General features: G+C 38.2%; 31 protein-coding genes and 2 long non-coding RNA genes across 60 annotated transcripts in view; 15 read left to right on the top strand and 18 right to left on the bottom strand.

Moving 5' to 3' along the window:
- Positions 1-19,713, bottom strand: part of LOC132853607 (inactive N-acetylated-alpha-linked acidic dipeptidase-like protein 2) — a 222,321-nt gene extending 202,608 nt beyond the window's left edge. The window contains exon 1 of the mRNA XM_060881485.1: positions 19,566-19,713. The gene's annotated coding sequence lies outside the window, so the exon portion shown is untranslated. The remainder of the gene's footprint in view (positions 1-19,565) is intronic.
- A 34,118-nt stretch (positions 19,714-53,831) lies between these two features.
- On the bottom strand, positions 53,832-298,822 carry nlgn1 (neuroligin 1). Of its 2 annotated transcripts, XM_060881449.1 has the most exons (7): positions 298,568-298,822; positions 233,228-234,014; positions 175,418-175,477; positions 169,305-169,457; positions 63,410-63,622; positions 58,922-59,711; positions 53,832-58,545 (listed from the first exon to the last, which is right to left on the bottom strand). In XM_060881449.1, exons 2-7 carry the CDS (start codon positions 233,700-233,702, stop codon positions 57,711-57,713), a joined length of 2,526 nt encoding a protein of 841 aa, XP_060737432.1. In that variant the 5' UTR covers positions 233,703-234,014; positions 298,568-298,822; the 3' UTR covers positions 53,832-57,710. The 2 variants fall into 2 exon arrangements, with proteins under 2 accessions (XP_060737432.1, XP_060737440.1); XM_060881457.1 differs by lacking the exon at positions 175,418-175,477.
- An 18,024-nt stretch (positions 298,823-316,846) lies between these two features.
- LOC132853574 (spermatogenesis-associated protein 16-like) lies at positions 316,847-359,590 on the top strand. Its single transcript, XM_060881469.1, is given in 9 exon segments — positions 316,847-317,350; positions 318,764-318,909; positions 327,046-327,135; positions 335,571-335,655; positions 349,267-349,333; positions 350,897-351,066; positions 353,102-353,185; positions 358,636-358,773; positions 359,507-359,590. Coding segments are annotated over 9 exon segments (1,368 nt in total).
- Positions 359,591-370,301: 10,711 nt separating this feature from the next.
- On the bottom strand, positions 370,302-401,541 carry ect2 (epithelial cell transforming 2). Of its 5 annotated transcripts, XM_060881403.1 has the most exons (27): positions 401,196-401,541; positions 400,339-400,479; positions 400,038-400,117; positions 397,628-397,723; positions 396,669-396,851; positions 395,799-395,888; positions 395,606-395,713; positions 393,103-393,176; positions 388,231-388,361; positions 387,581-387,696; positions 387,344-387,406; positions 386,631-386,853; positions 385,704-385,901; positions 385,015-385,139; positions 384,445-384,564; positions 384,282-384,350; positions 384,081-384,191; positions 382,972-383,068; positions 382,611-382,692; positions 382,413-382,491; positions 381,874-381,993; positions 380,779-380,917; positions 379,594-379,748; positions 378,912-379,019; positions 378,003-378,143; positions 374,756-375,059; positions 370,302-371,940 (listed from the first exon to the last, which is right to left on the bottom strand). In XM_060881403.1, exons 2-26 carry the CDS (start codon positions 400,460-400,462, stop codon positions 374,769-374,771), a joined length of 3,123 nt encoding a protein of 1,040 aa, XP_060737386.1. In that variant the 5' UTR covers positions 400,463-400,479; positions 401,196-401,541; the 3' UTR covers positions 370,302-371,940; positions 374,756-374,768. The 5 variants fall into 5 exon arrangements, with proteins under 5 accessions (XP_060737386.1, XP_060737396.1, XP_060737414.1 ...); XM_060881413.1 differs by lacking the exon at positions 397,628-397,723; XM_060881431.1 differs by lacking the exon at positions 374,756-375,059 and having other exon boundaries at positions 401,196-401,540.
- Positions 401,542-404,031: 2,490 nt separating this feature from the next.
- On the bottom strand, positions 404,032-472,870 carry mcf2l2 (MCF.2 cell line derived transforming sequence-like 2). 5 transcript variants are annotated; one of them, XM_060881305.1, is made up of 34 exons: positions 472,515-472,870; positions 455,143-455,226; positions 449,055-449,169; positions 448,858-448,948; positions 446,551-446,670; positions 445,604-445,720; positions 445,363-445,512; positions 445,142-445,266; positions 443,705-443,819; positions 443,470-443,589; positions 442,735-442,926; positions 442,153-442,344; positions 440,039-440,216; positions 439,702-439,802; positions 439,475-439,563; positions 433,064-433,130; positions 432,624-432,739; positions 427,828-427,897; positions 427,615-427,707; positions 427,397-427,489; positions 427,192-427,317; positions 426,782-427,003; positions 425,168-425,260; positions 424,762-424,840; positions 422,795-422,849; positions 422,561-422,658; positions 418,002-418,100; positions 415,460-415,543; positions 413,808-413,879; positions 412,395-412,484; positions 412,129-412,244; positions 408,873-408,988; positions 406,267-406,361; positions 404,032-405,491 (listed from the first exon to the last, which is right to left on the bottom strand). In XM_060881305.1, exons 1-34 carry the CDS (start codon positions 472,591-472,593, stop codon positions 405,412-405,414), a joined length of 3,732 nt encoding a protein of 1,243 aa, XP_060737288.1. In that variant the 5' UTR covers positions 472,594-472,870; the 3' UTR covers positions 404,032-405,411. The 5 variants fall into 5 exon arrangements, with proteins under 5 accessions (XP_060737288.1, XP_060737295.1, XP_060737304.1 ...); XM_060881312.1 differs by having other exon boundaries at positions 446,557-446,670; XM_060881321.1 differs by lacking the exon at positions 413,808-413,879 and having other exon boundaries at positions 472,515-472,869.
- On the top strand, positions 415,383-415,806 carry LOC132853549 (uncharacterized). Its single transcript, XR_009649181.1, has 2 exons — positions 415,383-415,559; positions 415,648-415,806. It is a non-coding gene; the product is annotated as an uncharacterized LOC132853549 (long non-coding RNA).
- b3gnt5a (UDP-GlcNAc:betaGal beta-1,3-N-acetylglucosaminyltransferase 5a) lies at positions 434,917-438,695 on the top strand. 4 transcript variants are annotated; one of them, XM_060881368.1, is made up of 3 exons: positions 434,917-435,034; positions 437,164-437,407; positions 437,501-438,695. In XM_060881368.1, exons 2-3 carry the CDS (start codon positions 437,386-437,388, stop codon positions 438,553-438,555), a joined length of 1,077 nt encoding a protein of 358 aa, XP_060737351.1. In that variant the 5' UTR covers positions 434,917-435,034; positions 437,164-437,385; the 3' UTR covers positions 438,556-438,695. The 4 variants fall into 4 exon arrangements, with proteins under 4 accessions (XP_060737351.1, XP_060737341.1, XP_060737359.1 ...); XM_060881376.1 differs by having other exon boundaries at positions 434,918-435,034; positions 437,164-437,306; XM_060881358.1 differs by having other exon boundaries at positions 437,164-438,695.
- On the top strand, positions 442,825-443,709 carry LOC132853556 (uncharacterized). The gene is made up of 3 exons (XR_009649182.1): positions 442,825-442,951; positions 443,243-443,316; positions 443,488-443,709. It is a non-coding gene; the product is annotated as an uncharacterized LOC132853556 (long non-coding RNA).
- Positions 472,871-475,175: 2,305 nt separating the features above from the next.
- Positions 475,176-495,106, bottom strand: phka2 (phosphorylase kinase, alpha 2 (liver)). The gene is made up of 31 exons (XM_060881294.1): positions 494,721-495,106; positions 493,671-493,829; positions 492,713-492,760; positions 492,465-492,633; positions 491,214-491,296; positions 491,046-491,126; positions 488,899-488,997; positions 488,581-488,727; positions 487,371-487,424; positions 487,006-487,128; positions 486,594-486,689; positions 486,283-486,390; positions 486,089-486,167; positions 485,852-485,986; positions 485,538-485,647; positions 484,401-484,545; positions 484,169-484,247; positions 483,902-484,059; positions 482,681-482,851; positions 482,255-482,361; positions 481,847-481,980; positions 481,587-481,743; positions 481,409-481,488; positions 481,212-481,290; positions 480,492-480,621; positions 479,820-479,921; positions 479,593-479,711; positions 478,489-478,542; positions 477,907-478,134; positions 477,578-477,778; positions 475,176-476,253 (listed from the first exon to the last, which is right to left on the bottom strand). The coding sequence occupies exons 1-31, from the start codon at positions 494,796-494,798 to the stop codon at positions 476,080-476,082; spliced, it is 3,687 nt and encodes a 1,228-aa protein (XP_060737277.1). The 5' UTR covers positions 494,799-495,106; the 3' UTR covers positions 475,176-476,079.
- Positions 495,107-495,345: 239 nt separating this feature from the next.
- ncbp2 (nuclear cap binding protein subunit 2) lies at positions 495,346-498,842 on the top strand. Its single transcript, XM_060881282.1, has 4 exons — positions 495,346-495,525; positions 496,938-497,119; positions 497,693-497,831; positions 498,550-498,842. The coding sequence occupies exons 1-4, from the start codon at positions 495,451-495,453 to the stop codon at positions 498,646-498,648; spliced, it is 495 nt and encodes a 164-aa protein (XP_060737265.1). The 5' UTR covers positions 495,346-495,450; the 3' UTR covers positions 498,649-498,842.
- Positions 498,843-499,102: 260 nt separating this feature from the next.
- On the bottom strand, positions 499,103-505,405 carry senp5 (SUMO specific peptidase 5). The gene is made up of 10 exons (XM_060881270.1): positions 505,154-505,405; positions 503,576-504,462; positions 503,384-503,489; positions 502,941-503,088; positions 502,795-502,842; positions 502,611-502,688; positions 501,836-501,973; positions 501,520-501,603; positions 500,901-500,951; positions 499,103-500,360 (listed from the first exon to the last, which is right to left on the bottom strand). Exons 2-10 carry the CDS (start codon positions 504,357-504,359, stop codon positions 500,235-500,237), a joined length of 1,563 nt encoding a protein of 520 aa, XP_060737253.1. The 5' UTR covers positions 504,360-504,462; positions 505,154-505,405; the 3' UTR covers positions 499,103-500,234.
- A 1,671-nt stretch (positions 505,406-507,076) lies between these two features.
- Positions 507,077-542,896, bottom strand: anos1b (anosmin 1b). 3 transcript variants are annotated; one of them, XM_060881249.1, is made up of 14 exons: positions 542,588-542,896; positions 536,113-536,160; positions 525,242-525,304; positions 524,047-524,254; positions 523,396-523,580; positions 521,318-521,447; positions 518,819-519,000; positions 516,001-516,139; positions 514,574-514,717; positions 513,576-513,670; positions 512,357-512,525; positions 510,878-511,104; positions 510,041-510,182; positions 507,077-507,939 (listed from the first exon to the last, which is right to left on the bottom strand). In XM_060881249.1, the coding sequence occupies exons 1-13, from the start codon at positions 542,762-542,764 to the stop codon at positions 510,042-510,044; spliced, it is 1,908 nt and encodes a 635-aa protein (XP_060737232.1). In that variant the 5' UTR covers positions 542,765-542,896; the 3' UTR covers positions 507,077-507,939; position 510,041. The 3 variants fall into 3 exon arrangements, with proteins under 3 accessions (XP_060737232.1, XP_060737241.1, XP_060737224.1); XM_060881258.1 differs by having other exon boundaries at positions 514,574-514,705; XM_060881241.1 differs by having other exon boundaries at positions 514,574-514,721; positions 516,002-516,139.
- A 3,325-nt stretch (positions 542,897-546,221) lies between these two features.
- si:ch211-262h13.5 (uncharacterized protein LOC571127 homolog) lies at positions 546,222-553,923 on the top strand. Its single transcript, XM_060881228.1, has 7 exons — positions 546,222-546,492; positions 547,808-547,918; positions 549,385-549,472; positions 549,567-549,733; positions 550,921-551,022; positions 551,247-551,333; positions 553,300-553,923. The coding sequence occupies exons 1-7, from the start codon at positions 546,298-546,300 to the stop codon at positions 553,699-553,701; spliced, it is 1,152 nt and encodes a 383-aa protein (XP_060737211.1). The 5' UTR covers positions 546,222-546,297; the 3' UTR covers positions 553,702-553,923.
- A 3,061-nt stretch (positions 553,924-556,984) lies between these two features.
- Positions 556,985-559,044, top strand: ahsg1 (alpha-2-HS-glycoprotein 1). The gene is made up of 7 exons (XM_060881470.1): positions 556,985-557,210; positions 557,293-557,412; positions 557,490-557,574; positions 557,664-557,830; positions 557,972-558,091; positions 558,199-558,273; positions 558,374-559,044. Exons 1-7 carry the CDS (start codon positions 557,040-557,042, stop codon positions 558,884-558,886), a joined length of 1,251 nt encoding a protein of 416 aa, XP_060737453.1. The 5' UTR covers positions 556,985-557,039; the 3' UTR covers positions 558,887-559,044.
- A 1,257-nt stretch (positions 559,045-560,301) lies between these two features.
- On the top strand, positions 560,302-562,713 carry fetub (fetuin B). Its single transcript, XM_060881202.1, has 7 exons — positions 560,302-560,677; positions 560,779-560,892; positions 560,984-561,071; positions 561,166-561,332; positions 561,459-561,572; positions 561,725-561,808; positions 561,903-562,713. The coding sequence occupies exons 1-7, from the start codon at positions 560,480-560,482 to the stop codon at positions 562,626-562,628; spliced, it is 1,491 nt and encodes a 496-aa protein (XP_060737185.1). The 5' UTR covers positions 560,302-560,479; the 3' UTR covers positions 562,629-562,713.
- A 2,458-nt stretch (positions 562,714-565,171) lies between these two features.
- Positions 565,172-569,141, top strand: si:ch211-284e20.8 (uncharacterized protein LOC563738 homolog). Its single transcript, XM_060881215.1, has 7 exons — positions 565,172-565,491; positions 565,986-566,099; positions 567,502-567,580; positions 567,659-567,825; positions 567,903-568,013; positions 568,107-568,265; positions 568,540-569,141. Exons 1-7 carry the CDS (start codon positions 565,291-565,293, stop codon positions 568,723-568,725), a joined length of 1,017 nt encoding a protein of 338 aa, XP_060737198.1. The 5' UTR covers positions 565,172-565,290; the 3' UTR covers positions 568,726-569,141.
- Positions 569,142-569,845: 704 nt separating this feature from the next.
- hps3 (HPS3 biogenesis of lysosomal organelles complex 2 subunit 1) lies at positions 569,846-587,386 on the top strand. Its single transcript, XM_060881176.1, has 17 exons — positions 569,846-570,173; positions 571,110-571,616; positions 571,826-571,994; positions 572,088-572,170; positions 572,270-572,456; positions 573,580-573,661; positions 574,533-574,687; positions 576,225-576,333; positions 576,959-577,134; positions 577,666-577,840; positions 578,676-578,909; positions 580,115-580,300; positions 580,398-580,592; positions 581,251-581,358; positions 584,158-584,364; positions 584,515-584,605; positions 585,495-587,386. The coding sequence occupies exons 1-17, from the start codon at positions 569,957-569,959 to the stop codon at positions 585,620-585,622; spliced, it is 3,009 nt and encodes a 1,002-aa protein (XP_060737159.1). The 5' UTR covers positions 569,846-569,956; the 3' UTR covers positions 585,623-587,386.
- A 117-nt stretch (positions 587,387-587,503) lies between these two features.
- On the bottom strand, positions 587,504-596,741 carry cp (ceruloplasmin). Its single transcript, XM_060881162.1, has 20 exons — positions 596,547-596,741; positions 596,153-596,397; positions 595,796-596,008; positions 594,955-595,128; positions 594,586-594,840; positions 594,191-594,356; positions 593,957-594,096; positions 593,181-593,321; positions 593,047-593,091; positions 592,490-592,704; positions 592,247-592,397; positions 591,934-592,146; positions 591,361-591,568; positions 590,281-590,420; positions 590,048-590,176; positions 589,772-589,878; positions 589,403-589,622; positions 588,290-588,429; positions 587,782-587,935; positions 587,504-587,617 (listed from the first exon to the last, which is right to left on the bottom strand). Exons 1-20 carry the CDS (start codon positions 596,702-596,704, stop codon positions 587,604-587,606), a joined length of 3,228 nt encoding a protein of 1,075 aa, XP_060737145.1. The 5' UTR covers positions 596,705-596,741; the 3' UTR covers positions 587,504-587,603.
- Positions 596,742-597,128: 387 nt separating this feature from the next.
- tm4sf18 (transmembrane 4 L six family member 18) lies at positions 597,129-600,869 on the bottom strand. Its single transcript, XM_060881190.1, has 4 exons — positions 600,607-600,869; positions 599,986-600,057; positions 598,970-599,112; positions 597,129-598,869 (listed from the first exon to the last, which is right to left on the bottom strand). The coding sequence occupies exons 1-4, from the start codon at positions 600,781-600,783 to the stop codon at positions 598,671-598,673; spliced, it is 591 nt and encodes a 196-aa protein (XP_060737173.1). The 5' UTR covers positions 600,784-600,869; the 3' UTR covers positions 597,129-598,670.
- A 3,882-nt stretch (positions 600,870-604,751) lies between these two features.
- On the bottom strand, positions 604,752-622,243 carry LOC132853398 (glutathione hydrolase-like YwrD proenzyme). Of its 4 annotated transcripts, none has more exons than XM_060881116.1 (12): positions 622,134-622,243; positions 613,049-613,176; positions 612,762-612,915; positions 612,499-612,652; positions 610,598-610,804; positions 609,756-609,908; positions 609,519-609,606; positions 608,781-608,952; positions 607,991-608,147; positions 607,595-607,765; positions 607,270-607,354; positions 604,756-606,993 (listed from the first exon to the last, which is right to left on the bottom strand). In XM_060881116.1, exons 2-12 carry the CDS (start codon positions 613,146-613,148, stop codon positions 606,749-606,751), a joined length of 1,686 nt encoding a protein of 561 aa, XP_060737099.1. In that variant the 5' UTR covers positions 613,149-613,176; positions 622,134-622,243; the 3' UTR covers positions 604,756-606,748. The 4 variants fall into 4 exon arrangements, with proteins under 4 accessions (XP_060737118.1, XP_060737099.1, XP_060737109.1 ...); XM_060881126.1 differs by lacking the exon at positions 622,134-622,243 and adding an exon at positions 615,108-615,127; XM_060881107.1 differs by lacking the exon at positions 622,134-622,243 and adding an exon at positions 614,891-614,979.
- Positions 615,109-617,736, top strand: tm4sf4 (transmembrane 4 L six family member 4). The gene is made up of 5 exons (XM_060881149.1): positions 615,109-615,414; positions 615,805-615,894; positions 616,222-616,355; positions 616,846-617,029; positions 617,331-617,736. Exons 1-5 carry the CDS (start codon positions 615,241-615,243, stop codon positions 617,337-617,339), a joined length of 591 nt encoding a protein of 196 aa, XP_060737132.1. The 5' UTR covers positions 615,109-615,240; the 3' UTR covers positions 617,340-617,736.
- Positions 622,244-623,416: 1,173 nt separating the features above from the next.
- Positions 623,417-660,685, bottom strand: wwtr1 (WW domain containing transcription regulator 1). 2 transcript variants are annotated; one of them, XM_060881085.1, is made up of 7 exons: positions 659,927-660,685; positions 639,137-639,279; positions 636,898-637,011; positions 629,928-630,172; positions 627,065-627,192; positions 626,271-626,383; positions 623,417-625,816 (listed from the first exon to the last, which is right to left on the bottom strand). In XM_060881085.1, the coding sequence occupies exons 1-7, from the start codon at positions 660,352-660,354 to the stop codon at positions 625,635-625,637; spliced, it is 1,353 nt and encodes a 450-aa protein (XP_060737068.1). In that variant the 5' UTR covers positions 660,355-660,685; the 3' UTR covers positions 623,417-625,634. The 2 variants fall into 2 exon arrangements, with proteins under 2 accessions (XP_060737068.1, XP_060737077.1); XM_060881094.1 differs by lacking the exon at positions 636,898-637,011 and having other exon boundaries at positions 659,927-660,684.
- A 2,242-nt stretch (positions 660,686-662,927) lies between these two features.
- Positions 662,928-666,332, bottom strand: commd2 (COMM domain containing 2). The gene is made up of 5 exons (XM_060881072.1): positions 666,160-666,332; positions 665,562-665,639; positions 665,377-665,459; positions 665,120-665,293; positions 662,928-663,683 (listed from the first exon to the last, which is right to left on the bottom strand). Exons 1-5 carry the CDS (start codon positions 666,224-666,226, stop codon positions 663,486-663,488), a joined length of 600 nt encoding a protein of 199 aa, XP_060737055.1. The 5' UTR covers positions 666,227-666,332; the 3' UTR covers positions 662,928-663,485.
- An 868-nt stretch (positions 666,333-667,200) lies between these two features.
- LOC132853506 (protein ANKUB1-like) lies at positions 667,201-670,153 on the bottom strand. Its single transcript, XM_060881345.1, is given in 7 exon segments — positions 667,201-667,407; positions 667,609-667,847; positions 667,850-667,881; positions 668,002-668,116; positions 668,211-668,427; positions 669,944-670,087; positions 670,142-670,153. Coding segments are annotated over 7 exon segments (966 nt in total).
- Positions 670,154-671,836: 1,683 nt separating this feature from the next.
- pex6 (peroxisomal biogenesis factor 6) lies at positions 671,837-685,083 on the top strand. The gene is made up of 17 exons (XM_060881061.1): positions 671,837-673,058; positions 673,137-673,306; positions 673,406-673,489; positions 673,608-673,713; positions 674,552-674,688; positions 674,825-674,927; positions 675,852-676,054; positions 676,199-676,385; positions 676,517-676,593; positions 677,702-677,834; positions 678,866-679,071; positions 679,211-679,272; positions 679,698-679,806; positions 680,092-680,208; positions 680,330-680,407; positions 682,193-682,332; positions 683,070-685,083. The coding sequence occupies exons 1-17, from the start codon at positions 671,856-671,858 to the stop codon at positions 683,204-683,206; spliced, it is 3,252 nt and encodes a 1,083-aa protein (XP_060737044.1). The 5' UTR covers positions 671,837-671,855; the 3' UTR covers positions 683,207-685,083.
- Positions 685,084-698,112: 13,029 nt separating this feature from the next.
- Positions 698,113-745,462, bottom strand: kcnh1b (potassium voltage-gated channel, subfamily H (eag-related), member 1b). 2 transcript variants are annotated; one of them, XM_060881040.1, is made up of 11 exons: positions 745,209-745,462; positions 741,523-741,646; positions 740,947-741,053; positions 740,739-740,867; positions 740,145-740,263; positions 737,979-738,371; positions 732,949-733,378; positions 722,563-722,762; positions 721,919-722,171; positions 711,115-711,311; positions 698,113-703,288 (listed from the first exon to the last, which is right to left on the bottom strand). In XM_060881040.1, exons 1-11 carry the CDS (start codon positions 745,279-745,281, stop codon positions 702,419-702,421), a joined length of 2,895 nt encoding a protein of 964 aa, XP_060737023.1. In that variant the 5' UTR covers positions 745,282-745,462; the 3' UTR covers positions 698,113-702,418. The 2 variants fall into 2 exon arrangements, with proteins under 2 accessions (XP_060737023.1, XP_060737032.1); XM_060881049.1 differs by having other exon boundaries at positions 737,979-738,362.
- A 2,312-nt stretch (positions 745,463-747,774) lies between these two features.
- On the top strand, positions 747,775-755,392 carry rcor3 (REST corepressor 3). Its single transcript, XM_060881029.1, has 12 exons — positions 747,775-748,013; positions 748,163-748,219; positions 748,856-748,933; positions 749,019-749,071; positions 749,646-749,807; positions 749,961-750,085; positions 750,185-750,263; positions 750,434-750,652; positions 751,365-751,442; positions 752,275-752,332; positions 752,415-752,659; positions 752,781-755,392. Exons 1-12 carry the CDS (start codon positions 747,890-747,892, stop codon positions 753,123-753,125), a joined length of 1,623 nt encoding a protein of 540 aa, XP_060737012.1. The 5' UTR covers positions 747,775-747,889; the 3' UTR covers positions 753,126-755,392.
- A 1,863-nt stretch (positions 755,393-757,255) lies between these two features.
- traf5 (Tnf receptor-associated factor 5) lies at positions 757,256-766,700 on the top strand. The gene is made up of 11 exons (XM_060881017.1): positions 757,256-757,454; positions 759,328-759,585; positions 759,732-759,789; positions 760,994-761,095; positions 761,248-761,412; positions 761,499-761,576; positions 761,667-761,741; positions 761,829-761,921; positions 763,432-763,551; positions 764,312-764,483; positions 765,196-766,700. The coding sequence occupies exons 2-11, from the start codon at positions 759,362-759,364 to the stop codon at positions 765,759-765,761; spliced, it is 1,653 nt and encodes a 550-aa protein (XP_060737000.1). The 5' UTR covers positions 757,256-757,454; positions 759,328-759,361; the 3' UTR covers positions 765,762-766,700.
- A 497-nt stretch (positions 766,701-767,197) lies between these two features.
- Positions 767,198-775,082, top strand: zgc:172076. The gene is made up of 9 exons (XM_060864770.1): positions 767,198-767,523; positions 768,552-768,598; positions 768,973-769,171; positions 770,663-770,823; positions 772,098-772,230; positions 772,330-772,486; positions 773,310-773,433; positions 773,534-773,723; positions 774,135-775,082. The coding sequence occupies exons 1-9, from the start codon at positions 767,490-767,492 to the stop codon at positions 774,293-774,295; spliced, it is 1,206 nt and encodes a 401-aa protein (XP_060720753.1). The 5' UTR covers positions 767,198-767,489; the 3' UTR covers positions 774,296-775,082.
- Positions 775,083-775,228: 146 nt separating this feature from the next.
- mark1 (MAP/microtubule affinity-regulating kinase 1) lies at positions 775,229-815,976 on the bottom strand. Of its 4 annotated transcripts, none has more exons than XM_060880978.1 (18): positions 815,686-815,976; positions 802,576-802,779; positions 794,394-794,447; positions 788,540-788,588; positions 786,146-786,211; positions 785,987-786,057; positions 784,792-784,848; positions 784,462-784,698; positions 783,957-784,076; positions 783,683-783,782; positions 783,022-783,134; positions 782,769-782,925; positions 782,037-782,218; positions 781,746-781,843; positions 781,189-781,350; positions 780,747-781,013; positions 777,580-777,624; positions 775,229-777,158 (listed from the first exon to the last, which is right to left on the bottom strand). In XM_060880978.1, the coding sequence occupies exons 1-18, from the start codon at positions 815,734-815,736 to the stop codon at positions 776,816-776,818; spliced, it is 2,376 nt and encodes a 791-aa protein (XP_060736961.1). In that variant the 5' UTR covers positions 815,737-815,976; the 3' UTR covers positions 775,229-776,815. The 4 variants fall into 4 exon arrangements, with proteins under 4 accessions (XP_060736961.1, XP_060736969.1, XP_060736978.1 ...); XM_060880986.1 differs by having other exon boundaries at positions 782,769-782,922; positions 815,686-815,973; XM_060880995.1 differs by lacking the exon at positions 777,580-777,624.
- A 2,018-nt stretch (positions 815,977-817,994) lies between these two features.
- Positions 817,995-850,241, bottom strand: ptk7a (protein tyrosine kinase 7a). The gene is made up of 20 exons (XM_060880965.1): positions 849,786-850,241; positions 832,196-832,492; positions 831,622-831,724; positions 830,546-830,730; positions 830,259-830,406; positions 830,036-830,166; positions 827,860-828,126; positions 827,620-827,759; positions 827,221-827,356; positions 826,717-826,836; positions 825,226-825,375; positions 824,322-824,466; positions 824,098-824,225; positions 822,949-823,149; positions 822,281-822,433; positions 821,961-822,190; positions 820,984-821,064; positions 820,708-820,859; positions 819,277-819,455; positions 817,995-818,944 (listed from the first exon to the last, which is right to left on the bottom strand). Exons 1-20 carry the CDS (start codon positions 849,847-849,849, stop codon positions 818,784-818,786), a joined length of 3,171 nt encoding a protein of 1,056 aa, XP_060736948.1. The 5' UTR covers positions 849,850-850,241; the 3' UTR covers positions 817,995-818,783.
- Positions 850,242-851,124: 883 nt separating this feature from the next.
- soul4 (heme-binding protein soul4) lies at positions 851,125-859,828 on the bottom strand. The gene is made up of 6 exons (XM_060880951.1): positions 859,466-859,828; positions 857,296-857,478; positions 856,378-856,463; positions 853,515-853,656; positions 853,237-853,420; positions 851,125-852,886 (listed from the first exon to the last, which is right to left on the bottom strand). The coding sequence occupies exons 2-6, from the start codon at positions 857,453-857,455 to the stop codon at positions 852,712-852,714; spliced, it is 747 nt and encodes a 248-aa protein (XP_060736934.1). The 5' UTR covers positions 857,456-857,478; positions 859,466-859,828; the 3' UTR covers positions 851,125-852,711.
- A 315-nt stretch (positions 859,829-860,143) lies between these two features.
- Positions 860,144-881,066, bottom strand: klc4 (kinesin light chain 4). 6 transcript variants are annotated; one of them, XM_060880893.1, is made up of 16 exons: positions 880,877-881,066; positions 875,251-875,506; positions 874,791-875,021; positions 873,310-873,391; positions 872,968-873,193; positions 871,495-871,582; positions 871,228-871,329; positions 870,404-870,577; positions 869,629-869,728; positions 868,205-868,245; positions 868,004-868,059; positions 867,606-867,714; positions 866,908-867,012; positions 862,532-862,650; positions 862,009-862,072; positions 860,144-861,003 (listed from the first exon to the last, which is right to left on the bottom strand). In XM_060880893.1, exons 2-16 carry the CDS (start codon positions 875,497-875,499, stop codon positions 860,920-860,922), a joined length of 1,830 nt encoding a protein of 609 aa, XP_060736876.1. In that variant the 5' UTR covers positions 875,500-875,506; positions 880,877-881,066; the 3' UTR covers positions 860,144-860,919. The 6 variants fall into 6 exon arrangements, with proteins under 6 accessions (XP_060736876.1, XP_060736894.1, XP_060736912.1 ...); XM_060880911.1 differs by having other exon boundaries at positions 873,310-873,388; XM_060880929.1 differs by lacking the exon at positions 880,877-881,066 and adding an exon at positions 876,756-876,774 and having other exon boundaries at positions 873,310-873,388.
- Positions 881,067-885,009: the final 3,943 nt, after the last annotated feature.

Genomic DNA, 885,009 nt, shown 5'->3' with positions numbered 1-885,009 from the left:
TGGTAACTCAAATAATGACTTTTTCTAACCCTGATGAGCAGTAACACATCTCAGGATGAACAGCAAGTCCAACCTTGAGGCAGGTATGCTGAACAAAGCCACCCAATTCACCAGCATGCACTTCATACACAAGTGCATATAATATAAAGTGCTAACATTCATTGTCAATCGTTTGCTCTTGAGTAACTGTAAAATAAGAGTCAAATGTTTGTAAAAGGTGGATTAAAAAAACCCTATTATGCAGAATTATTGTAGCACACAGTTTTTTTAAACAGTCAGGACTAAGAAGTGACCGTGTGACCGGAAAAATCAGAGAAGCCGCCTACAATGGCCTGATGAAACCGAGGAAGGAGATTATGGGTAATGAGGGGCAACAATCATTTTTGATTCTTGTAAGTATTACTGTAGAGGTTTAGCGAGAGGGTCAAGTTTCCTCTGCTCATCAGGTAAGTAGTTCTTTGTGCTAAAGCATGGCCTAATCCTCTACCATGGAAAGAGACTGTGTCTCCATGAAGTTGTGCGTGTCTACAGAATCCACAATCTCTCTCTCTCTCTTTCTCTCTGCTTTTGATAATCTGTCTCGCAGTCTTATTCCCACACACACACACACTCACACACACACACACATGCACACACTCACACACACACCTCAATCAAAAATTGTACCTCCACTCTAGCAGAGCAAAATGGATTGCCATCAAATATTGATATCTCTTATCTGTTGCTTACACCAGTAACAACTTGGCTGCCCTCCCTACACACATGCACACACACACACACACAAACACACACACACGCACACACACACAATGCCATATTATTCACAAAATGGAACAATCAAGTTCAACTTGTCCTATGCTAAAAAAAGAAAAAAAAAAAGAACAGCACTTAAAGCAGCTAAAACTAAGAGTAGTTACTCACGCAACAAAGACAAAACCTCTTCAAAGAGACAAAAAGCATAAACTCTTGGGTGAGTGCTGATACTCACAATACTTCCTCTTAAAAGAGTGAAACAAAAAAAATGACTTTATAGCAAGGTTTAACAGATTAGGAATTAATATCTGGTAGATTTCAGAATTGCCTTTCAAGTGCAGGAGAAAAACGAAATGTACTCTAGCTGTCAAGCATATGTGAGACATATGTGATCATATGCCCTAAAATTACACATGAACACATGCATGCGTTTGACATCATGTGAAAAATAACTAAAAAAAATTTTAAAAAATTGAATTCACATAACCTGTGTGAAAAAAATCAATCAATCGACAATGTGTAAAAAATCATGTTCAAATACTTTCAGACTGCTGGAAAACAGAGCAGGGTTTACATGAAAAATTGGTCAAGCAGCCAATTGGACCTAGAAGTGCTCTGTGGTACTAAACCCGAGACTACCAGTAGGGGGTGTTCTGAATTCAGTTGCACTGGAACTGTGCCGTGATTCCTGTAAATGTGTTTGTACACTCGGGTCCAGGAAGTAAAGTAACATGCGCAAGAGTTTTAGCCGACCGAGACATCATAAGTTTCCACAACACACGTGTACGATAAGTGTCAGAGGAACGATGTGTGACACATACAGTAAGACCTGAGATGCATAACAGCACCAAAATAACACAAAAATAAAAAATCTGCTGAGTCGTGTTGTGCATACACGTGTGTTTGTGATGAGGTAAAATGAAGGCAAATGAACCAGGATTCAATAGAATCAAGTGAATCTGAAACTAACATGCACATCAAATCTTTTCCTTTTTTTTAAGCCAACATTTTTTCAATTTGGCAAATTTGCAGTAATTAACACTTCTGAATCACATGCTCATTCACATGCGAAGCTCTTGTGAGTCTTCTGTAAGGGATCTCTTAAAAGCACAAGAAAATAAAGGATATTTTTCAAATCCTTCTCACACCATGAATGCTGAGTGCAGAATTAGAATAATTATAATTATTTAATGTGAGAATTACACACAGGAGACATGTGAGTATAAAACAGTCCACTTAGCAGGATAGGTACTACACCGGCTCATCGAGGAGAGGTGTGTTATGACTTTTCTAAGCGATCCGAGTACCGGTACTTCCGGTACCGGGTCTCAAAGTGTCCTTTTTTCCCATAGACTCCCATTATAAACTTTGGAGGTTTATAACTCAGCAAGCTTTTGAACTATCTACACCAAACTCGGCCAGCTCCTTTAGGGTGATACTCTGAACTTTTAAATTGGTGTACCGACTGGCCTTCTGGTTGTGCCCGCAGCCCCGCCCCAAAATATTCAAAATCCAAAAACTTTTTACAACATGGACATGTGACAAATCAAAACACTCACAAAAATGAGGGGAACTTCCTCACGTGTATTTTGATGACGTCACGTGAAAATAAAAAATTAGCACAACATGGACATGTGACATATCAAAACACTCAGCACAATGAGGAAAACTTCCTCAAGAGTATTCAGATGACGTCACATGCTCGTCTCGACTAGCCTCCGGGATTTGCCACGTGCAAGCACCATTCACATTTTCTTCAGGAAATGTATGTTCTAGTTTTCTTTGCTGTTCTAATATTTAAATGGATATAAGTTTGAAGCATTTTGCACAGCACAAAGCTCCACTGTCCCATCCTGTGATTCGTTTATTGTCTGTATGGAATTTTATATGTTCTTGCAAGGTTTGCTTCTTCGGCTCCTCCCACCATCCAGAAGCATACAGGTGGATGAACTGGCTATGTTAAATTGTCACTAGATGTGAACGTGTGTGTGCTGCCCCTCGATGGACTGGCATGCCATCTGGGAACAGTGTTGCTGTTCTTTGCAGCAGTTACTGAATATTGTTTAAACATTTTGTATTAACCTATAAAGAACCTACCATTTTAAGTTTTTTCCTCAAGAATATCCTGTCCAGTGGTTTGTCCAGTAAACCCACAATCCAAATCAATTTAATTTGTTTGTGTGTTTGTTTGCTTATAGCAAAGGCTTTTGTCTAAATCCGTTTTTGGGTGAAACAAAGTGCTTGTTTTTTTGCTCTCTAACAGAAAATAAGAAAATCTTTCTATGGATTTGCAACATTTTATATTTGACAAAATATGCACAGCAAAACTTTACCTTTTTTAAAGCCACATGGCCTCAGTTTTGCAAGTAAATAACAATAATTTCATGTAAAACATTACAAAGTTTAACCCTTTTTACCAGAGACCAAAAAATAAAATTTGCACTTGTTTTGAGGTGCCGTGTTCAGTATTGAATATCTTTGTCATTTCATTGTGCGTTATACAAAAGTAGATACTCAGAGTTTTAAGGATTTGTGGTTTGTCTGAAGTATGGCTGTTTTTACCTAGCTTTCTAGGGCCAATATATTTATAGAAAAGTTCTGATTCTGTTTTTATTTATTTATTTATTTTTTTTACAAATTTTTTATATATTTAAAGGCAACGGTGATATCAAACCCTTTTCTGCTCTCTGAGATGAAACAAGTGCTTGTTCATAAGCCTCTAAAATGTGAAGGTGTCATCTTCATCCACCAAAGGTCTGTGTAAGGTTATGCCAACAGAGCTCAAAACGTCTCACACTGAAATACAACAGTGTCCTTACTTGTTTTATATCTGACCTCTGGCAATAAAAGTTCATATGTTCATACAGTTATAAAATGTATAATAAGCCTATTTTTCATTCCACTTGCAGAATGCAACACAAGTGTACTAGGAAGTAGAGTTAATGTTAGTGCGATAGTGTGAAACATAAACAAGTCCATTCACACCCTTTTGTTGTTCAATATTTTCCATCAGATCAGTTTGTTTTAACACAAAGTTCACGTGTTCCTCTGACTGCCTGATATTTTCAGCTAATGTTGAGTTATAGCATGGCAGAGTGGATCATCATTGACTCCATGTAGGATGTGTTTGAGTGTTTAATGATGCGGTTACTTCATGAAGGTCACTTAGCACATGTACAAAAAGCAAACCTGTGACACAAAAAAAAATCTAAAAACACTGCAGGTAATTACTGAATATAATACGTGCGGGCAAATGTGAAGACACGCATGAGTACACAAGTTTAACGGTGTTTTTACAAAAATAATAAAAGCCCATATTGTAGATGTATAAAAAGAAAGCATATCAATGCATGAGGTAACTATAAATAGCTTGACGGATGACCAATTGAAGGAAAAACTAGGGTTGATAAACGTGGGTTATGTGGGGTTCAATAAACTGTGAACAATCACAATAAACTTCATAAGGAGGAGTGAAAATATTTCACATTTACAAGCAGCCAGAAGCTCCCATGCAATTTAAATCAAAGCCAGAGTAGCAGCATGTAATCCTACAGCCATAAATCACTTGTGATGATCTCCTTCTTAATCAATCTAAGCACAAACTGCTAATAAAAGATGATAGCGTTACAGTTTTGCAAAGTCAAAGTAAAATATTATTTCAGTGAGGCAAGCCCAGAGAACACTTTGCACGTCAAATAAAATTTTCACACCACTGTGAAATAAAACAGAGCTAAAAAAATAAAGTTATTCGTTCAGTCACAAAGGTAAACCGTGTTCTCAATAACGTCTGCAGATTGAGTGAATGGTAAATTGCCAGCCACTGTACGAGCACCATGAAGATTGGCGCATATTCTTCCATGAGACTAACAGCAAGTTTGAACACAAATGCATAACCCTCATATGAAAAAACAACTTAACAGTAATACCTCACGCACCACCACATTAAAGAAGCAAATAAAACAAAAACCCCACATTCAAAAACATGCACAATCTGTCAGGTGCCACATAATGAAGCTAGTTTTCTTGATTTGTACTCTGTACACAACTGTCACACTGAGATTTGGCTTGTTGTAACTTTCCTGGCTCTCTGCTCCCCAAAAATGAAGTCACGCGAGCCAAGCTCCAGTAATTACCTCCACAGTTCACTAGAGAGGTCTAATTTCCGTCACCTCCTGACTATTTCAGGAGTGGTGGTCACACATGATTGATGGGTTATGAAACCTTTTTTACAGTTCTGACATTTTGCTGAAACAAGCCGGGGTCTGAACTTTCCATCTGCTCCTAGCTGCCTCCTTTCAGCCCTCCGTCCCCCACAACACCCCACCCTCCAAGTCCTCCGCTGTCCTTGAGCCCCGGCACTGCACTTTGATCATACCTCTTTAGGGAGAGGCCAGGAACCTGCAAGATTAATGCTTTCCTAGGGCATATCGCAGGCCACTGCCAGCCACTTTAATCACTCACAGTCACTTATTGTGGATGCAGAATGTGTGTTGAGCTTCTTACAAGTGCGAGTGTGGCTGGTGTCATATCTGCGACGTAGCTCTGCAGGGTACTTCTACTTCTAAATCTGATGAAAGAGGGATGAAAGAAGAATGGAGTACCTGTTCTATCATGCCACTTCATCTAGCTGGCCCGATGTAATCTAAGTAACTATAAGGGCATGAAAAGTTTGAGGTCTTAGATCTCTATAGATCCCAATAAATGGATCACCATCACACATACAGCTAAATGGCTGTAGGCAGCTAGTAAGCCAATCAATGGCAAATTAATTTTAACCCTGAAAATTCCACTGTTGCAGAATTACAACATCACTTTTAACAATTTAAATAAGGCCTGGAAATGTTTATTTTTTCTATTTCTATTTCTTTTTTTTTTTCTTTTTTTTTTTACATAGTTGATGGGTTCTATTGTTTGTCCACACAATACTATTGGATATAGAAGTGTTTTAGGTCTGTTTACAGGTGCACTATTTCCTATAGGACAAAAACAAAGTTTTATTTCACACTTGGCCAAATATGATGACAGGCTAAACTGATCATAACCACACAAATTGGTTACCTGATCCAACCAGTCAGCTCAAAAAAATGTTTGGAGGCCACACAAGTTAATTGAAGCAGCCATAAAAATCAGTTCCTTTCAATGTCCTTTTCTCCAGCAAAAGATTCATCACTTGTACAAATGAATATTTATTTTCAAGACGATATGTAGCATCTGAGAGACAGACGCATCAAGAAGCAGCGCATAGCTCATCTTCCGAAAATCACTAAAACAGCAGCATTATAATAAAGCAGTCATAACGTGCACTGTCATAAAACAGGGTTATTGGAACCTGATATGCCTATTTTCTGATCTCAAGAAAATGTCTCAAAGCAAGACGCAGTGTTTTGCCTGCCAAGACACTCCAAACACAAACAGGATGATTCACTGTTTCTATGGAACACTTTAAATAACTTTTTAAATAAGTGCCAGGAAAAATATTATTTATCGATCACAGTTTCTCCCTCCACATTCCTGTACCCATAGCATCAAATATCATGTGCTCATGTTTGTTTTGATTGGTTTGTTGCCCTATTTCATTAACCTGTTTTGTGTTGGCTCCCAATCAGTTTCTCTATTTACAGTATAGTTATTTTTTGAGTCATTGTTTGTTGAGATGTCTAATCATGCTTTTCTATTATTAAGTTCCTATATTACATTATACTTCCTGGTTCTGACCATAGTTCTTCTTCCTTCTTTATGACCTAGATTAACCATGTCTGTCTTCTGAAATTAGCAACAGACTCACATTTTTTCTTCACCCATATAAAAGTGCTAAAAAGGTATACACACTTTTGTCTTGAAACAAGTGTTTCTGTTCTTGGCTGACTGGAGTGGAACATGATGTGGTCTGTGATTGTTGTAGCACATCTGCCTCAGGGTTTCGACATGTTCTGTACTTTGAGATGCTTTTTGGTCTATCACAATAATAACAAGAGAATATTGGTGTTACCTTTCTGGCACTTGCAACCAAAGTCCAGAGTCCAGATTGTTTCTCCATTCTGATGTTTAATGTGAACATTATATCTGTATTATTGTGATACAGTGTGCAATTGCAACATAACCCCTTGTTTCTTTAAAAGCATGAATGTTCAGGGGTTCCTTTTAAAGTGGCTTTTATTAGTCCATGACCACAATTATGCCACTCTTGCTAATTCAGCTATATTTTAAACATTGAGCTATTTATTGGATTGGGCATAAATGAAACATGAAACAGGAGCTGCCAAACTAGGTTCAGATTTGTAACCTCACTAGTTTGCCCAATAAAAACCACTGGGAGCAGAAAAGGTAAACTATGAAAAATAAAATAATAAAACAAAGTCTCACAGACTCACAGAGGCCAGAATGTTTGCCTGTCACTCTTAGCAGAGCTGTGGGTGGACAGAACACTGACAGAGTGAAAAGACAGTGATCCAGCGGGGGGTGCAAGAGGATGGAGTCGTGGGGGGTGGGGTGGGGGTGGGGAACTTAAATTCCCCCAACAATCATTCATTCATTCATTCATTCATTCATTTTCTACCGCTTTATCCGAACTACCTCGGGTCACGGGGAGCCTGTGCCAATCTCAGGCGTCATCGGGCATCAAGGCAGGAGACACCCTGGACGGAGTGCCAACCCATCGCAGGGCACACACACACTCTCATTCACTCACGCAATCACACACTCCGGACAATTTTCCAGAGATGCCAATCAACCTATCATGCATGTCTTTGGACCGGGGGAGGAAACCGGAGTACCCAGAGGAAACCCCCGAGGCACGGGGAGAACATGCAAACTCCACACACACAAGGTGGCGGCGGGAATCGAACCCCCAGCCCTGGAGGTGTGAGGCGAACGTGCCAACCACTAAGCCACCGTGCCCCCTCCCCCCCAACAATCAAAGAAATAAAATTCAAATTAAACTTTATGTCTCTTCTAGTCACTTAATACATCATAAATTATAGATTCAGGTGACTTGAAAAAGGATAGAAAAGAAGGAGATGAGAAAGGACAGAAAAATTAGACAGTCAGTGGTGAAACTGCATACCAGGAACATGACTGAAAAAGCATGATTAGTCACAGCTATATCCAGAGGAAAAGAGCAAGACAGATACTTACTGTAGAATGCAGAAAACCAAACAATTTGAAAGAAAATAATAACTCTGGAGGAAAAAAAAAATTAAATGCTGCAAAATTTTCCACATCTCTAAATGTCACTCAAAACTCGTGGGTAATATACATGCATTTAAAAGGTTGCAGGAAATTTAATATATCCTGATGTTTTGCTATGCTTTTCCTCCAGATTAATTATTCAGCATTGGTGTAGTAAAAGCAGCATCACACCACATACACCACTGGACTGTCTTACCATTTCTGTATAAATAATCAAACACAATAACCATCTTGATCCAAGGGGAAGGAACATCTTTAGAGATATGATTGCAACAAACTGAAACCAGGGCCAGATCAAAATATCCTAATTTTAATTAGGCCAAATTGTGTGCATGCTCTAATTGAACTTCCACTGAAACACTCATCACGAAAAGCAGAGGTAAATACTTACTTAGTAAGGTTTATATATAAAGTACATTGAATAAAATATACTAAAAACAAACTAACATAAGAAGCATAAAACATAGTGGTTTTCAAGTTGGCTTTGCATCTTCAGGGTTTGCCTGCATTTTCTTGTATGTTCTCTCAATGTTTCAGGGATCTCCTCCAGGTACTCTGGTTTCTTCTCCCAGTCCAAAGACATGCATGGTAGACTGACTGGTATCTTAAATTGTCTGTAGTGTGTGAATGGGTGTGTGAGAATATGGGCAATGGGTTGGCACACCGTACAGGGTGTCCCCTGCCTTATGCCTTTGGATAGTCTCCAGATTCTCTTTGACCCTGTTTAACTGGTGCAGAAAACAGATGGATAGGTAACAAATCTGTCAAAATATGAACGCTGATCAAATTCTAATGTGAACAGGCAGGTTTTCTAACATTTATCGGTAATCTGTACTAGAGTCTAAGGACATTCAAGTCCACAGCCAGGACAGTTTCTGGAGATTGGTGGAAGGGCTCCTAATCAAAGGATTGCTTCCAGATTGAAGAATTCCTTCCAAACTGATTAAACGGATTAATTTGTCTATGCAAGCAGGTTTGCAAAATTATCCTGGCACTCAAGCAGAGAGCAGTGCTTTTCAGGTGCATGACATAACATGCAGAAATACCTGCAAATAAGAAGCCGTTCTCACATAAGAGTACTTTTAGGCATGTAGACTGGCAAAAACTTCAGTTTTTCAGTTTTTCAGTGCTTCAGTTTGTATATGGAAGTTTGGTCTTACGTATACGGTATACAGTATCAATAAAGCATTCCCTCTCATGCACTGACCATAAGAATGAGACACAAAATGTAAAACAGTTAGGGTCTGGACAATTTCATTACCTGGTATGAGGACCACACCACGGTTCAGTAGAAGCCAACCCAGATCACCAATTTCAAGAGTACCAGGGTTTCAGTGACTGCTCTTGGGCTCAAAACCTTTTTCACTCTTTACTTAACACTCAACATGGTATGAAACCATTAAAACATTCTGAAATGTGACCTTGGTATAGTCAACACATTTTATGAGGAAAAACCAAACGATCATCACTTCAGGAAATTCAGGAAATGATTAACTGGTAAATAAATAGTCCAATTTGATATATAAATTCCAATTTGTTTCCTGAAAAACAATTTGTCATGACTTTTCATCAGAGACCCCCAATGAACCATTTACAGTCTGGCTATTTTTTCTGTATATGATGAACCATTTAATCTGGTGTGCTAGCTCCAAACTATTTACATGCCAGAAGAGGGTCAAGCGCCGCATAAAATATAAGCAAAAGTGCAGCAGATAAGAAGTCATCTTTGAGTAGAAAAGAGGAGAATGGTAAAAAGTGAAGTACAATGTCACAAGTGGTTTGTATCTAAAGTCTGCAACGGCCTGAAGAGCGCAACAAAAAAAAGCGTTTTCACATATTTATGTGTGAACTCTTGAATACCAAAGTAGGCCATGCACAGGTGTAGAGCTGAGATAAGACCTATGCTTTCCTAGGTTCCCTTTTCCAAAACAGGATGTGGGTGGAGGGGGTGTGATACATATTTTACTATCCGTGGTTGTCAGTCATTTTGAATGGATGGGACCATTGTGTTGCTTGGATTTTTTCCCCTTCTTTTTCTTTTTCTTTTTTTTGGGGGGTAAAATACATACAGAATGGTCCGAGTAGAAGATTTCTTGACAGACACCTAAATATTTGGGTCAGGGGTTATGAGACTCACCTGAGACCTGTCAAACCTGTCATCTCTTCCATAGATGTGGGAAGAGGATATGAAGCTCTGAAGGCTGTATTAAACAAAATTCGCTTAGTAGAAACAAGGTATGCTTTTCAATGGATGAGATCACATATATCACAAAGATGTACTTGGTATATGTCTTGCAGACCAGAAAATTAGTTATGACTGCCAATGAGATATGACACAACAGTATATTGTGGGGTTAAACAGAATCTCTGCAAGCGATTACACCACACTGATGTGAGAACACTCGTAAATCTTGGAGGCTGTCAAAAAGAATTCATGTAGTTTAATTCATGGCAAATGAATTGGCCTTTGCGGTGTGTCATTTAAATGCAGCCATTCAACAGCATCATTTTCAGTGACTCCAGAGCACGATACCAAAGTCTCTAATTTATGCCTCTCAAATCAAATACTGTTCTGCACCCTTCACCCTTCTGCCTTAGTAAAACAACCAAATGCTTGCCTTAACTTGTGGTGCAAGTTAAGGCAAGCATTTGGTTGTTTTACTGGCAACAACACCCAGAATTATAATGAAACCGTCTATACCTAAGATCCGTGTCATTTTATTTAGTTCTTTTTTGAAATATACATTTAAACGTTATCCTGATACCACACCGCTGTTAAATATTTATATCTGATTGTCAGAATGTGTTGATTAATTTTCTATAACAGCAGTTCTGACAGCAGTTATGACTCTAATTTACGTAAATTAAAGCAGACAATAAATATATTTACTTTTTTAAATTGAAGTTATTTGCAATGAAAGTCATCAATATGCTGAAACATTATGTTAGAAGAAGGCTATATATCATTTATCGAAGGAGTCTTAACTTTTAAGTGTTTGTTCCCAGCACTCTTGCAGCACCGGATTGGTTTTAGGCTCTTTTATATATCTATAAAAGATATATTTTTTATATTACTGGATTAACTTCAATACAAGGAATGTAAGGTCACAAGTAATTTACATTATTTAGCAGATGTCCTTATACATAGCAACTTATATTTTTTATCTCATTTTATACAACTGAGCAATTAAGGTTCAAGAGCCTTGCTAAGGGGCCCAGCAATGGCAGCTAGGTGGACTTGGGAATCAAACTCACAACCTTCCCGATTAGTAGTTCACCACCTTAACCGCTAGGCTACCACATCCTCTGAAGTAATCAACTTAAGGTTGGTAACAGTAACAGCAACTGTGGAATATTTTCATCTAACAGAGCAACTTAAACTGTTTAATTCTTTAGCTAACACTCTGGAATTTTGACCCTGACTAGAATGAATAATTAATTGAATAAATAAATAAACACAAACAACTCATGTAGTAATGTGTGATTCTGCTAGCTGAAGAGTTAGTTTGTGCAGAACATCATATAATCAAGAGGATTAAGGTCAAACAAATATAATTAAATTCCAGTGCTTCTAATTGTATTGCCTAAAGAAAGGAATTAGTTTGTGTAAATATTATCTTCATAAAAGCTCATTTTGATTACACATTTGTACAAACAAAATCTAACAAAATGACATAAAAAGCATTTGTAGGAACTTTTCTACTTTTGTTACTATTTACGTTTTTTAGAATCTCACCCACCTTCCTGCTTATTTTTATTTTTTTTCTTGTCAGTGATACTGTAGCAGGTAGGCAGGTATTTGCAGGGGTCTGTCGGAAAGGTGTGATTTGGGTCATGAGCCAAAATGGTTAAGGGGTGATTGGCACACCTGTAAATTACTCCTGAAGCCATATTTATGTTTTCCCTCTTTCGCCTTTCAGTGAGACAAGTGCATTTGACATGATGTTTGACACTGTGTACAAGGAGGTTGAAATAGGAGAGTTTTGTTTTGTTTGTCCTGTTTTAAGTTTTAAAATGCCACTGGGTGCAAGCTAAGAAAAAAATATATACTTCCATTGCTGACACTGCCTCTGCTTTGTTCAGAGTGGTGTTCTCTTTTAAAATTGTTATATTGGTGCCAAATCCCAGAAGCTGCTCAGTGAATGAAGTAAAGTAGACGGTCCTCTGGCTAACATCATCTAGTGGTAAAACTGCAGGACCAACAATATCAGGCTTTAATAAGATCTACAGAAACAAAACATGAACTTTTTGAAAAAATAAATAAATGAATAAATAAAAAGTCCTCACTGAGACTCTAGACCTCCTTAATAGCCCCTTAACCCCATTGTCATCTCCTGAGATAGCTGCAATAAGCTCTCTCATCCTGAAGAGTCACTCCAGGGTGCTGCCAACGTATATCTACAAATGTTTTCAGCAATATCCTCGATATTGGGTGGTCCAATAGTTAGTGGACCCCCAAGAGCTGATAACTGGAGAAACCAAACAGACAACTCACAGTCCACCACATAAGAACTATCTGGGTTTTTAGACATGAAGAAAAGCATTTGTGCATGGATATCTGGACAGGTGATGTTGAAGGATAAGGACTGGATCTCACTCAGAGGCTCCTTGACCTAACCGCAAACAACAACTGATGCTGATCATGCAGGTAATGTTGGAATAGTTCATTTTTTTAACTTCAGGGTGGCACATCAAAATGGTTGCAGTGCTACCAAATGATTCTGATTTTACCTTTAAGATCAAAAATGACAAATATCCCTGGGCACAACATTCAATTTCAAACCTGGGTCTGCTGTGATCTCAGAGCAGGATGCTCTTGAATTTATTATAGATACCAAAACGTCACCACCTTGTTCAGTTGATTTGAATGGACATTTAACTAGTTACATCCTCTTTAGAATTTATGCTCACCATCCCTTTTTACAGTTATGGTGATGCTCTTCACCAAGTTGCCAGTCCAAATTAAATCAGCACACAAAGTGAGCAGACATACACTGCTACATAATGAAAGGCAGAGAAACCCCTAAACTACCAACACTTTCAGCAAATGACTGAAAAACTTTTATACATACAGAAGATAAAATATATGAAATACACAAAAAAAAAAAATGAAAGAAATGGTTTAGATTTGGCAGACATCAAATTGCCAGCAAAAAAAATTAATAAAACGCAGGTTAAGGCACATTTTAGGCAATGCAGTTGCAAAGGTCATAGCTACTGTATGCACTTCGTTATTGCTATAATTTAAACATTTGTGCATGGACAGTACATGCTGCAGGCCATCATCCTCTTGTTTTAAACAGCATTGAAAAGAAGACTCACTCATATGCACCGATACTCTCCTGAGAATAACACAGACTTGTTCAATTTAGGAATGACATAACATTAATGTCCTTCAAAAAATATGGGTACAAATACATTACAGAGCAGACAGTATGATGGGAAAATTGAGAAGAGCCAACCCACTTTTATACGGTGGCCAAGAAGTGCAAAACAAATTAACAAATCCGAAAACACATTAACAAATCCGAAAACAAATGAACAAATCCGAAAACAGAACGGATTTGTTAATGTGTTTTCTGATTTGTTAATGTGTTTTGGGATTTGTTAATGTGTTTTGCACTTCTTGGCCACCGTACTTTTATATTAAGAATGAACAATCTAGAGGAAACAGAGAAATAACTAAAATGGTCACCTTCATATATTGGTGCCAAGGCCAGTGGCTTCTCCTCACTGATTTCATTGCTCTGTTTCATTTCTGAAGAACACAAGTTAAAAGAAACCAAAGAGCACTGCCTCATTCACTTTTTCCATATCCACCTCATTTTGGTAAAAAAAAAAAAAAGATCATCCAGCATGATATTTCATGAGACAAATGAGCAAGTTCTAGGAATTCACATTTGAATTATTAACATCAATTTTTAGACTCAATCAGTTCTTGGTGCTGTAAAGCTTGACCTGGTACCCTTGCACACAATGCTCAATTTTAAAAAATAATGGGTAGATCTGTTATACAATAGGCAGGTCTTTTATATTGCATATCACATATTTTATGTAAAAAGCTGCTCAGTTGGAGGCTATGAACAAAACTCTTATAAAAAAAATAAATAAATAAAAAAATAAATTACGTGCCATCTATCTATTAATTTTTTGTACTGCTTTTCCTACACAGGGAGCATGGAGTCTATCCAAGGGAACTCAGGGCAGAACATGCAAACTCTTTGAGCAAAATACACAGGGTAGAGGCAGGAATCATACCCCAAACCCAGACGTACGAGGCAAAAGTGCAAAGCCAACATTCCCCCATGTACCCCATGTAAAAAATAAAGATGATTGTAGTATCATTCTTGACTTAAATATAAGCACTGTAAGTGGACTGTTTTTCTCAATATTACATGCGTCATCCTTTTGGTTAGAACACATGCCATGTCTTTATGGCAACAAGGTCTGGCTTTGGCCTCACTGTTTGACAGTAGACAGTTTGTGTGTGTGTGTGTGTGTGTGTGTGTGTGTGTGTGTTTCTGTGTGTGTTTATGCTACATTTAACACCAGAAGGTGAAACTCTATCTTCGATCTCATCAGAGCTTTATTTCTGTTTATTCTGCTTTGTAAACTAAAACCATTACTGGCTCCACTTCACTTAGTTCCACCGTAGTTCCTGCTAATTCATAGTATTAAATAATGCATCTTCATTTACTGTACAGCGTTTAGCAGAGGCCCTTTTTGGAAGCAACTTAAAGAGGTGCTTTGTATAAAAACATATCAGTATGCTAATTCATGAGGTCTGGAACCAGGAGAACATTAGCCTAAAAACTCTTTAGTTAGAGGTTAACACATAATGAAAAGAAAACAAGTCTTGTAAGAGTTCATAGTAAGTGGTTAAAGAAGACAAAATAATGCCTGTCTTTTGATATGTGATATGAGTAAAACATTTATCCTTTACCCGTAGGTGTTCTTATGTGATTATGTGTTTAGAATCACACTTGAGACTTTGAGTCCCTAGGTCTTAGATTCAGTTTCATTATATTATACTTTAACAAGCTCTGGGGAATCTTGTAAATGTTGGACTGTTTTATTCCTTCTGGCTATTGGGGTAAATTAAGTAAAATCCTCTTGTATTATGCATACAATATCTGGTATCCTCTGCTCTTCTCTGAGACATATGATGGACCATGAAAAATGCATAGGGCTGACCAAATTGGCCCTGATAAATGCATCCTTGGAGAAATAAAAAAGTGCAGGCAACTTAGGATCCTCAAATACAGCGCTTTCTCTTTAATAAGCTGACACAATACACATTCAAAACTAGGAAGCTCAAATACGTTATTTATATTTAAGCATCTTGTTATAGGGAATCTATACTTTCTGAGCCAGCAGAAAAAAAGTCAATTTACTCTGACAATTCTACATGTCTTCCTAAAATAGCTAATAATTATTGCAAACCTGGATCTTGGGACATTATTATAAAAGGAAACATCATGATGATAATTACTTTCTATTATAATTTCCTCTTTCTATTTCACTGAAAGAACAAGTTCTCCAATAATGAGTTAGAAGTTCAGGCTTTTCATTTATATTCCTCTCCACAGGAGACTGCTTCTTCAGCCAAAATCCTTGGACCTCACTCTGACAACCAGCACCTTTCCACCGCATCCCAACACTATTAGCAATCAAGCATGTCATAGCAGGTACTGCAATCCCGACCTCACACACTCATAAATCTACTGGAGAGCTACAACAGATGGAGGCCACTACTGATTAACATCCAGACAAAAATTACTGGTCCACAAACATTGTCTGTTTTTCTTGCTTTATATGTATATAGGAGAGATGTACAGTACTGAATGATTTAGGTTTACATAATGTGAGTGATTTCCATGTGCATTATCAAATAAAGTGCTGTTGACATACTTAGGTAATGACTATGAGTCAAGTGGCCCTGAAAAACTTGAGATGAGATGCTGTGAGATGATAAGCCTGAGATATGTGGGCATAGTTAGCACCTACAGTAGTTAACTAGTCACTAGTACTTTAAATAAAGTGTTGCTGAAGAATGCTTCTCTTCTTGAAGGTAGAAAATTACTACATTCAATTTGATAGACAGAGAAAAAAATGGAGAGAGGGTATAATCACCTAAATATAGGCCAAAGTATTTAGACATATCTTTTTGTCACATTTAATTAGACATTAAAAACAATCAAACCGTCCTTCAAGTAGGGAAAAAAAAAACATGCAGGAAAAAGGCACACATTCAGAATGTGACCTCTTAGCTGTTGTCATAAAGGCTTTGGACCTTTTCCTGAATTGCTGTGTTTTTAATGTTTCGATCTCTCTATATAAATGTTAAAAAAACAGCAAATTATTTACTCTTCACTTATGACACTTATTTAAATTGACATTTATACAAGCAGAAATAAAAAAAAAAATAGAGAGAACAGGATGTTTGCAATAAAAGTAATCTTCCCTGATCATAACCCTGCTGCTCAGATATCCATTTATTCTGGTTTCGTGTCTTCTCAAAACTTTCTAATACCTGTGGACAAACTCCATTACAAGCTGCACAAATCAATTACGCATCAAGGGAGAGCTTTTCCTTTTCTAAAACCAGAAGGAAAGAAAAAACAAAAACGTTTTACCTTTCCACCTGTCAGAGGAATATCATACATAAACCAGGCACTTAGTTGATGGTTGTGATATGCTGCTACATGACTCAAAGTGATGAGTTTTATTTTAAAAACATTTAATTCTTAACAATTACTGAAGATCTGAAGATCTGTTCCAGTCATTCTTCCCATTATTTTTTTGATTACGGCAATGACAGACGAGAGACAATGGTTCGGTATTTGACATGAAAATAAATTTGTTCTTTTTTTTATCTGTGTCTTTAAACGTTCTGTGAAGCCATGTTGTCAGCTTTATAGTCAGTTCAGCCAAGATCAATTAAATGAAAACTCTAGGAGTCTATGTAAAAAAAATCTGCATTAAAACTGCTCTTATTATAAGCAAATATATTTATCAATGAGGCCTTCATAATTTAAATAAATACATGAATGTTTTAGACTGCAACAGAGGATCTGCTGCACCGATTAGTGAAACAAAAGGTGCTGAGCTATGTTAATTTGTTCCACAAAATTATTTGTTCAAATATTTGGTTAAGTCCACTGAAATAATATGTAGGGAACAGCCTGCAGTCTCCCATAGCCTAATGTGCAGATTTTTAGATTAAAAGCAATACAGAGAAGAGAGAGTTTTGCAGCAACAGGTACGGAAACAGTAACTTTTTGTTCCGTGGTCCTTTATGAAGCCCAAGCACAGCTGATTCATGGTGAGAGAATGTGAACTGATTTATTTAAGGGTCAAGATGGTGGTATGATGAACATGAAATGAAAATCTTATAATGATCAGCATGCTGGAGGAAACAAGGCAGAAACATGATTGAAAACAAGGTGAATTAAAGAACAACAGATCTAAAATAAGAATCTTCTTGTAAACTTCTGTTTAGGTTAAATGCAACCTATTGAGCTCAAAAATAGAATAGTTTTTAAACCAAAAACAGTACCTGTATATGGTAATAAGCATAATAGAATGAGGCCCCAATTGTTTTCTTTGATTGACAGGGTGAAACGGATTCACAGAAAATGTTTTACGCCAAGGTATCCATTTGCCTTTATGGTCCGGAGGCGCAAAAGAGCTCAGCTTATCAATAGCCAATGATAATGAACAATGCTCCGAGGGCAGATAAGAAAGGGTGGCCCACCAGGGCTGTGATACCAGACAACAGCAATGGGCCTCACTTTCCTTTGTAATTCAAACGCTCGTGTTTCAAAAAGAAAAGGTGAACAAAAGAGAGTGAGTGAGAGTGAGAGAGATGATATTGGGTAGAATGTCATGAGAGTCTGGAAATAAAAAAGGGCAAGGATGAGTTATTAGTTCTCCACCACTGGTTCAACTGTAGAAGAGTGGTCAGACCGTGGTAGGAATGTAGCACCTTATACTGTTGGTCTTGCAAAAAGGACAATGTCTATGGTTTCTGATCGCTGTCTTCTAAGCAAGTAACTAATAAAGGCACCATATTTTTATCAGGAAGGTACCTGATACAGCTGAAGCTATGCAATACACCTTCTGGCAAAGTGGGTGTCAGGTGAAGGAAGATGTTAATATGCTTTCTGAAAGTGATCAGGGTTGCACTTTTGACCTGTAATGTTCAATGAACTTAAATTATTTCATGTGTCACTAATCTGAGAATCAAACAATGGTCAGGGTCTTAGATGGCAAAGCCAGGAAACACATACCCACACAAGCATATAGTTCTCTTTCTATTGTCCAGAGGTGAGCTCTAACATTAAAGTACATTGCATATTAATCTTTGCAATTAATCTTCAGTGTCCAATGTATTCAGTTCCTTTGTACAATCTATTTTTAATTGACATGTTTACCTACTTTTAGGTTGGTTAACAGTTTCCTACATTACCCACAATGCCTATCAACTACCCAATGATAATGTTGTCAGTGGGATTTAGCCCTTGTTTTGTCTCTACTTAAACATTTTTACCAATAAAACAGTGTTTCATTTTGCCAATAGAATGGAAATTGGCTTATTTTCAGTGCAATTAAATGAATTATCTATCAATCTATCAATTGTGATATAAAATTAATCAGATTTCATCAGATTGAATTAGATTTCAGTGTGAGACATCTTTCAACCTTATATACAATTTTAGTGGTTGAAAATAAAACCTTGGAGCATTTCAGGAAGCAGAACTGTGTTTGATATCATCATTCACTTTGAATTTTTTGTTATAATATTGTTGATATTGTTTTTATTGAAACTTTTCTATGGACAAATTGACCCTAGTATGATAGGTAAATAGAAAAAAGAAGAACTCTACTTTCATTTAAGCTATTAACCACCACTTTGTAGTGTGACATGACAAAGAAATTCAATGCTGAAGACAGACACTCTCAAAACAGGTGCAATACTATATTTTGGCCTGTACTCTGTGTAACGTATTTTATTATTCACCCTGGGGCTAACAACAGGCAACAACAGGTTGCTATATTCCTAGGTATACTTCTCAGAGTTTTGATGGTCAAACTTGCTCAAAACGTACATACAAACTCACATAAACACATGCAAACTCAATTAATTTACATTTAAAGTGTGACTATATATGTTGGCTCATACATTCCTTATTGTTACCAGTGTTATCCAAGTGCTACCTGCCATCACATGCTGCTTGCAGAAATCTGCTCTGCAAGCACACTTTGTGCACTGGCAAAACACTGGGGCATCTGTGAGGCACTTGCAAACATCAGTAAATGTCAAGATTTTGCTGAAATATAAGCTCCAAACAGCCAATAGTTTTAAACTGGTGTCTTCCAAGGCAACACGCTTTACAACAACAGTGAAAGTGAAATAACAGCTGTTCCTCAGCTCATGTCATCCTGTGACTAACCTAATGAACGTTATTTAAGACCGCACAGGAGGCTTCACTGCTAAAGCCGTTTAAAACAGCCGGTACTCTGCATGAGTCGAAAACATATATCTTCCTGGAAATAAAAGCCTGTTGCACCTTGCACAACTTCCCATTCAAACGTGCCACTTCAGAAAAGAAAACATTTACCTTCAAAAGTTGAGTTGGGCTGAAATCCTTGTGTGTTCTGTCCTCTGTCTTTCTTACTGTCTTGAACAGAAGAATAAGCTATCTAATAGTTTTCCATGTAGTAAACGTGGAACACATTTCTCCTCTGTTTCACCAAAGTCAAATAATTACCCTAAACTGCTTCCTGCCTCACCTGGACTCATCTAACCTGTTCTGCATTTGATCGACATGACTTCCTCCTCCCCGCTACTCGTCTGCATGCACCTGTTGAAACCAGACACACCAGTTGCAAAATAATGCAGCATGAGCTAAAAGCTGTTGGGGAAAAAGCCCTATCTAATGTCACCTTGGATAGGACATTTTTTCTGTGTCCTATATTTTCTTTCTTGTTCTGTGTTTCAGACAAATGATACTTGCTAAAATATATATACAGTATATATGTTTGTGCATAAAATGACATTGTATATGAGAGCATTTCTGACCCTCCAGGGAAGGTAGATCTTATCTTGGGAGAAAATAGGATGGTATTCATGGTTTGGAGGCAGCCAGGACACTGGAGATAATATTATGGTCATCCAAAAAAAAAAAAAAAAAAATCACATCTCACACGACACAAGAAATTCAGAAAATTAATTATATTAAAAACAACAACAACAACAACAACAACAACAACAATAATAATAATGGCAAATGAGACATGTGAAAGTGATTTTTGGTGAAAAGTAATAGGTGAATATTAGTTATCACTATAAAAATAGTTATTTTTACAAAATAGTGACAAAGATGATGTATGATAAAAATCCAGTGTTAAATAAATAATTTAATTTTCCATTAATAATATTTACCGTAAACAATTCTATTACTAATCACCAATGTCGGTTCACAGTAAGCTCTGGTTGATTAACAACATTATGAACAAAGATTAAGGTATTTTATGGACAGAGCAGTTTTAATGATTTAAAGGTCGTCAAATTACTACAAATTATCATAAGGCAGTCACAGGCGTACTGTACCTGTACAGGTAATTCACATCAGATTTTAAAACCAGAACTATCTGTTTTCTGTGTAAAATTCTTTTTTTTTGCTGTGCTTTAAACAGAATTCATCAAGCAATGATGGCGATCAGTAACAAGCTTTCCATTTTGAGTTAAGACTGATATCTTCCTGCATTTGCTGTTATTTAAGATTTGATGTTGCATTTTTTTGCTGTTGTGCTCCTTATTTGTTGTGTTTTGGTTTTCTTTGTGTACCTGCTTTGTTTTTGTATCCCTGATATTTTTGCTGTATGTTTGGTTCACTGTTATGTTTCTCATTTATTCTTATGTTCCCAATTTGTGGTTTTCCTGATTTGCTTTTGTGTTCCTGATTTGTTTTTGTGTTCCATATTTGTAGACGTGTTCCTGATTTGTTGGGTTCCTGATTTATTTTTGGGTTCCTATTTTGCTTTTATGTTCCTGATTTGATGGTATGTTTTTGCTCATGTATTCTTGTGATTTTTGAATTTCATTTTTATTTTTCTAGTTTTGCTGTAGTGATTTAATTTTACTGTTTGCAGGTTCTCATTTAGAGGCATCATAGCTGATGCCCCTTGGATTATTGCTGTCCAAATGAAAATATGAATAATGATGTACAATTTTAATTTTTATTTTTACTTGGTGTCATAAAATCATATTAAAATTGAAGTGTGCTATAAAATTGAAGAATGCTACATTATGAGAAATGGATGACTCATTTTTCTTAAAACACAAAAGTCCAAGGATAATAAGCCATAGCATTCATCACTGTTTATGCACACTTCAAACTATCTGCCTTTCTGTGACTATTGATCAGTTTGGTATTGTAGTTCACTGAAAGTCACAGAGCTCAGTCCTTAAATACATTTTTAATGTCTGTGAGTGCAAATAAACCATTAATAAAAAATGTTCTGGGGCAAAGGCCATCACTGTGGTGTGTGTGTGTGTGTGTGTGTGTGTGTGTGGGTGTGTGTGTGTGAGAAGGAAGGTACTGTATGTTTACGTTTTTTCTATATCTTAAGTTTTCCATCAACACATAATTTTATTCATATTTGTAAAATCAAGCATGAACACATTGCTTTTCATAAGGAATCCCCCCAAATAGTTTCCACATTTCATGGTGTAATATCCTCAAACTGAAAGTAATTATGTCTAATGTTTTTAGGGTACAGTATATTTTAGGATAAGTACGGTAGCATGTATCTTCTCATACAGGTCAGCGATTGGTATGACCATGTTTGGCTGTTTGGCAATTATGGCTGCAAGTCTTATGATAAATTACTTCATCAGCTTTGCACATCTAGATTCTCATAAATTTGTCAGAATCAGAGGAAGTCATTAGAATCTGTGTAACCATGAATATATGGATACTGGTATTAAAAAAGTTTATTAAACTCAGTTTAAAAACTGTTAGAATGAAAAAAGATGACCAACTACAGGCTCTTGCACAGTGATGGCTCAAAATCAGTTACTGCTAGTGTATTCTGTGGGATGGGGTTTTAGACCAGACTCAAAGAAGGTTGTGATGCACCTGACAACATAATCTGCTCACTTCCACCTCCTGTTCTAGTGACACATAGTGAAGGAAAAGCAATCAGAAGAGCATGAGAGACCAGCCACTTCCAGCACTGTCATTAAACTTGAAGTACAATAACAGGATCCACTATACCCTGATAATTACAGGTAAGAGCCAGCTGAGAAAAGAAAAAAAGGCACAGAAGAAATGAAATCAATGTTTTCCTCTTCAACTTATTTCACAACAAGGCTCATAGCAGGTGGCAAAAAACCTCCCCTAAGTATAATTGTATAATTGAAGAGAACTTTTTTTATTCGTTTCTCCACATGTTCCATCTTGTGTTATAAAAGCATTCTTCATAATGACTGAAGTGTCTAGAAGTGGTTTTGAAAAAGCTTCAAAGGAAATAGCATCAACTCAAGCAAACAATACAAGTATACCCTCTGTTTAGCCAGAGCTAGGGTAATTAGACACATGTTTAACTCAGATAGCAAGAAATAAAATAATATGCGAAATTACTCATAGGGCCAGATGCTACCAATCAAGAAAGCTTCTCTATCATTCGTCTCAAAACCTTTTCATTTTTTACATTTTATTTGTCAACTTGCACCTGATATACAGTCCACAGATTGCCATATTTGTTTTTAGAAAAGCAATCTAAGCATATATGAATAAAAGTACATGAGGAAGTTTAAAGTTAAAAAATAGTTAACTAACACATGCAATTAAATTAACATTGAGAGGAATAGAATGTTTACACATGTAGAATAGGCAGAAGTGCAAAAATGTATACTTTAGCTTTAAACAGAAATATTTTACACATAAATAAATTATTTTATATGTCCCAAAGCAAAGCAAACCCTTAAAGCTGCTGGGCATCACTGGGTCTAGAAGGTAATCATTTACATGGTTTATTTCATATATTACTAAAGCAATTTGGGGTAGTTAACACACGGCTGTTACAGTTCCTTCTTAGCAAAACATTTTCTTCCCTTGTTCTTTACTTAGCAGCAAATATTGTTTTTTCTCATTTTCTGCAATTTAGGTGATAATTACTGTATGTACTGTATGTTTGTTTATTTGTTTTTTAAGTGTTGCAAAATATTTGTAAGCAAATATTAATTATTTACATGAGCTTTGATTATGCATACTATGGCATTTAATTACACCCTACCCATCCTACTTAATTACATCTACGGTCTTTCACTATACACACACATTCACACACTCCTTTACATCTACAGCCAAGTTCATGTAGCTGAATTTTCATGTATTCCAAAATCCAGCTAATGGCAAGATTTTGGAAGTTGTGAGGAAACCAGAGAACCCAGAGGAAAGCCAGTAGATGGTAACCCAAACCACATCCTAGTGCTGTTAGGTGCCAAAGCTCTCTGCTGTACTGAAGATACCATGGAGATATGAATTTGGATATCTTAATAAAAGCCAGTGCTTTGTCAACAAGGTAGAACAGCACAAGAGGTTTCTCAGAACTCTATTGCCAACTTGAGAGCATGCCATGTCAGCAATGAGGCTGTCAAATGAGCAATATTATGACTGCTTGGAAAGCATGAGAAGTGGGATTTCAAAGAGGTAGGTAAAATTTATAAAGGGCATGAATAGCAAGCCATAGCATTTACTTTAGAGTTTTAATGATCAATGAGCTCAAGGGCTCAACCATGGAAGATTGGTGGTGCCGGGATTTAAATTCATAACAATTTGATCTTTATCTTAAAGGCTTAACCTCAGAACCACCACTTCCCTTAAGCAATGGCATAGGAGGCACGTGAAAGACTAGGCAGAGATGCAGACCTAGAGCCTAGCCTGATGAACTGGAAAGGTGGTTGATTGAAACTCATAGAGGGTTGTAGACAGTGATTATTTTGTAAAATGTGAGGTATTAAAATGACATGGGAGAGATAATTCAGTGGACAGAGAAGGAGAAGGTCCCAGAACATACAGACACAACAGTACTCTAAACATTTCACACAATATCTTATTATTGAATACCATCCTAGTCCTAATAGAGTAGATACTGTACAGTATGTCTGAACATACAAAGAGGGACTGCAACCAAGACATTTCAGTGATGCCATGGGAAGACTTAATAAATCAACAGCACCTTTCCTGGGTGTTAAGCATCACAATTTCTAATCGACCTCCATCCTGTCAATTTTACAAAGACAAATCTTTTTCACCATTTCCACAACCCATGAGCACATGGAATCAATAACATGAGTACACTATTAGTATTAGTCATCAAATCAGTCGCAAGTGAAAAGGAGGTGACATTTAAATAATGCTTATGATTACTGTTAATATTAATGATTAATGCGTAATAGTTTCGTGTAATGGACACACTTTTGGAGCCTGTTCTGGCATGAGCTAGAATTTGGTTGATATCTGCAATTTTATTTCATATACACATTCTAAAATTGGCAAAACATTTTGAGATAGTATTGCCTAAAGTGTGTAAGCTACAGACCTGAGAATCATAATTAGCAAAAAAAAAAAAAAAAAAAAAAAAAAAAAGGTTTTTAGCCTGAACAATGTACGTGATGGGCTGAAGACAAATATATAAAATTTTAACAATTTATTTTGCCTGAATCTAGACCTGAAACTGATTTTTTGACAAGGCTGTTCTTAACAATTTCATTTTTATTTTTATTTCCACCAAAGTTTTATCAGCACTTTAGTTTACTTAGTCACTTTTGCAACTTTAAGAATAATAAAATAAAAATTAAATCCACCTAGGTTCCCTGTAGACTTGTCACAATTACGTCTATAACAAATCCGGTGATCCCACCTCTATATAATAGGTTTTTCTTACCTCTATTTTAGAAAATGACTAGATTTGGCATCCTTGATATTCCATCAAGGGGCACGGTGGCTTAGTGGTTAGCACGTTTGCCTCACACCTCCAGGGTCGGGGTTTGATTCCCGCCTCCACCTTGTGTGTGTGGAGTTTGCATGTTCTCCCCGTGCCTTGGGGGTTTCCTCCCCCGGTCCAAAGACATGCATGGTAGGTTGATTGGCATCTCTGGAAAATTGTTCGTAGTATTTGATTGATGCTCATATCTAATATGATGGTGACACTTTCAAAACATTATAACAAATAACTTGGTCTGGACAAAATTAATGTATTTATTTTTGCATTGCATTTAGACACTAAAATTATAAGAAAGGAATAGTGCATTAGAACATTGCTTAGTGTAAAAAGATTACTGACTCACTTGATGTGTCAGGCAGTTGACGTTGTACTGGCCAGTGGTGACGTGATGACACCAATCATAAAGCAAGTACTAGATGACAACATTGCCTCTCAGGGTGTGAATGATATATTATTACACTGACTGTATATTTCCAGAGTCTGGGAATCAAAAGATGTGGACACTGTCAGGAGTAAATCTGTATAGTAATTGGAGTCTAGTATACTGTCAATAAGTTGCTCTTTGAATAGTCCTAGTTGTTACAACATGGCTTCTAATGTGGCACTGGATTTAATAATTCTCTTTGGTTGAGCCAATGTCTCGCAAGAAAAATGGACTTCACTACCTGTGTTCTATGCAATTGCTATATTAAATCCTCCCTATATGTATGTAACTCAGCTCTGAATATGGTACTCTTACTATGTGCATATGGCAAGAAGAAACAAGAATTTCAGCTTTTTTTAAAACTACATGGAACACAACTGAATTGATCTTGACTTTGGATAAATTTGAATTATGGACAACAGCAAGGTGTTTAAGATAATTCTGTAATGTTTTTCGTAATCACTTAATATCATTCATCACTATAATAAAACAAAATTCATTCCAGGCTGAAATTTCCTGCTTTTGCCTTCAAACACATATTTAGCCTGCTATAAATATAACCTGCTATATTTTGTGATTATCAGTTTCAAACTTTCAAATATTTAATATACACCGTGTTTGCTCATAAACTTCAGACAAAATTAGAGACGCATAAACCAGCAGCCACATTTTGCTTTAGAGGAGCAGATGCACAATAGCTCATTAATATTGGCTGCTATTCGTGGCCACTGAGTTGTAAATGGTAAGCAACATAATCAATCATGAAGAAGGAGCTTGTGATTCATGGTAATGCATTTCTATTAAAAAGCCCTAAGAGATCATCAGAGCAGAAGCTCTCCAGCCTTGGATTTCCTCTAATCAATACCTGCAACTTACAAGCCTTGATGTAGCACTATGGAAATGCATTAAGCTATCGTGTATAAATGAGTAAAATAAGCCCTTGCATTATAACAGGATAAGAGTGTAATGTAATTGGGTTATTTTCCATGGAGAGCTATACCTGGTTCCTGTGCTGCATCACACAATGTGACTTTCTGTATCTGTTTAGGCCTCCATATATTTGTGCATGTATTCTTATTTGAATCTAGAAAAAGAAATCTACTTGTATTTCTGCAATAATAATAACAACAATTGGCAAGTTTATTCAACTAATACACTTCTACACCCCTTCAACCAAAGCTAATTCATTTGAGTTCTGGCAAACTTTCTATCAAACATGACTAAGCAAGCTAGAGTCAAGTCAAGTTAAGACGCTTTTATTGTCATTCCAACCATATATAGCTGACACAGTACATAGTGAAATGAGACAATGTTTCTCCAGGACCATGGTGTAACATAGAACAAAAACAGAGCTACATAGAACAACACAGCACTAAGGACTAAGGTTCTAGCCACATAAAGTGCATCTGTGCAACCTAATGCAAACAGTGCAATACAAATGACAGTGCAAACAAACAATACAAAAACACTACAAGACAATACACAAAAGGAGTGCCGACCAGTGTACGAGGTATGAGGTATTGTGTTGAGAATAAATGTGCAAGACAGCATGTGAAAATATAGCAAAAACAGTGTGCAAACAGCATGTAACACACAGAAAGGTTTGCTGTTATCAAGTACAAGTATAATAACAGAAACATCAACATCAACGCTAGTAAAAACAGTGGTAATAGACAGAAGTTTATCTTCTTGTCTGTTCAATAAAATGTTAGGACTATTTAATACTTAACTCATTGAGTATTAAATGTCTGTCATCCATGGACAGTTCTGGAACATCTTACATTGGGCTATGTTGTGTATCCTGTGCCAAGATTATTACGTTTTTGAAGAATTTTTAGACAAACTTTGTTCTGTATTAGCATTAGACATGACATGGTGGCACATCAGATATTGTTACTGTCTCACAGCTCCAAAGATCCATAGAGTTCTGTATCAAGCTCTATACCAAGTTACAAATGTAACCTGGTTCCCAGAGAAGGGAACAAGACGCTGAGTCATGGCTGATGTATTGGGAATGCTATAGGAGTTGTGTCTGAATCTGTGTGTGAAACCATGCCGATTTATCAGCTCAGTTAGGTCATGTCACAAAGCAGAGCATGCCAGCAAGAAAATAAAAGGTCATCTAAATCACATTACTCCAGCTTCTTCTTAAATGGATGCCTGGAGTGTAGCAAGCGATGCAGCTTCTCCTTACCTTCTCAGCACAAATATCCTGTCACTGAGAGAGGAGGTTCCTCCTGATTGGAATCTCCCAAGGAGGGGAATTTGGGCATCTAAATAGGTGATTTTGGGCATCTAAAATAAACTTTTTTTTATTTTCTTTTATCTCCGTCGGATTGCTTCTCCATAGCAACCAATGCAGCCATAGAATGGCTCATAGAATGGGCTGTCTGCTTTGTGGCATGGCTGGCTAAATCTGTGGCTTGGTGGAGTTTGGACCTCATTAGTGTTCCCTTGGGAGGTCCTTTAGCACTGGCCAAGGAGAACAAAGGTAGAATAAGGATTATTTTATGACCTTAACACCTCATTGCAGAGGTCTGGGAAAACAGGAGTAGTCTGCATGTAGGTGGAAGGTTAGGTAGAGGTTGCAAAAAGGGAATGAGCCATGTCTTGTTCTGCCTTCACTAACTCTACCTGCAAGACCCATGATCTAAGTTGGCGCGCTGCCTCAGCAGACGTGGGATCCGAGCCACAGGGCACAGTCGCTTGGCTGGAGAAAACCCTTTTATGGGCTTGCTGGTGCGTTCCGTTTTGTCACATGACCTGCCCAAGCCAATAAATCGGCGTAAATTCACACAGAGCTTCGGACACAACTTCCGCCATGATCCTGTGTCGCTGTCTCCAAAAAAAAAATGCTAGCTTTAGAAATGGATACGTTAAACTGTTCCAAGGCATGAATATGTGTACATGGTGCCCAGCAATGCACAGCAATGCAGTCATGCGGAGTGTATTCCTAATTCATGCCCAGTGTTCCTGATTCATCACAGCTTTGGCCGGGAAAAAGCAGTTACTGTGCATGATGAATTAATGTATAGTACTATTATTTCTGTTATTTGTGAGAACCTATATGAGATGTGCTTCAAGGAATTCTAGATTCTTCAAGATTAAAGGAAGCTGAATGTCTCACCAAAAATGCAAAATGTTAAGAATATAAATATTCTTTATATTTTGTTACTTTGTCATTATTGCACATTCAAACAAGTGAGGACAATATGGTTTAATTTTATTCCAATTTGATTTTATTGAAGTTTTTTAAATTTAATTTGAAGTTATGAGACATCCACACATATTGTTAAACTAAGTAATATTGCACGAAATTTTCAGCATGAGACTCTTCTTGTTTGTATTAAGATTGTGAATGAAAGAAATTAATCTTCTATGATCTAGATCTAATATTATCACTACTTATCCTGATGAGTTTTTGCATGAATGATAGTAATTTATTTTGTTTTTTATGCTTTATTATAAGCCTTCATTACTGAATGCTTATTGGAAAACTAAACTATAATTTACAAACACCTATTAATTAGTTAGGTTTTCAATGATGCTTTTATACGCTACATAATATGAAGCCTTTTTTTTATATTCAAATGTCTGTTCAGTTTGAAAACACAGACATGCTTGTGTGGGAAAACATAAAGAGTTGTCCATTACTTCCATGTCTCAGTTTCAACAACACTTCTCCTAGGGTTAAAAAAGTTTGTCTTGTAGCAGCATTGTCCATGAAATGCTCCACATTAGCACTGATTTTCCCTCCACAGTCCCACTCCAGTCTTATGAATCTAAAGACCAATATGGCCAGCCATAGACAGCTCATTTTACATGGGCTTAATGGAGCGGCTGGCGTCGCATTTTAATATAAGCACGACATCAAGGTATCATACTACAAGAAAAAATTCTCGCCTGTCATCAATGACAGGCTCGGTTGAATTATTTGTCATGCTGTGACTTGATAAAGACCTGCCGGAGTGGTAGCTGGTGGTTCCACCTGTATGACTTGGCACTCCCCGCACTTCACTCCAAATGTCACATGAATTATAATGCAAAGCTAACCTTTGTCACAAAGATTGTTGTGCTGATACCTTAGTCTGACATAAGGAGAAAAAAAGATACGCTCCATGACAATCTTTCGTCCTGTATCATCCTGAACATAAAATTGCCCACGCTCCGTTTATTTGGGGTTATGGAGGAATTCCTTTTGGAAATTATTTACCTCCAAAGTCAGACTGAATTCTCATAATGTCCGGATGTCTGACAAATGGATTTAATGTGGCAATTACTAGCAGATGAGATAATACCCCAGAGACAATCTAACACACTACAGTGAACACCACACACTTTTGGGAAGATTATAAACAAGTTCTAATAAAATATTTATGTGCACAGTTCTAATTAGTGGTAGGTGAAATAACAATATAAGTTCAATATCATTATTAATTAACTCACAATATTATTTTTTGAAATATTGTGATCATGACAATTTTATTACATTTATCAGTATTTAGATGTGTAGAAGCAGAGTTAATATTAAAAAATGGTTCTTAAGCTTAATATATATATATATATATATATATATATATATATATATATATATATATATATATATATATATATATACAGTATGTGTGTGTTTGTGTGTCTGTGTGCATACACTATATTTTTGTAGGCAGATATACATATATATATATATATATATATATATATATATATATATATACATACATACATATATACATATATATATATATATATATATACGTATATATATATATATACGTATATATATATATATATGTATATAAATATATATACATACATACATATATATATACGTATATATATATATATATATATATATATATATATATATATATATATACGTATATATATATATATATATATATGTACAGTATGTATGTATGTATATATCTAAAATTATATATATGAAAAAGTAATCAATTTAGCAGTATTTAGATGAGTAGAAGCAGAGTTAATGTTAGACAATTTGTTTATACCCTGTTTCTATTGAACCAGCTCCAGTTGTGTTCACTTCATGAGGATTTCAGACCTTCATTGAGAAGAGGCCGATGATCATGAGGCATCTAGAGATGTACCAACTCCAGTTGGATTCCGCTTCATGAAGATTCAGCACATTCAAAGAGAAGATTACTAAATGTGGTCTTTGAGGACAACAACCTGATAATCAGTACATGATAGTTGAACATTATATGGTTATAGAAACGATATTATTTAAAATAAGATTCTTGGTTTTTATAACAATAGCAGGGCATCCATGTACTTAATTATCCAGACACCTGGATTCATCTTGGCCCAATCAAGGGATGTGTGTGCTTTCTCCTCCTCGGAGAACCACTTTCTTTGGGATTTCGCCACGAGGCAGGCACATCTGTCTCGCGCATGTGGATTCTATCCTTCCTGTCATAAAGGACATCCATTGCCTCTCTGTAATTCAGAGGGTGCTAAGTTCATGGTGGTAGTGCCCAAAGCTTTTCCTTTGGGCCTGCTACACTTTTCCTTTGGGCCTGGTCACAAGCGTTACGCGTCTCAGGCTTTGGACCCTTCTTATGTAAATAGACCCCGGTTATTACCTTGGGTCTCACTTTTAGGGTGTCATTGCTGCAAGGCTCTTCCAACAGACACCTTCCTCTCAGGTTGGGAAACAGTTCTAGACTGCCACCCTGCCCATGGCATTTGGGAGAGCTTTTATGTCTTTTATGGCACACAGGTTGCTTGAAGATGGGGGCTGTGTTTCTACTGCAAAATCACTTCCTCTTTAAACTTAGGGGCTACATTTTGTGATCCCCTACATCAATCATTAAGGCAGTCTGTGCTCACGCCCTCTGTTCAGGTTGGCACACCAGATCTTGCCCTAGGTAGAGACCAGATTTCTCTCGCTGAGAGTCATTTGCATTCCCAGAGTGCATGATTAGGGAGCAGGCTTCTGCTGAGGCAGTGAATAGCGTCTAATGCATATGGCAATTTTTGTCCAGGTGTCTGTGGCTTTGTTCACCTCTACAACGTCATAACACTGTCTCCTCTCACTTTGCTTTTTCACCAGCCCAGTCTCTCTGATGCTGGCTATTGGACCCAATTTCCCTTCTGAATGGTGCTCTTTCGGAAATTCCTGTCAGGAGGGACATCCTCTCTCAGGTACAGGGGGTGATTCTCCAACCTCACACTGAGATTTGGAATCTCTCGGTCTGTCCCCTTAGAAGGATAAGCTCCTAGACTCCTGTATCCCAACCAAGAGTGTAGAGACTACATTGAACTTTTGTCTCTGGTGTAATCAGCATCATCAGGATCTGGTTCACTGCTCTGTTGGTACAGCGTTAGAGTTCCTGCAGACACAATTTTCGAGGGCCTATAACCCTCTACATTGAGGTATATGTCGCAGATATTGCTGCAAGTCACACGCCTGTTCTCTAGCCTCTCACTTTCTGCACGGTGCCAGGTGGCTGAGTCTTTCCTGCAGACACCACATCTTCCCTCCTAGGACCTCTCAGTAGTCCTTGAGGGGATAATTTAAGCCCCCTTTGAGCCAATGGAGGATTTTCTGACCCTGGAAATGGCTCTGCTATTAGCTGGTCATTCGGCTTTTCTGCAGGCCTTCTGCCTTCCACCTCAAAAGTTGGCAGCGCAGGAGAGTCTGCACCTGGGGTGCAGAGTTCTGGTTCTCAGATCTTATGCCCATCACTCGAATGCATGGGGTAAACAAAGACGCAGCAGTTTCTATACTCTCGCTGTGTAGTGTGTTCGAGTCAGATGTAGTACAGTTTATTGTCCAGGGACCTATCTCAGGCGTCATCGCTCATCAAGGCAGGATACACCCTGGACGGAGTGCCAACCCATCGCAGGGCACACACACACTCTCATTCACTCACGCAATCACACACTACGGACAATTTTCCAGAGATGCCAATCAACCTACCATGCATGTCTTTGGACCGGGGGAGGAAACCGGAGTACCCGGAGGAAACCCCCGAGGCACAGGGAGAACATGCAAACTCCACACACATAAGGTGGAGGCGGGAATCGAACCCCCAACCCTGGAGGTGTGAGGCGAACGTGCTAACCACTAAGCCACCTTGCCCCCCTGCTGTGAATCAGTTTGGATATAAAACCAACAAAATTCAACTTATTTTACTTGTAGAATGACAGACATTAAAGATATATTTTATCTATATGATATTCTATTCCATTTCCATGCAGCATCTGTTGGTAAATTATCGAGGTCAACCCTCTCTCACTCACATTCAGTAAGATCTTATCATGGTCAGGATTATGGTGGCTCCAGAGCTCTAGGAACACCAGGATTGATGAGGTGCAAGTCAATTACAGTGCTCCACACACACAAACACACCTAGGAGATATCTAGCATTGCCAATTCACCTACCAGCATGTTTTAGGAGGTGGGAGGAATCCAGAGGAGACACAGGGAGAACATGCACAGAAACTCCACAGAGACAGGAGCTCAGGATCAAATCAGGGACCTTATAACTGTGAGGCGCAAATGCTGCCCACTGAGCCAACATGCCACCCATAGAGATGAATTGTAGGCATATTTTTTTGGCTCTGGATGTGATGGAAGGAACTTACTGAAAGTCCAGCTGGTGCAGTAATAATATAATCTGTGACTAAAACAGAGTCAAGAAGTTAAAATTGAAATTTCCAAGAAAAGACCATTTTACTGAAAGTGCACTCAGCAGAGGGTCTGAACTAATGGTTGCATCATCCTATGAGAAATACTTTTCAGCCTACACTGATTTGCCAGTATACAGTATTGTATAAAAGTTAAATAAGATTTTTAAAAAAGTCACTTCATTTTGGATTATGTTTTAATATCAAAATGATTTATATTTCACTTCATATCCGATAAAACATTTAAAATTATTGAATGAGGAGTTCATTGTGACTCAAAACTAGCCCTAACCCAGTAAGAACTTTCCCAAAGACACGCCGAAAGTTAAGACGGCTGTCGTGCCATTTTGCATTTTTGTTGAAAGGTCTCCAGATCTTAAAATAAAATTTCTAGGTGATCATTCAGTGTTAAAATATGATGAAATTAAGAGTATAAGGCTATGTCTGAGAAATGCACATCAAAATTCTGCACAGGAAAATACACTTAGCTACACCTAACTAACAACCTCCGCATTAGCACCCTTTTAAATCATATTAGCAATTATATCCTCTTATGGTGATTTATTCAGCAAATCAAAAGTAAATGATGACAGTTTTTTTAATAAACTTGTCCTTGAACTGCTAAAGCAATATTGGAAACTCAAGGAGAGGAGCTGATGTAACATTACAGAATGCATTGCATGAATGTCAATGCATGCTTAAAAGGGTCCCCTGACTGACCTTTATGCTATCTAAAAGCAAATGAAAACATTTGAAGTTTAAAGGAACTCACATTACCCCTAGGACTGTTGTCAAATATCAATCAAGGCATCCAATGTCCATGCATTCTAATGTGGTTATTCCCTACTGATACACCTACACCCACAAAGTGGTTCATGCATGATATACAGTATATGAACACTTTATTCGGAACACCTGTAAACCTGTTTGTTCATGCAAATATCCAATCATATGACAGCAGCGCAATGTATAAACTTAAGTAAATAGGGCCAAGTGGTCTAACTAGAGTGACTGTCACTCTCAAAGCGTGACACTTGACAGACCTGTTGATTTCATAAATGCAACACACTACAGTTTTTTCTATACTTTCCATAAAGGTAAAAAACGATATATGCAGTGTTATCCTCATTTTAGATGTCAAAAGGGTTTTGTGGCTCCTTGTGTTTTTTTTTCTGTGAGAAACGGGTCCAAATGGCTCTTTAAGTGTTTAAGGTTGCCGACCCCTGTTCTAGGCTGACCGGAGTGGAACCAGCTTCTGAAATCCTCAGACCAGCCTATTACTAAACCAGAATTCAATCATAAGCCATTGAGTAAGCTGTCAAGAGTTTGTACACCTCAGTTGATCCAGGAATGGCTAAGAACATAGAATCTAAGCTGTATAGAAAACTTATTCACCCTTCATGTTCAGAAAGGAGGGAATTAGCGTTTCATTCACAGTGCTCTACTCAACTTTCATTTAAAGACCATCAGACGGGAAAGGTCACAACAGGTGTCCCACGCCATCTCTTTTCAAAAGCACTTCGCTATCCTCCGTGGTTCCCATGGTGAATGTCATGCACCATTTCCACTATCCAAATGTACAAACACCCGTGCAGATCCTTTTGGAACTAAAAAAAATAATGCCCATTTTCGCAGTATCCTGTCACCTCCCAGCAACCTCTCCGGTCCGAGGAAGATTTAGAAAGCCTACGTGTTTTGCATCTGTTTCTTATCTGGGTCGCCATCCTTCTTAAATCTTTTGTAAAACTAAAATTTATATTTGCAAGAAAATGGAAGTGAAACTTTATTTTTGATTCCTTTATATTTTGGTCTTACTTGGCTGCAATGTAATTGAGGATCACTGCACATACAAGGTTAGTACAGAATTTTCTGAAAACTGAAGATTATCAAAAACTGTCAAAATCTGTTTTATATGTGTAGAAACCTTTGCTCAGCGGGACACTGAAGTTAAATGATAAAGCAAATAAAACATGCACTATGTATAGTCTTTCTGAACAGGCTAAAACTTAAGTCTGTGGATGTATTTAGGCTATATACTAGATCCATCACACATTAAAAACTGTCAGGGAGCACCCTGCTACGTCTCCCATGTGCGCCCCGCCCACTAGGAGCTCCTCGCCAGCATACTAACCACACACACCTGACACTCATCTACACACTCATTTCACCGCCTATAAATACACTCACGTCACACACTTTCCCCATGTATGTTGAGATGCACCCGCGGTGGTTTCCTACCGAACGTGCGAAGGTGGCGTTTATCATCTCCCTCCTCTCCGGGAGAGTGCTGGCATGGGCGCAGTCGCTGTGGGAGGCTGCCAGCCCCATAACGACCACCTACGCCGCATTCACCGCGCACTTCAGGGAGGTGTTCTGCGCCGCTTCTGGGACCCTCTCTGTGGCCGACCAGCTACTCAGGATACGTCAGGGGCGGGACTGTATCACCGAGTACAGCCTCCGTTTCCGCACCCTGGCTGCCTCCATTGGCTGGAACGAGACGGCACTACTCAGCATGTATCGGCGGGGTCTAGCACCGGAGATCCAACAGGCGATGGCGGTATACGATGACTCTGTGGGGCTGGAGGAGTTCATACGGAGGTCCATTGGGCTCTCACAACGACTGGCGGCGTGTCCTCACACCCCTCCTCAGGTCACCGGCGCTTCAAGTCTCGCCTCCTCCCCTGATCCGGAACCGATGCAGCTGGGTTCGCAGAGGTTGTCCCGTAGGGAGAGGAATGGCCGCCTGACAGCTGGAAGATGCCGGTATTGCGGGAGGCAAGGCCACTCCCTCTCGAGATGCCCCGCTCGTCCTTCACATCCTGTGGTGAGTACAGTCAAGCTCCCAGCCGACATCTCGCCTCTATCCAAACTCACCATAACCCTCATAACCCCCGCTCTCTCTATCACCGTGTGCGCTCTAGTCGACTCCGGCTCAGCAGGGAACTTCATCTCTCAGGCCTGCCTCGACCGTGTGAGAGGAGCGCCCAGGACCTAGCGTCCAAACCATCCAGGGGCGTCCACTGGGCCGGGGTTGGGTGAAGCACTGCGCACTGATCATCACGCTGCAGGTGGGATTGTTTCATCAGGAGGAGATCCGATTCTTGGTGCTGGAGAGCTCCACTGTCAGCGTGATCCTAGGGAGGCCGTGGCTACAACAACATGCCCCGAGGTGTTCCTGGGACCTCTGCGACATCCTTGAGTGGAGCCCTCACTGTAAGGGGCACTGCCTCACACAGCTGCCATCCAGAAACCACAGGGCCACTGTGGGTGCCACTTGGGTGGAGGAAGCCACAGCCCCCTCACAGGTACAGGTCCCAGAGTGCTACCAGGAGTTCCAGGACGTGTTTTGCTCACGGGCAGCCACTCGCCTCCCCCCTCACCAGCCCTGGGACTGCAGCATCGACCTGGTTCCTAAAGCTAAGCTGCCCAAGGGTCGGGTGTATCCCCTGTCAGCTCCCAAACAACGTGCGATGGAGGAATATATCCAGCAGGCACTCCACCAGGGGTTTATCACACACTCCTCCTCCCCAGCTGCCTCCAGCTTCTTTTTCGTAGGAAAGAAGGACGGCGGGCTTCATCCCTGTATTGACTACAGGCAGCTGAACACTCAGGTCGTTCCTCTCCCTTACCCCCTCCCGCTGGTGCCATCTGCACTGGAGGACCTAAGGGAGGTGAGGGTGTTCACAAAGCTCGATCTCCGCAGTGCATACAACCTGGTGCGTATCAGAAAGGGAGACGAGTGGAAGACTGCCTTCATCACGCCGTCGGGCCACTACCAGTACTGGGTCATGCCATATGGCCTCTCCATCTCTCCAGCAGTCTTCCAGGGATTTCAGACTCCAGCAGTCTTTCATGAATGAGGTGTTTCGGCCATACCTCCAGAGGTACGTCATGGTATACATTGATGACATCCTTATCTACTCAAGGAACCTGGAGGAGCACCAGAGGCACGTTCATGTCCTCCTGGAGGTACTGCGCTCCCACCGGCTATACCTCAACAGCTCCAAATGCAAATTCCACCACTCTAAGATCCACTTCCTGGGGTACGTCATCAGTGCGGAGGGCATACAGATGGATGAGGGGCCAAGTCACCGCTCCCCTCACGTCTCTTCTCCGGGGAAGGTGAAGACCCTGAGATGGACCCCAGAGGCCCAGGAGGCCTTTTCCGAGCTCCGCCAGTGCTTCTGTCAGGCTCCCGTGCTGCGCCATCCGGATCCTCGGAAGCCGTTTGTGGTGGAGGTGGATGCATCCTCGACCAGCGTCGGCGCCGCTCTCTCGCAGTGGTCAGGAACCCCTCGACGGGTACACCCCTGCGCCTTCTACTCTCACAAGCTCTCCGCTGCTGAACGGAACTACGACATCGGCAACCGGGAGCTCCTGGCCATCAAACTGGCCCTAGAGGAGTGGAGACACTGGCTGGAGGGGGCCGAGCACCCGTTTACGGTGGTCACCGACCACAAGAACCTGCAGTACCTGCTGGAGGCCCGGAGGCTCAATCCCAGACAGGCTCGCTAGGCCCTCTTTTTCACCCGGTTCCTCTTCCACATCACATACCAGGCCGGAGCACAAAATGGCAAGGCCGACGCCCTCTCCCGGATGTTTGGACCCGAGGAGCCCAGTGACCCAAAACCCATCCTTCCCCCTGCACTCATTCTGGGTCCTATCCTCTGGGACCTTGACCAGGAGATCCGGGCGGTCACTCGCAAGGAACCCGCTCCAGAGGGCTGCCCCACCTGCGCCGTGTCGAAGGTCCCCCGCCACTTGCCAGTGGGCAAGCTGAGGCCGCTTCCGGTGCCCCAACGTCCCTGGTCTCACTTGGGGGTGGACTTTCATTACCGACCTGCCCCGGTTGGAGGGGAACACCTGTATCCTGGTGGCAGTGGATTGGTTCTCCAAGGCCTGCCTCCTCATGCCCTTGAAGGGCCTGCCAACCGCCCTCGAGACCGCGGAGACTCTCTTCCATCATGTCTTCCGCAACTTCGGCCTCCCGGATGAGATTGTGTCGGATCGTGGGCCCCAGTTCACCTCACGGGTCCGGTGGGCCATCTTCCAGCTCCTGGGGGTTTCAGCGAACCTCTCATCTTGCTATCACCCTCAGTCCAATGGCCAGGTGGAGCGTAAGATCCAAGAGCTAAGCCGGTACCCCCGGACCTACTGCGGCCGGAGCCAGGAGGACTGGTGCCGTTTCCTGCCGTGGGCCCAAAACTCGCTCCGCCAAGACTCTACGGGCCTCACCCCCTTCCAGTATGTGTTGGGTATTGCTTCCGGAGTTACGCCAAGTGGATTACTTACCCCCGATTCCAGCCCAGTGCCGCGCTGCTCCTAAACATGCACCTTCACTTTCTTTCACGGACTGCCTCTCGTCAGTTCCGGACATTGTGGGCCGGACATTGTGGGCTGCGCCCTCAGAGCGCACCACCGGATTATTCCTGCGTTTGCTGCAGGTATTTGTGTTTGCTCTGCCTAGTTTGTTTCTTATTAAACTTTGTTTGCTGCTACTTCGGCTTCCGCCTCCGTTTCCGCATAACAAAAACCTTTGAAAGTCTTACAAAAGACTTTTGTTTGAAGGTCTATTTTATTCGAGTAGAAAGAAACAAAATAAAATTTCTGTATTTTTGTAGAAGCTGTATGTCAATATTGACTTTTCTTAACTCACTTATAAGCTAAATGCTTATGTGTTATTATTTCAGCGTACTACTGTATCTCTGAATTTATGTGTAAAACCTGGTCCATTATCATTATCTAAAAAAACTGTCTTATCTCAAAATTCTAACATATTCTCTTAAAATAGGGAATAATCATTTGGCAATTAAGAAAATCTAAAAAAATTCAACCTTAATCATATATTAGTTGAGATCACAATTTTGTTGTAAGTCAAAAGTTTGAAAGAAGTCATCAAAATGATCACATCCTTGTGCCAATTTAAAGGTTAATTGAAAGAAATTTACAGTATTTCTCTTTTGTAACTGGCAAAAATGGTCTTCTATGTCCTAGTAATTAGTGCTGTTGTAAAAATCTATGCTTAAGTCTGTTGAGCACCTCTTAAATCAAGTGTGTCAGCAATATGGATCTGTTAAAAGATTTTTAAAAGCACATTAATATGAAAAGCTTTTGTGCTAAAACTAACACTGGTTGGTGAAAAGAAGAGGAGTCTATTTACCTTCATGTTTTCTAACATTCAAATGGCAGAAAATATGCTGATACCTTTGAAATAAACCCCATGCATCTTACCAAAAGGACACAAACCAGTGGGTGTGAAATTGATAAGTGAGATAACAATGAGTTCCTTTTAATTACGCAGCTTAAATGGTAGCATTGACTCATGCAATGTGTTCTCCTTCATTCAGCAGGTATCAGGTCAGATGTTTAGAAATCTCTCCAAACTTAAATCTGCACCTCTCATTACCATTTTGGAATGAAATAAAGTACTGACAAAAATGTAATGAAAATACAGATAGTGGAAAAAAAGCAATTAGTTTCCATTGTCTATCAGCAATACACATTAAATACAGTGTGAGGGACAAATTGTGTACCATGCCTGCTTTACTGTCACCATTGCACACCAATTTGCACTTGCAATCATTTTTCAACTTACCACTCATACCAGTGGCATTTCCAGCTGGTGGACTCAACCCTCCATAAAAAGGTATAATAGCAATGTAAACAGCAGGTTGTTGTCTGTTGGCTTTTCTTGGGTGATACAGAAAGGGCCTGAGGTGGGCAAAACCACAACCGAGCATGTGTTGGAAGCAGGGCCTGCAGAGGCGAGAACAACAAAGACAGTTTCTGACAAAGCTGACACACTATAGTCTCGGACAAGCAGAATCCATTGTGACATTTTTCATTTATTTGTAAATGCATCTTTGGCAGAACACTCACTCAAAACGACAGGTTAGCTGTTACGAAATAAGCACAGCTATGGTAAAATAGAGGGATCCTGACAGTTACTTTAATGAGTTTCTGCATTAGGGTCACTCATCTTACATCTTCCTCTTTGCTTAGGAGCACACCCTTCACTCTCCATCATGCACCTGGCTAATACAGGGAAAGGTTAAATAAAAATATGAAGAAAAAAGAAGAATATGAAGAAAAAAAGCTCAGTTTTTGTTGTTATCCAAATAGAAGGTTCAAACAAACACAGAAAAGATTTGAATTCTGAAAACCAAAAAGATTCATAATACATAAAATAAACAGTGTAAGAAATGATTCTACAGGGACTCAATGAAAATGAAACTCTGATCAAGAGAGAGAGAGAGAGAGAGCGAGAGAGAGAGAGAGAGAATTAAACTTACTGGTTAGATTACAGTATTGCTAATGTAAAATATAGTGCATCTACTTTGTCCTTGAGAATTTTATAGATATGTAATATAATGCAAAGAAATGATCACAACTAAGCAAAAAGTCCACTTTAATGTTCATGACTTTAAAAAAGAAACAATCAACAATACTACTCACCCTGAAACTTTTGTAGACTTCCTCATAATCTGTACAGTAAATGTAGTGAGCGACATTATATCACAGTGCTGGAAATGATGAGCTCTGTTCCTCATAGTGACCTTGGATGACACTGTGTTGAATGGGCCAACTTTTTTCTGCAGGTTATCGTCATTAATTGCTCCCCAATTTTTCATTTTATTCTGTCACTGATGCCTGGCAGGTTATAATTTTAATTTTCTCAGCTCGGTTGAGCTCACTCAAGTAAAGATTATTGAGATATTGGATTTTTTAAGTGCCTGGCTCGCCTTTTCTTGAATAAACCTCTGTAAAGTACAGGTTTATATAAAAAGAAGAGAAATCTGGAAAATGTACTGACCATGTGATGAAGCAGAAGAACAAGCTGTTTGAAGACTATATAAGAACTCCTCTGTAAAGTGCTGATAAGATGTTCGGTGTTGCTTTTAATGATTTTATGTCTCTGTTTTCAACAATAAGACATAAGATTGGCACTTTATATATTATTTTTAAAGTGGCACAAATGTAAATAAAATTCATTATAATTCATTAAAAAAATGCATTGTGTTAGAATGAACATATGAATGAGGTGTGCTGTCCTAAGATGTAAGACTCAAAGATGTGAACAATAGAAATGACCCTAAATGTGTGCTAATCCGTTCAATCTAAAATGCACACCTGATGATTTAAGGTGGAAAAGGAGAGATAAGTTATAATAGGATGGATACTGAGTGGCAGTTAATGTCTGTCTCTCTCATGTGTGTAAAAGTGTGAGTTGGCTCTTCAATGATGAAGTATGATATGGTTTCTATTGTAAATCATATAACTATGACTAACTCTTCAGTATATCTCTGTTCTGTCAGCCAGCTGATTATTTTCTACCACTAAAATCCAGGTTAAAAACTGTGCGAGAAATGTAATGGTATGTCATAAAGAAGATGCAGCACTGCAGCGCTGTGCCCAATTGGTTCTCGGAAAAAAACAGAAAGGAGCTGATTTAATAGCATACATCACCATTACATCTAACCACATTTAATATATTCATTCAAACTAAACCCATTACTCGTTATACAATGATTCAGTCTTATACCTTGTTTTTCAACCTGCACCAAATAAGGAAAATAAAGCAGGTGACTAATTTAACATTGTCAAGGCCACCAATAGCCATTTTTTTCCACCATCTGTTTATGACAGATTTATGGTGTTATTTTTAGTTATAAGACCGTAACTATAACTCAAAATTGAACTGAAGTTTGGATTAAATAGTTATGTAGTTGTTCCACTTTTGTATCACTAATTATCTACTGTATTAGTTTTTTTCCACTTTTGTATTACTTTCTTTCAGGTTAGCTCAGGGGTCGGCAACCCGTGGCTCCGGAGCCGCAAGTGGCTCTTTCATACCTCTGCTGCGGCTCCCTGTAGATTTGGAAAATAAATATTTAATTTAAATTTATTTTATTTTAGTTAGTTAGTTAGTTTTTTTAAAAATTTAATTCTGAATTCTAAGCTTATGATGCTCTTGTAACATTAAAATAAATTAAATTAAAATGTTTAATTTTTTTGTCGCTCAAAATATGCGTCATAACTGCCGACTTGTGAAATACGACACACAGAGGCAGACGAATTTTTGGTTTGCTGCAGCCGGCAAGTTAACATTTTGATGTCATGAATACGAAGAGGACTCAATTAGACATTGAACATTTTATTTGAATGTAACCTTCAACCCAGCGTCTTTTTTGCTAAGGTTAGTTCATACTGTTCAAAATATTTTTGTTTGCACGGCAGAAATAAAATTTCGTTTACTCGGTAGCAGTTCATTGATTTCATAAATGCAACACACTACAGTTTTTTCTATACTTTCCATAAAGGTAAAAAACTATATATGCAGTGTTATCTTCATTTCATATGTCAAAAGGGTTTTGTGGCTCCCTGTGGTGTTTTTTCTGTGGGAAACGGGTCCAAATGGCTCTTTGAGTGTTTAAGGTTGCCGACCCCTGAGTTAGCTAATACCCCAAACTTTGCTATATATTCTTTTATGAGTAGTAAATACCACTGCTGTTCAGTTTCAGTAGGATTGTATGAACCTAAAAATGATGATACTACAAATACATTATGTTTATAATTTAATCCAATATACACAACGTACACACAATCATTTGAGAAATATACATTACATTCTCTGTCTTGGTACCAATTGATTCCAAGCCTTTTGAATCACTGATAATTTCTTTGGTTCAACGTGTTTGAATTCTCTGGGTTACTATTGCCTGCCCTAGTTCATAGTGTTTGTTCATTGCCTGGACCCTAGCCAGTTATTTGACCAATTCTTTAGATTGCATCTTTGTCTCCTTTGCTTCAACAATAACAATTATTGTCTACCTGCACTTGCATGCTCAACTGTATCCTGACAGAATAATAGTTAGTGTGAGCATTCTCTTCTTTCACTCGAAGGTCACCATGAAAATCAGAAGGTATGGATTATCAACTTTTCACGTTTAATGTTAGAAGCAGTGCTAAAGATCAGCTCTTCAATCTCTTCTGTGGCAAGCTGACCTCAGCATTACAGAAATCAATATGAATTTGCAAAACTGTTTCAAAATTTTATAAAATAAAAATGATGGATAAGTATTAATAGCTATAATGTTGAAGGAGACATTATCAGCGGATTTCTACTAAATGTAATCAGTCAATCAGTCAATCAGTCAATCAATCAATCAATCAATCAATCAATCTTCTGTGTTAAACTTGCAATATGTGACATTGACACTGCCCTGTCAATTATTTATGTCTAGGGTTCAGTTTCCACACATACTCTATTATCTTGGTCTGTCACATCCACCACCTATTACATTAAGTTGTTTTCACTAATGCCACAATTCTTCTCCATACCTCAAATATGCAGGGTATTTGAAAGGAAAGGTAGCTGTGTTTACTTTACTGTCCTCTAAACTATTTGAGATGTTGTCCAAGCATTACCTAAATGCTACACTTATAAATATTTTAGACAAAATTGAATTACTACTAAACATGGTGACATTGTAGATACATGGAATGTAGACATTCAGCAGGATTTATTTGGCTCACAGTTTTCTTTTCAATATGTGTATTTACTATACACATACTCTATATAATAGATGTATTGTTTAAACTATTTTATAAGCATAATAAATGTTTCATTTTACAAATATTTAAAAAATTATTTGTATAATAGTGTAAATGACAAAGCTAATTCTATCATTTAAAAAACTCCTTTATCCTGGAGAGACAAAGTCTTCCTGTCAGGCAACCCACTTTCTCCAAATGTATTCTTTGTTTAATAAAGCATAAAGGATACTACTCTGGAAAATCTACATCTAATGCTAGCCCCAGCTTTGTTTTTAGAAACTGCAGGTTTCATTGATGTGGAATGGAATGTGTGGAGTAACATAATCACATAATCTCTTTAACTCTTTATTTGCAGCTCGCAACCTTGGGGTAACCATGGACAACTATTTGTCCTTTTCCTCGTATGTTGCTAATGTGACATGCTTATGTCTGTTCATTCTCTACAACATTAGAAGTATTTGGCCATTTTTGTCCTCACAGGCTGATCAGGTACTTGTCTCTTGTCATCTCAAGACTGGACTACTGCAATTCACTGCTGGCAGGTCTACCTATGAATGCAATTCGTCCTCTGTAAATGATCCAAAATGCAGCTGCACGACATGTTTTCAACATACCTAAGTTATTGCATACCACCCTGATGATGCGCTCCCTACACTGGCTTCCATTAGCTGCATGCATCAGATCAAAAAACACTGATGCTTGCCTACAAAGAAAAAATGGACCAGCTTCCTCTTACCTCTAAGCCCTCATCCCTCCTCGCATCCTCAGAGCTACCAGCACTGCTCGACTGGTCCCAGAATCTCTCAGGGTAAGAGTTAAGTATACTACAAGACTCTTTTCTGTTCTGGCACCAAGGTGGTGGAATAAACCTTTCCCTAGGTGTCCGGACAGCTGAGTCACTGAGTCATCTTCAAACGACAATTGAAGACCTTCTTCTTTATGGAATACTTGAACTAGCGTTCATCCACCTTCTTTACAAAAACAAAAAAAGAATTTACAAAACATTAAATGTACCAAAAAATACTGTAAATGCCATCAACAAATAAAGAGAAATTCTGAACCTCAGTGGCATCAGCATTGCAGTAGGTCCCTCCAAAATGTATAAAAGAACAAGAGCAAAATTTACCACAGAGGCTGCCAAGAGGCCTTCAGCAGCATTAAAGCAGTTGCAGGAATATCTGACAAGTACTGATTACTTTATGCAAGTGACAACAATCTCTCACATTCTTCACATGTCTGGGCCACTAAGTAACTAGCGCTTTCTCACCAAAAATATTCAAGCTCAACTTAATCAACCCAAACCAACACCAATTCAAAAAGGTATAATAATTTATCATGCGTTAAGGCTGCTTTTCTACACTCAGAAGAGGGGATTTTTCAAGGTGGGGAGAAATCAAGAAAAGCTACAAATAGCAGTCGATTTTAATGCAGAACCTTCAGGTTTCTGCCAGTAAGTTATAGATAAAAAGGAATTTTACCTTTTTTCATGACAATGACCAAATCAATAAAAGAAAGGCTTAACCAAAAGTTGATGAAAAAGTTGATCAATGTTAATGATCTACCAAGAGCCTAGACCTGAATCCAAAAAATATGTGGTGTGACCTGAAACCAGCTGTTCTCTTGAGATTCTCTTGTTTTTTTTTTTTTGCAAGAAAGAGAGGGAAAATATTTGCAAGTCAAGATGTGCCACATTGTTAGGCACTAACAAAAAAAATGAATCAAAAGGTACAAAGTTTTAGTTAAGGGGTTTGCAGCTATTGTTTGTAAGTTATTGTTTTTTACTTCACCTTTTTTGCCCTAAAAAGCATTTCTGATCATTTCTCACTTATGTGAAAATACATATAAAATTGAGGGTGGAAAAAGCTCTGACATGAATTATCTTTCATTTTTTTTCATCACAAAAACCTGCCATATCTACCACCACAGTCTGCCACCACAGTCCTGTAACTTGTTTTATAATAGTCTTGACAAACACGATAGAAAACCCAAAAGGTCATCTCAAGTCCTTGCACTTGTGAGTGGTGACAGTAGAGAGCCAGACTACCCTGCTGCAGCACAGCCATAACAAGGTAAAGAGAGTGTCTTCAGATCAACGCTTTACAGCCTATGTGTCATTTCATCACTCTGAGCCCAAGAGATCCCAACACAATAAACTTGTCAGCTTTCCAGAAATTACTGCAACCAAACTTATTTCCTCTCACACAGGGAGATTGGCTGACATTGGATCTTTTATAAGACTGGGGGAGGTCACAGCAACTGCTCCTGCTCAGTGTGGAATTAAGGTTATGTGTTGCAGTTGATTTATGGGCCACTGAGGGGGGAGCAAGGTCTCATTTGAGCTGTTGATTAAGGTACACTGAGAAAGATTGAGCATTGTAAATTATGATTGCATTTGCTATGCAACAAGTCATAATTCCTACACCGAAGAAGTATTTAATGATATTAAAAGACAATTATTGTCTATCAATGTAAGCAGCTCAGTGGAATTTTTTTCACTGAAAGACTGTAATTGATTAATTTAATCATGAACTCTGTCTTTAGATGTGATCTAAGGATCTGACTAATGTATGTTACAAGATTTCTGATGCAGGGGTGGAAATAAGCACTTAGAAATTGCTTAGAAAGTGAAATTGTAACATTTCGTGGAGGTTTACAGTTAAATATGAACTCAAGCGAAAGTCAAAAAGCTAATTTGAATTTCCTCCACTAATAATAATGGAAATTAAGCAATTTTCATATAAAATAACATTTACAACTGTATGTAATATATATATGTATATATATATATATATATATATATATATATATATATATATATATATGCCCCCAAAAAATACCTAATCAGTATGTATTAAAAGTGCTATGGAGTTAAGTAAAACAACCATACATGAGACAGGAGCTGCTTTTTTAATCAGTCCAGTATTTGTTAACTCACTTGAGAGCACAAACTTTAAACCTAGGCTTTTATAGGATTTCTGGGTTTTGTTCTGTGCCAGCTGTGATGACAAAATGTCTGAAAATTACCAGCCTGTAGAGATTACAGATCACAGTACAAATATCAGAGAGCTGAGGAGTCAGAGTTAGCATTAGTTCTTGCAGTTCTTTCAAGTCTGGCTGATGTGGGACTTCTGAAACAGAAGAGAAAAAAGACAACACCCAATGGATGTAAAGTGTAGTGGAGCAATTATCTTAGCGGAAACTACCTGCTTACTAAAATCATTAACCAGCCAATAAAGAAAAGTTCAATGAAACAGAAAAAGCCCTACTGTTAAGTCAATAGCAGTTGTTGACTTAACAACTCATATTCATAGAAATAATGATCAAAATACAGTCAACAACTCACAGTTGGTTACACACTTCCAGACATCCATTTGATATATGGACATCACATCATATTATGGATGTTTTCTTTATTCATCCTCCAGACATTTTTTGGAGGCTGAATAAAGAAAACATCCATAATATGATGTGATGTCCATATATCAACGAGCCACATCCATAAGTAATAAACACCAAGACAAACAGAATTAATAGAGGATTAGAGGATTTTGGTCATGTATATGTTTATGTAACCCAAACCAAAAATTTAACTGATGCTGATTTTATTAATTCTCACAAGTTTATATTGATAAATTCCAATTACCCATAAATTTATCAGCTTTTGCACAGCTTAGCTGATTTACATTTAGTGATGCTAAACACAAAACTAAGAGGTGACTTAAAGAAACAACAAAACAATAACTAAATGATGAAAAAGAGCCTCCTGGGTCAGTGTGTTTTCAATCCTCGAGTTTAGTCCTGCAGTGCATCAGCTACATCAGGCATACAATAAGTCTTACTGCTTTAATAGTGTGCCTTTTTGTTTTGTACTGATTGAATAGCTTATCATATTTGTCTTGATTTATGGATTTTTTTTTTATATTCAATTAATATGAGAAAATCAAGTCCGACAAAATTTTCTTTACATTTGTACATTTAAATAAATAACAAATTTATGTAAAATAACAAGGGGGCACGGTGGCTTAGTGGTTAGCACGTTCGCCTCACACCTCCAGATTTGGGGGTTCGATTCCTGCCTCCACCTTTTGTGTGTGGAGTTTGCATGTTCTCCCCGTGCCTCGGGGGTTTCCTCCGGGTACTCCGGTTTCCTCCCCCGGTCCAAAGACATGCATGGTAGGTTGATTGGCATCTCTGGAAAATTGTCTGTAGTGTGTGATTGTGTGAGTGAATGAGAGTGTGTGTGTGCCCTGTGATGGGTTGGCACTCCGTCCAGGGTGTATCCTGCCTTGATGCCCAATGACGCCTGAGATAGGCACATGCTATGACCCGTGGTAGTTCGGATAAGCGGTAGAAAATGAGTGAGTGAGTGAGTGAGTGAGTGAGTGAGTGAGTGAGTGAGTGAGTGTAAAATAACAAATAAAATAAAATAAAAAATATTCAATTATGAATAAATTTGTTCATGTTCAGTTTATTCAATGAAGTCCAATGTTGTAACAACGTAATGCAGAGACCTTACTAAAAGTATTGTCTTCATGTGCATGATCAGATGGAAAGGATGAAAACAGGCATAGAGATGAATATTAAAACAGAATCTCATTGACTGTGATTTGGTGTAATCATGTGTATATATGTTAGTTTGAGTAGGCCTGCATTCAGGATTCAGGACTGGATGCATTAGACAATTTTGTTTTCAGCTTATCCTCAAATACCTTTTTCACAGCATCAACCCAGGTGAATTGTTGGTAATCCCTGATCAGCTCGATGGTATTATAGTATTAACAGTGACAAACAGGTTTCAGAGCCCAGTAGTAGATTATCGAGTCTTCCAGATCTTCTGTGTGGGGAAATAATGTTTTTTGTGGATTAATCGAATGTATTACAATCAGTTAGTACAGTGTTGTTTTGTTTTTTGTTTTTTTTTTTGTTGGTAAAAAATGTTTTGTATTTTAAGTATATCAGTCTTGTCTTTGTTTTTATGTACTGTTAGCTAATCCTTTTTCCAGTGTCTGGTTTTAATTCCATTACATTTATTTTCAATTGGAAGAATAAAAGAACCAAAGCAATACATGCACAGTGTGACAGCTTATATTCAGAAAAGCAGATTTAATTGGATTCTAATGATTTTTCTCCTGGCATCAAAATATCGACACCTCGGTTAACATAGTGCTCTGGTCTGGTATTAACTCTCCTTTATCCTCCAGCTGGTCCAAGATTTTCCCATTTTCAGCTAGTAAAAAATAAATACGGTAGGTATGCTGCTTCCATGGTCAAGTCTCAGGCCTGTGTTGTAATGTATGGTGTTTCGTATTGAATTTATAGTGGAGGATGGGGTTTGCCTTGTTACCTTGTTTAATAGAAAACAATGAGTCTTCCACTGTAGAGTCTCCAGGCTGATGCATTGGCTTGGACAGTTCCACTCTCTCCTTTATTATCTAGAGTGCAGTCTCTTTCACTAACCAGCCATCAATAAAAGCTAGTTTCAGAGAAAGAGGGATAAAAAAAAGCCCCGTAGGCCTTTCTATGTTAACAGACTGTCTACAACAGTTACTCTTGCCAAGCTTTCATATCAATGCATGACACAGAACTTAGCTACATTGCTATTTACTAATATACCTATTGAATTGAAAAGGGCAAGACACTGTAAGGAAAGTGATACAGGGGGTGGATAGGGACATGTGGAGTTGGGACTGAAAGAGAAAACAAGATTGAAAAGAGTAGGAAGGAGACCCACACATTAGGACACATCCCTTGACGGTGGACATCCATCACATGTTGAAGCGTGGAACAAACACAATAGTCATCACAGTCAGGGAAGAGTACTGTCAAGGGTGAGTGTGCATTGCACCTGACAACCAGAGACACAAACAGTCCCGGTTTTGCTCTTTCTCAACATGACAAGCAGACATTCATTAGCTAAATAACTGATGGGGCATCCAGGCATCTATTCATCTCAAAGGAGAGCCAGAGAGACAGGAAAGAAGGTTAGAGAGACATGATGAGATTGACAAAATCCCAACTGATTGGTAATGGCTCATCTTTTTAATTTCACTCTCCTCTGGGGAGGATATGAGAAACTCATTGGATACACAAACCTGAAATGAGCAGGCAGTTTGACAGATTGGGATACGGTATTAAGACATGACAGCTAGGCTCCATCCTGACCAGACTGTGCCTCTGGCAGAACCTGCATTAATCCACATTAGATGGCATTTGAGGACTAGGTTTATAATGGAGAATGCCATCTGGCCAACAGCAACACAATAATATGGAAGCTTTGCATATGGAAACGTGGAGGCGCTATGAATAAATTACTGTGCAAACATCAGGTACTGTAGTATACACTGATGGTGATCTATGTATCAATATGACTGTTGTGTATAGAAAGAGCTCCCCTTTGACACTGGTTTTACTTTTTTTTTCAAACACAGCAGATGAAACTACATGGACTTCAATCTGCTCTTTATATACATTACATTTTAATTTAAATAACATTTTAAGAAATTGAACAGACCAATATTCAGCTCTCTAATGTAACTACAGTGTTATTCAAGAATTGTGCAAAGAGAGGATTGTTTAAAGCCGACGTATTTTGTTTATCTTTGATTCTGAGCATTTTTTCTTGAACAATATTAGCTAGAGAGTGGAGCAGTGTTTATTTCAGTACCAATTTCTGAACTATGTTTTGGACTGAACATACTAATCATAAAACAATGGAATGCCATTCGAGACTCATATTTAAATAAATAAACAACACACAATTAAGTTAGTAATAGTATTGTCCATTTAAGGTCCGTTTAAATGAATTAGAAATAGCTTACATCCCGTGCAAACATTGTAATTCGCTGAGTATATCATTGCTTTATTAAGTTATGCACACAAATATAGTTATAGCTTGATAGAAAAATCATTTTTCTACCGCTTATCCGAACTACCTCGGGTCACGGGGAGCCTGTGTCTATCTCAGGCGTCATCGGGCATCAAGGCAGGATACACCTTGGACGGAGTGCCAACCCATCGCAGGGCACACACACGCAATCACACACTACGGACAATTTCCAGAGATGCCAATCAGCCTACCATGCATGTCTTTGGACCGGGGGAGGAAACCGGAGTACCCGGAGGAAACCCCCGAGGCACGGAGAGAACATGCAAACTCCACACACAAGGTGGAGGCGGGAATCGAACCCCCAACCCTGGAGGTGTATGGCGAATGTGCTAACCACTAAGCCACCGTGCCCCCTTGATAGAAAAATAAATGTGTAAAATGCACAAAATCATAGGATGTGCTGAAACGTGTGCTATTTCATAAGGTCCTGAATAATGAGAATGAAAACAGATTTGAAGTGATTAATCTAGGACTATTTATTCACCAACACCTTAGCAATACATTGGACTCCTATTAGATGCTTTCTTCAATGCATGCCATCTACATCTATATTAATATATTACATCAGTCTTGTTTTAGTTTATATTGTATTACGTTTGACAGTAAAAAAAATTTGTTCCTTCTCCAGTCTGCATTTTCTATCCCTCATTTGGAACGATTAAACCCAGAATTGTAGGCGTTACTGAAGAAAAATCTTGTTAGGTGTGAATATGCATAGCTTCACCCATGTAAATATACTAGATGTAACTTTTAGACTTGTTCTGCAACTTGAAACATCACCTACTAAGTGGAGACATGAGACAAAATGAGCATGAATTTCCAAGCAATGCTTACAACAAAACCCTGATGAACTGTTATGTGGACTGCTGCCTAGTCACCTCAAATTCAATGAAAAAAAAAATCAAAGAAAATACTGTATAATTTTTTAAGGAAAAGCACCTTAATGAAGTCACATAGTCTGAAAATTCTTGTCATCTTGTTACCATGGATATCAGAGAATTACTTATAACCATCTCCTGAAAAAGATTCAAAACATTATACTTTATCTAAATTAGATGTAGATTTATGCTTGAACTTTGCATATAATCAAGATCTTAATTTATTTCACTTTTGCCATGACCCAAATATGCCCCAATATGAAATAACTCTGCAAAACCGATATGTATATATGTTGTTTAACAAGCATATATTCCACTGTTCATTAGCATCTTATTAATAAAATTTAAAACACAAACCTTACGCTTAATGCTTTGTAGCCCTCATCAAACAGCAAAACATTTCAAACCGCAATGAGTCGGCTTTCTATTATCTGGAGCATTTTGGGCTTGCTTACTTTTAGAAATAGGTGTTGCATGATAAGTTAGTAAAACATTATAGAAAAGAATTCAAACCACATAAAATAAGTTAGTTATTATTTATATAATAACCATGTGAAGCCATTGAAGTGAATTCAAAGTGAATTCACCGAAGATGTAACACATACTTAACATTGTAAGTTTTGTGGTGTGTGTTTATTATACTGTAAGCCAAATGTTCCAGAGCCAAACCGGACAAGTGGAATAAGGAGAATTTCAGCTTTCTGGAATTTCTTTTGCTACAACGAAGATTAAAATTATTGATCTGCTGGTTGATGGTTGCACAAATGACCTGGCAGATTTGCGGTTAGAACAAGGCATTGCTTTTGTCATTATATTGTAAAGTAAAAATATTTTTGAAGTGGTCTGTGCTAAATGCTTACATTAGCACATTCATCAAAGGCAGATAAAACAATAGCTACTGATCAGTCAAGCAGTAATTGAATAGCTACCCTTCAAAAGTGCAGTCTGATGCAGTCAAATGATTTCCGGTCCATCCGTCCATTGGAGATTCTTCAAATTCATGTGATATGTACAGTAAGTAATAAGTGGGTAAATGTTTGAATCAAGATCACATCAAGGTCAAATGTCTGAAAGGTTTAAACATGTTGGCAGTGAAGGGAATGGTGTTCTGCTTGCTTTAAGTTTGCATTGTCTATTACAAGTTTGTGTCACAACAGTACATTTCTACATGATCTCAACACTTAGGTGTCTGGAGTGTTCTCACACTCACACACTTTAGATATTCATCTGAACTTGTACAGTAATTTAAGCATAACTATTGGAAATTTCCTTAAATAGTAGTGTGCCATGTGGTTATATACTGTAAATAGAAAGGTGACAGACTCTAAGCATTTGAATTCTGTTTCTTTATGAAATAAAGATTTTTTTTTTATAAGGGAAAGAGAGAGAGAGAATGGAAATGGAGTGACTGTTTATCGTGGTTGTAGCATACAGTAAGTGAGAACAAAAACATACTTGTCTCTTGGACATGCCACAGTATTAACTATAACTATAAACTGTTAAAATGCTGTATGTTAATAAAAGACACATTAATAAATAAAACCTTGTCTCTGAGGTATATTAATAGGAATAACACACTCAAAGCCCGAGCTGTTTATATACAAATAATGGACTTCAGAGATGTGGAGACACTCGAGCTGTATCACTCCCTCCCAGCATGCATTATTTGTGTATAATAGCATGGTCTGTTATGTTATTCCTTACATAATTAATAATATACACCTACTGTTCACATTATTAGGTGTAATTTTGCACATTCCTGTAATCCAAAGCTGATCATGTGACAATGATGCAGATACAGTACTGGTCAAGAGATTCAGTTAACGTTTTCATCAATCATCAGTTTGGGGAAAGAACAGGAACGCTATTAAAGTCTACTTAACCCCTCTATACATCTGTGGTGAGCAGAAAAGCATTCTCAAGTATATTAAGACACGTGTTTTACATTGCATACCGGCTGCCACTGTTTTTGTAGTAATGCATCCATTTATCGTCTGTCACTAGTGAAATTGTTTTTTTTTATACACACTCGCATTAACTCCAGAAGTAATGGCACCCTTTCTGAAAATGAGCAGAAATTAATATGCAAATTTATAACATGTGCCATGAGGAGAATTAATTTGCGTTTAAATTTGAGGACTTTTTTCTGTTTTTTGTTTGTTTGCTTGTTTGTTTGTTTGTAAAGCAATATTGGTACCCCCTCAATAAGTATTTGGTTTGGTGAAGCCTGCCTTGGCATGTATGTGTGTGTGTGTGTGTGTGTGTGTGTGTGTGTGTGTGTGTGTGTGTGTGTGTGTGTGACAGAGAGAGACAGAGAAAGATAGAGAAAGACAGAGAGAAACTGAGAGACCAAGAAGACAATAGACAGAAACTTCTTTGCACCAAAAGTAAAAAAATAAAAAGAGTGGTATAAAATTCAGCTTAATAAAATCATTTATTGTGCTCCAGAAGAGTAAGTCCTATTTAACCAGAAATAAAGACAGAATGACAAATAATCTACATTACAACTGCCCTCTGATATGGTTCCCATGAACAGGCATTCTGATCATCCCTTTGAAGCTTAGATAGAACAAAAGGGAAAAAGAAAGACAAAAAAAAAATAGTAAATGACACTCGATGTTGTAATACATTCAGTCATGAGGCTCATCCTGTTGATGGTGTGTGAGATCGAGCCCTGCAGCTCTCATCGGTAACTGATGTTTCCCAGCTCTCACCTTGGTCCTACATGCAAATATATGGGACAAATCCTCAAAGGAGCCCTCGTATGAACGGCTCATTAAATTTGAACCTCGCACAAAAGGAGTCTCGTTTGGAAGGGAACTTGGGGCAGGGCTGCTTTGCATATACATACCTGTATTGATTGAGTGAGTGTAGCTGTGTGATGGGCTTTAGTTAATGCTCCAGATTATCCTGCACTGTATTTACTGTGCTGCTCAGCAGGAACGGAGTGGACAGGAATGCAGCAGCCCAGCTGAGTCCATGTTGTAGAAAGGAACATCTTGTTTGGGACCTTTGCTGTGTCACAGGTCAGCAGGGCCCTGGGACAACTATATAATTTTCTGTTTAATTTTTTTTAAGTCCTCTGTCCTTATCACAACCCCCACCCCCTTCTATCCTCTCACTGGCAGTGTGCCTGTGTGTCACTGTGACTTTTCTGAATAACCCATATCTCTCTGAACTCACAAGCACTTTAATTAATCACTCCTCACTGGCACCATATTAGTCATAGGGCTCTCAAATTTCGAATACGTTGAGGTTAATTGTGAAAGTGTGTGGTGAGGAGGACGAGTGGGCGGTATGTATGAGCAAACAATGATATGATGGTCTGGTGTAAAATGATTGAGATCAACGTATTTCATAGAATAAACCAATGGTTCATGTTATTAACTGATATGTTTGGTATTCTTTGGCTTCCTATTCCTTGAAAAAAGTATAAAGCAAAATGACCTTTAAATCCAATTTCAAGTTGAATATGCAAAGACAAACTAAAGGAATTTAGGAAGCCACCCTAACATTGTTTGAACATTGTAGCTGTTATTTTTCCAATTTTGAGCCGCTTAGAATCGGCACAAAAGCCAGTCGTTACGCAACAGGTAGGTTCAATGCAGTGCATTTTCTATGCTTTTTCTATTTCTATGCTTGCCATTCTTTTTTAATTATATAATATTTATAAAAATAAAGATGTTTACCTGCTTTTAATACACATTCTAGTTACCCATTTAAAATCAATAAAATTGATTATTTATTCTAAGAATCTTACCAGTAATAACCTCCGTTGCAGCCAGCATATATTAGCTTCTGTCAACAATATGAAAATAATTTGACAGTATTTTTGTCTCTTTAACATCTGATAAAGAATTTGATCACTGACTGATCAATGACTGGCTTCGCCCAGCTTTTTACAATAACTGCATGATCTTTGCTACTAGGAACATCTGTTCATTACTTTGTTTTTCTCTACACATTTAATGAGCGGCTGTATATGACAGGATAACACGAAACTATGGCTATGGGGTTTTCTTCCATTTTTGCATGTGACAGTAACTGCTGGTAGGAACTAAAGTTGTGAGTAGGGAACCTAAGATATTTCAGACCATATGTGCCGTAGGAAATCATTCGAATCGATAAGCTTGGATAAAACGCTTTACCACATTGTACATAATTTGCATAGTTCAAAAAATCTCAATGCAAATGTCACTTGCACAAATTGTGGCTCCATGTCACACATGTAAATAGCAAACTGTCGCTTGTTGAATTGTCGCAGTGTGAATGTAGGGTAATATGTCGTGTCGCTGCGTAGAGTTCTGAACTTTAATAAGAACTACAGCTGATTTGTGGGATCAGCTGTCATACCGCCCACCGCCAGTGATCAACCGGATTAGGAAGGACGCAGAGAGTCAGACGTTTCTTCAACCTCCTTCTCTATTCATACACACACATAGAGGGAAATTTGGAATGACAAAAGAGACTGAAGCAAAGCTGAATTTTAGACAGGTTACCCGGTTCTCCACAGTGCTATAACATGTTTATGTGGAGAAGCTGAATAGGGGCAAACTAAATACTGATTGCCCGTGGAGAACTGCTGACTAGAAAAACCTAGAAGGTCGTCTTGTTTTGGAAAAAAATTAAATTAAATTAAAAACACATCTATCTAAGAATGGCAGCAATGACTGAAGTACAGCCAAAAATATGACAGACATGCTAATCAACATGGGCAATGAATTTAAAGGCGTTTCCAATGATACTGATATAGTGTGGAAACTGATCCTCTACTAGTAAAGTTCAGTTAATTTTTTTTTCCTTTTTATTTTTTTTTTCCCCACCGCCACCTCAGCACCTGCTGTGATCAGATGTGGGCAAAAGAAGATGAGAGGGCCTTCAAATCTACACTGTCAGCAGAGCCTCCCTGCATCAGGGAAAAATTTATAAGCATTCATCTTTAAGTAGGGCTACAGCAGGGGACTCAATAAAAGAGTACGAGCAAAAGAAAATCAATGTAACCAATCACAATCCGGAGAACTAAAGTTATGCAGAATGATTCCCAGCAACTTCATTTCTTGGGGCTTCTGTTATGCAGGGTACTTCCTGATTTAAGTATGGCAAATAAATGAATTACATGATGAAGCTTATAAGTGGTCAAATAAAAATAAATAAACTTAATGTAATACAGCAACCCCAAACTAGCAAATTAAAGAAGAGAAAAAAAAAAAATACCATGATTATCCCACAAACGGGATCTCAAACAGCAAGTGACTCACCACTATTAAAAAGTTTTACCAAGACACATTGTACAAAACTAGTCCTTATAACCACGTTCACTCAAGCTATTTGTGAATGCACTCTAAGTAGCATGTCCCTGCCCCAACCCCACACTTTTCAGCTTCCCATCTCCGATCAGGATGTGTTGCCTTTGTCCACGTCAACATATTCCGATTTTGGTAGAATTCTGAGCCAATCAGAGTATTTCCTCAAACAGATCCAATGGGGAATATATTTTTTTTTAATAAAGACTTAATCAGCAGAACAGCCACCAAGCAGATAAATTGTCATGCGCTTCGTGCTAAAAAATATCCAGCTTCCCATATTTTGTCCTCCAGTTCTCCATACAGACAGCACTTGTGTGATGAAGCCGTATCTGCCAGAAAACCAGTGACGTTCCCACCCCACTCTTTGTACTGCTGGCAGATTCTCCAGTACTGATGCCCCAGAGTCAGAGCTTAAACAGCTTTGCGTACATATCTAGATATGTAAATAGATTCTATACAATAAAATTGTTCCCAAAAATAAATCCAGAAAAAAAAGATTCCAAGACATTGTGCATATTCTTGAGAAGTTCTTGTCCACCCCTCTTTTTCCAGCAATGTGTAATTCTGTATCTTACAATGCCTCCGTCTATAGGAGAACACATGCCTAACTTAAGTAAGCAGCATCTCCTGTCCGCTCCAGAGAGAGCACTCGACAATCGAGTGCCTCTGGAAAACAATATATTTCTTTCATTTACACAGGGCCTTCAACGTGCCCTCTCTTCCACAGCTTCTGAACTGTAACTGAATCAAACCATTCTTTCAAACCAACTTGTGATACTTCTATGTCAGGAAATAGACCAGGCATTGTCTATGATACCAGGATAAAAAAAAAATCATCCATCTCTGTTTATTTTTTATTAAATCTGAAATAGTTTAGCAATTTTCTCCTCATTTTACATTTCTAATATAAAATGGTCATTTTCCTCCGAATGGAGACAAAAGAAACGTCACGGTGTATTCCATGTTATGCAAAACGGTCAAAGCATAGATATGCTTCACTGAAACCGAAATCCTTTGAGTATATGTGTGCACATGTGTGGCTATACTCTAGTTGTGGAGTGCGAATGGGGATGTGGGTGGGGCAGTGTGTTGTTGTGCTGCACTCCCGCATAGCTGTTGAATGGATGCAATGGTCCGAGAGCACTGGGCATGGTGCTGGGCAAGACGGTGATGGTGTTGGCGCTCATGAGTGGTACATCGTCTGGTGAGCGACGCATGGCTAAGGTGTAGTCAGGCGGACAGCTGCTCCTCAGGACAAGTGGGCACTCACGCTCTAGCTCTCCACGCTTCATCTGCAGCGACATGAGTTCCTCGTCCGGTACGGGTGCCAGTTGACTGGTGGCATTGGCACGCTGAGGGCTTCCTCGCCGATGTCCATCCTGCCGTCTCTTGTCCTTCTTGTAGTAGAGTGCAGCAAAGGCCAGTATGTTGAGAAAGAGCAAGGAAGCTCCAACGGCAATGGTGACGCTTAGCTCAGTCGAGTAGTCACGCTGCTCCACGAAAAACGGTTGGTTGTGGTTCGGGATTTGGCTTGTATCCTTTATCTCAGTTGGAAAAGGTGTGGGGAAGGGCCTCTTGGTGTTGGCTGGCATCTTCTTGGGAGTCCGTGGTGTCTCGTCTGGCGCAGGCACCTTGGTGGTGGTGCTTGTGGACGAGACGACTTGTGTGATCTCGTTGAGGGTGTGTAAGTGTGGGACTAGCTCGAGCCACAGGTTGACTTTGTTGGCACGGTAGTGCTCTTTAACACGAGGTTTCAAGCCAATGTGCAGATAAAGCTGCTCCTTCTGGTTATACCTTGTCCATGCCACCTCCTCAAAGCGGTTGGGTTTGGTGTGTATGAACTTGGTGTCCTGTGGCACTGGTTGGTTGGGGTCACTGCAAGGTGAGAAGCCATGAACAATGAGTACGACATCACAATCATACTGCAAAATACATGAAATATCTTTTCTGGTTTATTTAATTTATTTATTTAATTTAATTTATATGGTTTATTTAACAGGAAGCAGGGAACAGAAACTGGAGATTTGAGTTGATTTGATTTGAGGATGTCTTGTACCGAAAAGTAAAGCTAACACAAAATACCTATTTTTCTAACCACAATACTCTGTTACTAACATCGTTGGACAATAAGACTATAAAAATCATATCACTGATACATCTGGAAAAATAAAATTGCTACATATAGATACTGTGAGTACATGAAAGCCTGCTTAAAATACCACTTAAACAATATAAACTTCTTTATACTCACCCCGTCTTAGCAAAGTTGGTCCAGTAGGTCATGACCACAGCACTGAGCATCACATCATTCTTGGAAAAGTTGCAAGGAAAGAGCTCAGTGGGGCCGATCATCGGCAGGCCAAATACATAAGGGATCTCATCTCCATGAGCTGCATCTGCCCACGCAGGCACCTGCTCCGTCTGGCAGTGGTGGTAGAAAGCATAAAAGTAAGTTGGCGATCCGAAGCTGGAGTGCAGGTCAGCCGTGGCCACAGCGGGTGCTACCCACTGGTGGTCAGTGAAGAGAGCCAACAACGTTTTCCTTCGGGTTTCTGGATTGTGGCGGTCGGCCCAGTCTGTGTACATGAACTTGATGGTCTCACGCAGCACGTCCTTGCCCTCAGGATAGCCATATAAATCATCCACAAAGCTGGACACTGCATAGTCAAAGTCGTTGGCCTGGACACCACTGTCTCCGTCCACCACCAGCTCGACAAATTTGAGACCTTCACCCTGGTTTACACCCAACATGATATCGTAGTTGAGGAACTCGCCCTGCTCCATGAGAATCTGCGGGTCATCCGGGATCACGTCGCCGTCAATGACTGGGCCAAAGGCAATATGGTAACGGGCTGGCTGGATGTCCTGCTCCACCAACTCCTTGTAGTCCTTCTTCTGCAGGCACTCGACTAGTTCCATTGTGTCCTGATAGTCGCAGCCCACCTTTCTGGCCAGCATACGTGCGTATTTAGCTGGTTGGAAGCTCACTGCCCAGCTGGACAGAGCCGTGCCACTCTGAGCTATGGCTCTCTGGAACAAGCCTGGTTGAAGGGGACTATAGATTAATAACACTGATAACAAACAGAGAATGTTAACAGAGAAAATTCACATAAAGATGTAGCTTAACTAAAACTCATAAGCAGGCACATCCCATGCAATACAATTTCACATAGTCGTAAACACAACATCTTTGTTTTGACAGTGTAAATTATAGCTTTTAGTGCAAATGTTGAGGCAAAAACAATTAGTGGTTGTCATGGAAACTTCATGCAAATCAATTCATTCCAAGAGCGGATGTGTGCATCAGTGTGTGGTGTGTGTGTGTTACTTATTGTGTTAATAAGTTAACATCTGCCAAAAACTTTTGGCAAATATTTATGAGACAAAAATGTAAAACACCACAAATTCAACATGACATGGGGCATATAATGAGGATGTGAATAATTAAATATGCATTTCTGAGTTTATTCCTGATTTAACCCAACATGACTTTGTCTGCACAAATACTGAAAGTACCTGGCGACTGTGTTACATGTTTTATAGAAAGGGACATAAAGTATAATGTTCTGGGTACTATTTCAGATTCTACTGATAATCTAAAATACTATTATACAACAAAAGTGAAGAGAATAATTTATAATAATGATATTCACCGGCTTGCTGATCATACTGTACATACGCTAACAGAACATCAGAAACACTCCTCTGTATAAAAAATTGGTTTCAAGACAACTATCTTTTCCAGTTTTGTTATCTGTTGTACAGCGGTCGATGAAATCATTGTAATTGTCAGGTTTGTAAATACGATGTTGTGGTTGAGCCAAAATATATTAAAATAGGCTCCATTGTTATCTAATTCAATTAAAATCACTTTGTCTCAACTCCTTTGGATTTCTGTTGTTGCTGATGGTTTAGAACCCTTACAAATAAAAACAACCAACAACAAAAACATAATAATACTTTAACTCTTTGAAAAAAGAAAGAAAGGGAATAGTGAAGAAAAGTTATGTTTTAAGTTCAAATAAAACCAAAATCAAACAAAATAAAATAAAATAATCCGTTCAATTCATATCGTATCTTAAACATATCAAAGGTTGATGCTGTGTTCACGCACAAAAGGAAAAGTTATAGCAAACAATGCATGTTTTATTGTACTTTTTTTTTTTTTTTTAACCACAACAATCATTTGAGTTATGTTAATCATGTAAAGATGTGTAAGAGTCTGGAGAGAAGAGAGAGATTTAATTTAATAATAATTATAGAAAAAATTATCTAATATTATATTATTTATTATTTAAACACATAAGCTATATATGAACCTTCCTCTCTCTCTCTCTCTTTCTCTCTCTCTCCCTCTCTCTCTGAGAATGAGAGAGTGAGATAGAGAAAGAGCGAGAGAGAGGGAGGGAGAGAGTGAGATAGAGAAAGTGCGAGAGAGAGGCAATAGTGGGTCTGATCATGGACATATTTACATTTACAGCATTTAGCAGACACTCTTATACAGAGTGACTTACATTGTAATATTTTAGTTTATACACCTGAGCAATTGAGGGTTAAGGGCCTTGCTCAGGGGCCCTGCAGTGGCAACTTGGTGGACCTGGGATTCGAACCAATGACCTTCCGATCAGTAGTCAAACACCTTAATCACTGAGCTACCACATCCCACATGTAAAAGGGCAGGAAGCAGTTTCTTCCGAATGTTATGCTGAGTAGTAGTTCTCAAAAGATGTGGCTGTTCTGTTCTTATGTGTCTCTGAAGATGTGTTCCCTGGTTATTAGCTGAAGGATGATGGTATGATGGTGAAGGTGAAGGTGATGAAGGTGAGAGCTGGCTTGTAGTTGGGAACTGGCCAAAACTAAATTAGGGGAAATGGGAGAAAAATAGAAATGCATAACAAAGGTGTTGTGATGGGTTGGAACTCTGTTCAGGTTGTCCCCTGCCTTATGCCCCTAAATCTCCTGGGATAGATTCCAGGCTCCACATTACCCTGTAAACGACAAGCGGTACAGAAAATGGAACGAATGGTTGGATGGTCGGATGGATAATAAAGGGGGGAGTAGAAGAGGGGGAAGAACTGAATGGTCAGGAAGCCAGTGTAATGCTGAGTTCTGCCACGTGTGAGGAAGAGACAAATAGAAGTACATGACTTTTCCAGTCCACTTGGATATTTCTCCAGATAAATGCTACAGCTGAACTTGTGGAAATTATGATAACTGCTTTATAGTTCTCTGAATAAAGATAAGACAATGTAAACACATTTTTCATAAATAACTGCTTTAAGGTTTAGACAGGTTTGCCAGCAGAAAGAGAAATGAAGAATAATCTGATATAATGCACAAGGATGAAAAAGGCTATGACATTGAAACTACAGCTTGACAGTTTTGGATCTCGAAGGCAGTCTGTTGTTGCATTTAACACCCTGTTTCTTTGGGTAATTACAAATTAATGCTGCCATACACAAGGAAGGAAATGGATAAAAAAAAATGTTTTAAATACAGACATATTTAGGATAATCAAAAATGAAAAGAAAGAAAATGTCTGGAAATATATAGAATTATAGCAAAAATCTTATGTTGTAACCAAAACAATACTTCATGACCACATGGATAATGTGCCTCATTAGGTCTTACTTAATTTGGGGGTATATATAGTATTTCGCAAGTAAGAATATACACCTATACATCATAATCAAAAAAAAAAAATTAAGCCATAATTAGTAACCAGCAAATTTAATTAGCAATCAATTAAATCAGTACTCCAGTATGTTTTTTTTTTTTTTTGCCAAAAAAAATGCTTGATTTTGCTGAAGCTTTTTCACAATTTGCAGTGCGACTTGAGGAGTATTTTGTGCTTTTGGAAAGAAAAATACTTGAATTGGTGAAACTGCAGGCACTGTATTTTTCTTTTAAACTACTACTAGTAAAAGAACATGAGTAATTACTTTCTATGTAGCTGTAATCATGTGAACCGAAGAGTGTCTTGGCAAAAACGAATGTTGTGTCTTGGCCCAAACCTGCTAAAAGTCTCGCTTTTTAGCTTCATTATTTTTAATTTCTGAAAAATTGCAAAATCCTGTTCCTTGCTAAATGTGTTAAAAGTCTTTATGTGTAAAATACTGCACATGGCAGATGTAGGTCTTAAAGAGAGTGCAAATAATTCCCATTATAAAAAGTCAGGATAGTTGAGGCCTGTGATGGATTGACACCCTGTCCAGGGTGTATACTGTAGATGTAGGTATGTACGTATGTATGGATATATGGGTGAATAAATGGATGGATGGATGGATGGATGGATGGATGGATGGATGGATAGATGGATGGATGAGAGGTTACTAGAGGCAGGTGATCAATGGCTGTTTTACTGTAGACACAGTATATATCGTGGTGTACGAAGGGTTAACACACACAGTGCTGCTGCTGGAAACAAAACAAAAGAAAGTGTGGAGGGTGTAGGTGCCAGACATAGTCATTGAGTACTGTGGCAGATTCTGAAACCAAACAAAAACCCATCTCTACCCAGCAGGTTATTTGGATGAAAAGGAAAAGATGAATGAAATGCCTTGTGTGCATTTTCTGAGAGTCTTCGAAGTATATGATGCATACATCAAGTGTGTTGTGTTAGTGAAGCTTATAGAACCAACAACAAAAGAGTCCATGCATAACGAACTATATGAATACGCACAAACACACAACATGCAAACACTGAAAAGGGTCAAAAGTTGCAACCTCTGCATTGTACCTTTTGTTGAATTGCTCCAGCGGTTACCTTCAGAGTAATGGGACAGTGTGAGGAGGTTTACACATGATGCTCCAGCACCAGATCCAAAAACTGTAATGCGTAAAGGGTCACCACCAAAGAAGGCAATGTTTTCACTAGTCCAGCGCAGAGCTTGGATTTGATCTAAGAGCCCGTAGTTGCCTTTGGCCGCCTGGTCTCCTGTGCTTAAAAAACCTGCCAAAAAAAGCAAATGAGAAAAGACAACACATCACGATTAAATGTTCATTCAACACAAACTGAACACTGTAATGCAAATGACCCAGGTGCTAATGACATCAGAGGGTGTTAAAAGATGCTTGTATTTATCATCCTCTTGACTGTTTGGGCTTGTGTATGAAAGCAAGATGATGAGGAGTGGACTCGCCCCCTCTTAACATCCATTAATTGTTGTTATGACAGTTGGCCACCTCTGGAGTGCTTAAGTAACTATCTCTTAATGGTTGTTTATTTCATAGAGCTCATGATTGCCTGACCTCCCCTGACAGAAAAAATAGATCATTAACCATTATTAACCAGGAGATGGGTTTGTTTACTCTGACTTTTGGTTGTATATTGGAAGAGGATTTTGTGTGTGTGTGTGTGTGTGTGTGTGTGTGTGTGTGTGTGTGTGTGTGTGTGTGTGTGTGCATGTGTGCGCACGTGGTATCCAATTAAATCCATGCACGATGTAACTTCAAACAAGATTTTTTTGTAAAAAAAATAAGAATTAAAATGTTATATGCACTAATGAGACTTTAAAACACAAACACAAATCACTTAAAATCAATTCAAAATACTGTGCTTCTGTAGAAGAGAAAGTGCATTTAAATAAAAACTCGTGTAAATCTTGATGTGCAACTACAAATTCTTTTGAGTTGAAATTTAAATACATGAACTTTATTTACTTAAAATACAAAAGACAAAAGAAAGGTTCAGAAATGTATAAGCCTCCTACTGCACACTGATTTTAGTTTCCGGTGTTTAAATTGCCTCAGGAAACAAGAAACAATGAAAATATTATCTAAAGCTAACCAACAAGTTTAATCCTGATCTTTCAAATGATACCTAGCATGATAACAACTCTCTCGTAATCAATACAAACCGTCTAGATACGTGCAATGTGTATAGAGCGACAGATAAGGTACAGTGATGAGGATTAGGTTTCATTCTCACTCTCACATCTGTTAAAGGATGTATTCTAGGTTTGGAATCAATCCATTCAACCATTTTCTAAACTGTGTGTCCACCTCAGTGTCACCAGGGGGCCAGGAGGCTATTTCAGGACACAAGGTAATGGGACATCCTGGATGGATAGTCAGAAACTCATCCATACACTAATTCTATGGACAAATTAGCGATGCCAATCAGCCTCCAACGCATGTTGTTAGACTGGGAAAGGACCGAAGTTCCTGGAGAAAACCTCAGAAGCACAGGGAGATATGCATGAGAAAGAGGTATGAAGCGAAGATGCTAAACGCTAAGCCATCATACCCACCTTCCATGATATATTTGACACCACTAAACAGTCACTGTTTGACATTACGTCTATATAAGTACTGTATAGAGGACTGCAGTATTTGAAAATGCATTGAGTTGAAAGTTTGAAATGTAGTTAAAGTCAAATGTATTAGGTGAAAGGAAAGCTACAATAAAGTACAAATGCCTAAACCCACATTTTAAGTACAGTGCCGAAGTAATAATCTCTGGCGTATGAATACTTTTTTCTGTGTGTAAACAAAGTGTCCGACTGCAGAAATATTCCTTAAATATAAAAATCAGGACTGAAAAAGCACAGATATGTTCAACTGAGAGTAATAAATAACATCTAGATTGCTAGTATACGTTTTGGGACCACAGACCATGTGGACAGTGTTACATTTATATTCCTAAAATTATAAAAGTTGATCCTAAGAATTAGAGTTAAGTTAAACAACAAAAATTCATTGTATTTCCCAATTAATTTGGGAAATCATTGAATGTAAAGAAGTTCTAAAACGTTCAGGCCAACATTCAGTTTTATTTTTATAGCACCTTTAACTATTATACTGTATATATACAGTATGAAAGAGCCAGAGGTGACAGTGGCAAAGAAAAAATTCCCCAAAACATACCCTTTATGGAGAAGGTATACGGGATAATCAATAAAATAAAACAGACTATCGATCGGTTTAGGCAGTGAACCAGGAATTGACCACTAGGGCATTCCAGATGTTTCAACAAAAGGCCAAAATATTACCAATGGAAAAATAAACTAATTCAATAGGTACAATATTTGGCTAACAATTACAGCAAAAAAAAAAAAAAAGATTTCATACTGTGTAAAAGGTGACTTGAGGTCATTTTATTTTACAAAACTAAAATAAAAAATGATACAGTTTTTAAGTTTATGGTTTATTAATCTAATCAAATTAATTAGATGCATCAACGGAAGCTTTCTGAACTGCTCCACACTCTGAAATTAGAGATACACACTGTATATCTTTATATAACAACTTAATTAAAAAAAAAGTGCAGTTAGTAATCAAACACAATACAGGATGCTGTTGTAGAAAAATCCATGACATGTTAAAGTTATTTTCCAGCAAAAGCACATACTAAAGTGTTTATTTCTCTTCTACCACAGTACGAACTGTATTTGTCAACGATGTACAAATGTACGTCAGTTTAATGCACTGAGGAACATGTTGTGTATTTAAGGTTAATGGAAGACTTTCATCTTTGAGATCAATTTCTGTTATTACTTACGTTTAGTAGTTATAAACAGTCATTCCATAAAGTCTCTTAATGTTAATAATAATAATAATTAAAAAAAACAGATTCAATTACTGACTGCGCAGAATTTCTCTGTCCTGTAACCTATCCTTAATGTCTGTTACAAAGTGCTGACACCAGAGACCTTTTAATAAATGTCCACTTACACAAAATAAAACTTTTAGTGGTTTGTTATAGTTTTAGAGGTTGTTATACTGTATAACAGAGTGTTAAATGTATTTTTTATTAGATCATCACACCATTCTCTATCAATGAGCTGTTGCTATTATATAAACATATATATATGGTCTTTAGCACTAAATGAGTATCTACTGGGAAATGTTTTACATTTTGCATAAACTCCTTTAAAGAATATCAGAGTTGGGGCTAGGTGAGAATATATACACCCCAGGACCAAGAAATGAAATATTCACTCTCGTATTATTGATAGTGTCAATAAATGTTCACAGTCAATAGTGCAAATAGGAGTAAGATAAGGAGCTCAGTTTACAAGGGAATCAATAGTAGAAAATAGAAAATCATGGATTCTGTTTAATAGCAGTTAGTAAATCATTAGTGTAAAATGATGCTGCATTCTCAGCCCTAATATTGCACCAAACCTGTTTCCGCTTCCACTTAACCTGTCTACGTTCAAATACCCTCATTCAAGGGAGAGGAAGAATAAGTGCTTTAGATCTAATCTTAACAGGTGCACTAATTTAAAAGCAATAAAGTAATGCTGTTAAGAGAATAAAGCGATTATGGAAAACAATAAAAGCAGAAAAGTAAGAGAAAAAAATGGTACAGTATATGTGTGCACTCACACAGATACACATTACACACACACACACACACACAGCATGTATTGGAAATTGAGTGTGTTCCCTATTCAGTTCATTTAGTTTTGTTTCTACATCAAAGGGCAGATCTCCTGGAAGCGGCCGTCATCTACAAGCATGCGTTTAATTGATTCCATTTAGCCAAAGCTGCCTGTAGCACGAATCAAGAGGGCCAGCCGTGGGCTTGAAAATGATTAGCTGGCAAGCAGGCGTGTTGTTAGCTACTGATGCCATCTGAAAAAACATCTGAAATGGCCAGCAACGTTATGCTAGAACACAGTGACAGAAGAGTGCTTCTGAATTCACAAATGCCACGTCCAGAGTGTATCACTGAATGCACATGATAGTAAGCGCTCCAAAATACTGTTGCCATGGTAATATTTGGATGGCTTACAGTCGAGCTTGTGTTGTTTTTTTTTTCCTTTTTACTGGCTCATTTCCTCCGGAACAAGTAGCCACTGGAGACTATTCTCACTCCCAACACCGACTGAGGACTGCGCAGGTGAGATCTGATACGACACACTGTCCTAATAACTCAGGCACTCAAATCATTCTTTATATATATTGTTATTTACAGGATCAGAACATTCAGCGAGGGCTTTCGTACTGACCGTGGCCTGACGCACCAAATATAGATTCATTTAGTTCTTATTGTTCTGCTTTTAGCACCACAGAAATTGACAAGAGTTCATAGAACATAATAGTCAAATGGCAAAATTCTAAATGATTTCCTGGTAATTATTTAAGACTACCAGCCACCAGGGAGAAAATCGTAACAAAAATGTAAGAGCCACTTTTTTTTTAATGTTGTCAGTATATGCATGTGTAGAAACTAATGCAAAGGTGAAATGAAGCTGTATCTGTATAAAGAAATGTTCATTTTGTTATTTGTATTAATATTTGTACTTTTAGATACTAGATACTAACTAAACTAACTGAACTAAAATTCCAAATTAAGCATTTAAAAAGCTATTACAGCACATTTCAGAATGTTTTTGTTCTTGTTCACACACTAAATCCAGATGTTCGTATGGTTCTGGACGGTCGTTTAATATTTTTCCCCACAATTCTGTGAGTGATTTCCATTGCTGCAAAATGTCGAGCAGAAAACACGTTTTGTTGTTTTTCTTTTTTTAATTTTTGTCCCATTTTCAGATTCGATTTCAGTAGACATAGCTGTTGTATGTCTATGTCACCACATTGTCAGCGTTGTTGCATATGCTGCCTTTGAAGGGTGTATCAAACTGTTTCCTGACACCTACATTCATAGCTGTCAAAAATGCTGGCTTCCATGACACTGACTTACGAGGCGACGTACACGGAGGAGTGTAAAGACAGATCACTTCTGTTGTGGACACACCTAGAAATGACTTTTAGAATCAGGGGCTGAAATAATTTTTTTATTAAACAACTTCAAAGCTAAGGGGGGCATGGTGGCTTAGTGGTTAGCACATTCGCCTCACACCTCCAGGGTTGGGGGTTCAATTCCCGCCTCCGCCTTGTGTGTGTGGAGTTTGCATGTTCTCCCCGTGCCTCGGGGGTTTCCTCCGGGTACTCCGGTTTCCTCCCCCGGTCCAAAGACATGCATGGTAGGTTGATTGGCATCTCTGGAAAATTGTCCGTAGTGTGTGATTGTGTGAGTGAATGAGAGTGTGTGTGAGTGCCCTGCGATGGGTTGGCACTCCGTGCAGGGTGTATCCTGTCTTGATGCCTGATGACGCCTGAGATCGGCACAGGCTCCCCGTGACCCGAGGTAGTTCGGATAAGCGGTAGAAGATGAATGAATGAATGAATGAACTTCACAGCTACTTCTGAGAAACAGAATCAAAACGTTGCATAGCTTCTCAAAATAAATTTGTGTTTAAAGATAAATACTTTAATATTTTTAATGATCCTATTAAAAAAACTGCATTATCTGGTGTGAATAATATGTATACGTAAACCCAGTAAGAAATAAGGTTTAATACGTGATGGTGTGATATTCCCCAAAGTAAACCAAGTGTGTTATTTTAACGGTGTTGTGAAATAAGTTATTCCACTTATACCACAGCTACAGTATGTGCCATGAATTACAACTTCTGAGTTATTAACGAGTGACACATTTTTTTTAACGGTATATCATTACATTTAATGTTGCAGAACGTCCACCAGCCAAGTTAAGATCCTGTTATTACTTTCATTAGAGCAGCAATAAACAGTTGTTCACAAACTACCATTTCCTTTTTCTCGCGCTTGCAGTTAATGACATAAAGCAGCATGCAGCTTGTCATTTTAACGAGAAACCAAAACTACTCTGTCCTGAAGAATTTTCAATGCTGGGAAACTTTACAAAAACAAAAAAAACATGACTATTTTGATTAAACAGCATTGACAATAGGGACCCCTTCCATAAACATAACCGTTAATGTCTCCTAAAATATATATATATATATATATATATATATATATATATATATATATATATATATATATATATATATATATATATATATATTATAAAGTGTTAATTAAATATCTATCTGAACAAATCTTTCCTAGACCTTTGTTCAAAAACCAAATGCTTACTGATTTTATTTATTATTAGTTTTACATTAGGAAGAATTACATTAGAACATAATTGGGCTATGTTATTGATTGAAAGGTCAGTGGTTCAAGCCCCAGCACAGCCAAGCTGCCACTGTTGGGCCCTTGAGCAAAGTCCTTAACTTTCTCTACTCGAGGAGTGCTGTATCATCGCTGACCCTGTGTTCTGACCCCAACTTTCTAACAAGCTGGTCTAGGATATGCGAAGAATTTCTCTGTGTTGTAATACAGTATATGTAACAAATAAAGCCTTCTTCTTCTTCTTCTTCTTCTTCTTCTTCTTCATCTTCTTCTTCTTCACTGGGTTAAAGATTTGCCATAGCATCTTGGTTGGTCACCATAATTGGTGAGAACCTGAATGATATTTAAAATTTAATATGCAATTCTAGCATTACGTTACCCAGCAGGAGACGACTAAAGTAGTTCAATAGGTATCTGTGAGTCAATGCCTGCAACGTACAAAGAAACTAAAAAAATTCGGATGGGATTTGGCTCCATGAGTCATGTTCTTTAATCATTTTCCCGCAGAATGCCAATACATCTGACATGTTGAATTACCATCCGTTTGAGCTGAAGGAAGAGAGGGATAGCGAAAGAAAAATGGAGCAACGTAGCAGAAAATCTAATTGGGATCCCGCTTAACGAAATGTGAGAAGTATTATTCTCTCCTCTTTTCAAGGTTAGCAGACAGCACAGAGCAGCAGAAGCCTGATGAGTCGTTCTATTATAGCACTTGCCACTTCTCACTTTCCGAAGCCCGGCACAGCAGCATCCGTCGCTGTGGTAGTGCTTTATTTGTTCAGTCTTCCAGTTTTCATACACTGGGGGGAGCAAATTAGACCTTTCACTGTGTTTGCGCTCCTAAAAATATTTAGCGTTGCAACACCTTTGTGTGTTTTTCCCCCTGCCATCACACGGGCATCATCAATCCCCAAAGACCTCGTGAGTGAGGCAGGAAGCATCTGTTCCCAACAGTTAGGCTGGTAACATAAGATACCATTCCATAAGCTTCTGAAGGAGGAAAAAAAGTAAAAGATCTCAGAAATTTTTAGTGCATTGTGATTTTTTACAAATTTACTCAATACATTATAAAATGTGCAGAATTGCACAAGGCTGCACTGAGCTGCTACTGAGTTGTTAGAACAAACCCGCAGTGGTCACTGGAAGTAAAAATGAGTGCACAAGATTCAAGCTGACAGGCCTATTCGTGCTTTTTTCCTGCTTTGATATGCAGAATCCAAAATCTGAAACATGCTGCCTTGGGCAAAAAACAACAACAACAACAACAACAACAACAAAAAATAAAAAAACATTTTCTATTTCCACAACCTACTTTCTTCCACCTTACTCTCCCAAGTACAATTCATTAAAACAACGTCACACATCACCGTAAACGAAATTTCCCTAAAGACACCCTGAGACAGGTCAAAAACCCATGGAGCCATGGGAAAATAAACAAAAGCAATATACCCAGAATTCCTACAGACCTCATAAAATTAGTGTGATCAAATGCATATGCACACAGTGTTATCTTCCCTTAGGTAAATATGGCTGATGAAAGCTCAACGTACATGTCAATGATGAAACAGATCATCGAGTTAAACCTCCAGAATGCTGCATCATTTTGCATATATTATCCTTGTCAGATGTGTATCTCGCCGACATGTACTGTACTCATCGTCTATTTCCACAGAGACGACAAGATTTCCCGTTATGCCTACGATTTGCAAACGCAGATGAAACTTCCAGCTGCTTATCTTATTATAAGTACTGTTCGGAACGAGATAAGCTTTTCGGACGTATGTCTGTTAAGTAACGTTGTACGTCTACAGAATACATCTGTAGAATTTATGACTGATTCATCAAAGGTCTGGAATATACTGCACACCATGTTTTTGACTTTCTATAGGGTATGTGACCAATACTAATGATCTGGGCTTGATCATTAGTAGGTCACATGCCCATAACTTGCGTGAAGTGTTGGGGGGGTCCAATCATATCCACAAAGGGCTGGTGTGGGTGCAGGTTTTCATCCCAGTCAAGCAGAAGACACACCTGATTCCACTTGTTTAATCAATAGGCTTTCAGTAGACAGTTGTGGCCAATAACTACAGTAGTGTAGTCAATAACTTAACGTTTCCTTTTAAACATTGTCTGTATTTTAGTTCTTTTGTTGTTGTTTTTTTTTATATGAGACAATATAAGAGAAGAATGGCTTCCTGGAGTATCTTTATACTGACACAGAAGCACAAACCCTCTTTAGCATCATGTCAGTTCTGTTAATGTTATTTATATTATCCAGGGCTAATTAGGTTAACACAAATTCCAGAGATACTATGGTAATAATCACATGACCTGCATTCAGTGGGGAAAAAAACCCTGAAATTCACAGAGCATGAATGTGACATAAACAATGTGAAAGAAATATTATAAATATATAATTACCAGAGTGATTAGGTCTGTTTGTTTCTAGGCAATGAGTGCAAAGTCGATTTTTTTTTTTGTCAAAGCCTGCTGGCTTAAACAATAAAAGCTTGCATATTCATGTCCTTGTTGTGAAGGAGTATGTGTGGTTCCTTGTGTTGAGTTCTGCGAAATGGCGAGGCGTTAATTACCCTTTGCCCCCAGCTGAGCATCACCGAGGGGATAAATGAAGGCTAATGCAAACACTTGCACAGCGTTTCTTCCACTTGGGTGCCTTTGCTTTGTTGACGCACTGTATCTAATGACATGGCTAGAAAAACTGAGGTCCTCTATTCACCCCACAGAGACGCCACAGGCTCAAACTGGTTCTAACAACATTACATGTCATGAGGTGTTCTTACACATCAGGATTGATTCATTTAGGTAATTAGATCATGAAAAGTGTTAGTGTATTTAGGTCAGGAATTGATATCATGTAATCGCTTTGGGGTGAGAAAGCAATTATGTATATGGTTGGCAAATAATTGTACAGCTTTAGGCACTAAATAAAACAAAAAAAATTCAAAAATTATAATAATGATATTATTGTATAATTTGTTTAATTTCTCTACAGGAATTACACATATTACTACCATTTCTGCTGGAACATTTATTCCCATTTCTTAAGATAAGTAAATAGCTGATATTAAATAAAAAAGTGAGAGTTGAGTTTTCTTTAAAAGTTTTTTCTTCAGCAGCCATATTGACAAATCAGACAGCCTTGAATCTAGGATGAAAATGTACACATATCAGCCAGACAGGATTCTAGAGATACTCTGACATGTAAGCAAACAAGCTGTTGGTTTTTTGTGTTTCTTTCTTTTCTTTTTTTTCTTTTTTTTTTTTTGATCGAAATATTAACACGTCAAAACAACCGCATGAAACATATATTTAACTGAAAACATACAGGTGCTTTATTCAAGGTAAAGTCCTGTGTAGCTGTGCACCACTTTGAAACCTGCCCTGAATAGCTAACTAGCTCCCTTTCCTTAGAAAAGATCTGTATTGACATAGTTACCTTGTTTTGCTTCACACAGAAATACATGTGCCACTTACGACTTCCTAACAAAACTAATAAGAGAAGCACAAGTAATCAGAAGAAAAAAGGAATATACACAGAAAGAAATTTGAAAAGGGAGAAAAACCGTCTCATAAAAAGTGAAGTATAAAAATAGATCCCCACACCTTCATGCTGAAATTTCTCCTCCGCATGCGAGTGAGAAACTGCAGAGTGCCGTAGCCGATGGCCCGAAAGCTGCAGAAACACTGACCCAAAAAACTAACCTCAGCTAATGGAGGACACCCACATATTACAGACATGGTGCTGATAATGATCCAAGGCCTATCTAGGGAACAAGAAGTGCTCAGGCCTTCCCTTAGCACCAGGCTGAAATGACTCCAGAAACCTGCAAGGAACCTGCAGGCAAGGTGTCACTAATGAGCCCATACGAAGCAGGAAACGGTGAGACAAGACCCCATCGTCTGCACTCCCTCAAGTAACAAAACACTCTTTTTTATTTTTTTTAAATAGGCATTTTGGTGTAGTGGCTGAACCAGCTTCCATATCTCAAACATCTCTTGGGTGGAAATGTCTCCCTATTCACACATACTCACTTATTTGAATTTTTCTTCCATTTTCTCCTCAATTCGGCTATCTTCCAATTTCCACTCATTTTATACAACAGCGCCAAAGTTACAGTTACACGGTTGTTCTCTTAGAGCAGTCAAGAGAACTGATCTGCATTAGTAGTCTTAATCAGAAACATAGAAAACCCCACTGAAACGTTTGAACAAGAAATAAAACTCTAAAAGAGGACAATATTAATCTACCTTGACAAAGTCTACAACCTTAAAGGCTTTCTGTGACTTCTTTTACATGTTTACAACCCAGATATGGTCATTGAACTAAACATAGGAAACACAATCCCATCTTTCATTTAAAGGTATTATGTTTTAAGAATTACATTATTATGTATTAAGAAAGTCAATAGTAAATGTCCCCTGAGGGAAAATGTCTGAGGCTGGTCGTCTGCCATGTCAGTCAAATGGATGCAGTCAAACTTGGCCACAATTATTAAGGAAATGTGAAGATATTGTGCAGACTGCACACTCAGGAAATGTCCCAGACTCTCCAGCAGATGTTAACAGTCTGTCTTGTGAGACTATTGTACTGACAACCAAAAGTCCTTTCCATTATTTTCTGTATATTACAGGTGTTACACAATGTCACTATCAATATCTGTTTATTTCTACAAAATGTTAATATCTGTATTTGGATTTAAACCCAAAGTGAAAGTGATCTAGACTGGCAGGTTTCTAAGGAACTCTACCGCTATGCCTACAGAGCCAACAGAAAAAACCCTAATCTAGACATGCCAACCTTGTCGGCATGGCGTGTGAATTCTGGCTCTGACAGTTTCTTAACCTTGCTCAATGTTGCATCTCTTGAGTTAGATCTGAATCAAAATTTTGTTGGTTTTGTTTTCCTCCCATCATAATAGTAACTAGGAAGTTAATAAGGATACATAAATCCATTGTGCAGAGCAACATCAACATGATATAACATGAATAGGGCTTTAGACAGTTTGAAACTCAAGTCTCCATCAAGTCTTCAACAGTTGCAAGATGATACGTTCAGACTAGAATGAATTCTATACAAAAAAAAATGGAATGGAAAAGTCTTTTGTTTCATCTTTAACCCTGTGAACCTAAATAGTGAGCCTACTGTTCTTATCTGTTTAATATAAATTATGAGTTCAGTCAGAATTGTGCATATGTACTTAAACTATAAACTATAAGTAATATATGAATTTGCAGACATCACCCATGTGTCTTTGCCAAACTCACACAAGGATCTTTCATCGCCAGCTGCTGCCAGACTGGTGACAACAGGACATTCGAGACAAGAAAGGAGAGAACTGTCTGTCCTTTCCTTTACAAGTTCCAGCCTGAGTCACAACTCCTGCTGATCTGCAGCCTGGCCAGCTAAAATCAAGACATTTTCCTCAAATGAACTCAGTTTCTGTAAACTGAGGAAATCTATGGAGCCAATCAGGCCCTGTAGTAAGGTTATGCAGGAGGGATTGCATAGTTGATTCATGATTTAATCAAAGTTGCTTGATTTAATATATCTGACAACAGAAAGAGCTGAAAATGTATATTACGTGTAGTAATATGTAATACTAACTGTGATAGAAAAAACCATGACAGTGTTTTGTTCATCTGGTTTAAAAAAAAGAACAAAGAGTCTTTTATCACCTGTCTGCTGAAGTAAGAGAGACGCGTGACGTATTTGGTGGAAAAACAAGAGATGAGATGTCATTGAAGTCATGGGCGATGCTGATGGAACAGTATTGAATGGTATCTCAGGGGTCGAGGCGGTTAACCGTGTTTGACAGCCATGCTTGCTGGAGCCATGACTGGAGCTGCTCATGCCCAATGGAGCACCAGGTTTCAAACCAGCAGCCGACGAAGCGCCAAAAATCCCCCGTTAGTGCACTCTGACAGCCACCCAAATGAAATGTCACGGGCTGCTCACACCATTCTCCTACCCTGGTGCAGGCGTTAGACACAGCTATTGATCCATCCTCTCACTCCTAAGGCCAGCTAATAATTATCGTCATTATTCAGTGCTCTTCTGCCTAAGACTCTCAGCATTCTGGAAAAGAATATCTTTTGTATTCTTACATATCTTTATATTTCAATAAAGTATCATTTATTTGATGTTTTATGAGTCCATTTGTGCTGCAGCTGATCTAGAGATATGAGCAGAAGATATATTAATTTAGCTTTTTTTATTTCATATTTGAGACAATTGATTTGGAAATAAAGAGTTAAGAGTTAGAGTTTCTATATATTACTGGGTTTATGAACTAGCTCTAAGGAAGACAACAATGTCCTGTGATTTCTCCTGTTGAAAGGTCAATGGCATTTATTTAAAATATAGTTTAAGAGGGTCCGTAGTGTTTTTGAGGGGAAAAAATACCATTATTTACACAAGAAAAAAATTAACGTATTTACTACTCAATTATTACCTATTCAAAAATGAAATTCAATCAATCTTGCCATATTATTTACACAGGGATTAAAAACGTTGACCGTTGCGCCAAAGACACTGATTAAATAACATTTCATGAAGAATTGCTAAGGCTACATCTTACATAATAAAAACAGATCCAGGAAAAATCTGTGAATCCAACAGCTCAATGCTGATTCTCACTATAGTGGCTGTTAGACAATAAATTGTGAGAAAGTAAACTGAGACATGTTCATTTGAAATGTAGTTCATATAAAAAAAAATCACAAGAATCACTGTGAAATACAGTGAAAAACACGGTATTTAATTGTAGCTCCATTAACCGCATATAAATATGCATCTGGACCCCTTGACTGTACAAACAGCTGGACTGAAAACTAAAGACCTGTCTCTTTCTAGTCATTTCCCTGAGCACAAAAACAGCAAAACTCCTTACTTATAACTACACTTAACACTGCTTTAACACACTTTTAGATGCGTTAGTATTCTTCAGAGATGGGGGAGTCGAGTCATATGACATGACTCGAGTCAGACTTAAGTCGCAAATTTGAGACTTGAGACTTGCTTGACAAATATTAAAATAAGACTCGACTTGACTTTAACTTGACATTCATGACTTGAGACTCAACTCGGACTTGAGTTAAATGATTCAGAGATGAGGGACTCGACTCGAGTCAGACTTAAGTCGCAAATTTGAGACTTGAGACTTGCTTGACAAATACACCTACTGATGATGAAGTACTAATATTTACAAAAAATGGCCTTCCTTATATTATGAATCATTTAGTTTTACTCTGAAATATGTGAGAGAGGATCACCGGCACTAGAGAGGATCGTGTTAAAAGTACATCAAATACTTTTCGGATCTTACCTACAAAATAAAACATCCAGCAGCCTCACATCTGAAAGAATAAGCCAGCATTGTAAACTGATATTAATTAGGCATGTTTCTCCTTGCTTGCCTTTTAGGAGCGTATCATTTATTTATATTTGTGGTGCTCTTGCATTATGAATGACTCATAAGTCAGCCGGTCCTGTTTGACAGTATTAGTATTGCAAAAATCCTGATAGATTCCGCTCCATCAAAGAGCCTATCTAAAAGACTTGAGGTAAGCTTGGAAACGCTCACATCTAACAGGCTGTTGAAAATTTAAACAGAGAGGGAGACCTTCTTTTGGGACTGGCTGTCAAACCTGTCTTAATATATGATATGCACAAACAGCCAGGGCTCTGGCACGTGGTTGAGACTTGGCTCTTGAAGCCAGTGAACAGCAGGTCCCTGCTTTATTACGCTTCTTGAAGTAACTATGCACACACAGATTTTACTGTCTACACTGAAAAACACATCTTTACTCTAGTCAAAGGCAGAGATTTTCACTTCATGTACTTCTCTGTGATGTTGTCAAAATCAAAATAGTTTGCTTTCTAGGGTGCAATACAGTGTATGAATTACATGTCTTGAGGTATATTCTCCACCTTTCAGTGTTTAGATGTCTGATATATAGAAACTGACATTTGATATCATGTGCTTATTAGGTCCTGTTAAACTCTTTAACCCTTATTTTGTACCAGTACAAGGGCGTTCTATTCTACAGGTGGAATGGAAATCAACTTCACTCGGTATAAAGAAATGAATTATTGTATCGCCGCAAGTCTGATATAAAATTAGTCAGGACACTGTTGACTTTCAGTTTGAGATATTTTACCTCTGTTAGGATAACCTTACACTATATTTTAGTAGTAGGATTCTTAGAGAAGCGGCAATGGGTTTAAGATCACCATTTAGTTTAAAGATAGAAAAATACAGAGAATACAGACATATACTGTAACGAAGGGTGTGCGGGGTCATTCACAACACCACACGCTGCATTCGCAAAGCCAACAGCATTGTGGATGACCCCACACACCTCTCACACACACTCTTCACCCTCCTGCTGTCTGGAAAAAGGTACGGAAGCATTCGGGCCCTCAGAGCATTTTTGGTCTATCAACATTGTGCTGTATCTGGATTTTATCTGCTAGAACAAGAGACTGGAACACACACTTTTCATAGGATTTATATCTATGGGTGCATTTTTGGTAGGAAACAAGAAAACCCATAGGAAACCCATATAGAGCTGGGGAGAACATGTAATAGTCTATACAGAAATTACTCTCAGAGCATAAACTCTGGCGCTATGAGGTGGAACAAAACCTGCTGCACCATCATGCCATGCAGTAGTACTATTGGTCGCATTAATAGTGTTAATAAGGGTAGTGTTAATAGCGTCACAGAATACCTGACAACTCAGAAGGCATAATCTGTTATCAACAGTTTGTTCATTCATTTTCTGAATGAAGATTCGAAGCATGCTTTATCGGCCAAGTACAGCAGAGTGAAAGAGTAACTTAATTCAACATTAAATTATATGACACTAAACAATACTATTGAACTAGACATAAAATAGAAGAAGAAGAAGAAGTAGAAGGAGGAGATTGTTGCACATCATCTTAAACACAAAACCACCATGTTTGTAAGTCAATTAAGTGTTTATTCAAGTCTGATTGTGCTTTTTTTTTTTTTTACATAAGTGCACCACTTTCTGGGCTGACGTATGTTAGAGTACAATGAGAACTAGTGAGTATGGATGTAAAAATATCTAATTGCACCAAAAAGGTAGGTAAGGGAGGTTCTCACTCAGCTTTGTATATAGGAATACAAGTGTTAACTCTGGTTTAAATCAGGGTTTGGCTGCAGTCAATCCTACCTACACTTAGGGGCTTTTTACACCTGGTCACTTCATGCGTTTTCTGTGATCAGATAGCTATCCGATCGTAAAAAGACGAGGTCTAAATGCCCTCCGAAACGTTTTCGAGACGGATATAAATCCGATCGTTCAGACCACTTCAGGAGGTGAACATTTCAGATGAAACCGGACAGGTGTACAGTAAATGAATGTGGTTGTTCAAGCGCACATCAGCGCTATACTCCTCCCAAACGGAAATACGTCACTCGCAAGTGATCTTTCACCCAGGCGTCTCGTTGGGTCTTAAAATGCACTGCTGCCACCAGCGAAAATGCAGCAAACAGTAAATGCTGTTTTTTTGTAGCATAACCGTCGTAACGAGTTTTTTCATATTCTTTTTGATTGCATTCTGAAAACCGCATACACCAAAGCATGTTCCATTTCAATTACCTTGGAAATGAGGGGAAATATATTTGCATTTTGGGCGGGAGTAGAAAGACCGGATTGATATCCGATTCGCTAAGACGCATTTATGTGACCTAATGTAAATGGAACAGTTTTAACAAATCAGATAGCTATCGGATCAGAGAAAACACATGAAGTGACCAGGTGTAAAAAGGCCCTTAGATTTGGCTGAACCCTGTTCTTCAGTGGAGGATCAATGTGTAGCATCTGGGCTAATGGAGTTGGAGTTGGACATCAAGAAATCTGGAATTTGAGCCCCACAAGGAAAAGTGTTTTTTTTTCCTCAAAAAAATGGTTTTATACTTTTATTTAATTATTTATTTTATAAAGGTTTTATTTGGCTATTGAAGATAAGATTTAGGTTAGATTTCCATGTAGGCATAGTGCTAATTAGATTTATTAATAATTCAAGGGCCCAGTCAAATAGATTAATAAGCATAATAACTGAATACAAATATAATAACTTTGAGAATGGTAGGTTGTGATTTCTAGTACTATAGCTAAATTAAATAAAAACATATATGCTGGTTATGCTTCATGAACCCCAGGGGTTCTCATTTTGAGAACCACTGAACTATAGTAACAATTATGTCAAAGGAAGGTACTGACAAAGATAGAAACTCATGAGAGGGTAACTCATGAGGGACCTCTTGGCTTTCCAATGCATTGCATGGCTGTCACTGAGCATGAGCTTAGAGAGACAGCATGATAATCCAGTGTGTGTGTGGCTCAGGGCTTGGCATTTTTCACCAATGCACTTGATTCAAGTGCTCATGGGAGGCTCTTCACCATCCTATCACTGGAGAATCCTCATTGGCCATGCGCCTGTAACATAATGACTGCACATTCCAGCCTGCAGAAATCTCAAAATTTATGTCAGAGCAGAGAACACAAAGCATACAGTAGAGTGAGGAGTGTGTGACACCCTGACACATCCACACCCTCCAACCAAACCACCCAGCCCCCACCAAAAAAAAATCCCCAAATCAATAAACCATAGAAAGGAGGAGACTGCAACTGTTTTACCCAGACAATGTTGACCATGACACTGCACAGGAGGTGCATTATCCCCATGGCTGTTTCCTCCAAAATGGCTCAGAGACAGCGACTACTTAATGTTCCCACACACAGAGTAAACAGCATGCCAATGATGGCAGACAGGCAGCTACAGAGCCAATAGATCTGAGACCCTATCTTGGCCTTCTCTGGCTGAACAGTGATGTATGAGGCACCGACTGAGCAATAATTCCCCCAGCCATAAAGACAGTAAGCCAGTCTTTTTCTCAATCTGGGGATGCTGAGAACAAACTGACACTTTCTGGGCTGTCCATACAAGCTTATTGAGTTTGATATGCCCGGTAAGAACAGACGCTGGGTTCAAGCCAGGCAGGGAACAGGCCAAGTGTACCCCATGCTGTGGTTAACCATGCTCGCCTGGGAAGAAGCCCGAACCACCTCCAATTAGCACCCCACCCAAGACATAGTGAACAGCTTCCATTAATTCCACAGTGGACCAGTACTCAGTAGAAAACAGAGCCAAGATCAACATCCTCCTTGGCAGACACTCAATGGCAGCATTATGGCATCACATTTACTATGATAACATGTTTGTCTCACACCTTTAGGGCTGGAAGTGCTGCCTTTGGCTTGTGTGTGGAGTTTGAATGTTCTCCCTGTGAGGATTCCTCCCTTATTCAAAGACATGTGCTGTAGGCTGAATGGTGGATATAAACTGTATAGTTTATGAATAACTGTGATTGTGGGGGCACGGTGGCTTAGTGGTTAGCACGTTCACCTCACACCTCCAGGGTCGGGGTTCGATTCCCGCCTCCACCTTGTGTGTGTGGAGTTTGCATGTTCTCCCCGTGCCTCGGGGGTTTCCTCCGGGTACTCCGGTTTCCTCCCCCGGTCCAAAGACATGCATGGTAGGTTGATTGCCATCTCTGGAAAATTGTCCGTAGTGTGTGAGTGAATGAGTGTGTGTGCCCTGCGATGGGTTGGCACTCCGTCCAGGGTGTATCCTGCCTTGATGCCCGATGACGCCTGAGATAGGCACAGGCTCCCCGTGACCCGAGGTAGTTCGGATAAGCGGTAGAAGATGAATGAATGAATGAATAACTGTGATTGTGCCCTGTGATGGGTTAACATACTATCCAGGGTTTCCCCCTTCATGTGCCCAGATTACAAGCTTCCTCATGACCCTACAGTATGTAGAATAAGCCATTCAGGAAATGAAAGGATGTGACCAAATGTGCTTTGCAATTTATACAATTTACAGAAAGCATTCCTAGCTTCCTGAAGGGGATCCATTAGGAACCACTCTTCTGTAGATCTCTACATATGACTTTACCCTTTGTGGAGTACCCTTAGTGGAGACTTTGCTCTACATTTCAAAATCGTCTGAGCCTGAGGTGCAGCAACAGTTGGTACAGCATAGAAACAATTAGCATGTCTCAATTTTAAATAGGGATGCATTAATACCCCATTTTTGTATTCGTAGTTGAGCTGGAAAAAATAATAGCAAAATGTGTATGACACTTATTAACCAATCAGCTGCATCATGGACCATTTTATTTAGCTAAGTTAATGCTGAGTTTAATATTTAAAACAGTATGGTGTACTGTATAAACAGTATCTTTAGAGCATGAGGCTGGTGACACAAGTGTGTGGAGGAGTACTTGTTAATATGGTCTTTAAATATGAATATAAGGTACAGTGAAAAGCACCTGTAGACCCTGGTGAGAGAGAGTTGAAAGGAAGTGTGCATGTTTCAGTGCTCACAGAAGTGAAGTGCTCTCACATGTAAGAGTTTCTCTGCTTCACTGATTCAGACTCATGAATACCAATGTGTGTGTTTGCAAATTGTGGCACCTTGCACACATTTGCAGTGATCAAGCATTCTACTAAAGACGTTTGCTTCTATTGTAGGAAAACACTGTATTACCACCTCTGGATATTTTTGTAAAACAGAACAGGTGTGCTTTGATCATTACTCATGAAATACCTCCAGATCACTGGGATTTTGTGTTGTTTGTTCATTCGTGTTGTGAAGTACACTGGGCTTACATCACATTGCAAGGTTTGTGACAGGGCAAGAAAACAAGCACAGTATCATCCTGATGCACAATACAAGTACTGAAATCAATCCATACCTAATTTTAACTATCTTTTGGTTCACAGGTTTCTGTAATTACTTCACAATAAAAGCTAAAAGAATGGTAATATCTTGCACTTTCAGTACAGCTCAGTACAAGCCCACATCTACCCTTTCTTTTCCGTGGCACTTTTTTACCTATCCTTTTGTTTTGTTTACAGCCTTCTGACATGACCACATTTAACAATGCAGAAAGCAGCTCTTGTCAGTGTCCTGCTGAGCATTTGGATAATGATGAATAGGGCGACTTGGACTATTGTGAGGATCAGCAGTCAATCAGAACATGACTCAATGTGGACAAAGTGCTACACGTTTGTACGAGTTGTACAATTAGGTTGAGAAATCACACTGCATTGTACGTAGCACAATTATTTCCGATCCTTGGGAGTATTCATTTTTGATTGATGAAAATTAATTAATGCTCTGCCTGTGAATCAGAAATGACAATTCAAGGCAACCTTGAACAGGATAACAGTTATTGACTATGACAAAAAGAGAAAAAAAAAATCTCGAAAGAAGGATAAAAAGAATGATGGCCATGAAGGAAACAGTTCATTTGGCGTGCCATCATTTATAGACATAAAATATGTGCCTTCACAGAAAGCATTGTATGCGAATTAACCAATTTCACCATCTGAGACAGCATTAGCATATTAGCATCATTCTTTGGAAAGCCAAGTCTCTGCAGGGGATGTAATCTATTCTCGGCCATCATATGGAACACAGCCTGCAAGAGCAACTGCTATCGTACAGTATAGGGCAAGTCTATCTGGTCCCTTTAATCAAAATAAACAATACAGAGATATAAAGCATGCCAAGAGACATGCTGAGTCAGGACCACCAGAGCCATTACACCTGATTGACTCTCGGTGCTCTTGATGATATAAGTGAGATGATAGTCAGGTTTAAACAAGGCATGGCTGATGGAAAAGGCATCCATTTATAAGCTTGCGTGACTTGACTTAACACTAACCTCACTGCACTTACATGTGATAGATCTGACGAATATTTTATTATAAGTTATTCCAAACACAACAAATAATCGCAATTGAAAAGAATTTGCAAAATCAATGCAGGGAGAGTGATAACGCTATCAACAAAGCCCTAAGTTTAACAAGTGTACAACAAGCTCAATGGCAAGAGAAAAGAATGCTCTCCCTATTCGGCTCCTCCCTCAGCCTCAGTCTTTATTATGGCACATCCAAAAGTGCTGGAGCAATGTTCTCCATAAATTTGCATTCATTGGCAAGTCAGAACCTGCTACTGCTGTAAGTTTGAACAGGAAGTTTTGGGGATACTCTCAGCTGAGGGGCCCCAACTGTTTAAACAGGGTTCTTTGCCATGTAAACGTGAGAGCTCTGTCTTCAGAGACAAACAACAAAGCAATAATAGAAAAGAAGACAGCAATACAGCAACTCAAACCCTCTGACAACCAATCAAAAGTATGCATCATCCACGTTACATTTTCTTCCCAGAAAAAGAAAAAGCAAGGTTTCATTCCATACATAAGTGAAATATTTGAACATTAATATTGTTAATATTAATTACTGCCTTGTAGCTCGAAGTTCCCTGGTTTGATCTTGAGCTGAATTTCTGGGTTTTCTTGCGGTTATCTGGTTTCATCTGTCCTTCCAGTTAGCATCTAGATCGACCCTGGAAGTGAATGTGTATATAGTGTGATGACGCTGACTAGGATAAAGTGCTTAATGAAGATGAATGAATAGATGAATGAATGAATAGATGGATGAATGGATAGATGGATAAATAAATAAATAAATGATATATGAATGAAGGCAGCTCTAAAAACACATGACCCAGATAGTGGTCACCATTGTGTGCACTAGGATGTAACAACCAGCAGTGTGTGTGTGTTTGTGTGTGTGTGTGTGTGTGTGTGTGTGTGTGTTGAAGAGGCTTGAAAATTGATACCAGGATACCTTTGTTTTTGCTTGAGAGCCAATTATGTTGTTTGGTAAGTTCTGGTAAAATGTTGGTTGCATACACAGCATACTAATGTTAAGGATGATGCCTGAAGTCTGGACAGGCACTCTTGTATATCTAGAGGTTAGCAAGCAATATATCTGGAGGAAGAAGAGGAGGGAGGGGTTTTGGTGACTAAGTCAGCTTGCATTGCTTACAGCAGCTTTAAGCTCTTAAGTAAATTTCTGTTTAACTCTATATCCAGCATTTCTTAGAATACTCTTTAGTCTCCCTTGACCACCAATGTTGCATCTTTTATAACTTGTTTATAACTGTGTTTATAACGTGTGTATCTATAACATGAAAATGCGACTATAGCTGTGACTTAATTGTGTGTTAAATGAAGGCAAGTGTAAAAAAACCCAACATATAAATCACCAGTCGCTAATCCATGACAATCACCATGACAAGCGACCGTCAAACAAGGCACTAGGAAAACAAGGTTGGACTGAAAATGAAAGACTTTGAAACAAGGAGCAGGATCACCGGGGTATACATAGAGCAACTAATTAAAGGTCTTACACATTACAGATGAACACTTTGAGGTTATGAATCAGTGTCAAAACAAGGGCTGAGATTAGGACAGAAACAAACACACATGGCAAATAAAAGCCCATGGAACAAACTCAAACCAAAGAAGAGCAGTGCTCATTCCGCTGGGAAATAAACACCGTGTACAGAGAGCGAGAAAATTATACCTTTAGAAATCATTTAAGTTACATAATTAAGGACCACTGGGCTTTCCTCAAAGCTTTAATCTAAAAGCTAATTGAAGTTACAGCACATGCAAGTACAGTTTTGTACCTTTATATCTGAGAGAACACTAACAGCCCTAAAAATCATCCTAATTCATGGACTGTAATGAAATCTGACAATCCAGCAGAAACCCACACAGACAGATTATAAAAATGTAGTGGTCAGCTAGTCTTTATGAATCATTTTAAAAGAGAATGCTAACAAATTAGTAGCTAATCTTTGCCAGCTTCACTGCAATCTTGATACTTCCTTCTCTGAAAGGTTAATTGGGAGGGGGAGAGTCGCTGCGAGTCATGCATTACGAATGATTTCGAATAGAAGTGACATTTGCGTCTTTTTCCGACAAAGTCAGGCACGGGCGTAAGAAATCAGAACGGTGTGGGGAAGAGAAAGAATGAGCAGGAGAGAAAAAAACAGACCATTAATTCTACAGAACACATTGCATCTGAGCAAGAGATGGAGGAAAATACACGATGCGGCTGAGGGAAGGGGGGGTGTTAGATAGAGTGGAGAGGAGAGAATGATAAGACAGAGGAGAAATGCTGGCAGTTGCTTGGGGGCCAGTAATGTCTGATCTCCATCCCTGAGTGCTGTGATTAGTCCTAGCATACTGCGAAGGACTGCATCTCCACTGCAGGAGGAAGAGAAGACACTGGATTTGAAACAAACAGGACAACACGGTGTCATGGTTGCAAATTAATATGAATTCACACGTCAGAAGTTCAAAGAGAAGTCTGAAGAGTTAGCCATTATTCTTATAGCTTCATTAGCGAGACAGAGAAATTGCATTCACTCAAATTCCTATAAAGTGTGACATTAATTTGGACGTCAGGGGGAGGACTATGATATGAGAATGTCGCAATTGAACATGGCTTATTAGATAATTGAGTGGATCTCACCACATAACACAGGCCAAGAATGACAAATTAGTCCACTCTGAACATAACTCCGCAATGAAACACATGAAATATGGTTATATTCAAATAGTTTTTATGCGCTTTTCAATTCTTGTGTTCATTTGTCCGGTGCGTTAAAGAAAAAAAAAACAAGTGATAATGGTCAGATGTAACTCTTAGCTCCTACAAACAAACAAGTTCTTTCAGCAACATTCAATGGCATATTAATGAGAAATCCAACACAGACCTAGCAGAGGCAGATAATCAAATTGAACAGATATCACTCTGTGAAACAACAAGCACGATGACACTGATGGTTATGTTCGTTGTACAGATGAGAAAGTGAGACAGACTGAAACTGTGCTGCATTGTGCTGTTTAGGGAAATATGAATTTCCACTAGTACTTCGGAGTGGAACTGCAGATTGGCTAGTTGTGCAGTTGTATGAACTACTTTAAATTTAAGTGCAATTTAACTTGTGCCTTTTACCATTTCAAATGTGATTCTGCCTCAGAATTAAACCTGCTGAACACTTAACAACTCTATCGTCCGAAACCTCTCGTCCTATCGACCCTCCCATCACCCCGGAAAATAAGCCCCGCCCACTTCAGTTTCTACCTACACCCATCCAAACATCAGCCCCTTTTTATTCTGGAAGGTCAAGTGCAGCTTCTCTGTCCCACTTGCATGCAGGGCAAGTAATAAATTATGGGCAAAGGGAGATCTCCACAATCAGCCAATTAACTTAGAATCCAGAAAGGCCAATGCAATTTCGTCTCCGCAGTGCTGCACTGGCACCAGCCACAGATTCATTACAGCTGCCTGCCTAGCTTTCCCAGGCAACCGCTCAAGCACACACACACACACACACACACACAGGGTCTAGCAGACTCCATTTTAACAGCTTCACATCATGACCGTACAGACCTCCCTTCCTTTCCGCTCGCGTTCTCTTTTTAATGACTTTTCTTCTCCTCTAATCACTGTGATTGTAGACCAGAGGACACTGTGGGAGCAAATCTTAATTAAAAATTAAGAGAAAAAAGTGCAAACTGCATTTTGAACAGCTTGGCTGAAAGTGGAAGTCTTTTTCAGGATAACACCAAGTTGTTTTTTTGTAGCTCATGATGGCTGAACAATGGATGTTTCTGTTCATCTGCACCCCAAGATGTATCTCCATGCTGGGGAATTTTAGAAGAAGACTTATTTGTTACTTCAGATATCTGAGCTTGTTAGGAGTTAGAGTCAGAGGGCAGGGTCAGACATGATCTCCCTACAGTGGAGAGGGTTAAGGGTCTTTCTCATGAGACCAACACTGGGTTTTTTTTTTTCTCGAGAATGGGAATGTGCAAGGCGGTTAGCTCATGTCCTTTCTGAATAGTGCAGTTGTCTAAAACTGAAACTAGCCCCGGCTTTTAGGTATAAGAGCAAATCTTTCAGAATTGTACACAATGCAGCTGGAAAAGATTCAGCTAAACATGATTGACTGCACGAGTCCTTGTCTACTGCAGTTATCAACTCAAGTGGCATTAACATAATACAGGAACACAGCAGCACCGTATCAAATCTGATTTTCCGAGCACGATGGCAAGCACATACAGTACAGAAGCAGTGACACACAGTTGAATGTATTGATCTGAAATAAGCAGATTAGAACTCAGGCCCAAAGAAATAAATATATAAAGAAATAGCATCACCAGAAGAAGCCACTCAAGTCTGTGTCCTTGTACAGTGCATCAGATTGGGGATGTTTAAACAGCAAATCCTCCGTTTTTATCTCTACTTGCTCAGCATGTATGTTGTCTTCTCAAGACACCAAGCATCAGCAGTCAAGCAACAAAGATTTGAAAGAGAGTAACAAACAAGCAGTCTGTATGCTGCTTTTCTTTTGCTTTTTTCAGAAAATGGTGCAGACACCACATAAGCCAGTTATTTTCCCTTCGCATTTTTTCTCCTTATCTCTGCATTCTTTAAATCAAGTGTCGCCAGTAACTCAGTGCTCAGAGGCTTTATTTTCTCACAGCTATGGTTCTCTGAACAAGACGTGTGGTGAATTAATTATCCAAAATGTCATTTACTTTAGTAAGGCTCAGGCGATCTTGTGAGATTTTGTACAGTTTTTTTTTTATGAATCAAAACACAAATGCAGCTTACTTTTGATAGGAACATTTCTATTGGTTTTGATTATTTAGCCTCTGTGATGTGACTAAAGCCTGGGTGGAGCTTGAAGCTGACTTGCCCAGAAGGCTTGCTGATTTTAGTCTGATCTTGAACCATTATCTTTGTGGAAAATCCGATCCCGACTCCTCTTATCAGCTGTTGAATACGGTCATAGGCTATGTTTGTTCGTTCCCAAGAATTTCAGGTTCCAAGTGTCTGGATTATTATTCAGGAATTATAAGCATATTCATGAGAGTGTGTGTTCTGTAATTCTAGTTCCATATGCAGTAGTTTAATTCCATGTGTGTTTTGCACATATCAATATTTAGAGCTCAAGTGCTCTCCAGACAGATCTGCTGGAGTGCTGGTGTCATGTCCTGAAAATGGACTGGTGTCACATTTACCTTATCATTTTACCTCATCTTAAATTGAATGTTTTGGATGAGATCAGAATTGCTTTTGGACAGATCGATGCTTTGGGCTGAATGTATATATATATACTCAACAAATACTCTATAAGAACACATTAGCAATATTAAACGCATAAATATTTTTGCTACATGACAGTTTTGCTACATGACGGTTTTATTCACACTGCTATTTTGCTTATATTATGCAGGGGTGGTTCTAGGATTTCATCTTTAGGGGGGCTTAGCCCCCAGTGAAATATGACCTCATAGTAAGCCAAAAGTTATTGTATTATTTAAAATGGCAAAAGTGGACATCAAAATTTTATGCATGACGTAATGATGCCAGTCTTGGATCAAATCAGTTCATGTATGTGTGCATTCTCTACAAACAGTGTGTCCAATGAATGCAGTCATTAACAAAAAATATTCACAAAACAAAGACCAAATCAATAAATGTTATTTTTATTTAGTATTGAATGGTTGTTTTCATTAATATTTTTGTTTGTGCTACAACTCTGGTAATAAGAATAGTGAAATTTCACTGCTTTTGGTTGCCGTCTTTGCGGTTTTCCGCCGATTAACGTTATAGATAAATGCCTCCAGCTCTGACTGCGCGTGCACGCTGCGCGTTCCTGTGCTTCTCCGTTCAAATAAAGCAGACAGCTGATGACGTACTTTTGAAAGACTACAACGCACGTGCGTAAGGGAGAGTGCGCTCTTGGATCAAACTGATAAATAATTTTTTTTCCCATAGACGACATGTCCTGCATTTTTACGTAATTGTTTATTTTTTAAAGTAAAAATTATACTTATAGTTTTAGGGTGGCTGAGATCACACACAGGGGGGCTGGAGCCACCCTATAAAAGGGCTAGAACCGCCCCTGATATTATGCGATCGAAATAGAAATTAATTTGTTGGAAATATTAACGACAGGTACAAACAAAAATGAATAACTGTGCAAACTGAATTTCAAAACGGATGGCATGTCAATTCAAGATTTTGTTGTGTAGTGAAAGGTTTTGTCAGTTAATATTTCATTTAAGAATCTTCAGCTTTAAATCTACATGAGAGGAAATCATAAAAATCTCATCTAAAGTGTCAAGGACTAAAAGTCTTAAGGATAAAACAAGATTCAGGAAAAAAATGGGTGAAATCCGCCATGATGTCTGAGAGCTTTTATCAGCTAGTGTTGTACTGTATAAAGACATGCAACATGAACATACAGTGCTACATGATGCATGTACAGGGCTCATTCATTCCTCCTTAGTAACTGCCTGGTCAGGGACATGATGTTTACTTTAGACTACTAGTTTTATAGTGCTTAGATTTTCTGAAATTGTTTGTGAATCTTAAGGACTCACATTTTCAAGAATAAAACAAGATTCGGGGCAGCAAAACATTGGGAGTTGCTTATTCCTGCCTGAAGGATTTGAGTGAGTTCTGAAATCCATGTGAACAATGTGTTCTTCTATAGGACAAGAGATCCATGTAAAAAAAATATACTATATTATACAATAGTTATCTAATATAATATATTATATAACTCACTGTTACATTATAGAGCAAACTGTTACTCAGAATGTCGCATATTACACGCTAGCACCAACATGACCGTTCAAATGTTAAGCACAGGCTTTAGGCTAAAGTGAGTTTGTTCTTTGTGAGATGGGCTTCATACTGCTGAGTGATGGTCCATGCTGTGTTCACTAGCCTGAGGAAGAAAAAACACCCAGCACTTATAGTATGTTTGAAGCCAATAAGGCTGATCTAACAGACTGCAAAACTCACCATAAACAGAGCAGCCTCCCCCAATTGAAATCTTTTTCCGTGCTCACATTTATAACGTTACAGAATTCTCCAGCTGCATAAGCGATGCTGCGTAATGGAGGGAAACACGGTTGATCTTAAGTCATAGATAAAAGGATCAAATGAAATTGTTAGCTGCAACTGGGGCTATTAGGTGAATGAACAGTATCTACTTGACCTAAAAGTCAATTGCCTGCACAGCAATGTGTAATTGGGTAAAAATGAAGAAGAAATGTGCTTCTACTTTATAGCAATACTGACGCTCAATGAGGCACAATGCTTTTTTTTTTTTTTTTTTTTTTTACTGTTTTAATTCCAGCTGAACTTTTCTACTTGAATGCCCTTAAATAAGATTTTTTTTTTAATTAAAAGGGATGCAAGAAAATAGGAAACGCATAATTCGTAATTTACTGAAATTATGCTCCAAATATAAGAATACAAGTAGAATGTCCTGTTTTGTTTGTTTATTAATTATTTGTTGCTGAGACTGCAAGGCCATGAGACACAACAAAAAATGCACAAGGTTTTTTATTATTCTTATTAAAAAAAAGCACATTCTACATGTACATGCGGTGCTCCTTGATGCTTGATTTTGAGTGTTTATTCATTCATCCTTAGGCAATAACTGGCCGGTCAGGGACATGATGTTTAACATTAGACTGCTAGTTTGTGTAGTGGCAAATTTTTGTGTAGTGGCTTTGTAGATTTTGCTCTAAGTTTAAATGAACACAATTCAATTTCACTATTTCACTACATTCTGCCACTTATTTGATCGATTGCGCTTCTATTTGTAAACAGCCCGCTGTGTATCACTGTCTCAAATATTTGCACATCCTTGCCTCAGAAAGGATCCAGAGATACTTGCTGGAGCCAGGGGGCAGCTTTAAATATTTCAACATGAGCCTTAGTATGCCGGCCTGACAGGTAGAGGAGCAGGTGTTGGCGGCATTGCCAGAAGAGTTGTATTCACAAAAAAAAAAAAAAAAAAAAATGGAGCTCAGCCAGACACGCACTGAAAATATGTAGGCACAAAGAAAGACAGAGACAGAGAGAGAGAGAGAGAGAGAGAGAGAGAAAGAGAGAGAGAAAGAGAGAGAGATTGAGGGAGAAAGAAAAAGAGAGAGAGAGAGAGAGAGAGAGAGAGAGAGAGAGGAGAGAGAGAGAGAGAGAGAGAGAAAGAATGATAGGAGACTTCTAGGATAGGAGAAAAATAAATGAAATCATAAAGAATATTCTGACTATGTCCTCATTCAATAATGATGGCGGTTGGAGAATAGGCGGAGTGCTATAAGCTTTTACTGCAGCTATTAAACATGTATTAAGAGAGGGACACTGCCTAGGGAAAAGTGACATGCATTTCATAGCATAAATGTCACCTTTTGCAGCTCCTGGTATTTGTTAAAAAAATGAGGCCTCTCTCCTGGGAACAGAAAGCATTCATACTGCAAATATCAACCTGTCTATAGATTGGCTGCAGCCCCCAGAGGATCATGATAGAGAAGCATTTAAAAATGCACGGTTGGTTTATACCCTATTTATCACCAAGGTCAGGGACAGGTCCTGGAGGTTTGAAGGAAAGGACAGACATACATACGCATACACACTGTACGTGGCATTTAAATACGCAAAGTGCAAGAGAAATTAGATCTGAAACAATCGAGTTCTTATAGTGAGGCCCAGTTATGCTCTGTTTTCTTTAGTGCAATGTGCCAAATCCCAGCACTCTATACTGATCTTATATAATCACACCACAACACAGAGAGTACAGTAGCATGCACCTTACATCTTCTTTTGTAGTCTCATTGTGAGTATGTTGGTATGTCAGGAAGGAAAGATTATTTTTCTCAAATGTCATTTTTACCTTCTTCAGAAATATTTATTTAAGAGATGTGTATATAGAGCATAAAAGCATATAAACAATAAAAAACATATAAAAAAGCATATAAATAATAAAAAACCATCACTGAGACTCTCTGTACTTGAGGCTTGCTGGTGAAGGACATAAGACACTAGAAAACCACAGAAAACCAGGCCATGAAAACCTCTATGATGCCGATTAATTTGCTTCTTTCTTTCTTTCTTTCTTTCTTTCCTTATTTAATTAATTACTTATTTAAATGATGCATTTATTACTTAAAAGTTCTGTTCAATATTTTACATTACATAATTTGTGAACACTATTGCACTGTAGAATTTTAAAATATATAACACTCAGAAATCTAATTTCAGCATAAGTAATTAATTGTAGACAAATGGCATGTATATGTTGAGATTATTTAATAAGCATTGTGTGGGATGTATTTTGAAAACCATTGTTGTACAACACAGACACTTGTGAGTCATTAACACTCCATGACTCAAATTACTAGATCAGATCCACAGTTAACCTTTTTTTTTTTTTTAAAGAACCAACTTCTGATCACAGTTCTGCTGCAAAGAGATTTTTGTCCTGAGATTCTTGATTTTTTTACACTCTCAAGAGCGTTGGAGTAGTGGGATCATTCTGCCTAAGGTAGCTGTGCAATGCCAGACACAAGGTCAAAGCTTGTTTGCTGTGTTCTATAGAAGTGGATGTGTTTAGGAAGCTCTTAAGTCTATTGACTAGCACACATGGTCCATTTAAGGCCGGTTTATACCAGACACATAAGTTTAAGAGTGCGTGCAGGAGCAGAGGCATCTTGATTGACAATGTTCCCATACTCTCTTGGGTATTTGACATGCGTCTGAGAATTAAAAGCACCGTCAATGCCATGTTCGAGGTGAAACATCCATGTTTGTCTGTTTTCCTTAATGAACTGTAAAATGTTTTTGAGACTGTCATTAGATGTGTCTAAAAAAAAAAAGAATTTTACAATTCCTAAGTAAATAGTTCATACTTCTGACATCATGCTTTTGATTTTTTGAGAATAATTGATGCCACAAACAAGCGCAGGATATGTGTAGCAGCCTTCTTTCATAACCGTAGATAAGCCATTCACATAGTCTTTCACCAGGATCCGAGATTTTGGGAGGTGCCATTATTTTTGCATGCAGACACTGAGAAGATTTTTTTACCAAAGAGTCTTGTCATAGATTGTATGGGGCATTTGTACAGTAAAAAAAATGTGTATAGACTCATAGTTCTGAATTGGTCAAGCCTTTAGAGTAGAGGATCAAGACGTTGACAGAGCGGTATAAAGAATGGCCAATTTGCAGTTTAAAAAAAAAGTGATATTTTTAGCGAGGGAAGATAAAGATGCTCTTTTAGTGTGTGTTTGAGTAATAAATGCTAGCAGCACACTCCAATGCTAATCCGTGTCATACAAGCTTGATTTTCCAACGCCGCTTCCTTTATTTGTATTCCTAAGGGCAAGGTCCTTATGTCACCCAGATGGTCCCGTATAATATGGACTGCATAACTTATCTGATTCCTACGCGTCTCCCACTGAGTGACAACACTTCAGCCCGAACACATGGCAGATGTTCTATCATTAGAAGCTCGTAGTCAGAGCTAATACCTTCCTGGCTCCCAAATGTGAGGAAGCTAAAAGATTCTAAATGCATACCAGCTAATAAATTCTCACAACTTTGCCCCAAAGCAGCCATCGCTGTAGACCACGGTCACTACACACATCTTTATACATAAATACAGAGATCATATTGAGTCCCCAGCTCCAACCAAGTGGCCCTGAATATTTTGGTTGAAAAAAGGAAAAAGATTTTTTAGTCTTTCCGATTTATTTCTTTCAGTTTTCCTCCTTCTTGCTCTTGCCATGATGAAGGCTTATAATTGTATGTCAGCATGCCCGGTGGTGTGGCTGCATCATGCATGGCTGGCCTTTACTCTCGCTCTCGCTTTTTCTCATTATAACTGTCCAGTTCTGCAGACTGCAGCACTCGCTAGGCACCTACTTCATGAGTGTAAAGAGAATCGAGTGAAAAAGGGAAAAAAAAACAGACAGACAGAGTAAAGGTAAAAGAGTGAGAGAGTTTGGCTAGGTCTGCCCCGTGCAGCATTCCTCCTCTTCCTCTTTCTCTGCGTTTTGTGCCCTGTCGACTCTAATAGACTATTGATTTTCTATCTGTTGTTGGATCAGACTCCACTTTTACCATTCACTCCTGATATTCACTGTCTATTAACTGTAGGCTCCTTGGCCTAACAGCTTTCAGCATGCTGGCACTGCTGTCCACAGCCATGTCCCAATCAACTGATTAGGCTTGAAACCGTTTCAGTGCTAAGCAACACATCGGCACTTTTGCCAAGTTGTCTCTATCCTCGATAATGTAAAGCTGAGCTGCACAGACCAGAGGTAAGCTTTGTAGTTTTGAGAGATATCATCAAATAGGGTGGAGATCTTGCTTAATAAAACAGTGGGTTTGCAGCAACATGTTCCTTTGAGCTTTCATCAAGAGTTTATTTGTTAATTAAGGATTTTTAGCCTTAAAATAAGTTCTGCTTGGAAGCTTTCCTGTCAGGAAACCACTGCTGTAGAACCCTTAAGGCAGGTTATCTGAAAGTATTCGCAGGCAGAGTTTTTATTATTTGTGTTTTACTATTCATATATGAGGGCTATTAGTTAAATGTGTATTGAATGATTTAGCCAATTTGTCAAATCACAGAGTTTAGTGTTCCTTTACAATAACTAATCACTGGTGTAATTGGTAATTATTGGTTAGTGAAGATAAGATCATTCAAAAACAGACAGTCAAAAAAATCTAATAACTTTTAAGATCTTAATAATAAATATGTTCATCTGGACAATGTCGGCTGTGCTGCATTGCAACAATAAAAACTGGCAAATACTGTAGGACTGAATTGAATTGGGCTAGGTATAACTGAGATGAGAATAAGATCTAGACTGCTCATACCTGGAAATTATGGCCGAAATTTAATCTAATGTGGAGTGATTGTACCAAAAAAAAAAAAAAAAAATCATCTATGCTTGAAGTGCAGACAAACTGATAATGTATGCATGTCATTTTAACTACACACTTTAACATTTGAAAAATTCCCATCTCCGGTTTCATGCCTGTGACTCCACTTGGTGCTGTGTGTCTCTGTCTTTGTGTTGAGTTTTTAGAGGCATCAAGTCAGGCCCATGAAGTGCCAATGGACCTCACTGATTGCTAATAGACCTGTAATGAAGCAGGGCAATCTCTCCATGGCAATAGCCATCAGCAGCACTTGTGGAAAATCATTCTTGTCTTTCACTAGCCATGCATGCTGACCTGCAAAGAACATTTATTTGGAATAGAACAGAAGTAACAGAACTTTTAAAGTTTTGTTTGGATTATCCAGATGGGTAAAGATAAGGAAAGTGAAGGTGCTTGCTGGAGCAACCTTGGTGGTAAAATCGAAGCCGTCATGGTCACCGTGGGTGTCTAATGTGATTCATATAACTGCTTGGCACAGCACCTTCTACCACAAAGCCTGTTTGTGGGATCTGTTTCAGTATGACCAAGAGAGACTAGTGCAAATAAAATTTAAAAAAAATAAAACTGATAAATTAAGGCTGGATCTACCAAATCATTTGGAAACCTGAGCTTTCGTTTTATTAATTCGGTATGTATATAAACAAGCAGTAGTAAATATAGCCATAACATTTTTAAATATAGAAAGAATTTGATAATATCATAAAATATATCAATATTAATTTACATTTATGGTGCATTTGAAAGCTACAATCTGTATGCTACATACGTTTTTGTACAGGACTTGAGACAGTTTGTCAAATCCACTGCACTGTCACTCCCTGCTAAGATAACATCTCTGACCTTGTTCCCAACACCATCTCCACAGACCTGAGCAAACCTAGTGTCTATTGATTTTTCTAGGATTGCCTCCGACTGTGCTAGGGGCTCGATCTCTACGGAGGCGGCGCTGGTGTTAAGCATAGCCTCTATGCGACTACTCCTCTGAGCATTGGCTTAAGCTTAAGCTAGTGGTGGGCTGGGGAATACAAAACAGACCTGCTGTCAGCATGGGACTAACACTCACACTGCTTCCAGCACATTCTGTGCGACACAGTTTAGCAGCAGGAAAATATGCTGAAGGATTAAGCAATTAACAGCTCAACTTCAGGAAGACTAGCCAAATTTGCATCAAAAGTCTTATAGGGATGAGCTAGAAAAGCAGGCAAATAAATGAAAATACATAGCAAATATGGGAGATTCCAGTCTAGAAAACCAAAACCGTTTCTCTTTTCTGATGTCTGGAGAATGCTATGACAAATACGAGGCAACAGTTAATTTAGAAGAATTACTTCCAATTAGCAAGTGGGAGTTTTTCACACTTTATGATGTATATTAAATGAATGTGTGGACATTACTATTCTCTCATTTGGTCTTTTTATTTTTTTTTTCTATTCTCAAAAACACACCCGATTTTGACAGTTTCAAAGTCCGGCATTTTAATGACAGCAGTGACAGTACTGTATGTTGACTGTTTTTTGGCCTAGTTCAGAAATCATTTCTAATCTAAACTCATAAGGGAAAACAAATGTACTCTGGATTCTTTTTCATTATTAAAGACTTTTTTTCATTGACCCCATTAGTGTAGGTTTATAGTACTTTATGTGTTCATGTTTTCCATCTGTTAATCTATCTCCATTTAAAAGCGTGAATCCGTACACCTCAATGACCGATCAATGGTTACAAATTCAGATTTTGTGGCTTTACATTTATTTGCTAGTTCGATTAACACACTGTATAGTAAGATCTGTGTATGACTAAACAATGGTCAATTTAATCATTTAGTTTAAAACTTAACTCATCAAGAGCCTCCTAGTGGATAGGGTACATGGCTCATGGTCAGGTCAAAAAATTTCAAAGTATGTCTAAGTAGCAAAAATCGATCCCGACAGTTCAGGCCCTCAGCTGGAAAATGATGCAGCTAATAGTGCCAAGACATTTCAGAGACACTTCATTGACATAAGTCTGTGAAAGCCAATCTGAACACTTTACTTCTTTCCCTTCTTCCTGTACAGATTCTGGCACTGTGATGAAGAAAAAAGGGATCATCATGCAGTACACATCCAAAGTTAAATTGGATTTCCATATAGAGCTAACCTGCCAATCCAGCTATAGAAAAAAAAATGCTGTACAATCTTCCCTGTTCAGAAGCATCAGCATATCTTAGAGATGCTCTACTTCTCAGTTGCTGAAACCTTTGGAAGTAAAGGTTTACAGAAATACTAGAATAGCTCACAGGGAGTGCCATCCCAAGCCAGGCCTAATTAGCAGCCAGAAAGTGACCAGCATGAAAAGGGAACAAGCAGAAATGCAGAGCATGATCTCAGCATGGCTTTCTGGAATACAGATGAGAAGCGGGACCCTGGAGACGGTCTTGCAAAACAAAAATGCAATCTGTCCCAAACCCATACCTGTGCTGAGAGGCAGAGGTAAGAGTGCAGCCAAGGGACAGCTCTAACTGGGCAGAGGATACAGGCCTCCTGCTCCAGCTAAGGCTATTATACTCCATTTCAACCAGCCCAAAACAGCAGAAGGTGACAGAGAAAGCAAGCAAACTGTCTTCTTGTGCCTAAACACTAACAAACGGATGGAAATACTCACCTGCCTTCTACCAATGAGTTAAATCATATGGTCACCCTTTCCCAGACCATACATTTTTAGTTAAATATAACAATAAATATTTAGTTGTCTTTTGGCTTATTTTAAAGTGTCTTGTCCATGGGTTTACATGACTACAGCCCTGTCTTTAGAGTTCCATAAAGGTAGCAATTCTTTATCATCCGTTAGACCATAATGCGCTGAAGGAATGAAACTTTTTTTCTCAAATATGGCTTGGAAATACTAATTCGTTTTCAGTGTATCATTGTACTTCCTGAACTGGTTTGAGAATACAACCTGTTTAAATCTATGTTGCATTTAAACCTGCATTTTTCTGTAAATAATACACGTCTAAACGTTTATTTATTCATCATCTATACCATATACATAACAATGCTATAATGGCAGGAAAACGAATCACATCACAACATGCCAAGCAACAGTTCAGAAATGATCAGTGATTAATTACTGATCTCACCAACGTTCCGAGTGACCAATCACTGATCTCACCTTTGCTCCCAATGACTAATCACCGATTTCACCTTTTTTCCGAGTGATTAATCACTGATCTTATCATTGTTCCCAATGATCAATCACTGATCTCGCCACTGTTCTGAGTGACTAATCTCACCATTGCACCCAATGACCCATTGATTTAGACTTTGTTCATAAAGGCCACTCATTTATCTCCACTGACACACTTCTATGTTCATGGTAGTAAAATTAATTTCGTCTCTTTATTTCACACAGATATGCAAGCAATCATCGCAATTCAATGAATCTGCAAATTAGTCTATGATCTGGTGACTTCTTGCAACGTTAATAGCATGGATGAACTACGTTCCCCCTGAAAATCAGCTGCCAAAACGCTTTCACAACCTTTTCTTAAATTTTCAATTATGAGAAATATAAACAAACAATCAAAAAAAAAAATACATAAAAGACAAGTTAGACATGGTGAAATTAAAACGTTGGCTTGGTAAAAAAAACTCATCATTACACGGAACAAAGATGATTCTTGACGTCTGAGGCAGAGAGGGTGGCAAAAGAGCTAGAAACGCTCTGTCTTTCCCCCAAGTCCCCTCCTGAGCTCTCACACACATAGGGTACAAATGCAATTTATAGCAGGAATCAGAACATTTGCAGCTCAGCTCTTGGGCTGGAGAGATGGGGTTATCACCTCCATCTCCACGCTGGTGAGGGACACAATAAAATCATAGCACAGCAATGGGGCCAAGGCAATGAGATTTGCAGGACAGCTGTAAGTGTTCAATAGCTCTCTCTCTCTCTCTCTCTCTCTCTCTCTCGCTCTTTCTATCTCTCGCTCACTCTGATACAAGGGCACTCTGGCATTTAACGCCACTTCCCTGCAGAGCCGGGAACTTTTTACATGCGTGTGTTTGGGAGAGCTGTTTGCTGAGGCATACACTTTAATACAGGGGGCAAGAGCAAGTGCACCACACGCCGATCGACTGACATAAATCTGTCCCTGAGGGCTGGTTCGCTGGACACTGATTAAGCTCAGGACAAGGCTATAGAACATTTTTATTTTGTGAATTGGCAGTTACAATGTAATTTTGTCAAAGATTATTTTGTTCCATTTCCATCTTGAAACCTGCTCCTGCTGAGACAGATTTGAAACCTACTGATGCATGCATAAGTAAATAAACTAATTTGTGGTAGTTAAAAAACAACATTTATATTATATGATAAAAACCCTCCAGGCAGTAGAGGATTATCTAACATGCTAGATGCTCTTAAACTATTCATTAAATTACCCAAACTTTTAAATTGCGAATGATACTCTGTGTACTGCGTGCGTGAACAAGCTAATATATTCCAAAGGATATCGTGTTTCTCTAAATAAAGAAAAGAGAAAGAAATGAAACATTATGGAGACATACTGTTACTGGAAAATAATCCAAGACAGTCTGTTGTGATGTGCTTGAGCATGATTCTCTCTGAACTATTCTCATCTGAAGTTATTTTTCACATTCATGGTGTACTGTATAAACACTGTGACATCATTTTTATCCATTTTATAGTTATACTGAATGTTGTGAACACTGTGAGACAATACATTACAACAGCTAGAAACAGTTCGCTGACCAACTCATTAAAAAAAAAAAAACTCCAGCTTTGTGGAAATCATAAAATCGTCTAACTTAAGGACTTTTTATTGCAGAAGATTCACTGACTGACACTAGAGACTCCTTCCATAAATGTTAAAGGCAAAATCTTCTTCTCCTATTCATTTATTTTTAAATCCATTATCAAATATGCTACATTTAATTAAAAAGGATTTTCCATTTATCTTCATGGATATGAAAGCGCTATGGATAGAGCTTCCATACAGTAAATTTCAGAATAAAATAATGGCCACAGCTGGCTTCTTTAAATCTCCCTCTTTTTCCCAAAATACAGAAAAAACTTTATTACTGGTGCAGGTGAATAGTAAATCTTATTTTTCTTATTTCTTACCCTTAACGCTAAGGCAAAGTGTTTAAAGATCACAATATAATTCACCAGCGCACCGTGACCATGCAGCCATCCATCACAGTAGAAGACCTGGCTGAGCAGATCATATTCACTGAAACAGATGCTTCATCTCAATAACAGAAGCCCTTTGCTATTGAATTTGGAGAGGGATGAATATGGAAATCCATTTGGAAGGGGATATGATATTTTTTATTACCTCGCTAGCATGACACAAACTGTGTCAATATTCCTCCTATCTCGGGATAATGAATCACGGACAAAGTGCTGCATCTTAGAAATGCCAATGCATAAATAATGCAGGAGATCGGCTTAGACTGCACGGCCCACGTGGTGCAAAATGGATGGTGTTGTGTTATAACAAGGCCTTACCGTCATGAAATGCTTTCAGACAAATGGCATTTCTTCCTCTCCAATAAATTACAAGATTCAGGAAGCGGAAAAGGACATAAAACTGCGGCCTGAGTGCATTTTGAATAAGCCAGGAGAAGCCCGAATAAACTTTGTAAAGTTTACTTAACATGCCTTTCTGTTTTAATAGAATACGATTTTAGGATCATAGTGATGTTTTACGATAAACTTCAAATCCATGGGTGCCTTTACCCTGAGGGTCTCTCTCTCTCTCTCTCTCTCTCTCTCTCTCTCTCTCTCTCTCTCTCTCTCACTGGAAGAAGGCAGAGGGTGCTTTTGTTGTGTCCTCAGTAGCCAAGTGCATACCCCATCCTTCAGCCTTCAGGACAGTACATCACTTCCACTTCGCTACCACACAATTTTCAAACAGCAGGAAGCTCTGCAATTACCTGTCTCTGGCTCTGCATTTGTACTCTCGCCTGCCATCAAGCAAGACAACAGCGAGAGAAAAAAAAACCTCAAACCATCTGTCTGAGGGAGGAAGCTGGATTCGTATAATCACACCACTCTAACGTTAATGGATTACGATTCTATATTAAGAGTAAGGTTTATCTCACAACACTTAATCTGCATGCATAAATGAAATGGAATTATTTTCCATCAAAGTTGGCTGTTTTCCAGTGAGTGATTTTTTTATTCGCTTTTATTCGGATTCTTTATCGCTATTTGTTTGTGCTTCCTTTATGTTAGAGCAGCCTTTTTAATGTGAACTATTATATTAAGAAGTGTCAGTAGTCCTGCAGATAACAGTGGGGTAAAAGATGGACAAATGAATGAATAAATAAATATGTGTGGCAGATTTGCAATTTCTGACAGTTTCTCCTCTATAAAATTTTACACGCTTTTATGAACCGAAATATGTTTCTCTCAACTGTAGCACACAAACGTCACAGACAGTTTGACAGCCGGCGTCAGACTACAAACCGAATTGATTACGCTGATTTGTGCTTCGCTGTCCAACAACTTGATCACAGACTGACATTTGCTGTGTGAAGCCGTAACAAAAAAGCTAGCAGTGGTTTAGCTGTTTTAGCAGCGTGTGTGATTTGAGCATCAGAATGATCTTCAAAAGGGAATAAAACATGTTTAAGTTGTTTTGGTGAAAAAACTATCCAGTGTTATAGCTGAGACATGTAGTGTTCTGTCTAGTCATTGTGTTCAAAATCAAATATTTGTGTCAGCTTCTTTAGTTTTTATCTTTTTCTCGATCGGTTTAACTATGCAGCATGACGTCTGTGTTTTGTAACACGTGTTATATGAACGCTGAAATTTATATTGCACAATTCCGTTTAGGTTTCCAGATATCAGAAAAGTTGCACATTCATCTGTATACAGTACACTAATTACGCCACCTGGTAAAAAATCGTTCTACCTTCGGCTACGTCACACATCGAGCCCTGTGTGAAGTGCAGAAATGACTAGAGAGACAAAATCAGACGTGACTCGCAGTGAAGTTTAAATACATATTAAAAGAAAACTTGCATCAGTAACGAAGCAGTTTTTTCTCCTTCTCTGGTTGTTGAACCTGGTTATCGACTGGGAAATTACAACAAAAATTCTGTCAAATAAAGAAACATTTTTACTTTCCTAAGCATGAACTCTGCTTGTTCTAGGAAACTGACCTACTGATTTGTCCATCCATAGGATCTATATGATAGATATCTCTCATGTTTTGACTATCGTTTTAAACTACAAACACAACTACAAAAACAAAGCTGTAAATAAAACAGCCGTATAGTCCAGTGCTCAGTCCTAGTTGAATGACAGCAGGATGTGTTCCATGGTGATTCACCTCTACAGGTAGGGGTTCTGCTCAGTGGCCATCCACAGGGCTGGAGAAAAGATAAGTCTGGTTAAAAAAAAAAAAAGCCCTTAATCTCTTCTTTGCTATAATCTCCAACATTCCTTCTTGCACAAACTCTGGTCTCAGCATCCTGAACATCACCACATGCTCTCTGAACCACATGAGCTTCCATCACATTAGCCTCTCCTGGAGCCAAAGCAGTGCATGCTGGGATGTGGATCTAGCGAAGAAACCTGGCCTGGCCTCTGAACTGAATCTGCACTTGGACAATTCCATGCAAGAGTGCTGGCATTTGGAGTTTTGAGATTCCTGCTGATTCCCAGATCAGAACAAAAAGGTCATAGACCAGTACAAGGAAGATAGAAATTAATATGAATGTGGTGACTAATGCACATTTTTAGCAAATAGACTTAATCAACCAACGAGCCAGTGAACTTTTTGAGGCCAGTGACGATAAATGTCTGGTTGTTGGTATGGCTGTAGAGACAAAACCTCAGCATAAAACCCAGACTATTAAAAAAGGTCTGTGTGTGTGAGATGAAGCTCTACAGGCAAAGACGACAGATTTTTGGCTTCACTATATCTTGTCTGGTTAAAGTGAGCTTTCACGCTGCAGTTTATTCTGGAAAAAAGCACAGTTCTCATGATAAATCGGTGAAAGTTGTGATGCAGACTGGGATTGAAGAAGCGCAGTGCGGTTCTGGACCTGAGACTACCAGTAGGAGGTGTTCTGACTTCGGTTACACTGGAACTGTGAATGTGAATGCAGCGCATACCTCATCGGGTCCACATTTGTTCAGGAAGTAAAAGAACATGCGTGTGAGTTTTAGCCAATAACGACAACACTTGTTTCCACAACACACGTGTATCATAAGCAGCACAGGAATGATGTGGGACACAGAAGAGTTGAGCTGCCTTACTTACCAAAATAACACAAAAATAAAGAATCTGGTGAGTCAATATGCTTGTGTTCTCCATGCACATTGTGATGATGTAAGATTAACGCAAATGCACCAGAAGTCTAAAGGCTTGAGCACTGCCCACCTGCCACAAGCTGCGAAAAGCTTGTTTCCTGGTATACATATCAAACTTGAGTCAATTTTCTTTATAAACCACATAAACCGTGTCGAGTGGAAAAACAATACACCACGTTCTATTTTTAAAACAATTTTCCTCAAACCAGACAATTTTCCAGATCATCTGCATTCATGAAGTAGCACATAATTACTCCTACCCCTAATCATAAAGATATCGCTGAGTGGTTTTTTTTTTTTTTTAAATATTTATTGTTGGACTTATGGATTATGCTGAAAAATGGCATAATAAGAGCGCATGGTATTATCTAAATCATTTTGGTTCTAATAAGTGTGCACATTTATACATATTTCATTTAAGAAAGCCTGATTTGCATAAGTGTACATTTTGGGGGAATAAAAAAAGTTCCAATACAAAAAAATACTAGTAAGAATGTCAGCAATCAATTAATGAAGATGGATTGTGATGTCTATTTAAAAAAATTAAAAATGACCCATTCTCAGAAGAAAGTTTAAAAAGTCTGATGGTAATGAGGCACAGCACACAAAAGCCCATAACCAGCTGCGCTACTTACTTTAAAGTCAGCCAAAAGATCATATTATTATCCTATCATGAATAACAAATTACATGACATAGTGGACCAAAGAAAAAAGTCATTAAATTAGATAACATTTCTTAACAGTAAAATAAAAATCACAGAAGTTTTTTTTCTCACCAAGAAAGCAAGATTCTATGAATTTGCAAATTAGAAGCTCCCCCAAAATCCACAGACCATACAGACAGGTACTGTACTTCTCCTGGTAGTTCCTGGAACAACCTAATGCTTTAGATTTAGAAGTAATATTCCATGTAAAGCAGCTAGTTATGGTAATAGGGGTTATTTATAAAGGGTTAATTTAAGGGCGTAATCTTTATTCAATCCTGTTTTAACTATATAGCTCTTTTACCTTTCAAGCTTTAGTCATATCAACAAGGCAGCTTTATTAAAATAAGAATGGATCCCTTAGGAACAAGCCAGAGACTATAATAACAAAGAAAAACTCACAAGGTTTGACATAACATGATAAGGAGCATTCGGTATTCTGTCCAGTCCAAAGCAAAACAGGTCCCTGGCAGGATTAAGATGCGGTAAGGGGTCGTAGCCAATTAAACAAAAGAAAAGTAGGACATGGAAGTGTAGTGCATCACTTCACTCCACTCCAAGCACATAGACACAAAGCAATCTGATTTCCCCGTGGCCTTTTCACTGTTGAAACAAAGCGTAGGGTGCCACCAGACCGTGGCTCTTGTTATGTAAACACAGACCTCGTAGGTCTGCCTCCAAACCAGAGCTCACAACATGGCAGCGGCACTGCAAGAGAGCTCAAACAGTCCGGCAGAAACCCTATTGTTAAAGAGCCTAGCTAAATCCTCACCACTGTGCCCAAGCACAATAAAACTGATCCTCGCCAAGAGCCCAGGAGCTTACGATATGTTTAGTTTGGTCTATGGAAATCATCATCCACTTGTTGACACAAAGTGACACTAATAAGCTGGAACAAGTTTAAATAATGCTGTTTGTCACTGTATAAATATGCAACGTGGATTTCTTTAATGCAGAGTTTAGTGAATCATGTGGCAAAGAGACCTCCTCACTTAACGGCAATAACGTCAAAGAAGACATCGGTCGTAAAGTCAAGCCTGTAGATTCAACCATCACGGAAAATTAGACGCGGAAAGAGAAAAATAAAGCATTGCAGACTATCTTCTGATTGCACTTAGATACAAAAAAAAATACAAAAAAATTCTGACAAATGAGGCAAGACTGCAGCTATAATGACTCTCTAAGCCTTCTTCACCTGACCTTCTGTGCTTTGCAATCTGTAGTTTGACCTTTAAAGTCACACTCTCAGCTTCATTACCTCTCCTTAATGACACACTGGACACAACCAGTTCCACGGACCAAAATACACACACAGCATGAAGCCATTTGCCTGTGGAAACACGGGACATTTCAATGTGTTCACTGACCACATGCGATATTTTAACACCGACATTCAAACACATATTGAAATGGCAAAAGCAGGGAGAGCACGGTTTTGCTCTAATTATTATCCTCTTTTATTAGCCGAGCGTGCAACAAAAAAGGGCTAGAAATGCAGACGAACTGTATGAACAACACTCATTCGTCATTCGGTGATTTAAATTCTAGTTTAAGTAAATAATTAGATCATTGTTCATTTTTGCATGCTACGTTACCATGGCAAAATAAGACACTGTTGCTTGAGATGGGCTAAGACATTTTCGAAATGCATGTTTTCTAAAATTTTGTGTTAAAAATGAGGAAAAAATTCCATTTTTAAGTTTCAAGATCTTAATGACAATGATGTATTTTGAAAAAACTTTAGTAGAGCATGAGTCCGAACTCCACTGATGCCACAGCCATTAGCATCCGGGAGTCTAAGCATGAAATCAGCCATGCTCTCTGCTTACAGTAGGTGGGATGGCATACTCACGCTTACGTATCAATCACAGCAACACTAGCCAATCGTGGGTGTCTGTGACCTCATGTATGTGGAAGAGGGCTGATAGCTCCTTTCACCAAATGGCACCGTATGAGCAGCAATTTGAAAACATGCTGTGAGCTACGGTACATCACATGATGTTTCCCGTTCATTAATAGAGTTTATTGGATCTGCATATCTATTATATATTTGTCTAAGATGGCTGGCTGGATTTATCTATAACTACAGAGATCACTTTAACTAATTACTTTAACATTGTCTTATGGTCTTCTGTCAGTAAATGTGTGGGGGTCCGGGAAAATGCTTTGGATGTCACCAAATTCTGAAAAACAGACAAAATTGAGGGAAAAACAATGAGCTTTTAGTAATAATATACTTCACTAGCTCTGCCGTAAGAACTTAAATACATTTTACAAAATAACATAGAAATATTTTCATCTAGGCTACTTTCTAACCTTGCCTCCGCTAGCTATGTGTGATGTCTTTACTGTCGAAACTAACTGAATAAATTAGAATGAAACAAAAACTGGCATCAAACTGCCAGTGTAAAGCACATAAGCAGTCTGTACATGCAACAACAACGTTTTAAAATGCTTAGTGATTTTATAAAAGACGTCAATAACAAGACGTTTGGTCTGCATAGATGTTGGTGAGGCACAGAAATCTGAGCAGTGACGAGATGATGTGAAGGCTCATGATAAATATAGTGAGTGACTTTTACTTCGGGTGATGAGACGGAAACTGATGCTGATAAACTATAAACTGATATTTTTCATTGTAAACTTATAATTCCTTCAAATTTAGCAGTAATGTTATGTTGCAAATACAGAGCTAGGCACTGGAATTGGATTAAAATTTTACTCCTAACCCTAACCCTTCCCATTTATCAACAGAACATCTATCTATCTATCTATCTATCTATCTATCTATCTATCTATCTATCTATCTATCTATCTATCTGTCTGTCTGTCTGTCTGTCTGTCTGTCTGTCTGTCTGTCTGTATATTGCTCTATCTATCTATCTATCTATCTATCTATCTATCTATCTATCTATCTATCTATCTATCTATCTATCTATCTGTCTGTCTGTCTGTCTGTCTGTCTGTCTGTCTGTCTATCTATCGCTATATCTCTCTCTCTCTATCTCTCTATCTATCTGCACTGATACTGTAGATATATAATATTTAGCCTCTCAGTACAACAGGACACGGCTTGAACCTGCAGTTGCTGCACAACAGCTGCATCTGAGCTCTTTTGCTGGCATGGAATAAGCATCTCCCTAGCTAACAACTTAATTACACCTCCATTTTGATAGTTGAAAGGGTGACTTGGGCATCTGTACCAGCGCAGAAAAAAGAAATCACATTATTAAGCTAATTAATAACTTAATCACTGCCTCTTGCACGTCATGCGTGGTTGATGACATAATTATTCAAAGTAATTGGCGAGTTAGTTATTTGCACCTTGAGAGATGAGAGAGGTGAGAATGCAATTCAGCCAGCGCTGATCCACTCTGCTTCTTTCATTTCATTTTCCCACCATCGCTCAAGACTTTATTTCATCCACTCTCTTCTATAGAGCTAGAGACAGGACATAATCCAGACACAGCCGGGCAGCAATCAGTACAGGCTTAAAAACCGAAGAGCACAAAAAACAAGCTTGTGAGCAATAACGGGAGCTGGAGGACGCGTGTCGGTTCCTGGGTGACTCTTCGAGACGCTGTCCGTACGCTCCAGGTCATTTTGAAATCTTTGTAATCTTGTCCGATTGTCCTCATCACCTGCTTATTATTTCAGACCCTGATTAGCAGAATATGACTCTCTGTCTCTGCACTCTATCCAGCCACGTAATCATCATGTACTGACAACGTTAATGAAATTAGTCTTCTACAGATCCGATCGGAGAATTCGCAGATCCTAAGTCCGCTGCGTGTCTTTCAATAGACTTTTTTTCTTCTTCTTCTTCTTCTGAATGCCTAATAGAATTTCTGGCAACACCAGTTAATTTAAACGAACAGAGAGAAAAAAAAAAAAGAAGAGGAATTTTCACATCAGCCAAAGCCATTATATATGGTGTGTATGCGCTTTTTGTTTTTCGTTTGAAATTCTTCTAGCTTGAGCTTGAGGCGAGGGTGGGAAAAAAAAAAGACAAAACAAAAACGGACATGAAGAAGAAATGGCAGTGAGTGACTATGATTAGAGGAAAAAAACCATTGTACCCGGGCACACTGACAGATGTGGAAAAGTGGTAGCACTATAAGTTACTATTTTGTATGTGCTCAAATTAGCTCTGGCTGCCAAATTCAAAATCCTTTACAAATCTGGACAAGATGGAAATGCACAAATGTTGATGTTGGGAATGGATAAATAAAAAGGGCTTTGGCAGTGTAGTATTTTAGAGCGGCATGGCCAGTCAAAGAATCTGTCTAAACATGACACATGCGAGGGAAAATATGATTAGGACAGCAATGCGAGCCATTTTTGTTCTACAATAAAACAGCCACAACAAGATAAGCATAATACAACAGTCTGTGTTGACTGTGAAGTCAAAAAAAAAAAAGAACATTGGTTCGACGAATCCTAAAAAACAAAATATCATCCTCCAAAGCAACCGGATACACAATGCATGACCTTGTATTATAATATATTGTATACGATAAATGAACAAATCCTTGTGTGTTTCTCAGTGGCTTTAAACAAATAACTCTAGTAATTGAAGATACTGTAGCAACTTCAAATTTTAGTCTCTTAGGTACAAGTGCTTCGGGATCTTAAAATGTAGAAATGGGTTTGATATCAGCATTTACTTTAGAGATAGAAACATCTGTGTGAAAAAAAAAATACAAATATATTGCTCCTAGTTTTGGGAAAAACACAAAAACTTATTAAAACAAATCATTACAAATCCTTTTTTTTTTATTAACCACCGCTTTTATTAACCACCACTGTTTAGATGGAAAAGACAAAGAAATTCAATGCTGAACATAGAGACAACAAAAGAGGTGCAAATTCCATTATTTGGCCTCTGGGAAAAAAAAAAAAAAAAGTCTAGCAATCCTGATTAACACATCGTGTCTGATATGTTCATTCTAGATGAAATGGACTCCTTGAAGCTCCAGTGATACTCAGTAGAACAGATGAAGTGTGCAGTAATCCTAGAATGAGCTCTAAAGTTATCTAGTAAAGTTTCTCAAAGGTCAGTAAGAGCCCCAAACCATGTGCACTGTAATCCTGCAAAAACTGAATTACTGCCTGCTGTAGTGCTGCTATTCATAAAGAGAGAGAGAGAGAGAGAGAGAGAGAGAGAGAGAGAGAGAGAGAGAGAGAGAGAGAGATGGTATAAGTTATGTGAAATACCGGTGCAAACTCATCAAAGTTCAATGGGCACATTTATTTAAAAATGTAGAAATGTAGAAAGAAGAACCTAACCAGGGTTAACAAAAGCACCATTTCCTGAATTTCTACAGATGGGCACCGTATCCTTTGATAAAAACCTTTTATTTTTCCAGCCTCGCGTGTCAAATGAATGCGTTTTACCTTTGCAGCTTCTTTTGTCTCTGATCTTAAATAGAAGTGTACGTGTAGAAAGAGAAAGGTGCAGCAGTTTTGTACAGCAATGGCTAGAATAGGAATTCCTTTTGACTATGAAAAGCTCAACTATTACAAATGAAAATCTTTAATTTTCCAAAGCGAGGACAGCTACGCAAACAACCACTTGAGCATGAAAAGACCTTTCAATTACATTCTTGATGTGTAATAAAAACTGGCCATGGTTATAAAAGGGGGAGAAAATCTGCAAGAGCTGAACATAAAGAACTTATATTTTTTGAAGCCGGGACCATTTTTCTAACGTAATAGAAAGCAGCACTGGCGAGAACAGCGTTGGCGAGAACAGCCTGACAGAACGATTTCCAGCTGAGCTCATGCACGAAGGGTCAGAAAGCAAAAGCTAAATATATGATTATCATTGCAAAGTTTGGACACTTGTGGTCTGGTCTACTGTGTATTAGCAGACGGGAAAAATCCATGCGAAAAGAATAGCGTTACAGAAATTTACAGATATTTAAACCCCAAACTGCACAGATGTTCAGATTTATAAGCAACCAGCAACCAGAGATATAAGAGAATATAAGCTTTATTTATTATTCTGCAAAATAAACTTAAGCGACTTTGCTGGTGTGTAAAATATTTACTTTGGATAAATAGCATTTTTTGGAGATATTTGTAGATCTGAACATCAGAGGTGTAAAAAAGGGTCTATAATTTTTTATTGAAATACAAAATTACTTAGAGGAATGTACTAAAACAAAGCTTTCCGTTGATTTGGTAATACATTTGGTAATATTATTTGATTTGGTTAAGCCGTCCCCCCCCCCCCCCCAACCCACAAACCAACCCATTTTAGGGACTGTAGTTCCACGTTCTAGTTCTCTATTTACTCACAAGACAGATGTTTCCAAATCCACAGGTCACTGAGATAAAGCTGGCATGAAGAGAAAGTAACCTATACTGGAAAAATAATATATAAATAAATAAATAAATAAATAAATAAATAAATAAATAAATAAATAAATAAACAAATAAATAAATAAACAAATAAATAAATAAATACTGCAGCTTTCCTGTCCCAAGTCATTTCCCCTTCAGTGAGTTTAGTTGGGTTTGGTGTAAAGCTTAGATTTTAGACTCGCTCCATGGATTTGTTTACTAAACGGTCAAATTTGCAAATGCTGAAGTTCTTCAAGTATTACAACAATACAGTGGGGTTAAAGAACAATACAGAGGGGTCTTTAAGCTGAAACAAATGAAACAAACAAAAAAAAGATTTGACTCGAGAAGACATTTTGTTTTCTTCTCAGGTCTTCTGTATATGTGGGATAAATATGGAAAGGGTGCACACTGCCATAGTTTGAGCACGCACAGCCGACCATTCATCTGAGCCGACAGGAGATTTCCATTAACTCCATGTGCAATTAATCAGCCTCCAGGACAAATGTTGTTTCCCCTCTGGCTTTGTTTAGAGTTCACCACACTCTTTAAAAAAGCAAGGCAAAATCTGATCAATGACAAACCTGCTTGTGTAAGGTGCATAGGTCAAGGCCCTGGCCACTTAATGAGGAATTTATCAAAAAAATCTAATAAAATAAGTGAATAAAAGGAATCTCCTTTGATGCTCTTGGTAGTACAACATCCTTGGAAAGACACTTTTTACGGCGTATTGGTGTAAACAGCTTGTGCTGCTCTGTAGGTCAATCCAGGAATAGAGACAGGACACTAGAGGATCAGCCTCTCTTACAGTATGAACGAATTAATTAATGAACCTGACATGTGCAGGGATGATATTCGAACCACATTTTCAAGAAGAAACATAAAATGGCTAAAAGTGTCATTAAACAAGGATGAGCGAGAACGCTGCATGATCCGTCACACAGTGTTAGTATTAAAATATGATGCTCAAGTGTCCTCTAAGGTCCTTCAACCAAAATCAAGGCACAAACATCACCTCACCCCCTTTGTCTTTATATACTGGACATGCTGGTGTAGACCTATATGCTATCATGTCGTCTTTTTTTTTTTGCTGGAAGGGGGATCACCTTCAACTGCTGAGAGGAGGAAGAAAATATGTAAACTTGTAACCTTAGAAACAGTTCCCTTGGAAACAAGGAGGGGAAGTGGAGCTGCAGGTCCTTGAGGGAGACAGAGCGGGTGTGGGAAAACATAAGGACGGGCGAAGGTTTTAATTTATGTTGCGATCGTGCTGACTGACATTAAAAAAGTGGAAAAAACCTCTGTGAACATTGTTGGAAGAGCTGAAGATGAGAAAAAAATGTTTTTTTTGCTCATATTGCTAAAAGTGTATTTAGTATTATGTATATTATTATATATTATTATTATTATTATTATTATTATTATTATTATTATATATATAAAAAAATGAACTACATTTTTGTCTCACACACACAATCATACACAGTACGACGTGTAGTGAAATGCTTTGTACGACTGCCCTAAAATAGCCAATAGTAGGGAAAAGAACAAAAATAAGGAATAAAGATAAGGCACAGGTGAATACAATATAAGAAGATATATATCAAAGAAAGTATTAAAGTATATCAAAAACATATAATCGGGGAAAGAAAAATATAAACAGAAACACAGGTAGTGTAATCAAATATGTAGAGGTAATGTGATGTGTGTGTGTGTGTGTGTGTATATGTATATATATATATATATATATATATATATATATATATATATATATATATATATATATATATATATATACATTTGTAGTTGCCATATGTTCCTGTTGAAGCACAATGAAATTCGAAGCACAGTCAAATCAAGACTCTCTCTCACACTATATGAATATGGGATTAAAACAAAGGTAGAATTATTCACAGGAGTTCGCTTTCCTACTTGAGATTCCGATGAGATACACAGGAGAATGTCTTACCCATATAAAATGCCATTTTGATGATGAAATTTTAGCGCAGCACGTGTTAACGACAGTATGCACACACACTGCAGCGGTGCCAGGCATCTGCCACCGGGCCACATCATTCACAGGAAGTGACACGGTGTTGAGTCAGCTTGCCTGGCCCTCGGCACACTCCTGCAGCCGAACCCACGCACCACAAATCACTCTGTGCCAGAGAGTATGCGTATGTTTGACCATGTCCCATGTGTGCTACTGCAGCACAGCCCCAAGGTAAAAGAATAAAAATTATACGCCACGTAATTTTTTGCGCAATTCTCCAGCAAGGGAAGGAAAAAGAAGTATTTGACTTGGATGCACTTTGCTGCTAGGGAAAAAAAAAAGAAGGGTTGAAATATTTTTGCACTTGCTTTAATTGCCCTTATTTGCTGCAATAAATTAATTTGGAGGAGAGGAAATGCAAATGTGCATGAATAAGTTACTAGATAAACCCATTTCACAGTTTAACAGCTGGAAGTTGTTTCTGTAATTTCCATTTTAAATCGCGGCGACACCAACACACATATTTGGGTTCGCTGTCTTTGAGGAGGATTAATCAAATTGCTTGCTACGTAAACATGGCACCCTCTATCCAACCGAACCCCACCCCCCGAACCCCCCACCCACACATACCCTCCTTCCAGACGTGCAAAAGCCAAATCACATTTCTCATCAATGGAGATGGGATGCTGTCTGCTAGAATTCCTCGTATTAATGCAGGTTTTATGAGTCATTCTGCGTGTCGGTGGCACGACTGTGAACTATGACGACAGCTTCTACGTGGGGCTTCTACGTTATATTTGCCCTGGAAACCTTGGCTATCGTTGGCGAAGAAGCATATGTGCATGCAGCATTTTTGAAAAGACCAGGAAAGAAAAATCTACCCTGAATTTACTACATTTAATATGAATATAGGAAAAATAAATATTTGGTTTAAACGCTGTTCGTATGCATTTTAAAAGTTAGCGGTCTCCTACATTACCCACAATGCCTTTCAGCTACCTACTGAAGATGCTGCCAAAATCAGCCCACTTTTTATCTCCACGTAAACAACTCTGACTAATCACGCTCACTCCTGAAGCAAATCTGACCAATCCTGACAACTTACACTAAAAATCTGACCAGTCCTGCCCTCTTTTGTGGTTTATGCTTATACATGTCCACAACAATTTCTAATGAGCTTATGTGCTTCTATTTTACAATTTATATAAACTGATCATTTATTTACCATCCTGACCAAGATAAAGCAATCACTCAAGTGGAACAAACCAAAAAAACGAACAAACAAACAAACAAATGCACGTTAAAGCTGCCTGATCCCCTGATGAATATACTAAAGGCCAGTAAGGATTTATTGTATTATATAAAAAATAGACACTACACCTAACTCAGGTTAGAGAAACATTTCATACTAGTAATTTAGAAGCAGTCTTAGCACCGCTTTTTACCCAGGGTTAGAAATCCTGCAGTAAATCACTTTTGAGTATCAACCTCACATTGCGGTGACAAATAAGTACAGAGTGAAATGATGTACTGTTAGAATGTTATTGTAATAATTGACCAGGATCCATATGCCATATAAAAAAAACAGTAAAGCAAACAAATCCAACAGGGCAAGGGAAAAGACAAAAAAACACAATAGCAGGCAGCAGCAAGTTGTAGGTAATACAATGGCTCGGCACAGAGCGAAACTGACGATAACGCAGGATACTTCAGGACACTGTCGAGGTACTTAAGTCCACCAAGCCGGAAGTAAGCCGAAAGTATGCCAGAAGTAAGCTCGAGTTAAGCCGGAAGTAAGCCGGAAGTGGACCTGCACAAACCGCAAGTATTAACGTTTGGGCGAGGGTTCCCTCTGGCAGGCGGGAGGAGAATCTGCTGACGTGGTTGTAACATGTTCAGATGCTTAGCAACAGACACACAATCAGAACATGAACAGCGTGTGCCTCATATTCCAGGCTTTTTACAGTCACCGAAATCCTCTGTTGTGTAAATAATAGTTGCAGCGTAGAATAAATAAAGAAATAATAATGTCAATCTCTGACAGGAAACAATAGAGCGGCTTTACTTTTATAGATTTATAGTAGTAAACATTTCTGATGTGAAAGACTTAGAGAAGTCGTTATTTGAAACAGTTGCAGGCTGTATTTATCCAATCATGGTTGACGATATCGCAAATATGCAAAGAAGAAGGTTAAGCCAGAATTTATTGGAGTAGCTACAGTGTGAAATGTCAGATTATAAAGAGCCAGAATTAACTGTTAACCCCAGGTAAAGTATGAGCAGCATGAAACGTGTATCAAGATGACCCAGGATTTCCTTAACTGTGGATTTACGATGCCTCAGGGTTAACTGTTTAAAGTGCGAACAGCTCTATTGTCTTTTAGATACATACACAAAAACAATTAAGAGTTGCTCTGTATTCCTTTATTTGTTTGTTTGTTTTAGACTCTGGTTGAGTCTAGAGGTGTGGAACTCACTTCAGAGCACATCAAACATAAGCAGGAGGCATTTATTTTCAATGCGGGCATAAGCGAGCAGACTGAAATAAAACTCACAAGGAAATTGAAGGCCATATTATGTAATGTAGTTCATTCATCATCCATCCAGCCTGTTCAGTTCCAACAAACAAGCAAACAAAGTTACCTGCCTTTCTGGTTGAGGCCAGAAAAATTCCACAGATCCCAAATACAGATACAGATTTGAATATTTGGACACTAAATTTGCATGTTATGTGACATATGTTATTAAAACATTGCCGGAATGTTATTCTTGTAACATTTAGCACAGCCTACCCTTCGCAGGTTACTAGAACATTACAGGAATGTTATCTGTACGTTAAAAACACGTTGGTGAAAGCTCTAACGTTCTATTAGCCAGAGGGTAAGAGTGAAAAGGGAAGGACTCTAGCTAACAGAAAACGATTCGAATGTTCTCTAATGTATTTGACGTATGAATAACATTCCTGGAACATCCTAATAACGCGTGGCATTTGGCTTAGAGTTTAATGTTGCTGAACAGACTACCTGAATGCAGTATGTGTCTAAAAAAACAACCTATTGGTACTTATTGTGTAAACAAACCATTAAAAGAATCGTCAGTGACAAGAACTGTAGAATTTCAGCACAGCTGGTGGTGGTGGTGGTGAAACACTTCGACACCGGCAAATCTTCCCTCGCAGTGATAACATACTGACGACACGCCACACCGTGATCATTACCTCGCACAATAACCACAAACCCATAATTCAATTAAACATCCTGAAACTTGCAGCATCACATATAAAACACTCAGGCATAAATACAAACCTAGAAGCACCAAACATAGACACACACACTTCTAATGGGCTGCCACGGCAGTAATGTGTTCAGTCGAGACTCCCTGCAGACTGTCAATTTGACTGTTTCTATTGTTCGAGCTTTCGGAGTGTGCCCTATTCCAAATGTCAACCGGGGTAATTTTAGAAGCACGAGCTAGACAGTTGTGCCTCAAAAACATCTAATCAAGTCACTCTTTCTGTTTCTCGTACACCATGCTATACGCAAACAACCTGTACAGCAGATCTGTTGTTAAAACTAATGAATCTATTCTTTCTATGAACACACACACACACAATATGACCTGAATAACTGCAAAAGGAACAGTGTGAATTCTAGAGACAAATCATGAGGCGATTTCAACCTGACCTGCTTTGGTCTCGGGCAAGATTGAGACTGATAGAGGATACAGAAGATAGAGACTGACACAGTGGGGGAAGAGAGAGAGAGAGAATGGCAGCTGACAGCTTCCCGTTTCATTGGCACGCACTCCTTCTGGGCTGACGGCCTCATTCGGTGCCGCAAACTCCGACTATAACTGTGCCACGATGCTGCTCTAAGGAAGCTTGCTGTGTCCTGCTTGTTTATTTTATTCTTCTCATTCTGTCTGCAAGCAGAGAAGGACTGTCACTCACTGTACATTCTTTAACTCTCTCTCTCTCTCTCTCTCTCTCTCTCTCTCTCTCTCTGTCTGTCTGCACCTTTGCGCCTTGCCTGCATTCTTCCTTTCATCTCAGAAGTTGCATCATGAAGATCTGTTAGCCCCATAGCCCTCAAACCAGACAAATACACACGCGCACACACACACACACACACACACACACACAAACACACACACACAAACACACACACTCCACATTGATTATCCTTTTAGTTATATACATTTACGTTGTGTAAATGTTTGCGTAAGCCAGCGGTCTCCAGTCTTATCCGGAAAGGGCCGGTGTGGGTGCAGGTTTTCATTCCAACCAAGCAGAAGCCACACCAGAGTCTACAAAAAGCCAAGAACAACTGATTAACATTCCAACTAAATTACTGAAAGAAGTGTTACATAAAGCTGGTGAGCCTCTTCTTTATATTATTAACTCCTCGCTATCTTTAGGTTACGTCCCTAAATCCTTCAAGTTGGCAGTCATTAGGCCACTCATCAAAAAACCTAATTTAGATCCAAATGATCTATCAAATTACAGACCTATTTCACATCTTCGGTTTATGTTTAAAATACTAGAAAAGGTTGTGTCTGTTCAACTGAGCTCCTTCCTACAGGAGAACAATATCCTTGAAGAGTTTCAGTCAGGTTTCAGGCCCCATCATAGCAGAGACACTGCACTTTTGAAAGTTACAAATGACTTCTTAGCTTCGGACCAAGACTGCATGTCCTTACCAGTTCTACTTGACCTTAGTGCTGCATTCGACACTATAGATCACAACATTCTCCTAGACGGCTTACAAAATTGCACAGGTATTCATGGACAGGCTTTAAGTTGGTTTAGCTCCTACCTGTCTGATCGATACCATTTTGTAGAATTAAATGGTGAATCCTCCAGTTTATTACCAGTTAATCATGGGGTCCCTCAAGGATCAGTTCTAGGACCTCTGCTTTTCTCGATATACATGCTTCCATTAGGGAACATCATTAGAAGACATGTGATTAGTTTCCACTGTTATGCTGATGATACACAGTTATACAGTATATCTCATCAAAACCAGATGTAATAGCTAAAGTGTCCAAATTAACTCAATGCCTTAGAGAGATAAAGATTGGATGAGCTGTAATTTTCTGTTGTTAAACACCAATAAGACAGAAATACTACTTATCGGTCCAAAAGCCAGTAGACAGAAGCTCTCACAATTCAACTTCCATTTTATAGGGATGTACTGTTACTAGTAACTCAACAGTGAAAGACCTGGGCATTATATTAGACAACAACCTGTCTTTTGAAAATCATATCGCCCATACCACAAAAACAGCCTTCTTTCACCTTAGAAATATTGCCAAGCTGAGAAACCCCAATTTTATCATCTCTACACTGGCTACCTGTTAAGTTTAGAATTGATTACAGACTGCTGCTACTTACGTACAAGGCTCTTAATGGTTTAGCTCCCATGTATCTAACTAGTCTTTTAACACATTACAATCCTTCATGCTCTCTGAGATCAAAAAACTCAGGACTTCTGGTAGATCCCAGAATATCTAAGTCCACTAAAGGCGGTAGAGCGTTTTCTTATTTAGCTCCCAAACTCTGGAATAGTCTTCCTGATAGTGTTCGGGGCTCAGACACACTTTCCCAGTTCAAAAGCAGAATAAAAACTCATCTCTTTAGTCAGGCGTACACATAATACATCCCATAATCTTGTGCACTATTACATTAGACTTGCACATTTTTATGAACAGCAGATATGTTAACCCCTCTCCACTGCTTCTCTCTTTCTACCCATTTCGAGGCATCCAGAAATTGTACCAGCTCCGATCGTCTTCCGTGCGATGAAGATCTCGGACCTCCGCTGAGATGAGGCCGACTCTGTGAGAATCCTGAGACATCTACTGTACAGATCTACCAGCTCCAGTTGGACTCTGTGATACAAAGAGGAGATCTGAACTCCATGTGATCCTTACACCAATACAGCATCTGTTTGACTGTATATTTATAATCCCACCCTCTAGTGTCACCCATATGAGGATGGGTTCCCCTTTGAGTCCGGTTCCTCTCAAGGTTTCTTCCTTACCAATTTAAGGGAGTTTTTCCTTGCCACTGCTGCCTGAGTCACCTCAGACTTGCTCATTGGGGATAAACACATATACATACATACATACATACATACATACATACATACATACATGCATACAGTACATACATACTGTGAACTATATATATCTTGAATTTTTATTATACTAATTCTTTATACTTCTCCTTATGTTTACCTGCTGCTCTATGTTTATGTTCTGTAAAGCTGCTTTGAGACAATGTCCATTGTAAAAAGCACTATACAAATAAACTTGAATTGAATTGAATTAAACAGGTGGAATCAGGTGTGGCTTCTGCTTGGTTGAAATGAAAACCTGCACCCACACTGGCCCTTTGTGGATAAGACTGGACACCCGTAAGCCAAGACATATTTGTGTATGATTTGTTCAATACAAATAGACAAACACCACTACGGATTGATTGTAAACCGCGCAACCACTCACACACACACACACTCACACAGACACACACACCTTTAACTAGAACTATTATACTGCAGTAAAGCAGAAAAGAATAGAAACCGAACGAAAAGCAAAACAAAAACACATTCTGAAACTCATTCTGAGTGTTTCTTAGCAACTGCCTCTCAAGTTTGAACTCATCTTGAGTTTGAATTACTATTAAAGTTAGGCATATTGATTTAGCCTGGTATTATATCTCATACTGTGGAGCATGAAAAGGCAGCATTCACATCCCACAATAGTTCAGCTGTGAGAAACGACAATAATTTCATTCCTTAGAAAACGGCACGCATCATTGCTATTGACAAAGACACAGACCTGAATGCACAAGAAGAAAACTAGGCTTATAGTGTGACACAACGCATGACACAAACTCGCCTCTCAGTGTGTGGCACTTTCCCAACATGACGAGTGCTTTATTCACTCTGTGCGCCTTTGTTTTAGCTTTCGGTTCTGTCTCTGTTCCGTCATGTGATTGGTCTGCTCTTTGTGACTGCTTCAGTCACTGACTGTTGTCTCTAGTCTTTATCACGAAGACGCACATCATCCATTTCAAAGTTGCCTTTCTGTTTACTCACCTGTGCTACGGACTACGATGACTATTTTTAGTTGTGCATTTTAAAAGAACAGATTAGAAATATATTCATTTACACTTCTGCACAGCGTAAATGGATTAGTATGGCTAAGCCTTCTCTTTCGATGCACAAGGTGTCAATGAAGGTTTAATTTGCATACAGGTTGTCTTATTCACTTTTAATAAATACAATGAAGTTGATTTTTTTTGTACAACCAAGAATGAAGATGCTACTTAACAGGCACCGGAAAAATACACACAATCATATGTAGTAAATAAGTAGTAAAATGATGACACAGAGCGAAGCATCACCTAGATTTGGTTTCCATTCGCGACACATCCATAACAACAGTGTTCTGGTGCTCATGTGATTCATAAAGAACGACATAAACATAGTGGATTATTTACACAAACATTCATTTTTGCAATAGATTGACCAATGTAGATTGACCAATAAGAGTACAAAGTACAGAAGTAAATTACATAAATGAACTGTAATTTCTTCTTTTCAGTCTGATTGAAAGGGCAGCTAACAAACATATCCAAGAAAGAATCTGTTTATATTTTATGTTTAGAATATTTGATTACTTAGAGAAGACCTTTGTCTTAAAATAAAATAGGAAACATTAAAGCAAGCAGTTTGTGTGTGTGGTGCATGTGAGTGTGTGTGTGTTTTCTGAGAGTGTGTGTGCGTGTGAGTGTGTGTGTATTCTGAGAGTGTGTGTGTGTGTGTGTGTGTGTGTGTGAGTGTGTGAGTGTGTGTGTTTGAGTGTGTGTGACTGTGTGTGAGTGTGTGTATGTGTGTTTGAGTGTGTGTATGTTTGTGTGTGTTTGAGTGTGTGTGTGTGTGTGTGACTGTGTTTGAGTGTGTGTTTGAGTGTGTGTGAGTGTGTGTGTGTTTGTGTGTGTGACTGTGTTTGAGTGTGTGTGAGTGTGTGTGTGTGTGTGTTTGAGTGTGTGTGAGTGTGTGTGAGTGTGTTTGAGTGTGTGTGTGTGAGTGTGTGTGTTTGAGTGTGTGTGAGTGTGTGTGTGTGTGTTTGAGTTTGTGTGAGTGTGTGTGTGTGTTTGTGTGTGTGTGTATGTTTGTGTGTGTTTGAGTGTGTGTGTGAGTGTGTGTATGTGTGTTTGAGTGTGTGTGAGTGTGTGTGTTTGAGTCTGTGTGAGTGTGCGTATGTTTGTGTGTGTTTGAGTGTGTGTGTGACTGTGTTTGAGTGTGTGTGAGTGTGTGTGTGTTTGTGTGTGTCTGTGTGTTTGTGTGTGTGTGTGAGTTTTCCCCAGTTCATCTGTATGCATGCAGTGAGAACACATAAGGCTCGAACCTTGTAGCATTAGTGTCATAACTGCAAGCTAGTGATAGTAATCTTGAGCATTATTGATTTTTCCCCTCATAGTGATTTACCATTAAAACGATTTAATCATCCGGAACAGATTAAAAAAATGACATGGCAAAAATCAAACCTAAAGCCATGGAGTACTGCTGTAGCACGTCATTAGGTTACATGTATACGACTCCGACGTTACTGCGGCGGCGGTAACTCACACTTTTACGAACAGTAAGCCAAGCAATACTGTGGAAGAACTTCTGTGTTGGTCGACTGCCAGTATCAACCCAGCAGCCACCTCTCACCATCATACAACAAAGCATGTAAAGCTGAAGGTTAACATGCTTTCACAGAGAACTGAAGTCAGTGACAGACACACACACACACACGCACACACAAACACTCGACCAGCTCCTATCTGTCCTCTTCCGTATACGACCTAAAGGACTGGCACGCACTAGCTGATGTCACAATTACTGACAGGTGAAAGAGCCCCTCCCACTCACACAGCATGGTCAGGTTTGCCACAGGAGTGTGTGTGAGTGTGTGTGTATGTGTGTGTGAGTGTGTGTGAGTGTGTGTGTGTCTGTGTGTGAATGTGTGTGTGAGTGTGTGTGCATGTGTGTGTGTGTGTGTGTATGTGTGTGTGAGTGTGTGTGTATGTGTGTGTGAGTGTGTGTGTGAGTGTGTGTGTATGTGTGTCAGTTGTCGGTTGCTTCTGATCAGTTGTCCAACATATTAACCACTGAGCTACCACTTTATTCAAAGGTTCTATGCCTGAACCACCTTTTGTTTGCCATGCGTGCTGTCGATGTCGCTAACAGGACAAGCAAGTGGAATCTTACTTACATTTACATTTACGGTCTTTGGTAGATGCCCTTATCCAGAGCGATGTACCAAAGTGCTTTTAAGTCTTTATCGATTAATACATTAACACTGGTTCACTAGGTTACAGACTTAAAAAACTCAAGCTTAAGTGTTTCAGGGAAAGGTAGGTCATTTATCCGTCATCTGAAGATAACCCATCTGTATGGACCTCTATGGTCCAGTAAGTTCATTCCACCACCTCGGTGCCAGAACGGCAGCTCGGCTGGTCCCACCGTCTCTCAGTGTAAGAAGTAGGCATACATCAAGACTCATTTCTGTGTTAAACATAGACACATAAGTCTGTGGAGACTCAAGGAAGTGGAGTGATACACGCTGGGAAACATTTCAGAGCGGTTATAGGAAATATAAGCAGTCAGAATGCTGCTTGACCAATCAAATTAATGAACCAGAACTAACTGCTGTATAACAGAATATAATCAGAATAAATGTCACTGGACATAGCGGTGTATGATCTTGTCAATATCATGAGCAGCCATCACTAAATTTCCCTCCCTCCGTCACGAGTCTGCATCTCGCTCAAAAAGCTTTGTGTTCACACAAAACGCAAACAACCCCACATGTGGTTGCTATAATTCAGCTCAGTGACAAGAAAAAGCTAAATTCATTCAAACTATCAAATGAATAAAAGCTACATCTGTAAAAAGCCACATCGCTAAACCCATCGCTTTACACTCGTTTGTGAAACCACTCTAATCCTGCTGTAGAAAATCAACACAAGAGGCACTTATACAAAGAGAAGCTTATGTAAAGCTAGCAATCAGACCCTATAGAGACATGACTCTTTTTGCCATCCTTTTTTATGACAGGATAAAAAAAAACAAAGAAATGCCACAAATGAAAGCACACTTATCCGCTAAAATTCTTCCAACAATGGAAGACTTCCAAAGAAATTTCCACCTCTTAAAGCGTAGAAGATAAGGAACGGTGCATATTAAAACGCATGTTCCTTTAAACTCAATGCTAACGAATGATATAGCATTGCTGTGAAAATAATTAACCCTGTCTGCTGATTAAAACTATATATACAGACCACTTACTGTCTGCACAAAACCTTACGTATTTAAGTATAGAAATAGCCCGAAAGTGATATCCGAGCTGAAAAAGCCAGGCTTGCTCCACTAGTCAAAGGATCCAATCCTTTTTTTTTTACCTTGACTGGATGACTGGAGACAGCTGGAAAAGAGTGAGGCTTCAGATATGTAAACTGTGTTACTTGAGTGGACTGCGCAGCCACATATTTGATCAAATTCAGATTAGTTCAGCCTCATTGCTTCCTCAGAAATTGGGCACGGGATTCTATTAGCCAGCCGAAACTACAAATAATTAAGCTGACATGATGCTGTAGGACTGGAGAGGAGGAGAAAAGGGGAGGAGGAAATAGAGAGAGAGAGAGAGAGAGAGAGAGAGAGAGAGAAAGCATATGCAGAATTCTAAAAGGAACTCCATCTGCAGCAGTGTCCTTCTGGGAGTTTCCTTCAAACTGATTCCTAGTGAATCAAATAATGAACGCAGAATTAGACGCTCTGCTCTTTTGGATTAATCGCCAGAATGAGAAGCCATCTTGGATCCCAAGCTCTTGTTAATCACTCGATTCACTTTCACAGCACAAAAATGCTGATCGTAGTACTTTTGAATTCTTGAATCCGATTGGTCAGAAGATGGCAATTCTTTAATGCTATTGTGCAGAACTGGCTTTATATGAATTCACTCATTCCAGAGTAACATAGGGCTTTATTTGTAAGGCTGATGTAAAGAATAAGCTATTGAATTAAACATGATGTTCGACATTTAACATTAATGATTGGTGAATCTTTTGATAGAGAAATGTTTCAGATTTGTCAGGTGTATTGATTGAATGTTACATGTTACTCTTAAAGATATGAAATAATGTGCCAAAACGTTTTTTTTTACATTTATTTTATTCTTGTTAGCAACAAGCTAGCCAGCTTTAGTATAGCTTTAGTACATTTTCTTCCTCAGTGATACAAAATGTAGCCAACTCATGGATCTGTGTTGATGGATCTAAAGTGCTATAAACTCACGAAGTGACAACATAAATCAGATTCCCATTTGATGTTGATTTTATCTTCCTTTAAAGCTGCGTTGTATAAAACAGGATAGTGTGACACAGATATAATTAGTGCTTCCACTATCTTGGCTTTCTGAAAAGGTCACACCAATCTTCTGTTGGTCGCACATCCTCGCAGAAGACGAATTTATAGATCAGAGTTCACCAACCTTGAGCTTTGGACCGCAAATGAAATTTGAAACTTGCAAACTTAATGTTTGCATTTGTGATTTCCAGCATTCACATGCACATATGTGGGATTCAATGGAGTCAAAGTATCCCATCACCGTGTCATAATTTTCCTACAATTATTCCAGGTCATGTTTTATCCCTTAAAAAAAAAAATAAAGGAAACAAATGCTATACATGAATGTTTAGCACTAGAAAAACTAAAGCCTTTTATTTATACTGCACATTTCATTTACATAAATCTTTATTTGTGGCATTTGGCAGACGCCCTATCCAGAGCGATGTACAAAAATGCTTTGACGTTTCTATCAGTGTATACATCAACACTGGTTGATTAGGTTACAGACTTACAGACTTTACTTACAGTTAAACCGTGTTGTTCTGGGCAGGTCAGGCTAAATAAAGGAACATTATGGCCGAGGAAAAGCATAATACCTGAACGCTCTAATGTGTTGCACTGAGGAACAGCACGGTTCTGATATAAGTGCAGACATGAATTAGGCATGGCCTTGTCTCATAGTTATCTGCTCTCTCCTTACTCGCTGAGGTATCACAAAAAAATGCATAGAATTTACTGCAATAATAATTACACTATAAGAATGCAAAGAAAAAGATATGCAAAGAAAAAAATAAGAATAATTAAAAAATAAGAATTGCATTTAAATGTCATTGAGCTTGGTAATTAAAGCTTTTAAACACAATCGGGCATGATGTTTTAGGAAAATAATCACACATTATAAATAAAACATAGTGCTTTATTCCTCTTATACCACAGCCTATGAATGAATGGCACATCATGCAACAGTTCATTCATTCATTCATCTTCTACCACTTATCCGAACTACCTCGGGTCACGGGGTACAGAGCCTGTGCCTATCTCAGGCGTCATCGGGCATCAAGGCAGGATACACCCTGAACGGACTGCCAACCCATCGCAGGGCACACACACACACACACACACACACAAACACTCTCATTCACTCACGCAATGACACACTACGGACAATTTTCCAGAGATGCCAATCAACCTACCATGCATGTCTTTGGACCGGGGGAGGAAATCAGAGTACCCGGAGGAAACCCCCGAGGCACGGGGAGAACATGCAAACTCCACACACACAAGGCGGAGGCAGGAATTGAACCCCCAACCCTGGAGGTGTGAGACGAACGTGCTAACCACTAAGCCACCGTGCCCCCCCTTCATGCAACAGTTTCTTTTTTAAATTTATATACAGACACATTTATCCCCACTCCAGTCTCTTTTTTTTCTCTTTTGACATGAGAACACAGTTTGTCATGTTACTAAGAAAGCTGAAAGTGCCCTAAATACTTTCCCATAAAACAATTTTTTTTAATCTGTTTATTATTAGTCTTAATTCAGGTCTATCAACAACCTTATAAATCCTTGTTGAATGACTTGTTACTAAAGAAATGGTAATTTATTAGGAGTGAATTCATATCAATATCATTTTCTGCTGTTGAATGAATATGAATAAACAGAGGCAGTGCTGTGGGATAATAATATATTAGTTAATTCAGAGCTGACATGCTAGTGTAGTTCCAGTTTTTGAGCTGAGCCTGGCATTTGTTGAAGCCTGCCCACTGGACTGTCTGCATTTTACTCCCTCTGCTGGCCATGCACTCAAACTGACAGCCACACACACACACACACACACACACACACACACTGATCTTTTACAGAACCTCACACAAGAATGCACACAAAATTTCATCTCTAACATGAACAAATGAAAGGGTGGCTTTCTATAATAATTATATAATATATATATGATTATATATTTATTATATATAAATCAGCCGCTACATTAAAACCACTGTGAATAATCTCACACAGTTGAAGGGAATAGTCAGTTCTCAAAGTTACTGTATTGGAAGAGGGAAAATGGGCCACTGTAAGCTCTGACTTTGACAAGAGCCACAATATGTTTCTAGAAAATCTCCAAAACAGCAGGTCTTATGTGGTGTTTCTGGTATGGAGTGGTTAGTACTTTCCAAAAGTGATCAAAACAGTGAACTGCTGACTGGGTAATGTGTGCCCAAGGTTTCCAATGGAGCAAAGGCTAACCCATCTGGTCTGATCCCACACAACGGTAGCACAAATTGCTTACAACGTTAATTCTGGCTATGATAGAAAGGTGTCAGAACACAGCACATCACAGCTTCCCATGAATGGGCTCTTTAAACAAACAGAATACCCAAGCTGACCCCTGTATACCGGCCTAGAGTGAGTACATGACTATACAGAAGAAGGAGCCATGGAGCAGTGGAAGAAGGTGGCATTTGTGTGTTAGTGTATAAGTAAACCTTTTCCTCCACACTGGGTGAAAAAGCATGTAGATTTGGCTCTTGCCATTTACACTCAAACAACATCAGAATTCTTTGACTGGCAGGCTAAACAGACAAAGCTTACTGCCAGTCTCTTAAACGCACTGACATTTAAGGCCGTGTTGGTGGGCGGCGAGGGCAATTGGTGGTGTGTGGAGCCGGCGGATAATTTGCTTTGAAAATAGGTGGATCGGGACCAAGTAAGGGGCTGCAGTAATGGAGGCCCTGCAGATGCCTGCCATTATACTGCTGGCCCTCCCCAGTAGCCAAACACACAAACAGAGGTCCATTCTCCTGGCGCAGCTCAATCGCTCCAGCTGCCATCATCCACTCAAACACACTCTCACACACAAACCCTCCTTAGTCTTCTCCATCAATCCCCAGCACTTGGAAGCCATAAAATGTGAACTGAACTTCACACATAACACACTTTGTCCCCATCACACACTTGAGTCTGCCTATATGTATAGTCATAACAACAGTTCCTGATGTTTTCACTATCTCCATGGCCATAAATCCTTTTTGAGAAAAAGTGTATGATGTTTTAGATTTAGGTCAGCGTATATAGCAGGTGAGGCTGATTGAAAGGAAATTGGAAAGGGTGAGAGGAAAAAAAAAAGAAGAGAGAAAACAACATCTGTCATGTCTGGGCTGAGGTATTATCCAGGCAACTAAATGTGCTTTTTCAAATCTAGACCAAAACAAATTACTTTAATCAAGCCTTTATTATCAGGCAGAATGGATGAAGAAACAAGACAGTCCTTTAAATGAACCACCCTGCAGACAAGGTTAGACGATTCCGACATCCGTGAGCTGTACGATGGAAGCTCATGTAGAACATGGCAATGCTGGATGGAGGATCAGCACAGAAACACCATTAGGACAACGACTCCATTGATTCCATTGTTAAAACGTTCTGAGACGTGTTTTAATGAGATAACAAGTGTGGTTATGCGGTTTTATAAGCTTTTGAAAACGTGAGGGTGAATGCTGAAGACAAGCTGTGAAAGACAAGGCTGGGAGAAGTGCATGAGTGAGGGCACGGTAGAGTTGAGGAGGTGTGGCAGTCTAATACAAGGGGTTAAACGGTAGTGTCAAACATGCAGCGCATGGGTCAGAACCAGCATGATAAAGGTTCTAATGTGGCCCAGCAAACTGAATAACCTAAATGATTATTCCAGTAGAGAGCAAAATAGAGAAGTAAATTCAATATAAATTTAGTAACAAAATGAGCTAATGACATCATTCTGGGAACGAGAAATCCTACAGTACATATATGCCTGAATAAAATTCACTTAATTTACAAGTTTTATCACTACAAAATGTGGAATAATTTAAGGAGGGTTAATACTTATGCAAAACACTGCACAGTAAAACCATCATTTGGAGAATTCATTTTCTTGGTAATGAATTGCTGTATTTTAGAAGTATCCAGAATGTTCAGAACATCATTTAGAGGAGCTGTTGATGTGTTATTGGTGTCTAAACAGATTTTTTTAGGTCCAGCCCACTTGACATTGGACTAAATGTAGTGTAACCTGTTCCTTAAAATGAGACGGATGGCCCTGGGTTAAACCAAGGTTGCAGCTTTAAAACCACCTTTCAACAAAGAGAGAACAGTAAAGATGAGCTTGTATAGAAGGACAAGGAGCATGGTGTGTAAGAGAGTGATCGTGGCTGTCTACTTCAAGAGAAAGGAGAACTAAATAAGAAAAGAACCACTGGTAAACACACACTGCTTTAAGTATTCTCAAAAAGTTTTCTGTGTTCGTTGTGGTCGCTTTGACACAAATAGGACTTCTGAAGAAGTATCTTCGGATTTGGATGAACAAATAAGATGAATTAGCTTATTAGACTCAATTTAAATATTATTTATTTACTCGTACACCCAAAACAGAGAAACACTCAACAAATAACTTAATTAAAAGCCCTTCCTAAATTTAAACTGGATGTGGTAAAGGAGTGAAAACAAAAACTAAAATGAAACTAAATTGCCCATACGGACTATGACTGTTAGTGTATGAACATATGATATGGTGAATGAGTGAAATGGTTTACTTATTCTCAAAGTTGTTCTCTGTTTATAACAATAAGCACCTTACAGTAAGTAGGATACGCCTATGCAGGTTTGGTGCTTGGCCCCCTAATAACAAGCATCTATAGTAACAATAGGAAAATGTAAGGAAAACTCTGGGTTTTAAATACTACTTATTTAAAAATTTATTGTGCGACATTAAATATTAACTACTGCTATTTCCCAATGACAGTAATGATGTTAAGACTTTGAAAGCTTTAAAGTAAAAGATGTAAAAAAAAAATAATAATAACTTTTGCTATTTAGACCAATGCAAGATTGAAATGAGTTGAAAAAAAAAGTAAATAAAAATCCTAGCAACTAATTGTTTAGTAGTAATTATTCATTCTCATTCATCCTCATGGTGGATTCAATGTCTGTCCTTGAAGGCTTACGAATAATTCACCTGAAGGGATGTTTAAACATAAGAATAAGGAATAAATGCGATCTCAGAGACTTTGACTGCAGCACAGTTGTCATTTCTAAATAGCCTCAAATAAAATAAAATCTTTAAAAGCAAGGTGAGCAGAAAAAACATCTCAGAATGCACAATAGAGCAAATATTGAGCCAGACTGCAACAATGGGCCACAATACAAGTGAAGATTACAGAAGACCATACAAATGTGCTCAAATTTTCTTATGCTCAGGCACTGGACATAATGTAAACGTGATATATGGACCAATTGTAGAATGGGGGACATCTCAGAATAAAAGATGCAATGTTTAACAATACTGCTTGAGACCACTATTTTGAAGTGTTCTCAGGAGGCGTGGGAGTCTTAGGGAAAGGGTTTAATTCAGGATACAGCATTAGCTAAGGCTTTGAACCAAGAGACAGTGTATACTGGGGACAGGCTGAGAAATAAATAGGGAAAGAGGGAATTATGCTAGATCTCCAGATTGTTCTTTTGGGGTCAGAAGGTAGAGCAGTCTTATGTTGTGAGGTTAAACCCAGGTTGCGGCATTAGCAAAGGTGCCAAACAGCAGCTTGACAATTTCAGTAAGAATGGAATTCCTCCAGGAAATGTCTCACTGCATTCATCATTACCACCACCTCAACAGGACATGGAGAACGAACAATATCTCTCAGGCTCTGCCCTCCATTTTGTAGGTCGCAGATTGGAGGATGAACTGGGGCTGGCTATTGCTGATCATCAGCACTCAGGTGCTGTTTGTTGCCCCACACATGGAAATGGAAGGTCAGTTCAAATAAATGGGGAAATTTATTTGTGGTGTTATTTTGTGGTTCGTCAGCATAAACTGGAAGCACTGGGATGATTTCTTTATAAAAATATACACAACACTTAGGTTATGGGCCACTAAAATTGACCCGTCTGCTGTTGTAGCCCATCCACCTGAAAGTTCAAAATGCATACAAACTGCACACCACAATAAAGATGTTCTATAGATTTTGTCATCTGTAGTCTTCATCATCATTTGAGACTTCTCAATTGTGTACGATATGTCTATAAAGCTTCAACAAACTTGTTGTCCTGGCCATCCATACACCAAGTATGGAGCTGTCCTTGCTGCCATAATTTGGCACTATGTGGAGAGGTTAATAAAAGTAAGGCCTCTGACTGTGAATATGACTACAATGTCAAATCATGGGAGAGTATTTTAAATATAAAATCAAGGAATTCTTTCTCCCAGATGAGTTAAAGTGTACAATAACTTTAACTCTGGATTCCCTCATTTGAATTTGACCTTTTACAATACGATTGGAGAGAAAAAAAAAGTTGAAATTGTGTGAAGGGAAAAAAGCTATGACAACTGGAACACCTTATTATTAGTGCCCTTAAAGAAAGTAATATGACTTCCCCTGAAGCAAAAACACAGTGGTCTTGATGGAAGACAAAGTCAGCATTTTTCCAATACACTCCACTACACTCAGTACTTGCTGCCTCCCCCATACCCTCTTTCTTTCTTTCTTTCTTTCTTTCGTTCTTTCTTCCTTCCTACCTTCCTTCATGCCAAACCTGGGCCAATGTACTAGCCATTTTCTATTTCATTTTGGAAACAGAAATTAGACTGTTTAGTACCTCCATCATAAAAATGCAGATTCTGATAATTCAGGTGCTTTTGCAGTCGGACTCGGCAAAGGCCTTGCAGAAGAATAATTATGACGGTCGATCTTGTTCTCCCCTGCAGCAAAGCATTCTGTCAATACTTATCCACCTTGCAGAGTTACAGACAGTGAAGACTCATCATTAACATATATGCACACCATTGCCTGATTCACTGTGGCTGATATTGCTGAATAGGACCCCTGTCAGTGTGCGGTTGATCATGACCATGACGATCGTTTGTTATGGCCACCAGATCCTTCATGTTGATGGATGCACCACTCCTTGTGTTTTAATTCATCATTCTGCTATGTGTCTGCTGCCATATATTAACAACAGCAAATAAGGACAAGAGGGAAAGCGAGAATATCTCCAGAATGTATCATTGTTCCATATAAACTCAGTCTGGCCTCTAGAATGGGTTTTATCACATTATTTATCAAATGTTGATATTATTTTATTCTTCTGACACTTTAAGCATACCTTATTTATAACTGGCATTCTTTTTTTTTTGATGAAATTCTGAATTTATTTATTTATTTATTTTTACACTTAAACTTCTTTCATTGACACATTTGTCTGTTTTTCCATCAATTAACTGTTTCCCACATTACAAACAATGGTACTTGGCTTTCAGTTCAATCAGAAAGCCAAGTACCAGATCAAGTTCCAAAACTTTAACCTTTAAGGTAATACCATCATTAAACACATCGGCATCTGATACATTGCAAAATAGATAAACTGCGTCTAAGAGCTTCACTGCATTCTGGAATGAAGTACAGTAATTACTATATAGTATAGTATAGTATAGTATAGTATAGTATAGTATAGTATAGTATAGTATAGTATAGAATAGTATAGAATAGAATAGTATAGTATAGAAGAGTATAGAATAGTATAGAATAGTATAGTATAGAATAGTATAGAATAGTATAGTATAGTATAGTATAGTATAGTATTATTATAGCAAGACTGATCTGTTCCATCTGTGCAACTCAAAGATTTCTTCCCTATCCCTAAAAGACTAATATATGAGCACTAAAGTTGAACAATCTAATGCTATTCTGTAGAACAGATGGAAATGCCTCCTTTAGAGTTTCTGCTCCACTTGCATGTCTAGTCCAGCAGTTCTTGTCATTGCACTGATGTGAATCCTTTCAAAGTGTCTTTCCAGTATTCTTTGACAGCAGTGATTCCCAATTTTAGTCGCACCACCCAAGGTCTTTGTAATTGAGGTGCCAGTTGTGAGGTGCTTTTAATGTCACCATAGCCCCTTTCACTACAAGATGCATGATGTGAAATAGTTAGACTGAAGTGAGAGAAAAGCAAATGGCATATAGACAGACAAATGGATCCAGGTTCCAAGATAACATTAATTACACTTTATAAAATGTAGTTGGTGGATAGGCAGCTTGACTTACCTCTGGTACTCATTATTTACTTGATGTGGTATGTAGAATTGCAGGACTTTTAGTAATTGTACTTTGGTTTGGTAGAACTTTGAAGGGGTGTTGGCATGGTGGCTCAATATGGTCCTCAGCTCCTGGGCTCTCAGTTTAATCCTGAGGTCAGGTTACTGTCTGGGCTAGGTTTATCATGTCCCACCTCACAAAACATCCCTTTATGTGATGCCGTGTGATGGGCCGGGGTCCCATCTGTTTCACACATAGTGGTTCTAGAAAAGGCTCAAGATCTACCACAAATTTGATCAGAATGAGTTGCCAGTGATCATTTGCTTGGGATCATGGAGAGTTACGGGTTCCTCTGTTGGCATAAATGTAATGCTAGCTAGGTAATGAACTTATGATTATAAATGAAAAGTGAAGATAGAGTATGTGTGTCCAAACAGAAAACAGTCAAATACTGTAAGTTTCTTGGCAACTACTAAAAAACCTAGAAGTACTAGATGCTTGAAATGGTGTGCCAACATCTTTAAGGTCCTAAAATGACTTTTTTTTTTATTAATTTGGCTTTTAATGTGCAATAGTACATGTAATAGTACTTGTCATTACTGGTGAGCTGAATACATATGATGACCAACTAACAAGCACACATTTCTAGATGATCTGCATTTATTTATAAAAAGGAACTCAGACTAAGTGGACTGAACACAAATCTCCCGTTAGCCTGAATGAGTTAGAGGGGGGCATGCAAGGTAGCTTCATTTACTTTTGCCACTATTCCAGAAATGCGCTGTCTATTCCCATGGCAGTTGGCACAGCGCCTCCAAAAGTGCTGCTTAATGAAAATGAAAATTGCACTCCTTCGTCCGTATTGATCCTACGTGGCTTTATATCTGGGGAGGTCACTATCAGATCTGTGTAACTTATTTTGCGATACACAACCTATTACTCCAATTAATTTTGCTTTCGGCTCACACCTGAGGTCCAACCAAGGATAAACACCTGTGGGACGCCCCTGCACCCTGACCAGATTTTACTTCACGTTTTTGAGGAGGGAAAGCATTTTTCATCCTTTCTGCATAATAGCATCATATTAGTACTCCATCTTGAATCTTAATGGACACAACCGAAGATGATTATGGATCCCCAAAGCTATTTGTGTTCAACAAAATTGAAGAGGCTGTATGTCAGCCCTCATCTCATTCTTCATCTAATTCCAGACAACCTTCTTTACCCTAAAGTATAAACTTCCATTCGCAGTGTTGTTTTCCTTTTTAATTAGCTCGAGGTCAGAAGAATCAACCTTGAGTTTATGTGAATCCATTCAGCCAACCCAGGTTCAGTGAGACTAATACAGCTTAGATGTACAGATAGATTAGCAGACAGCTTTCATTCTAGCATGATCTGACTGGCAGGAAAGGGGAAACTATTTCCTGTGATCTTTCCTGGACTATTTCCATTAAATAGAATTATTTCCTGTGTCAATCCCATACACAAAGATACCGAGAAACCAATTTACTGTACCTGATATTTGGTGCAGCTTTGATAAGAGTCCGTGTGGTAAACAAATTAATTTTTAATTTCGGTCTTATTTTGATTCCAACTTCCTTTCAGCAGGCATGAGTAAAATGTCACAAGCATGTGGTGCAGTCTATAAACAAACCAATCTGTGGCTTCTAATTAGGTTTTTTGAAAAATAGGTGGATCTTAAACTTTGTATTAAAAAAATGTCTCCTTCAATCTTAACATGCTTGTTGATAAACTGTACAAGATGTGCTAAGGTCTACCATATTAGAGCTGCAACAGAACTGGCCATACCAAGGAGGCAAATGTTTTGCTATTATTTTTCAGAGAAATTTCATAATTCAACTACACAACTGCTGAAGCTCTGTCACTCAAGTGGCAAAGTGGCAAAGCTTTTAGCTTGCAATGTCGCCAATGAGCACCTCAATGATGCCTCAAAAACATCTACAGCTGTCAGTGTGTGTTTTTTGCAGGCTAAAAGGTCTTGAAAGGTGATGAATGAGCAGGAAACAGGAAATGTGCTGCCTTGTCAAAAACACTCCACTGGCCCCATTTACAGTGCAGCAGAAAGCTGCTTCATGAAGGTTTTGCTAATTAGAGATTCGGTGAAGCACAGCCCCCCCAAACATATCCCCTCTTTTGCATTTTTATTTTTTTGCTACTGACAGCTAAAGGTTCCATGCTGTATTTTCTTTGTCACTAGGGACATCTTTTGTAGCTTTAGTTTTATCTATTACCTGGAAATTTGAATGAGGTGCTCCATTAATTACCTTTTAGAGTAAATCATTAAAGGCTTTAAGGTCCAATAATGTACAAAAGATGTACCCTTGATGGTACCACAGCAGCAACAAGGAAAAGTGCAGAGACCTTCTTTCTAAAAGTGCATGTTTTTCATCAAATTCAGATCAATGCTCGTTCAGCTTTGACGGCTAACCAGGGTGACATCGTGTAGAGAGGAGCAGACAAGCAGTGTCTTCAAGGATATCCATGCAAAACTGATTTATGTTAGCACAAAGTAACCCCAGATTACACTTTCATCCTCGAATGCCTGTCACACAGCATAACCCAATTAAAGGATCCTATTACACCCTACTCTGAAAAAGAGAGCAACAGTGGCAGACCACCTGCAGGTATATCCTGTCCAAGAGAAAAAGAGAAAATAACTGAACTGACCTTGATTAAATAAAGGATTTCATCATCTTATCTATAATAATATAAATGTTATAGAACAGAAGTGACAAACATATGAACCACAGGCCGGGAGAAGTCTGATAAAACTCTTGATCTGGTCCAAATCTGTGTTATAAATTAAAATGGATTTGTGGACTGTAATTAATTCATGCAAATCCAAACCAGCCTATCGTGTGGCAGCCATTTTTTCTCTTTGGCGTGTCATGATTGTTGGAACCAGATGGGTTGGTTTGAGTTTTTTAGAATCTGCTCAGCTCCTACTCAATATTTTCATACACGGTGTCTAGAGTTTACAACAACAAACATCTGATGGGACGGCTATGGTAAGTTAAATAAGCACTCTTACAACCCATAGAGAGCAGAAAAACATCATAGAACACAGAACACTGAGGCAAATGAGCTCTACAACAGCAGAAGACCACATCAGGTTCCATTCCTGTCTGCCAAGAACATGAACGAGGTCACGCTGGACACAGATTCCCCAAAACTGGACAAGTGAACATTTGTTTTCAGATTTTATTTAAAAGCTAAAGCCGACTAACCAAAGGCATCTAACCGCATGCTAATCTATTCTCTCCAGTCTCTCCATTGATTCAAACAAGCTGAATGATAATAGCTAGCTTTCACAATTGACAGCTAGCAAACTTGACATGATAAATACAAAGTATACATAGCAGCAGACAGATTACAGTTATGAGCATTAGCTCTCATTCTTGCTCTAACACTTTGATGCTATGTCTTGTATGCATTAATTAAACGCTTCTGTAAAAATATGACCTACATGAAATTACGTTACATGTCAACTTGCAAGGCTGCCTAAGAAATTACATCCTCATCCTTCAAATGAGTATACAGAGAGTACTGGATTTTGAAATATCTGGAAATATATATCGCCTCAAATGGCTAATCTGATGAACTGACACGGGGGTGAAGCTTTCCTGGGATTGGGCACCACGATGGAAAGAACAAAAAAAGACTCCCAAAAAAATCATTTTGTCAAAATGCCAAGCAGGTTAAACTGAATTCTGAAATCTGAAAAATCGCAAGATTACGAAAGGAAGAAGACTTCCTTAAGACTTCCTCAAGACTTCCTTCCCAAAGCGTTCGTTAAAAAATGTGCACCATGCCTGTTTTGGCCTGAGCCGGGATTCAAATAACAAATTCTCTTTAAAGCCTCCTTGATGCCCCTGTGCATTTCATTTACAAGTTTGCTGTGAATTTGGTTGCGTAATTCCACGTGGGGAGAGGTGCGTTTTTGTTTGTGCAGATACACTCACGAGGAGATGTTTTTTTTCCACAAATTAAAGGAGATACAGTACTTTGAGACAGACCAGCTTTGTGTGTTCCACACACCATGCCTTTTCTCCTACAACCCGATTCCAAAAACGAACGCAGTGAATCACCGATGAGAGTCATGAGAGATATTTCACCATCCACACCAATTATGTTCACAACCAACAAAGTGATCAGGATGATAAGAAGAGGGAGACATGTAGACATACAGATGGACAGGTATAACTCCTTCCATAAGTCTGAGTCTCATATCACCACTATGTCAATCTGGAATCATTCCGTTATGTAAACCCTGCAGTTCCTATCCAGCGAACTCGAAGATGACAGTTCTGTGGCACAGTGTGCGTGTGCGTGTGTGTGTGTGTGTGTGTGTGTGCTTTTGCTAACCCTTCCATCCACCCCCGAGCATTTGCGTGGCAGCCAGCCAGCCTGTCACAAAGAGAAAGTGTTACTCGGCGGCACAGCTTGCTTCAGCGGCATTTAAATTCGTCCGCAGCCGACGGGCAAACGCACACGTGCTCACGCAAACACACGCAAGACACAAGACACTTTTGATAAGTAGAATTAAGAAGAAGCATGAGTGGTTTGTGCCGATATTGCACTGATTTAAAGGGGAGAGTATTCATTTGTGATTTTTTTTTGGCTCTGTGGCTGGCGGTCATCGGCCTGTGATAAGGAGACGCTCCTCTCCGTTTTGCTTTAATCACCACCCAGGAAGCCTCTCTTTTAAATCCTGTTTTTTTTATAAGTCACAACTACTCAGCATAAAATAGCCAACAATCACTTGACACTGAAAGAACCAGGGTTGCCCTGGCAACAGGACTATGATAAATTATCCTGTAGGAACCAAATATTTTGCTCCTCCAAGCATTTTGTCTAAATTTGTTGTTTTGGGCTCTTTTATTTCGTAATGCACAACATAAACTGCCTTATTTAATGAAGATTTGTATACTTGTCCAGAGGCAGATATAGTTTTTTTTTCCTATTAGGCCTTTTATTATGCAACACAATTAACTGCAGTGAAAAAAAGACAAGCACAGAGGAGACACCTGTTCTCTGGCTTTATATTTAATGGCTTGTTAAACATGACTGAGGTGCTGCAATGCTGTTACTGATAAACTAATGTTCCCTCAGCTTGGCCAGTTTCCTCATCCTCATTTCTGTCAAATGATGTGGAGTAAAAATGGCAGTGGTGCAAAGGGTTAGAACCATATGGCCATCTGGATTCATTTCATGAAACACAGAATTTTATTCATTACCTGTGTAACCAACTTAATATCATTCAGAATGATGGCTTTATACTGTATATCTGCTTATAAACAGGTGACATACAGCTAAAAATGTATACAGTATGTCGAAAGTGTATCTGTTCTTACAAATGTGAACTAGAACGTGCAGCTGTACGGTGAGAGATTATTTAGATTCGCTCCTGGAAATCATTAAAATTCAACTCATTACACTTGCAAACAAGCTAAGAAAATGCAGCTGTAGGAGTGTTACAGCAATTAGGATCCATACTGTAATCAACTCTTAGTATGAAGAGTCTTCTATCATCGTGGGCATGGGAATATATTCTTGACATACGTTTAACAATGATTCACCTTGAAAACTCCTGTTTAGTTCTGACAAAACATTAAAAGTCGTATATGATCGACGCTGATGCTTAAGGAATAAAACAGCTTTTGGTGTGCTGTCAAAAGTAAATCATCAAAATGATGGCGATGTTGTGTTTACTGCCCCGCAACTGATTATTTCCTAACTACACATACTGAAGAGTTTTATTCCTCTAACCCTAAGTCTAACATTTGTATTATTTACAGAATGACATTGTATACTTACTGTATATCCATTTAAAGTATATGACATTAAGTGATGGAGCTGAGGCTGAGGAACTGTTTGAGACTGATACAGACACTGCTAGCATTTCTATCTCTCTTTTATTATTTTTTTTCCCCATGTGTTCTCCAGTGTTTCCGATTAAGGCCACATTCACCTCAGGCTTGAATCTGAACACAGTTACAGATATGAATATCTGGAGCACTGGACAAATTAATAATGCACTTTTCTTTTGAAATAAATGTGTACTTGATATAAATGTGATTTGAGTGCAACTTTAGAAGCTTGGTGCTTATATTAGTATTGAATAATAAAGATATTTTTTTGACATTTTGAGGCACAGTCTTGCACACCTCCATCATACACCTCAGAGACGTGTGTATATTATGCTGTACTGGAATTAAAACTCTGCGTGTTAATTCACCAGCAGTGCATCACACCAGTCTGCCTGCAGCGCTCTAGAAGGTCAAGTCTGCTTCTCTATAGGTGAAAGACCCGTCAGTTGTCCTGTCCTCCACTTTTGCTCACTCCACCACATTAATCAGAGTCCGCAGGGCCTGAACTGTGCCGACTGAATTACAGGCCTCGTTGCTCTCCTGCTTGCGCTCTCCTAGTGAACCACCACTGATCATAAGCCTGCGTGTTTTTATGCCTGCGCTCTTCTATTTAGCCTCGGGGAGGAAAATGTTTACACGCACCTACACGCGTCACACTCCCGTCTTTCTCTCTCTCAGTAGATACGCCCGATGAGATGAGGTCTGACGAGATGAGCTCCTCCTGCTCCTTTACGTTTTTAATTTTTAGTCGATCACGGCAGCTCATCTTCAGTCTGTTTAATGATGCCAATTACCCAAAGCTTTATATTCACACTCAAACCTTCCCACTGCCCAAATTCCAATCTCAGGGAAAGATTTCTTTATAGAGAAATAAGTATCCAAGTGTTAGTCATCATATAAATATTCACTTATGAGCAAGGAGATGAGAGAGAGAGAGAGAGAGAGAGAGAGAGAGGGAGAGAGAGAGAGACAATAAAAGAGGCAGAGAGCAAGAACGAAAACGAATAAGGAACAAAGAATGAGAGAGACGGCGAGGGAGGTCCTGCTGTGGATCAGTGAGTGCACACACTGTAGAAGGATATTTTTAAAAATTCAATTCCTTTTTTTTATCTTATTTTATTATTTTTCCCTCTTTAAATCTGGCTATAGAGCTCATGATTTTGAGGCCAAAATAGCAGACTGTATAATAATGCTTTGCTTATGAGAAGAGAGAGTAGAGAACAGGTAATGAGACATCTGCACCAGCTCATGTAGTGACATCATGGTAAAAAGTTAACCGACAACAAAGTTGGCAGTTTTGATTTTGAGTTTTAAAGTTTGTTTCTGTTTTAGGATTGAGGATCATTTCAGATCCTTAGTAACTGTCTGGGTTGGTGGCTGACTGCAATGACGGTTCAAATAAAGCTGTTTTTCTATGTTTTGAGGAACACAAACTACATTTATGAAATAATAACATGGGCAAGTACAAAAATCTTTCAAATCTTTTAAAAATAAATGATCTTGAGTGATGGCTGAGGTTGAGGAACTGTCTGAAACTGACACGGTGACTGCTAGTGTTTCTATCTAGTTGTTTTGAGTGTGCTTTAGTGTTTCCAAATCCCCTACATTCCTAGTGCCTTGTACACGGTGTTGCAACACTACCACACAAAAATCCTCATTACCTCATCATCCAAAGAATAGACATTACACGGTTTCATCCATCTTTTCCCAGACTCACTACTACACCAAACTTGTCGTTTATAAAGTGCTTCCTTTAGAATAAGGGAGACATTGGGTGATTTTCCACACAAGCCCAGATCGAGCTGACTGATGATGTACGCAGAACGTCATCGCGTTCGTTAATCGCAGTTGTATTGCTAAAGGATCTTTACTGTAGTACTGTATTACTCTTGTATTGTTAAAGGATCTTTACTGTAGTACTGTATTACGCTTGTATTGTTAAAGGATCTTTACTGTAGTACTGTATTACGCTTGTATTGTTAAAGGATCTTTACTGTATTACTCTTGTATTGTTAAAGGATCTTTACTGTAGTACTGTATTACGCTTGTATTGTTAAAGGATCTTTACTGTAGTACTGTATTACGCTTGTATTGTTAAAGGATCTTTACTGTAGTACTGTATTACGCTTGTATTGTTAAAGGATCTTTACTGTAGTACTGTATTACGCTTGTATTGTTAAAGGATCTTTACTGTAGTACTGTATTACGCTTGTATTGTTAAAGGATCTTTACTGTAGTACTGTATTACGCTTGTATTGTTAAAGGATCTTTACTGTAGTACTGGATTACGCTTGTATTGTTAAAGGATCTTTACTGTAGTACTGTATTACGCTTGTATTGTTAAAGGATCTTTACTGTAGTACTGTATTACGCTTGTATTGTTAAAGGATCTTTACTGTAGTACTGTATTACGCTTGTATTGTTAAAGGATCTTTACTGTAGTACTGTATTACGCTTGTATTGTTAAAGGATCTTTACTGTAGTATCTAACAATAGGGACACGTTAACTACTTCAGTGTGTTACAGAATTTTCAGTTGAATTAGAATCATGTCATACAGTGTGATGGGTAATAACCTTAAAAGACTCCTGTAATGGCTTTAATTACTGTACACAACGTCAAACTGAAAACGAGTGGAATTTTCTTTAATTTTTAATGATTGCCTGGGTGTCTTCCACTTGAGTAAACTTTTGAGAAGGTGCAAAATTGCAGGGTAATTTTTTATATCTTTTTTCTTTCTTTTTTCAGTAAAACACTACTGTACATTATGCCTAAGTAGTGTTCTTCAATCAGGAATGCATAATAAATGCTTTAAATAGAATATTTATGGTGATAAATTAGCAACATTTGTAATCGAGGTTGAATGAGTTCGGTTAACATGCTATAATGTTAATTATGCTGAAACATTTGAAGTCATGAATATAATAAAGATGTCTTTATACAGCTGAAGGGGAAATCAGTTCATAAATACTGTTTACTTTTATTTGAGTTGTACATGTTATTCACTGAAGTATATAAATAATACTACTTAACAGTAGAGTCTACTTTCATACAAAACTGAAATCAGTATTAAATTTGCAAGTGTAGCACATTATCAGATCTAAATCATCAACAACGTTAATATTTCACTATGGTTACACTACAGATTTTCCCAAGGCTGTTACTCACAATTAATCTTACTTAATGTTGCGTTCAGTGTGAGTTTGCAAAACAGATGATAACAATAATTGCCGCTAAAGAACTAACGTACATGACGAAGCCAGCAGCAGGTTGTAAACTGTGAATCTGTTGCTTTCTGCCTCAGTGGCTCCTCCTAGTTCTGCTTCTCTGCCACAAAATAATATGGATGAAGCTCCAAGCAAAATGATCACACTGTAGGGCATTTGGCCGTTATAATATTATTATATTTATGTGTGTGTTGTGTGTGTGTTTGTGTGTGAGTGTGAGAAACAGAAAAGTTTCTCTGGAGCTACAGTAATAGCTATGGGAAGGGTCTCATTTTCATTCTTGTTCTGCCTCTCAAGCAGAAAGTTCAAGCCTGAAAACCATAAATTCCTCAAGTTTGTTTTTCTGCTTAGCAAACAAATGAAATAAAATCTGTGTGATTTACTAACTTCGACCACAACGAGCTGCTGATATTATTTTTAGTATTTTTTTTTCTTCTTTTATTGCCTTCATAAGAACAGTAAAAAAACGACGGGTCGATCATTTAACGTAAAGGCTTAAAGCTAGAAAGTCAGAGCTGCCACGGCTGTAACATTGTCGTGTTCGTGTGCAATCTTTACTTTTAGCATAGCTTTCAGAGTTTGTGTGTACAACTTAAGCTGTAATGCTGTACAGTGTAGTAGAGATGTAACCAAATATAACAACCATAAATTGTTCTGCTTGAACAGATGTGTTCTAAACAGACGCAAATATGGATATGAATAAAAGAAAGAACTATGTCGATTCTGATTCAGACACAAACCAACAGCCAGACATGAAGAAAGAAAGTGCAAATATAGTGTTCCTTTCTTCATCCTTAGTAACTGTCCGGTCTTGGTAATGCTGGTTAAAATGAAGCTGCTAGTTTGTTTATATTTGGGGAAACAAACAAACCACTAAATTTGTGAAAAAAAAATGATCGTATGCAGTTAGAAAGCACAAATCGTTTTTTAAAAATGCTTGACCCTGAGTGATGGAGCTGAGGCTAGGTAACTGTCTGAGACTGACACAGACACATTCATATCTCTTTTTTCCCCCATAACGTTCCTAGAATTCATTGTTTCCAGTGTTAGCTTTCCGGGTTTGTGTGTACTAGTGTACTAATTCTCTTCTGGTTCTGAAGAACAGCGATGGGTCTCACCACTGACAAAAGAACCTGAAAAAACATACATGTAGGCAAAGATTCCAACAGAAACAAGGCTCATTTAGATGTAAGCAATTGTTCCAGCAGCTTAATAAAGGTACACGGTTCAGGTGCAGACTATAATTGTGTGTGTTTGCTTGATTTTCTGTGGCTTCTAGCCAAATGTCTCCAAACCAGAATGAAACTGTTGACACAGACCGAGAGCCAGTATTGACCTCCATTTATATGAAATGAAGTGCTCTAATATGCTGTTGAATGACTAATCCATGATCGATAATATCCCCTAGTTCATAATATGTACAATCAAGATTTGAATTTATCCTGATCGACTGTAGTGTACAGCTAGTAATCTATCCCTGTGCCAGATGGTGGCTCTATGCTACCTTTCATCTCTGGGGTTAAATTTCCCACCAGGACATCACCCACAGAAGGGCAATTTGCATACCTGGTGGGTAAGCCTTGGAACATTTGGACTGATTAAGTCGAGGCATACTTGGCATTAAAAGAAAGAAAAAAAAAACTCTACCTTTTAATTAAATACCCAAACTACGGCCGGGAAGCAATGAAGGGCAAATGCAGGCTTACAGGAGATAATTACAATTGCTCAGCGATGTCTGGTTGATTAGAAGCAAGGGCATGAAAACACAATGTTTTTGCACAAGCGCTTGCGGTCCTCTGTGATTGCTGAGGGAGTCTTATAGAAATAGACTTCACTGCTTGTCTAAGACCAAGCCACTTTCTTAACTTAAATACATGGAACTTTCCTTAACACTCTTTGGTTTTGCGTTAGATTGAGGCAGTGCGCTTCAAGGAGGATGGAGGATAAGGAAATATGTTTGTATACAATATTCACCCTTGTTCATGAAGTCGTAATCGACGAATTAAGGCAAAGATAAAGTGACAAGCAGAACATAACAACGTTACATGGCAAGGGAAACAATGAAATCAATATGAACAGCAGTGAGCACAAGGGGAAGGAGGAAGTGCTTTCATGAAAACATCAACAACAGGAGTGCTATTGATTTCCAATTATGCTTTAAAAAAAAAAAAAAACACCAGATAGTCCTTGCATGTTTGCATGTTCTGTAATTATGGCATATACACAGTTTTGAGTAACTGTGCTACTAATTCATGTTGGAGTGTTACTGAAATTCAATTACATTCATTAATATAGAACATAAACTATCAAGAATGATGGAAGTTCATCATCTGCAGTAATTTTCTCCTGCTAAACAATATAGTTAATACTATAGCTAGCTCTGTGCATCTGAGTGTGGCTAAGTGAAGCTCTGAAAATGATCACTTTTGACTCTCTAGAAGCTACAGTATGAACTATATCTAATTTGGAAAGGTATGTTGTTGTAATCTGCCAAGATTAACTGGTGAAATCATTTGCTAGTTTATCCTTTGCTAATGCTAGGTTAAACTTGCATAAGTTTACATTGCATAATGTGCTTTCATAACAAATCAAATCTAGCTAGTGGTAAATACCTGTACTTGTTATTTGCATAAACATTTTAACACCTAGATTTTACATAAAAGAAACATTAGCTTAATCTTAACAAATCAAAGCTTAATTTTTTTTTTGCTGGATACCTTCACTTTTAACTGAACAATATTTTGACACATTGTCAATATTTTCACTTTCCGTATAATTTCTGAGGAATTTTTCCATCCCTGCATATAAAGTAGGAACAAGCATTGTGTGTGTATGTACTGGTGTTAACTAGCATGCTCATATTTCTATTTTTGTTCTCACTTTTTCTTCATATACACTCAATGTAGATGAATCTAGGAATAATATTGACATCTTGAAACTATCATCTTGTCCTTGTGCGCGAATTGATGAGGCGCAGTGAGAATGAGGGCTGACGAAATATATAATCTCCAGCGCTGTCGCTTAGTGTTAACATCCACACCCATCTTACACCTCACTCAATGCAAACTGAAGGCTTCTGAGGACTCTGAGTGGATCAGTCTGGATCAGAGTGGAGGGAATCGAATACATGCTAACTGTGCTTTACATAGTGCTCAGGAGATGATAGATAAGTGGCACTCAGTTTCTACACTCAAGAAAAAAACTGAAATCACCCTCTCAGTAGTATGGAGTGATACCTTTCTTAATGCACAGGGATTTTTTTTCCTCTGTAAAACGTTCCAGCCAAGAAATATCAGAGTTGTTTCTTTTTTTTTTTAACCACAAATCATTTTTGTTTGTATTTTCTATATATAAATAAGGATATATATAAATAGGATGCTCAATACAATCATTACTATGTTTAAGGTTCAACATAATTCAGCTCCTCACTTTAATAATGAGCAGATCAGATAACTTATCTAAATTCCTTTTGCTGCAAAGACAGTTCATCTTTATTGAAACTATTCATGGAGGAATGGTTTTGAAAAATGAAAGGAAATAACTATCATCCTGGAATGATTATTGATTTGCGATGCTGTGCTGTATGAATGTGAATGCTTATAATGATAAATAACGTTTTTTAGAAAAGCACTTTCCTCAGTATAATTGTATGCAAGAAAAAAAAGAAAGGCAAGATGCATACTGTATATTTTGTGACTTTGCCTCTAGGATTAATAAAGTCATCCATCCATCCATCCATCCATCCATCCATCTATCCATCCATGTTAATGTTCAAATCAAACATCACAATGCTAACTTTCACTGTGGCTTGGTTGTTGTTGCCAGGAGTGTTGGTTTGAATATTTTGGAACCTAATCATTTTTTGGGACACTTAGATCTCCTTAGATTTTACATGGATTGAATGATGTCAAAAACAACAAAGAAAACTTCTTGTGGGCAGAAAGTCTGCTAGTGGATATGCCTGTCAAAGGTCAATAGATAATGTCCAGACTGGTTCAAGCCTACAGAGCATCTACAGTAATTCCAACAGCCACGTTTTATAACCATGGTGAACAGAAAAGCATCTCAGTGCACACAACTTGTGGAACCCTGGGCCAAAAGCTGCAACACCCAAAGATCACATCAGGTTTCACTGCAGTTAACCCAGAACAGCCAAATAAATCGGACATTGCATTGAGCACAAGCTAGTGACATGGTAAAGAGATTAAATCTTTTGCACTGTTTTTTTTTTTTTTTTTTTTAGCCTAAAGAAACACTGATTTTTTAACTGTAATGCAATATTCTTTGATTTTATCAACATTTATCTACCCTACACTATACTTTAATATAGCACTATAATGTACAGTATAAGTTCTGCTTATCTGCTTAGATCTTATTGAGGGGGAAACTTAATGGAACAGAATTCTCAGATAAACCCTCTGAAACCAGAAAACAATGGAAAACATAGAAATGTGGATTGATACATATTGCCATTATGACTTAGTACTATTATAAGCACTCTTGCTTATAGAGCATCTTGGCATCGACAGGCAGAGGGGCACATTTCAGAGCATGACCTAATATCATAATCCAGACATGAAATGAACTCTGTCGTTACAGCCTTTCTCTGCCTACCATAACCGATTCAACTCTCTATATTACACAGGGGTGCTGGTAAGAGGAATGAAGTCTCCAGCAGCATTTGCCATGGATTTCACTCCACACCCTATGTAGGAATTTAATCGTATGTCTCGTCTGGAAAAAGTCTGCCCTATCCACTTTGTGAAAAAAGAAGAAATGTCATGCCATCTATATTTTCCACACATGATAATAACTTTCCCTCACAATGCCTGGCTAAGCTGCATCGGGAAAAATAATTCCTCCTTTTACACTGCCAGAAGATGGGGGATTTGTTGCCAAAGCTGTAGACAGATACTACAGGAGCCTCTGTAGCTATTTCTCATGCTGCCTTACTGAGCTTTTATACAAATCGTCCCCCGGTGACTACTAGTAGAAGACACCTTTGCTGGAGTGTCTTTGGCAAGAGAAATTCACCACTCAAGAAGAGAGACTATTAGTGCCTATTATCCTGAAAGGTCCCTTCCCAGGGCTTTGGTGAGAGATGGATGGTGCATAGCAGAATTTTGTCATCTGTCACAGGGAATTGATGTCAATGTGTCAGGCACAAGAGGTTACAAAACAGGAAAGTAAAATGGTGTAGGTATTGATCTTAGTGGAACATAGACAATGCATGTTGGCTTAGACCTTACAATCAACTGCAAATACCTTTGTCAAGACTGAACTGCAGCAACAATCACGACAGAGGTTTAAAAAAGGTCGATCATTAGAAAAAAAACAATTATTCCATGGCCAGTTTCCATTCCAGGAGGCTAGACCATCTGAGACAGCATACTTGATCCGATACCTGTTGCCTGACTCTGCCTTGCACCTGGCCACCCTTTGTGTTGCAGATCATGACACTAACCACAGGCCTGGCTCCAGGGATGGATTCCAGTAACTCTATAACTGTCCAGATACACAGTTTGTTCCTTTCACATGGGTCATTAGGTTTACTCTTTTTTTCTGACGATTTCCTCTGAAATCCTTCACAAATATTTTTAAGTTTGCAAGCTTCTTCATGACAAGGACTCATGAAGGTGCAGTCATAATTATATCATCTATATAGCTTCAGTAGGCCTTGCTCTATGACAGAATGGTGCTTGATAAAGAATGACCAGCTCAGAGTCAGATGATTTTGCAAAGATTTCTCTGTAGCCCTAGAGGGGGAACTGTATTTTTAGCAAGTGTCCGCTGCAGCTGGGTAAGAATACGCAGTTAGGGATCAGACCTACAAAGCTTCGAGTGGCATACATCTGGACTATCACTCTTGAAAACACACAGCCATATGGTCTTATTACCGATTTCTCCTAGACGGACTACCTACAGGGACTGTGGTCAGTACATAGCCATGACTTTGCCAAAAGCTAAAAAGGAAGAGATGAACATAAATAGGGAGGGTGAGTTGCTGAGCCATGGAGATAAATGAGACCAAATACTCATTCTCTCACCTGCTCAGTCTCCCTCATTATGCAGACACGAGCACATTATTTGAGAAGTATGAACTCATTCACAGTTAATGACTGCATGTCTTATCAGGTTGGAGGTGATTTGGTGGCATCAGGTGTGGAGCTCTTGGTTGCTGCACATGTCCCATGAGCCAAGAGCAGGTTTATTAAACAAGATCAGCCTCTGGCCCTTCAGTCCAACCTTCCACGTTAACAAGTAAGCACTATCACCTCACTGAGAATGCTAGAGTTTTCGAGCCAAATGAGTGAGGATTACATTGGATTCAGGTCTAAGTCTCTGTAATCTTCAAAAATCAAACTCATTCAAAAATCAAAGAGAAAGCCAGTATTGTGAATCATCACATGTAATCACATTGACTTCCTGACTGTGACGGCTTTTGTTCTTTTTATTTTCAGGCCCACTGAACACACTGAAGAAACCAGAGAAGTAAAGATATCATTCCTTTTAAAAATGCACTTATCAATGTCTTCCTAAAGTTCATCATTTGAATAAGGATGTCAGGTACAGGCAAAATGCCTTAAAGTAAAAATGACACCAAAAGGACAGGTGACAGATCTGTTGGTTCTGAGCAAGTTCAGAGAAATCACTGCATGGAGCAGCTGCCTATTTATCTTTATATGTATGAGTACTGCTTTTGCTTCATATTATGTGCTATTGATATACATGCACTAGACAAGTTTAAGGCATAACCAAGATACTAAACTGCAGTCAAACTTAAGTTACAACCCCAGTAATAATAGCCATTACATCTTTCGTCACACGTGCAGCATGTATATTAAGGATGTGTACTAGTACTGTATGGATGGGAGATAACAAAGTGAATAAGAAAAAACTGTAATGCTATAAACATTTAATGAACTAAATGAAAGTTTGGTAATCTTGATTTATGAATCCTCTACATCCAACACTTAAAAGACACCAAGAGGAGTCAATAAGCCTGATCTCTCTTCAAATCTGAGCAGGGTTAAGCTGGTTTCTGAACTCTGTTTGATTTCATTCTTAGGTAAAGTGCACAGGTTCAAGGGTTACTGTCTAAAAAAAGGAACTAAGAGGGCGTAAATAATCAGAAATAAAACCAATGGAAGCAGTGAGAGAATGAAAAAAAAAAAAACTACCTGCAAACAGAGCCAATCAATCTGACACCAAATTCCAGGAGCTCACCAGCGCCACTGTACTTTTAAGGCTTGTGTTTTTATAGATTGTCATAAATATCGTCTCGGCTCGTGAATTTCGATTGACCTCCAGGCGCATTGCAGTCAATGTCTTCCATTGCGGGACCACTGGAGCTGTTAAAGAAGCCCAATATGCTTCTCTCTCCCAACTGTGCTCAACTAGGAAGGAGGATCCCCTATGGCAAAAATCGTAAACGAAATGAATATCGTTTCTCTTTCATTTTTACTGCTTCACCTGTTGACGTATATGGCAGAAGATGTACAGTAACATATCCTAAAGTTGCGAAGGGCAAGTAGGTGGAAAACAATGAATGGGCATTCTTTTTTTTTAAATAGAGATTCATCCTGAGGCAAAAAGATGCACTGGCCAAAGCAGATGAAAGGGAGACAAGGAAGTGTAGTGAAGGACACAATAACAGTCTCAGTATTTACTGCTCCTTCCAACCACCCAATATAGAACTTTAAACCCTGGGCTGGTTATTGCAATGTTCTTGTTATTGAGCATATGTCCTCTGGAGATTCCTGTTTTAAAGTCACTCACAGCAGAAATGACAACTGGTCATGTTTTTATTATTTTTCAAAATTTTATATAAATTGTATTTGTAACTTTTCTTGTCTTTCACTGAGTTTCTATAAAATGTTAACCTTCATTTCAGTGTCAAATTTTATTTCCTCCTATCTAAAAGCTTATTATTATATTTTTTGTCATATGCATTCTTGTTTTGGATATTACATATGTATATGTGATCTATTTAACAGCAAAATTAAATAAAAACATTTATAATATTTATTATATATTTTATAATTTTATAAATATATATTTATTAGAAAGTCTCTTCTTGATTAAAGAATAATATGTAGTGTATAATTATAATAATAAAGTGTACTTAAATATATTTTGTTCTGTATATAGCCATTTTTGGGGGATCATTTCTCAATAAAATAAATCCTTCAATGTTAAAATTAGCATTAAAAAATAAGAATTAATTTGTTTGTTTATCTAAATAAAGTACTATTTGAATGAATAACATGCAACACTTACTTTAAAGGCCCTATGTATGAAACACTGGTAAGTTAAAATGAATTTTCATTGATGAATTAATATCCTGAGACTAAAACAAGTATCTAGATTTATATAATTGTCATTTTGAGTGTAGATGGTTGAGGAACTATTGCTATATTGGCTATTATGAAAATACAAGCTAAAGAACTGTATTTGTGAGCACAAAGTAAGATATTCTAAATGCCTCTGTTTTAAACTACCAGCCTTTCCATTGTTTTATTTCTCATAGTTTTATCAATCCCAAAATAACACTGCAGTTATCTTCAATCGTAATGCTACCCCTTATAGTAAAAAAAAATGGAGATGAATTGCATCCTTGTCTAAATTCTAATTCTATGTAGTTGTTCATTTAATAAGATCCTACATACAGTAAATACAGGAAGCTATCTCTATATCCAGTCATTACCAGAAGATCGTTACCCAACTTAGCAATGATACCTCAAATTTTGTTTATAAACTGCCACATATACTGTACCATACCAGCCGTTTAGTCGCCAAGTCATGAAATGTTCAGTGTGGGTGGTTAAACTTTTGGATGATTTGGCAAACCATGTTCGCTCGCCACCCACACCACCACACACATCAGTCTGGGAACCCTGCCTTCACTCATGCCACTGACCTCTACAGCTGACTCTGCACTCTCTTGCCAAGAAAAACATCATACACATTGTAAACAAATGCAAAAGCATTTGGGGAAAAGTGCTGCATTTGAGAGCAACAGACTCCCACGTAGATCTTTTAAATGCTGCAACCAGCTGCTTTAGGGAGAAATATCTAAATCTGAGTCTGTCTAACTGATTTTTCCTACACTTTACAGCACCTGAACTTGTAAAAGGCAATGTGTGGGAATAACCTTAGTGCTGAAAGTTAGATGAGAGGCAGTGTAATGGGGTTATAGCGCTATGTCATTTATATACAGAGTAAGGTTTGCGTTGTGCATGTTAAACTAACAGACAATTAAGTCTTATGTGCTTATTTGCTGTTGAGGAGGCCTGTAGCTAGAAAGGTTAACTGAAAGATCCTCCCTGAACCCTCTAATGAATGAGCTGAGGTGGTTACTCTTCCCTCCCTTTACTCCCACATGTAATGTGGTTCATTTGTGGATGGTGGGAATGCAGGCAAGGGATATGAATGTTAAGGTCAGTGTTTGCCGCAACCATCAAGCTCCTTTTGTATTCTATGAGCTTGTGCTTTCTGAAATTCGAATAAATCACTCCTTTGTCCGAATACTCGTATATTTTCCGTAGAGAATATGGAAATGGGGTCTCCAAAGGGTGGTGACTCCTAACAATGTACCATAAAATAGACTTCTAATACAACTAGCAAAATGTTTTATTGAGAACCACTACTGGAGATAATTTCCACCATTTCCTCATATACTGAACAGCTCAACATTAGAACTACATTAGAACTGCTGCCGTAATAATAGAATTTCCTGTATTTATTCCAGGACTCTATTTTCCCTCATCATTTTAACACACGTAATACTGTTTGTCTTTATAGCACATCTGCCTCATTTCTTTGTATAAACATTCAGAATTTGAAGATCTGCTATCACTGAGGCATCCACCAAAAGAACAGTCCAAACATGACAGGCATTTTCTTATTAATTGGTACATTTTTTTAGTTTTGTTATAAAGTTTTTAGAATCTAAATCTGTATATCTCCAAAGCTACTTCATCTACAATGTCATTAAAAAAGAAAAAAAATTAAAAGGTTTTGAGATTGGATTCAATGCTAACATGTTTGTCTAAATACTGTATATACCACCACCTTCAGTGAACCTGTTAAAATACAAATTCATGAGTGATAATGTATAAAGGGAAGGAGATTTTTTTTGCCTGAACTCTGCATCACCTGAGAAGCGAGCAGAGACTGCTGTAACACGCGAAGGTATTTTTCAGACCGTAGCAGGGTTGTAATAACTCAGGACCCGTGTGCATGTTTTTATACCTCATGAGAGCTGCAGTACAGAAAGCAAAATGGGATTCATGCAGGTGTTCATCCCAAAAGACTCAATTCCCCACATCTTACATCGGAGGCCAAACCCACACTAACTAGACTCGCCTGTTGACAACAGCTCACTTACTGCAGGTTGCTCCAGTGCTGCTGAGATAGAGACAGACTCAATAATTCCACAACAAACATCAACAGTCCTGAAGTCTTCACAAATAAATACAATTTAAAAAAACATGTCCTTGCTTTATACATACTTGCTTTATACATCTATAAGAATTTATATAGATTCATTTCGAAGGGGGTACACAATGGGGTTAAATGTTTTTTTTTGTTTTTTAAGAATTGTTTAGAGGTTCATTATTATTATTATTATTATTATTATTATTATTATTATTATTATTATTATTATTATTATTATTGTGGTAGTAGTAGTAGTATAAAAAATTAAGCAAGAAAATACAGCAAATTCAAATACATATAATGAAAAGAAAATTGCAAAACTGCTAACTCCATTTGAGTTTTACATTTTCACAAATTTTGAATCACATATTTAATGTTTTTTTTTTTTATCATAAAATGTCATTCATAAATATAAATGCCATTTCAAAAGAACTCGTAGCATTATCTCCATTTGGTCAAAATTCCAAAAAGCAATGGCTCTGATTTAACCTTACACATTCTCTAAAAGCTTCATTTCTCTAAAAGGATTCAGGAAAAGATTCTATTAGCCCAGGAAAAAACTCCAGAGAAAACGGCCAAAAGGTGAATAGGGAGAAGAACATATGTTATATATATATATATATATATATATATATATATATATACCACATTTGTAACAGATATTTTAGCGCATTTCTAATATAATCAGTCACGAGTGTAATCTCTTAGGAATGGCTGGGACAAAGGGTCGTTCTGGCAGTTTTTGTGTCTTGTACTGTACCATGTGTCTTTGTTTTTGTTTTGAATTCACGAGTCTTAGCCCCGCCCTATCATTAATCCGTTCCCGCCTCTGCACATCTGTTCCTCGTGTTTCTATGATTTTCTTCCCTATTTAACAATGTTGTCTTGTGCCTGTTGTCTGCTGAGTAATTGTCTCTTGTTTGTTGTCTTTGGTTGGTTGTTGGTTCTGTTTCCATGGTTTGTGTTTCCATGTTCCTAGTCTATGTAGCCTTTGTTGTTTTCCCTCATTAAACCCCTTTTAAGTTATCCTTGTACTTGGGTCTGTATTTTATCTTTATCTGTATTTAAGGCACCCGCTTTCTCTGACAATAATCTCTACATGATATAGCCTCAAATATCTTAACATAAAAATAAAGTGAAGGCTTATAATAGACCATATTTTAAAAAGAGTTCCTATTTTTTTTATTGGACAACCAATCAGTCTTCAAAAGAATGTGCCATACCTAGTAACAGGTTAAGCCCCGCCCCCTCTCTAAGATAAAATGTTTGTATTTTTTTGCTGAGATCAATTTTTAAGCTGAATTTGGAGCCCTCTTGGATAATTCTTACAATCTTTATGAATATGGGCCAAGGGTTCTGTATAAAACTTTCATTTTTAGGAGTGAAAGCTTTACCGTATGAAAGACTCTACAATTTTAAGTCATTTATTAATTACATTATGTGGAATGTCTATCATACAAATCCCTAGGATTAAGGATTAGCATAGAAATGATATGTAAGAATGTGCGGATAAATAATGTATAAACCAATGCTGGTGCAGATAACCTTCTGACCACTTATCAGAAGTCAACAATGCTGAGGTATAATGAGAGAAATAAGCTTAATTACCATGCTAATACAGATAATACAGGAAAAATATGTGGTTTGAGTGGGTGATAGGTGTTCTGGTGTTATTAACTAACTTGGTACTTAATGGCAGATATGAAATAAGGTTAGCTGAATTACAGTGTATAGATACAATGACAGGAAAACAGGACACCCACATCAACTAGACATTAATTATGACATATGCTTAATATATAAGAGGCAATAACTGCTCTTGTATTCATAAACATACCTATCAATCAATATCGATAAAATTGTGGCAAAAAGTAAGCTTGTTTACCAATCTACCAACCAATCTCATTATGAAATTTCAAAGCTTTTTCTAAAGTGATAACTCATCTTGTAAACCCACAGAAAGCTGCCGAAGCCAAGAGTTTTTATTTGCCTGTGACAACCATCTGTTTCCTCATAAAACATTCCGTGACAAATTGGAAATGCCCATTCGTGGAGATGACAAGGACGTTGTGCTCTTTCTGACAAGCATGATCTATGAGATCTCAAGATTTTGAGAAGTGCTGCATTGGTTTTGTGCTAACAATCTGGGACTGTTACATTTGTGTTAGTTCATCAAGTAGAGGAAAGGCACAGTAGGATCTGCATCTGTTTAGTACTCAAATGTTTGTATCTGTATCTGTATTCAGATTTGATCTAGAAGTAAGTATCGCCTCACAAAATGTTTTCCGTTTCATCCTGCAGGATCACATTCCAAATCTATGCCTTTACTCTCAACCAGATGCCTTGTGAACCGTTATGGCAAGCTTCCTAGAGGGAAAAAAAAAGAATACTCTTATTGGAATCTTATTTATATCTGCTCAATCAGAATATCCCAAGGTCTTGCTTAAAGTGAAGAGCTAATATTAAACAAGCCTCGTCACTCTTAATGTTCACTACATCAGCCAGTGTAAAATAAGACTAAAGTGCCCGCTGGCATCTTTGCTAAAACGACAGGCCAGTAATGATAAGAGAAGTAATCAGAAACAAAAGCATTTGAGGACATCATTCAGAGGCAAAGCATAGAGATTGGAATTATATTTTTGAATAATCAAGACCTTGACTTGCTTCCATTGCATTACTACCGTATCTGGATAATGAGATGATGCCAATGTGATCTGATTGTCCAGGGATATATGATGGCTCTTACAGAAGCAATGACCCAAATGTTGTTGTCTCTCCTATCCCAAATGCAATTGGCACTGCATCTTCAGAATGAGCAAGGCGTGTGGTATGTTGCATGACTATTGCCTTTGTAGCACAAATGTTGAAGTGGAGGCTTTGGTGAAGTGGACAGGCTGAAAATATAGGTCAGAGACAGTTAACACATGTTAATATATATATATATATGTGTGCGTGTGTGTTTGTGTGTAAAACAGTTTGGGTGGTGGATCTACTCCTCTCTCCCTCTCACCCTCTGCTGAGCAATACAGAGAGGTCAAATAGACCGCAACACCTGGGAAAAAGGCCACTGCATACCGCCTGTAAATATAAGGGTCCACTTGGTGCAGGCAGACAGCTTAGCCACTAGGGCAAAAACTAAATTAAAGTGTGCCACGGGCTGTACTTGCAGGAGATTATCGGTAGCACTGTCTCGGTGGCTCCCACACACTGAGGGATCTAATACAGCACACTGTTTACCTAGGCTTTAGAGATATTCCTACAGAATTGAGCCAAGCTTCTCACCTGTCAGTCATTCAGCCCCTGCTCTTGGCTGAATGAAACCCCTATGGTGAGAATGCCATAACTTGTACTCTCATCAGGACAGTAAGATTAGGCAGATGACTTTCTATCACTGTCACTAAATGCAAAAATCCACCCAATGACTCGCTGACTAGCATATTGATCTTTAGATTTTAACATCTCCACTCTTGTTTATGATGTTTAATGGTTTCCTACAATACCCACAATGCAATTTATGCGGCAGTGACGTTTTAGCCCTTCATTTGTACACACTGCTCAAACAAATCAGGTTCAAAAACTTCAAATAATATTTCATGCTAATACCACTATCATCACCATACGCATTGTTTCACAGCTCGTTACAAGCCGTGCTGAGCCACAACAGTGTCAAACAGCTGAATTGAATTCCTGAACTTGTTTGTGTGATTCTCATTCATATGATGCTCGAACTTTATGAAAAATAGCGAGCTAACAGCAAAACCTGACAATTTCAGTCGATTTTTTTTTTCTATTAAATGCCATTGTAATTGTGCAAGAAACGTCCCGCTGTGACATCAGCGTTGGAGACAACTGCTAATGCCTAATTGGAATTACAAAAATACGGTAGCAGGGACAAATTAGCACCAGAGATGCTAAGAACATCACAAATATTTCACATATTTAATGAGTTTCAGGGTAGAATTTTCTTTTAACAAGAATAAGAAATGTGTTAGTATATTATGCACATTGTACGTGTATGTGTGTGTCTGTGTGTGTGACTCACCAGCTCATGATAAATGACCACTTGGTGTTGGCATTCTGTTAATATAGTGGGAGGTATGAAAATTGGATGTACCTGTTAATATTGGTTTTGACTAATGATCCCTCCTGTTAGTCATGCACAAAAGGGGACTAATGAGGGTGACGTCTGGTTATTAATGAGGAAATACAATGTTTATCATGCACCATGTTGCCCACAAATGAATGGGTGTGAAATGTGATCTATTTGGATATAATTGAGGCACAGCTATCCTCAGATTGCTTTCGTACAGTTCGAATGAAGAGGGCAGAGAGAGAATAGTACTGATTAGCTTCTCTCCAGTACGACAGTGAGGCCATGCCTCTATTTCACTGTTCATTCATCATTTCCTCATCCTCCATGCTTAATGTGATCAACAATCACATTAGATTCAGGGAGCTGATTAAGATCTCGTCTGTACGTGTCAGTCTGTTTCTCTTCTTTTCTTGGGATTTCATTATCAGCACAAATATATACATTGAAATCACAGTAAATTAGACACAATATAATATGGATCCCAATATAGTTAAATAGATTTGCCGTGTAGGGCTCAGTAGAGGAAGATTACAGTATTTGTTTGTTTAGTGCTGTTATATATATATATATATATATATATATATATATATATATATATATATATATATATATATTATTTTTTATTTTTTTATTTATTTATTTCATATCAGAGGAAAATAGATATCAGAGGAAAATAGCTTTAGTTTTAGTGTGGAGAGATACCAGATAGTCAAGCTTACATTATTGCCTTGACTCAGTCCAATCATTTCAATGCTTTTAAAATTAAAGCAAAGTAATACTAATGTATCCAGAATATGCGCCATAATATTCTGCGATATTATAATGCAACTCTTTAATTGCAAAATATTTTTCTTACTTATAATGCACGTTAAAATCACATTTTGCAAACATTTTAAAAATACATAGATATGTATATATGCATTATTATGCGTTATTTTACATAATAAAGCAAGATTTTTACACTATACACAGAATAATCTTTATTCGCCTTATAAGCATAAGGTATGTTCTGGGTTTCATATAAATCTCAGAAGGGAAAGCAATACACTTTTCATCATGCTGCTTCTCTCTAAGGAGCAGGCCTAAAATGCTCATTCTCTGACAAGGGGATGAAATTGAAACCCAGTCATCTGTTTAAATATCCCAGTTATTGTCAGATCCTAATGAAAACAATTTTTCAGTGTTAAATCTGAATAGGGAAAATTACATAAAAAAACACATAAACCAAGAGAGGCTGACTGATGAAATGGGAGGAGGATGATGATTGCATGGCTACACCACGTTCCCGCGGCTGCTACCACACTGCCTCTTCATCTGGGAATGTGATTTCTGCTCATTGAAAAAATGAACAATAGAAAGTCAGCTCGCTGTGTTCTGCTTGCTTTCGCTCTGATGAATTTACCTAATGACAATGAAATACTGTAATGCTTCAGTTCCACAGAGACCAGCTGCTGCACAGCTTATATCTATAAAGTTTGTTAATTACATAATCTGTCCTTGAGATATATTTTGGTTAACTGAGAAGGGATTCCTCCTGTACATCACTGAGTCATCGAAAAAGAAAAAAAATACTCTACGGTCTCTGTATTCTATGATTTGTTTTCCATAATCCACTTTTATCTGCACCCTCAGAAGAAAAAAATGCTAATAACTATATCATTTGTTGTCCTTAGTGAAGCAGTTAAGTCCTTTGTATCTTTTAGCTGTAGTAATGTACAATGTATATATTCATACACTATATGGCCGAATGTGTATAGACATCTGACCATCACAACCAAATGTGGTTCTTCCCCAAACCTTTGGTAATCAAGCAACTAATCTTTGTATGCTGTAGCATTACAATTTCCCTTTATCAGAACTAAGAGGTCCAGAGTTGTTCCATCATTTTGATGCCCTTGTGCACATCCATGAACTCCATGAAGGCATGTTTTGCCAAAGTTTGGGTGGGACTTGAGCGTCTTCCACAGATTCCTAAACTCACTGTACACCTTTGGGATAGACTGCAATACTGACTGTGTTTTAGACCGTCTCACCCAACATCAATGCCAGACCTCACTAATTCTTGTGAATAAATGCACAAAATTCCCCACAGCCACGTTCTACAAATCTAGTGGAAAGCCTTTTCAAAAGAGTGGAAGTTATTATGAAGGAAAATAGAACTAAATCTGGAATCTGTTCAAATAGCACATGTAGGTGAGATGGTCAAGTGTCCATGAACCATACAGTATATATGCATATATGCATATATAAATATATATATATATATATAAATATATATATATATATATATATATATATATATATATATATATATATATATATATATACACACACACACGCACAGTGTTGGGCAGTTACTGTAACAGCCTGTAACGCAGTTACTTTTGACAGAAACTAATACTCTAACACATTACTTTTTAAATAAAGTATATGGTGCGGTTGTCTGTTACTTTTTTAAATTAATTCATTTTGTCTTAAGTGTAGCCTACAGCCTGTTTACAGCAGCGACGCATAGTGGGATTGGTGGATGCCAACTACTTTAAACACGAAGACGCCGCACTGTGGGCGTGTTTCTGTTTATTCAAGTATGTGCGGCAGTAATGACGAGTCAAGGCAAGAGCAAGACGAGTTTCTCAAAGTGGAAATATGCTCATTAATTCTTTAAGAAAGTAAATAAAAAGATACTTTTAACAGTAACACGTTACTTTTTGGTGTAAGTAATCAACAAAGTAATTGAGTTACTTTTTGAATGAAGTAACTAGTAACTGTAACTAGTTACTATTTCTTAGTTATATATATATATATATATATATATATATATATAAGATATAGTATCTATATATATATATATATATATATACAGTATATCTTTGAGGTGCCCCTGTGTGCTTGAACCGCCAAGCAGGTGCGAGTTTGCTAGCTCTGTGTTCGGACAGCTGTCCCTGTCGCCACTTTCACACCATGAAAAGTGTTGTCTCTGAAAATAGTACCACACCGGTGGTAGCCATTAGAGAGCTCCCATCTAGGCTGTCAGTTCCATTTCCCACAGAAAGAGAGAACTTAACCTGACAGACATCATGGTGCACTGACGCACACAGACAAGTGCAGTCAATCTTTTGGCTAAATTGTGCGATTCACAAGCCGTGTTCAGATAAAAGGCAATTTACTTGCCAGCAATTTGGGATCTGCCCCATGACATTAAGTGCACACATATGGTAAAGTTGCATGTAATAAGATTACTGTGATTAAAACAGCCCACAGATTTAAATGGAATAAAACGTAGCAATCGTAGATGTTACCTACTCACATGGATATGGACAGCTGCCAGTCTTGGAGAAATTTCTACACATTGAATGCCAGTGCTTTATAAAATGAGTCTTGTTATTACAATGTGTTTCTCAATACAGCTCATTTCTCAATAACTAGATGATCAATGTGGGTGACAATCATTATTGCTTCCTGTGCTGTTTGGGCATGTGGAGAAACGGAATGAAATGTAGCCATTTGAAGCAAATGCATAATAAAAACTAACATCAAATATGTCGCAAACAGCGTCAGATAAATTTCAGTCGAGCTGCATATTGACGTATCAGGTGATGGAACTGTAAAACGGCGATGAAGGTGTTCTACATGTCTGCGGTGTCTTTAATTGGGTCGACCGCAGGTTAAATGAGTGCAATCATTTCGAAATTTCTCCTGTACTTAAAGAGTAGGACTGTATCATCAATAGAAATGCAGTGCAAATTCAGCATATGAGAAGGGCAGCAACATGTAACATCTCTCTAGGGACTGCAGGAGGAAATTAGCATTTTTTTGCTATAACCTGGCACATGACATCTCTTCTTTCTTAGACTAATGTTCTCTGTGCATTGCCCCTGATAAATAAACTCATTCATTTGCAGGCAGCATTGTTGACTCACAGGTCCAGGGTCCCCTGTTTGAACTTTAACTTAAATGTGTATCTATATTAGTGATGTAATGAGTGTGTTGTCAAAAGATACGCACACAGGAACAAAGACTGCCCCTTTATTGCCAGAAAAGTTCACAGCTTGAGACTAGAGAAGAAAAGAAAGAAAGAAAGAAAGAAAGAAAGAAAGAAAGAAAGAAAGAAAGAAAGAAAGAAAGAAAGAGAGTAGGTACTGTAGGTAGGACCAATGGAAATGAAAAGATTAAGTGTGCAAACTGGTGTCCAATCCATGGTGTATTCTCACCTCACTGTCCACATAGACTCTGGATCCACCGTGACCCTAACCAGGATGAAGCAGTTATTGTAGATGAATGAATTAATAAATAACCATCACTCTACTGTGGCTGTGAAATGAATTAAGAGGATGCAGACGTAGAACAATGTGCACTCTGGAAGGACAGAAAAAAGTCAAAACAAGCTGAGACAATTTGCTTGCACAGAATTCTAATGACCGGACGTAGCCTGAGCTTTTGTCCGAGCAAATCGTGTTACGACGGGACGTGACACCTTAAAAACACCCTGTACAAATCAGAATCTATTATATCCTTCTGAGCCTTTTTGCAAAGCATTCAGCTGATGATTAATGAGAAAGTAAGTGAGGGACAATAAATTAAAATTGCCTAACACAATTTTAAACAATATCCTACAATAAAGTGCCCAGCTGCAGCACTTCCAAGAACACAGAAATAAAGCAAGCTTGTGGTGTTCCCGATAACAACCCATTTCAGCAATTTTATGACACTATAAACCCAGACCTTCAACCAGTGCCTCACATCTCGAGGACTGATTTCCAATTCTTAACGCTCATTCCGTTCCATTAATCTCTTTATGCAGTTCAACCTTGCAAAACACAAACAACATTCTCTGAGTTAATGTTTTTCATCTGGTGCAATTAAGCATTTATAAAGGACTGCCAACGCAAACCAGGAAACCGTAAAATGGCAGCCTTCCTTCTGTGTAGAGGGTTGATTTCCAGGGTTATGGGTGATATTGCATGGCATTGCGGGGTGCAAACAGATCAGCCACCTTGTCCAACAAGTGCTGGAAGCATGCCTATGAGGATTTTTTGGAAATCTGTGAAGGATCTTAACATCTGTCCACTGGCAGGGGACGATGTCCTTCCAGCCAAGAGCTTCTATCCCCCTTCACTCGTTTTTTTTTGCAACAGACCATTGCACCAGGACTTCATGGTCTCCAAGCTCTCAGATAATCTCCATAACAGACTGCCCTCCTCTGTAAACCTTCAACTCCTTTACCTTCTGCTAAGAGGTCTGTTCTCAGGCTGCTGGAGAGGCATCTCATTATGGCCCTGATACTAGAATGACTAACACTTCCACCAAATTGGTACTGTACACAATCTGGCCTTCATCCTGAAATTAGACCAGCACTCAAATATTTTTTTTGATCTGATTTGTCAGAAAGTGTTGATTTATTGATTTTTTGGTAACAGAAGCTTTGACTACTTCCAGATGCATGAGGTTTATATTATCTCCTTCATTCTAATACATAGTAGTTCGTAACAATTAACAATTAATAACAATTCATTTTTAGCGCAGACTCTCTACAGAATCAATGTTTTGTATAAAATCTATGTAAAATGTGTTGTGATTTAAAGACAAAAAAAAAAAACATAACTGTCGACATGGTGCAGTCTTCTGTAAGGAGACATCTATTTAACATTTTTAGAAAGAGTCTCTAGTGTCGATTTGTTTTTCTCCATGGCAGTTAAGGGCTTTCTGGTTTTTATTGTTAACATGACAAGCTGCAGTTTTTTGATTTATTAACTTCCAAAAAGACAAAAAAATACTAAAATAAAATAGAAATAAATAAAAAGAGAGGGGCCAGTCAGAGAGTTGGTTTATAGATGTAAAGTGATAATAGTGACTAACTCGACTCGTAGACATTACACCATGTTAAATAACGATAGACATCTCGTAACAATAGATGGTACAGTAACTCGTGTACAGTAGCCTCATGTGTAACTGCATCACACCGAGTGTTGTCCTATATATATATATATATATATATATATATATATATATATACATATATATATATATATATATAATTTCTTTTTTTCCATTGCATGTGAAATCCTCATCTCATGACTGTAACCCTCACACTTATTGTTCTTTATATTTCCGGCTTCACTGTTCATACCCCACAAGCTACCACACTGGTGGCTGTAGTCACTAACCTTTCTAGAAGCAGATAGCATGCAAATTGGCAGCCGTTATGTTGTATAGACAGGCGCAACGCACAATCATCTTTCCGAGGAAATGTAATCCTTCCCCATAGTCCAGGAATCTCTTTGACTGACAGGAGTTTGGACGGGGAAAGAAAGAAAGTAGGAGGAGAAGAAAGGAAATAGGAAATAAAGAATGATGACAGATGATGATATCCCTGCTTCATAGTGCCACTTCACTATGCCATCTGAGAGCGAGAAAATTAGTTATAATTGAAGTGATTAATACCAATGATTAAATGTTCCTATTAATGATGATTCATGTAATTGAATTCACTGGGATGCAATATGATGGGGTTGTAATTTTAAGATGCAAATCAACCTGTGTCCTCACTGCTACAGCACAGCATGAGACCCAAACATATGTCTACATTGGACAAATGGCAGCTACTCTATTACTCTATTTATTCCAAGACTGGTCAGTTTAATGGGAACACCTGCGCACCTGTTCATTCATGCAATCGTGTGCTTTAAAAATAAAATAAAAGCAACAAAAGTTGTTTGGGTTAAAATGCCTTGTTGATGACAGAAGTCAGACGAGAATAACCAGACAGACAGGAGGGCTATGGTAACTCAAACAACCATTCTTTAAAATCATGGTGAGCAGAAAAGCATCCTCAGGAAGCACAACACGCTGAGCACTGAGATGGATTTGCTATAAAAGCAGAAGACCACACTGGATTTTATTCTGACAGCCAAGAAAAAGTATCTGAAGTCACAGAGGGCACAAGTTCACTAAAACCTGATAGCTGAAAATTGTAAAAAGATAAAACAATGTTTTTCCAATCTTCAACTTCCCAGATTCAGTGAACCTCTACCCATTGCACACTTGAATTCATCTTAAACCAGCCAGTCTGGAACCAAGAAGATCACATTTTTTTAAATTCTGATGTTTGATAGGAATATTAACTGAAGTTCTTGACCAGTACTTGCATGATTAAACAGTACAGAGCATGCATGAGCAGAGATGTAGGTATTCCTATTAAAGTGGCTAGCAGGTGCATATCTTAATTTATATAACTGTCTCGTGTACATAATAATTTCTCTACCCCTCTAATAATAATCTGACTGGATAATTACCATGATAATACTCTAACTGGCCCATTTCCATTAAAATAAGAAATTGCCTTATTTTCCACTATAAGCCAAATTTGGTGCAGCTTGTTTTAAAGTATGTGCACCTTAGCAAATCCAAAGCTATACTATACGTGGTCACACAAGTAACTATATCCTTTGCCTGTTTGTTGGCATATTCAATAAAGTTTGAATTTGGTTCACTGCTTGACCGAGTGGTTTTTATGCGAGTAATCTGATATGTCTGTCTCATTATTTTTAATAATGCATAATAATGATTAAATCATACATGTTAATATTAATAACTGTATAATAAGCCTGGACTTTAAGGGATTCTGATCATCATATAAATGGATTCTAATCAAATTTCAGTAGGGAAACAGTAGGGAAGACCCGGAGTGAACTCAAGTTTCTATGTCCAAGCAACATAAATCACAAGAGATATTAATCTTTATCTGCAAAGCCAAAGATTTAGTCATAATTAACTGCATTTTAGATAGTGTGCGACTGTTGATATTTTCAGCAATAGATTAATTTAAAAAAAAAAGACAAATTGAGGTAGATTACAAGGACCACAATCAATTTCTTTAACCTTTTCATGCAAAAAAAAAAATATATATATATATATTACAGTATATCAGAATTTTAAAAAGGCATTTAGTGGAATCCTGTACAAAGATGTTTCTGTAGAAGGATTCAGTATAGAGGTTAGCATTTCAGATATATGCAGCACAAAGAATGGCAAATCTATACTAAAACAAATAGGGGCACTGATAGATGGATAGATGGATAGATAGATGGATGGATGGATGGATGGATGGATGGATTGATGCTTTGATAGAATTTATTGATCTCCAAGGACAATTTGGGATAATGATTTATGCTAAATTACTTATTACATGGTCTCAATTGAGTTGGGGGTAATTTATATCTTTTGCAAAATAACCTTAAGTTGACAGTGAGCAGGATTACAATTTTGAGAATTCTATCTTTTAAATAGATTTTTAATAAATCTGCCAATCCAGTGTTAGGAGGCTTGGCAGGATACAAAATCACACAAAACTGCTAAACAGCTTCAAACCTCAGGACTTCAAACCTCAGCACACAGCTACAGCTATCGCCTTGACTTAGTTCATCATAATGAGAGAGGATATGCTCTAGCTATAGGCACTATTCCAGGAACTCTGGACAATGTATAATCCCATTCCTGTATTACATGTTTATTTTAGTTAGATTTTACTTGCAGAGGATACAGAATGACATAACCCTGAGGAACCCTGTTTTAGACTTAGGCTTCAGACCACAACAATAGTGCTGTCCATGTCTATTTCATATGATGAATATATAAGTGTGTGATTACAGCAAAATACATGTCATAGATCCTTCATCCACATTGCCATCTGCCAAAAAAGGCATGGGGCTAAAAGTGCTGACCGACCATGGCAGTGAGCATCTTGTTCCCAGTGGGAGGTGTGTTTGACCTCTAAAATGATGCAGGAGTTAAAGGAACAACAAACTGACATGTAGTGATACGTTAGTTGGAGCAACCACTGTGTGTGAAGCTGTGTGTTATGTTGGACTTGAAACATCTGTTAGAGGCATAAAATATATTTTTATCTTAAAACACAAAAGGACCACGGCCTAAACCAGAAAGGGATTTTTCCTTTATGCGTTTAAGTGTTATTTTGGAAAACACAGAATAAATAGAAGTAATGCCAGCATTCAGCATGGTATGTGTATTCTGGCTTTGACAGTTCTTCAAACTCAGCTACATCACCCAAGTCTGTCATTGGGCTCAACTAAACATATGTCCAGGAATTTTCTTTATTCTGTATTTTTTGTCCTACAAGATTCATATATAAAGCATAATGAATTTGTTAGCACATAACCTCCCCTGATGCACACATCTCGTCTCAGCCTGAAGACTTGGGGTTTGAAAATAGTTATTCTATTACTATAGCCTATATATCTTTGTGTCTGTTTATTACAAATAATGTATCATATTTGGGGTCATTTTAAATGATTCCAGTGAAGAAATTCAGCAGGTCCAAACTGCATACCAATGTCAATAAAAATCAAGACGCTCCTCACAACTTTTCCAACAGGTCCCTCTTGCACCACACTCACTTGGAACTCTGGTGCACCTCATTTCGTAGGTGTTAAACATATCCATCTGTTTTCTCTAGGCAGAAGCAACGTCACTGTGTGAATCCTGGTAAGTATCTAGACCATCCACAAAGGCAGTTGGTCTCTAACGAGTTGCCCTGGAGAGGGGCAGTACTAATGCCGAAATCCATGGCAGAGACAAATGCCTCAATGTGGCTTCATCCATCTGTTGATACCCCCTACCTGTCCCCTCACAGCAGCTGCTGTCAGCAAGCAAAATGAATGCAGCATTGGGGCCAGGAATAAGGGTGGCCAGCGTGACAGGAAGCCCCAAGCTCGGAGATAACTCCTGCAGGCTCTGGGCTGTAAATTACAGAAGCTACATGTGAAACACAGCTTTGGCTGCAATTTCCCAGCTAGAGTCCTGGTATAGTAAATAAAACCACATCTTCTAAATAATGTCATGGAGAGACAGCTATGATCATCTGACTCCTCAGTGATGAGCAGGTCCTTGAGATGTCAACGTTCATGCTTTACATTGACGAGAAGGTGCTTACTCGGATTCCAGTTAGCTATAGCCATTTGTGACACTTTTGAAATTAAGCATAGTGAATCATTTTGTGCAAAATTTTGCATTTTTCGACAAGCAGAAGGACAGACAGTAAGATTGGTAGAGTATTTAATAGTAAATGAGAGGCTGGAGAGGATTCAAGGAGGCCTAGATGGACACACAAGACAGTGGCTCTCTGGAGGCAGTCGGCCTCGTCTCCTGCACTCGTCTCTTTTGCCCTCTACCGAAAAGGCCACCAGACATAACATCAAACTGCCATTTCAGATAAAGTCAGCCACGCCTTATCTAGAATGCTTCATACAGGCAATTAAAGCATTCTGGGTAGTGGTGATAGTTAGGACACAGCTTACAGTACATCTGCAAATCTTATCAGCAAAGCACAGCTCATCGTCCATGCAACGTTATTTGACTACGGACATTATATTATCAAAGTATGTAACCTTGAAACAGCTAAGGAGACATTTTTGAGATGGAGTTAGAAGATTAATAAACACACAAATATAGTGCCTCAAATAACGATTTAGGAATAGTGTCAAATTTTGGTTTCTTTGCACGGAACATGTTTCCCAGTACAACCAGTCTGTGTTATATTGCTTGGTGTTCATGTCATGTGTTTTTGTTTGTTATGACTACAGTATTTGCCTTTGTGTTGGTTTCAGTTCAGTCTCCATCCCTGGCGTATCCATGGATTTGTTCTCTATGACTTCTTTTGCCTGCCTAGTTATGGCAAATTGTTTCTATGCCTTGCTGCCAAGTATTACCATGCATTTTTATACCCTGTTTCTGTTTAAGTCACTCATGTCCGATTTATAACTTTAATGGATTATCCCAAGCAACTGTTGCTTACCATGTGCTACAGACATTTAGCATGATTTTTTTTGTCTAATAAACACCACTAGTTGCAGTTACACTTTTAAAATGATTCCTTAAAGACCCGAAAGCAAGTCCAACCATAATAAGCAAGAAAGTGTATCGGGTACAAAAGAGTAAAAGCGAACAGGAAAAAGACTAATGAAACTAAGTATCTGGTGTATTTGTTTTGAGGTAGAAGAAATTAATTAGCATACAAATAAATTACAACGGAGGGCATTTCAAAAAATGAAAACACCGAAACCAATTACTTCAGAGAGAACAAAAGCCACTGGTGAAGATTTGAAAAGTTGGTAAACAAAAGGAATAAGGCGCCTGCAAGCAAGCATACTGTAGACACAATTAAACCCACGCTGGCTACATTTGCATTGTACGACTCACACTGACACACTGACAGGACACATGCTCTTTTGCTAAATGTAAGCAGTCTAACGGACACTGTTTACACAGAGTTAGCACCACGGCTATAACCACATTTGTCATCTTGGCACAATAAACCATTGTTCTCTATCCACCACCATCAGGTGTTATAAAAGCTCTACTTTTAGCATGGAGATAGATGATTACCACCAGAGCAGATGTTCCAGAATGTGTGTCTTTCACCATACTATAAAGCAGCTTCACAAATACTGTCTTGAGTTTTGCTAAAAACAAGTGAAAAGATATCAGGGAAAAATGATCTGCATGAGGGGTTCAGTGGCGAGTGGTGAGGAACATCATATGTTCGTTTTGTTCGTTTTCGTGTGGCAGCTTAATTGTTCTCCAGGGCTGAACATTGCTTTGTCTATCCTCTCAAACAAAGCACTTTGATTTATTGTGTCCGGAAGATATGTGACTAAAAGCTTACAGATAATCAATTTCATTGATAAAAGGAATCAATCCAAGCAGAACTAATGCCAAAAAAGAGAACAGTCGTATAGAGTGGCATGGCAGGTATGATTTGCACTGTGCAGACAGTATTGTGTTCTGACTTCTCACTATGACAGAACATAAGGTTAGTGCTATTAATAAAACTTAGTACTTCACATTCACATATGCAGAGCAGTCTGGGAAAAAAAAACTGTCAGGATTTGTTCTGTGAAAACATCCAAAACATTATTTTCTTGCCAAGAATATAGCTGGCGTCATTTTGGTAAAAATATTCTGTAAATATTTCGTTTGAATTTTAATTTCCTAAAAAAAACAAACAAAAAAAACATAGCATAATATAAAGAAATGTAGCCAACAGAACTGCTTGAATTAACCAGACATAATTTATCTACTGGCATGAATAAGGCTCATGTTTAAATGTTGTTAGCTACTAATCCTGAGTGCGTTCGACGCATAGTGCATTCCCATTCTAAAGGTAGAATTCTTAAAAATATGGTAATAAGGCCATCCTTAAAAATATTTTGGTTTGCAGTAACAGTAAAAAAAAAAAAAGGGGGTCGGTAGATAGGTCTATATTTTTTTTTTCAAGTTTCAATGTAAAAAAAAAAGTACAATTTTGGTGATGGTGATTACGTAGGTATGACTTTAAACAAAATAGCATATCATGACATCACTGACTGGGTCTTCAGCCCGTGCCTTCGGGCGCATCATTGCAAACCTTATTTTGATGCTGGACACAGTTTTTCCAGGACTTTGTGCCAAGTTAAAGTGGTGTCGAGCTGTTTTAATGAATTTTTTAGATGTATTATGGTACGAACCCATTAATATTATTTTATTGCTTTTGTATTAGTTGTTTGAAGAGTAAAAAAAAAGGGTCGGTCTTAACGCAAATTTACAACCGGAAAGTCGGTCGGACTTGAAGCAAAAAAAAAAATAAATAAATTGAGTCGGTCCTAAATTGACAGGGTCGGTCGGGTTACGGCAAACAAGAATATTTTTAAGGATGGCGATATTTTTCTAGAAGTGTATTCAATCGGAAATGTAAATGTTTTAAATCTTCGATCTGAATTTTCCACTGTGAGATTTTCACTGTTGGGTTAAATAGACTTTGAATTTAATACATTCAGTTGAAAAACATATGAATCATTTAGGTTACTATAAAAAAGTGGCCCCAGACTGCCACACATATACATGGACACAGTTTGAGTTGAGTCCTATCTAGCACCATACATAAGTGGACTTAATCAGCAGAATTTTGAGTTATATCATTTCAACCTTGCACTTACCTGTGCACACAAAGTGGTATGGAATCTACACAACAACTTTTCTAGAACAACATCGCCATTACATTTTTTGGGAGCAAGCCCAAGTTTGTAAATAACAATCATGCGAATAAGGCAACATACAGTACGGCCTTGCCTGAAGTGCTTTAGTGCTTTGATATATAAATGAACTATATGAACTGCTGCCTGACTTGGATTTACAGATGCTTACTGCTGTTTACTTTTGTGTACTGTGTGCTTTTGAATAGAAGCTAAGGTTAGGGTTAGAGCTGGCAGTATAATTCTATACAAGTAGTGCACTACTTCCTACAGGTGGCTGAATTCACTCTAACAGGGAGTATATGTTAAACAAGGCCAAATCATTTGCTGAAGGATCACACCAAGACATTTTAGTCTGAAGCAACCTTCGCGCTGTTTATCTGATGCTTAGCAAAGGTGGTGCGTTTATTTAAAAAAAATTTAAAAAAACACTTACCTAACACACCAAGCCGGTAGTTCACGGTTATGACAATGACATTGCCATAACTGGCCAATATGCTGCCATCAAACATATTTCCTGTTCCTTCCATATAAGATCCACCATGAATGAAAACCATCACTGGCTTGGGACTTCCACTCTCACGGATGTCTGGAAGGAGAGTGAAGAAGGAAATAATTGAATGTCAAATTCCAACTGTCGGTTAAAGATGCATTCAGAATTGAGGCTGCCTTTTCCTTTAGGTCCAATTTGCCACATTTGGCTTTACTATTTAATAAGCTACGGTATATTCATCTTTAAACATTAGATCTTTCATTTCCTAAGCAACATGTGTCATGTTTTGTGTTATTGAACAAAAAAAACAAATTGAGGATGGGTTTATTTTTTTGGTCTTTTGCCCGTTTCCTGCTAAGTTTCCCTGATCATTACTGTACATTTATATAAATATTTTCATATATCAAATAACTGAAAAAAAAATGTTATTTTGAATGACTACATACTGAATTTGTACCATATCAACTTATTTTACTCCATTTTGCTGCTTTTTTAAAATTATTAATGCATCGCTTGGTGCTTGGGCCCTGTGATCTGTTTCAAGCGAACGCTTTCAGTCCACGAGGGAAGCAATTTCAAAAATGAGAACAATGTTTGCAATAGCTTTCATCTTGTAAGGAGAAGACAGCTATTACACCACGGGTGCAATGTATCCACATAAATCTCTGATAATTGATAGAAGCTGGGCGTTCAGGGATACTTCTCTGGGAGGTCCCATAACAAAGTAGAGAACAAATGAAAAAAGCAATTATTTTCCCCCAAAAAATGTTCTCTAGGCCTCGAGACAAGGGGCTCTCAGTTATTCCCAATTCACAATTACTGTTTCTTCATTCGGATATGTCTTATTTTTCTTTTGTATCAGGGCTTGTATTTAAGGTGCTTTATGTTACAATGTTGGGTGTATTTTTCAGAATCTGTTGATTTTTTCAATTCCAGTGACACAGACCTTAAACAAGTAGACACATAACATAAAACATGTAACATAATGCATATGACTTATGCACACATTAGAACTAAGCTCGTTTAAATCGAGCAGTTTTTTTTTTTTTGCCCAATATTTGTGTCCTCGCATCTCCCACTTACTTTGATAAATTCATTGAATCACTTAAAGGCAGCTGAATACAGAAACATATATAAACTTAACGCAGCTGCCGGATTGATAATAGCATATAGTGGTGTTTTAAAAAAGATACTGATGTACTGATCATCTAAAAGTGCTTAATATCTAAAAATCAGTGTTGTAATGTAACGGAGTACAAATACTTCGTTACTGTACTTAAGTAGAAATTTCAGGTATCTGTACTTTACTTCACTATTTAAATTTATGTCAACTTTCACTTTTACTCCACTACATTTCCTAGATAAAATGTAGTGGGGATAAGGGAGGTTTGGCGAATCACTGCTCCTAGATTGCATTACGCTCCTCACGCTCTACGGAGAAGCACAGGAACGCGCAGCGTGCACGCGCAGTCAGAGCTGGAGGCATTTATCTATAACGTTAATTGGCTGAAAGCCGCAAATACGGCAACCAAAAGCAGTGAAATTTCATTATTCTTATTACCAGAGTTGATAGCACAAACAAAATATTAATGCAAACAATCCATTCAATACCAAATAAAAATAACATTTATTGATTTGGTCTTTGTCTTGTGAGTATTTTTATTAATGACTGCATTCATTGGACACACTGTTTGTAGAGAATGCACAAATACATGAACTGATCTGATTCTAAACTGGCATCATGCATAAAATTTTGGTGTCCACTTTTGCCATTTAATAATACCATAACTTTTGGCTTACTATGTAGTCATATAATATATAATATAAAACTATTCTTGTTTTAAATTCTCACTGAGGGCTAAAACCCCCTAAAGATGAAATCCTAGAACCGCCCCTGCTCTTATGCCTACCGAAAATCACTGCAATTTTACTTTTTACTTTTACATCAAATACTTAAGTACATTAAATATCAGAAAATGACTTTTGATACTTAAGTACAGTATATATCAGATACTTTAAGACTTTTACTTGAGTAATATTCTAAAAGGTAACTTTCACTTCTACCAAAGTCTTTTTCTAGTACGATACTTGTACTTTTACTCAAGTATTGCTTTCTAGTACTTTGTACAACACTGCTAAAAATGCACTTTGTGAAAAAGTTACCTGATATTGACTTTTGATTTAAAAATAAAAAAGAGAGAGAAACAAACAAAATTTCTGCAAATTTGAATTGAAAAACAAACCTTTATACAAACAAGATGTTCAAAATATTTTTTGTGTTTAAAACTCTAAATATTACGAGTTAATTAACTCCTGCATTTCTTTTTTGCTTGCTTTTCCTCATGATGAATGATCTTGAATGACCCTGATTAATAAGCAAGGATTACGGAGGGTATTAGCAAGAAGAGGATAGATCATACATGTCAGTTACTGATGTTCTGCTAATACAGATCACTATGCCCTTAAAAAAATAACTGTAGGCTGAGGTTAAGTGAGGATGACACTTCGAAATCAACTACTGAATATCGTTTTTATGAAAAAAATTGAATTAATTTCCAGTTTTAACTTAACAAAAATAAAACAAAAGAGTGTTTCTTTTCTCCCAGTTTACAAGCCGAAACTAAAAAGCAGAATTCATAAAGGTCTGTGTACTTTTTGGTCATTATATATTCATCTAAATATAAAAATGAAAACATAAAACCCAAATGGTTCTTTGATTTTTGTTTCAAAGTCCAGGCAGAGGTCTCTAATGGAATGATTAGCACCCTGTGTTTCTTTTCAGTCTTTATAAACCAAAAAAATAAACTCGTAAAATAAATAAAATGGGAAAAGGTCTTTGTTGTCCTGAAAACTGCAGCTGTCTCAGAGGGGGTCATACAGCATTAGGCCTTTAATTATTAGACATGGCGAGAAGAAGAACGTCAATACATTTTCTGTCATGCTCATGCTACACAGGGTTGCGGGGAATCTGGAGTCTATCCAAAGGGACTCGGGGCACAAAAAAGGGCCTAATCCTGTTCATGGTGGCAACCCAGCACAGGGCACTTTGACACATTATGGACAATTTAGACATCCAGTCGGTCTACAACACATGTCTTTGAGCTGTTGGTGGAAACATCATAAACATTGGAAGAACATGTAAGCTCATCCAGGATGTGCACATGGGGTAGAGACAGTAACTGAAACACTCAACCCGCAAGGCTTAAAGCAAACGGATTAAGCCACCGTGCCCACTGAGAAGATATCTCCACAAATGTTCAGTTCTCCTAACAGACTTTAAGGACAGGCCTATTGTTCTGGTACAATCACACAACACATTTGTTGATATTCTACCATTCTGAGTTCTTGCTGCAGAAACAAATTAGATAACAGTTAAAGACACTGAAGATTAACACCCAGGTGGAAAGAGCTGTCTTTCCTACTCTAATCATTGGACTTTGGTTCTGTAGCATAGGGGTACTTGAATTTTATGTGAAGGGCAATCCTCTTTTTGGCATTTCTATAATCATTGTGAAATACAATTCCAAAGGGTAATATCTAAAGCTAATGGTGTTTTGTTTTTTTTTGGACACAAAAATAGAATATAATAAAATATATTTCTCAAGTACTGGGGCATGGAAACGACTCTTCAAAATGTATCATTATACTTCTGGCCATGAGAACTGAGGCTTCTTTTATTCAGTACATCTTTCACCTTATAATGCTTTAATATCAAAATAAGCACTTGACGTTTTTGCACTGCCTCATTTTTACTTCGGATGATCAGAAGCTTGTTTTTGCTTGCAGCATAATTCCGTTAAGTGAGCGACCCAGACCGTCGCCGTTGTCTCAGAGTGTTAGCGTCTTCAGGATGCTGGGTTAGAAAAATCCAGCAGGAGGAAATGATCCACAGAGGAACGTATGATGAAATAAATCCATATTTTCCACACACACAAGTCCAGTCAAGTCCAGCAGATTATGCTTGATATCAGAGCCACCGCAGAGCCTCGATAGAACATGGAAAGTCAATCCACTGTAAAGAGGAACCAGGGAGCAGGTAATGTTTTTTAGAAACTGGATGTGTCAGTCATCCTGAGTGTAGCCTTTGCTGTTTTCAACCCCAGGCACCAGGAAACATACTGTAGACATATTCCTCTAGGACTGCATTTGGCCCAGCATATTGTCTCGCAGACTTAAGAGGATTATTTTGTGAGCTCTGAATTTTTGATGGAGTTAATAGTAGATGCTTGGCGGGATTCTCACTGTATATTTGTGCCACTCTAATCTTATGATGTCTGGATCAAAGACAGCGTTTTCCTGGTTTTAGCTGGTGATAATTGGTGCTTATTTCACTTGATTATACAAAATATTGCCTTGGTTAACTTGTGGTTCAACATCCAACAAAATGTGTGTGTATATATACTCCTGTAATAAATCTTAAGACTAAGGGGAAAATGTCATGTCATTGTCCCTCTGCGAGAGAAGGGCTTAAAGAACAAAAAACGTCTACAAAGTCCATGTCTCTTCCCACAACACAAACCTGCCTGTTTGTAATTTGCAAAACCAAACATGGGACAATGACAAGAAAACTTTTAACCTGGACGATCCTGATCGCTTCCAACGTTACTGGCATGACAAGGAGATGCCACTGGAGATGTTTCTACACGGAGGCTCCATCATGATCTGGGGTGCTTTTTCTTTAATGGGAAAATGGAGCTTCAGGTTGTGCAGGGGCATCAAACTGTGGCTGGCTATGCGGACATGTTGCAGCAGACATCCCTCAGCAGACATCCCTCTTTTGGACCATCCAGCGTGTTCTAATGATCTAAATCCCCTTAAGAACATTTAGGGATGGATGGCAAGGGAAGTTTACAAAAACGGACGTCAGTTCCAGGCTGAGGATGCCCTTCGTAAAGCCGTCTTCATCACATGGAGCAACATTCCCACCAGCCTCCTGGAAACAGTGTTTGAAGTGATCAACAAGAATAGTTGGGCCACGGTCGTTCACTTCTGAGTCCTTTTTTGACACTTTGAGTTCCGTTGTGAGGTTTTTTGGGCTATGGTCTTTTTCTTCTTTTGGCATTTTGAAGCAGTTCTTACAACTTAGTTATGATCCACCAGCGCAACATGCAAATACTTGTAACGTTTCCCTCGATCTTAAGATTTTGTTCAGACAGAGCTTTTTATCAGTCAGTACATTTCCTGTCATGGGACAGTTTCAGGACAGAGGAATTTATGCTTTTTGGTTTCTCGTGATCATGAGAGGCCGTGTTTTTGTCTCAGAGAAAGTAATATTGTGAGGTAATGACCGGTTATAGCTGTTACATGTAAGAGAAAACAAATTCTGCCTTCACTACTGATGTCACTGTAAACAATGAAAAAGTGCAATACTCAGTAATGAATAAAAATTTTAATTGTTTACAAATTGCTGTGGAATGAAAGGAATAAAACACTTTTTTTTTTAAAGAACTTGGACCGAAACTGAATTTTAAAAAAGCTGTTTATACATAAACCCCAAGAACAGTGATTTAAAGTGGGCAAAAGATCTTTAAGTTTAGCTGTTAAAGTTGTAAAAGTCTATCCATTTAGTGTTATTATAAATTCCAGGAACATGTTGCATAGGAAATATTAAGAGTTATCAGCAACCCCATTGATGCTGAGTTGTCTAACATTTGATTGGATTTCAAAACACAAAAAGGTTAAAAAAATCATGCAAAAAAAGGTGTCAAGATTTTGTATTATGGTAATTAGTTTTCTTTTTTTTTTCTTTTTTTTTCAGTGGGATGCAACATGAAAAAACTAAAAAGATAATTAAAAAAAAAGAAAGAAAATTCAAGCCAAAACCTATGGAAGGTTAACAATTACATGTCTGGAATGACGAAAGACATGTGACATACTTGTAGAACATCAAGCAAAAAAGACAAAACACATCCAGCAAAAACACTAGGAAGTAAAAAAAAAAAAAAAAAAAAAAACATCTCCACTCGCAAAAAAGGACAAGAAATTTAAGAAAAAAAGAAGAAAAAAATCGGAGGGTTTCCTTTTCATGCATATCAGTTTGGCGTCAAAAAAAATACCTTCATCCTCTGCACCGTCATTATCACCTAAATCATCATTCTGTTTCTTTGTAAGAGGACCTAGGATCAAAAAACGGAGAAGATGGAGGAAACAGAGAATACAAGAACAACACAAGCCTTAAAAAGGCGTCTCAGAGATACAACGAGCTTGCATTGATATCCTTGATTTACATTACAGAGCAAGAAAAAAGTTTTATTGACGATCTAAGCAAACAAACGTTCAAACATTTCCTTAGAAAAGAGTCAAACAGTCAATAAAACAAATGATAGAGAAAAGCAAACTACTGCTTCACAGAATCCAGTGCAAAAAAATTTCAAAAACATTTTTCTTTATGGATTCATTAGTCATTTAGTTTCATAGTTTAAAACTTTGGATTTTTAGCTACAAAAATATTGTGATAGAAAAATAATCAAAGGTTATGTTTAATCTGAAGCATTAAATTTCCCTGTCAATATGAGGTAGAAATGGGGGATTAAATAAAACCCCTGTGATTTATTAGTTCAGAAAAGTAAAAGCTGAGTGAAAAAATGTTTCAGCACTGAATAGACCTCACAGATGCTGTTGTTTAATATCAGCTTACATTACTTTTACTATTGGAAAACAACTGAAGTATAAAACATTTAAACAATGGCTTCAATTTCATTGATAAGCCATAAAACAGGAAGGAAAAAAAAAATTAGAAGAAGAAGAAGAAGAAGAAGAAGAAGAAGAAGAAGAAGAAATGAAAGCAGCAAATTCAGGAACTAGCTCCAAACACATGGAGAAGGCAATAACTGAGCATGGACTCAGCGTTCACTTTTCTGCTACACGGTCACACAGAGCCCGTCCAGAGGCTCTGCACACTAACATTCATCACTCACACACTCATTTCATGATTTACACCACAGACATCATGACAGCACTCACTCACACACGGACATGTTTAAACACACACACACACACACGCATACCCACACACTCAGGCACATATAGAAAAGCAAGTTATATTAAAAAATATCATGCACATGCTGAGCACATGCAAGCAAGTGGGTCACGTTTAAAAAATGACACTCAAGGAAACGATCATGTGTTCGCTTCATCACACTGTGACACTGCTGTGTATCCATACGCTCAGTAAAATGAGGACGAGAGCGAGACAACCGTGCCGTGTCTGTGCACTGTCTACGTCCATTTCATTTGATGAAACTTAGTCTTTCTGGTTCCTTTTTTTTCCCCCAGTACATGAAGCCAGACTGTGGAGAAACAGCAGATGTTACAGAAGGAGAAAATCAATGTTAATGACATAAGTTTGGACTCGCACAGCCCAGGGAAAGTCACAGCCCTGAAACAGAAACTTATGAATGATAAAAATGTGTCTTTAGGTTATTTTAGAGGACATACTGTGACAAAATATCAGTGCGCCATATAGTCGTCCAACAATCCACCACGTCGTGAACCTAAAGGATTAGAATGAACTATACATCAATATTACATATCTACATGGCAAAATAAGCTTGTAAAAAAAGCTAGTAATTCTGCATGTCTTCAACCTGCAAGTCATTTTTAGAAACCCTTTCAAATAAGGAAAGACTTGTTTGTGAGGTTATAACTTAATACTAAGGAGGTACGTTCATGTAATTTAGTTCGCTGTACATTGAAAACAACCTGTAATGTGAGCTCTTGTAACCGAGAGGAATTACAGTGCAGCATTATTTCTACTTCATGTAGTTATCATGTTATTACCATTTTGGCCATTAGAGGGGGCTGCTCATTATAGCAGCTTTATCATCATCTCACTGATTTTCCTCTACTAATTGATGGAATATGAAAAAAAAATAGATAAATAAATAAAAATGGCCAGCCGAACTGCCTTCTTACTTGTTTACTTTATCTGCTGAGTAAGGTTATGAACTAGACGAATTTAGGTAAACTTGTTGAAGCTAGCTAGCTACATTAGCAAAAGGCTATGCAACAAGCTACATTAACTATTACAACCAAGAAATGATCAGGTAGCGGTAATCATCTACTAATGAGAAATGGTCAATAAATTAGACAAACCATTTTCATCTGATTTAATATATCACTTTATTTATTGTAGACATTCTCATGTTTTTCAATCATCTAGTACCTTCTTCAGAGACATATGCAGACAATGTTGTTGTAAGTATTATGTATTTTTCTCATGATCATCTTAATATTCTATTATGTTGTGATGTAGTCCCCAGGACCCTTGAACTGAGCTACACTTCTGTAATATAGAAATGTTTTGACTGGAAAGATGATTAAATGCACTTTACTGGACCTCTGCAGTTTGTGCATATTAATTCAAGGCTTCTAGATTATACTTAAAATTTGGCCCCTGTCGTACGGCACAATTTGATATATGATATTTTATAATTGCCTGTCAAAACAAACAAACAAAAAAGAAATATGGTTGCCTTATTACAGTGACTCCTACTGTTGTTACATGTACGCAGGGGATTTATACACATCGATTTTCTACATAGACTCACTAGAGGCGATCTGCTTCTTCCCTCCACAATCTGTTTTTTCCTTTAAAGCTTGAGTTTTCTTTAGTATATTTGTATACACATTTAATAAGAGGTTGAGGTTGTATTTGACAGGATAAAAATGACCCTTGAAACCAAGGTTACACTATTTCCCCCTTCCTTTTAGCATGTCAAACAATAAAATGGAGCTACCTGCAGAAAGGAAATAAGTTTGAGGAAATATCAATTCCAGTGTTGCTTTGTTGCACTGCTGGTTTTGATGTCAGATTTTTATGGTGAAGTGTTGATTTAAGAAGAGAAATGGGACTTGCCTCCACACCTTCTAAGGGTTTCTCAAGCTTTCATTGGATATTAAACTCTTCTAAACCTCTAATGAGGTTTTATATGGAACACTTTTCTAAACATTAATTAATTTATTCATTTTACTGGTCAGGTTCAGGGTGAATCTCATTCCAATTTCAGGAACATTGGGATTGAGATGGATTTAATGCCTCACACATTCATATCCGAGGGTAATTCAGCGTATCCGGTTTACCTACTAGCATGGTTTTGGGCGCTTGGAGGAAAGCAAAGCACAGTGATAGCAACCTTAGGATAAAACTGAGAGCCTGTAGGTACAGCAGGAGAGATCCGCTACCAAGTGTGCTACCCATGTTCCTAAAGACAATATGAAATTACAATCGACATCTAGGTTTCCCACATGACAGGTCTTCAGTTCCATTACAGAGGTGGCTATGCTAACTGGGATCATTGCAATGAAATTAAACAGAACAGAATATATATATATAAACTGTTATCAAGATATATATCTTAATAACAGTCTGTCTTAATGAACTATGAAGACAGCAGCCGAAATGTAGCCAATTTAAATAAACAGCTAATTCTTTCCAAGATCACTCTGATACCACAGGCATCAGTAGAAAGAAACCAAGACAATACCATCAATTGTAATGAAAACGACCTCAATATTTCTGTTTGCTAACCTCTGTGACTCTGTAGCATATAACAAAAAGAGATTTTTATCTATGCCTAATTGGTTTGAGAGCTGGCTTCATTATCTTGGGTTCGGAAATCACGCCAAGGCCAGTATCCATGCCAGTTGATTTAAAGGGGAGAATAAAGCAAAGCTGACAGAAGGCTGAAACCAGCAATGGATAGCTTACCCTTTAGGTGTGTTTGTGAAGAACATAATGCAGAATGAGCGAATCATTTATGAGTATCTGAAGTCCTCTAAGTTATTACGAACAAATATCTATAAAATATTCAGGCCAAAGTTTCTTTGTGGCCAATAAGGCAGGCATTTATTCAGCAGAAACTCATAGGTGTAATGTGGACATGCTGATATGACAGATTAGAATTAAGATGGCCAAATGTGCCCCACACCATTACACAGCCACCACCATCTAGCTGAATGGCCCGGGCAGGATGAATACATGGTTTTATCTGATTGTCTGAAAGTGCAACCGTGCCACTGTTGGGATTCATCAAACAAAGCAATGTTTTTTCCATCATTGATTATGGTTTTCTAATGCACATATACATTGTAGTCATTGTAGTTGTGGCTAAATTGGCTAAGGCTCCAGATCGCAACAGTGGCGCAAGTGTTTAAGGCTCTGGCTTGTTAATTAGTGGTTCAGGGTTCAAGCCCCAGCACTGCCAAGCTGCCACCGTTGGGCCCTTGAACAAGGCCTTTAACCCTCCCTGCTCCAGGGGCGCTGAATCATGGATGTCCCTGTGCTTTGACCCCAACCACTAAAGTTGAGATATACAAAGAAATAATTTTGTTGTAATGTATATATGACAAGCAAAAGCTTCTAATTCTAGTCCTTACTCTTAGGTGAAGAGAGTGAAATCTACTTCAAAGTTCAAAATTTTGTAAATCTGTACAATTATTCATTCATTCATTCACTACCGCTTATCCGAACTACCTCAGGTCACGGGGAGCCTGTGCCTATCTCAGTTGTCATCGGGCATCAAGGCAGGATACACCCTGGACGGAGTGCCAACCCATCGCAGGGCACACACACACACTCTCATTCACTCACGCAATCACACACTACGGACAATTTGCCAGAGATGCCAATCAACCTACCATGCATGTCTTTGGACCGGGGGAGGAAACCCCCGAGGCATGGGGAGAACATGCAAACTCCACACACACAAGGCAGAGGCGGGAATCGAACCCCGAACCCTGGAGGTTTGAGGCAAACGTGCTAACCACTAAGCCACCGTGCCTCCCTTCTGTACAATTATGCACAACTGATATAAAGTGTTGTTATACACAATTAGCTGTAGTCTCTGTGTCAAACTACTCTGACCTTCCGATAGTGTGTGAAAAATCTTCAGACTGCATTGTGTGAAAATCCGACTGTTCGAAGGTAATGAGCCGATATAACTAATATGCTGCCTGGCAAGATTTATACATTGAATATACAGTTAAGTGAAAGATTCTGCATGAAATGAGAAAAAACGTAGCTCTGTTTGACAATAAAAAAAAATCATTATTGTAAAAATGTATTCAATATGAGATTTTCAGTAGCCACATTCAGTGCTCAGTGTCAAGGTGGATCAGAGACAGTCCTGAAATAACTGGGCACAAGGCTTGAATACATCCTACAGGGGAGATTAATCCTTCTTTACGGCAGTGGACTAGCGTCCGCAATCCAGCTACTGGCATGATTTTGGGGGCAGCCCAACAAACAAACAGCGTTAAATCCATCAGCTGAATAAACAGTAGATCATCTGTTTTTTTATCCTGGTCAGGGTCATTGTGAATCCAGAACCAATCCCAAAAATATTCAAAGATAAGCAGCAGACTTCACCATGGACTTGACACCAGTCTAATGCAGGGGATCATAAAGATGCTAGTCATACTATGAAATCCTTAAGCAATGCAAGAACACAATATTGATGCAAACACCACAGACTACATTAGAAACGTTCTTGAAGAAGGATAATGAGCATGTACTCTTTTACTTCCATATTCTGTATTAATCTGGTTGTACACTGAAGCATTTTCTGACCAACAGAAGTATTCATGTTTGTTAAAGGTGTATAAACGTTTGCAAGCACCTTTATATGGGAGCATTATTAAATTGTATTGTCTCTGTCCCAATTAATGTAGTATAATACCAGCAATGAACCAACGCCTAGTGCTCACAGTTACTACTTACACTGTTCTGCTGTCCCACAGTATAAACAGCTTACTGCATCATGCCCAGTGTATTAAAGAGTCAGAGACAAGTGCCTCATTTCAAATAGATCAGATGGATGAGTCTAGGTGGTGGTCACTAGAGAAGAGCCCTCCATCACCCTGTCCAAGTGGTCCAGGGGTGGAGGAAAGTGAAGGGCATTAATCCCAGAGGAGAGGGACACTACTGTACCTAGCCACCTGTCCACTTTCTTTTAACGCCACATCATTAACCCCCTCTAGGCTCAGTCCCCCTTGACCTCAGAGATTGGGTTCACTGACTTTCGCTTTCTCCAGAAGAACTACACACTTTATTTTAAAGCCACAGAAAGACAGAACTACATACCTCATCTCTTTGTCATGTCACAGAGCAGCAGATTGATTTATCATTTGTGCTCCTCAATGGCACTGGAATATTCCTCCTTGTGCCACCATTGATCGGAATTCACCTCTGGCTGATAAATGGCTACTTCATGCCTGACGCATCTCTAATGCAGCATGCAGGTGAAGTCCACTGCGCTGCACTCACGCGAAACCACGGCCGAAGCCAGATGGGGCAATTAATGTTTCAAGGCAGATCGATTTCAGATAGAGCCTATTGACATCCCTGGCCATTCATCAGAGAGCTCAAGTTCCAGCACGCTGAACATCAGTAGAGCAAATCACAGAGTGAAATGCTGAGCAGGAGTAGCCACAAAATTGAGGTAATGACTAGCATCTTCAGACCATAACGGAGTAATTGGATTTAATGTGAATTAGTATTTCGGTGAAACATTTTGCAAACAATGATGTTTTGGAGAGTGGGTAGTGTTGCCTTCTCATACTGTAGCTCAGGGGTTTGGAGATTGATGCTGAGCTCTGGTTACTGTCTCAGTGTCTTAGGATTCTTGCCTTTCCTCCCAAAACCTTTTATTAGTTGGATTGGTTTAGGATTGGATTGGATTAGGTGCATCCACTGCAACCATGATGATCAAAAAATGCTAAAATATGAAGAGCAATATACAATGTATGAGAAGGAATTTTTTGTGGGCTCTTTGTGAGCTTAATCAGCCTAAACACAGAGTTCAATATACACCAATCAGGTACTCGGCCTTAGCTGTGGCACAATATATGTGTTTCCCTCCCAGCAAGTTAAAATCCATGAGCTAATCTATTCCACAAAGGAGCAGTCCATCTTCTAAACAGCAGGGAACACCTGGATGAGAGTCAATATTTCTTCAAGCGCACAACATTGAACACAGACGATGCCATTATGTTCCTGCTGCAGCTTAGATGGAGTCTAATGAGTGCACAGAACAAGAGGAAGCTTTCTTGAGAAGACCATGACTCATCAGTGCCATCCAATGAAGAGTTGCCTATGAAAACACCACGGCTCCTTAATGAGCAGTGTAAACACAAGCTCAGGTACAGTATGGCATTAGGAAAGTGGACCCTTCTTCGCGCTTCCAAATTTAAGGACGCTTTTACAACTATTAGTCTGTTTGCACAGATTGTATCAGAGTAAAAATTGGTAAATTTGGCTTGTCTGCCTCACGCCTCCGGGGTTGAAGGTCTGATTCCCACATTCACCCTGTGTATATGAAGCTTGCTTCTTCTCCATGTGATTTGAGCATTTCCTCAAGGCACACCAACTGATTCTGACCAATGAATGAAAGAGATATACCAGAATGTTTTTAGCCCTACATGCACATCAACCAGTTTTTTTAACCTTTACTTTTTTGCTGTTTGTATCAGTAAACCAACCAAATGGCTAAAAAACCGCTTGATGTACAACTGGTTGGAGGTCTGATTCCCCCAATTGGAATGTGGGAATCAGACCTCCAACCCCGGAGGTGCAAGGCAAACATGCTAATCACTTAGCCAAACTGACCCCCTCAGCAAGAAAATGCAAATTCAAATTACTATGATGCCTCAGCCATGCACATTTTCTCTTGTTGTTTCTTAGTCCAAATAAGAGAAACACTTCACATTTCTGCAGTTCTACACCTCTGTACTTTGCCTCAGTTCTGGCCTTTGGAGACTGATAAAAAAATAAATAAATAAATAAATAAAAACATCTTCAACCCAAAATACAATGCAGTGTCACGTGGACAGCCGTGAATTTAACAGAGAAGAAGCAAAAAGAGGACAGAGCCTCCCTCGAGCAACACGTCTAAAAGAGTGCATGAACATACGGATGCCATGTTCTCCATTTCCTGCCTGGGCCGAGTGTTCACACATATTCTCAAACCTCAAACACACTGCAAAAATGAGCCCTAGGCAAGCATTCAAGTAAGGTGGAGCTGTGATGCTGTGTATATGATGCCGAGAGGGAGATGAACACATCAGCCCAGATAGAGAGAGATAGAGATAGAGGGAGAGAGAGAGAGAGAGAGAGAGAGAGAGAGAGAGAGATAAGTCTCAGAGAGAGCAAGAATATTGCCAATACGAACGCAGCGTTTACTACGCAGTGTTTCTTCTTCTTCACTTTTTCTACCATTTATTTTGACAGCCTCTATTGCATCAGGTGTTTCTAAAGAAAACGGATCCTCCTTGAGGAGTTAATTGTTATTTCTTGCAGGCATTGTCAAAAAAAAAAGAAAGAAAAAACATCAGTTTTGAGGCAGCCTTGTCAAGCAGGCATCAAGTATGTTCTCCATACACAACTGTATTACATGACAGAATTATGTTGACAATCATTTCACCTCCTTCAATTCTCCATCTGATAAAAATCTGCCATCAAAAGATTGCTCTTTCTCTTCTGCTAATTCCGCCCCTCACCAGCATGAAGGATTCTCTGAGCCCCAGCGCTCCTCTGCTAACAATCCGCAAAGCATCATGCTCTAGAGATGTAAAAGGAAAGTGAGGCCTCTGGATCAACCTCTCATAAATATTTGATCCAGCCCCAAATGGCTGACATTCAGTAGCGATAGGGAGAAAAGGGTACCCGGACCCGACAAAGTAAGATCTAAAACCGCTTTTTGAAATATCAATAGCTGGAGCCACCAGCATCAGGTTATTTTCCTGGAGAGCCCCTGTGGAGAAGGGAATGGAAAAACGCAGTGACCAAAATGTCACAGCAGCTTCAGATTGTGCTCTGCTCATTAGAGGGAGAGTGTGACAGGGCTTAAAGTCAGGTAAGATTTGTGAGGAGGAGGGGGGACATTTCATTAAGAACTGTCAGCCATAACCACATAACCACCGACATGGAGAGATTACAAAGCTCATAATGAGCATGCTTTCTGGAAAAAGGCTGGAGAAAGAAAGTCCAGTGGTAACGTGTAAGTATAACTCAAGGCCTCATATATTATACAGTTTTCTCTTTCTTGTGTTTTAGACATTAATTTGTCTGGACAGGTACTCTTCTGCAAACCTTTTACTTCAAACCATTTGTCAAACTGTCTCTCAAGCTACACTAATTGCGATGCGCCTAAGCCCCGCCCACATGTATACTACATATCTGAAAACAAAACGATTCAAAAAGTTGCCGTTGTTTTAATGAAAACGAGAAAAAACTTACACTTAAGATCAAACTGTCTTAACCTGCGCATACCCATTGTGATATTGTTTGTGTTAGGAACATTCAAGAACTCCCATTAACAACAGCTGCTCACCAGGGCCTGTATTTATAAAGACTGTAAGAATGATCACAGAGAGCTCCTAATTTAGCTTCAAAATTTCTAACTAGGAATCTTATCTTAAGAGTGATTCAGAACCAGCAACTATAAGCAAGGAAAATACAACAACTTTTACCTTAGATAGGAGGCAGGGCTGAGCCCATTACTAGGTATGACGCATTCTTTTGAAAGACTTTTAAATTCTGGTCTATTATAAGCCTTCACTTTGTCTCTAGGTCAAGATATTTGAGATATTCTACGTTTGTGACCGATCATATTAGAGTTGTGCTAACATCTGTATGTTATAAATGTAATAAATGTAAATGTAAACACAGAATCTCCACAGAAATGTCATGGCGAAAAATGATATCATTTCTGCAGCTATGGCATTTCGGCTCTGTGTCGGAGATGTTATCTCTAATATGATTAGTCAAATATAATCCCTACATGATCTAATCTGTTAGCATCATATTAACTCACTATCATTATTAAATAATGTATACAATACAATTCTTCTCCCTCTTCACCTTTCAGCTATTTTCTCCTCTGCTAAAGAATCTTTTAAGTCCTCCTCACTATTCCTATCACTTTTTTTTAACCTTATGAACTCTTTTAGGGTTAAGATGCTTTATGAATAACTTTTATCTTTACTTGGATCTTGTCTATAATTTTAGAGTTTTCTAAGAATTTTCTTAGAATTATGCCACTCAGAACAACGTTTTGCATCTTTATCAATACAAGCCCAGGTTGTTAGTTGTTATTCAGTGGTCTGAACTACATTTCATAACATGTTTGCACTTCCATCTCTCTTTGTTTTATTTTTACAAGCCTTATGTGGAGGCACCGAAATATGATGCGCACTCTACAGCTCCGGTATCCACTGCTCTTATTATTGCTCTTGACATAACAGTTTATGACTTACTCTCACTGGGTTGGCGTGATCATGTGAGCGTTTTTCTAATTGTGTTTCTGTGTGGGAGGAGATATTTTCAAGAACGCTATGGACAGGAGCGGTTTGAAACTGGAAAAATATTGTTATACTGTACAAGTGGACGAGGCAGAATTTCGTCTGTTCCTGAGTGGAACCGATGTCCTTTTGGTTGCGTGATGTGATGCAGCTATTAAATTATGTCATTGCCATTAAGTCAAATTAAGTGACCTATAAAAACAATATAAAGAGAAAGAGAGTGAGAAGCTAACACTCAAAGAGTGAAGGCTACTGTTTATGCTGTACCGAAAAGCTCAATTTCGTGAGCACTATTCAGAAGGGTGCATTTTCACATGCGACATGCTTTTTATTTCAAAGCCATGTATCAAATTCTGTTCTGAAGAAAAGCTTTGACTTTACACTGACGATCATAGTCTTTGTAGGCAAATTATTGGTTGTTATATGAAACGTCATTGTGAAAGGCCACACTGTCCCGCTGATAGCTATCAGCATGATCCATAACGGATGGCTTTTGTGGCTATGCTGACATTAACTGTGACAAAAAACATGGCAGGCAAATAAGACTTAATAATCTTACAGAGAGTAAGTATAGCATGCACAGTAATCTCATAAAAAAAGATTGCCTTCAAGTGTCTGCAATGCAGAACATCTTTCCGGGCATGTGATAGCTATACAGATTAAACACGGCACATTCTTTAAGTGTTAACCCAACAATGTAAGCTAATATTAGTATGTGACAGCAATATCAGAGACGGTCATCTAGTGATTTCCTTTCTTCCTGGATTTTCACGCCCACTCTTGTCTTCCTGACGGAGCAGCTTCACAGTTACTGTCTGTAGCGCAGCTCTGCAGGTGCTGATACTGACCTCAAAGCAAGGAGCATACAGGTGAAAGAGAAATAGCAGAAAACAGATCAAGACAGAATGAGCAAGGTATTGAGTTCAGGGAGAGAAAAGAGTATTTCTGTGCCACTGGAAGCCTAATTTCGTGGTAGAGAACCAGTGTGATGCCATAGTGGATGGCTGTATTCCAGTTCACACCGAATTTGTGATCGGAAATGGACGCATCTTTGACGCTGTGCAACAGGGAACGTGACATTCAAAATGCTATTTTTTATGTTTTTGTTCAAATTTGGCCTGCTGGTGGTAAGCAAAATGTTTTTTTTTTCCCCTCAGCAAAAAACATTACAGCTCTGCTTGTTCTAAACTTAATTTTGGTCCTAACAATCTTCTGTTTTCAGCGTTTGCCTAGTTTATAAATCTCAACCCACTTGTGTCTCATTTCATTTGTGTATTCTTTAATCTTCCCAATGCTCAAGGATGACTACAGGAATCTGACTTCTTTGTCACATCGTATTTATTGCTTAGTAGTTTTATTAAAATGACTTAACAGTGAAATAAAAATGCAAATGTGCTTCAGTTATATTACAAATGTTTATAAGAATTTCTAGGATTCCAATCATATATATATTTTATTTTATATTGTATTTATGTATATACATACTGTATATACTGTAGGGTGGCAATAATTGTGAAACAGAAAGTTATTTCTATACATTGTGAGGTATATGAGGCATGTAAGTGATGTTATATTCTGTAACTTAGCCAATTCTGAGTCATACTTTAATATTCTTTGCCTAAATCCAGTTTACACTCATGACCCACCCTGCAAAACCGGTCTGGACACAATGCTGACCCAAACGAAAGACCTCAACGATGTTCTGAGGTAAAAGCCAGGTGCTGCTGATTAAAACCATCCTGTATTCATGAAGATGCTTAGATCCAGTCGGTGCTGAGCTTCTAACATGTCCGCCTGGGTGGAGGAGGAAGAGAGGAGCTTTCAAAATGACTCTAGCATCAGCAGGACAGCAAACAGCCTAATTTGCCCCCATATTACATTTCCTCATCATTTCAATTTCAAAGTGATCCGCATTACCAAGCGGCAGGGATGAAAGGGGTGGAGGAAAAAAAGAGGAGAGGAGGGGGGCACTGAAGTTCATTCCTAGTGCCACGTCCCATCGTTGACGTCCTCCAAGCTTGTGTTACTCGTAGGCCGCATTATCCAGTGTCTCTTATTATAAAACATTCTCAAACACTGCCTGCTTTCCCCTCATGTGTATACCGTGGGATACTTTTGATATCGGGCAACAAACTACAAAAAAACTGTTGCTTTTAATCAATATTTCTATTATTATTATTATTATTATTATTATTAGGAGCTTTAACTGGAACCACATTTCCAGACAGGAAGAAAAAATAAAAACTTCTAAGTCAAGTCTTGGCTTTTAAAATATATGTCCTCAGAAAAAAACAGCTGAATTGCAAGTAGGGAATAATGTAATAATGTTGACGTACTTGTGTCATTACTTTGACTCGATGTCTTGATATTTTTGACTCAATCACTTATTATTTAAAAATGTCATGTAAATCATATTCATTTGTCTTATTGAAAATGTGTGGTGTTGAATATCAAGTCAATAATAATAATAATAATAAATAATAAACCTGAATCTGAGATAATAAAAGTCGAAACCTTTTTTCCGAAACTTATGCTTCGGAGCTTTCATAAGTGTTCATTATGGAAATAGTTAAAAATAGTTCTGACCTTCTACGTTTGATTAAATGCCAAATGCTTCATTTTTAATCACATCACTCTGCTTTTGCATCTACTCATGCTTCTATATATCACTTTTCCTGCATGCTACTGCGTCGTTCTAAGGCTTCTCTTTAAACGAGACGGACAGTAAATCAGCTTACATGGCGATTTCTGTGTTAGAAACAGAAAACACCAACACCACATGTTTCGTTCATTACAGACTTTACATGGTTCAGCGAAAACAAATTGACTAAGTCCCGGCAATCAAAAAAAAAGATCAATGAGTACATCTTCAGATCATTCAATTAAATCAGCACAGAAGCCTTTGCTAATTGATCTCTCCTCCTGCAGTGTTAATGAGTAACTCTGTACGCTGCACACACAGGACATTGCTGTTCATTTGCTGACTCTGTTAAGATGCAAAGTGACAGAGAATTTACAAGTGAGCTGAATCCTGCCAAATAACAGCTCCAGGAAATCTGATGGCCAAGCTATAAATAAAACAACACTGTCCAGCTATGAACACCAGCTATGAACACCAGCTATGAACACCAGCTATGAACACCAGCTATGAACACCAGTTATGAACACCAGCTATGAACACCAGTTATGAACACCAGCTATGAACACCAGCTACAGTATGAACACCAGTTATGAACAGCAGCTATGAACACCAGTTATGACCACCAGCTATTAACACCAGTTATGAACACCAGCTATAAACACCAGTTATGAACACCAGCTATGAACACTTACTATGAACACTAGTTATAAACACTAGCTATGAACACCAGTTATGAACACCAGCTATGAACACCAGATATGAACACCAGTTATGAACACCAGCTATGAACACCAGATATGAACACCAGTTATGAACACCAGTAATGAACACTACTGTATATATGAACACCAGTTATAAACACCAGTTATGAACGCCAGTTATGAACAGCAGCTATGAACACCAGCTATAAACACCAGCTATGTGCACCAATTATGAACACCAGCTATGAACACCAGCTATAAACACCAGTTATGAACACCAGCTATGAACACCAGCTATGAACACTTGCTACGAACACTAGTTATAAACACTAGCTATGAACACCAGCTATGAACACCAGTTATGAACACCAGATATGAACACCAGCTATGAACACCAGTTATGAACACTAGATATGAACACTAGATATGAACACCAGTTCTGAACACCAGCTATGAACACTTGCTATAAACACTAGTTATGAAAACCAGCTACAGTATGAACACCAGCTATGAACACCAGATATGAACACCAGCTATGAACACCGGTTATGAACACCAGCTATGACCACCAGCCATTAACACCAGTTATGAACACCAGCTATGAACACCAGTTATAAACACCAGCTATATACACAAGTTGCAACAAATTGTACCACTTGCACAGGTTTACCAGTATATGTGCTGAGCATGAGGATGAGGATGAAGCTGGGTTAAAATAACATCAACTATGACAGGTAATAGTAACCAGAGTGGATTCAGATGACGTACATCTACAATCTATCACAGATCTTGCCGGACATTTGTGAAGAGATTGAAACAGTTATAAAATAAATCTAATATCACCCATCATTCTAAGCCAGACATGGCTGGTTCAGTCCCACAGATGGTCTGTTATGGCAGTGGCAAGTAGATTGCACATTAGAGCGGTTCACACTAGAAATAGTTAATCCTGAGTTATTTGAAACTCCAGGTGAACAGAATCCTGGGTCATCTTGATTCACATTTCACGCTGCTCATACTTTACCTGATGTTAACAGTTAATCCTGGCTATTAAGAATCTGACATTTCACACCGCACGTTCCTAAACCCTGGCTTAACCTTCTTATTTGCATTTTTGCGATGTCAAAAGCTATGATTGGATAAAACAGCATGCGGCTGCTTTAAATAAAGGCTTGTCTCGCGCTTTTGTATCAGGGACAAAAAAATGTTGATCCGGCGTTCGTTGATGTCAAACTTCCACAAATTTTTCAGTCAGGTATTTCCCCTTTGCTACAGCATGCACATCCAAGATGTTACTAGAGGAGACATTTTGTTAAGTGTTGCTATGTCCTGGTTTTCATGCAATATGAGGCATGTGCTTTTCCAATTCTGATTGTGATTGTTGCTTTACACTGTACATTTGGCAGAAGAATGCTGGGGTAATACTGCAAAAGCAGTGCTATCTCTGCTTGAGAGAAGGGCTTCATGACCTCAGGTAAAAAGTGCTGCTCACACTGCTTCTGAATTTCCGGCATGAAACGTTCCTCTACCTGGGGTCAAAAGCAGGGATTAGAGTGACAATAACAGGGGAGTTAATCACAGTGGGAAAAGCCCTATTGTGATTTTAGTATTATAAAATAAATAGCTGATTTAGGGTCATAATTTGTTTCAAAAGCATGAATCCATGAACCTGCCTTTAGCAGTTTATTCTTTTGGTGGTGTAATGGTGTTGGGAATGTTTTTTGGCACATATTGTTCTTTCTGTATGTCGTATCTGTTTTGGGATTAATGTCCAGTGAAGTGCAGGACTTTTGTATGGACATAAATATGTAATATATAGACATACTACACTTTTAATCAGGCCTCTATTGTGGACACAGTGCTTCAGTCTTCATTCAGTCATCAAACACACACACACACACACACTCACAGCACTGGTTTCAAAAATGACACTGGCCAACAGGTCCAAATTCATTTGGAAGCCAGTTGGTGTCTTTGTGACACAGATTATTGTGTGCCAGAACTCAAGATACTCACAAAGCCAGAACGAGAGAATGACCAAAAATAAATAAATTAACTAAATGAAAATAAAATAAAATATTTCAGGATACTTGAGAGACACCCTAAGTTGGAGTAAGCTACTTAAAAGTACTAAAAAAAATGTAACCAGAAACAAATGTCTACATGAATAAATGAATAAAATGTAGATTGTAAAAGAACATGACACCGTGTGGGGAAAAAAAAAGTAAAAATCCAGAGTACCAATGAAAACAGAGAGCTGCATCTACCATCCATTTGGAAGCACTGTAGTCTCTTTTGGCTTGTATAACCCAGCACGTACTGCTAGCCAAGGGAAGAGTAATGAAGGAGTAAATTAGTCTCAAAATGCTTTAATTAGTATCAAAGTATGCTAAACCAAAGTCTACGCATTTATCTGTTCAACTCCTCCATTTCTTTCTGATGACTTGAAAAGTGCAGACCAATAAAAGACAAAAGGAAAATGGATATAGATTTTCTCGCACAAGTGGCCGACGAGGATGATTAAGTAGTTCATCACGCAAAAATATAGAATTCTTCCCACAGAGGAATCGACCTGTCCTATAGATACATTAAAAAACTGGCAGGAAATCATTGAGCATACGGTCACTTATAGATTTTGTGGAGGACGTTGACCAATTGATCATCGCTTCTCGCCGCATTTGCGGCTGCTGCACGGCTTCTCCGACTGCAACAGAACACCCGGAGGCTGTAAAAGTGCTATCCGAAATGACCCGGTGTGAATTACGCAATACGGATTACTTTCCTCTGCTCAGTCACCTAACCAGCACGGCAGCGCTCCATATAAAGCAAGCATATCATCTAGACCATTAATATTCACTCAGTGCCATTTTCCTTCTCTTAATTTTTTCATGACTATGACGTTTAAAGAGGATATTTTCACCAAAACTATTAGAAGCATATAAGAATGGCTCATTCTGTTTACACAGTTTCTTTGCCAGCTGATCTGTTGCATCATTAGGCCACGCAAAAGAGAGCTAATAAAAAAATATAGAGTTTATTATAGATGCAGCATTTGCATATTGCTGTTGCACTCAAATCTCAATGCCATCATAATTTACTTAGAGATGCAGCTGGATATTTTGCATTGACGTCGGGTATGTCTGTGAAGGATCAAAAGCATGTAATGATCTGATGTGATATTCTAGTACTGAGGGGTGAGGGTGGGAGTTGGGGGGTTCTGCCTTGAATTGCTATTTCTATATCAGATCAGACATATTTTCTAATCAAATCCATGGATGTTGCATTTTGTATCGCTTGATCTTTCACATAAATGTGTTACCATTTCATTCTGAAAAAGCAATAAACCATAACACTGTGTGCTGCTGACACACTGAACATTTTAGCTGTTGTTTTTACGTTAAATATTGTAGCTAGTAACAGTTTTTTCCTCACTAACCTCTCTATATTCTCTTTAAAATATCTTGACCAAAAAATGCAGTGAGAAACCACAGAGCCCTCCATCTTTAAAACCTTATTGTGTTATACTGTAGCTCTGACAGGTACTGTTAGTAATGACACTGGAGACTCCTTCCAAAATGTTAAACGTTGTGAAGACTCTCCCAAGGTGAATGGTATATAATGTATATGCTGAGCTTTAATGAACAATAACCAATCCACAAACTAATCCACAAATTGTAGTCAGAAAAGCAGGCAGAAATGATCTGAAACCAAACAGTCAGATCCAAAAAACTCCAGGCAAGAATCCAGGCTAATGCTAGCAATACTTCGCAACAATAGTTGATGTGCACATGGTTTAAACAGCGCTTCAATATTCGGGGATTCCCTTGCTCTGGTGGCTTGACCGGGCGTTGAAGTTCGGGACGTTAGAAATGTACAGCTCCTCACAGAAATAGCCTTAGCACTTCAACGTGACAAGTATTTACAAGTAATTGTGGAGTGGAGTTGTTTCAATGATGTAAGAGAATAAGGGCTTTAATAATCAATTTCTCACCAATCAGATACAACCACACTGTGTTATACCTTGGCATAACTTAGCAACAACTTGTAGAATAAAGGAACCAGTAGTCAAAAAGGTTGTCGGGATGGCCAAGGTTAAAATATGGTGTAATGCTTAGATCTCTGATATCACTAATTTATTAATAGGAAAAAAGGTAGATTCAGTGCATCCTTAGAGACAACAACTGATTTTAACTAAGACACGGAAGCTGAGCAAATCCTGGAGGACCAAAATTGGGAACGGTCAGTAATGTAAAAAAAAAGGGGGTGTTAAAAAAACTTTTCACTTCTAGGATTCCAAGTACAAAATATGTGAGGATTTTTGAAAGGCTTTTAAGATTCAATTAAGTTTTTAGGCCATCAAAGACAAGACTGAAGGGACTCTAGTGAATCATCACACCTGATTCCTGTTTATAGGTTTATACCTTCAGAACTGCTGCTGTGCTCATCCAGTGACTAATCACTGAATCTTCAACCTGAACATCATTTCAACACTTTTGTCTAATGTGTGTCATTAGTCTTCTATAACTGTATGCAATAATGAGTTATAATTACCCTCTCTAGGGTCCTGTAGAAGAGTCTGGTTCCTCTTAAGGTTTTTCCTTTCACTGATGGCTTCTTTTTGTCACCAACAGCTTTTTCATTAAGGATCTAAATCTCCAGGGATTTCTGTAAAGCTGCTTTGTAACGATGTCTATTGTTAAAAGCGTGTTTCAAATAAAACTAAAAATGAAATTGAATACTGACTCCAAACGGGCCAGAAATAAGCATGAACTGCAAAACAGAGTCTGGTAAGCCATCACCAGGGACGATACCCAGTCTATGGGTGCAAACAATTTGCAGCCGAATACAGAAAGTAGCGCGTTGTTAAGGATTTTGTTCATCGATTGACTGCTAAAATTAGATTCTTACATAGTTCACATTGCATTACCATGTGTGGGGATGGGGCATTTTAATACACTCTGCATTTAGACATTTAGATATTGCATCTGCTGCTAAAGTCACTGTGTGTGCAAAAAAATGATATTTCATCATTATGTGTACTTAAAATAAATAGTTCAACATAAATTCTTAAAACATATAATTTTTGTTGGTTCAGGCTCGATGCTTGTCTCGTGTTTTTGCAAATAATGTGTTTTGTGATAGACTAGCTTTTATATCGAAACAACATTAAAAAACAACATTAATACAAATTTATTTAAACATTTATTTAATCTTCATGCTGAGTCAAAGTTAAGAAGTAGTTGCTGTTTCCCTCCTCAACCTCAGGCTAGTGTAATGTATATTTAACGCATGACAGAACTGACTTTTTATCTGTCACTATGCTGCTGAAATGTCCACAGTGTTTTCCTAGTGTTGGGATGATCCACAGGGCAATACACTGCCAGAAATTTTCTGCTTGACCAACAAAACATTGAAAACTGTGGTCGGAATGCGCCAAAACAAATTACACACTAATGTACTAAGCGGGAGTAAGAGAGGGTCAGAAATAGGGCTGTTATGGTTTCACAGTTTCATGGTGTCTGATCGGATGATGACTCCACTGCAGACTTTTTATCTAACTGCATTTCGGTTTATTTTTTATAGCCAATCAAGTTCCTGGTTCTCATCCTTTCTGTGTCCAGCTGCAACCTTCCAGAAATGTCTCATGTCTCTATCTCTGAACCTGGCAGAAATTACAGCAACCACAACAAGCTTGGCTGTGTTTATCATACACAATACTAGAGAAGACAACAATTTAGACCAAGTGCATTAATGCACTACATGGTCAAAAGTTTGATGACACCTGACTATAACACTTATACCATACACACGTGGACAAAATTGTTGGTACCCTTCGGTCAATGAAAGAAAAACTCACAATGGACACAGAAAAAACTTTAATCTGACAAAAGTAATAATAAATAAAAATTCTATGAATGTTAACCAATGAAAGTCAGACATTGCTTTTCAACCATGCTTCAACTGAATTATTTAAAAAAATAAACTCATGGAACAGGCCTGGATAAAAATGATGGTACCCCTAGAAAAGATTGTAAATAATGTGACCAAAGGGACATGTTAATTCAAGGTGTGTCCACTAATTAGCATCACAGGTGTCTACAATCTTGTAATCAGTAAGTGGGCCTATATATAGGGCTCCAGGTAGTCACTGTGTTGTCTGGTGACATGGTGTGTACCACACTCAACATGGACCAGAGGAAGCAAAGGAAAGAGTTGTCTCAGGAGATTAGAAAGAAAATTATAGACAAGCCTGATAAAGGTAAAGGCTATAAGACCATCTCCAAGCAGCTAGATGTTCCTGTGACTACAGTTGCACATACTGTATTATTCAGAAATTTAAGATCCATGGGACTGTAGCCAACCTCCCTGGACGTGGCCGCAGGAGGAAATTTGATGACAAATCAAAGAGACGGATAATCCGAACGGTAACAAAAGAGCCCAGAAAAACTTCTAGAGAGATCCAAGGAGAACTTCATGCTCAAGGAACATCAGTGTCAGATCGCACCATCCGTCGTTGTTTGAGCCAAAGTGGACTACATGGGAGACGACCAAGGAGGACACAAATCATAAAAAAGCTAGAGTGGAATATGCCAAACTACATGTTGACAAGCCACAAAGCTTCTGTGAGAATGTCCTATGGACAGATGAGACACAAATGGAACTTTTTGCCAAGGCACATCAGCTCTATGTTTACATACGGAAAAATGAAGCATATCAAGAAAAGAACACTGTCCCTACTGTGAAACATGGAGGAGGCTCTGTTATGTTCTGGGGCTGCTATGCTGCATCTGGCACAGGGTGTCTTGAATCTGTGCAGGGTACAATGAAATCTGAAGACTATCAAGGGATTCTAGTGAGAAATGTGCTGGCAGGTGTCAGAAAGCTTGGTCTCAGTCGCAGGTCATAGGTCTTGCAACAGGACAATGACCCAAAACACACAGCTAAAAACACCCAAGAATGGCTAAGAGGAAAACATTGGACTATTCTAAAGTGGCCTTCTATAAGCCCTGACCTCAATCGTATTGAGCATCTTTGGAAGGAGCTGAAACATGCCGTCTGGAAAAGACACCCTTCAAACCGGAAACAACTGGAGCAGTTTGCTCATGATGAGTGGGCCAAAATACCTGCTGAGAGGTGCAGAAGTCTCATTGACAGTTACAGGAATCGTCTGATTGCAGTGATTTCCTCAAGGTTGTGCAACAAAATATTAAGTTAGGGGTACCATCATTTTTGTCTAGGCCTTTTCCATGAGTTTATTTTTTTTTAAATAATTCAGTTGAAGCATGGTTGAAAAGCAATGTCTGACTTTCATTGGTTAACATTCACAGAATCTTTATTTATTATTACTTTTGTCAGATTAAAGTTTTTTTTCTGTGACCATTGTGAGTTTTTCTTTCATTGACCGAAGGGTACCAACAATTTTGTCCACGTGTGTATGTGCTTGCTGAACAACGTATTCCTGACGTAGTAATCTTTTTTGCTGCAACAGCCTCACCTCTTCTTAGAATATTTTCCACTAGATTTTATGTCCGATTGTATTGCTGTGGGGATCTGTGTTATTCAACCACAAGAGCATTAGTGAGGTCAGTCACTGATTTTAAGTGAGGAAGCCTGGGGTGCAGTTGGTTTTCCAGGTTATTCCATCAGTATTCAGTGGCGTTGTGATCAGGGCTCTTAAGATCTTTGGTGAACCACGTGTTCATGTACCTCACTGTGCACAGGCACATACTCATGCTAAATCAGGTTTGGGCGTCTTAGTTCCAGTGAAGGGAAATAATGTTACAGCATACGAAGACAGTCTGTACAATTGTGTCCTTGCCAACATTTTGGAGAAGAACCATATATATGTGTGTGTCTGTCAGGTGTCCACATACGTTTGACTATATAGTGTACCTATTTTTGTATAAGCAGCGCTGACTTGTTAGACAGATATTTTAGATTTTTTTGTGTGTTTGTTTGTTTGTTTAGCTCAGTATACCACCTTTTATTGCATCTGACATTCAGCTTATAACAACAAGATGATAACAACATAATGAATACTGACGTGTAAGAAACTTTATCAAAAGTATACTCATAAATGTTGTATATACAAGGGTCTTTAGTACAAAGAATTTGGGATCTTGCCATTTTCCTTGTCAAATGCATTACTTTATTTTTAATTTATCATAAGTGGTTTATCATACAGTAAAAATTTCAACTCGTAGCAATTAGAACAAGTCACTCAAAAGTATATGTGCTTCCTGCCTGAGATGGGAGATGACTAAGCTCTTTTTTAAATATCACAATTCGTCTATCAACGTTGAAGGCCAGTACACATGTTTATTTATGGAAAGCACAACTCGGTGGTAAAGTTGAGTCATCGATGTCCCTGCAGTCTAGCATTAGCAAGCTAACCTATGTAAATAAATGTGTAGCACAGCATATGTTCATGGTGACTCACAACACTTCCTGTTCTCTACGCATGATTGGTAGATACTAGCAACTCTTTATGAAGTTTGACTTATCTCAATCTTTCAGACTAATCTTTGACTTAGTGGCAGGGGTGAAAAGTGAGACAAAGAGGCGATGGAAAAAATGAGGTGTCCGCTGCCAGCCTGACAGACGTATTCCGGCCTCAACAGATATTAAACACTCATTACTCTATACGGCACCGGCAGAGGAGCAGGTGAGTGCAGAGTTGCCATGGCAGCGTACTGCATCTGCCCACTCACTCCAACTTTTCTGCCTCATGTAATCAGGGCAGATAAAATGTGTGTGTGTGTGTGTGTGTGTTTGTGTGCGCACATGATGAACACACATTCAGGCTGTGTAACCATCCAACACTGTTAGACAAACTCAAGGCATCTTTATGCAAATGCACTTGATTTTGTCAAAACAGACGGAAAGTGGAAAAAGATTTAAGCGGCAGAATAAGGAGAGGAACAATGAGTGACAAATTGAGAGAGCGAGAGAGAAAGGCAGAAACTTCCATAGTAAAACAGAAGAAGCAGACACTAAGTAGAGTGGTTTTACCTTCTGGGTGGTTCGTTTGAAAAGTGAGAACACAAAGATCACACTCACTCTCTGTGGGCCAAAACAACTGAAGGTGACTGAGTAAGATGGCCTGGGTCCAGAGCCAGGCAAAAGCTAGCACAGTTTGTTTGCAGTGGCGAAGATGGTGAAAATTCATTCATTTTGCTAAAACGAGTCATAAAATACAAAATAAACCAATGGACTGCATAAATCGTCTGGATATTTGGACAAATAAATGGGCAAAGCATGCAGAAGCAAAATGTTTAAAACAGTTTAAAATATTTATATCATCAGGGCTTGTGCCATGTTCTCTGCATTTTGTGAGTTTCACGAGTATGTTTCGAGTCGTACATGAAACTTGGCCAAGATTATTTTTAGGTTTTTGGATCATTTCATTTTGTGAATGAAACAAAACCAAACAGCAAAATAAGCAAAAGTATTCATTTACTCCAATTCACATTACGAGTGTCCCATCATGATCCCATGTTACACTTTCTAACACATATCTAACAAAACACATATTTTATACAAATTATTTTCACACATTTTTTTAATTAGGGTCAATTTTTTTCAGTAATTTATTACGATATTATAAATTAGTTCTACAGGCCGTGTGTGTGTGTGTGTGTGTGTGTGTGTGTGTGTTTGTGTGTGTGTGTTAAAGGAAATGTGTGTTAGATAAAATGTGTGTGGTGGGACTGCAAGCCCTGAGGCTGTCAGAGTCACTATACATGCCAAGATACAGCTCCCTCTTGGCCTAACAGAGCAGTCAAGCAGGACAGCATGACCAAAAGCAAGCTCTGAATAGACTCAGAGCAAGAATATTCCTAAACAGTAACGCGCCACAAGTTACCACACCTGTGAACACCTGACCACCCACATGTGGGTCTTTTCCAAACTGGTCTTTCAAACAGCATGATGATGTCCCTGTGCATCAAGATTCACAAAGGCAAAACTTGCCAAGGTTGGAGTGGAAGAACTCAAGAGGCCTGCAAAGAGTTTTGACCTCAATCCCACTGAACACCTTTGGGACGAAGCCTCTTCACCTATCGTCAGAGTCTGACCTCGCTAAAGCACTTGTGTCTGAATGAGCAAATCCCCACTGCCTCATCCCAGAAACTCATTCCAGGTTCATTAGTTACACCCGACTCATACGTACACTTATTGGCCATTTTATCAGGTACATGTATAATAAATGTGCAGTCTGTTAGTATACAGTTGCTGATGGTAATCTATTTGTTTGATAGATGAAGATTATTGCATAATTCCAGACCACCAGAGGTATTATTTAGGTTGTGGATCAGTAGTGGCATACAAGTAAGTGCTAGTGTATTCAAACAGGACACTGTGACACACCTACCTTGTTGCTCTATCTTGTAAGTGTATGGTTTGAGACTCTTCAGCTGCTTTATTCCCTGTTACTTGTCTTCTACATAGTCAGCAGTGTCAGTATATCACAGGACTGCTAGTGGCTGGATATTTTTAGATGTCGGGCTGATTCTCAAGCCATCAGCCAGCAACCAACACTGCTATGCCTCACACACTTATACAAGTGTTACACCTACTACCTTCCCACTAACTTGTCAGTATCACTACTAAATATGTTCCAGTGAAGGTCCTATGAATGGCCCATTGACCACCAAGTTCCAGATGTGGACATTATGGACAGCTCATGAATCGTGCGGCTGAATGGACTAGTGTGGGTAACTGTAAACCTACAGCATTATCTATATGATTTATTTACCTCGTTAAGTGTAAGTGCAAGAAACATAGTCAACTCTGTGCATATATCTCACACACTCGTAGCAAAATCAGTAAGATTTTCTAGTACTTCCAGAAAGCCTTTAAAAACAAACAAACCCCCAAAGCTAAGAATTCTCATGCTTTGTTCTGTCACCATTTTCCTATTTATATTTCTAATTTCAAGTCAAGGTTTTACCACAGAACCAGCTCGCTTAACCTCGCCTTGGGTTGAACTGCCCAAAAAACGTAAACAGTACAGTTTATACAATGTCCCATCGGACTTGAAGGATGATGTCAAACATGCTCGCTATCTGCATTTCCCCAGGCTTCTTATGAGCAGCCTCCTGCTGGCCCAGAATGCTGAGTCAAGGGCTACTACTGCAAGCTGTAGAGAAGAATACCCATTTATTTCTGCTGCACCAGACACATGCCTTGTTCTTGAAACAATGAATTGCTAAACACTGCCATATCCATACACAAATGGGAAAATTGAAAAGAAAATGATCAATCTGTCACCATCTGTTTCCTTCTTCCTCAACAAGTATTGGCAACACCCTCAAAGAATATCAGAGTAGCTCAACAAAGCATGAAGTCTGCTATCAAAACTCTCTGGAAATGGTAATTATATGACTTCTAATTAAGCACAAATACATGCGGAAGAGAGATTGAAACGGAGAACGAGGGTGAACATTTCCCATTTCTGCATCCAAATCTGAAGATTTCCATCAACTTTTCTGCGGCAGCTCCTGATTAATGCAATCCCCTCACAAGCAGGATGGAAGACAAGAGACATCAGCTTAAAATGAGCCTGAGACTCCCATTAAATGTTAATCTCTTCCAGGCTGTGCATCTCAAAGCTCCGCCATTCTGAAGACAGCAAGACTTGCACCAAGAATAAATTGCAGCACACACAGAGAGCAATTCAGAGTTTAATAAGAAGTACATTACGGTCTCATCTACACTATTAAACATTCTAAGTGAGTGCCTAGTGCCGTTCACCTTGTGTCTCATGCAGCAGAATTAAAAGTGTCCGATAAAACAAATTATGAAATTTGTAATATTGTTAAGGCAATTCCAAAACAATCTCAATTTACAGCTGTTGCTCTAACTGAAGTGAAGGTTCTCTGGAGTTTGGATACCAAATAGATGGGTCATAAACATCCAATTTGGACTAGCTCTACAATTTAGTGAGTTCTACACAGGATGGACAAGTTGACAGAGACACTGATTAAATCCTGTGATCATATATTTTAAGTCAATTTTAAAACAGGATTTGCCCCAGCAGTGTTGAATCTGAAAGAATGTTGGGAAACTATCAGGAAATAGTGATGAAGCGACGAAGGGGGACTTTGAAAGATTTGTCCACGAAGACTCCAGTGCTCTCCCCTATTAGGTGTTCCATTGTTGCTCTGGGGAGCAGCGAGCACACTTCAAACTTCATAATGAGGGCCCAAAGCCTGACCCGGACACTGTAACCATAGCAACAGAGATCAGGCTAAGGCGTCATGCTGCTGAAGCAAGACGTGAGTCGCATGGGAATGCGGGTTCCGTGTCCACTACCCCCACCCTTCCCACATCCTCTCGCCACAGGTCCAGAAAAGAAAAAAAAAACTTTCATCATAATTTAAGATGGAGAGATGCTTTCTGACATCGGGGAACAGTAAGGCCATTTACAGCATCAATATTAAATCTTACTACTCACTGGCATGGCAAGAAAGCAAAAGCATATCATAACCAAAACTGACCACAACTCTTACTTTCAGCATTCGCCTGACAAACTGAAGGTTAAACGCTAATATAACAAACAGCAATTTTAATGCGAAGTACACTACAAAGAGCTGTAATGTGGTATAGGCTATTTATTTATCTACTATTTATTCTCCGGGGCCAGTGAAGTAGTTCCATTCTAGCATAGGATAATGTTGTGGGTTTGGATGACCCAAAGCCATTAAATCAACACCTGCTGTGTATGAAAGAGCAGCTGTGGCTTTCAAATACTGTGAAGACAAGAAGCAAAATTTAAAGAGCAATTTTAAAGGTAAAACCACAGCAAACTCCCCAGCATTTAATAGGTGTCAACAGTCTCCTGCAGACCTCTCACACATGTTTTGGTTCTGTCCATCTTTATACAGCTTTTGCATGGGAGTCTTTGACACCATAGAATGAATTGGGAAAAAAACAGAACTAAACATTCTTATTACATTGTTTGGGGTCTTTCGTTCATCGTCTTCCTTTCCTATGCTTAAAAAGGATGTTCTGGCCTTTGCTACTCTACTTGCTAGAAGACTAATACTGATCAATTGAAAATCACCAAAACCTTCCTCTCTTTCTCAATGGATTAGACATATAATTTTTTTGTGAAACTGGAAAAGATTAGATTTTCATTAAGAGGTTCTCCTAATGCATTTGGGAAATTATGGGGCCCTTTTTTCCAGATGGCTAAGACGATAGATTTCTCACTCTTCTTCATGGATTGGCTGGTCACTAATATCATGCTTGGTGTAGCAGTGGTGATGGTCTGGTTGTTTATCTATCTATTACAGACACACCTGAATGTGAGCTAACAGTGATTTCTTTTTATTTTTTTATTTCTTTTATTTTTTTCTTTACTCTTCTTCTTCGTACTATTTCTTTTTTTATTTTATCTTATATAGATTATTCGTATTATTTTAAAAAACACGGCAAACAGTGACTGAAAAAAATTACCAAGAGTTCAGCTTCTACCCAACAACTCTGTATAATCAAAGGTCAGACCTGGAATCAAACTGTAGGAATCAAGAAATGAACATAACAATGCTACATAAAAAAGGGAACAAAATCTGACACCTTTGTTGTACACTGCCATGGGGTATTGTGTTTTCCAGCCCTTAGCACAAAAGCTGAACAGAGACTTGTTATTGCAAATGCTCCTACAACTTGTTATCACAAATGCTACTACAATTCCTAACAGCCAATCACTGCACGTCAGAACAACGGGCCAGTCATAGTACAGGAGATGGGGTTTGCAGAGTGGAAAGTAAACAAGGCATAGCCTTTTTTCTTTTCTTTTTTTTCAAACCCATTCAATGTGGTAGACGCAAAGAGAAGCTAGAAGAGAAGCTAGAACATGCAGGTGTGAGATGTGGATGGTGTTGCAGGAGGTTTTTACAAACTGGTATTTATAGTTTGTAGTTATAAGAACAACAGTAAGAACTGGCATATTATTATAAGCTATATAATTATATCTAATTATATATTTAAGAGCATTTTACACAATACTGAAGTGACGCCATGTCCAAAATCCTGTCATGTTAATCAAAGTGATCTTTACCCAAGACACTGGCAGAGCACGGTTCTTGAGAATAGGCAAGCTGCAAGATAGTAAACCAACAAACCCAACCATTGGCACCTAGGGTTCATTGCCGATCTAGGCTGGATGTACTGTAACTGCTGAAATGAGATGCACACTACTGACTGCATTTCCTGTCTGTGATAAGCTGCAGTAAAAGAATGGTGGCTGAGAATAATAGCCGGGAACATAATATGGGGTCATTAGTAATAGTTATGTTGAGAACCCTGCAGTTCCTGAAGTCTGAGCAACAAATACTGAATTTTTATATTATCTCACATGAGAATGTGGTTCAGTTTGGGCTGACTGATATTCAGAGCACTTCCACACAGGAAGGCGTGAGTGCATCAGCACAGGGAGGGACTAATGTTTTGTAGATGTATCTGTATTCAGATTTAAACCAGACGTGACCTAAATCTGAAGCTGTTTTAAATGAAATATAAAGAAATAGCAGCAGTTAGTCATAACATCAGATGCATCACTCAAGCCCATAATTGGTAAAAAAAAAATAACTGTGATATTTACTACCAAATTCAAATGGATCTACAGTAATCCTTTTTTTTTCGTATGGTATAAAGAGAAAGCTTTTATAGGCCTTTTTCATAAATCGCACATTGGTAACCTTAAAGAACTGTTTTGAAGGTCCACCTTTTCACCATTTCATGTTTTCCACTCAACTCCCCCGTCAGCTCTTCCAAAACAATTTCTGTCAGTATCATCTGCTCTTAAAAAAATTACATTAAGTTCAGCTTGGTGCCATGGGAATATTGCCTGTTCATCACTCATCATTGCTCAATAGCTGACATTCAGCTTGGTAATTATGACGCTTAATCGAAATGAATCAGCAGTCTTTGGCAGCACATGTATTCCAGGCTCATGTTATGACTTATAGGAGCTTTAGCAAAACCAGCTTAATGATCACACTGAGCTTTAACACAGTGCTCCCACTCAGCATTGCACTTCGGCTGAATCATTTCCCTGAGCTTCGTCATAGCCAGATCATCACGAATCAAATACCAGTGTGGCCAAAAAAAAAAAAATGAAATTCAAACACTGGGGGATCTTTGGATTAACTGAGGTGTAAAGCATGATCAGTACTAACCAGCTATTTCTAGGAAATGCTTTGATAGAACGGCCCAAAGCAATAATTAAAATAACAAATTCCCTGGCAAATATCCTTCTTAACACAATTACTATGCTGATGTTCAATACTGCAATACAAAAAGAATTTCAGTGATGGTATTTGTATATCTTTCCAGGTTTTAGAGTCCATACACTGGTGTTCAAGGCCTTTCAAGTACATAGTTGAAATACTTCCTTCATCTGTATTAATGCATTAAATAAGTCAATCTTAGTGAAGTCCACCCCCAACCATAACTTAAAGTAAATGTAGACAGTATACAGTAGGTGTACCTTCATGTATAGTGGATACTGAAAAACTGATTCAAGAAGCATAATATTGTCTGTAGGAGGTAATTAGTTTCAAGCATTGTGCAGTGGAGATGACTTCATAACTGCGGATATGAACACATTATAATTCAGATACAAACAGGATAGCTACTGTTTAGCATTTTGGTAAGACCTCAGGGTTTGTATTGGAAGTGGAATCTATTGCAAGTTCCCGGTGTCGATCAGGGATGCAGTGATTTAGATAAGATTTATATTATTAAAACCGAGGTTGAAAAACTATCAGTGCCAGAATTCACCAACCACGCTGACAATGCTGGCGTTTTAAAAGCACGGTTGTTTTTTAATTATTTGCAGGTGTTTTCAAAAGCAAAAAAAAGTTCTGTCTAAGCCATGCAATGTTTGGGTTTCAATAATGATACAGATAAATATACGGATATTCAAAGCAATATAGAGATATTTTTTACACCCTCTACTCCGTAATCAAAAGTTTAAGCTAAATCAAAACTCAACTTTAAGAAGCTGATGAACATTTCTGCAGATTCATCTCGATAAGAATATTTTTCCTTCCCATCTGACAAAGTGTATTATTCATCAAGTGATTTGCTTCTACAGTAAACTGCCCCTGAGAGAAACCAGTTTCCCTTGTCACATTTAATTAAATGCCCGCTTATTCAAGTAGGTTACGATCAGTTAATTAGTGCAAAAAAGCCATTAGTTTCACGCAAACTACTCGCCAAGTATAAACAATCATTCTCGCAATTACTTCATTAAACCGAGTGAAACATTTGCTTTAAAACCCTCAAGGCAAAGAAGTCTATCAATAAGTAAATTAATTATGCAATTTGAAAGACTAACAAGTGAAAAATTGTGTTGAAAAATCTTCATGTGGAGGTTGGGGGGTGGTATTATTAATATATAATCAATTCACTTAAGCATAGCTTTAATGCATTCGAACGAGCAAAATGGACATGAAGGAAAGGTTCAGAGAATCTGATGGCCACAGCAGACAGGAAAGAAGTACACATTGCACCTGGTGTTTATTGTACATCAGTTCAAATATGAATGTAGTGTTATTGCGTAGATTTTATAAATAAACCAAACCAATCTAAATCAAAATTGTTCTGGATATCGTTAGCCTGTTCAGCAAGTCTTTACAAATAACCGGAGTTTAATATAAGATCATATTTTAATAAAAATAGCATTTCCTGTGATCTTACTGTATATCTAACTTCCTCAAAAGCAGTTTTTGTATGGTCTGAGTAGCTTTTGACTCCACTGGGTTGTAATAGTAGCCCTTCCTAATCCACCATCTCTCACATTCTTCTGACATATCTATTCTAACACTGCCAGATTGCTTGGCCAATCTTTGTCCAATTTTCTTGACATATCTGTTCTACCTCTGCCAGATGACATACAGGGCTTTCTTCAAATCAGGTCTGTAGCCTGAGAGTCATGACATATTTTATACAAAAATAAAATGTATTTATTTGTGTGGGGATTTTTTATTATTATTACATATATATTTTCCTGTTACAGGGTGCCATCACATTATTTAAGAAAGATTAACATATTAATATTTTTAATATATTAATATTCAAAGGACACAAACCTTTACACTGTACACTATGTGGATTTTTCCTTTTTTTGTAAAAGAGCACCTTATGTAAATGTATTCTAATGTCATTTGAAAAATATAAAAAAGACAAGTGAGAGATGCACAGGCTTTCAATATTAGGGCATCAAAGTTTGATTTTGAAATCAAAAGAAAGGTGTGAGAAGAACTGAAGGTGTTTCCTGATGCTTGCAAAAAAAAAAAAAATCTGTTTGTGACCACAGTAACTGAAAGAACTTCATGGCATAAAAGCTTGATAGTTCAACATCTCTAGTTTAGGTTTAAAATTTATTAACCTTAATAATACAGCAAAATCTGGTCTGTGATATTCAGACAAATCTGTAACAATAACTGAGTTACAGATAGGACAGAAGTACGAATAACAATGAAGGATAAGTGACAGTAGATATATTTAAAGAAAATTCTATTAATGATTACTTTATGGCAACAAATGAGGCAATGTCAGGTGGTCGGGGCTTGTTTTATAGTGGCGATTCACTTTTATATAGTGGTTAGTACACTGAATATATATTATAGTGGTTAGTACACTGAACTAGCACAATAGAGACAATGGTTTTGAATTTGACGAGGGATACTTGTCTCTTTGCTAAGTTTCCCAAATTTGTTTTGAACCAACCATGTTGTTTCTATCTATGTAGCTAGTCTCTACAGCCTTCAGTTAACACGTAATTCACGTAAACAAATAATTTGCATAAGTGTACAAAAGGTGATAATCCACATCACAGGTACCTGAGGTAGTGAACCTCAGTACCTCTTTATCAGCATGTATCAGCTCTGCTTTTTATTTTTATGCTATAGAATAATCCAGACGCCAGTAGACGACCCACTGTCTACACAATAGGGTATAATTGAACATAATTTAAACTGGTTCACGTCACACTTTATTCACTAATGGTCATTGTAATATAATAATAGACTGTATGCAATGTGCTTAAAAGAGGTCCCACTAGAAAAGGCAAATAAAAAGAAAATAAGACAGCCTAGAGTATTATGCAGCCTTTAGCCAATGCTGTATTTTTCTAATTTTGAAAAAATCATGTGCTTAACTGATGCCCTGGTTGAAGTGATAAGCGGTACCTAAGCCCTAATGCGTTTGTCACACTCATGCATGCTGATAAACAGTGCACAGAGGCATGTTTCCGGTCTACTGGTGAAATTCTGTCACTAAACCCAACAACCAAAATACCTAAAACCCCTAAAGTAAAAACACTGAGCTGTTGTGGTGGGGTGTTAATATGTTGGAGAGAGAACAGAGTGAAATAAACAGAGAAAACTGAGCCGCTGGCAGATGAATAATTCAACATCTAAAATTAAGAATAATGTTTTGAGAAGAAAAAAATAAAAGGAAGGCAAATTTCTAACCTAACCTGAACAATGTCTGAGTAAAAATCTGATCAACTTAGTAAAATAGCAATCACTTATCAACGTATTGCTTAAACGTGTCTGAACAAATCTGACTCCTGATTCTTGTCTCTAATATTAATCCATTCATCTGAGATAAGTGCAGAACTACAAAAGGAATATAATTGCATCTAATAGGGAAGAGAAACTCACTTGGTGATTTGAGGAGTAAATTCCGGAGCAGTGCTAATTGCTCGTTTGGAACCACAGCCTAAAAAACTACGAAGCAGCGCCACAAAAAGGGCCGGGTTTGAGTTTGAGCTATAAACCCTAATTATGTCTCACAAAAGCAGCCTGTTCCATTTAGAACAAAGAAACCCAGAGCAATAACAGCTACGCCATTAACAATTAGTCACCACTGCACCTAATTAGACAGAGGAGATAAAAACAGGTTCTAAATTTAAACATTAGGTTTTGTGTGAAGCTCAATATGCTCCACTAATGACATCTACCCAAGTACCCAGGCATGACTTGGGATCGGTCACTAAACAAGAGATGGGGGTTAGGGGCTACATTTGTTTGCTGGCGTACTGGTAATAAACTCCTTTATTTTGAACGGGAAAAAGATTACAAATGGCCACTTCCCCAGAGGGCAAAGCAACCCCACTATGGCTATTCATTCCATTCCAAAGCAAATGGGCTGATGCTAAATTGGGAAATGCATCTTTAATTAAACTTTGCCTAATGGCGACATGCTGTTTACGAAACTGAGCCCTAGTTCAAAGTTTTAAATATTGTATTTGGTTATTTAGGAGTTTGTACTCAAAGGTGCATTTTTTAGTTTATACAAAACAAAAATTATTCAGATTGTGAATCGTTAAAAGAATCATATTCATTATTGTATTGCGCAATTCTCCCAAAACAATATCTACCGTCCTGATCCAAAACTAGCTGATATATTAAAGGAAAAAAGAACAACGTATCCCAAGCCAGAACAGCTATAATCTAGCATCTATTCTACATGTCAATGAAACTGTATTAGAGGAATGAACACTGTTCTTCCATCAGATGTTGTGCAGATGATGGTGATTAAAAGTGTTATCTAAAATATGGCTCCAGAATCTCTCAGTGGGTTGAGATCTGGAGACTGAAGGACGTTGCGTACGATTTAGCGCATTATCTGCAAGAGACCACTCCCGTCAGAATAGCAAGGTTACATCATTGGATATTGTTGATCAGTGGAAATAAGTTTGCATTGATTTGTAGTGATGCTTATCACTGACGAGACACAAACAAGCCAGTAAAATACTCCACCAGCAGAACACCCTTGAATTTGTCACCCATCTGTATATCACTTTTGTTATCCAAAGGTAACAAGGTCTAAAATGCATACCTATTAGGCTTTCTTCCAATGAAGTGATTTATATTAATTACTCTAAGGTTTTTTGAGGATGTCAAGACAAAATCAAAGCCTTGAAAAATACTTTAATTCCATGTTGAAATTTTTTAATACAATTCTACCAAATTACCCAGAATACCTCCTACAAGAAATGTTTATTATTGTATTAATAATGTTAATATAGTTGCAAGATAGAAATTGGCCTCGAATTTAGTAAAGCTTTCTATTTTTCTTTTCTTTCTTTTTTTTAAACAAGTAAATGGAAAGTGCATCAGTCACTTGAGTATTACAATAATCAACACAATCATGAAAAAGCATGCCTTTGGGCCAGGAGGAGCACTCTGCTCTGTCACTTAATCAATACTGCACTGATACCAATAAAGACCTTGCATTTGCCCTGCTGTGACCTGCTTCAAAAACAAAACAAAATACATGTCTTCTGTTCTTTAAATGCCTGCAAATGAACAAGAGGCCTCCATTGTCTAAACCTGTCTAAAGTGCATAGAGGAGGTTGCTGGGTGTAGTGCACATTGTCTTATTAAAGTCTTGACTGGTTGTGGCACCGAGAAACATCCAGTGGCCATAAAGCATAAACCTCCATATGCCGTTTTCTCCCATACAGACACACACCCCTCAATAACACAAGGGGCCATTCTCATTTGGCAGCAAGTGCTATGGTCAGATTGTCTCCCAACTTCTATTTAGCAGCCAGCCCCTTCAGGGTGTTTTCACTCGATTTATTGCATGCAAGGGCGAGGATGTTGCATTAGTGTCTGGCAGAGAGATGCACGCCACCCCACCTGGTCAGATGTGGCCGTCCATATGGAATACTTGGACAGGCTTTGGATTGAATCCCTATCCTTACCATGCTGAGCCTCCCATTTGCTCTAAATTTCCCCCTTGCTGCACACGCCGAGGTGCAAGAAGGGCTTTCTGCAGACGTGTCTCAGGGGAATCAGAGTGGACACGGTATGTGGGAATGGAGAGGCTCAGTCTCTTACACTTCAACATGTCTTATATTCATGACATGAATATTCCACTTTTCTCCTGGCACAACGTATAGAAGTCTAATAGCAGGAAGTGTTATTTTATCAGTTATAGAATCTTGATATTTTTTTTATATCTCTCTCTCTCTCTCTCTCTCTCACACACTCTCTCTCTCTCTTGCTTGTAAATTTTTTTTTGATATTTTGCAAACAGTTTTGCAAACGTTAAGACATGGTTATAAATAAAGACATTTTGTATTCAGTATGTTACCTTCAGTGTCATCCTCCACATTACATTACTGAAGTGTACCAACAGAGAATCCATCAGCATAGCGCAGAGTCAAAACAGCACCTGTCCTAATGAGACTAAACAACCTCTGTTTGTTATCTTAACCTCTGTTTGTTGTCTTGAGCAAGACAAAACTATTGAAGGAATGTTGCCAAAAATAGCTCATGCATTTATCATTTGATTGGTAAGGATGTATTTGTTATATAGACAGCACAGTGCTGTTGAATCCTGAATCTGATTGGTCAGATCAGATGGTGGTGACTCATTTTCTGTGACAACATGCCTCTGACAGTAGGCAAATCATATGTTTTCAATTAATATAATATAAATTAAAAACAGAGGGGGCACGGTGGCTTAGTGGTTAGCACGTTCGCCTCACACCTCCAGGGTCGGGGTTCGATTCCCGCCTCCGCCTTGTGTGTGTGGAGTTAGCATGTTCTTCCCTCGGGGGTTTCCTCCGGGTACTCCGGTTTCCTCCCCCGGTCCGAAGACATGCATGGTAGGTTGACTGGCATCTCTGGAAATTGTGCGCAGTGTGTGATTGTGTGAGTGAATGAGAGTGTGTGTGTGCCCTGTGATGGGTTGGCACTCCGTCCAGGGTGTATCCTGCCTTGATGCCCGATGACGCCTGAAATAGGCACAGGCTCCCCGTGACCCGAGGTAGTTCGGATAAGCGGTAGAAAATGAGTGAGTGAGTGAGTAAATTAAAAACATAATTGCTATAGCTATAGTAACAACTAACTTACAGGCACACTATACATAATGCCATGTCCCAATCCACATACTAGGTGTCCTAAATACTATCTGAGATTAGAATCACTGTGTCCCAAATCGTGGTATGTTGGAATGAGTGTCTGTATACAGTATTTACAATAACTAGATTTTTGAGGTGTGGATCCATGGACATGGTATTGTGATAGTTTGCTACACTGAAGATTAAAGGCCATGTGAAAAAAATAAATCAAGCAAATGGCAACTTAATTCTATAGAATAACTCATATACTGTAAATTATATGAATTCTGAAGGCAACAAGGAGGTTTGGATATGGTGAAAGTGTGTGTAATTAGGTAACAATGTTCTCTTCCATAACAATGATAATTCCATTACAATGTTTTTCTTCACAGAAACAGTACATACGTTTCAGTGCATAGTATAATTACGGAAATTGGGCCACATCATAAGCCTTATAATAAAGAGATAGAAAAAATGCTGTGAAAGATGTGTAATATGGAGATGAGCAGTCAGATTGGTAAACTGAATTCTAAACGGATAAAGCATATAATGTATTTTTATAAAGTAAAAAAATAGAATCATTTCTGAGGTAAATTGCATAGGTATAAGAACAGGGAAAAAAGCTTCAGGTTGTGCTGTAATAGGAAAATAAGCTTTCCTTTGACAGCGCACCCCACTGTGTTTCATTATTTACTTACTGTATTTATAAATTCGTTACTCTCTACCAGAAAGAAAAAATGTCTCTGAATTTTGCAATACAGCTTTAAAAAAGTGTCCACATTCCTTGTAAAGTTGTTAAGCTTTCCGATTTGTGTTTAATAAAAACAACTTATTTGGTTCAAGGTGTTTTTGTATATTGTCTTGACTATAAAAAAGGCATGTCAGCAAATACTTACAATTTCCACTTAAAATGATTCAGTAATAAAGATAAACACAGTAAATGTAGCTAATCCACTGTAAACTCATTTAGATTTGACCACTTGTTATTAGAACCACTGTAAGAATATAAAAAAAATAAAATAAATAAAAAAATGTTCAAAAATAAAATGAATCTTCCAAAATTCAAAAATGATCTATAACTGAACCCATTAGCAAAGTGTAGCTTTAACATTAGCAGGTATCGGCTATCAGTTTGTATTGACATTGGTTCCATCTGAAAAACAATATCTAGGTTTTGTAACTACACTGATTCTGTAACTAGAAAGTTTAGATTTGTAACTATACAAATAACTAAAACTAGACCCCTGATTAAGTGTCTGGGAATGAATTTGACTTTAATGAATGTGAGTGAGGATGTGTCATATGCCACACAGTGTCTGAGACAAAAAGGTTACCACAAGGTTAGGAGACATATTTCTGCTTGGGCATTAGCAAAAGCATGCACGTCTTCTGACTTACCCCATTATGCTTAGTTATTAGAGGGTGCTAATTAATAAGTGTCAACACTTCTGGGCTTTCTCAGAATCCTTTGTTGCATTAACAAAACAATTCTCTAATCAGCTCTTGACTGCGATGATCACTGGAGATCAGCCAATGATCTTTTAATGTATGCATATTGAAAAACCATTAAATGTAGCACAACCTAGCAACAAGGACCAAATGACAGAAGTGTGGTGTTAAAACACCATGGACTTACTAATTACACACTAAAAATCTTGGGCCAAGTTACCCTTCACTCTAAATGTGGACAAAAACAAAATGAAGACGTATTTTGCAAAAACTGTTCTATCACCTTTTTTTGATAGAGATACATTTTGTTGCAGGGTTCTACAAAGAATGTTTTGAGTCTACCAGAAGGACCATAAGACCATCAGATTTTACATTATAAATTTTGTGCACAAGTGTTACGCAAGGGCTCCTGGGATGTTGGTACTGGTTTTATAATTAAAATAATAAAATATAAAATGTGTAGTTATTATTCATTCATTCATTCATTTTCTACCGCTTATCCGAACTACCTCATGTCATGTCATCTCAGGCGTCATCGACATCAAGGCAGGATACACCCTGGACGGAGTGCCAACCCATCGCAGGGCACACACACACTCTCATTCACTCACGCAATCACACACTATGGACAATTCTCCAGAGATGCCAATCAACCTACCATGCATGTCTTTGGACCGGGGGAGGAAACGGGAGTACCCGGAGGAAACCCCCGAGGCACGGGGAGAACATGCAAACTCCACACACACAAGGCGGAGGCGGGAATTGAACCCCCAACCCTGGAGGTGTGAGGCAAACGTGCTAACCACTAAGCCACCGTGCCCCTGTAATTATTATTATTATTATTATTAGTATTATTTTTATTATTATTGTTATTATTATTATTATTATTATTATTATTATTATTATTATTATCGTTTATCTGTTGATGAAGATGACATAATGATGATAGAAATTAATGAGTTCTTCCCGATTGCTTCCTGTACAGGCCCATCTCCCTGGTCCCCAAACTCCCTCTGCACACCTAACCACCCCACACTCTGCCCTGCAAGGGCAACTACAGCCACACACAAGACGAGAATATAATAGATAATTTGGCCAGTAAATGGCAGGTATTATAGGAATCATCTCCACTCAGAGGCATATGATTTAGAAAGACACTCTGGTAATAGCTGTGCAAATTCCCTCTGCCATTTCACAACGGCTCACCACACTGGAACGTGGGGGAAAGGTTAAAAAGTCAATGACTATCCATCAAAACATCAATCTCCCTTTATTCTTCTCTCCCCTCTTAAATACCAGACATGGCCAGAGAGAGCTGTGGTGCTTTGCCTCTCTCTCTCTCTCTCTCTCTCTCTCTCTCTCTCTCTCTCTCTCACTCTCTCTCTCGTCTAGTCAACAGTAGGAGAGACTGCCCTCTGCACTGTCTAGAGATCAGCTGTGATTTTGGCGTATAATGGTTCCAGGTTATTGTCCAGGTCAGTGGCACAGAAGGTAAAAAATTTTCACAATCACTGAGAATAACAGACTGAAAAGAGTTTAGATTCAAAAGTAAAGACTTTTTAGCTTGTCAAAGTCCTTCAGTGCATAATGAAAGAGGGTTTATTTTAGATGTGCAGGCTTTGAGCCCTGTAAATTTATTCTATGATCTATGGTGACTATAACATCCAATGCCAAAATGATACAAACTGCAGAGAAAATGCGCTGAATATATTTTATGACACTAAAGCAAAACTATTACTGAATCTATTCTATTTTGCATGCAGTAAAATAGAGCAATATTTTTGAAACAGTGATTGGCCTCCTTAGGTCTTTGGAGGTACACCAAGTATTTGTGGTCTGTCAAACTGGCACGACTCCCCCGAAATATAAAAACTCCAGCCGCATAAAACCAACCCAATCTCTGTCTCTCCATCTCTTTTTCTCTCCTCTCATCCCTCCCACCCCAAGCAACTTGTCCTTCAGAAGATGTCTGTCACTTATTACTCATCCTCACCCTGTAATTAGCCAAATGCAAATGATTGATTAGACCATCTTTCATTGTGTCAAAAACATATTTCCTCTTAACGACACGGGGCCGCCCTCGTCCGTTATTAAGTCTGTCAAAACATCATTAGGTTTCAGAGTGATATGTTGCTCTGCCAAGCCGAGTTACAGAAAAGGGGCTGGCATACGGAGCCGTAAGGAAGGCCAACGGGCCGATGGGCCAACCTACAAGCCAATAGCTTGTCTACAGCGGATATTATTCAGGTAATTGAACAAGATTAGAAGTTATTAATTTTTTGGGTTTTTTTGAGAATTAATCTCGTTCTAGACATTCAAACATTTTTCAATCACTGCAATTAGGGAATCTACTGTATTTTGGTCAATCTTTTACTTTTTAAATATTTTATCTTGCAGTTTTCCAATTTAAATAAGCTGATGGAAGGTCTGTCACAGGGATCGCTAATTCCAGTCACGGGGATTCCCTTCCCATAGGAAACATGCCTTAGCTAACTGATTAGCTAAGTCCTTAATGTGCAGGGCATAGTGTGTTGAGGGTTACACTCTGTTCTCTCCCTTACTTTTTCTTACTTTTTCTATCCTTCCTTGCTTTTCCCCCCTGTCTTTTTCTTTCATTTATTCACCCCACCTATTTCTTTCAGTACATTGCGTGCACTGTGCATTTCCTTCAGAAAATTTAAATCTAGCTCTTTCCCGAGTTCAAATGGACTCGCGCTAGACAATGAACATTAGCAATTTTCGCATTCCAAAGATGTATTTTAGACAATTTATTGATGTACCTTTCATTCACATGGTACGCCCTGCAAGGGTAATAACAAGTACTCTCGAGTACAAATTGCCTTGATATCCAGCACTGTGGGAAATGTGATGTTTATGAAGTGCTGTGAATTACATTTATGACCAAAAATAAGACAAGCATCATGGGGAACCTAATGACAACATGAAAACACACCTGAGAAACAGAGCATCATGTACAAAGCCTGTCATGTTTGTAGAAGCTATAAGATGATGTTCTAAAAGCAATCATGTCTAAATAATGTCATGAGTCAGACATAATTTGTGGTAGTGACTCCAGGACTGTTCTCATGCCACAGCCTTGTACCACGTTCATCCTGACTGATGGGAGAGACGTGAAGCACTTTTGTGGATGGCAAACCTGACAATTTCCACTTAGGCAAAAATCAATACTGCTACAGAGGTTTGGACAATAACAAAGGGCTAATGTGACAGACCTGTCATTAAGAAGCTTCTCCCCGGACGTGAGCTTCTCCCAGACTGCATGTGCACTTTCACAGTCGCAGTCATCCTTCGGCTGAGCTCTTTCAGGTCTCCACTTTATCAGGACGCCGCCCAATTAACTGACCTTTTCTGCATAAAGCCGCTTCTCACGAATTCAAAACAAAAAGAATGCAAGGCAATTAGTTGCCCGCCTCGGTGACTTTCGCCAGATGAAGTGTGCATATGAACAATGAAAGGCCAGACGGCATCCAGTGACACTGTACACAATTACACGATTGTGTTGCAAAACAGAACCGGGTGTGAAAATGACCCTGTGTTTTAAAAGGAATTAGACAAGAAAGGATCTGAAGAAGCAGCCAAGCTTGGCGTGAGGCATCCTAAATGCCAGCACCCTGGTTAATCAGGGCTTAGCAGCAAATAGAGCTGACAGCTTAAGTGGGGGAATGACACCAACCTAATACACTGCAGAATGCTGCTTTATTTCACCCATGCACAAATCATGTACAAATAAACACAGTCAAGATATTGTATTCCATCCGTCCATCCACTCATCCATTTTCTGTACAGCTTATTTTCTGTACATTTCCTGCACGGGGTCACAAGGAGCCTCGAGTCTGGGAGACACCAATGGACATGGTGCCAACCCATTGCAGGACACACTTACACAAAAAATTAACAATTTAGCGATTTCAATCAGCATACAATACATGTCTTTACACTTGGCAGAAAAATCAGTGTAGCTGGGAAAAATCGCAAAGCACAGGGAGAACATATAAACTCTGCACATGTACAGTACGTAGGAGGTAGGAATCGTATCCCCAACCCCAGAGTGCAAGGCAAATGTGCTAACTACTAAGCCACTATGCCCCCACAATTTTGTATTCTTTTAATAATGAAGTGATTTGTACATAAATAATACATGTATCCATAAATTTGTAAAAGAACTGTCTGTTCCTTATTTCAACAAGTGTATTCAGGAATTTTGTTCTACACACCCCAATAATCTTCTCAGTAACAGGAAATGTTATTTATTTGTTCATTTCATGCCCTAAATTTCCATTTAACATCCAAAACGATCGCATCCGTGTGGACTGGCCATCACTGTTGTGCTGTGTTTTGTCTCTGGAAAGTTACTATGGGACATGCGGAGCTCCAATGGCCGTCCCAGCCGTGCTGTTCTGAAGACAGTAGCCGTGCCCTGCTGATGAGGGATCAGGTGTGTTCCCTCAAATAAATCACACAACACTGCCCTGCGCAATCACATAACACAATCTGCACCTGGACCTGGGAGGAAAAAGAGTGACCCAGCTTGGCCCGGCTTCCTTAACGAGATACCGAGGTTATTGAGATATACTCAGTTTATCTGATAATGAACGATGAATAAAACATAAATGATTGTGCTGTTAAGAGAAAATAATCAATGACGGGGCGGTTTGATATGGCCCGACAAACACAGGATTCAATCATTTTCCACTGTTTTATTTGTCACATCAGTAGAATTTTACTAGCGACACAGCATTATTTTTCTGTTTATGATTAAATTTCTTGTTGTAAAGACAATTTAGTCTTCGTTATCTATTACATTATAGAAGATCGAACAGTTAGAATCTAATGCCTATTCAACGCCTAGTCTATGTTTATGAGAACTCTATCCTGATGAATTTCCTTACTGTGGAAAACTTCCTGATTCTGACAAAGTGCTGAAATTGGAGTCTCCTTGCACAAATATGCTTTTTTTTTTATTATTCCTAACCATAACAGGAATAATATGTATGTGTGGTCTACATACTGTCAAGACTTCAGTACTGTAATGTGGTAGGCACTACTTAACATGCTAAATACAAAAGGTTTTCACGTACAAAGAATTGACAAAATCCAGGAAGAATCCTTCCAGAAATGTTAACATAACGTGTTATAAATTAATCATCAAAAAATCTTCGCCATATCCGCCTCTATATGTTTCTAAGCTAAACACAGTTTTAATCTGTTAGATCGATATACTAGTTACGCTGTTATCATAGAAACTATAGCGTATTAAAAAGAGTACTTAAAAAGTACCCTGTGGTTTGGATTACAGCCGACTACTACTGTCAGAACTGTGCTGTAACAGAAGATTAATCTACACCTCCTGCTTATTCGGATTCAACAACTGCACAGCTCTGTGGTGTGTCTTACTAGCTTAACATGGGCTTCAATGCCATGAACGGTATGCTTTCACGCAAGAAGAAGAAGTACAGGAAGAGGACGTGAAGAAGAATCACACCACAAACATGCTTGAGCACTTTAACCAAAGAACCAATACAACAACACACTTTCCATTGAACTGCCTTTATATAACATTCGCAGGCATCTACGCTTTATTTCAAGCAGCTGACAAGCACAAACATGCAAGAAGTGTATTCAGAAGTATGGTGGGAAATAAAAATAATATGAAAAAGCCGAGCAGCCCAGGAAGCCTTCTAGTAAATTCCAAAAGTCAGAGCTCTGGGGAGTGCAGTGAAAGAACTGATCTCCTACCCTACACTGGTCATTAATTTACTACGCAGACAACTTTTTCTCCAGACAAACTAAGTGGTGTCAATGCCACCTCCAGTCACACATTCACAATGTAATACTGACACTCAAGGAGTCAACACTTACTCCTCTGAACAGATACTGTACAAAGGGACTGGCAACATCATTGCGTCTTTTGAGCTCTTATCACTGCACCCTGTTCTCAGACAGCAGCAGTTAGCTGACAGCAAATGGAACTATAGGACACTTCACATGGGACATGTTGATGCTCCCTGAGAGTAGCTAGGACACAGGGATTTTGTCAAGCGTGACTCTCTTGAGAGAGCAAGCCAAGTGCAGCTCCATATTTTCTTGCTCACTTTTTTCAGCAGTTGTCCTCATCTGTTCTGTGCTTCCTGCAGCAAGGCACAGTGTGCCACTCAAGTCTGACTGATTATCATTTTACAAACGCAATAGGCGCAAACAACATTAATTCCGCTCCTCAGCTCTGGAGTTGATGAAGACGTGAATTTTCAAGCATTCACGTGTCAGCGGCGAAGCTTATAAATTGAGCTCATGTGAAATGGAAAAGAAAAAAAAACGAATAAAAAAATGTAAAAAAAAAACGCTTCCATCTGTATTGAGAAAAGCCTTCACCTCAAATTGCTGCATATTTCTATTTTGTTCAGTTACGCCTTCTCATTCGGTAAATCCAAAGAGCTTTGCACATTCTTCTGGCTTCTTCATAACTTCCGTCTGCTTCTTTTGAATATCACAACCAACTGCGAACCCCCTTGGCTCAGAATATTGTAATTGGTGAAGCTAAAAAAGGGGGGGGGGGATTAAGAAACTGCTTCCTATTTGTCTAATGCCAGACTAAATCAACTGAGGAAAATAAAGTGAACCCTTGCAAGATTCTAGATTTGAGAAACAAACTATTTTAAACTGGCAAAAGATTATCATTGAGCGAGCAAAACATAACATCGCTTAAGATTCTAATACCGAGCTCAATAGATAATTTACACTGCATCATGCTAGTGGGACAGAATAAGAGCCATCTGCACTATTAACTCCTACCAAGTATTCTCAAGGACCTAAAGCCTTCTATTTGAAGAAACATAGCTGCCTGTTCATCACAGTGGAAGAAATGCATGTACAAGAGGCACGTATTCATCACTGGCATTCAGGGTTTTGTTACAAACGTTTTATAAATTCCAAATGATCCCTAATAAAAAATTCATTTCATGTAAATTGAATGTGTCTGGTACAAACTGAACATGCGCAGTAGAAACACAGTCTTCTAGTGATACGCTGGCTGCTTTTACTTATTGGGTTTCTTGTATTCACCCGGAGCAACATAACGGGATCAATAGCATTTCCAATTTCATTAGGCCCTTTGCTTAAGTCACTACTTTGTTAAATTGGCTGGGTTTGAATCGACTGTACGCTTATTATCAGGTAATTTAGAGGAAATTTCACACACTCCGTATATTCTATTTCCTGGCAGGATGTTCGGCTTTCGTATCCAGCTAATTACGCCATACTGTAGCAACAGCATGACAAGATGCTATCGCATTTCTCACAACATGACATAACCATAGTTTTTGATCATAATTTTAAACTTGACCTTTTATTTTTTTTTTTTAAATCTCATTTGACTTCTATGTTCGTAAAATATCTGAATTAATCTTACTTTCAAACTGCTTTTTTTTCCAAAGGCTCTTTAGTACTTCTTGCATTACAGCCATGTACAAATTTCATAGCAATGACAGTTTTGCTGTGATGGCTACTTCACACCTTCTATTTACAATCAAACTAGAAATGTAATTGCATAGGAGTAAATTATTTTGAATAAACCGGATTTTTGGGGGTTTTTTTAGGCACCGGAAAGGTTTGCATCTGGATTAAACCATTTTGAAATGAAACCAAAAGTATAACATGACTGGGATCCCATGCAAAAAAGAAATCATGAGTGGGAGTTTTTTACTTTAATTTGCCTGAGCTGTCAGATATCAGATCACATTCATTACCGTGAACTTGAGTCGATGTGAACACAGAGTACACGGAACACACTCATTTATATCCTTAGTATCTGCCTGGTCAGGGTCCCAGTGCTTTACAATTAGTAATCCTAATAGTTTGTTTAGATTTTAGGAAACAGAACTCAATTCACAAAGAATTCCAGCATTTTGAACAGGTACAAACAAAATTATTAATTGCACAAGAAAAATTGAAAAGGTTCTGTACACATCAAATGATGCATCTAAGCTTGAGGAACTCATAGATCACGCTCATCATGCTAACTCTATTGCTAAATCTCTGTGTTCCAGTATTTCCAGGATCAGAGTGGTAGGGTTTATATGTAAAACATACATTTTGGGTTTAAATCTGACTACAGATTCTAAACCACTTGCATTAGTATCCTCTGCTTTACATTTTTCAAAATATTGCTGGAGTGCCGTGAACACCACAATCTGCCTTTGCAGACTAAGTGTTCTTCATCAGATCAGTGGTCTTTTTATGCTTAATACTTTTTGTATCGATGTTCTCTGATTCTGCAGTAAACAGCCTGCCTCCTTGTCACGTTAAAATAATTGCAAAGCTCTCCGAATCGAGCAACTGCAGCATTCCGAGCTCTCCAAACACTGCCTCCCTCGAGGATTGATAGCATCCTACTGCCATTAATATTCAAGGTGAAGTCCCTCCGAGTCTTATGCCGACCCTGCCCACATGATCACGACTCACACAGTTCTCTATCGCTCCCCCACACACTCGGTTTCACTCATGCATCTCGTTTTACTATTCTAACTCGTTTTGCCTTTTCTCCTGCCATCTTTCTTTGGCTTTCATCCACCAAAAAATGAACATTCATGTCCTGATTTTCTGCAGATGCACTGTACTAGCCTTTAGCGTTTGTCCCACTGGGATGCAAAAGGCTAGATAGCAAAGAGTGTCTATAATTTGCACATGTTCAGGCTTCTTCGGTAGGCAAGAACTCTCGGCATGAAGTCTCTCTGCTGCAAATTTAAAGAATTCAGATGAGCCAAGGAGTTGACTCTAAACTCGTTGGCTCTCGTCAAGAAAATGAGCAAAAACTTTATTCATTGGGTATGTCCAATATGTTCAATTTAGTCACAGATCTGTATGTTCCATTGCAGAATGTTTTCAGCTGCTCTAGCCTGGTTTTCAGACAGAATAGAAAAAAGGAGATAAAACACATAACAGAATCAAATTTAATACACAAAGAAAGAAAAACATGTCTCAATTAGGCTTCTGACTCAGCTCAAAAAGAAAAGTTGTGAAAATCTGTTCACAATTGCAGTAAAGACATTACAAAAACTACTGTACTCATTAATAAGCTTTTTTAAAGCCCAAATTCGGATATAAGTAAAGAATCCAAAAGGTGAACTAGTTCAAATTTGAGTTTCATAGTTTAAACTTCTTTTTGCTTTAATAAGCCTATAAATGAGAGGAGCACTCAAACCCAGCTGCTAATCAGGTTTGTATTTCGGCACAATGCGATGTGTTAAACACATTTATACCGCAGTGCTTCTGAAGCGCTCCTGATTGGTCACAAGGCGATGGTTCGTTCTCCATTACAGCAGCTCTGACAATAGTTCTGCCTGCCAGGTATACATTAACATACAACTCAAAACACATCACTCACAGAGACATGCGTGGTAGATGCTCCACATAAGCAGGTTAAAAAAAATATCGGCACTGATCTGTTGTTCATAAGTGTCAAGGAAGATGTTTATTTAGTGTTTTCTCCAATGCCTTCGTAACAGGGATGTAGTAACTCAGTGGTTAAGGTGTTGGACTACTGATCGGAAGGCAATTGCTCAGTTGTATAAATTGAAATAAAATATAAGTCACTCTGGATAAGGGCATCAGCTAAATGCCAGAAATGTAACAGTCAGAAGCAAAGCTGTAACTTTAGGATTTCCAACAGAGGAAAAAGTCTTCGATACGGATGATCTGAATTGTTTTGTTTGTTTATGCTTTTGTATTCAAGAGAGAGACTAGTAGAGGAACAAAGTTTAACAAATAAAAGTGTTAGCTATTTGTTTAAGCGTTCTAAAACTCAAAGCGTAATGACAGACGAATAAAAAGTACGGTGTGTCCATGTTTAATTAACATAAAACTGTAATTAAATAAAATACTGTAAGCACTGGCAAATTGCTATTGTACAAAAAGAACAAAGCACTTTGTGGCGTTGTTATTGGAAAACAATAATTGTTTTATTACCTTTTGATCTATATTTATAACAGCATGCTGGATTGTGTTTTATCCTGTACTTATTTACAAAGCATCGCATTATGTGAATATATCCTGCATTATATTCTGTTAGATTTTCTATTTAATAGCTACTGTGTTTTACATATGATAATAGTTTCACATTCCGGGCTCTGACACTCCTCTGGTACTCTACACACTTTCCTGTGCCTTGTGTTGTGTGTGTGTGTGGGTTGTGAAGACGTCCAACCTGAAGCAGGCACTGGGTCAATTGCTGTCCTTTCACTGCCAGCTCAAGGTGAACTACGCATTTAGTTAGACTCCACTGCACGCTCACCATCTGCAACAGCTTGTCGCTTCAATTCCTCTCCCTTTTCTCTCTCTCTCTCTCTCTCTCTCTCTCTCTCTCCTCCAGGTTCAATAGTTGTCATTTGCTTTATGAGAAATCGCTCACAGCTCAGCCGGGAACGAGGCCAAGTGCAGCACGCCCATCTGTGTCTTCCGACGCTCTCCATTTTAGCTTAAACTGTAATTAAGGTGACTTGGCACTGTCGTTAGCACCCGTTTCCTATAGTTCAGCTGACTGAATGGAGGTTTGTTGACAGCTGAACTCCAATAGCCACTTTTGCACGTTCAAAATTCAGCGCTCTTCACTGGGCGAGTTGTATCAGAGTGACAGCACAATTACATAAGTCCACTCAGAGGAACAGCGACTCAATGCAGAATTAATTCCACAATGCTTCGATCGTTAGTGCCTTATTCTTACCAGAACCAACAATCGTCTTATTGCTTGCGTTCTGTTGCTGTGCAGAAATGCGTCTTTTCTATTAGTAATGCGATAAAAGTCATCTGTTCTTTTTGTTCAATGCACTAGCAGACCTAGGAAGACAGAACGCCCGTTCCTTCTTGTTAAAGAGTTCTGCAACAGGCTTTCTGAATTTATCACAACTGCTATGAATCTGCTGAGTGCAGTAGCTCATCTATACCATCTCTCTGCAGTGTTCAGCACGTCCACACAATCAAAGCATAATATAATTCAGTATTGAATTAACTGCCGATCATGCCTACTCCATTTTGGTGTATATGACATATACATTAGATTATATTGATTTTTTTGAATTATATTACTCCAATCAGCTCAGATGTTACTGTTCATCCCGATCATTTGCCAAAACCAAGATTTTACTGTTTCCCTGACTGCCACTTGAGTAGACAGGACAACTATTTCATTCTTCCTATTTTTCATTCAGCTACACAAGAGCAGTTGCACAAACTAGTCGATTAATACATGCACATGCTGTAGCCAGGGCAGTGGAGAATATTTTAAGATTAGATAAAGTGAGTCCAACAATCAGAAAGAATAAAAATGTAGATATGACACAAGACTGTCACCCAAACTGTAATTAAAAGCCTTGCACTACAGGAACTTTAACCAGCACTTGAGCCATGGGCTGCACATCACTTTCAATCTCACTCACCTAGGTTAGATTTAGATCAGCGCTTAGTGCTTATCTAATCCAGATTATACTCGAATGCTTTTGAGGCCACGTCTACATTAATCCGGATCCATTTGAAAACTGTGTTTTCATTTAACCCTTGTATGTTGTTCGGGTCTGTGGGACCCATGTTCATAAACATCAAGAGTTTTGAAAAACTTTGCTTCCTTGTAAATTTGTTGATTTTTTCCCACTCATAACTTGATTAAATTTGATTTTCTTTTTTTTGTTACATTTTATTAAAAAACAACAAAAAACGAGTAGCACTTTAATTAAAAAATATGATGTAATAAAGGTAAAGGGCAAAAATTAACCATATATGCTGTTTATATTGCTTGTAATTGGGATGAAGTAAACATCTGTAGAGTATTTTAACATAAAATTTTTGATTGTGTTGAATTAAAAACCCAAAAATACCAGACCCACGAACACTGGCTGAGTAACAAAAATACGAACATCATACAAAGGTTAGAATGCTCCACGTCCACACTTCCATTTTCAATCATTTTCAAAAGTTTGTCATCTTCACTGAATTGTCTGAAAACCTGTATGCCCTGAACTGTGCATGTGTAAAACTTAAGATGCTTCAATGTACAGAATTTCTGCCTGACATTTGTTTACTTATATTTACTTATTGCTTCTTTATTTATAAGAAGAACAATTTGGAGTATTTCTTAAACAGACATTAATCTTTAACAAGGCTTTCAAAACGGACAGTAAACAAAACAAATGCTGTACGGTATCACCCGCCATCTTGTCTGAAATGGTCGCATGACTGCGTCACATGACTATAATTGCATCATCCTTTTTGAAAGCCACTTTTCGCAGTTTTCGCAGGCCACACTGCACCGCGCAAACAGCGTTTACAAATGTATCCACTTGAAGAGCGTTTTCAAAAGGCTTTGGTTTTGTTGGAAAATTCGCGTCTCAGTATGGATGGAAGGCCAAAACAAAGAGAGAAGTATTCGATTTCAAATGAAGACTTCCTGAGACTGAAGTTGAACACGGTGGGATCCTTATCTTCACCTGAAAATCACTCTCTGCTGCCAAGGATGGGCCAACAAAAACAGCCTACAGATCAAACGTGAGATCGCTGTTGATGTTACACATGGCTAAAGACAGGCATTTACTCTATCGTACTTTTTATGTATTTAGTTACAGAAATTATTTATATGAACATTTTGGGTTCCTTTTTGAGATTGATTACTTTAAAGTTTGCCTCCTCATGTTGTTTCAGGGAGTTGCTCCTGTCACCTCTGGCACGCTCATTAGCTTGATCAACTTTTTTCAATCGTACGTTTTTTATATTTAGAACTGCTATATTTCTGTAAAGCCTCTTTGTGACTATATCAATTGTTTAAAAGTGTTATCCGAATAAAACTGAATTAAATTATCAGCATGGAAGAGCTACTAGACCCTGCTGGAGACATAACGTGCTCCACCCAGTAAAGCGGCTCATTGTGTTGATGAATATGAGCTTCCATGCTGCGGGCGCAGTAATCAGCACGCAGGCTTCCAGAATCAGTGCTTTCAGCTGAAGCGTTTCTGTAGCCGGCTCATCCACATGGGTCCATTGTAATCCATATATTCTTAAGTAGTGTGATATGATACACTACTGATAATTTTGCACGTTTATTAATCAGTGATTTTTTTATTTTTATTCCACCATTAAAATTTGTAGCTTAAACCTAAACGCTGATGTTAGAAATTTCATTTGTAGTCTGTTTACAGTATATGTGCTAATTAAAGGAGCAGGTCAGTGAACTCTTTGCTGTTGTTTATCAGCATTTAACTGCGCTAGAACTTACTATTCTTTTAAAATACAATAAGTGGAATATGTTTTTTGTAACTGGATGACTGGAAGGAATTACTTACTCATGCAAGCCTTAATACAAAGTGTTGAGAAGTGAAGATTTCATGCATTGAAATGTCTCACACACCTAACACTTGTGTCCAACACAAACACCCTTACCTGGAAATAATCCTGTTTAGGATGGACTCATTTTTCCCTTTCTGTCTGAAGGAGATTACTGATTTTAAGCATGAGGTGACAAAGCTTCTTATTCAGGTAAAATACAATCTACTTATGACGCACAGTTGCACAATGACATAAAGCAGAATGCCACAGTCTGATCTAGTTCATACATTTACAAGCTAAACAAATCTGTGTGTTATGCTTAGGTTAGCAAATCATACAGAATAAACCTGAGATATGATTATTATTTTTACAATTCGACAAAAAAAAAAAAAAGACTTGAATATGCTTCAATTTCAAGATTGAGTGTGTGTTCAGTCACAAATTTTCTTTCCTCTAGCTAATCTTCAGTCCTCTTCTGCTTTGCTAATGTATTGTTTTAAGCAAGTGCCAAACTAATCCAGAAAGATTATCATTACAAATAAACTTGCAGCTGTGTTACATGCTGGAGTTATTAACATTGAAGCGGAACCACAAAAAAAATCGCATACAACTCTTGTTTCTGTGGCATTACTTAATTACGTGGAAAATAAATGTTAATCCTAAAAAAAATAAATAAATAAATAAATAAAAAACCTGCTGCTGATTCAAATAGCCTTCATTACAGTTGGCGAAATGGTTTTTAGTATTGAGCTGGAAATGTTCCCTAGTCTAAGAATGCAATCTGAGCAGTCAAAAACTGCACACAAGAGAGAGAATGGCATATCGCTTTTTAAAAGTGCAGTTTAAATCAAATCTTACAATTATGTCAAGGAATTTCGCTCAGTGTTGAAGGTGCAGTGACAAAAACCCTTCACAAACCCTTGAAACCCTTTCTGGATTCAGAACCTGAAAGACTACAGACTACTTGCTGATAAACACAAACCACGAAGCGAAAAAGACATCTAAAACGCAAACACACACATACAGTATATGGAAAAACTAGGCATACAAATGTGTGTATACTGTATAATATTCTGTTCTTTTGTAACGCTGAAAGAAAGCAGCCTGAAGCCATGAATTTCCATCTAACGCTTCCCTAATTGTAATTTTCTCATTTCCATTACTAATGTACGAGTGCAAAATAATTACACTTTATATTGTCTGCAGTTTAGTTACCAAACAGCATGTATGTTACATTACCTGCATCCATTTGAACACTGCTACAGTATATTTTCATATCAGTCATAATTAAGCTTTTTTTTTTTTTTTTCCTTTTTCTTCAGCCAAATTAACGCACAAGAATAAACATTGTAATAGTGATTCCTTTGTTCACCGAATCAGAACTCAGACTGATGGTTTTGGTAAGCCATGCTCTCACAATGCTGCATCCTCCACAGGGATTTATAATGTAAGCCAAATCGACTTAGGGAAACGGGTCATTTTGATCGCTCCAGGAATAATTCATGTTTGATTTTCTGGGTGAGTCAGACAGCAGAGAAGGCAGGAAGAGACAAACAACATCATGGCATCATGCTGCACTTTCGATATTTTGCTCTGTCTCCACCCACATTCACCTGCCTGCTGGATTGCTTCTAAACAATAATTCACACACACGCACACACACGGTTTTTTTACAGTTTACAATTTTGCTCTCATATCTTTGTTGGGTCAGCAGGTGTTAGGTTTATTTTCAGTTACAAGCTAAAAGCTGTATTCAGAGTTGAGTTAATTATGCACTGTGAGGATTTATTGTAGACAATTTGGCACTTCAGGATTCAACCCTCACACTTACAGTAAGCACCATTTAGTTGTTATGTAAGTCTTATGCATGCACGACAAAGTGTCAGTTTCAGTGATACAGACCAGTGCTAAATGTCTGACAGTCCGAATGAACCACACATTCAGGTTTGGGGCTGTAAACGCATTAAATATACAAACATGACTCTATTCATCAATTATTTGTACTGTCCCTTTAAAACAGGGGTGTCCACAGTCCAACCCCGGGGCGAAATCAACCCACAGATAAATGCTATCTGCCCCACGGCTATTCTGCTTCGTTGCATGATAGGCAGCCCGTCGGGAAGCATGCTGCAAATTTACCTAACACGCTTAGCTAAACAATGAACTAAAATTCAATTTTTATTCTGATTACACCTGCTAATTCATTTACAGCATGATATTTAGTCATGGCTTGGGACAAACGGCACAAAGTTAACAGTGAGCGGGGTCGATTTCAAACGAGCTGGAAACTACTGTGTGAAAAAAACCATTTGTGAAGTCTTTAGAGAGTCTTTAACTAAAGTGGACTTGCAGTCGGTTATCAAAAGCGACAATTTAATTGATGTTTATATTTGTTTGCCTAATTACGTCTGGTCCCTGTATACGGTGGATGATAATAAAAAGTTGAGTAATTGCTACACTGTTCACCTGATTCGGATGTAGATACTCTTAAATTAAGGTAGAAAGCCTGCAGTTAATGCATATGCATATTCATTATTTATTATTACCACCTTACTGACCCTGATTTGGGATTGTCTAGATCATTGTCAAGTTGTGTGAATGAATAATTGCCAGTGCACTGCATAGAAAGATTCGACAATAAACTGCAAAATATTGTTGTACTGTATGCGTTAGATCAAGTGCTTTTCCATAAGCAGCAGAATAATAATGTGTAGGACTATTTATAGAGCAATATATGTTGAAAATTCACTGCACACCTTTTAGACATTAAATTAAATCATTTGTGTATTAGATTAGACTAGATTAGATTAGACTATCTTCCACTTTAAAATGTTTATGTTACACCATATTTGACAACAAATATGGTTCAGTCCACAGTCTTCAGTCCACATTTTCTATTCCTGTTTTTTTTTTTCCATTCTTGCATTGTGTTAAAAGCTAGTGTACTGATCACTCCTAAAAATCCCCCATGCCAGGTGATTCAGCTCAAGAACAATCTGGCAACCTCAAAGGCATGAAGTCCATGGTAATTTGCAATCTGGATGGATTAACTTTCTCTTCGCTTTTTCTGTGTAAATAATGGCGCAACACTTGTACTTAAGCTGCCTTAAAACCAAAATGAGACAGGGCTCTAGACAAGGTGATGGAGATGGACGAACAACAGAAAGAGGAGAAAACAAATGAAGGAGACTGAGACAGAGGGGAGAAAAAATATATCAGGTGGAGAAAAAGGGAAACATTGCGGCTCTAAGAATCCACTCCTGCCTCAGTTCTCAGTTGGAAGCCTACATCACAGCCCACCTCCCACAGGACTCCTGTCAACCATAGCAAAACTAGGACAGAAAGAGTGTGACATACAGAGAGAGAGAGAGGGAGAGAGAGAGAGAGAGAGAGAGAGAGAGAGAGAGAGAGAGAGAGAGAGAGACAGAGAGAGAGAGAGAGAGAGAGAGAGAGAGAGAGAGAGAGAGAGAGAAAGAGAGACAGAGAGAGGGAGAGAGAGAGAGAGAGAGAGAGAGAGAGAGAGAGAGTGTGTGTGTGTGTGCACATGTGTGTGTGTGTGTGCGTGTGTGTGTGTGGAGAAAGACTACTTACATCACACAGTACATATCACTCAGTACATATTGTTAAATCTGATCACATGTTCCCAAAATTAGTAACTGAGTCAGGCGTATTTTTGCAAGTGTCATAAGATCAGTCGTTTAATGTTCCTATGTGGTCCCCTTCTGGCCTTTTTGTGAAATACTAAACATTTACACCCTCCTACTTAGGAAAAATCTGTGTCGCATTCGGTGCTCCGCATGTTGTGTATACATATTTATGCTCAGACAAAAAAATGTTTGCTGGGACTGCAAAACTAATACTTCTTATATAAAATCTCAAACCTCTTATATTTTACTCTCCACAGTGTTGGTGAATGCTCAAATCTGATTGGTGCATTAATGTGCATTCCTTGCATAGAATAGCTAAATGTTTCTATGAGGTGAATGTAAATATTAATAAACTCCTTCTAAAGGTTTATTGATTTATTAAAGCTTATTCATTCTTTCAAAAACTGTTGATGTGGTGAAGTGTTTTTGTCCAGAAAGTGGAGTGAAGTGGTGAAGTGTTTTTGTCCTTTTGTTTTTTGTTATTAAACTACATGACACTGTGAAACGTACCTAAGTCTAACCACCTCAGTTTATAACCAGACTCACCGCCTGTCAAAACGCCGCCTCGTCATCATCATCATCAAAACAGATAAGAGCGCTTATACACACTGTAGTGATGACAACGTTTTTCAAACATTCACATGCCTTAATAGCAATTAATAAAAAGATATTTAGTCGAGAAAACAGAACAGGGTTTTTTTCCTGTTAGCGTGAAAAGAGGTCTACAGAGATGCCAATAAGGCTCGTGTTTAAACGCCGCCAGTGACTTACACCTCAGGTGGTGACACAGAGACTGATGTAAATGATGCTGATTAACAAAGTGAGAACTGATTTCTCCTTGTACACTGATTATTATGTAATGTATAGCAGTGTGGTACTTTTTTTAGCAGATTAGGTTATAAATGTACTTTAGGTGGAATTGGGTTGTCTCTCAGTGGAATTGGAATAAAATGTTTAAACGCAGTTTTCTCTGTTTTCACTTTTGGGGGAAACTCAAAGTTCAAGTGGCAGCAATGACTTCAGAACTGTGATCATTGTGAAGGCTTTTCCCAGGTTGCCACCCGTTTCCTTGCTATTAACCTTTTCTGAATTATGATTAACATAAAGGTCATTATTTTAGGCTACAGAAAATTCCTGGATACACCCTTGAAATACACCCTGAAATACTGTACACCCTGGATAAGGAAGGAAAAAAAAGAAAGAAATATATATATATATATATATATATATATATATATATATATATATATATATATATATATATATATATATATATTTCTTTTTTTTATATTTCATACGAGTTGCTGTATACAGTATATATATATATATATATATATATATATATATATATATATATATATATATATATATACTGTATACAGCAACTCGTATGTCGTTTGTGTATTGTCTTTTTTTTTTTGTATTTTTTGTATTGTCTTGTAACTTTTCGCCTGCACTGTCTTTTGTCCTGCACTGTCTTGTCTGTCTTGTTTGTCTTGTCCTGCACTGTTTGCACCAGGTTGCACCGAAGCACTTTATGTATCTAGGACTACTTACTAAGTCTTTAGCTCTGTCTATGTTTTATGTAGCACCATGAACCTGGAGAAACGTTGTCTCATTTCACTGTGTACTGCAACAGCTATATATGGTTGAAATGACAACAAAAGCTTCTTGACTTGACTTGACTTGACTTGACTAAACCACTGTTCTGAAAACAGTGAGAGACTACAGTAAAACCACCGAAATAAATTCACTTCTCTCAAAATTGAAAAAAAATAAAAAATAAAAAACATCACCTCGGGTTTAAAATCATTCCATGCAACATACAGTAGTGTGTTTAAAACCATCAGTGTGTGCTTCATGTAATGCCTAGGGGCTAGACTTAACATCAACCACCAATTAGCACTAATCTCATTTGCACTCATTTAAACATTACATTAACTAAGTCTTTGTGAAATATTTTATGATATTTTGGGAAAGAAATGAAAGCAGGAAAAAAAAAAAAAAGACGAGCCAGTCAGCATAACGCTGCTTAATCTTTTCTCTCCATTCAGACTGGATCGGATTTCTGACCTGAGATCAGGTCTGATTTCTGCTAATGAAAGGCTTTCTCTGCAGCTGTAATGAGGCAAATGAACAGTAAACCTGCCGAAGCATTATAAACATTTAGTTATAAACAGTAGAACTTATTCACATTACAGATGACATAACAATTTCACATCATTTTTTATAGACTAAACACACTAAACACAAACAAGACAATACTATGAGTCTCCCCACTGGTCTCCACTATCTGTCTTTCTTTCTTTCTTTCTTTTTTGTTTTCATTCCAAATGATCTGATTATGTGAAATGTTAATCCTTTGTGGGGACGCAGGCTAATTTCGCCAGCTGTCACAACTCTGCAAACAGATAGCTCTGACAAACACACGGTGGGGTTTAATGGGCGGAGGAAGCCGGTGGATGAAACGGCTTGTGTTGTAACGACTGCTGAGCGTTTTGAAGGAGGAAATATTTGATTAGTGCGGATTAGAGAAGTCAGAGGACAGAAAAGGTCAGAAGAGAAGAGGGAAATGTTAACCTCATGGTAGGGGGTGGATGAAGGGTAGAGGTTAAGAGAAAACAGACAGAACAGGAAGTTGGGCCACAGCCATCTCCGCTCCATCTGCCATCACCGTTTACATGTCAGAGTCTCAGCCGTGTTTTTTTTTTTTTTTTTTTAATTCCTCTTTTTTGGCTTGTCATAGCAAGAAAGGTCAAAGTGGAATCGTAAATGACTACATTAATCATAGAGGCTATAGTAAGGGGGAGGTCACTAGACACGGTGCAGGTCATGCTGTGTGGGAGGGAACAGAGGGAATGGAGTGTGTGTCGGACGTTATCTTGATGAAGCCGTTATCGATTTAGCTAGTGTAAGCCAATGGAATTCAGATAATGTCTCTTTTAATTGAGATTACATTTTGCAAGTTCAACGTGCACTCATCCAATTTAAGAGTGGGCATGGTCCGGTTTAACTCCTCATACAGTAGATGGAATCGACGGTGAGCCAATCGGTGAGCCGAGATCTTACGGCTTCCTTTTTGATTAAACAAACTGTGGGATGGAGGGGAGATCTTTTGTCTTGTCTTTTTTTTTTTTTTTTTTTTGGTTTATCATGTCAGTGCATACATACCTCCTTTTCTACATATTTTCTTGCCCGGTTTCCTGGCACATTCCTTGGATATTCTTTTTACTGCAAAAATGAATAAAAGACTAAAGAATAACATGGAGCTCCGTTACAGACAGTGGGAGCATGCAAACAGCACTGAGACGAGGAGGGAAAAGAGGTTAACATGGAGAGCTGCTCTCACTGTCTTCATCATCATCATTATCATCATCATCATCATCACCTTCATCATCTTCATCATGATGATCATTATTACTCTAAATGAGGTTCTCACTCTATGATCCTAGCTCATTGTGCCAGCACACACAATGGACACATTATATACTGCTGGCAGAAAAGTGAGAGTGAGAGAGGCAGGAGTCGAAAAGGAACCAGCTTCACCTAAAAAATGGACGTGCTATGGCACATGGGGGTGTGTTTGCGCAAGGGGATGACGAGGGAGGTTAGGAGACATGTACAGCCACTCTTACGCACACTCGCACGTCATTCACACTTACTTATATATATATATATATATATATATATATATATATATATATATATATATATATATATATATATATATAGGCATTTGCTCACGTCACACACCGAACACGCCCCCAACACACACACCTACACACATATACACAAACAGAAACACACAAAAGCGGTGTAAGGCATGTTGACATGCAGCGGTCATGCTTTTCTAGGTTCACTCACACAAAGAAGATACAGAGACGAGACAAACGGATCCATGGATCCACACCGCCACACACATACACACTCACCATCCTCTGTGGGCACGTAAATATTAAGGAAAAGACAGTCTTCGCTCTGCTCCTGCACGAAGGTCGAAACCACCTCCAGGCCGTTGGTGAACCAAACGGGCAGCATGACATCAGGCAACCTGCCCTCCACAACGCTCTGTGGGCACACTGGGCCAAAGTGTGTGGCATTGCGGACGTCGTTCCAGGGCGTGGGCGGCTCGGGGGGCTGAAATCGCCTCTCCCCTGTAGGAGGTGCCGCGTAGGGCACGCCCAGAAACTGGATCACAGGCCCCAGAATCTCGTTGTTGAGTTCTTTCTTGAAGCCCCTCAGCTTGCCATATGCAGTGGTCACCACAGGGTCCAACTCGTCCAGCTTCTCCGCAGCACCCACCCAAGTCTGGAGCGCCAAGGCCAGCACCCACAGCAGGGAGGGCAGCTCCAAGCCGGCGCCCATATCCAGCCGTGACTGCATGGCACTCCAGGGCCGACCGAGCATAGTTCACTAATTCCCCTTCCCTCCCCACAGTGCTACAAAGCTCCGGTGCCGGTTTTATATCCGCTATATCCTTTGACTGAGCACGCTCAAAGCCGAGAGTTTGCACCTTCGGAATGTAGGATTCTCAAAGCGTCCAGTGGTTCTTCGCATGGCAAGGGCTCCGTCATCAAGCACTATGCATTGCAAAGCGACATCTTCGACGCACACTGTTCACCAGGTCACGTCCTGTCTACACAGCCACTTTCCATGCTAGCTGTTCACGACTGGTTCTGGGCGGATAAATCAAGCCCGCTGAGGCCCCAAGTCTATATCCTGCAGGAAATAAAAAAGAATTCATTAGTGCCTGGATAGAGGCAGATGGGGAGTGCAGCTTTATTGAGCGTTACGGTCCTGCACGGTTGCCATCAAGCGGAATGTTCCAGAATCAGAGCTCAGCTATATGACGCTGCATCTATCATGCTGACCGCTGAGACCCGGTTAGTTTAAAGAGAAGCTCTGAACTCACTGACACTGATGCAGCTTTAAAAGAGGGTCAACTGGAGGAGAGATGCTATAATAGGGCTATAACTGAGACATGGTTTAAGGTATTAAAATAAAAGCATCATAGAGAACCGTAAATAAAGGCAACACGGAAGATTTGTTTTCGTTTGGGCCGATACAAGGCCAGAAGCAACCGTTTTTCTATGCAGACTGACATTAATGAGGATGATCCTGTAGACAAACAACATCTAAAGGAGCTGAAGGTAAACTCTAATACTCGCCAGCACATTTCTACTTCTTACTCAAGCACACGGGAATATTTCCCCCTTGCATACATATAAAAGCTATTTTTATATCCACCACAGGAAACATGCCTTAATGAGCAAGACAAGTACATTCATAACTGCTTCAGCAGACACCGAGACAGCCGCGTTCAGATCCGTCCTTCTTTTAGCGCACTAAACGAATGAACCGCCGCTACTCCCACTGCAACAAAATAGGGTTTATGTTCACAGACAACAGGACGCTTGTCCTGAACATTACTGTAGAGCCACACACAGACTGAAAAACGCTCTGCTTTGAGCTCTCTAACAAGTAAATCATTCAGGCGTGGACATGGACGAGTCAGAATTTCCGGAGCAACCTTACAGTAGAGGCTGTGTCCTGAACAGACAGGATGAATGAGTAGCACTTTAGAGCGACCTGCTCTCTGGCCTCAAAAGCGTAAAGACCTTCTACTATGTTTACACCAAACTATGCTATAATGATACAACCAGATGCTTTTTTTAGCGTTCCATTGCACAAGTAAATGCTCTTTTATTTATCAGTACAGATCCTGATACCAGCTAATGTAACCTACTTAGTATCGGTCAAGCGTGTTTCTCATTTAGTGTTATTTACAGTAGCCCTTCATTTGTTTATAGATTTTACATTTACAGCCCTTATGCAGAGTATCAGAGTTTTTTCTGATCTCGTTTTATAAAACTGAGCAATTGAGAATTAAGGGCCTTACTCAGGGGCCCCGCAGTGGTAGCTTGGTGGACCTGGGATTCAAACTCAAAACCTTCCAATTAGTAGACCAACGCCTCAACCACTAGGCAGACAGGGTAGACGTTATATGTGTAGACGACGCCAAGTCGGTGGAAAGGAAGCTCGCATCTCCTGCTTAACTAACTGAACTTTTTTCCACACTACAGTTTCTCTGCACAATCGCTTCACTCCTTCACGCTTTGTGTGTGCGCAGTTCAACAAACCTTGCACTCATTTTTAATGACCAGGCTCACTGACTCTGCACTGCACACTTATTAAAGATGCATTTTAAACCCCAGAAGACTTGGGGAAATGTATATTTTCACAAAGCACCCACTGCCGTTTGTTCGGCTTTGCTTTGTTTTTTAACCCCAAAAAATGGAATTTCTGTTTGTAGTGTCCACACGCAGCATTAAACGTCTTCGTCGTGTCCCACGTCACAGCGGTGCTTAATGGCTCACGTGAAAGTAGACACTCAGCGTTTTAAAAATATTCCGGTTTTTACCTTTCATACTATTTTTAAATGAGTTTGTAAAAAAACAAAATGATACGTTTTTTTTTTTCATGCAAATGTTTATGTATTAAGTAAATTTGAAAAAAAAAAAAAAAAAAAAATGATTTCAAATTGTAAAAGTAAATTGTATAGAAGACAGAATCATGTTGTTGGTATCAGAACTTTTTTTTTTTACGATATTGTTATTGCACACATCATCCGGTTCGCCGAAAACTACCACTAAAGCTGAAACAACTATTGATCAGCATATTCAACACATGTAACAGCATTTCATGGTGAAATCATTTATGGCCCAGTCCTAAGAACCTCTACACAAGTTCCGTTTGTCTTACTGAGCCGTCAGATAATTACTGTAGCTTGAAATCATCGCCTGATTTATCTGTGCTTGTTTTATTTATCTGGCTCTCGGTCTTATCTTGGCCTGGTCCTCGTTTCTGCCCTTTGCGCTTCTGCCCTATTTCAAAACAAACAGCCGTTTATTGACGGGAGCGGACAAACTGTCCGCGTCCGTATAAATGCGAGTGGCGTTCTAAAATAATTAAGCGAACGAATAAAACAAGAGACCCGAAATGAAAAATCCGCCGCATTGATTGGTTGCTGTATTGTTAATGAGACTATAAAATGCTGGGAGGTTTTCTACAACAGAGCAGGAAGAAAAACTGCAGGCAGGCCACGGCATGAGCCGATCCATGAGGCAATCCAAATATTTAGATTATAGAGGGCGAAATGGAAAGCCAGACACAAGGTTTGGCTGGTAAATGATAAAACACTGTCTGTGTAATGAGAAAGAACGTCGGAAATGATATAGAGGTGGTTGGGATGAAGAAAGTAGTTGAGCTTGCATTATCTGCAGGAAGTAGTTCTCCATCCTCTACGGCTCTGCTCTGCTTCGTCTAAAGAGGGGACATGAGAGGAATTAAAGGGGGAAAAAAAAGCGAGCAAAGAAAAATATAGCAATCAACTTGCTTCTTTCTTTAAAGCTGGAATAGGAATTTCCCACTGAAATATGAACCCTAGATACTAATAAAGCTAGAATTTTCAGCATTAAAAATCCTTTTGTTTGGTTTTACTTTCATGCCGTGGTGATTAAAGGCATGTTCGCGCTTATTAGTCCGTTTGCCAAGTCTGTAAGTGAGTAAATCGAACGCTTTTGATTTATCCTGTTTGCTTGTCTGCTGCGTCGAACTAAACTAAACTAAAAAAAAAGTCGGTGAGTAAAAAGGAAAGACGTAAATTTATTTATTTATTTATTTATTTATTTTTTTAAGAAGTGATTAAAAATACCACCTGGTACGGAGAAAGGTGATCCTGTGCACTGAATAACTATTATATAATGATACAAAAAACTAATTTAAAAGGCTTTATCTGAAATCCACGCAATTCTTTTATCTTCTTTTGTTTTCGTCAGTCCCGAACACGACTTCTCAATTTTGTAAAGTGTTTTGTGGCTCGGTACAAAAAACAACAACAACAACAAAAATGCATCACAATTTAACCGTTTGGATCAGTTGCTTAGATTCAGGGTTAATTCCTAATCTCGCTTCAATCGAAGTTCACCTGGAGTGAGAGAAAACCTCTGAGACAGAGTGACTGTTATGTTCTCAACTGCACCGAAAGTGAAAACACACCAGGCTTTAATTCAAACAGACCAAATGCTGCATATGTGACAGCAGGTTTAATGGATTCTCTGACAACGAGCGTGGGGTCGGTACCATTTAAACAACTTTACTGTAAAGCTCCTCTTAAAACTCGGCAGATTACCTGTCTAACGATAAAGAAGCCTTCTAAAGAAGCCTTGTTCCTAAAAGCGCTTCTTTGTATGTTCAGCAATTTCAAGCTTTTTACCCCTTCGACCAAGTCTGGGAGCAGTTCTGACCCTTTCACCCCTTGAAATTTCGCACATGTCCAAAAAGAACCCATTTTACCAAATTACCTGAACAGCAGCACATTTTGCACAATAACACAAAACGCCTCTTTAAAAAAAAAAAAAACACTTTTTGTGCAGCATACCAAATACGCATGGAGCCTACACACTGAAGTAGGGAGCATTGCTGAGGTGAGAATTCAAATCATAGAACTTTTAATGAAGTTTTGAATATTCTCTCTGCAGGAGCTGGAAGATGGTTTTTGATTAGACGTTAGTGCAGCGTGGAAAACAAATGACCTATTATTTTAGCGTGAGCTGTCAGAAGCGCGGGACGTAGGGTGCGAAAGGCGGCTTATTGCCGCAGTCAGTCAACAGCCCGAACGGTCCATCACCATGTGCTTTAGGTCCACGCAAGCTTTGCTTGCTGACCTTAATGATCTCATTCCACCTCCAATCAGGCTTTGGGGAAATTTATAGGCGGCGGCTTATATGCCTATTTTCACTGATGTGCTTAGCTTGCAGGACTGCCCGGCTGCCGCTGGTGGAGGAATGAGAATTTGTTTTTTCTTCTAAAAACCAGCTAAATTTGCAAAGGATTCAGAAAGCTCCACCCCCACCAAGCCAACCCCCCCAACACACACACACACACACACACACACACACACACACACACACACACACACACACAAACACACACACACACACCGTTCTCATCATTAAAAACATAAATACATCAATAAATAAAAAATACCACATTTTGAGATACAATCGCTGTATCATCATTTCTGTGTCAAAGTTGTCACGTGGCCTTTTGGGGCTGGAGTAATGAGACGTGATGCTTTCGGCTGAGGCTGGTTGTGCGTGTGTTTTTTTTAACAGGTACACAGACAATGTGAGAACAGCGGGGGGAGTTATTCTTATAGCGCGAGTGTGAAATGCACATAGCACAAAATGGAAAGCATGGGAATACGACTCGGCCACGATTGGAGGAAATGCTTCCTTAAGGCGGCGTTGGAGAGAATGTGTTACTGAACTGACTGAGGCTGGAGGACAAAGAGCTTTGTATGTGGGAGGACAATTATTTTAAATAATCCATAGAGTTACTTCTGCTTCTTAGATAAACTTACGTCGTATCTACATAAAAGTACCGTATAGATCACCTGTAAATCCGTCCTCCGGAATATCGGCATATTTCACTTTTCTGGCCACAAGCTTTAGAATCCTGATGAATTGTGTTTGTCTGTCATTTCCATGTACTGCTGATAAACAGCTATCGATGATGAGATCGCACGTGATACAGGAAAAGGTCTGGAGCTGGTTGTCTGCACTGTCACTCAAAGCAGGAAGCAGGAAGTCCCTGGTCATGCTGAGTGACAGAAAGCAGCAGTGAGAACAGTAAGAGTACCTGAGAAACCTAATGTATAACATCTAACCACCAAGTTAGAATGTTCCAGGATGTGATGGACGAAACTCCCTGCTTCCCAATGGAGGTCTGTTCTGAGAAAAAAAAAAGAAAAAATTCTCCAAGCTTTTTTGCACTCGGAAAAGTGAAAAAGATCTGAGTTAATTCACAGTCCCTGATTTAGTGGATGCCTGCAGTAACGTGGTAAAGCAAACAAGATCTTGCAGCTCAGCATCTATCTGCAGCTCTGCTCCATCTCAAATGACAGCTAGCAGGCAGCCCACGCAGACTCTGTGCTACCACTTTGTTAGTGTAAAAGTACTTTCTCTCATTCTCACCATCCTTCTCTCTCTCTCTCTCTCTCTCACACACACACACACAACACACACACACACACACACACACACATCCCTGACCATCCCTAAGGCCCCGTAAGGTGTGCATGTAGCAAGTTGTTTGTATGTTTGGGACACCACTTGTTTTTTGTTCTTTTTTTTTAATTTATTTTTTCATTTCTTTTTTCACCTGGCTGCCATCGTGTGACATCTGTTCTGCGAGGTCATCAGTGAAGCACTATGTTGGCGTGGAAACCGAGCCGCTGAGCTCTTAACCAGTGGAAGGACACCGGGAGAGAACGGAGCTTCCCACTCACTCTCTGCGGGGCTTTAAGTCCGCCGTGCGTGGGAATGTCATTATTATGCATCCAGAAAACAATAAGCTGCGTAATTAGACTTTTAGCACTTTTTAGCATCTCTACGAGGTGCAGGAAGAGATTGGAACCCTGCAAAGTTCTGGATCCTGCGTAAAAAAATGCCTTATCTCAACCCATCCACATCACCTTCCAGTCAAGTAATCGTGAGGGCCGATTTAAACGATTTGACATCAAAGTCTTAATTATTCGGTTCCTGGAGAACTCGGATGCCTCAAACGGCCTCCGGGGACAGAAGTGTAACTTGCAGTAGGGAGGAGGCGCAAGGGGTAGGATAGTGATACGTTGCTTCATTTGGAGCGCAGAGTACAGACAGTAGGACGGTGTAGACAGGCTCATAAAAAACAACATGACAATGTGCGCTTTTAACATTTTTCGCAACGCATCAGAGCCGAAGTAATTAACGTTTTTTGCTGTGTAGCACATCATTTCTAATGATTCCAACTAGTACCAATAGACTCAGATACTGGATTAGCTGCTGGTTAATGATGCACAGCAGTGGAAACGAAAACATTTTTCAAAATGAACACTTACATATGTATATGATTAGGTTTGAGAGTTTTTTGTCTGTTTTTTTTTTTTTTGGCGAGCGTGAGACAACACTGTAACAGGCAATTAACCGAAAGGTTTTTTTTTGGTAAACTTTCATGTGACTTGTTGGGAAAAAACAAAGCACATTATCAACAAGAACGTCGTGTTAACAGCGTTCGTTTTTATTCGTACTCTTCTCTAATCGCCTGGTCCGGTTGTAGTGGATTAAATTACGGTTAATATTGCAGAATTACTGCAGAATTCTAAAAAACTCTAAAACACATCTCTAGTTGAGAGGAAAATATGATACCGATGAAACAAAACACAGAGAAAAACCCTTTCAAGGCTTTTAAGCCACACCGACTTCCAGGTACAGATAGTGGTACTGCGTAACTGCACAGAGACGATGGGATTTGTTTGGGGGCTTAAACCATAAAGAGAAAAACTAATTAACAGAATGTGTAAAGTACACGTGGTAGTTGAGAGTGGTCAGTTGTGCAGGCGAAAAGGAATATTGTTGATATAAAAGCAGAGATAAAGTGACTGAAGGAACCACTCTAGCATCTCTCACTTTAACAAGCTGCAGGATGCCCATCGATCCACCAAACCCTCACACACTCATAGCGACTGAGAGCTGGAGAGTGAGATTCTCACTGCACTCACCACGGGAAGGGGAATAAAAAAAAAAACGCAAGTCTGTTTAGTGAGTTTAGCCATTTGGGGCTCTCAGAACCTGGGACGACTGGTGAACTACGTCATGCCTTTAAAAGGTGAGAGAAGAACATATTTTGTTTGGAACAGTAGAAAGAAGAAAAGGTCAGTGCTGTTGAATGCTAGAATTAGGACAGCACGCATGAGCAGGAAGAGAAATCCACAGGATGTTCACATAACCCATTCTCCGTTTCTGATTAAACCGTGTTGTTTTATAAATGAACGCACCAAGCTGCTTTACTAGCGCTTTGGACTGCTGATGGATTCTTTTATGAGTAGTAAAATTACTGCAGGACATGTGAGGATGACATCTTACTCTTTGCTATAACAAGTGACCTCATATTTTACTAAATGCATTGCTTCAATGGAATGCCCCTAGTTCATTTCCCTTTCCCTTCCGCACCATTACCTCGGCTCATCTGCCAAGGCCAAACCGGATCTAAGATCTGTCCTTTCGAATCATTTCTCCTGCTCAATTTATTAAGCTAATCCCATACACATTACAGTCCATTTGATGAGACCGCTCTACGCTTTAATGTTTATGTTGCAGTAGGACTGTTTAAGAGCCCTAAAGGACAGGTGTGCGATAAACGGGGCAACAGGTATCATACCTACTTAGCCCTCCATCCGAGTGTGCACGGTGACTCTTAAGCACCGCAGTTGTTAGAATAGGAATTTCTGAAAGCGACACCGCTGTTGCTCTTCCGCGGCCTGCTGTGCACAGCCACGTCAGCTACGCGCAAACGATTATGGCAAAAATAATCATTTTCTTTTGGCGAGGAAAAAATGAACTGTGCTGCAGACGTTTAAAGAAAGCCTCTTGTCTGCTCATTGAATGGGAAACTGACGAGCCGGTAGGTAGAACGGCACCACGCTGAGAGAGTCCCGAAAAAAGGCAAAAAATCCTGTTTCTTGTGAATCTGCCTATTGCTCTTCCAATTTGTACTGCAAAGATCTAGTGAGAAAACCCAAATGAATATTTACCTTTGTTTTGCTAATCTATACAACAATTCTTTAATACGGTGTGGACAAATGTTAAAATCGTTAGCTAGCCCAGTGTCAGTGTGCATATCTGACGACATATCTGACTGGAACAACAAGTCAAGTTTGCTTGTTGCTTGACACAAAGTCAGCAACGTGTTGGCCAATAATTTGGTTACGAACTTTTGACTCAACCAAATAGTCACGTAGGTCAATACGTTAACGTGAATGCGTTTACAGCATCCTTAGTAGCTGCCTGGTCAGGGTCATAGTGATGAAATATGAGCTACTGGTTTTATATGTTGGGAAATGGAACCAACTACATCTTTCAGAAATTATTGCGAGCAAGGAGATCCAAAAAAATACAGCGCTTGTTTTTTTTTCTTTTCTTCTTTTTTTAACCCTTGTATGTTGTTCGGGTCTGTGGGACCCATGTTCATAAACATCAATAGTTTTGAAAAACTTTGCTTCCTTGTAAATTTGTTGATTTTTTTCCCACTCATAACTTGATTAAATTTGATTTTCTTTTTTTATTACATTTTATTAAAAAACAACAAAAAAACGAGTAGCACTTTAATTAAAAAATGTGATGCAATAAAAGTAAAGGGCAAAAATTAAACATATATGCTGTTTATATTGCTTGTCATTGGGATAAAGTAAACATCTGTAGAGTATTTTAACATAAAATTTTTGATTGTGTTGAATTAAAAACCCAAAAATGCAGCAGGTCCACCAGGCCCACGAACACTGGCTGAGTAACAAAAATACGAACACCATACAAGGGTTAAATCCATGGTGCGCACATGTCTATTTCGCACGTTCTCATCTAGTGCTAGTGAATATTATGAACAGCAACTACACTAGTTCATTTCCACTTGCTTCTTTTTTCCTTCAACTTGAGGCATCTAAAGATTGTGCCAAATCCAGTTGTGTTATGAAGATTTCAGACCCTCAATTAGAAGAGGCCAACCCTGCGAGGATCCCCAGGGACCAGACATTCGGAGATCCGGACAATCAAACAGGAGATGCCAACTACATGCGTTCTTTGAAGACAACAACCTCCTAATCAGTGACATCTGTCAAACATAATCTGACCTTAGAATGGACATTATTCATAATAATATTCTCTGGTGTTTATAACAATTTATAATCACACCCACCAGTGTCACCCAAATGAGGACGAGTTTCCCTTTTGAGTCTCTCAAGGTTTCTTCCACTTCCATATAAGGGAATTTTTCCTTGTTGGAAATTATTCCTTGTTGTTTCTGAATATAAATATACAGTCCGAAAATTGTGTATTGAAAAGGAGGTTGTTTCCCTCAAAGACCACATGGAGTTGGCATCTCCTCTTCAAATGTCCAAAGACTTCATGAAGCAGAGTCCATCTGGAGCTGGAACATCTCTAGATGCCTCAGGGTTTGCCTCATCTCAATGAAGGTCCAAAATCTTCATGACATGAAACACAACCGGAGCTGGTACGATCTCTGGATGCCTCGGGATTTGTAGAAAAAGAGAAGCAGTGGAGAAGAATTACCGTAGCTGCTGTTCATAATGTTAGCAAGCACTAGCTGATAATGTGCATTTGATCAGATGTACTAGAGCACAAGATTATGGGAAGTATTATGTGTAATAACCCATTAGAGTTCAGCTAACATACTTTAACCAACATTTGTTTTTCTCTGGATGTTGGACCTTCTTGTCTGCCAGGTTTGTACGAATACAATGTGAATAGTCTGGATATGAAATCCTGCTTTCTTTTCCCATCTGTCTGGGCTTGTGAATTTAACAGGTAAAAAAAAAAAAACTCAAAAAAAAAGAAAAAAAACACCAGTCCAACTCTTATCTCAGTTAGATGTGTCAGTCTGCATAGAAAAAAAATTTAACAGTAACACCTAGGGTTAGTTGATTAAAAAAACTACCCAGATACACAAAGACAGTATAAGGACCGTCCTTATCCGAGACACCTTGTCATCATATCGATTCGTTCATCTGGCAGGTTTTTCACGGGTGCAAGATTCACTCTGAGTAAAACTGAGAAGCAGGTAAAAAGCTGTACACATTTAGCATATTAAACACACACGATATTAAACACACATCTATGGACAGCACATACCATGTCTTATGAAGGTCATAGCAGATACAGATTCCCTTGAAGTTATATATACATGTAATTAAACTTAAAGATTCTTCATCCCCGTGTTCGATTAGGCCATTAAAGCGTAAGGCTACTTTCTTGTGTGTGTGTTTTTTATTTTTTTTTTCCTTTTTGGCTTAACAAATGCAATTTCAGCTTTCTGAAGGTCACATCTTTATGCAAGAAGATGAGACGCCTGCTTTAGATTCATCCAGCAGTAGACACTGGCAATCTACAGAGGATCAGTGTGTATGAGTTAACTGTTCGGAAGCTGATTTCGTTCGGCTTAGAAGAGGAAGCTGAGGAGGGAAGAGGCAGAAAGATGAAAGCTACAAGATATCACTACTGATTTGAATACTATGCCATAATGCAGTGATGTATATGTAAACAAATAGGTCATTTATGAGTTCAGAAGCTTCAAAAAACCATTTAGACAGAATTTAGCACATATCCAGTAGGTTATTAAAGCAGCGTATGTCCAGTAGCCTATTTGTGCATTTTACTAAATATATAGCCTCAAATGATGATTATTTTATTTCATTGTTTCACTATGCTTATACGTAAATTTATAAACGTAAGCGCAGTGAGGAATAAGATTTCAGTGATTTCAGATTATGCTACAGCCAACCCTGGACAAATAAGCAGCAACAATGGCTCTCTGAGAGAGAGAGAGGGAGAGAGAGAGAGAGAGAGAGAGAGAGATGTCAGTAATATTTTTCTGTCAATCACTGCAACCTTTGCAGGCGTCAGTGTCGTGGTATAAGAGGAAGGGGCGGATAGCACTTCCCTCCCGGTGTGTTCTGCTGCCCCGTGACGCAGCAGGAGCTGCAATTCAAAAACATGCAGCTGGTTGGCGTCATGTGTCTCGGAGGAAGCACACGTTAGCCGTCACTCCCCCCTGTTGGTAGCTGTCGCATGATGGCGAGAGCTGGCTGGTGGATGGGAATTGGCAGACGACCAAATTATCAGCCTGATTATTGAATGGTGATTATTTTTGCCTACATTGCCAGAGGTTATGTTTGATAACACACATTTATGATAATAACATACTCTGAAATACAAACCTGCTAATTATTATATTGTTTTATCGCTATTATAATATCAAAGCCTGTCTATTTACAGTAAAATCAAAAAAAAAAAATAATAAAAGAAAGCGATGCATCATTTTATGTTTGAGCACTAAGAGCGGCGGCTATAACGGAACCGGTTACAAACTTCACAGCAAAACAAATATAAGCACAAACAACAAGGAAGAAGTAGCGGGATCTTTAAACTAGGTATTGTCAATCATGGGGCGTAATGAAGATGCTTTGTAGGGCGTTTAATGTGGGATGCACATGCAAGAAAGCCCTCCGGCATCATGTACTTAAAGCAGTTTGTATGTGCCAAATGTGTTCGTACCAGATGGAAAATGCTGGCAGAATGTTACAAGCTCATACATGATCCTATTTATGCCACCAGGGCTACACTTACTATTTCTGTCTGAAACCATATGAGGTTTCTTTCAAAACCACAAATCAGCAAACAAAATAAGATACATGGCGAGAGCACAGTTCCATGTACAGTAACAGTACCAAGCTGATATCAGCAGGACACCGCTGAAACGGGCGGCCTGGTCTATTATGTAATCGTAAAATAGGTTGCATCGTACTAACGAATCATTTGGACCTAAACCTATTCCTTTCAGAAAAACTAGATGTTTGTTTATTATACACGTTCACCACCACCATTTTATAAGGAACAGCAGCTCATTCGTACACGTCAAACATACTGTACAGAAGTAGTGCGGTGCATTAAACCATGCAGATACGGGTCAAGAGCTTCAGTTAAACATCAGAATGGAGGAAAAAAAATCTCAGTGACTTTTATCGTGGCATAGTTGTAGGTGCCAGAACGGCTGATTTGAGTATTTAAAAATGAAAAAAAAAAAAAAACTGCTGAGCTTTTCAGATTTTTATAAACAACTGTCTATAGTTTATGGTGCGAAAAATGAAAAACATCCGTTGAGCTGCAGTTCTGGTAAGAAGAGAATTGCCAAACTTGCATGAAGGCTAGGACAACTCAAATAGCCACTCTTTATGACTATGGTGAGCAGAAAAGCATCACAGAACATATAACATGTCACATAATATGGGGTGGTTTTGACTACAACAGCATATAAGGATCCACTTCTGTCAGCCAAGAACAAAAAATCTAAGGCTACAGTGTACAAATGTTCCTATTAAAGTGGCCAATGAGTATGTGTAATGTGGTCAACTCTCTGTCACCTCGGAGTTAAAAAAATATCTCGAGATATGCTTATAAAGACACCAGGCAGACTTGAATAACATCTTTGACGTGTATTGCAAGAACAGGGTATGAAATGCGATGGCTAATATATGGTGTATATATATATATATATAAACAGATACATACGTGCATGGACTGATATGTCGTCTCTTTATGCTTCAGTCAACAGAACATTAAATAACCCAACACACTATAAGCAACCAATATGAAATGGCCACTAGTGCTTTCACCTCGAACACTGCTCCATTTTCTAATCATGTTTGCCTTACATTTTATGACATGGCGCAAAGGACTTGCACTTTATCCTGTTTGAGTACTGAGAGTGGAATTAATCATCACTCAACAGACATGTCCCTCAGGTGAGCTCTGAAGATGAATAATAAAGGAGGATTTTTCTACACGAAAAAGCAGCAGACCAGGGAATTCACGATGAAGACACAAGAATAGAGTGGACACGGACTTAGCCTATGCGCACGAATTTGTTATTTAGAAGTCAAAAAGAAACGTCTGACTCGGTTGTAACTCAGTTGGCACTGGCTCAGAAAACCGCTATTGCACAACGTCATACAAGAGCATTGGAAGAGAAAATGAAGTGGGCGTAAGACCAAGGTAAACCGACGCGTTCAAGCACTTTACTTATGAACTAGCTCCCTCCCCTGTACAAATTCAGAAGCTGGACATAAAACAACATGTAAAACATCGACATACGCCCAAAGTCTTTACACTTTAACTATGTCCCATAGCATACAGCCCTACTAAATAGTACAGTTAAATAGTATGCCAATGTCACACATCATTAGCGTTAGCTGGCATGGGGAAAAGTTCAATATTTACATTTAACATGTGTTATAATTAGTTGTATATGTAAGGAACTGTAAAACAAAAGAATGAACATACCTAAAAATATCAAGCGTACAGCAAAGGACTAACTAACTAGCCAATCAACAGCATCCATGCAGGTGCACGCAATTAACAAAACTGACAAAATAAAGGATTTTGGTAACGATGCTTGGTGATTGGTCCAACTGTTGATCAAACTGCTAATGCATGATATATTTAGAAATGTCTCTGCGTAAGCACGCCTCCTATGTGACTGTTAGCTGATCATTTCCCCCGTGTGTGAACAGCAAAATCACCATTCTAGGCACTTCACAAGGGTAATTACTGTCTGTTGAAATTTGATTGGCTGTTGGCAGGCATGTTTAACGATCGCTCAAGCTGTTATTTTAGAATATATGTTTTGGCTAGTAATGTAAGAAAAGCATATCAAATTCCAACTTTGAGACTTTCGGTTGAGTTTGGAAACAATTCTTGCCACATTCTTTCACATTTATGTATTTACAAGAGTCTTATAAGCATTTATAGGTTACAGCTCCCCATAGTGGTCACATTCCATTTATCTGTTGACCTCAGAATATAATGTGAATTACTCTAGATCAGGGATTATTATGTAAAATAAAGTCCATGGGCCGGCCCCCAATATATATTCGCTTATGAACATAATACAAATAGATGAATTCATATAAGAATTATTACAATTATGACTGGGTAAATAACCATACAGCTTTTTTTATTCCTGAACTTTCCACCAAGAAAACAGGTTTCTGAATTACTGAGGTTTGGATTAAACCTATTCGATTCAAGTGACCAGTCAAATAAACTGATAACTATATAACTCAAAATCAAAGTGCATGTTGATTATAATGTTTTACAGTATGCTGATCACTGACTCCCTATGTGTCTATGTGTCATGAACCCCACTGTGAGAACCAAGATTTTCAAGTCAGTATCTATAATGCAATTTAGACCGTTTAGCACAATGTGTACAATAGTGCATGGCTTTAAACAATATTTAACAGAAAATGTTATATTCAAAATATCGCCACTGGGCCTACAGAATGAGGGGATAGTGAACCTTTCGTGTGAAATCCTGGGGTTTTTAGGCCTTTCTGGGTTTCTGGCATATGCTTTTTGGAAGAAAACATACTACATCAAGTTAAGAACTTTTTTTTTTATACATACATACATACATACATACATACATACATACATATATACATGCATACATACATATATTAGCATAATTCCAAAAAAGCTTCCAGCAGGTTCTGTGCTTGGACCCCTAACACAAGTCAGTCACAGTCTACACTAAAGCTGAAACCCACCATGTATGAAGTCTGTAGACTATTAAAAGCTAACCTTTGTCAACTTTGCGTCCATACTGTAGCTAGCTGTCTGGGCGTTTGAGAAGATTACTTTTTCAACACTATGCCCCAATATTCCGCATTCTGCTGAGCAATTTTCTCTTATTTACTGATTTTTTTTTTTAACGCACGCGATCCCCTATTTGTTAATAATAAAAAAAAAGGCTTGGGGGGGGGGTGGGTGAGGAGGAGGCGCAGCGCGATCTGAGGCGCGCGCGCGCGAGTCTTCATTATCAGTCAGAGAACATTAGCTCGAGTAATTTGTCACATTAATTCCAATTAAGGCTGCTAAAACGGGATTCACTTTAATCAGAAGAGAATGGACTACCCTAATACAATTTGCCTACATTTTAAATACACTTGACTGTTTTGCCGCGTGTATGTGTGTGTGCGCGCGTGTGTGTATATGTGTGTGTGTGTGTGTGTGTGCGCGTGTGTGTGACTGCAGGTGTTTATTAAATGGCTGATTATTGAAGCCCTCGTCTGATTTACCGAGGAAACAAAACAACAGACATCACTAAAATTCCCCAAGCAAAAGTAAATCCCCCCCCCCCCAAAAAAAAATAGACTCTAGGCTAATTTACAGTTTACTTGCATTGCAAAAATCTTCCTAATTTATACACTAAGAAAGCTACGTTTGATAAACTCGAGTGTTAAATGCACGAATGTAAGTTTCAGTGCTTTCAGTCTCCATACTTTCCCTTCACAAAGCCCTATCAGACCACACAGGGTGTAATAAAGACACATGCATGTGTCATTTTATTTAACATCACCTTAGACAGTTTTCCTCTTCGCCTTTTCCAGTTTTCACAGCATTTCTTCTTGTCACAGAAAACAAAAAAAAAAAAAAACAGGAATCCGAGAAGGAAGAAAAATCCAGCCAGAAAAAAAAAAAAGATAAAAACAGACTTCACTCAGGCAGGCGGGATTATTCCGTCTAAATTTATTTCACAGAGTAAAAATCTGTACATTTTCCAGCACGCAGTTTTAAGATGCCTTTTTTAATCCACAACGAGTCTCTTCATTCCTACAACAGCAGGATGCACGAGCGCCTATTTTTTTTGCGTCTCGAGCGCACGAATTCCTCCCTGCAGTGCTGCTAAACTAAGCTAACAAACCAAACCGGGTTTTGTTCTGGCTTTTTCCGCCCGTTTTATCCCCTTCTCACGATTTCAGAGTGTACAGCTTTGATAACACGCCGATTTCTCTCACTTGTCCCCAGCAATGAAAGGATGAAGCCGCTTGTGAGAGCTTCAGAAAATGGAGCAAAGGTTCACCTAGCGGTGCTGAGAGGAACTGCAGCAGTCTCACTGAGATGCTTTTAAAGAGACACTGAACTCCAGTTGCAATTTACAAGACGGATCTTCTCTTGGCTAGCTGCCTTCCTGCAAAATTTAGCTCCAGTCTAGCCTGAGGCCATCTGATACAGCTATATTTAGAGCATTCATTCATTCATTCATTCATCCATCCATTCATTTCTTCATTCGTCTTCAGTAACCGATTAATCCTGGTTTAGGGCGCGAGGTGGATCTGGTGCCCATCCCCAGACCACTAAGCCTTGAAGTGAGGACTCACCCAGAATGGGACTCCAATTCATCACAGGGCATCATAAACCTACATTCACACACTCAATTACATTTAGGGCATTTTAACACAGACAGTCTGCCTACTAGCATATTTGATGTGGGAGAAACCCTGAGGAAACACATCTGGACACATGTGAAACTCCAAACAAACAGTAACCTGAGCTTAGGAACAAACTCTGGACCCTGGAGCAGTGAGGTGGCAATGCCCATGAAGATGCAGAGGTGGCAATGCCCATGAAGATATATATCTTTATGTCATACAAGTCTTGTTTTTATTAAACATTCCTCGATGAAGAAAATTAAATTAACTTTATCTGATACAGACTCCAGTCCATTTTGAATAACTTTGACTATTCCCTACTACCACTTATGTTAATGTAATCAGTAATGACTTGTCTGATTGGGCTATTTGGAATTTACTTCTGTGTAAATTTGTAAATCATAGCCAGTGTTGCTTAGAATTGTTTAATAACAAATGGACAGAAAACATGTAAAAAGTTTTTTTTTTTTTTTTTCTTAATAACTTTAAAAGAGAAAACAAAACGAGTCTTGTGAGATATTGCTGCTGATCTGTACATGATAACAGAAACTGATCCATGGATGATCTACAGTACAACATTCATGATAAATGGATAGATAAATGTAACTATAAACAAAATTTATAGCAAATAAAAAACTGAAAAGGAGGCAAAAGGAGAATAAAATTGTTCAGACAAATACAACGCACATGCTGCGCGTTATTTGAGGTAGTGATACAATCTTGGAGCCTACAGCAGGGACCTCACTTTAAAAGCATTATATAAGAATACTAAATACAGAAATATTTACTTTTTTACTAATACTTTTAACTAGATTTATCATTCAAAAATGTCAAACTTTTTATTTTTTGCATTTCTTATGTATCTGCCCCATTTACTGAGAGTTCCTTCTTCTTCATACACTTCTTACGTTTTTGATGAATTTCTGACACTACTTCACTTTTATCCATGACATTCTATGCATTTTTGAGATTGAGTCTCTGATCCCTCAAGTATTTTCAAGTTATTGCTTGCTGCTTACATGAAATATTTAATGAAGCAAATCAACCAGCACATTTCTGTAGTGGAAGAGGAACCCAGCTAGCCCAGAGGAAACCCACATGGACATGTGGAAAACATCCGACAGACAGTAAACAAAGCTCAGGATCAATCTGAAGTACTGAGCTGCTAGTGCTACTGATTGTTGCACTGTGCCACCCTATTCTAAAAATTGTGCATAGTGAACTATGGTATGAAGTTAAAATATAGAGTCGCTTTGGTATATATTGTATTTTCTGCCATGAACAGTTATCACATTCAGGTCAGTTTTAGTTTAAAATGTTATCCTTAATGAATTATTCACTGCCCTGTATATTAGGAAAGGTTAGACTCATGCATAATATGAGCATCAGCTACAAGCTCTAATGAATTCATGGATGCCAAAAATAATAATTCTGCTTTAACAAGTAAAATATATACATATATAGCTAACAGCACAGAATATCCCCGTGGTCTGTCCTGGTTCTTTTGACAGCATAATCTGTAAAATTAGGTGTTTCTAACTCTTTACGGTTCAGAAACAACAGTATGATGTGTTGTGTGGCTTTGCTCAAGGCTTGAGATATTGAGCAGAAAAGGAAAACAAAATGGCATGACAGTAATAGGACAAAACAGGGCCAGGGTCGGATTTGAAGGTTTAGGCAAGAAGATTCTGTCTCCTAGTGTAAAACACACATAGAAAGCATCCCATTTTTAAACTGTCAAACTGCCAAATCCCTAATTTTTTTCTACATCGTGTACAATGTCGATTATCAATAACCCAATGAGATTATGCCATATTTTTGCTAGAACAGGATTTGTAGACAGTACAGTAGACACTGTGTGATAATCAGGTAGCAAGCTTAAGAGCAAATTTAGCCTCATTAAGTTATTAAGACTGACATGATGGAAAACCTAATGAGTGCTACAAAGCGCTGACACTGGAGACTGCATTAATACATGCTAAATAATCATGTCCTTAGAAAGCTTAATAATTTTAACAATAATCTGTTTTTCATTGGTTATTATTTTTTAATTTTTTTTTGTTTAGCTTAGATTATGTAAAAAAAATTGTGCTTTCGATGTGATAATAAGGTCTTTAAAAGTGAGTTGTTTTGAGCTCTTTATGGTTCAGAACACAGTAAACAGTAATACACAGTGACTCTCATACACTTAGAATCTTTTAGAACTGCTTTCAGTTCTTTCCTCTTAACTTTCATACTTTCATAATGAAAGTTGAGGCTGAGATACACCCTGAACAGGACACTAGTCCATCATGCCAGCATAATACATATTACCTGACTGTCTCTATTACTGAGTTCCATCATTATATCATTTTAGAAAGTGGATCCATTTGAATTCTGTGTTCTCTATCATTCCAATTATGCTACATCTGATTTCATTTGTGTTACATATATTAATGAACACTTAGATGCTCTATTTTGTCTTTATTCTGGGTGCTACAGGATGAGCTGTTGAAAGTTTTAATGCACCTTTCACATTAATGCAGTTTAGTCATTAAGAGTGAAATGCAGTACTGACCTTGGCTTTGATTCATTCCTCCTACTGAATTTTAAAGCTGTATTTTGCCGATTGATCCGTAGATGAAAGCTGAACATTCAGCCAACCACTGAGGCCTGTAATATCTGTTAAGAGCCACAAACAATGTCAATTACATCACTTATTCACTTATCTTTGAGAATGTATGCCTTCAATCCACACCTTTCTACACACTATATCGACCATGATCATTGCTTTGAAACACCAGCTGTGCTTCAAAAAGACAATTGTGTGTAATTACGAGCACTGAAGGGAAGCTTCTGAGAACTTGTTGCCTTGCCAGCCAGTCTCCCATATGTTGCCTCTGCTGTCACTCATAGGCGTTGTGCCATTACGCAAATTGTTCATTTTTCCAGGCGCGATGTAGGGCAAACACACAGCCAGATGTTTGGGGAGCCACACAGAGGCTTTGGATGAAAGGCTACAACACATGCCGCCATGGCCTCGAGCTGAATGCAGTGTGCCAAAGGGGCTGGTGTAATAAGCACAACCCCCTACAGCAGGCTCTTAGGAGCCTTGTGCTGGTTTCCCAGGGGCCACAGCTCCCTCCACAAACCTTCCTCCATTTCTGTCACATTCCCCATTGCTTTACTCTACCTTCTCTACTGCTGCTTGTGTTTTCTTCTTAAAATACTATACTATAGTCTATAAATATTGAACCACACACACGCTTGGTCACTTTGGATCTCAGTCCTTTTTATCTGCTGCAATGCACAGGCCCATGTTTTACTTCTTTTAATCAAACAGCCATAAAACAAACCCAAAGCCGCCGCTATTGTTCCTTTTCTTTCCAAACTGCTAGCTGTCAAAATATAAATCAAGACCTCCTCTGGCATCTTTGCTACTTAGAGAATGACAGCAATCAAAAGCCCAGGGGCCTCATTTATCGACATTGTGTAAAAAAAAAACGTTCTAAATTGTTTCTTATGCATAAAACACAATTTTAATTGGGATTCAGCAAATGTGTATGCAGTAGAGCTTAATAAATATTAATTGCTTGTAGCCACAATGTGAATGCTCATTTAAACAAATATACACCCATAATTACCCATGAGGCATTGCTTCAAAGGGTACCTTAATAAAGAATACATTTATTTATTGCCACCAGGACATGAGCAAAAAAAAAAAATAGATTTTTCTTAATCAAAATGTTTGCTTTTGACCTCTAATGTGGTATGGTAATAAGCCAGAATTCGATACATATCTGCATGTTTATATCTTTGTGTGTTTTTAATGCAAAGATGCAATGTTAAAAGTCAAGCATTTGCCTCAATAGTAAGCTACATGTTAATCTTCAACAAGCATACAGTCTTGTTACAGTCACTGGGAAAGCCAGCAAAAGCCTATAAATTCCCAATTTTCCAATATGCTTGTAACCATAAACATCATTGAAAGCACCTGAATGTGCAACAGCATCTTTTCTTGGTTCACACAAGAAGACAGACAAATAATTCTCCAAATCAAGGCGGCAGTCTGTCTAATAATTCAAATACTGTATCTCATAAGGCATCACTTTGACAGCTTAATAACTATTTTAGCTACCTAGCTAGATAGTTAATGGATGATGGAATGTTTAACATACCAGCAAGATTTGCTGCAACTGTTAGTCAGCTGATATCGTTTTACCAACCCTAATATGATTTCTCCCGTGTGTCTTCTCCTGCTGAAATACTCTGAGGTCCCACCCGGACATGAAGAACCGGTAGGAAAAAAAAGATTTGGTAAGTTTTCCGCCAGGTTAAATGTAATCAGCAGATGCAATGAGGCTCATAGTCTATTTTCTTAATTTTGTTGAGTTGGTTGTTCTCTTCATAACGTGCTTCAACAGTCACTAACCCGATGCTTTATTAGGTCAGATGGTATGCCATGTCACTGGAGTAAATAAAATTTAAATTTTGTAGCAACACTAGTCATTTCTCACTAGAAATCAAATCAAAAGCAACTCTAGCAGACCATTTTCTCTCTCAGCTATGTTTTTCACTGCAACAGAATTATGGGATATGTAAGGATATTGCTAAAATGTGTGTCGCCTCAAGAACTAGTCAGAGGAAGAAACCTCAGAAATCAGCATTCTATTCTACATAGATTGTCGTTTGACTCTAGGACTTCCTGGTTCCTAAGGCAGCATTGTTTCCATTTCTAGAAATACCAATAGTCTTCTTACATCTTAAGGTTCTTACTGCCCAAATGAGCCTACCAAAAGCCAATGCAAACACTGAGTCTCATTAAACAAACTCAGTTGTTTTATATTATCTGCATATATATATATATATATATATATATATATATATATATATATATATATATATATATATATATATATATATACTGTATATATTTTTTTTTTAATTAAGAAATTGAGACAACACAAAACCATAAATGAAGACTAATGAAACTAATTATGCAATCACAACAAAAGACAGAGGATGGGCTGATTTAATTGCACTATCCTTAAACCATAGCAAATAAATACATTATTAAATGTATTGGCATATATGTCAAAGTCAAAATAAATTCCACTTTTCAGCCTTCCCAGTTTTATCCTCATCATTCATTTCATGCTCCCAGCTCTTGTGCACTTGAACGTCTATGGAATTTTGTAGGTGTCACTACTTGCTAATGAGCTGTGTCAGGAAAGCACTTTACTAGTGATTAACATTCTGAACAGAAGAAAAATATCTAAAATAAAAAAATAAAAATACAAAATACACGGAAACTTTGAGCTTGGTTTGGCTTAAGCAAACAATTATGCACAACTTATTCTAAAATATTTATGAATTTATATATAGCTAAAATATCATAACATCAAGTTTGCCAAAAAGAAGCCCATCCTGGAGAAACAGGATGTTGGATAATGGCTGCCGTAGAAAGCCACCCTGGGGCAAAGACACTGCAAATGCACAGCCAGGGTGATTAGTAAATGGGTCAGGTTATAATCCATAAATGCATTAATCAAAATGAAAATGCCTCCATTTGTGATTACACTCGCCTCCAGCACACAGAGCTACTCTTAGCTGGCCTTGTTTGTTAGGAGGGCTCAGGGAAGATCAGGTGAGCCAGAAGGGAAGTGTTATCGTTCTGAAATCAGCGCTTTATCACAACTAATTACACTTCCATAAACATGTGACCTGTTCACGTGGCTAATTCATTTGAAGTCAGATAAAGATAGCTGTTTGACTTGATTTATAAATAGCTTTTGGTTAATGGTGAAATGTCTGATAGAACGAAAGCAATTCTTGCTGGTTTAATTTGTACACCTCACTCTTGCTTTCCTGCTACTTGTAAAAAAGCTCATTTTAATAGTGCCTTCTATGAAAGCCATATCTATAAAGACCTAAAAAATATTTAGAATTTCAGATTTGTAATACATACATACAAACTTTATAATATTAAATATAATGCATATAATACATAAATAACACACTGCTAATGGGAAAGAAACTCATCACGTTAAATAAGTGATTACTGTCTTATTGTCAGGACTTTATCCCGTGTCCGTGACACTTATGCAGCTATTATATATTTGTGTAATATTTATGTAATATTTTATTTTAATTAAATGCATTTCTCATAATCCTGGCATTATTTTCCTAACCTTTTTACATAAGTAGAAATTTAAATACAATTATTTATTATTTTGTGTGTGTGTGTGTGTGTGTGTGTGTGTGTGTGTGTGTGTGTGTGTGTGTGTGTTCAGGCTATAATAACATAATTGTTATAGTTATGAACTATTTAGTTATACACTGAATCCTTTTAATTATCTAATTTATCTATTTAATTATCTGCTAATCAATGTAAAAATACGTCAATATTCATTCATATATGGCCTTCGTAAAAAATGTCACCCAAATTTCCACTAGACTTATTTGTTATGCTATGTTTACCTAAGCAGGTAGGCTGTATGCAGAAAAAAAGGTGAAATGTACTCATAATAATTCAAGAATCACTGAAATGACCCCTAAACCGCTGCACATGAGGTAACATGATAAACACTTCACATACAAACGGCATTACATTCAATAAGAAAATAATAACTCTAACACAAAGAGTAGCTGTCACAGTTCCCACATGCAGACGTTGGCTGGAAGTTTAAAAATGTAAACATACAGTAGGAGAGTTTAAAATAAGATACTCCTTATACCGGGTGAAGATAAGAAGCAAAAGCTGAGACACAGAAACTCTTTTAACAATCGTTTATACAAAACTTTTTTTAATCTACACACATGCAGAAAGCACAGATTAGAGAGCTCAATGAAGGAGTGTTTTTAATAAAACATGAAGGGAAGTTCAATTAAATTCATATATTTAGTTCCATTTGTATTCCAATCAGGCAGCTGCCATTTTAAAAACACAATGATACACCACTGTATAAATCTAAATGTTCTCTTAATGTTTCACATGGCAAAATAATTTATGACCATGCTACTCTTTGTGTTAGAGTTATTATTTTCTTATTGAATGTAATACCATTTGTAGGTAAAGTGTTTAAGGTGATTATCATGTTACCTCATGTGCAGCGGTTTAGGGGTTTAGTCTACCTGCTTAGGTAAACATAGCATAGTCTGCCAAATTTCTGTAAATGTAAATGTAAATGTAAATGTAAAATACCCATGAAAGTATGTCCCATTTCTATGGTAACTCAGAATATATTTAGACCCCTTTAATGCATGTAACCTGGTTGCAAAAAGACCTGGTTATAATTTGACTGAATAATCTCTCAAGATATATTTAGAATCTGATTCTGGTAAAAAAAAAAAAAAAAAAAAAGAAAAAAGAAACACTTGCCTTGCCATCCCGTCAACTACACAACTAACATATGCTATGAACTCATTTGTAAGCTGAGCAAATTTAGCCAACTAAACATGGCCATTATAGGCATCTCCTCAGAAAGTATATGAACTAGCAATCTAGAGTTAGCTAGATTGTTTCTTGATGTAGCTTTTAGACAGGGCTATGAACTTTAGGTTTGGTAATGAAATATAAATTGGAAGATAAAGTCTTCTGTTGGCTTTGAATGTTGACTGATTTTATAGTATCTGGTAAAAAAAACAAAAGTGTTTATAAACACTTTTCTCACTGTGTTACTTAATATGAAAACCTAATAGCGGAATTTTGCCTTGTGCTTACAAATCAATATAGTCTCCGACTTTTTCCTACAAGGACATACTGTATGGCTGACATCAGAGTGACATGTCTCACTCCCAATTTAATAGACAAAATAGGGTTCTAGTAAACTTATATATACTTGTATAATAGCAGTAGTTGGGTGAGGTATTTAAATGTGGTGTGCAAATAAACAATTGAATAAAGGGAATTAAAAGCAATTAATAATGCTCCTTTTCTTCCATGTCAATCCTTGCTACAGAGCTGTAGTTTAATTGCAGTGAACTTTGCACTGAATCCTTTTCATGTTCATTTTTCATTCACGGAGCAAAGCCTCACTGCCTTCCAAGAGAATATGGTTAGAGGCAAACATGTTCTGGCAAAGTGACTCATACTGATGTCTCGAGGAGTGAGACGTCAAATTCGGATAAGATGCCAGGAGAGGCAGCAGCCCATTGTTTCTGCAACGAGGGGCAATCATTTGATATCATCAAACTGTAATGAATCTGCGAGAGAAAAGAGCTGCAGCTGAAATTAAAAGCCTCCTCCAGCACTATATAGCAGATCCCGATCCACACCCCACTGCCCCTGGGCTAAACTCTGATCCTAAATTGGTGACAAATGCATGGGGATATTTTGAAAACTCACTCTGCACCTCAATCTGAAATTTTAAATCACAGCCCAAACCCCGCTGGGTGAAAGGTCTACAGAGAAAAGCAATATCATAATGCTATATGGCTAATATATCAGGATCAACATGCAAGTCATGAAGACTTGTCCTACCTCTAATTTTCAACATAAGAAGAACAGATAATCATCATGGTGATGTAAACATTAATGAGAACAATTCATTGAAACCTTAATTCAGTAGAAGCCAAAACAGAGTCACAAGACCTCTACCTTAATACTGACTTCTGCCGGAATCTTCTACTAACACTGAGCCTTTTCCAATTACATCAAGCCAGCAAAATGGCAGAGGCTGCCCAGCACATATTGACCTCCCACTAAATCTTGTTTATACCCTGCCATGGGGTCAACAGCTGTGACAGCAGCGGCATAAAGTCACCAGTGGCAAAATCGCAGCCCAGGGGAGCGCTTCATGGTTCTGAACTGAGCTAAACTGCAGTTGAGACACTGCTTTGAAGCTTTCCAGCTTTAACAATGGGAAACTAGAGAGGTGTGGATGCAAGTGAAAGTTAATTTTACTGGGGTGTTTCCAAGAGGCATCATCTTTCCCTTGTAGGATATATGAGGAATTGGAAGACAAACAAATTCTTTCTCAAAAAAAAAAGACAGAATTAAAACACAAAAGGAGAAACTCACAGATTCATATATAAAGAAATAAAACATGACATGGTGTGCTGTTCTTTTATTCCTTCTTATACAGATGAATTCCCAACTATTTACATTTTTTAATAATTAAATTATGTCATGACACCTTTTTTCTTATTCATTTATAGTTTGTTAGTATAAAAAGATAACATTAGAGCAAGCACAATTATACACTGGCCAGAAGTATGTGGAAATCAGACCATTTACACCCATATATGCCTGGTGAACTTCCCATTTATTCTTCCCGTTGCTATTATAATGACTGCCACTCTTTTGGGGAAGACATTCCATTATACAGTATATTGAAATGAAGCTGTGGGGATTCTTGTTCATTCAGCCACAACAACTTTAGCGAGGTCAGGCACTGATGCTGGTGAGGAGGCCTGGGATGCAGTCTGTGTTCCAGTTAATCTCAAGAGTGTTCACTAAGCTGGAGATCAAGCATTTGTGAGGAACTCTTAAGGTCTTTCACTCCAACCTTGGCAAAACATGGGTTTGCTTGTACACTGGGGCACTGTCATGATGGAACATGATTAGCCCTCATAGATTAAGTCAAGGGATTTTTTTAAAATATATTATATTTTATATATAGATATTTTCTGCAGTTGTGTGATTCCAGGTTTGTTCAAGCAGTTTAGAGAAGATCTTCATATGGGTGTGGTCATCGTGTATCCACATGCTTTTGCCCATGGGGTTTACCCTATAGCTTCCTTTAACCTATAGCTTTATTCCTTAACCTATGAAAATCAATACTTCAACACTGTTGTGGTTTAAAAATATATACACAGGAGTTTTTAGGGGTAGTGGTGGCTCAAGTGGTTAAGGCTCTAGGTTGTTGATCAGATGATTGGGGTTCAAACCACAGTACTGAAAGCCACTTTTATGCCCTTGAGCAAGGCCTTTAACCCTCGCAATGTATACTGTATGTGACAAAAATAAAGGTTTCTATTACATTTATATTTCCATTTTATTATTTTTACATACCTCCAAAAGTCTAGTTAGAGTAAGAAATGTGATTTTTCTGATTCAATTAGATAATGTTTCAATAAAGTATTAAAAATTAATACAATAATTACATTAATAATAAAATTAAAAAATATAAAGATATAGAGTACATATTTAAATGCAATATATAAAACACACCAGGCAAATTGTACATATACACTCAGTGATTGTTTTATTAGAAACATTTGTACACCAGCACATTCCTATAGTTATTTAATCAGCACAGAAAAAAGTGATCTGGTATTTAATAGTTGGTGCCAGACAGGCTGGTTTGGGAATTTCAGACAATGATGATCTCTTGGGATTTCCATGAACATTAATCTATATACACAATAGTAGGAAAAACAAAAACTAAGGCTACAGATGTCTAAATTGAGTAACTTAATGAATGAGCAGATGCACAGTTATTACTAATAGAATAGCTGTCAATGTGCTGCATATATACTGAAGATTTTGAGCATGAATGTAAAAAAAGTTTTTTTTCAACACCTTTCTGCTAATCTGAAGATTAATAAGCAAATCAAGACCATGGAAGTATCAGGGTCTATTAGATAATTCTATTTTAAAAAAAATCATAAAATACACAGCATGGCCAAAAGTCTCACTAATACTATATGTGCTTGTTGAACATCACATTCCAGAGTTAGTCCACTTGCTGTAATCACCACAGTTATGGGAAGGCTTTACACTAGATTTTGGCATGTGGCTGTGGGGATTTATACTCATTCATCCTCAAAAGCTTTAGGTGAGGATGGACACTGATGTTGGTTGAGAAGGCCTGGCATGTAGTTAGTGTTCCTGTTCATCCCAAAAGTGATTATTGAGGTTGAGGTTAGAGCGCTGTGCAGAACACTCGAGTTCTTCCACTCCAACATGTGCAAACTGTGTGTTTTATAAACCTTGCTTTCTGCACTGTTATGCTGTAACAGTTTTGACCCAGTGAGCTGCAGTAAAAGGAAATATTAATGTTGTAGCATACAAAGACATTTTAGACAATTTTGTGTTTCAACTTTGTGGCAACAGTTTGAGAAAGGTCCTCATATGGATGTAATGGTCAGGGGCCCACAACCCTTTGGTCATGTAGCTTGTAATAACCTGGCCTCAAATTTTGCCCTTGTAAAGATTTTCTCCACTGCAACTTTGCCAAAATAAAAAGTCAGAATCATATTGATTCCAAGGTCTGAAAATACCAGCATACAGTTGCATGACTCAGTTTGGTAATGTAGCTTTAGTGTTGCAGGAGTAAAACAAGTAAAAATAAAATTTACTGGTCATAGTAAAGATAGGTGGCACAACCTTTGTGTTTTGGTTCAATCCTGGACCTCCTGATTTCTGGTATTTCTGGTATTTCTCTCTTTTGTCTCTATCAAGTAAAGGATTTTCTCGCCCAAAAACCTACACACTGTTCCAAAACAATTACCCTGGTGATTTGTGCCCTAAATCATAAAGAAACTTCTCTTAATAAAAAAAAAAAAAAAAAAAAACTTTTAATATGCTTTTCTTTGTTAAATAAAATGTGGAGCATCCATCATACACACTGAGCGATATTAGGTCCACGTGAGTGTCCAACATACATGTTATTATTGGGTTCTTCTACTTTCTCAAGTTTCTCTTTCACCTGGCATTAACATGCTGGTAGATAAAGTAGCTACACAATGGTGCCCCTAAGTGTGAATCTATGCATCCCTGGTGCCTTGTGATGGACTAACATGCCATCCATTATGTGTTTCTGTCTAAAGCCCAGTGTGCCTGAGATTCACCATGACCCTGACCACAATATTGAAGATATTAAAGGTGAATTAATGTTAAAGGTTCACCTTTGTGAATGTGTTAAATGTGTCTTGACTATTTCTTTTCAAGTTTAGATGAAATTCAAACAGAAAAAAATGTTGCTTCCAATCAAAAGGATGTCTCCATTTTAAAGTATTTGTATGAGTTTGGTTCATCGAACTTTGACAAAGTGCTTTCGGCTCAGTGATCCAATTCATTACCGTCTTTCTGTGTTCCAGAGGAGTCTTCAACTTATTCACACAAATTTAATGCAAACCAGCAGATACTGTCAGTGACAGCGGGCACTCTCATGTGTTGTCATCATTGTTGTGAAGCCTCCATGACCTTTGTCATATAAACCAGTTCCCTGCTGTGTTATTTATAAACAATATAAATAAGTGTGGGTTTTAGTGAGACAGCAATATTTGCGTCGGGGACAGAGTAGAAGCATATTAACTCCCTGACCTTGTGTTATGACTGAATGATGTGAGTGTGGTGTGTTTGCGATAGTTAGAAAGGTCCCTGATCAGGCAGGTTCAATATGAGGCCATGGTGAAGGTAAATAGCTAGCAGGTTGAGCAAGCAAGTGGATAAATAAAGTGCGGGACAAAATGTGGGACAGGAAGCATGCTGCTGTTTTTCTCATTTGACGCAAGGTCAAGCATATGCAGGCACTTCAGAATTCTAAACAGGCCCTCTTTTGGCAAAAAAAAGGAGGCAACGACATTGAAATCACATGAAGCGTCCTTGCAGGCCAGAGCTGTAACGTCTTTGCTCAGTGCAGCCACTAATCTGTATTCCTAAACACTCAAGCTTTGATCTACCACTTTTATGAAGCAGGGAGCTTTATATCTTTTCTGATGTGTGAAAAGAAAGAATCTCTTACTTCGTTTTGACAAGAGAGCAGCGAAAAGTGCCCAGTCAGGAACTTTGTGAAACTTGGAGAAAAGCTTGGTTGGATTTGTTAAGCCCCTGCTGCTCTGAGCAGCCCTTGGGTGGCATAATAAGATTAAACCCGGTGAAAAATCAAAATGGCACAGATATAATGACCTGAGTACAAGAGATCTAAATGGATTTTGCCTTGAGAAAGATGCCTTTTAGCGAAAGATCCTTTGCTCTGTTTGGAAATCTGATAAACATCTAACATCCTCCATTTGTTATAATGAGGTAAGAAGCCAGGAAGAACAAGTGCAGCATGTTTCTCAATTAGATTTCCAAACTTTATATTGATGTAACTGGTTGGTAAAAAGGAAAAATGTGCAGCTGCTAAAATGCATAAGAGCCCTGATCCTTTCCTGTTGTGTAATTTAGAGGTAAACTTAGGTCTGTAATGGAAGGGTATCTTATAAAATTTGCCCATAATCGGGAAGAGATACACGTGGATTGTCAAAGGCTTGATCTTGGCTCATCCTGTCCATCTCTCTAGAGGACAGCAAGATCTTATTACTGCATTTTATGGACTCTCTACCTTCACTTACAGACCAATTAGGCTTGAGCCACCAGCCTACCTTACATCATGTCCAGGCAATGCAGAGACGAGTGGAGCTGTCTTTCTCTTCAAAGAATCTTTTTTACCTTCGTAAATGCTGGGCATTGATCTTAATGATAGTGGTAGATCTCAGTCTTCCAGTGCAACAAGCAGTCTGCCATGTAATGAGCCCATTAAGTAGCACAAAGCCGTGAATCATTTGGCAGTGAGAGATGGCAACAACAGTGCAGCCTGACAAAGCAGAGACATTATTATACGGGACGCAAGAAGAGAAGGAGACATCCGCGGGTGGAAGTACAACTATGAAAATTGTCCCCCTGTTATGAGGAGCTTTCGTTCAGTTGCCATAGATACTCCAAGACCCTTTTCCCATTTGGAGAATTCTGATGATGCGACACATTATTCCAACCCACAAAGACAGGTAAACCCTGCAGAAAATCAATGGAGCAAAGGGAATCAAGTAACTTCAGGAGAGGGCAAATAATAAAAGAAAGGGAAACCGCAAAGGAGGAGGGTGGTAAAGTTCATGCGACTTCTTCTGAAATGATACAAAAGCAAGAGTTGTATGTATTTGTAAAAAAAATTATAAAACATTGCCACACTTTTCTTATCCGATTCAGAACAAAACGATGGCAAAAAGAGAGGGAAAATGAATAAATAAACATGTATATGTGTTTATGTATGTGTGGGTAGATAGATAGATTTTTTTTTCATCTTTCCTCTTTTTTCTTTCTCAGTCTCTACATAAATATAAGCCCTAGTTGCTGATTAAATCAGGGCCTCAAAAATGAAGAAGACGTACCTTCAATTCGAAAAGTTTTATTCGGCTTTTTATTGGCAGCAATAAAATGGCAGCCAAAGGAGGTGAAATGCCGGGCAACGGCTTAAAAGCTAAATGACAAGCGGTTCTATATGTAATAGTGTATATTTTGGTATATTTCTATATGTCATTTTAGAAGATGAATACTAGCACAACCATATAATAAACAATGAGACTTGACAACATAAAGTCACCCCACTGTCTAACAGCAGGTCATAAAGTATTGATATAGTATTAATTGATTGGCGTGATCAATTTTCATGATGCATCTTTGATCCAATGATGGTTTAAAATTACATTTTAAGAGTAATTTGTTTTTGCTAGCTGTTTCACATTGTCTACTGGATTCCTGTTTAGTATTGCCTTACGTAATGGCTTTAGGGGACCACAGGAGAGAGATATAACAGACCCTGTCAATATAATTGATCTCCGTCACTCTTCTACAAGTAATACGACTTCATCTGCTGGGCCTCTCAATGGGTCTCTTGTTAACACTTGTTGCTGTTCCCATTTTTGATTACTTAGGTGTAATAATATCGCTATTGACCTAAATAGAGGAGCGAGCATGCTGTACAACATATTGAAAGGTGAGCAAATCAAATGAATATCAGCTTACATTGATCAAATATCAACATTTCTTTACATACAGTAAATGAGTTGTGAGGATTAACATCGGTTGAATTTCAGATCTACAGGTATATATTGACGATCTGCTTCACCTGCCCATATGGATAAGCCGAGATTGATTGTAGAATATCCAGGAACGTTTGGAGTAACAAGTCCACTGACTGTTTATGGATAGGGAAAGATCCACCCACATGGACATGGGGAGAACATGCAAAATCCTACACACACAGTAACTGGAGCTACTGTATAAGGCACTAACACAACATCATGGCACTCAGTCTCAGTTTAGTCAGCTTTCATTATGCCACAGTAAATCATTAGTAGTCTGGTTTGCATGCTGTTCCATTTTGACAGTTTTATGACTTATTAGACAGGTGTCTGTTTAAGACATATAATTCACTTTAAAAATGAAAAATGTAAAAAGAAATAAAATAACTGTTAGCATTCTTCATCTCTGTTAAGTTCTCACTTCACTTCCTTTTCATTTTATTAGGTTTCATTGGAACCTTCTTAAAACTTGTCGCATTATTCATACAAGACCATTTTGCTGCCTGTGGAGAACCAATCCCTTTTTTTTTTTACAGTGAGAGCTTTAAAGAAATATATTTAACCATAGAATAAAACAATGAATATAATGAGACAAACTGCCACAGAGTTATTCTGTTACTGAATGCAGATAAAGTCAATGAAGCAAATCTATTGTAGCTATACAATATATGCTTTTAAATCCATGCAGCCTGAAAAGTAACACATCCAGTGAAAACATGAATCATTTTACAGTCTCATGGAAAAGTCACAGTTCTAATACTGACGTCGGAAGACAACATTTGTTGTGCATGTGGTGTGAAAGGATTTGTTCAATGTCCTGGTAGCTGCCATGTGTGAGGGGGAGTGAAAATTTTGATAGGACACTGCAGCTATTTTTTTCTGCAAAGCCAAAGGAAATTCACAGGAAGTGGAAAGGAACTGTAAGTAAAAGGTTCTGATAAACTAGTTCAGGGGTTCCCAAATTATTGATTTACAAGTTGGGTCTATTTTCTTTTCTTTTATTCCGTTATTTTTGCAACAAATATATTTAAATCATTTTTAAAAAATACTGTGAATACAGATTCTCTGTGCTGCAGTTTTGAAATGTTACTGTGAGTCACTGTCAAACAAGCCGTTTTTGTATTTTTTTGTAGTTTTCAAAAACAGTGAGAGATTCTAACTCAGTGGAACACAAAAAGTCAAGACTCAAAAACATTTTTTGTACACATAATATTTCAAAAACATTTATGGAAAATCGATTTTATCATTGTAAATAACAAGTACTTGTACAAGGACTTTTGATATACAGAAAAAACAGAGTAGCCAAAACTACACCGAATGAGATGATTGCCCCTTTGCATGTTTATATCTGCATGAAGGATTTAGCACTCTTGCTTTAAAAGTATTAGACAAAAGATTGAAAGCTGTGTAAAAAAAAAATGCAACCTCTCCCTTTAAAGTTTTCAGATATTATGTTGGTTTTTAGTAATTCAACTAAATATACGTTAAGATAACATGTTCAGTTGTTGTCCCAAATTGTAATTCTAGAATAAAACTAAAATATTTAGGGTGGTCAAGGCATGTGTTCACATAACATTCATAATCTCTAGTCATTTGCCCAAGCAATCTCTAGATGAGAGCTACATGAAAAGTCCTTTCATTTTGCCAACATAGTATTGCACTACTTACTTGCCTTACTTAGACTAGACATGCTGATCTAATATGTTGGTCTATAAAATTGTATCTGTAACACTGAGCATGTAATTTCATGAAAGTGTTATTTATTATTACTTTATTTTATCTTTCTCCTGTAATCAGATCTTGCTTCTTCTTTTTTTTTTTTTTTTTTTTTTTTGCTGAAATCTTATCAGGCCCTTTGCCTTACGAGTGAGGCTTTAATAGTTCTTTGCATTTGAACTGGCAGAGCTCCAGCCCCAGAGCTACACACTATAAAATCAAATAATCAAAATTGCCTTAAAATGTGATGAAGTATACAGTTTGTTAATAAAATAATACTTTATAAAAATAAAAAATAATATTATAGACCAAATACAGCTGAGCCTAAACAAAATGATCCATAATCTGCTTTATAATTCCCCTTTCCCTCTCCAATTCCTTGCAAAATATCTCACAATAGAATTTGTTCCATGCATCATGATATACTGTGTGTACTTATACTTTGCAGAAATGTATTAAAATTAATTCAGATTATTTGCTTTAAAACAAGCGTCCAAGTACTCTGGTGTAAAAACACTAGTGGTATAAAAACCTCAACCCTGTTATTAACTGCTATGTCGGCTGCTTCACCTCTAATGAATATGTTTACAAAGTGACCATGGGGCAGCATGATTCCTTGTCCCAATGGGCCTCCATTAACTCATACTAAATGAGGCAGTGAGCACATTGTTACTTAACTGCACAGCCTCTATATACAGTATCTCACATTTTTGTAAATATTTTAGTATATCTTTTTATGTGACAAAACTGAAGAATTGACAGTGTGCTACAATGTAAAGTAGTGAGTGTACAGCTTGTATAACAGTGTAAATTTGCTGTCCCCTCAAAATAACTCAACACACAGCCATTAATGTCTAAACCACTGGCCACAAAAGTGAGTATCCCCCTAAGTGAAAATGTCTAAATTGGGCCCAAAGTGTCAACATTTTGTGTGGCCACCATTATTTTCCAGCACTGCCTTAGCCCTCTTGGACATGGAGTTCACCAGAGCGTAACAGGTTGCCAATTGGGCCCTCTTCCACTCCTCCAAACATTCCACTCCTCCTGACACTCCACTCCTCCTGACATCCCGGAGCTGGTGGATGTTAGAGACCTTGCGCTCCTCCACCTTCCGTTTGAGGATGCCCCACAGATGCTCAATAGGGTTTAGGTCTGGAGACATGCTTGACCAGTCCATAACCTTTACCCTCAGCTTCTTTAGTAAGGCAGTGGTCGTCTTGGAGGTGTGTTTGGGGTCATTATCATGTTGGAATACTGCCCTTTGGCCCAGTCTTCAAAGGGAGGGGATCATGATCTGCTTCAGTATGTCACAGTACATGTTAGCATTCATGGTTCCCTCAGTGTAATGTAGCTCCCCAGTGCAGGAAGCACTCCTGCAGCCCCAGACCATGACAATCCCACCACCATGCTTGACTGTAGGCAAGACACACTTGTCTTTGTACTCCTCATCTGGTTGCCGCCACACACGCTTGACACCATCTGAACCAAATAAGTTTATCTTGGTCTCATCAGACCACAGGACATAATCCAGTAATCCATGTCCTTAGTCTGCTTGTCTTCAGCATACTGTTTGTGGGCTTACTTATGAATCTTTGTGAATGGAAATGCAGACCAATTTGATGCAGTGTGCGGCATATGGTCTGAGCACTGACAGGCTGACCGCCCACCCCTTCAACCTCTGGACATGACTCTAACCATGTGCACTCAACTTCTTTGGTCGACCATGGCGAGGCCTGTTCTGAGTGGAACATGTCCTGTTAAACCACTATATGGTCTTGGCCACTGTGCTTTTGCTCAGTTTTGCTCAGGTCTTGGCAATCTTCTTATAGCCTACGCCAACTTTATGTAGAGCAACAATTCTTTTTTTCAGATCCTCATAGATTTCTTTGCCATGAGGTGCCAGCTTCCAGTGACCAGTATGAGAGAGTGAGAGCAATAACACCAAATTTAACACACCTACTCCCCATTCACACCTGAAACCTTGGAACACTAACAAGTCACATGACACCGGGGAAAGAAAATGGCTAATTGGGCCCAATGTGGACATTTTCACTTAGGGGTGTACTCACTTTTGTGGCCAGCAGTTTAGACATTAATGACTGTGTGTTGAGTTATTTTGAGGGGACAGCAAATTTACACTGTTATACAAGCTTTTCACTACTTTACATTATAGCACACTGTCAATTATTCATTCATTCATTCATCTTCTACCGCTTATCCGAACTACCTCGGGTCACGGGGAGCCTGTGACTATCTCAGGCGTCATTGGGCATCAAGGCAGGATACACCCTGGACGGAGTGCCAACCCATCGCAGGGCACACACACACTCTCATTCACTCACACAATCACACACTAGGGACAATTTTTTCCAGAGATGCCAATCAACCTACCATGCATGTCTTTGGACCGGGGGAGGAAACCGAAGTACCCGGAGGAAACCCCCAAGGCACGGGGAGAACATGCAAACTCCACACACACAAGGCGGAGGCGGGAATCGTCAATTATTCAGTGTTGTCATATTAAAAGACATAGTAAAATATTTACAAAAATGTGAGGGGTGTACTCACTTCTGTGAGATATTGTACATATGAGCAAATTAATAGAACCTCAGTTAATAGATCAGCCTATTACATAAGCATCTTTAAGGTCATATTACCTACCACTACAATGTTGATCTGAAAAGCATTTCAGAGCACATGTCAAATCATTAACAAATTTAAAGGCTCAGAAAAGACCAGGCTATGTTTTCCCAAACCAGTTTTGAGTCTGTGCACACTGTAGTTCAGATTCCTGTTCTTAACTGACAGATGTGAAACCTCTTCTGCTGTTGTAGCCCATCCATCTCAATGTTTTGTGTTCTGAGATGCGTTTCTGTGCAACAGCATTGTAAACAGTAGCTATTTGAGTTACTGATTGTAGACCTCCTGTCAGCTTGAACTAGTTTGGCCATTCTTCTCTGACCTCTAATATCAACAAGGAACCTGCAGAACTGCTTTTCACTGGATGTTGCATCATTCTGTATAAACTCTAGAGGCTGTTGTTTGTCCCAGGAGCTCAGCAGTGTCTGAAATGCTCAAGCCACCCCATATGGCACAAAGGACCATGCCAAGCTCAGAGTCGCTGAGATCACATTTTTCTTTCACATTCTCTTGTTTGATATGAACATTAACTGAAGCTCCTGGCCTGTATCTGCATGTCTTTATGCATTGCACTGCCCCCACATGATTGGCTGACTGAATATGCAGTGCTACACAAGTTCCCATTAAAGTGGCTATAGATGGCATTTTATAATATTCTAAATTACTTGAAAATGATTCATTATTTAGTTGTTTGTTTGGTTTCTTGCATGTTTTTAAAGGTTGCCATTCTATGAGTTAAATCTTTTAATGTAACTTGCAACTTTTGCATTTGGCATTTTCAATACATGAATATTAGCACTGATGAGAGATCGATTACATTGTTCTTTACTGACAGTGTTTCATATATGGCACACATTCAGAATACATTTGCCTGCACTAATTGCACTTCATTTGATTGATGTTCCCATGCTTAATAAAGATAATGCATCTCATTTTAAAATAATCAAGCATGAGTCTTTTCCTGCTGGTGAATTGAAAAGAACATAGTTGTCACTAATGCTGTAAAAATAGAAATATCTAAAAGGTAAAATTCTGACCTTAAAATTGATTTTTTTAAAAATAGCAATAAAAGAGCCAAATTATATACAACATGCTAAGCAATAAAAAAAAAAGATGACAGTAAATTGTAATCACTTGCAAGTCATTTGACTGCAATGAGAATGCCAGAAAGCTACAAAGATCGAAGCTATTCAGAAGCCACAGTTATGAACAATAAATCATACATTGTTTTTGTCCTTTTATTCTCTTTACTGCTCAGCAGCTGAAAAGAGTACCGAATGAAACTATAATTAAAAGCTTAGTTATACTTTGAATAACCAAGACATTTCTCAATAGATATACAGTAATGATGTGAATTTTAAAAATTGCACATTAAATGAACCCTCTATTCATCCTTTTTTCCATATTGGAAAGCTAGAGATTCTGGGATCTGATTCCATGGTACATAGTTAAAGCTATCAGTCGATATAATAGGCTTTTCAATAATTACTTTTAAGCCTCTAAAATTATCTCAATTTTAGATTTGTCATTTAAACAACCAAAGGTTTTTTTGCTTTCTCATTACACCTTGTAACTCATGAAGAAAAACCTTTTTGAAGCTCTTTAAAAATAAATGGCTTTAACCGTCCAATTCCTGCCATATTTTTTACTTCCTGCCTTTTTAAAAGAAGTCTAATAAACAAAATTCTCCCAATGTGGTGCCATTCAAAGAAACCTCTACTCTTTGAATGATTTTATATCCAGCTCTTTCCTTTTGACTCCTGGTGACTTCCTCTGCCTCATGAGCTTCACAGAGCTGTGAGAGATTATCCATGTCAGCCAGTAGGACCTGAAGAAAAACACACCCCTATAAAATAACTCCTCTCTACTAAATAATGCATATCTCTGTTAAAAGGATTAGAATTTATATGTCTGAGAGCAGGATGTATCACAGCTGTTTTTCATACAGCGTTAGCTTTGCTTAGCTTTTGCACAGGAAAGCAGCCACAGCGTTGCGATGTGATAACTCACCACAGTTAGTTTCACTTAATCTTGCTGAAGACCCAGAATATGTACTGTTACTGATATACTAGCATAAATATAAAATTAATATATAGTAGGATTCACCCTCTTGGACTTTTCCACATTTTCCATTATTGCCACCTGATTATATGTCAAAAATCTATACAAAATAACTCATAAAACTGAAATTTACTAATACTAATACTGAAACATTTTTATTGTTTGCAAAATTATTTTCAAACGAAAATTTTGATTGTTTAAGTATTTGACTCCTTGCTATAAAGTAGTTATGGTGCAAACAGAAGCCAATAATTCATTTAGTTAATAAAGTATTGCATCAAAATCTGAAATGGCAAAATTATGACTTTGCGTAAAGACCATCTTCCAAACGTTAGTCAGAGAAATAAAACAAACAACATATAGCGTTCCAAAATGTGGAAAATTCAAAGGGGTAAAGACTTATGGAAGCTACAGAGTTTTCCGGATGCAGAAATATTGATATACAAAATTTATTTTTATATTTGCTGTTTCAAGTACATGGAAATAAAAATAAAATATACATAAAATTGAGACAAAAGAAGGGTCACTAAACTGCTTGAAACAGAAGCAGGAAATTGTAACATGTACTGTATACACTTTACTTCAGAACATTTTATGTGATGCCGAATTTGGATCCAAATGACCGATAACTTAATGTTCAATACTTTATTCATTGTTTCATTGCATTACAACTACAGACTATATTCAGTGTTATGTCAGTATTTATATGAGGAAAGTCTATGCATGTGCTTAAGTTGATTTTCCATGCCTCAGAGGTTTCCAGTTTTTTCTTTGAAATGTCTGAGATTTTAAATGGCATCTACATCACTGCTTGAAAAGTGCTTGCTGTTAAGACTGAAAACATTTGGTTAATTTGATGCATTCTCCTATAAAGAAATCAATCTGACAGTTTAAAGGATAAGCTGACCAAGCATGCATCTCCATTTACAATTTAATTCAAAATGTAATCCTTAATTAAAAAATTTACCCTTGAAATAAGCAATTTCTTGTTTCAAAATCTTTCACGTATGAAAAGGATGATTCTGTTTGGAGTTTTATGTATTAAACACTGGCATTCTCAATGCATTTTTTTTTTTTTTTTAGTATATCTATAATGACAAATCATGAATTTAAGCATGCCATATTTTTGTTAGATCAAACTGCCATACATACTCTAGATAAAATTTTAGCAAATCCAACATAAGTTCTGAATAAACCTTTAGTCGGTAGTTATTAGTTGTTGATAGTCAGTGAAAAAGACACTCTAAAAAAGTAGGTTACGATGATTCACCACATGGTGAGAGTGTGGAAATTAAATACATTATCACCCGGGGGATTGTGCCGTTTTGTAACACTGATGGCTTGAAATTATACATAATACTCCATGTTGTCTAAAAGTAGCAGATTAAGTTAAAAAATGACCAACAAACAAGGTCACTGTAGTTTATAATCTGTGTATGCTGTGCCAACAGTATGTGTGGTATCAGCAGAGACAACAAATTGAAATCTTTTTGTAACTGTTTATTGAACTAAAAAATAGTATTGATATTCTAAATTCGGGTCTTTTCATTTAAAAGGAACAAACAGCAATTGTTCCACTGAGACTTGGTTCATAGCAGCAAAATATATATCTGCCAATACTTTGTTTTCAATCCAGCTGAGCTTAGATCCAATTATGTGCAAGCAACAAAAAAAGCTTAGAGACTGAGAGACTATGCATTGTTTCTTACTTTCATCTTTGTTTTTTTCCCCTCTAAACCTCTGTCTTCTTCCATATCATGAACTGCAAACAAAAGGCATCAGAACTAGGTCAGATTGTTCACCCAATACTAAGCACTCAAGTACTAAGGGAAAAGATTGCTAGTGTGCTCCACACTGTTGCGGTATTTTAAACAAAACTTATGCTGCATTCAAATGGGGTTGTGTTTGCTGAATTAATGAGAAGAATCCTTTATTTTGTCATATACAAATTCTCACAAAGGGAAATTTCTTACTTTACATATATGAAAGAATGTATGTACATGTATGTAAACCTATATGCAACACACTAATGTCTTTCCCACCCACCAGCCACCGCACTCCTTTAATACACCACCTACTCACCAGAGGGGTTAAAAACAGCGTGTTTTTGAACTTCTTCTCAAGCCATGTTACAGGGCAGCTTAACAAACTCAGAGAAAATCCCAATCTACCCTATTCCACATACAAGTGCTCACAGATGCCAAAGATTGCTAATGTATATGTGCTTGACCGGGAAGTGAGAGTATGCGACCCCTCCTAGCCAGAGAGCACAGCCAGTTTTCCTTCTTCAGCCAAACCATGGATGGCTGTGGTATTTCAGGGATTCAACATTTTAGGCTATAGAAATCCAACCACAAACTCTTGACACATCTAAACCTGAAGCAATAAAAAAGCATATGTGTCTATCGAATTGTTTTTAAAAATTCTGTCTTCCTCATGGATAATATTTTTTTAACAAGCCATGTTTTCAGTTCATTAATTAGATGAGAGATGGTAAATGGAATAAAAAACCTTGAACCTTTTCATTTTCTCAGTCAGTTGCCTTCAGCTAAATAATTTACATAATGCATGTGATTGGGCTTAACAGGAGACCTGCTAACGAATCTGTGATGGTTCAGGTTTAAATATACAATAGCCTTTTTTTAAATTGAAATATTCATCTGCTCCAATGCAGTATTATTCATTCCACTGATCTCTTTTGCTGGGTCTGCACCCAAACCATAGTCCACCAGTTAATGAATTTGCTTAGTAAGCCCATAAAAGCAATGAGCATTTGTAATGCAGACTGGTGTTCAATTCAGGGAGGAATTAAAACTTAGTGAATTATTAATTTGCACTTATGAAAAACTAAAAATGTCATATTTGGCAAATTAGAAGAAAAAAGTCTAAAAGCTTTTTGTTTTAATTAACTAAAACCGTGTAGTTTTTAAACTATTAGGTTGTTGTAGTAGCTAGTTACTAAATACAACTATTATATATTTTGGTTAAAACACAATGACTAAAGATAAATCAAAATTAGTTGTTAAAATAAAAACTGAGAAATTGGTTTGTTTCCTAATATAATTCTCACACAGGTACTGGATCTAATAATGTCTCTGAGTGTTAAAATCATGGTAGGAGGGGAGACCAGGTTTTTCTTTATATAACGAGAAACATCTTGCTGGGTTAATGTTTACTTGGGGCTTATTTGCCATACTGCAACATGACATGCACTTTTTGGAGAAATTAATATACTGAGGCGACCTCTATCTGAGAAACCGCCCTTTCTTGTGTCTCTCAAAATTACTGCTTGATCGCTGTCTGACTGTTTTACCATCAGAAAAAACAAAATCGATAGTGACTACTGCCCATAGATCCAACTTCACACCCCCATCTTGTGCCCTGCTGCCATTTGCAATTGTTGTGCAGAGCTCATAATGGTCGGCGAAGCAACTGTAACTGCACTTGTTAAAAAAAGTAAGTGGAAATGACTCAAACTGTTCAGGCGTGAGGCACAATAACACACTACTGATATGGTGAGGCATCAATTACTGTCAGAGTGGGAATGAATGACAACATCAGTGCTATTTATGCTCCCCAGCAGCCTTTTAAACCACTACTTCAGCATGACAAGACATTAATTCATCAACCACAGCAATGACACTGGTTAGAAAGAGAGCAACCCTTCTATTTTCCTTTTACTCAACGCAACCCCTCATTCTCTCTGTGTGTGGCCAAAGAAGTCCGTATTCCGAATCATGCATTTTTAACAGGCGCTTTGTGGTGTGGGATGCATGATTTATTCATGCCATTTGCTCGCCAGTTTCAATTGATGTCTGAGTGCTGTGGTTCCATTAGTGACAAGGAGGCCTGGACTGCTCAGAAGGGAGCAAAGAGGCATGACATCACGTCAAAAACAGCGCCATCGCTGCAACTTGGGTCAGAGCATGTCATAAAACCATCAACACAACAGACCAGAAATTAGCCGCAGTCACTGTTCTGAAGGGGACGAAGAAATATACCAAGCCTAGCCCCAAAAGCCATCCCAGAATGTTTTTTTTTTTCACACTACTACTTAAATAAAGAGGAAAAAACACCTAGTGCACAAAAGATGGGGTCTGCAGGCAACCTCAGACTTGTCCAGCTCAAATCCTTTGGGTACATTCCTCCCTGCATGTTCCTTCATGTAATAGAATCAGCATTAAGTCCTGAGGATTCTTGTGTGCTTCCTCCTGAAGAAACTCAGCATGCACCTCTAACCTCTTGGGATCCATTTCAAATAAATCTCTAGGTGCCAATGAGCAGTGAACCAGATCCTGCCTCTGCCTGCCTTTCTCATTCTGCTCCTTTTTGTGAACACCTCCACATTTTATTAGAATCCCTGTTTCTGGAGCAACACTGAAGCACACTATCCATTCCCATGTCAGGCAGGTTGTGCTTCCTAAGCAAGTGCTATTAAAGTTCTACTTTATAATTTGGACCCACATTTTGAGAATGAATATGTCATCCTGAGTCTAGGATCTTTATTTTTCTACATCATCCAGTTGAGGGTAGACCTTTTGTCAACTTGCACAGCTTAGACAGCTCAGCCCTCGATTAGGGATTATTGATCAATGGCAGTGTCAACACTCGCCTGAATGAGACGGAGAGCTTTTTTTCTGTCAGCAATTTGTTGTCCATAGTACCAGCACAACTGAAAAGTATTAACAGCTGTTAATGCCTTTGGATTGAGTACTGCTCTCATTACTCAAGTATTAATCCTGATCTTAGTGCACACTGAGATCCACCTCAGGCTCACTCAGTCTGTATTACTGGTCTTCTGCCTCCTTCAACACAATACTTGCTAACACAAATGTGTTTGGATATGTAGACTGCATTGGAGATTGCAAAGATCCTGCAATGAAATATAGACATTTTCTAAAACAAGCTTTGTTTCTTTAAAATAATATGAAAAAAAAAATCCCTGCTGGTTCACATTCTGTTTGTCTCTTAAAACTATTAAGATTATTTTCATGGTTGTAGTAAATATAACAATTTGTAATAGTTGCACTTCTATGACTTAGAAATTGACCATATACTTGTGCTACAAGTTTCATAAAGATTTATCTGGTTAAATCATACATTATGCTAAAACTAAGATGTTAGCTAGCCAAATTAGAAAACCTACCAATGTTCCAATGATTCATTCATTCATTCATTCATTCATTCATTCATTCATTCATCTTCTATCGCTTATCCGAACTACCTCGGTTCACGGGGAGCCTGTGCCTATCTCAGGCATCATCGGGCATCAAGGCAGGATACACCCTGGATGGAGTGCCAACCCATCGCAGGGCACACACACTCTCATTCACTCACGCACTCACACACTAGGGACAATTTTCCGGAGATGCCAATCAACCTACCATGCATGTCTTTGGACCGGGGGAGGAAACCGGAGTACCCAGAGGAAAGCCCCGAGGCACGGGGAGAACATGCAAACTCCACACACACAAGGCGGAGGCGGAACCCCGACCCTGGAGGTGTGAGGCGAACGTGCTAACCACTAAGCCACCGTGCCCCCCCATGTTCCAATGATATTATATTATATTATATTATATTATATTATATTATATTATATTATATTATATTATATTATATTATATTATTAGTCTGGACCTCTGAGGAAGCAACACTAAAGACCAAAGCAACAGATTAATCTGAATCTGTCCGTCAGTGCGTGGATTTAAAATGATACGCTCACTTCTTTAGTATAATGTGCAACAAAACAATTGGGAGAAAAGCCTAGAGATCGATCATCATGCAGAAATGTTTATGCATCTTATTTATCTCTTTAGGTATCATGGTCATCACTTCTATACAGTGTGATTGTTATTAAACATCTGTAGCTGTTGAGCTGTTAATTCTCACTTTGCTATTTCACAATATTCTGATGACTCATGTTCATTACCAGCAAGTCTGCAAAAGACTTATGAAAGCTTATGAAATACTTCTAAGATCAATAAGCATTTTTTTTCGGTCTGTATCATTTCTAAACAGCTGCCTTTACCAACTTTTATAAGCAGTGCTTAAGCAATCCTGCAAAACCATACCAATGCCATACAGATTCTGATTCTATAAATGTATTTATTTCTTTTTGTTTTCTGCACCCATGCAGAGCAAATAATCGAACTTGACTATTCCAGAAAAAGAATAAGCTTGGGTTTTGGTCATTATTTTGACTGTTTCCCCTTAGTCATTAGGTACACTTCAGTAATTTATTTAACACCAGGCTATTGTGACATGCTGAGTATTTGTTTGACTCGATTATGACTGTTGTGGCTGCTGCATATAAAAACTTGCTTGACAGCCATGGACACACACACACACACACACACACACACACACACACACACACACACACACACACACACACACAAACACACAAACACACACACACACACACACACACACACACACACACACACACACACACACACACACACAAACACACACACACGGGGTGTGATGCAATGCCATAATGCAGTTCCTCACAAAGATGTTCATTTAGTTATTATAATACTGGTACTGGTGAGAGTTCATAAATCTTTAGTTGGTTTTATTCCCCAAAAAGTATACAAATTAGTAGCTTAATGTATACTACCATGCCCTGACCAGGCAGTTTTTAAGGATGATTGAATAAATTCCTATGCTTGTCAGGTCTCATCCAAGAGACCAGGTAGAAAAAAAACAGGTGACATATTGCAAGTCTTTCTCTGGCCAGGTTGGGTGAGCCTATGCATTATGTTGTCTCTGGTACCAGTTCTTGTCTGACAAGAGTGAAAAAAGATTGTTGAAAGAGATTATTTGAGTTACCATAGCCCCAAATACACACACAAGCAGTTCTGCTCAAATACACTGAAGTGGTATTTTAGTGTTATAAATATAATGTTGAGAAATATTTTAGTGTATTTTAGCCATAAGGCAAGTATGTACTGTATTTCATATTTAGGGCAGCTGTTGAGTCTGGTATTCTGCCATGACATTAAGTGTGGCATATAATTATATAATGTGTTTTAAGTCCAAATGATTCAAATTTAATGTAATCAGAATATCCTTTCATATGGTTCTTCAAATATAGACTATATTTTAGATGTTGAAATCTCTTTTGAACTTAATAAGGGTTTCTAAATGGATGGCATACAACCAAATGCAAATTACACATCTTTTTGTAAGACCAGAATTCTATTGCCCTTTGCCATTCTACTACATAATGTGAGATGCTGGAAAAGAAAGAAATAAACTTAACGCTTATTAAATCAATAAGCATATTTCCTTCAGCTGAACTGTATGCACTCTCAACAAGTAGTCATGGATGCAGGAGATGTAGCTAATAAAATGCTCAGTGTAGAATCAAGCTGCAAATGTAGAGTTTATGTTCAACATCAAGTTAGATTTTCAATCAGGAGGTTTACAGCAGTGGAAGAACTAGAAGAAATATTAGAGCTGTCTATGTGGAAGTATACCTACTCCACACAAAGTCTTACTGATTATAGCAACAAGGCATTTAAAAAGCTCATGTATGATTAGATTTATTACATTTATTAGTCTCAAATTGTCTTGAGTCTAAGGCTACATTCACAGTCCGGGGTTGAAGTGACATAAGCATGATTTTCTGCCGCATGCGATAAAAATCTGGGGGGTTTTGTATAGTAAAATACGATCGCGGAATCAGACCTGAGCCACATTTATATGTCCTATGTCAGATACATATCAAATGAGTTCGATTGGAATTCATGTGGCTTTCCCACAACAAGTTTGTTCATATCACAGTCATCACCTTCATCCAGTGTCAACAGCACAGCAAAACAAGACAGCAAAGCAGTCACTATATTCAGTGGAATATAGTGAGGAAACAGATGATTTACTTGATACTTTTATTAATGGATTCAAGCTAAACTGGAAGAAACTTAGCAAAGCTGTAGTGGAACCTAGAGTACTGCAGTGAAACAACTAACAAGAATTCTATGTTAGCATGAGAGGACGGTGCATTCATATTAAAAATGTAGACTAGTAGCCTATGCTCTTGTTTCAATCTGTGGAGAGCTTTGAATGTTTAGGTTACTTCACACCTCACAAAACTATGCTAATTAGGAGGATTAACCGTCTACAAGTACACCAGTAGTGCCTTGTCCAGAGCATCCTCCGGTCTCTCAGTGCTTCGGAGAAGTGTTGACGTTTACAAGAAACCTATGGGGGAGTGATGTCTGACCCATGTCAGACACATTCAAATCTAATTCCAGATATTTATGGCTTTCTTTTCTAGTACAGTAACAGATTTACATCCTTCTTGGTTTACAGCATTCACTGTTTACACTCTAAAAGTAGTCATGTTAAAATTAAGTGATTGTCTTGAGGCTTTAAAGGCATTGTTTTTGCCTTAAAGAACGAAACTTCTTCGTCTAGAAGCTAAAAGGCTTTTTATTACCATTACCAAGCAACCCTGTTGCAGCTCTACTTACGGCCTCTATCTTGCCATTACCAGACTTCTGTGTAAATACTACAAATGATTGAGAATATGTTAGAGCATGCAGCTATCAGCTATCATCTAAGTCCTGTTGGATGTAGTGAGGTCGATATGAATATCAATAAGCATTTCCTTAGATCAGAGTTTATTACACCCTCTCACTGGGTTATGCAAATACAGCACTGAAGAAATTTGTGATTTATCATCTCAATATCCGGTGTCAGCCAAAAACAGAATAGCTTTCTCTTTGAGTCTCAGAGGTTTCTTCCTAATGTGAAGGTGTTTTTCTTTTTCAGTTATGTGTCTGACTCACTCATTAGTGATCTAAATGTACTTCTGGGTTCATATAAAGCTGCTTTGGGCAATCTTTGTTAGACAAACTATACAAATAAAAGTAGAATTGAATGTGTGTATAATCACCATAGTAAACTTGCGTTTAACATTTCACACAGTAAATTTGAATAAAATTTCTATTAACAACAAAGTACAAAACAAGGGGATGAACACATAGATGTGGATTGTAGTTAATGCAGACTCATTCATTAAACTTGCCTTTTTTTTACTTTGCAAAGTACTTAATAAGTAAAAAAAATAGACTTACTGAATAAGTACTTATTAAAATAGTTTAAATAGTAAGCCAAAACAACAGGTCTTCGTGCTAACATGCAAAATATAGACACTCTGCATGTAAAGCTCTGCTTCATAATGCAAACCTTGATGTTCTTCGTAGTTTGTGTGTTTTATGGTAAGAAAATTTAGCAATCAAGCTATAACATTAGCCGATTACTGCACATACAGTAATCTTCTATTCCCTGCTGATTAACTAATAATTTGAATCAAGTGTGTAAAAACAGTGAAAACACTAAAAAAAATCTATGCATCACTGATGCCCTACAGGACAATAAATTAATTAATTCTAATGAATTAATTCTAATTAATGATAATGACAAACAATTTTGGCAGTAATGCATAATATGAGTTTGCAAAAACCCCAACTGAGATATAGAGTATCTGAACAGTCTAGCATAGCAGAGATGTCAGAGGAAATCATTACCTTCATCTTACTAAAATCTGATTGGTCAGAATAAATGTAAAACCCTACAATTTTTACATACAGATTTCTAGGAAGGATTTTTGCTAATTTTTTTACCTTTAAAAAGAAATTAATTTAAAAATGAGAGTCCGAGCCAAGGGAATGACTGGTTATAGCTCCTATAACATAAGTGACAACAGCAGCTTGATTTCTTTTATGTTGCATTCAAGACAAATGTAATCACTGGCAAGTCACTGTGGTGTAAGAGGAATAATACAGTTCAGGATGTGCTTTTAATGAAAAATAATCAGCTTCAAGGTGGTAATGACCCTCTTGACCTGTATCACACCACACCATCATTGATTATTTACCTATAACAGCATACCCACTGTGTTTTATTCCTTACTTTTTGGAATGCCTGCTTTATTTTTCTTCACCAGACAATCGAATGGAATGATGTACCGCCATAGCCTAAGAGTCGAAACTTTAAAAAAAAGAAAAAGAATAAAACTGGATGTCAGATAGAAGCTTTTGCTGTGCTAATCTGTTTTGACCCAAGGATACAAAACGTATATATATATATATATATATATATATATATATATATATATATATATATATATATATATATATATATATATTATTTATTTATTTATTTTTTTGATTTTTTTGATATTTATCTTATTCAACTGTCCTTGAGGAGGAGAACCAGATGTGCCCATTTCTGTCCCTGTGACACAAAACTCATTTTTCTTTCTTTGAAAACTTACTTTTCTTTTTCATCTGGTTTCCACATGTCTGCTCTTTTAGAATACAAGTGAAATGCCAGTCCAAGGAGCTTGCTGCAAAATGCTTCAAAATGCAAATCCCTCTGCTGCTATCATCTATTAATACACTTATGTACAAATGATGAAACCTTTTACAATAAAGCCTGATATGTAAGTGAAATTTTAAACTTCAGAACTTTAAGCTGCAGAAAATAATTATGTGTTATTGTATACTGTACCTACACTTCCTTTGTAGCAGCCTACCTTGTAAATGAGCAGAGAAAAGTAGAGGAGAAAATAAAATGCCCACACTTCCATGTTCAAAGGGTGACACCAGGAAAGTAATTCATATGCATGTTTAATGAGATGAAACTGGTTTTGTGAGAATGAAGCTTTAATGCTGTGCAGTGGCAGAATGCAGAGAAAGTGAGATATGTTTCTGCTTTTTTCAAGCACACTTTGCTGCAGATCCCAAGTCTATTGTCCAAGTCAGAGAGTTTGTGCCTATCCCCTTAAATTACATTACTAATATTAATTACAATACTAATACTAATACTAATACTACAATACTAATACTAATGTATCCCCTTACCCAGGTGAACACAGAATATCACAAATACCCACACACTTATCCAGCATGAAATTTTGGTTTGACCTGATAGGAGATGCTGGTTTTGCAGCTATGGTTACTTGGAGAAAGCAGAACTATTTCCCTGTTATACATTCCAGTTTTATTTTCCTTTGCTATATTTGTTTATAATAGCCTTTATTTTTTATCATATACATTGCAGCACAAAGAAATTGGGGTCAGAGCACAGGGACAGCCATGATTCAGTGCCCCTGGAACAGTGGGTTAAGGGCCTTGCTCAAGGGCCCAGCAGGGGCAGCTTGGCAGGGCTGGGACTTGAACCCTGATCTTTCAATCAACAACCCAACTATAATCCTTTGTATAGCTTCATCAAACTTTACTTTTTTGTAATAGGTAACAAATATTATTGTTACGGCTGAGCCCGGACTTCTGGCCATGTGCTTCTGTTTATATTCTGTGTCACGTGTCTGCCCCGCCCTTGTTTACTCCTCCCCGTCTCTACACACCTGTTCCCTATTGTTAATTGTCATGTCTATTTAACTGATGGCAGTTAATGTACCCTCGTCCTTTGTCCTGTGTAGGTTTCATCTTTGTTCCTGTTTTATGTATTTACGTTATTAAACCCTATTTATTTGATGCTTGGTCTGTCTTCCTCCTCCTGGTGTGACAAAATGATTCCACGCAAACTCAAACCCAGCAGGATAGCTTCCAGCCTGGACCGGCTTATTAGGAGCGTATTTTTTTTATCCTCCACCTGGACTGTTCTGCCAGTCTTCCTGTTTTCCAGTCTTCCTGGACTTTTTCATTTTTTCAGTGATGTCGCTCCACATTTTATTTCGGTGAGGGACACCACTCCACTTTTGGTTCCCCGAGGAGGACATCGCCTCACTTCTGTTCCGCAGAGGGTGTCACCATCCTGGTTTTGCCCTTTTTTTTGGTGCCCTGTGGCATCTCCCCGCACCTGTTCCGGTGGGGGATGTCGCTTCACTTCCGGTTCCCCGAGGAGGACGTCGCCTCACTTCTGTTGCAGGCCTGTGGCGGAAGATCTTTCCCGCTCTCCCTCCCATTCTGGTCTTCGAGACGTGGTCTGGCCGCGGTGTGTCGGGGGTAGTGCTCGGCCCTTCTGCTCGGCTGTGGACGTCGCTCGGCCCTTCTGCTCGGCTGTGGACGTCGCTCGGCCCTTCTGCTCGGCTGTGGACATCGCTCGGCCCTCTCTGGCTGCCTCGCCGTGTGCCTTGCTCCCCCCACCTGCCTCGCCGTGTGCCTTGCTCCCCCATCTGCCTCGCCGTGTTCCTTGCTCCCCCACCTGCCTCACCGTGTTCCTTGTTTGAATCAAACCCAGGCCGCAGCAATGAGAGTGCGGGATCCTGCCGATGAATCACCTGGAGGCTTAACTGTCAAACAGTTACAGTACTGGTTCTTAATACTTAATAGCTGCACAGATTTGGTCTTTAAATAGACCTCACTTCAGCACTATGACTAAAGAACCATCCTTTTTTTTCCAATTCACTACTGGCTGTGTAAAATATTCTTCTCATATTTAAAATATATCCTGCATTTTAAAGTTTGCAGTGAGACTAATGCGATGCATACCCTTTTAAATTAGCTAACACAAATGTATTACACCGCAAACCCAGTCTTCATAGATACACTAATTATCTTACTTCAGTAAATGTAATGTGGCACTGAGTTTTAATTGCAATGTGGTATGATACCAGAGTCACAATAGCTTGCAACTGTATGAAAGGCACAGTATGAGAGGCAATAGATATTAGTATGAGTCTGGCCATAGCAGAAAAGTGAGAGTGAATCATTGCATGCCCTTGGGGCTTCAGCAGCACCCACTCAGTCTTGCTGGACATGAGGAGAGCAAACAAACATCAGAGGCCCTGAAGAAAATAGGAGGGGACCAACAGAGGCTGCAGTTCTCACCACTGTGAGTGAGTACTTAAGAGGTGCCATATCTGCTCCAAGACTTTTGTAAAGCGAGTCAGACAGGCAGCTTGTACAAAGACACCAATACACTCCAAGATCCCTGCTATAAACATTCTCAGAAGGCACATACTATCTGCTCTACTTTTAAAAATGCTTTCTGCAGTTCCTCATGCATATATTCTATTGAGGAGAGATTTGTGTTTGGGAGTGACCTGAGATAAGATAATCCATTGTAATTTTTTTTTCCTGGAAATATAGCTCACAATTTTCTCTTCTATCAACCGGTAATAGCGTTGCCTTTTTTGGAGCTTTTATGAAAGAACTGTGAACCTTGCCTGGATTCGAGTTGGATATCAATAGTGCAGGCTTCCTTTTCTTTAAGAAACAGTATTGTATGATACATAAAAGTAGCTTTTACAAGATACGCTTTCTCCTTGAATGCACAGTGTATAGAAACCTAAGGCAAGGAATGAGTACTGAAAGTATGTGTTGAATAGCAGGCATACAGAGAAAATTCTATAGTGCCTTTAATTCAGTAGAAAAACAAATGGTGGCTTCACATGTCTAGGTGGAAACACCTGCTAGCATTAGCTTTTTCGTTGTTGGTGGCAGTTGTATGATATGCCGTTTAGAATTAAATTGGAACAATTTATTAAAAAAAGAAAAGAAAAAATAGCTAGAAAGCCATTAGTTGAAAATGTGAGATGGGCATTATGTTTCAAAGAATAAGCTGATTGTTAAATAATTTTATGCAAAAGTTTCATATTTCAGGCATTAGAGACATATTAGGGAAGAAATTATTAATGGAGACAGACTAAAAGTATTGATTTGTTACCATTTTCATGATTTTTGTTAGGAATTGGAAAAATGCAAATTAGCTTACAATTCAAGTTGCCTTGCTATAAATGTTTACAGCTTTTGAATTTTGTATATTCATTCATTCATTCATTTTCTAACGCTTGGTCATGGGTATCCTGTGCCTATCTCAGGTGTCATCGGGCATCAAGGCAGGATACATCCTGAATGGAGTGCCAACCCATCGCAGGGCACACACACACACACACACACACACACTCATTCACTCATGCAATCACACACTACGGACAATTTTCCAGAGATGCCAATCAACCTACCATGCATGTCTTTGGACCGGGGGAGGAAACCGGAGTACCCGGAGGAAACCCCCGAGGCACGGGGAGAACATGCAAACTCCACATACAAAAGGCGGAGGTGGGAATCGAACCCCGATCCTGGAGGTGTGAGGCAAACGTGCTAACCACTAAGCCACCATGCCCCCATTTTGTATATTGTATCATTCATTTTGTTTTTTTAAAGGCTTCAGCTTTATGATAGTTGAATTACACTTATAGACAGAAGCCTTATTCAAGCAGGAGTAGTTTCTCAGTGTGAAATGTCTGTAATGAAATATTTGCATGTCTCCCCTGTGACGAAGCACTTAGCAGATGGCTATGAATTAAGGCAGCACAAGTATGTTTCCAGCAGGTTCCTTTTTTTAACAAAAGCAGAATTTGTGCATCTGACATATGGTGATCATCTACTAGTTTCATGATACTGTGGCATATGTGACTTAAAGCCTTATAAAATATCTATATCTATATCTATAATCTATATTTTACCATATTTTTTGTATATTGGTTTTATTTGTGGAAGTAAATGATAGGTTAAAAGAACAGATTCAGGGGTAAATAAAAACTTTAAAATCAACCTTAAATCCTTTATCAATGATATAGATATATTAAAAAATGTAAAACTGCCAGAAAATGCTTATATTAGGGCAAAAAAACAGCTCATAAACAGTCATAAAAAGTGGGCTGGCAGGAACCATTTAAATCGGTTACATTACTGACTGGTGAGCTGTTTATCAGCCCATTTCCAGACACTGGTTTAATAACGTTCCCAAGTTCTCTAATAAAATCAGAAGGGCTTGGCTAGTTGGGTGCTAGAAATGTTTACAAGTGCTGGCCTGAGGATAATGGGCTTCGCCTGCTGAGAATTGGTTCATTCCTAGATTTGCTCTATCCTAGGGAGACTTTCCCTTTGCTTGCTCACTAGAGGTTAAGTCACACTAAAGATTTAAAGCTCCTTTGCAACTATAATAAAATTAAAAAATGCATTTTCTCCACGGTTCTCTCTGTGGTTAAAAGTCTTTCTCTGATATCTCAGTCATTAATTAAATTACTTTATCATTGTATCCTTGCAAAAACTGTACTAACATTTCCTCTCTGTGACAAAAAAGGCAAAAAAAAAAGGAATTTCCTCAAATAAAAGTAGTTACTCTTAACTAAAAAGTAACTTTAAGATTGTTTAAGAAATAAGCTAATAATCATAATTACTGTTTTTATTTAGCCTACTATGTTTAATATATCCATAAAAAGGTGAACAAAAAAAAAAAAAATACAGAAATCTGATGCTAATATTGGGTCTGTTTCTAAACAGTTATTTAGGTTTTCTGTTCCCAGAGTTAGTGCCTTGATTTGCTTTTCCAGTAAGTCAAATTCTATGTTCAGCATTTACAGTTTCTAGTAATCCTAAAGTGCACTCAGCATAAATTAGAAAGCAAATGTCTATCACACATTCATCTTTAGTAATCACTTTATCCTGGTCAGGATCAGTATGGATCTGGCGCCAAACCCATGAACACTGGGAGCAAGGCAGGAGAGTATAGCATAGAAAATCTACCTGTCTGTGCATTTTGGACAGCAAGAGGAAACTGGAGAAACCCAGAAGAAACCCATGTTCATATGATGAGAACATGCACAGAAACTCTCAGACAGTAAACCAAGCTCAAGATCAAAGTTTGGAGCTGTAAGGCAGCAAAAAGTGCACTTAACCAATCTGTCCATTCTTCTCTGACCTCTCTCATCAACAAGGCATTTCTGCCTGCAGACACTGATGCACGGCACATGCTTTGATTTATGCTGTGAAAAAGCTAGAGAATGTTGTGTGTGAATATCCTAGGATCTCAGCAGCTTCTGAAACATACAAAACAGCCCTATCTTTAACCAACAACCATGCTATGGTCAAAGTCATTGAGATCACATTGATTCTGTACATTGATGTTTGAGGTGAACCTTAAATCAAAGTCCTTACCTGTATCTGCATGATTTTCTACATTGCTCTGTTGCCACATGATTGGCTGATGTACTGTATAATTATATGTAATTGATTGTCTTCAGAAAACATGACTTATCTTTTATTGTTTGCTCAAAGAAAGACAAACAGATTGATCTCATATTCAGCCGATAATCTAACATGCTCTTTAGAATAAAAATAAAATGCATGACAAATGAAAAAGAGCAAAGCTCAAAAGTGCTGATGTCCAACAAAAAAAAAAAACACAGAGAATATAAGATTTCCTTTAGCAGACAATTTATCAGTCAAGCAACAAAAAAAAAAATCCATTGAAGACTTAATGCAGAAAAAAGGAGCAGAAGCAAATCATACAGATTAATGCACCTACTGCAGTTAGCTAGCAAGCTTGGGTGAAAGGCCAGTCCTATTGTAAGATCAAGAATGGACAAGAATGGGCTACCTGTTTGACAAGCCATCATTGTATTCTCTAATCCAATAGTCGACAGGGCCTGCTGCCTTAGAAGTCTTGTCAGCAAATTGAAGCAGTGCTCCTGTAGGCATGGATCAAGGCCTGGCACCGCACGGCCATGTTCTCAGTGCATTTGGCCTGGCTCCAGGGTAATTTTCATAAGGACAAGTAAACTATTGGGCAGCACTAGACAGAGCGTGCAGGATGATATCCCTGCAAACATGAGCTCTCACTGCGTGTTCCGAATACTAATATATCCATAAAGCAAACTCGCAGCCGTCTGGTCGGGCTACTTCCAGCATTCTCAAGGGTTCCTTTAGCCATTTTTAAGAGTGTTTTTGCTCTTGACATTTAAAGCACAGGGAAAAAAGGAAAAAAGCTTCGTAAATACTGTTCTTATCTAAATCTATCGGCTTACTCGTTCTAATATCCCAACAGTCCAGTGATGCATACTAACAGTTATGAAGAGGTCATAAAGTCAACCATTTCTAGGATGTGATACAAAAACAAGAAAAGCTGAAAAATAAACGTTTCCTCTTAAATAACCAGAAAGTGTTTGACGCATTTACCAATCGTGGGGAAACAGGAAATTAATGAATAACACAACAGTAGCAATAACGGACCATAAAAGTCGGACACATATAATCAGACTTTTTTTTTATTATTACACTAAAAAAAGCATCAATTTTATTCATAAAAAAAAAAAAAAAAAAACAGAGAGAATTAAAGCGGGAATGTTTGAGGAGAGAACAGTAAAAAAAATCGCTATGTTCAGCCTGTAATTAACTATCAAGCCCTCTGGCCCCACTCTTTGTGTTTTTATTTAATGGTACGTCGCATTTATTCCAACCCCTTAATTAAGTTTTACAAAAAGGTTTAGGGTTGAGTTTGGGTTCAGAGAAAAGAATTGGATATTAATTGTTAGTTGTATATTATGTTGGTGCACTTTGCAGAATCAGTAGAACAAACCACACACCAAAAAGCTTAATCAGCTGCTCTCAGAATAGTTTTAGTTTTGTTTGAATTTTTAGATAATAGATATAATTTATCTGTAACACTCTTGGTAAATCTTCGCAAAAATAAAATGTATCTGAATATGCAGTACTTGTGGTAATTATGGTAGAGAAACTACATTTAAACTTGGTAAACATCCAAGTGTGGCTAAAATGAGCCAGTTAAATGATTCTTTAGTAAATAGTAAACCCTTTCAAAATATTTAAAATGTTCCTCATTATGAAATGCAATGGGCTATTGAAGGACTGGCAAAATAATTCAATCAAGAATGGTCTTTGTTTTCTGTACAACTGGATATTAAAATTCCTAAAAAGTACTATTAACAACAAAGAAAATCCAAGGAAGTTCAAGGAACCAAAGTAACTAATCATAGTGAATCACCCAGGTGCTGGTGTAATGATTACTAGTATTCATGATTCAGAATTTTTTTAGTATTAATTAATTTCCAAAAGAGACACAGCAGGGAAGTTTATTCTCACAAACCTTTAGAAAGACAAAATTTGATGTCTGTCTGAATTTTTATGTGTGAAAAAGGGTTGTGTCAAGATAGTTTCAGGAGAGTAACTTGATCTTTTTGCATTTCCAGAACACTTTGGATAAAAATCCTATTTCAGCAGGCTTGGTTTTTAGATGGCTCCACTGATTTGTGAATTGTGAATAAGATGTTTCTTTCACTGCAAGACGATGTCTGTAAAAACCATTCCATTAAATGCTAAACTTCCCTTCTCTTCCTTTTCCCATTTCTGAGAGGAATTTATCACCAGTTCTTGTTGTTTCATCACGTGACAAATTAGACTTTGAAATTATTAAAAATAATATATAATATACGATGTCTGTAAAAACCATTCCATTAAATGCTTACCTTCCCTTCTCTTCCTTTCCCTTTTTTATGAAAAGATTTTAGCACATATATACTGTATACTGTCTAGTGCAAACCCTGCTGATCAAGGCTGGCTTCAAGTACATTATTTGTTTGTAGCACAAGGCCATCGTGAATACATCTTTAGCTCACAAATATGAGGCAAAAATCCAGGAAGGCCTGATCATGATCTCAGGACCAGCAGTACTGTAGTTGTCACGATCTTTGCATTAAGAAGTTAAGAATTAAGAATGGCATCAGCATTGGAAAGATTTTTCTTCGCCGTCAAAAAAGTGAATCTCCCATTCAAAAAGCTCTGCTCTCAGAGTGGAAAAAGCATTAGTATCAACAAACTCTGTGTAATGTAAAGTTTCTAAGTTTCTGAAGAGGGTTTTGTTAAGCAGACAAAATAAGGAAGTGCAAAGCCCCAAGAGCAACATCTGTAAACTGGAGTCTGACCCAGCTTACAAAACAAAAGTGCGACTAAAAGAGAGTACGGCATACAGGCAACAGATTAATGTGTACTGCTGTGGGTTTTTTGCTTAGTACAGGATGAAGGCAAGTAAACAATTAGAATAATTACATTTCCTGTTCTGTGCTCATTCCTTAACTAGATTGCTTTGAGCTCTCAGAGTAAGCTTATTAGTGGTCACTTATTAGAAAAGGATAAGTAGCTAAGGTGCATGGTGTAGTATTTATTACCCATTTAATACCTGTAAGAGGTTCCATTTGGTTCCATTAAGTTACAAACAGAGACGACGCAACAGTATTTTATACCCACAAGATTAGAGGTTTAAAGCCAGCCACAGTTCAAATCCTGATGGTGCTGTAGCCATCCAAGAGAGCAAAATTGACTGGTTGGCAGGAAGTCAATATCCTCTCTCCTGTCAATAAGAGTGACACTAGGCAATCATGGGAATCTGTGAGCTCATGTATGCTGAAGAGGTTAGATAGCACTTTCCTTCAAGTGTGATCAGCTGCCCTGTGATGCAGCATGAGTAGTGTGAAGAGATGTGGTGCCGGCTTCATGTGTCTTGGAGAGCGAATGTGTTAGCCTTCATCCTCTCGCTCGGTAGCTCTCACGTGATAGGGGGAAGTGGCTGATAGGTGGGAATTGGCAGGGTTGTACAATTTAAGAAGTAAATGGAGGCAAGAAAAAAGTTTCTTCATAATTACATCTCAAGCACAAATAAAGCCACAGTACAATTTAAATTCAGGTTACTTTACATTTAATTTAGAAAGCCCATATAGCATTACTGAACTGCATATACAGTACTTTAAAGCCAGTACACTAAATAAGGAGAGATGAGAAAGTATCCGATTGTATTAACACAGTATTCTGATAATAAACTAAAATCATGGCAATTCGCTTACCACTAGCTTGACACACACTTAATATATACTCAGTGTAGTGCATTCCACAGGCGTTTGTCAGAAGGGAAGTTCCTCATGACTTGATGGAGTCAGATGACAGAGCATAGTGAACAGGAAGTCTGCAGTGGTGCATCACCAGCGGGGACATGGCATGTCAATATGAGTAACCTTGGCGATGGACCCGTGAAAAGATCTACGACCCACGTACAAGCACATGGTGGCATATTACTCCTCCGGCCATGCCTTTAATCTACTGGAGTGGCCGAGGCTGCCTTTAAAAGTCAGTCAGCCAGAATAGAACGTAAAGATTCAAGGCAGAAAGGTCACGTTTCTCATTGTCCAATATGAAGAATCATGTTGCCATGTCTCTCCACACACACAAATCAATGTGATCTGGCTTAAACAACATTCAGACCTTATCATTTGTTACATTTACAATGGACTCATGTCTTCGCTGACAGGAAAGTAGCTGACATAACTATACATAATGCACAGACATATTCATAGCATGTATATGACTTGTGACATACACAGAAGAAATGTTAGTATCTGTTAGTGCTTAAATGTTCTCGATTGATTCTGTTATGCTGATCATGAAAAGGACTTTTCAGGTCATAGCTTAAATTACACTTCACGTTCTTTAAAGCAATTTGTCACAGTACAAATGATAAGATTGGGCTTAAAAATGATTCTATAAAAGTGCATCTGCAGCTGAAGTTAATCACAACACCAACTTTTTTTTAACAATATCAGTCAATCCAACATTTTCATTTCTGTAAAACTTTAGTAATAGTAAATATTACACTCCTACACTTTCATAATTGCCACATCATATGACAGAAATATTGGCTACAATTATACAACGTAAATAATCTGCAATTCCATGAGTTGACTCCATTTCCCATATTTATTTGCTGATCTGCTTCCAGCCAAAAGCAAAATTAGAGTTGACAGCATTATTTGTGTCCAAGCTGTCTAGAGTCAGCAAATGGTGAAGTGAGAAAATTCTCTTGAATTTTAAAAAAGCTTGTTTAAAACATGTCAGTTTTTCGACAAATGTGTGATGTCAGCATTGGTGGTGCAAATCAATATGACAGACATGTCTTTCTCTTAGTAATGATTCTCAAGCACTTTACTTGAGTGCTTGACTATCTTTTCAGCACAGTCTCTTATGAAGTTGTTGACTACTGAGTCCACCGAGTTGCTTAAATAAAACAAGCTTATGTTATCTAGCCAACGTGTCTGGAATATAGATCTTCTTAATAGTTTAGCAAAACACCACCTCATACTGGCAAATTTATAATAATTCTTGGCTTGAATCATGTGAAAAGATACATGGGCTACCTTTGGTTACAGCAGAAGTGGCCTGTGGTAATAGATTTTGGTGGGGCTGGACTACCACAACAATGACAATAATGACAGAATTACTCTTACTGTGTGTGTCATAAGTGATATAGGTTCAGATGCAATTCTAGGGATGATGGGGGGTGCCAGTAAATGTCAAAATAATTCTGAGCTTGTTTAGCACAGTATGGTTGAATGCTTGAATCTGATTGGTCAGTAGGTGTGCATTGTGTACATATACAGTAATAGCACAGGTGGTTCCAGCTATAATAATTGAACAATAAACATTTTATTCTTTCTACAGTAGCAATTATTATATTTATAATTAATGATATTATTATTAATTATATTATTATTAATTACTTATAATAATTAAAGAATAATAATTATAACAAGTATATTTTATACCGACCATCCATAACATTAAAACCACCTGCTTAATATTGTGTAGGTTCCCCCGTGGTCTAGTGCTGCTGGGGGAAGTCGTGGCCTAATGGTTAGAGAGTCTGACTCCTAACACTAAGGTTGTGGGTTCGAGTCTCGGGCCGGCAATACCACGACTGAGGTGCCCTTGTGCAAGGCACCGCACCCCCCCAACTGCTCCCCGGGCGCCGCAGTATAAATGGCTGCCCACTGCTCCAGGTGTGTGTTCACTGTGTGTGTTCACTGCTGTGTGTGTGCACTTTGGATGGGTTAAACGCAGAGATGGGTCACCATACTTAGCCGTATATCACGTCACTTTCACTTTTACATGCAGTCACTTTTTGATGGAGAACAGGGGTCAACATGGGCACTATGGCCAGTCTGTATCTTATGTAGCCCATAGCCAGCAAGCTGTGATAACCTGTGTGTTCTGACACCATTCTATCATAGCCACCGTTAAATTTTTGAGCAATTTGTGGTACATTAGCTCTTGGTATTGAACCAGACATGCTAGCCTTAACTCTCAACATGCATCGGTGATCTTAGGTTACCCAAGTCAGTGGCTGACTGGTTGTACCACATTTTTCAGGTACTAATCACTGCATTTCGGGATCACCCCACAGTACCTGCTGTTTTGGAGATGGTCTGACCCAGTCGTTTATCCATCCATTGTTCAGATCATAATGATTGCACATTTTTCCTTCCTTTAACACATCAACTCTAGAACTAACTGTTCATTTGCTGTTTAATATATTCCACACGTTGACAGGTGCTACTGTAAGGACATAATCAATGTTATTTACTTGGTGGTTTTAATGTTATGGCTGATCAGAGATTCTTTTAATGGCAGGAAAATGGCAGGCTCTGTGTGTGTGTGTGTGTGTGTGTGTGTGTGTGTGTGTGTGCGAGGGATGGGGGGGGAGGCTGGTACAAAAATGATTGCTTACTGAGAGAAGGAACTAACTTGTCTCTCAGACGTTCCACATCATTAAATCTAACTATAAACCTTTAAAATGCAGACGTGTCATTCATTAATAAATTAAACAATGTAATCATTGGCAAATCCCTGTGGTATAAGTGGAACAACACACTTCAGACTGTGCTGTTATGCAGTTATACACCTCGTGCCATATCACACCCCCTGGCGTGCATTATTTTCGTATAACAGCACAGTCTGTTGTGTGCTACCCCTTACTTATGGCTTAGCCTACAGTTATTATCCTTAATTATGTCAGCATTAGATTACATCCACTTACCACAGTTCTGCTTCATCTTCTATGCTTCTTGTTTTTTCTTTCTTTTCTGGTTTCCAGAAAGTTATGTTCCTTTCATTTGTAAAACTATGACAATTTAAAACAAATTTTGCAAGTCCAGTATGCTAGAGAGATGGGGCATCATATAGTGTTGTTCCCCTTGGTCCATTTACATGGACATTTTGTCACCCATCAGCAGCCTTGCATTTGTGCCACAATAGAAAATGGACAGTTAGCCACACCAGAAGGTTCTTGAGCAAACTTACTATATACACCAATTTTTAATGACATAACACAAAGATGTAATCTGGTTTAAAAGCCAGCTCAACAAGCACAGATGAACTGCCTAACTGACACAGGGTCACAGCGAGACTGGAGCCTATCCCAGGGGACACGGGGCTCAAGGTGGGGGACACTATGAACGTAGTGCCAATGCACAGACACTCACACACCCATTAACACACTATGTACAATTTAGAGATTTTTGATCAGCCTACAACAGGTCTTTGGACTGGGGAGAAAACCCCCAGGAAATACCCAGAGGAACAAGCAAACTCCAGGCACATACAGTATGTTAAAGATATTAAAACCCCAGAAAGAGTTAAAACCCCAGCCTCAGTGATGCAAGGTAACTATGCTAACATCTAAACCACTCTTGTCCTGACATTTAAGCACATAAAACTATGTGAACTAACAGCTCGTTGCTCATCAGATATTTTCCTGTGGTCAAGATATGACATATGTAATGACACATTTTTTATAAAGTATATATCATAACATCATAAATTGCTATATACATAAGTCTTTAATATAACAGTACTATGCTTGCTATTGTGACAGTTACCATTAATCTTAACATTATGAACAAAACAACTCAAATTACACAGTTAAATAAATTGCAGTACATAGTTAGCAAGTCAAATATTGTCATCTACATTCTTAGCATTTACAGAGAACAAAAATTGTATTAGTATGACATCTAGATTTCACACATAGACTTTATCTCTTTCTTTTCAGGACTTCCACATAAAGCCAAAGGTCCAATTAATCTGGCCAACAAATGTAGACTGTAAGACAGGGATTATCATGCATTCCATAAACAATGTTTAAATAATATTTCCCAGAGCTACAATATATAACATTTTATTCCTGAATGTTTCACCAAGACAATAAATTGAGTCCAGGTTTTTAAGATCTATAGACTGGTTTTTTTTTTGATTTGCTGAAATTTGGCTTGTGATTTCCACAGCTGTAGCTAAATTAAAGTATTTCTGTATAGGTCCTCAGACCTCAGTGTGAGAGGCAAGGGATAAATCTTGGGAAAAACTATAGCTATCCATACAAAGAAGGAAGACAACAGTGTTTAAACAAAGTGCCACCTAACATGTGACACTTCAGAATAGTATAACTGGTGAGGTATTAATAATATTCACTGACTCAACATGTAAAAATGTCGACCTTTGGAACAGGATATCTTATTTTGGGTGGGTTTATTGGATGAAAACTCTTTAAAAGGAATATGATGATGCACTTGATAGTGTATACAGGTTTACCGATCTTCATTCTGATAGACTGTCAAACCTTTCGTACACACAGTGGATATATTTTGCCATATGAAGAGAAAATCCGCCCTTAACATTTATTAAAATGTCACAGAACGTGTCCAAATAATAACCTTACTCATGCTACACCAGAGACCGGACCCCATGCTAAGCTCGACTAAAGCTCCACCAGGCATTAAAAGTCAGCAGCAATGTCAGCATATGACACTGCTCAATAGCATTGAGCTCATTGGATCAGGCTAGGAAGTGAATAACTCCCGCTCCTGAGCGACAGCACCAAAACAGACCACATCGTGCTGCATTCTAATGAGGGCTAATGATCGTCATCAGCCCCTGTTGTTTCTTTCCATTTTGGATAGTGTTAACCACAGTGAGCACTGAAATGAGGTCTTAACCATGTGTAAGGTGGGTGAGCGACAACGAGTGGGTTATGAAGCATTATCAATCGCACTGGTGACTGAGCACAGCCATGATAATTGAGCGGCAGGGGTCCTGTGTTAGTCAGCCAGAGAGACAGGACAGTGGAAAGAGGTCTCGCTGTGATCCAATGCAATACAAAACAGCTTCCAGCATGTCTCTTAGTCCTGTCTCCAGACAGCTGAGGAGTTCCGTCAAAATGAAAGACACTTCATTAATCAAGCAAGTGAGCACGTCTATATTAGAGACAGCTTTGTTTTAATTAACTTATTGTGCAGTGGGCTAAAACCATGATTGCTGTTAAGTGCCAATGTGATGCAGTGACCCTATCTGAAGAAAAACAATGTACCATTTAGATTAACACTCTTCACCTAAGGCAAGTTGCTAATGCATCGCCAGTTAGAAGTATGAGGCTTCCTCACTAATGAAATGGATGGCTGGCAGTTTTAGTATTTTCATGGGTCACTGGTGAATTACATAAAGGATATAAATTATATAAGGACTATAATCAGATCACTATTTGCAATTAATTTTCACACATTGTCAGTTAAATTTGTATGCTTATGTACATGCATCATGATATCTGCATCTAGCCTTCAACAGCACAAAAGATTTTCATTTGATATTTAATTTTTACATCAAATAATATAATCAGCATCTCTTTGCTGAACTTCAATTTTCAACTTTTCCACAAGATAAATTTACATCATTTAATCAGCAACAGATTGTTCCTTATCTCATGTGCATTTAGTAGAGAGTTACAATGTATGCGGCATTTTGAGAGAATTGTTTGTGGCCAAGCCGTTTGACCTGGTGTCTGGTGGTAAAATATATTCAGCTACCACAAGAGTTCACTGGGGAAAAATTTATATGACAGACCATATTGATCTGAATAAACTTTAAGAGATACAAGCAAAAGGGTCATGTTAATGGTTACATTAGCAAAGCCTCAGAACAGTACAATTACTCTGATAGTTCACTCTCTCAGGTCTGATCAGAAGAGCATCTGATCATTGCGGGTGGGGGATTGGTGGCTGACATGTTGGGGTGTGTGAGAGCTAAATCAGATGCAACATCTCACCTCCTGGATGATGTCCAGAGGAGACATAAGGTAGAATTAAACAATTAAACATGCAAGAATGATGACCTACTCTTAATCATTCATTTAAAATCTAATTTAGAAAAACATTCATCCCTGCACAAATGCATTGAGGTAAGTTACTTGTGGAAGAATCTTATTTAAAAAAAAGCACCTTCATTAATTTAATCACGCCTGTCCTAAAATGCTCCTTGGCTCTATTTGCTGTTAGAGAGGACAATTACATGATTGCAGACGTCACCATGCCAAAATGAGTAATACCCTATTACTTTGCAATGATGCTGCACTTACAAGGGACCTGGCAGCAACTTATCACGAGAAGTAATGAAACTGGAAGTAAACATTAGAGGTAGACTGCCATCTACAGGAAAAAGTTCAAGAGGTTGATGCCCAAATATTACATTAAAATTGTCACTAAAATGCATTGTCTTGTGCGCCTTTCATATATTCAGGTCTTGGTAGAAACCTACATTGTAGACCTAGCAAAATGCAATCAAATATGATTTGATATAATTGAGTGTGGTGTAAAAGAGAGCTAAAGTATTGACAATATGGGTAATTTAACAATAATGCAGTTTCAAAACTTTTTACACTCTTCAACCATGATTGATAATGACAAGAGGTCACAGACCTTCTAAATAATCAGTTTCCTTCATTTGTCTTCAGGTGATATTATTAGCATTTATGTGGTATGAGGAGGATCTCCTACAGGAAGGCTCGCAGCCATCGCTATAACTAAAATGGCCAAGCGCTACAATCATATCCAGGCCTGCTGATTTCTTGACAAGTTGATAAAGAGCAATTAAATCAGCACCATGGACAGCTGCACAGTTTCTGCTGAAGTAGGGAAACCATTGCATCTTTCTCTCTCTCTCTCTCTCTCTCTCTCTCTCTCTCTCTCTTTCACACACACACACACACACACAGAGAGAGACAGAGAGAGAAACACACACACACACAAAGCACTCACGCACGCATGCTTACAGCCTACACACATTGCGTGGTTCATTCCTATTCTCAAAAAGGGTGAAGAGGATAACAAGGAATCCATAATGAATGAATCTTTCTGACATTTATTATACATAATATCATGCATACATTGAATGATCAGGATATTTCAGCTTGCAGAATAGCCACTTTTTCAGAACTAAGAATGTCCGAGTAAAAAATATACTCAACGCGCGCGCATACACACACACCACGCACGCACATACACACACAAAGAGAGAGAGAGAGAGAGAGAGAGAGAGAGAGAGAGAGAGAGAGAGAGAGAGAGAGAGAGAGAGAGAGAGAGAGAGAGAGAACGGTAAGTATATATGCGAAACAATCCTCATTTTAAGTTACCCTTTCCATAGTGAAAGTTTCCTGCAATTACACTATTGCAAACACTAGAGGAAAAAAGCTCAAACGTTTGAATGAGTTCCCTGTGCATATCCACAATGCTTTGGAAACCCCTTAAATGCTGCTATAAATTATAGGCACGTACCTTTTTTCGTCAAAAAGCAGACTCAGCCAAATTCCTCACTGTGATGGAACTATTTTCAAACAATGGGTTACAAATTCCAAAAAAAAAATCGCCCAGTACATATAAAGCATCTGATCTTGCTTTTCTCGATTATTCATTTAGTGTGATGATGTGACTCAGAAGAGAAATGATGGAGCTTTTAAGCTTACAGATCCCCGAAAAGCAACGGCAGTATCACAGAGTCTACATTCTCTTATGCACGACAAGCTGGTGCACAAAAACCCTCGCAAAATCCAGTTTCATTTAAATCATCGCACTTTGCGGACCGGTGCCAGCCCACGCGCTGCTTCGACGTCCAGTCTGAGTCACTCCAGTCTGATGCTGTGATAAACCCTGTGAAAAGGAACAGCTAGAGGAAGACGTGTGCCTTTTATATGCACACGCGCAGCTGATGAAGTTTACTGTATAAGGAAAGACTGCGGCTCCTTTCTGCCTCCAAACGTTACAGTCACGCTCGAGCTCCAAAGTGGCGCGAGATTGGCCAGAGAGCTCCGCGCGCGCGCGCAACAGTGACGCAGACGACGTTTTGGAAAAGGCAGCCGTGCTGCGGGTCAGTGAACGTACCAAACTTAACAGCGCTGTTGGAGGCTTGTCTGTGGTATTGGCTTCCTGCTCTTACACTTTAATTCCGATTGAATATCCGGAGCCTTCAAGTGTAGATTTTTTTTAAACACAGGGATCAAATAGCGGCATTCTTCTATTCTGTACAGCGCACGAGGGTCCACTTCCTGCGCTTCCCGGAAAAGAAAATAGTAGGCTGAACTCAGATATATATAAGGATGCATTAGTTATTGGATTTTTTTTAGCAAAAAAAGGATCATATTTATAATGATATATTTTTATATAATAAATAGTGTTATGCTGTATTTGATGTAAGCTATATTAAGGTACCTGTTTACATCTGACCAGGGACTACAGATGAGTATCAGCCTTTCTGAGCTAACTCACTCATTTACAGGAAATAAAGCAATTTAAATAAATAAATAAATAAATAAAACAGTTCATTTCCCTTAAAAATATCCAACATTATATTTTAGATATATACATAACAGTTTTTTTATAACTAATTTTACGACATTTTCTCAATTTGGTCATCTGCCAAATTCCCACATATCAGCTTGCTCTTCCCTGTGACACCAAAGTTACCTGCCTGGGAAAGGTGAAGGCAAACATGCTTCCTCTGAGATATGTGAAATCAGCAAACCACATATTTTTAAACCGCTGCTTGTGGTCTGTCACAGGGCAGCACAGCATACACAAACAAAAGAACACTTTTCCTGCCATCTTCTGCATACATGATCTCACAGTGTCACTATGATTAAGTCCTCACCCACAGAGCAGACAGTTTTGCTCTCTAGTACTCCCAGCAATGGATGGCTATATCTGTGGCTTTTTTTAGGGATTCAAACTGAGATCTCCCAGCGATAGGGTGACAGAATGCACAGGATATTTATAAAAAATAAAGAATGGTAAAAAAAAAAATAAACATTTCTACAATTAGATGAACACATTACACTAAGTCAAAAATCACATTAAGTACTAAGCCTAAGTAATGTTCAACCTTTTCCAGTCTACTGTACTCTCATGCTTTATAAGATGCCTGATAAAACATCATTTAATGCATATTAAATCCATCAGTGTATCATTTAGCCATCAATGCATCCTTAGTTGTGGTTTGTGTCCAAACAAAGCATCCATTCTAACATCCATTATATCCCCTCAGTTTCCTCTTTCCAATTATTGTCCCAATTAACTTAAGCCATACCGAATCTTATTTCGTAATCTTTGGAGATCTTAAAACTTGAAAAGCTGTACAGGATTTGTCCTAAATGTGTGCATGCTTAATTTGTTAATAATGGCTATTATCATAGCCATAGTGCTCTTAATGATTCCACTGATCGCCACATTAGGTTCAATTAGACATTTATTTATATGTAAAACCTTATTTTACTTTAAAAAGTATTCTTCATGCAGCTTTCTATGGGTAAAGGTTTATATACTAAATCTTCAAACATATAAGGTGTATTTCTGAAGATACCAGTCCAGTGACAAGCAAATACTGTTTATCTTTTTTTCTGAAAAAGTTCCAGCAAACTGTGACTAACCCTGAATGTGAAGTCACATGGATTTGCTTCTACTGTAAGTGCAACTTAACAGTAACAGCAATGTGTGACAATAGCAGGCATCTCACTGTTGACTAAAAATAAGGCTTCACTGAATATGATCCCTGATGTTGAGCATCATCATTACTAAATAAATTATTACATTCTAAAAAGAAAAAGCCCAAAGCCTTTAAATGTTTTCTGAGAGGGATGAGGCATTTTTTAATGTGCAATTTTTTAAAATTTTCATTGAAAAGAAAAGAAAATATTTTACATTTTGATATATTCAACCAACATTTAAATACAGTAATTCATCCTTTACATCATGGTTAGGGTTACATTAAATCCAGAGTGCAGGGTACTAGTTGGAAATGCACCCATGGATGCCATATCACAAAGCATATTTTTATTGATATACATTTAAATCCAAAGAAAGGGTTCTCCCATACGGTATAAGGATATTGCTGTGTGCAGAAAACCACATTTTTGGTCTGAGAGCTTCAGGGCAGGGAACTCTTCCAATCTTTCTGTCTGGATTTGTACAGGCCAGTGACAGAGAAAGGATGCTGAGGAATCAATCAGCCATGGAGTCCAAATGTTCTAATCTGATATGGCTGTCTGAAAGTAGCAGCAGGGAACCGCTCTCTTCCTGGAGAACTCAGTAAAGGGGGGAAGAATAACATGCTGAGCAAAGAAACAGCTTAATCAGGCAAAAATAACATGCTTTGTATGTTTAGTTTCATTTTAGGTGGTTTATTCGGATCAAGATCCCTATGTATTGAAGAATGGCTAGTATGTAGTGAACTGTCTTCCCGCAGTACTAACAGTTGGGAGTATGAAGCCCCTAACATGCATCTTTTTGAAACTCTTGTCACACATCCTTGACAAACCTGTCATTGTAGTTGGAAAGGAACACTAAGTGCATGACCCTGCCATTCCACCATATAGTCACCAAGTGGCTAAACCACATACTGTAGTGAGTGAGAAAGGCTCTATTTCAGTTCTTGTACACAATAGACACAATGCTGTACAAGTGGGACTTGAACCTGACTTACAGCTGTAGGACTTATGAAAATAGCTCCTTATCTATGTTTACCATTGAAAGAAAATGATAAAGTGTTTCAGCTGACATGAAAAAGTGAGAAGAGAATGTTTTTTTTTTTTAGCAGATAAAGTCAGATTTCCAGGCACTTACACTTTTATATGACTGAATCGGTGGCATTATTTAATCAAAACCACAGGCTTTGTAAAGTCACACTTTAGTTTTCCAAGTGAATTCTTTTTGCCAGATTATGATTGTTTTTCATTTTTACAGCTACAGTTATTGTTATTAGTATTTATAACCACACAGTGTGGCAATTTATGCATACACATACGGCTAGTGTAAAGCAGTGGAAAAAAGTGAAATGTGAGCAAACAAGGTGCTAAGAGTCAGAGTGAAATATGACAGCTATATGCTTATGGCGGCACAGAAACGGCAGCAGGCTTTGAAATATCCATTAAGATGAAAGCCAAGCATGAGACATCATCAGAGTTACATGCTTTTGCAGTGAATCTTTCTTCAGTGTAACTAAGGAGCCCAAACATTCTGCATCATGACAATGCCCCTGTGCATAATCAAGCTCCCGGAATACATGGTTTGCCAAAGTTGGAATAGAACAACTCAAGTGTCCTGCACAGAGCCATGACCACAACCCCACTGAACACCTTTGGGTTGAACTGGAATGCTGTCTGTGCCCCAGATGTTGTGTTACCCAACATCAGTGCCTCACTAAAACCTTTGTGGCTAAATGGATAAAATTCTCTACAGCCATGCTCCAACATCTACTGAAATCATCGCTAGAAAGAGGAGGTTATTATAGCAGGTTTAAGGTTTAAACCTTCCTCTACTTTCGGCTGCTCCCTGTTCAGGGTCGCCACAGTGAATCCGCAATAAAAAATTGCCACAGGTTTTAAGCCAGATGCTCTTACTTATGCAACCCTCCCATAATTATTTAGGCTCATGACATGCACTAATAATTAACTCTTCAGTGGCTGGGTTAGTGCATGGGCCGTGGCAATGAGAGCTAAGGATCTTGCCACTGGACAACCAGGGGGTCTAAACATGGACTAAACCAAGTTGTTCAAACAGCATATGGTCAGGTGTCCTTATACCTTTTACCATATACAGTGCATACTGCATGACAGTGGGAGTGAGATCAAAATTTGGATGCAGTAAACTAGTATGCATTAAAATAACATATAGATAACACTGTTTTGACTAATTGAGGGAACCAACTGAACATACATCATAATTTGATTTAAATAGATATGTTTTAAACAGCTGTGAATACAGATTTAATTTTTTTTAACTTACCAGAAAGGTTTACAGGGCATCAGTGTGACCAGACCAGAGGTGTGCAACAAGATTGGATGGTTGTTACTATTATGCAGGTGTGAACAAAGAAAGATCTTGCAATTCAGTTTCATTCATTCATTCATTCATTCATTCATTCGTTCGTTCGTTCGTTCGTTCGTTCGTTCATTCATTCATAACAAAATGTTGTTAGAAGATATCATAAACAGGTACAAGAGGCATGACCAGTTATGAATTTAAAAAGTCCCACATGCATTCATATTTGAGACCAATTATGAACACGGTGATGTAGCTGAGGGTTTTTTCCTGTTTTTCACTTGACAAAGTATTAGGGTTAATATTTCATTTAAAAAAACATACAATTTAGGCAAACACATGTGATATAGATATCCAGCTATCAAGTGATACTGCCATTGCGTCACATGCCTAGCTTATTCCTTTGTTATTATTCTCTCCTACCGTGATGCCAGAGAGGACCTGAAGTAGGTAATCAAAGCAATCCATGTGCTAGACATCATTGACCTGCTGTGTTAGAGTGAAATTTCCTCAATAATCCATTGATGGAACATATCAGTCAGTTCATGTACACTGCATAATGTACAAAAAATCAATAGCATTAGCTAGCATATGCATAGTTTGGCTGTAATATTGAAAAGATTTTTTTAGAATGCAGGAGATATATTTGATGTCTGTGATAATTATGTATTAATAGTGTCTAAAAGAGCTCATGTGATTCCTTTAATCCAATCAATCTCTGTTAAACGAGGTTTTGTTCAGACATACTGTGTGGATAAAAGAAATGCATCCTTAATGTGTCATGAATTAAATCTATATCCATCCAAAACTCTGCATTTAAAAGTCCTGCTATTGAAGAGAAAACATTGTGAACACATTTCTAATAATGTGCTATAAAATAAATAACATGTAGTCATGTATTAAGACAAGTGTTACTATTCATTATAATGCCAGGTGGTTTACTGCACAACATTTATAAATATTAATGACCTGTGTATTTATAAAGCAACTGAAACATTTATTAATAATGAGCAAAACATTATAGATGTTAACATACAGAAAATATCCTACACCAGTAACTTGCTATAAACATAGAAAGGTCTTCATTTCTTTAAACTCCCTGATTGTCAGAATGGTGACTGGTCTCAGAGCCCACTACCACCACCAGCAGCTCCTTTATCTGATTGGTCCTAAGGTTTAGATGATTTTTCTGGTGTCACAAAACAACACTATCCATTAATATATGGAGTAATCTCTAATTCAGGTCTATAAAGGCTTCTATGCCCTGTTCTTCTTCTTCTATGATGTAGAATTAATCAGACCATTTTTAGTCAGAAATCGTAGCTGTCGGATGTAGCGTATGGGATGTAGAGTTCTATGGATGGTTGAGAAGTGGAATGTTGCTCAATATAATCTTCAACATATGAGTTGGATATGATGTCAGTCTACAGTCCAGGACATACAGTAGTAGGGTCATCAATAGATCAGTTCGTTTTCCAGCTAGAGAGGCAGGGAAAGTATTGAATGAAATGGACAAGTCAAAAAACACTGTTGACTATGGACGACTTTGTCTAGATCTGAGTAGAACTGCAAAGGATTTAAATCAGAAGACCATGTATACTTACCATTGTGGACAAAATACAAAATGATGCTGTAGCTCTTGAAGTTCATCCTGATTTTGACACTGACACTATATGGGAAGTCATGCATAGGCTGGACTTTTCTGTGGTTTGAGCAAAAGAGAACACATTTTGTGTTGACTATATAAAGGTTTACCCACCACTTTTACTTTGTCACTTTTTGACTAGCAACAATGCTTCACTTGCAGCTTTCCTGCATAGCCTCTAAATCCATCATGATGCTGACCAGGATAAAGCGGTTACTGAAAGTGAGTAAATGAACTAGCAGCACCTTTTAAAGAACATAAGATAAAGATCAACCTGTCTTTTGGTGAAATGGTTTGGCCTTGATCATTGTAGTAGGTGGAAGTTGGGTGTAAAATTAAAATAATAAATTTTTGTCTCAAAACAAAAATGGTTTAGTCTGGTTCTTACTATGGGGCTTGATTAAAATTAATTAAAATTAATTAAGGCTAAGTCCTGTAGCCTAATAATAAACATAATATTAAGTTGAATTATATTTACAATGATCTAAAATGATTAAGTCCCCTTGCAGTGGTGAAGTGGGTGATTTTATTAAATGGGAAAGCGGTGGTCATCCCAAACACAAATGTATTAAATAGTTTGCTCTTGCCCATTTCCATTTAATGAAAAACTTTCCCTTATTATTCAACGGCTACTAAACATGGAAAGTAAAGTAAACACATGACTGCTCTAATTTACATGAAGATAACCTTTTGTTATCCTGCTGTTCATGCTGCCTTATAATGCACAGATTGGCTAGTGCCAGTCTGAATGTGAGAAGAGAGAGAACAATCATCTTTCCCACCCAGAAAGTACGATCATTTTTGCTCTTTTGGATTTCCGGCCACGTAGGGCTGTGGCATTGAAACTGGCAAATTCCCGACAATGGGCTGCTGGGTGCAGCAGCCTATAAACAGCAGCCATATTCAAAACATTTCAAGGAACAGATTGCCACAGTTCTCTGTAGAGCCCATGAATCTAGGCTATGAAGTCATTTAACATGGCAGTAATTACCGTGTCTCCTGGGACCTAATAGGAGCTGTGCTCACATTCTAGGATGGTGCTCCCTGGCCCTCTGAGTGATCCATAACCCTGACAGAACTCTCCATTCTGTCACTCTTTCAGAGTCACCCTTCGAAATCCACAGAGAGGATGATGAATGCACTCCCTCTCTGACACAACAATCCCAACACACTTTACACTCTTTACCTCCCTCCCTCCTGACTGCCCATCCCTCTTTCTTTCTACTTTTATACTATAAATTTGTTCATCTCTCACTCTCTCTGCACTCATCTCTCCTTCTCTTTCTCTTACTGATTGCTTTTCTGTCATTCTGTAGCTCCTTCCTACTCCCACTGCCCATGATGGACCACCTACATTTACTCTGCTGTTTATCATTCCACCATAGCAGTGTGGGTCCTTTCACACACACACTGTATGAAATGTCCACAAAATGAATGCAGAGCAGACACAACTAGAAATAATCCATTTAAATGAATGTAAATTTATTAAGATGTGTTATTATATATGAAATATTAGTATATGTGTAATTTTATATCATAGAGAAAACATGTCCTCTAGCCTACGTATATATCGAGTCTACCTATCATGACCTTTAAAAAAATGGATGCAATGTAGTTGGTGTAGTGTAACCAACCTTATGCAATGAAATCCCTGTGCTGTTTAAAGCAGACCATCCACCGTGGAAAAGAACACCACTGAGGGCATGGCCCATGATCTTGGCACATGCTCAATGATCATATTACAGTGTATAATATATAAAGAAGAACCCACACACACACACACTCACTACTTAAAGCCCAATATTGTTTAGCCACTCGTCAGCATAGCACTACATTACATGGAGATAAATGCAATTAGCATTTAATTTGATGGTTGGGTGAGAAACCAGACTTGGAGATTTGCATGCACTAATATTCCCTCATTTTCTCAGTTGGAGCTCACACATTCTCACAGGTGCAACAAAACTTACATTACTGATTTATCCACCTTGTTCTTCTAATCAAACAGGTCATTCTCATTACATGCTGGAATGTAAATACTGTACATCGTAAAATATATTGTATATACATCGTAAATACATAGAACATGAAGGATTTTCCCCATTTTCTCCCCAACTTTGACATTTGATAATTCCATCCAACAACCAACTCGTATAATTTTTTTTTTTGCCACGTGTAAAAGTCTGCATTGGTAGTCTCTGAGATCCAACAAAACAGTTTGCAAGTGAGAGGATTTTACATTATTTTGTAGGTATGAGCAAGAGGTCAGTTACTGTATGAAGCCAGCAGGAATAACAAAAACCATGTGCATGTGATACTGCATGGTACATTTACTGTATAGCATGCTTAGAAACTGCCTGCTCAGGTTCAGGGTGGGTTAATTTAGGTTACTATCATTTGCTTATATTATAAATAAGGAAATAGAGGCAAATAAATGGATTAGAAAGTATCATAGGCATGTATAATCAAAAATAATGACTTATGTCATATTAATGAATAAAAAAACCTTCCAGTTTTGATCACACCCACTTTGGGTTTAAATCCTATACAGATATGGGTACAGGTATTTGGAGCACTAAAAAAATATGAACACAGAAACAGATACAGATAGTGCCATTCTGTTATACCACTAGTCCAAAATAATGACAGTGCTGTCCATTTCTCTGCAGGAACAAAAAAATGTCCTCCATCTGTCATCCATGATATCTGAGTTTGATGTCCATCTGTACCTCAAAGCCTGTTTACTCCCAGTCCTGTGAGGTTGCACAAAAGTTTTCCAAGTATATTTGCATGTTAGTTGGGCTGTGATGTTAATTCAGTCATCTGGAGCACTATAATCCCTGCATACATCCTGCATGAATTGATAGACCAGGACTCATCTGTTCACGAATGAAAAAGGTTCAGTAATATAAAATTACACAGTTAAACACCTTCAACAAATATGAATGACTTAATCATAAATCAGTAAAGATTAATTTATGCAGTCATTATACAGCCTCCGTTTGATAATTCTGAAGTAACATATTTCTAAAATCTGGTGTATTTTTCTTACTTTCCCTTCAAAGTTTAACTGGGTCATTGGTAGAGAAAATAAATAGTAGGGAAAACTGTAGGCTTTCTGATGGGGCCTTAAAGCATTTTCTAATCAACTTTTATTCCCCACCAAGGTCTATTCATCTAAGAAGTAAATACTTATCCTCATGCTGATTTATCCCCATATAAATGAGCTGACATATGGATTGGATTAAGCATTGGCACGATGTAAGGTTTATAGTTAAGGTTTATTATTTGAGGCAGGCCTCAGGAGGTGTAATGACAGGCCAGTGATGTAATGCCCAGTTCAAATCATCTGAATTTATGATTAGAGTCCAAATGTAAAAAGTGTCTCAAAATATTTCTGCTACAACCTCATCTCACCCAGAGATAACAGAATAAAGTGGTTCTGTATGCTTACAGAGACATTTTCCTGACTTGGTTTGAAGCGGCTTGTGCTTTTATAGGAAATGGTCACTAGAAATCAATTCAATGTTCTTCTCACTGATCACCTTTAACCTATGATGAAATGTTTCTGTCCTGATGAGGGAGGTCTATTCCAGGAAGAACATGTCCCCATTAACAGGGCATTAAAAAATACTGAATGGTTTGATGACAATGAAAATTATGCAAATCATATGCTTTGGTCTTCACCAGCTCTCAACCCAAAATAACAACTCATTCTCCACAATCCACAAGCATCAATAAAATGCCATCTGAGGGAATATATTTTGGAAGAACAGTGTTTATCCCTCTGGAACAGCTCCATTTCCAGAGACTTGAATCTACTCCAAGGCACATAGTTGTTCTGGCTGCTTGTGAGGTTCAGCAACCTACTAAGACCATTAATTTTTTCATTTGTTAATTCAAATCAGTAATATATTATAGCATTGAGAGAAAAAAGACACTCATCTTTTTTTTACTTAGAAGACACCGTGCTTCACAGATAATGTATAAAACCTCCAGTTTTCGTCCACCTCAAGTAGGAGACTGGTTAATCTATATTTCTCATAGGCTTGTCTGATTCCTGAAAATGTATAGTGTGTATTCCAGTGTATTTCAACCATGCGTGTGTATTGCAAACCTGACAGGATAAACTGTTTACTGAAGACAAATGAATAAATGGCAACCGCCTGGCCCTGAAAACCCCATTTTCGAGCCTATAAGTACCTCTGGAAAGCCATCACTCACCAGCATCAAATATTACACACTTAAACTGATTTTTAGTAGGCTTCCAAAGAGACTGCCCCTGTAGTTCTAAAACCTCAGGTCCCCTGGTGCCCCAACTCTAGCCCAAATTGGTGCACCAATCTGACCATTGGCCTGACCATGACCTAGTGAACCTGGGAACCTTGTGAACACAAACACCTCTACACATTGGCACAATGCTGGAGTAAGACTTCAAAGAGTAAAAGTGAGGGGCTTGGTCATGGTATAATACTGAGTAGTGTGACGGGAAATGTGTAAGTTCCATTAGATTTGATTGAGGATAGCTGCTTCATGTGGTCATGTGAAGAGTTTGTGGGCTGAAGATCATGGCTTGATAGCACAGCTCAAGATAAAGCATTTCCTGTACGTGAATAAGCTCGTTCATTTCAAAATGAATACCAATTGTATCTTTCTTTTGGCAGTGCATTTTCGTATTAAGTCTGAATGTCATACCCAGAGTGACTTGTTTGTATTGTTAATCAGCTATGGCCTGATGATTTTAATTAATATGATTCTGCCTATGCCTGGATTCATTTAGCCTCTGCTTCCCTAGAGTTGTGCATGCATCAATAGAAAACTTCAGAATAATCTTTGATCTTTGTTAATGCGAATAGCCTCCATCTGTGCAACCTTTGTACAAGGCCACTGTGTATTGTAAAAGCAAAAACATCAATCTGGCTACATGAATTTATATAATTATTAACGTACCTAGTTCTGAGAGTATACAGTAGTTGAACGTTTACAGACTTTCTGCAATTTCCCCGTGTTTTAATGTTCATGTTATTTACTCTGGCAGTGTTTCTTTATTTAACACTAACTACCAGATACAGCAGGCAAAACAACTGCACATGTCTCTCTTTTTGACTCTCACTCTGTCTTTTATTTTTTCTCTCTCTTTAGCTTAAACACATACTGTATGGAAAATAACTATTTATCATAAAATTGCATAACCAAAATGGAGCACTTACCTAGAAATTTAAAAGATATAGGTGATTTGTGTTACTCTCTCAGTAAGGATGTTTTCAAAAAACACTTTAATAGGGGTTTCTACATGGTGAACCAATGCACCTTTCTAAGAGTATCGGACAGTGAATTCTAAATAGTTATGTACGAATGTTGCGCTTAGTAAATTTGGGCTAATCTGAAAGCAAGGTTGACAAATAGAAAAAAGCAATAAAGGCAGAGATAGAAGAGAACTCTTCTATTGAGAACAGTAGAAGCAAAGGCATAAAGGCTGAACCTGTCTACTACACATTAAAATGGACCTATGGGGAACATTTGGGGACCTATGGGGAACATATATACACATATATACACATATGGGGACCTATGGGGAACACTAAGACCCAAAACCAACATTAAATATATGAAACTGGTTTTATAAGCAGACAAGGTTTCAGTAAGTATTAATAAAAAAAAAATAAATAATTAAACCTCACACATCTGAAAGTAGTGTAATTGCTCAGGCATACCTCTGGTATTAGAAAGACCTTTAGTCAATATAGATACTGTATATCAATATAGATAGATTTATATAGATCTAATATAGATAGATATGATAGATCTTCTGCGATGGGTTGGCACTCCATCCAGGGTGTATCCTGCCTTGATGCCCAATGACGCCTGAGATAGGCACAGGCTCCCCGTGACCCGAGGTAGTTCGGATAAGCGGGAGAAAATGAATGAATGAATGATAGATCTTTAACACCTCCACATTAGAACCACTACAGAAAATCTCATTGTAACTACTGATTACAAACCAATAGGTATATTCCAATCTTGCTAAACTAATTATTCACTGAAATTTCAATATTAATACTTATCTTCAATTGAAAGAGTTTGGACACAACAGTGGAAAAATAACACAAAAACACACCATTGCTTCAGTGAATAATCTGACCTGAATGCTGTAGGCTTGTTCATAAACCTGCTAGAATTTCTACAAAAAAAAAAAAAAAGTTTAAAGCACTATACAAATGAAAAATAATTAAAAATGACAACATAAAAAAATGAAATAATATATGGTACATACTGTATATGTGCTGATCGTTTCTCCAGAGACCTTTTTCAATCCAAAATTGAACACCCAGCAAAATCTGGTGAATGTTTATTCATATTTTTGCATCAGGTCCATTGCTTATTCCGTTTTTACTTTGAACTGGCCTAGAGTAAACAGATTCTCAAGGTCCTGCTTAATTGGGACGAATATGGATGAGCTGTCTCATTAATAGCAAAAGATAGACGGATACATTAAGGCAGGCTTATAGAAAAAAACACAGCCAGGCACTTCTCTAAAGTGTGATATCAGTTGTAAGTGTTGGTCGAAGAACTTTGTTCTATCATCTTGCCAGAGTGAGGAAGACGCACAGAGTGCATGGAGACAAACATAAAGATAGAGAGAGATTAGCAAACAGTGAGAGTATTTCACACAAATATATCTGATGGTAGTGATTTCGAAAGTGTTTACAGTGAGAGGCTGTAATAGTGGACTCAGGGTCTTGGTCTTTGTAGATTTCACTTTGTCAATAGAGCAGACTGGCAGCAGTGTCTGGCAGGAAAAGGAGTGATAAGTGAAAGGTGAAATAAACAGCTATTTGTATGCATCAGAAGGAAACAATATGCAACACAGAATAGCTGTGTTTGCTGTTCTGCTGGAATTGTCCGGGTCCACTCACACAGGCGCTGTTCGTCAGCAGCACAAAAGCAAATCAGGGCCAAGTTGCATGAGTAAACAAAAAATTGAAGGATACTGACTACTGTGTGTGTGCGTGTGTGTGTGTGTGTGTGTGTGTGTGTGTGTGTGTGTGTGTGTGTGTGTGTGTGTGTGTGTGTGTGTGTGTGTGTGTGTGTGTGTGTGTGTGTGCGTGTGTGTGTGTGTGTGTTTGTGTGAGTGTGTGTGTGTGTGTGAGTGTGTGTGTGTGCAATCTAAGATTGAAAACAATGCATCACAACTGCAAGCAAGCATAGATTCCTGCACTCTCTGCATGCCAAAACCTTTGGGCCTTTATAACACATTCATAACAGTTTCATAAATCTATTATAAATTACATTAGCAAACCTATTATAATAAAGCAATGCATGTGGTTTTATGCAAAGTTTCATGTGACGCTGTCTTTATATAAAAGAAAAATGACTTAGACATCACATTTTAGTACAAATTTTGATATAGATGTTTATTTTACAGAAAAAGAAAGTAAAATGTCAGTAAAGAATGTAGCATTAGGTAACGGACCACTTTTCTGTGATGAAAAAACATGATGAAGTCTCCTGGGTTTCCATATAGTGTCTCCATATAGTCTGAAGAAACGCTGTGTCAATGCTAAGCAAACTTTATAAACAAATGTTTTTGGAAAACTGCAAAAAATGTACTTAAGATGACTTGCTTTACTTTAATACTATTTACTGTTCTGTTTTCAGCTTTTTAACGTATAAAGGTATTTTTAACATATACATTTTTTTTGTAATTGTTTTAAATTTGCTTGTTTGTACAATAGTCTTGATATGATGGAGAACATACATATACCTACATGGTCCTACCACGAGTGCTTATATTTAATCTAAGTGCAGTAGGATACATCACTTTGTGTATCAATTCAATTGTCCACTTAACACAAGTCTTGTCTATTGTTCATAAAATTTCACTTCCTAGTGCAAAACTAAATGAATAAAAGATGAAAAAGTAAAAGAAAGAAGTGACACCAATTTTACCAGAAGTTTAATTTGACTATACAGTACAAATCAGTGTTTGCCAAGTGGTCAGCTGACATACTCTAAGAGAGTGTGACTCTTTCATGATCTATTTCTGCTAGCAGAGCAAAAAAATAAAAAGAACATTCGACTATGTCCTTAATGTCATTTAATATTAAATTCTTGTTTACAGAACATAGAAATATTGCTTTTGCAATCATGCGGTTATACTGAAAATTAGATTGGTTGTGATTACCTACAGCATCGTGAAATAGGTATTACTTTATTTTTTTTATCACCGGCACATACACGGCACTTTGAGTATGTTGTAGAAGTTACAGTGTTATGGTGATGAATAACAGTGTGATAAACCCAAATTTGATTACAACTTTAGATTGAGGAGATGAGAATCATGAATTTGTCTGGCACATGAGCTTCATAATTAACCAAAGTTGTATTTGAATGGTGCTTTGAATGTAAATGGACTACGAGTACTTAAACTGAACAGTGTCTTTGCTAAGTACAATAAATACAAGTGTCTTTGTAAATACAAACAGTGTCTTTATAAATTTTAGTTGAATAAATACAAACAGTGTCTTTGCTAAGTACAATAAAGTACAATAAATACAATTCACAAAAGGTAACAGGACAAGTGGATATATCACAGAACATTTCTCAGTACTTATATGAGTATTATGAATATGAATGTCCTATAAGAAAATATATAAAAATATATAATACAGTTACAACACTCTCTAAGGTTTGTCTGCAAAAACTTAGGATCTTTGGCACTGGGTCGACTGTATTTGGCATCTTCCAAAGTCTGAATATGTGTTGTGCCCTGTGACTCACTGGCTAATTCTGCAGGGGTGTATTCCTTCCTTGTGCCCAATGTTTTTGGGATAAGCTCTGAATTCACCATGACCTTGACTCAGAAAAACACCCATGTGTCATTAATGAATAAATGACTCCAGTACAAATAGTATATTCAAAGTGTTGTTATATGAATAACTGCATTTATCCATGTACAGTTTTGTCAAATAATCCAACACAACTGCCAATACAACAATGATAGCCAGTTGTGTTCTATTTTATAAAATATTCAGTATGATAATTAGAGCATGTAATTTTACATTTTAACAAACAGGGAAAAAAGTCTCTGGTTGGCAAAGATAAACAATAATGAATTCATTTAGGAATTGCAAGCTTAAGGTTTCAACTTTTCACAAGGTGAATTTTGTAAGCAATAGATTTATTAATAAACTAAATATAGCTATGTATTTCTGTGCATATTGCTTTACCCAAAGGCTGAAACATGAGGTAATAAGTCCATGTTTGACTGTTCGTGAAAATGAATAAACAAATCATTTCAACGTCTGTGTGCACATGTGGCACAGTTTTGGTTTAAGTCATTTAGAGAGAGTAAAAAGGAGTAAAACAAAAAGTTTAAAGCACTTCAGACAATCCTACTGACACATTTTCATTATTTAACTGGGTCTGAGGGATTTTAGTGTCACACAGATGCAGCAGCAGCCTAAGCATAGATACAATGCCATCAATAGCTATAATTCAGTCGCTGCTTGTTCATTTTACTTCCATTATTGTTTGGATACGGATATCTACAAGTCTAAACCAGAAGAATATATTTCAAAAGCCAAGTGTGGGTGAGGCAAAGAGAAAGAAGCAGGCAAATACAGATTGGATTGGAGAGAATATTTGAACTAATTCTGAGAAAAGAATCTGAGAAAAGACACCATATAAAATTTGTATTCTGTTTTTATGTAAATATAACAGTAAATCTAAAATCGTATAGTTACTAGAACCTCCTCCATTGAGCATAAGACTCCAGTTCTCCACCATCTTCACTGGCTTCCTGTTAAATATCGAGATTTTACTTCTCACTTTTAAAGCTCTTCATAATTGTGCACCATAACATCTCTCTGACTTGCTTCATATTTACATCCCGAAGCATACTCTCAGATCTTCTTCATCTGTTTCCCTTGTTGTACCTTCTGTTCGTTTAGCCACAATGGGGTCTAGGGCATTTAGTTGTGCTGCTCCTAATCTCTGGAATTCCCTTCCACGAGAAAGTGACTGTCTGACTACTTTTAAATCATGTCTTAAAACTCACTTGTTTAAATTAGCTTTCTCTGATCAATTTGAAACTATTTAATGTCAGTAATTGTTGTTTGTTGTATTGTTGTATTGAATTTATCATCACCACTCAACTGTACGGTGTCCTTGAGTGCCCTGAAAGGCACCTTTAAATAAAATGTATTATTATTATTTTTATTTAAGAGCATGAATGTACTTAATGCATAACATTAAAACTCCTGTCAGGTGAAGGGAATTACATTGATTATCTTGTAACAGTGGCACCTGTCAAAAGTGGGATATATTATGCAGCAATCTCAAGCTAATGTCATGGAAGAAGGAAAAATGGGCAAATGTTAGGATCTGAGTGACTTTGATTGTGATGTATAGTTGACTGGGTCAGAGGATCTCCAAGCCAGCTGGTCTTGTGAGGTGTTCCTGGTATGCTGGTGGTTAGTAGCTACCAAAAGTGGTGCAAGGAAGGATGACCAGTAAACAAGCAACAGGACCATAGGTGACCAAGGATCACTTATACTGATACTGATGTGGTAAATGAAGGCAGGCCTGACAGATCCCACAGAAGGTCAAATCCCACAGAAGAGCTATTGTAGTGCAAACTGCTGAAAAAGTTAATGCTGGCTTTGATAGAAAGGTGTCAGAACACACAGTGCATTACAGTTTGTTGTTTATGGAGCTGCGTAGCTGTAGACCAGTCAGACTGCTCATGCTGAAGCCTGTCCACAGGTGAAAGTGTGTACAATAAGCATGTAAGCATCAGAACTGAATTTAAAGAAGGTGGCCTGCTCTGTAGAATCAGGTTTTCTTTTACATCATGTTCATGCCTGGTTGTGTGTGTGTCACATACCTGGGGAAGAGACAGCAACAGGATGCACTGTGGGAAGAAGAATAAGCCAGCGGAGGCGGTATGATGCTCTGAACAATGTAGTGCTGGGAAATCTGCTGCTATTGTCTTTCGTGCCAGATACCACAGCACACCTTCAGAGGTCTTGTGGAGTCCATGTCTAAGCTGTTCTGGTGGCACCAAGGGGGAACTACATAATATTAGGCAGGTGGTTTTTAAGTTATGGCTAAATGGTGTACATTAGCAATAGGAAAATATCCTGAATATGCATAGGCAATAAGTGACATTATTCGAAAATTATAGGTATATAATTATTATATAAAGAGATATTATATTATTTTGCTTATTTTTAGTTTTTACTCATTTCAGGCATAAAATTGTGTGTTTGTCTTTGTATCAGGTTGTCTTGTCTTATTCAGATATTTTCTTTTTCTACATTATTTTTCTAATTTCTAATAATCAGTCAATTATTTTAATTATTTTATTATTTTGTTTAACACCTGCTTGATAAAGAGAAATATTTGATGTTTGGTTATTTTTCAGACATTTTCACTTGCTAACTGTATTATTACATTTATAGTGCTATAACACAGCTGTATGGACCTTTAGAAGGTATATTAGAATATAAGAATTGCAGAAAAAAAATAACGATTTAAATGGATGAAAGGTTTAAAAGAAGAAATAAAAGATCTCACAATCTACAATCTAGTTTTGTAGATTTTTTCTATAGTTATCTTCAAGTAAAAATCTACTACTGTTACGATCAACACATAGACCGGGTGTATTTCACAGTGACCTTTCAGCAAACCATCTTCAATTCTGTAATGAGGCTGCACCCTCATCTCCCTCTGCATTATTTAACACTTCTCAGGAAACTCTTGCCTTCTCGCAAATCTCAATGGTGACCACAATTTGTTGTTTGAAAAGTGTTTTCAAGAAAGAGATTATGAAAATTAAGAAGATCTTTTTGATGCAGCAATTTTATTCCTTTATTGTAACCAGGTTATATATTTTTTTTTTTAGCCGTGAATGCTATTATATAAGTTAAACACAAAGTTAAATCCATTTATTGGAAAAAAAAAGGCCAAAGTTGGTTGTGTTTTTGTGACTATGTGTATTTGTTCTGAATCATAAAGGGCTCCAGCACTACCTTTAAAGGTCGTTTTGCAAAAAGCTCAGCATTCACTTCAAATCTGAAATCTCTTTCAGGTTTGCTATGGCAAGTTCTAATGGAAACCCAGAGCTCTTGGGAAGCGCACACACAGACCAACTAAACCTTAGCACAAAGCATGCCGAGGATCTAACGTCAGCCGCCTTCCAGACATCAACGCTGAGAGAAAAGAGACACAGTGACAGGCCAAAGGGGAGAAAGACACCTGCTGCAGGAAGAAGAGACGGATGGGTAAAGGAGGTTGTCGGTTTGCATAATGAACAGTGTCCCCAGTTACCACTGCCGGCCATCACTTTAAAAAGGCTGGTGGATGTTGAGATGAAGTTAGTGTTTGGTGACGAACAGAACATTACCCACAAGTCCCCGGCCTCCACCTACTACCAATTAATGTGTCACAGCAGTGAAACAGCAGGCCCTCCGAGTGGAAATAATCTTGCTTCTCTGCCTCCAATTGACAAACGGCTCGACGCTGCATTACAAGATGCCGACAGGTACTACAGACTAAAGAAATATGCCGCTGTAGCTAGTCGCTTCACCATTGCCCTACAGGTACTCACCTCACACAGTATTTACATCTCAATGAACCCTGGCCCTTATAAACTGCACTATTACTTATTGATTTTAATCACACCACCCTAGGGTAAAACAATATGGATACAGGTCATAGTTAAAGACTGAAAACAAAAGGAAAAGCAACTTTCACAAACAATATGGCTTCCAGGCTAACTGCTTACACACTCAGATTTCACATTAGGCCTTGTACCGATTCTGGATATTGTGTATAACAGAATGTTTGTGTCCTGCAAATGACTGCAAAGCCTGATCATTCACAGGAACCTGTATGTCAGGCACACCACATAATCTAAATCTTATAATGAATCGGTTTAACAAATAAAATTGTTTAGGTAAGGTAAGTGTATAAGAATTTTACTGAGGATGTAAAAGACATTTATTGGACATTTTCGTCTGCACGGCCAGTGCATGATGCTCAGACATAAAACTATATCTTTAAATGTTTTACTGTGGAAACACAAGTCATCAGATGGAGGACATTGTGTAACTGCTCTTTCTGTCTTTCTTTTTTTCTTTCGAATTTTCCCTTATTCCTTCTGAGACATGAAAATCCAGCCAGCTGCAGCTCTTGCTTCATCATAGGGCAATATAACATACTATCTTCCACATATATGAACAAGTGGCTTCACTCTGACTATTGCTCTGTCTGAGTAGGCCATCACACTGCCTACTACTTCAGTCTAACAGCTTCAGTCTAATGTAGGGTGAGAGGAAATAACTCTCTCATGGCATAGCCATTAATTTTTGTTACTGAATAAAACATAAACAAAGGGGTTGTGTTCTGCTTCTCAATGCGTCCATTGTCTACACTGGTTCCTTTTATACCATAGCAATTAGCCAGTGATTCAAATTTCTTTTTATTAAAGAATATCTTGTCATTTTTTTAGCTATTAATAGCTGGATTATTAATAGTTATTTCATGTTATATAAATTCATGTTCTAACTAACTACTGTATATAACAGCTATAAACTTTCACTCACTCATGTTGGTTACAAAACCCTAAAAAATGTTAATGGTGCAGTTTTACATTTGACTGTTATGAAACACTGACAGTAGTGACTCCTCCCAAAATATAACATTAATAATTTGCTAAATAAAAGCATGTTCTTAAATAAGCTTCGATAATTGCTGATCTAATTAACATGAAGTTCCCTGTGAATAAGCTGAATAAATAAGCTGTTACTAAACAATAACAATCCTCTAATGTGAATCCTGTTTACTGTTGTAAACACTTACAGTACATCAGTTTACACTGGACCTAGTCTCTCTCTCTCTCTCTCTCTCTCTCTCTCTCTCTCTCTCTCTCTCTCTCTCTCTCTCTCTCTCTCTCTCTCTCTCTCTCTCTCTCTCTCTCTCTCTCTCTCTCTCTCTCTCTCTCTCTCTCTCAGGACTGCTCCAAAGGTGCTGTGCTTGGGAAACCTTTTAGTGCTGATTATGAAGACATTTCCAAGGTTGTTGGCTTCATCGTGTCCAGGCTCGTTGCCTGCTACCTGAGAATGCAGAAGCCTGACTTGGCACTGCCACATTCCCACAGGTAAGCATGAGATTAGAGCAAATACACAGAGATACAACTCCAGATCTAGCACCTCCAGAAGACAAAGCACCAGATGCCAAGTATAATTTGGGAACTTCTACAGAATAAATCATTCCCAGACAAAAGAACAGCTTAAGTTAATTGACCATTTAGTTTTTTCAAGCAAAAAGGTGTACGCAACATACTTCTTTAGGCTTGTAAAGTTAAATAATACATATGTAATAATACGCTATGCTATTAAGGGCAACATTACAGTTAAGGCTTCAAAAAGAGGTCATGCTTGGAGTGAAACAAAGTAATTCGTGGCCACAGATTTCCACCACCTGACCTCACTTATCTGCACCTGCTCCGCCTGTTAGTCATGGCCCTGAACCCGTCTCCCCTGCACCTCCATTACAGAGAAAGAGAGCTAGAGAGTTCACCTTCTCCTCTAACTATAACTCATCCTGACTGTGTCCTACCTTGAAAAGTTCCCTCTGCTGTAGAACTATAAAAGCAAACCTCTCTGTGGTTCCACTGTTATGAGGGACAATGAGGCAAATGTATGGTCAAGTGCTAAGTTGCCATATTGATATATTGACACATATCCTGTTATCTAGAGACCTGCTGAATTTTAGAAATAACAGTTATTTAATCTGCTTTCAGACTATGCATTTTTAACAAACGGTATGAGACGTTATGTTGCTTATGAATCATTAGCATGCAATCACATGCAAACGAAATGAAATAACACCGCAACATCGATACATTTTTTACTCTGATTGGAAGGTATTGATAAATTTTTCTATAACAGCAGGTCTGAAAATAGTTCCATCTAAAATTTAAATGATTTATATTAATGGGCCTGTTCTAATATGGTACTGTTTCCACAACAGCTCACTCACACACTCAAAAAATACTATCTAAGTAAATGAAAAGATCTTGAATATAAATTTAATTTCTTATGAGATTACTATAAATCAAACATGAGATGATCCGGCCTGTTTTTAGATCCTTACACATTTCAAGGATATCTGTAATCGCATTTCATCTGTCATTCGATTTGCAGGTAATCTTGCTTCTTTTTAGAAATAAATGCTCCAAATGAGATCTACCAATAAAACAGACTATTAATTATTTCCCAAAGACAAAATACAGCCTAAAATGAGTAAAACATGTATAGAAATAGATTTAACAATCTTTATGGTTTATTGTAATTATTTAGTATTATTTAGGCTATTTTCACTTGCTAAGGTGGCGTTTTTGAAGTGTAGGGTGAACACCCCACATAACCTAAGCTTAATAACAAACATCATTATTCTGGTTACTTCAAGAAAAAGAGAGAGAGAGAATTCATATTTAAAATGAATTTGTCACATACAAAATTATACACATTAATACATTCTGAAATTGAGATGAAGATAATACAACTAAACTAAAATACAAAAATAAAATAATAAGGAAATAAATGCAATCTACTTTACAATAAAGTGGGAGGCTACACAAGATAATAATAAACAAATAATAGACAAAAGTGTGGGAAATAGAGAAGACTATATGGCATGTGTTTTGAATTTGAACACAATGACTGATATTTTGATAAGAAAAGATGGCTGTTAAGATGGATAATTGAGAACAGGAACTAACTTGTGTCTCATGGACTAACAGGCATGATATGGGGTTCATTAATCAATTAAACATTGTAATCACTGGCACATCTCTTAGGTATAAGAGGTATAACACACTATAAATCAGATATATGTCATTAGAGAAAACTACTTCGGGGTGGTAGAATATTACTCTATAACAGGATGTCCATCGTATTCCTGTCTCTAAGCATTTTATAGTTAATTAACTGATTAAATTGTGATTTTGATTACATCTTATTGCAAAGTTTTAATTGACACTTTTACACTGGATTGTTGCTCTGTACCTGTGTGTTATACATAAGATGGGAAAGTGCATGCAGTAACTCAGGATGTCACTGCTACTTCTCCATCTGTCACTGCTGCTTACTGTCATCGAAACGCAATACAGAACATAATATATGCAATGTTCGTATCTGTTCCACAAGCATGGTTTGAACAAAGTGACACCTTAACCAGACTCAGAATAGAATCATAAAAAAACGAAGGCAAATGATATAAAGCTTTGCAAACAACATTCAGCTTGGATAGTAATTTTACTCTTTTGTAAGCAGAGAAAATGCTGTAATTATCAGTCTGTGTTTAAATAAAGCAGATGGGATCCGTGGCAAATATTGTCTGTTGTGTATAACTCAATGGGGTGAGCAAAAATGAGTTTTCTGAAAGATAAATCTGTTCTACTGGGAATCTTACACTTAGGAACAAGCTGAAAGCCAGTCAAGGAGAGTGTCATGATGCCCTTAATTTAATCACTGTCACACTGCTACCATTATTGTTTTCAGTATCGACTCATGATGCTCAGGTACAGGTAGAACTATCAGTTGAAAATGACTTTCAAACACCAAGGCTGTATTCATGGCTGTATTCAGAGTTGAGTTACATACAAAAGTTTAATTATAATATTTTGAACCTCAAACTACAGACTTTAGACTGTAGAGTGCATGTAGGATGTAGTTTGCCCCAGTTTCAATATAACCACAATACATCACACTGAAAAGTATGATTTTTGGTGTAAACACACTCAATAATCTATGTAGTCAAAATCCAGGTATCATCACAGGAAGCAGAATCTTAATTAGAGAAGACTCTAAAAGACTCAAAGACTCTAAAATTCATTCATTCATTCATTCATTTTCTACCGCTTATCCAAACTACCTCGGGTCACGGGGAGCCTGTGCTCAGGCGTCATCGGGCATCAAGGCAGGATACACCCTGGACAGAGTGCCAACCTATCGCAGGGCACACACACACTCTCATTCACTCACGCAGTCACACACTACGGACAATTTTCCAGAGATGCCAATCAACCTACCATGCATGTCTTTGGATCGGGGGAGGAAACCGGAGTACCCGGAGGAAACCCCCGAGGCACGGGGAGAACATGCAAACTCCACACACACAAGGTGGAGATGGGAATCGAACCCCCAACCCTGGAGGTGTGAGGCGAACGTGCTAACCACTAATCCACCGTGCCCCTCGGCTCTAAAATTATGAATCTAATTAAGGTGCAATGTTAAGAGTAGCAAAAGTGTGTTCAGTGTTCAGTTATACTTTAACCTGAGGGTATTTTTATTTAATTTCCATGAGAGACCACTGAATGAACAAAAACATTGGTATTATTTTATGAATTCAAGAATTGAAAATAACTAATTAACTTACAAGAGTTATAAATAACTCATTTAATGGTGTGCAAAATTACAATTTGATGCATGTTATTTGAAAAATAAGATAAAAAGATGATAAAATTAAATAGTATGAAGTGCTGGATAAAGTGCTATTTTATATGCTGCAAAATAATGAAGGTGGAAGCTATATTGCTGAAATAAAGCAAATTTTGCATTCCTGTACAGTATTCTGACTCTGCCGATATACTAGACTTGTATTAGATGTTTATTTCAAAGCATGTTATATTTAATTCATATAAAGTATCATCATATTACTTTTCTGTTCTACTAATCTAATCTATACTAATGTATTAATATATTAAAATTCCTGTCTCTGAGACTAAACGACAAACAGAAAAAGCCTAAAAAAGATTACAAAGCTGTAAAAGATAACAATACCTGCTTCGGCACCGAACTGCAGACCTTTTTTTTCCACACTGAGGCGAAAGTGCAGAACAAGCCGTTGTTTATTATAAATTCAAATTCAAGTCTAATTCAATTTATTTGTATAGCGCTTTTAACAATTCACATTGTTTCAAAGCAGCTTTACAGAAGTGAAGAAACAGACGAGAAAATAAAAGAAATAGTTAAAATTTTATTTAAAAACGAATTAAAAATTATATCAATACTATAGTAGTCCTGCACTGTATTTATCCAATCATGGTTGTTGATATCGCAAATATGCGAATAAGAAGGTTAAGCCAGGGTTTAGTGAAGTACAGTGTGAAATGTCAGATTATGAATAGCCAGAATGAACTGTTAACCCCAGGAAAGTATAAGCAACATTTTCCCAGTAAACCCAGAATTCTATTTATCTGGAATTCAATACTATTTCAATTGTGACCAGCCCTAATGTTATTTTTGTACTGTAGTGTGGATAATAGACAATTTAGCTATCTGAACCTGACATTTTTTGGACAATTCCAAAAAGTTTGAACCCTTAAACTGCTTTGCGTTGACACTGTGTTTTTCAAGAACACTTGTTTTTACATTGTCATGACTGCAGTGTGAACACAAAAAAAATGGCAGAAATTCCATCATGGTTGAATCAGCTTTACCCAGAATGCTATTGTCTATAATGTGTTTTTTTTTTTTGGTTTTTTTTTGGGTTGGAAAACTTTTGGGAAATGGAAATATGAGTAGCCAAAATGTAAAAATAAACCGATCAAACAGCACTGTGGTATAAATTCATACATGTGTGAAAATAGCAACTGTGCAAAGATATCAGTTTATATACAGTATGAACATAAATATCACTTTATATATAGCTCTGCTATTGCCACGGCAGGGAATTACATTTTTTGTTCATTAGTACTTCGTGCTTGATTCTCTTCTTAGCCACATGTGATGTGCTGCAAAGTTTTCACTCTTGACATGTCTAGCACTACCACATATTCATAGTTTCGCTGGTTGTCACCATCTCAGATGACTCACGCTTTGCTGAAAAGAATAGTGTGGAGCTGTACATTTTCTCAGGTGTCTCAACTGAAAAAGCGCATGCTCACAGACTCCTAAACCTCCTCATGGCCATTTTCCTCCATCCAGCCTGTCCAGTTCCCTGGCTGTCAGTTGGTCCCCAGCACAGAATAAGTTGCTTGTTGAGCTTGTGTGTCTTCTTCCTCTTTGGCCTTCTCACAGGAACGTGCTTTGAGCATAGTGGCATCTCATCAAAGGCAGCTTTGTCGATTCCTGTCGAAGGGATTCTGTATATATTAGCTTCGTACATGGCGGCCCTGAGCAAAACAATTTGGATAAAAATATCATGGTGACGGGCCTTTTCGAGCTTCTATGAGATGACACATTGTTTTTGAATCACAGGGCTGCATTCGTCTCTGGATTTCTGAATTTTTTTTTTGTTCTGTTTTGTTTTACATCTCACTTTCTGCCTTGTACTGTTTCTGTCGTGTCTCTAGGTTGCTGTGTTCTAACAAGGCTGTTTTGTAGTCTGTCACACTACAAAAATATGAGTTTGTCAAACCACAAAGATTTTTTTAAGGATGTGATGAAACAAAAGATTAGGGAAAGTTTGTCTGGAGAAATAAAGGATTCACCAAATATTACCAGACGAGATTTCATTTTGTTTTGCAGCAATCAGTTTTAAACAGTACAAAATATAGAGAAAAGCTTGTGCTAAAATTTGCACTACACGGTCTTGGGCTTGTTAGATCCCTAACTTATGTGGTTTATTTATTACCCAATAATCCTGATTAATGAATGCAATTATCAACTTAAATAATCGCCCCCCTCAAGGATAATTGTTGCTATTTAAATTAAAATTAGAGTCCACAATTAATTACAGTGCCATCATACGGTGGAGTGAGTAACATATTGGTTTCAGAGCTAATGCAGTGAGGTGTGTGTGTAAATGTGTGTGCGTACATGTATGCCTGAGCAAGTCAGGAGCGTATTCCTTTGTCAGCTATTGCAATATATGCAAGCCTGTCAGTCATGATCAGGCACATCCTAGATGCAATTAAGTTAGAGGTTCAAGACAGTAGAGCTCCGGCTAATACACTATCATGACTCAGGCTCTTTGATTGTCCAGCTCTGGAGTGAATTATTGCTTCATCCATTATTCTCTGCAGGTTAAATTCAGTTGTTCAGGTGCCCAGTTGTAAATTAATGGCATGTCTTTTTTTCCTTGTTGAGGTCTAAGAAGAATAAAGAGGCTCTTAGGCTGAGATATGGATCAGCATATAAATAATATAGCCAGAAAGACTTGGCAACCAATCTGTGCCACTGGAGACCTTTGCTGTTGTTTAAGATGTATTTTATGTCATTTCCCTCAAGGGCACAAGGTCACAAAATAAAAAAATACGAATTTCTTTCCTCCCCTCTGCTCTACATTTGATGTAGCCTTTAACTCACATGGTTCAGCATAAGATTAGAGTGAATTTAACCTGCAGGCTTTTCAGAGCTCTCTTTTCACACACAGAGTGCCAGCTTGAAAAACCTTTTGCCTTTTTGAATGCTCATTCTTGGACTGGCACATGCCACATACACAGTACAGAGAATGTTTTACGAGGATAACTCTCTCTGCTTTACTTTAATATCCGAAATGCTCCATAACTGTGAATAATTCAGGAGATGCAATAAGGAGGAAGAAGGATTGTAAGGTGGTGAAAGAGAAACCTACTGATTTTTCACACTTTGTCTAAAACACCTGGAAGGACTGTGGTGATTCATCCAGCTCATCAAAAGCAATGTGTCAGCCATTCAATTATGCTCGGCCCTAGCCGCAACTAGCATATGTACAGTGGTGAAAAAACAGTGTTTATTTAGCCAGGCGTTACGATGTTTTATGTGTGTGCGCAAGGTTTCTCTTGCCTGAATGGCCCATGTGTTTGAACACAAGTCAGTGGTACAGAAGGAACAGCTAGTAATGAAGCCTCTGAGTCGACTATGATAGCTGGCAAGCTGTTGGGGAGTGTTGATTGAGTGAGGAAAAAGCATTGCACGGTGGTAGCACACAAGACCTGCCTGTCTCACTGTTGGTTTAACTTGCAAGTCTCACTCTCCCTGTCAGTGCTCATCTTGCCGTCCTGTCTCACTGCTTGTTTCATGATCTGTCTCATGGTCTGTTACTTTGGCAGTCCCAGCAGTTCCTGTCAGTGGCAAATCTCAGTAATGAGTAAAAAAAGAGAAATCTCTTTTCTCTTTCATACTTCTGATCAAGGAGAAATCATTTTTTCCCTCTCTTCGTTTCCATCATAGTGCTGATCAGACTGAAATATTTTCAGCACCAATCTGGTCAGTAGCAAAGGAGATGAATAATTGCTCATCATCACATTTTTCTTTGTCATCAGTCACTTTCATGTCTCAAATGTCTCAGAACTTTTAATTGACTAAAAGAAATAACTTCTTTGTGTTCTGGTCATGTTGTGTTTTACATCACAGTGCTGCTGAATTCAGAAATCAGAAGGTGTTGATTGATTTTCTATTACAGTATAGCTCTGACAGGGTTTCAAGCTGTTATTTTAATGACTGGCTTTAATTCACACGTTTTGTTACATAACTGTTTCTAGAGCAATGTATTAAGAGGGACTTGTGTGGTGGACTTTTCACACAATCTTAGTATGTTAGCCTTGCACCTTCATTGGGGGTTTGATTTCAGCCTCTGCGTGTTTCATGTTCTCTCTGTGTGTGTGTGTGTGTGTGTGTGTGCAATTGTCCCCTGCCTTGTGCCCCAAGTCTCTTGGGACAGAATCCATGCTCCTCATCATCCTGTGAAAGATAATGCAGTAGAGAAAATGGAATAAATGGATGGATGGATGGATGGATGGATGGATGGATGGATGGATTTTTTAAGAAAAATCACCACTGACATGCTCAAGCTTTGTTTGGGGGGTGGGGGGGGGGGGATTCCATTTCTTTAAAACAAAGAAAGCAAAGAGAGCCTAGAGAGGGAAGGTCTGTTGACAGCTATAAAGTAATTATTTACTTAATTCATGAATTACATACTTAGTAATTAATTGTTGTTGTATAAGATTACAGAAAAACTTGTTTACAGTTATGTTTAAATTGTCGAATGCAAACAGATATTCCTGTTAGCACTCGACAACATTAAATGTAGATATAAACATATGTTTTGTTTTCTTTTTTAATCTTATAGAACAGCAGTTTCTCTTGTTGCTGTGGTATAAGATGAATAAAACACTTCATGATGTGATGTTATAGGGAAAGAATCCATTTTGCGGCGGTATTATCCCTGAGTGTTTTTTTTCCCTTTGTTTCTAATACTTTCTGTGCTATAATTGATATAATGGAATAATATAGCAGCACAATTTTAGCTTTGATTAATGCCAATTCCAGGAAACATGTTTATACATATCCTTCTTAATTCATAGGAGCATCCACCTAAACCCCATCCATTTCCGGAGCCATCTCCAACAGGCAATGGTGTATCGATTGCTGGGTAACCCCTCCGGGGCAGTGAGGTAAGAATTAGTATTAATGGGAGGCTGGTGAGGAACAGTGGGCGGGGAACTTCTCTCTTCCCAGTGAAGATGAAGATAGATTCACTGCGGTGAAAAGCTTCCAGTCGTTTACCAACAGAACGTGTCCTCTCGGTGGGCTGTCCGACCAGCCTGTATTCTGTCAAGCTGCTCTGGGGAAAATCTGTTTGCAGAAATACATTAATACAAACAGCTCAGTGAATTATTAATGGGATGAAGAGCAATTAGAATAGAATTTCATTCATCTCTAACCAAGTAGACGCTTGCTGCATTTTCCGTATTGTTAAGCTGCCATTTGCATTCTAACAATGTGATTATTGACTGTCTGTGTGCACCTCTTTACTGAATGCTGAAGAAAATGAGTGCATATGGATATCACTTATTTTGAGGATGTAATATTATTTTCCACTGTTGCTGATTCGTGTTTTTAACTCTACTGGAATAAAGCAGGACAGGTATTAAGCTGACTATAAAACCTTTCCATCTCTGTATTTATTACATACCACGCCCTTGTTTCCTGTTTGAACTTCTGCAGAAGTTAAAGGCAGAAATAGATCGTCTCTGCCTCCCTGCCTACAAATTTAGCATTACTATCCCGGTGGGGAAAGAGCTGATTTGCTGGAACATTGCAAAAAATGCATTTGGAAGATGTACTTGGTATATCACACCAGCCAAGTGTGATTCCCTTAATTTCAGTGCCCTGCAGTAGCTGTGCAGACGTGGCCTGTCTAGTCCTCCTAGCAATACACCGTATAATGATGCAGTGTATAACTCCACTGAAATTGTTCAAGGTTGGAAAACTGATCATTTGTATGTTTTACTGAGAAAGAACATTGCATGATAATGCAGCCTCCTCCATCAAAGCCTGGACCGTGTTTTCCTCCTTACCATGTACTTCCAATCCTTTTCAGGCATGAAGTTAACCTCTGTGTTTGTATTAAAGTTATAGCAGTTATAGTAATCAAAGAGGACTAATTCCTCTCACTTGTTCTTGGTCACTTGTATCATTCTTTGACATCTTGCCTAAACACCAGAACAAATAATGGTGTGTGTTCTCTTCCGGTCAATCTGCAAACAATTCCAATAACTTCAGGTAATTCATGATAAATCTTCATACATCCATTTTATACATATATGTGTTTTAAAATAAATTAGTACATTTAAATGGATTTCTTTGGCATTATTCTTATAAAATAAAATAAAATAAAATAAAAAATAAAGCAATAATGTTGCAAAGTAAAACATTTTTGATGCTGATCGTAAATCTCTATGATTTTTTGGTTGATATAAGTGAGAACTAATTTCTTCACAGATACCTATACATAATTAAAATAATAGTTAAAATACAGAATAAAAAACACTATTTGATGTGCTGTAATAGGAAAATAATCAAGTCCAAATACAAACAACCTTAAAGTATAGTTTTCTGTAGCATCGTGTTAGAAAAATAATAACAATTGAAATCATTTAAATAATAATTGTGAAACTAGAACAAATCCCTGTTCAGGTATAACAGATTTACTCAAAGCACAAGAAAAGGATGCAGGAGTGTAAATTTTTTCTGTCATTAATTGTTCAATAGTGAGCCAGTAAATTCTTAATGTGGAACTGAAGAGGCTTCTTTTGCCAAGTACACTGCAAACGAGTCCTGTAGTGAAAAGGCAATTGTTCTGAACCAGTTTTTCACTTCACTGCAGTGATGCGTATGTAATAACTGTGTGTAGTGTAGACTCACATACTCATATCATCCCAGAGTGAGTGACATCTCAGATATTGAGCTCAAAAATGGGAATTATTCAGGAAAGCAATATCACTTGATTTGTGCTGACAGAGCCTGACCCCAGACTACAGAATACGCACTACAGTGAACACTGTATTACCTTTATATATATATATATATATATATATATATATATATATATATATATATATATATATATATATATATATATATATATATATAGGGGAAAACATGGTCACCATACCTGTACAGTTTTTTGTACAGTAAAGCCCATTGTGTTGATTTATATACTTATTTGTTCAACTTCAAATAATTAGCCCAACTAAATATACCATTGTAGCTATTTAAGAAACTTCTAATCTTAGACTTCTTAAACTTCTAAAATCTTAGTGCTGTTAGGTAGCACTAGAGTAGATCAGACAAAAAATAATAAGTAGGGTTTATTCTTTTTTTTATTGTTGTTGTTGATTTGTAAATTATTTAATATAATGGAATTTATCATGCATTATTTTTAATTATTTCAAATATATACTTTGTACTAGATAGATCATTTTAGTGGAATAAAACTGAAGTCTATTCAGATGATGAACTGAGAGATTGAATCATTTGATGGATTTGTTATCATGTGAAATGATCAGATGTCACACAAACTACAGTCACTTTCCTTCAGTCAGTTGCATTGTTAATTTCTTTTCGCTTAAGCATTTGTAAACTTACACGGGGTAGATTTACTCAAAGTGTCTAGCTAGTTGCTGAGCTATACAAAGACAGAAAGATATGAAATAGTGAGTGTTTCTAACCTTTTAAATTCAAGTGAATATGAACTTATATCATGACATGATGGTGGGGCACGACGATCATAATAATGACATAGCCTCAAACAAAACTGAGTGACTATCACACTTGGTTTATTCTATCGGCTAGTATCTAGTGAGTATTTAAAGTCCCCCCATAATAATATGTGCAGTCATGTGGCATACAGACAGCTAAAACTATAGCAGATTGTTTAGGTGGTTTAGACAAGATACACACAAAAGGACTAATATCATCAACCAGGGCCAGTCTAAACACATCTAAAAAATAAAGAAAATATGCCATTGGAAAATAGAGACACATTTTTTTTTCTCAGTCTGCATATAGGGACATTGTCTACTCCATAATCCACATTTCTTTTAACTAAATCTTGCTTTACATCCTAGATCCAGTGTGCACTTACACTTTACTTGTGTTTAAGGTAACTAAATTCAAGTTAGACTATTTGCTACTGTATAAGAATGAGACCTTTTGGTTGAAGAGTATTAATACACTTGAACAATTTGACTTTTGTTATCATGACCTTGTTATCACTGTGATTAACATTTTCTACTGAAAATGTTTCAAGAGCGTGTAAACGCCATTGTGACTCCTTCCCCTTTATTGAAACATATTGCAGTTTTTTGCCCAATAGGCATGTTAATTATTCTGTGGAGCTTAAATGGATGCATTGAGCATGCTGCCCCATGCTTGTGGAAATATATGACCTAATGGGCAAACAATGATTTGTTTTTTTTATTAATCATTGATCAAATAAAATAGAGACTTAATATTTAAAAATAGGATAAGATAATTATAAGATCAAAGTTCAAAGAATAGCTTTTTTGCTAAATTAGTGCATCTTGGCTTTTAAGGCAGAAACCTTCCACAGTGGACTAACATATGACACAATGACATGAATTGCAGCTGATGGTGGAGTACAGAGGTTAATCTTCCAGAATAAGCATAAGAGAATAAGTTGTGTCCTGAATAATATACAACACACTATGGATTCACTCTATGCCGTCTAGAGGATGTGTTGTTTTATTTGAAATTGAACTCTAGTTAGCTTTAGCAGAATACAGTCATGTCTTTTTTAGATTATTTTAGAGGGGTTGTATAAAACACAATTACTGAAACAGTTGAAGGCAAAACAATTGCCTGGAAAAGGCAGAAATAACAGTAGAGATAGTAGTACATTAAGTAAAAAAGCCCAGATGCATAAAACAAAATAAAGAAATAAATATGCAATTAAATTATACCGTGCAAGGCACCCAGTAAAATCCATGTTCAGGCCAAAGTAATGCCCTGTAGTTTGTCCTTTATCATGCAACTCTGAACTCTGAGAGAAAAGAAATCCAAATTTTGCAAAAGTGAAATGGTTTATTATTAAGGAAAAAACTCCCGAGCTTCCTGTGGTATAATATCCATTACACTTTTAATTGATTGTGTGCTTGTAGTCAGAAATCCATGGCAACAATACTTGTAAGGAGAAAAATTTTCTCATCCAGCATCAGCTGCACTTTACTGCTTTACTGAACAGTTTTAAAACCCACTGGGTCAGATGCTTGTACATGAAATAGGCACAATACAAAACCTGATTAGATCCTGGACACAAAAGGGCATTTAGATTTTAATGCTAACTTAAATGTTAATTCACCAATATTGCTTTGAGTAGCTACTAAATGTGTGACACACTTTCTTATAGATAAAAAAAAAACAAATCAGGCACAGAAACACAAAAGGGCTCTCTGGCTGTTAACAAAAGCTTTCTGAAAATGAAGACTCCTTCCATCCTTCCGTGTTAAAAAAGCAGCATGTTTATTATTAGCCTTAGAGTATATATTGTATACAGTCCGCATTACAAGTCCATGTGAATGAGTTATTACTGTAGAAATGATTATTAATTACAACTGCATTAATATAATGTGATCTGAATTATAGCCAGCACAACTGTCAGAGCTGCTGTTCTAGAAAATAAACCCTGAAAAAATAAATATATATATATATATATATAGTTCATATTGTATATTCATGTTATATTTATATATAAAATGTACTTCATGCGGTCAACTAATTTGCATAGCTTGAACCAATGCTAGAGGGTTTTTTCTTTCTTAGAAAAAGGTAGAAGAAATGTGCCAGAGACTGTGAAGCCAAGAATGTACAAAATGCTGATGCCAAAGGAAAACAATGCAAAGCAGCAGATGCCAATCTCACTCTCTTCACCACGCTGAATTAAGGAGATGCTGTGTTATTCATAGGCATTGTTCTTCTGCATAAGTTAGCACCTTATTCCAGCTGAAATGTGGCCTTTCACAAGCTCTGAGTACCTGCGAGGAAGTTTTTAAATGATACAAGGCCACAGGTTTGGGGAAGCAGCATGGACTAGCTGTCACATAGGCCTTGACTTCTTTCCTCTGACACTCACATACACAATTACACACACATACACACATAGTGCAAACACCTCTTGTTTTCTGGGGGCATAGCAGACGCTCACACTCGCTGGTCTCCACATGTCATCCCTAATGGCACAATTTTTGCTGCAGTGGCCACAAAAGGCCTGTGCTGTCAGATTCATTATTATCTCAGTCTGATGTTTCCTGTTCTGATATCTTTCAGCAGCTCACAGTCCTGCTCAATTATGTTTCACTCCTGTACTGCTGCTTTTGCATTCCTCTGAGATATATTTTATTGTAGGTGTGCTCCATGTGGCCAGTGTGAGTGAAAGAACAAGAACTTTGAAATGAAGTCAATTCCCAGCTTGCTCACAGGGCTAGACTGACCTCAGGAGTGAATTGACATGAGAGTGATTTATGCCAGCAAAGCAGGTGCTGGATAAAAAAAAAAAAAGAAATAATGCATCATAGCCAATGGGAGCTCTTTCCTCTTTAGCATTTTTTAAAAGAAATCTGGCACACTTGCATCCAGGCTCTTCACTCATTAGAGAAGAGACTGTGTCGAAACAGAATTATTGACTGTTATCACCCATGTTACCTTGGGCACCGTGGAAAGGGGATTAAGTGCTCAATTTACATTATTGGCAAGCTCTTTTTATAGTTTAGCTCTAGTACAGTGCACGGTGTGGTGTGACTGGATTTTAAATAATATTCAAAGGGCTTCTTTTTGTGTGCAAGATACCTATTCCTTGTAAGAAAAGTGTAAAGACTCTGTAACTGACATTTTTTTTTCTGTGAGGACCTTCCTTACACCAAAAGTCTGTGGTCAAAGCATCTGGACACCTGACCATCACATCATATGTGCTTGTTGAATATCCCATTCCAGATTTATATACTCCTATTATAATAACCTCCAGTCTTCTCTGAAGCATTTTCACTTGATTTTGCAAAACATGGCTATGGAGATTTTGTTCAGCCATAAGAGCAATAGTGAGATCAGGCTCTGATAATGAGGGGTGTGAAGACCTGGGGTGCAGTCGGCATTCCAGTTACTGCCAAAGGTGTTTAGTAGATGTGAAGTTAGGGATCTGTGCACTCAAGGCACTCCAACCCTGGCAAACCATGTCTTCATAGAGCTCACTTTGGGCACAGGGGCAACATTATGCTGGAACAGGTTTGGGCCTCATAGCTCTAGTGCAGGGAAACATCAAATGTTGTGTTTTCAACTTTGTTGCAAGAGTTTGGAGAAGAACCACATACAGTATAGGTTGATGACATGATGGTTAAGTGTCCTCAAACCTTTCAGTCATATACTGTAGTATGCAGCTTCTTAATGCAGCTAATTAACTAAGTCTAAATCTTAAACTAACCTTGACCTTAGTAACCAAAAGAAAACATTTGGCTTTTAGCTTCTTCTTTTTTAATTGTCAGATACTGAGTTTCTTGATTTATAACATTCAGTCCACACAAACATATAAAAACACACACACACACACACACACACACACACACACACACACACACACACACACACACACACACACAAACAATGCTGAAATTGGTGCATCTAGTCCTATTCACTGTCAATTAGCATTTATTCATTTATTCAGGTTAAACCTGCCTTTAATCATCAGACAACCAGACTATAGATAATCTGTACAAGTCTATTAACAGAGACTAGCAAATGTTAACTAGCGAGAGAAAGACCCCAAGCACCTTCATCTCAATGAAAAAGCCAACAGAAACAGCAACCGTACATCATTCCTTGTAGGCATTTATCCAGGTGATCCACCTCCCTCTGGGTAAATGTCATGTTTACTGACAACATTGCAATCCCTGACAGGAAAAGTAGGTAGCGTGCTTAATTATTTGTAAACATTTAATTGGCATTTACACCCGCAAGGATTGCACAGTTAACCTCAGCAGGACACTTGCGCATTCTCATCAAGGATTAATCAGGCAAGCCGTCGAACGAGGCTTCCCAACGTTGCAGCTGAGCAGAACACTCGAACAGATCACGATGCCATTGTTTTTCTTCTGAAACAGATAAGACCTAAGCTGTCCTGTTTGCTCACAATAGACAAGCACAATAGAAGAGATTTGCCATTAAGTGGTTGTGTGACACAAGACACTCCGAGTCATAACCACAAGGTCATTAGATAGTATCCCATTGCAGAAACAATAGCTGCACTCATGTGGACAGCCATTTTAGTTATAGTCCACAATGATGGCCATTGATCTAAAGGTGACGATTTGGCCTAGTTACCCTGCAATCAGCACCTATTGAGCGATTGGCTGTCTCAGTCAGCCATCATTACTGAGTCTGAGAACAAAATCTGGACTAATTATTGAGATTATCTTCAAGTGGTCTCTACACAGCATGCAGCTGGCAGTACACATTGCTAGCCACAGGCTCAGATGCTGGATGTGGGCGAGGTAAAACCATGCTGAGCTTTACTTTAGTCTGCAATAAAAGCAGGCAAAAAGGAGGTGTATCTCACCCAGAGCAATATTCTTATGCTCAAAAATAGTTATTATTGCAGGGGAGTCATAAGTCATATTTATATTTCTGTATTATTGATAAAAAAAAATCTGAAAGTTCTGTAAGCTAGTAACAGGAAAGGACAATTCAGAGTGCATACCAGATATTAATCCTTTATGTCTCTTATGTAAGGAATAAAACACTATATGACATTCTGTAATTGGATAATAATCAACAACATGCTGGTGCGATGCAGTGTTCACCCTGGAGTTGATTATTTTCCTATAGCAGCATGTCTTAAACTGTTTTATTTGACTTATACCACCTTTTACTATTTATTTTTATTATGAACATGGTACTATTAATCCCTTTATAGTTAGATTTCATGCTGTAGAACATCTCTGAAACAACAACGAAAAAGCAAAATAAACTTCTCCTTATTAATTTCGTCCTTATTAATTGTTATGCATGTTTTTTAATCCGTTTATGTCTATGTGTCTGCTGTACACTGCCTGTGAATGAGCTGTTGCTATAGAAACAGTTATGCATCAGAAACAGCGCATTAATATAAACCTGTGATTTGTAGCCAAAGCTACTATCAGCTGATGTAGTATCAATTTTGCAGCTTTTTCATTTGCAGAAATTTTAATAAAAGCTCCAGTGTATGTTCTTCTCTATGATTTTCTTTATCTGTGGTTGAATTGCTATAATATTGTGTAATACTGCATGTAGTGAGAACTTCAGGAATAAATGTGTTCCTTATAAATGTATTATAGCATAATCGCAAAAAATGTTCTTGAGATTGATGGTGTACAAGTACAGTATAATAGCCTTATATATAATATATACCGATATATAAAATATATGTTTGCTGCTTTTCTCTCCCCGCACCACCTATTGAATATGTGCCTGTTCTCTTGTGCATCTTCCTTCACTGAAGTGTAACATCTTGATTGAAAGTTGTCTGATACTGTTTGCGTGTCTTTGTCCTTGTCATTAGGAGTGCCATGATTGCTGACTATGTGCACTGGCTATCTGGAGACGGCAAGCAGACTATAAGCAAGCTCATCAAACTGTATTGGCAGGTGAGGACAGATAGGCCTCCAGACACATCCACAGCTCCTGCACCCAATCACAAACCCAATGAATGATTATTGCTTAAAAGACTGGCCACTGACATTGCTCTGTGCATATCAATCAGTCAGAAAGCCTGCATAGCAATAAAGACTTTATAGAGTATAACAAGAAGGTAGAGGGGTCGCCTGTTTTTGAAGCTGCAGCTGGGTAGTTGATGCACTTATTAATGCAACACTATATTGATGCTATAAAGAAATGTAATCTGTGATGTATAATATGCCTGACAGTAATCAGAGCTCTGGGGAATATTTCATTTTATGTTTTTTTGGAAAGGGACAGAATCAAGGTGGTAAAAGGATGATTTTATATCCCAATGAGATTACATTTACAAATGTGGATGTAAATAATGGTTTAAATGTGATGTAAATGATCAATGATAAAACACTGTTTTTCCCCATTAAAATTAAAATATCAATTATAACAATTGGGCACATAATTCAAAAAAGTATTTTTTTTCTTCCTTAAGCCAACACATTATATCTACACTTTTAAAAAGCTGATGCGGTAGCTCAGTGGTTAAGGCATTGGACTACAGCTTGCAAGGTTGAGAGGTCAAACCCCAGGTCCACCAAGCTGCCACTATTGGGCCTTGTGCCCTTAACCCGTAATTGCTTAGTTGTATAAAATGGGATGTTGCTATGCCAAATGGCATAAGTGTAAAAAGGTTTTGTTATTAGACACTATTAAAAGGTTTATTCACTGTGTATTAGTGTACTACTGCATAACTACACATCTTTTACCTGAAAATGAGTCTAACATTGTACTCTTTAATCATTTGTAGCAGGATTTCATGTTATGAAACATCCATGAAACAAATTACTGTATATTAAGTACATGGATTAATATTTATGGAAACATTTATTTTAGTACATTTGGCCTGTTCTACCACAAATTCTTTTACTCAACCTAAATCCACCATTTTAAGTATAAAATGTCGTACATTGTAAAATTTATTTATGTTTTTCCTCATCTAATGCACCCTGATTCAACTCATCCACTAAGATTTTAAACCTTTTATGAGCTGAATAAGGTGCATTTATACAAGGGAAAACACCCCAAATTATTATATTTTTTTGCAGTAGATTAGGTCCATTGGGATTCAGTGCACTAGCACAAAATATAGCTGCTAGGTAGAGCCTTGTAATGTGAATGCAAATAAGAATTTACTTACTTGAAATTGTCTCTTTCATTTCAACTCTGGGGGAGTTGAAATGGTTTGAAAGGTTTGTTCACATGACTAAGGGTGGGTTTATCTGCAGCCAAAGCCACAATTTGCATGCACTTGAAGGCAGATGAGTGCGGCATAGCTTTCAGTGTACATCAAGCACTTTTCCTTTTTATTTTTTTTTTAAATTAATTTCCATCTCACATGGATTTCATTTCATCTATGTGTGTTTGTCCTGATGGCCCTCAATAAGGAGCAGCATTTTTCATCTTCACAGTCCCTTCAATGTCCCCTTTCTTTTCATTTTTCACTGCTGAAAGACTCGCTGAACAATAGCTCATTTACTACCACTCACACTATTACTATGGGACAGAACCGTGGTAACCTCACCACCATTAATGCTTAAAAGACTTTTTTTTCTTCTGGGCATATTTACACACGGACAGGCCGAAGCCATCATTTTGACCGCTCACCATAAACAGCATCCGCACACACTGTTGGTCATTATGAGAGCATCATTCTTTTATCTATTACATAAATATCAGTGTTGACTGTGCTGTAGCTATACACAGGATGTTGAGGTCTGGGAAAACCCATCACATGCCTCTCCAGCTGAATTCTCAATTGCATTTTGAACAAAATGGGTTTTCTTTCTTCAACTCGAAAGCACATAAAAAAGCATTGTTGAATTCTCAAATCTGATTGGACAGAAATGAGTGATTTATGATGTCTAACTGCGAATCAGACAGTACTCTAAATGCATGTACTCTAAGAGGAATTAATAATAAAAAAAAAATTAAGGTTTTATAAGCATTTCAGTGGGAAGACTTTTATAGCAAGAGTCTTCAGGACAGAGAATTTTTAAAATTTTTAAATGTGATTGCAATTGCTTTGGTGTAAAAGGAATAAAGCTCTTTAGGTAATTAGTAAATTTCCTTTTCTCATTGGCTCTAAAGGCAAATGTATATCAAGGAGTTATTTTAATAAATGTTTTCAGGCGATTTTACTGCTTTCTAATTCCAACACAGTAACTGGTTCATTGGAAGGAACACTGTCAGAAAGAGCGGCCCTTAGTCATACACTTCAACAAGCAGTTTACTAATAAAGCCTAATGCAAGATAAGTGAAACCACTGCAGCTAGAGCAGCTGTATGTTCTTGAAGGACATGCTAGGTGCCCTCTTTTTCTATACACAAGTTCACAGAAGGTCACAATACTCCTACATAAAAAGCCATGACCCTAAAGCCCCTAATTGCCCTCTAGACAGGGTAGTACAAACTATGCAATTCAGAGCCCAATGATTCCATGCTGAACGTCTCTAACAGCAGAATAAGGAATAAACACACAACAGAAGTGCCTCAACAACAACATGGAGAGTGCCACTTATATAAAATGGACTGACTCAGAGAAAATGTTGTTAGTCAAAAACTCAATTCAGTGAGCACAAACTAAACGCTGTGCTCTTGGAGTTGACCCACTTAAGGCTGTACAAAAAGATTCAGACTTTTGGACTTTTGGACACGCTGTCTAAGACCACTTCTGAGTCATCTGTTATTTCTATTTATTCATTTGGCTGATGATTTTATCCAAAATGAGACTGGACACATCCGAGCAGAATGTGTGCATAGACTGTGTACAGAAAAAACACAAATGAAACGAACAAACAAAAAACTAACAAACAAACTCTACACGTTCCTTTTTGAACATGTTAAAGATATTTTCTAATAAACTGTGTGCATACCTATTTTGATAATCTTTTTCCTATCCTCTAAGCTTTCATACATAGTCTTTTGAAAATAAATAAATAAATAAATAAATAAATGAATAAAGTACCAAGCTCACTTTCTAAGCAAGCTGGAGCAAGTTTATAGTATAAAAATAAGAATGAGTAATGCTTTCCATGTAAATCCTCTCAGTTCTATGGCTGCCTACAAGCTCTGGTCTGACTGGAGGTCATCCATGTTCATGTTCAAGCTATAAATGAAAAAGTCTAAAGATGACTATTAGTACATTGCTTTATAACCAAGCAAAAATAGTAAGCTTTAATCCTCCCAGGATGCACTGCTGAGTTTAAACTTGCATTTTTGACTCTTGTATCTCAAAAGCTTTAGCTGGCAGAGTTTCCGAAAAGCAATAAAACACAAAGATTAGTGTTAAATGGTCAAACAAGCATCACATTGAAAACAGTTTCTCCCGGTTAAGTCTTAACTTTGAGGTGCTTTTGGGAACCTGTACTTTTCAACTATAGTTCTACTAATCACTGTAAAACAAGCTGAATGAAAAACAAAATAATAGAATTTATATATTAAGTTAAATGTTCTCTTTATTTCCAAAAATATTTTAAAAATAGTGATAATAAAAAAATCATGATAATATTTTTCATGTAAGAAAGAAAACACAATAAGGCTCTGTGTTATAGGGGGAGCTACTGTTAGAACCCTGAAGTTGTTTATTTCCAAAAACAGCATGTTCAGACATACTTGATTCCTCTTATACCACAGCAATTTGCCAACAATGACTATTTTTACTTTAATTAAGAAATGACACTTCATGCTTTTTTTTCCTGTTTATTGTTCAATTTTGTTTAGCAGAACATTCACGAGACAAGTTAGCTCTGAACATGCATTCCCTCATTCATTCCCTCATCAGCCTCTCATTTCTTTCCATTCTCTCTTACAATTACTTAAACAAAATCACAGCTTGTCAAGATAAAAGATGTCATCATGCCAACATTTTGACTACCAAAGACCCTCGGGTTGTTGAAAATGTGCTTACTGATGCAAATGCTGACCATAGAGACCTTCCATAATATACTATAAACATGTTATGTTATGTTTTTTTTTGTAAATAATAACCCCCTTTTTTATTTGCTTTTATTAGTTTTAGCCTATGTGGCACATCCAGCAAACAAATCCCAGGGAAAGAGTTGTGAATTAGTGATAACCATAATGAATGTAATGCTTAAAACCATTAATGTAAACATTTATTTATTCAGAGCTCACTACCTGAGCTATGCTATAACAGAAATTTTCTTAACACCTTCTTCCCAGATTCAAGAGCAACATAGAATAAGATATGAACGAGTTTTTTCATCATGTGTCATGTTTTGCACATACATGTACCAATCATCAATGCATGTGTTCCGTTGGTATACATTTTCCTGCTATTTAGTCTTTAGGAGACTGCAGGCCCATTTAAAGTAACAATCACAATAAGACTTCAAGCCCCTCAGCTGTACAAACTTTTTATAGCCTTTGCAGCAGAAAGACCCGATGTATCTTCCTGCTGTCAGAGAGCATTTTATATCTTCTGGAAGTGCTGTACAACCGTGTTTTAAGGTTTCTGAGACATTCAATACCTTTTCATAATGCATTTCCTTTTTTGGGCCAGACCATACCGAACAGTTGCAAGTAGCTCCTGTTCCAGACTTTTATATTTACTTTTTTTTTTTTATCAAATTCCAATTGTCTACCTGTGGGCTTTGCGTCATCTATTTATCGTCGAATAGGTCTGCCTGCCAAAACGTCTGAGATCTGCTGTCGTTTTTAATCTTGACAGAGTATTGTCTGAGCAATGGCTCAATCAATGAATATAAAGAAGGTCTTTCTCCTGTGAATAGTGTGAAGCCTTGGCCATTGTATCTTAAACTCAGAAAGAGATATTTTGCATGAGCTTTAAGAAAATGTCCTTTATATTTAAGTTCAGTCATCAAAAATGTTGGGCATAACAAATCGACTATCTCATGAAACGGAAATATCATCATATGAAGTGGTTGAGTCATTTCTATGGTCTGTGAGTTTGGGTGCCTGAAAATATAGAAGAGTCTATGGAGATTTCAGGGCTAAGGCAATCCTCCAACATAATAATGTGTTCCCTCTTCACTTCAAGTGAATTAGAATGGGAGAAGGGAGACAGATTAGACTCTGAACACTTCCTGATGCCACTCACCATGATGTAATCAGTGCTATTTTAGCACCAAGAAGAAAGCTATTCTTTCCTTTAAAAAAGTCTCACACCACTATGATGGTTCTGTGGTTGCTGCCAGAGCAATTTAAGTGAACTCTTGAAGCTTGGCACATTAAATACGCAGTAGAATAGACAAGCCATAAAATCCTATCTTATATAATCGCATTGTGTATTATGCTCGTTTGCAACTATTTTAGGGTTTAATCATTTGGAAATCAAATGAGCTTGTTAAGGCTAGGGATTTACAACTTTCTTTCTTTCATACCACACTGTTTCTATCTCGTTTCGCTTCAGGCGTTGTTGGTAGAGAATTTTCACAGGAAGAAGGATTTTTCCGTCTTGTACACCTCAAGATCTGGGAAACCTACCAGAGAAGCAACCCAAGAGGCAGAAAAAAACTTCAAGAAGCTATACTCCAACTTTAATGGTATGGGAAGCACTTGAAAACATCCTCTTCGTATCCTCTTGTTGTTGCATTGCGTCAATCCAACCAGGAGCAGCTGTCATGTCATGTAATGTTATGTCATGCCATATTTTTGGACCTTAATTCAGGTGTTGCCCCAGCAACAGGTTGTGAGTGAAAGAAATGGTGATGCAGAGGCAGAAATAAGAATGAACTTTCTCTCTACCAAGCACTTCTCATTCAATTAGCCAGCTCCATTTTGAGCCATCCAATTCTCCATAGTTAAAAAAAAAAAATCTATAATTTGCCCTCCAATGCACATCAGCCACCCCAACCCAACCTCAAGCATCACTGCTTTCAAATTAGCTGCAATTTACATGTCATGTGTCTCTTTGTGGGTGGTTGATGGGGGGTTGCATGTTAACTAATTAAATAACTGAGCTTAAATGATGCCTGTTCTACTATATGCATGTGATCTCAAGCTTTTTAAATTATCCTGTTTATGATGCAGGTGATAAGCTCCCAAGAACTGAGATAAGCACTTAAGAATGGAGAGTACTCCAGCTTCACAAGGGGGTCTGAAATTTAACAGCGTAGCACTTTTTTTTTTTACTTTACTATAAAAAAAAATGTAAATATGTACAAGAAAATTGGCTGCCGTTGGCAAATGGTGCCACTTTTTAATCTTACATATCAGTGTATTGGTACTTTGAAGAAAGCAACTTTTTTGCAAATGTTATGCTTTGGTACATTAGGATCAAAGCATCGTACATGCACCTCCAGGATACTCTTCATAATGTCTGGGAATGGATTTTTGAAAGCATTGTAGAATATTGAAAAGACATTAAACTATTGAAAGTCTGGGTGTAGGATTCTCCTGGCATAGCAACAACGTCCCTAGTTAATGCTGTATATAAATTGCAATAAAGTAAATCATCTGAATCCTTGTGACTTGAGAGGAAAAACCTTCATCTGAAAGGATAAGGTGCTTACAAATTTTGAACAAATCACTAACTGAAATGTAGTCATTTTCTACATTTTATCTAGCACTTTATTCCTCCCCAAAAGAGATGGCACATGTCCCCTTTTGCTTCATCCATTTCAGCAAGTGAAGCTCTCCGGAGGATGCATCCATTCCCCCACTGGCTGCGATGTCAGCGCTCCTGTTCCCTGGAGAGACAGTGTCTTCTATCTGTTTTCTCTACTTTAGCACATTAACTAAGCCATTCTGCTCGGCAGTGTGAGAAAAAAATCTTCCCCAGTAACATCCCAAATATGGGGCACATCTCAAACCATGCAGGCAGACTGTTTATTTCAGCACTTGTGATTATGCCTCATGCCAATTAACTTCTATGGCAATTTTTTACTCCACATTTTAAGCTTGTTCTGGGTGAAATGTAATATATGCATTCTGTTCTAGCGTGTCTGCCTGTGAAGTTGTTTTTCATGTTAAAGCTTGTAGAGCCCTTGGTCACCAGTTCTGTTCACTTGAAAGAGAAAATGCCTCCAACAAACACAAACAAAGGGAGAAAAAATGAGCTCCCTAATGAGTTCCAAAAATGCAAAGATGCCCTGTGTGTTTTAGTATCAAATGTGACTTTCCTTAGGATGTTCCATTCACACTTACAGCCTTTAAACAATATTTTACAGGGTACATACAGTATGTTCACTTTTACCATGAAATGCCTATTATACTGTATAAGAAATGGAAGTGGTGCAATTGTGATTGAAATGCTAGTGTTAGTGTTAGTACAAAATAATGCATTTTGTAAACTAGAGGTTTGCATCTGCATTAGAATCCTGTGAGACCCAACAAAAAAGTAGTGGAGTGGATATTTTTTTTTTTAGCTTCATCTAGTAGGAAGCGGGCACTCACATGGGAAGCTCACAGCACAAAAAAGACCATAATGTAGGAGCATATTGTGTGCTTGCAGAGTGCCGAACGAAGCATTTACACCATTCAGGCAGAAGTGCTTCATTCTGGTTAGCGCCATTTTGTCCTGAATCAGTCCTCCAGGTTTGACAAGACAAGATGTTGCATTACTTTATTTGCAGATTAGCAAGTCACACATTTTGGCAGTATCTCCATATTATTATTTTTTTCATTACACTGGTCAAGCCACAGAGTTACTAAAAACTTCAAAGATGATGGGTAATAAATGTTCCCACACAGATTTTGTAATTAATAGAGGCTAAATTTATTCACACAAAGCAGGGAAACTGTATTTCATACATTTTACATTGATTTGTCTTACAGAGGTAGTGAGTAGGTCATGTGCATTACTTTTGAACAACAATACAATAGTTTTTTGTACGCAGTATGTCATCAATTGGCAGTACCTCGTTTGATTGTTACTGTACATACAGTGACTTCGAAGAGCAAATTAATTGCTTTATTTTTTGAGATGCAGGACTATCTAAATACAGAGAAAATGTCACACGCAGGTACAAATAAATGCGGGAGTGTAATGAGTGGTTGGGTATAGGTGGATTGAAATCCATAGGCAGAAATTTAATAATAAACACAATGAAACAATCAGGCAGGTAAATTCAATACACAGACAATTCAGTCAGTGAAGCAATAAATCTGAATTAATCCAAACTATCAGAAGTCAAGAGGAAGAGTAGCAATGGACAAACACAGGCAGGCAGAGGAACAGAACAGTAACACGGTTTGGTATGAAGCAGATCTAACAATACTTACATTTACAGCATTTAGCAGACACTCTTATCCAGAGTGACTTACATTTTCTTATTTCAGTTTATACACCTGAGCAATTGAGGGTTAAGGGCCTTGCTCAGGGGCCCTGCAGTGGCAACTTGGTGGACCTGGGATTCGAACCAATGACCTTCCGATCAGTAGTCGAACACCTTAACCACTAAGCTACCACATCCCACATGGAATACTTCACATGGAAGCTACCGCACATGTGGAATTTAACTGCTAAAACCCCGGAAGTGAACTTGAAACCCGGAACTGATCAGAATTCAAGCATTACAGAGAGTAAGCAGGATTTGTTAGAATAGCTTTAGGTGCAGTTGAGAGTAAAGGAAATCTGCTTTGAGACAATTTCCATTGTTAAAATGACTATATACATAGATCAATTTAATTGAGATACCTCTTGTGTAATATTCTTGTACCTCTGTATGATTAAGAATTTTGTCCTCATCACAAATGACCCACAGCTCCTTCATTATTTAAAACAGCCCTGATTTTTATATTTCTTCTTATTCATTTCATTTGATCCTGTTGTCGCTTCACTGTGTTAACATTTTAAATCAGCATGCACGAATATTACCAGTGAACATAGGTCATCCCCAGAATGTTAGCAAACATCTGATTTAGATCTCTTGGATAATGGTTTGCGGAAATGGTCCAAGATTTTTTTTTTGTAATTATGAACCAGTAATGAGTGCATTCGGATAACACACACAGTATTTAGGTCTTCCATCCATCCATTTACTGTGTCGTTTATTCATGAGACGTTCAGGGTCATGAGAAATCTGGAGTGTATCCCAGGGGACTCTAGGTTCAAGGTGGGGGACACCTAGGATCAACCCTTCACAGGGCACAATTGTGCACACACACGCACACACACACACACACACAGAAATGGCCAAATGTTTATTTTTGGTCTGACAACAAATATAATTTCAAAAGAAACCACAGATCAATAGATTGTTGTGTGTTGCCATGCCGACGCAGACTAAATGACAGCCCACAGGAAGCGTGGTAAAAGTTTTAATGTAACAGTGTATTCCTAGAACTGAAATTTTATGTAGTGAATACAGACAAGCAGAGTGATACAAACAGTGGGTGGCTTTGTGGGGTTTTTTTACTCTTCTTCTATTCATTCTGTGAATTTTGATCTTAGGGAACATGTTGCGCAAGACCACAGCTTGGAACAAATCCACAAGCTTCATCCTGACTCTGGTCTTCAAGAGAAACCATGATGGGATTCTTGCTCAATCTGCTTCACAGGAACTGTCCCACGTTCACAGGTTGGATCAACCGTCCTCTCAGTAGTTTCAACTGAATGTGTGAGTTCTACAAGTGTACTGCACATCTTTGACATCACACTGTGGCAATAATTTATTAAGGAACACTGTCAACAGTTTCAGCCTCAGTTACAGAATATGGCAAAATGTGCTTGCGCTGCAGGTACTGAATATGTAATACAAACTCGGTTTCAGTGAGCATGTTAACGTACACAGTGCCCTACAGAATTATTGGCACCCTTCGTTAAAATTTACAAGGATTACTATATAAAATAGAATATATTTAATTTATTTATTTGGTTATTAATTTTAATTTTATTTATCTATTTAAAGTTATATCAAGAGTGTGTGTGCCCTGCGATGGTTTGGCACCCCGTCCCTGCCTTGATGCCCGATGACGCCTGAGATAGGTACAGGCTCCCCGTGACCCGAGGTAGTTCGGATAAGCGGTAGAAAATTAATGAATGAATGAATGAATGAATGAATTTATGTCAAAAATTTCTACAATTTCTACAATTCACTGGTTCCCAAAGGGTTCCAAAACCCTTACCATTAATATCTTGGGATATTATAATATAGAATAACAGCATCTTGTCCCACTCTCCTAAAATAGAATATTGTAAGCTACTTTATTTTTTGAGGTACGTGTATCTGAGCTTCTCTCTTTAATTCAGACCCTGGGTTTTCAGTATGGTTCAAATCCAGAGACTGAGACGACCATCAGAATACTGATTTTGTGTTTAAACATTTATGTCTTGATTTGGAAATATATTTAGTTCATCGTCTCAATGAAAGTTTACTGGTTGAAAGACTAACTCGGGGGCTGCATTTTGTAAGAAGTTCAGAGAACAGAATGTTGTTGTGAAACTGGCATTTAATAGTTGATTTAGAAACCTGACAGCCACAAACAATCAAAATGTGCAATGCTACAATAGTGCAGTCTCTTGTGAATATACAGTGTAAAGCATAAATAACCACTGTTACAAGTACATATTGTATTGCTTTTACATACTGTATCAGTTTGATAATATACAATAGTCTTAAAGTTAAAACTTTAATCATGATCATATTCAAGTTCCGGTTAAAACCATTAATAAAATTTGACTATAGTATAGAAATAAAAGAAAATTTATTATAATCACACTTTCAAATGTCACCCAAATGAGGAAGGGTTCCTTATTTCCTCTCAAGAATACTTTCTCATTTTCATCTCATCTCATTTTCATCTCATTTCATCTCATGTCTTGCTCATTAGGAATACATTTTAATAAAATATATTATATTACAAATATGTTGTTCTCCTTGTTTGGATGGAAGTGAATTTTTTTGTTTGTAATATAATTTTATGCTGTCATATTTGCTCACATTTTTATGAAGGGTGCCAACAATTCTGGAGGACACTCTTCATGCACATGCCACAAGACCTTTGTCAAATATAATACACAATGAATAATGTATTATCCCACGGAAAACCAAAACCCTTCAGTTTAAAATCCTTCACAAAAGTCAAGACATGACCTCAAAGATCACAGTACTACCTTAAAACATGCCAGAACCTGACCCAGAGATTTTTTCCATACAACCGTCCAGAGATCACAGGGTCCCGTTCGATATATTGACTAAAATGACATAAAAATTTCTTAATGAACCAGAGCGAGTGTGGAGCCAGCGAGCCAGAGTAGACCAGCCTCTGAGATGCACTGCTACTGGCCAGCAAGTAGAGTGGGGTGGAAGAGATCAGCATAGCTCTAGTGGAGCTGAGATCGTGCTCTGAGATCGAGCAGGAAAATCAATGCATTTGTGTAATGTATCAAAGACCGGGACTCCACATGGCTCTGTGAAGTAATCAGTCATCTGCAGGGGATCGTGGCAGCTTTCCTTTATTTATTTATTTTTCCTACGAAAAGTCTCTACTGCAGTCTTGTGAATATGTTAAGAATTAATAATAATTACTTTAACATTACTATCACATACTAGAGGGTTTAGACACTTTACTAATGCCTGTAAAAAGAAATGTAATAGGTTTTAAACAGTGGTGTCACAGCTGTTACTGAAAATTCATCAACATCAGTGTCAAGAATTCAGCAAGTTTATTGAATTTGTAGTTATGTAAAAGAAAATAATGCCATGATTTGTTGGATTTGTAAGGTCTTGTAATGAAAATATGTACATCGAAGTCGCTTTGTGAAGTCATAAATCCAAAAAAAGATGAACGCAGCTCTTGTACGTTTTTAAGGTCTACAAGCTACTTTTATGCCACTGACACCTGAGGACCTTCATGGCATGTGTGAGACTTTGGGAAAGAAGATTCTACCTGTGCTAGATTTTATCAAATGCAGCAAGCTCGCTGTGGGCATACTGTTTCTTTTCATGTTTTTTTTTTAAATCCAAAACTGGCTCTGGAAGAGAAGGGCCATGGAGGTTTGTACAGTAAGTCATCTCACTTCTCACAGCATGAATATATCAAGTGGAGGCAAAAAAAAATCTTTGAAAAAGAGCTTTGATAAAAAAAAAAAAAAACAAAATGGAAGAAAATAGTAGAGACTTCAGTAGAATTTGGGGAAGAGTTTGAAGTATGTTTTAAAAAGAGTGCCATCATGTTCACCTTACACACAAGCTGGAATTTAATGTTTCTCTTCACGGGTGTTCCTGATGAAGCGAGATACATTCCAGTTTATTCTGTAATCAGATTCAATCTGATCCAGACCCACTCGCTCTACAGTACATTACCATTTAGTTCATAAAGTTTAACCCACTGATCAGGAAAAACTGCCACCTTCAGAATCCAAAAGACTGTGAATTGAAGCACTTGCATAGATCACGTTTGCATTTCATTTGGCTGAACTCTCCAGGCGTTTATTCTAGAAAGTTGAGATTGAATTAGAGTTGTGACAGAAGCTGTTTGAGCACCACAGAGACATGATGCTTATTGCATTAGTCACTCATTCTCAGGCAAAGCCAGGCAAAGGAAATTCCATTACCCCACTATTAAAAACAGAATCGATTTTATCTGAATTGTGAGCAACACATTCATTGCGTGAATAATGCGCCCCGTCGAAATCAACCCAGATGCTCAAGCTCTCAAATTTCTCATTCCAGCCAGTCTTGTTCTTTGTTAAGTATTGAATTACACGAAATTACAAATGATCCAAAATATATCAATATTGAAGCAGTCGATGGCAATGAATAAATGATCACCACAGGAAGAAAATGTTCATTCCCATGCAAGCTCACGAGATTTACAAACATAGTATGTATATTGCATTCCATCACAGTCCAGCTACAGAGAACATCTGCTGACAGTAGAAAAAAAAAGATAAGCGATTTATCTTTTTATTGAGACATGCTTACTTAATGATAATGTGGCAATTAACGAAACATTAGCAGTTCTGGTAATGAAGAAGCAACACTGATGTAGTAAAATGGTTGCGTACACTGTAGATACTGTAATTACAAAGGAGTCCCGATCATCTTCTCGCCATCCTCCTCATTGCTACATCATCCCAAAGCTCTGGCACAGAAAAAAAAAAAATCCCATAAAATATTCAGCATAGGAAAAAACATTACTTGGAAAGAAAGGAAAGTAGGATCTTCTTTTTCTCTTTCTCCTCTCTCTCCCTGGGTTACTGAAAGTAAAGCATGCAGCATTTCAACCGTACAGCATGAAATAAATAAATAAATAAATAGAGAAATAAATAAATAAACCTGGCCTGCCCCAAGGTCTGAGACAGCGGTGGGGAAAATGAAGCATGCTGGAGGATATGTATCCGTAATAAAAATGGCCATAAAGAGGATGAATGACAGTAGGGATAATAGCAGGCCAAGCTCACACTAAACAGGAGCAAGAGCAAAGTGCCGTTTAGATGACTAACCTCACCAGGCCAAAAAAAAAGACCCAGACAGAGAAAAAAAGGGGGTTCAGAGGTCAACCATGAGAAAGTGCCACACAAGCAAGAAGAGTGAAAGTGAATTGTAATATTTTAGCATGATTTCTAGGTTTTAGTGGAAAGAATCCCATTTTTCACAGCTTTCCGAGAGACAGGATGTGATGAAAATTCTGGGAAAGTGGAGCTGCATTTCCAGCACGTTAGAGGGTAGGTTGAAATGGCTCCAGCTACTTACTGTGCACCAGGATGGCAATAGATCACATATGTGTCTATTACTACTACTACTACTACTACTACTACTACTACTACTACTATTATTATTATTATTATTATTATTATTATTATTATTATTATTATTATTATTATTACACTCATGCCTCAGTATCATCATGCTTCTTGATGGATAATAAAACGTGTAATAGGCCTAAAATAATATCTATGTATCTGTATACAGTAGGTATGTATGTAAGCTGAGCTTTGCTTGCTCTCAAAACAGCCTTATGTAGTTTTTTTTCCTGGCATGGATTCCACAAGATGTTGGGAAGATTTCTTCAGGTTCATGTTCACTTGTTTGCATCATGCAGATTTTCAGGTACATTTTTCTGCTGTGAATCTTTTCTACCACATCCCAAAGGTGATCTGTTGGATTCAGATCCGGTGACTGGGAAGTCCACTAAAGAACACTGAATTCACTGTCCTGTTCGTAAAACCAGTTTGAGACCACTGTTGCTTTGTGATATGGTGCACTTTCATGCTGGAAGTTAATAAATTAACATGAATATAAATATATATATATATATATATATATATATATATATATATATATATATATATATATATATATATATATATATATATAAAATATATAAATTGTGAGCATGAAGGGAAGCACATGGTCAGCAGTAATACTCAAATAGGCCGTGGCATTCAAGCGATGATGGATTGGTATTAACAGGTCTAAAGCCTGCCAAGAAAACCTTCCCCATACCATTACACCACCTCCACCAGCCTGGACTGTTGACACAAAGTAGGTTGGGTCTATGTATACATGCATTTGGCACCAAATTCTGACTCTGCATTACAATCTTCATCAAAAACTGAGATTCATCAAAAATCTCAGATTCCATTCTCCAACTGTCCAGTCTTGGTGAGTCTGGGCACACTGCAGCCTCAGCTTTCTATTCTTGGCTGACAGAAGTGGAACTTGGATGTGGTCTCCTGCTATTGTAGATTTGATGTGTTGTGCTTTCTGAAATGCATTTTGGCTCATCACAATTGTACAGAGTGGTCTTCTAAGTTGCTGTAGCCTTTCTGTTAGCTCAAACCAGACTGGCCATCTTCTGTTGACCTCTCTCATCAACAAGGCTTTTCCCTTCACAGAACTTCAAGACACTGGATTTTTTAGTTATTGCATCTTTCTGAATAATCTCTAGATACTGTTGAAAATCAGCAGAAATACTGAAACCAGCTGGCACCAGCAAACATGCCATTATAAAAGTTATCCCATTTTCCCCATTCTGATTTTTGATTTGAACATTACCTGAAGCTGTTTCTCAGTATCTGGATGATTTTATACATTATACTGTACTTCTGCCACATGATTGACTGCTATCAGATCCATGTATTTACAGAAAATTAATCACACCGTCTGACCAATAATATTGGAGAATTCCACAGCCCTGTGGTACATCATGTAATATTAGCTAAAGAAACTGACTTAATATAGGTTGATGCATTCAGGTTACATTTTAGTGTAAATATTGCAATTAGGAATAGAGAATACAGTATGTGGCTCAGGGGCGCTTGAAGGGATTCAGTATGCTGACTGACTGTATCAGCTGAGAAGAGAGCAGGAGCAAGCACAGGTGCTGGAGCACACTCTAGCGGAGTTAGCATTAGCACCCTATCTACAGGAAGTCGGTCCATCTGACACCAGGCTTGTGAGTCATACAGTCACACCATGCACAGGTGTCTCACCTCTTACATAACTACTGAACGGAATCACAACTACTGTGTCAGCCCTCGTTCATTTAGCAACACGGTGCTTGAACTGTTGCTGCACTAGACACTCATTCTCCAGCTCAGTCAAGAGAAGGAAATGTTTTTATTCAACTATTAAAAACAAAGGAGATTTCCACTCAGCTGATGCAACATGTTGAAAATGTGAATGAATGTTAGTTCTGTTCACTGTTGACCGACTCTATTATTTGTGATAAACAACAGACAGAAAAATCCACTTCACATGCTTGAGGAACCACATAATGGAATGGTCTGATGTTACAAGTATTGAATAAAAGATGTCAGAAGGTACATGTATTAAAATAATAATTTGTGTTTTTTTAATGTGATTAGGAATTACGGAACAACTTCAACATTGGTTTCTATCATTTAAAAAACGATGCAAATGTAAGTCATTGCATACTATACTGGTGCTATTGTAATACAGTCTACTTTAATAATATCTACTGCCATCTGAGGAAACTGAAAGTTTAAGTTGCAAAAGATTAAAAAAAAATATAGCAATGAATGTTTTAATTTATAAAAAAAAAAAATATATTTTTAAATATTGTTCTACTTTTAGTATATGGGTCATTTTGACCTGAACATGTAAACCTTGTATTTTAGGATATGGTCGTCCCTATGGAACTTGTTCAGAATCAGGCCGCACAGCCTCCAGCCTCATCATTACCATCCTTAACTACGATCTGGAGCTGTTATTGAAGGGTAACTTCTGTTACAGAACAAGATGAGTAAGTCCAGCAGACATTTAGTTTAATGAAATTGTGGCTTATGCAAGCAAATAAGCAGGACAGTGTTTGGAATGAAGAACCTCAACAGCACAAGGCACATCCACAGCATCTCACTGAGCCATGAAGCGATATACAGTACAGGATGAAGGTTATTTTATTCCATGCATTTTTTTTTCACAGACAATATGAGCACCAGGAAAAAGGAGATAGAGAAATGAGGAGGTGGAAGAGGTGGCATAAAGCTGGTTGTGGTATCTGGTGCTGACGTGTTATAATTGCATCTCTACTAGATTAGTGTCACATTGCGGTGAGATTAGCTCAGATCAATGTAATGTGATGTATGTGATATTGCAACTAAATCTGCCATGAATAGGGAGCCATGGGGGCATCCCATTACGGAGCTGCTCATATGGGCTCAAAAGAACAAAGCACATAAAAGGACTGTACTGGTAAATTAGAAAAGACTCCATTTAAACAGAGCAAGGAGAGAATTACAGTAGACAACCACCAACATATTGGTCTACTATCCATAAACATTTTATTGTGAAGGAGAATAACTTTGACAAGGAGTATAATAACACTGGAGCTGATTTTCTTTTTTAGCTTTTATAGTTTTGCCAGAGACGCTCAGTGCTCCCTGTGCTCGCTCTGAATATCTATAGCTGACCAGCTGAAATCCAAAATAAGCAGCTTAATGTTCTCTCTCTTCCTCTCTGGAGTCTTAATAATTCAGACTGCAGGGCACTTTGTTTTGAGTGCCGCTGAAGAAGATGGTTTTCTCCTTCTAGTCTGGCACAGGGCAAGCCAAACTTAAAAAAAAAAAAAAAGAGCCCAAAGGAGCAGCTTCCTCTTCCTGTTAATCACCATTTCTCCCTACTTCTCGCTCGGAAATCTGTCCATCCCGTCACGCAGACAAATGGAGCTCAGCAGGCCTTATGTATATGACTTCCTACTGCGCACCGTGATGGACGAGTGGTGTTTGTCAATTTGTCCGTGTTGTCTAGCCTTAGAACCTTGTGAGAAATTCGCCTCCTCCTCATCTCTCTCCCTCTGTCCTGGCAGCAGTTGAAGGGATTGACACGGCAGTGCTCATTGTATGAGGAATGAGTTATAAAAATCAGCTGCCGACAAATGATTTTTTAATTAGCCTTTAAGGCGCTGTGTTTAGAGAAGTTATGGCAGCCGTGTGAATTGCTCTCTGATAGTCTTTATCTTCGGCCCACAGCTGCAGGCTCTAATGGCAGACACCATGGACACCCTTGAAGGCAAGCGGACTGATCAGGAACGTGTGTGGAATGCAATGCAAAAGGTAAACAGAAGCAGAAAGGGGAAAAGTGACATCACGTGTGTGCTAATGCCATGTGTGTCCTCAAACACACACACACACACACAGTTTGTTTATCAGGCATTTCTTACATGTGAATTGTCTGTGTGTGTGTGTGTGTGTGGGTGGGTGGGTGGGTGGGTTGGGGTCAGTTGGTCGATTCCTTTTGGCATGATTGTCACCCTTGTTATGACTGCCACAAGCTTCTGAACTTTCAAATGGCAGCCCTGTCAGATAAGGCTGTAAGCTATTTAATATTTCAGTTTTGTCCAGATTATTTTCTCTTGCTTATTAGCGTAGCGCTGGCATTTAAACTCGATATTTTGAGTCGGGAAATAAAACATTTTCTCCCAGCAAGAAAACAAACTGCTGCACACTGCTGTTTTTTCAAAATATCAGCCAGGAAGCATGGGAATCAACATGTTTTTTGTAGGTTTTTTTTTTGCGCTATCATGCCTAGTTGCTTTCCATTGACCCTACAGCTCCAGTGAGAGACTACTAAAGAATACTGAGTGCTGAACTCAGATGAAGATGGATCGTGTCAGTTAAAATGCATGAACGAGAGTAAATAAGTTTTGCTTTGATGTAGAACTACTGTATTTAACATGCCTGAAATGCTATCTGTATTTTAAGATACAGTTTTGGACATGAGTTCTTCATCCTTAGTTGAACTTTTATGCCCAAGAGCTATTTCAAGATCTGTGGCACACCAAATTGGCACTGAAGAATTGCACAAAGAAAATAGCTAATTGCTGCCATCCACAAACAACAGCATGAAATTATATAACTCTCCATATATGATGGTGGCAGTATTATGTCTTTAAAAAAATTACAGCACACTGTTGTAGAAAGGACATTATTTATATTTATATTATTTACTGTCCAGCGTCACACAAAAAGGATGGGTTCCCTTCTAAACCTGGTTACTCTCAAGGATTTTTCAGGGAGTTTTTCTCTTAGGGAGTTTTTCCTTGCTTCATCTACAAATGTAAGTAGGTTGATGTTGTTTTACCTCTTAAAAGAATCACTTGTATCAAAGGTTTTTAGCTCTATTTTATGTTCTATATGTGGTTTGTTTCAGTCTAATGACTTTTAATGATTTTTTATAAATTCTCTCACTAGCCTACCATCCAGCTTGAGGTACTATGAAATTCTTTTTCATGAAAAAAAAAAATTCAAAGATATCACTCCTGCCTGTTAAAATAATAAATAAATGGCAGGGGTGATGTTTTAATACACGATTTCATAGTCGTATCAGCAGAAATTGAGTCAGTATTTTATTGTGTAGGCAGGGTTCTTACCAGTGCCCCAACTACTGTACACTATATTCTGATTCATCCCTCGGGGTTTATGGAGCTGATTGAGACTCACCCAAATACACAGTATCAATACAGTAAGTATAAAGTACCTATAGTGACTATTTATATAGTGAGCCAAAGAAATGAACCTTGCTTACAATTTTACACCGCAAGCATCGGTATAATCATTAAATCTCAAGATAATCTGTCCCTGAAAAATATAACTAGCTACAGCATATGAGCAGAAATGTTGAGTAGATTAGCAGATAAAACGGGTTGGCAAATAAAATACTACACATGCTTCATTCTGTTTTGTGGCTAACTAAAGCTAACTGTAAATTAGAAGCATGAGCTAGTTACATAAGCTTTGGCTACACAAGGTTCAGTTAGATCACAAAACTTTAGTCATGCAACAGCTATAAACACAAGTCTATGAACACAAATGATTCATTCATTTGGTAACTGCTTTACCCTGGTTAATGCCACTGTGGATCTGGAGCTTATCCCATTCTTCTGCCAAGAAGAGAAATCTGAGGCTACAATGGGCACAGACTCAGTACACCTGCACAGTTGAAGTTTGGAAAAATAAAAGTGCCTCTTTACATTTATTCCTGCTGTAACCTCTGTAAGATTATTGTTCTTGCCTTTTAACAGATGCTTTTTAAGATGCTTTTCTGCTCAACGTTGTTGTAAAGAGTGGCTAGAGAGTCTTCCTGTCAGATCAATCTTACTACCAGTCTGGCCAAGCTGCTCTGCCTGCTCTTATCAACAAGACATTTCCTCCTGCAGAACTGCAGCTCCCGAGATGATTTTAAGTTGTTGTTGTTGTTTTTCACACCATTCTCTGTAATCTTTGGAGACTGTTGTTTGTGAAAATCAGCAGTTTCAGAAAGACTCAATCTAGCCTTGCTTGCACCAACAACCACACTAGTCTCTGAGATCACTTGTTTCCCCATTGTTATGTTTGATGGGTTTATTAACTGAAGCTCTTGATGTGTATATACATGATTTTATGCATCCTGCTGCAGACACATTGTTTGATTAGATAATTGGATGACTGAGCAGTTTGTTTTACTTCTTGTTGTAGCTTTTGGTCAGATGAACAGAATTATTCGATTAGCTTGTTTGAGGAGGTTACATGTTTTATGTTTTTACAAATGACCATAAATGCTGCTTAACTCTGGAGCTCCATTTCAACTGAAACATTACTGGGGTATCTCCATTCCACCGCTAATTTGCTTTGGATGAACAGAGAGATCCACCCTCCTGCCAGCGCAGGACTCCACAGCCAGCAATTGGCCACTAATGCTCGACAGCATCTGATGTTCGACAGCCAACTTGGTGCGACAGGGATTGCTGATTAGCAGTGAGGAGGTAAAAATGTGCTAATCTTTACTGTTTATCCTTAGTGCAAGTGTTAAGCATTGATGTGGAGGCCGTCTGGAGGTTTTGAGGATGTTGTGACAGGGGTGATTAAGTTTCACATAAACTCCTGATTGCATGCATGGAAGCAGTTAGAAAAACAAACAAGCAAATTAAACTTGAAATTAACTTAGAAATTAAACTTTGTTTATGAACCAATAGATGGTGAAGTTAACTTTTGGTCATCTGAGATACAGTGCAGAGCTGATGGGGTGTGTTGGCTTTGGGCTGAGCCCTCCAGGGGTCCTGTGGTGCCTGGATCACGATGGTGATGAACAATGCTGAACTTGGCAAGTTGACACTCACAATCAAAGCCAGTGCATGAGTGAGCCAGTTCTCCTAGCCACAGTCAGGAGTTACTGAAAGCTCTTATTAATCAACCCATCAGGCTCCAACACACTCACATACAAACAGACACACACTCTTCTACAAACAGACCACGTTTACTGCATGTTTAAATGTCCCATACATCATGTATTACCAGTGCTAATAGGGTCAAATCTGACCTGAGATCAGCCATGGTTTAAAAGAGCAACACACACACGAACAGACTGTGATAACATTTTAAGAATGCAGTCTGTCCTTTTTCACTAATCAGCTCATAGACATAATCCTACATCACAGCATAAACAGACTTTCTTCTGAATATATTTGCTATTTAGCTAAACAGCCAAGTAATTTGTTGTTTGTTTGTTTTTGTTTTTTTTTGCAGATCTTGCTATTAATCTGTTTTTGATACCCAATCAGGATTTCTGGCCATTACTGGCCATCAGTAGACAGTTTACCCTTCACAAAATTCATAGAGCTCTGAACATAAAAATCCATATTTAAATGCTGTTGATGCCCTTTCAATTTTTGTTGTTTACGAAAAATGAAACCAAACTCAACCTAATCATTTGGTTCTGAATGAGCTTGGAATATTTTCCACAGACAGATTATTTAGCAAACGAGAATCTAAAAACTGTCTTCTTTGACAGTTAACACAGTTAAGTCTTGGCTTATTGTTTAGATATCATCCATGAAGCTTGTTATTATAGTAGGTGAGCTATGAAAGGAATCAAACTCTTCAGGACATATTGTTAGAAGAAAATAATCAATGCTGGGGTGGTGTGATATGTTCTGACTCAAAGAGTTAATCAAATCTGATTATTTTCCAGTAACTATAGAGTTGTTGTTTTTTTCACCACTGTCTTAATGAGAAAAAAACTGCATATTACAGTTTAAATAAATTACATAAAACTGTCATATTACATCAAAACCAGAAAGTACAAAGTCCTCTATTTTAAAAAATATTGTTGTGGTAGAAAATTTAAAGTACATTATGCTGACACTGGAGACTCCTTCCATAAATGTTAAAAAGATTTAGTATCTTCATTATTGTAGCTTTAATGAAATATTTCAGCATTGTTCATACTACAGTACTCTTAGCCCACCACATCTAGGTGACAACATCACGCAAATTTAAAACTACAATGATTCCACTCAATAAAGGTCTTGAAAATTGATAAAAAATGCTAGGTCTAAAAAATAAAGGTCTTACAATAAGCATGAGATAATGCTTTACTAATGCAGCTCTTATGTAGATTTATGTAGATTAGACCAAAGTGAATATGAAGAGAACTTCCAATGACTTCCTGATGTTTTTTAAGTTTCCAGATGAAAAATCAGGGTCTTTGGTGTTAACACATAACCTGAATGTCTTCCATTTAAAAAAAAAAAACAACAAAGTTCTCTGAAAGATTATTAACTGTCCCAAGGCGTTCCGTTCTAAGTATGTTTCAAGGAAACGTTTCTCAGAACAGGAAATTATGCTGAAATTGTTGTCCATTGTAATGACATATACGCTGCAGAAGAAGTGGATAAAAGTTGAATAGAAAATTGCTGGAGTATCGCTTTAATATCAGAATTCATGGCTCCAAGCTTATGCACATATTCACTGATTTTCTTCTACTTTCTTATGAGCTTGACCTTTCTATAGCAAAGGACCATTGAAAGCTCAAGCACAATCCACCTCGTAAACTTCATGGATCATGAAAGATCATGAATTAATTTATCTCTACATCATAGAAATTTCTAATCAGCGATCAAACCGCTTCATATACTTTCCTAGTAGTGGTCACCCTTACTTTATGGAATAGTAGACCAAGAGCATGGGAAATTTATGAAGCTTAGAAACACTGCCTTGGCAGAAATAAAACAGGAGTGAGGGTTGATTTCTCTCCGTCCAAGTCTGTATTTGTGGGAACTTAAATCAAAAGGTCTTTAGCTGACAAACCCAACGGCTGCGTTTTGACATACGATGGCCTACACTGACTCGTCTGTTCGCTTTGGTGAGCCACTGGATGCAGATTCTCAGACTACCTGGTCCATCAGCTTGAAATAAGTGCACTCTAGCCCTTAGCGTCCATGAGCAGTAGAAATAACTGTGAGTAACACACCCCTGGGATGAGCCACCTTCATTTTTCTGCCTTGTCTCTTAAAAGAGTGAAAGTGATGCATGGCTGGCTCTTTCATGCAGCAGTGCCTGTAGATGGAGTCCGGAGATAAAAATAATCAAGGCTTCACACACACACTCAAAAAAATGTGAGCTACCAAAAGCAAAGCGGTTGAGTATGCGGAAAATATTGCCAAAAGACTGAGATGGGGTTTGGAGAGAGCAGAGGTGAATAATGCATTATGTTTGTAGCCGGTACAGCCTGTGTTCTTGACCTGTAGAGGCCTTGCATTTTGGCTCATGCTTTGACAGATTCTGGCAGCTTTGATGGGCATTTTGACAACTCTCAAATCAGAGACATGGCCTCCGGACCAGCTCTGAAAAGGCTTTGGCCAGAGCCTTGTGAAGCTCCGCCTTCTGTCAGTTAGTGCTTTTTCTTTTTCATTTCCTCTGTCAAGCTCCTTCACACAAACAAACATAAACATACACACAGCAGAGATGCAAGTTGCACATTAATAGAAGACCTAATGGTTGTCTGCTTAGAGTTTAGAGTTTTGTGTGTGTGTAACCACTCTCTGAAAAGAGCGAAGGAGTGCATTTAGGAGGTGAATTGACTGTTGAGTCCACTCCTGTGTCAAATTTATGTCAGAGTCCAGGGAAAAGAAGCTCTCAAAACAGTGTCTTGGGATGACTCCTGACTGAATTGGTAAACAGGCTGTCTAACATCACTCACACTCTCTTTTTGCTGCATTAGCTTTTCCTCCTAATCTTTCTCTGTCTTCTTCTGTTCATTGTTCTCTTTTTCTCTGCCCTCCTTCAATTTTCAAGCTTTTCTTTTTTTTTCTACAGTAGCTTCTGTTTCTGTATAGGCTTTTTCATTCACTTTCTCATTGTCCATTCACTTTCATATTGCACTCCTCCTTCTGTTCTTTACTCAAAGCACAGACAAAAAAAATCCCATGCTTGACTATATCCTCCAGAATGAAGGAGAATGGGAAGTACACAGCCCCATTCTACCATCTTCAGGAGGTAATTAAACCTCCAGTGGGATGAAAATGGGATGAAAATATGGGTCTCTTGGTTGAGCTTTCGTTGTAGTTTCCCTGTATTGTGCACTTCTGATCCTGCTCTTGTGTTTGTGGTGCTCTGTAGGTGGAAGTGACTGAGGACTTGATCTATCAGTGGGAGAATTCTTACTTGAAGAGTCAGGTTCACCAGACTGTCAGAAAACAATAAAAAAGAAAGGCAGCGAAGCTCTGAAACACAATGCTTTCTCCATGCCTAAGGCGGTTACTTCAATACTTCCGGGCAAATAAGGAGTTCCCTGAAAACAGCCTTCTGTAGACATAAGGCCACACGAGCAGTAACTGGACTTCACATTTCAGCCAAATGCAGTTTGAGACATAAGTGCCCATCTTCACAGTGAGTGTTTACCAGTCCCCATTACTTCATACTGACAGAAATAAATAAACTCTGCAACTTGGTCCTCTCTCTGATTTAAGGTCTCCTTTTCTAACCTCTCATAGTTTATGACTTAGACACAGTCTTAAGCTCAGCTCTCTAGAGGACACACAACAATTGCGATAGCTTATAAAACAGATACCTTGTTCTACGTCAACATAGACATCTTTCGCATACACATTTCATCCCATCCAGAAGCGCATCCATGTATCATCTGATCCAAACTTTATAAAATATTTGATCTATATATCAAAAGGATAAATAGTATTAGGTTAAAGTGTCAATTTTCTATAAAGCATCAACTGAGATAAGAATGTTGATAAAGCACTTGATGCTAGGGCTTCATCTTAGGAAAGCTATAGAGAATAATATTGTTTAATATTGTACATGAGTGCATGATACAGTGTGGAGGATATGCAGGGAATGCTGTTTTTCTACAATTATAAAAAAAAAAAAAAAAAAAAACAGAAGTCTATTATTTTCCAATAACAGCATGTCCTTTTTTTTTTTTTTTTACTTTACAGCCAATGTGTTTGGATTAAATTCATGCTCATAATGTTAGCGTTAATGACGTCACCACTTGCTAATACAGGTTCTGTATTGATTTTCTACTGTATCACTTTAAATAGTGACACTATCAGTGAAACTATTAACATCCAGGTTTTTCCATTTATTAATCACAATACGTGTCTTCGAGTTGAACTCATTGCTGATTCATACATTAAGGGTTCATATTTGTAAAGCAAGCCATATAATACACACATTTCGCCTATATGCATCTTAATCCTTAGTCTGTTTTGAACGGCATGGACTGTGCCTGAAGACAATTAGATGCTGGCAGCTAGGGACAGGGCTCTATGCTACGTCGCAATCAGCAATAAGAGAGCCTATTCATTCCCATGCAGAATAAATTAATGGCGCGTATCGAGTGGCCAGAAGGGGGAAACCATTTGCATTGTACAGTATTGGCATGTTGTAGAGATTAATTATGCCCGTAGCATTTTTGTAATTGATAAACAGTCATTATAATCCGGCTTACATGTATAATGCATGAAGGCAAAAGGGAAATGTGTTGGATGTTGGCTGAGTCTTAGCATTGATATCAACAGAAACGTTGAAGACAATGTTACCGACAGCTTAGGTTTAAAATATTGTAACTTTTTTTAGGACAACTAACTGACTGCTCTCTGTTTATTTGTGTAGGTAGCAATTATTCATCTTTTTTACTTCTAACTATATACCTGTCTCTCTTGTCTTTGCACATTGGGTGTCTGTATACATTTTCACTGTCACTGCTTGTCACTTGGAAGCTAATTATATTTGAAATGAATGTTGTATATTTGAATAACATAGACGTTACACTGGCCGAACTCAGCATTAAGCCAGTCACAGTCAGCTGCCATGCTCATGTTCATGAAGTAAAGTGCAGAGATGTGGAGTAGAGTTAAATGGAGCCATAACAGAAGACATCAAAGGTAATGAGGTAAGTGTATCTAAAGGGCTTTTTTTTGTTCTACTAAAACTGCTATAAGGGGTACGGGGGCTTAGCGGTTAGTACATTTTGCTTTGCACTTTCCGGGTCCGAAGTTTTCTCCCCAGTCCAAATATATGCAATATAGGCTGGTTGGTATCTCTAAACTGTCTATGGTGTGTGATGGCTTGTCATCCCTGGGATAGGCTTTCTGTAACCCTGTGTATGATAAGCGGTACAAAAAATGGGTGGGTGGATGGATGGATGGATGGATGGATGGATGGATGGAAGAAATCTGTCTTAGCTATTAGCCTGCTTAATTAGAAGTAGGCTGGATGGATGGATCATATAAGCAGAACATAAAGAAATATAAGGGGGGCATGGTGGCTTAGTGGTTAGCACGTTCGCCTCACACCTCCAGGGTCGGGATTCGATTCCCGCCTCCACCTTGTGTGTGTGGAGTTTGCATGTTCTCCCCGTGCCTCGGGGGTTTCCTCCGGGTACTCCGGTTTCCTCCCCCGGTCCAAAGACATGCATGGTAGGTTGATTGGCATCTCTGGAAAATTGTCCCTAGCATGTGATTGTGTGAGTGAATGAGTGTCTGTGTGTGCCCTGCGATGGGTTGGCTCTCCGTCCAGGGTGTCTCCTGCCTTGATGCCCGATGACGCCTGAGATAGGCACAGGCTCCCCGTGACCCGAGGTAGTTCGGATAAGCGGTAGAAGATGAATGAATGAATGAATAAAGAAATATAGTGGAAGTATACAATTTACCTATATATACCACAAATTAGAACTCAACTTGTTTAACCACACAAAACACTGAAAAAGTAGATAAATATGCCTCTCTTTTCCCATGCAAACATTTGGGTCCCTAGCAACCAAGGCATCAGTTTAATGCTTAAAGCACTACTTAAAAGTAAAACCCTTTCACTTTACTTTTTTGTGTTTCTTCTTGTGGGAATTCAGTCCTTACAGTATGCACAGATCTAAAGCTTCTTGGCAAGCTTTGAAAATAGTTGCACATCTCATATTCATAACTGTATATTAAGGCACTTTTCGATCCAAATACTCGACGTAAATAATGTATTCGTACGTAGGTACATCCTGAATAGGCAGATATCCGTGCAGTTTGGATATCTAATGACTAAACAAGGAAGGTGTGCAAGAGTTGTTCTTATGAGAGGGCAGGTTTACTCAGACCCCTGGAGAACAAACTGGTAAAGATCTTTCCTGCCATGTTTCTGCAGAAGTGTGAAGTTGGAGCAGTTCTTCTGATCAAGTGTGACACACAGACACAAAATAAAAAGAAAAAATAAAACGCCTGTGGTGAGGGGAAAAATACGAACCTGAAAACAGACTCACACAATAAAACATGCCATTTAAGTATGCATATACAAAACCACAGCAGGATCTGTAAATGTCTGATCTCAGCTTGCCCCACAATCAGACCACTGAACGCAAACATGGTGCATGGTGTGCTTCAAAATAACATCAGAGAGCAGTGGTGCTGGATGTTTTGCGCAGGATGAAAATAGAAAACTCGATGTTTTCCAGGTATATAGTATTCAGAAAAGAGATTAAAAAAAAGAGGTTATCAATGTATCAGCCACAATATAAAGGCATATTTGAAGCTATAGCACCCAAGTTCACCCTGTCTTTTAAGAATAATCGCATCTGACATTTTAACAATAAGAAATAAGCATAGAAAGTGAACTACTTTTACCTACTTACAATAATGCGATAATAACATGACTCCGATAAGCAGGCAGACTAGCTCCCTGCGTAAAGTCAGCAAATCTTTGAAGCACTTCAAAAAATAAGAAGACAAGGTCTCTGTGGGTCTCAGTGTCGAGCAGCACAAGCAGTGCTTTGTGTGTAACAACTGAAATAACACATCGAGCTACAGAATTGGCAGATCTGTAAACCAGGAAGTGATGAAATGTCAGGCCATGTTTCACTAGCCATTTGAACGATTTGACATACAGGTGAAATACAAACATTACTACAGAGATATAAAGTTTGAAATCTGGTATGAATCAAAATATAATGCGCTAGAAAGGTAAACCAAATATTTGGGTGGTATTTAAAAAAAATTCCAAAATATACTGAAATAATCCTACATAAACATCTATAAAGGTGTATTCTAATCATTTATGAATCAAAGACTGCTTTCTCTTTATTGACATTAAACTGACATAACAACTTATTCAAGCGACAGACATGCGTCGACTATTGTGTAGCCGAGTTACTGTTACTACCCTGAAAAGTATTACACAATTAAACAGTTTTAAGTGTTTTACTCCTCTTACATTACAGCAATTTGCCAAGGATTCCAGTTTTTATTTATTAATTTTTTAACAAATGTCAGTTTTTTGGTGATTTTTAACCAATATAGTTGCAATGAATGGTGTGGAACATCCACAAGACAAAATCCTCTTACCATTTACATTGTAGTAGCTAAAAACAATTCTGAAAAGTCTTTCATTTTTTTTTATTTTCCTGAAGTTAAAAAGATAGACAAAACAGAGAGCACAAAACTCTCATGAAGTCTTCAACACTCAATGAAAACCTTACATTTCTATAGTGCTGACACTGGAGACTGCTTCCATAAACGTCTCTTCACCATAATCATAATACTTGTTAAGTAACAGTTTATTTTCTCTATTTATTGTTAGGCATTGATAACACAATTATCAATTGTCAATTATCAATGGGGGAAGTTGTTGCCTAATGGTTAGAGAGTCAGACTCCTAACCCTAAGGTTGTGGGTTCGAGTCTCTCAGTCGGCCACGACCGAGGTGCCCTTGAGCAAGGCACGGCACCCCCCAACTGCTCCCCGGGTGCTGCAGCACCAATAGCTGCCCACTGCTCCGGGTGTGTGTTCACGGTGTGTGTGTGTGTTCACTGCTGTGTGTGCACTTTGGATGGGTTAAATGCAGAGAACAAATTCTGAGTATGGGTCACCATACTTAGCCGTATGTCACGTCACTATTATAAAGGAGCATCCACTATACAAGACCCTGTGAATGAGCTGTTACTATAGCTTAACAATATTATATTAGAACAAGTGCATTATTATAAACTTTCATTTGAATTATGTCAGAATTATTGTCAGAGCTACTGTTATGAAAAAAAATTAATCAACACCCTCTGAGTGGAGAACTTATCAGAGTTGTATTCTCTGGCTCATACGTGAGTGGAATGCGTCACAACACAATCCAGCCATCAAATGTGTATCTGATTTGACTTGAGTGTCATATGCACCCAGGTTATAATGACATAACAGATAATAGCCTTTATAAATGTTTATGGTAATTGTCATGAAAGGTTTATCCAGGTGTCATGTAGCTCTAAAAACACCCCCCTTAAGTAACGTGTTGTCATTCTAGCTAAACACTGCAAGGTGATGACACACTACAAATCACACTGGATATGAATTATACAAGAAGACACTGACAAACACAGGTAAATGATGTCTCTATCCAAGACACAACCATAGGACACTTCAGAGCACTGTTATTTATTTTGACACGCCCAACCAAAAGTGACCAATGGCAATCAAAGCTTTCCTGCTTTCTATGGTCCTAAGAATAATGCATTTGTCATGCATAATGGAAGAACAAATTACAGATCATTTTCTCCCTCCCCAGCTACCAGCCATTGAGCCTGTGTGCACATGACAACCAATTTTAGTCTCAGAAATGCCAACCTAGCGAGGCTCTTGGCAATTATACTTTATAATGATTCTTTCAAACAAAAGAAAGGAGATCTGAGTCCTGAGCTGGAAGAGTTCCTCGGTAAAACAGTGTGTTTGTAGGAGAAGAAGGAAGCGGAAGCAGGAGTACGGGGGTGTGCGAACTAAACAGTATCAAACCTCATGTCAGACTTAAAGGGTTGTCATGGGTCTTAATAGCTGACGATAGAGACCATGACAGTATTTAGAAAGTTGAGGATTTACATTAGTCAGAGATCATCTTTAGACAAATGTACAAGGTACAGTATGGATGTGCTCAATGCTATGTAAGGAATTGTTACCTAAAGTCACTCATGATTAACTGAGAACTTTTCTCTTTTTTTCTTTTGAATTTAACATAACAATCATGTAAATTGGGGGCTTTAATGAGGCTTGTGCAAGAAAGAAAGAAAGAAAAAAAGACAGATGCAAAACCATTCCCACAACCTCCTTGAGAGTTCATTTACCTAGATGCTATTCAGAGCTGAGATTGAACTGATGTTGCTTAAACAGTCCGTTTCTTGGAAGATTTTAGCTGACCTCAAGCTGTTTTTTTGCCTCCATAAACCAATTATTGAGTAGTGTCCATAGAAAAAGCAGTGAATAGCTGATACAAGAAGAAGGGACACCAAGATCAACAGTACGCCCTGTAATTGAGGGCATTTCTCCAAACAGATTTTATCTCACAGCCCATCTTAAGACAAAAGCCTTTGCTGCATCTTTCGGTCAACCCCTATTATAACTGCTTTCAGATAAATGACCACGCAGTGAGCTCATCAATGGCAAGCCTTCGCCTTCTATCGGGTTTTATCATCAATAATGATTTCATTAGTGCTTTTGTAGAGAGAACACTACAGAATTTGAATGAGTACAAAAAAATTCAGCAACCTTAATATAAGCAATTCATCTTCCTGATCTTTTATATATACTGCATGTACTTTGAGCCTATGTATACATCTGAAGTAAATTAATAGGTCTTTTGAGAATCACAAACACACATACTCTCTCTCTCTCTCTCTCTCTCTCTCTCTCTCTCTCTCTCTCTCTCTCTCTCTATATATATATATATATATATATATATATATATATATATATATATATATATAAATGATAAATATATATATGATAAATACATACATCACACTTGCATATAAAAAAATTTCCATTTTTTTAACCCCTTGCATATTTGGCATGACACTAAACAATAAGACCAGATTCCCAAATCCTTTCTTTCTGCTATCTAACCACAATTTTTTCTATCTGCAGTAAACTTGAAATATTCTCTGCTGGCATAAAGACATAAAAATACCTGTGCAGTATATAACCTTTCCCAGTAAGGGTTGATGTACCATTAAGAGCACGGTTTAAATATGTAAATATGCATGCATTCACTGAACATGGAGTAATTTATCATCACACTCCACCTATACTGGCAAAAAGAAAAGCATAACATAGCAGCTACTGCTCTCATCATTATACATGTACAGGTTTACCTCAGCGCAATGACTCATGAATAATCCCTCTTCCTGCCAGGTCAAGCAGAGGTACAGCCTCTGCCCCAAACAATTCTAGAAGGCTCAGACCTATGACTTGTTTCTCCCTGAATACAGTTTGCTATCAACATTGTGAAGAATAAAAGCTTAAGTGTGCAGCAGTCATGCCAGTCCAACTGGGCTTTTCATTCACTTTGAAGTTCAGGAGAAGAAAAATAATGAAAGACTTGACCTTCATCATGGTTTTTTTAGTTTGGTATTCCTTGGTGTTTCTTTGCCTCTGGGCTTTGACGCAAAGACATTATCCAAAAAACTATTCACTGTCTAAGCCTCTTTTAAAAAAAAAAAAAAAAAAAACACCATGCTTTAAAAATGGAAATGAAAAAGCCCGATCAATAACAAAAACGACATCAATATAATAATGAACCTGATAATGGACTTGAATGGAGCTCTACATCAGCTGCTATTCAGATTGCTTACCCTTAAGCCTAAGTCATCCTCTCCATACATCTAAAGCTGCCATTTCATTCCCTGTGAAATACTTAATGAGATACTGGGTGAGTTGAAGGGATCTGGCTACAGGTTTAAGAAAGAGAAAGAAATGTATAAGCCTCTAGAGTTCTTCAGTTGGTCCCTCTGGGGGATTATTTAAAGGTTAATGGTGCTATGTGGAATGCTGTAACAGTGGGTTTACCCATCAGAGAGGGGTTTTATAGACAGAACCTGTAGGGAATACTTATTCTAAGAGAGCTTCTTAATGAATTAAGGAGTAAGTAGTATAAAAGAGGGATCTGTGAAGCATTGACAGGGTGTCCGGGATGGATGGACGGACAGACGGACGGACTTACTTACTTGTTTATTTATTTAGCAAACATTGGGGAAAATTAGAAAACACTTTATGGGTCCAAGCACCAAAGTCAACTCAACCCTAATGAAAGCTCAGAAAAAGAAATCTCCATCGCTCCAAAAAAGTATGATTTAAAATGAAACTGTAAAATCTATTGAAAAGATTGAAATGAAAGTGTTATCATCTCAAGTATTATTGTTTTAAGTAAAATTTAAACAATGTGTTTGGAATAAACCCATACTGAGTGGGTCTGTTCCATTTATTTTACAGGTAGTTCCTTATATTATGTTAATAAATGTTCGAGAACCCTTGGGCTATAATGCCGTAACTAGCCATCTAATTTGTTTTTATTAACGGAACAATAATTTACAAAGCCGCTTTACATATCGTCTAAAGTCCAAGTCAGAATTCATGACTGATATATACTTGAATTGAATACTGCCCATCCTGCTAAAATTCCCTGCCCTCCACATGGAATTCTTACTGTTTTCATTCTCAGGTTGTTCTTCATAAATTATTACGTGTCCTAAATCATGATGGACTTCAGAAACTTGGAGTTGTTTAAGTCAGTCATCCATAGGCTCATGGAGACTACCAAGTCGACCTTCGACAACTATAACACACCATACAGTCACATCAAGAACATCTAGCTCTTCTGTAGTTTCCTGTTGATGTTTTTACATGCAGCCAGTCCATGCATGTTGTGCTCTTTCTTATTGAAATGGGGAAAATAAAATGTTCTAAGCAGTTTTTGGCTTTAAAACAACAAGCATTACAAAAAACACCCTGCATTTGTGTTCCGTTTGTTTTTCATCATTTCAGATTCATTCTGGGGCTAAAATTAACAAACGACATTGAATGGCCCGCACACGCATCAGTAATTACCTATTGGTTTGCTTGTATCACGAGAGTGAGCCTGATGTACCTCTAATGTGGCTCATTACATAAAAATATTAAGAGGCAAAAATACACAAATGATGAATAAGGTTCCAGTTTACACCTAAAGCAGAGAATAGCTATTGCCGACGAGTTAATAAGGCACAAAAATAAAAGGACAAAAACTGAAGCTAGCACTTTTGAGTATGCTTAAGCATAAATCAGGTTATTAAGCGAAGATAATTTCCCCATCCAGCAGCTTTCATATCTCAGTTTTGCATTAAACATACTCTATACTCTTCTTTTAACTCGAATATAAATTCCCTAGAAGCTGGTGATCCTTGCTTATCTTGCATCTTGCTCATCTTGCATCATCTTCCTGCTAAAAGTGACCCATAAATGTAAAATCAAGTCTGAGTTTTTGGAGCTCCTTTAACAGTATTAAGGCTCTCCATATATGACAAGTATGATTAAACACCTGCCTGAGTGATATAGATTACTCCAAAGGTAAGGACACAAAGCTAATCTACTCTAAACACACTGCACCTTACATGTGTGGTTTTTACCTCAGGGCAGCTGAGGACTCCATAACCACAGTCAGTTCAAGCAATGGTAGACTTCCCAACTTGAGCACGTCTCACATGCTGATCTAACTTTCTAGGAAAGCGCCGACCTCTGACTTCGTCTCGCCGAGTTCTTATCGACATTGTGAAGAATAAAAGCACAAGTCACGCCAGTCCAACTGTGCATTCAGCTCACTTTGAAGTTCAGAAGAGAAAAAATATGAAAAGACTTGGCCTTCATTGTAGGTTTTTCTACTCGGTATTCCTTGGTGTTTCTTTGCCTCTGGGTTTTGACACGAGGACATTATCCAGAGAAGTGTTCACTGTCTGAGCCTTTGAGAGATGGGATCACCATGCCTACTAAAGCTGCCTTCAACTGCACTGTACTGTGAAGGAGAATTAAAAAGGCTAAAATATAATATATAACAAGCGCTAACATAATTAACCTGATAATAATCACCTATAATTTAACAGCTAAGATTTGTATGCAACACAATGTTGAGATGTTTTAATCATAAACTAATTTTTAGGGTGTTTTATTTAAAGCTATTCAACATGCATTTCGATTAACAGCCACACAGAGAATAAAATTTCCAGCTCCAATGCTTTTAGTCTAAATATACATCGGTGTGTCCTATTCCACTTATAAGGATGTACCAAATTTGTAAAATGCATCTGTGACGCACAGGGAGGTTTTTCCCCTTCCTGCTTATCCCCAGTCTCAACAGCCTCTGTAAATGAGTCCAGTTCAGTTGCATAGAGCTGAAAAGTACAACTAATTTAACTCTAAATTAGCTGAGAGGGATTGGATAGCGACATGCAACCCGTGGCTTTGAACACACTCAGTCACACATCGCCGATCACAACAGTATTCACTATGCCATTGTGCAAGACTTTTATTAATTTTTTTTTTGTTTAGCAAAGCAAATAAATAACTGAGGGGATAAAAAAAAAAAAAAAAAACACTATCACATAAAATGCCCTAACTTATACCAAGTGATATGAAAAGTGTTAATCGACCAAGAAAAGGACCGTCTTATAAAAAATAAAATAAAAAATAATAAAAAGCTTTTCCCAGCATAATGTGTACAGACAACTGTAGAATTGTTTGTTTTTTTGCAATAACAAGGTACATTTCACCTGTATTCTTTAGCCTCTGCACCACTGCTCTTTTCACCAGCTTGACTAGTTCAGCTACCCCTAGAATACTCCAGTGACTACGAAGATTTAAGTTTTGCTTTGCTCAATGTGGTTGTTCTTCACCATCAGTCAGTTAATTACAACCTTCCCAAGTCAAGCATATTAATTTTACGATTACAAAATGTGTCTCCCAACGCATATATCTTATGATTCATTTTATAATTATGTAAAAAATGTATATGTCAGTCGTAAAAAATTAATGGGGGACAGCAGCAAGCTTGTTAAATAGTCTTAAAAACATCTTTGATGGCTTAAATGTGTTCTCATCTAGAGCTGTTACATTATCACCTGAAATACTGTGTAAAAAAAAAATCAAGACGATGACAGAGTGTGGAAACACCATTTTTTTGTTAGAATTTTTTGAATTATAACTGATGAGTAATTTTTTAATTAAAAAAAGAAAACACCCCTGGCTTATACATTCTTATTAAATCATACAACTAAACCTCTACCCCACGACTGCATGATGAAGATACTCTCTATGGCCAAATACATGGTCTATTGTTGAAAACAAGCAGTGAGCAAATCAACAAAATCAAATGTGTGGAATTCATGGACTCTGACACTCATGAAGACAGTCAGGTTCCGAAACTAGAAAAAAAAAAATGTATACTTGATTAAAAAGTCTTCAAACATTCAGTTGTCATCTGCTAATGTCATGGCAAACACAACAGTTCTATGATAGACTGGGAAACGTCTTGCTCTTCTTTCTTGATAAATTAAAAGTAACTGGTTGCAACAGAAGAGCTGCTACTGAAGCCCCAGTGGTTTATGATCTATGAGCAGTGTTTTTCAAATAGTTATTGATTGGTTGATATATTGGTTCAATCTATAGCTATACATTTGCTGTGTCTGCATCTGGCTCTCAGTCCTCTATGTATGCATGCTGACCCTAGATAAAAATGAATTCCGATATACTGATATTCCAAAAGGTGTGTGACACAAGGACAAGGCAGAACAAGGAAAAATGACTGCATTTAACATTTGGGAAACTGTCTGCAAAACTGTTTGCAATCCCAGAACTGGGGCCCAGTCATTTGCTACATCCGTCTTTTATTGGAAACGAATAAATGAAGTGTCAAACATAAAAGCAATTCCCAAAAATCATTACATTTAAAAAGACAACATGTAACTACAATACAGTAAGAAAGGGAAAAGTTATGAAACAGGGCTAAATGTTTGTACAAGTTTGGAAGGCCACTACAGTGACTTAAAATGTGACATTCAAGAAATAAGAGAAACAATCATAGCAATGACACCACAAATGAAAAAAGGACCATATTTACACATAAATACAAACAAAGGGAAAGTTATAAGATCGACATATACTATATATATATATAAATGATTTATTCTAGAGAATAAATACAAACGCTGTGAGCAGCTCCACTTTTTTTGCCTGTTCAAATTAAAACAAATCAGGAAAACAGGAAAATACTAATACAATATGTGAAACTTGAGCAATGGTTTTACTACAAAGACTTCCCATAGTTTCGCTATTCATAACCTATTTATATAAAATACTCAGTTGTGTAGCTTTATAAAAGCTGGAAAGTGGCTGATAGGCTTTCTCATATTACATTAAGAAATACTTTCATTGGTTAATAAATGTGAAAATCTATTTCTATTTTTTTTTCTAGGGAAAAAAAAAAGTCTGAATGTGTCAGTTATTAACATTTCTCTGTTAGTTGAAAGTGCCCAAAATATAATGACTAACACTGGAAAAACACAAATTAAAAAATGATCCTTCATTTGGAAGTGAAAGTAGTGTAGTGATCTGAGCAGCACTGTACCACTGAAGTTCTTTAACGTTGTTGTCAGAGAGCAGGGAAAACGGGTTCGATCAGACGAATCAGATCAGGTGAGTGGTTGACCGGCTAAAGGTGTGGTACTTCCTCTCAAATGCAGACGACAGATTGATCATCGATGGCGAGTGTACAGCCTGGAATAAATGAGAGAGAAGATGCATACAGAGTTGGGAGAAGAAGAAGAAAAAAAGAAAAAAAAAAACGACAACATGTTTAGCATCAGCAAGTTTCTGGATGTATGAATTCTCCAGGAAGTCTGACATCTGGTATGGCTTGTTATGAAGAACCATATTGTGAAGCTGAGAGGAGCGTGTCTCTGAGATGTTCAGGGAGTATTCTTCACTAGTCATGTCCAATTAACTCCAAGTACTGTTCAGTTTGGGTGGTGGAAAAGCTGTAATCTTCCTGAAGAAGTGACCATTTCACACCATTTCCATTACAGTGATTCCAGGAAAGAGTTTCAGCCATTTAGCATAGCAGGATTTAGCATAATTTAAAATTGTGATGCTTCACAAACTTCACAATATGCCATTATATTGCATGATAAATATAGTTTGAAATGTTTTAGTTCTTGAGTGTAGAGTGGAATATTACAGTTATATAATTATCTGAACCGTGTTAGTAAATGACATGGGGTGTTACAATTGAATATACGGTGGCCTGAGAAAAGCCTAAACATAGTGAAACTGACATCTTCTCAAAGTCCTGAAATATCACAAGTACTTTACTATAACTCCAAGTGTTTAGGCTCAAAAGGAAAAAAAAACTGCATTTAAAGATACTGTTACAATTCTGATTAAGAGGTAATAAATAAGAAATATGAACATGATAACATCATCTATTTTATACCTGCTTTTGATTATAGCCTACAGCTTTAGCTGCATACATTAAACTGGCTACCTACTTAATCTGATTTTTGCAGAAATTCTAAACATGGATAATACCAGGTAATATGTAAAAAAAAAATCCCATAATTAAAAATTAAAATAGTTACGGGTAATTAAAAAACCACACGCATCCTGTTTCTCTTCTTTACAGTACTATTGCTAGTCTTTGCTGAAGCAACTAAGGTAAAACCTAACCTGGTTAGTGTTACAGATTAATCTTACATACAAGATTGAACATTTATATCTCACCCTATGTACTTAAGTTCTGATTATATCCAAATGACCTGCCAAACTATGTAAAAGGAGATAAACCCATTTTTGATCAAATGTTTTCACCATTTACGGCTGTTACAGTGACATGCGACAGGTTCTCCCAGACCACCAGATCATACAGTGAGTAACGAGCATAATCAGAGGTTTCTTGAATGAATAAATAAGTAAATAAATAAGCCGTTTTTAGATTTATGAATGACCAATGAGTAAATTGTGTATTAGTGTCACATGATGATAAACTGCTCCATTAGTATGCTCACGCAGAGACTAACGCTGCATTCTTTCTTACAATCCCACATGAAAATGAGAGAGTGAGAGAGGTTAAGCAGGAACATGACCCCAGTTTATTCCCCTTACTCTGACCATGTCTGTTGCTATAACCAACAGGCAGAACCCATTACCCACATGCCCACACACACACACACTTTTTTTTTTGTCAAGCTTCTAACACCCGAGAGAGTGACTGAAACCTAAGGTGGCAGTGCGTTTTCATGCCAGACCTGTGAGACGATTGATGACCAATCAAAATCCAGTTACTTGAAAAAAGTATCATGACTGGAATGCTGTGCTTTGGCAAGAAGTCAGTCAGTAATCTACCCATTTAAAAAAACAAACAAAATAAATAATTGAGATGTGGGGGAGGCTTCATATCACTGCATGATTATGTCCATTTTAATAGTCCAAACCGAGCATCTTCACACCAGGTTTTGTGGAATGCTAACATTTACATTTGTACGTCCAAGTTCCGTTATACATGATGTGATGTTTGGCACATTAATGGTTTTTGCTGAATTTTACATATGAACTTTTTTTTGTGTGTCTTCTCTATAGGTTAGGCTGCATTCTCAAGGGTCTACTGGTGTTTGGCACCATAAATGGTGCATGATGCATTTATGAGCTAGTCAATGATATTGTTTCATTCACTTCAGGCTTCACTGTCTTAAGGTTTTAGAGAATCTGCCTCAGAAATTGTCAGTGCCTCAGCTTCTGATTATATACAAGCCCTACTGAGAACTTCTCAAATTGTATTAGGTATGATCCTGTTCAACTGCTATTTAAATCTCCTTCCAAGATTTTAATCTACAATTTATTAAAATTTGCATTAGCTCTTTGTAAATTAATTAATGTTACACAAGCTTTTTGCTTATGTAACTAAACATTATGCTTACATTTAACCTAGCCTTAAGTTTATGCAGGTAAATAAATGTCAAACATAAGTGTGCATGTAATATTTGTGTTGTTTAGTAAAAGAACATTTAACATTTCAGACTATTCTAAGCAATGAGTAATAAATACATAATTCTATTCTGTGTTTAAGTACTTCAATACAAAAATGACTCAAAATGGTCAATGCTGTCCAATCGAACAACTGCCACTGTTTGCATAAACAGTCATTACGTGGAGTTGTTGCTGTTGATTGTTTTGTGGTGCATAAATTATCTAGTAATTCCCAAGCCACTCGAGCTACAATTAGATTGAATCCCAACTTAGGCCCAGCTGGTCTTACCGGCTCCTGCACTCTAAAAGTACTTAAATCCGAACAACCAAAATACACCTACGGCAAGATGCACAGCTACAGTCCTAGGCAGTAGAAGCCCAGTGATTTTCCTGTTCTAACACACCAAATAAATAAATCTGTTCACTAGGTGTTTGTGAACAAGGAAATCACCAAAAGCAATCGTCCAGGACTAGAACTGTGCACCTCGGACCTAGTGAGTTAGTAAGTGCAACCGCTTTCCCAAAGGTTAAACATTAGTGAATGAGGGAGCCAGAGGTGTGCTGTGCTCACATCATTTGGACACCTAGAGTAGAGTCTCTCTGCGGGGGGAGCCAGGGGCTCGGCGCTGCTCCAAGGAAACCGCAAGCTCCCGGTATGGCCTCGTGCCCTGCAGAGCGGATGGACATGCTTGCTGCGTGGGCACTTTGAGATGGGTCTCTGCAGGAGCAGGCTGGTTAGTGTTCTCTGGGCAGCATGGGCTGCGTACACACACGGCCACCCTGGGCCGAGGCGCATTGTCCAGAGAATTGGAGCGCTGTACTACAGCATTTTTACTGCAACCACTCAGACTGAAAGTGGAGGCTGAGCGAGCCATCTGCACTCACACACCGGCATGTGTAAACACACACAGGCACACAGACACAAACACACACAGATTAGGCTGGTACATTACAGCAAAGTGACAACTTGTTCTTTAAACAGAGGTGTCCAAATGTTTGCAGTACAGCTGCTGAAATAAATAAGGTCTGGCAAAGTATTTAGCCTGATGTATAAATTCAAACAAAAACAAAAAGGCACTTATAATATTTAGCCTGAAAGGCAACAGTATCCGTTTAATTACTCCAGAAAGAGATATGGAAAAATGAAAACACTGAAAGCCAGAAAGACCCTACAGGACAAATCACAAATCGCAAATAAAAACACTGAAGCTGTGAGATGGAACAAGTAGAACATCAGCTTCATTAGATTCAGACCAGATGCAATGCCCTTAACTATGCAAGACTGAACTTATTTTCATCTCAGCATGCTAGTGGTACACAGTGGTATACAGCATACATGACGCCTGGATCACAAAATATCATTAGTTACAGAGTAATTACAGAGTATCATTTGAAAAGCCTAAGTAAATCCCCGGCAGCATAAGGGTGCACAATGCATTGTTCAACAATGGGCACAATATCAGACAGAAAAATATATAGGCATTTTCTATAAAGATATAGCAAACGTTTTTTTATTGTGATCTGGGAACATTACAGATCATGGCATCAGTGGATTCAAATTCAAGTATGCCTTTCCCAGTGTATTTGCGACTTTCTCTCAGACAAGTATATAATTGAGATCTTTCAAAATATGTAGTTGAAATTGTTGCATTAATTTACTACTGCAGCATTCCTTTGTTCTAGTTGTTGTTGAGCTGCAGCTAATTGGAGAACCGGTGTCTACCATAGGTGCTTGGATTTAGATAATAGCCCTGTGAGTGTACAGTGAGATGACATTTTCCTGATAATATAGAGCAAGACATCTCCATAATACAACAGATGTATTCATCAGATAGAACATCTTAGTAATACAAAAGAGCTAAGACACACTATCCACATCTGAAACTGTGCACTAAAGACACTAAAGAACCTTATTATCCTCTTAAGAGTCATCAGATCTGCAGCTTAAGAAGCAGCTTGGGAATAACCTTGAATTTTGGGTGCAGCTAATTAAGTTTAACTAACATTAAATAGTAATGGCTAACAAAATGTAACCAATTATGACGAGCTAGTTAGCTAGTTAAATGATTATATTGACATTATCCTCTTTTAACCAAGTTTCTAATGTTATATATTGTTTTTCCAACCTTGAAAAACAGTCAGCATGTCACTGGCTACAGTGTGAACTAAGCAGGCTTTCACACTGGCAGCTTAGTCTGAAAAAGAGCACAGGTCTCATGATAATTTGGTAATGTGAAAGCTGTCATGCAGACCGGGATTGGGCAGTGCAGTGTGGTTCTGGACCCAAGACTACCAGTAGGTGCTGTCCTGAGTTTGTATGCAGTGGAACTATGCCATGATTCCTATGAATGTGAAAGCAGCTCGTACTTGGGTCCACAGTAGTTTAAGTAAAGTAACGTGTTGCAATTGGCTTAAACTCATGAGCATAAGTTTCCACAACACGTGTGTGCCAAGAGCAGCACAGGAACTTTTGCAGGTCATCAAAATAATACTAAATATACACACACACACACACACATCAATATATTTAGTTATGATGAGTTGCACGGAGTTCTCCATTTGTGTTTGTGTAAGGCGATGTGTGTAATGATGTAAGACGAATGCAAATGCACTGGGATTTGGTAGAATCAAATTAATCTGAAACCAGACCGATGTCTGGTGCCAAAAACAATCACATCCAGATTAGGACCTCAGCAAACCTGCCCATTGTAAAAACCACCTACGAGATGAGAAGTTCTGTCCTTGCATAAAACGTAAAAGATAGAGTCCGGTTAGTGCCTATTTTCTCACAATCTGTTTTCCTGCACTGTTCACCAGTGGTCACTATATGGTTAGACATTGTTTTGCTCAGCTTCATCAATGTTTCCACAATGCAGCATGCTTTTAAACCTGACATGATCATTTATCACCACAAACATGCTAATTACACCACTTGGTAAAAACAGTCATCCAACTATTTCAGCATTCAAACCATTTGTGTATTTTATTATACAATAAGTAATACATTTGGTCAAAGTGACTGGCTCAAAACTCGTTTCACTGCTGGTAAGTTACCATTACCACCTTCCAGTTTTTGGCCTATGTTTATAAGGTGAACATCCTCACCATTACCCAAGCCTAATTGAATTACTAATTAGTTCATTTTAACTGAAGGTAAACCTCTGACACAGTTGGGATTTATTCATAATTGACCTGGTATTGCAGGCTTCTGGCCAAAATGAATTACATCCTTTAATCACTAAATCACAATAGCCAACAACATTGGAACCTGTGCAACAACACTGAAATCTTTATAGCACAGAATACATTTTGAAATCAGATTAATTCTTCATGCTTATCACCTTCTGCAGGCTTGGTTGCAAGCCAGAGATCAAAAACCCCTGTATATACCTGGAGATCTACTTTCTTACAGAATTCAGTCCCAGACCTAATCCAACAGACCTGCTTCACATAATCAGTTTACTCGATTAGGCGGATCAGCTCTGGTGGATTTGGGCTGAAACCAGATTTTATACAAAAGGTAGATCTGCTTCAACATGGTTGGTGATTACTGGTACAGACAAACATATTAGGTTTAAAATAAATAAATAAATAAATAAATAAATAATCTAGCTGAATACCTGTAATGTTTAATAAAAGTGTGTAAAAAAAGCTTGCCCAACATTTTATTAGATATGGATCTGCATTAAATGCTGCATACATGGTCCAATTCATCATATGGTTACTTTGGATAAAAACACTGAACTTTCGCTATATTAAATATGAATAAAAATGAGATAGAAAAGAAACAAAGGGGAAAAAAAGCAAGAAAGACTCACGGCCAGTGTAGAGCTGCTAGTCATCCGAGTCATATGATCAAGGCCTGGGCCAGGGCTCTTGTCATCTGGGGTACTGCTGGCCATGAAAGCTCTCTGGATTACACGCTTTGGGGTTTTGGTGAAAGAGAATGCCCTGGTTACCTGAAAATGGACGCAATCATTACTGCACCCAACTTGTACACTTCAAATAGTCTGGAAATTCATGAGGAAAATATTAAAAAATTAACACAATACATAGTGGTATTCAACTAAATTTGGGTCATATTACAAAAAAAAAAATGACTTGTTTACAGAATGTACAATTAAGCAACGAACATGATGGAGCATTAACACTAGGCACATTTTATAACAATTAATAATAAGTTCATGTCTTTAAATAAGAATGTGATTTTGTTTCATAGATATGTTTCACATTACCAATCTGGACTTCTGATGAGAAGTCTGAGAAGATGAGGCACATCTCTCTTCTGAACCTTAAACATTGTCACTTACCGTTTTTTTCCCCATTGAAAATGATTAAAAATAAATTCAATTAAACTAAAGTAAATTCAATTGTAAATTAGGAAATTAAAAAAAAGCTGTGTCTTTAGCCTTTAGCCAGTAACTGAGCTGCCATCAGTTAAATATTTTACATACAGGAGTGAAGAATCACATCTGCTATAGAAAATCAGAGTGACTGAAAACTGAAACCTATATATTTTATTAGATTTGTTTGTAAACTCTGTTGGTCCACTGAAACACACTGTTGGTTTCAAATCTGGAACCATTTGATGATCTGGCTACAGACATTTAAACTATGGTGTCAAGGATGAAATGTGTTTCAGATCCCCATCTTTACTCTGCCATTCAGTGAACATGTGTGTGTGGGCGCATTGCATACAACACCCACAGTGCTGTCCCCACCCCTACCTTCTTTGATGTCTTTTTGATGGCCCTGGAGGCTCGACTCAGCGTGCTATCCATGTCCTTCGTGCTCACTTGAAGGGTGTCAGGATCAGTGCGCTGAATTAGGTCTTCCTGTTTTAAAATAGAATAAAATATAAATCCATTCTGCAGGCAAAATACAAAGAATCAGACATCTTGGTCAGGAGAGAAAGAGAGAGAGGGAGAGAGAGAATGCTGAAAGGAGGTGTGCATCGCCACCTTGTGGTGGACCCAGTGCCTGTAGGCTGGCAAGACAGACGTTCACCTGCAGGGCTTAGTGGTACTTGTTCTTTAATTATAAAGGCAAATATATACATCTGTCTGGCTGGAGCCAATTACACGTGCTGTTTGGCAGGCCTGGGCCTGCACTCATGCGTCAGAGCAAGAGACCTGTGGTGCTGTAGAATAGAGATAAAGCCATCTGCCTCCGAGGTGTAAAGTTCAAGCACAATTCCACTTCTAATTACATTAATCTGTCTTCCAGCCTAACCACGCTGGACAATCTAATAGGATTAACTGCCACAAAAAAGGCCCGCACATGCCACCTAATTTGTTGCTGTAATAAAACAAAGTGAGGCTTAATAAAATAAATAATTATGCTAGAGGCCTTGTCGGCCTCCAGAAGTAGGGAGCCAAGGAAAATTCCACGAGGGGGTAGAGCACTCACCGCGTCAGCTCTGCAGATGGTGTTTGCCACTTGACGGCAAAGAGTCTTGAGCCAGGTCGACTTGAGTGCGTCTTCAGCAGCAAGCTGGAAACTAAACAGGAGGTTCTCTTGCTCAGTAGGAGGCCTCACAACCAGGGCAAAGGCGTTCTGACAGTCTGTAACCAGAATGCACACCCACACAGACAGAGTTTAGAAAACACAAGCAGGAATTGATTTGGTGGAAAGTTACATTTTCAGTCAAATTCTGACTGAAGCCACACCTCAAAATTATGCAAAGACTGATGAATTCATTTAGACTGTGTGAATTGATTGGTTTGATGGTGGTTAGCTCACAGCCTGAGGTAGCTATAGAAACCAGAGATTTTCTACTAAGCAAATGCATCCGAGCTCTAACCACATCTCAAGGTGACCATACTATTTTAAAATGAAGGCAGCATCTAGCATTAGAAAGAATACTTATAGTAAATCTTACCGGTTTGATACAATCTCTGATTTGAAATTACTATACAATCGCAGGACATTTAAAATGGTAGACAATTTAGTCAATTATTTAGCATGTTTGATTAGAGTTTAGAGGTCAAAGGATGACATGTGGGATAAATGTTTAGCTGGCTGCAGTGGAGTGAGAGCATGATGAACACTGTTTTGACCACACACTCATGTCTTCTTGTACTTTGTAACAGTTTTTGTTTGGGAACCATGAGTTCACTTATGGTTAATTTATGTCATTGTTTCATTTATATTTGGTTTCTGCAAGACAAATTAATTTCAACCATGTAGATGAAGGAGGCGAGTGTGCGTACCTAATCCACACCAGGCTCTTACACTTTCTCCGGCAAATAGTACAAATGGTCGTCTGCCCTATATTTACGAATTCATATTTTTATGTCAAAAATATTCTGCTTGTTAAGTGTTACAAAAAGCTCAACGATTCCATCTCTGCTTTTGAAATAGTGAGGACTCTTTTTACAGCATCTTTTCAAAGGCTTTGGCAGAAATACAATTTGAGGGGCACGCTCCTACCCTTAGACAGTTTTCTTTTAGTCGCATTTCCACAGTGACGGTAACCAACACCATAACAAAACATTAAAGCAGGCTCACCCCACATTTACTATGAATGTCAAGCATTGGACTATAAAGTCTCTTACAATGGGACATGTGAGTTTTGTAGAGCTGTGAGCTTACCCTCGGTGTCACGCAGGTCCAGTACCCTACGGATCTGAGACAGGGGCATGAGGGTGATGTGCTTGAGCTGAGCAGGTGGCCGTGTTTGCCCCAGAGGACTCTTAAAGGTGCTGATCACCTTATGCCTTTTCCTGGCAATCTGGGGATGCACACATACAAGCAATAAATTACCTCCTGCATGTGCTTATGTCCAGACTCTATACAGTGGGGGTATGTGCATGCACATGGAAACTGTCCTGTGTGTGCGCGTGATTCATTGATCAGTGCTGTTCGGAAGCTAAACGCCCAAGCTCATTAGGTACCCTTTAATCCTACAGCATGGGGCTGGAGTAAAAGATGCGTTGTGATGTACAGCAACAGATATGAATACAGAGGAATTCATCAATGAATAATTGAGCAGATGGAGCCCCAGAGCTCCCTTCTCTCATTAACAGGCTAGACCTAAAGCTGCGCAAACAGGACAGCCACAGCAGACGTAAGCCCCCCTCCCCCACCAATCAAACACAAACCCATGCTAATCAGGAAACAGGGAGTAGCCGCGTCAGCAAGCACAGACTGCATATGCATTAATTAGGCACCTTGTTTTTTTTTTTTCTCCAAAACTCTCACCATGAACTCAGAGTGCTTGTGAAGTATATGTAATTGGGATAAGAAAAAAGCAGAGTGGGTGGAATGGGTGTTTGAAGGGAAGTGAGAGGAGGAGCTGACTCAATAGGGCACTGCAAACGAGGTCAATAAACTTAAAGGATATTGTGTGAATGTAATGGCTGGTTGTGCTGGGGGGAGGAGGGAGGGGGGGGAATCAGTAAGTTGGAAGTTAAAAAGCAATCCGCTGGTTAACAAGTCATTGAGAAGAACATCCATCAGAACACTGCTGTGAAAAGTACGAGCTACGATATGCATATAAAAACGAAAGAACAGATGGTTAACGTGTACATTATAGCCTGTAAACCAGAGCCAAGACTTCCCTTGTCTTGTACTTCTAAAAATACTTCCACACGAGGGAAAATGTGATTTTATCATGTAAATTATATAACAACTTTGCAGAGGCGATATAAAAGATATATTTCTTAATGAGAGCAAGTGTGAACATGCCTCCAGGCAGTCGTTGAAGAGAAACAGAGTGACATGTTCGCCGCGGTCACAGGGATTGTCTCCTAGAGCTATGGTCTCCACTCTGTGCACCAAACTCCGATGAGATGATAAAAGATTGGCCTGCAAAACACACACCCCCACACACATTATTCAAGCTTCGACACCAAGCTCCTGCAACGGCATCATCATATGCATATCGAGAAGAAAGCGAGCAGGGACTTGCTTCTTCACAACTTATTTTTAATGATTCACGCTCTCTCCGATAGATGCCAAACAAATCTACATTAATACATTTTGCGCAGACCTCAAAAGAAGAAAGGAGCAAGATTATCACGTTGCCTGCACAAGATGCAAAGCTTTTACAAATCCTGACTGAAAAAGAAGAACATAAAGGGAGCGTGCTGCTTAATTAAGTGAAATAAACAGTGATGCAAGCTTGACTGAGCTGAGGATAGGCGTGATTCACTGGCACTGTTATTTAGAGATTAGCGGATCATCACTATGAATAGAACTCGGGTGAGTAAACACAAGCAACTTACAGGACAGCCATCCACTTCATAAACCACATCAAAGATCTGCTTCTGGCCTTCCGTCTTTCTCTTGTCTTCGTTTATATGGCTGGGTGGAAAAGAGAGAAAAAAAAAGAAAAAAAAAAGATCTAGGGCATGGTCTTTGACCATTAAAATATGCAAGTGATGAGAATATTATATGAAATGGAGTTAAATAATTTAACTCACGTCATAACTTCTTTGAGGGACTCTATGGCCTTTTCCAGAGTGACTTTATCAGGATTATCATCAGAGGTATGCTTTTTAATATCTGAAATAGTACAGTGTGGCAAATGAAAAAGAAAGGTTATGGGGACAGATTTCCATAATTACATGAAGAGATACAGCCAGAATGTGGCCTCGGGTGTAGAATACTTAAATATTTAAAGCGCTCAAAATATCTGTCTCTAATCAATGTCTTTAAATTCACAAGGAACTGATCAGCAGAAGGCAAGGCAACCAGTTACTGATGGAGAAGCATGAATGATTACTGAAGTGTATATGTGTGTGTGTGTGTGTGCATGCACGCGCGTGTTTGATTATGACTCACCATTGAGTAAGAGAGCCACGCTAGGCAGTCTCTGAACAGGACGTATCATCAGCTCCACCAACGTCTGCCGCCCGCACTCAGGTTTAGCCTGATTGATCTAGACAAAGGTTTGGAGGGAAACCGGGAAAACAAGACATTCAGAGATGCAGGTGGCCTTATTGTTCCATATTTATTTGCAAACGAGCATTATTGCCAGAGATAGAGACTAATGTTATCAGCAAATTGAATTTAAAACTTTGCCTTTTAAACATTACTACAATACACTTTTAAGAGAGATTGTTGTTTTTTTATTATGAGAATTGTCAGAACATTAGCATTACACAAAAAGATAAATGCCTGTGCAAAGTCAGCACGCCTAAATAAATAAATACACAAACAAACAAATTAATTAATTAAAAAATAAATAAATAAACAAGGGCCAAATGATTTCAATTCAAAAGTCAACAAGGGGGCATCTGGAGCACTGTGCTCAATTAATCAATCAGTAAATCACTAAAGAAAGCAAGCACTAAGTAGAAAAGCAGCAGATGCATTCAATATTCTATTGAAGTGAGATCTACTTAAACATTTTATTAACAGCATTCGTTTTCTTTTAAGGTATGTTAGCTCTAGCTAGTATTACATGAGCCTAACAGGACAGATACTACAGTGAGGGGTTTGCAGATTTTAACATTTTATTACAATCAAATGTGAAAGTAAAGAAAAAGCTGATGTTTTATAATAGTATAAGTGCATCTTCAACTGCAACCAAGTCTGTGGCCTGTCTAGCACATCACAGCGGTGACCACCACAGCAGTGTTTCTCATCTTACTTTCGAACACGTGCGTCTGTGAACACTTCTAATTTGCACAAAACAGGGAGGTGCTCACTTTTATCTACCAGGTCTGACCTTTCCATCTCATTTTTATTTGATGAGGAAAATATCTTTAGATTTGAAAGGTGAATTATTTAGTTTCATTTAGTCCATCATGACTAAAGGTCAAGGACACAGGTTTTCAGTCTTAGTTCTCAACATAATTAACACTACAAATACCCTGCACACGTGTACACACACACAGAGACAAACACACAGACACAGACAAACACAGACAGACAGACACACAAAATACCTTTAGGAATGCATGAAATCTTGGCTTCTGCTTCTCACACTTCACAATCGTCTCCTTGCTCATCTCAAAGAAGTTGACGAAAGGCGGGTAAGCTTTCACCAGCTCTCCCGACTGACAAAGGAAAAAGGACGAGGTGTTACAAAGCAACCAGACAGTGGCCATCACAGTAGTGACAAAAGATCAAAACTCCATCACACTCACATATTTTAAAATGATGTCACCGACACTCTTGTCTTCTGACCAGTTCATCACCAGCTCCTCTAGATCGGCCTGCTCAAAAGACATTCATCAGCATTAATAGCTGCTCCTGATGAATCACCCACCATACACTTTCAATCACAGGTTCAAACAAGTCAATACCCACCTTTATTCTGGTGTGCACATCATAAATGTCTGGGATGCTGCCAAAGATGGTCTTAATCTCTTCCTGAGCCAGGATGGGGCCTCCGACCTGCCCTTCTTTCTCCAGTGGATATTTGAAAAGCTGAAATAGCAGACAGACACAGAAGACTTGTATCTAAATACAGACTCAAAACTCTAAAGCTTAATCAAAGTATCAGAGTGTGTTGTTTACGGTTTATTTGTGTGTGATATTTTAACTGATGGTCACAGACAGATAGGGGGTGGATTTGTCATGTTCTGATGTTGTCATGGCAGCTGATCCCTAAACACACTATCTTAATGAGTGTTCCTAGGAGTGTGTTCATATATATGTGTGTGTGTGTGTGTGTGTGACACTCTAAGGGGCACAGGTGTTTGGATGTAGAGTAGAGCTCTGCTGCCCACTGTAACACGAATCTAATTCATTTTCTCCCCCACTGGTTTGGAGCACTGGTACAGCCTGATAAGACCACAGACAGGAGCTGTGGATTGCCTTGCTCTCTCTTCTCTGTGTGTGTGTGTGTGTGTGTGTGTGTGAGAGAGAGAGAGAGACCTGCAGAACTGTAGCCAGGATATCCACATAGTTGCTCTCAGTCTGGTACAGTTCCTTGGACACCTGCCATCTTGCTGACTGCTTGGGCAGGACAGGTGTGGAGCTTTTGGAGGGTTTGGAGTTCTCTGAAATGGATGGGCAGACACAGGTGAGCACTAAGATAATCTCTCCTGACACAATTTCCCACTCACTCTGGATTTTTCTCAAATATATATTTCAGGTTGAACTGGTGCAATAAACTCACAAAAGAAGTAGAAAAGTCAAGAAAAGCCAAAGTGAATGAATGCAATTGATATTTGGATTTCACTACATCAAGTAAACTTTGTTCGGCATCAGATTTTAAAATGCAATGCTTTTCACAGTTCTGCACTGCAGGGTGTCCACAGATACCCTCAAGTTACACTGATGCTTTCAGTACCACTTCAAACTTGTAGTGAAGGTGTACCAAACATATATGTGGCCTAAACTATGCTTGTGTAAATCTGAATAAAATTAATTTGGAAAATGTCAATCGTACAACTCGCTAATTTTCCTACCTAGGTCAATCTGACTTTACCTGATTACCATGACTGCTTTCCACACACATACAGTGTGAACCCTTTAGAAATTTCTATATTTCTGCATAAATCTGATGATCTTTTGGGTCATATTTATGTAGAAAAACTGAAATTTCTAAAGGGTTCACAAACCTCCAGACTCCTTAGAGGAGTCAAGTGAGAGCTCCAAGTGCATGTGCTCAGGGAGTCTGTCCTGCTCTGTGGCTTGCTGTGGGATGCTGATACAGTGAAAGGGCCGTTCTCTGCCTGTCCTACTCCTCCTCTCCTTTTCCCGTTCACTCCTCCTCTTCACAGGCTTCTTCTGTCTACGCCTGCCTGCCACGCTACACTCTGAAACAATAAACCAGCCTCACACGCTCACCCTGAGCCTACACTGCTTCTCTTTCACACACCACAAGAGCTGTCAAAAAGAATTTCACTGTGTGAATACTATTCCAGTTTCTATATTAATAAATTCAAAAATAAAAAACACATTCGAAATTTTTAAAATCACATGTTTGTATAAATGTACATCTATAAAAGTAGTGTGCATAAATTTGCCACTTAGGTGTTAGAGTTACATTAAATTAATGATGCATTTTTTTTTATTAAATATAAATAAGGCACAGTACACAATGTCAGCAGTGAACTGTTTTTTTTCCAAGGAACTGAAGCAGATGCTATTCTGTATTTAGGCTCATTGATAACGGTTAAATAGGGAAAAATCCTATGTAATGTTGAGTCAATAAATTAATCTGAATTAAATAAATGAATAAAAAAATTACAACATTTTACATTTTAAATGATCATAGCTTTATGCCTCCCTCGCTCACACACTCGCACTCAGCCTAGAGCCCCTAAGGTTCCGTCCTAAACCTCTAACAGGGTCACAGAAGTCAAAGAATCACTCAGTGGTCTTAGTGTGAACTGTAATTCTCTCATACTCATGCACACCTTAATCCTAAACCCGTAACTGGAGCACTGTGCTCCTGAGGATGATGAGCTTGTGGGGTTGTGGTTCTTCGATACAAAGGTAAGACTGTAAGCATGCAGCACTCGCTCGTTCTCCCTCCGTCTCACCTGCAAAGGCCTTGCACGTGTCTGGAGTGTTGGAGATGTCCAGCAGTGAGCCCATAGAGAGCGAGTGCTCTGCCGAGGGCCTCTTGCGAGGGGGGAAGGGAGAGATCTCGGTCTCTTTAGCGAGTTGGGCCAGAGTGTCACGCAGACGCCGCCGCTTCCGATTACTAGTGGGTGTTGTGAGAGAAAGAAGGGACACGGCCTTCTTCATCGCCGGGCTCTCCGACTGGGTGACAGGACAAGAGGATGGAGAAAATTTTATATTTCTACAAAAATGGTATAACGAAGATTTCCCTGCCACTGTAGCAATTAATGCTTTTATAATAATTGGGGGGAAAAAATAAACAGAAAATGTTGTACAATCTTATGCAGAATTATTGTAACAACAAGAGATATACTGTTATGTTAATTATATTTAAACATCTTACCTCATGTGTACAAACTTAAAATATCACTTTTCTCATTTTTACTCAAATTATACAATTTAACTTTATATAACCAGCACTTATCAATGATGAAGCACTTTTTAGAAACTTTTTTCCTTTCCACTCACAACTTGTGGTTCATGGCTTTTATAAAAATAAATTTAGAGCACGGTTGTTGGGGGGAAAAAAATAGTAAATAAATAAATAAAATAAAATCACACGAATCACATACAAATGGCTAAACTGTGTAATATTTAATATATAATGGTATAACATTTCATTTTTTGTTACCTTCTCATATGAATACATAGATTCCCCAGCACGAGCATCCATCTGGATACTGCCCCAAAACCACTTAAAGGAGAAAATGGGTAGAAAATAAGTAGACAATACAAACCACACACACAAACACAGAGTAAATTTCACTAAGGAATCTAAAGAGCTCAAATGTGCCAATGGAAATGAATACAAGATGATGAATTCATAGTTACTCTTGATGTGCTGTGAGAACTGATCATAGGTCCTCACCTCCTGTTTTACAACATACAGTCTCTTTGATGGCACAAAGGGCAGCTCTTTAATGGAGTTCTCCTCCACCACCAGGTGAGTGCACTTCTCATCTCCGACCTCCAGAAACCGCCCTCCTGGAGTACACAACATGTTTGCAAATTAAAAATTACAATTATCTGAGTTTGTCATTAAAACAGACCTTAAAAATGATAGCACCAGGCAAATCCTATTCTTTCACCTTCTTTGGACAGAAAAGCCTGAATACTGCTCTATGAAGGAAAAAGGCAGTGATTATAACCTTGTTCCTGATGCCCTAAACTCCTACAGCTGCCAATACAGCCCTAAATCATCAGTGGAGATCATCAGTTTACTCATTTAACCGGTTCATGCAGAATGGTCCATAAAGATGGCTGGTTATTTCTTCAAAGAATTTCTGAAAGAGTAACCAGGAAAATCAAACAACAAATAGGCCCTCACTACTGTAAGTGAAGTGCTGAGGGATATTAGCACTTCTTTTATCTAACACTGAACACAGCACTTGGCATCACAAAGTGTAGAGTTAAAAAAAAAAGGTGGGGGGGGGGGGTTACAGTCCTACAATAGACCAATGCTTTGAAGTTTGTCAGCAGCAGCTGCTGAAGTAGATTTTGAAGATGATTCTTCCATACCATGCTTCAGCGTCCTTTCCTCCATATTGCATTTTTCCTCCTCAGAGAATCCCAAAAAGCTCAGAACACAGTCCTGAAACGGCGGCACTTTGAAGGCCATACGGAACTCCTCGTCTCCTGCATGGAAATTGCTGCAAGCAGAAGGTTGGCATCAGCCCTCTTAGCACAAATAACAACCTGGCATAAACATATGCTCTCACAAAGTACATGATTCAGACTTTTTGCACTGATTTTAATGAATCTCTGGAGAACTGAAAGCATAAGGTATACTGTTCTGGAAAAAATACCACATATCCTTAATCCTAACGTTATGAATGGCAAATAAAGTGTCACTGAATTCCCAAAAGGAGGAGATCAGAGTGATTTCTGAATGTAAATATCAATCACCTTTCACCATTCTTTATATTTAGACTTAAACACAGACAGACAGACAGACAGACAGACCCACACACAGACCCACACACAGACCCACACACAGACCGGCCCACACTCACACAGACAGGCCCACACTCACACACACACAGACAGGCCCACACTCACACACACACAGACAGGCCCACACTCACACACACACAGACAGGCCCACACTCACACACACACAGACAGGCCCACACTCACACACACACAGACAGGCCCACACTCACACACACACAGACAGGCCCACACTCACACACACACAGACAGGCCCACACTCACACACACACAGACAGGCCCACACTCACACACACACACAGACAGGCCCACACTCACACACACACACAGACAGGCCCACACTCACACACACACACACACAGGCCCACACTCACACACACACACAGGCCCACACTCACACACACACACACAGACAGGCCCACACTCACACACACACACAGACAGGCCCACACTCACACACACAGACAGACAGGCCCACACTCACACACACAGACAGACAGGCCCACACTCACACACACAGACAGACAGGCCCACACTCACACACACAGACAGACAGGCCCACACTCACACACACAGACAGACAGGCCCACACTCACACACACAGACAGACAGGCCCACACTCACACACACAGACAGACAGGCCCACACTCACACACACAGACAGACAGGCCCACACTCACACACACAGACAGACAGGCCCACACTCACACACACAGACAGACAGGCCCACACTCACACACACAGACAGGCCCACACTCACACACACAGACAGACAGGCCCACACTCACACACACAGACAGACAGGCCCACACTCACACACACAGACAGGCCCACACTCACACACACAGACAGACAGGCCCACACTCACACACAGACAGACAGGCCCACACTCACACACACAGACAGACAGGCCCACACTCACACACACAGACAGACAGGCCCACACTCACACACACAGACAGACAGGCCCACACTCACACACACAGACAGACAGGCCACACTCACACACACCACCACAGACAGGCCCCACCCCACACGCACCACAAGCCCACACACAACACACACCACACCACACACACACAGACAGAGCCCACACTCCAACACAACAAACAACACCACATCACACAAGCCACACAACAGACAGGCCACCACACCACAACACACACACACAGACAGGCCCACACACACACACACACACAGACAGGCCCGCGCTCACACACACACAGACAGGCCCACACTCACACACACAGACAGGCCCACACTCACACACACAGACAGGCCCACACTCACACACACAGACAGGCCCACACTCACACACACAGACAGGCCCACACTCACACACACAGACAGGCCCACACTCACACACACACAGACAGACAGGCCCACACTCACACACACACAGACAGACAGGCCCACACTCACACACACACACACACACACAGACAGACAGACAGGCCCACACTCACACACACACACAGACAGGCCCACACACACAGACAGGCCCACACACACACACACACACACAGGCCCACACACACACACACACAGACAGGCCCACACACACACACACACACACACACACACACACACACACACACAGACAGGCCCACACACACACACACACACACAGACAGGCCCACACTCACACACAGACAGGCCCACACTCACACACAGACAGGCCCACACGCACTCACACACAGACAGGCCCACACGCACTCACACACAGACAGGCCCACACGCACTCACACACAGACAGGCCCACACGCACTCACACACAGACAGGCCCACACGCACTCACACACAGACAGGCCCACACGCACTCACACACAGACAGGCCCACACTCACACACAGACAGGCCCACACGCACTCACACACACACAGGCCCACACTCACACACAGACAGGCCCACACGCACTCACACACACACAGGCCCACACTCACACACAGACAGGCCCACACTCACACACACACACACAGGCCCACACTCACACACAGACAGGCCCACACTCACACACACACACACACACACAGACAGGCCCACACTCACACACACACACACACAGACAGGCCCACACTCACACACACAGACAGGCCCACACTCACACACACAGACAAGCCAACACACACACACACACAGACAGGCCCACACTCACACACACACACACACACAGACAGGCCCACACTCACACACACACACACACACAGACAGGCCCACGCTCACACACACACACAGACAGGCCCACGCTCACACACACACACACACAGACAGGCCCACGCTCACACACACACACACACACACAGACAGGCCCACGCTCACACACACACACACACACACACACACACACACACACACACACACACACACACACACACACAGGCCCACACTCACACACACACACACACACACACACACACAGACAGGCCCGCGCTCACACACACACACACACAGACAGGCCCGCGCTCACACACACACACAGACAGGCCCGCGCTCACACACACACACAGACAGGCCCGCGCTCACACACACACACAGACAGGCCCGCGCTCACACACACACACAGACAGGCCCGCGCTCACACACACACACAGACAGGCCCGCGCTCACACACACACACAGACAGGCCCGCGCTCACACACACACACAGACAGGCCCGCGCTCACACACACACACAGACAGGCCCGCGCTCACACACACACACAGACAGGCCCGCGCTCACACACACACACAGACAGGCCCGCGCTCACACACACACACAGACAGGCCCGCGCTCACACACACACACAGACAGGCCCGCGCTCACACACACACACAGACAGGCCCGCGCTCACACACACACACAGACAGGCCCGCGCTCACACACACACACAGACAGGCCCGCGCTCACACACACACACAGACAGGCCCGCGCTCACACACACACACAGACAGGCCCGCGCTCACACACACACAGACAGGCCCACACTCACACACGCACACAGGCCCACACTCACACACGCACACAGGCCCACACACACACACGCACACAGGCCCACACACACACACGCACACAGGCCCACACACACACACGCACACAGGCCCACACACACACACGCACACAGGCCCACACTCGCCCACAGGCCCACACTCGCCCACAGGCCCACACTCGCCCACAGGCCCACACTCGCCCACAGGCCCACACTCGCCCACAGGCCCACACTCGCCCACAGGCCCACACTCGCCCACAGGCCCACACTCGCCCACAGGCCCACACTCGCCCACAGGCCCACACTCGCCCACAGGCCCACACTCGCCCACAGGCCCACACTCGCCCACAGGCCCACACTCGCCCACAGGCCCACACGCAGGCCCACACTCACACACAGGCCCACACTCACACACAGGCCCACACTCACACACAGGCCCACACTCACACACAGGCCCACACTCACACACAGGCCCACACTCACACACAGGCCCACACTCACACACAGGCCCACACTCACACACAGGCCCACACTCACACACAGGCCCACACTCACACACAGGCCCACACTCACACACAGGCCCACACTCACACACAGGCCCACACTCACACACAGGCCCACACTCACACACAGGCCCACACTCACACACAGGCCCACACTCACACACAGGCCCACACTCACACACAGGCCCACACTCACACACAGGCCCACACTCACACACAGGCCCACACTCACACACAGGCCCACACTCACACACAGGCCCACACTCACACACAGGCCCACACTCACACACAGGCCCACACTCACACACAGGCCCACACTCACACACAGGCCCACACTCACACACAGGCCCACACTCACACACAGGCCCACACTCACACACAGGCCCACACTCACACACAGGCCCACACTCACACACAGGCCCACACTCACACACAGGCCCACACTCACACACAGGCCCACACTCACACACAGGCCCACACTCACACACAGGCCCACACTCACACACAGGCCCACACTCACACACAGGCCCACACTCACACACAGGCCCACACTCACACACAGGCCCACACTCACACACAGGCCCACACTCACACACAGGCCCACACTCACACACAGGCCCACACTCACACACAGGCCCACACTCACACACAGGCCCACACTCACACACAGGCCCACACTCACACACAGGCCCACACTCACACACAGGCCCACACTCACACACAGGCCCACACTCACACACAGGCCCACACTCACACACAGGCCCACACTCACACACAGGCCCACACTCACACACAGGCCCACACTCACACACAGGCCCACACTCACACACAGGCCCACACTCACACACAGGCCCACACTCACACACAGGCCCACACTCACACACAGGCCCACACTCACACACAGGCCCACACTCACACACAGGCCCACACTCACACACAGGCCCACACTCACACACACTCTCTCTCTCTTACATGTTTTCCTTGTGTTCCCAGGCCTTATGAATCCAGTCTGGAGTGAGAATGGGTGTACCCATACAAACAGCCAACTACACATATACACACACACACAAAAAAAAAAAAGAAGAACAAAGAGTTAGAGAATGACAAATCCAGCCCCAATGCATTATATATATATGCCTAATGCGTGATTCAGCCTGATAAAGAGTGATAAAAAGTGAATAAAGAGATTCAAGAGTGATAAATATGTGCACCCATAATCAGACACTCTCCAAAAAGTTTAAACTTCTAATCTATAGAAGATGAATTTGCTTCAAATTTGGAGCCACAAACACAAACAACTGTCATCATTACAACAAAGCTCACTTGCAGAACAATACAAACGGAGACAATTTTTTATGAGAGCTTCTGTTTGCAAACAAAAACATTAACTGTTAAGCATTTAGAATTTCATATGCAGAGGAGTGGGAAGGTGAGTCAGTGCATATGAAGTTAAATAATTCGCTTTTGCGATAGCCTGCCTGCATGTTCTCTGTCAATCACAAAAACCTTGACGTGCCTTATTCGAACACCCTTTGTGCAGCCAAGCACAGAGCTGACTCTCGGCCAGGTTTTCAGCGGCAAAGGAGATGGGAGATTGAAAAAGTGAAGTGAACCCAAGTGAATCAATAAAACCAAGGGCTCTATATCTCGCCAAGTCTCTCAGGGAGGACAGAGCCATGCTTTATGTGGACTTTAGAACAGGGCTTATGGGCTACGTGCTAGCACTCCAAAGGTATTTGATCAGTCCAGATCTCCCAGCTCAGGAAACAACTTTTTTCTTTTTCTGCAACACTACAGTAGGTAAACGCTGCTGAATGTTCAACACAGTTGTTAGGTTCAGTGGTCAACAGGAATAAGCAAATGTGAATAAAATGGTTGTCATGGGAACAGGGAAAACCAATTTCCACTCATACAACAAAAACACCAAAATAAGGAAAAAATATCATTTTTGAAAGCCCATTTTTTTATTGCAAGTGAAATTTAACTGCTGCTGTTTAAAGCTCTGCATCCAATAGATAAAACACAAAATTAAGTTGTTTGTCCAGTAAATAGAGAATCCTGGCTTTATTTAGCCAAACAAAAGCAAAATTAGTTTAAATTGAAGGGTCGGCAAGGATGATGTTTGTACTAATTGATCAGGTATATAGAAAGGATTTAATCAAAACAAAGTCTATCAAAGAAATAACATAAAAGAATACATTTATAAATGTGAAGCTTTTAAAATAAATTTTAATTATTTAAAACAAGTCTGTCCTGTAAATCATAAGGCTGTCTGATTTTTTTTAAAAGTGGAAGAGCACCAAAAACATTTGAAAACCTCTGCTTTAAAATACCTGTAGTCCATTCCAATACCTGTAGACTTTGCTTTATCTACAGAACAGCATGTGTGACAACACCCTGGCCAAAACCCTGAAAAACTGTTGGATTTATCTTTACATTTAAGAATCTGTGAATTTTGGAATTTGTATTTGCAGCTGTGCATGTTTCCCTAACCTGATCTGTAACCCAAGTCAGTAAGTCTTCTCAGCCATGACCGAGATTAGCTCCTCACTCCCTCTCAGCAAGTCAGTGTGTAAATCAGTAAATCTTTCGAGCATTACTTGGATTAAAGAGGCATAGAAGAAAAGGTATTTTTTGCTGTTAGTCTGTCTGAGGTCCGCTGGTGAAATGCATGTGTGCGGAGATTAGTTAGCTAAATTACAACGATAAGTGAGTGAGCGATACCAGGGACATTCTGTTATATATATGCATTTGCTCTACAAAACTAATTTGATGGCTAAGTTAGCTAAAGTTGTGTTGTTTTATGTAGGTAAGCTATTGCTTTAAATATTACTGAAGCTAATAACTATTTAAAATGATTGGGTGTGCGGTTGTACTGTGGCTTCAACACGTTTGTAGCTACACACAATTAGTTAGCTATTTAATGCTAGTCACATTTCAGTGCAGATCTCATTAGTTAGCGTTGCTGCAAAGAATTTCTCAGAACAGAGAAGAGGAAGGTTAAGTAAAGTTGTGTCGTGTCATACAGGTGTGTGTCCAGGCATGAGATATCACTGAAGATAATGACTTATATTTAATGAAGCGGTGTGATAACGTATTGCGGTATAAAAGTGTTTGTAGCTACATACAGCCGTATGCATTGAACATTATTTTACTAGTTTACATTAATGTCTTCTGCTAGACAGCTATCAAACTGTGCCACAGTATATCTTCTGAAACAAAGAACACATCTCAAGGACAGTAATATGATGGATATATCTATTAGACCCTACATAAAGGACTGACCTCACAGTCATACATTAAAATACATCATAACACAGTTAACTAAAGAGAGTCAAATGATTTGATCGATATGATTTCTCTTTTAGTTACATAAGAAATATAATCCTTTCCAGCAACAAGGAGGTATACACAATCGAGCAGATTTAAAATCTTTGTGGCCCACTGAACTGAACTTGTATAATGATGCACAAACCCTGTATTTCTCCCCGTGAGTGGAATAGGCAATGAGATGGGTGACTTTAGCGCTGAAGTCCTTGCGGATGGTACCGCCCATATGATGCACCAGGTTAACTAGGTTTACCTGAGAAAACAAAATTAATATTTGAGACCACATGAAAGTGAAAATCTCAGAGAAAGTATTTTTCTCGTAGACCACTGAAACTCACCACTTCCTCTTTTTTGCGGAACCCGGTGAAACAGAGTGATAAGTTGAGCATTGTGGTAGAGTAGAGAGGACGGGATGCAAATGGCAGCGGCTATATGAGGAAAAAGAGAGAAAATTAAAAGGAAGAGAGAGAGAAAATTGAGAGTAATTAGCAAAGCCAAAAAAAAAAAAAACACACCACCTCTATAGATATGTACAGTAGTCTAAACCTTGAGCCTCAAAGACCTATAAATATACATGCAAATGCAGATTAAAAAGCCCTTGCTTTCGAACGTAGCTCAGTGATCATGCTATGCTATTACATATAGTGTACTACGATAATAGATAAGGGCAAGAAGCCACATCAAGGGATTGGAAGAGGTTGAATGACTGAGCTTATGTGTCAGCTTTCCACAAGAGTACTAGGAAAGTCTGTTTAAAGCAAAGAAGTGTGAATTCAGACTGTGTAAATTTCACTATATCATGGCCATCAAATTTTTATGAGCATATATGCAAGGGGGAGATAAAAGAAAACTAATGCAGAAGCCTTTTGCTTTCTTGCTATCAGAAGGAACCTGGCAGCCATGTGTGCACAGTACAGGCGCTGTGGCATACAAAAGATAACCAAGATGCATTTTGCAGTCTTTACACTAACACGCTAAAGCTGCTTAGGAGTCTCTTTGAAAAAGAGAATTTCATGTAAAAAAAAAAAAAAATAAAAAAAGTGTCAGATTTGCATTTAGTCTCTATGGGTGCGAGTTAAATCATGCCTTTTAAATGCAGGAACTGAAACAATTTCACTGCTTAAGGTAGAAACAAAATTCAAGGCATAGATACATGTCACATCCATGTGTGAGGCAATGATCGTGCGTGTGTGTACATTCATCCTTACCTCTCCCTTCCCAGCACAATGCAGTACCACAGGGGGGCCCAAAATGCGGTTGTCATTTTTGTATAAATAGCGATAGTCAGGAGACTGGAAGTCCTTCAGTACAAAGACTGTCTCGTACTCAGCGTTTTCTCCATCCCCAAACTCTTTGACATTGTCTGTCTTTATACAGGGGACATTTATATCCTAATGGGACATGCAAAAAGAGTCAAGTCAAAGAGACATTTTTTATAAAATGATGCAAAACAAAGAAACCAGCTACCAGTGATATGCAATATACTGGTGGGAACTACTTGGCATTTTATGATAAAACAAAAAAACCTTCCCTCAAAAGGTATTCTATTGTATGAAAATCCAGAGTGAGTGCAAAAAAGCAGTCCAGATTTCATGAGAGTTGTGCCTCATTGTAACATAAAAAAAGCACTCCAATGCAAAATGAAATACAGATTAAATACATTCCTGTGAAGCAGCAGGGACAATTTTAAAGACAGAAAGACACACAAGGACAGTTTTTCTTCTGTTTACTCAAGGCTGGCCAACTGCAGGTTGAAATAAAGAAAAGATCTGGATCTCAGGAAGCTATTGCTGTAGCATATACCTGGAGAAATCAGGCTTTTAACAAGCTACATTTCTCTCATACTGATAACATGTTAGTGAATTCCAGAACTCCCACTATTCGAGTATGCGAGGGGAAATAAACAAAAGAAGAAAATTCATTAGGTTAAAAAGGAGCACCGGCGTGGATTAATCATTACCCAGATTAGCAAACACTGATTACAGAGACATAAAATACCATGTTAGATATCACAGTTAGGAAAGACTGATTTAGTTCACCACAAAGTGTTAAAAGTAAAATTTATAAACAGGGAGTGATCGCATAGGTTTCCGTTACAATACTCATGCAGCCAAACCCTCCATGGTGACCTCAAGCATGCAAAGAATCCCCAAACTCTGCGACATACCATATTGACTATAGATTTTATTAATTTCTCTCCCGACTCTGAGCCCGGGTCACCTTCTTTAATCTTGACCACTGGCACCTCCATTACTTGGATGGCCTGTAAGGAGGAAAAAAATTAAGCAGTCCACATCAACCTGGCATCCCATGGCTTCCAAATTCAGCCTAGTATCCATGTGAGCCAGAAGGCGAGAACTTCTAACAAATGTCAACCCAAGTCTGGGAAAGAAAAATTCTGTGAATTCAAAGTGGCGAGTGGCCGATTCTCTTAGCTGTTGCTTTTTGCCTCTGATTAGGCTGTGTGGATGTGCCACTACTGCAAAGAGGGAGCAGGAACAGAGCGTTTCAAAAAGCCTGGCCAACTGACAGCCCTCTCATGCCTCTCAAGGGCAAAAAGAGGAGGATTTCTGGACAGAGGCCGGGACTTGACACCAATTTAAAAAAGCACATACCTCCACCTGCTTTTTCCCCCCACATCCTTAACTACTCAGACACTTTACATGCAGCCAAGGAGGAACATCTTAACCTCACCCCTGGGCTCTTTCTGGAAGCCAAAGTGAAATGCTAAAAACAAACAGCTGAGGAGAAATTCAAAACTTGCCATCTGAAATTCTTTGACGGTTCCACTCCCTAAATCTAAAACGCACTGTATGACTCCACGGCCGAGATCAAAAGCGTTCGCCTTGTTTGAAACTTCCCGATTTGTCAGCCGGCGAAGCTGCTCCCTGGGCTAAGCATGGTGTGTCAAGCCATAAAAACTGACAGGGTAAACTACTTTATTAAGACAATAAAATGAGCAGTGTAGTCTGATTTCTTTTCTAATTTTAGACCAAAATGCACATACCCAATGATACGCATGAGATTTAATAAACGCATATTTACAGCTACAAAAATAAATAAATAAAGTCAGTGTGTGTGTATATTATAATACATGATACACACTGCAATAATCACAAGAGCATGGGATCGTGAAGTTCTGGCTAAAAAGGATGTTAACAACTTTATGCTTTAGAGATTTAAAAACAGCATCTTATCAGCCAGTAATTTTGCAAATATTTTTTGAAGAAATGTCATTAAAAAGATATTCTGATTATTATAATTATCATATGATTATGATTAGAAAAGTGTATTGTGACAGATCATACAAGTATTATCATACCAGTATCATCACCATGTTGTCCAGCATTTAACTGCAATCGCATTTCACACCCTGAATATTCAACATTTTATGCCTGATGATTTCAATAGAAATGCTATCGACGGAGACAAGTTTCTTTTTTCCCCTCCCACAGCAAACACTAGGTGTGCGAATCAAAAACATGATTTAGTTAATAAAATAAAGATAAACATAAGACAGTGTTCAAACAATCTGAGATCAAGCGCATACAAAGCCACAAAAGACTTCAAGACAAGGTAGTCATTGTCAGAAGTAAATTTTTTAAAGGATGCGTAGGAGTAAAATGTCAACATTTAAAGTGTAGAACATTTCGCTCCTGACGGCACTCTCATTTAAAATGGAAATTGGGCTGGCACCTGAATGCAAACATGTTGAACAGATTTACTTAACATGAACAATCTCAGCTACTCTATCAAGGTACACTTTCAATTCGGCACAATGTCTCCGATGAGAAAAGAGGGGGGCTTCTACAAATACAAAAACACAATTCTATCACACATATTTGCTTGTAGTGGACTACTCCTGCTTTCATTCCTTCATTAACAGTAAACTCAACTAAGCGATGCAAATCACAATATTAACCGGACGCAGAAAGAAAAACATGTCATCATTAAATTCCTGACTTGAGGTAAGCAGGAAAACGGCTATTAATTACAGCAACGTTTCACCAACAACAAGACAAACCATATGGACAGAAACTGTGAAGCAAGACATAATTCTTGTACAGAAAACAGGAAACGATGTCTGCACTGATCTGTTCCCAGATATAACGTCCAGATCTCAAGAAGGGTAAAAATACCCTTAACAGCAGAAGAGGGGTGGATTTTTGTTGTCCGTTTGTTTTTATATTGCTTTTCTAAGCGGGTGGTAGACTCCTCCCACTTCCTATCTACCAAAAAAAAAAAAGAAAAGAAAAAAATTCTTCAAGCATTTTCCAGATGCTTCATCTTTCCTAAGGTTAGGTTACTGTTATTAACTGCTATGTTTCATATGTCCATTATCTTGTACATACTATGATTACACTATGACCATACTATGTAATAATCTGCAATAATTAGACTATTATTAATTTTGCCACAATCTAGCAAACCTCCAGCTCAATCAGAATGCTTGCAAAGCATCTGTGTGTGTGTTTTTTCATGTGGGCTCATCTGCATATGACTACCTTAGCCCTTGCTTTGTCAACTGTATACAACAACATTTTCCATTAAGACAGCAATACAATTTGATTTTTTACCTCAAGTGCTTTTACAAGTGCTGTGTCGCTGCCCACTTCCCCCACAAGCACAACCCTGGTCTTCACTCTCCGCAGCATATCTGAAAGACATTTTAAAAGCCCAGCAGCAGAGTAAGCCTCATAGGAAATACAAAAGCTGTCATACTGAACGTACAAAAAGAGGAGGGAGAAAAAAAAACAAAACAAAACAAAAAGACATCCAGTCCCTGTTGCAAGATTTGAAAGAAATGACAACACGCCAAAAGATATGACAGTTCATCAAAAGAATTGACAGCAGGGAGCAAAGGGCCTTGTTGTTTACCCTCAGCGTCGTCCGAGGTCAGGCAGAGAAATGTGTGGTCCTTGGAGGTCTCCGCCATCCTAGAGTCAAAGACGGACGAGTCCACCAGCAGGCTGCGGATCGTCCCGAAAGTGCTGTCGGCCATGCTGTCACGACCCGATTCTGTCCAGAAGAAAAACTCATTGAGGTCTGAAAGACCTTGAGAACAACCAGAGTAGCTTGTATTTAGCATTACTGTAGGTTATTTGTAATACTGATCCCTGGTTCGAGCACGGGCTACGGTCTGTCTGAGGTTCTCCAGTGTCTCAAAAACACACCAGCAGGTAGATAGGCTATACTAAAAATAGCACCAGGGTGTGAAGAAGTGTGTGGTGCCCTGCAACAATCTGGTGTCCCATTAAGGTTGAGTTCCCACCGTGAATCTGGTGCTCTCAGGATAAAGCACTTACTGAAGATGAATAAATGAGTAAATAAATAAATGTTTTCATCACTTGAGTGGTTTCCCATGCAGTTGTTAGTCTAGATGTGCAAATCATCATATACAATAACTGAACGTGACTAAAGATGAACAGAGAAACAGATGAAATGACACATGTATAATGTGAAAGCAACGTGCAGGACATTGTTTTACCATCTGCACAATAATTAGACCATGAGCTACTTAATATTAGGAAAGTGCACCTTTCTTATATCAGTTTTCCAGTAAACAAAGTAATGTAGTATTGAACTTGGAGGTAACATTTGCATTTCTGACAACATAACCCCTAACAAACAGTGACAGCTCTTTGGCAGGTGTAGAGGAAGCGGTCCAACAGTGAAAACACGCTCAAAAAAAATAAAAGACTGAAAAACAAGTAAGAAAACATTGAAATACTTACTGAGAAACTCAACTGCAAGCAGGCGTTGTTTAAGTGTTGATTAAAACCTTGGCCAAGCCTCGACGAGCCCTGGGTTCAGCTGGCTGCTTGACCAGCTAAGCTATGCAGGTTAGCTAGCTAGCACACTTGCTAGTTTAGTCTCTGCTACTAACTTACCAACTGGGACAAGTTGAAGCTATCGCTCGGTAATAAAAGCGGTTCTTGTTCGCCTTAGCTTCGAAAAAAAAACGGATTTTCCGAATGGTTTAAACAGAATTACGAAGCAAGTGTAAACATTAAGTCCATTTTAATTACGGTTTTGTACGTCGCTACACTTTCGACTCACTTTCCCGAATTCAAAACGTAGCGCAAGCCGAAAAGCCGCACGCTCATTGGCTGAGAAATATGGCGTCAGCGGAACTAGTGAGATGCGCTTTTTGATTGGCTGTTTAATTCAAACAACGAATGCATGCTTTGTGTGCTGTACAGTTACTGTGTTTGCAGGTTGACCTCAACTTGAAGCATCATACTGCATATTCAGTTTATCTTTGAATAATTAATTGTTTATTAATAATTGTTATAATGATTTTTCTTCCGCTTATTATTATTATCATCATCATTATTATTATTGTTGTTGTTGTTGTTGTTGTTGTTGTTGTTGTTGTTGTTGTTGTTGTTTAATATAAACACTATGAAAAAGTGTTAAGAAGGCGCCCCATTCAAGCTACCAGATGATACTCCCAATACTTCAAATACCAGAGATAGGGGACTCGAGTCATATGAATTGAATCGAGTCTGACTTAACTCACAAATTTGAGACTTGCTTGACAAATATTAAAAAAGACTCGACTTGACTTTGACTTGACATTCAAGACTTGAGACTTACTTGTGACTTGCACATGTGTGACTTACTCACACCTCTGTCAAACACTCCCAGACATCTCAAGATCTACAGGATTATAACATCTGCATAAGAAAAAGAGTCTTGTGCATGAATAGGATAACATGCTATTAAAATGCAACTTATGTCATCATGAGCAGTCAATTTTATGTCACCATAAGCAGTCCCTGGCATAAAGGTCAGTGTATCAACTTTCAATTGTAAAGCCTGCGTTATTTTAGTAACGAAAGCCTCATGTATTTATTGTATGTTTGGAGCTTCTTTAATTTTTAGTCATTTTTTTAAAATGACGGCATGCTATCTATCCAGGCACCCAAAATGTACAAGGACAATCATTCCTTTTGGGCTCCATTCAAGGTGAACATGCATTTAAAAAATTATGAAAAATTGAAAAGTACACATTTATTAAGTAGTGCAACATATCACACGTGCACCTTCACCTTAGGCCAAGACAGATTCACAACATGACTGGTGTCTGAGGAATGAAGTTATTATTGGTGTCCCCAAAGGCGACCCAAAAGCAAGCCTTTTTTGGCAAATCAGGCCGCCCTTTGAAGATCGTAATCTTTGTTTTCCCCGCATGCTCACTCAAATTCCTCCCATGCCAGCTTCACAACTTTTGACAGGATTCTGTGCCAAGCCTAAAGGACATCCTTGTGAAAGTGAGAATTTTTGTTTGGTTTGTTCTAGTTCTCATCTCTTCCTCTGTTCTAGATGCGCACTCTCTCCATTGCTTTCTGGATCCCGCTGGAGCTCCTCCTCTGTAGAACAAAGCCCACTGCAGCTTGCCTTGCCCTCTCCTTTTTTCCGTCAATCTTCTCCACACTGACAGACTACATGTCCTTGTGAAAGAAGCGCTTTTCCCACAGAGCCCACAAACACACAGCAGTCTACCAGAGACTTCACGAGAATCCAGAAATCATTTAGAGAATATCATTACCGTTTTGTCAAAAAAGCATACACAGAGATATCAGTACATCATATGGTGATATATGGGATCTGGTAAAAACAGAAAAAGATATCAAATTAAGTTGACTCTTAAAGGTGAAGAACAATTTGCCTGTTTATTAAGTCAACCTAGATGAACCTTGTGGCTTTACTTTGCTTTCCAGAATTACTTTAGAACATTTGGACTGTATATAAATATATCAGTGACAAATTAAAGGAAAAACCAACACAGTGATTGGAAAGTTGTTGCCAACCCTGAACTCCTGAGCAACAGAACTGTCTCCGTGCAACTCTGGAAGTATACTACAAAGAAGAATTGATAGCAATTTCCCAACAATTTTGTCTTTTTAGATAAATTTTTTCATAGCATTTTGGTTATCTATGTATCTTGTCCACGTGTGCCAATATTTATTAATCTATTTATTAATCTGGATGCATGGGTTAAGATTAATGTAAGATTCTTGTAAGATGTATATATTTTATAATGTTTTATATTTTCTATATATTTTTTTCCTTTCTTAGCCGTAGAGTTAAGTACTATTTTTATTGTAATTCTATTCTTAGTCAATTTTTTTCTACTTGATTTTATTTTTATGACAGATAGTCAAATAAAGCATTTCACAGAATGTTGTTCTGTGTATGATTGCATATGTGGTCAATAAAATTTGATTTTCAAGTTGTAGTGAAGTTCATAGTGTGTGATTGCATGAGTGAATGAGGGATAGGCTAGGCACAGGCCTGGGATAGGCACAGGCTCCCCGTGACCCGAGGTAGTTCGGATAAGCGGTAGAAAATGAACGAATGAATGAATGAATGAAGTTGTAGTTGAATGTGACAGTCACATAACACAACTGCAAACTTTTTGGTACTAATTCACCATTTGTGAGGTAAAAATCATCCTGGAGATACAAACTTTGAGCAGATCATAAGGGTTAAGCAGGTCAAAAAGGTCAGGAACAAATATGCCCTTCATAATCAATAAAAAGAAAATGTCAAAAATGCAATATCTATTTTGTACATATTTAATCGTATGTTTGAAAATGTTGAAGGTAATACATGGACCGTATGAACCAGTTAAAAGCATCAGCTTCTATTAATAAATAACAGTGTATTATAATCATCATCAATAAACTCTGCATTCCAACATTTAATTTTTGTGCTTAGAATCATCATCATCGTCATCATCATCGTCAATAAACGACTAAATCGGATTAGGATATATACAGCCATGTGGCCAGTCTTGGAAAATCTTTAAAGCCTTCACTTTAAAAAAAAAAAAAAATTAATAAGACATTATTTAATAGATTTTTTTTTACATTCAACATGGATGGCATAATGGAACAACCTTTTGTATTCTAAGATTTTTTTTGCTGTGAGACTAGCAGACTTTAGGTAGCAAAGCCATCATTGCGTTCTCCAGAATGTTCTGCTTCTTGAAGCAAGGCCACATTTGCGACACAGCAGAGAGTGATTCGTCCTTGATTTGATGTCTTGACAAGAAACTACATTTGTCTGAATAATAATAATAATAAAAACAAAAAGTATAAAGTTCATATATAGCAATACCATTCGTTCTTACAGTACAGTTGGAACATTTGTGCTACAATAAGATATCAAACGACTGATAAAATTGCTTTGAGGCTAACCACCCCCAAGAGAGACATTCATGGACCCGGAAATGAAGATTTAAAGAGCAATTACAGAACAAATAAAACACCAAAATACAAAAGAGTTCAGAAATCTTCTATAATACATATACACATAATAGATTGTTTTTTCTACTCTAAATTGCTGCATTTTTGACCAACAGAAAAAAAAAGGTAATTTTGCTGAGATGACTTCCATTCCAATTCAATGTCCTTGATAAACAAAAAAAAATCATCCAGACTATAAGAAAATTCAGAGTGGTAATTTCAGCAGGACAGGACAATTTAGCAGGCTTTGTCTCTTTCGTTCACTTTCACTCAGCGTCACGACATGATCAAGCCTTTCTTAAAACTAGCAGCATGTGATCCAATGCTGCTTGAAAACACTGCTTTGAAACCCACTGGATTCCAGTTTTCCTCTTAGAAAATGTCAAAGATTTCATCAGCTGCTAAAGCACAGCTAAATCATAGCTGGCTGTGATAGCTGGCTGACGTCATTCGATGCTTTGTATCAGCAAAGTTCAGAGTCTAAAGACCAAAAAAATAATAATCCAAGCTCCTGTGCTTTGCGCACTCTCTTTCCAACATGGCACAAGTGGGAATAGCAGCAACAGATTGTCTTCACTTTACAGTAACACAAAGATTTAGCAGGGAGGTATCCTGCATGGTTCATCGATGTATGGCACAATAACGAGGCAGAAGAGATAAAAAAAAGACATGTTCAACATGCAAATCTGTCCTCCTAGACCAGTAACAGCCCAGCACTCTCCTCTGTTTCCTCTGTGTCTGTGAGGGCCGCTGTACACAAGTCGCTGAAGATGTCTGAAAAAAAGAGGATGGAAATAAGTGGTTTAACATTGTGTGAGATTGTCAATGAAAAAAAGCAGAAGGGTTACAAGGGTTCAAGACAAGGCCTGGCAGGTGCCCTAAAGCAAAAAAAAAAAAATAGCCAAACAGTGTCATATGATATTTCTGAATGCTATGAGAAAGTAACAAAATTAGTCAAGGATTGCTGGAATGTGAAAAATAGGGGAAAAAGCCCAAACAAATAAAATATCCCACCCCACTCCAAACTGAAAGACCAGCAAGAAGCTTTTATGACATAATCCAGTATCCGTTAAGCAGCTTGTTAGGATAAGGGTGGGGCTTCAAGCAAACGAGGAGAGCAAAATTGTGAACACAGCAAGGCCAGGCATCATGAAAAGGAGCGCATGCCTCAGGGGTTGACATCATGCTCTACTTGGTTTCCTTCCCTTTTTCCAAAAAATAAAAAATAAAAAATGCAAATCTGGCAATGCAAAACAGCTCCAATGCCATACTGCACATTCAACAACCCATTTCAAAAACCTCAGCCACTTTGATCTGATGCCTTGCGGGTGCCCACTTTGTTTACCATGTCTGAGCAAAAGAGGGATGGAAGTAACATCCAAGGTCAAAAACACACTGCATTGCCCTGCATTCTAACATTATAGCTGTTCGTTGTGTTGTGATGAAACTTCATATTGAGCACTTGTGTGAAGTAAGCTTCAACACCAATGGTAATCTGTATGTAACTTCCACCCCTCTCTTCCTTTTGCCCCAGTGGGTTAGATAATACCGGTGGTATTGTAAATGTCCACTCTTCCTGCTGTAGACTGCAGGATACTGGGTGGAACCAGCCCTGTCTTCAGAGTAATTAGGTTCTTGACTAGCCTAGAACATGAGAGAGAACGGTCAATTTGTCAATGGGCAGATTGAAAGTAAGGATTAGGGTTTATTTAAAAAGAAAACCAATAAAGGTGAGAGAAAGGGGTGGGCTTTCTTAAGTTCACCTTGTGGCTATGCGCATGCATCCATCCATCCATTCATTTATGTTATATTCCCACAAAACCATCCAAACATCTGTGTACCTACTTTTTCATTTTATCCACCTCCCCACACATCAATCCATCTATCCATCCACCCATTCCATCATCTATCCATCTACCCATTCAAAAATTATAAGCCCATCTACCTTCCATGTTTTCTTTACCCACCCATCCACCCATACATCCTACACCCATCCTAAGCAACAACCCTTCTGCCATCCATCCATCCATTTATTCATCTACCCATCTGCACCTTTTCACATGTCCACCTATCCATCCATACACCCACTCACCCATCCATCTACCCACCATTTTATTCCATTCATCCAGCCATATATCCATCTACCCACACATCAATCCTCATATCCTACTATCCATCCATACACCCATATAGTTTTTCAACTCATCTTCCAATCAAACAGGTATTAAGAAGCTCTGCCTGTTCACTGTAAGGGGCCTTCATCAGTGTTCACATCATGAGATATATATTCTTTACATTTCTGATGACAGGCGCTCCAAATTACCTGTGAGTTTTATGTAGCTTATCACAGTTGCATATGACTAACTTTGGCTTTCAATTTGCATATAATATAGATTTCAAGTCCTTGTATTAATCATCATATCACATTCAGGCCAATTGGCTAGTCTGTGGATCACTGCCATTTTCTACATTATTGTAGCCATGTGTAAATATGGAACCTGTCAGTTTTTGAAAGGCGCTGGCATCGAAAATGAATATTACAGCGAGTCAAAATGTCAGGAAAGCCATTATTTAATGAGACAAAGTCATAACTTTGAGAATATTTTTTCCTTTTTATTTTGAAATCACTATATGGACATAGTTAAATGATTTATGTTTTCCTTAAAAGGCAGAAACAGGCTTTTCTATCATTTCTATTAGCACTGGCAAAAATAATGTTTCATTTATTTGAAGTATGTATATGAATCAGTTACATCACTCAACTGAAACAGATTATTGAACTGATTATTATTGCACTGATATTGCATTGGTATGGGAAGCCTAATGCTTCTCAATGTTTTCAATATATTTAAGAGCTAGTTAGAAAAAATATATATCATTTATCAAAAAAACAACAACAACAAAAAAAAAAACAAATATTTATTCAAAATATACTATGAAATTATTTCTCATGTAATGTCCTTGTCCACGCAACATCTAACACTTTTCCAGCCTGAATCAATATTCATTCTTAACTCAGTTTTTACAGTCAGTGTAAACTGTCATCCACAATGGGGACTAGATTGTTAACTGCAATCATGTATATTTACTGATATCGGCCTATTTTCTCTTTCCTGTTCATACCCTCTGGCTGTTTAAGTGCTGACTGCTAAAAGGTGCTGTCTGTAATGAGTTAACATCAGCGGCAATGGAAGCAATAAACTCCATCCTAAGTTTGAGTGAGAAAAAAAATTAGCTGTCAAAACCAGACCAGAAATGTGGTGTACGTGTGATTGCGAATATATATCACTCTCACTCACTCACACACACACATAGAGTCACACTCTCGCCATGGGCAGATGCATGTACACGTGAGAGAAATGTGGCATTTCTGAAATACTCTGGAACTCAATGTGTGAAAACACAGGCGTATGAACTTCTCCTAAACTTAAAGAAAATTTCAAAGTGCCAAGTGTTGACTAAGCTCAACGAAAGAAGAGCAAATTCATTCTAACTGTTTGTGCTGGAGAGGGTGCGAGACACATAAGTGCTAAAGAAGAAGATACCAGAATGATTGAAGATAGTTGGAAAGATGAATTATGCATGAGCTGATGAAATATGAACATATGTGGTGCATTTTCTTAGCGCCATTTTAATTTCATAGGGTATTAGTCACCCTACAATGTAGTGAACACGCTCACGCGAGACTTGCAATGGTTTTGCATGTGATATCCAGGATAACAGCTCTTTATTTAGATTTAGACAATGGAAGCTGTTGCTCATTTCAGTCCTGCGTTTTCATTGGCATTGTAATGTGCACATTCATTCGAAAAATATACACTCAGTGTCGTGGATGCGTCTTTTGTTGAGCTCTCTCTGAATTAACTTTTAATTCAGTACTTCACTTTAATAGAAATGCAGCAGTGCTGCAGCTGTAATAGCTTCTCTTTCTTACAACATTACCTCTGCATAATGAATAAAGGTTAATGAGAGATGCATCAGTGATAAATCTCAAATATTAAAATGAGTTGTATAAAAGGTTTATTGGAGCTCTATATGGAATGCAGTTGGTATGAGCGTGTGTATGTACATGCATGTATGTGTGTGTGCATGTGTTGTGTCTCTTTGGGGGGTGGGCAAGCAGCAGAAAAGCATGAGGCTCTATCCATAACTCACCAGTGGCCATTCTCAACCTCTTCTATGAACTGTACTAAATCTCCAGGCTCCAGCGACATCTCCTGCGGTGCACGTGACTCGTACGTCAGCTGCACCTGAAAGCGATTACGCTCCCCCTGGAAGTGAGGAAAAAGAAAAAGATGAGGCAAAGCAGCAACATTTTAACCACCGTGTTTTGTTCACTACCTAAGAATCAATATCTCATTGACCAAGGCCATGTCTTTTGTTGTTCCAGCAATACAATATAAATAATATTTATAGAAGGAAAGACATTCACATGCTCTTACATAAGATCCTCAAGATGGGGTGTAAATGAAAGATGTTGGATATGAGGCAGACAAAATGACCTTTATGTAATGTTTACAATATACATCATTATTTTTCTAATTTGCTTTTATGATTTTTTTTGCTAAGGGCGAAACCAGTTGATCATAATCTCAGGAATATAAACTTTAAAATATTTTAAACAATAAATATTTTAAAATAATTGTATTTAAATAATTATTTTTAAAATAGGGTAAAATTGGTTACAAACAGATGATAATAAAAAAAATATTTTTAATAATTACATTTTTTTTTCCATTTAATTTTCATTATTAGGATGTTTAACATAATCTCAGTAAAGTAAACAACATTTTAAAATAATTATATTTTAATTATCATTTTAAATGTATTTGAAATGTATTTAAATGTATTTCATTTACATACAAATGTTTTTTTAATAATTAAAATGATATTTTTTGTATACATTTTTTATGATTGTTATTTTGTTGATCTACGGGGGAAAAATAAAAGCTCAAAAATCTCAGTATATATGAGTAACATTTTTAAATAATTATATTTAAATCATTTGTAAAAGAAAAATAATCTTTTTGTCATTTTTTATTTGTTATTTTGTTGCTCTAAGAGCAAAACAAATAGGAATAGCATTTTAAACTTTGCAGGGTTTAATCCGTTTGAATCCCACTCACTCACACTTAGGTGTATCCTGCCTCAGAGAGGTCAAGTCCAGATCGGTTCAATCGACAGGATTCAAACCTGACCCAGCTAAAGCAAGAGAACCAAACATGCTTTATAATAATAGTTTGTTGTTTTTTTGTTTGTTTTAAAGATAAGCTGTTACACTGAATCACAAGCTGCAAACTGAGCCAAAGGACAAATCTCACGTACTGCTGAAACAAGCTACAGAGACCGTTCTGGATATCTGAAGTGAACAACACCAAAAGAAAATAAATGCTGCATATGGTATACATTATTTAAAGTTTTTAGAATTTATTTAGCACAAGCCGTGTTCTCCATGTTCTGTGCCAATGGCATGTTTAACTTTTTACACTGCTGTATATTTTTGATCAATGAAATTTTTATGTGTATGCTCCCAGGCTATTTACAAACCCCTCAGGAAGGTGTTTCACTAGGTTTCAGAAGGTAAAAACTGAAATTGCAACAAAAATTTTGACAAAAGCTTGTCAAAGCTCCACGTCCAAATCAGTTACTCGTTTCGTATTTATGTTGTTTTTCTGGATAAAGCAGTGGTGCTGACAGATCTGCTCTAGCTCAATTTCAGGCCAGAAAAAAGTGAACACGTTAGTAACAACAGGAACTTGTGAGGCAGATGTCACACATAATCTAAAGCTAATAATAAACAGATTTGTTGCTATTTAACAAACAATAAACGTATCATTGTTAATAGGCTGAAGATTTCTGTTACTGAGTCTCCAGTGTCAGAAATTTGCAACGATCAGTAAAGCCACATTAGTCCAGATAAATTTAAGAAACTGTTTTTTCACAGTTTGGCCTTCTGTGCATACCAGACGGCGTTTTTGAATTTTTTTCCAAAATCTCTCTGCGAAGTTTTCACCTTGTTGTGTGGACTGAATAAAATAAAAAATAAAATAGATATTCAAAAATAACATATTTTTAGTCATGTGATTCTCAATTCCAAACAAATAAGATGATGGACAAGATATCGTGTACTAAAGACGTATAGCGTTGTTAGCATTTTCAGATGTTTCAGCGTGGACGAGCAATATTTGTAAGACCTCATCTTTTGCCAGCATAGACAGAAATGCTGTTTTCAGATCTCTCCAAATCTAACTATCCAAATTTACGTGGATGGAGCTTTGCACCATGTAAAAATCTTCAGGATAGGCTACTATACAGTTTCTCACAAGGTGAGTTTTTGTGTTGTATCATCTTTAAAAGACAAGAATAATGGGTTTGTCTATGAAAATACAGCTATAAAGTAAGAGAGAGAACAGGAAGTTACTTGTTTTATGGAGGTTCCATAATATACATGGTATAAAGGAATAAAACAGTATGGGATGAGCACTTATAAAAAAATTAATCTGAGTTATTTTCCTATTAATGCTCACCTCACCAGGTTTAATTTCTTGTCACTTTGATTTCTAAAAAACTGTCTGCATGAGAACAAAGCTGTCTTGACGCATGAAAGAAGGAAGCCTTCGTGTTTACAACTGTCTTAAGGAGCATTTCTAAGGATCAGCTAAATGCTGGATTTTCCAAATTATGTGAAGTTCATGTTATGGACTCAGTGATTCGCACGACTTTGCTGAATGTACGATACATGGTTGCGAAAATATGGATTTTTTGTTTTTTTCTTTGACTTTACATTTTCATGTCCCTAAACATGACACTGAACAAATCGTACTTATTTTTTGCATTGCATGTCAGTCAGACGTCCTCTTGGGATTTACCTGGCCTATAAAAGCTGCAACCTAAAGCTATGGCTTCACAAGCCTAAATTCTAAACCTAATTTTAGCTTGTTTAGCTGTTAAACAGTGCAGTCTAGTGGTGAGACCGTGAGTTAAAAAGGAAACCTTTACTCAGTGGGACGTATCAGACGGTGTTCTGACTCTCTGGTATGTTGTCTGGTATGTTGTCTAACCGAGCCTGTCTTCTTAATCATATCTATTGCTCTCATCCTCCAGACAGATTAAAAAGGCACCCAGGGGTATTTAACACTGGAGGAGAGCCCGCAGCAGGCTAAGCTTTATCACGTTTTATTTTGTTAAATGTCAAGTCTCACCAATCTTGATAAGCAGCTTCTGAGATAGCAAAGCATCATTAAATGTTTATTTTTTCTATAAAGAGATTGAGAAGATTTCAGGGGAATGAGCGAGGGTGGAAAGAGAGGCAGATAATACTTTTAATACAGCGGGTGCGTGTTTGTTTGATTGTTAGGGTTACTGTTAACTCGATGCATTAAAGAACCTATAATCTGCAAAGGTTGCGTACGTTTTTGTTACTGTTGTCATCCTCTCCATCTGAAGAATTGGAGAGCTCTTCAGCACTGGATGGAATTGTCTCAAAGTCTTCGGTGTCCATTGAGGGTAAACGGCGCTGGGTCCAACCTTAAGGGATAAAAAGATCAGATGAATCATTAAGAAAAAAAACACACTACATTTTGAGAAAAAGGAGGGTTTGAAAGGTTATACTGCACAAATAAAGGAGCCTTGGGGATCAGACACATTAGTGTCTCACACTGTCTGTCTGACGATTACCTGGTTGAGAGGTGGACCTAGGCACAGTGGGCTTGGTACTTCTTGTACCTTTATTTTTGCTGCCAGCAGGAAGAGTTTCTCGCAAAGTATCTAAGAGAAAAGTACCCTTCTGATTAATATCTACATTTGGTGATTTGGGACAGCACAGTGCCACACACAAGCATGCAAACATCACAAGTAAACCACAGCAAACCCCATTTCTAAAATCTAAACAAAACAATAAACTGCAGCTATTTGCATGCTTGGTAAATTTGCACCCTTGGGTTTGCCATTTCTTTGTTTGGCAACAAAAGTTAAGCCAGAAAGCTACCTACATTTAAACGAACACTAAACAAACACTGTACACATTTACTCTCAAAGTAAAAATGTACAGCTAACAAGCTAGCTAATGTCATTAAAAACATCGTCAAGATCATTAGCAAGTTAGCTAACAATAAATTAAATATGTCAATAAAAAGTTCAGTCAGGTTTTCTAGGCCAGGTCTCCAGCCCAATTCCTATTATCCTGTGTAAATAAAATCAGCAGAAATGACTAATGATTATATCCCATTAAGCACTAGCTAGATTTGTTACCAAGTTTGCTAAAATACTGTCTAAAGCACTAGTCTAACCTTATTAGCAAGTTATCAACGACTACACTGTGTTAATCACAAGCTACATTTATAGTAACTTAGCTAATGATTATACTGTGTAAATCACTAGCTAAGCTGCTAGCGAGACAGCTAGTCATTATGCTGTGTAAATCAGCCAAGGTAGATCGTAAACATTTATATTGTAGAAAATGTAACAAAAAGTTTTATAGCAAAATGGCTATTGATTATATTTTGTAAAGCACAAAGTGTTATAGAAAATTAGCTAATTATATTATATTATATTATATTATATTATATTATATTATATTATATTATATTATGTATTTAATTTTTATATTATGAAAAATACTGGACAAGTTTGAAGTTCGGTAGCCACAATGGCTGCCCATTATTTTGTATAAATCACTAGCTAAGAAAGACAGCAAATTAGCTAATGACTAAACTGTGCAAATCACAAGATTTATAGCAAATAACAAAGTATTAGCACTCAAATTGGTAGCTATTTGGTTATACAAGAATAAAGAATGGGAATTAGCACTGTCTAAACTGGGCACAAATAATGAGGTGCAAATAGATGCAAAAAATGAAATAAAACAATATGCAGGGAGCACATCAGAAGACACAACAAAACAGTGAAAAAACAAACAAACTGGAATTCAATTTACAAGAGCGAGGTCTCAGCCCATGACATCATGCACATTCATATCACAGGAAAACACGTCCGACGTTCACACCATAACCGAGCTCATTCCGTCGTGTCAAGCATGTCTTACACGCACACCATTCCACATGCACACATTCTTGCTTGTCTGCATAATACCTTCATAACCAAAAGGTGTGGGGTCGCTCTTAATTTGGTGTCGCTTGCTTTTAACGGTCGCAGAAAGAGGACCTGAGTAAAGCAATGGGAGTTTGTTAAAGCAAATCGGCTGCCAGTCTGTTCTGACAAAGAAAAGAGCATCTAGATAATGAGTATCGAACCAGCTTTGGCTCCTCTGCAAGCGGAGAGTTTTCTCATAATACAAGGGAAGAGCGGTGGAAGCAAAGTTCAAGACAGAATATGCTTCGTTCTAAATGTCAGCTCATTAAGAGTTACAGTTTATTACTGATGAGATTCTTTTTAAATATCATTTACTCATTATGCCAAGTAGCATACACACATCTCTACGCAACATCAACACAACGAGCCCAAATGACGTCTTAGTGATGTCAAATGCAGTTTGTTTGTTAACGAGTAAAAAGCACCTGCACGTGTCTTTTTAGATCGCTTTTAATGGATTGTCTTGTTGAATGTTTATTTCTTATTTAGTTTACAGCCTAAAGCTGGTATTAGATATTTGAAGGGTTTTTAACTCTTTTTACCAGCAGACAAATAATAGAATTTCCACCGGGTTTGGGTTGCTTGTGTTTGCTTATGCATTGAATTTTTTTGTCATGTCACACTCCACAGTGGTTTTTTTTTTTTGTCATGTCACACTCCACAGTGTTTTTTTTTTTTGTCATGTCACACTCCACAGTGTTTTTTTTTTTTGTCATGTCACACTCCACAGTGTTTTTTTTTTGTCATGTCACACTCCACAGTGGTTTTTTTTTTGTCATGTCACACTCCACAGTGTTTTTTTTTTGTCATGTCACACTCCACAGTGTTTTTTTTTTTTGTCATGTCACACGCCACAGTGTTTTTTTTTTTTGTCATGTCACACTCCACAGTGTTTTTTTTTTTTGTCATGTCACACTCCACAGTGTTTTTTTTTTGTCATGTCACACTCCACAGTGGCTTAACGGCACATTAAAAAGTAGATATTAAAAGTAGAATTAGAGGCAATATATTCATAGAAAATTCCTCATTTTATATCAAACTTGTAGCCTAACTATCTGAAAATGTTTCATGAGCCAATTTCCATTCCAATGGTGTCCCTGTAAAAAGGGTTAAATACGACTTGTCAATATGGCTGTAGTATTAGTATAGTGTAAAGTCAGCATTAACCAAGTCAGAATGTTTATTAAGTTGTTGTTTGTACACACTGGTGTGTGAACAGCTTAAAAAATCTATTATGATGGTAATTTATAGTAGGAATGTTGTGTTACGAGAGAGGAATCTGCTTATCACATGTTGAGTGTGGAGATTAAATAAATCATCACAAAGAGTCAGTGCTGCTGTACAACCCTGCTGGGTTTAAGCGACACATTGTACGCAAGAGTGGATGATCAAAAAGACAACTTTGTTCTGATGTCCCTGTGACGTAAACTGTTTGAGTCATGCTGATGTGCGTGTGCTGGAATTTAAATAAAAGTTCATTTCATGTTTTTTGTTAAAGTGTGAACAGATGTCTGTTGTAGTTTCTTGTATGAGTCATTAGTCTGACCATCGCCTTCGTACGGGAAGGCTGTCTCACAGATAAAAAGGCTTGAGTGTTCAAAGGAAAAGGAAATGGAATCTAGGTACATATGGAAACATGGGCCTCCAGATACCTTTTGTGCGTGTGGTAGAGGAGGCACTGAGGGAGGAAGCTAAAGAGAAGCGGCGAGGGACTTCGGCCTCCTTAGGCGTCGGCTCTGGAGCAAAAAGCAGGTGAGGGTTAGTAATCAGCCGAGAAAAAGATCAGAAAATGATAAAAACCATGCTCTGTGTTCTAAGTATTGATTCCTGTCTTCTACAGAACTCAGCTGTAAGGCCGGGTGTTGTTTTTGTCACTAGCAACACAAAGAATCAACTTTATTCATTCCCCCGCAGTTTTATTTAACGAAACACTCCGGCGGCTAAAGACTTGACTCGGGAACTGACAAATGTGTGATGGATGAAGCAGGGAGAAGGAATGGTGAGATGATAATGACAGACCGTGGACACTCTGGCGGTCCACCGCTTCACAGGCCCTGCGTGAAAAATCGATGGCAGATATGCTAACATGATGAAATTTATTGACAGAGTCAAGTTCTCAACCAGGACCGGTCTCAGGAAGCCGATACGTGTAATATTGACACGTCGTCCTGAAATGTCACCATGACTAATTTGTATACTGATGGCCTTAATCACAGACATGAGCTACACAATCAAACTATAGTACCTTGTGGAAGTCTCACACATAACCTACGCTCAAGCAAAATACATCCGTTGGTGCTGTATGCAGTATGAAAAAAAAAAAATATATATATATATATATATATATATATATATATATATATATATATATATATATATATATATAGCCTGTGTTTTTTATAGTTAAACATACAGTATGGCCATTTTATCTTCAGTTTAACAATATTGAAAAATTAAAGTTATATTCTGTAACTAAACAAATAAAGCCAATGAAAGTATTTTTTAAATGATCTGTAAAATGTAATTAAAATAATGTAATTTCTTGTGAGGGAAAAGTAAGGACACCCCACATTTTTGTACTTAAAATGGATAAAATTACTTACAGGTTTATCACATCAGGTGCACAATTTTAGAACATTGTTTAAAGAGCATTCTGAAGCATTTAAACCTCAGATATTTAGTTTGCTCTTAATTGTTGACCTGAGAGGTATCACCATGATGAGATCCAAAGGATTCCAAAAGAAGATGTTGATGCTTATGAGTCTGGTTAGAGATACTCTATTAAATGATCTTAAAAGAATTTGTAAGCCGCCATTCCATTGTCTGAAAATCATTTACAAGTAGAGAACATTTAAAACGACTTCCAACATGGCCAGGTCAGGCCGTCCAAGCAAATTCACCCCAAGAGCTGACTGCAAGATGCTTAAAGAAGTCTCCAAAAACCCTAAAACTTCATCACGGGACCTACAGAGAGCTCTTGCTACAGTTGGTGTCAAAATGCATGAATCTACAATCAGAAAGAGTCTGAACAACTTTAATTATCATGGGAGGTGTGCAAGGAGGAAACCTTTGCTGTTTAAGAAAAACATGAGGGCAAGAATGAAGTTTGCCAAAGAAGACAGAGACAAAGTCCAAGACTTCTGGAACAGGTTTGGACAGATGAGTCTAAAATTGAATTATTTGGAGACTATAACAGAAGGCATATTTGGCATAAACCAAACACAGCATTTCAGCAAAAGAACCTCATACCTACTGTAAATCATGGAGGTGGAAGTGTTCACTATGAATTCTACATTGTATCAGAAGGTGCTTGAGGAACATGTGAGACCATCTGTCAAAAAAATTAAGCTGAAATGGAACCGGACCTTGCAACATGACAATGACCTAAAACATAACATAAGTAAATCCACAAAGGACTCGCTGAAAAGTAAAAAATAGAGAATTTTGGAATGGCCAAGTCAAATCCCAGACCTAAATCCTATTGAGATCCTGTGTAGTGATTTGAATCAGACTGTGCATGCAAGAAACCCCTCAAACATCACACAGCTGAAAGAATTCTGCATTGAAGAGTGGTGGAAACTTTCTTCCAGTCAATGTCAGAAACTGGTAGATGGCTACAAGAAACGTCTCATTGAGGTTATTTTAGCGAAATCTTCATATCAAAAGACTGCTTTATATCTAATGAAATCATCCTATACAGTGTAGGAGAGCATGTCCAAGCCAGCTTGAGCAATAAAGATTGAAGCTAAACCTTCCATCAAATACATCTACCATAAATGGTAATATTTTTTTTTTAAATGTCAACAGCACAACAGAGGCACATAGAAACAGTACTCTATGACATTTGCTTGAGCGCAGGAAATTTCACCTTTCATGTTTCCTTTTGTCTCAATGCACTGCTTGGCCTATTTTGCTAACATTTGAATTCCTTTGAGAATCTAAAAGTGCGATAATAATTCTTCCGCTCTGACAAAACGCACCCTGGGTTCATGCGGTCTATTTAGTTGACATTCTTTTTTTTATTTTGTAGAGGAAAAAAAATGACCCAGCCCGTATGATAAGATGAATGACAGGGATGGCGATGAGGATGATTTATCATGATGTGGACAAAGGGAGACAGTTTGAGGCTGGGCTGTGCTCTGAAGGCCATGTGAGATGCAAGACAGGAAAATGGCAAAGACTTTGGAGCATTACCTGCTGGAAGGGACCTGCGATTGGAGAGGCCATGTAAGGTGAAGCGCTTTCTAGCCAGAGCTGAGGATGGGTCTGAGCTAAGGTTGGACATAGCACCAGCTAAAGGAGGTAAGCAGAGAAGCAGAAAAGCACAAGAGCAAGTGAGGGGTTAGTGAAGAACTGGCAGAGATAAAGAGGCAGGGAGAGGGCATGAGCATGCACAGTAAGAAATCGTCTTAAATGTCACCATCAAACAGGTCAATTCAAGTCCCATATGTCTGAAGTAGACAAGGTTTTGCTCCATAGCAATAGGCACATAAAAAAATCAACGTTAAGCAAGGCCCTCAACCGGTCAGATGAATGAAATAAATGTAAGTTGCTCTAGATAAGGGCATCTGACAAATGTCGGTAAATGTAAAGATCACTGATATAATACATCCTTGTAACCCTTCACAGTCTCTTCATTTTTACCTGAACTATTATTCTTGTAATTATTCAGGCTAAGCAATATCGCAAACATACTGTATAAATATTCCAGCCTGGCTTACAGGGTAACTCATAAAAATAAGGAAAAACTGATCATCTAAAATTTCACATTATAACACACTATAATTTAAATAAAAAAATATATAAATTTAAACTAAAAATTAAAATAAATGTATAATAAAAGTATAAATCTTTGTTTTAATTTTTTGGTCTCAAAGATTCTTACTTGTATCATTTTAATTTTATCATTTATATTTTACTTCATTCTAAATCATTTGTCATTTGCTCTCAGTCCTCAGGAAATCTTTTGTTGCCTTTAACCAACATCCTGTTTCGCTGAAGTATAAATATGATGCTGCACAAATGCAAAATCCATTTGTCATTCATTACTGTGTGGAATCCCAAAGACAATTCGAGACAAAAGAGCTTTTAAGAAAAGCAACAACGATGCAACAGCCATCAGTAACTGGAAGTCTTTCCCCAGATTAACCAATCAGCGGCATCTGTGAGCTCAAGTATGAGGAAGAGGGCAGACGGCACTTTCCTCAGAGTGTGGAACGCTGCTCTGTGACACGACAGGAGGAGATTAAGACCTGTTGCCAAGCTTGCAGGAAGCTTAATTATTTCTTGTGGTTGTGGTGTTTAACAAAATGAATTGATAAATGCCACTTCCATGCTAAGCTGTTTTGAGGCACTGCAAGAAAGAAGCATCTCAAATGCAATGATCTAAAGTTCTGCAGTGGGATAACAGTTCATAATCTTCTAGGGTTGGACTAACTATGCAATGTACATAATGTATAATGTTTTCTCCCTGTAAAACCACTAGAGTACCAAAACACTACCAAATATGCACTAGCGCAACACAACTTGCCCATCAACGGCAACGTCTTACATCACTTCTAAAGTTCCATGTCAGCTGTCTTATTGAAAGTGTGAAGGACAGATAGTTTTGCAAACTAATTTTGTGTGTGTCCTTGAAGAGGTCTTGCAACACCTTTCCTGCAGAAGCAGTGCGACAATTGTAATAAAATAGCATAATTGCCGACTCGCAGGTTCTCTAAAGGCGTTAACACATCAGCTTTCACTCCAGTCTGGTATGCCAATCTTAAAGTGATGTCAAAGCAGTTTTTCTGTTTTGAAACTAAAGCATTCTTGAAGAACACAGGATCTGACTGCCCTACAATCACAAAGTGAAACTTTAAAATTTTTTTAAAAAGCCAGGCCCCTATCAAACACAAGGACAAAATAAACTCTGCCTACAGCTCACAGCTTTAGTCATCATTCTTTCCACAGCAATTTTCAAATCAAACAGCCAGATTGTGCCACAGTATGTGGCTTATCACTTGCTAAAGAATAAATCTTTGAGTCTCATTAGTGGAGTGATATTTCTGCTAGAAGACAGCTGTTAATATTGCAAATTATTATCAATAAATCATTTTCACAAACAGTAGCTAAGACCAAAAGAGAACACAGCTTTTTTTCGTGAAGCTCTAAATCTGCAAAGAAATCTATAGCTACAAAGTGTGATTCAAACAGTCTGTAAATAAGCATGCCAGTCATTAGTTTTTTTTCTGTTTTGAAGGTTCCAGTGGCATTCGCGCTGGCGCACGGGGGCTGATGTGAGGCACGAGGTGCAGATGCCAATCAACATAAAGGACGAAGCGAATCGTACCGCTCCGCTCCCACAGCTCATTTTCTCCTGCTTTATTAACACAGCTATGAGCCAGTGAGCCGATGAAGAGGCCTTTTGTCCTCAGAGGGGTGACATACCTGTCAGAATCACTTACTCACGTAGGGTTTACTCTTGCAGCTCACAACAACAGCAAATAAAAGATCAATGTACTGGGATAGTTAGTTTAGCCATTTTGAGTTGTATTTTATTCTAATGAAACGCTTTCTCAATTGTCATACATTCAACAGATCCTGTATGTAGAGCTCGAGGTCCCACTGTTTTATGCATTTTTATCCGTCTTTCTTTTGAATGGTGCAAAAGTTTGCCTTGTCATCTGGAGACTGTAAGGTTGAATCCCAACAATCCCAACAATGACATCAATCATAGGCATCTTTGAGCTCATGTTGGCAGAAAAGGGTGGACAGTATGTGTGTGTGTTCCTCTGCGTTCATCTTCTCTGGTTAATATTTGTCTTATGATGGGAGAAAGCTGGCTGGCAGAGTGTAAATTAGTCAGCATTAAATTAGCAAGAAAATCAAGAAACTAATACTTGATGATCTTTAATTGTAAGGCTGACTGAGCAAATACAGTATATGTATTAGCCTTCTGTTTTGGTCAAGTTTACCAAAGCAATGTGAATTTCCCCACATTTTACTGAGAAAACCACAAACTCAAGAAAGCAGCGTAGTTGTAAAACAAGTCTGGGCTGGAATGTATATGTTATATAGAGAGTTGAGTTTAGGTGTGCTTTTGCGATATTCAAACAAAATCAGCTACACATTCCATTTTAAAACCCAGCGCACACCAGAGGCTTAGCGCTGTGCCTTTTTTCTAATTATGTATGATTATACTTCACTTATAGACTCCAAAGGCTGGCATGAATAACAAAACCTCTAATGCCATGTGTGGGTGTTCTCTCATGTGTGAGTCTCTAGTCTCTACCTAGAATCCCTATCAACTCATTGCTGGTCTCTGTGATGGGAGTGCATGTTTAATTACTGATCTTATTCACTGTAATATGTTCTGTGTATTACACTAACAAGTCAAGACACTGACAAGTGATTTACTGATCACGTATTTCAATCCATTGTGTTTAGCTAGTATTTAGGAGACCTTCACTATTGATGTTGAAGTTGGGTGACATGAATTGTGTTCATCTACAAAACCGAGCTATAAAAAAATGGGACAGAATTGTGAACTTCACATGAAGCCAGGAAAATACAGCTTTGGCCTTGCATCTGTGCTGAGATGGGGAACGTGTCTAGAGATGATAATGTTCAAATTCTGGACTCAATTAGGTTATAAAATCCCTTTGAGCTGGAATATTTGGAATGATATAGCCATGTTGATCTTCTCTAGCCTTGTACTCTGTGCATGAGCTGTTCGTTTCCAAATAGGAAACTTTGTGAGAAGAGAAAAGAATTTACACTGTTATAGTGAAATCTAGCCAAACTATTACCAATTAATTGCAATCCATGTTTAAGTGTAGTGCAAGCTATTCAGATCAGGAATAATATTTTTATTATTCATTCTTACTACTTACCATTAAGACCAATTTAAAGTGAACTGCTAGACTTGAAAAATCTCAGAAACTGGGATCCAATCAGTTCAAACAAAGTGGCATCACAACACTCCATGATTGATTATTTTTGTCTTTAACAGCATGTCTTGAAGTGATTTAATCCTCTCAAACAATTCAATTATAGATAAGTTGATCATTACGTTTAATTGTGTGGTCAGATTGTCATGTTACCTATAAACAGTAAAGCCTCCAATCCAGAAGACTTTCTAAAAGTGGAAACACATTCTTTTACCTATGCTTGAATAAAACTCTGTTTTATTCAAGTACTGTTTATTAATAGTGTTAAATTCCATGAAGCTTCCACCATACAAGATCTTGTGAATTAGCTATTCGAAACAATAACATATTATTTCGAGTACATTACTTCTAAAGCTGTGATTTGCCTGCTGGCCTAGTCATGCTGTTACAGAAATTCAACACCTTCTGACCAAACAGATCTGAGAATTCAACAACACTGAGGGAAAATCAGTAATAATTATCCTTATAAATTATTTAAGGACATTTTCAGTAGGCAAGTGGAACCATAAGTGATAGAGACAGTTCTGAGGGAGTGCTGAGCATTGAGCCAAATAGCATTCAATTATCCATGAATGAGAGCTTGGACTGCAGCCCTTTGGAATTACAAATAATTTCACAATTATAGACGGTGGCCTAAATACTTAACAGTAGGTAAGCAGGGAGTAGCTGTAGAATAATTGCTATACTGTGGCTATACAAACTGTATTTCACATTTTGCTTTGTACTGCTTACTAATTAAAGATTTCTTTGTTATCAAAATCTCAAACTGAGTCGCTGATTATTATATTCTGAGGCATGCTGCAAGGCTCCTGTGAGTCTCACCTCGTTTCTGCCTCATGTTGGGACCACTGTCACTGCGCTTGTAGCCTGTCTCTGGGCTGGAGGAGTCTGACTGCCTCAGGGCCATTTTTCGGACGTTCCTGCCAGAGAAGTGCACAGCATGAACAAATAAGAAGTTGGAGCCACACAATTCTACTGACTGAATGACTATTCAGAAGGCTTTACACAAAAAGCTTGGCAGTGTACAAAGATATACAGTATATAAACACAAAATACCTCATGGGAGCATGGTAAATGTTTTCAGTGATTCTTTGATGTAGCTGACTTGCTTCTGTAAGAGTAAGAAAGAAATTGATTTGTTTAAAGTTTGGACATTCTCACAGCACTGAAGAGTAAGGTACAATAAGGAAAGACACAACAGAAAGCAGTTTCAGGCATGTATACAACATATTAGGCCATATTCAATTGTACCAAATTAGAGTTTCTACAATATTCCATTGGTTTGGAGTGATGTAACACACTTACACTGACTATTTCATGTTATTATTATAGTACTAGTAGTATTATCACTTATGTAACACACCTGACACAGACCATGAAACCTTCAAAAAGTTTACAATATACAACACATAGTAATGCAACACATTATGAATCTGTTACTGTACTATAAATTTGTATACTACTTTAAACTACGGTACTAAAATGAAAATACTCAGCATTTTCATTTTAGTACTGTACTATAATGAAAATACTCGGCTGATGTGGCCCTACATGTCATGTCGACTCTCTCAGGCTTACACTCGAGATAGCAACAAACTACAATCCCCAGCTCCATACACCACCGGTACGTTCAGTCTCCGGAGTTCTAATCACACACATACCTGTTGCCTATTACACACCCACACACTCGCTGCTGACAAGAGACTTTCATTCAGACAAAATTTGTGATATTAGACTTAGTGTGCCTAACCTGAACTCGCCAAGCTTTTTGTCCGTGTGTTGATATCTTGGTTGTTTCCTGATTTTTATATTCTCATTTCAGTTACTTCACACTATTTACTGATAACATGATCTATTGCCTATTTTTGAACTCTGAGTCTGTGTGACAACCCTCTTTTTTGTGAATCACAGTATATCTGGAAGAAATTCCAGCTCACCTGAAAAGCTCTGAAAAAGTTCGTAGCAAGCATGTGATAGGGGCTATAGTATCATAACATATATGAGACAGTTATGTCCTAATGTCAAGAAATGTCCAAATGCATGTTTGGAAAGAAGTTGTCAAATTAAAGGTAATTAAACGATTTAATTAAAAAAGCATGACATAAAAAAAACAGTTTTGGATGACTATTAAATATTGCTAATTTATTGATTGTATATTAAATATTGCTAATCTGTATACTATGTTGAACATACCTATTTGAATCAAAGTGGGTGAACAAGTCAGGCAGACTACAATTTGTTTTCAAATGATATGTTTTCACTCCATTTTCCCCAATGTTCTTGTTCAAAAGACATTTTAGGCTGGAGTTGTTTGGCAAAGCGACAGCCCTTCTGTACCAATAACAAAGATCTTGTTTCAGAGTAATCTTGCATGCAGAAGCATGGCACTGCAGTGGCGATTTGATTAATAAAACAAAACCACATTGCAATCACTTTTGCCTGGACAGATTATTTATTTTCCTCTTTGCATGAGGGCTGCTGGACATGTTTCCATTAGTCTGTTTTGTCCTGACGTTGTAAGACATATCATTATAAGAAAGTAAATACTGCATATGAATACAAAAATAATCATGTTTAGCATGAGTTACTGAGTGTCCTGAATGACTTTACAATCAGTAGCCTATTTCCATAGAGGATACAATATTAAAACTACCAAACCAGCTGGAATTCCTAGTTATATGTTCCTCAATCCAACCACCCCATATACACACCTGGGCTTCAATTAAAAACCTTTAGCCTGCAGTGTAAATACTGTATGTAAGCCTCAGCAAGTTTGAATACAATTACATGCTCTGTAATGCAAAAACAGTTCTGAACATAGGTCAATGGTAAATCCTAATGTTCCATCCTAAAAGAGATATTAATAAAAAGCAGGAATGATCAAACCCTTCAGCACATCCCACAGCATCCACCTCTGTAATCACCTCCTCCAGCCTGTGTGCTGTAATATGTATCAGGCTTTGACTGAATTGTGTTACAATGTGAGGGCGAGTGACCCCTGACACCTCATGTGAAAAACACACCTTTGCACGCCTCCAGTTGGCCCGTCAGTACTTTCCTGATCTCGGACACCCACGTGTTCTTCACGTCCATGGAGGAGGCCTGTGAGAGAATGCAAATCGATTCAGTGATTCACTGCAGCAGCCTGAGAGTCAACAGTGCCCCCCAGTGGTCCAGCAGAAAAATAAAACAAGAGTTGCAAGAAGCTTGGAGATGTGCAGGTGGTGGTGTGGTGCTGTGTGGGTGTGCTGTTTGTGCATGCCTGGTCTCAGTCTAGTCTTTTTGAATTTATTTGAAAGTCAAATCTTGCAGTACAGACGAAAAGACATACACACACAATGTCTAGAAAAGCCAGAAATAAACATGGTCGTACATGACTGAAGATTCAAATAACAAAAACGCTTTTTCATGTCTTATTCTGCCCCTCACCTGAATAATGTAGACTTCCTCTCTTCCATTGTACCAGATTTCAAATTTCTTTGCGTCTCCTTTCACATTCTCTGTGATTCCTACGGCACTCATCTGCCACAGAACACATCAAACATATCCTTCTATGAGTATATTTCACTTCTCTATTTTTAAATCAATGCATCCATTTCGAATAACCTGCAGGTGTATAGTCTTTTTGCTGAAAACCGAAAGAAATCTGCTGGTTTCCTGAGACTTTAATGACATTATTTTAACCCAGACATCAGTAAATCATTATTAATTGGCAACATTATGGAAGTGAAGTATCAAAGGTTTTATTTATAGGAAAAAAACTAAAGCATTAGTGTAGGACAACCTTTTGAGAATATGAGCTCAGTGACAGAAACCATAAATTTTTAGATGAAGCCTATGGGATGCTTCATTACTTTCAAGGGCTAAAAACTTAACACATTGGTCCTTGGTTTGAAAAGAGGCATTGCTTTTCTCTTCTCCTAACCTTAAGTTGAAAATTACGTAATTCAAAAAGACAGACTGAAAAATTTAGCATAATTATCATAGGTTTCAATTCCTAGAAAAAATACTTTCAGTGTAACAGGTCCTCCTCATCAGGAAAGAAACAAAGACACACAAAGTTTCCTTTATCATTTGCTAAATAATAAATATTTATTTATTATATTTATTATATTTATTAAATATTATTATTTATTAATAAATAATAATAAATTTGCTTCATTTACGAAGCTAAATAACTTCCATTGGTAAAACAGTCGTTGACGCAAACTGATCAAGGAAGAAATTAAGAAAATGGGCTGGGGAGATATGATCTGACTTTCTTTTTTTTCTGTTGCACTTGTACTTGTCGTACGTTGGTGGAATTTTTTAATGCTGTGAAATGTTTGTAAAACAGATTAGCTCCTGTTATCACTCACATCAGAACATAGCTGTCATAGCAGTCATTTGTTCCCTCAGCAACTCATGAACTCGTTTACATGAGCAATGTAGCCATAACTACGGTCAGAGCTGTACATTAATCAACAAATCAGAATCGAGCATTAAAAAAAGCTTTAACAGCACTGTGGTATAACCTGCCTTATTAATCAGGTAGCTAGCAGGCAACGCACTTTGATATTGTAAAGTAGCTAATCTATTTTACCATTACCTTCATCTACAGAAATGGCGTCATGTCTAAAGTGTATTACTACATTTCTATATTGCAAAATATTTTATAAAATGTTTTTATTATACATCTTTCCTCTTTTCTCTAGCTAGCTAGCAGGAAAAGCTGCTATAACTATCCTTAGCTACGTAAAGACTATGTGCCAATAGACTGAAGGATAGAAACAAAAGATGCATTAGGACTAATTGGCTGTTCAGAATATAATGCATGTTGTTTGGTTTGGCTTCTAAAGTATACCTAGTGTTAGATATTATCCAGCAAAATTCCACTTTTATATGTGTAATTATAATTATAGGTGTATCATATGTACTGTGTTTTAAGTATGTATAAAAGTGTCTCAGAGACTGTAGAAGACATTTTGAATCTATTTTCACAACCAACCTGTTTGTAAATGTCACAAATGAAGATTTAAATAAGGGCAAGCACAAAGTGCCTACCTTCAGAGAATGTTTGAAACTGTAGGATGGGGATTTCTCATGGCCATCCGAGTTCTCCTCACGCTTCTTGCAGAATAGAATCATCTTATTGTACAAGAAGAGATGTCGCTGCATGGGCTTAAAGCGGGCCAAGTCCTTCACTTTATTGTGACCTTTTTTATGGTCTGTCCACACGTTGAAAGAGCCTTGCATGAGCAGTTTACCCAGGTCATTCAAATTACCCTAGACAGGAGAGATAACGTCACCATTATGTACTTCTTTTAGCACGGGTCGGCCATGTGCCTTTAAAGAAATAAGGACATAGACCAAAGAGTCCACTTAGCGAGAATGCACACTGAGTATAGAAGGCTACTTTATGCACATCATGTTAAAAGTGTTTTTATAAACATTGAATTTTTGCATGTAAATACCTCAAATCCAGTGATGGCAATCTGATGCATTGAATCATTGACAGATTTTATGATATCCAACATAGTAGCCAGAGCTTCCTCTAGTTCCGCTGTGCCCTCTGAATTCTTGCTGCATTTCAGCATCTCCTATAAAACAAGAATGTAAACAGTAACCGTCAGAGATCAAAGTCTAAATAATGATGTCATCCAAAACACTGCGCATTACCTTCAGCATTAACTGGTACTTGGTGATTCTCTGAACAGGTTTTAGCAGGTAGGCATCTAATGAGAGTTTGTGGTCCAACCGTTTTTGACATTCCTGTATCAAAAGGAATTATTACAATGGGAAACAAAAAACTGTTATGGATGTGTATAATCGTCTGTGATATACAAAAGCAATAAGAATAGAATTGTGAAGGCAAAATAGAAGCATTCAGGCATTACCTGAAAGAACAGGCTGTCCCCACACTGCCTCCAGAGAGCCTCAGACCGAGGTTTATTTTGGCAGTATTTCTCATAGATCTGCAACTCTTCTTTCTGTGGGACAGCAAAGCCAGACAGCCTTTCATTTTCAATCTGAACAATATCCTAGAGCCTAGAGTAAGTGCATAGCCTGCGGCACAGCTGCTTTCATCAAAGCCTTATGGTATTACTCACCCTTTTCAGGAAGCATGTTCCCACTAACTCAGGCTTCTCCACACAATTTTCCAGCTCTTTGAGAAAAGTCCTGCACGAAAAATCGACAAGTAAATGAACAACATAAGAAGGAAGAGAGAGCAATTCAAATCTTCAAGTGTTATTACATCATTTAATAAATAAAAAATGATAGGGTTTATTGTTAAGGGAAAATAATTAAGTAAGGTGCGGTGCGTTCTAGTAACAGCATGTCTGGAAATGTTTTATTATATAAATAAAATGCCATTTTGCCAAAGGTTAAGGGATTTTATTAATTAGTTAAAGACATGTTGTAATTATCATTACTTTTGTTTAATTGTTTAATGTTGTGTAGCATCTTTGAACCACCTTCTTGCTATCAAATGTATTGTATTAATCTAAACCTTGCATAAAAACCGTGCATTAGAAAATACGTTTTCACTTCAATTCAATTCTGTTGTATAAAGCGTGATAAAATTATTTGAGAATGTAAAACCCAAATCGGGGCACGGTGGCTTAGTGGTTAGCACGTTCGCCTCACACCTCCAGGGTCGGGGTTTGATTCCCGCCTCCACCTTGTGTGTTTGGAGTTTGCATGTTCTCCCCGTGCCTCGGGGGTTTCCTCCGGGTACTCCGGTTTCCTCCCCCGGTCCAAAGACATGCATGGTAGGTTGATTGGCATCTCTGGAAAATTGTCCCTAGTGTGTGATTGCATGAGTGTGTGTGTGTGCCCTGCGATGGTTTGGCACTCCGTCCAGGGTGTATCCTGCCTTGATGCCCGATGACGCCTGAGATAGGCACAGGCTCCCCGTGACCCGAGGTAGTTCGGATAAGCGGTAGAAGATGAATGAATGAAAACCCAAATCCAGCCTTCCCCAGCTATGCTTCTGGCTGTTAGTCTTTAGTGTGCTTTATTGATTGATTCCCAAAATGAATTACAACGTATAGATATGTATAAGTATGTTTAAAAAAAAGAAAAGTAGATGGAGCCCAAAGGCAAACTTATTGGGAGACTACAGTTTAGTATTATATATAATATATTTTTTAATCATTTTTTTATTTTAATAATATGTTAACAAAATGAATTGTGATACTATATGGCCCTTCAAAGACTCACAAAAATGCAGATGGGTATAAATTTCAGACCTTTGATGTAATGCGATTATTATGGTATTAATATCATAATCAGATTACATTATAATGAACTAAATGTCATTATGCAAGTAAAAAGAAGGCTCTCATTTCAGCAGTGATGACTGGCTAACAGTAACATGAAGCTAGTAGTACAGGCTGAATGACTTCCATTACCCTGCACAAGTGAGAGGATCTAAAAGCAATGAAAAGAACCTAAAGACTCAAATAATCTTTTACATATATACTTACATATTGTTTCTTTACTCTTGCACTGAACAGGTTTGTGTGTTCCAGGCTTAATTACACTCATCTCAAGTTGCATCCACAGTAGACAAAACTGAAACCTGAACAGGTGACTGTTTAGCTTAAAAAAGCTTGTGCCTTGGGTTTTTCTCTAATGCCCAAGCACATTGTATGCTGTGAGCATAATTACAAAGATCTTATTTGAAGTCATATGATCTCCTTTGCTTTTAAAACGGGCTTGGTGCGGCTTAAGATATAAAAGAAGTAGTTTTTCAAATGCAAACATTTAGCTATTAGACTGAACTACACCACATAGCCAATGTTTGTGAATACAGGACAATGACACCCATTTGTGCTTGTTGGACATCTCATACCAGATTTAGTTCTCCATAGTTTCTGAAACAGCCTCGACTCATCTGGCTCTCCACTAAATGTTGGGGCGTGGCTATGGGGATTTGTGTTCATTTAGTCACAAGAACGAAAACGAGATCAGACACAGATGTTTGGGTGAGGAGGCTTGTGGTACGGCCAATGTTCCACTTCAACCTAAGATGTTCAGTGAGGTTGAGATCAGGACTCGGTGCAGACCACTCAAGTTCTTCCACTCCAACCTTGTCAAACTAAGGGTGTTCTCTAAAGAATTTGCTTGGTGCCCAGAGGCATGGTCATGCAGGAAGAGGTTTAAGGCCCTAAGTTCAAGTGAAAGGAAATTTTAATACAGTACCATAGCAAACAGGAACATAATAATGTATACAATAATGTAATTCCAGCTTTGTAGAAATAGTTTAGGGAAAGACTGTGATGGTCAGGGATCCACAAAACATTTGGGATATATTGTGTATGATTTATAAAAATTGATGATGGAACTATTATGTTTTGAGAATCTCAAAAGGTTCGTTCTCGTGAACAGTGATTAATAGACTCTGGACAGATCTGAAGTGTCATATAAAAGAAAATAACTGCAGAGCACTAATAGACAAAAGCACGCAAGATGATGTTACAAAATGATCTATGCGTTCATTATACCACAGTGACCTTTCATAAAAACTGCTACTCATCCTAAAAATCACTGAAAGCAATGCAAAGTCCCATGTTTGTGGCTTGAAAACCAAAGCCCTAAGACTATTTGTTGCATTTTCTTTGGTAACCCACAGACACTGAACTGACGCTACAGTGATTTACTGGCAGATTAGAGCACAGGCTAATCTTATTTGTTAAAGGGTTAAAACGATAGAAATAAAATGCATTCCAACATTAAAGCCACACACCATCTGCACAGCAGGGAGGGCAGAGTATAATGGTGTGTTTGCTCTGGGATGGCCTGCAATTACTGTGGGATCAACAAATTCCAGGACGAATCAGTAGAATGTACAGCAAAATGTCACCGCAATTTAGACTAGCTAAATCCAAGTCCTGACCTCAATCCCACTGAAAATCTGTGACGTGATCTGAAGCTGGCTATTCAAACAAAACATACAAGGCAACACGAACAAATTAACCCACTTTTATAAAGAGCAATCAACGGATCATTCAGTAAATATTGGAAGTGGCAATGAGGGCCGATACATTTTAAATGATTAAACATAACATTTCTTGTTATGTTTTTAAACTTTCATACAATTTCATGTGAATATGTTGGAGAACAAATCACACAGAAATTTATTTACAGTTTGAATAGGCTTTAAATTTTGCCTACAACTGCAAGACCTAAAAAAAGCTTTGTTATCTTTTATAACACCTTTTCCACTTGCTTGGACTTGTGACCTTAAGTGATGCAATAACAACCTATAAAAACACATGATCTAAGCCAAATTTGTATCTAAGATTTACAGTTGTGTGCAATATTGTGGAGGTACAGTTCTGTAACTGTATTACTATGAAAAAGATTAAAACATGATAAATAATTAATAATAAAGTTAATTCATTAGTTGAATTAATTAATCAGCTTTACATTCAAGAAACTAAGAGTAGACGGAGCATGTTGTCGAGCATCTTTGTATCATCGGACTGTTATGGACATAACATTGCTGATGCCTCTGTTTGTGTATAGTTGTTATGAGAGCAGTGAAGTTAGGAAATGTATGGAGATGTTTTGCAATATCAACAAACTTTTAACATCTTCAGATTTTACCTCATATAGCCTCAGTAGCACTTTGCTTGCTCAGTTGATGAACGACGTCTTGTTTCTGTAGCTACTCAACATACCCACACAACCCCCTAACTGGATCAGCTGCCAATTTCCACCCACAAGGAGCATGTGTGCCAATCAGGACTATTTCTTTGGCTAATTTGTGTACTATGCTGAATAATCACCCTTATGTCTGCTTGTCTATGCAATGCAGCTACTATTTATTATTAATATTTTCTATTTATTACTATATTATCTTCCTCTGCTTTCTGTACTGATAAAGACACTTCTCTATTAAGTCCTGAAGAGATGACCGAAGATTATTTGTTATAAATATCAAGGGCAAGACTTCAAATTATGGCATTTGAAATAAACCCATTTACCTTTTCATGCTACAGTACAGCCAGATAATTTGGTAAAAAAAATACACACAACTTATTCTAACCCTGGAGTTAACTGTAAAACATGACAGCACCATTAAGTTACGTAAACTTATTTCTTCTCATTAACTCCAATAATCAAGCCAAGATTTCACAAAGTAAACTAAAAACAATTTCATTTGAATTAATCCATTGCCTTGACTACTTTTTTAATTCAGCAGATGAATGTTTAACCATCTTGAAATGTTTTAAAGTATCTGCATTATGTGCATTATATTCATTTCCAATGGATGGATTGTATTTTCACTTCCTGTATAACTGGTCCAATGTGCTCCTATTTCATATTTGCAGAAACTAGTCAAATTTCAAATGATGGTAGTGGTGGAATAGAGTTGCGCTTATCTTAATTCTGTATGTAGGAGAAAAACAGCCGCTCTCTGCTTGCCTTACATATTTTAACCACCACAAAATCATGTTATACACAAAAATGCTCGTGTGCTTGGAATCAAGAACTGGGAGTCACCACACAAAAAAGAATTTGGGTGTGTTAATACAATTATGGAAACCATAAGCACATGCCAGAAGGGACAAACACAAAATACATGAAGTGGAACATAAGAAAGAACAGTTAGATGTGTTTGTGGAAGAAGAATAAATGCCGTCTTCTTGTAAGATCTTTCGAGTTTTCGTATCCTACTGTATACAGATGTCTACGTAAAAATTTGGACAAGTAACAGCAGCTGGTCTATTTTAGAGCATGCAATCATTTAACTTATGACAGGAATGTAGAGAGCATGTGTGCCAAACAGTTGTCACAGATGGAAACCACAGATCAGTTTGTGGTTAATGCCATGGTGGCTTCATATGAACATGCTAGACTGTAATTTTAGGTTTATTTAAGAATCATTTCTTGCCTATTATGAAAGTCATAGATGTCAGCAAGATTGCCAAAGAGCACGTCCTTCTTGTTTTCCAAAGCAGGTGGTATTAGATGCATCATTTCTGAATTCTCCAGTGCGGCAGCATAGCCCTAATTGGAAAAAGAAAAAAAAAAAAAAAAAAAAAACACAGTGTAATTCCTGACAATTTGTATATAGAGAGTTTATGTCGTCAGTTTATTTATTCTTTATAACTGTCAGGACTTTCTGCCTGTCTGCCAACAGGAAATTCCGGTTAGCTCCAGGTGCAGTCTACAAAAACTATGCTACCGTATGTAAAGACTTATATAAGATATGCTAAATAAAACTCACTAAAGTGTGCTGCATTTGCCGGTCTCATACCCATACTGAACAAATAGTCAGAGCACAAGGTCGATTCATGAGCATGACGTTTAGTCTTAAACAGCCCAACATACCTCAATTATACTTTGGAGCTCCTCTACATAGAGTCTCTCCGTCTCAATCAGCTCATTCATAATGTGTCTACGAGGAGAAACAGAAAGAGTGTCTGTGCTTAAAGAGAAAATAAACATACTGAGATAGAAAAATGTGGAGGATACTTATAAAGAACTATTAATGAGGGCAACGCTAAGGTTTAAAACTACTGCTTTTTTTTAAAATATCACAGGTGACATTGTAGAAAGAAAAAAATGTAGTCTATTTGTCTAAGTTTTTGTATGTTGTAGGTTACACAAAGCAAATTCTACTACAGACCCTCAGGCTATAAAGACCTTTGCACTTGACAGGCACTTTGCACTTGTTTTCAAACATGCACTTTAAATGGTCGCAGAGATGCTCTTTATGTGTTATCTGTGTTATGTACTTAGTCTTTCGTTCTGTGTTGTTTTATGTAGCACAGAGTTTCTAGAGGAACGTTTCATTTCATTATTTACTGCACTAGCAATACAGTATATGGCTGTGTATGGTGATCATGTGACGTTTGTGCTTTTCCATTTGCCTCAGGGCAGAAACCAGATAAACCACTTGTCATCTTCAGAAATGTGAAGCAATGTTTCTAGTTAACATACATAAGCACACAGCTTCAAAGACAATACTGATGGAGTGAGAGATTATAACCCAAATACAAAATACAATAGAACTGAAAGTTCCTTTAAAAATGTGTTCCTTAAACAAGATTCACACAAGAAAATCTACTTATGTTTCATGCACCATATCTTGTTTTAACAGATGGTCCAACACCTTTTTTTTTTTTTTTAAACCTCAGACAGTAATAATGCAAGTCATGTTTTTTAGTCAGCAAAACGTTTTTAACTCCAAGTTAGCTGGACAGTGCAAATATTGACAGCAACTAAATTGTGTCATAAATAAATAAATAAATAAATAAATAAATAAATAATCAGCAAGATATTGACAAAGGTTTATGAATTCATTATCAGAATTCCAACATTAATACTGTATATACCTTGTATTGTTTAAAAAGGATTGTATTTAGTATGCCAGATTTCTATATTTAGTAAAATTATAATTATAATGTTTTATGATTCAAACTTTTCTTCGATTTTTAGGTGCTGTTTTGAACTTTTCCAGAGAAGACCAGGAGACTTCTTGTGCAGTAGTCTTTATTGTAGAGACATGATGAACACTTCCAGACAGAACGTACTGGCACGGCTGCTACAGTCATCAAGTCTGACTTAAAGTTGTAATGAAATGTATACACATTTTAGGGGCAGTCTCTTAAGATTGAAATGAAAAACTTGGGTGCCAATCCATGCATGAAAGTATGTAATAGCCCCACCCCAGATCTTCATCATAGGAATGAGTTCACCTCCTATTCTTGGCATTCCTTCTTGACTCAGACCCTGAAACAAATGGCCACCTTAAACAGATGACATCCTGAGTTACCTTGCTTTTTCCTTTCATATTAATGTGAGACAGGAACCACAAGACTATTGTAATCTACATTATTTAGAAAAAAAAGGAAATAAAACAAATGACTTGAAACGATTTACCTACAATGCCAAACATATTACTGGGCAATATGCCAACTTTCCAGATCTATAAACGATTGTACATATCTTCTTTATGCGAGTATACATTTAAAGGTTAAATATTTATTTAAAAAAAAAAAAAAAAAAAAAAAAGGTGCTGCTCTTTGCACTTTTCTTACTGGTTTTCTCTTCCTTCCTCTCAAGACCAGCCAATTTGACTCAGATGACACAAAAACAAACTCCTGTGTGACAGGGGAAAGGCTTGGAACATCCTATTCACAGGCCTAATGGCTAACTCTCCTCCCTCTGTAGTCCCACCCAGAAAGAAAGAAGCTCCGGTTCAGGCCTCAGTCACATGTTAACTCAGACTGAGCACACATCTGTGTCAGGCTCCTCTCAGGGACAAATTTTCCTACAGGAATGATGGCTCGTTCACTGGTAAGTCACACTATTTCATAAAAAGGAAAGTGGATTTTTTAGTATAGTTTACACAGTACCACACACACAATGTGATTCTGTTTAAAGTTACAGCATTAACTCAGTGGGGAGAAATTCATTGGCATAAAAACTACACACTGAAGGTTTAACTGCTAGAAATTGGCTTTTTTATCTGGAAAGTGCAAGCTGTATTGCCTGTGTGTTTTTAGATAAGATTGTAGGAATGATCAAACTAAAAAAACAATATTATTTCTAAGTACCTTTTTTTGGTTCAGCATTAATTCATTATAAGATGTAAAAACTGTAATATGTCTGCACTTTTTTTAAAAAATGATTTCCCCAAGGTTGTATTTTTTGAAATTCATTTTAAAATTCAACTTTCATTTGTCTCAAAACAAAACAAAACGGAAATAAAAACACTCTGAAATGTTCACATGGTCGTTCAAACTGCCGACCTACGGACATCGAACTCAACCACCTATAATTAGTTATAAGGTTCCCTCGAGTTGCTAACAGTTTCCACTCAGATTCTACAAAATGTAATTCAAAGTAGACTGAGGTTGTGCATTGTGTGTAACAAGTACGGACATTGACAAATGATGTGCTTTAAGTAGTCCTGTACATAATTTTAACCCAAAAACACTCTGCAGGGGAGCATTACCACTGTGTGGAGTTCAGTTCCTATTTAATATCCCACAATTACAATTTAGTTAAATAAATAAGACTTGTTCTCAAGTTGTTCTCAAAAATGTATTAGGCATGATATGCTGGAATACTTTAAATCACAAGATTATTCAAAATCAACATTACTTACTTTAAAAAGTCCAGGTCAAATCACAAAAATTATGCTCATTTTACAATTTCAAATTGTTAGAAGCTTATTCATTTAAAAATTTGTTCAAACACAAATACACTATATAAATGTAGATACTTTTTTTTTCCATCTATGTAATAAATCTATGGCTACTTAATACTGTTTTAAACAAATCGAGCAACCTGTTAACATATAACCCGTTTTATTACATATTAACTACATAACAATTATGGTGTTACGTAACAGAAATATCCGAACATGTTTTATGATAGTCATTTTGATGACTTCTTTGTTTATTGTTTCAGGATAATAACGTAATTCGCAATGTGTATCAACAGCTGATGATATATTTTTATGTTAATTTTTAGGTTTTTAAATCAGTGTTCACTGTAAAGTGCTTGAATAGTGCATTAATAACACAGCTTGTTCAGCAGACCTGTACTTTGTCCTACTTTTACTACTCTTTACTGTTTGTCACACAAGACCAGGAGTGAAAAGATGTTTGTATTTTTGTATTATTATACCATTTACCTTCATCTATGCAATTAAAAATATCTGTTCACTGGCAAGTCAAATGAGGTTGAAATTAATCAATGACATTTTAGACTGTGTTTATTCAATTACTCTGAATAGTCTATTTAGTATCTCAAAGTTAATACCAATGTGCCGTTTCAATGGGCTATTTAAACAGTCCAAGTCCTAGCGCTAAAAGAGAACAGGTGCCTGCAACGGCGCAATACAGTATAACAAAGTGAGCTAGAAAGAATCCAAAGCTCTTTAAATAAACAGGCTGTTTGGTGCCTGTTGAAAGATTATTCCTACCTCTATTATTTCGAGGCCATGCTTTTTTGAGGGACCCCATTGTTGCATGGTCTGCGCTTGGATAGATTTGCTGTGCTAATGATCTTTTTTGTCCTCAAATTGTTTACACAGCTCTTAACGTGTTTTCATTCTCTCTAACCTCTAAAGCCTTCTATTGTTTAATGCAGTGCTAGGCTGGCTTTTTCATATTTTATGAGAAGTCCTGTACAAAGCTCCATTTCTAGTTTACAAACAATGGTCAAAGCAACAGTTGGTACACATGAACCTCTTTTGACTGGTATTCCTGCCAGTTTTTTGTTAGCCAGGTAATTTCCATATTAAAATTAACCAAGATAACGCCACACCCATTGAACTCTAATGGAGTCCGGTTACTATGCAGGGTCATCATGTCATCATTCATCATGCAATTTGAGAATTTAAAATGTACAGATACACGTCAGTTTATTAATCAATCATCTTTCATCTTCACTAATGAAACAATCTTCCTTTCCAGACTGCCGGTCCCAGGTTGCAGAGGTAACTGGGTGACAATGCTGAGGCAAAACAGACAGATATGAACTGATCTAATTCTGGTTGAAGAATTACAGAACAAAGCAATGAAGTCCCACTTGTTTTTACTTTGAACATATGCAATGGGTTTGTGTCTTATAATGGAACTCAGACAAGTTTGATTTAAAAGCAGGGATTCAAGATCCCCTTATAGGACTTGAAGTGAATGAATTTGGGATTTCTCAGAGGTCTCAAAATGTTTATGAATTTCAGAAGGGTCCGAAAATGCCATTTCCTACAGCTAATTTTGATGTCCTGTGTCTTCTCAACACTCATCCTAGGCTGGGAGCCGTTAGAACATCACGTTGTGAACCATATAAAGTCCTACTCTTACCGCTACCTCATCAACAGCTACGATTTCATCAACAAATCCTTCAGCGTGAGCCATGAAGAGGCTACAAGCTTCGGGAGATTTCCGTACCTCATAGACAACAAGAACATATGCAGAGAGAAGGATGTGCTGCTTCTTCTCTTTGTTAAAACCTCCCCGGAGAACTTTATTAGAAGGCAGGCGATTCGCTCCACATGGGGTAACGAGACTTACATTAAGAAGGAGCTGGGTGTGAATGTGAAGGTGGTATTTATTATGGGTGTGCACCCAGATGGACACAAACGAGGTACCATTCAGAAACAGCTCCAGGCTGAGGACCTGAACCATAGAGACTTGGTCCAGCAAGATTTTCTGGACACTTTCCACAACCTTACTGTGAAACTCCTACTGCAATTCCGCTGGGCACATGCCAACTGTGAACATGCTCGCTTTTTAATGTCTGCCGACGATGACATCTTCATCCACATGCCTAACCTGGTCCGCTTGCTTGAGCAACTCAACAGTCAGGGGGTTGTGAATCTCTGGGTGGGACACGTTCACCGTGGCTCGCCTCCTGTGCGACGCAAGGACAGCAAATACTACATGCCCGTCCAGATGTACCAATGGTCCTCCTACCCGGACTACACGGCAGGGGCTGGTTATGTAGTGTCCCAGGATGTGGCTGCCAAAATTTACCAGGCCACTTTGTTCCTTAATGCCTCTCTACACATCGATGACGTTTTCATGGGCATCTGTGCAATCACCGTTGGGGTTTCACCCCAGGAACATGTTTACTTCTCAGGTGAGGGGAAAGCCCCCTACCACCCATGCATTTACGAGAAGATGATCACCTCTCATGGACATGCGGACGATGTTAACTATCTTTGGAAGGTGGCCACTGCGCAAGAGGTACATGGCATCTCTTCAGGTTTCTTTGGGAAACTATACTGCACTGCTGTGAAAATCAGGCAGCTTTGTTGGCCTTCCTTTACAAAGAAATATTCTTGCAAAGCAGCCTTTTCATGAAGGACTATGAGATGTACTTGGTCAATCAGTTTTAAATTGTACATTTTAATGTTAGGAATTTTATTTCATTTATTTAAGCATTTGTTACCTCTGTTTTTGGTAGTTACAACAGGCTCAATAAAAACCCGTTCTTCAGCTGAGTTTTTGGGCAACATTTGAAAGGGCTTTTTAACTAACTACAAAACTATGTGCTATTACATGGGTCCACTTAAAGGTTCTGCTGTTATTTTTTTTTTTTTTTTTTTTTTTTATGAGCACTGTTTTCTTGCTTTGATTTGAATTGTTGTTTTAAATTAAACAAATCGAACACATCACACATCTCTATGATCTCTCTCCATTACGTGCTTTTTCTTGCTCACACACACACACTCCCACACATATTTAACCCTTCCTCCTGTTTTTAAAAAGCGCAAGCCAAGATCAGGAATAGTCACTTCCTGCCGCTGGTATTTACCAAGACTGCTCTCATAGACCACATCCTTTTCTCTAAATAACTCCATATGACAATTTTCCGGAACCTGCATTCTTTTACTTCTCATGACCTTATTTGGATCTAGATAAAGAGGAAGATGAACCACGTTGGGCTCTAATATACCAATCCTTACTTCCATTTTTCCACTACCTTAATTCTAAAAATATATCTAATAATATCTTGGGGTTCAACAAACAGCCAGATTCAAATAATTTCTTATAATAATTTATAAGAAATATAAACTAAACACAAATCTTTACTCCTCACTGCCAGATTTTTAAAGCAGACATTAATAAATTTAACTAGATACTAAATATTTCCCCTAATATTTTCCCTCTGCTGGTATAAGTACTGTAAGTTAATAGGGTTTCTCTTATCCATATATGCATGTAATATAGTATGTATATGTGTATCTCTGGGTTCAAGGGGCGTGAGACAGTCTCTTACCGTCGCCTGCTGGACAGGCTCTCCTCTGTCTCGCTGCTCACGAGAACGTGGCTCGAACCTCCTTGACTCTCCTCATGCATAACTTCAATCTAAAAACATAACACAGGAAAGATTTTCTTATGCAGAACAAACAGTGACACATAAGGAAGCGCTTTAGCCAAGGTAATCCATTTATTTGGCTATATTCAAATTAAGATAACCTGCAACGGAAAGGGCGTGTGATGTACCTTGATGCCTCCTTTAGTCTTGCGAATGTTTTTCCTCCTTGCTAGCTCAGTATCAGTGTTCTGCTTGGTGGAACTATTCTCTGGACCTCTACGGTTCGGTGCTAGAAAGAAACGTAGTGTTTATTAGACCATAAATACAATACTGAAGAAATACTGTGGCACAACTGCCTCACTCTTCAAGGAAAGAGTCTGCTGCAAAAACACCTTAAACCGCAAAGCACAACAGCAACGGTTTTAGAAAAAACAAGGTACAAGTCTTATAATACCACAGAACATCGACTGTTAACCTCATTCATGTTCCTTTTAGTAGCCAACAAGGCTTCCTGTAGTTGTTTACCAGAGCCTGGTGGCCGCACACTTTTGGGGGAAGGGCGTTTAGGAGATGATTCAGGTCGTGGTGCTACATGCTGCACAGGTCTGGTTTGCTTGGCAGACAGCCTCTTTAGACTGATGTGTCTCTTCTCGAACATCTCGTGCACTTCCTCTAACCTCTTCTGTGCATTCTGCACGCTAATCTGCATGGAAAGTTATTGCAAATAAGATTATCAAAACAGATTTGACCAAATGTGAAAAAAGTAAAAGGAAGGCAGTAATGTGTAATGCAGTAATGTGATTATAAATAATTTCCTTATGCATCCCTATTCTTTATTTGTGTAATAGTACTCCTTACAGTTGTTTCTATTGAAATTATGATTTACACCTTTTCAATTTCATTCATAATTAAAACATTTAAAAATTTTAAATGATGATGTGATAAAAAATAATAACACGACTAAAAACCTTACATCATTTTCTAATCTTAAACGGATTTGAACTGATTTCCAGGTATCTTTAGGCTGCATTTTAAAAAAATAACCTTGCTTGTTATGTCTAAAAATAGAGCATGAGCCTAAGGATGTCATTTAAGCATTATGCAGAAAAACTTGATGGAGCATCATACAAAAATCTGTATTAAGTAAACATTAATAACCCAGAGAAACAGAAGCTATATTTGCGGATTATTTGTCCCTCTTCCAAAACCAGATAATTCATTTGTTGCACAGATTTTGCATAGAGAAGCTGAAGGAATCATTTGAATAAAATCAATTACTAATAACATGATCCTTGTTTGTGAACTTGCATTTCCACTTCAGACTTTCTGATTTTTTATTCATTTGAGATTTTTCATGTTTTTTCTCTGGTCCTCCTTCATAGTGGATTTTCACTGTGTCTCAACTTATGTCTCATCTAGAGTGCCTTTGCTAGTCAGTTGCAGATGCAGTGCAACTGAGAAACTATAGTTTCAATAAACCGAAACCTTTTTTTTTTTTTTTCAATTTCCGATGCATCGTTTGAACATCTTGCTCACACGCCCTGAAGCATTTTTGTCACTTAGTGTTCATTTTCACATTTAATAGTGTTTTGAGACACCCTCTTAACTTTATAAAATGGTTGAGTACAGGTTCTGTTTAATATTCTTTTATACATAAATCTATTAGGTAGTTTGAATTTTCTTTTGTATCCTATTTACATTTAGGTGTATGGAAAATACAGTCTACTCCTAAAGTATTGCATTGGCAAGGTTATTTGGGTTTGAGTTCAAAAGATAAATATTTATCAATTTCACAGCTCGGCATATGTAATTATATATATTTTTGACATATACTGTTTATACAACTAGCACATATTCCTATGCACATACTATTCTTATGCACATAGCCTGACATAGCTTTATTTGTTGTTGCACATATATTTACATATTTATCCATTTTTCTACTATTTGCACAGATGCTAAACAGCATTTCGTTGCTATGTACTATGTAATGACAAAGTTGTATCTATCTATCTATCTATCTATCTATCTATCTATCTGATTTTCAGCTTTCATTTGCAAGCTTGTACTTCTTCTTATAATATCTTCATTTACTTTAGTTTGGGGGGTCTCCCTTTAGACTCCTTTGTTTGGTTTGTTACTTTTTCAGGACGTTTGGAATTGATGTATTGGCTATGTCCAGTTCTTGTACAATGTTTTTTCCTAAGCTTAAAAAATGCATTTCTCCCATAGATTCTGCTATTCACACGTTGTTCAACATAAAATGCAGTCTTTACAGGTACACCCAAGATTTAGAACATGAATAGTAATTCAAAGCTATTTATAGTTTTAACAATCAAGTTAACAGGGCAAACCTGAGCAAGACGGAAAACATGCTCCAATATTTTTGAACACGAACAAAAAGTTCTCAAGAAATGTCAAATCTAAATGTCTATACAGTAAAACAAAAAAAACATTGGTCTTCCATTTCAATCTTTTCATATGTCACCACAGGCAGTTTCATTTCTACCAACAAAAGTAGCATCTGTACAAAAAGAGAGTCACCGCCCTACATTTGCGCTTAACTATCTAGCATGAGGGGTATGGTGGCTTAGTGGTTAGCATGTTCGCCTCACACCGCCAGGGTTGGGGGTACAGACCTTCATGAGCTCAGAGAGAGACATCTCATGTTGGTTGTAGAGGTCTTTGAGCTGACTGAGCTGCTGCTCCTTAGCCGTCTCCATATACCTCTCAATGTCCTGCAGGGCCGCTTCTGCCCCTTCCTGAGACTGGCACTTATCTACAGCCTGAGAGGCCAGCAGGTACACACCATTCTCGCACCAGTTTCTCACCTGCACACAGACAAAACAAACACTGGAATCATATTCTGATCATACTAGTGGCAAATGAAGCCATAATAACGTCTTTAATTATATAAAAAGTGCAAGACAGCATGAGTAATTTGTGTTCTTTGGGTTCAGCATGGCATGGACAGAGTCGTTTGAGTTGTTTGACACTGACAATTCATTCCACTGAGCAGGGGTGACAGAATAGCATTTCTCTTTCATTCTGACAAACGAGATGCAAGCGATAAGCCATAAGATGTCCTTCATAAATCATTCTTTGATCCACAGGTTATACGGAGATCTACAGTAATAGCCGGCTGATAAAATATACAAATCACCTACAAATCTCAGCTGTCAGAAGGCATTAAACAGATGAAGTAAAATCTTTCCACTAACCTTCTCTATCCACGTATGGATCTCAAGCGATTTGGACAGGACGTCATTTTTTTTTTTGGCTTCGTTGCTGAAGTCATCACAGATGCGCCGCAGCTCCACACACTTGGGCCGGATGGAATCCACCGCATAGTGGTTGCTCTGGATTAACTGGTCACCATGCAGAGCATGCAGCTGTGCCTTCTCCAGAGATTCCTGTCGAATGCATCACATGTTGTAGGTCAGAAGATCTTGAGCTTTCAATATTTGCTCCTTTATAATACATCTACCTAATATGGAACTTTTAGGGGGCTTCTTGGCATTTTTGTCAGCATACATTCAGTTACTTTTTGCTGATCTCCTTAATCATGATGACTTTTATTGTAAAAATGTTTCAAAAAAGGTTTAAAAGTGTTTAATGATACTAGCTAAATATTATTCCATTAAATTAGCTACCACTTTTTTGTGACTGACATTTTCTTGCCCGTTGAGCCATCTAAAACATATTCTCTTGTTTTGCGGACATTCACAGCTGCTGGGATGGATCAAACCCGGATCTTTGGCTCGTCTGCCAGCAATGATGCAAATCTAACCCAAATTAGACAGGTAAGAGCGTAGCTGTGCCCACATAGAAACGCTAACATTGGCAATGAGATTGCATTGGCAATGCCAGCCCAAGCTCCAAGCTCCTAAAACTTGTGCATCATTGCATTATTACACTGTTTATTGCCTGCATTGCAAGTGAGCAATGAGTCCAACCTGAGCTATGTCCTGCAGGCTCTTCAGTTCAGTTAGCAGCTGCTCAATGCGACCAGGCCCGTCTCCGGTGTCTGAAAGTGCCAGCAAAGTCTCCATCAAGCTGTCCAGAGACATTTTCACCTTCACAAACACAGACACACAAAAACATATAGCAGAAGGATGTCAGACACACCATAAAATAAATAAATGTATGTTAAAAATAAACACTCTGAGACATGAGGTATTGATACGTTACCTCTCTAAAGTCTTGCTCAAAATGTCGTAACTGCAAACACTGCTCTAACTTTAAGTGATGTTTGGACCAGAACTGTTCAAATGCATTTTCAGTCTCATCAAGCTGAGCTAACAACCTGAAATTAACAATACAAGTAAACACACATGTACGATTTAGACACATTGTTTTAAACACAGGTTTTATTATTTGCTTTATTTTAAAGCTAGGTTACATTTCTTCTTCTTATTATTATTATTATTATTACAATTATTACTATTAATATTATTATTATATGATGCTCAAATATGTCATTAAACAAGATACTACAGAAGAAATATTCCAAAACTAATATTCTAAAACTAACTGAGTAAGAAGTGAATTGGTTCATTTCAAATGTAAGGTATCCTCTAAGTTGATAACAAAAATGTACTTATGTACTTAATTACAATTCTGAGCAAAGAAAGACACCTTACATTTTCATTTTGATCTTGCAAGATACCTTGCAAATGTCATTGAAAAAAAACGTGATCATTTATACTGTAAATTATAAAAACTTATGTGCATCTCAGATCAATTACAAAATCAATGAAAAAAATTTAGTTATTAATAACTGAGTAGGGTTTTTTTTTTCCACTTTTTGATGCTCATTCAGCAGATTAATAAATAGTATGGAGTATTGATTAAGTATTATTTTTCCAGCCCTTGTGACAAATTGATGATATACAGACCAAAATTAAAGTTTTTCTCTTTTCTGAGTCATGCCATGACTAATGAACAAAGTATATAAATTGATATAAACTGTATAAATTGATAAGTTCTTCATAGCAATGACAGAACAGAAAAAAGTGTTGAATTTGTATAAAGTGTATAGACATATTACGAGTGTGTAACATAACAGCTGTGGGTTTCAAAAAAGCCTCAGTAGCACCTTGTGACCTAGATATATAAATACATATAGACTGTGCAAGTTTATGGTACTTGGTTTTGTAAGTACAGTAGGTAGTTAAATACAGTTAGTTGATGCACTGTAACTAGACAATTTTTTGACCTAATGTGACCTAATTTATATTAATTTAATTTCAACATTCAAATGAAGCTGTTAAGGTGTGTCCAGCATTTCGAAGTAACACTTATCAAAACTGATGATTAACTAACTACTTCTTTCTCTATTAAAAAATAATAAACATAAAATAATTATACAAAAATAATTAGAATAATGATAGGTATATAATAATATAATAATTGTGATAAATAATTATTAGTGATTAATGTAATATATGTTTTCTATAGCTCTTCTATTTTTAATTATAAAGCTCATATTTGTTTTTAAAAGAAAACTTTATTAAGAATATGTAGTTTTCACTGTATAAAGTGCCCTAATAGGGAAAAAGGAGTAATACTTTATAATTTGGGGGAAAATGTTCTTCTGTTAAGAAAACATAACAGTTTTAAGCACACCTTTCAACGGTAGTTTGATTTTCCACTTCGTCTGGGTTTAACTTGTGGTTCTCGCTTTTACTGGCCTTATCTCTGATACATGAAAGCAGTGTGGTCCCTTGGTTCATAGCCAACTTCAGTTCATCCTGAAACACAGAGGAAGCATAAATTTGTGCATCACGACACATATTCATGTGATTTGCCCATATTTTTATGTGCTTTGTCTATACGTTTTTCACTACCTCAAGCTTGTCATGCCTGTCTGTGTGCGCTGTCAGGAGATCTTTGGTGCATTGAACGTCATTGGGAAGTTCAGTTTCTGCCAAGTCCGTTCCAAATCTCTGAAGCATTTGGGCTGTGGTTTTCACTGTCACAGCAAAGTTTTCAATGGCCTAGATTACATAAAACCCAGCACGCTGTGATCATTTGTGTTTGAGTTTTAAAGCAGCAAAACTCTTCTCATGAATGTCATATATGACTCACTGTGCGATGGTGGATCCACTGACTGTGACAATACTGCAGGTTTCCACCTAATTCACATGTAAGCTGGCCTTTATCCACATATCCGTGCAGATCTGATAGGGAATTTAACATGACTATCTACAAAAACAAAAATGCACAGTTAATTCAGGACTCAAACTGATTTGAATAATCAAATCAGATATATTGAAGAACACACATACGGTTGTGTTCATGTGAACGCGTTAGCATGCACACAGGCTCTGGGTGATAGGACGGGAGAATACTGACTCTGTGAGAAATTACTGCAGTTACTGTCGCTGGTACTATTTTCTATAAAGTAAATGCCTTCATGTATCATGATATATTTCACTCATTATACAGCACAATATGCACATCTACCAATCAGCCTATGGTACATGGATACAGTCATGAGGTTGTATTGAGTCCAATTTGGTGCTTGAAATTAAGCCCAATTCACTATTTAGTGCTCACTTTTCCTGGGGTTTTGCAGCAGTGTTGGAAAACACAGTGCAATGCACATGATAAACCAACAATGTGCAATGTTTGTTGTAAGACATGCAAATGTGGGAAATTTTAGCCCAGCTGGTCATAACAGAAACACTGTTTGCCTAAACAGTTCCTACCTGAATAACTTAATGATTCACTACATTTAACATTGCTTCATTTCTGCAGTAATAGTTTTGCTACAGGGCCCAGACCCCCAGTAAGATGCACTGCCACTTGATACCTGAGGCTGAAGGACTAAAACATGCTTAGACTTGTGGAGTTCACGACTCATTTTCACTACTACAACACAATGTATGAGAGGCATGCATTTACTATCCAAACGCAAAGCATCTAAAGCATTTCAGAGATTGATCCCACCCACATTTCTTTTAATATATGCAATTACTCCGAGATGCTTTATACACTGTGGGTTTAGGAGAGCACGGATGAAGCATGCTTACCGGTACCTTCATTTTAAAGTCATCACGGTGTAACCGGATACCAATGTCAGCGATGGTCCTGTGGAACAATCGTGAGGGTCTTAAGACTAGGACTAGCTGTAGGTTGCCTGGAAATGCCCCCTGTTGATCATGAAAGAAATAACCTCAAACCCAAAGCAATCAAATCCAAATAATCATGCTATGATTTCATAGAAGATTCAACGTAATAAACGTATATTTGTACTGTGTAACAGTATTTAACAAAAAAAAAGAGGACGTTTTCTACATATATTTGTACATATAAACTGCATATCTGGTTTCATTTTGACTCATTTTGCACATATAGCATGTCTAGATTCTGTCTATATAATACTCTACAGCTGCTATTTCTTAGAATCTCTTTTAACTCTTGATGGTGTAACATGGGAATTTCCCACCCAGGTTTAATGATGGCTTATCCTATCTTATCTAAATTGCTGTCAAATATCACCAAAGGTGCACAATCTGCTCTGGACACTATTATCGGCAGGATTCACCCTGACCCGCGGCACTGTGATGTACATGTCCATATCATTTGCAAACCTAGAAAACGTCACCTGACTGATTAACTCGCCAATATAATAGCTAACACTAGGCTTAATCTTTCACCTATTACATACTAAATGAGACATTTTAATTTTTTTCATATAACAAGGAAAGGTGGCTATATAGTAAAATATGTAGCCTTTCATACATGCACAACACATTCAGTGATATTTCAAGCCACTAAACAGCAAGTCACAAGCGTTCACAAGAACAACACCAGACAACTGTTTTTTACTCAACAAACGAAATTATCTTTTTTTCTCAGGGTATTTTCCAAGCTATACAATGGGTAACTATACATATTACAGCTAACACACTGCCCAGACAAATGTCAACAAATGCCTAAGAGGTTAGGAGATTATTTTTCATTTTTTTATTAATTTTATTTTATGGACACCTGAACACAGATATGTGTGTCTACAAGCTACAGGCATATTAGTGCAAAACTGATTTGTCTTGTGTTTTTATGTTCTGTCTGGGTATCTATTTAAAATGATCTTAAAAGTTTCTCCAGTATTTATAGATGCTAAACAAATCTGAACAAAAAATATAAAAGAATTAAAAGGTTTATTTTAATTCAGACATGGTTTCTGGATTCTAGTCTATTTTAAAGTTTGTCTACCGTGCTGTTAATTGTTTGCACCGCCCACTCATTGGTTACCATGGACACTAATTGCACTCTATCTCCCCCCAGGTGTATTGTGTTAGTCACTGATTGTCTCTGCTTGGTGATTGGTTCCTGCTTGCTATATCTACCCTGTTTGTTCCCTCCCCTGGTGTTAGTCGTTGTTGTATGTTGGTGTTCCCGGTTCCTGAGTGCTCAGTGTTCTGCCCTGTTTTGCCTGCCCGTTTGTTTGCCTGTTTCTTGTCTTGGTTTATTAAAAGTCTAAACTGCACTTGGATCCTCACTCGCCTTTGTCTCGTTGCGACAATTATGGTGCGTTCAATATGCACTAAATATATGCAGAGATATATGCTATGGTCTATAGATAAACCCCTGAGCAAAAAACTTAAAAGCTACATCTATTTCAAGATTCTAGGATTAAGAGATACTGCTCTGATTTCAAGAGAGCAATGTATTTCTCCACAACTAAAAAGAACCTGTTAATTATTACACACAGACATCTTTCCCACTCTCCGGTTTAGTCAACTTCCTCAGACTGGGTTTTATTAAACTGGCTTTTAAAAATGGAAAACAATAAATGTAATAGACATCACACTTATATTAACAGTATATTTTAACTGTTGAATTAAAGAATGTTTTTCTAAGTCATAATATGTGTACCTCTTCAATGCAAAGAAATATATTAGATAATTTTAAATGTTTAACTGTATTACTGTTAATAACTGTTTTTGATTTTTATTTTATTGCCAGCTTCATTTAAGCCATTCCTGGATATGACTGGATATCACTATGGTAAAAAAAAAAAAAAATTATGTCTCATTTACTATTAAATGCATAGTGATACTAATACTGTCAATACATCAAGAGGTGTACATTTTTATTTTTTTATTTTACTATAGTTTCATATATTTCTACTGCCCTTCATCATCCTCATACTGGAAACCTTACTAAGTGTCATACTAAGAGCACAGAGAAGATCCAGCTTCACTCTGGTCACATATATTGTGAGTGTTGCCTGACTGAGTTGCTCAAAATATGTCAATTATTTTTTTCCCCCAATCCAACAGATTTTCAGATCCCATTAGTCTTACTGGGGAGGGTGGGTTTGTGTTACACACCGCTATTCGAGCCAATGAGGCCTTCACCGAAGCCCATTTGTCCCGCCGGCGGTCTATGATAATGATGAAGCCAATGCTTGCTGCATCCAGACTAAAAACAGAAAGAAAAAAGTTTATTTGCTGGAATATGACAATGTTATTAAAGAACTTTGAAAGGCAACTCATTTTGTGTCTATAAAGAAAAAAAAAGTGTTCACCTCGGTATGCTGGTCAGATATGTGACTACGTTAATGAAGTCTTCATCAGAAAGATCATTAAAGCCAGAAAATTCTGGGAAAGTAATTATTGGAGCACCATCCTTCCCTCGTCCACCTGCAAAGGATGAAACATTTTATGTATTATAAGACTAATATAATTAGTTACTCTGAATAGTAGATCGTTACAGATGTGTGCTCTTGTAACATGCCCATACTACAACAAGAAAATTGTGTCAATAACAGTAACGATGTCAGTGAGTATAAGCAATGTCTTTATGCAATAACTTGTGCCAGAATGTTGATTTTCATGGTACTGAAGCTGCAATAGATCAGGTGCTTGCAAAATGTGTGAATGGGTACTAACATGCACAGAGTCACTTTTATTTGAACTTTTTAGTCTCACTTTTTATTCTTAACCACTAGATGGTGACACCAAGCTTCATAAAATTTCCTGTTCTGAAAAAACAAGACGATGGTTCATGCCTGAAGAGCTCATGTCAAGGTCTCGAAGAGAGCCAAGCACTAAAGATGTGATTATAGGGTCACAATGAAACGCTTTGCACATACTGTATACGGTTTCACATGTGAGTTACTCTGATAGTGATATTCAAAGAAATACATGTAGGTAAACTCTGTATTTATAACAAGATTTAAAAAAAAAAAAAAAAAAAGATAATCACAGCTAAAGAATCATATGCTCACTTCTCAGCATGACCGCTCTCAAAAAAACATGTTTACACTGTCATTATAGATTACTAATGAAGTTAATACAAGCAACGAAGAAAAATATTTAGGCGTCAAATCAAGGAGGACCAGTAACAACCAAAATGTTTAATTATGGGCTACAGAATTTCAGGCAGACCAGGAAGCAAACCAACACTTTGTTCGGTCAGAGTTCACTGGAAAGCTGTCATACACTGAATCAAATCATTAAGCTGTATGTAAGCACACGCGCAAATACAGACATTTTCATTTTAATTCCATTTTATTCTTAGAACAGATGGAGAAGTGGCTAAATAGTTAAAGCTGTAGCATTGCATACATGCACAACCCACTCTACACTTATACTGATACCAAACAACAGTTTTTTTACTCAACAGAATGTCCTCTATTATTAACACTGGGTAACACTATAACAGCAAACAGACTAGCCACAAAAAAGCGAATAAATGCCCAAAGTGGATTTTTTTAATTGTTAATTTATTTTGTTTTATGGACACCTGAACACTCAAATGTGGGTCTACACAGCTACCGTGCAAAACTGTTTGTGTGTGGGTATCTATTTAAATAAATAAGATAAATGATCTTAAAAGTTGCTCCAGTATTTATAGATGGTAAATCTGAACAAAACGAGACCAGGACAGGAGCCAACACTTTGTTCAGTCAGTGTTCACTGAAAAGTCATACACTACTCATACACTGAGTCAAATCATTAAGCTGTATATTCAATGGTTATTGACACAGACACACAGATGCTCCCAAAGACACACACACAGACACAAAGACAGATAGTTACCCCCCCCACCCCCACCCCACACACACACACACACCCACATATACATGTTTATCTTACAATCTTTATGTGAACCTTTCAGTGCTGTAATTACTAACGGAGCTAATTAATGTTGTGCAACACCTAAATCTAACCCCGAACATCAACCCCATTTCCTTTTAGTTTTTAAATAAAAAAAAATCTAATTTCCGCATGGCAATCTAGACATTTCCTCCCCACCAAGACATAAAACAGTTTAATTTCCTGTGCTTTATCACTCATACACCACAGCTGAGATCACACCTATTATAAGTGCCAGCATCACATTCCCTATTATATCTACTGAACCATGTCAGGTTTCTCAAGGTGAAAGGCACAGAGCATTTCACAAACGCAGCTGTGACATATAAAACATTGCATTTACATTCATTGTATTATACGGTATAAATTATATAAATGATGAGGTAGCTTAGTGGTTAAGGTGTTGGCCTACTGATTGGAAGGTTGCGAGTTGTGGGCCCTTAACCCTCAATTGCTCAGTTGTATAAAATGTAAGTTGTAAGCTCTGCATAATGGCATCTACTAAATGCCATAAATGTAAATCTATGTTTTATTTAGTAGATACATATATTACAGTATAAATGTAATCTATGTGAAATAATGGTGATCCATGTATTATCAATAATCTGAAAATTGATCAATATATTATAATATATCCATATATTGATGCATATATTATATTGATCCAATTATGATCCATATGTTATCAATATAATACACAGCCTATTTATATATAAGACCATTTACAATTTTAGAGTTGTTCAAAATATGGAGGGAAAAAAAGGCTAAAATCAGCCTTGACCTGTAGTTCCTGATCTTTGTTGCATTGCCTTCCTTATTAGCAATCATGGCAGTAGATTCAAAAGTGAGTCAAAACCTTCACTCATCATCAGTCTTTCAAATATATTGAAACCAGCTAGTTATTGATGAAAGGAAGTAGTAGGTGTCCTCTGTACCATGCTGGAGCTGCTTCTAGAGCTAACGTGCTTCATGAATTGCACTTAAAATAAAAAACAAAACTTTCAAGAATTAAGATGAGTAAACACACACACATTACGTCAGCGGTTCTCCTAAAGAATCCTTCAACATACATTTAGAATTTTTGTTAAAATCCAAAAAAAAAATGCCAAAAGTTTAGAATGTAAATCTCTTGACAGCTTTATTACAACCTTGCACCAAGGTCAAAGCCAAGGCCGTCTGAAGCTGATTTCACTGAGTCCTTCACTGCATTCTTCACATCAGCAGTCATCGGCTACAGCAGGTCTGCTACTGAGGTCAAATTAGATTTCCCAGAATCAGGTGTTATGGCACCAGAGGAAGAGGATGAAAAAACTCTTTAGTGGTGAGTTTCACACACTTACATGAACTGCACTGCTAATCTCTGTGGAGTCAGCCTAGCTCTGTCACATGCTAGTTGCTCAGCACACAACAGCCAAAGCATAGACAAAGCTATGACAAGTCAATAGAATATTTCTTCACTTTAAAAAGCATATAGTAGCTGATTTCCTTGCTGTCAACCATAAAATCTATTTCACTTACTGTTAATACTAACAGTCTCAACTGATAGTAAGACAAACCGAGCCTTTCAGTATATTCCAGTCTCACAACAAGTGACCCTACCTTTAACAAATCACTCATTAGGGGGTCCGAGAGTGGACAATGAAGTCCTTGAATACAACTACAGTAATAAAACCTAAGAAAAGCTTTCCCGTGGTGGAACAATGTGGTAAAAAGCACCAACACACATGACATCTGCCATAAATGTTACATAAGCATGTCTTCACAAAAAGCTTCACCAAGCTTTTTGCATGCAAATTACAACACAATTTAATCAGTATCTGAAGAATTTTAAGTCGTTATAAGTCCCTATAAATGAGCTAATAGTGTAAATTAATTCAAACCTTCTGACCAGATAGTGTACATGTGTAGAACACTCTTCACATACACAGTATCCTGTTCGACTGTAATTTGTGTGACAGTTGATCTGTTACTGATTTGTCACTAAAGGACATATGGCACAAAGCAGCATTTTCTTCAGCGGCTCAGCTGTGCTGTTCATTAAGAGCTTCAAGGGAATATATACGTGACATACACATGAGATACTTATCTTTGGCATCTTGAACTCAGCCACATTCAGTGCGCTACTTCATTTCAGCATGTCATTTTTATTCCTCTGACAGTACACCTACATCTGCACCAGCTTATAAAACAAAACCATATTCCAGCAGTGAGCTCATATCAGGAGGAGCTGAAAAAAGGGTTATCTAGTTTATGTAGATACTGCAGGGAGTGTAACATCCAAAGCAGTATCAGGAAATGGTAGGCTTGTAATCTAATAGTGCTATGAATGTAATGGAGCAGAGCTTTCAGCCTTCAGGCTGGATGAGGATGTGATTAGAGAGCATTAACATTGATCAGTGCACACCAGACAGCTGCTCAACCTCATGTTCATCTACTCAACCCACGACAGTGTAGTGTCAATGAACAGTCAATAGTCAATAGGTACAAAGTTGACTTTTTTTTTTATTATATACAGTATATAATTTTACTAATTGAGTGCAAGCTGGTAATGAAATTCTTGTAAGCATTTTTATAAATTCAAAGAACACCCCATAAAGCTCTAATAAAGTTCTTAGTCAATTATAATCATGTAAATCATCAGAAAGAAAGTGTAATATTTATTAACGTTAAATTCTTCATTACTGTTGTCAATATTAGTGTAATTCAATATTGTACTGATTTGTATTATATATATTGTAGTATTTATACTGTAATATGGAAATATAATTTCAGATTAATTAGTAAAACCCTCACAGACATTATTTTAAACATTAGTGCCAAAATAAAAAAAAAATACATGAACAATTTATTTGATTTTGTTCAAAAACATCAAAAAAATGACAAGCACACACGTGTAGCTCCAACCTAACCTTTCAATGTCCTGAAATTGTTCATTGTTGGTCATAAAATACTTTCATGTCTAATAAAATAAAGAAGTGCTACTAGAAAAGGAAGAACTGTAATGGAAAAATGATTCACATTGAAAGTGAGAGGCATGGATGATTCTGTCTAACCTTCTTGATGTTTTGCATCAAATAAAGTGTACAACAAGAACATTGTTCTCTAAAGAAATAGTGTAGTTTCAAAACCAGTCAAAACTTATCAAGGTATTTTACCTTTAAGATTCAAGATTCAAGATTTTTATTTGTCACATACACAATTATATAGGGCATATATAACCAGCAGTGAAATGTGAGTCAGGTCCGCTCCATGGACATTGCACTTATTAGAAAAACACAAAAATGAAAGAATGAGATAAAGGTAAACAATGAAAATATAAGAATAAAATATATAAAAAAGAAATACATGTGGAAAATAATGTGCATGAATGTAAACTGTAGTTATAAATATAAGATACACAGGGATGTACAAGAGGCAATGTGCATTTGTGCATTAAACTGTAGTCTTAAATATGAAGATACACAGGAATGTGCAAGAGGCAATTGTGCAAACAGGTTGACACTTTCAGTATGTCATTGTGAGGTAGTGAGAGATGAAAATCTTAATGGTAAAGTGAATATTAAGTCGAGACATGAAGAAGCATTTCATGCAACTCCTAAAACTACGATATGTTTGTCTGTGTGCTATATTTCCTCCCAACAGAGCTTTACACTCATTGTATCCCTAGTCACATGCCCTTAATGTTAATGTAAATGTAAATGCTGTCCTACTACTCCAAGTATTTCCACTTACAAGCCACAACAGCAAAAGACCACAAAATGTTTTTCTTCGTTCCAGCTATTCGGTTTCAGTGAACCTCTTCCCTATAGTATAGCTTCTTCTAAATTCTTCCTGTTCTTGGCTGACAGAAGTGGAACTTGGTGTGGTCTGACTCTAGTTTTGGTGTGTTGTGCATATTCTGAGATGCTTTTCTGTTCACCACAGAAAAAGCGAAAGTGGTTATTTGAGTTACTGTAGCCTATCTGTCAACTCACACCAGTCTGGCCATTCTCTTCTGACCTCTCTCACCAACAAAGCCTTTCTGCATGCAGAACTACCACGCGCTGGATGCTTTTTGGTTTATCTGACCGATCCATGTATAGAGTTATGTGTAAAAAAGCAAAGGAGATCAGCGTTTTCTGAAATACATTTAAAACATTGGGCATATACCCTTATCCAGAGCAACTTACATTCATTCAAATGAGGGTTAAGGGCCATGATCAGGGAATTAGCAATGACAGCGTGGTGGTCCTGGGATTCAATCTCTTAACCTTCCATTCAGAAGACCCATGCATTAGCACTGAGCTACAACTTCAGATCAAAAACCAACCCCTCTTGCGGGAACAACCAGGTCGCTGAGATCTCTCTCCCCCAATCAGCTGCTTGATTTGAACATTAACTGAAGCTCTTGACCTGTATCTGCATGATTCTATGCATTGTACAAAAGCTGAAACCCTTCCTGCAATCTTTGAACTCTCCTTAATGCAGTGCAGAAGGGTAAAACCTGCTGAAAAGAGAAATGTTAATAATTCTTACCTGACAGCATTGCAAACTGCCTGTGGAGCTGTTCGATGATGTCCATGGCTAGCAGAGGCCTTATCTCTTGTTGCATAATCTCATCTGTGGAAAATAGAGAAACAGGGAAACGTGAGAAAAGAAAGGAATGCCAGCGTCGACAAATATTACCGCAACGCGGCCATCATTCTCACTTTAATTATCCGTTCAAAACCGCAACATACAACTGCTGACACAGCACATTTCCTGATGCAGTACAAGAACAACTAGCAGTCTGTGGCAGAGCCGGCACAGAAGATATAGGAAAAAATTAGGCAATCAGACAGAACTAGGCCCCTTCAAAGTGGCCTTCCTTTCTAAATGGGGCTTCCATTCTGAAGTTCCATTGCAGCAGTGACCTTCAGCCATGAATACAGTTTCTGGTTTGTTTCCATGTGTAAGGGATATGGCCCATCAAACAAGTCATCTGTTCATGCAGTTGTTTTTAAGAAATAGACGCTTGAGGGCCTTTTTAGCTTAAATCTTTGCTAGATTAATAGGGGTCACCCCAAAGGGCAATGAAGACTAAAGGAAAACAAACCCTCCTCTATGTACTGGCATAAATGGATGTATTAACACCCAACTACCAGTCTTTACTACATATTGACAACTTACTACTAAAGTCTGACGAGGAATAAAAGAACAGCATCTTAAAAAACTCTTTGTAGATACGAAGAAACTTTGGAGTGTTTCTTTGCTAAACATTTTATACAGTTTACCTCAAAGCATAGCTTCTATAATTCAGAACAACGGAAATATACAGATCCCTTACTGAGCAATTTTTAGTTCGTTATTGCAAAAATGAACGTGTGTCCACGTGCAGGCTCGCAGGCACACAAATGTATACATCCTCCAGAGACATGTTCCAAAGGAAAGACAATGTGCGTCAAGGAGCATGTGAATTATAGATGTTATCTCATCGCCTTGGGGTGGGGTGACCCAGCAGGGGCTACTGAAATGCAAGTGAGTCACAATAGGCGGGTAAGAACTAAGAGGAAGTTGGAATGGTTTGGCTGTTCCCACCAGGACAGAACACAAACACACACTCCCACACCTCCCTCCTCAATAATGTTCAACAACTATGAGTAGATATTGGATGGAACCTTGGATAATGAAGGACATGGCTGTCCTTATTACCCAATTTTTATAAACAAAATATGTATCTCTTTATCAGCATCAGCCTTAGAACAAGTCAAGTTTAAACAAGTCAAATTTAATGGCCAACAAATCTCTTAAAAAAAAGATTTACAAACTATTTTTCTGAATTCAAAGATATTCATGGAATAAACTTTAGGTTTTATGAAAAAAATTTATTTAATGAATTACTGAATCTATATCATATCTCAGATGACCACTGAAAAGAATTTTGACACATGCTCCTGAAGTAAAGGGAAAAAAACAGAAACCTGTTTAATGAAAAAGCAACAGTTGGGGCAGTTGTTGGTGTAGTCAGTAAAGGTTTATGAAAAACATAATAGATCGTCCTCATTCTAAAGCTGATCTAGCGTCATATGATCTCACTAAAACTCACAAAGTTGTTTAGTGCACAGTACATCATGATGTACTGACATGAGTTAATGTGGCATCAATCTAAAAGCAGTTTATGCTCCAAACAACACAGATACAGACAATATTGATGTCAATGACAAACTAGTTGGCTCTAAGATTGTAATGTATGTAATTAGTTGGCAACAGCAGAACTGTGACTAGACCATACCAAATTTGTACAGAGTATGTCAGTCCAGATAAGGATGTTAATTGTTGTAGTGTAATCCCAGCAGACAGAAAATTGCATTAGTTTACTAAATAGAAGTTTAAGAAGAAGATGTATGTCTATTTCCTCTGGAAGTGGATGCAAGTGCAGACATACGTTAACTAATATACAAACCAAAAGAAACACTAAAACTGTGGAATTCATTACCAACTGAGATAAGGCAAGCAATCTCTTGGCACTTTTAAATCTCTGCTTAAAACTTATTTTTTTAGGGTAGCTTTTAATTTGACTAATTGTAATTTTACATATGAAAACTTTGCTTATTTTATTGTCTATTTTTGATGCTTTAATTTTAATCTTTATATTATGTGTGTAATTTTGTTGCTTTTATAAAGCACTTTGAGATGTTCTTTTAAAGGCGCTATAGAAAATAAAGGTTATTATTATTATTATTATTATTATTATTATTATTATTAAACAACGACAAGGCAGGGAAAACTAGCAAAACAAAGTCAAAGAAATGAAATGCTAGTTAACTTTAACAAAGAGATGCTACTCATTTATAAACAACTATAACATAACAAACAAAATCATAACGCTCAGCAATAAGACTTATATATGGAATACTATACAGGTATGCAGAAACACTTGGACCACTAGAGAAGGTGATCAAACCACATGAAAAGATGCCCTTTAGTGGAGTGGAAGGGAATAGTCCATGGTGGATGTGACACCCTGACCGGAGCCTACCAAGGTTCTGGCTGTTAAATGTTAAATAAACGTATCCTCATAGTAAACTTCAACATATCAATAAAAAAAAATCCTTTGTTAAATAGCAATACATTTTTATCCATTTATTATTAACCTTAGATTACTGTCCAACTTACAAGTCTGTCAACTAAGCTGTTGCTACAGGAACAATAACATATTGGTACAATGCATTAAGAAAGGCACTATTGTCAAAGCTGCTGTTCTAAAATATTAATCATCACCTTCACAGCTGAGACTTCCGCAGTGCTGTAGTACAATAGAATTAAACTTAACCATGTCGTTAAATGCAGCTAACATTATAAACATGCTAGTTCGAGAATAATTAGAAAGCAGCTTGAAATGATTTTGTCTCAGTCTGCTATAGGTATGGTGTTAAGTTCAAGGCATCTTATGCAGGTGACTTGTGGGCATTTAGAGGAACTAATGGTCACATACACAAACACACACACACACACACACACATCGGTCTGTGTTGCTGCTGGATACAGTCCAAGTCAAAGCAGGAATCTCAGCTCCTGTTCAATCACTGTTTGATCAACTCCCTGCTACTATATCGCATCAATTTTAATCCACATGCAAGCCAGAAAGTGGAGAAACAACTCTTGCATGTCTGATTAGGTTTGAATGAATGCTGTATTTTATGTGTCCGTGCCAGATTTAGCACCAACAAAACACACAGCAGAGTACAATCAGGTTCCTTTTGTGTAACATGCATTAAAGAGGATATTAACAGGCCAGAGTTCCAAACCTCTGACTGCTCAAGCAGCAAACCTCCCACTCATAACAAAAGAACAATCAAGACACTTTGTCTGAGAAGCATTCATTGCAAACACTTCTGTGAGTTCTCCAAATAAACCCCAGCTCTTGATTTCTGACTCAAATTCAACAAAATCCTAGATGAATATGACTGAAAGACTAGAAGTGAGGAAGACAGCAAATCAACAGTCTTACCTATGACTGGTTTTGTGCATTTAATCATGATGACCAGACACCAAAGCGACTCAGATCCAACAGAAGAATAACAAACACTGTCCAGACAATGGTAATGTTTACCAAAACAGCTAAGTTTCTACCATCTTCTTCCGTCTCTGTGTCTTTCAGGATTTGTAGGAGAGCCGGCAGCTGCGCCGGAGTCCTGGCAGGAGATGCATATTTGTGGTAAGTGTCTGAGCGACTCTGGTCACTTTTTCCAGCTCCGGCGTGTTTTCCTCTTGTAGCAACTCACAAAACAGAATAAGGCAGAATTTCTCCTGGGGCTGCGGCACAAGACTGCCAAAGATGACCTATCAGCAGTTTAGGAGGGAAAAACATGCAGCACACCAGCTTGTCTCCCACTGGTAGAGATGGATAGGGGGAGGTTCAAAACAGCAGCATGATTTTAGTGAGTGCAGCATGTGTGCAAGGCCAGGAGGAGGGGGGATTGGGGGGTTGGTATTTAGGTCTAAAGGAAAGGTATTTTTTTCACAAGTCGGAAAGTTCAAAGTACAAGTTCTCCTGAGCTCGGCTGCGTTCCAAATCAAAGTCACATGCTGCAAACACACACACCCACTCTCTTTGCAGCATGAGCTTTAGCAGCTGCCTTAGAGAACGTGGCTGTTTATCATCCTGAAGGAAGTATTTCCCCCAAACACCAGTCTCCTCGGGTGAGACATTGTGTGCGGACCGAGGCACCTTCCTTCCCTTGTAGAGTGGGTTTACATAACAGTGAGATCCAATGGAATATTGAATCGCTTGTCATGTTGACATAGCCATACAATGGATTAAAAAGCCTGGAAGAATGATATATAAATTTGTTTCATAATGATACACAATAAGGAGTGTTTTAATTGTGTCTTTTATTCATATACCATAAGGTTTAGATAAGGATAATATGCGCCTTTGTCCATATATTTCTCGTTTCTCTCCTAAACACACAAAACTGAAAATTGTCAGCAGCTCAAAAAAACAACATTGTGACTCACTCCATTTGGAACTGAATGGTTTGTTAATATGCTGGCTGTATTAATCCCTTGGCTTGGCCAACCAGTGACCCAAACAATGGGATCAGGCTGCTTCTCTTTCCTCAGTATTCACCCCAATATTAGACAAGACATGCTTGTTTTGGGGTTTTACATAACACCCAACCAGGACAGTGGGCTGGTAAAAAGAACCCAGCCTCATAACCCAGAAACCAGGATAAATCCATCAGTCAGACCCAGTGTGCTTGTTTCTTACTGTAATCTGCAAGGTGCCTATTGTACCACAGGTCACATCACATCATTTATCTCATTCATGACAGGATCCCTACAGAGTATTTTACGAAATTGCCTTCCCTGAAGGACGTATGTTGCCTTAGCATTCGTAGACAGCCTTTCCAACATGGAGGGAACAACTGGAAACTTAGGAAGGCTGTAAAACATCAGTTTAATTTTCACTGCTTAAAAGTGCTCACTAATAATGCATATCTATGATCAAAATTAAACCAAGGATCATAGCCAAGCTAGCATCTGTCTCACAACAACTCCATCCAATAGCAAACACATGAGTTTTAGTTTGTCTATTTTATTCTTAGGCTTCACTTTCCACAAACCTGACGCTGAAAATGGTGGACCACAAGAGCTTTAAAGTATTATAAATTTATTTTAAATTTCTAAGAATTTCTTAGAAAAATCGAAACTTTTTTATATTTAAAAAATATACTTATTAAAAGTTTATTTTTAATATAAAATGAATAGGAAAAATGTATTTAAAAAATAAAATTCTAATAAATTTAAATGTAATTTTTTTTTTTTTTTTTTAAAGTAAAAGAATGCTGCATGCTGCTTCTGACTTTAAGACTAAGAACCACACCAATACCATTAACTAGACCAAAAAACATTAAAGCAGAATTGAATAAATAGCTACTGCACTGGGGTCAGTCGTAAAAATTTCAGTTGCACACCACAAAGCCATATTTAGCAATTGACGTTTGTCTTAATTTGAGCTGATGTGTCAAATGGAAACTATTGATGTACAAAGGACAAATTCTTAAATACTTGAAACTGAAAAACCACCAGCCTTGTGATTTTAATCACATTTGGGCTGGTCATGAGCATAGTATGACATAATAGTTCCTGCTTCAAGGGGTAGAGAGAAGAAAGAAGTATACTAGAGAAGTATAGCAGAAGATATATTGCAATTGCACAATAATTTGTGTTGTCTGACACATAAAGTGATTGCTTGAAACAAGCAAAAAGGTCTTCAATTCAAATCACTTTGATCACCCAAACCCATTTAATCAAAGGATTTCTTTGTGGGACAAACGCAATCTCGGCCTCTAGCATATAAATCATATTAAACAAGGTCTCACTCCCTGGTTATTTAGAACAATCCAAAGAGTAAGACATATCATATAATGTAAGGGATATGCAAATATCTACATACAAAGTCTACTGAGACATAAACATGTAGCATGACTCTACAATCCAAATGGATCATGACAGCGTTCAACTGAGCAGCTAATCAAAGAACAGCCATATGTGTCTTTATGAACAGTGTTGTTTGTAACATGCCTGACCCAGTTTAGCCAGGTGGGTTTTATTATATTGGGCTGTTCCTATACGGTCCCAGAGGTCTAAACTGGCAACATGTGTAGTCCAGACATCACACACAATAAGAATGGAGCAATGATTAGCTGATTACAAAAATATGTTGTGGGTGAAGGTAGAATCAGTTAAATAGGTAGATGTTAGCTAAACCTTTCTTTAAGTTTTCTTTCCAAAAAGTTACACACTGTGCACATATGTGGCCAGGAATAGATTGCCTGAAGTATTAACTAGCAACTAATAATAATAATAATAATAATAATAATAATAATAATAATAATAATAATAATAATAATAATAATAATAATAGGGGGGGCACGGTGGCTTAGTGGTTAGCACGTTCGCCTCACACCTCCAGGGTCGGGGTTCGATTCCCGCCTCCACCTTGTGTGTGTGGAGTTTGCATGTTCTCCCCGTGCCTCGGGGGTTTCCTCCGGGTACTCCGGTTTCCTCCCCCGGTCCAAAGACATGCATGGTAGGTTGATTGGCATCTCTGGAAAATTGTCCCTAGTGTGTGATTGCGTGAGTGAATGAGTATGTGTGTGTGTGTGCCCTGTGATGGGTTGGCACTCCGTCCAGGGTGTATCCTGCCTTGATGCCCGATGACGCCTGAGATAGGCACAGGCTCCCCGTGACCCGAGGTAGTTCGGATAAGCGGTAGAAGATGAATGAATGAATGAATAATAATAATAATAATAATAATAATAATAATAATAATATGTTTAATTTATATTGCGCCTTTCCCAAGCTCAAGGACGCTTTACAAGGTACAGTATTTCAAGACAGATGAAATATACTGTAACATACATATACATATTCTTCGGACATTTGCCCAGGACGAAGGATCATACATATACATACATATACGTCGGACATTTGCCCAGGACGAAGGATCACATGCAGCTGCATGAGATAATAACAGAAGACAAGTACAAGAGATATTACTCTACACAGTACACGATACATACACCATATTTCAGAAAAAATAAGGACTCCTAATACATATCCATTTACTGATAGTGAAGGTTGAAAAGGTGGGTCTTAAGCCTTGATTTAAATTCAGACAAAGTGGTGATGGTTCTGAGTGCAATGGGTAGGGAGTTCCAGTTTTGGAGCAATGACAGAAAAGGATCTGCCACCCGCAGAGGATAAACGGTATCTAGGAATACAAAGAAGTTCAAAATTTGAAGACCGGAGTGATTGTGAAGGTATATAGTATGGGGGGTTTAGTGCCTTATAAGTAAGCAGTATGATTTTATGTTTTATGCGAGATGAGACTGGCAGCCAGTGAAGATCAAATAATATAGGGGTGATTTTTTATTGAACTAGAACTTTTTCTTGCTCCTATGCATTCCATGCTCTATAACATCCTGACAGAGTTTTAGACTAATGGTATTCTGTGACCTTGTAAACAAGAATCAATGTATTCATTGATAGAGACTTCTAAAGCACCTCTGTAAACCGCTCTGAATAAGTGGGTCTACTAAAATGCTGTAAATGTAAAATAAATGTCAATGTATACGTTTTGTCTTATGCCTGAAAACTGTCTCAAGTCTAGGCCATACTTGCGTATTTTGTCATGCTAATGCTGACAAGAAATGACAACACAGAAATGACGTAATTTATGAATAACATTCAAAACAAGCAAAGGAAAGTATACTGCAAATTGTGCTTTGTGAAAAGATCAAGAGTAGATACTATAGTGAGACCAGAAAGAAATACATGAGAGCAATTTGCAAGCACCAAGAAGTGATCCATGCTTGATTAGATTAATCATTGGTACAATTCACTCTACCTTTAGCTCATTTTTAATGACCACTCTCGCTGATACTGCTCTGCACGCTCAGGTCGACAGCCCTCATTATCTCTATTTGAGATACTGTTTGAATGGCATAATGTTTTAAATACAAACCTCAGCATGAGCAGTTCATTGCTGTCAGAACAAGGCAATAACCAAGACAAATATATATAATACATAAATATTCCATAGTGTCCCTAATTGCTTAAATATTGGGATTGATCAGTTTGGGAGTAAACATCATGTACCGATGCATCCAGAGTTTAGCCTTAGATTATTACTTAAGTTATAAAGTTATAAAAGTTACAACTTACATCCGCTCATTGGTGAAATTACTGATGAAATCAAACTTTGAAGTCTGTGCGTTCAAAGTGCATCCTGCACAGAGAAAAAGTCAAAGTTTGCCGTACTAGATACGATGCATCTTAAGGGTCTGTAGTCCAACTAAAACACAAAATCACTGCTATTACTTTGCACTCAAAATGCTGAAATATCTGCTCGGTAACATTCCTCACATACATAGTCTCTGGTGTGTCCAGCATAGCTGTACAATTCAAGAGAAAGCAACAACAAAAAAAGAAAGAAATGCCGAAGCTCAAAAAAGATCTGTAATTTCGTTTTCTGAGGATAGTTATTTCACATCGTAATATAAGGCCTTGATGCGGCATTTCTTCTGGCTGAGTTAGTCTCTGAATGACAAACCAGAAATAGCCTGTGGACTCTCATTTCTGTGTCTGGTAATTCAAGGTTAACGTCAGGCGAGCCACTGATTTTTTTCTGTGATATATAATGAATTGATTCATTTGGAAGTTCCAACATAAAATGTCATTAGACAGCAGAAAAGGCACAAACATTGACACTGCATATTCTATAAATAATCTATCCTATAAATATGCAAACGGTAATGCCCCTAAGTATACACACGTCTCAGCCATTTTCCCTTTGTAAACTGGTGCTACATGCTCTGCATTTAAACACAGGAAAATCCTTCTGTTTTTAATAACGCATGACTGTCACATGGTCTATTCTGACTCCAACAAGTATTGTGGTTCCCCTGGTTCAAAACGTCCGAAGTGAAAATTTCAAATGAACTCCCCCAAAAGGACTTAAAGCTATAGTAAGTCAGATGAACTAGCTATTTGGAAATCCAAAATTCAAGTAAAATCTAGCTGTTTTTTAGCCATGTTTATGATAATACACACAGAGACATTTTAGCTATCAGGAAATTAAAATGTTTCCTTAAATGCTAATTCAACAGATAATTCTGCAAAAATACACCACGTAAACAAACACAAGCTTTAAAAAAAACAACAAAAAAAAAAAAAAAACACTTTAATGCAGATTTCTTGCTGTGAAAATCTACCTTACTAATCTTTCAATTTTCTCTAAAATGAATTCTTCCAGATCTCGAATTCTCCAAAAAGCAGCCATCTCTGTTTCACCTAAACATCTGATCCTCCCCATGTAGTGCAAGCTGTCGACACACCTCAACGACCCAGTGCACACCACCACTGAGAGAAACCTCTGATGAACACACACCCACCCCACAGGCAGAAATACCTGGACTGCAGGTTAAGATGAATGTTTTAAAAGAAATTCTTTGCCTCAAAAGCATGGACGGATAAAAAGCTTGGAGGGAGACGAAGGCATACTTTTTCTGGTGGCAGACTCTGTCTCCTTGCACATGGTCAGAAAGCGATGATAGGACTCCATCTCCTCAGCCGAGATGCGCACTACTGAGTAGGACGGCCAGCGTGTGTGTCTTCCGCATGCTGAACACCTATCTGGGATGGTCTGGTAGTGCAGAATGGTGTCCATGCTGAAAATACTCTCCTTCCTCTTTGTGTTCGTGTGAGGCAGCCGGTGTAAGTGGTGTCCGGGTTTAAGCAAGGTCAGCTCAGAGCACAAGGATCAGAACAGAGAGGTCACTCACACAGGCTTAATCTGTTAATTCCTGCTGTTTCCCTCCTGCACAGGCTTCATTTACAGAACTCTACTCTACCTGAGAGTGCTCTTTCTATCACTACCTAGAATCAAGCATCCAGCATGCATACACGCACACACAGACACACAGACACACACACACACACACTGTCCTTGAGTCTCCTTACTGATGCACTGATTCATGCTCTCTGCAGTAGAATAGTTGCTAAGTGAGGTGTTATGTAAAAGAAAAAATAAAGATGTGATCTTTTAGTTACATTTAATGTTGTTGAACAGAGAAATCCTCAAGTTTTTTTTTAGGGCAGAAAGCATAAAGCACCACATTTAACGTGCTGATGCTGCAATCCTTTCATACAGTACATGTTACTTACATATGTTAAGTAAACATCTGTCTCCTTAACGAAACATATCAACGTATCATTCTTACATAAGATTAAAAAATGATGTCTGTGCTCCATTTGATTTAATTGAGACGTGCCGTTATGAATAATTAATCAACAGCTTCTAACCAATCCGCCTCCACAACTCAACACTGGTGTGGTATAAGTTCATTCTGTACATGTTTTCACTATATGATATCACAATGCAGATGGTTATGAAAATGAGCACCATGATTAGTCTCAGATGCTTCAGATGAGAGATTCCGTTGGTCATCATGGCAATAATATTTTCTAATAAAATAATGCAACCAAATTTTATGAGGCATTTCTTTGTTTTGGCCCTAATATAATACAATACTTGTCATTATAACAGACACCCTTCCCTCCATATCAAAATATCAACATACCCTACTTATCCATCCATTCTGACATGATTTATAAAAAATGCTCCAAAACTATCCTTACTAGTACAATAAACATATTGTATTAATATATCCCTAGAGGCACTTGAGAGAGTTCTCACACACACTAATTCCTGGAATCTATTTTAGGCCATGTTACTCTGTGTTTTGAAGATTAAGCATACAGACCTCTTTATTCCCAGCATCACCAAGTAAAATCCACCCAACATGGGCCCAATGCATCCATAACACAGCTCGGGGTAATCAGAGTGGATCCAGAGACTATGACTGCCACTGTAGACTGTAGAGATTACTATGATCTCTACACAGGCCACACACTAGTGTCATATATATATATATATATATATATATATATATATATATATTATATATATATATATATATATATATATATATATATATATATACACACACACAAATACTGGAGAGAGAGAGAGAGAGAGAGAGAGAGAGAGAGAGAGAGAGAGAATAAATATAAAGCCTGATAAAATTGTAATGACCCAGACTTACACATTATAGAGCCCATCATGAAGAATGATCCGGGCCGTGAGCCACTCAACCGCCCTCTCCTTGTCTCACTATCTATCCTTCAAATAAGACGCTTGTTGTTCTGTGTCTCTTTCTGAAGCTGTGGAACAAACTGGCATGCTTCTCACAAATATCCTCAACAATGCCAGACGCACTGGGGGGGCGTCCCCCTTCCTCTCCCACCCTACGAGACATTCATCATAGTGAGGGGCGTTTGTGCTTATGGACCGTCTGAGGGAGCTTCACACAAACAGGGGCTGCTCCTTTCCGCTCTCCACCTCACACATTATCTCTACAGCATACACACACCACACATGGATTTATACCACTATGAATTCTATCTTCCCCCAAGCACACCATGGCACTATATCTGATATCTGATAATGACTTTTCAATTGGAAATATTTAGATATTTTTTAGGAAAATAATGCATATTAACTGGAAAACAGCACAACAGTATCCTCACAGTGTGAGACATGATTAGAAGTTCACAAGTTCACATTTCCCTGTTAAGCCAAAATGAGCATTCCACAACATGTAAAAACCTTGCAGACTATAAAACCTGGTGCTGTATTCTTTCGCCTTGCTGTCTGTGAAAAAACTTGTAGTTCTAACAGTCTTTGAAAAGTTGAAAAGCCTTAAAAATATGTTTGCAGCTTCGATGAGAGTCCACTACAGTATAGTTTAGTCTAGACTACAATTATAAATATAGATACTTGTTTGGAACTATTGAGATTACGGCCTGTTTTATAAATGTACAGCATTTAGTAGTAGCCGCTTCTGCTTTCTGTATGTAAATAAAAAAAAAAAATTTTGTTAGCTATTTCGAAACTTTCATTTCCTTAAGGACAAATCACATGTGTAGCTTGATAAAGAAAATTACAGTTATATCTGAGACTGTTTAGTAGCCTCCTACTACACATAATGAAAATCCCAAGAATGCCTCGTTACACTGTTTTAACCTTTTAATATTTTAAACCAACAAAAAGGACTGTTCATGATATATTACTAAACTGCAGCCTATCGTGATTAACTTAAAAGCCAAAGCTAAACCTACTCTTTTTAATGTGTATATGCAAGTATATACATATATTTATACTACATACAAACAAAACACACAACTTATTAAAAGCAGAAAGCAATACAACAATGCTTCTTTCAGTGAAAGGCAGAACTGTAGTGGATTGAAATAAAGAATGTTATTTGCTCTAAATACTGTAGGAAGAATGTGATTTATTCATATACATGGTAAGATGTAGTTTTTATGTTAAGTTTGTTTTTATGTCTTTATAACTACTTCCGTCCAATGTTGCATCTTGTGAACGGCTATTGAATTTTTTCAGTGGTAAATTGTACTACAAAAACATTCATCCTAATCCTACAGCTTCAGGAACTGTCCGTTCAATCCTTACCTCAGGATACTCTGTGTGTGGATTTTCAATATTTCTAAGTGGACTGAAGACTCTTGTAATGAGTCTGTCTGTGTTTCTGTCCTGTTTCTGTCTGCTGTCTTTCCCGGTTGTTAATTGTTTGCTCCGCCCACTCTTTGGTTTCCATGGACATTAATTGTACTCCTTCTCTCCTTCAGGTGTGTTGTCTTTGTCTCTAATTAGTTCCGCTTTGTCGTTGGTTCCTGTCAGCTATATATACTCTGTTTGTTCACTTCCCTGGTGTTGGTCGTTGTTGTAAGTTGGTGTTAATGTTCCCATCTCCTGTGTGCTCTGTATTCTGCTCTGTTTGTTTGCCTGTTTCTTGTCTTGGTTCAGTAAAGTCTAAAAACTGCATTTGGATCCTCACTCGCCTGTGTCCAACATCACAACAACTCTGAATTGCCCATAGATGTGAACGATCGAGCAATTTGTGAGTACACGCTGACCGGTAATAGCATCAATTTCACTATATATTCCTACGTCACACCCAAGGATAAACCTCGACTCTGACCAGGATAAAACAACTCCCATAGATAAAAGAATTCATTTAAATTAATGTCCACTTTTAAACTTTGGGCTTAACAATATTTGCTGTCATCTGCACGAGCTCAATTGAAACGCTTTTGCCATTGAGACATGAAGCAACACTGTCATATCTACAGTGTGTACTTCCTCAGCCTCTTCCTCTTTAAAACAATCTTCATGTATTTATATATGATGTCCACTATTGCTTCCAGTTTCTGAAACCTTGAGTAAATTCCCTGTCCAAACAACATGTTTCAAGGTTTCATAGCAGCTATTTGTTAGAGATCATATAACACAGACACAAACCCATGACCAACAAAAGAGCAGACTGTGCAAGCATAGTAACGCAACACACACATTACTTATTTATAAGCACTCAATATCACTGCGGTCACTATACAGGAGTTCAAATGTACTCAGAAGTTCAGACTGATGTGGTTAACAACAGCATTTTTTCTTCCGTTTTTGCCAGTTGTTTTGAATGTAGATTTCTGACTTAAGAAAGAGCTTCACAAATAGGAAACAGCATATAACATCAACGTCATAACACAAGGCGTGAGATGAGACATGCTATCCCATAGGTACAGTATTGCAGTCTGCCTCAACAGGAAAAATGTGACCATAAACTGTGGCCAATACACATTTTACTGCACAATAACAATCTTATACAAAATAACAGGCTTTACTACCAGTATACTACCAATTTGAAAGAAGCACAGATTGAATGTTATGGCACCCGTTGAGTTTTTAGAGTTTTTGTTTTTAGATAAACACAGTACTGATTGGATATCAGTTGACAAGAATTAAGGAAGGAAGTTTTGACGTAATATTGCTGAAGGGCTTCCAACTGACGGAGAGTGAGGGAAGGAAGTCCAGCGACCTTCCTATTGTTCACCTTTTTACATTTGCAGTGTTTTTTTGCAATCTGTGTTTCAGCTAAGCACTCAGCTTGATTGTGACTTTGAATGTAGGATCACATTTTGGATCATTCGACACAGCACCCATAGACAGGTTCCTGAGTTTATAACAGCTATTGTTCCAGCATACAGTAGTCCTGGACAAAGAGACTCACTTTCAATGGTGAAAACATCCTTTCCCAAGAACTTTAAATTAAACAAATTAGATGACTGTAATATAATGATGGGAGACTGTTGAAATGTTGATTATAGATATTCATATTTCATACAATCATCTCAGGAAACATACATTTGAGTGTTAACATTTGTACCTACCATAGTTTCTGTGAATGGAAATATACATCAGTTTACTGAGGAATATCAGAAAATCAACAAAACATAATTTGAAATGAATGTTCAGCAATGAAATGAAGTTTAATAAATACTAATTGTTTGTAACTGTCCAAGACAAGTAGGTCACAGCTCCTTTAAATATAGACATGCCCATCATTTACCGCATATGGGAGGCATCGTTTAAAAGGGTATCTTAAAAACGACTTGGACATGTACAAGTAGCACAAAGAAGGCATTTGTTATATGGACCTCATTTCTGTTATTTTTACAGATTGCAAGCAAGACATTTGTATTCCAAATTTGTTCTTTATTCGGAACATTAATTTCAGACATTAACATCCATGCTCACTTTGGCTACTGCTGTTCTATTCTCTACTTCCCCAGTTACCATTTCTAGCCTCTCTTCATCAGCATCTCTAGGAACAGCACAGTATTTTACACCATAAAACATATCTGTTGACCTAAAATTCTGTCCCATCTGGCTGGCATATATTTACCAGTATTAAATTCGGTAATCTGTTTCACCGATAAAAAAACTGTAAAATAATTCGATATTCTATTAAGTACTCTAATAAGTCTGACACCATGAGATAGGCAAAATGGTATTTAAGCATAACCATATACCTACTTGTATTTAACACTAATTATTTTATAGCCCCTAGATTTGACCAGCCCCTGTAATAAAGGGAATATTTATACATACAGCTTGGTTTCCCACTGCTAGGTGCTTTATGTAAATAAACTCAAATTTGTGGACAAATACTGTATACAAACCAAAGCAAACATTTGTTTTGATAAATCCTACAATTTGCATTTCAATGTTCGTGTGTCCAATATACACAAAGATCCATGTGTAAGCATACAGTGGATAAGTGAAAGGGTTTTGTGAAATCACCTTTTTTCTGACTCATGTCAATGAATGTCACACCTCTCTTAGCTTGTGAGCCTTAGACAGATGAGCCATGTCTGCCATGCCCAGTTATTAGATACTTTCCCCTGAGTAGATTCCAGTGCAATTTTCCATGAGCCTTTCTAAATACCTTGGCTGTGTTACTTTTCCTTAAATAGCCACATTTGATGGGTAATAGCCACATTTTCCAATATTTACAGACTAAAAGCAATGACTGGGCCTGTTACTGTGATCTAATATCTTTTGTATATAGCAACTAAATCCTCTCAAATGACATTAAAGGGACAATACTGTGAGAATTGGCTTTTTCTGTTTTAATGTTTTTAGACGATAAGTAGGTACCGCAAAACTGAGCAAATGTGATATATAGAACTAGTTTTTACACCATGTTTCCAGTGAACACCACAGGAGACATTTATTTTTAAAAAACTTATTGGTCCATGACATACAGGGTCATACAATATCATGGCCAAAGGCTACCGTGCCATATAAAGTAACAGCTAGCGGTGCACGATTCCCTTGTCCTAGTTAGTACACTTGCATGTGATGTGCCAAGATACCCGTTAGCATGAGCGGTATGATAAAGTCAAAATTATTAATGAAAATAGGCTGGAAAAATGTATCATTCCTGCTGAATCTTCTAAACTAGTCTTCCAACTTCTCAAACTTGAAGAATAGCGTTCAAGAAATCATACCAAACAACCGGTTTAGCTCATAACTTACTGAGTTTTGAGACAGAAACAGCTTTACAAAAGACATCTGCCTTTATTCACATGCAATATGCTTCTCCTTTCATTAAGAAGCGCTAGTTATACGGGTACTAAAAGTAAGATCATAGTAAAAATCTCTTCACATGGACACAGATCCTTACCAAAAACAAGTCTATATATGCACATTAATAAATAGCATTTCTGTAGATGAGTCACCACAAGTGAATCACATGGATGATACCAGCGGCTACAATATGATGCGTCATGTTTTCTTTTTAACTAACATACATTATTTATGAGGTTTTACAGTAGATATAAGCCACACATTACTCAATAACACTGATTCACAGTGAGGTGATGTCATCAGGAACCAAGCAGAAAGCTGATTGGTTCAGGATTAAGTCCTCCCAGTGTGTCATTCAATTACAGCATTGAACGGAAACACATCTGACTCTGATGCCTTTTCCCGCTCTGGATCATTATGCTTTTAATATGAAAACAATGGCCTGTGCACCAGGGTGACACAAAAAGCACAGATAACTGCTCCCCATTTCCACTGAGATAAAACTGTATGACTGCTTCATATACAGTAAAATTCAATACTACTGCATTATAACAATGCCTCAGTCTTCCAGTTATGAATTATGTCATATTTACTGGCCAAGGTCAAAGTACATTCACAGTGCACAGTGGCAGCCATTTAAGCTGCTCAGAGATAATCGTTAAACACAGATTAGTGAGTATGGTTTTAGTTTAACAGTCGTTTAGGAACCGGCGTCCATCTTAAACCTCAGCTGGAGCAGTAATTGGGATCCCCTTGTGTGCTGTAAGGAGAGAGGTGGAGTCGTTTTAGAGGTTATATGGTGTCATGAATCAGTGTAGTGAGGATAGCTGTTCAGGCCTGGCTCAGTTTCTATGGCAACGTGTAGCCTGTCCCAAGAGGCTCGCCTCAGCACCAGTGTGTCTAGTATGAGCAGGAGGAGGAGGCTCTGAGAAGAAGCATGGCACAATAACCTACTTCCCTATCTGTGTGTTATAGTATATTTTTCATTCACTACAGAAAAAGAGTCATTTCTTTTTTAAATAGATCGTAACCCATTAATGCCAGATACACCAGCTTACAGAAAGCAACAATCTAATTACTTAAGAAATATGAAAATGTATTTAAATGCTTTTGTCATCAGTGCTACATCATTTTATGGAAAAAAAACAAGTCTATTTACAGATATTTGAAAACCACGATTGTGGACTAATGAAAGATATTCACAGAAAGCAAGCATTCAGGAAGCATACAAGAAGGAAAAGTGTATAATCTGCAAAGGATGTTATGATGTAATGATGCTTATCCTGCCCCACCACCACACCCCTTCTTCATTCCTAACGCAAATCTAAGAGGGACGAGAACTCACCAACATGGGTGATAACGCAGCCCACACGCTCCAGGAATTCCTGCACGGACATCTCTTCCTCCTCCAGCCAGCAGAGCATCTCAGGGCAGCCTCAGTCACCTCTCCTCTCCTCACCTCTCCTCTTCTCCTGCTGCAACACAGGGTTCTCCCTCTTCTCCTCTCACAACACAGCAGCAGGCAGCCACTCCCAGCCTGTCAAACACCTCTCAAGCAAAAGAAAGCTGCAGCTTATCCTAGATGTGTAAATCCTAGCATAGGTTGTAATGCAAAAACAGCAGACAGTGTGACTGGTGATGTTAATTATTCATCGTGTACATGCGATCACACGTACAGTAAACGATGTTCAAGATGTTCAAACGATGTTTGAGCGGCTCTTAGAGCCGGTGCCTTGAGTCAGATGCTGGGAAACAAATCACAGAAGAGCTACCTGCCTACAGGGAGACAGGAGGCTCCATGCAGCCTAGATAGAAAACATGGAAGGGTGGATTTACTGGATTGGATCTGAATTAATAAACCCTGAACGAGCATGTAGTGAAGAAAGATAAATAAAATAGATTTAATATATATAAAATTAAAAATTAAATGTAAAGTTTTTTATTATTATTATTATTGTTGTTGTTGTTGTTGTTTTTCACCTCCTGAGGAGACTGAGGTCATTTTTGTGTTTAGTATATTTTACATTGTCACTTTATTGTTTTCCTTATTTACAGTTTTTGTTAAATCTCCTTTGACCTCTGTTCTGTAATCTCCAGCTGCTGTAGCATGTGAAAATACCTGGTGTGGGATCAATAAAGTCTTATCCTATCTTTTATTATTATTATTATTATTATTATTATTATTATTATTATTATTATTATAAATAAAAGATAGGATAAGACTTTATTGATCCCACACCAGGTATTTTCACATGCTACATATTATGAAGGAACAGTATAAAGGATACAGACCATATACAGTATATAGATTTTTGGACTTTATCTACATAGATAGATAGATAGATAGATAGATAGATAGATATACTGTATTGATTGAAGAAATCAAAAAGATCTGCCTTTCTAATTTTTATTAACTATATGATAACAATGTGATACTTATAGTAATGAAATGTTTTCTCATATTACTGAGACCCTAATAAGTCCTGACATCACTACAATAAAGTCTTTACTTGACAAAGCTGGATCATAAACGTTTTCACACCAAATAATGGCGTGTCTCTACAGTTACGCTTATGTACAGTTATAGCTTCCTTTGTCTAAAATGAGCCTGCGTCCTAGTGCGACTCTGTGCCAGAGTTTACATGGAGCTTTGGTGGATGAGCTATTATCATCTCCATCATCCTGCTGCCCTTGGGAGCTCCACGATTGTCTTGGAAAGGCACAGTATGGGGATGCCATCTGCGTGCTGTCCATTAGCTCAGCAATGTAGCTGACAGCTATGAGGCCACTTCCATCAATAATGTCATGGACAAAAATGTCAAATATATATATATTCAAACAAATATTGGCCTCTCGTTTTTAGTGCATAATACAATTATTAGCCTAATGCTACTCTTGCTAGCGAACATGCATACAGATTACCCTAATGCTATAGACAGCCCTAGCAATTCTGAAAGCTAACTTGGCTACTTGTTTAATTCATCATTTAGCCTAATGTTAGGAAGCCTTAGGGGATTTGCATAAAGATTAGCCTGTTAGAATAGCCAATGTTTGCTTCCTTGCTAGCGAAGTTAGCAATTCACTCAGAGGTGATTTGTTGTGTTCAGATCCGGTGACTAAAGAACACTGAATTCACTGTCATGTTCATGAAACCAGGTTGAGATCACTGTTGCTTTGTGACATGGTGCATTTTCACGCTGGAATTAGTCCTTAAAAGATGGTGGCAATGAAAGGACACAAATGGTCAGCAATAATAGGCTGTGAAGTCACGCAATGATTGCAATTAACAGGGTGATTAACAATTAACAGAAAAAATTTCCCACCAGCCAGGACTGTTGGCACAAAGTGGCGTGTGTCCATGGATCATTGGCACCTAATTCTGACATTAACGTTTGTGTACTTCAGAATATATTGAGATTCATCAGACCAAGATATGTTCTTTTAGTCTGCAGATGTCCATTTTTTATTGAGCTTGTGTTGCGCACTCACCTTTATATTCATGAAAGCTTAAGGGATGAACATTTTGAGATGCATTTCTGCTTACAACAATTGTACAGAGTGGTTACCTGAGACTTTATCCTTTCTTTAAGTTCAAACCAGTCTGGCCATTCTGTTAACCTCTCTATCAACAAAGTGTTTCCTTTTGAGAGCAACCTTCAGTTGATATTTTTTATTTGTTGCGTTATTCTAAAGTCTTTTGTGCATGAAAATCATAGGATAAAATCAATTAATAGAAACACTCCAAACCAACCCATCTGGCACCAACAATCAACAAACAACACTGTTAAATTCACTGATATAACATTTTCCCCCATTTCGATCTGAACATCACCCAAAGCTACCGACCCATATCTGTGTGATTTTATGCATTGCCACACAATTAGCTGATTAGATAATTGCATGATCAATAGGTGTATACTGTAGGTGTTCCAAATAAAGTTCTCTGTAAATGTAGATCTGGATTTAAACTAAGAGCTTGGATGAAAATAAATACAATGACACAGGATCTTCATAAAACTGAACAAATTTACGGTATAACTCAGTGTATAAGTGGAATACATTGCAGTTAAATATAAACACTAAACACTGACTACCCAGACATGAGAAATGAAGCTGTGATCTCTCCCAGTGAGAGTACAGAAGCAATAACAGTACAGTAAAGAAAAACCAACAGTTCCCCCTTTGCCTAAATGACTGAGTTTGCATAAATGTGCCATTTTCAAGGAAGGGAAAAAAAATTTGTTTCAGGTTCCTGTCAACAGAGTTCTCCAATTCAGGAAGCACTACATGTATATAAACGATGTACAGTACTGATTTATGTCTGGATTTACATTCATCTCAGTGTAACACATTCATGTAAACATGTCCAGTACAGTGCATATATGAGAGGTAAATTATGCTGCACTATTCTCATTAGAACTAGAGCGTTATGAGCGTCTGATAGGATTACACTATCAGAGTGTATTCACTAGTTGTATTCACTAGTAAGCACTAATTGCCAAAACAAACATTAGCTACATGCATTAATAACCACAGAGAGACAGCAATACAACAGAAAATACACATAGAAGCATTGTGTTTCCACTATAATATTATGGGATACTGGTCGCTGTTTGAGGAATTCTTGAGTAAAATGATAAATTATTAAATATTTAAATAAAAAGTAATTAATTTACATAAGCTATTAATTTCAAAAATAAATATGATATTAATATGGAGATTATATTAATATGAATTTAAATAAAATGAATAAAATCAGCTTCAAATCAGTGGTCTAAAGTGATCTACTTCTTTTTTAGGAATATCCACCATTCAGGCTGCCGCTCTCCTACTGATCTGAAACCGCAGCTGTGAAAGGCAGTAAACTGACTGATCCCAAGTTGATGATGAGGCTCCTGAAGCAGCTCTTCTCACTGCATCAGACAGCTGCCACTGGGGAGGAAGTCGTGGACGTACGTGACCACGGCTTTGGATAGGTAGGTCATAGAGCCGTAGCTGCCACTGGGGGCGCTGTCATATAAGAAGTTGCAGATTCCTGTGGCAGGATCTGTCTCTAGGAAAAACTCATTGGCCCCACTAGATTTCTGCAAAAGAAATACACTGGTTTAAGCCAATGTTGAACTGATTAACCTGTATGTAACCAGGAATTAACCTGTACAACTCTACATTCCTGGCTTGAGGATTTAATACAAGCTGATCATGATATTATTATATTTACTGTAAGCTGTTCCTTAACTCAGGTTTTTTTAAAGTCATTTTTTAAAAATGTTTTAATTTTAGCTTTCAATTTCAATTTTTTGAACAACACTACGCACAATTATATCTGGTCAACTGAAAACAATTTATTTACATGAAAAAACTACTGTAATAGAAGCTTTTCTACACTACTCTAGTTTAAAATTGGATCTGGCTAGCTCGAAACAATAGTTATATAAATGTTATAAATAGCTTTAATGATATGTTATGTCTTCTCCTATTCATCTGTATTAAAGATATTATTTGATTTATAAAACTTACTGCATTGAAAGGATGGATCATTAATCTCTTAATCAATTAATCTTTATTAGACACAAAGCCACTACACAGAATGTAAAAGCTTTAACAGGCGATACAATACACATAAAGAGATGTTTGGGATGTAGCCAAAAAAAAAAAAATTATAATAATAATCCTAATATATAAGTTATCCTAATTGCACCTGCAGGTATCCTTCTATGTATAATAGGATAACTGCAGTGAAAATTGCTGAAAAGGGTTTTATTTTCTATATATAATCTATTCAAACTGCTCTTTACAATGACGGACTGTTCTACCATTTCATTATTTTTCCTTAATCTGTTCTATTGGATCTAATTTCTATTAAATTAATAGAAATTAGAGTCATAATGCTGAACAATGTCTAGAAATTGCATACATCAGGTACTTGAGTTTAACAATTTCTCTATTTGGTATAATCCCACTATAATCCCAATAACAATTGGTATATCAACCAAATAACTAGATTTTGGAAGGTCAGTGTATTGTAATTTCAGTGTATATGTAGTTTCAGAGGCAGCAGAAATTGAGAGTAAAGCTATAGAGGATTGCTTCTTTATTGACTCCTTTATCAAATAGAAATATGTACATCTATGTTAAAGTACGAAAAAAGAATCATTTTGGTTTATCATTTTCTGATGGAAAGTCTTTAGCAAATACAAATATTTACCAAATATTACCTCATTAACATACTGTATACATGAAAACTGACACCAAACTAAAAAAAATCTAGTCTATAAAGAGTAATTGAATAAAGATTTACATTTATATATCAAATACAGAAATATTATTAGACATCAGGGAAACAGGTATACAAACATTTGCACTGTATAGCTTTAAAATGCCTGATAGTAGAACGTTTCTACAGTGTACCTGGTCCTGCAAGAAGAGTTCGTTTGCCATCTGAACAATCCGGTCGATGTGAATAATTCCACCGATGCTGGGGATCTCCATATCAGCCACCAGAGTGAGCACCATGATGGCCTCCACCAGTAGCTGCCTGTACTCAGGCTGAGGAACGTGGTTCAGCACGGACTCCACATGCACTGCAAACTTGATCTCTCCCTCTGTCATCTACAACACATTTACACATGGACTTGCAAAGTTCATATCAATTATTAACAATATGAACAATATGGATGTTCTGTAACATATAATGAAATCAGAGTGGGTCATGAAGTGTGTTCAAGTGTTTCCTGTACCTCACTGGTAGTAGAGGAGGGCAGAACATATCCTGCGATTGAGAGCCCGTGGCATTTCTGCAGGATCTTCCATACTTTCTGGTAGAAACCCATGGGCACTCGATTAATAGCACCATCTAGACGTCGTCTCCTAAGCCACTGCCCCTGGCGCTCTTCCCACTGCAGGCGTGAGTCTCCTGTACCTGTTGGTGACATGATGCCACTGGGGGTCGAAGGACTACTACACCTCTGCATCACATGAATGTGGAAATACACAGAAACACACTCTCAAATTAGTGTTTATATGAGACAAACAAATCAACAATAAGGTCAAAGTAATGGTGACACCAGATAAAAATGTTGAAATCTATGAAATCTCCTTTCTCACGAGTAAAGTTAATTTTTCACCGGTTAAAGTTAGGTACTTTACAGACATCCTTGGCGCCTGGTGCTTCCATTACTTTGTCAACCCACAGCATAAACAATAATCTCTGTGTACATTTCATGCCACTTATAATTAAAATCAGACAAACTGTGCATATTATAAGCAGTAACAAGTAACAATCTACGATAATAAGCATGAGGCATGACAAAGATGATTACCGTGGAGCGAGGGGATGTGACATTACTGCCTGTGGAATAACTGCCAGTACAGATCTATGAGACAAAAGCAGAATGTTTGCCAATGGAATGATGACTCAATGTTGTAATGTAAAAGCTCCATCAACATTAACCTCTATCTGCAATGGACTTGACATTACACTACTTTGCATATATCAACTTATGATGTCTGAACACTGTAAATCAAATTGTCTTTTTCAAGGAAAAAAGTATATTTGTATTAGATAAGGTGGATCATTCATTCATCTTCTACGAACTACCTCAGGTCACGGGGAGCCTGTGCCTATCTCAGGCGTCATCGGGCATCAAGGCAGGATACAACCTGGACGGAGTGCCAACCCATCGCAGGGCACACACACTCTCATTCACTCACGCAATCACACACTAGGGACAATTTTCCAGAGATGCCAATCAACCTACCATGCATGTCTTTGGACCGGGGGAGGAAACCGGAGTACCCGGAGGAAACCCCCGAGGCACGGGGAGGACATGCAGACTCCACACACACAGTGGAGGCGGGAATCAAACCCCGACCCTGGAGGTGTGAGGCGAACGTGCTAACCACTAAGCCACCGTGCCCCCCAAGGTGGATCATGTTAAGTAAATACTATTCAGCATGCTCTACTGTATACCAGGGGTTCTCAAACTTTTTGAACAAAGGGACATAGCTGTAAACTATAATATTAAAAAAACTTTGATAATGGTTGTTTGTGATTTCCATAACTGTAACGGTAAAAATTCCAGACCCCTCAGCTATGCTTCACCTGCACTGGACCCCACTTTGAGAACCTCTGGTATGCAGAATACAAAGATTTCACACTTCTCCTAAGATGGTCAAGATAAAGCATACGAATGCAATTAATGATGAGGCTCGGAGGCAGCAAACTCTGTTGTCTGAATACGCATGCCCAGAATTAAACACTTTTACAAACTCAACCCACGCTGATTGGTTTGGAGTCATCCAGCTACAAATAAATAATGTCAGTGTCATATAAAATCGAAGAAGCACAACATTATTTACATGAATCATGTCTATATAATTGATCATGTGTATATAATGAGCTTTTTCAACAGACTGTCTCTAACCTGTTTGATTTCAGATTTCAGCTTTCTGATGCCTGTGCGTTCTGTTTTGGTGGCTCCTGTGTGTCCAAGCTCATGGATGGATATGGCTGGACTGGTGGCCATGGAGTCAATGGGACGCACTTAGAATAAAGAGAGAATTATTATGATAAAACACAGAGGACATTCATTTTTTACTTACAATGGAGATAAACAATCATATTTTATACAGATACAGTAATCAGACTCACCACTCCGCTCCACTCCAAACTCTTTACCACTTAAGATGTGATGAAGCAGATTTTTCATGTCTGATGGGCTGAGATTCATCAAACTTTCAGATGCCTCCTCGCCTAGTAGGAAGAGCAATCACTTATTCAGACTGTTTCATACTAAATATAGCAAACAAAAACATTTGAAACAAAACAAATTCAACTAACCAATTCATTCAAACGGCCTAACAAACATTCAATTAAAGAAGCAAACATTCAGACAATCAAACATTCTATTAAAAATCAAACATACAAGTAATCAAATATCCAGTCAAGCAAACAGAATAACATTCAGTCAATTAGCATTTAATCAAACATTCAATCAATCAAAAATGTAAACCTTCACACAAAGATTAAATCAATTAACATTCAAATATTGAATAAAACATTAATTCAATCAAAAGGAAACATTCAAACAAACATTCAGCTAAACAAACATTCAATCAAAAATTAAATCAAATACACTCAGTCAGCCAGCCAAACATTCGGCCCCGGATAAGCGGTAGAAAATGGATGGATGGATGGATGTAATCAAACAAACACACACAGCATTTTATGAAGATAGCCATTAAGAACCCAAGTGTGCCCAACAGCCCTGGATTTGAGCTCAAGTCGTTTAAGTCACTAGCAAAAAGCACTAAGCATCATTACCTGAGCACTGGAGACTACGAGCGAGCTCGGTTGCCATCACCTGCATGATCAAGCCTATCCTCAGGCGCAGCATGTCTCCGAACAGATTCGGCTGGGAGCGGACATACATAGCTAGGTACACCATGATTTCCTGTATGAAGACCAGAAAAGATTATTTACAATCTAATAACTCTTTTTTTTTTTGTTCATTTTCATTGACTTCTTTATTAACTACAAGAACGAAACAGACTCAGAAGCTAATAGTTATATCTATTTTTATGATCTTCGATACAAAGTGTCATGCCCTAAAGATTCATTTTTCTATTTTTATGGTCTCCAATAATGGAGAACAGAAACAAGAGTCAGAATATAAAGGGCTTTTTTAGAATATCCATAACTTCTTTTTTATGTCCATTATCGATTTTCCACTTTATAGAGCAAATGGATTTAAACTAAGAAAAAGAAATTTAAAACAGAGATGTTTCTGGTATCATGCAGAAAAGTAAATTAAACTATATATATTACATATTAAAGTAAAACTTTGCAAAAATTCCACTTTATTTTTTTACAGCCAAAATGTAGCTGATCAGCCAAGACATGTGCAGTGCTGGTTTCTTCATTTGTACACTAGTGCTAAGAGGCTAATTCAGCTAACATCTAATGAAAGTCTCATTTGATCTAAGTCGCAAATTATATACATTTGTGTTTTTGTCATATCTATTCTTTAGGTCTTATCTTTACCTGTGTAAGTACTGCAATGCTTATATCCTGACCGCTGGCCTCATAGATCAAATTATTCAGTTCTTCAGGTGGGAGAGGACTAAGAGAACAGATTACAGTGGCAAAATAAATGGTGAAATAAGAAAAAAGAAACATTAAGGCTAAGTATCTGTAATTATCCTTCAATGGCAAGGCAGTGTGAAGGAGTGCATACTCACACAGTGATGACTTTCTCCCTCGGCTCTGGAGGAAGACCCACGGTCAGCTGCTTCTGATGTGAGATCAGATCAGTGCAGGCCTGAGGTTGAGACAGAGGATAGTTTACCAAGTCTAGTCAGTTCTTGTTTAAAACAAGAGACTCAACTGGTCAAAATTGGTCAAAACAAAATGTCCTACCTCAGCCAAGACCTCCACCTTCTTCTTCAATATGCCCGAGATGTACCGAATAAGTCCCCACTCTTTACATGCTCCAGCCTTGACGTAAAGCTCTTCGAGTAGAGTGCGTACTGTCGCTACCCTCTGCCCCGATATATTCACCATCCACTCTGGACCTCTGAGCACCAATGCAACCAGATCACCAGAAAATCAAAAAGATTGATAATGATTAGGATGCTAGATCAATAGATCTGATTACATAAATATAAGTGAATGCCTACTTCATAGCATAAAGGATATAAAGAATATCAGCCTGGTCCTGTAATGAGGGGCATTCCTTCAGGTGATTCACAAGAGAAGCAAAGTCTGTGTTGCCTTGAGCATCACGGGGCAGGTGAAGGTCAGGAGCAGGAGCCTAGTCAAACATTGTCACACATACAATAATTAAATAGTGGAAAAAACTTTTAAACCTAAAGTACTATTCAGAGGGGAGACATTTTCCATTCGGTTTTGATCATAGAATCTTTACCAATATACTTGAACAGACAAAATATACAGTATATTCTTGGGTTTAAATCTATTGGACATGTTTAAAGAAGATGTAATATAGAGTAATATTTTTTTTGTAGATTTTGTAAGTTTGTAGATTGTTCAACTCCGAATTTTGATTTCAAGTATTTTCCGCTCGCCTTGTTTTGTTGAGGAGTGTGTTGTGGAGGGTGTGGGAGTTCCAGCAGGTTCAGAGACTTCCTGTGCTTGTTCATGATGGGAACCACAGGTAAATACATAGATGCCTCTGAAAAGCCAAAAAAAAAGGTGTCTGAAATGGCAGAGAGCATCATGGAGAGAAAGCTTGATTCCTGTATTTGAAATAAACCCTTCACAGAAGAGCATGCAGCATGCTCTGTCTTGTTATATTCACTCTGCTATTCACTTTAATTAACTGAGCATCCCACTGAGAATACTTCTCAATTACAGGATATGAAAATCCAGCCACGTGACAGAGTGAGAATATAAATCTCATATTTAAAAGTCATAATAATAATGTTAAAGGGAGATCAGTGAATAGACAATGGAGGGATTATGGCAAATTGGTAGGCATTTGGAAGGCTCACTGGGCATGTTGCGTCCCTGAACCTGAGCCATTAGAGTGAGGATGTCCCTGGTGGTGTGCTCAGCGCTGAAAACATGGTCCTGCCCCTTCTGGATGGGAGGGAGATGTGACTTTGTGGCTGTGCTCTCCAGCAGGTGGGCAAAGTACTGGTCGAGCACATCTTTGGAACCTCCTAAAAAGGAAATGCAATAATAAAAAGAGGATAATAATAATTCTTTGGAGAATTGACTGGAAAAGTATCGATGGCTTTAAAAGATACTTTGTCGTGTTTATAAATAAGAGATGTGAAACCTAATAGTCCATAATAGCACTTGCCTGTGATGAGATCTTCATATCTGCCATTTTTAATTGTTTTTTTGCATTACTACAGATTTAAATCCATTCAAGCCAAGTCTGCAGTTGCTGAACAGATACAAATAACTAACTGACATCTCAAGTCAGTATTTGAGTGAGCAACCTGATTGCAGATTTTATGACGCTCAAATAAAGATGTTTATTAACATGAACCTGCCGCGATCCCAACGGCGTGGCACAGGTCATAGTGATAAAAATTAGGGTTTCATTTGTTAAAATTATTTATTTGTTAAATAACATCATTTGGTAAAATTTTTTTTAAAGATTTTGGAGAACCAAAGAACAAATGTATGTGTTATAGGTTATAGTGGTTAAGTGCGTAATATATTAATTAAAAAAAAAAACAACAACTGTGCATTGAGTCTAAAAGTCCTGGGTAATATGAGGAACACTGTCAAGTGATAAATCGAGTCAGAGCCAGAATTAATAGATCATGCTGACATGGCTATGTATTTCTTAATCTTTTTTCTAATGGTTCCTTTGGCAGAGTGGTAGGATTCATATTTGTCTTCTGCTTTAGTTTACACCCACACTAGGCACATAATTGGAGTACTGAACCGATACTGAGACAGATACAGATACAGACAGTGGCAGTGCATTACAGTAAAATGGACGCTGAAGAGAAAGTCATTTCTCATCTTTTCTCATTATTGCTTGCTAACAAAGATGTCTTCTTTTTGGTGGGAAAGTCAGAATGATGCGAAGGAGTGCAGACAGACATTTTTGAACTGGTACATTTTTAACAAAGAAATACACAAAGAGTTATATTAAATGAACAAATACTTATCAAAGCTTCATATCCTCCAACTATTTGCAAGTTTACTAGTTTTTGTACCAGACATTAGAAATAAAATGAGAAGTAAAATACCACTGCTGGAAAAACGATGGACATTTTCTTCATCATCTTCATCTTCATCATAGTCATCCTCTTCTTCTTCAAGGTTCTCCTCTGAGTCAGCATCCATGAAAGTGAGCTTGGTGTGGAAGGAGGTAGTGAGGAATGTGGAGAGGTTTGCCATCTGAACTCTACAGACCAGAGAGACAATGTGAAGTACTGCAATAGTGTGCAAATTAAATTATTAGTGTGCAGGATTAAAAGAAGCATGTATGTCTGACTAGAGCAGTATTTTCTGACCTCACTCCGGCAAAATAGCCATCTTGGAGCTTTCTCAAAGTGGACAAGATGCAAGGATCAATGTTTTCGCCGTCATCCACTATAACAACAAAAAAACAAACAAAAATAAACCCCAGAAATCTTACGTTCTCGTTTCAGTTGGGTTTGAGTTAGAATTGAGGGTTTAACATATGCAAGTATATATGAGACCATAAACGTATTATATTTGACCATAAACGTATTTGTCTATTACCCAGCATGCTTTGTGTAATTGGAAAGGTGAGTGTGGGTCTCCCGGTCATCCTCCAACAGGAAGAGAGGTAGGCTAACTCGGTCCTCAGCATCTCCACTATCATCTGATTATCCAGAGCCAGGTAGAAATGATGTTGGTCAATAAACTGAAGAGAAGAAAAGAAATAAATTCAGTATTATTTTCTTCTTTCCTTCCACTTTCAGCTATAAGCAGGGTTAATAAGTGAAACTGACATGAATTAGGGTTGCAGTGAATGGTACTTTAATAGTTTTGGATCAAATCAGTTATTTAATAAATTATTTAATGTAATGAATCATTTGTGATATTACGAATCAATATTAAATGTCGAAATATAATTTTTTCATTTTATATTTAGAGAAAAAAATATAATTCCAGAAATACAATCAATATTCATGTCATGCCCCCGGATACGGAAGGAAGGAGACAGACCCGTATGCAGGATAGCTTCAAATGAAAGGGGTTTAATACATAAGGAAGACAAACAAACATATCCACACTACACGGGGAACTAACGTAACTAATGAATAATAATGAAGCTCACATATATACACAGACAAGTCAATCACACAATGGGAACCAGGTGTGGAGACAGGGAGGAGCAGACGAAGGTGGGACAGACACGTGACAAAAACAAACAAACAATAGCACGTGTCCAAAAGTCCGCGCTGATCCCTGACAGATCCGTGCTGATCCCTGACAATTCATAATTAAATTGTGCACTAATCTGAGTAACTTAATATCTCATGCGGTCCCAGCTGGGACGTTAAATTCCTTGTGTAAATACAAGGTAGAGAGAGCAGGAAAGTGAGAGGAAGTGTGAGAGCGAGAGAGAGAGGGAGAGACAGCGAGAGGGGGGGGGGGGGGGGAGCGAGAGAGAGAGGGGAAACAGAAAACAGTAATAACATGTTAATATTCATTATTAGTAATTCTGAATATTCATTTTTTACCTTATTGTGCCTAATTTAGAAATTCACCCTTATAATAGTTTCCGGCTGTTTTGTTAATCAATTTTATCCATCATTGAGGTGCCAGAGTGTGGAGGAAAATCAAATGTAACCTGTATAGTCAATATATTTCCTGAAAGATCCTTTGACAGCATTAGAAATGTAACATTACCTGTGGGGTAAAGGTGTAGGTACGGTTCCTGATCTCATAGAACTTGGAAGTCCCTAGAACACCAATGTGTCTATAGGGCCGCCCGGTCAAATTCAGCTTCCTGCAGCTCCCTGTGCACATAAACTTTTCTTGAGTGTAAAGTTAAGTGTGTTGTGCATAACACCTATTTACAGTCCTGAGGCCTCATATATAAATGCTGCGTATGTACAATATGGGTCCCGAAAAGTATTTTATCCCCGCCCACATTATCCATTAACATGGATTAATTGGTAAAATGACCAACAAACAAACAAATAAATGTGTTGAATCTTTACCCAGCTTGACATAGATGTGGCTCAGTATACGGGCTGGCATGATTCGGATGGGCTGGATTTCGGCGACACTCTGCACCTCAATCCCATAATCCCTCAGCAGTGCTTGGATCTCCTCCGTCTCGGCTACTACACTGACTAAAAAGAAAACATATTCTGGAGAACCCAAACATAACTGCAATTGTATACTTTTGGATTTGGGAATTAGGGTTCTAAGATTAATCACAAGTGTTTGTTTACCTTGGACAACAACATCCGGTTTGAACCCAGTGGAGAACCGTCTGTTTAGAGGATCTATCTCACCAGGAGCAAGAAAACCCTGATTGGAGTAATAAAGAAGAATGATAGTGATGCACAAAAAAAGACTGCATAGCATACAGGACAGGATAACTCGGTTTTAAGGGAATACATATTATGTATGTGAGCTGCGGTACCTCTACTAGCAGGCTGCTCAGAATGTAGAGAGACTGTCCCCATAAGTGAGGCAGCTGTCCTGTGGCTACACGGTCCACACTGTGAGGGTTCCTGTACTCATCTTCAACCTGAAACAACACAAACACTCCTTTTTTACAATGATAGAAGAAAAAAAACTATGATAATACTCATAATTCTACTTTGTATCAACGTTGGGTTTCCAATTTATCGAATACACTGACTCAGTTACATGGCATACACACACAATTTAATATGCATGCACTTATATACACAAAATACACAAAAGCCAGATTGAGTCACTCACGCTCACCTTGTCAGGAGGTACAGCGTAAAGCTCAGGCATCAGCCGGATTCCATGTTGGGCTCGGATCAAGACACCCTCCAGAGCCTCCCTGTATTCCTGCACCTAATCAGTTACATTAGTGTTAATAATAATCACATACAGCCCCCTTGTGGACACCAACAAATACTACCACAACATTAACTCGTGCCTAAGCATAATCACTGTTGCGACATAAATCTTTTCATTTTTAATAATAAGCATTAATGCTTTTACGAACTTTCTTTGCTCCAGACTTGTTTTCATAACTGTTCTTAGTGATGCTGTTTGTTAAGGTACGTTCTATAACAGGTTAATTTATACTGAAATCATGTGACCATATACAGTGAGCACATGAAAATAAATTTTTGTCACTCCAGTGGTGAAAGAACGATGTGTATACCTGTACACGATCCTCACTGAAAACACCATCCAGTATGAGATAAGTCCAAAAGACTGGCCATTCACATTCAATGTTCTCAAACAGCTTCAGTTCTGCCGGGTCGTAATGAAGGCGAGAAGGATCCTGTTTAAAAAAGTATGAACATTTTACCAACGTTTTAACCAACATTCGAATTATACACAGATACGACAACTAAAAAGACAATTGTCTGACTAATCCTTGGAAATGTTGATATTTACATGTAACTACGATATGCCACTATATGCTACTGTATGTATTGTATAAATGCTGTTTATATGCTCTGACCCTCAACTTTACCACAATTATATAATGGTTAATAATAGAAGCTTAATACATTTACTTACCTCTTTCGGGGTCTTGTAGCCATCTCGAATAAAACGACAGCATCCGTAACGTCCCTAAAATTTGTTGAATCACAGTTTAAAATGTATTACATTTAAGCTGCCATCCATCCATCCATCCATCTTTTGGGCCACTAATCCTACACTTGGGGAACACCCTTGATGGGGTACCAATTCATCGCAGGGAACAATCACACACACACATGCACACAGGCAGTGAACAATTTAGAGATTCCAATCAGCCTACAGCACATGTCTTTGGACTGGGGGAGAAAACTGGAAAATCTGGAAGAAAGCTCTGAAACAGGGAGAACAGGAAAACACACACACACACACACACACCCACACACAGGGCAGAGGCGGGACTCAAACTACCAACCCTGGATCTACAAGCCGTACATGCTACACATTAAGCCAGCGTGCTGCCCTAGATACTTAGAGCATATATACCTAATTTTTTTTTTTACACTTAGTTTGTCTAATATTAAGGACAGGTTCCACCTTTATCCAAATCTTAAAATTCAATCTAAAATTTAATTTATAAGAAGTAGAAGAAACTACATTAGAGGTGTTTAAATAGATTATATGTTTGTCCTATTTGTGGACCTGGAGGTGTTACAAGTTTCAGGTTTTGTGAGGTCTCATCTACCCAATTTTCAGATCAATACACAATGTACACTTACAAATATTGTGTTGTAATTCAGGGGGCACGGTGGCTTAGTGGTTAGCACATTCGCCTCACACCTCCAGGGTTGGGGGTTCGATTCCCGCCTCCGCCTTGTGTGTGTGGAGTTTGCATGTTCTCCCTGTGCCTCGGGGGTTTCCTCCGGGTACTCCGGTTTCCTCCCCCGGTCCAAAGACATGCATGGTAGGTTGATTGGCATCTCTGGAAAATTGTCCGTAGTGTGTGATTGCGTGAGTGAATGAGAGTGTGTGTGTGTGTGCCCTGCTATGGGTTGGCACTCCGTCCAGGGTGTATCCTGCCTTGATGCCTGATGACGCCTGAGATAGGCACAGGCTCCCCGTTACCCGAGGTAGTTCGGATAAGCGGTAGAAAGTGAGTGAGAGAGTGAGTGTTGTAATTCAGTGAACTGCAATTATTTATTCCCTGTGAGCTGAAATCCTGGCGTTACTTGTTTTGTTTTGTTATAATACATCAGTTGTATTGTATAGTTGTATAGAGATAAAACAGAGAACACAGAAGGCAGTGTACCTGCAGTTTGGAGATGATTTCACCCTTGGTGATGTTGACCAGGTCAGCGTCCTCAACTGCAAACGCAGGGAAGGAGATAACCGAGAGCAGGCCTGCATCAATTTCCTTCGACGTAGAGGCTCGTGGTAGCATGGAGCACAGGATTGACTGGAATCAGATCATTGTTTATGTATGATATAACAGTGCTAATTGGGAAAAAAATATTTTCCAGGTAAATGTTCATTTGTTGAGCACGTTCCTAACCTCAGCTCGGCTAACCTCAAAGCAACACGATTTTGCATGAATTTCAGAATGAATCCAAAAAGTTTCGTTTATTACCTGGCAATGCTCCACTTCATCTGGTAGAACATGAATCACAGATTTGGGGCCTCCATAAGCTCCAAATAGGTCAAGTTCATCAATGGCCTCCAGTGCAGCCTAAAAAACATATTACACATATAAAGAAAGAAACATATAATGAAATTAAACATTTAACATTATACATTTATTATAATATAACATTTATATCTAACATTTATTTTATTATATATGCTTAATTACCACTGTTGATACCAATGAAGGCTTTATACACCTCCACAACTAGGAAGTGGCATTAGAAACATGTTCTACTTCTACCAAATTTATTATAATGCAGATCTACTATATGGCTCTCCTGCAGAAGCTAAATATTGGGATTTTTTTTATAGTGTATCATGCTATTATTTTTTCTATATTTTTGCTGTGTGTTTTTCCTCACATAAGCATACGTCATACATGCTGATGTACTGTATATATGACGACAAGAACACAAAAGAAGGTGTGCAGTTATAGGAAAATAATTAAAGACAGGCTGCTGTGAAGAGACTCAACACAGAGCAGTGTAACTGTACCCAACCTCAATGGGATTATTTTCCAACAACAGCACAAGCCATAGTGTTTTCATCATCATATACTACAGCAATTTACCAGCACTATCTATTGTTTTAATTAAAGAACAACACAGCATACAAGACCCTGAATTTATTTATTGTTATTACTTATGGCTATAAATTGGTCTTCCCTCACCAGCCTTTTAATTCAACAAAAATGCAACATTACTCATTTTATCAAGGATCAGAAAGTTTTGGACAATTGACTGTGTCAGAGAGTTATAAATTACCTCTGTTATAAAGCACCGCCATGGGAGACTCCTACCAAAAAGGCTGAATAAATGTCTCTTTAAAGAAAACCTTACCATATCTACAATTATTCCATTTATATGACCCTACAAGTCCTTGTGTAATTATTACTAGGAATACAGTATTAAAGGAATGCATTAATACAAACTTGTGATTTAAACTACTGACCAATCAGATTTGAGAATTATTCTGTAAAAATACATAGATACATAAAATACAATACAAAAACATGATACAATATTAAAGTATATTTTCTGGGCCCATATTCGTGAAAATTCTTAGTGTTAATAGTTTCTCCTAGTGAAGAAATTCTGACGAAAATTCTTAGAAATGTGGGTGTTTCTCTTTATAATTAAAGAGAAGGTCCTATCAAAGAAGTTAATAAAAGTTAATAAAAGTTATCCACAAAACATTTTAACCCTTAAAAGAGCTCAAAAGCTTAAAGTGTTAGGAATATGAAGAAGAACTTTTAAGAGGCTTAAGAGTTTCTTTAGCAGAGGAGAAAATGGCTGAAAGGTGAAGAGGGACAAGAAATGTATTGTATACAATATTTAATAATGATAGTGAGTAAACAAGATGTTATTGATTAGATTGCATAAGGATTATATTTGTGACCAATCATATTAGAGATATATTAGATCTCCGACACAGAGCCGAAATGGCAGAAATTATGTCATTTTTAGCTATGACATTTCTATGTTGTGTCGGAGATGTTTACATTTACATTTATTACATTTATAACATACAGATGTTTGCGCATAATATAATCGATCATGAATGTAATCTCTACACGATAGAGCCTCAAATATCTTAACATAGAGACAAAGTGAAGGCTTATAATAGACCAAAATTTAAAAGCACTCCTATTTTTGTTATAGGACAACCAATCACAGTCTTCAAAAAAATGTGTCATACCTAGTAACAGGGTTAAGCCCCACCTCCTTTCTAATATAAAAGTTGTTGTATTTTCCTTGCTAAGTGTTGCTCTGAGATTGATCCTGAATCACTCTGAAGATAAGATTCCTAGCTAGAAATTTTTATGCTAAATTATGAGCTCTCTGAGATCGTTCTTAAAATCTAAGTATGACAGGTCCTTAGTATGAATTTTATTTACAGTAGGTACATGTTTATTCATTCCACTAACTTAAAGAAAGAAAGGAATGGTGGAGTACAGTATGATTAAAGCTGACAATTATAACCAATGTGCTGGAATGCACAGTCAAAGCCACAAAAATTTTTTCACACTAACGAACTGCTCATTATTGTAAAACTCCTCAAATGCCCCATCAGCAGACCTTCACTTCCTACCTTAGCCATTCCAATAGAGCTACCGTTTAATTCAGCAATCCCCTGGTTTGTCTTGTCTCCTCGCTCCCACATGCCATAATCCTACACAGAAACAATGTTGTTATCCACCTTCATCAATTGAAAAACATACATTTTTAACGGATGTGTCGAAGAGTAAGATCCACTTACAGCGACTTTATAAGCAGCCTCAATGTAAAACACCAAGTTCTGTATAAAAGCCACCTCATCCAGGTTCGATATGATACGCAGGCCTGTAACAGGGATATAATCACTAAGCATTTACTGATAGAAGAAGAAACCTGACAGAAACAACATGAGCCGCTTGATTAAAGACCAGTAATGAGCCTATAAATGTTTAACATTTCTACAAATATTTAAAAGTCAGGAATTGGGACCTTCCAACCTGTAACCTGTATATGAATCAACAGAAATGTCAAAATTATTGCAAAATAAAACACAATTTAAAAAAATGAAATGAAAAAAATTAAACTTTCTTTTAGTTTAGTGAGCAAATGTAGTCATCTAACAATTTGTATTTATTTTAATATTATAATTAATACTATATGAAAAGAAACAAATTATCTACTGATCTTCTAATTATTACGCATTTACTGGTTTATCCCAAGCCTCTAAAAATACATGGGACAGCTGGAGCAATTGTAACATACTTGTTACTTCTCTTCTCCTTTTCTGTCTGAAAGAAAAAAAAACCCAGAGTTTTCTGAGTTTTAAGAGTTTCCTCAAACTACTTCTGTTTGCAAGACTGAGAGAAAGATAAAAAAAACCTACCTGCAACAAAACTAAATTATACAGAATCTGATCATACAAAAGAACAACAAACAGTGGCTGTGATACAAACGACACGTGCTATTTTTTTCACCCATTTTAAGAGTGAACTGCGGTCGATTCAGAGTGCATAAGTACGCTATGCGTTTTATCATCATAGCATTCATTCATTTACTGTATAGGAAACAGATAACAGCATATTAAAATTGGTTACTATGACCTAAGCAAATTGTCAGTGAAATTAAACTAATACTGAAAATACTGTATATATAACGCAATGATGCAAATCTACAGTACAGGAATCTACAAAATGTTATGGAGAAAGTGTGACCACTGTTATGTCATTTGACTCGAACCAAATGGCTCTCAAACCAAAGGGTTTCCTGGACTCTGCCCAGGGCACAATTTGAGAGCTATAAAAGGAAACCATCTTCATTTTAAAATAACCCACCTTTTCTATACCTTTTGCACTGATTTTATGTGGTATCACTTAAGAGCTCTGTTACTGATAACCAGCAGACACAGCCAGTTAAAGAGCGCAGCCAAATCTGTTAACTGTCTTTTAAAATAAGAAGAAGAAAAAGAAGTACTATACTAATCATTAGACAGGACAATATGTAGGTTTGTGCTCACCAGAAGCCGTCATCTGTGCCAGCATGAGCAGATACAATGACGTGGCGTCTACCTGCAAGTGCCCCCATTTGTCGTCCCCAACCACTGTAGCATAAGTGGACGTGTCGTACTTGGCATGCAGGCAGTCTTTGGTGCTCTGTGTGTGTTTAAACTTCTCCACCTTCTCCATCTGTCATGCCCACACGACCATGTTATTTTCTCAAAGACAAGTTTAATCACATAAATCTAGTGGGTTTTCTCGACCTTACCTGTCTCATCATGCACTGCAGCAGTCCTTGCATCAGCTTGACCACAGTCTGTGGAACAAACAAACATGGTTAAAGAAGTGTTTTTTATCTTTAGAAAACAAAAGTGCAATTGCAGTTAAAGCATTGACGAGGCTTGAACGTTTCACCTAACCAGCGTAAACATCCATTAATCCATTTTCTGTAGCCCTTATCTGGACAGGGTCACCAGGAACATGGAGTTGAACAGACACACACACACACACACACACCACTGGCACACTACAGAAAATTTAACACTAGATTTAAAGATGACAGTCAGGGCATGACAGAGGAAAGAAACCTGAGGCTGGAATCATACCCAAAGCCCAAGGGAAACATAGTAACCAATAAGCAACTGTGTCCCTACCAGCCTAACCCCCTCTATATAAAACATATGGCTCCTGGGTGGCCTTTTGAGGAAAAGGAGCACAGCTGAGGGGTGCGTTAAACTTTCTAGAAAATGAAAGGCTTAAATAAAAAAAACTATACAGATCTATTGCCTGCCAATTATGTGAACTTCTAAAATGTTCTTACATGCCCTGGACCATGCAGTGAAAATTAAAGGGTGGGTGATATGACAAAATCTTACAATACTAAAAGACATTTCATGTGTTACAATGTATAATATCACAATGTACAATATTACAATGTGTGTATTGTTATTATAGTATTATTACAAAATTAGTAATCTTACTTAACACTGAAAATTAAGTAAAATATAAAGTTAAAAGATAGCCGCTAAGTACAAAATAAACTCAGCTGGTTTCAATCAGATTTTTCAATGGTTTTAAAAACATTAACAAGACCCATAATATCTCTTCTTGAAAATATTACTGGGACATTTTATCACAATATCAAAAATTCTATATCATGTTATACGGCCCAACTTTAGTAGAAATTCGTCTCGATAATAAAAGGTAATATTTTAAGATTTGTTCACCTGTTCAAGCTCATAGGCCTTGGCCTTGTCCTCATCACGGTCCGCATTCTTGCGATAAGCCATTCCCAGTCCCCACACTGCCAGAATGCTGTAAACATTGTCCCTGACCCAGGCATCCTTCTGCTGCGCACTGGCCGGGAGCAAACCTGTCACTGGATTCTACACAAGCACATACACGTGTTATTTCTGATTCACAGAAACTGAAATGAGCCAAGCAATCTAGGAATGAATAGACACAATACATAACCGACTTCCATTAGTTTGCTCAAAAATGATATTTGACTGCATACTTAACAAACAGAGAGCGATGCAGCAGCACTTAATTTTTTTGTCATGTCTAGCTCTCTCACCTCCTCAACTGTTCACTCACTCTGCTCGAGCAGATAAGGTTCCTAAGTCTTTGCATCGTATACGTAGCTGTTTTCCTTTGGTGAAATTTGAGTCCAGCGTTTGCAGTCTCCGTAATAGCTACATAGTATTTTCATTCCTATGGAATGATGACTTAGAATAGAAATTATCTTATGTTTTTAGGAGCTTAGACATCAGATATTGTTTGAATGTGTTTATTTCATGTGTAATTTCATTACAATTCCAAACAAAAGATTAAAACCACAGCTTTTAAATGGATTGCCTGGTTTCAGGGTCAGGTTTTCCTTTAAGGATCAATTTATACTGTACAAAAACAAACAAACAAAAAAAAAATAATGAGAAATAGTCTAGATACAATTATTGATAGATTGTGGAACAAAATAAATAAATAAATAATAAAATACAAAAAAAGGAATTTCTGTAGGTTCTGTAGTTTATGTCAATCTGTGAATCTTCATTTGGTTCCTCACTCGGTTCCTCACCCAAAGGTGACCTTTGTCCAGGCGCTGTTTATTTTTGGATCGGCTGATTATAATCATTTAATAATAGTGTTCTGTTGAAGGTTCGCGTTTTTATCGAGTTACAGAAAACATTTCACGCCAACTATCTATCGAACGTGCTTTATCGTAAATGATAAAGTTAATAAGACTCTTAGTATAAACAGGATTAAAGTAAACTTGCCTGATAGCACAGGATGGTCTCATGGACGAGTCTAGAGAACGCATCCAGTCGGACTCCTGAATTGCTCCTGCTTCGCATCTTGATTTATTTCCGATCATTCGAGCAATAAACCAAATCATACAAATCTCCTGTTGTTCGTCTTTTGGAGATCGGAGCAAATATGCTTAAGTTGACCTGTTACTTCATTGTTAGTAATCATATAACAATATAAATAAGGACAGCAAGCCAAACAAGTATCACCTCCCCTAAAGAAGATACTGTCATCTTTCTTAAAGACTCTCAAAGCAAAGCTGACGATCAGTTCAGTCGTCAATACATCGTCTTTTTCTTGACACTCGCCCATGTACATGTGCAATAGGCCAAATAACTGTTTTGACAGGGACTCTTACTGTGAAGTATACAAAAAAAAACAGGAAGCATCTATTTGGTTGTTGATGATGTAAAAATGTAAAACCTCATATATAAATATGAAAACGCGTTATAATTGTATACGTCTGCGTTATCACATTAGACCTCATTTGGGGAAAAAATATATATATTTTTTAAATCATATATGGTTTGAATGTAGGAATGTTCAAAATAAACGTCCTTCTGCGTACGCCTGACAAGTTCACTTCCGGCTCAAAAGGGGGAAAGGCGAGCATTTCCGTCGGCTCCATGTTAGCTAGTTGCTAGCTGTGAGCTAGTTGTTTTGTGTCCGGATTGTGTGTTTTTTCTGCACTTGTTCACTATGTCTTATAAATTAAACGCCCTTTTTAGCGACTCGTACGTTGATATAAGTCAATATAGAGACCAGCATTTCAAGGTAAGAAGCAGAGAAACGTTTTATCTCCACACGGATTGTTGTAGTTTGTTTGGATGCTAAAGCTAACGTTATATACAGCGTTTGTTGTAAATAAAAAATAGTGATTATATGGCGCAGTATCAGGTTTGTGTGACGTGTTTCTGTACAATAAAGTAAAGAAACTCTCGGTGTTGCGCTACAATAAGTTCCACAGGTTTGGGATAAACGTGTAGAAACTGTTTGTTTACGTTTCCTGTGAGTTTGGGCTCAGATTGTTCGTGTGTGAGTGTCTTCAGTGGTTTTGTGCTTTTATATACTTTTAATTATCAGATATAAAGAAATGCAACAATCTGCCGTCTGAGCAAGAAATTCTGTAGGATCCCGCGTTGTATCGTGATATTTCGTGTCTTTCCCACACAGAGATCCTGAATATTAAGGGATATATAAGGGATGTGTGCGTGCGTGTGTGCGTGCGTGCGTGTGTGTGTGTGTGTGTGTGTGTGTGTGTGTCTGTGCCCTGTGATGGGTTGGCACTCCGTCCAGGGTGTATCCTGCCTTGATGCCCGATGACGCCTGAGATAGGCACAGGCTCCTCGTGACCCGAGGTAGTTCGGATATGCGGTAGAAAATGAATGAATGAATATAAGGGATGTGGTAGCCTAGTGGTTAAGGTTTTGTGCTACCAATCGGAAGGTTGTGAGTTCGATTCCTACGTCCACCAGGTTCCCACTGCTGGGCCTCTTAGCAAGGCCCTTAACCCTCAATTGCTCAGTTGTTTAAAAATGTAAGTCGCTCTGGATAAGGCTCAGCATTAGCTTCTGCTTTTTGTTACATTAGCTGTAAATGTAAATATTATCGTGATATTTCTATCCTGGGATTTTAAAGTGCCAACACCGCAATCAGTGTTACAAACTCTTGAGCCAATAAATAATTGAACATCTGAGAAGTTGACCAATTGGGGATACTAATTTGTTTAATTTTCACAATAATTTACATATCAAATTTCTGTTGCATGAAGGAGGAAAATTAAGAGGAAAAAGAAGGGGAAAAAAGAGCCCCACAAACTACATAATGTCCTAAACATCTGCTCAAATAGTCTCGAAATGTTTTGAAACGAAGTTGCTAAATCTAAAGGAAAGATTTGGTAACACAGCCTGAAATAGATGACTAATGTTGTGATAATTGTGAATCTTTATTCATACATTCAGTTTGGATTTAACACCCCGATGGATTTTGGAGCAAATTGTTGTGTAGTTGTAACCAGTAGAACATTGTTTTAGCTCTATGTGGGTCATCAGTTCTTGCACCCCTCAGATATTGCTTTTGAGATTTGTGAACCATCTAACACTAACCCTTTCATTAAATCTATGTACATGAAACCTTAACTGTTTTCTTCTCATATACATTTCATTTTTGACATCCGTTTCTTCCAGGGTAATCGGCATGAGCAAGAAAAGCTGTTGAAGCAAAGCTGTACTCTTTATGTTGGGAACCTTTCTTTCTACACAACAGAGGAGCAGGTGTATGAACTTTTCTCCAAAAGTGGCGATGTGAAAAGAATAATCATCGGCCTTGACAAGGTCAAGAAGACCGCATGTGGGTTTTGTTTTGTGGAGTATCCTTTCGGCATCAAATAGGACTGTTCTAGCAGACGGTGTCTCTAGATATGTCAAACTGTTTTGAAAATAGATCAGCTTTTAGTCCTGATCTGAGCTGGTATAAAAGGACAAGCAGAGCTACTTCATGTTGTACTGTCTGTGACACCTCCATGATATAATGCATTTCTCAGCACTTGTGTTTTTGATAGCCTTAAGCTTTTATCAATAACATTTATCACAACCAAGCTAGGGCTTCATAAAGGGGAAAAGTTTGATCCACTATTTCAAAGTCCAAGTTAATGGCATAGAAATGACCAAATAATTTTACCTGAATCACTGAAGTTTTTTAAAAAGGTACGTGTATTTCAAACAATCATGACTGCAGGAACGCTTGTGAGTTATGGACTATATTTAGATATTTTAGACATTTAAGATTCAATTGCTTATTATTTTGCTAGACAGGTAGACTTGCTAGACTTTATACTCTGTAATAGTTGGTTTCTTGTTCATCATGCGTTATGCATAAGTTCTGTCTGGGTATAAAATATGATAAAGCTGAACTGCGTTAAAATCCTCAACACACCTATAAGGTACTACACGCGAGCCGACGCAGAGCACGCGATGAGATTTATTAATGGAACCAGACTGGATGATCGAATCATTAGAACAGACTGGGACGCCGGTTTTAAAGAGGGCCGGCAGTACGGTCGCGGCAAATCAGGTGGTCAGGTAAGAATACGACGACTGCACCCTTACTGATCATTTTATTAGGAAAGCCTGTAATCCTGCACAAGAAGAACGATTGCAATCATGAGGCAGAAACACGATGTATAATCAAATCATGAAGATGCAGGTTAAGAGCCTCAGTGGCCACAGGTTCACCAAACCTAGACAGATCAGGAGTGGAAATGAAAGACCAGACACTCGTCCTGTGAATTCGTGCTGATTACAGTTTCAGATTCTTATTCTCAGCTGATGGGATTAGAGCTCAGTGTAGTCTTCTGCTGTTGAAGCTCTTCCACCTCAGCATTCACTCTGTTCTGAGATGCTGTAAAATGTGTTTGAGTTAGTGCAGCTTTCTGGTCAGCCTGAAACGTCCAGTCTGGCTTTTCTCCTCAGATCCCGCTTATTAAGTTTTTCCTTCAGTCCTGCTGCTCACTGGGTGCTTGTTTTTCCCCCTCACACCTTTTCTGTATAAACTCTACAGACTGAGTGTAAAATTCCCAACAGCCGTCTACAGTTAAAATTAGTTTACACCCTGAAGCTCTTGGTCTGTATCTGTGATTTTGTGCTGCTGCAACATGGCTGATTAGATAACTGCATAAATAAGCAGGTGTTCCTGATGAAAACAAGTGTATATTTGACCTTTTTTATATTTGTATGCTGCTTTTCCTTTAAGGATTAGAGTTTTCCGCAGTGCTTTCAGCTGTGTTTCTTGTCTCTTCAGGTGCGAGATGAATATAGACAGGATTACGACCCTGCACGAGGAGGATACGGCAAACTAATTCAGATACAAAGGGGCTCAGACGGACATCAAAAATTTTAGTCATTCCTAATTTACAGGGACATTTTGAAAACGAAGCAGAGGATTTGTTTTTTTATGTTGATGTACATACAAACTACAAGCTAATCAGCGGTTGCAGAGGAAATGACCATCTTGACCAGGTTTGGTGCAAACAGCTGTGTTAGGTTGGGTTTGCCTCTCATTTTTCTAATAAACAATAAGGACTTTTACCTTTCCTTTATTGTCTGTGGATGATTCTATCATTTAAGTGCTCGTATCAAGTGCTGCATTATTGCAGAATCTTTTTTTTTTGTGTGTGTGTGTTAAACCATCTGATTAATAACTTATGCATGTTTGGTACATTTCCAAAAAGCAAGTATTCCCAGGATAATCTACTAAAGACTGATTACATTTTGTTCAGGTTGAAATTTCAGAATGTCACTGACTGGAATTCTCATCCTGCACATAATTGAAATAAGAATTAGGACTCGTAGAATGTTAACAATAATCGTTTTATATGGTTGTTTAAATAATGACAAATAGTAGTCAAACAGAAAGAAACAGAGCATTTCACTGAGGTCAAATTTTGTAGTTACACTTTCAAGTAACTAAAAATACAGTATCCCACAATTTGATGTCTAACCATATTTTACTTCTGAAGGTTGGTCATTCTGGCTGTCATAAACGGACAAGAACTGAGGTGGAAATACATCGGAATCATACTGTGCCAGCTCTGTACACAGTAAAGCTTTGATTTATTTTAATCATAAGGCTATCGTTAATGTAGTTTGTCAGTGTACTGTGAGTATACACCAGCCTTCATGAATACAAGCAGTTCTGTCAGGTTGTAGAACACACACGATTTGAACCTGCTCAGTAGTCAAACTACAACTCGACCCAGTCAGGCGATTCATGTTTACAAAACCATGTTTATACAGTGAATGTAAAAACACTTTATGGAAGTCACAAACGGAACTTACAGCTACATGCTACGGGAACTGTCAGATGACGTTGCGTTCGAAAAAAAAAAATATTAAAGCATTAAAGAAAGTGTCTAGAGTGCTTCTAACAAAGAGTATGAAAGACAAAAAGAATATGGCCCATTTAGGAAAGCATGGTCAGGCTGAAATTATTAAAAAGTATTGTTTACATGTGGGGGAAATTTAAAAAAAAAAAGTTTCTTCATATGAACAGTACATTCATTTAAAAGCTTGACTTAGAATCCAGTCAAGAATAGAAAATGCTGATTCTTCAAGTTACATGCTGTGTAGAACGCACTGCATATTCATGAAAAACCAACCTGGTAGAACCACATAGATTGAAATAAGCTACAAAGGCTTAGGGACAAAGAAATGTACAAAAGGGCTTGGTTTTGCTTTCTGAAGTTGCCATGCATGATTCTTAAAAGTAGCCTCGCGATAGCCGACAGTTATCAGTTAACGTCATCTAACGGATGATTTCAACCTGACGTTTTGGCATCTCGAGTCAGTTTCTTGACCAGTACAACATATGATGAATTCTCTCCAGACTTATGACCGTGAGGTGCGTGTCATCGTCCACTGTGACCAACAACAACAGAAAAGTAAAGTAAAATCCACTGATCAGCACATGAGTGAACGACATTAAACCTAGAGCTGTTTTTGTAGGTCAGTGAGCTTGCAGTCACAGAGTTCCTTGTATATTCTTTTGCGAACTTTAGGCATGTCCTCTTGTGTGAACTGCAACGGTTCTTTAAATGCCAGACACTTGCAGTACTGCAGAAGAGAAAAGAAAAGAACACAGGAATTACGTTCGTTGGGAAAACATTGTGTTTTGTCTAAAGTACTAATATGGACAGAAGGATAACTGATATGCCAATTGTTACATCTCTAGAGAGGGGGAAAAAAGTTCACCACAAAAAAGCTAGCGTACATTTTTAGATCATAGGTTTGTTTTTTTTCCCCCAAATGTGTAGGACGGAAGAGAACAGCTCAGTATGACCAGTACTTTGCTTATTATAGGCAAATCCTCTCTTTCGAGTCAACTATATTGATACTGGTCCTGTCTTCATGGTTTCTAGCAGCTCAGAAAGAACAAAGAACGTCATCTAAACTCAAGCTAGCGCAATGTGAAAATAGCCCTACAAGAAACAAAAGGGAAATCTTCACCTTCACCTCCCAGCTGCTATAAATCTGATTTGGCCTGATTACTGCTTAGAAAAAGCAAAAGGACAGTTTTTTAGATATCTGGACTGTCATCTGTGCTACAATAAAAACAGGCATGCTGGCACCTCGGAGTGTAAACATACATCTTACCTCCAGAACAAAAACACCACAGTCGTTATCGTTCTTCTGTTGTGGAATACCCTGAGGGGGAAAAAGGAAAACGATGTAAAAATGTGTCATGACAGAAAAAAGCAGATGACTGGAGCTCACTATACATCTGTGATATATTTGACTAATTCTATTTGACTTCTGGATCCTACCTCCTTTAGCCCAGTTAACAAAAATGGATCAAATCTAGTGATGCGCGGGTCGGGTTTTTTCCAACCCGCGGGTCCCGCTTTTATGAAATTATTGGCCCGCCCCACAGCAAAGTGACAGTTTCTTTACCCGCCCCAACACGACCCGTGGGTTATGAGACGACCCGCGCATCCCTAATCAACTCGTCTTTAAGGATGTGTCGAGAAGACCCAGGTGCTACTTATGCAGGATACCAACCATCTCTCAATCACACACACCTCCATTCACACACCACAGACAATTTAGAGACGCCAATCAACCTAGAATACGTGTCTTCTGACCGAGGAAGGAAATCCCTGAACGGAGGCTGGAATTGCACCCCAACCCCGGAGCAGCAAGGCAAATGTGCTAACCACTAACCTGCTGTGTCCCCCACAACAAGACCAAGTGACCTGCTACCACAGAGACAAACCTTGTTGACCGTCATCTTCCAGCCTTTTTGTAGAGCGGCGTGCTTCTTTTCTTTTGCCTCTGCTATGATGTATTTCAAAATGTTCTGGTGAGGAAGAGATGTTTAAATTCAGTCAATCTGGCAATCAAATGTTAGCGTTTTTAATTCAATAGTAATGCTGAAAATTAATATTACAATATTACATAATGGATTAAAGATGTGCTGTTATTTAACATTTACAGAACAGGGTCTCTAACGTCACTTGCATTCGTGCTTTCTTGGTAAAATAACAAGGTGATTGTACTTAAATTAGCCCAGACCATGTGTTACTCCTTACTTCAACAGCAAACTTGAACAATATTCCTTGGGAATCATAGAAGTTTATGCTTTGCTTGGAAACGTCCACAGTAATCAGGGACCAGTGGATCTCCAAGTGGAGGGGAATCAGCAGCAATCTTTTAGAAAACACATCCACCTAGAAGCGACCAAGCAAGAAGAAACAAAAAATCACAAACACAGACAAGAGAAAAGGAACATTCATGACAAGAATAAAGAGTTGCCAGGTGTTCAGTTTTACAGCGATGGATGATGATGATGATTGACTGCATCAGATGTTCTGTGTGCGTCAAGTCACCTTGTTGATCAGAGGAGAATGAAACTGTGATGCGGTCTTCTGCTGTTCTTAAAGTTTGATGTACTGTGTGGCCTTATATTATGTGCACCACTCTAGTCAAGAATGATTGAGCTACCTTTCAGCTCAAACCCATCTTGAACCGTCTCATCCTACCACAGAATCCTACAGCGGATGTTTTTTTTCCCTCGTTCTTGCAGCATTGTGTGTGAAATTCCAGGAGATCAACAAACTAAGATGCTGAAATTATGTTTCCCTTTTTTTGATGTTTGAAGTAAGAGGTTTGTAAAAACTAGGCATGAATCAGCACGTGTAAAGCTGAGGGTCTGCTGTGTGTATCTTTCAATATCGTACATGATCCCAGGGTTTGCTTTTCATTGGTGTGGTCAGATTCAAAATTTTGGAATGGGACTATTTATCACAGACCTGGCAACCCTGACAAAAACGTCTAAGGAAATTAGATTGTGTACTGGTCATTTACCTTTTTTGTCCACCTCTTTACTCCTTCATAGCCTTTTGCTACAAGCTGTTTATAAAAGAAACTGTTGAAGAAATGGACCTACAAAAAAAGCAGATATTTGCATTAACGCTGAATAAATTCGGTCCCATAAGATTGAATGATGTAATACAAAAAGCTTTCAGCTTTATCGGTGCATTTGTTATACCTTGTGGTTTGTAGAATCCATGATCAATTCACCATACATGTTTATGACCTGTTTAAAAAAAAAAAACAAAAAAACACAAGATGAAGCTGTGTGTATTAACGTCAGTATGTATAAAGGTATAATGGGATTCGTGGGGACTGATCTACCTGGTCGTTGACCCAGTTTTGGTCTTCAAGTGTTGAAAGGTCTTCGAGAGCTAAAATGTGCTTGTTGTAGGTCACTTTGAAGAAAATCATTGATGCGCAGGCCAAGCCAGCCTTGTACTTCAGAACTTCTTTATTTATCATTTTCCTTCTGTATGAGAATGTATGTAATATAGTGAGCAATTCACCGCTTGACACCTTTGTTTTTGTGTACAAAAGGAGTATATGAATAATAATAATAATAATAATAATAATAATATGTTTAATTTATATAGCGCCTTTCCCAAGCTCAAGGACGCTTTACAAGGTACATAGTGTAACATACATATTCGTCGGACATTTGCCCAGGACAAAGGATCATACATATACACACATATACATATTCGTCGGACATTTGCCCAGGACGAAGGATCACGTGCAGCTGCATTTCAGGCAGATGAACTTACCTGTCATTAAAGTCAGCGTTCAAGTGTTTGTTCAGGTACTCAAGAATGTCGTCCTCACTCAGTGGAATGAAGCTCCCATATTTCCCATAGAAAAGCTCGAGGTATTCTGGGGAGTAAAAAAAAATTAAAGGACGTTAACAATAACGGACAGAAGACCACTGTGTGGAGAGCTGCAAATAAGCAAAGCCGTACCATGAAGCAGTTCTACAATGTCTTCCTGCTGGATGTCAGCTGAAGGTGGTTGTGAGATATTAGCTTCCTCTTCTTCTGCGTCGACATGAGGTCGTTTGCAGTAACGGTGGTCCCTTAAAGCCTTTGTGTTTAGATAAACCGCATACACAGCATGATCAATTTCCATGGCATCAGTGTCTGTGGGCTGATCTGACGTAGTGACGCCGCTCTCGGCAGAACCTACGAATGTTTCTGTACAGTCCCTGTGAGAGGTCGGACTGCTGTGCATACAGTCTAGAGGTGTTTTAGGATCACAGTGTGCATCCAAACTGGCATGATTTGTACTGTGTGTGTCAGAACTGCACTCTATTGAGTCACTGAATGGAGTGCAATCAGAATCATTGCTTTCACTGTTAGTTTTTGGACCATTCTCTAGACTGGCCACAGTGCCGTTGTGCAGAACCAGAGAAATATTTTCCCCGCTCAGCATTGGGTCTGCTTCGGGAAGTGTTACTTGATGCATGTCGCACACAGTTGTGGTGTCCGTGGCGTCTGGTGTCGATAGGTCTACAAACGCAGAACTTAAATGGTTGTCAGTCGTCACCTCCACTTCATTCTCCACGTCTTTCTTCCTACGGCCGCGTTTCTTTGTGACCGGCCCGTGACCCAGCGCGTGAGGTTTGGTGTTTGGCCCACAGCAGTCGCATAACTTGGGTACGCGTTTCCTCCGTGCGCGCCCATTCTCCGACATCTCGGCTGGTGCCGGCTTTGCCTGGTCGGAGCTGTTATGAACTTGGACTCTCATGTCCAGCCTTGCCCATTCCTCCAGGGCCTCCCAGCTGGCCTTTGCCTGCCCACTCTAGCAGCTTTCCACCATCAGCCTCCTTCAATGTGGATTTCAAATGGAACTGCAAAAGCACTGACAGATATTATTCACAGGTTCTCAAATGATCAAATGTGCATCACCATCTGTACATAAAGTTTTATTTTGACTTGCTAACAAATCACAAATCATTATTAATCACTTATATGTTGATAAACCATTGAGGAAACACACTTTTTTTTTAATAAACAGATGTAAAGCAATAGAACTTGTTCAGATATTTAAAAATCCATCAATCACTCAGTCAATGTACATCACGGAAAAGTTTAAGAGCTCATTACAAATTCAGTCACTTTGCCAGTGCGTTTTTTCCCTCTCTCGACTGTATACCGTTAAATTGCTCTTTCACTTGTGAGCAAACTTTTTCTGTTTCCATGTGTGTTAAAGCTACAACTGAACAACAACACGTTGGTCTGCGGTCCCGGTTAGTTACAGGGTTAAAAGACAAGGCGTTAAAAACAGGTTAAGTAAAACAAAGCAGGCGACTCTGTACCCTGAGCAACACTTTAACAGAACTGGATGTAGGACTGAACACATCGCAGGCTTCCATGTTACTGCACCAATGTTTACAGTTTAGCTAGTGACTAGCTAGCGACTAGTTCCTATTCACTCCACTTTGCCATGATAACTCACATAACCGGACATGTACGTATTAAATCACACGGCTGACCGCGTGCATGCACAACAGAAGAAACACAAAGATTTCATATACACACCTTGCTTGCACGTTAGCCTAGCTGCTGCTGCTCCAGTGTCTAAATGGAGGACACGGTTGCTAACGTTACCGAGGTTTCAAGTAGAAGTACAACATAAGTATACAAGTATAAACCAAGGTATTTACATTTGTGCGTCAGACTTTTAGCAAACGTGACTATATAAAATGACGGAAAGGCAACTCGCGCCTATAGCGTTCAAATCCTTACATTTGTATGTTTATAATGGGATTTTCTGTCGCGGTAGTAAACCGAATCTGTCGCTGGATGATTGCGTCAGGAAGTATAATCAAAGTGGTGGAAATGTCTCTCTCTAGTGGACAAAGACGTATTTCTGCTGCTTTAGTTTTTAGGCGCTTAATAAACGCCATTCAGACATGGTCCTTAAACCAGGTACTGTTCGCTTTGGCACTGTGTGCCTGTGCCAAGTCATGTTGGAAAATGAAATCTGCATCTCCATAAAGTTGGTCAGCAGCAAGAAGCATGAAGTGCTCTAAAACCTCCTGGTATACGGCTGTGTTGACCTTGGACCTCAGAAAACACAGTAGACCAACACCAGCAGATGACATGGCGCCCCAAACCCTCACTGACTGTGGAAACTTTACACTGGACCTCAAGCATCGTGGATTGTGTGACTCTCCTCTCTTCCTCCAGACTCTGGGACCCTGATTTCCAAAGGAAATGCAAAATTTACTTTCATTAGAGAACATAATTTTGGACCACTCAGCAGCAGTCCTGTCCTTTGTGTCTTTAGCCCAGGCGAGATGCTTCTGACGCTGTCTGTGCACTTCATGCTTCTTGCTCCTGACCAACTTCATGGAGATGCAGATTTCATTTTCCAAACAGACTTGGCACCTGCACACAGTGCCAAAGCTAACAGTACCTGGTTTAAGGACCATGGGATCCCTGTTCTTAATTGGCCAGCAAACTCACCTGACCTTAACCCTATAGAAAATCTTTGGGGTATTGTGAAGAGGAAGATGCGATATGACAGACCCAACAATGCAGAAGAGCTGAAGGCCACTATCAGAGCAACCTGGGTTCTCATAACACCTGAGCAGTGCCACAGACTGATCGACTCCATGCCATGCCGCATTGCTGCAGTAATTCAGGCAAAAGGAGCCCCAACTAAGTATTGAGTGCTGTACATGCTCATACTTTTCATGTTCATACTTTTCAGTTGGCCCAGATTTCTAAAAATCCTTTCTTTGTATTGGTCTTAAGTACTGTTCTAATTTTCTGAGATACTGAATTTGGGATTTTCCTTAGTTGTCAGTTATAATCATCAAAATTAAAAGAAATAAACATTTGAAATATATCAGTCTGTGTGTAATGAATGAATATAATATAGAAGTTTCACTTTTTGAATGGAATTAGTGAAATAAATAAACTTTTTGATGATATTCTAATTATATGACCAGGACCTGTATATATTCTATACACTATTTTATATATACATACTGTATACTATACTGTTTTATATTATATTATATTATATATATATATATATATATATATATATATATATATATATACACACACACACCATGTTGACAATGCAGATATTTCTCCCTAAGGTTTTCCATTGATTTTATGGTTCGGTTCGTATTTACTAATCTATCTAATAATCTAAAGTTTAAATCCAAATTAAATTTAAATGCAAATCCACATAGATATGCTGAATATTTAGTGAAGCATAATAATGACTCAAACACTGAGTCAATCCCTGTATGCTCCATTGTAAAGCACAGTTTTGTTTCATAAGCCAGGAGCAATTTGTAGCAGGTACAAATCACTCATTCGAACAGAAACCTTTGCATTAAAGGGACCATTGGCCCATCAGTTAAGCTGTGCTATTTTACTGCTTACAAATACACAGTTTTTAATCTTCACATTTGTAAATTATGTTAAAAAAATGAACTAGACTAAGGCATGAATTTAATTTTATTTTTAACAACACAAGTGCAATATTTACAGAAAGTATACATTTTTTGTACAATGGAAACAATGTCTGAACAAAATGAATAAAATGCTTTTATTACAAATGGCATTTGCAAAATTTCTGCAAATGTTCACGTCTTTCTGCCATTCCAGATGCTGTACATCACTGTTTCTTAGTGGCACCGGTGATGTTTTTTGGCACTGGTGAAGGCAGTATTAATATTTATAATATCCAAAAACCTGATAGGTGTGTTTACAAGCAAAGCCTTCAACATATGTGCTTTTTTTAAGACAATTTGATACCTGGTATGTAACACACATAATGACAGGGATTTATAGCTATGATATCAGCACAGAGGTCAAGATCATGGACACTTTTCATATTTTTTCTTTAAAACACCACAATAAATACTTTTAGATTACAGTAAACTGTAAGTGGATGTTAAAAATATTGAAAAATAATTTAGAACTATACTCACACAGCACAAAAATGTTTAGGAATCAGAAACAGAAAGGTATTAGTATTAAATATTAGAAAAAAATTACTGTATTATGTGAACTAACAGGATAACCCAAATAAAAAGCAGTACACAGCTCTCACTACTCACTACATACATCAGTGCTACACATTTTTACATAATAAAGTACACTTAAATAATATAGGCTTCAAATCTCTCTCAACATTTAACTTACTAAACATTTTGTACTGTTACTGATTCATAGTTTAAGTGAAATGCCATCATCATGCAATGTACCAGTACAGTTCCAAGCATACTGGTGGAGGAAACACTTTTCTGAAGGGAACGGAGAGATCAGAAGTTTGGGATGATACTCCAGAACTGTATAGCCTGGAAAATTAAAAACCAAAAATGAGCAATTCTAGAAAACTAGTAAAGATATAATACAGTACAATTCATTACGATATGATACTGTGATGTCTTTGGCTTTGCCTGTAAGAGTTCCATAAAAAACAACATTCTAACATTAGAGTAAGTGAAATGTAATAATGAGATGGTGTTTGCTGGATCCATGCAGCAGCATGTATGTAACAAATAGTGTGCTAAAATGAAACAGTTAATTAAACTTTAGCTCTCTGGGTAAGTTTTCACTGGTGTGTCTGAAGTACTGCTGTCAGCTAGTCGTACTGTCATGCTCACGCTGCTCTCTGCCCTAGAAGTCATTTTTGCCCTAGAACTCAAATCCTCCTTCTCTCAAACCGAGTCACATATCTGCTGCTCTGAAGTACTGCATCATGTTTTCATCTAGTTCTAAGGACCGACTCAGAAGGGTGATATTGTTAAAGGTGCATGCTACTTTTATTTGGTATACTTGGTCCTCTCTTATTAGGAAAACACACAAATAGTGTGAATTTAATATTGTTTATCTATTTACTGCATTTGCCATAAGGTAAGTGACATTTTCTCAGGAATAACCTACTGTAATAGGCATGCTGTTGAATGTACTGTTTAATTAAATAAATGTCTTGATTGAATGTATGGAATCAAGAGAATATCAAGAGACAGAGTGCTTGCTTACATTTTAAAGCAAGCTTGAGTTTTATCAAGTACTACATAAATTGTTAAATATCTAACTAAATAATAATAATAATAATAATAATAATAATAATAATAATAAAATAAACAATCAATCTATCCATCCATTTTCTACACTTATCCTACACCGGAATGCAAGCAACCCTTGAGTCTATCACAGGGGACTCTGGACAGAGTGCCCACCCATAACAGGGCACAGATAATCAGCCTACAACACATGTTTGGCTTGCGGAGAAAACCAGAGTTCTTGGAGGAATCCCAAATCATGAAGAGATGCACAAAGGAAAGAGGCAGGAATCAAACCCCCAACCTCAGAGGTCAGTCCTGTGCTGATTATGAAAGGTGAGCTTCAGTAACATACGTTGCTTTCAACTTAGCTTGGGCTTTGAAGTTGGGTTATTTATTCATCATAATCAAGTTAATGACATTCACATGCTTTGCAGTCTGTTCTGAGAAACGTTCAATTCCAGGGTTTGTTTTCCAGCTGGTTCCACTGATTTATCCTTACCTCCATCTACACACACACACACAGTTTCTACAGTTTGTCTAACAGAACTGCTTTGGTGTTGATCAAACCCGCATCATTTGCTATTGTAAAGAAATCTAGTGGAACTCTGGCAGCTACGAATTGCTTTTCCTTCGTCTGGAGTTGATATTGGGTAAGTTTCAGACTTCTGCTCTGCTCAGAAGTGATTATGGTTTCACTATTCATTAAACTAGCATCTTCACTTCAGCGAACACTGAGGCGAGGCTTTTTTACTTCTTCAATGTAAGTGTTAGTGAGAAGGGGAAATAGCTGTGGGATACAACAGCACATGTTAGTGTTTTTTCTAACTCCCATGACACATGACTCCACTTATCAGCTCATTAGCAAGTCCATGTCTTTAATATGGGTTTGTTAGTGTAGACAAAGTGTTTGTACATGTGCGCATGAAGGAGATACTTCTCACACTAAAATCCACACTGCTCTCAATTGGCTAAAATATTTTAATGCTCAAATTCATTTTGGGATTTGGGATAATTCTGCATTACACAAAAAAACAGCACGTTGAACGGATGCTAGATTTGTGTAGCAGTAACAGTGAATAACAATAAAACAACAAAAACAAAATTTGATCATTCTTAATAAAATGATTGATCAAAAAACTAGAAATAGCCACAACATCTTTATCATTTTATTTTTAAGTGTTTGACTACAGCAAGTGATAAGAAATGAACTGGGCATGTCTCAGTCTCAGTGCTTGCAGATGTTAAGTGCTTTCGACAGTTTCTGTGCATTTTTACAAAAAAAAAAAAAAAAAAAAAACATTGCATATGCACAATTCTCATTCTCAGGCTTAACTGATCTTGTGACTCTTTTGCAGTAAGGATTGCTGGTTTTCAGTGTGTGCTGTACCTCATAGCGGTGTGCCGTTAAGCTGTGGAGTGTTTATCGTTTTGGCCACTGAGGACCCGCTGCCTGCTTCAGACAGAGCCTGCACCTGCACCTTGTACACACACTTTGGCTGGAGCTGCTCCACCCTGACTGAGTGCTGATCCTGAAAGTGACATTACATGTTAGAAATGTATTGTGAATGTTCTACATGCTAAATAATCAGTGGCATGATCATCTCAATGTAAAAAAAAAAGGTGCAGTCCTAGACCCACCTGCACCTAGGATTCACACTTGATCTAGATTTGATCTAGATTCCAGATCTACATCTCAAATCCAGAAATGTTTCAGGCAAGGAAAAATTCCATTTAATGACAAGGAAGAAATCTTGAGAGGATAAAGTAAACTGAATGCTTTTGTGGTGAACTGGAACAATGGCTGTAAATCTGGAGCCTGGAGTTCTGTATAGAGCTGCTTTAACATCTATCACTGAAAATCTATCGCTTGCCATAAAAGGGATTGTATTTACAGCTCCACTGATCCAATTTCTTCAGTGTTTTGTGGGACAATATCAGGGAGTATGGCTGATGTTTCTTGTATGTTGTACCCTGTATGTTTTTAATGTAGAATTCAAAATGACTAACCGGCTACCAAACTTATGATATACGCGTATTTACCAGGAAAAGAGAAATCTGATTCATCATGAATATAAACATCATCAATCATGCAATATGGTTACATTCTATTCCATACATGTTTCTTATGAGCTGGAACAGCTGTAAATGGAATGGATGAACATCCTCTATGACAATATTTATAAAAATCTTACACATTGTGTCTTATAAAAGTCTTCAAACTTACAGGCGCAAGATTTAGTGTTTGAGAGATGAGTGTGTCTGGAGAATTGTTCGCACATCTGCTGGAGATTTTGACCCAAGAGAACTGAAATCCTGTGATGGGAGTCTGGCCGGGTGTGGTCTCAGATACCTTCCAGCTGAACAGACCTTCCAGGGAGCCGTTTACTGTCTGAAACTCTGCTAACAACTTCTCGGGCCGCTGCAGTGCTTTCTTTGCCTGTAGATGGCGCTCTAGGACAAAAACCATCATCATCATCATCATCATCATCATCAGTGCCACATGACCACAAATACCTATACAAAACATTTCTCTAAATTCAGCAACTTAAACATGCTACTTTTTGATATACACTGAATGTGTATCATATATCTGTTACCATTAAGAATAATTTTGACAACCTGCTTAGTTAAAACTTTGAATGGAAGTCTAATGTCAGTTCTGTGGTTGGGGATAACATGCGTTTCTAAATTTCATGAATGCTTGAAGTTATTTTGTAGTTATGTTTTACCTTTGTGTGGGTTTGATGGTGAATAGATAACACAAAGCCTTTGGAAAAGCATTAAGCAACCCAAATAACTTTATTTGATTGTATTTATCCAATGTTGGAAAGTTGAATAAAACAATATAACGGCTTTGGCGAGTCGTCTTCTCTCATATCATTCATGTCAAGACCTTTAGTGTGGTTGTGTTTTAAACTTGTTTAACCCTGAAAGGCCTTTGACAATTTGTGATTAAAAGGTTTACTAGCCAGTAAAGAATGCCAATTTATTATATGTGGTTTATAATATGTATTTCCCCAGTATAGATAGGGCTAGGAGAATATTGTAGGTTTCATTTTGTTGGGTGATTTCATATAAAGCTAGTCCATTAAAAGTACAAATGAAAAAGGATGACATTCTGTCTGAAACCTCTGCTGAGTGCTTGTGTATAATTCATCTAAAATAACAAAAAATGTAAAAACATCAAAACTATAAATGGCACAAATGCATTTTTAGCACTCTGAGAAAGACGCAATTTAAAGTAAACATCTACACCAAATTATATGTAAATTACAGAGCAATAAAGCTTGTGCATGCTGTATTTTCATCCATTTTCTCCCCAGTCTTGACAATTCCTACCCACTACCTAACTCTCCATGTTACACAGTGGACATGAAGTGAGTGGCAAACGTTTTTTTAATACATGTTTAAATAAATGTTGCTCATGCTGTGTCACAGATATAATAGCATAACACACTCGAATGAAAGCAGTGAAGCACCATCTTCCACATACAACAGTCCTTCTCTCCCACCTAGACAGCACAGTTCATTTTGCTCTTTTCGCTCCTGCGCATGGATGGTTGATTGTTATGCATTTTACATAGCCCCTATTGTAATTGGGTTATATATTAATTTAATTAATTTAATATTAACATATTAATTTTCATTTGTGATCAAACATCTACAGTGCTAGAAATGCTATAGTGCACAAACTTTGCCTTACCATCTTGGCCACAGGACAGTAGTTTCTTCCCATGACCTTTCAACATTGAGCACTGTGGGGTAGTGACTGAGGTCACGGCCCTGGCCTTCTCTCCTTGCTCTGAGAGGGGTGTCACTGTTACTTTGTACTTACAGGCAAAGAGAAGGCCTGTGATGACAAAATGTGTGCCCTGAAGGAAAAGTGAAACGTGATGTAACAACAAATTTACCCAGAGATAGCAATACTCGATGGAGAAAATTGATCATGAAAATATCCTTGAGGATACCACCAAAAAACAAGAATAAAGTGTGGGAAAGAAACTGATGCAATGTATAATTACTGAGTTGCTGAGAATGAATTATACCCAGCTTTTCTGATGGGAGATTTGATACCCATTCCTTTATCCACACTGTATTTGTGTCATATAAAAAATGGTTGTGGTTTTCACACATTTTCATTACTGTCGCTACCAGCCCATGACTGATTACGTCTGGAAACATAACACTCTTGGCTGCTATAGCATTAAATGCCATACATCTAGGCTTGAACAAGGGCTTTATGAAAACATAGGAACTCTAGTAAGTAAGCCACTGTTTTGTGAGCTGATATTTATAGACAATATGCAGGTATTGATAATGACCTCATATCTCTAGCGCTAGCCACTGATAGGTAACACAATAACATTGAGTAAAGTTTGAATATCGTGACCACTACTGATATTCTGTTACCAAGCATTCCTTTACACCGTCCAAACATGCATGTCTGATGCCCGTTCCAGATTATTTGTAATTGTAAAACCTTTCCTTCCTGCTAAAATCAAACACCTTAAAGTTGTTCAAGCAGATCACAATGAGGTTGGAGGCAGGTGTGGTGCATTGTAGCTAAAAGTGGCTGGGCAAAGACCACCCTATCCTGCTGCTGGAAAAGCAAACAGCCTGTGACTAGCGCATTCCTATGTTTATTAAACAATATACAGTTTCTCCTGCACCCTTGTTGGCTGGCAGGTCCAAATTCGAGCTGGCTGCGGGTCATCCAGGGTGTCTCATATCCACCAGATTATTATATGACCTTGCTGAGTTATATATAAAAAGTATTTCCAGACTAATGAAATGCAGTGACTTTCTCCATTTATATCTGAGCCAGGAGACCACGTGAAACAAGATTTTCTTGCTAAAAACATTTCTAATCACTCCTACATACTTATGTGTTGACAGCCAAGCAGAGAAAATAGTGAACATACCTGTACAGTAGCCGTTCTCTCTCTCTTGGTCACGTTATTAGCACATACCTCTGGAAGCCAGCTTAAAAGGTATGAAGTGGAACCCCTATGGTTTTCTACACAGAGAAACATAAGATTATGTAGCGTATTAGATTTGTGCCCTGGGTAAACTTTCAAAGGTCGTGGCCAAAGAGCTGCATGGACATATTTTAAGGGACATGCCGCCTCCTGTCCTCTTCCTGTTCCATGTCCAAGCAGCATTACATCTTTCATCAAACTCATCTCCCACAGTGCATCAGGTTGTCAGAGGCCCAGAGAGCTGTGTCCCCCATCTGCTTTTCATTTCACAGCCATGTTGATATTATTAAATCTGTCTTCATATGTCTATTCACCTCCTTCCAAGAGATAGTGGTAAATCAGCAGCCCTCTTTATGATTCTCTGTGGTTTCAGCAGGAACCCCCCCCACACACACACACAACTTTGAAGAACATTGCGTCACCTAATGAGTCATTTCTGAACATGCTTACTATGCAAACTTAAAGTAATGTGTTGGAGGAGATACAGAGAGGACACCCTGATGAGTGTCTGTTTATGCAGGATGGATACAATTCACCATAAAGCTTGTGTCTTTGTAATGCTCTTCAATAAAACATTAGTCACTACTTTGCTTTTCTTTGGCTCCGACTGATTCAAGGACACGAACAGATCATCTGTGAAATTGAAACGGCTGTCCAGCACAGTTATGATCTGTATAATTGGTTTGAGGACAACGTAGGCAATTTCAATTTCAATTTAATATGGTCCTTGAATGATGGAAGCTCCTCATGAGCTCCTGATTTATGCATTCTCCATCAATGTGTCTCGCATCAAGTCTCATGTTATTGACCTGATGTAAAGTGGAATTTCATACTGTAACATCCCTGCAGGACCACAGCACAACATACAAGACAATATATTGTATTTACACAGCTACACACAGCAAGTGTAAGACAAAGCTTTTGTTTTTGGATCTACTTGCCTGAGAGTCGACTCTTCCAAAACACCTTGACCTGCAACTGGTTGTTGTGGTAGTGGGGAGCTGCAGCATCAAGTCGGAGGACTCTGGGTGATGAACGGGAGATGGGTAGCTCATTGGAAAAGTCCCCTGTGACTGGTGAGAAGCCTGCCGTGAGAACACGAGATTCACATTAACCAAGTGGAATTCATTTTACACATGACCCTATTGGGGCCTTTTATGATTGGTTGCCTGATCGAATTCTGTGTAGGAGTAGGAACTTTTTAAAAATGATGTAAAGTCTAACGAATAGGAAAAAAAGATGTAAATAATTATTCAATACATGGTGAATATGACACATTCATAAAGAGATGCTAATACACATTATATGCATTCAGTTCCATATCTTTCAGCTGCATAAGCCTCACCTCATTAATTCTTGGTCATTTAATAGCTAGTCGACATTGATTTAAACAAATCTACTTTATAATCCAAGCAAAGTTTTAAAGATATCCTGTGGGACTCTGGAAAGCTGATGGAAATGGAGGAAAAACAAAGATAATAATTAAAATGTGCATAAGGGAGCAATAATAGTCAAGGATATATATATATAATTGCTGTATATATATAGAATTGCTGTGTATATATATATATATATATATATATATATATATATATATATATATATATATATATATATATATATATATACAGCAATTCTGAATATAATTTGACATTATATAACCTGCCAGGATGAACAAAGCCAAAGAACAACGTGGACTCACTAAATTAAATTTTCATGCTTCTTTGCTGCCTGTGTGGAATTAGTGCATGATTTATGAAGCATAATTAAAAACAGAAAACAACAACATGTGAGGAGAAACTCCTCTTTGCGATTCAAAGCCCATTTTTTTTAGTAGTGAGGTATAGAACTATGTTAACTAAAGCCCTGGTGGGGTGTTTCAGTCAGGGCATCTCTTCTAAAACTCCCTTTAGTGACCCACAATTCAACTGAACACAGATAAGAACTGATCCAGAGTGCTGATATATGCCAGGAAACTGCTACTTGTATGACAGGTTAACTCCTTTCATCTGAGGAAAAATGAGCATGTTTTAGGTGCCAAAAAGTAAACTCCTGTAAGGAGATACTGCTCGGACATGAGAGGCATCCTACAATAAAGGTCTCCTGTGTTTTTATGGTCCTGACATTGCATGATCGCCAGTGACAAAGCTGATTAATAGCTATGGAGAGATGAGAACAAAAAGTACAAATGTTCAGATCTGACAGCCATCCTGTTTAATTTATGTTTTTGGCTTCAAGCTGAAGGCATGGGCTAAGTCCTGTAAAATAATTCATTAAACTACATGAGCTCTCCAAAGCTCATGAGCTAAATTATATTAGAGCAAGCAGAAAAGGAAACAAATGAACCTTGCTCAGATCTAGCCCTTACCAGTGGAAGCAGCTGTTTTGAAGGAAAACTGTGCACGGCCGCTCTTCAAGCGCTTCTGTCCCCAGAAAGAAACTGCCTGAATGTTCACTATGTAATGGGTGTCTGGCTGGAGTCCTCCGAGCTCCATCTCTGCCAGAGTCTATGGAACATGGAAAAGTCACAGGTCCAGACAGGTAATAATAATAATAATAATAATAATAATAATTATTATTATTATTACATTTGTTATAGTTTGACATTTAACATTACTGTTAAATACATATTATAGTATTTACTGTATCACATTGAAACATTGTTATTAGAAGTACTAGTAATAGTAATAGTAGTGGTAGTAGTAGTAATGGTAGTGGTGTCAGTGGAAATAGAAGCTTTAATAATACTAATGGTAGTAACAGTAGTGGTCATAGTGATGGTGCTAGTGGTAATAATAATAGTAGCAGCAATACTGCTAGTAACAGTAGTTGTAATAGTAGGAACAGCAATACTTGCAGTAGTAGTAATATAAGGAGTTACAGCCCTACTAGTATGAGCAGAAATAGTAGTTAATAGTAGTGCCAGTAGAAATTGTAGTAGAAGCACTAATACCTTTATTACACTACTACTATCAGTAGTAATGTTGTCGATAGTAGTATTATATGTATTATCTATATATTTATTGAAGGTTAAGTGTGTACCAAGATCATTATATCACAGCTTTGACTCCAGTAGTTTTGACCAGAAACATTTTTGACCACTGCGTTCATTCTGTCATACCATGATTGACACAATATCTAAACTGAAGTTTGAACAGGCATTCTGTACATAAGGCTGTAGACCAAACAGCCTAGCCAGTAGGAGAGCCATTGATTTTCCAGTTGAGACAACTGGGATCCAGGATTTGTGACATTAATGGTGAATAATGAGCTTTAATATGTCCAGGCTTCTCCAGATAGCCAAAACATGTGTTTCACAAGTGTGCTGATAAACGAGCCCAGTGAAACTTGTGTGAATCCCTCCCCTGTCACCACAGGCTCGTATGTTTTGACTTTCCGATTCTGAACTCTATTTTAACTCATGACCCAATGGGAAACCGAGTTCTGCTTAAAACCTAACCTGCGCAAGACGATCTCAATGTTGGTAGAAATAGCCCTTTTATGCTAGTATAGCCATAGTATAGTGCATACTCATTTCTACCTGGTACCATGATTTTTCATTCCTTTTCACTGTAATGTCATAAATCTTCATCGGGAGTCTGGTTTAAACCTGTTCACTCTGTTTTCAATGCTTCCTTTTACATGCAGTACAAAAAAACCAAGCTAGCCCTTCGGTGAATATTCCACGTAAATGCTTCAAGCTCCAACACAAACATTTTTATAGTGAGGCTCATAACAAGTGGTCTAACATTCTGTAAATCCTGCCTGGCCCTTGGTGGAATTTATCTCCTACTGATGAGGTCAGGGAAAGTTATGCAGGACAGATACAAGAAAGGAGAACATATTTAAAAGCAGGCCACTAAGTCCTGCATTCCTGGATACAAAGGAGGATTAATATTGTATAGTAGACTTCCACCACTAGTTTCTGTCCTGCTTTGATTCACAATAATTGGAGTAAAATGTGACTGGAATTGCCTTGGCTGCAGTACTTTAATGTGGGAATGAAGTGGGAGCCCTTGTAAAAATTCCTAGCAATCTTGTGGTGGAAGACCCATCTCTATCATCTCTATCATGGAGCTAGATAAAAAACCATAATGAAATTTTAAGGGTCTGCGAGTGGTCTTTCGGTCAACCGTTAAAAGTCAGTGCGGATTTGGCAGAGCTCATCAGACTCTGGTCTTGTATCACATTCCACCATCAACCTGTCTTCTTCTGTTAGCCTAACCATTCAGACAAACGAGCAAGAAAAGAGCTTGATACTTATGTTGGACTAATATCATCATTGTGTTAAATGGTGCAGACTTCTGAGCTCATTTCATGCTCGGATGACAAATAATGTATATTAAGATATAAAGTGGTTTATTTTATTTTAACTCTGCAGTTTTTGGATGAAAATATTTCTCAAATTCAGGCAGCTCAAAAATAATGATTTTTTTTTACATCATGAATAGGTTTTGCTTAAAAGAAATCACTATTCTTTTAAAACCTGTGTCTCTGAAATAGTTCTTTATAGGCTACTGTTCAGCGCAATGGATGGTTTTCTCAGACCCAGAAGTTATTGCATTGTAAAAACAAATTACCTAATCAAAACCATTTGAGAATTGCGGCTTCAAGGAGAGTGCTTAGGTTACTGTAAAATACGATGATCACAAGAGCAGATGGCGTCTTTGTACTACAGGTTTTGCGGAGAAATAAATACACTTTCTAGCACTTTATTAGGATGCAGGTGGTGCACACGAGTTCAACACCTGCGAGCTAACGCTGGCTAAAACTACGAGTCTGAACAGCTATGGTGAAATTATGAAGATAAATTCTTCAGATCCAATTTAGATTTAGGACTTCCTCAGCCTGAAGGGTTCACCTGATAACCGTCCCTTATACTTGCAGGTGCCAGATAGCTTTCTTAAGTGAAAGATACAAACAGATAATTCATGAACCTCAACAGCTGGGGAAAGATAAAAAAAAACCTCAGAGGACCTCATTGGGCTTTGGCATGACTGCTCGGCCTCATTTTTCTCCAAAAATGCATTTTCCGCTCACAAAAGATATATTCAATAAAAAAAAGCCTCCTGCCGGCTAGCAGTGAAGGTGAGACAGAAAAATATGTCCAGCGGTCAAAGCCAGAGTTAGAGCAGTGCTTAGCTGCTGAGGGAGATGAGATATGAGCTGCACTAGGGAAGTCTTACCCCGTCTGCGACCCTGCTGCTTTCCTTTCCACCCGGGCCGCTCCAGGTCACTTTGTAATGGTTGAGCAGCAGGTCTCCCTCTCTGGGGGGGTCCCAGCGAAGCAGCACGCTCACCCTGCCATCAGCGCTCACAGTCTGATTCGCAGCGCTGATGTTCTGCGGCCTCTCTGGGGGCAGCGGGTCTGTAGTGTGGAGAAAATAGAACATGCATTTTAGAATGCTGATTCTAATTCAAATTTGTTTGTGTTCTATTGACGTGGCCTATAGCCAGTGGAAGTGGAGAAAATCCATGCAAGCCAGAGAGGGATGCAACTCAAGAACTCATGGAAACTGTAAGCAAAATGAAGATTGATGTCAATAAAAAAAATTGCCTGACAGTACTGTGCTGCTGTGTTCACTTTTTCTTCCTTTTGTGGAAGGAGCCAGTGGAAGGAGCTCAGTAGGATGTAACACCCAATTAAATTAGGTTTATTCAATGCACCAGCTAATAATTTAAAGAAAAAGCATTGGAGTTATTAAGAGAACAAGATTAATTGTTTGTATGCCGGGATTACAATTAAATGTTAATGGAAACAGTACTGGATGTCATTGTCTTCATGTCATTTTTGTCTCTGTTATTCTGCTTTCATGGTCTTTCATGGTTCTTGGCCTCATATGGAATGTTTTTGCAAGTCTTCACCAAAGCTCAGCAGGCCATATGTGTGAGTGCATGTGTGTCATTGTGTGTGTGTGTGTGTGTGTGTGTGTGTGTATGTGCTGGACAACTATTCAGTGGAACAGATATATGATGAATGGAAACTCAGTCTCTTGCCACTGGGTGGGGTGGATAAGCCTGCCACGCAACAACGCAAGCAGGGGTGTCGAAGTCAAGTTGCCTGAACACATATAGAGATCTGCTCCTCATTTTACAGCAATTTCACCTCATCACAATATTTGGAAAAGTTGCTAGGTGTACAATGTATACAAAACTACAATCTCATGCCTTTGTTATTGACTACACAAAACATCAAACCAGCAGCAAACATGAAGAAATATTCAGACAGAACTTCATTATCCACAGCAACTAGTGTTTCACCTGGAACACATTTTAGCTTTTAAACCAAACAATCTGATTTCAATTCCACCAGACATGAGAGAGCAGCGTTATCTACTGTAAACGCTTAAATGGTTACTGCAGATGGCCTTTAGGGTGGACTTCCAAACTCTCAGCATCCATACGAAAACAAAGGCTCCATTTCGCGCTGTGAGGCAACCCCCGATCGACACATGTGGCCCTGCTGCCTGCTTTAGGGTCGCAAGTGGAAAACTGTCACTTGGATTTTTTCTCACCGAGTCATATAGCCTCGGAGGAGGAACCTTTCATCTCCAGATATCCTTGAGTAATGGCAGCTACGCACATGACCTATGACCTCCAGCATTCTTCATGCACCCCCGCACCCCTGCCACTCAGATGTCCCATGGCAATTTGATGAAAGTTGCATGTTTTGTGACCCCAAGGAAGGGGCAAAGAGAGCCATATGGTGAAGAAATGGCTCTACAAAGTGTTATTAAGTATGTATGTTAACAGTGATTTGCAATACTGGCTAAAGATAGTACTTTCTTAGAATTTAACAGAATATGACCAAAGCTGTGCTCTCCATAGAAAATGGCAAATCGTGAATTAGCGACAGACGTCATTTTCAGCAATGAAAGAGCATCTGCATAAGCATCAACAAAAGACTTTCAACGCTTTTTTTTTACTCTCTATATCGTTCCAAGTGCTGGTAATCTTTAAAAATAAAACAAGAATTGATTTGAGTCATTACTGTTGATGGCTTCAGTCTGCATGTAATTATAGTTTGGATTTAGCCTTTCAATAGACTCACTTTCAGAACGTGCCAAATCAAGAACCCCTGTGGTCTGAGACAACGTGAAGCACGTCCCTGAGAAAATTGACTTGCACCATAAATTGTATTCAAACAAATAAGACTAAACAAAACAAAAAGCAAAAAGAAAAAATCTCATACTAAGCAAGTTCCCATTTTTTTTTTGCCCTTGTGTGTTTGTTTGCTGCATCCATGGAAAAGTCTATCCTAGAGCATGTCTGCATACACTAAAACATGCTTAAAAATCTGACGCAATGTCGGCATGCCAAACTCTCAGCATGAGAGATGGGGTGTATGTGTTTGGGTGTGTGTGTACGTAGGAGTGTGAGAGAGTTGAGTGGAGCGATCTGTGATGATGTACAGGCTGTGGACTGCTCTGGTTTCAGGCAGGCCAGTTTTACAATGATGGCTGACTCTGCAGTGTTGCTGAACTGCTGTGAAGGATTTGCATGTTCATCTGTAACTCCCCATAACTCCTCTCACTCAGCAGTGTCCCAGCAATCTACACTGAAGCTTTATCCATATTGCTGAGCATCTGACTAAAAATGTAATATGCAGACTATTGATTGAAATGCCAGTAGATGCAGTGAAGCTTCAACAAAATGTATTCTGTTGAAAAAGTGTAGCAGTTTACCTCGGGCTGAGAAGAAGTGCTTGCTGGGAGTGGTGAAGCCACGTGTGCCCTGGCTGTTCACTGCGCTCACCCGAAACTGGTACCACCTGTGGGGCCGGACATCCTTCAGCAAGGCCCGTTCTTCCATGGTCTGGCAGAGAGTGTGTGTGTGTGAGAGAGAGAGACACAGAGAGACAGAGGTCACAGTAAATTTAATTAAGACAAATCAGATGAAAGGACTCCATCAGTGCTGTAATGACTGGTTGATCGTTTGCAAGAAGATCTTCTTAGACCTGCTGAAAACTCTATTTAAATGTTCCTATCCATTACCTTGCAATTCCGATTGGGAGAAAATGGAGATGACAATGGACTATTTGTTTCCAAGGTCTCTTGATCTGATAGTTTGAAATTTAAAGCCCCAATTAGGGGCTGTTGAAATCATGTTCCTGGATGAGCTCAGAGCCTCTCAGAGAGTATCCACTAAAGAATACAATCTGTAAGTAATTGGACAGTGACACAATCCTTTGTCGTTTTGGCTCTGTGTTTCATAAGGAATCAACAACTATTAGGTTAAAGTGCAAAATGTCAGCTTTAATTCAAAGGCATATATACATGTTGAGTAAAACAGTGATTTGTCTATTATAAAGGTGCAATTCAACATCAAACCCTTCACTTATATTGTCGTACCATTACTTCTTACACAAAAGACTAACGCACATACTAGAGTTCATTTTAGACATGACAACTAGGGAAGTTTTAATGCCAGGAAAGCAGGCAATAATGAATCTGAAATACGTAGATTAATTCAAATCAGACACAACAGTAAAAAGCAAGAGCAAAAACAAAATGAAAAACCAAACAACTAAAGGTCAAGAACCCTTTTGAATTTGGACTCCAAAAAGAGTGAATAATCCAGCATGATCTAAGAGGGTTAAGTATGCAAGACAGAAAAAAACACAGTAATTATCAAGTCCATAAACTAATGCGTAAGCTTTTTGTATTTCAAACATCAGGGAAATGTCTAGCAAGAAAACATAAAAAAAGAGTATACACTCTTACAGAACACCTATCTATCTGATATTCAATTATCAATTATCAATTACAATATACATTTATCCAATCAGCCAATCATGTAGCAGCAGTCCAGTCTATAAAATCAAGCACATTTAAAACATCAGTATGAGGAAATACTGTGATCTGAGAGCATTTTAGCAACTGCTGATTTGATATTTGTACACACAACAGTCTCTCTGAGTTAACCCAGAATGCTGCAAAAAAAATGAATAATAAATACATCGCAGTTCCAGTGAGCAGAACTGCCTTTTTAAGAGAAGTTAAGGTAGAACGACCAGACTGGTTTTGGCTGATAAGATGGCTATGGTAACTCTTTACACTCATGTCGAGTAGAAACGCATCTGTCAAGAATAGAACACGTAACATGTCAAACTGTGAGTTGGATGGACTACAACAGTACAATACAGTGGGCACAGGAACGCTTAACCTGGACAGTTGAATGAACATTTGTCCAGTGAAAAGTAAACCGTAAACACTGTGTGATGGTTGATCACAGATTTGCATACCTGTGAGACATGGATTTTTAAATTAGCGCTTGCTTCAATACATGTGGCTAAATACATGTAGTTTTTATATTTGAAATATAATATTATATTTCAAATAAAAAAAAAACTGATTATATTTCTGGTTTTACTTCTGTTTTTGTTTTAAGATTCAAACAAAAGTTGACAATCAAGAAAGATGATCTGTATAAAGGATGGTTTCAAGAGGAGAAAAGCTTTAAGTGATGTACTTTGGACGTTTTACAAGACTAAATGTTTTACATTATAGATCATAGCGTTCATACTAATGGACCACTAAGGTATGTAATTCGTCCAAGTATTTCCATTATCTTAGCTATAAACTTTGAAATGTCTATACAAATTAACTTTGAGTATTTGAATGTTGTCTTAATGGATCCAAAAACCCAAATACTGTCAGTCAGGCAGAGAAAATAAACGTCATTCTAATCCAGGCACAGATGACGGTAGTGTGAAGTACGTTTGTGGAAAACTTGGCCTGGAGTAGTGTTGCTGTTCTCTTACCATCAGAACAGTGCGCCAGGGTGAGGCTTCGTCTTCACTGGGATGAATGCCATGGTTCCATCTCCTCTGCAGAATATACAGCACTGGCTCAATAGACACATTGAACTTAGACATCCATGTCACTTCCAGCTGTCCGTGCTGGTCCTCTAAAAAGGCCATGTCTTTCCTTGGCTTCAGGGGGACGCCTATGACACAAGAATGACACATGCTGGGAAGCGCCTACGTAATGTCCTACTTTTTCTGCATGTTAAAATGGTTGGAAAGAGAATGTGACAGTAAATTAAATCAATGGCGTGATGTTACAGTGCAACATCAAAATGGATCATTGATGTTCAGAGTATTAGAGCATACAGAGCATACGGATCTAACATTCTCCACTGAACACCAAGGAACCAAAACGCTGCTTTGATGTGCTGTAGGTAGTTGTTATTGTTGGGATATGTTAGCAATATTCTGCCAATTTTATCAGCTCTTTGTCGGGAATTCATCCTTTCCATCAGCTGAATGATCTTGGTTGCAGGAGCCTGCTGTGTTATGCTTTATACCATTAACTGTAGGTGATTACAATAATCTTAATTGGTAAACATAGTCAAGATCTTGCTGCATTTAAGCTCCTTTATTCATATATTGTACTTATCATGCCTATCGTACCTTTATAAAGGTTGGTTGGTGCTTGGCAGGTGTGGCCACAGCCGTTGGAACAGCACTTTTTAGCTCCAGAGCACTCGCTGTCAGCGCTGCAACTCTCCACGCAGGCGGCTGCAAAGCCTGATGCCCTTTGAGGAGAAGGACAATCTCCCTGCTTCTGCATCTGCAGCGACTGTAAGAACTCAGCACTGGTCACACACTCGTGATGCTTCTTTTTATGAAAATGAGGGATAAAGAGACAGAAATGGGGAAACAGAGACAGAGCAGGAGATACAGTGGTTAGAAGCAGACACCCACCCATGTTCACTGGCCATAGCGGTTCCGTCTGAGACACAGCCATGGCGTGTGCTCGCAACATCACACTCCTGCCAACACTGGCACCGAACTACTTTAGGCCCGAAACAGACTCGACGCACACAGAGCTCCGCTTCTGAGGACACATCTGGCTGCGGGGTTCCTGACCGAGGCACTCTGGAAACTGTTCATTTGCAAAACATCTCCAAGAATTACTTAACTTGATGCTTCTCTGGGTTGATGCAAGGCACATGTTTCTTCCATTGGGTGAATCACACAGTTGGGGAAACAACAAAGCATGCAGCTTGTTTTTAATACAATTACATCCAATTGGTTTAATATACTGCCAGGGTACTGCACTTTCACACTGAGCATCTTTAGCGGAATACTGAAAATTCAAGATTCAGTCTGAGCAGTTATTATACTTTCCCAGTGCATAATTACATTCTTTTGTATGTTAGATATCCTCTCTTAATACCTCACCACTCTACAGAAAAGGATTAAAGCTGTGTAATCAAATCTGAACCTAGGGGCCAGGTAGATAATATGAATGTGATTCAATTTTCCATTCCCCACACACGTGTACATATGCACATACAAGCTTGTCATGTTTTAAATCGCAAAGCATCACAGTGTAACTTTATACGTTGGCTCACAATCTTCCTCATATAGCTCCTTGATATGGGTGAAAGTAAATCACAGGAAGACATTCTACCAAACATGCACATACATCATGTCCGGAGCTCTTGGCTCTGTCTGCCAGTGCAGTATCTCCCAGCAGGTTAACGACTGTTATGTTCTTTATGTACATCTTGTATCCAATTGTGGTTCAGTCATCCTTCTCACTCAAACACATCTGAAACAATCTGGCAATCTGAAACAGACTTTGTGTGGTAAGGCTTACCTCACAAAACTTGTGAGGAAGAACCATTCTGGTTTCCCATAATTCCTTGCATGGCTGTAGGCACTGCAGACAAAAAAAGAATACAGACATGAGGATGGAATTTTACTAGCCATTGAGTACAGGAGAAAAATAGTAAACTGTGTGGCAAAATATGCCAAGAAAAACCTTAGTCTTACTTCATAAAACCAATCTACCTTAAAAATACCCACTGCAATTTAGTCTTTTTTAAAGTATTACTAAACACACCCTTTAAACCTTAATAACTGTTTTCCTGCTATAGTCTGGCAAACGGACATTCTAATTAGTATATGGCGATTGTTCTTCTCGGAAATCAGGTGATTGTGAAAATATATTTTCCTGAAGTTCAGGTCACACCTCACTGTTCAGCAGATATTGGTTCATTCATGAAATTATACAATCAGCTCATAAATTGGCAGAAACAGGTCAAGAGCTTCAGTTTATGTTTAAATAAAAGATTTGAAAAAAAGGATAAAAATCCCATTGCAGTGACCAGCCAGATGGATTTTAAGTTTAAGATTATCAGAAACTGTTGATCTTCGGGATTTTGACATACTACATTCTCGAGTGTTTACACAGATTGTTGCAAAAAGAACAAGAAACATCCAACACGTTGGAGAAGGAGAACGCAAAGGTCAGACTGGTTATAGATGATAGGCAAACAATGACCATGGTCAGCAGAAGCGCATCTTAGAACGCATAACATGCCAAGCAATGAAATGGATGGGCTACAACTGCAGAAGACCTCACTAGGTTCTACTTCTGGCAGCTAAAAACAGGAATCTGATCTATAGATCTGATCTATAGATCTGATCTGATCTATCTGATCATCTGATGCTATAGCAGACAAAGGCTCAGTGAAACTGGATAGTCAAAGATTAGACAATTACCAGCTGGTGCTTTTTTTAATCTTCAATAATCAAATTTTGTTTAGCGATTAAGTGGTGATTTAGTGGTGTCTATTAAAGTGACCAGTGAGTAAATACGTGTTAATCTAAAGTCAGTGTCTGTTTAGAAAACTTATTCTAGGACCATATTGAGCTCTTTGGTTTTTGCATCTGGAGGTTTACTCTGTAAGTTTTTATATATAGCCCTACAAGAGTTGGGGTTTCTTTAGGAAGAGACCCTCAACACATAAGGAACCCTTGAGGAACATTTTTTCTGTGTAGTGTAATCATGGCCACAGGCTAGTAAACTAACTGTAACTGCTGTGCTGCCTTTAAGTGCAAAACCCATTCTGGCTGTCAGCGAAAGAAAAGCAACAACCACTGAGTAATTAGATTTATGTGTTGAGTGATGAAACGTGTGTATGGACCACAGTTTTTTTTTTACTTTGTTATAGGAGTGTCAATTTCATAGGTTTGTTAACATCTTGGGAAGGAAATAGGTAGATTTTCTATTTCTTAATCTAACTAGCTGAATCTAACTACAGTAGCTTTAATGCAGGTTCTGCGATTGTACTAAACCTAGTAATTTATTGGAATTGATTAAGGTGTCTTAAACCCTTCTATAATGTGTTTTCATTTAGTCAAACACAGAAGCCATGCTCCCACCTTCCTGTGGGAAAGATTGGTGCTTTTAACAAAATAATTTATTTTGATGAAGTACCTTCAAACACTGGAACTATAAATCCATGCATGTTGTTGTCAGCAAAGCCAAGGAACTAAAAAGCCTGTAAGAGTTGTTTTAGATACAGATCTTGAGTCAAGCGTTTTTTCTTGTTATGAAGTAAAGTAAATATTTAATATATGAATAAATATTCTGTTTAACACATCACTAATGCTTAAATAATAGATTATAGTGTCACGCTGGCAGGAAAGGGTGTGTACAGTAGTGTGTTTAGTCTCAGTCCTCCCGTTCTTTCCTTTTTGCTCTCCGCTTACTTCAGTCCCCTCTAATCTATCAAACATGTGCGCTCCCGGCAAGCCTCTGTCTCTGCCTCACCGGGCCAACCCTAGTCATTCATGTCTCCAGTATGAGCTGGACAATATTAAGACATCTGTTGTGTGTTATCTGACGGATTATTTCAACATCTGCCACCATCTATTCTCCGGTGGAGAAAAGACGGCTTTCGCTTGGACGATCCCCGCAGAGTGCACTCTGCCTTACAAAAGAGAAAGGGGGAAACAGACTGGTTTATGGGAAAACAGACAAAGGTGTCACTTTACTGAAAAAATAATCACAGCAAATGTGTAAATTTGATTTAGCAATCAGTCATGCTGAGTCCTATCAACGTGGTCTAGCCACAGGGGTTGGTAGGAATTTCAACGAATAATTTGTTATTCCTGGTGTTGAGAAAATTGATTTGTTGATTTTTGATAACACTGACAAAAATTGTCTATCTAAATTGGGGTTTATTATAATTGCCTATCATAATTACAAGTTTATCTGAATTATGAACTAAGCCTATAGTAAGTTAACTCTGTGTGATTGCACTCTTTTGCTGGGTGTTTGAGAAGCATATGTCAACACAAACCAAATGGTGGTGGTCATGTGGGGTATTTCATACACAGATAATAAACATCAAAGATGCTGTAGAACCTTTTTTTTTTTACAGAGAACCCAACACCAAGGTTAAGGTTGGAGATATGATCAAGCATAGTGGAAGCTAGAGTAATACATGGATTAGTGAAAAGCCCTTTATAAAAAGAAATTAATTGTGTCATATAATAAAAAAGACATATATATGTAGTATACATGAGTATCTGGTTGCAAAGCCAAGGCCAGGTTGACCAGCGCATGCACTTCCTCTATCTAACAACCGCTGACAGCCTTCATGGGTCACCTTCACACCCAGCACTTCAAAAACCAAAAACCCACTACCCCCTCTCAGATAAACATGCTCTGCACTCCCAAACACACAACGCCTGCAAACCATCAATGTGACAACACTCTCCGATGAGGGTGTGGAAAGAAGGCTAGTGGTAAACTCAGTGAACATGGAAGCTAGTCTCCATTAAGGAAGGTTGTTTTCCTTCCTACTGCCTCTTCGGCACAACTCCCATATTCATCACAGCTAAACAGGTATGCGGTGCTTAGTCGGAGGCTGACATAGGTTATCAGTGACTAATTCCTCTAATGTGCAGGGCACCAACTTAACAGACAACGTCCTATTATGTGGTGACGGACAGATGACAGGCTACATCTGGAAGTCGAAATGCAAGTAAAAGGAGCTGAGCTTAACCACAGCATAACTAATGTGCTTTATTCTAAACAAACTCTTGCATTAAATACATTTCTGTCTATTTTTATGTACAATGCTATGGTACGTTGCATGTTTAAACTTAACATAATTGCACTTTGAAACGAAAATGGTCGTTCATTGATGAATGTTATTGGCATTCCGTTTCCATGACAAGGCCCTAAGGATTATTACTGAACAAGGAGTTCAGAGTGTTTATATGATGGCATCCCACAGGGACGGAAACAGCTTCCTCTGCTGGTCTTCATCATGCTCGCTTAGACATATTCTTTTTCTGAGCAAAGCTGACTCTTTGGCCTTTTCATGCTGTATTGACTAGCCACTGACAGACTGGCCTAGTGGGATCTTTGTGCCCGGTGAAAGCCACTTAATCTTCATTGACAAAGAGAAAAGGCAGATATTTCAGCAAAGTAGAGGAAGCTTTTGATAAAACTATGAGAAATACCGTATGTGATCTTATGTGTTTTTTAAAGAGAAAGATTCACATGATAAAACCATTTAAAAGCCACACGGTAATGATTATAAAGATAAAAAATGATCACTTACTTAAAAAAAAAAATTGCCAAAGTTTCTTCTTGTTAATCAAGCTATTTTCCTAGACTTGAAAAATTTACAAGTCTAGACACTTTATTGAATACATTAAAGCTTTCACCAACACATTTATGTTCTTGTTTAATAAGATTTTCCAATAAAGCAACAATTAAAAGAACAACTGAAATCAGGCTTCTTGTCCCAGCTAAAAAAAAAAAAAAGAGTCGTAAAGTGAAGCTGTTCCATAATTCATGGAAATAATAATAGTTCTAATACAGATGGCTGACAAATGAAAGGAAACCAACAAAAAGTGTCTCAGTAATATTTTCAGCTGCCAGGAGAACTTCAGTGTGCTTTGGCATTGATGTCTCTGGAACTCTATTGGAGGGATGAACACCATACTTCCAAAAAATGTTGTTGTTTTGATGATGGTAGCGGAGAGCACTCTCAAACACACTCTCCAAAATCTCACATAGGTGTTCCAGGTAATAGCTGCAGACTGTGAAGGTGAATAACTTGTACCTTATTTACATCATCTACATCCTTATGAAAGGATTCAGTGAGTCGTCATGCCCTGTAGATGGGGATAGGGACTTCTTGAATAAGACAATAAAGAAAAAAACAAATTGCCGATAATCTTCCACGTGGTTACTATTATCACTGTCATAAAAGCCGTGCCAGACCATCGATTAATCAAAGGGTCGCAAAGAATTGTCTTGATTAATGTCTCTGGCTGGAACTCCTTCTCTACTGGCACAAAAATCTTCAGTAGTAGGCTAAAGTAGTGTCTGCCAAAATTTCTCACTCTTTTCAAAACTTCTCGTTTTCTGGCATATTTAAGAGGCCAACAATTGAAATAATTATATCTGTTTTAAAAAGTAATGCTTCTTTTTCAGTTTTGTTTCTATACCCACAGTAACATATTTGTAATTGCTATGTAAGTTGAGCTTACATTTCATCCCAGTGATCCAAATAAAATCTGCCATTTTTTAGTTGAGGCAAAACCCAAACAGAGGAACTCCTCCTTATGTGAGTTATGTGATGAGAAAGTGACATCATTTTGTAAATTTTGTAGCCGATCCAAGGCATGCCTTGCTATTGCGAGGGAGAAGCACAATAAGATGACAAGTAGACCCAAAACCTGCCAGTAAAATGGCATGCAAAGAATAACAGAGTCACGGTTTTTCCATTTTCCTCTGGTCAGGCAAAAAACTTGGGATCCTGATTTGGGATTCTTTGGGAATTTTAAAGCCTATGTGTCTAACCACCAAAATCCTGTTCTTCTTGTCTTTTCTCAGTACGATAGATGTATACAACATTTGTACAATATCTCCCTGTATCCTCATCACCAGTGTGCACTTCTGCCTGCATGCCTGTTGTAGCGCTGTAGTGCTTGTTCAAGATGCTCAACTAATATGCCAGACTATAAATTCGAGGAAATGATACAATGCACTGTATTAACTTCAGCACTTTAAGGTGAACCAGGTGTACAAACCATATGTGAAACACAAGACACTAGGGAAGAAAGCCGGCACTATAGATCATGCAAGTATGCATGATGATGATGTGTCCGCTATGGTGATACAGATACACTAGTGAGGTACACCAGAGACAAACGGCGTCATGATTTGTCAGGGCCAGAAATGTGTTACTGTTTAAAATCGACCTTGCTGGACAGTAGAGACTGTCAATGATGGATGGTAAGCTTCATGGACTTCAATCACATATTTAGACATCTATATGGTGCCACTTGCCGAAGTCGTAAACCTCGCCTTTTTAAGCCTTTTGATTGGTTATTTTCATTACCTGGTGCAGGAATGTGATCCTATCACATAGTGGAAAAAATGTGTGAGGAAAGGGTAGGCTGGAACACATTAAGGACAATATGAAAAAGCCTCCAAAAAGATAAAAGTCAACTGTCCTTCAGTTAAAAAAAAAAAAAGACATTCACCAGATGAACAAACCAGCCATGGATGGCTAAACCTTCCATCTGTCTTCACCTCTAACACACTGGCTTTAATGCACATGGCCTAAAAAAAAAAAAAAAAAAAACACAGACACTGAGTTTGAGCTATGGTACCATCTACATTTATATAATTTTATCACTTAAATATGATCTGATACTGATTTCTTATATGCAATTGCTGAATACATATCGTATAGTTGGTACATATACTCATGGTCATTTCATTTTTTTCTAATTCTTTGTAAAGGTCATGCCTGACACTATACTACTGTTAAATAATAATAATAATAATAATAATAATAATTATCCCTTTAATGATGCCAGTCATACACATTTAAGGTCATTTTAAGCCTCCAAATGGCATCAAGGAAGTGCTTTTTTTATGTGCCCATCATTACTGGATAGACTGTGACCATAAACACTCTTAACATTTGTTAAAGAAGTTGTGACTTGCTTGTTCACAAATAGACTATTACTTTTTCGGTGGCTAATTTCTAAAACAGTAGCAAGTGTAGAAGTAGATCAGTTTCCTGAACTACTGTGGGTGGAAATGACAGTTTGGCCTGCCCATGAACCCCGACAACAGTGCAAAGCCTGGTTTATTTATTTGGCCTTTGATTTTTGTTTACATTGTGGAGAGGAAACATCCTCATTCCTAATGCTCTAATCCAGTCTTTTGATCAGCTAGAGCAGACTCAACGAGCAGTTGGAGAACCACAGGCTCTGTTAACAATCTGTCCTGTACCAACAACAGGGGGATGTCGTACAGATTTTTCCAGCTAAATCCATTTATGGCTGCTTAAATCCCTAAATCAAAGCCAAAGCCTAAAAGTTAATTTTAACAAGCTATGAACAGAAACCTATACATTTCCAAATGTCCACCACAGCACAGAAAAGCTGAGGTTTTTGCTTGATTTTTTTCATAATAGAAATGCTGCTTGACACCCTTTGTATCCTAAAAACAAAAGCTTTCCAGCTGTCACTATAAAGGGTCCTCTTCGACAGGCAGTGGATATTATATGATCTGACGCTCCTGCCTTTTCCCCTTTGTGTGTCCAAACCTAAAGAGAAAATTCACCAATTGCTCAACGTTTTCAATATATTTACTAGGACTGAAGCTGTGCCACAGATGTAGGCGGTGATTTCTGTAGCTTTGTGTCTGTATTTTAATAATGGTATTTATTAAGCCAAGACATGAGCCCATATTTTGGCTCCTATTTTTAAGCTGACTTCCATTATAGCATATAGCATAAATCAGTTAATGTATTGTGGACACATATTTCAATAATTCACTCCAAACATTCTGGGGAAAAAACAATAACAGTTTCCTTCAACCAGTATATGGAGAACTTGCCTCAGAACAACAGCAAGGAAAAATTTGTAGCAACACCTAAAACACTGAGACGGGGTTGTGGAAATGCAAGTCACTTGTTATGGGGACCATTAAAAAAAGATTCCACTGGTGCCTGGACCATTAATCATAATATTAACCAGAGAGGTTATTTCGTTATACAACAAAATGTCTGAAAATACAAAGAATGTGAATTTAGCTTTGGTTAGAATTTATTTTAGTTTGTAAACTTTATAAACTTTGTTAGGACTTAATAAATTCTAGAAGAAAATGTAAGCAGTTGAAAACCATTATAACGTGATTTTAGTGTCATGCAGTTCTGATCAGGGCAAAAAATACTAAAGTGGTGTCAGACAATAAAGAAACATCACATAATACATCACTGCATAGAAGATAATGTATATAAAATTTCTGTCAAGTGTTTTTAAATCTTTTGATCAGACTATGGTTCAGTTGCAGGGCATGGATGGTTTTTCATTCAAACACCAGAAAAGATGTCTCTAATATAGCTTAATATTTTCATTTTTGTGTCTGAATGACAAAATACACATCCAGGTACAGTACAATTCTGAGTAACCCAAATTCTATGTACTGTATGTACAGTAAAATGCATTGTGTTAAGTGTAAATGACCTTGAAAATCACCTTGGATTGAAAGTGAGTGCCAAAAATGAACTAATAATAACTGGTTCAGTAAAAACACTTGAACTCCATTTAAAAGTTCTTGAACCTTTTCTTTCTTTCTGAATGCAAACAGTTTTTTCTTGATACATTAACAACATGGGAAAAATCCATATTGGACATTTAATTCTTGAAATTTATCATTGTTATTAACACCAGGCGGACATAAGAAATAAAATGTAAAGTCATATCAGCAATAATAAGACACATGACTTATAGAAATAGCCAATATAGCCAATATAGAAAGAAAATAATGCACCAATATTAGTTTTTTTTTTCTCAGACATAAATCATCACAGACCTCATTTTTTAATCATACAATCCAATGATAACTTCTTGGTTTAAACATTGAAAAGCATGAAAGGTTAAAGGTTCTAGTTTGGTATACTGACATTTAAACTCTCTCAGGCTCCAAACCTACCATGACAAAAACCATATGTAGAACATCTTTCATTCACAGAGGGAACGTTGTAAAAATCCACAAATGTCCTCTAAATGTGCAGTGCTGTGTAAATACCTTTACGGCTAAAAAGCCAGCTCGCAGATGATTGTGGCACAAGCTGGTCTTTAAGGTGTCATGCAGGGCACCAAGTGAAGTGGAAAACACCCGTTGGTTAATGCTGTTTAAAATCAGCAGTTAGCAGATGAAAACAATTCATACTGATCTACTGTGGGAACAGCCTGGGTGTTCTAAAAATCCTAAAGACATTCACGATTGCATGGTAACTGTGTGTGTGTGTGTGTGTGTGTGTGTGTGTGTGTGTGTGTGTGTGTGTGTGGTGCGTGTGTGAGTGAGTTTGATCAAGCTCAGATCAGGTATCTGCAGGCCACACACAACATGGCTAAAGGTTGAGCCACTGAAATAAAGGTAGTTCAGTCCAGAAACACTGAGACTTGGAATGTTTTTAGTCTGAATTATTACTGCTTGAAATATTTTTGAAATGTTGTTAGTGACCTAGTGATAAACATGTTTGAAGCATTTGAGAAGCAACTAATCAGAGAAAGCTAGAAAAAAGAATTTAAAAAAAAATCAACTACCCAGATGAAATGTTCTGTAATATGAGTACAATTACATAGCAATGACAAATGTTTTGCAGAACACGAGTAACACTGCCGTTTCTAAACGGAATTTTGAAGCTGAAGTATCAATAGGATATAGTGCAAAGTCATACAATTTTTTTTTTTCCAATTTTCCAATATCAATTAAGATTGATATATTTTGGTACCTCTATTGATACCCCAAAGAAGCTTTCAAAGGACACACATCGCAATACAGAAGCACTAAAAAACACAAAGAGTTCCTTTGCTTTTGAAAATAAACTATAACAATTAAAAAGCTAGATCAACTTTGGCCAGAGATGCCCTCTCCACAGGGCTAAAAGAGAGCTGAGGCCGCACTCAGCTGGATAGATTCCCCTAGAGAGGTGGCCACACAGGGAGCGACCTTCCACCAACTGCCCCCGATGATTCAGCTCAGTGACCAGCCCGGGGGGGCAGGTCAGCTACCAGGCCTGCAGCTCACCTGCCACATGGGGTGATGGGAGAGAGGTATCCAGACTCGGGTTAACAGAGGGAAGCAGGGTATGTGCATGGCCTCCAGCTTCCTCTAAGCTGTCCATTAAAACAGCAGGCTCTCTGAAACAAAGGTTAATCGAGGTCTAGAACAGTAGAGAGGTGCGTGTGAAGCACAGCTACATTGAAAAGAATACTGGACGGCACATTTTTTTCCTTAGCTCTGGTCAGATGGTATCAGGTTCCGTACTAAAGCCCTTTTTACTCGATCCTGAATAAATTGATTTTTTTAGTAGCATATTAGTCTTTATGGATGAAGTTTAATGCAGAATGGAATAAAAATTAGGAAAGTATAGAAACATGGCTTCCTTTTGAAGCCTGCATGTAAAAAAAAGTGTTCCTGACACATGCTCTAAGTGAACAAACAAGGGCTAATGTCAAGGGCCCTTTAAGAGAGGCTGCACAGCCCAGGAGGATGTGACATGGCTCTCATTATTTTCATAAGAAGCACAACATTTACTTTACCTATTATTGGAGGGACTGTGGGAGAATCACCCCCATCTGAAAGCAATTAGAACAGCTCAAGTGCTTGGTGTGAGAAATTCAGCCTTCACAGGGGGAAAACACTCTACCTTTTGCAGGCACGTTTAACCTTGCTCCCTCAGGGCACTTGCTGGAGAACTCAGCCCAAGACGTCTGGCTTAGGCAATTACTATTAATGACCTGAGCATGTTTACTGGCCTATTACAGAGCAATTAGTGCTGCATATCATTTTATTCTTGGAACATTCAACTGTTGCCTGTATTATATAATGCATTACATATTTATTCTATCATTTCTACATTCATTGAAAAATGAAGCATGTCAAGCATATCAAGGGAGTCTGTGGAGAAATTACAATGAACAAATGTCTCATTTAATAAAAAATAAGGTCCAATGACCAAGTAAAACATTCCGAAATTTAAGAAGGAAAAGAGCTGTTTCCTCTTTTAGATAGCTGCTCAGTCAGTCTCACTCGCTTGAGTACAATTCAACTATGTGTTTCAACACCTTGGGGTGATTACAGTGAAAAAGAAAAGCCTCACGAATTTCCTACAACCTCCTCGTCCTATTTTTATATATAAAATAAGCTTTTTATATATTTGGGAAATATCATAAAGCAAAGGCAGAGATTTGTACAGGGCTTATACACTTACTCTATAACTGGCCAAAAGGTTATCTGAAATAAAAAAAGGATTTGACATCGAATGTCATCCACACTGTAACATAACCATTTCGGAAATTATAATTTTATGGAAGCACCAAATTACATACATTCATTGGATCAATAACCTTGGTGAAGGAGCAATTTAAATAATCTGCAGTACTGCTGCAGTGGAAACTGTATTTAAACGTAATCCTTGACCTGAAAACAGGGTCCCTGAGCACATTAAATTCATCCTGTTTTGGTTTTCAGTTATGACACATGACTATAATGTGAATATAATGTGTTCACTATAGTTCATATAAAAGCAATGACCTTTTGATATTTCTTCAAGATAGACAGTGTTTCACTTAAATGAGGTAGAGTTCTGGTTTGAAAAATGATTGGAAAAAGATCAGCTTTCTTACCTGAGCGCATCTCCTATGGTTTTCACACCAGCCCAGAACATCATCACTCTGTAAAAATAAAAAAGGAATAAAAACAATTTTTATGCAAATTATAATCACATGTAGCCACCGAACACAGACTGACCTTTCCATATAATGCGGTTTTCTCTTTCACTGTCATATTACTATATTTTATTTGGTTCTTGTACGGTGAAAACCAGAATTGTTTCCAGAGTGAGGAAGTGCACTGGGCATGGATGAATCACAGTAGATATAAACACAGGAGTACCACACGCCAACGCCATGACCTCTAACGTACGTCAACCTCTAACCACACAGACTGCTGGAAAACTGGTAGCCGGGAATTAAATGTGACTAACAAAGCTAATCATAGTAAAAAAGTGTCTGTGTTTTGACTCGAGCTCCCTTTCTGATTTAAGCTGAAACATCCTAGACAATTGCAAACGGCATTTGGCCATCTCCATAAAGGAAAACTGTAACAGTTTCAATGAAGAAACAGAAAACGCAAGCAGTGTCAGGCATAAACAACTCTTTAAAACAAATCACAGAGTACTAGCACAGATTCGGTCCCTCTAAGCAGGGTTAATTACCCCTCCTTAAACACCCCCTCTGGGCAACCAACATTTATCCTTCGCAAACTCTGCTCATGCCACTTATGAGCTCCCACGCTGCCTTTGTGAGGTCTTAATAAGCTCTTAAGGAGAAAAGAAAAACCCATTATGTTTGAGAGACTGTCCTGAGGTCCAAAAAAGTGATCTCGAAAGGAATGTTGGAACGTAAGATCATCCCAAGAGATTACATCACCCTTTTAAATCCTTCTTGATGAGCGTTCCATATGAAAAGCCAAAACCCACACCTAGAAACAACATGCCAGAAACGGTAACAGGTTCATATGCCAAACAGGTGAAAAACAATGAAAAGCACATCAGTGTCAGGCTCGATTTAATATTGGGGCTATTGATAAAAATGTTTTGTAGTGTAGATTATAATAAATTTAAGACACAGGATTTAATTTTTGCCTAAGGGAGAGTACATTAAGTCCTTTGCTTCCTCCTAGTAAGAGCATTAACCTTTGTGAGTCATCAGAGTTGATTCCTATTCACAACAGTGCTCTGATGGATAGAAACATAAATCCTACCTGTGTGTTTTGAATTGAATCTTAATTTTTTTTATATCCGAAAAGCCATTTAATGAACAGCTGAATGAATTGACTTGCATATGCTTACCTCACCTTCTAGGTTCTTGAGAGAATCCATATATATAATATATTTGCATTTCTTATATTCTTTGCAACATTCTTTGCAACTTTTCCCATTTGGAACAATAATAGTTGAATAGTTTCCACACTCCACTGAAATCCACAGCATCTATGCTTTTTGATGAAGTTTGAATTATATGCAAAAGTGTACACACATGGTACATGTACAGTGCATAGTCTATCCATGACCCCTAGCATACCACGTAGCCAGCTGCGAAAGCTAAGACCAGCACTAGGTCTTAACAACCAAACACATAAGCTTTTGTTCTGCTTGTTTTTTAACCCCATTTAGTGGCTTATTTCACACCACATGCAAACTGCCATCATTCATGGGAATTTATTTTTGGCTCTTTTGGCTTACATGGGACTTGGAGAATGGAGAGGGAAGTCATCAGCGAGATAGCATCTGAACAAGAAAGCATAGAATAGAGAGAGAGAGAGAGAGAGAGAGAGAGAGAGAGAGAGAGAGAGAGAGAGAGAGGCTGTCAGATAGGCTATGTTAAACTGCGTCACTCAGCCTGGCGGCCGCCCCTTTGTTCTTAGCCCCTATACCACATGTGCAGCTGTTTCAGCTCCAAGCACAAAAGAGAAAAACTTCATACCACAAAGACACACGCGCCAACATATCTAAACACACTTTATGACATCTGACAGCAAAAATGTCGCGTGAAATTGTTGCAGATTTTAACCCCTAAGGGCCTAAGAGACGGTGGAGGTGCTCTCATGCCTATGCGCTCAACATTTACATTTAACTTCCTAATTCTGCCATTATGATGATCATTGAACAGCATGGTTTGATTGTAATGGTTTCTGTCTGGGGTTTTCTCATCCCAAATACCAAAACAGAGCTGACTCTTGATCTTTGCTTTATGAAGCATGATGTTAAAAAGGAACCACATTCAAGCAGCCCTAGTCGACTGCTCCAAACGAGAGAGTCATGAGTGATTGTGGCAGCTGAATGTTTGCGTCCTTTTATGTGGACAGGAAGAGCTTGTTTGGACAGAAGAAGAGAGAATCAGGCCTAGTTATGAAGCCCTGCTTTATGCATGTAGGGTCAACTGACAGCTGTAATGACCTGGCTACAGCTGAAATTACAGTTGCGTGCCATTCTGAGCTGTGCAGTCACAACACTTCAGCTGGCTTTCAAATAATTTACACATACTGTAGAAGCTGAGGAGAAACCAAATGACATTTACATTTAAAACATGTACATCTCCATTAAGATCGTTAAAAAGACGCAAGTAAGTCGTGATGCATTTGAAAGGCATAATAAGTTTTTTATTTTTGTGTTGTTTTTTGTTGATAGAAAGGCTAGTACTATAAGTACAATGTGTAAATCCTGATTGACTTCACTGACTGATCATCACTTGAGTTCATAATTGGTCTTAACTAATAGAGGTTATTTTGTTTTCACAGTCAACTTTATTTATACCCTCTAAGATATTTTCTAACAAATTTAGTTGATTCTAGCTCAATTTAAACCCCAGTGACTGGCGACTGACCAAGCAAAGGATAAATTTTGAATAGCACGGTACACTAATGGTCATGAGCGTAGACATTATTTGTCCCCCACATGCTTAATTTCTGACCAGGTCAGACCCAGCATATGAAAGTAAAGACAATCAGTGTTCCCCAAATTCATCTGGATTTGTATCCATTTTGAAACACATTCCAGTTTATTATCATTTATTTATTAATAAATATATATGAGAGGCAGCAATGCATACAGCCTGATAGCTGTATAGCTGAACATTTAATGACCCTAGAATCAGAGCTGTAAAATAATTAAGTCACTGTCCATCCTTTGAAGTCCTTCGTCCCGTAACTATTCTGGGAATCACACCATAAAATAAAACCAAAGCTTATTTACTTCAGCCCACAATGCATCTCGACTTCAAGTCATACTCCAAGTGCCATAATTACACACTTTTGTCTCTGGCCCAAGTCACGGCAGCATTTCATGCCTCCTTGCATCGGCCTGCTTATGATGCAGCAAGTAAAGGCACAGACCTGACAACATTTCCCAGAATAAGAATTACGAGCTACTTTTGTTTTATTATTATTATTTTGGCTCTTCTGGTTACAACATTGTTAGTACGCAGCAAGAGGTAAAGAGAGTCAGGGTCTCAGAGGGGCTCTTTCTGGTCCCCTTCATCCTGTAAACAAGTATTCTGAAACACAGCGGTTTCACTGGATTTTTTTATTACCTCTGTGACTAGGCACACATACATTTGTACACAGCCAAATAATTGCTTTAAAAAGTTACTGGAAGTTTCAAATGTGTAAACATTCTGCATATTGTGCAGAAAACAATGCAATTAGGCAATGTGAGTCAAAGCGTTACACCACATGAGTACCACAAAGACAACAGAGAGAGACTAACTTATATTTTGGATAATCCTAATTGCTTTACTGGCCTTTAATGCAAAATACATCTTTGGATTCAAATGAATAAAATCATATTCTTATATTGATCTGTAAAGGGCATACTCTAGATGCCTCTGTGTCATGTTCAATGGGTAATCCACAACTCTTATATTAATTTATTTCTCAGACAGTTTTATTCAAACTGTCAAATGATGCAGGAATGGTAAAGAGAAACAACTGCAAGTGCAAGGACTCAAGATTGCTACACCACTTGCCAAGCTGTTAGAGAACGACAGTCAGGTACTCAGTAAAGCTGAGACTTAAGCAGTTTCTAACAGCTGAGAGAAAATCTTTACCATGAACAAAGCTGGGCAATTTATCCCATATATTATGTATCGACAATAAGTCAGCAAATAGACTTAGCACGATTTCGCAGAACAGGAGGTCTTCATGAGCTCAAAAGAAAAGAAACAACCTTTTTTGAGTCTCAGATAATGAATGTTATTAAATGACTCGCCGTCTGTCTATCTATTAAACTTTCTTTTGGGGCAAGAAATAATATCACATCAAATTCTCCACCGAATTTGCTATTTTGCTATTCAGTTTCATGTCACTGTCTTCCCAAGAGGCTTAATAAAATATGTGTGATATCTTATAGTTTGACCTGAACAAAATCCACAACAGACATCATATATGCTATACTTATTTAAATGGCATACTAAATGCACACCTACATGTATAGTACACATCTACTATAGTTTCAATAAACGACTGAAGAAGATGTATAAATGACAGTGTATTTGCTTTTCAGGTCATTCTTCGATTGCGTGCGTATGCTTAAAGCCACTGAGAGTGATTTCGAGCTGAGTGAGACATATATATATTTCTTATGTATATATGTGAGGCAGTCTATGGTAAGTCTATATTTAGTCTATATTATATTATTAGTATATCTATATTATCAGTCTATATTTAACACATGGTCAAACTAATGAGTGCTATTAAATCATTTCTGCTATTAAATAATTTCTTTCTTAAGCTCTAAATCTGCTGTGCTTTCAGGGACAAGACTACTTTTTGAGTGAATCATATTTGCCCTGTTTGTGCATAGAGACAACAGAACCTCAGAAAGTGTAAATAGATTTAATTGCTTTTACTTTACAGTGCTGGTCCAGTTTTAAGAACTGCTTTCACAAAACTTTCTCTCATTTCTCATCCTCGGTCGTTTAGTGTTAGAGTGTAAGGCAGTTGTGAAATTTGGACAACACAATGACATTTTAAGTATTTACTGACATTTGCCTCTCATACGCTGCCCTAAACTACCATTAAGAATAAAATAGTAAAGTAACTAGAATTTTACTGTAAAAAAGAAATAGTAAACAAACATAAATCTAGACATAAATCTAGATTAGGCTGAAAAACAGGCTAGGTTTCCATTGTTTTTCTTTTCTGCTACACCACTTACCTTTCATTTATCTTACTCTAGTTTGTTCCTCTCCCACATACATTAATCACAGGGCAGATCAGAACAAAAAGGAAGCGAAAGACAAAATCAGATCAAGGAACAGGATCTGCTTTGGGTGCTGCAGTTGTTCAACCTCTGAACTGATTCCCTACCACCCACAGAGGAGACATACATGTGTGACCCTGAGCTTTTCATGAACCATGAGGTGCAAACTAGAAACATTTGAAGGTCACACTGCATTTGCAGAGCTGAGAGAAAAAATGTGGCCAAGAACTCCTTGCTGCGTGCTCAATGTGGAGCTTCTTTCCAACGTGGATCTAATTAGGGTGATTTGAAGCCACAAGGTCAATTAATTAGCATGAATTGCTGCAAAAAAAAAAAGCAGCAATGACTTCAATTCCTGAGAGATGGTACTAAGACAGCGCAAGTATAAACGCTGTTACTCGCCAACAACAAGTAAGAATGCTATTATTTCACTGTCGTGTATTTAAGTCTAGTTCGTCACCTTGTCTCTGATGGAAAAGGCTTTCAATGGGCCTAAAATTTGGCACCACTTGAGAAAGAGCAGAAAGCTAACATAAAAGAGCACTTCAAGAAAATTAGGCTACACACCATTTGCTTAGAGGTTGGGGGGCCCCTTCTATTAACACAAACCCAGGTGGGCAAAAGGAAAAACAGCCAGAAAAGCTAAACACAGCTCCTTCAACCACACTTTAAACAGCACTTAATGACTTCCCCTTTAATGACCAAACTGAACACACACTTAAGTGGGCTGTTATGTTGACTATACATTGTAACAAGGCTTGGAAATATAATATAATATAATATATAAGTACAATATGATGTACACTATTTCCTAAACCTTTCAAACTATAGTGATGTGGTCAAATTGCAGTGTTTATTATAAATTAACTGTTACTCAAAGACTGAACTTAAAAATTTGGGGTTTTTTTTAGGTTTCATTCATTAGTCTGCGTGAACATAGAAAATGAAATTCAAATGAAACATGACATGCACCTCAAATATTGTGTACTAATATTTTTGTAATATCAGGCAACCATACATTGTAGCCATAATTTTTTCAAGTGTGGTGATGAAATACTACTAATATAATAGATATACTCTATTCTTTATTAGAATAAAGTGATACGTTCAAATGCAATCATGACTTTGACTCTTAGCACAAACCTAAATACTACATATGGTCTAGTTATTGCACATATGGTCTAAATAATACTCCATAAAGAGTATTAAGTAAATAGGTTTGTGTCAAATATGGTACTGTAAACTGTAGCCTGTACCGTTTAATGTGTAACGAATCAGTTGCTAATAATTTTGTAATGTTTCCTATAGTTTAACCAGTGGTGTGATGTTAAGGCTCTGACCTGAAGACGTCTGAAGGCGGAGGTGAGCTGAGTGATGTGCAGCGTGAGGCAGCGCGAGGTGCAGCGCGCGCTGTTAATCTTCTCCACAGTCTCTCCGTCTTCAGCACCGGTCCTGCGCGCGACGCTCAACTTCACAACGCAGCACAGCAATATCGGCAAAACCCCGGAGACAAACATGTTCCTGCTGTCACTTTTTCGTTAGGATGTAACATGCACGCCGAATGTCTCGTGTAGGTTTTTTTTTTATCGACGTAAATCCCACCTGAATTTAAGGCGCACGGAGAATGTACTGTGCACGCGCCGTCAGAACTGAAGTGCAGAGTCGCCTCAAGATGGTCACTCCCCCCTCCCCTATACACACACACACACACACACACACACACACACACACACACACACTGCCATTTGTTTGAACGTGTGGCACTTTGACACTTGCTAAAGGCTTTTGAACCAACATTTCTGCTTTCTGAATGACTTCTCTCTGCCCAGAATTAAAGGTTTTAGACATAATTAAAAAAAAAAACACACAATTTAAATACAAGTGGCAAATCTCCACTTCACTTGGCTGTGGATCCTATACTGGGTACACTGGGTGTGAGGCATGGGGTCAGACCCGGGATGGGATTATAACCACTTTACATCAGACAATCACTACACCATTTGGCCAAACATTTGCCTACACCTGAACCTGTGGATCTTTCTTAAACAGTTGCCACAAAGTTGGAAACACAATTTTTTAATTGTACTGCTGTAGCTTTAAGAATTAATTCCTCCCAAACCTGTTCCAGCATGAAGGTACACATGTGCACAAAATAAGGACCATCATGAAATCATGGTCTGTAATGTCTGAACATCTTTGGGATAATGCTGACTGCACCCCAAAACTCCTGACGCAACATTGATGCCTGACCTGACAAATGCTCTTGTGCCTGAATGAGCACAGTCACAAGTTCACCAGTCTTTTTCTAAAATCTAGTGAAAAAAACCCTGCAAGTGGGGGTTATTATTACAGCAAAGGGAGGCTTCATCTGGAATGGGATTTACAAAAACATATCCAAATGTCTACAAGCCTTTGGCTATATAGTACAGCACTGCACGATTTTGAAAGGTGGGAGGAAACCAGAAATCCCAGATAAAACCCACATACCCACAGCGAGAGCCTGCACAGAATTTCCACACAGGTTTGGTCTGTGACAGTAACCCGAGCATAAGATTGAACCCAAGGACCCTGAGGCTGTGGGGCAGGAATGTGCTTAAATACAGCTTAATTAGTTTCTATCATTTGAATCAGTATCAGTTGTAAGGGTCAAAGTATCATTAAAGTTCAAAAAGTGCAGGAAATCAATTGACCATGTACAGCAATCACTAAATAAAAGTAAAACCTAAATCACCTTTGATAGCATATGTTAAAATAGGATCAATATTTGGACTTAAAAATTAAAAGTTGTATGTTATACCATAGCTTGCCCATGAGGGTACTAAACTCTACCTTTCTTTGATTCTGGCATGGGACCCTCAAGCATATACCTTTTTTACTTTTAGCAGGGATTTTTTTTAAGGGCAATTATGGTCCATTATGTAGCATAAATCCCTTACAAAGGTACATGATACCCATGTTTGTAAGTAAAAGACACATTAAAGATACAAAACATATATGCCTGAGGGAACCACCCCAGTAGCAGGTTTAGTACTTTTTTCTGGGAGTGAAGATTACCTTTATTTCCAACTAGCACTGCAATGGGTTCTTTGATTTTTCTCTTTAGGTAACACTTAAGTGTTTCATATAGAGCCCTAATACAGAGTTCAGTTTCAATTGTATCCCTTTACAGCAGCATAAATAACAGAAACAGAATGTGATTCTTCAAAGTTTCTCTAAATGTTAAAGTATTTTTATCTCCTTAAATGACTTTTTACTTTGCACTTCTAACAAGAAGGTTTTACACCGAATCTTTTCCCAGAGGAACGAGCAAAAGAACAAGTAAGATTATAATTATGTGGGCTAAATTAAATTAAAAATAAATCTACAGAATTCATACCCCAGGGGGTGTAACCTTACTAAGAAGCAGTTGTACAGTTTTCTATGCAAAGTATACAGTTTTTTTTCTTTTTTTTGTTTTACAGTCATTCATTTGAGCACAACAATCATGATTCAGTTTGCATTATTGCCTTTTTGAGAGTCATTCTTATATTTACTACATACTACCACAAGCTTCAAAAAATCTAACTTATTCCGATTTTTTTTGTTTCATCACTGGACATAGGAATGACCATCTGGAGTCCAAAATCTAAAACATCTGGCTAATCCATGGTTGAATTACTGCATTGCACAAGAGATATAAAAATGATAATTCCTTCACATTTGCCAGTAATTTTGTAGGTGAAGCATAAAGGATTGAGTAACGTAAAAGTCACGAGGGAGCACACACTTCCCTGCATTTCTCAAAAGGCATGGGTATGGCATTGAACCTGATTTAGCACAAAAAATGTGCAATCATGTCTAAAGCATATAAATGTGCAGTAATTTAGTTACTAGGTCGAGAGTACAATGATAATGACCTTGTGCTATACATCTCCTGGGAACAAGCATAGAAGATATTAAACTGATCACAGACATGCACTATTTTGTTCAAAGCCAGCTGAACAAATGACATGCTTTTCTACAGGCTACAAAGCCACATAAATGGTAAGGTAAAACAGTCAACAGGCTTTATGCAGCAGAGCAAAATACCTGTCATAAATCCTCAAATTGTGCACTGATTATTATTTTAGCATCATTTCCCAGAAGGTACTAAATTAAGTCTTTATTCATTTGCATCAAAAGATTTTTGGTGGTGGTGGTGGTGTGTGTGTGTGTGTGTGTGTGTGTGTGTGTGTTGTGTGTGTGAGTGTGTGTGTGTGTGGCATACCTTTAAATCTTTACTATAAAGGGTAATTATGGTCAAATTATGTAGCTTAAATCCCTTACAAAGGTATCAAAGTTTGCAGCATAAAGACATATTAGAGATACAAAAGACATACGCTTGAGGGTAAAACCAGGTTTAGCGACAACATCAGATTTAGTATTTTTTTCCTGAGAGAGAAGATTACCTTTAGTTCCATATAGCACTGTTTAATCTTCAATAATAGTTCTAAAATGAACTTGGTTCAGCAACAACAACAACAACAACAACAACAACGAAAAGGGTTCATCAAAGGTTCTCTAAACACATAAGACTTCTTCTCTTCTTGAATGAATGTAACTGAACTGAATTGAATTGAAGATATGAAGTTCACTACATATGCATAGACATTTTCTGTTAAATAGAACCCCATTTGGGGATCAGGCAGCTGGAGAGATCTAGCGTCCTCCTGTGGTAAATTAGCAAACTACACAGAACTTATCCTTCCTGTGCAATAGACCAGATGTTAATAAACTGTCTATTTAGGGGAATTCAAATTCTGTGTATTCGACACTATTGTTCTATTAGTATTAAATTGTTTAACGTTTTGTTTCGACAAAATTTAAGTTTAACGTAGATGTGGGAGATTTTTTTGACTGCTTGTTAGCTTATTAGCAAGAACTTGGCATCATGTCAACAATGCTGCTCTTCTACAGCCTGCCAAAGTCCAGGTCATGCATACATCGTCTAAGCGGTCAGAAAATACACCGTGGCATAAGACCTAATTTAATATATCCAAAAAAAAAAAAAAAAAAAAAGAAAGAAAAGAATATGGGACGAATGATTTGTTTTTTTGCCCTGGTGCGTTTTTGTGCTGTCATTGCTACACATCTGTCGCCTGTTCCATGTGATGATAAAAGCGTGATGAAACTCGCCCGACTTGCTGTAAATTACATCAACGAGGACAGACAAGAAGGATACAAATTTGCCCTTAACAGACTTTTCAACGTGCAGGTTCATCCACAGGTTGGTATTCTTGTCATTAAGTAAATGTGGTGTTATATACTAGTCAGTACATGTGCATGCATCACATACTGTTTATGACACATGCTACTTAGTACACTAGTATGTGGTTTTGTTTATTAGCAGATTTAGACTTGTTACGCCATTTATGTATTAATATCATGGATTTATGATATCACTGTATTTGTATCCAAAGGTTTAAAACACTAGAAATGAAGGAAATGGATAAGATGTAGAAAATTATACACTTCTGTGATGCCTATCTTTGCGTCTATAGTCGAGTCGAGTCAAGTCGAGTCGAGTCAAGTCAAGTCAAGTCAAGTAGCTTTTATTGTGATTACAACCATATATAGCTGTTGCAGTACACAGTGAAATGAGACAATGTTTTTCCAGGATCAAGGTGCTACACAGAACAAAGACAGAGCTATAAGGACTTAGTAAGTAGTCCTAGATACATAAAGTGCATCTGTGAAACCTGGTGCAAACAGTGCAGGACAAGACAAACAAGACAGTGCAGGACAAAAAACAGTGCAGGACAAGACAAACAAGACAGTGCGGGACAAGACAAACAAGACAGACAAGACAGTGCAGAACAAAAGACAGTGCAGGACAAGACAAACAAGACAGTGCAGGACAAGACAAGCAAGACAGACAGGACAGTGCAGGACAAACAATACAAGACAATACACAAATGACAATACACAAAAACAGAGCTGACAAGTGTAAATACTGTATGTTCAAACAATATTACGTGCGCAGAAATACCGGAATGAACACATTAGTATTATAACAGCAGCTACATGAGGTATTGTAAAGTATTGTGCAAAACAGCAATCAACTGAAATGTGAGACAGCATGAGCAAAGAGCAAAAACAGTGTGCAAAATAAAGAGAGACGATTAACCAGAAGGAAACAACTGATTTCATGAAACTACTGTCAATATTTATCACAATGTCGTTGTACACTGAAAGTGAGTGATAAATAAAAATAAAGACAAAGATTGTCAAAAAGATAAAGATAAAGACAAAGATAAAGACAAAAATATACATTTGTTTTATTTAGTTCTGGGCAACAATTTAATGATAACTTTTGTGTACAAAAATTACAAACATGCTTATGAAGCATCAAAACAGATTTCAACTGCAGTTTAGTATGAGATATGATTTGGTTTTAAACAAGGCCATTATATTGAATATAAGTACTTTAGAGTATCTGAAATACAATCTTTTTTTTTTTTTTCAAACCAACATATATGGACATTTAGAAAATGTTTGACGATATATAAAGGACTATGTCTTAACTTGCTGATTTGTTTCAGGGTCCAGCTGGAAAGGTTTACTATCTAGACTTGGATGTGCTGGAGACTAAATGTCATGTCCTCAGTCGAAAATCATGGAAGCGCTGTGATATAAGGCCCTTTATGGAAACAGTAAGCCTGCTTTTCAAAACAGATCCCAAATCCAAGCAAAATTTGGCCAGGTCATGGTTGATCAATGATATTTATTTTACCAATGGAGTGTTTATTATTTGTGATAATGCATTGCTCACCGCTCACCACTTCTGTGCAACTGTGAGCTGGGGTTGGTCCCAAAACCTTTTCCTCTATTTCAATATTCAATATTTCAACACAAACTGTACTGTGTGATTATTATATGAAGTATTTAAAAGGTTTTTAAAGCTTTGCCCATTTTTTTTTTTACTGATTAAGCCTAGAACATTAAATACTGCATAGCTGTTTGATGATTAATTATTATGCTTAATTCTTTTCCATCTGTTACTGTTTCCCACCACATCAACAATAAGTATTGAATAGCCATCTGAAAGCAAAAGGGTGCTCTCTGACTTTTGCACAGCACTGACATGTTTGGCATGGTAGTGGTGAATTCTTATGCTTTTTTAAAATGAAGGAAAAAAAATTATGAAATTATATTGATCTCCCACATCATTATTATGGGCTGGTATGTATAATCCTGGTTAATTCTATTTTAATTCTAGGTTTTATCATTACAAATGGTGGAAGAAGACAAGGCACAGTTTCATCTAGCACTTTCATTAATGCACAGTATTTTTTAAATCTGTGCAGCTGTTAGCCAGATAAAGCTGTTTAAACATCCCCAGTGTCTGATTGTACATGAAAATATCTATAATCTCTACCTTTATACCTACACTGAAGACGAACACAGTAGGTGTCTCTAATAATGTGGCAAGTAAGTGTTTACAAATCCCACTGCATCTGATATACTTTTCCATACATACCATGATAGTGTCATATAAGATCTGCTCCGTGGTGGTCCTATGATGGTCTGTATACTTTGAAAGACAGGGAATGGGACTAATTGTGCACAGATGGGCTGCAGAAATTGGGCATATATGCAGTGCATCTAGAAAGAATCTCTCACAATACATGTCTATTTTCAGCATCAGTATACTTTATATATTTTACCCTTGCGACAGACAATTAGAAATGTGGCTAATACTTAAAAAAAAAACACGAAAAATTAGCTAGATATTAACTTGTGCTTATTTATTCATGCATGCCATCCTAACTTCCAGTAGCAAGAGTATTTTTTACAGAAGCTGGCACAAAGGCAACTTATTTCTCATCACTTCTGAGAGCAGTTAATTTTTGTTTAAATGGAAAAAGTGTTGCTTTTTTGATGTTGGCAACAAACTAGTCCAAATCAGACCAATTAATCAGACCAAATGTTTTAAACTAATGGCAACAGCAATGTAATAAAGCCAGAAACTGCTGATGAGCCTATAAAAGCTCATCACAAACGATACACTTTGTAACACTGGGGCCTGGAAAAATGGGACAGACAGGAAAAAAACATTTTTTGTATTTTTGTTTCTGTGTGACCTTAAATTATTATTTTATTTTGAATTGTTTTGTAGCAAATCTCTGGGAACTGCAACACTACCATACTACACACGCCAGAAGGCCTGTCCTATCTCTACAGCTACGACTGCACTCTTGTACCAGGTCTTCAAATCAAGAGTCCAAAGAATTTAGTCATGATAACAATTATGGTATTAAAATAGAGCTAATTACTCTACTATTCATCTTTGTTTTTCAGACCCCCCTGAAAAGTTACAGAAGACATGTCCAGACTGCCCCCTACTGTTGGCCGTGGATAGTGACAGAGCCATGTCTAGTGCTAAGATCACTCTTCGCAGTTACAACGCTCAGAGCACTTTACCTGTACAGCTCACAGTGGCAGCTATAACCCGAGTCTCTGACCAGGTACTGCATTATCTCTACACAGACTGAAATGCAGTACTGAAAATGTCTGGTATGCAGACTATATCAATGAACTTTGTAGATGAAGTGTAAGGGTGGTCATGTTTGATCATAGCTATTTATTACTGCATTCAGAAAACATTAATCAATAAAACAATAGGTGATATATTCATAGAAATGTCAAGATGAAATTCACGTCCAGAAGCAATCATGTTTGCACCATTTCTTAAATGAAAGAGGATGGTCCGATATGGATGCCGTGGAGTTTTGCACTTCCTCAGTTTTTACTGAACAGTTATTATTGCTAAGTGGATAATCTCACCTGTATTCTGTAAATTTGCACCTAAGGACTACTGCTTTAAGCATAAAAACTGTCCATTGCTAAAAGACTTTTTATTCACAATCTACTCATCCTTTCAACACACTAAGCACAATTTCACTTTATAGTATGCAGTTGTAGAAGAGTACTGATTTATGTGATTTATATACACACCATCTGGTGTCATTACCGAGTCTGGTTCTTCTCAAGGATTCTTCATCATTTTGTGTCAGGGAGTTTTTCCTCACCTCTGTTGTCTCTGGCTCACTCTTTTGGGATCTAAATCTACATCCAGATTTCTTGCTGCTTTGTGACAATGTCTACTGTTGATTTACCGTTAAAAACTTTATGTAAATAAAATTGAATATATAAATACCTAACAAGTAACGGAAATCATTTTGAGTTTCACACTGAATCTATTATATAATCTCATCTAAACTAACATTCATCTTTTATATGACATTGTTCTGAGTGCCTACAGAGTGTCACTGGTGTAAATTGTACCAAGTAGCTAGTTTGTTTGCACAGTATTAGGTTACAATATTAGAATTGAAAGATAAATCAAAATATACAAGACAAATAAATTATTCCAGTTTTTTTTTTTTCAATTTAAATTATAACTATTATATTAGTTTGTTATTGACAGTAATTCACAGTTTTATTATGTTTTTTTTTATACTACAGACAGGTCTGTCTGTAAGACCTTTTACTTTGTTTCTGTAGTAATCATTACAGTTAGGTAATGTACTGTAGTACATTAAATGTAGTTTAAAAAGACAAACATTAAAATGAAATAAAATAAAATAAAATAAAATAAATAAACAAGAGCAGGGAGAACAGGCTAAATGAATTCTACTCTCTTATCGATCAGGTCTCTCCAGCCGCAGCCATTTTTGTTGAGTACACTGTGCAGGAATGCTCTGTGCCACCGGTGGATGAAGCTTTGTGCCTCCCTGCTGATGCTGGGAAAGGGGTAATCACATAAAAACTTTCATTATTGCTACTTTGTGGTTTACTACAGACCATATTTATTTGTTACACTTTTTTGTATAGTCCACAATATGGCTATTATTATAAATGTGAATTGATTCACATTTATATGTCCAATTCAATGTTTTTTCCAGAAGCTAACATCACTTTGGGTATCTTACAGCTATTTGCCCATGTGTCCCAAGGTGATATTTGTTTTTGTTTCAGCCCATTGGTTTCTGTGGTGGGGCGGTTTTTGGCGCTGAAGCTACCCCAACCGATGTTAAGGTGTCCTGTGAAATATTCCACCCTCAGGTACCATAAATATCTACTTTGTTTGTCAGCCTTGTTCCCCAGCTCATGCTCTATAAAAGTTTATTTTCTTGGAAGAGAAAATTTTCCAGCTTGGAAGCAATAGCGAATAAGATCCAGATGGAGTCGATGACAGCAAAACAACACCCCAAAGGAGTCTCCTGTGAGTCAGCAGCATCGGAGGGTGAAACTTGCGAGCCAAAACTAACACAGAAACTCCCTTAAACCTCTTTTTGTCCCCACTCACCCCACACCTCATCTATCTTTATTTTTGTTCTTCCCTCTTTAGCATCTTTCTCAGTTTGAGTCTTTAGTATAAATAACTATGGGTAACATTCGAGACAATAGGCAGCATTACACTTTAAGTGCAAATAGCATCAGAAATGTCAGACATGAATAAAGACATGATTAAGTTAAAAAATTATGCAAATCTGAAAATGTAAGTCTTCTTATGCATTCTCAAATGTATTAAGTATAGCCATGAATGATGATTTTGTGATGAAAAGAATTGTTTAACCTGTCTACCGTTTTAGAAGCATATGCATAGCTTCTTTAATGTAAACTTGCATAAAACACTCACATTATTATTAAGAGTTAAGAAAAAAAAATATTTAACAGAATGTCCACCTTCTTCCGTCTTAGAAGATGTTAGGGTTTGCATTCAGATATAACGTTTGTCAATACACAACACATAAGCAGGGCCAAGCTAGCATAAAATTAAAATAAAAAATTATATAATGTCTTTTAATATGATGATTTTAGATGTTAAAATTGAAATAAACTACCAAGATACAAAAAGTAGGGCTACTCCACCCGGCTTTTAGAGTTATCCTGCTGAAATAAATATAGCCATTCCAAGGTATGGAGTCATAGCAAATCACTCACTCTCACTCATTTTCTACCGCTTATCCGAACTACCTCCGGTCACGGGGAGCCTGTGCCTATCTCAGGCATCATTGGGCATCAAGGCAGGATACACCCTGGACGGAGTGCCAACCCATCGCACACACACACTCTCATTCACTCACGCAATCACACACTACGGACAATTCTCCAGAGATGCCAATCAACCTACCATGCATGTCTTTCGAACAGGGGAGGAAACCGGAGTACCCAGAGGAAACCCCCGAAGCACGGGGAGAACATGCAAACTCCACACACAAAAGGCGGAGGCGGGAATCAAACCCCCAACCCTGGAAGTGTGAGGCGAACGTGCTAACCACTAAGCCACCGTGCCCCCCATAGCAAATCAATTTTTTTTATTAATTTATAGGATGTGCAGGCAGACATAATGTACACTAACTGTAAGAAAAATCTCATTGTGATTATTTATGTTGATGTAAATATAGAATATTTGGAAATTTTGTATGTCAAAGGAAGTTATCTTTAATCTAATATACATAGAAGCAGAAGAATGGGCAAGGGAAAATCTGTAGTGCTCTTCTTATAAATCCATGCTTTCATCCATTCTCTGAGCCACTTCTCCTATTGAGGGTCACAGGAAACCTGGACTCTATTCCATGGGAATCTGGGTACAAGGGGGGATCACTCACAAGGCACAATCACACATGCTCATACAATTTAAAGATAACAGTCAGCCTACAACATATGAATGTTGAGGAGGAGACAGGAGTACACAGTGGAAAGACCCAAATCTCGAAGTTTGAATGCAAACTCTGCACACATGGCAGACAGAGGAATCAAATCCTCAACCCCTGGGGTTGGAGGCAAACGGGCTAACCACTAAGCCAATGTACCCACTTGTTTGATGTATGAAAAATGTAGGTTATATAACTTGTTCATTGTTTGAGCACAGAGCAGTATGGACCAGTATAATCCTTGCAACATAATTGTGCTAGGATTTGCAGTCTAACAGCTGGTAAACGAATCCAGTGTAAAATATTCTTATGTGCAATGAAGTGCTGGTGCAAACTAATAGAATGATGCATTTTCTTCCCTCACTGTGTAGCACTCTTGGAATTCTGTTGGCAGTGATGCCGGCACACAGCAGGTGGAAAAGCCGAGTCCTCTCCCAGAGGTGCCAGCCCGTCCTTCAGTTCTTGATCCCCCTGTCCACGCGTTTCATGAAACCAATCCAGGTGGACTGCTAGACCCTGTTCAGCAACCTCTTCCACACAACCCTAATTCTTATCAATCATCCAGTGAATCCAGTGAGTCTTCTTCGGAGGAGGAGATTGTTGGTTCAGTTAGAATCGCAAGGCCTCCGCTAAACTTCCGCTATATTCCACCTTCACGCCAGAAGAGAGAGGGAACTGTGGCAACGATCAGTCCTACTTTCCTGGCTGTGTTCCCCAGCATACCGTCTCCTTTCCGTTCCTGCCCTGGAGCATCTCGTTATACCACTGCATAAAAATAATCAGAGCGTGGTGGTCATGACAATTCAAACAAAACTATGAGAAGTTATAGACAGTTATGACTAGATTTAGCAGACAGATCTTGTCTTAGTACTTTATTCAAAAAACCCGATGAAATTGTGCATAGTCCATAAAATGTATACACATTATTATAAGATCTGGTTGCAACACTCATATTATGTCTCTTTGAGAACAAGTATAATAAAGAATCTTTGTGCTCAAGTGATATTCATGTTGTGCTGATACCAATATATAATAATATATGTGTATCTATTGATCTATATTTATCTGATAGGTGTATATATAATATATACTTATATATCTATATATATTCATGCCAGAACATTACATATTAACTTCTCACTTAATATTGTATATACAGTATCTCACAGAAGTGAGTACATGCCTCACGTTTTTGCAAATATTTTAGTATATTTTTTTATGTGACAACACTGAAGAATTGACAGTGTGCTACAATGTAAAGTAGTGAGTGTACAGCTTGTATAACAGTGTAAATTTGCTGTCCCCTCAAAATAACTCAACACACAGCCATTAATGTCTAAACCGCTGGCCACAATAGCCATTTTCTCCCCCTGGTGTCATGTGACTCGTTAGTGTTACAAGGTCTCACGTGTGAAAAGGGAGCAGGTGTGTTAAATTTGGAGCTATCTCTCATACTGGTCACTGGAAGTTCAACATGGCACCTTATGGCAAAGAATTGTTGCTCAACATAAAGATGGTTGGTAGGCTAAGGATCGTAGGCTATATGAAGATTGCCAAGACCCTGAAAATGAGCTACTGCATGGTGACCAAGACCATACAGTGGTTTACCAGGCCGACCTTTCCATGGTCGACCAAAGAGGTTGAGTTCAGATGGTCAGCATAATATACAAAGGTTGTGTTTGGGAAATAGAAGGGTTAGGTGTTCAGCCTGTCAGTGCTCAGACCATACACCAGACACTGGATCAAATTGGTCTGCATGGCTGTCGTCCCAGAAGGAAGCCTCATCTAAAGATGATGCACAAAAAAGCCCACAAACTGTTAGCTGAAGATAAGCAGATTAAGGACATGGATTACTGGAATCATGTCCTGTGGTCTGATGAGACCAGGATAAACTTATTTGGTTCAGATGGTGTAACGCGTGTGTGGCGGCAACCAGATGAGGAGTACAAAGACAAGTGTGTCTTGCCTACAGTCAAGCATGGTGGTGGGATTGTCATGGTCTGGGGCTGCAGGAGTGCTTCCTGCACTGGGGAGCTACATTACATTGAGGGAACCATGAATGCCAACATGTACTGTGACATACTGAAGCAGATCATGATCCCCTCCCTTTGAAGACTGGGCCACAGGGCAGTATTCCAACATGATAATGACCCCAAACACACCTCCAAGACGACCACTGCCTTACTAAAGAAGCTGAGGGTAAAGGTGATGGACTGGTCAAGCATGTCTCCAGACCTAAACCCTATTGAGCATCTGTGGGGCATCCTCAAACGGAAGGTGGAGCGCAAGGTCTCTAACATCCACCAGCTCCAGATGTCATCATGATGGAGTGGAAGAGGACTCCACTGGCAACCTGTTACGCTCTGGTGAACTCCATGTTCAAGAGGGTTAAGGCAGTGCTGGAAAATATAGAAAGTAGCATGTAGAAAAATTTTCTTTTAGTGTTACATTTTCAACATAGCAGAAAAAGCCATTATAGTCAAGTACAATACAAGCACAGTAATGTGAAATTCTGGTATTAAAGATTCACCACTCCAAGAGCAGACAGGATTAAGGATTTTGGTCAAGAGTAAGAATGGTGAAATGGTCGTTCAGTATTCAGGAAAGTTAGACAGTCATGTTTTTGTTAGCTACTAAAAAAAAGCCAAAAAAACAGCAAAGAGCTTTTTTTTCTGCAAACTTTTTTTTCAACGTCACATTTATGAGAAATCTAATATAGACGAAGTGAAAATTTGGACTCTGAGTTCCAAAATGCAAAGGTTTTTATTTGGATTTGAGGTATGGGTGGCATAAGTAAACCTCCTTTTTTTAATTAATATTATTAATTATTGCTAGTATTTGTACATTGAAAATTTTCAATACAATCTGTGTATTTTCTATTACACTGAACACAGCAATAGTTCATCATATCCACCTCCACAGTTCAAATAGGAAGGTTAGAAAACAGACGGTCGTTTACACTGTGGAACAAATAAGCTTTTGACTCCTCTTTCAACATCAGTTTGTTTTTTGGAGAGTACAAATAAAATCTCACCTTATGTATTATAAATTCAGACATGCATTACTAGAAATTGTGGTAGCCCTTCAAGCTCTATTTTCTACTTGTTACGTTTTTTTCTCACTGAAAGATGCCTCACCTACCGCTACATTTAAAATGTAATTTATATTTATATTTAATTTTATTATTGAAAATTTACAAAAAAAAAAAAATCAAACTCTAATAGAAAATATGTATGTTCTCGCTTTGTGTAACAGCTTCATCCATATCAGTGTCTGTCTCATCACCTGGGGCTAAAACTCACTTGCCACATTTAAACACTAGCCTCATTGTCATCTTTTCATTCATTTTATTTTATACAATGTTCTCTTTACTTGATGATTTATTAGTAAACAAAAACAGTTATAGCAGATCTGTTTAAGATTTTCTCTTACATATATAAAGATGAGAGCTGGTGTTGTGTTTATATGACACACTTTTCTACGAACAAGACAATGTTTTCTCTATCAGCACAAAGATGTGCGTTGCTAGCCAAATCTTTGCAAACAGGCATTTGTTTTGTGTGATACTGACTTATCGACCAACTCTGTAGAGAAATCTGTAAATGAATGTACCTTTGGGTTGTTTAACCTTTCTCCTATCCCCATGTCCAACGACACACAAGTTAATCATTTACTGTATATTTTTTCAGCGAATGCAGCTCAAATCTCAAGAACCGCACATCAACTACTTTGAGAGGTTTTTCCAACTCGGTTCTGATGATTCTAAAGTTTTACGTTAATCTAAGGCGCTAATCTTTTTAGATTAATGGTGCCCTTATCGAGGCTTATCACGAATCTTGATCAGTGTCTTAATCTTGTCAGATCTATTTTGCCTCAGAATTAAAATACAATGAAACAATGTTCATCAGGACTATAGAGTAAGCACACCACTCTGTGGTCCAATGGTCCATCCTGAATGCCCTCTTAATCTCTATTTGTTTTTGCCCTTGACTGATTTGGCAGCACGCATTAAATTGCTGACTCTAGTCTCTTTTTCTATAAAACACAGAGCCAGTGATTTTGCAGGCTCAGTCTCATGGTTGTGGCTTGAGTCTGAACTCGACATTGTGCCATGAGAGGACTCTTAATTCTAGCAGTCCTGTGCCAGGGGCTGTTTGCCACCAACCCCTCAGACTGCAGGAATTATACAGCACAGGCCGCTGCTGATGAAGCTGAATACCTCATTAACAAACTACACCATCATGGATACAAGTTCAAATTGGCCAGTTTCACGGAGGAACAGGTGAGGTTTTTTTAAACAGCCAAGATTTCTACACCTTAAATGTTTATATACTTTTAAATATGTGACATATGACCCTTTGCAGAGCCCATCAGATCAGCCTTCATGTCTAAATAAATTGACCTTGACATTAAGTGAGACCAAATGCCATATTGTGAACCCCAAGCCTTTAGAAGAATGTGAGATCAGGGAGGAGGCTTATACGGTAAGCTTAAGTTATTTGTTACTTCAGTGCATTAGCTTTAAATAAACTTCCACTAAATTTACTTATTTTTCTTGAAGCCAGTAACAGCAATATGCAACATCTCTTTTTGTGATGGTGGAGATAAACCAGGCATTGCACGCTTATCCTGCGATACTGAGCCAGGTATATCAGCTACTGTACTTGCACCACATTTCCTTTATTTTTTTCAACACCCCACAGCTGACTGTAAATATAATGTATTGCGTTTGCAGCTTCAAGTAAAGAGCTAGTAAGGAAGTGCCCAGATTGCCCGACACTTCTGCCCTTGCATGATCCTCATGGCTTGGAGAGTGTAAAAGCTGCTATTGAGAAGTTCAACAAGGATTCTAACCAAACCTCCTACTTTAAATTATTAGAAGTTGGCAGACTGAGAACCCAGGTACAGTAGCAATCTTGATGAAAGCCAAGCATGACACATGTTTTTAATTACATTTTTGTTAAGTTTTTCTTAGAAATTGAGATATACTTAAGCTATTATTCAGTTTGTACAGTGCTTATTGTTTTTTGTGTGTGTTTCCAGTATAACATGATGTTTGGAATGTCCAACTTTGCTGAGTTTGCAATAGTAGAGACTGAATGTTCAGACAATGTGAAAAATGAAGAAAAACTTGCTTGCAAGCAAAAATGCCCAAATGAAGCAGTAAGAATCCTCATTTTCTTAAAGTCATTTTCACATTATACATAGCATTAAATTGAACTGTATCATTGTTATTAAAAATTTGCCATGTTTTATTCTCCCCATTAAAGCATCATGGATTCTGCATATCCACACAACTTGGAAATGGTGATTTGACTGTAGACTGTGAGATTTATGATATCCAAGTATGTCATATATACATTATTTAAACTTATTTTTTTAATTCAATTGTTATTTGTTTTCTATCTATGATCTATGTTATCATTTTGTATTGCTTTGTAACAGAATACAACACGTCACCCACATACTCCATTCCACCATGGAAAGCACTGTGACCACCATAAAAGAGACCCACACCATAAAGGGCACCATGAGAGTGGAGAACATGATACCCATCCAGGACACTCCAAACGTCCTGGTCAGCCTGAGCATCCAGAGCATGCCACCAGCGCTGGTCCATTAAGCCACCGATTCTGTTTTACTCGTGCATCTAGAGGCAAACCTCATCATCGAGGTCCACCTCATCATGGGGGTCACTCTCACCATGGAGGTCGCCCTCATCATGGGGGTCCACCTCACCATGGAGGTCCACCTCATCATAGACACCATGGAGATCATGATGATGACCATAAGAAAAAACACCCTAAGCCAGATGTGTCCAGTACTCATCCTACCCCTCCAGGATCTGAGGAACAGCCAGATTTCTCTTTCCGGCATTGCCATGGTGCTGTAAAAATACCACCATCTATCCATCCTATCTGTCCATTCCCTCCATCCTTCAGGGGGGCTCATCATTAAAGCTGAACATTTTTCTTTCATACAATCAGAATTAGAAATGTTAAACAAAACTTACATTCAAATAACTGAACTTTCTGCTATATACAGTGGTTGCTACAAATGGTTTTCTTAAACAATTGAAATGGCATATGCAATAAATTTCCGGTTTCACCACGCAATCATATTCTGTCTCTGTCATTTATTATTAATAAACAAAACACAAGAACAGATCAAACTCACAGCCTGTTTAAAGCAAGTGGTATATAAACGAGTTTTTTTGTGTGTTGACAGCATGGATAACGCATAATGCATGAAGCGCAATGAATTGCACTTGAATTAAATATATACACTTACTGTTCAATTTATTATTAACATCATTATATATGCACAATCATGCAGTTATCCAATTAGCCAATCCTGTAGAAGCAGAACCTGCATGACTTCATGCAGTATACAGGCCAAAAGCTTCAGTTAATATTCAGATAATTCATTCGAATCAGGGAAAATGTGATCTCAGTGAGTTTAATTGCATGAATGTTAGTGACAGATTCAAAGCAGATTCATGCATTTCAGAAACTGCTGATCTCTTAAGGTTAAAAATGAAAAGCAAAAACAAGCAAACAAACAAAAAAAAAACTTCTCACATGTGGAAAGGTCTTGCTGATAAGAGAAGTTATTGGAAAATGGCCAGACAGGGTTCAAGGTGACAGGAAAAATCGAAAAACTCAAATAAGCACAATTTACCTCAGGTGAATAGAAAAGAATCTCAGAATAATCATTTTCATTAAAAGGTTTAATTTAAAATTCCTTGGCTTCACCTTAGTGTTCCATGTAAAATTAATAAATCAAAAAACTTTTTGGTAGCAGTACCCTGGGGAAAATCTAAAATATGTAATAAAATGTGTAATAAAACATTTGGTCTTCAAAAATTCAAAAAAACAAAAAAACAAAACAACAAAAAAAAAACCAACAACCAAGTTCTGACAATATTTAGTTCTTGGTTTTAACCTGATTACTAAATCAGTTTTCTGTTTTTTTTTGTTTTTTTTTACTGTTTTATTGACACTTTGCTATTCATATAAAAATATCCTATATAAAAATATATACAAAATATAACTAAACACTAAAACTTTTTGCATTCTCTTAAGGTTAAAACTGAACCATAGTCAGATGCAAATCTAATAAAATGTTATTATGTTATTCTGTTGTATCTTAGGTGTGTCCAAACTGCATTGTTCTAAGATCCTCATATAAAGAGAAAATAAAAATAAAATAAAATAAAATAAAATAAAAATGAATGAATTAAAAATGTTATGAGTCAGCAATGTAAAGTTGCAACAGTCACCAGTATCCCTTCACTAATCAATAGTATAAACATACTCTTTGCTCAGCGAGTTAAAACCACTGGGACAATGAGTGGATTGCAGCTGCTTGATTGATTAGAGCTGGATGTAATCACAGGGACCTTTCAGCAACAAAGACAAGGAGCTTTGTTGACCAACTGGGAGGTCACAGCGACCAAGACTACTGCTGCTGGGGTGGTTGTAGGGGACTATAAAAGATTAATGCACTTTCCTCGTTGATCAGCACTGTATAGGAGACAGCCGTTCCACCATGAAACAGTGTGTGCTGTTGTTGCTGGTGTTTGTGAGCGTCCATGGTGCCCCTGCAGGGGTCCTGCCACCGAGTTCTTGCAAGGATGCAACCACTGCCTTTGTTGCTGGAGAAGCTATAGACAAAATCAACCAGGATCGCACCACAGGTTATGTCTTCAGCCTGGAACGTGTCAGCAATGTCCATCAGACAGGCCATGTAAGTTTCTGTATATTATGATAATACAGTTACTTAATTAATATCTAGGATAAACTTATTATGATGTCAGGATTTGTTGTCAAAATATTTTTCATTTACAGGGTGAAACCGGGGTGGTGTTTTATCTTACAATTGATGTCCTTGAGACCAAATGCCATGTCCTCAGTAAGAAGAGTTATAAGGAATGTGAGAGCAGGAACATTGGTGAAAACCCGGTATGACAACTCTCACACATTCAAGTTTTCTATTTAAGTGTTATTTAATTACAGAAGATCAGAATCTATATGTTCATGTTGTTCTACCTAGGTGTATGGTCAGTGTAAGGCTGTGATCTATGTAAACAAGCCTCAAAGAGTCTCTCGTCTCTACAAATACAGCTGTACTCTCAGACCAGGTAATGTTCAAGTCTTTCTCTTAGACCATTTTTTTTTTATTTTATGTACCAAATAGATTATAATGTAATAAAAAATACCTGTATTATTTTGCAGTTTCTGCAACAGAAATCTTTGCAGTGTGCCCTGACTGCCCAATTCTTATCTCACTGGATGATAAAGAAGTGGAGAAGACAATAAAGATGGGTTTAGAGAAATTTAATAGAGAGAGTGCACTCCCAAATTACTTTGCTCCTCTTAATATAACAAGAGCAATCTCACAGGTAAGAAACTTGTCCAAAAACCTGAAAGATCATATAAAAAAAAAAATCAAGTAAATAAAGTGGAAAGAACAAAACATTTCATTTCCTTTGATGTTGTTTGTATGTATTTGCCTTTTTCTTTTTTAGTTTTTCGTGATCACTATGTACAGTGTGGAGTTCACCATTCAGGAGACAGTTTGCTCCAATAAAACTGATATATCTGAGATTTCAAAATGTGACTTCATGACCTGCGAGTTTGCAGTAAGTGTGAAAAAAGACTCTTGTTAAAAAAATATTCAATAATACTCAGTAAATTGTGATCAAAACTCAATTTATTGTAAATTGTAAATTTATAAAGCAACGTAAATTGTATCAGTAAAGTCAAGGTTTTTTCATGCTGTTTTTGTCATCAGCACAAAGGATTCTGCAAAGCCACACACACGCTTTCGAACGGAGTTGAATTCCTTGACGCCAATTGTGAAATCTATGAACCTCAGGTAATCATCAAAACTATTTTAACTGCCAATATTAATAAGAAAAAGGGAAGTGCATTGATTTTGTTGTAACCGTTGCCTTTACTTTGTTTTTAAGGCTGCAGAGGAGGAAAAGAAGTACCATTTGCAAGCTGGAGAGACAGACCATCATCATGAGAACCCTGGTGATGCATCCCATTCCCATGACCACACTCACGATCACACACTCCCCCATTCCCATCCAACTACGCACGACCATGATCACACTGCTGACCACAAACATGATCACAAGCATGAGGGTAAGCACGACCACGATCACAGTAAAGATCATGGGCACCACCACACCCATGAGCATAGTCATGATCATGACCATGTTCACTCACACCACAGCCAAGCCCACAACCATACACAAGACCAGGGTATTCACCCTGCCCATCACAATTATGGACACACCGAAGGTCAGACACATGAGCATGATCACGAGCTAGCCCTGGACCATGACCACAAACACGGACACCTCCACGAGCATGAGCATCATCACCACCACCACCAGCACACGCATGAACCCACCATGAGGAAGCCAAAAGGAACTATCCAAGTCCTCCCATCGCTGGATAAACCTGTGACCCTTCCTTTCTTTCCTGATCAGCATGAAAATCCCGACACAGCCACTGGTCTTCCCTTACGCCCAGACCCACAGATACCAGGACAGACAGAACCAGCTATTGGCAAATTCCCCAAAACTGTTTCCCCCAACTGCCCAGCAGAGCTCAAGACCAGCGACAAGCTTATCCAGAATGCCTTTGCTGAGGATCCAGTCTTCAAGGTCAAGCCAGCTGCATGAATAAAAAGACTTTTTTTGTTTATACTGTGTAGCTCATATGCAAAGTCATGTGCTCAGTACAATAAAGCATGATCGAAACCTTTAACTGATTAGATATGTTTATTTTATATGGCTTTATGAAAACAAACAAAAATATACTTTATTAGAACAAAATAAAATAATTTAATAGTAATAAGAATTATTTATCCCAAGGAGAAATCTGTTTAAAATGGTAAGTGCATTTGGAAATTTCAGATTGAATAAAAATAGAATTAGAAGAAGAGGAATTGTATTGTTATTTCTATATTGTTTATATTGTATATTATTGTAATTGTAACTATTATTTTGGATAAAAATAATAATAATAATAATATTTTACAAATCAATGGCTGTTAAAAGATGTCATAATTTTTATTTTTAAATAAACAAATAAATTATTACGTATATATATATATATATATATATATATATATATATATATATATATATATATATATATATATATTATACAGTTGTGCTTAAAAGTTTGCATACCCTGAAAGAAATTGCCATTTATTTGGAAAATATTACCGATAAAGTAAAAGATGTTTTCTTATTTAAGGATAGTGGTCACGTGAAGTCATTAATTATCACATAGTTGTTTACCTCCTTTTTAAAACCTAATAATAACTCAAATCACAGAAACAAAACACAAAAAAGTACATATCCTTGAATGTTTGGCCACATTTTTACCTTTGATAGTAGAAAGGAAAATGTAGTTTAACTTTATAAAGCATGAAAAGGATCTAAAAAGATATCTCAACACTTGGAAATGCCAGTCAGTGCTGTTCGAACTCATGAAGAGGTGGAAAATAAGAGGTTCTGTTGATAATAAGCCATGATCGGGTAGAACAAAAAAGATTTCACACACTACTGCCAGAAGAATTGTTTTGATGCAAAGGAAACAACCCACAAATAACTCTGAGTGCCCAAGCCACAAAAAGGCCCACCTTGAGTATGCCAGACAGCACTTAGACAAGCCTCACAGCTTCTGGAGCAGAGTCATTTGGAGTGATGAGACCAAAATTAACTTCATAGTCACAACCATAAACGCTATGTTTGGATCGAAGTCAACAAGGCCTAATGTGAAACGTACACCATCCCCACTGTAAAGCATGGTTTGTTGCATGTTTTGGTGATGTGAGCTCCAATGGCAAAGGGAAGTTAGCACAAATTGATGGCAAGAGGAATGCAGCATGTTATCAGAAAATACTGGCAGACAATTTGCATTTTACAGCACGAAAGCTCTGTAGGTGGCTGTAGGTGGCTCTTGGAGTTTACAACATGACAATGATCCAAAGGCAAGCTTGACCCTCCAATGGCTACAACAGAAATAGCTGAAGGCTCTGGAGTGGCCATCACAGTCTCCTGACCTCAATATCAGAGAGTCACTCAAATGTGCAGTTTGTGCAAGATAACCAAAAATTTACAGGAACTGTAGGCATTTTGCCAAGAAGAAAGAGCAGCGATACCACCTGAGAGAATTAAGGACCTCATGCACAATTATTACAAAAAAACACAAGCCATCATTGATGCTAAATGGGGGCAATACACGATATTAAAAACTAAAGAAATGCAAACTTTTGAACAGGGATTATTTCCTTATTCTCTTTTTTGTTATGTTTTGTTTGATGATTGTGCCATTCTGTTATGCCTTACATGTTGACTTAAGTCCTATAAGAAATAAAATAAATTAGTTTTGCCTTCTCACTCATTTTCTTTAACAAATGGTACACATCTTGCAAATTATCCCAAGGTATGCAAACTTTTGAGCACAACTACATGTATGTATGTATGTATATGTGTGTAGAAGATGATAAAGGCCTTAAACAATGTCGAACTCACTCACTCACTCATCTCATTTTCTACCGCTTATCCGAACAATGTCGAACTTTGTTTTTCAAATTAAAAGACAAAAATATTTGACTCTATTATTCATTATTAATTAATTTCCCATAATTTCATATTTTATTGTAGATTAAGTATTTGAATGTTCAATTAATTAAAATAAAAATTAATTTACATACATTTGTTACATTTGTTAAAGTTAACATAACACCCTTAAAAACATATTGATTTTTATAAGTGAGTTACTTTATTGAAGCATTAAAATAATGTCTGGTCACATTATAATATGCTTGTATTCATAAGAACTAATGTTGTGAGATTACAGGTTAGATTAGGTAATCTTGAGAAAGAAAAGAATATTAGATCTTGCAGTACAGATATTTTGCCAAAGCCTGTGCATTAAACCATTAATGTGTACAATGTTTTTTATGTAGGCATGTTCTAATTGTTAATCTGTCATTTTATCTCATGGTGAAAAATCACCTCATTCCAAACATGTGGTGACACAGAGGTCTGGAGTGCTCTGCAAAACAAAACATGAATGGTCTAAGACTAAAAGAAACAGTAGCTACAGTTTCGACTAAATAGGAAACGGATAGTGAGTGAAGAAAAAGGAGGGCATGTTTCAAGCAGGATCTATACTGCATGTGAAAAGGGGTCAACAGCAGATAATGCGGCTGTTTGCTGATGGGTGCAGATGAAAGTTCAGGGATTGTTGTGTGACAGGGGAGTTGAACACACAAACCGCCGTCTTTTCTCTCGGCTCAGTTTCTGCTGAAGCAGTTATACTGGGAAAATGGGAAAAATACAGTTAATCTCCCTGTCACTGATATGTTTATACTTTCACAGTGTCACTACATCTCCAGTACCAACAGGATGCCATGATCCGAGTGTATTGAATGCAGCTGAGGTTGCACTGGACCAAATTAATGCAGCCAGAAAGGAAGGTTACATCTTTTCTCTGAACAGAGTGTATGATGTTCTGCAAGATGCAAAGGTAAGTTAATGCTGATTAATTTCCTTTTATTATTTTTAGTCAAGTGATATGTAAAACATTATTTATTTACACAATTGCTGTTTTCATTTGTTACAGTTAATTAAAGTCAAATAAATTGGCTTGTCTCGATACTGAGAAAACAGAAAGTTCTTTCTCCTGAACACTTTCTTATGAAGGAAAAAGTTACAAAGCACTGACACTGGAAACCTCCTTACAAAAGGCTTCACCATATCAATGATTACACAGTTTTATTGTGAAATATCTATATTCTAATCCATTTAGTCATAATCATAAGTTATGCAGCACGTCCACCAGGAATGTACTTTTATCATTGAAAATACCACCAGCTCTTCTAGCAGAGTTGGGCTATTACAGAAAAAATAGGTCAATCAACACTTTATGAGCAACCAGAATACAGGATTCAACAACACGGTGGAATAAAAAGATCACATTTTTCTAAACAGTAATATTCCATCTAATTATTGTGTACTAAGGAGGAAGGAGGGAAGCTTTTACAACTGACAATAGATGTGCTGGAGACAAAGTGTCATGTGATAAGCAAAAAAAAATGGAAGTCTTGTGAAATCAAGGATATCACAAATGTTCCAGTAAGTCCTCATCCATCTAACCATCCATCTATCTACAGTATCTATCTATCTATCTATCTATCTATCTATCTATCTATCTATCTATCTATCTAAATGTTTTCGTCAGCTGTGTAAAAAATGCTGTAAAGTAAGGATGCTTTCAAAACCAGTTAAAATTAACAAAATTATAAGGAAATGAATAGAAAAGAAATACAGACCAAATCAATATTTGGTGTGAGCACCCTTTTCATGCAAAACAGCATTAATTCTTTTAAGTACACTTGCACACAGTTTATAAAGAAACTCTGCAGGTAGAGATCTTGGTGAACTAACAAGAAAACTTCTGTAGATGTAGGCTGCCTCAAATCCTCCTGTCTCTTCATATAATCCCAGACATCAGTGATGTTGAGATCAGGGCCCTGTGTGGGCCAAACCCTCACTTTCAGGACTACAAGTTCTTCTATATGCTGATGATAGTTCTTAACATCATTGGTTATATGTTTGAGGTCATTGCCCTGATGCAGGATAAATTCAGACCAATCAGACACCTCCCATGATAGATATGTACCTGCCTGTATTTCGTAGCAGTTAGGACACCATTAATCTCCAACTCCATTTGCAGAAATGCAGCCCCAAACTTGTAAGGAACCTCCACGATGCTTTACTGTTGCATGCAGCCGCTCCTTATTGTACTGCTCTCCTGGTACAGCCAAATATGTCAAACATTGACTTATCAGTCCAGAGCACATGGTGCTTCAAAGGTATGGCTTTTTGGTCACAATTCTTCCATGAAGACCAGAGTTCTCCAGACAGTAGAGTGTATACCTGGGTCCCACTAGTTTCCACTAGTTTTTTTTGCTGATGGCCCTGCTGGACATCTTTCAATGTTGATTGGAAGTAAGCATGATGTATCTTTTACAGTATCTGCATAAAGATTCCTTGCCTAACCACTGCTCCTCAGTGTTGCCTGTTTTATTGTGCTTCTTCAAAATAGCTTCATCATGAAAATTACCTTGTCTTGTTGCTGTGCTCAGTCTTGCTATGGTGTATGACCTTTGATATGGAACTGTTCTCCCCAACCTCAGCTTAGAAGCAAAATTTGGCTGTTTCTCAGCTAGATTTAATCATCCTACCTAATGACTTGTTTCAGTCTTTACATGAAATTGATGATCATTAACACCTACTTAGTATAATTGGTTAATCATACACCTGACTCTTATTCTACAAAGTCTCTGAATCTTTGCAAGTGTACAAAGTAAGCAAGATGCCTGTCTAAAGGCAAAGGGTAGTCACACCAAGTATTGATTTGATTTAGAATTTTCATCTGAACACTCACTTGTAAATTCTAAAAATAAAAAATTTACATTTACTATACATATATATTTTAAATTATGCATGTCAACTTACAATACATATGTTTAAGGTCTTTGGAAAGTGTGATATATCTGTCTTCATTCAAACCAACATTACTTTACGGAATTATAGTTGCACCATCCAGCAAGGTAAGGTCTCAGTGACTGTATCTATATTTTACCCCAAATTATATATCCATTAAACAAAAAAATTGCACTCATTTTCAGTTCCTGCTGCTGCCATCGTTGACACATGTCCAGATTGTCCAACAACAGAGAGCCTGAACGATCCAATCGTATCTGAGACAGCAAAACTTTCTCTCGAGAAATTTAACAAAGAGACAACAATGTCTAATTACTTTATTCTTCTGAATATAACAGGGGCTAAAATGCAGGTACATTTTATTCATCTTTCTATTTCACTTCTTGAATTTTGAATCACTTCAATCGGTATAACGATGACTTTTTATAGTGGGTTGTTGGTCCATCCTACTTTGTGGAGTTCATCATACAGGAAACAGACTGTTCCAAAACACTAACTGATGTAGATTGGAATCAGTGCCAGCCAATAAATGGGACACATGTAAGTTACTTGTTCAAAATTGATATACAATATACTGTGAGTGCCTATATAAATAATACATTTTCACTTCATTTTTATTATTATATTTTTAAGATGAAGGGCTTCTGTACTGGATCACACATTACTTTTGATGATGACTCTGAGGAGAAAATGTCCAAAGAGGACAGCTGGATCAGAGGAACACACACTACTATTGAAGAGGCTAAGATAAAACTTTCCAACAAAGTCAGCTGTTCACTCTATCAGCAAATGGTAGGTGTCTCTCTGGTATCAAGCAATTATTGTGTTCTCTTCCCTGCTTCTCTATTTTCTCTCTCTTCAAGTTAATAATACAAAAAAGCAAAGCTTATTTTAAAAAACAAGTCTTCTGTCCTGAAGAGGTTCCAGTGATGGAAAAGGAGTGTGGAAACAGACTGTTACAAACTCCTGTGTAACATTAATTCACCAAGTAGACATTTGGTGTAATAAGATTTAATGCTTTATACAGATAGAAATGGAGTAATTGTGTGTTTTTGGTATAATGCAGCTTGAGATTGAACCGGAGAACAGCCACAGGATAACTAAAATCCATCCAGCCAACCAATCTCTGTCTGGGTCTGTGTTGGTTCTGCCCCCTCCACCGCTCCCAGTGCCTCCCAGAATACCAGCAAGTGCTCCTAACTGCCCTGGAGAAAGGCGCCACAACCTTGGACTAAAGTCACTGAAACTATGAATAAAATATCATGTACCAAAGGTCACTCCGAACTATAAAATAACATAAAAAAAACATACAGAAAAGAAAATAATAGCAGGCACAGCTATTCTGTATATCCACATCCAGGTATCTGAGGTAAATAAATAAAACCAAAGATAATTTAAGCACAAAAAAGTAAAAACGTTTTATGTTATCAGTGGCTTTGGTCACAAGGGTTTATAACAAAAGAATTCCTTTTGTCATTTTTATTCATGCATCTGGAGGTGAAAAATGAATTTAAATCTAGGAATGTTTTATTAATATGTAAAAATAAAAAAGGTAACAGCATCAAGATGAAACAATACAGTTCCTGTAGCCAAAACCGCACACACAGGTGATTCAGCTGTAAAAGAAAAATATAAATGCAGACTGCAATAAAACAAATTGTAAAAGTGTGTGGCCTTGAGTTTCTTCGTGTGTCATTTCCACACTACATTATACTGGATTGTATTATCATTATTGTGTTATTATTATTATTATTATTATTATTATTATTATTATTATTATTATTATTATATTATTTATTTATGTAGTATGTATGTAACCTAGTGAACCAGAGTTAATGTATCCAATGATAGAGACTTAAGCACTTTTGTACGTCGCTCTGGATTTTGTATGTCGCTCTGGACGCTCTGGGGCGTCTTCCAAATGCTGTAAATGTACATTTATTTATTTATGTTTGTTGTTGTTGTTGTTGTTATGGGGCTTGGTGTAGAAGTTTTTTCCAATACAGATAGTACAGATTTACTTTATAGTATACAGTTTGTAGGAGAATAATGACTCATAATCCTATTATCCACCATAGGGTCGGTTCCTTTTTGTGTCTGGCTCCTCTGAAAGCTTCTTCCTCATGTTATCTAAGGGACTTTTCATTGTTACGTTTGTCTGGCTCCTTTAGAATCTACTAAACAAGTGTGCACCAGTAACACAAATCTAGTGAGAAATTTCTTCCTGATTGTGCAAGGAGACGTATTAGCCAATCAGATTGCAGTTTGCTTTGTTGACAGGGAAAGTATCCAATAGGTAGATGGTAGACTGTACGCGTTACAAAGAGGAAGTATAAACTGACGTTTTGTTGTTGTTTTTTTTTTTGCTGGATCATCACAAGACGCACAGCATGTGATATTGAGCAGACTGCTGTACTGGATTTAATTGACGATTAGTTTAAACAAGATGGAAACGTGTTTCAGAGCCTTTTAATGCTGCTAAAATGGTCCGTGTGTATAACTGCCACCCGTTCGCGTGTCAGCGGATCGTCCCGGCGACACAGGAGCCCGGGCTGGTGTGTAGCGGCGGGGGCGCGCTGTTCATCGTGTCCGCTGGAGGATGTAAGATCGAGGTGTATCACATACAGCAGGACGAATGTCCTCTAATCTGTCGCTTTTCCACCATGGGCATAGTGCACAGTATTGTGTACAGTCAGATCGGTGAGTCGAACCTTTCCCTTTAAATTATCCAGAGGCTAATCAACATAAATCTAAATGTAGGCAAATAAGAAACCTCATATTAAAGCCATAAACTTCATACTAACATGATTAGATTAACAGAATTGAACCTGTTTTCTCACCCACTAATGGATAATTAGATTAACTTCATTCATTCATTCATTCATTCACTCACTTACTCACTCATTCACTCACTCATTCATTCACTCACTCATGTGTTCATTTATTTATTTATTCATTCATTCACTCACTCATTCATTCACTCACTCACTCACTCATTAATTCATTCATTTATTTATTCACTCACTCACTAATTCATTCATTCATTCACTCACTCACTTACTCACTCATTCACTCGTTAATTCATTCATTCATTCAATCACTCATGTGTTCATTTATTTATTTATTCATTCATTCAGTAACTTATAAATTCATTCATTTATTTATTCACTCACTCACTCACTCACTCACTCACTCATTCATTCACTTATTCATTCATTCACTCATTCATTCTAAGTTAGTCCTGAATCCTGTGCCTATGCCACTTAATCTGGGCATGGGGTGACAATACACCCTGTGCTACACACACAAACACAATGTGGAGCAGTCAACCCAGCTCATCAGCAACCAGAGAACTGAGAGAAAATCTACACAGACAGAGGGAGAGCAGGAAGGTGTCCGGTTAAACACATGCAACATTTTATCAGTGTGCTAATTTAGTTTCTAAACATTGACATTGTGGTATTATGTAGTAAAACAAAACTGTGAGACGTACTGGCTATGTGTACTGGCATTTATTTTTGTTCTTCTTTACATCTATGTTCCCCTGGCCTCCATTACTGTACCATTGGAAGTATACTGCTGCCTTTTTTTTGCACCTATGATATCAGATTTTCTTTCAATTTGTTCCATTTATAGGGGATTACCTGGTCACCATTGAGGAGAAGAATGGTGCCACCTACTTGAGGGCCTACACTAATTGGCGCTACCAAGCAGTTGAGAAGAAGCGTGTAGGCGTTCGCTTGCTCGGGCACCTCATGCGCGGTCAGGTCCAACATGGCACCCCCAAGGAACAGATGGAGATTGTAGAGATACCTTTGTCAGAGACACCACTCTGCACTGCTTGCTGCTCCATCACAGGTGCCCTGTTGGTGGCCTGTGCAAAGAGCCTGGTGCTGTTTAGTCTGAAGTTGCAGTCGCTTAGTGATCAGCACTATGCTCTTGACTTTGAGAGGCTCCTCATCCTGTATGTTTCTGGTTGGAGCCCATCACAGGTGGCACTCTGTGGTGGGTACATTGCCATGCAAACAGAACTGGAGGTACTGGTTGTGAAGCTGGAGAACCTGGAAAAGATTTGTGCATCAAATGAAGAGCATACGCAGCTGTACGGTGATGATACGGCTGCAGTTGGTGTTACTGAAAATGGTATTATTAGATATGAGTAGTATTTGCTTTTTTATACATTCTTTGTTGAGTGATTATGTTTCTGATTTGTACATTAAAAAAACTACAGACTTTTAAAAAAGGATATTTTTAAAAAAGCTGTGCATTAAATGGATCTGCATCTGCATTCCGTTAACTACTTGGTTGATGCTTCTTTTCAGGATAACATATTTTATTTTATTTTTATTTAGATGTTAAAAAGGAGCCACATTGTCCCCTTGAGTCTGATGACTACTTTGTGATCCCGAAGCATCTGGAGATGCTGGGAGATAAGGCAAAGGATTGTGGAGTGTCCCTATCTTTAGAGTGGACTGTAATGGAGACAGAGGCAAACATGGGCGTTACCTACATCTTGTACAGGTGCAAAAAACACTCATGAGCAAGAGGTTCTTGATCACTTTGTATTTGTAATAAGAACGCAGAAAGCATGTTTGTCGTTTGTCCTGTTTTTAGGAGGTTTGCCCCAGATTTCTTCCAAGGCTGCACTGTGGAGGACACACGTTTGCACTCCCTGCAGCTCCACCCCTTGTACAGTGGTAATCATTTTCCACTCAGTTCTCATGTTCAGTAGACGTCGTATTCATTTTTTGCCCCATTAAGTTCTCTATACACTTCCTCTCTCGTTCTTTGCACAGGTAATCCGGATGTAAGCAGTGATGCTGGAAAAAGTGACCCTTCCTGTATGTTCTGTTTCTTTTCTCTACCAAATGCTGGTTACATGTACAGCCTGAAGAACACCGTAGAGCTCATTTCAACCTACCAGTACCCAGAAAAGGCCCATCAGGCTTTGCTGTGCAACCAGTTTCTACATGTTATCACACAGTAAGGCAATATTGTGTATGGGGAACAAAGCAGAAGATATCATCTTGTCTGCAGAAATAGATTTTGACTGAATTTGCTGTGCAAGGACTAAAACCTGTCTGGGCATTGGTACTGGTATTGTGGTATCATGGGTATTAGAAAAATAATCAATGACAGAGTGAGGTTTTGCAGTTCAACTGGGATCCTCCTAATTTATTTATTTAATGATCTAATCAATAAATAGTTCTAATCTAAAAGTCTTATCACATTATGCATTGAAGCAGACAGTAAAACAATCTCTCTCTCTCTCTATCCCTCTCTCTCTCTGTCTCTCTCCCCCCTCTCTCTTTCTCTCTCTCCCTCTCTCTCTGTCTCTCTCTCTATCTCCCCCTCTCTCTCTATCCCTCTCTCTCTCTGCCCCCCCCTCTCTCCCTCCCTCTTTCTTTCTCTCTCTCTCTCTCTCTCTCTCTCTCTCTCTCTCTCTCAACCCCCCCCCCCCCCCCCTTCTCTCTCGGGAAGTTTCTAAGACAATACTTTTCATGATACAGCAGAGTAACCAGAATGTAATGTTCAAAAAGTCCTGAATACTCTCCCCCCCCCCCTCTCTTTCGCTCTCTCTCTCTCTCTCTCTCCCCTCTCTCTCTCTCGGGAAGTTTCTAAGACAATACTTTTCATGATACAGCAGAGTAACCAGAATGTAATGTTCAAAAAGTCCTGAATACTTTCCTGTACCAGATTACTTCCATAAATGCTCAGTAAACATATCCTCACACAGTTTCACCAGATCACTGATTATAAATATATATTTGTTTAGTTAAATATGAGCACATTTCAAAAATCTGGAATGCGGAAAATTTATGGAAAACGTATTAAAGCTAGTACATTAATATAAAACTGTAATCTGCATAGATTGAAAATGAATCATCACCTTTTGACCAATCAGAATCAATAATTGAAACAGCATTGTGGTAGGAATCATATGTCAGTATGGTTTCAGATTTGATCAGTTTTTAACCAGATTTAATCAGATCACCCCTGTAATTTCATAGACCATGCATTTATCTGCTTGTGCAAGTTAATTGTTTTACTGGAAGCGATCTGAAACAAAGTTTTGAAGTCTTTTTTATTTTTTATTTTTTTGTAGAAATGCTCTGCAGTGTTTCTCTGTGAGATGTAGTGCCGTTGCTGCTCGGGTCGAGGACCCTTACATTGACACCACCATGAAGGTAAACAGTATTAGAATGTGGCTGTGTCCTGCTAACTCTCTGAACAGAATCGACCACTGGCTTTCCATTAGACATCTTTTATGTATGGGCTCAATTAGGAGATTGATACCATGTGACCTGAATCACATATTTACATCAACCAGCTATTTTAACATCTTTTAACAAGACCTCAACGTATATGTGGAAAACAGCTTTTCATGGTTATTAAAAAAAACCAAAGCACATTTTTAATTCCGTTTAAGTAAAAATAGCAAACGAGTCATTTTGTCACAAACAGCACATACGAGTTAACCGGTTAGCAATTATTAAAATCGGGGTGTGTATCTAATAACAAATAAATCAATACCAACACATGGAGCCAAGTGCTTTACCCAAGAATTCATAGCAATCTACAGTATATTGATTATATATAGCATGGAAACAGGAAGATATTTAATAACGGAGAGTGAAAAAGCTGTAACAGAATTGCACTCTAATTGAATTGCACAGAAGAATGAGACTTTGTAGACTTTCTAACAACAAATCTTCAGCAACCATTGGTACACATACCAATGAGAGTATTAGACAGTGGATACTCTTTTTGTTTTGCTTCATCAATTTCCGTCCACTACTTATCCCCTTCCCCTGAGGAGGTTAGGACACAAGGAATAGTCAGCAAATATATTTGCCAAATATACATAAAGACAGCCTCATCTTTTTGTGAATATTGTGAAGACTAGTGCACCAATTCACAAATGGTAAATCTCTGTGTCTTTAATTCTTTTTTTTAACCCATGCCATATACTTATGCTGCTCTCTCAAGCTTTATTGTTTGTAAATATCAGATTTTATTCCATTCCACACCCCATGTGTTTTCTGTCTGTCTGTCTAGGCCTGTCCTCCTTTCACTATGGAAGTTTCTGCTCTCCGTATACAGCTGTTTATCGGTCTCAAGTCTCTGTGTCATGATGGAAATCACATTGTGCTGCTCACAGCTGCTGACGTTGAGACCAAAGAAGAGACAGAGCGGGTGACTAGAAGATCTATGTAGGTCATGTCTTTCTCTAGAACAAAGCTCCTATTTATAAAAAGAAAAATTAGCAAAGCTATGCTGTCTCACGCTTAGTTTGGTTTCTCCGCTTAGATTTTTTGCTGGCTTTTAGCTTTATTTTATTTTGTTTGCCTTGGCTGCAGGTTTTTAAATGATTTTTAAATCAAATAATCATAAATATTAAATACATTTTGTGATGGATGAACAACAAACATATGTAAGCGGTCTGATTAATATTTTTATTTTATGCCAAATATTAGCACAAATGAAAGGATCCTGACTATTATGTTCATTACAAAATAAATCATGAAGCTTGTGACCAATTGTATTACATTTTTGATTGAATCTAGCTTAAATTTGTATGCGAGCAATGCACTGTAGTGTTTTTTGTTATTATAGCTCTCAGCTTTCCGGACATAATAGCATTTTTCTCCATGATTCCTGCTGGTCATACATTGTGTGATTATGTAAATAATCTCCTATTTCATGGCTCCTCATGCATTGACACTCAGTGAATGCTCTGTATTGTAGCAAATCAAAAGAGCAGAAATCAATGGCAGAGATTTTCCTAGCCGTAGGTATAGATCCAACCACCAGCCCAGCTCTGGAGAGCTTCCTGTCCAGGTCCTTCCTGTAAGTCAGACCTGTGTGTTCCCTCTAATCTAATGTAAAATATTCCCCCGAAAGAACGCTAACTTTCCCCTGTTCATGTGCTAATCCTGTGTGAACCCAACTAATCTACCATTCATTTGGATTTCTTTTTTTTTTTGTTTGTTTGTTTTTTTACTGGGATTTTTTTATCCAGAGAAAGGTTAATCTGTTCTGGAACAGAGGATTAAATTATATTAGATATTTTTAAATGATATAGTTCAGTATAAGGTAGTGTAGTTCCGCAGGAGATGAAAGGCAAACAAATTTAATTTCCGGTAACTGTCTGAGTCTAGGTTTTTTAAGTGGGTTGATATTATTAGTCAGAAAGGCAGCAGTGTTTTATTTACCCTGATGCTGGTATGTGGGTCATGTCAAAGTGTTGTTTGCTTTAAAGAAGCATTATAGACCACTGAATTACTCAGTAGTCCTGCCTGTACTCCTCTAAAAACTGAGGCAATTTTATTAAATTATGCGTTGCAGATTATTTCTCTTGATGAATAGACTGCTGTACTGCATTATTACAGTAACTCAATAATATTAAATACTAGAAGCAAGTGATATGTAGTAGACATTTTGGAAAGCTTATTAAAGTCTGTTAGCTAAGTTTATAATTTTGCTTTTTATATTTTAAAGAATGTGATCAGGATGTAACAAGTGTTTGTTTGTTCTAAATAAGCATTTGCGAAATTTTTAATCAAAATATGGAAAAATAAAAAAAATGTACTTAAAAAAAGTACCAAATCCAAATGAGTTCAACAACAGAATTGTGTATTGTGCAATTAAAACATTTTAGAATATGGGTTAGGGACTAGTTAGAAAAGTGGTGTTCATAGAGTTGTCTTGATGTCTCATTGGTATTGGATTTCATTATTTTGGTATCAGATCCAAGAAAACTTCAGTGTCAAAGCTGAAGGAGCCCAGCGAGAGTGGCCATGGCTGGAACCTGTACGTGATAAGCACCGTGTCCACGCTGCAGCTCTACAGAGAGATGGTACAGTTTAATCCTGATCTGATTTCTGCTTAACAGCCACTGCAGGTTTATTTAATGCATTTATAAACATCAAGTAAAGTACACTCTGTCATCTAATGAGAAAGATTATTTAATAGGAGATGGTGTGGGATAGAGCTTTAGGCATTCATGTCAGTGTTGTTTAAGATGAAGGAGAATTTATTTATTCTTTGTTATACTAACACACTGTTTTGGGTGTTGATTAATTTTGGATATCAGAAGCTCATACAGTTGTTCTGGCTACAATAAAGATCAGATTTATTTTATTAAGCTCAGTGCAATACAATATCTGTCAGTGGTATCAACAACTCACAGGGACTTTTATTTATTTATTTTTTTAGAAAATTTACTACAACAGAAAATAATTCAGGACAGATTAGTTTGTGCTTTGAAGTTTCTGATTGGTAGACACAGGATACAGATACAATACTGACATCATCTTAAAAAGTAACAGAATCGATTCTGTCATCTTCTGTCACAGTCAACATTGTAAATATTAATAGGATAAAATGAATTATTATAAAGAATCAGAGAAAAATGTATATGCTACCCGGACATCCCGGTGTCAGCTCTAATAACATATATATTGTTGGTTATCTTTTGGCAGATGGAGTACAGTAAACGTTACGAGCAGGCCAGCCCGCTGTCGCAGAACTATGTTCATCTGCTTAGTGAAGCTCATTTGCTGCTGAGAGCCAGTCTGCTCTGTCCAAACGCAGACAAAGCCAAGATCCAGGAAGCTTTTCAGGAGAGCTGTGCCCAGCTGGGAGACTGCTTCAGCAGGTGCATCATAGAACAAATGCTCGAATGTCCACACTGTTAACAAACTTGTGTAGCTTTCAAATTCTTTTTTTACAAAGCATCTGGATACGTCACTACTGAAAGGCGACAACAGTTATACCTTTTAATGCTTTTCTATTAATGATTAGTATGAGGATGTGGTTCGTACCAGTTTACAGTTTACAGAACTGCCTCAGTCCGATGGATAATGGAAAATATATACTTATATAAAAACTAGACCAGGCCGCATCCAGACTGTGTTTTCCATTTTGATCCCTGATCTAGATGTATTATTGACATGTGGCTTTCTGTACAGTAGGTATATTCTGTTTAACCAGTAATGCAGTTCAATTTATCTATCCATGCTTGTATTAGATCCCTTTCTGAACAGAGTTTGGTCGGTTTTCTCGACATTTTAAACACAAACACTTTTTTCAAATTTAAAATAAGCGATAAGCATTGCACTATTGAAACATATGATAGTAATATTTTTAATAGTATTTCTGGATGACTGCGTTTCTATTTGCTTTCTAGGCAGGAGAAGCGGGATTGTCACTTGGCTCTTCCATACTACAAAATGTCTGGCCTGTCAGTGACAGAAGTAATCCAGAGAAACGTTGCAGTATGCAGGGGTCATGATTATGGGAAAGGCTTTCTCTTCTTCCTGAAGCACTCTCTCTATGAGGAAACCATGGAAGAACTCAGCGAAGTAAGAAAATCACCTAAAAACCCTGTAGTAAATTTTATATGTTGTTATTCCATACAATATACTCAAATGTACGGACTTATTTAAAAAGTAAATATATTTATTACGCACATGCACGTACAAGAATGCAGATCAAATAAATCTTAGTCCACTAGTTTGTATGACCTTTCAAACAATATCTGATATTCTGATCAATTGTTTAGGAAATACTTGTATAACATTTAAAGGATAACACAATTGTAACTAATATTAACGTAACAGACATACACATTATTAAAACATTTTATTGACGTAAAGATTTTTAAATGCAATCTTATAACATTTTTATTAGTTTTTTTTTTTAGAATGGTTGTAAATAAAGATGCATGGAAAATGGTGTTGAGCCATTAGTGTCTCAATGTGTATTGAGCCAGGGTCCTTACCCATGCCTGAACTTGTGTACACAATATACTGATAATCTAACATTGTCATTGGCAAGAAATCCACCAGCTAGCTGCTTGTAGTACCATGACAGAAATGTATGTACTGTAATTACTCTAACACATTTATATGACATATAAAACTTAAATATTTGATATGTTCTGGTTTTTACAGTGACTGATGAATTAGAATATCACTGGAAATGAATCACTGTCCCAATGTGTAGTGAGTTAGGGCCTGAATTCATGTACACTATGTACTGATTCACGACCTAGGGAGCTAATCGAGGCTCATGCATGCACTTCTACTTGTTCTGAAAAAAGCGGAATGCATGAATCCTTAGTTGAATTTCAAGCACATAGCAGGATTAGGGATGTATAAGGCAGATTAGGAAATAAAAGAAAGTTTACACCTACAGGAAACTGCTAACACCGTGTTGGAGATCTTCAGTAAAGCCGAGCCGGGCCAGCTCCCGTACGTAGTGAGCAGCTTATTCATGAAGAACGCTAATCCTGCCTCTGTACGTGCACACCTGGAGCAGCTGGAGCTCAGTGGCGCTCCGTCTGTCACAGTCACGCTGTGTAAGGCTGCTCAGGCACTGCGCTTAGGAGACCTGCAGTACTACAAACAGCAAATGGATCGGCATGCCGAGGTGAGATTCAGCCGTGTCTGCAGTTAAGGAGGTGCCAGCATTTAAGATTCAAGATTTTTGTTCTTATGCACTTAGGAACAATTAAATTCTTATTTTGTTTTTACCTCACGAGAACAAAGGGAAGAAGGGCAACAAACATTAACATTACAATAAAAGTAATAAATAAAATAAGTAAAGAAGTAAATAAAAGTGAAAAATATCAGAAATGTAAAGAAATTGCAAGAATCAGAGGTGAAGTATTTTTTTTAAAAAAAAGTAAGAAGTAAAATAAAAAGTAAAGTAGAAATAATTAAAACATTTTTTTTTTTTACAATGTAAGAGAACTCGTATTCAATAGAAACAACCAAACAATGTGTAACAACCATTTCCATAGTACGGTGTTGTGCAAGTATGCAATTAAAGTGACGGGTATACAATTAAAGTGACAATATATTTAAAGTGACAATGTAGTGTAATGTGATGTGTAAGAATGCCAGCGCTTCCTAGTCCAGGTAGTATGAAGTTGGGTAAGATAGTCCATTGTAAAAATGCAGGGTACATTTAAACAGCAGGGATAGTCATAAGCATGATGTCCCGATGGAAGTGCTAGTGGGTGACCACTGATAATCAGCCTGATGGCCTGCGTATTTAAACTATGTATTGACTGCCTTTTTTTATTAAGTGTGAGAAGTTCTTTTTTTTCTTTTTTTCTTCTTCTTTTTTTTTTTAATCAGCAGAAGTCAGATCATGCAAATAAAATCTTCTTGCTGGAAAAGGCAGTTCACTAAAGGGGAAGGATGTGACATACAGTATGAAAAGCACACATCTGTGCTTACTTTTTAAAATTTTGTACTGTCCACTGCTATTTCTTTGCACGCTATTTTTAACAAAAATAGTAAAGAATTTGCGTTTCTGTATTGATTAACATGTATACTTATTAATTATTATTTATAGGTAAAATGTGTAATGCCCTGCTATTTAAATTTATTTAAAATATCTTACAGTAAACTTTATATTTTTTATGCATTATATTTTTCTGTTTTCTTTTTTTTTTTTATCCAATTGGATGTATTTGATGATTTCTTTTCGGAAATCCTGCATAAAAACTTAATTCATCAAAGTCTGCGCATTATATTATTATCTTATACTGTTGGAGTTAAAGTTAAATGTTTATGGACAAGTTAAATGTTTAGACAGTCTTTCTCTGTCCTTGTTGTCTTGGCCAGATGCTGCAGGTGTACGGCTTCATAGAGGAGCCTAAGCTTCTTGTGCATCGCAAAGGGAAGGCCGTGGTTCCCACTCAGCTAGCGCGGCACCTACGGGACACCCAGGACGGCCTTCTGGTGGCTGCCGTCGTGGCACTTCATGAGAACAGCAAGGTCAAACTGGAAGAGGCTGAACTCTTCTTTCAGGTACAGCAAATTCAACATGAAGCAGCATCTTATTCAATGGATGCCACTTTCTGGGTTTTTTTTATTATTTATTTATTTATATTTTTCCCTGTATCAGGAGTTGTGTAAGGACAGCGCAGAATCTCAGAGGATTCCTCAGCAGCTGGTAGATTTCTGGGAGGCTCTGCTGGTGGCATCATCTCAGGAATCAGTAGTCCAGGAGCTTTTGTTCCACCTCACCTCTGTATACATCGAACGCATCATGTGCAGAGAGCGCTCAGGCATTAAAGCACTCAAAACAGCTGAAGACTTGGTTAGTTTAGACCCCAACATCACACTGACTTGGACAAAGTCGTGCAACACACACAGTACATATAGAACCAAAGCTAAGACCTGCATACCTTTTCTATGAGAGCTCCTTGTTTTAGCATAGACCTAGGCTGTTACGAGTTCTCACTCATTTTCTACCGCTTATCCGAACTACCTCGGGTCACTCCGAACTACCTCGGGTCACGGGGAGCCTGTGCCTATCTCAGGCGTCATTGGGCATCAAGACAGGATACACCCTGGACGGAGTGCCAACCCATCACAGGGCACACACACACTCATTCACTCACGCAATCACACACTACGGACAATTTTCCAGAGATGCCAATCAACCTACCATGCATGTCTTTGGACCGGGGGAGGAAACCGGAGTACCCGGAGGAAACCCCCGAGGCACGGGGAGAACATGCAAACTCCACACACACTAGGCGGAGGCGGGAATCGAACCCCGACCCTGGAAGTGTGAGGCGAACGTGCTAACCACTAAGCCACCGTGCTCACTAACACATCAAAAATAAGAGAGGCAGATGAACCAGTCAATATACAAATCTGTAATAAGGCTTTAAAATGATAACAACCTGGATTTCTAGCACAATCTGAAATGCATTATAGATTGACTCCTGAACTTTTTCTTTCCTTTCCAGATCAATTCCTGTTCTCACTATGGATCACTGTTCCCATGGTTGAGCATTCTGACTCCTGCTCAGTTTAACATCACACATGACCACCAAGAAGACCTTCAGAAACTTCAGGTCTGTAACTTGGCACACTTGTGTATAGGTAACATTTGTTGAATATATGAATTGTAGAATTGATATTTTGTAAGCTCACATATCATCAACAGTTTGGCTGAAGCATTTATAATATTAATCTGCTTGCCATGGAGATGTGTGAAAAATCTAAACTTTTTGTCTCAGCAAAAGCAGTTATAATTTGTCTAGCAAAAAAGACGGTTCAACCAAGAAGATAAGACTTAAAAGAGATATTATGCCTTGGTATAAAGTATTATGCCTTGGTAAAAAGCCTCAGACTTGTGAAACACCACATAATCTGTGGTCGATTATAGCACAGCATTCAAGTGATAGGAACTCTGGCTCTTTTAAGTGAGTGAGATCATTTGGCTTTTTTTTTTGCCAAGTTTATGAATTTTTCCCCTAAAGAACAGTTTTTTTTTTTTTCAATAAATAAAGATTTTGGAAGGTAAATGAATTCAGTCTAAAGATGTTTCCATACAAAGGCTTCGATTAAATTAGACAGTAAGAATAAAGATACTTAAACTCCTCCACCTGAGGCAGGAGCTCCCCACCAACCTGAAGGGGGCAAGCCACCCTTTTCCGGTTGAGAACCATGGCCTCGGACTTGGAGGTGCTGATTCTCATCCCCGCCGCTTCACACTCGGCTGCAAACCGTCCCAGTGCACGCTGAAGGTCCTGATTTGAGGAAGCCAACAGGACAACATCATCTGCAAAAAGCATAGACGAAATCCTGTGGTCCCCAAACCGGACTCCCTCCGGCCCCCGACTGCGCCTAGAAATCCTGTCCATATAGATAATGAACAGGACCGGTGACAAAGGGCAGCCCTGCCGGAGTCCAACATGCACCGGGAACAAGTCTGACTTACTGCCGGCAATGCGAACCAAACTCCTGCTCCGGTCATATAGGGACCGGACAGCCCTTAGCTCCTCCAGGGCCCCGGACCCCATACTCCCAGAGCACCCCCCACAGGTCACCACGAGGGACACAGTCGAATGCCTTCTCCAGATCCACAAAGCACATGTGGACTGGTTGGGCAAACTCCCATGAACCCTCCAGCAACCTGGCGAGGGTATAGAGATGGTCCAGTGTTCCACGACCGGGACGAAACCCGCATTGTTCCTCCTGAATCCGAGGTTCGACTATCGGCCGAATTCTCCTCTCCAGTACCCTGGCATAGACTTTTCCGGGGAGGCTGAGGAGTGTGATCCCCCTGTAGTTGGAACACACCCTCCGGTCCCCCTTCTTAAACAGAGGGACCACCACCCCAGTCTGCCAGTCCAGAGGCACTGTCCCCAGCCTCCATGCGACGTTGCAGAGGCGTGTCAACCAAGACAGCCCCACAACATCCAGAGACTTGAGGTACTCAGGGCGGATCTCATCCACCCCCGGTGCCTTGCCACTGAGGAGCTTCTCAACTACCTCAGTGACCTCAGCTTGGGGGATCGACAAGTCCACAACTGAGCCCTCGGCCTCTGCTTCCTCAATGGAAGACATGTCGGTGGGGTTGAGGAGAACCTCGAAGTACTCCTTCCACCGTCCGAGGATGTCCCCAGTCGAAGTCAGCAGATTCCCACTCCCACTGTAAACAGTGTGAGCAGGGCACTGCTTCCCCCTCCTGAGGCGCCGGACGTTTTGCCAGAATTTCTTCGAGGCCAACCGATAGTCCTTCTCCATGGCCTCACCAAACTCCTCCCAGACCCGAGTTTTTGCCTCCGCAACCACCCAGGCTGAAGCTCGCTTAGCCCTCCGGTACCTATCAGCTGCTTCCGCAGTCCCCCGAGCCAACCAGGCTCGATAGGACTCCTTCTTCAGCTTGACAGCATCCCTTACTTCCGGGGTCCACCACCGGGTTCGGGGATTGCCGCCACGACAGGCACCGGAGACCTTACGGCCACAGCTCCGAGTGGCTGCGTCGACAATGGAGGTGGAGAACATGGTCCACTCGGACTCAATGTCTCCAACCTCCCTCGGGATCTGGTTGAAGCTCTGCCGGAGGTGGGAGTTGAAGTTCTCTCTGACTGGAGACTCTGTCAAACGTTCCCAGCAGACCCTCACAGTACGTTTGGGTCTGCCAAGTCTGTCCAACTTCCTCCCCCGCCATCGGATCCAACTCACCACCAGGTGGTGATCAGTTGACAGCTCCGCCCCTCTCTTCACCCGAGTGTCCAAGACATACGGCCGGAGGTCAGATGAAACAACCACAAAGTCGATCATCGACCTCCGACCTAGGGTGTCCTGGTACCATGTGTACTGATGGACACCCTTATGCTTGAACATGGTGTTCGTTATGGACAAACTGTGACTAGCACAGAAGTCCAATAACAGAACACCACTCGGGTTCAGGTCGGGGGGGCCGTTCCTCCCAATCACGTCCCTCCAGGTGTCACTGTCGCTGCCCACATGAGCGTTGAAGTCCCCCAGTAGAACGATGGAGTCCCCGGTTGGAGCACTTTCCAGCACCCCTTCCAAAGACGCCAAGAGGGTCGGGTACTCTACACTGCCATTTGGCAGAATAATGTGCTGTAAATACAATTGCATACTTCTATGAAAGAAAAGAGATTTTTAGTTAGCTCACCGTTCTTTTTAAAGAGCTCCATTTAGTACTGTACAATGTGTTTCATCCACCATCATCTATACTTCTGTAAAGTTGCATTGAGACAATGGGAAATTGTTAAAAGCGCTATACAAATAAATTGACTATATATACTATATTGGCATCTCGACTCAAATCACATTGAGGAATCAGAAAAAGCGTAGAAACTGAACTGTGGTGTTCTTTATATTATATGATGTAGTCTCTGCTGTGTGGCCCAACGCTGGACGTGTCCTCCGTTGTGCCTCTGCTAGAACAGCTATCTGATGAGGATAACACTGGCCTTAGCGTGCACGTGCTTTGTGCCACCAAACTGGGTCAGCATGAGAGAGCCATCGAGAAGCTACTGGACCGCTGCCCTCATGCCGTCATCCTCTACGCCAATTATGAGTTACATAGCGACAAAATGGTATACAGCTTCATACACTACAGCTACATATTTAGAAATAAATAATGTACCCATTTTAGGTATAAATGCTAGGATTTTGTTTGCTGTGTGATTTTCTAGGGTAACATTTAATCTAAAGCAGTATTTTTTCATCCTTATCTTATACTGCAGGCCTTGTGGTGGCAGAAGCTATTTCCTGAGCTTTGTGAGAGGACACGGCTTTCTTCAGGAGATAATGGGGTTTTTCTCACTGCTCTCAAAGGTAGCCATTTGCTATATATCTTATGAAAAAACTAGAAAGACATTATTCACCTAGCAGCCTTTTGATCAGGCTTGACCTTTAAGTACATTTTTACTGGTTCTTAGATTTTGTTTTTTGCAAGATGATTAAATTTGCATATTCACATGGGAGGTGACAATTGCTTTATTTTCAGTAAAAGGCAGCTAAAATTATTTAAGTGGAACAGCAGGCAGTATAAAAATCTTCCTTATTCTTGTTCACAGTTGAAAAGTAATCACCCTGGCCATCAGCGTTCCTGATTTCCTGATAAAAGAATTTTACAGATGAGCACATGATGTTTATAATATTCAGATAATTAAATCTCATTCGCTGATGAAGGAAAGCTAGCTAACAGCCTCTGGGCCTATACTTCACTGCTGTTGGTAATCAAAAACAAAGAAAATCTCATGAGATAACAAAAACAAATATGAAAAAGAATACCTATTCATTCAAATGCTTTATAAATAGCTTTGTAGCTTTATACAGTATGTGTTGACACAGCACTTATATGTATGAATAGCCTTGTACTAAATGTAGACTTCCTTTTTAAATTTATTTATACTATTCTTTGTGTTTTTTACTTATGACAGTTGGCAGCTGTTGGTCATGCTTCCACAGAAGTTAGAAATAATCCATCATTTGTTAACAGTAAATAAGATCATGGAGATGATCTTAAAAAAATGAATCCTTATTTTTATGGAGAGGAGAAGGAGTGTTTAGACCTACTATCCAGGCCGACTGTTTTACTTTCTCGTATTTTATCTTAATCTGTCCCAAATCGTTTCACCCTACGAATCGAGTTGCAGGAGGCACTTTTCCTATAATCATATCAAGGATGTGTGACGTTCCTTTGTTGATGTGTTTGTAACAGAGACTCTGGCAGTGGTGGCCATGGAGCTGAACCCAGCAGAGTTTTTGGACTTGTTACCAGACGATGGTACTGCACACTTCTTCTTGCCTCACCTTCTGAAATGTAGCCAGAAGCATCTCCTTACATGACATGCAGGACATCATACCATTCCACTCCTAGTTTGTACAATCACATAAGCTAACACATGAATATAAGATTGTTTGGGATAATATTAATGGCAAAATATTAACCTAGTAACAGTTTTATAGTTCTTTATTATAATATACAGACATATAGGTTAATGTTACACCCCAATAGCATTAAGATAATGTTTATTAAAGTATTCTGTGTAGAATATGATTTCAGGACCAACACAACCTGCTTGTTAGTAAATCAAGTTCAGAAAGTAATTTAATCGGATGCTATAAGCTGTTTTTCAAATGGACATGAATAAGAGAACTAGACTATACTACATTGTGGCACAAAACACATGTAATATTTGTTTGTTTATATGATATGTCTCATGTCTGTGTCAATTCAGTTCCCAGCTCAAAGTGAATGCTGGTTTGCTCATTACTGCCTTGTATTGTTTATGTGTGTGTGTGCGTGTATATATATATATATATATATATATATATATATGTATGTATGTATGTATGTATGTATGTATGTATGTATGTATGTATGTATGTATGTATGTATGTATGTATGTATGTATGTATGTATGTATGTATGTATGTATGTATGAGCAGACAATCAACAGTACATAGCCTGAATATGATGCTTTAGTATAATGGCCTAAATAGTGAATTTCAGATTTTATATTTTGTTTTGTTTTTTTCCACAGTTTGTCTTTGGGTTCTCCATATTTCTGAAATGACCTATTAAAACACGTATCTATTAAAAAGCCTCAATTTTAAAGGAGGATGTTATGACAACAGAGAATATACTGTAAGTCGAATCTTCTGGGTGTAGTAAATATTACATGTTTTTACATCTAGTTTGATTTGATTATTATGACATACCTAAGTGTTTAATGTTAGCCCAGTAATGTTGAGGATTTTTAACGCTTTGAAAAAGATACATGTACTTATATTTACATTCATATGTAGAAATAAGATCATGTATAACGTGGGAAACAGAAATTTGTCCCACTTCTGCCATGAATCATAATTTTTGATTCATAACAGATTCACTGTCGAAATTACGATCAAAACTACTATCTATAAACTACTATATAAAATCTTTGGTCCATTATTCTAAAACGTCATATTCAGCATCTGAATTTAACACTTAAAATAGAAAAATTTTGTGTTGCAAATAACTGCCTCAGGTTATGATGTGAACATTACAATCATGTGAGCTCAAGCAGGAACATGGTAACTGATACTGCTTAGTCGCTTACTCTGAGAACTATTTAGGGTTGTTGTTTTTTTTTAATATTCGTTCATCTATGCAGGTTTATGTACTAATTACTGCAATCCTCAGCTATACCACTGGTGTCTTTTAGTTCTGTAAACTAAATCATTAGCAATATATGCTTTGCTTGGTTGCCATCTTATGACGCATGGACGTAAGTATTTGCACTTTTAGCACTTATGTGTATTTTATCTATTGTGTGCTGATATTTAAAATACATTTGTCTTCTTTCTCATTTTATGCTTTTTTTTTAATTAAATTATGCAAAATATCACAATGTGTCAGGTGTATAATTCAATAAATTCTTACTATGTCTATGTTCTGTTCTTCACTCTTGGTTTTTGTTTTGTGTGTGTGTGTGTGTGTGTGTGTGTGTGTGTGTGTGTGTGTGTGTGTGTGTGTGTGTGTGCGCACGTGTTTTCAAATAATACTCTTCTAAATTATAACGCGATAAGTTCCCTCTCGGGCAAATCCTCGGTCACCTGAACGGACTTTTATAATGGATTATAAATAAAACTCTGCCAAATAAAATCCTTGAAACAATCAGATGGAAAGGGCAAGTGCTGATTTTTTTTTTTTTTACCTGTTGATCAATCCACAATATACACATATACAATTATCATAACGATTTATTCTTATTGTGTAAAAGATTCTGTGGTTACAATAGGTATTTAATCATATAATGGTCGTGTGTTCTTCAGTTCTTCAGCTCTAATCTTTGGTTTCTGCAAACAAAACATATTTTAATGTTATTATTATATTATTTAAGGATGTATTAATTCAATAAGATATAAAGTATTAGATACATGTATTCTAGTTGGTGCAATTAAAAAGTAAGTCTTTTATTTAAAACAAAAAATGCTACAGCATAATGATCTCTTGGACATACTTCTCACTGTGTATGTGGTCTCCATCCCAGACAGCACGTGGTCAGCAACATGGCAGTGCAGGAGCCAAGTGCCCGGGTACTGAGGCCACATTTTCACTGTCTGGAATGTGCCAGGGAATAAGTCGAACACATCATCGCGATGGACGCCACTTATCTTGGGTTAGAGCAAGACACACATTAAACAGGCCATGAAATAAACTTAAGTTGGTTAAAGTAATTCTACAGATAGGAGTGTTACAAATGTGTAATGTGGTTAAAAAAAAAAAAAAGTGGTAGCCTGATGGTTAATGTGCTGGACTACCAATTTGGAAGGTTGTGAGTTCGATTCCCATGTCCACCAGGCTGCCACTGCTGGGCCCCTGAGCAAGGCCCTTAACCCTCAATTGCTTAGTTGTATAAAATAAGATAAAAATGTAAGTCCCTCTGGATAAGGGTGTCTGCTAAATGCTGTAAATGTAATGGGTTTGAAAATCTAGCAAATGGCTTTTGTGCATGGAGGTTTTTTTACCTTGTACTCAAAGCTGTGGCCATGGAAGTGTGCTGTGTGTAGGTCTATTTCATTTCCCATTCCCATCAGGTACCAGTACACCTTTTCTCCCACATTAATATTCAGCCCATGAAGGTTGCCAAAGACCAGGCCATTTATACCTGCAATGGATAAGTAGAAACTGCTCGTGTAACCACTATTGTTATTAACGTTTTTATAACTAGCAATTGTAACTTTTTTATTTGGTATTCACTAAAATCAAAATCAGTTAAAAACTTTATCTGAGGTCCAACAACAAATGTAAATGCTGAAATTTTTTGCTTATAATTTAATGTATATAATCATATGTCCAATAAGTAAGGTACATACAGTACTGTTATAGTAAAATAATAAATGCAACTTGAAGATGGTGATCACAGCATTGATTATTTTATTATAATAACAACACATTCCAGTGTGTTTTATGTTTCTTAAATGACAACAATATAACAATGCTTTTTTTGTTGTTGTTTGGGGTATTTTTTCCCATTTTCTCCCAAGTTTCATCAATTCCCTTCAACCAAGCAACATCCCCGTATCATACAGCGCTATCAACTTAGAAGGTGAATACCAACATGTGCTTCCTCCACATATTTTTAAATTGCTGCTCATGCTGCATAACAGGGCTCCAACTGTAAGGAAAGAATAATCTGCCCTCTTGTGTATTCATGATCTCACAGGTACACATGATTGCCTAGTGTTGGCATGATTGAGTTTCACAGTTTCAATGTGACCACAAAGCTGCTTAGCTCCCAGTTACAAATGGCTGTTACAACAGCTATAAAACAGTTGTTCCTTCACCAGTCTCTGTTTTCCCTCTCTTGAAGTTCAGACAAAAAAAATCAGTTTGTTAAGGAGAAAGCACAAGACAAGCCCTCCTTCTAGACAACTTTTCCTGGGCAGAAAATGTAAATAACAGCTTTCTCTCTGAACCACTGTTACAAATAGGATAGAAACTTTGATTTTCATTGCACTGTCTATCAACATCATAAAACCAATCAGATTGAGAATATAACAGCGCTATTGTACAGGCAACATTATAATCTCTTCTCATGTGGAATTTTTCTATCAGAAATAAGATTTTTCTGTACTCACCATGCATTTTGTTGCTTTCAATAAACTCTTCATCCTCCTGTAAATTACTGGGAGGATTTTTCACATATGTTTTTATGTTCTCCTCCAGATACCAGGACTTATTCTCATCAAACACCATGAACAACAATGCAAACTCTTCAATCTCTCTCTTTAGCCCTAATGTCCTCAGTAGACTCTTTCGACAGATTACCAGTGGCCCAATCAGCCCACTGAACAAATCCTGTAAAAAAAATCCTGTAGTTACTTTTCCTAGTGTAACAGCCGGCAAAGAAAACATCTCTTTGTTTCATTGTACTCCCAAGACAAAATTAGTATATGCCATTGGTTTGTTTTAAATTGGTACTGCACATTCAGATATCAAAGACCTACCTTGTTAACATCTATAGTTGAATAGTAAGCACCAACATTGCATTCCTCTTGTTCATCTGTTGGGCCAGCAGTCTTTGGAATATACCAGGTGTATGTCTGAATTTGACCTTCACAAAATGGTACACATTTGTATATTAAACTTTTATCTAAAAGTTCCAAACATTTGTGACATATTACAGTAGCCAAAGCTTACCAAATAAGAAACAAATGCTATAAAATATGTAATTTTGTAATCCCTTATCATAAACCAGATCACACACTAAAACTTCTCCATACCTGGTTGTGTTGGAATGACATGAGGACTGTCTGTCTTTACTCCATGTGCATGTATTGAGTATGGCCTCTTGGCCAAGTTCTTGAAAACCACCTTTACTTTCTCTCCTACATTTCCATGAATCATAGGACCTGTGAGGTTCAATTTGTACACAAAGTATACAGTATGAATATTTTTCACACCTCATTAGAACACCAATATTATAAGTTGTTTCACTGTAGCACTAACTGTTTACCCAAAATTCCTAAGTGTTCCATATCAGCAGTTCTGTCCTTTAGCTTAGTGAATTTGTCATCAGTGTACTCCCTGTACAGGACCTTCTTATATTTGGAGCCAATAAATTTGCCCCCTTTATTAAGGAATGTGTTCCCTGGGCTGTAGAAAAACAAGATGAGATCACTGGTATGTACACATTTACAAACAAACATTGTTAAAAACATTACCATACATTTTTTAAGGACTATTTCTTTGTGCATCAAACAAATTCAATAGAAATTCAAGGCTACAAATTCAATTTCCAACTTCACTGTCACAGCTTACAATTATAAGGATGAATGTAAATAATGGATCAATAGATATAGAAATAATAAATCTATGTATCATATTACAGTTCTTTAGCATGTACTGATACTTAAAATGCACTCAAATGGGTAAGTGTCTGGGGAGAAGGAAGTCTGGGCGTCCCTGCTTAGACTGCTGCCCCCGCGACCCGGCCCTGGATAAGCGGTAGAAAATGGATGGATGGATGGATGGATGGGTAAGAAATGGGTTCACCGAATCCATGCTGAGAGCAAACCTCATGAAAGCTCCTTATTGCTTAGTGGTGGATAGAAGAGGTTTTTAAGCTGGCATGCACCACTGACCTGTCTCTGAAATAACTTTGGATAAAAGTTGACCTGAAAGTGCATTTTCAGACAAAGGAATTTCTCACTAACATAGTACACTTTCAGTGCTTTCTTTACTGTCTGTCTGAGTTTTCTTGCCATCCGTCTGTTTTTTCCCCACAACCCTAACTAGCCAACTATAGCTACAGCTCCCCATAGCGATAACTAGTGAACTAGTGATAACTAGTATTGGTAGTACATGCTATGATATTGGTATGTGTGCTTGGGGTGCTGTTTATGAAAATGTTTAGCTAAACCTTTCTTTTTCAAACCATAAACTGACTTTAGAATGATAAGTTGGGCATCTTACACAAGACAGCCCAAAACACTGTGCAAACTGGTATAGCTTTTACCTTATTACTTACATATTAATCCGATCAATAAAAATTGAGATTTTAATTAAATACTCCAACGTTACTGTCAGATATTACCTATCTTTAAGGTTGTGAAACATTTTCTCCTCCCAGGTGCGACTGGGAGAATAATCCCAGTCCACCTCTACAGCAGCGATGTAATATTTCTTCTGATGTAGCATGATTTCTGACTGCCTGCTGAAGATACTGCACTTCTCCACTGTGTAGTTTGTTCTCATACCTGCATGGTTATCATCAGCCGTTATACATGTCACCTCAAATTGTCCTGTAGTGACCAGGGACACCAAGACAGAAAATGCTTACTATTAGATTTCATCAATGGTGAACTAAGTTTAAACAATAGAATTAAAATATAATCCATATATTTATAGCATTATTTATTTCAAATAATATCCTCCATACTCCACAGGGTTTTACTGCTCATATACTACAATTCAAAATTTTCATGCTTTTTATCAATTTATATTTACATTTCATGTTGCGTAAAAAGTCAACAAGGCAGGTTTTTACATTATAGAAGCTATAACCAATTGTTCTTTCACCAGGCCCTGTGGTTTAAAAACAGTTTATGGCTCTATCCAAAAAATTGATGCTTTATTTAAAGAATGCAAAATGAAATAGAGCAAGCACCCATGCTGTCTGGTACCATGATGACGGTATGTGAAACGTGAGGGAAAACGTTGATGGTGTCTCTCCTTGTTCCTCTGAAGAGGAACCTGTTGCCATGGAAGTAAAGTCCATGAATGTCCCCCTCTGATCCCAAACCCAAAAGATGCCAAGAAACCGTGTCTCCTTTGCACATAGACAAGCCTTGGAGATTTCCGTACATGTATCCATTGATTGCTGCAGATACAAAAAATAAACTGTCGAAGTTATGATCTTTTTGGAAACTCAAAAGGTAAGTCAATGTAAGGTAAGTTGTTCAACATTTTTAAGGACTTACACTGCATCTTATTAGACAACTGAAAATCTTCATCATCTTTTTTGACAGACTTAGGCTGTTTTGTGTAAGTGTTAATGTTCTCATCTAAATACCAGCTCAGGTTCTCATCAAAAATCGTAGTAAGCAGGTGGATTTCTTTGTTCACATTTTTCTGCAATGTGACCAGTGAGAAACAGTTAAAAGTCCAATTGTAGACAAGCGCATTATGTAACCCTTTTGATCAGACAAGTACTTTGTACTTACTTGTTTGCCTGCTTTGAGGGTTTTTGGTTTACAGATTAGGAGAGGTCCAACCAGGCCAGAGTTGGTGTCTTGGATCGGGTCCACAGCCGAGTAGTACAAGTATGTGATGCAGTCAGGATCGTTTTCAGTCGGACCTCCATTCTTAGGTACCACCCACTCATAATTAAACGTAGTGCCAGGTTTTACCTGGGCAGCAGGAAGAGGTTCAACAATTCCTAAAAATGAAATGAATGAACGGATTGATCAATCAATAAAAGCTTGTGTTCAATGCAGCTATATACTCTTTATTCACTATGCAAACATTTGCAGATAAAAGAACAGAGTTACTCTTCAGTAACTGTTCACATCAAACATCAGAATGGAAAAGAAATATTGATCACAGCCAATTATAATTGAAATATTATATTGATAAAGTCACTGATAAAATATTAGCTCCTCGAGTAATTACAGACAGTTTTGTGAAATATATCCTAGCCTTAATAACAAATCACAAAATCACATCTGGTGCGTTCGAGTGTTGTTTTGTTTTCAGTCACTTCTATAGAACATATACTTACTTTGTTGTTTCTTGAGTTCCCTAAGCTTCTTTGCAGTATATGATTCTGAAAAACAGCAATGCAAAGTTACAGCAAAGTGCTTTGATTTAACTTCAGACAGTAAGGATGATTTAGAAGAGTCATTTTTCCAGAACCTTCTAAAACATTGTGGTAAAGTGTGCCATCCATTTCAATGCTGTACTGTACTCCATGAGGCTGAATGCTGTAAGGTCGACTTGCTTTATTCTTAAAAGTGACCTTAATGGTGTCCTCCTCCTCTGCCCTGATGACTGGACCTATGAGAAAAATCAGCTTTAGATGATTCCCAAATACACTGTTATACTGGTCACAAATTAACCCTTAATTCATTACACAGATTTTTTTTTTTTATTCACAGAAAATAATTTTTCTGATGTGATGTGCTCTGGTGTAATGGTTAATGGATTTTTTTCATTACTAACAAGTAATGAAAGGCTATGCTAACATTGCATGAAAATCTATGTTAACAAGTAAAGGAATCTGCCACACAATAAGGAAGAGTTAGATACATTAGTTCCAACTGACACCAGACTCATCTCTTACCTGAACAGTTGCTTTTAAGGTAAGACAAAACCTGTGAAATTTTGCTTTTTTTTTTTTTTTTTTTGGCTAAACTCTTTATAGTTCCTGAACAATTAATGCAGCTGTACGCTGTGTTTCGTCTATGCTAACAGGTAATAAAAGGGTGTGTTAAAATGTACTTAAAAATCTTCGCTAAGAAGTAATGCTGGTCCACGCTAATCAACAAGTTATAAATCAACACTGCTAAAAGTAGTTGAAAGTGTATGCTTGCATGTAATGAATTAGATATGCAGACTTGTACGCACCAGACTGTTCAAATTTCAATTCCTTCTATTTCTGATGCATAGTATATATAGAAATTAGGGAATACCAAGTATGCCCAGGTGTTTCTCTTCAGGAGCTCTCTCTTTGCTCTTGGTAAACGTGTCATCTGTGTATTCCACATAACGGACCTTCTTGTATTTCCCTCCAATTCGATCGTTACGGTTATTAAAGAATATGCCAGCCATACTGTGAAAAGTGTGGAAAATTTAGTCTCAGCCAGAAGAACTGCAATAATCTTTAGTTTGAGAGGTGAAAGGATTTAGTATTAGGTTTTTTTTACCTGTCATCCTGTAGCTTATTGCCAGTGTATTGGTTGATCTGTGTAGGTCCATAGTCCCAGATAACCTCCTCGGCAGCAATGTAGTACTGTCTTACTTCACCAAATGGTCTGGGCTTATGCACAGCCGGAAAACATTTCTTGATCTCAAACATCGCCTGCATGCCAGCTAAAGCAAGCAAAAAATACATGCATCAAATATGTGCTAATGAACAGTATATCGTTAACTAAAAAGTGTTTTTCTAGTAGTAGAACAATACAAATCACAATGTCAACCAGCATATCAAATAATGCTTAGTCTTTATCAGCCATAATGTATTAGGTGCTTGTATATGTAACAGGACTTCCACGATATCTGGATAAGACACACTCAGAGGAGACGTGCATTCATATCATACCCTCCAGGTGATCATTAACTTGGCAGCTCAATAGCCACTGTCCAGGGTTATCCGCCTCCATTTCTACAGTGACAAATGTAGCTGGGAAGAGGCTAATAGTGTCTGTGTGGTGCTGCTTGTCCTTTAAGATCTGACCATGAAAGAACACAGAGTGGATGTCCACCTCGTTGCCAATACCAAAGAGGTGCCACTGAATCTTATTGCCCATGCACATGCTCAGGCCGGGCAAGTTGCCAAAGACGTAGCCGTTAATAGCTGCAAAACAATAGGGAATTGTAACTGGTGAAAACCCTAAGCCTCGTATTTTCTCATGAAAATCATTTTTTAAGGACATTGGAAAATTTGATCTCTTTATAAAGTTCTGCTCACTGTGCATTTTATTGCTCTCCTGAAAATCCTCATCTTCCTTATCGACTTTGGTTGGTGTTTTGCAATACTTCTTGATGTTGTCATCCAGGTACCAGCTGAGGTTTTCATCAGAAACAGTAAACATGAGGGTGTATAGGTAGTCACCTGATTTGTCACCATGTATGTCCAGAGTACCTGAAGGATTACACATCCGATAATGCACACAATATAAAAATGGCAGTTGAGAAAATCAGCACACAAATATGAACTTTTCTGGACTCAATATCCCTGCTAGAAAGATGCACTGACATGACACCCTCAAATATTTAATAAAAATATCTCTCTAATTTAGTCATAGCCTACCACCTACTAGCTGGCTCTCCCCTATCATATGACAGTTACCAACCAGCGAGGGTGATTCTTTATAGACACATGAAGACAGCCAATCATATATTTTCAAATTGCTGATAATGCAGTGCAACACACTTGGACAAAAGAGCTGTTTTCCCTCTTTCACATATATGAGTTTAAGCACACTTAATTGGCTAGTGTTACTGTGACTGACAAAGGAAGCAGAGCATGCCATCCTTCCCATTCAGATTTTGCTGCCCTGGACCCCCAGGCACAGATGGTTGTGCCATTGTTCAAATTCAAACTCGCAATCTTCTGACAATAGGGCAAACATTAGTGATTTATGTTCACTATGTAGCCTTTAAAAGATAGAAAATTATAGTACAATGTGATATTACCGTAAACAACCATACAGTAAGAGGGCTATATAAATATGAACACCTATGCTGTCATGAACCTAGTGTACATGTACAAGGTAATATTTTTATAGTGCACACACAGAACTACAAACCTTTTTTACAGATAACAAGTGGCCCAATGAGTCCTGAGGCAGTGTCTTTTGGGGCATTGACGTGAGAGTGGTATATTCGGGTCAGGCAGTTCATATCGTCTTTGGCAGGTGCATGAAAGGAAGACAGTGTCCACATATAGTTATACATCTGTCCAGGAGCCACAGCATCATCGAGGGTCTCCTCTTTACCTGTCATGTCAGGATACCATGCCCCTGAAAGGAAAAAGCACATACGTGGTGCTGTATAATTAATTGGGACAACAAGTAAGTACTGTAATACATATATACTGTAGCATGGTGATAATTGGTCTTAATATGCAATATGCATTGAATATATGCCATATCTAGTGTCCATACCTTCATGGGATTTATTGTAATGTATTCCATGGGGATGAATGGAGTATGTTCGAGAGGCCATGTTCTTTAAATGCACAACTACTATGTCATCCTCTTCAGCAGTGATAATAGGCCCAACAAAGCCCAACCATTTGGGCTTCTCTATCTCCTGCCTGAAGGAAAGGTCCGTGTATTGGAGGTACACTGCCTTCTTATATACACGGCCAATCCGAAGGTCACCATTTTTCAAAAATGTACTTGCATGTCTGGAATGTAATAGTTTTGAAAAAACAAAATACATTTGATAGTTTTTTTTATGTATGCCTTTAGTCTCCAAAAAAGTCTCCAAACAGGTTGTAGTTAGGATCTATTTTTTTGTTATAGTGTATTTAAAGTAAAATGACAATATACTCACTCGTCTTCTTCTATTGTCTTGTTTTGAATCTGGTTCTTCCCAGTAGGTGCGTAATCCCACTCAATCTCTTTAATACCTATGAAATATTCTCTTATTATACAGGACACAGTTCCAACACAGCACAAAATCCCAATCAGGCTCCAGTGCAACCTCCCCATGTTGCTCCTCTGTGTTTTGGATGTTAGTCTCTCAGAGATTGCTTCATTCCTTTTAACAGCAATAGAGAGATACCTGCCAACCAATAGCAGTGGGATGTTCAAGGGTATCAGAATGATTGACTAATAGATTTGCCCTGTCTTAAATGACCTGCAGCACTAGATTTGATAAAGTCCTGATGAGAGATTTGTTCCTATTTTAAAGTATGTATTCAGCTTCAGTGGGGTTTAATGTAACCACTGCATTATAATACTCAACTACATGACAACAAGACTCTTACTGCTAGGTATATGGAGGAACGTTGTACTGTTGTGAACGTTGGAAAATCTTTAATACTGACAAAACTGATCACAGCCATTACTGTGGTATGATTAGATAGTTAAAAAATCTCAGACCTTGTTAAAAAATGTCAAAGAATCCGTTGCATCACGTCACACTATTCAGTTTTGTTCATGGTCTGATCTTTGTACATGTTTATATGTGTGTTTTCTTCCAGTGTTGCATAAATGCGTAATTTCCAGCCAGTGTGAATTACGCAAGATGGAGAAATCAGCTTACTGCCCTCTACCCAAATCAATATAGCTACTGATAACATTGTTCACAATGTTTCATTGAGTTGAGAGACTTAGATTGTGATGAAAACACAACAAATTGGTCTTTAAACATAGAACAGAATATTCAATATATTATCAAGAGAATTATGTATATTGAAGCATTGTGAGCTAATGATAAATCTTAATATAATTCAGGATCAATTTAAAACTGGAAATAAACAAAACATTTTAGAAAAGTCTTCAACAAACAAATGTTCAAAATCTTGGATATTTTTGAATAATTATCTGGTTACTTTTTAAATTTAAGCAGGTTTGTGATACTGACCATATTATTTCCTTTGTACAACTGCTCAGATTTTCAATGAGTTTTATCTTTTTTATCCATGTGTTGATCATGAATCATCAGGTTTTGCACAAACTTGGTCTCAGACTTTTGGAATCTATTTTACAGAACTAAAGGCCGCATCAGGGGAAACCTCTCATGGAAATCTCTCATTGCAGCTCAATGTCCAGAGTTTATGTTATATTTGGATCTTAAACAAATTTTGTTGACCACACATTTGCTCATTTAGCCATATGGCTCTCTAAATGTACGCCTTCCAAATCTAATTTTAAATATCATTTGTGAACTGGGTTTGTGAAAAACATTTACCACTGGTTTTACAAGAACATGGTTCAAGAATAAAAGCTCTTATGGAAGAAACTACCTCCAACAGCACTAATGCATTTTCTGCAGCAAAGACATACAATCTCAGTACTATGCTTTGAATATATATAATTATACATTATATTAAAACTGGTGCATATGTCTAAAATGTAACATTTATTCATTTTAAGGCAACATAAACATTATAAAAATAATATACATTTACATATATGATACATACCATCAAGTTTTTTTTTTTTTTACATCAACACAACTAATTGAAAAATAAGTCAAGAATGGAAAATAAGTTATCTTTTTTAAAATGAAACACAGAAAACACAATTTAGAAATACATTTGACAAGATGGACAATGGAGCCATACAACATATAATCAGAATTTATAAAGCACATTTGAAATTCTTTATAAAGGCAAGACTGTCTTGATTATATTGTCTTAGTAATTAATTCTAACAGGTGGAAAAAAACTGTAACTTACAAATGTCTGTTTTTTCTGGTTCTAGTTATATGTCATATGTCTCACTATAAAGTAGTGATACAGTGATTCTGTATTGGCATTGATTCTGTTAGAATAGTATAAGACAGCTGCTCTTATGTCATGCTAGAACAGGTTCGTCATGCTACACTGACCCAATTCCCATATACTGTAATGTGTCAGGTATTTTCAGAAGGTTTTTTTGTTAATAGCATCCTATCTTTAGAAGATCAGTATTTGTTGGTGATATAATGTAATGGTCGTCCATTGTGTCCTCATGCACTCAGGCTATACTGCTGCTTATAGCAGCAAGGCCTGCAGACAGCACTGACCAACCCACTGATAAACTGCACAAAGCAAATGAGGAACTCAATCAGGCTGAGGCCTAACAGGATAGACAGCAACGTCACATTCCACTCAACAATGTGAGCAGGCTGCTCACACATAGACCAGGAATCACGGTCAAACAGATACCTGAGAATAAGAGGTACAGGAAAGTGTTTAGCAACTGTAAGTTCAGAAATACATTTAAGCAAGAAGGATAAGGTGTATATAGACAATAGTGCTTTCATACTCTGGCCCTTTTTCCTGGAAAGGCGTTATCCAATTTGATTTGCTCAAGCAACGTGGACCCTCTATCATGGCCAACGCTGAGATGATGAAGCAATAACCAGAGCCGGCCAATCCAATGAGAGACGCTATCACAGAGCCACACATCTAGAAAAAATCAAAATGGATGCATAAAGCCACTATTATCACTGTCTCTCTCTGTTCAAAGCTTCATGGAGAATCATTTATACTCTATAAGGAATAGCTGCAATTTCTAGAATAAAATACTTTCTTTAAACCAGTATAATTCTAGGAAAACTGTGATGGCCACTATCAAAACACAACATGCTACACATACATATAGCTTTATCCTACTAAGTTACTGTTTGCTAGCTTGGATTTTGCAATTGCAGCTTACTTTCCTCATGCTTTTTAGGAGTGTAACTCACTGATTCTGTCACTGCAGCTATCACGGGTCATTTAAGCCATTTAATTGTGTCATTTGATGATCTTATATATTTGTGAACAGAAACTGAACTGACAACGTGTTGCTTTAATACGTCTTTTAAGCAGATTTGGTTGCATGTAGAGCAGCTGAGGAAAAATGGTTAAGGTTCAGTGTTAGTGACTGTAAGGCTGCCAAGCTGATACTTGAGCAAGGCCATGACCCTCTCAGCTCCAAGGGTAATGGCTGACCCTGCACTCTAACCCAACTTCCTAATCTGGGATATGTGAACAAAAGAATTTCACTGTGTGGTAAGGTCGCTTCTTCTTCTTCTTTGGTAAATACTTTCTAGCTAAACTTGCTTTTCTCACACACTGAATGTCACAATTTGATCAAGCTTTGTGTAACTGTCTGCCGTAGTGAAACATACATGAGCCTAATGAATTTAGCTCAGTCATATACATTTTGCTTAGGTAAAAAACTATGTGAAAGAAAAACACATTTATTTGAACTATTACCTGGTTATTTTTTTTTTTTTATAATATACGAGTATATCTTTAAAGCCTGAACAAGTCAATGTACAATATAATACTCACAGCACAACTCTCTGTTCCACAGGAGTCAGCGCACTTCGCCATACTCAGAAAAGTAAGCGCACTTATGATTATCTGCAATCAGAGCAAATCAGTAAACAACATCTCTATGGCATTTGTTACAAAGTTGTGTAAGACAGGATGCTGAATACAAGGATGTTTTCAATTGCTCAAGCTTCAGTCCCAAAGGGAATGTAATTACAAGACCTCCATTGTCACCCATTTATTTTTAGCTTAGTGATATCATTCATCATCTGTGTTTAAAGCAGAGCTGTGAAGCTTGTTTTAATGACACTCAATATTTTGACAAAAACAAGAAAATCTTGGGCTCTTATTTTGTATATATGAACTCACAAACTTTATAATTTCCAAAAAATCCTAAAGGAAGTACATATACAATCTTTAAAAAACTGTCGGTTGTATGGTTGCTAATAGAAAACTTTGGTTTTTCCCAGAGGTACAAAGCAAAAAACAAATAAAAAAGGAAATTTAACCTTTTGTCTAAAATTGTTGGAAACCACCAATCACTATCCTATTTCCTATCTCAGTTCTTCATTGATCATCATCACTTCAATCACCTCCTACACGTCAACAAACTAAAAAAGACACAGGAATAATACTCACTGCAATACCGCCTCCTCCTATTCCCATGAAGTACCACACGTAGGTGCTCAAATGGTCATCCCTGGCAAAACTCACCTCTCCATCAGGAAAGAAAAGCAGCACATTGGCCACAAAGCAGCAGATGGCCAGTGGGATTAGGGCAAAACCTAGAGATTTGGCAAAACCCAAAGAGCACATCGTTTCAAACCTGTAAATCCCAAGAACAAGCAAGAAGTGGCAACTCAACTATAATCCAGGAAGGAGACTGTGGGAGGCAAAAGTGGAGTGTAAGCTTATAAAGTGACTCCACCCACCCCCCTTTTTCCTTTTCTACACCCACACACTCATCAGATGGCTGACGACTAAGGATGTGACGCCATGTCTTCCACTTCATGCAGCAAGTACAACAAAAGGGGTTACAGCGACCAGGACATATTTACATTCTCAACATGGATGGAAACTCTCAGACAGATAATGTAACCATGTTCCCAAGCTTTGGGGGTGGAGTTGGGCCCTGAACTCTCTTCCCTCCCAGCAGCTGCATCCTCTCTCAGATAAGAATGGAAGAATCTTCTCAAAGGTTATTTCACACTGTTTCAAATAAACAACATCATTCCACAATACACAGTATCATTAATGAGATATAATGTTAAGGTGTTGGGCTGCTAATAGGAAGGTCATGAGTTCGACTACCAGGACCACTAAGCTGCAACTACTGAGCCCTTGAGTAAGGCCCTTATTTCTCCAAATGTTCCTCCAATGCTGACATCTATAATAAGATGAATATAAGTCACTCTGAAAAAGAGCATCTGCCAAATGGCAACAATATAAATGTCAATAATGAGGAAAGAAAAGTTTTAGTACTCAACATAGTTCTTTGACATGACTTTTGGGTGGAATTGGCTCTATGTAGTAACCTAGAACAGAGGGTTCCCCTTTAAGAAAGAACATTTAGAACCATTGTAGAACCAATTAACAGCGGATTTCGACTTTCCGAACTACTTGACTTTTATTGTTCCTTCAAGAGGAACCCTTAACAGTAACATGTACACTCCTACTACTTACTATTTGCAAAGCTAATACCATTAACCATCCAAGAATGGGGCATTTTGTACAAATTCAAACAAAATATAGTTGGATTTTAATAAATCATGAATAGCTTTAATGCCACCCTTAATAGTATGCACAACCAAAGTATCATTTCATGTAAAATGAGTCGTGCAAAATCACAAATTTGCCAGTATGAGAGCATGAGATTAAACATATGCTTGATGCGCCCTGATTTCTTGTGACAGTTTGTAATGATGACTATACAGTAGATGGCACCAGATTCTTGTTGATTTGTTGATCTGGGAAGAACAAAACTGGTGAATTGAAAGAAGTATCACAATTATTGACGGGGTTATGTGCAAAACGTTGAAAAAACATATAGGAACTCAAGAACTAGTGAATCAAAATACACTTATCGGCTTCAACTATTAGGTCCAATTGAATAGACATACATTTAGATAGTTTTACTATAGTTACTGAAATAATATGGTTTAATTTTGGGGTCTTAATAATAATCAGGAAGCTTTTGCCTTGGAAATGTTTCTAATATAAAAATAAAAATAATGGTGTACATAGGTTACTGTTAAATGTTGCTGAAGTCAAATGATCTAAAATAAAATGTAACAATTATTTGAATGCATAAAAACTCAAATAAATCTAATATTTGAACAGCGTGTAAGGCAGCACGTTGAACAAAACATCTATAATTTGCATTGGCTTGGTGGTTTGTGCTGTGAACAGGGTGTGACCGTAGAGCTAAAAATAAAACTATATATATATATATGTAGCACAGAGATTCAATGTTCCGCTTCCTCAGTCTATTGCTCCTGCTGGGGAAATGTCTCCATGCATCAATCAGGGTAATGAAGAGGCAGTCATGTGCAGTAGGACGGGTTCCTCACGAAAGCCTGGCCATTGTATGACTTTCCAGGGTTACAGTATAATACACTCAAGGAATGGCAATTCCCAGAGAAACAATATGAACAGAGGATAACTGAGTCATACAGGAGGCCAAATCCCTCCACTCCCCTTTACACACACCAACACGTCCACACAGAAAGCCCTCCACCCTGATTTCCATGCTTCAAAAGGGGAAGCAAATTCCAAAGCGCTGATACAGTACATGCATTAGCATGCAATGACAATGAGATAGATTCATTACATACTAGAATAAAATGTCATGCAGCCAGTAAAAGTGAGAAGACACAAAGACAGTTATAGAGTATAGCATTAAATGCTGGTGGTTTCAATGGATGTACTTGTTCTTTTATTAATAAACTTTTAAAACTTGCTTTTACAGATTTTATTTATTACACTTTCAATACATACACACAGTGTAATCTGTACATAAATCTAATATTTCAGACTTTAATGATACAATCAGAGCATCAACCTACTACTAGTTGTTAATAACAGAGAAGTTAATACTATTAAGAATATTTTCCCCTTCCAATCTTTAAATGAAAAAGTCATCCCTTTAAACATTAAAGATTAAACAAGTTAATCATAATCCATGAATAATAATGTACACTACGATGCATTTTTATAAAAAAGAAAAAATTAAACCGAACATAAATCTAAAAAATTGTCAAAATTTTTGTGAAATTTCTCAGTAATGTACTTCTGCACATTGAAGGTGTAACCAACGCACAAATTACTGTGCTTTAGATCTTTATCTTGAATTTATTCTCATCTGGTAAGGTAGGATTTTGAATGCTTAACCTAACTTAAGGAGGCAGGGCTTACTAATTTATATTGAAGGACTTAATAATTTATAATGATCGACTGGTCCCATCATCTCTCAGGTTAAAAGGTCAGTACACATCAAGACGCGTTTCCGTTCAGGCGCCGAGGTGGTGGAATGAACTTTTGCTAGATGTCTAAACAGCTGAGTCACTGTTGGGTTAAGACCTACCTCTTCCTCAAACACTTAACTCTTATGCCTGCTCCATGACATTTTTGTACTCTGGGATGCATAGTTTCCCCATATATTTCTGTGTTTCAGCAAATAAAATTACTTTTTGTGACAAAACTTTATTTGACATGTACTTTGGAGAGATTTCAGAATGTACACCAGGTCTTTTAATTGCTGCAGGTCTCTAAATTTATCACCCTTACGTGTTTTTGAAAGGGTAGTGCTTGAAAGGGTAGTGTTTGAAAAGGGAAGTGTTTGAAAGGGTAGTGTTTGCGATTGTTGCAGAAGGGTTAAACTAGCATTTATTTTTCCAGTTTGTTCTATTTATTAAAGAAATGCTATTTTTATTTCCTACCAACAGAGCTTTTAGGTTGATGGTATCCTGTGTATTCTGTGACCTACAGTAGTGAACCAGTATTGATGTGTTCATTAGTAGAGACTTCAAAACATTTTGTATGTTGCTCTGTATAAAGATGTCTGTATCTGTAAAGATGTCTGTAAAGATGTCTGCTCTGTATCTGCCAAATGTCGTAAATGTAAATGTAGGTAGGTATTGAAATGATGGTAGGGAGAGGGATTAGCAATATAAAAATTCATATTGTGATTCTCAAACAAATGCATTTCTTCAATTAAGCAATATCACACAAGCAAGAATGTGTTTATACTGAACAACAGCACAGTTGTGAATCAATGCAACACTTCTCTAAACAAGAAATGAATATAGTGCATTTTTGTGTTTACTTTTGCTCTGGTACCAGATAAAAGTTCCTTAAAAGCCACAGTCACTTAATAGAATGTCAACTTGCTAAACAACAAGTGTATGTTAACTAGTGAAATGTCCAGTGTCATTATAGGACATACTGTATGAGCTCTTGAAACGCTGCCTAACCAATCAAATTAGTGGATTTTATAGGTTTATAACCAAATATATAGGCCTATGAACACTTTTAAAGCAATTCACTACTGTTGTATGTGTTTTTAACACATACAACAATTAACCTGGTCAGTGATACTGTATTTAATGTCTTCAAGTATCAATTCTACTTTTTTAGATTTGTTTGTATGATTGTATTATATTATTTGTAAATCTTATTTGTTCATTTTACACTTAAAATTTAAGATAAAGTTTTCTCAAACAGCTAAAAACAGATTTTATTGAGATCTTGGTACGTGAGAAAAGAAAATGAATTTATTTTAGATTTAAGCCTTTAGATTCAACTGTGTACATGTTAGATTAAAAAGTAGCAGACAACGGGCTCCCATACAATTTCATTCATTTGAAAAGATGCAAATGTTAGGGTGTGGCTTAGGAGAGAGCTCAGTGTTTATGCCTTCTGTAATTTTGCATGTATGATATTGAACGAAGTCCAGCTCCACAGAATCTGGAAGCATAAAGAGGAAGCAATCGCTAATCAAAACAAATCTTCTGTGTTTATCACCGTGCTACTGGAAGTGAAGGGGAACTTGAAGTGATAAACATATGTCTGCCGAACACTTTTATACCTGCCAGGAATTGATGGTAATGTAACTGACATGAGCCTTCCAACAAGCGCACCATTTTCCCAAAATCTCTGTGTGCAGTGCAAAGGAATTTTGATTAGCATAAACATAGAAATATCACAGTGGTTAGCATGTTTGTCTCTCACCTACAGGGTTGGAGGTTCAAGTCCTGCCTCCACCCTGTGTGTGTGTTTTGTTTGCATGTTCTTCCTGTGTTTCAGGGTTTCCTCCACTGTCCAATGACATACACTGTAGGCAGTTTGTCATCTCTAAATTGTCCATGGTGTGTCAGGGTGTGTGATTATGCAGTGCAGTGGGTTGGCTGTCTGTCCAACGACTCGTACCCTGAGTCCTATGTGTCTCTGCAACCATGTGTAGGATAAGCAGTACAAAGAATGCATGGATGGATGAATGTATAGATGGATAAATGAAAGGGTAGAAATGAAAAATAATGATGCAGTTAATGTATAGTTGGTATGGAGGTACTGTCAATGTACTGCTTGGTATTAGTTCATCATTTTGGGATATTATGCTACAAGACAATTTACAGAAATGACACATCTTCAGTAGCTGCCTGGGTGTAAAATACTAAACAGAAGTCCGATTTTTATAATCCCCCTATTCATCACTAGTTAAATCATCTAAATCATCCATCTGGCTTAAAATGTGTCTTCTGTTTTTCATGAACCACTGAATGTATTGTTTACAACTAAAAGGAGGAAGTCTAAATGATCTTTAAATAGCACTGAAAATAAAACAAAGGAAACATTCTCCTAAGGAACAATGTTTAATGTGTTCCAGAAAATGCTTAAAATAAAATAATGGAAATTACAATCAGTGATATGAATTGACTGAAATAGGCTGTAATTTCTTAACTCTAAGGTTACTGTAATTTTCATCTATATCACTGGCACCTTCACCTTCATTCTGTCTCCTCACATATCTCATATGACTATTTATCAGTACTGTATTTATAAATGATTATGCCTGAGTTTAGCATACATGATTTCTTTTATATTTTTGGAAATCATGAGGCTAAGCTTGTGTGTCTAGACTTATTGTGTTTTAAGGTAAACTCACTGCTGAACTGCGAATTATCTCAAAACGGATCTTTAGAACAACAAAGTAGCATGGTTGCACAAAATGTACGTAAAGCTGTACTTTAAAGCTGTATTTATCTCAGAATGAGCTGAAAATTTAACATAAGACACAATTTCGCAGCCTCTCCCTGATAAAAAAAAACTGTATTAATTAGGCTTATGTCCATTTTGCTATGGGCACATACACTATAGTGGTTATAGAACAACATGACCAAAAGCTAACATTTATTGTGTAAGGAAATGACTGTTTTTACAGCTGTGTTTGTTAAAGTGGCTCTATAATCTTTGCAGGAAGCCTGGGCAAGGTTGAAAAGTACTACAAAAAACCTTTTCCACATTCAATTTTACATATATATATATATAAAGCACACACATAAAAACATTAAAAATACTTATCTGTAAAGCTTTTCAGCATTATCTAATAAAAAAAAGAAGTGAAGGCAAATGGACCGTTGCATTGTCTTAAATTTTTTTTCTTAAGTCTTAAGTCTTAAAAGTCTTAAAATGGCACTTCACTGTTCATCCGATTATAGGTGCTATCAGGGTTCTCATATTTTTTGAATTGTTATCCACTAATCCCATGATTCTCACTTTCTAGCTAATAGCCCACAGCACATCCATCTGCCCTAGGGTCAGATCCAGCCCACAGAATCCTCTCTTCTTCTTCTGGTTTTTCATCTGTTAATTTCCACCACCACTTTCCAACGCTGATAATTTGCCCACGTCCAAACCGGTCCCGCTCATGCCCTTCTACTGGCCAATTCACCACATGGCCCCGTTCTCTGAGCTCATCAGCCACACCTCGGTCTATGCCTGCCTCCAGATGGAGCATCCACAGCTGAGCTACACAAAGAGATTAAATTTCTAACAGGTGAATTGTCATATTGGAAAGATTGTATTTACATGCTGTCAGATGCTTCTGTTCACCAACCCAACTAATATTAAAACGTAAGCATACTAATGAGCTACAAATCAAGCAAGTCTAAAAACAAAGTGAGTAAGTATTCAAAATGTTCTGATTTATTTAACTCTTCACTCCTCAATGATATATGTGGATAAGAAGTATCTGTTAAAACAATGTGCTTAGCTAGAGAATTCCACCTTAAGTAAAAAACTTACCAGCCTGATCAAACTGCACAAACACACGTGGGGCATCAAGTGCACGTTGAGGATTCATGCCAAACTCTAACATATTGAGCAATACCTGCAGAGTTAAAATTCTTATTATCTTATCTTTAAATCATTGAGAGTCATTTCAGTCTGCAATCAAGATTTCCAGCCGGTCAATTATAATGAACTGACTCATGATGATTTTTCCAATTGTACCATCAAGAGGCTTTCACTTACATCCTGAAACTGCTGTCATAGCATGTACCTTGATGTGTAAACGTTCATGACCTACTGTGACCTACTGGGTTAGGTGTTAAATGGTCGTGAAGCTCACCTGCACATGACCCTGAGGCTGCATGAAGCCCCCCATTACCCCAAAGGAGCAGAGGAGGTACCCTGACAAGGGATCTGTGAGCATGGCAGGGATTATTGTGTGGTATGGCCTCTTCTCTGGACCTATACAGTTCACATGACTGGGGTCCAGAGAGAAATTAGCACCTCTGTTCTACCAGGGAAAGCAAAAAAAAAAAAAAAAAAAAAAAAAACAGATATGAAATTAAATTTATTTAATAATGGACTGTAAAACTTATAGCCACTCAAGAAGGTCTCTGCCCCTACACAGTACCTTTACATAATTATGTAATAATTTTTCAGCAATAAAAATCATTAAAACACTTATCATTATAATAATCAGAGAATGAATATCTAAGATATCATGTAAGAGACCCACTTGCAAGGAAAAGCCACAGTTTCGTGGGATAAGGCCAGTGCCAAAGCCCATGTAATTGCTGTTCACAAAGGAACAGGCGTTTCCCTCTCTGTCCACCACTGTGAAATACACCGTGTCACTTCCTGTGGGAATCCCGGGCTCACACACACTCCTGGCTCTGAGGCAAGAGAGCAAATCTTAAGGCATGTATCATTCATGTGTACAAGAGCCAAGTTCTTAAGCATGAGATCAAGCAAGTCTCCCACAGAGATTATTAGCGCTTGTGTTTAATGCCTGGCTAATTCCTCAAATTAAACCTTGTTGAAATGTCACCAAAATCGGTTATTCAACTGAGAAAAAAAGAGAAAAATGTTTGAAATGGAAAGTTCACATTCAATTATATTACATGCTATTTCTCTTATTGCTATATGGTTTTTAAATACATATCTTAGTCACGGGGTTATCTGCACACACACAAACACCCCCCACCGCCACACACACACACACACACACACAGAGTGTTGCTTGTTTGGATTTCCTTCAACCAACTGAAAGTCTAAAGTCTGCAGATTATGACCCCCTCTCTATCTCTCTCTCTCACCCTCTCTCTCTATCTCCTTCTTTTATCCTATCAGAGCAGCATGACAGGGGGCAGAAAGGAGTGGGAAACCCGTTTACACAATGTGTAAACAATCCTATCTAAAGTAAGCACAGTGCCTGGCACTAGCTGGCACCACAGAATGAGAGAGGGAGGGGCAGAGAGAGAGGGAGATGATCTCAATAAAACAGATACAATTTGATCTTGTCATACTTGTCCATTTGGATGAGCTGGGCACGCTGGAGAGCATAATCTTTGGAAAGAAGCCCCGCCACAGGCACAATCGACTTGTCTGGGTCTGTACTGAAGTGCATTGTGTCAGTCATGCTCAATTTCAGCGACTCGACCAGGATGTGCAGGTAGTTGGCACTGTTGTGACCCAGGCCTGTGTGTGAAATAAAAAGCATTGAAACTACACAGGTTTCACTCACTCACTCTCACTCATTTTCTACCGCTTATCCGAACTACCTCCGGTCACGGGGAGCCTGTGCCTATCTCAGGCGTCATTGGGCATCAAGGCAGGATACACCCTGGACGGAGTGCCAACCCATCGCAGGGCACACACACACTCTCATTCACTCACACAATCACACACTACGGACAATTTTCCAGAGATGCCAATCAACCTACCCTGCATGTCTTTGGACCGGGGGAGGAAACTGGAGTACCCGGAGGAAACCCCTGAGGCACGGGGAGAACATGCAAACTCCACACACACAAGGTGGAAGCAGAAATTGAACCCCCAACCCTGGAGGTGTGAGGCGAACGTGCTAACCACTAAGCCACCGTGCCCCCACACAGGTTTCTAATGTTGAATATATATATATAGTCAACATTTGAAGCCCGTGATATACATATATATATATATATATATATATATATATATATATATATATATATATATATATATATATATTTATATATTTATTTATTTATTTTAAGGTTTTGCACCTTTGATAGGAATATTCTCAAGCATATTAAGTGCAATAAGAGTTGCCATCCCTTGACTGTTGGGTGGGACCTCCCACACTCGTACCGTCTGCGGAAATGAAATATAATAGTCATCATTCAAATTTTATATGGTTTCTGATGACACATATGCAGGTAATAAAAATGCTAATAAAAGGACTCAGTTGCAGAAGGGAAAATATGGATACAACACACGTGTCTTTTTTCTCTCTAACCTACTTTGTAATCAGTGTAAATCGGCATGATGTCTGTGGTGACGTGGCTCTTGAGGTCATCCAAGCTCATCACACCACCATTTTCTTGCACGACATCAACCACAGCCTGGGCAATCCTGCCCTCATAGAACCCCTTTCTCCCATGAAGCGCAAGCTCCTGAAAGACATTGTACCTGATAGATGTACATAAACAGCACAGACGTCAGCATGACTATCAATACGGTCAATGGGAGTCATATCTGGGTGAATACATACATATTCAAAAGTCAAACATAATAGTAATACTGATAATGCCCTTGTGGTTAATAATTTAGGTTCTTCAAGAAAAATCTAGAAAAATCTACAATGTGTTTGCGCGGTGAAGTTCTGTACAGAAGGCTTTTTTAAAAGTTAACTAAGGAATTTATTGATTCTGGACTAGAATATGTTAATAAAGCAAGAATCACAGCTGTATGGTACCAATCATTAATCTTAGGTATTGATTGTAGGTGTATTCCACATGACACCATCGTGAACATTGTACATGAACAATAGCCACTCCCTGTGATGCATTCCTATCCAATTTCAGTTGTAAATGAGTAATAATCTATAGTTATCAGTGATGCCTGACCCAATTCCAACAATTTAGATAGCATCCATCTAAGCTAGAGATTAACTGTGGCCTGTTTTAAGTAGAGTCAGTAATTTAAAACACTTTTATCTAGCCGTTATCCAACATGCAGATTAATAACCCTTTGCATAACAGTATGAGTTTCACTGTTACAAACTAGGAGTGCCCTGTTAAGACTTTGATGACATATACTGTATCACATACTGTATAAACGGAAACGATGAAATTCTGTGTACCTGGAACGTGCGTGCAAGGTTGGGATTGGTCATGACCTGGCCATGTTTTGGTGGCTGTTTGTTAATGAGTAAATCTTCTCCCAGTTCTCTCCCAGCAGCTCTCAGGGATTTGGTATTCATAGCCCACATGTACGCTGTAATCTCAGCCACTGGGAAACCGTTCTGAGCCAGATCTATAGCTGGTTGCAGAAGGTCAGCTAAAGACAGCTACCATATTCATAAAGCACAATAATTAACAATCATATGAAATGTCATACACACATTCTTGCACATGCATTCAGTCAGTTGTTGGATTGATTTCTGAGGCACTTTTATCATAGCCAGATTTTCAAAAGCAAGTTTATTGGGTAACACTTTAATCCAGAGAAGTATTCACAGAGCTCCTTACAGTTGCATAAGCCTTTCATTACTGACATAATCCTACAAGAACTATAAAGACTTATTCCAATATATGTCAACTATAGTAATAACTGCTTTTTTACTCTATGGAGTTGTCCTTCCTTGGACCATTTTTGGTAGGTACTAACTACTGCATATCAGGAACACCACACAGACTGACACTTCAGAGATGCTTTGGGAAACATCTCAGTCATTTAGCCATCACGTGGCCCTTGTGAAAGTCACTCAGATTCTTACAGTTGCCCATTATTCCTGGTTTCAACTTTGAGAACTGACCGTTTACTTGCTGCCAAATATATCCTACACATTGACAGGTGCCATTGTACTGAGTTAATCAACGTTATTCACTTCATTTTAATATTATGGCTTATAAGGGTATAACAGTGTTATTGGTCAGGGTTTTATATAACCGCAGAATTTAGGAGAAAATACAGAGCATCTTCCGTTCATTTTGTCCAGTTCAACCATCATTTACCTATCATTAACATTTTTTAACTTATACTACATAAGAATAAAGTCACTTAGTATGAGAATTACTGAATATTACATTATATATATATATATATATATATATATATATATATATATATATATATATATATATATATATATATATATATACGTGTATATATTTATATATATATATACACGTATATATACATATATATCGCATCACTTGGCCAGTGAGAAAAATGTGTCTAACAAATAAATAAATGTTAATGTAAGCACTTCAGATGGTTAGTAAGCTCAGGTTCAAGAGGCCAGTGACAAATGCCAATCAAAATGTCAAACAGAGAGCAAAGTGATGAACAATAGGAAGTCCATGAATAGGTAAATGGAACTAGTCAAGTGAAAAACACATGGAAATGTTGAAAGTAGCACCACACAGATCCTTGGACTACTACAGTCAAGCATATGCTATGATATGGTATATGGCTAAAATTAAAAAGAAGGGTGTGGGGCTGTTAACAACAGTCACAAAGGCCTGTATCTACAACACTATCGGCACATTTTAAACCCAATACACAAATATCCAAATTTTATCCCCTAACATTTGATCTGAGTAAAATTGCCTATTACTAAAAGTACAATAACCATCAAGTTCTATGTTTCACATTAATACATATTGCTCCAACAGTAAACATAGACAAACACAAGGTTATTTGGTTATTTAGTTCAGAAATATAATCAAATCACTGCACTGTGCAAAGAAATAAAATATAATGACCTCTGCTTATAAGAAAATAATTAATGACTTGTGGTCAGATGCAGCCTGACACAATGTGGAGTAACAGTTATCATGTGTTAACCTAACTATTAGTATAATATGATATATTGAGTAAAAAAATATTTACAAAGATTACTTGAATCTCTAAATACTATCTGTGTAATAAAACACTACTGGAGAGGATATATGGTGCAAGATACTGTATGTATAATACTTTCCGGTCACTTCCAGGTCAATGCTCACTTCTGGGTCTTGAATAGGGTGGATAATGTACCTTACTGCTTCCAAACAAGGTCACGGTGTCACACCAGCATGCTGCAGCTCCAGGCACAGTAACATTGAAGGCATGGCAATTAGGTGGTGGGTTACTCTGACTAAAACCACACCCTTCCATCAGTTCCAGAGTCTGAGCTTTGGGACTCCTTCCACTACCACACACATAACCAGAGAGTAATGTTAGTAATCACAGGCTGGCTGCTGTCCACTACAACTATATTGTATAATAATATGTACTTTTTGTTTTTGCTGTCTCCTCACCTCCCATTAAGTCCTCGCACTTGTTTGGTGGCAGCGTCATAAAAGAGACAAAAAGCATCTCCTCCAAGGCCTGTGCTTGTAGGCTCTGTTACATTTAGGGCTGCAGCCACAGCTACAGCAGCGTCGGCAGCATTTCCACCCCTTTTCAGAACATCTGTGATGGACAACCATTTAAGCAAACAACATTGTTTCATAAATTCGTAAATGCTAAATTTGTGTTTTCTGTCAATTTATCCATTAACAGAGAAGCTAGGAGAAACTCTTGATTTCAACATTTAATTTCTCACCAAGTCCAATGTTGGATGCTAGAGGCTGACTGGAGGCTACACAGCCATTCAAACAGATGACAGGTGAGCGTCGAGATGAAAACACCAAATCAGCTTGCATTTTCTTTCTTCAAGGTGGAAACAATCTCCTGATACAAGGTGAAAAAGTACAGGCAAAAAAAAAAGGTGATAATTTTTATTATTTTTAATTATTTATTTATACTGTAGCTACAAAATCTGCTATAACACAAGACATTTGTTTACTTTTAAATTTGTTAAAAGCTTTAAAAATTTATTTCCTGTTTTCTGTCATGATAACAGTTAATTTTGCTTAAACACTTCATTTGGCAGTGTGAAAACACACACACATATATACACACACACACACACACACACATTTCATGAGGCCAATCTCAAAATCTTAATAACTGTACTATTTATGATCGATTTTATAAGAAAATGACAAATACAATTATAAGACACTGGGTCATCAGATGCCACCAGAACAGCTTTAATTTTTCTTGGAACAGATTCTACAAGTCTCCTGAACTGCAATGGATTGAAGGACATATTCCTACAAAAGATATTCTTGCAGATTTTCCAAAACCCCACGTGTTCATTTAGGTTGAGAACTTGTGACTGAGAAGGTGACTGAGAATATTTTTCATACCATTGAGTGAGTCTTCACCACTCCCATCAGGATAGAAATGATTCTTCATAGAATAAAAGTCAGAACTTTGTACTGATTTCTAGTGACACTAATTCACTAGTTCCTCTAAGGGGACAAGTAGACTCAAACCATGTCAGAAACATTTCCTACTAATACTAACCAGGAAACAGTAGGCCTGGTAACCAATTACAGTAGCTCTGATGGACTTTGAACAAACACTAATAATACACAGAACATGACAGACAGACAGACAGATAAACAGATAGACAGATAGACAGATAGATAGATAGATGGATGGATGGATGGATGGATGGATGGATGGATGGATAGATGGATGGATAGATAGATAGATAGATAGATAGATAGATAGATAGATAGATAGATAGATAGATAGATAGATAGATAGATAGATAGATAGATCGTTAAAGTACTATAGTACGTAATATATCCTTTTTTTGCACTATGAAAGAAATAAAACACATTGGGGCTTTGAGATGCCACAATAACTCCACTTCATACTGGACTGGGTCACATGACTTCATTGTTGATTATATTTCTATAATACCATCCTGAACAATTTCTATTATGAATATTTTATTCTATTCTATTCTATTCTGTCTCCATGAAATCTTCTTCTGTAAATGATCATAAAGACTCAATGAATAAGCAAATTATCTTGGTGACATCTAGCATTTTGAGACATATTATGAGACTACTGTCCTCAGTAATGAATCAGCAACACTTCGGATACCTGGTACGCTTGGTTTTTCCTTTACAATAAGCTTTTAATTTGACATGAAGTGCGATATGACACTAGTTTGAAGTATGTCTAAGATTTAGCAAACACCTTTGATTCTGCTCTGTTTCTTACTTGGCTCTGACTTTGTTTTCTGTAAAGTACAAATTCTATAATATGTAATAAATAAATGTCACATTTCAGTGCCACGATTCACTTCATAAAAATGTTATCTTGAATATAAGATGCTCATATAATAAGGGAAATATCAGAGTCAAAACAAGATATAATAATAATGTTAATGCTAACAAAGTAAGATATCTATCAAAAATTGGCGCCATATTGGATTTAACATTTCTGTCCAGTAAAAACTATCAGTTAAATGACACGTTGATTTTAACAAGCTCTGCTGAAGGAGGATAAGAATTATGTTATACTTTGCATCTAAATCTCTCACCCTTAATGTTATTTTGTGAGGCTCCAGAGGAGTGTAAAACAATCTCGGCGCTGGGATGGTCACTGTTAAACTCAAACAAAGCACAGTGAGCGTGTCTAAGGGCAGGGACATGCTGTGGTAGAACATTAACAGATAGGTTGCTGTCAGTGCAACAAATGTTGTAAATCTGACATGAAGGTGGTGCCATCATATTGCAAAGGTATATATATGCACAAACCTATGCCTTTGTTCAGATCAACGGGGACCAGAAGTTGGAAAGCGAGCCTGGAATAGAGGAGAGTTTAAGATAAAGATTTTGGACTTCTTGGACTTTTTTCAATTTTGAAACACACAAACAAAAAGACTGAACCATGTGTTCTGGGAATTTTGCAAGGTGTTTAGGTATCACCCTCATTCCTTTAGCTATCCTTTGCTTTCTCTGCAACATCCTGCTGCTTTTCCCTGGAGGTAAACCTGCTAAGAGCAATGATGATGTTACAGATGAAGCCTGGTACTTCGGAGGAATAATCGGCTCTGGAGTCTTGGTGAGTGACACCATTTTAGTGAGATGGTTGATAATGTGAATTTACACTCTGTTTTGTTTCAGCAGAATATTAAGTATTTTATATATATATATATATATATATATATATATATATATATATATATATATATATATATAAAACGTATTCATTGAGGTTCCTCGAAAACAATTTCATACAATAGTTTACACACACACACACACACACACACACACACACACACACATATATATATATATATATATGTGTGTGTGTGTGTAATACAGAATAGTTTCATCAAAAACAATCTTACTTTATACTAGAATGTAAATATTCTGTATATGTACATGAAAATTTGTGTCAAAAGAAAAGGCAAGTATGAATTTACATGTGTCCATTTTCATGTTTTTAAAGATGATTTTCCCAGCACTGGTTTTCTTGGGACTGAAAACTAACGATTGCTGCGGCTGTTGCGGCAATGAGAGCTGTGGAAAAAGATGTGCGGTAAGGAGTCGCTCAATTTTTTGACTTCAACTATTACTGTCCTCGATACACGGATTTCAGAAAAATACACATGCCCACACACACACACCCCAACTACTATCAAAACGTACCAACAAAACACTTTTACCTGACGCTATTATAAAAGGTTTTTTTAGTTGTTTAAGCTGTTTTTAAGTTGTTTATTGTTCTCTAAAACCAAAAAAATATAGTTTCTCCTTTCTTTTTGAATGCCATATAAGAATGTTTTCTTTATTAAACACTCCATATTTGTATACCATTGAGAACTGGATTTTAATTGATGTCACTTTTTTTTATATCTATTTCTAGATGTTTTTCTCCATTATATTTGCTGCAGTTGGTCTTTTGGGAGCTGGTTATTCTTTCATTGTGTCGGCGGTTGCGATCAATCGAGGGCCTAAGTGTTTAACAAATGGCACATATCAATACCCATTCAGTCAGGGGTAAGTTAGTAGTGAGAAGAAGTTATTTTTGCTTTATTGATGTTGTGATCAGTAATGCATTACTACTTAAATTACAATGACAAAACTGTAAACCTTTTACAATTAATTAAATTTTTTTTTTAATTTATGGCATTTGGTAGACACCCTTATCCAGAGTAACTTGCATTTTATATCATTCTATACAAATGAGGGTAAAGGGCCATGCTCAGGGGCCCAGCAGTGGCAGCTTGGTGGACCTAGGATTTGAACTCACAACCTTCTAATCAATAGTCCAGCACCTTAATCTCTAGGCTACCACATTGTGGTTTTTAAAAATAAATAAATAAATAAATAAATAAATAAATAAATTACTTTGTAGTTCTAAATGTATTTTTCAAGTACAGTAATTACATACAATTTACTTACACTGGTAAATTACATATATCTATTTATACTACTTAAACTGTGATTTCTTTTTTTTTGTTAACGTTGTCTTTTTTTCTATCCGAAGTGACTACCTATCCAACAAAACGATGTGGGATGAATGCAAGGAGCCTGCAGGCATTGTGACGTGGCACCTAACACTCTTCTCCATGCTGTTGATTATGGGTTTGGTTCAAATGGCACTGTGTGCATTTCAGGTCATCAACGGCCTGATCGGCACCATCTGCGGAGACTGCTGCGGATGTTGCGGGGTACAGTGAAACATTTTATCTTTGTATATCTTCAACTCCACTCCACCCTTAAACTTATGAAGTGAACTAGCTAAAAGGTTCAATATGGATGCCAGAGCAAACGTGACGATATTGAATTATTAGATTAGTGTAAGTTTATTATTAACCTTTCATCAAATCAGTAAGCGGTATATTAACTCCACTAGCGTTAAATTGACTCTGAAGACCAAACAAGGTCAGATCATGGTGTGATGACTTTATACAACTTTCTGCACTTTTAACTACATGTAAATTCTTTCCATTGTTTTCTTTTCTCAAACAGGGCTCCTGAACTGAATAAGTCTCCGGAAAAGTGATGAAAATTTTGAAGATAACAGGAATATTGAAGAGTTTTTTTTATCTACATTTTCCAGATCTTGTTTTGTTTTTAGATTTAGTTTTTTTTTTTTTATTCGTGTCATACAGACATTGTTGTACAGGTTTACAGATGACAGCATGCCTCTTTTGCCTGATGGCATGCCTCATGAAGGCAAAAGATTAATGTGTTATTTATATGCAACGTTTAATGTTCATTATCAATCACATTTTAATGAAAAAAAACTTTGCTTTGCTAAATATGTACTATAAATTGTTGTAGGAATCACTTTTTTCACACAATTGTGTCATCAATTATTGACACAAGGTTTGATATTAAATCTATTCTTCAATAATAAATTGATCAACGCTAAGCACAGTTGTCCAAGTCTTCTTTTTAATGTAATGCAAAACAGGATACTGTCAGGGCAGAGCAGAAGAATGATGCTACAGGATGTAACCCTGAATTCCTTGGAGGATCTGCTAAAGATTACACTGAAAACAACATCTGGCCAATTTTTCTGAGACCTTCACAAGAGAGACTTTTCAGTTGATATTCATTCATTCATTCATTCATCTCCTACCGCTTATCCGAACTACCTCGGGTCACGGGGAGCCTGTGCCTATCTCAGGCGTCATCGGGCATCAAGGCAGGATACACCCTGGACGGAGTGCCAACCCATCGCAGGGCACACACACTCTCATTCACTCACACACTACGGGCAATTTTTCCAGAGATGCCAGTCAACCTACCATGCATATCTTTGGACCGGAGCACCCGGAGGAAACCCCCGAGGCACGGGGAGAACATGCAAACTCCACACACACAAGGCGGAGGCGGGAATCGAACCCCCAACCCTGGAGGTGTGAGGCGAACGTGCTAACCACTAAGCCACCGTGCCCCCAGGAGTGATGGATCAATAAATTTCATATCTGTCATTCTGATGGTGAATCTGGATTTGTTGGCTGTCAGGGGACTCATGCACAATCATGCACAATATCTCTATAACATGCTTTTGTTCTTTTCGCTATGTTATACAATCTATTTACAAGTTTATCATACACACTATTAGTACACAATACGATTTTTTTCAAAATTTAAATAAACTGAATAACTTTTTTATTTCATTATAAAGTTTTTTCCTTATAGGTTTTTAATAAAATTTTAAACAATTAACAATTGTTGAGACAATTAAATGGTCTTATATTCAGCAACACATTTATGTTTGTTTATGTCAGTAGAATGAAATCTATCCATTCAATTAAAATAGGAAACCCACCATAATAGAGACCATTTTATCTTTTTCTTTATGTCAGATGTTTATTAGAGTGGCAGGTAGAGATTTTCTTAGGCCACACTTACAGTAGGATACACTCTCAAACTCAATAGCCTTAAAATGATTATGTTATAGTGATTGAGTTCAGATGTGTTCAATAGAGAGTCCAAAATGAGGTCTGAAATTCCAGCTGTTAGCTTTTAATAAATGGAGCCGTGTTAACAGTGGTTTGTGTTTTGGTTTTAAAAAGAAGAATAAGACGATGAAAAAGAAGTGACAAAATGGGTCAAATTTCAAGAATGAAATAATAAGGAAAATTGCTGTGTTGGCAGAGAAAGGATATTTCCGATGTGAAATGTGTCGTTGAAATGATTTGCTGTCAGAAGAATGTGAAAATGTTTCTTGGTGAAAGAGAAAAACCAGTGCAAGTGAGAACAGGATTTTGGTCATGAAGATTGAGTCAGTATCTACCATGCAACAAAATTGCCAGAGAACACAATCAGTGGTTACTGGCTAAATGGAAGAAAGTGATATTTAATGATGAATACAGGTTTGTTCTCTAAAGTGCTTGATAAGTTAATCTGAGGAGAAGAATTCTGAAGAGACAGGCACTAAGGTGGGATGGTATGATGATCTGGGGCTGCATCAGCAGAAAAGGTGGTGGTAATATGTTTGGACTTTTTGATCCAAAATTTATTCGCTAACTAGTTAAGAAGTGTGTTTACGTCAATAAAAGCAGAACTTTCGGTAGTTTGGTGTTCTGAAGCAGTCTGCATAATGCCTTGAAGAAAAGACATTTTCTGGAAAGGGTTATAAGGCCAGCTCCAACCATTTTAATCACCATTTGACTATGACATGGATTGTTCACAAATGGAGAGCTTTCAAAATAATTACAAACACTCCAAGGAGTTGGCATCCAGGCAAATTCAGTCCAAAGTCAGAGCGTTTAATGCTCAGAGTTATAAAGAAACCCCAACCCTCCACCATGTGGCCTACAGGCCTCTGTAAGCATGTTAAATGCTTATATTCATGCCAGTACATTTAGAAAAAGATTGAACAAATATGGCTTTCATAGAAGTATGGTTAGAAACAAATGAATGTCAGCATGACTTTGGTTTGCAAAAATGCACCGGGACAAACCTCAGGTTTTTAGAAGAATCTTTTGGACTGATGAGACAAATGAAGAACGAGATGTTTTGTCATTTGACAGTATGTCAAGAAGGTGTGAGGTCATCAAGGCTAAAGGAGAACAAACAAAATACTTATAACTACTGATAACCGATGCGGTCTTGTACTTTTTATGTTAAGTGTATTACATACATAACAAATATTGTCTATGTTCTTTTTTATATTAGTCATAGTGATATAACAATAACTCAAGGTTTCTTAAAAGTTTATGTACAGGATCTTTAATGCTTAGTGATAATTTAGTGATAATTTAGGCTTGTTTTGCAGCCACAGAACCACTGAACCAGTCACTGAGACGACAATTACGTTTATATCAGAATATTCATGACAGAAATGTGAGGAAATCTGTACAAAATAATCCCAAGAATGAACTGAAGTAATGCTGTAAAAAAGAGTGGGCTAAAAAGTCTCCTAAATGTTGTGAGTACAGAAAAGGTTTCTTTAAATTATTGTTTCTAGAGATTTTATGTTACTGAATCACAGCGTGTACTTATTTTTCCCACCGGGTTTCTGAATGTTTTTGTGAAAACTGACTACAAATGAAATCTTTTGTTTTTGTTTTGTTCTTCAACCTAAAGCTAATTGTTTATCAAAGTTGGTGAGGACCAAACAATTGCCGTTCATAGTTGGATGGTTAATCGTTATAGCTTCCTACCAGGATCTAGTTGGACATTTTTTTGATAGATAAAAACTGTTGTAGGCTTTTATTCAGACAACGATAGAATCATAAAAAATACAGTATAAAACTTTAACATCACTTTCACAAGATATTCATCCTTTGGAAATATTTTTAAAAGTCTTTAATAGATAAGGCTGAAATTTTCTTTTAAAAGCCTTTTAGCATATTCTAAAAAATTTACTAAACCTATACTTTTTTCCTCAGAAGCCCAAATACATTTCACCATTTATTTTTCAGAGGCCAAAAAACTTTTTGTATAATGTTAATACTTAGTTATATAATCATAAACATATTCCTTGTATGTAGTATGAAAATGCATCAAATTTCTACTAAAATACTAAAGTAGCAGCACTGTACAGAAATAATTTAGTAGATTTTTTTATGCTATAGCGTTAAGGACCTTATTATCTTGGTTTAGTAAGGCACTAAGCAAACATCTACAGGTTATTACACCTCACTGTACAGCTTTTGTACTGCTGTTGTATCAGTCGATTTATTGGTGCAATGATGGTCCTTTTTAGGACAGAAGGAGCTCAGATATTACTCCAACGTAGAGGCAAACTGTGAGAAAAGTATGCGCTTTTCACAGTTCAGCAAAACACCTGATGAAGATCTGATGAATGTTGTAATTATACGATGCAGAATCCTGATAATAGATTCAAATTGAAATTTATTTGTATAGCGCTTTGAACAGTTGACGTTGTCTCAACGCAGCTTTACAGAACATGAACATAAAACAAAAGGTTAATATAAAGATTGATTTAATACAAAAGTTCAAGATAATTATTAGATATATTTAAATGTGTTTGTATTTATCCCCAATGAGTAAGTCTGAGGTGACTCAGGCGACTGCGGCGAGGAAAAACTCCCTTAAATGGTAAAGGAAGAAACCTTGAGAGGAACCAGATTCAAGGTGACACTGGAGGGTGTGATTATAAACATACAGTCTGACTATTGTGTATTAATGAGGGAGTTGTTGTCCTCACAGACCACATGGAGTTGGCATCTCCTCTTAGTATGTCCGAATACTTCAATCTCTAGATGCCTCAGGATCCTCATAATCTTAAATTTGTCTCATTTTATATCCATTCAAAACTTCCTGGTGCTCTTAATTTAATACACGTTATTATATTAAACACACAGAATAAGTATGACATCTGGTGGACAGCAGAAGAACAAATTGAGAGTCCAAACCACACCCAGAAAGGGATAATATTGGTGGCGTGTAAAGGGGGGTTAGTTTTTTTCACTTAGGTAAATATACAAACCAGGGCTTGTTTTTATTTTTTTTAACCCTGTGCTTAACACCGAGTTATATTCGTTTTAAACCTCGCATTTAACCCAGAGTTAAGTAACGTTTCAAACTAATAAATAAAAAGCGGAATAGCGCCGCTTTTACACGAAGTTATGAAACATCTCTCTGAAGCAGAGTTAGCACTGGTTTTGTGGTGTTAGAATGCTACGGCTACAGACTTAGCAACAGCGCGTGCTTCATATCACAACATAAAAAGCTAGCTAGTGTTAGCGTCAGTCGGCTAAAGACCCCCAAGTGACCCCAAAATACCTGACAGTGAAAAATTAACAGAAGTTGGATAACATAGAACTTAAAGAGATTACTAAGCAGTACCTGCTCAGGCACAGAACGGCAGACACGTCTTTTTCCCTCAGTAATAGGAGATCCAGTATAATCCAGTCAAAGTTGTTGACAGTGTAAATATGCAAATAAGAACGTTAACACAGGAGTTTAGGGGTCTATTTAATGTGAAATTATGACTACTCAGGGTTTAATGGTAAAGTTTGAGCAATGTGAAAACATCACTTGAGGTTTAGAATGATCATTTCAGGTGTGAAAAACACATAAGAAGTGATAAAGGACTTGATAAAAAGCCTGGCACACAGATGCAAGGCTCAGAATTTGGTGCCAACAGCATGGACTTGTGCCAGCAGTCCTGGAGAGTGGAGGTTGTGTAATGGTGTGGGGAAAATTGTTGGCACATATTGAGACTTTGAGTATTTTTACTGACCATGTGCATTGCATCTTGGTCACAACTTACCATTTCTAATGACTTCCAGCATGACAATGCACCATGTCACAAAGTAAAAGTTGTCTCAAACAGGTTTTAAGAACATGAATGAGCAACGTGTTCACTGTTTTTCAACGGCCTTCCTAATCGTCTAATCTGAATCCAGAAGAAAACCCTCTGGGAGGCTGGTGAATAAGAGTTATTCAAAATGAAAGTGACCTAAAAAACTGCAGTTGTGATGAGTAAACGCTGACCAGAATCTTTAAGCAGTGCTTTGTTCAATTATAATGATGGGGTCACAGGTGAATGCATACCAAGGAATTTTTAGAACTGAAAATATCCCTTTTATTCTGTATATCTTATAGTAAGAAATGATCCTTTACAAAATGGTGGTGAGTATATTGTATCTGCTCCATCAGCTCATAAAACCAGCATCTGTGATGTGACCTTGAGAGTCACAGCCACTAAGGTCAGCTTAAGAAGTTATTAGATTTGTTCCCAGGAACCAAGTCAGCAAGTGACCATAGCTAGCGACAAGATCACAAACTCAACACTGTGTTAATTCTGCATTAAGAGCGGGTGCCACCACAACTGTGAAATTCATAACTGAATAACTGGAGCAGGTTATGCAGATATATTTTAAGTGAAATCATTTCTTTGCACAAGTCAAACAACAGATTTTTCTTCTGACTGTTGACTGAGAAGTAAAAAAAAAAAGCCTACTTAGCAACTGTGAATAAATGGTCCATAGTAAATCACAAGAAATACAAAGTGCAGTTTTATAATGATAATTATTCTCCTTCCACTATTAACAATTAATGTAACCCTGAACCCATCAAGAATAACCTTATGTTTCGGTAGAACACAAATTTTAACTCATACAATCTGTGGTACACGATTTTATTAATTTTTTTTGTTTGGTTGCTCAACAAGTTACACATCAGTTTCAGAATTCTTTGTGAGATTATAGTTCTTACAATCGCCTCCATACATCCCACAAATACAGTAAGCGGTCATTTTATTTCAGTGTGTATATGCGTGTTTTCCAAGCCTTCCTCCAACATCCCTGGAATCTAACAAACACAACCTCCCCGTGTTACTGTGGATAGGTAGTGCGTGTGCTACATACCCATAATTTTAGATAATGCTACAAAGGCTCACTTTTTTACACCACTCAATAAACTAGTAAAAACACCTGCTTCATTCTGTTCAACATATTGCTTTGTGTAAATGTATTGCTCAAACATGCATAGATGATCAGATGTCAGCACTGTGCTTATTAACAATAACCTGCACCATGCTCTAGCCCTGGAATAATCACTTTATGTATAGAACAAAATAGCAGGAAGCCACTCAGGAACCACTCTTTGTTTACTGACTGGCCTTTCCTCTCAGTGGATCGACAGGAAAAACCCCACATACATTTTTGTCTCGCTTACACGTTAAGAAAGTGGTCAGCTGTGTTCAGCATGTACTTGATTCAGTACGTAACCATTCAATCCTGACTAAAGGATTTCATGAGTTCAGTTTAACCCAGAATTAATGATAGTGCATCACCTCTACCACTAACCCCCACCCACCCAGTCACTGACAAAGCCCATCAATCTATCCATGCATCCATCCATCGCCCCTGAACTATTGCCAGTATACAAAATAACGATATGCTGCGTAGTCAATATAAGATGGCTTTATACACCACCAATGCTAGGAATAGCTAACAAGTCATTTAACATCCAATACAAAAACATTAGACATAGAAAAAAGTTTTATTTCAGCTTAAGTAAAGAAATAAAGCATGATCATGTGATCACCCACGCTCATCCAGTTCCAAGTGTTTGTCGTTATTTGATCCCCTAAAATACAGAGACGATCATTTCTGGCTGCTAGAAAATACTTGTGTTCTTTTTGTTTAATGTTTTGCATATTCCCTGCAGATTATTACGGAAACCTGTTTACCACTGAGTTAAAGGCAGTCCTACTGTGAGGAAGAGTCCAACACGTAGTCTGCTTCGGCTTAAACGGATCAAAGAACCTCACAGTACAGTGAAGAAACACAGAGCAGGAACCGTCACATAAAACTTCAACATTTACTTATAGGATCCAACTCAACCCCGTGCTGATTTGTAGTGCTTTGAAATTTCAATCTCATAAAAAAAAAAAAAAAAACAACTAAAACTCTATTAAAAAAAAAAAATCATAGCTCTTGATAAATACTAAAAAGGCAAACTCTATCAAAAATTCATAAAATGCACCAGATGTCAAGGGACACGTCTAGAATAGTTAGTGTTAAAAAAAAATACTGAAGCAGTACACAAAAAGTACATGATATAAAATGTAGGTCTACAGATGCAAACTGCCGTATTTTAGAGGCAGGAGCTTACTTGACACAATAGCTAAACTGGGATCAGCATGAGTATAAACCTCTAAATGTGAATGAAATATTGTTTCTTTTGAAACTACACTTCAAATCAAGTTATGACAAAAGCTTTTGTGCTGAAATTGAGTACAGTAGGAAACGTATATGATATCTTCGAAGAAAAGGAAAGTTTGTTCATAAGGCCGCTTGAATGCTAAATTGATCAGTATGGCTCCCCTCTAGTGCAGATAATGGTGAACTGCCTAACGTGCTTAATACGCGTACATCATTGAAGCCAACATAGTCTCCGGTTAATAGTGGAGGCAGTAGCTCCCTCTGCTGGTGCCTACCAAGTGTTCCTACATCAAGATATATTTATGAAGACCGACAGCAACAAAGTGCTGCTTAGTCCTGCCCAAAGCCAGAGGAATGACATTTTTTGATCAAGCTACACTCAGTGACAGTTAAAACCTACTCTATCCTACAGTATATACAAAAGACATGAATTTTTCCACCACACCTGAACAAATTTGATTGACGTATGCTTGTTCTTTGTTCTTAGGCTGAACACTTTGGTTTTTGTTGTGCTCTTCACTCAAAATATTTACAGTAATCAGAATTTTTTTTTTAAAGAGCAATATAGGCACATTACAAATGAGAGAGTGGAGAAACTGGTTGAGTTAAAATTCAGAAAGGTAGCAGTGCTGCTAAAAGTCTTTAGCCTTTCTCTTTGAAACTCAGCGCTGCTTTATAGCCAGGTGAGAAAAGGCTCATTCTTGTTCAGGACAGACTCCACGTCGTTAAGGATGGGCATGAGGTCTGTGCCATCCAGGGTGCCCAGGTCCACGTTGGTGCCAGGCATGGAGTCTAGGAAGTCGGGGAAACGGCTCTGCTGTGGCACGTTCATGTTCACTGGCACCATGTTGTCACCTGCATACAGAGAAAGCCAAGCGGTGAATCTTAACCTCCTAAAAACTTCAGGTGTAACACTGTTCACTTAATGATTCATACATCACACACCATGTTCACACTTAATAGCCTTTGAACCAGGAAATTAAATTTGTAGGGGTCTAATTTATATCCCATAAAGGACAGAAATTTGTTATTTATCAGAGTCTAATTTAAAAATAATACGTGCATTTCCATGTGAAAAAAAACAACAAAACCAAAACATTAATTTATATATCCGGAGGTACTCATTACAAATATCAGAAATCATGACTCTGGTTCTTTTCTATCTACTTATACAATTACATTTTTGTGCACTTCTTTTGAGTTAATGTTATTTTTTATTTGAGTATGTTTTATGTACTATTAAATAATAAACAATGGCGATATTGCCCTGTTATTCCATTTGCGTGTAAGTTAGAAGACTACACCTTACCTGTGTCCATCTCCTCCATGTTGTTGAGAAAGTCCTCAGGAGTGGTGGGGATGCTGTAGCAGCCCAGGCCCAGGCCACTGTCCGTGCTCTGCTCACGTGAATGGTATGGCCCACTGTGGGAAAACACACACAGGCGCTGATAACCCACTCCAAAATTCTGAAGGCCAAACAGCAATAAATAAGTGCTTCCCTGTACCAAGAGGACACTGCAAAAATCTTACAGCCGGGAAATGATTTCTCCTTTTCAAGAAATTTTAACACTTAATAAACTTTTCTTTAGTCTTTATTGAAAAAACTTTTCACACACTTCTGCTAAGTAAGTAAAGAATCTGCTCACTGTAAATTTGTATAAAATGGAAAGTTTTAGAGAACATCTTACTAAAGATTTTCTTATGATTTGTAACACAAAAATGGCCCTAAACAGATGCTCTTTGATTCCTATTACATGTGAGTTTCAGTTGAACACGTTTTCATTCTTGTCTCAGTACAGGGAAATGTGTGTAATGTTAGTAATCTCATATACATTACAGGTGAAGATTATCCAGAACACTAGAGTGTTCCTTAAAGAAAGACGTGGTTCAAGGAAATGTGAAGCAAAATATCAAGTATCACAGGATCAAATGCTTAAACCAAACTTTCAGCTGCATCATTAATACACAGAGTAAGCAATTCTATTCTCTTATAGGAATGTTCAAGACGGAATGTGAATGCAAAGGGAAATAAGTGAACTAATACAACAAAACGGTATAAAATATCAGAGAATCAGAGATCTAAGTTTGGATGGAAGGGCTTACCTGTTCAGAAAGGGGTCTGAGCTGCTGGTTGGCACAGTGCCTTGGTTCATGGCGGCTGGGTTGATGGTAGGAGCAACGTTTGCCATGTTGTCTGAATCCATGGGGATCTGTCTGCAGAGCGCCACCTCCTGGTGAAAAATAAATATTGTAACCTGATGCTGTTTATCAAAAAGCCACAAAACATACTGTAGAAAAACATTAGTTAAAGCAGGCTTGAGTCTTTTATCATGACATAGCAACAAAAGAAATAGTCAGGTTTGTTACTGAAATATCCACAATTATGAAATTTCACCATAGATATTTTTACACATGATGATAGTTCTCTCAAATATCAATAGCCAGATTGTTCAGTTGACCCTACAGCTTGCAGGGGCTTTCAGACTGTTGGTTCAAAGACAGATCAGTTACAGATCAGTTGTGTGTGTGTGGAGCTATGAAGCTATTGTATTGGAAAATTCACAGAATTAATTAAGTAGTTTTCTAAGCTACAAGCTAACAAGTAATAGAAGTTCTGTAAATACATGACCATCTTATTCTGGCCAGCATATACATCTGTACACATGGACTGTTCCAGCTACAGTAAGTACTCTCATTTGCCTAGCTTTTCTGGAAAACTGTCCCTTTATGGAAATAAGGGATTTTGGCCTGCAAGGTCTCCGAGTAGGAAGTTGACGTTTATGAGCCTGCGTGAGGAGCAGTGATTGTGAACATGTGCAGGAGCTGTATTGCGCTGCTCGTGGACGTGTTATAATGGTAATGTGGAGGAGTGCTCTTCCCTCAGCGCTGCCTTTAGGGCGTAGTCTGCTAACCGAACAGCTGCACTACCGCAGTCCTGAGGAGAAAAACAGTGGAAACCATCCAGTGCCAAAAGCCAACTTAACTTGTCTGAGTCATCAATTTTAACATGGACAGACTAGGAAAAGAAACACAGTTGTTTATACTACTGATCTCCCCTTTTCCCTCCCTTTCTTTTCCTCACATACAGAAAGCCACATTACGCAAAGTCGTCTGTCTTCAGCATAGAGATCTTGTACGGCATAGTACGCAAAACAACCCAAAGACTTCTGGGTAAGCTAAACATCTGTGCTGAGAGGTTAACACTCATGGACCTCATGGACGGCCATTTTGGCAGGCACGTCGTAAACAGTTCTGCTGATGAATTAATGAGTCGGACTGTTGAACACTCTTCTTGTCGATATGTCCTCTTTCTCTGACAAACACCACGTTTTATGCAACAGAAAGAGGAAAAACAAAACCACCACTAGTGGACACTATGATGGATTGTATATACCCCCTCTTTCCGGTCAGTTCATTTCCCAGCACAGCTGATGGGAGGGACCTGAGGCAGAAAAGTCGACACAAACAAGGCCTCTTTTCAGAGCAACACAAATCACAACCTTCACATTGTCTGTGCCGCCATGATGAACGAGTGATGGGGAAAGAGGGGGAAAGGGCTAAGCAATTACGATTAGTCCTCTGCTATCCTGAACTGCTCAAACTTTAACAGGATGCCTCCTGACTTTCCAAACAAAAGCCATGTGGCTCACATGTTTTTATTGGACCCGTCTCTGTGTTTTTCCCTTTCAGACTCCAATCCATCCCTTTTCCAGACACACTGTGCTGTCTGATAACAGTCAAAGTGTGTAAAACACGCACGTGCACGCACACACAGTCAACATCAGCTCTATTCATCAGCAGGAAAGCAAATTATGATAAATGTCACCTCCAACTAGATGGCACCGGAACATGCTGGATATGTTTGAATGTATTTGTAAATTGATCACTGGAGAATTTACACAAGTAATGTGGTATTCCTAAACAACTAGTTTGTTCAGAAAGTACTTCTTAGAGCTCCTGGGTTTGTGTACAGGTCTGTACAAGGAGTCTCACTGTGTCATTTTACCATGTCATTTTTAAAGCCCTTCTTTCTTTCAATTGTGCACTCAAAGTGAGAATAATATTTCTATCCCTAGTAAGGTACATTCTGGTGTGGTATACATTTCAGATCTTTTAAATGCAGAGTAAATAAATTATATGTATTATTTTAGATTTTACTAAAGTACATTAACTCTTATAAATGAATAAAGTAAGTCAGTAAATGAAATAAGATAAATGAGATTCATTAGATTTACATTCATCATCCTGCCTAACGTACCTGCAGTACATATACACATACATATAGGGCCACAGGGACTCAGGAGGTCTCAGGTGGTCAGCCACGGCAGGGGTTTGTTTGGGGGGGGCACCCTGGACATCATAGGGCACAATCACTGACTCACAATCACACTCACTCACTAACAAACACACTCACCAGGGATACCAGGGAGGAAACTGGAGTACCTTAAGGAAACCCCCAAAGCAGGGGGTAGAAAATGCAAACTCTACACACACAGGGCAGCACCTCCAGCCTGAAGGTGTAGGGCAAATATGCTATTTACTAAGTGACTGTTTTCCCCCTACACCTAAAATTATCATAAATTTCAATAATTTATAAAATGAGTTAAAAAAGTTTAACCATTTTTTTCCACAGTCTGTTCACTAGTTTTTATTTAGCAATATTTCCATTGACATTTGTGACCTTTGGCACATGTCCTTATACAGAGTGATGTACAAAAGTGCTTTGAAGTCTCAAATCAATGAATACATCACCAGTGGTTCACTAGGTCACAAACTTGGGATACCATCAACCTTAAAAATTCTGTCCTAAAAAATATTGGTCGATCCACTGTTTCTGGCAGTTCAACCTTGCAGAGGAAGAATTTCAACGTTGCAGTTGAACTCACAATTGTTTCAATCACACAGCTAGATGTTTTCATGCCCGCTTTCTGTGGAAAGAATAATGTGATTATTTTGTAAAAAATACCTGTCTCCTCAGCTCCTCATGTCTCCTCTGAATGCGTTCCCTCTCAAGTTGGATGCGCTGCAGTCGTATCTTCTGCTGGTGTTGCTGCTGAGCACTCAACGGGTTCCCCATTCCCATCATAGCAGATTGGGAGCTCTGCTGATGGGGCATGGAGCCACCTGAACCCAGGGCCTGAGACTGAGCCTGTACCTGCTGCTGCTGCTGGTGCTGAGCATGCTGGAGATGGTGCTGATGCTGGGACATCACTATAAGGAGACACAAAAAAGAAGAGATTTTTAATGGAATTTTGCCTCCAGAGAGACTTATATGTCCTTATTCTGTACTGTTTAAGACTTCATGGGGGCTTCACGTGAACAGCAGATGAATGATGTTACGACACAGCTGGCTAGACCAGTGCACTCTCGGGTGTGGGGGGGTGTAATGTACGACTGAGGATAAACCAAAGACAACTCGAGGCGCCATGGTGGAGACACAAACACTTTAAGACAACTCGCAGACACTGACAGCACGGCGCTCATCCGCAAAGTGTTTACCGTTAAGTATGACGCAAAACTCTACTACTGACAGTTCTGTCTCTCTTACACATGCACACCCAAACACACACATGGTAACTCCAGAAAGGAGAGAACACGACCGGACCAGATCACAGCAGCTTCAAGCTAGCATACTAACAGTAAGCCCAATCTAATCAGCACAGGAGATGTAGAGACGCAGTGTGGTAAGGTACTGTAGGAGAGCTAAAGGACACAGTTTTTTCTACTGGGTTACTTAATACACCAATATGGAATTTCTACACAAATAATGATGATTCTGATACTTATTTTTTCTTTAAGTTCTCCCACATGGAGAAGCACAGATGTGTGTGCTTATGCATATAATCCATTATATATATCCTATATGTATCTCAACAAATTGCCTAGAATCATCTCTAAACCCATCTCTTTTAAAAAAAAAAAAAAAAAAAAAAAAAAAAAAAAAAAAAAAGAATTACAAATATACATAAATATGAAACGAAAAGATTCCTATGTCTTGGTAGCTAAAATAATACCATCACTATGCAATTTAGCAAGAACCCTAGGTGATATTTGTCACAAGCAGATCATCTAGGTTTACACTGAAAGATGAGTTGTCTTGCTAGCTAAATGTCCATGGCGGTGCTAAACTGCTTATCAAGTTAGCAGGACAGTTAATTATTGAACATTAGCTTAGCTTGCATTTTTCACTTGTAAAAATGTACATGAACAAATATTTTGTTCCTTAATAAAAAAGCCATAATAGTAGGACAAATAATGAACTGCTAGCAAACTAACTAGTGTTTGTCACAGTGTATAATGTTATTTACATGAAAACAAACAAACAAACAAACAAATAAATAAATAATGTCTGTTGAAAAGAGATTTATTTAACAGCAATTAAACCTGACAAAAGAAAAACAAAATGTTCTGTGCTAAAGTGAACTAGCCAGTACACTTTCCTGCTTAAGAAATGATCGGGTTAAAGGTAATCAGATAGCATACCAGATATGGTTCCTCCATATAACTTCACTGAGATCCAACATCAATCTGAAGTTCATTGGAAACATGTGAATTCAACACTATGTAAACAAAATTGACCATTTGAGTTGACTATTAAAATCCTGTTCTAGTTTGTTCTATTTTAAAAAAATGAAATGTCCTCTGATCTATACAGGCAGTGATAAAGAAGTCATGCTCCAAGGACAAGGTAGAGACAAAGATGTAGCACAGGACAGACCTGGCCAACAGCACACAGACCCCACACAAGAGAATTCCACTCAGCTGCCAAGACAATAGATTTCCATCACATCCAGACCTCCCATATCTACTTCACCTCACATCAGGTTTATTTTATTGTCAACTAATAAGGTGAGGTTATTATTCCGAAGTAAGGGATCTTTCCACTGTGAGGAACGTTCAGTACATGACAGTTCATAGTAAAAACAAGCTGCTCCAGTTTGGCTCATGTGTATGTCTCAGCGTGTGTGGTGTGTTTATCTGTTGTGTAAACTGCTCTCACATGGGGAAGACATTCCTGGAAACACCAGATGTGGATAAAGGGTGCCTGTGAGTACAAAAAGGAGCCTGTCTGTGAGTAGAATAGCTGTTGGACTGTTGCTCTGCTCCATCTTGGTAGCACCTTGTGCTTGGTCACAGAGCATAAATTGTCAATCTTTTGGATTAGCCAGAGTTTAGGATTCAAGCCCTGGAACTTCAATGAGATTTAGGAATAAAGTAGGGTTTTTTTTCCTTCTCAATTTCACCTGCAAGTTTACCTGAAAAGGTCAACATGTCCATGTCCACCATCTGTTGTGCACCATAGTTATACTATAAATGGCTTCCTTCAGGGAGGCTTACATAATGCACTAAAGAGCTGCTTGAAAATAACACATGAACTGGCACTTGACCAATTTTCTTGTTAGACTAAATGATGTCGTCCCTTACACAGACAAAAGAAAAGTTTAAATCTCTTTTATTACTGTCCTGCTCCTTAGGCCAGCAGACAGACAATCAATTACCTATTTAACTGGAACTAGTTGGACAATCATCAATGAAAGGTCAAAATGCCAACAAAACACAGATGTGTTTTGGACTTGTCTGCTGAACTTAGAAAACCACCTGAGGCTGTCAGAATCAGTTCTGCTTTTTGTAAAAATCTGTTTTAAATATCTAAGTCTTTGTATGTCCTGAAGACATTCTCATGTTGGAAAATTTACAGCTTCATCTCAGAGTGTTTGAGTACACCGACGATGAAGATTTCTTTCAATAATACTAAATGAACTGAATGAAATCTCAGTGAAGCCCTGAGCTACAATTCTCATTATTCAGATCCATGCACTTTTCTTAGTCATTTTAAAGATTTTGCAACCTGAAAATAAGATTTGGTCTGAAAAAAGTTTAACTAAACCTTAAGACAACTTTTTATACACAACAGGGCTTATACAATTTATCAACATCTCGGATAGTAAGTGGTGCTCAACTGCACATATGGGGAAGCCATTGCACAGTGGTTAAAGTTTCTCCTACGGTTATCTCCCAGAAGACCAGATAATAAAGCACAGTTTTATTGCAAGGTTTGGAAAAAGAAATAGAAAATACAATGGACATGAATTTTTTACTCTTTCTTCAAGTGTAAGACCAAAAAAAGGCCAACTTTTCTGAAGAATTACTCATGTTTGAAAAAAAACTGATTTTTTTTTTTTTTTTTTTTAACAAATAAATATAATATAAACTTGGCTGACACACTTCTGTAGGAGCTGCTGTTATAAAAATGTTATATATTTTTATATTAAATATTAATATATAGTAGTTAGTTCTGGTCCAGTAATCTGATTGAGCCACACTAAGAGTGCTGATATTTCCTATAACACTGTGTGTATAACTCGGCTTGTCTGTGTCCGCCACATAATTCCACTTTATAGTGCAAACCAGTTATTACATTAGTGTTAGTAACATAATCAGCAAACATAATTTGTAAAAATAAGTCCTCAGGGCCACATGCTCTCTGGACAGACTTGTCTCAAGCTCAGTGGCTCCATCTGCAGCACAGATTGTCTGATATCTTTTGTACACAAAATCTTGAGAGCTACAATCTGATTTGATTGTAGTATCTGTTCCTCCTTTTATCGGTTTCTTGTGGGGGAAAACATTTATAACAGCAGGCCACAAAATATAGTAACTGGATTGAATATACATTCAGTTTGAAAGTTTTTAATGTCTGTTTCTTCCAGTAAAAATAGAAGGATCTTGGCTGCATGTAGTGGAAATAAATATCAGACTTGTTGGTGAAATCTGGAGCAAGTCTAGCTCATCGGACTAGCACATTTCCCTACCAGCCACTGCTAGCTCACACAGGCCACAGACCCCAGGCAACAGGTGAGAAGATTCCACTCCAGGCTAACACTACCACACACAACTTCCTCCTCTACCAACAAGTCATTCCTTTACAAGATGTCCTGCAAAGCTTGCTAGTACTAACCATCCCACTAACCACTGTGATGGAAAGCATATGTTGGGGAGAGACCCATGAGAGCCTGCCGGCTCTTGTCTTGCTTAGTCACGAAAGCAGGGTGGGGTGTGGAAAGAAGAGCAGATAGTCAGTAGAGAAATAGGAGAAATAGAAATAGATTGGGAGGAGGAGGAGGACAGCAGAATGCTGGGGTCAGGCAAAAGAGCAACAGCAAAAGCGTGGAGAAAAGAGCGAGTGACAGAATGAGCATATGTGTATGAGACACAGAGGAGGAGGAGGAGGAGGGAAATTGGGGTGAGACAGTGAGGCCTGAGTAGTCATTTAGCACTGCCAACAAAGGCCTTCTTGTTTCATTTATTTCCCAGAAACGGCGTCAGCTGTCCAATAGGGTCACCAAAAAAAACAAGTGAATGGAAAAATGCTTCCAGTCCCAAAAATCTGCAACACATTAGAACCTCACATTGAAGCCCTGAGTGTGTACAATCACTGTAAATGACTGGTTATAAACCAGATGACTTTGTATTCAGCCATTTCATTAACTTGAAGTCACAGAGTTTAGGTTCTACACTGAAAATCTCTAACAAAATCTTATGTCTAATAAAACACAGAGTGCTGGAAATATACAGAGTGCGTGCACGCACTCCATCGTAAGGTCACATGCTTTCAAGATTAAGTCGCCTGAAGCGAGCAGCCGAGAGTTGAGAGGGAGTATGGGCGAGTTTGAGTATATGTGCTTAGATTCACTAGAGGGTGGAGGGGGGGATCAGGACTTTAGCAATAATGCTGTTCGCACGCACAGCACCCCTGCCTTCCCTTACTCTCCTCCTTCCTTTTTTCCTTCACTCCCTTAGTCTTCCCCTCCTAGAGGAATCTTTGACAAAGGTCTCGCTTTTAGTTGGACCATTTTCACTCCACACCAACTCTCCTGAGGATAATGCTTTGGTAAGATCAACGCATATTTCCACATAAACTCCTGTATGACACCGGGTTAACAAACAACAGTGTAAATTGAGGCACTTTATGCTGTCCATTTCCAAATCTGTACACTGTGGTTCATGTAAACAAGGAAAGTTTCTGGCACGCTCCCACAGGTCTTGATTTAATAGATCTAATGTGTAATGATTTTGCTCAGTCTTCCAGATTGGAAAAAGGCTATATGACCAGCATTAAGCAGTCGTACAACACACATTTGTACTGATTGTAAACACTTACAATGGTATACAGAAATGCTACACTAACCATACAAGTTAAAATGTGTGGATAAAAAAAATACTTCTTATACAAAGGCTAATAAATCATCCTACATGATGTTTGTAATTAACAGAAGCTCAACACATTAAAAGTACATGGATATGGCATCCATTTTACTTTGCACACAAAGATGGGGTGGTAGGTGGGGGATGGGCATTACTTTATAACCTTTTATAAACAACATTTTTAAAGCGGCAGTGCCGAATTTAGCCATTCCAAATGTTGCAATGACATAATGGTGTTAAAGTTCACCCTGACAAAAAGAAAAAATCTAAAACACTTACATAAACAAACAAAACATTGTGTAATGACTCAAGTGAAAATTACTTCTGGCAGTCTAAAATGGCAGTCCATTTCATGCTAACAGGATTAAAGAAAGCCAAAAAGAGATATCTATGTATTATACTGGTGTGAAAAGAACCATTAACTAAGCTCGCTAGCATAAAAAACAGTTACCTTTATAGTTATTATACAGTAGCCATGGGCATTATAACCATTAGCCAAATTTACATTCTCATTAGTTGAAATTTCAGCAGCTTAGATTTGATATATATCTTATAAAGAGAAATATATTTGGTAGGTAGAAATGGGTAGTAACTAAATTGGGTGCAAATATGAACGATGAAACATTTTCACTAGGATTCTTAAAAGAGGCTAGAAACATAAATTACTGCATTTTATTAAAGATGCATTTAAATGGAAACATGAAAAAGTTGATATGTTTTGCAGCAACTTCACTTTATGGAAGTGTATTTAAACCAAATATACACAAAGTGTGTATTTTCTTCTGAAATAGTAGAATAAAGGAAGGTCTAATTGCTAAGTAATGACACTGGACCTTTGATATGCTACTTTCTTTAAGTCATTCACTATTAAGGAAAAAGACTAGTTGGCTAACATTACTACTGCCTCCAAAATCAATTCAGAACCTCCCTTAATCCTCTGTTTTTTCCCATAAACACAGTGGAGATATTAGAGAGTCAACTAGTAATGTTGTTTAAAGCACTAGTACCCTGATATTTAAAACTACAAAAAATTATACTGGGTTGTAGATGTTTGGTCGTCAGGAACTTTTCACCATTTCCTCCTGAAGAGAAGACAGTAGTGGGGAAGACAAAAGTATAAGTTGGTCTAACGGGACTCCTGCCCTAGGCTCTCCCCAGCCGTTCACTGCAGGAGAGCCACAATCTTTCATCAAAAGAGACCACCACTCCCACTCTCCCACACCCACACACATCCAAATGAACAGACAGATTAAAGACAAGGTATTCAATTGATAAATTACACATAAATGCTCACCCACATTCACAAAAACAGCATGCAAATTAGCAGGCAAAGGTAAGCAGTGTCATAATCAGGGTTGGCTGTAATTATACTTGATCGTTAAAATGATTCACTCTAAACACACCCATTAAAAGCTGTGATTTTGACACTAAGTAGATCAAAATGAACAGTGATCTTGCAATACTATGGGCTACTGCACATCTCCATCTCTACTCAAGCCCGAATATAAGCATGCTTGAGCAAGTTCATTAGCAGAAGCCTCCGTGTATGATCCATTCTTTCTGGATAGTGTAAAAGGTGAGGAGGAAAGGATTCTGGAGAGGTAAAGAAGTGAGGTGGGGTTGGAGAGGCATAAAGGCTTGGAGGAATGGAATCAATGAGCAGGTTGGTCTGTTTCTAAAAAAACAAAAACTCTAGAAGGGAGGGAACGTGGGGAGGGAACAGTACTTACTGAGGCGAGAGTCCACACGGGGGTCGAGCCACGATGTGCTCTGAGTTTTGTGGTCAATGAAGTAAATTTCTCCCTGAGGGTTGACTGCCTGCTCCCAGCCTTCCGGCAGCTGTCCTGTTTAAGCAGCAACAGCACAACAACAGCTCCAGATCAACCAGGTGTCCTTTTATTACCTTTTGCTTGAGATTTGGTTTCTATGCGTTTCAGGGCTTACGTTTTCCAAATGAAGATCAGGAGTGAAAATCATCAAAAATCATATGCTGTCTCAGAAATGAGACTTGCAACTTAGCGTGATCTTGTAAACACAGCTAAATAAAGCAAGGTCAAGCTATTCATTTTGCCTTTGTGTAAATTCATAACCTAGCAGTGTTTGGAGTCTGGGGGGGGAAAGGTAACATGTCAGGCCCTGCACTGAGGAGAGGAGAACAAAGCAATGGAAAAAAATCCATCAAAACAACAAAGGCAGCAAGAAATCCCTTCTTGACAAGTGTGGGATGTCTGCCAGCAAGCTAGCATTGTTCTACTGGAAAAATGGAGGCGGGAGTTGGGGGATGAACTGTACTGAGAGAAAAAGAGCGAAAGAAAGAGAGCAAGAAGATAGAGAGACTGATGGGAATGAGTAATAGGTCTCTGGGCCTTGGGCTTTGCATGAATAACCCACTGTCCATCATACTCTCAAACTAAGATGTCCAGCACTGTGTCTGGTGGCATCTTATACAACACCACATCTGGTAGTCAGGAGTGTCAAGATGCTGTTGCTGGTTTATCTTGTCTATATAAACACTTTATCCAGCAAGACAACCGAGCTGAATCTGAACCATTATTTTTTTCATCACCAGGGTGGTACATTTAAGGACATGTCTTTTATACCTTGAGTTGTAAAAGTATGTTTTCATATTGTATATTCTTGGATTTTAAGAACCTCTTGTGCCTGGGTTAGAATCTCTATATTTCAGTAATACATTACTGCGGGAACCAAAGAAAGACCTTTAAATTTATCTTCCTTTAATCCGCACTACATTGTTATACATGTAAAGTAAACACCTTTCTGTTTCTGTTTAAAAAAGGTAAAGAGATGTGGCTCATTTACAGAAAGGTCTGAACGTGTCAAGCAGGATGGTGTGTTCATTGTTCTTACAGGCTAAATGCCTCTGTTCACAAAATATGATAAGGCCAAGGAGCAGCCACTTCCTCCTGCCTCAACTGGAACTCAGAGTGCAGGCTTTTGTAATAATCCAGCTCACAGGATGACCAGGAATCCATCCAGTCTGAATACCTACACCTGTACCCATTAAATGTAAAGTCAATACAGGTATTCCTCAAAATGCAGGGTAAATCATCCTAGAGATTGATCCTCCTAAACTCAAGATGATCTGATAAACGTATGAAATGGAAGACGTGTCTCTCTCTGCATCTCGCTCTCTCACACTTTTTCTGGAATCCCTTAAAAGACTGGCAACAATATAAGACACACCTTTTTTCCATTTCATCACAAACCAGGATTTGTGAGGAGAAAAGAGTCGAACAAGGCAAACACATTTGGAAGTAATTTGCTGTTCTGGCTTCATGAGGAGGGAAAGAGCTCCAGCCTATGCCACTGGCCAGAGGCTCACTGTGTCTGTCTCCAGAACAAACGAGACATCTCACGCTACAGACTCTGAAACAGCCGGTCTCAGCATTCACTCACTGTGGCCAAAGAAACACTATTAAAGTTTTTTACAAAGCATCAGCTAGCAGACTGTTGGACTTTCTCCTTCATCACTACTGGAAATCTCAGACATATTCCATATGCACTCAGTCAGTCCAAATATGCCTGTACTGATAAAAAGCCATGATGTGATTGTTACTGTGTGTGTAAGTGCATTTGTGTTGGCATGTGGTATTTTTGGTATCACCTAGATTAATGTAAACAGACATAGTAAACTCTTAGTGATCTACTAAATGATCACTTCAGTATTCCACTACTACATCCAAGTCTCAGCAATAACTTTTGTGATAACTTGAGCTCAACTGTTACAATAATCATATGAAATTTGTCATACTTTCAGCATTAATTAGTTTAATTATAAAAATAATTCTAGAATCTACAGTAGAATCTACAGTAGAATCTGTAGAATCTACAGTATACCACATGGTTCAAACCTACTGGAAGGGTTTTAAGGAAGTTTTTTCCTTTAAGGTAATATTTAGACAAAGTGTTGGAAGAGAACATGAGATTCATGAGTGTAAAGGACCTCACCAAGGTTTGGCTGTGACAGGGCCATGGAGCGCCCCTGTACGCCACCATTATTGCTGGTGGCCTGTGCGTGAAGACTCATCTGATTCATGTTGGCCGCCAATGTCTTGCGAGGATCTTGCCATGTGGTTATCTTCTCAACGTGACTGCAAAGAGAAAAAGACATACGCAAAATAAGTACCATACAGCTGCAGACCTGCTCGATCTGAATCTCTTTAAAATTATCCAATAATTTAGCTGCAGAAAAAGATTTCCATTAGAAATCCAAAAAACCATTTTTCCATTTTTCCATTCCATTTTTCCATTCCATTTTTCCAACCCAAAAAACTACCTATGCAGCTCTAGGATCTACTGAATTTATTTTATACATGAGATTTATACCAATTCTCGAATCTAATTGGTTAAAAGGTTTGTATAATAACAGCTCTAACAGTGCAAGATATATCACATGATTATATTAATGTGTTTTTATACTCCATCATTTCTATAATAAAAGCTCATTCAAATGTTGTGTGGTTACGTGTGGCAGATGTTCTACTGTACATGATATAATATAGTAAAGATTTATAAATTTCTGTATTTTCTAGGTAGCATGGCAAGCTGCATTTGTTTGTCTTCATTTTAGCTCAAAAAAGTGACTGGTTAGGCCTAAATGGACTTAATTTACACAGGTTTTGACCTTTTCATAAGGTATTATGGGATCATTTTCCATTTGGATTTTTCATAATTTAGCCCTTTAGTTTAGTAAAGTAAATTAAATACAAAAAGAAATCTTTAGGTCTGTGGCAAGTTTACATTTTATTCTGTGTTTACACTACATTTAACCCTAAACAATATTCTAAACTTTAACTCAAATCAGACCATTACAGCAGTAACGTGAATCTTTTCAGTGAACTATGAAAACATTACACTGTAGGAATGCTGGTAGTTCAGCCTAGTGTAGCTGCATTAACTCCAAATATAGATAGATGTAGTAAGAGTTTCAAGTTATTTACTCAAAAACAAAAAAGGGGAACTTGCAGTCATGATTGTCTTGTCATGTAGTCAAGGTGATGCTGTAGAGTATATGCTGGGTAAAGGTGATTGGTACAATCCATATACTGTACACTACAGTGTGTTCTACAGGCTCATAACTTTTAAGTGTGTTTTTCTACCTTGGAATCTATGATGTTCACAGACCTTTTGACCTTGAACTCTCAGGTTCACCACACACACATCTTTCACAATGCGAACTGCTCCAATACTTCATTCACACACGGCAGCAATTCCAAATTACTCAACAGCTCTCCTGGAACTCTGTCCTAGATTCATGTCCTACAACTGCAGGTGCCTAAACACTGCATGCACCTCATGAATGTTAAACATAAAACATAAAGGCTCTAATCATGTGGCGTGAAAGGGCATTAAAGCAGATTACGTTTCAACTGAAGGTTTGTATCCACAGGATTTAGATGCCTCAGCTGCACAGGCTTGTTTGTACACAAATCCTGTTGAGTACATAAATCCGAGGCGAGGCAGTGTCAGTGGAGGTAGACTGAGTCACCGCACGCACAAAGGGCCTCAAGCCCAGTGTGACTCACTCAGGCCTATTTACACAGCACTGTTAAGATTAGCCCGTTTCCTGTCACTCTGATGCCTGACCTTGGCAGAGCAGGAAATTTGCTCTCTAGCACATCACAATAACATCTTTTACTGCTTACACAATATACAATTCACAGGTATAAAGTACTTATAGATTTAAAACAATACATAAGACACACCACTAACTGATGTGTCATGTGGAAAATAATTGTGGCACGACATCACAGTATTAAAAAAAACATGCCATTATTACATGATTATTCATTATCATAGCCAAGAAGGAAGAATCAAGAAGAAAATTATTGCATTATGTGTACAGTGAAACTGATAAGCACTCATTGATTTAGGTATAAATTAGTATACAGAATAAATTAGTCAAGACTTTGCCAGTGTAGCTACAAAGTTTATTTACTTTTCTTCACTGAGAAAGCATACCTAAGAAAGGGGTTTCCAGACATGTCTTCCAATGTTTTGTAAGCTATCATTGGAAAATCCTTTGTTTTGGTGAAGCATAGTTCAGGCTGTCCTGGACATGTTAGCAACTGATTTTATTTCATCACAGAGTTTCTTTCATCACCTCCTGACGACAAGCTCTCAAGAACACCACCACTGTCTGTTCCACTATAATTTTTAGTTTTTCAGAAAACACAGCTGATTTAGGGCATCATCCGTTTTGATTTCTGAGTTTTTTCGAAGAATCGAAGAATTCATTGACTGTTTTACAGTAAAGCTGCAGACTGATTAGCCGATTAAATTTTATACAATATATACAAATTTATCAGCAAAAGCTAACTGACTAGACAAATGACAATTCATGGTGAGCTAGTTAAATAGACTGGATGTGACAAATAAGTATATAATCAGTGTCTTCTTCTAAAAATAGGCATCATTCATTAATTTGAACTTTGAGTACATTTGTGTATAAATATTTGCATAAGCCAATGGAAACCAATTTATAAGCCAGCTTCAATCCCAGGGGATTGAAAAGAAAAAATCATACCAGTTTGCCTCCAAAGTGCTTCATGTGCTAACATTTCCAGATATACTGTATCAATCATGCCATTTGCACTTTCTTGGCTTAAGACACCAGCACAGTTAAATTTCATCTTAATCAAACAACTAGCCTCATTTGACTTAAAATTTGCTATAATATCTGTATAAAAATATTCATTACTGTGTTTTTGAAATAACTAAACATTTTTAATTTGATAGTGTATAACTTTAAAGTCAAAAGTCTTAATGCCTTAATACCTTATGCCTAAATTTACACACATTCGGAAGCAGGCGTAGGATATAAATGTTCACACAAAAGCAATGTTTGTGTAAATGCTCAGAAAAACGATTTATGCATATTCTGTTTGTATCCAGCTTGCTATATTTGGCAAAAAGTTTGTAATATGGAACAGTCTTTGTGCCTTTGACAAAAAGTCAGCAAGTTGCTGGCCAAAGTTGCAGCCGTGTTCTGTCCCCACATTGCTTATATAAAAATATTATTCATTTTGGCTTAACATCTTTACTTCCTCTGAACATGTTTAACGATAAACCATGTAGTTAGCTGAAAAAAAAAAAAAAGACTTTTCTTTGAACTTTATTTTGTTTGGTTTCATCAGTATACAAATACTTGTATCAAATTCAGGTCCTGCCCAATATGTTTAGTGCATCAGGCATTGGGATTTGGAAACGACTAATGCATGCTATAGTTACAGACATGATGTGTCACACTACCGTAAGTTTAAACAGTTCTTCAAGTCAGTAAGAAGTCTGAAGTATTTTATTTTCCATTTTTTAGTTGGTAAATCTACTGGGCAACTATGAATAAAAAATGAATTGCCTGTACAGTTAATCTGAATGTCCTCAGGTGGCCAAGATGGAGATTTTTATCCACCACTGGATTGTGTGTGCATTTTTTGACAAAATAAGCAAACATAAATTAAGAAGAGCGGCATGGTTGAGTATATGGTAGAAAAACTGCCTTTCAACTATAGTCCCCGGGGTCGTGACTGTCTGCAGGTTTTCCTAATGTTCCCCCACCTGTCCAAAAGCATGCAGGTGGATCAGCTGTGATAAACTGTGTCCACAATTCTATCTTCATGATTTTCTAGATCAACATTGAACTGGTAAATAACTCAAAACAGCACTTCCAAGAAAGACGTCGACTTCGGCTGATTTGTTTGTTCTCAGGCAGGGTTCGTGGTGTTCTCATCCACCAGGGGGAGATTTATGAGTAGCAGGGAATTGTGGGGGATGGGGCAGCAGGCTGAGAGGCCCAAGGGTCTGGGTGGAGCAGCTGTCCATCCAGCAGCTGTGGGATTATGACCCCAGGCTTGAAGATCCACACTGTGCAGGTCAGCTCTGTCCTGGGTCAGGTCTGAGAACGAATGGAGAAATAGCTAGAGGGCTCATCAAACAAGGGGTGTGAGTGGTGCTTGGATAAATGTACAGTCCTGGAATGCTTATAGAAAAAAGAAAAAAGGTTTTCAAGGCATAGTTGAGGCTTTTAGCTTCCTGTAAAGAGTCTGCTAGCAACCGGTTCTGATCTAATGTAGAGACAAAACAAGGAAATGTTACTTGGTCTAGATAGATTTTTTTTTAGTACAGAAAGAGTAAATAAAAAGTAATACATAACTCAAGAATGTATTACTTAAATAACCTATTCTGTTCACACAGGTTTTGCTTCATTTATTGCTCCAATTTTATGTAGAGACATTATTTTAACAAAAATTTTAAATGTTTTATTAAATGATTAATAACACCTGTTTTTACATTAAGCATTACTAAAATCATCTTACTTCATTTAAAAAAAGCACTTTATGATCTGACTGTGATGTGACGTAATTATTTAGTCATTTATTTTTATTACTGGTTTGAATAATACTTTAATATCGCTAATGTTCCTGAATCCCAGAAACATAATTTTACAAAGATGCTGGAGAAACAAAGCAGATATGGAGCAGGCAAAATGTTTCTATTAAAAAGCTAACACAGAGATTAGTAGACACTCAGTACGAGGCTTGGCTGAGCTTCACGTGGTTGAGTTTGTGTGAGAGTGGTGTTCTGTTTACAGAAGAAGTTCACACACAGGAACAATAGCCGGGTTCTGTATGTGGGGCTGAAAAAACAATAGCCAGATGGACACAACACCTCAGAGCTAGGCTTACAGTTCATGTGTTAGCACTGGAAAATAAAACAAAGCACTTAGAGATCTAAACTTACACACACACACACACACACACACACACACACACACTTAAACCCACAGCCTTTGTGAATCCAGTGACGAATGTGCTTCCCCACCAGCAGAAGTAATCACTTGTACCACACACCTAGACGTAAACATTCAAGCCATGCCTCAGTGAGAGGTGTTTAAAGACACATGAAGGTGCAGTTCATGGTCTTGACTGCAGTGTTTCACTCTCACCTTGTCACTCAACTCCAGAATAAGTTACTTTATCTCTCTCTGCTTCAGTTCTACAGGCTGAGATAAACAGACCCCACACTTGCAACATGCTGGATGTCTTGGTTTTTCATGGAAAATATGGTATTCTTTCTCAGAAGATTTTGTGCCATTACATGTTTTGGTTTATTGCTGCATGAACCCATCTAATACAATAAAATCAATGTAGTGAAATGGAAGTTCCCAAGGACAAGTGAAAGTTAAAAGAAAGGGAAAATAAGCACAACGGAAAAAAATGATCAACAATAAAGAAACTGACTTTAGAAAAATTCATGAGGCATTCTTGATTTAAAAATGTCCAAACAACAACAGAAAACTCATCAGAATTTAATGAGTCAAAGGCATTTGTAAATTAAAGGAAACCTGAAACACATTCAGCCTTCACATTGACATAATTGTGATGTGTTTATTGATTCTGGTGAAATTGAATTTTTTTTTTTTTTGGTTGATGCTGTATTACTATTTATTCACGTAGTTTGATTAGGTTTTACCATAGACAAAGTTTGTGAATGGTTGGAGAAATGTACAGTCATGGCCTTTTTTTTTAAGAAAAGTTTTGCTTCCTAAAGAGACAAACCAGGGAAGCATTAAGGGCTCTAGATTTACAGAAGGAATTCATAAGCCAAAGGTATTTGTAAATGAAATTCTGTGTAGTGGTGGAGACAACAAACATAAAGACTTAATGTTCCCGAAGGCAAATGGGATGTACAAAACATTTTTACAGAGTTATGGCAATGATGATAGTCACAGTGGTGTTGATGATGGTAATAGCAAGAAAGTTGAAGCTTTTTGTCATCTTTTTTGAAGCAGGTGAGGAGCTGAGATAGCTGGATGGACTACAGCACTAAAACACTGCTGCATCACTCTCTTTAGATACAGATGATATTGAACAGTTACACCAGATTTATTTTGGGATTGTTTACAGCCAAAATGTTTCGATAGATCTTTTTAAAAATCTGTAATGCAGTTTGCAGAGATTTTAGGAGGATTTTTATACTTGAATTGGGGAAACTGCAAACACAGGATTTTAACCAATACTATGATGGCTCATTTTTGACACGTGACACAAAGAGGGCTTTGGTTAAATGTGTTGTGATGACGTTAACACAATTTTGCAGTAAAAAAAAATTGCAAGCTTCACAGAATAACCCAGAGTTTGCTTGAATTTACATTCATTTCTGTGAACACAAAATCTCAGTCTGGTTGAGGAGTAGTTCTTGCTGGCACAACTAACAGTGGGTAAACTTCACATACACTTCAGATGTAATTGTGCATTTCTTTATCTGTATTCTACATTACTTCATGATTTCTACTTTATTATTATGATCTTAATGCTTGATTTTGAATTCATTTTAAGTAGACACTATATTGACCTTGTGCCAACAAAGATAACTGAATTAGCATTAAAACCCCAAACAGTCTGAAAAAACACTCATGCTTTGAAGGTGCACTGATTGTTTGCTGTGTGTTGCTGTTAGTGTCCTGGCATGTCAATCATGGATGCAGCCTGTTGTCTGTGGCAAGCTTACAGGTGCAGTTGGGGGCTAAATATAAGCACAAACTGGAGATCATGGGAATAATCCAGCAGCTGTCACCATTTCAACAGGACCTATGCTGAGCTTTGCTCATTGTACACACACCTCCTTAAAACTTAAACTTAGATACAGATCTTTCATACCCAAACACATGATATGAGACTCCAGTTGAACCTACGTTCACATTGTGTGCACAGGTTTGTCCATATGTAAGACATAAAACGTAATAGAAAATAATCAACAGGTTGGGGTGACTACCACCACAAAGTTTATTACTTTCCTATAACTGCAGTGTTTTCTTTCTCTTATACCACAGCAATTTGCCAACAATTACATTTTTTTAAATATGTGTTTTTTGATCATATGGATTTATTTTTAATGATGTGGAATGCCCACAAAACAAGACAGTTCCTGCTAATGCTTATAATATTGCAGCTATTAAAAGCTGTTTTTTTCCTGTCTTAATTACCAAAAACAAACGAGCTGCAACATCCGTCCTACAAACTTGCACACGACTAACTCCTTCCATAAATGCAAAATGTGTCCTCAAAGAAAACATCACCATATCAATAATCACACATTATTTTTTATTGTGGTCTGTTGTACAAGTCCCAGTGCAATAGGTTACTATAGAAATGATAACATTTCAACAGGTGCATTAATATATACCTTGCAGCTGGAATTACAGGAACCTATATATCTATATTTGATTAATCAGATGATGTTATACACTGGATGACCAGTGCAAATCATGATTACCCTTTAATTCCAAACACTATACCAGTAACTAAATGGTTAACTGCTCAACAATCCTTGACTGAAGCATCAGTGTACTGGCCTGAGTCATATCTCTAGTGAAAGATAAAAATTAATCTGTATCTAACACACACCCGAATGTAGCTGCAGGCATAACAAACCCACACAACTTTCATAGAAGTGTGCCCAAACACTTTAGACCAGGTGCAAATTTCATGTATTTTATGTATTGATTTAATTGACCTTTACCAGACAGTCAAAAAACCAACACTTTTTTGTGCTCAGTTTCTTTGGGGTAAAAATGCCAAAAGAAAGCTAAATCCCGGCCTCCTTCCCACATCTGACAACCCTTCTGATTTCTAATTATATGCTGCAGAACCACAACAGACATAAAGGCACGTCTTACTTTCTTCCTCGCTCAGGGTCCAGACAGAGTCCAGACTAAGTACTCTGGGAACGATTACAGCTTTTAAATGTGGCTGGTTCCCTTTGGAAAAGCGAAAGATCTCAATTCAATTCAGAAAGATATTACAAGAAAATCCTTATTTCAGGTGATGGCCCTCATTGCCTCAACCTCACTTTTAGAGTGTCAGTTATTAAACCACTTTTATGCAGCCCATGATTTTTCATATTAACTGTCACTGTAATAGAGGGAGTGTGCCAAATGTAGTGTGGCTTATCTAAAACAGTGGCATTCCCTACCTCTCTAAAAGTGACCAGATTGACATTACAGCTCTGGTATGAGGGTTCTCGCAGCCACTGAAAATGGGAACAAAAAGCAAAGGATCCACTTTCCCAATTAAACCATTCTCAGGTTACCGGGGGTTCCCCCCAGTCTTGCTAGCACAATAGCCTCTCCACTCAAAGCACAGGGATGCCGTAGCAAAGGGCATCGTGAACCTGTCTAAAAGACGGATCAGGAGGGGTCGGATTCAGACACTTTGAATTGTTGCTACACAGCAAGGGGCACCAGCTGGAAATCCTGGAATTAGAAATATTTAATTGAATTTAAAAATGCGAAGGAGGGGAAGGACAGGAAGTGGAATGCACTACTAATTATAGTCATCTCAACTGCTGCCATGCTGCCAGTGCTGAAGATGGAGAATGAGTTTGGATCCTTCCCCAGGCCTGGGGCAAGTTATGGCTAGTGCTGTCAAGGATTATCATAAACATAAGCCATCAAAAACGGGAAACTGTATATTGTGCACATGTTCTGGTTTATTGAAGCTTTAAAAGAACACATTAAAAGGAAGGTGATGATTTAAATAGTGTGACCCCAATGGTGTAAATTAATAAGAAATAAACTATTCTGAATAGCAGAAAAAGCATATACACCTTAGATATTTAAACTACCTTCTAATTTGTGTGTGCTCAAAGCACTAAATATTTACATGGTTTAGTGGAAAGTTGAATCAGTTCCCTGTCAGATCTTCCTCAGCTGTTTTAGAGGGTCTGCGATTGACTCCTCTTGTTGCTAGTTGGGACAACTGGCTGGGGGAGAGCAGCCAGACCCGGCAGCAGCTGTCCATGGGTAAGCTAACTATAGACCTGGCAAAGATTTGCAAGAGCAAGTTGAGAGAGAGCGAGAACAAGAGAGGGGGGGGAGAGAGAGAGAGAGAGAGAGAGAGAGAGAGAGAGAGAGAGAGAGAGAGAGAGAGGTAAAAAGAAAGAAAGAATGAGAGAAAGAAAGACGCTTCCTTTACCCAGCGTCAGTGACAGATTTGTCATTCTGCTTACCAGCCCACTGGAACAAGAAAAACTAGCTCAGGTTATGAAACCTCACACATTAGCGCTTTGTTTGTTCATTAGCCTCCCTGAACACTACATGTATCAAGTCTCCTCATGTTATGAAATAGTAAACGGCAACTAGAACTCCACAGCTTAAGAGAAAACTTTCATCTAAGATGATTTTATTATCCCAAAAATGGCAAAGACTTTTTGCCATTTTAAGGCAGAAATTATTTAATATAATAATAACCAACAAAAATACTAAACTAATACACAAACTAATACAATGTGGAATAAAACTTTACTTAATTGAAGGGCCATTTTTAAAACAATTAAACAGACTCGGGTCATTATGTTATTACAGTAAGACGAGGTTTAATGCTTGTTCTACCTTATAACCAGAACAATAGTGCATCAGATTTTTCAAACTATCTAAACATCAATGTTTCTTCTATTTCTGCCTCTTAGTCTTAAATGCATTGCAATGACAATTGATACAAAAGCTTTATACAGAAATATCCTATTAAGACCCATAATGTTCCAAGGCTGGATTCTTTCCCAGATGCTAAGACAGTCTGGCCCGATGATTACAGTCCAACAACAAGCAGACTGTGTCATGGCATAAAAAGAGCGGCGATCTGATCTCAATTTTAACTCAAACCCTTTACTAAGCAACCTTTTAACACACCCGAAGAACTTGCTCATGATCCCTTCTACAGGGCACGTGAAAGATACAACCAAGTCTTTTCTTGACGTCATTCCGTGTGGGAGTAACAGAGCAATGAGAAACTTTTGTTTATTCATTCTAATGTCTTGTATAAGGACTATGAATGAGAAGTCAGAGTGACGTACAGTACATTTCATTTTAGAAACAAGGTTTGCAGATAAAGACACCAATTCATCAGTTGATTCATTCACATTTGCAAGCTGTTTTATACTGGACAGGATCACTGTGGATCCAGAGCACATGGTAGGAATACACCTGAATGGGATGTAAGCCCATCACAGGACACTGTGCACATACATTCACACCTAAGGGTAATGTATCATAGCTACTTTACATGCTAGCATGTTTTGGGGACGGGAGGAAACTTGATTACCCAAAGGACTCCCATGTAGACAAAAAAAAGAGAAGAAACAAAATTCCATACAAGCAAACACAGTGGAGCTTTAATGCCTAACTGTTGTATTGTAGTCTTTTAGTTTATAAAGGCTTTATAAGCATGCAGGAAAAAAAAAACAAAATTGTGCTTTTGTAGCATTTTTTTAGTCGAGTGTAATAGAAAAACCTTAAAACAGAAAAAGCTTGATTAAAGCTTTATTCTATGCATTGATTAGGCATAGCACCAAAAGACCAACCAGGATTGATATGTTAGTCTGTGTGTGTATTTGTGTTTGTGGTGTCTGAGTGACCTTGAGAAAAAGCTGGAGCTAAATGGGTGAGGAGGAATGTTGTGGTGCTCTGGCATGCTGCAAGAGGCCAAGCCTGAGCTGCATTTTCAATATCACCCTGACGACAAGGCGCTATCGCACTAACGCACATTCTTGGATCGACCATTAACATTAAAACAGCTCTTACACCTCCTGACCAAAAAAGCCTTCAGCATTGTTGAGTTAATTGTTAACTTTTTCTTACATGAATTACTTACTGAACTGCTGTGTATGCAAATTCTCAATCTGCCCAAATCAGCAGAAGAGTGATTTCCAAAGTCAGGGTAAAATACTGGAAGTAATGATTCTAGGGGAAAAGAGTTTCTGAATTTGATCATGCACTTGGATCTGTTAGACCTGGAAAAGCAAGCACTTGAGACCTTTAATTCAGCCAGTGTGCCAGGAGCGTGCTGAATCCATCAAAAATCTCCACAGAGGATGGCTGCCAGAGGGATCTTTGGACTGAGCCAGGCTGCCAAGACAGCCACTTTTAGTGGACGGGCTGAGAAAAAAGCGTTCCATCTGCCATGGAAAACACGGTTCGAGTGAGCAGCTTTGTGGACCATGTGGACATATTCCCTCCAAGATAAAGAGCAAAGCGTCTGCTGCCTGCGGAGTGACCCCGAAGCTGGAAGACACCAGGCCCATAAAAAAAATAGCAGAGCCAGCAGTGCAAAAATTTAGCTCGACTCCGGAGTTGAATTTTGAGAATGTGTTTAAGTTGAGATTGTGAGCTGTTTTTTTGAGCTGAACATTTTATGCATTTATGCATAAAATATGCAATATGCAATGCAATATGCACTTGAGTTGAGCTAAGCATTTGAGCCAAGCCTTTAGTAAGCCTTTGATCCCAGCATTCACTGGAGCTATTGAATGAGTATTCTTGTACCCTGCAGTCTAGATCTAGTTAATTATTCTTATAAAATAATAATCTTTCCAAGATCCAGTAACTGATTTGGGGTCTTTTTACCATTCAATTTCAAGGCCTCGAGTGCTCTGTCTTTTCACATCGACACATATGTTAGCCAACAGGGAAACAGAACCAGCTGAGTGCCACTGCCCTGTGGACTGTGCTACAATACATCCAGTGAGGGCTGTAAAACAAAAGAGCATTTCACACGAAACCCCCATTAACTTAGGATGGCACACTAGCTCCTTTCTCTCATCCAGAGAAAGTACAAATAAAAAGAGTGGATTGATATTAGCCTAATGCCCCCATGCACAAAGCACTCATTGTTAATAATCCCACAGCAGACATGGGAATGAACCCTGGATCTGATCCAGTCCCCCACCTTGCTCACTCCCTCTCATGTGCCCATACAGCCTCGCTCTCTCCTGCTAATTCACCGCCTAATATACTCAACCTGCCATTATTAACAGCTCACTTGCATTTTCCCCCATTTGCATTTGCACATTCTAGCTAAAACTACCTTTAATGTCCCTCTTCAGGACATGTCAGTTCTCAACAAATGCATGTGTCGTATTTTTATTGTATCCTATTCTACAGTCTAAATTATTTCTCTGAAAGAAAAAAGAAAGTTTCCAGTCTCGTTGGCCTGATCTTCGCAGCAGAGCACTATTCCCCACTACAGAACAAACAGAAATTGTATATCAATTTATTTGACAGATCGATGACTGAAAAACTTGCACAGTAAATATCATTTATTTCTCAAATCACTTTTACATTAAGCATTTGCACTCGAATTTCACTACAAAGTGTCCAGAACTGATTTATTTGCTTGGGCTGTAGGCACACTTTTTTTTTGTGTATAATTTGCCTATCGCTGTTGGTTGTTACAGGAAAAAGTTAAAAAAAAAAATTCACCAACAGGGGAGATTCAAATTGCTTTACTCCATTTACAATATTAATCATTAAAAGGATTTGATATTCAAATGAAATTGATTATTGCTTAGACTGATGTGGACTGAGCCAAGATTTATTCACATGCTGCCACATTAAGTGAATATTATCTCCTCCTTAAGTGAAAAAAAATTACTTTAAGGCAGTACAGTTATTATATTGCATGTTAGATATTCAGATTAATATTTTCTTGCTCAAAATAACTACATTTTACATTTCTAAAGTGACCCTGAATTGTACACAGCATAAAAAAAATGACTTTGCAGTTTACACGTATGCAGTATGCCAATGGAATCCAATCTAGTATGGATTTATAGTGCATAGGAGTTCATTTGGTATGCATTCTATTAGACACAGTGTCCCACTATAAGTCAAGAAGCATTTATTTTGCAGTACATAGCCAAATGAAAATATTCCTCCAGGATCCTGGTGCCACATAAAGACTCAGAGATAAGCCTCATAATATTGCATTTTAGATTCAGCAACAAAATGGCTTTTGCAAATCTGTAGCAACATTTCTGTGTCAAAATGATTTAGGATTTTTTTTTCTGACTTTAAGTATTTAAATATTTGTGCTGGTTTTGTTGTTGTCAGAATAAAATGACAGACGATGTGAAATGTCTAAGTACTGATGAAAAAGAAAAAGCTTAGCAGAGTTGTATTTCCAAATCTGATCTGAAACACTTCACAAATGTGGAAAAAGTCAAATTAGATATGCCCAACAAACTGCATGTGAGCAGCCTGTCTGAACATTATCCATAGCAGAGACCAGCTGGGACACGTCCCTCCCAGAGACGCCATGGCAGCTGACGCCAAATGTTATAGTGACACACTGTCCTATATGCTAACAGAGTACTGGATAACTATCGAAGAAATGCTGCAGGGATGAAGCTGGCACTTTTTCGGTGCCTTGTGGGGGTAATCTAGCTGTGGCATCAGGAGGCCCATAGGCTGTGTAAGCTCAGAGATTGCAGCTATGCAGCTGTACCGGTTTTATTTTTAACACCTGCAGTTTGCATGAGTGTCCTGTCCTCGTAAAGAGAAAGACTAACTTGGATTACATTGACAAGAATCGTCTTCTCGTAGCCTGTGTGTGAGGGGGTGGAAAATTCTTAAGTGTTTCCTGTCAATTAAATCATGCCAGTTTGATATGTGCTTGTTAAATGGTCTGCCTAATCAGATTCCAGCAAAGTCAGTAAACTCAAGGAATTCAGTCATCCTTAGCTTTTCACCGACTTTATGGCCAACCCCCATTCATAACTCACTCTGTGGAGACTGGAATGCGGCTGCCTCGGTTCGGGTTCAGAGAGATCAGGAGCATGTCAGGGCCCCTCCTCGAGAGAGCATTCTCACTTCATGATTGCGTTTATTTGATTAGACAATAAGCATTAGCTCATGCTCAAGTTGGCCCTACAGCGGCGTGTCCTCGGTGGCTAAAGAGACATCACATGTGACAAGGTGACAGTCGTGTGAATCAGGACGGACCTCTGTCCGCGGCTCGCTCTCTGATCAACTCCGAAACAAACACGGCCGCACGCATCAGCGTGTTGAATGAAATGCCTGCGGTATAGAAAAGCAGGCGAGGGGTCGGAGAGAGCTTTTCTGTGCTGCGAGAACAATACACCCACATAACTGCTGCTCACATTCCAGACCTCATGAATAGGCAGCAAGAGACAGAGAGATGAAGGGAGGAGTCTCTATGGAAGACTCCTCCCACTTACAGGAAATCCCATAGAAGGGCAACAACTTCTAATGCCTTCTAATGCCACTCAACAAAACATTTAGGCTACAAATGATAGTGCTCCATAATATTTGATGAAATGAGAACTATGACTAACTTCTTCTTCTACACCTGTTCTTACCTTGAAAGTGCAGAAAACTGACATTCTTGAGGAAAAGATACTGATTAACGAAAACAAGCAATGTTTTTCTATCTCCATTTACCAGACAGACATCTTAGGCCTTCCAAGAATGCAAAGTGTTTTCGGATAGTTACATGATTTTGACTACTTCAGCAGCTGTGAAGGCTACAGACAACCCGACATTATTTAGACTGGCAATGAGCAATCTTTTTGACGATTCTTTCATCGTTCTAGAAGATCTTCCAGCTTGTTTCATGTTGCGCAAATGTTACCAAGCCTAAACAGCACTTTTTGCAGAACACGATTTATCAACATTTTAAATGAAGTAAATGATTACTTTAAAATGGATCATGGCCAAAAAAAGCAGTTCTGATTAAACAAACTACTTTCTTCACAGATGGCTGGCTTATTTACACTTGACGCACTATGAAGTGCAGGCCCACTATTGTTTATCATGTCAAAGCCCTGATGATTTAATTTCTTTGGTAAAGTTAGTCATATTGTCTGATTTTCCCATTTTAGTGCATCCTTTGAAGTGACTCATGTTTGTTGTTTTTTTTACTTCACCAAACCCCTAAAGAGAGGCCGTCATGTCCCTCCAACCATTATCCAGGCAAACAAAAGGAAATGAGTGGTTCCATATCCTGTGGACTGAGCCGTCTCTTTCAACTGCGTATTATGAAGGGGAGGTGGGAGAGCATGGAAAGCACCACGAAGAAAACAGCTGAGCGCACGCGATACGCACATTTTACAGCTCACGTGGTTGATACGGAAAATACACATCAAAGAAAAATAAGTCAGAAATGACTCCAGTCGTCTTATGTAATAAAAAGTTTGACTTTTATGAACAAAATAGAAACTTAAAGTGAAAAATGTCAAATACATAACTGTGAAAAACAAAGAAATAAATAAACAAAAACAAAATAATAGAAACTAGAGATGAACAGACTCTGCTTTTCAAACATTGGTGAACTCAGACAGTGTGTGCAGCCAAGTTTACATCTACTGCATTATAATGATCAAAAGCAAAAGTTCCTGGAAGAGCTTAGACTTGTCTGTTCCATGCTCTGTGCTGAGGTCTATAAACTGACAGAGAGGTGAAAGCACATGAAATGCAGTCGAGCACGTACGTGTGTGTGTGTGTGTATGTGTGTGCAGTAATCTCCCATCTTCTCTCTAGCTAAAGGCTTCCAGCTGTCTTCCCGTAAAGGGACGTCTGCTGAAGGTCAGTGGCACCATGTCCGAGTGCTGATATGTGTCCAGAGAGCTGCTTCCGTATTTAAAAGTTATAAACCACGACTGCGTACGGGTCACAGTAGCTGCCACGTAAACAAAGCTCTCTCTGTCAGACACCTTTAACTCCTACACAGCCATTTAGGCAAACTCACGCATATCGGATTATTGACTGATCTGAGCACGTAACTCTTTGCAGACTGCAAAGACACACACACACACACACACACACACACACACACACACACACAGACCAGACACACACAGACACATAGACTTATTTACCCTCTCACCTAGCTCACATTAATTCAATCAAAGCTTGTCCTCAGCGTATTATGAATAGATCATCTTATCTAGCAGGGTTTGAACACTCCACAGCAGGGCTCACACGTCACTCTGAAGGGTCTCTTTGTTTTTAAAGTGTTTGTAGTGATGGCAACATGGCTCAAGCAAGACTCCAAACGAGAACAAATCATCATCAAAACTTTGCATTATAAAACAATTGGCTCTGAATAAGAGACATACGATAAGCTGCTGCTCAAAACAGCCTCATTTTAGTGAGGCAGCAAAGTTCAGGAATTAAACAAGCCTTGTGTTGAAAGCCTAAAGCCCATAAATAACAGGCTGTTTCTATATATTATGTGTCAGTGTGCTAGAGGCCCTGGCTCGGGGCTCCTCTGAGAGCGCTCCATCAGCTGTTGTAAATGTGAGCAGCAGCTACAGTGGTATTGTCAACTTTTATCAAGTTCAGTAATGCTTTGGAATCTCGACAATCTGTCATTAATCACAGTAATTAAACCACAAACAATCCATCATGTTAATAAAATAAACTGATCATAAATAAAATGAAAATAGAATAAAAATAAATTCACCAACAGCTGGAAAAAGTTGAGTTGGCATCTCGTTTTCTGGAGTAGTACTGCTATACTGCACTTAAAGCCTGAAGAATTTTGAATATCCAAGTCAATTTCACACAATTATAATTTACTTCCCCCTTTCATACAAGGTCCTGAAGCACTCAGGAAAACCACTGTGCTAAAAAGACCCTCTTGTCTTGCAATGGACTATATCACTAGAGGAGAAGGAGAGCAAATCTGAGCCATGAAGTTTCATGGCCATCCATGTCACAGACTTAGTGTAGTGGAAGAGCTTCCAAACTCAATCATGCATCCAAATATCAGGTATTTTAGCAGGTCATAATATCTGCTTACAGCTTAAAGTATTCATTAATCACACAATTAAAGAGAATGACAGCTGATAAGCACAAAGGAAAAACTAGTTTTGTTTTTTTTTTTTGTTTTTTTTTAATGTCTGTTCTTCAAAAAAGTAAATTAACAAAATATCAGTGGTTTAATGTCATAGTGCTATAATCTAGTTTTTTTATATATATATATAATGCTAAGTAAAGCCAGCATCCAGTAACCACCAAAGACGAAAAGAACACAAATCTCTAGACTGCCTGCTGCCGCCACAAACACATCTGTTATGGCTACTTTATAGATAGAAACCAAACCAAGGTCCCATAAGAAAATCTCAGAAGTCCTGCTTCCATCATTCTTTCATCTGCTTTGTTGAATTTCTATTGTTTCTATCCATTGTGCATAGTGCAACAGTCTGGGTTAAAATAATTAGGCTAAAGGGAACAGAACATGTAATTAACCCCAATTTTTAATTAATTAAAATTTAGTACAAGCCTATAATGAGACATGTTAAGTAAACCTTCTGTCTTTGGCGTCTTTGAATTGTGTGACAACAGCCATTATCAAAAACTCAGCCACCTGCATCACATGCTCCCAAACCTGCTTATCCATTTGCTATGACGTTGAAGAAGCCCGTCCCAACTCTGTGCAGATGAAATCAACAAAAACAAGTCAAATCTGCTCCTAGAAACCATGACGACATTCCACAAAATCTACTGTCATATATTTGATGAAACATTTCGAAATGCAATCATATCACAAAAAATATGCCAGAGCAAACACATTTCTCAACCGTCTTAAAGAACAATTTACAAGGCATTTGTCATGGGCAGAAGTTAAATTGGAAGGAAAAAATTGAACAGCAAACACCCAAGCTTTTTCAAATATCCTTAATTACAGGCTGCTTCAACTTAAAAAAGTTTGTAAAAAATATTCTGTAGTCTTCTTTTTTTCCCCTTGCGTGCAGCTAATAATTCTGACTCTTGTTGACTCACTGAACCAGAAAACCCAGCTGCTGTTCGCTGCAGTGATTTCATAACCATCATGGCTTTTGTTAAATCTGTGCTAGTTAGTGGAGGTGTTCTGTACTGCACTTCTTAGTGCTGTTACTTTAGTCATCGCTGTAAGATACAAACCTTCAGAGAATAAACAGGTTTGGGGAGGTATAAGGACGTGAATGTGGGATGTCTCACAGAGACAGGTTTTCGACAAAGAATATGACACAGCATTCGAGAAAGAGAAAAATAATTCGGATGTGTACAGGGTGGAAATAGCCTTTCGACGTTGTGTCGTTCCATCAGATTGCGCATCATATTACAGACAATACTTACTTCCTATAAGATAAAAATGGGACCACAGCATTTTCTGTTTCTTTACTTATTCAGTTGTCCTCCAAGGGAAATAAGGTCATGGACAAGTGTAAAATAATCAACTCTGCATGTAGCCGGAAGTATAAAAGAAGAATGTCCTAACAGCATGGCCTATTTCTAGCACCATTATGTGTAGTATTAATCATCTTTTTCAAAAATGGCTGACAAACAAGGTGTGTAGAGACAAATGGGGGGTGGGGGGGGGTGGTTTCAGGGGAATGGTTGGTTAGTGCGGGGAGAAAGGAGGTGGGGGGCATTTACTGGAGAGAGTAATTACCCCTGACAGGCAGACTTTTGTCTTCTTGACTGCTTAATTGCAGGGCGGAGGGAAACCCAGGTCTGCAGCTTTGTTGATGGTGGATGTGCCAACTGAATGTGTGCAGGCACTAACATGTTCATCTTAAGATGCAACAAGTCAGTTTAGAAAGAGGAAAGGAGAATCCGGAAGATGACCAAATGGAGGCCATTCCTTCTCCTGGGTCTCACTTCCGGACAATGCAGACTTTGTGATGTGTGCCAGAGCAAATCATATAATCCCATACCGCTTTCATGAAAACTCAAAATCGAAGTTATTTACTGTATGTTAAAGCTATGAATACTTGGGCTTTTTTTCCTTTCATGTAACACATCTCCAGTAGTCAAATTCCATATGGAAACAGCAAAGTCCTGAAAATATTGAGGCAGACTCTAGTGGTTATACAGAAAATTTGCATTTCAGGACCACCCAGGGAGCATCAATAAGCAGCTGATGATAGAGTTTAGGTTTGCCCATAAACTTAATTACCAGATGCTTTATTGAGAGCTGTGCAATGCACATGCTTATACACTAACATCTATGACTTATATATGAGAGTTTGTGTAAAAAAAAAAAAGTTATAAATGGGAAAATTATTAGTTAAAATTGGAGGTTTGTAAAATGCAAACTTCAATTTTCAAATTTGTCTTTTAAACCAAAAATATCGACCTTCATGGCTAAACTGTCTGCCAGGAGTTAAGTCCATGGAAGTATGGACACATAATATAACCTAGATTAAAGATTTATTAACGGACACCTTCATGAGTCAGTTAATAATTCGATTGTGTACTAAAATTGTAATCCTTGTTAAGGCCCTGGTTGCTACTGAGACTCAATATGAGTCACATAGCAATCGATACTTAGCCAGGCATGAATTTAATAGCTGTTAGCAAGGCAAGAAATTTTTAACTTTTGCAGCCAGGGTTTGCAGCCAGGTAACCCCCCTCAGAAACAATTAATTTGATTATATATACAAATATTAAGCTCATTATTCAAATGTGCACAATACTATTCACAATACAGTTTTTTACAGGCCTGTTTGTTGTTCCAGTTTGGGTTAAATATATTTCATTTCAGTGACAAGTCAATAATAGAATTCAATAATAAATACTGTTTTGTCAAATGGCAGACTCCAGGAAGTTTCCAAACGTGTTTTGTGAATCAGTGATTAAGGGACACTAGTCAAATTAGAGTGCCTTAATCTTATTGTTTTGTCACTCCGATACAAGCTGTGGGTGCGATATAGGTGGTGCTTCTCAGTTTACAAAGCTCATCCCAACAGCAAACACCCTGCTGAGCTGAACACAGCCTGAGTGACTTATCAACTTTCTATCAACTGAGATAACCACCGTCTCCTCAGGGCCTGAGAAGAAAAGATAGGCTGCTTACTAACACCCCTGTTACCTACCAACCACACACACACACCACACACACACACACACACACACCGCCCCACCTCTTCATTCTTATACAGAGCCTGTTCAAAACAATTATGTACGCTGAGCCAAAATGATGGATTTCTGTGGAAAGTGTGGCAAAAAGTGTGATTTTTAGTTCTCTGACCCACACCCTGAAATCTCAGGTCAGGAATAAAGCATAAAACTAAACCACTTTTGCATAAAGTGTCCCGTTCATGTTAACAACTTAACTAAGAACACCCCAGCAGCGATGCAGCATTAATTAATTAATTAATGGATGTGTGAAAATGATACAAACACAGTTTCCTAAGAAACAGAACAGAGCTGTTGTAGCCTATGACCCATCTGATCTTTATGGTGATTATTTATAGTCTCAAATAGACATTCTGTTAATGACGTGAGATATACGAAGTGTCGCTTGAGAGGCTGTCTATTTGGGTTGTGTTAATACAATCTTAGCAGTGTACCAAGTCATCATAATGTTCTTCATTTTTTTTTTTTTTTTTTTTTACAAATTCTAAAAATAAAATAAAAGCGTCCAGAAAAGTTGTTTATCAGAGGGTTTTCACTTTCTTACCTTAAAACTTTTTTTTTACTGTTGTGGCACAGTACATTTACTCTTCATTTCCTACCACCTTCTTCATAATGTAAATATTTATGGTGTAAAAACATCCTGCATGGCAGCGACAAAATAATTAATACAGGCTACAGAAAGGTTTTTAGGGTAATTTAGAACAGCTTTAGAAAAAAAAAAACAGCTTTACATTTTGGTTGTTGCCACATAGTAAATTTTTCTACATTTACAAATAATTCATTTTTGATGGAAAAAAAAATCTTCCACACTTTTCAGTGGACCAACATGGAATGATTCACTAGCCATAAGTCCTTATGCACTCATTAGTTGTACCTCTTTTTTGGGGGGGACCTTTGTGTTAGAGAGTAAACAGGTAAATCACTGCGCTTCACTCACGGGAGGTCTAGATCATTTCTCAGAAATCCCAGTGAAGGCTCGCGCAACAGGCCGAAGCCGGCGATGCCGCATCACGGTTCAAAGCAACACTGACACTCACTTGAGAAAGTACTTCTGGCCGGTGGACGTGTACGCCATCTCCCAACCGGGCGGCAGTGGCAGCTCGTCGGTCACATCGAAAGACTGGTGGCGGCTGTGCGCGTGCTGCACGGGGCTCGCGGTGACGGCGGCGGATGCGGCCGCGAGCGCTGCGGGTCTGAGCTGCAGTGACGCCGGAGAAGAATGAGAGCGCACGTGCTGCGGCGGGAGCCTCGGTGGCTGCTGGCTACTGGAGTCCGTGCTGGACTGGCGCGAGTGTGACCCGGAGTCCGGCTCCTTAAAGAACGACTCCGGCAGGTGTTTCTTCCTCCAGGAGCTCGGCCGCGGGTTCAATACGGCGTTAAAGAGCGCCTCCAGGTCCGTGTCCGGGTCTTTGGCGACATGGATCACTTGCTGGCCCGGTAACGGTTGAACTGAGTTGGTGCTCATTTTTGTTTTTGTTTTTTGTTTTGTTTTGGTAACTAAACAAATTAACGAAATAACGGTTTTTCTCGTTACAAAAACAAAAAAACAAAAACACAAACTTTTACAAGGCCTGTTTTTGTTTTGTTTTTTTTTTCGTTTAAAAATGTTCAGGACTCCGGTACCAGGTCTTATTTCTGTTTTAGTCCACCAAAGTTAACGAAAGACTAAGAAAAACATCTCATTTGGTCTTCGAAAAAGTTTCACGGTCACTTTCTTTTTCTATCCCAAGCCAAACTTCTTACTCCTCTGCTTCTCTCCCGGGCGGCAGAAACTTTGTAAACTCAACTTTTCTTCCACAGCGTCTGTGTCAGCACTCCGTCATGAATATTCAATTAGCCGGAGGCGCCTAGGGGCAAGACTCCTTATGAATATTTAATTAGGCCACACCGCTCCGTCATGAATATTAATAAATATGAGCCCAAAAACAACACAGACTTCAGCGTTCATAACAAACCTGAGTAACAAGTGGATTATAAATAAGATAAATTGTGGAAAAATCTTCGTTGTTCGTCAGTTTTTTTTTTACTTTGGCAAAATGAAACAAAACTGAGTCAAGTTACCCTTATAGGCCTAAACCCTGAAAAACAGCCCCGATAAACAACCATCTGTCCTCAGTACAATGAGTGCTAACAGTTCTAGTCCCCTGACAGCCAACAAATCCAGATTCACCATCAGAATGACAGATATGAAATTTATTGATCCATCACTCCAGAGAACACCGTTCCACTGTTTCCACTCCAGCTGAAGCTTGGTATTGCACACAGTAATCTTAAGCTTGTGAGCAGCTTCTCAGCCATGGAAAGCCATTTTGTGAAGCTCCCTGACACACAGCACTTGTGCTGATGTTACTTCCAGAGTCACTTTGGAACTCTGTATTCCATGATGCAACAGAGCATTGGTGATTTTCAGGTGCATTGGTGATCTTCAGCACTTCAGTCCCTGCTCTGTGAATTAGCATGGTTTAACACGTTGTGTGGTAATCTGTCTACTGTATATATACACACACAAGGACCTTAAACGTCAATATCTCAGATGTATAAATGAGAAATGTAAGTTGGTAAGCTGGATTAAGGCATCTGATGACCAATAACACCAATGTAAATGCAGTATCTGTAGTATTTATATACAAGTGCAAAATCTATTGTATGACAATTAACTGGTGTGTGTGTGTGTGTGTGTGTGTGTGTGTGAGAGAGAGAGAGAGAGACACTCAGTCAGTGGAGTGATAGGTGGCATTGCTGGGTGAATTTGTAGCTGAAAGTGCTCCTAAGCAACCTCAACTCCACATAAATAGGATGAGATGGATTACGCAGTATACCAGAACAGGGTAGAAAGGCAGAAATGTACTTGTGGCGAAGGTGACATTGCCACTTAGACAGTAGATTGGGTCACACTTTAGAGCTCAATGACTTTCAATGTCTATGGAGATCACAAGGCTGTGCACTTGACCAATAGGTGGGGCTGATGTGTACTGGTATATATACAACTCACTTATTAGGTTAAAAATGTATCACAAAAAATATATCTAACTAAAATGTTTTTGGTTTCTTTTACCATACAGTTCAATGCTTAAATATTCACCTGTCTTGAACATCCATATTTTGAGTGTTACAACCTAGAACTGAAATTTATTTAACTGGGATTACATATAATTCTGTTAGCTTAGACTGTGCATGCATGAAGTTCATATGCTATCCCAGCACTAAGGGTATTCCTTAGGGTTCTCCTGTATTTTTCCCAAGCCCAAAGAATTTTGTTGTATGCTGATCTAAATCAGAGGTGTTCGATCTTATCCGCAAACACCTGGATTCCATGCAGGTTGTCATTCCAATCAGTCAGGAGCCACACCTAACTCTACCTGTTAATCAGTGGATGTTGGCTTCCAGTAGACTCAGGTGTGGCTGCTGCTTGGCTGGAATAAAAAAAACTGCACCTGGACCATCCCTCTAACCCTGTGTAGGATAAAATGGTACAAGAAATGGTTTGTTGGAATGTGTAAACATGAACTAAGCAAAAAAAGTTAAAAAAAATAAACAAAAAAAAAAAAAACCCTAATATGTAGCATGTGTCTCTAATATAGTCATTTCTCTTGTGTGTAAAAAGAGGATTAAATCCAAACAGGTGTTAACACCTTTGTGCTATTTAATCCTTATTTTACACACCACTTAATCACAAATACAAACCTGCTTGAGCGCAATTGTCTAAAGGCTGGTGCGGGTGTATGCAAGTCAATGAACCTTACCGAGAATTTGGCACAGGGAAGAGTTTTGTGTCCTTTTACATAACTTTGCTTCTTGTTCTTTTGTTACAGTGGAATTGATAGGTGCAAAACTGCTGAGAACGGGACATGTTCAGGCACTTTTCTATCCTATGTAAGATTAGCAAATAATTATTAAATTAATCATTTTTCAAATCCAAAGGAACTTTTTCTAATGTTAACCATGAGCGAATGTGATTTTTTTTTAATGAATAAACTGAGCTTTCTTCAGATACACAGGATTTAACATCAGGACAAAAAAGTAAAGAGCGTACAAACATGTATTAATGTGTTTATTTTTTTTAAAAATCAGTAAGAATACAGCAAGTTGTTCTGTCACAGATTAATAAACTAGAGTTTAGATTTACAGATTTTTCACTTAAACAAGGTTAAAGGTAAAAATGAAAATGAATTTCACTCTTTATCACTGGTCCCAAAATTGTGCTTTTTTCCACATAGTAAAGAAAAACACTGGAAGAACGTAATAACAAATAATTGAAAAAACAAGCCAAAAAAATCAAATGATGCATAAAGTTCAAGTTCTAACATTAGTCATACCTTTCTTAAGTGACTGCTAAGTGTTTTACAATCAGGTGGTGACACTAAAGGACTGAAGTGTCTTCACTTAAAACTGTATGGTATCTAACACTTCAATCACAGTTCATGTGCCCGGGTCCTAAACTGCACATTTTCCTGTTTTCTCTGTTACAACACATCTGACTCACCAGTTCGTTAACTTTGAGCTCATACTGCTGTAAAACCTGCAAAATCGAATGTGCCCCTGAAAGACGCTTTAGGTGACCATTTACACCATCTAGTGTCCATTTTATATACAATCCTATTTGATGTTGCGGAGGATTCTGCGGCAGTGGCTGCTCTTTACCTCAGCGAGAGCTCGCTCCAGCTCCCGGATGAGATGCAGCAGTGTGGCCGGGTCTGTCTGCAGAACACGGGCGCTATGTGAGTCTCCATTCTCCAGATGAAGCTTCAGGGTGACTGTAGGTTTCACCTGCTGTCTCAGAGCCCTACTAGCCAGCTGTGAAGAGAGCAGGAAACACCGATGTATCACTTTATTTTAGTTTAACAAATAGACTCTGTGCCTAAATATTAACTGTTATATATTCATTCATTCATTTTCTACCGCTTATCCGAACTACCTCGGGTCACGGGGAGCTCAGTCGTCATTGGGCATCAAGGTAGGATACACCCTGGACGGAGTGCCAACCCATCGCAGGGCACACACACACTCATTCACTTATACACTACGGACAATTTTCCAGAGAATGCAACCTACCATGCATGTCTTTGGACCGGGGGAGGAAACCGGAGTACCCGGAGGAAACCCCCGAGGCACGGGGAGAACATACAAACTCCACACACACAAGGCGGAGACGGGAATCGAACCCCCAACCCTGGAGGTGTGAGGCAAACTTGCTAACCACTAAGCCACCGTGCCCCCCCAACTGTTACTGTATATAGTTTTTTTTAAAAAGCAATAATAAATGTTTTAGAAAGAAAAAGACAGTTGAGTGCAAAAGTTTGTACCTCCCATGGATTCTGTACAGGGAAAGTGGAGCATGCACTTATTTGGTAGTAGTGTTTTTTTTAAATATTATATTATAGTGTTATAGTTATAGTGACGTGACATACAGCTAAGTATGGTGACCCATACTCAGAATTTGTTCTCTGCGTTTAACCCATCCAAAGTGCACACACAGCAGTGAACACACACACACCGTGAACACACACCCGGAGCAGTGGGCAGCCATTTATGCTGCGGTGCCCGGGGAGCAGTTGGGGGGGGTGTGGTGCCTTGCTCAAGGGCCCCTCAGTCGTGGCCGGCCCGAGACTCGAACCCACAACCTTAGGGTTAGGAGTCAGACTCTCTAACCATTAGGCCACGGCTTGAATATTGAATTGCGACATCCAAAAGAAAAGTAAATTATTTTGGAAAAGGTATCGCTAGGTGAAAAAGTATACACCCCCACCCTCATGTTGTTTGGAAGAAAACATGGAAAGTGCATTTCTGTTTTGCAATTAAAATTGACTGGGAAATTAAATGGGAAGCTGCATTTCATTTCAATTATTTTATATTTCAAAACGTAATCTCAAAAAAAAAAACAGAAAAATATTTTTGAGGGGTTGCTTTGCCATGATCTGTTCACTCTCCAGACTCTCCAGATTTGCAGTCAAGACACTGGACGAAAGCCATGCATAACTAAAGCAGTAATATCAATCTCTTATAGAGTACTTATTATTTGTGATGATGATGAAACATCTGTGAAACCTAAAAAAATTAAATCCTATAAATTCAATTCATTTTGCAATGTGCTAGGAAGCTTTGCATTGTTTTCTTTGATTGTGTCCTGTCTAAAATATTCCACTTACAAGAAACATTATATTTAAAACTATGACATTATTAATACTATAATCAAGTCTCATTAGATACCACAGACACCTCAAAAACCCTACCTGTACGTCAAGCCGCCACTCGAGGTTGTGATAGTGGGGCAGAGACGGGGCAAGTTCACTCAGTATATGACGAATCTCCTTCCTGTTTTCCAAATAAAGCTGTAGCAGGAGTTTATTGAGCTCCTCTGAAAATCCCAGCACCAACACCGAGTCCTGAAAGTCCACTTCAGAGATCTGCAAAAAGATAAAACAACAGCACCTCTTTACATACTGTATTTATTTTTGCCCCAGGACATTACAAATGTAAAAGCCCTAACCATCAGCTTCGAACTTTCAGTCAGAATAAACATCAGTCCCTCAACAACATGCTGCACAGTCTCTGCTGGGACATTCAGCTTTCCTAGAAGACAAGTTATGCAACATGGAATAGAGTTAGAAAGAATTCGGTCATGCAAAATCTGCAAAACTGTGTTGCTCTGCCCTCGTACGTAATACAACTTACTTGCTGCCCCCTCATAGATTTTTGGGTTTGAGCCTTTCTTCAGGAACTCCACAGCAATTCTGCCAAACTCACCAACAACTGAAAAAGCAAGTTTATATTCTGTGTGAAGATCACGTTCATTGCTCTTCAAGCAAACAACTACCCAGATTAAAAAGAAAATAACAGACATATGCATTCGATCTGTACTGCCTATCCAGCACAGTGTTACAGGGAACCTAGAGTTTATCCCATAGGGCTCAGGGCACACGTTAGAGGAACACCCTGGAAGGGGTGCCAACCTATTGCAGGGCACAATCACACACACACACACACACACACACACACACACACACACACACACACACACATTACGGACAATTCAAAGATGCCAATCAGCTATGATGGTCTTTGGACTGGGGAAGAAAACCTGAGTGCACCAATAATTCGCTTTTTCAAGCATCATATTAAATAATAATATATTAGCTGCACAATATGCTTCATTTTAATATTTTGTATGTTATATGTTTTCTATGTTTATTAATATTGATGCTATAGACATCTGGTGTAAGTACATCAGTACTTACTGGTAGCAAAAGGGCTAAATGCTAACGTTACTTACCCGCTGGGTCCACGTCAGATAAAAACCCCAGGTGCTCCTTATGCTCGTCAGACAACACTAACAACATATTGTTAGTCTATATTATACCGACAATACAACATAAAATTATTTCTAATAAACGCTGACAGCTAATCTGCCTGCCACTGCTGTTGGAAAGTCACATGATCTGCTGCGTGCGCTGCAACAGAATCCGACTACAAACAAAATGATATAAAAATGGTTCCTTGTCTATCTATGTCTATGTCCTGAAAATCCACTTCACTGTTCAGTGACAATACTGTAATACATTCAGTTTGTTTTTAAACAGAAGAAAATGTCAAACATTTATTGGTCATTTATGTTCAGTTTATGTTCACTGGTCATTTATGTTCAGTTGAATTGATGTATTCATGTCTGCACACATGCAATTTGATTGAAAATCAGTCATTTCATTGTTTACTAATTTTGCCTCAAACTAAAAATAATTGTTTCAGGTTGTAAAAGTAGTGAAACATACATTTAAACATTTATCACAGCCTTCATGGGGTTTTCATTGTGTTTCCTGGATAAATCTTAGTTTTAAAACATCACAGAATTTTTAGATGCTTCTTCGGTCCAGGGTTTGTGCAACAGCAAACTGTTGTAGCCAGGGATTCTCAACAAAGGCACTGATAGACATGGAAACAAATTATAACATATTCTCAATGGATTTATGAAAGTTTTTTTGTTTTGTGTTGATAGCTGTTAATATGGCGATACATGGCATCACAAGTTGTATCACTGACCTGGCAATAGCCAGTATATTGTATATTGTATATATTGTATATTGTATATTGCGTTCACTCTTGAAGTCGCTCTTGACTCACAAAGGCGTGTGAAGGACTCCAATGAGGAGCAGAGATTTTTTTCTGATTTAGAATTTCTGTGAATAAATAGAGGTCTGAGACATCTCAAAATGTGTGTGGCAGGAGAACACTGCTTCTCCATTCACCCAGTTTGTGATCAGTATTTTCAGCCACCAGGATTTCCTTTGGCTTGTTCCTGCCACATCCGTTATTCCACTTAGTCCTTTTCCCTGTCCTTTTGTTTGTGGCAAGAGGAAGCATCTGTGGTAGTCACTCTGATGCATTCTGAGATGATAGGACAGCAGGGTGATGACATGGACAGGATGAGACTGTGGGCTGTGATGTCAGAGCCTGAAACCCACAGGATGACTTGTTGACCCATGTGCATCCTTTGAACATAGAACCCCTGGGTACTGGGGACATCCTGGACAAGGAAAGCCATCAATTAGCAATGTGTCCCCAACTCTGCTTCTGAACGGACTTCTGTCTGCTGGGACAGATGTGTTAAGAAGTCCCATTTTAGCCTTGATGATTCAGATTTTGATCGGAACATAGATCCAGGTTGACAGTGCAAAACCATGGAAGGTGACCATAGTGTACAGTTTGGACACAAGATGAGATGCACATTTTTTTTTAGTTGTCGGTTGCTGGGATCTCTACAGGCTAGGTTTAATATGTTCCTACTGAGGAACATCTGCAAAATGTGAAGTTGGCCAGCCTCTACAGCAGCATGAACAGGGCAGTTTAAGGACTCTGGGTGGTCCGTTTCGTAGCACCATACATGGGAAGGGTGGACACCCACAGGCTTGTGGGCTTGTGCACCACTGTCTAGTAGCCAAATGGCCATTTCAAGATGTCCATAGCAGCCACAGCATAAAGAGCCAAACATTTCTGAAACCTGTTGCACAGACAGTAATGTAAGCTCTTTTCTTTATGCTAAATAAAAATCAAATGATGAAAAACACCTACTCACTAGGAATTTAGTAGTAACTGGATTGGCTTTATATCTTACTCAGACCTTAGAACTGGTTCATCCTTAGAAAAAATGCATATGACTTTGTTCTTGTGTCCTTCCAAAGAGTCTCTCAAGAACTCTGTCCAGCCATCCCAAGTGTCCAAACAAAGAATATCTCCTACCACAAATGAAAGATGGTGAGTGTAAAAATTAAACTTAACCTCATTATACAATAACAACCCAAATAGTTACAGGTGTATTGAATTCCTTACCAGCTTCAACAGCATAGTGTGAGAGCAGATTACAGTCATAAAGCTCAGCCCCACTCTGAGTCGACAACGTGAAAGCACTGACTGGTAGGCCAAGTAACAAGGACACCAGGGACCTAATTTTGGAGACAGAGGTAGCCAGCAGACAAGCTATTCCCATGATAGGCAGGGTCTCCTTCGTCACAGCACTGAACACATGGAGCAGAGCCTTGCTGACCTCCTGCAATGTATGATACCTTTGTATCAAACTTCTCAACTTCTGTTTCTGAGAAATAGAGAAGTGCTCAAGCCTAAATGAGCTAGGATCACTTTTTGCCTTCAACATCTTAATGGATAAGATGATATGGAGAGGAGCTTGGATCAGCACTTTTTTTGTGAGACATCTGATACTTAATATGTGAGCAGATGCGGCACTGCCTAAGTACTTTCATTGAAATACTTTCATTCAAGGACATCTTGCCACCATGTGGCAGTAGCTAGGAACAACAACAACAACAAAACAACAACAAAGAACATCATACAGCATAGCATCTGTGCGCCTTGTTTTGTTCAGATTTAACATTCTTCTAGGTATAAAGTGAGAAATATAGGCATTATTATGGCTATAATATTATCATTATTATTATTTGGGTCTTTTGTAGGGTTGAAATTCTCATGATTTGTCTTGGTCTCTAAACCTTTCTCAAGATTGATCTAAATCTCTCTCATGATCTTTGTCTTCTATTTGATTTATTTGTTTCTTGGTTTTGTCGATAAGTCACACAAATGTAAATATTCTATTGACAAAGGTGACTTCTATCATTTAACTTCCAAACAATATTTGATTCAGGGCTCTTAATATACCAAATTAAATGTTTTATGTCATTAACATGTAGGTCATTACATATAGATACATTAATATAGTAAAGATACACCATATCAAACTAGTTTAACCAGGTCTTAGTCTTTTCTTGGTGTTGTTGTGGGAAGGACTTGGTCTTGTTTTGGATTTGATTGTTATGGTATTGTCTTTGAGCTGAGATAGTGTTAGTATTAGAAGTTTAATTACAAAAGATCACAAAATCTAAGCTACTACTACCTTAAAAAAGTTCAGGCCAAATCTTACTAATAACTCTCTCTTACTAAAAAATCTCTATTTAGATTTTTACCCAAATGATCCATCCACAATTAAATAGTAAAAAGAGTACAGATTAAACATTTCCATTAATATAGATCACTGTCTGATTAAAAAAAAAAAGAGAGGAGATTAGCTGAAAATAAATTAATTGGAGTTTCCATGTACTGCAATTTAAGAATATCATGATAACAATTTGTATATATCGATCCCATTTTACTCCATTTTCTCAGTATGCACATGTTAACCAGAGAAAAGCTTGCAGAATAGCCTATTTGTATTTCGAGGACAATTCTATTCTTGCCGAAATTATCATTTGTGGCCCATTTGTTTAATTTCATTAATTAATTCCGTTTTTAAAAAAGTGAAATAAAATATTGTTAAATGTAAGCAACAAACACAAAAAACTACTGTACAAAACTTTATTATAAAGACACAAATGTCAACAATAACAATTATTTTAGTTTTATACATGTTACGGCTCTGTGATACTCTCCTTGGTGTTTGTGGGGAAAAGTCAGCTTTATGTTATTGCCCCAAAACCTTTTCATGTTACTATTACTTATTATCAGAAAATAAGGCATCACATATAGGAAGCATTTGTTCAGGTGTGTGATGGTACCTTCAACTGGCAGAAGATGGTTGCACCTGAGGAGATGGCCATATCTGCCAGACACCAGTCATCCTGCAGGACAGCACCGGCGAACCTCAGCTCCAGGAACCGCTGTATCTGTTTATCATCATATAGCTGCACACTGAAGCAGTCCTGTGGAAATGTGGAAATGAGAGAAGTGTTTCTGGTATTAAAAAAAAATAGTACCTGAGATGCCATATGTAATTTAACCATTGGCATAGCTAAATTGTTTCTTTGGTCTGTTTTTCTAAGAGTACACACTCTTTTCACAACACAGGGAAATAACAATGACCTTGAACATCTGTTTTATAGCCAGCACCGTTTCATCAGGATCAAAGTCAAACGACTATCGAGACCCCTCAAAGGTAACATAGATTCAGATAAGTTCTTCTGAGTACCCTACTGAGGACAGTGTGTAAAGACAGAAGGTGGTCATCTTATAAAGGCTGCCAGAGCCAGTGGGAGGGCTTGTGTCATGGCTTGTCTAACTTGGGAGGTCTCGTAAAATTTTGAGCATTTGAATAGCTGAGCACTGAATGTGTTCCCTGGAGGTCTTCTGCCTTCTTACTTCCAATTATATCTCAAAATGGTTGTAGTAACTTGCATACAAACATTGTAATGTCATTATTAATGTCAAAGCTGAATGCTTTACAATGAGTAGATTGTAGACAATTACAAAATTGTACAAGCTCTTTATTATTAGCTAGTGTATTTTTGAATTTTTTTCAATTCTGTTTTAAATAGTTTGTGCTCCACATCCTGAATCCTCACCCTAGCTTTAAATGTCAGAAGTCTTTATAAGCGTCTTTAAGGATTACTGACATTTAAGGGGTTTTAAGGGGTCAAGCTAATTTACACATGACCTTTCCGGGTTTTCTTTCCAAAAGGTTTATGCGAGTCAAGTGTTCAAAAGCTATGTCTCCCGAGCCATTGTGGAAGAAAAACAAGATAAAGAGCACTGTACTCACTTTAACTCTTGCTCTGAGGCATAACGAACTCATTTATCATTCAGTCAACGTGAGTTTTAGATATGGAAGCAAAAAAGTGCAATAATTTTGAATAATAATTAGAATTAAAATCATTGTATTTAAAAGACCATTGAATTCATACTAAAATAGAATAATAAAAACATTATTTGAGAAAATCTCCCGAGATATTCATTAGTTGAAGTGTGTAGTCATTTGCTACAGTTTTACTTTGATAAAAAACATATCTGAAGGAAAAAGAGAGAGATAGAATAAAACTAACAACCACAAAAAGTCCCCAGGTGTGCCATAATTCACTTATTCCCACACACTCCTATTGCAAACTTCCTCAGATCACACAGATCACACAGATTCCTTTTACCCATATGATTGCTTTCAGTGTTCTTTGATAAAGTGATATATGCCCACAGGCTTTAGAAAGGGGTGGCATTTGACAGCAGAGGAAGCAAAATGGAACAACATGCTCCAGGCTCAAGAGCTTATTCCTCTGTCCCTGGGTAGCTTGGGTTTGCATGTTAAACTTGAAATGGAATGAATTAATTGAATTGTGTGACTTTAAGTGGTCGAAACTTAACAGTGAACACTGGTGTATGAATATATGAAATCTGAATTACTGAAGCATTATTTTTTTAATTAAATAATTGCAGAATTGTAGTTTTTGGCCTAATATTATACTTTAAAAAAATATTATTATTATTATTATTATTATTATTATTATTAGGTGTTAAAGAGTATTTGATGTTATACTGGTACAGAATTATTTACCCTGATTATTTATATCATTTTTGTCAGCAAAATGTGTAACATGTTTATACGTATATGCGACTGTGTTTGTTTTGAAAATATATTGAAGGAATAAATTTGGCCGCCTCTAGGACGCGTGCCATCGCACAGCGCAGGCGCAACGCATCAAGATGGCGGCGCCCATGAAGTTCGTCTGCCTGGATCAGTTTCCTCCCGATTTGCACCCTTTGCAAGCAGTCGTCCATAAGTTACAGTTAATTCGGATGTTTTCGAACTGCACTGAAACCTCATGCGCGCTGTTATTATCCATTCAGGAAACTCAGCCGTTCACAAAGTCGACAGTTTTAGTGTGCGCGCACATCTCAGCCGAGGAGCTTCCTGACTGCACGGTCCATAGTAACAGCAGCACTCTGGCAGTTTATGTGTCTAAAACTTTCCTAAGTCACTACAGTTTTCAGGAGGAAAAGTCAGGAGTCGCGCGTATTCTACAGCTTTTGCCTTTGGGTAAGATAGTTATTGGTGCTCGCACGAAGCAGAGCTTCAGATGGGCATCTTCTGAAGAATTCTCCAGTTTCCTGCTAGTTTTGGCTTCGTGTCCTGGACAAACTCTTTTAGTGAGCAGAGGTGACACACTGGTTCTACCACACCATCCTCTGCTTGGTGATAATGCGACTCTGGTGCGTCAATATCTGTCTGATTTGGTCGTGCTGGACTGCACACCTCTTAGGCAGGGTATGATCACTGTGAACACTACTGTTGTAGTCTCTGATTGCAGGGACATTTTGCATAGCCATGGTGTTTTGGACTCTGCTGACAGTAGCGTAAACAACAGACCGTCCAGTGTGTCCTTGTTTGTTTCTGATTTTGCTCATTATGCGAACAGTCTTGGCCCTGGGAGCTCCTTACTGAGCAATCGAGTTTTGATCAGTTCTCGGTTCACAGAGGTTCTTCAAGCTCTCGAGTGCAGGCTGGATGTGAAGGTCACATGTGACCATGCCAAGCTTTGCAGGTTGGCAACATCTGGAATTAAAATAGGAAAGAATGCAGAGTTGGACATGGACAGCTCTATTTTTGTGAGCAAAAACCTGTTGTTAAAGTTAGGGTTGTTTAATGGTGAGTGGGTCATGGCTGCTTTGGGAAAAGTAAAAAGATGTTCTGGAGCTGAAGGGGCACAAAGTCCTCCAGACAGTGAAAGTGGCACAAAGCCTGTGACTAAGGCGAAAGGAGATAGTCAGCTGGCTAAAATTGTGGCTTTTATTAAGTCCTCAGACGTGGATGTTAGTGATAATGCAGGTTTCATTTCACCTGTTCTGTGGTTTAATTTGTCCAGTGGAGAAGCTGCACCTGTTGGAAGTAAAAGTCTCAAAATAAAGGTGAGTAATGATATATATTGATAAATAACTATTTTGTGACAAGTCAATAAATTAAGTATAGCTAATTTTTTTCCCCAGAGGTGGAACCAGGCATCATTACCGACGGGAACCAAACTCTCTGCAAGTGTATGTTGTTCTGCTTCGCCTCCATATGCCAAAGAACTACACATTGAAGCAGTTATATCTCCAGATTATGACATCCACAGACCCTTTGATAATGTTCTCTTTAAGCATTTTAGCACACCAAGGCAGGTCTGAGAACTTTATCTGTGAAGTAAAATGTTTACCATGTATCTTAAATATTTGCTACTAAATGACTTAGTATCGCTCTTGATTTTTTTTTTTAGACTTGTCAAGCAGGGAAATATAGTGGGTACTCCAACACATGGTCATCCTGATTTTGTGAAAAGCATCTCTGATGGTATCACAAGGTGTGCAATTCTCAGTTTATGACAGATTATACATTTGTGGATTACTACATAACATTTCACTTGGTTTGCTATGCTGTATCCCTGGATCCTTTCTTTAACCACGTGAGCTTTTCTGCAGATGGCCAGTCTTGTATTTTAAAGTAAAGCAGGTGTCCGGCTTTTCTGAGGATGAGGTGGATGTTGGATCGTATCTTGCTGATACAGAACACACCTCTCTGTATATGGTGAGGCCGAGCTTTATGACTAACGATAATGACAAAAATGGCCCCTAATTGACTGTTACATTTTGTCTTAAGTGCATCTGACTGGCAAAGAATTAATATGAAAATTTCTAGCTTAAGAAATTTTGTCTCCCATGGTGATATGGTCACATTATTAGTTTATGCGCTACGTCCCGAATGATGTAATAAACATTATGCTTTTACAATGTGCACCATTTACTACTGTATGAATTTTACAAGGGTGGTATGGCTTGAAAGATTTTTTTTGCTTGCTTAAGCAGAATAGGGTGAATTTTTAAAATATTGAAAAATAAATTACGACATTTCCAAGATGTCGTCCCCCTGAGTATCGTCGATCGTCTTCAAAAAAATTTTTTTCACCTAGAGTCAGAGCAGGTTAGCCCCTCCCCCTTTTACACCATTTTTACTAGAGCATGGAATAGTATAGTGTATAGTTATGTGAATTGGGATGCACCATACAGTTGGATGTATTTGCAGTCATGATTCAGTCTAGATGTTAATATACACATACACTACATGTTAATTTAAATATTTTAATAAGGAAGCTGAAATCTTACCCTGTTTCCTTATGCACTGCAGCCTATTAATACAAGTAGATGTAGCTTTCACATTCTGATAATGGTTCTTTGAAATCTGTATATTATGCCAACATAATAAAAGGTCTAAAATCTGTCTGAAGTCACCTAGAAAAGACTTTGAAACTTGCACTGCTTGCTATGATCTTGAATTCTTCCTTATTTAAAAATGTACAAATTTGTGCTGCCTAGTTAAATTAGAGTGATATTCCTCAACTCTGATTTTTTTTTTTCCCCCCACTCAGAGAGGTTTTATCAATAGTCCGGCACCGTCCTCCATTTCAGAGGCAGGTTCGTTGTTCTGGACGAGTCTTGTGCCTCCAGGACTCTCTGGCATTGTTGAGAAATTGGTCTCCATTATCCAGCCGCACGTTACGGAAAGGTAAGGTCTTGGATAGTATAATAGAAGAGAACTTTAGTGTTCTGTTTAATGTGATTTTTATGGTATATTGATTACAGTTGATATAAAAGGTCATAATTCATTTGAATGACTTTGGCTATTTCTTTACATGTGCAAGTTTGAGGCAAGCCTGCTCTGTCCTTCTCATGGGTCCAGATGGTTGCGGTAAGGTCACCGCAGTCAAGGCGGCTTGTCGGAGGCTTCATCTTCACCTGCTAAAGGTCTCTGTTCTCTCCTTTTAAATGCTTTTTTTTATTATTGGTTTGATAATTTCTAGTAGTTTAGTAGTTATAGGAAGTTGGAGTAGTGAGGCAGTAATGTGAAATTCTTCATTGGCTATCATGTGATTTAGGATTCTCTAGACCTAGCATCAATTACGAATCAAATTCAGAATGAAATATGTCTGTTTTGCTGTAAAGCAGAAAATAAATTTCCAACTTTTTGCTTCTCAACCCTAACATTTAGTCTCTGGGTGATGTCCTGCATCAGCAATCATTCACATGCTCTTTCAGCTTCTTACTCACTGAAGAGTTCTTTTCTTTATCTACAGCTTTAAAAACACAAACCCAGATCAGCCAAAGTGCAATCATTCATTCAGCTCAACTGCAGTCATTTTCTGCTTTCATTACCAGTCAACTGTTAGATTTCAGGAGAGGTCTATTTGGTCTGATGTTAAAAAACTTTCTCCTTTAATTGAAAAAAAAACTATTAGCTAATGAATATTAATATATATTATTATTAATATTACATAATGCCATAGTTCCTACACATCTTCCTGTATTTCTGGGTAAAGTGGTGTTTCCTTGCCTGTATTTAAATACTGGGCCATGATTGGCTCTTGTATTTGTAAATTGTTAGCTCCTTCTTTCAGAGAAGTATGAATAACACAAAAAAATTATGAGATTATATGAAAAAATGATTTTATTGGAAAATACACAGTTGATCTGTGTAATGTTGCATCTTCTGCATTTGGTTTATTGGAACATAATTGAAAATAATAGTTTATGCCAAAATTGTTTGATCTGCCAGCGAAGACAAGGTGCAATTGCTTGATTTGACTGTCTGCTCCACCAATCTTAGGTGAATTTCCCTGAAAGGCTTTATTAACAAAAGTGAGCTTATGTCCTGTGTGCTTTGGTGGACAGGTGGACTGTGTGACCCTGTGCGGAGACACTGCAGCTGCCTGCGAGTCCAAGATGAAGGCGGCGTTCCAAAGAGCCGAGCTCCATCACCCCTGTGTGCTTCTGCTGAGGAACCTACACTTACTAGGCCAACGGCAAGACCGCACCGAACCCGATTCCAGAGTAGCCTCGGCAGTCTGCCAGCTCATATCTGATGCTCGCTCAGGGTAAAGTAACACGCAGATATGTGAAACGTTTGCAAGTCTTCGGCTTTGACTTTAACCCCCGACACAACACAGACAATTAATGCACTGAATGAACAGATTGTAAATAAAACCAAATGAGAAATTTACTTTTCTTCTTTATTGCAGTGTAATCGTGGTTGGCTGTGTGCATGACCAGCGGGATTTGTCCTCAGATGTGATGCCAGCCTTTGTGCACCAGGTGGTGATGGAGAGTCCCACAGAGGAGCAGAGGAAAGCCATGCTTGCCAGCCTCAGTCAAGAGCTCCCTCTAGGGAAAGATGTCAGTCTGGCCAAGATTGCTAAACAGACAGCGGTGAGGTCATCTTTAGTTCTGCAGTCTGTAATATTATACAAAGCTATATGTAAACTTACCATGTCTTATAAACATTGGGCTCAGGTCTGATGTCTATGCAGCTTTATTGAAGGTCTGGTTTTAATCTGTAGGGTTTCATTTTGGGAGATTTCTGCGCACTTCTCACCGGTGCTGGGAAAGCAGCTCATCAGCGTTTACTGAAGACTTAGTGAGTTTTTTTTAATTCATTCATTCATTCATTCATTCATTCATCTTCTACCGCTTATCCGAACTACCTCGGGTCACGGGGAGCCTGTGCCTATCTCAGGCGTCATCGGGCATCAAGGCAGGATACACCCTGGACGGAGTGCCAACCCATCGCAGAGCACACACACACTCTCATTCACTCACACACACGGGACAATTTTTCCAGAGATGCCAATCAACCTACCATGCATGTCTTTGGACCGGGGGAGGAAACCGGAGTACCCGGAGGAAACCCCCGAGGCACGGGGAGAACATGCAAACTCCAGTTTTTTTAATTTATTTTTTAAATGTTGTAGCATTTTTACTTTGTATATGTCTTTGTATCTATGCATTTACATTTAAACCCAAATATAGGCCTACACTTCATTTTTATAATAATTAATAATTCTAATTAATTATGAACCCTTTCACTTTGTCCCTAAAAACAAAAAACAGCTGTATTAATGGCAGCACTGTTATACTGTGTGGTCGATGAATTCTGGCACTGACACTTTCTCAACCTCAGATACATCACTAAAGCTTAGAAATGAAACCTAAACCTGACCAGGCAGTTACTAAAGATAATTGAAAGAATGCTGTAAATGAATCGAGCAGCTCCACACATCCTTTGGAGAGTGCGTCTTTTATTTATATGTGCATTTATCTGTTTAGGACACATTTTACTCCAAAGGATTTAGGATTTTGTGGTTCAGAATAAAGGTTCAGAAACATTCCTTTACATAATACATACTTTAACTTCCTGGTACATGAAAAAGACTGAACTAGATATGCTTGTGAGAAACATCAATGTGCATTGTTATAGTAATCTTTTTTTTTTTTTTAATCTGACACTGATTGGTATCCATTTAGACGTTCAAAATGAGATATGTCACTAAATATGAATGCATAACGAGCACACAGGACATTCTTTTAGTCTTTGTCGAGGAGGATGTCATTCATAGCCACCTCTTCTGAGTGCTGTATTGTAGTTGTAATTGAAAAATACTGTCTATCTTTCACCAGCCCCAGTGATTGAAGTACATATTGATATTTTGTTGTTGACGTTAAAGCTCGTCTGCTTTGTTGTGTAGTTATCCACATGGAGCCAGTGTTCAGGAAGAGGAGGACCTGTGTGTGTTTGGTGTGACTATTACAGGAGCTGACTTCACCACAGCACTGGAGGCTCTGCAAGAGGCTCACTCCCAGGCAATCGGTGCACCAAAGGTTGGCCTCATTTAGGAGAATATCATCAAAAGCACTAGGGATATGTTCCTTTGGTTTTGACATTAGACCATTGAATAGTTTTGGTGCTGCAGCTGATTAGTTAGTAGTGGGTTAGTTATGCATGCGTTTACATTTACGGCATTTGGCAGGCGCTCTTATCAAGAGCAATTTACATTTATCTCATTTATACAACTGAGTACTTGAGTTAAAGGGCCTTGCTCAGGGGCCCCGGAGTGGCAGCTTGGTGGTCCAACACATTAACCACTGAGCTGCTATATCCCCCACATACTGTACATGCGTGTACTGTGTGTACGTATCATGTATTCCATTATGAATCTGTTTGAGCAGAAATTCCGGCTTATTTTTCCTTCACAGGAAGTAATAATGTTAGTTTTCTAGTGCACAATTTTAAACCATTTTAAAAAAAAGAATAATTCCTTGCATTTCCAATGATATCCTGTATAAATAAGGAACATTGTTCTCATTATACCGTAGCAAACACTAACCGGTTTAAGAACAGCACAGAGTTACAGTTAATATTATGCAATATCCACAAAATAACTTTCTTCCTGTTATAACTTACAACTTATTGCAGCTATAAACAATCCTCCTATTATTAGCCTCTTTTTTTTTCTCTCTTGACGTTAAGTCAAAAAACGCAGCTTATGTTACAGAGTAACTCCACAAAGCACAAATCCGTCTGTCCTGTGTCTGAAACCCTTGTCTGAAAACTTAGTTACAGCTTTATCCCTGACCCAGAAAGTCCCTGTGTAAAGATGTAATCGTAGGAACAATTGTTTCTTAGAACATACAAGAATTCTTGGAAGAATAAGAGTTATAAGTGGTAGAAGTAAGAACTAAAAAACATGCTGTTTGGGGAATCGGTGGCTAAATGAATCATTGTGTATATATATATATATATATATATATATATATATATATATATATATATATATATAATATATATATATATATAATATATCTCGCAAGATATTTGTCAAGAGATAAGGTATCCTGTTTGTGAATGGCAGATCCCGTCAGTGAAGTGGCAGGATGTGGGCGGTCTTCAGCAGGTCAAGAAGGAGATCCTGGACACCATCCAGCTCCCTCTGGAGCATCCAGAGCTGCTCTCAGTTGGCCTGAGACGCTCTGGCCTGCTGCTCTACGGACCTCCAGGCACCGGCAAGACGCTATTGGCGAAAGCTGTGGCCACCGAGTGCTCCATGACCTTCCTCAGGTGGGGCGTTTTCCTCTCAGAGTGCATACATTACACTTCTGTGTCTCATTACTGGTTGATGTCTATTAAACAATATTACCTACTTTAACCTCTTTGGGGCTTCAGGGTGTCACTTATCGCAGATTGTGTTTGATTCCAGTGTCAAAGGTCCAGAGCTCATTAACATGTATGTTGGTCAGAGCGAGGAAAACATCAGAGAGGGTGAGAAACTGTTAGAAACATTTTATGAATAAATTAGTTGAGTATGATTAAAGGTGCAGTTTGTAATAAAAGGGCTTTCATACAAATAAAAAAAAAAGAAAATCTGTGGAAAATATGTGGTTGATTGGGCTAGTCTAGAGCTTAGTCTAGACTTCTGTTTAGATTTTTCTGGCCCTGAAATTAGTTTCATCTTAAAAGGGAACTCGCAGCTTGTGTGTAGATTCAGAGGGATTGGTGTCAGTTAGAACGAATGATAAGGAACTTGTCAGTGTTTTCATTGCAGTTCACCTTGCTGACAGCAGAGGGCTTCATTTATCCTTAATCTGAAGTGACTGATAGAATTCGCTTTTGCCAAAATTTTACAGAATCATTAAACAAGGATTAAAAAGAAAATGTAAAAGTAACACACTGTATGTTTCTGTAAGTGTTTTGCAAAGCTAGGAGTGCAGCTCCTTGTATCATCTTCTTCGATGAGTTAGACTCATTGGCTCCTAACCGAGGTCGCAGCGGAGACTCGGGAGGGGTGATGGACAGGTCTGTTTCATGAACTCATTCACCAAACAAAACACAACATCCAGAGCATTTCACAAAACAGATTATGTTAATTATATCATATTACTTATAGCATGTATTCCCACAAATCTGCTTAATTGAAATGGTTCAGGATGAAACGTTTAATAAATGCTTCACTACAAAGATCATAAACTGGATTTACATGATGGCCACAGGATCATTAGAACATATTCCAAGATTCAGAGTTGACCTGCGTCCCCAGAGGGCTGGGATGACGTGTTTTCTGATTGTCTGCTATGCTGACAGGGTCGTGTCACAGCTCTTAGCTGAGCTCGATGGCCTGCATTCATCTACAGACGTCTTCGTGATCGGCGCAACCAACCGGCCAGACTTACTGGACCAGTCGTTGCTCAGGCCTGGCAGGTAAAGTGACTTCTGTCACTTTTGTAACTTTTGTAACTTCTGTAACAGGTCCTCACGTGTGTCTATATTTCTGATTTGATACCCTGAGTGTATATTGAGAACTTTATTATTTCTCTTCTAGATTTGATAAATTGGCATATGTTGGCCTTAATAAAGACAAGGAATCACAGCTGCAAGTGCTCAAGGCTATATTACGAAAGTGAGTAACACAAATGTTAAAATGTGATATCTGTAGTTGTGTTAGAAATGCTTGCGTTGTGAGTGGGCTATTTAAATAAGGAATAAGGTTTAACAAGATGGTAAGCGAATAATTACATGGGACCATGAGGTCGCCAAGGTAAAGCAGAGATACTGTTACCATTTCGAATCTGAATATTTTCCCAAAAACACAATGTTCCGAATCGCATTATTCTTCTTATTTCACAGCTATTTGCCAATTATACAAAAAATTTGCACTTAAAGAATGTATTTATTTATAAGAAGTTTTTTATAGAACATCCAGGATTAGTCATCTTCTGCCTGCTTCACAGGTTAATGAGAGAAACACACCAAGTCATGTTATAAAAAAAATTGGAAAAAACAAACCTAACTCCTTTCTCCTGAAGATGTTCTGGTGTTGGAAATGTTCCGACTCCACTTGAGCTGTTTCGGGAGACTTCTTCAATAAATATTTTCACAATCGCAATTACATGTATATTAAAAAACAGCACAATTTTTTAACGTTTATTAGATTACGTGGAACATCCACTATCTAAGTCTCAGTAAATGAGGAGTTACTACAGAGGGATGTGGTAGCTCAGTGGTTAAGGTGTCGGACTACTGATTGGAAGGTCATGGGTTAGAATCCCAGGTCCACCAAGCTGCCACTGCTGGGCCCCTGAGCAAGGCCCTTAACCCTCAATCGCTCAGTTGTATTAAATTGAAATGAAAATGTAAGTCACTCTGGATATAAGGATGTCTGATAAGTGCCAGAAATGTAAATGTACAGCATTTAACTCTGGGATTAGTCTTGTAGTTGGAACTACTGTCCAAGCCATGCTGTTAAAGAAAATTAATAAACACCTTCTCACCAATCAGATTTGAGAATTTATAATATCAAGCAATACATGGTTTCCGTAAATCTTTGGTATATGTCAAATAGTTAAGTTGTTCTTTTGTGTATTTCTGTGTAGATTGAGAGCACTTGGGTAAGGAGTTGAACAGCGAGCATGTAGCACTGGGTGTAGAAACTCTGTGTATAAAATGTACGCATTCTCATTAGCATTACACTGTTAGAGCTGGCTGCCACTTCAGCTTAAATTGGCTCGGAAAAGGAAGTCACAAGCCAAATCCGCTTTTCATGACACAAGTAGCAGGTTTTTGGAGGTAGGAATTGATCCTTTGTGCCACATAAACACATTATAATTAGGAATGAAAATAGTATTGACTGAAAATGGCAGGAGTAAAAATTCCAGATATTTCCCTTTTTCCTTTACAGTTTTCAGATACACCCAATAAACACGATGTTCAATTAATTCATGAGTGCTCTCATGTAAAACAATGCTTTTCCGAGACATAATTTATTAAAATGCATGCAAAAGATTATTTTTTTGATCATTTCTGAATAATGATTTTTCAGTCCAGCGTGCTCTGGATTTATATTCCGTTCTGAACGAGGATTTTCATTTAACTACATATTAAAAATATTCAGTGTGAAACTTATGTATCAACATGATCTAAATAGTGTATTCACAATCCTTCTAACAGACTTAACCGTACTGAAATTCACTATAAAACCTGCTGCTTTTCCTTTAACCTTCACTAATCGATTAAAAACATTCGACTTGTTTGTTTATTTTAATCTGTTTTTCACTGAAATAAGGTCTGATCACTCCTGAGATTTTAGAAAGTTTCCTAAAACCTGTTAACTATATTTTACTAGTGTGTACCCTGTGTACCCTTGCACAGGTTTGAATGCAATCTGTGTGCTTGTGTGTGTTCTTAGGTTTAAGGTGGACCCGGGTGTTAGCCTGTCAGATATAGTGGAGCGCTGTCCACTTCAACTGACTGGAGCCGATCTATACGCTCTCTGCTCTGACGCCATGATGTCTGCTATTAAGAGGAAGATTTTGCACGTCACTGAAGGTTCATTTTTAATGATAATGATTTTTAATGATGATTTTTAACATTTATGATCCATTACAAGCCATGAAGAGTATTAAAAAAAAAAATCATACTTTCTTCATTCGAAGGAATAACACGTTTTCTAATTTCATTTTGCCTTGAGCAGTGTGTTCTATATTTCTGACATGCTCAGTGGCGAGAGCAGCAGCTTTAATTTGTAGAAACAAAGGCTTTCTAAAATACATCCTGATCATGCCGTTTTGATTCAGCAGTCATGTACAGCTCAATGAAAACATCAATACAAAAGCCAGTTCGCGGCATCCGTGTGGAGTTTCTCAGGGAAGGTGCCGTTGACTCCTTTCCTCTACAGCTGAGACTATATTAATAGAGTAATTCTGATATATTTTCTCAACATGATTTAACTGCCCTTTTCTGAAATACACACACACACACATATATATATATATATATATATATATATATATATATATATATTTTTTTTTTTTGAGAATTTTCCTTCAGAAGGAGCATCAGTTGAACCTAAGGGCAGAAAAAAATAAACGTTCAACCTGGAAGTTTATTGAAAATAGGAAAAAAAAAAAATCATTTATTTGCAGGTAGTAGCATGTCCTTCTCTTTCACAGCTCCTTATCCATTGAGTTATTTTCCTCACTTTTCTCATTCATTCATTCTCTCTCTCTCTTTTTTTAAATATTTTTTTTTATTTTTTTAATTCCTTCTGTCTCGTCTTGTCCCAGGTCTGGAGTCAGAGGACGCTCCTCTCTTGCTGTGTGCCGAGGACTTCAGCCAGGCCCTGGACATCCTGCAGCCATCTGTGACCGAGGAGGAGTTGCACAAGTACAAGCTCCTCCAGCAGAAACTCACTGCAAAGTAACACAAACACCAGCACTGCAGACCTGAGCAGAAAACCTCCTGCGTGTCACATCACTCTTCCTGCTGCAAGCCACCTCCATCTCTGTGCCGTTCCAGATTCTCTACAGACTGCTATTTCTGAGCGGGTCTGGTCTGAATCTCTTTCTATTAACGTTCAGATAATTTGAAAAATGACATTTCATCAAACTACTCTTCGAAATCAATTTACGAAACATTCCACGGCTTAATTTTCACTTAAGGGAATTGATTCAGCACAACCATTTTTTCAACCATTAGGCTACCAAATGCGAAAGAGCGTGTTTCTGTTTTGCATCTCAAACAAAAGTAAAGTTACAACTTTTTTTTTTTCTTTTTTTCAAAAGTGAAAAATGAAAATTAGATTTAATGATTTCATGCTGACCCACAGCACCGGACATTGACACCAGTAATTGATTACGAACTGTTTCAGTGAAATAGACATGAATCTAATCATCATCTTGATCACAGTGTAAAATTCATTGCACTGAAACAAAAAAAAAACACACACTCGAAATTAATCTCGCTCAAATATGTCCAACAATTCCATACAGTTAAACTGAGTAATGGTGCTCACAATCGGTTCACATACATCCAGCGTGATCTGAGAGTCTAACTATAAGCTTTGTGGCAAATGAGCTGAAAAATCAAACCCATAACACTATGTTCCCAGTGTGCTACTGTACATGCATGTTTCAATCACCTAAATTTAATAAGCTAATTATACTTCCAGTCGGTTCCAGCATCCCGGTGAGAGTTCACAGTGTACTTGGTTTACGTTAACACGTGATCACGCTCATTCTACATCATTCAAATCTAGTAATGAGAAAAATGATTAGTATAAACAATGCAATCTTGTTTTTGTTGAGAAACGTAATATTTTGATGTAAACTATACATCATTTTTTTTCTTCAGTCTGACTGACTTTTTCAGCATGTAGAAAAATCGCACTCAGCTAGTGAGACATCTTTAGGCGTCTGGATTGTTTTTACCACACGATCTTTACAGGTGTTTAGGGAAATGTCAGCGAAGCATAGTTATGGTCAATTAAGAGAGAGGTGTTGAAATACATCACTGACAGAAAAATCTTGGACCGAAATCTTTTGTCAGCTGTAGCAGCATCTGACATGTTTTATCCAAAAATGTTGTGACATAAAACTAAAAACAACAGCTACAGAAATGTAACTACATTAAAACATGTCACATCATTAATTTAAAAAACTTTTCTAGCATTTATGTAAAAAAAAAAAAAAAAAAACAGGATTTATGCATCGCTTATGAAGGCCCTCTGTACAGTACGGTGTCAAGGGATACCAAGTTTTCAGACTACAAGCTAACGCTTCTATCTGGATTTCATTTCTCCTGAAATAAGACTTCAGCTTTAAAAAAAATTAAAAATCCTGATAAATTAGCAAGAGCCATAAGCACAGAATTTTATGTTAATCATTACTGTGACGCTCGGCCTGAAGTTTGCAAGGCTTTTGGGGAAAAGTCACACAGTCTGCTCACTGTTTTTTACTAAATGTACTTTGCAGGATAACGCGGTGCTTTCTGTTGATGGTGTGCAAGCAGAATGATCTAATACAGGATCTGAGAACTAACAGTTAATTTACATGCCTCATCATTACATTCGTCATCAAATAGTAAACAAACAGAGATTCTGACTCACACGTGCTTTTTCAGTTTACAGTCAGGCTTAAATAGATTTTCCGTCACACTTTATATTAAGTGGTAATGTAATTTATTAGATAATTTGTTTAATTTGCTGTGCAAATGATTTAGTCATGGTATGCTGAGCAATAGCCTTGGATTTTTAAATAAATGTAAAAGAATTGTGCAATAAACAATTACACGTGTTTTAAATCTTTTTTTTAAAGTTTTACTTCTTGGTCATTATGTTGTTGTTGTAACATATTCATAATTCGTACAAAAGACCAATAGGACAGCTTACTATAAAGTGTTACCTTGTTTATTTGTTGGACATTTGTCTGTACATGTATGTAAAGTCTGAGAAAGGAAACATTTGTTTCTGCCGGAGTCGGAGCTAAGATGAAGGATAAAAGACAATCTGAACGTAAAAAACAGAATTCAAATAAGAAAATGGCGATTTCATCAAGAAGTTCATTTCATATCTTTCAAACCATGCAAGCTTTTTATAAAATAAATTGTAGTGCTCTCTGGTTAAGTCCAGGCTTCGCAACAAATACTGCTACTTGTGCCATACGTTGTACACAATAAAGTGTATTTAGTGATGTCTGTGTTCAACCAGTTATGATTAAACTGTAAGGCAGTTGTGTGGAATGGAAAAAAAAAAAAACATGCCACACTGCACCATAAAAACCATTATTAAGAACTGGGAGAATCTGGCACATCTATGAGAGAAGGATTTCTGCCAAAAGTCAGTTACTGAGTAAAAAAAAATGATACGTCACACATTTAAGCATTAAGTTGTAAGACTACTAAATGTAGAACAGTTCAAGAGGGGGGCTGGATGCATTTTTTTCTGTCTCGTAACAAGTCGTTGCCTGGAAAACGTGCACTTATTAAAAATATTTCTCATCTATAAATTCACTCACACGATCAGAACAAGTCAAAAAAAATCTCTGACAGGAAGTTGAAGGAATAGAAAGCATTTCTGTTCAACTGAGTGTTTGTCACTACAATGAAAAAGAATATATAGTCACACCCAGCATAGCATCATTAACCATAACACGTGTATTTTTAAAGAGGAGGGATCTACAGATGGCCGGATATAGGCTACAAACGGGCCATGTTTTTAGCCAGGAGGTCTGGACCTTTGTGAAACCCTTGCTTTCCATCCTTGCTTTGGTTTGCTGTGGGTTTTAGTTCGTCGAGAAGACACAGATTGGTAAATTAGGTCCTCTGTGTCTTGAGCTTCTTTCATTTCTACTGTAGGCAGTGCTGATCTCCAGGTTAAGGATTCAGTTGAAATACGGCAAGCGATTGCTGATTCTGTGACAGAAACAATTCAATTCAATTCAAGTTTATTTGTATAACGCTTTTTACAATGGACATTGTCTCAAAGCAGCTTTACAGAACGTAAACATAAAACAGAAGGTAAGCATAAGGAGTAATATAGAGAAATATAATAAAAATTTAAACAAGTTTCAAATTTTACCTTCCTGTAACAGTGTCATTTCTGATGGAACATTCACACTGAATCTGCATCTTAGAAAATAAGAGAAAAGGCTGACACTGAAAAATAGGAATGCACATACCTCAATTCCAAGATGTAAACCCAACAGTAAACTGACCAAATACAGTATTGTTCAAAATAATAGCAGTACAATGTGATTAACCAGAATAATCCAGATTTTTAGTATATTTCTTATTGCTACATGGCAAACAAGTTACCAGTAGGTGCAGTAGATTCTCAGAAAACAAACAAGACCCAGTATTCATGATATGCACACTCTTAAGGCTGTGCAATTGGGCAATTAGTTGAAAGGGGTGTGTTAAAAAAAAAAATAGTCTGCCATTGACTGTACAAACTCAAAACTATTTTGTACAAACTTTTTTTGTTTCTAGGATTTAGCAATCCTGTGAATCACTAAACTAATATTTAGTTGTATGACCACAGTTTTTTAAAACTGCTTCACATCTGTGTGGCATGGAGTCAACCTACTTGTGGCACCTCTCAGCTGTTATTCCACTCCATGATTCTATAACAACACTCCACAATTCATTTACATTTCTTGGTTTTGCTTCAGAAACACAAGTTCTCGATTGGATTAAGGTCCAGGGATTGGGCTGGCCACTCCATAACATTAATTTTGTTGGTTTGGAACCAAGACTTTGCTCGTTTACTAGTGTGTTTGGGGTCATTGTCTTGTTGAAACAACCATTTCAAGGGCATGACCTCTTCAGCATAAGGCAACATGACCTCTTCAAGTATTTTGACTTATGCAAACTGATCCATGATCCCTGGTATGCGATAAATAGGCCCAACACCATAGTAGGAGAAACATGCCCATATCATGATGCTTGCACCACCATGCTTCACTGTCTACTGTGGCTTGAATTCAGAGTTTGGGGGTCGTCTCACAAACTGTCTGTGGCCCTTGGACCCAAAAATAACAATTTTACTCTCATCAGTCCACAAAATGTTCCTCCATTTCTCTTTAGGCCAGTTGATGTGTTCTTTGGCAAATTTTAACCTCTTCTGCACATGCCTTTTTTTTAACAGAGGGACTTTGCAGGCGATTCTTGAAAATAGATTAGCTTCACACAGACGTCTTCTAACTGTCACAGTACTTACAGGTAACTCCAGACTGTCTTTGATCATCCTGGAGCTGATCATTGGCTGAGCCTTTGCCATTCTGGTTATTCTTCGATCCATTTTGATGGTTGTCATCCGTTTTCTTCCACGTCTCTCTGGTTTTTCTCTCCATTTTAAGATCATTTTTGGAGATCATTTGGCTGAACAGCTTATAATTTTTTGCACCTCTTTATAGGTTTTCCCCTCTCCAATCAACTTTTTAATCACGCTGTTCTTCTGAACAATGTCTTGAACGAGCCATTTTCCTCAGGCTTTCAAATGCATGTTCAACAAGTGCTGGCTTTATCCTTAAATAGGGGCCACATGATTCACACCTGTTTTTTCACAAAATTGATGACCTCAGTGATTGAATACCACACTGCTATTTTTTTGAACACACCTCTTTCAACTAATTGCCCAATTGCACAGCCTTAAGAGCATGCATATCATGAATGCTGGGTCTTGTTTGTTTTCTGAGAATCTACTGCACCACATAGGAAATGACGTCACTATTGAACTCTTTAAACATCATAATTCTTAACTGGGTCCAGACTAACATTACCCTTAACTAAGCAATTTTTTCTGATCGTCCTACTGTAGTTATTGAAGCCGAAGAAAGAGACATTGAATTCTCACTGAAGACAATTGCAGTCTAACAAACATTACAAGTGGTGTCTTTTGACAAGTATTAATTTTCTTCCAATGGACCTATTGTTCCACAACTCATTTTGAGATCCAGTTTTTTCAGAAGAGCATTTCTTCTTGTTTGTTTCACCATTATGATTTTTTTTTTCCATCATTTACTTGGTGAATGTTATTTCTTCAAATAGGATGTGTTGCTGCATCAAAATCACAGCTGCCAGGTCTGATTTTCATCCCTCCACACTATTTGGGTATCTTACTTTTTTGTAGTCGTGTCCAGAAGACAAGTCAAATTCTGGGGATGTTTCACTAAATACACCAATCCTTCCTCAACATATAGTGGTTGGATATACTGGACTGATACCTGATTGGCCAAATTCATGTATACCATTCCAACAGATTTGATTTAATTTGACTGTATTGTCTGTAACTTTAGGTTGCCTAGTAATATTCAGATTTTTTTTTTTTTGATGCACATTTTCTTTCAGGGGGCACGGTGGCTTAGTGGTTAGCACGTTCGCCTCACACCTCCAGGGTCGGGGTTCGATTCCCGCCTCCACCTTGTGTGTGTGGAGTTTGCATGTTCTCTCTGTGCCTCGGGGGTTTCCTCCGGGTACTCCGGTTTCCTCCCCCGGTCCAAAGACATGCATGGTAGGTTGATTGGCATCTCTGGAAAATTGTCCCTAGTGTGTGATTGCGTGAGTGAATGAGAGTGTGTGTGTGCCCTGCGATGGGTTGGCACTCCGTCCAGGGTGTATCCTGCCTTGATGCCCAATGACGCCTGAGATAGGCACAGGCTCCCCGTGACCCGAGGTAGTTCGGATAAGCGGTAGAAGATGAAGATTTTCTTTCAGATGCAACAATCACAGAAGCGTAACTATTGGTGAAGGATTCTGGGTTTAAAACCCAATATTTCAAATGCTAATTAATGTTTTAAACATACTCGCAACACTACTGCAGCACAGATGAGTGCAGTATGCATTTCAAGTAACATTGATTTGTGCAGGAATTGCGGTATAAAAACTGCAGTTAAACGATCGCCATCAAACAAACTCTGCCCTTATTTCATGTAATCACATTCTATTGGCTAGCAGCTGCTATGATGAGAAACAAGATTAACCAGCCGTCCAGATCTGGTTTCAGGGATGCAGGAAGGCATTTTACATTAGGAGTGCTGGGATTTTAAGCAGCATATAAATGAAATGCACTTTGTTATTATTATTATTATTAGTAGTAGGTGTAGTAGTAGTATTACCCTCAGTACCCTCATGTTACTACACCTTTGTCTGGTTTTATAAGGTAAAATTTTCCCTTTGTATTTCCAGCATCTTTTTCAGTGGATGTGTCACGTAGGTGTATTTTCCCTACACCTATGTTAATAAACGATACTGACTAGTTTGTTCCCACCCAAAGCATGAGTGTGTCACACTTATCACAACAAACAGTGAATTTATTTATACCTCATCCCCTGAACAGTCCTACTGAGGTAGGTTAAGCTAACGTGCATACAGTATAAATTTCTAAACGTGCTCATTTGGGCTCAAACAGTCATTTGCAGCTTAATATGATCAAACATTGTTTCACTTTATGGACTGAAATGCATTTAAATAGTAGCTTTGATTTGCAAAGGAGATTCTCAAACAACATAGGAGTGGAGGAAGTAACTGGTGGACATAAATTACATCACCTAGCAGCAAGCTAATAGGAGTGTTGATCCTGAAACATGTCTCATTCGAAGAAATCGTGTTCGCCGGTTTGACCTCATTAGGTTGTTTGATATAATATAGGTATAAAAGGCTCTGGGTTTGATGCTAGACTTTACCCTGACATGTACAAATAGCCATATTTACCGCTTACGTGGCCTTTGCTACTTTTGTGCGCTTCATCCGTTTCCTTCTCATTAGGGTGACTTGAGGCCTCTTCAAGCCAGCGATAAGCAGCAGCAGTCTTGGTCGAGACTTGGTCAGCCAGCTCCTCAGTAGCGCCCCCTTGGGAAACCTTAAACAGAGAACCATTGGCAAGTCTGTCATGGTGATGCAAACAAAAATTTAATATTATTGATTTACATTATACCATAGATGATAATAGACGATAATAGCTGCCCTTTATACTTTTTATTCAAGGGTTTGTTTTGGGTGTGGCTGAAGATTGTAGTGGATTGTAGCTCATGCAAGAGCAGTGAAATATAAGTGAATGCTTTTACTTTAATGAACACATACAATCATGATATATTTCCACCCTTTTTTAACCTTGGATTTGTTTTATTGCCATGACACATGATTCGATTCAGGCATACCTTTTACATTTCTTTTACACTTCATCCTATTTGCAGTGGTTATATACATAAATAGCTACAATTACTGAGTATTAAAATGGATATACATTTACATTCTATTCTGGAAATACATTGCACATGAAAGTAGGCTAGTTTATTGTGTTTAATATCCCGGGAAAACCCTGCAGCTCCTCGTCAGCTCTGCATGTCCCACTGTAATATATGATGATGATATCACCATGTGGGGGATGTATTACTGTAGTAGGATTCATTTAATTAATTACATTAACAAGCCATAGGCTCAGTAAGCTACAGGACATCTTTACTTACTGTATATCATGGAGAAGACAAACATCATTCTAGTTTCCTGCATGTTTAAATGATCCGCTTTTAAAATATGATGCTAAACATGATCAAGGCAGTGTCTTATCAAGAAGAGTGTGTTGATTAATACTCTACAACAGTAGCTCCATGGGTAGTTTCAGTGACAAGACAGATCACAAGCTTTTACTTTTTGTATTATGCTATCATTTCTATAGTAACAATTTGCACTGACTTGTATGGCAGATAATGCCATTAACATTTTTTTAAATAGATTTTTTTTTTACTTTTTTCTGTGAGATCGGCATTTTTTTAAACATTTTTGGAAGGACAACACAAACATAAATTGTGCGATCTTATTCATTTTAAGCGAGAGGTGAGGGAACAATGCTTTACAGTTCATATAATATAAGTGACAAAAGGAACTAACCTGTTTTACTGAAGTTCCACAACATTAAATGTATCCATATATTCCTGTGGTATAAGCGGATTAAAACACACTGGAGGATGATCAACAGTTAAAGTAATTCTGCTACTTATTGGGCCTTATCACGTCACCTTGTTGATGAATTTTCCTATAAGAGCAACTCACATTTTTTTGGTGGTTGGTGTAGGCACTTTCAACACATTCTTTTTTCTTTTTAAAAGCATCTTAAAAGCCATCTCATTACTTGTTACTTATATTTGGTTTTTCCCGTGTCTTTCTGTCCTGTAATTCAGCAGTTCTGAGTGGTACCTTTTTCTGACTATTCTATGTTGATGCTGTAAAAATTAAACAAAGTAATTTAAGTGTTACATGAACTGCCTGTACATATTGTCCTTACAATAATGCTTCATGATGTACAATGTTGTGCGCTGTCCTAATAGCCCCATCTGTATCTCACTCACATTTCAGGACAGTACCCCAACCAGCATCACTCCCCAACGAAGCAACATAATCAATTTAGTCTCCTGAATAGCAGCACCTTCAGACCACAAGCACTTTCCCATTCTTAGCAAATAGCAGTCTTGTTGATGGTTTTCTCACATTACTCAATGTCACTCCATTTATAGATGTATTTGCTGCCGCAGCTCCACAAGTTCTGACTGCTGAACAGGAAGGAAAACCTCCAATTGTTCAACTTTTGCTGGTCATGCACTAGCAGAGAGATCTAGCAATGTTTAGATGTGCTACGGCATTGCTGGAGCCATTGTTGTGTCCCTCGCAGGCTTCATGGTAAATGTTATAAGAGCAGCATTGTGAAGAAGCCATGTTTTTTTTTTCTTGCCTGGTTCTACATTTCAAGACATGGTCTGTCATGAGAAAAGGGGTTGATATGAGGTCAGGGAAAGTTTGTGTGGAATATTTTGCTCTTTGAAGAGAAATCATGAGTGTGTATGTTGGATAGTGCAAATGACTTGACTATATTGTGCCACTTCCACTTTTTCCTTTTAATTCCAATTAATGAGTCAAATACCACCGTGGTGCACAATGGTGTCCTCTTAAATCCAACAAAATGAATTTTAACAGTTCAGGAGATCCATGTCAACCTCTTTTTTGGATCCGGTCCTGGTCCACACACACATAATCCCGTTTTCCTCATCCACACTGACCGAAATGTCAAACAAGTTTATATCCTTAAGAAACATTTAACTTTGGATTCTTTAGAGCTCAGTGATACTATTGTCTCTCCTTCTGTACACCACATATCTTTTCTGGAGAACTTTTCCATCTGAGAAGCAAGATAACTTTTGATTTCCTGGTTCTTATTGACTCTTTTTAGCCTTCAGCAATTAGCTTATTTATTGATTTTACAAATATTTAGCAAAACTGTCTCTTCTTGAAAAAAACTAAATTAGAACTCTATGGAGACATTGCTTTTTATATTCATACTGCAATTCTGTGTCTCCATATTGCAGCATATTAAAAACAAGAATCATTTAAAATGAAACAAATACATGCAGAAATTAATGTAGCGCCTAAATATACTTGAATAGTTTCATGTTTTTAATAATCAATTCAAACAGGTCCATTCCATTCACTCTGATTGCATTCACACCAAATTTGAATCAAAATTTCAGTACAGAGCTTTATATTTTTCTGCTTATTAAATATATAAATATATTTTCAAATACAATATATAAGAAAGAGAAAATTGACTGTAGTACTTACCAATTGACCCCACACATTTGTTAGGTTATACCCCCTGCGTCCTTGCTAAGGCACATGTATGATCCTAATGGAGTTTTTTTTACTCTCTGACTAGAAAGTTCAACCAGGATGAGAAAAACAAATCTGCTGGATAATAGGAGGCCATGAAGTCCATGAGGTACATTGGGGTGGGGGTGGGTGGGGTTGATGGGAAAGGGAGGGGGTGTTTTTTAAAAAGTAGGGTCCACTCAGCACTTCTCCCTCTGGGTAAAAACGGATGATCCCAATCTCTCTACCAATCAGATTGCCCACCCTGCCTGTTTCTACGACATCCAGCATCACACCAGTTATAAAAAAAAATAAAAGCTGCTCTGACAGTGCAGAGGGAGGTTAGCCAAGCTCCCAATGTGCTACATGGCTGAAACAAATTCCTATAAATATTTTCAGTTATTTATATTACCTTAACATTCATTTTAACAGTGATGGAGATAACAAAGTACAATTACATTGTTCCTGTATATTTGGGAAGTTTTCCTTCATTTGTGGTTTTGACTTCAGTTAAAAAGAAAGCCTTCTGCTTTATACTCATTCCATTTAAAACATAGACATTTACATTTATTATAAGACATTTTCTATTCAGCCAGGTTCAAGCTATTAAACTTACTAACAGCTCTAAATTCATATTAAGGGCTTTAGGGACATATCTGAATATGGAATACACTATTAACAGATAATGTCTTCTAAACAAATACTGACGCAGATTGGAAGTGCACTATGCCATTGATGTACCAGAAAATTATTTGCATGAACAGAATAAAAAATAAAACACCCTTCCGCCACTACAACTAAAAGATTTGCATTCGATCAGTACATCAACCAGCACCACTCCCCACCAAGGCAACATAACAATAAAACCAGACCAGTGTTACTGTGTAATCACCATTTTTTTAATAAGATATTTTTTTTATTTAGCCATCTTCGAGCTATTAAAATTCCCAACAGCCTAACAGCTCAAAAGCTTAAATGACATTAGGGATATATCTGAATATGAATACATTATTAGCAGATAATGTGTTCTAAATGAATACAGATACAAATAAGATGTGCACTATTCTTTTTTAACATATCTGCATGAGCAGAATTTAAAAAACAGTCTTGTTTACAAGAATGTTCTAGTTAAGCCACACCCACTTCACATTATTTAGAGCAGTGAACAGATACCGATACTGATTGTAGCATTACATTATACCTCCATGCAAGTGACCAGAAGGTCATGAGCACCACCATACTGCCCCTTTTTGTCTCGCTGGTCCAGGGACCATATCATAACTGACCCAGCTGTCTGAGTCAAGCATCTTCACAATTTTTGGATATGTAAATTAAACAATTTCACCATACTGTATTTATATATTTGACCATTCTAAAATCTTGAGGTTTATTAGGTTAGTGAAGGTCACATATTGCATTTCACTTCATATTTTCTTGCACTTTACGTTGCCTATTTTACACTGAAAGCTTCATGGTCTGTGCTCTTTTACAACATCTACAATTAATTCTAAACATGTGTTACTACTCTATATGATCTCACAAATATTATTAAGTTCAAAATCCATAGAACTATACATAGAATTATAAATTAACGTTTTAATCTCCTGAAACCCCATCCACATCTCAGGAGACCCCAAGTATCCCTTAACAGAAGACGCTTCCTAACAATTTCACTAAATCTGCATTCAGTGTTTTACACTTAATGTAATTCAAAATAAATGAAAAAATATTTTAAAAAAATAATAAAAATAATAATAAGGTAATTGCAGCTGTAGTGTATTCCCTTCACTGTAGGGGGAGATGTAGCATTAATCCACCAAAGAAAGCCATGGATCTGGGATGCTCCAGGGTTGGTCTCCCATCTGCAGCACTCAATGGGGCTTACTACTGCAAAGAGAGAGAGAGAAAGAGAGAGAGAGAGAGAGAGAATGAGAATGAGAATGAGAGAATGGGAGGGGAGGTGAGGCGAGGCAAGACATAGAAGTATGGTGGGACATTGGCACTGCATTGCAGATCAACAAATGGGAGCAGGACAAAGACATTGCAGTCCTGAATGTGGGCTTGTACAGGCAATTCTCTAATACTGCTAGAGTTAAAAAGGTTTAAGATTTTTGTGAGAGAGGCTTCAAAATATAATTTTTATTTAGACATATTCCATATTCCACTTGCAGCTGTGAGTGAAGTTTTTTGTTTGTATTGAATGGGGAACTACATACTGTGTGATATGTTTTAACGGGTTCTTTGTTCATGCTTGACTGTGTATTAAAACTGATATTTTTGAAATAGAAAGTAGCACATATCACAGTATGTGGATCAGTGATCAAGCGATAAAATGATCTAAAGATGGTTTTAAAAAAAACCTTTATGGATTGAAAATATGAGTGACAACCAGCTGTCATTTCACATGATGAAGCTTTGATAATCTCTCTCAAGTGCTTTGAATGCTGTTTCCTCTGCAGCACAATCACTGCACACTCTACACATCAATTCATTCACTGGATGTAATCCACATAATATGTAACTTAGGCGCAATCATCTGAAATCCAGCTTCTTTAATAAAAACACAGTTTACTCTTACTTTCATTAAAAAAAAGAAGTTGAACTGGTTGAAACTTTTAAGAAGATAAATGTATTAATAATCATGCTGAATATAGGACTGTTAAAGTCTTCAGAAAATATTAGGAATAGCTGACATGACCGATGTTGTTCAGGTGGTGAATGGCTCTCAGAACAGAAATGACAGTGAAATCAGGTTAACAACAGTGCTAGAGTATTTAAACACCTCAATGTCACTCCTGAGCTGAGAAAGCAATCTGAGCATGGACAAATAAGATAAGTCCATGTAAGAGGACAAATAAGATGTTGCAGTCTCTAAACAATCGTACACTCTGTACACCAGGGTGAGTTACAGTAGGTGTATCTAATTAATTGGCCAATATGTCAAATAGTCAGTGTTTTTAAACTCCGAGCAACACTGATGAAATTGATGCACACCCACGGCTCTGGGAAATTAGTGTTATGTCTAATGGTGGTGCTTTTTATTTATGGATGGGGAAAGATTAGGACTGGCAATCTGTCCGTTGTACCAACTACACTGTACATGCCTAAAAAGTATATCTATGTAGTATGATTTTTAAAAAATCCCTTTGGGTTTAGATACTAGTTATACTGTATATAATGAGGGACCACCGTATCAAAGAAACACAGTTGACCAAATGTTATTAGTATGGTGGAGCAACAACAATGTATTGACATTAAGATTTGTAGCATGTGGTGCTGGTACTAAGTATTAAGCATCTTAAGAAAAGAACTATATTGTTGGTATTCCTGCTAAAATGGTGGCTTGGAATATAGATAATGGAGGATGAAGTACTTTTGTAGTTAAAGAGATGGAAAAAATAGATATACAGTAGACATAGATTCATAACTATTAAATCAGGCAAGTTAAAGCTGCAATGTGCTCCCAGTAAATTAATTTGCTGAGTTTAAGAGTGGTGGATAATGTAATGTAATAATGTATGGTGATCTAGCTAGTAAAGGGCATTCAGACTAAGAGAAGCAAACAAGATTATTGTAGTTGTTGTTATTGTGGTTGTTGTTGTTGTTATTGCGGTGTTGCTGAGTTAATATGGATAGTAAAAAACTCTACCATCACTGAGATGTGGCTCAGTTAGTGGGTGTAGAGCAGCACGCAGTAAGATTCAGAACAAGTAGCTTGTGGTACAGTTACAGAACTGTCATTCGACACACCAAGGCTAAACGACTCGCGGTTAAATATAGCTACCTTCTAAAATATTTTTTTTTGTAAGTCAATAATTAATAGAATGATATTCTTTTTCTGGTAGATACATAATAACCTACCAAAAAACAGGCAAATTCAAATAAAAAAAACAAATAGAAATCTACTGCCCTTGCTTCTGATTTGTCCACTCCTGAATTCTTTAAAGAACAGTTTGATAAATTTGTAATAACTGTGAGAGTCTAATAATCTAAAAAGATTAATTAGATGTAGAGGAATTACTAAGATCTGGATAGCCTAAGATAAGACTCTCTTCAATGTCTGTCAATGTCAAGGTTGGGACATGTGGTAAACCTTTGTGTAACCATTACTTCTCATGATTTTAGTTTACCTTTCCTTGAATGTAATTAAGGGAGTCTTAGACTGTGATAATTAAAGCCAGAGAGACTCAGGTGATTAGTATGAGACATCGACTCTCAGTTTAATCAGATGCCCGCCCCAGAACACTCGGCAGATGAGACGGGCTCAGTGGCTTTAATCAGATTACTGTAGCCATCAGAGAAAATAGAGCTACTTAAACTACACTGGCAATCACACAAGAACAGGGACAACAAGTGCAGAGACATATACGGCAGTGCACCTGTTACTGGCCATACATTCAGGTTTAACTCTGATCATTTATACCACAGTACTATTCGATGCTCAAATCAAACAGAGTTGATTCTATAACAACATGACTCCTTTGGTAGCTCTGGCTGTGAACTAAATTATAGGTTTATATTAATATTCTCATTCTTATGCATTATTGTTTCCATAGTAACAGCAAATTCAAAAAGATGTATTAAAATAGAAGCCTTTATTTTGTCACATTTTACAGCACAGTGAAATTCTTTCTTCACATATCAAAACTTTGGAGGTTGGGGTCAGAACACAGGGTCAGCCATGATACAGAGCCCCTGGAGAAGGAAGGGGTTAAGGGCCTTGCTCAAGGGCCTAACAGTGCCAACTTGGCAGGGCTGGGATGTGAACCCTGATCCTCCAATCAACAACACAGAGCCTTAACTGCTTGAGTTGATATCAATATTTAACAACAAAAAGGTCTATTTTATGTTTCTGCCTTGTGGTGTATTGTATGATCTGTCTACACGGTCTCATTACACTAACAGTGTTTGCACACATGCACTTTATGTTAATAGGTTAGTAACACTTTTTAGCTTTGTATCTGTGTATTTGTCATGTCTCTGTGTCTTTATGGAGCACCAGGGTCCTGGAGACATTGTTTTATTTCACTATGTGCTGCATCAAAATGTTATGGTCGAAATGACAATAAAAGCTTCTTGACTTGACTTTTGACTGGACTTGACTTCAGGCTGTGACATGTCATTTCTAATGTGTTGTCTCATTGCTATCTTCATGCACTTCATGTGAACTGATTTGTTTCCAGAATGAATACAGGATTGATATGTTACTCCTTTAATGAACAAATATTCAGATAATTCCAAAATACAAAATCGTTCATTTGAGCATTTTACATTTTGCATGAACAATTTGCATCCTTGTGCTTTTGGTTTATACATTTATAGACAGGTTATAGACATTTTTTTTTTTTTTACAAAAGGATTATGTGAGAATGACAAAATGAGACGCAAGAACTCAAGATAAGTCAGCTCTTTATTTATATCTCTGAATAAAGAGTTTGCTGAATGAAGCAGTGATTAAGCAGCAAGAGAAAAATATCATTCCTTTTCCATTTCTCTGTAAAAATGCTCTTGAAACTGTAAAATGTATGTGCTGTATTCGTTTATACATAAGATGATGCTTCAGTTTCGTTTGGTGAAATGGCAACTCATAAAATGCATTTGGAAAACACACCAAAGTGCAACTCAGCTGTCTTTGGGCTCATTATCTGACAATCTGGCATATTTCCTAGATCCATTTACAGTCTATAATGACTACAACACTGTAAATTTACAGTTTAATAATTCTGCTGTGAAAAATACAAATGGATATTTTACTCTTTGCTACAAACATTTCCTGAAACATACCGATATATTAAAATATTTTTCAAGATTTCTTTCATCAAACTAATACATATTGACTTTTCACATTCTTAATCACTGCTTTTTCAAACAGTGGATCTCAATAGCAGTCTTAACATTGTTCACTGAGGGTTCTTTGGATACTTAATGCCCCTAGATTCTGTTTGAAGTCTCACTGAAAAGAAAAGGTTTAGTCACCAGGACAAGCCTACGAGCTCGAAGAGTGTACGTACAGCACGGTTCTGCAATTTACCCCACTGACGATCATGTAAACAGTCATGTGACGAGCCCTACGTTCCAGCACTACTTAACACTCCCGTGCAGGCTTCCTCCTCCATTTCCATCTCCATTAAAGGCTGTTTAAATACTTTATGATGTCTTGGCAGCTTCAGTAAAACTTTAGATAGCTGTAGACTTCTTGAAAAGACTGAATGATGCAATCCGTTTTAAAATGACAAAAACATTAAGGACAGAGTTTTATTGGACTGTAACAGTATAACAACTAACGTTTTGCACTGTTGCAAGCTGTGTTCAATTTTTATATACTGTTATGTACTTTTGCCTCATTGCATGTACATTTACAGGAATCTCTGAGTAGAAATTTATATTGTAACAAACCTCTTTTAGCAAGTTTTTTTAACAGGATCGAATAATGACATTTTGACTGAACACACTATTTAACGCCTATCAAAAGCTGCTGTTATTTCCTAACAGAGAGTAACTGACAATGATCAGTAAAAGCCTGTAGTGAAGATATTGTCTGCCAGGTCACATTATTATACATTTATTGGAGAAAGCCCAATCCAATTTGGAGCCCTAAAACAAACGGTGCTCTTGGGCACGGTTCCCTTTCTTGCTTTCAGGACCGATCCAGTGTACTGCAGCTGAGATTCATGTAATCAGACATGAAGTTTCCACTGCTGCACAGTTCATAAATGGTTTTACAACTCCTCTTATTTTTTTTCCAGATGTTCAGCTTGCTCAGACCTAAAATCCTAATAACAAATGCTGTGATAAATATATTAGATTTATATGTTTATTCTCGGGGGGGCATGGTGGCTTAGTGGTTAGCACGTTCGCCTCACACCTCCAGGGTCGGGGTTCGATTCCCGCCTCCACCTTGTGTGTGTGGAGTTTGCATGTTCTCCCTGTGCCTCGGGGGTTTCCTCCAGGTACTCCGGTTTCCTCCCCCGGTCCAAAGACATGCATGGTAGGTTGATTGGCATCTCTGGAAAAATTGTCCCTAGTGTGTGATTGCGTGAGTGAATGAGTGTGTGTGTGTGCCCTGCGATGGGTTGGCACTCCGTCCAGGGTGTATTCTGCCTTGATGCCCAATGACGCCTGAGATAGGCACAGGCTCCCCGTGACCCGAGGTAGTTCGGAGATAAGCGGTAGAAAATGAATGAATGAATGAATGTTTATTCTCTAACAAAAAGAAAAAAAAAAACATGCTAAAAAGAGTTTAGAATGCAGCAGACACGTGTTAATATGGCAAGGTGAGTTTGTGGTCATTTACAGTTACGGTCTTGGTCACTCAGCACACCTACTAAACTTAGTGTTTGGCTATAATATGTATCTCTTAATAAATTTGGCCTTAAATGATTAAAAAATGCATGAGTGTTAATGGTTGTATAATATTTAATTTAGTTAACATTGATGTTGTGTTTTTCATGGTTTCCACCTGATACCTCACATTGCATTACTTTGCCAGCTAATTTAGCAAGTTAATTAGTTAATATAACTTTCTATACATAGTTGGAAGAAATGCATTTCATTGTCCTGCTCATATCATGCTCATGCCTGCATATCATAAATGACTGCATTTCAGTGCAGCACCACTTCCATACACTGATGGAAAAAATGTGACGCAACAAGGAGTTGCATTCAATTAATGCGAAGTCAAGTGACATGAGAACAATGTAGTGCAGGTGTTGTTTTTTAGTATGTAACGTTTTCTGCATGTAGGCCAACATAAAGCAGCAGTGTTGTGTGTTTACTATAAATATATTTTCACCAATGTGATTGAGTAAAAGCATCTTCCCTTGCTGATGGCGATTTCATTCACGATATCATGTGATTCAGGAGAAATGTGCCAAGGGTTTTGCTTTTCTATTAAAAAGCAATATTGTATTTAATGGATTTTTTCCCATTGGTGCGATTGCTTTTCACCCTATCATGGAATTCTTATCCAAAAAAAAGGGAGTCCTGACATTTACTGTATTTTAATCGCTTTCTTGCTTCCAAATTGTCCTGTTGGAAGCTGCTACATCATCTTTCATGTACTGTAAAGGGATATTAAGCGTTGTATTGGAACGCAGGGCTAGGATGATAGAACCAAGAACACTGTGGTGTGCTTTGCAGTGAGCCACATATTCTGGCAAATGATACATTTAAAACGAACAATTCAAAAGGTACCTCAATCCATAGCACTTAAAAAAATCCACACACTGATAAATACACTTGATCATCTTGTGTTCATATTAATTATTATATAAAACTGCTTTAGATAGACTTTAAGTGCAAAATTAGCAATTTTTCAAAAGCACTAGCAATCCATATACAAATACAGTATAACTGATTTTGATAACAGAAAAAAAGCCTTTGCAAAGTTACATGAAAACAAACAAAAAAGATATACTGTAAAAAACACACAGGCGCCCTGAAAGTTTGTGGGAGGGTGTCGTTGAGGGTAGGGGGAGGTCAAGCAAGGGGGTAACAGAAAGCAGGATGAATGTGTTAGCATGTTAAAAAAGACTTGAGTGCATAATTACAAATCACATGCGTATTTATTGTGACTAAGCTAAGCCTCATCCATGCATAGTTTCATTTCTGTTACCACCAGAGCATGCTTATTAGCAAGAATATAATCACCATATTGCTTATACGCCTTATTAGTTATTTTCATTAATCAATTCAATTTAATAATTTCTTTATTAGTGCATCTCAGATATTTGTTATGTTTACAATGATGAAAACACATTCAATTATATTTTTAGATGGGCCTATTAAATGTGTGTTGTAAAAAATTTTCAACATTTTGGAACTTTTGATCAATATATGATGCTACTCCTTTTTGTTTATATGTTGTCATACAAACAAAAATCTAAAGAAACCACATTTGTACTGTATGTCTTAGTTTTGGAGGATTGACAGGTCACAAGACGGTACCAGCTACATACCCTGAAATCATGTTGTTTTGTTGCTTTCTATTAAAGAAAATCTGCCATGCATTAACCATTTGACAATGAATGACATTCATTTCTGTAACTGAGAAATTCTTTTCACTGCTACATCGTTTACCTGCTGAGTGTAATACATGTGAAAATATATATATTTTATTATTCTTAATTATTAATATTGCCTTTTTAACCGAGTAGGTCCAACTGACAGAGAAATGCATGAAGCTGAAAAACAGAGACGATGGAATTAATGATATCTTGCATCATCCTTAAAAGTTTTTTAAAGCAGAAAAAAAAATTCATATTGTAACCAAAGGTTAACAGTTGTTTTACAATGTATGGATGAATAGTCTTGTAGACCCACAAATGAAGGCCACATCTCAGTAAATAGTTAGCATGGCCTTCCATACATCCACTATGAAGAAAACCTCTAGTGAAATGCTAAAATTGAACCATTTCAGCACTCACCCCATGGATCATACAGTATCTCTAAATGCACAGATAAAGTGTCTGTGACCATCACACCTTATTCACATAACGGCTGTTTACGAGAACATGTCGTTTTCCTTGTCTGAATCTGGAGTCCCAGGTCGTGATATTTCGTACAGGTGTGAGCATCCTGAAGTCTTCCTTTCTTTGAGAAGTTGCAGCATCTCTGCTAGTTGTGCCTCCAGGACTGCCATGCGGTTGCTCATGTAGTGGATGTCGGCTCTCAGGTCCTGCTTTAGCTCTAGCAAAGAGGCCTGCAGGTTGTGTTCAGGAATGGGATAGAAAGCTCGCCTCCCCTCAGCATGCATGGGGCTCCGTTCCTGAGGGGTTCGGGCGCTTCCTTCACCGACATCCAGTCGCAGATCGCTCTTTGTGATGCCGCTGTCGCACGAGTCTGTCTTCTTTAGTGACAGCTCTTCTTGCAGTTTAGTCCTGTCTGGAAGGGTCTCCATGGACTCAGCTTTGGAAACGGCACTCCAGGAAAGATCTGCCTTCCCTGTGGCTTCCTTAAATCTACCCCAAGCTTTGGCTTTGGTAGGTTCAGTGGATTTACTTCCTGTTTGGTTGACACCGTGAACTACAGAAGCGTGAAGTTTAGCTCGGTTTTGGGTCCTTTGAGCAGGATCTGAAGAATCTGAGGGGGAAGGGACGTCAGGTGTGGCAGGGCTCTCTGTCACCGTGACGATACTGGTTGTAGCATTGGTTTCATGGACCATAGTTTTCTCCATCAGAACAGAACCTTTCTCTAAGTCCAATTCACCCTGATCAGCTCGCTCTGCTGCCATCCGTGCCTCCTTCTGTTGACGGAAACGCTGGAAAAGACGCCGCACAGGATGATCTGGTGGAAGGTTGAGAGGGGCTTCATCCTTCCTTTTCCGCATCTCCTCTTCCTCACGCTTTACATCACTGATCTTGCGGAAGACTATCTGTAGGACAGGATTAAAACAGGAAAAGTTCAGCAAAACATTGTCCTAAGTTTACAGTCACATGCACAATTTAAATGGCAGATGGATGGGGCATTGGTGCAGCAGGGAGCACTGACACCTTACAGATCCATACGGTAACCCCTGCTTTCAGGTTATGCACTGGGTGGAATTTCTGTGCCTGTTCTTCATGCGTCTGAATTGGTTCCCTCTGGATTCTCAAAAAAAATAAAAAATAACTGTGCTACATTGGAATTAGGTGTGAATGTGTCTTTGAATGTACCGTTATGTGTGTTTGTGTTTGTACTGCAATGGAATTGTGCCTCATCCAGGATGCCATCCACCTTGTTCCTGAAGTTCACAAGAGCCCACTGTGACCATGACCAGAACAAATATGAAAACTAAAGTTGAATAAATGAATCTTTTACACCAGTATGAGCTGTTATTAGAAAATAATTAAGAAATAACTTTGGGTTGCTAAAATATCTGCTTTGTATCTGGACACATCACTCTTCTTGACTATTACATGTCATGAAATCTTCCTATAACATGACATTCATTACTTTTTCACTAAAACTGAACAAAACTCAAAATATCAGTTCAGAATTAACGGTAATGTTCACAAGTGAATGAATGAATGAATGATGAACGACAGAGTTAACTGCACCTTTGATAAACTGACTAAGCAAGCCAGTTTATTTCATGAATGAAGAATCTGAATTGCTGCAACGGACATTTAAATTTGAACATACTGTATAGCTTATTTTGGATCAGTTAAGAATTGTTAGTTCTTGAAATATTTTCAGCATTTTTGCGGCTTTAAATCCAAATAGCAACAGCATCATCAAGCTCATTCTAATACATGTGTGGCTGTGATTCATTTTAAATGAACATCATGTTATCAGTGCACATGTCCAGTATTGACTGTGTTCTTATGCAAGTCTAAACCATTAATGAGCCATCAAACAAAACAGCAGTGCATAGTAAATGATGTGGAAGTCATGGTCTTAGACATGATCTAGAAGGTGTTTGCTAACTAGGTACTGACTGTTATCTTATAGACACACACACACACACACACACACACACACACACAGATATATATATATATATATATATATACATGTATATATATATGTGTATATGTGTGTGTGGGTGTGTGTGTGTGTGTCTGCTTCAAAGCAAATCATTATGGACTTTCTCATAGTTATGATGGACCTCTTAAGCTCTTAGACTGAAAAGGTGCACTTACAGTAAGTGAGTTATTCCCTCACCAGCCTCACAAAGCCACATCAACTGTTAGACACTTTTAACTTTTATCCAAAGCAACATACAGTTGAGCAGGTGACAGTTATGTGTCTTTCTCAAAATCCTACTCATGGTAGTCTGTTTGTGCAGGTATTTAAACTCACTACCTGCTTATATTGTAGTTCAAAGTCTTAACTGCTGATCCACCACATTCGCAATAACGTATTAGGACAAGTGTATTAATGTACATTGTGATTTGACTTGCACTCTTAGTTTCAAAGTTTCCATTATAGAAAATTAATGAAAGACTTCTCAATATCTCATCAGACACAAATTTGTCTGTTTATATTTTTTTTGCGAAAAGGAAGGAACCTCAGTGAAACCTAAATATCTATACTAAATATCTTGTTTGGTACCAGTTACATTTTTTTTAGTCTTTAATTTTGTCCATACATTTGCACTAAGGTATAAATTTAAGCTTTCCTGTTCTCAACTCCTGTGTGGGATTTGGAGTGCACTGTTCATGCTCCAGTGTTTAAGTCTGACTAGCCAGGAGGAGGCTCCAGGCATCCAGAACTCTGTGTAAAAAATTCTTAATTTAGCTATATCCTAGCCTAGTTAAAAAGTGAGGCCAAGCTAAGTAACAAACACAACAGGAACAGAAACTATCTGTTCAGATATGACATTTTAAAATGAAAAAGCACCTGAAGGTGAAGGTACATTCTTATTACCGGTTTGTGTAATATGAGACTTTCTAGATTTGTTGACTAGCAGTTCCGCATTGGGAGAATCATAAATGTGACAAATAGAAAGTTACAGCATATAATATTTACTGTAAATATTTACTATTTACTGTTTGCTCTCAGGATAAAATGAGGGGGGTTTCAGCAAGCACATGATGATCATTGGTTTCACTGGAAATCACATGATTAGAAGTGAGAATGGGACATTTGCATCAGACTCTGTCTCTCTGTCCTTCCTTACAAAGGTGTGCTCTGTTTATGAATGAGGAGGCAGGGCTCTTGTGTTAATGAAGTTCATGTATTCATTAGCTCCTGTCCAGGGAATGACTGGGGCATGTTTTGCTTATCCCAGAGGTCAATCACTGCACTCAGGTGCAACACCAACAAATCTGCTTATACATGGCCAGGGTGTGCAAACACAAATGAAACGATTACATTTTCTTGCAACTCTGCGATCAGCATACTTAAACTGTTATAAACTGCCTTCTTCGTTTTGTCCGACATGCACATTTTTGCACTCGGCTGTACATCCAGACTCTAAAGATTAAACTGGATTTAAATGGAACATGGCAGCGTTTCTATGTTATATTGCCATTTAGTGATATTATGTTCTTTCCTGGGACTCTCATATTTCACCAGCTTCAAATGTAAAGATGATCAAGCGGAGAGCTGGCTCGAACATTCGGCATTTTTAAGCTGCTGAAATGACAGCAAGAGGTTACAGCTCAGTGTCATTACATTCAGCAAAAAACCATCTTCCTAACACTATGAGAACATGCTATAATCCAGACTGTATATTATGAGCTCCTATTACAAACTCTCTTTCAGCTCCATTTTTTTTATGGAAGAGATCTATGTAAGAGAATTTGTTTGAATCGATATTTCCTGGGATAATTACTTTACATACAGACACTACATACATATCAGCTTTTTCTATTAGGCTACATAATAACCTGTTCAGAGGAGTCAGTCACAGGTTAGCTTTGTTTTGTTTTGCTTTTCTCTGTGACAAGACATATTGGAGGCAGGGATCAGTGCACATATTTTTGTGGGCAACAGTCCATCACAATAATAGAAAACAAAATTACTTTTCAGCTGTTGATGTGACAGCCGACCTTCAGTCTTCCCTAAAACATTTGATTCCTTGTATCATTCAAGTGAATTTTAAAATGACATGCAGTGAAACCTGCCTGTTGACTTTCCTCTCACAACTTCAGCAAGGAAATGTTTTGGAAAACATTAGAACCACATATTTGCTTTGGAATAGGGTTTATGCTGGATGCCCTTACTGATGCAACACTCCCATTTTATCCAGTTTTGTAACCAGTACTAAGATTTAACCCAATTAACCTAAGGGCAGAAGTTGTTCACTGCATAGGAATAGAACCCGGGTCACATTTGTTTAATTCACATTCATGGAATTCATTGTACAAACACCATTATATCTACCACTACTATATCTAACACTAATCAGCAGATGAGGTCTTGTGTAATTGCTATAATTATAAGGCTATATAATATTTTGCTATACTGTACATGGAGTATATGTATGTACAGTATATAATGTAACAATTACAGGACATTAAATCAGAAGCACACAAATTAATTTGTCTGTCACTGCAACTAACTTTTGTCAGTTTGTTTACTTTCTGTTGTTTTTACCTCACATCTTTAGGCTCCTAACAGTTGAACCAATTGCATCTTGCTGATGTAGTCAAGGAGAGCAGGTGTTATGGACACAGTAAGACTGAGCTATATATTATTCAGCCTTTGTACAGGACAGCCAGGGTCACACACTTCACACTGTGCTGTCTGAACACATTAGAGCACTCACACACGCTGACACACACTCTGCAGTCTTCACCACAGATCGATAATAAAGAAGCAAGCGGCCTGACAGAGTGGGCGAGGATGGACGTGAAAAAGATTAGGAGTATCCTAAAAAGAACGGAGAAAGCGAGGCGGAGAACCGGAGAACAAGAACAAAAAAGAGAACAGCAAAGTTTGTCAGTGAAAAGAAAGAAAGAGAAAAAGAGATAAGAGGTGTATGATGAAAGTTAACAAGGAATGAGAAACTGATCATCACACCCCTCATAAACCTCAGACTTGAGCCTTCCAGTGCGTAAAGCAAGAAGTAAAACACAAAAGTTGACTGTTTTCTATAACAACACCTTTCATGTTTTTTCCTCTTATACCACAACTATTGCTTTTTTTAACATTTATTGAAGAGCAACACATCATATTTTTATCCATATTTATTTTTGCATTTAATGTTATGAAACATCTGGGGAAATATGTTAGTTCCTGATATCAGTTATGTTATAACACCTAAATTCCGCTTCAGGTAATGTTCACATCAACCATCAAGATGGTGAACATGTCATGGCTGTTGGTCTGAGAAGGGTGGGTTCAGGTATTTCTATAACTGCTGGTCTGCTGGGATTTTCATACCACAACAGTCTCTATAGTGTACTCAGAACTCAGGTGCCATGAAGGTGCCATGAAGGAAAAGCATCAATACTGGTTATATACATCTCAGAAAGCACAACATGGCAAACACTGAGGCAAATGCACTACAACAACAGAAGACCATTTCTGGTTCCACTTCTGTCATCCAAGAACAGAAAGCTGAGGGTGCAGTGGGCCTGTAGCCTGGTTTGATGAATCTCAATTTCTGCTGAGCCACACAGATGCTGAAGTCAGAATTTAGTGCCAAATGCACGAATCCACTGACCCATCATGACTTGTGTCAACAGTCTAGGCTGGTGGAGGTGTAATGGTGTGAAGAATGTTTTCTTGGCACACACAGAGACAGTTCATATCAATCAATTATCGCTTGAATGAAACAGCCTAAACGAGTATTAGTGCTGACCATGTGCATCGCTTCATGAACACAGTTTACAATCTTTTAAAGGTTACTTCCAGAACGAAAATGCACCATGTCATGAAGTAAAAGTCATCTCAATATAATTTCATGAACATGAAATTCCTTATTCTTCCCTGTCACCTGATCTGAATCACAAGCTTTTGGGATGTAATAGAACACAAGATTCGCAGCATGAAATTGCACCTGAAAAGTCTGCAGGGAATACATGATGCAATCATGTCAACATGAACCAAAATCATGAAGGAATGTTTCCAACATCTTGTGAAAGGCATGAAATGAAGAATTTCATGTTATGAGAGCAAAGGAAGGCCTTACTCATTTACAACATTTGGCAGATGCCCTTATACAGACCGTCTTACATTTATCTCATTTAAACAGATGAGCAACTGAAGATAGAGAGCCTTGCCCTCAGGGGCTAAGGAGGGCAGTTTGTTGGCCCTGGAAGACAAACTCACAACCTTCTGATCAGTAGCCCAACACCGTAACCACTGAGCTACAACATCTTACTTAATCGATTGTTACCACATCTTACTTACTCGTATCTTATGTATGATGTACCATGTAATTCTTTCTAATGTTGAAATTTTTATTTTATTTTATAAAACTGTAGTTGTTAATCTACTAATTAGGAAACAATGCATTGATGACAGATTTTATCATGCTTAAAAAAACTGAAAAGGCACAAATTGGATTGTAATCAGTGTTCATTCGTTGCCTCAAAGGTCAGTTTAATTGTGCATTACTATAATAATATGACCCTTTGACCTCCTAATTTGCTGTGAATCAAAATGTTAAATCTGACCTGAGTCCATATAGCAGTGTTATATATGTTAATGGTGGTGATGCATCATTTCTTTCTTCATATCTCTTTACATGTAAGACTCTGGTGTAAGTATACCTAACGTAATATGATTATCTTCTTAAAAGGCACAGAGGATAATGTCATTGCATCTCTCTCAAGAGGATTATGGAGGATTTTCCTATCTAAACCAATAAGATTATTACTTTGATAGCAACACAACATTGTTTACTGATAGGAAAAGTCTGATTATCTTTCTTTAACTTTCCTTTTTCTCAACAAAGAAAAAATCAAGGTACCTTTTAAGAACTATGGATCAGAGCAGTGATTGTTCATCTCACTAGAGGTTAAAAAGCCTGTCGAGATATGACTGATGACCAACTGTTAAAGCAATTAAGAGCTAGATGAAAATGCCCTTGAGATACAAACACGCTGTTTCAGTTGAGGATCATTATATGTTCTTTTATGTAAATTCTATCCATCTATATTATGAACCACATGATGAGGACTCGGGGCACATGGCAAGGAACAACCTGAGTGGGGTGCCAACCCATTATAGGGCACAATCACAATCACACACATACAGATACACTAATATACTACAGATGATCTAGAGATGCCAACCATTCTACACACATGACTAGCAGATATAACCCCCAAAGCACGGGGAGAACATGCAATGTAAATTTATGTAAATTTTATGTAGTAAAAATTAATTATTGGCAACCTTCAAGGGAATGCACAGATTATATAAAATAAACATTACATACAACAATGTAATGTTTTTACTCAAATAGTGAAATATGTGGTAAAGATTTTGATTCAGATTCACTTTTAGTCATTGATTGATTCAGATTCAGATTTAGTCATTGGGACATATGACACATTTGAAATACATTATCCATTATCATGGGGCAGAGGTTGATGTTTGTTGACCAGCATAAGTCAGTGCAAGGGAACGAATATAAAAATACATAAACAGGTAACATACCATTAAACACTACCAGCTCAAAAAACCTTCGGAAAAAGGTAAAAGTAAGTAAAAAGGAAAAAAGCACCCAATGCACACCATAAAATCTGGAGATGGGTCACTGATTCTTTTGATTTGTTAAGGTAAAGATTGGTGAATATCAGTAGCTTTGTGAATCCTGTCTCAGAATATTTTTACTCAAAGCCTGATTGCCTCTTCCTGGAGGTTAAAGGCAGCATAACACTTGCACAAACCTATGAATATAAAGGACCTTGAAATGTTACACATGGTGGAACGTTTGTTAGACGTGAGTCTAAAGAAGAGACTAATGGTTATTGTTTTTTGTTATTTCTTATCATAAAAATGAAATATTAGTCACTCTATGGCATTCAGTTTTTGATCATTTTCCTAAAGGGTACCAATAATTCTGCAGTACAAATATAGTAGTTTCTTTTTTTTAGGTTCGTTTAAAAAAAGAAGAAGCTTGAAATAATGCAGTGATTGTCAGCAAAAGCCCAGTATCCCAGGGAGAGATGCATTACAGCAGATTTTATAGTTCACTAGTGGACTGTGTGAAAGTCCTTCACACTTCTTTCCCCAGATAATGAATGGATCTTAAAACTGGTAGAAGCTTTGAGATACACACACAAATAAAAGGGAGAGAGAGAGAGAGAGAGAGAGAGAGAGAGAGAGAGAGAGAGAGAGAGAGAGAGAGAGAGTCAGAGATTCAATGAATTTCAATTGAGTTGTGGCCAATAAGACACATGACTGTGCAGGGTACAGCTGATCTAGCCCTGTAAGAGAAGCCAATAAGCTGAGCTGGTTCCTATTGACCAGAGAATACTTATGGCACATCAATATTATAAATGAATGCTGAGAATTTTGCTGTGATTGATTCAGTACTTTGCCAGATTATGCAACAGATTAGGTAATTAAATTCTACATCCATCTTTGGACTGAACAATGGCCCAATTACATGATTTATACAATGATAGAACGCTGCACAGCAGTAAGTGTACCACCCACTTAGGGACTGTTTCATGTGATCAAACTATCAAGGATCCAGTAAGCAATGTATTGGATTGTGAAAGTACAGAGAAAAGAAGAGAAGTGGCTCTGATTACTGCTAATATACGGGGAAGCAATGTCAGAAACGCAATTCTCAATACAGATCTCACTCACCCTCTTCCTCAGATTGTAGGTGAGCACCAGGTTACGTGAGAAGTGATTGGAGAAGGCTGTGTAGAACTCCAGGACTTTTTGTAAGGCATCACGTTTGATGATATGAAGATCACAGTAGGTTAGTGCACGGACGTTGGCGCAGGCCTGCGCTAAGTTTGATTCCTTCCAAAACACATCTCCAAACACATCACCCTTTCCTAAGAGATCCAGAGAGGGAGGGAGGGACAGAGCGAGAGAGAGAGAGAGAGAGAGAGAGAGAGAGAGAGAGAGAGAGAGAGAGAGAGAGAGAGAGAGAAATTCAAATTCATGCATTAACTTATTAAATATGATCACAACATACATGAATGTGTACTAAATGTCAGCTAAGCATTTGTTCAATTAATGTGTTCCCGGTGGGGCTAAAAAAAATCTAGCTAATGTTTATAAATGAGATTAAATGTTAATCTTAAATGTGCTGGACCATGATGCTAAGTCAAACATGAAGCATAATCCTAATATACTGATCACATTTGTTTTTAACTACAAATCATCAATTTTCTTATATGTTGCTGCAACAGTACAAACATCCAGAACAGGAACACAGCCAACAGTAAAGAAATCACACCATATACTGAGTCAATCTGAATGGATATTAATGAACATATATTCAGATTGTACTATAAAGTGCAAAAGTTTGTACCCCTATAGCTTTTGGATGAAATAAATAAGGATTTCACACAACAGACTGTGCTATCAGATTCCTCTGATACCACACTAATCTGTGGTAAACCATTACAACAAATCATAATACATTGTAAATAAGTTATTTCCTATTATCACTTAACAGCTAGATAAAACGTCATTCCATCACCAGCCTCACTTTTATCTCTTTCCTCAAATTAATTTAACAAAACAAGCAGCTTTCTAACTTACCAAGAAACCAGAAAGTAAAACTGTCTTGTCTTTAAGACTCTTTAGGTCTCTAAGTATCTTTTCTTCAACATGGTAAAAATCTGTACATTATTAGGCTTTGATTATTTATATCTATATCATAATATTGACTGACATTTTTGTGCCCTCTTAATGTTGTCCCAAAAGTATGCAAACATCACAGAAAATACTCTTATTAAATAATGTATTAATTAAATAATATTAATATTATGAATATTAAATAGAACGCCAATTAGAATGCCGTTAACATATTATTCATGCATGAAGTTAAACAGTTAAAGACTATATTTTTAGTTGTATGCAAGTCTAAACTGCAATTTTAATGGGAATTAAAGCTGTCATATACTACATATTCCCTTTTCCTTAAAGGGTGCTTTAAGAGATCTTATATGTGCATTTAGCCAATAAGGACTGAGTCAGCAAGTCTTTAATGAACAATCTCTTTTCTTGCTTTGGTGAGCTCATCTCGCTGTATACCGTCCACACAGTAATTAGGTACACCACCACAACCCCACAATATTAAGATTTGGAGCCTATGCATATGAAAATGTGACCGTGGCTCATGTGCACATGCAGCTGGCAGCAGGACTGCTGGGGTACGACTATAATTGAATGCATCAAAAGACTATGAAGCACATGTGACAATGAGAATCTGAAGCTGCCCCCAGTAACAAAAGACATCCAGTTGCTGAATCCATTGTGCTAAGGGCTATTTGTTCCATTATAGGGGAAAACACATTCATTAGTGTAAGTGCTTAAATGCAGCCAAGCTCATGGAACATGAAAAATGAACATTTGTGCCATTTGCCAGTTACCAGCATACAACATTTATCTTCTTCACCCACAATCTCAATCTGTTTATATCTCATACAGCAAGGACAAAAAAAACAACATGGCATGGTAAAGGAAACAAACTATTCAAGCAGTTAAAGATATGTTCCACTTTCTGACTACAGTCTGGACACATTCAGAGTCCCGCATTCAGAATCAGAATCAGAAATACTTACTTAATACTTAATAATCCCTTGGGGGAAATTGGGTTAGGGTTAAAAAAAAAGAAGAATAAGACTATATGCTAAGATAATATATACAAAAATATATAAATAAAACTAAGATGTAAATAATTATACAGGTAAAGGTATAATGTTGCACAGAAATATATGATTACATTTACATTTACATTTACAGCATTTGGCAGACGCCCTTATCCAGAGCGACGTGGATTAAATGCTTAAATCTCTATCGTTGGATACATTAATGCTGGCTCACTAGGTTACATACTTACGATACCATGAGTTTAAAACATTGTTCAAAGTTACAATGAAAAACGTTTTAAAGTTGTTTTTTTTTGTTTTTTTTTTATAAATGCAAAAAATAGGGAAAGAAGTGCTAGTTGAAGTGTTTCCTGAATAAGAGGGTCTTCAACTGCAGTTTGAAAATAGCCAGTGACTCAGCTGTCCGGACGCCTAGGGGAAGTTCATTCCACCACCTTGGTGCCAGAACAGAAAAGAATCTTGTAGTATACTTGCCTCTTACCCTGAGAGATGGTGGAACCAGTCGAGCAGTGCTGGTAGATCGGAGGGTGCGGGGTGCAGTGCGAGAAGTGATGAGGGCTTTGAGGTAAGAGGGAGCTGGTCCGTTTTTGGCTTTGTAGGCCAGCATCAGTATTTTGGCAGAAGGGTTGTATGCGAGAACTTAGGCAGGTTGAAAACAAGCCGTGCAGCTGCATTTTGGATCATTTGCAGAGGACGGATCGCGTTCATAGGTAGACCTGCCAGTAGTGAATTGCAGTAATCCAGTCTAGAAATGACAAGAGACTGAACAAGTACCTGAGCAGCCTGTGAGGACAAAAATGGCCGAATCCTTCTAATGTTGTAGAGAAGAAAACGACATGAGCGAGTCACATTAGCAACATAAGAGGAAAAGGACAGTTGATTGTCCATGGTTACCCCAAGGTTGCGAGCTGTGGCTGAAGGGGAGATCAGATCGTTGTGCAAGGATATAGCAAGGTCATGACCTGGGGATGAATCACCTGGGATGAACAGCAGTTCAGTTTTGCTAGGATTGAGCTTTAACTGATGAGCATTCATCCATGATGAAATTTCTGCCAGACATGCTGAGATCCGATCAGAAGCTGTGGTATCTGAGGGTGGGAAAGAGAAGATAAGTTGTGTATAATCAGCATAGCAGTGGTAAGAGACCCCATGTGAGGAAATAACTTCACCAAGAGAGTGAGTATACAGGGAGAAAAGAAAAGGACCGTGTACTGAGCCCTGTGGGACACCAGTTGAGAGTCTGCCTGGAGCAGATGTCACCTCCTCCATGTTACCTGATATGAGCGTCCTTCCAGGTAGGAAGCGAACCATTCCCAAGCTGATCCGCAAATCCCAAGATTCCTGAGGGTGGACAAGAGAGTCTTGTGGTTGACCGTATCAAACGCTGCTGAAAGGTCAAGGAGGATAAGAACGGATGACAGTTTGGCTGATCTAGCAGCATGTAGTTTCTCAGAGACATCCAAAAGGGCTGTCCCTGTGGAATGAGCTGCTTTAAAGCCAGACTGGTTGGGATCTTGGAGGTTGTTCTGTGAGAGATAGACAGACAGTTGATTATAGACAATTTTTGAAAGAAACGAGAGAAGTGATACTGGTCTGTAGTTACTGATGTCTGATGGATCCAGAGCAGGTTTCATTAGGACGGGAATAACCCTTGCGCTCTTGAAAGTACAGTAGTTGGTACCTGACTAGATGCTATGGATCTATTGATGATAGTGGTGATGAAGGGCAGAAGGTCTTGCGAGATGGTCTGGAGCAAAGTGGAAGGGAGTGGATCAAATGGGAAGGAGGTAGGATTGCATGAGTTGTAAAATCTCTTCTGCTGCTACAGTTGAGAAATGTGACAACGAAGGAGTGGGGGAATCCATACTGTGAGATGTAAGTGCAGTCAGGGCAGAAGTGAAGGTCCTGCAGATTTCCTCAATCTTCTCATGGTAGAAAGAAGCAAAGTCTTCTGCAGTTAGATAGGATGAAGAAGATGGAACTGGGGGTTGAGCAGAGAAGAGATGATGTTGTGGAGCTTCCAAGGGTCTTGAGACAAAGCTTCAAGCTTTTCCTTGTAGAAGGAAGTCTTGGCAGAAGTCACATCTGAGGAGAACTTGGCCAGGAGTGTAGGGTAAGAATCAAGATCTGCATCAAGTTGTGATTACTTCCACTTTCTCTCTGATGATCTTAGCTCTCTTCGATTGTTGCACAGCACATCTGAAAGCCAAGGAGCAGAACAAGAATCTTTTTGCTGTTGCATGCTGGGGCAGCAGACTGTAGCTGAATGTAGCTGATGCCAACAGTTATACATGTTGTTATACAGAGGATTTAAAAAGTCTGATGGACACAGGTAGAAAGGATTGGTTGAATGAGTCTGTGACTGGACGTATTCCTGTATCTGTCCAGGACATCATGGAGCAGTTGTCTGAGATGCCCAATAGCTTTGACAGCATCCTTCCTTCTGACACTACAGTCGGATGAGTTGGCATCAGCTACTTGCAGTCTGTTGGCAACAACTACATTCAGCTACAGTCTGCTGCCCCAGCATGCAACAGCAAAAAGATAGCACTGGGTCAGGGTCACATTGTCCTGCAGATGTTGAAGGACCTCAGCCTCCTTAGAATGTAGAGGCAAAGATCTCAGAAAAAAGCAGGCCAGTGTCAATTCCTTCTTTACAGTCATTAAACTGTACACCAGATGCAGATTCACTGTAACTGAGTCCAGTCTCAATACTGCAGCAAGTGGAGGTGTTTTTCCTAATAGAGCACCACTGAGGAGTTTAACCTCATATACTGAGTTAATTAAATGGCAAATGGATCTAGTAATTCAACTATGTGTGAGTGATTACTAGCTGGAATTCCTGAGGGTACTCCTGTCAAGTGTGAAGAAAACTGAAGGCTTTGCATTCACTTCGTCTGCGCTTAAAGAATTCATTATGCATTTAAGAATCCATATTTCAGGATTAGAGCTAAAGGAACAAGGGCAAAATACTGTATAAGAGGAAAGGCTGTATGTGAATGGATAAGGCAGGAGGTCATGAATAGAAATGTTTACTCGTTGACCATGAATTCCAAAAAGTATTCGATTTCTTTCCAAAGTTAAAGCAAAAATTGTTTCAGGATATCACTACAGTATATTTAATTGTGAAGCAAAAAAGCTTCTGAGCTACAAATTCAATTTCCCGCTTCAGTGTTTTTTGGGCCACATAGTTAATAACCATAGTAAATAAATGAGAGAAATATATGTGCAAAATAATAAATCCATTTGTTCTATTACACAAAAGCTGAAAGAATTGATTCTGAATGTGAGATCGCTCAGCACGTCACGGAAGTTCCTTGCAGCTTAATCATGCAAGGAGGATGTGATGTCTAGAAGATTTGCTTTTACCGCTAAATTCAACTCCAGCCTCAACAGCATCTGAAAATAAGCCTCCTTAAGCTGGCATGTGCTGATGGTTTGATTCTAAACTATCTCTAATGGGATTGGACAGTGACGCACAACACGCAGCTCCAAACCACTCTTCCACATAGCACTGATCATGACAAAATTCATTATACCATAGTGAATGAATTCTTTTTTTAGTCTTACAGAACAACAAAAACCCGAGGGAGCAATTTCTTCTCAACTTCATGTAACTGGTCCATTAAAATAAAAGTGTGTAGTCTTGTGCAGATGGTAGAATTGGCTTCAACTAGTGTAGAATATTTTCAGACTAACATCCACTATTGAATGAATCATCTTAATGAGCTTGAACTGGCATAACATTATACTGGACCCTACATTATGCAATTTTTTGTGGTAACCAAATCCTGTTGGTAAATTATTTAACTCACTTAGCATTTAAATAATAATAATAATAATAATAATAATAATACCACCCTTAGTGGCTAGCATGTTCACCTCACACTGCCAGGGATGAGGGCTCAATTCGCACGTCCACCCTGTGTGCACAGAGCATGCATGTTCTCCCAAGTGCTTTCAGCGGTTTCCTCTGGGTACTTTAGTTTCTCCAGTACTCCAGTATGTGTGTGTGTGTGTGTGTGTGTGTGTGTGTGTGTGTATGTGTGTGTGCGTTCTGTGATGGTCTGGTCCCCCGCCGTTTGCTTAGTCCCCTGGGTTAGGCTCCCATGACCATGTGTAGGAGTGAAGTGCTTCAGAAAATCAATAGATGGATGGATAATCCTACCTCAAGGTAGTGAAGAAAAAAAAAATCACTTTTCCATGGTGGTATGCAATGTAAATGCATAATGTACAGTAGGGTAATGTGATGTTCACTCTTCCTGTGTAATATTTATAGACTCATTAGTACACAAACACACCTGAATAGTAAGGCTACAATTCACTAAATCCCAAGTAACAAGTGATCATTTGCATGTTCAATCAGATAAATTAAATGCAGCTAGTGGGAGTGTTGCTGGAGCTTTAAAGACAATAATCACATGAAAGAGGTCATGGAGAAAACAAGCAGAGGTAGCATTATGTAAATAAGATCTGTTCTCAGCAACGACAGTATGATTTAATATTTAAAAAAAAACTCCTGCAAAGTATAACTCAGGTTGAAGGCTGTGGAAAAACAAATCTAAATAGGAATATATGAATAAAAGAATGTAGATATGAGTGAATATGTGAATGAAAAGCTATGTTGAAATGCTGTTGGCTTCAGATACACATGTACAGCTGTGGGAATGTGAGATATGAAACCAGCTTTTATTTTAATTCTGATAAACAATCTTAAAAAGATAAAAAGGAATAAACAATCTGATTTCTACAAATGAGGGAATTGTGACACTTGGTTCATTTTAACCCTCCAGGCATTTCTGAAGAAATGAACTGGAATTCATTCTCTAAAGTGACCAACAAACTGTACCTAGAATAGAAAAAATACACCACATTGTGTTTGTCATTGAATACATTGTGTTAAGTGACTATACTACGAATCCTCTTATTATTGTACAATTTGTTATTGTGCGTTTAATCCCCTATTGAAGGATTAGAACTGAAATGTAACCTTACATATACAGTCAGCTTGCTGTGAAACAACAAGAAATTAGAGATTTTTTAATCATGATTAATCTCATTATAATTATGGGTACATATCACATTTAAGTAAATATGGGGATGTAGGTAAGAGTGAAATATACAAAAGTATCTTATAATCGTATTGCTTATGAATGTCATATTTTATATATCTTTATTTTATGGCCTTGACTATTAATTGTTGTTCTACATTTATATCAGTGATTCCCAAACTTTGGAGTCAAACAACCCTAAAAATACCAGAATTATTTCAATTCCATTTTATTTTTATAGAATTTTTAACAGTGCACATCCTCAAAAAGCAGCTTTGCAGGAATATAACTTAGACATTTTAAATTTATCCCTAATGATCAAGCTAGGGTCATTGATAGCAAGGAAAATTTCCACAAGATGGTATGATGAAGAAACCGTGCGAAGAACCAGACTCAAAAGGGAACCCATCCTCATCTGGGTGACACTGGATAGTGCGATTATAAAAAAAAAAATAATAATAATAATTTTCCTTCTATAACCGTACTTTATTGCCATTGTGTAACCAGAAATTCATTCTCAACATCAGTTCTATCTTGCTTAAGATTTCAGCTGTTCACTGATGGAGAATGCAAAACTGATTGTGGCAATTCAATCCAAAGCTATCTACATGGTTTCTAAGTGGTAATGAATTTTCTGCGACCCCAAGCCTTGCCATTTTGGTTTCAACCTATTATTTACCCTCACGCTTGTAAATCAATGTCTAATAAATCCCTATGCATATCTTCCTGTTCGTTTTCTTTAATATTGTTATCCCCCTGAGTCAGAGCCTTTCAATGTTATTGAGGAACAAGCGAAGACTGATGGATGGACAAATTTGTCCATTTTTATTGCTGAACATTTAAGACTGCCAGATGCTTGCCGTATGTTCCAGACCTTGTATCAGATCTACTGAGTTGTAAATTTATTCAGTTAAAAAATTCAAGTATGGCTGAAGTATTCTGAAAAATCCACGTCATTCCTTGCACTTTTATATATTACATATTATATCAAAACAAATTTCTAAAACAGAAAAATTATCTTTAATGTACAGTCATAAAATAAATAGAGTATAAAACAGAGAACTCTTAAGAATATTTCTGAAATCAATCACACCACCACAAACCAATTTGACTACAAAAATCCCAGACTTCATAAATATATGCAAATCATTTATTGCATCAGCAAGCAGACATCCAAAATGACGTCCAATTAAAAAAATAAAACTCCATATGGCTGGCCAAGAATACAATATTTAGAACCACTATGACGTGTTTTTTTCTTAGATGATTTTTTTTCTTTCTTTTTTAATTTTTCAGATAAACTCAGTCATGTGAATAACTTCCTGATTGGTGTTCGATACAGGACAGATTAACAAATTAAATGATTTTGCTACTAGCAATGTTACTAATGTGAAGCAGTTAGACAACAGCAAGCACCTTGCTCGCATTTTACCCAGGATTAGTAAATAATACTGGATAAACATAATCTGATGTCTGTAACGATTCTCAGTTATCCAGGTGAGGTTACCTAGAAGTTGATTCATGTCATGATGGAATCGTTTCAGTGAGTCTGATAGAAACGTTGGTGTCATTGGGGTAATAATCTTTCCTGGTGGACCTGTAAAGAGGTCTTGATCTTTTTGAGCATGGATGAAAAAGCAGCATAAAATATAAAAGACGGGCTGTGACTAAGACCTTCACCTCTGTTGAGATTTTTTACCTAGACACAGATGGCCTCCATCAACCCTCTCTTAAAACGTACCATTTCACAGGTCCACCATGAAAGCCACACCTAAGGACTCCTACTACTACTACGCTTACATTATTTGAACGTTACCCCTAATGACCCTCCATACTTTGGCTACATTCTCTCCATACTCTCCTTTCTCTGGGGTTGTTACAGTACATCCTACTGGCTCTCCTTACTCCAAATGACTTCCCTATTCTCACCTTCTCCATTGTTCCCCTAACAAGTTCCCCTATCCAGAGAGGGAAGGATCATTGACCCTGGAGGATACAAATTTGTGGATTCCTGCCAAATTCCTTCAGACTGAAGAAGCTGCTCAGATGAGTAGTTGCTTACATTTATAGCTTACAAGAAAGAAGTCCAATTGACGTGACTTAACCTCCAGTTTCACACTGTACATTCCTAAACTCTGAGTTAACGTTCTTATTTGTTTATTTGCATGGTGCCAACAACCATTACTGGTTAAATACAGCACATGATCTGTTCAAATGATGGCTTTCACATCACAAATTATCAGTAAGTTCCTTAAATACTGGTGTATTTCTGACTGTTCTATTCAGTCCTGAACAAAAACTTTCTGACCAAAGGTTTCTGTACGGTGGCCGGGAAGTGCAAAACAAATTAACAAAACCCAAACCAAATTAACAAAACCGAAAACACATTAACAAGTCAGACAACCCGGAAGAGGTTGGTATAATTTGTGAATGGAAACTTACCATCATCGGACGAGACACCTTTCATTCACCTTTATATCTTTAATGACAGTCGTCTTGTCCAATGATCGGTAAGTTTCCATTCACAAACTATACCTACCGCTTCCGGGTTGTCTAAACCGGTGCATGAAACACATTAACAAATCAGAAAACAAATTAACAAATCAGAAAACAAATTAACAAATCAGAAAATACAACGACATTTCAGACAACCCGGAAGCGGTTGGTATAGTTTGTGATTGGACTTTGTCACTCAAAGTATACATGAAGTTCAACAGTCTGAAACAGGGAAAAGTTGGAATGGATTGATGGAATGGATTACTGTGGATTAATTCTGTTATTTTCTTGAACGGAGAACTTTATTTAAACGGAGAACTTTACACATTACACATAAGATTCCATACCTGTATATCTTGAGTGACAGGTGTCTTGTCCAATGATCGGTAAGTTTCCATTCAAAAACGATACACTACCGTTTCTGGGTTGTCTGACTTGTCGTTGTGTTTTCTGATTTGTTAATTTGGTTTGGGTTTTGTTAATTTGGTTTGGGTTTTGTTAATTTGTTTTGGGTTTTGTTAATTTGGTTTGGGTTTTGTTAATTTGGTTTGGGTTTTGTTAATTTGGTTTGGGTTTTGTTAATTTGGTTTGGGTTTTGTTAATTTGGTTTGGGTTTTGTTAATGTGTTTTCGGTTTTGTTAATTTGGTTTGGGTTTTGTTAATTTGGTTTGGGTTTTGTTAATTTGGTTTGGGTTTTGTTAATGTGTTTTCGGTTTTGTTAATTTGGTTTGGGTTTTGTTAATTTGTTTTGCACTTCCCGGCCACCGTATTTCTGACCAAAACTGTAATAATAAAAATATCTTGTCTTTAGTCCAACTGATGTGTTTTTGTTAACCTATATGACTTTTTTTTCTCCCTCTCAAAAGCTGAAACTACGATTTACACAACATATGTAGTTTCTGTGTCTGTACGAAGCACATACTATGGAGGCACACATTGTGCAATTTCTGTTAGTTTGTCTGTTGCTAAGCACATAGACTAGTATCTAGTGTTACTCTAACACCACATTGTTTCACACTGTACACATTTACCGCCAATAAAGCATTGCTAAACATGCTTTTACAACCCAATGTAAAAAAGCAGAGCTAATCCTTACTTTTAAAATACAAGTATTAAATGCTCCTCTACCTGATGTTAAATTAGATTTGATTAACTCAATTTTTTTTCTGTGAAAAATGCAAACTAATGTTTTCCAGTGGGGCTGTCCAGAGGGATAATGACTATACTTCGTGGGGAAATAATGTGGTATGAGCAGCATTCAGATTAACCTACCCAATATGGCAACCACTTCATCATCTTGAATGACCTCCAAGGATCCCGACACCACAAAGCAGAGACTGTCCACGCTTTCACCTGCATGGTAGATGAGGTCCCCTGGAGCACAATGAATGGTCTGAAACTCCATGGCAAGAGCCCTCAAACACCCATCGCTAGCCAAGCGGAAAGCAGGATGCTCTTTGAACACCTTCCTGTTGAGATGGACACAGATATCCGCTCGCATATCCTTTGGGCAGATCTGCAACACCTGAAGGAAAACAGAGAAAAGGGCCAATCCTTTACCTCCAAAGTGCCTCTGATGGATGTTTCTTTTAGATTTGTTTCTTTTTCAATAATCAGAACTAAGAATGATGGATAAGTCTTAAGTCAGACTCGGATCGTAATCCTTTTGCTAGAATGGAAGCCATCCTAAAAGGACATCTGAACTCATGCCAGACTTCTTGTACACTGTGATTTTCAGAAAGTTTAACATAACATTTTAAGTGTTATCTTGAACACGTAAAACACATTTGTCTCTTTGCTACGGATGTTATTGCAACGGGATGACAAATGAGACAAAGTGATAGTTAGAGTGAGTGATGAAAACAAGCTCCTTGCACACAAATTATAGTCACTTGACAGAACTTGGCACAAGGTACCTTGTCAGTGTCGATTCCCCTGGACATGGACCAAGTGGAGACAATGTAGTCCATGACTCTCTCACTAAGCCCCTTAGGGACCTGGTAGAGCTTCAGGAAATCTCTCACACTGTTCAACATCTCATGGTAACGGTTAGTATTAGCGTACATCTGCTGGAAGATAGTGGTCACATTTCCAAAGATGGTAGCATACAAAAGGGCTGGAAAGACACAAACAAGGATCATAAATCAAAGTGATTATAAATAACAATTAATGAGTTTCAAATATTTTTTTATATATTTTTGTTCTATTTTTATTTTTCTATTAAATATTCACCCCACCAATATAAATAAAATAAATACTACCACTTGCTTGTACAATCTTTTTATATTCGGAGTCCAAGTTCTGTTACAATGCAAATTCTATTACAAATCTATTAACAGTCAATAAAATTGAGCTACAAACAAATACTGCATGTTCAGCAATGGCCCTTCAGATTGATTCCACCTCTGACAATTAGTCCCTACAGGTCAGCACTTTTTCATAGCCATGTCACCCTCTGTCCTCTCCAGATGCCCCTCTTCCAAGCCAAGCTGATAACAAATCAATTCTGGCTCTAGCTATACCAGTGACAGATGAGCCTGCTGGATCCCATTTCAAGTTAAGTGAAGCATGATGACTACTCTGCACTCTGCATTAATGCAGTGGACACTTGGTACAGTGCCAGATTGTTTAGCTTCTCCTGGCATGGTGTATCCCTTGCTGCTCCAGAGAACAGTGTGCAACCTTGCCAAAGGAGATTCACAGCAAAGGTGTGTTTGCATGTTAGTCACAGTGTGGGATTAATGGCAACTTCATGCAGACATTAAGTACACACCAGGTCGACAGCTTGAGAATAGGTTCTGTCAGGGCCTAAAACTGGAGGCGTTCATCATGGCCAAACAGCAGCATTGACCATCCAGTGAACAAGCACCTGACTACATCGGTGATGACAGTTGTACTGCTGTATTTATCCCAGCATGATGCAAAAGCACCAGCTATAATGGATGAGGTATATTCACAGAGGCAAGGCAATACTACCATTTCATGATATTACAGTTACTGTCACCTCATTGATCTCTAAATATTAAAAACATGGCAAGTTCTATTTCAAAGGCCCATATCCTTTAAAAAAACGAAAAGATGTAAGATAATGCATTTGAAAACATATTACATGTTAAATGTCAAAGGAAAATGGTCTAGGGACATGCCAGGATCTATGCACATGCATCTATATGAATATATAAATATGTAAACATTCCCATATCCTTCTTTCATTCATAGAAGAAGCTATTCACCTAGTAAACTAATGAGATCATAATATGAGCCTTAATTGGAAATATTTATGTAATATTTACAGAAGCAGTCTTTAGGGTCAGTGCATTAGTAAGTGTTTTGTTATGGCACAGTGTTGTGTTCAGCATCTTGTGAGTAAGCAAGTTGTGGTTTTTTTTTTGCTAAATTCAGAGAGCTACTGTTTACAGCTGATATAATGTAAGGACATTTCTAACAATAATTGTAACTATAAAGGGTTAAAAAGCATATTATTTCATTCATTAGTAATAAATAATGAAATTGTTGGGAAATCACTATGATTTCATAATAGTTTTATAAGTATATTATTTAAAATAAAGAAATTTATTTGTTATTATATAAGATAAGATAAGATAAGATAAGATAAGATAAGATATACCTTTATTTGTCCCACGATGGGGAAATTTCTTATATCTCATATAAATAATATGTTATTACAAAATATAAATTTCTTTTAGGAGTTCAAGACCCCTTGAGCTGTAAAAAGCAGTATTCCACAGACAATCACAGATTTCCCCTTAACATTCAGTTACCATGGTGATAAGTGCCATGTGTTTGATTTGGCTTATGATCTGGTCCTGTCTCAATTGGATTGGTTTGCTATCCAATTGTTTTCACTTATATTGCGTTAGTTCTTGATTTCTTTGTCTATGTATACCTTTCCTTTTGTTTCACTGAAATGTTTTATCATGTTTTTATATAGTTAATTCTGAGCTCTGGTTTTCATCCATATTATGGATTATCCATATTTATCTCTGCTGCCCACATTTTGACTCATGCTATGGACAGTGACTGTTTACATACCTTTACAAACATACATGTACAGCATTTGGTAGACATGTTTATGGAATTTTTTATACAATTAAGCGTTAAGGGCACCGCTCAGGGGCCCAGCAGTGGCAGCTTAGTGGACCTGGGATTCAAACTCTCAACCTTCTGATCAGCAGTCACCTTAACCACTAAACTACCAAACCTCTCAATATAAAATATGTAGGAAAGTGGTAGCACAGTGGTTAAGTTGTGAGTTTGAATCCCAAGCTGCCACTCCTGTGCCACTGAGCAAGGCCCTTACCCCTCAGTTGCTCAGCTGTATAAATGAGATAAATAAGTTGCTCTGGACAAGAGTGTCTGCCAAATGCCATGAATGTATATAAAAAAAAATCAATAAACTAAAAAATAAAATAACCACATTTAAATTAGTAAAATCGTTGGTGTTTGGGTTAAACACATTCAATTTAAATGACTAACTTAAGCCATCTTATAACTATAACTCAATAATGAATGTAACTTTGATAATTATGGGTCCTTATTTCCACTATTGTGACGATGTATTTTTAATGGCAGACCCCTGGCTATGCTTTACAGACACCTGGGCCCCACTTGGCTTTAGACCATATTTAAATATACAGAGATCGTCATGATCCAATCTCCGGGAAAACAGTGGAAGTTAGAAATGTGTGGTCATGGTGTTAAAACCTAAGTGTTACTAAAAGTTTAAGGGAAATAAACTGTCACTTAGATCCTGAAAGCGTAACTGAGAGTCTTTGGCTGAAACTCAACAGTAAAAAGTATTCCAAACCACACACATGATTTAGCCGTACTTTGGGGGCTGCTGTAACTGCGTAGTGTACAAAGCAAACTGGCAGTATAATTAGTGGTTTTTGTTGCTCACGGATCAAACACTATACTGAGTCATGGCAATGCCTACTTTCACTGGCAATAAAAGAATAACCCTTCTGATTATGTTGTGTGTGTGTGTGTGTGTGTGCCTGACAGTTTTAGATAACCTCGCTGTCTCCAATTGTTGTGCTAATACAAAAGAAGTGCCCCAGGATGGTGGTTGCTATGGTGATGTTAAACCTTTCCAAAACTGCATATGCATAGTTTTGATCTTGCATTGACAATTTCAAAATATCTAAAAGACAACATATACCTACATTGTATAAAGGAAAGAAAAAGTGGAAGTTTTACAGTTTTTTGCCATTACATTAAAAGTAGCTAACGCAAAATGCTTTAAAAAGCTAAAAAAAAAAAAGAGCAACGATAGGAAGCAAGTAACACACTGTCATCATATTTTCAGACCTCAAATGTGTTAGTGTTCTCTCCCATATTCTCTCAGTAAGACAACACTGCTTAAAGACCTTACAGCTGCAAATTAAAGACAAGCGCCCCTCTCAGCAGTTTGTAGCGGATCGTGTCAGCTAAAGCTCCGGATTTAGCACCCTGTCAGTTCCAACAGTTCCAGCTCATACAAATACTCTGCACTGGGCCCTGCAAGGCAGCACTTCGCAGCTTTCTCATAGACACACAGTTCTGCACCCATGAATTATCTCTCCAGTTTCTCCAGACAGCCATAATATCAAATGGAAATAATAGGGAGATGTCTGCTTAAGTCCAATCTCTCAGCTTTTTTTCCTGAGACAAAAGAGACCAGTAATCTTACATACATCTCCTACTGGGTTTCAGTAGAGATGTCATACTCTGTTCTCTTTTTATTACTGTTCATCACTACTAAGTTTACTATAAGTATGCTAATGTACTGTATATTTGCCATTTATTTTTGATATACACATATTTAAATACATGTGGAGAGGAGAATATTAACCTACATTTTGAATGTTACTTTAAGTATTTGGAGAAAACTATACTTTTTCCTTAGCTTTACTTTACCGACTACTTTTCTTTTACTTTATTTAACATGAACTGACATCACTATTTGCAATGTAAACGTGTCAGATTTAGCCAAATGGCTCAATTTCGGCTGAAATATTACAGCAAGAAAGAAAAAAATCCATAAAACAACATTAAAAGAACATAGTTACATAACACGTAAACCTAGGTTTTTAAGTGCGTAACTTTTAATCCATTAATAAGTTTTTCTGGGTACACTTTTTTCTAAAATACTAAATATTAGATTGATCTTTCCATATTTAAAAAAAAAATGCTACATTCCTAGTGCCATGTCAAATGTGTTATGAAACATATTTCAGATTTATGACCGTGTATGCCTGAATAATTTGGTTTCATATAGTCCTGAAGCTTCATACTTCTCATACAGTACAGCACATCCTTTCTATTTTCTCTACGGGTTTGCTGTTGTAATTAAATAATGATCGCTCTAATGGGCACTGTGTAGTCGCTGAGGTGTAGTGAAGTGTTTGAAATGTAGCCATCTAAGTCTCATGGGTTAGGAGGAGCGGAGAGGATGTTTTACTGACAGACGCTGAGGGAAAGGAAATGACAGGCAGCACTGAGACTACATGAGACAGAGCTTTAGCATGCTCTATCCTCAACTGTCACTACTGCGACTTGAACACCAGACAGACCTGCTGCATCTACCTTGAGCAAAGCCCTTAACCCTCCCTGCTCCATGGGCACTGTATCATAGCTTCGTCAGTTGAGATATGCGAAGAAAAGAATTGCACTGTGCTGTAATGTATATGTGGAAATAATAAAGCCTTCTATGCCCCCCATTCATTCATCCTTCTGTTCTGATATGAGACTTAACTGTGCGAATAAAAATGTATGAGTTCTATCATTTCTACATAAAAATCCAAAGATAACATGCTGATCCTAGTCATGACATACTTTAAACAGATAAATGCCCTGCAAGTTATTGTATTTTCAGCTATCATCTTCATCTTCAATATACAGTCATATGCAAAAGTTTAGGAACCCCTGACAATTTCCATGATTTTCATTTATAAATATTTGGGTGTTTGGATCAGCAATTTCATTTTGATCTGTCAAATAACTGAAGGACACAGTAATCTTTCAGTAGTGAAATGAGGTTTATTGGATTAACAGAAAATGTGCAATATGCAAAACAAAATTAGACGAGTGCATAAATTTGGGCACCCTTGCCATTTTGTTGATTTGAATACCTCTAACTACTTAGCACTGATTAATTGGAACACACAATTGGTTTGGTGGTTCATTAAGCCTTGAACTTCATAGACAGGTGCATCCAATCATGAAAAAAGGTATTTAAGGTGACCAATTGCAAGTTGTTCTCAACTCTCCTCTGAAGAGAGGCAACATGGAGGCCTCAAAACAACTCTCGAATGACCTGAGAACAAAGATTGTTCAACATTATGGTTTAGGGGAAGGCTACAAAAAGTTATCGCAGAGATATAAGCTGTCAGTGTCAACTGTGAGGAACATAGTGAGGAAATGGAAGACCACTGTGCATTGTTCAACAAGTCAGCGCACTTTGCACAAGGCGAAGCTGTACGGGAGAGTGATGTGAAAGAAACTTTTTCTGCACACACGCCACAAACGGAGTCGCTTGAGGTACACAAACGCACATTTGGACAAGCCAGCTTCATTTTGGAATAAGGTGCTGTGGAGTGATGAAACAAAGATTGAGTTATTTGGTCATAACAAGGGGCGTTATTCATGGCAGCAAAAGAACACAGCATTCCAAGAAAAACACTTGCTACCCACGGTAAAATTTGGTGGAGGTTCCATCATGCTGTGGGGCTGTGTGGCCAGGGCCGGTACTGAGAATGTGGTTAAAGTTGAAGGTCACATGGATTCCACTCAATATCAGCAGATTCTTGAGAATAAAGTTGAGGAATCAGTCACAAAGTTGAAGTTACTCCGGGGCTGGATATTTCAACAAGACAACGACCCAAAACACTGCTCAAAATCTAATCGGGCATTTATGGCATTTAATCGGGCATTAACAAGTACAATGTTCTGGAATGGCCATCCCAGTCCCCAGACCTGAATATCATTGAACATCTGTGGGGTGATTTGAAGCAGGCTGTCCATGCTCGGCAACCATCAAACCTAACTGAACTGGAGATGTTTTGTAAGGAGGAATGGTCCAAAATACATTCATCTAGAATCCAGACACTCATTACAGGCTATAGGAACCGTCTAGAGGCTGTTATTTCTGCTAAAGGAGGCTCTACTAAATATTGATGTGATTTTTCTGTTGGGGTGCCCAAATTTATGCACCTGTCTAATTTCATTTTGATGCATATTGCGCATTTTTTGTTAATCCAATAAACCTTATTTCACTACTGAAAGATTACTGTGTCCTTCGGTTATTTGACAGATCAAAATGAAATTTCTGATCCAAACACCCAAATATTTATAAATGAAAATCATGGAAATTGTCAGAGGTTCCTAAACTTTTGCATACGACTGTACTGTATCATCTTCAATAAGCGCATTAGACTGGTCAGGGTACAGTATATAGTGGATTTGTAGCTTATCCCAGGAATACTGGGCATGATTTATGAATACACCCTGGATGGGACACCAGTTCATTGCAGTGCATTATGAACACACACACAATTTGCATAACTAATACACCTACATGTATGTTTTTAACTAAGGAAAAGGGAGAAGTTGCAGAAAACCTATATGGATACTGAGAACATGCAAACTCTGGAAAGACACTAACATGAGCTCAAACCCTGGATCCTGGAGCAGTGATCCTGATCCACCATGCTTCCTAGTACGGTTTTCTTCATGACTAAAAGCACTGCACTGGTTTGTACCTAATAGTAAATGCACAGGCCATTTGAGATATCCCAAACAGGTGTAGAAGCAGATAAAAGAAAATCAACACAGCATGTCCTACATATAAATTTATCTTTATTGACTATGAAAATATATAAATGCACCAGGAGCATCATACCACAGAAAACCTGATCCAGATTCAGTCAATATCAGCCTACTTATTCATGAGTTCACTCACAGTAACTGCTTTTACAAGCATTTTTTTGGAGAAGGAAGGAAATTGGAGAACCTGTGGTCTCTGTCAGCATTTAAACATTATAAAATGAACAATTAGAGAGAAATAGCCTGTATTTCCTGCTGTGTCAAATCGTGCAGCAATGAGCTAAACAAAAAAAGTAATTTAAAATTAGCATGTATTCCCATGATTTATGCAAACGACATACTGTATGCTAAAATGATTAAATTCTATCCTCACATTTGCTACAAAGCAGTTTTAAAAATTCTTATATTATATTTTAACATGATGGAAACAACGAGTTTCCATCATTTAACACAACAAAAAGATGAAAATAATGTACTTAGACAAGTGATTTTTGAAAGCTTTTCTTTGAAAGCAAACAATTTTCTATGTACAAACTGATATGAAATAATACCAAAATTTTGTCTTTTGTTTGGTTTAATTCTTCAGTATAATTTTCAATAGCGTTCTTTTGAAATATCTCGGTTCACAAACAAGGTCTGAATATAAGACATGAGAATTAATGCAAATATTACAGTGGACAGTGGTAGTAAAGATGAGTAGTAAAGTGAACAGAGGCGGAGGCATGGCAAGCTCTGGATTCCCGGAGACACACTTAAAGTGCCTTAGCACTAAGGGAGGCGAAATTTTAGACTGTATTGACTCCCTGATACACGCTGAAGACCAGCTGCAGTGCCCTGCTTTAGCCATTCTTATTCACTGCCCTACATTACTCACACTGTATCAACCAAGAGTCAGACTAAGAGCAGCCCTAATATGCAAGATCCATTACCACACACACACACACACACACACACACACACACACACACACATACATTAAAAACACTGCAGTTCAGTGGCATGGTTCAGTGGCAACTGCTAAGATACCCACACATTGCATGCTTAAGCTGCATGCTGCTGGCTGAAGGGGTGACAGCCGTAGCACCAGCCTGATGTCTGTGTGGTACACCATCTCTGTCTCTGCATGATCCCCTGGCTTCCTGTCAGTCTCCCCTCCTCTCCTGCCAGCAAGTATCACCGTCAGCCCCAAGCAGGAACACACAACTTACCACAAGCACTCAAGAGTAACAACCAGACCAACACTTTAACACACAAAAACATGCACGCATATACAAAATAAACTGCATGCATGTGTGAATATTCATCCCGTCACACAAACACAGAGACAAAAACAGATGTGCTAGCTTAAATAGTTTATCACAGCTCAGAATGAGTTCTCTAAAACAAGCGAATATGTTTGCAAATGAATTTTTAAACGTAAACAGGACAATAAACGTAATTCGCTGCCAGTAAAATGTCTTTAACCTTAAATCTAGTTTATGTTTTATTAAAGCTTTTCTATATAACCCAGCACATCCTGGACAATGTAACACTTACATATTATATAAGTATACTTACACAAGGACTTGGATGAATGATAAAAAGTCTTCAATTGTTCATATGGATAAGTTTTCTGCAAAGAATTGTCTATTTTGAAAGGAGTCTCTAGGTTAAGTGCTTTGTAACAGTTAGAGGTAACACAGTTATTTTCTGATAAGATCACATTTTGAAGTGTTTTATTCCACATTACATTTTATTTAACAAAAATATCATGTCATACTTGTAAAGCATGTGTCGTAACATTTAGCATTGTGGAATGGTAGCCAAACAAGTTATTTCCTCTAATCACATTTTAGTTTGGTACTGAGAAACCACACAGTTCCTTTGAGTTATCAAGACAAAAAGCTGTGTGGTTTCTCAGTACCATGACAAGCTGACAAGGGAACAACTTTTATAGGTGCTAAAATGTGATTAGAGGAACTAACTTGTTTGGCTACCATTCCACAATGCTAAATGTTACGACACATGCTTCACAAGTATGACGTGATATTTTTGTTAAATAAAATGTAATGTGGAATAAAACACTTCAAAATGAGATCTTATCAGAAAATAACTAGCGTCGGGTGGTAATAGTAAATCCACTTGTGTTGAGCAGGATCACACCATGCCATCGTTGACTACGTTGTGTTCTATTCTTAATTTAATCACTCATTTCAAAAAACTTAAGATCATCTAATTGTCTAAAACAAAGTTTAATCAAAACCATAATCTCTGACACGTTTAATTTTTTCCTGGCCAAGCAACATCCGACTCCCTACAAATGTTTAATGTAGGTCAGCCCATCATCGTGCAGGTATCATATTATGTATAATCTAAAACCGAGGTAGTTCTATCCCAGACAATCTACCCAAATAATAAATTAGAGATACAACCTTGCCATTCCCTCTTCCCTGTCTCCCAGCACTGTAGTGTCCAGACAAGAGGAAAATACCATCTGAAGGGTGCCGTTTGCAATCTTGCAAAGAGTGGAAAAACAGAATCCTCTCAAAAACCAGACCCAATAGTGTAATCCATCACAGCCCCAAGGCTTTATTTCAGGACAGAATGCAATCTAGTTCACCTCTATATAGAACCAATGCACTACAAATTGCCTTTGCAGAAAGTGTGTTAATCATATTCTCTGTACAATGAACACACCTGCTATACTAAACAAGGGAAGGACACAATAAAGGCAAAACCATGTAAAGTTCAGACTATAATAGTCAGTAACTGCACAGTCACATTTTTTAGTTTTACAGGAATGTGTTTAATACTAGATAAAAATATACAAAGCCTCCATGCTTATAATGCATAATTGCAAGGACCCATTTCGCAGACTGCCAAACAATCACAGTGAGCCAAAGAACTAGGCACACTTGTACAATGGACAGAAGAACGTAACGTTTTATTTGTTTATAATGCAAATACAAATTGTCAGTCTTCTTTCCACTTGATTGAGAATCTATCTACAAACTACAGACATCATCACTGATGTTCTGCAAGCCTTGAAATGCAGCTGTTTTTAGTTTCGGTCAGTTTCAGGGGCTTTTTTGCTCTTACTAGGTGAATAGAGCATTTCAAGTTATGGCATATATGTAATTAGTAAGAAAAAAATCTAAATTTTAGCCTCAAAAGCAGTTTAAGGTTTGTAATTTTTTTTTCCTAAGGAGGCTTTCTTGTTATATAACATGTTTTTATAGCCACAATTTAATTAGCTTATTTCCATGCATTACTAGGTCAAAGCAATACATCATTTTTATTAACAATAGATTTGTCATCGTAATGGAAGTGTTGGAACTTAGCGAGTGAGTTGTGAGCACCAATATAAATTGAATGCTTAGGCGAGATTTACAATCTCCCATTGATTCTTAACCCATTTAAAATCTTATAATACTAAAGGTCACAGCCTGTGGTTCTTCTTATTAGAAAGCAAACTTATTTTCAAGAATTGTACTCACATCCGATCATCATCATGGCCACAGCAAAGATCTTCTCGCCGTCTGTAGTGGGGGCAATGTTGCCAAATCCAATGCTGGTCAGGCTGGTCATGGTGAAGTACAGTGAGGTGATGTAGACTGAGTCCTTGCTGGGGCCACCCTCCCACTTGCCTGTACCACTGGTGTTGAAACGGTATGGCGTGCCCACTGCCTCGCCTAGCATATACAGCCAGCTGTCAGTGCGCACCACATTGGCCTCCTCGTCAATGACCTCATAGTCGCCAATGCTGTACCAGATGCAAGCCAGCCAATGGGCGGCCAGGCCAAACACGCACACCAGCAGCACCAGCACTGCCGCACCATACTCGATGTAGTGGTCCAGCTTGCGGGCCACACGGCCTAAACGCAGGAGTCTCACCACCTTCAAAGAGCTGAAGAGACTACTGATGCCCTGTATACCAAACAATAAAGAAAAAATGAGGTGTAATGCTTTTGCAAATATATTCTCCTTCACTGAAATTAAACCTAATGCTTAGTTTAGACTAAACTTTGCACAATGTCTAGACATAACATAGAGTTTGATTTTCTAGTAACGTGACAAGCTGCACTCTTTAAATTCTTTAATTCATTTCAAATATTAATTTCAAGACAAATTAAAAAAACAGAGGCTATAGGGATAATGACTATTTCTTATTCATTTTCACATTAATGTTTAGGCAAAGATCTGTCCAAAATTTTGAAGTACTATTTTCTCTACAATTCGGTACCATAAATAAATCGTAGAAACCATACAGTAACTCCAAGAATAACATTTGATTTTATGATCATTAAAAACCCGAGGCTTCACAGGAAATGGTGTTTTTTTCCTTCAAACTTTGACATCACTGAAATGGTCTGTTATTTTTGTTCATCCCTCACAAGTAGTGCTCATAAAAAATGTATTGCCTTTGCTCAAGCAAAGTAAATCAGCAAATGCATATTGACTAGCAAGCAAAGAGAAGTCATGCATGGCATTGGAGAAGCTTCCTATCTATGTACAGCCCTTTTATAGACACAGGTTTGGGCTGAGCTGCTTTAGCTTGCTTGCAGCACAGCAACAGAATAAAAAGGCTGGATAACACGTGTTGACAAGTCCAGCAAAAGCAGTGGCCTCGAAGCTTTAGAGGGAGGGGACTGTGTAAGCAACATTAATCTTTATTTACACCACTTCACTACACTAACACACAGACATAACACTGACAACTTCACACAACACTTTATGAGAACATTTTGATTCTGTTTCCGTAGATGGGAGTCATTTGAGTAGGCATTTCAACAGTGGTAATAAAATTATGGAACAGTGATGATTGGTCACATGATGCAAAAAATAAAACCTGATGCTAAATTCTGTGTGGGGATTATGAACTATAAGAATATTAATAATAATTTATTCAGTGGGTAAAGCTCCAAAAACATAACATACTTGCAGCACATTTATATGTTTTCACTCAATATTGATTCAGTTTTAGATTCAGGATATACTTCGTGCAGGAATAATGTGTTATTTCTAATGGTATTGTTCCACCAGTGTTACTATACCATAAGACAGTGGCACGGTTATTAACATAAGTATAGACATATCTATCTATGTGTTTATTTCCAGTGTTATACATGATGGTAGAAGGAATTGTCCAAATGATTATAGGGGTGACAAAATATTACTCATTTTTCAGTTAAACATTGGTGTTTATTTTAAAGTCTAGCAACAATAAGGTTTTACCCAAACTTTTGTTTTTATGTAAAGTCGGCTTGAATTGATTTGATCACCATTGTCATTGGACTATTAATACTATTTGCCAGTTCTATCCAGTCAACCATGAATGTTAGTATATTTTTCACCGGTGTTGTTTTTTTTCGCTGGGATAATGAAGTAAAAAATCATTACAGATACAAATATCCTAGAAAATAATTAAGTCTACTGGATCCTTTAGGATGCCTTTGATTCTCATTAAAAAACTAGCCATCACAGATCACGTGATCAGTAATTAATAACCTTAACACTGCAGTGTCAATTGATATTGAAGATAAAATGACATCACTAGAAATTCCGTTATAAATATAAAAACGAATTAACAAAAATATGTAATGGTTTTTGTGATATTGTGTTGTAGTTGCATGTAGACCAGATTGCTGCTAAAACTGCCAGCGCAATAACTGCAGGAAAATATTTTTGGTTTATGGTTGGTGAAAATTATTATGGTTAGTGAGTATTATGGTTGGTGAAAATGGAAAACTGAAAACATTGTTGATCCACAGTATCACCTCTCAGTTATTACCTGATAATGAAGTGAATGGGATAAATGCAAAGGACAAGAATACAAAGAACAAGACCATGAGAGAGAATATTCAGCTTTCAATTATGTTAAACTCTGCACCACTCTTAGCTTGCATCACCACTGCTTGATTAAAGGCATGAGAGACAGTCCTGTTCTTCAAATCTTCAACACATCTCTGGTGTAAACAGCTCTATCATTGTTTGGCTGCACAGCTGAGGCTTCACTAATGCTTCAAGCAAGAAAGGACTGCGATGAGGTAAACTATAATAAGTACTCCAAGTCTGCATTGCTTCAGAGAGAGAGAGAGAATGAGAGAGAGAGAGAGAGAGAGAGAGAGAGAGAGAGAGAGAGAGAGAGAGAGAGAGAGAGAGAGAGAGAGAGAGAGAGAGAGATAAAGAGCCAACAGACATTTATTCTAACCACTAAATGTTCAGTTATAGAGGATAAAGTTAAGTGACAGCTTGATTCTCTTTTGTTTTGAATGCGTAAACTGTGTACAAATGACATTATGAAGGAGATGAAATGGTATCGCTGACAGAAGTTTACAGGAGCTCAGGGACAGCACTTTTGTCCAATTGCTTCTGTATGTGGCACATTCCATTGGGATGAACTGAACTCCCCAAAGGTGTCTGCAGTTGGCACACAAAATACCATATTAACAGCTAGTTGGATCATTAATCAATGTTTCTTGATGTCCTGCCTGACACTAGGCAGCTGCCAAAAGTAGAGATTAAACACTCAATTTGAAAGAGTCATCAAAACAGCACGGACATTTACTAAAAGCACTCGTCAGTTGCGTGTGACTTTTTTACACTTTTCAATAGAGACATGCTATGCTGATCAAAGAAATTCACAGTAGTTTTCATCTGCTGGCTCCCAAATCCAAATTGACCCACATTATCTATCTGCCATGCTTGGATAAAGTGTTATTTTGAAAATGCTGCTTGAGTGGAAATATAAGTACAATGTATTGCTATCAGTGTTTTATTTTCAGTGCTAGAAAAAGCACCTTAACCACTAACATGTCAAAGTGCTGACTCAAGTTAAAAAAAAAATTGTCAATAAGAGATTTCCCCCAGAAATGTAATTTGTTCCAAATCCTGAGAGAAAGATTTGTCTGCAGACAACAAACCAGAGTGTGTTATAGAAGGGTACAGTTGGAGATCTGTTTCAGCCCATATATAAAAACACAGCATTTAAAATTAAACAATTAAAGAGGTATTTTCTTAAATATCCTGTGCACCTTGCAGTAAATATGAAATATGAACAGTTATGAATATAAATATAAAACATTTATCCATTAATAATTATTTTAACCACCCGGTTACTGTTAGCGATAAAGATTGGGACCACTGAGCAATGAAAATTAATCCTTTCAAATTATAGCATTTTATTGTCAGATTACTAGTCAGATTACTTAAGGTTCTGTCAGAAAGCCCATCAGGTTAGCTAATTATCTAGCTATCTTGTATTAGCAGTAAAAATCCTCTCAGAAATGTCTCAAGATCCTGTTAAACAGCTTACTAAGATTAGCAGGAAAGTTTATAAATTTATAAGTGAACATTTATAAACATAGATAATTTTAGAAATCCTGTCAGTTTAGCCCATTTCATTTAGCAGGCTAATATATGCAAATATGATGTAATCTTCTCAGTTTAGGTAGCTTGTTACTAAAGTCTGTTAAAAGACAAAAGTGCATATGAATGGCTATTGTTCCCTTCTTATTACTCGAAGACTCACTATTTGCCAAATATGAGATGAGATACAAATTGTTCCACATTTATATTAATGTACTATTTGGGTGTCAGCCATTTTGTAGCATGATCTGAATTCTCAGTGGAAAATTTTCAACAGTGAAATAATAGTCCCTGGATAGTTTATTATATACACACAAAGTGTGCTATAAATCCCCTATAAACACACTATTATTGCCTATTGGTACCACAATAAATAATGATTTCTTTTATCTGAACATATATTTGACAGGATGAAAACCAGACTGTGTATACAAATGAAAATCTATATTTTTAACAACTACTAAAGCCTAATGGTGTTTGCCATTAGTGTATTTGATTAAGATTGTTAAATGTTTTTGTATTTTTGGTGGTTTTATAGGTAATTAATATTTTTCAAATGTTAAATTCCAAACATGTAAAGGTTGGTCATGTTCTGTCTGATTAAATAACATCAACATCACTGATTTTACTATAAATGCCATGAATTGAGCTGTTGCCTGAGTTGGGCTCCTCAATTTTTATGTGTAATTCCACCACAACAGCCATGTTTTACTCCTTACATATAGAACAGCCTCTACTGTTAAGAGTAAAGGAGTAAGGGAGGGAGATATTTAAAACAGACTTCCCTCAATGATTACACTCACAGGTGCACTCATTTACAAAAACTATATATGGACTCAGTGAAACACCAACATTTCTGTACCTGCACTGAAAGATGAACATTCTGTGATCTGCACTCTGCAGACTTTATTGAATCCAGGTCCTGAAGTACCTCTGCACTATATACAGTATAACTGCATAACCAACAAATTTGCCAAAATATTTGCAAAACACAACTCACATCTACAGTGTTCTAATCTGACATTCACCCAATCCAATTCTTTAAAATCATTCCAAACATTCCACTGATATTCCCCTGATTTCCTGAAGTACTCCATAAGGTAGTGGCCAAAATCATTCAGACTCAACTCTCACTAGATTAACAAAAAAAATGTCTTACCTCATCTACATTCTCAAAAGCATTGATGACATCATAGGGTAGGCAGGAAAGCAGGTCGATCACAAACCAGGTCTTCACGTAGTTCATGCGGATAAGTTTCGGGTCAGATATCACCTCCCCAGCTGGCCCCACAAAAGTTGTGTGGAAATTCAGCACAATGTCCACGAGGAAGATGACATCCACAATGCTGTCGACCACCAGCCAAGTGACGTTGTTCTGTTTGGTCTTGAAGGAGACGTTGTAGGGAACCATGATGGCTGTGTAGAAGGTGAGGATGAGGATCACCCAGTCCCAGGTGGTCTTGAAGGTGCAGTAATGTAGGATAATATGGGGTGGCGTCTTGGGTGTCTCTTGTTTGTATTGGGGGAGGATGTCTGATCCCAACTGTAATACCTAACAACAAATGCTTAATGATTTCTTATGCAATACCACATATTTGCTTTACAAATATATTAGAGTTTAGAAAGCACTAGAAAAAACTCATAGACACCTGTAAGAATGGACAAAGCAGGAATTGGTTAACAAGTTCATTGGACAGCTTCTCTAATGTTTTGGATGACTGGGAACCTACAGGTTAATGTACTCATACAAATAAAAATAAGTGAATGCTCATTTTCCTGGGAAAATTCCAGGAGACATTTCTGTGAATCCATTTTTCAGTTCTCATACTTCACTTGCCACATCTTTATCTATATTACATGACAGTGTTGCATGGCCCTGTTGTTTATATTGCTCAGGTTAGTCACCATTTCTCTGTGTTCCAACAACATGAAATTCGAACATGAAAGATGAAGCAACTTGAACTTTATGTTTTAACACACATTCAAAGTACACAATTATTTTGTGAAAGTCAGGGGTAGGGTTTTTATTTTATCTCTGGTCACTTGATGGGAGAAAAGAGGCTAGTAAATAATATAATAAAATCTGTGATTTGTCCACCATTATAATAATCACAATTATAGTTAGAATAATCGTTGTGCATAGAGTATCAAATAAGAGTAAAGATCTTTATGAGCAAGAATGATTAGTGACATAAAATGTGCAATGTTACAACTCTGGCCCAACAGTAAGGGATTAATGATACCCAGACAGTAATGTGACTCATTATAAAGTCTTATTTGGCAGAGCTTCTTGCAGCTGAAGGCACAAAGATCCAAAGTACTTAGAAAATCTCAAAGGATTTATAACCTGAGGGCTGATGCTGGCTTGTACAAGTGCACTGGTCTCTAAATAAAACGAAACATTTCATAGACCAATACAAAATTAGCCTTAAATGGAAAAACAACAAATACTAAGACTTTTAGAAAACAAAGATGTACCGCAAATAATAATACTGTAGTCAAGACAGAGAAATAAAAAAGACATGATCCTATGTATTATTTGTATTAGCTAGGACCTTGTATCAGGATAAGAATTAGACATAATCTTTTAATGAATGTCAAAAGCTATTTCTATTTGTGTTTCAATCACAGTATTTAAAAATATTATAAAATGAATATTCAATTGTTACTGTTTTTTTTGTTTGTAACTAAGTGTTGTTTATAACTTGGAGTGTTTAAAGCATAACCGATGGTAGAAATCACCACCCACCACGGTAAAGTTCTAAAATCGAATTTACAATTTTAATAAAAACAAATTTTCTATTGTTGAGAAGTTGATGTCAGAATAAAAAAGTCTCTTGCTCAAAAAATGGACATTAAAACATTCAACAGGCATTAAATATTGTTGTACATGTTTAAATAATGTGCCTATTTTTAATAGTTTGTTTCTAAAATAAATCTGCTTGATGGTTTATCAGCATGACAGAACACAAACACAGGAACTAATAACATCTTATTAAACTAGTCATTTTGCTGTGTGTGTTATAAACAGGACGCACTTAAGACTGCAGGAATATGACAATTACAGTTGTTTTAAATGTGATTTAAAATGTGCAAATAAAGAGCTTTTTGTTAAATAAAAACTAATGTACAGTACTGAGGCTTCACTATTCAGACATTTTTTTGAGCAGCTGTCTCAAAAGTGGAAGAGATTTATCTCAAGGATGCAGAGGAGCTGTATGGATTGGCACAAACGTTCTACTTCTTTTGGTCAGGTGTGGACTAAGAGTTGAAATAGCCTTTGATGAGAATTGAACACACACACACACACAAAGATACACTCTACCTCAGCCAGACGAGAGTGCTTGTGGACATTCTCTCCTTTATGAACAGTAGGAGCCAGCTGCTGAAGGACGCCACGGCTGCTTGTCAAAGCTCGAGTGAGACGGGCAAACTTAGCCCATCCTTAGGGAAATAAGAAAACACAAATGTGAGAATTTCTTCCTCTGGTGAAGTTAATTAAATATCGAACAGGCTCTGAAATCCTGGTCCAGGAGTTCACTCTTCCCTGCACATTTTAATTTTTTCCCTGCTCTCGATACACCTGATTAAACTAATCAGCTTATTAACAGCACTTCCAGACATGTGGCTTCCTGACATGTGAACCTTTGCTCTAAATAATAATAATGGCCATAATATAAAACTTATAAGCTGTGCAACCCTTTACATGAGCAAAGTGTCTTATCCTGTTTGAAATGTTTCCAACTTTCAGAGATTTAACAAAAATCACTTTCTTATGAGATTCCAAAAGTTTCCCAGCTAAACTACAGAATATTTCTGTTTTATTTTGTTTGGTCTGTGGCAGTAACAAAACATTAGAACCATTAAAAACAAGATTTACATATAATAGCCTTCTGTCATTTCATGTGCTTTCACAAACCTTTCGATGAATCGTCTTCGATGGGCTGCTTAAACGCAGTGATGTCATTAAACGTGCATAGGAAAAGCACAACTTTGTCCTGCTCATTGCGGATAGGGGCGATCTTAACAAAGATCCACACAGGCATTCCTGTTCAGGAACAGGACATTGATTTCAATCGTAGTGTGTAGACAGGTATATCATGCTTTCTGAAAAACTGCCTACTTACGGTTCTTCTTGTACATGAGAATTTCAAAGGAGTTCATTTCATAGTTCTCGAAAGTCTGCCGCACTTTCTCAGATGTCTCCTTGTCTGTGAGTTCTCCATACATGAAACTTAGAAATAAAAAAGGGAATAAGCTACACATTGCAGTGTTGTGTTTTAGCTCTAAAATGTCAACCTAGAGGACATGCTGTTATGGGAAAATAATCAACAATAAGGTGGTGGTGGTGGTGATTATTTTCCAAAAACACCACATCCTGATATATTTTATTCCTCTATTTCTCACAGCAACTATTATAAATTTTATTGTATTAAAAACATCCTGGCATGCTTTTTATGTTTCGAGGCAAATGTAGAACATCCACAAATGAAATTCTTGCTAAAACTTACATTATAACATTACAATTAAACTATATAACCTGAGTACTTCCCTCACCGGCATCTTCTTCACTGTTTCTCTCTCTTTAAGCTTGACATATTACAGAGAAACTAGAAAAAGCACTGAAAAGTTACTGGCTGTTAGAAACTCTTAGTGTGCATAATCACACTGAACTAAAAAAAAATTACAAAATGACTGCGAACCTGCAAGTGCTGCTCTTCTGCATGACTTCAGCTCGATGGTACCCTGAGAGCTTGCAGAATCCACCGTTACTGTAGACAATGGGCCAATCCACAATCTGGGCGTTCCCCAAAACAAAATTGGTGTCTGGCATGAAACATTGAAAAAAAAACTATGTAAAAGATCTAAAGGTCTTTATGTTCTAACAAAATCTTGCAAGTCATTAATCTGGGTTCCTAGGGACAGGTAAGTCTTAGTCTCAGACGAGAAACACAATCAGAGTGGAAAATCCTAACTGACCTCGCTGATCGGGTCACTTAGAGATAATTCAGGCTAGAGAGCTTGTCTTCATCCTTCTGTCTAGTTGTTCAATACAAACTTTCAATCATGGAACGAGGAATGCTAACAATGTATTTGATATGCACTTATACAACCATCCATGATTTGGACAAACTCAAGTTTTATATATAAACGAATATAAACAGTTAGATATATTTAACAGGTTTAATTATTTGTCAAAAATAAATCTGGATAAAGGCTTCCGTGTAAATGGTGAATTTAATTTTAAATTATAATTTAATTTCCGAATCAAAATGTATTTATATACTGAGTTTTTGCATAAAACAATCACACACACACACACACACACACACCCCAAAATGATTTTTGTTCAGAACAGAAGCATTGAGGAGCTTGGCATGAAGCTCCTGGTTGAAGGGTGCAATGCTTCATCAGGAATACTGTTAATTATGTAAAATAAAATAGTTTTGATATGTTTGACACTGTTTTTGGCTACTGCAAACTTACATACATTATTTCAGTGTTACTATTTTCATTATTATTATAAAATAACAAACAACAAATACATACATACAGACATAAATACATAAATAGTAAAAATTAAGAAAAACTTTCTGTAAGCAGGCATGTCTGGTCTTTGACAGGAAGTGAACTCTGGGCCATAATAAAGAGATAAAGTGATGTTTTATGTAGTGTGATTTTTATTATTGCACAATTTTCAATATGATTTTTCATTACAAATAAACTGAAATGTTATTTTATTTTATATTTTCAAGTCATTCATTTGTTCTCATGAAACAAATAGTATTACAACTTTGAGACATCTTCCAAGAAGTATCCATCCTTTTCATGTAGCCAACATATTACCTTTTGAAATAAGAGAAGCTGTCAAATGTACAAGAAACTTTAATGCTTTGTAGCAATGTTAGAAATACTACATTGATTTCCACTTTGAATTGAGGAGATAAAAATCATTTGTTATATTGATATATAAACTTCTTAAATAACTTTATAATTTAATACAAATGGACCACCAATGGAGTAGACGGAGTAAACCCACGTCCCAAAAGCTTAGATAACATATCAATACTTCATTCGGGATGCCTTCAAGCTCAATGCATGTGCCACTTGCAAGGATAAACTTGAAGAACTTGGATCAAAAACAGAAACGGCAACATTCTCAAAAAATTCAACACCTTCCTGCAAAAAAAAAAATAAAAAAATGCTACACAACATCATTACCTTCTGAAACTGGATATAAGCCTTATATAAATCATCCCACATTCTTTATAAAAGAATCATACAGTGCTTATGAATGTGTTATGAAGCCATAAAGTTACAGCCTGCAGGTGGTGAGTGAGGGAAAATGTCAAAAAATCAAGGGAGGTTATAACCAGACAGTTAATGGACTGGACTGAAATTAAGTAAATCTTGATATTTAGGGATTTTTCCCTTTAAGAATCATACAAGCAATCCTCCTGAGAGAGAGACAGAGTAAAGAATCCCACTGAAAGCATGGCTGGCTCTACAAATTTTCTTTGCTCTTCCGCACAGCATGATCCCCGGTGTTGAATTAACACCTGCGGTGTTTATATAAATCCAGCTGGCCGCAAACGAACAGTGGAAGAGTTCATCCAATCATGTGGATTCATCTGTGTTAATTTAATCTCCACACGGCAAAACACAGGAACAGGACGTTATTGAAATGCTACAGATTAGTAACTCAGCTGGGGAAGATGTAACAATAAAGCAGGCTACTTTGTTAGTACTCACTTCTACATCAGGGAATAAAAACAGACAGGAAAAAAGTATAAACAAGGTAGGAAATGATAAGAAAAGTGACTTCTAATAGCACTACCTAGACCTACATGATAGCAATATTTGTACAAAAACATTTCTAAATGAACAGAAAAGCCACAACAGGTATGGATGAGCTGGATCGAAGTACAAGGGAAAAAGGTCTACATGACTTTGGTTATACCTGTCTGTCTATGGGATAATGTCCAAACTGAAATATTGAAAAGAAAAAAGTGTGTTAAAGCAATTAAGAAAAGAATGCAAAGTTATATACAGATATATCCTCAGTGCTGAATAACACCTGCAGCGATCAGTTCAGTTGTGTTGAATTTGAAGCATATGTACATGGTGAAGGTGATAATTCAGCACTGAGGACGTTGTGCAAACTTAAGCAAGCAATAAAATTATTCAACTGAAAAAAGCAATCATAAGCTGCAATAAATGTTTGGTTATTGCACTGCAAGTGGATACAACAGGATGTTATATGATTTTAACTAACTTTAATATTATATGCATCGTAAACATTGCTAATTCCAGTGAAAACCCATTTGAAGTAATATTTATCTTAAAACAAAAGTAGTATGGATGAGATGAGAATTATATTAGTAGTTTGTACAGTCCATCACTTAAGTGTACAAGTATACTTACAACTTAAACATAATTTAAACACGTGCACATGGAAAAGTAAAATAATACAGAAATTACACTATTTGGAGCACAAACATTTCACTTGCTTGGTGCTACGTACTGAACCATATGTTAACATCAGTACTGACACTAAATAGTATGTTAAAAACAATGATATTAATAGTAACACTACTATTTTGATAAAGTACACAGTGTGGTTTGGGACGAGGCCAAGATCAAAGCACTTATATACCTGGAGTGGTGATAATTAGTGAATTAAGTTTAGCTAATTTAACAGACAAGGTCTACATTATTGTCCAAAATTGTATCATTAATCTCTCAATTTATGAACATAATATTCAGTTTATGGAGAGTAAGCAGTGTCAAAATATTTACACAATGTGCAAAGAAATCTTCCAGGAACGAAAAAGCTTTCAGTTACTACAGAATATGTTCTACTGTGTGAGATGTTTTGAGACGCGTAAAAGGAGACTGAAGTCTGGATGATTCCAAAAGTCTCTAGGAGTGTAAAATGTCCAGGAAATGGTAAACTCATAAGACATGTTCTGATGTTTAGTATTAATTTGTATGGTAGTGGTGTTCACATTGTATGTAATACACTGAACCTAAGTGAAATGCTGAACACAGACAAGTAGAGAAATTACAGCCAAGCAGTGCAAAGAAAAAAATAATAACAATAACCCATGCTGAAATAACACCTGCACCAACAAGGCTGAATTAATGAATAGCTTCCGGCTAGAATTGTTGAAACATTTGCAAACACTGGCAATTTTTTTCACTCCATCCTAAAAAGACACACCATGTGTTAAGATCTTGTTTTTAAACATAAAAAGCTGATAAATAAGCCTGAACCCTGACTATCAGTCACTTCACTATCAGGTGATGGATATGAACCCTTAAATAATTGAAAAAAAAAAAAAAAAAAAAGCCATGTATGTTGTGTTAAATAAGCTTGCTGTCTTACCGTTAGACCTCCTGACGATATTCTCTAGGAAAGTATTCTGAGGAGCCACGAGCCCTCGGCGACCCCCGGCCATCCTGACGCCTCCTCACCGGGACACTGTGACTGAGAAACGGATCTAACGATCCGGTAAAGGACGACCAGTGAGTCCTGCTTTGGAGTCTACATGATTTAAGATGCTGTGTGGACAGAGATGCGGTACTGTGATTGTGATGCTCTCTGCTGTCCCTCGGTTACAGCGCGCGCGTGTGTGCGTGTGTGCGTGTCTGTGTGTGTGTGTGTGTGTGTGAGAGAGACTCCCGCTCCGGACCGGATTCGCAGCCCCGGGGCGCACCGCCCACATCGTCCACGGTAACGGAGCTGAACGGCTGTGAGACTCCACCTGCTGGACGAACTGCATTATCTAGGATGGGGTGCCAGCCTACACACACTCATGCACGCCAGACCATTTAAAGCTGTCAATCATCATGTCCTTTGGCTGGTGGAGGACACTGGAGTACCCTGAATCACGGAGAGAACACGCAAACTCCATGCACACAGTGTGGATACAGGAACTGAACTCCAAAAGAGAAAAGTCCATTGGTCAGATGGTTGGGGTTCTTCACTGTCTTCATAGGTCTGGTCTAACACTTCTTGCTGAAGACCAGACCGGTCAGGAACACAGTGTGGATGGTTTGCACCACTCTCTAGAGAGCTTGCATATCTTTCCTATTACAGTTCCCAAACCAGGCTGTCATGATTCCTGTCCGAATCCTCTCCATAGTGTAAAAGTTACTCAGTAGCATCTAAGGTGATAAAGACACTGATGGTCCTTCCACATCAGGGTTTTAATGTGACAGGACCATGACATCTCCTGTGTGATGTGAATACCAAGACATCTAAAAAATATCTGTCTACTCTCTCCACTGGAGCCCAGTTGATTTTAAGGTGTTGGTAGCTCGTTTCCTGCTTTGTGCTGAAGTCCAATATCAACTCCTTTGTCTCGCTCACATTAAGGAGGAGGTTGTTCTCTTGGCACTATCTTTTCCAGGTAGAAAAGATATCAGGCCCACCACAACAACGTCATCAGGAAACTTGACAAAGGTGTGTACCACCACTACTACTACTACTACCACTACTATTAATAATAATAATAATAATAATAATAATAATAATAATAATAAGAAGAAGAAGAAGAAGAAGAAGAAGAAGAAGAAGAAGAATAAGAAGAAGGTCATTGTTGTTATTGTGTAAAATTATATTTATATACATGATTTCTAGAAATGTGTGCAAAGTTTAACCCAGAATACATTTTACATTATGTAAATATAAAATAGAAGAGTGGAATTAAGCGTTTTAAATATAAAATGGATTTAATTTATTTAACATTTTTCTTGGTAACTACATGCCTCCGTATGATGATGATGATGATGATGATGATGATTTTTATTTATATATTTCTGAGGTGTATAAATAACAATTAACTGTATATGGCATTTTGAAAAGAAATTCATGAAATATTTTATTGGAAACAGCAATGAAAAAAAACTGAATCTTGGACATGCTCAAACATAAGAGGAAATGTAACTAATAACATCATAAGTAAAGTTCAAAAAAGTAAAACCTCAAGTAAAAGTAAAAATAAAAATGCAATATTACAGTGCCATGGTTATATCTAGCAATGTTAAAAAAAATAAATGTAAAAAAAAAAAGCAATGTAAAAAAAAATAGCCTTGTGTTACATTTATTTGAATTTAATATAGAAATACAGTGTTATACAGGGAACCCATATAAAATATAGAATTATGTTACTTTTACGATGATAACATTTTAAATTATTAGGATGTTCAAACACTAAGTTTAATTATAAAAATATGTTTAAATATAGCAGTCAAATTCAGTATATGCCAATGTTTTAAATTGTCATAGGTTACTGCACGTATACACACATACACACATCTTTAAAAAAAAGTGGGGTGGGTTAAAAGTTATAGTTTTTGTGTCAGTGTTGTGGCGCCATCTGCTGGAAGAGTATATATCTTTATATTCACGATTTGAATATAAAAATCAGAAATCTTCTTTTAAAGAAAAAAAATCTTATTTTAAATAATCATTTTTCGAATGGTGCAATAAAAAAGTCAACACACACACACACAAACACATACACACTTACACACACACACTTACACACACTTACTCTTTTAAGATGAATAAATCGATTGTAAAACCCCTAATATAATGACAACATTAATATCAGGTTAATTAATATCAAGTACACACACTTACATCGCTAATAAGTCATTAACCTAATCTATTGGTGTTTCATTATTAATTATTTCCAACTGTATTAATTGTATTTATAAACAACTCTGACGCAGACACCGTTTTACGTGCAAAACAATTCCTTCCGCCAAAGAAAGTAGGTCCCGAGCGAGATCCGTATACTCTGTTGGTTGAAGACGTCAAATGTAGAAGACATAAACACAAATAAATAGAAATAGCAATACATTTGAATAGTAAACAAAGAAATGTGTTATTATATAATGTAAATTGTGGTGTTTAATATTGTGGCGGAGGAATACTAATCAGTAGCGTTGTGGCTCAAGCTGCGCAGGGGAGTTATTGCGAGGGACAGGAACCCTAGCTGCAAAAAAACGTGCATGTATTTTTAATTTTAGAAAGATAAATAAATAAATATCATTATAATGCCTGGGATGATGGATAAAGGGTCGGATTACCTAGGGAAAGGTCGGTCTAACGGGACGAAAAGCCCCTCAAACGCCTCGAATGGCCATTTTTCTGATGAGAGTGGCAGCGACGAAGAGCACGGTATAGCCTCGAACACACGAACACACACACACACACACACACACACACACACACACAGCGCTTTGCGTTTAGATTTCCAGTGTTTAAGATTTATTAATTGAAACATAATTAATATGGTCGATACATACAGAAACTCTTTTGTCTTTCAGATGTTGGAATGCGTGTGGGATCCGATTATCAAGCCAATATTCCTGAATATGATCCTGGTACGGTAGCTCACCGGTTTAAAAAAAAACAGCACACTACTACACTAAGTAGTACGCTAGTGTAGTGCGGCAACACTTGTTTCCATAGTTACCGCACAGAGCATACAAGCCTGGCATACTATTTAGAATAGTAGTATGCTTGTAGCTAATTGTAGTTAGCCGAAGTGTGGTAGCCTCGGTGTATTGCTAACGCACTGAAAGCTGAAATAAGTTTCCTTTTTTATTATTTGGAATAATTGTTTTTTTGTTTGTTTGTTATTTTGTGTTATATTAAGAGTTAGTCGGAGGAGAATAATAATACTAACACTGTTGATATATTGTAAATATAAAAGTAATTATGCGCGTGAGCTAGCTTGCTTTCTTAGTTAGCCTAATGTAGCCAATGCTGTTAAAACGTTACTAGAGTAGAATTAGAACTAGAAACAGGTTTACTGTAGCCGATGCACTCTTAAGAAAACGACGTTGTTATTTGCAGTTGCTACAGGTTTTAGGTCTACTGGTAGTTATGCGTTTGAGTTATGAGTTTTTCTGCTTAGAGAATTGAAGCATAACTCAGACATGGTTATTATTTGAGAAGGTAATGTCGAGTAATTAACACCCAGGCGGTGTGTTAACTGTTATTTCACATATTCCCAGGTTCTACCAAGTACAGTGATAAAGACACAGGAGGCATGTTAGTGTGGTCCCCATATCATACTATTGCGGACACTAAATGTAAGCATCATCATCTCATGTTTATTATGTAAACAGCCTTTTGTCAGACTAGACTAATGCTTATATGCTTGTGTTTTGTTCACAGTGGATGAATACATTGCCATAGCAAAGGAGAAACATGGCTATAATGTGGAGCAGGTAGATATTGTGTATTGTTGTGTTTGTATTGAATTTGATGTTTTATAATAGATGTTTTATAATGCCTCGTGTGTGTGTGTGTGTGTGTGTGTGTGTGTGTGTGTATATATATATATATATATGTGTATATATATATATATATATATATATATATATATATATATATATATATATATATGTATATATATATATATATATATATATATATGTATATATATATATATATATATATATATATATATATATATATATGTATGTATATATATATATATATATATATATATATATATATATGTATATATGTATATATGTATATGTGTGTGTGTGTGTATAACTTATAAAGCAGGAAAAAAATTATGGATGAAATAAGAAAAAAAATCTGAAATCTTCTGGAATTTTTCATTAGGACAGGACAAGAAAGATGTAAATTGCCCAGGGATCAAATTGTGCTCAGTCCATATTGATAGAAAGTCATCAGCTTTTATTTGGTATAACTAATTCATTTTTGGTGGATGAGCCAGCGCTCAATAAAGCAGTCCCTGTGAAAAGGATGACGCAACTGTGTGTCCAACAGGCTCTTGGCATGCTCTTCTGGCATAAGCACAACATTGAGAAGTCCCTGGCAGACCTGCCCAACTTCACCCCTTTCCCAGATGACTGGACGGTGGAGGACAAAGTGCTGTTTGAGCAAGCCTTCAGCTTCCATGGCAAGAGCTTTCATAGGATCCAGCAGATGGTGAGTCACAAGAGGATAATCACATGTAGTCATTGTAGGTTGTGTTACATCATAAGCAGGCATACTACTCCTTCTCTTAATGTATTATTTTGAACTAAATTATCATAGTGACATAAATAACCATGTCTTACAAATTTCAATTACTTAATACAGTTGCCAGATAAATCCATATCAAGTCTTGTGAAGTACTACTATTCATGGAAAAAGACCAGATCCAGGACAAGCTTGATGGACAGACAAGCAAGAAAGCTGGCAAACCGAAGTAATCAAGATGAAAGGTGCACTAGTCACATATTGACTATTTTTCAGGTTATAATTAAATCATTAAGAACTTTGTTATAAGGATTGTATTGGTAACTTCATTTTTTAATGTCTAGTGATGAGGAAATGGAGGAGGCCAATCCTATCGAGGCAAACGACAGTGATTATGACCCTACGAAAGAGACGAAGAAAGAAGTAAAGCATTATCATGATCTGTAATCTTCATAACAGCTGTGGTTGACCTGGTTATTCTTGTGCTATAGTAATAATTAGTACTTATTAATTTAATTACTGCATAACATTTATTGCTTTGAGTCTTCACAGTGATATTGTGCTTAAGCTGTTCTCTGTGTGTTGTTTTTCAGAGCCATGTTGAGCCACAGATAATGAGCTCTAAGATCAGCATGGGCCGGCGAGACCATCAGACACTGCAGCATCGACACCACTCACAACGCTCCAAGTGCCGTCCACCCAAAGGCATGTACCTCACACAGGAGGATGTGGTGGCTGTGTCCTGCAGCTCCACTGCTGCTAACACCGTCCTCCGACAGCTCGACATGGAGCTTGTCTCTCTTAAAAGACAGGTAACATGCACTGAAGATTTATTAGACAGAATTAATATTCTTGAACCAATGCCCCTTTTCCACCAAGGCTGTTTACAGTAAGTGCTGGTTCGGAGCCAGTGCCTAATATTAAAATCAGTTCTTTCTTTTTCGACACCCAAAGCACCGGCTCTGAACCAGAAAAGCACCAAAACGTTGCTGGTCTAGACCTAAGAACCGCAATATGATCAATTATCAGCACACATGATAGTAGGTAGCTACATGCTAAGGCTACCTTTTTTTCTGTGTTAATGATAAAATAATGTTATGTACTTTCCGTTATTCTCGATTGCAACCTTTGTTTATACAAATTACATGGAGCTGCACATACACATTGGATTCGCCGCATTTGGATGCCAATGTATGCAAAGCCATGAGCATTAACAGTAAAGCAACATCCGCCATTGTTGTGTTTGTGTTTGCCGCTGCTGCGCTAACGTTGCTGGGAAAGATGAGACGTATACAGTGACGCAACACGGCTCTGTGACGGCTCTGTAGCCCATGGAAAGGCAAACTGGTTCTTAAAAGGCTCGCCAGTGGAACCAACTTTTTTTTTTTTCTTCAAATCTTTCTGGTGGAAAGGGGACAATATTGAAAGTCTGATCCTGGATTTGTGAGAACAGTTACAAAAAGGTTTTCCCGTCTTTTTGGCTAGTATTACAACAGGTTTATATTCTTTTTCTCAATCTGTTAGGTCCAAAATGCCAAGCAGCTGAACAGTGCTCTGAAACAGAGGATTGAATCTGGAATAGATGAACACCGCCTGCCTGAGGTAAATCAGAATTGCAATTTGTATCCATTAAATATTCTGTTTTTATTTTATTGTATTTAATATTTAGACATAAAGGACAAAAAGTAAAAAAAAAACAAAAAAATAAAAATCACAAATAAAATACAGTAATCTTCTGTATATTTTTGCTTGCTAATATTTAGTAGTTAAGTGTGTCAGGAAGGTCTGTGTGGTTTGGTATTGCTTTATAACTCAAGCGATGGCATGCCTTTCAAAAGATCATTGGTTATCTGGCCTTTATAGGTTATTCTGCTCTTTTTGCCTTGATTTATCATGTTCAATAACTTCAATCATACCTGAAAGCTGTGTGAGACATTTGTGGGGGAAAAATGTAGTATTCTGTATAATGGAACATCCTGGCCAGTCATCCAACTCTAACCCAATCAAGCTACTGTGGGCGAATTTAAACTGAAAGGCACAGTGAAGAAATTTTGTCACTGCTTAAGGAAGTGATTTTTGGTATGCAAATGTACCACTGAAATCTCAAGGTTCTTTTTTTTAATACCAAATTCTGTCAAGATTTTTGATTAACTGACAACAAAGAAAATAATTTCTAAAATCCTTTTTTTAACCATTACAGCCTGGTAGGTTGCTGCTACTATAAAAACCATTCCCATTAAAAGGATTTTTCTGTTGTCCCTCTGGGGAATGTTTAAAATGTCTAACAAAAAAGTCATTTGTATCAGGATGTATTATAAACCAGGATGTGGGTCATTTATAATGAATAAAGATCAATTGATTAACTGTATGAAGAGCCCTTTGTTGAATACTTTTTCGAAGAGTGTAGTTAATGTTGTGTAATTTCTTGTTCTAGTCCAACCAAAAAATCAACGCACGCTGGACAACAGATGAGCAGCTCCTAGCAGTTCAAGGTAGTTAATGATCATATTTACTGTTTATCTCATTTTTAGGTACAGGACATTGATTTTTATTCTTTTAAACGTTTTTATTCAGGAGTACGCAAGTACGGCAAAGACTTCCAGGCCATTGCAGATGTTATTGGCAATAAAACAGTGGGGCAAGTTAAGAACTTCTTTGTGAACTATCGACGCCGTTTTAACCTGGAGGAGGTGCTACAGGAGTGGGAAGCCGAGCAGGGAACTCGTGCTCCCAATGGAGACAGTTCAGCCGCTGGAGAGGATGGAAAAAGCAGCTCCAATCCACCTTCAGGAAAGAGCACAGATGAAGAGGAAGAGGAGGTATGTTAATCTGCATAGAGTAAAAGAAACACAGATAAGCACAATTGTATACTGATGTAAATGATGATTATACTGATTAAACTGTTAATATTAGTGTTTCACATGTCCTTGTCACTTACAGGGTCAGGTGACGCCTGTCTCTGGACCGTCTCCCATAGCTGTAGCATCACTGTCCATGGCAGCAGCAAGCGGTAGCACCTCCTTGAATCAGCCTCCACCTTTATTACGGCCGTCTCTGCCAGCCACTCCTGCACTGCATCGCCAGCCTCCACCCCTCCAGCAGCAGGCTCGTTTCCTGCAGCCTCGTTCGGCTCTGAACCAGCCACCGCCACTCATTCGGCCTTCTAACCCACTCCCCCCACGCCTCAATCCTCGCCCTGCTGCTCCAGCCAACACCGGCATAGGTCCACAGCCCCCCACACTAGTGGGAATCCCTTCTGAAAACCCATCCTCTTCTCTGCACTGAGCATGAGCATTATACCCCAAATTGAGGAAGAGAAAGAAGCACTTGCAAAAAATGTTGTTGTTGAATTTGTGGTATTGATTTCTATCACTTTTATGTTATCATCATCAGAGGACAGTACAGATCATGTACAGATGAGAAATTTAAACAAAATCTAAGTGGAGATAGTAGCGCGTGTTTCTGGTCAGCTTCTGTGCATTTTGCCATTGATTTTCCAAGTCTCTGGAACAGTGCTGGAGTGATAAACATCATTCCTTCAAAAATATTTCTCTGTTTAGTGTTTTGGTGATGGTGGTGGAGAGTGCTGACAAATCTGGTGCTCCAAAATCTGCCACAGGTGTTCGGTTTGTTTGAGATTTGTTGACTGAAGTCCAAAAATTTACATCATATTCACGCTAATCAATCACTGAGTCCTTGTGCCCTGTGGATTTGGGTCTTTCTGCAAGAGACCCCTCACGTCGGGTTAGATCTTCTTGTCATAGCAAAAGTTTTCTAAGAAGTACTTTGTATTGATTCACAGCAACTCTTTTCTTTAAGGGAAAAGCCAAACCATTCCAGAACAAGGCCCTTACAGCATTAAAGATCCATTGGTTTTCTTTGAATTTGTCACCAATTTGCATGTAACCTTTAGCCTTTGACTGATATGTGTATATTATGTTTATTTAAATATTGTGTAACTGACCCTTTTAAAATGTTTTACTCAAAACATGTTGCTCTTATGACTTCATACGAGTGGCAAAACACAACTCCTTCGTTCTAAAAATGTGTTTGCTGCAAACCAAATGTCCAGGGAGTTGAGCTGGGCTTGATCCAACTCCTATAACCCTAATCCGTGAGACACTCTACAACACAGAACAATACACTTATCCAGACTGAAACACAGAGTTGTCTCTGCCTCCTGGACTTTTGGCTCAAATCTGATGCAGGCGGAACTGAATTAGTTCAGACTTCCCCATTGGACTTACAATACAGCAGTTACTGGTATTTGCTCACAGTCAGATAGTGAGTGAGGTGTTTTTTTTTTTTTTTTTTTTTTTAAAGGACTAATCAAGTCCTTCATTTTCCTGATGTAAGTGTTCAGTGCACATTTTTTTGTGACACTCTTGTCATGTGTATATAAACATTATTTATTTTTATACTTGGTGCTAATGACTACAGACAGATTAATGCCTAATGTCCAGATCTTGCGCCATAAAAGTGCTCTTAAAGTTTAAGAGAACATCATGTTTGTTTTAAAATGGACATTTCAGTCTTTAAACATTGTCACAAGTCTCGAGTCTCTCCGCAAACTACTGTGGACATTACATGATGATGAATGGCCAATTGATTTTCATTGAGCATGGTAATTAATAGCCTGGATTACAATCTTGTTGATTATGAACATTAACAACTGACATCAAGGGGTCTCAACGTTAATTAAGAAATTTTATGTAATATTCAAATATTAGTCATAATTTTTTGGTTTCATCTTCAAACTGTTATGGTCCCAATAATTGTACAAATCATATTACACATACAGATTCCAGGAGACATTATTTGAGTTATTGAGGTTTGACATGTTGAACAGGCTAATAACTAATAATAGGTATCAGAACTTTGGTGTTTTCACCACTGTAAAAAATTTGATAGTCATGGCCCCCCTGATCATATATGTCACTTGTCATCTTGTGCAGTCATTTCCATCCAACTGTTATTATTTATTTGTACATGTTGGTTGTTGCTTTTGGGATCATTGGATAGAATAGCAGATGATTGAACCAGAGATTAAGCTGTTGACTAGGTGAGTGAGTTCAGTCCAACGCTGGTAGTTCCATTTCTTATTGCACCCTGTAGCATTAAATTATGTACCTTTTTTATGTGGATATGTTATTGATATGTTTATTTGCCTATTCAAAAAATGGATACTTGTTCTTCATTTTATAATCTTCACTGTTTTGCTGTAATTCCACTTTGTTTTGTTAATTCAGTCTGTAGAGATGTTGGGTTTGTGTTGTTCCTGCATGTCACTATGTTCATAAATTCATTGCTGTGTATGTATTTTAATCAGTTTGTGTTGTATTTTATCTCATATATGCCAACTTTATAGTTTCTTTCATGTGTAAATTTGGTCCCTTTTTACACAGTTACCTCTTAGAATGTCAAAATTATTTATAGCATTTAAGTAGAAGCCACTTTCTTAGCGGGTTAATTTTTTTCCCTGTAACACTTGACAGACACAATGTGTACTTCCTCTGCATTTCAGGCATTAAAGCAGAAGTGTCCACACTAAATGTGTGTGTTCAAGGCATTTTTATATTTATATTTACTGTCTGTTGAACATTGTGTGTCAATTAGATTTTTTAATGTACCTTTGTTGTAAGGTACCTGTATATTGTCTGTCAAAACAATTCATTTTTGCAGCAGTGAAGGTTCATTTAATTAAAATACTTATTTTAAATCCGTTAAAAAAAGCCCTTTTTAATAGCAGAGTCTAATAGATAAGCAGGTCAAAGTAGACAAGCTACGGTGTGTGGGTGTGTATGTAATCAGCTGTTCTGTATGTGTTTTGTTAACCATCCGCAAACAAGCATTTGGAAGTGTGATAAAACACTAAACCCAACTTACTTAAATACATCCAAATGGAATATCTAATAAATATAAAAAAGTGACCTTAAGTGACACAGTTGGTAATTTGCTGCCTCACAGGTTCAGGGTCCTTGGTTTAATCCTGAGCTCAGGTTACTGTTTTATGCACATTATGTGCATGATTTATCCTTGTACACATAAGCTGGATTGGTTAAGATTAATTGCCCCTGTGTTAGTGTGCATAGTGGCTTGCAATGACCTGGTGTACTGCCTCATGCCCAATGTTCCCAGCAAAAGCTCTGAATCAACCATAACCCTTATCGGGAAAACAGTGGTTACTGAAAGTGAGAGTGAACCTTGCTTCCAAAACACAACCTAGCATGGGTTTCCTCTGGGTTCTCTGGTTTTCTCTCAAAAACCTGTAGGTATGCAGAGTGACTGCTGAAATTGTCAACAATGCAACCAAGACCAGGATAAAGCGTATAATTGAAGATGCATTAAATGCAACTGACAATTGTTTTGAATTTGCAATCCATTTTTATATTAAAATGCAAACATAATACAAACATAAAAGGAATATTTAATGTATTTATTTTATTGCTTAATTTGTTTTATTCAGTGCTAGCTTTCTTAATAGGATTTTTAAGACGAAGTGGTTCTGCAGACCGGACAGTTTGGACATTCCTTCTCTAGAGATGATGACACAGCAGCCATGCCAGACATAATTTAAAGTCAGGTAACGGCGCTTATCTTTTGAAAGGTGCAGTAGCAGTAGCCAGCACCAACCAAGGTGAAGTTAGTTTTCTTCAGTAGTTTCCATGCCAGGTGATCCACTGACTCCAAACCTATGCAGAATTGTTTTAGTACAAAAGATAGATGACACGTCTCTTTAGATTATATTTAGAGAGCTTCTTATGTTTTATATTAATATTGAAAGTATAGGGATAGATATATAGTATTTTAAAAGTTAATATTCTTTAAATTCATTTTAAACTTTAAATTAATTGTATAGATGCATTTTTATCCTGATTTTTTTTCTTCTTCTTCTTCTTCTTCTTCTTCTTATTATTATTATTATTATTATTATTATTATTATTATATTTGTTTCCTTGTTTCCATACTTCTGTAAAGCTGCTTTGAGACAAAAGGAATTGTTAAAAGAGCTATACAAATACTGTATATACTGAAATACGGAAAAAACATTATTTTTAATAGTTTCCATGCCACAGGACCCAGTGGCTCCAAACCTAAACACAATTGTTTTATAGCACAAGAGACAAACTCGACACACCTCTTTTTGATTGCATTTGGGCTCCAAATCTAAATAGAATTGTACAGAATTACTAGAAGCTCCTGGGATCTGTAGCGTTCAAATGGTCTCTTAATGACACACACTGTCGAATATCCGACCTAAACCGTCACCTCGGTCCAGCCGGTGGTGGTTGTGGTGTCTGCTGCCCAATTCTGGTACATCCTGTAGAGAAGATTGTAGCATGAGACGAGTCGAACTTCCTGTTTCACGCGCTTTCCGCTGGCATCACGTCAACTCCGACACTGTGACGTCACAGTGTGTGTTCCCGCAGCGGCTGGTTGCGCGCGCGCGTGCGGAGGAAAGTGTTCATTTCGGAACTCCCCGGTCGGCTCGTGACAATCAGGACGCGGTATCACTAACTCACTGGAGAGACTGGAGCTAGAGAGAGAGAGAGAGAAAGAGAGAGAGAGAGAGAGAGAGAGAGAGAGAGAGGAACGACTTACACCGAGCTCAAGGTAAGTAACCTGAGCACAACACGCGCGCGCGCGCTCGCTTCATATGTATATTCCAGAGGGGGTTCAGAGCAAAGCGAAAGCAACTCGTGCGTTAAAAAAAAAGAACGTGAAAATGCCAGAAGAGTGCATGTCAAAAACAGCTGTCAGATTCCGTAATCGTGATGACGGACACGCAATAATAAAATGGTAACTTTCGGCTAGAAGACAGTGTGTGTGTGCTTCACAGTCGGATGTTCCTTGCACTGGGGATTCCCCCTGTAGTGCAGCAGCTCTGAGGAGCTGGACTTCACACTCTGACTCTTCCATTCGTCTGCTTTTACTTTTAAATAAAGACTTTATTCACTACTAACACATGGGATCACTTTTACACAATCTAACTTCTACAGAGACCGATTTCTCTGTAGATCACTGAAATTCGTATCATCATCAGCGTTCTGCAGCAATCAGACTATATGTCATAATAATCATCATCAAGCTATATGTCATAATCATATCATCTTAATCAGGGGCTATGTGTATCTAAATATCTTTATCTATATGTTTCTTTTTGGTTCTGTGTGTATTATTATTATTATTATTATTATTATTATTATTATTATTATTAATATACATTGGTATTTACATATTAATAATAATAATAATATACATTGACATTGTAAGATTAGATGCCTCTTTATATTCAGATGGTTCACCAATGGTTGCAGATACATGCAGGTTTTTATTGTTCAAAAAAGAGATTGAAAGGTATAAAGAAAAAAAAGTTAAAGAACTAGACACACTTGAGACAAATTCACCTTGTTTTACCTTGTTTTAATATGATAACTCTCATCCTTTGGGTTTTATTAATCATGATCTTAAGTTAACTGACTGAAAGGCTACCATGAAAGCCAGGTAAACGTAAAAGGGTTATTAAATGTTCATTAAATTCATTCATTCGTGCTTCAACTTATTTTTAATATACTGACAACGTCTCTGTTAAATATTTTTGTCTGGACACGTTACAAGAGTGACGTAAATGTTTGCATTTCTGTTGGTCGTTTAATGTTTCTGTGGTAAGACAGTTGTCAGATATTAATTTTGAGCTATGTAGCTTACATCTTTTTTTTAGCTTACACTCACTCTTAAACTAAAAAAAAAAATAAAGCCTGCATTATTATCTCAAACATTTTTGATATTTTTGTCATGCTTTTTGTCATGCTAACAACATACATACATAGCGGTGCATAATGCAGTGCAGCAGAGAAGCATAAAAATAGAAAAAAAAATTCAAGATAAATTATTTAATAATAAATATTTAATCATTGTTCTGTCCTTATTGACTTCAAAGGGACTCTGCAAATTGACTCCACAAAGATTCTTACATATTAGTAACATTCATAGTTTTCTTGTGTGTGTGTGTGTGTGTGTGAGCGCACCAATACAAATAATTAAAGGTCTGTTATTTTTTATTAGTTTACTTTATTTGAAGTGTAATAGCTGAAACGAACCCTAATTGCAGATTTAATCAAGCTTGGGAAAATGGCGTCAATGTAAGATGTAAAAAAATGTAAAAAAAGATTTGTGAAAGGAAAGATGCTTTAGAGGAAGTGCTTTTTTGGTGCAATGTCAAGATCATTTTGGTGCATGACCACTTCATTTTCTTTCCATTTTCTTTAAAAAAAAAAAAAATCCACATGGGGTAAATATGGTGGGACTCTGATGCACCGATATAAACAGAGACAATACTAACATCCATCAATAACAAATGTTCCTTCAGAAACAATGAATGGTTCTACTTAAAAAAGTAGAGTATGAAATTTTGTATGTTGGAAATTAATTGGGTAAAAATGTTTCCATGTAGTAACCATGCATCTGTCTTTCTGTGCCCACTCAGTCTCATGTCTGTAGCTTGAGCGTCCCGGTTTGACATGGCAGCTGAGGAGAACGAATGCTTGAGCCTCCAGCTCTCCAAACAGAGCTCTGATCCTGTGAGGTCGTGGGAGTTGGAGTCCGTCCTGGCCAATCGCACACTCAGTTTTGTGTCCCGGCTTGAGGAGCGCTACATGTGCCCGGCCTGTGGTGACGCCATTCTTAACCCCCACCAGACGGGCTGTGGCCACATATTCTGTGCCAAGTGCATTAGAATGTTCATGTAAGTACAACAATTGAAAAAACACAAACAATCCATGTAGAAATCAAATACATCTAGATTGATGTTGTGATATTTTACAAATCTAGCAGACTATCCAGGTTGTTTGGAGTAAGTTGCATACTTAAAACCACATTTTTTTTCCTCAGTGAGAGCAGTGACACATCCAAATGTCCCTTAGATGGCATTTTGATCAAGTCTGAGGAGGTATGTTTTAATAAGTTGTTCAAATTTTTTTTTAAATAGTAATCAGTATCACTCAGTAATTTATTCACTTAAAACCAGTGTTGTATAAAGTACTAGAAAGCAATACTTGAGTGAAAGTACAAGTATCGTACTAGATAAAGTCTTTGGTAGAAGTGAAAGTTACCTTTTAGAATATTACTCAAGTAAAAGTCTTAAAGTATCTGATATATACTGTACTTAAGTATAAAAGTAATTTTCTGATATTTAATGAACTTAAGTATTTGAAGTAAAAGTAAAAAGTAAAGTTCAGTGATTTTCGGTAGGCATAAGAGCAGGGGCGGTTCTAGGATTTCATCTTTAGGGTGAGAATTTAGACACTCAGTGAGAATTTAAAACAAGAAGAGTTTTATATTATATTTTATATGACTACATAGTAAGCCAAAAGTTATGCTATTATTTAATGGCAAAAGTGGACACCATTTTATGCATGATGCCAGTCTTGAATCAAATCAGTTCATGTATGTGTGCATTCTCTACAAACAGTGTGTCCAATGAATGCATTAATATTTTGTTTGTGCTATCAACTCTGGTAATAAGGATAGTGAAATTTCACTGCTTTTGGTTGCCGTCTTTCGGGCTTTCCGCCGATTAATAGATAAATGCCTCCAGCTCTGACTGCGCGTGTACGCTGCGCGTGCCTGTGCTTCTCTGTGGAGCGTGCGGACGTGCGTAATGCAATCTAGGAGCAGTGATTCGCCAAACCTCCCTTATTGCAGTCACACACATTTCTTCTGATTTTATTTTGTAGTAACGAGTAACGAAGATGCTTAGTGGGAATATAACGGAGTAAAAGTATACATTTTAACTAGGAAATGTAGTGGAGTAAAAGTGAAAGTTGACATAAATTTAAATAGCGAGTAAAGTACAGATACGTGAAATTTCTACTTAAGTACAGTAACGAAGTATTTGTACTCCGTTACATTACAACACTGCTTAAAGCCTCCATAGTGTGCATCTAAATAACAGAAAGCAAAAGGGTTTATTTTATTGTATTAGAATTGTACCATTCTTGATACCGTACAGATATTCTTGCCCATTTTGGATGAACAAATATTTGACAATATTTGTATAATAAAGATGTATATAAATAACACAACTAGTACAGAATCTATAGAATATATGTATATAACTCAGGGCATGGTTATGAATATCCAAATTGTTTCAGGTTTTTCAAGACAACTGCTGTAAAAGAGAACTACTAAATCTTGAAGTTTACTGTAGCAACACTCCAGATTGCACACAAAAGGTGCCTCTGTGTAATTTGCAGGTAAGTTGCTTCTGTGGGACTTGCACTTTAAGAATGAAATCAAACTATATAGTTGACACTAAGTGACAGAAGTTGAAAGTCCCTAACTCTTTCACGCGAAAGGGCTGACTAATAACAGACTGAAATAACTGTCTGTCTGTCTTTGTATTTAGAAACACCTAACTCTTTGTCAGTATGAGACCCTGCAATGCTCCAACCCCGGGTGCACTGACATCCTGTTACGCAAGAATGTACCAGACCACCAACGAAACCTGTGTCAGTTTCGCACAGAGTTCTGTCAATATTGCACAAAGCCATACCCTATTACCCAGCTCCAGGTAAGAAACGTTTTCATGATTTGCTTACTGTAGTGAGATTTAACTCCGCATCTATCTTATTAACCCTGTTCTTTGAATCATTACAGGACCATGAACAGATGTCATGCCCTGAAGCAGAAGTTCAATGTCCCAATAACTGCTCTCAGATGGTTAAGAGGCATAAGGTTCAGTCCACATTTGACTATAAATGAAACAATTGTTCCAACATGTTTATCATTTGATTTTGATTTCATTTGGCTATTTCATTCCTGTAGCTCAAAGGACATATAGATGAGTGTCCAGAAGTGGAGACAGACTGTATTTATAAGCAATATGGCTGCACAGTCCGAGTAAGTACACTAACATTGTCTACTTCTTTTCCACTACTAAATGTTTGTTCAGCATAATGAGAGGTGTATGTTTCTTTTCTCCTGTAGGATAAAAGAAGCAAAGTGAAAGTCCATGAATACACTGAATTTAGCCATCATGTGCTACTTGTACTGGAGAGCAACAGCAAGCTTGCTAAACAGGTATGAAATGCCAGTGTACAGTTCAAACTTTGTCATTGCAAAAAAAAAAAGCAGTTCTATTAAGAAACAAAGTTAATTTAAACAAATCCAGCTTAAAACTAAAGACACCTCGATTCAGGGTTTTACACAGACAAACTGTAAGAAGTTTGAATACGTTAGAATGTTACATGTCACGTTTTAGTGTTACACTACCACCACCATGTTTCTAATACAAATTCTAAATAAACAAGAAGGAGCCTTTGTTTGTTATGTATATATTTCACCTCAGTGAAATTCTTTTCTCTGTATATCCCAGTGTGTTAAGAATCTGGGGTCAGAGCACAGTGTCGGCAATGATACAGAGCTCTTGGAGTATAGAGGGTTTAGGGCCTTACTCAAGGGCTTTCTATGGTCATGTGGTTGTGCTGGGGCTTGAACCCTGACCTTCTGATGAGTAACCCAGAGCCTTAACTTTTGAGCTTATCACTTCACACTGTAAAAGCTTGTCTGGTGTTCTCTATGTTAGATTACACAGCGAAGATCCTCTAAAAATGGAATTGTGAAGATTCATGTAGCAACTGAAACAACCCTGTGATATAGTTTCTGTCATACCATCACAGTTACTGAGATGTCAAAGACATTTACTGCATTTGGCAGATGACTGTATCCAGAGCAACTTACACTAATTTCATTTATTCAGCTAAACAATTGAAGGCCTTGCCATGGGACCCAGCAATGGGAGTTTGGTGGTGCTGGGATTCAAAATAACATCCATCCAATTAGTAGCCCAATGATTTAACCACACAGAGAGACATAGAGACAGCTCCACTCCCACATTCTGAATATGTTTCACCTTTGCCAATACTATATGTGTGGCTTCTCTGTAAATGTTGCATAATCCTGTGCTCTCGTGGTGTTAGTGGCTTTCAGAGAAGCATTGTATCAGCAGCACTCAATTGGTCACAGTGGCACTAAATCACTACTAATGTCCATGCCACAGGATGCATTATAAGACTGTGGAGCTCAACTTTTTTTTTTTAGAAAATGTGATTATTTCTATAAATAAAGGTGCTCTGTCAAACAATTTGTGAGTTCATAAAAAAAAAAAAAAAAAAAGGTAAAATATTTTTGACCAGCAGTGAAACACAGATCTACAATATCACTATGTGGATTACAGTAATGATAAAACACCCCAACACTTTCACAAAATTCATTCTGAAGATTTTTCCAAGGAACACTTTTATTGTGTTATGTATAGCGTGTGTGTGTGTGTGTGTGGGGGGGGGGGGGGGGTTTCAGATTTTAACAATAAAAATACTGTTGTTTTCCTTTCTACTTTTTCAGAGCAAAAATGTTTGTTCAATATTTACCATAGTTTTCCTGGTAGAAACTACATATTTAGCTACAGTCTTTTCACTTCTAGCTATAGCAGCACAGTGAGTATATCCAGCTGGTCCAGGAGCTGTTTTAAAAAAAAGGTTTAGGAATTTTTAAAATCTTATATAACGGGCCATGTGTGTGTGTGTTTCAGGTAGATCAGCTGCAGCAGGACTTGGCCCTCCAGGAGAGGGAGCTGAAAGAGAGGAACTTGCTTGTTGCTAACCTTAACAGAGAGATGACCAAGTGTGACAGCACATTTTCTGCAATTCAGGTAAAGAGAAGAGAGTTATCGCACCTTTGTAAGGTAATATTTGCATTTGTAAGTTGTGTATATTCTTGAGAATCTTTGTAGTACCCACTTTATATTTTACATTTTTTACAAGTCGCCTCAGTCACCGCAGGGGACAAATACAAACACATTTAAATATAAGTCTAATTTCATCTTGAATTTTTGTATTATATTAATCTTTGTATAATATTAAATAGAAAAGCCTCTTGTATGAGTTTATTAATGTCATCTGGCAGTTCTTTGGTACTATAAGAATGTCTGTAGGTGGGGAGTCCTGATTACAGGGTTCTTAATACAGGTAGTACATTTCAGGACTGATTTTGGAACTTCAACCACATCAAACTTGTGTCATATATCTTTGTCTTTGTCCTCATGTTTTTTTCCACATGGTGATGCATAAAAAAGTCCTCAAGAATTTTGTCATATTTGTACACAAAGGAAACAGGAAATGGTCAAAGGTTTAGAATGCTCCTCTTGACTGAAAGCATTGTTGAATGAATGTGATGACATTTTTCATTTCTTTTCAAACATTGTTTTGGGTTTTTGAGATTTGAGATTTCCTTTTAAGAAGGCATTTGAAAGAAAGTGTTAAAAAAACTTTTTATAGGATTGTCTTTTAAGTAATATTGGTATTTGTATATATACTGTAGTATATCTGTACAAGCCTCAGTCTCGCCTGTCTTCTATGTGAAAGGTGTGTATTAGCAGCAGATCAGCTGATCCTGCAGTGTTTGTGTTGTAGAGGTCAGTGGTGGAACAGAGGGAGAGCGTCTCAAGCTTTAAACAGGAGCTGCAGGAGTTGCGTAATGTTCTGGATGCTGAGCTGGCTAAAGAGGAGCTGAGTGATCTCCGAGCTTCACTCGACTCTCTCAGACAGCAAGTGGCAATGACACAGAGCCTCAGAGATCACCTGGGTGAGGATAGCTCCTGTGACCTAATCACCAAATCTGCACAAATACATTAAGTTCTAGTTTGGCTTATTTCTGGTCTGTGGTGGTTCTATAGTGGTTTCTGGTATAAATAAGTGTACACATCACTGCCTACAAATGAACCTGATTAAACAGCCAGTGAGTGTCATTACAATGTAGTTAATAAAATGTAAACTCACATTCTCATCGATCTGGTTCTCATTAATCTGATTTCCATCCATCAGGTCTTATTTAGATATTGAATTCATTTATTTGTTCATCTTTACTAGCTGCTTTCTCCAGGTCAAGGTTACGTCCTAGATGGAAGGCTAAATCGCAGGACACTATACACTTTACTATATGTTTAGAATACATACATTTCAGTTTAGAAAAGTCAGTCCACCTACTGGCATGTTTTGGGGCAACATGTGATACTCCACACAGACAGTAACCTGAGCTCAGGTCTGAACTGAGGATGCTGGAGCTGTGAGGTGACAACATCACCTGCAGCATCAGCAAGAAACTGGAAATGGAGCAGTAATAAAAGACACTTGAATATTTTCTATAAATTACAGACGAAACTTGGGAATTTTGAAAATGTTCAAAAGTTAAGCATCAATCATAGATTATGAAAGATTAGGCAAATGAAATGTCAAATGATGATAGTGTCATTTATTTCATGGCTTTGTTCAGTGTTTTTATGTGTGTGATTGTACAGGGGCTTTAGGTCAGACATGTCAGCGGCACACTCGACTACTGGACATCCATGTGGAGCAGCTGCAGTGTAACGAGCAACGTTTTCGCCAACTTGAGTCCACGTCATATGATGGAAAACTCATCTGGAAGATTCTCGACTACCAGCGTAGAAAAGACGCTGGCGCACCGCTCACCTCACCTCCTTTCTACACCGGCCGCAGCGGCTACAAGCTGAGTGCCCGCGCGTACCCTGATGGGGACGGAAGCGCCCGGGGCACACACCTTTCTCTGTACATCATGGTGATGAGAGGTGACTTCGACTCACTGCTGCCGTGGCCGTTTCGCCAGAGCGTCACACTCACCGTGCTAGACCAGAGCGGCTCACGCAACCACGTCAGCTGCAGCTTCACCCCTGACACCAGCAAAGAGAGCTTCCGCAGACCCACAGCTGACAGCAACGCCGCGTTAGGGTTCTCCCGCTTCATCTCTCATACTGACCTGGAAGGTCCCCGAAACGCCATCTTCATACGAGATGACACTCTGTTTGTCAAAGTTAAGGTGGACACAACAGGGTTGGAGGATTTGTAGTGCATTCTGGAAGACAGCGTGGATCTAGTAAAGCTGGCCTTTATGAGATTTTCTTTTCAGTCAGCTCCAAAATCACTGGCACATATCATGACAATGTACAAACCTGTCTGTAAGAACCTGTAATGAGTGATAAACACCAGTTCTGAAATTATTGGCACTCACATGAATACTAGTTGTTGAATCCTTGCTTGGAGAAAATAACACAGGTTTTGTCCTGTAATGTCTAAGAAGATTGGAGACATGAGTAAAGAAAATCTGGATCACTCCATCAGGTAAAAAGCTTCTAGCTATTTTATATGCGTAGGCTTGTACATGTGGACATCATCTTCAATTCACATTACAGTTTTAATATCCAGAGTCCTTTTTTTATGCAGTAGAGGTTTTTATTTATTGTCATAGCAGTTTGTGTTGATGTGGAGGTCAGTATCTTGTTGCTTTGACCTCCTGGCAGAGCCAACCTTGAATTTACAGTGCCAAATTTTCCGTTATTACAGAAATTTCATATATGCACAAAGGAAACAGAAACTGGTCAAAATAAGAGCGTTCCTGAAGCATTTCTTTCCTCTGATGATTTTTTTTTTATTAGTTTTCACTGACAGGTGCTAATCATTTTGCAGATATGTATTTGACAAAGATCTATTGGAGTCTTTTAAGTATTTTCTCCTAATTCACTGGAAATGTCGACTGATTGTGTGTTACACAAATTTTATAATTAATGTTTAATGATTTCCCCATTCTCTCGAACGGGGCCTGTAAGTTATTTTCAGCCACAGATTAAGTTATATTTTTATACTGAATTTACTGGAAAAAAAGAAGAAATAGCTCAGAGGACAAGCTGAGACACTGTAGCTGATTGTGCTTTCTTATAGTCTTTGTATTTTTATACATGTTGTATGATTTTCTCAAATAAAGATCTGGTGCATCTTCATCAGTGTGAAACAGGCGTCCTGGTGGTAGTAAGTGTCTTAGATGTCTATGTTTTAAAAAAAAAAAAGAAAAAAAGAAAACCCGGAACACTTTTAGGTTGATGGTATCATAAGTCTGTTACCTAGTGAACAAGTGTTAATGTGTTCATCAATAGAGACTTAAAAACACTTTTGTACGTTGCTCTTGATAAGAACGTTTGCCAAATGCTGTAAATGTAATGTAAATGTCAGATCTGGAGCCGTAACAAACCACTGTACTAGAAACATGAAACCATTCATTCAACACACACAAACACGCACACACACATACACACACACCTGTGAGATGACTCAGTGGTTCCACTTCTGTCTCATTAGCGCTGCTATGAATCTTCAGGCCTCACAAATGCTCACAACGTTTTCCTGTCTAACACATTTGTTTGTAAGTGAGATAACAACAAATGCCACTACAAATTACTGTTAATGATCAGTATCCAATCATCAGCAGCAACTGTTGTTTTCAAAAAGTGCTTAATGAGTGAGATGAGATCCAGAATGGTGCTAATTGTGTCTCCATGAGGTTCCAAAATAAAATATGATACAGCTGTCTATAATAGGTTACGGTTACAGCCAAGCAACATGACACTAGCTTGCTCGGGTCTCCGGGGCGTAAGGATAGTAAGCACTGGGATGATGAGACCCCCAGCTATTCATAGCTCTTTTGTTCAATTTTAAGGCCAGTTGTCACGAGCCGGTGCTTGTACTTCATTCCTCTCCATGCACAGTGCACTCTGTAATCACACGTTGCAGCCGACGATAAAGGATGTGGAAGAGAAAGAAAGAATGGTTGATAAAGCGTAAGTTTTCATGTCTTCATTCTGCATGACACAGCAACTTTGTGGCAATTCGAAAGTACCAAATCTGTTAATCTTGGTGAGAATAACTCAAGTTTTTTCCTTTAATGAAAGATAGGAGAACACGTGAAAATGAATCCTGATCGTTCCATAATGTAAAACATTTCAAGCTCTTTTATAAGTGCAGGTTTGTGCATGTTGACATCATATAGAGAGATTTATTTTGGGCAGTTTAGGTTTTGGGTTGATATAGAGGTCAGTATCTTTATGTTTTGACCTCCTGGCAGAGCCAACTACGCTGGCACACACAGCCACAGATTTGGAGTGAGTTACTGTCTCTCAGTAACAGAACCAGTGAAAGGTTCAGAGACACACCTACATTTGGTAAAATATGGTCACTGGTAAAATATTTGGTTATTTATATACTGTTAAAAGTGGTTTTCCTATTATTTCACAGAAAAGCAGAAAAAAAAGAGGAAAACATAAAATACCTTAAATTGCATCCTGATTTTATTCAATGATGCAAATTGTCTTTCTTTCCTTTAATGATTTTTATTTATTTAACCGAATGTTTGGTCTTTACTGCTTTTAATCTTCGCAAATACATCTATGCCTAAATTAGTTAATCTGCTTCATCTAGCCTCAAGACTATTTCCTTTTTATCTGTCTGAACTGAACTAACTCACTCTCCTGAACTAAACCCCGTTTAGAGTTCCTTTCACTTACTGAAACAAGACAGGGCAAAAAGTCCCCAAACAAAACAGGAAACCAAGAGAAAAAAGGAGCTGGTCATGTCTATATTCTGCAGATTTACAAAGGACCTGCAACAAAGTGTAAACAATTATATATGTAGTATCATTTATCAAGGTTTATTTATCATGGAACATTATGTATTAAAATGTTGAATTGTGATTAATACACACGTGAGTAACCTCAAATTAATGATTTTTTTTTTATCCCTCATAGTTTCTCACAGGAGAAATACTATCACACACCATTGTGTTCATGCTAACATACATCATCTCTTTCAGCTCCAAAGGAGTACCCCTTGGAGACAAAGTACAGGCCTGTGCTCGAGGTATTCCCCTTCACAGAAAATACACCAAGCACTTTACATTGCAAAACAGGAGGAAAGTCCCATGCTGCGGTGGGTCTATGCAAAGGGGAAAAAAAAGATTGCAGTGCAGTGCCAAGCAGCGGCATTGTTCTAGTCATCATGATATTGTGTGGATTACCACCTCTACTCCATCTGAAACCTTGACATGCCTAGCAATCAGTAGCCCCCACGATAGTGTTGGACTATCGTGCTAACAATAGTCAAACAATAACTATCGTGCTAACAATAGTCCAAACTCTAATGCAGCACACAATCTTGGCAAGAAAAATGAGGATCATAATAGCATGCTGTGAAATCTGTTAAAAGCGCCTTTTACCATACCGTTTCGTTTTTAGAGCCTGATTCCACCAGACCCCATGAGCAAGCTTAAACTAAAGAGGGGTTGTCCTAAAGAAGAGTTCCCACGTCTGGATGGAAACTACACTTGCATGGCCCGTGTGCTTGATCTGCACATGTACACACGCCAGTTCAACCGGGCCACGGAGAGTGGAGTCATCTTTGATGACATCATTCGTCCAGGCCTGGAGGACCTAGGTGAGACCGTCGTAGAATCTGATTTGTCCGAATGGGTTGATTGATTTTCTATACCAGCAGTTATGAGAATAGTGCCTTTAGTCCTTCATAGTAAGGCACTCATTCTAATGTTGTTTCTATAGTAACTATTCATTCGCAAGGACTTTTACAACGATGAGCCACATAACCTAAAGTCTAAAAGTAAACCGCTTTTTAAATGTGTCGCTTTTTATCAGTAAAACTCAGTGAAACTTTCTGTAAGAGGTTTATTTAACGCTTATAGAAGGAGTCTCCAGTGTTAGTGTTTTGTAAGAGGCAGTAAGTTTTTCACCATAGGAAAGAGTTTGTAGTTTCTGGTTTCTCTGTAACATGGAAAATTGTAATAAATAAACATTGTAATTGTTGACTAAGGTAGTAAAAGAGGAATAAAACACAACACAGGACATGCTGTTATATGAAATAATAAAGTTTATCTTGCATTCATCAATCCACACTATAGTGTGATTATTTTACTACAACAGCAGTTTACACCTAATATATTCTTTGGATACCAGTGTTTTTAGCTAAGAATCACTCCACCGGTCGACTACATTTACAAAGTGCTCTTTGTAGGCATCGGAAAAATCACACTTGTCGTTCTGTGTAAGATCAAAACTCACTAATGGTGTAGGGGAAAGATGACTCATAACCAGCTCAGCACGTTTACAGTTCACATCACGTACCTTGTATTTTCCAGGTTGTTTTTTAAGAACATGTAACAAAATGACTATTCCTAAGTAGATCTGTTTTATCATACAGAAATCTTCAAGCAGACTTCAGATGGCACATGATGCTGGCTTGCTTCAGAGGTTCAACTTAAAAACCTACTGTTTTCTACAATTTCACTTAGAACCTTTAAAGATGTTATATGTAAGCTTTAGCTCAAAATTTACCAAATATTCAAAGAAAAAAAAGGAAGGAAAAACAAACAAAAAACAACTAAACCTGATGCACAGCACTTATTACATATCTTCATAAAATATATTCAGCTTACTCTAACCTCTCAGTAAGGGATGAACTGAAACCTGAAAGTCTGAAGCTTTCAGCACCGAGTCTGGTATTCTGTTAGTAACAGCTGCTCCTTGCAAGAAGGTTATGTGAATCATCAAAGACATGATTCGTGCCATGATGCTCGATCTATTCCCACAGCACAAAATACATCAGTCAATAGGATCTAACAATCATTTATGATCTTTTATTTATCACATCTAATACAAACTCTTCTTTACTGATCAGGGTGACAGTGACTTTTTGATATAACAGATGTGTAAACTTATTAGACAATTTTTCAGTAGACTTCTCAGAGCTCTTAGTTGTGCGACATGGTGGCCAAACTGCCTTAAGAAACTAAGTCGAACATTAACCACCAACACATGAGGTTAAGTAAGTACACTATAATCTAAGGAAAACAACCCATGAGAACTTTTCTGGATGAAAACTGCATCATCTTGTTCATTTCTGTCTGTGACACAGGAACACGCACAGGGCCCTTGACTGTAGGCTGTTTAGCCGGTGATGCCCAATCCTACATTCTCTTCTGTGACTTTTTTGACCGTGTCATTGAAGCCTACCACAGCTACAAGGTGCTTGGTCACATTACACAAAAGAGTGACTTCAATTATGATAACCTCAAGGTGAGTGTTAGTTAAATTACACTACTTGTATCAATCTATATGATTTTATACCACAGCACTGTTGAATTTTCAAATCAGAAGGTGTGTTTATTTTTTTTTTTAAACAGCAGACACTCCCTGACGTGAGATTTACATGAACCTACATTAACAGCTACTTCACAAGGATGACAATAATAAACTGATTCAATTTATTTTTCTGAATATTCTCTCCAATGTGGTCACTACATTGCTACACTGGTGGTTTAGAATTGCTGCCAACAGCTAGAAACCATGGGTGAAGACCAACACACGCTTCCTCCGAGACATGTGATGAGGCAAACACATTTTTGGACAGGGCAGTGCAACAGGAAATCTTACAGGAAATCTCTATCTGCTTTATTCATGCCCTAATGGTTAGAGAGTTTGACTCCTAACCCTAAGGTTGTGGGTTCGAGTCTCGGGCCGGCAATACCACAATTGAGATGCCCTTGAGCAAGGCACCGCACCCCCCCAACTGCTCCCCGGGCGCCGCAACATAAATGGCTGCCCACTGCTCCGGGTGTGTGTTCACGGTGTGTGTGTGCACTTTAGATGTGTTAAATGCAGAGAACGAATTCTGAGTACGGGTCACCATACTTAGCCGTATGTCACGTCACTTTCACTGTCACTATTCAATATGCGTGAGCTCACAAACACCTTTGAACGTTTAGTTATGATTGACAGGGGAGAGAGATTAATACCATCACAACAATTCCGCTATCTTGACCAAGCCACACAAACTTCCAACAATAGACAAAATGGTTTTTCCTTGTGCCACTTTTTGGAAGCACAAACCCACCCAAGATATTTTAAAGCAAAAAAAAGTATGATGATATTCTGCAAGGAGATATTCAACAAGTCTCCAGCGGTTAGAGTAGAGTCTTCATGTCAGAGGACATTTGTGCAAGAAAGAGAAAAAAGAGGAGCTTTTTTTCACTGACACTACACGTGATACTACTAACATGAAATCATTGAACAATAAAAGTATGACGTCTCATTTGTTAATTAATAAAGCAATTATTATAAAAATTTAATTCTACTTTTATGTATTTGCAGTGGGAGTTGGGTAATAAAACACTTCAGGCCATAGTGTAAAGTAACACATGACATCACCCCATTGTTGATTATTTTCCTGTAACAGCACATCCCATTACGCTGCATTACTAACATACTTTGAAACAGGATAGTCATATGATAGATATTCATGTGTTTGTGTGTGTGTGTGTGTGTGTGTGTGTGTGTGTGTGTGTGTGTAGGGAGGTGATGACTTTGACCAAGAGTATGCTGTAAGCTGTGAAGTGAGCGCTTCTCGCTGCATTGAGGACTTCTGCTTCCCCACACACTGCAGCCGAGGAGAGCGAAGACAACTCCTCACACTGGCCAAAAAAGGTACTGCAATTAACTAATAAAATAAAAAAATTGTTACATGAGTCAGCACAGTGATCTCTTTAATCAAATTCTATCAAAAATGATTTGCTCATTTTCCAGCTCTGGATCAACTTAGTGAGGAACTCCCAGGCAAGCTTTACTCCATGGATGAGCTCAACCAAAATACAGAAGATAAAGGGCTCATTCTGGAAGCCCCACCCATCACGTTAATGAAGACCGGTGTGGCTCGTGATTGGCCTGATGCACGGGCATTGTGGTAAAATGCAGCAAAGGACATGTGTGGTGTTATTCTCCAGCCCTGTAGCTATACTTTAGCAAGTTTTACAAAAAAACATACAGGGCTTCATATTTATTAAACTGAACTAATATTAAAGGAGCAAACCTGATGTTAGATGAGGAGGTCTGGCACACAGTCACCTTTCCATTTCACTTCACTAAAGGTATTCAGTGGGGTTGAGGTCAGGGCTCAGTGCAGGACACTTGATTTTTGAATTATTTTTTTACTCCAAACTGGACAAACCATGCCTTTGTGTAGCTTGCTTTATGCACATCGACAATGACATGCTTGAACAAGTTTGGTCCTTTTAGTTTCGGTGAAGGAAAAGTGTAAATCTACAGCATACAGAAACATTCTAGACAGTTGTGTGCCTCTACCTTTGTGGCAAAAGTTTGGGGAAGAACCATATACGAATGTGATGGATCAGGTGTCCAAAAACATTTGGCCAACAGAAATCGTTCTGTACGTCATAGCACTTTATCTGAAACATAGACTTTAACTGTGTTTGCAGTTGTTTTTTTTTAAGATTTTTTTTTTTCTAAAAAAATTAAATAAAATCAAAAGTCATTTTGTATTTTTAAACTCAGCCTTTTTGTCATAAGCATTCCTCAGAAAGCAACATTTTTTAACAATAGACAATTAATATTACATCAGAATTTAAAACATAGAGAAAATTTGCTGAATGACTTGGTGAATGGATGTAAACATACGGTATGGGTCTGACACTGGTTCTAAATATCACTCCTTGACAAGTCCTTTTTTCCTCAGTTTTCATGTCTGTTTGCATCTTACCCTCTTACAGGATGAGTGACAATGGGAGCCTGGCAGTTTGGGTGAACATGGAGGACCATCTAAAATTTGTATCTTTCAAAAGTGATGCCAATCTCCAGGAGGCGTTCGCATCCATATGCATCAATTTAGTAAAGGTGAGACTTGGTTAAGACTACCTGTGCTTCCTCTGACAAGGCTTATTAAACATGACACTGGGTGAAAGTTACTGTGTTCCTCGTCCATGTTTTCTTTTAGTTGGAGGCAATATATAATAAACTAAGGCACCCATTTATCTGGAAACCTCACTTGGGCTGGGTGGTGAGCTCACCGGCAGAGGTGGGCACCGGTCTGAAGGCCAGAGTCACCGTCAGGCTGATACACCTGCCTGAGCACAAACATCTGGACAGAATCCTGGACAGGCTGAGACTTCGCATGGAGGCAGACAGTACAGAATTACATACACTCACCACTGATTTTATTAGGAACATGTACACTTGGTCATTTAGGCAATTATCCATTCAGCAAATCACGTGGAAGTATAAAATATCGATACAGGCCTAGAGCTATAGAGTTTGTACATCCATAGTAAGCCAGCCATGAACTGGTTCGAGTTACTGTTTACCAAACCACCTAACGCTGTATAATTCCTCTGTATATATTTTATGTTTAAGTTAATAGGTAACAGCATCATCATGACAAATTTCCCTTATACAAATGAAAAAGTTTAATAAATTAGGTTCCTTCTTTTTTTCACCCAACACTATACTTCAATAATGGAAAATGTTCTCTTGCATGAATGTTATGAATGCAAAAGGTAATAGTTTTTTTTTTACAGTAATGTTCTCTGTCTACACAGACTCTCATGGATTGTACAAAATAAGCAACCAACAAACCATTGGACTCACAGAGGTGGAGTTTATGCAGCTCGTGGTTGATGGGGTTAAACTTCTCATCAGGATTGAGAAGAGACTGGAGGACAACGCGGGCATTGATGACCTGGTGCCTGCGCAGAAGTAGAGTCATGTCCCAGCTACAGGATGTTTTATAGAGACTAGATGCACTGTGCACGGTACACTGCAGTACGTCTGCTCACAAAGCTGTGTGTAGTTAACTCCCATAATGCAACCCCACAGTGTTCTGGGGAAAAAAAAGGCTTTACAATTCTTTCATTTGATTAGAATTTGATATGGAGCCTACTGCTCTGCTGTATGTACAGAATGCTAATTAAAATACATTACAGTGCTGTTGGATTCTCAGCAGCTCTGACAGCAGGGAATGCTGTTATGCCAGATGTAATCTAAAACTATTAATGATTCAAAAAAAATTTAAGGTAAAAAACAAACAAAAAAAAAAATCAGATAAACTTTGATTGGGTGAACATTTATGTAAGGAAACTTTTATTTCAGCGCTTCCTTCTTCCTGTTACATTTTCCACTGTGGGAGTCTTCCATATAGAGGGCTTTGTGCTTCACAGTATTTATGTGACAAGTGATATATCTTCATATTAACAGAAAGAAAGAAAGAAAGAGAGTGTGAGAGAGAGAGAGAGAGAGAGAGAGACACAGAGAGAGAAATGAGAGCGATTGTATGTAAATTCTAAGATGAACTTGTTTTGTAGATGTTCCATGACATTAGATGTAATTAGAATCAGATACAGACTGACATGTTGTTCCTAAATAAATAAAAGTGAATCGCTGACAAACTGAGGTTGTATAAGAGGAATAAAACAATATGGGATGTGCTGTTATTGGAGATTAAAGTACTTGAATGTTGATTATTACCCTGTAACAGCACACCCTGTACACTTCTTGTACTCCTTACATAACTTGCATTCATGTACTGTAAAATCCTGAATCCAAACAGAACTAAACGTTACCCTATAACTGAACTACCATAAATGATGTAAAAGGAAAAAAAAAAAAAAAAGACACTAGACATTTTGGTTGGGAATCTCATTTCAAGTAAGCTTTAATGTGCACCAGTGAGACTGAACCTTTATGACCCTACTGAGAATTTACTGAGAAATGTACAGTACTACACTGATTGGAGGGAGTACGGGGCGGTCGTGGTGAAATGACTGGGGAAAGGAGGGGAGTGTGGGTGGTAGTTGCATTTTAAGTAAATCATCATCTTTGTCTCCCAACATCTTCAAGCATCTCCAACAGCTAAAGCAGCATTAATCACCTGCTCGGGAAAAGTACCGTTACAGCATGAAACACCACGCTCCTCAAGGACCAGCTTAATCAGATCACAGCTTAAACCTCTGAAAGATACTTTCAAACCATTTTTAAATAAGCAAACTAAACAAACGGTTTCTCTTGAAATGTGTGCATTTGGGGACCATGTTCGAGTAAGAAATTACAGTAATACAACAAAAAGCATTGCACATTTAACCCTCATTACCTCAGTACACAGGAACAAGAGGAAATGTTCCAGCACAAGTGGTCTTACACATCACCACCACCATCATCACCACTAATTACAAAAGGAACAAATTAAAGTACATTTTCAAAAACAGAAATGTCACATCCTACTTCTGTCACACGAGGATGACAAGGTTAAAGCAGCGAAGTAAATGTGGTGTAAAAACTGTAATAAATAAACAGAACATCTTTAGGGAGAAGGAGATGAAGTCAAACCAAACTCAAATAAACTGAAAGAAAATCTTGTTTATCCAACCCTGTTCCAATCCTGTTCCTATTTGGGCTACATCTGCTACGACTACAGCATTATTCTCAAATCAATTCAAAAGTTTATATCCCTTTTTAGCATACACGGAATGGCAGAGTGTCAAACTTGCTAACTAATAGCACGACTCCGGCGGGAGAAAAAAAAAAAAATTCAAAGATTGCAGGTTAAAACCGTTTTGCCTTTGGAACGTGCACGGCCTGTTTTATGAAACACTGTTAATAGTAACTCGTCACTGATCTGTGGGGTCTAAATCCTGTCGAAAAGTAAAAAATAAAAATGTAAAAAATAATTAAAATGTCACATGACGGAGGCAAAAAACAAAAGATCTAAAATTGTACAAGGAAAGCAAAAAGCTAAACAGAGACAGTAAGCCATTTAACATAAATTTCTGTGCAGAACTCAATACTATACAACACCTTCAGATACACAGGCTGAAAGAGCCTTGTATTATACAAGTCTATGAACAATTCAACAAATCATTCTGTATCTTAACTGTACATGTGGAAAAAGTAGCGTTAAAAGTCTCTGCTTTAGCCTACAAAGGTAGTTCAGTAAAGGAACACCAACCTGCTGACCCTGCCACAGGTTTACATTATTATTGCAAAGATGGTTATGCTAACCTTGTGTATATGTGGGACTTGAGAGAATAGAAGGGAACTGGGGGTACCAAGGATGCACTTTTTTCCCTTCAATCTTATCTTTTTTAAATCCACTGGTCAAACCATACAGCAGTAGCTTCAGAAAGCAGTAAACTCAAAATGGTACCCATACTAACTGGGAACGTAGACATCAACGTAGCAAGCTTCCATTTTGCAGTTTTTGTCGCAATCGCTCCCTGTGTGCCGGTCACAGCTTCAGCTCATTGGCGATTTTGGATGCGATGTTCTTGAAGGCGATAGAGGTGCCCGAGATGCGTTTGAAGCGGACGCCGTTGAGAGAGAGGCGGGGCAGCTTGCATACTTCCATCTCCCATTGGACAAGGCTGTCCTGACGGGCGTCGCCGTGAACGCAGAACAACAGGAAGCGCTCACGCTGCTCGTAGTCACAATTGTTGGCGTCTAGCACCTTGCGGATTTCTCGCATCATGTCGCCGGGCTCCATAGATGACGTGGTCTTCATGCTCCATGTGAAGCGTAGAGATCTCGGCTTAGAATCACGCCCATCGTCTTTAGGTTCACCTGAACCGCTCCTGAGGATAAAAACATCACATGTTACCATATTAGCCACTGTATAAGGTAAAGATGGTTTCAGTGCAACAGGCAGAGGTGCACTGATTGATTACTCAGCACACCTCCAAAATCCTAACAATGTGTCCAGCATATCCATGATGCATACTAGAAATGTGGACCTTTGGAAACCAGCAGCGAGCATGAGATAAAATACAAAAAAAATACCAAAATAAAGAAATAAAACCTTATTACATTATAATGTCATAAGATGCTTATGAGCCATATAAAGGCTGGTTTGGAACAGAAATGATGGTTTTTTTTTTGGTGCAGCACTGCCTCGTACTTGGCCAAAACATTTCTCACAACATGTAACGCTCACCCTACCCTCAAAGCAATGGAAAAACATCTACACATGCATCGCTTGTTGCTCGGATGTCTCACCTCAAACTGTTTGCTCTGCATCTGGCCTCTCCTTCACTGGGCAGCCTTAAAGACAGTTAAGAGTTTAGATTAAGAAACAGAGTAAGAAATGTGAAACTAGCACAAACACACACCAGGGGGTGGAACGAGCAAAGACATCCAGGAGTAAATATTTCATGCAGTGGTAACGCAACGAATGGCTCCAGTAGCCTTCACTGAAATTTCACATGAGGTCCACAGGTAAAGTGGAATGCAGCAAAATCGATCAATTCCATTTAACAAGTTCAGCCTTGATATGGTCTAAATATGTACAACACGTAGTGAGAGAAATGTAGCTAATCAGACCGAAGTGGCTTCTTGTGGTCAGGTCAACAATAAATGCACACATTCAAAAGTTTGATTCATTTTTATATCTTTTGGTTTGTTTCATATATTATATAAAATACATGTTAAATGGGATTTTTTTTAACAAATTGTTGAGATAACAGTTTGGCTAGTGAATGGCAATTTCACTTTTTTGATGCCAATACCACTTTTTTCATTCCTTTAGAAATGCCACAAATTTAAAAAGGTTATTTGGAAACTAGTAAATTGTACAATTCAATAAATGGTCGATATACTAAAAAATTCAATAAATGGTCGATATACTAAAAAATTCAATAAATGCAATTTATTTTGCTTTACTTATTAAACCTTACTAGGTTTAAATGTTTTGTTCATGTTCTTTTTACTTAAAAAATAAAAATAAAAAGGATTTTACTCTTCATTTTGGACTAATAGGTATCATGTAAAAAACCTTTAGTTGCTAATCTACTGGTGAAATTATTTGCTGTATTTCCTGGACTACTTGTTAAGCCATCTTTTTAATTTTATATGCTGTGTGCATCTCCGGTTTTTAAGTCTGTATGCTGACTTTTTAAAAACCTTTTTGACTCCAAGTCTGAATCTTGAACCTGACAAACGCTACAATAAAAAAAAGGTCAGAAACCATTGAAATAAAACATTGAAGGTCACTTTTGTTTGCTTGACTCCTTTCCTGAAAATCAATATTTAGGCTCACACAAGACATTAAGCATTCTTACAGAGTGCTCACGTACAAGGACATCCCCTTCACACACAGCTTCAACACAAGAACTTTAGAATACACACTGCATCGAGTTTCGCAAATGTTCATTTTTTTTATGCTTTACTATTGCCAGTTATCCGTTCATGCACATCTCAAGCAGGATTCTGGGGTTAAACAGGAAGAAATCTGCAATCGGTCAACATCAGTATGTGTAAAGGTGAGGAAAAATCAACTGCACATGAGATTAGGGAGTCAATTTCAGAAAAAGTCACTAAGCACCACTCTTACCTCCAGGAAGCCCTGAAAGAAAGAGTTCTACAACAGAAGAAACACACAGCACCATCAGAGCTATTGTGTACATGTGCAGCGAGTGTGCCACACAATTTAGCCACGTATATTCTTAAGAATCAAGATAGAATACCTTACACAAAACCCAAAGCTTATGTGAGCAGTGAAAGCTCGGGTTTGGTGCCAGCAAAAATGCATGTGTTTGTTATCCCAGACTGCCAGAGAGCCACTGGTGGGCAATGAGTAAGGTCTTTTACCATCAACTGCTCAATTAGATTGTATTCTGCTTCAGATACTTTCTATAAAACCATGCCAACTGAATAACTGTGGCATGGTCTGGAAAAACCCTTCATATGCTGAAATTCTGTCATTTAATATTCTAAAGTTCTGAAAAAACAAAAGGTTTCCCTGAACTGATAAACGTTTCTATTTTGAGTAATAAACCAACGAGTGTGTGTAATAAACCAGTACTCACTGTAGTATCCCTTTAATAAGTCAAACCAATCATGTCATTCAACTCGAGGTCACTTTCACACATGGTTCAGATCATAGCTGACTTGCAATGGAGTTAAACTCTCAATGCAAAAAAAAAAAAAAACAACAACAAAAAAAGTAAACTTGGTTGTAAAAAAAAAAGAAATGTCCTTACTGATACAGAGATCAAGTCAGGGATCTAAACTATTTTGTGATGGTTCAGTCGCATCATATAGTTTATCTTGTGTCTCTATGTGTGGAATTTAGTTCACTGAATTTTAAATACCACTGCTGTTGCACCATAGAGTACTGTATTTGTTTTTCCAGCATCAGCCATAAAAACACTGAAATGACTGCAGCGCTGCAGTGCTTGTGCGTTCCTGTTCCTGCACAAACTCTTAATCAAATGATGAAATGTGGATATACTGTTGGATCTCCGTTTTAAACAGTGTAGCAGACACACGGCTCGAAGACACCGCAATGCCTTCTAGTTTTATACTAGAATTTCATGTCCTCCAGGTGAAAATTTGCCTGTCTACATAAAGTCAGAACAGGGAGATTTATGATGTCACAGCAGCACTGGAGAATTAACGCTGCAACACAGACACTGACCTGCAGATGAAGAGGGACGTTTGAGCCATGCGCGAAGCTGGAGAGAACCGAGCGGCTGATCAAAATCGAGCATGTTTTACAGCTTGCCTTCGATTGTCTGAGTCATGGTCAGAGAAACTGAAAACTCAGCATAGTGAGTGTGTGTTTTTTAGTGGCCACACCCGTCATTCTGCAGTATAATCTCTACAGTCAGGTAGGTTTCCTGTCACACTCAGTTTTATAGAAATGCCTTCAGAGATAACTACCACAGAGCCTCAAACAAAAGCTAGTAATCTGAATAGCATTCGATAAGAAAGCCTGACGATTTTTTGTTTTTTTAATAAACCTGGGTTGCACTTTAATTTCAATGCTGCATGACTTATCCCAGGCCCCACCTTATTTTCATAGCTGTTCAATTGGTACTGAGCAAATGCTGCTATCCCCATTACTTCCATCAAGTGTTGCCAGTTATACCACGTTTCACACCAATATATTAGTATATACTGAAGCTCCGGGCCTTAAGTTCAGACATTAAAATCCTGTCATCAAGCAAACGCTCTGCTTCAAGTTTTCCTGTGAGCTGAACAGAAACCATAAACACTATTTTTCCAACACAAAATACAAGCTGTAAATAAGCTGTTCCAGTTTTTTTGTTTTACCCATGTGTGGGTGGGGATTGGGATTGGAATTCTGTTTAGGAGTAATTCTAAATCAGCATTGAGTCACCATGGTTTAACCTCAGAGTGATGAAAAGGTTTGGCCAACTCACCTACGCACAAACTTAGAGGTGATCTTACTGATGAGGCCTGTTGAAGTGCCCCTCCGAGTGTGGACCAGAGCCCCCGTGTCATGCGAGAGTGTAGGAGATGCAGGCGGTCCGTTGTAGGTCGCACTGCGACGTTCTCTCAGCTGCGCTCCGTGAAAGGTGCTACGAGTAGATGTGCCCCGAGGGAAACGTGTTCGGTCTGGGGTCACACTGCTGATGCTGTGGGTCGATGGAGATGCAGCGGGTACCCTGGAGCTGGAGCTACTTGGGCTAAAGTGAGAAAAGAGATGGCAACAGATGAAACATTGCAGGAGAATAAGCCGAAAAAGGCACAAGGAAACAAATACGGATGAAATCTATCCAAAGCATGCTTCTTCTAACATGGACTGAGACTACAACCGACATGCAGTTATAAGCTATAACTGGTCAAATAAGAGGCTCTCACCCCTTGTACTCAGCATTATCCTCTATTGGGGGCAAAGGGGACTTGGTGGGATGACCTGAGGCGGACATGGACTTCACGTGACGCGGCCTAGCCGAGGCCAGTGCTGAGGAGGCTCCAGGAGAAACAGATGAGCCACTACCAGAGGCAGACATCTCTGTCAGACTGAAAGACATCATAAATATGTATGCTTTATATGGTGCCCAGGATAACATTTAACCATTTCTACTTTATAAAGCTGTATATAGCTGTACAACATTTAATCACTCCCACATCCATACAGGACAACAGCACACCTGTTTTAGAATTGGGACAAAAATGAATAGACATAAAAATGGAAAAGTTCTCTATGTTAATATCCCTCACATATTTTTCGTTTTGCATAACTAGAAGATATTTATCAGGAGGTGGTTGATCATTTTGTTGACTGTCATTTCTGGCTGTCAGTCTTGTCAACTCAATCCAGTCAGGCACACAGATAGCAGCACAAAAACCTTCTTCTCTCTTTTACCAGCTACAGAACATTGATTTCCCTCAATTAGGAAGGAATTGTAGCTCACCTGCTATCTTTGCCATTAGGAATGGCTGAATAGCGATCAGTGCTGGCACGCTCACACACGTACGTGTTCCTCCGTGTCATCCCCCCTGTTGTGCTGTTCTGTTCATGTGAACAAAAAAAAAATATATATATATATATATATATATATATATATATATAAGGTTTTGGATTATTAATAACTTAAAACAAGTCCACCTTTAAGCACAAATAATTACACAAACAGCTACCTTTCCTGAACAACACTATATATGTGTATAGTTAGGGTGCTTGACCCTAATGTGTAACCTCTCACCCCTGAGGCTGTTGAACACTTCCTGCGCTCTTGTGTGGTCAGCGGTGAGACAGCCATGTCTCCTTTAGAGCTGGAGGTGGGGAGCTTACGAGTCGCCTCCCAATCCTCTTTCTTCTCTCCCTCCACACTGTTGGCCTGTGTGCGCTTGGTGTAGGACACGGCCGGTGGGATCGATGGAGCAACTGCAGGTCACACAAAGGTGTGTTAAACATAAAGAATAAAAATATAACAGAATTAGAAGAGAAAGAGGAAGAGTTTGTGGAGCTGAGACTGCATGAAAGTCCTTGCGCGTAAACTATGCGTCTTTGGCAGTGCTGTGAAAACAAATTTCCCTCTGAATAATATTCCTATTTTCCTATTATTTGCATATTAAAAACCAAAAATCCACATTCAAATGTTTGTTTCCATGATGTATTAAAGGAAGCCTGAAATCAAAATGCCTGCCACTTATGACAATTACACAGCACATTTTCTTTTTTTTTTAAATAAATATAAACCACTAACAGTGATGAGGTGAGAAAGCTAGTGGTCAAACTAAAGTAAAAATACACTAACGCCAAATATTTTCAGGTGCCATTGAGCATCATATTATTTACAATGTATTACAGGTTTGTCAGTCTGAATGGATATTTCATTTAAATGTAATCACAGCCAGGACAGGAGATGGTAAATGTTACAAGACCAGTTTCATTTATGTGCTGTGTCAGGGTGTGCATCTGTGTGTGTGCTGACCGTGGTCACTGTAGCGCCGCTGTTTCTGCGTGGCAGAGATGCTGCGCTGCACTTTGGAGTGAGCTGGAGACTGGGATGAGCTGTTATTCAGGTCACTGCTGGGTCGAGGCATCTGACACAGGTTTATGCTGGACAGAGACTCATTTCCCTCAAACTGCTGGGCAACAAGCAACATCACAAGGTTAACATAAATAGACGATATTAATGGTGGCTGACTTCCTGAAAAAACAGACTAGCTGTGTGTGGTTCTTGCCTCAGGAGGTTTTCTGCCCAGGAGCAAGTAAGTAGCCATAACTTCATTGTATTTCTGACCCACTAAGGAATCAGTTATCTCTTCTTTGGGGAAACCCATGGTAATCATCAGATCTAATGGAGAGAGAGAGAGCGAGAGAGAGAGCGAGAGAGAGAGCGAGAGCGAGAGAGAGAGAGAGAGAGAGAGAGAGAGAAAAGTCACAGATCAACCAATCATCTTGTTAAAAGCAGCAGGTTAAAGCACAGGAGAGAGAGAGAGAGAGAGAGAGACAGAGAGAGAGAGACAGACAGAGAGACAGAAGGACACAGAGAGAGAAAGAGAGAGAGACAGAGAAAGACAGACAAACAGAGAGACAGACAAAGAGAGAGAGAGAGAGAGAGACAGAAAGATGGGGGGAGGGAGAGAGAGAGAGACACAAAGAGACACAGAAAGAGAGAGGGGGGATTCAGATGCCTCCCATGATGAAATATCTGTCTGTATTTCTCAGCATTGAGGACAAAATTAGTCCTGACCAAATCTCCAACTCCATTTGCACAAATACAGCCCCAAACTTGCAAGGAACATCCACCATGCTTGCCTTCAGACACTGTACTGTATACTATATACATATATAGAATCTGTGTGTGCGCGCATGTGCGTGCGCATCTACATGCATAGGCACCTATTCTTTTGGTGTCACTGAAATCAGCTTCTGGCTCTGTGTATGGTTTGAGCTCCTCCTCTTCGTGACCCACATTCATCCAGCGGTCTTTCATAATTTGCTGTGGGATGAAGGAAACAATTATTCAGACGTCAAGGCTTACACAACATAAAGAAACTTTGCAAAACTCTGAAAAACTGTGACATCCCTGAACTAAGCTGAATCCAGGGCGAGACATATGTTGATGTAGTGACTCTGACTGCAGTGTTGACTCTAAGCTAAGAAAAGCTTGTACCTCTAGACTGCCACGTTTGCCTGGGTTCAGCACCAGAAGTCGCTTCAGTAGATTTTCACAGTCGGTGGACATGTAGAACGGAATACGGTACTTCCCTCTCAGCACTCGCTCTCTCAGCTCCTGGGATGATGAGGACACACTCAGTTAGCACACAACACTGCACTGCCAAGCACAGGTTAACAGAGTCCTCACTGTATTCATATGTATTCATATGCACCACAGATGCTTTAGAGAGAAATACGTTTAAAGTTACATTTCTTCCTGCCACACAGATATCAGAATGGAAGATGATGTGGGTCTGAACCAAATCTTTGTCTGATTTGTTAACATGTTGACACAAACACACAATATTGTAGCTCAAGGCCAGAATGAAAACACAAAATTCTTGGCTGACAAATTAAATAAATCATGTTTAGACATTAAAAAAAAGTCTAAACTTGATTTATTTAATTTCTAAACAATAACAACACTAACGATAAATCAAAAACACTTAAATTAAACAGACCTTTAAATTCTGCCCATCAAAAGGTAGCGAACCGCTGACCAGTGTGTACAGAATGACCCCCAGGCTCCAGACGTCCACTTCAGGCCCGTCATATTTCTTGCCCTGAAAGAGCTCAGGAGCGGCATAGGGGGGGCTTCCACAGAACGTGTCCAACTTGTTTCCAATGGTGAATTCATTACTGAAACCAAAGTCTGCTATCTTTATGTTCATATCAGCATCCAGGAGCAAGTTCTCAGCCTGCAGACAAGGACAACCAGAGTGAGGACAAAATAAACCTGCACAGAAGCAGGTCAAGAGGTCGTGAAGTGACACGTGAGGAGCTTGACTCACCTTGAGATCCCTGTGGACTATCCTCTTCTGATGACAATATTGCACTGCAGACACAATCTGAAAGACCCACAGAGACACAATCAACCTCTTCAGGGTACTAAAGTGCTAAAAAGTGCTAAAATGCAGACTGCTAAATTCAATTTTGGGGAATTATGATTGACTGAAATGAAGAATTTGAACAACAGCATATGAGTTAATTATTGAAGAGCTGCATATACATTATGCATATATTATGGCTATAAAAGGCCAAGCTTTAAGCGTTGTAATGATTTCTGTATAATGTTACAGCAGCATCACATCACGCCACTAGGGGTCAGTGTGTGTGTGGTTTGTGTGCACCTTAAGCCATACACAAAAGACATTTTTTTCAAAAATGCCCAAAGAATTGTGGGCACCAACACCTTTAAAAACCCAGTACCTGTAGCTCCGATTTGATTGTTCTTAACACATACTAAAGAGACTTGGGAGCTGTGCAATCAGCACTGTTTAATGCACATATCACAGAACACTAGAGTTATGTTTGAACCATCAAAACAAACACCCTGAATGATTAACAAACAAATTCTTGTTTTCTGATTGCATGTAATGTGAATTTAATGTTGACCATTTTTATTTACACAGTGCAGAATCTTGAGAGCTTGAAGTTATTTCATAAAATCGAATATATAATGGTTAACCACATGCAGCATTGCCAGGGTCATGGTTTTTAACAAAACTGAACATGGTTGCAGATGGAAAAAAACAAGTTTGTGAGTGGTGGGTTTTTTTTGGGGGAAATTTAAAAATAGCTCCCAGCCACTAAGATCCACTTTTAAAGCAAAGAATTGGAAATTAATGCTCTGTTGGGCTAAAACTCGCAACTAGTCATTTCTGACCTCTGACTGGGAAAAACCAAAGCTAGTGCTCTTTTTACTCTGAAGTCCTTATTGGAAACTCTGAGTGGTCTCTTCATGCCGTGAGTTGCTGAGACCTAGCAACCCTTACTAAACACCAGATAAGACAAAGGAACACTTCTTCCATATTAAAATGAACAAGGTCAACACACTCTGCAGTAAGGGGAGTTTAGAGAATTTATGCTAACATCACTGTCACACTTGATTTTTTTACCAAATGGACATATGAATGCAAGTTCAATCCAAGTTCCTGCTTGTGCCAGATTTTTGAAAAATGACTGGATTTATCATGATCCACTCACCTGTCGAAACTTGGCCCTGGCTTCCTTCTCCTTCATTCTTCCATGTGCAACTAAGTAGTCAAATACTTCACCTGTGACACACACACACTTATTAAGATATCTGGAAGCAGCAGTGTCAGTACATATTCCTTACGATGGACTGAGCACATTAAAACTCACCTCCACTGGCATACTCCATTATCAAATAAAGTGTCTTCTCGGTTTCTATGACCTCGAATAATTTAACTGGAGAGAGGAGACAAGAAGAGGATAATAGCTGTGATAAACAATGAACAATTGCTATGGTCCTGCTCAATTGTGTTCCAGCATATCTATTTGTTGGAAATGAAGGAACACAGCTACAATCTATTTTATAAGGATCAGTTGCTGAGACGTTCTGCCTGGAAAATAAACTTCTGTGAACAAAGTCATCATGTACCATTGTGCACAATACTCTAGACAAAATCCTGATAACATGGACATTAAGAAAACCTTTGACACAATTATTAATACAACTAATGCTGCACCTAAACCGAACCTTAACCTCAGTAACTAAAAGAAAATATTTGGGCTTTTATTTTTATAGAAGCTCTAGCTTTTGTTTAAAACAAACAACAATAAATAAAATGCAACAAAAACGAGATAGCCAAATACCTCCCACCAACACACCGCCAACCCACACACACGCTCGCTCAACCACCCACACACACTCACCCCCAAACACATACACCATGCCCTTCACATTGAATCAGTAGCACGTCCCAGTTTATAGTCATGCTCTGTCAAAGTAAGAGAAACTTTTAGAAGGCTAACCCCAAGTTTAAAACACCACTGCACACAGAATATAAATGATTGTTTACAATTAAGCCAGTCAGCTAGATTGCACAGGGGTAATAACTCATAGCTGTGATTTGAGGTTGGAGTTGCAGTGGAAATTATGATGGCAGCTGCTATTGTGTGCCACCCATGTGACCACGTCCCTGAGATAAAGAGGGAAGGATGAACGACAACACCTTTATAGAAACGAGGCATTACAAAATATATCAAAAAATATATCAAAGGTATAAAAGGTGTCAGTGAGACAGAGGTGTTTATTTACAGCTCAAGTAAGCACAGCTTTAGGTAGAGAGAGAGGCAAACACACACATACACACAGTCTCCTGTGCTGGTCGGGAAAAAGAACACGAGGGAGACACAAAGATGTCCCGTCATCACAATCAATAGTAAAGAGGCCAAGCTTGGCCTGAAGACAAAACTGCTGAAATGGTGCCTCACTACCGGTCATCACACCACCAAAATACTTCTCTGTTAGGAACACAATCCCGTTCAAATCGAATTAAAATATATATAGAGAGAGAGAGACTGAGAAAGGAAAACATGCAGCATTATAAAGGAAAGTGAGCTGAGGAGGAGAGCAGGAAAACAAGCCCCGTTCCTCAAGAGACACAAACTAATCAGAGGAGAGATATGTTGCGAGGCTGGAGATGGAGAAGGCTGGTTTAAAAAAAAAAGAATGTGGAAAAAAGGGGGTAAATGAAAAATATATAAGAGGGCATGCCCGGGCGAGGAGAGGGAAAAAACAGAAAAGAAGAAATAAAAGACACAGCAACAGCTAAATGCTCTCAGGGTCTGGGTCTTTATAATCTCATCACAGGCTCTGATGGGGTTTTATGAGGGTAATTCAGAGGCCTCTTGCTGGGCTGTGGCTAACAAAGACACACACGTGCACGTAGGCACGCACACACACATGCTCAGAATACTAGCAACAGCATCTAGAAGCCTAGAACGGGCATAGAAGCCTTTATTATCGCCACATATACATTACAGTGCAGTGGAATTCTTTTCTTCACATACCTAAACTGAGGAGGTTGGGGTCAGAGTGCAGGGGCAGCTATGATACAGCACCCCTGGAGCAGGGAGGGGTTGAGGGCCTTGCTCAAGGGCCCAGCAGTGGCAGCTTGGCTGTGCTGGGCCTTGAAACACGATCCTCCAATCAACAACCCAGAGCCTTAATCAGTTGAGCCACCACTGCCCCTATCTAGCACTCAAACCCAGTGCTCTGTGTGGATTTTGGATTAATCAGAGCACAAACATTTTGCCATGATTCCCCAACATACCAACTCCAAACTGGATTTCATGCAGCTCACTACTCACTGGAGTGCCTGGTTATGGCTGTCCTATGAACAGCTTCTCCCATCTGAAGTGAGAATCACTTCAGCTCATAATAGGTTCCGTTTGGCCTCATGGTTGCTTCTCTGATTAATGCAGTCACTAAATTTAAGTGGATGTCTCTTCCTTCAGGCAGAATCATGGTTCTACATTCTGTGCAATATTCTATATTATTTTTAAATGGTCTCAATGTGTGTTTATATTAAAATAATGTGACACTAACTGCACACAGGTGTTCACAATTCAGCTAAATATGACTTTTGATGGTAACAGTTTGGACCAGAATGAATTCATGGGTTTCACGATTGGGGGTAAATCATTTTTGATTTTTAATTGTAGCCTATTTTGAATGGTGCACGACAAAGGCAAAGCTATTAAAAACACACAGTAAATAAACAATCTTACCTATATTAGGGTGATTCAATATCTTCATAATCCTTACTTCACGAAAAAGCTGTTGAGGAAAAAAAAAAAAACAAGCTCTTTTAAAGGTTTTTTTTTTTTTACTACCAACTAATGATACAATGGCAATTTCAGGAAAAAAAAAGCAACATGTGAAAACATACTGAACCATGCAGTGAATTTCACACAGTAATAATCATAATGCCAAAAAACTGCACATTTACAGAACTTACAGGTTCTTGCAAGATTGAAGCATTGGTAGCACTCTGAATGCTGTACTGTTTTACTGTGTGAAAGAACTTTACTAGCTGCACTGTGGAGCAATGTGAAGCACCGCTGCCTCACAGCACCAGGACTGATCCTCACCTCAGGTTATCATCTGAGTGGAGTTTCTATGCCTGGTCCCCTATGCCTGCTTGAATTTATTCTGTTATCACCAGTTTCCTCCCACCACCAAAAAACGTGCCAGTCAGTGTACCACTGGTCTGTTTCTCAAAAAAACCCTTTATTTGGGAATTTTTTTCTCTAGTTTTAGAGTTTAATCAATCTTTTCTTCCTCCAAATATTGTTCACTCTGTTAACAGCTTTATGTTGGGATTCGATTCTCCCTCATTGGTACGTGCTTTGAATAAATGACACATGCCAAATGAATATATGCTACTGTAAAATATCCCATCTCACTGCGTCAGATTTAGGGTCGTCAGAGATATAAGAAGCAGCTTACAATAAAGGTAGGATGTGAACCACGTGCACTGGTTTCCTCTGCAGTGTAAAATGTTAACCACAAAGACTTAACAGCTTCGACAAACAGACTTGCAATTCAAAAGGCCAAAACAGACCGCCTTTTTAGATCCAGGGCAACAGAAGGCTTTTTTCTGTGAATGACAGTAAATGAATGTCTTGCCTGTTCATCGAATCAGTAAACACTAGTCTGGTCTTTTGCTCTGGTACGATAGGATAAGCAGTGCCTGACATGGACAGTACATAAATTTCTCATGATCTGTACTTTATTCTTGTGTGCTCGGCTTTCAGGACACAATAAATTGTCAAGTAAGAGATTGTAGGAGACTAGTTTTAAATCTGATGAATTTTTAAGAGAGCTTGTCAAAACCACTACAGGCCCAACACCATCCAAAAAGAGAGATTTAGCCAGAGAGAACGAATGGCTGAGAACAAGTTGGGGGCAACAAATGGTCAATAAGAAGGGGAGTGTTCTTTCAACTCCATCAACGGCAGACAACCAAACTCCAACAATACACACTGGCAGATCAATTTATCACGTGACAAAGGTGTCAGACAAACATTTTGTTCTTGGGTGCACATCTTCAGATACAGCTCTGAATTTTCAACCCATTGCAGCTGCATCAGCAGCTCTATGTTGGATCACGGCTTTAGAGAATATAGAAGTCCATAAGAACATACATCACTCACCTAAATCTGCTTAAAATGCTAATTATTCTGTGTAAGAGCATTGGGACAGCACAGTTCAAGTAATATTGAGGCAAAAGGGTTGGAATTCAATTCCACTATGAAAAAAAAAGTTAATGATTTGAGATTACCTAATAAGAGTATATTACTGATGATAGTGACTGTCTCTCTGAACAGTTTTTACATCTGCTGAATTTGAATATGCTCATTTTATTTGGGATTATTTACTCTCTCATGATTTGGAATATCTAAAACATGATTGGTACTATTGGTACTACGATTTGGACCTCTAGCTCTTGATGGGAATGTGTCTCTTTCTTACGAGAGGTCTCCTTTATATGAGTAAACATGATAAGGAGAACAGTTAGATGGAAAATAAAACACATTTGTCTGCTTGGTGCTGCATGTCACATGTGGAGAAATCCAAGCAGCTATTTTTAGAAAGATATTTCTAAACTCGACCACAGTGACGCAACAGCATACCAGTCTGTAGCAGACAAGAATATAACTCCCGATAGTGTGTTCATTGACACTGCTTTTGTTTGAGATCATCTCATGCAGCCTGAACCTGTATTCTGAAGATTAGCAGTGTGCAGCTCTCCAGAAACAATAGTATGAACATCTTTAAATGTGATTAACAAGCTGCATGAAAGACATGATTAAAGAACAATGATTCAACAGATTTAAAGCTGATCCATGCACAATGACACAGTTCTGAGTCGTGAAAACATCAGCTTCAATTTACATAAATGAAAGAGCTGACAGTACACATCACTCAAAGCTAGCAGGCACAGAGGCCACGCCTCCTTCATATAGACCAACAGGCACAGAGGCCACGCCTCTTTCATATAGACCGACCGACAAAGCGGCCACACCTCCTTCATATAGACCAACAGACTGCCACACCTTTATATAAACTTAGGGTCATGCCTTCTTCAAAGGATGTGTGATAATCATGCTGCAAAGCATAGACTGTGTTGTGCTGCATCATAAATCCGGTGATGCACAGTGCACAAATTCAAATCAGTCGTTCTTTTCACCCCTGAGCAAACATATGGAGAGCACACTGCAACTTCAAACAGGATAATGACGCATTTAGAGAAAAGCATTCCTTAATTCCCTGAAGTCAACCTAAACCTTTTAATTGTTTCCAGAGTCCACCACAACACAGAGCATGCATGATGGCCGTGTCCTGGGTATCTCAACTGAGTCCCACTAATACCAGCATTAAAACCCTTCATACCTTGATTCGTGGTGTTTACTGTGGAGCTTGGAAGACTGAAGGTTGATTCATTTCATAACTTATTGCATTTTGTTTTAGACCTGACAGTGTGAGAAATGGGGCCAAGAACACTGTATATGTGTGTGTGTGCACCTCATTAATCATCCCCTCAGGGAATGAGGCATTGAAGATCAGAGTGATAGGGCTGGAACGCTCCAGTGATCACACACAGAATGGATATGCAAACATTAATCATATAGCCATCATAACGAACATGAGAAAAGAAAAAAATAAAACCGTGTACCATACACAGGTTTAAATCATTCAGTTACATTAAAAAATGGGCTCAGACAGAAAACTGGTTCGAGCACAAAAAATCCATTACGTAATAAATCCAATGTTATTGATGGCTATTTTGGGAAATGTTCCAATTTTCCAGAGCCTTAAAAATATAGCAGAGATATGAAAATAACTCGCAGGATTCTCATTTCAGGTTTGTGTTTATGAGCCACTCCATCTCCACAAATGCAGGCCTCTGTCCTTGCTGACATGATTATGGGAACCAGAAGGAATTTTAGCACAACTAGCTTTAGGGAACAGATCATAATCTAACACATGGAAGTTCCAAAGGGGGTACAAAGGGTTCAGCAAAATAACGACACAGATCATGAATGCTTGCTATTAGGAATGCACGAGATGGATAAAAATAGCATATTGTGATTATGTTGCTCCATACTGCAACAGTGAAAAGCCTTGTATAGCCCTGAATAGCAACAGTCTATTAAGCTACTGAATCTGTGAGGTGTCGTTGTTAGAGATCATCCTGAATCCTTCTTTGGATGTAGCATTTTATGTGGAACATCTAAATCAGAGTGATCACATAACACAACTGAGGTTCTTCATTTCTGCTCATTTTCATACTGCAGCTTGAAAATATCAGGCTTGTTTCTGCAGTATGCCATTGTCTTATTCTGTTCCTTACTATAACCGATTGACGATTTGTCTGCGACCTTCCAGTGATGCTGAGGAAGGAAAGAATGGGGCATTGCCAGAATTCAAAATGTGTGCCAAGTCCAAGTTATGTAATTACAGTGTAAAAAAAAAAATACTGGACCCTGTGGCCATCAGCTGTTGTCTGTTGCATTAGCATTTAGTCTGGTTTTTGCACTCATTTCCAGTTAACAGGGTCAGGAATACTTGCAAACTGAATTCAGGACTGTAAATAAACCCAATGAGTTATTAGCGGTCATTAAGCTCATTAAAAACTGAAAAGAAAATAAAGAGCTGAACTTCTCATTTTAAAACTGAAATTAATTTTCTAAACGGTGCATGCATGTGCTCTGTGCTACAGCTGATCAAGCTGATTAACCACAGCATATAATTCTTTTCATTTAAATCCCTGTTCATGTTGTTTGAGCAAATCTAAGTGTTCATGGTTTTACATGTTTGGCACCACAGAACCAGCAAAGCTATAAAAATAAATAAATAAATAAATAAATGAATGAATGAATGAATGAATTACAATAAAAAATAAATAAATAGACATTTTATTTAATGTCCGTGAAAATTCATTGTTAATTTAAAAGAAAATATGAATTTTACAAAAATTACAAATATTAAGTAAAAAATTTTAATAATAAAAAAAAACAGTTTCACAAAATGGATACATGTTAACATGATAAAATATTAACAGTTTACAATTTTAAGGATTCTGTTAGAAGCTTTACCAAAAGTTTGTAACAGTCGAAATTGAAACAGTAAAAAAAAAAAAAAAAAAAAAAAAAAAGATATCATGAACCTGGCTAAATCGAAGAGTGTGACGAAAAACTTTTCTACTTTAATATTGCTAGTACATTGTCATATTACCCAGTCCTAAAAGCAAAGTCCTATACTGCATTCATTATTACTAAACAGTATATTAGTATGTGGTATTGCATGTGGTTGCTAGGATGACGCTATGAAAAGAAAAGAAGGGGACAGATGAATTCCATGTCAAGCCTCCAGTCATGCTAGTGGCTTGGCTGTGCTGGGATTTGAACCCAATGCCTTCCGATAAGAGCGCCTTAACCGCCGAGTAACCACTCCAGCATAAGCGTGTTTTGAATTTACTCAAATAAACGGGGCAGTGTGACTCTGCGTGACATAAACTGAACATCTGGAGCTTTGGCTTGTGACTGACCAGATCATTGTGCAGATACTAAATGACTCAATCAATACCAAACAGAAATGTATTAGTGCGTGTACTGATCATGTACAACAGACAGCATGTTATTATGTTATGATATGATTTTGATTATATTTCTATGGTATGATATTGTTAGCCTCAGTGTTAGTGGTGATTTGATTTACTGCACGTCTCTGATAACTGGGTGAAAGGTCACACTAGTTCATGCTTTACTCTGCCAGCTGATCATCAAGAACACCAGCATGAACTGGAGCACCAAACACCCACTGAATCTATACAGTGAAGGACAGTGACCTGACGAACCTGCTTTGAATATTCCAGCAGAATTTACAACGGATGCAATGTATGCACAAAAATTTAGATTGGGACCTCTACCTAATTATAATACATAGATCTTTTCTTTTTGATCTGGAGTTTTCAAGAAATGTCCTTATTTTCAAGGTCTGTGATGGATTAGTATCAGTGTCACAAGGCCTCAGTGTGAAAATTCCACAGATATCATTGTTGGGATGCGGATCACTATTCCCACGGCCACTCGGGAGCCCTGGTGTGCCCTTCTTACAGAATTCTCACATTAATAGTATCTCATGGGGACATATAGTAACAGAAAAATGGTGCATCACACTTTCTTGCTACTTAAATTGTCCACACGGAAGCATCAGCAATATACAGTATATTCAGCCGTGTCTTACGGCAACTTTCAAACATGTGACTCGGTGGACTCGTGTTTTGTCCTTCATGTGTCTGAACAGCACAACGTCCTGAACGAACATTACATAGCAGTGACATGCTTGTGACAGTGTATTATCACAGGTGTTGTATTAGTCACACTTCCTAAGACAACTGTGCCTTAAAATGTTTTATAAACAGATCACTAATGAACTCATGAGGACTCTATAGCCGATAAAATTACTGGGATTCAGACTTTAGATTCAAACTTCACGTGAGCCACGATACATGCAAACTTAGTTTACGCTGAAAGCTGGATAAACAATGAATATGGGATTAAAAGAATAGCTCACCTTTTGTAAACTAGTGGGGTTTAACTGCGTCTTATCAATGATCTTCACAGCAACCTGAAAGAAAGGGAAGTGTGAATTAGCAACGTTCATCATGTAGGCTTACCACAGCTGAACAGACATCAGAAAACAGACAGAGACTGAGACAGTCAGACAAACAGACAGACAGACAGACAGACAGACAGACAGACAGACAGACAAGCAACAAGACAGAAAGAGACCCAGGCAGACAGGGAAAATGCCCAGTCAAAAAGACAGACAAGCAAAAATGTAGAATAAAGGAGAATCAGTTAAACACAATCAGCCATGTTTGGTGTCTGACATTCATTGTTGACACTTTTTACAGTTTTACTCTGAAGCTATAAGAATAATGTAGCTAACAACTAAAACATGTGCAGTGAAGGTCTCGTTTCTAAGCTTTTTTGCATAAACATATGAACACACTCCAACAGTATGTTATGTAATTCGGTCAGACTTGCTGATGTGGTTTAAGATACGACATGTGACTAATCTAATGTACAACAATGATAAACGTTATAGTGTAGCAGAACTCTGGGGCATTACGAGGGCTTTACTGGCATCAATCTGTACAGGAACATACAATACAGAAGAGTGACACAAACCCCTGCAGCTGCTCTCTCCCTCACTCACCCACCTCCCTCACACACACACACACTGACACTCGCGCACGCACACCGACTCTCACACACACACACACACACACACACACCGACCCTCGCGCGCGCACACACACCGACCCTCGCGCGCGCACACACACCGACCCTCGCGCGCGCGCACACACACCGACCCTCGCGCGCGCGCACACACACCGACCCTCGCGCGCGCGCACACACACCGACCCTCGCGCGCGCGCACACACACCGACCCTCGCGCGCGCGCACACACACCGACCCTCGCGCGCGCGCACACACACCGACCCTCGCGCGCGCGCACACACACCGACCCTCGCGCGCGCGCACACACACCGACCCTCGCGCGCGCGCACACACACCGACCCTCGCGCGCGCGCACACACACCGACCCTCGCGCGCGCGCACACACACCGACCCTCGCGCGCGCGCACACACACCGACCCTCACGCGCGCGCACACACACCGACCGACCCCCACGCACACACACACACCCCGACCCTCACGCACACACACACCGACCGACCCCCACGCACACACACACACCCCGACCCTCACGCACACACACACACACCGACCCTCACGCACACACACACACACCGACCCTCACGCACGCACGCACACACACGCACACACACACACACCGACCCTCGCGCGCGCACACACACACACCCCGACCCCCACGCACACACACACACCCCGACCCACACGCACACACACACACCGACCCTCACGCGCACACACACACACACCGACCCTCACACACACACACACTGAACCTCACACACGCACACTGAACCTCACACACGCACACTGAACCTCACACACACACACACACACACTGACCCTCACACACACACACACTGACCCTCACACACACACACACACACACACACACACACTGACCCTCACACACACACTGACCCTCACACACACACTGACCCTCACACACACACTGACCCTCACACACACACTGACCCTCACACACACACTGACCCTCACACACACACACACACACACACACACACACACACACACACACACACACACACACACACACACACACTGACCCTCACACACACACACACACACTGACCCTCACACACACAGACCCACACACACACACACACACACTGACCCACACACACACACACAGACCCTCACACACACACTGACCCTCACACACACACACAGACCCTCACACACACACACTGACCCTCACACACACACACACACACACACTGACCCACACACACACACACACACACACACACTGACCCACACACACACACACTGACCCACACACACTGACCCTCACACACACACACACACTGACCCTCACACACACACACACACACACTGACCCTCACACACACACACACTGACCCTCACACACACACACTGACCCACACACACACACACACTGACCCACACACACACACACTGACCCACACACACACACACTGACCCACACACACACACACACTGACCCACACACACACACACACTGACCCACACACACACTGACCCTCACACACACACACACAGACCCTCACACACACACACACACACACACTGACCCTCACACACACACACACACTGACCCTCACACACACACACACACACTGACCCACACTGACCCTCACACACTGACCCACACTGACCCTCACACACTGACCCACACTGACCCTCACACACCCACACTGACCCTCACACACCCACACTGACCCTCACACACACACACACAGACCCTCACACACACACACACACACAGACCCTCACACACACACACACACACACTGACCCTCACACACGCACACACTGACCCTCACACACGCACACACTGACCCTCACACACGCACACACTGACCCTCACACACACACACACTGACCCTCACACACACACACTGACCCTCACACACACACACACACACTGACCCTCACACACACACTGACCCTCACACACACACACACACACACACTGACCCTCACACACACACACACACACTGACCCTCACACACACACACACACACTGACCCTCACACACACACACACACACACACACACACACACACACACACACACACACCCTCACACACACACACACACAGACCCTCACACACACACACACACAGACCCTCACACACACACACACAGACACTCACACACACACACACAGACCCTCACACACACACACACAGACCCTCACACACACACACAGACCCTCACACACACACACAGACCCTCACACAGACCCACACACACACACACAGACCCTCACACACACACACACACACAGACCCTCACACACACACACAGACCCTCACACACACACACACACACACAGACCCTCACACACACACACACACACAGACCCTCACACACCCACACTGACCCTCACACACCCACACTGACCCTCACACACCCACACTGACCCTCACACACCCACACACTGACCCTCTCTCACACACACACACACACACAGACCCTCACACACACACACAGACCCTCACACACACACACACTGACCCTCACACACACACACACTGACCCTCACACACACACACTGACCCTCACACACACACACTGACCCTCACACACACACACTGACCCTCTCACACACACACACACACACACACACACACACTGACCCTCACACACACACACACACACTGACCCTCACACACACACACACACTGACTCACAACCTCACACCACACACCACACCACCTCACACACAACCACCCACACACCTCACACACCACACACACCACACACAACGACCCTCACACACACAACACTCCACACACCACAACAGACCTCACACCAACACACAACCCTCACACACACACCACAACAACACACCTCACCCTCACACAACACAACACAACCCACACACACAACCACACAGACCACCACACACAACACCCACAGACCTCACCACACACACCACACACACCCCACACACACACACACGCCTCACACACACACACCCTCACAACACACACACCTCACACACCACACACACACACCCTCACACCACCACACACACACCCCACACACACACCACCACACACCACACACACACCCACACACCCACACACACCACACCACCAACCACACACACCCACCACCCACACACACCCTCACACACACACACACACAGACCCACACACACACACACGACCTCACCCACCACACACACACAACCCTCACCCACAACCCCAACCCACACCCACACACACACACACGACCCTACACACACACACAGACCCTCCACACCACACCAACTCACCACAACACACACTGACCCCACACACCACACACCACACACACACACCTGACCCTCACACACACACACACAGACCCTCACACCCACACAACACGACCCTCACACACACACACACTCACCCCACACACACACAACCACTACCCCACACACCCACACACATGACCCCACCACACAGACCCTCACACACACACACACACACACACTGACCCTCACACACACACACACTGACCCTCACACACACACACTGACCCTCACACACACACACACTGACCCTCACACACACACACTGACCCTCACACACACACACACACACACACACACTGACACTCACACACACACACACACACACTGACACTCACACACACACACACACACACACTGACCCTCACACACACACACACACACACACTGACCCTCACACACACACACTGACCCTCACACACACACACTGACCCTCACACACACACACTGACCCTCACACACACACACTGACCCTCACACACACACACACACACACACACACACTGACCCACACTGACCCTCACACACACACACTGACCCTCACACACACACACACTGACCCTCACACACACACACACACACTGACCCTCACACACACACACACACACACACACACACACACACACACACACACACACACACACACACACACACACACACACACACACACACACTGACCCTCACACACCCCACACACCACACCCCACAACAGACCCACACACACACACACATCACCTCACACACACACACTACCCACACACCACACCCACACCCCACCACACCACACCACTGACCCCACCCACACACCACCCCACAACCTACAACACACACATGACCCTCCACACCACACACTGACCCTCACACACTGACCCACACTGACCCTCACACACTGACCCACACTGACCCTCACACACACACACACACTGACCCTCACACACACACACACTGACCCTCACACACACACACTGACCCTCACACACCCACACTGACCCTCACACACACACACTGACCCTCACACACACACACACACACTGACCCTCACACACACACACACTGACCCTCACACACACACACACTGACCCTCACACACACACACACTGACCCTCACACACACACACACACACACACACACACACACACACACTGACCCTCACACACACACACACACTGACCCTCACACACACACACTGACCCACACACACACACACTGACACTCACACACACACACTGACACTCTCACACACACACACACACACTGACCCTCACACACACACACACACACTGACCCTCACACACACACACACACACACTGACCCTCACACACACACTGACCCTCACACACACACTGACCCCCCCACACACACACACACTGACCCACACACACACCCACACACACTGACCCACACACCACCACACTGACCCTCACACACACACACACTCACACACACACACACACACACAGACCCCACACACACACACACACTGACCCCCCCACACACACACACTGACCCCCACACACACACACACTGACCCCCACACACACACACACTGACCCCCACACACACACACTGACCCCCACACACACACACACTGACCCACACACAAACACACACACACACACCCCCACCCACACACAACCCTCCCCACACACACACACACCCACACACACACCACACCCTCACCCACCCCACACACACTGACCCCCACACCACACACCACACGACCCCACACACACACAGACACTGACCCACACACACACAGACACTGACCCACACACACACAGACACTGACCCACACACACACAGACACTGACCCACACACACACACACACACACACACACACTGACCCACATACAACACACTGACCACACACACACACTCAACACTCACACGACCTCACACACACACCACATGACACTCACTGACACTCACACACTGACACACACACACACACTGACCCTCACACACACATCACACACACACTGAACTCACCCACACACACACACACACACCCTCACACACACACACTGACCCACACACACTGACCCACACACACACACACTGACCCACACACACACACTGACCCACACACACACACTGACCCACACACACACACTGACCCACACACACACACACACACACACACACACACCCACACACACAGACACTCACACACACACACACACTGACCCTCACACACACACTGACCCTCACACACACACACTGACCCTCACACACACACTGACCCTCACACACACACTGACCCTCACACACACACACTGACCCTCACACACACACACTGACCCTCACACACACACACACACACACACACACACACACACACTGACCCTCACACACACACACACTGACCCTCACACACACACACACTGACCCTCACACACACACACTGACCCTCACACACACACACTGACCCTCACACACACACACTGACCCTCACACACACACACTGACCCTCACACACACACACTGACCCTCACACACACACACTGACCCTCACACACACACACACTGACCCTCACACACACACACTGACCCTCACACACACACACACACACTGACCCTCACACACACACACACACTGACCCTCACACACACACACACACTGACCCTCACACACACACACACACTGACCCTCACACACACACACACACACACTGACCCTCACACACACACACACACACACTGACCCTCACACACACACTGACCCTCACACACACACTGACCCTCACACACACACTGACCCTCACACACACACTGACCCTCACACACACACACACACACACTGACCCTCACACACACACAGACCCTCACACACACACAGACCCTCACACACACACACACACACACTGACCCTCACACACACACACACTGACCCTCACACACACACACACTGACCCTCACACACCCACACTGACCCTCACACACCCACACTGACCCTCACACACCCACACTGACCCTCACACACCCACACTGACCCTCACACACCCACACTGACCCTCACACACCCACACACACACACACAGACCCTCACACACACTGACCCACACACCCACACTGACCCATACACACCCTCCCTCACACCCTCCCTCACACCCTCCCTCACACCAAGGGGCAATTTAATAAATCATAAAAATCATAGTAAATCATAATCGAGTAAATTAGATTAATCACCAAACTACAGTATTTATTTAAAAGTCACTTTGATTATATTTGGAATTTTGGCTTCTGGGTCACATTATTAGTTTACAGACAAGAGGAGCCAAGAACACAAGAATAAAGATGCTTGCAGTGATGAGTGCAGAGATGAGCCTGTTTTTTTCTTGAACCAGAATTGATCCTGAATCATAACCAACACCACCAGTGGCTAAATTAAGAGCTGACAAGTGAAGTGTCTTTTAGCGCATTCTACAGAAAGGCAGCATCGTGTTCCAAGTGCGTCTTAGTGAACACACCCTACAGCAGTTAGCAACAGGTGCAATAAATATTCTTTTTTTTAAAAAGTGCAGAAACGGACCAAATACCAGTCAAGAATTTAAGTATTATTAATATAACAGACTCAAAATGATGATTTCATCCCAGAAATACCTTACATAAATGCTAAAAAAAACGACTCCTCACAGAAGGGGAATGTTATGTGTTAAATTTTGGACTGTGAATTTAACTCTGGTTTTTTTCCATTTATTATGAAAACTATTTAATTTTATAACGACTCCTTAAATGTATAGAAACGTGACCATGTTGGTAAGAGACATGAGAGATTTACGAAAAGAGTGAGAGTACTCGTTATTGCATAGCACAGGTAAGTGGTCTGATTTCTCTGTAAAGATAATGAGGTAATCATGAAGAAAACAATTTCCATCACCATTATGACAAATCTATATATGAACTTGGTTTATTATTACTTGGTTTGTATTAAATCTGGCTCTCACACACAGAAAGAGGCAGCAGGGTGATCAGGGTTTACTGTTACTGGAGATGAAGCCTTACAGTTGAAAGGTTTATGTCTATAAATAAAAAGATTTCTAAAGACTGGTTTATAATAACTCTTTGCATATAAAAGTTTGAATAACCAAATCCCAACAGAGGTTTTGCTGTCAAACCCTGGTCTTTGTTTGCTTTGCTCTCTTTTCTTGAACTGCCCTATATTCTTCTTTTTAATGGTGAAGATTATTGATGTGATGTTGCATAAAAAAGATTTACCTCGCGCCCTGTTAAAATGTGGCGTGCTAGTTTGACTTTGGCGAAGTTGCCCTTGCCGATGGTTTTGAGCAGCCTGTAGTTGCCGATGTGAGGTTGGTCGTCTGTGATGGACGCCACAGAGTTGCGACATCGCGGCAGACTCTGCCTGCTCGCCGACTTAGCCGGAGGTGCTGGAGGGTCGGGGTAGCCGTCCACGGATGTGTGCTGGAACACGGAAGGTGGAAACAGTCAGAATGCTGAATGAATTTATTTCCCCAAGAGTGGTTTAGAATAGACATTTAGCTTCAAAGAGAAACCAAACAGCACCAAAGCAACATGACAAACACACAATTCATCATAATACACAATCTCATACTCCTGCCAGAAGTACACATTGTCTATTAAAGATTCCTTATTAGTCATAGGTTAGTATCACAGTGATATTGATGTGTCACCATGGTCCTGGTAACATGGTCAACAATTCTTCTTTCTTCCAGGAAATGTGTTTCATGTTTCCAATCATATCATGCTTTTTGGGATCACAGCCCAGATCATACACACACAGCCAAAATTGAGTAGCCGAAATTACCAAGAAAAAGCTAAATGTTACTTCAAATCCATCACTGACATGGTCACGATATTCCTCTTAACAGTTCTATCCAAAACTGCTGGAGTGATTAATCGTGCTTATACTGTAGGACACACAGAAAAGGGAACAATAAACCCCAGAAACCGGGAACCTAAAGTCCTTTAGCAGTTTTGATGAAACTCTGCAGCTTGACTACATTCTCAAGAGACCCCATGATGTGAACGACACTAGAATAATTACCACAAAGACCATAAGAGAAAACCTCAGAGTTCATCTAAACCTAACACCATCATCACTGTAGGCCTGATGGGAACTGGAAACATTCATTAAGCTTGAGGATGTGGTATAAAAACTTAAGTTAAACCACATGAATACCAGCTTTGCTTAGAAACTACACAAACGTCACAATAACAAGTATAAATATATCAGTTTGAAGGATTTTTTTTCAAGGCCCTAAAAACTACCGTTTTTGATGTAGTTCGCACTGAATGACTGTTGCATCCAAAGTTAAGTGTAAAAAAATGTCACTGGTCATCCCAGGCTGAAAAGGTGTGAAAAGCTGTGCTCTAATGTTGTGCATTACTTTATGCATGGAAAAGTCACAGAAAATTCATGGACACAGATGTCATCAACAAAGATTTCAGAAAAGAGAAAATCGTGTGAAAGTGGCCTAATTTGTGAAAGTGGCCGAAAAGGTGTGAAAATGGCCTAATTGACTAGCTAAAGTGTTTTTATATTACATTAGATACAACTTTGGCTGCTGGACTAGCTAATAAATGTATGATTTATCCAGATAAAACAAAAGGCTACTCTTCAAACAAAAAGCTTCTATACATATATACATATAGTATTCTTAAACAACTCACAGTCAGAAGTTTGTCCTCCAACAGCTTTGGAAACACATTTGTTGGGTTTAATGTCCATTTTCACACAGTGCAACAAACACCATCCGATTTGTGTTTAAACTAATCCAAAACTGTGCAGTAGTGTTCCAGTTTATATTTTATAAATTCACAAAAAAGAGCACTGCTCATAAGCAACAGACAAGAGTTTAATTTAAAAATTCAAACACGTCAGTACTCCTTTGAAAACTGAGCCAGAGCTTACCTTGACCTTTAACATGTTCCTGTTTGCTGACTTTTAAAACTTCTTTCTGCTCAAGCTGTGTTCCCGCTCAAGCTTGCATGGCCCCTTAAGCCCTAGCAACCAAGGACTCTCTAAACAATAGTACTTGAGTGAAGCCCCCTCAGTCACTCCCTCAGTCAGTCACTCCCTCAGTCAGTCACTCCCTCAGTCAGTCACTCCCTCAGTCAGTCACCCCCTCACTCAGTCACCCCCTCACTCAGTCACCCCCTCACTCAGTCACCCCCTCACTCCGTCACCCCCTCACTCCGTCACCCCCTCACTCCGTCACCCCCTCACTCCGTCACTCCCTCACTCAGTCACTCCCTCACTCAGTCACTCCCTCACTCAGTCACTCCCTCACTCAGTCACCCCCTCACTCAGTCACCCCCTCACTCCGTCACCCCCTCACTCCGTCACCCCCTCAGTCACTCACTCCCTCAGTCACTCACTCCCTCAGTCACTCACTCCCTCAGTCACTCACTCAGTCACTCACTCACTCACTCACTCAGTCACTCAGTCACTCACTCACTCACTCACTCAGTCACTCAGTCACTCAGTCACTCAGTCACTCACTCACTCAGTCACTCAGTCACTCACTCAGTCACTCACTCAGTCAGTCACTCACTCAGTCACTCACTCCCTCAGTCACTCACTCCCTCAGTCACTCACTCAGTCACTCACTCACTCACTCACTCAGTCACTCAGTCACTCACTCACTCACTCAGTCACTCAGTCACTCAGTCACTCACTCACTCACTCAGTCACTCAGTCACTCAGTCACTCAGTCACTCACTCACTCAGTCACTCAGTCACTCACTCAGTCACTCACTCAGTCAGTCACTCACTCACTCACTCACTCACTCACTCACTCACTCACTCACTCACTCACTCACTCCCTCCCTCACTCCCTCCCTCCCTCCCTCCCTCACTCCCTCACTCCCTCACTCACTCCCTCACTCACTCCCTCACTCACTCCCTCACTCACTCCCTCACTCACTCCCTCACTCACTCCCTCACTCACTCCCTCACTCACTCCCTCACTCACTCCCTCACTCACTCACTCCCTCCCTCAGTCCGTCAGTCAGTTAGTCCGTCTATCAGTCCGTCACAGAATCAGTCAGTCAGTCTGTCCATCACACAGTCAGTCATTCATTCCGTCACACAGTCAGTCCCCCACACAGTCCCTCACACAGTCCGGCACATCCCATCCCTCACGCGGCCCGTCCCTTACACAGTCCCTTCCCTCGCCCGGCCCGTCCCTCACCCGGCCCGGCCCGTCCCTCAGTCACTCATGGTGGTGCTAAGAAAAGTCAGCACAAACCACACTCTGCATCATGACGTCCTGCTTGGCTGTTTCTCCTCCATCATGACAGCAACAGAGCCTGGGCTTTCAAAAATATATTAGTGGTTATTCTAATGTGCAATGTTATAAATCCAGACAAAACCGCCTAACTCTAAAGTTTTTGGTTTTTCCCTGGTTTATCATTTCTGTTCCACAGAACAGTAGCATAAATTTCTTTAACCACAAATATGATCTCTGGAAACAATAAGCTAGCACAGGAAGACAAACCAGATAACCAGCACTGGTATGTGTGAATCTCAACAAATAAAGCTTGCCTTTTAGTGAGAGTCACAAGTCAATAAAGCATTGATTGGCCAAGCTCACAAGGCTTCAAATTTCACTCAATTGGATTTGTGCGTTGTTCAGTAAATGCAACACCGCTGATTTAGCAACTTGCTGCTTGCCATGGCCTAGCACATGGATAGAAGTCTGTGGGACAACCTCTTTAGGACAGACACTGAAGCTAGAGCACAAAAACAACCTCCTCCTTCTCTGTAAGCTTTAATGCCCCTCTCTCCACCCTATAACCCTCCCCCACCCTCTATGTGTGCCTCGTAACACACCACAGGCTGAAGATATAACCCAATAAAAAGCCCATCCATCCAGCCCAGTCGATAGACAGGCTCTTCTCCTGAAGCCTGGAGGTTAGATGGAGGGCAAAGCTGCTGGCTCAGAGCCATCCCTCTAACTTTATTTCCTCGAGTGATCGCAAGCAGGCTAGAAGTATCGGCCAGTTTTTCAAGGTCAACTTAAAGTCGTGCTTCTGTGCTACCTTCAAAAGTTCCAACAGACACTTTGTTCCTTGTGTGAAATGCTATTTTTAGCAATAGGTTGCGACCGACGTTGCAGTACACAAACTGCTGGAATTCATTCACAGCGAGAAAGTGAACCGCACAGGAACGTAGCTTACACTAGGGAGGAATTTTTCTTCATGAGCTCATAAACTTAACACAATTACAATAACTCATCGGTGTTCTCATTTCCGCCAAGCAAAGAACTGACGTCATTCAACATCTACAAACATGCGGAGTCTGAATTGGATACTTTTGATTAATCTCGTATTTAGTTTGATTTCACACTGCACATAAGTAAATAAACCAAAACTTTATAGAACAGATCAGACAGTAGTTCAGGCTGTAAAATGTACAACAGTTTCATGTTAATGTGCCGATTCTTCTACTGACAGCTCAAACGCTCCACGCTATCAAAACCTAATAATAAACTGATTATAAAAATGTCATACAAAAACATATACTCACTGGTGTGCTGTTTTTGTATGTTGTTAAGAACCATTTAATTAATATTTATGGAAGGCATCTGAAGTGTCTGTGCTTTTTGATGATGATGATGATGAGAGACAGAGAGAGAGGGGGGATGAAGCACTGATGATGGAACAACTTCTTTAGACTGCTATAAAAAGTGAGATCAGGAATTAAAATTGTTTCATGAAATCTGAATTAAAAACAGTTCAAATGTCTGATGTGTCATTCATTAATAAATGAAATGCTGCAATCTCTGTGGAGTAGGTGGAATAAGACACACCAGAACGTGCTATTATACGAAAATAACCCATTTTAAAGTGCTGTGAGTAACAGCATCACACCACTCCAGCATGGATTATTTCTCACATAACTGTTATTTTCACATATTCATTGGTCAGAAATACAGGAAAAGGGCAAGTCTTTATAGCAATGACAAAGCCAACATAAAAACACGGAGTCGGTTTTAATAGGTAGATAAATGTATAAATAACTACTAAAGCCTTGTGTTTAACACATCTAACATTTACGTTCTCTTTTTGTTTGTCGATCCAAATCTCCAGAAGTCATTAGACATTCTGCGGTCTTACAGCTCTGTCCTTTAGCTTGGTTTAAAAGGTTGCAAACCAAAATACACAACACATTTGGTTCACTCCCTGCAGCTGGATCGATTCAGGATCGAATCGCTTTCTCACTGCCATGAAACCACACTAGAGTTCACCTGGAGCTGAACAGAGACCACCTTCTTTTTGTTTGTGTTCACACCACAGTGTAACTGCTGCGTTCTGCACAAACAAACCGGAGGTGCCCATAAAATTTCAACCCCATTTTGATTGAGAGCTCAGACTACCAGGATTTGTTCCAGTCAAGCATCAGAAGCAAATCTCTAGAGAACATTATACTGAGTTTTCACAGACAATTCCATGCGTATTTCTAGCTATAATTCCACGGGTGGTTAGCCAGCTAGCACACGGGTGATTATGTTCTCATATAAGCAGCTAATTAATGCTTGACTCTTCACTAAACACCACAGTCAGAAGGAGCATTCTGCCTCATTAGCATCGTTGCTGGTGGCAATTTGGTGTAATAAATCTCAGCAGCTTTTGTTCGATAGTTATCAAATGAAATAAGTTAGTCAGTGTAAAGGTTTTATACTGTATTAACCACTTTTCCTGGATCCCACACAATTTACAAACGTCAGAAAATATTTAAATCGCCATATTTTACAGGGACAGCCATAAATTATCTTCATAATATTAGCAACATCTGCCATGACAACTCTGAAATTATGTGTTTTTTTTGCTTAATAGTATATACAATTTTCTTTGCAAAGGTATGGTCATTAAAGAAATATTTGAGAGAAAACGTGGTAATGCTGATATCTGACGATAAATCCACCAATATCATCATTCGAAACCACAAGATGCTATGTGATGTAAACCGATTATATGATCATCATGAGAAAACAAAAAAAAGAGAGAAATGTTGTTTAAATAGTAGCTTAAATAGTAGGTACTGAGAGTGTGAGGGATTATATGATGAAAGCTCAGAGCTGTATGTGTGAGCCCGGTCGTTAGAAATGACCGCAAGGTGTGAGTGCAAAATGTGTATCGACAACCGTGCCGAAAGAGAGAGAGAGAGAGAGACAGAGAGAGAGAGAGAGAGAGAGAGAGAGAGAGAGAGAGGGGCAGAGAGAAATCCAAAGAGAGGTACAGAGAGAGACACAGAGGCAGAAAGAGAGGCAGAGAGAGAGAGAGAGGCAGAGAGAGAGAGAGAGAGAGAGAGAGGCACAGAGAGAGTCATAGAGGCAGAGAGAGAGAGACAGAGACAGACAGAGAATGCACACTTTGCATCATCATCTTTGCTGCTAACTAGCACTTACTAGACTTTACATGGACAGCATGCTTTTGTGATTTGATTTTGTAAAGTTTTCCACACTTATCGAGTGGATTGGGAGCACTCCGAAGGCCAAAAAAAAAACACAAAAGAACAAATCACTGTAGCAGGAAGACAGATGGTTTGCGAGATGTGATAGGGTAGTGGATATTTAGATTTTTTTTTTGGTACACTTTTTTACTACACTCCAGCCTGTGTGCAAACTACAGCATGTTTTAAGAATTGGCTCCTGGTGAGCGTTGATGGTGAACAGTTGCTGTCAACATCAGCTGTGAAGTGCTCCGTTATATCTTCCCACAATCATCTTAAGCAGCAGCTTGAATTGTCTGTGGGGTTTTATGTGTCTCTAAGGATTCAAAAGAGCTTTCTGAAATTGGTCGTTAGCAGTATTATTCTGGGCTTGTGGAAACATTAAGATATGAGTGCAACCATGTGAGCTTAGAAACATGGCATCTCTCAGGGCAGACATCTCTTACAGGACGTCTGGAGCGTCTAGGAGCACAGGACGTCTAGGAGCACTTTTCTTCTGCACGGTGTGTCAAGGCTTTGCGCGTAAAATGAAGCGTTAACCTGCATTTTCACTGCTTTATGCACCCACACAAACAGCGAATACATACACATCGACTGGTCAAACACAATCGACAGAGAATCATCCTGTAAATGCTTCTTTTTGGAGTCACCTCTCTGACACAGCACTTCAGGGGTAATGACTGTCTCCCAAAGTTTCCTTTTTTGATTTTTTGACTGTCCCCATTCACACTTCTATGTCATAGGGGTGTCCAGTCTTACCTGCGTCACCGTCACAGCTGCAGGTTATTATTCAGGGGGAAGTAGGTGGCCTAATGGTTAGAGAGTCTGACTCCTAACCCTAAGGTTGTGGGTTCGAGTCTCGGGCCGGCAATACCACGACTGAGGTGCCCTTGAGAAAGGCATTGAACCCCTCCCAACTGCTCCCCGGGCGCCGCAACATAAATGGCTGCCCACTGCTGTGGGTGTGTGTTCACGGTGTGTGTGTTCACTGCTGTGTGTATGCACTTTGGATGGGTTAAATGCAGAGAACAAATTCTGAGTATGGGTCACCATACTTAGCTGTATGTCACGTCATGTTTCACTTTTTTCTGATCATGCAGGACACACCTGATTCTACCTATTTAAATCAGCTGCTCTTGGCTTTCAGTAGACTCAGGTGTGCCCTTGTTGGATATGATTGGACTCCATTGATCTATGGATGTACAGTTGACGTGTTTATTGGAAATCCCATGCAACCTGCAACACTATGAGTGAGCAATGTGTATTTCTATGAAGAAACTGACTGAAAATTACATCAACATACGCTTATTAATACAAACTCATTTACTTTGCAGGCTGGCAGAACAAGATCTTCTGCAGTTACTTCTCTGGGTTCGTTCTCCATTTATCTGTGATAGGTAAAGACTTATTGTCATGTGTATTTACTGCCCTCACACTGCTGTGTATTTGCACTTTGCATAGTCTTGCATGCTGTTATATTGTACCATGTTCCTGGAGAAACATTCTCTCTCAACGTAGACAAACATTACAGAGGACTGACAATAAAAACCCTCTTGCCGATTCAGATTTTAGTCTTATATAGTATATAATACACTGTCATCGTGGATGGGAGTTCAAACCCTTCACATCATTTGAAGGGAGTTCAAACCCTTCAAATGATAATGGCCCTCATCTCGTTCAACCTGCAGGAGCAACAGAAATGTTTACAATCAGTATAATGATAATAATACTAATAATAATACATTTTATTTAAAGGCGCCTTTCTGAACACTCAAGGTCACGGTCCAAAAAAAAAAAACCAGGGATAAGGGATGTTACACTGTCAGAATGTTGATTGATAAAAAGAATGCTGATACAACAGACAGTGTTAAGATCCTCAATGCCAAAATGACAATCGAGACTCAGGAGGCGAGTTGCTGTTGTTCAAATATAAAATGTATACAGTGTCTTACAGCAGTTACTGTATCCAAATATTATATGATCTAAAACAGCATTCTTGAGAAGATAAATAAATTGCCCCTGAAGGCCTGGAGAGCTCTGGGCATCAACCTACTGTTTAGAGTTATGATGTCCTCCATGTTTAACAATACATTTTTAACACTTTGAAAACCAATATTTCATCAAAAGCCTTTTAAAATCTGGTCGCATATAAACGGACATTGGGCAGGCATCCGTGTGGAAAGTTTTCCATGTCACAAATGAAAATGCCATATGCATTGATCAGCAAGAGAGACAGTAAGGGAGGGAGAAAGAGAGAGCGAGAGTAAGAGTGAGAGAGAGCGAGAGAGTGTGTGTATGCCATCCCCCACCCTATGCTCCCTTGGCCCCAGGACATGGATGGTTGGGATTCGAACTATTATTAATGGTTTTTAAATCTGACAAAGTATCTTTATCATACTTAACTAGCTGGCTACACATTATTACATTAGGTTAATATTAACATGGGAATGGACAACACACTTCCCAGTTAGAGCTTCCATTTACCCAGTGTGCAACGTTCTGTGATTATGATTTATCCATCCCTACTCGTGCTGAAACAAATAAAGCGACGATGTCAACAAAACACACAATGCTGATGCCCAGGTGCAGTGTCCCTCTTAAATAGGCTACAGGATTGACTCAATTTTAAGTGCATCAGGTGATTAAAAAAAACAAACAAACAAAAAAACAGTCTTTTATCGTCTTTTAAAGTGTGAATGTCTGAGCAGATACTAAGACATATGGAATACTGATATAGTGCCGTGAAGATTATTTCTATAGGAAAGAGAATATATAATATACTGCTGTGATAAAAATCCCACACAAACCACTTAAACTGATCCATGTACATTTATGTTTAAGCCAAGCTATGAGTTACAGCCATTCATAAAATCATGAATGAGGTTTGATGATTCAACAAATAAAAGAACAGCCCTCAGGGTAAAACTCAATCGCATGCATTTAGTTCATGGTATGCTGGTGTGAAAGTGTGCGCCGATTTACAAAGGGGACGAAGAACAGTTAGTTCTTAGTTCTCAAATCAAATCTGTGCAACAATCAGAGACACTCGAAACACTATAAACGACAAAAAGGGAAAACCAGCAGCTGCATTCGAGCTACTATTCCCGAATTAATGTGACAATGAACACAGTACTAAGCTACAACATTCCAGAAAGGTACTCCATCCTGATCCCTGCCACCTGTGAGCTCTTCTCTCAGATATCTCTTGTTACCTCTCAGCCTTGTTCCCATTACGCAACTGAAGTATAAGAGCCAAGGCAAAGATGATAAGCTTCACTGAACCCACAGACGCACTCAGACATTGTTTAGTAAATGTTTTGTTCCATCTTATATTCTCCGTCTATACACTCCACAGACAGTAAATGCTGTGGGCTTCACAGTCATCAGATCTCAACCCAGATAAACACCTATGGGAGATTTTGACTGAATTCAAATGACACCTACTTTATCAAGTTAATTTACTTGATCAATAAGCCAGTAGCAGGTAATAAAGGCTTGCACACACACACCACACATACACACACACACACACACACACAAATGATGATCACAACCATGGACTCTGCAAAAATACATCTTTATATCCTTCCTGCACTGAAACGGTATTTGACTGAACAACACACTCCAGTTTTACTGTCCTTCACCACGAGAACTGTCAGTACAGTAGCTTTATGCACCACTCATTTTTCTCAAATGCATAAAATTTGGTTTGGACCAAATAGATGCAGAGCTAGATGGATTAAGGTGCTGAGCTCAGGATTGATATTTTGGACCTGGTAAAGTTTAAGAAGCAGCTCTGTTTCCTTCCTTGAACACAAAAAGTTTGACAGCAAACAACAAATCACAATCAATCACGCAGTCCTAGTAACACACATCCATATACTAATACAAAACTAGCTGCCACTCCTGATCCTCAGCAGCAGCTTGGTTTATAGCGGCATGAATGTATTAAGTATAAATGCTTCGTCCAATATGTCAGAAACATTGTACATTATACTACAGCATTCTAGATTCTGATTGGTCAGAAGCTTGGACTAATTGTCCACAACAGCAGTTCTGACGGTACACTAAACATAAGTTTATATCAATGCGCTTGTTACCATTATACATTTTAGCAGTAAAAGCAAATTCACATCCAAGTCTACAAAACAAATGTATTTGTATTATTTAACAAAGAAAACACATAATTGTTGATATGCTGAAGCTTTTGTAAGGAGATATTTAGTTAAAATTTATGGAAAAAGCCATGTCAGTGCCATGTAACAGATTGTTATATCAGTCTCTAATGCAGTTGACAATGTTATACGTCGCAAGGTGAATTTTTTTTTATCTAACTAACTTCCAAAGAAAGAAAATACCTTTTATAACAGGATCTTGTGATTAATGTAATTATAAATGGAATAAAGTACAATTTGTCTTTTAATGTCATGTTTTTACATTTGTAAATGCTGGCAAATTGCTGCGCTACAAAAGGAATAAAACACAACAGGACATGCTGTTAGAGGAAATATTCCTTTTGTATCACAGCAATTTGACACCATTTATAAAGTTATAATGGAGTCTGTCAGAAGCCTTTTTTCTCTCTTTCTCTTGAAGTTCAAAAGTCTACATTAATTATTTTCCTCTAACAGCATGCACATGTCTTGTTTTAAAAATTTCTGTTGCAATATATTTGGCAGTAAAGTCTGTTCTGGTGTGTATAGTGTGTGAAAGAGGCAGATATTCAGGTAACACGCTTCTTTCTGGGCAAGTCTGGAATGGCTATTGGGCTGATTTTTCCACGCAGACCTGGCAAACCAGCTACTGACTATAATGTCTTGTTTTAGCCTGCCCAAGTCCTGACCAGAAAGTCTACTCACGAGCAACGCTCAAAAAGATTCAACACACATCTGTGCCTAAGTGATTCTGCTGGCAAACTAAGAGATCAAGGCAAGATCACACATGATTTAATTACAACATAGTTTGGACATGAAGTTCTTTATACTTCTCTAGTGCTTTTGAAATTCAAGACATTCGTTTTCAAGACAAACTTTACTTTCACTTTTGTAACAATACAATGTCATTATTAGCAAAAATATTAATGGCATATTCCACAGCACTATTGCGCTCTCAATTCTGATTGGTCAGAAGACGTTGAGTCACTGTTTATAAGAGCAGCTCTGACAGCAGTCCCGGCTGAAACATAAATAACAGGGTTTTATTAATGTTCTCTTTTAATACGTTCTCATTTCTATAGTAACAACATGCAGGTGTACCTATGCATGTATGGATGGATGTATGGATGGATGGATTAAAAACTGTGCCCAAACTATTAGGCAAAAGAAACATAATACTTTGGGATGTGCTGTAATTGGAAAATCTACATTGGGGATGTAACAGCGAATCTACTTTTGTCGATCTGTATTAAATAAAACACTGGGGTTTTTTTCTTTGACACCACGCCCATCATAGTTTATTCCTTACATACAGAATTGTTACAGAAGGATAAATGTCCAAACATCCGAAAATTAGTATGCTCCTGGTTTCATTTTTTTGTTCTGTGACTGATATTAGAGACACAAAAGCATGAAAATTAAAGTCACATTCGAGGATTTCACCCAACAAACTCCTCTCGGATGTCATACACCTGATATTTCACGGATTACATTTTGACTTATTCCAATAACACTGAAGCATAAAAGAATAATAAGACAAAATCTATTTATTACTTCTGCAGTCACTTGGCCACCACCGTTCTGGCTAGGAAGATAGTTCGAAGGAAAACCTGCCCAGACATGATGAGTACAGTTCATTACTTAGTCACTATTTCAATCTGCAGAGCCTGAAATTAACATCCACTAAGTAACTGCTAGCAAATCATCATATTGTTGATTTGATTTTCAAGATCTTGAATCTGTCAAACTCCTCCTGCCTTACAAAAATGTGCAGTGCGTCTAGAAACTGGAGAGTCACTGCAGCAAACCTGGCATCCAAACAACACTGAATCAGCATTAGAGGCAGTTCATGTGTGGTAGAATAAACACATTTCATGTCCTAATGATGCTGTCATACACGTGCTCACTGAACCGGTCAGTGTTATTACAGAGTGCACTTTTAACTCCATGCCACAATGTACGGATCCAGTTAGAGCTCATGTGAACTCTTATGCACAACTCATGAATATTTATTGGGAGGATTATGGATTGATGCATAATATAAGAGCAACGCTTCCGAGAACATGCGTCTCTTCAGTGCATTAGAGTAAAGAGCAACAGAAATATTGCCTTGTAGTATAAGACAGTAAGGATGAGGAAGAGGAGGAGGAAGAGGAGAACTGTGGTGGTCGCTCAAGGACCTTTTTATATCTTTAGACAAAGATAGTCTCCATTTTTAAAATTATACATCAGATTGTAGAATCTAGTCTGACAGAAACTAAGACAGGGTGACAGAAGGAAAATCCTCTAATTTCTCTTTTCACTGCAAGCCTGTAAACTGTTATTGTTCCAGTTAGCATTAGCCGGCTATCGTTAAAGGGCAGGACAGAGAGCATCGCTATGCACCTGAATCGCTCCGTCATTACGTTTAGTAGTTAATACGAGATTTACACTAGATTTACGGCTGTAAACAAGTAAATAATTAACGTAACATGTATACAAGAGGACGGAACGAGATGTTTTAACTCCTGGATAGTACATTAATCACCGTTAGCCAGCATTAGCGCGAGAGGAGAGAAAAGGAACCGATTTATTAGCACATTAGCCAACAGAAGCACAACCGCTAGCTTTCTCTAGCAGGATGAGCGCTAGCTAGTTAGCAAGCTAGCAAGCTGATGTGTAACATCCCTGTATCAGGCGAATCACAAATAAACTAGACAAAGACAACACAACGTTTTTAACCAAGTGGTTACTTACATTTTCGGTGTCACGCTCGTTAACGGTCGGTAACGGCGTTCTGGTAGACATTTTGTGTGTTTCAGGCCGCAGAGAAGGGACGAGAGATACGAAGCGAAAGGAAGAGAAATGCCACCTCTTTTACACCGGCATGTCCGGCCCGAGTGCTAAAATGGCAGTAACTGTGCGTAGTGGAACACAACGAAACCCCGGCTGAGCCGACATGAGCCGCAGCCGGAGAGCCGGGGAACCGCACAAGGGAGAGACAGAGAGAGAGAGACGGGGGATGCGCTGCGCTGCGCTGCTCCGCTTCCAGGTGAAACTGCAGCGCGCAGAGGATGAGCGGCAGGAGCGCGCACGCGCGGACACGCGCTTAACACAGACATATACAACCACTGTGAAGACTTCCACTGAAATAATTACTAATGCAGTTAATTAATCTGTGCACCACCTTAACCGAACACTAACCTAAAACTTAAAATAAAAGGAATGACGAGTATTTTTTTTGTTCAATAAAAGCTTACGTTTTTGTAAACGACAAAGTAGCAAAACTGTCAGATATTCCTATCTGTGTAGGGACGTTTGTTCCCCCTAAGTTATAAATACACACACACACACACACACACACACACACACACACAAACCCACACCGAGACAAACACACACACAAAACTTCTGCCATGTCATGCTGTACAAAAATTATTATTAATATAAGTATTATTTAATAATTTTATGAAACTAGGAAAGAAGGAAGGTTTTTACTCAAAACGTGTGTCACTTAGTATCTACCTGGCATGATGCGTATTAATTCATATTAATTTATTTTGTATTCTAATAAAATAAACATTTAAATATTAATAACAATACATTTTTTGATTTGTTTATAAAAATATTTCACATTTCCACTCAAAAGGCATAAGGATTTCCTGATATAGACTGTTTAAAAATACATACATTATATATATATATATATATATATATATATATATATATATATATATATATATATATATTATATATATATATATATACACACACACACACACACACACAAGCTGCTAATCTCAGTTATGCAAGGCAGACATGCTAACCACTAAATCACTTGCCCCAAAACTCCTAAAAATAATTCACGTAATTCAGGGTCACAGTAGGTCAGGACACTATCTTGGAAACACTGGGTGCAAAACAGGAGTTTGCAATGGTCGGGACGTCCAAATAACCTCTTAGAATAGCCAGGAACTATCTGTTTTTCTGGTTTATTGTGATTCTGCAAGCTTTCTTTGCCTTAGTCCATGTCCCAGATTACATTATTCATTTGGACACAGAAGACCCGACAGTTTAGCAACCATCTGTCTATTGTCTAAAGTTATTATTATTTTTTGATGATTGAAGAAAAAAAATGCAGAACCTACATTTGTATCAGTATAATTGGAATTACAGCTGGAATCAAACTTAAACTCAAACTGAAATAGAGATGTTGGCAGAGATGCATTGTGTAATACCTTGTTATCAGTGCCATGTTTGTGCCTTTGCTCTTTTGAGAATGGTCTACTATATAAATAAAGTCTGGTCAGTTGTAGTCTTATGGATCCCTAGATAGACAGGGATGAGGGGAGCTGACGATCTATGCTTAACACGCGGTCTACCGTCAGCGATCTTCGATTATATATCAAAAGTACTACTATATTATAGACGCAGACTAACAGGAATTAATGGGAAACAAAATTCTCCTGTGGGCTCTGCCACCAGACGGGATAATCAACTTTTACTCATGACACATTCCACATGATGATTATTTTTTTAAAGCCATACTCGAGTTTAGGTCAAGAGCTCTCTCTAGTGACCGAATAATTGCATTGCTGGTCATAGATGGTGGCTAGAGATCTTTTTTGTCTTCTTTATTACAGTGATGAAATATTTTGCAAACTAATTCAGTGCATGCTGAATGTTCAGGGTCACAGTGGGTCAGGACACTTTTCTGTGATTCTTAAAGTGGTCTCAGGACACCACTGCCATTCTTAAAATAATAAAAATTACCTCTTAGAATAGCCAGGAACTATCTGTTTTTCTGATTTATTGTGATTCTGCAAGCTTCCTTTGCCTTCCTCCATTTAGACACAGAAGACCCGACTTGTACAGTTTAAAAACCATCTGTCTATTGTCTAAAGTTATTATTATTATTATTTCTTTTTATGATGATTGAAGAAAAAAAAAAGAGAATCTCATGTGCAGAACCTAAATTTGTGTCATTTCAGTTTAAGGTTTAAATACATAGACTGTTTAAAAACAGAGTAATGATGTCGCATAAAAAAAGAGAACTTCCTGAAATCTTTGTATAAGGTGAACCTTTATTATATTAGCAAATTATATGCTAGTTTCTGCGGCTCACAGAGATTTTTTTTTGTCGTTTTTCCCGAATATTTATCAAAATCAACAAGTATATATCTGTAACAGTAACTGGTAAACAAACCTAATGTATAAAAACACAAAATAAACCATAGAAGATACAGCATTCTGTGTGTACTGAGGCTATCCTTCATCTTACAGGCACTTGAGCTGAAATTTGATCACATCATTTACCACTAGTCAGGTATAGAACCTTTAAAAACACTTTTAAATCCAGCTTTATTCTGGATTCAAAAAAAGGAAAAACAAACTAACAAATAACACGAATATAAACAGTACCTTTCTGTACAGTACAAATATTTAAAAAAAAAAAAAAAAAAAAACCAAAACAGAACCTTTCAAATAAATTACGAGGTTCCTCCAGCAATCCTTCTATAATACAAAAAAGTAAAACTGATCAGTGCATGATATTAAAAGTCTATATAACAAATGCACTTGGTGTGAGTGTACAGGCTTTCTCCCTGCTCGGCAGGCAGACGTGAAATGATAGTTATTTCCATTAATGTAGCTCAGAACAGGTTTTTCTTTCATTCTTATGTTTCTGTTTGTTCATTCTAGCATATAAAGTAACTTCCTCACAATCTTCACACACTGGCTGTATCGCTAGGTAGAAAAAAAGACACAAAAAACACATAAGATCCAGCCGTTGAGAAGCAGTCCGTTTTTTTCTTTGAGATGACTTTCTTTGAAAGTCCTAGCAGCTGAACCCTCGCTCACACTTTGCTCTCAGATGGAAGGTCGCTGAGGGCCGTGACGACGTCGCTGAAGGACACTCGGTCTTTAGGACTGCAGGCCCAGCAGCGTAGCATCAGCTTGTATATGCGAGATGGGCAGCCATGAGGAAGGGACAACTTCAGCTTCCCTTCCTGAAGACCTGGAGTATACAAAACAAAGGCTTTTAAAAGAGTCATCATTAACAGCCATAAGAAAAAAGACTAAGGTGAGCAAGAGAAGAATCCTAGTAGCTGTATTTTCTTTTATCCTTGCTGGATGTTTAATGTAATCAATAAGGTTTGGTAATATACAATATTACATAACACTGGCTTTGTTTGACTATTGACCTACAGTGTACTTGAATGTAGTATGTACACCATTAAGAGTAGAAAATAAAGAGTTTCAGAAGACATAAAACACACCATGCCACGCCTTGATGATGTAGTTATCTCCACATGAACATCATGTTTTTTGTTTTTGTTTTTTTTTTACCTTCCAGGACCTTCTCGTCGGCAAGATCAGCATAGGGAAGCTCTCCAAAACTGAAAACCTCCCACATGAGCACACCAAAGGACCACACATCTGTTTTGGTGGAGAAGTCGTCCTCAAACACAGACTCGGATGGAAGCCAGCGCAGGGGGATCCAGGCCTGACGGTAATGGTAATACTCACTGCAAACAAATACAGAGATACACACAGAAAGTCTTCAGATCAAGCAAGTAGTGTAACATTTCTCTCAAAGCTCACTCCTCACACTGCACCTCACTCCCTCCAAACTATTCCTTTACTGGTCCCACCATCTCTCAGGATAAGAAGTCGGGATACATCAGGACTCTGTTCTTGCACTATAAGGACGTCTGCCACACGCCAGAAATGTAAATGTATAACAATGGCATTGAGCAGACACCCTTATAGAAGCATTTTTGAAATCTCTTTCAATGAATACATCAATCCTGGTTCACTAGGTCACAGACTATAAATACTATGAGTCTAAAACTGTTGGGAGGAAATTTAGCAAGAAAAGCACAGAGACAACATTTTAAGTGCTAGTTTAAGAAATTTAGGAAGAGACAGGTCTTTAGACATTGATTGAAGACAGTCAGTGACTCAGCTGTTTGGACTCAGTTCATTCCACAAACCCTGATACCAGAACAGTGAAGAGTCTTAACGCAGGTCTTCCTTGTACCCTGGGAGATTGTGGGATCTGTCGAGAAGTGCTGGAGGATCAGAGGGAGTGTGACGCAGTGTGGGAAGGGATGAGTACTTTGAGGAAATAAGAACGCTGGTCTGTTTTGCAGCTTTGCAGGCAAGCATCAGTTTTTTTGTTTTTTAAATGTGATGCAGGCAGGTACTAGAAACCAGCGGAAGGAGTGTAGTAATGAAGTGGTATGGGAGAAGTTTAGAAAGGTGGAAACAAGTCACATGGCTGTATTCTGGATTATTTGCAGAAGATGAATGGTACTCAGAGTCAAACTTTAATTTGGAACAAGTGTAGAAAATACTCTCCTTATGGTACAACATGTGTGTGTGACATAAATAATTAATTGCAGATCACACAGGCTTAGCAATTTGTGGTTTACTGTCATCATAACTGGATTGTTGAATAGACAAGAAGCGATTTCATGTTAAAAACAAGTATAAGTATAGAGCTTATGGTTTGTGTCTTTTCCTCAGATTTCCCTAGACCCTACTGTCTGGCTGAGAGAGAGAAGTCAGAAACATTGAAGTTGTTTAATGTTATATAAATCTTTAAACCTCATTCATAAAAGTGGGCTGCACTTGCAAAGAGCTTAAAAAAACAACACCACTGTAGTATAAAATTCAAAATATTCTGTGAAACAGATCTAACCACAATTCATTCATTTCTATTTTGGGTAGAAATGTTGGTTTCTGAAACGTTTTAGTTGTCTGGTGTATGTTCACCTGTTGTAGACGTCTTTGCTGAGGCCCAGTGCAGACACTTTGACATGCCGCTTGGCACTAATGAGGCAGTTGCGTGCAGCCAGGTCCCTGAGGACAAAGCGCTGATTAGAGAGATGCTCCATCCCCCGAGCAACCTGCAGACACACCGACACCTGGGAAAAGACACAAAATGGTGTGTGTGTGTTTCTGTATGCACATAAAATATTTTAACAGGTATGAACAAGTTCACTGTTACATGATTATACTAGATGTATGTGTTTGTGTCACTAGTTTTACCTTCTGCTTGGTGCTCAGTGGGTGCACTTTCACTTTCTCATCTTTACTTTTGGAGATTTTTAGATATTGCTTCAGGTCACCCTGTGGAAGAGAAAACAGGATTAAATATCTGAGAAGGAAAAATTCAAATGGACATGAATTTAGTTCTCAAGCCACTGTGAAGCATTTCTTTTTATTTTTCAGTAAACAACGAGAAATCCCTAAAACTAGAACGATCATCAGGAAACAGTGTTATAGGTCTATTACACTCACATTATCATAATGAAAATAATAACAAATATATATAACAATAATATATAATATAATAAATAAATAATAAATATATATAACAATAATATACAGATTATTTACAACAGTATATTTCTGCTCAAATAAAGATTCCAAAGTGTTTGTAAGGGTATACTTGTCTTTGTCTAAACTCTTTCTGAGACCCTGCGAGATCTACCCTAAACTTACTTCCAAGCAACTATTCAAAATACAATGGAATGTTCATGCAACAAAATTGCTGCTGTCTTGATTAACCTGAAAGCGTTAGGTAACCGTTTATTTTCTACACACAGGCATCACTCAGTTTTCTCCACAGTATGCAAATTATGTATTAATCTGTAAAGTGACCGATTGAAAACTATGACTTATTGCAATTCTATGCCGCGTGTGCTGATGTTTCTTCAGTTCCCCGTTCACAACCATTCCCTGCTACACACCCAACAGAGACCAACTACAAGCAACAAGCAAGTGCAGTCATTCTAAACCCGGGTTAAGGAACGATTCACACTGGTAATTTAGAGAAATTTAAGGAACTGACTGAATGTCATGTACAGAGAGTTCAGGCTGACAGAGGTGCAGAAAAAGTGCGTTTTTAAAGGTCGAGCAGACAAACAAATCCAACAAACAAATACAGCACGCTAGCATCAGGTGGCAAAATGCTGAACACCATGGCAGTGTGCGCTGTAGTGAAAGGGAAATTTGTGACTCACCATATCAGCGTATTCCAGTATCATGTAATACGGCTCTGCTTCTCTGCACATGCCCAGCAGACGCGTGATGTTCGGGTGGCTGAGTTTGGCGAACATTTCGCATTCCCGTCGAAAATCTGACTGCACTTGCTCATCTCTGGTCTGCAGGCTCTTCACCAGGACGGCCGTTTCTTCCTCGTCTGCACCGCTCTTCACCTTGGCTAGGAACACCTCGCCAAACTCTCCTTTACCTGAGGAACAACGTGACGCACGTGTTAGTTATTGCAGCTTTGTCACAAAACTTTGTGTCCTATCTGATTTTAGCAGAAAAGCTTTTATACCCAGAGTGGTGATGGCTTGCAGGCTTGTGCGGGGAAACTGCAGCTTGTCATGAGTGCTGTTCCGTTTGTTGTTTCCAGTTGCAGACATGGTGTTCAGTGGCACATCCTCCTGAATCTCAGCTGTGGTTTGGCCGTTCTGCTGTGTTGCACCCCCTTGTAGGCGAAATCAGGAAATTTAGGCTCATGATTAACAAAACATCCAATCTAATGCAAAGATCATTTTAGCTCATGTATCAATTATAGGACAGCGAACCTTTTAAAATGAATATTGCAACAACCAAGCTATCAGTAAACTGGTTTCTTGTTCAAAAACAAGAGTGTGTAGAGATCTTACTATTAATTAGTCTTATACATTTGAATAGTTATTTGTAATTTATAGAACTAAGATGTTCATTATTTTATATATTATGGAACATATCCATAAAAAAAAAAAAAAAAAAAATGGACTGAACTTATGATCCAGAGCTCAGTGTCCTCTCACAGCTGGTCTGAGATGAGCTGCCACTACTATGTTAACTTGAGATAATTACTGCTGTCTACATAGACACTGAACCACAAATTTAGAATCTTAAATAAAACTCTTTTGCTCTTCGTTTAATTTTTTAGTGTTTTTTTTTGGGTGCGCGTGGAGACTTGACAATATTCTAGACTAGTGCGCAGACACACACCATTGAGGCACTCCATCTCAGGCTCCTCTTTGTCCTGGCAATTCTGCAGTCTCTTGGCTTTGCGTCTTTGCTTGCAGTAGAACATGAGGCCGAGCACGACGATAATGTAAGCGACAGCCGCGCCTACAGACAGCCCGATGGTCTGAATCATCTTGTAGGGAGCCTTCTCATCTTCTGCCAGAGTGTGCTGCACTGGCTTCTCTACAACCACAAACAAACAACACACCAAATATGAGTATAAATAAGTGCTACAGAGACAAGTCATTGAACGCATTCACTAGTCATGGGGGTGTATAGTGATATAGATGGTAAAGAACTGCAGGCTGAAAATACTTTGTTAGAATAGAAAGCAGAAAAGCCCCCCAACTCTTTTCTTTAATGGAACATTATCACTTTGATAACACTTTATATGTCGTGTTGTTATGTGACAGATTTTCTGATCCCTCTGTCACCCTGGAATTCCTACAGTGTGGTTCTTGTCTTCATGTCATTTGAAGTTAAATAAATAAAAAATAAAATCCTTGCAGGTTGTGACCAATACCATGCTTCACCTTCCAAGTCATCATCAGCCCGGAAAGATCTCCAGGATGCCGCTGTACAATAATTAAAAACCCCATGGAAGGCTGAAGAACATCAGCATCCATGTGTGTGCTCTCAGTTCCAGAGTCAACAAGATCAGGTTTGTTTTTAAAATGATCTTGTAAGAGGTGGTACATTTGGAAATAGTGTGATATGTAATACACAGATTTATATTTTTACACATTTCTTGCACTGATATTCGTATTGTAGCTTAAAAGAGTATTGAAGCGTGAGGTGGTGTTTGTAGCTCGGGTATGATTTAACTGAAATGTAGTTTGAGACGTTCTTTGCTATCGGTCAGGTTCCCAATCAGGTTTGGAAAAGGCGAACATTCGACTACTCGGAATTGAACTGAATTTGAAATCCTGCTTAACCAGGAAAAATAAACAGTTGTGCAATCTCTAATATGCAGCAGCTAAACCCTCGCTCTGGCCTCAGACGCTTTGTTGGCTTGGAAAAATATTTTGTATTGGCTTCCTGGAATATTCTAGAAAAAAAATTCTATTTCCAGCGGAGAAGATTATAAGCTCTAAATCCATTAATGCTCGGTTTTGCTGAACATCCACTCACCCACGACGTAGAGCTCAGCGGACGTGTGTGCGATGTTGCAGCTGTTCCCTGCAATGCATGTGTAGCTGCCCGTGTCTTCTGTGCTGACGTCATGAATAACCAGAGAGCCATTGGGCATTGTCTGGAACCTTCATCACAGACATCAATGAGAGAAGGAGTTTTAAGTGTATTCATTTTACAGAAGAATATTCATGCCATTCTCCATGCAGGACAAAGCATTTTACCTGCTTTTGTTAGACTCGAAGAACTTGTCTTTCTTTTTCCACTGGATGATGGGTGAAGGATCTCCTGTAGCTTGGCAGTGCAGCACGGCAGTGTGACCCTGATACACAGTAGTGTTCTCTGGCTTCAGCTTAAATGTCACGTACACTAAAAGAGAGGGCAGAGTGATACGATGTCAAGTCAGTTTCTGCATTAAAGCCATCACCAAGTCAACATCTAAAATGATCAGTAGTGTCTGTGTTCTGATATAATACTTTTTTAACCATAAAAAGAATTGTTTGAATCTGCCAAGAACGAAACCAATGGCTTGAAAAAGACCAAAAGAAATGGGTAATGTTAGAGCATGTTGCCATGGCAACAACTTAAATAACTTGTACTTGCATGATCACTGTTTTTTTCTCCACACTGGGGCGCTGTGATGTGTTTTATTACGCTTACACAACAGCACACAGCGCTTTATTTTCCCTTTACGGTTAACTTTAACTAACAGATTTGAACTAGTGTTAAACTGTTATATTATTAAAATATTATAATGACCGTCAGAGCGGCTTCTATATCAACAGAGCTCTAATTGAAAATTGGAATGCTTTTGAAGAAATGATAATAATAATAATAATAATAATAATAATAATAATAATAATAAAGAATCAATATCCTAACTCAATATCTGGCAACTGCAATCTTAAACATTTCATAGGAGTGATGTTTCTAAGTCAAGCCTTTTTATGTGCATTTTATGATGTATGTAGATTAAGGATTAGATTTTTTTTAATGGGAAAACATTCCCAAAGCTAGAAGTAAAGCTTGTAAAATGCTCCATGGTTATTTCTGTATGATTTGTGTTAAAAGTATACTCCAGCTGTTCACTACATCTGGAAGCAGCCTTTGCAGGTTACTGTACTGCACCTGCCACAGTGAGCTGAACAACAGCACGGATCTCTCCTTGCAGGCTGTTGGAGGCCACACAGGTGTAGTTTCCTGCATCTGCCCGCGTCACTGTGGTGAAGTGCAAAGTTCCTCCGTTCTGTTCCACCCGCGCTGGGATCTCACTGCCGTCTGCAGGGGGCACCACACACACACACACACACACAAAGACATGGTCATACACACTTTTAAAGGGCAGACGCTACTGGACCAACACATTCCAAAATGTTTCACTGCTTCATAACAATTACATTATTAAAGCCATAATAAACCTGCACAATGGCACTCTTTCTGCCAAGAGGCAAGTCCTCCAGTCATAGTCCTCAACTGAGAGGCACTATTCTCTTTAAATGCATGTTATGCATCCATTAAAGTCACGAGTTCCCTGTGAGTTAGGAAATTTCTGTGTCTGTGCTGAAAAAACAATGGACTCATTGGTGCATTTGGATGAGATGGCTAGTGTTCGCCTGAAAAGGAAGTGTGTCTTTAAAAAATTGCAAGAATTTTTTTTTGGCTCAGGAAAACAACTGGCTCATAAAGATCATCATCTTCAAAATCAATTCTTGAATTGCAGCCATGATCGAAGAGATCATCACAAAAATCAAGAGCTTGGACCGAATCCCATCACTACTGTAAGCGGCTTTGGGCAGAAGCATCCATCACAAGAATGTAAATTGTACTCAAACAACTCATGATAGCGGTGCTCACTTTTCTGCAGCATGTCTGATTGATCGTGTCTTTATCTCTGAGCTGTGTACATGTCAGCAGTCCTGAAAGTAAATTCGCTTACACTAACTGAAAGCATTTTATGGCTTTATTGTGCAAAGTTGTCTGTGATGTCCTTTTACTCAGACTGAAGGTGATGAAAGATTTCCCTCCTCAACGTTCCTGCATTTATCCTAGGGTATTATATTCTTCGCCTCCCTCCACTGGCTTCCTGAAGCTGCCCACATATAATTCAAGGTCTCAATGCTCACGTACAAGACCTTGTCTGGAACTGCACAGCTTATCAACTCTGCTTTTTAGGAGTTTTATGTTCTCTCCCACAACCTGGGATCAGTTAACCTTCTGGAACCTCAATCCGGACAGCAGAATCAGTCAATATGAATATGAATAAAGTCCCACCTCTTCTGAGTACATTTAACTAATCCCTAACTTGTCCTGATTCCAAAAAAAAAAATACAATTTCCTTATTTGGACACAAGGCGTCTGATAAATGAATAAATGCCAAAAACGTAACTGTAAAATGTAAGTGATAAGAACCAACTACACTTTCACAGAAGAGAAAACAGCAAGCTAATACACACAAGACTGAGATCTATTAAAGAGATTTGGCCTTTATGCCACTTTGTAAATCAGCTTATTTTTAGGCTTGTGCCGTTTTCTGGTTTTTGTGTGTATGCAAAAGAGGCCACCGGAATGCTGTAGCTGCACCGAATATTTAATCTCTTTCTTCTATGTGCAGATACGCACCGGTTTTCATCCAGCGAATGGTGGGGGGCAGACGGCCCTTGGCAGAACACTGCAAGCTGCCCTCCTTATCCAGCTCCTGGCACTGTAAGGATCGTGGCGTCGGAGTGAACTTTAGCCGCTCTGAGAGAGAGAGAGAGAGAGAGAGAGAGAGAGAGAGAGAAAGAGAGAGAGAGAGAAAGAGAGAGAGAGAGAGAGAAATAGAAAAGAGAGAGGCAGAGAGAAAGAGAAAAGAGAGAGAGAGAGAGAGAGAGAGAATAAGGAATGTAACACAGAAAAGACCATTAAGGAATAAAAACTTAGTGTTTGCTGTTATAGGAAATTAATCCAAAATGGATCTACTGTTTTAAGTTAAAATACCACTCAAATGTTGATTATTTTCCAATAACATCATGTCCTGACGGGGTTGCTAAAATGTTTAAATTTCAATATATTGCTTCAATTTATTATTACATGCTTTTTAAACAATTGCACACACACTCTCGCACACACTCACTCTCACCTTACCCAGTATAGTGACTTTGGCGTAGGCGTTGAGTTTGCCTGCTTCGTTTTTACTCTCACAGTTGTACATATGGCCATCATACACCTCTACACTGTTGATACGCAGGGTTCCATTAGAGAATTGCTTAAACCGCATATCCTGTCACACACAAACAAACAATGTGGTCAAAATAAAGAGACTAAGCTTTGAATAGGAAAGTTTGTTCTCATGAACCCATGATACCCATCTAGGGAGCTACCTTCCAATTTTAACTTGACATTTGTTTTAGATTGTTTTCTTGCATGCAAATCGGGAAAAGCAACGGCATTACGTTTCTGGTATCTGAACAGATTTACTTATTGGCTTTAAGACATGGGAAACTTAAGGCATTCAACTCTTTGTGACCGAGACTTTTCTCTCACCTCAGCACTGATTGGCTGCATGTAGCGATACCATGTGACCTCAGGATCAGGGATGGCACGGGTGTAACAGTGTAAATACCCAGCATGCCCCTCTTCCAGCTGGCTCTCTGCATCTGGCTTCTGCACCCATTCAGGTGGAGCTATTGAGGACACGAGCAGTAACAATATTGATGGAACAGAACTGAATAAAATACACAAGACAGAAGTTATTAAACAGAAGTCGGATGCAGTCCTACTCACTGGCCACAATGACGGTCAGTTCCTGTTTCTTCTGTCCTGCTTTGTTCTGGGCGAAACAGGTATAGGTGCCAGAGTCCTCTGCACGAGTCGGGCTAAAAACCAGATCCAGACCATCCTGAAAGACACGGCCTTCAGTGGGCAAATGCTGACCCGCCTGCTCCCACCACACCTCAGGCTCGGGGTGGCCGCGGGGTGGCTGGCAGGAAACACGCTCTAGAGAGTTATCCGTGAAGACACGAGACTGTCGAGCCTGCATGTCGTCGATTTCTGACACAGGGAGAAGAACATAATGATGACTAAATGATGAAGGGAAATTGATTTGATTGGCAATTGATAAATGATCTCTATGTCTACACTTCAAACTTTCCTGTTAGGGAAAGAGCCAAAATGTAAATGCGTCGCTCTTGTTTGTCTTAGACTTCATGATTGATTTCAGTTTTGTCAATGTCTGCCTGTATCGATCTCTTTTGTTTCTGTTCGGTTTAAAAGTTCAAGGCGCCGAGTTGTTCATCAGATGGTTAGGTGTTCAAGCCCCAGCACCATCAAGCCACTGCTGGGCCCTCGAATACGGCCCTTGACCCTCTTTCTTTCAGGGGAGCAGTATCAAAGCTGCCCCTGCATTCTGACACCAAATTCCAAAGCTGGGAATATGTGAAGAAAAGATCTCCACTGTGCTGTAATGCGTGTGTGTGTGTGTGTGTGTGTGTGTGTGTGTGTGTGTGTGTGTGTGTTGGGGGGGGGGCAGGGGGGCAATAATAAAAGACTACTTCTTCTCCCCATGTCTATTTGCTTGGAATGTAAAGTGTCCTTGAACTGTGGAAAGGCACTAAATAAATAAAATATATTATTATTATTATTATTATTTATTATTATTATTATTATCATTACTATTCCATCGTTATACACACATATACATACACACTGAAGATTCAACGTTGATCAAAGGCTTAAAGTTGGTGTGGAAGGGAAAAAATAAATCATGCCTACTCCAAACTGGTTCTTGTTTCCAGTAGTAAATTAGTGCTCTAAGTGAACTGATTATTTTAGCTGAAAACTGGACTATTTTATTACACATTTACAAACTTCTCCAGATGAGCTGTTGGCTCTAGAACCAGTGTTGGCATCTTATTGGTGGAAAAGAGTTAAGTAGGCTTAATACACACCACAGAAATGGCATCTTTTCCAAAAAGCATGTCTAAATGGTGGTGTATTTGAATGCCTACAATTCCAGCCACTCTGCTGCATAGCTCTATAAAATATTCCCGTTTTACTTGAACGGCTATTAAATGTTAAAATGCCTGAAAGATTGTCTGCAGGTTTATCTGCAGCTTTTTCTCGCAAATCTCTCCTTTTTTTATGCCTTCTTTATCTTCTTCACTTTGTGTAAGTCATAATTCATGCTCAGTGAAGCTTTTGAAAAGACAATTGACAGCTACAATAAACAATGTGGCTCAAATGAGGAGTGCACTTAATACACCAACATCCAATAAATCAATATAGAAAACATTTGACCATAAATAAACCTACATGTTTTACCACCTTGTCATATATTACTTCAGTAAAATACATCAGTAAGCGAGCTGAAGCTCAGGAGAGGCTTCAGCTTATGCTAGGTTGATATGCTTTTGGCTTCCGTGAACAATATGACACTGTGGGGCAAATTTCATTCCAATATGGAGGACATATTTTTTGCTTTTTTCTTTACTCTTTGAAGTAAGGGAGCCGAGAGTCTAGCCTGGAGACTTGTAGCACAAGGTGGGGGACACACAGGACCATCATTGTCCAGCACAATTGCACACAAACTCACACACTACAGACAATGTAGAGATGTCAATCAGCCTACACTGTGTGACTTTGGGCTTCAGGAGGAAACCAGAGTCCCCTGAGAAAATCCCTAAAGCACAAGGGAGAACCTGCGAGCTCTAAACACCCAGAGCGAAGGCTGGAATCAAACCCCGGGCCATAACATATGCTGAGGGCTTTTTTGTGTGCAGCTGTGTACTCATATCAGTGAGGATTGTCCCAAGCTTCTACTGCTGCATGCTTAAATATCATTGTCTTCCTTAAAGTACTAAATGACTCCATCTTAGTTACCAAGTGATGGGATAAAAAACACCCACTAGTGACTGTGATCTAGTGATCACACAGTGTCTCAAAACTAGTATGTGTGCTTTACCTGCTATTCTCAGATACGCCTCGAGTGAGACACGTTGGCCGCGGAGACCCTGAGCTACACAACTGTAGCGGCCGGTGTTGCGCTGCTTCACCTGGCTGATGAAGAGCGAGCCGTTGTTGAGTAGGAACACACTGCGGAGACAGCAGGCGTTAGCGAGCACAATCGAGACAGGACAAACAGAAAAAAAAAAACAGCAGACATCCTTAATCTCAGCAACACACACCGACTCTTGTTGGAGATCATCTCATCCCCATGGAACCACTCTACAGTGGGCTGCGGCTCAGCAGTGAATCGGCAGTGAAAATGCGCCTCCTCATTTTTCAGCACCACCAGATCCTCGGGCTTCACCACGGGTTGGGGGTAACTCTTATCTACGACGGAAAACATCACAGAAATGGGTTTAGCTTTTTTTTGTGTGTGGAGCAGACAGAACAATGTGGAACAAAAGCAGATCTATTTAAACTGTATCTACATTAGTGGTAAAAAATAAATAAATAAATAAATCCACACCTATGATGTTAAGGGTGAAGTTGTTGCTGCTGCACACTTGGCCAACAGCATTTTTGGCACAGCAGTAGTAGACACCGTTATCATCAGGACTGGCGCTGGGGAGAGTCAGCGTTCGCTCTTTGTTGTTGAACTTCTGGCTCTTCTCTGCTAAATGCACACCATCTCTGTACCAGCGATTTGTCGGCCTGCAGGATTTAGCGAGAGATCAATGACGAGCAGTCCAAACTAATGTTATTTCTATTTCAATATTTTGGCAGATTTCCTCCCAACCCATAGAAAAAAGAAACAAAACAAGCATTTTAGTCAGTTTAACATTACAGTGATATGTGCTTGCTGCGGTTGTTCGTTTCTCATTACAAAAAAAGTAAAACGAAACAGATGAAAAGAAACAGATTTTTTTTTTTTGAATCTGATCAAATTATATTTTCTTTTTTAACTTGCGTTTAAGGTCTAAAACATTCATGAGTCCAAATATTTTAAAGTTCCCACTGCAGTACCTTTTTTAGCATGAGCAGTATGTTATTTAAATGTTTTATATTTATTATTGTAAACCCTTTGGATGAAAATCACAGCAAGTGACGAGATCATTACTTCACAAAGAAAATATATTTCTAAATCATTTTGATTATATGATCATTATATATATATATATATATATATATATATATATATATATATATATATATATATATATATATATATATATATATATATATAAAGATTAAGTACATTTCTAGGCATATTTATTAATGCCAACTTGAAATGGTCTTCTGCGAGCAAATAATGTGCTTATTAAAAAGAAACATTTGAAATACGGTAAGCAAAATGAGCTGACAATATAATTTAACTTTACAAGTAAAAAAAGTTTGTTTAAAGAAATCAAGTTGAATTGAATGTGTACATATTCCAGATATTTTCATTTGCAAAAGATATAATTTTTTTGCAGTTATCAATTTCTTTCCCATTTAAACACAAACCCGACAATGTGAACAAGTCAGACCTTAAAGTCTCACTTCATTTAGACATACATACTAGCAACCAAATAAAAATTCCTCTGTAAATATAAACTCTCTCACCGCGGGTGTCCATCAATGTTACAGCGTAACGTGACAGATGAGGAGCTCTCGATGTCTGCCTCTGAGGCTGGACTCTGAAGTATCACTCCACCACTTTCCAACCCTACAGAGAGAGAAGGCAGAGAAAATGAGATTAAAACAGAGTTTCAAATAGGTAGTTTATTAAGACCTGAATACTGTCTTATTATCTGACTCAAACCCCACATTGACACCATCTGGACATGTTTCACACCCTGACTGAAAACAGGCCCCATGTTTCAGCTGACCTCCATGTTATCCAACACAAGTGGCGAGCTGCTGCATTTCAAGCAATTAATCTTGGCAAGGATGTATAAAGGGGAGCTTTGTGTGCCCCCTTCTCTGGCCCAAAATAACTTTCTCATGCCGGTGCTGTTTGGTTTTCTGCAGAGCCAGTGTGGCGATGGGGTGGGGCCGAAAATAAAAAAAGAAACCCACCAAATGGTTTACATGTGTGCCTTAAAAGTGCAGTTTAATGTGGCAGCAGACTAATACCGGATGCAAGTCGCAAAAGTTTGAGGGTGGAGCAGTTAGGAAACATGAATATCCAGCTTACACTTAATGTTGAAATTGGCCTCGCTTGTGCGCTGCTCTTCTCCTGTGGCGTTTTTGGTGGCCATGCACTGGAAGTTGCCGAAGTCCAGGGTCCGGTCGATGGCGGTGAACTTCAGGTTGCCTCCTTCCTGAAAGCGACGCTCCGTGTCAGAGACGGGCTGACCGTTGTGAAGCCAGCTATACGTGATGCTGCCAGGATCGTTTACTTCACAACGCAACATGGCGCTGCGTCCGTGCAATGCATCCTGGGATTTGGGCTCCTTTGTGAAATGGAAGGATGCGGCGTGGACGCAAATTGCTGAGAAAAGAGGGAGCAGATTGTAATTAGGACAAATGAGCAAAAACGAGCAACCTTACAAACACACAGCTCAGGAAAGCCTACAGCAAAGGTGTTCTCAAAGCCTACAGCAAACCTATTATTTATTTATTTTAATTACTTATTTGTAGATAATGTGAAAAGTCCCAAAAACTTCACATACATGCAAGTATTCAGTTATGCAAATAGAAAATATGAGACCTTGCACATTTAGCACAATTAGCCATTAGCCATTTCTGGGTCAGTCACATACGAGTAAAAAACTTATTTAGCTGGTTTAATTAAATCAGCAGCACATGTGGAAGGTACTGTAGCTACATTACCCTCTTAGTCTCAGTAGCTACGACTGAGACCAGAAACAACTGATACTAGCCTGACAAAACCTGCCCAGGCTTCCCAATACAGCTACATGCCTTATTATCTTGTGAAAGAACATGGTAAGGCACCAATTAACACTTTTACATGACAAGACCTCATGAATCTCTGAACCACCATCTTGTGATTGTAGAAAATCTGACATGACATGAATGTACTGTAAAATGAATACATTTCTAACTATGGTTTAAAGTCAAGTCAAGAAGCCTTTATTGTCATTTCAACCATATATAGCGAAAGCAGTACACAGTGAAATGAGACAACGTTTCCCCAGGACCATGGTGCTACATAGAACAAAACAGAGCTATGGACTTAAAGGAAGTTGTCCTAGCCATATAAAGTGCATCTGTGCAACCTAGTGCAAACTGGTTTTTCATGAAATGTCTGGGTGATGTGTGTAAACACTGGAGGATTTGACTTCAGATGGTAAAATGTGTGAAAGGAAAACTGAAAATTGGAAAAGCAACTAATTTTATAATCACAATAATACCTATGTGAATAGAATTGAGTACTTTTTAAAAATTGTAGGGTAATTAAGTGCAATTAAATGAAACTGTGGTGCAGGGGAAGCGTTTCTACCATACAGCTCCAGGTTCAAGTCTGATTTCAGCTTATTGCCTGTGTGAGTTTCACATGTTAATGTTTTTGTGTGGATTTCCTCTCACCTTAAATAAACCATGTAAGTAGTTAGGTTTGTAAGTTTGGCTCTGCTAAAATTCCCCTAGATTAAATGTGTGTATATATATATATATATATATATATATATATATATATATATATATATATATATATATATATATATATATTGTGCCCTGCAATGGCCTTGTGTCACATCCAGGGTGTAAATCATGCCGCACAGCAAGTGTCCCTGTGAAGTCCAACATACCCCAAAGACCAAGACGAAAGTGCTTACTTAAGACAGAATACATAAGAGCTACACTGCTTATGCTGTTGCTATTCAATCTTGCTTTGAAATTTAATTTTGCTACCAAGTTAAAAGCTATTTAAAAAATTAAATTCTGTGTGTAGATATTCCGAGATTTGACCTTGTAAAATATGTTCTAAAAGCCAATAATGACCAATCAACAACAATTTAACAATTTCTTGAAAATGTCTGCTGGAAAGAAGAACCACCATTTTATCAATGAAAAAGAGGGTAAAGAAGAAGTAAGAGGCCCTCTGCCCTCCATCTGAACGCCAGCTGTGCAGGGTGCAGGTGGACTGCAGACACAGGTCAAGCAATGTGGACTCAGGATATGAGTTTCTCTTTTTATGTTGATCTAAGGTAGCTAATATTTCCCCCTGTCCTTAAATCCTGACCTTTATAACTACAAAGGGCTTTCAGATCAGTCGGCTTCTTCAACCAGTGCAGGTATGATGATGATGGAGATGGACAGGTGGTCCAAGCTCTCTATATTGCAGAGGACCTGACCTCTCAGCCTCCGCTTGTTGACTGATACCTCAATTATGAAAGTTATTAAAGATTAGCACCAAATGTCCGTATCCAAGAAGATGAGAGTAATCATGGGTTAGTTGGTGTTTGCTGACTCACAACTTTGTTGACAGAAAAATGACCAAATACCTCAAGAGAGACAGACTAAATTAGCATGAAAACACTTTCTGAAATTCACGCTCCAGTCAGGCTATGCTTTCCCCAGAAAATGACAGGCATCTCAAAACTCTCATCATGGCTTCTCTGCACGCTTTCCCCCCTGCGGAGTGGATCCTTCATTCATCTAGACATTGCTCACTGACACATAAAGACACCAGTCTGTCCCACTACAGAAGGCATGGCCCATGCTGGGACAGAGTCAGCGTGTGAGGCGAATGGGAAATGAAGGCGTGAGTTCCCACAGAGCAGGGCAAAGCACATTCAATAAGCATGAGGACAGAAATGATCAGGAGTCCGTCTTCACTTTTAGCCACTGGGGAAGAGGGAGGAGGGGAGTGAAGGAGCAGCCAGCCAAGGAGCTTGAAGCCTGATTTACACTTGAGAAGAAAAGCATTACGGACATTGCCTTTGTCAAATGTTTCATGTGATGAATTAAATTAATTTGAATGAATGAATACGTCATTTCAAAGGATCCTTACAGCTACACATTAGGTCAAACTGAACTGAAATGATTTGAAAGGATAAAAGTACAAACATTTTTGCTTGTGTTTATCTGAAAAGACAACATACGTGACAAACATCAGTTACACATGAGCTGGGATCATCACTTATGCTATGGAAAGTTGGCATGTAACTAAACACATAAGCATTAATCCAATTCGTACGCCAGACTGTAAGGATTTATGGCAGTCATCCGGTTCGTACTTGATGCTCACCAGAGCCACTGCTGTTTTTCATTATGTTATGACGAATAGCATACATTATGCTGTCTGTTATTCTTATGTACTCCACTACCCAGGCAGCATCAAATCATGAGCCCCATCTCAAACAACGATGATATCCTGTGCAGTTATCTCCAAGTGACCTGGCAAAATAAATAAGATGAACAAATCTATACACTTTAGTACAATAAACGTGGAATGTTTCCAGTCTATCTTGAGCAGTCTATTGTAAAGAAACTAACTAGAGATGCTGTGACTCATAACAAACCATAAAGGCTTACAAAGTATAAATTCGGCTTAGTTGCCAGGAGAAGTGGATTAAACACATGCTTTAACGAAAACACTTTATAATCACAATGTTCTCATCTTGAGTAAAGCTGAACACTGAGAGTCTGTTCTCTTAATGAGATTACAGATTGACCCTTTTTGGTGATGGTGACATGGTGGGAGGTTCTGCAGCTGTAAGATGGGCTAGAACAGCTGAAGGAATCTGATGAGGCAAAGAAGGCTGCACTTAAACAGCCTGAAATGATATCAACCCATCATATCCCTGCCTAAGATACTCTGGTCACTGAAGTTGACTGACGGATGAATGCAACATGTTTCCTGTGCATTACCGCGACTGAAAGCTCAGTCTCTTTAGTTACACACAGGGTTTTCTTCCTTTTCCACCGAGGCAGTTCGAGTGCTGGTTCGGAGCCAGAGCCTAATTTAGAACCAGTTCTTTCTTTTTCAACAGCCAAAGCACCGGCTCTGAACCAGGAAAAGTGGTTCTTAAGTAGCACCAAAACGCTGCTGGTCTAGACTTAAGAACCGCTTGGGTCAGGGGCTGTGGGCGAAGCTACTGTTAGCGCATTTGATAATGTACCTTAAGTATACTAATGTTTTATACACTTTTACTTTACCGCGATATGATACATTATCAGCACACATGATAGTAAGTAGCTACATGCTAAGGCTAACTTTTTTCTGTGTTAATGATAAAATAATGTTATGTACTTTCTCGATAACAACCTCTGTTTATACAGATTACATGGAGCTGCACGTATACGTTGGATTCGCCGCGTTTGGATGTCAACGTAGGTTCACAAAGCCATGAGCATTAACAGTAAAACAACATCCGCCATTGTTGATGTGTTTGCCGCTGCGCTAACGTTGCCGGGACACGTGACACGTATACAGTGACGTCTGACTCGGTTCTGTGACGGCTCTCTAGCCGCTGGAAAGGCAAAAAGGTTCTTAGAAGATTCACCAGTGGAACCAACTTTGAACCAGCACCAGCACTAGGTCTGAACCAGCACCCGGTTCTTTTTGGTGGAAAAGGGGGCATTAGTATCTCCATCCATGTTGCATTTTAACCGTCAGAACAACTAATTCAAAACACGTTGTATCATGCAGAAACACAACTTCCCAATTCAACCATGAGAACCACACACACACACACACTTCTCAGGATTTATGCAAACACCAGGCCATTGTTTTCTTTGCAGAGGAACCTCTGCAAGTTCTCGCCATGTTTAACAGCAGTGTCTCGTTCTAAATGGAACGAATATCTGTTCTCAAGCAACCTTTTATAACCTTCACAGACAGACAGACAGACAGACAGACAGACAGACAGACAGACAGACAGACAGAAAGAAAGAAAGATCTTTACAAAATTCCCATTCTTAAAAAAAAGCCCCATATGATATTCTGCACCAACGAGGTGTGTTTCTCTTTGGGTAGGCAGCACTGGCTTTCTAAACAGCAAACTGATGTGACCTACACAAAACAGGAGTGACACGATTTACACAGCCACTTAATGACCAGATCACACATTTTCATTTTGTTCCTTAACTCAGCTATTTAATAATGTAGGCATAATACACTGGTAATTTATTTGATGGTCAGAATCGAGCGCTTAATCGTTTTAGCCTACAAGTTTTAAACCGCCTGGTTCTACACAAACCTGTATGAGAGCTGCTCTCTAAACCCCTTCCTGGATTCCTGGTGAGTCTCAGGAACAGCACAAAGATGGCATTCAAACAAGTCTCACTTTCTGTTGAACAGGCAGAAAGAAGGACCCTAACTGGATTAAACTATTACATGTACGTATATAAAAAAATTTCACTGTGCCTAGATCCAGTTTTTTTTTATCCACAATAGTGATCCAGTACTTGCATTTTATTAGTAATTTGGTCAACTCGCTGCAAGCATGTAATGTGAGTCATGATGACTGCAGGCTTTCAGACTTTCCCCCATCGATCCCCCAGTGAGTCAACATTGCAGGAATTCACAAGAATGAGTTACTCATTGAAAACTGTATTAAAACGCATCAGTATACTGACACCTGAGTACTCAATAGTCATCCCTGATCAATTTTACAAGATCACGATATAGCACACACAACGTATGGTGTGTGTTTAAGCAATTTTTGCAAAAATTGTTTAAACACACACCATACAATTTTCCAGTAAGCTAACCATATGCCAGCAGTGTGATGCATAAAACTATGCAGGTACAGATCAAGAGCTTCAGTTTATTTACACATCATAAATGTAATCTCGGTGACTAACTTGAAAGAGGCAGATTTTATTTCTTCTTATGGGATTTTCATGCATAACAGTTTGTAGACTTTACACAGATTGGTGTGGAAAATAATTCCAGTTAGTGGGCGGTTAGTAGCACGGGGTAGGAATACTTTGGGATGATTAGAGGGGAATGGCGAGACTGGTTGAAGCAAAACACTCTATATATTCAAAGGCACAACATATCAGACTCTGAGGTGAATGGGCTACATCAGCAGGTGATATCACATCACCTGGAGGAACCTGAAGCTGGAGCTGACACAGGTCAAGATGGGAAAACAAAATGATTTCTAATCAAAATGAATGGGTGAATAAAATTAATAATATCTGATTGAGGAACAGATTTGGACAACTTTTTATAATAATGCTAAAATACATCATTGCTCCTGCTTTGGGTTCAGACTGACCAAATTTAGACTCAGATCAGAAGGATTTTCAAATGTAATACCTCCTGCCCAGTCAAACAACAATCATAAACAGTGGGAAGCCTCTGCTTATCCCAAGAGTGTTGTTAGACAGAGCCTGGAGTGTAAAGCTCATTCGAACACTCCCTCAAGTCTCACTCACTATTTTGCTGTTCCTACACAAAGGACTGCTTTCATGCTGAGGAGTAAAACATCCTTGGGTTAAGATTTATAAAGCATGGCTCTAGTTCGGTTTGGACTCACCTTCTGGTTGTATGAAAACGCACTGATGACCTCCAACATAGGCAACGACAGAATATAAAGCACCAAAGCTCGTTTACATAGGACTACACATCTCCTGAGGCTGGACATGATCTCTAACGAATGTCTGGAGACACTAGAAAGAAAGTCCGGCTTAAGCGGGTAGGAAAGTAGTGAGGAATAAACTCAATCAAATGGATCAGGAAGGCAAAGCCGAATTAGGAATAATGAAGGAGCACTTTCATATAAAAACCTGGATCTGAATTACAGTCAGCACTAAAATGAAGGCTGCCGATAGATAAAATTAATCAAAACCTTCTGACATAACAGAATTTGAGATTTCAAGAGGGTTGTAAACTTAACATGGAACACATCGTTTCATTTAGGTTTGATTGACGTATAAGACTGCACTGTATCAGAAGATTTAAACTGTATTTATCTGCGTTAGAAATTAAGTAGATCACAAATTTGTGCTAATTAAAAATGTAATTAAAAGAAACTGGTTCACACTGCATTCACAAGCTGAATAAAATTTACCTGTGTGTGTGTGTGTGTGTGTGCGCGTTCACATGTGTGTGTGTTTAGTCTTGGTATTTAGACTTTTGCCAACACTTGCCAAGACTGAGATGTGGATATTTCTGAGGTAAATGTGGATATTTCTGAGGTAAATGTTTCAGATTTGTCTCATTGCAACCATTTCTGTGACTTTCTGTTTGCATTTATGCTTGGGTGCGTTTGTGTTACTACCATGCATGGCGTCCATATCGGTTAGTTGCTTAGCAACAGTATTCTCACATGAATTGTGTTGTCATTTCCATCTCATAAGCATGAATGAAGTTAAATTTGAACACACCACTATACTGACTACAGAATATTCCTAATTTTCCAAAATATTTTGCGAATTTACATATTATCAAGTTCTGGAAATTTTCCAGACATTTAAATTTACTTTTAAATTTTCCAGACCTGAACAACAGGCACAAGAACTTAACCATGAATATTTACATTTGGTATAAATGTTTGGTTTTCTGGTATTACTGAACAAGGAATATGTTAATAAAGGATTAGAAAGGCTAGCACTGTTGCCAGTGTAAAGTGAACAAAATGTTGTTTTAAACAGCTTGGCCATATAAATATTTCATGCTTACACAGATTCTAGAGTCCAGAAGTAAAGATATCTTTCCCACTTTAGTCAACATAGAGGAATAAGACCAGCCTACTTTAGTCAACAACAGGAATTAGTGACCAACTAAGTCAGGAGCATGTGTGTGGAAGACTTGGCAAACACTTAATAACGAACTTATAACATCCAGCTGTTGGCCTCCCTGAGGGTAATTTGATGCGAAGACTTAACAGCCCTACAATGGCTCAACAACAGTCTCTGTCCAGACAAGTCTCTGCCCAGTCACGGATATTTTCAGGGCACCCCGTTGTCTGCCATGAAGTGGGGACCCATCTTGGGCAGGAAGTGGCCTATTTTTCCAGCTGTTCCCCCATCAGAGAAGTTATATTCACATGGACATGGCTAAACAGGTGTCGCTCTACACATTTTGGACACACATATTAAACTCCAGAGACAATAGAGCAGGGATGTCCTCCTGGGGTTCTATAGTTGTGTTGTTTTTTAAATGTGCTGCCAGGCATGTTAGGAGGATAATACGATAGCTAGGGATGGGGATTGGGGGGGCGTACTGATTAAAGAAAGTAAATCCTCTCTGATTACAGTCGTGTCAAGAACAAGGTGTTATTTTCTTAAGGCTTAGTGATGTACGTGGGAGGAATAAAGTTTGTGTGTGTGACCTGATGGTCACCTCTGGTTCTCAACATCTGTGCATAACGTATGCATTTTCAAAGGCTACCAAAAGGCCAGATTTTTTGCAGTGTTATGCAAAGATACTATAGATGTGCAAAGAGATGGTCAATAGTTCATGGCAAAACCAGCATTTGTTATTGTGAAAAGATGAATATATTGGTTACATTAAGCCAAATTTTACAAATACATTTAGATAGCCAACTTTTTGTCTGTTAAAAGCTGAATTTTCTAAAAAAACAAAAAAAAAAAAACAACAACAACAAAGAAACAGTTTGTTGAAAGACCCTTATTGCTTCATGTAGGTAAGTAAATATTTAGGTAAAAAAATATTTAAGATCAAACAAAAATAAAAAAAAAATAAATAAAAAATAACATGCATAGTTTATAGTTTAACAAGTGCCATAAATGTTAAACTCCATGTAGTGTGCATATATAGTAAGTAATGTTTTTTATGGATTCATCCTAACAATGTTGTTAAGTATGCAGACTTGTATGGGGTCCTTACATAGTGGAAGTTCTGATGTTGCCTTATTGGGATTTCTTCATTAAAAAATTAGTTAAACCTGTTAATTGTGATATGGTTCCTGTTAAGCAGCACTGATCTCAGTGAAGCTCATTAAGGGCAGCATGCCTAAGCCACACTGAAAACCGTCCGATTGTCCTCCACAGATGTGCTTAGTGAAAATGTTATCACAGTGTTGTAATTGTTATTGACTGGCCAAGTGGCCCTCAAACCTTCCTTCCTTTTGTCCTTGTGGTTCCTTCTTTGTTCTTGTGCCCACCTGTGAGCTAAAGATCCATCACCGTGTGCTAAAAATATCTTGTAGCCTTAAGTGTGTACGTCTCCGTACAAACAAGAACTGCAGATGGATCGACTTGCGCTAGGGTGACAAAAGACAATGATTTTCCCCCTCATTTTTCCCCCTTCAGCAAAGGCCACTGTCAAGGGTAGAGCCTCCACAACAGAACATGGCACGATCTACCCGATTCCCAAGCAACAACTTCTATTCACAAGCCGTCCTGGAAGGTCAAACTACACCTCAACACTTGTGGAAACTCTACACCATGTATTATTAGCTGAATGAATGAATAGTTGAAAAGGGGGGAGCACAAGCCTCTTCGTGTTTATAGTACAAAGTCTATAAGAGCAGTGGGGGAGGGGAGCTCTCCGTAGGGTCCATGCCAGCAGGGTCCTGGGAATGGGCAAGTTTTTAGTTGTGCTACAGGCTATGAGAGGAGAAGCCTGTTTTCTGGCTGAGGTTCAGAAATTGATTTACACGCTATAGGGATTTAAGACCACCCCTCTGTCAAACCTTCTTCCTCACCACCTAACCCTTGGTTTCCACCACCTTATAGTGTGAACAAATGCAGCATGCCTATGGAGCTCATAAAATCTGGCTAATCTGATACATGCACATGGCTACACAAAGGTTCTTGCCAGCTACAGTATGGGGGGTGTTCATGGGTCCTGTTCACCCCATGCACCCCGCAGGAAGCCCCGACACAAACACACACACACACACACCCCTGCCATGGCCATCCTTCTTCACACTGTGAAAGATGTTACTGGAATGTGGTATAATTAACTGCCTCTCTCTATTTAAAAAAAAAAAAAAAAAAAAAAAAAAACACTACACAAACATCGTACCTGTGTTTGGCACCAATTACCAAAACTAGCCCTGTGACACCTACAACAAAGAAAATTCATTTATGAAGACCAACCTGTTGCTAAGTAATTTACATGTGTGACAGAAACAGTGTTTTAGTATCTAAAAAAAATATGAACTTGCTTTAGGCTTTAAACGTGCATAACATGACATTATAAAATGAAGGCACGGCTTAGTTGACTGACGAGCCAAACCACATCACTGTAATTAGTAAGACATGTAGGGATTTTCTATCACAGTAATTATAATGACAGCAACTTTTGTTGTCACAAAACTGGCTGATTTTTATTTTGTCCATTTTCATTGTTCCTTCCTGCTGGTTTTCACAGTAAATGGATTTACAGAGTTTATAGACTCTACAGAGACAAATACAGAACAGTTAAAATTTACATTTCCAAATTTTGTTGTTTGTTTACATTTCCGAATGCTTGTTTTTGTCTGTCTGGTTTTTGCCCGTTCTTGTCTGTTTGTTATTTCCCCGCTTTTTGGAGATTACCCGTCCTCTGGCTGGGTGGAATATACAGCAACAGGAATATAACTCAATGAGATTTGGTAATATAATTCGTGAAGGATTTGACTGGCTGGATTTAGTATTTGTCCAAACTTGTATTAAAAAAGGGACTTTTAACTGTGGAAAAGCAAAAGTAGAAATTGACCTAGAATTCAATAATAAAGTATTCTAGAATGTTTCTGTGTAAATCTGACAGACTAGAGATCTGGAGTCTTCCATACACCACATTGTTTCACCTATAAAACATCAACAGAACAAAATAAAATAGGTTTTACCCTCATTCTCCTCACAGCTCCTGCTCATGAATTTAACAGGGCAGGAGTGGACATGTTCCAGCTAAAATAATCCACGTTCATTCATTTTACCACATAAAAGCCCATGATGTGAAGAATGAGTGCTAAGTTTTTGGGAAAAAAGACTACTCATATCCCAAAGCATGTGAACTTCAATCTAATTTCACTTGTATAACTAACAAGAACCACTTGCACTCAAAGAGGGCTTTGAATTTTAGCAGCAGTTCCACACACCAAAAATACCTGCTCTTATATTGCCTGGCACCATCTTCAAGACATCAAAGAGACTTTTACACCGAAATATACAGCGATGATGTTTTAATCTTTCATGTATATTTTTGAACCTTGTAATCAAAGAGTAAGGAACATGAGTGTGGATTACATAAACCATACTACATGAAGACCGACATCAACTCTCATGTAAATCAAATATAATTAGAGATGCGCAGACTGATGGTTTGGACACATTTCTATTATAAATGTAACAAAGATTTTTTTAATCGTAAATGTAAAATGTCAAAATGAAAAAAAGGGCAGATAAGTAGTTATTTAGCAAGTGATGTCTGCATGTACAAATTAAATCTGATTCAAAACAAAGCCTAATTCTTTGTATCAAACAGAAAAATTCTCTAATATCATGACAGGACAAAAAAAATCAGGCAATTGCATCCATGCAGCTCAATTGAAGCTCCTCAGTGATGACTGATCAGCCATGACGTGACTTATTGCTGAATAACACAAACGTGATTATGACAGCACAAGTCACTGTAATGAGGACTCATTCTCAACCAAAACCGAGACCAAACACAAACCTAAAAATGATGACCGAACCACCGCTTGTAACCAAACAATGAGGCATAACCTGATTCACAGCTTGAAGGGTTTTGAATCGTTTTGCTGAAATCTAATCTAAATCAGTGAAATTTAAGCACAGGATTCGTCTTTTAAACTGCAAGCAGTGAAGACATGTATTTAAAGATTTTCTGTGATGATGGACTGATGTTTGATGCATGTGAACCGAAGAGAGCAGAGTGTGAATTGTGATGAGGCACATGACATGTCTTGGCTCAAATCTACCTGTATTATTGAAAATTGTTTGATTTTTGTCTGTACATTTATGGGATTACAAAACCATGAAATCTCAGAGCGACTCCCTGATGTAAACAACACAAAATTGAGACAATAGATTTCCAAGTGGTGCAGCTAGAAATCATTTGCTCCGCTGTCAGATTGCAAGTTCTAGTTTAGCCATGTAGGGATGACATGAAATCTCACCACTATCAAATCACTGTGGCACTAGCCAAATTTTGGGCTTTTTGGGACATCATGGGTGTCTGTGAGCTCATGTACAGCTGTCCTCTAAGTGTGCTGCACTGCCATGAGATGAAGCATAAGCAGCAGTTCAAAAAGATGCAGTAAACTGGCTTTATGTGTATCAGAGGATGGACAGGTGAGCCTACACCCTGCCTGGGTAATAGCTGGGTCAAGAATATACTTTTCTGGGTCTAGAAATCTTGAATCAGCTTTCAGCCTTTTCCTACATCCAGATGTAATTCATGATGCCTGAATCCCACATCATCTCCTGCTAACATTTTAAACCTTTTTTGTTGGCTCAGTCCCAGTATGAGTAGAAGTCACAGGGTCTGACTGCTTTACAGGGTCATATAATCACCACAGAACATGTGGTCATTTTACAGGACAGGAACAGCCCACGGTGCAAACACACTGCTTTTAAAATCTTTCCCATTGCATGATTATAATGCCTCTATACACACTGCCAAAGTCAAGAGCAGTTAATCGAGTTAAATAAATGCCTTCCTTTGCCTCCCTAAGCTGCTGATCTAACCAGTACTGTAACATGAGGAAAATGTCTAGAACATAAGAGTAGCACTAGAAATGATATTTAATTACAAAAAGTGGCATATATATGAAAATTTATAATAGTAGTTTAATACAGATAATAATGCTTGTTTTTGATACTCTGTATACTTTTTTATACTAGAAATCAGTCCATCCATCCAGTGTATTGTTTATCCTCCATAGGGCATCAGATAGCCTGAAACTTATCCCAAGGGACTAAAAAAAAGGACACCCCAGACTGGGTGCCAAACCATCACAGGGTTCAACAGCACACACACACACACACACACACACACTCAGCATGACTATCTACTTTGGTGTACCTCTTGGTTCACTTCTAAGACCAATTACAATTGTATATGCTGTAGCTTGATCAGGTAAAAGATGCATTAACCATCTGTTAAAGGAAATTATAGGCTAGATGTTCTGTACGTAGCGCTCCACTCTGCCCAGAACAGGAATTGGCTAAGCTCCTTTACTGGTGTCGGCCCAAAACCAAAATGGATTACAGCTGTAGCAGGAAGACATTTAGCAGAGGATGACAAGATGCTAATGTTTCCCTTAATAAAGCCTTAGTTATCTGGCACATGGCCTTGTAAAAGGAATTGTAACTCTTTGTATAACAGTAACCTCAGAAATGCCTCTTTGATACGAATAAATTTAGTCTCAGCAAATGTCTTTTTTGAATTACGACTATGTGAACGCTACAAAATGTTATACAATCCGCAGCCATGAACCTCAAACATCAAAAGCACCATAACCACATTCGAACGGAATTGTGACCTTATCTTACCTTACACAAATAACACACTGTTATCCAGCTTTCACTGTCACTGCAAGTTTAACACTACAAACTGTTCATTATCTCCTACTAAAACAACCTACAAAAACTTCGGTCACAGAAGTATGGCTAAGTGAAAGTCTAAATTCCAGGTTTAAAAAACAGTAAGCCTGAGGTAAAGGCAGCTCAGACCCCTGTATTTCTTCACTACCAGAAGTGTCCGACATAAGAGTGGGCTTTAAGGCACCGCCGTGGCTGTCATTGTGCCACTTAATTAAGCCTCTGATCAAACAGCTCAAGATGTCTTCTGTCCATTGTTATATTATCTTCAGCCAAATTCAGGCTCTATTGAGCATTTTAATAACACAGAGACATGATTTGACATGGAGCCTGTAGTGCTTTTTAAGGAGAAAGGTGATGGTGTATCATCAGAGAAAACAAAGAGCTGGGAGTTTTTATTCTTTCTCCACTTCAAGATCAAGGTGGATCAGGAGCCTATGTGCAGTCTTGCCTGGGAACACATCTATCGCAGAGCAGCATGGATACACACATTCACAGCCAGGGGCAATTTTGAATAGACTATTTACCTACTAGCATGTTTTAGGACTTCAGAGGAAACTACACAGACACAATGAACTGTATTGTTATGCCAGAAAGGGGGTTTAGAGGGTTTTTGGGTTTAATCTTAAAAATGGACATTTTACACTAAATATGTTTACACACAAAGTAACAATCCAATCATTACCTGGTTTTCGTTTAATGTTATGATACCTTAAATATTATAAATATTTTATCCACTGGAGTGTTGTCTGACACTGGATGAGCATTTTTTCAAGATCTGGTAGCTCCCCTGCTCTTCCTCTACGCAAGAAAAGCTGCTCACATGGATCGCGGAGGTGTTCAACATTCTACACTTTATTTTTTAGTTGAAAATCATCTAGATTCTTGTAATGTACTTCTTGTTTCGGTGTGAACACACGACTCACACTATTTATACTACATTTATACTGCATAAAATATTCTTTTCTGTTTTATTATTTACTCAAAGCATCATTATGTCATTTCCAACACTAACTGCTCTTCGTGTAAAACACAAATTCCTTACTCATAAATTGAATTAATTGTTCTTTAGAAAGTGCTTTATCGTGGTCAGAGTTGTAGTGGATGCAGAGCCTATCCTGGGAATACTGGACTTGTGGCAGGAATACACCCACCCACAGCCCCTTAACAGCTGCTTCCTCCATCAGCATGTTCACTATTAAACAAAGCACATGCACACTATTACACCCCCCCCCCCCCCCATTTAAAATATAATCATGGAAGGACAGGTGGCAACAGCCAGACAGCAGAGAACACAATCCATCTTCTTAATCATGCTGACCTCTCAACACTGAGTAGACATGGAATTATGGATAAGATTTAGAATACATTTTCTCAGGCTTATAGCTGAGTGCACAAAAGTTTGTGTTCCCTTATGACAAAAAGAAACAGATCTTAATTAACACGTCAAATTGTTCTTTTCTTCACCTTCAGTAATGCGGTACTCTGCTTTTTTATTATGTCATTTTCAACCTCTGAGTGTGCCCAAAGTGGAGGGAAAGTATGAACTTTACCACCCTTATGTTCACCTTTTATTAGCAAAACTTAAGCAAACTAACTAAAACGATTGATGTACCTTTTTCCTGTGATACATTTTTCTTATCTGTCAACTTGCATGTTTTTTAAATGAAGATAAATCTGAGAAAACAAGCAAAATTGAAAAGTAAAAGGCAGTAATTTGAGCTCAGGATCAAAGCCTGGAGCTGTAAGGAACCAAAAATTCTTTCTGGACCAATATGCAGCCCTCTGAAAAATAATAACAATACAAAACATCTAAATATAGTAAAATTAATAATAATAATAATAATAATAATAATAATAATAATAATAATAATATGGTATGCCCTGTTTAACCAACTGCAAAACACACACACTCTCTCACACACACACAAATTGTTGAGTGATATTTCACAGGCCAACCACAGAAATTTTCTAGCAGTCCATCAGCAGACACAAGATTATCCCATTTATTGCCAACTAACTTCTTTAAAAAAAATTTTTTTTTGAATCTTAGTGTATTCAAACTTTTTTTTTCCATTGGAAACTGCTGCAACTTGGAATTCTGAAGCTGACCAGAAAATTATACAAAAGATATAAAAGACTGTGGCCCGCAGACAGAGCGTCAGAGGTTGTGCCAGTATAACTGCCTCCAGCGTCTTTTAGAATTATTTTTCAGTTAATTTTGCTTCATGTTTTGGAGTGGGACTTCTTGTATATTTAATTTCAGATAAAAACCACCCAGGCTCCGTAGGGATACACACTTTTTGACTTGTTTGAGCAAATGCTTTGAGAGCACATAGGTCAGTTACTCGGCTAAGAAAAATCAAATAAAAACAAATAGTTTATTCCCCAAACTTATTTCATGACATTTTAACAATGTAAGAAAATGTAGTGGACCACAAATTATACCTTATCTGTTACTGAAAAGGTTTCTTGATACACTGTTTATAAAGATTTTGAGTTGTATGAGCCACTGTTTACAACTCTGCGGTAGAGCACGACGTTTCCAAATAACCACCGCTAAAAGGCTCCAAACGAAAAGTCAAAAGTATTCTTTGAGGAAACTCTCAGTCTGCTTTTAATGACATGGGCTTTTCAAGGACTCAATATTAAAAGAGCTTTGTAATTCTATCCTGGGAAGCTCTTTTAGGAACTTTTGAACCAGAAACCCTTCCAGCACTAAGAGGCACCACAAATCTGTGCTATATCCTTTGATGACACTGAACCACACTGACTTAGCTATGTGACAAAATAAATATTCAATATTAAGAAATTTCCTCCTAGAAAGAAATTAACCTACAACTATGGGATCTCACACACACACACACAAATTAGACACAGAGAGAGACAAACGGAATTAAGCAAATCTACATTAAAAAAAGCCCATTATATAATGAAGGGGTGGGAAACATCAATGTAGGTCCAAAATTACTTGATCACATAAGAGGTGCTGTACAATAAAGCTGAGAGAATTATAAATGCAGCCCATAAAAGAATACAGTTCTGACAATATTGCATCAAAAATCCAGTCGGTCCTCACACCTTGCACATTTATTTGACCATTGTGAGATATCAGCTTTCCCAGACCCGCTCCAATTAGCACAACAAAGGAGTGTGACGGCTCCCCTGATGTTCGTAAACATCGACTAGGGCCTTCAAGTACCTGTGAAGTGCCGATGCCCTGCGTGCTTTTATCTGTCAGGCACCCATGCAAATGTTACTACTTCCTCAGTGGGCCCCGGGAGGAATACTTCAGCCATACACAACACAGCGTTCTCTTATCCACCCCCACACACAATGTCCTCCCTTTACCTCCCTATGCTGCCTCACCTGGGCCCCCTGGGATGCATTATGCAGGACGAGCATTCAGTACTCATATGGAACACACACTCAGTTTCACACCTACTGTCCTTTAAAAATGCATCAATATCACTTCTATTCTCTTACAGACATTGGAGCAACGCAATACACAACACCAGCGGCATCTTGGTTTATTGAAAGAACATTCAGAGCAGTATGGAGTCTGGAATTAATCCTAGACTGCTTCCCTTTGCTCGCCAAAGTCATGAAAGAGCCTGTTGAATTCTCCAGATTAGTTAGTTAGATACAGCTTTATTGTCATTGCATAGTACAGGTACACAGCAACCAAATGCAGTTTGGCATCTACCAAAAGTGCAAAGAGTAGCAACTGTGCAGATAAATATGTAGCATATGTACAGCATGTAATATGTATAGATATATGTAAACATATATACACATGTAAATATGTTTTTTATATAAAACATATGTACAGTGAATAAATATAAATTCTATAGCAGTGCAGAGATGTGTGTACATGTTGAAAAGTACAAGCAAATTGAACAAGAAGTAGAGGTTAATAATGTTATGGCATTAAATTAGAAGTCAAGCAGGTCAACATTTAGAGTCCTGTTTAGGATGGAAAACCATCTGTAGTTCTGAGGTTAGGAAAGTCACTATTCAGAGATTGTTGAAATACAGATAGAATCAATGAGCCATAGAAGGACGCAGGTTTTATTTGGACTTTTCCCTGATATACAATTATGCAAATGGGTGAAATCCTTAACCGTTGCTTTACAACCCTTAATGCAATCATCCTTTTGTTTAGAGAGCAACCATTTGGCACAAGAGCACTGGGAACTTTAATCCTCTCCATTGAACGCATGAGACACAGGACCAGGACTGGAAGCTTTTGAGCACATAAATCAAGCCACACTTGTGAATCTACATGCACTAGTTCATAAATAGCCTTTATAGTTACAGGACTGAAATGAATAAGTATGTGTTCATACCTTGGTGAAGAAGCGTGTAGACTGTGAACACAGCAGCGGTCCGTGTCCGGCTTCCCAGATTCATGGTTCAGCTTGAACACAAACAGGACACAACACCTACCAACAGGTCGGATAAAAGCTCTTCCCCACGTCTGTGTATTTTATTCTAGGTGAACAACAGCGGCCTGGTTTACAGGAGAACTACAGATCCGCTGGGGGGATGTGGAAAGCGCTCCATGCTGCTTTCATTACGCACAACTTTCTTTCCTAGAAGAAGCTCTGGATATTTTACCACTTCTGCTCCTCCCTCCAGCTGCGTCTGGTTTAGCAGGAAGTCCAGGCACCAGACGTCTTTAGTTCTTTCCGTAAAAAACGTCAAGTCACGAAAAAAAAACCAATAACACGCTTTGTGATCGAGTCTCGTTACATCTGGTTAGTCGTGATGGCTCTCACCGCTCGAGTCCCAGCGAAAAGCCACGCCTTAACGACAAAAGTCCCGCCCACAAACCAACATAAATCCCGCCCACAAACGAGCTTAGAAGCGAGGTCGAATCCCGAAAAGCTGCCTGTTGAACACATAGTGCACTACATAGTCACCATACATAGTGTAACTATACCTGGAGGAGGGTGGAGGCTGTACCGTGAAACCGGTTCTTACTTCTTTTGAATCACTTCCAGGTTAATTTACAATTCTAGCACTCAATATTCCAGGTTAAATTAAGTTTATGTTTATTCTCCCACATAAAATTTCATCCTCATTCCAGCTTTGACAATTCTGATACCAAGACACACAATTCCAATCTATTTATAGGACATAAAATTACAGGCTAGATCCAAACTATAACAGACTCTATTATAACAGACTCTATTCTTGGCTAATTCCAATTATAATTAAAAAAAAAATTAAAAATTCAGACCCTCACTCAAGTTCTTTGACACCACTTTTAAGTCAAACTCCAGACTAATTCTAATACCAACACAACAAACTCCAGACTAATTCTAATACCAACACAACAAACTCCAGACTAATTCTAATACCAACACAACAAACTCCAGACTAATTGTAATACCAGCACAACAAACTCCAGACTAATTCTAATACCAACACAACAAACTCCAGACTAATTCTAATACCAACACAACAAACTCCAGACTAATTCTAATACCAACACAACAAACACCAGACAAACCTCACAATAAAATAAAATCACAGTACATATGTGTGATATAAATTTTAACATAATGTTATAATGCAATTTGGATGTCGGATTAATGATTTGTTCTGCTGGTGCTGGGCCAGTGCCCAATAACAGATTATGTTATTATATTTCTCACACAATTAAGCACAGGCCAGAGAAAGTTACCAGAGCTGCACTTTATTCATCAGAGGAAAAGCATAAAACAACAACTAATGTCCACAATACACGCACTTTAAAGTCCACAGTATGTGATATTTACATCACCACAGTATAACAAACTCCAGCTACTTTATAACATTGATATCTGCTGCTTTAGGCTCTTATATTGGTAAAAGACACAATAAGGCTATTATTCTATTGAACAGTAACAACACCAGTGTAGAAAGTGTATGTGAATATGAGACAAATACAAACACAAGGAAAAAAGTGACACACAGGAGAACATTCTGCCAAAAAAAAAAACAGATCAAGTTACCAAATCAGTGATTATTTATAGGTTGGTAAAATATCTTCTGACATACACTATAAAGTGTATCTACAACTTAATGGTCCCATTCAGTAGCACATCCTAATATACTAAATTCGTCATGATTGCCACCTAGTGGTCAAACAGACTAACTGCCGTTAATAAAATATATGATCATTCTTGATATTCAAACTAATAGGCATATATAGGGGGAAATACATACATGTTCTTGCTTATTTCTTCAGCTTTGTGTTTGTAAAAAAAATAATTCTTCTTTTCTTAACCTTATTGATCATAATTTAAAATCACAGTTGAATTTTAAATCCAGTCACAGTAAAATCCGTCTGTAAAAACACCTCTGATTTGTCACGCTGCATAAAGCTTTGGTCTGTATACAAGTACGTTAGTGCATTAATACCTACTGTAATTGTGTTAGCATTCGCTTGATGAGTAGCACTTTGTAGAACCTGAAATAACTGTCTTGCTGATGGAAAAGCTTTAGTGAATAGTGTCTTAATAGAAGAGTGTAATATTACCTGAAAGATTTCTACTAATACACAGTGAAGTTAAGTTTGAAGTCTGAATTTCACACATCTACAGTTTTCTCACATTAACTATTGATGACAGCAGAAAATATTACAGATCTGACAAATCAAAAGTGTGTAGGTGTGTGTAGGGAGGTGCTAATAGAAGATGCAGTGATTCAAGACATGTTTTAAAAGAAATCAAAGTAGACAAAGTTGCACCGTATGAAATTAGTGTAAAATAAAATTGACGCAGAAACACAATTCGTCAATCTAGCAGAAATAGTGACGTTCTGGACAAAAGGCTGGGCTAAATGCCCCCCTCGTGGTCACTCACTCATGCCTGAATTTAGGAGAAGAATTGTAAAGCAAGAACTGAGGCTTGGAGTCTAAAACAAAAGTAATACAAGCTGTGTAAACATGCTACCTGAGGACTGTATCTACCCTGATTCCTATCGTACACTTCATATGTGACTTAATATTTGTGATGTAATTATGAATTTATTCTCTCTTACTGGAACGTTAGCATTTGTTATCATATGCAAAAATACATTTTTATTATATGACCTGTAAATATTCACTTAAATCCTCAGTTGCCTGAGTTAATACTGTTGGTAGTACTTAAGCCCTTTCCTGTTCTATTCATCCCACTTCCCTGGTCTATAGCTCTGGTGCCACAGGGGAGGTGCTGTAACAATGGCTGTGTGTGTGTGTGTGTGTGTGTGTGTGTGTGTGTGTGTGTGTAGAAGCAGAACCCCTTAGGGGTTCCGGTAGATGAACCAGATCTCGTTTCGACGGGACGGGACCCCAGGGTTCTCATAAACAGCAACCATGTACTGGCCTTGGTGAATGTCATCAGATGTTCCCAGCAGCTCCCACAGCAGGTTGATCTGCCGGGAGACTGTCTCCTCTGTGGTGGTGCCAAAGAAAGCCCTAAGAGGCACATAGACACATCACCATACACTTTCCACTGAAGAACAGTTACTTTTTATTTACTTTATGCTGCTTTAAAACTTCCATAATGTGAAATGAAGATTATGACCAAATGTCTACATGCGTATGTGTGTAATGCGACTTAACTTTCTGAAAATGGTTAAGCACTCCAGCCCTTTTCTAAAGGGGCTCTTGGCCAATTTGAAGCCAGAGGTCTGAACTACCACACATTTCAGTATAGCTTGATTGGCTAAAAATCTTCACAAACATGCAAGCAAACATGCAAAATGATCAAGATGAGATGAATCCTGGTTTAACAGTGAGACCAGTCATACAGAGAACCATCTTACCGGGAGATTACTCGCATGGTGTCCCTGTGGACGATGGTGATGTCTGGGTCAGCAGACTGTGGTGGGTTTGCCTGAAACTCTGCAGGCAAGTAGAAAGCAGTCTGGACTTCGCTTTCAAAGCCTCTTCCATCCTCTAACATTGTTATTCCATTCACAACAGGCACAGTCATGCCCAAATAACGACCTGTAGGAATCATTACCAATTAAAGATAAACTGCATTCTGTTCATGAGTTATAGAGAATCCTTGCTGTGATTTGTGTTCAGATATGTTCAATACCAGCAGAGTTCTCATTGCAGATGAAGCGCATGAGTTTCATGAAGCCAACTGAGATGCTCTGTTCATACATCTTTTCTCCAACAGTGATACAGGCCCATTTTCCTGGTGGATACACCCTTTCCTCATAGATCACCTCACCCATCTAAAACACACAGGATCACACACAAATTAATCAGACAAATGAATTTCCTTGCATAAGATTTATTCCTACAAAAAGTCATGAGTTTGTGTAAATTTACATACACAGGACAGATTATATAGTTGAGTTTAAATCACTTATTTACTGTACACACAAAAAATGTATAAATAATTGTATGAAATTTGGTTGTTTCATATTAATGACTTAATGAAACCAACACATGTAAATGAAGACAGATAAGCCTAGAGGTTTACTCAGGAAATAAACAATGGCACTTTATGAGGAGAAAGAGTGTTCGCCTACGGAAGCTGCTGTGACTGAGCTGCGTTACTGGAAGATTCAGTGCACAATGCACTTTCAGCACAATGTCCTTTCCATGTAGTTTTGTATTTGTCACTAAATTAAAAAAAAAAATCATCGCTGCTTTAAACATGATTAATAGTTCATGCGTGATTGTCATTTCTCAACATGAGTATGAAGTAAAACAGTGGTATTGAAAATTGGTTTGGCCAAAATAAAAACTTTACTGGGATTATAATGCAGTACTAATAACTGTTTAACAATATTAAAAGATCTGATTGTTTATGAGCTACAAGCAATTTATTTATTAATTTTTCAGTAATACTGGATTGTACTGGTTTTGGAGTCTGCCTCAAGAACCCTCAGTGTGAAGCAGGAACACGTCACGTTCACATACAATTAACACAGCCGGTCCACGTAGTGATTGGACCAAATTAGGGACCCTGGAGCAGTGATTCAGCAACACTATATGCCAGAGGTGGGAGTAGGTCACACATGTGCAAGTCACAAGTAAGTCTCAAGTTATGAATGTCAAGTCAAAGTCAAGTCGAATCTTTTTTTAATATTTGTCAAGCAAGTCTCAAGTCTCAAATTTGCAACTTAAGTGTGACTCGAGTCAAGTCATATGACTCGAGTCCCCCATCTCTGCTATATGCTACACCTCTGTGCTGTCTTTTTTTTGCATGACTTGCTGGGAACATGCCTTTAGGTTTGGGAACGTGCCATTTTTTGCTGCCTAAGCATGCTCTGCAGAGCCCCAGCAGGAGCAAAGTGAATCTAAGGTGCACGCACCACTGCAAGCAGCCAGACATTATCAGTCTGTAGCAGAACAATGGGCAGTGCTTTAATAATGCTATTATTAAATGATGACTCAGCCCAAAAAACATGAACATATATGAAGAGTGTTTTTCTGTGTCCCATAGCAGTAATGCCATCTCTCAGGGTAAGAGGCAAGTATACTACAAGACTCTTCTCTGTACTGGCACCAAGGTGGTGGAATGAATTTCCCCTAGAGGTCCGGACAGCTGAGTCACTGGCTATTTTCAAGCGGCGGTTGAAGACCTACTTATTCAGGAAACACTTCAACTAGCACTTCTTTCCTTATCTTTTGCATTTAAAAACAAAAAACAAAACAAAAAAACACCTTTGACACTTTGTCATTGTAACTTTGAACAGATGTTTTAAACTCATGGTATCTTAAGTATGTAACTTAGTGAGCCAGCATTAATGTATTCAATGCTAGAGATTTAAGCACTTATGTACGTCTCTCTGGATAAGGGCGTCTGCCAAATGCTGTAAATGTAAATGTAAATGTAAATGTAAATGTAATGCAACATTTGTGTTTAGGTTCCATGTCTAAGGAACAATTTCAGTAAAAATGTTTTTGGTATAAAGGAAAAAGTCCGAAGGTTGCCATGTCAAGACATGCTGAATTGGTTTGAAGAGATTTCTGTACATGTTTGTCTTTAATTAAGTGCATCGTGAATTGCACGATGTGACCTAGAAGCTGTTAAATTCCATCCTAATCAGAATCAACCTGCTGCACAAAGACAATACCGAAGAGCCTATGGAGTGTGTTTAAGAGGAGGTGCACTGTGACAGCCACTTGCACGCAGGTTCCAGTCTGAAGTGCTGAAAAGAATTTACTAAAGAATACTAGTAAACTACTAAAAAATACATATGTAACTGAGGTTCATGTTTGTTGTATGTGTGTATTTAAACAAACAAACAAACAAAAAACAGTGTTTTTGGTTCATGGTATCTTAAGTCTGTAACCTAGTGGCCCAGAGTTAATGTATTCAATGATAGACACTTGAAAGCACGTTTGTATGTCGCTCTGGATAAGGGCGTCTTTCAAATGCTGTAAATGTAAATGTATGCTCAAATGATATCATCTTGCACAGAATTAGCAAGACTATTGTCATAAAACCAAAACAGATTAATTTTTTCAAAGAGAATAACCAGTGCATTTTTTTATGCTGCATGAGTTACCATGTGGAAACACAATGTAATATGACCTGTTATTTTTTATACAACCTTAATAAATAAAGTTTATTTCTGGCATATTTAAGGTTCCATGTAGGTTTATATAAAGTCCTGAACATAGAACAGTTAACTGTTTAAACTTGTAAACTTGGTCTAGTGAGCTAAAAGTTGCAGATGAACTTTTCTAGCTAAATGAACTAGCTAGCTAATGTAGCTAATAATCGTCTGAGAAACACAAGCAGACGCTAATGTTAACAATCAAACTAATGAAATAAAACTTTCACAAATTAAATTAGAAAAGGATTTATTGCAGGACATTTTGGGGAAGTATGTTTATGTTCATTCAGAGACACTCTTTACAATATAGCACGTCATAGTATAAAATGTTTTTGTCTATATTTAAATCCTGTTACACATTTATTCAGGACTAACCTATACCTTTTCATGTGTTGTTATGGTGACAGAAGGAACCTGTTCCAATTGCTGATTCCTCCTCGTCATCTCCACAATTGGTCCAGTCATCTCTGAGGGGAAAATATAAAGACCACACCTGTAATGTTTTATTTCGGCAATATTTCTCTATATGGAATACAACTATAAACCTGTAGAACTGAAGGCAAAGAAATGCTTTCAATGTGAAGCCCGATGCAGTAGGCAAGCTTGGGGGGCATTATATCCACAGACAAAACTACGTGACCTTGTAGAGCCCTTCAATTCTCAACACATCTCTGTGTATCAGCTAAGAGGGAGAAGACAAACATGTTGACTGACTAAGCTGTGCAGCATCCTCAAGGACTTGTTCATACAGATAACATTAATTTGCTTTTGGGCATTTGCTTGTGTAGTTATACCACAATCTTCTTGTAGCTAAGAAGCTTGTATGGATATTAAGGAGGAGGAAAAAGAGATTCTGGTTTCAAGATGACTTTTATTACGCTTGAGCTCGAAACTCAACATGGCTCGAGGCGAGCTTGTTAGGCATGCAGTTTGTCTAATGCCAAAACCATGTACACTTCTCTACATTAGCCTTGTAGAAGTGTGATCAGTTCAAAACATTCCTCTTCTTTTCATTTATGATTTCAAACTCTAACAAAGTGGAAAAGGTAGAATTTTTGATAGCTTTCATAGTCCTCATTCAACTCACTGAAGGCTTGCAGTCAAAGGTTATCTTTCAGTAATAACAATTCAGTCGTATTGTGTTTGTTATAACATTAATCTTACTGTTTCTCCCACCTGATATCCAAATGTGTAAAAAGCTATATTATTGCTTACAGCCTTAAAGTTCTTTGAACAAATGAACAAGGAACTATTGAATTAACTGAAAATGGAACTATGATGTGAATTCAGAAACTCTACCTCTTGGGACGGTCACCTGATGCGTCCGCCCCACAGCCTGCCAGTGAGCAAGCAGCCGTTCCTCCTCCTCTTCATTGGCTGGTTGGGAGTTGTCAGTGACTTCCTCATCTAACTGCTCATCATCCAGTTCAGCAAGATCTTCAATAGAGATAAGAGCCATGTTTGCCAAGTTTGTAGCGGGACCTGAAATACAGCATGGTGCACAGGTTATTGTTTACTGAAATGAAGATGTGAAAATTAGGCTTATTTTCAGGCACATTTAGATTATTTACAAAGGAGGAAATGCCATGGGACAGGTATGAATGCAAATCCTGTGCAAAAAAGCAGTAATCTGGCTATCACACATCCTCTAGGAAATAACCTGTATGAAAAATATACCTGTAAAGATATTGTGGATTCAAGCCCACTGAACAACCTTGGATGAAGCTCTCTCAGGCCAGGCCTTAATAAATGAAGCCTGATTCCAATCTTTTACACCCTTAAAGGAAAAAAGTACTACCTGTAGTACAAAAGTCAATTTTAAGCAACATGCATCTCTCCCTGCCTCTCTTCATTACCCACACACTTTTTATGCCCTGACGAGAATCAGTTCCATGGGAATGAGACACATTGCAAGCACACAACTATGTTGTAGCCTCAAGTTGTGCTCAGATGCACTGATCAGCCATAACAATAAAACTACCTGTGCAGCTCCCTCTTGTGGCCTGATATTTTAATTTCTATAATTTAAGATTTTGATCATTTGCAACTTTCAATTTAATATTTCCCCTTTGTTGTTTAAAATGGTTTAGTCTGCTGTATTTATGTGGTAAGTACATTATTAAATATATTATATTAGTAAACAGTGTTTGCTAGACAGCATCTGGGTGCCAGACTGTCACACCCATACGTGGTTCTTCCTCAAACAGTTGCCACAAAGGTGGAACCACATAATTGTTTAGTATGCCTTTTGTATGCTGTACAGTTTTAGATTTCCCTTCACTGGTGGTAGGATGAGAGCAGGACACCACCCCTCTGCACAAACATGAGAATCTGTAAAAACATGGCATGCCAAGGTTAAAGTGGACAAGATTAAGTGTCCTGCAGAAAGCTCTGACCTCAACTCTACTGAAAAGCTTTTGGGATGATTAGAAATGCTGTCTGTGCCCCTGACCTCCTCACCCAACATCAGTGCCTGACCTCACTAATACTCTAATGGCTGAATGAACACAAATCCCCACTGACTTACTATGCTTCAAAATCTAACCTCCTTTCTTCCTTCCCAGCAGAGAGGAGGTTATTATAACAGCAAAGGTGGACTAAATCTGTAATGGGATGTTCAAGCACATAGACGTTAGGCCATATAGTGTGTTATAGGTCAGTTATAAGTTCAGATATTTAATTTTATTTCAGGGTTGTGTGGTTTTTCTGGCTCTCAGGCTAAACATGCACATTTGGCCATGTGCTTATTACTGACCTATAATAGAATACCTAGAAATAGAACTAGGTAATAGAATAGGTAATTCTATAACAATTCATTTAATCATGCAAAAAGTCACAACCGGCTTGTAAACTTGTTATATGATCTTGTTAAATTATTATACCCTATTTTAAACAAAACAAAACAAAACAAAACAAATCCAAGGCTTTGTAAATAGTGTAAGCTACTTTAAAAACCCTGGAGATCTCATCATAGCCTATTGCAGCCAAATAAACACACATTCACTTCACTTGTGTATAAACAAATTGAGTTGTGTAAAAAGGTAAATAAACACAAGAGCCCCAGACTGCATAGTTCAGCAGGTCCTCACACTGACACAGGATTAAACGCTGAGGACACCATGTTTTCTCCCTCATTCCATCCACAGCGCTTCAATTCCAAGAAAGTAGGTCAACCAGCAGGAAACACTTTAAGTCTTTTTAACGAACACCAAAATACATAAATGACTTTATACTGCTGTGTTACTGTCACTCAAAATCCATGAGCATTTTTCAACACTGTCGTAATTTAACACAAAATCAACCTGTAAACAATCACGTTAAACCTAAACACCGAATTATATCGCAGCTATAACGCAGCCTGGTGCGAATATATAAGCAGTTTGCTACACACACGCACATGATACATTAAAAACGAGTGTAATAAATAATAATAATTAGTAATACATAGTAATAAATAGTAAACACTCACTCGGTTCAGGAAGATTAGAGACAAACGGCAGCCGCGGCTGTTGTGTCCGTCTCGCACTGCACCGTCTCGCGCTGTTCTGTGGTCACGTGACCTCCGGCTCTAATGTCACTGAGGATGAGTGTGGATGAGTGTGTAAACAAATACAGTTTTTTTTATGTGGCTTTTGTCTCACCAAATTATCAAATGAAGGGGAACGAACGATGTTATCAAACGGGTATTAAGAGTTTTTTGTTAAAGCTTTTATTAGTCAGGAGATAATCTGCAGTGAGATTATTTGTGGGGACATTTAATTATTTAATTATTTTTCAAGGAATCCTGTATGTATTTGTAGTAAATACTTTTAATTTAATTAAAATATGTAGTTATTTATTTGCTTTAATAATAATAATAATTGTTATTAATTAAATGGTAATTATGACGAATAACTATTATTATTATTATTATAACAACAACGACAATATAATAATAATAATAATAATAATAATAATATTATTATTATTATTATTATTATTATAACAACAACGACAACAATATAATAATAATAATAATAATAATAATAATTATTATTATTATTATTATTATTATTATTATTATTATTATTATTATTATTGTTATTGTGGAGATTTAAATGTCAGTAAATCAACAGATATTTAAAACCTGGAAATAAATACTAGAAAATGGTATCAAATATTATACGTATTTATTCTGCTTGTAAATCATGAATCACCAGACTACTATTCCCCTTTTAAGTGCAATATAATAAAATTCACAGCCTTGTGTGGTACAAAACTAAAACTATACAAATAAAAAGAAATCAGAAATTGTGATTATTTGAAAACAAATCAACAGAAATGTTCACTACACTGTTCAGTCTGTTCAAGCTCTTTCCCAGTGACACTGAAAAAGTGATACATATAAAGATGTTTTGTAATCTTTAACCCTGAGTAGCTCATGCAGGATCAGGAAAAGCAGTGATTTTATTGTGATTTCAACAACACACCCAAAAACACATCTAACAACTGTAATGTCACAATCATGTTGAATATGAGGGGGTTGTACAAGTTACCTACAATAATGATACACTTCACAATCATAAACAGCAGCCCAGCTGAGTACATGTGGCTTTGAACTAAAACAATCAAACAAACAGGGAAAATGTTTCACGACCTGGGATTAGTCATCAGTGCTTTATTTTTGGGAGAGTCAGTTTCCCTGAGAGGTGCAAACATTCAAACGGTGAATGGAGAATCAAAAATAAAAGCCATTTTCAAATATCAAATTTCACATTTTATATAAAAATAGTGCAGGCACATTCATTGATTATTCATAACAGTGATTAACTAACAAGAGAAAACTCACTTGTGCTGTGTATGGCTCATAAGCTAGAAATAAATGAATGTATTGATAAAGTTAAAAGAAAAGAATTTGTGTGCATGCAATTGTGTGTATGTATCCTAATTTCCACTGCCTCCGTACAGCTCCACAGTGCTGGAGCTCAGGGTTCGACTGTCTCTCAGCCGTCTGCCTGCTCTGCCACTCTGTGAACAGAAAGAGTTTAAGCTGAATAAAAAAGTGGTGTTTTATGCAGTTTTATTCAAATACATTGATGATACACAAAAACCTCTTGCTGAATGACCAGGACTACTCTTGGTGTAGAAGCTCATACAATATACAATAAAGTATAATCGCTCAAAATGTCTAGTTTGACTGCTGTGGTCCTGCTATTCAAAAATTCAGGAAGCAAACATTTTTCAATGCATCCATTCATTTTCTGTAGTGACTCAAGGCACAAGGTAAGAGTGGAGAACACTTAGATAGGGTGCCAATGCCTCACAGGCAACAATTACATACACACACACACACTCAGACATCCATTCACACACTACAATGAAGAGATGGCAATCGGCCCACAGCATATGTCTACTGTATGGAGTCTACTGTATGGAGATACTCCTGAAGCAAGAGGAGAACTGGACAAACACAGGGTGGATACAGGAATCAAACTCCAACCCTTGAGGCAAACATGCTAACCAGTAAGCCACTGTGCTTCCCTGGAAAATGTGAAATAGTTTCAGAGTGAAAAAAAAAAAAAGCTTATTTTCTCTTCCAATCTGCCTGGTTACAGGAACATATGTCATAAGTTAGCTGATAGCCAGCTTTATGTTACGAAAGAGTGAAAACAGAATGGTTTTTTGTTTTTTGTTTGCTTGTGCAATAAACAAATCACACTTCAATGTAAGATGATGCTCTAAAAATGTCTACTCATGTTGTTTTGGTTGTATTTATACAATTCTTGTTTCATTCTAACCAGATTCCACCTAAATAGATTAGTATAGAATGAAGCTTAAGCTTAAACCCTAAAGCTTCCTGTGAAGACACAGATCTCTGTGAACAGACCCAATGTCAGCAAATCTCTACAGCAAATGTTTTCATAATTATTAAGCAATATGTAAAACATGATCATAAGTGTCTTGACAAATGTTTACAGGAGTAGCAAACAATGCTGTTCTCAATACTGGTTAATTAACCCTGAATCATCTTACCTGAAAAGGATCATAGTTGTCTCCTGTCCTGTTCAGGTAATTCAGTGAGGCTGCTCTCTTCAAGCTACAGGAAATCAATGATAAAGTGCAGTTATAAAAGCTGTATGAAATAAAATTCCATGTATCAAAATATCTTTGGAAATATCGTGCAAGGGGGAGCCTGTGCCTATCTCAGGCGTCATCGGGCATCAAGGCAGGATACACCCTGGACGGAGTGCCAACCCATCGCAGGGCACACACACACACACTCTCATTAATATCGTGCAAGGTAAAAATAAAAATTAAAATGAAAGGAAGTCAGCAGTTCTGTGGTAATCTGTGTACTAGATCTGCACAGTCTTATAAAAACAGTAAAGTCATACAGAATTGTAGAATTGAAAAGAAATATATGCCATAAAATATGGCATAAATTGATATTGAGCAACAGTCTGGTTGAATAGAAAGCACTAAAATGTAGGATATTACAAATTTATAGAATCTTTAGTAAATACCTTTGGGATATGTAAATAAATGCAAATCTTACTAAGGGTTAGGGGAATCTTGCAGTATGGTGTCCTGCAGTTTCTTCACCAGCATCTCACTGCTCCTGCGAAGCACCTCTCGCATTTTCCCCAGAGAACCAGTCCTTTTCAAAACGCCATCCTACACACACACACACACACACACACACACACACACACACACACACACACACACACACACACACACACAAATGTTTGTTTAATTATAATGGAACACTACATAACCTACATAGGTATGTGTACAAATAAACCTTGGTATTTGGTTCTTTATGTTTTTCAAGTAAAAGCTGCAGTAAGACTTACTAAATATAGTTTAATATTTGGATTAACTGCACAATGAAATTCCTTTTTTCCTTTTCAAAACTGTCAGATTTTCCATTCATGGTGGGGTGTTTTGCTGGCACACACACCTGAATTAAATACTTACATGCAAACACTGTATTGTCAAATTGTAAAGTTATTTAGCGTAGCATATGCAACATCTCTCTCTCTCTCTCGCTCTCGCTCTCGCTCTCTCGCTCTCTCTCTCTGTCACACATACAGACACACACACAAACACACACACACACCTCATACAAGAACTAACAAACAGCTCAGGTCAATCGGTGCTTGCTGGATTACAGCAGTATTTGTGATAAACCTTGTTTCCATGGAAAACAAGATGTAATTCACCACATGGGAGAAAGCCAATAATCAGCGAGCTACAGAGCAGATCACTCCTTTACAGATGAAAAGCCATTTACTGGCTTGTCAAACAACACTGACATGCCATCAACACTGACTTTACTACAGATAAACACACCGAACACACTCACACACACACAAACACATTACACCTGTGGTCTTTTGGCAAACTAAAAGTAGCTTCTAAACTAGCCGTGGAGGAATTTCATGTCAAGCATGTGCAGCCTATACAGATAATTCAACAAGAAACTGTGTTAATGGGGTGTAGATTTTAATGTTATTTACATTAAATGTTATTTACATTAATGTAATGTTATTTACATTACTGCTGGTTGGAAACAGAACTGCATTTGCGATGAATATATGGATCTACACACACTAAGGATATATCAGGGTCCACACACACACACTTTTAATCATCGTAAGATGAATAATGGATATTTCTTAACTGGTATCATCAATTGTGATGTAAATAATAACAAATAATAAAAGCAATAAATGCTAGTTCTTATCTTAACAAAGCAAGCCAATTAAAGAGAAAAAAGTTCGGGCATATTTTTAAAAGAAAAATGCTTAGTTAATTAAAAACTTTATCATTACAGCACTGGGTTTCAACCGTTTCTTGTGTTTCTTGTAAGAAGCTCACGTCCAGCTGCCATTTTAAGAATAGACTTGTAATTCCTTTAGGCCTTTTCCATAGTCACATTCTTTCCCTTTTTTTTTAAAAGTAAGCTTCTTTTGCAAACACAATGGCTGCATCGCTCAGTCTGCCTCACTCATTAGCACAGACTAAAGGCCAAGCTCTTTACACCAAGAACATTTTGAAAGCCTTTGCTGCCCCACACTGAGATACTCTTTCTTTGTAAATGATGTCTCAAAACTCCTCTTAGTGTGTGAAGCCCTGCACAAAACAACTTGCAACTCTGCTCTTTCATAAGCAAACGCATAACAGTACAAGAATCAGTATAGAAAACTGCATGTCTCCATAAGCTTGGAATCATTAAGATAATCATTAAGACTGGTGGTGGATTTCCGTAGGCACAAACAAAACTTCATTACCCCAGTGATCATTCAGGGAAAGGACATTGTGAGAGGGGACTCTTACAAATACCTGGGTGTTCATCTGAACAGCAAACTGGACTGGACAGACAATACTGAGGCAAGTATCTACAAGAAAGGGCAGAGTAGACTCTTTCTGCTGAGGAGACTAAGGTCTTTTGGAGTGCAGGGAGAGCTTAGGGTAGACTTTACAATCAAAGCTGTTCCCAGTGAACCAGTCACCATAATTACACACTGTATTACTGTTTAATTGTATAATAACAATAACAAAGTATTTAAAACAATAAGCAATAACAGAAATTTTTAAAAACGTGCAATATTACCTGTATGCAATATGTCTGTTAGCGTAACTATTTACTTGTGGTCTCTTTTTTTCCCTTCTCTGTAGCTGTGTATATCCTTTCCTTGTGCTGTGTATATACTGTATATTGTATTATGTCTCTATTCTTATATATATATATATATATATTTCTTTCTCTTTGCTGCTGTAACAGAGAAATTTCCCCATTGTGGGATGAATAAAGGTATATCTTATCTTATCTTATCTTATAACTGAATTCAGAGTCTTATAACTATTGCTTTACAGAATTATTTATATATTATCAAATGGCTAAATATAACACAATTACTTTATGCACGTTCAAGTGCAAAGTGTTTACAATAAGTTTACAATAAAGTTACCAGGAAAAGAAATCCAGTAAGTCTTTATTATTTATAGCTTTTTCCTTAATGACTAATTTTCATTTAATGAAAGTAAAATCCTTGTACTAGCATTTTAAATACTGTAGACTAAACTGTACATTTAGAATATCAGGTTTATAAAGTGAGTTGGTAAATAAACAAATGTGAGCAAGACAACAAACTGTCTCACAGCCCCATGCTAAACCCCTGACTGATGTGTTTCTTTAGAGCGTTTAATGTTTAACCCAGCTGTGGTTGTTCACTGTGTAGCCGTGAAGTTGTAATTTAACCCAACACAAAAGAGCAACAATCATGTGTTATGCTGCTGAATTATATTACCATGTCACATGTCCCACTGTTCACTCACCCAGTTCATGTTACTCTCCAATAACACTCCAATTTAAGTTCTGGTTTCTGTGTCTTTCTTTTTTAAGCATGTGTTGTTGTTGTTCATATGTTATCTTAGATGTCATAGTCTCACTTATAGTCCAGATGTTTTCTCCCTAGTGTCCTCTGTTCATGTATTAGTCCTTGTTTTCTCTGTGTTTGGTTACCTTTTTCAACGTATCTGAAAACGCCTGCACTTGTATGCACATCCTCTACAATTCCTGACAGTAACAAATCCAAAATGAAGCCAAAAAAAAAACATCCTAGAGAGAGAAAGGTTTAAAATAGGAATTACAGGACAAGTGAGAAATTCAGAGAGAAATGCAATCAGAACTGATTTGTTGTGGGAGCAAAAGGAGGAACATTAAAAGAAGGAAGATGGTGGAAGAAGGCAGAAAAAACACTAAACCATTAAAAACTATACTAATAATAAAAACATTCTTAGCTAAAGTGTTTAGTTCAAAGACTAGAAATCAACAACAATGAAAACTAATGTCTCTTTAAAGATTTCTGAGCCAGATTCTGCTTTGAGGTAAATTGGTGTGTCATGAATTACCTTTGCTTGTTTATTTATTCATCTGGTTACTCATTTGCACTATCTGCTGGATCAATTGAATCTGAAGTGTTCAGAGTGCTGAGCGTGATACAGAAATACAGCCGGAATCAGAAAACTGCCTACTGCACAGCAACATTCACACCAGGGGGGTAATTAAAACCCTCCTGGTCCTGACCAGGCAGTCACTAAAGATGAACACATGCAGAATACACTCCATGTATATATCTGAGGTGGTGAGGGTTATTGCTCTTTAGCAATCAGGGGACTTAATTATACCCTATTCTATTATATATATATAATAGAATAATATTTAGGGTTATTTATGTTCGTATTTTCTGGCCAAATGAGTCCTTTTCATCTTTGATTTGTTTCTTGTAAGGGCCAATAGCTCTAACCACATCATCCATCACTATCCAAATGGGAAGTTGTAAAATGCACTAGCGACCTCATTGCTAATTAAATGATACAGTGCTGAATAAGTACAGGCTGAGACCCACTGTTGGAGAGGTTTGGCTTGAGAAGAATTCCCTCTAATGGCCCAGATACAACTCTCCCAGGCAACAGTTAAACGAAAAATGATGATGATTTATACAATCTGACTACAGTGTAGTTGTTTAGAAAATTCTGAGACTGGGATACGCTTAATGGTCTGTGTAGGTACCCTACAACACTGGGCTTTCCGCTTTAGTAAGCTAGAATGTAAATGTAAAATAAAAAATAATTTATATATATGCAATCTGATATTTTACACTGTACATTCCTAAAACCTGGGTTGTTAATTCTATGTTAGTGGTGTCGACAACAGTGATTTATACATTTATACATTTTAGAAATATCTGCTCTAACTACAAGGCTGATTGTGTTTTGTATAAAAACTTAGAATCGGGTTTGCTTATGTTGTATTACAGTATGTGTGTGTGTGTGTGTGTTGCCTATTGTATAACATTGTACTGTAGAGTTTAGAATGTGCAGTATGCATGTTTACCTGGAGTGTTAGTAAAAAGCACTCACCCCACGCCACTCCACATTGCCATCATCTCTAGGTTCATACTTAACGCTGTAATTAGATGAGCTTCTCCTCCGGAACTCATCATTCAGTGGCTCCAACGTGACGCCCTGGTGCAGACACACAAGCATAAAAAACAAACTTCCTGCTGATTTAACGTAATATGGAGTAAAACCTAAAGAAGAGCAAAATTATGTTTTTTCAAATTAAGAATTGCAAATCAGATTAGTCATCTGATGCAGGTTAGGCCTGGCAGGAATAACTGGCAATACTACTATTAAATAAGTGAATAAGAGACTGAGATGAGTACAGAAAAGACTTTATTATTACAAAAACAGCGCTTATTTACAAGTCTGCAGTATCCAGGTGAGATTATTTACTGAAACATGGATCTGACTGTATTTAGGAAGAACAATTCTTTAGGAAATCCATGTAGGAGCAGGTAAAGCAGTGGAATGTGAGGGCAGGATGCATGAGAGAATGAATGAAATCGAATAGTTGAATTGAAAGACAACGTATGAATAGTTGAAGATTGAATAGCTAAGAGTAAAGAACTGAGGTTTGAGGTGTGTCTGTGTAATGTACCTGTCATTAGGAACAGATCTGTGTGATTAAAAAAAGTAACCGAGTAGGTTATAGGATGTTCGTAGATTTGTCAGAGGATTCAGGGGATTGGAATAACCTGAGATGGTGTGACACTGACCTGTTTGTATGTTCTCATGGCGTAATCCTCCATAAAATCTGCTGCTTGCTTTTTGTCAAGATGTCGATACAGAGCTCCGAGACTCCGTATGGCGCTGTTTATTATAGGGCTATGAAAAATCACACAACACATTCAAATCTGATGCTCAAAGCTGTGTGTCTCAGACTCTATCTATCTGTTTAATATGGTTACTGAACAATCCATAGTAGTTACTAGTAAATATGCCTGAACTTACTGAATAATTAAAGGTTCAATAAAAATAGAAAGAAATGATTTGTAAGCTAAACCTGCACAAACACATGGCTTCTCGACAACGGATGTATTGGGATAAGAGCGTTAATGCTGAAAGAATCTGCTTGTGTGAACATAGCAGTGTAATTAGGCCTTGTTTGGCTCACCTGGTCACATGGCAGGCTTTATATTCAGCATAATGAGTATCATTACCCCCCGGGCCCTAAGGGGGAGAGAGTGGAGAAATAAAAACTCTCTCAGATGTGAATCTTGGCTAATTGGGAGATCTTCAGTATGTGGCGATGGATAATAGTGAAAAATGTGACTCTGGGTTCTCTAGACCATGACACATTTGATTAGTGACTTACTCTGTCTTCTTCAGCATGCATCCAGACCGGTTTGTTTTCAGCTAGAAGGAGAGAAACAGGGATACAGGTTCAAAGCTACAAAATAAAAGTTATACAGCCATGCTGGCGAATTTTCCTGACTATACACATACAGCTAAAAACAACTCTACATTCAGATACAAATAACCTAATCCAACAACCGATGTGAAGCGCCACTGGTTAATTATTGTATGTCGTATATCTGTATCTTGAGATGTCTGACGTGGAAAAGTTTATACAATTCATTTTCAAATAATGGCAAAAAAAAAAAAAAAAAAAACAGATCAGAAAAATTTCAAATTCATTGACATGCTGATTTATTGAAACCAGGATTACAGAAATCAACAGAATTAATTAAAATCATATCAATAAATCAAAACATTTTTTGTTGATCAGACAGAATAATCAGACAGATCAGACAGTAGAAAGGTTGAAGCAAATGTAACAACAATTTAAATAAGTAAATTAAAGCACAAACTATAAAGTAAATAATAAATAATCAATGAAGGAAAAATACACATGCAAACATTCATATGTACATACAGAAACATGTCATAACAGTTATAAGAGTCTGATGATGTAAACGGCCAAAATTTTTTCATTTACCCCAAATTCAATCAAGACATATTTGAGGTCTTAATGTCAAGAAACTTAAATTTTCCTCAAATTAAATAATCTCAAACCTATATAAAAACGTCTGTAGATATTTCTATACAGCCATCTATATAAATGCAAAAAAGCCCAGAACACAGCTAAAAACTTCCTCGGATGATAATATTGTTCCAAGTTTTAGTTTTGATTTGTTGAAAGGTTTTTTACCTTTTATATGGAGTAAAAACTGTATAACTTCACATGCATTTTCTGTCTTTTATATTTTAGACAGTCCTACAGTAAACACTGACAAATGAAGCCTTTTTTTTAGACTAGTAACAAAATAATGCAACGTTTAGTAACTCTCGTTCTTCAGGACATGAAGTGGTCAGCTTGAGCTTCTCTCAGCGACATCTTGGCCTATTTGTTAAACATGTAAATAACATTGCAGAGAAAAAGAAATAGTGTGAGAGGCCAAGGAGTAACAAAAGTAATAATCAAAACCAAGAGACACATACATATAATCAGTAATCAGTATTGTAGTGTTCTGAGTAGAGGGTTAAATTTACATTATTGTAAATGTAAGAGAAACAAAATATGAATTAGTATGAGACAATAAACTTATGAACAAGAATTGCATTTTCTACACAGATTTGTAGAAAACAGACCAGAAATGATTAGATTAGGTCTTCAGTAAATGCCAAAAAACTCCTGATCTCATCTTTGGGAAGCTGTACAGTGACTTGTGTAACTGTTTGATCTTATTAGCTATATTTATTAGTCAGTTAGTCTAGGTATTCGCAGCGTTTACTCACCATCTACTGTTCCAAATTCCTTCTTGTGAGCTTGTGTAAGAATCTCTTTGTACAGGATCTCAGCCTCCTTGTATTTACCCTGTTTTAGATAGCAGGAGGCCTAGAATAAATACAAAAACAATACTATCAGTTGTCAATGGCATTGTGAACATGTGTCTGAGAGAGAGAGAGAAGAGAGAGAGAGAGAGAGAGAGAGAGAGAGAGAGAGAGAATTATGATCCAGACAGTTAAACAGAACATAAGCTCACCCCATAAATGACCACATTCTACCCGTTGTATATGTATGCATTTTAACTTGCTTTTAATAAGTACTGAGATCTCTGTTGAGTTTTTGACACTAATATTGTGTGAGGATCCCAGGACTTTTTCACAACAGTTGTTCTCAAATATTCCACAAATCCTAAAAGCCAATTTCATGGAAAAATAATTGCATGATTTAGGGTTCGCTGTGTGGTTTATAGGTTCAAAGTTGGGGTGGGGATTAGTTTGATCAGGCCAGTCATGCTTTCTATGAGTAGTAGAAGGGGAGTGATTTGTAAAGAAGAAGAAGAAGAAGAAGAAGAAGAAGAAGAAGAAGAAGAAGAAGAAGAAGAAGAAGTAAAAAGAATGAGAAAAATCTTAGCAAAAATCCAAAGATCCTATTGGGTTCTGAGCATGTTGGTGCTTGGACCCCTAATCTAACATTGGAGTGCTGTTCTGTGGTACATGTAAAAAAAAACCAAAGAACCAAATTGTCTGGACACCAATTACCATCAAGTGTCGTGCTGGTTCTCACCAGATTGTTTTTTGTTTTAGCAACATTGGGGTCATCATGACCCAGATTCTTCTCATATATGTCGAGGGCTCTGCAGTAGTAATACTCAACCTCCTCATACTTGCATTGGTTCTGACAAACCAGTGCCAGGTTATTCAGCTGCTTGGCCACATCTGGGTGCTCTGAGCCCAGGACCTGGACACCAACACAGACACACAATTGACCAAGAATAAGAAATAAATATCAGGATCCAATATGTAAAGCTGTTAGAGATAACTCAGAGTCATGCTGTTAATGTAGCCAAACGTGGTTCTACAAAGTACTGACACAGTAAACTAGCAGTTGTTAGCATTTTTCTGTCTGATTATCCTCTGAGTTACAATAAACAAAAAAGATTATGCAAATGTTTATTGTGTTTAGAACGATTAAACTGCAGGTTGTAAATTAAGAGATGTAAATAAATGGAAAGCACTGTACATAGGTATGTACAATGGGACATGCTATAAAAAGTAATCAAAGATGAAGTGATGTATATACACGGCAATTTTACAAATTGAACAATACTTTAATCCCTAAGGATTAAGGAACAACACGGTATAATTTATACTTTATTTTTTTATAGTTCTTTCTAATTGTCAGTTCTACCCAAGCCTTAAAATCCTTTTCCAGTCACAATCTACAAACATGACAACAGCAGACTTCACTTGCCACAATGCACACACACACAAACAAGTTTTATTACAGTTTAATTGTTATGATCACCATATTTTCTATTAATTTTGTGCAATTAATCTCAACGTATAGAATTAAAAAGAAATCAGGAGCTGAATAATTAAGCCTGATACCTTCTCTCTCAGCTCCAGAGCTCTTTTACACAGCGGCTCGGCCTCCTTGAACTTCCCCATCTTCCCGTTCAGCACTGCAAGGTTATTCAGCGTGGCAGCCACCTGCAGGTGAAGCAACATTGTTAAAATAGTAAGTGTGGAGAACGGTGAGAGTCACTATTAAACTGACTGTGACTACTGAGGCCTGACCACAGTATGGAGTTGAAATTGAAACTATTCAAGTTATTTTTGTACTGTCTCATTGTGTGTGTGTGTGTTGGAGCTTACTGAGGGATGCTCCTCACCCAGAGTCCTCTCTCTGATTGTCACGGCATCATATAGGAGACGAGATGCTTCTTTAAAATTACTCTGGTGCCTTTAATAGAAAGAGGACATAAACAACTTAATTAGAATATTTGTGCATATTAATATACCTCTTCAAACAAGCCCCAGATGCAAAAAAGGACATGTTTCAAAGTTTGTACTAATACATGCAATCAGTTCAAACAAATGAATTATTTTATTGCCACAAATCTGATATAAAATGAGTCAGGACGCTGTTGTATTTCAGTGTGAGACATTGTCCCTTCCATTGGAATAATCGTACACAGAATTTTAGCGGTTGAAGATAACGCCTTTGAATTTGTGAAGTTTATGAACAACACTTGTTGCATCTCAGAGAGTTCAAATAGTTTTGATATCACAATTTACTTTGAAGATAGAAACATTTGTGTGGAAAAAAACAAAACTATTTGTTTTTCTTACTTTTCTATGAATATATTGCCACTAGTAGGCTGGATAGAAATGGAAATACTTAAGAAATGCTACATATTTATATGAGCCATTAACCATCTCTGAAAAGGGACACCCCAAAACAGGTGGAAATTGAGAGTTATGCTAAAAATAATAAAGAGAAACAAAAGTGTTTTCAAAAATCCCTGCCTGTTAACACAAAGTGGAAAAACTAAAAAAGTGAAATGAAACTACAAGGTGATGTTAGTTTCTACTCATCAATTCACATTTGTCTTACTATCTTTATGAAGTCTATCTGTTGCAATAATTATTAATGCACCTAATTCATTTTCTGCCTAAACCTCAGTCTAACCCATTATCCACAGGAACCTAAATGATTTTTAATTATAAAATCTGCAGTTTAAAAAACAGTTTTTTTGCCAGGGCCCAACAAGATAAAAACTGTAAGATATCCCTGTCATTGTGGTGACATTTGGTGCCCCATAAAATAAATTACTACAGATTATAATCAGAGGCCTGGGTTAATAAAACATTCACTGTAAAACTAGTGTAGAAACAACAAGCTAAGATTTCAGGATACATGCCCATGACTTGGCTAGGATCAGGCTTTTTCTTCTTTGGCTCCCAAATTGTGTAATTCCCTGCCCTCAGAGATTGGGAATGCAGAATCCCTGGGTGTTTTTAAATCCCACCTTAAAACGTACTTTATTGGGGTAGCTTTTATGTGATTTCTTTGTTTGTTATTTATTGGCTTTTTATTTTTTGTATGGTTAGTTTTAGTGTCTGTAATGTTATGTGTATCTGTTAATTTCATCTTTTATATCAAGCACTTTGAGAAGCTACTTTTAAAGGCGATATACAAAATATAGATTATTATTTGTATTTTTATTATTATTATTATTATTATTATTATTATTATTATTATTATTATTATTATTATTATTATCATCATTATTATTATTATTATTATTATTATTATTTTTCCATAGCAAATATATGAGAACTGGCCTGTATACATAAGCAAGGATGTTGAGCATGGCTGCTACGTCGGGGTGATTATGGCCCACTGTTCTCTCCAGGTCGTCCAGAGCCTGTTTACATAATGGCACTGCCACTTCGTAGCGGCCTTGGTTGGTGTACTGCATCACCAGGTTATAGAAGGTTCTGAAGCTGTCAGGCACCTCACATCCCTGCTTGGCTGCTGCCATTGCCACATTGCTCGCTTGCTGTGATGCTGAACACACCAAGAAAATTCATAATTCCAAAAAGACACACTTTCTTCTTCAATAACGAAGCTGAGCAACACTTCAAAGATGTCATTTATAGAAATAGATGAGAGAAATGTCCTACTTTGTGGTTGATTCGCCTCCTCATCTTCAGGGAACAGCTCATCCAAAGGATCTTTTGATGTCTCCTCATTTTCCGCGTCCTGCTGCAAAATTCCCATTTATAACATCCTCAGCATTACTCTGAGTACAATCACCAATATTTCCCTCTAGCATTCTAAAAAAAACTTTATGTAAATACTTCTTTTTGCAACTAACAGTAAAAAAGCTGTTAAAACTTTATATTTATTATTAAATATACTTAATATTTATTTTTAACCTGGGTATCAAATAACATTGTATATAGGCCAAAATATGAATTTCAGCATGAAAATTGTGTTTACATCAAATTTTTATAGTAAAAATGTATTGACACGTTTACCTTGAAGGTAATGTTTTGTAGGAAGGTTTGCTATGTAAGGGATCATGGGAAAATGGCATGCAAGAATTTGCTGTTCAATGAAGCACAAATGAACATTGATTACTATCCTCTATGCTGGTGGCTCATCTGACATTGTAAACACTGGTCTGTTGCCTTGTGGCCACATCTCATATGTTTACATCTACGATAAAGTGAAGAGGCCTTTATTTGTCACATATACATTACAGCCCAGTGAAATTTTTTTATTTGCATATCATTGCTTGTTAGCTTGGATCAGTTATGATATAGAAACATGAAAAAGAAAGGCTTAGTGGTTTAACAGTGGCAGCTTAATGGTGCTGGGGTTTAAGGCCCTCAGCTTCTGATCAGTGACCTCAAAATATTAACCAGTGAGCCACCATTCTGCACTAGGTCAGAAAAAACACCTAGAAAACACCTAAAAAAAAAAGTTCACTGTGAGAGGAAGTGAAAACCAAAGCAGGATTGAAAAATTAAGGAGAGGAAATCTAGCAGACTTTTAGGAAATTTTGCAGAAGCATAATGAGGTCATCTGTTAGAGGAAGTTATGTGAAGGTAAACTGAACACTTGATGCTAACACAACAACAACAACAACAAAAACAGCCAAAAAGAATTTCAGCTGGACAAGCGGAAATTAGTATCACTGCAATGACAAAAGCTAAAATGTGGCAAGCTTGAAGACTTGCTGTGTAATGATTTATTCCACACAATCTAAAGCATAACAGAGACACTCTGATGCTTAACACTGGGCAAGGTGTTCTTTTCATCAGCTTATGTTCACAGCGCTTGTTTGCAGAATGCATCTGACAGTGTTGCAGATTTCAGATGTTCATTTGTGTGATGAGGATTTTGCATATAAGGATTTTGTGTGGAGCAACTAAGCGCTTCATTCGTTCAAACAGCGAAAGTGGGATGTAGACTAGCGTAGGATGTAACAAAAAATAAAAACCTGAAAACCTGCGATTTAATCAAAAATCTTACAAAACACAGACTTCTTAAAATCCAAATATTTACTGACCTTAAACCATGTTATTGACGAATAAGACCTATCTGATTAATGGTTGGCACTACATTAAAAACCTCTTAGATAGTGTGTATGTTCTACCTCTGGCAAGGTTTCCTGGTCGTACTGCTTGAGCTGGTTCATGAACTCCAGGTGCTTCTTCTCCTCCTCTACCTGGGCTAAAGTCTGCTCAGACATTTGCAGTTTCTGCTGCACGTTGGCCAGTTCCTCCCACAGCCATTTGTTCTCCTGGACAAGCCGCCGCACCTGAGCTCGCAGTTTCTGTTTCTCTGCTTCCACTGCATTCAGGTGTGCAGCCAGTGCCGTCATCACCTGCAGGGGTAACACATGTAACACAGGCAAGCCTGCTAATGTATCCCTCAATTCAAACATGGCATTTAAAACAAGGAACTTCTGCTTATTGGATGATTTTTGATCAGATTATTATAATCTAACAAGCTTTTCAGTCTATTACATCTGACTTCCTATTTTTAGATCCTTGTCTAAGCCTAACCTTTACCCTTCTGATCCAACCCTTTAACTGGGTCAAATCTTTCCTTACCTGTGCCTCCTCCAGGCCCAGTTCGATCATCTCCACAGACTTGTGCAGCAGTGAAGATTTCTCATGCACCAGGCCAGCCTCCTCGTCCATGTTCAAGTACCTGATGGTTTCTATCAAGCTGTGCAGCATGAGACTGTGGTCGCTCTTCAGCGCCTCCAGACCTTGGATTACCATCTTGGTTTTGGAGATAATCTGCTCCTGTGTTAGTCTCTCCAGCTTCTCCTCACAGCAGAACACCATGGTGGACATGCTCTCACTGGGAGAATGTAAAGGAAATTCAGTGTTCAAATTGTGTGCAAACTATCTTGTGATTTATTCATGCAGTCTTTCATTTGTAGTATTTCTAAAGCGTATTTAATTAAATGATCTCAGACAACACAAAAATCCAGAAATAATAAGAAACACAAACTTAACAAAACAAGATTGAACCTAAATAGTCTGAGTCTGTGTGAGTTTTTGTCTGTTCTCGAGACAAGCAACTTGTCTGGTTTACACTTTGAACTAAGAAATTACAGGGAAGTTAGCGGTTACAAAGTCCAAGTTAAAAATTAAATAATGTTTAGACAATAGATATACTTAACTTTTTACATTTTAGACATCAAACATTAAAGTGTAGTCTGTTTTAACTAAACGTTTTCATCTGCAACGTGTCCATGCACTCATTTAGAAAATCTTATATGGCTGAGGTGTGGCTTTGGAGAAAACATTAAAATGAGAGACTGTAACTGAGGGTTAACTTTCAGAACAGTTTCTGTTCAAATTACTAGGTATTAAATTACTAGAACACATAAAAGATATATATTAAACTATATATTGCAATTTTAATTTGTTTCTCACTGCAATTATTATTCAAGCACATCTTAGATTCTGCAGCATTTTCACACATGTAATGTGTCTCTATTCCTCCTTTGTTGTGATCAGACGCAAGACAAAACACACACTCACACACTCACACACACACACACACACACACACACACACACACACACACACACACACACACACATTATAACATTATTTAAATTTAAATAAAATCATGCTTTATATGTGGCTGTCATTAAAATGGCTAGCATTGAAGACAGTATTTAGGCAACGTAAAGCACATCTTTCTAAATCATTGCATGATTCGTGAACAGTTTATAAAACCTCTGGTTGTTCTAATGCCTGAAAACATCAGATAGGTACATCTCTGTAAAGCCTCCAGATGCCCCATCTTTCTCATACTCCTGGCGTCTGTTATCAAAGCATTCTGCTTTCTACATGGTTGAAATATAAAATATCTGGGAAGATTAAAGCCACTGCAGTTCAACATTAACCCAGAAGTGTCATAAACATGAACTAAATATTAAACAATCAAAGAGTAATCTAGCCATATTCTCCCATTCAAGAGCAAATGAACACAACAGTGATGGAAGCTTGCCATTTTAAACACTCACCTACACAAGGCAGTTAATTTTGTGTTGCAATGATAACAAGCAAATAAAGACATTTTAAAATTCACTCACAGCTTTCCAATGTTGTTTCTTTTGTTTTTCTTCTCATACAGTTGCCAAGCCTCATGTATGTGTGTGTGTGTGTGTGTGTGTGTGTGTGTGTGTGTGTGTGTGTGTGTGAGAGAGAGAGAGAGAGAGAGAGAGAGAGAGAGAGAGAGAGAGAGAGAGTGTGTCACATGCAATAATTTTGAAACGTGGGTAAATTTTTAAGCCAGGTCATGTTTTTGAATATTTGCCAAAATTCTCCTCGCATTATGGTTACTTTAATAAAACAACTAGCCTAGACAGTGTGCACAGATTGAGGTGTGGCTTTGGAGAAAACATTAAAATGAGAGACTGTAGTTGAGGATTAACTTTCAACAGCTTCCATTCAAATGACTGCATATTAAATTACTAGAACACACAAAAGATATACTGTATATTAAATTGATTAATTGATTAATACACACACACACACACACACACCACACACGCACACACACACCACACACACACACACGCACACACACACACACACCACACACACACACACACACACCACACACACACACACACGCACACACACCACACACACACCACCACACACACACACACACACACACACACACCACACACACACACACACACACCACACACGCACACACACCACACACACACCACCACACACACACACACACACACACACCACACACACACACATACACACACAAGAGAAACAACATTGGAAAGCTGTGAGTGAATTCTAAAATGAATATTATGACTATTAACCAAGCCAAACAAAATAACCAAAGACTAATGTATGAAATTAATAAATGACCCGAGTGAGTCACAGTGACACTTTTCAACTCTCTCAAAACTTTCCAGTGTTCCATTAACAGGCCAATAATAATAATAATAATAATAAATAAAACAAACAAACAAACAAACAAACAAACAAACAAATAAATAAATAATAATAATAATAATGGGGATGTGGTAGCCTAGTGTTTAAGGTGTTGGGCTACCAATCGGAAGGTTGTGATTTCGAATCCTAAGTCCACCAAGCTGCCACTGCTGGGCCCCTGAGCAAGGCCCTTAACCCTCAATTGCTCAGTTGTATAAAAATCAGATAAAAAAAAGTAATTTGCTCTGGATAAGGGTGTCTGCTAAATGCTGTAAATGTAAATGTAATATTAATAATGTAAGGCTCGTAGTAATCACAAATCCAGTATGCAGAAATGTTTGGATTAATACAGATGCTCTATGAGGTTGTGTTGAACAGATACATAGATCAGTGTCCAGTCTTATCTGGAAAGGTGTGGCTTCAGATTTACATTCCAACCAAGCAGAAGCAACACCTGAGTAAGATTCTATGCAGTGATGGACTGGCACTCTGTCCTGGGTGTCACCTATCTTGTGTCAAGAAGTCCACAAGGATAAACTCCAGGTTCCTGTGGAGGGATGGGTGGACAGCAGCTATAACCATTCTCTTACATCATAATGCTGCATGCTCAGCTTCTGTTTTACTTCTGATGGATTTTTCATTTCATCTTTCAGTTTTGTCAAAAGGTCTTGCTGGAGCTTTGACACCTGCAGAAACCCTGTTGGAATCCACCACGCAGAAAAGACAAGCCCTGAATCCATGATTCCTGATCACAAACTACTGAAGCCTGGCAGAAGATGCTCCTTTCAATTGAGTCTTAATTAGACCTGATGATGGATACCCTTATCTATCTATTTACTGGTTTTACTTCATAAGTCATGCTGTGGTACATATCAAAATAAAAATAGTATTGTGATATGTGTCTCTATCTCTATGTGAGAGCAAATTATGTCCAAAGAGATATAAAGATGGGCCACATTGCAGATGGCTGTTTTGAAATTCAAAATTCAAACAAATTCAGCCTCTCCCTTCAGAATAGCAGCTAAAGCCATGCCTCCTAAACTGGAACACTTAACAGCTAGAGCAAGGCAGAACCTTTCTGTATTCACTGAATAAAACTTATTAAAACTTTTATTATATGCATTTTCTTTTATTCATTTTCCACTACATCACAACACACTCTTGCACTATAGTATTTATCACTGCATTACAATAGAGCTGAGAATTTGGGGATTGTGACAACTGTAGTAGCAAAACATCAAGAACACTGAATACTTTGTCAATCGGATAATAATAATGCAAACGTGCAGTAAGTATAACAGAAAATGTGGACAATCTAAAGGCCCAAGCACTAGTTTATGGCATTTTGGAGACACATTATCCAGAGTGACTTACAATTTATACGACTGAATGTGAAGGGCTTTGCTCAGGGGCCCAGCAGTGGCAGCTTGGTAGACCTGGGATTCAAACTCACAACCTTACAATCAGTAGTCTAATGCCTTAACCAATGAGCTACCACATCAAAGCCAAGGACTTCCAGTGAGCCACTGTAATGTCTTTTAAAGACCATCTTGATACTCTCTAGATTTGGATTCCAAACCATACTGGATTAAAAATAATATATGTAGGGATCTGTAGTTTATAGTCAGGCCAACCGGGATCGTTACTACAAACAATCCCACACACTGAGCTAAGGCAGTAATGATCCAGAATAAACATACAGTAAAAAATACAGACTTGCTGTCCATCAGAAATGTAAAAGAAGACACAATGAGCACGACAAAAGATTTTTTATTGTTTTCATCATTGTTGAAATTGTAATTCTTACTTTTAACTAAGCTAAGTTAATATTTTTATTCCTTCGGCTGCTCCCTGTTTGGGGTCACTACAGCGGATCACGTGGTGCGCATATTAAATATGCCACAGGTTTTTCGCCGGATGCCCTATCTGACGCAATCTTTATCACTTACATTACAGCAGGTATAAACAGTCCTTCCACCCTAAAGGCTTTGTCATGTTGGATAATTTAAAGGAAGATCTTTACCCTTGACTATTGTAAACTATAAACTACAGCTAGAGACTACAAAAAATACAAAATACTAAATAATCAGCTCCTTACAGAATCCTCATATCAACAATTACAAATGGTTTTCTCTGGTTATGTGGCACATAAACCAACAAGTCCCTGTGTAAGCTGTTACTGTAGAAAATTAATCAACAACTTTAGAATTGGGAAATCACCTGTGCTGTAAAGTATGCGTTTTGAAAGCAGTTGCAATTATATCATATGCTGTAGGACACACAGGAATACAAGCCCGACCACTGTCTTTACCTCAGAGGAGTCATAATCATGCCTCATATTTGCTTTCCCTTAATAACACCAGGTCATAGTCCACTGTGTTATTACACTCCAGAGAGCAAAATCTTGCTTTGTCATCACACAAACAAAGACTCGTCAAGCTCCATGAAAGAGCACTTAGAAAATCACCCATGCAATACACAGCAAACATTTCTCCCTGAGACACATACAAAGAAATATCGGTGTAAAATTTAAAAGACTTAGTGCCATAATTTGATCCTAATTTAAAGAAATTTATTAAGAACTACACAATATGACTAAAATAAGCAAATACATATATATGACGCATTCTGTTGCGATATACCTTGCAAAGTATTAAAGACCAATCAGTGAACTCTTGATGTGACATGGTTAAAAATAAGTCTGTTGACTGAAATAATTTCATTGTAATTGGATCATGTGCATGCCCTGATTAATTCAAAGCGCCATTTGAATTCTGACAACTTTAAAAAAAACAAACCAGAATCTAAATTGAATCAAGGGCTCATTCACATTTTATATATATTTTTAATATACTTATCAATATCTCAAACCTCATACTTATAAGAATGACTAACAAAAGCGGGCAAACTCCTGACAGAAATATTTAATGTATTTGTTAAATTGTTGCCCCATACTTTATTTTTCACTTAGTATAGTGTCATGATCGGTAACCATGTTCACCTTCTCAGTATGAACACACAAGAGATTACTCACAATTTGTTTACATATTGTACCATTTTACATATTTATTCTGCTCTGGTACATTTGAACATGAAGGAAACATGTTTTTCATGTGGTGTTTCCATTGTTTTCCATTTTCAGCTGGTGGTAGAAAGAATTTGAGTAGATTTAGATATAGATTTAGAGGTATAAAGGTTAATCATGACCCGTGTATATGTGTTTAAGACTGTGAGCACAAAGTTAACATACCAGATACACTTCACAGATCAGCAGCTCAGCTCCAGCTCCAGTAACAGTGTGTGTGTGTGTGTGTGTGTGTGTGTGTGTGTGTGTGTGTGTGTGATGACCCGGTTAACAGCAGTCCTCCAGTGTAACGACATCCAGAAAATCCTCCAGCACAGACAGAGCAGTATCTCCAGCACAGACAGCAGACTGAGCTCTGAGGCTCTGTTGTGAGGATCAGGAGGTGGGAGTTGTGTTTAAAGGAAACGCCCAGCTGTTCATTTCCCCCATAAACTTTCAGCACAGTAAAAGATCTAATCTCATGACCACATTTAAGTCACGTCAACAACCAGAGAGCTATCTTAGTTCTGAGATACATTACATTTCAAGCTAGTTCACGATTTCCTATACACTTATTAAAGGAGTTGAATGCATAAAAATACACATTGTTTCCCCACTCTTTAATGCAAAACATTCTTGATCCATCAAAGTCCTGTGCACAGCCTACTTTAGGTCACCCTGCAGAATTTTAGTTGGCTAGTTTATCTTATTTATGAAAAACCAACAAACAAAAAAAAACTATTCATGATTCCACCCACTTTAATAACAGCCAAAGATCTAGCTGAATAAAATTCTATTCAATTCAATTCATTTGTTTAGTGCTTTTAACAATTCACATTGTCTCAAAGCAGCTTCACAGAAGTATAGAAACAAAATAAAAAACAAATAAATAAATACATGAATTTAAAGTATAAGATTCATTTCAAAATATTAATTTAAAATTCTATATATCTCTAACGTTTCCCTAATGAGCAAGCCGGAGGTGACGGCGGCAAGGAAAAACTCCCTGAGATGATTTAAGGAAGAAACCTTGAGAGGAACCAGAATCAGAAGGGAACCCATCCTCATTTGTGGGACACTGGACAGTAAATAATGTAAATGTAAACAATGTCATGGAAAAAGCAGCCTGAAAGCATGATGCTACCACCATCATGTTTCTACATAGGTATGCTTATTTTTGGCCTCTTTAGGAATTATGGAATTATTACACATTTTGCATCTGGGCTCATCAGATCATAACACATTTTGTCACATGGTTTGGGGTGGTTATTTGAGCTTACATGGTTATAGAATGTCCCTATATTTTAATGACACTAAGGTGACAAGCACTGAAGTAGAAATGCTTCAGACTTTTTAAATTGTTTCACAATAGTATGGTAGCACAACCATTATGCATGTTAATTATTTACATGTAGTAAAATTTATATTGACCATATATATAAAACTTGGGGATATTTTAACTTCTCCTAGAATCTAGATGTATTCGGGTAATACGCATGTTCGTACACTACTGCCATCTGGTGGATTACAGAGACATCACAAGCTAAACTACATGGTTATCAACCTGCTGTTGATTTCCAAGTAAATAAAAAAAATCATATAAATAAATCAGCGGACATATTAATAAATCTGTGTTCCACCAGTTCTTTAGATGTAAGCTTTCCTTCCACTAACCAGTTCATGTCATGTCTTTTTCACTGGTTTTACTTTGAAGTGGTCTCCAAATAAGAAACACAGCTAAAGCTTCTCTGTGGTTTTAACCACTGTGAATCCTTTGAAATAAAATGAATATACCTTCATATTTTTTAATGAATCTCTGAATTGATTTAAAGAAATATATATGGGTGACTGACTAATTAAAGAGAAAAAACAGAAGCTCTGTTATGCTGTGAGGACATTTTGTACGGTATAGTGTACTGTATATCCAGTTGTCCCCTAGACGAATGAACATGTTTCCTGATGGAAGTCGCCTCTTCCACAGGATGACGTCGGCCCTGTTTGCAAGGCATGTGGACCCACTGAATGGTTTGTTGAGGAAGAAAATGATAGAAAAACATACATTGTGAGTTTGGAGCTATGTTTTGGACACCGTTCTCGAGCCCCAGCATCAAAACACCAGCTGAGGGATTATCATTTGGAAATCATGCCCCTAGTACCGCTCCAGGGACTTCTGTGACATCATGGCACATTGCAGCTGTTTGTGTGATGGCCTGAGCCTGTAATTTTGTATATGAAATCATTTCTATTTAGTTTTACTACGAGATCACCAGTTGGACTAAGACTTTACAAAACCAGTTATAAATTCTCACTTCGTTTGTATTAAATGCACACAGGTTTTAGCATTAGCGTTTATTTCAATTTACACAATGTTATGTATTTATCAAATACAGAAAAAAGCAAAACAAAAGTATTTGTCTGTGCACTCATAAAACAGAACACACTGGTTCATTTTTTCCTGTATTCAGTTACATGTGAAATGCTTCAAAACCTTAATTGAACACAAAATATCCTATAAAAGAGGTCAACTCCTTCAAAAGGGTAATACAAAACAACAGGTTAATAACAATAACAGTTAAAAATAATGCAGGCAAGGTTAAAATTGTTTCTGTATTCACAACAGTTTTTAAGACAACTGAACAGAGTAAAAACAATACGAAACAAAAATACGTACGTTCACATACGGAACGGGAACATAAAGAGCAAAGCTTGCCTCAGTGGTATACCGCAAAGGAATACTGTTATATAACTTAAATTGACATTTGTGCAAAATATGTCTGCAGATCTTTATCTCGACAAACAGACTGGCCGCATATTAGTGTTTTTACTGAACGCTCTTGGATGTTAAGTGAGGGCAAGCTTACGTCATTGTAGTGTTTCAACAGAGAACTTTAGAAAAATCCAGATTTCTGACGAACAAAATTCAGCCTCGTAACTGCACACGAATGAAGCCGAGCCGTCCGATGAAATGCACTGTAGAGCTACGACAAAGTATAGACAGTTTTTTGTACAATTGACAATGAGACTACACACAACCCCTCTATGTGTAACAGTGTACCAGTCTCAACTCGGCATATATAGAAAGAAATATAATATAGAGAATAACACTGCAATGCTTACACAAATGCCCTCAGCCTCAAATCATCCACAAATTATGCTGAAGACTTTGTCCTGGTTCCTCTAATCTCCAAACACACATGTGCAGCAACACACACACACACACACACACACACACACACACACATACACACAGAACCCTTTTAAAAGTTGTTAACCATTTCACCGATCTCCAAACTATTCACCTTCGGGCTGTCTTCATTTTCAATCACACACACACACACACACATATATATATATACACACTGTATATACACACAAATGTGTAAAGGGATTATTGAGAGAATGGATATAAAAAACACAGCTCTACTGTAAAAACATGGAGCACCTTGCTCTCAACTCATTATCTTTAAGCACAAGCCCTTTAATGGCAGTCAACAGCTGACGCAACTGACCCTGTGTGTACAATATCACTCGAGCAAGCACACTAAATAAAGCCCTAGTGCACGTTTTCATTCATTTTCATCCGAGGATAATATTATGCGTCTGATTATTTTATTATCTCATAAATCGGAGATGGCATCGATGACGTGAATAAAGAGCACAATTTTCTGGATGCGATGTGTTTGTAGCGTTGCGACAGTTTTTGGTCTGAGATCCGTATTGAAACCTTCCTCAAACTGAGGTATCTATATCACGCAGTCACAAGCCAAATTTTAAATCTCCCTTTAAAGAACTGACTTTCCCTTTTTTGTTAAAAGCTTAGACAGGGTGAGAGCAGCATCTAGGTCATAGTTTTTTCATTTTTTTGCTTTCAGATCACTGTGCTTTTGAGTATAATAAGTACTGTATAATGCTTCGCACTGCATTAAATGAACACCCCAGTGTTTTTAATCTAATCTGTATCCACTGCATTGTAGTGTATGTGCTGTTGCTACACCCAGAATGTGAACATCTTTCCCTGTCCTGAGCAAATAAAATAAAAGTGTTTACTTGGTTCTCACTCATCATAGATGTCTACCATAATGTCAGACAGTATAAAGCTTCATTATTTGTACTGTACTAAAGTAAGTTCAGGTCTAAATCTGATTTCAGATGCTTTGTTCGTTGGTGAGAATTTGCTTAATTTGTGTTCACACTACAAGGTGACAGACAATCATTAATTTTCTATCTATGTGCCATAATTTTGATAAACAAATAGCCGAAAATGATTCATCTGGTTTTTGTGGTGTGACATTTCTTTAGTTCCGTATTTACAACAATAT

This window comes from Tachysurus vachellii, chromosome 1 (genome assembly GCF_030014155.1).
Source record: "Tachysurus vachellii isolate PV-2020 chromosome 1, HZAU_Pvac_v1, whole genome shotgun sequence".
Lineage (NCBI taxonomy): Eukaryota > Metazoa > Chordata > Actinopteri > Siluriformes > Bagridae > Tachysurus > Tachysurus vachellii.
Note: the sequence above shows the minus strand (reverse complement) of the source record. Positions and strands in the feature narration are given on the sequence as shown.

What these genes read in the sequence shown, in the direction of transcription:
- zgc:172076 (XM_060864770.1), top strand. Translation starts at nt 767,490, where the DNA reads ATGTGGAAGAGAAAGAAAGAATGGTTGATAAAGC. An exon ending in GAAAGAATGGTTGATAAAGC is followed by an intron (nt 767,524 to 768,551) that starts GTAAGTTTTCAT and finishes CATCTCTTTCAG; the next exon opens with CTCCAAAGGAGTACCCCTTG. An exon ending in TATGCATCAATTTAGTAAAG is followed by an intron (nt 773,434 to 773,533) that starts GTGAGACTTGGT and finishes GTTTTCTTTTAG; the next exon opens with TTGGAGGCAATATATAATAA.
- senp5 (XM_060881270.1), bottom strand. Translation starts at nt 504,359, where the DNA reads ATGAGAGTCCAAGTTCATAACAGCTCCGACCAGGCAAAGCCGGCACCA. An exon ending in TGGATTCTACAAACCACAAG is followed by an intron (nt 502,689 to 502,794) that starts GTATAACAAATG and finishes CTTTTTTTGTAG; the next exon opens with GTCCATTTCTTCAACAGTTT. An exon ending in TGTTCAAGTTTGCTGTTGAA is followed by an intron (nt 501,604 to 501,835) that starts GTAAGGAGTAAC and finishes CTTCCTCACCAG; the next exon opens with AACATTTTGAAATACATCAT.
- commd2 (XM_060881072.1), bottom strand. Translation starts at nt 666,226, where the DNA reads ATGTTGTTAGTGTTGTCTGACGAGCATAAGGAGCACCTGGGGTTTTTA. An exon ending in ATCTGACGTGGACCCAGCGG is followed by an intron (nt 665,640 to 666,159) that starts GTAAGTAACGTT and finishes TTGCTTTTTCAG; the next exon opens with TTGTTGGTGAGTTTGGCAGA. An exon ending in CTGAAAGTTCGAAGCTGATG is followed by an intron (nt 665,294 to 665,376) that starts GTTAGGGCTTTT and finishes ATCTTTTTGCAG; the next exon opens with ATCTCTGAAGTGGACTTTCA.
- fetub (XM_060881202.1), top strand. Translation starts at nt 560,480, where the DNA reads ATGAAACAGTGTGTGCTGTTGTTGCTGGTGTTTGTGAGCGTCCATGGT. An exon ending in CAGCTGTACTCTCAGACCAG is followed by an intron (nt 561,072 to 561,165) that starts GTAATGTTCAAG and finishes ATTATTTTGCAG; the next exon opens with TTTCTGCAACAGAAATCTTT. An exon ending in TAACAAGAGCAATCTCACAG is followed by an intron (nt 561,333 to 561,458) that starts GTAAGAAACTTG and finishes TTTCTTTTTTAG; the next exon opens with TTTTTCGTGATCACTATGTA.
- b3gnt5a (XM_060881350.1), top strand. Translation starts at nt 437,057, where the DNA reads ATGTCATCATTCATCATGCAATTTGAGAATTTAAAATGTACAGATACA. An exon ending in GCCGGTCCCAGGTTGCAGAG is followed by an intron (nt 437,187 to 437,500) that starts GTAACTGGGTGA and finishes CACTCATCCTAG; the next exon opens with GCTGGGAGCCGTTAGAACAT.
- nlgn1 (XM_060881449.1), bottom strand. Translation starts at nt 233,702, where the DNA reads ATGCTCGGTCGGCCCTGGAGTGCCATGCAGTCACGGCTGGATATGGGC. An exon ending in TTACGTGCCCACAGAGGATG is followed by an intron (nt 175,478 to 233,227) that starts GTGAGTGTGTAT and finishes TTTTGATCCTAG; the next exon opens with GTCCTCTTACAAAGAAACAG. An exon ending in ACCAACTTTGCTAAGACGGG is followed by an intron (nt 58,546 to 58,921) that starts GTGAGTATAAAG and finishes CTCACCTTGCAG; the next exon opens with TGACCCCAACCAACCAGTGC.
- ahsg1 (XM_060881470.1), top strand. Translation starts at nt 557,040, where the DNA reads ATGAGAGGACTCTTAATTCTAGCAGTCCTGTGCCAGGGGCTGTTTGCC. An exon ending in CCAGTTTCACGGAGGAACAG is followed by an intron (nt 557,211 to 557,292) that starts GTGAGGTTTTTT and finishes GACCCTTTGCAG; the next exon opens with AGCCCATCAGATCAGCCTTC. An exon ending in GTGAGATTTATGATATCCAA is followed by an intron (nt 558,274 to 558,373) that starts GTATGTCATATA and finishes GCTTTGTAACAG; the next exon opens with AATACAACACGTCACCCACA.
- kcnh1b (XM_060881040.1), bottom strand. Translation starts at nt 745,281, where the DNA reads ATGGCCGGGGGTCGCCGAGGGCTCGTGGCTCCTCAGAATACTTTCCTA. An exon ending in CTTTTGAGAATGTAGATGAG is followed by an intron (nt 733,379 to 737,978) that starts GTAAGACATTTT and finishes TTTGGTATACAG; the next exon opens with GGCATCAGTAGTCTCTTCAG. An exon ending in GGCCATGATGATGATCGGAT is followed by an intron (nt 722,763 to 732,948) that starts GTGAGTACAATT and finishes GTGTCTTTCCAG; the next exon opens with CCCTTTTGTATGCTACCATC.
- si:ch211-262h13.5 (XM_060881228.1), top strand. Translation starts at nt 546,298, where the DNA reads ATGGGACGAATGATTTGTTTTTTTGCCCTGGTGCGTTTTTGTGCTGTC. An exon ending in ACGTGCAGGTTCATCCACAG is followed by an intron (nt 546,493 to 547,807) that starts GTTGGTATTCTT and finishes GATTTGTTTCAG; the next exon opens with GGTCCAGCTGGAAAGGTTTA. An exon ending in CTGCTGATGCTGGGAAAGGG is followed by an intron (nt 551,023 to 551,246) that starts GTAATCACATAA and finishes TTTTTGTTTCAG; the next exon opens with CCCATTGGTTTCTGTGGTGG.
- ptk7a (XM_060880965.1), bottom strand. Translation starts at nt 849,849, where the DNA reads ATGAATCTGGGAAGCCGGACACGGACCGCTGCTGTGTTCACAGTCTAC. An exon ending in TGCAGCCAATCAGTGCTGAG is followed by an intron (nt 827,357 to 827,619) that starts GTGAGAGAAAAG and finishes TGTGTGTGACAG; the next exon opens with GATATGCGGTTTAAGCAATT. An exon ending in TGTTCAGCTCACTGTGGCAG is followed by an intron (nt 824,467 to 825,225) that starts GTGCAGTACAGT and finishes CCTCTCTTTTAG; the next exon opens with TGTACGTGACATTTAAGCTG.
- wwtr1 (XM_060881085.1), bottom strand. Translation starts at nt 660,354, where the DNA reads ATGAGCACCAACTCAGTTCAACCGTTACCGGGCCAGCAAGTGATCCAT. An exon ending in ATGAGGAGCTGAGGAGACAG is followed by an intron (nt 627,193 to 629,927) that starts GTATTTTTTACA and finishes ATTTTTCACCAG; the next exon opens with GAGGTGGCGCTCTGCAGACA. An exon ending in CATGGAGGAGATGGACACAG is followed by an intron (nt 625,817 to 626,270) that starts GTAAGGTGTAGT and finishes CTCTGTATGCAG; the next exon opens with GTGACAACATGGTGCCAGTG.
- LOC132853398 (XM_060881116.1), bottom strand. Translation starts at nt 613,148, where the DNA reads ATGCAAGCTGATTTGGTGTTTTCATCTCGACGCTCACCTGTCATCTGT. An exon ending in AGCATCCAACATTGGACTTG is followed by an intron (nt 612,916 to 613,048) that starts GTGAGAAATTAA and finishes TGTCCATCACAG; the next exon opens with ATGTTCTGAAAAGGGGTGGA. An exon ending in TGTGCAGTTTGATCAGGCTG is followed by an intron (nt 606,994 to 607,269) that starts GTAAGTTTTTTA and finishes CTCTTTGTGTAG; the next exon opens with CTCAGCTGTGGATGCTCCAT.
- si:ch211-284e20.8 (XM_060881215.1), top strand. Translation starts at nt 565,291, where the DNA reads ATGGGAAAAATACAGTTAATCTCCCTGTCACTGATATGTTTATACTTT. An exon ending in ATGTTCTGCAAGATGCAAAG is followed by an intron (nt 565,492 to 565,985) that starts GTAAGTTAATGC and finishes TTGTGTACTAAG; the next exon opens with GAGGAAGGAGGGAAGCTTTT. An exon ending in TAGTTGCACCATCCAGCAAG is followed by an intron (nt 567,581 to 567,658) that starts GTAAGGTCTCAG and finishes ACTCATTTTCAG; the next exon opens with TTCCTGCTGCTGCCATCGTT.
- traf5 (XM_060881017.1), top strand. Translation starts at nt 759,362, where the DNA reads ATGGCAGCTGAGGAGAACGAATGCTTGAGCCTCCAGCTCTCCAAACAG. An exon ending in AAGTGCATTAGAATGTTCAT is followed by an intron (nt 759,586 to 759,731) that starts GTAAGTACAACA and finishes TTTTTTCCTCAG; the next exon opens with TGAGAGCAGTGACACATCCA. An exon ending in TGCCTCTGTGTAATTTGCAG is followed by an intron (nt 761,096 to 761,247) that starts GTAAGTTGCTTC and finishes CTTTGTATTTAG; the next exon opens with AAACACCTAACTCTTTGTCA.
- mcf2l2 (XM_060881305.1), bottom strand. Translation starts at nt 472,593, where the DNA reads ATGCTCTGCTGGCTGGAGGAGGAAGAGATGTCCGTGCAGGAATTCCTG. An exon ending in AGCTCCAAAGTATAATTGAG is followed by an intron (nt 432,740 to 433,063) that starts GTATGTTGGGCT and finishes TTTTCCAATTAG; the next exon opens with GGCTATGCTGCCGCACTGGA. An exon ending in GGACATTTACAATACCACCG is followed by an intron (nt 405,492 to 406,266) that starts GTATTATCTAAC and finishes TCTTTTTTTCAG; the next exon opens with ACATCTTCAGCGACTTGTGT.
- tm4sf18 (XM_060881190.1), bottom strand. Translation starts at nt 600,783, where the DNA reads ATGTGCTCTTTGGGTTTTGCCAAATCTCTAGGTTTTGCCCTAATCCCA. An exon ending in GTGGAACAGAGAGTTGTGCT is followed by an intron (nt 599,113 to 599,985) that starts GTGAGTATTATA and finishes GATTTTTTCTAG; the next exon opens with ATGTGTGGCTCTGTGATAGC. An exon ending in TTCCAGGAAAAAGGGCCAGA is followed by an intron (nt 598,870 to 598,969) that starts GTATGAAAGCAC and finishes TCTTATTCTCAG; the next exon opens with GTATCTGTTTGACCGTGATT.
- tm4sf4 (XM_060881149.1), top strand. Translation starts at nt 615,241, where the DNA reads ATGTGTTCTGGGAATTTTGCAAGGTGTTTAGGTATCACCCTCATTCCT. An exon ending in TAATCGGCTCTGGAGTCTTG is followed by an intron (nt 615,415 to 615,804) that starts GTGAGTGACACC and finishes ATGTTTTTAAAG; the next exon opens with ATGATTTTCCCAGCACTGGT. An exon ending in GCTGTGGAAAAAGATGTGCG is followed by an intron (nt 615,895 to 616,221) that starts GTAAGGAGTCGC and finishes ATCTATTTCTAG; the next exon opens with ATGTTTTTCTCCATTATATT.
- anos1b (XM_060881241.1), bottom strand. Translation starts at nt 542,764, where the DNA reads ATGTTTGTCTCCGGGGTTTTGCCGATATTGCTGTGCTGCGTTGTGAAG. An exon ending in ACCAACCAACCTTTATAAAG is followed by an intron (nt 523,581 to 524,046) that starts GTACGATAGGCA and finishes CTTGTGTCATAG; the next exon opens with GCGTCCCCCTGAAGCCAAGG. An exon ending in GCAGCAGGGTCGCAGACGGG is followed by an intron (nt 516,140 to 518,818) that starts GTAAGACTTCCC and finishes CATGTTCCATAG; the next exon opens with ACTCTGGCAGAGATGGAGCT.
- ect2 (XM_060881403.1), bottom strand. Translation starts at nt 400,462, where the DNA reads ATGGCCGACAGCACTTTCGGGACGATCCGCAGCCTGCTGGTGGACTCG. An exon ending in GACCTCGGACGACGCTGAGG is followed by an intron (nt 400,118 to 400,338) that starts GTAAACAACAAG and finishes AATGTCTTTCAG; the next exon opens with ATATGCTGCGGAGAGTGAAG. An exon ending in CCATCTGCAGAGCTGACGCG is followed by an intron (nt 379,020 to 379,593) that starts GTGAGTGCTCTA and finishes ATTTTAAAACAG; the next exon opens with GAAGACCTAATTCAGCGCAC.
- ncbp2 (XM_060881282.1), top strand. Translation starts at nt 495,451, where the DNA reads ATGTCTTATAAATTAAACGCCCTTTTTAGCGACTCGTACGTTGATATA. An exon ending in TGTGGGTTTTGTTTTGTGGA is followed by an intron (nt 497,120 to 497,692) that starts GTATCCTTTCGG and finishes CACACCTATAAG; the next exon opens with GTACTACACGCGAGCCGACG. An exon ending in GCGGCAAATCAGGTGGTCAG is followed by an intron (nt 497,832 to 498,549) that starts GTAAGAATACGA and finishes TTGTCTCTTCAG; the next exon opens with GTGCGAGATGAATATAGACA.
- pex6 (XM_060881061.1), top strand. Translation starts at nt 671,856, where the DNA reads ATGGCGGCGCCCATGAAGTTCGTCTGCCTGGATCAGTTTCCTCCCGAT. An exon ending in AAGCATTTTAGCACACCAAG is followed by an intron (nt 673,307 to 673,405) that starts GCAGGTCTGAGA and finishes TTTTTTTTTTAG; the next exon opens with ACTTGTCAAGCAGGGAAATA. An exon ending in TCGGGAGGGGTGATGGACAG is followed by an intron (nt 679,807 to 680,091) that starts GTCTGTTTCATG and finishes CTATGCTGACAG; the next exon opens with GGTCGTGTCACAGCTCTTAG.
- cp (XM_060881162.1), bottom strand. Translation starts at nt 596,704, where the DNA reads ATGGGGAGGTTGCACTGGAGCCTGATTGGGATTTTGTGCTGTGTTGGA. An exon ending in AATAAGCTACAGGATGACAG is followed by an intron (nt 594,097 to 594,190) that starts GTAAAAAAAACC and finishes CACTTTTCACAG; the next exon opens with TATGGCTGGCATATTCTTTA. An exon ending in CAACTATAGATGTTAACAAG is followed by an intron (nt 589,623 to 589,771) that starts GTAGGTCTTTGA and finishes TTTTTTTTACAG; the next exon opens with GATTTGTTCAGTGGGCTGAT.
- rcor3 (XM_060881029.1), top strand. Translation starts at nt 747,890, where the DNA reads ATGCCTGGGATGATGGATAAAGGGTCGGATTACCTAGGGAAAGGTCGG. An exon ending in TTCATAGGATCCAGCAGATG is followed by an intron (nt 749,808 to 749,960) that starts GTGAGTCACAAG and finishes TACTTAATACAG; the next exon opens with TTGCCAGATAAATCCATATC. An exon ending in TTGTCTCTCTTAAAAGACAG is followed by an intron (nt 750,653 to 751,364) that starts GTAACATGCACT and finishes TCAATCTGTTAG; the next exon opens with GTCCAAAATGCCAAGCAGCT.
- mark1 (XM_060880978.1), bottom strand. Translation starts at nt 815,736, where the DNA reads ATGTCTACCAGAACGCCGTTACCGACCGTTAACGAGCGTGACACCGAA. An exon ending in CAGTGACACCAAAAGAATAG is followed by an intron (nt 783,135 to 783,682) that starts GTGCCTATGCAT and finishes TCTCTCCATTAG; the next exon opens with ATCTGATGATTACCATGGGT. An exon ending in AGTGTTCAACAGCCTCAGGG is followed by an intron (nt 781,844 to 782,036) that starts GTGAGAGGTTAC and finishes TCACATGAACAG; the next exon opens with AACAGCACAACAGGGGGGAT.
- klc4 (XM_060880893.1), bottom strand. Translation starts at nt 875,499, where the DNA reads ATGTCCACCATGGTGTTCTGCTGTGAGGAGAAGCTGGAGAGACTAACA. An exon ending in TGGGTGAGGAGCATCCCTCA is followed by an intron (nt 871,330 to 871,494) that starts GTAAGCTCCAAC and finishes CTTCACCTGCAG; the next exon opens with GTGGCTGCCACGCTGAATAA. An exon ending in CTAAAACAAAAAACAATCTG is followed by an intron (nt 869,729 to 870,403) that starts GTGAGAACCAGC and finishes TATTTATTCTAG; the next exon opens with GCCTCCTGCTATCTAAAACA.
- hps3 (XM_060881176.1), top strand. Translation starts at nt 569,957, where the DNA reads ATGGTCCGTGTGTATAACTGCCACCCGTTCGCGTGTCAGCGGATCGTC. An exon ending in GTTACCTACATCTTGTACAG is followed by an intron (nt 571,995 to 572,087) that starts GTGCAAAAAACA and finishes TCCTGTTTTTAG; the next exon opens with GAGGTTTGCCCCAGATTTCT. An exon ending in CCATGGAAGAACTCAGCGAA is followed by an intron (nt 577,841 to 578,675) that starts GTAAGAAAATCA and finishes TTACACCTACAG; the next exon opens with GAAACTGCTAACACCGTGTT.
- phka2 (XM_060881294.1), bottom strand. Translation starts at nt 494,798, where the DNA reads ATGCGAAGCAGGAGCAATTCAGGAGTCCGACTGGATGCGTTCTCTAGA. An exon ending in TGAGCAGCCTGCTAGTAGAG is followed by an intron (nt 486,168 to 486,282) that starts GTACCGCAGCTC and finishes TACTCCAATCAG; the next exon opens with GGTTTTCTTGCTCCTGGTGA. An exon ending in GTTTGGAGTGGAGCGGAGTG is followed by an intron (nt 479,712 to 479,819) that starts GTGAGTCTGATT and finishes CTTTATTCTAAG; the next exon opens with TGCGTCCCATTGACTCCATG.
- soul4 (XM_060880951.1), bottom strand. Translation starts at nt 857,455, where the DNA reads ATGGCTCTTATCTCTATTGAAGATCTTGCTGAACTGGATGATGAGCAG. An exon ending in TCAGGTGACCGTCCCAAGAG is followed by an intron (nt 856,464 to 857,295) that starts GTAGAGTTTCTG and finishes TTTTCCCCTCAG; the next exon opens with AGATGACTGGACCAATTGTG. An exon ending in CCATAACAACACATGAAAAG is followed by an intron (nt 853,657 to 856,377) that starts GTATAGGTTAGT and finishes TGTGTGTTTTAG; the next exon opens with ATGGGTGAGGTGATCTATGA.